General features: G+C 36.0%; 141 protein-coding genes, 7 long non-coding RNA genes, 115 other non-coding genes and 1 pseudogene across 329 annotated transcripts in view; 182 read left to right on the top strand and 82 right to left on the bottom strand.

Annotated features, from left to right (window-relative positions):
* Nucleotides 1-5,199: 5,199 nt before the first annotated feature.
* LOC149739005 (uncharacterized) lies at nt 5,200-10,628 on the bottom strand. Its single transcript, XM_089873668.1, has 9 exons — nt 10,036-10,628; nt 9,625-9,734; nt 8,809-8,968; nt 8,573-8,735; nt 7,323-8,432; nt 7,172-7,217; nt 5,882-5,999; nt 5,685-5,797; nt 5,200-5,385 (listed from the first exon to the last, which is right to left on the bottom strand). The coding sequence occupies exons 1-7, from the start codon at nt 10,300-10,302 to the stop codon at nt 5,936-5,938; spliced, it is 1,920 nt and encodes a 639-aa protein (XP_089729794.1). The 5' UTR covers nt 10,303-10,628; the 3' UTR covers nt 5,200-5,385; nt 5,685-5,797; nt 5,882-5,935.
* An 11,802-nt stretch (nt 10,629-22,430) lies between these two features.
* Nucleotides 22,431-23,203, top strand: LOC149739006 (uncharacterized). The gene is made up of 2 exons (XR_016384550.1): nt 22,431-22,728; nt 22,857-23,203. It is a non-coding gene; the product is annotated as an uncharacterized LOC149739006 (long non-coding RNA).
* A 7,230-nt stretch (nt 23,204-30,433) lies between these two features.
* Nucleotides 30,434-52,605, top strand: LOC149739007 (uncharacterized). 2 transcript variants are annotated; one of them, XM_089874947.1, is made up of 8 exons: nt 30,434-30,556; nt 43,442-43,780; nt 45,232-45,350; nt 46,615-46,777; nt 46,851-47,007; nt 47,650-49,014; nt 49,392-49,443; nt 52,206-52,605. In XM_089874947.1, exons 2-8 carry the CDS (start codon nt 43,607-43,609, stop codon nt 52,267-52,269), a joined length of 2,094 nt encoding a protein of 697 aa, XP_089731073.1. In that variant the 5' UTR covers nt 30,434-30,556; nt 43,442-43,606; the 3' UTR covers nt 52,270-52,605. The 2 variants fall into 2 exon arrangements, with proteins under 2 accessions (XP_089731073.1, XP_089731072.1); XM_089874946.1 differs by lacking the exon at nt 30,434-30,556 and having other exon boundaries at nt 43,312-43,780.
* Nucleotides 52,606-54,446: 1,841 nt separating this feature from the next.
* LOC149739008 (NAD-dependent protein deacetylase sirtuin-7-like) lies at nt 54,447-58,510 on the bottom strand. Its single transcript, XM_089874951.1, has 9 exons — nt 58,244-58,510; nt 57,777-57,908; nt 57,480-57,660; nt 56,911-57,080; nt 56,426-56,577; nt 56,018-56,134; nt 55,634-55,716; nt 55,391-55,457; nt 54,447-55,252 (listed from the first exon to the last, which is right to left on the bottom strand). Exons 1-9 carry the CDS (start codon nt 58,406-58,408, stop codon nt 54,769-54,771), a joined length of 1,551 nt encoding a protein of 516 aa, XP_089731077.1. The 5' UTR covers nt 58,409-58,510; the 3' UTR covers nt 54,447-54,768.
* LOC149739009 (uncharacterized) lies at nt 58,488-62,642 on the bottom strand. Its single transcript, XM_089874961.1, has 8 exons — nt 62,409-62,642; nt 61,555-61,679; nt 61,028-61,193; nt 60,509-60,613; nt 60,019-60,119; nt 59,598-59,744; nt 59,197-59,348; nt 58,488-59,000 (listed from the first exon to the last, which is right to left on the bottom strand). The coding sequence occupies exons 1-8, from the start codon at nt 62,575-62,577 to the stop codon at nt 58,862-58,864; spliced, it is 1,104 nt and encodes a 367-aa protein (XP_089731087.1). The 5' UTR covers nt 62,578-62,642; the 3' UTR covers nt 58,488-58,861.
* Nucleotides 62,636-65,374, bottom strand: LOC149739010 (stress-70 protein, mitochondrial-like). The gene has a single exon (XM_089874948.1). It carries the CDS (start codon nt 65,289-65,291, stop codon nt 63,240-63,242), a length of 2,052 nt encoding a protein of 683 aa, XP_089731074.1. The 5' UTR covers nt 65,292-65,374; the 3' UTR covers nt 62,636-63,239.
* Nucleotides 65,375-65,658: 284 nt separating this feature from the next.
* Nucleotides 65,659-67,746, bottom strand: LOC149739011 (beta-1,3-galactosyltransferase 5-like). The gene is made up of 4 exons (XM_089874959.1): nt 67,457-67,746; nt 66,880-67,154; nt 66,504-66,732; nt 65,659-66,419 (listed from the first exon to the last, which is right to left on the bottom strand). The coding sequence occupies exons 1-4, from the start codon at nt 67,525-67,527 to the stop codon at nt 65,840-65,842; spliced, it is 1,155 nt and encodes a 384-aa protein (XP_089731085.1). The 5' UTR covers nt 67,528-67,746; the 3' UTR covers nt 65,659-65,839.
* A 1,319-nt stretch (nt 67,747-69,065) lies between these two features.
* Nucleotides 69,066-71,931, bottom strand: LOC149739012 (beta-1,3-galactosyltransferase 5-like). Its single transcript, XM_089874960.1, has 4 exons — nt 71,738-71,931; nt 71,383-71,627; nt 70,561-70,789; nt 69,066-70,138 (listed from the first exon to the last, which is right to left on the bottom strand). Exons 1-4 carry the CDS (start codon nt 71,797-71,799, stop codon nt 69,541-69,543), a joined length of 1,134 nt encoding a protein of 377 aa, XP_089731086.1. The 5' UTR covers nt 71,800-71,931; the 3' UTR covers nt 69,066-69,540.
* A 216-nt stretch (nt 71,932-72,147) lies between these two features.
* LOC149739013 (sialate O-acetylesterase-like) lies at nt 72,148-76,842 on the bottom strand. Its single transcript, XM_089874949.1, has 9 exons — nt 76,682-76,842; nt 76,290-76,624; nt 76,001-76,139; nt 75,231-75,411; nt 74,959-75,074; nt 74,553-74,686; nt 74,124-74,284; nt 73,415-73,604; nt 72,148-73,081 (listed from the first exon to the last, which is right to left on the bottom strand). The coding sequence occupies exons 1-9, from the start codon at nt 76,758-76,760 to the stop codon at nt 72,833-72,835; spliced, it is 1,584 nt and encodes a 527-aa protein (XP_089731075.1). The 5' UTR covers nt 76,761-76,842; the 3' UTR covers nt 72,148-72,832.
* A 291-nt stretch (nt 76,843-77,133) lies between these two features.
* Nucleotides 77,134-81,499, bottom strand: LOC149739014 (sialate O-acetylesterase-like). The gene is made up of 9 exons (XM_089874952.1): nt 81,372-81,499; nt 80,785-81,119; nt 80,384-80,522; nt 80,006-80,192; nt 79,474-79,565; nt 78,993-79,126; nt 78,609-78,760; nt 78,043-78,232; nt 77,134-77,858 (listed from the first exon to the last, which is right to left on the bottom strand). The coding sequence occupies exons 1-9, from the start codon at nt 81,436-81,438 to the stop codon at nt 77,610-77,612; spliced, it is 1,545 nt and encodes a 514-aa protein (XP_089731078.1). The 5' UTR covers nt 81,439-81,499; the 3' UTR covers nt 77,134-77,609.
* LOC149739015 (sialate O-acetylesterase-like) lies at nt 81,467-86,499 on the bottom strand. The gene is made up of 9 exons (XM_089874950.1): nt 86,341-86,499; nt 85,839-85,988; nt 85,459-85,634; nt 85,041-85,179; nt 84,483-84,663; nt 84,115-84,248; nt 83,454-83,748; nt 82,656-82,845; nt 81,467-82,241 (listed from the first exon to the last, which is right to left on the bottom strand). Exons 1-9 carry the CDS (start codon nt 86,420-86,422, stop codon nt 82,005-82,007), a joined length of 1,584 nt encoding a protein of 527 aa, XP_089731076.1. The 5' UTR covers nt 86,423-86,499; the 3' UTR covers nt 81,467-82,004.
* A 2,135-nt stretch (nt 86,500-88,634) lies between these two features.
* On the top strand, nt 88,635-89,917 carry LOC149739016 (E3 ubiquitin-protein ligase RNFT1-like). The gene has a single exon (XM_089874962.1). The coding sequence runs from the start codon at nt 88,763-88,765 to the stop codon at nt 89,810-89,812; it is 1,050 nt and encodes a 349-aa protein (XP_089731088.1). The 5' UTR covers nt 88,635-88,762; the 3' UTR covers nt 89,813-89,917.
* Nucleotides 89,918-91,354: 1,437 nt separating this feature from the next.
* On the top strand, nt 91,355-93,738 carry LOC149739017 (uncharacterized). Of its 4 annotated transcripts, none has more exons than XM_089874954.1 (5): nt 91,355-91,692; nt 92,134-92,290; nt 92,460-92,647; nt 92,880-92,965; nt 93,122-93,738. In XM_089874954.1, exons 1-5 carry the CDS (start codon nt 91,475-91,477, stop codon nt 93,637-93,639), a joined length of 1,167 nt encoding a protein of 388 aa, XP_089731080.1. In that variant the 5' UTR covers nt 91,355-91,474; the 3' UTR covers nt 93,640-93,738. The 4 variants fall into 4 exon arrangements, with proteins under 4 accessions (XP_089731080.1, XP_089731081.1, XP_089731083.1 ...); XM_089874955.1 differs by having other exon boundaries at nt 91,359-91,692; nt 92,460-92,581; XM_089874957.1 differs by having other exon boundaries at nt 91,659-91,795.
* A 1,383-nt stretch (nt 93,739-95,121) lies between these two features.
* Nucleotides 95,122-108,219, top strand: LOC149739018 (Golgi apparatus protein 1-like). The gene is made up of 27 exons (XM_089874945.1): nt 95,122-95,284; nt 95,667-95,832; nt 96,108-96,235; nt 96,298-96,327; nt 96,500-96,586; nt 96,974-97,110; nt 97,473-97,560; nt 97,817-97,999; nt 98,378-98,500; nt 99,032-99,173; nt 99,428-99,645; nt 99,855-99,976; nt 101,188-101,289; nt 101,579-101,762; nt 102,171-102,323; nt 102,500-102,658; nt 103,164-103,271; nt 103,676-103,764; nt 104,280-104,394; nt 104,849-105,013; nt 105,504-105,655; nt 105,937-106,150; nt 106,508-106,606; nt 106,917-107,015; nt 107,361-107,481; nt 107,662-107,768; nt 108,026-108,219. The coding sequence occupies exons 1-27, from the start codon at nt 95,168-95,170 to the stop codon at nt 108,188-108,190; spliced, it is 3,573 nt and encodes a 1,190-aa protein (XP_089731071.1). The 5' UTR covers nt 95,122-95,167; the 3' UTR covers nt 108,191-108,219.
* Nucleotides 108,220-110,986: 2,767 nt separating this feature from the next.
* On the top strand, nt 110,987-119,760 carry LOC149739019 (serine/threonine-protein kinase H1-like). The gene is made up of 9 exons (XM_089874953.1): nt 110,987-111,145; nt 111,207-111,336; nt 111,421-111,568; nt 111,626-111,724; nt 111,802-112,113; nt 112,857-113,012; nt 114,252-114,397; nt 118,746-118,857; nt 119,276-119,760. The coding sequence occupies exons 1-9, from the start codon at nt 111,100-111,102 to the stop codon at nt 119,327-119,329; spliced, it is 1,203 nt and encodes a 400-aa protein (XP_089731079.1). The 5' UTR covers nt 110,987-111,099; the 3' UTR covers nt 119,330-119,760.
* A 1,697-nt stretch (nt 119,761-121,457) lies between these two features.
* LOC149739020 (E-selectin-like) lies at nt 121,458-127,678 on the bottom strand. Its single transcript, XM_089874963.1, has 16 exons — nt 127,507-127,678; nt 127,263-127,348; nt 126,913-127,008; nt 126,596-126,707; nt 126,253-126,363; nt 125,858-125,965; nt 125,408-125,542; nt 124,975-125,101; nt 124,350-124,462; nt 123,947-124,156; nt 123,571-123,771; nt 123,020-123,208; nt 122,700-122,811; nt 122,366-122,517; nt 121,853-122,016; nt 121,458-121,774 (listed from the first exon to the last, which is right to left on the bottom strand). Exons 1-16 carry the CDS (start codon nt 127,559-127,561, stop codon nt 121,601-121,603), a joined length of 2,145 nt encoding a protein of 714 aa, XP_089731089.1. The 5' UTR covers nt 127,562-127,678; the 3' UTR covers nt 121,458-121,600.
* A 2,010-nt stretch (nt 127,679-129,688) lies between these two features.
* On the bottom strand, nt 129,689-131,533 carry LOC149739021 (monocarboxylate transporter 4-like). Of its 2 annotated transcripts, XM_089874669.1 has the most exons (3): nt 131,193-131,533; nt 130,962-131,105; nt 129,689-130,634 (listed from the first exon to the last, which is right to left on the bottom strand). In XM_089874669.1, exons 1-3 carry the CDS (start codon nt 131,386-131,388, stop codon nt 129,730-129,732), a joined length of 1,245 nt encoding a protein of 414 aa, XP_089730795.1. In that variant the 5' UTR covers nt 131,389-131,533; the 3' UTR covers nt 129,689-129,729. The 2 variants fall into 2 exon arrangements, with proteins under 2 accessions (XP_089730795.1, XP_089730794.1); XM_089874668.1 differs by having other exon boundaries at nt 130,962-131,533.
* A 735-nt stretch (nt 131,534-132,268) lies between these two features.
* LOC149739022 (stabilizer of axonemal microtubules 6-like) lies at nt 132,269-135,124 on the top strand. The gene has a single exon (XM_089874665.1). The coding sequence runs from the start codon at nt 132,476-132,478 to the stop codon at nt 134,447-134,449; it is 1,974 nt and encodes a 657-aa protein (XP_089730791.1). The 5' UTR covers nt 132,269-132,475; the 3' UTR covers nt 134,450-135,124.
* Nucleotides 135,100-135,819, top strand: LOC149739023 (transcription initiation factor TFIID subunit 13-like). Its single transcript, XM_089874678.1, has one exon. The coding sequence runs from the start codon at nt 135,175-135,177 to the stop codon at nt 135,532-135,534; it is 360 nt and encodes a 119-aa protein (XP_089730804.1). The 5' UTR covers nt 135,100-135,174; the 3' UTR covers nt 135,535-135,819.
* LOC149739024 (dynein axonemal assembly factor 5-like) lies at nt 135,797-142,892 on the top strand. The gene is made up of 14 exons (XM_089874660.1): nt 135,797-136,485; nt 136,743-136,856; nt 137,108-137,232; nt 137,469-137,587; nt 137,922-138,154; nt 138,921-139,028; nt 139,371-139,478; nt 140,098-140,241; nt 140,488-140,653; nt 140,961-141,108; nt 141,376-141,627; nt 141,851-141,989; nt 142,150-142,267; nt 142,578-142,892. Exons 1-14 carry the CDS (start codon nt 135,868-135,870, stop codon nt 142,697-142,699), a joined length of 2,514 nt encoding a protein of 837 aa, XP_089730786.1. The 5' UTR covers nt 135,797-135,867; the 3' UTR covers nt 142,700-142,892.
* Nucleotides 142,893-143,060: 168 nt separating this feature from the next.
* On the bottom strand, nt 143,061-144,897 carry LOC149739025 (hepatic lectin-like). The gene is made up of 6 exons (XM_089874671.1): nt 144,636-144,897; nt 144,267-144,338; nt 144,154-144,198; nt 144,016-144,087; nt 143,585-143,726; nt 143,061-143,447 (listed from the first exon to the last, which is right to left on the bottom strand). Exons 1-6 carry the CDS (start codon nt 144,868-144,870, stop codon nt 143,174-143,176), a joined length of 840 nt encoding a protein of 279 aa, XP_089730797.1. The 5' UTR covers nt 144,871-144,897; the 3' UTR covers nt 143,061-143,173.
* A 1,317-nt stretch (nt 144,898-146,214) lies between these two features.
* LOC149739026 (centrosomal protein of 152 kDa-like) lies at nt 146,215-159,731 on the top strand. The gene is made up of 29 exons (XM_089874652.1): nt 146,215-146,384; nt 149,083-149,200; nt 149,545-149,645; nt 149,883-150,005; nt 150,343-150,642; nt 150,857-150,947; nt 151,133-151,291; nt 151,465-151,604; nt 151,719-151,919; nt 152,129-152,260; nt 152,460-152,561; nt 152,817-152,972; nt 153,304-153,399; nt 153,735-153,827; nt 154,028-154,239; nt 154,427-154,555; nt 154,782-154,905; nt 155,085-155,207; nt 155,420-155,520; nt 155,725-155,815; nt 156,012-156,125; nt 156,379-156,519; nt 156,805-156,929; nt 157,057-157,162; nt 157,384-157,490; nt 157,710-157,864; nt 158,284-158,454; nt 158,745-158,934; nt 159,058-159,731. The coding sequence occupies exons 1-29, from the start codon at nt 146,280-146,282 to the stop codon at nt 159,230-159,232; spliced, it is 3,981 nt and encodes a 1,326-aa protein (XP_089730778.1). The 5' UTR covers nt 146,215-146,279; the 3' UTR covers nt 159,233-159,731.
* Nucleotides 159,732-160,765: 1,034 nt separating this feature from the next.
* LOC149739027 (DENN domain-containing protein 11-like) lies at nt 160,766-167,142 on the top strand. The gene is made up of 9 exons (XM_089874670.1): nt 160,766-161,120; nt 161,591-161,690; nt 162,294-162,452; nt 163,580-163,718; nt 164,782-164,920; nt 165,241-165,366; nt 165,681-165,831; nt 166,092-166,160; nt 166,317-167,142. The coding sequence occupies exons 1-9, from the start codon at nt 160,904-160,906 to the stop codon at nt 166,513-166,515; spliced, it is 1,299 nt and encodes a 432-aa protein (XP_089730796.1). The 5' UTR covers nt 160,766-160,903; the 3' UTR covers nt 166,516-167,142.
* Nucleotides 167,143-168,783: 1,641 nt separating this feature from the next.
* Nucleotides 168,784-170,646, top strand: LOC149739028 (cytoglobin-1-like). The gene is made up of 4 exons (XM_089874677.1): nt 168,784-168,987; nt 169,245-169,361; nt 169,868-169,988; nt 170,254-170,646. The coding sequence occupies exons 1-4, from the start codon at nt 168,890-168,892 to the stop codon at nt 170,377-170,379; spliced, it is 462 nt and encodes a 153-aa protein (XP_089730803.1). The 5' UTR covers nt 168,784-168,889; the 3' UTR covers nt 170,380-170,646.
* Nucleotides 170,647-171,682: 1,036 nt separating this feature from the next.
* On the bottom strand, nt 171,683-178,108 carry LOC149739029 (prostaglandin G/H synthase 2-like). Of its 2 annotated transcripts, XM_089874663.1 has the most exons (13): nt 177,766-178,108; nt 177,391-177,435; nt 177,047-177,163; nt 176,641-176,784; nt 176,234-176,377; nt 175,889-176,067; nt 175,233-175,471; nt 174,894-174,985; nt 174,159-174,445; nt 173,603-173,750; nt 172,934-173,083; nt 172,603-172,700; nt 171,683-172,316 (listed from the first exon to the last, which is right to left on the bottom strand). In XM_089874663.1, the coding sequence occupies exons 1-13, from the start codon at nt 177,917-177,919 to the stop codon at nt 172,107-172,109; spliced, it is 2,007 nt and encodes a 668-aa protein (XP_089730789.1). In that variant the 5' UTR covers nt 177,920-178,108; the 3' UTR covers nt 171,683-172,106. The 2 variants fall into 2 exon arrangements, with proteins under 2 accessions (XP_089730789.1, XP_089730790.1); XM_089874664.1 differs by lacking the exon at nt 177,391-177,435 and having other exon boundaries at nt 177,766-178,104.
* Nucleotides 178,109-182,209: 4,101 nt separating this feature from the next.
* On the top strand, nt 182,210-183,918 carry LOC149739030 (putative thioredoxin-2). The gene is made up of 4 exons (XM_089874676.1): nt 182,210-182,414; nt 182,658-182,832; nt 183,005-183,128; nt 183,719-183,918. The coding sequence occupies exons 1-4, from the start codon at nt 182,306-182,308 to the stop codon at nt 183,836-183,838; spliced, it is 528 nt and encodes a 175-aa protein (XP_089730802.1). The 5' UTR covers nt 182,210-182,305; the 3' UTR covers nt 183,839-183,918.
* A 365-nt stretch (nt 183,919-184,283) lies between these two features.
* LOC149739031 (E3 ubiquitin-protein ligase pellino homolog 1-like) lies at nt 184,284-194,880 on the top strand. 2 transcript variants are annotated; one of them, XM_089874667.1, is made up of 11 exons: nt 184,284-184,423; nt 184,498-184,658; nt 185,051-185,183; nt 185,702-185,800; nt 189,328-189,443; nt 190,578-190,671; nt 191,436-191,633; nt 192,262-192,360; nt 192,759-192,974; nt 193,190-193,305; nt 194,120-194,880. In XM_089874667.1, exons 2-11 carry the CDS (start codon nt 184,504-184,506, stop codon nt 194,244-194,246), a joined length of 1,353 nt encoding a protein of 450 aa, XP_089730793.1. In that variant the 5' UTR covers nt 184,284-184,423; nt 184,498-184,503; the 3' UTR covers nt 194,247-194,880. The 2 variants fall into 2 exon arrangements, with proteins under 2 accessions (XP_089730793.1, XP_089730792.1); XM_089874666.1 differs by having other exon boundaries at nt 184,376-184,658.
* An 881-nt stretch (nt 194,881-195,761) lies between these two features.
* Nucleotides 195,762-205,210, top strand: LOC149739032 (protein PALS1-like). 2 transcript variants are annotated; one of them, XM_089874659.1, is made up of 18 exons: nt 195,762-195,900; nt 196,928-197,043; nt 197,282-197,342; nt 197,512-198,038; nt 198,653-198,813; nt 199,107-199,222; nt 199,476-199,588; nt 199,790-199,891; nt 200,280-200,357; nt 200,749-200,916; nt 201,243-201,392; nt 201,628-201,729; nt 202,059-202,258; nt 202,531-202,652; nt 202,853-203,014; nt 203,541-203,743; nt 203,897-204,007; nt 204,280-205,210. In XM_089874659.1, the coding sequence occupies exons 4-18, from the start codon at nt 197,793-197,795 to the stop codon at nt 204,454-204,456; spliced, it is 2,211 nt and encodes a 736-aa protein (XP_089730785.1). In that variant the 5' UTR covers nt 195,762-195,900; nt 196,928-197,043; nt 197,282-197,342; nt 197,512-197,792; the 3' UTR covers nt 204,457-205,210. The 2 variants fall into 2 exon arrangements, with proteins under 2 accessions (XP_089730785.1, XP_089730784.1); XM_089874658.1 differs by lacking the exon at nt 195,762-195,900 and adding an exon at nt 196,439-196,573.
* A 705-nt stretch (nt 205,211-205,915) lies between these two features.
* Nucleotides 205,916-211,695, top strand: LOC149739033 (heat shock protein HSP 90-alpha-like). Its single transcript, XM_089874661.1, has 13 exons — nt 205,916-206,165; nt 206,564-206,770; nt 206,942-207,145; nt 207,278-207,457; nt 207,788-207,874; nt 208,222-208,359; nt 208,503-208,668; nt 208,997-209,260; nt 209,552-209,742; nt 210,183-210,335; nt 210,522-210,736; nt 210,900-211,018; nt 211,342-211,695. The coding sequence occupies exons 1-13, from the start codon at nt 206,019-206,021 to the stop codon at nt 211,452-211,454; spliced, it is 2,184 nt and encodes a 727-aa protein (XP_089730787.1). The 5' UTR covers nt 205,916-206,018; the 3' UTR covers nt 211,455-211,695.
* LOC149739034 (small nucleolar RNA SNORD14) lies at nt 207,577-207,717 on the top strand. Its single transcript, XR_016384724.1, has one exon. It is a non-coding gene; the product is annotated as a small nucleolar RNA SNORD14 (small nucleolar RNA).
* Nucleotides 211,696-212,157: 462 nt separating the features above from the next.
* LOC149739035 (basic phospholipase A2 KBf-VA-like) lies at nt 212,158-213,772 on the top strand. The gene is made up of 5 exons (XM_089874675.1): nt 212,158-212,365; nt 212,710-212,813; nt 212,881-213,036; nt 213,404-213,528; nt 213,591-213,772. The coding sequence occupies exons 1-5, from the start codon at nt 212,261-212,263 to the stop codon at nt 213,704-213,706; spliced, it is 606 nt and encodes a 201-aa protein (XP_089730801.1). The 5' UTR covers nt 212,158-212,260; the 3' UTR covers nt 213,707-213,772.
* A 52-nt stretch (nt 213,773-213,824) lies between these two features.
* On the top strand, nt 213,825-215,493 carry LOC149739036 (phospholipase A2 OS2-like). 2 transcript variants are annotated; one of them, XM_089874672.1, is made up of 4 exons: nt 213,825-214,092; nt 214,372-214,619; nt 214,898-215,025; nt 215,245-215,493. In XM_089874672.1, exons 1-4 carry the CDS (start codon nt 213,958-213,960, stop codon nt 215,382-215,384), a joined length of 651 nt encoding a protein of 216 aa, XP_089730798.1. In that variant the 5' UTR covers nt 213,825-213,957; the 3' UTR covers nt 215,385-215,493. The 2 variants fall into 2 exon arrangements, with proteins under 2 accessions (XP_089730798.1, XP_089730799.1); XM_089874673.1 differs by having other exon boundaries at nt 213,839-214,092; nt 214,384-214,619.
* Nucleotides 215,494-217,598: 2,105 nt separating this feature from the next.
* On the top strand, nt 217,599-232,664 carry LOC149739037 (pleckstrin homology-like domain family B member 2). Of its 4 annotated transcripts, none has more exons than XM_089874654.1 (27): nt 217,599-217,871; nt 219,357-219,466; nt 219,548-220,056; nt 220,128-220,219; nt 220,300-220,354; nt 220,425-220,638; nt 221,033-221,150; nt 221,603-221,697; nt 221,923-222,068; nt 223,030-223,131; nt 223,828-224,055; nt 224,322-224,432; nt 225,232-225,369; nt 225,731-225,859; nt 226,207-226,362; nt 226,545-226,655; nt 227,056-227,286; nt 227,444-227,519; nt 227,819-227,935; nt 228,822-229,032; nt 229,146-229,226; nt 229,464-229,545; nt 229,683-229,802; nt 230,333-230,457; nt 230,911-231,005; nt 231,152-231,234; nt 231,994-232,664. In XM_089874654.1, exons 1-27 carry the CDS (start codon nt 217,666-217,668, stop codon nt 232,141-232,143), a joined length of 3,891 nt encoding a protein of 1,296 aa, XP_089730780.1. In that variant the 5' UTR covers nt 217,599-217,665; the 3' UTR covers nt 232,144-232,664. The 4 variants fall into 4 exon arrangements, with proteins under 4 accessions (XP_089730780.1, XP_089730781.1, XP_089730783.1 ...); XM_089874655.1 differs by having other exon boundaries at nt 223,030-223,129; nt 223,832-224,055; XM_089874657.1 differs by lacking the exon at nt 227,819-227,935.
* Nucleotides 232,665-233,025: 361 nt separating this feature from the next.
* On the top strand, nt 233,026-233,097 carry Trnae-cuc (transfer RNA glutamic acid (anticodon CUC)). Its single transcript has one exon. It is a non-coding gene; the product is annotated as a tRNA-Glu (tRNA).
* A 406-nt stretch (nt 233,098-233,503) lies between these two features.
* Nucleotides 233,504-233,577, top strand: Trnae-cuc (transfer RNA glutamic acid (anticodon CUC)). Its single transcript has one exon. It is a non-coding gene; the product is annotated as a tRNA-Glu (tRNA).
* A 79-nt stretch (nt 233,578-233,656) lies between these two features.
* Nucleotides 233,657-233,728, top strand: Trnae-cuc (transfer RNA glutamic acid (anticodon CUC)). The gene has a single exon. It is a non-coding gene; the product is annotated as a tRNA-Glu (tRNA).
* A 79-nt stretch (nt 233,729-233,807) lies between these two features.
* Nucleotides 233,808-233,879, top strand: Trnae-cuc (transfer RNA glutamic acid (anticodon CUC)). The gene has a single exon. It is a non-coding gene; the product is annotated as a tRNA-Glu (tRNA).
* A 79-nt stretch (nt 233,880-233,958) lies between these two features.
* On the top strand, nt 233,959-234,030 carry Trnae-cuc (transfer RNA glutamic acid (anticodon CUC)). Its single transcript has one exon. It is a non-coding gene; the product is annotated as a tRNA-Glu (tRNA).
* Nucleotides 234,031-234,109: 79 nt separating this feature from the next.
* On the top strand, nt 234,110-234,181 carry Trnae-cuc (transfer RNA glutamic acid (anticodon CUC)). The gene has a single exon. It is a non-coding gene; the product is annotated as a tRNA-Glu (tRNA).
* Nucleotides 234,182-234,260: 79 nt separating this feature from the next.
* On the top strand, nt 234,261-234,332 carry Trnae-cuc (transfer RNA glutamic acid (anticodon CUC)). Its single transcript has one exon. It is a non-coding gene; the product is annotated as a tRNA-Glu (tRNA).
* Nucleotides 234,333-234,411: 79 nt separating this feature from the next.
* Trnae-cuc (transfer RNA glutamic acid (anticodon CUC)) lies at nt 234,412-234,483 on the top strand. The gene has a single exon. It is a non-coding gene; the product is annotated as a tRNA-Glu (tRNA).
* Nucleotides 234,484-234,563: 80 nt separating this feature from the next.
* On the top strand, nt 234,564-234,635 carry Trnae-cuc (transfer RNA glutamic acid (anticodon CUC)). The gene has a single exon. It is a non-coding gene; the product is annotated as a tRNA-Glu (tRNA).
* Nucleotides 234,636-234,714: 79 nt separating this feature from the next.
* Nucleotides 234,715-234,786, top strand: Trnae-cuc (transfer RNA glutamic acid (anticodon CUC)). The gene has a single exon. It is a non-coding gene; the product is annotated as a tRNA-Glu (tRNA).
* Nucleotides 234,787-234,865: 79 nt separating this feature from the next.
* Nucleotides 234,866-234,937, top strand: Trnae-cuc (transfer RNA glutamic acid (anticodon CUC)). Its single transcript has one exon. It is a non-coding gene; the product is annotated as a tRNA-Glu (tRNA).
* Nucleotides 234,938-235,166: 229 nt separating this feature from the next.
* On the top strand, nt 235,167-235,238 carry Trnae-cuc (transfer RNA glutamic acid (anticodon CUC)). Its single transcript has one exon. It is a non-coding gene; the product is annotated as a tRNA-Glu (tRNA).
* Nucleotides 235,239-235,317: 79 nt separating this feature from the next.
* Trnae-cuc (transfer RNA glutamic acid (anticodon CUC)) lies at nt 235,318-235,389 on the top strand. The gene has a single exon. It is a non-coding gene; the product is annotated as a tRNA-Glu (tRNA).
* A 79-nt stretch (nt 235,390-235,468) lies between these two features.
* On the top strand, nt 235,469-235,540 carry Trnae-cuc (transfer RNA glutamic acid (anticodon CUC)). Its single transcript has one exon. It is a non-coding gene; the product is annotated as a tRNA-Glu (tRNA).
* A 79-nt stretch (nt 235,541-235,619) lies between these two features.
* Nucleotides 235,620-235,691, top strand: Trnae-cuc (transfer RNA glutamic acid (anticodon CUC)). The gene has a single exon. It is a non-coding gene; the product is annotated as a tRNA-Glu (tRNA).
* A 79-nt stretch (nt 235,692-235,770) lies between these two features.
* Nucleotides 235,771-235,842, top strand: Trnae-cuc (transfer RNA glutamic acid (anticodon CUC)). Its single transcript has one exon. It is a non-coding gene; the product is annotated as a tRNA-Glu (tRNA).
* An 80-nt stretch (nt 235,843-235,922) lies between these two features.
* On the top strand, nt 235,923-235,994 carry Trnae-cuc (transfer RNA glutamic acid (anticodon CUC)). Its single transcript has one exon. It is a non-coding gene; the product is annotated as a tRNA-Glu (tRNA).
* A 78-nt stretch (nt 235,995-236,072) lies between these two features.
* On the top strand, nt 236,073-236,144 carry Trnae-cuc (transfer RNA glutamic acid (anticodon CUC)). Its single transcript has one exon. It is a non-coding gene; the product is annotated as a tRNA-Glu (tRNA).
* A 79-nt stretch (nt 236,145-236,223) lies between these two features.
* Trnae-cuc (transfer RNA glutamic acid (anticodon CUC)) lies at nt 236,224-236,295 on the top strand. The gene has a single exon. It is a non-coding gene; the product is annotated as a tRNA-Glu (tRNA).
* A 79-nt stretch (nt 236,296-236,374) lies between these two features.
* On the top strand, nt 236,375-236,446 carry Trnae-cuc (transfer RNA glutamic acid (anticodon CUC)). The gene has a single exon. It is a non-coding gene; the product is annotated as a tRNA-Glu (tRNA).
* Nucleotides 236,447-236,675: 229 nt separating this feature from the next.
* On the top strand, nt 236,676-236,747 carry Trnae-cuc (transfer RNA glutamic acid (anticodon CUC)). The gene has a single exon. It is a non-coding gene; the product is annotated as a tRNA-Glu (tRNA).
* Nucleotides 236,748-236,826: 79 nt separating this feature from the next.
* Trnae-cuc (transfer RNA glutamic acid (anticodon CUC)) lies at nt 236,827-236,898 on the top strand. The gene has a single exon. It is a non-coding gene; the product is annotated as a tRNA-Glu (tRNA).
* Nucleotides 236,899-236,977: 79 nt separating this feature from the next.
* On the top strand, nt 236,978-237,049 carry Trnae-cuc (transfer RNA glutamic acid (anticodon CUC)). The gene has a single exon. It is a non-coding gene; the product is annotated as a tRNA-Glu (tRNA).
* A 79-nt stretch (nt 237,050-237,128) lies between these two features.
* Trnae-cuc (transfer RNA glutamic acid (anticodon CUC)) lies at nt 237,129-237,200 on the top strand. The gene has a single exon. It is a non-coding gene; the product is annotated as a tRNA-Glu (tRNA).
* A 79-nt stretch (nt 237,201-237,279) lies between these two features.
* Nucleotides 237,280-237,351, top strand: Trnae-cuc (transfer RNA glutamic acid (anticodon CUC)). Its single transcript has one exon. It is a non-coding gene; the product is annotated as a tRNA-Glu (tRNA).
* Nucleotides 237,352-237,431: 80 nt separating this feature from the next.
* On the top strand, nt 237,432-237,503 carry Trnae-cuc (transfer RNA glutamic acid (anticodon CUC)). Its single transcript has one exon. It is a non-coding gene; the product is annotated as a tRNA-Glu (tRNA).
* Nucleotides 237,504-237,582: 79 nt separating this feature from the next.
* On the top strand, nt 237,583-237,654 carry Trnae-cuc (transfer RNA glutamic acid (anticodon CUC)). Its single transcript has one exon. It is a non-coding gene; the product is annotated as a tRNA-Glu (tRNA).
* A 79-nt stretch (nt 237,655-237,733) lies between these two features.
* On the top strand, nt 237,734-237,805 carry Trnae-cuc (transfer RNA glutamic acid (anticodon CUC)). The gene has a single exon. It is a non-coding gene; the product is annotated as a tRNA-Glu (tRNA).
* A 78-nt stretch (nt 237,806-237,883) lies between these two features.
* Nucleotides 237,884-237,955, top strand: Trnae-cuc (transfer RNA glutamic acid (anticodon CUC)). The gene has a single exon. It is a non-coding gene; the product is annotated as a tRNA-Glu (tRNA).
* Nucleotides 237,956-238,035: 80 nt separating this feature from the next.
* Nucleotides 238,036-238,107, top strand: Trnae-cuc (transfer RNA glutamic acid (anticodon CUC)). Its single transcript has one exon. It is a non-coding gene; the product is annotated as a tRNA-Glu (tRNA).
* Nucleotides 238,108-238,186: 79 nt separating this feature from the next.
* Trnae-cuc (transfer RNA glutamic acid (anticodon CUC)) lies at nt 238,187-238,258 on the top strand. The gene has a single exon. It is a non-coding gene; the product is annotated as a tRNA-Glu (tRNA).
* A 79-nt stretch (nt 238,259-238,337) lies between these two features.
* Nucleotides 238,338-238,409, top strand: Trnae-cuc (transfer RNA glutamic acid (anticodon CUC)). Its single transcript has one exon. It is a non-coding gene; the product is annotated as a tRNA-Glu (tRNA).
* A 229-nt stretch (nt 238,410-238,638) lies between these two features.
* On the top strand, nt 238,639-238,710 carry Trnae-cuc (transfer RNA glutamic acid (anticodon CUC)). The gene has a single exon. It is a non-coding gene; the product is annotated as a tRNA-Glu (tRNA).
* Nucleotides 238,711-238,789: 79 nt separating this feature from the next.
* Trnae-cuc (transfer RNA glutamic acid (anticodon CUC)) lies at nt 238,790-238,861 on the top strand. Its single transcript has one exon. It is a non-coding gene; the product is annotated as a tRNA-Glu (tRNA).
* A 79-nt stretch (nt 238,862-238,940) lies between these two features.
* Nucleotides 238,941-239,012, top strand: Trnae-cuc (transfer RNA glutamic acid (anticodon CUC)). Its single transcript has one exon. It is a non-coding gene; the product is annotated as a tRNA-Glu (tRNA).
* Nucleotides 239,013-239,091: 79 nt separating this feature from the next.
* Nucleotides 239,092-239,163, top strand: Trnae-cuc (transfer RNA glutamic acid (anticodon CUC)). Its single transcript has one exon. It is a non-coding gene; the product is annotated as a tRNA-Glu (tRNA).
* Nucleotides 239,164-239,242: 79 nt separating this feature from the next.
* Nucleotides 239,243-239,314, top strand: Trnae-cuc (transfer RNA glutamic acid (anticodon CUC)). The gene has a single exon. It is a non-coding gene; the product is annotated as a tRNA-Glu (tRNA).
* An 80-nt stretch (nt 239,315-239,394) lies between these two features.
* On the top strand, nt 239,395-239,466 carry Trnae-cuc (transfer RNA glutamic acid (anticodon CUC)). The gene has a single exon. It is a non-coding gene; the product is annotated as a tRNA-Glu (tRNA).
* Nucleotides 239,467-239,545: 79 nt separating this feature from the next.
* On the top strand, nt 239,546-239,617 carry Trnae-cuc (transfer RNA glutamic acid (anticodon CUC)). The gene has a single exon. It is a non-coding gene; the product is annotated as a tRNA-Glu (tRNA).
* A 79-nt stretch (nt 239,618-239,696) lies between these two features.
* Trnae-cuc (transfer RNA glutamic acid (anticodon CUC)) lies at nt 239,697-239,768 on the top strand. Its single transcript has one exon. It is a non-coding gene; the product is annotated as a tRNA-Glu (tRNA).
* Nucleotides 239,769-239,847: 79 nt separating this feature from the next.
* Trnae-cuc (transfer RNA glutamic acid (anticodon CUC)) lies at nt 239,848-239,919 on the top strand. Its single transcript has one exon. It is a non-coding gene; the product is annotated as a tRNA-Glu (tRNA).
* A 79-nt stretch (nt 239,920-239,998) lies between these two features.
* Nucleotides 239,999-240,070, top strand: Trnae-cuc (transfer RNA glutamic acid (anticodon CUC)). The gene has a single exon. It is a non-coding gene; the product is annotated as a tRNA-Glu (tRNA).
* Nucleotides 240,071-240,149: 79 nt separating this feature from the next.
* Trnae-cuc (transfer RNA glutamic acid (anticodon CUC)) lies at nt 240,150-240,221 on the top strand. Its single transcript has one exon. It is a non-coding gene; the product is annotated as a tRNA-Glu (tRNA).
* A 79-nt stretch (nt 240,222-240,300) lies between these two features.
* Nucleotides 240,301-240,372, top strand: Trnae-cuc (transfer RNA glutamic acid (anticodon CUC)). The gene has a single exon. It is a non-coding gene; the product is annotated as a tRNA-Glu (tRNA).
* Nucleotides 240,373-240,451: 79 nt separating this feature from the next.
* On the top strand, nt 240,452-240,523 carry Trnae-cuc (transfer RNA glutamic acid (anticodon CUC)). Its single transcript has one exon. It is a non-coding gene; the product is annotated as a tRNA-Glu (tRNA).
* Nucleotides 240,524-240,602: 79 nt separating this feature from the next.
* Trnae-cuc (transfer RNA glutamic acid (anticodon CUC)) lies at nt 240,603-240,674 on the top strand. Its single transcript has one exon. It is a non-coding gene; the product is annotated as a tRNA-Glu (tRNA).
* A 115-nt stretch (nt 240,675-240,789) lies between these two features.
* Nucleotides 240,790-240,861, top strand: Trnae-cuc (transfer RNA glutamic acid (anticodon CUC)). Its single transcript has one exon. It is a non-coding gene; the product is annotated as a tRNA-Glu (tRNA).
* A 79-nt stretch (nt 240,862-240,940) lies between these two features.
* Trnae-cuc (transfer RNA glutamic acid (anticodon CUC)) lies at nt 240,941-241,012 on the top strand. Its single transcript has one exon. It is a non-coding gene; the product is annotated as a tRNA-Glu (tRNA).
* Nucleotides 241,013-241,091: 79 nt separating this feature from the next.
* On the top strand, nt 241,092-241,163 carry Trnae-cuc (transfer RNA glutamic acid (anticodon CUC)). The gene has a single exon. It is a non-coding gene; the product is annotated as a tRNA-Glu (tRNA).
* Nucleotides 241,164-241,242: 79 nt separating this feature from the next.
* On the top strand, nt 241,243-241,314 carry Trnae-cuc (transfer RNA glutamic acid (anticodon CUC)). The gene has a single exon. It is a non-coding gene; the product is annotated as a tRNA-Glu (tRNA).
* Nucleotides 241,315-241,393: 79 nt separating this feature from the next.
* Nucleotides 241,394-241,465, top strand: Trnae-cuc (transfer RNA glutamic acid (anticodon CUC)). Its single transcript has one exon. It is a non-coding gene; the product is annotated as a tRNA-Glu (tRNA).
* Nucleotides 241,466-241,664: 199 nt separating this feature from the next.
* On the top strand, nt 241,665-241,736 carry Trnae-cuc (transfer RNA glutamic acid (anticodon CUC)). Its single transcript has one exon. It is a non-coding gene; the product is annotated as a tRNA-Glu (tRNA).
* Nucleotides 241,737-241,815: 79 nt separating this feature from the next.
* On the top strand, nt 241,816-241,887 carry Trnae-cuc (transfer RNA glutamic acid (anticodon CUC)). Its single transcript has one exon. It is a non-coding gene; the product is annotated as a tRNA-Glu (tRNA).
* A 79-nt stretch (nt 241,888-241,966) lies between these two features.
* On the top strand, nt 241,967-242,038 carry Trnae-cuc (transfer RNA glutamic acid (anticodon CUC)). The gene has a single exon. It is a non-coding gene; the product is annotated as a tRNA-Glu (tRNA).
* Nucleotides 242,039-242,419: 381 nt separating this feature from the next.
* On the top strand, nt 242,420-242,491 carry Trnae-cuc (transfer RNA glutamic acid (anticodon CUC)). The gene has a single exon. It is a non-coding gene; the product is annotated as a tRNA-Glu (tRNA).
* Nucleotides 242,492-242,653: 162 nt separating this feature from the next.
* Trnae-cuc (transfer RNA glutamic acid (anticodon CUC)) lies at nt 242,654-242,725 on the top strand. The gene has a single exon. It is a non-coding gene; the product is annotated as a tRNA-Glu (tRNA).
* Nucleotides 242,726-242,804: 79 nt separating this feature from the next.
* On the top strand, nt 242,805-242,876 carry Trnae-cuc (transfer RNA glutamic acid (anticodon CUC)). The gene has a single exon. It is a non-coding gene; the product is annotated as a tRNA-Glu (tRNA).
* Nucleotides 242,877-242,955: 79 nt separating this feature from the next.
* Trnae-cuc (transfer RNA glutamic acid (anticodon CUC)) lies at nt 242,956-243,027 on the top strand. The gene has a single exon. It is a non-coding gene; the product is annotated as a tRNA-Glu (tRNA).
* Nucleotides 243,028-243,106: 79 nt separating this feature from the next.
* On the top strand, nt 243,107-243,178 carry Trnae-cuc (transfer RNA glutamic acid (anticodon CUC)). Its single transcript has one exon. It is a non-coding gene; the product is annotated as a tRNA-Glu (tRNA).
* A 115-nt stretch (nt 243,179-243,293) lies between these two features.
* Trnae-cuc (transfer RNA glutamic acid (anticodon CUC)) lies at nt 243,294-243,365 on the top strand. The gene has a single exon. It is a non-coding gene; the product is annotated as a tRNA-Glu (tRNA).
* Nucleotides 243,366-243,444: 79 nt separating this feature from the next.
* Trnae-cuc (transfer RNA glutamic acid (anticodon CUC)) lies at nt 243,445-243,516 on the top strand. Its single transcript has one exon. It is a non-coding gene; the product is annotated as a tRNA-Glu (tRNA).
* A 79-nt stretch (nt 243,517-243,595) lies between these two features.
* Trnae-cuc (transfer RNA glutamic acid (anticodon CUC)) lies at nt 243,596-243,667 on the top strand. Its single transcript has one exon. It is a non-coding gene; the product is annotated as a tRNA-Glu (tRNA).
* Nucleotides 243,668-243,746: 79 nt separating this feature from the next.
* Nucleotides 243,747-243,818, top strand: Trnae-cuc (transfer RNA glutamic acid (anticodon CUC)). Its single transcript has one exon. It is a non-coding gene; the product is annotated as a tRNA-Glu (tRNA).
* Nucleotides 243,819-244,198: 380 nt separating this feature from the next.
* On the top strand, nt 244,199-244,270 carry Trnae-cuc (transfer RNA glutamic acid (anticodon CUC)). Its single transcript has one exon. It is a non-coding gene; the product is annotated as a tRNA-Glu (tRNA).
* A 162-nt stretch (nt 244,271-244,432) lies between these two features.
* Nucleotides 244,433-244,504, top strand: Trnae-cuc (transfer RNA glutamic acid (anticodon CUC)). The gene has a single exon. It is a non-coding gene; the product is annotated as a tRNA-Glu (tRNA).
* Nucleotides 244,505-244,584: 80 nt separating this feature from the next.
* Trnae-cuc (transfer RNA glutamic acid (anticodon CUC)) lies at nt 244,585-244,656 on the top strand. Its single transcript has one exon. It is a non-coding gene; the product is annotated as a tRNA-Glu (tRNA).
* Nucleotides 244,657-244,735: 79 nt separating this feature from the next.
* Nucleotides 244,736-244,807, top strand: Trnae-cuc (transfer RNA glutamic acid (anticodon CUC)). Its single transcript has one exon. It is a non-coding gene; the product is annotated as a tRNA-Glu (tRNA).
* An 80-nt stretch (nt 244,808-244,887) lies between these two features.
* Trnae-cuc (transfer RNA glutamic acid (anticodon CUC)) lies at nt 244,888-244,959 on the top strand. Its single transcript has one exon. It is a non-coding gene; the product is annotated as a tRNA-Glu (tRNA).
* Nucleotides 244,960-245,039: 80 nt separating this feature from the next.
* Trnae-cuc (transfer RNA glutamic acid (anticodon CUC)) lies at nt 245,040-245,111 on the top strand. Its single transcript has one exon. It is a non-coding gene; the product is annotated as a tRNA-Glu (tRNA).
* A 79-nt stretch (nt 245,112-245,190) lies between these two features.
* On the top strand, nt 245,191-245,262 carry Trnae-cuc (transfer RNA glutamic acid (anticodon CUC)). Its single transcript has one exon. It is a non-coding gene; the product is annotated as a tRNA-Glu (tRNA).
* An 80-nt stretch (nt 245,263-245,342) lies between these two features.
* Nucleotides 245,343-245,414, top strand: Trnae-cuc (transfer RNA glutamic acid (anticodon CUC)). The gene has a single exon. It is a non-coding gene; the product is annotated as a tRNA-Glu (tRNA).
* Nucleotides 245,415-245,493: 79 nt separating this feature from the next.
* On the top strand, nt 245,494-245,565 carry Trnae-cuc (transfer RNA glutamic acid (anticodon CUC)). Its single transcript has one exon. It is a non-coding gene; the product is annotated as a tRNA-Glu (tRNA).
* Nucleotides 245,566-245,644: 79 nt separating this feature from the next.
* On the top strand, nt 245,645-245,716 carry Trnae-cuc (transfer RNA glutamic acid (anticodon CUC)). Its single transcript has one exon. It is a non-coding gene; the product is annotated as a tRNA-Glu (tRNA).
* A 79-nt stretch (nt 245,717-245,795) lies between these two features.
* Nucleotides 245,796-245,867, top strand: Trnae-cuc (transfer RNA glutamic acid (anticodon CUC)). Its single transcript has one exon. It is a non-coding gene; the product is annotated as a tRNA-Glu (tRNA).
* Nucleotides 245,868-245,946: 79 nt separating this feature from the next.
* Trnae-cuc (transfer RNA glutamic acid (anticodon CUC)) lies at nt 245,947-246,018 on the top strand. The gene has a single exon. It is a non-coding gene; the product is annotated as a tRNA-Glu (tRNA).
* A 79-nt stretch (nt 246,019-246,097) lies between these two features.
* On the top strand, nt 246,098-246,169 carry Trnae-cuc (transfer RNA glutamic acid (anticodon CUC)). The gene has a single exon. It is a non-coding gene; the product is annotated as a tRNA-Glu (tRNA).
* Nucleotides 246,170-246,249: 80 nt separating this feature from the next.
* On the top strand, nt 246,250-246,321 carry Trnae-cuc (transfer RNA glutamic acid (anticodon CUC)). Its single transcript has one exon. It is a non-coding gene; the product is annotated as a tRNA-Glu (tRNA).
* Nucleotides 246,322-246,400: 79 nt separating this feature from the next.
* Trnae-cuc (transfer RNA glutamic acid (anticodon CUC)) lies at nt 246,401-246,472 on the top strand. The gene has a single exon. It is a non-coding gene; the product is annotated as a tRNA-Glu (tRNA).
* A 79-nt stretch (nt 246,473-246,551) lies between these two features.
* On the top strand, nt 246,552-246,623 carry Trnae-cuc (transfer RNA glutamic acid (anticodon CUC)). The gene has a single exon. It is a non-coding gene; the product is annotated as a tRNA-Glu (tRNA).
* A 79-nt stretch (nt 246,624-246,702) lies between these two features.
* Nucleotides 246,703-246,774, top strand: Trnae-cuc (transfer RNA glutamic acid (anticodon CUC)). The gene has a single exon. It is a non-coding gene; the product is annotated as a tRNA-Glu (tRNA).
* Nucleotides 246,775-246,853: 79 nt separating this feature from the next.
* On the top strand, nt 246,854-246,925 carry Trnae-cuc (transfer RNA glutamic acid (anticodon CUC)). The gene has a single exon. It is a non-coding gene; the product is annotated as a tRNA-Glu (tRNA).
* Nucleotides 246,926-247,004: 79 nt separating this feature from the next.
* Trnae-cuc (transfer RNA glutamic acid (anticodon CUC)) lies at nt 247,005-247,076 on the top strand. Its single transcript has one exon. It is a non-coding gene; the product is annotated as a tRNA-Glu (tRNA).
* A 79-nt stretch (nt 247,077-247,155) lies between these two features.
* On the top strand, nt 247,156-247,227 carry Trnae-cuc (transfer RNA glutamic acid (anticodon CUC)). The gene has a single exon. It is a non-coding gene; the product is annotated as a tRNA-Glu (tRNA).
* Nucleotides 247,228-247,306: 79 nt separating this feature from the next.
* Nucleotides 247,307-247,378, top strand: Trnae-cuc (transfer RNA glutamic acid (anticodon CUC)). The gene has a single exon. It is a non-coding gene; the product is annotated as a tRNA-Glu (tRNA).
* Nucleotides 247,379-247,478: 100 nt separating this feature from the next.
* Trnae-cuc (transfer RNA glutamic acid (anticodon CUC)) lies at nt 247,479-247,550 on the top strand. The gene has a single exon. It is a non-coding gene; the product is annotated as a tRNA-Glu (tRNA).
* Nucleotides 247,551-247,629: 79 nt separating this feature from the next.
* Trnae-cuc (transfer RNA glutamic acid (anticodon CUC)) lies at nt 247,630-247,701 on the top strand. Its single transcript has one exon. It is a non-coding gene; the product is annotated as a tRNA-Glu (tRNA).
* Nucleotides 247,702-247,781: 80 nt separating this feature from the next.
* On the top strand, nt 247,782-247,853 carry Trnae-cuc (transfer RNA glutamic acid (anticodon CUC)). Its single transcript has one exon. It is a non-coding gene; the product is annotated as a tRNA-Glu (tRNA).
* Nucleotides 247,854-247,933: 80 nt separating this feature from the next.
* On the top strand, nt 247,934-248,005 carry Trnae-cuc (transfer RNA glutamic acid (anticodon CUC)). Its single transcript has one exon. It is a non-coding gene; the product is annotated as a tRNA-Glu (tRNA).
* A 79-nt stretch (nt 248,006-248,084) lies between these two features.
* Trnae-cuc (transfer RNA glutamic acid (anticodon CUC)) lies at nt 248,085-248,156 on the top strand. Its single transcript has one exon. It is a non-coding gene; the product is annotated as a tRNA-Glu (tRNA).
* An 80-nt stretch (nt 248,157-248,236) lies between these two features.
* On the top strand, nt 248,237-248,308 carry Trnae-cuc (transfer RNA glutamic acid (anticodon CUC)). The gene has a single exon. It is a non-coding gene; the product is annotated as a tRNA-Glu (tRNA).
* A 79-nt stretch (nt 248,309-248,387) lies between these two features.
* Trnae-cuc (transfer RNA glutamic acid (anticodon CUC)) lies at nt 248,388-248,459 on the top strand. Its single transcript has one exon. It is a non-coding gene; the product is annotated as a tRNA-Glu (tRNA).
* Nucleotides 248,460-248,539: 80 nt separating this feature from the next.
* On the top strand, nt 248,540-248,611 carry Trnae-cuc (transfer RNA glutamic acid (anticodon CUC)). The gene has a single exon. It is a non-coding gene; the product is annotated as a tRNA-Glu (tRNA).
* A 79-nt stretch (nt 248,612-248,690) lies between these two features.
* Trnae-cuc (transfer RNA glutamic acid (anticodon CUC)) lies at nt 248,691-248,762 on the top strand. Its single transcript has one exon. It is a non-coding gene; the product is annotated as a tRNA-Glu (tRNA).
* Nucleotides 248,763-248,841: 79 nt separating this feature from the next.
* Nucleotides 248,842-248,913, top strand: Trnae-cuc (transfer RNA glutamic acid (anticodon CUC)). Its single transcript has one exon. It is a non-coding gene; the product is annotated as a tRNA-Glu (tRNA).
* An 80-nt stretch (nt 248,914-248,993) lies between these two features.
* Nucleotides 248,994-249,065, top strand: Trnae-cuc (transfer RNA glutamic acid (anticodon CUC)). Its single transcript has one exon. It is a non-coding gene; the product is annotated as a tRNA-Glu (tRNA).
* Nucleotides 249,066-249,144: 79 nt separating this feature from the next.
* Trnae-cuc (transfer RNA glutamic acid (anticodon CUC)) lies at nt 249,145-249,216 on the top strand. Its single transcript has one exon. It is a non-coding gene; the product is annotated as a tRNA-Glu (tRNA).
* Nucleotides 249,217-249,296: 80 nt separating this feature from the next.
* Trnae-cuc (transfer RNA glutamic acid (anticodon CUC)) lies at nt 249,297-249,368 on the top strand. Its single transcript has one exon. It is a non-coding gene; the product is annotated as a tRNA-Glu (tRNA).
* Nucleotides 249,369-249,447: 79 nt separating this feature from the next.
* Nucleotides 249,448-249,519, top strand: Trnae-cuc (transfer RNA glutamic acid (anticodon CUC)). Its single transcript has one exon. It is a non-coding gene; the product is annotated as a tRNA-Glu (tRNA).
* Nucleotides 249,520-249,598: 79 nt separating this feature from the next.
* Nucleotides 249,599-249,670, top strand: Trnae-cuc (transfer RNA glutamic acid (anticodon CUC)). Its single transcript has one exon. It is a non-coding gene; the product is annotated as a tRNA-Glu (tRNA).
* Nucleotides 249,671-249,749: 79 nt separating this feature from the next.
* Trnae-cuc (transfer RNA glutamic acid (anticodon CUC)) lies at nt 249,750-249,821 on the top strand. The gene has a single exon. It is a non-coding gene; the product is annotated as a tRNA-Glu (tRNA).
* A 79-nt stretch (nt 249,822-249,900) lies between these two features.
* Trnae-cuc (transfer RNA glutamic acid (anticodon CUC)) lies at nt 249,901-249,972 on the top strand. The gene has a single exon. It is a non-coding gene; the product is annotated as a tRNA-Glu (tRNA).
* Nucleotides 249,973-250,051: 79 nt separating this feature from the next.
* Nucleotides 250,052-250,123, top strand: Trnae-cuc (transfer RNA glutamic acid (anticodon CUC)). The gene has a single exon. It is a non-coding gene; the product is annotated as a tRNA-Glu (tRNA).
* Nucleotides 250,124-250,202: 79 nt separating this feature from the next.
* Nucleotides 250,203-250,274, top strand: Trnae-cuc (transfer RNA glutamic acid (anticodon CUC)). The gene has a single exon. It is a non-coding gene; the product is annotated as a tRNA-Glu (tRNA).
* Nucleotides 250,275-250,353: 79 nt separating this feature from the next.
* On the top strand, nt 250,354-250,425 carry Trnae-cuc (transfer RNA glutamic acid (anticodon CUC)). Its single transcript has one exon. It is a non-coding gene; the product is annotated as a tRNA-Glu (tRNA).
* A 79-nt stretch (nt 250,426-250,504) lies between these two features.
* Trnae-cuc (transfer RNA glutamic acid (anticodon CUC)) lies at nt 250,505-250,576 on the top strand. Its single transcript has one exon. It is a non-coding gene; the product is annotated as a tRNA-Glu (tRNA).
* Nucleotides 250,577-250,689: 113 nt separating this feature from the next.
* Trnae-cuc (transfer RNA glutamic acid (anticodon CUC)) lies at nt 250,690-250,761 on the top strand. The gene has a single exon. It is a non-coding gene; the product is annotated as a tRNA-Glu (tRNA).
* Nucleotides 250,762-250,991: 230 nt separating this feature from the next.
* On the top strand, nt 250,992-251,063 carry Trnae-cuc (transfer RNA glutamic acid (anticodon CUC)). The gene has a single exon. It is a non-coding gene; the product is annotated as a tRNA-Glu (tRNA).
* Nucleotides 251,064-251,142: 79 nt separating this feature from the next.
* On the top strand, nt 251,143-251,214 carry Trnae-cuc (transfer RNA glutamic acid (anticodon CUC)). The gene has a single exon. It is a non-coding gene; the product is annotated as a tRNA-Glu (tRNA).
* Nucleotides 251,215-251,293: 79 nt separating this feature from the next.
* Trnae-cuc (transfer RNA glutamic acid (anticodon CUC)) lies at nt 251,294-251,365 on the top strand. Its single transcript has one exon. It is a non-coding gene; the product is annotated as a tRNA-Glu (tRNA).
* Nucleotides 251,366-251,677: 312 nt separating this feature from the next.
* LOC149739147 (upstream stimulatory factor-like) lies at nt 251,678-257,721 on the top strand. 2 transcript variants are annotated; one of them, XM_089874578.1, is made up of 10 exons: nt 251,678-251,837; nt 252,371-252,420; nt 252,896-253,002; nt 253,401-253,523; nt 255,135-255,306; nt 255,489-255,576; nt 255,751-255,821; nt 256,203-256,297; nt 256,635-256,763; nt 257,110-257,721. In XM_089874578.1, the coding sequence occupies exons 1-10, from the start codon at nt 251,803-251,805 to the stop codon at nt 257,218-257,220; spliced, it is 981 nt and encodes a 326-aa protein (XP_089730704.1). In that variant the 5' UTR covers nt 251,678-251,802; the 3' UTR covers nt 257,221-257,721. The 2 variants fall into 2 exon arrangements, with proteins under 2 accessions (XP_089730704.1, XP_089730705.1); XM_089874579.1 differs by having other exon boundaries at nt 255,138-255,306.
* A 151-nt stretch (nt 257,722-257,872) lies between these two features.
* Nucleotides 257,873-258,160, bottom strand: LOC149739148 (signal recognition particle RNA). The gene has a single exon (XR_016384798.1).
* Nucleotides 258,161-258,829: 669 nt separating this feature from the next.
* On the top strand, nt 258,830-263,574 carry LOC149739149 (ectonucleoside triphosphate diphosphohydrolase 5-like). Its single transcript, XM_089874574.1, has 7 exons — nt 258,830-259,058; nt 259,385-259,723; nt 260,090-260,190; nt 261,148-261,398; nt 261,649-261,898; nt 262,156-262,255; nt 262,759-263,574. The coding sequence occupies exons 1-7, from the start codon at nt 259,032-259,034 to the stop codon at nt 263,083-263,085; spliced, it is 1,395 nt and encodes a 464-aa protein (XP_089730700.1). The 5' UTR covers nt 258,830-259,031; the 3' UTR covers nt 263,086-263,574.
* Nucleotides 263,575-265,229: 1,655 nt separating this feature from the next.
* LOC149739150 (ATP-binding cassette subfamily G member 4-like) lies at nt 265,230-272,499 on the top strand. The gene is made up of 15 exons (XM_089874567.1): nt 265,230-265,517; nt 265,574-265,694; nt 266,962-267,079; nt 267,535-267,667; nt 267,964-268,166; nt 268,486-268,609; nt 268,861-268,975; nt 269,393-269,490; nt 269,717-269,836; nt 270,203-270,310; nt 270,550-270,718; nt 270,885-270,985; nt 271,067-271,225; nt 271,653-271,845; nt 272,193-272,499. The coding sequence occupies exons 1-15, from the start codon at nt 265,341-265,343 to the stop codon at nt 272,351-272,353; spliced, it is 2,100 nt and encodes a 699-aa protein (XP_089730693.1). The 5' UTR covers nt 265,230-265,340; the 3' UTR covers nt 272,354-272,499.
* Nucleotides 272,500-272,638: 139 nt separating this feature from the next.
* On the top strand, nt 272,639-276,066 carry LOC149739151 (caspase-7-like). The gene is made up of 6 exons (XM_089874589.1): nt 272,639-273,583; nt 273,682-273,803; nt 274,411-274,596; nt 274,662-274,776; nt 275,035-275,118; nt 275,553-276,066. Exons 1-6 carry the CDS (start codon nt 273,466-273,468, stop codon nt 275,723-275,725), a joined length of 798 nt encoding a protein of 265 aa, XP_089730715.1. The 5' UTR covers nt 272,639-273,465; the 3' UTR covers nt 275,726-276,066.
* Nucleotides 276,067-277,332: 1,266 nt separating this feature from the next.
* Nucleotides 277,333-279,256, top strand: LOC149739152 (ATP-binding cassette subfamily G member 4-like). Its single transcript, XM_089874591.1, has 5 exons — nt 277,333-277,488; nt 277,654-277,754; nt 277,836-277,994; nt 278,415-278,607; nt 278,955-279,256. Exons 1-5 carry the CDS (start codon nt 277,455-277,457, stop codon nt 279,113-279,115), a joined length of 648 nt encoding a protein of 215 aa, XP_089730717.1. The 5' UTR covers nt 277,333-277,454; the 3' UTR covers nt 279,116-279,256.
* Nucleotides 279,257-281,957: 2,701 nt separating this feature from the next.
* LOC149739153 (uncharacterized) lies at nt 281,958-284,562 on the bottom strand. Its single transcript, XM_089874580.1, has 6 exons — nt 284,301-284,562; nt 283,822-283,897; nt 283,505-283,568; nt 283,144-283,254; nt 282,538-282,724; nt 281,958-282,480 (listed from the first exon to the last, which is right to left on the bottom strand). The coding sequence occupies exons 1-6, from the start codon at nt 284,510-284,512 to the stop codon at nt 282,192-282,194; spliced, it is 939 nt and encodes a 312-aa protein (XP_089730706.1). The 5' UTR covers nt 284,513-284,562; the 3' UTR covers nt 281,958-282,191.
* A 423-nt stretch (nt 284,563-284,985) lies between these two features.
* LOC149739154 (uncharacterized) lies at nt 284,986-287,078 on the bottom strand. The gene is made up of 6 exons (XM_089874587.1): nt 286,806-287,078; nt 286,422-286,485; nt 286,309-286,354; nt 286,117-286,245; nt 285,747-285,903; nt 284,986-285,388 (listed from the first exon to the last, which is right to left on the bottom strand). The coding sequence occupies exons 1-6, from the start codon at nt 287,006-287,008 to the stop codon at nt 285,172-285,174; spliced, it is 816 nt and encodes a 271-aa protein (XP_089730713.1). The 5' UTR covers nt 287,009-287,078; the 3' UTR covers nt 284,986-285,171.
* A 185-nt stretch (nt 287,079-287,263) lies between these two features.
* Nucleotides 287,264-289,413, top strand: LOC149739155 (uncharacterized). The gene is made up of 6 exons (XM_089874588.1): nt 287,264-287,448; nt 287,511-287,602; nt 287,661-287,733; nt 288,255-288,356; nt 288,417-288,569; nt 288,688-289,413. Exons 1-6 carry the CDS (start codon nt 287,319-287,321, stop codon nt 288,936-288,938), a joined length of 801 nt encoding a protein of 266 aa, XP_089730714.1. The 5' UTR covers nt 287,264-287,318; the 3' UTR covers nt 288,939-289,413.
* A 741-nt stretch (nt 289,414-290,154) lies between these two features.
* LOC149739156 (uncharacterized) lies at nt 290,155-304,876 on the top strand. 3 transcript variants are annotated; one of them, XM_089874563.1, is made up of 24 exons: nt 290,155-291,052; nt 291,585-291,671; nt 291,899-291,986; nt 292,260-292,474; nt 292,705-292,808; nt 292,931-293,171; nt 293,433-293,575; nt 293,864-294,091; nt 294,536-294,739; nt 295,165-295,447; nt 295,585-295,638; nt 295,960-296,237; nt 296,999-297,162; nt 297,525-297,737; nt 298,093-298,255; nt 298,811-299,488; nt 299,929-300,062; nt 300,348-300,525; nt 300,924-301,086; nt 301,534-301,784; nt 302,202-302,342; nt 302,605-302,804; nt 303,078-303,355; nt 303,757-304,876. In XM_089874563.1, exons 1-24 carry the CDS (start codon nt 290,845-290,847, stop codon nt 303,999-304,001), a joined length of 4,941 nt encoding a protein of 1,646 aa, XP_089730689.1. In that variant the 5' UTR covers nt 290,155-290,844; the 3' UTR covers nt 304,002-304,876. The 3 variants fall into 3 exon arrangements, with proteins under 3 accessions (XP_089730689.1, XP_089730688.1, XP_089730687.1); XM_089874562.1 differs by lacking the exons at nt 290,155-291,052; nt 302,605-302,804; nt 303,078-303,355; nt 303,757-304,876 and adding an exon at nt 291,061-291,411 and having other exon boundaries at nt 302,202-302,589; XM_089874561.1 differs by lacking the exons at nt 290,155-291,052; nt 302,605-302,804; nt 303,078-303,355; nt 303,757-304,876 and adding an exon at nt 291,061-291,400 and having other exon boundaries at nt 302,202-302,589.
* Trnae-cuc (transfer RNA glutamic acid (anticodon CUC)) lies at nt 290,191-290,262 on the top strand. The gene has a single exon. It is a non-coding gene; the product is annotated as a tRNA-Glu (tRNA).
* Nucleotides 290,427-290,498, bottom strand: Trnag-ucc (transfer RNA glycine (anticodon UCC)). Its single transcript has one exon. It is a non-coding gene; the product is annotated as a tRNA-Gly (tRNA).
* A 41-nt stretch (nt 304,877-304,917) lies between the features above and the next one.
* Nucleotides 304,918-306,161, top strand: LOC149739159 (uncharacterized). Its single transcript, XM_089874586.1, has 3 exons — nt 304,918-305,125; nt 305,316-305,538; nt 305,650-306,161. Exons 1-3 carry the CDS (start codon nt 304,918-304,920, stop codon nt 306,035-306,037), a joined length of 819 nt encoding a protein of 272 aa, XP_089730712.1. The 3' UTR covers nt 306,038-306,161.
* Nucleotides 306,068-308,466, bottom strand: LOC149739160 (glucosamine 6-phosphate N-acetyltransferase-like). Its single transcript, XM_089874590.1, has 5 exons — nt 308,207-308,466; nt 308,047-308,109; nt 307,367-307,509; nt 306,849-306,910; nt 306,068-306,531 (listed from the first exon to the last, which is right to left on the bottom strand). Exons 1-5 carry the CDS (start codon nt 308,367-308,369, stop codon nt 306,384-306,386), a joined length of 579 nt encoding a protein of 192 aa, XP_089730716.1. The 5' UTR covers nt 308,370-308,466; the 3' UTR covers nt 306,068-306,383.
* Nucleotides 308,467-309,540: 1,074 nt separating this feature from the next.
* LOC149739161 (uncharacterized) lies at nt 309,541-313,151 on the top strand. 2 transcript variants are annotated; one of them, XM_089874569.1, is made up of 12 exons: nt 309,541-309,724; nt 310,307-310,525; nt 310,703-310,921; nt 311,298-311,405; nt 311,470-311,577; nt 311,638-311,745; nt 311,982-312,089; nt 312,153-312,512; nt 312,568-312,711; nt 312,768-312,858; nt 312,915-312,967; nt 313,036-313,151. In XM_089874569.1, exons 1-12 carry the CDS (start codon nt 309,646-309,648, stop codon nt 313,134-313,136), a joined length of 1,698 nt encoding a protein of 565 aa, XP_089730695.1. In that variant the 5' UTR covers nt 309,541-309,645; the 3' UTR covers nt 313,137-313,151. The 2 variants fall into 2 exon arrangements, with proteins under 2 accessions (XP_089730695.1, XP_089730696.1); XM_089874570.1 differs by lacking the exon at nt 311,638-311,745 and having other exon boundaries at nt 309,546-309,724.
* Nucleotides 313,152-316,106: 2,955 nt separating this feature from the next.
* On the bottom strand, nt 316,107-324,303 carry LOC149739162 (receptor-type tyrosine-protein phosphatase S-like). The gene is made up of 25 exons (XM_089874565.1): nt 324,143-324,303; nt 323,854-324,072; nt 323,564-323,782; nt 323,093-323,200; nt 322,921-323,028; nt 322,752-322,859; nt 322,405-322,512; nt 321,982-322,341; nt 321,768-321,926; nt 321,471-321,546; nt 321,342-321,412; nt 320,933-321,084; nt 320,778-320,871; nt 320,649-320,719; nt 320,454-320,588; nt 320,233-320,361; nt 319,987-320,135; nt 319,409-319,544; nt 319,211-319,314; nt 318,817-318,949; nt 318,552-318,680; nt 318,141-318,281; nt 317,587-317,723; nt 316,895-317,030; nt 316,107-316,677 (listed from the first exon to the last, which is right to left on the bottom strand). Exons 1-25 carry the CDS (start codon nt 324,219-324,221, stop codon nt 316,597-316,599), a joined length of 3,342 nt encoding a protein of 1,113 aa, XP_089730691.1. The 5' UTR covers nt 324,222-324,303; the 3' UTR covers nt 316,107-316,596.
* A 469-nt stretch (nt 324,304-324,772) lies between these two features.
* Nucleotides 324,773-329,433, top strand: LOC149739163 (uncharacterized). The gene is made up of 12 exons (XM_089874571.1): nt 324,773-324,933; nt 325,375-325,554; nt 325,979-326,114; nt 326,176-326,270; nt 326,574-326,735; nt 327,099-327,299; nt 327,480-327,568; nt 327,827-327,934; nt 328,037-328,111; nt 328,167-328,206; nt 328,476-328,655; nt 329,106-329,433. The coding sequence occupies exons 1-12, from the start codon at nt 324,870-324,872 to the stop codon at nt 329,225-329,227; spliced, it is 1,452 nt and encodes a 483-aa protein (XP_089730697.1). The 5' UTR covers nt 324,773-324,869; the 3' UTR covers nt 329,228-329,433.
* Nucleotides 329,434-329,573: 140 nt separating this feature from the next.
* Nucleotides 329,574-342,531, top strand: LOC149739164 (tectonin beta-propeller repeat-containing protein 2-like). The gene is made up of 27 exons (XM_089874560.1): nt 329,574-330,073; nt 330,492-330,620; nt 330,909-331,040; nt 331,464-331,621; nt 331,748-332,016; nt 332,324-332,488; nt 332,854-332,903; nt 333,140-333,253; nt 333,474-333,722; nt 333,997-334,156; nt 334,528-334,616; nt 334,878-335,663; nt 335,983-336,066; nt 336,268-336,367; nt 336,656-336,796; nt 337,237-337,383; nt 337,635-337,723; nt 338,024-338,129; nt 338,441-338,595; nt 339,064-339,201; nt 339,679-339,793; nt 340,105-340,209; nt 340,386-340,631; nt 340,806-340,981; nt 341,237-341,354; nt 341,564-341,713; nt 341,900-342,531. The coding sequence occupies exons 1-27, from the start codon at nt 329,867-329,869 to the stop codon at nt 342,082-342,084; spliced, it is 4,563 nt and encodes a 1,520-aa protein (XP_089730686.1). The 5' UTR covers nt 329,574-329,866; the 3' UTR covers nt 342,085-342,531.
* LOC149739165 (uncharacterized) lies at nt 339,511-346,229 on the bottom strand. Of its 2 annotated transcripts, none has more exons than XM_089874584.1 (9): nt 345,713-346,229; nt 344,631-344,974; nt 344,431-344,462; nt 344,338-344,359; nt 344,228-344,263; nt 344,061-344,087; nt 343,971-344,004; nt 343,890-343,915; nt 339,511-343,462 (listed from the first exon to the last, which is right to left on the bottom strand). In XM_089874584.1, exons 2-9 carry the CDS (start codon nt 344,972-344,974, stop codon nt 343,048-343,050), a joined length of 936 nt encoding a protein of 311 aa, XP_089730710.1. In that variant the 5' UTR covers nt 345,713-346,229; the 3' UTR covers nt 339,511-343,047. The 2 variants fall into 2 exon arrangements, with proteins under 2 accessions (XP_089730710.1, XP_089730711.1); XM_089874585.1 differs by having other exon boundaries at nt 343,971-343,989; nt 345,713-346,223.
* Nucleotides 346,230-346,428: 199 nt separating this feature from the next.
* LOC149739166 (RNA polymerase I-specific transcription initiation factor RRN3-like) lies at nt 346,429-352,872 on the top strand. The gene is made up of 16 exons (XM_089874568.1): nt 346,429-346,705; nt 346,829-346,885; nt 346,948-347,041; nt 347,298-347,423; nt 347,606-347,711; nt 348,036-348,105; nt 348,238-348,336; nt 348,624-348,707; nt 349,092-349,209; nt 349,481-349,611; nt 349,856-349,986; nt 350,250-350,437; nt 350,791-350,899; nt 351,155-351,292; nt 351,818-351,905; nt 352,196-352,872. The coding sequence occupies exons 1-16, from the start codon at nt 346,604-346,606 to the stop codon at nt 352,319-352,321; spliced, it is 1,767 nt and encodes a 588-aa protein (XP_089730694.1). The 5' UTR covers nt 346,429-346,603; the 3' UTR covers nt 352,322-352,872.
* A 678-nt stretch (nt 352,873-353,550) lies between these two features.
* On the top strand, nt 353,551-357,449 carry LOC149739167 (procathepsin L-like). The gene is made up of 8 exons (XM_089874577.1): nt 353,551-353,842; nt 354,032-354,154; nt 354,342-354,515; nt 355,614-355,683; nt 355,777-355,931; nt 356,167-356,332; nt 356,639-356,744; nt 356,929-357,449. Exons 1-8 carry the CDS (start codon nt 353,714-353,716, stop codon nt 357,026-357,028), a joined length of 1,023 nt encoding a protein of 340 aa, XP_089730703.1. The 5' UTR covers nt 353,551-353,713; the 3' UTR covers nt 357,029-357,449.
* Nucleotides 357,450-357,943: 494 nt separating this feature from the next.
* Nucleotides 357,944-361,507, top strand: LOC149739168 (oxidoreductase NAD-binding domain-containing protein 1-like). Of its 2 annotated transcripts, none has more exons than XM_089874581.1 (7): nt 357,944-358,122; nt 358,220-358,275; nt 359,494-359,660; nt 359,845-359,997; nt 360,713-360,846; nt 360,900-360,990; nt 361,213-361,507. In XM_089874581.1, the coding sequence occupies exons 1-7, from the start codon at nt 358,058-358,060 to the stop codon at nt 361,480-361,482; spliced, it is 936 nt and encodes a 311-aa protein (XP_089730707.1). In that variant the 5' UTR covers nt 357,944-358,057; the 3' UTR covers nt 361,483-361,507. The 2 variants fall into 2 exon arrangements, with proteins under 2 accessions (XP_089730707.1, XP_089730709.1); XM_089874583.1 differs by having other exon boundaries at nt 358,054-358,122; nt 359,498-359,660.
* On the bottom strand, nt 361,027-363,304 carry LOC149739169 (uncharacterized). 2 transcript variants are annotated; one of them, XM_089874576.1, is made up of 4 exons: nt 362,828-363,304; nt 362,667-362,737; nt 362,509-362,575; nt 361,027-362,399 (listed from the first exon to the last, which is right to left on the bottom strand). In XM_089874576.1, exons 1-4 carry the CDS (start codon nt 362,853-362,855, stop codon nt 361,567-361,569), a joined length of 999 nt encoding a protein of 332 aa, XP_089730702.1. In that variant the 5' UTR covers nt 362,856-363,304; the 3' UTR covers nt 361,027-361,566. The 2 variants fall into 2 exon arrangements, with proteins under 2 accessions (XP_089730702.1, XP_089730701.1); XM_089874575.1 differs by having other exon boundaries at nt 362,667-362,769.
* A 136-nt stretch (nt 363,305-363,440) lies between these two features.
* LOC149739170 (centrosomal protein of 95 kDa-like) lies at nt 363,441-369,307 on the bottom strand. Its single transcript, XM_089874566.1, has 14 exons — nt 369,100-369,307; nt 368,517-368,645; nt 367,966-368,184; nt 367,806-367,872; nt 367,196-367,730; nt 366,845-366,993; nt 366,458-366,595; nt 366,204-366,268; nt 365,996-366,141; nt 365,511-365,718; nt 365,115-365,341; nt 364,559-364,786; nt 364,027-364,245; nt 363,441-363,776 (listed from the first exon to the last, which is right to left on the bottom strand). Exons 1-14 carry the CDS (start codon nt 369,119-369,121, stop codon nt 363,603-363,605), a joined length of 2,526 nt encoding a protein of 841 aa, XP_089730692.1. The 5' UTR covers nt 369,122-369,307; the 3' UTR covers nt 363,441-363,602.
* Nucleotides 369,308-385,273: 15,966 nt separating this feature from the next.
* LOC149739171 (uncharacterized) lies at nt 385,274-390,067 on the bottom strand. Its single transcript, XM_089874217.1, has one exon. It carries the CDS (start codon nt 389,179-389,181, stop codon nt 385,465-385,467), a length of 3,717 nt encoding a protein of 1,238 aa, XP_089730343.1. The 5' UTR covers nt 389,182-390,067; the 3' UTR covers nt 385,274-385,464.
* A 149-nt stretch (nt 390,068-390,216) lies between these two features.
* Nucleotides 390,217-409,182, bottom strand: LOC149739172 (uncharacterized). Of its 2 annotated transcripts, none has more exons than XM_089874216.1 (41): nt 408,754-409,182; nt 408,346-408,435; nt 407,491-407,965; nt 407,054-407,261; nt 406,544-406,651; nt 406,280-406,394; nt 405,807-405,980; nt 405,537-405,651; nt 405,086-405,179; nt 404,649-404,764; nt 404,111-404,229; nt 403,519-403,683; nt 402,615-402,830; nt 402,080-402,213; nt 401,802-401,863; nt 401,508-401,570; nt 401,117-401,223; nt 400,542-400,697; nt 400,008-400,204; nt 399,571-399,653; nt 399,086-399,187; nt 398,715-398,798; nt 398,275-398,459; nt 397,868-397,964; nt 397,562-397,659; nt 397,444-397,492; nt 396,540-396,927; nt 396,432-396,474; nt 395,860-396,095; nt 395,415-395,522; nt 394,947-395,067; nt 394,213-394,394; nt 393,907-394,015; nt 393,425-393,578; nt 392,926-393,065; nt 392,515-392,648; nt 392,167-392,461; nt 391,785-391,883; nt 391,508-391,615; nt 390,869-390,926; nt 390,217-390,802 (listed from the first exon to the last, which is right to left on the bottom strand). In XM_089874216.1, the coding sequence occupies exons 1-41, from the start codon at nt 408,853-408,855 to the stop codon at nt 390,795-390,797; spliced, it is 5,697 nt and encodes a 1,898-aa protein (XP_089730342.1). In that variant the 5' UTR covers nt 408,856-409,182; the 3' UTR covers nt 390,217-390,794. The 2 variants fall into 2 exon arrangements, with proteins under 2 accessions (XP_089730342.1, XP_089730341.1); XM_089874215.1 differs by having other exon boundaries at nt 397,868-397,967.
* Nucleotides 397,016-397,179, bottom strand: LOC149739173 (U1 spliceosomal RNA). Its single transcript, XR_016384805.1, has one exon. It is a non-coding gene; the product is annotated as a U1 spliceosomal RNA (small nuclear RNA).
* Nucleotides 409,183-410,349: 1,167 nt separating the features above from the next.
* LOC149739174 (uncharacterized) lies at nt 410,350-411,714 on the top strand. The gene is made up of 2 exons (XM_089874246.1): nt 410,350-410,790; nt 410,877-411,714. Exons 1-2 carry the CDS (start codon nt 410,415-410,417, stop codon nt 410,972-410,974), a joined length of 474 nt encoding a protein of 157 aa, XP_089730372.1. The 5' UTR covers nt 410,350-410,414; the 3' UTR covers nt 410,975-411,714.
* A 635-nt stretch (nt 411,715-412,349) lies between these two features.
* On the top strand, nt 412,350-413,406 carry LOC149739175 (uncharacterized). The gene is made up of 2 exons (XM_089874247.1): nt 412,350-412,823; nt 413,168-413,406. The coding sequence occupies exons 1-2, from the start codon at nt 412,487-412,489 to the stop codon at nt 413,227-413,229; spliced, it is 399 nt and encodes a 132-aa protein (XP_089730373.1). The 5' UTR covers nt 412,350-412,486; the 3' UTR covers nt 413,230-413,406.
* A 124-nt stretch (nt 413,407-413,530) lies between these two features.
* LOC149739176 (AH receptor-interacting protein-like) lies at nt 413,531-417,450 on the bottom strand. Of its 2 annotated transcripts, none has more exons than XM_089874236.1 (7): nt 417,236-417,450; nt 416,766-416,964; nt 415,902-416,023; nt 415,450-415,523; nt 415,175-415,277; nt 414,514-414,660; nt 413,531-414,260 (listed from the first exon to the last, which is right to left on the bottom strand). In XM_089874236.1, the coding sequence occupies exons 1-7, from the start codon at nt 417,380-417,382 to the stop codon at nt 414,042-414,044; spliced, it is 1,011 nt and encodes a 336-aa protein (XP_089730362.1). In that variant the 5' UTR covers nt 417,383-417,450; the 3' UTR covers nt 413,531-414,041. The 2 variants fall into 2 exon arrangements, with proteins under 2 accessions (XP_089730362.1, XP_089730363.1); XM_089874237.1 differs by having other exon boundaries at nt 413,531-414,290.
* Nucleotides 417,451-417,934: 484 nt separating this feature from the next.
* Nucleotides 417,935-419,805, top strand: LOC149739177 (osteoclast-stimulating factor 1-like). The gene has a single exon (XM_089874243.1). The coding sequence runs from the start codon at nt 418,326-418,328 to the stop codon at nt 418,971-418,973; it is 648 nt and encodes a 215-aa protein (XP_089730369.1). The 5' UTR covers nt 417,935-418,325; the 3' UTR covers nt 418,974-419,805.
* Nucleotides 419,806-420,176: 371 nt separating this feature from the next.
* Nucleotides 420,177-425,699, bottom strand: LOC149739178 (DBH-like monooxygenase protein 1). The gene is made up of 15 exons (XM_089874220.1): nt 425,355-425,699; nt 424,974-425,084; nt 424,469-424,618; nt 423,966-424,059; nt 423,493-423,674; nt 423,125-423,205; nt 422,789-422,890; nt 422,596-422,698; nt 422,362-422,531; nt 422,168-422,259; nt 421,833-421,989; nt 421,457-421,593; nt 421,056-421,149; nt 420,847-420,951; nt 420,177-420,752 (listed from the first exon to the last, which is right to left on the bottom strand). The coding sequence occupies exons 1-15, from the start codon at nt 425,499-425,501 to the stop codon at nt 420,564-420,566; spliced, it is 1,914 nt and encodes a 637-aa protein (XP_089730346.1). The 5' UTR covers nt 425,502-425,699; the 3' UTR covers nt 420,177-420,563.
* Nucleotides 425,700-427,231: 1,532 nt separating this feature from the next.
* Nucleotides 427,232-428,452, bottom strand: LOC149739179 (triple QxxK/R motif-containing protein-like). Its single transcript, XM_089874248.1, has 3 exons — nt 428,237-428,452; nt 428,086-428,171; nt 427,232-427,761 (listed from the first exon to the last, which is right to left on the bottom strand). The coding sequence occupies exons 1-3, from the start codon at nt 428,295-428,297 to the stop codon at nt 427,678-427,680; spliced, it is 231 nt and encodes a 76-aa protein (XP_089730374.1). The 5' UTR covers nt 428,298-428,452; the 3' UTR covers nt 427,232-427,677.
* Nucleotides 428,453-428,611: 159 nt separating this feature from the next.
* On the bottom strand, nt 428,612-431,069 carry LOC149739180 (uncharacterized). 2 transcript variants are annotated; one of them, XM_089874235.1, is made up of 6 exons: nt 430,764-431,069; nt 430,403-430,693; nt 430,018-430,163; nt 429,372-429,521; nt 428,957-429,059; nt 428,612-428,871 (listed from the first exon to the last, which is right to left on the bottom strand). In XM_089874235.1, the coding sequence occupies exons 1-5, from the start codon at nt 431,065-431,067 to the stop codon at nt 429,000-429,002; spliced, it is 951 nt and encodes a 316-aa protein (XP_089730361.1). In that variant the 5' UTR covers nt 431,068-431,069; the 3' UTR covers nt 428,612-428,871; nt 428,957-428,999. The 2 variants fall into 2 exon arrangements, with proteins under 2 accessions (XP_089730361.1, XP_089730360.1); XM_089874234.1 differs by having other exon boundaries at nt 429,368-429,521.
* Nucleotides 431,070-431,508: 439 nt separating this feature from the next.
* LOC149739181 (uncharacterized) lies at nt 431,509-433,328 on the bottom strand. 2 transcript variants are annotated; one of them, XM_089874239.1, is made up of 6 exons: nt 433,144-433,328; nt 432,782-433,072; nt 432,582-432,727; nt 432,166-432,319; nt 431,753-431,855; nt 431,509-431,647 (listed from the first exon to the last, which is right to left on the bottom strand). In XM_089874239.1, the coding sequence occupies exons 1-6, from the start codon at nt 433,298-433,300 to the stop codon at nt 431,542-431,544; spliced, it is 957 nt and encodes a 318-aa protein (XP_089730365.1). In that variant the 5' UTR covers nt 433,301-433,328; the 3' UTR covers nt 431,509-431,541. The 2 variants fall into 2 exon arrangements, with proteins under 2 accessions (XP_089730365.1, XP_089730364.1); XM_089874238.1 differs by having other exon boundaries at nt 432,582-433,072.
* Nucleotides 433,329-433,506: 178 nt separating this feature from the next.
* Nucleotides 433,507-439,646, bottom strand: LOC149739182 (solute carrier family 49 member A3-like). The gene is made up of 11 exons (XM_089874221.1): nt 438,444-439,646; nt 437,433-437,571; nt 437,160-437,371; nt 436,609-436,772; nt 436,265-436,350; nt 436,059-436,193; nt 435,883-436,002; nt 435,290-435,442; nt 434,767-434,921; nt 434,220-434,434; nt 433,507-433,669 (listed from the first exon to the last, which is right to left on the bottom strand). Exons 2-11 carry the CDS (start codon nt 437,532-437,534, stop codon nt 433,518-433,520), a joined length of 1,494 nt encoding a protein of 497 aa, XP_089730347.1. The 5' UTR covers nt 437,535-437,571; nt 438,444-439,646; the 3' UTR covers nt 433,507-433,517.
* A 136-nt stretch (nt 439,647-439,782) lies between these two features.
* Nucleotides 439,783-442,265, bottom strand: LOC149739183 (uncharacterized). Of its 2 annotated transcripts, none has more exons than XM_089874244.1 (4): nt 442,106-442,265; nt 441,563-441,683; nt 440,748-440,902; nt 439,783-440,532 (listed from the first exon to the last, which is right to left on the bottom strand). In XM_089874244.1, exons 1-4 carry the CDS (start codon nt 442,152-442,154, stop codon nt 440,213-440,215), a joined length of 645 nt encoding a protein of 214 aa, XP_089730370.1. In that variant the 5' UTR covers nt 442,155-442,265; the 3' UTR covers nt 439,783-440,212. The 2 variants fall into 2 exon arrangements, with proteins under 2 accessions (XP_089730370.1, XP_089730371.1); XM_089874245.1 differs by having other exon boundaries at nt 439,783-440,587.
* Nucleotides 442,266-443,019: 754 nt separating this feature from the next.
* Nucleotides 443,020-447,692, bottom strand: LOC149739184 (multicopper oxidase 3-like). Of its 2 annotated transcripts, none has more exons than XM_089874219.1 (13): nt 447,483-447,692; nt 447,121-447,196; nt 446,920-447,058; nt 446,669-446,855; nt 446,476-446,589; nt 446,193-446,320; nt 445,998-446,114; nt 445,559-445,758; nt 445,109-445,304; nt 444,647-444,841; nt 444,293-444,432; nt 443,846-444,039; nt 443,020-443,561 (listed from the first exon to the last, which is right to left on the bottom strand). In XM_089874219.1, the coding sequence occupies exons 3-13, from the start codon at nt 446,941-446,943 to the stop codon at nt 443,386-443,388; spliced, it is 1,671 nt and encodes a 556-aa protein (XP_089730345.1). In that variant the 5' UTR covers nt 446,944-447,058; nt 447,121-447,196; nt 447,483-447,692; the 3' UTR covers nt 443,020-443,385. The 2 variants fall into 2 exon arrangements, with proteins under 2 accessions (XP_089730345.1, XP_089730344.1); XM_089874218.1 differs by lacking the exon at nt 447,483-447,692 and adding an exon at nt 447,277-447,470.
* Nucleotides 447,693-448,478: 786 nt separating this feature from the next.
* LOC149739185 (galactokinase-like) lies at nt 448,479-451,858 on the top strand. Its single transcript, XM_089874224.1, has 8 exons — nt 448,479-448,733; nt 449,102-449,294; nt 449,554-449,673; nt 449,958-450,096; nt 450,430-450,611; nt 450,783-450,933; nt 451,119-451,281; nt 451,344-451,858. Exons 1-8 carry the CDS (start codon nt 448,563-448,565, stop codon nt 451,413-451,415), a joined length of 1,191 nt encoding a protein of 396 aa, XP_089730350.1. The 5' UTR covers nt 448,479-448,562; the 3' UTR covers nt 451,416-451,858.
* Nucleotides 451,859-452,408: 550 nt separating this feature from the next.
* LOC149739186 (threonine synthase-like 2) lies at nt 452,409-464,247 on the top strand. Its single transcript, XM_089874222.1, has 12 exons — nt 452,409-452,599; nt 460,574-460,704; nt 461,021-461,131; nt 461,451-461,645; nt 461,800-461,952; nt 462,254-462,378; nt 462,642-462,738; nt 463,003-463,148; nt 463,205-463,330; nt 463,402-463,541; nt 463,603-463,737; nt 463,937-464,247. Exons 2-12 carry the CDS (start codon nt 460,593-460,595, stop codon nt 464,019-464,021), a joined length of 1,425 nt encoding a protein of 474 aa, XP_089730348.1. The 5' UTR covers nt 452,409-452,599; nt 460,574-460,592; the 3' UTR covers nt 464,022-464,247.
* On the top strand, nt 455,381-458,055 carry LOC149739187 (uncharacterized). Its single transcript, XM_089874241.1, has 2 exons — nt 455,381-457,068; nt 457,214-458,055. Exon 1 carries the CDS (start codon nt 455,676-455,678, stop codon nt 456,444-456,446), a length of 771 nt encoding a protein of 256 aa, XP_089730367.1. The 5' UTR covers nt 455,381-455,675; the 3' UTR covers nt 456,447-457,068; nt 457,214-458,055.
* LOC149739188 (uncharacterized) lies at nt 457,583-460,567 on the bottom strand. 4 transcript variants are annotated; one of them, XR_016384580.1, is made up of 4 exons: nt 460,329-460,567; nt 458,705-458,787; nt 458,425-458,593; nt 457,583-457,908 (listed from the first exon to the last, which is right to left on the bottom strand). It is a non-coding gene; the product is annotated as an uncharacterized LOC149739188 (long non-coding RNA). The 4 variants fall into 4 exon arrangements; XR_016384577.1 differs by having other exon boundaries at nt 458,425-458,596; XR_016384579.1 differs by having other exon boundaries at nt 458,425-458,596; nt 458,673-458,787.
* Nucleotides 464,248-467,130: 2,883 nt separating the features above from the next.
* Nucleotides 467,131-472,122, top strand: LOC149739189 (uncharacterized). Its single transcript, XM_089874240.1, has 9 exons — nt 467,131-467,729; nt 467,825-468,034; nt 468,301-468,384; nt 468,855-468,993; nt 469,097-469,254; nt 470,189-470,290; nt 470,375-470,585; nt 470,668-470,769; nt 470,938-472,122. The coding sequence occupies exons 2-9, from the start codon at nt 467,962-467,964 to the stop codon at nt 470,990-470,992; spliced, it is 924 nt and encodes a 307-aa protein (XP_089730366.1). The 5' UTR covers nt 467,131-467,729; nt 467,825-467,961; the 3' UTR covers nt 470,993-472,122.
* Nucleotides 472,123-472,482: 360 nt separating this feature from the next.
* Nucleotides 472,483-476,175, top strand: LOC149739190 (bifunctional peptidase and (3S)-lysyl hydroxylase JMJD7-like). Its single transcript, XM_089874223.1, has 7 exons — nt 472,483-473,004; nt 473,323-473,480; nt 473,914-474,083; nt 474,288-474,442; nt 474,771-474,941; nt 475,401-475,521; nt 475,791-476,175. Exons 1-7 carry the CDS (start codon nt 472,697-472,699, stop codon nt 475,956-475,958), a joined length of 1,251 nt encoding a protein of 416 aa, XP_089730349.1. The 5' UTR covers nt 472,483-472,696; the 3' UTR covers nt 475,959-476,175.
* Nucleotides 476,176-479,809: 3,634 nt separating this feature from the next.
* On the top strand, nt 479,810-483,416 carry LOC149739191 (3-galactosyl-N-acetylglucosaminide 4-alpha-L-fucosyltransferase FUT3-like). Its single transcript, XM_089874229.1, has 4 exons — nt 479,810-480,005; nt 480,333-480,512; nt 481,260-481,491; nt 482,277-483,416. The coding sequence occupies exons 1-4, from the start codon at nt 479,821-479,823 to the stop codon at nt 482,847-482,849; spliced, it is 1,170 nt and encodes a 389-aa protein (XP_089730355.1). The 5' UTR covers nt 479,810-479,820; the 3' UTR covers nt 482,850-483,416.
* A 2,586-nt stretch (nt 483,417-486,002) lies between these two features.
* On the top strand, nt 486,003-488,269 carry LOC149739192 (alpha-(1,3)-fucosyltransferase 7-like). The gene is made up of 4 exons (XM_089874230.1): nt 486,003-486,179; nt 486,480-486,659; nt 486,964-487,195; nt 487,293-488,269. Exons 1-4 carry the CDS (start codon nt 486,010-486,012, stop codon nt 487,866-487,868), a joined length of 1,158 nt encoding a protein of 385 aa, XP_089730356.1. The 5' UTR covers nt 486,003-486,009; the 3' UTR covers nt 487,869-488,269.
* Nucleotides 488,187-515,950, bottom strand: LOC149739193 (stalled ribosome sensor GCN1-like). The gene is made up of 53 exons (XM_089874214.1): nt 515,810-515,950; nt 515,352-515,451; nt 514,876-515,074; nt 514,272-514,458; nt 513,668-513,856; nt 513,489-513,597; nt 513,010-513,213; nt 512,594-512,742; nt 512,073-512,264; nt 511,514-511,649; nt 510,816-510,984; nt 510,469-510,569; nt 510,091-510,312; nt 509,691-509,815; nt 509,258-509,436; nt 508,502-508,748; nt 508,009-508,213; nt 507,620-507,751; nt 507,034-507,310; nt 506,568-506,655; nt 506,199-506,375; nt 505,505-505,639; nt 505,035-505,217; nt 504,548-504,649; nt 504,254-504,400; nt 503,752-503,875; nt 503,266-503,377; nt 502,578-502,710; nt 502,103-502,346; nt 501,617-501,752; nt 500,374-500,512; nt 499,404-499,594; nt 498,771-498,984; nt 498,380-498,522; nt 498,059-498,173; nt 497,627-497,842; nt 497,117-497,281; nt 496,590-496,752; nt 495,755-495,846; nt 495,353-495,445; nt 494,905-494,967; nt 494,560-494,685; nt 493,916-494,161; nt 493,504-493,648; nt 493,063-493,148; nt 491,610-491,803; nt 491,291-491,366; nt 490,357-490,492; nt 490,008-490,156; nt 489,615-489,719; nt 489,280-489,385; nt 488,944-489,089; nt 488,187-488,550 (listed from the first exon to the last, which is right to left on the bottom strand). The coding sequence occupies exons 1-53, from the start codon at nt 515,810-515,812 to the stop codon at nt 488,422-488,424; spliced, it is 7,944 nt and encodes a 2,647-aa protein (XP_089730340.1). The 5' UTR covers nt 515,813-515,950; the 3' UTR covers nt 488,187-488,421.
* LOC149739194 (U8 small nucleolar RNA) lies at nt 490,845-490,987 on the bottom strand. Its single transcript, XR_016384800.1, has one exon. It is a non-coding gene; the product is annotated as a U8 small nucleolar RNA (small nucleolar RNA).
* LOC149739195 (ribosome maturation protein SBDS-like) lies at nt 515,866-517,049 on the bottom strand. Its single transcript, XM_089874242.1, has one exon. The coding sequence runs from the start codon at nt 516,924-516,926 to the stop codon at nt 516,174-516,176; it is 753 nt and encodes a 250-aa protein (XP_089730368.1). The 5' UTR covers nt 516,927-517,049; the 3' UTR covers nt 515,866-516,173.
* Nucleotides 517,050-517,770: 721 nt separating this feature from the next.
* On the bottom strand, nt 517,771-519,904 carry LOC149739196 (bifunctional peptidase and (3S)-lysyl hydroxylase Jmjd7-like). 2 transcript variants are annotated; one of them, XM_089874231.1, is made up of 7 exons: nt 519,657-519,904; nt 519,435-519,586; nt 519,191-519,354; nt 518,837-519,000; nt 518,597-518,761; nt 518,406-518,526; nt 517,771-518,306 (listed from the first exon to the last, which is right to left on the bottom strand). In XM_089874231.1, exons 1-7 carry the CDS (start codon nt 519,902-519,904, stop codon nt 518,169-518,171), a joined length of 1,152 nt encoding a protein of 383 aa, XP_089730357.1. In that variant the 3' UTR covers nt 517,771-518,168. The 2 variants fall into 2 exon arrangements, with proteins under 2 accessions (XP_089730357.1, XP_089730358.1); XM_089874232.1 differs by lacking the exon at nt 518,406-518,526.
* On the top strand, nt 518,400-519,860 carry LOC149739197 (uncharacterized). The gene is made up of 2 exons (XR_016384581.1): nt 518,400-518,539; nt 518,796-519,860. It is a non-coding gene; the product is annotated as an uncharacterized LOC149739197 (long non-coding RNA).
* Nucleotides 519,905-520,338: 434 nt separating the features above from the next.
* Nucleotides 520,339-522,957, bottom strand: LOC149739198 (bifunctional peptidase and (3S)-lysyl hydroxylase Jmjd7-like). 3 transcript variants are annotated; one of them, XM_089874228.1, is made up of 7 exons: nt 522,665-522,957; nt 522,420-522,577; nt 522,166-522,338; nt 521,835-521,941; nt 521,138-521,308; nt 520,760-520,883; nt 520,339-520,645 (listed from the first exon to the last, which is right to left on the bottom strand). In XM_089874228.1, exons 1-7 carry the CDS (start codon nt 522,907-522,909, stop codon nt 520,484-520,486), a joined length of 1,140 nt encoding a protein of 379 aa, XP_089730354.1. In that variant the 5' UTR covers nt 522,910-522,957; the 3' UTR covers nt 520,339-520,483. The 3 variants fall into 3 exon arrangements, with proteins under 3 accessions (XP_089730354.1, XP_089730352.1, XP_089730353.1); XM_089874226.1 differs by having other exon boundaries at nt 521,787-521,941; nt 522,665-522,955; XM_089874227.1 differs by having other exon boundaries at nt 521,787-521,941; nt 522,166-522,335; nt 522,665-522,954.
* Nucleotides 522,958-523,468: 511 nt separating this feature from the next.
* LOC149739199 (3-galactosyl-N-acetylglucosaminide 4-alpha-L-fucosyltransferase FUT3-like) lies at nt 523,469-528,910 on the bottom strand. Its single transcript, XM_089874233.1, has 4 exons — nt 528,688-528,910; nt 526,122-526,307; nt 525,527-525,758; nt 523,469-524,540 (listed from the first exon to the last, which is right to left on the bottom strand). The coding sequence occupies exons 1-4, from the start codon at nt 528,846-528,848 to the stop codon at nt 523,968-523,970; spliced, it is 1,152 nt and encodes a 383-aa protein (XP_089730359.1). The 5' UTR covers nt 528,849-528,910; the 3' UTR covers nt 523,469-523,967.
* A 10,826-nt stretch (nt 528,911-539,736) lies between these two features.
* Nucleotides 539,737-548,360, bottom strand: LOC149739200 (28S rRNA (cytosine(4447)-C(5))-methyltransferase-like). Of its 2 annotated transcripts, none has more exons than XM_089874250.1 (19): nt 548,090-548,360; nt 547,706-547,838; nt 547,337-547,450; nt 547,017-547,130; nt 546,655-546,737; nt 546,192-546,379; nt 545,782-545,867; nt 545,370-545,463; nt 544,810-544,915; nt 544,340-544,429; nt 543,736-543,823; nt 543,284-543,424; nt 542,678-542,817; nt 542,206-542,331; nt 541,737-541,823; nt 541,218-541,315; nt 540,847-541,016; nt 540,423-540,548; nt 539,737-540,035 (listed from the first exon to the last, which is right to left on the bottom strand). In XM_089874250.1, exons 3-19 carry the CDS (start codon nt 547,431-547,433, stop codon nt 539,788-539,790), a joined length of 2,082 nt encoding a protein of 693 aa, XP_089730376.1. In that variant the 5' UTR covers nt 547,434-547,450; nt 547,706-547,838; nt 548,090-548,360; the 3' UTR covers nt 539,737-539,787. The 2 variants fall into 2 exon arrangements, with proteins under 2 accessions (XP_089730376.1, XP_089730375.1); XM_089874249.1 differs by having other exon boundaries at nt 540,423-540,575.
* A 1,054-nt stretch (nt 548,361-549,414) lies between these two features.
* Nucleotides 549,415-572,663, bottom strand: LOC149739201 (protein kinase C alpha type-like). 3 transcript variants are annotated; one of them, XM_089874253.1, is made up of 19 exons: nt 572,540-572,663; nt 571,904-572,046; nt 570,440-570,471; nt 564,286-564,365; nt 563,739-563,850; nt 563,141-563,269; nt 562,709-562,874; nt 561,297-561,403; nt 560,893-561,014; nt 560,644-560,658; nt 558,284-558,430; nt 557,291-557,464; nt 555,951-556,042; nt 554,549-554,611; nt 553,650-553,788; nt 552,856-552,936; nt 552,377-552,484; nt 551,458-551,598; nt 549,415-549,708 (listed from the first exon to the last, which is right to left on the bottom strand). In XM_089874253.1, exons 2-19 carry the CDS (start codon nt 572,041-572,043, stop codon nt 549,559-549,561), a joined length of 1,998 nt encoding a protein of 665 aa, XP_089730379.1. In that variant the 5' UTR covers nt 572,044-572,046; nt 572,540-572,663; the 3' UTR covers nt 549,415-549,558. The 3 variants fall into 3 exon arrangements, with proteins under 3 accessions (XP_089730379.1, XP_089730377.1, XP_089730378.1); XM_089874251.1 differs by lacking the exon at nt 549,415-549,708 and adding an exon at nt 550,138-550,888; XM_089874252.1 differs by lacking the exons at nt 549,415-549,708; nt 560,644-560,658 and adding an exon at nt 550,138-550,888.
* A 1,799-nt stretch (nt 572,664-574,462) lies between these two features.
* LOC149739202 (left-right determination factor 2-like) lies at nt 574,463-577,473 on the bottom strand. Its single transcript, XM_089874254.1, has 4 exons — nt 577,048-577,473; nt 575,478-575,781; nt 575,010-575,252; nt 574,463-574,855 (listed from the first exon to the last, which is right to left on the bottom strand). The coding sequence occupies exons 1-4, from the start codon at nt 577,325-577,327 to the stop codon at nt 574,525-574,527; spliced, it is 1,158 nt and encodes a 385-aa protein (XP_089730380.1). The 5' UTR covers nt 577,328-577,473; the 3' UTR covers nt 574,463-574,524.
* A 741-nt stretch (nt 577,474-578,214) lies between these two features.
* On the bottom strand, nt 578,215-581,015 carry LOC149739203 (uncharacterized). The gene is made up of 2 exons (XM_089875153.1): nt 580,822-581,015; nt 578,215-579,837 (listed from the first exon to the last, which is right to left on the bottom strand). Exons 1-2 carry the CDS (start codon nt 581,013-581,015, stop codon nt 578,895-578,897), a joined length of 1,137 nt encoding a protein of 378 aa, XP_089731279.1. The 3' UTR covers nt 578,215-578,894.
* Nucleotides 581,016-586,226: 5,211 nt separating this feature from the next.
* Nucleotides 586,227-593,118, top strand: LOC149739204 (uncharacterized). Of its 3 annotated transcripts, XR_016384657.1 has the most exons (4): nt 586,227-586,549; nt 586,609-590,211; nt 590,845-590,949; nt 591,025-593,118. XR_016384657.1 is itself a non-coding variant. In XM_089875156.1 (2 exons), the coding sequence occupies exons 1-2, from the start codon at nt 586,379-586,381 to the stop codon at nt 586,912-586,914; spliced, it is 477 nt and encodes a 158-aa protein (XP_089731282.1). In that variant the 5' UTR covers nt 586,227-586,378; the 3' UTR covers nt 586,915-593,118. The 3 variants fall into 3 exon arrangements, 1 of the variants encoding a protein (XP_089731282.1); XR_016384656.1 differs by having other exon boundaries at nt 586,609-590,949; XM_089875156.1 differs by having other exon boundaries at nt 586,609-593,118.
* LOC149739205 (basement membrane-specific heparan sulfate proteoglycan core protein-like) lies at nt 588,147-635,997 on the bottom strand. Its single transcript, XM_089875151.1, has 69 exons — nt 635,979-635,997; nt 635,753-635,915; nt 625,875-626,106; nt 624,284-624,393; nt 623,925-623,986; nt 622,990-623,171; nt 621,637-621,692; nt 621,198-621,256; nt 620,590-620,897; nt 620,366-620,485; nt 619,862-619,990; nt 619,329-619,518; nt 618,881-618,999; nt 618,533-618,654; nt 617,994-618,212; nt 617,445-617,630; nt 616,801-616,919; nt 616,011-616,146; nt 615,444-615,671; nt 615,085-615,225; nt 614,533-614,724; nt 613,803-613,982; nt 613,136-613,254; nt 612,833-612,944; nt 612,624-612,734; nt 612,057-612,259; nt 611,537-611,672; nt 610,941-611,084; nt 610,493-610,678; nt 609,910-610,089; nt 609,306-609,536; nt 608,939-609,052; nt 608,599-608,723; nt 608,148-608,296; nt 607,847-607,931; nt 607,297-607,508; nt 606,811-606,908; nt 606,229-606,412; nt 603,892-604,008; nt 603,288-603,437; nt 602,867-603,012; nt 602,211-602,340; nt 601,713-601,870; nt 601,209-601,343; nt 600,723-600,846; nt 600,151-600,285; nt 599,593-599,727; nt 599,011-599,151; nt 598,437-598,592; nt 598,067-598,192; nt 597,694-597,809; nt 597,295-597,445; nt 596,838-596,980; nt 596,391-596,514; nt 595,782-595,894; nt 595,304-595,442; nt 594,858-594,970; nt 594,357-594,489; nt 594,061-594,242; nt 593,468-593,741; nt 592,881-593,117; nt 592,217-592,539; nt 591,635-591,821; nt 591,067-591,311; nt 590,670-590,763; nt 590,017-590,189; nt 589,613-589,744; nt 589,163-589,331; nt 588,147-588,907 (listed from the first exon to the last, which is right to left on the bottom strand). The coding sequence occupies exons 2-69, from the start codon at nt 635,804-635,806 to the stop codon at nt 588,684-588,686; spliced, it is 10,458 nt and encodes a 3,485-aa protein (XP_089731277.1). The 5' UTR covers nt 635,807-635,915; nt 635,979-635,997; the 3' UTR covers nt 588,147-588,683.
* On the top strand, nt 631,984-634,353 carry LOC149739206 (uncharacterized). Its single transcript, XR_016384658.1, has 2 exons — nt 631,984-632,377; nt 633,551-634,353. It is a non-coding gene; the product is annotated as an uncharacterized LOC149739206 (long non-coding RNA).
* Nucleotides 635,998-647,340: 11,343 nt separating the features above from the next.
* On the top strand, nt 647,341-661,295 carry LOC149739207 (transforming growth factor beta-2 proprotein-like). The gene is made up of 5 exons (XM_089875152.1): nt 647,341-647,849; nt 651,863-652,014; nt 652,596-652,743; nt 658,664-658,777; nt 660,033-661,295. The coding sequence occupies exons 1-5, from the start codon at nt 647,468-647,470 to the stop codon at nt 660,542-660,544; spliced, it is 1,308 nt and encodes a 435-aa protein (XP_089731278.1). The 5' UTR covers nt 647,341-647,467; the 3' UTR covers nt 660,545-661,295.
* Nucleotides 660,835-664,731, bottom strand: LOC149739208 (uncharacterized). The gene is made up of 3 exons (XM_089875154.1): nt 664,577-664,731; nt 664,102-664,239; nt 660,835-663,719 (listed from the first exon to the last, which is right to left on the bottom strand). Exons 1-3 carry the CDS (start codon nt 664,703-664,705, stop codon nt 663,240-663,242), a joined length of 747 nt encoding a protein of 248 aa, XP_089731280.1. The 5' UTR covers nt 664,706-664,731; the 3' UTR covers nt 660,835-663,239.
* Nucleotides 664,732-666,360: 1,629 nt separating this feature from the next.
* Nucleotides 666,361-667,559, bottom strand: LOC149739209 (uncharacterized). Its single transcript, XM_089875679.1, has 3 exons — nt 667,370-667,559; nt 667,178-667,312; nt 666,361-667,121 (listed from the first exon to the last, which is right to left on the bottom strand). The coding sequence occupies exons 1-3, from the start codon at nt 667,496-667,498 to the stop codon at nt 666,420-666,422; spliced, it is 966 nt and encodes a 321-aa protein (XP_089731805.1). The 5' UTR covers nt 667,499-667,559; the 3' UTR covers nt 666,361-666,419.
* Nucleotides 667,560-669,160: 1,601 nt separating this feature from the next.
* On the top strand, nt 669,161-681,309 carry LOC149739210 (uncharacterized). 2 transcript variants are annotated; one of them, XM_089875678.1, is made up of 19 exons: nt 669,161-669,406; nt 669,850-669,963; nt 670,386-670,501; nt 670,729-670,829; nt 671,045-671,187; nt 671,404-671,485; nt 671,821-671,994; nt 672,295-672,375; nt 672,755-672,873; nt 673,251-673,317; nt 675,520-675,678; nt 676,107-676,259; nt 676,563-676,721; nt 677,451-677,593; nt 678,226-678,414; nt 679,217-679,342; nt 679,600-679,654; nt 679,988-680,104; nt 680,756-681,309. In XM_089875678.1, the coding sequence occupies exons 2-19, from the start codon at nt 669,857-669,859 to the stop codon at nt 680,813-680,815; spliced, it is 2,151 nt and encodes a 716-aa protein (XP_089731804.1). In that variant the 5' UTR covers nt 669,161-669,406; nt 669,850-669,856; the 3' UTR covers nt 680,816-681,309. The 2 variants fall into 2 exon arrangements, with proteins under 2 accessions (XP_089731804.1, XP_089731803.1); XM_089875677.1 differs by lacking the exon at nt 669,161-669,406 and having other exon boundaries at nt 669,756-669,963.
* Nucleotides 677,782-681,544, bottom strand: LOC149739211 (uncharacterized). Its single transcript, XR_016384712.1, has 2 exons — nt 681,413-681,544; nt 677,782-678,392 (listed from the first exon to the last, which is right to left on the bottom strand). It is a non-coding gene; the product is annotated as an uncharacterized LOC149739211 (long non-coding RNA).
* LOC149739212 (uncharacterized) lies at nt 679,189-680,883 on the bottom strand. Its single transcript, XR_016384713.1, has 2 exons — nt 680,745-680,883; nt 679,189-680,692 (listed from the first exon to the last, which is right to left on the bottom strand). It is a non-coding gene; the product is annotated as an uncharacterized LOC149739212 (long non-coding RNA).
* Nucleotides 681,545-682,656: 1,112 nt separating the features above from the next.
* On the bottom strand, nt 682,657-716,739 carry LOC149739213 (fibrillin-1-like). Its single transcript, XM_089875675.1, has 59 exons — nt 716,372-716,739; nt 715,235-715,326; nt 714,054-714,164; nt 713,608-713,703; nt 713,332-713,427; nt 712,219-712,404; nt 711,811-711,936; nt 711,376-711,498; nt 710,823-710,996; nt 710,476-710,661; nt 709,950-710,093; nt 708,989-709,111; nt 707,455-707,580; nt 707,016-707,116; nt 706,487-706,631; nt 706,004-706,165; nt 705,330-705,491; nt 704,829-704,942; nt 704,048-704,167; nt 703,509-703,655; nt 702,915-703,091; nt 702,338-702,526; nt 701,669-701,825; nt 701,170-701,273; nt 700,687-700,809; nt 700,189-700,317; nt 699,769-699,891; nt 699,261-699,375; nt 698,595-698,731; nt 698,065-698,187; nt 697,821-697,943; nt 697,354-697,482; nt 696,977-697,064; nt 696,209-696,366; nt 695,600-695,766; nt 695,198-695,387; nt 694,734-694,874; nt 694,323-694,459; nt 693,683-693,872; nt 693,237-693,362; nt 692,983-693,105; nt 692,499-692,615; nt 692,143-692,265; nt 691,602-691,724; nt 691,037-691,159; nt 690,540-690,752; nt 690,092-690,214; nt 689,487-689,609; nt 689,003-689,128; nt 688,520-688,651; nt 688,040-688,162; nt 687,510-687,662; nt 686,951-687,130; nt 686,504-686,626; nt 685,561-685,661; nt 685,059-685,203; nt 684,584-684,791; nt 684,015-684,155; nt 682,657-683,669 (listed from the first exon to the last, which is right to left on the bottom strand). The coding sequence occupies exons 1-59, from the start codon at nt 716,611-716,613 to the stop codon at nt 683,066-683,068; spliced, it is 8,706 nt and encodes a 2,901-aa protein (XP_089731801.1). The 5' UTR covers nt 716,614-716,739; the 3' UTR covers nt 682,657-683,065.
* Nucleotides 688,041-690,753, top strand: LOC149739214 (uncharacterized). The gene is made up of 2 exons (XR_016384714.1): nt 688,041-688,182; nt 688,496-690,753. It is a non-coding gene; the product is annotated as an uncharacterized LOC149739214 (long non-coding RNA).
* Nucleotides 716,740-719,847: 3,108 nt separating the features above from the next.
* Nucleotides 719,848-731,775, bottom strand: LOC149739215 (tubulin polyglutamylase ttll6-like). 3 transcript variants are annotated; one of them, XM_089875696.1, is made up of 14 exons: nt 730,367-731,775; nt 729,852-729,999; nt 729,362-729,402; nt 728,348-728,466; nt 727,612-727,742; nt 727,065-727,221; nt 726,505-726,648; nt 726,007-726,165; nt 725,553-725,705; nt 724,421-724,602; nt 723,729-723,917; nt 723,225-723,396; nt 722,762-722,971; nt 719,848-721,253 (listed from the first exon to the last, which is right to left on the bottom strand). In XM_089875696.1, the coding sequence occupies exons 1-14, from the start codon at nt 730,728-730,730 to the stop codon at nt 720,597-720,599; spliced, it is 2,826 nt and encodes a 941-aa protein (XP_089731822.1). In that variant the 5' UTR covers nt 730,731-731,775; the 3' UTR covers nt 719,848-720,596. The 3 variants fall into 3 exon arrangements, with proteins under 3 accessions (XP_089731822.1, XP_089731820.1, XP_089731821.1); XM_089875694.1 differs by having other exon boundaries at nt 723,216-723,396; XM_089875695.1 differs by lacking the exon at nt 719,848-721,253 and adding an exon at nt 721,269-722,381 and having other exon boundaries at nt 723,216-723,396.
* Nucleotides 731,776-731,928: 153 nt separating this feature from the next.
* LOC149739216 (ubiquitin-conjugating enzyme E2 R2-like) lies at nt 731,929-737,674 on the bottom strand. The gene is made up of 7 exons (XM_089875730.1): nt 737,541-737,674; nt 736,613-736,700; nt 735,428-735,620; nt 734,973-735,059; nt 734,204-734,301; nt 732,930-733,064; nt 731,929-732,596 (listed from the first exon to the last, which is right to left on the bottom strand). Exons 3-7 carry the CDS (start codon nt 735,599-735,601, stop codon nt 732,344-732,346), a joined length of 747 nt encoding a protein of 248 aa, XP_089731856.1. The 5' UTR covers nt 735,602-735,620; nt 736,613-736,700; nt 737,541-737,674; the 3' UTR covers nt 731,929-732,343.
* A 411-nt stretch (nt 737,675-738,085) lies between these two features.
* Nucleotides 738,086-743,401, top strand: LOC149739217 (uncharacterized). Its single transcript, XM_089875707.1, has 12 exons — nt 738,086-738,650; nt 739,041-739,201; nt 739,442-739,541; nt 739,854-739,986; nt 740,348-740,444; nt 740,658-740,740; nt 741,467-741,621; nt 741,934-742,064; nt 742,288-742,357; nt 742,443-742,522; nt 742,788-742,835; nt 743,209-743,401. The coding sequence occupies exons 1-12, from the start codon at nt 738,250-738,252 to the stop codon at nt 743,367-743,369; spliced, it is 1,620 nt and encodes a 539-aa protein (XP_089731833.1). The 5' UTR covers nt 738,086-738,249; the 3' UTR covers nt 743,370-743,401.
* Nucleotides 743,402-744,383: 982 nt separating this feature from the next.
* LOC149739218 (uncharacterized) lies at nt 744,384-758,073 on the top strand. 3 transcript variants are annotated; one of them, XM_089875685.1, is made up of 26 exons: nt 744,384-744,659; nt 745,069-745,235; nt 745,607-745,717; nt 745,987-746,113; nt 746,400-746,524; nt 747,559-747,686; nt 748,024-748,195; nt 748,563-748,689; nt 749,192-749,330; nt 749,660-749,820; nt 750,290-750,381; nt 750,635-750,684; nt 752,028-752,223; nt 752,507-752,617; nt 752,824-752,923; nt 753,106-753,290; nt 753,730-753,819; nt 754,179-754,298; nt 754,471-754,542; nt 754,823-754,962; nt 755,431-755,589; nt 755,886-756,049; nt 756,329-756,445; nt 756,778-756,887; nt 757,281-757,416; nt 757,743-758,073. In XM_089875685.1, the coding sequence occupies exons 1-26, from the start codon at nt 744,530-744,532 to the stop codon at nt 757,850-757,852; spliced, it is 3,339 nt and encodes a 1,112-aa protein (XP_089731811.1). In that variant the 5' UTR covers nt 744,384-744,529; the 3' UTR covers nt 757,853-758,073. The 3 variants fall into 3 exon arrangements, with proteins under 3 accessions (XP_089731811.1, XP_089731813.1, XP_089731814.1); XM_089875687.1 differs by having other exon boundaries at nt 744,385-744,659; nt 757,296-757,416; XM_089875688.1 differs by having other exon boundaries at nt 744,386-744,659; nt 757,308-757,416.
* Nucleotides 758,074-758,100: 27 nt separating this feature from the next.
* Nucleotides 758,101-764,056, bottom strand: LOC149739219 (alpha-(1,3)-fucosyltransferase 7-like). Its single transcript, XM_089875717.1, has 4 exons — nt 762,695-764,056; nt 760,535-760,744; nt 759,892-760,123; nt 758,101-759,340 (listed from the first exon to the last, which is right to left on the bottom strand). Exons 1-4 carry the CDS (start codon nt 762,982-762,984, stop codon nt 758,771-758,773), a joined length of 1,302 nt encoding a protein of 433 aa, XP_089731843.1. The 5' UTR covers nt 762,985-764,056; the 3' UTR covers nt 758,101-758,770.
* A 4,382-nt stretch (nt 764,057-768,438) lies between these two features.
* On the top strand, nt 768,439-770,529 carry LOC149739220 (uncharacterized). The gene is made up of 4 exons (XM_089875726.1): nt 768,439-768,897; nt 768,960-769,442; nt 769,536-769,592; nt 769,798-770,529. Exons 1-4 carry the CDS (start codon nt 768,831-768,833, stop codon nt 769,965-769,967), a joined length of 777 nt encoding a protein of 258 aa, XP_089731852.1. The 5' UTR covers nt 768,439-768,830; the 3' UTR covers nt 769,968-770,529.
* Nucleotides 770,530-771,092: 563 nt separating this feature from the next.
* On the bottom strand, nt 771,093-777,588 carry LOC149739221 (uncharacterized). Its single transcript, XM_089875712.1, has 9 exons — nt 776,803-777,588; nt 776,435-776,495; nt 775,643-775,817; nt 773,920-774,066; nt 773,361-773,440; nt 773,065-773,212; nt 772,304-772,485; nt 771,942-772,116; nt 771,093-771,388 (listed from the first exon to the last, which is right to left on the bottom strand). Exons 1-9 carry the CDS (start codon nt 777,116-777,118, stop codon nt 771,299-771,301), a joined length of 1,374 nt encoding a protein of 457 aa, XP_089731838.1. The 5' UTR covers nt 777,119-777,588; the 3' UTR covers nt 771,093-771,298.
* A 1,003-nt stretch (nt 777,589-778,591) lies between these two features.
* Nucleotides 778,592-783,133, top strand: LOC149739222 (uncharacterized). The gene is made up of 6 exons (XM_089875716.1): nt 778,592-779,599; nt 780,528-780,656; nt 781,131-781,383; nt 781,689-781,840; nt 782,150-782,278; nt 782,787-783,133. Exons 1-6 carry the CDS (start codon nt 779,142-779,144, stop codon nt 782,989-782,991), a joined length of 1,326 nt encoding a protein of 441 aa, XP_089731842.1. The 5' UTR covers nt 778,592-779,141; the 3' UTR covers nt 782,992-783,133.
* Nucleotides 783,134-783,287: 154 nt separating this feature from the next.
* On the top strand, nt 783,288-797,811 carry LOC149739223 (uncharacterized). 3 transcript variants are annotated; one of them, XM_089875691.1, is made up of 24 exons: nt 783,288-784,658; nt 785,022-785,158; nt 785,456-785,589; nt 785,777-785,862; nt 786,219-786,386; nt 786,490-786,531; nt 786,782-786,934; nt 787,371-787,439; nt 787,711-787,830; nt 788,250-788,369; nt 788,937-789,062; nt 789,268-789,387; nt 789,848-789,967; nt 790,488-790,613; nt 791,856-792,016; nt 793,185-793,383; nt 793,702-793,857; nt 794,227-794,435; nt 794,805-794,879; nt 795,490-795,555; nt 795,776-795,853; nt 796,588-796,690; nt 797,003-797,086; nt 797,553-797,811. In XM_089875691.1, the coding sequence occupies exons 1-24, from the start codon at nt 784,460-784,462 to the stop codon at nt 797,612-797,614; spliced, it is 2,913 nt and encodes a 970-aa protein (XP_089731817.1). In that variant the 5' UTR covers nt 783,288-784,459; the 3' UTR covers nt 797,615-797,811. The 3 variants fall into 3 exon arrangements, with proteins under 3 accessions (XP_089731817.1, XP_089731819.1, XP_089731818.1); XM_089875693.1 differs by lacking the exon at nt 788,937-789,062; XM_089875692.1 differs by lacking the exon at nt 787,371-787,439.
* A 785-nt stretch (nt 797,812-798,596) lies between these two features.
* On the bottom strand, nt 798,597-815,941 carry LOC149739224 (importin-7-like). Of its 2 annotated transcripts, none has more exons than XM_089875690.1 (24): nt 815,769-815,941; nt 815,275-815,516; nt 814,886-815,044; nt 814,156-814,312; nt 813,505-813,606; nt 812,360-812,442; nt 811,970-812,040; nt 811,180-811,328; nt 810,600-810,699; nt 810,191-810,299; nt 809,692-809,875; nt 809,239-809,446; nt 808,629-808,747; nt 808,038-808,260; nt 807,490-807,590; nt 806,801-806,923; nt 806,184-806,276; nt 805,788-805,874; nt 805,215-805,348; nt 804,709-804,851; nt 803,855-804,003; nt 803,106-803,232; nt 800,875-800,991; nt 798,597-799,016 (listed from the first exon to the last, which is right to left on the bottom strand). In XM_089875690.1, the coding sequence occupies exons 1-24, from the start codon at nt 815,883-815,885 to the stop codon at nt 798,913-798,915; spliced, it is 3,201 nt and encodes a 1,066-aa protein (XP_089731816.1). In that variant the 5' UTR covers nt 815,886-815,941; the 3' UTR covers nt 798,597-798,912. The 2 variants fall into 2 exon arrangements, with proteins under 2 accessions (XP_089731816.1, XP_089731815.1); XM_089875689.1 differs by lacking the exon at nt 803,106-803,232 and adding an exon at nt 802,059-802,197 and having other exon boundaries at nt 815,769-815,939.
* A 930-nt stretch (nt 815,942-816,871) lies between these two features.
* On the bottom strand, nt 816,872-821,603 carry LOC149739225 (uncharacterized). The gene is made up of 6 exons (XM_089875715.1): nt 821,441-821,603; nt 819,100-819,277; nt 818,701-818,838; nt 818,265-818,472; nt 817,921-817,999; nt 816,872-817,634 (listed from the first exon to the last, which is right to left on the bottom strand). Exons 1-6 carry the CDS (start codon nt 821,455-821,457, stop codon nt 816,923-816,925), a joined length of 1,332 nt encoding a protein of 443 aa, XP_089731841.1. The 5' UTR covers nt 821,458-821,603; the 3' UTR covers nt 816,872-816,922.
* Nucleotides 821,604-821,698: 95 nt separating this feature from the next.
* On the top strand, nt 821,699-823,193 carry LOC149739226 (uncharacterized). The gene is made up of 4 exons (XM_089875731.1): nt 821,699-822,042; nt 822,247-822,422; nt 822,641-822,771; nt 823,015-823,193. The coding sequence occupies exons 1-4, from the start codon at nt 821,795-821,797 to the stop codon at nt 823,144-823,146; spliced, it is 687 nt and encodes a 228-aa protein (XP_089731857.1). The 5' UTR covers nt 821,699-821,794; the 3' UTR covers nt 823,147-823,193.
* A 543-nt stretch (nt 823,194-823,736) lies between these two features.
* On the bottom strand, nt 823,737-830,869 carry LOC149739227 (ATP synthase subunit beta, mitochondrial-like). Its single transcript, XM_089875708.1, has 12 exons — nt 830,735-830,869; nt 828,089-828,398; nt 827,669-827,854; nt 827,084-827,258; nt 826,643-826,764; nt 826,259-826,443; nt 825,864-826,000; nt 825,440-825,584; nt 824,982-825,194; nt 824,568-824,687; nt 824,228-824,309; nt 823,737-824,013 (listed from the first exon to the last, which is right to left on the bottom strand). The coding sequence occupies exons 2-12, from the start codon at nt 828,180-828,182 to the stop codon at nt 823,910-823,912; spliced, it is 1,563 nt and encodes a 520-aa protein (XP_089731834.1). The 5' UTR covers nt 828,183-828,398; nt 830,735-830,869; the 3' UTR covers nt 823,737-823,909.
* LOC149739228 (neurotrypsin-like) lies at nt 829,729-837,323 on the top strand. 2 transcript variants are annotated; one of them, XM_089875701.1, is made up of 11 exons: nt 829,729-830,257; nt 830,750-830,976; nt 831,198-831,309; nt 831,982-832,161; nt 832,622-832,831; nt 833,244-833,359; nt 833,672-833,802; nt 834,270-834,347; nt 834,777-835,057; nt 835,364-835,527; nt 836,623-837,323. In XM_089875701.1, the coding sequence occupies exons 1-11, from the start codon at nt 829,816-829,818 to the stop codon at nt 836,785-836,787; spliced, it is 2,106 nt and encodes a 701-aa protein (XP_089731827.1). In that variant the 5' UTR covers nt 829,729-829,815; the 3' UTR covers nt 836,788-837,323. The 2 variants fall into 2 exon arrangements, with proteins under 2 accessions (XP_089731827.1, XP_089731828.1); XM_089875702.1 differs by lacking the exon at nt 832,622-832,831.
* Nucleotides 837,324-837,379: 56 nt separating this feature from the next.
* Nucleotides 837,380-841,901, bottom strand: LOC149739229 (uncharacterized). Its single transcript, XM_089875721.1, has 7 exons — nt 841,312-841,901; nt 840,652-840,813; nt 840,068-840,190; nt 839,582-839,776; nt 838,989-839,153; nt 838,214-838,349; nt 837,380-837,672 (listed from the first exon to the last, which is right to left on the bottom strand). Exons 1-7 carry the CDS (start codon nt 841,387-841,389, stop codon nt 837,452-837,454), a joined length of 1,080 nt encoding a protein of 359 aa, XP_089731847.1. The 5' UTR covers nt 841,390-841,901; the 3' UTR covers nt 837,380-837,451.
* LOC149739230 (DET1- and DDB1-associated protein 1-like) lies at nt 841,715-852,705 on the bottom strand. Its single transcript, XM_089875745.1, has 5 exons — nt 852,519-852,705; nt 852,114-852,197; nt 851,492-851,543; nt 842,282-842,343; nt 841,715-842,080 (listed from the first exon to the last, which is right to left on the bottom strand). Exons 1-5 carry the CDS (start codon nt 852,525-852,527, stop codon nt 841,928-841,930), a joined length of 360 nt encoding a protein of 119 aa, XP_089731871.1. The 5' UTR covers nt 852,528-852,705; the 3' UTR covers nt 841,715-841,927.
* Nucleotides 842,706-851,352, top strand: LOC149739231 (uncharacterized). The gene is made up of 19 exons (XM_089875700.1): nt 842,706-843,004; nt 843,521-843,748; nt 844,104-844,197; nt 844,659-844,852; nt 845,167-845,262; nt 845,525-845,614; nt 846,098-846,199; nt 846,534-846,635; nt 847,024-847,162; nt 847,451-847,614; nt 847,849-848,042; nt 848,406-848,530; nt 848,747-848,844; nt 848,902-848,985; nt 849,037-849,188; nt 849,519-849,612; nt 849,956-850,072; nt 850,477-850,625; nt 850,913-851,352. Exons 1-19 carry the CDS (start codon nt 842,738-842,740, stop codon nt 851,031-851,033), a joined length of 2,610 nt encoding a protein of 869 aa, XP_089731826.1. The 5' UTR covers nt 842,706-842,737; the 3' UTR covers nt 851,034-851,352.
* Nucleotides 852,706-853,361: 656 nt separating the features above from the next.
* On the bottom strand, nt 853,362-855,312 carry LOC149739232 (uncharacterized). Of its 4 annotated transcripts, none has more exons than XM_089875749.1 (4): nt 855,170-855,312; nt 854,908-854,965; nt 854,482-854,624; nt 853,362-854,067 (listed from the first exon to the last, which is right to left on the bottom strand). In XM_089875749.1, exons 1-4 carry the CDS (start codon nt 855,173-855,175, stop codon nt 853,924-853,926), a joined length of 351 nt encoding a protein of 116 aa, XP_089731875.1. In that variant the 5' UTR covers nt 855,176-855,312; the 3' UTR covers nt 853,362-853,923. The 4 variants fall into 4 exon arrangements, with proteins under 4 accessions (XP_089731875.1, XP_089731873.1, XP_089731876.1 ...); XM_089875747.1 differs by having other exon boundaries at nt 854,482-854,627; XM_089875750.1 differs by having other exon boundaries at nt 854,908-854,962; nt 855,170-855,302.
* A 158-nt stretch (nt 855,313-855,470) lies between these two features.
* On the top strand, nt 855,471-859,174 carry LOC149739233 (uncharacterized). Its single transcript, XM_089875703.1, has one exon. It carries the CDS (start codon nt 857,164-857,166, stop codon nt 859,000-859,002), a length of 1,839 nt encoding a protein of 612 aa, XP_089731829.1. The 5' UTR covers nt 855,471-857,163; the 3' UTR covers nt 859,003-859,174.
* A 340-nt stretch (nt 859,175-859,514) lies between these two features.
* LOC149739234 (uncharacterized) lies at nt 859,515-867,708 on the bottom strand. Its single transcript, XM_089875697.1, has 19 exons — nt 867,551-867,708; nt 867,060-867,109; nt 866,668-866,731; nt 866,346-866,438; nt 865,989-866,114; nt 865,642-865,728; nt 864,992-865,105; nt 864,546-864,641; nt 863,948-864,241; nt 863,670-863,759; nt 863,476-863,610; nt 863,049-863,171; nt 862,507-862,688; nt 861,878-862,241; nt 861,346-861,523; nt 860,820-860,920; nt 860,460-860,625; nt 859,963-860,191; nt 859,515-859,704 (listed from the first exon to the last, which is right to left on the bottom strand). Exons 1-19 carry the CDS (start codon nt 867,574-867,576, stop codon nt 859,571-859,573), a joined length of 2,652 nt encoding a protein of 883 aa, XP_089731823.1. The 5' UTR covers nt 867,577-867,708; the 3' UTR covers nt 859,515-859,570.
* A 601-nt stretch (nt 867,709-868,309) lies between these two features.
* On the bottom strand, nt 868,310-887,934 carry LOC149739235 (twitchin-like). 3 transcript variants are annotated; one of them, XM_089875680.1, is made up of 34 exons: nt 887,712-887,934; nt 886,726-886,874; nt 886,191-886,342; nt 885,822-885,947; nt 885,009-885,173; nt 884,032-884,204; nt 883,620-883,803; nt 883,223-883,314; nt 882,688-882,829; nt 882,062-882,186; nt 881,426-881,562; nt 880,721-880,856; nt 879,982-880,096; nt 879,561-879,742; nt 878,539-878,858; nt 878,216-878,350; nt 877,661-877,805; nt 877,190-877,350; nt 876,712-876,859; nt 876,274-876,426; nt 875,803-875,955; nt 875,271-875,426; nt 874,724-874,870; nt 874,269-874,345; nt 873,783-873,899; nt 873,221-873,463; nt 872,618-872,792; nt 872,222-872,322; nt 871,745-871,937; nt 871,252-871,393; nt 870,801-870,961; nt 870,341-870,491; nt 868,899-869,016; nt 868,310-868,718 (listed from the first exon to the last, which is right to left on the bottom strand). In XM_089875680.1, the coding sequence occupies exons 1-34, from the start codon at nt 887,803-887,805 to the stop codon at nt 868,656-868,658; spliced, it is 5,031 nt and encodes a 1,676-aa protein (XP_089731806.1). In that variant the 5' UTR covers nt 887,806-887,934; the 3' UTR covers nt 868,310-868,655. The 3 variants fall into 3 exon arrangements, with proteins under 3 accessions (XP_089731806.1, XP_089731807.1, XP_089731808.1); XM_089875681.1 differs by lacking the exon at nt 887,712-887,934 and adding an exon at nt 887,080-887,337; XM_089875682.1 differs by lacking the exon at nt 887,712-887,934 and adding an exon at nt 887,045-887,333.
* A 1,743-nt stretch (nt 887,935-889,677) lies between these two features.
* Nucleotides 889,678-900,445, bottom strand: LOC149739236 (cartilage oligomeric matrix protein-like; annotated as a pseudogene). The gene is made up of 21 exons (XR_016384715.1): nt 900,285-900,445; nt 899,388-899,600; nt 898,791-898,902; nt 898,304-898,457; nt 897,785-897,947; nt 897,252-897,350; nt 896,758-896,886; nt 896,526-896,692; nt 896,125-896,199; nt 895,751-895,838; nt 895,197-895,369; nt 894,726-894,869; nt 894,280-894,403; nt 893,888-894,006; nt 893,408-893,530; nt 892,969-893,130; nt 892,454-892,646; nt 891,929-892,125; nt 891,385-891,557; nt 890,376-890,515; nt 889,678-889,926 (listed from the first exon to the last, which is right to left on the bottom strand). The product of XR_016384715.1 is annotated as a cartilage oligomeric matrix protein-like (transcript).
* LOC149739237 (organic cation/carnitine transporter 2-like) lies at nt 900,400-910,291 on the bottom strand. 2 transcript variants are annotated; one of them, XM_089875706.1, is made up of 11 exons: nt 907,782-910,291; nt 906,205-906,313; nt 905,494-905,561; nt 904,955-905,058; nt 903,854-904,008; nt 903,070-903,238; nt 902,523-902,747; nt 902,000-902,214; nt 901,415-901,597; nt 900,946-901,084; nt 900,400-900,743 (listed from the first exon to the last, which is right to left on the bottom strand). In XM_089875706.1, exons 2-11 carry the CDS (start codon nt 906,260-906,262, stop codon nt 900,632-900,634), a joined length of 1,428 nt encoding a protein of 475 aa, XP_089731832.1. In that variant the 5' UTR covers nt 906,263-906,313; nt 907,782-910,291; the 3' UTR covers nt 900,400-900,631. The 2 variants fall into 2 exon arrangements, with proteins under 2 accessions (XP_089731832.1, XP_089731831.1); XM_089875705.1 differs by lacking the exon at nt 907,782-910,291 and adding an exon at nt 906,761-907,725.
* Nucleotides 910,292-910,310: 19 nt separating this feature from the next.
* Nucleotides 910,311-911,889, top strand: LOC149739238 (equilibrative nucleobase transporter 1-like). Its single transcript, XM_089875713.1, has one exon. It carries the CDS (start codon nt 910,451-910,453, stop codon nt 911,816-911,818), a length of 1,368 nt encoding a protein of 455 aa, XP_089731839.1. The 5' UTR covers nt 910,311-910,450; the 3' UTR covers nt 911,819-911,889.
* A 582-nt stretch (nt 911,890-912,471) lies between these two features.
* On the bottom strand, nt 912,472-916,835 carry LOC149739239 (uncharacterized). Its single transcript, XM_089875699.1, has 3 exons — nt 915,700-916,835; nt 915,533-915,636; nt 912,472-915,474 (listed from the first exon to the last, which is right to left on the bottom strand). Exons 2-3 carry the CDS (start codon nt 915,626-915,628, stop codon nt 912,955-912,957), a joined length of 2,616 nt encoding a protein of 871 aa, XP_089731825.1. The 5' UTR covers nt 915,629-915,636; nt 915,700-916,835; the 3' UTR covers nt 912,472-912,954.
* A 734-nt stretch (nt 916,836-917,569) lies between these two features.
* On the top strand, nt 917,570-920,421 carry LOC149739240 (uncharacterized). 3 transcript variants are annotated; one of them, XM_089875743.1, is made up of 3 exons: nt 917,570-918,099; nt 919,533-919,772; nt 919,828-920,421. In XM_089875743.1, the coding sequence occupies exon 3, from the start codon at nt 919,927-919,929 to the stop codon at nt 920,236-920,238; it is 312 nt and encodes a 103-aa protein (XP_089731869.1). In that variant the 5' UTR covers nt 917,570-918,099; nt 919,533-919,772; nt 919,828-919,926; the 3' UTR covers nt 920,239-920,421. The 3 variants fall into 3 exon arrangements, with proteins under 3 accessions (XP_089731869.1, XP_089731868.1, XP_089731870.1); XM_089875742.1 differs by having other exon boundaries at nt 919,538-919,772; XM_089875744.1 differs by lacking the exon at nt 919,533-919,772.
* Nucleotides 920,422-922,605: 2,184 nt separating this feature from the next.
* Nucleotides 922,606-926,441, bottom strand: LOC149739241 (14-3-3 protein epsilon-like). Its single transcript, XM_089875729.1, has 6 exons — nt 926,255-926,441; nt 925,513-925,697; nt 925,026-925,141; nt 924,376-924,515; nt 923,511-923,726; nt 922,606-922,926 (listed from the first exon to the last, which is right to left on the bottom strand). The coding sequence occupies exons 1-6, from the start codon at nt 926,319-926,321 to the stop codon at nt 922,880-922,882; spliced, it is 771 nt and encodes a 256-aa protein (XP_089731855.1). The 5' UTR covers nt 926,322-926,441; the 3' UTR covers nt 922,606-922,879.
* A 580-nt stretch (nt 926,442-927,021) lies between these two features.
* On the bottom strand, nt 927,022-930,185 carry LOC149739242 (14-3-3 protein epsilon-like). Its single transcript, XM_089875727.1, has 6 exons — nt 929,913-930,185; nt 929,496-929,689; nt 929,258-929,367; nt 928,201-928,343; nt 927,722-927,925; nt 927,022-927,475 (listed from the first exon to the last, which is right to left on the bottom strand). Exons 1-6 carry the CDS (start codon nt 929,977-929,979, stop codon nt 927,420-927,422), a joined length of 774 nt encoding a protein of 257 aa, XP_089731853.1. The 5' UTR covers nt 929,980-930,185; the 3' UTR covers nt 927,022-927,419.
* An 817-nt stretch (nt 930,186-931,002) lies between these two features.
* Nucleotides 931,003-941,053, top strand: LOC149739243 (protein-tyrosine sulfotransferase 1-like). Its single transcript, XM_089875722.1, has 7 exons — nt 931,003-931,233; nt 931,533-931,696; nt 934,859-935,014; nt 936,976-937,098; nt 938,629-938,838; nt 939,349-939,538; nt 939,617-941,053. The coding sequence occupies exons 1-7, from the start codon at nt 931,036-931,038 to the stop codon at nt 939,632-939,634; spliced, it is 1,059 nt and encodes a 352-aa protein (XP_089731848.1). The 5' UTR covers nt 931,003-931,035; the 3' UTR covers nt 939,635-941,053.
* Nucleotides 941,016-942,932, top strand: LOC149739244 (eukaryotic translation elongation factor 1 epsilon-1-like). Its single transcript, XM_089875739.1, has 4 exons — nt 941,016-941,157; nt 941,212-941,367; nt 941,969-942,127; nt 942,636-942,932. The coding sequence occupies exons 1-4, from the start codon at nt 941,107-941,109 to the stop codon at nt 942,702-942,704; spliced, it is 435 nt and encodes a 144-aa protein (XP_089731865.1). The 5' UTR covers nt 941,016-941,106; the 3' UTR covers nt 942,705-942,932.
* A 160-nt stretch (nt 942,933-943,092) lies between these two features.
* LOC149739245 (melatonin receptor type 1B-B-like) lies at nt 943,093-948,366 on the top strand. 2 transcript variants are annotated; one of them, XM_089875720.1, is made up of 8 exons: nt 943,093-943,475; nt 943,582-943,730; nt 945,506-945,666; nt 946,231-946,307; nt 946,566-946,713; nt 946,800-946,878; nt 947,240-947,517; nt 948,030-948,366. In XM_089875720.1, exons 1-8 carry the CDS (start codon nt 943,376-943,378, stop codon nt 948,232-948,234), a joined length of 1,197 nt encoding a protein of 398 aa, XP_089731846.1. In that variant the 5' UTR covers nt 943,093-943,375; the 3' UTR covers nt 948,235-948,366. The 2 variants fall into 2 exon arrangements, with proteins under 2 accessions (XP_089731846.1, XP_089731845.1); XM_089875719.1 differs by having other exon boundaries at nt 943,131-943,475; nt 947,237-947,517.
* A 1,789-nt stretch (nt 948,367-950,155) lies between these two features.
* LOC149739246 (deoxyribose-phosphate aldolase-like) lies at nt 950,156-951,460 on the top strand. Its single transcript, XM_089875724.1, has one exon. It carries the CDS (start codon nt 950,223-950,225, stop codon nt 951,180-951,182), a length of 960 nt encoding a protein of 319 aa, XP_089731850.1. The 5' UTR covers nt 950,156-950,222; the 3' UTR covers nt 951,183-951,460.
* A 13-nt stretch (nt 951,461-951,473) lies between these two features.
* Nucleotides 951,474-953,502, top strand: LOC149739247 (NAD-dependent protein lipoamidase sirtuin-4, mitochondrial-like). The gene has a single exon (XM_089875725.1). It carries the CDS (start codon nt 951,478-951,480, stop codon nt 952,417-952,419), a length of 942 nt encoding a protein of 313 aa, XP_089731851.1. The 5' UTR covers nt 951,474-951,477; the 3' UTR covers nt 952,420-953,502.
* LOC149739248 (la-related protein 6-like) lies at nt 953,442-961,643 on the top strand. 2 transcript variants are annotated; one of them, XM_089875709.1, is made up of 11 exons: nt 953,442-953,581; nt 953,985-954,050; nt 954,642-954,761; nt 955,639-955,797; nt 956,390-956,503; nt 957,143-957,304; nt 958,088-958,233; nt 958,543-958,667; nt 959,285-959,359; nt 959,956-960,086; nt 960,284-961,643. In XM_089875709.1, exons 1-11 carry the CDS (start codon nt 953,522-953,524, stop codon nt 960,584-960,586), a joined length of 1,461 nt encoding a protein of 486 aa, XP_089731835.1. In that variant the 5' UTR covers nt 953,442-953,521; the 3' UTR covers nt 960,587-961,643. The 2 variants fall into 2 exon arrangements, with proteins under 2 accessions (XP_089731835.1, XP_089731837.1); XM_089875711.1 differs by having other exon boundaries at nt 959,291-959,359.
* LOC149739249 (integrator complex subunit 2-like) lies at nt 961,548-963,865 on the bottom strand. The gene is made up of 3 exons (XM_089875718.1): nt 963,072-963,865; nt 962,453-962,666; nt 961,548-961,974 (listed from the first exon to the last, which is right to left on the bottom strand). Exons 1-3 carry the CDS (start codon nt 963,756-963,758, stop codon nt 961,631-961,633), a joined length of 1,245 nt encoding a protein of 414 aa, XP_089731844.1. The 5' UTR covers nt 963,759-963,865; the 3' UTR covers nt 961,548-961,630.
* Nucleotides 963,866-964,904: 1,039 nt separating this feature from the next.
* LOC149739250 (integrator complex subunit 2-like) lies at nt 964,905-969,513 on the bottom strand. Its single transcript, XM_089875683.1, has 3 exons — nt 966,429-969,513; nt 965,810-966,023; nt 964,905-965,331 (listed from the first exon to the last, which is right to left on the bottom strand). Exons 1-3 carry the CDS (start codon nt 969,399-969,401, stop codon nt 964,988-964,990), a joined length of 3,531 nt encoding a protein of 1,176 aa, XP_089731809.1. The 5' UTR covers nt 969,402-969,513; the 3' UTR covers nt 964,905-964,987.
* A 1,628-nt stretch (nt 969,514-971,141) lies between these two features.
* On the bottom strand, nt 971,142-973,049 carry LOC149739251 (calmodulin-alpha-like). The gene is made up of 6 exons (XM_089875738.1): nt 972,895-973,049; nt 972,807-972,837; nt 972,418-972,533; nt 972,033-972,167; nt 971,833-971,968; nt 971,142-971,402 (listed from the first exon to the last, which is right to left on the bottom strand). The coding sequence occupies exons 1-6, from the start codon at nt 972,895-972,897 to the stop codon at nt 971,374-971,376; spliced, it is 450 nt and encodes a 149-aa protein (XP_089731864.1). The 5' UTR covers nt 972,898-973,049; the 3' UTR covers nt 971,142-971,373.
* Nucleotides 973,050-974,216: 1,167 nt separating this feature from the next.
* LOC149739252 (calmodulin-alpha-like) lies at nt 974,217-976,261 on the bottom strand. Its single transcript, XM_089875735.1, has 6 exons — nt 975,911-976,261; nt 975,632-975,662; nt 975,443-975,558; nt 975,254-975,388; nt 975,034-975,169; nt 974,217-974,649 (listed from the first exon to the last, which is right to left on the bottom strand). The coding sequence occupies exons 1-6, from the start codon at nt 975,911-975,913 to the stop codon at nt 974,621-974,623; spliced, it is 450 nt and encodes a 149-aa protein (XP_089731861.1). The 5' UTR covers nt 975,914-976,261; the 3' UTR covers nt 974,217-974,620.
* A 160-nt stretch (nt 976,262-976,421) lies between these two features.
* On the top strand, nt 976,422-982,851 carry LOC149739253 (troponin C-like). Of its 3 annotated transcripts, none has more exons than XM_089875732.1 (6): nt 976,436-976,586; nt 981,228-981,276; nt 981,424-981,533; nt 981,835-981,942; nt 982,200-982,338; nt 982,613-982,851. In XM_089875732.1, the coding sequence occupies exons 1-6, from the start codon at nt 976,503-976,505 to the stop codon at nt 982,639-982,641; spliced, it is 519 nt and encodes a 172-aa protein (XP_089731858.1). In that variant the 5' UTR covers nt 976,436-976,502; the 3' UTR covers nt 982,642-982,851. The 3 variants fall into 3 exon arrangements, with proteins under 3 accessions (XP_089731860.1, XP_089731858.1, XP_089731859.1); XM_089875733.1 differs by lacking the exon at nt 976,436-976,586 and adding an exon at nt 979,798-981,173; XM_089875734.1 differs by lacking the exon at nt 981,835-981,942 and having other exon boundaries at nt 976,422-976,586.
* LOC149739254 (calmodulin) lies at nt 977,200-979,653 on the bottom strand. The gene is made up of 6 exons (XM_089875736.1): nt 978,888-979,653; nt 978,650-978,680; nt 978,385-978,500; nt 978,010-978,144; nt 977,702-977,837; nt 977,200-977,481 (listed from the first exon to the last, which is right to left on the bottom strand). The coding sequence occupies exons 1-6, from the start codon at nt 978,888-978,890 to the stop codon at nt 977,453-977,455; spliced, it is 450 nt and encodes a 149-aa protein (XP_089731862.1). The 5' UTR covers nt 978,891-979,653; the 3' UTR covers nt 977,200-977,452.
* Nucleotides 982,852-982,998: 147 nt separating the features above from the next.
* LOC149739255 (papilin-like) lies at nt 982,999-1,003,737 on the top strand. Its single transcript, XM_089875684.1, has 25 exons — nt 982,999-983,943; nt 987,688-987,815; nt 989,088-989,148; nt 990,074-990,176; nt 992,092-992,228; nt 994,047-994,170; nt 995,516-995,596; nt 995,648-995,820; nt 996,279-996,411; nt 996,849-996,966; nt 997,141-997,227; nt 997,628-997,736; nt 998,367-998,529; nt 998,590-998,748; nt 999,028-999,121; nt 999,386-999,480; nt 999,537-999,722; nt 999,953-1,000,420; nt 1,000,760-1,000,951; nt 1,001,617-1,001,694; nt 1,001,987-1,002,131; nt 1,002,489-1,002,628; nt 1,002,744-1,002,878; nt 1,002,937-1,003,068; nt 1,003,202-1,003,737. Exons 1-25 carry the CDS (start codon nt 983,863-983,865, stop codon nt 1,003,393-1,003,395), a joined length of 3,516 nt encoding a protein of 1,171 aa, XP_089731810.1. The 5' UTR covers nt 982,999-983,862; the 3' UTR covers nt 1,003,396-1,003,737.
* Nucleotides 1,003,738-1,004,729: 992 nt separating this feature from the next.
* LOC149739256 (serine/threonine-protein phosphatase 2A regulatory subunit B'' subunit gamma-like) lies at nt 1,004,730-1,007,965 on the bottom strand. The gene is made up of 7 exons (XM_089875714.1): nt 1,007,784-1,007,965; nt 1,007,200-1,007,512; nt 1,006,519-1,006,916; nt 1,006,191-1,006,239; nt 1,005,787-1,005,960; nt 1,005,431-1,005,535; nt 1,004,730-1,005,015 (listed from the first exon to the last, which is right to left on the bottom strand). Exons 1-7 carry the CDS (start codon nt 1,007,963-1,007,965, stop codon nt 1,004,893-1,004,895), a joined length of 1,344 nt encoding a protein of 447 aa, XP_089731840.1. The 3' UTR covers nt 1,004,730-1,004,892.
* Nucleotides 1,007,966-1,008,134: 169 nt separating this feature from the next.
* LOC149739257 (protein misato homolog 1-like) lies at nt 1,008,135-1,010,947 on the top strand. The gene is made up of 2 exons (XM_089875704.1): nt 1,008,135-1,008,558; nt 1,009,368-1,010,947. The coding sequence occupies exons 1-2, from the start codon at nt 1,008,285-1,008,287 to the stop codon at nt 1,010,840-1,010,842; spliced, it is 1,749 nt and encodes a 582-aa protein (XP_089731830.1). The 5' UTR covers nt 1,008,135-1,008,284; the 3' UTR covers nt 1,010,843-1,010,947.
* Nucleotides 1,010,948-1,011,156: 209 nt separating this feature from the next.
* Nucleotides 1,011,157-1,012,443, bottom strand: LOC149739258 (uncharacterized). The gene is made up of 3 exons (XM_089875740.1): nt 1,012,085-1,012,443; nt 1,011,821-1,011,958; nt 1,011,157-1,011,589 (listed from the first exon to the last, which is right to left on the bottom strand). The coding sequence occupies exons 1-3, from the start codon at nt 1,012,214-1,012,216 to the stop codon at nt 1,011,437-1,011,439; spliced, it is 423 nt and encodes a 140-aa protein (XP_089731866.1). The 5' UTR covers nt 1,012,217-1,012,443; the 3' UTR covers nt 1,011,157-1,011,436.
* Nucleotides 1,012,444-1,013,735: 1,292 nt separating this feature from the next.
* On the bottom strand, nt 1,013,736-1,019,035 carry LOC149739259 (alpha-2-macroglobulin receptor-associated protein-like). The gene is made up of 8 exons (XM_089875723.1): nt 1,018,845-1,019,035; nt 1,018,269-1,018,404; nt 1,017,715-1,017,800; nt 1,017,164-1,017,314; nt 1,016,586-1,016,720; nt 1,015,165-1,015,309; nt 1,014,734-1,014,851; nt 1,013,736-1,014,560 (listed from the first exon to the last, which is right to left on the bottom strand). The coding sequence occupies exons 1-8, from the start codon at nt 1,018,983-1,018,985 to the stop codon at nt 1,014,492-1,014,494; spliced, it is 981 nt and encodes a 326-aa protein (XP_089731849.1). The 5' UTR covers nt 1,018,986-1,019,035; the 3' UTR covers nt 1,013,736-1,014,491.
* A 13,247-nt stretch (nt 1,019,036-1,032,282) lies between these two features.
* On the bottom strand, nt 1,032,283-1,042,583 carry LOC149739260 (3-galactosyl-N-acetylglucosaminide 4-alpha-L-fucosyltransferase FUT3-like). Of its 3 annotated transcripts, none has more exons than XM_089873995.1 (4): nt 1,042,125-1,042,583; nt 1,034,308-1,034,490; nt 1,033,547-1,033,778; nt 1,032,283-1,032,998 (listed from the first exon to the last, which is right to left on the bottom strand). In XM_089873995.1, exons 2-4 carry the CDS (start codon nt 1,034,445-1,034,447, stop codon nt 1,032,432-1,032,434), a joined length of 939 nt encoding a protein of 312 aa, XP_089730121.1. In that variant the 5' UTR covers nt 1,034,448-1,034,490; nt 1,042,125-1,042,583; the 3' UTR covers nt 1,032,283-1,032,431. The 3 variants fall into 3 exon arrangements, with proteins under 3 accessions (XP_089730121.1, XP_089730122.1, XP_089730119.1); XM_089873996.1 differs by lacking the exon at nt 1,042,125-1,042,583 and adding an exon at nt 1,041,300-1,041,414; XM_089873993.1 differs by lacking the exon at nt 1,042,125-1,042,583 and adding an exon at nt 1,035,282-1,035,638.
* Nucleotides 1,042,584-1,043,045: 462 nt separating this feature from the next.
* LOC149739261 (uncharacterized) lies at nt 1,043,046-1,048,956 on the bottom strand. Of its 3 annotated transcripts, none has more exons than XM_089874000.1 (4): nt 1,048,806-1,048,956; nt 1,046,008-1,046,127; nt 1,045,562-1,045,769; nt 1,043,046-1,043,294 (listed from the first exon to the last, which is right to left on the bottom strand). In XM_089874000.1, exons 2-4 carry the CDS (start codon nt 1,046,088-1,046,090, stop codon nt 1,043,235-1,043,237), a joined length of 351 nt encoding a protein of 116 aa, XP_089730126.1. In that variant the 5' UTR covers nt 1,046,091-1,046,127; nt 1,048,806-1,048,956; the 3' UTR covers nt 1,043,046-1,043,234. The 3 variants fall into 3 exon arrangements, with proteins under 3 accessions (XP_089730126.1, XP_089730128.1, XP_089730127.1); XM_089874002.1 differs by having other exon boundaries at nt 1,045,568-1,045,769; nt 1,048,806-1,048,955; XM_089874001.1 differs by having other exon boundaries at nt 1,046,008-1,046,097; nt 1,048,803-1,048,907.
* A 424-nt stretch (nt 1,048,957-1,049,380) lies between these two features.
* LOC149739262 (adhesion G protein-coupled receptor G2-like) lies at nt 1,049,381-1,059,019 on the bottom strand. Its single transcript, XM_089873982.1, has 11 exons — nt 1,058,335-1,059,019; nt 1,057,830-1,058,015; nt 1,056,363-1,056,485; nt 1,055,432-1,055,599; nt 1,054,851-1,055,099; nt 1,054,202-1,054,381; nt 1,053,326-1,054,041; nt 1,052,517-1,052,748; nt 1,051,628-1,051,727; nt 1,050,450-1,050,832; nt 1,049,381-1,049,795 (listed from the first exon to the last, which is right to left on the bottom strand). Exons 1-11 carry the CDS (start codon nt 1,058,381-1,058,383, stop codon nt 1,049,599-1,049,601), a joined length of 2,583 nt encoding a protein of 860 aa, XP_089730108.1. The 5' UTR covers nt 1,058,384-1,059,019; the 3' UTR covers nt 1,049,381-1,049,598.
* Nucleotides 1,059,020-1,059,441: 422 nt separating this feature from the next.
* LOC149739263 (NADPH--cytochrome P450 reductase-like) lies at nt 1,059,442-1,074,236 on the bottom strand. Its single transcript, XM_089873985.1, has 14 exons — nt 1,074,034-1,074,236; nt 1,072,377-1,072,440; nt 1,071,847-1,071,964; nt 1,071,415-1,071,575; nt 1,070,680-1,070,804; nt 1,069,312-1,069,506; nt 1,068,330-1,068,446; nt 1,066,158-1,066,276; nt 1,065,080-1,065,261; nt 1,064,000-1,064,149; nt 1,062,015-1,062,166; nt 1,061,529-1,061,729; nt 1,060,658-1,060,801; nt 1,059,442-1,059,955 (listed from the first exon to the last, which is right to left on the bottom strand). The coding sequence occupies exons 1-14, from the start codon at nt 1,074,180-1,074,182 to the stop codon at nt 1,059,811-1,059,813; spliced, it is 2,022 nt and encodes a 673-aa protein (XP_089730111.1). The 5' UTR covers nt 1,074,183-1,074,236; the 3' UTR covers nt 1,059,442-1,059,810.
* Nucleotides 1,074,237-1,074,260: 24 nt separating this feature from the next.
* On the bottom strand, nt 1,074,261-1,075,639 carry LOC149739264 (mitochondrial import inner membrane translocase subunit TIM14-like). Its single transcript, XM_089874003.1, has one exon. It carries the CDS (start codon nt 1,075,064-1,075,066, stop codon nt 1,074,722-1,074,724), a length of 345 nt encoding a protein of 114 aa, XP_089730129.1. The 5' UTR covers nt 1,075,067-1,075,639; the 3' UTR covers nt 1,074,261-1,074,721.
* A 390-nt stretch (nt 1,075,640-1,076,029) lies between these two features.
* Nucleotides 1,076,030-1,082,255, top strand: LOC149739265 (RNA polymerase II-associated factor 1 homolog). 3 transcript variants are annotated; one of them, XM_089873990.1, is made up of 12 exons: nt 1,076,030-1,076,190; nt 1,076,506-1,076,622; nt 1,076,913-1,077,021; nt 1,077,414-1,077,493; nt 1,077,712-1,077,813; nt 1,078,238-1,078,412; nt 1,078,705-1,078,808; nt 1,079,366-1,079,494; nt 1,079,668-1,079,781; nt 1,080,247-1,080,418; nt 1,080,729-1,080,819; nt 1,081,445-1,082,255. In XM_089873990.1, exons 1-12 carry the CDS (start codon nt 1,076,147-1,076,149, stop codon nt 1,081,573-1,081,575), a joined length of 1,368 nt encoding a protein of 455 aa, XP_089730116.1. In that variant the 5' UTR covers nt 1,076,030-1,076,146; the 3' UTR covers nt 1,081,576-1,082,255. The 3 variants fall into 3 exon arrangements, with proteins under 3 accessions (XP_089730116.1, XP_089730117.1, XP_089730118.1); XM_089873991.1 differs by having other exon boundaries at nt 1,080,247-1,080,410; nt 1,080,727-1,080,819; XM_089873992.1 differs by having other exon boundaries at nt 1,080,247-1,080,407; nt 1,080,727-1,080,819.
* Nucleotides 1,082,256-1,083,068: 813 nt separating this feature from the next.
* Nucleotides 1,083,069-1,102,419, bottom strand: LOC149739266 (Na(+)/citrate cotransporter-like). Of its 2 annotated transcripts, XM_089873983.1 has the most exons (17): nt 1,102,191-1,102,419; nt 1,101,225-1,101,353; nt 1,100,438-1,100,574; nt 1,094,358-1,094,478; nt 1,093,910-1,094,057; nt 1,091,893-1,092,049; nt 1,091,421-1,091,445; nt 1,091,047-1,091,133; nt 1,090,529-1,090,689; nt 1,089,955-1,090,074; nt 1,089,225-1,089,332; nt 1,088,628-1,088,738; nt 1,088,165-1,088,262; nt 1,087,328-1,087,446; nt 1,086,798-1,086,959; nt 1,086,110-1,086,247; nt 1,083,069-1,085,671 (listed from the first exon to the last, which is right to left on the bottom strand). In XM_089873983.1, the coding sequence occupies exons 1-17, from the start codon at nt 1,102,299-1,102,301 to the stop codon at nt 1,085,471-1,085,473; spliced, it is 2,133 nt and encodes a 710-aa protein (XP_089730109.1). In that variant the 5' UTR covers nt 1,102,302-1,102,419; the 3' UTR covers nt 1,083,069-1,085,470. The 2 variants fall into 2 exon arrangements, with proteins under 2 accessions (XP_089730109.1, XP_089730110.1); XM_089873984.1 differs by lacking the exons at nt 1,100,438-1,100,574; nt 1,101,225-1,101,353; nt 1,102,191-1,102,419 and adding an exon at nt 1,094,531-1,094,550.
* A 2,314-nt stretch (nt 1,102,420-1,104,733) lies between these two features.
* LOC149739267 (uncharacterized) lies at nt 1,104,734-1,106,994 on the top strand. The gene is made up of 4 exons (XM_089873997.1): nt 1,104,734-1,105,121; nt 1,105,510-1,105,654; nt 1,106,078-1,106,187; nt 1,106,686-1,106,994. Exons 1-4 carry the CDS (start codon nt 1,104,870-1,104,872, stop codon nt 1,106,992-1,106,994), a joined length of 816 nt encoding a protein of 271 aa, XP_089730123.1. The 5' UTR covers nt 1,104,734-1,104,869.
* A 533-nt stretch (nt 1,106,995-1,107,527) lies between these two features.
* The window catches only part of LOC149739268 (N-acetylglucosamine transporter UNC93A-like), a 13,675-nt gene continuing 13,585 nt past the window's right edge, over nt 1,107,528-1,107,617 (bottom strand). For both annotated transcript variants that reach the window (XM_089873988.1, XM_089873987.1), the window contains exon 11: nt 1,107,528-1,107,617. This exon is cut by the window's right edge and continues 51 nt beyond it. In XM_089873988.1, the coding sequence (XP_089730114.1) occupies nt 1,107,589-1,107,617 (29 nt within the window). In that variant the 3' untranslated portion in view covers nt 1,107,528-1,107,588.

Here is a 1,107,617-nt window from a genome sequence, read left to right on the forward strand (position 1 = left end):
ATAAAGTCTTTACAGAAATGTTCATTTACTTATAAAATTAAACGTTTGTTTGGTTTATTTGTTTTACAGCAAAGATTCCAACCACGCCCAGGAGGCTACTTCGCTTGTGGTCGTTGAGGTTTTTTTACCAGGACCTCTCGCCAGTAGCCCTAGTTATACCTGGGCCTTCATCTTCTGAGGATCAAGGCACGCTAGGCAGCGATCGACGCCACTCAACGATTTTCGAAACGCGCAGCGATTGCAAAGTTGTAACACAACACGCACAATACACACAATTAGGACCTAAAACCTGGACTGGCCGTCTTATAAACTGAACTTACACCTCCCAACACACCATCGTTATACGTGGCTTCCGCGTTGGAAGGCGTACTGTGAGAAATTGAACACAAGACACAAAAAATGGACACGGCACGCACTTCTGACCTGACATTGGCTGATCCAATGATTTAGGATATAAAAATCATAAAATGGGTGAGCTGTAGCACCTAATCATTTTCACCACAATTGTTTATGTATATGTTGGTATGTGTATAATTTGGTGTAGAATGAAGTGTAGAACTGTAAATTCAGAGTCACCATGGTTGGACAAGCAGGATTTAGTTTTTAAACAGCCCCAATAGTGAGATGGGCTCCCCACGACAGCCCCAATAGTGAGATGGGCTCCCTACGACAGCCCCAATAGTGAGATGGGCTCCCTACGACAGGCCCAATAGTGAGATGGGCTCCCTACGACAGCCCCAATAGTGAGATGGGCTCCCTACGACAGCCCCAATAGTGAGATGGGCTCCCCACGACAGCCCCAATAGTGAGATGGGCTTCCTACAACAGCCCCAATAGTGAGGTGGGCTCCCTACGACAGCCCCAATAGTGAGATGGGCTCCCTACGACAGCCCCAATAGTGAGATGGGCTCCCTACGACAGCCCCAATAGTGAGATGGGCTCCCCACGACAGCCCCAATAGTGAGATGGGCTTCCTACAACAGCCCCAATAGTGAGGTGGGCTCCCTACGACAGCCCCAATAGTGAGGTGGGCTCCCTACGACAGCCCCAATAGTGAGATGGGCTCCCTACGACAGGCCCAATAGTGAGATGGGCTCCCTACGACAGCCCCAATAGTGAGATGGGCTCCCTACGACAGCCCCAATAGTGAGATGGGCTCCCCACGACAGCCCCAATAGTGAGATGGGCTTCCTACAACAGCCCCAATAGTGAGGTGGGCTCCCTACGACAGCCCCAATAGTGAGGTAGGCTCCCTACGACAGCCCCAATAGTGAGGTAGGCTCCCTACACAACAGCCCCAATAGTGAGATGGGCTCCCTACAACAGCCCCAATAGTGAGGTGGGCTCCCTACGACAGCCCCAATAGTGAGGTAGGCTCCCTACACAACAGCCCCAATAGTGAGGTAGGCTCCCTACACAACAGCCCCAATAGTGAGGTAGGCTCCCTACGACAGCCCCAATAGTGAGGTAGGCTCCCTACGACAGCCCCAATAGTGAGGTGGGCTCCCTACGACAGCCCCAATAGTGAGGTGGGCTCCCTACGACAGCCCCAATAGTGAGGTGGGCTCCCTACGACAGCCCCAATAGTGAGGTCGGCTCCCCACGACAGCCCCAATAGCGAGGTCGGCTCCCCACGACAGCGCCAATAGCGAGATGGGCTCCCCACGACAGTCCCAATAGTGAGATGGGCTCCCCACGACAGTCCCAATAGTGAGGTGGGCTCCCTACAACAGCCCCAATAGTCCCTACGACGGCCCCAATAGTGAGATGGGCTCCCTACGACAGCCCCAATAAGGAGGGGGCTCCCTACAACAGCCCCAATAAGGAGGGGGCTCCCTACAACAGCCCCAATAGTGAGGTGGGCTCCCTACAACAGCCCCTATAGTGAGGTGGGCTCCCTACAACAGCCCCAATAGTGAGATAGAGGGTTACTGTCACATCATTGGAGTAAAGGTTGCATAAAGATTACGAACACGCATAACATCTGTACGAAATTAATTCCCCTTCATTGGCATTCTTTGTAAAAAAATAAAAACGAGAACGAAAACAAAAACAAAAACGGAGCTCCGCGTAACGTAAAAAAAAGAAAAGAAAAGCGCCAGCGAGTAAAAAAAGACATAAAATCACGAAAAAACTCGGTACTGAACGCATGAAAAGTTAAAATGCCAATGATTGAGAACTAATACGCACATCATGTATACAAAACGTCCGATACCCCATGCAAGCCACTTATCCGCCGCCATGACAACCCCATTCAAAGGACCAAACATCAGCCAGTTAGACAATAGTAGACGATACATAGATTTCAGACGTTTAGCCTATAATATACACAGTCCAGTAACGTGCTTTTAATTAAAGCAATCTGTATTGGAAATCCAGACCTATTTTACGTCATTATTTATGACGTATAATATACGCTAAGGATGACGTAATAAACCCCAGAGAATAACGTAATAAACCCGTGCAAAAGAGCCCCCACCATGGATTTACAGAATATAACAGTTCACTTCGTGTATAGTGTAAGTGTGTATCAATACATACAGTAAACAACACAACCCCCAACACCACCATACCCCACCACATACAATAAGCACAGCAACACGGCATTCTCTATGGGCCAATATAATAATAATAAATATTTAGAATCGATTTTATTTCGCCGCCGCAAACCGTCGCAACGGGTCGCGTCGCAATAACTACTTTGATTACGAAGCGGGGAAACTGCATAAGAACGGATTTGGGGAGCTAACTATATCTTGCTTTAACGCAAGATTGATTGAACCGAGTGATCTTAGGAATCACTTTATCCGCCGCAACAGCGTCAAGTTTGCGTCGCATATTCGCGCTTGTTGTCCATTCAAAAAAGGAATGACAACATAAACTGACACCTGGAAAAATGATTAATTGATTAGTGTTGAAGGGGGCCTAACAGGGGGCTATTTTTATTAATTTTTGATCCCTACCCTAGTCGCAGGTTTGGCGCCTAATTGTTTTGCAGTGGAACCCGCCAGCTTTCGCTGACCGGACTTTTAACCACCGGCGTGTTGGAATATGGTTTTCGCAAACCAGGCACTGCTTGTTTGGCCTGAGTGCAATGACACGTGTTGTGTCGACCGCGGGTGCAGTGTCCCAGTTCTGTCTATCTTAAACTTCCTAACAGCGATCCCTAGTTATAGCGATGTCACTTCTATCTATCGGATGCCGACTGTCCGGCCTTGCTGATAAGTGACACCTAGAGTATGGGTTAAAGTTGGAGAAATCTGACCTGCGCGCACCGTTCTTATGCAGGTTGTTTACACACACAAACAAACATGGAGAAATAAAACCCAAGATTCCCAACCACGTTACATTACTAACGTGTGTAAAAGGTGGACTTTAATTAATCTTTTTGGTCTCCGTACATCCCCACCCCACACCACCCCACCCACTGTGAACCACAAATCATTCATTTTTTAAACAAGCATTCAATAAAATATAAGGGACTTCTTATGCTACAGCTCACATAAGTTAGTATTTACATCGACCAAGAATAAATCTTAGTCTGGGTATGCTATGGCTCCATCTTCGTTCTTAAGCTTTTCGTTCCGTCTCCGCCTCCTTTCTGTGGAAATACACAATGTTATACTTTGAAGAGAGCACATATCATGGCCTACTCAATACATTGATGTATTGAGTAGGCCATGCACATATATGGGCACTACAACAGTTATTTACTGCGTTAATAAAAAATTGTACATTTGAATTAAAGTGCAAACATTTGGATCGTTCAATATTTTGATTTGTTAACTTGCTAAGTTAACTTACTAAAAAAACGTTTCATATACCTTCGTATTTTAAATCCGGCTTTTTATGAAATATATTATTTTCCAGATTTGACTTCTAAATTAAATAGCGTCATCTATATTTACCGAACTAACATATTGAAATCAATACGTGGTATGAGTAATTATGCGCTTAATTGACAAGCAGGAACAAATTAGAAACACTCTGATCTGTAATAAAGATACAAACTCACTTTTAACGTTGCCAATCCAAAGCTGCATCGGCGGCCATCAATCAAGGCATCTTCATTCGTGAGCGAGATAACATTAATGAGATTTGAACACAAGATTACTTGTATTGGTCCGCTGTTTTTCAAATAATTCTAACTTTTAGAGAATTTCGAACTAGCCAGCTGTAAATTAAATGTTAAACATTAATACAATAATTAAATACTACTACAATACAACATATGCATTATATTGCTGATATACAACATATTAAATGCTTAAACAAGCTCTTATCACAACCTAGCTACCCTCACTTAACTATACATTATAACTTCCGACCTCTGACACCTTGTTTCAAAATGGTGGCAAACCGAAAAGAACAAACCCCTAACACACATGCGCAAAGATGAAAACGTGTTGGTCACGTGAAAAGCTGGAAGCTGATTGGTTAATTGCTAGGCGCACATTAGGAATTGCACCGGAAGGCTAAATTAAATTCCGTGCAAATTTCAGCCAGTGTTGCCTCTTTAAAACATCATGGCGCGAATTTGGAGACATGGATTAGATACTGCATAACTGAACATCTGGTAACACTGAAATTTATTTATGGTAACAGCGCGACTTTTGCAGATTACAGCAATAATTATTTTGACGCCATTCCTGCGACATGTATGAACAATAGTAAACAATTAAGTTATAATATACTGCGCCGACAGTTACTCGCTTATAAACTGCACGGAACGTAAGTTACAAAATCTATATATATTTGTTTATTTATAACATGCGCATTTTTAGCGTAAAATGGTCATATAAGTCTATTGCAAACCTCATCACTAATTCTCCGGCTATTAATTTAGTATTATAGTAGGATGGGGGAAGATGGGACACATTTTCATTCATTTTCTCGCTCACTTTGATTGTAAACAAAGAATATTCAAAGAATCATAAAACCCTATCCTCACGATTCCCAAATACCGTTGTTAATTGTTTAAAATGCGATTAGGATATTTGGATATTATGGGTTAAATGTGTCCCATCTTTCCCCACCTTACTATGTCCATTTTTCAAAAAGCTGCACACTGCCTAATATTACAATACGACTGTAGTACCTGGTAAAGCCGGTGTTCGGTTCGTCCCCTTATACCTACTCATATTTACTAACATTACACTAACATATCAGATGAAACAATTTCTTTTCGATCTGTCCAAATTTGTGATTTGTTATTTTTATTTTTATTATAGGCAGCGAAACAAACAATAAAACACAAAGGAAACGAAAAATATAAAGTACGAATACAAACAAACAGAAAAGGAACTTTATGTAGTACGTATCACCCGGTGGCTCCCTTCGCGTTTTTGCAATGTCATTCAATGTCTTGCGACATTGGCAAAATATCTGCAAGAGGAAAAACCGGTTTAATTAAAATGAAATAATAAGAACTATTTTTTGGCAAAGTAATGTTTGGGTAATATAGTGCTGTGGGGTAAGGTGGGATACCGTTAGGACCCAAATCCCATATTTTCTGATCTTGTATTAAACAATCAATAAATCTCTTTTAGAGCGAAGCTACACGGTTACATAATTATGTGAATAATATTTGTTTACTACTAAATAGGACGGAGAATGAAATGTCAATCTTACCCAACCTTACTATATTAACAAAAATATAGGTTATCCTATGTATTAGAACTTACGTTTTTGCAGACACTTGCCAAAATGTTACGCGAGGGGAGCCAATATCAAACAAGTGCAGAGACATATTCGTAAAATAGATATAGTGTAGTACCATCGTCAGTAGAAAAAAAGCCTGAAAACATACAAAGTGTTATAGAAGAATGTATAGCGATAAAAGTACAGAAAAATAAGCAGTGGTATGTTGGTATATACTTACGTTTAAAAAATAATTTGTCGTTTTTACAAGCAACACCCAGGTAGCTTATGTCTGCTACCTAGCGGTTAGATTGGACATCACGTTCGTCTTGCAGAGACTGGCTGACGTTGGGTGAGACCTGTTAAAAAAATGATGTTAAGTCATGGTGAGTTGTTCTATTTGTTATCGTGTTGGTATTTTAGCGCTTCTGCGACTAGAAAACCACTGTAAGCATGGGAGCGGTCTGGCAGCAAGTACGAAAGTCCGTAAGTCGACAATATCGACATATCTTGGTGAGGTTCGTGATATAGCACGATGACGTGTCGGGTGCGGTTTTATTGCAACACAAACAAGATTTCTAATTTCAGGAAGTTTTTCGACGACATTCGCTACGTGATCTCGGCCACCGGTAATGACGTAGGCTCTGCTTGAATCGTTTCTTACTGCGAGGAAATGCGTTTAGTTTTGACTGACACGCGGCTATCGAGTAAATGAGGTGTGTTTATTTACACTAGTGGATTACGAGAATCCAGCACAGCGATTTTTGACTGTTATTTTCGATGCTTTTATTGTAAAGTATGAGAATCACTTATTACAGTTTTGCGATTGGAACTTTGCGCGAATCCATCACGTGTCAGTTGATGACGTCATCGCTACATGACGTAATGCATCACCATCAGCATGTGTGACAGCTCGTTAATTATCGCCAGCGCACAACGACGTTTGTCTTATTAGTTGATTTTATCGCACATACAGGCAATAGATTGCTGGTAGCCGATATGGGTCGTGACGTTCGGTAAAATATTTCTAAACATCCTACCAGTCTAAAGTAATGATCGACTTTTGCCGCGATGGACGCCACGATATCTTAAACAACAACACTCGGCGGTTCTTGTATAGTCACCGACAGTGTTATTACTGAGCGCGGTCCAACTGCGAGAAACTAATGAGCCACGATCGGCGGTCTGTTCGTACAAATCCGCTGCTTACTAATTGCGCGATCTCGTTCGAAAATCCACGATTCCAGTTTCGATTCACGACGACAGGCGCCGACTGCACAAGTGGCAGAGAGAATTTATATTGAGCTCGTTACAGGAATGACGCGATGCACCGCGCGGTCAACCACGAGAAACCCTTAAATATCGGCGCCTGGACAGACCTTGTATATCGGCTTTCGTCGTCTCGTAAAATGCCCGGGGGACAACGGATTCAATAAATGAATAGACCCATACGGCACGTACACACTTTTCTGCTTTAAACCCGTGTAAAACTCATGTTTTCATATAGATTCAATGAACAACAATTTCTTACCTGACAGCGTTGTCTTGATGATGTGTAGCAACGTTTATTGAAGCGTCTGCAATAAAATTTCAATTGTAATGTGGTGCTAAAGATTTTAATAAATGGTAAAATTAGTAAAATGATTTTTTTTTCACTAAAACATGTCCTTTTTGGCACTTACCATTTGAGAGATAAGTGTTATGGTTGCTTTGCTGACTAGATGAAATGGTGTCCGGCAAGATGTAGTTTTCAGTACAGCTGTTGGTGACATGTGGGTGCTCCATGGTCAATTGGTCTCCGCTCATCTGGTAATATTGACCAGGGAAAGTACTTGGATTTGTTGCAGAAACGGACATCCCGGGATTGGCGTGGTAAGAACTGGGGACAAGTCGACTCGCCAATACTTGTTCGGATTGACAGAGCTGCTGCGAAACTGGTGAACTACCAGATGCAGATGATGGCGAGGCATGGACCGAGGAAGCGTACGAGAAGTCACCACTGTGGTTGGCAATAGGACTATGGTGTAGAAGCATGCTTTGTTTAGTGGAATAACCATGGTTACTATGGGTGTAAGGGTATGACTTCTGTTGTGGCATTCCTCTGTTTATACAGTTTTGGTTAACGAGATGCGGGTTTGAGTAAGTGTCGTGGGACTGGTAACCGTTGAAGGTATTGATGTTCTGGGACGCCTGTGTGCATGGGAAGTGCTGGTGTTGAAAATGTGGGGAGGAAGGCGACACTCCTTGCAAACGATCGACTTCGATTCTCCCGTCAATCGAATCTCTCCTTTCCGTTGAAATCGGATGGCAAGTTGTGGAATCCGGGTCTGGGGTCGGCGGGACCGCGCTGTGGTATACCCCGTCCACCCAGTTCTGAACAGACGGGTATCTGCACTCACCGATTCTTCCAGGAAGGTCAACCCCGCTTATCATGGAAGGACTCACTACCGACGGAGTTTGCTGCTGACGACTGGTGGCAGAAAACTGATCGTCGCTGTAGGAACCACGGAACGATGGAGGAAGGTTTAAATGAGAATCTCCGATATTGTCCGGGCACTTTGTCGGGTACGATGTGTGGTTGTCATTGCCAGGTGACCAGATTGCGTTATGTTTCGTAGCATTTTGATAATACGATGAATGGGTAATGGCGGTTGTTGAAATCGGATCTACCGCCGAGTTTTGCGGCAAACTGGAGATTGTAGCAGGCATACTGGATTGGTTGAACGTATGGGGCGAGGTTGCGGTGTTGTTATTGGCCATTTTGTCAGGTTCGTTTGAGTCCACGTTTAAATCTGAAATAGAGGGTATTCCGGTGATGAGAAAACTAATCAGAAATTGGATCGTAATATGAACACTTCAAAGTATGAGTCAACACACGAATACCAACATTAGAAATTCATAATTTCACGAATGTGTTAAAATAAGGGCGTACCGAAATCTTCATTGTCTGTGGCGACGTCTTCGTTGCCGTCTTCTATACCTTGTTTCTTGTCGTCGCCGACCTGGGTGTTTTCATTAGAGCGGTTCTTTGGGACCCACGTCATTTTGTTTTCCTTCTTGAGGCGACGACGCGCGTTCGCGAACCAAGTCGACACCTGGTAGCAAGGAAAATGTAATCAAAAATTTCTAATATGAAACACAAAGTGTTGGTTGTGGAAACCAGCGTACCTGGGTCAGAGTCATCTTAGTTATAATGGCGAGCATTATTTTCTCGCCTTTGGTGGGGTAGGGATTCTTCTTGTGTTCCTGAAGCCAAGCTTTCAGTGTGTTAGTGGATTCCCTGGTTGCGCTTTTTCTGTGGCTTTGGTCGTTTATCTCTGGCTGGTACCTAAACAACACAACGTATATTACGTTTCGTCATGCGGAAAATTCGAAAATATCCAGATAAAACTGCGGCGTCTTGTGCGTTTGTCAGTCATAAATGATATGCAGGTCACGGTGGGTATTTGTTGATGTTAGATCTGCCGGTTTGATGATAGAAATTACTTCGCTTCCTGCCAAATACCCAGAGAGTGATTAAAAGTTATTGGCCGCAAATTAATCTCTGCTGATGCCATCGACGAAGTCAATTGCTGATCAGAATCCTCTTATCAGTTAATGAGACGATGCTGCCTTTTAGGGAGACTTCGCTAAGATCTGCGACAGCCGACAAAACAAACAAATTGCGCAGGGCTGGCATATGATAAGACGGCGCGGGTCGTCGACCGTACGTACGATGATCGTCGCTTTCTTGTCTCGGACGATTTTGAGGTCGCCGTCTTGCTTATACTGTAAGCATGCACCATTTTATCGGATGCAGGAAACATGTTGCCTAATCACTTCGTTATTGTGCTACTAACAACCGTGTTGTTGCCGGTCATTTGGATAACGTCATTTTAAATATACTGATTGCGAAACATAACACTTTGTGAACGGTTTCCCCTACGCGTGAGGCCGCGACAGTGGGTACACATTAAAGTTGATTAAAAATTGCTGGATAATTACCCGTCATAGGTGTATTGAGGTGCGTAGTTGTACGGAGCATAGCGTTGGTGGTTGTAGCTACGGGTTGACCAGGTGTCTCCAATTTCGCGTGGGCCATCGTAGTTTGGAGTCTGCGGAAATACGTGTACAAAATCGAATTATTTCATCCTGAAGGTGGCGGTACAGAGCTGTAGAGTAGAGCTATGGTTAATTAGCAGACGCCTCTCGGAATGCACGCCGTGAAGTATAAGAAACAAGAAGCAGTATTAGATGAAAAAATGCGAAGATTTACCAAAATCCTATTTTTATTGAGCTTATTTCAATAGCTAAGCATTTTCTAATTAAAGGATTTAATACACAATAATAACTGTGCCTGGAATTATAAATCAGTAATATATAGTCTAGAAATGCAAAGAAGAACTCGAAACTTACCGTGGACGAGTAATACTGTGTTTGGTCAATACATGATTGACCGTAGTGTGGTGGAAGCACTCCATTCGACCCTATATCTGTTGGTAACGCTGTATTGTAATGTGACGCCATCGGCAGTGTTTGGTTCGGGTACATCTTCAGGCCCGGGAAATCCGTCTGCATATGGCCGGGAATTGCGTTTTCTTCTCCCGCAGAATACGTACTGATTTTTCGAGGGTAGGCGCAGGTCTTGCTGAGACCAACGTCCAGTGGTTGAGCAACAAGCATTATATTGTACTCTAAATTTGTCCGATATTCTGATATAATCTGCAAATATATACAACCATTATGCTAAATATTTTTCTAGGTTCCTTCAATAGAGCAAATTTTTGCAAAATCCTTCGCGGCCCTTCAAGCACACCATGCTGCAATAATACTTCTACGAAAACGGCGCCCATAAATTTCCTGCTGAAACGCGCTAAGCACGATATACAAGACACGACCCGCGTCGGAATGTCTCTGGCAGCATTGATCGAGTTAATTGCTCTCCGCAGTAACAAATAAGGAGGCGTCAAAAAAACGAAGGAAAAACGGCGGCGAAAAAAGAACGTCGCGCGTCAAAAAGCGAGACCTAGATTTGGTTCGAGGCGAGCGAAGAAACGTTCGAACCGAATGCTCTATAAGCACATTGAAGTGTAATCCCATAAAATGATACTTAGTAAGCTGCATATGGTTTATATATGAACATACCTATAACGTTTTAAGCCTAAACTATTTCTTGCTTATGCATTTATTTAGCTAATTTTTGCTTGACACAATTGTTTAAAACACTTTTATGATGCAACCTAGCTGAAATCGTGAGCCAAGCACGTTTAACCTATATATGTATATATATATATAACTTTGCCTACGGACATAAGTGAAATAGTTTTTTTTAAATTCCGTGCCCATTCAAGTTCTGATTGAGCATTTGATTGACAGGGGGCCTTTTCTCCTTTTTTGCGATACTTGGCTTGACAGGCTGCGTTGCATTAACAAGAAATCTGCTGTTCGTGATCAAGACAAAATCTTTAGGTCACCACTGGCATAGTTTCGAAATGCGAGTATGAGCAAAAACAAATATTATTACTTGAAAAAATGTTTTGGATTTTAAACCGATGGATATATAAATAAGCTTGGTCAAGAATTTTACGACTTCGTCATTTAGCAAAGCGGTATCACTTGCAGCAGACAAAACAATAAACAATCCTATTCTTGTTTACCTGTCTCTGTAAATATAGACACCCCTGCGGGCATTTTGAAACAAAAACAACCCGAAAAATGCCTTATGAAAACAGGAACTATACTGATTTTTCGGCTAGCAACAAAGCGAAATCACTATCTACCAATCGCATACGTCAGCCGAACATAAATGTGAGTCGGCCCTGGAACTATTTTGATCCCAAAAATATGAAGATATGTATTTAATAAGCACTCTTATGCGACTATTCTTGCTTCGAACCCGATGAATCCAAGACGAAACGCCGACGATGCGGCAGCGCTAGCAATTTAATGCAATGGATTTCTCGTTTTAATATTTTGTGGGAGAAACAGCTCGGGTTATGAATTAACGTCACTAAAATCTGCATCTTAGCTGCTGGGGTGGGATATACTTTTGAAAAATGCGAACCGGACATGGGTTATGATGGGAAAGGGTACGACATTTAATTCTTAGGATGTGGGAATGTAAACGATTTCACTCTGCACTTACAAGGTGACGCTGCGAACTTTTCCATGAAATCAGGATCCGTTTATATTTCCAACCGTAGATTTTTATCATTTTCACGACGAGAGTCACTCAGTGGGACAAGCCGCCATATTTCTCTGATATGAGCATATAGACCCGAGTACGTGAGCACTTCTATTTATTTTTCTTATGTTAAGCTTTGCTTCTACGAAAACGATGAATCCCTAATAAAAATTGTTATCATTCTCTCACATTGCCCATGGTCTATTTCTCAATGCAAGGTTTTGTTATGCGAATCGACGAACCCTGAACACACCAGCCTGAAAGGATTTTCTCATATTTTTATTGCGTCAGCAGGCAAAAAATTAATCGAAAACAACCGCTCAAAATAGTCCTGCTTATAATATAGACAAAATTTTAATTGCTTTTAACAAAAAAAGGTGCGTTATAATAACAACACTGCCTGTAAAATATTTGCCTGCAACTTGTAACTTGACTCTATTTCTTTCGCCGGAAACTGGGTGACCACATCAGCACTTCGATTAGTCTTAAAGCTGGCAACCCGATTTCCGCACGGACCTGCTAACTGTGCACTTTTGACCTCTATGTATTGATCGGTTTAACATATGTTCGTTTATATGTTTCCAATACTTAACTATATACTGCTAAGCATGTGTGAAAAAAAAAACAAGCTACAAAAAGGCGGGTAAATAGAACCCAAAATCCGGTTCCGACGAAGAAATAACTTCGCCGTATTAGGTCATGACCGCCGCCGTTTCGTCTTTAAGACAAGCAATGCAGAAGAATTTATCAAAACAAATTTATCTAACTCCATATAGAGTTAACAGCAGAAACTGGTCCAAAGTGTAGAGCATTTTAAACACTTCTGAAGATAAAAACGAAAATTAATCATTAATTTTATAAACGACAGGTAAAGAAGTGCAAAATAAATTAAAATCGATAACTAGAACATATACATTTTTAAAATTTGTTATAATATTTTCTGCAATGACAGTGTATTTTGTCTCTGGAAATTTTTAAATCTAACTTTAACCTCAAACAATAAAATGATGGCGGATTTGCACTATTTTTATACACCGGTCTGATTTGACATTTCCCAAGTGTGGTTCATGCGAAGTTTGAGGTTGCCCGTACCACCAAACGTGATATACCAGAGATCATCGTATCACGCCTGAAAAACTTTGATCTCAGCAAAAACTATAGTTGGCCTATATTGGGCGATCACCGTACCTATATCATACGCCATTACTTTTTTTTATTTTTGTACGCTATTATTTTCCATTACTATTTTTTGTGATTTAAACTCGTTATATTAAATAATAAAAATATATAAATGTACAAATAATCGGCTAAATGGAGCAACTGTAATGACCCATATAAAGAAAACCCTGTTATAATACTGTGCTGGGATAAGATAGAATAGTGTTAGCACTTAAATCCCTTATTTCTGACCGTGTTTTGAACAACAATTAACAACACTGTTTTAGGGTCGCGGGCTATGGTTGTATAATTCTGTATGAATATTTATTGTGTATTACCAAACGGGACGAGAAAAAGAATGAAAATGTCCCATCTTCCCCACCCTATATGCACTGTGTGTACAACTCATACATACCTGCAACATGTAGATTGTTTGCAACTATAAATTTTTCTCATACCCTACGGAAAGTTTTATGGTAAAACAATCGTTGATAATAAAATGAAATCTATTTAACCAATCTCCGTACTTTGTAACAATATATACAACTGAAAAGCCACATGCCTCAAACGTAGGTACCCGTTAGTGCTAGGTGTAATTAGATGAAAGATCTATTTTTGTTTGACCTTTTCATGATACACGTCTGTGGCTTACCTAAACATTAGGAGGCTTTTTCGTGGTCCTACATTTTTTTCACACAAAACAAACCATTTAAAAACCTTAACTGGTGTAATTTAAATTCATTGTTTTATTTTTTCACAACCCCAAAAAAGTATTTTTATACATACGATAGCAGATGCTTATTGTTTGAGCTTACTTGAAAGATGAAACGAGGTTATTTTTGCTATGGTGGAGCACTAATTAAATCGGGGTTTATTGTTTAATGTTGCCAATATATATAGCATGGTATTTAGTTTAACCACATCTACCTTTGCCCTCAATTAACACATAAATACCAGCAATATATTTGTTGTGCCAACTTTTAAGTTATAAGTTTGGTAAAGCAGACGGGTTCACTACGGTTCAAACACCAAGAGAAGATTGTATAATTTTAAAACAGACAGCGATAATCCGGTAAATCTTGTATAAAGTATTGCGCAATCTCCACACACAAATACCTGGAAGTTGACGAAACTCGTGTATTATTGCGTTATGTGGTAAGCTGTGCACGCGATGCTACGACTTAAGCTCACGGACTCTGTTTACAGCATCTCGGCGAATCAGAGACACAGATAAGCAACCTCCAGCGGATTACAGACACGTCGTGACACGTATATACTTTCATGGTGTGCATCGACAACATTTTGCATTAAAGTAAAAACGAAGATTATAGCTCCTTGTGACGATTGCTTAATGCTATAACTCCCCGCACCGGTTTTACGGGACAAGATTATAAATTGGGTATTTTTCGATTAATCATGCAATTCCCGTATTAAAGTACGTTTATTCTTGTCATGTATATACGCCCACACCAATATTGAAACGCGCAACATATACTGCTAATCTACGCAAGCTGTTTTAAACAAAGCGTAGTTTAATAAAGGCGTCATCGTTGTATAAATCATTAACCCCAACCAACAAGCGTGATGATTAATACGTTTACGTTCTTAGTCATCTCAACGTGACCTTTTTCTTCATGCAAAAAAAAATACCGAAGAAGTTTTAAGATCTAGATGAGAGAGAGAATTTGTGGACTTCATTTCTTTTACTGTACTGAAATAAATGAACGTCGGTATTTTATGTTATTTTATATAGCGTTACAACCTTAAAATTAATAAGCTTGGTCGCCTATTAAAAATCTAACCAACACGGTATTATGCAGACATGTAGTTTTATTCATGTTGATATTTACAACTATTATAGTCTTTATAAGCGCGTCTTCTGTATGCCCAATTATACATGATTTCCTATATTTTAGGCTCACCGTCGCACACGTAAGAAGTTTACATTGCGGGGAAAACCTTCGGAAGCAGAATTTGACTATTTGAGGTTTCCGTTGAGATTCTTACTATAACGCATCTCGTACTACATTAGTAAACCAACCCACCCACGCAAGTGCTTGTGACCATTTATAATTTATCTTGTCACATGCCAAACTAAACTAGCAGCTGACACTGATTTTCCAAGATTTGTTCCTTATAGTCCTTTTGCTTTTTATATTATGTTTTTGTAACATGTTGCAGTTTAATACAGGCGCGTCTACATACAAAAACTTTTAAATAAGCGAATTCCCATTTAATTGGCCAATTTATTATTTACATATCTTTCATAAACAAGTAGGTTTAAACAGTTTCTAAAATAAAAAATGTATATTGCGATTTTTATATTAAACATGTATTGCCTTGTGTGTGTATTAATTTTTATATCAATATACATTTTGATACCGCGATTCGTATTTAATTTCCGGAGGTGTACGAAGATGTTTATTTGCAGGTAACCCAGTTAACGGATAATTACTTCTAACCTCCGGAAACAATGGTTTTGCATCGACTGTTTTCCCAGAAACGGAACAGAAACAAACAGTCTCTTGAGGCAGCGGAGGTCAGAACGATTAATGTGGCTGGGACAAAGGTTATATATTTAACGGATTGTGAATTAAAATCCGGAGCCACTGTCACGACTTACCGGCTTCTAGTTAACGACAGCCGAGATCGACCAAATAAGACAATGAGCAGTTTCTGGGTCCGCTGACGATGGAGGAATCGTGATCACCTAAAATGCACCCGCAGCAGATAAGATAAAACTACTGGAACTTTTCTGCTGAACAGTAAACACTTGGCAAATGAGTCGAGTCACGACCCAACGCTACCACAAATTGCACAACAAACGCCCAGGTCGATGCAATTGTTTAATAGAACGGAAGACGAAGAAGAGTGAACGACAGCCGCTTATAGTTCGCAGATGGCGATGGAAATATCAGTCTAAAGTCCAAAAACTGAACTACCCCAAATACATATCTTACAAAAAGATATGATACCCTCAACCGATAAGTCCGAATATGACGTTGTGTATTTCATGCTGATTTTCGAGTCGACCACATCGCCAGTCTGACGTCAGCTCTGTCAAATTTTAACGATATCGTAATCAGATTTGCAAACTTTTAAGATGAACCGTGTGAAAATGTCCAAGCAAAGAACTCGATGGAACCGCGTAGAACACAACACATGGTTTATTGATTTATAACCCCGATGCGCACTGAGCTGACAGAAACTGTACCAGGCGTATGAAGGCGAGCATCGAAACCTGCCGCCTTGTAATTTGTCATCCAGTCAAATTGCGCTTAAACATGAGCGCCATTTATTCGATTAGCAAAAGTGACTGATGCTATTGCGTAACGCGAAGCTAATCCATGTGTACTTCAGGGGTGACGTTTGACGCATGATATAGTAATTAAAAGATGCAGAGATTGGAAGCGGTTTTATTGCAATTTTAAAAATGTAAAAAAAACAGTTGGTGCGCAAATGAAAACAAAATCTAAAAGCAAAATATGTTGGACAAAATATATATCATAAAATAAAAAAAGGATTTATAATTTATGGAGCCAAGCTTGCACTAATCTTCTGATGAGGTCCTTGCTTTGACAGAGTGGTTTGAAACTCGGTTCCGAAGCCCGTTCACCCAATTAATTGGACGGCAGCACACGATTCCAATTACACGTTTAACCTCAGAGCGGGGAGCACGCTAAGCGACGCATTAAGCGCCACAATGCACTGCTTAGTGTCAGGAGGCCTACGTTCCAATATCGATCTAAATTTGACAGTTTGGCCTGTAAACTCGTTGCATTGACCCTTAAGAGCATACACTGCTGGCAAGGACTCATAGCTTTAAAACATTTTCTTCTCCCCGATTATGAATATATAGTAGGGTGGGGAAGGATATGGCACCTTTTTATTTTATTTTCTTGTCCCGTTTGGTAGTAAACAAAGAACGTTTAAAAAATATAAAGCCGTATCTTTACGACTCCCATATACCGTTGTTAATTGTTTAAAACACGATCAAGATATTTAGATATTGTGTACTAAAGCAGTCCTGTCTTCCCCCACCTTACTCTACTTGAAATATATCGAATGTATATTATACTTGAACTATATACCGCATGTATAGATGTATATTCCGGGCTATTTCCGCGCTGTTGTGACGTGTGGTTTAAAAATGTGTATACTGTGCAACTTTATAAACAAAATTTGTCACACTATTTTATCTCTCCAAGCATTGCAGAATAGCATCCGAAACTGCAAGTCACTGCTGCAAATATCCACACACTGAGTCGTAAAACGTGCCGCCATCGCTAAAATTAAAGTCGTGTTTCGGGTTAGGGCGAAACGAAATGACAAGCCACGCTTTAAAAAGCTCGGCCTCACCCGATTTTGATTCGAATGACGTAATACTAAGTGCGAAAACGGGAAGGATATATCACGCCATTTTATCGACAGAACGATAGAAAGGTTCGGTTTGTGTGCTAATCACACACATTGCGGTAGGACAGGCGAAACGAACTTTTCGCCGGCTAAATTACGTCACGAGCTGTGTTTATTTTAATAGAACTGGTAAAGGATGCCGCGACATACGGACTAAAATTGCAATAACGTCGTTGATAGATCACGTTTGAATTTGCGCGGAAACGAATGTAGATGTACTTTATACGTCAATTAACGCTTTTATAACGCAGTTTGATCTGTACATTCCACCTGAAGATCGACCGATTGGATGCGATCAACGCAAATGGCATATAACGCCGCGTGTGTTCGGCAAACCAGATCAACGCCGCGCCTGTGTTCGTATCATCCGTGTGACGAAGTTGTCGCTGCTTTGAGTTGGGCGAGGTACAACCACAGCTTTGCTTACGTTACCCGGTCCAAGGTCGAGTCACGTTTCGTGTGAATGAATGGCCCGCGAGCTCCACTCGTGACAACGAATGCATCGTCATGTAAACAGCATTTCGAAATTTCCATGTTTACTTTGGCCATCTACAATCAAAGTCCGTCATCCAGCCACACCACGCCTTGCTCGGTTTTTTGATTAAACCGTTATTTGTTATTAATCAAAACCGGCAGCGGCGAGATTCGAGTTTCGTATCTTAATGCAAAACGAACGGCGGTATCTCTGCAGGTTTAATTAGTAAATCTGTATGAGCGCTACAAGTAAACAGAACATGGATAAACCATCGGGAATGCCACCCGCACCATCAACTGGTACTTAGCCCCGATTTTCCTAGAAAAGCGGATCAGATTGTCCCTGAACTGGATCGTGGCCGACTAGGTTAAGCATTTTAGATACAAAAATATCTTGTCTCGCATCGTGCGTCAAACGCGGCACTCTCTAACAAGTATAAAAAACATTCACCTAGTTTCTGCAGAAAAACAGATTAATTTTAGTTGCGGTCTTATATAAACACTCTGGGCACTTCACTGTTCCGGTGTTATGATCCAGATACCTCGGTTCTTGGAATGAAACTCAGAGGAAATGCATTTGTACAAAGCGCAAACGAATTAGTTGTGGACATCGCAGTAACCTATATGTTTGGATCGTATAAATATAGAAACTTTGTTTTTTCCTTCTTGATTGCATTTTTTCATCAATCAATATTTGTTCAAACCGTAGAGATGATTTTGTTGCATGCTAAATTTAAATTGGTTTGGAGGCATTTCGCATTATCTACTTTTTGCTTTTCCTTGATTTCATGTATTGCATTTTCTCTATTTACAAATATTGTTTGCTGCACGCTTTGCAAGAATACACCAAACACACACTGCATTAACATTGAAACATTTTTTTTAATAGTCACATGAAGGTCAAATGTTTTATATGACAGTATTACTTTTAATTAAGATGACCAGCACTGTCGCGGTTAAAAGAAGTGTGAGTGTGCATATATCTGTGTTAAGGTGGCTGTACACAGTACCCGGAATTTGTCCGTTTTGTCCGGATTTCGCTGCCGCATGCGGAACTCGGAAATGGATTTGCATACAGCTTCGCAAGCGAATTCGCATGCCGGATAATATGTACAGCCACCTTTATGGTGGGGAAAAGTGACTGGAAAGTGTCCTGGTGTGGATGGTATATGAGGGGCAGTAAGCCTTATATCTCAGGTGCATCCTAGTTCATGTGTGTTTAGTTACAGTCGATCCTAAAAATACCACAATTAACAAACAAACGGTTAAAGTCCCTGCCATGCAAAAGTGCTACTGCACGGTGAATGGGCCAAATATTCAGCCCAAAATACCACATGCTACCGATCGTGAAATGTCAAATGCGCCTCAACGCAGCTTAATTTTTTCTTTCAACTTTTAGTACCGAAATATTGACTTGTGTTTATTTACGGTCTCGACCAAAAAAATTTCGACAATTATTGTCGTTTGAGTAATATGTTTCGCTACATCTGCCAACTCGTGAAGATATTTCGCTTGTTATAGACTACGGAATGTCGAGGTGAATTGCCTGAACAAAATGACATTTTTTGTTAGCATTTTTTTCAGGAATTCCAGAATAATATGGGTCAGAACACCGGAAGAGTCATTTTTATTTGAAAAAAAGAACGCGGTTTTACGAAAAACACACTTAAACGTTAAATCGGTGTGCATTGTGTAAAAAAAGTTTTGTAATATGTTTAGACACGACATGATCTTAATTTTTTGATGGTCTAAAGTTATCGAGTGTCTTTGTCACGGTATATTTAAATGGCGCTTGTTTTAGTTGTCAGATGTGATGCATCTTTAACAAAAATATTGGTTCAAAAATATAACGCTCGATTTAAACAAGTACATAAATTGCAAAACAACTATGTCTGCTGATTAGAACGTATAAGCTTATGCGGTAAACTCGGAGTAAACGTCGACGCTAAGACTTTATTTTAATGCGCTTTTGTTCTGCCGTGTGAAGCATTTTGTATATTTATGCTTTGCGTGCGATGGCGTGCAAGTGTTTTACAAATGTCGGCTTATGCATATAGTGAATCAATCAGCAGAATATTTCTTTCCCCGATGGTGTAGATATTGGCATTAGGGTAGGGGTGAATGTTAAGCAAAGAGCTTTTAATAGATATTATCTGGCTTCGGACAGGATTTCAGATTGCCAACAAATAATGCTTCGGCGATTGTTTAATGTCAATGCGTACGCAGAGCGGGATAAATAGCGAAGCGTCAGAGTCATGCACGCGAACTCTACGCACATGATGTTTCAAAAATAGATTGAGATTTTAAAGCATTGAACACTATATGCAAACGTACGAGCATTTTCTCAGTGTGGGATTTAATTTCCAGACTACGTCAACTCACATAGCCCACGGATAACTGAGCGAAGAGTGATTCGGGACAGGGCTCCAAAATGATGCTGTACGCAAAATGCTATACATATCCTCCAATGGTGTGCAGCCACGCAACATGCTTATAGAAATCCAATTCGACTTTAACGTGATGTAGCCTGTGGCATGCTCGTCCATATATTTTCTATAACGAGGATAAATTTTAAACAATGAGTCATCCATAAACCTCGCAAAGGATCCAGTGGTGAAGGTGTACACAATTATCTACGCTTATCATAACCGGCTAGGGAAGGTGTTCTAAAGTTTTGTGTTTATTTTAACATGGTTTTCAATCTTGAAAAGACCTAAAATTGTGTTTTGCGGAAAAGATATAAATATAACGGCGAAAGAATATTCATTAAGTCGAAATGAATGACAGCTAGAGGACGCCATTTTTTACATCATTGGATAAAGCGGGCGAGCTGATATAGACATGAGTAAAATAAGATAACCATTTTGGTTTGGGGAGGTTGAAAGTTTTCTAACAACATACACGTGTTAACGAGCAGAAGAACACCAATTAACATGTGTTCTGGTAAAATTGTATGAAAAGATACACCCGTTCATCTAACACGCAACGACAGTGGACTTTTCTATGTTTAACAAGTATTTCTCAAAGGAGCAGAAACGTACAGACCGTGTTAACAGTGCGTTTACTTGTAAAACGACGTTGCGAATCGAAAAAGCTGTAAAAACTCGAACGGTTTTGTTCCCACGTGTGTTTTGAAATTAACAGCCGTTTGAGAACTTAGTTAAAATAGGAGATCCAGGATGCTCCTTTGACAAGGGGCGAAGGGAATGTTGTTCTTGTACCGAATTTCATGTTCCTTGCTCAGCGCGGCTCTTTAGGCCATTCAAACAGTCGCGGAAACATGTTCGACCCTAACACGAAAGCGCCGCCCACAGAAGACATAAAGGACTGCCAGCAATGGATGGACCGCATTGATCCTAATGAGACAGCGTCCGGTGCGCCACGTACCGCGCAGATGGCGTTGCTTTTGTTTTGTCATAATTCACACACATTTGTCCCGACCGCGGGGAGCGTTAATTAATTCTATCCGAAATAAGAAAAGAATAGAAATTGAATCTGGTAAAACAAACCATCGACCCGCTGCATTTGTTTTGTCATATATGTTATGTTTGTTTATAAGCTGACTTGTAATAATAGTTCGTTTTTTTTCCTCATAAATTGTATAGCAAAAAATATAACTTTTATTTAGTACTGTTGGGGGAGATACCTTTAGCTATTAGCACATAATATCTAAATATTTTAATCGTGTTTTAATTACCAAAGAGTTGTGAGGATACGGTTTTATATTTCTTTAAATTTTTTGTTTACCGTACCAAATGGGACGGGAAAATAGAAAATGTGGCCCTTCTTCCCCCACCTTATACAATATAGGTTTATAAGCCACGCTTTTATTTGAAACAATTCCATTAATGTTTTTTACCATCAGTTTTAACAATAAACTGTCGTTTTATCCCATATTCCCTTCTCTTCGTTGTTTTAATTTATTTATTCTTCGCTAAACGTGTTTGAAGATATTATTAAACTTATGTTCATGTTATTTTAAAAGTAATTGAATTACAAAAAAAACTTGCGATTTCTGTGGTATTAATTTGCCACATTGTTCTTAATTGCTAACAAATCAACCCATTTAAACAAGGAAATGTATTTAGACGTGATGAAGAAATGGTAAGCTATAGCTTTTATAAAGGAACTGTCACTTACAAAAGCGGAATGGGTCGCACTTCGGCTATTTCCCGCAAAATAGATCAATTTCCCGGTGAATTTACACATAGTGTTGACGCAACCAACAGACATATTCCAATGGGCAGGAAGTCGGCCACCTTTCGTTAACGCCCATGGAAACAAGAGAGAAAGTGGCAAAGAGGCTGCGCTGGCGACGTCGATGTTTAGTAAACAAACCCGTGAGGTTTTCGTTGAGCGACGCAAAAAACGGCAAACTTTTGTCGTCGGCGAGAGAAAGCCGCAACTAAAGCGGGCGTTGTGATAGATCTACAGTCTCGCTATTCTCACCGCTTTCATAATGTTTCAAAGAGCCGTCTGCAATTACCCAGTCAGTGGTCCCGACAAAGGTGATGGTGCCATCACAATGGGTCGACAATGGGTGTCCATTTTACTCTCCGTCACCCCTATGGGCGTGAAACTCTTAATTGAAATGAGATAGCTTTTGAAGGCGGCTTCATCTGTCTTGTCACTCAGACTGCAATAAACAGACACACTGACACAATGTATGGCTGGCGAAAATTCAAAGCGTTTAATTTGCGGTTGTTTTATAAAGCTAAAGTTTTATTCTATAACAAAAAGTCAAACGTTTAACGAAATCCTTATACTGATGTAGTGTGTATAATGATTTTATTGCGCCGAGGGGTTACTGGCCGCAAGTTTTATAAAGTTTACCATTTATTTAAATCGATTAATTATCAATTAAAATCGGAAGCCGGGTAAGTTTGTTGTTTGCTTGGCATATATTTGCCTATGAGACATTACTTGTGTATCGAATCTGTTCAGATCCGGGATTTTAACATGACTTCCGAGCGGGATTATAAATGGCTTTCCTTTCTCCAAATAGGATCCGGTATAAACCAGATTGAAGCTGCTCGATTCGACGCTAATTGCAAGACAAACCTTTACAAAGTCAACAAACGGCTGGAGATTATGACAGCACGCTTTAATGGACATGGACATATCTTTTTAACAAATTAAGTACTACTTATATGAGTAATCGACGCTTTTAGTTGTAAATGCACAAATTGAAGGTATATACCGTAAATAATATTATTATTGATGATTTGCACTATCCGGAGCGACGCAAAAAGATTAAAATGTGAGGTTCGAAACTTTTCGTTGTATAAATGGAAAATACCTGCTTTACTGCCCTCACTTAACCAATTGTGTAAAACTGGTCCAGTTTTTAAATTATTAAATGTGAATCAAACAACCTCTAACCCATCCAGACTGGATATATTTTGCAAATAGGGGGAGCATGACTGGCAATAAATATAAACCAATAGCGACGATGGCCGATGCGAGAAAGGCCGTCACCGCAGATCGTACGATGCATGCGGCGAGCGGTCGCTGTCTACAAGGCTGTAAACAAGCGGGGATACGCACGCGATAGTGCTTGGCAAGTGCAGGAGAAATGTACCAACCACGATAAACACTAGGCCGATTGGCGGCCAAACGAAACCCTGCGACGAAATGCCTTCACGCGATCGCGGCTTACTTTGTTGATTTCTTTGTTTCGTCAACTTGTGAGGCCCGTCAGGCAATAATGCAGATCCGATTAATCTGCGGCTGTGTTCACGTCAAACCAAGGGTAGAGTTGTTGGCAATATAAAGGCTTAACGGGACTCGGTTTTTACGAACTTACACTGCCCACTAGCGGTTTTAAAATGCCATTTCAAGCATTTTGATCTTGTTGGCCACCATCGATCGCGGCAGCGAAGGCGATTTGTCAAAGCGAGCGATTTCATTAACCGTTTGGAGTCATATTCGTAGCTTCCCGGTCGGATCGATCCTCTTGTCAGAGATTACTTCTTCGGAGGCGACACTAATTGCCGATTCGGTTTCGGATCGTTGGGTGCGCGTTAATTGACAGCAACGTCGGGTTGGGTAAAGTAGTTGCGCGTGGTTGACATTGATTCCTGGGTAAAGACCATAAATTCTACCATGCACGATCAAAAATACCATGCCCTATCCCACTGTAATTTATATTGCCTTTTTCGGGCTTCAGCGCGCCGTGGGTTGTCTTTCAGCAGGCTGTCCCAAAGCCTGGCTGTATACTTTCCACAATTTAATTAATATTGGATCTTATGGAAGTTAAGTCTGGAATTTTTTTCAATATTAACTAGCTGCAAATCGGGTATGATTGATAGCATTCGTTTGTCATGGCGTATTAAAGGTCGGTATGAAAAGTGTGAGAACTTCATTTATGTTGCATACTTGTGTGTCCTCGAAACCCGTAGGGAGCGGGCATAATATTACGCTGTGAGGCTGTGAGAGAAAGCTGCGTGTTTTGGAAATTCATTACTGATTCAAACTACGCTTTAAAGCATGCAGATATTGACCCTAAGAATGTATTAGCGGCGTCACGGGAGCGTATTGCGACAGGCGCTCCCACATCGGACAAACAGCAACGAAACAGGGTAACTCGGGGCACGCCTTTCAATGGCGTGAAATTTCCTTCTTTTAACCCATCGTTTGAACAAGCCAGCCGTTGCCAGCTTCTTGCTGTACCCACGCCTTACCATGAAGTTGACAGTAACTCACATCCTTTCAGCTTTCATTTTTACAAGTGAAATTTGCATAGAGAAGCAATCACTTTGACGCGAATCTTTCCTTTCCTTGATTGGTCTCAACAGGGCAGCGAAATTCAGAGGATTAAAACGACAAGCAATCAAAAACCAAATTCGAGCCCTTGCACTTCAGCAGAAATTATCGGACGACCTGCTTAGCTCTAACGCTTCGTGTGACGCCGTAATGTGGGTTTACCTGTTCGCTAATCAATACAGGAAACTGTTAAGACCAGCACGCAGCGGTTAGAAGCAATACTTCCGGTATGCCTATATTGCTCTTATTTTATTGTGAGCTTTCACTGTAACCTATAAATTATACACGAAGTTCTTTAACATATAGTAGAGTGGGGGAAGATGAAACACTTTATCCTTCTATTTTCTTGTCCCAAAAAAATTCAAAGAATTATAAAACGGTATCCTCACTCATCTTCCCCACCTCGCTGTTTTAGGAGGTGAGAAACGGTAGTGCTTACAACACCAATATAATTTTCTACCTTTAGTACCGATTTTACTTTACGTTTAATTGAGAGTATCTCTTCAAAGGCGACATTTTGTTACAGTATAAACTTTCTTGTTTAGTAACAATGCAATTGGTGGCGGTGTGTGATAATAAAAGACTGTCATGCTAGGCTAAAGGTGTTGATTCATAGTACAATGACGTTGACACATGTAAAACAGACCCATCTATAGTGATGTAACTCGCTACACATGCATACACGGCCTTACAAGTAACGTAACAGCTCGACATTTGGAGTGATAAAGGCGAATGTTGGTTTAACACAAGAAATCGGCTGTAAACGTTAAAGCATCATCCTTCAATTAGGAATACAAGGACACACACAAAGGAGGGCTTGTGCGGAAGCTACATTAGAAAATGTTTACCAGCTTCATCCCAGGTTCTACAACTTTACGGTCGTTCCCGCATTCCAAAATGTCACCATGTTCGAACTCTGGGAAACGTTGGCTTAGCTCGGTTACCTGAATCCAGTCTACCATGTTCTGGTGTTGTTCCAGTGCCCGATTTCATGTTCGGCCCTTTCCAGTCTCCTCCGCTGGTCTATTCAACACACCTCGGTAGCATGTTCTGCGTCGCCAAGAAAGACTCCTTTCATCCAAAGCAGTTAACGGTCGACGCGGGATCTTTGTTGCCGAAGCGGAGATGACAGGGCCGAGCTTTTATTTTTGACCGCGCATACGGTTTGTATTTCTGTTTTGCTCATTGTGGTTTAGCAACGATGGAATGTTTGGTTTGAATCGTTATAGGAACCCGAACAACTCTGATACAATTTAAAAGAACAGTCGTTGTATTCATTAAAAAAAAGTATGTCACAGGCTACATACCTCTACACACTTATAAATGGCTTGAGTAAAGACATTGTAACCCGCGGGAACCGCGCGACGAACAGGTGTTGAATTAAAAATAACCGATTACGACCAAGCTTAAATACAAACACCTAAAAACAAATGCGGAAGCGAACATGGGGTGTGACGTGTCAATCTGTCAAAGTTAAGTGAGTGTATTCAATTATCGTGCAAACATATTAATCAGATTTTGCGGAAGACAACAAACACGTATTTGGCAGTATAGCTACATTACGTATCAGATGCTTAAGAAGCAGGCAAACAATAGACTCGTAACTGGGCGGTCTTCTTTAAACTTGTTTTAAGTGCCGAGCCCACTTGGGCGTATACGGCTACAGTTACAAAAGTGTTTAGTGACAACTATAGTTAGTGAAAGGCACCCGACACACAAGCGGGCGATACCCAATCCAGCTGAAGTGAAATCGTTATCTCTTTTGTTTGCAAGTTGACTATATTACTCGCGTGAGTTCGCGCTCTTACATATGCGTAACGAAATAAACCTGAACAAATAAATTTCACCTAGTAGTTGGCATTTCCGCGTGAAAGGGTCATATCATACATTCCAATCAATTTACATTTTGTTAGCGCGCCGAATCTATAAATACCGGCAGCCAATTGACGCGCACAAATCCGCCCAATGATTTCTGACGTGCGTACTGAGTTGTGAACGATCGATTATCGTTGATGATTAGGCGCTTAGTGCGTCCACGTTTAAGGTCACTTTTGACCATAACTTACGAAAGCGGAAGGGCTAGGCGTGTATAGAAACTTCCTAAATCGTCCCCGCCTTCCGTGATGCGCGTTTGTATTGCACTACAATAGGCTCTGTGACGTCACAACCCGCGCATAGAACTTGGCAGAGAGCAGTTCGATCCGAATGCGAGCAAAGTCCATTCGCTCACTCGCTTATGACGTAAGAAAAAAAGCCAATGACATCGATGCTACGTCATAATAAACAATTAGTTGTGACAAAAACATAAAGAATCGCAATTCAAACCTAAATGAAAAGCGGAAACGAACACAATTGCTTTGGCTATAGTGACGCATGCAGCGGCCCCTAAATTCCGGTGATCGTTTTATCGGTCATTTTCACACCACAACATCAATCATTTTTTACTTCTCCCGCTCCTTTGAAGCTAGCTTGACCCAACCGACACTTATAATTATTGGCGCAGCGCTCTTGCAATTATACCCATTCCCGGCTATAGAAGCACTTGACCGCGAAGCTAAGCAGAGAGCAATTAATATGTGCGACAATATGTCATTAACCATCAAACGTTTCACATTCAGCCACTTGTTATGTTATTAACGTGCCGTGCCGAGAGCTTTCTTAGAATTTCGCTGTTTTTGTTACGGCCAGCCCGCCCGACTACGGAAGCTTGGTAGCGGGAATTAAAACGAAATCAATCCCCGCTGAGTTCGGCGTGTAGACTGCTACCATCAACGACCAGTTACCGTATATTTGCGCCCTGCTTCTACGTATTTTCGTACAGCGTGTCAAAGCACATGGGTTCAATTTCCCAGCTATTTCCAGACCCTAAACAAGCGAACTGCTGGCAGTTAGACAACTAGCACATCATAGTCACGATTCCTGGCTGGCACATTTCGTTTATGTGCATATCGATATATTTCGGTTCATTCAATGCTAAATATAGTAAATCCCAAACAGTAGTCACATGGCCGTACCATCGCTCTTATATAAGTCGCATGTATAAACCATAACACAGGTGACTGCAAGTCACTATAACTTCGCAGAAATTGTACTCGCGCGGAAGTTATAAATCGCCCGTAATAAAAATAACTCGGGTTTCTCATGGTCATGGGATGGCAATGAGAGAGCATTATGAGAAAGTTCGTAAAAATACTAAACAGTAATGTGCGTATATGATTATTTTTATCTCATGCTGTGGTGACTTTTGAATGCGCTATTTCTGGCTGCTTTTAATGACATCTTTAGGCCATTATTACGCGGTGCGAAACGTTAAAATTCCAGCGTGTGGTTATTTACGAATTTGACAAACAAATCGTGCAGCGAGAAAAGTTGTGGGGCACGTTTTTGGTGGTGGGCATCAAGATCGTGCATACTTGTATAAAGCGCATCGACACCGCTGTTTAGATGCTTGCAATCAGCCACACCACGGTAATGAGTTTTATTGAGATAAACACTTCACGCGAATCGCTTTACCCGGGAAACGTGTAGCTGTTTGATCGCCGGTTGTTTAGGCTGGGAATTTCATTGGGGTATGTGTTATAATCTTGGCAAATTCTTTACCGTGCACTGCCTAAACTTGAGCACGTGAGGAAAATGCAAATCATGGTTATGTATATAAAGCTACAAAACAGCCCTGAATCGACCTGCATATAGAGCATTAGCCCATACAGTCGGAGCCGCACACCGCCTCAGAATTTCACTACAGTAGTCGAACAACCGTAAAAATAGTCGCTTAGTCAGAGCACAAGACTGCCTCAGGATCCCGTGGTTTTAAGTAGCTTCAAGCGCGGTTTTCCTTCGATAAAATTATAATTTCTTTAGCTTAATTTCGGGCTTACCAATCGCGCCAGATTGACCCATTGGCAGTTTGGGAGAAGTTATAGGGCGTCTGGTCGAACGCGTAAAATGGAAACGTTTTTTCCTCACCTCGCTTTATACTATAGTGTCGCGAATTGCTAATTGAAATCAACCGCTTATTCGTAAGGCGAGACACAACAGGTTACAGACTATACAGTCAAACTCCTGTTGCAATGTTAAGGCAATAACGTCGAGAAAAGTTCAGTGTTATTTTAAAGAGAATGTTTCGGAATTTTAATCCCAAAATGCGTCAGAAATATTGTGTATTTAAAACAAATTCATCCTAGGTTGTAGTTTAACCAGTTCAAAGGAGGTTTATTGCGGAGTTAAGATGCTAGTTGGTATTTATGAGCTGGTAACTAAATTAATAGTTCGAGAAACTGCAAAGATTAAATTCAGAAAAAGAGCGAAATATTTTAAACCAAAAGTATACTGTATATAAAAAAAGTGTTTTTTAATAAGGACAGAGGAAGGTGCGATAAATATCACCGATAATTTACCAGTTTACCCAACTGGTTAGATATGAAGTGTGTTTTCTGTAACCGCTACATGAACCTGTCCAAAAATGGGACAAGAGCCGGCGTGTGTGTATATACTTTAACACTAGCAATAAACATGAACTTTTTAGCAGGAATACAGCGCAATATTTTCTGTGGTATTTTTAACGACGTAGGGAGAAAAAGATGCAAGTTATAATATTTTCTCACAGTCGCAAAAAGTCAGAAATCGTTAACCAGTTGGTACTTTTCCGATCTTGTGACTTAAAAATCATAAAAACGAAAAAAATCCGAAACATTTCTGGTGTAATACTTTCTATATTATAAACGTTTTGTAAATTCCCTGAAAAAAGGGGACCTGTTTTCGTGGTTAAAATGTATAACTAGCAAATTACCTAGACCTTTTGTAAAACAATTCCACAAAAAAATAATAAATGTTCGTCAGAGTGACATAACAGTTTCGGAAATAGTAAAATGGTCACTTTATTTAGCCGAATTGATCCGCGCATGGTATTTTTCCAATGGTGTGTTTTGAACGATCACAACAATACAATGGAAGCGATAAATCAGTAACAGGCTGTGTCGTTTAGCCATCTAGGTCAGAACAAGCGAACGTCGAGTCTAATTGATTAGGATCAATAATAAATCCGAGTAAGTAAAACCATCCGTTTAGCTTTGTCCGAACAGTAGGCCTCGACAAACAACCCGAATTTGATTATGACAAATAATATATAGTACTCGCTGGATACAAAACACTAAAATTGTCAAAGTGAGAACAATAAAATCAATTTTGTTAAAGACATTATAGAAAAATAAGACAGACTTTAGAATTTGTTGCTTTTTGCCATAATTAAAAAAAAAAACGATTAAGCCATTTTCTAGGATCGGACCAGTTATTCCAGCTGCGTATATAGACTTCCTGTTTAAAGATCGGTTAAAGCAGTTAAGTGACAACGAGGAAATGTTTAATGCGATAACGAACCACAGATAAGTTAAGGCACTAAGCTTATAGTTCCATTATGGCCTCGAAAATGCAGTCGCATGTTCGAACACTTGATCATATGCCCAACATTATGAATGCTGGTATCGGAAAATATGTTGATGTTAAAATAAACTGGGTGTTGAAGAATTAATTAGAAATATTTTCACCTATGACCCAAAAATGTATTTTTTTTTATCCACTATTTTAGGCTAGTTTTAGTGTGTATAAATAACACGTTGATGTTTTCGGACAAAGTAACGAAATTTAACACTCTCAATGGCGCCCCCAGAACTGTGAACAAATTGCAACAACATAACATTTCTGAATCAGCATTTCCGGAGAAAACAAAAAATATGACTGATGTGATAGAAATGTTGGTATATACGCTGGGCTGCTGTTTGTACTGATAATTCACACAAGTGTTTTCTGGTATATATCTCCAGTGAGTTCTCATACATATAGGTGTTTAATGATAGCATGCGTGTTTATTTACACAAATACTCTGGAAACTGCTTGAATATATATTGGATATAAAAAAGAAAAAAGAAAACATCATTTGCGGAGGTAAGTGGAAAAAGCCGATTTGCTGAAACTGCTTGAGCTTGTTTCGTAATGGAAAGTCGGGTGTAATTTCACGCTTATTAGAAGCGCAGCGTCGAGCGGCCGAGCAAGTCATGGTAGCGCTCGGGCCGACGTGGGAGAATTCTGCGTTGTGTGCTCCCGTGACCATTTGTCCTAATACGTTCCGTGTTATCGAAATGCGAATCCGCCATTTTCCCACATAGTCATATAGTTTGGGTTTGAACAGTAACGATTTTGAATGAACACAACAGGAACTGAATGTGCTTATTAGCGCCGGCTGCTGTCGCCTACCGTGAGGCACAGTTATGATCATACACATACCATACTCAAGATCATTCAGGGCATGCGTATACGAACGATTGGTTTAAAAAAAGTTGAAATATGTTATATTTTAAGGGTGTGGTAGGCTCCCACCCACTATACAGCTATTACACGTCGAATGAATCGTGGCGAAAATCGTTGTAAATAAGTTTTCCAGTGCCGCACCGTAATCAATTAACTCAATATCGCTTTCAAAGTCGACTTGAAACGATCTAGCGACTTAAGCGTGCGCTACCCGTTTACAAAAACGAGATTATGTACGCATAAGCTTGTTAGGCTGTCCTGGCCGCTTAGGAGTAGGACACAAGCGACCTCTCTTAATGAAGACGGACGCCGTTTGTGAGATAAGCGATGATCCCCGGTCACAATTGATTCACGGGTACAACACTACAACTGGACATGAAATGTATCCCATTAACCAAAGTGAAAGCCATTAATCGAGTTAAACTGTACCGATAGGTTTATTAAGCCGGCGTCTGACGTGTTTTCCTCGGCTTTCCGGGCCGATTTTTGATAATTCTGACGACCAAACTACTTATAAACATTTTATGAATAGAGGGGGGGTAATTTCAATAACGTTTAACTTTCATAAAGTGGATACGATTAGGTAAGTTAAGTGACATTGACTCCTCATATACTGCCAACTATCCTACACAGGCTGAGGATATAAACGTCGTTCGTCTTAATCCGTTCCGTCTAGATATATATGAACCCACAGCAGTCGCGCTGTATCTAATGTTCTACTATAATTATATTAGTGTCCTGCGCAAAACATGAGCTCGTTCATAACGCTGTTCATATGTTTCGGCTTGTTTTTGTATATCCTCACAGCTACTTACGTGTGTGTTATGTTCATATAGGGCACGCAATGTACCGAGCAAGCCGTAAGTATTGAGTATTTCGTTCGGCAACAAAATGTAGAAGTTCTTACATGTGTATATAGGGCTTATGCGCAGTCCGACTGCAACAATATATAGTAGCATTACTGTGTGTTTGTCTAAACAAGTTTTCGCGACACTTTCAATTATCGGCAAATCTAAACGCGCACCCAACGATCCGAAACCGTATCGGCAATTAGTGTCGCCTCCGAAGAAGTAATCTCTGACAAGACGATCGATCCGACCGGGAAGCTACGAATATGACTCCAAACGGTTAATGAAATCGCTCGCTTTGACAAATCGCTTTCGTTGCCGCGATCGATGGTCGGGTATCGACTGCTTATTAGCAATGGGGGAAGACCATTGGGAAGGTTGGGGGATGCTATCTACTTTGTCGATTATCGAAGCTCGACACTGCTGCCGACAGCAAGCCATTGAGCGTTGCAATAAACTCTTCTGGTAAAAAAACAAGTCTTATGCGCTTTCTTAATCCTTATATGGACTTGCTGGCGCTTCCGTTTTGAAGAGGTTTTTTTAGATTGCGTTTTCCGCTACTTTCCCACAGTCAATTTCGCCCAGTATGGGTTACTAAAGTTCACGCAGCGATTAAGGTGTTTATCGGCAGTTTTGGAACAATTCTCCTACAGATTTGCAATGTCTACACCTGCTCAAGGTACCGCGATACGCACGGCTTGCACCACGAACCACCGGCATCCCGACTGGCGACGTCGCTAATTTGGCAGATCTGCTGTTGTTGTTTGCGCCGGCGTGAGGCGCTCGTGGTCGTTAAAAAGAAAAACCACTGGGTAGACACTGAGGAATCCTGCACGTATTTTGCTAAACGGGTTTATGAAGACTTATGCGAGAATCCACCAAAATCGCGCATAAACCGTTGGTATGTGCGTCTGTTGTCTTAAAATTCGCGAGGCTCTGTCGGTCGGGAGAATCAAAACTAAGATTTCCAACTAAGGACAACGTGTAATATCCAAGTTAATCTTTCCATATATAGTACTGTCCATGATGGGGTACCGTTAGTACTTTGATCCAACATTTCCTGATTGTATTTTTAAGAATTAACAAGTGGTTTTAGAGGCGCGCGGCTTCGGGTATATGATTCTATAAATAATCTTTGTTTACAATTAAAGGACACGAAAAAAGAACCCATCTTCCCTATACTTTATACATTTGTAATTTGTTTCCTTAAAAAAATTATTTATGGAATTAATTCCCAAAATATCCATACGACTGAAACGTCACGCACTTATAGCATCTGCATTAACGACCTACATTAGGAATTGTGAAACCGCCAACAAGGTGTACGCAGATATTTACAGTCCTTGACAATTGAATGCGCCGTATCCAGGATACGGTGACGCATGTGATGGTATGAACGTCCAAACAATCGCGGTGAGCGTTTATTTGTAACGTAGAAGAAAGCACGCGGTAAGCTAAAACGGTTGCTTTCCTATATAGGCCCGTGCTACGCACATATACATCTATTTAAAGGGAACGTCACCTTACCTCGTTGTTAGACGTTCTGAGCGTCGTAAGCAGCGCTCACAGTGTGAAATTTTAAATATTGGAATAATTTGACTTCCTATTTTAAAATATCGGAGTACGAATTCGAGTAAGTTGAAAACACAAACCGTCGAACTTAGATCGATATTGGAACGTAGGCCTCCTGACACTAAGCAGTGCACTGTGGCGCTTAATGCGTCGCTTAGCGTGCTCCCCGCTCTGAGGTTAAACGTGTAATTGGAATCGTGTGCCGCCATCCAATTAATAAACTGAAGGTCAGAACAAGACAGCAAGCAGTAAGAGTATCTCTGTAAAAAAGTTTGGTTGTAAACGTGATGTTAGATTTTGTTGAATTTTTAAGTTTTGATGACACGCAAGCTGCTTTGTGCGTCATTTTAACCAAAATGTCGCGGGCGCTGCTCCGTTTTTCAGTTTGAGCGAAAAGTACAGCTTATTTTATTTTCGCTTTTCAGCAGCTCTCTCGCGTTGATGTGATGTATACAAAACAAGTGCCGACTTCACCATAGGTGCAACGACAAGGTGAAAGGACAGCCTAACAATGACGAACGACTCGTAAACACGTTCAAATTAATAGGCCTAAAATATCTAGGTTGTAATTCAAAGAGAAAACAAAAGAAATATAATTTTCTGCGGTGAGACATCGTACGTCTTAATAAAGCGCGGTGCGTTACTAATTTTTTCGCTAAATATCATGTGTGTATTTATGTGTTATTGGATTATAAAGATTATCGCAGCCGTGTTGGAAAATAGTGTTTAAACCAAAATCCTGGAAATTTTATTTTAGGTTTTTACCAGTTTTATAATTCAGGCAGACCACACTACAGCGTGTTTATTCTTACAAGTGCTGTGGTTAGCTTATAGTTTTAAAATAAGACCTATTCGCACTGACTCTTTAATTGAAACTATTTCAAATATCCAATGTTGCTGTTCGACGCTAAAAAAGGTGTTTAATCAATTATTCTTGTAGAAGATTTAAGTATTTTCGATAACTATAATTTATAAATTATAACACCCAAACGGACTTGCAATGCGTCGTTACTGGCTTTGCAGTTATGTAGATTTTACTCGGCCAAAAAAAACCATTAACTCTCTTTACCAACACGTGCAGTAGATATCAAACAACAACAAACTTTAAGCCTTAAATCTGGACAGATGTGACCGATCACCCGGCCAAGGTGATGTTATTGTAAACAACGATTGTAATTCAGTCTAAAATATTTGAACAGATTTAGCAGACGTGCGTGACAGTGTAAACATATATGCATTACTTCTGTTTGAGTTTTGATATTATTTGAATAGTTATTTAACTATTTTCATTTGTCAAAATTGCCGTAATCCGAAAATTAAAGTTGAGTTTGAATTTGACGCGCGATAAATTCCCCATAATTCGGCTCATAAATCAAAACCTGTCGAAGCATGAGCGTACGGCTTGTGCGATAGTGTCGGGGTGATATCTCATCGGTAAAATAAATCTTTCAGCGAGGCAAGGTGACTGCAGGCCTAATTGCGAACGCCGCAAATTGAGCTGTTGAGATGTGACGCGTGATTAAAGAGATCTTGACCCAAAAACTAAATCATAAACACATTCACCGCTATGTACGGTGTTGGTAATATGAGTTACCTAGGCATACCCGAAAGAACGATTTAAGCTCATGTTAAATGTAAGAAGTCAGAGGTTCAATTTACTTGACTGCAAAAGTAGCATTTTAAAGTCCAGAGACGTTTTTTATCTGCCGTGTGGCATGCTGGTGTATATTATAACGTAAATACATTACATATATGCTGTATAAGATATGTAGAACGTACACCATCGCATATGTACAGCAGAGGTACAGCACGTTTACTAGTCATGTGATTTCCCAATGCGCCGACGAACAAGTATATGTAGACTACATGTTGTTTAGATTTTGAAAGCCACCGTCGCCCATGAACTCACGTTTCCTGCGACAAACAGTGCTTAAATTATAGTCGGAACTCCGTGATGAGTAGTTCTGCTTAGAAGTCCACGCTTTCCGATAAGATCACAAAGGTAGGAGAGATTCAAAGCGTCTTTAATCATCGCAAGCTGTGGTTGATTCGGCTTAAAAAGCTTGGCGAGGTAGTGGCACGAAGCGGAAGAATGAACACAGATAGGTCATTATACGAGAACAGCCCTTAACTGTAGCGAGTTGGTTTGCTGATCAATTAGGCGACTTATCATTACACGTGTCGGCGCTATCAGTGTTCTGCTACACACGGGGTCTTCGCATTCCTGAGCAGTCCGTTCGTCCGGTAGTCGGACAAAAAGGGATCATTCATAAGCCGGAACGGATATTTAAGGGACAGCTTTGATACGTGATGATCATACCGATGTTTAAATACAGATTGCTGACCGGGAAGCCGCTCACAGGTTGCTGCTAAGCAAATAAACCTCGATATTACGTAAGTCGATAAGAAGACTGCTACAATGGGCGTCATTGTACATTTACAGGTACTACATGTGGTGTGGGAGGGTAAAAGGATAAATGTATGTTCGAAACACAAGACAGTTCCTAAGGCGTACCATTTGAAAGAATCCATTTTATTTCTGTGACCGCTAAAAAACAAAATGGTGACCTGTTCAGCGGTGAATCGAGACTGTTGATAAACGCTGCGAATACATTCAAGTCTCGCGGGCATGTCTGATTGTGGTAATCGGTATTAGCAATAATACGAGAACAACGTTGTGGCTTTTGCGAATAGAGAAAAAAATTATCCTAATTTCGCTTTTATCTGGCCTAAGTCGGTTGGCTCTTTTGCGTAGGATGTCCAGCAACACGGTATGCTGCATTACGCATCTGATCACCGAAGGCTGTTTTCGGTAAATGGACTAATCTTGTTTATTCCAGTCTTATCCGCTTCGCCGGAACAGCAGGCTAAAAGGCGAAGTCGTACTGAGTCGGTCACGTTTTTGTACTGGGCGGCTGCTAGCAGGTAAAACTGTGGGCATGCTCGTATAGAAGGACCTTATATGGTCGTCTTATGCATGTTGTCTCACGCAACTTCGCAATCCAATCAAAGCCTGCGAAAAATCAGACGAAAAAATAAAAGGCAGGGCGATGCTAGGGATGAATGAAATATACATGAGATCAGCCATCTCGACTTTAATGTAAGCCCGCCCCGCGCAGCACCCGTGCCCGCAAAACAAATCCCACGCTTTCTCGGAGTCGTAAGTCTTTATATTGACACGTTTCAAGCCACGAACACAACTGCTAAGCGTTGGGTTTTTAAAAAGGTTTCCTCGCCGGACGGAAGCGCGACATTTTAGCGAGCGTGTCATTCATTATAAACGTTGGAAAATCTCCAATAAACCTGGCATGCCACCGGCTTGATTACAATCGTTTTTGTGATCCGAAGGTAAACGAAGAGTCTGTCGAGTGACGTCCGGCTCGTGCCGGTCCGTTTAATTATGCAGCTCTCCTTTCCGCGCGCGTCAGATTAAGACGTTCTGTTTACAAGCGGCGGAAAATCGCGCAGGTAATCGCTGTTTGCAGATGCAGACGTCGCGTTCGATCCAAAACAGTTCCGCTTCGTCAGTGGCAAATTGAAAGCGTCACTGGGCCTTTCCAGGCCGCCCAAATATCGTTTAACTGGCGGTTAAATCATGACTGAGAGTGCATTCTGTCGTCGGTCATGAAGTGCGAAGAAGCAATGGACATTCACCTATCACGCTCGTGATTAGGTCGAAATTTGCAACTGCCCATAACAATTACTGAGTTGTCGTATAAGAAGATTGTTATCGATTACCTTGGTGACATTGAACCCATCTGTTGGTTTAACTTACTGGGGCTATTCACTAGGGAAACAAGTGAAATGACGTGTGTCAAACTCGCTTAAATTCAATCTGCAACTTCTACGACAGCCAGACCAAAGCAGGCTTTGATTGCGTTGGCGGGCCGGGAAGGAATCTTCTTTTAAATGGCTTAGATCATCGTCAATATAGCGTGACTTGGTAATCGCAAGTGGCGACTTAAAGAGCGATCAACAACAACAACTCTATATCAAAATAGATCGGGAATTTCTTGAGAAAGCTTCTGTCCCGTTCTCACTTCTAATTTCGAGAGCACACTTCTCTATAGCGACCAGATCGTTTTATAATTACAACAGAGTCCGAACTCTTGACGAACGATCGCCATCGGTACCTTGATGAGAAAAATTGCTCGCGTTTCAAGATAATCGATTATTTGTGGTGACAACTGGCCACTATTTGTAGTGATACAGTCGGTCAGTGGCAATTTAAACCGGTGCTTTATGGAGGGCACGAGGTGGCCAGTGATGCTCATGAATTTCCGGTACTTTCGCCGGTTAAAGATTATTATTCCACTCCTTATCTAGATAAAAATCGGCTGCAGTTGCGTGAACAGTAAAAACATTTTTTTAAATTAAAGAAAATCGCAGCCAGGGCCGCGCCTGTTTTCTGCGGACCATCAAGCCGCTGATTTTCTTACAGACTGTCTTATTATAAAACGACAAAGACGAGCATTTCTGCGACTGCGGTTAAACGTTTCTTACTCGAAACCAATAAAGTGGAAATCGCACCACCGCTATTTGTATTTAGCCTCAGACTGTTGTTTTCTGGTCAAAGAAATCTTCCTTGACCGCGACCCTTCTATTACAAATGCATATAATGTATTGACGGCTACCGCAAACGACAGGACGTATGGAGAACAATATATGCAGATATAAATACGCGCCCACGTCCAATCGTTAATAACCCTACGTTTGCCTATTAATAAACGTCAGTGGTGAACGTAGAGTGTGGGAACGTTTCCTCCTTAGCTATCTATACACACTGTGTCATGTGCATTGTCTATGTGGTACACCGCAATCACAATAGCATCTCATCTATTAGACGATTAATTTTTGGATCGTGACCGGCTCATGCCATGTACAAGATAAAGTGTTTAAACGTTCGTGGCAACGCACTTGTCTGTTAAGTGGAATCGAAAAATTGGATTCTCTGTATCATTAGAGTTTTATACGAAATAGCCGTCATCTCAGTCCTGACCGGACAGTAGGCATACGCCGGCCACTACAGTGCTATGATTCCCACGACACGGGTAGTTCAAGTGCGGTTACGTTTGGTCTCAACACGACTAGTCACTTACGCGTACGCTAGTCGCTCGTCGGCAGCGTCAGATTTCTGGCATGGATCGCCGGTGGTTCGTTATGAATAATATATCTCGTCACATGCGATTAAAATACACGCATATCGCATTTCCCCGCCAGCGTCTCCATTCATTATGCAACGCATCCCTCACGATAATAAGTCACCAGCTTTTCCCGTCCGTCCAATTAAGCACAGGCCTTCGAACTTCGCCGTCAATTTTTGATTCCGCAGCCAAGTTTGGCTGTCGGAGTGATGGCCGACAAGGGTCGTGTAAAAGGCAATCAGCACTTGGTTACTTACGCACGGATTCGACGCTAAACGAGCGATCGAAAATGTTAGCGGCTTTAGCACAAAAGCAGGAACGAGCTATATTTTATGTCAATCATAACAGCAGCATACGGGAACGAACTTATATATACCTCTATACAGAACCGGTCAGTTCTGGTATTGTATTCCATTTAATTAATGATCTAAATAAACGAGCAATTCGATGACAGACTAAGGGTGTATATAAGGCCGCTCATAAAATTTGAAAAATGGAATCGGTTACAGCAAATTAAGGGAACCTGGTTTTAATTGTAGCACAGGGAGCTCAGAGAACGGATCTTGTTCACGTAAGGTGCCAAACAAATAAGGCATGTGCTGCTAAGATTTGTCCTGTGGCGGAAAACAGCTCAATTACAACGCTTGCAAGAACAATAGGCTGTTTAAGCGAAAGCGGCGATAGGCCACACGCTTTCATGTTGTAAAGTGCTGTACAGTATGGTCAGTTAATTAATGGCAGGAGGTTGCACAGGTCGCAGCGCCAAGCGATAGTGATCGCATATTTAAAACAAAGGTATATATGCTAGAAAATGGACAGGTTAGTTTGCGTATACACAAATCAATTGCCGAGAATGTTATGCTAGAACTTTTAAAAATATGCAAGCAAGACGTGAAGAAAAAAAAAGAAAACTTGAGTTCATTGGCATTTGCTATATATTATTCGTTTTAGGCAGATTTATTAAATTTTGTCCCTGTTGTACCGAATATCTTATAACTGGTCAATTTTGAACTGAAACGGTCGTATAATTTACGTCAAGGAAACTTTTCATCGAGCCCGGCTTAACTTCTGTCGTTATAGATCGGCATGGCTTGATGAAATTAACCGAAAGACGGTCAGTGCAAATTCCATTAGACGGAAATCCAGTCGCGACGCGGGGTCACCGCGCTAGTGCTTAATCAGATCGCTCATTGGTTCGATTATTAATTCGTCGGGCGAGTCTTGTTTGTACGATGGTGGGTCGACGAACGCGCAGACAGCTGGAGCAGCGACGACCTGGGCCGTTGCCTCGCGGAAAAGCGGAAACAAGGCGAGGTTAATGGAACGCGATCGAAATTCGTGAGGTATATAGTGAAGTTCGGTGTAAGCATAAACGGATTGTTCAATTTTAAAGCCGATTTAAAAATAACGAAGAATAAATGAAAACAGCAGTTTGGGCTTGAACTCGAATGGCGACTTTGCCTTTTGCGATTTTTATTAAGCGGTTTCGGTAAAATTCTTTTAGACAAACCTCAGGCATTCCAAGCAGGGGCCATTGACGCAGGTAAACTTGTAAACGACGCACTACTTCGGCAATTTCGTTTATATTTCCGATTGGTAGATATTATCTGAATGTAATCAAGGCTTATAGGAGAAATGCTGCGCTTGTCTAGAAAAAAACGCCGATTTCTAAGCGAATATGAGATCGCCTAATAAAGACATTTAATATAAATGATACATTAAACGAAATTTGACCTATACTTGTTAAACATACTGGCTTTTATATCACATTCATACGTAATTTTAATTTCGTTAAACGCATTCTACAATGCCGTGGTGCTGCATACCTACCTTTATTATGGAGAAAAGGGTTACGAGAACATAGTTGAGAAAACGTTTAAGAGACGTTTAAGAGAATTCGAAACGTTTGCAGCTAAATCTGTAATATATTTTATTCTATATGGATTTTTAATTTATCGACACGATATGAACGTGGAAAAAGTTTAATTGTGCTGTCATTGAATTTCTTGGTTATACTTTATAAAATTGTTTATTCGGCTCGATAATTCCGTTTAGCAACTTAAATAAAATGTTAATTTAAACGTAAGAATATTAAAACAAGTTACTAACAACAAACAGAACAAATATTTTAGTTATCACATTGTAGCCATTATTGGTTTTAGCCAAATGCGTTAACATTTACGCGTTATCCGATTGATGAGTGCGTGAACTTGTCGAACTTGCATGATAGGCGTCCCATGAATAAGCCAGCCCGATAAAATGCCGATGGAAATGTTAGAATAATCTCAACATCATCATGATAATCTTGCCCGGGGATTAAATGTGCATGAATTTCTGCAAAATTGTTGAATGCACAAAAGCACCGCTTCGGATTTAGTGATGACGAATATAACGTTTGGCCCACCTATATTTGCGCTTTCACCGCATACCATACAATCAGCTCAAATTTCACGCTTATTGGCGACCTATATCGAAACACAGTGATGCAGACGCACCCTTCGCATGAATCTTTGTGAAAATAGTCGCAGGATGAAATCGCAGTTGCGGAAAATCCGACAAACGAACATTTAACGCTCTTCTAAAATCCGATACCGCAAACGGTCCCGAGAAGTGACATTTCCAAGGCAGGGATTCGTTTAATGTCAGGTCGTGAGCAAGCGCATGTTCAGCACATTCTAGGTGTATTCTTGGCACAAATTGAACCATTTTGTTTAGAATTGGCGACTTAAAAGAGCAATTCGCAAGTTTAATCATTCCATTTGCTTATTGGCATTCTCAAACGGCGGAAAGGGTTTTATAAGAAAATATTTTAAAAAATCTTCAAGTGTTTTGGAAACTATAGGAAAACTATAGCAGTAGATTACAATTGTGTGTAAAATTTTGTGTGTGTATATGTATAGTAGGATGGGGGGAAGATGGGACATTTTGTCAGATAAGACGTTTTTTTAATTTTTTTTTACGGACCCCCATTTAATGATAATCAAGAAAATGTTGTTGTAGATATATTCGACAGTAGTATCACGACTTTATAAAACCCGCGACAAAACTGATTACTGTTTTAAAATATTTTAAAAAAATATGTAAAAGAGAAACAGTAGAATTTAAACAGGTAAAAAACTGCGAAATAGTAAGGTCAATAAAATTTTGTAAAATTACGTGAGCAAAGAAAAGAATGTTTAAACCTGATTTTCAAAGCGTACAGTATTATTTTGTGTTATTTACTCGTATTTCTAATAATAAATACATTTAATAATCAAAATTAACATTTATTTTAAACTGTCCCTTTTTATCCTGCGTTTTTTCGAATTTGTAAAATTTCACCTGTTGTGCGGATCGCTAAATAACTCCTCGTGTGTTTTATTATATTTTTTTGAATTGCTGTCAATCAATAAAGGAAGGATAGTACTAATTTGTAGTATTACCCAAAAACCGCAATCTATTTTGATTTTGAAAATATTTGGCAATATAGCAGCACGCAACAGCTAACAATAACTATTTTTAATTTATAGTTTGCAACAAAAATTGCAACAAAAAATATAATTTCAACAATTAGAGAAGCATTTAAGTAAACATTTCAAGGTGTATTTTAGTAGTACAAGTACCAGAGCGCAGATCGTACACATTATTGTGTTCGGCTTTACAATGGAGCATTGTTTAAAAATATTCTGTATGTGTAAATATTAACTCATGCCGTAAAAAAGTTAAAACAGTCCGGAATAAACGATGAAGTACTGTGGGGTAAGATGGGACACCTTTAGACAATATCTAAGTTTCCTTACCGTGTTTTAAACAATTAACAATGATTTGTGGAAGCTGTGAGGATACAGTATTATACTTCTTTGAATGTTCTTTGTTTACTGCCAAACGGGACGAGAAAATAGAATAAAAGGTGTCCCATTTCCCCCAGTCTGCTTTATTTGTTTAATTAAAATGGAATAAACAAATTTTGAATGACGGCCGTTTTAAAATATTTTTGCTTTTTTGAAGAATGGTTTAGAAATATCCCAGGGGATAATCAAGTGCGGTAGAATAAAGGTTAGAAACACAAAATGTGGATGTATCAATGCATGGTATGAGACATATAGTGTGTAATCTTCTAGCAGGAATTATTTAATTTAACATCTGCGCATATTTTTGTTATGGCGTTTTGCTTAAAATAAATATGTTTTTGCTTAAAATAAATATTTTTTATTTTTCGCGAAGTGTAGTTTTTTAACATCGCGAATGTCGTTTTAGGAAAACTTTTGTTAAATGTTATTTACGTCAGTTCGAGTTCTGATTATTTACGGAAAGAAATGCGTTTTTAACATTTAAGATTAAGAGGTTTATACAAGAACTCTGCTGAAGTATATGCACTAGACTATTTAAATAAACAAACACAAAAAAACAAGAAATTAAATCTACAAGTTGAAACACACATACATTTCGAGATTACCGTTCTTTTTTAAATAAATCGTTACGATCAAACTGCGTTGAAAAAATCATAAACCTTTGTTGTTTTAAAACATAATACTATGTGGTGTGGATATTTTAATTTGTGTTACATAGTTGAGCACACATATTACCAAGTAGTCTATCAAAACACGAGTTGTATGCAAGTAAAAATACAAACGCGACTCGTCGGACCTACTGGTGGCGCCCAACATAAATCTATCGCCTTTCTTGATTCTCTCGACCTGGAAGCAATGGCCGATGCCTTTTTTATTCGTTACTGCCAAAGAGATGCTTGCGCACGGGGCAGAAGATTTTAATCGCTTGTGTACATCATCGTTGATACTCGTAGCATCTCAACGGGAGTAAATTTAATAAATGCAAGAAGTTATATTGTATGGTTTGAATGCTCTAGGTCAATGTTTTTGTTTTGTACGCAGGTTGATTTCGTTTAGAACTTGTTTAAGTCGTATTTTTATTACAAGTGAAGCATAATTAACAGCGTGCATATGATGCTCCTTCCGCAGCCGCTTGGTCTTGGACCAAACGAAACAAACAAGCCAGGCTATTTCGGCGATTCCTCAGTCAGTCCTTCACCGTTGGTCGTTTCGGTTTCGAGTTCGGCACACCACGTCGGGGATCCAGCCGCCCAAGTCTATTCGACCGGAGAAGGGTGCTTCGTGCCCGGCCGAATGCAGTCGGAGCTGCCCGGTCTTAATATGTACGCCGGACCAGGCGGATCATCGGCTCTAACCTCGCCGGCAAACTATGGCGGAGTTCCCGCCGCCGTAGGAAGTGCGCCCGGCCTCGTCCCACCCCATTACGGATCAACAGGAATGGACCATTCGCCCTACTACTCGTCCCTGGTAAGTTTTGTTAAAATGGCGTCAGTTAATCTGTACAGTAGGAAAGTGATTTAATTATAAAAATGGACGGTAAAGGTCGTCGCTATATATCGCTTTCAGTAATTTTAAGTGCCAACTTTGTCGGGCAGACAGGCTTTCATTAGCCTGTTTTAATTGCCGTATTGGTCTCGCTTTAAAGTACTTGCTTTGGGCTTGGTTTTAACTGTTGATGGCCGAGAGCGCGGGATTGAACGCCGTTTAATTCCCACGATCACTTTGCTTGCATCGTACCTTCGGTTATGAAGGTACACCGCTAGCCAGGTTGGGAGAAATACGTAATTTGTTTTCTTGAAACTGGCCGATCTCGCTATTTTTAACTATTTTCTCAGCAAAGGACAAACGGTTTTACTGTAACTTTAAAAACACCGCAGATTATTCTGTTTTTTTGCGCGTTTTAAACTTCTTAGCGATTATAAGCTTGAACATTAGAAACTATTATATGACGAATCAGTAGAAATTTGGGTATTGCTCCATAGCATGACCTAGTGGTGGGAATTAACGCTACGCTGTAGTTATCGTTGGGGTTAAGGCTATAAGTTAAGGATAAAGAGAAAGCTCATACTGGTATATATTATAATGAGGAAACATCACTGTCCTGCGCTCGGAGGAAATTAGTAATAGCTTGATCATGAGAAAAAGTCTGTCGCGTCGAGGGCTGTTTATATGCATTGTAGCTATGTTGGGCTAAGTTGATATTGCCTTAATATTTCCGTTCGTTTTAAAAAAAAACAACCATTGGATTCGCTTGCACTAGCTTTTTGTTTTATAACATCTATTCAAAGGCTGTTATATACCGGGCAAAGAGTTTAATTCTTACAATGTCTTAAATTTCTCTTACTGGAATAAGTGAAGTTAACGAGTTTAAGGGCTTGCTTGTCACGTTTCGGATTTAAATGGCAAGTCGTACGCAATACATTGGAAGGGGAATTGGCGTGCGTAAGAAAATAGCAAACCGCCTGGAAGCCGAGTTGGCATTGTTATATGCACTGTGATGTGGTTTCGAGCTGACATTACTGGGAACTGTGCTACGCCGAACAGTGAACACTCTTGATATGTATTGGCGCAACTTTTCTAATTCCATCGATTCGGGATTGTAGCGCGCGGTTGCTCAATCGAGTAGGCGTCAAAGCGAAGGAAATGTAATTCTATATCCACACCGAAATTACTTTCAACCGATGTAAAGTAACATTTCTTGTTTTATTTTATTTTCAGTAGGGTAGGGGAAGACGAGACACCTTTTCATTCTATTTTTTCGTCCCATTTGGTAGTAAACAAAGAATTATAAAACGATATCCCCCGACTGCAATAGACCGTTATTAATTGTTTAAAACTTGATCAGGATATTTGGATAATATGTTCTAAAGGTTTTCGATTTTCCCCACAGCACTATATATGACCATTTTTGTTAATAGGCGCCAGCTTATGATATGAAGCCGGGTGGTACGGACGTCTGGGGTGGAAGCTACGGACAAGCACCACCGGGATATTACCCTTACGAGAACACGTTTGGAAGCCAGTACCCATACGACAGGTAATATTTTTTGCACAAAGAAGGTCGCGTGGCGATGTTACGATTGTCTTGGACTCAAACCTTCGCGTCAGTGTGGCGCGGGAGCGATTATTCGATTGTTGGTAATGTATTATTTATTGGACGGCAAATTATTGAGTGCAATCTCGTCGGCTTTGCCCTTATGATGCGGAAATTTGAATTTAAACGCTCCCAGACGAGTTAGGTCACAGGCGAGACAAAATGGCGTCATAGAACAAGCGCGTATTAACGAGACGCATGGATTTGCAGTGATCGGCGCAAATGCTGTGATCCAATCTTTCGCTCTTTGATTCCAAATTAAGATATCTCTCGCTCGGTTGGGATATTCAAACGAGCGTTTTAAGATAAAAACGCCGCCTATAAATAGAGTGTAAAAGCTGTCATTTAGAATTTACCAAGAAATTTTCACGGTCTTGTTATTTGTGATGGTGGCCGCATGCACGTTTTTGGCTACATTGGCTGCATACGCCGTACCACGGCGTTCGGTAATGGCGTAGACCACACGGAAAGCGAATTTGAAATTCCTTTCAAAGGCGGAGATATGATATGAGCGCATCATATTCAAGTGACTTCGTGTGAAATGTAATCAGTGGTCTGTGCAATCGGGGAGTCGGTGAAAGATGTAGGCGAACCAAGCTATAAAATATGCGACGCTCATTTTCCCGCCTCCCAACACATAACTGGAGAAGATTACTATGCAAAAAATATATTGAAACCTAATTTAAAGGCAAAAATGTTTTTGATAACTTGTTCATGAGATTAAGGTAAAATGGTTCATGTTTTATTATCTTTCATCGTTCCATTTGGTAGTAAATAAAAAAAAATTCTATACTAACAACTGGATTCGTAAAATGGGATATTTACGGTAAACGAATCCATCTTACCCCATAGTACCATATTTATTAAACCGCTATTTATGTTTTAATGTTTGGTAATGTCAGTTTCATTTTATGGTCAGAAGCTATATATATAAGCTTATACACTATATAGGCAACTCAAGCCGTACACTGTTGTGTCCAGCGGTAAACAGCATGCCCGTCGGCCATACAACGCATACAGTGGTGACTGCTTAACCTCGTACACCAGATCTTGCGGTTACTGTGGCGAAAAAGTAAAATTGAAAATTTACTATTAAGACCTTGTTTTGATACCGCACCAAATCTTTCGTATATTGATGTTATTAAAACCAATGTAAATATAGAACAGCGTGTACAATATTGAGATTTAAGTTCTTTTTGTATTACAGATACTGTGGAGTCGACATGAATGACGGTGTCAGACGTAAGAACGCAACCAGGGAATCCACTAACACACTGAAAGCTTGGCTTCAGGAACACAAGAAGAATCCCTACCCCACCAAAGGCGAGAAAATAATGCTCGCCATTATAACTAAGATGACTCTGACCCAGGTACGCTGGTTTCCACAACCAACACTTCGTGTTTTATATTAGAAATATTTGATTACATTTTCCTTGCTACCAGGTGTCGACTTGGTTCGCGAACGCGCGTCGTCGCCTCAAGAAGGAAAACAAAATGACGTGGGTCCCAAAGAACCGCTCCAATGAAAACGCGAGTTCTACCGACGAGAAGAAAATAGACCCTGATGACGACGACAGCAACTCACAAAACCAAGATTGTGGTAAGTACACTAATGAGTGGGCGTTGCGAAGAATGTCTTGGTTAACTTACTTCAATACAAACGAGAGGCTATATGCAAAAGTACCCTATTCGGTTTACTGTAGATCCGTAACGCTGATAATTCTGTTTTAAGAAACAAAACCTGGCAAAACAAACATGCTCACTTTGTACATACCGCAAATCATTATTAAGCATATGAGCATTTGCAGCATGCAGACAAATTCGAAAGTGAATTGCAAACCGACGTTGGGTCATGTAATCGGACAGGATTACAAGTGCGACGCATGTTATCGGTGGTTGCGTCTCATTCTGTGCACGCCCGCATCATTACTCGGTTGTTTGATAACAATTACTGTTTGTTTATAATCGAACGCTAGCGGGTTACGACAGCTATGGCGCCTGCTGTCACCGCTAAAACGAATACAGAATAGTGCAATTATGAACAGCTGTATATTTTTACGTGTTAGGGTAATGGGTCAACTCGGACCTAAATCACAGGTCCTCTTGCGAACTCAGTCCAACAACACACAGATAAATGAAGTAATAGACTTTAATGCAACCACCACTGTATATCACTTTCTTGTCCTAATTAGATGAGTTTGAATGCCCCTTTCGAATAATTAAACTTTGTTTTTTCCTTTAGATGACAAAATCGATGCTGATCAGTCCCTTGATTCCGATGACTCAGCAGAAAGGGAGGTAACAAGCACAAACGACAATGACGTAACCAACACACCCTACTCACGTGATAGTGGTGTATATGGAGGGGAAAAGAGCGAAGACTTAAATGTGTCAGACCAAAACGATCAACAGCTGGGTCAAGGAAAAGACTTTTCAAGCACGTACCAACAACCAAGCGACGTTGGTTTTGAGCGACCCGCAATGCCAACAGACACTGTGCAAAGATATGGCCCGACCGACGCTTCCAGGATCTGGTCGCCTATTAACGATATTGGTAGCGGATCTTCGTACCCGACAAAGTGCCCGGACAATGTCGGAGATTCTCATTTGAACCTTCCTCCGTCGTTCCGTGGTTCCTACAGCGACGATCAGTTCTCTGCCATCAGTCGTCCGCAGCAAACTCCATCAGCAGTCAGTCCTTCCATGATAAGCGGGGTTGACCTTCCTGGAAGAATCGGTGAGTGCAGATACCCGTCTGTTCAGAACTGGGTGGACGGGGTATACCACAGCGCGGTCCCGCCGACCCCAGACCCGGATTCGACAACTTGCCATCCAATTTCAGCGGAAAGGAGAGATTCGATTGACGGAAGAATCGAAGTCGATCGTTTGCAAGGAGTGTCGCCTTCCTCCCCTCATTTCCAACACCAGCAGTTCCCATGCAAACAATTACCAACTCAAAACCCGCACCTAACTGTGAACGATAACGAACACTACACCTACCACGAGCGCAGAGTTCCTACCGACAACGTTGGAAGTCCAGGCAACCTCCATGGTCAAGTTGCGCCTCCATCCTACCAAATGTTTGGATTTAACAGCCAACTACAAGGCCTTGGAACTGGGGACTATTACCACGACGAGCGCATGGCAGCGCAGTCTTCAGCCGAAGCGAGACTGGGCTACTACAACCCCCAAAGATCCGCCGACCCACGTCAGGATATGAACTCGCAACAACAACAAGGTCGCATACACAACGTATACCACCCTGGCGACCCAAAGCCGTCAGTCCTCGCCTCACCCTCGTCGGCGTCCGGTAGTTCGCCGGCTTCGCGGCAACTCTGTCCCGGAGAGCAATCGTTGGCGAGTCGACTTGTCCCCAGTTCTTACCACGCCAATCCCGGGATGTCCGTTTCGGCAACAAACCCAAGTACTTTCCATGGTCAATATTACCAGATGAGCGGAGACCTTACAAAGCGAGGACACTCACATACCAGCAACACACCCTCCAATAACTACATGATGGTTTGTGGTAACGGAGTTGACCAAAGAAACATGGACGCCACGCAGGGATTTCAAAATCCTTTAAACACTCAACACAACAGCTACAACCGTAAGTTACTTTCTATTTACAACATAAACATGTTCATGCGTTTCCAAATTAAGAACCAGACTAAACTACTAATACAGCTGCGTGTACTTGTATATTTTATAAACCTAAAAGTTAAGCAAGTTCAAAGATGCGTTAACTCTCGTTGAACTTTATTTTCGCATGGTAAAAGCGAAGATCCCACGATAAACGAGAACCCTCATAGCAATTATTGAAGAACATTTTCCGAATGCTTCCCAATCCACTTTATTACAACCAATATACTGTTCCAACGAGAGTGCATCCGGATATTCAATGCTTCCTCATGCTTTATATTGTATAACGTTGGTAGTCTCAGATACCACCAGCGTTGTAATTGTTTTTTTTTTAATTTATTACAGGGTCGCCATTGCCGTCGAATAGTCCCCATACAGAGTTGATAATGTCGCCACGGTAAGTACGTGTTACTTAAATGTCACATTACTCCCCAACGATTTGGTCGTGTTCAATTATATTATGGTAAGCCAGTATAGTGGCACCTTCGACCTAAAGGAAAAACACTTAAACTGAGGCGATTTGTGCGCTTTAAATCGGCTGTGAAGATATAGCAGAGATTAGAGCCTAAACTGCAAGAGCTATATACAGCTTTTCAAATCAGATCTCGATAACTGAAACATGCGTTAAATTTAGCCTTTTAGCGGTAACCTGCACGAACAAGAGAGCGCATGTTTGCTTACTTAGATTTGTAGCCGTGAGCAAACGAAAGGTGTTTACGTGCCTGTTTAAACTTTGCGGTGAAATAATAAGAAATTTGATCGTTTTCCAATTGTTCACGAAAGGTACACCATCGGCATTAGTGTCAGTGCAACCAATCAACAGGCTGCATTCATACCATTACCGATGCACGAGCTGTATTGTGCTGTCGCCAGGAATAATAAACGCGCCGACGTCCTATTTAATATTATAATAGGCTAAATAACTGACATATCTTATTAGATAGAGAGGGTAAATCCTCGAAAGGCAGCAGGGCAATTAAGAGATGTCGGCGAGATATAGGGAATAGTTTAGCGATCAGCCGATAACCTCGCGCTTTCCGTATTTCCTTTTATTTATTTGTAGTGCGCCGACTGCCAAACTCGGGTTTATTTATTCGATGAGCGCTCGATGGTGTGATCAAGAGACAGGCACACCAACGAAATAAGCGCACTGATTCCGCCGGGCATTTTACGAGACGACGAAAGCCGATATACAAGGTCTGTCCAGGCGCCGATATTTAAGGGTTTTTCGTGGTTGACCGCGCGGTGCATCGCGTCATTCCTGCAACGAGCTCAATATTAATTCTCTCTGCCACTTGTGCAGTCGGCGCCTGTCGTCGCGAATCAAAACTGGGATCATGGATTTTCGAGCGCGTTCGCGCAATTAGTAAGCACCAGATTTGTCTCGACAAAAAACGCCGATCGTGGCTTATTAGTTGCTTGCAGTTTGTCCAAAAATAACCAGCATAATACTGTGGGGTAAGCTGAGTGCCGGTATAACACATTATCCCATATTTTTAACCGTGGGTTCAACGTTGATTAGCATTCCCTTTTTGGATACGGTTACATAGTTCTGTAAATAGTCAATTACAATCGTCCATGGGAGTCGTGAGGATACGCTTTTATAATTCTTGGAATGTTCTCTGTTTACTATCAAATGGGTCGAGAAAATAGAATGAAAAGGTGTCCCATTTTCCCCACTCTATATAACCAAACCAGCACAATTAATGGAGTTTTTAAATTACTTTAACAGCTAATTTGTCGCGTCTTAATACAGCGATTCTACGTGGATAAGAAAGCGCTATAAGAAGCTTATATGAACGAAACTATTAATTGGTTTATTTTAAGAACACTCGTCACAATTTCTCCCTATAGAAACGAAAAATAACCTTTTGCGAAAACCTATTATTGGAACTATTGCGTAACAACTTAAAATAAAATATGTCGTTTAAAAAACTTAAATTCAAAAAAAAATGGGCACAGGGCCTATGTATACAACTTTTCCCGGAACGAGACAGGTGATTTTATAAACAAAAATTTGCATTTTAGAGCTTAAGAAAACAAAAACAGCTTGTTAAGTGGTTTAGCTCGTAAATAACTTATATAGCCAAGATGAAGCGTCAACAACAAACTAATTTACATGGTAACGCCTCAGCTTCGCGCATTGCTCATTAAAAACATCTAAACAGCGACCTTAAAAGGAATACATAATCTCGTGTTGTGCGGAATACAGTATCGAGTAAGTCGAATTAGCACCGGTAGCGGCGTTCTTCGGCGCATATCCCGACTGTTTACTGCGGTGTTGGTGAACTTTGTACGGCACAAATTCGCATTCTGCAATGTGTTTTGTCAACTTTCGGGCCGTGGGCGGGTTGGGAGGAGATTAGTCGCTGATCCAGGCACTGTATATGTATATCATCGCGCAGATAATGCTACTCCCTCAAGCTACTGAAAGTAGGCGACATTTTGGAGCGATAACAAAAATTTCACCGATCGTAGTCAAGATGCAGCGGACACGATGCGTTATCCCGCACTAGCCCTGTACAAACGCTGCCTCAAAATCATTGGAAACGCGGCATACCATTCTGTCACAAAACTCGATAGGTTATATATACATCGCGCCACCAGTCGAAGTTCAAAGTCGCGAGGCCGCCGTCTTTAAGGCGACTCGGCGACCACCATAATCTACCGGCTCCCAATTACGCCCGGTTATCCGATCAACGTGACGCGTAGCGAACGTGGAAACGCAGTCAATTGCCGCCAAGGCCGCAGACCCAAAAATCTTGCCTATAAACGCGGTAATAAATAATTATCAAGGCGCTGTCACAATGAGATTCATTACCACTCGAAGGGCGATTTCAGGAAAAGGGAAATCATACGAAATGTTAAGATCGGTTGGGATAGGTCAAACCAATACTCGGTCTTTGCTGCATGTTTTGGTCAAGGTAGATTGAGAGGCTAATTTGTTTCGCCTGTTGGTGCGAAATACAACTCGTACGATAAGGGTTTTTTGGTCGTCCTGTATAGTTGTAACCACTTTTAGGATGAACACAATGATTAAAAAGAATTAAATCTATTATCGCAAATACACGTATGACCTGCACTTAATATGACCAAATGTCAGTTTTGTCAATTACTCAAAATAAAAACCAAAACAATTATAAATATCTTGTTTTACAGAGACGGGGACGAACTAAGGGAAATGCAAGCAGCTGAGACCTTGACCAATCTATCCACAAGGTGATGCTGTAGGCAGCTACGGTATACCAGGGTTGGACCTGGCCACGAATTGGCGCCGTTGGCCGAACGATCATGGCTGAAATACGTCATCTTAACAGAAATAATTCACCGTTAGTAAGATGGGCGGAGAACCAGCTGCAAGGCCAAGCCAACATTCCCGCTGTATAATGTTCCTAATATACGTGGTTATGCCTCGTATACCGGTATACCAGGGCGCGATGTACCGAAGATACTCACTGGGGTGTGGGAAAATTTAATTAATTTTAAAGTGTTGTTATTTCTTTTAAGTTAATTCAACCTGCTGTAATCATTGCGTTATTACAAAGAACAAAAATTGAAATTAGTGTCGTTGAAAGGGGCACGCTACAGAATGTTATAAATACACATATAGCTATTATAGGTATATAAGCTTTGGTTTTTATTGGAACACTTGAACACATATTAACAAACGGATATAAACGCGATTACATATGTCGGTGTGTATTTGGCTGGACTGATCACTTCGTTCACACGTCGGCGGCTTATGCTGGCGCCACATCAGATTAGAGATAGGGGTAGAGAAGTTGTGCGCCGCAAATTGCATTCGGTTATTTATTTTGCAGCGGCCGAACGACGGCTTGTCTGACTCAGAGAGACTGATAATTGCCCACCACTAAGCGACCGCGCCACCGACCGCCAGCAGACTTATGCAGATCATTCTACAGAAGACTTTCTATTTTTGACAGATGATTTCGTTCGCAGTAATTAAACGAACGGACCAAAGAAGAGTTTTTTGACAACATGTTTGCCGCTATGATGTACACATGTACGGAATCGACGCTCCAGTCTCTACGAACTATGTACGTTGCACTTTTTATATAACATCAATATAACATCATTTTTGAATTCTATACAGGAATTTAATTACGACATATTCACCTGTGTGACCTCCGTGTTATAGGGTGTTGTAATGACGTATACGTGGATACCTTTATCACTATACAGCGTGTAAATTGACGTGTGGCGCTTACGCCTACCTTGTATCCGCATACGCAGCCTATTAGGTAATCTACATGCATTGCGTCATACAATCAAATAAGTAATAAATAAACCGCGGTATTAGAATAAAGGTAACTTTGTCATGCCATTCCAATTTCTGCTTCCTCACCCAGCTTATTAAGGCGGAGGCTCACATGAACGGCCCAGTGTTGCCGCTTATAGAAATCACACGCACCTTTATGTATTATTATATTTAACCGTATTATTTATCGTGCAGCACTGGCCGGCCGGAACGCCTTGTTTACAAAATCGACAAAAATGGAGGTTTATTCCGAGCAAACCGCGGATAAAACCGTCTTGTCCTGATAATGGATCAGGATTAGTCATCTACGATTTCGTGACTTTCGGGCCACCAGTGTTTATTTACTTACGCCGCTCATGAAGGCAATACGAAGCAGATTCCGTTTCCGTAATAACACAGCGGTTCGATGTGGGCTCGAGCGAACCTAAACTATCCGGCGCGCCAACCGGTCCGACAGACTTTGTGATGAATCATCGAGTACACGAACGCTATGAGCTTTTGTGGTTTCGATTCTACATTATATGATATTGCTAAATATCTTTTAATTTAATGTAATCCTTCCAATATGTTAAACGAAACCTACGACTTGCATAACAAGAACGCCAAGACACATTTATATAAATTGCTCTCTAGCAGTACCTTGCGGTAACTAACAAGGAAGTTAGACCAAACGAATAATTGCCCAGATTAGAATGATTAGAATTAAACATCAACACAATTTTTATATCAAAACAAAGCGCACTTCACATTCGCCTGGCAAAACTGATTTCGTTATCCCAGTACATTTGGTTAGGAATAACTCACCTACATAAGTAAAAATATTAAATACGCAAATAATATTTATATTGTGGCCACATTATAACTTGATCACATTTGCCCTGTGTTCAACAATTCTAGGTAAGAACGGTCTCTACTAACTTTGGTCATGAATGGTCTCAAACAATAGGTTTATTTCTCTACCATATTTGTCTGTGCAAACACTACATTTTGTTTAAATTTTCAAAAATGACGTTCAAAATAGTAGAAGAATTTTACTTTTTTTACTTTATGCAAGTGTTTCACCCTGGAATAAAATGAAGTTTTACTTCGAACAACTTTATCAGAAACAAGACCTTGGTATGTAACATGCATTTGTACTTAATTTATTTTATTAACAGTGATGTTGCGTAAAAAGTGTTCTAACACTGGTACATACAATAAAATAATTGCGAAACGAAAACAAGGAAATTGTTTTCACATACAACAAAGTGTATAAAACAACGGGGAATGGACAAGATTACAAAACACAGACCTTGAAGTGAGTATGAAACAAAAAATCAATCGTACATAAAAGACAATAGAAAAATTCAGAAAAGGAAAAAACTTTTTTTATTTAGGATAAAAAAATAAAATGCCATTAGTGAATGAATACAAAACACAGTAAAAGTAAAAGAGTTTTGAGGCTCATGATAATTTTCGTTTCCCTCTTTTCTTGAAACCATTCTTCTTATTAACTTTACTTCGATATCCTTTACCAAACCATGAGGGAGCCGGACTTACAACACATTGCTGACTAAGCGTTTGCTGTTCTACCTTAGATGACATATCTGCTACACTAACGACTGACTGCCCTGTGACTTGGGAGCTAGCACTGGGGTATTGGGAATGTGTTACAGCAGGAACGAGGTAGGGCTTTTCATCAAGGACATTTTCTCTATTGGTGTCGGACAAAAAATTGGGTGATTCTATTGGCTGCGGAATTAGGGCTGGACCTGGCCATGAAGCAGCTCTGTTTGCAGAACATACATGAGTATTAATGATGTTGCTTTGTTCTGACCGAGAGCTTTGATGAGCTGTTGAGATCGGGTAGGTGATGCTTGTTGTCGTAAACGTTGAAAGTTCATTTAGTTTTGGTTGCCTTGCTAAGCCCCACAAGGAATCTGTATGTCTATAAAGTTTACAACATAAAGGTTTTATACATAAAAGGTTTTTATACATACATTATTTTATACATTTAATCTGTACATGCAGGTTAAATACAGTATTAGACAAATATATTTAAGCAGAACAAAAATATGCAACTTACTGAAAATATACAGCAGGGACAATGGACAAATACAACATAACTATCTTCATTACTTCATCTACAGATCCTGAAATAAAATAAAAAGTTTTCAAAGCAAAAGCAAAGATACAAGTCCAACCCAAGCAAAGGAATTACAATAACAGATATAGGTATCTGTGTATACGGTTTATTTAATAGGCTTACAAAGCATATAACAATTTAAAATGTTTTACACGGTTGAAAAATAAAAACGGGAAAATATACCATTTATTTTTGAGGTAGCTTGGGAGTCTTTTGGAGTCCATTGCAAGTTTACAATGTACAGCTTTGGTCGATTTCTCTTTGTTCTTTACATTAAAAAAAGTTCAAAGTTGTGTGATAACCATTGTAGGATATTAAAAGTTGATTCATATGGCATTGCTAGTATAACATAATATGTACTTTTGATGTGTAACCTTAAATCAAAGCTGTGGCAAGTGTTTTAAAATATTTTACTTAACAAACAATAAAGATAGAAGTTTGTTAACCGGAAACTCTCTGTCACTGTCGGGTTAAACGAACACTAATGCTAACTGTAATTTAATATTACTAAACTTTGTAATATAGATTCTCTTCATTGTAATAATATGAAGTATGTAGTTGAACAACCTTTCAGTCAGCCACAGTTGCTTGTAAGATCTCAACACCTTAAGACTTGAACCAAGACACAAAATAAGGTCAGCATCATCTGCATTCGATTCAGCGCTTTCCCAGTTATGTGGCCATCTAAAATTAAAAAAAAAACTTGGATGAAAAATCCCATATGAAAGCAAAAATCTTCTAAAAAAACTTTTACTAAAAAAATTAGGTGTAACGAAAAGTGTCTAGTATGGATAACAAACTTATGTTGAAACGAGTAAAGAATAAAAGAGTTCGCAGGTAATTTTGATAATTTTAGTACAATTCGATGTTAGATACATAATTCTAAACAACTGGAATAACTCAAGTACTTTGCACAACTTAGGATCATGAACAAGAAAAATAAATTACTGGGAAATCTTGCAGAAATAATTGTACCTTGCATCACTACGTTCACCAAAATGAACAATCGTATCTTTCAAACCCTCGTTGCATTTATCGCATGTACGTCCTGTAGAATGTCTTCTTAACGCAGTATGTTCAGTGACGTCAAATAAACGATAATATGTAGCATCACAATTTGGACAAATCTGGAGTGGAAAGGTGTACCAAGTTAGTTTATGATTTTTTTATGTTTTTTTATATGTCTAAGTAGTACCATTTCTAACTACTTGTTTTATTTTCTATTTCGCACACCTGGTGCTCACTTAAAATTTGTATTCAACTTTGTGGGTAACTGCTTTCTGGACTTCTGACAATTTTTGTAATTAAGTGACAATGTGACAAAATACATTAGTTTGGAGTTTGGACACATAAAATACGAGAAGCATCACATTTTGAGTTTGGTATCTGGTATTTACAAACAATATGAGCACCCCTATGACTACTATGTTATGCTATATATTGGTATATAATATACTTACTTCACAAAACATGTTTCCATGCAGTTCTGATAATTTATCCGATGGCACCCCACTACGTACGTGAAGACCGTCACAGTTTTGGGAAACAACATGTTGAACAATGTGGTGCCTTACCAATGCTTCTATACACATATGAGTGAATGTGGGAACAGCACTCACCAAGTTTTGACCTAAAATGCAACAAATTTAGAAAAACTCATTATTTGTTTTGCTTTCTGTAGATTAGGTATTCAATATTACCACTTGTGGCGTTGTGGGGTTATTTTTACCTATTTTCTGCATAAATTAATATGTTCTATGTTAGGGTAATCAAATGGAAAATTAAATTCCTATGCTGAATTTTTGGAAGCAATCTAAAAAATCAAATAAAAAGGGCTAACAACTTGGTAAATATGAACACTGCCAATTGCAATTAATGCCTAATTTATCTCCCTCTTTGTGTACTGCACGTAGGCACCATAGAACAGGTGATAACATAAAATACAAGTCTGTAAACAGCTTTACACCAATGCAACTCACAACTTAAATTATTAAAAAAAATATTTTTTTTAACTGGTACACACACTTACATGAATTAACATCCTTTCCTGATTTAAGACGAGTCCAAACTCCATTTGTTCCTCTGTAGTCCGGTATGTTTGCTGCTGTGCTTATCCCAGCACCAGTGTAAACTACAGCATGCTTAGCAGTCTGAAGTGCTTTGGCCAAATCAATGCATTTTGCATGTAACGTGACTGGATCATCAAAAACCTGGAATAAATTAAATATAACATGAAGATTTTGCTTATAAGGTTTTTTGTGTATCTGAAATGGCAGTGACTACTTCCCACAAATAAATTTCTACTTCAAACAAATAAATTTCTTACTTCTTGTGAACGTTGCTTAAGCTTTGAGTAGCTGGAGGCTCTGGCACGTACAGCTTTCACCAGCGAACAGTGCTCATCCAGGAATTGCTTTTCATCTAAACTATGATGTCTTCGAGCTACCACCTCTCGAATCTGTACAGGAAGTATTTTTTTTTTAAACAGTAGTTACAACATCAATTTTAGTAACAAGACTTTTTATTAAAACAGTAGTAGCAAGTAATTAATACTTATAAACCAAAACTGCTAGTTTTTACAGCATTAAGAAGGTAGATACTGTGAACATTTTGAATAATGCTACTGCACCAAACCAAACTCTATTTATTAGGACAACTTCTACTTTTTTTCATATACAAATATATTATGCTATATATATATATAATTTTTCATATACAACAAATATATGCTATAGGCCTATATAATATACTGTTCATACAAATCTTTTGGACCATACACCATTCCATGTATACCTGCTTGGTTAGATCTCGTTTCGTCACCGTAGGAGCAAGTTTTCGAGGTCGCAAAGTACGGGGGGTGGCAACCTCATCCTCAACCTCTTTCTCTTCGTTGTCAGCGCCGATAAAAACATCGTCAGAACTTCCACACTCGGTTGCTGGCAAGAAGACGCTCTGCATGCTACAAGCATGGGTTGGTGTGGCCACTATTCAGCATAATGTATTGTTTAATGCTAATTGTTAACCTAACTCTTAACCATTCTACAAAATAAGGCATTAAGGTTAGAAGTTCGTAACAAAGTTAAGTTTTGACAGAAATAGATATAAAATATGCTAACGCTTAATGAAGTACAGTGTAAGTGCACAGTGGGGTAATACAACAAAGTTACACAGAAATTTGGTAAACAAAAGAACAAGTGCACGTTAAAATAACAGTAAACTTGGCAGATACCAACACAGATTTAAACAAAGAATAAAACAGTACATATACCGGTAAAACAATTTGCTAGTTCCAATACAGTGTATAACTAACAACACAGGCCAAGCTTTTAAACATGTAGGCATACAACTAGTCTTGGCAGCCACTACACATAACTAAACAGGAACATGTAGTAAAAATAAATAACATTAACATCATGTGCGTTGATGCACAGGATGGCTGGTCATTTCCTCTTGTTTATGATGCTTATATTGTGTGGTTTGCATGGAGAGCGGGCTGTCATGGCCGCTTGATTTCACAACTTCAAATGAAATTTTTGAAGTGGACTTTTTGCTGAAAAAAATAAAAAAATAGAGAAATTATGTATAATATATGCCTTTAAAAAAACAAAAAAAGTTAAAAAAACATTTTTTAATTAACCTATCAGAATTATTTTTATAAATTCCTTTTTCATGATAGACTATGACATTTTAAGATGAAAAATATGTACATAAAACAAACTAATAAATGGTGTTTAATTTCACCTCACCTTTCAGTAACAGACTTCTGGTTGGGTTTTCCAACTACAGGGAAATCCTTGGTGAGTTGTGATTTGGTCTCATTTGAATTTTGTTGATCTGTCATCATTGATTTGATGACCGGCTCACTTCGTTTCGAACCAAGTCCTGTGCCTTGAAACTCCTGTTTTAGGCGAAAAGATAAATACAATACTTTCGTTAGTATCTACTATAGTGAGTATCTACTGAAGACTGCTTTCAGAAGTCTTTTTATGTATTTGAACAATATACTATGTACAAACGTACAGTTAAGTTATGTGAAATGTGGTTTTGAAAATTGTGTCACTAAACCTTTAACAATTTTATCCCTAATACTTCGGTCGTGTCACAAAAAGGTTGAAAGAACTGTGTACATGTATCAAACATTACGTACTTGTGGGGGTAGGATTTGACTCTGGTAAATCTGACTTTGCGATCCTCGCAGACAAGTTTTAGACGAAGAATCATAAAGTTGGTGAGCCATCAACTGATCATGTGAATGAAGAGCAATCTTTTGCATCTTGGAAGCTCGTTTTCTCCACTGCATATGTGATGTAAACATTGTTATAAAGGTAACAACAGCATGTAAAACAGCAAGCAGCACAGATATACTGAACCATAGGCAAAATTTTAAGTTTTGAACAATTTCATACAAAACTAGTAAAAAATCACAAACTTAAGTTTTTAAACAGAAACTTTTAACAGAAAAGGGAGAGCAACTAGTTCTCCAAGTGATCTAGCAAAGTCAAAATTCTAACATACAAACATGAATAATTATATGCATGAGTCTAGGAGAGCAAGAATGTATATTTAACCTGAAAGAGGAAAAGTCTTCGCTCACAAGATTTGTGTCCGGAGGTTGCAGCAGACTGAAGAGGAGTTTCTCCAAGTTTATCTTCAATGCTGATCAGGACTCCTAAAAACATGTTTGCAGAAAGACTATTTTATGTTTAGGACAAAAAAATCAGCTTATGTCGTTAGACTCGTTATATGTCATTATTTAGCACGAACAATTAAAATTTTGCATATTATGTGTTTCAAGAGTCAAAATTACTTAAGTGATCATAGGCGATAAACCATCACCATGTGGATCAGGAATTCTTAAAATCTATGTTTTTAAACTATAGTTTTAATAGGTTAACAAAATTAATATAAATAAATGAATAAAACTGGTCTTATCTTCGCATGGTGGGGCATTAACAATCTTTATAACACCGATGTTCTGTTTTATACAGTTCGTGCCCGCTCACGACCATGTATGTAAATTTGTAACTGAATTTTTTTTGGATTTTTTCAATACATTACCTGCACCATGAGCAAGTAGTAAGTCAACACATTTATCCTGTCCACCAGCTGCAGCTACATGTAACGCATTCCGACCATATTTAGTGGTGGCAGTAATATCAACACCTGTGCAATAATATACATGAAACTCATGACAAGTTTTAATGAGATGTCCTCCTAGCATTCTATTGTTTTAAAATCAAAATTTAGTTAAAAGTGATAAAATTTAAATTTCAGATTCTAAATTTAGTTTGAGTAAATTTTATGCAATTCGCTAAATTATAGCCATGAAAAAAAGTGATTTATACTCTTTTAACGGCTTAACTGGTATGATAAAACGTAGTGTGTTTTTGATGTTTTGTCTGCCACCCTGCAACCCTGCAAGACTTCAACAGGAAATGAAACTTTCTGGATGGCAAATAAAACATCAGATATACATTACTTTTTTATACCGGATAAGCTGTTGAAAGAATAATTACATGTCTGGTAGCAAAAGTAACAGAATAGAGTGATTTAAATCACTTTATTCCACTATAATACCTGCTTCAATAAGTGCTTTCATCAGTCCCACGTTTCCTCTATGTGCAGCAATATACAAAGCAATTGCAGCTCGACCGAGAAACCATTCTCTTCTTGCTTGTGCTGTCATTTGTTCAGTGTTCGGATTCTTAAAATCACTGTCTGCAGTCACGCCCAATTTCAGGACCTAAATAATTACAGTCCTTTTGACAAAAATTTTTACACCATACTGTTTTAGTGTTTTGTTTCTACATTACATAACTTCAAATTAGAAAATACACAAAAATAAAAACTAAGGATAACAATAATATTTACAAACTATAGCTGTTGAAAAATGTTAAACAAATTGTTTAAGGGAACAACACTTTGTCATTATATTTAAAAAATTGTGGCAAACCAAAGCAAACAAGACTGAAATACATCTTCCAATTGGATACATAAGGACAAAATTTACTGATTATAACTTTTTTAAAAAAGTTAAAGAGAATATCACTAAGAACTACATCTGTTTAACATGAAGATAAATGATTCATAAACAAATGTCTTACATCAGGAATGTGACCTTTTGCACTTGCATGTATTAAAGAAGACCATGAAGCCCAAATCCTGAGAGTTAATCTTGCTCCTGATACAACATCATGGTGTTTCAATGTACTGTTGTCCTCCATATCACCTAGAAACATGAGAAAACCATCAAGTTCTGTGGCTGTGGTGGTAGATTAAACAGATTAAAAACGTTCCATGTTGGTAAAGAATCCTGCCACAATGTTATCTGCCACCCAATTTACCCACTAACCTCTTACCCCTAACTCCTATAACCACTGTACCCGAACTACTGCCACAACTAGCAATCTCTAACACAACCCACCAACGAACTACAGGATTCTTCACCAAGGCCAAAACTTTCATATCTCTAAGACTAAAAATATTTCTCTTTGGTTTTAATAAACTTAGGTAAGAAGAGCCCTATATAAAACTATACCCTATATAATATACACCTACCAGTACCGGTTTGCAAGAGTACAAATGATAAACCCAAGTCAAAAGAATAATCAATAGGCCTATATAATACTAAAACTAAATCAATAACAGAGCAATGCAACACTATGGTATACTCATTACAACCAAGTATTCAACAGTCAAGACTACAAACAACTTAATAACTTATATATATATCAACAGACTATGTTAACGAACTAATAGTAAACAATTGAAACTAGATTTCCGGTAGAAAATTTTTGTATATTGACTTTATTCCATGTTTGCCTGCGATTTTTTCGGCCGATGAGATTTTTAAATTTTACTAGAAAAGTAATTTGAACTTCAATTTTTAAGTATATTAGGTCACTTAGGTGTTGTAACAACAGCAGAAGAATAAACTAAATAACTATTACTAATATACCTTCATCTAAATACATTATTCTTTGCAAGTGTGTGGGTATGCCAGCAAGCAACTCTAACTTGATTTTCAATTCCTTAATATTGGTTGAGTTACAGACATCTTTGATTGGGAAAACTTCATTGGTTTCCACGGAATATACTTCAACAACGAAATGTCTGTTAGAGGCCATTTCAATGTGGTTTAATGCTTAGTTTTGTGTGTTTTCTAACCCCTATACAGACTGTTACCTCAATTACAGTTGAAAAGAGTTTACAAAATTGGCCAACATTAGATTTACAACAGTTGTGTGTTAAATTCTTATATTTTGTGGACTTATTGTGAACTAAGAGTAATTACCAATTTCTTGCAACAAAAAGTTTTTATACACTAAATACAATGAAACGTATTTCTGGTTTTGGCGTTGAATCAAATAAAATATAACCATGTACACAATACTACCACTGTTGCAAATTCGAATAGGAAAATATAATTTGGTGATTGTATTTTGTTTTGTGGATAATTTAATAGGTAGCGTGATACCATGACTTTTTCCTATAAACATGAGAACTACTTTGTATTTAAAACAAAGGTATAACTGTTCGAACAATTGAAACTTTAACAGTAAAAAGCAGCTTTAACACTATAGAATAAACCATTTGTGTGAGTGCACTTTTAAGTACAGGTGACAAATGAAAAAGTACACCCAAAGCAAAGCCAACATCCAACTTTTGCAATTGGTAAAAATTAAGTAATAGTTACAGGTTGTTTGATAGTTTGTACACCAAATGCCATGGTTAGCGTCATACAACATATTGGATCTCTTAAGTGGAAGAATTCTAAAAATAGTTTATTTTATTGCTGTTGCTTTTTTTGGTCATCTGATGAATCTGAAGAAGTTTCTTGCGAAGAACTTTCCGAGCTTCCTCCACTTTGTTCTTTCTCAGCAGCCATCTTTTTATACGCCATTTCAAAAAGTTTCAAGCTCTTTTGTTGCAAACCGGAGAAGCCTTCACGAATTACTTCAACCGACTGTGTGTCTTTGTTGGCAAGAATCTCACGCACTTTGGTGATCTCTTCCTTGATCTGCTCACACTCGTCCTGTGGAAGTTGATCTTTGAACTCTTCCATTTTGGTCTCTGTGTCATGGATAACGTTTTCTGCTTGATTGACAATTTCAACTTTTTCTTTTCTCTGTTTATCTTCCTCCGCATACTCTTCTGCTCGTTTGATCATGTTTTCAATTTCATCCTTGCTAAGTCCTCCTGATGATTGGATTACAATCTGCTGTTCTCTTCCAGTTCCCTTGTCTTTGGCAGACACATTCACAATGCCGTTGGCATCGATATCAAAAGTAACCTCAACTTGGGGGACACCACGGGGTGCTGGTGGAATACCGACGAGTTGGAATTGTCCGAGCATTTTGTTGTCAAGAGCCATTTCTCTTTCACCTTGATGGACTTTAATTTCTACTTGCGTTTGACCATCAGCAGCGGTGCTAAAGACCTGGCTTTTTTTAGTTGGAATTGTAGTGTTACGTGTGATCAATTTAGTAAAAACGCCGCCGAGAGTTTCAATACCAAGGGACAGAGGTGTCACATCAAGTAGAAGGACATCCGTAACATTTCCAGCAAGCACACCACCTTGGATGGCAGCTCCCATTGCTACAGCTTCATCAGGATTCACGGCCTTGCTGGCTTGCTTTCCAAATATAGATTGAACAGTGGATTGAACCTTAGGCATCCTGGTCATGCCACCAACAAGAATAATTTCACCAATGTCACTCTTGGACACTTCTGCATCTTGAATGGCCTTTTCACACGGTTGCACAGTACGTTTGATCAATCCACCAACAAGTTGTTCCAACTGGGATCTCGACATTTTCAAATTCATGTGTTTTGGGCCGCTTGCATCCATGGTAAGGTATGGTAAGTTGATATCAGTTTGTAACGACGATGAGAGTTCCATTTTCGCTTTTTCAGCTGCTTCCTTTACCCTCTGAATCGCCATTTTGTCTTTCTTTAAATCCACACCTTGATCACGTAAAAACTCTTTCACCAAATGCTCTACAAGAACATTGTCAAAATCTTCACCTCCAAGAAGAGTATCTCCATTTGTTGACTTTACTTCAAACACACCCTTCTGAATTTCAAGCAATGAAATATCGAAGGTACCACCACCAAGGTCGTACACGGCTATAATTTTATCTTCTGACTTATCCATGCCATAAGCAAGGGCAGCCGCTGTAGGTTCATTGATAACACGTAGAACATTCAACCCAGAAATCTGGCCGGCATCCTTCGTAGCTTGACGTTGAGAATCATTAAAGTAAGCCGGAACTGTTACCACTGCGTTTTTGACTGGTTGATTAAGGTAACTCTCTGCAGTCTCCTTCATTTTTGTTAAAACAAAGGCGCCGATCTGCGATGGAGAATAACGCTTGCCATCTGTTCCTTCAACCCAAGCATCGCCGTTAGTTGCTTTGACAATTTTAAAAGTAGAGGTTTTTAATTCTTTTTGTATTTCGGCATCATCAAATCGTCTACCAATAAGACGCTTGGTTGCATAAAATGTATTACCGGGATTGGTCACTGCTTGTCTTCTAGCTGGTGTGCCTGCAAGTCGCTCTCCTTCTGGGGTAAACGCAATTACAGATGGAGTGGTTCGAGATCCTTCCGCATTTTCAAGTACTTTCGCTTGTTTCCCGTCCATCACAGCAACACATGAATTGGTCGTTCCAAGATCAATTCCAACAACAGCTCCTCGCACTGCTTCGGATGCAAAGGAGCGGCCGATAAAACGATTCGGCAATGTTGCATTATGTGGTTGAACGTGATAACCTCTGTGGAGACCTTGAACTAACTTTTTATGTTGCAGGCGCACAGACCGACAAACTGTATTCAGCATTTTTATTGAAAATAATTAATAAAGCAAGCACGAAGAAACCTACACAATATTCTGCGTCAAGAATTTACAGTTTAAAAAATACGAATAAAATAACGAGACTAAACTAATAATCGATTTTTAAAGTATAACCCTCAATGTTACACAACCCACGATACAAAATACTGCACAGTTAAGCTCTTCTACCACACGTAAATACCTGTACACGTGAAACACAACATAGCAACAAGCTTGCGAAACTGGGACATCATTCTCGACCTTTCGTTCTTTACGAAAACGTGCGAAATGACGCAACATCCTTTCAACTTTATTGTCATAGAAATCACATTAAACAAAACCACTAAAAAAAACAAAGCGATTAAAATCAAACTTAAAGCTTAAATATATATTTTACTATGAAGGGGTGATTATTTTAGAGTTATTTAAAACGACACAAAAAGAACAATCATTTGAAAGGACGTAGTTTACTTATATTTCCACCTAATCTCGAATATGTGTGTTGTAGACAAAAAATATTTGACCGCTTGCACAGTTGGTTATTGTGAACAACATCAACACCAGTGTATTTTGAAGACTTCTAATTTGTTAATCATTGAGAGGTGCACCCTCTGCATATTTTGTTTTCTGTATTCCAAAGTCGTTAGAGATGTTTGATAATGCTGTGCGAAACGATATTTGTGTCCCACAATGTTACTATCGCCTCTGCCAAGTCGGTCTCTTACTATCCCAGTAAACCAAACATCCTCAGCTCTCAACATTCCATGATCGCAGGTTAAATCGTAAATATCTTTAGCTAAAGCCATAGGTATTACATACATTGGGCCCAAGCAGAACGTAGGAAATGTGCTTGGCGCATACTCTTCGATTGAGACGTAATTTTTATCATTTATTCCGCGCTGCGGTACATCTCGGACACGATGCTCCTCCCCGCATATAATTGGAAATTGTTCAAATGAATTCTTTTCTCTTCCGTTTTCATGCGCCAAAACCTCGTTCAAAATGTCATTAAGATTTTTTGATAACTCAAAGAAATCAACCGCTACGTCATCGTCAGTTTTGCTTATGAAAATTTGCGTTGTGAGGTTCTCACTAGCCCATTGTAGTAGCGCAAGTGTCTTATATACCAAATTCCTATCAATATAAGTTATTTGAGTTATGTACGTGTTAAATATGTACCAACAACGGAATACTAAATACTGTCTTATTGATACATACAGGTATGTATCCGGGTAGTCGTAGAACAACACATCTCCGTGTTTTTCTGACTCTTTTATAATCTTCAAGTTCGTATTCTCGTCAGTTGATTTTCCGACAACGAAGACATGTTTTATAGAAAGACCGTTCACAAATGAAATCGAACCCGAGGTTTCTCTGATTATTTGCCTTGCGAAGAAGTTTGGTGCAGATGATACAACGAAGTTCACAAGCGAGACGGTAGTACTTTCTGTAAAATGTAAGAAACTGATATTATATATAGAATGTTATTCGCAGAATATTATACGCACTTTGATAAAAAGTGCAACATGCGCAATCACCATCTATAATGGGCTTAAACTTTATACAGGCTACAGCAGTTAATAAAGTGGTTTACCTTTCAGTGTCATGCATTTTATTTCTTTGTTAGTACTGTTTAATTTTTGCTCAGTCGGCTCAGTTATATAGGAGAACTTTTTCTTGCATATTGGTGTATGAGTGGAGAATGATTTGATAGTTTCTGTTGTTGTTTCAACATGCAAGACTTCTGACCCGATATTAAAAGGTTTTAAACGCCCGTTATGCATTCCCGCCTCTTTGGGTTTTGTTTTTATGGCCAATGGACACAACGTTTTTAATTCTGTAGATTTCGGTTGCGAAACAAATTTGTACCTTGAATAAAACAAGAACTGGTTAAGCAAGAGAGCGTAAATGTAATGAATATGTCGCCTATAGATAATAATATATGAATATACATACGACTCAGCACAAACAACTAATAGCGACATTGTTCATTTTACAAATAGAAAAATGAGTCAATGTTGACACGAGGTTATATAGGTATATCAGCCACTTGTTTATCTGGTAATGTCATGAAAACAGTTCAAAAACTCTTTTCACAGCAGATATAGACATTCATTCCACTTGCTAATCACAACCATACATATTACCATACACATCAACTTTTTACTTACCGCCATATGAATTGAAATAATATTAGAACAAAACATCCTATTAACACAAATTTACGAAGGTGTATTCTCATATTTTTAATTGGTCTGGTCTTGTTTGGTATATGCTGCTTGCTTCTGTCTTTCTTATTACTAAACGAGCCGAAATGCAAAATGACATCTTCAGGAAATACCTCCACGATGCATATCTATACAATATTAACCAAGGCGTTGTAGTTAAATGACAGCATAATTCATTAATGGTGTGCTTCGAAATAGACAAACATTTCTACGTCCTTGATAACCCGACGGACGCCTGACGAAGACATGCGATAAAACCAACAAAACACAAGTCAAGGTAAAAGTTTAATTGTAAATAAGTAATTGTAAATAAGTTTTTACCATGGTGATAAACATAATATTACAGTGGTTTTATAAAGCTTATCGTTGTTATATTTGCCACGCAAATTTGTAATAAAAAATAGTAAATTATTTTTTATACTGAATATGAATGAAGAAAAGCAGAGGCGATTTAATTTCTTGAGCACACAATAGGCCCGCATGCCCCCCCATCTATTAGCGACCTCGGCCTAAAATAGATATAGGCTTTACAGGCTAATATACAAACATATTAATGATAAATAAGTTACATTCACTGGCAAAGTGGCAACTATATAATATAAATGTGTTGCAATGGTATATTATCGCCAGTCCTTAAATCTTTACATATTTACATTGCATTGTTATTATTAAAAAAGTTATGTTTTAAAGAGATAAGCATATGTGATAACCATTGTATAGTAAAATTTGTGTCCTATTAAAAAAAGCAAGGAGCTCAGAAATATGTTTTACTGCGCAGGCAGGGTTGATTGTTTCGGGTATTTAAAACGACGTGAAGTATATAATCATTTAAAAGTATGTATGTTTACCACTTTATTGGAACAAATACTTATATTGTTCCACATCATCTCGGATATGTGTGTATGTTGTCGACTATTTAATATATAATATGGTGGGGGAAGATGGGACACCTTTTCATTCTATTTTCAATTGCCTATTTTTTAATTGGTCTGGCCTTATTTCGTATATGCTAATTACTTCTTTCTTCCTTTTTACTAAACTAGCCGAAATACAAAATCAAATCTTCAGGAAATGCCGCATGCTAATGTATATACTTATACAACCCACGGGGTCGTTGACAACCTAATTTATAAAATAACTGCCTCGAAATAGACAAACATTTCTGGGTCCTTGATATATAAAACGCCGCCTGACGAAGTCATGCGATAAAACCAACAAAACACAAGTCAAGGTAATAGTTTTAATTGTATATGTGCTACGGAGCACAGTTGGTAAGCGCGCCTGCCTCCAACCCAGAAGTAATGGGTTCGAGGCTCGCCACCGCTACCATTGTGGGCGGACACTTAACGGCAAACCCAGTGGTCACTAACGGGCTTTCCAAATTACCTTCCAAATACACATAAAAAAAAAGAAAAAAAAAACACAAAGTAACATACTCGTTAAGCTGGTACGAGGTGTATAAAAGAGATCACCCGTGTGTTATAACGACTGTCGTTTTTCGGCCACGCGAGGATAAAGTAAGATTTCAATATGGTGATGAAGGTATAATATTACAGTGATTTTAAAAGTTTATTGTGATTATGCTTCCCACGTAAAACAGCGAAGTATAATCATAAATATATATACATATATACTAAACTTAAATAAAGAAAATCAGAAGAGATTTAATTTCTTGATGTGCGCACAATGCTGAACCAGCACATCATGCCCCGATCTATAAGCGGCCTCGTCGACCTAACGTAGATGTAGGCTTTACTGGCTAATACGCAAGGATAATAATGGTAAATAAGTTTCGCTGTTAAAGTGGCAACTATAGCATGGGGAAGTGGGAATGGATTTTCCCTCTCTTTTCTCGACCCATTGGTAGTAAACAAGGAACGTTCAAAGTAACATAAATCCGAATTCTTATGACTTCCATAGACCATTGTTAATTGTTTAAAACACGATCAGATTTGATTTGGTTATTATTGCTAAAAGCGTCCCATCTCCCCCCACCCTGCTATATAAAAAGTGTTGTTATGGTATTCTTAACAATATGGTATTTTATAATGTTTTAAACCATCAATCATTGACTTGTAAGCATTGCGTATTGCCCATTCCCTGTATTCAAACGAAGTTTCAGATGTTTGATAGTGCTGTGCGAAAGGATATTTGTGTCTCACAATGTTACTTTCACCTTTGCCAATTCTCTCACGCACTACCCCAGTAAACCAAACGTCTTCGTTTGTCAACATTTTATCATCACCTGTCAATCCGTAAATGCGTGAAGCCATAGTCACTGGCACCACGTACATTGGGCCACCACAATGAGTAGGGTATGTGCTCGCCGCATATTCTTCGATTGAGGCGTAATTTTTGTTGTGTATATCGCGCAGTGGTCTTTCTCCTGTTTTATACGTCACCCCACAAATAACTGGAACATTTTCGAAAATGTTTTTACGTCTCTCATGCTCATCTGTGCTAGCCGTTACATTTTGTACCACTTCGTCCAAAATTTCTTCTAAATTTCTTGATAACTGGAAGAAATCAACCGCTACGTCATCGTCAGTTTTGCTGATGATAGTTTGCATTGATAGGTTCTCACTGGCCCATTGTAGCAGAGCAAGTGTCTTGTACACCAAATTCCTATCAATGTGAATAGCCAGTTATATATTTGTATATATAATAAATGTTTGTATAGTTTTGGTAGAGTGGGGTAAGATGGGACATAGTTGCATATTTTTTTTGTTCTATTTGGTTGCAAACAAAGCATATTTACAAAATCAAACCACTGGAGCCCAGCGATTGTATAGAAAGCGTTGTCAAATGCTTAGAACTAGGATTTAGCAAAGTCTCGTTATTGTTTTAAGCAGAAGGGAATATGGAATGTAATGTGCTATTGCAAAATCCATCTTACCCCGACCTATTATATAGTCGATAATCTATCTCAGGTTATGTGTTTTCATTACTTATAGAGGGTGGTATTTGCTACAAGCCGAGCGTGTGCAATGGGGAGATAGATAGTTACACATTGTTCGTCACATTTACACCCCTATTATATGACATACAAGTAGTTATCCGGGTAGTCGTAGAACAACACATCTCCGTGCTCTTCAGACTCATTTATAATCTTCAAGTTCGTATTCTCATCAGTTGATTTTCCGACAACGAAGACATGTTTTATAGAAAGACCGTTCACAAATGAAATCGAACCCGAGGTTTCTCTGATTATTTGCCTTGCGAAGAAGTTTGGTGCAGATGATACAACGAAGTTCACAAGCGAGACGGTAGTACTTTCTGTAAATATATAGTAGCTTAATTATGGTATCCTTTCTCATATCAAATGTTAGCGTAGCGTTTGACTGTGCTGGCACAGATTTAATAATGTAGCGTGTTTAGATTGTATGTAATGCATAAAGCTTGTATACATTAAACGGTTGCGTACTTGCGTTTTACGATAACGCAGTTAAATGTGCCGCGCGTTTCCTGCTGTGACATATAGCAATGCTTGCATATAAAAATTCGATACTAGTATATTAATTTGTAAGATTATGCGAGAACGGAAATAATACGGCAGTCCGCTATTCTGGGCATAAGCGACATATATGTGCCTTTATATATTTAGTTAGATATTGATAAACCACGCCCTTACAACTTGCGCTAAGCAGTCAGCCGTTTGGAGTTAACAAATAATATTTACAGAAATATATCTAACCGTAGCCACGCGACTCTAAAAAAGTTAATTGTTCAATACACATCATAAAATACTAATTTTAACAGTGTTCATTTTACCTCACAGTACCATAAATTGAATGAATAAATGAACACACTGCCAGGCCAGGAGTAAAACACAAATGAAGAAAAAATGTTTCAGTAAATGTCTCATTTACCTTTTAACTTCAAACATCTGGTGTCGTTGATGTTGCCATGATGTTTTGGCTCAGTAGGTTGTGTTAAGTATCGAAATTTCTTTTTACGCGACTGTATTATAGTTGGTGAAATTGTGGTAAAAACCTCTGTCGTAGTTTCTGGACGGAAAGTCTTGATTTTCTGCTGTACTGTGTTTCTTTTATGTACCAACAATCCCATTCCCTTTATTGTTCTTTTCAGCGCTGAATTCAACCAGATAGCGCACCTTCAAAAAACAATTTATTGCAACCAACATAAAGCGAACTTCATAAGTATATACATCATATAACCTTATAGCAAGTAGTTTCTTCTTTACACTGTTACGTATACACTTACCAAGCCATTTGAAATATTATCAGTGACAACGATATTAAAAACGTTGATTTGAATAATCCCATTCTCTGCCTTTACTCGCTTGATGTATAATTGTTTGTGTGATACGAGACGCTGAACTTGAGACAATATAATGACACACGGGCATACAATATACTCGGCTCAACACTAGAAAAATAATACACCACGTTTTAATTATAACCACAATCGTATAATATTATGGTAACCGCACAGCGAGAATTGTCGGCATTATCCACAACACAAGGGCGGATGCGGCGGAAGCAGGTCCTTTGTGCTATTGTCTGCTAAAGTCTAGCAACTAGCGATGTGAGATATGCTAGTTGCGTTTTGTGTGTTCCAAACTTGCCGCTAAGTCTAATTCACTCCTGGATTGTGGCTAACCAAGCAGTAACTGGTTTGTCGAATATTTATTACCACGGTTATTAACACAACGGCTATACTGATGCAATATACAAGCGCTACAGAAATAACTCCAACGCCTAGCCACGAACAGTGACTCGGAACTGCCCGTTTTTTGAAAATTAGACGCAAACTATAGCCGACAACATCACACCAATGTAAAAACAAGAGTGATTATTTTACAATATTTTGCCTTGCTTGGTCTCTAATTATTTTACATTTAAAAATCTTAATCACTAAAAAAGTTGTATTTTTTAGAACTTTTTTTCTTACATTTCTGTATTTTAATATTTTTAAATCGCATACGTGCGTGTAACGTTTCAGCATAAGCGCGGTTTCAATAATGTACATTGACAAACGGCGATTGTAAGAAATTGCTCATCAAACAAATAAAGGGAATTTTTTCGTTACGACGTTTGGTTTGCCAAGTGGCGTGGTGATGTAAAAATCGTTCGTAACATATTTTCTGTTAAAACCTTAAAGTTGAAGAAATGTATTTCGATTAGGTAAAATAATAAAGGAGATTGGGACAGTTTGCGAAATAAGTAAAGTACAAAAAGTATTTAACAGCAAGCGCGTTATTGTAAAATTGCTAAAAATTCTGCGTCAGTAACATATAAAAATAAAGAACAAAATTTCATAGCTGGTTTCAAGTGAAAAAAAACTCAATAAATACAGTTATAATATGACTGGTAAAAAGAACGGGGGTGCTGGAAGACCATTGTTATTGTAAACCGAGCATTGCTTGAATTTGCAAGGGGCAAGCGCCCACGCATAACGAACAAATTGTGCTGGCACTCCAATATTTCTGCATTTCTGCGCATCAAGTGTAATCGTGTGATTTGTATGAGCAGAAATTGGAGCCCATTTCCAAACTAGAGATGGATATGGGTCTGCTAGTTTGCACTTGGTTTGGTCACAACACACCTGTCAAATAATTGGGTTGCAGTTTGTATTTATCTTTCTTTCACATATCCCTTCAGTGATAATGCTTGTTTGAAACATATGCTCGCATTTTCGCAGTGGTTGGAGGACTTACCTCGTAAATTCAGATACTAGATTCAGAGTTTTATTATGCAAACATTGGGGATGTCTTTGAGCTAGACACTTGGCCACTAATGGCTACAGTGATGTTTCAGACATACAAAAAATTAGCCAAATGCCTCGTCATCTAATTAGTGACGCGCATGAATGGATTAACTACAGTTGTTAAAAAAGCATACAAATTAAAAATACACTTAGGCTTATTTGATATTTTACCTCAAAATTTCCTTTCTCTTGCACAATGAGGTGTTGGGTGGTTGGGTATTGAAGCAAAATTTTCGATTTTCCATAACTTCTAACAGAACTTGGAAGTGGACCTTCTGAATTAACATTATGGCCGTATGCAACTTTTAAAGAGCCGAGTAAAAGGCGTTGAGCTACATCTTGTTTATCACGAGGGTGGATACTGACAACGTAAAAGAGGCTTAAAAAGTTTAATACACTGTAGTTGCACTACAACATATTCAATAATATATATGGAATATTTTTGTTGCTTCGATTGGGAATAATATTAGTAGCAGGAACACACAACTCCAGAAAAAATCAAAACATTATTGTTATATTTTGTAACGCAGCAGTTAATGGACATTGTTTTATATAAGTTGACCCTTATTGGTTGTTAAAATTGTTAACCACATATAAAACAAAAAAATCAAAAAAATAATTACCCACAAAGTTAAATAGGTATATGAAACAGAACACTTTTAACGAATGCCTTTGTCCGATGAACAAGTTTTATTTACTGAAACAGTATAAAATAATAAAACATTTGTACTTTTTTTTTCGCAAATATTTTATTCTAATATGGGGAAATACAGAAAAAAACAAATTAGGAAAATAAAATGACATTCGACAAAACAGGCTGTGAATAAAACTAATATACACCATTTATTGGTAAAACATTGGCCACTGTATGATATAGTACCTTTCCAACGGAGATGTTAGATCAGGAAGATCCATGGTAACAGCCATGAATGTATTTGGCATTACTTTGTTTGGAACATAACCATAGTCAGCAGTTTGGTGCCATCTTATCAATGGAAATTTCCCATCATTAGGGATACTGTCAATACCAACTGCTGACAACTGAAAAAAGTAATTTAAATATTGATTTTCTGTAACATGTAGAACTGTGCATAAGTTGTTTTTTTTGCAAAATATGTAAGTAAACCTTTTAGGTGGGTTTAAAACTTTGTATTGATTGCTTATACATAACATATGCATATATTGGTGTACGGGAATTTAGTTTACACAGTCTGACTGTACATCAAACTCTCATCTGCAAATACAGATTGATAGGGAACTGAATACAGTCTATTTGTTGTGACTTAATACAATTGACCAAGCAAGGTACCTGAACAAATCCAAAGGGAAATTGTTTGTGTGTGTTTTCATTGGTACCTTCATACCATTTCAGTCTCCAATCCCTTATCATGGCAGGGAATGAACACAAGTAATGTTCGTTGTGATATTCTGTGTTGGATTCGCCTACAGTAAGAAAAAGGGAATTGGCGATCTGGCTCATTGGAAGAGGTTGCCTCTAGACTAGAGGATACAGGTTCGAAGCTTGGCGCATCGTTATAACTAACACTGTTTGAAATTACATGGCACCTTAACCACCATGCAAAAAATTAATCCATTTCAATTTTCAATATCCGTGTTTAGTTACATTATAACCAAAAAAATTAACCATTTTAAAGTAGCCTATGTGTACATAGTCAGTAAAATATTTTAAATGGGAGAAAGATGGAAGTTTTTACCTTGGTACCAAATAACCCCTTTAATTGTCATGTTCAACAAAGGGTGTATCATCACATTCCACAATATAGAGTTAACAAATGGGAATGCTGCATTTTTGATCTTGTTAATATCTGTTCTAAAAGAGCAATTACTTTTTAATACAAAGAGTTTTAGTCAAGTAACTTGCATTAAAGTAATGAGCCAATCCTGGCCTAAATCATAGAACCCATGGCAAGTCATGCCACGGCACATCACCCACATATAATAGAAGTAGATTGCATATTTCTCTTACAAGTTTGGTTTAAACAAGCCACATGTTTTCAATGCATCCGGTGAAGACCAAGGCTCTATTGCACTGCCAATATAAGCAGATGATATTAGGCCTATAGGAACATCCAACACCTCATACAATTTCTTTCCATAAAACCAGCAAACAGCTGAAAAGTAAGTCCATGGCGGTCCAACCAAAGTTTCTGTACAAAAAAATTGGTCAATGATTTTTTAAATGAAGGCATTAGCATACAGTTACTTAAAAAACTAGGTGCGGCAACACAAAAATTAACAGTAACCCAAACTAGTAAAAATTTTTAGAAAGTTTAACAAATTGGTGCTTTTATACTACTTTTATATTAGTATAAATTTTTAGCAAAATGTAACGAATCGGTGCTTTATATTATTGTACACTCTGTATCATCAATTTTAACCGACAAGCCAGAAACATTTTTAACCAAAGTTTCTGTACAAAGGTAGTTGTTGAAGGCGTTAACTGGGTGTGGCAGCATTTTTATAAACAAATAAACTTACAATTTATAGTGACCTAAAGTTTCAGTAAAAAATACTGTAACAATTATTTAAACTGATAGTGTAACTAATCAGTGTGTATATTTTACAAATTGAAACAACAAATTAAACCAATTGAAAAAATACATTTCAACATACGATTGGAATTCAAGAAAATCAGATTTACAAAAAAATGGTTCTGTGGACAAGAGGGTTTGGGAAAGAGAAACACTGATCTCACTTCCACTACTATATTTCCTAACTCTACATAAAAATCAATACCTGCTGAAGGAATTGACCATCGTTGTATGACAGACACAAGGTCATAAAGTGGAAACAAATACTCAACACTGCCAACTGTTAAAAGTCGTATTTTATCATAATTTGACGCTGCTTTCAATTCTTCAGTCAGATTAAATGCCTAAAAAAGAAGTAAATCAAGTTTGAAAATAAATTGTCATATTAAAAACCACATAATGTTCAGTTATAACAGCACAAGTGTCATTTTATTTAGACTGAATTATTCAAATAGTAACCGTTGTAGAAATATACTTTAGATTATTTTACTCACCATTGAAACAGTGAATTGCATATTACTCTGCCCACTACAAACCCAAACATCACCAAATAGAACATCCTTTAATTCTATCCAAGTTAATAATCCATAAAACTCATGATAGACTTTTATTGAAAACGGCCCCCCAGCTTTGTAGGGTGGCAGAATAAAGTTCCAAACAAAAGCTTTATTTGGGCCAACTCTTACAGTTGTTGTGTAATTAGTACCAGAAATAGATAATGTCATATTTGCACCCAGCATGCCATAGCCCCATATGTTAGCACGGTGTGGTTCACGCTGCAGAACCATTTTGTTTTGATAATAAGAAGCAAATCGAAACCAGTTGTCATCTGGAGTAAATTAAAACATGAGCAGTTGTAGCAACAATGCTAAAATAGGAAACCTACCATTTCCTTTAACTGTTATATCCTTTCCCTGTGTATAGGTTGTCATACAACAGAATAAACACAGCAGAAACACTTTCATGCCTAAACCTTCTACCTACATGCATTAGGAAGAATTCTAAAAAAAGAAAAAAGTTTTGGTAAGTTTTTCAACATTACTTTAAAAATAGTGTAAGAATTTTGGGATAACCCACAAGGATAACTAAATGGCTTTTTAAATAAAAGCTGACCTTCAGGATAAAAAATTCAGAAATTAACCATTTTTAAAGTACAGATGTATTTTTAACATTAATAAATAAAATTCTTTTATACTTTAAATGACACGACAGATAATAAAATTATGCAACTGAAGCAAAGAAATCCCAGAAGATAATAACTTTGTTTTGTAATATTGCTACAAACGGGTACTAATTGATAAAACTACTTCTGAAAGAAAAAATATTAATAAATGGGAAATTACTTGATACACATATAATAGAAAAAAAACGATTAGAACAAAACTGCATAAACATTACAAAAAATCCATAATCATGATTTCCTTTGCATATAAATGAAAACTAAATTGATCAAATAAAATATCTGAACAAAACATAGCTTCGCGCCACATTATTTTGGGCAGATGGATAAAATATTTCAACTTTAATTTCAGGTTATTTCTGTATATATATACTGTAGATGGACTACAATGATAAAAATATGTAGTTCAATTATAAATACACACTTTGGTTAATATACTTTTGGTATCAGCCACTATTATTAACAGTGTACAGAATTATGGAAGATATTTGGTTTTGTTCCTAGTTTGCACAGAAAATGGAGAGAGCTTCTATAACTTGAATATATAACTTTAATAATAATAAATTTTATTAGAGATAAATGCTATACAATGTGGGTTGAAACTTGGATTTGAAAATTCTCAAATATTGGTAGTTTATTTTCCATTTATAGGGATAACAAACGGTGGAGCTGGCAAATCACATTCATTGTACACAGAGCACTGCTTGAATGGGCAGGGTGTGAGCGCCCAAGCGTACCGAAGCATTTTTGGGCTTTCTGCGCTATTCGTGCACCCACGTGTGTCAAGGGTTATGGAATATAGATCATGGGACACAATCGGTGTCCACAGCCATGACGGAGAGGGTGATGGTTCAGATATATTGCATGGTGATGTGCAACACACCTGTGGATTGAAAAGTTCAGTGGTTATGTAGCATAGGCAATTGAAAATGTTTTTGATTTGGTTTCTAATGTATGATATATCTGCACAATCAATGTATTTATGGATGATCGGCGTAATGTTAATTCTACAGTTGCTTGTAACATTAGTATAAATAGGTGAAACACATTTAACAGCCTAAACAAACCTGAAAACTCCCTCTTTCTTTCACAATGATCCGTTCTTTACTTGGGTAAGTCACAAGAAGATGGTTGTTTGCTGTTTCAATCACCGACTCTGGAAATGGACCTTGAAACTCAACATTCCTGCCATACCCAACATTTAATGCACCCACCACTAAACGTTTCGCTACATCATCTTTGTCACGGGGGTGTATGCTGTTAAATAAATAAAAAGTAGAAAACTAACCATTTTATTCTCTGTTTAATGTGTAACTTAAAAAAAGCCAAAAATTGTTATTTTTATTTGAAATATATATTTTAAATTGATATGTCTTTTTTAATTTATATAGAAAAAAAACTGTTTAGTTATCTTAGTCTTACCACACCTGAATAAAACATAATTAAATAAGACTGGGCATAAAAAGACAGAAGAATATCCTTTATGGGAGGTTTTAAAGCCTTAATTTATTGGTGTATTCAGTTCTTTTAGTATGTTCTATATAGGTGAGGTCTAACAGCATGGCACGCTATCCGTCTTAGGATTTAGTCCAGGATTGGCACCTTTTCCAAATGGATCTTTTAATCACCTTACCTTCCAAATGGTGATTCATTATCAGGTAGATCCATTGCAACCGCCATGAATGTGTTTGGCATCTTAACATTAGGTGCATACCCAATGTCGGCAGTTTGGTGCCATCTTATAAGTGAAAAACACCCATCATCTGTACTGTTTACTGTACTTAGCTGAAATAAAGGATTTAGTAAGAACTGACACGGTGATTTGTTAAAATAAAAAAATATAAATTTTATTGTAAAACTTGTTTTTCTGCAAAAACTCCCAGGGAATATAAAAGAAACAGTGGACAGGCGGTTTAAAAAATGTTGTTTGAATTTTTCCTTATTTTCCATTTTTCTTACAACAAAATGTTGGCTTCAAAACTGTATTAAGCAGCAAAATCAACCAAACACAACAAACCTGCACAAAACCAAATGGGAATTCTCTATGAGTTTGACCTCCTGTCCCCTCATGCCACTTCTTCCTCCAGTCTTTTATCATAGCAGGGAATGAACATGCGTACTCAGCAGTATGGTAATGAAAATTTTGTTCTCCTGTAAAGGTTTTCTATGGATTAACCATTTGGGAATGAGCATCTTTTTTGCAAATTGTCGCCATTTGACTAAATGTCCCGAATTGCTTTGTAGCAATACAGAGGTTCATGCTATGTATTACATAATACATACCTGTTTGTTAGAAAATGTTACAAAGGATTGTATGTTTTGATGTCATTGGAATACATAAATCTGCCCACACACATGGACAAATAAATTGCATTTATGTGTTATTCATATTTTACAAAAAAAATACAAATATTTGTGCAAAAAGAGTACACAAACACAACAAAAAATAACAAAACAATATCTACACTTTGTAATACATTTGTGTGTTTCAAAATTACCTTGGTACCATATTGTCCCTTTTATAGTCATGTTAAGTAATGGATGAATCATTGCATTCCACAGGACGCTGTTAGAGTTGCGATCACCAAATCTGTGAAAAAATAAATTATATTATTAATTAGTCTATAAGGTTGTTATTTTTAGTCTATAAGGTTGTTATTTTTAGTCTATAAGGTTGAAATTCCATGGCTTGGCACACCATGGCACCTGGATTTATACCAGAGTTACCCCAGTAAAGTTGAAGGTTGAATAGTGTGGGTTTATCAGTCATGCTTTTATTTGACACTTTTACTTAAGTAGTTTTTACCAAGAGTAACTTTTTATTGACTGTCGTTTCTCTGCCAAACCCCTTTTTTTAATTATTAATCTGCTCTTTTTTACTGTATTCGAATAGATAAACAAAATTTATCCAATGTAAAATTTATGTTGTATATTATGTTTAAATCAATACCTGATTTTATCATACGCTGTTAAACCACACTCTTTTATTGTATATTTTTTTAATTTTTGTTTTTTGTAAATTTTTAATACCTTATTTTATTACTTCTTTCTAAACCACACTCTTTCAAGGCCTGTGGAGATGACCATGCTTCCACAGCCGTTCCACCATATGAAGATGCGACAAGACCAATAGGAACTTGTAATGCATCATACAAGTGTCGGCCATATATCCAACACACAGCTGAGAAATGAGACCATGTCCCACCATTAAGAGACTCTGGGTGAAATGAAGTTGTGGGTGAGAGGAAATCAGTTGAACTTGCTTTAAACAAGTGTTCCCCAGAAAATTATGTGATTTAATGCAGAAATAAATGAAGAACTTTTACATTTTTATAATAAAAAAAATTAATAAAACACTCAACAAAGAAGTTACTTTTTTAAAGAAAAAAAAGGGTCAAACATTTTTACCATTAGACGGAAGTGACCACCCAAGTTCCAAACGTTCAATATCGTACTCAGGTTCTTGTGATATTAATTCTGCAACTGTTAACAGTCTGATGTCCGGATACTTTGAAGCTAACTCCACTTCCTTTGCTGGGTTCTCTAACTAAAAACATCATAGTTTAAGTTTTATTAATGAATAAATTTTGTTTTATTTTCATATGGGGAAAAACCAAAACTGTTATAACAAGGATGTTCTATTTCAAACACTTTGTGCCGGCTTACGAGTTACCACATATGTAGCTTTGTGGCTAATTATTATTGAGAAATTTTTTCGATTGTATGCTTGTGAAAGAAGACAACTAGTAATGAAGAACTGGGTCGGAGCAATTTTCGTTAAGATGTCGCAAATAAAAAACCCAGCTTACCATTGAAACAGTGAACTGCATATTACTCTGTCCTCCACACACCCAAACATCACCAAATAAAACTCCCTTAAGCAGAATCCAATGCAGCATTCCATAGTAATCCTGCACTCCCTGGATCATGAAAGGACCTCCAGCAGCATGGCTGTTCAATGTTACTGACCACACTCCCTTGCCTGTTGGTCCAGCTCTTACTTTAGTTGAATATACATCTTGTATGAGTGATATGTTCACTGTAGCACCAATAGTGCCATAACCCCAAATAACAGCTCTGTACGGTTCCATTTGTAGAACCATGTTGTTTTGGTAGTAAGAGGCAAAGGCAAAGTCATCTAAACCTAAAGTTTAGAGGTTCAAGATATTAAAATTATCAGGAAACTAATGTGTCATTTTACAATCAAAAATATGATTAGGTAGCTAGGCATATACAAAGAAATCATTAAATGACAGTAACTAATATGACATTTAATAACAAAATTTATGTGTAAACTAATCAGTCATTTAATAACAAAAAATTATGATTAGGCCTATACACATAATATAAATCATTTAATAACAAAAAAATGTGAGTAAACTAACAAGTCAGTTACCTTTTGTAAATGTCTCCCCTCTTGTAAATGGAAGCAAAACAAGCATTATACCGCAGATAAAATACATGTTTAGCCACTTACAAAAAGCCCTAAACCTAAATCATAGTTGAAACGTTATGTTATAAATAAATGAAAATCATTTACAAAAGTTTGGAATGATAAAATTTGGAGCAAAAGTGCAATCAAAAGGGAAGATTCTGCATAAGAATTTCCATACAATGCAATACATGAACTTGATCTTTACTACATATAGAAAAATGCATAATCAAAGAAAAACTAAGGTGAAAAATGCTACAAAAAGACAAACCACAGGCAGCTAACATAATAAATTTTGTAAAACATCTTTCTGGCCCACCAAACAATCGAATATTATAACACACTGAATTTTTTTTATCTGGAATCTAAGTGTCTACACTACTTTATTGGGTGTATTGAGGTAGACCATGAATATGTATAATTCACACAACTAATATGATTATTGTGGTTATACCAATTATAAAAATAAAATTTAGCTTTCAGGTCACCCGGAGAGCCATGTCATATACGGGAACACAAACAATTAAAATGACTGAATGGCGATATAATATTAAACAGAATTTCAATGATAAATCATTTAAAGATTATTCGATAACTTTAACAATAAAATATGTAAGGTGGGGCAGGCAGGCCCTTGTCATTGTAAATCTGACATTTTTTGAAAGGGCATGGGGTAACGGTCCATGCATACCGCACGGCATTAACATGTTGTTTCATGCATACAGTGATATTCACTCTGAGTGAATGAAGGTCCCATGAGCTAACAGTTGTATTTTGCCATGTTGGGCCATTGTATGCCTCACTTTCAGGGCATACATCGGGATCACAGCAAACCTGATAAAAAAAAAGTAAAAATAAAATCACACTTTGAGTTTTAATATACTGTATGGTGGGGTAAGATGGATACTGATGTTTTTCACAATTATTAACGCTCTTGTAGAGTAGTGTGGTTTTATAAATATATAAAAGTTCTTTGTTTACTACCAAATGGAATGAGAAAAGACAATGACTCAAAATTCAAGAAAATTTTTAACCACTACAAATTTTTCCAACGTTTTATCTGAATGAATATTGCATGCACTGGTATTGCATAACAAACCATTATTTTACAAAATACTTACTAACTATTGTAAAAAGCATTGACTACAACTTCTACAAAATATTGTACAACAAAACACAATCAGAAACACATATACACAATAAACACAATTGTACATTTATAATAATACACACTAAGAAAAATCTTGCCTGAAAATTTTCTGTGCTGGTCAGGACCAAATTTTGACTGTTGCTGTATTCAATCTGTAGCTCAGTCAGAGACCTCTGGTAGATTACCTCTGGGGTTGGACCAACAGCAAGAACATCGTAGCCATAAACAATGTTCAAAGCTCCGTTAGCTAAGCGCATTGAAACATCTTCTTTATCTCGTGTGTGTGGACTGTATTGGAAGGTGGATAATTGATATTTAACATGTATAATATATATATATATATATATATATAAACATCATGCATTTAGGAAACAGCCATGGCAGAGCTTATCTTTATCAGCTTAACCATTTTAAACGATATTATTTTTTTTAAAAATTTATATACATATATACATATAAATATTACATATATAGAGAGAGAAGTTTAAATACGGAATATATAATTTTTTTTTTTTAATTCACCTCTTGAAAACTAATATTTATTTAAACAACAAATACAAGGAAATTAGCAGGAAATAAAAGTTGCCAATCTTCTTTAAATAATTGTGTGGATGCTAAACGTACGATACAGTTAAAGTTATCTATTTATAAAACGACAATTTACGAGTAATATGTTCTGCGTTGTTTTATTTCAAGGAAACTGTCAAAAATGGCTAACTTTATAAAGAGACAAATAGCTGAAAAAATTTCCAGCATATGTACATAGCCCTGGCCCTGTGTATCCCTACACCTTCAGTTGCAAATAAATATACATATATATATTATAAGTACGATTTTGTTTTCGGTTTCATTTATTTATTTTTTATTGCTTTGGTAAGAATACATTAATTTCTTACCTGTTAAAAGGTATCCCACTGTCGGGTAAATCAATTGTAACAGCCATGAATGTGTTTGGCATCTTATCATTTGAAGCATAACCAACATCTGCAGTCTGGTGCCATCTAATGGTGGAATAATAGCCATCGTCCATCCATGTTGGCTCGTTACGAACACAAAGTTGCACAAAACCAAATGGGAAGACGGGTTCAGTCTGTCCCCCTGTCCCCTCGTGCCATCTCTGTCTCCAGTAGTGAATCATTGTGGGAAATGAGCAACCATATTCATCTCTGTGGTAATAAGCATTTTGCTCCCCTGTAATAAATATGCGACATTTAGATTAGATCTTTTTTCTTAATTTTAGAGTTGAGTAGATCTTTAAAGTTAGACATATCACAGATAAAGATAGTGTACCATAAATTTATGCTGCATTGTTTATTAAATAGTTTAATAAATAGGTGAGAAAATTATTTGAGGGGTGACCTATATAGTACCAATTAAACACAAAACTAATACATTAGCCGTAAGGTTACTAAACACCATAAAAACTTTTCCTAATTATGTAACTAAACACAACAAAACGCTATGGTGACTGATTACAAATTTGGCAGAATTTCCCAAACCCTTTGCATGAAAATTATAACGTTTTTTTTTATGGCAAATAATGAATTCAGTTTTCACCTTGGTACCAGATAACTCCTTTGATCGTCATGTTAAGAAAGGGGGAAACCATAGAATTCCATAATAATGAATTGTTTTGTGGATTAGGGTTTGGAGCAATTGAGTTATACTTTGGTACAGGCACAGAAGGTGTTCTGTGGAAATAAAAATATATTGAATATTAAATTAACACATATCACATATATATATAATATATATAAATGTGTAAAATATTTTTTTATGTAAACTTTGATTTTTAACAAACTTATCAAAAATTATTTAACTCAAACCTCTCTCTCAAACAGATAGTTTAGAACACCATTAGAGACTACAAAAATTACTAAAACATATACAAAATATAAATATAAAAATAACATTACATCACTTACTCAAGATCGGCTGGATCATACTCCTTGTTTAATCCACAATCTTTCAAAGCATCATACGGGGACCATGTTTCAATTGGTGTACCACCCCATGCAGAATGAACAAGACCAATCGGCATCTTCAATTTGTTGTAAAGATATTTCCCATACAACCAACATACAGCCGAGAAGCCATTTACATTTTCTGGAATTAATAATGGGAGGATAGACAAACAAATGGATGAATAAAAGAATGAATGGGTATCACTTGTATACTAGGGAAACTTCAGAAGTTCTCCAGTTTCCAATTTTACACTTGGTGGAAATTAGTTACACTCTATCTGTATGTAACTTTGTGGGTGTTTGTTTTGATTGTGTTTTTTTCTGTATGGCTGACAGTTTTAACAACATAAGAAAGGAAACACCCCCACGGCCCCACATGCCACCATGGTAGCGGCTTCAAGCCTTAAACATGATATCTTAAACATAAGAGACAATGGCACTTCAACACGACACCTGATAGTTCAACAATACATTTGAAAAAACAACTGTAAATGTGATTGCTTTGTTTGTTTAACTTACCATGAGTTGGAACTGACCATGGGGTTCGAATTCCTTTTAAATCGTATAAAGTAACATTCGAAGTTTCCATAGCTGCATAAAATATCCGGATATTTGGATAATTTTTAACCTGGTCCAATTCGTAACTAGCATTCAATATCTGGAATGCAAATATTGACTTTTTATGAGTGGGGGAATGTTGCGAACGTAAAAGTAATAACATGTATGTATGTATGTGATCTAAATAATAGTGATAATTGCTTACTTGAAATAAACGGCGGTTACTGCTGAGTGCTGATTAAGCACTACAGAATGACTAACAAAAAACTTATTCTGTATACGGCTATTTCGCAGTAGTCTTACAGCACTTAAAAGCACCACAGATACAACATGTTATAAGGTTTTTAAACTTGTTTTAAATTACAAATCCAGTGGATACCTGTTGCATGGCAAACTGCATGTTGCTTTGACCACTGCAAAACCAAACATCTCCAAACATCACATTATCAATCATAGCTTTCGCAACAGGTTTATCTTGCACTGCAGTGATGGTAAAAGGACCCCCTTGTTTGTGTGGCTTGAGAGTTACGTTCCAGTTTCCCTTTCCATCATGACCTGAAAATGGCAATTGCGTTTGGGGGTAAAAGTATATATATTGCTTGCATGTGTTTGTCTGATTAGATAATTATTTGTAGCCGTTTGTTCTATTACAACTTCAGTTCCAACACTTATTGTGATATAATTTACCTTGTTGCTACAGAACTAAGCCACAGATGTGATACAGCTTCACAAGCATAGATTTAAAAAAAGGCTGCTTACCTAGTTTTACTGCAGACATATAATCCACACCATCAACAGTAACTGTAACTGATGCACCAATAGTTCCGTAACCCCACAATACTGCACTGTTTGGTGCCCTCTGCAAAACCATGTTGCTTTGAAGGTAGCTGGCAAAGCCGAAGTCATCATCTGAAAATACATGAAATGTTTTTTTAAATTCAATGTTGAGGTTACAGTCTATTTAGGTTATGTAATATTCAAATATCTATGTTATAGTTAAGTATTAACAAGATCGGGTTATATCGGCAGGGCAAATAAATAAATATCATTTATTCTTGGTTGGTGGGGCAATGACAATTGAAATAACACACACCTTGCAAAGTCTTACAAGTTACCACATGTGTAAATTTAGGAGTAATTATATTTTTGGGTCTCTTTTGCTATGATGTTACAGGTCAACTACACAATAGCAGTAATTTGTATTAATAAATGCAAAACCACTATATTGGAAGACAAACTAAATAATAACTATAGTACTGACCTGATTTGACAAAAGTATATTGGCTGCATTCACCAAGAGCAACTACAAATAGTAAGATACAGAACGCATTTTTGAGGCACATATCTACGATCTAGACTATACAGTCACTAAAATATAAATTATGACAACGGCCACATTACAAAACAAAAAAATGACAGCAGACAATTTTTAATGATTAGGCTTTTTACCAAAACAATCATTCCGCCACTTCATTCGGTAAATTAATTAAATAACAACATCCTAACTGACAATAACAGCAGGAACAACTTGCATAAAGTAAATTGTCCATCGCGGTATTTAGCAGGGACCTTCTTGACTAGTTCTAGTTCCGTATTTCGGTCCTACTAAAACACGCCCGGCGGGGCCCGGTGGGGCCCGGTGGAAAAAAATATACTAAAACACGCCCGGTGCGGGGCCCGGTGGGGCCCGGTGGGACCCGGTGAGGACCCGGTGTTACGAGTCATACTAAAACACGCCCGGTGGGGGGCCCGGTGAGTATTTCTTGAAAAGGGAGCTTTCCCTATTCAAGATCCACCAAAATGTGATGCGTGTATTCAGATTTTTAGCCTAATGAGACCCCCGAGTTGAGTTTTTGGAAAATTAACTTTGATTATGGATGTACGAAGTTTGTTTCGTTGTACACTTACATAATGAACTGTATTTTTAGCAAAAGTTTATTCGTTAAATTTGGTTAATAGGGGGTGGGGTAAGATGAGACACCTTTTTATTCTATTTCTCGTCCCATTTGGTAGTAAGCAAAGAACATTCAAAGAATTATAAAACTATGTCCTCACGACTCCCATAGACTGTTGTTAATTGTTTAAAACACGATCAGGATATTTAAATATTATAGTAGGACGGGGGGAGACGGGACACCTTTAGCACATAAGATCCAAATTTTCTGTTCGTGTTTTAAACAATTAACAACGTTCTATGGGAGTCGTAAGAATATAGTTTTATAATTCTTTGAATGTTCTTTGCTTACTACCAAATGGGACGAGAAACAGAATGAAAAGGTGTCCCATCTTACCCCACCCTACTATATATGCTATAAGTGTCCTACCTTAGGCCACAGTACTATACACTTATACTTGATCGAAGTTTTATTATTAAAAACTTTAAAAGTCGAACAATGTAACTTTTAAAACGAAAAATGTAAATATTAGACATGATGTGTCTTTTAGTTAGCGTGTTAGGCTTTTACGTATTCGGACAAGCCCTCAGTAGCGCGATCCCACGTTTGTTTCCGTTTTAGCAGAGCGATAATTAAAGGACTTGCGAATTACGTGTCCATTTTCATCATCATGTTTTATTTCCTATGCACATTTTGTTTCAGCGATGACGTGCGAAGCAAGAATGTAACTTCTATCACCGAAAATTGCCATCTTTATGCCTTGAAGACAGACAATATCTTCCAATTTTTTCACAAGTTCTGTTTCACACACGCATTTTGGTGGCTCTTGCATAGGGAAAGCTCCCCTTTCAAGAAATACTCACCGGGCCCCCCACCGGGCGTGTTTTAGTATGACTCGTAACACCGGGTCCTCACCGGGTCCCACCGGGCCCCACCGGGCCCCGCACCGGGCGTGTTTTAGTATATTTTTTTCCACCGGGCCCCACCGGGCCCCGCCGGGCGTGTTTTAGTAGGACCCCCGTATTTTACGGTTTGTTGATTAACAATAACAGTCACGAACAAATACGTGAGGGGAAAACCCAATGTAAATAAAAAGTGGCTGATAACCTAACTTTGGGTATAGGCATGGCAGCCATGCATCTAGCTCTAACGGGTAAAATTACTCACTAAGGCGTTTCAGGATGCAAAAAAATGGCAAGCTTTTAGTATTCTATTAAAACATATGGCATGTTTGCTGTGTAATACGTATTTACGTACCAACTGTTTAAAGACGTCGTAGTTTTCGTGCCCTTTCATTGGAGCTTTGCTTTTATATTTTAAATATTTAAGTGTTTCAGTTAGCTATAACCTGTTACATTTTTTGAAAATTAAAAAAGATACCACGTCACCGACAAAAGCTTATAAAGCAGTTTCTTTGCTATCATTCTGATATTCAATACAGACAACATCGTTCCTTACAAAATCTCTACTAACTTCTCCACATACTTTGGTAACGTTGGTTGTTGATTGACGTTTGTTGTTTTCGCGAAAAGTGTGATATTCAGTTATAGTAACTGGTACAGTTTTAATTAGTGCGAGGTCACGGGTCAGTAATGTACTTGGTTTTTGATATATTCTCCATTTATTTATTCTTAAATCGTTGCTACTATAACAGCTATTACCTATTCTATTGATACGTATATTTGTTTTTATTGTGACAAGCTTGACAGGTTACAGGTACAATATGTTATAATAACTGCACTGCTGTCAAGACACCAAAGGCCTTATCTGAAACTGTTGCTAAGTTACATGGATGAAGTTATTTCAAAAGAAGAAGCCCAACCAGAAATAAAAGAGGAACAACCAAAATTAGAATCTGAAATAACAGAATCAGAGACCAACAGCTTTAACATGGAAGGTGGAAAAAGTCTAAGTGATCAAAAAGTCATCTTAAAGCAAGCTCTACCATTACTGTGTCTGCTAGGTGTTAATCTCCTCTATCAAAACTCAAGCAACATCTTCCTTTTCGTGTCGCTTATGATTGTGTTTGACCATGCCAATAATGTTGTTTTAAGCAATTGCATGTTACAAAATGGGCGTTCAGCTCTTAAATTGTTGACACTTAGTGTTTTCTGTGCATTGATATTTATTCTTGCCTTACCCATTGTTTCGAAGTACTGGATTTGTAATCTTTTGTCTTTAAAAATCTGGTCTGGGCATGTTGATACTTTTTGGGGTGTTTTATACAGTGTTTGTATTTTTGACTTCTTGATGAAATATGTTACTATTTTTGTCAAATGTTTGATTTTGTTGCCTAAGCGCAATACTTCATCGTTAGATAAGAGGGGTGGTTTTTTAATAATGTGTGAATCTGTAAGCCAAATCATACGTGGCTTTCTACCAATACCAGAATGGGTTAAGTACATTGTTTCCGCACCTTCTTGTGTGGCTCTCATTTTGTGCTGGTCATGCGCCGTTCTTTATCTTGTTATTAAGTTTTCTGTTTTCAAATCAAAGCTGAAAATTCTGAGCCATGGTTGGAAACTTTTTCGGTCGCCCCTGATTGTTGGTGCTGCTATTCCTGAGGAAACTGCAGCAACCATAAACCAAAGGACTTGTCCTATATGCCACAGCAAGCTTACAGAACCTGTAGCTTTATCGCCATGCGGACATACCTTCTGCCATGGCTGCTGTCAAGAGTGGTTTAACCATGAATCACATTGCCCAGTTTGTTCTTCAGATGCAATGAATGCACTGATTATGGGCAGCACTAAACGCCTGCCAAAGCCGGATGTAATTGCACCAAAAAGCTCTAAATGGAAAACTGCTGCAACAGAATACATTCTTCAATTGTGCTAATTATTCGGTTTTAACTGTATTTTGCTATCACTTTTATGTATTGTAGTGTATAGTATATAGTTTATATATTCGTGCTGTGAAATAAACGTATAACGTACAGCAGAACAGGTCTAAGTCCTACTACAACAGATGCAATGTCTAGCCCACTTATGAGTTCTGTAATTTTATAGGATGTTGCCCTTTTGTCGTTTACTGTACGGCTGATAATTACGTAATTCAGTGTGAACACTGGCTCGGTGTGCCAGTTTTGTTCAAATGAAATCGAACCCGTGATTTTTAAAAGTATTTTCCTAAGTTCAAAGTTTATTATGGTTGGATAATTTACCTATGTCTAAATAAACAGCAAACTAATTAAGCCTACTGATATTTTGTATTTAAAAGAATCGCAAGGAAGGCACCGGAGAGTGAGTGAATTTGTTGGCCCCGCAACTTTCGCTTTCAATAGATACTCTGTACAGTTTGATAGCGAAAATTATCAATCCGATTTTCTCTGCAGTATAGTATTCGCACAGTCCACCGGAGAGCGAAAATGACACAGGACTGAAAAAGTTTCACGAGTGATTCAAATGGCAAAAAAATAATCAAATAAATTTCGTAAATAGGGGATTTGGTTATATTGGATAACTTAGCTTCACACTTACTGTTGTAAACCGTTCAATCAAAAACTGTTTCGAGAGGTCATTTGCGTGTCGTGGAGTGCTCATTGACGACCTCCTCCGAATCGCTTGTTGGGTAGTAAAGCATCGTTCGTCCATGCTTTCTGTAATTAAACATCGCTGCACAGCGAGATGCCACTGTTTGCTCAAACCCGCGCTTTTCAAGCGCGTTTATTCGTTCTTAGTTTCTTTCCAAGTGCCCTAAAGAATGACTCGGGCGAGTTTCAAGTACAGTGGCGTTGTGCGACTTTTATTGTTTGATAAATTAAGATTTCGGCCAAACGGTTTCTTTTTATGTAATTTTACTGTTATGCGTTTATTGTATGTGAGCATGTATTAAGCCTTGTCTTATATAGATTATATGTGTTATAGTTAATCTTTTATATTCGCAAAGCGGATGTGTCTCTGATCTGAACTGATCGTCTGATTCAATCCAGTTTCACGCCTGTACGCGGATTTAATCTCCGAGTTTTGTAATTGGGATTTTGTATACGTATGCGGCTGTATCAGATGTTTAGTGTATGTAGGCCTATACGCATAGTAGTGTAGAGTTTGATACAAAGTGCTACAGCAGCGGTAAACTAAATAAGTTTATAGTTAATAAAACTGCATTTATTGACATTTTTGTAAGTGTTTCTGACCAATTTGGAAATCTTAATACCCGTATTTGTGAGAAAACCTGTGGGAGTTTTTTACCTATAAACAGCGCATGTAAACGTCACATGTTGCGTTTATACCTAACTATTCTAAAATTTTAATTATTGGCATAACACATATGTCTGTCTATGATTTAAAGTATAGCAGGGTGGGGAAAGATGGAACACATTTAGCACATAATATATAAATATCACGATCGTTTTTAAAACAATTAACAACGGTCTATGGATTTCGTGAATATACGTTTTAAAATTCTATCATGTTTACCACCAAATGGTACGAGAAAATAGGATGAAAAGGTGTCCCATCTTTCCCCACTTTACGATATGAATGAAATACCAATATTTTTATGCAGAGTGTTGAGGGTATGGAAGCTGCAAGTAGTCCACGTCTGTTTACTGACAATGAAAACAACACTTTTCCTTTGTCTGAGAGTAGACGTGTAAATACGCAATTTAGTTCTTGTGCTCGGGACTTTAGCCACACCTGCACGGGTGGAATGCCCGCTTGCTATCAGCGGAAAACGGATATTAGAAGTAACGTAAATGGAACATCAATATATGGAAGGTTTGTCGTGAATTCCTATTGTTAATATTGTGTCCATTAGGTTAATATGGGGTAAGATGATACGATGGTGAGGTAATATGGGACATCCAGTCTTATTTCTCAGGTAAACTATAAAATTACTAAATTTTATAATTTATGTGCCCGCGTCTAAAAAAATCTTAATTTTTAACTTTTTAAACTCGATCAGAAAGTTTGGGATTTAGATGCTTATATACCATATTCCCACAGTACGTAAAGAAAGGCCATTTTACAAGCATTTAGTTTTATATACCTTTAGCCTATATTGGTCGTATACTAAAATTATTCACCGATATTGCGTATCTATTTATAATATAACCGGAAATGGATTTGGATGTTAGACTTTGTGCCTAAAACGCGTTGCAGTATACGGACGTGTTAGATATATAGTTAGAAATATCAAACATAGCGTTTTGTGTATAGAAGCCGCTCGAATGGGAGATACTGCGATACAAGGATGGTGAACGGTTATATAACTTTGTGCTGCGTATCTGCTCTTATTGCTCTGCTTTCAATACTTCTTTTACATTCGCTGACATCGATCTGGCTCGATCCACTTCGAAACTTAAGGCTGAATGAGGCAAGTTGAGTTATAGAATAAGATACTTATATGTTTACCGCAGTCGTCTTGTTGCTGTCATTCGTAGTTTTATTATGAATGAAACTAGCTAAATTTGTAGGACGGTTATAGTTGTAGAGTCATGTAGACAAAGTATTGTACAATTTTTTATTGTGTCACTTATTTGCAGGAATTCGTTTACATCACAGTTGCTATGGCGACGTCGTCAGCTGCTCTGAACCTCTGTGCTATTTCTACATATTGCGTGCAAATATATCTTGTGTACACTGATCGAGTTTACAGCGATACGAGGTATACAGAACTTTCATTAACATGTAACATTGTTGCCTGCGGAAAAGTATACGCAGTACGAATGGGGTAAGATGAGACATGCTTTCTTTCACTTTTCTCGTCCCATCTGGTAGTAAACTTAAAATAATACCGAAATTGTTTAGTCTTAGCCCCACGTTTCTAATAGATTATTGTAAATTGTTTATAGCACAAATCAGGAAATGTAGAATTTAGGTGTTGATGATATCCCATCGTACCCTATAACCTATTGTAAAAATAGCATTTAGTTTATACATGACGATGCCTTGTTTTCGCACAGGAAGTTGCAATATCTACGAGAAGTATCTGGAGTGAGATTTGTTGCAACGATTTGTGTTTTCATCAGCATTCCAGTATTTATCGCAAGTAAGTTTTACACGCCTTGTAATATTTGTTGTAATTGCGGATTTAGTTCGAATATTTGTTGTTATTGGATTTAGTCAGACAAGTAAAACAAAGTAGCATTAACAATAGTAGTTTTTGCAATGTTGTATACGGCACTACACAGTAGTTTTCGTACAGGTTTTGGGTGCTACCTGTACATGGAGTTACATTGGTTGGCGGGGATCATTGCTGTTTCTATTCTTGGACTGGCAGTGACATTCATCATTATATCGATGTCATGTTCCTATTACAAGTGGGACCGCATGCACAAGACTGTTACGAGGTACCAACCGTATAGTTACATCGAGGCCAACAACAACACCAACCCGTGGGTGGACCGCGATCATGCGCTGGAGCATATTCACCTGCGAAAGCGTGAGAACACAAACGAGGCTCTTTTGAGCTTTCGGCATAGACGAGATCGTCGGGTGGCCGTTGCTGACTGCAACCCTTGCGATGGTAAGGTTTCTACATCAAAGAAGTGCATTGAAAACACTGTTGTTGAAAATTGTGAGATCGAAAAAGAGAAAACGAGCAAGAAAACTCACGCTGAGCGGCGGAGAAAGAAGGATGTTGCAGATAAAAATAAAACTGAAGATAATGGTAGCCTGGCAACAAAACAAAAACAACAAATCGATGCGTCTACACTGGTATAGGGTGGTAATGTCCGTATGTATATTCGACCGTACGCGCAATGTTCATGTTGATAAAAGTATTGCTTAATTCGTTGCAATAAAATACATACTCACACTTAATTGCCTGAATTATACCTATTACCTCAAAAAACAATTAGAACAACTTCCAGCAACTCGAATTGTTTTATATGAACCTAAAGTATTAGTTTTGTAGCGGTATTTTACCAGTTATTGGCCCCAACATTGACGAAGACGTAGCCGAAGACAAAAAAGTTAAGATGTCTATGTTTGTTATGCTTGCTCATCCGTGAGATTGTATGCAAACGTCATAATCAACTTCGTAGCAGTTTCAATGCTGTATAGAAAGTGTTTGGTATCCGTGTATAAATGTGCGAAATATTTCTAGGTCTCTCGATTATTCACAGTAGTATGCGGCTGTGGCAGTATTAAGACTCGTACCGTAGCTACTTTTGCGTTCTCTTGTATTCAGGTTAATCATTCTCAGATGGTATGAAGTGGAATGTGCGTCAGTGCGTGTACAGAATAGGCCTGTAACTCAAACGATGGGTTGAGGTATTTTTTATGTATAAGCTACTGGTACAGTGATGCCGGTAGTATTTTTAACGGTGATAGTGAAGAATCCTCTCCTTATTTGCTAACCACTAACTACTACTAACCCCTTATAACCACCAAACCCCTAACCACTAACCTCCTAACCACCAACCCCTAACCACCAACCTCTAACACTTTCCACCAGTCTATTCTGCTATGTACCGAAGGATTCTTCACTAGTTCCTTTTACCTTTCACATTATATTTTTCTTATAAATATAGTGACAGTGATGTTGATGTAGCCTTTTTAATTAATAGGGTACATGTTATGATTTCTGATATATAGCTTTGTGTTTTGTGATAACATCACATGTATATAAATGTTGTGTAGTAATTGTTATTTGGGCTGCTTTAGGCGTATATATGTTACTACATTGTATATTACATACATTACAATTCTATTTTACTGATTACTGTTTAAAACATTTAATACTTTCCTGCTAAGTTGTATGGTGTTAAGTTAATATATGCTGTGTTTTTAGACATATATTGTATATCTTTTACCTAAAATCGCAATAAAGTAGGCCCACTGCAACATGTAACATCAAAGTAGGCCCACTGCAACATGTAACATCATATATTAATAAAAAAGATTCATGTTACTAAACATAAATTACTAATGAACATGTAACACAATTTCATTATCTACAAACAAACACAAATATAATAAAGTGATAATAATGATAAAACACTGTATTGAAGTTTAAACGAGCGCCAAGCAGGCAGTATGATATTTTTATTGTTTATTTATGATTAATTATCTTTGTATCCTGTCATTCATTGTAATCAAGTCTTTACTATAGAAGCCTTCCGAAGTCTTTATAATAAAGGAAATATTTTCCTAAGCGGTTTGATGTACTGAGCCTAGCTGAGTACGCATTACCAATTCATCTTATGCTTTTATTGTCTATAGGTTCAATTCCTTTAACCGAATCAGTATGGTAATAAAGTTAGGAGTTTTGTGTTTAAGTCTGGTCCTTGTTCAATGTGTGTGGGGTCAACCTGGTGTGAATATGCACGGAGGACAAAATGTAAATTCAAACATTGTTAATAAAGTAAGTTTGTATATGTTGTGAAATATATATAAACGATTCAACTGTGTTTGTATATTTTTATAAAAATATGCTGGACCATTTTCGTATAGCATGTCAATTATGAGATTTTAGTCTGTTAAGTAGAATCTGGACTTGTTCTTGGATTGTAAATTTTTCAAAATGACCGTTTTCCTTTATTTTAGTGTTTTACATATTTGTGTTGTTGCATCACGGTTCTAACCTGATTTAGTCTTGTTCTTGTTGTACGGCAGATAAATTGTTGGTTGAATAAAATTATCATTTTTATACCCCCTATTTATATATTTGTCAAACTATACCTTGTCCAAGCAAGAGCAACAATACCTAATAAATTACTAATTCTGAGACGATATTTTGATTCTAGCATGCTAATGTTCCGGTAGCTCGACATGGGAACGATGCTGATGTTTCAATTGATGGAGATCAACATAATATAGTTGCTCAGCCTATCGATAATAATCCCCCACAGGTCGCAGATGGTCATCGAACTGGGTTATCTCGAAAACCTGCTCCTCCTGGTATTAAAAAAGGTAAGATAACTTCACTAAAGGCAGTGTATCATAATTCATTCCTGGAGTAGCCTGATAAAGTTAGCCACACAGAGGTGCACAATAAATAATATAGAAGCCTTGAATTTTTTATATTTTAATCTAGAAATAAGATCTGGATACATGTATAAGATCAATACCTTTTTATATAAGACCTGTGTAGTGTTTTCACCAGTCATATCAAATGCCCAAATTTTTGGTTTGTTCAGTTTGACTAAATCATTTATTTGAATAGAATATTAAACCTACTTTTTCAGGATTAAGAAAACACAGTGATTCAATCGCTGACTCGGTAGAATGTTCCAATGATGTTGAGATGTATTGTGGATCAACGTTGACTTCCAGAGACAATCTAGCAGTTTTGACTTGCCTCAACAATCGACAGGTAATTTAATCTTCCTAAAACTCATTGTTGACGCAAACTAAACAGATTTTTTCATTTTCTAGGATGATGATCTATCAGACGAGTGTCACCATGTGAGTTTCAACGTTTATTATTGTCATGTGTTAGTGGTTTAGTATATCTGCAATTCTGCATGTTTGTTTCTCCAATAATTATTTAATTGGATCCCATTTTATGTTAAATATCATCTATACCATAGTTTACAGTTGACAGTATTTACTAGCAATTGTTGCAATTTATTTTCAGTACTTATGGACCTACAAGCTCAACATCACAAAAAATCCTAAATTTGACTCGATTGCGAGGCAGACCTGCAAAAGTGCTTTACAAACGGTATGCCCAACCTTTAATTTGTTATTTATTTTTAATGAATATATATCTATTTGTGCTTTTTTATATAGCGATTCAATCGCATTGTAACCAGATAATTTTGGGGCTTGATGTTGCCCCTATCCAGGGTAAAAAATTTATCTTTGATACATTCCTGGTAATCAATAATAAGAAAAAAAAAATTTTTTGATACAACCAGTAAGCAATAAGAAAGTGTATGAAATATAACACTGTACAGCGAATAGGATTGTCTAAAATTGTTGCTTGCTGTGGTTGGAAAAGTCCTGAAGATTTATTATTTGAAATATAAATATTTACCAGTCTTGTGCAAATATAATTATAAACCAAAACAGGTGCTGTGTAGTCAATTTAAATATTATGTTCTTTCAGCATACTGATTGTGACAATGCGGAGCCTGGCAGTGGAAAACTTGTGTCCTGTTTACTTGAATATAAAGATATAATAAAAGCTCACTCATGTGTCAACTTTCTCAACAAAATCGCAGGAATTGTGTTTAGTGATTACAGGTCGGTGGATTCATGTGTTGGTTGTTAGTTTGTCGTTTTATTTCTAACTATTAGTCATATATATACCAATTTTTTGGAGAAATCAGTAGATTTTTTTATTGTTGCTTTAGCTTCTATTCTATATGGGTGAAGTCGTACTGTATGGTATGACCCCATAAACGAACTTTAGCTTATCTAAATTCATTGTAACAAAAGTTTGTGAAACAGAAGTAGATTTTCCTAAATTTTTAAAATGTGGTGTATTCGACATTCTGCAAAAATTGAAATATGGCCAACATAATTTATAATCTTTTTGTTGTCTAATTTTTGTTTTTAATTAATACATATTAACAAGCATGAAACATTCATCATGGTTTGTACAGATTGATCTGCAATTTCATGGAGGATTGTCGTCAGGACATTATGGAAAATCATTGTGGTCGTGTGGATAGTAGCGCGCGTGGAGATGCTGTAAGTAAAGTATTTAATTTACAAACTTTTACTTCATTCATAGCCAAATATGAGTATGCAGGCTACGCATGCAAGCCCTGGAATTAATTATGATACCCTATGTGAATAATCTGGATACACACTTAGAGTAACAGGTTATTGGTAATAATTCACAATTAAACATAAGCTGGGGCATATAGAGTATCCTGGTATTCAAAAAAGGCCCCTTTGACTTCTATATCTGTACTTGTTGTATAATCTTTTCTAAATATTTTAGGACATGCCACATTCTCAAGGCCAAGTTGTTGAATGCTTGGAAGAAAAGTTGGGCGAGAACAAACTTAAACCAGAATGCTTGCAGCAGATTAAAAGACTCGGAGAATTATCGGCTGATGATTATAACCTGGATAGGAACCTTTATTTAAACTGCAGAGATGATCGGGAACGCCTTTGCCCTGATGTTTGTATAATTTAGCATCTAAAACAGTCTAAAATGGTACCAATTTGAAAATTTCTAAAACATTCTAAACTCACAATGTATACATTAAGTCCTTTTGTTACTTGCATAGGAGCCAAACATTTGTAAATAACGCCAATTTAGTAATATTATGACGCACACTCTTATGAATCCAATTTCACCATAGTTCCTGCAATGTTTACTGGTTATTGAATAATACAGAATAAAAAATTTAGGATTTGACCGCCTACCTTGCCAACCCAGGTTTGGCGCCCATGCAGTAACTTTGCATTTGCTATGTCCATGATTTGTGCTGTTAAAATCTAAAATGCCTAGGTCTCCATCTTCGGGTACAATATTTATTTTTGTTTAATACAACAGGTACTGCATGGCGATGGACGTGTCTACAAATGTCTGTTTAATCATAAATTTGATGAAGGAATGTCCACAACATGTAGGGATGCTCTCACTGTTCGTCAGAAACTTGTTGCAAAAGATTATAAAGTGAAAGATTGTTCAAATGTTGTGTCTTGAATATTTAAACACCTGAATTTTTTATTGGGGAGAAACTTGTTAAATAATTAAATCGGAATTAATAGGCACTGATCGTAAAAAAGTATTTTAACTAAACAAATTTTTAAATTAGCTCACAAATTGTTCCTTTTTGCGTCGTGACGATTTTGTTGTGACGTGTCTCTAACTTCATTCTGCCTGGAGGCAATTTTCATCTTCTCTATATTTTCTAATGGTGGTGATGAGTCGTCTCATTATATTTAGCTGCACAGAAATTAATAAGCCACGTTTCACTATAAGTGTATAATAAATCCTGCTTGAGTGGTTTAAGTAATTTTAGACTTTAAGTTTAAACTATTGTTTATAAGTGTGGTCAAGTGTATGTAAAGTTTAAACCACACATAATAATAAATATAAATTAATATTCATAAAAGTAAAACAAATTTTGAACAACCTTTTTTATGCAGTAAAATAAAATCAAAATCTAGCATTTTTTTCTTTACAATCTGAAATTCTTTACAGTCAAGCTACCAGATTCAAACCCAGTGCAAGTCTGAAATATCAAACAACTTTTGCTTTGTATCTCACAACTCCAACGATCACAGTGATTTAGTCGGCTCGTCTGGAATTCTCTTGTGTTTGGAAAACGCTCGCTCTAATCCGGGTAAGAAAATGGCCGCTATTTGAATTTCTCTACCTTGACATATATGGTTGGGTTTTTTGCCAAGATGTCAATAAAACAGTCGTGGTTTTTATTTGAAATTACGCGAAAAATTGTATTGACATTTTATCTATGTTTTGAATGTGATCATGCATTTTATGCGATACTTTATTGATTTTCAATATACATTATATATAAATCACCAGTAAGGACTATGAGACATAACTGACAATGTGTTAAATATTAATATTCACCAGGAAATGGAGGTAAAATCTCAGCGGTGTGCAACAACGCCCTGGATGATTTCCGAGCTATGCTTATGTCAGATTACAACTTATCACCCGAAATCACCCACAACTGCGCCACTGAAATACAGGCCAACTGCTCAGGCACAGTGGAAAAGGAGGGTGCTACCATACATTGCCTAATGTCACATTTAAGGGAAGAATCCGAGGTCACTTCATGTGAAAAAGCTGTAAGTACGATGTTTTCTGGAAACGTTAACGGGTTGTTTAACTTTACTATCAAACTTTTCATTTTTTTCCCTATTATGTTGTAAACTTTTTTGGCACAAGTGTAATGTTAACAAGATGTTATAAAGAAAATAAAGAAAATTTTTTGTCCTTTTGTTCTGGTATTAAGAATGGACGCAAAAAAAAACATGAATTAAATTTTCCAATCCAGTTGTTGGACTTGCTGAAAGAGACAGATGTTGCCGGTAAATACAAGATGGACGTGGCTCTTGCTACTGACTGCAATGGTGTCATTCAATCTGTTTGTAGTAAATATGCAGATGGAGATCCCATGTAAGTTAAAATTTATTTTAGTCATGAAGTATGATGTAATAAATGCTTGCTCTGGAAAATGATATTAATTAACATATAGCTTGCTGTGGGGAGTTTTGTGAAATTAACCAACATATATATTGTAGTGTAGAATTGATACTATTACAGCTTTTCTAATCATGTTTTTAAGGTTTTTTAATTGTCTTTTAGGTGTATAGGGTTATAAACTTTTTGAATATTCTTTGTTTACCACCAAAAAGAGTGATAAAAGTGAATAAAAACATGCACTATTTTAACCCAGCCTATTATATTTTTGTACTTTTTTGAAAACAGTGAATGGGTAAAATTTTATGATTCATTCATGTGTTGGATGTGTCTATTAATAAAACATTGTTTTCAATTAGCTGAATATGTTATTTCCAAACCCTAATAGAGAATCCACTTTTCTACTCAATCACAGTCATTTATGTTCTCAGAAAAATAATGATTTAACATGTTTTGGAAATTCCCATTTACGTAGTTCTCATACAGAATAAGATAAGCCTGAGGCAACTTTTGATAAATTTACCTGAAATTGGTTTTGCTTACTGCCTGAAGCCAAAATGGAAGTTACGCTTCTTATTTTAGTCTCATAATCTTGTTTGCAAATGTGGGGGATTTTTTGTACTAGAAAAACAACACGTCATGTTTCCATTCAAATCCACCTGTATTGAAGTTCGGCTGAAGAATTGCATAACTTAATAGTCTTATTTAATCATTATATTAAATTGGGCTATTTTCACTTCCTTAAAATGGTATCTATTTTAAAATCAAATGCATTTTCCATTTTATTGTGTTTCATAGCTACAATACTACCTCTTTATTACACAGAATTTTATTTAATTAAAATCAATACAATGTATACTGTGGTATGCATAAGGATCTGGTAATAAATTATGCATCTGTCAATGGATAACTTGTGAAACCACAAGTTTCATATGAATATCAATATTAAGCAGTTTTTTTAAACATGATGCCTGGTACACTTATCGCTAACCCAGTGGTCATTAATGGTTTGTGTAATTTTCCAGCAATGCATACCCAAAAACGTAACATTTTATTAGACACCAAGCTTTCTGAAAGCAGGGAAAACAGTAATAATTAAATGCACTTAGCTGAAACCTGGTTTTGGTGCACAGACCTTGTACAGACAGCTCATTCAACTTATTTACCAATTCTAAACTTTTACACAGGGTGTTGTCATGTCTCATGGAAAATCTATACTCTGCACAAATGGAAGTAGCTTGCCAGGATAGACTGCTGGAGCTTCAGTATTTCATCAGCAGAGACTTCAAGTTAGTAGAATTCATATTAACTTGTCACCTTACTTTTGTTTTACACTGGATAGATGAAACATTTTTATTTGTTGTCAAAATAATTGAGTTTTCACTTTAAGTTTAATGTATTCTGTCAATATGATTGCTCTGTGCTAGCAAATGTCAAACCACTGTAAAAAAAGGTATTAATTCAAGTTCAACCAAAACCTGGTACATACAGTTTAGCAAATCTAATTTTGGCCAGATTTGTCCCATTACCCCAAATAACCTCACCCATATAAAATAACACATTTATATTTTCTTACAGTTCGGACCCTAGTTTCCACAAAGCTTGTAAAGCTGAGTCAAAAGTTCTTTGCAACCATGACTTTGCTGCAGGGGCTGGGAATGGACAGAGTGAAAACATAGATGCGGACGCTATGCCTCTAAGTCTCGTAATTTCATGCTTGTATCGACATATACAACTCCCTGGTGAAGACAGAAGCGATATTGTAAGTTGAAAATCATCTGTAATGCCACCAAGGTTTTGCTGCTGTTGCTACCAGGCTAATGTATTTCTTCTAGCATAAAAATTGACATAAATTTATTACAAACAGGCAACAGCATTTTTTTTGTTGGGAAAATGTTGAAATAGAATCTACATTGATTTTTATGCCTATAGATCAGTCTTAGTAAACATATTATGCCTGGTAGCAGCAATAGCATAATGTTTTTCTGTTTTGAAAAAGATAAATAAACATTTTTTATGTGTTAATGTTAAAGAAAATGATATTTTCAACTTGAGCGCATAATGCAATAATGCGATTTTAAAACTAAAAAATTATTATGAATCAAAAATCTCAACGAAAACAATACTTCTTTAATTTATTTTGTTATTCAATATATATATTATTTCACAGGAAGGTAGTATCTTGTCTGCTGGGTGCACACGTGAAGTACATCGTATGTTAAAGCAAAGAGCGCTTGATTTCAACCTCAACCCTGACTTAGAGCATACATGTAGAACAGCTTTGGGACAATATTGCTCTAATGAGATGCCAGAACCAGGAATGGTGAGTTTTTATAATATAACTTTTATAATAGTAATCACATAGGCTCCATACCTGGGGGCAGACGGGGCCCACCCTGAGATTTTCTGCACTGCATGAATCAGTAACCATTGGCATCAAAATTGTTTAAAAAATGTTTAGTCAGGTTAGTTTTTTTCCTAAATAGTTTACCTTTTTAGGAATTGGTTTGTTTGCAAGACAACCTTGAAAACATCACGGAAACGAACATAGAATGCGCTAACATGATAACGGATCTTACCGTGATGGAATCAAAAGATTCTGACCTTGAGAATGTTCTGATCTCAGCATGTGAACCCATGCTACAACAACACTGTAAGGTAGGGACACAAGGTTTAAAAATGAAAAGTTTTTATTTGTTTTGTAAAGAAAAATTAAAATTATGAAACACATTTCTTAAAATAGCTTTTTTAAATCTAAACCGAAACTTTACCCACCAACTGTAAGAATATAGTAAGATTCATTTTCTTAGGTATTTCAAATAAAACATCTTTTTTAGACAAGCCTATTAAATAATATCTTTATTGTTTATCACATACTTTATTTTCTTATTAATCTAAGCATTTTTTAAAGATTTTTTGTTTTACCATTAATCAGCCAAACAATTCGTCTATGCATAATCCCTATCAAACCTACAATCCAAGATTGTTCAAAAAATAAGTCAAAAAGTTAACAAAATGAATAATTTTTTTAAATCAATACTTAAAAAAAATTAAACCAAAAAAATTATTTTTTCAAAATCAAAACCCTGAAAAAAACGAAAACATTAAAATCAATAATAACAATTTTTATTACAAGTGGAATTATCATTTTCTTGATTGACAGGATTTCCTGGATTCAGGAGATGAAGGGGAAATCATGGAATGTCTCATCAGGAACAAAGATCAGATGGACAATGCATTATGTGCAGCAGGTGTCAATCATTTTCAGCTGGTAAGTCACTTCTAACTCCTGGAAATATTCAATGGAGTTTCTACTACTAGTGGTTATGTATGCAAATATGAGAATATATGCAAAAGAGTGCATTTGTTGAATTTGCAAAAGAGTGCATTTGTTGAAAGAAAAGTGCTTACTTGTTAAATAGAACCACACTTCTTATATTTTAGTTAGATGTACATACATCTTATCTATTGCTTGTAGTATTACTATTGTTTTAATGTTAATCCCTGTCCCTTTGTAATTTGAAATTCCTAATTAGTTTGTTATGCTATTTTTATTAAAAGAGATAAAAAAATTGCTGTTATTTTATTGGGCAAACGCCTGTTAATCACTTTTACTACAAAAAAAACTTTTACTACATTTTTTTTAATTTTTATGATTTTCATTTTGAATTTCAGATTGAGATGAAAGATTACCATTTTAGTCCAAAATTCATGAAAGCATGCAAGGATGATGTGAGACTACACTGCTCAGACAAGAAAACAAAGTAAGATAGATTTGTATTCCATACATGGTGTGTGAAATTACTAATATTACCTTTAATTCTGTGTTGGCCTAGTTTTAAACTGTGAAGTAGCATTTTTTGGAATGGGGGGTAATGGGCCAATCCTGGCCTAACACGCCGTGGGTCCTTACCCCCATAGAATAAAAAAAGTGTTGTATTTTGTCCAGTGGTGTGGCACATTGGGTAAGCACGTGCATTGTAATCAAACGATACCTGCCTGGATACTGATATCATTGACGCCATGTCGCGTGTGTCCTTGGACAAGAAACGGGTTGTAGTTCCATAGGTGTAAAACTAGCATAAATCTCCTGTTCTGTGACCTGCCACACAATGGTTATTGTACGGACTTTAATGTAGAATATAATAGAAATAGAATTTACTGACAAACTTAACAATACTTTCATATATTTTCTTTGTTGAACTTAAATAAGGTTTCAAATTTGCCATAATTTTGTTTTGGATTTAAATATAACGTGTGCTTGTGCCTTATTTTGCAGAGCTGATGTGGTGAAGTGCTTGAGTGAAGACGTCAGAAATGCCGTTTTACAGAAACGTCAATCAAGAATATCAAAGAAATGCCAAGGACAGCTAACTGTGGAAAATTTACAACTGGTTTGTTGTTTTGAGTTTAGTTTGGTGTATGCTGCAAGTAGATTATGGTGTTTAAAAGTTAACTATAGCTTAGTATGTTAAATTTTGCTGCTATAGCTTTTCTGGAATTTACTAGAATATTGATGGTTGAAAACAAATATCGCTAAATATGTATATTTATTTAACAGACTGATAATGATATTAATTGTTGAAATTTTATATTTCCTTTTTCAATACTAATGTTGTATGTACGTCAGTACAAGACAAACAAACACAAAGTAGTTAAGTGTTGCATGTTGAAGCCAATTTGTATCCCTACTTTTACGTTTTAGTAATTTTAGCTTTTGCCAATAACTATAATTTTCCAAAAAGAGGCTTTTGCAAAAAAAGTCTATTTTTCCTTGAACAAATTTTTTATTCTGTGTCATTTGCCCCCATATCTTTACCGTTTATTAACCCACTTTTATTTCTCCAGCACGAAAAGATTGACTTTCTTCCTGGCTTACATAAAGCATGCCAGGCAGATTACCGAACACTATGTTCTAATGTGGAACCTGGTAAGGCAATGGTCATCGAATGTCTCAGGAATAATAAAGATAAAGTTTCTCATGAATGTAGAAAGGAACTGTTTGAAGTTGAGGTAAGAATATGATGAACGTATTTAAGCTACTAATTTTGCATTTTAATACGTATGGTATAAATGCTTATGTAGATAATAAAATCCTTATAAAACAGCACACAAAGAAATATCAGTTTAAGCATCCTGGGTAAAAAGTTGACCACAGTTGTTTTTCTGTGTATGTAGTTACATATAGATGCCAGTACTAAGCGAACTCTGGCCCAAATCCCAATGTCCAAGGCATGTCTCTACCATAAGCCCTCACACTTACCCAGTCGAATAAAACTGCTGGAAATATTTTATTAACTGCTTCGGAGTATATTGATGAATCACATTCTTCAACATTCACGCTTTTATCTGATACTTTTATTCATGTAGTTTTTAACTGTAGTGTGCATGTAACAACTTTCATTTTGTTGCTAATTCCCTTTTCTTCAGTGTATTAGTTAACCTGATCTTTACCACTATATACACAGAAATAAATTATGTTATGTTATCATAACAATTACAGGAAGAAGAAAGTTTGGATCCGAAAATAGATTTCTCCCTAATGAGGACATGCAAATCTGACATCAAGGAATTCTGCTTCACTCATCTGGAAGATGGAAGACCTCACGAGATCCTGGATTGTCTCATCCACAACAAGAAGAAGCTCCAATCACAGTATGTAGTTTTATTCAAAGGACGCCAAACTTTTTAAAAATCAGGGGAGGCAGGAATACTTACATGCACATGTATTTGTAACACATCTGGTTTGGTTTCTATTTCATCTACTTGTTTCTATTTTAGAGAAATATAAATTGATTCCTTAGGTGCACTATTTAATTTACCCCCAAATTTCCAGTGTAGGCTTGCTTATTCTGCATCCAAGATTTGTCGTTTGGTTCCAATGATTATATTCTACTCACGATGCACGTGATTCAATCATATGGTATTTTTCTCAGGTGTCGTAACCTTATCAAATCAAGGGAAGCTGACATCCTCTCGGATGTTGATCTTGATCCAGATCTCAAGGAGAGCTGCAGTAAAGACATCAAGGACTTCTGTGGGAAAGAGAGCCAGCAGGCTAAGCTTGATCATGAAAGAGGGGAAGACCCTCATGGAGTAATCTACGCTTGCCTAAAAAAAGTCCACACATCAGCAGATCATAATAACAAGGTTTCAATTTTACTTAAAACATAAGTATCAGGTGTATAACAATAACAAATATATTTGGATTATATATCGTAAAATACCAAAATCTAATTACTAGGCTTTAAAAGAGTTGTTTTAATTAACATCCAAACAAGAAAAGACTCCTTGGGGTAAAAGCAAACTCTGACAATCCTTGTCAAATGAACCTTGGCCATTTAGCAAGATTGTATTCCTGCAAAATCAATTAAAGTCAAAAAATTAAAAATTGAATTCACCTTTTATAGTAAAAACTTTACTATATTAATTTATACATCAATTTAATTTGAAGTGTATAACTAATGCATTAGCAGCTCATGCTAACTTGTGTAATAACATCCTCAGCTGTCACCATCTTGCAACAACCACATTACATTTGTGGTGCGTGAAGAAGAACAAGACTATAGATTGGATCCGAGGTTAATGCTCGCCTGTGTTAATGAGGTGAGACCATAATGTTTAACAAGGTGGGTTATATAGTAGGGTGGGAGATAGATGCGACACTTTTTAGCATATAATATCCTGGACTCCGGATCATGTTTTAAACAATTAACAGCGGTCTATGGGAGTCGTAAAGATACGGTTTTATAATTATTTGAATGTTTTTTGTTACAATCAAATAGAATGAGTAAATAGAATGAAAATGTGCCCCATCTTTTTCCAATCTACTGTTTCTCATGACCTGTTCTCTCATATTGTAAAAAGTGATAACCTGCATTTGTGGGTTTGTATTTAAAACGATTCTGGTTTACAGATAAGGAAGCATTGTGACACCGAGCATGAGGATATTGTGGAATGCTTGAAGAGAAATTTTTACGACGAAAAATTGTCAGCAAGTCCTACTTGTGTGGTGGTGGGTAGTGTTAAGAGGTTCTATTAAAATTTTTACAGCTTATTTTGCCACAGTATGATTTTTAAATAAATAGTTTAAACTGGTGTTTCGTCAACCTGTTTTCAAATTTATCTCATCTAATTTTCGGTAATAATTCTTTGCTGCCTAACTGGTATTTTAATTATGAGTAAACTGACGATTTCTTGGTGCAATTACCTGTTGAAAAGAAAAAATTGGACCAACAGACTCCAACCTATTCTATTTTTTTATTATTCAGAATACCCAAGCTTACATAGTACTCCTACCTGCTCTAACATAAATGGTGTTGCTTGGGTTTTTCCAATAAAAACCTCAATTTGCATGCAGGAAGTAGCGCGCTTGCTGTTAGAGGGTCGAAGTGACATCATGGCTGACCCTGTACTTCATGAAGCTTGTGCGATTGATCTCGAGGAACACTGTGACCAGATACCTGAAGGGGATGGAAGAAGTAAGTATTGTCTTGTTATTTTTTATCATTTTTTTAAAAAAGGTGAGAAAATTTTGTCTGCAATTTTTCTGTTGGTGTAGAAACTGTTTTTATTAAAAAAATCTTTGTACACAAATATATGATATTTAAGACAATACAAAAATGATGTATTACAAAAGTGAACAAATTTTTATCTTCCAGAAATACAATGCTTAACTCGGATATTATCCAAACACAAGACCCAGCTTTCGCAAGGTTGCCGGGAGGAGTTACAAGTTCGACAGTCAATGTGGGCACACGCTGCTAAGGTGAGTGGAATTTATTTCTTATACTAAATATTTGTAACCTGTTTTTTCAAAAATATATGTTGTATTCTGTCCTGGCCGTGATAGAAATTGATTTTGTATATTTTTTGATTAGAAGTTTATTAAAAAATATAAACTTTTAGGTAGGTTCACTTTCATATTTTGTGTTGGATATTTTTTTTACCTAAGCTACGTAAAATTTAAACAATTTAAAAAATAATAAATTAAATTTTTTTAAACCTTTGTCTACCTATCTGCAGAAAAACATTGACGGCTTCGCAGAGCTCTCGATGATGGTACTCGCATCCGAGCAGTCCTCTTACCTGCTCTCAATGCTGACGCTCCTCGTTGTGGCCATCCTGATCCTCGGCACAATGTGTGGAAGATGCACGAAGAGGGTAGCAAGGGATCGGAAAACAAGGTGATGAAGGCATCACTTCCCTGCTTTCACAAACTAACATGTGCACCACGTTCCACTAATATTCTCAACTGAAAAGAACCCAGCGACACAGCAGAGATTTCAACCTTTCCTGGCCTACTCACAAATCTATTGTGAACATATCTATCTTACTTTTCCCTGGATTTATTTTGACATAACAAATTGTAAATTTATATGCTCATTTTGAAGTTGTTGGCAGCATTCGATTTTTAATGTTTATCTCTGCAACAAACTTTGTTGGGTTGCGTGTTTTTGGAGTAAGTTTTTCATATGGAGTATTTGTTTAACTAATTTTTTTTTAAACCAGCTTGTGAAATTACTATTTATATGAAGCAGTATGTTAAAAGGTTTATTTAAAACTTATTTTATTTTGAAACACATTTTTGCCATGCGATAGTTAAGAGATGAGATATGCCATTCACACGTATACACATACAAGTAACCATGCCCCTGATTTTGTAAAGTGAAAATGGAAACATATTTCTATTTCCTATTAAACTGTCCATTGTCTCCCCCAGAAACAAGAATATTTTAATCCAGATTTTTCTTTTTTTACTGATAAAATTATTTCGGAATAAGTGTTCTGTTTCGATTATTTGCCTTTTTTGTTAAATGGGTTCTTTCTTTTCAAATTCTTGTTAAAATTCGGTTAAAATTTCACTTGAACTAACAGTTAATATAAGTTACCAGTTGTGTTTATTCATTTCTTTTTTTGAACTAAGTAACTTTTTTATTAGGTTTCAAAATTTCTGTGTCTGTGTTAAACACAGCCTTACTAACACATGTTATGTATTGTATTGTTTACCAGATATAAATGAAACTACTTTGCATTAAAAGTTATAAACTCTATCGAACTAGGCCCAGAGTTGCATAAAGTATTAATGCATTGTTTTTGTAATTATATATTTCCCTATGATAGCATATGTTCATGTCATTTTTACATAATGCCTTAACCCTGAATTGTTATATTGAGATTGAACAACGCTGGTACGACGTGGTTTTGCAGTTGGTGGATTTTCTATCAGTCACAGACTGAAAAATCGACAGTAACGTGTTGGTGTTTAAACAATGTGTATCGTATATTCAAGCGCAAGAAACTTGAAGCGTTGTACAGACACTATTTCCATTAGTTAAATTATCGTCAGTGTCATCCATGTATATATTGCTACATACAGTTGGTCCCGTCCATGAAAACGTTGTAATAAAATACTTCAAACGGCGTGTTTTAAATTTTCAAAGGAGATTAAAATAAAACTTTACCTCTGAAATGTTTAGGTACTCCAGAAGTAGCTCGCTGTCAACACATTTCAATTATTTGCACACCACACAGACGCCAGAAACAATGGCCCGCATTTGCGTCAGATAATTTCTGGCGCCACAAAACAAAGAGTAAACAGATTTTGTTGTACAAAAAACTACTGATTATCGGTCTAGTGGTGTGACTATTGCTTAGCACTCCAATCTGTATCACTTCTGCTTGCCTGCAACGGAAGTACTTCGAGTAATACATTCCTGATATACGAGGGATTGATTCCGTTAGGTTTTAATTTCAGCAAGTAAAAATCTACTAAAGGTTTGCTTTTCGTCAATTATATGCATCACATTTTCGCAAAGTTCCGATTTGTTAGCGTTTTTAACATCTTTATTACAGCCCAATCATTTTGCCTTACCCATTGGCGTCTGTTTACCAATGTTTTCTCATTCACCTGGCCGAAGTTTTCTTTGTTGGGGATCACGCGCAGCTGCGTCCTCAAGTGAATTTCACTCGACTTTTATTGAAAAGCAACTCGCAGTTATCAGCCAGTGGTGAAGTTAGTTCGGTGTGAGTGGCGAAGACTGCGTTTACTTGTGTATATGCGGTATACGGTTACTATGCTTGTTTTTGTTTTGCTTTGATCATTTTGATGAAGGCTTATATAGAAAGGAGGTAAAAATAACGTATAAGCCGTAAACTTGAGGTATTTATAGCTGTTACAGCTGTGTGTTAGTGTGTTTGTATATGATAACAGTTAAGCTTGTAATGTACTGAGTAACTTCTGATTTGTTTTTATAAGTGACTGTAATACCTGGCTATTTTAAATAGTAATATCATTGCCGTTATTGTCGAAAATTGTATTTATTAGATTTCTATAGGAATATGAAGTTATAATTATTATATTTACAATTTACCTTGATTAATTAGAAGATATGGCTGAACGGTTGATTTTTATGAATAGATGGTTGACAATGGGGTATGCTATGTTATACATTTAGCCTGTTCAAAAGAAATATCAATATAACAATCCCAAAGGCCTGTTAAAATCACACAACAGGGCAAACATTTAGTTTTATTGTTCAGAAAATCAATTGCACACAAAGATTTTGTTATTATTTTCTTTTACTTGAGTTTGTGTGAAAATGTCCGATGGCCAATTGTTGTCGAGCCAACTTTGATCAAGGGATTAGTGTCACAGAACCATTTTTTCATGGCTTGAAAAATGACGAGATAGCGAGAGTTTATTAGCGTTCTTGACAATCGTGGTCTTGCCCGATGCCCCTGGGCGTTTGGGAGGACAAGTGCATCAGTCTCTCTAAACTTCACTCTCAGTTGTGAGATGAGAAATGATAGGTCGGAATATAATAATAGGCTGATCAACAAACCTGTCTTATGGCATTGTATTATAGTTGTGAATCGCTGCTACCAAATTACTGATTTGCCAAAGTGATTCAGCAATTTTGAAAACAGGTTTATTGAAAGAATTGACTTTTCAATTTCTTCACTTATCGAAAAGGCAGTATTTACTATTTAATTTTAAATTTTGTTGCTTAGTGTAACATTTAGGTTTCTAGCCTGTTATTCTGCTGACTAACTGTATTGTATAATGTGGATATATTTGTGCCAAGTGAAAACTATCTATGGGGTGCGGTAATAGCAAAATATTACCAGAGTCTCCTTTTGATGGTAAGTTTCTCGAATGCTATCTTGGATTTGGTGTTTTTTTACCAGTTTAATTTTTTTACAGACAAAAAGGATGTGCAATACATTAAATCAGTTGACTCGTTTTCGAAGAAAGGAAAAAAGTCTGTGAGTTCTAAGCAAGCATTTATGAATGGAGATGGAGAGAAGGGAAAGCAAGCCAACAACAACAACAAGTATGTTTTGTATTTTGAACAGCTCACTTTAAATCAGTTAGACCTAAGAACTTGTCCAATTTTGATTTTATAATTTTTTTCCAGGGGCATGGCAAAATACAAAGCCAAGTTCGATCCAAGGGTTGTGTCTAAATACGACATCAAGGCTTTAATAGGACGTGGGAGCTTTAGCAAAGTTGTGAGGGTTGAACAAAAAGGAACCAAGCAACTTTATGCCATTAAAATGATAGACGTAAGTAGAACTTTGTCGAAAATTTGATTTTTTTTTAAATGTATGTTTCTTTTTTAGGTGAAGCAGAAGGAAGGGCGTGATGTTTGCGAGTCTGAACTTCGTGTGTTGAGGAGAGTCCGACATAGAAATATTGTCCAACTTATCGAAGTGTTCGAGGTAATTTAATCTTATTGTTTGTCCTTTAGGACATCACCCGTGAGGGGCCGTGACATAGTTTCTTCTTATATCCCCAGGCTCCTGATAAAATATACATGGTCATGGAGTTGGCTACAGGGGGTGAACTCTTTGACCGAATCATTGCTCGGGGTAGTTTTTCAGAGCGGGATGCTGTGAAAGTCCTCCAGATGGTTCTGGAAGCAGTTGGCTACCTCCATTCTCTAGGGATCACCCACAGAGATCTCAAGCCAGAGAATTTGCTATATAATCACCTCGGTAACGACTCAAAACTTCTGATAACAGACTTTGGTCTTGCTTCAACACGTCGGTCGTGGGATGACACTACCATGACAACCACATGTGGCACCCCAGAGTACATTGCCCCTGAGGTTAGAACTTCTGTTTAATTAATAATAAAAAAGCAAATTACATATTAAATTACTTAATAATTGTCAGAAATTATTGATTTTTAATTTTGTAAAGTAGCGATGGCGACAATCAGTTTCTGTGAGGTGTGAAACCAAGGTGTTAAAACTCGTGTTCACTTACACCTAACGAGTGCCACTACTTTGTCACATATTGTTCTGCGCTTATTGTCAACTCGCAGCCCATTTGTTCGTGTGAGATACAACTGATTAAGTTTCACATTGTCCCGTCAACATAAGAAGCTTGAATCTCTTGTAAACCGGTTTCTGTTGTTGATATTCACAATATACACAGAATTCGTTGAGATTACATCGTCACCCACAATCAGATTAATGAGATTGAATTGTTGAATAAAATGCAAATCACTCAATTATCTACTTGTGGAGGATTGTATGTAATGTAATCAGCCATCCTCGTTTCCATGGTTGAATTAATCCTACACCCCACTTAAAGAACAAAGCCTATGTGATAGTACACTTGCGCACTATTTTATATGTCCTGGGGTAGGCTACACTTTAAAATGTTGTTTTAATTTAATTGTACTTCTTTGGTCTATTAAATCAAACGTGTATCAATGTTACCATAAAAATTGCTTGTCCACCAATTGTGCCCAGATTATAATTTGCTAAAATTAAGTCCGGTTTCCTAGTAACCCAGGTTTTTAATACGATTATCAAACTCTTTCAAAATGTAACACCTTTTAAAGGTGTTGATGCGAAAAGCTTATACTTGCGCCGTGGATTGTTGGGCGTTGGGGGTGATCACATACATTCTACTAAGCGGTACCATGCCTTTTGATGACGAGAACAAAGTAAAGTTATACCGGATGATTCTCAAAGCCGATTACAACTTCAACGGGGACGTAAGTTGAACACACATGCTGTATAAACACATCTGTTCCATAGCTCTTTCAAAACCCTCCAAACTGCAACTTGAAGTTTATGTCACTTTTGCCCATTAGTTAAAAGTATCGAGTACGTTTATGTTACTATTAGCTTTAAGATTGATGGTAAAACTGGAACGGTTCGTGTTCGTTGATAAGTTCTGCCCACGCGTTTCGTAACACGATACAACGTATTAAAATACGACGCTTATCATATCCCAATCGCTTCTACATTCGGTGCGCATTTACAGCGCCCGAATTTTGTTTGTAGTAATTCAGGTGCTCGTTAAAAACCATGCAGGAAAAGTTCACTTGCCGTCATCAAACCAGTTCGTGGCGGCAGACACAAGAAATCGTCGATTTTTCGCGAGGAAACCATGTCTGCCTCAACATTATTCCTATCACTCATATTTTGCCTGGGGTGCTCGACGCTTCAAGCCCTTTCCCACAAAATGCACATTTGTGCAAACATTTGGTATCGCCTCGCACAATTTGTTGTTGTCCATTATTCGGCAACGTCGCAAAGTCAATCTAACACGCAAGGTTGAAGTGTTTGCCAAACAGATCTGTGGCTATGACGCACTTAACGGTCGGCGATCACACCGCAACGCGGACAACGTATTAAACCAGCGATTTCCAGCTACCTATAAACAAGTTATAGCGGATTAATAATTACTGTTACAAGTGCGACATTCACGAAGCTTCCGTCAAATATACAAAGCTTATTCTCATCCGGTAATCCGACCTTTTGTTTCATTGTTCAGTGTTGAGAAATACACCTGGTTATTATACATTAGCTAAGCGATAATATCTTCCATAAGCTTCGACAAACCACTTAATTCAAACACGAACAATAGGCCGACTGAAGGACGGTGATTTCCCAATGTAAACTTGTATGTTAGAAGTTAGAACAAGCTAGTAATATTAATTCAGCCGTTTGTTTCAAACCGCCATTTTCCCATTTTAAACCACCGAAAAATGATGACTACATTATTTTCTTCCTCACGGTCAAAAAACACTTTCTTTTGTGCCGTTAGTCATAAAACAACCATTCCTTCCGTGCACAATGACGTAATAAACACGTTTGTGTTCTTGAAAAATCGAGCCACACAATGCGAATTCCTGGCACGTCTTTACACCCATGTATTCCATTTACCGTTAGTTACAATTCCCCCGTGTCCAGTTCCATGTTGTCCAGCTTAACACATGTTTTCACAGCCGTGGCCGCACGTCTCCCAAGCAGCCCGTGAATTCATCACAGCATTCCTAACAGTCAACCCGGACGATCGAATGTCGCCTGTCAAGGCACTCAAACACCCATGGATCAACAGCAACTCAGCACAATCCAACAAAAACTTACACAGGTGCGTATTACGTCACTATGCATTAAAAGCGACAATTTTAACTGGGCCACTTACATGTTCTAATTGTAAAAGCACAGGTTAAATTTTATCACAATTTCGTTAGAAAAAATCCTAGCACTTGTAATATATTTATTTAGCTGAAATACCTTCGGTGAACGTTTCGTGTCATTTTCTACACCGGTTTTATTCAAAGCGGTATATTAGCCTTTCTTACGAGTGTGCAATATGTCATCGTTGTGTGTAGTACGTGTCGCTTCTTTCTCCTTTCAAAACCAAACCAGCTTATTAGGTTTTCTCATGTCCGCTGTACATTTGTTTGTTGCTACTCGCATCGTTTAGAATTTTGGGTATTTGGGCCGCGTTGCCCAAACAGAAGCAGCTCTTACGCCGCTCATAAGAAACACTTTGCCGACTGTAACCACCACGCTTAACCTCTCATGAGTGCTACATCTACACGCGTGATATGAAATGAAAGAACGAACTAGGCTGTAGTTTCACCCACCGATTATTTAATGACGAACATTGGACACTGTCACCGAAAATGCACAGTTTTGGCAAGATATGTTCCTCGCATTGGAGTTCTTGTTTAGGTTTTTTTCATATTCATAATTCCAAACCTCATAACTTTAAAGCTCGACGACGAGTGTGCACATTTCTTTGTGGGTTGTTTTTACAAGCTTCAAAAACACACTTAAAGTCCTTTCCGCCGTTGACTCGCTCGCTTCAAATAATAGCCCTAACTTAAACAAATAAACTTCTCCTGGGCCACCCTTAGTATTACAAAGGACAATACTTTAGTAGACCATTCTCTGGCCTTCGGAAATTTCCACCAGCAGCAACCGTCACTGGCTTCCAATAGTTTAGTGATGTGCTTTTACTTTCACCGCGCGGCAGAAATAAACATCTAACAAAACAACACCACAACATACATACCAACTACATATGTTTTCGTAAAGCCCAAATTTCCGACCAAAACGGTATGGCAATTTAACCCTTTAAAATGCGTTTTCAAAGGTTTAATAAAGTTAGTTTCCAATCCATACACAGAGTACGTTCGCTCAGTTTCCAAAATCAACGCAAATTAAACGCCGATGGCGATTGTTTTTTGCTAATCTCCCCGCGAGCCGTAGAATGCGGTTGCTTACCCTTCGTAGTCGAGAGCACTCTGCAACAAACAAGCTTCGAAAGGTTGGAGTTGTTTATAGATAAGACTCCGCATTGCGCCCGAAGTGGTTTGTAAGTTAAAGGTTGGTTGCGATAAGGCTAAGATTCTAACCGTCCACCCTTATTGCTCAAACTAACATTCAAAATGGACGATCCGTTGGGCCCTTGGGGTGCGGAGAATATAAATCTTCCTCATAGCGTATGGCCTATGTTATTCCGTTGTGCATAGCTCCATCACCACTGAGGCTGGTAAAGAATTCAAAGGTTTTTTTTTAGTTCATAAAATACAAATTCCAAATGTAGTTCCTCTTATTATGGCATGGCACAAATCGCAACGAAGCACTTTAACTCGCATCGTCGCGCGACAGTGGTACCACACCGCGCTTATATACGCCGTAATTTTAATCTGGACCAAGCTTATATTTTTGGACCCGGAGCTTCTTAAATCCTGTGATTATGTCTCTGCTTTATTCGAGCTTTTGTACTGGGCCGGCTCAGTAGCTCGCAGAATAGTCGCGTTATATCCTCAAGCCTTTGAACAGGTGTTTTATCCGTGCCGATATCCGGTATTATAAGCCGGCCGTTTATGAGCGAGTACAGAGCATTTGCGGATTCGTTCCAGCTAAAAGTTATGCCTTTATTATTTTTTAAAACTTTTCCATTAGTTACGTTACGGGTCAATCTCAAAAATTGAATATTTTTCAGTTTTGTGCTGAAAATGCATTGTATGGGTCGCAACAGCATAGCTATAAAAATCGTACAGCACTTTATAAAAACTTATAATAATACAAGAGAAAGAGTACATGTAATACCAGGCGTATATATACAAACATTCAATTCAATTTAATCCACGCAATAACAAGCGCAGCCTCCGCAATTCGACCCCCCCCCCCCCCACACACACACACATAACTGGTCTAACACGTTCGTATGCAACATTACCAGCAACGCAAACGTTCACATATAACCCCACGTAACGATTTCCGGCATTAAGCACTTCCCACCAGCCCTAGCCCGTTTAAGCAGGGGTTATGCAAGGTTATCAAATACTTAATCGAGTTTCAACTTACAACCAACAATCCTGATACCGAGTTCACCATTTTTTACGCATATAATACTGCAGGTTACGACGTATACTGTTAGCTTTTAAATCCATCATTTCATGATCGTGGTTTGTTATTCTGTAAATATTCTTTGTTTACAACCAAATGGAACGAGAAAAAAAGATTGAGATCCCGTCCCACCTTACCCCCGACTCTAAATATCTTCGTACTTCCATTTTCGTTCATTTTCTTTAAAATTTTAAATTTTTCCAAAGTATTTTTAATTTAGATATTTAATTAAAAAGGATTAGCGACTCGCTGATGAAGAGCGTACGGGTGTCCAATTAAGTTTCAAAGCTTTAATTTTCGCATCTCATATCCACCCCCACAGAAACAATACGTTTCTTTTCGCCCACAATCAACATTCTCATCTCGTAAATTCGGCCTAATTTCAGCAAAAAATTGACTTGAATTCGCGTTTGTTGCTTTGGCTTTTTAAGTTACACCTTGTCTGGTGTGTAAGAGGCGACATAACTGCAAAAAAGTATTCGCACTTTGACCAGTTAAATGACAAACCGCAGTGCGAAGCTCGCATTTCATTTCCAAGTGCAAGAATGTTGCTGAATCATTTCTTTGACCCAAATGCCGAACCTTGGACTTGATGATATTGCCACCTACGGAGGCGCAATTGAACATGACCTTTAGCAGCCTGTATTCGCAGCATCAAGAATGTAAATGATTTACCAATAAAGGCGCATTTTCGGAACTTATTCAAAATGGCTGTGTACTCTGATGTTGTGATATATGCTAACATTCGAAACCCCTGTAATCCATCTATATTCTGATTTGTTTTAAGAACAAATTTTGTGTTATACCTACATTACCATTTACCCAATGTGAGTATATTTTCTGTTGTATACACTCTTATCGACATTCATAACACAAATACCAGCGACAAAATGCAAATCATTGAATCAAAATCTTCCAAGAACCATCGGTGTCTTATTAGAACAACTCACTTAAACTTGTCGTGCCTGGTATGTTGCATACGAGTGTCTTTTGTCCATGAACGTATATTCCGCTATTACGGGACTTTTCTTTTTATGCCCGACCGGTCTGAACCGGTAATTAATAAAGATTATACTTGAGCAAACGTCACATTTTGCTCTTCATACCAAACTGCCATCAACGATTCAAGTACCAGCAGAAAACTTAATCTAATAATTGTGCTTCGTTCTTAGCGCTTTGGTATACGACAACTCGATTGACCGCGCTCATGTATTTACTCGTATGTCGAAGTCATTTAATCACTGCCTATGTTCGACGTTAATACGCATGTTACCATAATTCATATCTCAACAATAAAATTTCCGAAAATGAAAAAAACGAAACGCTTTTCAACTTATAAATATATATGATATTATAACAGTGTGAACGTCCGTACTTAAGAATTTGGGCCACTACATTCTCCTGTGCACCTAAGATATATTATTATTGTATACCCCATGCATACCGTTTCTTACACGTAAGACAGCCCCCTCGTATTTTTTTGGTAAATTATTTATTAAAACGTCACATACTAGTGGATACTACATATGCATATTAAATACTCAAGGTCGCGCACCGTACGTTATTATTTGCCTAACCTAATTTAGTTCGCATCGCGTCAACGACCACATATTTAGTTTCCGCCCCACGTATATAGGACACGGTATTACACATATACTGCCGTAATGTTATTATTGAATTTCGTTGCGTAGTTCGTGATGTGTGTCTTGAACAATACCCGTAATATAAAGGTGTTTATTGCATGTTACTTCCTCCTAAATGCTGGTTTCAATCTACCACGCATTACATCACTGCTGCTGTTTCGTGCTTGGACCATCGTACCAGATTAACAACTATGTCCAGAACTTGGTTTAATTGCGGTCTAAACAAGGCAATATTTGAAGACATTTGCATCACCTTTAAGATCTGTTATTCTAAGATAACGTGGGATAAGAAAGCTTTATTTTTCGTCCTATCAATATATCTCGTTTTCCAACGATAAAGTCGCCACCGGCTACGAACGTAAACCCACTTACACAACGTTGAGTAGAATTATCATTTTTCAATGGCTAATTTCAGCGTTTATTTTCCAGGTCCATCTCGCAGAATTTGTTGAAGCGAGCGTCGTCCAGAAACAGCAACAAATCGGCGACGTCTGGGCGCTCGTCCAAGTCCAATCGATCACTTCGATCGCAACACAGAAAGGTTTGCATTATTAGGGCCATGTTTTCGGATGAAAGGGACATTTTGTTTTATAGCTGGACATGCACGTCAGTTTATAACAGCGGTAATGGATGGACGCGTAGATCAGTTTAAAGATTATTATTCTAACATGACATGACATAGCTACAAAATGTTACCTATTTAGGTCATTGTGCTTTAGTGTGCCTAACCATTGTCGTTTTTTGAAAGTTATTTTAAAGTTGACTTAATGCGCCGTAACAGAGAGACTAACTCCAATAGTTCTGATAATGTATCAAAATGTTTTAAAAAAAGGTTGTGTCATTTATATGGACCGTTTTGTCATATTGAAATTGACAAGTAATCTGTGTAATTTGCATTTATAACATGTGTTGTGTATTCAACTTGAATATGAACAAGTCACCACTAATTTCATTTCCAGGTGAAAGCGAAAGAGTTGGACGAGATTTTAAAGAAATACAACTACTACCAGTAACTTAGAAGCGTCCAACACCATAAACACACGGATGAACAACGGCACAATATCTCAACACCGTCAGGATGTGTGTACTCAAGCACCGATGTAGTTTATATCTTGGTCCTGGCACCGTAGGCCCGCTGTTTCAACAAGCAGAATAAACTTACTCTTTATATGACGCAACAATGGAACCGCTCCGATTGTGACGTCAGGAGCAGTGTACCGCCGCAGAGGGCGCTCTTCTCTCCCTGCACAACGCCCTACCAGGTCTCGGGTGTCGATGCCAAGATAGATTAAACCGTCAGAACATCAGCCATTGTTCTACGCACGATCTTCTATTCTCGTATCCGCGAGCATTCCTTCGTAGCTTAATCCTCGTCTGTGTTTATGCTTTGCTTTTCTCAGCAGCCTGGGGCGTACGACGTCCAGCACCTCGCCACCTAACTACCCCGATGTCGTTCTTTAAAATCAACTGGCGAAATTCGCTCCCCAAAAAAAGGTGCACAAGCTCCTAAACCTCCACCGCACCCAGCAGGACCACGGCGTACGGAAACCTCAACCCCCTTGACACAATTCTTGATACAACACCCCACGCAACAGACTTGGATTTTTGTGACAGGAGGACGTGCAATAGCGAGTTCCCGCTTCGTTTTCTTTTCCCAAGATCGTGTCTTTCTTTTTCATTGCTTCCGCATATTGCACTTACAAAACTTTCTGCGAGATTACGGTCGCTTCGCCCTGGCCGACATCCGCATGCTAGCGGCCGTTATATTCGCGGGCCGCTTAATCGTCGGCTGCCGCAGTGGTGAAAATTATTAAATTAATATTGTTAAGTCGCCGATCCACACAGCAGTGTGCAATTTCAACTCGTCTGACTTGATCGTTCGCGGACGCAGATTCTACAAGCCCGTGGGCAATTACAAATTCCGCGAAACGTCATCCACAAAAATCTCCCCTTCGTGATTGGCCAAGGGTCGACCAATCACAGTTTCTAATGACGTCATGCTCCACCGCCAAAGAAATAACAAAACTTCACTAAATTTTTTTTGCAGAAACTTCTGAACACCGATTCCATACATTCCAGTGGAGTTTTCGAAGACTTATTTAACGAACTAACCGCTGAATACCGAGTGCTTTTATTGCAATTGATATCTACCTTCTGTAGCCTTGCGAAGTCAAACCGCTCGTCACTTTCCGCACACTCGCCTAACGAAGCGATATCACTGTGATGACGTCATTATTCCCCTTATGTAACGACGCAGGAGTTGAATTCGTACTCCGCGTTTTTAGTATTGAACCTTTATTTTTATTTGTTCTTCCGTGCCTTTTTTTGGCACAAGTTTAAAACTGATTAATTGAAAATATCCATACAACAAAATCCAACTAGTTGGTTCGTCGTTTGACTTCGTACACAATTTGCAATCACCATTGTCAGTCTACTTGCTTAGAAACCGGCATTTTCACCGAACCCGCTGTCTTTACGCTTCGCAGAGTGAAATAAAATGCCTCCAAAAACACGTACGAGGTTTTTCCTACCAGTATGTTCTACTCAATATTTATCAATACAGTGTTGCGGGGTAAGATGGGATACCGTAAGCATCTATAATTTTAATCAATATGCAAGAGGTGTATTGCAAGTGACCGGCAAAACGTTACGTTATTAAGTAGGTCTTGTATAAGCTGCAAACACACAGAAGTGTTTTCTATATGGGCTTGTATGGCCTACTCAAGATATCTTTAGTAGGTCATGGGGCTTGGGTATAAGCAACCTTCAGAGCGATAGAAAAACCGACTAGTCCAACCCATTGTTACGTAAACAAAATTGACTGGTGCGCTATCTACTACACTGATTGCCGAGTTATACGGCAGTGAAAATCTTGCGACCCCGTTGGTACTCCGAGCAATGACAGTCGGAGTGATTTCTATGGCGGTCCCACCACTCGTGGGAATCGTAGTGGACGCCACCGGAAGTTACGAAGAATTATACATACAATACAACACGGCAGGGACCGAATTTGTACTATGTGTATTTCCACATTATCTTTATAAGTCATATTAAAATGAAAACAGTACCATTTATTAGACCTCTGCTCTCTTGTTCGTACTTAGATATAAATTATATAGACAGCCAGATTGAGCACGATAATTTATGTAATATTGCATTTTATTATATTAAAATGTGGAAGAAATGGTGTTTTATAAAAGCTTCTATCTGTAAAGGATTTGGTCGTATATTTATTTTCCATTTCTATAACCAGAACTATAGTTGTAGAGCAACCTGTGAAATTCTTATCCACATCGGTTAGTGCAGATAAGATCACTTAATCGGTTCAGGAAAGTCGTGTCGAGTCCTGAGAAGCCGCTTGTCGTTAACATTGTGTTCTCGGGGCTTCCACCCATTGCTAACAACTGCTCGTTATCAAGTCCTGCTCCATTCTCAGGTGCGATTCCAATTACGAACGTCTGAGTGGATATACCCATGTCAAAATTCTGTGCTTCATTGCAGCCAATCAACTAATTCGCTGAAAGGTATTTGCTTACCGCAACTCCCATGGCTCTGAGTTCCGTTGAAACTGTCGTAACATCGTCCTGAGATCTCCCGTCGGTGATCGTTAATAAAACATCCTTAACGTTCGGTCTGTTCCCCCAGCGTTGCGCCAGAATGACATTTTGAGCATACCGCAAAGCCTGTCCAGTTCTGGTTCCTAAAAATCATAAAGAAGATCATAGAACACGAGTTCTCAGCGACTTATTTATCTGTTAGCCCTAACTATACCTTTTAGATAAATATACTTCATGTGAAACGCGCGGATAAACGCGTTCATAGCTGTCGTGTAGGATAAGTGTTATTCTTTGATTTTGTCACCTTGGTTAAAACATATGAGAAAATGCACATTTATAACTAAAAACCCTGTTTTAGAGTTTGTCCTATAGGTGTTGGGATAATGAGTTATGTATCTGGCCTAAATTTCATATCTCACGACATTTCTCGTCGAAGAATCCCTTTACATAAAATAGATCTGATAAAAAAACTGACGCTGCAGCATGGCTTACCAAATCCATTGTAGGGTATCCTGTCAAACGCTTCTAAAAAGGCTGTCCTGTTGTTAATGTGATCTCTTAACAAAACTTGGTTTCTTCGATCAATCCCCCTGTTATATCTGAATACAGCCATTCTTGCCGAATCCTCCCCAAAATTGAATGTGCTGAAAATCATAATTAAGTAGTAATATGTTGTAAAATAATTTACTAATTGCCTGGCCTTCCTAAATGCATCTATTTTACTTGCTTGTTTAGCCGTTTTGTAATAGTCAGATGGGGCATTTTTACCCTTGTGTTTTTAGATGTTGGTCGATTTTAATCTTGTAGAATGTAGAAATTAACATACGTGATGATTGATCTCACGAAGTTTTTCATGACTCTCCAATTCGGCATTGTCACCGAAGACGACGAATCCAAGATTAAGACTAGGTCCATAGCAGCGAACGGTGGACATTCCTCTGCAATAGAATTGACATTTAAAAGGCATCGGGAGCTGTATATATTGCGTCCTACTAAAAATATTCATATATGCTATATAAGTTTTCTTATATTTGACATGAATATTTTCGAGAAATATACTTGAACTTTTCTCCTAAAAAATTACTAAAAAATTACTTTTCTCCTAAAAAATAACTTCACAAATGAAACATTCCCACTTCCACTTACTCGAACAGCAAGGTGGCTCAACATCCCACGCTAAACTTGACATGCACGTGGTAAGGGTGTTGTTTGCTGGATAGAGTTCGTAAAATTCGGCTTCATTGCACTCGTATGTACATTGAGAGTTGACGAAGTTTCCATTCGTGCAAGTAACGTTTCCATTTTGAAGAGTTTGGACATCGCGACATTGCCCACCTTTTTGTGAAAGTCGAAATTCAATTAAAATTTTAATGAATAATGAATGTTGTATTTTTGTTCTCCCAGGCCAGAGCAACAACAGTCGTTATAACACGGGTGATCTATTTTACACGCCCCATGTCCGCTTACGAGTTACCGCCGCCTATATTTTAAATTAGTAAATAAATATTTTGGGAGATTTTTTTTATTGTTTTGTAGTGTATAGTTGACAATTTATACCGCCATAAAGGATCACTGAGTCGGGGTAATATAGCCATTAAATGTTATTCCCTAGGACACAAACGCCCGTAACGGCGACAACACCGAGGCACGACACGGAGGCAATCACCTCGACAATATTTAACCTGTTTCAAACTTACGTTCTTGGCAAGTTGGAGCTGGTGAAGTCCAAACACCGATAACCCCGTTATTTCCACCACCAATGCAGTCAGAGTTGGCGGTTCCGTTCAATTCGTAACCGGGACTGCATGAAAACGTGCACGTGCTTCCTATGTTGTTTAAGTCATTACATTGAACTACACCGTTCACTGGGTTGATGTGTTGCGGCAAGCAAGTGACTCCTGTAACAAATGAAATTATGTAACAGATGCGAGCATACGCACAAGTGGTCACAACATTTTTTGTAATTCTTAAGCTAAAGTTCATAGACTCGTGTTAACGTTTATTGACTTTCCGAAGTCATACCGCCCCATAAATGCGCGGTATTTTTGCTTCTTCTCATATAGTTATTCTTACGTGTACAAACTGGTGCCGGGGAGCTCCATAGTCCCTCTGTGTCTCCATCTCCGTCATCTTGACATGTTGATGTGTCAGAGCCTTCCATTGCATAGCCACTGTCGCATTCGAAAGTACAAACACTCCCCACCATGTTGGAGTCACTGCAACCAACAGCGCCATTCTCCGGCGAAACGTGCACCGGGTTGCACCGGATCGAAGAAGCGAAAGCTTGAAATAAAACACTTACAATTAAAAATATGCTTTAATCTCTGGATCTACATTTGGCCGAATCACAAGACCTTGTATGAAATGAACTAAAAACAAGACAATTATTTTATTTTCATCAGTTTTTTAACCGTATACTGTCACGAAAATTATCGTTAGTTTGTGGTTTAAAACATCTTATTATTTTCCAACTTACGTTGGCATTGCGGTATTGGTTGTGTCCATTCTCCTGTATCGTCTCCATCGTTGTCATCAGCACAAACAGATTCTGGGGAACCATCAAGCACAAACCCAGGGTCACAGATGAAACTGTAATCGTAAAAGTCGTATTACTTGTGTACAAAGTCAATATAATACTGCCGGGGTCAACAAGTCTGTGGATATAGAATACTTGCTGGGTATTTAGGTGAATTGTTTTTATCTGTTTGGGACCAACAAAGAAACTGTAATCGTAAAAGTCGTATTACTTGTGTACAAAGTCAATATAATACTGCCGGGGTCAACAAGTCTGTGGATATAGAATACTTGCTGGGTATTTAGGTGAATTGTTTTTATCTGTTTGGGACCAACAAAAGGGGGGGGGGGGGTACTAGCAGAAGCATTCATTGTAACAAATTCGAAATTAATTTAGATTTTTTAAGGAGTTTAGAAACTAGAAACAAGTAAAGTTAAGTGACACTTTTTCATTTTGAAATCCTATGCATTGTCGCAATTTTTTCGTTTTTGAAACTTTGGGTGGCATCTTCAGATGACATTTGAGCATCTCTAGCCATATGCAAATTTTAACTTTTTATTAGTTTGCCCTTTAATATTTTTACTACCTGCATTCGCTCCTGTCGAAATTACTGTCTGTACAAGACGTTTGTCCATTTGTAAGTCCAATGATTTGAGGAAGACATTTAACTCGCTGGCAACTTGGGGGTGGCGAAGACCATAACTCATTCTCACCTTTGTGTATAAACATATATTACAGACATGCAGTTTTGAAAGATTGCTATCATTATGCTATACGTGTAGCTGTAGTGTAAAATGGGACTGGCAACATAAATTCTACGTTTCCTGAACGAATTTTAATAATATTTTTTTATGGTCACAGACTACGAATATGATTTTGTAAACTTTCTTTGTTTACCGCCAACTGGGATAATAAAAGAGAATAAAAACATGTCCAGTCGTACCCTACCCTACTAAAAATATTGAGTGATTTTTACCGTTACATTTAGCAAGCAATCCACAGTTCACATTAAAACTTACCGCATGTAACCGAAGGCGACCCAGCTACATAATAACCGCTCTCACATGTAAACGTACACATGCTTCCTAGTTGGTTGGTCTCGGAGCAATTCATTGCGCCAAACGCAGGGGCAGACATCTCAGGCAGGCAAAAATCTAGTAAAACATTAAGTTATACAAGAATTTTTACCTAAACATCATAGATTGATATTAACACCATATTATTGGGTATTTGCCGGGTGATTATTGTTTTTTATTCAATAACTAAGTTAATCAATTAAAACTTGCAGAACAACATGCGACCGCAGTTGTACAAAGTGTATTTAAACACATTCTTTAGCAATTACTTTATGACGTGCCTATTCATTGGAGCTCTGCTCTCGTGTAAAACATTTGGCTAGTGTCGCAGAATTATATAAATATATTTGTTTAAAAAGAATTCATGCTGCAAACAGTATGAAGTTATCTTACTTTCGTCACTCAATGTCAGAGTACATGTGGGAGGAGGTCGGTCAAATGCTGCTGTTGTTGGAGTGGATAATCTACATGTTATTGTAGCATCTCCAACCATAGTATAACCTAAAATAACAAGCTTATAGTCAGTGCAAGTAAATAATATGACATTTTTTAAAAGTCGGTCATATTTAGCGCCGAGTTAGAGTATAGATAACGGTTCGCGACTAGTGGATGTCGGGTCGAAAACCTAAAGTTGGATGCTGGTAATATTGCGCCGTGCTGTGTATATTATTAATCAGCCGCTTAACGAACATAACTCCAACCTAGTTATTTCTAATAGGTTTTCCCAATTATCAGCCTAAAACCGATCACATTTTTGTGATTAAAATGTTTTTTTTAGTTAAACAAACCTGTCGAACATCCGAAAACACATTGTTCCCCAACCGGTAGTGCTGCATTCCCGAAGCATGTCACGTCACCATTCACAATACTTTGCGGTCTGTCGCATGTTGGCTCTGGCCCTGTATATGATAAGTAGATATGTATTAAACACAGTATTCCATGCAGTTTAGCAACAACATTTATTAGGTACAGAGGCATTAACATTTTCTTTAATCAACTCGCTAGGCAATATACAGAAATGTTTTTAAAGCCGCCACAAATATATTGCTACAATATTTTTTCGAGGCCAAAACAGATTTAATTTTCGTATCATTTGAGCGATTCGTTTTGAAATAGTTTACTATTACTTACGGGTGCCGCATGCAACGGTGGGTGTATTGCAGTTATCAAAGTCGCAACAGCATCTACAAACTGAGCCGTGCTGGTTACTGCATTGGCTTGGAAACCAAGAAGATCGTGGATTCTAAAATGTTGAGAATATGAAATAAAAATTATTCGTTTTTTTCGGTCACAGAAAAAAAAATACAAATACGAAACAGTAAAACGACAGTCGCCATAAAACGCGCCCATGGATAAAAAATAAATACATATACCTCGTTCGATAAATGCGTGACCAATACACCCCAGTAAATTACCAATTTCCAGAGTGTAGGCATAATTTTAAATACCTGGATAAAGTTGTTGTCGCACGCACGGGCTTGCTTACATCTCTTCGAGATACGAATTCCTTGCGGGTCTCTTCGTATTTCAGTCTGACAAGCCCTCTGTATATAGTTAAAACATGATTACTCTTTCTGAGGATCTGATACAGACATACAGTTAGCACCAGAAACCTATAATTTCTGATTGGGTTTTATGAAATAACAACGCTCTTTTAAAGCCGCTGGGCTACAGTTACATAATTCTGTAACTTTGCTTTGTTTAGTACCAAATGGGACTGGAATATGAATGAAAACCTGTCCATTTTACCCCACTCTACTATATATTTTTAAGTTGCGATATATGTAATAATTCGTACCTGGTTTCGTTGACATCTTCTCAGTCTTCCGTTCAAACGGCAACCTCGGTTGCTTCGCGCATTTTCACATTCCCAACACAGCAAAGCTGTAATATACGGACATATTTAATTCCAACAAAATAAAATGGATATACCGCTTATATTTGTCACTTTAACATTGAAACGCAGTAAGGCTTTTGCGTTTACAGACTTTTTAAATCTAACACTTTTTAAATCTTTGTAATTGTAAGAATTTTGCTCTTACCATTGGCAGTGCAGACAAATGCCACCAAAGTTAATAATGCAGTTGAAATTCTCATCCTAAGAAATCAAAGTTTTCTCTTATTTGATCTTTAACTTCAATGCAAAGTGATCTGAACTTTCAGCTCCTCGCTTTAAATAACCGACTTCCCTTTTTCATTACTTGTCCGAAAATGCCAACATTATTTTTTCTCTGTGACGTACATTAGAACAAAGCTCTATACTGAATGACGTAAGACTAAATAGAATCCATATATAGTAGGGTAGGGGAAGATGGGACACCTTTTCATTCTATATTTTTTCATTCTATAGTACCATTTGGGAGTAAACAAAGAACATTCAAAGAATTATGAAACCGTATTCTCACGACTCTCATATAGATCGTTAATAAATGTTTAAAATACGATCAGGGTATTTGGATATTATGTGCTAAAGGTGTCCCATCTTCCCCCACCCCACTAAATTTGCAAAACAGTTTCCCGCAAGGCCATTTATGGATACAATTATTACAACTATCTTGCAAACATGATATATTCTCTGCAGTTATGCGCATCATACCATATAAGGTGTCATGAATGGCGTTCGTGTAATGCGGTCTAATATTTCGTTTTGTATTTTTATGGGTCAAAATAAGTTTATCACGAATATATGTTACTCTGTTATTTTTTGTTGTCCTCCTTTCGATGGCCTTAGCTTCTGTCTCACATATTGTATTGCTAAGCATCATGCAGCCTCACGTTTGAATGCTGCTGGCGTACCGTTGGGCTGCTCACTGCTATCAGTTGTGCAAACATGACGTTCGTGGCTTTAATTTTATAAGTAATAAAGTTAAAGCTTACATATCACGATTATGTTATTTATCAATAAGTTAATCACGAATGTTAAGTGAAAGTTTATTACTTATTTTGTCGTGAGTTGGGTACGTGTTTGGTCATTCTATGCCAAACACGCTCTTTGTACGATTGTTTAATCGTGTTGCCAATACACGCAATCTAAAATTTGATTTTAATTAAATGAGAAATGTTAATTGAACTGAAATGCAACTGATCCTAATTTAAAATGCAGTTTTCTATGATCACCACGATATAAAGTAACTATGGTAATATCGTTGTGATCAGAAGGTTATAAAACTGTTATGTTTATTCTTGGTAATGTATGAGCACTTTCGTATATGGGCTATATGTTAAAGTCATACAGATAATATGTCACGAATTCAAAAATTAACAGAAATCGTGGTCCAAAATAATCATATATACATCATCGATGGTACAAAACAATTATATATATATATTATCCGATAGATTATGTTGCTATTGTCAAATGCCACGGAATTTCGTTGTATAATACATTTGAATAAAACAAAGCTATTCCAGCAGAGTTTTGCATATACAGTATAATGTGTTATAGAATGCAGAACTGGGTGTACCAAAACAATGAACACAGAGTAGCGTACAACTGCCGGGACACCCCGATGATGAGGTAGTATATAGCAGGATGGGGGTAAGATGGGACACCTAATTATAAAACCGTATCCTCACGACTCCAACAGAGCGTCGTTTTCTGTTGGTTATTGGCCTCGTGATGTTGGGTATTAGCCAATGACTTCACAATTCAGTAGAAATTCGGCACGTTATTCCGATGCCGTTAAGGTACGACATAGGGCTCAGTAATTGATCCGACTTGCTTTATTCCGGACTGTAAAAAACTATAAGATGCTCCCGCGCTTAAATAATCATGAACTAGATTAATTAAAAGTTTTGCATTGTCTTAAGATTGGGAATGTCCGGCGAGGTCACCAAATTGCTGGAGTTGATAAGTTGCTATGCTTCAATCATACTTCAACTTCTATCTATCGTCTGAACTAATTGATGTGAATGGATAACTATATCAGCAAGATCAAATAAATGACTCCTTTATTGGACAACACAACGATAAAGGAACGACATAACGAAAAGGGGGCGGTGTAAGTTAAACGGAAGACTTTTATGACATACAGAACACATATAACGGAACACAGGAAAAAGTGCATTGCTCATACCAACAAGACGGCTGCCCAGGTGACTAAAAGAGAGTATATATAATGAATGGACTTTCTTTTACGTATATAGACATGTAGTTACACACAGAGCACCTCGAAAAGTAATTACGTGACTGCATATTCTTTGATACATGTATACATACTGGTTGTTTGCAATTTATAATTAAAATATAAAATAGAAGAGTTTAGTTATGTCGTTACAATATCACTAGTAGCATCGTCCGTTATACCACAGCACCTGAATACAAGATAAAACATACTGCTTGACAATAAGGCCAGAGCGGTACTGACGTAAAAGGGGTAAACGTAACTTCCGGTGGCGTCCACTACCATTCCCACGAGGGGTGGCGTGGCAAATGAAAACACACCGACGAACATTGAACGAAGTCCTAATGAAGTTGCAAGATTTTCACTGCCGAATAATTCCGCAAGCAGTGTAATAGGCAGTGCACCAGTCGCCCCTGCGCATATGGAAAAGGCTATTGTTGCAGCGATCATTGCAGCGTAGTTCGTCGCAAACGGGAAAATCACTGTGACAGCTGACTGTAGAATGAGGCTCCATATTATAACGTAGAAACGGTTTATTTGAAAGTTTCCAATATGGGATAAACTTGTCAAATAACCTGTAATCGGTCGAAGGCAAATGTCTATCGCCGACATTATCGACGAAAGACTTGCTGCTTCATAATTCCCTATTCCAATTGATTGAGCAAAACGTATCAAGTAAGAACACAAGGTGACGGTGGACGCAACATGTAGTCCCGAGGCGAGGCAGAAAAAAGTAAACCCTGAGTTTTTTAGGATGTTAAAGTCAAACACTTTCTTTTTAGCTGCCGACATAGAAACGTTTGTTTTCTCTCCCATAATCATCAGCGCTAATATTGCTGGAAGAGAATTGAGAAGAACGCCGCCCATGAGCAACATAGAGCCAGCCAACCCGTATTCATCAAGCCACAATTGCACAGTTAAGCTTAACGGTATACCAGATACAGCGCTTCCGATCGTAACGATGTTATTTACCAGAGGTCTTTTGTCGGTGAATATTTGACCAAGTAGCGCATAGACTGGCGTCATTGCTAAGCATGACCCGAGTCCTAAAAGTTGCATTTAGCAAACACTTGTTAGCGGTTTTTAGTGCCTTTTAACTGTTGGCAGTTACACATTAACTGTACTGCATATGTATGAATGGATGTTTTAGATACCTTCGCGTGGTGGGGTAACCACAGTCGTTAGCCTATAACACGAATGTTTTGTTTCATGCACCTCGTGCCCGCTAATGAGTTAGCATTTGTGCACTTTTGTTCTTTATGCGTGATTGTTAGTTGTTTTTTTATGTTTGGCTAAAAATTTGGACAACCCATTAATCGACGACTGAATTGAAACAAAAATATAAAAAAAATATTTGAAGTAGTCCGACTCACCAAATAGAGCACCCATGGTTACAAATAGAACATCCATCGTTTGTGATAAGCAAGAAACTGCGACAGATACTGAAGCCAAAACACTGCCAAGTATTGAAGTATATTTGTATCCGATCAAATGACATGATATCGAAGCTAGTGGACCTAAAATGGTTGACACTTCGGTATAATAAAACACATTTATATTGTTTATATTTGCCATATAGACAGCTGCCTGCACACAGCACTTACCTGCAAAGAAATAAAATCCATACAAAAGCGAAGACACTAAAGAAGCTTGCTGGGCGTTTGCTTTGAAGTTTTGTTGGTACGGCAGGAAATACACACCTGTTGATTTAGTTGGGCCCATCACCATCGCGTTTACCCAAAATGCACATGCGACGATTAAAATCGAATTTAACTTGCTGAGTCCCTTTTCCTCTGCCATGCTGTAACTGCCAATGCCATGTAGCAAATGTAAATGTATCTAGGTGTACGGGTTGTCGCGTACCGTTGCTGGTTTAAACAAACAAAACACGCTGGGCGAACAACTGCGAGAATCTTGCATACGCCGCAGTTTAGTTTATGTTTCGTCAACGCAACACCATATAAACATGATAAACATATTGTCGTACATTGACGTGATGACAAGACAAAATCTTTATTTTCTACCCAATCGGGCACACTTTGTTCCTCTATCTATGTAGACTGTAACGAAATAAAAGAATTCAATAAGCAAACATAGTAAAAATTTTACGGTTATGTTTAACAGGAAATAGTTGCTTTTTTTCTTAAAAGGCGTGTACTGCAAGTACTTTACCCCAACAACCAGTACAAATTGATTGATTTATGCACTTTTTGTTGGGTATTTCTGGTTGCATAAATTTAATTCTGGACGGGTTTTATATTATTTAGTGTCAACCGCTGGATTTAAATAAAAGCTCTGATCTCCAATTTCAAGCTTGTTGTCCATGTCCATAGAAATCATAAAGTTTTGCAATTTTCTGTTGTTCGTTTTCGTTTAGAGTACAAGATTTGTAAATTAATGTTATATTTTTGTAAAAAATTATTTTTGTAAAAAAATAAGAAAGGCAGTTTAAGTGTTTTGCTATTCACTATTTTCAATAAAAAATGCAGCGATCACGGGCGTTTAGTGGCAGCATCATTATTTTTGTCAGTCACTTCAGTGTTATATGATGTGATGATTGTGATCGTGCAGTTTAATCATACAGTTATACTAAAGTTTTACATTAAAAACAACATACGGCTCTCGCAATACTAAATCACTGTGAGATTATCGTTTCCAATCTATATTTTGTGAGTCGTATCACATTGCTGAAGAGACATGTCCTTTGATTTTCAGGTACAGAAGTATTTCGAGCGTGTGGTTTAGGATGCTGTTTCATAGTTATCCTGTATTTTCAACAAAGTAATTTAGCTCCAAAATTGCAAATACTCAAATAGTCTGTAATACAAGAACGTCTTGAAAGTATTTTCATTTTTTTCTATTGTTGGTTGTGGTTTTGATTTAAAAAATGCCAGTAAAGTTTCGTGGAGCAAGTGAATACACTTCTACATACAAGTGGTCACCATCATACAGGTCCGCTGAGTTTCAACCCACAGAGCAGCAGTTGGCAGTAGAAGCTGGGTTAAGGTCGGATGAGATGGGACTTCTGATGGAACCCACGTTTACCAGGAAAAGAAGAGTGATGCATCGTGAACCGGAGGCTCAGAACTGCCTACAGTGGTGGGAGGAGGAGCAGGACTTGGATGCGGGAGAGAAGAAAGATTTTTCTGAAGAGGTTGCTGGAAAAACCTATGTGAAAAAGAAGACCAGCGTTGTGCCACAAGGTAAGGAAAAGATAATGAATGGAGTTGGGAATAAAACTTATGTAAAAAAGACAAAAGATAGTTCTCCTGGAAGAGATGAAATTAAACGCTCGCTTGTAGAAAGAGTTGATGCGAAACTTGATGCAACAAAAAGAATAAAAAAAGTTGCCAAGCAAGATAAGCAAGTCAGTGAGAATAATCAAACTAACAAAAAAACAATAAGGGAATTTTCTAAACCTCTACCTCGACCAGAAGTACAACATTCCCTAACAAGGAAGCATTCCCCTAAGCGAAAAAGTATCCAAGAACAATCAGGACCAGTTTCTCCAACTAAAAGCATTAAAAGTCCCAAGGCTTCACCAAAAAAAGAAACCAAATCCAAGAACATACCCCTGCGATACAGGTCTCTGAATTCTCGTCTGATGTCTGCCCACCAAACCGAGTACCAGCAGATGTTCCGTCAACCAGCTCGGTTTGTACCTTCATCACCGCTCATCTCAGCGCTTGATGTTGTACATCAGTCCTCTTCAGCTATTCCTCCTCACGTGATTAACAAGAGTCCGAAGATGCGGCTTACAACGGAGTATTCTTCCAAGTACCAGAATCGCTCCCCGCTCAGCAAGTCCATGACTCTTCCAACATCACCTGCATCTCCATCTTTAAAGATGAAGGTGAAGAATCTTCCCTCTTCTCCAGTGCAACATCACAGGTCTCCCAAGAAAGTGATCTCAGAGTACTCGACTCAATTTCCTGATCGCGAATTCCCAATTGAACCTCTGACTAATATTCACCAAGAAGCAAACCAGAACAAGCAAAATCGGGACGCAAACAGTTTTGACCCTGACCATGCTACTCAGCTGCATTCGCCCAAGAACAAGTTCTGGGAAATCATGTCAGCTACTGAAAGCAACGTTGACACTGTGTCAAATTCAACAAGCTCTGTCAAAAAAGTTGTTGACTCCCTAAAATCGAAAGACGTGGATTCGTGCAGTGTGGAAAGCATAAAGGGGTCAGACGATGATGATTGTGATGTCATAAGAGATGAGAATTCTGTATCTTGCTCATCGAGACAAAGTTTAAAAGGAGAATTACCTGTTGCTCGAAAGTTAGCATGGGGTGAAAGTGACTCTCAGAGCAACGATGTAGACGCTGTAGCCCATGATGAAGAAGATTCCGATGTTGCTTCCACTGTCACACTTACAGAATCAAACACCAACGAAGGACGGTTGCCGACACCCCAATTGAAGAAATTAGGTGGAGCGTTAAGGACCCACCATGACATCACAACTCCAAGCAGAGGGGGGGCTCTTCTGAGCTCACCACCAAGGCCTCGAAGGATGATTAGCAGCTCGTCTTCCCCTACATTACTCAGCAAAGCTTCATCAGTATGCTCCGTAAACAACAAAACAATCCTGGAAGACTCAAAGAGCAAAAGTAGTCCCTCAACAGGATGTAGAATGGTGAGGACAGATCAAGGACTTCCTCGTCGGTTGCAAGCATCGCTTCGTGCTCCGATAAAGGGAGCACTTAAAAGTCAGGAGTTTCAGCATTGTGGGAAGAACAGTCGTCCCATGACAGCAGTTGACCGCTTATCAATGGTGTCAAACCGATCTAACGCTTCCGCTGCAAAGTTGCTTGAGCGTTCGATGCAACGACAAGATTTTTGGGCCAACAAATAAATTTTCCTGAGTCCGGCTGTTGTTTCGGTAGCTGGATCTTGCTACTGTCTATTCTTGGATTGAGTGAATTTATTTATAGTATCAAGTTAAGTTTATATGTAACTGTGTATTAAGTTTTTTAAAATTATGTAGCTTTAAATTTGGGGTTTAAATCTAGTAGGTTTTAATGTAGTGTTTTTCAATGTTCCTGATGTATAATTTTTAGAGTTTATGTAGTCCTATTTTATTAGGTTGACCATTACAAATAGTGTTAGTATTGTGTATGCTTGCTTTATGTTTCTTTCAAAATAGTGATTGTGTAAATTACTTTGTCCATACATTGTGGTTGTCTGAGTTAAATTTTATTTTTCTACCCATTAGAAATTAATTTTGAACTGTGATGGTTTTACACACCGTACTGTAAATATATATTAGCTACATTTTAAACAGCTATTTGTCAAAAACTTTATTTATTTTGGTTCATCATGACCAATTTTTTACAATTTTATATGAAAATTCCATTTTATTGGTTTTTATAGCGCCCGTTTTTGTACCATCAAATTTGATCGTATTACTCAATTTCATTTCACTGTATAAACTTCAACAAAGGCATTAGTCTGTAATCTGTGTTGACCCTATACTTCAACTAAGTGTATTTAGTGTAGTAAGCATGTTTTAATCATGTTTCATTTTAGATCTCACCAAATAATATATAAACTTTTTAATATTCTGCGGATAAATTGAAAATGGCTGAAGATTCTGGAGCTGCCTCTGGAGAAGGTACCCCGTCTCGATCAGGAACATCCGGAGACGAGAAAAGGAAGAGAATCTTCTTTAAAGAGATCCGGTGTATGATGTATGGGTTCGGTGATGATCAAAACCCCTACACCGAATCTGTGGAGCTTCTTGAAGAACTTGTGATCGAATTTATCAGCGATCTTACTCACAAAGCTTCCCAGGTTGGGAGACCTGGCAGAGTTCAAGTTGAGGACATTGTTTATCTTATTCAGAAGGATCCGCAGAAGTACTCACGTGTCAAAGACTTGTTGACAATGAATGAAGAGCTAAAGAAAGCAAGACGTGCTTTTGACGAAGCAAAATTTTAATCATAAATTATTAATGTTATTTTAGTGAATGCTTTGCAGGTGGCTTGTGTTTGTACGGATTGTATATTTACCTGCACCAAGTTGCGTATATACAAATTGTTTCAGTTAGGTTTCATTTGATCATTAAAGAGATAAATGAACCCCCCAACAATTTTTCATCTTGACATATTGTGTTACTAATGTTTATTAATTGGTTCTGCTGCATTTCCTAATACTTTATTCTTGACCAGTATATCCAAGTATGTTTTATGCACTGCCCTAATTTTTCTTTGTTGAATTTTTAAGGTTTGTAGCAAGTTCCCAAGCAGCTTTACTGCTATACAAATATTAAACATGTCAGGTGACTCTGCAGAACAAAATGGGTTCGAAACCAAGGATTCAGTCTGCAAACTTCTTCAAAGGCACGTCAACTGCCTGTCTGATGAGAGCAAGATAACAAGGAAGAGAGGACTTATCGATCTGAGGAAGGAAACGATAGATCGTCACTTGGGAGGGATGCTGCTGCAGGAAATCTCGATCGAAGTCCTCAAACCGACGCTCAAATGTTTAGCTGACTCGTCTGAGAAAAATCGGGAGCTAGCAGCAAATTTAATCTCAAAATACATTTCTATTCTCCCGTCTCCCGAGGACACACTCGCTTACGTCATCCCTACTCTTGCTCAGCGCCTCGGCCAGCAAGAGATCACTGAACCTTCGGAAGAGCTTCGTCTTCTTGTTCTCCAAGAAATCCTCTTCCCGTGTGTTGAGCTCAGTGGGAAGAAAATTGCGGGATACCTGGATGAGATGATTCAGATCCTCCAGCAACTGATTGTTGATCCTTATGCGGAAGTGCGGAAGACCTCATGTAAGTTGGCAGGATGTCTTGCAAGATCCATCCCGGAGTATTTTCACATGCAATCGGAATCCTTGATCAAACCACTCATGCTGTCAATCACGCATCAACATTCAAAGGTGATTTGTAATGTATGGTATGAAAATACAATAAATTTAGCTTCAAGCATCAGTTCAAAAATGCTTTAGGATACAGCTGGAGTGAAAGCAAAAGTTGCATTCATATTCATATATCATATTGAAACTTATTCATCTTATGTAACTTATCACACAAAAACAATACCTATATTAAATTGTAAGTGCACTCAAGACAATCAGAATGCATTTGGTTGGAGCTCTTTGTAAAATTACTGCTCATGCAAAAATTCTCTGCTCAGGTTCGAATTGCAGTAATCGAAGCAACTGCGGATGTCATTCAGTTCGGCAACGGTAAAAATGTTGATGATGTCATCTCTCATCTGGCACAAAGATTTTTTGACCAATCAGCACAGGTATTGTATACATTAAAAAACACTTTATTACAAAAAAAACATAAAATAATAATTTTTATAAAATTTTTGAAAATTTGCTATTGATAAGGACTAGTGTATATATAAATAAGAAGAGGATTTTTTACGAAATAAATTTATAAAAATCAGTAATAAAAGTACTGTTTTCTGGTAAATATAAGAAATGTCCTTTAATGGGTAAAAATAAGCAAAAGCTTTATTCAACTTTTTCCTACCGCCCATTTTTACACCAGGTGCGTATGACAGTAACTCGCATGATTGGGCGATGGTTGTTAGAACTTCCGGATCGTTATTCTTTCTTCTACAAGTTCATTCCTCTTATATTGACAAGTTTCAGTGACGAGATGCCTGACATAAGGTGGGGTACTGAGTGAAATAAAAAAGTTTGTATTTAAATAAATATTCGGATCATTTTGTGATGATCTTTGTCTTAAACACATTGTGCATCTAATATTTGGGTAGCTGTATTTTTATAATACAGTCTAAAAATGGGCCAATCCTGGCCTAAATCCTAGGATCCAATCATGGCCTGCCAAGTTGCCGGACCTTACTCACATAGAATAGAATAAAATGGAAAATGTTAAAATCATGCAGAATTGAAGCGAGAAGGTTATGGCATGAAGCTGGTATGTTGTATCAAGAGGAAAATGAAGGCGATTTGAAAGATAAACTTGATTTTGCGCAACCCGCACCTCTTCTCTATCCTAAAGGAGGTGCGTGTTTTACATTCTATTTCAATTATATACAATGCAGATGAAACATAACTTTTACTTAATGGAACATATGTTTAGTTACCATTGAATAATAAACATGATAAGCAAGTGTTTATACTTAAGTATGATAACAAGTAATATATGAACTACCGTCATCACCCATTTACATTCTAAAAAAGTAAAATATATATATCTGAGGGTTAAAACACTTTAGTATGATGAAAATTAAAAAGTAAAACTTAATTTTTATGCCTACATTTGGCGTCGCTTGGCTAAACTTCCACATACTTTCTTTTGTTGTACCATATAATACCAATGTATATTAAATACACAGTTGACCGACCATGCTTGGGTTGCCGTGAGCTCGTACATCGTAACTTGAGCAAGCTTACCACGGCAATTATCCGCGATTTAAGCGACTGGGTTCAAGACACAAGAGTGAAAACCTCCCAACTACTTTATGAGCTTTTACTTCATGCAGAGGATTATATAACTCAACACATGCAACCATTAATGCAGGCTTTACTCAAAGCATGTGCTGATGATCAATCTGTAGTTGTACAAAGTGTAAGTTATCCATATCTTGTAACCTACATTATAAGTAAAGTATATAATTGATTAACTGTACTGTAGTGGGCACTAGGGGTTTTCAAACTTTTTCATTTCATAACACATTTAGAGCTAGATATGTTTGCACTACATTTTTAAACTGATATTTTAAAAGCTTACACACAACACAGGTTGTAATTTAATCACCATACCGCATTTTTAAAGTCCTGTTTTGCAGTTTTACACAATTCATGCCTAAACGTTACAAATTAATGTTAAAGTACAAAGTTTTATAAAATGCACTTGTTATTTCATGGCACACAGTTTAAGAACCATGTTGTATCAGCTACCAAGGTCAGGTCTTATTTAAGATTAAAGTTGGATTAAATCCTAATGCTTTCAAGAGTTTAATTACACTCAACATAGCATTGTAGCATGAAGCGGTGATTTCAAATGTAAACATGGTACAATCAATAAATAATTGAAATTAAATATATTGATGTTTTCAATTACTGTATGTCTGTACCTGTGGTAAAACATCAAAGCCAAACAAATGCTTCAATAAATGTTAATTTAAAATTGTTTAAACAGAATTTTAGGTTTAACTCTTTATTTTTATTGAGTAAAAAATTAAATATATTTATATTAAGCATTTTTATAACATGCTGTTTTATAGTTAATATATTTTATGATCAGTTTGGTTCATTAAAATAAATGAATTTAACCTATTTATCCTTGTATGGGAATAACAACACAATAAACTACTACCATACAAATTTTTCAGGCTTTAAAATGCTGCAATTTGATTGGTGCGTTCGTAAATCCAGAAATCTTTTGCAAGTTCCTAATTCAAGCTGTTCGAATGCACCCAATTTCCCCACAACCTATAATGGTAAGTATGTAATTGTATATGTCCTGTTTGGGTTGCATCTTTTGCTATTTATAAAGGGTGTTTAGTTTTGTAAAGTCAGTGTGTACTGTTCCAATAATTTATTAATAAATTCCAAAGGAGCAGCTGATTGAGGTGTTTAGAAACAAATTAAGAAGGTTCCTTTCCAAACCTGTATTGATGCTTATGAGAGTCACTTTTGTAAACATTCTTTGTATACTAAATGGAACAATAAAATGGAATGAAATTGAAAACATTTTGACCTATTATATTATATATACCTTTTTATTTAATTTCTTATTTCTTAAACTTAAACCACCTCAAAAGTGTAATGTTATAATACAGATAATAGCTGCTGTAATAGAAGGTTGTTCTGATGAAGTTTTGGGCAAAAAACTTCTGGAAATTTTGAGTTTGCTCGTTGACCCCGAAGTTTGTCAAGCATCGGAAAAGGTAAAGTTCATTTTTTGTTTCCAGAAAATATTGTTTTGGTTTTTGAAGCAGCTTATTTGTTGTGAATAATTAATATGATATTGCACACCATATGTGTATGGTGTGATAAATGGAACAGAGGTTTAATTAGTTTTTAAATTAATGCCGTGTAATTGTATTTTCTGCCCATTCTGTTCAACTGTTACATTATAACTCTCAAACCATATGTTGGCTATTACAGAATTTTGATGAAGTAATTGATTGAAACTAAATTGGATATGTCTGTTTAGGCCTAGCTTAGATTAATATGAATTCTAAACAATTTCTAACATGTGTTTGTGTAACATTGTAAAGTATTAAGTGTATGTGCATAAAACACTGAAATCAGAAAAGGAGGATGAAAATACGTTGTGGTGAGGGTCTAAAACCTTTAAAATGCTCAATCTAACTGACTGGTTTCAGAAAACTTATATTAATAAAGCCTATAAGCACGTACTACCATACATGTTATAAGGCTTCCTATAGAACAGCTCAGTTAAAGTCAAAAATAAAAAAATGTGTGGTTCTGCAAGGAGAAATTTAGATATATCATCACAATGTATTACCAACACATATTTCCATCTAAAACAAATATTCCCAGAGTGAATATCATCTTGCTCTCATCTCCTGTGTTAATGGGATCACCAACGTTTGTCAAGATCGAGTTAGCGACATCAGTCTTCAACTATTCACCCTCGTTATTACAGTAATTGCTCTCAGCAGTTCCGAAGATGTTTTAAAACAGGTTTCTTCCCTATTATGTTTGATTAACTGTTAATGTTTGAAATACAAAACTTATACCAACTTTTTTCTATTACACCAACTTTTTTTCGATTTTTTGACATCTCTTGTTTTTTTAGAGTGTTTTTATTTGGAATTGAGTGTTTTTTTGTGTATATATTTTTTTGTGTGTTTTTGACAGTGTTTTACTGTTCTTATTTTAATTAAAACTTTTGTACAAATTTTCACATTAACCTCCAAATCCCCTCAGTGTGATGAATCCTTGTTGAATATCTCGGAATCTCTTGGAATATCCGTACAAGATCTCTATGTTCGACACACAAGGGAAGTATTGGACTCCATGCGATCATCATACGAGGAATGGACGATGTATTCGGTTGAACAAAGAATATTTGATTCACTTATCTCAAGAGCAGGTCAGTTTTACTGTATAATGTTTAATAGGGGGTTGGTATATTAAATTTTAGGGTTGCTACCTTTGTGGGCGTATTATGTCTTTGGCCAAGACATTTAACAGCAGTTGCTTCAACCCAGTGGTCCCTTATGGGTTGTCCAAATTATCAGTCATACAGATAAAAAAAGATTAAAAAAGTGTGTAACACATATCATTGCATTATAATATTTTATTACTATTAATACTTCATGATAACGCATAAAATTGCATTGTAATAAACATTTTACATTTTAATACAATATTTATGATAACACAAGTATAAACCACAGGTCCGGTAGTTGGTGAGGTTCTTGAACAAGTCATGCCAATGTTGGAAGTTAATCTCAACCCACAGAAGGATCCAGAACTTCGACTTAAGTTTTTTACTTTACTTTCAAAGTTATTGATGGATACAAAGCAAACTTTGGATTCTAAAAAGTTAGTAGTGCTATCTGTGGTACAATAATACCCAAGTATTTTATTATTTTGAGGACACTTTTCCTGCTTTTTTAGGCCTTTTTTTGTTTCATCAAATTTTGAACGTTTTTAATTATATTTATTCAATCTGTTCATACATGTATCAATAAACTCACAGTTTTTTCACCAAGCCTTTATGTATTTTTTTAACACATTAACAATTTATTTAATAATTTAAATTTAATTCCAGGATAATTAGCATCTCATTCACAAAAATTGCAATTTCAGGGAATTTTCATCTGACCATGCGGAGACCATAATAACCAAAATGATTGCTCCTAATCTTATTTGGAAAGCTGGTCGAACCTCTGCTGCTGTGAGGACAATCGCTGTTGCCACCTTGTGGGCTCTTCTGAGGAGTGGATTAGTCCTCCGGGATGTTGGATGCAAGTTGTTCGAAGCTCTTCTTCCACAGTTAAAGTCGGCTTTGGACGATGATGTAAAATCAACGAGACTCACAACAGCAAAAGTCCTAGCAAGGTGATTAATAGAAGTTTGTTTTTCCTCTCACTAGTTGATTGTGCTCACTTACCAGTTAAAATGTATGTAACTTTGTAAGTAACTATTTTCAAGGAATGTTTTTGTAATGTATGACTGACAATTTCCTAAAGAATCTCTGGGAACAAAAAATCACCTGAAAAGTGTATTCTTCAAACACATGAAATTTTTGCTCTGCCTTTAACGTACATTATCTGTTTACTAGGTTTTTGCATATTTGCGGAAATTCTGCTGAAGTAGATAAAATACTCCACAATATTTACATGGAGTTACTCAAAAGATTAGATGATGCAAGTGATGAAATAAGGATAGCTGTCACCAAAACATGGAAGCAATATTTTAAGGTTAAACTTTGATTAAATGACTGTTTCATTTTTGTTCTGGGTTAAAATGTGTTTGTTTGTAAATTTGTGACTTTAAAATATATATGTGTGTTTTTATTAATCTGTAAAACTCTTTTATTTAAATCTGTAACTGAAATCCTTCTTAATTCCTATACTGCAGTGCTTCAATGCTGCTACATACGACCAGAGTTTATACCGAGCTCACTTAGAAGCAATGTATGGAGGTCTGCTTGTTCATATGGATGATCCAGATACTAATATTCAGGTTTCTGTAAGAGGTGAGTGGTAATTTATTACAAATAGATGTAGTGTGCGTGTTGTAGCAACTGTAGAATTATAACATTGGGGTTAATATTTTAGGATTTATAACATAGGTGACAATTTGTTTGAAATATTTTTGTTTTATATGTATGGCTTAAAAAAAGGGTCCACTGAGTTAAAGCAATTGCTGTTAAGTGTCTTGGGGCATACATCTACAAGGTAGCAGCATCGAGCCTCAAACACATACCCTCTAGTCTAAAAACCGTCACTTTACCTATGCCAAGGCACCGCACATATGTTACATACTAATGTTATCTTACTTTACAGACGTACTTATAGAGGGAGGAGTTCTATCGCCTAAAACGTTGCTTCTTGAAATAGCTAAGGTTCGGAACAAGCACAGGACGCCCGCGTATTGTGATCAACTCATTAAACATTTCGAAAATTAAAACGTAACCTGTTGTGCAGCAAAATGTATTTTGTAAGTTTTATTTACCATCGTTGCTAAAATTTGCAATTTGTAATTTAGAAAATTTCCTGTTTTGCTGTTATAATTTGAATATGTATCACTTTATGTGCGTTTTTTATACTGTGGCCTTGTATACTTTAGTGTGAAATTTACAACATGCTTTTTTAACTTTCTGTTATCTAGTTCGACAGATTAGCTAGAGAAGTTACAACTGAAGAGCTATGTTTAAAAATCTATCCATAAACAATGACTTTTGTCGTAAATGCTTTACAATCGCCATTGCTGGTCTACAGTAAGCCTATATACTTCGGTGTTCCTAGCAGAAAATATTCCGACTGCTATTTCGGTACACAATTTATTTTGCGAATACGCTATTGCAAGTGCAATTATGCGGCGCGTGTATGCTAAATATGTTCTGAAAACCACTTCATTATCATTTCCGTATCAACCAATGTCACTGACGCGTAGTTGGTCTTTCGCACAAGACGTGTGCCGGATTATAACACGGAGTATCGTTCCATTGGTAAGGCTCACGTGCTGTGATAAACGCACAGTCTTCTCCTTGGTATTCGTTGTTTCTGCTGTCGTTTGGTTCAACATTCAACCAGTTGGTCCAGTAATGCTTGGCAAGTCTACCATCGTCCCACACCCAAACACCTTCGTTCTCACGGTCAGTTAACCCGATGTATGTATACAACGACGATTTTCGGAAGAGCTTTTTTAGGGCACTGTGAATATAAAACATAGGAGTTGTTACCTTTTTCGCGTTGCAAATACTGAGAACAAGAATTTTTTCTTACATACACATAAAAGTCTATGCAGTAAAGAAACGAGGCTATATACTCTTGTGAAGTTTAATACTTACTTAAAAGTTTGTTGCTGCCTGACTCCAACAGTTGCAATCTTTGCTCCCATATTCTCACAACTTGCTCGCGCGTCGTCATAACTTAGAGCTATGTAATCCCACCGTATCTTGTATTCGTAACCGTTTCCCCCGTCATACCAGCCTGCGAAAAATTGCTTACGTTGGTGCTCTTTTATAGATACTACCACCGTCCAAAAAATTAGTCACCCACAAAGTAAGTAGAACTCGTAGCGGGAACAAGGTATAGACACCTTGCATGTCTTATTACTTGTACATCGTCTCTATCGTTATATCCACGGGAACAATTAAAAGACGTAAAGATATTTCATCCATACATGTTGGTACAATCAAACATTAGGGTTTTTACTTAATAACTTCAATTGAGTAGATAAAAATACATTTCACCAAAAATTCAATCCATATAAGGCTACCTCTGTTGTAATCACCCAGCGTGGTACGAAGATGGTCCAGTGACAAAGTTCTTTCGATACGTTTTACACGAACTGCATAAAAAAAGTATAGTTCCATTTATTACAAATTATTTTAAAAACAAAAGTAATCAGAATTACCTTCCACGATTCGTAGATGACTTTTCAGAACTGCTAGCATTGCGTCTGCGTAACAATCAAATATATGCGTTTGCTCACAAATTTCGTTAAAACGGATTTTAAAAAGATCTTACCTTGCTGCCTACGCTTTCGTTTCTCATGTCTGATCGTTTCATTGAGCCTCTGGTGTAACCGAAGCACCACGTCTGTAAATTATTTTTTGTTAGTTTTTAATGTTAAATTAGGGTGGGGTAAGATGGGACTTTTCATTCTTTTTTTTTCCCGCCCAGATCGTTAAAAAACGAAAAATGTTCAAAGAATTATATAACCGTAGTCCGCGACTCCAAAACAGCCTTATTAACTGTTAGAAGAAGATCTGGGAATATGGAATGTTTTATGTTGAACGCATCCCATCTTACCCCACAGTATGCATTTTTCGTTATTCATTAGTTTTTATCGTCATTTATTAACTTATATTCTACCAAACACGGGAAAAATCCTACTGTGTATTTGTTCCAGTTCCACGTTACTTTCGCTGGATCGCAGGGGTATGTTGACGTTACTTATGGAATCGTTGGATGAACAAATTGCAGAAACATGGCACAACCCTGCCTCAGCTATATTGTCCGTTGTTGCATGCTGTGAAAGAACTGCAGTTGCTGACAATACGAATATTACTGTGAGCTGTGCAACGAACAACATTCTTTCTGGTGAACCTGTGATCAAATAAAGTTTCATAAAAATAAACTTTAACCAGTTAGATTTGAAAACGTTGTCTTTCCTAAACTTTTGCTCGGTGACCTGCTAAACTATCCTGGGGGATATTAAAGAAATTTCCCTCTGGTTATTTATCATAGGCACACTCAAAAAATGCGTAGGCCAGAGAATGCTGCAGCCCACGCAAATATTTCTGCAAATGAACACCAACTTGAACTATCGAATCGCCAAAGGCATAAGGTCTAATACGAGCCATACTCCAGTGGTTGGGCGCTTGCATCGTCACCAACGGATACTGTATTCGATGCTTGATGCTGATACCACTTTGAATGTGCGTGTATTCAAGCAAGACACTTAACAGATATCGCTCTAATTCGTTACTTACTATATTGGGTTGCCCATAGATTGTCAACCAAACGTTTTTTACGAAACATATCGATATCTATTGGACACGCCTAATGGTTTTGCAAACTACTCAACCATGACTGGCGGTGCAAACAAACAGTTGGTTACAAATTACGAGAAGTTTTACTACAATGGAAAACATGTTTTATATTTGGTTTTAAAGAATAAAGAAGAGTTGAATGATTGTGAGTAACTTTGCAGACGAAATTTGATGCAGTGCAATTGTTTGTTGGAGTGTATGAGGTTTGTTATGGTCTTGCAGGGGACAGGCAATCCAGCGCTGTATATTTTTACTTTTTATGATATTTAGTTTATCAATGTAACCCATAAGCAGTTTGAATATTTGGCATTAGTAAAGAATCCTCCGATACGTTACAGATAAGGCTGGTGGGAAGTTTTAGAGGTTGGTAGTTAGTGATTGGCAGTATGGCAGATCCAGACTGCAGAGTATGGCAGGTGCACGCGCGATTTTTTTACAGACTTTTGATGATGCACGCCACAATGTGTCCCACGCACGCCAATTAATTAAACAAAGAAAAAAATACGTATTAAATTAAGTGAGATTTCCTAACCTGGCTTGAAAATGTACATGCTTCGCACTCAGATTTTTAATGATAGCACGCGCGCACGCGAAAAATAACCGTATTGCACGCGTGAGATCTCGTCAGGAACTGCCATACTCTGCAGACTGGTAGCAGATAACGTCTGGTGGAGGACTCATCACTAGCACCGATTGCTCCAGTGGTCTCCTATGGCTTATATAAATTGTCAGCCGTAAATAAATTAAAAACTAATCACCTATAAATATACATATACATCGTATGTCGTAACATATGTATAAAACCCACATTTGTTTTAACGGCCAAGGTTGGCCCACCATGAGTGGATAAATCAGTTAAATCCATCGTTCACATTTAGCTCTTTTATTTCGCTCTACCCCTATTGGTACAAATTAAGCATTAACAAATATAACAACTATACAGTCAAATTCAGGTTTAGTTTTAGTTGATAAATAAGATGACAATATGTCGTTAATACATCCCGGCTCAAGCATCAATTTTGACGGAGCAGATCTTCAAAGATCCGAGGAAGAAGAAATACAAAGGGAGGATCGGAAACAACAGCAGGAGGTAACAGTTGTTATTTATTTCGGATATTTTTATATTGTGGATTTTTTATTGGAATATATACATGCTTTAGCATTCTATATATATAATAGGCCCATATAAATAAGATTTTTTTAGTTTGTTTTTTAATTTTCTATAATAGTATATGTATTGACAGTTTAATCAGGGTGTAGTCTGTATACTTTTCTTGTGTTTACTTTTATTTTTAATTTAATCCACAATTACTGCTGCTTTTAATCTGAACATTACAGTCCTTGTGTAAAGTACAACTTTCATTTATACGTTTTGGTATAAATTAAAACAAAAATCTTTGGTAATGTGAAACTACAACAGGATGTCTTTACTCATGTTTATATTGATACTGTCCTCAAAATCTGTGTTTTATGCACCTTAGTTCTTCTTGCTTTGATATGGTGTGTAAGTGTCAAAATATAAAAGATACATTTACCTATTAGTTTGGAATACAGTAGTACAAATATTCCTGTGTAGAATTAAATTAATCTTTCTTCCCAAGTTGCTGAACACACTTATAAATCATTTGCCCTTGTCACTTCTTAAACATTGTAAACTTCATACTTCGTTTAATTTCTCATACAGCCACAGTCTTGGCTTTGAGTAGATGTAGTTGTGTTTCTTAGGACAGGAGTCGAAACTTTTGACTGAAAAGTAACATTACAGTCAACATAAGGTAGAACAGGTGTATAGCCTATACAATTGTTGCAATGTTTGCATTCTTTTTGATTGTTTAGTTTGTTTTAGTTGTTAGCCTATGTAATTAGTCTACTCATATGCAAGTTGCAATGCACTTCATTCTGCAATTGTAGTGTACATTTATGGTCTAACTTACTTTACAGGATAATAAGCTGTATTATATTATTATATATATTAGAGACCGACCGATATCACTTTTTTCCACCGATACCGATACCGATATTTTTAGCTTTTACCGATACCGATACCGATATTTTACCGATATTTGTCACTATAGCGAAACATATGAAATGATCAGTTTTAATCAAAAGTAATGCCTATATTCAAGATATTGCAAGTTATAGAGAAAAATTGGTTGGTCTACATGTTTTTAGGAAACATGCATGTTCTTAAGAAGGTGTTGCTTTTGTACGAAACTAGGACGCACATGAACGCTAAACTACAAACGTGGACGTTAAACTATGACACACGTGGACGTTAAACTACGACGCACGTAAAGGTCAAACTACGACGCACGTAAAGGTCAAAACTACGACGCACGTAAAGGTCAAACTCCAACGCACGTAAAGGTCAAACTACGACGCACGTAAAGGTCAAACTACGACGCACGTAAAGATAAAACTACGACGCACGTAAAGGTCAAACTACGACGCACGTAAAGGTCAAACTACGACGCACGTAAAGGTCAAACTCCGACGCACGTAAAGGTCAAACTATACCACGCATAAATACGACGCACGTAAAGGTCAAACTATGACGCACGTGGACGTTAAACTAGCACGCACGTGAAGGCTAAAGTACGAGGCACGTGGACGTTAAACTACGAACACACGTAAAGGTCAAGTAGGACGCACGTCGCTTCGCACGAACTATTAATATATCGGTGAAATATCGGCGCTTTTTTACCGATACCGATTATCGGTGGAACGTAAATATCGGCCGATAATATCGGTGAACCGATATATCGGTCGACCTCTAATATATATACATAATTTTGTGTTAAAAATATTTTTTTCTGTTAAATATTTTTTTTGAATGTTGTGCAACAGAACATAATTTTATATATATATATAAACAATTTTAGTAAAATTGTTTAACCTTTTTAAAGATAATGTTCTATTAATTTTATTCATTTCATACTTCCCCAAGCCTACAATATACAGCATTAGTAGTTGTTATTTTAAACCATATTCAGCTGTCTCATGTAATTTATCTGTATCGGACATATTGTTACGGTTCAAGAGCTCTTGGCATGTTTAAGCACGCTGTTTAAATTCATACAACCAGCCATTGTAATTTACATTGTCCATTGTCACTATGTGTAAGTGGATCATTTGCCTCTCTTTCATATGCCCACACCTCCTTTATATTCCTTGCTTAAAAAGCTACTGTGTCTGGTGCTTTGTTATTATTCTATCGTCGGGATTAAAATTCCTGCTGTTCATTTTACTTTCAATTCATTTCTGAAGTGCTTGCCACAAATGGATATTGAATATTTTGACCTACAGTAACAGTGGATAAGATAGGTTAATATGAGACAGTCAGGTATCCTCAGTGTAAGATTTAGGTCAGCCACACTTGTACCAGATTTAGATTAAAACTTTCAATGGATATTGTAACTACTTTAAACCAATGTGCTGAGCTAAGGCATGGACTATTAACAGTGAGTTAATAATACCCTGTTTTAAAAAGAATTTTTCTAATTATTACATACTGCTAGGGTGTTAACAACGTAGGCCGTTTAGGCTATTTCTATAAACTAATTAAACTTTCATTATAGTTTGAAATATTACCCTACCATGTTGAATAGCTTTGATCCATTCGACAATGTAGAAATTTTGCGGTGCTTTTTACTCATAGCTTGTTGTTTTGTTATTCTTTTAATTTTACATTAATTAATTAAGTGTTGCGAAAAACTGTATTGTTCATTATAACATTTTACATTGAATAATTTAGTTATTTTTTAAGTTTCTTTATTCTTTTTTTAAAGCTGCATGAGTTGCTATCGGCCGAGCTACCTGATGATTTGCTGGATGATGATCACGTGAGCAATACATCTGCTCATGGAAACGGATCATATAATATATCCCGTGATTCCTCTCACTCAGGTACATAGAACATAGGTGTCACATTTCAATGGGTTTATAATGAAATCTGGGGTGACATATTTGATAAAATTCACTCATAGTTGTCAAACATAGGGGACATCATTGTTTTATGTAGCGAATCCTCTTTACTTTAGCTCTGCTTGTTTGTATAGACATTTAACAGATGGGAAAAAGCTGTTTAGGTGTGAAACTGGGCTGCTAAAACATATGAAGTCACCCCCGTTTTACCAGCTATAGTTACATGTCACCCCAATCACCCTTAACTTTGCACATATACACAGGAAATATACACAGTATAATAGTGTATTAGTTTATGTATGTGTACTAACAAATTACTTTAACAGGTGTTTGGCATTCTGGTAACTTGGATGATGAGAAAGAGGAAAAACAGCCGATAACGAATGGAAATGTTCCATATTATCAACATGCGCAGTATGCCAACCATGTGAGTTTACTTATTGTTATATTATGCCATTATTTAATGGCTCATCTGGTATAAAAATAGTATATTTTCAACATTTCGTTCTAAGAAATATAGTGGATCTGTGTTTTAGGGCTGAAAACAATAGAGACTTTTATGATGTTTTAGAATATTAATTTCAATAGTTTGATCTTTCTATTTTAATACTTAATTATTAAGTCATGGACTAAAAGACGAGGATTTAATGTTTTATATCAACAGAACAACTATCACCCACCAGTAACGAATCAATACCAACCCAACTTTGGATACGATCGTAACTTCACAGATGCTGAGAAATGGCAGATGATGCAATTCCATAACAATGCAAGGTTTCCTAACCAAGTAAGTTTATATTGAAATTAGGTATTTAGAAATTGTATATTTAAAACATAAAATTTACCAATATAGCGTTTTAAAAAGGCTAGTTCTATTGTCAGTGGGTTTAACAGCCACACTTTTTAACTGATGCTATCCCACACCTTTTATTCATAGCTTGATTTTGATTTAATGACTGTTGTTTTAATGTTAATTTCCTTCTCTTCAGATTTTCATTCTTTATATAATATGATTTCCGCGAAGAGCTCAAAAATGTTAGTGCCAAAAGCCTCAGTTTGCTTTTTGTACAAACAAGATTTAAACATTTTTAATTTGTTTTTTAATTGTTTTTATTATAACACAGAGAAACGACGGGGTGGGTGAATATGCTAAGTTCGAAGAAACCAACGGTCACGGTCCACCGAGTGATGATTACGGGTTCGCTGAGCGAAGAGAGGCAGAGGGAAGCGAAGATTTTGATGCAAGCTCGTCCCATCTCCATTATGAGCAGAAATTGTCTTCCACTCTTCCCTCCTTTTCTCCTGGAGGAAAAGGATCAACTACCCCCGGAAAAAATGTTCGTTTTGACGCATTTTCTGCTCCCACCTCTCCCTACAATCCATATGTACAGTATAAGGGAACGCATCACCACAGTACTGAATCGGTGGGAAATATTTTGTTTAAGTTTGTAGTAAAGTGTATAAGTCATTTTTTTACTTCTTAGGTCTTTTGGCTATTAGCCTAGACATAATAAATGAACTTTTTTTCAAGGCTAGACACTTTATAACGTAACAAGCTAACAGTACTGTTTAACAAGATAATTAAAAAAACAATTGTGGTTTATTATAATTAATATGCAACAATACCTAACTTTTCAGTTAAATCGTCGAGATTCAAGCGCATCAAAAGCAGATGACAGTATAGGTTCTGATTATGTGGACGCCAAACAAGGGTTTAAAGATATACCAGGTATTCTGTTCAATAGACCTAGTGCATATCTAATATAAAATACAGGGATTCTTTAAAAATTATAAATCACCTAATTTTTCTCATTTTTTTAAGTTTGATATTTTTTCATAACTAAGAAATAAAATATTTTTTCAACACAATATGATGATTTTTTTATGATTTTTTTTTAACGGAAAATATTTCAGAACATGAATCTGAGACTTCCAGGGAACTCACTCAGTTGCGAGTGTTATATGATGCGCGTGGAAAGAAGTTGGATCGGATGACGCAGGAGTTGGAGGAGGTGAAACAAGAGTCGAGGAGAGAAAAGAGGATTCTTAATCATCAGTTGGCCATGGCTAAAGGTGGGGTTGAGAGCGTTTAAAAATTTAGTCAATTTAAAAAAAAACTGGCAAAGTTTTAGTTTTTTTTAAGTGAAAAATAAAGGAGAATTTTCAGTTTATAAAATGATATATTTTTAAAGTTTTCGGGGGTCAATTTTTATTGAAATTATTGTTCAATGGAATATTTCTTTCAGATCAAAAAGATGGGATGAGTGGAAGTTTGGAGGAATGTCAGGTGATGTTGCAGGATAAGGATCGGGCTCTTATTGATCTGGAGGGAACGAATAACGCTCTCATCGCAGATGTGGAAGCGCTCAAGTCAGCCAAGACTGAGGTGAGAACAATAGGATGCAGCTTGCAGCTTTAATAGTATCGCTAAGCCTTGAACCCAGTATCTTCTGGTTAATGTGACCTCTTTAACCACTATGTATTTTTCTTTCTTGTTTAGATGGTGAAAAAGTTGGAAGTGTCCGACCGAACAATTGAAAACCTTCAGCAAGAAGTTACCATGCTTCAACGATCTGATGCGCTTGACCGAGCAAGACAGCAGCACGAGGCCGTGCTCTCTGCTGCCAACGAGCGGCACGAACAGCAGATGCTTGAAGTTACTTCGATGTTAGATGAGACAAGACAACTTGCGGATCTTAAGGTGGTATTTTACTATTTTATAACGCTTTTTTTTTAATGAATGAGTAATAGGGTTTCTAGTATATTCTATATGGGTATGGCATGGCATGTCGTGGGGCCTTTGATTTAGGCCAGAGTTGGCCTCTTAACTAAAATAACATTCAGATTCTAAATCTTTTAATTTTACATTTCATAATTTAGCTTATTTATTTTTTTACTTTTTTTCTAAAGTGCGAAGAATCCGAACAACTTCGCCTTAGACTCCGAGCAGCCTTAAAAGAATCGGAAGACGTTCTGCTGGAAAAGTCTGAGACTATTAATCGGTTGTCTCGTAATTTGGAAGACGCTCAAAATCATTGTCAGGTAAAAAAATTTTTCTCGTTTAACAGAACCCACCAAATACTATTTATAAATGTCAGCTTAACATAATATCACCAAAAAAAATTCTTTATGTGTAATTTGTGATAGGCATGAGGTGTATGGAACAGAATACCTGTGTAAGAAACACCGATGAGGATAATTAGGTTACATTCATTCATGAAAATATAACATTGCTACACAGAACTTACTCGCTGGCACAAGTGAAACAGCTTTCTTACAACGACAGTTGAATGAAACAACTAATGATAAGATGACAGCTGAAACTAAAATCAAAGCTTTGGAGGTAGCAAGGTTTTTGTGTAATATCTTGTTACCCTGATAAAGTCTTGCAATATGCCAGATAGGGCAAATGTTGGTAAACTATATTAAAATTTTGTATAGTGTAAAAACTTTTTTTTAAGGGTGGACTAAATAAATAGTCAGCCGCACATGAAAATATCATACTGTTAGTTTATAATTCCTCATATTTCATACCACTATCTCAGTAGTTACTTCAGTATCATAATTTTTATTACAATTTATTCCATATTTCCTACAGAATGAGCTTGCAGACATGCATGAGCAGATATCAATGTATGATAACGCATTGAAACTTGGCGTGTCATCCCACCAACAAACCTCTAGTGGGATGACTGATTCATACAGTGAACTCATGGGTGGGGTCAAACGGAATATTGACTGGAAAACGCCAAAGGTTTTGACTATTAGTATTTTCGCAACTTTTTTTCATGCTATAGTTATATTATTCTTTGCTTTATGGGCCCTGCCCTACATTTGATATATAGTTACTTAATTTTTTGCTTGCCTTGCAGTACGATCACAACTGTATAAATTTTTAGATATGATCTATTACAATATATATATAGAATATCTATTACAATATATATATAGAATATCTCTCTGTTTTTAAAATTATTTTAAATATTAGGCCTACACTACAGTAGTTACAATTTAATTGTATTTTGTCATTTGAAACATAAGAATTTTAAATAGATTGAAAAATTGAAACAAGTTTCTCTTTAAAGATCCAACCATTCAAGGGCCAACCTGACCAGCTTGTAACAAGTTTGCGAAACGAATTGGAAAGAGCTCTCTCAACTAATAAAGTTAAACGTGATCAGGTTTATTGTTTTGCTGATGAAATATCATTTAAACATTATATTTAGGATTGAATTTTTCTTTGCATATTGGTTGAGAAATTTAATATGTTGTGTTTATTTCTCATAGTTCATATTGAATATTTTAGTATAGATTGTCTGATGTATTTTCTAGTAGAGCATAAATCGGGTAAATATAGGCTGAAAAACCTACCTATGTCTTACCAAACTACTAAAATACTATGTTGTTAATTCTCCTTGCATCTCATTTAAAGATTACATTTAAGATTTTTACATTGTGTTATCCTTTACTGGTTGGGAAACCTAATGAACTTATTTTTTCTGCAATATTATCCCAGATATTGGAGCTTCAGAAACAAGTAAAAGACTTGGGTGACGAATCCAATCATTGGAGGGAAAAATCTGATCGAGCTGAGATCATGTTGAAACAGGTTTCATTTTTGTTGTTGCAAGAAAACTTAACAACAAGGCTTTGGAATTATGGGCTAACTATGGCCCAAGGCCAACGCCATGCTGTAGCACCTAAACAAAGTAGAATAAAATATTAGTTTTTATGTATTTATAAAATGATATGCTTACTTAAAAGTAAATAAAAAGAGGCAAATTTTTACCACCTAAAAAATATCAACAGAAAAGCTTCCAATCGAATAGTCCAGCACCACAGCGCCAGTTCTCCAATGAAAATCTGGAAACACTGGAGGAAGATCTTCGTGCAGCACTGGAACGAGCTGCCGAGGCGGAGGAGCGCGCACAGGACCTGGAGAACTCGTGTCGTGAAGTGAAACAACAAATGTGTGAGATGATTGAACAACATGATCTCAATAAGCAAGAGGCCGTGGACAGGTGGGACCACTGATGGTGTGGGGGTGCACAACTGTGTATGGAAAAAATCTTGGGTTTTAAAATGTTTGCAAATTAAATGTTTCTTAAAGTATACAACTAGGAGAAAAAATAAAAACTTTACAAAATAAGGTAAAAAAATAAAACTTTACAAAATAAGAAAAAAATTACATTTGCCCTTTCACACCAGGTGTGAGCGAGCTTGCATGCAGTTACATGAAGATGCAAAACAAGTGATCCGTGATGAGATGCTTGCTGATCATGAGCAGAAGATGTACGAAGCATCTGTTGAGCATGAGGGAGTCATGTCTGACTTGCAGTAAGTTATGTTATGTTACTACCAGGCATAATGTGAATAATACTTAACAGCTCATCTGGTATAAAAAGCGAGTGTATTTACAAAGTATATTCTGAAATTTAGTGTATGATATATAGGTCATGGGTTAATCCCTGCCCATATTCCTGATCATGGCATGCCATGCTGCAGGACCTCACCCACATAAAATAAAATGGAATATTGTTTGATTGTTATTATTGTTTTATAGGAATGAGCTTGCTGGGTTAGCAGATGAACTAGCTGAGGTGAAACAGAGTTATGTTCACGTTTGTACAGAGAAAGACCAGCTAAGGGAGAGGTTGGAACATGAGAGTGGACAACAGTTACATGAGGTAAGTACTTAGGGTTTATCATACTTGCATGAGGTATGCCTTACTCACATGGGTATGCTTTTTCTATGGCTAAGTATCATTGGGATGTGGTATAAGTGTCAAGGCACTCAACATTTTTCCTGTTTCAAGAAAATGTTAAAATACTAATTTGCATTTAATGATTATGATGTTTCTTACAGGATAAGGAAGAAATAATCAATAAATATGAGGATAAAATATCTCAGATGAGAAAAGAGTTTGAGGAGTGGGAGCAAAAGAAGAAACAAGAAGAGAATGAGTGGGAGGAGAGCACACAATCCAAGGTAATTAAACCTTTGATTACAATAACAAGGTTATATTAAATTAGCATGGGGGACATGGGTGACATAAGGAGGCATGAGGTGTATGAAACAGAACATCCTTGTTATAAGAGCTGTTGTTTTCCATTAAAGAATAGAGCAAGTTACATTCAATAATCTATATGTTTTGTGTCTTTGTGATAAACAGCAGTAAAACTATTATCTTTTCTTCACAGATTGCTCTGCAAAAAGTAGCGTGGCTTGAAGAACACAACAAGTATAAAGAGGAGGCCGTCAATAAAGCTTTGGTGGAACAACAGAAACAATTCGATACTTGGTAAGTTTATACCAAATAAAATATGGTGGCAATAAAGCAGTGTGCTGACGCATATAAAGTTTATTTATGCTTGTGAGTTGATTTGCATACACTTTATAAATGTTTAGTAGTTTTTGGATAACTGAATGATACAGATCGCACAGTTTTTCAGTTAAAATGGATTCTACTTACTAAATAATAACAAAATAATTATTCTTTATCCAGCATCGCTGAGTTAAATCGTGAATATGAAGAAAAAACAAAGAAATTAGAAAAAGGCATGGAAGATGAGAAGAGACATTGGGACCAAATGAAAGTGAGAAAAAAACTATTTTTTTCGCTCTCTTTTTGATGCGATATAAATTAAATTGATCACTTACCAAATTGATTAAAACAACGGAAATAAGCTGAAAAAAGGCAGTTGTTAAAAAATGCCATGAAAATAGTAATTATGTTAAAATTAGAAAAAGCTCTTCTGGTAGCAAACAGTAACAGCAATTATATTGTAACAGGAACAAGAAATTGAGTCTCGATTGAACCAACTCCATGAAGAAATGAAAAAGGAAGAACAAACTGCAGTGAAAGCGGCAACTTCCATTGCGCAACTTAACTGGATAACTGAACAGGTAATTTGTAAAGCTGGGAAGGTTTTTTATTAATTTATATCAGGGCGACAGTCGTCATAACAAGGGTGTTCTGTTTCATTTGAGTTACCATGTATGCTACTTTGTGTTTAACTGGATTTAGGTATACGTATGCCTGACAACTTAGTGTCCAGGGACGCATGCAGGCCTTGAACCTTATCCTCTTGTCCAGTGGCAAGCACTCTAACACTGTGTCTTGGATTACACAAAATGCAACAATATTTTTGGTCTGCAGAAAAGCAAAGTCGATTCTGACCAACGGAAACGAGTTGAAAATGCTCTTCAGGAAGCAAGGAAGTCATGGTTGAGTGAGCAGGAAAAGGTTGTGACCTCCGCAGTGGACGAAGCACTTGAAGAACTGAAAGTTCAGCTCGAGGTGTGTATGGGTTGATGGTGTGCTGTTCATGGGCTGGATTTGGTTGGGAAAGTTATATGATTATATTTAAATAGCGAATGACGATGCCATTTTAGCGAAATATGTATATTTTATTATACAGTTGTTTAAACTTGCACCAGATTCTGACTGTATTTCTTTACACAAGAATCGTGTTGCTATATGAGCACCAGATCAGGGTTAGATTCACTACATTTATTACAGTTCTTATTTATTGTTGACCCATTTTACCTTCTTATGTTAATATGTGTTATGTATTACGTACAGGTATTAACATTGGAGAGAGACACGAGAGTGAAAGAAGAAAGGGAAATTGTGGAGAGAGAATGGAAGAAAAAAAGGGATGAAGCTTTGAAGAAAAAAGAAACAGAGATGGAAGCAGCTTTGAAAACGTAACTACATTATAAAAAAAAATGTTTTTTCTGTTTAAAACTTGTTTTTTGTTTGATTGTGAATTTTTTTATTTTTTTTTGTTTATCATCTTGAATGACATTTTCTTATTGTTTCTGAAACATTTAGAATCCATGATCAACACCAGCGTGAGTTTCAGAACTTTACCACAGAACACAAGAAAACTTTGGAGAAGTTTTTGGAAAACGAACGAAACCAAACATCGCATCCAAGTGTAAGTGGGATGTTATTATTAGTTCAGCCAGCAGATTGTCTACTGTATATCGCAGGAGCCAACTTACCAGTTAAATTTGCCTAAACTGACACACGCTTGCTAATTTTTTTGTACCCATTTAGTTAATTAGGTTGCTTCACTATTCTCCTATTTTTCCAAAAATTTTCTACATGATTTTTATGTGTTTTTTTTATGAATATTATGAACAAATTGCATTACAGGACCAAGTGATCGACGAACTGAAACAAGAGTGGGTAGTTGAGCGCGACCGGCTTGCTTCCCAACACCAGGAGGAGCTCTCAAGCTTGAAAAATATTCACGACAAGCGGTATGTTATTTCTATGTACTTGTAAACTTTTATTATAAATGAAAAGATTGCTCATGGGCATAAGATAATATTAGAAGCAGCTCTTCCTCTGAAATAAAAAATTTTGTTTCATCAGCGTTATGCCTGCTGTAAAAAAACGTAGTATAGTTAAGTTAACATTTTTTACCAAAATTATTAAACTTCTCTTTAATTTTAATTATTTCTAAATTCATATTACAGTTGTGAAGAATACAAAGCTCAGATTATACAATTGACAAACGATTATGACAAAACAATGAAGCAAAAGGTTGGAACAACTGATGAAACGAGCGCTGTTGTAGAAATTAAACGAAAACATAAAGAAGACACCGAAAAACTTAAATCAAGAATGAAAGGTGAAAATATCAAATAAGTAGATGAATAATAATTTGGATCATTTTTACTGAAACCTGGAATATTTACAGTCACAGAAATATATACTCGTATTTTGGCGTCTTTAGCGTTTTATATTAATTTATTCCAATTTTTACATTCACAAAGTGATTTACTTTCACATACAAATGGACGTGCCACTGATTTAAATAGTAGTCTTACGCTGGATACTGAGTTAATCGGCCAACTCACAACTAAAGCCTTTGTCCCTGGGGACCTTCATGTAAGAACTCACCTATGTAGTTTAGAATGTGGCATATAATGTTCATGCCAAATTATCAAACTTAAATTATAGCCTAACACGTTTATCGAAAAGAAATTAAAAAAGTTTTATATAAAATGCCCGTACCATAAAAATCTCACTAATTTATTGATCTCGCAGAGGAATATCGGAGGTGGAAAAAAGAACGTGCGGCTCTCGTTAGTAAATTGGAAGATGCAAATAACCGTGTGGTGGCGCCACAGAGCACAGACAATTCATCACCGGGGGTGGATCGAAGAATTTTGACCGATCTGCGACAAATATATGTTTCCACTCTTGGAACAATAAAAGGTGAAATTTGGTGGATGTTCTTGGTTTCAGATGATCGGAACATAAGTACATTTTTTGTCAATTTCACTATTTAATCCTTAAACAATTAAAGATATGTTTAAATGGAAAAAGAAGACTATCAGAACAACATGTTCCTTTACTTTGTCTGTTTAAACGTATATTACCTGATTTACTTATTTGTTTAAATTTGAAAGGGCCTGAGGTTCATGAAACAGAACACTCATATATTATTGACTGTTGTTGCTCCATCATGCGAGAATAAATAAATAATATTTATTATTTACACTCAGATGAAATGGTAAGTTTCGCGCGTGACAGTCGCGAGCACACGGTGAATGCGATCAAGCGTGAAGCACAGCGTGAACGTCGGCGAATCACGACCAAGTTACGCTCGAATAAACAAGTGACATCACATCCAAGCGACGAATCAACCCTCCCCTCGTTTCTTGCTGATCGTACGCAACCCACAATCTATGAACCGTGAGTTTAATCATTGCTGGTTTTTCAGTCAAATTTTACTTTCGCCATAATAATTAAGTTACATTCATTCTTGAAAAAGCTGCAAACACCACCAGAATATTAAACAAACATTTCTTTTTAAAGGTCGCTCATAAGCCGTTCAACCTCCAATCCTGACCTACCTTCTCAGCCAATCACATTCCATGGTGGGGTTTTTGTTCCTCCTATCAACCAATCACATTTTAGAGTTTTGCCAAAAGTTGACGAGCTTCCGTCACGTGATAAACCAAGGGAAAAACGAAGAACTCAACCAACTTGATTGGAATGTTGCTTCTAGTTTTATAAAATGTTATATTGCTGCTTTTTGTTTTGTTTAAGAGTGAATGGGCAAAATCTGGCCCAACTTATACCTTTTGTTGTGGGCCAACTCTGGCCAGCGTCCCAGGTCCTCTGGTATGTTTTATAGAGCATATAATATATATTTAAAATATCTGTAAAAAATTATTCGATAAACTTTCTGGTATAAAAGGATACGAAAATTATCTGGTTAGCTCTTCCAAGTAAAAGTAAATGCATGATAATTCATACGGGAGCACCTTTTTTATGGAATTTTTCAAATGTTACTGTGTTTTACTCACTTGAGAAATTGAAAAGTTCTATTTTTGTACAAGATTTTTGATCTAACCTATTTGTATCGTGTCCCTCTGTTGCTGCTTTTGTGTGTTTTATAACAAGATACCTAATCTAAACGAAAAGGAAATTCATATCTTATTACAAATTAAAACTGAAGCCACCACTGTTCCCACATTGGTATTGTATACCTTTCTGTTTGTCCACTGTACTTAAATACCGCAGTTGCGTTTCTCTGGCCAAGACATTTATCGGCAATTGCTTCAACTCAGTGGCTATTCAGGGGTTGTCTGAAGTTCTGAAGTTTCAGTCATACAGATACAGAAGAAACAATCACCCATAACGTTACGTATGTGGTATCCCGTAAGCGGGCACGAGTTATAAATATAAAACGGAATATCGGTGTAATAACGTGTGTCGTTTTCCCCGCCGCGCTAGGACAGAGCAAGTTACATTCATCCATTAATTATCGCCTTTATTAATCATTTTTTAGTACATCGTGCTCATTCATTAGAGAGGACAGTACATCGATAAGTTTTCTGATATCGAAAAACGAAGTACTCGCATTAGGGAGTGCGATGTACTTGATTGAAAACTTTGACAGGTTCTCGATTTTACAAACTTTTGATTGATGGCCAGTAAGACAGCGGCCATCGGCCTAAATCAATGTTTGGAGCCTAATTTCGCCGGGGCGAGCAACGCATGTGGTAAAATTCTGGAAATGGTTTTGAGCAGAGTCCGTATATAAACATGTTTATATACGGACTCTGGTTTTGAGCAACACATGACTCGTCACGTTGAAAACCTGAGTCAGTCCACCGATGACGTCACGAACAACAAGCATCCGCGGTTGCTTGGTTGGCGTGTAGTTTATAAAATATGCAAGCAAGCGGTTTTGTTTGACAGCTTTTGACGCCACTTTAAAGTCAGTTTATGAAATTGGCAAGGCAATCAGACTAAAGTTTTTATTTAACTGAGTTCTATCAATAGGTAGTAGGTAGGTCGTGGGTGTAACGATAGTTGCTACAGTACTGTTACTACTGTATAGGTTTGTTGTTGCAATAGCAGCTTATTTGCGCCAGAAAAACAAACATAATATGAGTTTGTAATCAATCTGCCCTACTCTATTATTGATAAACATTTCCTTGTTTGTATGTTCTTTGCCAAAGGTTAATAGGTTTCAATGTAAACCATTGTTTAGTAATGTAGTCATTATAAGTAAAACGTTTGTTTTCAGGCTAAACGGAAAGGAAAGTAGGCAACACTTGCAGCACATAATGAAATGTTAAATTTAGAACTGGAAACAAATACAGGGTAAAAAATCTGTAACAAACTCCGCCAAAATTTCTTAACTTTAAAAATGGATGAAGAGGAGTCAAAACCCTTGTTATTAGACGATGGGAATGATACTTTTAACTCAAACAATCAAAAAAAGTCTGTTTTCGGAAAGAGAAAGAACAAAATTGGAGTGGTTGATACTTTCAATTCGATAGATTTGTTGTTTAACCAAACAGAAGCTGAAGAAGAACCAGATTATATTGTCTCCGTGTTTGTCGTTACTTTTGACACCAGATGTGGTGGGTAGTGAGTGTTTTTACTTATTGTTATTATTCAGCATTACAATAAGAAGGTTGTTATTATACTGAGGTTTTAGTAATTTTTTGAACTTATTGCATTTTAGATGTAAGTTTCCCTTGTATTTTTAATTACTAAGTCCACATATATATATATATATATATATATATGGAAATGGATACACCACTTTAAGTGACCTTCCTTACCGTAAGTTTCTGCCCTTAGCAGTGTGTTTGACATTTGCCTTCTGTTGTGTTTTATAATCATATGCATATATAATACATAAATATTTATGATGGGGAAAAGTTCTGTAATAGGCTACTGTTTTTGTTCATTTCAGTTTATGTTCACAATATGCCTGATTTCACTGTCCTTGTATGACATTGTATATTTATAATCTTAACTCTATGATTGGCAAGAGGACTTTAACTTTGCATTGATATATTTTTTTAATTTTCCCTTTAACTTTCAGGTAATATGGTGGAATGGTCGACGCCATCAGAGCTAGATTTATCCAGCATAGAGTTTAAAGCAATGCCAAGTGGGGCCCATACTGTTGAGTCTGATTTCATGTAAGGTCTCATGAATTATTAACGTAGAACGTGGTATCAGCTGGGTTCCACGCTGTCAAATTGCAACCTATCTCCACTTAATTCTATTTCCCTTTGAAAGGGGGCAATTTATTCTGAATGACCTTGTCCTTCAGTTATGTCTGAATAATACTGACAGTTTGATGTTGTCTTAGATAACGAAATCTGCTAAATTGGTAATGAAATCTGCTTATTGTATATTCTGTTATCCCATTGGTTTAATACTTTAATTCTATGGTACTTTCTTCACTTAATAACTAGTGTTTGTTATGGTATATAAATGGTATTTAATTCACTTAATAACCAGTGGCAGTATGTTTATAGGTTCAATACTGTTACAATTCACCACAATTGCTCCAACTAAGTTGCTTCTAACCCCCTAATCCGGTTTGTTTAAATTGTCAGCCATCATTAAAAAAAATAAAAAAATAATCACCCCTAAAGTTACAAATGTGACAACTCGTAAGCAGGCACAAAGTTCACAAAACAGAAAATCATGCTATAACAACTGTCGTTGCCTCACCAAACATGAATATATAAATTATCTTCATTCAATTTTATTGGCACCACCACATCTCATCACAGATACTTCCGCCTAAACAACCTGTTCGGATTGAGTTGTTTCGAGAAGATGCGAGTTAATTCTGTGGAAGAAAGAGGAGCGAGGATGAAGTCGGTTGGAATCCTCGCATCCACGTACACCACATTGTTCCGTCACATGCAGTTCCTTGAGATGCAAGTTAGGTTGGTTTCCAATTCAATGTTTGTTGCGTTTTATTGAATCGGTTGTGTTGACTTGAAAATGTATAGTTAAAATGTAGGCCCACTAAATTAAATTATAGACTCTTGAAATACAGATATTTTTTGCAATGGAAAATAAAGTACAATTTTGCAATAGTTCTAAATAATAGTCCGTAAATGCAACGGATAAAAACGTTATATATATACATCAAATTACTTTATTTAAAGATGTTAAAATGTTTTTTCTGCCTTGAAAATCTCTTAAACAAACAGCTTCTTAGTTCAAAGTCCCAAAAGTATAATGTGTTGCTTTGCAGTCTGTCTTTGTAATACTTTATCTCAATTATTTACTAAGTAAGGCATCTTAGTATGATAAAGTATCCTAGTAATAGTAATAAAGTGGTTTCCTTTAAGTTCTCAGTATCCTGCATGTCGCTGTTCCATCAAGATATTGTTTAATTGTTCCTGGAAACCAATTATGACTTTATCAATGCTTGTAAAGGCATATAATAATGGTTTCTCAAACCAGAAAACAAATATTGATTTTAATGAAAAAGAGTCTTTTTTATTTGCACATAACTGTACTGTAAACTGTGGAAAAAACATTATTGCTAAAAAGGACAAGGTTTTATATAGCCATCATACACATTAGTTCTGTGGTCATTTCTAACTATTTAAACGAGGCATGGAAAATTCCCTTGAGAAAAACAGATGCTTGTATTATTACATTAATAATTTAATTCCTATTTGTATTCCAACCCCTATAGTAAAACCACAAACTGGAATTTCGCAGCTGCTTGTTTTTCCAGTTATATTTTCAAAAATGCCATAATTCCTACTTTACCATGGTGCTTCCTAACCTTTTATTTTTATAACACAAATATTTGGTGTAAATTGATGTCAAGTTCTGGTTTTCAGTTTTGACAAAAAATAAAAGCTTTGTGAAAACCTATCTATAATAGGTAGGTAAACTAATCCAATTAAATGGCGACCCAATTTTATGTTTTGCCAGTTCTTCTGTTGGGACCACTAATCTACAAAACCATAAACTGTAAAAAATGTTAAAATAAAAAAAAACAACATTTTTGACAAAATTATACAAAAAATAGAAAAAATGTTTGTTTTTTTAGGCACCACCTGCAGACACCTGGCAACTATCTCCAATTAGAGGAGTTTTACAAAGATCGTCACGGTGTCTTGCCACCCTTGGTTCAACAACCATCTAATGCAAATCATATTAAAAATACAAACCAGTTCCCACATATGAAAGTAGGTGGAATGATAAATATTGTGTTTGCTGTTGTTACGCCCTCTCATCCTTACTGAATGGTATTCGGTTCAATACTTGATGTTGCTACTATTGTCGGCGTATTATGCTTAGGCAAGACCTTTGACTGCAATTGTTCTAACTCGGTGGTCGCTAATGATTTGTAAAAATTGTCAGCCAGAAATTTGTTTTAAAAGTTAATTAGTTGTTGCTAACTTGTACACATCTGGTATGGGCCAGATTCAAGTTTTTAATATCATTTCAATAAATTAATTAAATAGTGTATAAAAAATGAACAGAACCTGAAAAGTTAATAGGTTGCTAATTAAAAATCCCATATGTAGTGTTCAAAAATCTATGCAACAGAGAGTAGATGTTACAATTTCCGAATCTCTGCTTTGTTGATATCTATTATTTATACATCTATATAACATCACCCTTTTCGTGAGTTATCTAGACCTAAATTTTTTCTTTAAAAATTTCCTGTACTTTCAAAACAGGACTTTTTGCTAGGGCCCACATTTATGCTCGCAACTGTATAACATAAACACTGTCCAATAATTAAGCTAATAATGCCAGTGAGGCACATCAACCAGTAATGACCCCTGGGATATTTTCTCCCCTGCCACACACTAATTGATCAAATGTCATTTTATCATTATGCGTGAAAATGTTGCTACGTCAGTCGTCATAGCATTTTCCTCAAGATTTTTTCCAGTAGGTTAAATTCAGTATATCTACTGTGTGGGTAAGAAGAATAGCATTAGAATATAACAAAACGCTTTTTGAGTATTGAGATATAGTTCTTCTGTAAATATTCTTCGTTTACTACTGAATGGAATGATAAGAGGGAATAAATGTGAACATTTTTACCCCAACCCACCCTATATAATATACTTCCTAAAATAAAAAGAACCTTGTCATAAAAATACTGTTTTTATTTTCAATGTTTGGTATGAACCGTTTTAACTTTTTCTTACACCACCGTCTAAGTGGTTTATATATTATTTTTATATTTTATTTGTTTAGACACAAATTAATTAAGTTAAATAAATTTATTTACAGATCACCCACCCTGCAGGTTGCTTTTCCCAGTTCATCAAATTTTTTGGTGAAAATATTTTTGTCCTGTGGAAACTTGTTTTGTTGGGAAAAAGGATTTTGTTCTTTTCACCGCCGCCAATCGGTGTTGTTTGTTATCGGGGTACGATGGTTTTTATTTATTTTTAATTTGCTAAAACATATTTACACGAGAAGCAAAAATTACCAAAAAAGTCACATATGGGATAACTCAAAGGTAGGCATGAGGTTTATGAAACAGAACACCATGTTATAAGAACTGTTGTTGCCCACCATGTGATTGTAAATAGGTTTTACGTTTTTTATAAAACATTTCTCCCCTACCAGAATATTTATAAAATAGTATTTATAAAATAAATATTGGAATAAAAAGTAAACAATAAATATAAAATAACAACATGGATAACTATCACGCTCTTACAATGATTTTGTTTCATATTACAGTTTACTGTGCATGCTGTTTGGGAAAAGTGGCGGTGAATGGATTTGAACACAAAACCCCCAAGCCTTATTTCTATATCAACGTTGCTGATATCGAAGACGTGGAAAACGAATTGAACTACATTGCTTGTAAGATCAAATTATTCCTCTGTACTGTTATATGCATAGGCCAGCGGCTGATTGTGATATAGTGGGTTAAGGTAAGGCCGAACACCGTATATGTGGTAGCTTTATTCTTCATACATGAAAGTATTTATCATACAAAGGTTCAAAACATACCGAAAAATTAATCGCCCAAAAAATTACGTAAGTGTTCAGTTGCCCCTGGTTACCTGTAAGTGGTTTATGATGTTTATAATGACTTCCCTTGCCCCGCCACACGTGGATAAATAAGCAACCTTTATTCCCTTAACCAACCACTTTCAACCAAACTTACACGACAGGCACCACTGAACGTATTTTCCGTGAAAAATCTCGTTTATATGATATCTATGTTGACAATCAAGTGATCGTATCAACAGACGTACAATCCAAAGATCTCCTCAAAGTTAATAAAGTTGATAAAGAAAAATATCAAAACCTTTTAAACCACAGGCAAGTAGTTCGAAGTAAATATTTTTCAAACATCCTGAAGTTGCTGCAATTCTTTTTCTGTATAGTCAACAATTTGGACAACCCACCTACCCACTAGGTTGGAGCAATAGACGCTAAGTGTCTTGCCCAAGGACATATAAGACCACAATAGTGGTGACATTGAGTTACAAACCCTGTAACCTCTGGTTAAAAGATGACCAGTCTAACCGCTGTGTCACGTCTTAATAAACGGTCAAGAAATTTATTCTTTTGTTTTGTAGAAATGATTTATTATTTCACCAAGAGATTGGTGATGACAACGTACCAACAGAAGAAGAAGTTTATCAATCGTAAGTTTGTGATGCTTTTTTAAAAGAAGTTTCTTTCCACCAAAAAAAAGATATTTTTCTCTATAGGAGCAAACTCATTTCAAACAAAAAAACGTAAAGAAAGAATTTTTTTGTTGGTTATTAATACACATTTTTTCACATCTACTTCCTCCATAGCTACTTCATTCACCAAAACAATCAGCTCTTTGAGACTTTAATGGAAGCTGCCTCGTCACGTGACAAAACGCTCACAGAAGACCATATTAAAGCAATGGGTCTTGACCCTGTAGGAGACCGACATTTTATCATGGACCTACTCGAGTTATACGCAATTGACGTTATGCTTGTTGTTGATAACCCTTGCTGTCCCGTGTAGGTACATTCAGTTTTGCGTGTCTATACGTCAACCACGAGAGAGAATGTTTTGAATGAGTTGTCGAGTCGCGACAGTCATTCTGCCTTTAGTTTATTACGCATGTGCAATACGTTGTTTTTTAAACCTGTACGAATTCCTCTAATCCGCGCTCCATTATTTTGCACCAACTTCAACTTTCCGGGGCCTTACACACAAGCGTCCCGCAGTGCCGCGTTTAATTCCCGATCTATTCTTCGGTTTACCATTTTGGACATTTCGTCACGAATTCGAAACCTCACGTTCGTGATTGTTTACTAACCAACCACGAACACCAACGTATTATATAACGGCGGTCACGGATTTTGCAGAGAACTGTATGCAATTTGGATACATTCCAGGCGTTAGGCAATGAAGCATATTTATATAGTAATTCAACGAGGAAATTAATTTATTTATCCTGTTCATATAGTAGGGTGGAGAAAGATGGAATACCTTTAGCACATAATATCAAAATATCCTGATCGTGTTTTAAACAATTAACGGTCTAGGGAAGTCGGGAGGATACGGTTTTATAATTCTTTAAATGTTATTTGTTAACTACAAAATGGGACGAGAAAATGGAATAAAAAGGTGTCCCATCTCACCCCATCCTACTACATACATATAGTACGTTTATTTCTTTCAGCGTCTTCCCATTTTGCAGTAGAATCCTAATCACATAGAACAAAATACCCGCACCACTGTACAGGTATAGCGACGTGCACTTCGCTAGTATAATGTAGTGTTAGAGCATATGTAGCATTTTCTAGTTACACGGCTACTATACAATTTAATGCACTACATATATGGATCAATGTTCATCGCAATCGTAGGTTTAAAGTGGTGCTTATATTTAATCCGGTGTTTATTTTTTGATTTTCTTGTGACACTTGACTGCGCGTTTCTTTCGAATCCATGCCATCGTGTCCATATAGTTTATTAAACCATGTAGAAAAAATATTAATTTAATTTTTTTATTTTGCAAAGTACCGGTTTTTTATTCTACCACGTGGACAAGATCCTACACTTTATACAGCGTGGCATGTCATGGGATCCGAGATTTGGTAAACAGTTGTTGCATTACTCACTTTACTCACTTTAAAAGAGCTGTTACAAGGTAAATGGGTTTAGACTAGAGTTGTTCCATTACTCCGAAGCCCAGAGTGCTACAACTCATTAGTAACCACTTGGTTGGAGCAATGAAAATTAAAGTGTCTTACTCCTAGGCATAATACGCCGTAAATGGTTCTATGTCGAGCATCGAACCCGGTATCCTTGGTTTAGAATGCAACCACGGAGCCACTGCTCCGGACATAGTATAGTCAATATAGTGCATGCAGAGGTCGTATGTCTGCTGTTGAAGCGCTACGAATCACGTCATTATATCAACGTGTCAACTACAGAAAACTAACATTTGTTTTTGACGTGCTGCTGTCTGGAACGTATAATATGGATTTTTATTCCTCTTTTGGATAGGAATGAAGATCAAATTTATTAAAATAGTATAGTGTAAGGAATTAGCCGCAAAATGACAGTCGTTTGGTACACGCTATTGGTAAACCCTATACGAAAGTAAAACCTGCGGGTTGCTTAACCCAAGTTAAGGTTTTTGTTATAATTAGGTAAAAAATAAAAGTGTGCGTAAGAAAACATTTTATCAGCTTTTTCTTGGGTTTGCCAGGAAACTGATATATAGTAGGTGGGGGAAGATGGGACACCTTTAGCACATAATATCCAGAAATCTTAAACGTGTTTTAAACAATTAACAACGGTATATAGGAGTCGTAAGAATACGGTTTTATAATTCTTTAAATGTTCTTTGGTTACTACTAAATGTGACGAGAAAATAGAGTTAAAAAGTGTCCCATCTTCCCCCATTCTACTGTATTATGTTAATTGGCTTTCGTTGTTTTTACACATTGCTGAGATAATTTATCGGTATATTTACGAAAATCGTAATTGGGTTAAGAAGTATAGGCCTGTGGTGGCAGCTAAACGCTCTGGTGGTTGGTCAGCTTAATTTAGTTATGCCTTGTTTAAAATCTTGTTAGAGTGCGTGTACTGGATCTTGTAGGTTGCATTTTGCTTTAACAAGGTAAAGGTAGTTATATCACGTTTTCTGTTGTCTGTGACCGTTTGCCCTTAGATTCATTAATCGTGGTAGGCTATTCAGAAAGCAGACAAAAAGTTTACGTGGCACGAACAACTTCACGTTTGTTTCAGAAGTGTCGACAGCAAAAGAAGTCCCTTAAGTTTGCAGTGATAGGTGTTTCTTTCATTTCAGGCTGTGTATTAAGATAGTTATATAACCCTTTAGTTTTTAAAGCTACTACTTGGAAGTACAGTGTCGGTTGCAATGTCTTTGACGAGCGAACAAGTTGTATTATTACGAAGTTCTTGGCAAACAATTGGAAAATTAGGGATGAGTAACGTTGGACTTGCTGTATTACACAGGTATTTTCATTACTTATTTAACTCTCTGCGGTGGTACAATTTATAGGTTTTTAACTAGGCTGCCCTATTTTTTTTGTGATGACTCATGTACCCCAGGGCTTTTTTATTCAAAATCTTGGCGAAAGTACAAAACAGATTTAGCTTTTGTAAACAAAAAAAATCAGATAAATTTCGAAATAGAATTTCGCCCAAGATACATTATAATCTTCATATAACATTGGTAAATATTGGTGTTATAATAAAACTTTTTGTTTTAGGTTGTTCAATGATGTCCCCGAAACTCTTCCATTTTTTCATTCTGTGCTTTCGCCTACACAGCAAACTGAAATCGAAGTTTTGAAATCAAATGCCAAAGTCGTGAGGCATGCGTCCAGGTATTATAGAATAATATACCCCATTGCTCAGTGTTGTGCATTTGCTGTTTTGGTAACTTCAAAATTAGGCCTATAACGAGCGGGCGCTGGTCAATACCTTTAACCACAATATTAAACTACGTAGTTACAGTTACAATTTATTTATTACAATACTGTGGGGGGAGATGGGACACCTTTAGCACATAATATCCTCATCGTGTTTTAAACAATTAACAGCAGTCCATGGAAGTCGTGACGAAAAGGTGTCCCATCTTCACCACCTGACTATAGTTACTTGATATTTGCTATTTCTGAAAATAAACTGTACGTTGTAAATCATATACAAGCAATACAAATGAAGACAAAAAAAGTAAAAAACAAATTTGAAAATATAGCGTACAAAACAGCGTTCATTGGAAACGTAGAACCAGTTATATTTTTTTCAATAGTTACTTCATTTTCATTATTTTTGATCATTTTTGGCAACCCAAGAATTTTCCAAATGTCTTATTATTTTAAACCGACAGAGTTGGATTATCAATCGACAAAATAATCAATCTTCTGGATAACGGAGAAGAACTGGTGAAATATTTATTGTTTCTTGGCAAAGTACACGTGAAACGTTCTATTCCAAGAAAATATTTCTCGGTAAAAGTTTTTGAGTTTTCCTAAAATAATGTGTATCAGTATTGTACGGTAAGATGGGATGTCGTTTATAAGCAAATATAAAGCCCATATCTCCTCATTGTGTTTTAAACAATTAACAATAACGTTCTTTTAGTTGTCTTTATAATTCTGTAAAACTCTTTGTTTACTACTAAATGTGACGTACAATAAAAGCATGTCCTATCTTACCCCACCCCACTATATAGCATAAAACACGTATGAAGTTGATACGTTTATTTTATTACAGGCAATGGGACCTGTTTTGTTGAGTGTAATATCAGCAGTACTTGAAAAGGACCTCGATGCACCAGTAATGCAAGCTTGGGCTACGGCATACGGTGTGATAGAAAAGGGCATTATAGACGGAATGTGACTCCCTTTTCTCTTTTCACATCATTTCCGTATTTACCCTGTCTTTCATTGTCATCTCCCGTTTCCTGTACCGAACACCGGGAAAAAATATCAGACATCTTTTTCGTATATCGGTAAAAATATTTATGTTTATGTATATAAAACAAAAGAAAAGTGTTGATGTGTTACTCGCGAGAAAGGCCCAGAAGTGGCATCGTACTGTACGATTCGTACGCGTTTATCAAACATTTATATGAACTAAAACTCGCAATAAATAAAACACAAGAGATTTATCGTCGTTTTCGGCACATTGAAATTCAGGGCCAAACAATTCAAACCAAAAGTGTAGCAGCATTTGCTTATTCATTGCACAAACATTGTACAACTTCTGTGATATGTATTTTACACACAAGAGCTTGCTAATCAAATCGTTTTCAGCGAAGTTTTCTTTGCCATTGAGCGCATGCTTTCGTGTTGCGGGTTTGATTATCACTTGCCAATGACGTCGGCGCTTTTTAAGGCCTGCTGCTTAAGATTAAGCAACCAGTAGTCAAAATATTTAGTAAATGTTACATGTGGTTCCCGTTGTGCTGTGTACTCAATGGTTGTGATGTTTTTCAATTTGTTGCTAGCAAGTTAACATGTAAGTGTAGTGTCGTATTGTTTTGTATTATTTTGTTTTATATTACTTATACGGTGAGTGCATAATAATTTTAAAATTTGCCTGTTGGTTGTTAATACGCCATTTTAGTTATTCCCTGGTTAAAGCCTGTTGGGTATAGGCTGTACATTTGGCTTGTCATCTATAGGTCAAAGTAAGATTTGAAATGAGTTGGGATTGGTCGTTAATGCAATATACATAAACCAGCAACAGTTTCGATGATATTAATATATTTATGTTATAAAGTTGGTTGGGGGAAGATAGGACACCTTTAGCACATAATATCTAAATAACCTGATCGTGTTTTAAACAGTTAAAAAAATGACCTATAGGAGTACTGAAAATATATAGTTTAATAATTCTTTAAATGATTTTTGTTTACTACTAAAGGGAACGAGAAAATAGAGTTAAAAGGTGTCCCATATTCCCCAACCTACTGTATGTTATATAAAATCCACGGTTATGCATATACATGTATATGTACCAGTTTTGCATATACGTAGGCTTACCCATACACATATGTACCATTGTGTACCTTAAACGTAAAGTAACACGCTATAAAGAATTGGTGTATACTGCAGTGTATACATTGTTTTGATGCAATTTCTTTTAAACTGTGCGAATATTACGGATTCAAACTCTAGTCTAGGCAAAACTTACAATGTTGTTATATGTTGAAGTTACCAACGTTTTATTTCGTATTCTTCTGGTTAAGGGAACAAATGTTTCTATAATACAGGCAACGATAATACTCGGTAAAAAATCAAATGTAGCGCAAATATAATGAGCGACATAATAAATATATTTTGTTTTGATGTATAGTAGTGTAGGGTAAGATGGATACCGTCAAAGTCCATAGTATATACCATATTTCCTAATCCTGTTTTTAACAATTATTAACACTCTTAAAAGTCGTGAAGATTATATTATTCTGTAAATATCATATACTTACTACCAAATAGGACGACAAAAACGAATAAAAACCAAGACTATTTTACCCCAACCTATTAGCATAGGCTTTAGAAAAATATTCCAGACTCTCTGGAGTATCATAATATTCAGACTGGTAAATATCGGCAGAGCTTCGGTTATAATTCCTTATCGGGTATTGAGTTAGGTTTCGCGTCCTGTGTCCACATGTATTTGTTGGCATCTGCGTTTCTTGCGCGCTCGATTAGAATCGCAGAAGTTCTGTCATTTTCGACGTCTTGTTTGTCGCTCGGTAACCGGTAGGTGGCGCCATCTGGTACGGTAAACGAAGCGTGTGGACACCCCTCCACAGTACGACAAATCAAACTCTGACGAAAACATAATAATTTTTGATTTTTATCAAATTTTTAGGCTAAATTATTTTAACGCTTTAATTATTGTTTGTGTAATGGGAAAAGTTTCTTTTTCTTAGTTGATTATAATTTACCCTCGCTACGGTATATAATGTGTTTTTTCATGAGAATGAGTAATTTTGGTTTAGTTTTATATTGACCGCCTTAAGTTGACGGGTAAAAACCTGTAACATCTGTAGTAAAATATATTTTTTGATGAACAAAACTTGGATAAAACAAGATTCATTAATTCACACTATACCTGTAGATTAGTGTTCTTGATAACATCCATTATCTTCTGTCCACCAAATGTACTTGGCTTCCACCAGTCCTTATGGTTGATTGGGTTCGAATATAAACCTGTTTATCATTGTTTATCAGCATTGCATATCTTATTGAATGAATTTAAGTTGCTTTATCTTCGCGTGGCCGGAAAACGACGTTCGTTGTACCACGGGTGTTCATACACGCGAGGATAAATCAAAGTTACATTAATTTAAAAATACTGCTTCAAACTAAATGTGAAAGTGGTATAACTAAATATGTATAAGTGGTAACGTCAAAAAAACAAAAAAGATTAAAATTTATCAAACCTTTCAGAGAATACGGCGATCCCATTTCAGTGAGTGTTTCACCAAACAGCTGAGGACTTCTTCTTTTTTCCAACATGATCCCAATATAATACTCCACAGCGTCAATATCTCCGTATAATTTTTGAAGTTCTGCTGCCATTTCTTCTTCACCTGATGAGTAAGTCATGTTGTTTCAAAATCATGTTTTCAATATTTTTTACAATACATTGATGACATATTATGTGAATCATCGAAGTTCAGATGACATTTACTGATATAATTTACCTCGTTTGCCAGGACAACCCAAAAAAACAAAAACGGGTGTCATATTAACATAACACAGTTTTTTTATTTATCTCTTCGAAAACTGTAACGATTGCACATTCTTTAAAGTTAAACAGGGAATCAACAGCAAAACGCTCACAATCGTTAAACACGCTGTAGATAAAAGGTATGGGAAAAGTGGCAGTTCAAAAATGGCGGCAAAACCAACAATTTGCGCTATGCATATTCCGTGCTGCTGGCTTCGCATAACACACCATAGCATACAAGCTTACAAGTAAATTAAAAAGTTATAGTTTTGGGATGATCCATTTTGAGGGTTTGTTTTAACCGTATGGTATCAGGCAGTAATGTCACATCTAAAGTCTTAAGGACACATATACCCTCGACCACAATAATTACACATACCAGTAAGTTCCTGAAACGTTGTGTATTTTTTCATTTCGAATTTCTCTTTGTAAGCATTAAAAGATTGCATGCGCAAGTCACGACCGTTCTTGATCGCCAGACCTGCTACATGCAGCGTGGCAGCTCCTTGAGTTTTGCCGCCAGCAACCTAATATGAATATTTTTAACTTTAGCTCCTCTGATAGCGTTGTTTAACAATAATCAAAGCTCTTTTAGAGTCACTGGGTTACGGTTGAAATACTATAAAGAACAAGAAAAGCATGAAAACAAGTCCCATCTTACCCCAACCTATTACGTATTATAGTAGGGTGGGAGGAGATAGGACACCTTTTCATTCTATTTTCTCGTAATATTTGGCAGTAAAAAAAGAATAGTCAAAGAATTATAAAACTATGTCTTTTACGACACTCATAGACTATTGTTAATAGTTTAAAAACGATCAGGATATTTGGATATTGTGTGCTAAGATGTTTCATCCTCCCCAACCCTATATACTATATGTTTTTTATAACAAAATTGACGTAAAAGCTGCAACCATATTTTATAAATATTCCACCTGGCCAGCCCATTGGTTCGATAAATTTTCAATGGTTCGTTTTAAGCCTCCCTTCACTACTGGCTCTGGGTTAAAAAGAAGTCTTTTCATTGTATACGATTTTCCATTGAATTCTATTTGGTCCGGCATCAGGGCATGCCAGTGGTATAACAGCTGGAACTCGACGTGAATTTGGTTGTGAAACGAATGCGAACCACCTTGCACAAGTTCAGGGTCGTATAGTAGTTTGTAATGGAAACCACTGAGGTGCTGGACGTAATCTTCGATCACAACTTTGATCGTTTCACCTGAAGTAATTATGTTATAATAAATTAAAGCATATCATCATATTTTTCAAGTATAGTAGTAGGTTCGGGCAAGTTGTCTATTCCTTCTTTTTTTACCGTTAAATTTAGTTGTACCAAAGAAATATTCACAGAGTTAAGTGCCCTTATTTTACGGACCAAAAAATAGTATTGTTAAAAAAACACGATTCGGAAGTATGGGATATAGTAGGGTGGGGGAAGATGGGACACCTTTAGCACATAATATCAAAATATCCTGATCGTGTTTTAAACAATTAACAACGGTCTATTAGAGTCGTAAGGATGTAGTTTCATAATTATTTGAATGTTCTTTGTTTACTACTAAATGGGTCGAGAAAATCGAGTTAAAAGGTGTCCCATCTTCTTCCATACTACTGTATTATGTGCTAACGGTATCCACCTTACCCAACAATACTTTACGTTGTTATACCTGTTAACACCAAACGCGCAGTTTGGAAAATTCGTTCGTCATCCCATGCAGGATTCTCTTCTTTTATTAAATCACAAATTCGATTATGTTCCCTGGAATTAACAATGAATTGGAAACAATTAGATAGTCAATGTCAGCCCTTATATAAAATAATTGTCAGCCGTACCGAAAAAAGCAACCCCCCCAAAATATAAATACGTGGTAACGTTTTAGCTGGCACGAGGTGCAAGAAGCAAAACACCATTGTTTCAAACCACTCTCGTTTTCCTGACCCGCTTACATAAAGAAAGTTACACTCATCCATTTATATATTTGATATTTTAAAACACCGTTTCCTACCGTAACCAAATAGTTGACCATATCAGAAACGTTGGCATCAAACTGAACCCTTGGTGACCAAACACAAACTGGTATTCCTGGGGCAAGAGATTGATGTTCGACATATTAGCAGTTGTCTGGTTGCTCAATGGTGGAAATTCGTGGCCGTCCACAAGCGAAACTTTCAGTTTACCATTTACGTGACTTCTTAACTCGTGTTGTCGCTTCTCGCCATGCCCGTATATTTGGGAAAGATCAACCTGTGTTAAAATGTAATGAAAATTGCATGACTAAAATGTACTTATACATGCTATGCTCTAACCCAATGGCCCTTTTAAGTTGTACAAACTATAAATTGTCAGCCATACAGTAAAAAAACCTCTTCCAACGATGTTGTAACTAGTAAACAAAACGAGGTGTATGGAACAGAACACATGCGTTATAACGACTGTCGTTGCCCCGCCATGCACACAAGGATAAAAACCAAGGTATATTCATTTATTGTGACCACGGCCTACTAGAGATAGTAATATAGTAATTCTTTAGTATACCGCGTTACGACTCTAGTAGGCTGTGTTACGTAGGCTATAGTGGGCCGTGTCTATAGTAGGCCATGTTACAACTGATTGTATTGTAAACCTATAGTCTGTCATATTGTATAATAAAAGTGCTCCTACCAGTTGGTCTCCCCATTGGTATGGCATTCCTTTCATCGGGTCAGTCTTGAAAAACATGTGAGTGAAATGTTGCGCGAAGAAAGGGAAAAGGACACTTGTTCTTTGTGGGCAAGGCTGGAATGTCCTTCGTTTAAAAAACTTTTCCAAAAGAACAGAAATTTCAGGCAGTTCCGGTTTTCCTGTGGAATTGTATTTAATCAAATATACATTATAACTTGCGTACGATATTTATTACAAACAGAACACCCTTCTTTTTAAAACGGTCTTATAGTCCGCCGCGCGATGACAAATAAATTATATTTATTTATATATTTATTTATTCAGTCAATTCGATTTTTGTTATACCTTTTACACCCATGGGCGTAGGGCAGTTGGTGGGAACAGGGGGCAAAGTTCGTACGTACATCGTATCGTTAATGTAAGCCGACCATGAAGGGTACGAACTCAGACCACGGTACGGAGATGGTTCCGTCACAGAACTTACTCTCACTGTAAAAAAAATAGAGAAACAGTAATAAATATTAAATACATGGGAAACTATTTGTATCTGCACGAAGAAATCTTGGACAAAATAGTATCTTGGGGTAATGTAAATACCGTTAGCACATAATATCCCATATTCCCTAATCGTGTTTTTAACAATGAAACGTTTTTAAAGTCGTGTGGGTGCGACTAATTTATTTTGTAATATTTTTTTTACCTAATATGAAACGATAGAAGAAAATCAAAATATCTAGCAAAAATATACTTACTGGCCAAAACGGCTTTCATTAGGGTTTTCCGTAACCATGAAACGTTGTTAACGATGGTCCAAACCCATTTAAAATGTGTTAGAATGTAATGAGTTGTGGATTTTGAAGGTTTGATCCATTTTTTAATTCTTGTTGATAAGTAGGCTGCGAAGATGTTTATTTATAGATGAGTTTTTGAAGCGACTAGTTTGGCTTCTCTATAGTTTAAAAATTAAAGGGGGTTTAGCATCAGCCACGCTTTTATTTGACACTCAAGTATAGTTTTTACTCATATAGCGTGTATAATTTATAGGTCGAATTAATGTTATGAAACGATTCGATTAAAGCCTTTTTACAGTGTGAAAGGTGTTAATAAAATCAATCGAACATTGCTTTGCCTTCTATTCGACAGAAGTAATATACTTACGATGTTGGCATTCGTCGCCATAGTAACCTGTACCGGTGCAATCACATTGGTAACTAATCATGTCGGGTGAAGTACATACTGACTGGTGTTGGCATGGAAACGAACAACACGGATCGTCTGTAAAGAACATGCTGATAGTAAATTAAAGAATGAAGGAATGTATAACTGCTGTATCTTTGTGAGGCGTGGCAATGATATACACCCGCATAAACATTTTACCATGCAAAAAGGGTATAAGTTTGTTCATGTTGCAAAATACAAATTTATGTGATAATTTGATTCGGTAAACAAATGAATTATTAAGCTATTTTAGTCTCGTATGCTTTTAATATGATTTTAAATACTGGATAGACAAACAGCTGGGTTTAACTTCTCCGCTTCGTTGACGACTAAAAGTAATAGAATGATTGAATGGTGATGTCCAACTGATGGTCAAAGTAGTACAGACTATAATTGATTGCTGGAATTAAATGTGCTAAAATATGTTAAAGTAGGATGGAGGAAGATGAAACACCTTTAGCACATAGTATTCAAACATTTTGATCGTGTTTTAAACTGTAAAAACGGTTTACGAGACCAAAAAATATAATGAAAAGGTGTCCCACATTCCCCGCACTACTTTATATGACATCATCCTAAAAATGTGATTTCTTTCTGAATATGATTTATACGGGTTTATTGTTAGATGATTCATTGCTAATAAACATTTGAGTACTCACAGTGAACATCCGTATTGGTTGACGCATCATTTGACAACAACAGAAATGTCAGCACGCCCAAAAACGTGACTGCAGCTACCATCTTGAAAATGCTAAATCCAACAATTCTTTTTAAACTTGAACTTAAAGCTAGATTCGGGTAGTAAGCCGGCATTTAGACTTGCAGTAGTAGTACTTTTAAAGCAGAACAAACTGCGTTTTATAGTTGACTGACTAGTTTCGCTTTTTTTCCGCACAATACAAAGGAAATACAAAAATACGCCATTTCCGCGCACAAATGTTCAATTTCAAGCTTCTTTTGTAAAGCGGCATCAATCATTGTTCTACAAAATAAGCGCTAAGTAGAATATTTACGTCACGTTTGGCAATTGTAGATGCGTGCTTACGTCGTACGATTTCCGTGCCGAAAATAAGTTACGTCGCTTACGTGCAGGTCAAGGTGCACGAAGGCGCAATACGACCACAACTAAAGACCTTGCGCGAAATTGAACGCTACCAGGTGCGTAGACGTGTTCGTTTACATCGAACTAACCAAACAAAGAATTTGTCAAAGTGCTAACCAAACAGAAATAAGCTGCTTACGACGAAACCGGCTCTGCACTGAATGCGTGTACAGTATTATCTTTAACGAATGGACACAAAAGTGGAAATCGTATTTCTGTTCAAATTGACACAAAAGTGAAAATCGTATTTCTGTTCAACATTTTTCCTTGACAGTCATTTGTCACCTTCTTATTTATCACCAACAATCACGACTTTCCGCATTACTCGATAGAAATATTGACTGTTCCTTCGATCCGCAAAACGGTATAGGTCATGCAACAACATACGATACTTTAAATAACGATTTTGCATTCCCAAGCCAACAGCAGAGTAAAAGGTAACTTTACTTGACTAATGGTCCATTTCTGTGACACAAAGATCTGTCAACAATGTTAAAGCTCTCTACATATGCAGCCCCAATAAGGTTCTTCAATTTATCTTTGTATGTCTCACCGTCACATCACAACATTTTTCTGGGGCAGTGAGTCACTTTATTTGATGGAGCATACCAGCCCGAGCTAAAGCAAAAAGCGAGGAAAACACGTTTACCTGGCCATTAACGTACATTTGTCTTTCGTCGCGAGCCGCTCGTATTAAAATTTTTCTTCGCTGACCGTAACAATTATAGACCTTTATTTATATCAACACATTCGTGGCTACGTGCCTGGTGGTCCACTGTTATGATATAACGTTTTTATACGTCTACTTAAATAACCATTTCGAAAAACAAAAAACCTACGACCTCTGAATAATCCGAAACTTAATCATCACCTACAAATGAACATACGTCGTAACTCATAAGCGGACATTGTACGAATCAGTATAAGAATCAGAACGCGCAATATATTGATGTTGCTGCGTCACTCGACGATAAAACAGTGTTCATTCATTCAACCTTGTGTGTAGCTTTATAAACTGATTATAAAAAACCATGGTCCCCGTTTATCATTATATACCCTTGCTCATAGTAATTGTTTTTTCCGACAAATGATATTTATAAACCATATACATCATCGATGATTGAATGGTCGGATCCGGTCATTGCCAATTCCTATGATACAAAGCCAACGAAACCAGTACGGGATGCTGCACCCTCGTCTAAGCCTATTGACGCGAACTAACTGTGGATGGAGACAATACCAACGAATTATACAATAAGACAAAGATTTCCCTCTACGTGCAGTGACTTATTTGATGATTTAATTTTAAAGCGAAAACAGTAAAAATATACTCACGTAGGCTATCCGACAATAAAGAATATAACTGTCGGTCACGTTACAATTGTCAGGACGTAACGTAATTTTCGTGGTAAATATACCAGGGTGGGAGATGGGACGTGTTTTCACTCTTGGTAATAAACTTACCAAATATACCAGGGTGGGGTAAGATGGGACATGTTTTTACTCTTGGTAGTAAACAAAGACTATTTGTAGCGGCCCGTCGTAGTACTACGCTCACTTTCCCATAACACGGCGGATGCAACCTACCGTTAACCTAGATAACCAAGACTATATAGGAAGCAGTGCAGGCGTAGAAGCATATATGCTTCCGCCCTTGGCTTTTGTTGAAAATGCTGCCCTAAGTAGACTGCAGCAAATTTTGAAAAAGTTTCGCGTCTCAGGAGTTCTATATTGTTTGAGACAGCAGAAGCCTCACTGTCTCAGCGTTAAGCCCAAAAATAAAAGATAAAAAATGGACAACAAATGTATTGGGCAGTAAAAAGATCAATAGCCGCCTCAAAATTGAACTTTTCGAGTTTTTGCCGGAACAAAATCAACGATAATATCTTCAAAATTAAGTTTTTGAACGAAGTCTCTTTCTATAGAAGGAAACGATAGATCTGAAAGCTGATCATCATTTATGATAGAACGTAAATATGACTTTATCATTTTAAGCTTTGAGAAACTCCTCTCACAGCTCGCAATTGAAGATCAAACTTTCGAACCAGCAGTTTACAGGACTGGAATGAGCTCGTGATTAGCCACCTCTCCGGGCCCCTTCAGTCCCCGGGTACAATGTTCCCATGCTCATAGGGCCAAACGTAAGAGACTCGCTAAAACTTTTTTCCGTGCCATCGTTAAAGGGGCATACCAGCGAAAAATCAAATTTGTGTATTGATAGATATGCTCAACTGTGATATAAAAGTACCAATAAAGTTTCAAAATACGAAACAGCTTTTGAAAAAAATAAGTTTCAAAACCGCAAATTGATTTTTTCTGATGGGAAATCACATGCATTGTCGAAACAGCCGAATGTTTTTACTCTAGCGGTTTTTTTTCACGCACTTTTTTAAAAGCTGTATTATTATTTTTAAAAACTTTGATGGTAGCTTTAGGTCACATTTGGGAATCTCTATCCGTATACAAATTTTCATTTTTCGTTGGTATGCCCCTTTAAGAGTCAATAAGAGCCCCGGTCGCCAAGAGTCTTCTAAGTAACCGGAAGAATCTTTCCCAACGACACACCGGTAGTCTACCTCAAATCCTTAATAAACACCCAGCTAAAATTATGATGCTGAGAGAGAAAACCTATTCTGCCCTAACTAAACTGATTCTGTAAAGCCAGCCAATTCTCAACACTACGTCGGCCTTCCCCATCTAACTACGCCAAAACAATAAAATACACCAGTATCTTAGCTTTACTGCACACGAGGCCTGACTACAGAAACTACTGTCGGAGAAAATGAATCGTGATTATAACAACAGATTTATGACGTAATATATGTTACTAAGAATTTAACAACAGACGTAGTACATACAGCTATCCAACTTCACGCAAGAAGCAACTCGAGCTTTTTTAGCTGTTGTTTTTTTAGCTTTATTTTTTGTGTGCTAACTGTCTCTGTAAATCATTTTCTTGTTTATCTTTTTTTAATTATTTTTTCTCTACTTCATTTCTCGTGCTGTGTGCCTCATTTTGCCTCCCTTGCAGCCTGCCGTCCCTGGCGCAGAGCCAGAATCGCCAAGTGGTTGCTACGCCATTACTATAGGAAGTATAGCTTTGGACACCCGCAAGTGCACGAAGTCAACTGCAGCTCATCTCCAGTCAGCTCACGAACTATATACATATAAACCAACATCCGGTGTCCAAAAGTGTTGAACTCGACGTGATCAAAAAAAGAGAAAAAGAATGTATCAACCAAAGCAAGCAATTAAGAAGAAACGAGACCTGCATTGGACGGAAATCGCGCTCATACTTATACAAAGGTGACACTGCATCGAGCGACCTTCGCCATCGCCCCTGAAGATTCTTCACCGGAGAGCACCGTTTGAACCAACAATTTTTTTTCTTTGCTTTATGGTTAACAACATCTTTTTTTTGTTTTCTCATATATATCTTTTGTGAAATTATTTACGCCCCGACTTTTGTGGGTCCGCTGTCCGGCGCCATGGCTCAGTGGGCGCCTGCATCGGAACCGAAGTTTCCCCGGTTCGATGCTCGACGGCGGTACCAACACTGATCGGCGTATGTGTCCTTGGGCAGCAAGATACTTAACGGATATTGCTCCAACCCAGCGGTCACTAATGGGTTTTAATTATCCAAATTATAAGCAATATCAAAGCGGAAATCATACACAAAAAGCTGAAAGTGTGGTGACTTGTAAGCCGACGAGCATAAAGGGATTGTGCGAAAATGCGTGTCTGACTGCGATGCGGTGTCACAAAGTTGATGTCAAAGAGTCGATGACATGAGTTGCAGACTTGGTCCAAGATGCTATTATTAATTAATTTTAAAACGACAGTGAATATATTTTGTACGTGTAAAAGTAACCGCGTGCTCTATTGTGTTTTAATACCATTTCTCCAATCATGAGACAGCGTTCTTGTATAGTTTTGACGTATTTATCAGCCGATTTAAATATCGGCCTTGGGGAAATCCCACTTTACAAAAAACTCTTTTAATTAAATTGAGCATTGGAGTTTTGCTTATATTTTCCTTTATCGGTGCTTTACGAAATAAATAACGGTTTTATTTTGATGCAGCTTTTATCATAAACATGTTGTCAAATTCGGTAAGACTTCAATTGGGAAAAAGACTTGTAAATTTTGCTACAAGGCAGGTCGTTTGCAAACATGCAATTTCGCAAAGATTCTTGTTCATGAACGGTGAATTAAGTGTTATGTTTATAACATTTTTAATTTATTCATTAAATAAACTTTTCATAGTTAGTTTTGTCTTAATACTCTATTGTATACGTAAATGAAATACTTCTGCAGGCCACATTATAGTATGTCGCATATGGCAATCATGCCACAGGTTTCCCACGGTCCCACCAGTCCACCATTACTTTATTTAAAGTTTGTTTGGTTTTTCTTTTATTTCTATTACTCTGAATTTACCTTTTGCAGTAAACAACACAAGCAGTTTGAGTTTGCAGCACAACTTTCACACTTCAACCACAAGGTTGCATCCAGGAGATCAGAAACTCGAAACTGCAACAAATTTCCACATTCAAGACGAAGATGATTTTAAAGCAAGAGTTTTGATGGCAAAGATTCCAATAATAGTGGATTTCCATGCAGAGTATGTTCGTTTCTGTAATTATTTAACAGTACTTGTCCAAAACCACAAACCACACTTTTTTAACAATACTTGTCATTGTAAAAGACCAGAAGAAAACACATTCAATTTTGTATGTATAATGTATCTAATTTATTCAACAACCTGTAAAGATAAAGCGTGGTTTGCATTCCAGGTGGTGTCAACCTTGTAAAACACTTGGTCCAAACTTGGAAAAGGAAGTTGATAAATATGGTGGTAAAGTGATGCTGGCTAAGGTTGATGTTGATGATGTAGGAGAAGTAGCTATGGAGTATGAGGTATCATGTCTTGTATAAATGTTAAATTAATGTAGCTTCTTAATTTACACCCATGCGGCAGCAATAACAGTTTATAACAACTGTGTTTGTTTAATACACCTCATGCCTGCTTACAGGTTACCACCTGTGTAACTTTGTTTGTGATTTTTTGTTAATGTTTGGTAGTTAATTTAGAAATATAACGGAACAGTTGGTTTGAGCAATTGCTGTTAAGTGTTTGTCCAAAAACACAAACGTCAAGCACCCACAGCAGCAGCATTAAGCCTCCCACCTACATTCTCTGAGCTGGAAGTGGGCAACGACACCAGACTTGTTATTTGTAATTTGGATTATTATGCATATCGTTGAATAGCAACTTCTTGTACACTGCTGCCATAACATTGTATAATAGAGTTACTGTAATAGAGTTGTGTCTGAAAACATCAGTAACTTATAAGTGGGTAAGAAGCATATGAAATCGGACAATACTTGTACTCTAAAGATTTAGAGCACCATATTTGCTATATATACATGATGGTACAAAAGTGTTCAAAATCGATGGTTTATCAAATATTATTTTCTACGTATTTTGAATGTTTGTTTTCATGCAGATAAGTGCAATACCAACGGTGATCCTGTTTAAAAATGGAAAACAAGTATCTGATTTTAAAGGAAATGTGGATGATGCCACACTTGCCGCCTTTGTTAAAAACTCTATAAAGGAACCTTAAACTTTTTTCCATGTGTAATGATAATATGCATTTTCTTACGTTTTATTGTGAAATAAATCAGAAGGCCCGACATAATACAAGGTGTATATGGGTTTGTTTGTTTGGCTAGTGTTGTTGTGGTGAGTTATTGCAGTTTCACAGTTCCTTATGTTAATTTAAGGTACTTTGCAGTTTGCACTTCAAGTCACAAAGATTTAATTATCTAATATTTTTTATTCCATACAGATATTTGTGTCCACATAATATGTCTGTCACAGTTTGGTTTTATCTGACCTAAACATTTGTTTTGTTCCGTTTTATGTACATCATGGATGCTATTATTTTTTTACATACATTTTCCAGAAGTATTGGCAAGAGCATTTACGTGTTGTCTAATGTCTATACGCGTAGATTCATTTACGTGCCTGATTCATGGTAAACATTCATGTGCGCCATCGAACGGTCAGATTGTTTGTTCATTGTTAAAACTCGCGGGTTCGAAAGACAACAACGCGTTTCGTCACAGTATCGTAGCAAGTCAAGTTTTTCTGTGTTGCTCTAACCGGTTAAAAGATCTAACGAAAATCTTTCAAATTGAAGTAACAGGTAATGAATGATAGATACAGCTGTTACACAGCACTTGCGATTTACTAAACAGGTTAATTAAGTTAATGAAGCAGGAAGGTATGGATGTTTCTGCATCCCCGGCTCTTGCAGTAGCTGGTGGTATGCCCATGGATATACAGTTTGAAGCTGGAGCTTCTTATCACAATTTTTCACAAGAAGATGCCCCAAAAGAAGATGAAGGCGACATAATATATGGACAGTTAATCGTCCTTGGGTAAGTTTGGGATAAACTTTTTTAATCAGCATAAGATACAATCTGTAGAAAGATGGTTTACTCATTTTATTCAAATCATGCACCCTTTTGAATAGCTTGGGTTTATTAAATCGTTTACTTCAAAAGTAGAAAGGAATAGGCAAGTGATAACATTTACTGGTGTATAGCCTATATACTAATGTATATACGGTATTTAAAAGTGATTTTTTCACCAAAAATTCAAAGATTTTTTCTCAATTTGGATAATGTATATTATACATATGTATATATATATATATATATATATACTGCATTTAAAATGTTGTGTTTTTCTATTTGTTAGTTAAATGTTGGATGTTATGTTAATTACATTTAGATGTAAGTTATGTAATACTGATGGTTGATCTTTCCAGGACAAACGGTCAACTCCCTACCGGCGATAAAGGAAGACGGAGAAGTTGTTTTACTCTACGACGGAAGAGGAAAGCAACGGGCGTGAAACCATCAGACCAACATCAAGTATATCAGAAAGCATCACATTCAGAGGTGTGTACATAACTTTGCACCCTTTGAAATCTGCATTTTCAACATTTCGGGGTTGCAAAATTTGATCACCATTTTTTGTGGCAGACTGAGGCTTTAGAAAACATGGGTTTTTGTAAAAGTTTAACATTTTGTTATGTTTCATCTTCTATGCCTAAACAAATTGGTGGAAAGGGTAGTAAAGCCACGCTGTTTATTTGTGGGCTTTGTGGGCTTTGTGGCTTATCACTTACTAAAGTTCATTGGTGCAGCTCAGAAGAAAAACAATGGGGTGATTTCGGAAGATTTTTTTTAATAGCGTTCTCCCTTTTCTTTTAATATACCCTTTTTTTACACCTTGAGTCCCATTCCTCTCGATGCCTGAAACCCCTTCTCGTGGCTTAGTCACTGTTTGGGTTATATTGAAACAGGTCCGGAAGTTAAAACTTCAGTACTTTAAAACTTCGGTGCTTTAGTTCAAAGGCGTTGAAGTTTTGTACATTTTGTATAAATGTAACTAAATTATTTGTAATTCTCCACAGACCTTTCTAAGTAAGGATCATCACAGCGTTTCATATACTTTACCGAGAAGTGTTGTAGTAGTTCCTTATGTTCATGATGATAACAGTGATATGTTCCAGGTATGCATACACTTATCAAAACAACTTTTACAAGTTTTACATTCAAAATATTATTATTTAAATCTCATTTAAAGCCTAAACCCAATAATATGATGCTGTGTTGGCTTTTTTACATAAACATTTGTGTTACTGTCTACTGCATAGGTTAGAAGTGACTTTTCATATAGTAGCAAGAGCCTAATGACTAACTTCATGGTTATGTCACATTATTACAGTCTGGTAATTTACCAACTGTATTGTATTTAAATTACCAATTTTATTTTTAGTTTGCCAAGACTCAGGGTATTTTATTTAAATGCTGGCTACATTACAGAAAGGCCACAAATCCATATGCAAACTTCCGGGATATTAACATAATTTAGTTAAACAGTTTGTCTATTTTATATTTTGCGAACCAACATCTTTATTTCCTAAGATTGTTGTGTTCATTGATGGTGAAAGTCACGATAGCTGATTAACTGTACAATATTCTTGGCAGCAGCAGCAGCATGGCTTATTCTATGTTAAATTTCACCTTCGAAAATCAAACAATATTCTTGCTTGGTAGCAATAGTGGCAGAACAGGACAGTATTTGTATTATATATATTTCATTCAGGTTAAACATAAAGTGAGTTTGGGCTTCTTTGTTAAACAGTGAATACAATGTAAAGAAGTGATTGGTTAGGCTTGGAAAGTGTTTACCGAGCTTATTTCACATTCTTTTACTACAACATGATTCTGTTAAAAGGTTAAACATTTGGTGGTGTGAGGCAACAAGTCATTATCATGTTCACCTCCCAACCTAACTTGTTTATGGTTGCTGCAGATGTGTTGTTTGTTGTCAGTATGAAACACGAGTAAAAGCATGACATGTACAAAGCACAGAGCTTTGCCATGGTATTGGTTGTAATTCAATATTAATACACATAATAAATCACAATCTTACCAGACTGAGTAAGTGAGTGATATACTCGTTGTTGTGTGTTCTCTTTTTTGACACAAACCAACAGAAATTTTGTTTTAATAAAATTTAAATCTTGCTTTCACTCCATGTCTTTATACTGAAGTAACTATGCAAATATGTATGCTGTTTATTCGTTTGTGACTATATTGTCAAACCCCTTTGATCAGTTATCACAATACCACATGTGACCTGTAGCTGTGGTTTCTATTTGAATATTTCTTTGTGTTTCACGGATCACTGCACATGTTTAAACACCACATTATTAGAAATGAGCTGTTTAATCAATTCATACATTTCATTTTTCATGGATATTAATTCATATTTACTCTCCATGGAACATAGACGCCTTTTATATGATGTAACAATACATATTATAGACGTAAATGAAACGTTACGATATTGACTGTGCAGGCTACTATATCACGATTGATGTCAGTTACATTACGCACCACAGGGCATTCTATGTTCCACTTATCGTCGGGTTTTTACCCGGAAAGCACACCTGAAAATGTTACGTACAGTCGTGTGATTATGCGTGGTGATGACGTGTTTCATCATAAGCTAGCAATAGCATCTCGTTTAACCTGTAGCGAACCAACTACACAGCTATGTTTAGCTAGTTGTTCTAATAACGCAATGGCGTTTGCCTATCGGTTGACGTCATTTTAAAAATAAGCATAACGTAACAGAACCGGAGAATCACGTTTGTTCGTTATTTCGATGTTTGTCGCCAAGTCGGTCTCACCAAACCGTGAAGTTTCCACCAATGCTTAGTTAACGTATGTGACATCTCAAGTCCTCGTGGTAATTGGCACTCTTCAGCGCTTAGCACTTGAAAAGAACATTTGTTTAACTCTTGTTAGTCAGTCCAATTTTCACGCGCGCGCTTTTATCTTTTAAATTTAAACCGGAACGTGAATATTTGTATCATCATCTTATCGCCTCGTTTCACTGCGCTTTTGATAAGTTCCCAGTAATTAAAACACACCTGAAGTTAAAGGTGTGTTCGCCGGTAAATCGCCTGACAAGACGGATCCGGTTTGCCGTGTCTATGAATTATTAATTACCTTCTATGCGTCTCAGATGCTGCTTGCTTATTAGTAAGATGATAGATTACGATACCAGTAATGAAAATGCTCACTGCTTGCAGCTACGTTTTGGAGTTAAGTTGTAACTTGTAATGGATAAGTTATAACGATCGTGGCAGGGGATTCGTAATTGCGGGTCTCAGCTCTCAACTGCGTGGATCAATTAGCGCATGCAGATTTGATCCATTTCCGATTCGAAACCAGTGTCGACGTTTCCATACACTACATTAATAGCGACATAGTTTCAGATTGGTGGTGCAAGATTTTGATGGAAACCAGTTCAAATGAAAGTTAAATTTACGACATAACCACGTAATTGACTCCTTTGTGTTGAAACAAGTACGATTCTGAGCATGTCCAGTACGCGTCCTGACACGTTCTTTAATTCACATTGCTGGGGCGGGACATATGTCAAATAAAATCTAAATTGATTCTGTCGTTAGGGAAACTCGTGTTTGTCTCAATGCGTAGTAACACCTCAACCAAAAACCACGACTTGCAAATTTAACTAAATATCCTCTAATGATCAAGGCGCAAACACTCGTTACATGATTTACATATTCTGATTTCTGACTTACGTGCGAGTCTCCATTGTCAACACAGTTCGTTCCACCTAATTTGAATTCACTTGATGTGGTGACGTTAGTCGCTCGAGCAAAGATTGTGTTTACGTTTTATGCCATGCCGGCGTGCTTTGGCCGTCAGTTAATAGGTGTTAGGTATCGTAGCTTCGAGCCGAACGAATTATGGCGGGAATACTAGTGTGTGCTTGGTTTCGTGGCGGGCGGGTCTAGACATGCCCTTTATCACTTGGTTGCTGCGTTGTCGATATATCGTCGTTCCACTCGTGTGACATCACCACTGTTAAAACAAGTCGGTTTTGTGAACCACTTCCCTATTTCAGGCAAATACATAACAGTATATATATTCAAAGCTATATTTGATTTAACAAAGTTTACTATTGTTTCAAAGCTCATAATGAATATTCGTGCGTGCCTACACCAGCATGTTAACATTAAAGTAGTAAATTTTATTCACCATTAATGTTGATTGTACTGCAGTATATTTAATGACTTTATTTCCGTTTCAAAATATTAATCCTTGCCTTTGTTGGCACTGTAAACACTAGGATGTGGTTATCTTTCTCCATTACATTAAATTTTATTTTAGTACAAATCATCCATTGCTGTGTTGACATATTTTGAAACAAAAGCTAATGTTGTATCACTTGTATCAGTGTGTTAGGCAGTAATGTATCTATTAAAAATAACTTGGACTTGGACACACAGGGTTGTTGACTTAGTTTACAATCAAGCAGTATACATAACAAAAGCTTTGATTTCGACTTTACAACTGTTGTTAAAAAGTGTTTTCTCATAAGATACAATAGATGAAACATGAATTTTATAAAAGCTTGTTATTAAACTTAAATATTTGTCCATTGTACAGTATTTTAAAGTTTTTGAATACAAAATTATTCTTTTTTTATTTCCAGATTGGCCGGTCAACAGAAGAACCAATCGATTTTGTGTTAATGGACATAGAAGCTGGTTCATCAATCCCTACCAACCATAAACCACAGACACAACCAAAACAAAGCACAATATCAAGGTGAGTTTTGTGTTTTATATCTCCAGATCAGTTTACTTATGTTGTGTAAATATATTACGATGTCACATTCAATAAATTGTATTTATGATTTGATTGGTCTAGTGCTGTTGTGTAGTTTGTGTGGGCACAGACATACCTACAATTTTATACATCAATACTTGCATTTGCCCTAAGGGAAATTCCCATTAGATTACAGTTTCATAAACCAGGTTTTATATTATTTGATGAAATATTTTAACACCAATGAAATTATTAGCTCGATCTTCTACTTTATTGTTATTAAAGTGCATTTTACATTTAACTGATGATTTCTGGAAATATATACGATACCCATAATATGCTTATAGGTAATTGCTTGTGAAAAATGAGGATTTTAATGGTGTTTTATATTGTCGCATAGTTTAATTTTGAAAGTTATTTCTATGGTAACATCAGATCCTACATATTTAGAATTCGATTAATGGTTATTAAATTGATTCAAAGTTTTCTTTCAAGACTGTGTTTGAGCTAAGAGAGGAATTTTCTCTTGAATAAAAGATTGCTTATTTAGGGACGACAACTCTGTTTGTTGTAAGATTGATTATGATTGCATATACCATCAATAATTCTTATCTTGCTTAACTTCTATATGTATGGTTACTTAATGGGTGTGAGGTGTTGTGTGATTGAGGAGAGCACACCTAATGATTTATTTGATCAGATCTTAAGCTGTTTTGTCGAAGCCTTTTTTGCTATCAGTTGTAACTCATAAACCTTTGCCTGCCACTCCACCATTTGCTATGGAACCAGAAAATCCTAAATTTATTACATGCATTTGAGTAGGTTTCCTATCAGAAATACTTTGTTTGATAAAATGACAATACAAGGCCAATATAAAACAGCCATACACTTCACTTGAACTGTATACAAACCTTCCGCATTCCATTCATACAAAGCATTATTTTGAATAGCACTCAACTCAAGCTTAACACTTCTATGTAAAGCTTCTTTATCAAAAAATACACACTACAAATTATATAACAAAATAAATTCAAATTATAAAATCTTGTATTGATAAATAATCTAAAAGTATTTTATTTAAAGCTAATATAAATTGTTTTTTGAATGTTACATAATCATTGTTTACCTGTAAAGGTTTGCGTGTCGAATTGTTTGTGATCGTGAGCATCCGTATACTTCGAGAATCTATGCAGCAGGTTTCGATACGTCAATGAATATTATATTAGGGGTGAGTATTGAGAATTAAAGGCAATGAATTCTATAAATTAGTGTTTCTTAACCTATGGCGTGCCTATCACTGCACCTATGCATATCACTTGCGGTGCTAGAAGGTATTCAAGGTGGTACTAGAGATATTTAATTTGGCTGTATTATCTCGGCAAATCACCATTAAATATAAACACCTAATATTATTACTTTTATTTCTGTGTATTATAAAAACAAAATAACAATAAAATGAAATCATAAATTTTGTAATAACACTTGACTTTTTTTAAAATATGTTCAATGTATGGAAAGAAAATGGTATGCTAGAAACAAAAAAATTAGGAACCACTGCTATAAACCAAACTCTCTCTGGCCCATTATTTGCTGTATTTTGTGCCATGTGGGCTTGGTCTTGTGAGTTGAACTAAACCGCTGGTCAACTGTCCAATAATTTTAATCAATTCTGTTTAAAGACTTCGATTTCTTGAAGATGCTGTTGAATTATTCATGCGCCTCTTGCATTGCATCCTGCACATTAAACAGATTAATTTGTTTATGTTGTATTTGTTTAAGGATTTTTTTAACACCGCGTCAAAATTATTCCAAAAAAATCATTGCCTACACCAGCATAACATGTAAAGTAGTAAATTCTAATCACCATTAATGTTGATTGTACCGTAGTATATTTTAAGGCTTTATTTCCGTTTTAAAATATTGGGGGTTTTGGTAGAAAAATTTCAATGTGACATTTTTTTGTTAAAATTTTAATGTGGCTGTTTTATTTAGGAAAAAGCTCCAAAGTGGACAACAGAACAAAATGGGAAAAAAATAATTGACGGGTTAACAACAAACGGTGTCTTAATCATGCAACCGAAGAATGGATTCAGTGAATCATCCACGCCCACTCAATGGAAAGAAACTTCTGTGTGTGGAAATATTTATCAACTTCGTGAATCCCGTTCTGCACAACTGCCAGGGATAAGGGTAAGGGGTTAAAATAGTTCAGATTTAAAGGACTGGCTTAAAACAGCTGGCAACATTTGGTTCGGTAGAATAGAAATACAACATGGCAGACATGAAACATAATACAATACACAATACTAATAAACCTCAAATAGTGTACAATGTACCCTCTAACTGTGGGCAAACTAATGCGCATAAAGTATTATTTCAAAATATTTTCGATATAAAGTGTTTAGATTAAATTCACGATGGATACTATATCTACATAGCAAAACCTTATTTAACAAATATTATGGCCCATTTACAGCTGACTTTTCAGTGCAAAAATTCGGCAGGTGTATTCAAATTCAAAGGCAAATTAAGATACCCAAATGTTTCTGTCTAACAGATGTTATAGTTAATAATTACCCATTTTCCATCAGCTTTTATCTACTAGTAGTAGCAAACTTGCTTGTCAAATTAAAATAAAGAATTTTTCCTATGTGTGAAATAAGTGAGCCTCCTGAGGTATAAACTATTGATCATTTAAATAATTAATTAAAGGTGGTAACTAGCTGCCTCATTATTTACTGCTCTGTCAGATTTACTATAGTGATTAATTTTTAAGGCATTCAGTAAAATGAATAGTATGTAAATACATTACTTTTAGATGCCTGAAGATAATAATGTTCTTGTGAATGGAACGCTTATAGATCTATGTGGAGCAACTTTACTGTGGAGATCTTCAAGCCATGAAAGGTGTATGCCCGTAAGTTCAATATTACAAATATCAGTTTTACCATTTCTATAAACAACTCTCTTATAGTCATTGTCTTTTTAAAGAATATTCTCCCTACATTACACATAGTATAAAGTAAAATACACATAGTATAAAGTAAAATACACATAGTATAAAGTAAAATACACATAGTATAAAGTAAAATTCTTCACATACAACAGCTCGAAATAATTTAAAATAAAAAAGGGGAATAAACAACAAATACGCTGTTGTTAAAAATTCTTTACTATAAGTAAATATTTACAAATACTAATACAGTACTATTTGTGTTGGTGAGAATTTATGAATTTCACCTTTAACCTTATTAGTAAACAAAGGTCGAATGCAATTACAGAGAATGTATTATAGTTGTAATCATTTATCCACAGACCCCACTACACATCGATGAACTCATCCATAAACTTAACCTGGGTCGCCCTCAATGCCCCGTCGGGCTTACCACGCTTGCTTTTCCTCGGCGGAGCAAAGCAACTAAAGAAACCGAGAAACAGCCGTGGGTTTATTTACAATGCGGACACGTGCATGGGAGGATAGAATGGGGTTATCAAGGGGAGGAAGAAAGAATCTGCCCCCTATGTCGATCCGTAAGTGTTCATGTCAATATTGTTTTATACAGAATTTAGATGGAACTTTTTGTTTAATGCAAATTGTTTATAAACTTTGAACTCCAAGGTTTTTAAAAAGAAATAACTTACAAAACATTTTTTTGCATTAAAACCAAAAATCATAATATAATTTAATTTTGCCACCCGAATAATTTAGTATTTCTGCGTGTTTTTAACTCAATCTATTGCTTTAGGTTGGTAAGTACGTGCCATTGTGGGTTGGTGGTGAACCTGCTTTTTATGTTGACATTGGACCTCCTTCTTATTGTTTTGTTCCATGCGGCCATGTTTGTTCACAAAAAACTGCTATGTAAGTGTGTATTTATTTTGAAGACATGTCATGCATTTTAAAGTGTAAAATAGCCAGTTTTTAGTGCAAAAGTAACTTGTATGTTTGGGGTAATGGGCCAATTCTGTCCCTAAATCCCAGGATCCATGGTGTGCCACTCTGTAGAGCCTCATTCGCAAAGAATATAACTTGTATGCTTTTGTTTGTGTATTGGCCCAATGCTATAACTTGGATTTAGTTAACCCTAGTGTGGCATTATGTTCAACTTATCACCAATGCTCTGTCAGTTTATTGCTACTTTTATGCTTCCGTGCTTTACACACACAAATGAAAACTAAAGGGGACATTGTCATACATACAATTCGTGGTATTTTCTGTGTCAATATGACTAAACATTGTATCCGTGTCACTTGACTGTTTCGAACTGGCACAACAAAGTGGTGTTTCACATTAAAGAGAGTGGTCCCATGTGTATTAGCAAATCTCCTGTAAATCGAATAACTGCTTGTCGGTTTTAATGGAGTTACTGTCACTTTGTAGCCCCATTGTAAAGTTTAAAAGGGAGTAAAAAATGTAAAAAAGCCCTATCATGTATGATAAATTGCTATGTTATTTAATATTCTGTAACTTTTTAATGTTGTACTTTTTTACACTCTAATTTTTAAATGTATGCTTATATTATAATACGAATGGAAACTAAACAGCCTATGCTAAGATGTTAGTTTTGTTTAGTTACATCCTTTAGAAAAAGCTTTTGGTTAAAGACAAATATAATAACTGTATAAGTTTTAATACCTATTTTTTTCACTTTTAATATTATTTTTATTTTTTGCAGATATTGGTCACAAACTGCGTTACCACACGGCACACAAGCTTACAGTGCTGCTTGTCCTTTTTGCGCAACACCTTTAGAAGGCGATTTGGGATATAAAAAATTGATTTTTCAGCAACCACTTGACTGACACTATGTTGTAGTTTAACAGGGTTTTCATTCAACCAGTGGTTAAGGTCCATCGATATGTGTAGCTTCCGTGAATTTGTTTTATACTCGAAATTTGCATGCAGCGTCACTGTCACTTTGTTTGGTTTGTTTCTTCTATTTTGTTTGTTTTTTATTTTACGCAGGCGCCAAAAACTCCCGTAAATTTTCTGATAGGTATATCCTGTCATCTTAGTTTAAAAAAAACATTTTTGTGTATTTATTTAAACTTGTTTTTTGAAGAACTACTTTTTTTTTAACGAAGCGAAGGTTTTTTGCATTGATACTCATGGTGTTCATAGTGTAGCATGTTTTACTAAAGGGGCCAGAACGCTACTCTATAAAATGTAAATTAATTTAATCGGTTAGGTAGGACTATACTCTCTAGTTGCAAAAGGCAATTGTTCGTTTCCTGCTGAATTCCTAATATACTTTTAACCTTTGTAAACGTCTCATGCAACAGTTAAGTCAGAAAACTCACACAATTTATTTTGTTTTGTTTCACCATTCCGAACAGCAGTGCGACTGCTGATCTCTGTATTTTCCCAACAAACATCAGCTTTATTTTTCTCTGTGTTTTATTTTTATATTTCGCAAGAAATCGTCCATGGCTCGTATGAATCGTCTTATCATTGTGTGCTGGAGGAAAAAGCCCATCCATACCTTTACGTAAAACAGCCGACTATTCTGTTTTTAATCATCGTTACCAATAAGTCGTGTTTAAGTTTATTTATTTTAAAAATTGATGACAAGGCTAACTTGGCAAGGTAGCCCTATGGAATGACAAAATCTACCAGATCAGATAAAGTACGATGATTGATGCGTCAACAGCGCAGGTGGAAGTTTGGGCGGGCGCAGATGGGACACCTTTCCATTCTATTTTTCGTCCTATTTGGAAAGTTATAAAATCATTACGTCTCTCGGAGAACGTTGTTAATTGTTTAAACACGATCAGGATATTTGCATATTAGGTGCTAAAGGTGAACTGTCTTACCCCACCCTACTATATATATCAAAAGTAGGACAAAGTCAGTTATACAATAGTGTTTATAACTGTTTGAAATCATCACTTTATGGTATTAGTCATGTGATTTAATTGCTTGATTTATTTTACCTTACTGTGTAAGAGGCGATTCTCAACTTTAAATTTACCACCCTTTTCTCCTAACCTAAGAAAGTCCATATAAGGAATATAGTTTGTGATGACAAAGTTGCACATAATCGTATATGCGTCCAAAACTTGTATACATCTTACAGGTTGCAAATCCGAACTCTTAATAACACTTTATAGATAGAACACTTTCCATCTATCTAAACATATCTATTTCAGCTCATTGATTTATCTTTAAAATTACGTCATCAAGATTGTTAATCAAACAACAAGTTATGTCTCGGTTGAACGATTTCCAGGTCTCGCCTCATTCATTTGTATTGTTGATGGAATGTAGAAGCATATCTTAAGCTATGCGTTGCTTTGTTTGTATTTATAACGTTTTATATGTTGTATGTTAACTAGAGTTTCTATATACGTAAAACTGAATTTAATACGTGAATGTGTTTTTAATACATTAAGAAAATGAGGGACATACAACTATCCTAGCTATAAAGGAAACACAACTTGCAAAAGTGTTCAGCTGGTAAGTTATATTTAATTCTGCTAGGTGTATATGTTACGAGTTGTACCTTGCACTTCCATATTTATTAATTGACTACCTGCTTGTTGCTGCTATATGAACATCTTCTGAACATCTGGTAAATCACAACAGCACGTTAAAAACAAGTTTTAAGCGATGTCAAGAGTGCTTGGGGAATCTGAAATTGTGTAAGAGTGCGTGAACACTCAAGTGTTATACAGCTATATACAAGCTATACCAGTGTGCTACGTTGGAATGTGATTAATTGTTTATGGTCTAAGTTTAGCTTGTGTAAAAAAATGTTTATTTCTGTTTTGGGGTGTAATAAAAAGTGCTCATCGAATGTATGGATAAAAGATAATTACACCAGAGCAGTTACAGCATATGTTTATATAATTATACTCCTTTGTATATATAATTACACATAAGTATGAAAATGTGTATGTGTCTAACCTAAACATATAAGTTAGTTCATTTAAAGGAAAGTTTTTGCAGTTTTGAATGTTTATCATTTTTATAAGCTTTCTCCCGTTTTAAATATTCTGTATGCTTTCAGATGTTTCATTATAATTCTTATCGTTTAATGTATTTGGAATCTAATTGTTTGTAATGAGTAGCTTGTGTGGTTATGTTGTGCTTATTGTAGGCAATGGGACTGGCCGGATCAAACTTTATGGTGATCATAATTGGATTATTTGTTATGATTGTAACTTTTAAGAAAAATTTAGACATTTTTGTGTGTCTCAAATTATTTTTAAAATATTTGTTTAGAAGTCGCAATGTGTCCCAAAAGCATTTCTTCTGATATATATTTACTATGTTTAAGTTTTTTAAGTCCAATTTTGTGTTTGTTTTTAGTAAATGCGGTAGAGGTATCTTTCCTAATGCTTGACCCCTTAGGGCCCAACCGTTAAACCAAAATCACACCCATAATGTGTAACCTAATCTGTAACGTAATGGATGATTCTTCACTCTTACCATAAAATGGTGCCCACTTTTTCACCATTTAAAATCACTTTTTATTCTACAGGTTCCCCATATAAACAAGGATCCGAAGAGCTTACTCCTACTGACCACATTATCCAAATTAACGGCTCAACTTTTGACACTTGTTCATATATAAGTGTGTTGAAAGATATAGGAAAGGTAAAGTGTTATTATTATTAGCATGGGGGTTGCTTTGTTTACTTTTTGTAATACCTACAGTACTGCAAAATGAACTTATCTGTGGTGGTTAATTTCCAGTGTTGCTGCCAGACAAGTTGTTTTAGTTTGAATCCAATTAATCGCAGAGTATGACAAATATGTAAATTTATTTCCTGGTAAAGTATATAGCCTATATATCCTAAATGACCAAAACTTATTCATATTTCCTAAATTTCAGTGCATTTCAACGAAAACTATACGATTACGTGTTCACCGTGGAAGCTTTTCACAATTTCAAGGTTGGTTTGTGAAGTTTAGATTACCATTATATAGTATAATAATTTATAAGTTATAACACCACTTTTTATCATAAATTCAATAAGATTAGGCTTTAAATTTAATCTAGAAATCCACTTTCATACAATGCAATCAAAATTCAGTATTTACAGTTTATTTTTGTACTCCCAGATTCTGGTGAAACCTCAAAACCTAAACGTGCGGTTGCATTCGCTGTTGAACCAACCGGGGAGAAGCGATTATTGAATCTGCAACTAAATGGAAGTGTCAAACGAATTGAAATCGCAGACTTACCTGAATCTGTACAAACCGTGCTAGCTGAGCGAACCCTTTACCTCACTGACTTTCTCCGTGAAGAATCTTCAAGCAAATCATCCAATGAACTGAGTGACAACTCCATTATAAGCTTAAGCAACAATTCTATTACCAGTTCACCAAAAAATCAAAAGAAAATGGCTATGGCGGAAATGCCACGTTCACATAACCGTTACCGGTTAAATGGGGGCCCTGGAACGGTTTTACCACCAGATGAGACAACTCACGAAATGGCTGTAGACTGTCCAGCTGCCTATGTAGCAGCTAATCCACCACGAAGTGGAATTTCGACGCCACGCGGCAATTTTGATGTACCTCCTCCTACACCATTAGACAGTACAGCTGTTTCATCACAAAAGAACAAAACCACAAAAGATTTAGAGGTACGTACTGTACTACAGTAACAACAGTTGCTTTTATGTAAAGTAGACAAATACTTTATAATATTTTGACTTCACCAACAGTTTTTTTAAGCTTTTTTACTTTCCAAAAACTGAATTTAGTTTACCAGCATTTAAAATATAGATTAAAATAACTAAGCACCGCTTTTTATACTAAAAATTTTGAATCCCTACTACATTTAGTATGTATTCCAAGTTAAACTGTTGACATAAGATTAAAACTCTTTGTTGAAAGCTTTTGTATACTGTGGGGCTTTAACTCTAATCTATTATTAGTTGAATAAAGAAGTATAATATGTCTGTGGTAAAACTTTAAGCCAGAGGTTCTCATATGTACCTCGCAACACGCTAGTAGGTTTTTTAATATTTTAAATTTGAAGTATTTTTTCAAAAACAGCTCTTCCTACCAATTATGCTTGCATGCAAATTTATCACACAGTATTTGTGTTTTATTGTATTAATAAATACTTCAGTGATCATTAATAAAAACATTATTAATAATTTTTATACCACCGGTGGCCATAAATTTTTTCCCAATGGTGGTTGGTATAAGCTAACATAGCGCATCCTATGTAATATAATAACGTTCTTTACAGGCTGCCGCTGCTGCAGCCGAGACTTTACCTCAACCTGACATGAACTTTCAACGAATTCATCGGATGCGAGAGTCCGTGAAAAGACAAAAGGAGCAAAAACTACGAGACATGGAAGTTCGACATCAGATGAAACAAGAGGAAGGAGCAAAGAAACTTGAAAGGTAGAATTGAAGTTTTAACAATTAAATTTATTTAATATCTACTTTTACTTGTTAATACCGTTAATCGGCAAATAGAGTTATTTCAGAAACAATCTTTTTTCTTGCTTTTTCTTTTTTTGTACAAGCTTAAACTTTACTTTAAAACTATTTTAAATGTTTACACTGGCCAAATGTTCTGGCTAAAAACCCATTCTTTTAAAGAGTAATCTATTATGTATTCTAAAAGGTTGTTAAGTGATATAATTAAATAAAATCAGTTTGTGTATTCTAAACTTTTGACTTAATTTTTACAGGTTAAAACATATGACACCTGAACAAGAAGTGAAATCTCGTAAACAAGGATTTGAAAACTATGGTTTTGAGAGGGACAGCTATATTCATACGAATGATGAAGAAAAGCAGCCTATGGGTAAGATGAAAGGCTAAAGTACATGATTAAGCAACTATACTATTATACATGAGTGAGTTCCAACAGTGTAACAAGCCATGGCAACTGGGATTTAGTCTAGAGTTTTTATTTTCTTCATTGCAAGCAGGGCAGATGGGAGTCTCAACTTTTGTAGTTAGGCATAGAAATAGAAAACATACCATTCCCTGTGATGAAGAATATTTTTATAAATTAAAAAATTCTACCTCTATAATTCACGAAACGTATGTTTCAGGTATTGAGTCAATGTTTGTTGCTTTAAAAAATGTGGGAACAAAGATAAACGATCCAAGTTTATCAGACGATCTTTCGTTTCTTCGTCATGTGGTTCAAGATGATGATTTTCAGGTAAAGAAACTGTTTTTCTAAAGTGTTTGCTAAATTTGTATTCTGAAATGTGATTCAATTTTTCATCTTGCTGTACAACTAGACAATATCAGGAATTATTGTTAAGTGTCTTGTCCACCCAACTTCCCTCCTCCTACGCCAGCAATGATAGCAACGTCAAGCCTCGAACCTGTGTCCAATATATAAAACTCTATTATTTAGGACTCTCTTGAGCTGTACAATGTGATAACTGACTCCACTAAACCAAAGACATCCGCTCCAATTATTCCAGTGTCTAAAGATATGCAAACAATTTCATCTGATGTAAGTTTATTGCTGTTTTTAAAGAAGCTAAACTCGTATTAACATGCCTTATCTTTTGTTATTGTCACAATTTAGAAACAAATAAAAAAAATTGCGGGGGCAACATAGAACTGAAAGCACTTTTGTTATAAATAGAAATACTGGAAAATCTCTGCATTCTGTACCAAGAATATATATATATAGATCAGTTTTTCTTGGCATGTTGTTAATATTTACAAAGCGTGCGGAATGTTCATGTAATGTTAATGTAACTCTATAGAATATTTTGCCACTTTAAATGGGTATTTCTCCAAGCATCTCAAATATCAATCACACCTCCACTGTTTTCAATTCACACAGAATAACAATGCTTATAGTAGGTAAGTAACATCATGGAATTACATTTCAGGTAAGAGAAGAACTTATGTTTTCCCAACTCCCACAAGCAGAGCAGTTGACTAAAATCTTGTCAGATGTCAACATAAATGTAAGTATCTTTATCAAGAGTTTGGTAACCTGTACTGTAATCATTTCTTTCACATTTCCTTATGTTTGTAAAGAATATATATTATATATAGCAATTGGCTATTGTGGTTAAATTTTTAACATTTTGCTAATTACAAGCATTAATAATATATTTGTAATTACAAGCGTTATCAGCCAGGCATTCAAACTAAATAATAGAGAATGTCATACTGATATAACTAATTATTTGTGATATTAAAATATATCTGTTTGACTCACTGTTAGTTAGACTTGATTCTGGTTTGCTGCCTATTAAGTAGCTTGGTGTATTATGGTGCAACGACAATCCTTCAACATTAGGGGTTCACGAAAACGTATCGTAGATATCTTTCATTACCTTATTTTTCACCCAGGGAGTAATGCTAGCCCATGATGAGGCAGCTGAATATCTCTACACCCCTGAACCTGTGGTTGATGTTAATGTTAATACAGTGGAAGATGAGGAAATATTGCAACGAGTTTCGCAATACACAGATAAAGCTGTGCGAGTTGTGAGGATAGATAAGTCAAATGATGCATTGGTAAGTTTTACTGGTGATGTTGCATGTATTCTCAAAGTTGTGCTGTGGGTGTGGCACTTACCTATTTTTATGTTCTATCTGGGTGAGGTCCTTTTACTCAGCTGTAAGGTGTATATAGTTAAACCTAGCAGTACCCAAGTTTAAGTAGGCTACACTGCGTTGACCACATTAATTACTGAGGTTTTGTATGTTTCACAACTGGTACTGAATTTTAGAAATTTTAACCTAAATTTTGTAAACAGTTTTTTTTTAAATTAAAAAAATGACACTCTTAAAAAACTTTTTAAGTTTCCCGTATCACAACAACTTTCTTCCATCTTATCCAGGGAGCAACCGTCCGTAGCGAGGATGATGGTTCAGTCACCATCAGTCGTATCATCAGTGGTGGGGTCGCTGATAAAACAGGTTTGCTTCATGAGGGAGATGAGTTGATTGAAGTAAATGGGAAGTCCATGCGTGGACTCGATGTCAACGAGGTAAATAGTCTGGGAAGTAATTTTGATTTTTTTTTCTGGTTTTTCTATTTATTTGCGATTTTTCTAATTTCGAATTTTTTCCCCAATGTTTCTAATTTTTTTTACCAATTTTCCTGATTTTGATTTTTTATTTATATTTTTTTTTTATACAAATTATTGTGTATTTGTCTTAAATAAAGTATGAGCTCATAAAAATTTTGGTTGTGATATATAATAAGAATATTTCATCCCCAAGGTTGGAGATGTAATAGCTGGTATGAATGGAACACTTGTGTTCGTTCTCGCATCCAATAAATCAAATGGAGTCGTTAAAACAGATGATCTTAGCACAGTCGTGGTAAGGTTTTTAACGTACCTTAAAAAATGATCAAATTGAGCTTGTTGCATTTTGTTAGGAATGGTAAAGGGCAGAGTATAAGGATACGTTTATCTGGTGTGAAATAATACTTAGCTTCCAATATATTCGCAATGCATAATCAATTTTATGTAGAAAACACATAGATATTTTTGAAATAATATTGTAATGATGTGGAGTCTGTACATTAGCATTATAGTTACTGGAGTACATCAGCCCTATATTGTGTTTATTGCAAATATTAAGGCATATGTCAAAGAAACAGGAAAACAAATTATTGGTAACAAACATCATTTATATATTTGAAACAGAAACATGTGCGAGCATTATTCGATTACGATGCATTCGATGACCCCTACCTTCCTTGTCGAGAGTTAGGACTCTCGTTCCAGAAAGGTGATGTGCTACGTGTGATGTCTATGGAAGATGATTGGTGGCAAGCTTACAGAGACGATGATGACACTCATTTATCATTGGCTGGTTTGATTCCTTCACAACAGTTCCAACAGCAGTAAGTATTTTTAATAACTGTGTGTATTGTGTATATTGTATAACTTTTTAATTAATTTGAATACTCTTTAATTTATTTCACTTGAATAGTCAACATAATTAGTTTTTACACTTCGTTAATTTTTTTACGTTATATTTGTCTCTTTTTTTATTCAACGTGTTTTTTTGTTTTTTTGTTGGATAATTTTTACGTTGCTATTAAGAAAAAAAGCTTTAATTAAAGTTTTTCCATCTTTTTAAATTTGCTCAAACACATTTTAATTTTTTTTGCAGACGAGAAACTCTTCGAATGTCCCTGATAAAAGAGAGCAAAGCCCCTGAAAGCAAGAAAAGCTATTTATGTGGAAGAAAGAAGAAGAAAGCAAAGAATGAATCAACTTCTCAGGAGGATGAAGGTCAGTTATGACATAACAATTTGCAAATTATAACACAACAAATTTAAAAATTTTAGGAATGTATAAATGTCACACAAGCCTAAACACCTAATAAAATAAAAAAAGCATAATAAGAAAACACAGCCTTAATCAATTCTTAAAAACTATAAATACTTAATAAATAAATAATTAAATGGTTGCATTCAATATATATTATACAGACGATGAACCAATTCAAACATACGAAGAGATGGCACTCTACCATCAACCTGAGACTAAAAAACGTCCGATCGTTTTGATTGGTCCACCTAACGTGGGGAGGCATGAACTCAGGCAGCGATTGGTCGATAATGATAGAGACCGATTCGGTTCAGCAATTCCACGTAAGTTTATAAACCAGCAGAAAAATACAGTGGTTAAACAAGTTTTATATGATTTCATTGTCTTCAGTATTGGTGAGAACTGAGGTCCTACACACTGTATGCTATTGGAGTCAATGAGACCTAGGGTTTTAGCCTTTTGATTGGCATTTAACTTTTTGTATTATACAACCTTGTTGCAATTTGTACAACAAAAGCTAATTTAAAGAGAAATGTTCCATAATCCCAACACCCAAAGTGATTTAAAATGCTCAAAATGCTGTAAAGGAACACATACACACATTAAAATATAGCATTGAACCCGGTAGCCTACATTGCAAGCGCCTAACCCACTAAACCATGGTCCAAATTTATTTTACTTTTAATATTACTTTTATTGACTGCAAGTGAGTGCTAAGACTGGAAACAACATTATTTGGCCAAATTTTGTTCAGTTACATTGCAGACGCCTAAAACCAGAAAAACCATGCTTAGAATGACATGTGAATTCCAAATACCTATAACCTGTAACCTGTAATCCTATTTTTAGACACTTCCCGCCATCCAAATGAAGGAGAAAGAGGCGGAGTGGATTACCACTTTGTTTCAATAAGTGAATTTGAAGCAATGGTCACTGCCCAAAAATTCCTGGAGCACGGAGCTTACCAGAAGAATTTATACGGCACTACCATTAAAGCTGTGCAGAAGATTATTGACATAGAAAAGATTTGTGTTTTGAACCTGCATGCTGAGGTAGGTAGTAGGTACTAAATTTTGTAAAGGTTCAAATGTTATTTTTGTTCTTATGTAAAAAACAGTTTGTATGCTACATGTTTTTACGAAAGTTAAAATTTTGTGATATTATTTGTGAAATATTGAAGTTTTTAACGTATAATTGTGTTCCAGTCATTAAGAGCCTTGAGTACATCTGGTTTGAAGCCTTATATTGTCTTTATTGCACCGCCACCACTGGAAAAATTAAGACAGAATATGTCAAAGGAAGGAAAACAAATTAAGGTGATCAGTTTTGTAAGCAAGTTATATAAAACTGCTTCCTAAAATCTAGATAGACTTGAATTTAAAAATATAAACCAAAAATTACTGGTTCACAAATTGCCATATTCTTTGTTTTTATTGTTATAAATGTACATAGAACTGTAAAATGTTATAACTCTTAAAAAGATGAAAAAGTATGACAAAGTTTCTGAATTATACAAACGTATTATACAATGCCTACTGTGCTACTGACACCCCAAAATCCAGACACTTGACTCTTGTTTTACAAACAGGAAGATGAATTGCGTCGAATTATTGAGAATGCACGAGACATTGAGCGTAGATATGCTCACTACTTTGATGAGACCATCAGAAATACAGACCTCAACAGATCTTATGCTGAACTTCTAAGACTAATCAATAAACTAGATTCTGAGCCACAGTGGGTGCCTGCTAGTTGGCTGGATTAGTTTTACCAAGCAAAAGCCAATGTCAAAGTTTACTAAGGGGTGAACACGACCAATGCAGTATATGTTCCACAAAAACTAATGCAGTAGAAACTTAATGATAATAAACACTAACCAAAACAAGTCAAAAGGTTAAAGTTTTGTCATTAAAAATAATTTCTGTGGATTTGACAGCCACTACATTATTGCTGTGTTTATATTACTAATTGTAATTAAAATGAAAATACGAACCCATGCAAGGTTCTTTTTTATATGGCCGTCCGAAAATGTATTTAACTTTTGCTATTTATTTTTGGTTCACTTGTGTTATATTGCATTCTCTATCATATGACAACTTAAAAGTAGGAGGGGTGCTTTTATAACAGATGTTTTTCGGCTCTGTTTTGTGTTTTAATATAAACAGCAATTGATTGAATCATGTGTTGGAGATATGGTTTTGATCAAGACCAAATCATCGTTTCATATTTTGCCAACACAGTATTGATATTTTTCTATTTGCCTTATCTTTTTATCGTGATATGCATGCTGTAAATATTTTTATGGTTAAGGTCCTCAATCGCTATGGTGCCACGTTTATGGTACATTAGATACTCAATCACGCATTCTGTTTATTACAATGTACATAAGTGTTGCATATTCATTCATATTTTTCATTGTTTTAAAAGTGAATTCACGATTAACAAATATTAGACTTTTTTACTACTTCGTTATATACTAATATCGTGGACATTGTAATAATAAAACAACCGCCAGAATACTTCTGCTTTGTGGTTGTTTCTCCATGAAAATTGACCTTAATTCCCCCTGATTAGTAAAATTAAGGGCACAGCAGTGGATGATGCCAGTTACAGTACAGAAACAGATGTTGTACAAATGTTCTTGACAAATCACACTTAAATAAAACACGCCCTTATCTTAAATTTTATGTTGTAAAATTAATACTTATCTGACCAGTGTGTTAAAAACAGCAAGACTGCTTCTGTTAGTGTAAAGTCGAGCAGATGTTTTGACACGACGAACGCATTTCCCGAAGGTTCTGTGTGAAAAGCCATGCGTCACGTGAAGCGGGACAGCCCCGAAACCGTTGGTCGCGAAGCTTCCAGAACAAAATTAGTATCTTGCGACTTCCGCAAATAGTTCCTAATGTTATCTTTAAAAATATAAAATTAAACCAATAAAAAATAGGTAACATATATGTAAATGGTATAATATTAGACATGAGTAAAATTAGTGCCAAGAGAAATTTAACGCTTCTTTGTTTCATAAAAAAGTGATAGTAATTGAGCGCGGATGAATACAGAACTTTCCGGCTTATCGTGTGAGAAAAAAAAGAGAGGGAACTTAAAACGAGAACACGTGCATTCATTCAAACGTGGTTCGACGTTGGAGAGTGTGGTTGACATTTTACGTTGGGCAGTCAGTTTAAATTTAAAGTCGGCCAATTTACGTTAATATGTTGCCTAGTTTTTATTATACTTAACTAAGTTGGCTGTTTATATCTCAGATTTGCGTACCTCTTTAGGTTTTTCGTTTAATTCAAATTTAGTCAATTTAACACCAAAAGAATGGAACAGGAACACGAAGTTCAAGAGGACTCTGGGGAAGTCTTCGCTTTCCAGGCAGAGATTGCACAGTTGATGAGCTTGATCATCAACACTTTCTACAGCAACAAAGAAATCTTTCTTCGAGAATTGATTTCTAATGCATCAGATGTAAGTGAACTAAGTTTTTTAATTTATTTGTGGAGGGTATCGATTGTACAATAAGTCTAGCTAATGTTACTAGTTAATAAAAAAAATTGTTTCATTTAAAAAATGCTGCTATGATGATGTATTCCAACATTCGCAGTTTCCACCAGACCGAGATAAACTTAATATACAGGAAAGTAAAACTTGCTGTATATTAAGCCAACTCTTATTAATGATGGTTTAACGTTCCTTCCTTGGATGTCTGAGCAGTCTAATAGTTACATAACCATTTGGAAATCTGTGATCTTGTTTTAGGTAACCTTAAATGGTCCTTTATATTTGGTGCAGGTCTGCTATGTCAACTACATCCTAGCGGACTTCCACTTTTGAAACGCCGAACCTAATATTTGTTTTCTATACAGGCCTTGGACAAGATCCGATATGAAAGCTTGACAGATCCCAGCAAACTTGACAGTGGCAAGGAATTGAAAATTGAAATTATCCCAAACAAAGACGATTACACCCTTACACTTATTGACACTGGTGTGGGAATGACAAAATCTGACCTAATTAACAACCTTGGTACAATCGCAAAATCTGGTACCAAAGCATTCATGGAGGCTCTTCAGGTGTGTTTTAACAAACATTGTAACCGAAAACTAACTTAGTTTCATTTACTTAAAACCTAAAAATATCATTTTTGGAACCAGAGTCTTAAATTATATTTGAATAAAAATACCCTGTTTTGGCATTCTGGTGCTAAAACTACATTTTCCAAATAAAAATACCATTTTTTGCAGTCTGGAGCTGACATTTCCATGATTGGTCAATTTGGTGTTGGTTTCTACTCTGCTTTCTTGGTCGCTGACAAAGTGCGAGTGGTTTCCAAGCATAACGATGATGAAGCATATGCATGGGAATCCTCTGCTGGTGGTTCTTTCACCGTTGCTTCCATGGATGGAGATACTTTAACCCGTGGAACAAAGATTGTTCTTCATCTTAAGGTGAGTTTTTAAATATTTTGCACATCGTTAAAAGGGTCTTTATACACACAATAGAAGTCTAAATTTAAAAAGAACCTTTTTTTGAAAAAAATGAAATTTAGTAAGATTTTCAACATTTTCCTCCTTTTTCAGGAAGATCAACGGGAGTACTTGGAGGAAAAGAAGATCAAGGACATCGTGAAGAAGCACAGTCAGTTCATCGGGTATCCCATCTCACTTCATGTGGAGAAAGAGAGAGAAAAGGAAATCAGTGATGATGAGGAAGATGAAGAAGAGAAAAAAGAAGAAACTGCTGAAACCGAAGAACAAAAGGTATATTTTATAGCAACATTTCTGCTTTTCCTCAATGGAATGCCAAAGCGTCAGTTCGCAAGATTCTTGCCGGGGAAGCCTGAATATAAACGTGTTGAAAATTTTGTCAATGTTTTTTGCTGCTATGATGATGTATTCCAACATTCGCAGTTTCCACCAGACCGAGATAAACTTAATATACAGGAAGGTAAAACTTGCTGTATATTAAGCTAACTCTCATTAATGATGGTTTAATGTTCCTTCCTTGGATGTCTGAGCAGTTAATTAACATCATTGGTTCTGTTTACCTTAATTTTGTAATTTCTTCTAAACAATTACTTGATCTTCCAGGAAGATGACGACAAACCTAAAGTAGAAGATCTTGATGAAGAAGGTGAGGAAGCAAAGGATGACAAGAAGAAGACAAAGAAGATCAAGGTAAAATGAGATGTCCCTTGCTGCACAAGTATTAACTTTGTAATGTTCAATATGGTGATGGTGAACAATCTATTCCATGTTATCTGCTTACCACCAACCTGCTAATAACCCTTACTACCAACTTATCACCATCCCCTGCCCATAACTAACAACCTCTTAACACTCATCACCAGCCTAATCTGTAACGTACTGGATGATTCTTCACTAGTGTCCACATAATTGTTAAAATCTGTTCGAAGCCACTACTTCTTTTAAACGACTGGTACACACATTTTGTTGAGAGGTTTTGGATAATGTTTATGATTAACATAATATTAAATTTCAATACAAAATTCTTTGCCATTCAGGAAAAATACACCGAACTTGAAGAGTTGAACAAAACTAAACCATTGTGGACACGAAACCCTGATGATATCTCCCAAGATGAATATGGGGAGTTCTATAAAAGTTTATCAAATGATTGGGAAGATCATCTTGCTGTGAAGGTAAGGGCTGGGCAATAAAATTTGGTGTTCTATTTCAAATTGTAAATAGCTGGTTTTAATGTTCTACGGCTGCTTTCGCTGTCAAACATTGAGCACTAGTTTTTCAAATATATTATCTGCTTTTAACTAAATCTTTTTCTCAGCATTTCTCAGTGGAAGGTCAACTAGAGTTCCGAGCCTTGTTGTTCGTACCAAAGCGTGCTCCATTCGATTTATTCGAGAACCGAAAAATGAAGAATAATATTAAGTTGTACGTAAGGAGAGTTTTCATCATGGACAACTGTGAGGATCTTATCCCAGAATACTTGAGTAAGTTTAGGATTGTGTTTATAGGGTTAGGTGTTTGCTTTTTGCTGCTATGATGATGTATTCCAACATTCGCAGTTTCCACCAGACCGAGATAAACTTAATATACAGGAAGGTAAAACTTGCTGTATATTAAGCCAACTCTCATTAATGATGGTTTAACGTTCCTTCCTTGGATGTCTGAGCAGTTTAAAATATACAATAATTAAATAGGTTATTGGGTGAACTCTGGCTTTAATCCCAGATCCCATAGCATGTCAAGCCCTGACACCACCCATATAAAATAAAAAATAGTAATTTTTTTTATAACATTTCTATCTCAACTTTGCAGACTTCGTTAAAGGAGTGGTCGACAGTGAAGATCTTCCCTTGAACATCTCTCGTGAAACTCTCCAACAATCCAAGATCCTCAAGGTGATCAGGAAGAACATCGTGAAGAAGTGCGTGGAGTTGATTGGTGAGATTGCCGAGGACAAAGAGCAATACAAGAAGTTCTACGAGCAATTCGGGAAGAACCTTAAGCTTGGAATCCACGAAGATTCACAAAACCGAAAGAAGTTGGCCGGGTTCCTTCAATATCACTCATCACAATCAGGTAAGCTAAAACAAATATGAAATGTGTGTAGTGAAGTTTAATTCAACAATTTCAAAACAGTTGTCTTAAATATGTCTTTTTTCCCAACACTTTTGGAAAATCTTAAGAACAATTCAAACAGTGATGTTTCTGTAATGTTTGAAGTAGTAGGTGTTAAAATAATGCAAAATCTTTAACAAACAAAGGAAGTCTTTTAACAAAGCAAGTCTTGAGTAGTAACTATACACCACTTGGGACAATGGTTTTCTTGAAAAATGTGACTGCCAAATTTAAACCTGCGCTGTTACCTAGGTGACGAGATGACATCGTTGGAAAATTACGTCACTCGTATGAAGGAAAACCAGAAGGATATTTATTATATCACTGGTGAATCAAGAGACCAGGTTTCTAACTCTGCTTTTGTTGAAAGAGTTACGAAACGTGGGTTCGAAGTCCTTTATATGGTTGAACCAATTGATGAATACTGTGTACAACAACTTAAGGTAAGAATTACTACTAATGGTAATTATATTGGTTTACGGTTTTCCTTTATCTTTTAAATGCTGCTATGATGATGTATTCCAACATTCGCAGTTTCCACCAGACCGAGATAAACTTAATATACAGGAAGGTAAAACTTGCTGTATATTAAGCTAACTCTCATTAATGATGGTTTAACGTTCCTTCCTTGGATGTCTGAGCAGTCAATTAAATTTATTATTATGTGGTAGTGTAAGAGTATATAAAATGCATTCTTTAATAAAAAGGGTTTTAAAATTTTGATAGTACCAATATCAGCTTGGGTAACATTGTGGAATGCATAGGTTTGTAAAGACCACCAATATAGCATAGGAATCCTAATACATTCAGCTCTTTGTTGACTATTTAAGATATACCAATAACCTCTTAAATTCAAAAGTTACCAAGTTTTAATTTTACTCAGGAATTCGATGGCAAGAACTTGGTTTCGATCACAAAGGAAGGTCTTGAACTTCCTGAAGATGAAGATGACAAGAAGAAGTTCGAAGAAGCAAAAGCAAAGTTCGAAAATCTTTGCAAAGTCGTCAAGGAAATTCTTGACAAGAAAGTGGAAAAGGTTAATAAATATATAGAATTCTACTCTTAATCTCTGTTTTGAGTGAAAAAGCACAAAAGATTTAAATCAGTGTTAAAAATTGTTTTAACAGGTTGTTATGTGTGTTAAAATAGGTTTTGCAGACCTATAAACCCATTTAACTTTTTTTCCTTTAGTTATTTTACTAAAACTCGCTTATTTTAAAAGGTTGTTGTTTCGAACCGTCTTGTACAATCCCCTTGCTGTATTGTGACATCACAATATGGTTGGTCAGCAAACATGGAGAGGATCATGAAGGCTCAAGCACTTCGCGATACATCAACCATGGGCTACATGGCAGCGAAGAAACATTTAGAAATCAACCCAGACCATTCTATTATGGAACAACTCCGACAAAAAGCTGAAGCTGATAAGAATGACAAGTGTGTACCTTTTTCCTGACTTTTGGCTTTTTTATGTTTAAAATATTTTGTGGAAAATTTGCTGATTGATTCTCATTTTACTACAATTTTTTTTTTAAATTTGCACTTATTTTTCTATATTTCTACAATTTTGATAATTAAAACAAAACTAATAAATTTCCAGATCTGTGAAAGATCTCGTCATGCTGTTGTACGAAACCTCCCTGCTTGCTTCGGGATTCTCCTTGGAAGATCCATCAACACACGCCACTCGTATTCATAGAATGATCAAACTTGGTTTGGGTGAGTGGACTCAATTTCCTGATGCTAGTAGTTGGTTATAGTAAATATACACCGAAAGATAAAGATTAGAAATAATGCTCTCAATTCCCTGATGCTAGTACAGGTAGACCAGAAAAATATAGATTGCACTGGCTCCAACCCCCGTTTACAGAATAGGTTAAAAGTTGTCAGCCATGTAGAAACAGCATAATCAATATTCACCCACAGTGCAGCTGAATGAAACAGAACACTGACATGACTGCTGTTGCACCAACATGCGACTTGTTTGCTTGTGAATGTGGAAACAGCATTAAAAATCAAATTTTAAACTTTCTTTTTTCCAGGCATTGATGAAGTTGATGGTGAAGAGACGACAGCTGCCGAGGAAATCGATGACATGCCACCATTAGAGGGCGATGGAGATGATGATGCATCGAGAATGGAAGAAGTTGATTAAACGATACACTCTCAAAGTTTTTCAACAAAATTTGCAAAGTGTCGCTTCAGGACTTCAAACTACAACTTGCAACTGAAGTGAAAGCCAAACGTCATATAATAGTTCAACTTGTAGACAGTAACAAAACTTTAATCCCATTCTTAATGTTTCTTTTCGTTCTTGCTGTTTCTTGTACACCTGTAGTAATTGGATTGCTTTTTGTAATAATTGTGACCATTAAAAATAAATTACATTCAATGTATTGTATTGTAGTGTTGTTTGAAACTTCAGCTTTAAGTTTATATTAGTTTTATTTGTAATGTGCGGTTTCGTAGCACAAGGGTTGGGCAAACTTTAGGAAATTGAATGCTTATTTTTTCAAGAGCATTGCATGTTGTTTTGGGACTGGTACCATTATGTTTTTTTTTTACCTGGCCAAGCTACGAAATTGCTCGAAACACAGTTGTGTCTTTGATCACAAATTGTCATCCTTTTTGTAAAAAATGCTCCTAAGCCGCCACCGGCGTATAAAATAGAACACCCGTTTTATAGCGACTCTTTGCCAGTGTATCATACTTTAACGCCTAAGCCCTAAACAAATGGCTAATACAAAATCTTGCCTGTCAAAATAAGCGCATTGTTTTTTGCGTAAACAGCCATCAGTAATACGCCAACACAGGCCGACTGTAGAAGAATATTGTTATTCCAATACGCCGACTGACCCGTTTCCGTATACTGTAATTTAAAATACCGCTGAAGCTTAATGAAGCTTTATATCGTTTTTATCACCGCATAGTTAACCAGTTGTATTCGTTTGGTTTCGTAGAATGTCTTTCCTAACTCCTGCGTTTCTCTGCCTTGTCTGCTCATTCGTATTAACCAGCGCAGAAAGTCGAAAAGTCAGCCTTGGAATATTTCCTGACGTACCTGGGGTAAGAACTAAGTTCTGAATGCGATAATAATAATTTTTTTATTTTTCTCTTTAAAACGATAGCGAAGATCAAATTGTATTTAAAAAAGAAATTAACTGCAAAAAGACAGTCGTTAAAACACTATGGACAAAAGTAACCGACTATAATTTTTTTATTAAAGTTCAACAGCCACGCTTTTTAACAGATGCTTTTTTCCACATCTTTTTAATCATAGCCTACTGTCGTTTTTCTGTTATTAATTCTCTTTTCTTCGCTGTTTCAATAGTATGATGATATTCTCTATCGTTTATGAAGAGATAGATTAATTAATATTATGTTCTAACCTAGTTTTTACATCTTGTCAGCGCAACATGGACAAGATGTTCAGCAAAGACGAGTTGGAGGAAATGTTGGAAACTATTGAGCCAGCTGGTTCGAATGAACTTTATGACAGCATCAAATATTCCACGTTAGTATATCATATTGTTGAATTAATACTAAAATTCCAATATTACTAACAAACTATGTTACTTTAGAACCGCAACGTCTTTAAATCTGGCGAAGCAAATAATGTGTTACCAAGGAAAAAAGTGGAATTTGTGGAATGTCCTCTTGGTCGCTGCGAAATATGGGAAATATGGTTGCTGGTGTGGCGTCGGTGGTAAAGGAACACCGGTTGATGGAATTGACAGGTCAATAGGTTTAATAGTTTCTTGACAGCGGTTATTATCCATACTATAGCTACGTATACAGAAAATGTAATATGATATTTTAAAGTAGTAGGAACGTATGTCTAAAGAAAGAAAGAAACAATGTGCCAATATGAATAAAGTAGGGTGGGGAAAGACGGGACACCTTTAGCACATACCTAAATACCTGGACCGTGCTTTAAATAATTAACATCGGTCTATAGAAGTCGTGAAGATACGGTTTTATAATTCTTTGAGTGTTTTTGTTAACAATCAAATGGGACAAGAAAATAGAATGAGAAGGTGGCCCTTCTTTTCCTCACCCTACTGTGTAAATATGCTCTTACAAGGCATTAACAATATATTGTAGCTGCTGCAAATCGCACGATCTTTGCTTCAACGCTGCTACGAAAAAGTGGGCACCAAATTACTCGTCGGTGCAAATCTATTTTCACAAATACAAGATGTCGTGCCATCAAAAATCAACGGCTTGCTGTAAGTGTTTACTTTGAGTCAAATTTCACCATCACGTTACTGACCACCGACTGTAATTTTAGATGGGAGCGGATTGAGTTTAGCATTGTGCGAATGCGACAAGAAGATTAGCAAGTGTATTCATGCAGCTGGGAACTACTGTAGCGGTTTTGCATTTGGGCAAACGAAGAACTGTTAAAAATCAAAATTAACATTCGCAAGAAAACCTCTCTGACTTGGTGAATAAAAATAGCTCATAAACGAATCTATTATTTCGAAACCAAAACCATTAAGCGAAGCATACTTAAGGTTATCGAAAGCAAAGGATTGGTAATATTGCTGTCGGAAATTTCAATAGCCAATGACCCGGAAATTGTCGAATGCAGATACTTATAAAACTATAGGTGAAAGCACAGATTTGGCATTCTTTCGCAACAGACATTGTAGAAAATGGGTCATGTTTTAGAGTTTGCTGTACTGCTTATCTTAATAGTTGGTTTAAGTCAAGCGAATGCTAACACAGTTTTCAGTATATTTGAAGATCACCACGTCAGTAAAGTTAAGGAAGTAAATTCGACTGATAAAGTAGGTAGATTACTAATATAGTAGCCTACTGTACGTTTGTTATATGTTTCTGCTTGTTCGCCGTTAAGTTTAAAACCGGCACAACACAACTTTATTAAATTCGGTTAACTTTATGCATGTATAGGCTGTATTAAATCTATATATAGGCTGTACTAAATCATAAATATATATGGCTAGCAAAAATCGGCGATTTTAGCACCAAACTAAGGTCTAATTAATTTCTGTTCCACTCTATTTTGGTTTCGTTTTTACTTGAATATTTACTTAACTAATTGATAGTTTGATTTTCAGTTTTACAATCGCACATCAGTTTCTTTTAACCGAACTTACGTGCTGAAAAACGAACACCATCGGGGCATCAAAATATCTCGCGGCGTTGCTGTATACAACTTAGGCTTCCAAATATCATGCTACTACGGTTGGTCATATACTTCGTACACTTCCGCTACTATAGCGGCTGAGTATGGGCGCTATGGGTGCTGGTGTGGCTATAAAGGGTCGGGGCAACCGGTAGACGCAACAGACAGGTAATTTGACATATGAACAAAATAGCTACAAATGTACAGTTGATATATATAGTTCTGTAGGGTAAGATGCGGTATACCGTTAGCAGCTGAAGCCCACATTTCCAGTTCGTTTTTTTTTAACAACAGCGCGCTTTTAAAGTTACGGGTCCCCAGTTATATTTCTCTAAATATTCTTGGTTTACTACAAATGGACATCCTTGGTAACCATCACAAATGTAACATATTTGTACTTACCTTTTACTTGTAGTTTTTCAACGATACAAACATTGTTGTTTTAGATGCTGTCGATCCCACGACCGCTGTTATGGAGCTGCGTTATCTAGAATTCAATTGGTTGTCGCGCCAGCGGTCAAATCATTCATCACCTCATACGTTACAGTTTGTCAGAACAGAACGTCTACTTGCGGTATGTCTATTGCTTTTATATAGTAGCGTGGAGTGAAATGGGACATGCTTTCATTCTATATTTTCTCGTTCTATTTGGTAATAAACAAAGAATGTTTTAAATGAATCTATAACCGTAGTCCAGGAACTCTAGAAGAGCATTAAAATATATTAATATTTGGTACTAATGATATCCCATCTTAACTAAATTTCCCAAAATTATAATTTATATTGTATTTAGTTGGTGGATTCGATGTTGGGAGAAGATTGTGCGAATGTGATCGTAAGCTGTCCAAATGTCTGTACGCAGCAAGGACCAGTTGGAGCTTCTGGCATTCAGGAGTGTTCGCTAGACGTCGCTGCGGAGCTAACGCGAAATAATAACACGACTTCAGCGTTAATTAAGCATAACTAATACCAATACATATGCTATTACGCTATTGTTGTATAATGAACATGATTGCAGAAACACATGATTCTAAAACAATGATTAGGATTGTGACGTTACTTTGGGATAAATCGCATCAGTGAGTTTCGATACTTGATACGAGTTCCTTTCCGTTTTGCCACATAACAAGTTTCGTAATTTCCTGCCCTACCAGTTGGGTTATTCAGCATTTATGAGTTGGATATGCCAAATGTCTTACGATACTCTGAAAGACTTCTTCAGATGCGCCGTTGAGATGAAATCGAGCGTGTAATAACGACACATGGTGAACCGCAGCGGGTATCTCATGACGTCATGACTAATTTGGGGCCGTGAAGTAGTACTGCGTGTTGATTCGCGACGTTGAAAGTGGAATATTATGGCAACACTCAAACGGGCGAGTGTCTTCTTATGCCTGGTTCAGTGATTAGAAAGATTGAGCCGATTTGTTTGCTTTAGGATTCTAGCACAGGTGGTATTGTTATTACATGATACAGGTTATCAGGGTCGAACAGGTCACTGCCTGTAGTAGTCGTATAATAAATCAGACTGAGTTTGTTTTTGCGCCTCGTTACCGAAATGCCGGGGTGCCTTGATCTATAAGCTATGACGTCAAACCACGTTGCTGCTGATCAAATCTTCGACGAAAAACAAGTCGAAACAAACGCGCCACACTCTGTGCTTAACAAAGGCTACTATTGTTGCATGAAGACGTGGGTCAATAGCAGGTTCCTAATCTCGGAAAACGCGAATTTTCTAGAAGTAGCATTTATAGGTTTTCCATCATGCCCTATATACCACGTACCCATGTAAACTGGACCTTTATTTTTTTTCTCTTTGCGCGTCATTGTATAAACACTTTTACGTAAAATTTGCGGGGAATGTTAATCAATTTGTTGTTTACTTTGTTTTCAACTCATCGTGCTAATATAAAGCCGACAAGGAAAGAAAACACAGCAAGTGTTGTAACCCTGGGACTGCCTCAGGCTCATTTCCTTTGTCCCGCTTGCGTGTGTGGCCATTGTTGGTGATAATCAGTCTTGACGTCAACTACGCTGCTCTGCGATGCAAACTGGACAGATTGGACCAGTTCGTACAATTCGCTACGCTCTTAATGTGTTGCTGAACGGCAGTTAGGTTGTGTAAAAACCGGGTTAAGATGCCGCATTTAATTTGGCGAGACAGACAGTATACATAGCTGGCATTATCACAATTATTCCCGAGGGTTTTGTTGTCGTCATTTAGTTGGTGCTGCGAAGTAATTTCGTAGATGTGCTTAAAGTGTGTTGTTGCAAATACGTTTCAAGGGTTAGTAGTTATTAGTTGCGCTAAGCCTGTACTGCGAGGATTACCACGTTCTTAATTACTTGACATGTTTTAAATGCATAGCGATTGTTGATATGGATGTAGCTGAAGCGTTCAAGTAATCTGATCGCCCTTGAAAAACAATGAACTTTTCGCTCGTGTTTTTCGAAAACATTTGCACAGAATATTCGATGTAGGTTTAGCGCTTACATTATCTGTTGACTATATAATATTTGCGCAAAGTGGGGTTTCGTGGAAGGTGCAGGGGTAGCCGTCTGCAATATTAAGAATACAATACAAGGAATAGAGCATCAAATATCAGTTCATATGGAAGCAAATATTTAAGGAGTTCTTTTGAATCAACGTCTATACACCGCACACTAAGCAGAAGTCGATAAAATTGAAACCAAGATAAAATATCCAGACCTATGACATTCTCTCCCAGTCTAGCGAGACCTTATGTGAAAATGTAAGCGGCAAATAACAGATTTGTTCTGCACGCTCTCGTTGCCAATGCGCTGATCAAATTGTTTGGTTTCGCATAAATATTTGATACGCACGAGAGAATAGAAGTCCCATGGGTTGTATGCAGTTGCTGCTTCTGACTGTAATGATTGAGTGCTAACCGAGCTAGGCGCTTCTATTCGCGTGAGAAGTCTTTAAAATGCAGTGATGAGGTCTGATGCCCCAGAGTGCAACAGGTTCGGTTAAGTTTTATAAGTGTGCCAAAAATCAGTTTTTTTGTTAAGGCTCAATATATTTAATGTTTAATGTTATCAGAACCAGAGTCCGTATATAAACATGTGTTATTTCATGTCGTCCATAAAAATCACATAGCATCGTTAATTATGTGTGTTTTCGACAAAAATTCTTTTTCAGATATTTTTAGTAGGGTTGTGGGTTGCGGCTGTATTGTTCTGCACTTTCACAATGAAAGGCGAGACCGTGCGGATGAATGGTAATGAAAATAACGGCCTCGTGAGGGCGATAGAGGACGACCTTGATAATTTATTGCTAACGATTGAGAAAGTGGGGAAATCCCTGAATTCAAGACGAAGTTCGTTGATACTATGTACACCAGATTCTCCGACGAACGAAGAAAACCACTTTCCTACAAGTAATATTGAAAGCAAACGGTTAGTACTTACTTTCTGGCTTAAAAATATGATTATACATATAGTAGGATGAAGAAAGATGGGACAGCGTTTCATTCTATAATCTCGTCCCAACTGCTAGTAAACAAAGAAAATTGAAATAACTATATAATCGTATTCTTACGACTTCCATAGACCGTTGTTATTAATTGTTTAAAATACGATCAGGATATTTGGATATTTAGTGCCAAAGGTGTCCCATCTTTCCCCACCCTACTGTATCAAATTACAGGCTTTTGCCCATCCAAAATGTTTATGATTTATATTCTTTTGGGTTCAACACCCACGCTTTTTAACTGACGGTCTTTCCCACATTTTTTATCCATAGCGTGTTTTAACGACCGTCGTTTTTCTGTTTATTCCCAACCCCTTGTTTTTGAAATATTATGACATTTGCTATCGTTTTCGAAGATTAAACAACGCGTTTTTTATGTTATTGACGCAAAACCTGTAACATGTAATGAAATTATCATTTCCATTCGTACCCAAAAAGCGTACCGTAATTTTATTAACCAGAGTTTTTCGTCATCGAAAGGATGTTGTGATTTGACACCTTTTGTTGTCAAACTAAACTTTCCGCGCGAAAATGGTTTCCAACAGAATACCTCTGGTTTTGTGCACACGAATGTAACACAACATGCGTTTTCATGCGATAATATTGCCATGACGTAGGAGTTTTCGTTGGGTTTCGTCAAAGTTAGTAGGCTATTACGTAGTACCGTATATGCACTATAGTACATGCAAAAAGTATCTTTATAGTCCTCAATTTTTGCACAAGCGGTGCTAAGTGGCAGCCAACAGCTGATCGCACTTAGTTGTCAAAGAACAGCTTTTCTCACTTTCGATTTACGACTACATTTTGTTTTCCGGCGCAAACGCGCGGTCTAGAATTCTAACTATGTAAATGTAAAATAAAACTACAGCGCTTGACGAAAACGAATCGTAAACCAATTTAGTGACGAGTTTCTTTTGAGTTGTATTTGATCGATAGCAAGTCTAGATAGTGATAGACGATTCTCTCCACCTAGTTACTAACGCAGACTGATTTGATCTACACTTCTTCGCTGCTTCTCGCGGCGCGACGGTTTCCTTATAGCTGTCGATCTCACTTCAGCATTTCCTGCCGTGTAAAAGCGAAGGTCGAAGAGTTCGTTACCGGCGAGCGTAGTTGCTTTTATCTTAAGTATAAAAACAAAACAGATGGCAGTCGTTCTTATTTAAACATTGCTAGAGTCTCATGTGTGGTATGAAATTATGAATTTAATTTAGATTAATAACTAGTAGAGAAAAGTTTGATGTGGCGTAACAATATTTTAGCCGAATTTAGTGGTTAGGCTTAGCAGCGTGAGTTGAAGATAATTGGTTTGCCTGAGGGCAGATAACGCCTTTACTTGTATGGCAGTTTTTATTCTTTGTTGTTTTTGTGTTGTTTGTTGTTATTGATAGCCGTTTATTGTTGTTATACAGAGTGGATACAAGTAGCGCAAATTACTGCAATTTTAAACCGTTTAGTGAAAGAGGAAACCAAGTGAATGCAGTGAATGGTGCTCAACGAAAGCCTGCAATCAACAATGAAGGTATTTTGTGTCACTTATTTACACTATATAAACTGTACATTAAACACCTGTATGCACAATATTTACTTTGTCTTTTTCCAGGCGTAGATGAAAATGACTTCAGTCATTATTTTGACTTTCCATTAAACATGACGTCTAATAACGACACTTGGTTCGTAAACCACTCTATGGATTACGACGCACAAAAGCCACCGTTACCACCAAAGCTTGGTCACTTACCAAAACAAAGTTTATCGAACAAGAACGAAGTGAACTTCATCAGTCCGGATCGACTTAGCAGTAAAACTGTGTCAAGTAACTCAAGTTTTTCGCCAATTTTGCTCCAAAGTTCGCTGGTTGAAACTCGGGTAGCAGACGTGTGTGGTTCGTTCACTGACAGAGAACTGAACGTGGAAGACGACCTAATTTCTCCAGCCAGTTCAACAAATGGGCCAATAAACCATGGTATGCATAGTGGCAATAAAACAAGTGACCTCCACTTTAATCCTGAACACAAACAAAGCCAAGTGAAAGGATGGACCAACCACAGTAGTTTTAATGCACCTGTCACCAACACCTCTTCAAACTGCAATATCCCGCAAATTAATATTGTAAGTTTAAGTTTTGTGTTACGATTTGGTGGTAGAATGTTACTTTCATGTTTTTTTTATTATAATTTCAGTCTTCCTATGGTGGAATTGCAACACACAGTCCAGACTTGCCAAAGAAAGTACAGAAACCTGGAAAATTCCCTACATCTATCACTTTAACCACGTAAGAATCTGTTCTGACTATAGTTTATACACCAAGTGTGTTAAGTCAATAGTCAAGTAAAAGTATATTCACCTGTTCAGGTCCACATCATCACTATCGCACAGCACAACTCTTTCAAGTCGAGACTATAATCAAGTATGTCAATTTCATAAATAATATCTCCTACCGTACAAACATAGTTTATGAGCAATCAAACTCAATCTAGATAAACTGCACTGGCCCCTATGACAACCTTGCACCACAACCTAATTCGAAACCCATTTTGCCGAGAGCTGCTTCCTCTAAATCGGCGATTGCTCTTGCTACTCAACAACTTCGACTTAAACACCAAGAACTGTTGGCACTTAGAAGAGGAAAAGTAAAGTCTCGATCGTCGAGTGCGCCATCCAGCCCCACCATGCCAAGAAAATTAATCCCAGGTTTTGATCATTGCTATTTGTTGTTAGGTATACAAAGGTATATGACATGTATTTATGTGGGTAAAGTGTTAGATGTTTGTCATCTTATGTAATGCAATACAATGTATACAATACAAAGTTATATAAATTGTAGAGAGGTGGAATACCAGTGTTTTTCATGTTATGTATTGTAATATAAAAAAACCTAGGAAAATATTTTACAAAAAAAATTTAAAACATGGTTAAATCTCTATATAGATGGGTTTTTAACAAATTGATGAAATTAAATTTACTAATTTGTGGTTGTTGAAAAATGTTGCCAATTGCCCCAAACCTGACAATGGAGTTCAGATTTTGCCCATTACTTCAAAGTTATATAGTTTAACAGTGTTGGTATAATGGTAATATTATGAAGGTAATGGGCAGCATAGCAAGGACAGACGGGGTCGAGTAACCACAAGATCAACAACAGGATCTAGAGTTCGAAACACGAGCACTAGCAGTTTGCGAGCCAGAAGTCCTTCTCCATCCAAGTGAGCATTGTTTTGATTATTAAATAAAATGTCAAATATGCCACCTATTTTCTTGTTATTACAATAAAACAAATTACAGTATGTTCTACCTAAACCAAGTCACTCTCCATTCATTCATTAAAATATCAGTAATAAAAGATTCAAAATGTTTTGCAGTTATTTACTGTTAAAATAAAACCCATTAATTTATTGCGTTTTAAACTTTATCTCTACTTTGCATAAGCGTCAAACGTTTTTAAAATCAGGCAGTTAGGGATGGGTAGACACACTGGCGACATTGCACTGTGAAAAGTCTTATCTATAAGTTCATATTGTTTACTGATAAATACAGTGCAGAAATTTCAAGGGTTAGCCTGCCCACCCTGCCACCCCAAGTTTTGTGCCTAAGTTTCCAATTTTTTGGAGCATACAAGAAGGCTGTATCTTTTGTAAATATAATACTTTGACGACAGAAGCGAGATCCTCGGATCCACATCCAACCACCATCTTCGGAGTTTTTCTTCTTCAACTTTACCAGGAACAATAAATGGATCTTTAAAAAAAACCTGTAAGTAAATGTCAAAAGTTTCTTTAAAAACACATTCATAAGAATACCATAATTATTCAAAAAAATAAACAAATTAAATTATTAAATAGCAAATGCCCTGATGATAATTTGCTGGATAATTGTTAGTGAAATAAAATTTTTAGGAGTTTAAGTAAATTTACTTTACTTTAGCGCTACAAAAATTATTACATTATGCATGCTAACCAAAGTTTGTTCTATCTGCAGTATCCGTGACTTCTCTGCGGTCCCGCCGTCGTGGGAGCAACTTATCTTTGAGTTCATTGGACTCTGAATGCATTGAAGATGAATTGAGAGAAATCCATGACGATGCGGTTAAAGAGAGGAAAAAAGACCAAGAAGCTGCTGCTGTGGTGAGTTGATAATTCATTTATTCGAAAATATTCTGTTACTTCTGCTTTAAGTCATATTGTAAATTTACTTTTGTTGCAATAATGGCTCGATATTTCTAATACTTTAAACTAAAGTAAACATTCTTTTAGTGGCTCATTTGGTATAAAAAAGTGTCAGCTGTTGTTGGCTTGCGTGTATTGTTGCAATACATTGGCAGCCAAATCAACAGAAATACACTACGTTGTTTTATACCAGATGAGCCGCTAAATGATTATTTATTCTAAAATTCTTGAAAATATTGAGCTGCTATTGCAACAAAAATAAATCACTTACAAGTATGCAGGGTTGGGGAAGTTTGGTTCAAACTAGGATTACAATATGATAGTTGCATACGTTTTTATAAACGTTGGACCTTTTTGTATTGTACGCTGACTAATACTTTATTAAATTTAAATGTAAATGTTAAATTTAAATGTAAAGTATTTGCACTGGGTTTAATATATTTATGTATTAAAACATTTTTGAAATTCTTGTATGTGAGTGTAATATTAATATTGGATTAATCATTCATCAATCTTGTTTTCATTTCGAATATTAAGTGCCGCTTATATTATTTTAAAAACGCCTATTTTGTACTTTATTAAATAATATATTTGATCTGGCTATTTAAACCTATCAAGAGAGGTGTGTATCTTGTTTTGGTTTAAAACATTAAGATATGTAATGTATTTGTTGTAATGAATTAATATATATATATATATCAGTATTATGCTACGGATAATTTTTTTTTATTTAATGTAGTATTTTTGTAACAACAAATAGGCTTCTCAAAAGCCTTAAATGGCATTTGGTTTATTTATTACAAATTCTAATGTGTGATATAATAAATTCTATCTCCTGTACAGAGAATGCCAGATTGCAAATATGCATTTTTTTTACAAATATGAGTAGCTAAAATAATAAATTCTATCCTTTGCCCAGGAAAAAGCGAGATTACAATGTATACTTGACATGTGCGCTGATTTTATTGACAACACTATGAAAAAAGATGAACCAAAGTCAGAAGATAAATCCAAATCAGGTGTTTTATAACTTCTTAATTCCTTCTGTTACTTCTGCTACCAGGCATAGTACAAACAATATATCAGTGGCTCATCTGGTATAAAAACGTATAGTGTATTTCCAACGTTTCGTCTGCCATACGGCGAGACTTCATCAGGAAATGTAACGCAACAGTTACAACAAGCGAAAAGCAGAAAAATTCCTATATAGCAGGCTCATTTACAATTTATTAGGCTTTCTTATAATGGGCTACTGATCATTTAACGGCATTAACTATTTATAATCATTTGATGAAATGATGGCTATCAGCACACGTAGTAGCTGTCACCGCTTGTTGTTGTTTAAATTTATTCCTGTAAAATCAACATTAATAATAAATGAACAATCTTCTGGCTACCAAGGTCCTATATTGATCATTAGAAGCCCCTTTGTGATTCCCCTGTGTGTATAAGGTGCCAGAAATTGCATATCACAATCATGTTATTGTAAATCGAACATCATGATAAGCTCTTGTGGGTTAATATGCTCCTGCGTTAATTAAACATCTCAAATTCCACTGAGAATAAAAATATATTAATTATTTTATAGAAATTTAACAGAATTGCAAAATCAAACGTTCATATTAATGTTGTTTGAGAGAATGTAGGAAAACTTTTTTTGTGTTAAATGTACATCAGTTCTGTTCTTTCTTTTATAAATATTTTCAATTTTTTGGAGACAGAACCTCAGCCATCCAAGCAGCCATGTACTTATCGTCGTCTTGCTTCATTTGAAGGAGATATTTGGAAACAACCGTTGTCGGGTTCAAGAGTCTTTACAAACTCTGTGGAAAGTTCTTCCGATGAACTGACGCAGAGGACTCTCCGTGCTTGTGAAGATGCTGACCGGACTTTAAGAGCAGAGGAAAACATCTTAGGAGCAAATAAGGAGCGACATCTTCCCGTGGTAAGTGGAAATCTGAAAAAACAGTCAAATTTTGCTGTGTGTGCTAAATATCACAACTGTGTGTGGAAATGTCTCATTTTATGTCATAATTGTTCTTAAACGGTGTCAGGCCACCACAGATGGTGTTGTTACATTCACATCTCCTGCTTTGTTCATTTAACAAAGCAATTCACCCTGTACTAACACAAAGCACCTGTCGTAATCGATATCTTCCGATCTTGACTGGTTTTTGATTGTCGTGTGTTGAGAACAAACACCATTGTTAGGCGGATGTGGTTGAGATTCAAAAACTCCGAGAAGAAGGTTTGTCTCGCATCGAGGACATTCAACGCAGAATCAGTGAATTGGAAACGCAGCTCAGCGAATGCACAAGTGAGGTATGCAATATGACCTTACGTTGCCCTTTATTAACCTATTAGATTGGCTTCTGAATGTTAATAGGATAGCATGAACATGACGTGTATACTTATTACCCTTAGTCTCTTGGGTTAACCAAGTAAACACATTGATTTATTTCATCTTAACATTACGTAAACCATATCCGGTGGTGCAGCAAAAAAATAGGGGGGTTTCAAAAAAATTGTTATTTTATTTAATATGTTTTTATAATTTATAATTTTTTTAAAAGGAAAGGGTCATAACACCCAAAGCGTTCCCTGGCTGCACCACTGTCCATATCCATCTGTATTGGATTGTGCCTGTCAAATCATTTCTGTTATTTATCAACCACTGTGTTACGTCATTACCACTTGAATATTATCTGATCGAAACCGCAATATTTCTGTTTGCTCACTTTCCTTGTATGGTGACAACGCGAGGCATTCCATACAATTGATATGTGTGTGTGTGTACATTTGTGTGGGTGGTTGGTGTACAAGTGACACATCTGTAAAGAATTCAAGGTCTTTAATAAAGTCTTCTTTAATAAATCAGAAAATACATTAGGATGTTTTTTTTAATCAGAAAAATGTTCAAATATTTTTTAAAATTGGAAAACAGTTGAAATATTTTAGGATCAGAAAGAAGTCTAAAATATTTTTATAATCAGAAAAAAATTAAAATGGTAAAAAAATGTACAAATATTTTTAAATGCAGCTGATAGTGTGAATGTGAACAATGTATGCTGCTGTGAAATTTTTAATGTTTTTTTAAGTTGAAAATTTGCTGTTGATTTAGCTGGACATGGAGCGTGCATTGATTGAGGGGGAGCTGACTTCAGAGAAATCGAATCTTGTCTCGGATGAGCGAGCATGCGAGGAGTTAAAAGATCAAATAATTAACTTGGAGGAGGAATATATGACACAGAGGGAAAAGGTAAGGGGGGGGGGGGGGTTGTTGTTAATGTTGGTTGAAGTAATATTTGTAAAATGCAGTATTGGAAAATTTGAATTACTGTTAAATGTTGAACGTGTGGTTTATTAAAGTGTGTTTTGCATCACAATAGTATGCTGCAACATTTTAACTGATTAATACAAATAAATTAAAAACGTTTTGATATTAATTTATGATATTTGTACATATTATTTGCCTAAACAGAGGATCCCAAAGCACTGTGACTCTGTTCAAACATGTTTGCTGATAATTAAGTCTATTTGTAAACACCTCATGACTATTTAATGCAGTGAATCAATTAGCAATAGGTTTAGAATTTCCATTATCAGATTTTATTTTCCAGCACCAAGCTATCGTGGACAAAGAAAAAAAGAAACTCGTTGATATTCAAAAGAAAGTTAGTGAGACGAGAAAACAAATGGACAAATGCCCAGAAAGCATGCGTGGTTCTATTGAAGGAATGCTGATTAAGGTAAAAAGTAAAAGTATTTGGTAAAAAAATCTTTGGAAAAATTCTCCAAATATTTTATTTTTAAGTTTTGTTTATAAATTTATTATCGCGTAAAGTATAGCCAAATGTTTTATTGTTTTATTAAGTTTAAACCTGTAGCAATTGAAATTTTACAAACATGTAAAACTTAAATTGGAAACGCAAATAAAAACTAAAATACTCATATTACAAAATTAAAAAGTTACTCTAATAAAATCCACTTTGGTAAAACAAATTGAAAAAAAAAACCTTTAGAAACATTGCTTTTGTGCATTTTACCTCTCGCTCTTGATTCTCTCCTGCATCATATGATTAATAATCTTTCCCAGGAGCAGGAGGAGCTTGATCAAGAGTCCCGAAGGTTCGAGGATGCCGAGTTTAACTCGCTTGAAACATTGAGTCGTTTGGATGAAGAGAAAGAAGTGATGCAGAAGTCACTCATTAGGAGGAAAAAGAAACTGGAAATGCAAATCGAAAACAGAAAGGTGGGATGAATTATTTCAATCTTCATGACATATTTTTCATTTTTAGTTTTAATAACTGATTTTATTTTAATACATTGTACATTTCATTTTTATATTTTATTATAATACATTGTATAATTCTTTTTATTATTTATTTTTCTTCATTAAAATATAAATTTTCATGATTTATAATTTTATGACAGGCACGAGTGTCCACCCTGGATCAGCAACTCCAGGATTTAACGGAGCAACAAAATCTTGAGAATCAACGATTAAACAACGAACGAGATTCTGCAATCGGTTCATTGCAGGAGGTGAGAAAATTAACAGTTATTTGCCATAGTAATTGAGTGTATATGGTTACTGGCATAAATCCCAAGGCCTTGACAAAGACCTCACCCATATAGAATAAAGCAGAAACTGACTAGGGCTGATGGGTCATTTTTAGCCTAAATCCCAGGCCCCATAGCATGTTTTGCCAATAGGACCTTACCAAAACATAGAAGAGAATAGAAGTGTGTCTAGGAAAGTGTCTAGGGATGATGGGCCATCGGCTAAAACCTTGGTTCCATGCCTTGCCATAGGACCTCAGTCACCTCAACCATATAAAAAGTGTGAAGCGGTAACGTGGCTTCTTTGGTCTCCTATTCTATACAGCATGTCACATCATACTTATCATTCATATAAAAACCAACTAACTTCCTGACCCCATAGCAACGAGAAGAGACGACCCTCCTCGAGAGGAAGTACCACCAACTTACTGGAGAATTCCCTCCATCCCTGGATACTCCCGCATCAATAGCTCGATCCCATCGTCGCATCCCATCCTCCACATCTGATCTTCAACCTCCGGACATCTTCAAGCGTCAGATCAGCACTGGAAGCTCCAACTTCGAAACAAAGATGTTCAATTTCTCAAATTCCGACGTGTTTTCCAATGCTGTTGTGAGTTGTGTTAACATTCTGAACATGTGATCTTATCATAAACAATAAAATATTGGGTTTTATACCGTTTTTTTTTTAATCACTTTTAGTTAAATCTTGTCTCTAGGAGCACTAGCGACCCGAGTAGTGATATTTATACTTATGTTTTTTATTATAGAAATCTGAATCTCATACAAGAAATACATCCATTCAATCTGAGGATAAATCAGCAACCAAAAGTCCAGTAAAACTTGGTAAATAATTTACACGTTGCGTGCTAGTACTGTTGATATCCTATTAATCCCAATACCTAATGTCCAGTTATAAAAACAGTCAACAAGTTATTACATGTGAGCTTCTTCATTTAAAATTCCTATAATTTTCTTCAAATTTAAATTATTTCTTTATTTGATCATTTGTAATCCACTTATGTGTAACAAGTTTAGTATCTGACCACTTTTGTTATTAAAACACCACTCTGGTGGTATTTGATTATCACTCTCTCTTTTTCCCCACTCTTTCCTTTGTTTCTTTCTTTCTCTTCCATTCCCAGGAGGAGCAACTTACAACGATGACTCGGTCTTAACCTTTCGACCTCGATCAAAGAACTTAGCGAATTCCAAAAAGATCACATCCCACTACAGCACCCTGCGTAAAACACTAAGAAAAGGTTAACACCATCACCCACGCAAGAGTTTATTGCTTTGCACATTCACACACCACACGTCATGTTTTCAATGTTTCACTCATGGATATAAACTCTGTTTTGTGTTTGGACAAAAACCAAGAACTTATAAGTTTAAGTTAAATTCGAGCATCTCAAGATCAGTTTTAATTTTTTAGGTCATTTTATCAGTTTTAGGGGGTAAATCTCTAGGATTGAAGCGATAAATTCGAGTTACAGCATTAAGTTTATGCGACATTATGTACATAACCCATATCCAGATCTCTGTTGTCCGATTTGTAGATATTTTGCAACGATATCTAAGATTTTTCCCCTAAAACTTGCCCAGGGCACAAAGCATTTTAATAGAATTATCAATATAAGAACAAACATGTTTTATCAAAGTGAAATTTTGGCTCTTAGCCCCAGTTTGACTCTTTTTAAATTGACACTGTTTGCGTGCTTTGAAAAAGTCAGTGTACATGGGGAGTGTTTAACTACCCTGAATACCCTGATTTTTTTAAAGTTTGTCGCCTATTTTCATTTATCACCCTGGAATGTTCACTGTACTGTCTGATTGTCTGCATATGTCATTTATTTGTTGTGTCCTCACAATTGGTGTTTATTTTATCGCTTCTAACCACAGTGTTTCCTAACTGTGTGTTTGCTACTAACAATCTATCACAGTGGTTTAAAAAACTATTAAATGTTTATTGTATTTTTTAAATCCTCTATAATATTCACAAAGAATTAATTTTTCGGAAATTGGTTTCCTGTACTTTACTTATAACCTACAATGAGTATTTGTGTTGCTTTGAAAAACTTTTAAAACCACTTCGTTACCATTCAGTAATTTTCATAATTCATTTATTTTGAAAATATATTTTTTCAGATTCTTCCTCTCCACTTTCAATAAAGGATGATGATGACCAGATGGTGGCGCTACAGAACCGAATCCGTGAAAGCCGTTCACTTCACACCTCACCCAGTCCTGTAACAGCGTCATTACTTAACAGCCGTCAGAAACTTAACTCTTCTGTGCCACCTAGCTACCAACGTTTGAACTCCAACAGTGGTCACACGAGGGCACAATCGGGTGACAAGTAAATACAATGATATTTTATTATTTATCTTACGCAAACATTTCAATATGTTAGTTAATGATCTGTGTTATGTGTGCTATTATATAGTTCCTTTGTAATAGCTTTAATTTCAGGTGGAAAGACACGACTAGCATCAGTTCAATGGATAGTATGGACACCACTTTATCTGCTTGGTCAATCCAAAGCCCTGAAAGGTAGTATTAGCTATATAGAAGGTTGGGGAGGATGGGACACCTTTAGTTCATAAAATCCAAAGTGTTTTAAACAATTAACAGCGGTCTATGGAAGTCGTGAGGATACGTTTTTATAAATCTTTGAATGTTCTTTGTTTACTACCAAATTGGACGAGAAAATAGAACGAAAAGGTGTCCCATTTTCCCGCACTCTACTGTCTGTATCATCCACAGGATTTAAGTACATATTTATTCCAGCCACGATATGGAAAGGTTGTTTGAAATGGAGCGTCTTATTGCCGATGCAACTGCTGAAAAGAAGAGGTTGTTAGCTGAAGTGGTAAGTCTTACATTTTATTTACCTTTTTTTGAAAATTTAAAATTATTTTTAATTTAAAAAAAAATATCAAAAGATGTTTTAAAAGTATTATATATATATATATTTTTTTTATAATTTTGTTTTCCTTTTTTCCACAGAAGGGATTACCTATGATGCAAACTGCTGAAAGGCCAAATCATGAAATGGAAACGAATTCTCCCGATGCCGATGACATCACGCAAGTCAAGCTTCGATCAAGTAATGGCGATCGAAGACAGGTAAGTTGTTGCTGTATTTTAGTATTTTTTAATTTATTGTCGGGTGGGGGAGGATGGAGCACTTTTTTAATTTTTTTCTTATCCTATTTGCTAGTAAACAAAAAACTTTTAAAGAATTAAAAAAAGAGTCATAGACCAATGGTAATTGTTTAAAACACGATCATGATATTTAAATATAATGGGCTAAAGGTGTCCTATATTACCCCACTGTTTATTTTTTTAATGTTAGTGTCCTAGGGTTATGGGTTCTGATGTATCCAAACACTTTATAAACAAAATTTAGTAAAGGATGTTTATATTGTATACGAATGTGCATTTATATGCTTTTATTGTATGCTTATGATATGATATCAATTTTATGCAAAATTTGATAATTTTAAGAAGTGCTATAGACTTGGTGCACATTTTTGTACTGTTGATTTAAATAGTATATCATAAGACATCAAGAAAAAGATTTTTGCAATTTTGCAAATAGTCAAGTCTATTGCAGTATTTGACATCTGTAGATAAACTGTTCCATTTCCCAACAGGCTCGGCCAATGACCCGGTATCTCCCAGTTCGTGCGTCCGACTTTAATCTACGCCAACATATAGAGTCTTGTGGTCACAACCCATCAGCTTGTAGGCATACGTCAATCAATGCAACTTCGTGCAGGTTGGTTTCATCATATTTCTACAGCACTGTGCGGTACCTTAACTTAGGGCGGTGGTGTTGCTCTAAATTTTATTAATACTTTGTTTTAGTAATAATAAGCACTAGTTTAAACTGAAAAAAATAGTGTCATCTGTCTGTCTATACAACAACAAATCAAATGTGACTAATGGGTTGTCTAAATTATCAGCCATACAATATATATATGATAAAAGCAAAAAGTTACTCACAAAGTTACATCTGTGGTAACTCAGTGGGCACGAATTGTATAAAACAGAATATCCAAGTTATAAACGACTGTCGTTTCCCAGTCTGCAGGGGTAACGCAAGTTACGTTTATTTATTTGATGTTTTGCTAACAGTCAGTATTTCTATTATTATGATTTTTTATGTGAATGAGCAGATAACTATACCTTTCGTGGATTTTGATTGTTTTTAAAATTTGTTTTTCCACAGAGGTTACATGACAAAGATGGGCGGTCGTATAAAGACTTGGAGGAAAAGATGGTTCGTGTTTGATCGAATGAAGAAAAGTTTGAGTTATTACAGTGGTGAGGATTTGACAGGAATTTTTGTAGGTTTTTTTAAATTTTTGGTTATTTAAAATATTTTTTTTTTATTTTTATTTTTTTATAATTTATTTGTATTTAAACGTTTTAAACAGTTTTGTATATTGCTTAACACAACCCTTTTATAGATAAACATGAGGTTAAGTTGAAAGGAATGATTTATTTTCAAGCAATTGAAGACGTTTTCTTTGATCATCTCAAGTCACACAAAGTATGTGGTTTAATATATGGGGCATGGGACAACCATGCTATGAATGTAACTTATTTATCCTCTTGTGGTTGAGGCAACGATAGTCTTTATAACAAAGGTGTTTCGTTTCATACACCTCGTGCCTGATTTTGAGTTACCACATATCTTTTCTTATTGAATGAATGTAATGAATGTAACTTACTTTATCCTCGCGTAGCCGCAAAACGACAGTCGTTATCACACGGGTTTTACACCTCGTGCCAGCATACGAGTTACCATGTATGTTACTTTGTGGGTAATTATTTTTTTTGGATTTTTTTCATTTTTTTTATGTATGGCTGATAATTTGGACAACCCATTAGTGACCACTGGGTTGGAGCAATTGCCGTGAAGTGTCTTGCCCAAGAACACATACGCCCACAACGGTAGCAGCGTGGAGCCTTGAACCCATAACCTCTGGGTTACAGGCAGGCGCGCTAACCACTATACCATGGCGCCGGACAAATTGTATGGGTGACAATTTAGAGAACCCATATTAAACCACTGGGTTGGAAAAACTGTTGTTCTTGTCTAAAGACACAAATGCTCACAACAGTAGCAGCACCGAGTCTTGAACCCTTAACCTATCTGGGCTAGATCCCGTCTCACCAACCACTGTGTCTTATTTAATGACTGTCATTGCACAACCACTGAAGGATGAATAAGTTACATCAGTTTTCTCTTTTCTGTGCCGTATAATGTTTTCCAAAATATAATGACATTAACAAAAATATTCCACAGAGTCCTAACCCATCGTTAACGTTTTGTGTGAAATGTTACGACCGTGTTTATTACCTGGTTGCCCCGTCATCTGAAGCAATGAGAATCTGGATGGACACGTTAGTCACCGGTGCAGAGGGGTACAGGGAATATATGAAAACCTTTGAATGAGCAATAACCATATAGTACTGTGGTGTAAGGTGGGACACCTATCGCACACAACTTCTAAATGTCTTGACCATGTTTTAAACAATATGATAATACAGCAGTAAAATTCAACAAATGTTCTTCATGTATCACCGAAGAGTCTTAAGAAAAAAAGAATAAAACCATGTCCCATCTTACCCCAACCCCCACTATAATCCTCACCTTGCTACACACATTTCCTTGCCACGATTTTAACATTGCCTAGTCTTCCCTAATTCAATATGTACTGCCATGTGCGCAAACGGGTTTTTAATTATTAAATTTTTCTTCATTTTAATACACTGCTGCTTTTATACCCTTCCCTTTTCAAGTGAATGAAAGTGCAGTATTCATGAAATTTCAATTGTTTTTATTCAGCATCAACTTTTAATCGTTCAGTGTAAAATCTGAGACTCTACACAATCAAGTGCTCGGGTTTTTATCAAATTGTTGTTATTTTTAAAAAATAAAGAAACCGCTGCTTTTGGCAAACGAAGCACCCACAATATGCCATTAACCTTAGGGGTAGTTTGATCAGAGTCGAATCGGTGAACAAGATCGAATAGCCTAAGGAAGTGTTGGGTATTATACAACCAGAAGAATCATCGGCTTAACGAATAAGACTAATATAAGACTTTAATGAAATGTTTACCAAACTGCTATAAATTCTACAAATATGTAAACAGCAGTCGGTCTGAAAACGTACGTGTAGCTCCCAGGTGGTCTAGTGGTTAGGATTCGTGGTCTAGTGGTTAGGATTCTTGGCTCTCACCCACCCGGTCTGGGAACAGATTGTTTTAAATTATAAATCCGTTGTAAATTCTACAATTATCTAAACAGCAGTCGGTCTGTAAATGTGTTAACAGCCCCCAGGTGGTCTAGTGGTTAGGATTCGTGGCTCTCACCCACGCGGCCCGGGTTCGATTCCCGGTCTGGGAACACGTTGATTTAAATTATAAATCCGTTGTAAATTCTGCAATTATCTTATTAGCAGTCGGTCTGTAAATGTAGTGAAAGCTCCCAGGTGGTCTAGTGGTTAGGTTTCGTGGCTCTCACACACCCTGTCTGGGAACACAATTTTTAAAACTATAAATCCGTTGTAAATTCTACATTCTACAATAATGTAAACAGCAGTCGGTCTGTAAATGTATTTATAGCTCCCAGTTGGTCTAGTAATTAGGATTCGTGGCTCTCACCCAAGCGGCCCGGGTTCGATTCCCGGTCTGGGAACACGTTGTTTTAAATTATAAATCCGTTGTAAATTCTACAATTATCTAAACAGCAGTCGGTTTGAAAATGTACGTGTAGCTCCCAGGTGCAGTCGGCCTGTAAATGTATTAATAGCTTCCAGGTGGTCTATAGTGGTTAGGATTCGTGGCTCTCACCCACGCGGCCCGGGTTCGATTCCCGGTCTGGAAACACATTTTTTCGAATTATAAATCCGTTTTAAATTCTACAATTATGTAAACAGCAGTCGGTTTGAATATGTACGTGTAGCTCCCAGGTGGTCTAGTGGTTAGGATTCGTGGCTCTCACCCACGCGGCCCGGGTTCGATTCCCGGTCTTGGAACATATTTTTTCAAATTATAAATCCGTTGTAAATTCTACAAATATCTAAAGAGCAGTCGGTTTGAAAATGTACGTGTAGCTCCCAGGTGGTCTAGTGGTTAGGATTCGTGGCTCTCACCCACGCGGCCCGGGTTCGATTCCCGGTCTTGGAACATATTTTTTAAAATTATAAATCCGTTGTAAATTCTACAATTATCTAAACAGCAGTCGGTTTGATTATGTACGTGTAGCTCCCTGGTGGTCTAGTGGTTAGGATTCGTGGCTCTCACCCACGCGGCCCGGGTTCGATTCCCGGTCTGGGAACATATTTTTTCAAATTATAAATCCGTTGTAAATTCTACAAATATCTAAAGAGCAGTCGGTTTGAAAATGTACGTGTAGCTCCCAGGTGGTCTAGTGGTTAGGATTCGTGGCTCTCACCCACGCGGCCCGGGTTCGATTCCCGGTCTTGGAACATATTTTTTAAAATTATAAATCCGTTGTAAATTCTACAATTATCTAAACAGCAGTCGGTTTGAATATCTACGTGTAGCTCCCTGGTGGTCTAGTGGTTAGGATTCGTGGCTCTCACCCACGCGGCCCGGGTTCGATTACCGGTCTGGGAACCCATTTTTTAAAATTATAAATCCGTTGTAAATTCTACAATTATCTAAACAGCAGTCAGTTTGAAAATGTACGTGTAGCTCCCAGGTGGTCTAGTGGTTAGGATTCGTGGCTCTCACCCACGCGGCCCGGGTTCGATTCCCGGTCTGGGAACACATTTTTTTAAAATTAGAAATCCGTTGTAAATTCTACAATTATCTAAACAGCAGTCGGTTTGATTATGTACGTGTAGCTCCCAGGTGGTCTAGTGGTTAGGATTCGTGGCTCTCACCCACGCGGCCCGGGTTCGATTCCCGGTCTGGAAACACATTTTTTCGAATTATAAATCCGTTTTAAATTCTACAATTATGTAAACAGCAGTCGGTTTGAATATGTACGTGTAGCTCCCAGGTGGTCTAGTGGTTAGGATTCGTGGCTCTCACCCACGCGGCCCGGGTTCGATTCCCGGTCTGGGAACATATTTTTTAAAATTATAAATCCGTTGTAAATTCTACAATTATCTAAACAGCAGTCGGTTTGATTATGTACGTGTAGCTCCCAGGTGGTCTAGTGGTTAGGATTCGTGGCTCTCACCCACGCGGCCCGGGTTCGATTCCCGGTCTGGGAACACATTTTTTAAAATTATAAATCCGTTGTAAATTCTACAAATATCTAAACAGCAGTCGGTTTGAAAATGTACGTGTAGCTCCCAGGTGGTCTAGTGGTTAGGATTCGTGGCTCTCACCCACGCGGCCCGGGTCGATTCCCGGTCTTGGAACATATTTTTTAAAATTATAAATCCATTGTAAATTCAACAATTATCTAAACAGCAGTCGGTTTGAATATCTACGTGTAGCTCCCTGGTGGTCTAGTGGTTAGGATTCGTGGCTCTCACCCACGCGGCCCGGGTTCGATTACCGGTCTGGGAACCCATTTTTTAAAATTATAAATCCGTTGTAAATTCTACAATTATCTAAACAGCAGTCAGTTTGATTATGTACGTGTAGCTCCCTGGTGGTCTAGTGGTTAGGATTCGTGGCTCTCACCCACGCGGCCCGGGTTCGATTCCCGGTCTGGGAACATATTTTTTCAAATTATAAATCCGTTGTAAATTCTACAAATATCTAAAGAGCAGTCGGTTTGAAAATGTACGTGTAGCTCCCAGGTGGTCTAGTGGTTAGGATTCGTGGCTCTCACCCACGCGGCCCGGGTTCGATTCCCGGTCTTGGAACATATTTTTTAAAATTATAAATCCGTTGTAAATTCTACAATTATCTAAACAGCAGTCGGTTTGAATATCTACGTGTAGCTCCCTGGTGGTCTAGTGGTTAGGATTCGTGGCTCTCACCCACGCGGCCCGGGTTCGATTACCGGTCTGGGAACCCATTTTTTAAAATTATAAATCCGTTGTAAATTCTACAATTATCTAAACAGCAGTCAGTTTGAAAATGTACGTGTAGCTCCCAGGTGGTCTAGTGGTTAGGATTCGTGGCTCTCACCCACGCGGCCCGGGTTCGATTCCCGGTCTGGGAACACATTTTTTTAAAATTAGAAATCCGTTGTAAATTCTACAATTATCTAAACAGCAGTCGGTTTGATTATGTACGTGTAGCTCCCAGGTGGTCTAGTGGTTAGGATTCGTGGATCTCACCCACGCGGCCCGGGTTCGATTCCCGGTCTGGAACACATTTTTTCGAATTATAAATCCGTTTTAAATTCTACAATTATGTAAACAGCAGTCGGTTTGAATATGTACGTGTAGCTCCCAGGTGGTCTAGTGGTTAGGATTCGTGGCTCTCACCCACGCGGCCCGGGTTCGATTCCCGGTCTTGGAACATATTTTTTCAAATTATAAATCCGTTGTAAATTCTACAATTATCTAAACAGCAGTCAGTTTGAAAATGTACGTGTAGCTCCCAGGTGGTCTAGTGGTTAGGATTCGTGGCTCTCACCCACGCGGCCCGGGTTCGATTCCCGGTCTGGGAACATATTTTTTAAAATTATAAATCCGTTGTAAATTCTACAATTATCTAAACAGCAGTCGGTTTGATTATGTACGTGTAGCTCCCAGGTGGTCTAGTGGTTAGGATTCGTGGCTCTCACCCACGCGGCCCGGGTTCGATTCCCGGTCTGGGAACACATTTTTTAAAATTATAAATCCGTTGTAAATTCTACAAATATCTAAACAGCAGTCGGTTTGAAAATGTACGTGTAGCTCCCAGGTGGTCTAGTGGTTAGGATTCGTGGCTCTCACCCACGCGGCCCGGGTCGATTCCCGGTCTTGGAACATATTTTTTAAAATTATAAATCCATTGTAAATTCAACAATTATCTAAACAGCAGTCGGTTTGAATATCTACGTGTAGCTCCCTGGTGGTCTAGTGGTTAGGATTCGTGGCTCTCACCCACGCGGCCCGGGTTCGATTACCGGTCTGGAAACCCATTTTTTAAAATTATAAATCCGTTGTAAATTCTACAATTATCTAAACAGCAGTCAGTTTGATTATGTACGTGTAGCTCCCAGGTGGTCTAGTGGTTAGGATTCGTGGCTCTCACCCACGCGGCCCGGGTTCGATTCCCGGTCTGGGAACATATTTTTTCAAATTATAAATCCGTTGTAAATTCTACAATTATCTAAACAGCAGTCGGTTTGATTATGTACGTGTAGCTCCTAGGTGGTCTAGTGGTTAGGATTCGTGGCTCTCACCCACGCGGCCCGGGTTCGATTCCCGGTCTGGGAACACATTTTTTAAAATTATAAATCCGTTGTAAATTCTACAATTATCTAAACAGCAGTCGGTTTGAAAATGTACGTGTAGCTCCCAGGTGGTCTAGTGGTTAGGATTCGTGGCTCTCACCCAAGCGGCCCGGGTTCGATTCCCGGTCTGGGAACACGTTGTTTTAAATTATAAATCCGTTGTAAATTCTACAATTATCTAAACAGCAGTCAGTTTGAAAATGTACGTGTAGCTCCCAGGTGGTCTAGTGGTTAGGATTCGTGGCTCTCACCCACGCGGCCCGGGTTCGATTCCCGGTCTGGGAACACATTTTTTTAAAATTAGAAATCCGTTGTAAATTCTACAATTATCTAAACAGCAGTCGGTTTGATTATGTACGTGTAGCTCCCAGGTGGTCTAGTGGTTAGGATTCGTGGCTCTCACCCACGCGGCCCGGGTTCGATTCCCGGTCTGGGAACATATTTTTTCAAATTATAAATCCGTTGTAAATTCTACAAATATCTAAAGAGCAGTCGGTTTGAAAATGTACGTGTAGCTCCCAGGTGGTCTAGTGGTTAGGATTCGTGGCTCTCACCCACGCGGCCCGGGTTCGATTCCCGGTCTTGGAACATATTTTTTAAAATTATAAATCCGTTGTAAATTCTACAATTATCTAAACAGCAGTCGGTTTGAATATCTACGTGTAGCTCCCTGGTGGTCTAGTGGTTAGGATTCGTGGCTCTCACCCACGCGGCCCGGGTTCGATTACCGGTCTGGGAACCATTTTTTAAAATTATAAATCCGTTGTAAATTCTACAATTATCTAAACAGCAGTCAGTTTGAAAATGTACGTGTAGCTCCCAGGTGGTCTAGTGGTTAGGATTCGTGGCTCTCACCCACGCGGCCCGGGTTCGATTCCCGGTCTGGGAACACATTTTTTTAAAATTAGAAATCCGTTGTAAATTCTACAATTATCTAAACAGCAGTCGGTTTGATTATGTACGTGTAGCTCCCAGGTGGTCTAGTGGTTAGGATTCGTGGCTCTCACCCACGCGGCCCGGGTTCGATTCCCGGTCTGGAAACACATTTTTTCGAATTATAAATCCGTTTTAAATTCTACAATTATGTAAACAGCAGTCGGTTTGAATATGTACGTGTAGCTCCCAGGTGGTCTAGTGGTTAGGATTCGTGGCTCTCACCCACGCGGCCCGGGTTCGATTCCCGGTCTGGGAACATATTTTTTAAAATTATAAATCCGTTGTAAATTCTACAATTATCTAAACAGCAGTCGGTTTGATTATGTACGTGTAGCTCCCAGGTGGTCTAGTGGTTAGGATTCGTGGCTCTCACCCACGCGGCCCGGGTTCGATTCCCGGTCTGGGAACACATTTTTTAAAATTATAAATCCGTTGTAAATTCTACAAATATCTAAACAGCAGTCGGTTTGAAAATGTACGTGTAGCTCCCAGGTGGTCTAGTGGTTAGGATTCGTGGCTCTCACCCACGCGGCCCGGGTCGATTCCCGGTCTTGGAACATATTTTTTAAAATTATAAATCCATTGTAAATTCAACAATTATCTAAACAGCAGTCGGTTTGAATATCTACGTGTAGCTCCCTGGTGGTCTAGTGGTTAGGATTCGTGGCTCTCACCCACGCGGCCCGGGTTCGATTACCGGTCTGGGAACCCATTTTTTAAAATTATAAATCCGTTGTAAATTCTACAATTATCTAAACAGCAGTCAGTTTGATTATGTACGTGTAGCTCCCTGGTGGTCTAGTGGTTAGGATTCGTGGCTCTCACCCACGCGGCCCGGGTTCGATTCCCGGTCTGGGAACATATTTTTTCAAATTATAAATCCGTTGTAAATTCTACAAATATCTAAAGAGCAGTCGGTTTGAAAATGTACGTGTAGCTCCCAGGTGGTCTAGTGGTTAGGATTCGTGGCTCTCACCCACGCGGCCCGGGTTCGATTCCCGGTCTTGGAACATATTTTTTAAAATTATAAATCCGTTGTAAATTCTACAATTATCTAAACAGCAGTCGGTTTGAATATCTACGTGTAGCTCCCTGGTGGTCTAGTGGTTAGGATTCGTGGCTCTCACCCACGCGGCCCGGGTTCGATTACCGGTCTGGGAACCCATTTTTTAAAATTATAAATCCGTTGTAAATTCTACAATTATCTAAACAGCAGTCAGTTTGAAAATGTACGTGTAGCTCCCAGGTGGTCTAGTGGTTAGGATTCGTGGCTCTCACCCACGCGGCCCGGGTTCGATTCCCGGTCTGGGAACACATTTTTTTAAAATTAGAAATCCGTTGTAAATTCTACAATTATCTAAACAGCAGTCGGTTTGATTATGTACGTGTAGCTCCCAGGTGGTCTAGTGGTTAGGATTCGTGGCTCTCACCCACGCGGCCCGGGTTCGATTCCCGGTCTGGAAACACATTTTTTCGAATTATAAATCCGTTTTAAATTCTACAATTATGTAAACAGCAGTCGGTTTGAATATGTACGTGTAGCTCCCAGGTGGTCTAGTGGTTAGGATTCGTGGCTCTCACCCACGCGGCCCGGGTTCGATTCCCGGTCTTGGAACATATTTTTTCAAATTATAAATCCGTTGTAAATTCTACAATTATCTAAACAGCAGTCAGTTTGAAAATGTACGTGTAGCTCCCAGGTGGTCTAGTGGTTAGGATTCGTGGCTCTCACCCACGCGGCCCGGGTTCGATTCCCGGTCTGGGAACATATTTTTTAAAATTATAAATCCGTTGTAAATTCTACAATTATCTAAACAGCAGTCGGTTTGATTATGTACGTGTAGCTCCCAGGTGGTCTAGTGGTTAGGATTCGTGGCTCTCACCCACGCGGCCCGGGTTCGATTCCCGGTCTGGGAACACATTTTTTAAAATTATAAATCCGTTGTAAATTCTACAAATATCTAAACAGCAGTCGGTTTGAAAATGTACGTGTAGCTCCCAGGTGGTCTAGTGGTTAGGATTCGTGGCTCTCACCCACGCGGCCCGGGTCCGATTCCCGGTCTTGGAACATATTTTTTAAAATTATAAATCCATTGTAAATTCAACAATTATCTAAACAGCAGTCGGTTTGAATATCTACGTGTAGCTCCCTGGTGGTCTAGTGGTTAGGATTCGTGGCTCTCACCCACGCGGCCCGGGTTCGATTACCGGTCTGGGAACCCATTTTTTAAAATTATAAATCCGTTGTAAATTCTACAATTATCTAAACAGCAGTCAGTTTGATTATGTACGTGTAGCTCCCAGGTGGTCTAGTGGTTAGGATTCGTGGCTCTCACCCACGCGGCCCGGGTTCGATTCCCGGTCTGGGAACATATTTTTTCAAATTATAAATCCGTTGTAAATTCTACAATTATCTAAACAGCAGTCGGTTTGATTATGTACGTGTAGCTCCTAGGTGGTCTAGTGGTTAGGATTCGTGGCTCTCACCCACGCGGCCCGGGTTCGATTCCCGGTCTGGGAACACATTTTTTAAAATTATAAATCCGTTGTAAATTCTACAATTATCTAAACAGCAGTCGGTTTGAAAATGTACGTGTAGCTCCCAGGTGGTCTAGTGGTTAGGATTCGTGGCTCTCACCCAAGCGGCCCGGGTTCGATTCCCGGTCTGGGAACACGTTGTTTTAAATTATAAATCCGTTGTAAATTCTACAATTATCTAAACAGCAGTCGGTTTGAAAATGTACGTGTAGCTCCCAGGTGCAGTCGGCCTGTAAATGTATTTATAGCTCCCAGGTGGTCTAGTGGTTAGGATTCGTGGCTCTCACCCACGCGGCCCGGGTTCGATTCCCGGTCTGGGAACACATTTTTTAAAATTATAAATCCGTTGTAAATTCTACAAATATCTAAACAGCAGTCGGTTTGAAAATGTACGTGTAGCTCCCAGGTGGTCTAGTGGTTAGGATTCGTGGCTCTCACCCACGCGGCCCGGGTCCGATTCCCGGTCTTGGAACATATTTTTTAAAATTATAAATCCATTGTAAATTCAACAATTATCTAAACAGCAGTCGGTTTGAATATCTACGTGTAGCTCCCTGGTGGTCTAGTGGTTAGGATTCGTGGCTCTCACCCACGCGGCCCGGGTTCGATTACCGGTCTGGGAACCCATTTTTTAAAATTATAAATCCGTTGTAAATTCTACAATTATCTAAACAGCAGTCAGTTTGATTATGTACGTGTAGCTCCCAGGTGGTCTAGTGGTTAGGATTCGTGGCTCTCACCCACGCGGCCCGGGTTCGATTCCCGGTCTGGGAACATATTTTTTCAAATTATAAATCCGTTGTAAATTCTACAATTATCTAAACAGCAGTCGGTTTGATTATGTACGTGTAGCTCCTAGGTGGTCTAGTGGTTAGGATTCGTGGCTCTCACCCAAGCGGCCCGGGTTCGATTCCCGGTCTGGGAACACGTTGTTTTAAATTATAAATCCGTTGTAAATTCTACAATTATCTAAACAGCAGTCGGTTTGAAAATGTACGTGTAGCTCCCAGGTGCAGTCGGCCTGTAAATGTATTTATAGCTTCCAGGTGGTCTATAGTGGTTAGGATTCGTGGTAAATTCTACAAATATCTAAAGAGCAGTCGGTTTGAAAATGTACGTGTAGCTCCCAGGTGGTCTAGTGGTTAGGATTCGTGGCTCTCACCCACGCGGCCCGGGTTCGATTCCCGGTCTTGGAACATATTTTTTAAAATTATAAATCCGTTTTAAATTCTACAATTATGTAAACAGCAGTCGGTTTGAATATGTACGTGTAGCTCCCAGGTGGTCTAGTGGTTAGGATTCGTGGCTCTCACCCACGCGGCCCGGGTTCGATTCCCGGTCTTGGAACATATTTTTTAAAATTATAAATCCGTTGTAAATTCTACAATTATCTAAACAGCAGTCGGTTTGATTATGTACGTGTAGCTCCCAGATGGTCTAGTGGTTAGGATTCGTGGCTCTCACCCACGCGGCCCGGGTTCGATTCCCGGTCTGGGAACACATTTTTTAAAATTATAAATCCATTGTAAATTCTACAAATATCTAAACAGCAGTCGGTTTGAAAATGTACGTGTAGCTCCCAGGTGGTCTAGTGGTTAGGATTCGTGGCTCTCACCCACGCGGCCCGGGTCCGATGCCCGGTCTTGGAACATATTTTTTAAAATTATAAATCCGTTGTAAATTCAACAATTATCTAAACAGCAGTCGGTTTGAATATCTACGTGTAGCTCCCTGGTGGTCTAGTGGTTAGGTTTCGTGGCTCTCACCCACGCGACCCGGGTTCGATTACCGGTCTGGGAACCCATTTTTTAAAATTATAAATCCGTTGTAAATTCTACAATTATCTAAACAGCAGTCAGTTTGAAAATGTACGTGTAGCTCCCAGGTGGTCTAGTGGTTAGGATTCGTGGCTCTCACCCACGCGGCCCGGGTTCGATTCCCGGTCTGGGAACACATTTTTTTAAAATTAGAAATCCGTTGTAAATTCTACAATTATCTAAACAGCAGTCGGTTTGATTATGTACGTGTAGCTCCCAGGTGGTCTAGTGGTTAGGATTCGTGGTAAATTCTACAAATATCTAAAGAGCAGTCGGTTTGAAAATGTACGTGTAGCTCCCAGGTGGTCTAGTGGTTAGGATTCGTGGCTCTCACCCACGCGGCCCGGGTTCGATTCCCGGTCTTGGAACATATTTTTTAAAATTATAAATCCGTTTTAAATTCTACAATTATGTAAACAGCAGTCGGTTTGAATATGTACGTGTAGCTCCCAGGTGGTCTAGTGGTTAGGATTCGTGGCTCTCACCCACGCGGCCCGGGTTCGATTCCCGGTCTGGGAACATATTTTTTCAAATTATAAATCCGTTGTAAATTCTACAATTATCTAAACAGCAGTCGGTTTGATTATGTACGTGTAGCTCCTAGGTGGTCTAGTGGTTAGGATTCGTGGCTCTCACCCACGCGGCCCGGGTTCGATTCCCGGTCTGGGAACACATTTTTTAAAATTATAAATCCGTTGTAAATTCTACAATTATCTAAACAGCAGTCGGTTTGAAAATGTACGTGTAGCTCCCAGGTGGTCTAGTGGTTAGGATTCGTGGCTCTCACCCAAGCGGCCCGGGTTCGATTCCCGGTCTGGGAACACGTTGTTTTAAATTATAAATCCGTTGTAAATTCTACAATTATCTAAACAGCAGTCGGTTTGAAAATGTACGTGTAGCTCCCAGGTGCAGTCGGCCTGTAAATGTATTTATAGCTCCCAGGTGGTCTAGTGGTTAGGATTCGTGGCTCTCACCCACGCGGCCCGGGTTCGATTCCCGGTCTGGGAACACATTTTTTAAAATTATAAATCCGTTGTAAATTCTACAAATATCTAAACAGCAGTCGGTTTGAAAATGTACGTGTAGCTCCCAGGTGGTCTAGTGGTTAGGATTCGTGGCTCTCACCCACGCGGCCCGGGTTCGATTCCCGGTCTTGGAACATATTTTTTAAAATTATAAATCCGTTTTAAATTCTACAATTATGTAAACAGCAGTCGGTTTGAATATGTACGTGTAGCTCCCAGGTGGTCTAGTGGTTAGGATTCGTGGCTCTCACCCACGCGGCCCGGGTTCGATTCCCGGTCTTGGAACATATTTTTTAAAATTATAAATCCGTTGTAAATTCTACAATTATCTAAACAGCAGTCGGTTTGATTATGTACGTGTAGCTCCCAGATGGTCTAGTGGTTAGGATTCGTGGCTCTCACCCACGCGGCCCGGGTTCGATTCCCGGTCTGGGAACACATTTTTTAAAATTATAAATCCATTGTAAATTCTACAAATATCTAAACAGCAGTCGGTTTGAAAATGTACGTGTAGCTCCCAGGTGGTCTAGTGGTTAGGATTCGTGGCTCTCACCCACGCGGCCCGGGTCGATGCCCGGTCTTGGAACATATTTTTTAAAATTATAAATCCGTTGTAAATTCAACAATTATCTAAACAGCAGTCGGTTTGAATATCTACGTGTAGCTCCCTGGTGGTCTAGTGGTTAGGTTTCGTGGCTCTCACCCACGCGACCCGGGTTCGATTAACGGTCTGGGAACCCATTTTTTAAAATTATAAATCCGTTGTAAATTCTACAATTATCTAAACAGCAGTCAGTTTGAAAATGTACGTGTAGCTCCCAGGTGGTCTAGTGGTTAGGATTCGTGGCTCTCACCCACGCGGCCCGGGTTCGATTCCCGGTCTGGGAACACATTTTTTTAAAATTAGAAATCCGTTGTAAATTCTACAATTATCTAAACAGCAGTCGGTTTGATTATGTACGTGTAGCTCCCAGGTGGTCTAGTGGTTAGGATTCGTGGTAAATTCTACAAATATCTAAAGAGCAGTCAGTTTGAAAATGTACGTGTAGCTCCCAGGTGGTCTAGTGGTTAGGATTCGTGGCTCTCACCCACGCGGCCCGGGTTCGATTCCCGGTCTGGGAACACATTTTTTTAAAATTAGAAATCCGTTGTAAATTCTACAATTATCTAAACAGCAGTCGGTTTGATTATGTACGTGTAGCTCCCAGGTGGTCTAGTGGTTAGGATTCGTGGCTCTCACCAACGCGGCCCGGGTTCGATTCCCGGTCTGGGAACATATTTTTTCAAATTATAAATCCGTTGTAAATTCTACAATTATCTAAACAGCAGTCGGTTTGATTATGTACGTGTAGCTCCCAGGTGGTCTAGTGGTTAGGATTCGTGGCTCTCACCCACGCGGCCCGGGTTCGATTCCCGGTCTGGGAAAGCATTTTTTTAAAATTAGAAGTCCGTTGTAAATTCTACAATTATCTAAACAGCAGTCGATTTGAATATCTACGTGTAGCTCCCAGGTGGTCTAGTGGTTAGGATTCGTGGCTCTCACCCACGCGGCCCGGGTTCGATTCCCGGTCTGGGAACACATTTTTTTAAAATTAGAAATCCGTTGTAAATTCTACAATTATCTAAACAGCAGTCGGTTTGATTATGTACGTGTAGCTCCCAGGTGGTCTAGTGGTTAGGATTCGTGGCTCTCACCCACGCGGCCCGGGTTCGATTCCCGGTCTGGGAACATATTTTTTCAAATTATAAATCCGTTGTAAATTCTACAATTATCTAAACAGCAGTCGGTTTGATTATGTACGTGTAGCTCCCAGGTGGTCTAGTGGTTAGGATTCGTGGCTCTCACCCACGCGGCCCGGGTTCGATTCCCGGTCTGGGAAAGCATTTTTTTAAAATTAGAAGTCCGTTGTAAATTCTACAATTATCTAAACAGCAGTCGATTTGAATATGTACGTGTAGCTCCCAGGTGGTCTAGTGGTTAGGATTCGTGGCTCTCACCCACGCGGCCCGGGTTCGATTCCCGGTCTGGGAACATATTTTTTCAAATTATAAATCCGTTGTAAATTCTACAATTATCTAAACAGCAGTCAGTTTGAAAATGTACGTGTAGCTCCCAGGTGGTCTAGTGGTTAGGATTCGTGGCTCTCACCCACGCGGCCCGGGTTCGATTCCCGGTCTGGGAACATATTTTTTCAAATTATAAATCCGTTGTAAATTCTACAATTATCTAAACAGCAGTCGGTTTGATTATGTACGTGAAGCTCCCAGGTGGTCTAGTGGTTAGGATTCGTGGCTCTCACCCACGCGGCCCGGGTTCGATTCCCGGTCTGGGAACACATTTTTTAAAATTATAAATCCGTTGTAAATTCTACAAATATCTAAACAGCAGTCGGTTTGAAAATGTACGTGTAGCTCCCAGGTGGTCTAGTGGTTAGGATTCGTGGCTCTCACCCACGCGGCCCGGGTCCGATTCCCGGTCTTGGAACATATTTTTTAAAATTATAAATCCATTGTAAATTCAACAATTATCTAAACAGCAGTCGGTTTGAATATCTACGTGTAGCTCCCTGGTGGTCTAGTGGTTAGGATTCGTGGCTCTCACCCACGCGGCCCGGGTTCGATTACCGGTCTGGGAACCCATTTTTTAAAATTATAAATCCGTTGTAAATTCTACAATTATCTAAACAGCAGTCAGTTTGAAAATGTACGTGTAGCTCCCAGGTGGTCTAGTGGTTAGGATTCGTGGCTCTCACCCACGCGGCCCGGGTTCGATTCCCGGTCTGGGAACACATTTTTTTAAAATTAGAAATCCGTTGTAAATTCTACAATTATCTAAACAGCAGTCGGTTTGATTATGTACGTGTAGCTCCCAGGTGGTCTAGTGGTTAGGATTCGTGGCTCTCACCCACGCGGCCCGGGTTCGATTCCCGGTCTGGGAACATATTTTTTCAAATTATAAATCCGTTGTAAATTCTACAATTATCTAAACAGCAGTCGGTTTGATTATGTACGTGTAGCTCCCAGGTGGTCTAGTGGTTAGGATTCGTGGCTCTCACCCACGCGGCCCGGGTTCGATTCCCGGTCTGGGAACACATTTTTTTAAATTATAAATCCGTTGTAAATTCTACAATTATCTAAACAGCAGTCGGTTTGAAAATGTACGTGTAGCTCCCAGGTGGTCTAGTGGTTAGGATTCGTGGCTCTCACCCACGCGGCCCGGGTTCGATTCCCGGTCTGGGAACATATTTTTTCAAATTATAAATCCGTTGTAAATTCTACAATTATCTAAACAGCAGTCAGTTTGAAAATGTACGTGTAGCTCCCAGGTGGTCTAGTGGTTAGGATTCGTGGCTCTCACCCACGCGGCCCGGGTTCGATTCCCGGTCTGGGAACATATTTTTTAAAATTATAAATCCGTTGTAAATTCTACAATTATCTAAACAGCAGTCGGTTTGATTATGTACGTGAAGCTCCCAGGTGGTCTAGTGGTTAGGATTCGTGGCTCTCACCCACGCGGCCCGGGTTCGATTCCCGGTCTGGGAACACATTTTTTAAAATTATAAATCCGTTGTAAATTCTACAAATATCTAAACAGCAGTCGGTTTGAAAATGTACGTCTAGCTCCCAGGTGGTCTAGTGGTTAGGATTCGTGGCTCTCACCCACGCGGCCCGGGTCCGATTCCCGGTCTTGGAACATATTTTTTAAAATTATAAATCCATTGTAAATTCAACAATTATCTAAACAGCAGTCGGTTTGAATATCTACGTGTAGCTCCCTGGTGGTCTAGTGGTTAGGATTCGTGGCTCTCACCCACGCGGCCCGGGTTCGATTACCGGTCTGGGAACCCATTTTTTAAAATTATAAATCCGTTGTAAATTCTACAATTATCTAAACAGCAGTCAGTTTGAAAATGTACGTGTAGCTCCCAGGTGGTCTAGTGGTTAGGATTCGTGGCTCTCACCCACGCGGCCCGGGTTCGATTCCCGGTCTGGGAACACATTTTTTTAAAATTAGAAATCCGTTGTAAATTCTACAATTATCTAAACAGCAGTCGGTTTGATTATGTACGTGTCGGTTTGAATATGTACGTGTAGCTCCCAGGTGGTCTAGTGGTTAGGATTCGTGGCTCTCACCCACGCGGCCCGGGTTCGATTCCCGGTCTGGGAACATATTTTTTCAAATTATAAATCCGTTGTAAATTCTACAATTATCTAAACAGCAGTCGGTTTGATTATGTACGTGTAGCTCCCAGGTGGTCTAGTGGTTAGGATTCGTGGCTCTCACCCACGCGGCCCGGGTTCGATTCCTGGTCTGGTAACACATTTTTTTTAAATTATAAATCCGTTGTAAATTCTACAATTATCTAAACAGCAGTCGGTTTGAATATGTACGTGTAGCTCCCAGGTGGTCTAGTGGTTAGGATTCGTGGCTCTCACCCACGCGGCCCGGGTTCGATTCCCGGTCTGGGAACACATTTTTTTAAAATTATAAATCCGTTGTAAATTCTACAATTGTCTAAACAGCAGTCGGTTTGAATATGTACGTGTAGCTCCCAGGTGGTCTAGTGGTTAGGATTCGTGGCTCTCACCCACGCGGCCCGGGTTCGATTCCCGGTCTGGGAACATATTTTTTAAAATTATAAATCCGTTGTAAATTCTACAATTATCTAAACAGCAGTCGGTTTGATTCTGTACCTTTAGCTCCCAGGTAGTCTAGTGGTTAGGATTCGTGGCTCTCACCCACGCGGCCCGGGTTCGATTCCCGGTCTGGGAACACATTTTTTTAAAATTATAAATCCGTTGTAAATTCTACAATTATCTAAACAGCAGTCGGTTTGAATATGTACGTGTAGCTCCCAGGTGGTCTAGTGGTTAGGATTCGTGGCTCTCACCCACGCGGCCCGGGTTCGATTCCCGGTCTGGGAACATACTTTTTCAAATTATAAATCCGTTGTAAATTCTACAATTATCTAAACAGCAGTCGGTTTGATTATGTACGTGTAGCTCCCAGGTGGTCTAGTGGTTAGGATTCGTGGCTCTCACCCACGCGGCCCGGGTTCGATTCCTGGTCTGGTAACACATTTTTTTTAAATTATAAATCCGTTGTAAATTCTACAATTATCTAAACAGCAGTCGGTTTGAATATGTACGTGTAGCTCCCAGGTGGTCTAGTGGTTAGGATTCGTGGCTCTCACCCACGCGGCCCGGGTTCGATTCCCGGTCTGGGAACATATTTTTTCAAATTATAAATCCGTTGTAAATTCTACAATTATCTAAACAGCAGTCGATTTGATTATGTTAGTGTAGCTCCCAGGTGGTCTAGTGGTTAGGATTCGTGGCTCTCACCCACGCGGCCCGGGTTCGATTCCCGGTCTGGGAACATATTTTTTAAAATTATAAATCCGTTGTAAATTCTACAATTATCTAAACAGCAGTCGGTTTGATTATGTACGTGTAGCTCCCAGGTGGTCTAGTGGTTAGGATTCCTGGCTCTCACCCACGCGGCCCGGGTTCGATTCCCGGTCTGGGAACACATTTTTTAAAAATTATAAATCCGTTGTAAATTCTACAATTATCTAAACAGCAGTCGGTTTGAAAATGTACGTGTAGCTCCCAGGTGGTCTAGTGGTTAGGATTCGTGGCTCTCACCCACGCGGCCCGGGTTCGATTCCCGGTCTGGGAACATATTTTTTCAAATTATAAATCCGTTGTAAATTCTACAATTATCTAAACAGCAGTCGGTTTGATTATGTACGTGTAGCTCCCAGGTGGTCTAGTGGTTAGGATTCGTGGCTCTCACCCACGCGGCCCGGGTTCGATTCCCGGTCTGGGAACACATTTTTTTTAAATTATAAATCCGTTATAAATTCTACAATTATCTAAACAGCAGTCGGTTTGAATATGTACGTGTAGCTCCCAGGTGGTCTAGTGGTTAGGATTCGTGGCTCTCACCCACGCGGCCCGGGTTCGATTCCCGGTCTGGGAACATATTTTTTCAAATTATAAATCCGTTGTAAATTCTACAATTATCTAAACAGCAGTCGGTTTGAATATGTACGTGTAGCTTCCAGGTGGTCTAGTGGTTAGGATTCGTGGCTCTCACCCACGCGGCCCGGGTTCGATTCCCGGTCTGGGAACATATTTTTTCAAATTATAAATCCGTTGTAAATTCTACAATTATCTAAACAGCAGTCGGTTTGAATATGTACGTGTAGCTCCCAGGTGGTCTAGTGGTTAGGATTCGTGGCTCTCACCCACGCGGTCCGGGTTCGATTCCCGGTCTGGGAACATATTTTTTCAAATTATAAATCCGTTGTAAATTCTACAATTATCTAAACAGCAGTCGGTTTGAATATGTACGTGTAGCTCCCAGGTGGTCTAGTGGTTAGGATTCGTGGCTCTCACCCACGCGGCCCAGGTTCGATTCCCGGTCTGGGAACATATTTTTTCAAATTATAAATCCGTTGTAAATTCTACAATTATCTAAACAGCAGTCGGTTTGAAAATGTACGTGTAGCTCCCAGGTGGTCTAGTGGTTAGGATTCGTGGCTCTCACCCACGCGGCCCGGGTTCGATTCCCGGACTGGGAACATATTTTTTCAAATTATAAATCCGTTGTAAATTCTACAATTATCTTAACAGCAGTCAGTTTGAAAATGTACGTGTAGCTCCCAGGTGGTCTAGTGGTTAGGATTCGTGGCTCTCACCCACGCGGCCCGGGTTCGATTCCCGGTCCCGGAACATATTTTTTAAAATTATAAATCCGTTGTAAATTCAACAATTATCTAAACAGCAGTCGGTTTGAATATGTACGTGTAGCTCCCAGGTGGTCTAGTGTTTAGGATTCGTGGCTCTCACCCACGCGGCCTGGGTTCGATTCCCGGTCTGGGAACATATTTTTTCAAATTATAAATCCGTTGTAAATTCTACAATTATCTAAACAGCAGTCGGTTTGAAAATGTACGTGTAGCTCCCAGGTGGTCTAGTGGTTAGGATTCGTGGCTCTCACCCACGCGGCCCGGGTTCGATTCCCGGTCCCGGAACATATTTTTTAAAATTATAAATCCGTTGTAAATTCAACAATTTTCTAAACAGCAGTCGGTTTGAATATGTACGTGTAGCTCCCAGGTGGTCTAGTGTTTAGGATTCGTGGCTCTCACCCACGCGGCCTGGGTTCGATTCCCGGTCTGGGAACCCATTTTTTAAAATTATAATTCCGTTCTGGAAACCTATTTTTTAAAATTATAAATCCGTTGTAAATTCTACAATTATCTAAACAGCAGTCGGTTTGAAAATGTACGTGTAGCTCCCAGGTGGTCTAGTGGTTAGGATTCGTGGCTCTCACCCACGCGGCCCGGATTCGATTCCCGGTCTGGGATCCCATTTTTAAAAATTATAAATCCGTTGTAAATTCTACAAATATCTAAACAGCAGTCGGTTGGAATATGTACGTGTAGCTCCCAGGTGGTCTAGTGGTTAGGATTCGTGGCTCTCACCCACGCGGCCCGGGTTCTATTACCGGTCTGGAAACCCATTTTTTAAAATGATAAATCCGTTTTAAATTCTACAATTATCTAAACAGTAGTCAGTTTGAAAATGTACGAGTAGCTCCCAGGTGGTCTAGTGGTTAGGATTCGTGGCTCTCACCCACGCGGCCCGGGTTCGATCCCCGGTCTGGGAACCCATTTTTTAAAATTATAAATCCGTTGTAAATTCTACAATTATATAAACAGCAGTCGGTTTGAATATGTACGTGTAGCTCCCAGGTGGTCTAGTGGTTAGGATTCGTGGCTCTCACCCACGCGGCCCGGGTTCGATTCCCGGTCTGGGAACATATTTTTTCAAATTATAAATCCGTTGTAAATTCTACAATTATCTAAACAGCAGTCAGTTTGAAAATGTACGAGTAGCTCCCAGGTGGTCTAGTGGTTAGGATTCGTGGCTCTCACCCACGCGGCCCGGGTTCGATTCCCGGTCTGGGAACACATTTTTTTAAAATTATAAATCCGTTGTAAATTTCACAATTATCTAAATAGCATTCGGTCTGTAAATGTACGTATAGCTCCCAGGTGGCCTAGTGGTTAGGATTTGTAGCTGTGGTTATTCAATCGAGCCCTATTTTGTTTTATTTAGTAAATAGATCTTTTAGTTATACGTGCTCTTGCTTACCTATTTAAAGATCCAAAACTAACTATAATATTTTTGAAAACATTCCTTATTAATCCTATTTAACTTTTGATAAATTTAAATTGGTTTTAGAAACGTTGTTTTTGTTGTATTAATTTGGGCGGATGAATATATTAACGCGCAATGGTTGAGCGATTGTCCCACAGCGCTTTTGCATCACATGATTTTGTTTGTTCCCGTGACCAAAACTCGTGATTTCTTGCGTGGAAGTTTAAATGTCGTATTGAAACCAGATGGATATTTCTTTAGACCAAGCCCTGGAGCAAAGGTATGACCTTAAATGTTATGTGAAATTAGTCATCTTATTAATGGGCACATGTTATGTATTGGTTTTTGACTTATTCCTTCTTATATGGTGCAAATAAGTGGCACAACATGTATTTTTGTTCACGTTTTGGGTCATTTTTATTAATTTCTGTGTTTTTGTAAAATATTTTAGTTTTCTATGGGGTGAAATTTTTATCACAGTATCATAACAGTTTTATTAATGTGTTTATTTCCTAAAATACATCCAATGATCATAATATTGATTCTGTGCAATTACTCTTTATCAGACTATACACTTTTTGTCAACCAATAAAAATAAAATGTTATATTAATAACTTTTTTTGTCTCTTCGATTCTGGTGGCAAAAATTGAAAAAATATTTGATGCGCAAAAACAGAATATAGCAGCAAACCTACTTAAGGATATTTTCATGAATGCATCACAAATCCTGCAATTGTGGTCCATAGACAGTTTTAATATTAAATTATGTATGAATTTAAAGTAAATTTTAGCTGATCATAAGCTTATGTTTAGTGAGAAACATCAGGACGACCTTGATGACGATTCATCTGAACTCATGCAAGGTTAGCTGTGTGTTTTTGTGAATTTTTTCTGTTTTTGTGAATTTTTGATCATCTGTAATCCTTTAGCTGGTGACCAGTTAAAATTAGGATTTAAAAGTTTCACATTTTTATTTTTAATTTACGACATAAACGCACGTCGTAAAATAAAAAAAGTTATGCAGTGAGTATCATTGAGGCCTTAACATTTTGAAAAAAAATTTCACTTGTCACCAGCTAAAGGGTTACCATGTGGCAGTTCCAAAAGAGGCAATATTTTACACACTTGTGAACCATACACTGGTAAACTGATATTTCTAGATTATTTTGATTCATTTTTAAAAACCACATTTAAATATTGCAAAGTATATTGGATACGGTGGAATTTAATTATGAATTTGGACATGACACAAATGTGCAATTCATACAAAATATTTCATTACCAAAATATTTTGGTCTCTGTATAAATTTGCCTTAAATTTAATCTTAAATATTCCAGATGTGAATGTTGGAGAAGGACTTGTTACAGAGGATTCAGAAGTAGGAGAAGTTCAGGGCCAAGAAGGTCTTCAAACTTATCAGTTTCGATCTGGTGATAACGGACAGGTACCATGTTTTTTATATTATGAGATCATAGGCGCCGATGTTTTTAATTTGCATAAGAGGACGCATTTATTATGACGTCATTGTTTTACAGAAAGTAGGAAAGTAAAATGCAGCTATACGCAGCAGGTGCTGCACCCTCTGCATAATATCCAGAGTAGGCCGGCCTCGCTTGCACCATATAAAACGGTGCCTATGTATAGGGAAACAACAACAGTTGGTATAACTCAGTTGGGTGTCTGTTTCTGCATGATGTACCCACTTACGAGGTACCACATTAATAAAAAAATATTAATGAAAACAATAATCAATATGCAACGTTACTGTTGTGTTGGTTTTTAGAAAAAGTTGAAATATTTTTTGCATTGTAAATTAATTAACCTATTAAAATTGTCTTACAGGTCACATATCGAGTAGTTCAAGTTGGAAGTGAGGACAACCAGCAAGCCACACTAAGCATTGTAACAACTAACGGCATTCATAACATGCTGAACCAAGACGCTGGTGGCTCAGGAAGTCCACAAGTAAGTTGTTAACTCTTTAACTGCCCAAGGCGACTAAAGTCGCTCTGGGACCACACGTCACTTAAACGGCGATTCTGTGGTCAATTCTCCATTATCGATCCCAAATTTGGTTTCGGTTTTTTTTGGAAAGAGGAAGCAATTTCCTTTTGATTTCAGCAATAAAAAATATATCAACGTATTTAAACATTTTGAGTATTGTTTTGTCAAAGTTTTTGAAGATTTTTAGCCAAATTTAGCCATTTTCCTTTAGTTATGTCCCCAATTTTGCTGTAATCTCCTGTTCGCGCCGATTCGGAGTTGCAGTAGGGGATTCCCCTTGAATTCAAGCGTTGTTTAGGCTTCGCAAAGCATTTTTAGCTTTGAAAACTCATTGTAGGGGTACTATAACAGAATTTTTGTACAAAGTAGCTCAAATGGACACTGGGACATATAGGCTTGCATTTTCTTTGCTTTTATTTGTTGAATTAGCTGGTATTACTCTAATTAGTGTGGTTTATATGTCCAAAATAAGCAAATCTGTTTGAAAATTAAAAATTTCAAAAATTTATGACTATTTTGCCTGACTACTTTTTATGATATTTGTACTAAAGTTTATGGGTAAAAAAAAATATACATATTATGTTTTGAACGAGATTTGATGTTGTATTCAGCAGGAATAGGACCTATAGGATATTCAAGTGAGGAAACTTTACTTCCTTTCAATGAAAATCAAGGGAATCATCCTGAGGACATTTCAAACTATGTTTGATGTTTCAAAGCTTTGTTATTTACTTTGTTTTGTCATTGAATTTGTGTTTTCTAGAGCCTCATTGATGAATACAACAGACCACAATTTACTTTATTCACTGAAAACAATAAGTTTGTCAACAGCACTAATAGCACCATCATTATGAGGTTCGAAAGTATGACGCCAATGGCTCTTTATGAGATTTTTACCTGTATGAACATGCTAGAAGTACATTTTATACATCAAAAGAAAGATAATTTGATACTGATTAAGTTTGCAATGCATTACTTTTGGATATTTTTGTTCATTCCTGAAATATTCTATATTGAAAAATTCATTATGACGTCATCGTTATTTTGATGACGTCATCAAAAAATTAAAAATATAAAGTTAAAGAGAATTTTATACTCTTCAAACTTTCTATAGCATGTTTTGCTCTAACTGCTATAGTTTGGCTACAAAATCCAATTAGAGGATACCTGGTCAAAAATTAAAAATTTTGAAAAAATAGGCGGCAGTTAAAGGGTTAAGATGCTGATTTAAAATAAGATTTTCAAAGGGATCATCACTGCCGGTTTTTTTTAAATGCAGAGGAGGTAGGGATAGTTAGATAGACTGTACTGTGAAATTAATCTAATTTATCGGTTCATTATCTAAACTAACTAATGTAGTGCGAAAAATTCCAGGCAAGCAAACCTTGCCACCACAGGTTTGTCCCTGAAAAGAAAAAGGGATCATAATTTTGGGCTAATTGAAAAATCCGTGACTACTGTAAAAGAAACATTGTTTTCGCTAATGTGTCATAACAGGTCCTGTGGCACTTCTTATCACATAACCTCAGCCCCGCAGAATATTGATTTTCATATAAAACTCATTTTGCGAAGCAGGTTGCAATTGTTACCAACCCTTTCAACGGAGACGCAGAGGGAGCTGGACAAAGTGGAGATTCTGACAACTCATCGGCAAAGTTTGCTTATTTTTCTTCAGGAAATCCTGGCAACACTCAGGAAATTGCATCTGGATCAGAAAGCCAGGATCCGCAGAATGTTACAGGAGGTAGACTAATGACCTATTGTGTATTCGGCCATTGTTTAGAATTTGCTACATTAGCATTTTTATCGGACTTCTACTGTCATTATCCTTTTATAACATCAATATAGTTAAATTAATTGAATTTTAAATACCTTACAATACAAAGCAACTACATTTGTGTAAAACAATATTTATAATTTATATAGGTCAATTTTATGTCATGATGTCACCACAAGATATGTTACAATCAAACCAAGTTGGCCGATCACTTGCGCCAAGGAACCACTTTGTTCAGTAAGTTTAATGATCCATTTATTGTTTATATAATTATACTGTGTAATACTGAAATACATTTTATCAGACCAAATTACTTTTATCAGGCAATACACTTACATTTGACTAAAAAATAGCTTAGAACTTTATTTATGAATTTATGAATATAGTCTATAACATAAACATTATTTTTAGAAAAGTTGATAATTCTCGCTCTGGAGGATTAGTTGTTCGCGATACAACGAGGAGAGTTCAGCATAATGAAGGTAACACTGGGTATTTGTCTTTAAAGCAACATTGCAGTTATAGTTATTATACTACAGGTGTTAGGTTTCATGCACCTCGTGCCTGCTTACGAGTTACCACAAATATAACTTGGGTTTTGAGCAATGACCGCTAAGTGTCTTGCCCAGGGACACTAATACTCACAATGGTAGCAGTGTCGAGCCTTGAACACGCATCGTATAGTAACACCGAGTAGTGCAGTGGTTCTTAAACTGGGAGGCGCACCGAAAAGGGGAGAGCGCAAGTTTGTTGATATCTTCATTGGGGGTCGTGCTTCAAAAAGTTTAAGAACCCCTGGAGTAATGGGACAGTAAACTTACTAAACTACATAGCATATGGTTAAAAGAAGCTTTCTATTTCAGTTGAAAGAAGGAGAAGAGATAGAATCAACAACTGGATCATGAAGTTATCAAAACTCGTTCCAGATTGCCAAGGAGACCACACCAAACAAGGACAGGTATTTATGCCTGGAATGGAATTCATGTTTATCTATGCTACTTTGGTTGGTTGGCAATTTATTTAATGCTTTTTATGGGTAGTTTTTTTGTTAAATTCAACTTTTATGTTATCACTTCTTGTTTTAATATGGAAGTTTAAAGATCTCTTTCAAATTCTTAATTATTTAAAATCTATTTTATATTGTGTTATATAGGCTGTAGGAATTAGAGTGTAAGTGTATTGTGATGAATTAGGCAGATTGAAGTACACCTAAGCCTGTTGTTTTATTACGCACTAGACTAGTGTGCCAACTAGGCATATTTTAAGACTTTTACCGATTAAATATTACAATGCAGAGCAAAGGAGGAATCCTGTCCAAAACTTGTGAATATATCCTTGACTTGCAAAGCAGTAATCAGCGCTTATCGGACAGAATGAAAGGTTATGAACGACTTCAACTTGATTATGAAGTCTTACGAGTCCAGGTTCGTTTCTTCTGTTTTATTATTTCATCCAAATGAGTTCTGTGTAACATGGTGTTTGCCACGGTGGTTAGGTGCTTGTATTGTAACCAAAGCATACCAGGTTCAATACTTGATGCTGCTACCACTGTGGCGTATGTAACCTTGACACTTGAAACTTACTACTCCAACCTAGTGGTCACTGATGGGTTGTTAAAATTATCAGCATACTGAAAAAAAAACAAAATACTATCAGCCACAAATTAATATCTACTGTTATTTGGCTTGGATAGAGAAGTGTCATACATTCATGCATAGACACTTAAATACTTACAGTCTCATCTTTAACTATATTTTATTTTAAATCCAGATGGAAGAGAAAAAGCAGGAGAATAATATATTAAGACAGATGCTTCAATCGCACGGAATAGAAGTTGCCATCACAAACACTTCGAACAACAATCAGAACCAGCAGCAATAAGAAATTGTTAGACTGAAAGCAGCAACGTAGCTGTACACGCACAGCGCCGGCCAACTGGGCCTTATCTCTTCCATATTTAAAGTCTAAGAATCACTGATTTAGAGGAAAATAGACATCACTTGTAGTTCTACTTGGACCTGATTGTGTTTCTACAACCGCCGCATGGTTAAACATACTGATTCGTTACAGTAACTCACCATTCTTATTTAATTTTATTTTTCCTTTGATTAATGGCTGTTCAATTTAGTTGTAACACTTGTACCAAAGTTTTTAGCCGTTTGTCTGAACTAGGCAATTGATGGAAAATACGTTCATTTAAACATGGGATCTTAAAGTATAAACTCTCATGTAAATCACTGCCTTTAAATCATGAGGTTGAAGAGCAACGTTCCTCTGAGGATAAACCCTCCGTATATGTTCTTGTTTTATGAATGGAAATTTGCAAATTAAGATTGTTTTGTAGGTTTATCGTATTTCCTGTAATACATTACAACACATTAAGCGTTGTGATGGGTGGAACAAATGATTAGAAGATATTTATTTTCGGTATTGACTCTTCAAATTATTAAAAATCTTTGTATAGGGCAAAATAGCCCAATGCGAAAAAACAAAAGAAATGTTTTTAGACCATTTGACCACTTCAAATTATACAAAATAATCGGGTTCCGCGATATTGACTAGGCTGTAACACTTCGCCTATTCACGGGCGCTTTCCCGCTACTGATCAACGTGGGAACTTTTGGCTGCTCCCTTTCAGGCCTCGCCCGGTTCGTTCCTCCTTAGACAACCTGGTCACCACAGGCTACCCTGAGATATCCATATTGACGCCGCGCTTAGACGGGACGCGCGATCGACATAGATCGAAGCAGCACAGGTCTCCCAATCTCACGTAGTCCCACAACAAAAGCCTCCAAGTAACTGGATTACAAGCAACTATAGCCCCCACTGAATATACAGGATCGCTGGTTGGATTATATGACTCCGTGCTGATCCAACTTCATATACAGGCTTCAGCGGGGTGCTATATCTACTGTAGTACTAATTGCCTTTATAACCAGAAACCAAACAGTTCATGATATCTTGCTATGTTTTATTCCTTTTTCTGGTATACAAGTACACGATACGGTATCGGGCAAAAGCTTACTTGACGGCTGGGCAAAGGCTCGGAAGAGCCCGCCATGAACCTAGACTGACCTCGAGGTCTCAGTGCCGATAGTGGTTTCTCGTTATTAGTTATTGTGTTAGGGAAAAGGCGAATTATATAGCGGACAGAATCACGTGACAGCAGTGTGACGTCATGCGATAAAAGGGAATCGATTTGGGCCTGTCATCGGCTGAACGGGATATCATTAACCACGTTCAACGGGGGGTTTGTTTTCATGGGAAAGTCTTTTATGAGATAAGTCGTATCCGCACTGTTGGCATTGATTAATTAAGTATTGGGATTGGGTTATGTGACGTCACTTTAGGCGTCGAGTTGCAACACAACAACGCCCGGCGATGTTGGTTCCATCGAAATCCAGATTATAAATACGCGAGACGCCCCGCCCACTAATTTGTGACGTCACAAACGCATTTACGGAGATTAACCACAGAAACAACTGAAACCCGGTGGCAGTTGACATAAAATAGCCTATTATCTGAAAAGCTACAAGTCTGGTTGCCACGAATACTGAAGAGTTGGTGAGTTACTTTGGCAAAGGAAGTCCGTTCTAGTTTATTTACTGTTAAACTAAATGTATTTTTACAAATACACTGCGTTCGTGGCAAGCGGATAAGCAAGATTATAAAGAAGACCATTTAATCGCGATATGAAAATTTCACTTGATGAAAAAACGGTGAGTTTTAAGTTTTTTTAAAAAATTTACATAATATGGCCGTGTTCAGCTTATTAACTGTTTTTTTTTGTGGGTGTTAGTGAATAATCTCCTTTTGCATAATCTGCAAAGCTCTAAACAATCACTAGTCTAATCGTAAGGCAAGACTCTCCACTAGTACCATTTTATGTTCTATATTAAAACCCATTTACCCATTCGGCCATTCTAATGGTAGCAAGATGCATATCGGATCAGTAACAGTAAATAGGCCTTATATATATATATATATATATTGAAAATTTATACCTTAACTTGTCATAAAGTATTCATATGATATAACTTTGCAGGATTTAAAGTCAGCAATGCAGAAATCTGCGTCTCAATCAAGCATGGGATATAAGAAAGCATACATGGCAAAGCCAAGTGTCTTGCAACAGATGTACTTATTTATAAAATGGAAAACGGGAATTTTTGTCATGATATCGCTCATTCTTATTGTATGCTTTATGAAACTCTTCTTGTTTTCCTACACAACTCAACCTATCTTGTTAAACCCTGGGACTTCTCATAAATTCTATGGAATAATGATTGATGCGGGTAGTACTGGATCAAGGGTACATGTTTATGAATTTGAAAAACTGTCAGGTTCCAGCACGCCTGTTCTGCTGGATGAATTATTTGAGCAGGTTCGTTGATATCTAACATAAATAAATAAATATCATAGATGTAACTTATTTTTCCAGGTCTAAGAAGGTAATCACAGTCATTATAACATGGATGTACTGTTTTAAATAACTCAGGCCAGCTTACTGGTTACCGTCTAGTAAGATTATGGGGCGTTATTTTATTTTTAAAAAAAATTTTTTTTTATTAATGGCTGACAGTTTAAAGAACTGAAAGCCAAAGGTGAGCTGTAGGTTGGAGTAATTGTCTATTAATGTCATTCATAAGAACTCCTAAAGCTTGTCTTACTGCCGTTTTGGGTTACCTCTTAAACCCCAGTTTAAACAAACTGTTACAAAATAACTAATGTTATGCTTCATTGTTTGCAGACCAAACCTGGTTTATCTTCATATGCTGAGGATCCAAAAGCAGGAGCTGCAAGTATAGAAAAGTTGCTTGTTATTGCTAAGAACAGGATACCTCAAAATGCGTAAGTTGATTTTTGGTTAAGAAATATATTAAAATACAAAAAAGGGTAGAGAATTGTTTTGCTAAGTTTACATATCTCTCAGTATCTGCTTAATTTTTTTCTTTTTGGCTGACAATTAGGATTTTGAACAACCCATAGGGACTGCTGGTTTAAATAAGTTGCTATTAACACTTTCTGCGCCAATCTACGTATATATACGTTTAAGTAACAATGGTTCGCGGTGCCATCACACGTATATATACGTTTTACCATTTTTTCATTGTTACGAATGCCGTGTTGCATTTAAACTAATAGTAAATCACGTATATATACGTACGATCAATCTAGGCTGCATTGAGACTAAATGCGAACGTCTGCTTTGAGATTACATTATTTTTGACCAATTAGCTTGTGACTCTGCGATCAGCTGTTTCTGACGATTTCAAGTATATTTTACGCAATATTACTAGTTTACAATGTTTCACTGCTGCCACTGCTGGAATAATTACGGATAATGGTTCAAACTTCAATGATTTGGTGTCTGCTCATTACAATTATGATGTTGTGAAGTTTTTTTTTGTCCAATTCTTATTCTTACGGCTCTGAAGAAAAGTGAAGTTATGGATACATTGGTAGTGATGTTATCTGTCCACACAAAGGGGATAACATGGATATGTCACTGTTTCTTGGATTCCTGTTGCTTACTGTTGTATAATTCACAACTTTCAATTGCAATTCATGGCTTATTTAAAATTTAACAAAATCCAAAATTCGTGCGGCACCCAGTGTCCGATTGTTCAAATTAGTGCGGCGCCGAAAGTGTTAAGTGACAGGTGTCTTAACCAAGAACACATAATATGCACATAGTGGTTGCAGTTTTGTACACATTCTGGCCTGGACAGCAAGGCTATAACGAGTGTACCGCCGCACCGATGTAATATTTTTACTAACTTACAATTACTATTTATCATTCTTTAGGTGGAGCAGTACACCCCTTGCCCTGAAAGCCACAGCAGGCTTACGAATGCTTCCAACAGAACAAGCAGAGAATTTGTTAAACGAAGTGAGAGTACTGTTTAATCGGTTTCCATTTGTTCTTCCTAAAAATCCAGTAATGATTATGGATGGAGCAGATGAAGGCATATATGGATGGATAACAGTTAACTATCTGCTTGACACTTTGGGTGGATCTGGTGGACAATTTACTGAAGGGGCCATCGACTTGGGAGGTATGGTAGAAAATATCTACAATGGTTTAGTTGTTTAATTTGTTAGATATTATGTCTGTATTCATTTGCTTTATTAATGTCAATTCTTAATTACTATGTTTTGTTATTATATGATTTATTAATGTCAATTGTTAATCACTATGATTTGGTATTATATGATGTATTAATGCTATTGTTTAATCACTATGTTATGTAATCACATGGTTTAGTTATGTTAGTTCTTAATCACCATGTTTTGTTCATAATCCAGGTGGTTCTATGCAAATTACATTTGCTCCTCACCACAAGTCAACAGCAGATATTGCGCAAACGTCTGACTTGAAAGATGTTTCAGTTTTTGGAAATAAAATGAAGATATTTGTTCATAGTTACCTTGGCCTTGGTCTTATGTCTGCAAGGGAAGCCGCCATGAATGGCCCAAAACCACAAGAACTTGTTACTGTTACCACTGCGTGTATGCCACAGTCATTCAAACATTCTTGGAAAAATGGACCAACTGAGTATGTGGAATAATATAAAAATCCACAAATGTCACACTTCACACATGTCTTTTAGTCACTTTAAGCAAGAGTTTTTTTTATGTTTTTTTGGATTTTATTTGAAAAAGATTTATGTGTGTGGGGGGAAAATCTTGCTTGCAGATTTAAGAAGGATGTATGAATGAGTGTGTAGTGTAAAAGATAAATTTCAAGTTAAAATCCTAAAAAAAACTGTGTCGTCCTAAAAATGGTGACAAAAATTATATTCCTTTTTCTAGGTACTCAATATCAGGGGCGACCGGGATTGACAACACTCGTTATGAACTGTGTAGAAAATCCGCACGAAATGCAGTAAAAGGGAAAATGCAAAACACTGAGGTATGACAAGTTGACAACTTGTGTATTTTTGAAATTTTCAAAATAGATTCAATTAAACTTTTTCACACACATCCTGGTTGACCAAATCTAAAGCAACCTAATTTTAAAATAAATAACATAAAAACAAGATAATGTCTATTCTCTACAAAACTTACATCAGTAGAAGGGTGGAGGTGTTACTTTCATGAAAGTCATTATATACCAAAACTCTGTAACAATGTTTAAATAGTGTAATAGTGGAAGAGGTGTGGCAAGGACAGTACAATTTATTTTTGTCATATTTATAGACCTTCCTTACCTATCAGAGAAGATGTTTTTACTTAACAGAAAATGTCTATTCTAAATAGAATAGAACAGAGTTGTTAGATTTGATAGGTAGTCATTAACTTTTGACTGATTTACATGGGTGTCTAATCTCTCTTTTCGTAAAGGTTCAGGGTTCTGGCAAATATACAGAGACTACATTTTATTCGGTTGTTTAATGTATTATTTAACATCTGTAGGTGTTGGCAGAGATCAGGCATCAACCATTCTATGTATTTTCCTATTTCTTTGATCGAGCGGCTCAAATGAAAATAATTGATGAGCACAAAGGTGGAGAAATGACGGTCCAATCTTTCATCGATGCAGCAACAAAAACTTGTAAAGATGACGCATTTAACCCTGAAGAACCTTTTCTTTGCATGGATTTATGCTTACTGGCTTCATTTCTTGAAGATGGTTTTGGATTTGCATCAGACACCAAACTCACTTCGAAGAAAACAATTGGGGGGAAAGAAACTTCTTGGACGCTGGGTGCCACGTTCTATTTAATTGATGAAACAAGTTGAAAATGTTACTTTATTTACTCAGAAATATTATGAAAATGTTCTCAGTAGTCAGTACTGAGATGATATATTTAAGAAGTCTTCATTTTTGGTTTGTTTTACGAATGAGGATGAAATTTTAAGTGTTTTATCGACATTTAAGGTACTCGTAATTTATAGTGTTCATACCAACAATTATGCCGCTTGTATGCTTTGCACTTTCTCAATTATTAGCAGTCTAGTGCCTATGTTAACCTAAATGTGGTATTAGTAGACAGATGCCCGATGTATTAAGTTTTTGCAAGACTGTTTAATGCTTTATAATCAAAACTTTAAAATGATCCATGCTCACTGCAGGGCCAAGAGTGCTATAATGTCAACAACGATCGTTCAAATCAACTTCCCGTCCAACTAAAGTTACACAAGCCGTACAGATTTTTACAACTTCTTAACATATAGTTTTCTATACTGTCTCTTGTTTAACTTATTCGAGATAAACATAAACAAAATTTTCTTTTATGTTTTTATCCGCTGGTCATTAGTTTTTGTAGAAGCCACTTTGCACCAGCAGGTTTCCGATCGATGAAACCGCTTGCGTACGTACTACTAAATATAGCTTCAAGTCTTGTTAGGTGATGGTAAACTTTTGGTCTCATTTGTAAGTAAGGTATATTAGTAGTCTACTCATTGTATATGTTTTTCTTAAATGTGGGCTATACTGAAGAGTGGGACACTCCCTAGTAAAGAGACGGTGTCAGATATGACCTATTGTTACCTACGTGTGACCGACAGTAACCCGTTTAGGTTTAAATTACGGGACGCGCACACAGTGCCCAAATTAAAGACTGCGGTAGACGCTTGCAACCGATCCAGGATGTAATAATACGTTATAAAATGGCCAATTGCTCGAACATTTCTTTGTAAACTTACACTGTTTGGCATTTCTTAGTAAACTAAAACATAAATAAAGCGGCACAGCACTGCGCATGTGAACAGAAGCGATAATATCGACCAGAAGATGTAAATACCATTTGGAATCAATAGGAAACAAAGGCAACCTTTTTCGATCGGTTGCGTTCGGCTATTTTCTTGATATACCATGACCAACAGTTAAAATTATACCTACATAGAACAGGTTATTCTACGTTTGCGAAGTAAAAGCGAGGTTGTCCTACATCTGACTTGCGCTTATCAAGTGACCACAGAGAAAGGAGATGTCTGGATAGAGATTATAAATACTGACGTTGCCAGGTTGGCGATCGGCTTTGCTTGTCGGCTTCGAATTAACAACAGGGAAATAGCAACAGATGTGAATACGTACTTAGAAGTAAGCCTCTGTATTCGTCACCTACTTGCGTTTCACAGGTCTAGTTATGTGCGACTTGGCTTACTTTAACGCAGAAGGATATAAGTCATTAGTTTCCATAGCAGGATAATGTAATTTGTTTATGTTACTTACAGGAAAATACGACTGATTCATTCATAAGTTTATATTTCATGTATAGTACTGTGGGCGAAGATGGGACACCGTTAGTACATAATATCCTGATAGTATTTTTAACGGGTACTAATGGTAAAAGGGTTTCGTAAGAATAGGCTACGGTTTTATAATTCTTTGAACGTTCTTTGTTTCTTACAAAACGGGATGAGAGAATTGAATCAAAGGGTGTTCTATCTTCCCCAACCGAACTATATCATTATTACCGCAAGCAAAATTAGTAAATGCATGTTGCTGGAAATATTGTTTAGGTTTGAATATTTGTTACATACCGTTGCATATGCTTAGTTATGTGGTGTTACTCTTGTTAAGGATGTTATATAATATTTCCTGGTTTCGTATGAACAATGCAAACCTTTCCACATCTTTCGTTTCTGGCGCCTATAGCAATGTAGATGACAACAAATAGGACGTGCTGGGTGGAAACGCATAAAATACATGAATTATTAAAAGGGCGATAGCAGAGTAAATTCCGTATCGACGCCGTTGCATTCGCTTTGCACACCGGTGGGCCATACTCACTTGACGAGGGGTCTAAGATGGCCCATACCTGCACTATAGCATCGTATATAACTGTAGCGTAGAACGAGATGAGTTTTGGTCAGGTTTACAGCACGTCAGTTAAGCTTTGTTAAAGGTTTATGTTCATATTTTTTATTCCCATACGTATATTATTGATTAATAGATTCATATTTTTTATAAGAACCCATGACCGCTAGGTTGTCGTAGGGGCTTTCTTATAGTTCATTTAAAACAGCTGGTCAACCGACAATTTTGCACCATGAACACTTCTGTAACCACAGAAAACGTACAACCAATGTCTGTCAGCGTTTCCATGACAACCACGAATGACATTCCAGAATCAAGCATTGTGACGTTTCATAAATCCGGTACAAAGTCCGGAGAATGCAGCAACCTTCCATTGCTACGAAACAACTCCCCGGCGTTGATAAAAAAGGTAATATGCATTATTACATATTACGATAAGATGTTGTTCATGTTAAATTCACATAGATTCACAACCGAGTGACGCATTCTAAGAAATTCGGACATCTTCCACAAAGGAAACCTGTTGAGATCAAATTCGTAAACCTGAGTTATTCTGTCAGGGAAGGATCGATCTTTCGAAATAAAGGTAGTGTTACAACGATTGATGCTCTAACTAAGTAACTCATAGAAAATCAAACGCATTTACTTTATCCATTTAAGTGGAAGTTCCCTAATTGCTCATTAGCGTTGTGCAGTTACAAGTTACAATAACACTCTTGTATGGAGTAGTCAGTTTGTAACTTTAAAGTCACTAACTGAACACAGCCGTGTATTTCGGATATAATTGATAGTCGTCGTGTCTCGACCTTTTATTACAAGGAGGTTTTCATCGCAAATATTATCGATATTATTGCGTTTATTGTACCTTTTTTAATCGACTCTTTATCAAAAACATATATTCTTCATTTATTATTCAAGAGGTAACTAACGTTCGTTGACCAATAGTAACCCCGACCAACGAAAAACGCACTTAGTAAAACAAGGAAACAATTTTAAATTAGTGTTGCGCAACAAATGTTACTGGAACATCGGCCTTTCACGGAAATATTACACGTTTTTTTACACGACATGTAAAGAAATTAGCTCAAAGCAACTAAAAAGCGTAACCCAATTATCTTTTGTTGGAACTTCTTTTGTTATAGAATATACGTATAACATAAAAGTGATTAAACAAACCGACACAATTAATTCGCTATTACGCTGAATATAATAGCGTTGGCTTTACTGAAGTTAATTATCAGGAACACTGTTTGGTTGCATTGTTCTAATTTGTATTGTTACCTAATAGCGTTGATGGTTCATTACCACATAACAGCGCTGTTTATTACATCACATAAATTGTTTAAAAGCATGTCATTGCGCAGATTAAACACGAGATAAACAATTTGGGGTAAAATGGGATATTGTTAGCAATTCTATATTTTTCGATCGTGTTTTGAATAATTAACAACGGCTGTTTTCAGTCGCGAGGCTACGGTTAATTATTTTGGAAATATTCTTCGTTTATTACCAAAAGGGAAGAATAAAGGAATAAAAACATGTTTCATTTTATCCTTTCCTACTATAATTTTGTCATTTCGCGACTTGCACTCTCACAAGTTAAAATTTTAAAGCTGTAGGACCACGTCAAAGATTTAGACCTGTTAGAAATTTCCAGAAAACATTGACAATTTTTTAAAAACCCTAGTATTTAGAGACTTATGACACATGGTGGCGCCAGAGTTTTTTTTGCGCGTTTTTTTAAATGCCTCCTGTCATTGTTTTTAGAAGTACGGCTAAGCAAGTTAACCCCTGTTTGCTCGCAATTTGAACGCATATGTACCGTTTAAGGTGACATTGCAGTTAATTTACAGGTTTTAAATGCATTTTAAAATGTGTGAATGGGACTTTCTCTTCTTGTCAACTAACTGGAATCTTGGGACCTTCTGGTGCTGGGAAAAGTTCTTTAATGAATTTGCTTACCGGATACAGGTAATCAATTGTATAGCATTGTCCGACCCTAATTAGGACTCCAATACTATATGTTCATGCTATAGGGTGGCTAAGCAACCCACATTGGTGCTAGTGAGGAATTCTCCCCCTTGCCTATAGAAAAATGTTTTAACAGTATTTTAGTGACTGATTAATAAAAATCTAAATGCAAATAGGAAGTCAACGAAATTCTACTTAATTTAATACAGATTTGGTTCATTGTTAACTACATAGATCAAATTATGGCATGCATACCCAAAACTTTATAAAAAAAAATCGGGCGTGCACCTGCCATACTCCGCCAACTAGATGGTCTATGCATATTAATAATTTGGCAAACTATTAAACCTTACCCTCTAATCACAAATCGTTTAGTTCACAATGCACTCTCAGATGATATCGATAAATTAGGGAAATAATGGAAAAATTACAAATGAACTAAATTTCAAATACAGAGAGCGAGGGATGAAAGGTGAAATTCTAGTGAATGGATTTCCTCGTGATAGCCGAGCATTTCGTAAATTATCTTGTTACATCATGCAAGATGATAGGCTACTTCCTCATCTAACTGTCATGGAGTCCATGATGGTAATTATTATTTCTGCCTATTATTTGTTTAATATATGATACAACTGTGCTTTAGCTTATAGTTTTGTTTAATTTGATAGAATTGAATTTTTACATGTTTCGATATACCTTTAATAGTTAACATTATAGACGAATTTTTTCATATGTAGACATTCAGTTACATTGTAGTTGAGGAACATATGAAATCTTATTAGTTAACGTAGCTAATGCAGCTGTGTACTTAAAGTTTAAGTTGTGTTGTTTAAGTTGTGTTCAATACTAACTTGGTTAAAAATGATACTTACATTCTTCTAAAGGTTTCTGCAAACTTGAAACTTGATAGTAACTCACCAACTCACGCCAAGCAAGAAATAGTGACAGAAATACTTGGCACTCTTGGGTTGATGCCATGTAGAAAGACCAGGACCGTGGATTTGTCAGGTGGGCAACGAAAGAGACTTGCAATCGCACTTGAATTGGTCAACAATCCCCCAGTCATGTTCTTTGATGAACCAACAAGGTTTGTAAATGCAATAGAACCTAAACTTGAACAATATATGTTAAAATAGGTTATAAAAGTTAAAATAGTTATCTATACAGCCCCTCCTCCTTTCTGCACATTTAAAATCATGCTTATTTGAGTTAATGAGGCAAGGTCCTTTGTTTATAGAAGCAGTATTTAACCATGATTGCAAAAAGAATCTCTGGGCCAACAAATTGTCTGTTTCACTGTTAACAAATATCAACTTACTTCTTTGTTTTAATTCCATTGGCTTTTTTGTTGAAGATTGGGATACTTTGTGAAGTGTGTACTAAACTAAACTATTAATATGTTACAGTGGTCTTGATAGTGTATCAAGTTTTCAAGTGTTATCATTGCTCAAGTCCCTTGCTCTTGGTGGTCGTACAGTAATATGCAGCATTCATCAACCTTCAGCAAAACTATTTGAAATGTTTGACAGAGTAAGTGAAGTTGATTTATATCATTAATGCGATATTGCTTCCAGTATTCTAAAAATATGGTCATATTTTAAACTATAAGTACACATTTTGTGTATGAAGAATAGCAAATAGATAAATGAATGTAACTGATTTATCTTACAAGGTGCACAACGATGTTCTTTATACGCGAGCGCAGTTTTAAACTTTTAATGTTTTTTAATGAGGTGGGGCAGACGCACTAAGATTGAATGTCAGTAATTGTTTTATTGTAGCTGTATATTCTGGGCACTGGCCAGTGTGTGTACCAAGGTTCGGTTCCTGGACTTCTTCCTTTTTTGAGAGACAACGGATTAAGTTGTCCACAATACCACAATCCTGCAGATTACAGTAAGAAGAAATATTACTTGATCTTGTTAAAAATAACTTACATTTGCATTTTATTATTATGTGTATAAATGAAAGTTCCTTATTTTTTTCTCCCTGGCCGTCAACCTTAGCAATTTTTTTAGGTTTTATAACAGAACTGTCATACTTAATTTACCTCTCAGGCTCTCACCTACTTGGGAGTTGTTCATGAATCCAGTTTTATAAATTCCACTTTTATTATGGTTGAAATTTTGAACAAGCCGGTAGTGATCACTGGGTTGAAGCAATTGCTGCTAAGTGTCTTGCCAAACGTTCCCAATTGTGGCAGATGGCAGCTTTAAGTTACGAATTCAGTATGCAAAAGTTACGATACTGACAGTCCAACTACTGTGTCCTGTGCTTATATATAGCATTTTCATATTTCTAATGTGTTTTTAGTTATCGAAGTTGCCTCAGGTGAATATGGAGAAGTTGTCCCCACACTGGTTCAAGCTGTGGAGGCTGGAAAGTGTGAATACTACACCCAACATTATGAGGTTACTTTATAAATATTCTGTTACTTCTGCTTTCAGGCATAATGTAAATAATCTTTCAACAGCTCATCTGGTATAAAAATGTTGTGTATTACCGTCATTTTGGCTGCCATCCTTCATTACTTCTATGGAAATACACTACGTTTTTTCTTATCACATGAGCCATTGAACAAAATACTGTATTGCTTTCTCCTAGTTCATTTCTTATTACATTTTTATGAATTTTTAGAAAGCAAGCAACAGCGCCATCGTGAGTAATTCTTCATCGAAAGAAGAAGATCAATGGATGAAGAATGGATCGATGTCAACTTTGAACGGAGATAAACCGGAGTTGGACAATTTAAAGAATGTGAGATCCATATTTAGTCTGCATTGCAGAATGGCAGACTAATACTGAGTATACATGGTAGTGGTGGACATATATATTTAGATATTTAAATATTAAGTAGTCAGTAATCTAGGCGTTAGAGAAATGAACCAAATCTGGTTTATCCTAGGTTGTCTGACAAGTACAACCTTACCTGTATAGAGGAGATTACATGGCAGGCAAATGAACTCGGTGTCAGTTTAAACAGCTCATTAGTAACCAATGGCTTACTTAATATCAAACAGGCTCACCGTGGTGGCAGCATTGAGCAATAAACCTGTATCCTCTGGTTAAAAGAAAGAAGTGCTTGAAAAACAACATCTTAAAACCCATGTTCTGTTTTTGTAGATTGATTCTGATGCAGGTGTACAAGCTTGCCACACTTTCAACACAAACTGTTTCACTCAATTTTATGTTCTGCTTAAAAGAACTTTCATATCTATTGTGAGAGATCAGGTAGCTATGCTGTCTACTATACAATCTAAATTTAGTGTAAATAGTAGTTGCAATACTTTAGTTACATGGCTCCGTCATATGACTTTGTGGGTAAGTGCTGTGTTTTAGCACCTCGGGTTTAAACCTTAAAAATAAAAGACTTGTGTCTCTGTTGTCTAAAATTAAACAGATCCAAAAATATACTTTTTTACATAAATCAAGGAATTTCCTTCTAACTCACTTTATCCACCTTGTACCAGATGCTCACCCATATTCGATTCCTAAGTCATGTGATCATTGGTGTTCTTATTGGCCTCTTGTATCTGGATATTGGTGACAATGCAGAAAAAGTGCTGAATAATGCTGGATTCTTATTCTTCTCCGTCCTCTTCATAATGTTTGCATCCTTAATGCCAACTGTGCTCACTTGTAAGCTGACCCAATTTTTTTTTTTACTTTTTAGTCAGGCCATAAAAACATTTTTTTTATTGGTACTTTAACTAGACCTACTTTCTTTTTAAGTTTTAGTTTTGCTTTAAAAAATGCGTTATAACATTCGAAATATGGTGTTGCACTTACAATTCTTGTGTTCCAGTCCCAATGGAAATGACTGTGTTTATGAGAGAACACATGAACTACTGGTATTCCTTGAAGGCGTATTACATAGCCAAGACATTAGCAGATATCCCATTCCAGGTAGACAATCAATAGCACAATATTCCAACAATATTGGAATTGCACTCAGTATATTGATTATCTTATAATTATTCATTGCAGGTTATATTCCCTGTGTTTTATTGCACAATAGTTTACTTTATGACATCACAACCGTATGAAGCTGATCGATTTCTTCTGTTTGTTTCACTTTTTATCATGACGTCAATTGTTGCGCAATCTTTAGGACTTCTCATTGGAGCTGCTTCCACATCATTACAGGTAAATGAATGAGTGTAACTTGCTTTATGTTCGCTTGGCCAAAAAACAGAAGTCTTTATACCACAGGTGTTCATACACCTCGTGTCAGCTTATATTCAGAGCAGCAGTAGTCGTATATTACTGATGTCTTATTTTTATACTTTATTCTTGCTTGGTTACTGAACGTTAATTTTTAGGAAGGGGCTTGTTTTTTTATATATGACTGACAATAGACAGTCACAAAGGAATTTAGACAGCCACAGTAAAAGACTTATTTGTGTCAAGTGTAATGTATGTGTCAAGTGTCCTACCCAAGGATGTGAAACAGTGGCAGCATTGTGCTTCAAACCCAGTATCTTGTGATTGTGATGCTACTTCCTGTCTATGGTGCTGGTCAAGACTGTTATTATTTATTTTGAAGCAAGTTAATGCAACCTCTGTTCTCCAGGTTGCCACGTTTGTTGGACCAATCACTGCAATTCCTGTTCTTTTATTTTCTGGCTTTTTCGTTCGATTTGAAGTGATACCATGGTATTTGAAGTGGATAAGTTATTCATCCTATATCAGATATGGATTTGAGGGTATACTGGTTTCTATATACGGCCTCAACCGTACAGAATTACAATGCAACAATGATAGAGGTAAATTTGTTAATAAATTTCATTCAAATTGTTAATTGTCCCACAATTAACATTTTATCTCATATATGTCCTCACTTTATAAGTAAACAAAATTTGCCAATGTTCTATTTAGTATTTGCCAATCTATTGCTTTCCCTGTTTAATTAAAATAGACTTATATCAACAAACCTTATTGGTAGTTCCCAGACATGAAGTTAAGGTTAGGCAAATATTTGCACCTGTGCATAATTTGTAGACATAAGGCCTCTGTACTGTTTGTGTTCTATATATTAAACCGAAAAGTTTGCTTATAATTTAATATATTCATAAAAATTCCCTTTAACTATTTACCCAAATTTCTATTATAGGAATTGGATGCCAGTTTAGGGACACAAGTAGAGTTTTGCAGGAGATGGACGTTGAAGAGAGCAATCTTGCGCTTGATTTCGTTATTTTAGGAATCTTTTTCTTTGGCCTTCGATTTCTCGCATATTTAGTGTTACGGTTGCGAGTAAAATTCGAGAAATAGATAATTACTTATTTAAACTGAACGGTGTAGTTTTGATTGTACATTATGGTCGCCACGCTTCTGCTTCGTATATTTTCCAACATTGTTGCGTTATACATATCGCTGTTTTTTTCTCAATGCGGAAATAAATTGTTCACTCAATCTGATTCGTCGGATTTGTGAAGTTTTAACAAAAAAAACACTTGAATTGTTGAATGTCAAATGCCAACGGTTACCTTGGGTTTCAATGTGGCAGCTATGTTTGGTCACGCCTAACAGAACTCTCAAACAACGCTCTCGACGCCAAACTAAACTCAAACACAGTATTTTGTCCCCCTTCATTTACATATTGTAACTCAATCGGAACGAATGTGAAAAACAAGTTTCACCGTTAGAGAGGAAACCAATTGCGTACATCGTTCAAAATGATTTTTCTGAAGCCTGTTTAATAAAATGAAATATTTTTTGCATAACAATATACTATATAGTAAAATGAGTGAATGTAACTTACTTTAACCTCGCGTGACCAGAAAATGACAGTTAGCTTACCATGTATGTTACTTTGTGGGTGAATGATGTTGTAACTACAACACGACTCGTGCTATTTACCCAGTAAGCTCTTTATATTGTATTGTGTAATTAATCGTGAGAAAGCAACGGTAAGTAGCTGTGTAAACGTCGTAAACTTTACCGTCGTATAAAGTCCCCCTCACACACTAACGTTCACGAACAAAAAGCGAAACAGCGACAAACATGTATATACAAAAATACATTGCACAGAAAAAGCATGCTATAATTGAAAATATACGTGACTTAAAGTCTAAATTATTTTCATTGCAACAATACATTGTCGTTATTTTGTATTTTCAACGTTTGGTTGAAGATGCCCTTAAATGGGGTAAACATAACTCGCATGTCGTAGCAACGACAGTCGTTACAATACGTATAGTTCTGTTTCATTCACCGCGTCCCCGCTGTCAGGTTTATAAAAGGTACTACATAAAACTGTTCGTGTCCTGATAATTTGAGTATTTAGTTTATAGCAGTTCTAGCCAACGTCGGTTGTGGCTAAACTCATAGTGTTCAGGATTACAGAAAACAGTAAAGTTAAAGAAAAAAAACAACATTTTTCAATGACTGAAAATAAAATGGAAGAAACAAAGGAACAGAATAAGCTTGACCAGCGCTACAGTCTTGATAATACAAAAAAGTTGGGAATTGCCGGTATTTATATATTGCCTAGCGAAAACGGTATGTTAAAATAATATTCGTTACATTTTGAATTTCATATTACGTGTTTGGCAAGCTGTAATATAACGGTTGTTTCTTTCTATTTTTTTGGCATTTAGAGGAGAAAACAATAAAAGAAGCACTTGAAAAAGACGCTGAAGATTTTGAACCGGTGTTAGACAAATTGGGATTCAGCGTTAATATTTTTAACGAGAGTAAAGAAGCAGGATCAGTAGCACAGGTATGGAAAACCAAATATTACGTATATTAATGAAATGTTTTTTCTCGCTATGGGAATATTATATACTTTTTATGACAGATATAGTTTAAATGTTGAAGATCTATAAAATAATACAGTTCTTAATTATTAAGGACTCGCGCTACTTGACAACGAACGTTCATTCAAATACCCTGATCCTGTTTTAAACAATGAACAACGGTCTATATGGGGGTTGTGAGGATGCGGTTTTGTAATTGTTTGAATGTTCTTTGTTTACTACCAAATAGGACGAGAAAATAGAATAATTAGTTGTCCCATCTCACCCCATACACCCTATACTATAGTACTGTGGAGTGGGATGGTATATTTCTTTGATAGTTTCATATCATGTTTTAAACAACTAACGGTGTATGGAAGTCGTAAGAATACTGTTATATAATTGTTTGAATGGTCTTTGTTTACCACCCGACGGGACGAGAAAATAGAATGAAAGATGTCCAATATTCCCCGCTCACCCTGCTATACCGTACTTGGTATAATGTGGCGAAGTGTTTGCCATAATGTTATCATTTTTCGCGACGAGAAGATAAAAACGACATTTATTCATGTTTTTTTTGCATATCCGCAGTGTCTAAAAAAACACGCAGATGGCGTACAAGAAGAAGACCAATGCTTCTTGGGTATGTTTATTGGTCATGGGTCCCCAGGAACAGTAGAATCACGTCATGGGTCTCTTGGAATACACAGCAAGATTATTCCTATGTTTGCAAAAATAGAATGGCTAAAGGGAAAACCGAAGATATTTGTTTTTCAGGCTAGTATTAGTATGATATAGATATCTTTACTTTATAGAGCTGATCCGAGAACTTTGTTATTCAGGCGTGCAGAGGTGCAAAGATGTGCATTGGAATGCCTACTGTAACTGGTGCTCTTGCATTGGAAGAATTAAAAACCGACTGTTCAGACATTCTTCTCTGCTATGCTTCTTTCCATGGTAAAAAATGAGTTTACTTAATCGAGTTATAATACTTAGCTGCTACAATTCGCATAACTGCCTTCTGGCTTCTGTATATAATAAATGGCGAGTTGTATATCCATCATTTGCATTTTACATATTTTTTTTACGAATAAAGATGTATAATTGTGTATAAAAACGTAAAACATTGAAAGCGGAGGTGATGAGTGTTTGGATACCCAATATACAGCAGTTCACATACGCAATGATTTAATATTTTCCTAATTGATAATTAAGGCTTCGTATCTTACGGCGGAAACTCAGACAAGCCCGGAACTCTGTACCTTCAGAAATTCAAGGAAATATTGAAAACGTTTGCCGGTAAGTTGAGCTCTGGCAAAGTTGACGCACACGTGATTTAAGTGGCAATATAATATCACATGTATACCTTGTATGGCGTTTTACCTTACCCCCAAAAAATAATAAACACTCTCAGAACCTATATACTAATTTGTATATCTATATATCTATTTGTGTGAGTGCAGATAAGTACAATATTGACCATAACACTATTTTTTTAAACTTCCTGGCATATTTAACCGATAACATATATGCAACTTATAAAAGTATAACCTTATTACATACGTAATAATGCACCATTTTAAACAGAAAATAACGACTGTCGGCACATTTTTATCGAATGCATTTTAAATGAGTTAATAGAAATAAACTATATTCAATTCATAATACATTTACGTTGAGGCATGCGGCATTAACAGTATACTAAAAAACATATTTTGTTTATGTTAAACTAGATGGAAACAACAGCTTGGTCGATATTTTGACCAGATTAAACTCGGAAGTGAGGGCTAGCGCCGAAATAGCAAAGGCGATTCAAATGCCATCGTTTGAATCCTCGCTGCGGAAGAAGATATGTCTAAAATATCAAAACATGGACAGAGCTCCGTCAGGGGATACTGAAGAATAATGATTTATAAAATATAAAGAAAGTAAATTGCATCAATAAAAAAAACTGTATTTTTCAACTAAGATATTACTGTGGGATAAGATAAGACACCTTTAGCACATAATATCCCATACTTCCTGATCAAGTTTTAAACAATTAACATATTTCTTTAAATGATGTTATATTTCTTTAAATGTTCTTTGTTTTCTACCAAATGGGACGAGAAAATATAATGAAAAGGTGTCCCATCTTTCCCCACGTTCTAAATATGTCAGTTGCAAGAGAGTACTAAGGCTTCTATGAAGTCATTTATTTCGGGCTAATGTTATTTTATTTCCAATCAATAAACTAGACTTACCATCCTCCCATTGCATTTTGGCATCGAGTACTAGAAGGATGTGGGCTGGTTTGGTTTTGGGTAAAAAAACAATATTGTACCCGATCATTGTTTTAGCATTTTTTCGTTTTAGGGCCTTGAGTATTTTTCGAATTTTTTAATACACTTGCAAGAAAAAATGAGGTGGCAGAAAAATTATGCTTTCAGTTTTCACCCGATATTTAAGTAATTTCACCCGATATTTTCGTAATTCCCCTATACCAATTCCTTTGCTCTCAGACCTCGTGAAAAAGATTAGAATTTAATTGTGTTTGATGAAAGGTCGTAACTTTGTTTTGGCAAGCCAGCAGGAACTCCCCGACTTCGTAGTCACTATACTTTCGCATTTATTTCACTTTCTTATTGAAGTTTAACATTTGTGTTAGTTACAACTACAGACCTATATAAAGAAATCAAATATTATCCAAACAATAAAACTTATATATAGTACAGTGGGGGGAGATGGGACATCTTTCATTCTATTTTTTCGTACCATATATGGTAGTAAACAAAGAACATTCAAAGAATTATATAATCGTATTCTCACGACTCCCATAGACCGTTGTTAATTGTTTAAAACACGATCGGAATATTTGTCTATTATGTGCTAAAGGTGTCCCATCTCACCCCACAACTACATATACAGAAATAAAGAGCTGCTAATTACAACATGTACAACCTTACAAGTACAACCTTACCTGTATAGAGGAGATTACATGGCAGGCAAATAAACTCAGTGTCAATTTAAACAGCTCATTAGTAACCAATGGCTTACTTAATATCAAACAGGCTCACCGTGGTGGCAGCATTGAGCAATAAACCTGTATCCTCTGGTTAAAAGAAAGAAGTGCTTGAAAAACAACATCTTAAAACCCATGTTCTGTTTTTGTAGATTGATTCTGATGCAGGTGTGCAAGCTTGCCACACTTTCAACACAAACTGTTTCACTCAATTTTATGTTCTGCTTAAAAGAACTTTCATATCTATTGTGAGAGATCAGGTAGCTATGCTGTCTACTATACGATCTAAATTTAGTGTAAATAGTAGTTGCAATACTTTAGTTACATGGCTCCGGCATATGACTTTGTGGGTAAGTGCTGTGTTTTAGCACCTCGGGTTTAAACCTTAAAAATAAAAGACTTGTGTCTCTGTTGTCTAAAATTAAACAGATCCAAAAATATACTTTTTTACATAAATCAAGGAATTTCCTTTTAACTCACTTTATCCACCTTGTACCAGATGCTCACCCATATTTGATTCCTAAGTCATGTGATCATTGGTGTCCTTATTGGCCTCTTGTATCTGGATATTGGTGACAATGCAGAAAAAGTGCTGAATAATGCTGGATTTTTATTCTTCTCCGTTCTCTTCATAATGTTTGCATCCTTAATGCCAACTGTGCTCACTTGTAAGCTGACCAAATTTTTTTTTTACTTTTTAGTCAGGCCATAAAAACATTTTTTTTATTGGTACTTTAACTAGACCTACTTTCTTTTTAAGTTTTAGTTTTGCTTTAAAAAATGCGTTATAACATTCGAAATATGGTGTTGCACTTACAATTCTTGTGTTCCAGTCCCCATGGAAATGACTGTGTTTATGAGAGAACACATGAACTACTGGTATTCCTTGAAGGCGTATTACATAGCCAAGACATTAGCAGATATCCCATTCCAGGTAGACAATCAATAGCACAATATTCCAACAATATTGGAATTGCACTCAGTATATTGATTATCTTATAATTATTCATTGCAGGTTATATTCCCTGTGTTTTATTGCACAATAGTTTACTTTATGACATCACAACCGTATGAAGCTGATCGATTTCTTCTGTTTGTTTCACTTTTTATCATGACGTCAATTGTTGCGCAATCTTTAGGACTTCTCATTGGAGCTGCTTCCACATCATTACAGGTAAATGAATGAGTGTAACTTGCTTTATGTTCGCTTGGCCAAAAAACAGAAGTCTTTATACCACAGGTGTTCATACACCTCGTGCCAGCTTATATTCAGAGCAGCAGTAGTCGTATATTACTGATGTCTTATTTTTATACTTTATTCTTGCTTGGTTACTGAATTTTTAGGAAGAGTCGTGTTTTTTTTATATGACTGACAATAGACAGTCACAAAGGAATTTAGACAGCCACAGTAAAAGACTTATTTGTGTCAAGTGTAATGTCTGTGTCAAGTGTCCTACCCAAGGATGTGAAACAGTGGCAGCATTGAGCTTTAAACCCAGTATCTTGTGATTGTGATGCTACTTCCTGTCTATGGTGCTGGTCAAGACTGTTATTATTTATTTTGGAGCAACTGAATGCAACCTCTGTTCTTCAGGTTGCCACGTTTGTTGGACCAATCACTGCAATTCCTGTTCTTTTATTTTCTGGCTTTTTCGTTCGATTTGAAGTGATACCATGGTATTTGAAGTGGATAAGTTATTCATCCTATATCAGATATGGATTTGAGGGGATACTGGTTTCTATATACGGCCTCAACCGTACAGAATTACAATGCAACAATGATAGAGGTAAATTTGTTAATAAATTTCATTCAAATTGTTAATTGTCCCACAATTAACATTTTATCTCATATATGTCCTCACTATATAAGTAAACAAAATTTGCCAATGTTCTATTCAATATTTGCCAATCTATTGCTTTCCCCGTTTAATTAAAATAGACTTATATCAACAAACCTTATTGGTAGTTCCCAGACATGAAGTTAAGGTTAGGCAAATATTTGCACCTGTGCATAATTTGTAGACACAAGGCCTTTGTACTGTTTGTGTTCTATATATTAAACCGAAAAGTTTGCTTATAATTTAATATATTCATAAAAATTCCCTTTAATTATTTACCCAAATTTCTATTATAGGAATTGGATGCCAGTTTAGGGACACAAGTAGAGTTTTGCAGGAGATGGACGTTGAAGAGAGCAATCTTGCGCTTGATTTCGTTATTTTAGGAATCTTTTTCTTTGGCCTTCGATTTCTCGCATATTTAGTGTTACGGTTGCGAGTAAAATTCGAGAAATAGATAATTACTTATTTAAACTGAACGGTGTAGTTTTGATTGTACATTATGGTCGCCACGCCTCTGCTGCGTATATTTTCCAACATTGTTGCGTTATACATATCGCTGTTTTTTTCTCAATGCGGAAATAAATTGTTCACTCAATCTGATTCGTCGGATTTGTGAAGTTTTAACAAAAAAAAACACTTGAATTGTTGAATGTCAAATGCCAACGGTTACCTTGGGTTTCAATGTGGCAGCTATGTTTGGTCACGCCTAACAGAACTCTCAAACAACGTTCTCTACGCCAAACTAAACTCAAACACAGTATTTTGTCCCCCTTCATTTACATATTGTAACTCAATCGGAACGAATGTGAAAAACAAGTTTCACCTTTACAGAGGAAACCAATTGCGTACATCGTTCAAACATGATTTTTCTGAAGCCTGTTTAATAAAATGAAATATTTTTTGCATAACAATATACTATATAGTAAAATGAGTGAATGTAACTTACTTTATCCTCGCGTGACCAGAAAATGACAGTTAGCTTACCATGTATGTTACTTTGTGGGTGAATGATGTTGTAACTACAACACAACTCGTGCTGTTTACCCAATAAGCTCTTTATATTGTATTGTGTAATTAATCATGAGAAAGCAACAGTAAGTAGCTGTGTAAACGTCGTAAACTTCACTGTCGTAAAGTCCCTCACACAATAACGTTCACGAACAAAAAGCGAAACAGCGACAAACATGTTTATACAAAAATACATTGCACAGAAAAAGCATGCTATAGTTGAAAATATACGTGACTTAAAATCTAACTTATTTCCACTGTAACAATACACATTCGTCATTTTGTATTTTCAACGTTTGGTTACAGAGGCTGCCCTTAAATGGGGTAAACATAAACTCTAAATCTAGTTTATAAAATAATTCTTAACACCTCATGGTGCTATTCCCAAATAAATCCTGTAAAATAATACCCGAAAAAGATTAGGCTCTTAAAAGTGAAACTGTACTTCCACCATACTTTTCTTTACTCGCATATTGCGAGTAATAACCAACCTTCTACAGCGGGTAACACGCTTATGACGTTATGCGTGTAAACTTTGTTTTTGCGAGTAAATATGCGAGTACTTACGCGCATAAAAGTGACCATGCAAAAGGGTATTAGTTTTCACCCGATAGTTCAGTCGTGTAATTCCGCTACCATTCTCTTTGCTCTCATACCTCGCGAAAAAACAGAATTTAATTGTTAAGATCGTAGCTTTGTTGTTTACGCTTGGTTTAAGATATACCGTTTCAATATCACTATTGTATACTTGCTTCGCAACCTTTACGTGCTTTCAACCGTGTCAACTCGAGAAACTCGAGTTCGCGTGAGAACCGTAAGGTGTATAATGATCCACGAAACCGCTTGGTTCCTCTTTTTATCGCAAGTTTAGTTTCGCTTCTTGCGCCAAGGTTAAAAAATAAACTGGGAAACTACAATTGGTTTCTTATAAGCCAAATAAAAATACCCTGAATATATATACAGCACAAACCGTATTTGTTTCATTTGCATATTGAAGCTTCGCACTTAAACCGTTCTCTTATATCTTATAATGTTATGGAAAGTTTGTCTCTGGCTTCGACTTTAGTAGTGCACAAATTTAAAAACATTCACTTTTATGCAAGTTGTAGTTTTCATACGGTGCTAGATATCATTTTACAGAACTGCCTTTTTCAAAATTCCAATAGGTTTTGTTTTGATCTTTTTGAGTGTGCTTAAACTCGAGTATAAGGTTATGTCAGAGTCGATATATAAACATGTTTATATATACGGAATCTGGGTTATGTAATTCTATTGTACACATTAACTATTGTACTAGGCTATATGTAAATTTCTTTCACCGTGACTTCCCTTTTTATGTTATAATATACCTCTTACATCAGGAATACATAATAAGCTTATGTTTCGATCCATGTGTGCTTCCAAGAATATAAATGTTATGTTTTACTTGTTTATATTTAATATACAGTATTACCATACAGTTTCGTATATCATGTCTTATGACGCACGAGTATATTGTAATTGCTTGCTTTAATTTCAACAACCTTAAACCGAGAGACATTCAAATACTGGGCAATACACGTCAACCCAATACCGTTGATCTGGAAACGACCCTAATAAACATTCACAGTAACAAAGAGTAACCTTTATCTTTGTCACGCGATACCCCGAAAGCGGAACCAACACATTCAATTTAATTTAAAAGGCGTTAAATAAATAAAGAACAGTGTATGCTGTATCAACACTTCATGGTAAATGGCAACACACGGTGAAATTAATTTACGTTAGTTCCGTTTGAAAGAATTATATATGCAACTTGCCATATAGTGCTGTGGGGTAAGACGGGACATCGTTAGCACATAATGTCCTGATCGTGTTTTAAACAATTAACAACGGTCTATAGAAGTCGTGAATATACGGTTTTGTATTTCTTTGAATGTTCTTTGCTTACTACCAAATATGCACGAGAAATTAGACTGAAAGGGTGTCCCATCTCCCCCACACTATACTATATAAATTATAATAAATCGGTGTGTTGGTATATACTGTATATGCATAAATTATAATTACTTAAAATGTAAATATATATACATTGAATATTACTGTTATAACGTTGCCTGTAGTTATACAACGCGTAAGAACATATATGGACGATGCTGTTAAATTAAACATTGTTTAACACTTGCAATTATATTACATATGTTTGGTGTAGTAATACGTGGTTATCCATTAATTTGTTCTTCGTTTATACCGTCTTGCTCTCACACATCTCACAAAATAAGTTCTTGTATTTCAAATCACAAAATGGCTTCACACATGTTTTTTTATTCAATTTGCGCAAACGTCTGGCATTTACACGCGATTTCTAATGCTCTACAAAGGCATGAATTATGTTGTACAAAACTAGTAAGTGCATTCAAAAAAAACATTTACATTTCTATTAGATCTTCGTTACTATGTATCCGAAGAGAAAAAAAAGTGTAGTAGGGTGGAGAGATGTACCATCTTCCCCAACCCTACTATATGTTATATTATTATTCCATTTATAACATAAATATTCCAAAGAATGTTTCTGTGCTGGTCCAGCCTACTTTCATATACTTTGGCATGTGGTAAAACGGTTGAATGTGTTCTCCTTTTTTCAGTTTAAAAATACCTGTTGTGTGCAGTGTTTGAAACCCAACGTTTGTTTTAGATTCTGACCCTCTTCGTTTTCTGTGATGAGCTATAAAAACGCCACAATCTCTTGTTTCGGTGCTTTTCATTAATATTTCGATGCTGCTGTCCCCTGAGCTTTTGTGTACCATATGTGTCAGCATACAATTCCCGATTCTAATGCAGAAAGTTATTTAAACGCTTAAACTCGAAGTCAAATAAAAAATAGTTGACCTTTCGCCTCTAATTGGTTCTTCCATCTCAGAAGGCTTTTTTCTTATGAAAGTGGTGTGCATGTAAACCAAGTACTGTCCAGTGCCTTGAATTTGCAAGCCAGATTCGTTCATGTATGTCAAACCGTCAACGTAACAAAAAGCAGCCCCGATTTCCGTGTTCCAAGATAACGCTCGACTGCAGTTTGCTGCAAACACAGTAATTAATCGGAGCCGAACGTCAGCTGGTATGATAATCACGTTTTTGTAGTTTTGCATTCACATATAGTAGGGTGGGGAAAGATGGGACACCTTTTCAATCTATTTTCTCCTCCAATTTAGTAGTAAACAAACATTCAACGATATTTTATAAAACTTTATCCTCACGGCTCCCATAGATCGTTGTTAATTGTTTAAAACACAATCAGGATATTTGGTTATTATGTGTGAAAGGTGTCCCATCTTCCCCCACCTTAATATATCTTATAGCGTGCAGCATATACTATACGCAGTTTACCCATTCACTCATCCATTCATATATTGACTCATTCATTCATATACTCGCTCTTTCATTCACTCATTTATTCATTCATTCATCATACGATCTAAAGAATGGAGGGCGACTTACTGGTTTTTAATGGCGGTCCATTTGATTGTCCTATAGTCATAAAAGCTTTTGGTCGATGAGAGGTCTCTACCATCTTACGTAAGGTTTTTAACTTTTGGTCAAATTGTTGTTCTGGTAGAAAAATATATCTTATGGTTATTCAACCTTCATTAAAAGCAAACACTATATATTATATTATAGCTTTGTGTGACCAAGTAAGGAGAGTATATAGTAGGGTGGGATATATTTACAAAGTAAGCCCTTGCTAATTGTTCAAGCATGGTCAGGAAATGTGGGTTTTAGGTGCAAATTGTATCCCATCTTACCCCGCAGTACTATAACAGTAAAATGAAGTTTATGAGGTATGTTTTAATGAACGTACTTGGGTGTATAAAGTATCTTCCAAGTCTGCTGTTGAGACCAGTGGTATATTCCTTCTTTATTATCTGAAGAAGCGAAACTGTTTTATTTATGCGATTCAAAATCTTTATTTAATTTATAGTATAGGTTAGGGTAAGATGGGACATGTTTTCATTCTATTTTCTTGTCGCATTTGGTGGTAAACAAAGAATATTAATCGAATTATATAACCGTATCGTTACGACTCTTGAAGAGCGTTGTTAATTGTTTAAAACACGATAAGGGATATTATATAATATGTGATAAAGGTGTCCCATCTACACCCACAGTACTATATACCTGTTGTATTTCATCGTCGGAAAACAAACGTTGGTGTTTGTTACTCGGCCTACCGCATTGACCTCGTTTAGAAATGCTAAAACAAATAGAACACGATGGTTTTGTAGTTTAGTACGGTAAATATGGAATTTATTACTAATATATAATAGGATAGGGAAAGATGGGACACCTTTAGCACATATTAACCAAATATCCTGATAGTGTTTTAAACAGTTAATAACGGTCTATGAGAGTCGTGAGGATACGGTTTCATAATTCTTTTAATGTTCTTTGTTTACTACCAAATAGGACGAGAAAATAAAATGAAAGGTGTCCCATCTTCCCCCACCCTACTATACTAATGAATACATAATACAGCATCACAATAATGTGTAGTAGTAGTAGTAGTAGTATAGTAGTATTACTACCGTACGAATAAATGTGTAGTATTACTGTACTGTATTAATATAATTATGAAGCACCTTGCTTTTTATCTGTACCTGCTGTGACCGCATTCGTTTTGGCAACTTTCGTTCATGTTTGCATCGAAACAACATTTCATGCACATTATTTCGTCGTCCAATCTTTCTGAAACCTTTTTGGTTTCCTTTAATTTGTTGTTCATCATTACCCAAATCATTATAATTAAAGTGATTTGGGTCAGTAGAGAGATTCCAGTTGGTATTGTCAATATAGACGACAAGGACTGCATATTTTTATTCGTAGCCTATATCTGTAAAGCTAATATCGAGACATGTTTAAATACTTATAAACACCAACATACTAATTAAACCTTGCTTATGAAAACTCTTGTTTTTTTTATGCTAAAACTATATGCTTCACTGCTTACGCTGACAGTACATTTAGCAACTCCGCAATTCAGCGTGCACTGCCTGGGCGAAGAGCAGACATTTGAGCTTTCTGTTTGTATGCGAGCAGACTCTCGCGGTAATAAGGGATTTCCCAGTTTCTAAATTTCGCCAAACACAAAAATGTCTCGTTTAGCTTCGACTCTTTGTCGTGCTCAAATACACAATTATCTCTGACGTACGTTGCTGTTGGTGAAATACAATCGCGTAGGAACAAAGCCAGCTTTATAGTTCCTCAAACGACCATGAAAGGTGGTTTCCGCCCTATGTGTTGTCGTTACCCTGGAAATCGATATTAGTTCCTCATTGAACAAAATTTATTTGGTTCCTTATTTATTTTAAATTTATAAGTTCCTTTTGCAAATCAAGTTACCATACACAGGCAATACAGGAAAAAAACAAACAAACAATAACATTGCATCACTAAAAGCAAAAAAATAAAATAAAGAGTTATAAAGTGCAGATTTGCAAATTGTTTCCACCGAAACTACAAGCGCAGATTCTACAGTTTAAATATACCGAAGTAGGTTTCACTCGGAGTCGTGCTAACAGACATATAGTCAGGTTTTTCGAGCTCAATGGTTAATCTATTTTCCTTTTCAAGCACATATGTCATCAGCGAATCTAATGTTTGTATTGTATCATCTTCCCCCAAGTCACGTTTTTCACCCAACAGTTCGATCGGAGAATTATTTACTAAAACTTTGTGCGATATGCGCCTGTGTGGGAAGCAAAAATTACATTTTAAGTTCAGTTTCTAAAAAAAATTATAATTTCGTAAAATATATAATACGATGGGGGAAGGTGGTGCACCTTTTCATTTTATTTTCTCGTCATACAGGTGGTAGCGACTCCGACAGATCGTTAACAATTGTTTAAAACACGATCAGGATATTTGGATATTATGTGCTAAAGGTGTCCCATCTTCCCCCATAGTACTATACACCTAACACTCGTGTTAACAGATATTTTCTATTAAAAAACACAGAGTTTTTTTGTACATTCGTAAAATAGACCTCTAACACTATTTTTAAAAGAGGTGTGTAAACCCCCAGGTTATCGAAATAGTATAATTACCTGCTACGTGTCCGGGGATTGCCGTTGGTTCGAAACGTGGTGTGAAGGTACATATAATATACGCCTTCAGAATTAACAGTGATATTTCCCCCTGAAACGTCGAACCCTTTACGTGAAGTTGTTCCGGCGCCATTGGCATGCTCCCAAACAACTACGTCTGTGATTAAACGTATCAAAAAAACGAGTTATTTATAAAAATAGCTCTCTATTTTAAAAGAAAGCAGTTTATTCGAAAAAAAAACGGTTTATTTATGGAAAAAGACGATTTGTTTATAAAGAAACGGTTTATTTAAAAAAAAAGTTATAAAAAATCGGTTTATTCATAAAAACGGTTTATTTATAAAAACGGTTTATTTATAAAATTTGCAACCATTTTGATGAGAGTCCTTATTCCACATGTGCAAGTATGGGCGATGTTCGTTCGTTGTTGACAATGCTTTTTCAATTCTTGTTGCCAATGATTGTCCTTTTGCTCTACTTGTTATCACTTGATTAGCCACTACATATGCAACAAATGGATGTTTAAATTGTATATATATCCGCACAGCTAACTCAAACATACCTTTTATTGCGTCCTCGTATTCGTTAGCCGCATGACCACGAATGAACTGGGATAAGAAAAGTTAATATAAAGTATATGATCAAACATAACTTATTCTTATAGCCATGCTATACCTTGTGTAATTCATGTTCGTTATAAAGGTGAGATTTTCCGGAATCTTGATCGTTCGAGCATAGACTGAAATAAAGTGGTACTTGGGTATTTTGCGTAAAATATTTTCGGTTTTGCAAACGCCCGTAGTCTATCTCGTACTAAAGGAACATAGATATTCACTTTTAAATGGTTAATAACTCCAGTAGGGTGGGAGGGTCCATGCGTTGCATTCACTTTTATCGTCCGATTTGGTAGTACGCAAAAAGTATTTATATAACCGTATTCTCACGAATCCAACAGCGCGTTGTTAATCGTTAAAACCCCGACCGATTAGAAACTACGGTTTTTTTATGAGCTAACGATATCCATCTTACCCCACAGTACTATATTGCGTAAATGCTTACTTGGTTTCGCATTGCATTTTCTTGCAACGTTCGCTGTTTTTCCCACAGCATGCCATACAGTTGGTTTCTGCCACCTTTCGTTCAATTTCTTCGTTAATCTTCATATTCTGGTAGTAAAAGCTTGTCAAAAGGCCAAAGAGAAAAATTAAGGCTATCAGCGTACTGAGACTTGTCACAACGTAAAAAACTTTTGTTTTCTCCATGGCAGCAAACAACCAAACTTGCAGCAAAATACGACTAACTTATTCGTAAAAACAAAATCACGAAATAGCACCAGCAGCAAATCGGTCGTTGAGAGAGAGAAGACTTCTTTTACTGCTGTCTCGTTTTACCCGGAGTGGTCCTGTACGTTTTCAAACCACCAAAGAGTGTATACTGATACAAGAAGGGGAAAAAGCATGTTGTTTTACTTCTCGTCTTTTTGAAAGCCTATTAAAAGATTCAGAACAGGTATAGGATTTTGTTTTTGTAGTTTAACGCTGTGGTGTACGCTCCGTAATTAAAAATTTCATAATGCCTTTAGAAAGAAAAATGAATATGAAAATCGCAGTGTTGGTTCTGCTTCATGTCGCCACATTAGCTTTCGCTGTGTTTGCATTGTACGAAGTGCTGGAAAAATCGAGCATAGCGATTCAGCAAATAAGTACGAGACAGCAGCATTAAAAGCGAGGCAAACTGAAACTAATTTGATTCCGTTTTGAACAGGTGGCATTGAAAAAGACTTGGACAGGTTGGTAAATTCGCGACCAATCACTGATAAACCGCAAAGTTTAAGTGAGGACACGGGAAAGAAATCGGTAAATATTAATTTACTTTTTCACACAATTAGTTCTACTCATATTTTACTTTATAAAGAAAGTACGAAAGTTGATAAATCGGTACAAACATACCTGCTCATCTGCCGTATCCCTACATGATACAATGGAAGGTAAATACACTAGCATGTACTTATTGGTTATGTATCGCATTTTTTATCGTTGTAGGCTGTAAATATACGTAGGAAAAATAATTGGAGAAAACGTATATTCTGCACTTTGCTTGCAAATGGCAACCCGAAGTTCATTCACGCGTTAAATCGTCTTTGCAATGTCGCGCATGAACAAATGAAATGTTAACGCAAAGTAGAGAATTTTTTTTTTGAGCGCTGGTGGTGCCACTGTCTGCCGCTTGGAGTCGGAGGGAGGTGCGCAGGTGGTTTCAAAGTAGAGAAAAAGGTTCCGGGAGTTTGTAAAGCTGCACTGCGCCCTCTATCGGACTGTAACACAACATCATTGCTACCGCTAGAAAGGGTTCAAAATTAAGAGGAAGTAACGCGCCAAAAATAATGAGAAAACATTTTCGAAGAGGAAATTTATTTGTATCTTAATTGGAAGTGTGTAACATTTTATCAATACCCACCGAATATTTCTAAAATGAGCATAATATAACTACCGACCTTGTTTATTTTAGTTATTCGATCCATGATTTCGAACGGAAAAATTCAGCATTCCCGTGAATTAACTGACTTTCAAAGACCTCGCGCTTACGTCATTTTGGAGTCAGATCAACACAGTATGTTTGTTGTACAGTTTTTTCCTCATCAGTATACAAACTATTTGTATTATTAAATAGTTCGCTACGGAAAAGTAAACTGGACGGTGCAAACCGCAACGAAAAGTTACTTGTGTAAAGGCGTCCAACTCAAAGAAGGAGTTCGCATAAAAATCCCCCTGACTGGGTTCTATTACGTCTACAGTCAACTAGTGTTTTCACATAAAAGCAATGGTAAGCAAAACTGTCTTTTTAGTATACTGAGACTATATAGAGAAAATATTTAGAGCTACAAAATTAAGTGCTGTGCCGTTTAAACTCATTTTAAGTAACTTATTGCATGTACAAATAGGTTTACACCGTCACGTTACGAAGTGGAAAAGTGCTTTCTTTCACGAGTCATACACCCGGCAAGAACAAACTATTATGGAGAATAATTATTACCCAACAAATGAGGAAGGAACTCAAAGTTCTTTCCATGGTACAGTTATTGAGTTAAGGGCGGGCGAAGAAATATGGGTTCATGTGCAAATGGATCCGGACAGTTTACTGAAACGGGAACACGACACATCCAATTTCTTTGGAGTTCATATGGTTTCTTAAAGTATATAAGTTAAGTGGACAAGAATGACTGTTCTGTAAAAAGTAATGGGAGCTTGAGCTTTTCGTAAGCAGTATAGCGTTTAACTGGTAACCATGAGGTTTTTGGTTCAGTTGATACGCTGCTGTCATACAGTAGGGTGGGGGAAGATGGGACACCTTTAGCACATAATATCAAAATATCCTGATCGTGTTTGAACAATTAACAACGGTCTAAGGAAGTCGCGAGGTTAGGGTTTTATAATTATTTAAATGTTCCATGTTTAATACTAAGTTGAACGAGAAAATAGAACGAAAATATGTCCCATCTTCTCCCACCCTACTATATATGCCAAAAAATCGCCACTATCACATACGAGGTTTACTAATTATGTAGATATCACCTATGCACTTATATTAAGTTTCTATTAAACATGTTCATTGCAAATAGTTTTGTAACCACTGTTTTATAATAAAAAATAAAAGGAAAACAGCATCATGTGAGTGGATTTTGGAACTGCCTGAATTGCACAACAATAACATTGTGATAATCGCATATACTGTTTTAAACAGGTGTTTATTACGCAATAAAGTTGAAATAAGTTACGTTTTCCCACAGAAATAAAAAAGAATAGAACGCGCATCTCTAATGTCGGTAAAGGAGAGAGGTGATACACTCTCTCTTTTTCACGACTCGTACCCGTTTACTATTGTAGTCAATGGAAGCCAGGGCGTTTAATGTAGTTTTTCTTCGTTTTTTGACTTAATTTAAGTTTATAGGAAAAAACAACTATTTCCAAACATATATATATTTCTAACAAACTGTTTGTTTTAACGTTATTAATTAAATTTAGAAAATAATTCATTTTCCTAAACAAGCGCTAAACTGTAAGCGTTAACCTACCAAAAACTAAACTGGCCTAATAAACTGGAATAGTTAGTGTAGTTTTTTAAATAAACGTCTAAAACCTCCTAAAATCACTGTGCGCCTATCTTTTACAATGGAGACCAAGCGAAATGGGGACAGAGTTGGCGGTCACGTGAATAGAAAAAAGAATATATCACGGTTTTGGGCAGTTGCGCGTTCCACTCTTTTTATTTCTGTGCATTTTCCTTGCAATTGTCACAACAGTTCACTATCTAAAAGAAATTATAATGGCGTAAAACTGCACTTCGGCAAAATTTTGATAATTTATTCAGAAACAAAAACAACAACAGACGAGTAGACGCGCCGCTCTACGTTTACAATCTTGATTTCGCTTTAATGTTGTCGTGGTCCCAGGTGGTCTAGTGGTTAGGATTCGTGGCTCTCACCCACGCGGCCCGGGTTCGATTCCCGGTCTGGGAACATTTTTTTATGCAGCTTTATTTTTGTCGTAATCTTTTCTAAAAGACACGTTTGGGAAAATGTAAAGGAGCGAGATACCATCATTTTTAATGCCCCGACACTTTATCACATCTTTATTAAATATATATTCGCAAATCTAAAATAGAGCGGCATTTTAGAAAAATTGCGTCGACCGGGAGTCGAACCCGGAACTAGTGCTTGGAAGGCACCAATGCTAACCGTTACACCATCGACGCTACGATGCCCAACGCCATTCTAACCCAGATAGTACCTTAATGTGTATGGTAGTCTTGCATGTGGCGCAAAATGCGGTAGTCTTGCAGCTAGCGCAAAAAAAAAACATAACACATACTCGCATTTTACTTTTAAAAATTGAACTATACTACAACGTATATATATTGAACTTTACATGACCTTGCCTTTGTTTGATAACAACGTCATTTATGTGGATTTTATCATTTTTATTACATAGGACAGGGAATATTCAACCTGTTTAAAAACTATACGTTTTTGATACGATGTTTATATATTTGATACAATGTCAGTACGTTGTAATTTCAATACCAGTTTACAAAAAATGTAATGATGAATGCAGTCGACCCAAAATGTAAACCATGGGCGACAGCAAAAGAAGAACTACGAATTCTATCAGATGAAAATACTAGCCCAAGACGAAGCGACCATTCGTTGTGTTTAAATCATGGCTTCCACCAACAAGCGACCTATGCATTCAACGATCCGATTAGGTGTCTTGCTTTTAGAAGTAATTCTGTGAGGGAGGAGTTTTTGAGTGAGTATTGGAAGGGATAAGTTTACAATATATCGTATTTAAAATGCCCTTGACAAAATTCGATATGCAACGAAACGCTGTTTTGTTTCATTTTCCTTTAGTGAATTTCCTTTTTTCAAAGCTGTTTCGACCATATATATTGGTACTAATAAGTATTCGCTATAAATTACATTTCTGACGTAACTACAAAAAGTTTTTGGGGGAGTTCCCCTACGATGAACCACAAAAGTTTTCTTTATCGTTTGATGAAGTCCTGATGGTCAAGTCATATAAAAGTTCAAAACGAAAATGGAATATAATGAATAGGGTAGCAATAGGTTCAAATCTGCTCTTCCTAATATGTGTCGGGTAATGCAACGGTTTGTAGTTTATATGCTAATCGACTGAAAATGTTTCTTTTGCCGTTTGGTTTATATGGGAACTGTAGTTTTACGAATACATTAGTGCCAGTTATATTTTATAAATAAAAAAAATGTTGTGTTGTCGCCTAATAGTTGTACCCATGCGTTGATAAACTCATTGATAATTGCAGTTAACCATGGAACAGGACCTGGGAATGTTTTACATCTTCGCATGTTTTCTAAAGGAGGGGAGACAAGCACAGATGGTGGAACTAATTGTAAGCACCATCTTCATGAGACTGCATCCCATAGATCGATTGTAATTTTGATATAAGAGCCACATATATAGCTATATTTATCAATGTATTAGAACTTATTATGGTTAAATTCGAATATTTTAATGTTCATTTTTCTTCGGGTTAATGGGTCAACTTTAACTTAGGCATTTTTTTACTTGTTTTTTACTTGTTTTAAAAAAATTGTTATTACTTTACACTGTGTACAGCATTATACAAAGAAGCTGAAAGTTATACAAACCGATTTCCAATTTCTTGCCCCCCCTTACAGCACATTGTATGGGTCCCAAAACACAGGTGAAATATATTCAAATATATTACAATGTTGTAACAATACATTTATGCTGTGTTATGTTCATTAGGGTTGATAGCATCATTTATTAGGTTTTCATTATTATTTGCTTCAAATGGCTGTTGTGTTTTTTGTGAGTCAATTCTATTCTTTGTATATTTTTTCAAAAATCTATTTCAAAATCTAAACCAGTGTCTTACAATTTCTCTGTATTCCTCTCTTTAAACCAGTGTCTTACAATTTTATTTTTTATATTAATTTTTTTATTACTTTCCAAGGCTATTTGTGGGAATTAGTAGTGATAAAAACCTCAGAGTTTTTTCGGACACTCTGCACCGATGCCAGGTGATTTCTGCCCCCACAGTTTGTGCAATGCCTGTTATTTCTATGGTTTATCTTCCGGAAACTGACGAGGTGGTGACAGGAGGCATCGGTGTAATACAACCATGGAAAATTCGAATATCTACTGGATTGAAATCAACACCAGTTGAAGGTGTTTTGTTTTATACATTTGGTTGTTTGTTGCTGAAGAATTTTTGTAAAGTTTTAGGTTCTCCTTCAGATTTTGTATAAAATATGTAACAAAATAAATGACCTCACCTGCACAATTGAGCAAACAAATAGTTATAAAAACATAAAACAAAGACTTTCTTACCAAAATTATGTTTATGGCCTCACCTAGTTGTTGTTATAAAAATTGAGTTTTTGATATTTATTACCTAGGAGATGATGTGATTAAACCCAAGCGCAAATCAAGTGTTGATTTGAATGGAATGCCCCAAGCAAGCGATAATACAAGTTATGGACATGGTCTACAGATGCTACAGGTAAAATATTTAGGAAATTTTATTTTAAAAATATTGTATACCAACTGTAGTTTTATCGGAGTTATTTGCTGTGCCTAACATACAAATAGAGATTTTTTTATATGATTTCTGTTATCATGCAGGCAGTTGCTCCTTATTCATGTGATATTCGTCGTGATGACTGGGTGCATCATATGAGAGTGTATCATGGTCGTGGGGTTGGTGATAAACGACAATTGTTGGTTGCAGTATGCCATGATACTGTGATTGCAATAAATTATCTAAATAAGAAGCAAATATGGGTTGTGAGACTTAACAATCCAGGAATCACAATTTCTCAACCAGGAATATTGAAAAAGAAAGAAAAAAAGAGTCTCTCGTCATGTAACTATGTTTTGTAGTTTCTTAAACATTACTCACTAGTGGTGTGTAACAATAAACCTTTGTAAATAAATATACACTGTTTTAAACAGGTGTTTAATACATTTACATATGATTTGTAATGTTTGTTTAATGTGAAAAAACACAGCACTGGTTATGTATGTTAAATTTATCTCTGCAAATACGAAAATAACTTCTATACAATTGCATATACTTGTATGTATTTGTGTGTACTCTTACCAAACACCTTGTTTAAACTCATAGTTGAGCATCGTATGGAAGGTAGCCACTACAGCAAAGGATATGTGGTCCATGGTCATGTTTCATTGACCAGATGTGAATTCTTTCCAAGGTTTGGTTACTTTATATCCGGTGGTGCGGAAGGCTCCATAAGGATCATGCACATGGTGGGTGCATGTGTTTAAAGGTGTTCAGTTTAGATAGGAAACTAAGTCATAACACAACTATAGCCTACTTTGTATAATCTAAACAAAACATTTTCAAAATCTTTAGTTTTTGGGGTAGTGCAATACTGGCTTAAATCCCCTGATGGGACTAGAAACTGATTCTTATACTTTAAACCTATTTTGCAAAAACGACGTTAAATTAGAAAGCTGCTTATTTTTAAACAGTCTTATTTTTGTGTGTTTAAATCAAAATATTCCGTGTTCATGCGATTTTTAATCTTTGTCCAGGTCAACTTTGGTTTGGTGACAATATTACGTGGACATAGAGGTTCTATAACAGGATTGGTTGCACATAGACATCATCCGTTGCTCATTAGCGCCTCTACTGACGGATCAATAAGAATGTGGTGTCTTGAGACTTTTAAATTAACGCAACGATTGGACACTGGACAGAAAATTGAAAATTTATGTCTCAGTAATGATTCCAACATTATTTACTATTACAGTAAACAGAAGGTGTGTAGTTATGATGCTGTGATAGAATGGTTAAAGTTTTTCTTGTAATTGTAGTGTAGACGTAGAGGTTTAAAGCCCAATGCCTACATATATGTCTATGAGCAAAATACTGAACAATAATTAAACAAATCTAGAGGTCACTAATGGGTTGTTCAAGTAAACAGCCATAGTAAAACATGCAAAATAACATTCATCTTATATTGCATACTTGGAAACTCACAATCTGGTATGAGGTGTTAGAAACTATGTTAAAATAAAGGGAAGCTAAAATTCTGTGAAGTGTTTTTCAGTAATATTCAATAATCATGATGAACTACAATATAGTCATGCCAGTAACTTACAACTACAAAATACTTTATGCTTAAACATATCCCAAAAATTATGGCATACAACCATAAACTGCAACTGCAACATACTCTAATCAACACATTTCCATTTAAACAGATTTCTTTATATCGTCTCACCAACATTTATTCCCTCTTTTCTGTCTTACATTCATCCGCAACTAAACTTATGCGCGTGGAGGGAAATCCCAAGCTGGGAATTCCCGGTAAGGTGCTTGCTGCGTTGGAAGATGGATCGGTGGCGGTACTTTCCCCAATCACAGGACTTTTATTAACCATGATTTATCCAATGACATCTTTCCAGGTAAGGTTGTGCTTGTTTCAAGTCATGTTTAAATTTAAGATGTAAATGTGCCATTGCCACAATGGAGGTCATTTGGATTTGGATTTTTTCACATAATAAGTTACTTGTTACAGGTATTAGGCATTGAAAAAACTTTTAGTTTTTTTTAATGTTGTTTTTGATTGTAACAATACACTTTACTAGGATTAAATTTTCTGTATCACTTATTAATGACCATACAAGGTAATAAAAGTTTTAGAAAACTGTGCTTGCTATAAGTTAACCACGTTATTGTTATGTTTAACATATCTTGACCACTCTTTATAACTGTGTCTTCATACCTTTGTACTGAGAGTTACAAACTTGCTAATTGTATTCAAAAATACCTTTAATGAATTCACCATTTGCTTAGCTGAATTTAGTTTGTTTAAAATTCCCTACGACAGGTGTTAACAGACATTGCTTACGATGTTTTACAAAACCTTGCTTACATAAAGCTGCAAAGTGGTTCAGTAATGCAATGTGAATGTTCCACAAACCCATGTTGTCCCATGAAAATATATTCCCCATGTATTCAATATGATGATGATGTCAGTAGTTTGACTTCAGTTTGCATCAGAATTAAGCAGCATTGCTCAATGAATGCTGTGTTCGCTGGGCTCAGGAATGGACAGATTTCACTTTTACACCCAAACACATTACACATGCCAACACTGCAGGCACATAATGGTGAGTACGAGTATATACTGTTTCTTAGGTTATTATATTTACAAGCGATACATGGTACAACTTATCGTGCATTTCTCAGTAAAAGATGCAGTTTAATTTAATGTATTTTAATTGGTATATTACTTTTATGAATACAGGATTTGTTCGATTCATTGAAAGCATTGCAAGAGATGACTCAGTGGGTATACAAGGTATTTATAAATATTTAATTTATTATAAGCCATTAAATTGTGTTTTATTATAAAACTCAACTGTAATCATTTAAAATAAATAATCTTATCTATATGTCCTACTTCCCAGCACTAATCGCTGTGGGTTAATTGCTTTAATCTAATGGTTATCTAAAGTGGCAGTCACACTTAAAACAGTGAACAAATCACATAAAAAGTTACATAAGTCTAACTGAAGTGGGCACGAAGTGCGTGAAACAGAACACTCAAATCAAAACAACTGTTGTTTCCCTACCATGCTAGGATAAATAATTTACACTCATTCATTTATTTATTCATCAGAAGAACCATGCTGTACAGAAGTTCTTGTTAGTGTTGGATTAAGCAGCGTTCGTACGTGGATCGTTGAGATTCAAGCTTCAAACAGTAACAATCACATTGAATGGTTCCTCCACTTACAACCTCAACATAAGGTGCAACTTCCACCACTGATGTTGAAACCTGTGCTGCTTACTGTGCTCAAAAATCGACTTTGTGTTTCGACGAATGAAAATCAGATTCTTGTTTTATCGCTGTCACAATCTCCATCAGGAGAGGTGAATGCTGCTGCAAAACAAAAGGTAATAGTTTTTTTTTATTTTGGAAATGCTCTTGAGTGTTCTGATCCTGACCTGCAGGTTCTAAGATACCAATCTGAGCCTATAAGCTATGGTACCTAGAATAAAATCTTCTCTTCGGCGTTGGGCTGCATTGTAACCAAAGGATACTGGGTTTGATGCTTGATACTGATACCATTGACAGTAGGGATGCACATTACAGAATAATTAGGTATTCTAGGATATCCTAGAATACTTTATTTCGAATCTTTTTATATTTAAAGGAAAAAATAATTTTACCCACATAAGTCAGTTTCTTGACTTTTACATAGTAGCTTTATTGGATCATGAGCTGTAAAATGATCAAAAATTGTACCATTGGGTAGTTTTTGCTTCATGAAACATATAGCAGGCTATGAAAAGACGTTGCGAAACGTATACTCTTGAAAGTCCCACAAACTCAAAATTTTTATTTTCAAAATTATTAAGTTTCAAAAATTGTTAATATAGTTTATGAGATGACGTGTGATGATGTCATTAAACAGAATACCAAATCTCATAATTAGATTCGAATACAAATGGATTCGAAATTCTGTAATGCGCATCCCTAATTGACAGCATACGTTTTATTGCGAAAGACACTTGAAGTTTATTGGTCCAACTTAGTGGTTACTCATTAGATGAAGCACCCTGGGTGTCGCAGTAATTCCCGAGTTCTAAATCTGAGATCCCATAGCATGTAAGCTATAGCACCTCACCTACATAGAATAAAATCTTTTCTTTAGAATGAAGTTGGATCGCTTACCGACGATCAAACATTGTTAAAACTCCACCATACAGATGATGATCACGTCACCAAAATAACAGCTTTACAAAGCTCAATAAAACTTAATTGTTTTGCAAGTTCAAGTGAGGATGGTTATGTTAAGATATGGGACGAGGAAAACAGGTATTGAAACTACATATGTCATTTTTCTGGAGATCATAAATTTAATAGTTAAGTTAGATATTGTAGTTTTTTTTTAAAAACCTAAATACTTGTTTTAAATAGTAAAGGCCTCAGTATAAATTACTCTATATTGAACAAAAACATAACTTGTAATATTTGTGCTTAGAAATAAACTAAAAAATGTGAGATGAAAAAAGCAATAAAAAAACACTTTAATTACCCCCAAAATAGTGCAAACCCTAAATTATAAAATAAACTAAAAATATATGATAGATGCAGACTAAAAATACCTAAATCTGCATTCAGATGAGACAAACCCAAAACTTAACTGATTAAATTATATAAAAAAAATTGTTTTACAGATTGCTACGCGAGATGTGTTTCACCCCACATCATGTTACAGCTCTCTGTTTTGTTAATGGTCGTGACCTCCTTGTAGCTTTGGGTGGCAAAATATGTTTGGTTGACTGCACAACATACTTGACTAGGAACCTGATACAAGAGAGGGATTTGCTTCAAGTTCAGTTTCACGACGATCAGGTTGAATCAGCAATTCCTTATGATGATAATATCAAGTAAACATAAGTTTATTGCTTGTAAAAGTTGAATGATTTTGACTTCACGTTACCATACTACATTCTTGTTTTCTTATAAATACACTTTGTTGCTATTAGAAATTGTTTTACATCTGAACTTATTAACATTTTACTCTGATCTGCTATAACCAGTATTTTAAAGGTAATTTTAAAATAAAAAGGCAATTTAAATCATAAATAAGCAAAATCTTAAGTCTTCTGCAATCACTCTAGTTTAAGTCATAGGATTTCTAGTGTTTTTCTAGTTTAAGTCCTGTGTTTTCTATTAAAATTCCATTTTTTAACTGTTACTTTTAAAAAACTAGTATGGATTAATAATGTTTCTATAAAAAAGGGCAGTCTTCAAAATTGAAGACCTTCCAGTTGTTCCACTGGAGGCGCTACAGAGGGTGCTTATGTCTGATATAGAAACAGACAGTGTGACGCGACAATTGATCATCGATGGAATGAGAAAACCTCGACGGCAGATGGAGGGGACTGGCTTGGTGAAACCAAAGGTGAAAAGTTATTGTATGTTTGTTGTTTCATTTTGTTTATGTGTATTCAGCATTCAAGTTCAAGTTTAGAACCTGCAACTGCAGCGTGTTTGTAATCACTGTCACTTTGTTACTAGTTCCTTTTGTTCTTGTATTAACTAACCTTATCTTCGCTAATGTATCCGAATGGATAAACTAAATTATGTTAGGATTTTACGAAGTTACCACATTAAGTTATCACATTACCACATTACATCTGGAAAATGTGTGGTTTATCATTATGTGGGTTGTTTCAAATGAGTGTTACTTATTTGTTATTGCGAGGTGGCAACTTTAGAAGGTGTTAGACGTGTGTTTTGTATCTTTTAAATGAATACATTTTATTTTTTATGTGAAGTATATCAGATTTTTAATGATCTTCTTGCGGAGCATATCAGATTTATTGCTTATGTTACAATGTATCTGGAGACTACAGGAGTGTAATACGTACACAAATCCTATGTAATAAATGGTTTTAAATTTTTATCTAGTTTATTTACTTTTAATGTGCGTTTATTTATTAATATCTGCAAACAGCTGCATCAGATCAAGAAGATGCTAGCGTTCAGAAAAGCAAAAGAAAAAGATGCGTTGGAGATGAAAGAGAAGGAGAAGAACATTGCGTGCGAGAAAGCAGCCGGCAAAGACGAGAAATCAGAAAACATCCGAAGTTCTGGGGAGAAAATTTGTGTGGTGGTTACAGTGATGGATGCTGAGGTGACAGATAGAGAAGCATCCTTGAATGCATTGGTAGAGCATAAGGGAGATGAAATCATTGAAACTCATACAGAGTTTAAAACTGAAGTTACTGAACCTACACAGTTATTGAATGAAGTGGAAAACATTGGTGGTGGAACTTGTTTAGTTGAGGATAAGAAAATACCAATTGCACCGGACGGGTATATTCCAAATTCAGTGGTTCGTCAATTTGTTCGTCCTCCTACTCCCGAGTTTACGACCATGGATGAATGGAAGTTGAAAGCTCTTCCTCCTTGCGCCCCGCCTCCAGAAGAGGAGTCTGTTTCTTCTGAATGTTATCATGAATCAGAATCCACCTCCATTCATCTGGACCTAGATTTCAGCGTCTCGTTTTCGGATGTTTTGTCTTTGGATGACCCGAGTGCGGCCAGCTCAAGTGAAGAAGAGCATTTAGGAGGAGCAAATCTACCATCTCTTGCTCGCAAAGGAGGAGGGAAGGATGCAGCAACAAAAAAGGTAAAAACAGTGACGATTCATGATCTAAAACGGGTGTGTAGATGACACAAATCAACTGATGAATTAAAACAGTGTGTAACTTTTATTTTTGGGCAACAAAAAGGTAAAAAAGATATAATGATAAAATCGGCTTAAATAAGTGTAACCTTGATTTTTGATTGCCTAATCAGACTCATTTATTTATTTTGTTTGTACAGTACTAATAACTGTTTCTGGACAGTTAAAACATTTCTTATCAACGCTATTAAATAAAATCAGAATTTGTAGCCACGAAAACTGGAACAAATGTATGTATACTTGCCAGTATGATATAGGGTACACAGTATGATTATTCTAGGCCTACTTATCATCGGTGCTTGTTGAATACACGTACTTATAACTAAACGTCTGGTTTTTTTGTCACAAACAATTTTCACTAAATTTATTTTACCACCTTTTAGATTATGTTTTTTGAGGGAATTCAACAAAGAACAGAAGTTTTTGAAGATGAGCGGCAACCTGCTGTGCGATTCAGAGAAAATCAAGATTTTGGAGGAAAAAGTAAAACAACTGGAGTACCAACCAGAACTTCAAGGTTGTTTTAGAAATATGTATAAATTTTTTTGTAGGTTGGATTAACTTTTTGGTTATTTTTTTTTCTGATGTTTTTTCTTGTTGTCATTATCTCACTTTGTAAGGAAAAAAAAGTTTTAATCTAAGCAATTGGTTGGATTTGATTTTTGTCTGTTACGTTTTTCAAGCATCAGACCCTTACTGAATATTTCTTTACAGAAAAAATGTTTAATTCTATAAGCAGCAGATCAGGATCAGATTCGGGGAACTCATTACAAATAAATAGGTTTTAATATTTTCCTTGTAGGTCTGATTTGTCAGCAAATGTTCGCTCATCTGAAGTTCAACAAATTGTCTCCGCTAATCTGAACTCAAGATCCGCTGCAAATAAACAGATAGCAATGAAAGAGAAATTGATGCAGCAACGATCTGCAGCTGTGGAGAAAGCAAAGTTAAATGCGGTCAAAATTCACCCACTTTTAAAAGTGAATATTTTATGGGTTTATTGTAACTTATTTTATCCTCGCATGACCTGGAAAACGACAGTCATTATAACACAGGTGTTTTGTTTCGTACACCCGCAGTGCTTGGGACTGAAATGTAGAAAAAAAATTCACAGTATTTGTGGAATACAAAAATAGCTTAAAAATACAAGTAAAACATGTAACATCTTTAAAGTCCTTTGGGAATGTTTTATATAAATATGAACACATGGTATTAAAAAGAAATGGCCACAGAACAATAAAGAAAATATCAAACCATATGTTATACATAATCCTCTATTTTCCACATAAGGCAGGGGTATGGCAGGGTACCTCTAGTTTAAGTTTCTGAGTTGGTCGATTAATCTAGATGTCTTAATAATACAACATCCATGCTACAGTCAATCACATCTGCTCCATGGTTCCGTAAGAAACTTGACGTGATATCACCCGATACTGTAGTTCATGCTTTACTTGAGGTGGGTGACACTGTGAGGGTTTTCGCTCACGAAAAATCCTGTGAAAATCTACTGTCCATTGTCCAGGAGTTTGACATCAAAGAAGGTAAGATTAAGTTTAAAAAGTAAAACTAATTTTAGATTTTTTAATAATTTAAAGAAAAAAATTATTATGTGTAAGGGCATTTTTAGAAGTTATAACATAGGTTACTTATTTTACCCAGTAGCTGTTTATAAGTTATCACGTGATTTTTGTAAAGGTTATTTTAAAGTGTATGTTTGGCCGACTCTTAGGTTAACACATTGGTGTCCTGGATTGAAGCAATTGCCGTTCGGTGTCTTTTCCAAGGACGCATGTGCGAGCACTTTAACCAATGTGACACAATACGAATTCTGCATTTGAACTTTATGTTATGAATAGAAGAGTATCTTAAAAGAAAATAATTTAAAGTCATTATTTACATCTGCAAATTCAAAGCCAACAAAATAAAGAGTTAATAGGTTGAGGTTCAGTGAGTAAAATTTATGTTATGAGCTGTACTTTATTTGCTAGGTGGTGGCAAAGAGCACCTTTCCCCCGAGTGCCTCACCAAGATTCAAACTTTCATTTCCAAGTTTCTCCGGCCATCATATGAAAAAGATAATGAAATTGCTAATCACGTGAATCGCATACCACTTGTTCATAATGCATTAGATGCCGTTATATCTGGTGTACCATCCAACTCAGACATGCAGCGTGAATTATATCGTTTGATAGCAGATGATGATGAAGGTGTGAGAGAAAAAGTTAAACTCATATTGGAGGTAATGATAAGTTGTCCATTCCGGTGCTTCCCAAACTTTTTTGCTCGCGACCCCTTTTAATCTGCTAAAAAAATTTGCAATGCTTTATAGTTAATATTTTAATGTATACAGTACCGTATACAGTACGTGTAAATTTGGTATACTACCAATAAACATTACAGTTCGTTATGCGATTTCCAGTTTGAAAAGCCCTGGTCTGTTTAATAGAGAAATCACAAATGTATAAAATACTTTGGGAAGTAGTAAGAGTTTGGCGTACAAAAAATTCTGTGTGTGGCATACCAAAAGAGTCTAATACAAGTAGCAAAACCACTGTATAGAAATTTTTATTTAACATTAAAAAGGCATAACATTGTGGTGTCTGTTTGTTTTTATCCACGTGTGCACAATAAATAAAGTTGTCGTTAATTTGTTCAGGTGAAATTCGGAATTAATTCATGGGACAAATTAAAGGAAGAACTGAGTGTGCTAGCTGGTGGACAGGTCGTTCAAAGTTCTGAAGATTTGTTTCAAATGAATCAACAAGTCTTAGACAACATGGAAGAACGACTTAAAAAGGCTGGTTAAGTATACGGTTTTAACACCAATTAGTCCAAAAAATGAGAATAAGATAGAAGTGATTCATCTTATGTTGGTAAAATTTATAATATTTTAAAAACCCATTTTATATTTATATTATCATGTATTCCTGGTAGCAAAAACAGTGGATTGAAACATATTTTAACTTTTTTTATAATATATTATATTTTAACTAATTAATTGTATTATATTTTACTAAGTAACATATTTTATTTTCTTTACTAATTGGAAAATGTTCCAGGGGTCAGTAACATTGGCGGCAGCACCACTGGTAGCTGACAAATTCGGTCTTGAAATTATACCAGATCTTGTCAGTGAGACATCATTCCTTACACTGAATCGCCACAGAAGCTCAAGCATTTTCTCGCAGCAAATAAAATCTCAGTCTTCAGTTAAGGGAGTAAATTCAAAAGTGAAAAGTTTAGACAAGATGACACAAAGGTGCTCAGTCTGGTAGCAGTAAGGTTAAATAGTGAAACAGATAATGAAATAGAGATGGAACATATAATACTCCTTTAAGGTTTTTTTTATTAAAAGCTATGGTGTATCTTATTCCTCGGGTTGGTAAAATTTTAAATGTTAAAAAATTAATTACACCTAAACTTTTTAACTAGTAATTTTCTTTATTTCTTAATATTATTAACTATTAATTTTCAGTTCAATCATTTATTTCATTCTCACATTCACTAAAAAATAGAGTTCTGTTTCTTATAGGTCTGTTCAGTTTAAATATGCACGGAAGCAAAGTAACAAGCAATCTGCAATTGTTGATTTGAACAACTTTCCAATGCCAACATATGATGAACCCCAACCCCCTACCACTAAACCTGAGATACCATGGAGAAAATCAATACCAAAGAAATCTCTCAAAAGACGGAAAATGGCCGGACTAATTCGAATGATGACTCCTGCTGCTCCTACTTCTGTGCCGAGAAGATCCTCTATTCGAGAGACGAGGAGTAATTTTACTTTGAAAAGCTTGTCAAGTGCTGGTAAGTGGAGTCTACAATATAAAAAAAATTTAGTACATTTCATGGTAACAAGATACTAATTTTTGTCGATTTAATTTCCTTTTTAAATTATTTTAGGCGTATATTAACTGTTGTTGTCTGGTACAAATAAATTAATACCAAAACAATTTCCAGAAATTTTGCCTTGCCTAATTCACAGCTATATATTTGTAAACTGTCTTGGGTTTAGTTGGACCCATGATAAATGTTGTGTTCTTGGGTTTGTTTTGAGACGCCAAATTGTAGAATGAAAACTAAGGCGAGCACACACGTATTAATAGAGAACTTAATTAAACCACCTATCCACGGATAATGAATTGATGTAGTTTAGGCGACACAGTCTTTAAAAAGTGTTTATTCAAGTATATTGTGTTGTTTTGCAGATCCACCAAGTGAGTCTGGAGACTCAATCAAAGAAAAGATGCCATTTCAATTTATTCTTCCCCCAATACCACAGAAAACTTTCAACCCAGATATTTTTGTTGATCAACCGAAAAAGACGAAACAAAAATCGGCTGCCAGAGAGCATGTTGCTTTACCAAAGATTGCGCAACAAAAATTGCCCAAGTTTCACCAAAGTAAAACTAAAACAGATGCCATTAGTGGTGAGCCAGATATTACAGTTTAAATTAAAGCCTGCAGTAAAAATATCCTTTGTTAGAATGCATGATAAGACAGTATCTTGAGTTCATAGCAAGTCTTACTATAGTTCAGGTTTAGGTTAAACAGATTATATAAAAATACAGACTATAATATTGCATGATAGGACAGTATGTTCTTTAGTAGAGAGTTAGTCTGCCTGTTGTATTCAACAAACTGTTTACAGTAAAACCCCGATTTAAGGTTAAAACTAGTCAATTTATCAGCACTAGCGATGTCTGCAACAAGATTAAGAAGTGAAGTTGGTAGTGATGATTTTCTAAATGTAATTTTGCCAGAACCAAGTGGGATTTCAGAACATGCCCTCTCAGAAGTTGATGTTGGATCCGAAAAACTTGGTAAATGGGGGGATTGTATTGTGTTTATTTACACAGCTTTTGTGAAGTGGGTACACAGAGTGTGGGCTTCTGGGATTGTGGTTTTTATATTGAATTAGCGCAAACCATAATGGATACTTAAGCTTGTGTGAGTGGAGTTATCCACTTACTAACATTCTGCTAGAAATCTTTATAAAACAAAAATTTAAAAATCTTAGAAAACGAGAACTTGACTATGTCCAATCTTATGCAAATGGAGGATTCAACAACAGAAGAGATTTCATTTCTAGATGAACAGCTCAATCCACCTTCCACCTCTGGTATCTTCTCAGAGGAACAAGTATATAAAATCATAGACAGTTCTAGCTCAGATGTTGAGTTTAAAACACAGAGTTCAGTGACGAGTGTTGAACAACAAGGTAGAGAAAATGCAAAATAACAAAGTTGGTTTGAATGTGAACTAAAAATAGGTGTAGTTAAAACAAATCAGATATAATACATTCTACCTGGCATGAAATCGAGTAAAGAATTTTTTTAGATTCAAATATTTCAGATCATGTTTTGACGATGATGGATAATTGGCCTAGTGTAACTGAAGAAAAATCAGAATGTTTAAAAGATAGTTTTGTGCATTTACCAAATATTGGTGAAGTTGGTGATTCTGGATTCGTTGAATCCGATGCCAAATCTGTTAAAAATAAAAGACAAAGCAACACTAAAGGTGAAAGTTGGAACTGGAGACAATCCATTCAGAGACTAAAGGAAATACGAAGTGGTGAGAATGGCTTTTAATGTACTTAAAACACTAGTTTTAATGGCTGTGTTTTTTCTACCCTGCACAATTTTTATGCTATTATGCATTTTTTAACTCTTCGTTATTGTATTATTTTTTGGCACTTTTATAAGAAATTTTGAAAGATCAACTTTACTATACATGTTGCTTAATTAACAAATATTGCTTAAAGGTAAAACCAAAGACAAGTTTGCTGTGAAGTTAGTGGAGGCACAACAGCCACAAGAAAATAAAACAAATCATCTGCTGTTACAGACATCTCTTCCACCGGGTGAAAGAGTGGTTTCTAATTTCATTGTTACCAAACAAAGTCTCAATGATAAACCAATATATATATGTCCCTTGCCTGCTAGGACTGGTGCACATGCATGCGCCAAAACTGAAGGAGATTGCAGGTAACATATCTAAGGTAGCGTATAATGTAATTGTTTGGATATTTTTTATTTATCCCGGTTGGTATATTTTTTTATTATTCAAACCAACTGTTTGAATTATTATTTATTTAGTTACGGAATTGTACAACTTCGGTGGCAAAATGGTTTGTCAAAACAAGCGTCACCTTCCCGGAAATCGACACCAATGACAGCTAATACGGACACTGAACGGGAATGTTGTTTAAGTTCAACTCGTTATGAGGTCGACTCTTTTCCATACAGCAACAACATATCTTGCGTTGTTACACACAAAGCTAATACTTCTGGTTGTCCTACCAACGTTTTACGGAGCAAAAAACTTCGCAAACTGCTTTTACTTCAGCGAAACAGACAGAAAAATTTGTTTCCTACGGTTTTTCCCAGCTCAGGCGTTGTGCTGAGTCAGAACGACTGCGGCAAAAAGTTTATACACCTCAAACTGCCTAGATGTGGAATCGACCGAAACCCTTTGCCCTCGTAACATCTTACATCAACTTAGCCTGAAACAATATGTGGCTTCATCTGTTTTATTAAATAAACACAACATTTTGACAGCATTGAACAAAAGTTGTACAGACATGTATAATATATAACCACAACATGGATTATTGTCAGGTGTCTTGAGCATGTTTGATTGTCAAAAATAACAGAAGTGTAAATTCACATGAAAAAGCAACATGTGCAAAACCTACATAAGAAATGCGTAATTAAGTCTGGATAATTTCTACATTAGAGCATGAATAGGAATTACCATGATGGTTTATAAACATGAAAGGTCTAGATAAATATTTCTTTACATCGAACATTTCCTAAAAAATCTTAAGCATTTAATCCCTAAATCGTAACTGCATAAACTTTTCAGGGTCCTCTTTGTAACCAAAAATCTCATAAAAAGCGATGTTATCCATTTTGCATTCAAGAGTTGTTTTGTAACATTTAAGCGACCTGCTCAGCTCTGTAATTATTCCAAGGATCCTAAAAAGAATAATTTTTTTGAGTGATTAAAATATATATTTTTGTTGAAGATTTTATAGAAGACTAAATACCATCCAAAAATAATTTCCTTTACAATGTTTAAAACTGCACTATTGAAAACTACTACTATACACAGTGACCTATTTAAAACAGTGACCTAAATCAGTTGGTGGATTAAGAATAACCAATTTTACACAAATTGCTGCATATATTATACTATTAACCTTAAAGGGCTGCAGAATTTTTAAGAAATTAAAGGGGTCACATTAAAAGTAATTTGGGAAACCCTGTTTAAATTATATTAATCAATTACTTACAACTTTCCGAGCTGTCGTCCTCTGTATTCTGAGTCAACAACAACTTCTTCAACCCTCCCCCTCTACAAATATATGGCATAAACATTTCACTCTCATTGTGAAAATAGTAGCCACTTGATAAATGCGTAGGTGTGTACATAGTGTCTCACTGAGTTATGCAACAAAACAAATATGCCATGTAGCCTAGCACTATACTCTTACTTTAGTTGGAATTTTTTTTCAAAAAAACAGTTAAACAAAAATTTTATAAAATCAGTCAAACAGATAATTTCAAACAAAACTTTGTGTGTAAGGCACCGAAAGACACCAAAAGTCTATTGAGCAAAACCTATCAAGACAAATTAACAAGGATTAATCTGCATATGCAAAACATATTTTTCTCTATGATACAGATCCACAAACAAAATCTTATAAAACTATTCTTTATTATAATATATTCCTTTTTGTAAAAAAAACACTTAAATATTGTTTTTCAAAGATTATACTTTTCAATGTAGGTCACACAGCAACATACTTACCAATGCACAAGAATGTATGAACTTTTGTTCAATTTCTAAAGTTCCTGTACCAATTATCTTTCCTCCTTTTCCATTGTCAACCTGAGTGTCTTCCACAACAATGGGATAATAGAAGCCAGCTTTTTTCATGGCTTCAAATCGTGCTATATAAATATATATATATATATATATAATATACATATATTTTTTTTTTGGAAATAGAATAACATTTTAATACGAAATTAAACTGGTATTAGAAGTGGCTTTAAATTGTGCTATATAATTTTTTTGTGAGAAGAATATAGAATTTAGCTTTTTAATACAAATTTTAACTGGTATTAGAAATATAAGAGTAAAGGTATCTTTTGGGGATTTTGATATAAATGATAAATTTCAATGTGTAATTTTAAATACATTTCCTACTTAAAGCAATAAGCTAGTATTTTGTATTAACTAATTTACAATTGAAGACCCCTGTACACAGTAATTTAAGGGCATGTAACAATCGAGTAAAGAATCGCCCCCCCTTCGCCATTTGTTAACCCCTAACAACCAACCTCTAACACTTTTTACCAGCCTAATCTGTAATGTACCATAGAATTTTCACTAGTATCTAAGAAATTCTAAGCACATTTGAATAAATGAAGGAATTCATTCACATCTACAACTATATATTTGTTTTCATTTACAAAACAACTCACCAGTAAAGGCTGCCTGATCAACTTCCCCAACTTTAGTTAGTTGGGCCAAAACATCGGTGTAACCTGAATTAAATAACCTTTGGATTACCACCAGGCAAAAAAGTAATGTCGTTCTGTAATTTAAAAAAAAAAGAGTTTTTTGTAGAGGTTCATAACTAACCTTTTTCAAAATCGTCTGCAGCCAAAGGTCTGATAACTATTCCAGGTTCTGGGTTCGTCGGGGTTTGCTTGTCATCTTTAAATGAGATTCCATATTTTGTTAAATTCACATCTTGCAGCAACGCAGCATCAAACATGAAGTTTGAAGTTTTGTCAGAAGGCATTCTAGTTAATTTGAACCAAACAAGAAAACTGAAAACAAGTACAGTAGCTTCTAAGATGTTAAATAAAGAAAACTGTTGAAAATTCACATACGTTACGTCACACGTGTACATTTCCAAATCGGGGGTTTCCCGGTTTTATTTTTTTAAGAATTTAGATTGCGCCTTGGGTGGCTTTGATTCTCAAAACGAACTCAGCTGAGAGAACCTCTTATAAATGGAGAATTCCCTATGACTAAGTGATACCATACAAATCTATACACGTGTATCCATGACCTATATTTTGGTAATGTCGACTATGGTGGCGACCAGCGAACTCGTATATAATCATGTATAGTAGGGTGGTGGAAGATGGGACACCTGTTAGCACATAATATCTAAATATCCTTAACGTTTTTTAAACAATTAACAACGGTCTATGGGAGTCGTGAGGATACGGTGTTATAATTCTTTAATTGTTCTTTGTTTACTCCCAAATAGGACGAGAAAATGGAATGAAAAGGTGTCCCATTTTCCCCCAGCCTACTATATATCGATAGCAGACTCTGTCACCCCCTCCGTATATAAACGGCTCTGATCGATACTGTTAGTTTTTTAACCTAAAATCAACTTTTAAAATGTGTTTATATGCGCCCTTATGGTTCAATCACCAACAAAATAACTTGTGACGATTTAGGTTTAGGTCTGACTAAAATAAACAATCAAAATGTGTTGTTTGTTACTCTGCAGTATGTTTATATCGACGACGTAGGTAACTAATATAAGTTTATGTGCATGATTTTGCAACTTCAGCAGTTTATGCAGAAGTCTGAATCGCATGCACCCGTTACCGTGCAAAATTTTTACCATATTGTGCTGTGGGAAAAAAGGACACCTTTTTATTCTTTTTTCTTGTTCCATTTTGTAGTGAACAAAGAACATTCACAAAATTATAAACCTCTGTCTTCACGACTCCCATTGACCGTTGTTAATTCTTTAAAACTCAGGATATTTGAATATTATGTGCTAAAGGTGTTCCATCTCCCCCCACCCTACTATACAAAGTGGGTAAATACGTGTTTTCTAAAGTCTGTGTGCTTACAACATCCACATGCTGTTCTGGTTTCCTGCAAAAATAAGAACATTGCGTATTACCATCCAAGAGGAACTTTAGTTAGCTATTCTATTCTTGAGGTAGCTATTCTTGAATGTCCTCAGCCAACTTCCGGGTTTATACAACGCGCTTACAAAGTTTCCAAGGTTGTTATAGTTTGTACTAATAATATTAGCGCGAGAAAATATGATACATCCAAGGTCCAGCGTATTCTGTAGCGTACTTATTTGTGTATTAATTGCCGTGCAAAGCACTAAAAGTCAAGGTAAGCATTAAAATATAATTATCTCCGTACGTGCCTTTGTGGCTTCAATTACGCTTTACATTTATTTTTGTTAGTAAAGATTTTTTACATTTTTTTTAGTTTTACTTAATTACACGTCTGACTGAACGTAACTTACTTAATCCTCGCGTGGCTAGAAAACAACATTCGTTTAACACGGTTTTTTTGTATCTTTTACCTATCGTGCTAGCATACGAGTTACTATGTTACTTTGTGGGTAACTATTTTTGGGAGTATTTGCTTCTTTTTTATGTATGACCGATAATTTGAACAATCCATTAGTGACCACTGGGTTGGAGCAATTGTCGTTAGGTGTCTTGCCCAATGACACATGTGCCCACAATGGTAGGAAAGACGAGCCTTGAACCCATCGCCTCTGGATTATATAGGCAGGCGCGCTAACCAACTGTGCTATACGGCGCCGATAAATCTAACATCGCCTATAAACCATTAAAATAAACCTATTTAAGTAATAATACTAGCAAAAGGTATGGATATTAGGTTAGCTTGATTCACAGTTTATTTGCTCTATATGCGTATGTAAGCATTTATTCGTTATTTCAGTTAACAGAGCAGTATACAAAGGAAATGAAATTCTGTTCTTCAACACAAGGAAAACATACAATGCTTCCCAAACTGCATGTCAGCTTATATCTGGTGACTTGGTTATTATAAGAAATAAAGCTTTACAGGATATTATTACTCCTTACTTGGATTCTAGCCTTTCACATTGGATCGGACCTTGGGCCACGGGATACTGGATCGGTGGTCGACGTCAAGCAAGTAAATAATATAACATGATTTACTTCTCAACTTTTACCCGTTTCGTCGTACTGGCCGGACGCGATTGTTACTATATATACTGTGTGTAACCTCATTTTATATAAAGTCAATAAATAAGTAACAAATTTACTACTTAACTTTTACCCATAGGGAAGTGAAGTTTATTTTATCTTTCAGCTGTTACTGATTGGAAATGGAGGGATGGAACTCCATTACCTCAACCTGGATCAGTCGATATTTATCAAAACTGGATTGGTGTCGAACCAAATGTGGCATTAGGAACCACTTGGTGTGCAGCAATGACACCGTATAATTATATAAACCCCTTCAACAATATTAAAGGAGGATGGTTGGACGATGATTGTACTCTAACAAAGTATTACATCTGTCAACGAGGTATGCTTACACAGCTTAAACATTAATTGTTTTCACACAAAAATGTTGTTTTTACTTTACAAGTTATTTTAATTGATATAAACCACAGCTTAGTTACGAAACACGGTTACAGCACTGTAGTCAAATCTGCCAACCAAGTACATTGTAAGTATGCAGGCGTGTAAGCTATCATGACGTAATCGACTATGACGTATAAGCTTTGCCATGACGTATTTTCCGGCACGCGTTTGACTTATATGCCAGGATTTAGGTGTTTAAATACATACATACGAACGAATACATATTTCATAAAGTTATGTCCATTATAAATGGAGGGCCGTTTACTGCTAATATTAGTACAGTACGAACGTCAACTAACCTGTTGCATGTTATATAGATTTGTGTGCAGTGAGACCATGTCAGAATAACGGAACTTGTGTTGCCATGGAAACCAATTACAGATGTGATTGCCCTCCTGGTTTTATCGGAGGAAATTGTGAAACAGGTGTGAATGCTGCACTCTTGTGTGCTGCTGGATATATGTGGTTCTTATTTCCTTTGATTTACAGATTTATGCGCTTTGAATCCTTGTCAGAATGAAGGAACATGCAACAAAATACCGGCGAATTATACGTGTTCATGTGTAAAGGGATTCAGCGGACAAAATTGTGAAAATGGTAAAACTGTTGGCCCGATGAAAATTTATTTAACAATTAACATTCTACTTCCTGTTAAAGATTTTTGTTTCCCGAACCGTTGTCAGAACAACGGTACTTGCATTCGAAAAACGAATGAATATAAATGCAAATGCGAACCTGGTTATGGAGGGAAAAATTGTCGGATAGGTAAGATTCGTGTATTTTTGGTTCAACAGACACCTTTTTATCTGACCCCATTTTCCACAATTTTATCCCTAGCTTGTTTTATGAATGTCGTTTTGTGGTCGATTCTCTTTTATTCGTAAATTTTTAAATTTTATTGACTTCGCTATCGTTTTCTGAGAGATACCTAAACAAGTTATGTTATGAAATTGAAAATACGAACACTCTGTTTTTACGATTTATGTTTTCGAATTATATAGACTTTTGTGCTAAGAACCCTTGTCAAAATGGAGGAACGTGCAACAAGGTTAAAAGAAATTCTACGTGTTCATGTTTACCTGGATTCAGTGGACGAAGTTGTGAAACAGGTAAGTTTTAAACTGAAGCGAGGTTGACACAATTCTTGTACAATGTATTTGTTGATAATTCAGAGAAATTTCAAGACTTTGGAAACGGTTGTGCAATCCATATTAATAAAATTCCTTCTCAAATGAAATCGTATGAAGAGGCCAAGATACAATGCAACTCACTTCAAGCAGAACTTGCCATCATTAAGTCGAACCAATCGAATGTCATCATTAACCAATACAACCAGCTGTGGATGGATTCCCAACCATTATGGTTGGGAGGTAGAGAGAGCAATTCGTCGTGGAAATGGTTAGATGGAAGCAACGTTGATGGTTTCAATACATCAACTATGACTCACGATGGTTGTTTATCAACTGCTGTAAATGGAAGTTGGTCTGCTGAGAATTGCACCACGAGAATCGGTTATGCTTGCGAGAAACTTGGTTGGTTGTTTACTTATTAAATCAACGCATGTCGTATAATTTGATTATTGTTTAGTCAACGGGGGAGATTTATGTTCATCCTCAAAATGTAAAAACGGTGGTAATTGCACGGCGAGCGGATGTCATTTCTACTGCAACTGTCCTCCTGGCTTTGCTGGTTTGATTTGCGAAATATCACCACATGTAGAAAACGGAGCAGGTTGGGTGGAGTTGACATTACTGAAACCATTTAAACCTATTGCATTGTCGATTTAGGATTAAACTTACTTGTTTACGCAATACCGGGTGGAATCATCGCACTTCTCGCTATTCTTCTGGTTCTGGGGTTATTATGTCACCAACGAAGGTAGAAATCTTAAATTTATAATTTACTGTGTTTGATGTTGAGTTATGTTTTGACAGAGTTTCGCCAAAGAACGCCAAGTCAAATAACACTGAATATGCTGACGTGGCAGGTAAATACAATCTATATGAACCTTTCATTAAGTGAGCACAAGATTAATTGAAGTCACATTCCGTACAGCACCGCCCGAATACGCAGAAATAAAAGACGCACACAGGGTTGTGGCGTATGAAAATGTCCACATTAACCGACAAGTCGTTTTGTACGAAGATATGCGGTAATTTTCAAAGCCAAAACATGGAACTCTGAATCGCATGCACTCGTTACCATACAAAGTTTTATACATAGTGGGCTGGGGGAAGATTGGACATCCTTTTATTCTTATTTCGTCCCATTTCATAGTAAACAAAAAACATTCAAAGAATTATAAACATCGTATTCTCACCACTCCCATAGACCATTGTTAATTGTTTAAAACACGATCAGGATATTTGGATATTATGTAATAAAGGTGTTCCGTCTTCCCCACCCTGATATAGCTTACACACGCTGCGTACAAAAACAATGTTGTCGTGTGCATGTCTTCCTACTTATTCGGCCGAACCGAAGTACTTAGTAATCCTTGTCCGGTGTATCTTGCCGCAGGATGAAATATATGGCCGTCTACCAACACTTGTTTCCAGCGGCCATTCGATCGTTAGTTTCCCCTCTACATGTTACTGTGAACAACTGTTGTGATCCATAATTTTCTAATGTTTTACAGTGTTAAGTGTATTATATTGAGTTTCATTGTTTAAACTTGTGTGTAGTTTTAATTATTTAGTTTTAACTGTACCAGTGAAGGTCTGAGAGCAGGAGCCATATACGTCATTGCTGTGGCATGTTTCTGTAATTCAGTGTGTAAATTCCAGTTACAACTGCATGCAGTATTGAGCTATAAAAAAGTTAGTAGGATTATTGGTCAAAGCTGATTTTTTGATGCATTGTGCTGTGTATTTTTCTCACTTCTTTTAGTGCAACCAACTTGTAGTTCTGTGGGGTAAGATGGGATACCGTCAGCAACTAAATCCCATATTCACTGATCGCGTTTTAAACAACCAACCAACCAAGCTATTTTATGGTTGTTAAGATACAGTTATATAATTTTGAAAATATTTTTGTTTACTACCATATTGGACAAGAAAAGAGAATAAAAATATATCCCATCTTACCCCACCATATACATACACTGCAATTTTACGTTATTTGGTAATATAAGTTAAATGTGCTTTATGCAGAATAAATTTTGTGTGTCTGAATGTATTTAAACTCACTAGTAATACATAGTTTTTTGATACTTCGCACACATAGTTGGAAGTATATGAATATAGCACTGTGGGGGAAGATATGGCACCTATAGCACACTATATCAAAACATCCTGGTGTCCCATCTCCCCCCAACCTACTATAACCTACGTATACTTGCTATACAACTTGGTGAAGTACTGAAAAGCTGCTCTTTGTTTAATACCAAATTGGACGTAAAAAGCAGAAAAGTAAGGTGTCCCATCTTCTTCCACCCTTGCTATAAATATGCCATTGCAACGAGGTGTACTGAGCATGACCTTTGTCGGCCCCCGTTTTAACGTCTTGTAAAGGTCGCCTTCATTTAAACGTCTTGGTCGGCAAATAAGTAAAACTTCAGAGATACTCTGTTAGATAAGTTGGACTCAATAAATATCTTACGTCTCGGTCGCGAACTTCTCAAACCTTTAGACGTCGAAAGGTGAATGCAAACAACAGCAGGTATGGCAATCAAAGCAAACGAGACATGTTGTCCCAAATGCTTGTACAATACCCGGGATTGTATTAAAAAAATGTCATGAGCACTGTGTGTCTTATATAAGATTTTTCAATGGCCACAACATGCGGAAAAGACCTTAGTTTTTACCTAGAGTGCACGTTTCCGGGAAGTACTTGTTATAAAGGCAAGAGTTATGTACAGTATTATTCGTGATGATTAACCGACAAAATCAATATGTATACTGTCTGGTGACGTAACAGTGCATTGTGTGACGTTGTTTCGAAAATTAATTGTTGTTTGAATTTGAAAACTTGGCGGTAAAGTTTTTGCCACAATGTGTGTTGTTATACCTATTTTGGTAACTAACTTCTATTAGAATGGTTGTGATGTTTCTGCAGCCGAAAGCTTATTGACCTACAGGAAGCCCCGCACGTACCAGTGTTTGCTAGATGACAATATATCTCGATAGAAAATAACATTTCGTTTGCCTGTTCAGCTTGTTCTATTAAAAAATTATGTTGGGCCATTCGGGTTACCGGTTTTCTGCATGACTTATTAGCTTTGCAGCACGCCTTTTTTATTCATTAAAGATACCTTACCGACAGAACACACAAACGTGTAACGTTAAAATCACTGTTTCTGTATTTATTTGATGTTCATTTGTGTATTTCTTTTTTTTTTCGTTGTGTGACTTTTTAAGTCTATTTTCATTTTTTTCAATCACTTCGTTTTCCTTTAATTCTTTCTCGGGGCAATTATTGAATCGGCGTATTTTGCATCCCGTCAGCGACTGCAGGCATGCTGAGACGTATAGCTGTTTGGAAAAGCGAGATCTCTCTCTCACTTTATACTGTTTACAGCTATTTGATTTTCTGCTTTTTTAACATAGACTGTTCAGTAGCCTATTCTGTGTTTTTATAGTGCACGACTTTATGTGCGTTCACTAATTATAGATATTATTGTATTTTAGTAAGAAAATGTTTGATATTATTGGCAAAATTGTTGGTAGATTTAGCGATAGGCATTGCAACACGGTGTCTAAACCCTTCAACAACTTTTCGTTACAAGCAGCACTGACATGCTACAATAAGACATTGAAAATGTGTTTTGGGGAAGAGAGCAACGAAGTCAAAAGCAAACAACCTTCAGTTCTGAATAAAAAAATACGTGGGATGCTAAAGGAAATCTGGCTGGATTAATTAATAAGTAAGTACTGCAATAATAATACATCATTATATATGTTTAAATGTGTCATTTAACTGCAGATCACATTGTGTCATATTGCATATAAAACTGATTTTGAAATGCTTTTTAAATAGGCAACTGTTTGGAAACAGAAATAAGTTTCTTATATCATTTCTAGTTAAATAAATACGTCAACGTTACCGAGTCCTTCCCTGCTAACACATAACTTTGGTTCACACTACGTCGGTTTCAAATCTGTTTATACATCGCCTATACATTACTGTTGTTTGTAAGCTTTGAAAATTTATTCATAGGCTTTTATATGATAGTTTTAAAGAGGGCACTCAATTTGAAAGGTGTTTGTACAAGATTAGAAAGCATTTCCGCATACAGTGCAATAAAGTATAAAAGTTTGCTTTTTAAGTAAAAATAATAAACAACCATGTTGACACGTCCCAGTAATGTAATAAAAAATAAAAACGAACTCTGCAAAAATTAATCATGATTATTTGAAAATACACAGTGCGTGATTAAAAAAAATGGTGATTGCTTTTGAAACTGCAGCATGTTCATAAATTGCAACAAATAAAATTACACTTCTGGGACAGCTTTTATATTATATTAATACTTTTTGGGGAAATATGGCAATTAGCTACAGTTGAAATATATTCCAAAAACATTTTTTACTATAAATAATTTACCAAACGCATTAATCCGTGCGTATAATAAAATATTCAATTAATATATGATGGCACCGTATTTTCAAACATTTTTCAACTTCCAATAGAGTTCGAATAAACATCAAAGGTCGACACGAACTCCACCAAACACTGATAAATAAATCTGTATAAAACCTATAAAAATAATATTAATTTATTTCCGACATAAAATTTTCATCAAAATGTTTAAACAAATCTGCGCGCTATATGCGTATATATATATAAGTGATAATTTGCAAGCGAGTAGGAAGTTTTCGAAAGATTGGTAAACCCGGAATGATTAATGGATTTAATTTTAACCCCACGACGTTCCAACAATGAGTTTTCTTCTATTCATATATAGCACATATACCTCTGTGTTAACCATTCCCTGTCTCATTTCTCTCATGTCCTTCACTTGCCATGGAACATCAATCTTCCCTTCCAATTTTGCTCTTTCTATTAAATTTAAAACGCCGAAGAATACCCCGGTCCGACCAACGCCATCACTACAAATAACACGATAAAGATTTTATATGCATTTTTTATTCCAATTAACTAATAAAGATATATAGTACTGTGGGGCAAGATGGGATACCATAGGCAAATTTAAACCCCATGTTTCCTAATCATGTTTCGAACAATTACCAACGCTATTTTAGATCACATTGCTACGGTTATATAATTTGTATTTATTCTTTGTTTACTACTAAATAAAACGAGAAAAGAGCCTGAAAACATGTCCAGTCTTACACTACCCTACTATATACTGGTGGGCCCAAAACGCGGAGTTAATCTGTACCGTGGTTAAAGAGAATGGATTGGCAGTTGGCATGTTTACACAGATTGATATATAAGGTATATAGTAGGGTGGGGTAAGACGGAACACCTTTAGCACATAATATCCAAACATCCTAATCGTGTTTTAAACAATAACCAACGGTCTATGGGAGTCGGGGATACGGTTTTATAATTCTTTGAATGTTCTTTGTTTACTACCAAACGGGACGAGAAAATAGATCGAAAAGGTGTCCCATCTTTTCCCCACCCTGCCATAATACTGACCTGCAATAAACAAGGACCTTGCCCGACCGATGCAATTTTGATTTCTGCGTTTTTTTAATAAGTTCCAAAACATCGCCGCAGCTTGGTATAGAGTTGGGAAGCCAATTGTCAAAGTGATAAAATCCAATTTCAATTTGCTAAACACAGTTTTGATTTTATAATGTACTTAATTTAGGCGTTGGAAAATCTTCTATATCTCAAAAATAGGTGTGCATTACTTTAACGACTTGGTTACTAGATATAAAATTCAAAAAATGTGTTCTTTAAATTGACCGCCACCTCTTGATTTGACAAAACGTTTTGAGGGCGATAATAACTTTGTATAAAGTGATGTATTTTTAAAGGTATTAGGCGCTACTGAAGAATCTTTAGGTTAGCCCAAAAAAGTGGTAGAGGTTGGTGGTGTATCAGTTATGTTAGGGGGTAGTGACTAGTGGTTGTAGAGGCTATATATGGCTTGGGGGTTATACGGGTTGGTAGTTAAGGGTTAGAAGTTAGCCGATAACGTAGGTGAAGGATTTTTCACTAGCACGATAAAGTAACAATTCAATTACCTCTCCTGCTCCATGAGAAAGATGCAACTCTCGTTGTTTGACGTCATTACCCGCGTCACTCTCCGTCAGTAACTTTACTACAAAGTTATCGAAATTCCAAGTTGGCATTTGTAAACTCGGCATGCAGCGGTGCTTTGTCTCCTGTGTTATCAATTACGAATGAATTACTCCGGTTTCAGTTAGTACGTAAAGATAAATATTATCTATAAATAGCATATTTGATGTGCGATGCTTGTTGCTGTGGGCATCAAGTTTAACGAGAATACCATTTACCGTGAGCCGTGAACTGAACTCTGACGTGATTGATGGAGAAATAATCCAACTCTGATCTTCACCTCAATCCCCATGGCGTGTCACACCAAATGAAAGACCTTGCCCACGCAGAAAAAAAAACTTTCTAGTGTAAATTACCTCACTTGATGACCTCAGTGACACGATCGTATGAACTTGGTTTGATAAAACAGCTCCCCAAAAACCCTTTATGGTTGCCTCTGTTGGTCCATCAGCCGCTATCATCTCTGTTTTAGTTCGGTCGTAGCTCTGCATTTAATTCACATTATAAATCATTACGAATCTGGTGCTACGAACACGTAACAGACAAATATGAGCACCAGATTAGGGCCAGACTCGCGGAAAGATATCTCAGTATCTTATATTAAACGCAATGGAAACTTGCCTCAATGAAAGACGCGTTGTATTTGGAGGCGGGGGCAAATCTATCATCCATTATTCGGAAGTGCTGTATAGTGTGTTTCTCACGAAGCACAACACTATTCAATTTCTCCATCTCTCTTGCATATCCCTGCATTCTGTTGATAACGAACGGTGGAGTAAGATTTAACATGCTCATATTCTCTTTTCTTCTCCCATTTTGTAATAAAAAGTTTATTTACAGAATTAAACAACCATATCCTCACGACTTTAGAAAAATCTTTGTTTAAACGATCGGGAAATGTGGGATTTAAGTGATAACGGTATTCTCCAATTGAACTATTCTGCCTCATAACAAGACCCATGTTAAAGATAAAAGACAGAATTGTGTGATGTCTCAACACATTTCATTCATATACCTTTCTAGTTCTTTGATTCGTAAACCTAAATTTCCAAAACCAACTTCTGTAGTTCCAAGAGCGTATTCTTCCGCCACGAGCTTGTGCAGCAGCATGTATTGTTTCTACAACAATAAAAAGGTTGCATAAGGAAATATACGTCACCTGCATACGTTAGTCGTTTTTTGAACTATCAGTATACAGAAATGAAAATTATACCTCCGTCTGCACCATTTCTACTCTCTGTCTTCTCATGCCCAGAACAGTTTGATAAACGTTGACGTTGTCCTTCTGATTCATCTCCATAGTTAAGCTATCAAAAGCAATGAAGGTTCCAGTTCGTCCCGCCCCAGCACTACAACCGACAACGACTAGTTAAGTTAATGTACTGGTTCATATGCATGCTATACGCTGTTCGTGTAGAATCTCATAACGGATGGGGTATATACTACTCATGTACAGTAACTTTTATTCCTTTTTCTAACGTGGTTTCATTTACTTGTCTCCTTCCATTTGGTGGTAAACATACATTTATAGAATAACCGCGGCTCGCGACTTTTAAAGGGCGTTGTTAATTGTTCAAAACACGATCAGGAAATATGAGATTTATGTGCTAACAATATTCCATCTTACCCCACAGTATACTGTAGTAATTCTTTGAATGTTCTTTATTTCCCAAAATACCAAATGGGACAAGACAAAATAATGATGTCCCATCTTACCCCAACCCACAATGTCGGATTTAACAAGTTTGGTTCAGCGCATCCTATTTTAAGTTTATTGTTTGTGTGCAATACCTGCAATGAACAACAATTGGTTTGTTTCGACCAAACTCTTGTTGCTTTCCCAGTACAGCTCGCTTAAATGCATGTAATCCCGAAGTCGTGATTGGCACACCATGGTCCGGCCATGTCGTGTAATGAAACTGCGTAATTTGTCTTGTCGCCTGCAGTACAAAATATAAATTTCTGTGTTATTAGCGAAACGTGATGTTACGATGCTTGTCTGTCGAAAGAAGAATTATGTTTACTCATATTACTCACACCCCAGCGCGCCATTGTGAAACTTCTTGCAGTAAAACAGCCAAACACTTCCTCCTGTGTGCACGTCACTTGCATTGAGGGGTAAGACTTAGTTCCATTGTAGTCTGGCCAATACTTTTCGCACTTTTTCTGCGTTCAAAAAAATGTAAGAATAAATTGTGATTATTTTCCACCCATGCAAAAAAAAACTTAGTTGCCACATGCGTGTAATATTTTCTCACCTTTCCGTTTTCAACCAATTTGGCCAACATGACAATAACAGATGATTCTGTTTCCCAAACCATCCTCCAAAAGTCCTGTTCGGTTCGAGGTAGTGGCCCTTGGGTAGCAATGTATTTCTTTGGTGTACTGTAACACTAAAAATACCATTTAAACGAATGTGTCACTTTTTTAAACTTATACAGTAGCCTACATACGTCGATATAATTAGCGTTTATATAATCATTTCGAGTGCCATCTTCTGCCAGAACAACCCTTGTCTGATCATCTGTACAAAAAAACAAACTTAAACAGATCGTTTGAATTAAACTTACGTTATAATTTACACGGAATGATATTCTTGAAGCGATTTTTCACTTTATTTTCAGGAAGTAACGCCGCAGTAAGGTAGGCGTCGTTTCTCATGGTCAATTCTTTCAGCTATGTATAAAAATACCTCATGTCAGAACTTCATATGCTTATATCTGCACGCGTAGCTTACCTCGTCGAATTGTTTCCCTAAAGAATGGTTTCCTTTTGCTTTTAAAAGAACGTGTATAATAGCCGGTAGTTCTTTAACAACGATCGCATGGCTTTCGTTGCCAGTTTCAGTTACCACGTTTGAATACACTACTTCCACGTCTGCTTCTATTACTGGAAAATTGGAGAAACCGAGTTAGATATACCCGATATAGAGTACTGTGGGGGAAGATTGGACACCTTTTTAGCACATAATATCCAAACATCGTGATCGTGTTTTCGACAATTAACAACGGTCTATGGAAGTCGTGAGAAAACAATTTACGATTCCTTAAATATTCTCTGTTTACTACCAAAGGGAACAAGAAAATAGAATGTCCCATATTGCCCCACCCTACTATATATCTAATGTAGGATTAATCACGTTATACCTTCATTGGATGCCGCATCGTTGTTCCCGGTAACAGCAAAGCTTACAGTTGTGTCTTTATTTTTATCTTTTCTGCAAAGAAAACCTCGTTACATAATACCATGGCGCATATCATGCTTATTATATTTACCGCCATTTTATAACAAGGATTCCAACTATAAGCAACACCACCAGAGGAGCTGCTATAGCAACTGGAATGACGTAACCTTGATGGAATTACGTTTGTTATTTTTTAAACATAAGTTAGATTAATATAGCAGGATGATGGGAGAAGATGGGACACCTGTAGCACACAATATCCATGTTTTAAACATTTAACAACTTTTGTTTTTTTTTTTGTTTACTACCAAATGAGACAAGAAAATGGAATGAAAAGGTGTCCCATCGTTCCCCACCCTACTATATGAAATAAACATGCTTCACTCACCAACTTTACCATTCATTGGAGCTGTCTGGTTCACATTGGATATTTCGCAAATCAAACCAGCAAAGCCAGGAGGACAGTTGCAGTAGAAATGACATCCACTCGCCGTGCAATTACCACCGTTTTTACATTTTGAGGATGAACATAAATCTCCCCCGTTGACTAAACAATAATCAAATTATACGACATGCGTTGATTTAATAAGTAAACAACCAACCGAGTTTCTCGCAAGCATAACCGATTCTCCTGGTGCAATTCTCAGCAGACCAACTTCCATTTACAGCAGTTGATAAACAACCATCGTGAGTCATAGTTGATGTATTGAAACCATCAACGTTGCTTCCATCTAACCATTTCCACGACGAATTGCTCTCTCTACCTCCCAACCATAATGGTTGGGAATCCATCCACAGCTGGTTGTATTGGTTAATGATGACATTCGATTGGTTCGACTTAATGATGGCAAGTTCTGCTTGAAGTGAGTTGCATTGTATCTTGGCCTCTTCATACGACATTATTTGAGAAGGAATTTTATTGATATGGATTGCACAACCGTTTCCAAAGTCTTGAAATTTCTCTGAATTATCAATAAATACATTGTAAGAGAATTGTGTCAACCTCGCTTCAGTTTAAAACTTACCTGTTTCACAACTTCGTCCACTGAATCCAGGTAAACATGAACACGTAGAATTTCTTTTAACCTTGTTGCACGTTCCTCCATTTTGACAAGGGTTCTCAGCACAAAAGTCTATATAATTTCGAAATCATGAATCGTGAAAATAAAATGTTCGTATTTTCAATTACATAACATAATTTTTTATTTAACTTTCCGTAGACATCAGCGAAGTTTATAAAATTTAAAAATTTATACGAATAAAAGGGAAACGACCACAAAACGACAGTCGTTAAAACACGCTACGGATAAAATTGTGGAAAATAGGGTCAGTTAAAAAGGTGTCTGTTGAACCAAAAATACACGAATCTTACCTATGCGACAATTTTTCCCTCCATAACCAGGTTCGCATTTGCATTTATATTCATTCGTTTTTCGAATGCAAGTACCGTTGTTTTGACAACGATTCGGGAAACAAAAATCTTTAACAGGAAGTAAGAATATTAATTCTTAAATAAATTTTCATCGGGCCAACAGTTTTACCATTTTCACAATTTTGTCCGCTGAATCCCTTTACACATGAACACGTATAATTCGCCGGTATTTTGTTGCATGTTCCTTCATTCTGACAAGGATTCGAAGCGCATAAATCTGTAAATCAAAGGAAATAAGAACCACATATATCCAGCAGCACACAAGAGTGCAGCATTCACACCTATTTCACAATTTCCTCCGATAAAACCTGGCGGGCAATCACATCTGTAATTGGTTTCCATGGCAACACAAGTTCCGTTATTCTGACATGGTCTCACTGCACACAAATCTATATAACATGCAACAGGTTAGTTGACGTTACTGTACTAATATTAGAAGTAAACGGCCCTCCATTTATAATGGACATAACTTTATGAAATATGTATTCGTCCGTATGTATGTATTTAAACACCTAAATCCTGGCATATAAGTCAAACGCGTGCCGGAAAATACGTCATGGCAAAGCTTATACGTCATAGTGGATTACGTCATGATAGCTTACACAATGTATTTAGTTGGCAGATTTGACTACAGTGCTGTAACCGTGTTTCGTAACTATAAGCTGTTGTTTATATCAATTAAAAAAAACTTGTTTAAGTAAAAACAACATTTTTGTATGAAAACAATTAATGTTTAAGCTTTGTAAGCATACCTCGTTGACAGATGTAATACTTTGTTCGAGTACAATCATCGTCCAACCATCCTCCTTTAATATTGTTGAAGGGGTTGATGTAATTATACGGTGTCATTGCTGCACACAAAGTGGTTCCTAATGCCCCATTTGGTTCGACACCAATCCAGTTTTGATAAATATCGACTGATCCAGGTTGAGGTAATGGAGTTCCATCCCTCCATTTCCAATCAGTAACAGCTGTAAATATAAAATAAACTTCACTTCCCCACGGGTAAAAGTTTAGAAGTAAATCATGTTATATTATTTACTTGCTTGACGTCGACCACCGATCCAGTATCCCGTGGCCCAAGGTCCGATCCAATGTGGAAGGTTAGAATCCAAGTAAGGAGTAATAATATCCTGTAAAGCTTTATTTCTTATAATAACCAAGTCACCAGATATAAGCTGACATGCAGTTTGGGAAGCATTGTATGTTTTCCTTGTGTTGAAGAACAGAATCTCACTTCCATTGTAAACTGCTCTGTTAACTGAAACATAAATCATTACTTTACATCTTCTGATCTAAAACTTTTATTTGAAATCTTTTAGCCCGCCTACCTTGGCTATTGGCGTTTTGAACAGCGATTAAAATATGAATAATAAGACTGTGAAGCACATTAAAGCTCGGCGGTTTCATCCTCTTGTGTTGAAATTGCCTAAATGAATCATAACATGCCAGGACACTGTTTGTATATCCCAACCCGGAACTTCCTTGCTTTCGTACCGCGTGTGTCATTATCCGCGAAAGCCCAACCGTTATTTAATGTCCTAATTTGGCTTTAATAAAATATAGAACTGCAAGGTTAGATGGAATACTGCAGTTGGCATTTAAATCCTACATTTCCCGTGCGCGGTTTGAACAATTAACAACGCTATTTAACAGTCGTGATGCTATACGGTTATACAATTTTTAAAGTATTCTTTGTTTACTACCAAAGAGAAAAAGAGTGGAAACATGTCCCATCTTACCCCCATCCTATTATATTTGTGTTTGCGGTAGTGAAAACAGTTGTAGAACTTCAGACAAAACATAGCAATACGAATAGGCGTAGGTGTTGTACGGTTGATACCGAGATTTTGCCTCTATATAAGTTCATGTTGTGCCAAGTCACGACCCGGTGTTACCATTTTCACCACACACAGTATTATATTGTTTAATCATCATCTCACGCCGTTACTCACGGCGAGTAAAGAACAAACTGAAACAGATCTACATGTTAAATAGTACAACCGTTACTCTGTTTAATCTATTCGTATAGATACCACAGCGAGGATAATAGTCACCATGTTTTCCTTGTATTTTGTTGTCGTTTTGTTGATTAATTACTTGGTGCTCGTTACTTCAAAGAGTAAGTTATCGATTAGTGTACTAGTTGTTTAAATAGGTTTTATGCTTTCGTGTTGCTTTTCGCAAAAGTATAGGCTAATTTCAAGGACTGTTTATAGATCAGAGTCGTGTTTAATCTAGGGTTTCGTGGAAGCATTATAACTCAGTATGTTGCCGCGTTTTCTTTGTTTTTGATATGTTTCCTCCGTCGCACATAATTTACATCATTAATGTGTTTTCGTGCATAATATTATTATAGAGTTCTGTGCGATAAGATGGAATATTGGTAGCACATAAATCCTATATCAACAGATCATGTTCAAAAAATTGACAACGCTATTTTAAAGTCGTGGGGCCACGGTTAATTAGTTCTTTAAATGTTATTCGTTTATTACCAAATCTTATTATACAAAAACATATATATCATCTTACCCAAACCTACTCTATATGTGTTTTATCACAGCGGAAACAACTTGCAATGTCATTGGAATTGGAAACAGTTTTTACTCCTTATCTAACGACAAAGTCACTGGAAACACTGCATCGACCAGATGTTATTCTGTTGGTGGAAGTCTGGCAACACTGGGAAGTCAACCAACGATCCAACGGCTTGAAAGCTTAATGGGACAGACATACGTATCAAGTATATTGCGTTAAATTTTTATTTATATTTTAGAACAAGCTATGACCGAGTTATAATATGCACGAGTAATATGCATATACTCATTTTTTGTAAAATGCAAAAATTACGACACATTTTTTGGTAACTGTGATGAAAATTTTGTCTTCCAATGTTTATGTAAAATAAGTAAATATATAAATAGACAACTTTAGCGCATAATATCCAAATACCCTAATCGTGTTTTAAACAATTAACAACGGTCTATGACAATCGGGAGGATACGGTTTTATATTCATTTGGATATTTGTTTATTAGCGAATGGGACGAGAAACCAGAATAAAAAGGTGTCCCATCTCCCCCTGCCCTACTATATAATAAATTTAAAATATGGACTGCAGTCGTACAATCGTTAAACGCAATACTAAACATGGTGACTTGTTTGCAGAACTTCAGCGGACGTGGCTTTTCTATAATTCAACTGACATACAATTCTATAAATACGCACAGACGCCCAACCAACCGTGGCCGTGGAAGCTTGCGACAAGGCCCGGTGACGTGACGTACATTGACCTATATACAGAGTAACGTATACATAAATCATCTGACTTACGCATATATATATACATTGACCTTATTTTATAGGCCAGTGGGTTTATTTGAGGACAAGATTTACTTCTGCAAGTATCCAAACCTTAATCCGATAGCATGGCAGGCCTACAATGTACCGTGCACCAATGGTAGATATATAGATAGAATTCATAATATTTTTTAATTTGTTTGTAACTTATTTTTTATAAGATATAGTAGGATGGGGTAAGATAGGACTTTTTTTATTTCTCGTCCCATTTGGTAGACAAAGAATATTTACAAAATTGTGTAACGGGAGCGTCGTGATTCTGAGCTTTGTTAATTGTTCAAAAGTCGATCAGGAAATATGAGAATTACGCGCTCATTTCACCCCACGGTTCCATTTTACCCCACAGTAGCATATCGACTGTAATGTTGTAATTCCACATTCGCGTTGTTATGTTTATTTTTAGGCTGGTTCGATGACTTCATATTGTATGGATCTTACAAACGTATTCTTGGGTCGAAAACGTATTTTATTTTCTCCAATTCGGAGTCTTGGTCGGTTCGCCTAACCAATGTAAAGAAATCTGATTTTTTGTTTCCGATTTACGTTGATGCAATGTATGGTCCAGGTAATAAGTTTTAATTGATTTGAACAAGTGTTTTTTGAGGCCCATGCAAATAAGTCTTAAAAACAAATAGTTTTAATCACTCATAAATTTGCATATACGTGGTAATAAGACGAGGTGTACATGAAACAGAACCCCAGTGTTATAACGACTGTCGTTGCTCTCTCTGCATTTAATCATTTACATTTGTTTACAAACCACAACAGTGAATACAGTATTACAAATTCTTGACAACTTTCCGTTGAGGAATAAAATGACTTTATGTGTCGATTAACTTTTCAAACGTTACATATACTCTATAAAAACTTAATTTGAATTATGTGACGTCAACTTATTCCGCTTTTATACATTCTTGCATTGACTCAGAGACGCAAGTTTTCCTCGGAGCAAAATCCTTAAACAACGAAAGCGGGTGGACGTGGCCGAAACAAGGGAATAATTATAACATCTTACTTCCTGTGAAGCCAGAGTGTCAACGACTAGCATGGTATTACGGGTTGAACGGTTGGTCTCCGCGCGCCGTTGATTGCAACACCACCAGTGCTTACTATGCGTGTCAAATTCAAGGTTAGATATACATTATTGTGGGGTCAGATGGAATACCGTTAGCACCTCAATCCTTTGTTTCCTAATTCGTGATTGTAACAAATGGGACGATAAAGGAGAATAAAAACTTGTCCCATCTTACCCCACCCTGCTATATTTTGTTTGGGATTTGTGTTTTGTCTAATAAACGTTTCGTTACAGTTGATATATTTGCTCAAGTAATTGATTGCTCTTCAGTGAACGTCTCCTGGTCTCCAACAGACACATATAGGAAAATAAATCAAATCACGGTATGTTTCATACATGGCCTACTAAAGATATATTATATTTCTTTTGTTGATGTAGAGTGTTGTAGTCGAGTCGCGCAAAGAAACACAACATGTATATACTATTAAATACAAATGTTGCTCCCTATTGCTCTGTCTTGTAACTATATGCAGTATATGAAAACTAATAAACTATGACCTAAATATTGTATTTGAACAAATTTTAAATAGCACTTTAGTCCAACTACTAAAATCTCAAATGTTTTTAACGATAAATTCCAGGTTACTTTGTATAACTCGCGTCGTTCATATTCGCGAACAACTAGGTTTGATGCGCTCAATGTTATTTTTGTCAACGTGGCAAAAGATGGAACAAATTATACAATAAAGGTATTTTACTTAACTAGTGAATATGCAACACATTAATTAGATCATGAGTACCTATACCAAATACTTCTTTTGTAATGAACCTGTACCACATGTATTTCACAGGCAACAGCCTCCTGGCCCAATTGCCCTTCAGTGATCTACGCTGTTTCTGAGATAAGGCTAACACCAGAAAACCAGGTTTGTTCTTGTGCTGAAAAATTTATAAATTTTTCTTACTTTTACTTAATTACAGAAATTGCTTCAAGCTCCATGTCCTACAGATCCCATTTCAGGTGTGTTTTTTTAAATATATAGTTGTAATACAGTCTCTTTTTGTTATATTTTTTCTGATATATATTATTGTTGGGCGATATGGGACAACTTTAGCTCATGATATCCAAATATCATGATCGTGTTTTAAACAATTAAAAACTGTTGGAGTCGTGAGGATACGTTGTCCCATCTTTTCCCACCATACTATATAGTTAGCTCCCATAGTACTCTTATATATTTCTTTAGACTTGGTATTCAAGTTTACCTAACCAATTTAAACGCAACACAGTTTCAAAAGAAATCCTGCTGGGTCTGTTAGTTGTGGCAATTGTATTGTTTATTGTCGCTTTGGTAATTGCGATCGTCAAAAGAACCCAAGAGTCAAAAAGTTCCCACAGCGAAGGCAACAACAACCAGAGAATAATGAACGATTTTTACCTGGATCCTATACCACATGTTAACGGAAATGGTTAGTGGTTATCAGACATGCTTTCCAGGACTAGAGTTAACGGAATTATAAGTTAAATGCAACGAAATTATAAGTTAAATCCGACCACAAGGCAAATAAACAATGCAAACTGAGCTTAAATTCTCTCGCAACGCCGAAACTGCTTTTAATTCCTTTAGTGGGTTTCGGCTGCAATTCAGCTCTGGCGAATTTTATTGCTATAGGGACATGGCCTATACTGTGGGTGAGATGGACACAGTTAGCACATAATATCCCATATCGCCAAAGCCTGTTTTTAAACAATACTCGTGCGGATATACGGTTATACAATTCTGTAAGTTTTCTTTTTTTACTGCTAAATGGGGCGAGCTAAGAGAATGAAAACATAGGCCGTCCTACCTCAACTTAATATATATCTTTTTAGTAGGAAATTACCAGTGTAAATAGGTCAAAACTGAAACTTTTTTACAGGTTCGGTACAACATACAACAGCGTACCGTGCGAGTGTATATGAAGTCATGAAACCGAGCGATAAAGGGATTTTGAACGTGGAGGAAAATTTATACGAACGAGTTGCTGAAAACCTTGTGTGACTTAAATAAAAGGTCTCTGTTGATGAATTTCCGGTTTAAACATGACGGCTTAAAAGATTAGGGAATTTATTTTGATTAGACGTCACGTGAAGGGGTTTTGTTGAAGTTTAATGTCCATGCTTTTGAATGTGTATTTGTTTAAACTAGAAATACCCTTGTTTGTTGTTTGTAACATATTCCATGATTTAATAAAAACTTAAACTGTAGCCTAGTTTACTTAGCTCATGACTTGTCTTAAAAATATTACAATTATTTCGCCGGCCGCTGCGTTCGAGATAAGTTTCCCCGATGGGAATGCACCGTCTGATCATGTGATTCACGTGACGTAATTGACAACTGAAATCGTCAGACCGTGAATGACCTTACTACTCCTTTATGTTGTTTTGTAGCAATGTTTTGCGCAATACTGTGTGTTCATTTTACTGTTGCTGAAAAGAAAACAGTCATGATAAACACTGTACAGTGCTTGGAAGCAATATTTGTGTTACAGTTCATATTCTACTTAAGATTTTCGAGATTAAAAGCTATGTTTGTTTGTGAATATGTGTAAGGTACTCACTTTTCGATCTAATAGGCCTGAAAAATATAGGCTATAACTATTGCAATACCGGGTGGTTGCTGTTTATGCGTTGAGCAGTAATGGAAGGAGACATTCTGTGCCAACGCCCGCTTGCTTACGATTTTCTTGAGGCTACACCATCAAAAGCTCAGTTTGGTTTTAAAAGTCACAACATTCAAGTTACCTGTTTTCATGTTTCTGAATCTCACATCGTGTTTGGAACTGACAAGGGTTGTGCATTTCTTCATAGCAGGAGAAATGGACACATGATGCAACTTCTATCAGAGGTAAATAATTTGATATCTGTTTCAGCTTTGATAACTTTTGTTTCTGCTAGGTATAGCGGCTGCGCTTATTTATTAAATGTAAATATGTTTAACTATAAGTGTGTTTATGTTTTAACAACTTTTTGTTTTGGAGATATATCTTGTCATTTTCTTATTTTCTATTTTATTAATTTACCCTTCTTTAATCCAAAAGGCAAATAAATTTTATTACTTTTCTTGTTAAAAAATGTTTAGTCCTACTAATTTGTAAGTATACGAATATTTTAGAAAAAACAACATATTTTTATATTTGGACTCAATTTTCTAATCTTAAGATGTTTAACTGTATAGGCCTAACCATTATACTAATGAAACTACATGACTGAATTTAATTACATGTTTATTTCCTAACCTGCAACAAATTTTGTTTTTTTATTAGGATAGAAAGAATGTTGTTAAAACTGTTAGATTATTATCTGGAATTGAATGTCAAGTCGCCATGGGAACAAGTGATGGTAGAGTGATTGTGATTATATTTTCAAGCACAGCTGATGGTGTTGCGAAACAGGTAAAATGGTTGACACCTGTTTTTTTAAATGTAGTCTATTCATTATCCCACCCAGTGCTCTAGAATAGCGCTTGCCAGACTTTTTGCTTACAACCTCTTTTAATTTCCAAGTTTCTGCTGCGACGATGCCTTTTATCTAATAGGTTACTTATTTCTGTTTTATTCATAAGCGTGTTACAACGACTGCCATTTATTCGTTACTACCCGTATTATAGTTGCTACCTGTATTATAACTTTTCCAATCTTATATATCAATATTTTTTTAATACTGTAAAACTTAATTTAAAGGTTCGTAAGTTTTTCCTTGGTAAGCTTCACCCATCCTCAGTATCATGCATGGAATGGAGCAGCAACGGAATGAAGTTGTTTTCCGCTGACGCTTCAGGTTCAATCTATTGTACCAAGGTGGACACTGAGGCCGTGAGTTTTCCCGCGTAATTTACATTGATTAATATTTAAATTTTTAAATAAATTTTTTATTTTTAGTAAATTTTCATGCTCATGTAGAGATATTTTGCTTTTTATCTATTTTTTAAAAAAAGTTTAAAATTTAAATAAAATTAGAGTATGAATAAACTTGTTTTAAGTTGACGTGGTACTATTACGTCAAAGTTTTTTATTTATTGGAATATGCCATCATATTTGTATATTCTTACGAATATTTGTTTACTCATATGTTTATTAAAACAAACATATACTTTATTGAAAAATGTATGACATAGATATTTGTATTTGTGTATATTCCAACAACTCTGTAAGGTAACATCTATACTTAAAAAAATATTTTAGTTTCTCATTATTTAGTACATACCTTTGTGTTTAACTTCATGTATAATATTATAGAACAGTTGTCATGCAAGTAGCATACATCAAGAAACCAGTGAAGTCACACAACTGGAGTACCGACACAAAATCTTACTCATTTCGACCATGGAACATACACTGTTGTACAACACGGATCAAAATATATTCACTAATGTCGGTTCGAAGCCAATTCGAAAGTAAGTTTTGTAGATTGGCAATACAGACATGGTTGTTGTTTTATTGCTTTTAATTCCAATGATTTTATAATGAATCTATGGTTTAAATCTCACAAGCAACACAGAAAGTAAATAATGTTATTACAGGGGGCCATACGGAGGTTGCTTTAACATTAACACACTGGTGGAACGCGAGTTGAAAGTATTTGCAACGCGTCCAAACCTGAGGTTTTGGGTTGCTGATAATACTGGTAAAGTCCTCTCCACCGTGAAAATGAAGGAAAATCTTCAGCAACATAAAAAGTTAATCTCACTTGAAGAAACTTCAGATGAGGTTCCACAATCTGTTGATCAGAGTAAACTACAGTTGGGAAAAGTTCTTCATGTTGGAAAACATTGTTTTGTTACTTTTACAGGTATGAGATTTCCTTTTTACCTTAACGTAGCATGTGTATGTGTACTGAAAATGGAACAACCCTGGGCCCTGGCCTAAATAAGAGGTCACCTAGAACCTTACCTATATAGAATTAGAAAGAGTTTTGCCAAATGTGAAAATCTCTGAAATAGGGAAGAATAAATTTGTGTTAACACTCTTAGACTCGTGTAAATTTGTAAATTCTCATAGAATTCACGATTTCTTTATCTTTTTAATAAATGTAAACCTAGTAAAAAAATTTCTGCTTTCATCCTACAATCTACTATTCTAACTTTGACAATTTTCAGATTCCACATTGTGTGTGATAAACCATTCATCAAACACAGTAGTTGGATTGATTTCAAACTGCACAGAAATTATGGACGTAGCTACTACGTGTGATGAAATATTTATTTTGTCCTCAAACAGAAAACTCTATAGATTAGCATGGACACCAGACCAAGTTTACATGGGTATTACTTAAATCTGCTTTACTTTAGCATAATAAATCCTTTTGTTCTTGGGTAATGGCCTAACATTGGCCTAAATCCCAGTTCCCATGGTGTGCTTAGCCATCTGGCCCCACCAACATGAAATAAAATTATTTTGTTGTAACTAAATTTTAAACTAGTTAAACTAAGCTCTAATATGTTAATTTTTATCTCTCTCTCTCTCTCTACATAGTTTTTTTACAAATATGATAATAATTTATTACAAAAATAGAAAATTCTTTTTTTGGGATACTATTTATGTTTTATGGGCTTAACAATAGGCAAACCTGTCACAAAAATGCATTTTCTACCGACACTTCTGAGTTGCTAACGCACAAATGTTTCAGGTAGTAAATCACACAATGCACATTCAAGTGCAACAGAAACTTTCAAAAAGGTCAGTTCGAATGTTTTTACTTCTGTTATATTAAATATTTGAACTTTTCAGAAAAGTGGATCAATTAAGTCTAATTCATGTAATTCACTACTTTTGAAACAGCCATTTTATTTGTTTTTTATCTATTTTTTTAGATATTTAATTTAATTTTTTGCACTTTGCATTTTTATTTTTTGCATTTTGAATGTTATATCTTTAAACACCTTTATTACTTCTTAATATTTGATTTATTCCAGGATATGAAAGAATCGTTTGCCGACATCAGAAACCATCTTTCCCCATATGTTGACACACTACAGTTAAAGATGGCAAGTAGTGCTGAGCAATTGACCAACAAACTACAGTCCCAAGTAAAATAATTGTTATCAAGATCAAAATATAGTTTTACTGTGGATTTAACTTTAAAATAAAAAAACTGAAAAAAATTATCATACTTAAAATAGGCAATTATATATATTTATATATACTTCAAGTAATTAATTTACCTAAATACAACCTAAGTTTTTCATAAAAAAAAAAAAAAAAAAAATGTGAAACAGAATCATGAAATACATTACATTTACTTTAAAGGCAAAAACTTTAAAGAATAAAGTTTCGTTCCTTCCTGTATCTGACCTTGCTGGAAAGTTGATATCCTCGAACCTTGAATCTGTAAGAAGAGGTAGCAATGTATCGGAGGTGGTTGAGCTGTCACGATGTCTTGAAGATTCTCCTCCCAAGATCAAGACAACTGATGAAGATGTCGTTCAACTTGTGATGAGAGAACTTGTGGATCAAGTTTGTGAATTGAGAGACCAAGATGAGTTCCTACGCTCACAGGTTGGAAGTTTATTTTGTTTTATTTCCTTCTATGAAGGTGAGGTTGTACATTGCACACCATGGGTTCTGAGATTTATCTTTTGTTTTTGTATTCACACATGCATTTAATTTTTATTTCCTGAAAAAAAAACTCTCGCAAAGTTTACAAAGCCATTCCAATGAAACCAGTGTTGTTTATTATATTAACTTTTTTCCCCGATGTAGTTTATCGAAACAATTAAGTTAAAAGTTATTTGGATGTAACATTTCAGGGAATTGTGATGTAACATTTCAGGGAATTGTGACATCACAAACACATTCAGTTTACCACGTGGTTGACACTACAGCCGAACAACCTCGAAAATCTTTCTTTGATGAAGTGGAGTATTTTGCCAGCAAAGAAACTGAAGACATTTTATTTAGTTCGAAAATTCGTAAAAAGAAGCATAGAAAAGGTGGTTACATCTTTCTGTACAATTAGGTTTTTATTTATCATTTTTGTTGTCAATAATATTGAAGATGTAACATACAAGTTTTTGTTTTACCTGTTCAACTCATGCTTTTTTTAACTTTTCTACTCATGAATCATCAATACAGTTCTTTAACCACTTAACAAAACATGCAATAAGGAGCAAAAAATCTCTTCTTTCGTTTTATGTGCTCTGACTGTTTTTCTCTAAACAAGTTGCTGGTGTACCACCTAGAAGACCTTCATGAACCACAAGTGGTATGCTGTCAAAACTCTAGAAGCAGTGAAGATATGATACAGATTAACTGATACCCCGAATTCAGTTTTGTTTTTAATTAGGTTTTTTCTTTACTTCAGGTTCAATCTTGCATCCAGTCGAAATATCAAAAGTTGAATCTGATGTTGTTGGCAAGTCAACTTTAACCAGTGATCTTCATTCTGTCCAGGTTTTAATTTGTTTTTTTTTGTTTTTAAAAATATAAAAAAGATTCTATTTTGTTGTATATCAATTGTAGCCTTTGAAATATAATAATACTGAGTTTAATATTTTAACGGAAGGGTGCTCTTAATTGGTACGACTCCCAATAATTTTGGATTCGTATGCCACTGATTTGGGTGTAGACCATACTTGTTCTAAGAGTAAAAGCACTATTGTAGAACCTCGCAAGTTGTTAAAAATTAAAGATTAAAACACAATGTTTTTCAAGACATTAAAAGACAACCGGAAGGAAAGTTCATCTTTTAATATGGAGGAAGATCATACAAACGATTCGGATGAATTTGAAGTTGCGATATTTAATGATGAGACTCATCTAGAGCACAATTTAAGAAAACCAAAACAGTGTGGAAACGAACACATTAAGAGTGAAAGCGCAGAAAAACTGTCCCATAATGACATTGACACAGTTGAAAAACCCTCACAGATTGATCTAGTTTGTCACATTGAACGATCTCTTGATATTAAACCAGAAAATTCGAATGAAATATTTCCAGAAGAATTATTTCTTGAAAAATCGCAAACTTCGCCAATTGAGAATGATTCTGTTTGCGTTAAAGATGATCAAAAAGGTGTAACATCATCTCATGATCCCACTAACCAATATACAGAAAGTCCAAGCCACTCTCAAGATATTATGAATCACACATCTGTTCTTAACGACTTTCCTGATGACATAGAATTACAAACAACTCAAAGAAAAACAAGTGACCATGATGAATTCTTTCAAGAGGTCCATACTGATGATTTGGAACAATTTTCACCTAAAACTAAAAAAAGTTTTAATTTTGATGAAGTAACAGTTAGTAAACCAAAAGAAGAAAATGAATTTGGTTTAAAAATTGACTCTAACATTTTATCTTCCATCCAAAGTTTAACTGAGAGTCCACAGCCTGAAGAAGAAAGTGAATGTTTACAAAGTTCAATAAGTTTTGATATTTATGCCGTCAAGGATGGAGATCATGATTTTCAAAGTGAAGAAGAAGAATCGGTCCAGGTTCGTTAAAACAATTTTAATTTTGTTATAGATATATGCGCCAAACCTGGGGTGGCAGAGTAGGCAAGCCTACCTTAAAAGTTTCTGTGATGCAGTACATCAGAAAACATTGCCACTATATTTGTTTTAAAAGAATGTGCGTCCAACTATCTCTACCTGCCCTGCATTTTAAAAAGTTTGGTGCCTATGGTTGTATTATTGTTGTTGTAGATAAGTTTTCCATCATACATCAAACGTATTGTTCATTTTTTAACAAGATTTTTTATACTTCTTCTACAATCCTATGTTAAACTTCTTTCACCCTTAGTGCTTTTTTCAGGACAACTTTCCAGAATTAGACGATAATGTGAAAAATACAGTCAGTGATGAAATAATTGGACAATGTGATGAGCAGAGTACTCAGGTTATATTACAAATATTCTGTTTCTTAAGTTTCCTATAATATGTAATAATAAGTCAACTGTTTCTGTCCCACCATTCGACAATAAATATGTCATTCATTCATTTATTCATAAAGATAACACAATAGTTGAGTGAACTTGTCCCAAGAAACAATACCTTTTTTATTTTTATAATTTTTTTATTTTTATTTCAACCGTTCCAGTCAGAAAATCTTCTCTCAAGCGATGTGGTTCGAACTGCATCTGCATCAGATGTTTGGACAATACATGTCACTCCTAAGGACAGCATAATTAAACTGGCAGGTAAGTAAAATATGAATGATAAAGGGACATTTACTTATTCTTGTGTGGAGGGCAAATGAGTGTGTGTGTAACTCAGTGGGTAATTGTTTTATTTTTGCATGCTTAACAGTCTGCACAAACCATTTGTGATAATGAGTTAAAGCAAAAATTTTCTGGGAGCCCATACACCTACAATGGTAGCAGCATTGGACATTGAACTTAGTTTTCTTTAGCTACGATGCAAGTGACCCAACCACTGAGCCACTCTTTTAAATATATATTTATTGTCCTTTATTTTCACTCTTAAAGCCTCCAGCTCTGGGGATACCATCTGCCATGTTGCTTACGGCAACAATGTTTTTGTTGCCATGGAAACATTGAATAATGAATATAGAATGACGTGGAACAAGTTGGAAAAGTTGGCGACTCAAGTTTCAATATCACCATCTGGTATGTTTGGTTTACAATAATGTAAAATATATTTGCAAAAGTTAGTTGGGGAAAGAGAATAATTATTATATGATCCATTGTTTTTCCAGAATCCTCGTTAAGAAATAGTTTTTATTATTTATTTTTTTTGGTTTTAATGTTATTGTTTAGAAAGGTTTTGACAAGCTTTATTGGCTGGTATCTATTTTGATAAAAAAAAAATTCAATTTTCCGGTTTTTGATTAACTTATTTGTTTAGTTATAAAAAAAAGTTTCAAAACAGAATTTTCATACAAATAAAAAGTATATATGTGTTTATAAAAAGTATTCTACATGATACCGCTATTGGAAAAGCATACATAATAATATAACTGAAAATAAATTCTATGCAAATACATTGTCATTCTGTTTGTAGTTTGTACAATTTCTAAAAAATAACATTTTGTTTCTAATTTTTTTAGGTGATGTAGTATGGATAGTAACTACCCATAGAGATGTCTATGCTTCTAAAATCAACCGAAAGCAGAATAGTTTTACTGACTGGGAACTTGTGGCAAGCGGCAGCCATTTTGTTTGTCTCACTGCTACAGATGGTTGGATAGCATCAGGTAGATAAATACTTGTTAAATTTTGACACTTGTTTATATTTATGTCATCTTTTTTTGAATTGTTTGCAATAAAAACTTCAAAATAGTTTTTGTAATAGTTTTTGATGTCTTTAAATTAGGTGACTTACAGAAATTTTTATCAATTGACAATATATTTCACACAAAAATGTTTCACATGTGAAACAGATCCAAATGATCTTAATCTTAGTTAGTTTGATAATTCCTGATTTATTCCTGAAGAACTATTACAGGAGATAAACTGCTTCGTATTTCTAATGTCAATTCTACTCAACCTTGTGGTTTAAATACACAAGAAATTGAACTGGATGGTGAATTAAAGGTAAAAGTTTCGTATTTGGTAACTCCTATGCGAGCACGAGGAGTATGAAACAGAATACTTGTGTCACAAGACTCTTCTTACCCCGCCACATGAGAATAAAACAAGTTTCATTCATTCATTTTGGTTCTCAATTTAAAAAAAATGGAAAAAAATCCTACTAAAAACACTCATTCGGTTGCATGTATGGTTTCTTGTAAGCTGGCACAATGTGTATAAACAGAACACCCGTGTTATATAACAACTGTTGTTACCCCAGCATACAAGGATAAATTCGTTTTCATACTCTTTTTTTTGCTTTAGATAAGTCATATATCAGTAACCAATGAAGTTATATGGTTGTTAGTAGACGGTTGTATCTATTGCAAGTCACTTCATATGTTGGAAAATAATGAAATATGGAGAAAAGGTAAAATGACTAAATGTGTGAGTTTTTCAAGAGTGTTTAGTGTCTCACACTGTACATTTATATTAGTGTCATATATACCAGGGTTCATTGGTAAACAATTTTCTGTTGGTTCTAAAAGTTTTCATGAAACCTAATGTATTTAGATAGCTCTAGCAATGGCTTTTACTGCTAACAAGCACAACCTTATTCAAAAAATAGAATAAAAACATGTTAAACATACAGTTCAAAATGTTCGAATCATGTCTGCTAATAATATACTGTATAACAGGATTTTTTTAGAGCAATCTAACAAAGTAGTTCCCATTATTTAGTAAACAACCCGCACTCATTGAATGGTGAAGACCTGAAAGTTAAAATGATCACATCTGATTTCAACACAACTATGTGGGGGGTGGATGAGATTGGCAACCCCTGGTTCAGGTCAAAGGTCACACATAGAAATCCTAAGGGTTGTCACTGGTGGCAGGTAAAGGGGAATTGTTGATGCGTTGTTTATTTATTAAACTAGTTTATTCATATTTTTTTAACTGACATATAATTTTTGCCATGCAATAAATTCATAAAGGAGGTATCTACTTTTTGTGGATGAGTGAAGAACTTGTCAAGGACCTGGGATTTTGGCAAGATTTGGCCCATTACCCAATTTGTCTTACTTACATATGCAAAAGTACAACATACATTTTCAATTTCTCGCTGTGCCTCATTTTTTTGTCAGTCTGATTCATTTCTTGTAAAAACTAAATGTTTTGTTTGTGTGCCACCTACAAGTAGTTATTCACTGCACATACAATAAGCATCTGGTGCTTGAAAAAATAACAGACAAAGTTAGGTCTAATCAATTGTTTAATAAAATATTCATATTTCCCCTAAATGGCATCTTAGTCTATTATTTAAATAGAATCTGCATACCATTCTTCTGTTTAATATTAACCAGGTTCATATGAATGAATATTTGTATGATGACCACAGAAGACTTCCGTTTCTTTCAATTCAAGTCTTACCAAATATGCCATCTAGTATCATTGCTGCGGAGAAATATGCATCAGATGTTATTACTAACTCAATAGATAAAGTAAGTGTATTTACATGGTTAGAAAAACAAATATTTTATAATAAGAAATAGTAGTAATAATAATAATAGGTACGAATACAGTCAGGTTTTACATACCATGATTTTTAATTTTAACATATTACCATTTTTTAGTTTCCAATAGTATAGGTGGTAGGTAATAATTTCTTACCAAACATATAGTGTAGCCTACCCAATCATGGCATATTAAATATATGGCCTAGGAGTACAACAGTATCCTGGTGCTACTAATACCCTTTTTGCATGGTCATTTTTATGTGCGTAAGTACTCGCATATTTACTCGCAAACGCTTATGACGTTATGCGTGTTAACTTTGTTTTTGCGAGTAAATATGCGAGTACTTACGCGCATAAAAGTGACCATGCAAAAAGGGTATAAGTAACTGTAAATTACATCTAAATTTCATTATGAAACAATGGGTATAACTTATAATGTATCTAACTTAGGATTTTTCTTAGTTATCAAATTGGATTCATGGTTCTTCACAAGTAATCACAGTCTGCATAAGTTTGAGGGCGGTGTGGATCGCTTCAAGTGATAAAAAGTTACATGTCTGCAGAGGACCTGTTACAGGTTTGAAAATAAAACAATTCATATTAAAAAGTTTAAAAATGACCATGTTTCATTTTTAATGTTCTTGCAATCTTGGTTTTAACTTTAAAAAATGGTATTGTAGCGATAATAGTGATTGTTCTTCCGAAATTATGTACATTAAAATAAACACTTTACATTTTCGCAAGTGAAATTGTAACAATATAAAAAAACAAATGCCTGATTTGTAGATAACTAAGCAAAATGTGACTGACTAAGCTGTACTTCTACCAAATCAATATGTATTAGGAAAAATGTCTATACTTTTTGTAACATTCTGATTTATTATAAAGGCAACAGATGGAGTGTTCCTAACATTCCTGGTATTGCATCGTCAACTAAATGGAATCATATCATGTCTTCCTCGTATTTTTCATCTGACAGTGGCTCCTGGGAGGGTGGGTAAAGAGTGGCAAGCTGAATACTTATCTCTACTAGCTTGGGTGTGGATTTCTATAAAAACCTTGTTATGGGCATGAAAGGCTTAGAACTGGTGTTACAATTAGCAATAAATTAACTGATTTTATTCTAAAAATAATAGATCTCATTGCACCTGTTACTGAAAATTTATCAGGTTTGGTATGGGTTGCCCGTAGCAACGGGGAAATTATTTGTTTTCCATCTTCAACAAATGAGCAAAACCATACTATTGCGATTGCACCACCTACTGCGGACGAGACAAATGTGGTGTCATTGTCCTCTTGTCGCAATGCATTGTGGATGGTTTTAGATTCCGGAGAGATTTGGGTAAGATCGGGAATTTCAAACGAGTATCTTGAAGGCAAATCGTGGGAACGAGTTGAATACAACAATCAACTGGGTAATAGTTTGGTGATAATCATTTGTACATATATAAATTACATAGATATGTATATAACTTGCTTCATGCTCCCATGGCTTGAAAAGGACAGTTGTTATAACATGGGTGTTCTGTTTCATATACCTCGTGCCAGCTTACGAGTTACTCTTTAAATTTAATATTAAAACTTTTTAGATGTAAAAATGTTGCACATAAGTTGTGGGTCGCAGTATGTGTGGGCAGTTGATACAAATGGAGAAGTTTACATGAGAGTTGGGGTGACAGTGACTGATGATCACACCACTATGACACCTGCATGGTTATCGCTTGGTAACTCACCTTTCAATGCAAGTGGATCAAAGTTTATACAGGTTGTGATTGGATGTTGGAAGTATGAATGAATGTAATTTATTTACCTTGGGGAGAAGTGGCAGTCGGTATAACATGGATGCTCTGTTAGTATGTTTCATACACCTCGTGCCAACTTATGAGTTTGTAGGGATTATTTTTTTTGTGGATTTTTATTTTTCGGTTTTGGTGTCTGGCTAGCAATTTGGACAATTCTTTATTGATATTGACCACATGGTTTTGCATTTTTAAGGAGTTAAACTCCATGTTTTGTATAGGTGGTCTGTGGACCTTCAGATAACAATGTCTGGGCAGTTGATAACTTGGGAAAAGTGTTTATAAGAACACAGATAACTAATGAATGTCCAGTAGGGGAGGATTGGAAAATTGTTGAAGGTATGTATGTGTTGTTTGTAGTGGGATTATTTGTAGTTAGATTTCTGGACAGCTCAACCGCAAGAATAAATGACCAACCAGGTACGACAGGAGGCCAGGCAGAAAAATCACTGACTCAGAATACAAATGCATAACATGATTTGGGAGGGGCAGCCCTTATGATTATGAACTAAAAACAATGGGAACTTTAAGGTGAATGATATTGGCAGGGGCTCTGGTAAAGCAGATTGTGATAAGCAACCACAGCGTTTGGGCTTTAAAACAAGATGGTTCACTACTACGTCGCTTTGGAATATCCCACAGTGATTTTTCTGGGGACTATTGGAAGAAAATACCTGGCAACTTTTTCGCACTTACTGGTAAATGCATGTCATATTGTATCAATTGTTCTTAATTATTAAAAATCTTAAACCAACTTAACCTAACAAGTTAATTTAAGTAATTTGACGAATGTCATTGGCTGTGAAATGACATTATTTTGCTTTTTACAACTATTGTTATTTTAATAGTAATTGAAAAGGCAAATTAAAGTTCTGTATTACTAGTCACACCATATGATGAGCTTTGGGCAATTGATCAACATTTTCGTTTGCGAGGTCATATCACTCAAGCCTACAGACCCCCTCTATTGGAAATGTTTCACAATGATGAATCTGAGGTCACAAGTGAAAAAGGATCACATGATGATGAAACAATCGCCCCAGATGATGTTACTTGGGAGTTCATTTAACCTAGGGCTTCCCAAACATGTTTTACCCTTTTTAACTTTTAATTTCTTTAACTCTTCATGGCTAATACATATGCTGTACTTTCAGTAAAATTTATAAACTCTTGGTGACCCCCAATTTGGGAAACCTGATATAAAACTGTTGTTGTTCTGTTTTTATTTCAGCCTTATTTTATGCAATTGTTTCATCTGTGCAATTTTCCTTTGTAGGTGTTGTATATTGTATAACGTCACTGTTTTTTTAAGTTTGTTTTAGAAATTTAAAGTGAAAGCATATGTGATTTTATTATGTTTCATTAACCTGCATCCCTTGGCGTAATGGGGAAATTGTGGCCTAAATCCTAGGGCCCATGGCGTGCCACGCTGCGGGACCTCACCCACATAGAATAGAAATAACCTGCATCCCAATGTAAATCTTCTCGTTTCCGCAATTAAATTAGTTACGTCAAATGTATGGTGATAAGATCGGCAGAGTTTACATATTACCACGGAAACAGTTCTAAAACCTGCTTCCGTTGCTTATGTATCTGCGGTAGCGCCCTCAACGCAAAGCAGAGATTAGTATCTTTCTATTTCGCATGAAAAATTGTACGTCCGACCCGTAGCCTACATGTTGCATTCACCTCGACAACAGAACTGTAAGAATTACGAGCTGTTAGAATTACTGACTTTTTCACCGTTAAATCGACATTACTTTGCTGCTCCTTTTATTAATAAGCTAATCGTATATTGAATTCTAATTGCAAGTCTTCGAACTTAAACCCCATCGCACACGCCACACATCATTCAGGCGCGTTATAACTGCGCAGTCAAATAGCAACAAAAATTCGGCAAAATAGAATCTATAAGACCTTAACCACGTACTCAAACACCTTTGTTATACGACTTCGCTTAACCAAGCAGGGATAAATTAGTTACATTCATTCACATTAAACTTGCATATTGTTTGTCCATCCATTTATTTTTTTATCCATCCATTTTCAACTCTTGTTTTATTTTTGCTACAATGATTTTTACACGCTCCTTCCTCATTTTCTCCCATCCTCCCGTAGCTTCTTTCTTTATCACACGCTCGCCTGCTCCCACAACTTCTCTTCCTCCCTCAGCTCCTCCCCGTTTCTTTATTTCCCACTCGCCTCCTCCCGCAGTTTCTTTCTCTTTCTTTATCACACGCTCGCCTGCTCCAACAACTTTTCTTCCTCCTGCAACTTCTCTCTGTTTCTTTATTTCCTGCGCGCACTTTTCTGCGGCTTTTATCTCTTTCTTTATTTCGTCTTTGCCTCCCCCCACAGTTTCTTTCTCTGTCTTTATTTCTTGCTTTGGCCTTCCCGAAGTTTCTCCCTTTTTCTTTATTTCCTCCTCATTTAAGTCTCTTTTTATTCTGCATGTTTAAAAATATCAACATAATTTCTTTTTAAATAAATGACTTATTCCTCCCGTATAAAGAAAAGGGACGACATCGTTGAATGAACGGATGTAACTTAAGTATCCTCGCGCGGCGGTTTTATGCACCTCATTTCCGCTTACAAGTTACAACATTACTTGTGGGTGATTATAACGGTTCACACGGTGTCTAATTTTATACACCAAGTGCCACGGGTTAATACGTACTTTGTGGGCGATTTTTCTATGGGAGATAAATGACAATTTACAAATGGGCTGAACTAATGGCCGTTACATTCCTTCAATCGTATCACTTATATTGACATCGAACCCTACAAAATCTAGTTACCAACCGAAACGCCTATAACTACTAAAAGTCTGAAACACAGCGCCGGAATAAAGAGTAAGTATGACAAAATAAATACCTGGCATTCTCTTTCCTTTCAATAAACTGTAAATAAATAATGTTTAAGTTTAAACAAACCAAAATAGGTGCAAACACTAACTTCCTGTAGCGGCAACCATCTGTAAAAAATAAACCTAATTAAAATTTAAAAACGTTTTAATAAGAAATACAACAAATAGAAAATACATACTTCTTGTGTGGCGGGATTTTTCCTTGTCTGCAAAACATACGAATGAATAAGCTATCTACACTTTAGCACTAATTTATTTATCGGTTCTAGTTGAATTTAAAATCGACCTAAAACTAGCGTTTCGGCGTTTTTTTGTAATAAAAAACAGAACTGTACAATTCACTTACTTCTTTAATCTCAGAAACCTTTTGCGTCCAATATATCTGAAAAAAACAACTGTTAACATTTTTGTTTATATTATAGCATAAACTTGTCTTAAATTATCGTTACAACTTACGAGTCGGGCTCTTTCAATTGCCCTATAAAGAAAAAGATAATACAAATTTATTAGCATTTTGTATTTCTATAAAACGACAGAACAAAAACTTACGTCTTCCTGCACTTGACGTATTTCTTTGTTCACTGTAAAAGAAAACGAATGTTACAATAAAAGTAGTGTTTGTGATGCTTAATTGCTGAGACTATACTAAAACCTGCTGTAACGTGTCATGTTTAGGGCAGTCATTTTAACATATTTACGGCGTAAATAATATATATTTTATGGATTAAAATTATAACAAGCATACTTACTGCTGTTGATACTCTATTGCATTTGTATTTATTCCGTTAAAGTTAAAATAATTTATGGATCCATAGTTCCTACACATATCGATATTTTTCATGACGTTTTTTCCATTGAACAAATTAATTTTTCCATAGTTTTTCATCATGACAATTCTTACTGACGATTGTGTCATGTTGTATAGATTGACGGTTCCATAGTTTTTCATCACATCAATTCTCACCGACGAGTTTTTCAGGTGGTGTAAATTGATGGTTCCATAATTATTTAACATATCGATGTTTTTTGAACCGTTTCCCTCAACAAAGTTGCAAGTTTTATAATTACAAATCATATCGATTGATCTTCCCATCTATTCAAAGTAGTCGAAATATTATAAGTTATGTCTCCTCAAATACAGTAGCGACTAGCGAATATCAAACTAATTAAAACCAAAGAAAGGGTAATTAGCAGCTACAAAGCGTATATTTATACGGCAACCACACAAATTAAATATATGAACATGCTGTACAAATTCGAACACCGTTTTTAGCGTGTGCGAGCGGTAAGGGCAACACAATGACGTCATAAATCGAAAACGACGATTTATAAAACTAAGATGGCGGCGGTCAAATTGTTAATTCTTACACACACAATTAGCAGGAAAACCTAGTCTACAAAATACAATTTATAACGCAGAACTTCGCACAAAGTGTGTTACGAAGCTGACATATACGCCTAAGACTTTATAAAATCGTATTCATTAAAATAATGGCATAACGCAGTGGAAAAAACGAAATAAAGTTTTTCAGCAACACATCTAATACTTGCAGTTCAAGGGGTAACCATGTACTTTAAGCATTACACTTTAAAATATAGTCTTGATCCTTAAATTATTATAACAGTTTTCTAGAATCTAACTTGGTAACTTTATCTGCGAGAAAATGAACCTTTTTAAGCCACACGTGGTATCAAATCAAAACTTGTGACGTTGAGTTTGCCTTTTTCCTTACATTTTCATGCAATTGTGACGTATCCATTGTGACGATAATATGTATATACGTTTATAGGCTGCTGCAGAATCCGTATATAAACATGTTTAATGACTTACTCTGGGCTGCTGGACTACTGAATCCCAGCTGTTTGCGTTTTGCTTTATTTTCACCAACTAACGTTGGTTTTCACATAGCATTCGTGTTTTCGTATTTTCGTGTTTTCGTGGTCGATGTGGATTGCATATCGATTTCCCAAAATACGGATCATTTCATAAAAATATGTATTCACGCACACCCAAGCTGAAAGTAAACAAGGTTACTCTAGTCATTTGAGAAAAACTAAACCAATACACCTATGTGCTGGCAACTTGGTCAAATCAAAGAGATTAAAACCTTTGGTCAAATAGTAAAACAGATATATTATTGTGGATGATTGTCAACTTATATACTGGTCGTACAATCCATTAAAACTAAATATAAATATAATTGGAATCTTTCCACTACTACTATATATTGCGCTTGCGGTCTGACGTCATCAGTTTAATAAACCACCGCTTGGCGAACGGAGCTCTTTTGCGATTCGGGATTATAGCAATGTAGATGATGGGATGTTGATGTATGCTGTGCAGAAAAAATAGCAGAAAAATGTGCAGAAAAGAAAAAATAGCATTTAAAAGAGGCGGGCAAGACTGTAGTGACAAACAGGAAGTTCAGATATAGTTTTATATAACCGAAAGGTTTATTTAAAAGACATATATAAGTTTCTTTGTTTGCAAGTTCGATCCTATACCACACATTCTCTCATATTTCTATGTCAGCACGTGTACGAGTGAATTCGACTAAAGTTTATTGCACAAAACGAACACAACGTGATCAACGTGACAACTTCTCGTGTTCTAGATTGTTTTGGCGAATTTTTGATTTTTTCCGAACTAAAAAGCTCTTACACCGGTCACCCCAGTGTGAGGTTTTATATTAAACAAGTGTTGTGCTTTTCGTTCACAATAATGACTTCCATAAGAAGGGTTAAATCCCTGGGCAAGATTGGCGAAAGCAAAACTGTCCGATTTGGAGGGAAAATTTCTGATGCATTAGAAAAGTTAAAGCAGGTTTGAAATATGCCTTATCATGTGTAGAAATTTAACTCTAGTTTCTTATTTATTATAAGATAAATGTTTAAGTTCTATAAATTTAATATAATAATTGACAATTCCGTACTTTATCTTTATTAGGGTGATACCAGCAACTATCATCTTGTTCTTCAGCAACTACGGGATCCAAACATAAAGGTACGTTTCATTGACAAATTAATTGTTAAAAAAGTGATATATAAACAATATTTTTTGTTTAGTCAAGCCAGATAATGGATTGGTTTCAAGAGGTTACTTCATTGTCTCATCTTTTAGACCAAGATCAAAATGAAATTGTCAATGCTCTGTTAAAAGGTAAAGAACTAGTTAAACAAAGTAGCAGATCTGAAATGTAGTGTATGGCTGTGTCAGTGAAAAAAAACAACAGTATAGATAATCTTTAGCTTACTATAGGCCTTCTCTTTTATTTGCACTGTAAGTTTAAGAAGTGTAAATGGTTGTCATTGCCATGCCATGTGTCAATAAAATTTTCTTTGCATTAGAATGAGGATACAAACTGCCTGTACTCATGTATAGTGTTATTATTTCAAAGTGGATTTAATTTTCACAGTACGTTGGATGGAACGAGAAGCAGAGGTAGTTTCAACATTCCGTGTGTTTGTTGTCGCTCTTGTTTCTGCAAATTCTGTTCATTTAAGAAGAGTTATCAAGTCACTGACCCAAAATCTAATTCCAGGTAAATTTATCTTATGTTCTGCAGTCAATATTAAAAACAATAAATTTTAAGAGTATAACATTTTATAAATTGATCTTTTACCGACTGCTGTTTATTTTGTAACTATAAATCAGCAGTTCGTCGAAAGGCCTAGGGGTATATACAAGACCTTACCATCTTATTTCAAACTTTTTTTTACATAGATTCAAAATCCAATGCCACACAAACCAACCACCCCAAAGTAACAATGGAGGACATTTTTGAGCAAATTCACATTGTCTTTAAAGAAATACTGCATATCATTCCAAGGTAAGATGGTAAAATACTTGTGTCTTGGGTGAAAAGCACCGTTAATCAGAATCATACAGAACACATAGTTTGCAGTTAAATGTTGCACACAAAGGATTTCTTGAAAATAGCAGTTTGTATGGATATTATTGGCCAGGGAACAAATTACAAATGAATAAAATAAAGTTAAAGAAAAAAAAACTAGCTTGTCTCGATATATTTTAGTTGCTTCAATTTCTTTATTTTCATTTTTTTGCTATTGCATGCAATAATATAGTCATCTCCCTGTTCTGCCCAATATATCAGCCTAAGCCTTGTATACTATTTTATATATTGTTGTAACAGGGCATCAGAACCAATGCTAGCAGTGTTTAGTCAAGGCTTCCCTTTCATTCGTAAACCAAATGATTCCTTGGTAAGTTCATTATGTTACGACTTGTAACTTAGATATTACCAATACTAAAAATCTCAATTGAATTTTCATTTTCATATTTGCAAATACATTATAAATTTTGTTCGGATTCTAAAATTAATTTTGTTGCTATAGATCTGGTACGTCAAAAACCTCCTGTTCGTCACATCTTACCAGCCTAACATGAGATCTGCAATACTTGAACTGGTGATAAAAAATCTCATTGATTTGGATGTAAGTAACATAGGTTGCTGCTTATTATATCTAATATAGACTTACTTTTTTAATGACTGAAAAACTGTTCTGAAAATTTTTTTCAAGAAATCAATTTTTCAAAAATGGCGAATTGTGTTAAAATCGTTTAATACGATTTTTAAAGTGATTGTTTTTTAAACTTTTTGAATGAAATTATTTTTCTTATTTGGTATGACTGTTACTGGACCTACAGGTGTCTCCCTGTTGGACACAGAACACAGTTTTGTAATAATTGTCAGATTACTAAATATATTTCTTTATTGCAGGCTGTCACTCATAGACACGAGATAGAAATGATGGAAAACATTGAAGAAATAGACGATGACGAAGAAATTAGTTTGTTTCAAATGGTGAGTGATACTCAGTTTGTTAATTGACGACTGGCACAAAATGGTTTTAATTTGTTTTGTTTAAAAAATAAAATTTGTTCAGATTTTTAATAAATTGTAAACTAAACGCTCAAAAATTAATGTTGAAAATCCTTCTTGTTTTGAATTAAAACAAATTTATGATATCTAGTTGTTCATTTTATGGGAGTTTAGTAACTTCTTATTATACAGTAAGGTATGCCAACATCAACCAAGGTGTAAAGAATGGGTGCTGTAGTAATAAAACAGGGTATTAAAAAAAAGTCCTAACGGTTTGTGGCTGCTGTTAAACCCCCTTTATTTTGTCGGACCATGCCACTATTTATATAAATTATTTATCATTGCTCTTATGCTCACGCTCACCAGGACGAAGAGATGCAAGAAAATGAAGAAGAGATAAAAATGAAACATCCACTTGCCAATAAATTGGATTGCGCAATGCATATTTTGTTTGAATATTTTTACCAAGTTTCATACAGGGAAGGTATGATGTCAAAGTATATTTTTGTTTTCTCAATATTTTGGTTAAATTAAAACTTGTGAATCTGTGATATTTCTTTTATTGTTCTGCCTGCACACATACATGCTGCTCAGCACTACTTAAATCGCATGACCTTTTGACTAATTTGACTAACTATTACATTCCATGAAATGCACATTGTATCAGGGCAGCAAAAAGCTCAACATGCCACTGTAATTTGTTTTTAAGAAAGCAATATCTTACTCAAAAATAAAACAAAATCTGATTTATTCAGGGGAACTACAGTTGCAAGAAACCCGAAAACTTTTTCGTGAAATTGTTCATATATTTGACACGGCAATAATGCCGGTACACCAACTTATCCATGTACAGTTTGTGGTGTTTTACATCTGCAGCTTAAAACAGGTATATTAAATATAGTTGTTTCAGTGTCATCACCCTGATGAAGACAACCTGAATACTAGATTAAAATTAAAATGTCCATAAAAAAAAATCTTGGCGACAAACAAAAATAACTAATGAATAAGCCTAGCAGCAACCGTATATATTATAGTTATCTAAGTTTTACTTTATATGATCTTTTAGCCAACTAAATGTGACATTTGATTAAACAGCTGTATTGTTACAATTCCAAACTTTGTTTTGACAGAGTTTTGTTGAATCGTTCATCGAACATTGTTGGCAGAAAGTTGTGAATCCTAACATGCCAACAATCGTACGACAAACCTACATTTGTTACATTGCCAGCTTATTAGCACGTGCCACCTATATACCATTATCGTAAGTAAAAGTGGAAGACACATTTAGTCTCTGTATAAATTATTTAACATCTGGGTTATGCTACATTGGTTAAGTACTTGCAATAAAAACGAAGGATATCGGGTTCTATGTTCGATACTGATAGTGGTAGTGGTAGGCGATTGTGTCTTTGAGCAAGTAATTTTTTATTTTTTACCGTGGCTTTTATAACGACTGATACTCTTTAGAAAGAAAGTGCCAGAAGCAACTGTACCATTGAACTAATTATATGATTTAATTATTAGAACGGTGACAGCATGTATTGACTTGATGGTTGGTTGGGCACACAGTTACTTGAGAGAGGTCACCGAGTTCATCTCACCAGATGTATATCATTGTGATATAACCAGGCATGGGACGTTCTACAGCATATGCCAAGCGACATTCTATGTCATTATCTTTAAACATGAAGACATTTTGAAATCAAAACTAGGTAAATGATATTCATACTTAACGTAACAATAGGTAAATGATGTTCATACTTAACGTAACAACTTAACGTAACAATAGGTAAATGATATTCATACTTAACGTAACAATAACATTAGTTCACGTTTGGTGTGTATCTAAATAATAAAATTATTGATTTTTAGTATTTTTTTTATTTATAAAACCTTATATTTCTATATGACATCAATATTTTTTACACCTTGAACCTGTACTTCACATTTAGTGTATATCTTTTTAATAAAGTCATTTCATATTTATTATAATTTTTTTTTATTTATGAATCCCTATTTTTCTATACGAGACATGATATTTCTGTTTTACACATAATTTTTTTAGGTCATAAATATTTCCACACCTTGAACTTGCAACATCTCATAGTTAGTCCACTTAATCCTTTAAAAGCTTGTTTATCATCTGTGGTCAGTTTGTTCACCTCTACAATGAGGTAAGTTCTTAATTACAAGTTGAAAAATAATTTGTGAAACACAACATACATGAATGTCTGAAGTCCTGATTATTTTGTTTAAAAATCATTAATTTCCCCCTGGTTTTTAATCAAAAATGATTTTAATATGTATTTTTAATGATATTTTTATGTAGACTACTTTTTTTAATATTATTTATTTTCTGCTAGCCTCATTTTAAAACAATGTTTTTAAAACAATTTATTTTTGTTTATAAATTTTTGACTTTATTTCAGGCAGCACCAACTTGTGTATTGTGACACAATAGTGGAAAGAAACAATCGACAAATGTTACCAGTTGTTGGCATGGCAACTTTATCTGTAAAAAATCCTCTTGGTTCATTTTTTCCTTTTGACCCTTATCTGTTAAAAAGGTAGGTACTTCAGTAAAACTACAGATTAGTGTTAAGTAAGCAACTTTATTATCACCTCTGCTCTTCCATTAATCTAATTTGTCTATATTACCTCAGACTTATTATCTAGTGCTGCTAATTACTGCATTAAGTGGGAAGTTTAACAAGTTTTAAACAGATTATGCAAGTTCCCTATCAACAACTGACAGCCATCATTTTCTTTGTAAACTGCTCCTGCTCTACAAAGCAAGACAATAAAAGTTTCCTGAATAATAATGTTAAAAGAAATAAATTTGTGTAAAAATTTCTTCTGTACGTTACCACATAGAAAACGCCTAGTTTATGGATGGTATTTACGAGGTGATATAATTTTACATTAAAAAGTTTCATAATCAGTTGTATACAACTTGTTTTTAGTTAAAAGGAAGTCATTCCAATACCCCATGGGCCCTGGCTATCCACTCATTGTGGTTTAGGTTTATATACCGCTTCCATCTTTAAATTATAACTTTAAGATTTTTTTATTTTTTTATGTTGATTTGTCAGGTCTTCTACTTTCATCCACCCGATATACAAAGTGTGGGAGGGGAGGTCGCCTCATTGTGAAGATGAAGACAATGACGATCCAAATAAAGTAGGAATGATTTTATTTTTGGTTGAAAATTTTAAAATTTAAAAAAAAACATTAATTTTTTTATACATATAGGTTTCTATTATTTTCTGTTTAGTTAAATTCGTTAAAAATAGTTTGATATTTAATTAAATGTAAAGACCATTACAGCTGCACAGGTGCAAGAAATTAAATTTTAATGTTTGTTATTCAAATGTACATTACCTTTTATTACATATCCTTAAAGTTTGAATATTTTTAAATATAAAGTTTGAATATTTTTAAATATAAAGTTGGAATATTTGCACTTTAAGGAAAATATTGAAGATCAGGGGTTATTTGATGAAGATGATAGCGGCATCAAGGGATCATTTTCGAATCAAGTTCCCCCTTCTCCATTATCACCTGGTTTTCAACATGTTACTCCATCTCCTTACTAATTATAAAGCTGTTTGCAATATACAGTAGAGTGGGGAAAGATGGGACACCTTTTGTATTCTATTTTTAAAAAAACACAAAACATTTAAAGGATTAAAAAACGGTATCCTCATGACCCCTGTAGACTGTTGTTTATTGTTTAAAATACGATCCGGATATTTGGATATTATGTGCTGAAGGTGTTCCGTCTTACCCTGCAGTTCTATACAATTTTTTGAACTGGCTGTATTTTACTGCCTCATATTTCAGTTCCAAGTGATATCTGCTTTGAGAATTAGTCTCAGTAATATTTAATGTCGTGCTAGAAATGCTGTTTTTTGCAATTATGTGCCATGGATAAGTGTTGCCAAAATCGTTCTTTTATTGTTTTTATTTCCTTTTTTCCATTCCTTTCACAGTGCTGTTGTATGTGGTGTTCATATTGTACGTTGGTGATTTTGCTGAAAGGCATATAGGCTTAAATATCTCTTAGCTGAACGCTGCCATCTTAAAGCAATGTTTTCCAAATACTTCGTTTTGTAAGTGCGTTAAAATAAACCAGAAAACGTTGGGAGAGATGTTGTTTATTATTGAGAAAATATTCACTTAAAGTGCTGTGTGGGTGCTTGTGTTTAGTATGAATCCAGACGCGTAATTGTTTACGACTTCCTTATTAGGCTAGTCTAGTGTGTGGGCAATTAATGCCACTTGTTTGCGGAACCATAGTTTAATAAATAATGTTGTATTATTAAACTATGGCGGAACTATGGAATCGAAAGATGATGTAAAATTACGTCATGAATTCAACCTCTCACGATTGAACGAATGACTGTACAATTTGAAGCTCTCGTGACTATGACTGTGCGAATACTTCTGCACGACCGGTAATGGGACTTTCAAGTGTTCAGATAAATGGACAGATTTTTACGCGTTCATGGTAGCTGACAAATTAATAAGCAGATTTCAATTAGAAGATGCGGATTGCCATTCAAGCAACGTAATTATAATGGTTACCAAATTGTCTCTCTCCTTTTCAATTGCTATTATTTTAAATGTTCCTGGGTAATAAACCAAGGATTAACGGGGAGATAACAAATTTTACTGCATCGCGACTTTGCCGCCAGCTGCAAAACAAACGCCCTCCCGCTACCACGTTGCCTTTTTCAAAAACTTTGTATGACGTCACAGCAGTCATATGACACAACAAAGAACTGGCGTCGGTTCCTTTAGTTGCCGCTTGTTGTTTAGTTCTGCTGGTTGGTTCTGTTTTTGTTTTTTAAATCGCTGATTCATGATTTTCAATGATATAAATTCAACTTTAAAAAATGATTATAATTTAGTCTTACCGATTCGTGTGTGGACGTGCAGGGTGTATAGGCATTTTTATTTTATATTTTAAAACAAGTCAACGCATAATGAAAGTCACCGTGTTACTTGCCGTCGTATTGTTTGCTGGCTGTTGTAGTGCGATGCAATTGAACCAACAGCACGTAAGTTTGTTCCAAACATGGAAAAACCTCTGGAAGAAAGTCTACCAAACTGTGGTAAGTGACTGTTTACTATTTTCGTAATGTTAAAAAACAAATATTAATGTGGCAACATTACCGTTTTGTAATTTACAGAACTTGTAAAGAATATGCATTTACAGAATTAAAGAAACGAATTACTAAATTTTAAGAACAAATTTACACAATTTGATTTTTACACTTTTTAACATTGACTATTTGTTACAGGAAGAAGAAGAACAAAAGATGGCAACTTGGTTCAACAACTGGAACAAAATTTCCGAACATAACATGCAATACTCGTTGAAACAAAAGTCATACCGCCTTGAAATGAACGAATACGGAGATTTGGTGAGTTCTAAAATAATGTGAATGCTTGATTGGAAAGAATAACAAAATTTTACACCTTTGAAATAATAGCCTTTATGTAGGATGTAGAAAAACTGTTGCTAAGCAATAGGTGACCACTAAAATATATATGTGAAGGCGTTATGTTTAACTTATTTTTGACTAATTACCAATGTTATTTTCCATACAGACCAGCGAAGAGTTCAGTTCAATGATGAATGGTTATCGTAACGACATCAGGCTTAAGAGGAAGTCAACTGGTGGAAGTACTTACTTGAATCTGCTTTCATTTGGTTCACAAATACAACTTCCTACCTTGGTAGACTGGAGGAAACATGGCCTTGTTACTCCTGTTAAGAACCAGGTATTCTTATGGTTCATTTATTTCACATGCATTGGTCTGTCACTAACAAAATGGTTAGATTGTTCGCATCCTAACCAAAGGCTAATGTATTCCATACTGCTAGTCTGCTACCATTGTGGACGTGTGTGTCTTTGGGGAAATTAATTAAAAGTTCATTGCATCACCCCATTGGTCACTAAAGAGTTGCCAGACATATTAAAAATAAAGAATTGCAAAAAGCCAAAAATGTCACCCATAAAGTTACATAGGTGGGCACAACGACTTAAATAAGACACCTAGCTAGGCGCTATGTTATAGAAGGTGTCATTCATTCATTCTTCTGTGCCTTAATAATAAGAAACCTGATCCAGAGGAATTGATGTTATGTGACTATGTTGAAATATTTAAAATATATTTTGTTTAAAAAATGTGCTGATTATATGATACCATACCGGCAAATTGCAGAATTGCATATTTCAAGTCACATGCAGGCTTATCCAATCATGTGCATTAATATAATATCAGCATTTTTAACATTGTTTAAATCACGAGTCCATGTTATAGATCAGCATATCCTTTGTTTTCACATTAAAAGCATATGGTGCTTATGTTTTGTGTTGTAAGCACAAAACATCCTGAATGACTGTACTTCTAGTTATTGTTCGTCATCACGCGTCCTATTAGTTAGAAATATAATTGTTTCTGTTATTAAATCGCAGGAGACAATTAATTTAATAAAACTAAAAGTATATTAGATTGAACGAGATTTTTAAATAGCATATGTTTTATAAGTCGTAAGGAGCTATAAGCTAAACTTATGTTGGTAATGAATAATGATACCATCTACATATGTACAGTACATACATAATGGATTTTATTAAGTAGCTCTTAAGTATACTTAATCTTACCATGCAAATGATGAACTAAAAACAAATCCAGCGTTTTTTATTGATGACTAACACGTGGCATTAACTAAAACCAGATCCCACACGAAACTAAATACCACACCAAAAGTTATAGTTATAAATAACACTGTATTAAGATCCTGGACAAATAATAGAGTTGTTTACCACCGTTTTGTTATTTTAGTCCATCTCTAATTTTGTTTTGTTTATTCAGGGACAATGTGGATCCTGCTGGTCATTCAGTGCTACTGGTTCTCTGGAAGGACAACACAAGAAAAAAACAGGTCAGTTCTTCTACTTTAAAACATTTCAACACAAAAAATAAACCTCTTCCAAGTATTTATTTCCTAATTGTATTATTTGACCATTTTTTACAGGAAAACTTGTGAGCCTGAGTGAGCAAAACTTGATTGATTGCAGCACTCCTGAGGGCAATGATGGTTGTAATGGTGGTCTGATGGATCAAGCTTTCAAATACATTAAAATACAAGGAGGAATTGATACAGAAGCATATTATCCATATGAGGCCAAGGTATAACTTTTGACTGTCTATAACAAAATATTAAAGAAAAAACTTTAAACAAATTAATTTGAGTTGGTGATTTAAATAATGTGTGAAAGAATTTAGTGCCATTTACATAACTTTAAAATAATTCACAATTTAAAAGAGTCTGTGATTTTACAACATAATAATCTGATTAAGTTTTTGAGTTAAGTATATAGTAAAATAAAATTGACTCGCTGTTTTTAACATCACATCATCACAGGACGATACATGCCGATTTAACATCACCGATAGTGGGGCAACAGACACTGGATTCGTTGATATCAAGTCTGGTGATGAAGAAATGTTGAAGGAAGCAGCAGCAACTGTTGGACCAATCTCTGTGGCCATTGATGCCAGTCATACCTCATTCCAATTTTATAGCAATGGTGAGATTTGTAATATTCAAGTATTTAATAAGTTGTTTAAATCTTGCTAAAAGTTTTTTAATTACAAGTTTCATTTTGTATTTCACTTGTTTTTATTTATTCAAGCTTGGTAATAGCCTAGTAGTATACTAATAACTTAATAAGTTTACATAAATCTATAAGGGATTAATTTTTATCTATTTATAAATAATCTACTAGTCACAAATTATCATTTCGTTATAAAGCTAGCCCAGTAGCATTTATATTGTATGCTATCCAGTTGCTGCTGAGTGCGAATAACAATGTTTCAATTTTATTTCAATTCAGGTGTATACAGTGAAACTGCATGCAGTAGCACCATGCTTGACCATGGTGTATTAGTGGTTGGTTATGGAACAGAAAATGGAAAAGACTACTGGCTGGTTAAGAACAGGTAATATCCTATTTCCGGCTGAAGTTCGTCTAACTTATTCCCACATTTTCTTTTGGAAACTTGTATTAGTATTTATTGTTTTATTAGGCTTAAATTTAGTGTTTTAAACTTAAAAAAAGAACGATTTTAAGTAATATTCCATGTACTCTAACAGTAATACTGATCCAATTTCTTTTATTTACAGCTGGGGCGAGGGTTGGGGTGAAGCTGGCTACATTAAGATGTCACGTAACGCAGACAACCAATGTGGTATTGCTACACAAGCCAGTTATCCTCTTGTTTAATTCCAAGTCCATGGCATATATTTTAATGTGTGTGGTTTTAAGATAATTCTTTCGCCTATATATTGTGGTTGTACACCTTTTGTCATTTTATTAGTTTGCTAAAGGCATGAAAGTGTTCTTTCAGCTACTGTAGAAATATTCAATTCATTGGTTTTTATTATTTTAAACATGCATTTCAACAAGTTACTCTCACAATGTGTTGAAATTACTAAGCATACACAGACTTCCTTTTAACGTTTTTAAACTGAATTTGATGTCTTGAAATCTCTTTGCACTTGCAAGCTTTTTTTATTCAGTTTTTAATCAAAACTCACTGCTTGGGGATCTGTGTTATTGCTAACTGTGCAAACATTACTAACCAAAGTGTAAATGTACAAACGTATTTACAAAGTCAAAAATAAATCACCAATTTAATTGCAAATGTGTTAAAAGTATATGAAATACATGTTAAAAGTAAAGCATATGATAACCTTAAGTCTATAGAAATCACCTCATTGAACTTTGATGAGACTACGGTTAAAAAAGCAGAAATCAGCGTGACATGGTTATATAAGCATAACATGTTGTTTACACCAGGGTCGTATGAACAATATGGCCCTGGTTTACACCACAGTCCATAAAAATCAATGAACTTTGGTTTATACCAAGAGTTTAAAACACAAAATGGTTTTAATAAAACCTATAATAGTTTTAAATGGTTTTAATCTTTTTGGTCTACACTCTACACAAACCATTTGTTTTAAACATTAGTTTTGTGAGAGATTTAACCAACAAGCAACTTTTCTATTCAATGGATATGTTTAGATGTAGGTGTTCAGTAACCTATATTAACTGATCTATGCATTTATTCAGATACCTATTCAGTCGCATTTGGCAAAAACAAAATTTGATGCTCCCCATTTAAACTTTTTAGTTATATAGGGGGATTACCCACTTTTCAGGAAAATTATACTTTTGTTTGTTTGTTCCTTTAAAGTTAATTAACCGAGAAACGTACATAAGTCACGGAATTTAACCAGTTTGTTTGAAATGGTAACTTGTGCCTCTAGGATATTATCAACAGTATTTGGAAAAAGTACATCAAGCTTTTCACGGTAAGCAGACGTTATACGGTAATACATTACGAGTACTCTAAACATTGCATACATTACCCGTTAACAAGTACTCTAAACATTGCATTCTTTTTGTTAGATGTAGCCGCAACTTTTCTACTTACGGAAAGAGACTAAAGCAAGACGTACAACCAGGTTAGTTGTAGTATAGTTGTTTAGGGTCCGTACTTAATTTAAGCTGTTTTTAATACGACAATTCATTATTGGGTGCTAGTAAAGAATCTTCCCCCCCCACCTTATTTGCTAACCACTAACCTCTAACCCCTAGGTTAGGGGGTTAGGTGTTAATGTTAAGCGGGTTAGTGGTTATAGGGGTTAGTAGTTAGTGGTTATAGGGCAGTGGTTCCTAAAGTATGGGTCGGGTTAGATTTGCGTTGTAGTTTAGCCTTATATTTACCATGTTTTTCTTAGCCAGGTAGACTGTTTGTTACAAAATAGTAGGCATTCACACATGGATTCATTGCATCATAATAGCGATTGTTTGACCTGGCAATTAATTACGACATAATAGCAATTCACACGTCGATTATTGCGTCATAATAGGGATTGACATAAAACAGTGCGAAAACAAGTCTATAATGTCCTGTAACGTACGTAATACATCACTATTGTGATGTAACATAACTTATTGTGACGTAATAAATCGTTAACCTTACGTAAGTCAAGCGAATTACGGTGATGCAGCATGTTCTTCGCGCATTTTCAAAGTTTATTTCCGACACGAACGCCCAACTTTTTCGCAAAAAAATAGACAGCAGGTATCAGTGAGGCTCATTGAACATTTTTAACCTAAAATTTCAGGTGGCCACCAGTTAAAGGATTACCCATGGGCCGTGAGATGTTTATAAAACTCTGATTTGGGTCGCGCTAAAAAAACTTTGGGAACCACTGTTATAGGGGTTAGTGGTTAGCAATAAAAGTGGGGGGGAGACTCTTCACTAGTACCGAAGCATTTATAACAAAGCAAGTTTTTGCAAATATCGAATGTTGTTCTGTACTTCTGTTTTACTAAAAATATTTGGATTTGTGTTTTGTTGGGTTACTGGGTTCTAAATAAAATACAGCCATGGTAATGTGCCAGTCTGCAGAGTATTGCAGGTGGACGCCCAATTTTGTTTACAACATTTTGTTAATGCACACCATAAATTTTTCCACACACGCCAATTAAATAAACAATAAACCAAATCTGTAGCAAATTAAGTAGGATTTCCTAAGTAGTGTCGCTTAGGAATGTGCGCACTTTGCACGACAATTTTAAAAAGAGCACACTCAGCTGCCAAAAGTTGCACACGCGAGACCTGGTCAGAACTTCTATATTCTGCAGACTGTGTAATGTGTATGTATTTTTTTAAGGCAGTAAGAATCCAGACAGCAGAGACCATATGAAGCGAACTGAGCATAGTCCAAGGAAAAAGATTTTCTGTTCATCCAAAGTTGTATCTATTGAAGATATTTCTCCTTCAGTTAAAGGCCTCAAACTTTTCATAGAATCAAATGAAAGACCTGCTGCTACATTTAAGGTGACTAAGTCACATTATTTAATATTTACACTTGTTGCATCCTAAAACTACCCCTGTTAATGGAGACTGCAATACTACGTTGTGTATCTAACACACACAGTTAAACCAGCAAAATGACAGTCATTTAAACACTATTAATAAAAAAGTGTGGAAATAGCATCAGTTAAAAGCATCCATTTAACAGGCTGGACAGTGGATAGACATGGTGATACCAGGTGTTGACACTGTGGGTGGATTTTCAATATGCAACGCACCAAAGGACTTGGTTGATAACGGGCACCTTCAACTTGCAGTTAAGTTCAGCGACCATCCTCCAGCACACTGGATACATACAAAGGTGTGATATTTGGGAGTTACATAAATTTTAATGATTTATTTGATTTTGGTACCAAATGTTGAAAAATAGTTGAAATGGAAAAACAGTATACAGTGATGTAACGACAGTCTTTAAACATGTTTATTGTGTTTGTAAGCACAGAAATAAGTGTAATGTTATTATATTAAGCAAGGTATCAGTGTTAATATAAACAAGTAAACAAGTGTAATGTTGTCAGGTCACATTTCCCTGTTATGTGTTGTTGTTTAGTGTGTAGTGTTACGAATTTATATTATTTTTCTGTTAATTGGTGTTTAATAGTTACATTACTAGCACAGGCAGTATAAGTTTTATTTAATATTTCAAGTATCAGTAGCTTTATGCTGAATGAGGTGTTATAGTTTATAAAGGAAGTATGGAGTAGTCAGTATTAACACTTTAACAGATATATATGTATCAGATTTTGCATTAATGCTTGTTTTGGTTTTTATCCTAGTCCAAATGTTTAAAACTAGTATTTTACACATTGATCAAAAACAAAAAAGAATCACTTTGTCAGCAAGTCCACCCTATGTATTCAGAATTCAGAGTATGAATGCATAGGCATCACAAAATGCTCAAATTATGTAAGTAAAATCAATGCATAAACAATTTCACCAACTACACTTTAAATTTACCCCTAATATATATTAATGTATATTGTTATTATCCTTTCTGAATTCTAAAAACTTTCCAGTGCACTGTAGGAAACAAAGTGTCAGTTCGCGTTGGTGGAAAGTTTTTCTACCAAGAAACAAATAAAAAGCACCTCGTGTTGATAGCAGGGGGTGTTGGAATTAATCCACTGTTTTCTATTTTACAACATAGACGGTAAGTTATTTTCATCAGTGCGAGTTATTTTCTTATTCAGATCCGGTTTTCAGGAATTTAACAATTGGAAAATCAAATGGTGTTAATGATCAGCACACAGCACTGGTGTACAGTGCTAAAACATTACAAGAACTGCTTTTTCAGGTAACTATAGTAACTAAATAAAAGTAGGATAGTATCAGTGAACTTATGTCATGTTTAAAGATTCCAAATAACGTTCCTCCATTTTGGTATATAGATATATATTTATGTTATGTATATATTGTACTTTTTACTATACTTTGCACTTTAATTTGGAACTGAACACAAAACAGATAATGGGTACAATTTTACAATATTTTACAATTTGTTGCTATAACTTTACAGGAGGAAATTAGGAAAATTTGCACTAAAATCGGGGCTCAATGTGATTTTCATGTAACTCAAGAAGTCGTTCAAAAACTTTCCGACATTTCTGGAAATTTTAACACAGAAAAGATTTCTGAGAAAAGTTTGTCATTCTCGCTCAGTTCCATAGAACCTGACATTGCTGATTGTTATATTTGTGGACCCCCCAAATTTATTGAAAGGATAGAAGAATATTTATTGCAGTTAGGATATAATCAAGATCATATATTTTATGAAAAGTGGTGGTAACTACTAAATAAAATATAAAACATAATATGGACTTTTTAAGCTGCGGAAATTTGAATAATTCATATTGTTTAACTTGAATTATTCTCAAGTTATATCTGCCAGTGCTTTTATGCATAAATTTATTCTTTCCATTTTGTCGGTTTCATTGTCCCAATCCAAGACCTGCTGATAAGCATCAATAGCTGTTTGAAATGCTGTTTTAGCATTTCCCAACATTTTAAGCTTTGAGTAAGCCACCCCTAAGTTATTGTGGCACAGTCCATAAAGTCGGTATAAAACAGCGTCTTTCTTGAATTCCAATTCCATTAAATGTATTGCTCTTTGATGCACTTTAATTGACTCTTGATAATGGAAAAGTCTATTGTAACAGAAACCCGTACACTTCAAACATCTGCTTAACTGCCTGCACTTGAAATGTGATTCTATGTTGGTAACAGTTTCAACTGCTCCCGAAATTTCTTGTAACAATGAAAATCCGAAACTGTCAAAGTCATCTTTTTTTCTTGAATTCTTAACAAATGCCACTAGTTCTTGCATGGTGGCAGCGCATACAACCAACTGTTCAATGCACCTTCGTGGGTCACTGTTTTCTTTACAAAGCTGCACTAACAAATGCATTACATTGATAGCAGCAATAATGTCTTCCCGCTCTCCCAGTTTAACTGCCATGTCTCTGCAATCTTTTAATATTTTGTTCCAGTCATCTTCAACGAACTCTTCTTTATGCTTTACTGCCACATTGACCATTTGTTGCAAAATTTGGGGAACATGCTCAGTTTCTTCAAGTCCCACCAAACACTTGGCAATATCTGTCTTCACCTGACACTTGGTCACCCCAACAACTTGTTCATCGAGTCTTTTTAGAATATTTCTAGCTTTCTCATATTCTGATTCTCGTTGGTATGAAGCAGCCATCTCTGCCAAAAGTAAAACACTTGAATATGCTTTGGGTGCATACAGGATAACCAGAAAAACTCTTCCCCCAAAAAGGAGGGAAAACGAAGGTACAATAAGTTACTTACTAACCAAACAGTTCGGGAAGTTGGTAAGCTTCGTTTGCTGATTCGGACATCAATACAGGCGGTAAGTCTCCCTGAGAAATAAAGCGGTTATCTCCACATTCTACAGCGTTGTATACGCGCATGAATAATTAAATACACCGACACCATACAGATATGACTCGCCTTTGATTTTATGTGTATGTCAATCAAATTTTCGAGTGTCCTATTCCGTGGCAAATGCGATACTGTGATGTCTGAAAGTAAACGTAATCTACACGTTGGGCACCTACAAATATTGTCATTTTAAGTCGTCTAAATTTATATAACAAAAAACTTAGACATACCTATTAGTTTGCCCTTCCTTGAATACATCTGCTGCACAAGAACGACACAAGTTATGTTGACAAGGCAGTGCAACGATCGGTTTCTTTAACAGCTCAAGACAAATAGGACAAGTTAATTCTTCCTGCATTTGCTCATTCATTTTTACTTTGAACTGCAGTTTTTCTACCTTCGATAAACGCGTGTCTCTAGCTTTTGGTAAACTATATTTGTGAGTTAAAATATTAATCAGCGAACAAGCGTCTGCTTCAATATATGTGTACTTGGTAAACGGTTACAGACACGCACTACTCGTTATGTTTGCTCAAGCCTAAACGCAAACGAACTTTTCACTATGGTAATATAGGCTGGTAATTCTCTCCACATTTAATATCACCCCGGATACCATGTATGAACCGCTGATTTATTTCCAGTAATCAGAACAATTCCACTTTCAAACCATGTATGAACCGCTGATTTATTTCCAGTAATCAGAACAATTCCACTTTCAAACCATGTATGAACCGCTGATTTATTTCCAGTAATCAGAACAATTCCACTTTCAAACGAACCATGTCAGGAAATCGTATCAGTTTCACATGGAATATACAAACCGGTGCCACATCAACTCAAACATTCTTATTCTCTGTTTTATTAAAACGAATTTTTAAAATACAGCATCCGTTCAAACATCAATCTAAATTATCTGGGGTTATAAAAATAAAACTCTACACTATATTTAAAACAGTGTTTACATTAAAACACATTGCTTGGTATCCAACAGAAACACCACACAATCTATGGAGCTTTAAACTTTGCATGGTACGTGGCCATCTGCAGCTGCCTCCGGATTCTATCAGCTTCCAGTTCCCGATAATAGATATCATCATCATCACGTGCGATTCTTTCTTGTAGTTCGCTTACTTCTCGCTCCATCTTTTCACGAAGTCCAGTCTTCATCTGACGAAGCAACTGTAAGGAGAAAATGGCAAGAACTGCTTCATTAATTGTTCACATGCACTCTCATAATATAGTGGTTTGAGAATTTAGATTTTAGACTAAAGGTATATTTCCCCCATTATGGGGGCACTTATGAGTTAACAAAGCTTAAAAAACAATTACCGACAAAGTTACATTCATATTAGGATAAGAGACAAATTAAGGACACTTGCCTTGACCACGTGCAAATAAACAAGTGATATTTAATTCCCAGCAAACTTACCGTTGTCTGAGCTTTGTCTCTTGTTCTCAGATCATCTTTCTCTTTTTCCAAAGTCTCAGCCAACACAGCAAACTGATCCTTGTAATAATTCTCAAGCGAAGCGATTTCATTTTTCTGTCTCTTCTGTTGTTCATCCCGTTTATCGCGAGCATATGTTCGGATCTCACGCAGTCGATTACGCTGGATTTGAAGACCTTCCTCGAAAAGGTTCTTGAAGAGCTGAAATTACCAACACAGAGGAGGTTACATAAACAAAAATAACAAATACTCCTACTTTGTTCTGCATTGCTGTTGTTAAGCTTTCTCAAAAAAATCTCAGTATGAAAGTTTGCCAGTAAATGCAGTGGCGTAACAATAGGTGTCACCCCTTTTTTTAAAGGCCATTTCTTCTTAAACTATGTGTATAATTCCAACAACTTTTACCCAAGTAAAATAAGGTGTAACATAAAGTGTCACCCTAATTTTTGAGGGCCTTTTTTTAAAGTCTTAAATATGTACATAAATAAAATTTCACCCAAGTAAAATAACTCACATTCTCTTCCCGTGTCCTCCGTTTCAGCATCCTTGCTTTCATCTGAAGTTGATAATCCCGATAATATCTCCTCACTCTCGCAGTTTGGTTCTTCCGATCCCTCTGCTTCTGCATCGCTTCTCTTCTTCCAGCCAACCTCTCCCTCGCTTCACGAACACGATGCGTGTGATCATGCTCACGCTGGATGATCGCTGTGAGCAGTTGGTGACGTTCATGAGCTTCCTGCAACTGTTGGCAAAAATGCTCAAATTTATTTTCTGAGTTTCTCATGTAAAATTTTTATTTCAAACACAGACCTAATCCCATTTAAATTTGTATGCAAAAAGTGTAATTTTTTCATTTACTAATTTGTTAAGATTCTTGTACCCCCTGGAAGACCTCTTTGCGCCATAGGTGGTATACATAGGATAGGTTGAGAACCAGTGATCTAGCTCAACTAGCTAGCCCTTAATAATTAATCTACTCAAGTTCCCCTAAACAATTAATCTACTCAAGTTTCCCTAAACAATTGATCTACTCAAGTTCCCCTAAACAATCAAGTTTAATGAAGACTTACTTGTTTCTCGCTGCTCTTCTTTGCCCTCATGTGGCGGGCTTCATTTGAAGTAATGACCTCGATTTGTCGAAACTGTTTCTTCCAAGCATTGTTAAGCGTGGTGGGTGAAAGATGAAGACCCGGGAACTCATCCATGAGCATCGGGAGAAGATCATGCTCCCCGATAGTGAGGTTGGATGACAACTTTTTTCGAATCGGACTAGAACCAAGTCTCCTCTTCATACAAACTGGAAGTTGTGAATATGTTTAGACAGATTTTTTTGATAAAAATTTGTAGCATGAAAAATAATGCCTACAATATTTTAAAACTAAAAAGTGCTGTTCTGGTAAAAAAATACCAAGAAAAAGAGCATTTCAAATTTAAAAAAAATTTTAAAAATGGCCAATCACTCTTACCATTTGTGGTTTGCCATCCTTTTGATCTGGCTGCTGCAGAGATTTCTTTCTTCCTACTAGTTTTCATCTTTTCTTGTTTCCTTTGTTTTTGAACCTCAAGTTTATATTTCTTGTCAGTGTCAGCTGCTTTCTTCACGATAGCTCCCATCTTTCTACGTTCAGAAAACTCAACTTCTTCCAAATGATCCTGATAGCTTTCAGCCAATACCTGTGATAGGTTTTTTAGATTATAAGCATTTGACAGGACACAATCATGTCATGAAAAAAAAAAAATCTTGATTTATTTTCATATCAATAAATTTTTTGTTACTTCTGCTACCAGGCATAATGTAAAATTGTAAATAATCTTTCAATGGCTCATTTGGTATAAAAAAATGCAGATTGTTTCCGTCGTTTTGTCTGCCATCCGGCAAAGTTTTTGTCAGAAATGCACAACGCTTTTTTATACCAGATGAGCCATTAATAATATTTTGATTAATAAAAACCTTGTTCTTTAAGTTTTGAAGTTCCTTTTCTTTACGTAGTAAGTTTTTAAACTTTTCCAAATCTTTTCCAGTTTTAGTAGAAATGGTGTCTTCAAAGCGAACATTTCGTTGCTTTAGTTTCGTTTTCAAGGAGTCTTGTGTTGTGTCTGCAACAAGATTCAGTACATTCACCAACTTAACTTATATTCACCAGGCCAAGTAATCGTACCATTTTCCACTTCACTAGTTAAACCAGTGGTGTCTAAAGTTTCTTCTGTTTGGGGATCCGTAAAACTAAAGGAAAAAACGTTATTACTAACCAATATTTTATACGCATTTGGGGGCAATGACAGTTGTTGTAACACAGATGTTCTGTTTCATACACCTCGTGCCAGCTTACGAGTTACATTACAAGTATGAAACTTTGTGGGTATTGGGTAATTGGTTTTTTCTGTATGGCCCACAATAACACATTCAGCAAACCTCTGTGTAGTATCAACTGCTGGAGTTGTGAAAAACTTTTCACGGATTTTTCTCGACTCTTCAACAGTTTTCTGAAGGTTTTTCAATAATTCTGCCCAATCTCGCTCGACAGGTGGTGTGATCCTATCTTCCTCCACACTGGAATAGAGAAAATTCATAAATAAGAAACATCACAGGTATAATTAGAGCTATTGGAGTTCCAGTCCACAATTATGAGATTTTTTGAATAATTAAAACATTTTTTTGGGGTCTCTGAAAATAAAATCTTGAGTAACACCTCTACATTTGCTTAGCATTTAAATTACAACATGTAAAACTGTAGTTACACAGACAGTGCACTGATATGTATAATTTTACCATTGCAAAACGTTTCAAAATAATAATTACCTTGGTTGGTTGAGAACCCTGGTCTCAAAATGATCCGATGCAATCGAACTTCCGTCAGTTGGCGTGGTTTTACTCAAATTTGGTTTTGGAATCCCATCAGGGACGTCTACACCATCGGAGCTAGCGGTGCTAACAGTGGAAGCCGTGTCCTAAATTAAATTCTAGATTTTTACAAACATAAAAACTATTTTACAATAATTTTAGTTGTTTGGCTTTTAAAGCACACAATATTGTACAAACATTACAAGTCTTAGTAGAACAAAATAATTAATTTCTGTCTTTCTTAGCTTGTGCTGTAACAAAAAAAAACAACAATTTTAAAAACAAAAGCAATTACAAAATTGTAATTACTTTGGCATCGCTTTGCTGTTTTGTATCAACAAATACTTGGGGTGGTTTGGTGGTGTCTGCATCAGATGTGTCGCTGGTAAAATCACTGACGCTTAGTTCAGTTCCCTTTTTTCTGACTTCCACAGTAACTTTGGGTGGATTTTTGACAGTATAAGTAGACCTAAGGTCCACAGATTTACTCATACCACTTGTGTTATCAATGGGAAGTTTTTCCTTTTGCACAGGAAGTTTCAAAGACTTGGAAAAAGATTTTGTCACATTTCCTAGACGAATAAGTGAATCTGTCTTGTCACCAGAATCCGATAGAGTTTGTTCTAATTCTGTTGGCTCCAAAGTATGCTCGGATATGCTGCCATTTCCTGAAGATTTTAAAACAGCCCAATCGTCCGCTGTGACACTTGATGATTCAGAAGCTACTAGTGGGAAAAACTTATCGCTTGAAATACTCAATTTAGCATCAATTGGAGAGGCATTTCTTGGTGTTGTGTCGAGATCCAGCAACTCCTGGGTGCAAACTGAGCTGTCATGATCTTCACTGTAATTAAAGTTAAACCTTTTATTAGTTGTTTATTTATTAGTTAACACTCAATAACTAAATATGTTTAATTACCTCTTGCTTTGATATGAACCTTGAACTGGTTTTTCACTGAGTTGATCTGAATCTATGTCACCTTCATCTGTATTTTAGATTGAACTTAAATGTATTGTATTCCAACACCATTAGTTTAAGCTAACTTTTACATACCAAGTAATTTCACATTCCCACTTACCCCCACTATCACCATTGCTGCTTATCTGTTCCAACATGAATTCCAAAACTCCGTCGAGAATTTCAAGCAGGTTGTATATGGTAACTGTGTCTCCATTGACAAACAGTTTCGGAGACAAATGGCTCAGATCAACATGGAGATACTCATCTGCCAAAGTGTCAATGATGCAAGCTACATTGTGGACTTGTGACTCTTCAGTAATGCAATCTGACAAGACACCTGTTAACATAATATTGGTTTAACAAATTATATTTTTCACATATAAATTACATAGTTTTATATGTTGTTTTTACAAAATAAGCATGAAAATAACCTATGGTTGAAGGATGAATTAATTATTATAGTTTTCACATAATTACAAATGTTTAAAATTGTGCTGTTTAAAACATTCTTCATTTTAGCAATAAAAATATTTACGTCGATGGTCGATCCCATATGTATATACGAAAGTATCTTATATATATATATATATATGTATGAAAGAATTATCTTATTTGTCCTCTTGTGAGGGGCAACAAAGTCTATATGACAGTCAACACCATGTGTGTTACCTGTAGGGAGCTCCCCCATAACTGCATAGTACAAACTTAGCATTAAGTCGCTTGTACATTGTGACTTCTCATTAATCTTCACGTTCAGTGAACACCTAATAGAAACAGCATTGGCAAGCCGAACCACATCTACAGGAATGTAAGGTTGGGTTAAACGAAAAGAGACGTGTCTATATTAAATGAATAAATAAATCTAACTTGCTTTATCGTTGAGTGGCCGAGATACAACAGTCGTTATAACACGAATGTTCTGTTTCATACACCTTATGCCAGCTTACGAGTTACCATTTATGTAACTTTACAAATAGCTTATTTACTTTTTATATTGTATAACTGACAATTAGACAACCCATTAGTAACCACTAAGTTAAAGCAATTTCCGTCAAGTGTCTTGCCTATGGATACAAAGCCCACAATGATAGCAGCGACAAGCCTTGAACCCAACACCTCTGGGTTAAAGGCAGATACGCTAACCAACTGTGCCACGGCGGGGTGTTCTAAATTAACGCTTACCAGATTCCGTTAAACGATTGCAAATTATAAAAGATCGGCATTTACGTCTTTCAGAAACACTTTATCTTACCTTCAGCTGTGATCGTTTCCATAGTGAAAACAGCGAATAGTCTCAGTAACGAAATACGACTTTCGATAAACTTCTTATTATGAATTGAACACCGGTCAGGTAACTTAGAATCAAAATATAAAATATTAGAAAAACATCAAAGAATATTTAAATACAACCGCCGTAGCGCTCCCGTTTACGATGTCTATGTGGATGGAAACGTATTTGCAACAAAACTCTACCTTTCTTCGTTAAAACAAAGAGAATAAAGCCAATCTCTTTCTTTGGTTAAAATCAACCATGGCATTTATATTGGTATTGAGTAATTTTTTAAAAAAATTAAATTAGATAGGTTACTTGTCCCCGGTTAAATGTATAAATAATAAGGATAAGGAAAAGATAGGACAGACGGGACACGGACGAGACACGGACGAGATTTTTATTCTTTAGTTTTTTGTCGTTTTCGTGAGTCGTAATACTTTGGTAAGACTATAAAAACAACCAAAAATAAAAAATGGACTAAACATGGACGACACAAAAACAAACAAAAAAAAATTGGATAAAAATGGTAAATACAAGGACAATGAACATGACGAAACATGAAAACACAATGAAAAAATATATTAACAAAACATGAACAAAAGTTTGACAGAGTAAAAATTGACAAAATATAAGCACAAAAAATTACAGATCGTGGGCAGTTAAAACAAATTAACAAATTATGGGCAGATAATCAAAAAAACTGACAAATCATGGGCAGATAATATAAAAAAAATTCACAATTTATGGGCACATAACGAAAAATATTAATAAATCAAGGGTACACAATGAAAAAAATAACAAATCATGGGCAGATAATAAAAAAAAGTAATAAATCATGGGCAGATAATGAAAAAAACTGACAAATTATGGGCAGATAGTAAAAAAAATAACAAATCATGGGCAGATATTAAAAAAAATAATAAATCATGGGCAGATAATGAAAAATTCACAAATCATGGACAGACAATGAAAAAAAAACAAATCATGGGCAGATAATGAAAAAAAATGACAAATTATGGGCAGATAATAAAAAAAATAACAAATCATGGGCAGATAATATAAAAAAAATTAACAATTTATGGGCACATAATAAGAAAAATTACAAATCATAGGCACACAATGAAAGAAAGATAACAAATCATGGGCAGATAATAAAAAAAATTAACAAATCATGGGCACATGATAAAAAAAATAACTAATTATGGGCAGATAATAAAAGAAATTACAAATCATGGCCACATAATAAAAAAAATAAGTAATTATGTGTAAATAATAAAAAAAAATAACAAATTATGGGCACATAATCAAAAAAATTAACAAATTATGTACAAATAAGGAAAAAAATAACTAATCATGGGCAGATAATGAAAAAAAAATTAACAAATTATGGGCAGATAAAGAATAAAAATTAACAAATTATGGGCACATAATAAAAAAAAAACTAATTATGTGCAAATCATAAAAAAAATAACAAATTATGGGCACATAATGAAAAAAAAATCGTGGGAAGATAATGAAAAAAATTTAACAAATCATGGGTACACAATGAAAAAAATTAACAAGTCATTGGCAGATAATGGAAAGAAAACTAACAAATTATGGGCAGATGATGAAAAAAAATACCAAATTATGGGCAGATAATAAAAAAAATAACAAATTATGGGCAAATAATGAAAAAAAAACAAATCATGGGCAGATAATAAAAAAAATTAATAAATCATGGGCAGATAAAGAAAAAAATTAACAAATCATGGGCAGATAATGAAAAAAAAATAACAAAATATGGGTAGATAATGAAAAAAATTACCAAATTATGGGGAGAAAATAAAAAAAATTACCAAATTATGGGCAGATAATGAAAAAAATTACCAAATTATGGGCAGATAATGAAAAAAAATTAACAAATCATGGGCAGATAATGAAAAAAATTACCAAATTATGGGCAGATAATGAAAAAAAATTGACAAATCGTGGGCAGATAATGAAAAAAAATTTACAAAATATGGATAGATAATGAAAAAAAATTGACAAATCATGAGCGGATAATATAAAAAAATTAACAAATTATGGCCACATAATACAAAAAAAAATTAAAAAATCATGGGCAAATAATAAAAAAAATAACTAATTATGTGCAAAAAGGAAAAAAAATTACAAATCATCCGCACATAATAAAAACAAAAAGAAAAAATCATGGGCACATAATAAAAAAATAACTAATTATGGGCAAATAATTAAAAAAAAAATAACAAATTATGGGCAGATAATAAAAAAATTTACAAATCATGGCCATATAATAAAAAAAATAACTAATTATGTGCAAATAATAAAAAAATTACAAATCATGGGCACATAATAAAAAAAAGTAACAAATTATGGACAAATAAGAAAAAAATTAACTAATCATGGGCAGATAATGAAAAAAAAATTAACTAAATATGGGCAAATAATAAAAAAAAATTAACAAATTATGGGCACATAATAAAAAAAATTAACAGATTATGGACAAATAAGAAGAAAAAAAAACTAATCATGGGCAGATAATGAAAAAAAAATTAACTAATTAGGTACAAATATCAAATAATCAAAAAAAAATTATCTGTCCATAATTAGTTAATTTTTTTTCACTATCTGCCCATGATATTTTAATTTTTTTGTATTATGTGGCCATGATTTGTTAATTTTTTTTAAATATTTGCTTATAATTTTGTAATTTTTTTTATTATCTGCCCAAAATTTGGTAATTTTTTTCATTATCTGCCCATGATTTGATAATTTTCTTTCAATGTCTGCCCATGATTTGGTAATTTTTTTTCACTATCTGCCCATGATATTTTAATTTTTTTGTATTATGTGCCCATGATTTGTTAATTTTTTTTAAATATTTGCTTATAATTTTGTAATTTTTTTTATTATCTGCCCAAAATTTGGTAATTTTTTTTCATTATCTGCCCATAATTTGGTAATTTTTTTTCATTATCTGCCCATGATTTGTAATTTTTTTTATTATCTGCCCATAATTTGTTAATTTTTTTTTACGAATTGCACATAATTAGTTATTTTTTTTTATTATGTGCCCATGATTTTTTAATTTTTTTTGTATTATGTGGCCATGATTTGTATTTTTTTTTTATTATGTGCCCATAATTTGGTAATTTTTTTATATTATCCGCTCATGATTTGTCAATTTTTTTCATTATCTGTCCATATTTTGTTAATTTTTTTCATTTTCTGCCCATAATTTGTCTTTTTTTTTCATTATCTGCCCATAATTTGGTAATTTTTTTCATTTTCTGCCCATGGTTTGTCTTCTTTTTTCATTATCTGCCCATAATTTGGTAATTTTTTTTCATTATCTGCCCATAATTTGGTAATTTTTTTCATTATCTGCCCATGATTTGTTAATTTTTTTCATTATCTGCCCATGATTTGGTAATTTTTTTCATTATCTGCCCATGATTTGTCAATTTTTTTTCATTATCTGCCCATAATTTGGTAATTTTTTTTTCATTATCTGCCCATAATTTGGTAATTTTTTTCATTATCTGCCCATGATTTGCTAATTTTTTTTCATTATCTGCTCATAATTTGGTAATTTTTTTTATTATCTCCCCAAAATTTGGTAATTTTTTTCATTATCTGCCCATAATTTGTTTTTTTTTCATTATCTGCCCATAATTAGTAAATTTTTTTTCATTATCTGCCCATGATTTGTTAATTTTTTTTATCTGCCTATGATTTGTTATTTTTTTTTCATTATTTGCCCATAATTTGTTAATTTTTTTTCATTATCTGCCCAAATTTGGTATTTTTTTCATCATCTGCCCATAATTTGCTAATTTTTCTCATTATCTGCCCATGATATTTTAATTTTTTTGTATTATGTGGCCATGATTTGTAAATTTTTTTATTATCTGCCCATAATTTGTTAATTTTTTTTCTATTATTTGCACATAATTAGTTATTTTTTTTATTATGTGCCCATGATTTTTTAATTTATTTTGTATTATGTGGCCATGATTTGTAATTTTTTTTTATTATGTGCCCATAATTTGGTAATTTTTTTTATTATTTGCACAGAATTAGTTATTTTTTTTATTATGTGCCCATGATTTTTTAATTTTTTTTGTATTATGTGGCCATGATTTGTATTTTTTTTTTATTATGTGCCCATAATTTGGTAATTTTTTTTATTATTTGCACAGAATTAGTTATTTTTTTTATTATGTGCCCATGATTTTTTAATTTTTTTTGTTTTATGTGGCCATGATTTGTATTTTTTTTTTTTATTATGTGCCCATAATTTGGTAATTTTTTTATATTATCCACTCATGATTTGTCATTTTTTTTCATTATCTGTCCATATTTTGTTAATTTTTTTCATTTTCTGCCCATGAGTTGTCTTTTTTTTTCATTATCTGCCCATAATTTGGTAATTTTTTTCATTTTCTGCCCATGATTTGTCAATTTTTTTTCATTATCTGCCCATAATTTGGTAATTTTTTTTTCATTATCTGCCCATAATTTGGTAATTTTTTTCAATATCTGCCAATGATTTGTTAATTTTTTTTCATTATCTGCTCATAATTTGGTAATTTTTTTTATTATCTGCCCAAAATTTGGTAATTTTTTTCATTATCTGCCCATGATTTATTAATTTTTTTTCATTATCTGTCCATAATTTGGTATTTTTTTTCATTATCTGCCCATAATTTGGTAATTTTTTTTCATTATCTGCCCATAATTTGGTAATTTCTTTCATTATCTGCCCATAATTTCTAATTTTTTTTATGACTTGCACATAATTAGTTATTTTTTTTATTATGTGCCCATGATTTTTTAATTTTTTTTGTATTACGTGGCCATGATTTGTAATTTTTTATTATTATGTGCATCTGCCCATAATTTGGTAGTTTTTTTATATTATCCGCTCATGATTTGTCAATTTTTTTTTATGATTTGCACATAATTAGTTATTTTTTTTATTATGTGCCCATGATTTTTTAATTTTTTTTGTATTATGTGGCCATGATTTGTAATTTTTTTTATTATGTGCCCATAATTTGGTAATTTTTTTATATTATCCGCTCATGATTTGTCAATTTTTTTTCATTATCTGTCCATATTTTGTTGATTTTTTTCATTATCTGCCCATGATTTGGTAATTTTTTTCATTATCTGCCCATGATTTGTCAATTTTTTTTCATTATCTGCCTATAATTTGGTAATTTTTTTTCATTATCTGCCCATAATTTGGTGATTTGTTTTATTATCTGCCCAAAATTTGGAAATTTTTTTCATTATCTGCCCATAATTTGTTTTTTTTCATTATCTGCCCAAATTTGGTATTTTTTTCATCATCTGCCCATAATTTGTTAATTTTTCTCATTATCTGCCCATGATTTTTTAATTTTTTTGTATTATGTGCCCATGATTTGTATTTTTTTTTATTATGTGCCCATAATTTGGTAATTTTTTTTTATTATCTGCCCATGATTTGTAATTTTTTTTTATTATCTGCCCATGATTTGTAATTTTTTTTTATTATGTGCCCATAATTTGGTAATTTTTTTTTATTATGTGCCCATAATTTGGTAATTTTTTTTTATTATCTGCCCATGATTTGTAATTTTTTTTTATTATCTGCCCATGATTTGTAATTTTTTTTATTATCTGCCCATAATTTGTTAATTTTTTTTTTATTATTTGCACAGAATTAGTTATGTTTTTTATTATGTGCCCATGATTTTTTAATTTTTTTTGTATTATGTGGCCATGATTTGTCAATTTTTTTTATTATCTGTCCATATTTTGTTAATTTTTTTCATTATCTGCCCATGATTTGGTAATTTTTTTCATTATCTGCCCATGATTTGTCAATTTTTTTTCATTATCTGCCTATAATTTGGTAATTTTTTTTTCATTATCTGCCCATAATTTGATAACTTTTTTCATTATCTGCCCATGATTTGTTAATTTTTTTTCATTATCTGCTCATAATTTGGTAATTTTTTTTATTATCTGCCCAAAATTTGGGAATTTTTTTCATTATCTGCCCATAATTTGTTTTTTTTTCATTATCTGCCCATAATTAGTTAATTTTTTTTCATTATCTGCCCATGATTTGTTAAATTTTTTATTATCTGCCTATGATTTGTTAATTTTTTTTCATTATTTGCCCATAACTTGTTAATTTTTTTCATTATCTGCCCAAATTTGGTATTTTTTTCATCATCTGCCCATAATTTGTTAATTTTTTTTTCATTATCTGCCCATGATTTTTTAATTTTTTTTATTATCTGCCCATGATTTGTAATTTTTTTTATTATGAGCCCATAATTTGGTAATTTTTTTATATTATCCGCTCATGATTTATCAATTTTTTTTCATTATCTGTCCATATTTTGTTAATTTTTTTCATTATCTGCCCATGATTTGGTATTTTTTCATTATCTGCCCATGATTTGTCAAATTTTTTTTCATTATCTGCCCATAATTTGGTACTTTTTTTTTCATTATCTGTCCATAATTTGGTAATTTTTTTCATTATCTGCCCATGATTTGTTAATTTTTTTTCATTATCTGCTCATAATTTGGTAATTTTTTTTATTATCTGCCCAAAATTTGGTAATTTTTTTCATTATCTGCCCATAATTTGTTTTTTTTTCATTATCTGCCCGTGATTTGTTAATTTTTTTTATTATCTGCCTATGATTTGTTAAATTTTTTTCATTATTTGCCCATAATTTGTTATTTTTTTTTCATTATCTGCCCAAATTTAGTATTTTTTTCATCATCTGCCCATAATTTGTTAATTTTTTTTCATTATCTGCCCATGATTTTTTAATTTTTTTGTATTATGTGGCCATGATTTGTAAATATTTTTATTATCTGCCCATCATTTGTTGATTTTTTTCTATTATTTGCACATAATTAGTTATTTTTTTATTATGTGCCCATGATTTTTTAATTTTTTTGTATTATGTGGCCATGATTTGTAATTTTTTTTATTATGTGCCCATAATTTGGTAATTTCTTTTGATTATTTGCACAGAATGAGTTATGTTTTTTATTATGTGCCCATGATTTGTAATTTTTTTTTATTATCTGCCCATAATTTGTTAATTTTTTTATGATTTGCACATAATTAGTTATTTTTTTTATTATGTGCCCATGATTTTTTAATTTTTTTTGTATTATGTGGCCATGATTTGTATTTTTTTTTATTATGTGCCCATAATTTGGTAATTTTTTTATATTATCCGCTCATGATTTGTCAATTTTTTTTCATTATCTGTCCATATTTTGTTAATTTTTTTCATTTTCTGCCCATGATTTGTTAATTTTTTTTCATTATCTGCCCAAATTTGGTATTTTTTCATCATCTGCCCATAATTTGTTATTTTTTTTTCATTATCTGCCCATGATTTTTTAATTTTTTTGTATTATGTGGCCATGATTTGTAAATTTTTTTTATTATTTGCACAGAATTAGTTATGTTTTTTATTATGTGCCCATGATTTGTAATTTTTTTTTATTATCTGCCCATAATTTGTTAATTTTTTTATGATTTGCACATAATTAGTTATTTTTTTTATTATGTGCCCATGATTTTTTAATTTTTTTTGTATTATGTGGCCATGATTTGTATTTTTTTTTATTATGTGCCCATAATTTGGTAATTTTTTTATATTATCCGCTCATGATTTGTCAATTTTTTTTCATTATCTGTCCATATTTTGTTAATTTTTTTCATTTTCTGCCCATGATTTGTTAATTTTTTTTCATTATCTGCTCATAATGTGGTAATTTTTTTTTCATTATCTGCCCATAATTTGGTAATTTTTTTCTTTATCTGCCCGTGATTTGTTAATTTTTTTCATTATCTGCCCATGATTTGTTAATTTTTTTTCATTATCTGCTCATAATTTGGTAATTTTTTTTATTATCTCCCCAAAATTTGGTAATTTTTTTCATTATCTGCCCATAATTTGTTATTTTTTTTTCATTGTCTGCCCATAACTAGTTAATTTTTTTTCATTATCTGCCCATGATTTGTTAATTTTTTTTATTATCTGCCTATAATTTGGTAATTTTTTTTCATTATTTGCCCATAATTTGTTAATTTTTTTTCATTATCTGCCCAAATTTGGTATTTTTTCATCATCTGCCCATAATTTGTTATTTTTTTTTCATTATCTGCCCATGATTTTTTAATTTTTTTGTATTATGTGGCCATGATTTGTAAATTTTTTTTATTATTTGCACAGAATTAGTTATGTTTTTTATTATGTGCCCATGATTTTTTAATTTTTTTTTGTATTATGTGGCCATGATTTGTATTTTTTTTATTATGTGCCCATAATTTGTTAATTTTTTTTATGATTTGCACATAATTAGTTATTTTTTTTATTATGTGCCCATGATTTTTTAATTTTTTTTGTATTATGTGGCCATGATTTGTATTTTTTTTATTATGTGCCCATAATTTGGTAATTTTTTTATATTATCCGTTTATGATTTGTCAATTTTTTTTCATTATCTGTCCATATTTTGTTAATTTTTTTCATTTTCTGCCTATGATTTGTCTTTTATTTTCTTTATCTGCCCATAATTGGGTAATTTATTTCATTATCTGCCCATGATTTGTTAATTTTCTTTCAATATCTGCCCATGATTTGGCAATTTTTTTCATTATCTGCCCATGATTTGGTAATTTTTTTTTCATTATCTGCTCATAATTTGGTAATTTTTTTTATTATCTGCCCATGATTTGGTAATTTTTTTCATAATCTGCTCATGATTTGTAAATTTTTTTATTATCTGCCCATAATTTGTTAATTTTTTTTTCTATTATTTGCACATAATTAGTTATTTTTTTTATTATCTGCCCATGATTTTTTAATTTTTTTTTATTATGTGGCCATGATTTGTAATTTTTTTTTATTATGTGCCCATAATTTGGTATTTTTTTATTATTTGCACAGAATTAGTTATGTTTTTTATTATGTGCCCATGATTTTTTAATTTTTTTTGTATTATGTGGCCATGATTTGTATTTTTTTTTATTATGTGCCCATAATTTGGTAATTTTTTTTATGATTTGCACATAAGTAGTTATTTTTTTTATTATGTGCCCATGATTTTTTAATTTTTTTTTTGTATTATGTGGCCATGATTTGTATTTTTTTTTATTATCTGCCCATAATTTGTTAATTTTTTTTCTATTATTTGCACATAATTAGTTATTTTTTTTATTATGTGCCCATGATTTTTTAATTTATTTTGTATTATGTGGCCATGATTTGTAATTTTTTTTTATTATGTGCCCATAATTTGGTAATTTTTTTTATTATTTGCACAGAATTAGTTATTTTTTTTATTATGTGCCCATGATTTTTTAATTTTTTTTGTATTATGTGGCCATGATTTGTATTTTTTTTTTATTATGTGCCCATAATTTGGTAATTTTTTTTATTATTTGCACAGAATTAGTTATTTTTTTTATTATGTGCCCATGATTTTTTAATTTTTTTTGTTTTATGTGGCCATGATTTGTATTTTTTTTTTTTATTATGTGCCCATAATTTGGTAATTTTTTTATATTATCCACTCATGATTTGTCATTTTTTTTCATTATCTGTCCATATTTTGTTAATTTTTTTCATTTTCTGCCCATGAGTTGTCTTTTTTTTTTCATTATCTGCCCATAATTTGGTAATTTTTTTCATTTTCTGCCCATGATTTGTCAATTTTTTTTCATTATCTGCCCATAATTTGGTAATTTTTTTTTCATTATCTGCCCATAATTTGGTAATTTTTTTCAATATCTGCCAATGATTTGTTAATTTTTTTTCATTATCTGCTCATAATTTGGTAATTTTTTTTATTATCTGCCCAAAATTTGGTAATTTTTTTCATTATCTGCCCATGATTTATTAATTTTTTTTCATTATCTGTCCATAATTTGGTATTTTTTTTCATTATCTGCCCATAATTTGGTAATTTTTTTTCATTATCTGCCCATAATTTGGTAATTTCTTTCATTATCTGCCCATAATTTCTAATTTTTTTTATGACTTGCACATAATTAGTTATTTTTTTTATTATGTGCCCATGATTTTTTAATTTTTTTTGTATTACGTGGCCATGATTTGTAATTTTTTTTTATTATGTGCATCTGCCCATAATTTGGTAGTTTTTTTATATTATCCGCTCATGATTTGTCAATTTTTTTTTATGATTTGCACATAATTAGTTATTTTTTTTATTATGTGCCCATGATTTTTTAATTTTTTTTGTATTATGTGGCCATGATTTGTAATTTTTTTTATTATGTGCCCATAATTTGGTAATTTTTTTATATTATCCGCTCATGATTTGTCAATTTTTTTTCATTATCTGTCCATATTTTGTTGATTTTTTTCATTATCTGCCCATGATTTGGTAATTTTTTTCATTATCTGCCCATGATTTGTCAATTTTTTTTCATTATCTGCCTATAATTTGGTAATTTTTTTTCATTATCTGCCCATAATTTGGTGATTTGTTTTATTATCTGCCCAAAATTTGGAAATTTTTTTCATTATCTGCCCATAATTTGTTTTTTTTCATTATCTGCCCAAATTTGGTATTTTTTTCATCATCTGCCCATAATTTGTTAATTTTTCTCATTATCTGCCCATGATTTTTTAATTTTTTTGTATTATGTGCCCATGATTTGTATTTTTTTTTATTATGTGCCCATAATTTGGTAATTTTTTTTTATTATCTGCCCATGATTTGTAATTTTTTTTTATTATCTGCCCATGATTTGTAATTTTTTTTTATTATGTGCCCATAATTTGGTAATTTTTTTTTATTATGTGCCCATAATTTGGTAATTTTTTTTTATTATCTGCCCATGATTTGTAATTTTTTTTTATTATCTGCCCATGATTTGTAATTTTTTTTATTATCTGCCCATAATTTGTTAATTTTTTTTTTATTATTTGCACAGAATTAGTTATGTTTTTTATTATGTGCCCATGATTTTTTAATTTTTTTTGTATTATGTGGCCATGATTTGTCAATTTTTTTTATTATCTGTCCATATTTTGTTAATTTTTTTCATTATCTGCCCATGATTTGGTAATTTTTTTCATTATCTGCCCATGATTTGTCAATTTTTTTTCATTATCTGCCTATAATTTGGTAATTTTTTTTTCATTATCTGCCCATAATTTGATAACTTTTTTCATTATCTGCCCATGATTTGTTAATTTTTTTTCATTATCTGCTCATAATTTGGTAATTTTTTTTATTATCTGCCCAAAATTTGGGAATTTTTTTCATTATCTGCCCATAATTTGTTTTTTTTTCATTATCTGCCCATAATTAGTTAATTTTTTTTCATTATCTGCCCATGATTTGTTAAATTTTTTATTATCTGCCTATGATTTGTTAATTTTTTTTCATTATTTGCCCATAACTTGTTAATTTTTTTCATTATCTGCCCAAATTTGGTATTTTTTTCATCATCTGCCCATAATTTGTTAATTTTTTTTTCATTATCTGCCCATGATTTTTTAATTTTTTTTATTATCTGCCCATGATTTGTAATTTTTTTTATTATGAGCCCATAATTTGGTAATTTTTTTATATTATCCGCTCATGATTTATCAATTTTTTTTCATTATCTGTCCATATTTTGTTAATTTTTTTCATTATCTGCCCATGATTTGGTATTTTTTCATTATCTGCCCATGATTTGTCAAATTTTTTTTCATTATCTGCCCATAATTTGGTACTTTTTTTTTCATTATCTGTCCATAATTTGGTAATTTTTTTCATTATCTGCCCATGATTTGTTAATTTTTTTTCATTATCTGCTCATAATTTGGTAATTTTTTTTATTATCTGCCCAAAATTTGGTAATTTTTTTCATTATCTGCCCATAATTTGTTTTTTTTTCATTATCTGCCCGTGATTTGTTAATTTTTTTTATTATCTGCCTATGATTTGTTAAATTTTTTTCATTATTTGCCCATAATTTGTTATTTTTTTTTCATTATCTGCCCAAATTTAGTATTTTTTTCATCATCTGCCCATAATTTGTTAATTTTTTTTCATTATCTGCCCATGATTTTTTAATTTTTTTGTATTATGTGGCCATGATTTGTAAATATTTTTATTATCTGCCCATCATTTGTTGATTTTTTTCTATTATTTGCACATAATTAGTTATTTTTTTATTATGTGCCCATGATTTTTTAATTTTTTTGTATTATGTGGCCATGATTTGTAATTTTTTTTATTATGTGCCCATAATTTGGTAATTTCTTTTGATTATTTGCACAGAATGAGTTATGTTTTTTATTATGTGCCCATGATTTGTAATTTTTTTTTATTATCTGCCCATAATTTGTTAATTTTTTTATGATTTGCACATAATTAGTTATTTTTTTTATTATGTGCCCATGATTTTTTAATTTTTTTTGTATTATGTGGCCATGATTTGTATTTTTTTTTATTATGTGCCCATAATTTGGTAATTTTTTTATATTATCCGCTCATGATTTGTCAATTTTTTTTCATTATCTGTCCATATTTTGTTAATTTTTTTCATTTTCTGCCCATGATTTGTTAATTTTTTTTCATTATCTGCCCAAATTTGGTATTTTTTCATCATCTGCCCATAATTTGTTATTTTTTTTTCATTATCTGCCCATGATTTTTTAATTTTTTTGTATTATGTGGCCATGATTTGTAAATTTTTTTTATTATTTGCACAGAATTAGTTATGTTTTTTATTATGTGCCCATGATTTGTAATTTTTTTTTATTATCTGCCCATAATTTGTTAATTTTTTTATGATTTGCACATAATTAGTTATTTTTTTTATTATGTGCCCATGATTTTTTAATTTTTTTTGTATTATGTGGCCATGATTTGTATTTTTTTTTATTATGTGCCCATAATTTGGTAATTTTTTTATATTATCCGCTCATGATTTGTCAATTTTTTTTCATTATCTGTCCATATTTTGTTAATTTTTTTCATTTTCTGCCCATGATTTGTTAATTTTTTTTCATTATCTGCTCATAATGTGGTAATTTTTTTTTCATTATCTGCCCATAATTTGGTAATTTTTTTCTTTATCTGCCCGTGATTTGTTAATTTTTTTCATTATCTGCCCATGATTTGTTAATTTTTTTTCATTATCTGCTCATAATTTGGTAATTTTTTTTATTATCTCCCCAAAATTTGGTAATTTTTTTCATTATCTGCCCATAATTTGTTATTTTTTTTTCATTGTCTGCCCATAACTAGTTAATTTTTTTTCATTATCTGCCCATGATTTGTTAATTTTTTTTATTATCTGCCTATAATTTGGTAATTTTTTTTCATTATTTGCCCATAATTTGTTAATTTTTTTTCATTATCTGCCCAAATTTGGTATTTTTTCATCATCTGCCCATAATTTGTTATTTTTTTTTCATTATCTGCCCATGATTTTTTAATTTTTTTGTATTATGTGGCCATGATTTGTAAATTTTTTTTATTATTTGCACAGAATTAGTTATGTTTTTTATTATGTGCCCATGATTTTTTAATTTTTTTTTGTATTATGTGGCCATGATTTGTATTTTTTTTTATTATGTGCCCATAATTTGTTAATTTTTTTTATGATTTGCACATAATTAGTTATTTTTTTTATTATGTGCCCATGATTTTTTAATTTTTTTTGTATTATGTGGCCATGATTTGTATTTTTTTTATTATGTGCCCATAATTTGGTAATTTTTTTATATTATCCGTTTATGATTTGTCAATTTTTTTTCATTATCTGTCCATATTTTGTTAATTTTTTTCATTTTCTGCCTATGATTTGTCTTTTATTTTCTTTATCTGCCCATAATTGGGTAATTTATTTCATTATCTGCCCATGATTTGTTAATTTTCTTTCAATATCTGCCCATGATTTGGCAATTTTTTTCATTATCTGCCCATGATTTGGTAATTTTTTTTTCATTATCTGCTCATAATTTGGTAATTTTTTTTATTATCTGCCCATGATTTGGTAATTTTTTTCATAATCTGCTCATGATTTGTAAATTTTTTTATTATCTGCCCATAATTTGTTAATTTTTTTTTCTATTATTTGCACATAATTAGTTATTTTTTTTATTATCTGCCCATGATTTTTTAATTTTTTTTTATTATGTGGCCATGATTTGTAATTTTTTTTTATTATGTGCCCATAATTTGGTATTTTTTTATTATTTGCACAGAATTAGTTATGTTTTTTATTATGTGCCCATGATTTTTTAATTTTTTTTGTATTATGTGGCCATGATTTGTATTTTTTTTTATTATGTGCCCATAATTTGGTAATTTTTTTTATGATTTGCACATAAGTAGTTATTTTTTTTATTATGTGCCCATGATTTTTTAATTTTTTTTTTGTATTATGTGGCCATGATTTGTATTTTTTTTTATTATCTGCCCATAATTTGTTAATTTTTTTTATGATTTGCACATAAGTAGTTATTTTTTTTTTATTATGTGCCCATGATTTTTTAATTTTTTTTTGTATTATGTGGCCATGATTTGTATTTTTTTTATTATGTGCCCATAATTTGGTAATTTTTTTATATTATCCGCTCATGATTTGTCAATTTTTTTTCATTATCTGTCCATATTTTGTTAATTTTTTTCATTTTCTGCCCATGATTTGTCTTTCTTTTTTTTTATCTGCCCATAATTGGGTAATTTATTTCATTATCTGCCTATGATTTGTTAATTTTTTTTTCATTATCTGCCCATGATTTGTTAAATTTTTTATTATCTGCCCAGGATTTGTTTTTTTTTTCATTATGTGCCCATAATTTGTTAATTGTTTTTTAATATCTGCCCATGATTTGGTAATTTTTTTTAATATCTGCCCATGATTTGTTTATTTTTTTTTCATTATCTGCCCATAATTTGTTAACTTTTTATTATCTATGAAAAAAATAACAAATCATTGGCGGATCGAAAATGAAAAATATCAAAACATGAAGAAAAATTGGACAGAGCATGACTAAAAAATTAACAGAATATAAGAAAAAAACGTTTGGCAAAACATGGGCACATTATGAAAGTAAATTGGACAAAACAAAAAAGATTGAGATTACATGGGCAAATAATGAAAACAAAATTAGGCAAAACATAAACAAAACACGGACAAAACATTTGAAACTCAAGCAATGCAAAGAAAGAAGTTGTACTAGCTTGTCAATTGAAGTTTTAATGTTTAAACCAAGTGGTGGAGATCGAATGTTCTTTCGCTGTTTTATATATTAGTTTGCGGATGTAGCAATTTATCAAAGTTAGAGGATCTGGTACTTCGACCACGAACGTGATATTTGGAGAGAAATGATTTAGTGAAGAAAAACTATCAAAGCTTCCTGCCTCTTATACATCTCACCATCTTCTTTGCTGCGTTATTGTATTTCGTAAGGAGGTAACAAGGAATCATATGCACGATCTTAATTCAATAACATCGTAACATCACCTGAACGACTGAACGAAAACGTAAGATTGTTTGCTGCAAATTATTGTAAGTTTGTGAACCGTCAAAGAATTATCTCATCTTCCATATACTGTGGCGTTTTGTGTTTTGACGTAACGTTGTCTTTTAAATTACTATTCATTTGGCTTTGATTCAAAAACTGGATTTGGTATTTGTTTAGTTTTATTGAAACTGTTGTGTTTGGTTTCGACGAGTGACTCTGGTTACCACAAATATATCGCAACACGCGTAAGAAATTAAACATATGTGTTGACATTTGTCAAGACTTTCTTTTAAACCCCACACAAGTTTTGCCAAGTTCCTTTTAATCTTCGTAAAGCGAAACACCATTTGCACAAGACCGCTCACGTTCGACGCTGTAGATTAGTGGATAGAGCGCCCTCAACGTAACCTAAGCAGAGGCGATGCTAGATTCTGCCTACTGTGGCTATTCGTGTCCTTGGGCAGGACGCTTAACGGCAAGTGCCCCAACTGAGTGGCCATTAATAGGTTGTCTAAATTGTCAGCAATACAGAAAAAACAAGTACAAAAAAAAACAGAAAAAATCACCTACAAACTTCTCTACCCGATCATTTGTATGCGGTTATAAAGCGGATTAAATGTCATCACAATTTAAGACAAATATAAGAGAATGTTTTTATCATTGATCCGAATCGCTCAGTGTGAAGGCAACCACATTAAACACAATAAAATATCAAGCGATTTTTCCTTTTTATAAACTTTATTTCTCTAGGTTACCACGTATGTTCATTTTATCTGCATATATTAAGAACTTCTCAAATACGAAACTAAAATAGGTTAAAATGACTTTGCAAAAAATAAACAAAAGTACTTGCGACGCCGATTATTAATAGACATTTGTAAAAACAACAGCATGTAGTTTTACAGCACGCATCTTTTTTTTGATCAGTTAACTTCTTGCATTTGGTATCGGAGCCGACTGTCTCATCTTCAATTGTTTTTCTTCTATTTTTTAGTCCTTTTTCACGACACAGCCTTTCTTCCTCTTCGTCAGTGAACTCGTCTGTGAATTCAGGGTCAGATTGTTCTCTTCCGCATGTTCTTTCGTTCTCATAAATCTTCCATCTTCGCCCACATACGCATTCAAAACTTGCTTCGCCATCTTCCATTCTGCGGTTTTTAATACATTTTCTTTTATTTTCTTTGCAATTCGATTCTGGGTTGGATCGACCCATTCTTCGCCTTACATCTTGTTTAGAACGTTCGCGTCGAATTCTTCTGCAGTCATCATCACCAATATCATCACGATGCCATTTTCGGTTTATTCTATTTCTTGAATGTTTCTTTTGCTTGTGTTTGCAATTCGAGTCCGAACCAGAATGATTTCTTCCGGACGTTGACTTCTTTTTGTTTTCACGATCGGAGGATATTGTTTTACACGGCTGTTCTTTCTCTTCGTCAGATGATTTTCGTCTTTTTCGTCTTCCTTTTCGACAAGACTCTTTATCTTCTTTATCAAGTGACTCCACTTTGCATTCAGGATCGGAACAGACTGTTTTACAAAACACTCCTTTCCCATTGTCAGTTGTTTTTCGTCTTCCTTTTCGACAAGGCTCTTCTTCTTTCTCTTTATCAAGTGACTCTTTTGTGCATTCCGGATCGGAGAAGGCTGTTTTACGAGATTCTTTTTCTTCCTCCTTATCAAGAGACTCCTCTTTGCATTTAGGATCGGAGGATACAGTTTTACAAGGCTCTTCTTCCTCTCCATCAGTTGTTGTTCTATTTTGTCGCCTTCTTTTTCGTCTTCCTTTTCGACACAGCCCTTCTTCTTCCTCCTCACCTAGTGAATCCTCTTTGCATTCAGGATCGGAGGATACCGTTTTACAAGGTTCTTCTTCTTCTTTGAATTCAGGATCGGGAAATACCGTTTTACAAGGTTCTTCTTGTTCTTTGAATTCAGGATCGGAGGATACTGTTTCGCACTGCTCTTCTTCTTTCTCTTCATCGAGTGACTCTTCTTTGCATTCAGGATCGAAAGATACTGTTTTACAAGGCCCTTCTTTATCCTCTTCGTCAAGCGACTCATCTATGCATTCAGGGTCGGATGATTCGTCAGTTGTTCTTCTATTTTTTCGTCTTCTATTCCGTCTTATTTTTTGCCTTTCCTTTCGACACGGCCCTTCTTCTTCCTCCTCACCAAGTGACTCCTCTTGGCATTCAGGATCGGAAGATGCTGTTTTACAGGGCTCATATTTCTCTCCATCAGTTGTTTTTCTATTTTTTCGTCTTCCTTTTTGTCTTACTTTTTGTTTTTCCTTTCGACACAGCCCTTCTTCTTCCTCCTCACCACGTGACTCCTCTTGGCATTCAGGGTCGGAAGATACTGTTTTACACGGCCCTTCTTCTTCCTCTTCATCAAGCGACTCATCTTTGCATTTAGGATCGGAGGATTCGTCAGTTGTTCTTCTATTTTTTCCTCTTCCTTTTCGTCTTACCTTTCGACAAGACTCTTCTTCTTCATCATCAAGTGACTCTTCTTTGCATTCAGAATCAGAGGATGCTGTTTTACAAGTCCCTTCTTCCTCTCCGTCAGTTGTTGTTCTGTTTTTTCGTCTTCTATTTCGTCTTCTCTTTTGTCTTTCCTTTCGACACGGCCCTTCTTCTTCCTCTTCATCAAGTGACTCTTCTATGCATTTAGGATCGGAGGAGACTGTTTTACACAGCTCTTCTTCCTCTTTATCAGTTGTTGTTCTATTTTGTCGTCTTCTTTTTCGTCTTCCTTTTCGACAAGACTCTTCCTCTTCAAGTGACTTTTCTATGCATTCAGGATCGGAGGATACTGTTTTACACGGCCCTTCTTCTTCCTCTTCGTCAAGCGACTCATCTATGCATTCAGGGTCGGATGATTCGTCAGTTGTTCTTCTATTTTTTCGTCTTCTATTCCGTCTTATTTTTTGCCTTTCCTTTCGACACGGCCCTTCTTCTTCCTCTTCACCAAGTGACTCTTCTTGGCATTCAGAATCGGAAGATGCTGTTTTACAGGGCTCATCTTTCTCTCCATCAGTTTTTTTTCTATGTTTTCGTCTTCCTTTTTGTCTTTCCTCTCGACACGGCCCTTCTTCTATCTCTTCATCAAGCGACTCATCTATGCATTCAGGGTCGGAGGATTCGTCAGTTGTTCTTCTATTTTTTCCTCTTCCTTTTCGTCTTACCTTTCGACAATACTCTTCTTCTTCATCATCAAGTGACTCTTCTTTGCATTCAGAATCAGAGGATGCTGTTTTACAAGGCCCTTCTACCTCTCCGTCAGTTGTTTTTCTGTTTTTTCGTCTTCTATTTCGTCTTCTCTTTTGTCTTTCCTTTCGACACGGCCCTTCTTCTTCCTCTTTATCAAGTGACTTTTCTATGCATTTAGGATCGGGGGAGACTGTTTTACACAGCTCTTCTTCCTCTTTATCGGTTGTTGTTGTATTTTGTCGTCTTCTTTTTCGTCTTCCTTTTCGACAAGACTCTTCCTCTTCAAGTGACTTCTCCTTGATTTTAGGATCGGAGGATACTGTTTTACACGGCTCTTCTTCCTCTTCGTCAAGTGAATCCTCTTTGCATTCAGGATCGGAGGATACTGTTTTACACGGCTCTTCTTCCTCTTCGTCAAGTGAATTCTCTTTGCCTTCAGGATCGGAGGATACCATTTTACACGGCTCTTCTTCCTCTTCGTCAAGTGAATCCTCTATGCATTCAGGATCGGAGGATACTGTTTTACACGGCTCTTCTTCCTCTCCGTCAAGTGAATCCTCTTTGCATTCAGGATCGGAGGATACTGTTTTACACGGCTCTTCTTCCTCTTCGTCAAGTGAATCCTCTTTGCATTCAGGATCGGAGGATACTGTTTTACACGGCTCTTCTTCCTCTTCGTCAAGTGAATCCTCTTTGCATTCAGGATCGGAGGATACTGTTTTACACGGCTCTTCTTCCTCTTCGTCAAGTGAATCCTCTTTGCATTCAAGGTCGGAGGATACTGTTTTACAAGGTTTTTCCTCCTCTCCGTCAGTTGTTTTTCTATTTTGTTGTCTTCTATTCCGTCTTCTTTTTTGACTTTTCTTTCGACACGGCCCTTCTTCCTCTTCATCAAGTAACTCCACTTTGCATTCAGGATCGGAAGAGACTGTTTTACAAGACTCTTCTCCCTGTTTATCAGTTCTCATGCTTTTTATTCGTTTTACTCTTCGTCTTCCTTTACGATACAGCTTTTCTTCATCTTCGTCAGAGAACCCGTCTGTGAATTCAGGGTCAGATTGTTCTCTTCCGCATATTGCTTCATTATCTTTGCAATTATATTCTTGTTTAGAACGCTCGCGTCTATTTCTTTCGCACTCATTATTTCCACGATGCTCTTTCCGTTTTAGTCTTTTCCAAGGTTTTTTCTTTTGATCATTTTTGCAATCCGAGTCTGAACCAGAACAATTTCTTCTAGATAGCCCCTCATTTTCTTCGCAATCGCTTTCCTCTTTGAGGCAACGGTTTCTACCGTGGTATCGGGGCATCTTAACACTTGCGATTTTCACAGAATCATTTCTTTTTATATTAAAGCCTACAAGGTCTCGAAAACAAATTTATTTTTTGTGACGGATTTGTTTTTCTGTATGCATTACATCAAACGCAATGTTTCTGTTTTGCAAACGATTGAACGAATTAGGCTCGAGACAGATATTTTTTACTTCCGCTTTACTATTGACGTAGCTCGTGTAATTTTCGTTGCGCCTATTCGTCATATAAAAAGGAAATAACATGACAAACCGTACACCTTAACCAGACACAGGGAGACATGACGTATACTTTTATTTGTTTAAAATCTTTATTGTTATTCGTTTTAACCTTCAATGAACTGCACGCATACGTTATGACAACGTAGTTGACAATGTATCATGAAGCAATTAACCAATAACAAGAGCATTTGTTGTTACGTTAACATTTTTGGTTTAGGTGTCTGGCCGACATCATATTAGATAATTTCAAAAATCTCTGGGCATATTTATTTTGCAAGTTGTTACTTTTTACTGTATTGCCGATAGTTTCGACCGTTGGTTTCTACAACTGATTAAGTGTCGAATTTTGTAATTCTACACTTGGAAATAAAACTTTCCTTTAATATATTGCTGCAACCGGTAACTAACTTATAAAACAGCGAAAGAATATTCAGTCTCCACCACTTGCATAGTTTAAAACTTCAATTGACAAGGTAGGTCGACTTTCTTCATTGCAAACTTACATTCGAGAAACACATTTTTGTTTTGATGGCTTTAAATTGTATATGCTCAGATCAGAATCATATACACATGAAGTTCGATGCTGTTAACATGGTGATCATATGTTACCTCGGGCACTTGCTTCCACACAGTTATCCCTTATTAGTTGTCTAAACTGTCACCATCGAGGAAAGGCACTCACTTTCAAAGTTATTTGTGCGGTAACTTTTGGGGAGGCATAAAGTTGTGCAAACGAGACACTTATGTTTTAACTGCTATCGCTTTGGTTCACGAGGGTAAACTTAGTTTAATTCATTCAATTAAATATACATATTATAGGCTGATTCGACCGATTTAATGGAAACAAAATATGCGCAAACAAAGAAGCAACCTTTTACACAGTGTAAATAACATCAACAAATATTTACGGAGGAAAAAACATCCCGTTGAAACAAGAACAAGGCTTAAATATGAAAGCAGATAACAAATTAAACAACAAGGTAACTTAAACACACTATCGTAATATATAGTAAGGTTGGGGAATATGGGATCCGTGTTCATTCTATTTTCTCAAAGAATTATAAAACTGTATCCCCACAACTCCAATAGACCGTTGTTAATTCCCTAAAACACGATCAGGATAATTGGATATTGTATGCTAAAGGTGTCCCGTCTCCCCCAACTTTCTATATATATACTGTACGATTGTAACAAACAAAAATATCAAACAATTAAGTAGTTATAACAAAAATTTAGGTTGTCAGAAACACAGTAAATAAAGAAAAGCATTTATGTTCGAATAGTTCAATCCATCCATGATTAATATCCATGCATGTATAAACACTTTTTTTAGAATCACGTCACCACCAGTTTAACAATATTGGCCCCACCCTTTGCGTCCTGATTTGATGCTATGAATCTGAATAAAGAAATAATGAGTAAATTATAAAGCGGTTCGCGTTAATTGCTGACTAAAACAACACACCTGAACTTGGGGTAGGCTGCCCAATTTCATTGGAGATTGTAACTTCATTTGTAACAACCTGCAACAGTAATCGTTTTCTTTAACTATTATGCGTGGTACATTATATCAACACATTAAATGCAAAACAATTTTAATGAAAAGCTTCACAAACGTGGCACCAATGTTTATACAACCTTGTATTATATAAAGCTTATGAAATATTCTACATGGCTTATAATACAATTATGTTTCACTTGATTAACCTCTCTTGCAAAGAGTAATTCATACTTTCACACACATGTATTACAATTAACTGTTTATTAATGCCTTTAAATGTTTCTTTTTAAACCAACAATTCAACTACAAACATTTCCTAAAACTTTACTATTGCAGAGCACAATAATTTCTATCCACCTTTCAGACTTATACAACCTAACCCTCAACACTGAAAACTAGCATAACAGGACTGAAATATTTATTTCTTAAAACTTTTTTTTTTTTATTCTTGGTTCCACCTCACTAAATATTTCACTTTTTCTTTTCAAAACAAAAATCCTTTCTTGTGCTTAGAAACTTATCTTTTGACATTTACAAAATAATCTTGGCTTATTGAGGAATACATTTAGATATTGTAGAAGAATTCTCTAGATGTATATTAACCTGCAGATCTTGAGGATTGATCGTTAAAGTAATATCAGAATTATTGAGGTTGCCAACTTGACCTTGAATCCTTGAAGATGCCAGATTACTCAGGGCCTGCTGTACCGCCTGTTATCAAAACATTATGTAAGTACAAATAATCACCCATACAAACTTTGTGACTCGAAAGCTGGCACGGGTTGTATGAAACAGAACAACTGTCGTTTTCCGGCCACACAAGGATAAAGTAAGTTAGGTTCAAGTTGGGCTTGAAGTTTAATAATTCAGTATACGACACCTGTATTACGGCTGGGTTGTTTAAATTGACGGTGAATTCTTGATGTTTATCTCCTGTTCCATCGTTGTTTAGAGTTACAACCAAGGGACTTTGTAAAAGCTGAAATATGAAACAGCTTTGTGAAATTAACAAATATTTATTAAGTCATTACATATCGAGTTTACAATTTTTCCTATTACTATGGACAGAAAATTATTTATGTGAAAAACTACATTGAAGAAGTTTATATGATAACAGTAAACAAAAAACAGCTCTTGAAAAGAAAAGACCAGAAATCAGAAACATTTAAAATTTTAAGCATAAACAAATAAAGGAATAAATTATGAAAACTGACATATTGATAAGAGTCTGAACGTAGTAATAATGTACATACTACGGTTACCTGCTGTGTGACACCAGCTAAATTAGAAGGCACTGCAATATTTATCTCCTGAAACTGCTGTCGATTCACGTCACTCAGGGGTGTTTTGGGATCCGAGACATTCTGCATTGGTTGATAACATAAGTTGCTGATGGGTTGAATTACAACATTAGGTGGGGGCCATGTGGGATTAGTTTGGGGGTAAAGTGGGCCGGATGTCACAAACGTTGAATCTGAAGGGGTAGAGTTGAAACTCGACACCACCATCACAGAATTTGAATTATTCTGTGTCTGCTCGTCTGTTGTCTGGTTTAACCTGGAAAAATTGATGGTTTAATAACTTGTTGGAGCGGCTGTTAAAGGTTTTACATTTTAGAAGCATGTATGTTTCCATTGCTGACGCTCTGTTCAGTAATTGGATCAATTTGAAGGGAGATGTTTTGGTCTTGATGAAGTTGAATATCTGGTTCGTTTACGCTGATGGGAATTCCTTCACTTTCGTTCTGTAAATTCATGGAAAGATATTGAGAATTGGTATAAGGTTACAATAACATTGTATTCTGCAACATGGTTTGTGAGCAGTGGTGTGGGTTTTCGTGTGATGTGATAGTTTTACTAATTTAAATAAAAAATTTGTAGAAAGTGTCCTGTATACCTACATAAAAAATTAAAAGATTAAAATATTTTAAACAAAAAGACAGGATACAGCAACAAAAAAGGCTTACAGTTAAAATTGTATTTACATTCATTGTAAAAAAATGATGTTTATTCAAACCCCACCTGGAATAAGTTGCCAGCAAGTAACGTTTCCATGGGAACAGTAAGTGTCATGTCCGGCCACACAACGTTGGATGAATTGCCTTGTTTTGGTGATGAAGGTTGGGTGGAAGGGCTTGTTGGTGTGGATGGCTTGGTTTCCCCTGCACGAATATATTAAGAAAAGGTAAATTATTAAGGAATGATGAAATAAATGTTTAGAACTGAGTTCAGGTTTTTCAAACATAAATTTTTTTAAATTGCCTTATATTTTTGTGAATTTAAAATAAAAATGGAAATTTATGTTTTTTTTGGGGGGGGGGAATTAAAACCAGCTAACAGAAATATTTGTCATGAAACATTGTTACTTTATTAACATAGAACAATCATATTTTTAAATCATTTTTTTCTAATCCATTTAATATAAGAAATATTCATAACAGTATTGCTACAAGGTAAAAAATTAACAACATGAAAAAAGAAAAACACTAACAAGAATAAAATTCACCAGAATGCATCAAACCTGTGTTAGTTTTGGTTTGTAACGAATCTTTTGCTTTAGTTCTCATCACCATATGTGTTGCCATGTGACTCTTTCTATGACTGGAGGCTCTGAAAGTCATCGGACACACCGAACACTTGTAAGGTTTTGCTCCAGTGTGCAGTCGCATATGAACCTGAAACGATGTTGTATTTATGTCACGATTTCAACATTTTTTTAAAATTTTTTTTAGGGAATATTTTTGTAAAATTTTTTAAGGCTTAACTATGAACAGGTCAAATGATAGAAATAAGCTAACATGCAGTTAACCAAATGAATATATAACTGTAGTGATACTCACACTAAAATGAGGTTTATTGGGTAAGTTTAGTGATCTACAGTCACAAGTTTCAATAACTGAAACCTCATATACAAATTTTTATTTTTCGTTGGTATGCCCTGTGGCACAGCTAAATCGGTACAACTAGTTTGTTTTCAAATTTTAAGAGAATATTATTTGTTACCTTCAAACTTGCTTTGGAAGCGTACATCATATCACAAATGTGGCAACGGAACATTTTATTATGCAAATGAGCTCTCTCATGTACAACCATGGTGGACTTGAGTGTAAAGCTGAAATAATAGATTCTGTGTTTATTTTGTAGATATGTATATATAATGTATGTGTAGGTGTGTGTATTTATACATATGCACTAAAAATTAAAAATCATATTAAAATTTGTCTTGGTTTAAATTTTTTTTTTTGGGGGGGGGAAATGAATTTTTTTCATGTTGGTGATAAAACTTACGTTTAAAATATCACATTTTACCTTTTTCCACACTGACTGCATTTGTATGGTTTATCTCCAGTGTGGATCCGAATATGCCTTGCAAGATCACTGGGTTTCTGGAAGCTTTTTGGACAATATTGGCACACATTTGAGTGGAGGGGTCCGTTCAATTCAAACTCTTTGTGACGACCGCGACCACTTTCTTTTTGAACAAAACTTACCTAAGATTAAAAACAAATATCTATTTTTTGGAACTTAAAAAACTTAGGAAAGTAAGCTTTTGATGTCAACACAACACCTGTGTTTCACGACTGTCGTTTCCCGGCCACACGAGGATAAAGGAATAAGTTACACAAAAATGTTTGGTATAAATTGGTTAGATATTTGTATCAGTGATGTTGTCTCATTTACTATGCATCACATAGTGTCTAAATAAACATATAGCTAGATAACAAGCATGCAAAGTACAAGTATGATTGGCCTTTTTGAATAATTTATTTTCATTCATTTGTTTTAAAATTATTTGTGGTATAAAAATAATATTAATGTTGTGGCGGCCTGCCACATGTGTGTGCGTCGACGCATACACGAGTGCCTTTTTCCCTCGTTTATCTATCGTATAAATACCGCGTCTCGTGTTCATTCGCCCTCTAAGTTTACTGCTCGCAATACAACATACTGCAACCACTACAATGTGTTATTTTCGCAAAAAATAAATCACTAAAAGTACAGCTTATAAACACACAAAATGTCACAGTGAACAATTAACTTACGGTGTCTTTGTCAGCCACAGCAGAAATGAGAACACGTTCCGATAACGTCATAGATTGATTGGGATCGGTGTTTTTTAAAATCTCATTCTGTTCTTCAGATAATACGTAGAACTTGGCTGTTCTGTTAAAACAAGCGTAATGCTAAGTTATACTGGTCGCATACACCACTTACATAACGATTCATGGGTATTGGTGTTATGGGCAAATTCTAAATTTAATTCTGGTCTAAATCCCAGGTCCTCGACAAGGATCTTACCCACTTGGAATAGAAGACAAGCACAACAAGTTAATATTGAGTATATTCAAAATAGGAATGCATTTGAGATGTAGTATTTTTATTATTGTGATTGTAAAGTCTCAATGAAAAAGAAAATTCAATTATAATATGACTTGTGTTTGTAGTTTTTTTATTAATTATTTTTTATTTCATATAATGTGAAAAAATTTCAATTATATTTTTGTACTTGCCTTTTTCTTTTTTGTTTAACTGTTGATTTATAGTTGTGTGAAACATTGTGAATTTGAAGAACAGATTCAGATTGAAAAACTTTTCCACAAACTTTGCATTTGAATTCACTGTGGTGAGAATATATACTAGGCATCAAAATAAAGGAAACAACACAAAAATTGTACAACAAAATGTATAGCTAGATATTGAATTTCAGCATTTCTTATACTTCTGATGCAGATGACATTTTAATATTATAAAAGATGTCTCAAAAATTACATGGATAGATTAGCTTACATAATCAAACACTAAACATCCATTTAAGTAATTAAAAAATTCATGGCTAAAAACAGAAAATAATAAAGCTCTTCACTCTTTGTGTGAACCCTGCTCCTCACTCACATCTAATTATCCAATTTAATTAGATTATGGTTAAGGTAACACAGAAAATAATAAAGTTCTTACTTAGGGTTATGAAATATCCTGTGTTCGTCCGGCACGCCTCGTGAATCGAAACTTATAAAACAAACCGGACAACTGACTACGTTGCTCAGGTTGTGCGCCTCCGTGTGGGAGGCCAAGGAAATTCGTGATTCCAATGAGTGGCAGCAAAGAGAGCACTGAAAGGGTAATGCTTGAGATTGTTCATTGGTCTGATGCACGGTCAGTTCCGCCCGACTTTCAAAAGCCTTGGCGCATCCCTGTGAATACATGTGTGTGTGTAGAATATATTCAGCATGATAAAGCAAGTGGTTCTAGTGAAGAATGCTTCGGTACATTACAGATTTTGCTGGTGGAAAGTGTTAGAGGTTGGTAGTAATGGGTTATTGGTTAGGGTGGTTATATGGGTTAGTGTTTAGTTAAGTTTAGCGGATAATGAGTAGCAGAAACGAATTAGCAAGTTAATAGTTACGAGGGCAGGGCTAGTGGTTATAGAGGTTGTTTAAGCAGGTAGTAGATAACTTAGGAGGATTGTTCACTTGCACCGATCATGTAAACCAACAAGATGATATTGCATTTTACTTTTATAAACTTACCAAACATTTTAACATCGCCTCATCTCTGTTTTCATCAGTATTTCTACATAAAAATGAAATTATTACAAACATTAAACTTATATACCAACATATTAGTGCGTAACTTACGACTCATCTTGTTCTTGTGTTTCACTATTATTGTTAGTAGTTTCCATGGAAATATTGTTTTCATGATTCTCATCGCTCTGTGTCGAAGATTTCGTCCCAAATTCACCAGTGTTGCCAGTTTTAACCAGATTAAGTTCGTACATATCATTTTCTATGTTACCATGAAACGTATTTATGTGTTGCGCAACACTGGTAGTGTTCCCATTGTCCATTTCACTGCTTGGCACTTCAGTGTTGCGCACCAAATAATTTTGCTCAGGGTTCTCACAGTAAGAGTTCCCTGTATTGGCATCACTGTTGCAGTAAGTGTCATTCTCACAGTTTTCAAAACTTGCAAGGTTGTTTGTGACGTAAGCATCGGCTGTGCTTTCCTCTTGGTTTTGGTTCACTAGAAAACAAATAGAAAAAGCGTTAATTAAGAACAAACTGTGTAAACATTGTTGCCGTCAGGCATGTATATTAGGATGTTTTTTTTTGCGGGGATAGCGCGAACGCAATCCCCACTAACAGAAATTATACGACTGAGTTACCCACATTTGAGGTAATCGCAAGGGTCAGCTAAGCCGATGTGCAATGGCGAAGCCTCACCTTGGAGCCACTGCCTGCCTGATCGCAGTGAAGGCCCTAGTCAGGAAAGTATATATTATTAGGATAGTTAGGCATGGCTATCATGGAACATCAAAAGTAACGTCAACACGTAGAGTAAATCTATATATGGTTGATGTCCTATGGCAAGATATGCCAGGAAACCTAGGATTTTGTTCAAAGTTGGCTCATTATCCGAGTAAATTGCATGAAAAAAAAAAAAAAATAAATAAAACATTACATAACAATTATCTGCCATTGAATATTAGTTAGGAAAAAAACTGAGAAAAAAGTTGAGCATATATGTTACATTACATACCTTTATAAGTTGCCATACGACCAAAGTCTTGGATAATATTTGGATCAATCTGGAGTAAAATAAATGATAATTAGAAAAATAATATATTTTTGAAAAAGTTTTTAAATTTTTTACGTACTTGCTCAAGTACTGGGTCGTTGTTGATTTCTATGGTCTGATGATTCAGCGAAATTCCATCATGAGTCAGCATTCCTGAGCTCTGACTTGCATATTGCTCTTTAATTAAACAAAAAATATTTATTATTCAAAAAAGAATTCAATAAAAGAATGAACGAAATTTTTTTCGTCTCTTCAGTCATGATAACAAAAAACAAGAAAGTTAACAAAATAAAAAAAGAATTGAATAAAAAAACTGAATAAAAAAAATAAATATAATAAGTAAAAAACGAGATATTAAATTATGTTATATTATTATGTTGGCTACCTTGCTGTGCTTGTATTGATTGTAACTCAATTAAAGTTTGCTGGTCAATTGTGTTGGTGGAATTTGAATCGTGGTCAGCTACCAAATCTTGGCTGCTCTGCTGGAAAAAACATAAAAGCTGTTTGTTGCGGAAAAAACATAAAAGCTTTGTGGATAGGTAACTCAATCTGCTAAAATGTAGTCGTATATAGACAAGACAAACTACTGAAAGGTATTTTAAACAAAGAAAGCCAATGGTAAAATGGCATGATATGAGACAGAACACCCATGTAAAAACAACTGTAGTTTTCCGGCCAGGCATGGATAAAGCAATTAACATTCATTCAATCTCTCATATGTTTAAAAAATGTAGTTTAAAAAAATAATAACACAAGCGTGTAATCAAAAATACTATTATGAGTTCCAACCTGTTCCACAATGTCGTTTTTATGAGTTGCAATATGTTTCTTGCATGTTGCGTTTGTTTTGAAGGTTTTTTGGCAGTAGGGGCACATATAAGGTCGTGCGTCACTGTGCGTAGTCATGTGACGCTTGAGTGTATTGTTGGAGCCAAAATACTGGCCACACACGGTGCACTGGTGTGCTTTTAAACCTAAAGTGGAGCTTATATTAAAATGAAAGTAAATAGACAATTGTTTAAAAATAAACAAAAAACAATCTTTCAAATCAAAAATGAACAATTTTAAAGTTAAAAACGGATAATTTTTAAGTAAAAGGTAAACCAAAAAATAGGTAAACATTAATAAAATACAAATAGGTTTGCAATCGAAAATGAATGAAATAGAAAGTCTTGTTTTTGCAGTCAAATTAACAAGAAATAGTAGGCATATATTCCAACATCATCCACCTGTATGCACACACATGTGTGTCTTTAAATTACTTGCAGAGGCGACAGAAAGCCCACACTGGTTGCACTGGTACGGCTTTTCACCTGCATAACACAGCAAGTTACCAACTATTATAAGTTTAATATAACAAAATAATATTGATAAAGTCATACATTAAGCTTATTATGCTACTTTGCCATCTAAATTTAAACAACTGCACTGAAATCTCAGAATATGAAACTGGAAAAAAAAGAAGTGGGCAAACTAGAAGTAGTCAATAAATGTTATAATTTTTCCATTGTTTTTCTAATATAATAATATATTCATACATGTTTGTGTATCATACTATTTTGTTTAAACGACAAAATCTCAAAACTGTAATAAAACGAACCTGTGTGAGTTCTTATATGTTGTCTTAAATGGCTGCTTTTCTTGAATCCTTTACTACAGATGAGACATTTATGTTCAGCTGCTGCTTCTTCTACTGGTTTTACTAATCAAGAAAAACAGTAGGTAAACAAATTATCAAAAATATGTGTTTTACATTTTTGTTGGAAAAAACTGCTAGCTGGATGTAACTACAGCTTAAAAAATCCTAATTGAAAGAAGTGTATTTGAATACACTGTTAAAACATTTAAGACAGTTTTTACCACCTGTGGAGAGATAACGTTTGCAATAAAATGTCTTTGTTTAAACTGGCATCACGTCTTTAAATGTTATATTCTGAACGACAAAGGCCTATCAATGGCACATTGGCCAATACCCAAATACCAAGGGTGCTTCTAACTAGGACCTTCCCAAGTGTTAAAACTGGGCATTTCCTCAAAGGTAGTTAAAAGCATTTTGTCAAATGTAGCAAATTAAATATTACTCACCAACTTTATTGTTCCCAACATTATTAATATTGGTGGATATTGAAATTGGTTCTTGAAGCGTAACTTGTGGGGCGGTTAATATTCTGTTACAAAAACAATGTCATGTTATAGGTAAGGCTGTGTCTTATGATAAAAAAGCACTTACTTGAATAGATAAAGTAAAATTCCTATGCATCAAATGCAAAACTAACTTTATAAACTATGACAGTATATATACATGGTTATACTATAAATAGAATTTTAAAATATAGTTTTTTATTTTTTCAAAGATCTCAACAACTTACATAATAAAAAGAAACTTTTGGTGCTATAGATATAACCCTAATACCGACTTGATATATTCATATTTAAGAAAAATATTTTCTATTGCAAAATTCTATCCAAATGTAATAAACCAAAATGTTTCACAATCTATGAAACGATGTTCCCCCACTTACAATTGAGCGATATCTTTCCTAGGTTTCCTCAATCGTTTATGTGCGGTACCACGCATGTGTGATAGGATGTGGTTGTGTCGGTGACTCGCTGTTCGGAAACTCAACTCACACTGCGTGCATTTAAAGGGTCGTGACCCCGTGTGAACTCGAAGATGGATTTTAAGGCTGCCAGGCGTCGAGAAGGATTTCAAACAAATCTAAAATTCATAAGTGAAAGTTTTGAAGCAGTTTTTATAAGTTTAGTCAATAGCTTTGGGATATATTTATTGATTTGAAGTTTTTGAAAAAAACAAAAATAATATTTATTATTTTTTGGATTAACATTTCGAAATATTGAAATAAAATGTAAAGATGTAAACGTACAATTCGTTTAAATACAAACTGTAATGTAAACAAGGCATTAAAAGTATTTTTCTGGATATTAACTTATTTCTAGCATACTTGGTATTTAAACACTACTGCTATAATAGCTGCATTGGTTATTTATACCAAAAATTGGTTATTTATACCAAAAAATGGTTATTTCTAACATACTTGGCACTTGAATGCTTTGTATCCAAGGTGTGTTCGCGCATGGGTTGTCAATGATGTCTTAACACTGAAGCTCTTGTGGCACGTCGAGCATTTGTACGGGCGTTCTTGTGTGTGTACACGGATATGACGAACTAAATCACTCGGCTTTTTAAACTCCTGGTATTAGAGATTAAGTATAAAATCTTTGACAAGTATGTTTTATTCTATGTGGGTGACCTGCCACAGTGTGACACGCTATTGGGCCTAGGAATTTGGCCAGTACTGGCCCATAGCCCCTTGATAAGTATATTCTTCTAAAAATACATTTGAATGTGAATTTTATTAATCATAACATTTACCATCCATATTAACGCGTGCATCAATTCTATTTATAAAACTGATTTTAAATAATAAAATGATATTTAAATTTTTATAAATTCTACATAGTGCAAAGTAACCGTGACATTGTTGCGCAATAACGTGGAATTGAATGGTAACCGTGACAATTGCGACATCACTGGCTTCAATAATGACTTAACAAAAACAATAACAACCGGTAACAAAATAGAACTACGTTACGAAATGTACAATAATACCTTCTGACAGTACATACACTGATGCCAACGTATGCCGTTACTTTTCCTCACTTTCCATGTGTGTTCGCCACTCGGACCAATGGTCCTCATGTATAAACCAGATATCACTGAAACATTGAATGTGTGTGAGAAATGGTTATTTATATTTTAGTTTAGTGTGAAGAGAATTTGTTTGTTTGTTTGTAATATAATGTCCAAATAAACATAATGCGCCAGGTAAAGAAAAATTCATCATCCAATGTGTTATTATGTGAAAAATATATTTTCTTTTTTACAACAATAACAGACAGTGCAAAACCTAACTATGACAGAAAAACATAATAACTTTACCCAAAAAAATAATAATATGTGTTTTTGTTAAAAATAATTTTGTATTTAAGTAAACAATCACCTGAACTTCTTGGTTGAGCTGAATGAAGATTATCCTCAACCCCTAATTCTTCTTCAGTAAAACCTAAAAACACAACAAAAGTAAAATAACACAAGTACACAACGCTTATACAGTGATAAAGTGGTTCTTAAATATTTTCTGCTTGTATATGTACCACAAGCGGCGCGAGTACCATATGTTAAAAACCACCAAGTTTTTTATCTCTTCAAAAACGATGGCTATGATGATGTTATTTTGTTTGAAACACGCTATAATAAAAGTTGTGAAAGAGAGTCATGGCAATGCAAAATATACCAAGTGAATTTGAATCTTTTTCTTTGTCATTTTCATCGAGGTCGCCATCTTTGCTGGAATCTCTGTTGGATTTTTAATCATGTTTAATGCAAAGTTTTGAACAAACTACTTTACCCATAATAAAATGGTGTATTTGGCGTCAGATGATATTTAAATAAAAATAGAGTTCCTGTAAAAAACGATGTATTTTTGCTTAATTTAGACAAATCTGTTTGAAATCATGTAATCCACATATAAGCAATGGTAACAACCACAACATACATCACAACAAAACTTACTTTTTCGATGAATTTTCATTTTCCAGCCCGCTATCCATAAACGCTCGATGTACAATATCATTGTCAATCACTGAATCCAACAAAGCACCATCCTCTGTTGTCACATTCATTGAATTCGTGTTGTTCTCATCATCCTATTTTGGAAGAAAACTTGTTCAAAAACTTAAAGTACCATTATTTCGGTGAAAACTGTGTAAAAAGTTATATTTTAAGAACCCTTGGAAATATAATACAGTACAATTTTATTCATTGTTATCTTCAAATAAGAAATGTAGAATAATAAAATAAAAACTAAATTTGATACACCTAATAACTTTATAGCCAAAAAACTCCAACAGTATTATAAATTTAAAACCAAAATACACATGACTCCCAAGTTAGGACCTGATGCCACAAAATCTTTAAATCTAAGTCTAGCAAATTGTATAATATAAGAGATATATCTTTCCTTAATTGCATTGTTAGTCCTTTATTTGAATAGACCAAGTTATATGTTATAAATGTTATATCTCACGCTACTGTGTATATAACTTACATCCAAGCTCCTAAGTAGTTGTTGAATCACATCAAGATCTTCTTTTCCGCTCTTATTCCTCACTACTGAAGTATGAGACGGAAGATCGGAAGTTACAGAGGTGGAAGATGCGGTGGATTGAAGAGGAGGATCATCGGATGTTGGTTGAACTGAGGATGGGATGGAAACAGATGTTGGATCCTCCGTGATGAGCGACATCAACTCTTCACTGGTCGACTGGAATGAACAGAATTTTGTTTCAATAATCTTTTAGCTTCTTCTTGTTTAAATTTAAGCGCAACAGTATACAAGGAAGCGAAAAACAGAAAGGGGTGTGAAAAAACAGAAAGGGGTGTGAAAAAATAGGCGATACCAACGTAATAAGGGGCTGCAAAGAGGAGATAGTGGAAGGGCAAAAAATTATTCTGTTACTTCTACTATCAGGCATAATGTAAATAATCTTTTTGGGGCTGATCTAGTAAAAAATTTGTCCCGGCGCCGTGGCGTAGTGGTTAGCGCGCCTGCTTGTAACCATTAGGTAATGGGTTCAAGGCTCATCGCTGCTATATCATTGTGGGCGTATGTGTCCTTGGGCAAGACACTTAACGGCAAATGCTCCAACCCAGTGGCCACTAATGGGTTGTCCAAATTATCAGCCATACATAAAAAAAATAAAAAAATCCAACAAAAAAATAATCACCCACAAAGTAACATACATGGTAACTCGTAAGCTGGCACGAGGTGTTAAACCCGTGTGATAACGACTGTCGTTTTCCAGCCACGCGAGGATAAAGTAAGTTACATTCATTCATTCATTCAAAATGTAGTGTATTTTTCGAATTTTTGTCCACCATCTGACAAGAGATCATTCCGTAGAAGATTTGTTTTTATTTATATTTAATTAAAAAACACAGTGTAAGCTTACCATATCTTTTGTTGCATTGTCGTTCTGATGATACTTAGTAATATGAGCGTTGAGACTTCCCATTCGCTTAAATATACAAGAGCACGCTGTACATTTAAACTTGTTGGTTCCGTATGAATGAACACGCTCGACGTGCATACGCAGGTTACCAAGCTGAGCATAGAGCTGGAAATAGATATCATATTATTCAAAATCACAATATTATATTTTTACATAGAAGCCAGATATGTAGCAGGGGATCTGAAATATTAAATCTTAAAATTTTAATTTATAGAAAGAATAACTACTTATAAGCATGGATCCTGGTGTATTATGTCAGGTCTTGCGATTTATAATACTTGTTAAAAGACACTAATACTTTAAGAGATGCGAAACAGAACGACCGGACCACCACTTCTTTGGGGTGAGATGGGATATTTTTCCATGCTGCTCTTGTTATAAAATTATCCAACGAACACAAGGCATTTAAAACAGAACACCGGTGTTATAAAAACTGTTGTCGCCCACCAGGCTAAATAAGCTACATCCATTTTAGTAGAATGCTAAAGAATTGTCAAATACTCTGGTTAACACATATACACACACACCTTACCTGTGGACAGTAAGGACACTTGTGTGGTTTTTGACCTGAGTGTTTGAACATATGAACTTGGAGGGCACTTTTCTGATTAAAACTTCGGCCACAGTGATTACACATGAACGGCTTCTCACCTGTTTGGAGGGTATATAACATTACTACTCAATAAAGGTGAAGTTTATTTATATTATATTCTATATGGGTGAGGTCCCGCAGCATCTCACGCAATGGGTCTTAGGTCAGGATTCACCAAATACTCTTATAGCCAGGGTGATACTGCATGAACCTCACAAGAAGTTTGCAACTTACACAAAATTGGTGAAGTTTATAAAATGATGTGTTAATGGGTAGTTACAATGTATATACTTTCAAGTATTGGAGCTTTTATGTTTTAAAAATATTATATATATATTATGCATGATTAAATATCTTGCACCAATTAAAAAAAAAGAGGATTTTTATCAGATTTTAAGCACTATTACCAAACCATGGAACTAACTACTTTGGTGAAAATTTCATTTACAGACTCTGAGCATTCCTATAAAACACCAACCTGTATGGATGAGCATGTGACGTTTAAACTGACTTTCTTTCTGAAATATCTTTTGACACACGTGGCACTGTTGTGGGTCGGCTCTTCTTCGCGATCTTTTCTTTGACTTCAACATTCTATCAATAATTAGATTTATTTTAATAAGTGAAAAATAAGCTATAGTATAACATTATAAATGTAAATAAGAAGCTGTGGCATGGATCTCTTTTAGCGAAACTCTCATTTAGTAATATATACATGGGCGTTAAATTAATTTAAATACTGGGCATGCAGTGATAATTAGAAACAATTTGTTTTTGTCATATTGGTCGCACGTTTGCTAAATATTACAGTGCAAAAAGTTCCTTGGCCTGCCCCAAACCTGGGGTAAAAATAAACCTAGACCGAAAATGTGATTTTATAAAAACACAAACAGCTAAATACTAAACAGGATTTACCGAAAGTTTCTTTCAGAAACAATGATATCTTGCAATGCTTTTGAGCTCAAAGTAATTGTGTTAGTAAGCACACTTTGTGCTTGACTGTTGGACACTGAAACAAAAAGTTTGTTTATTATTTATAATTGAGTAATATATCACATGGAAAGTATAGGGTGGATAAAACTCTGTTGGTAAAATGAAATATTGGAAGTGAATAAATAGCCACAGCTGGTAATTTCAATCATTGTGTTGGCTAAACCAGATCAATAATATCTGAAGTCAACAATCAAGTTTAATGTGTTCTCCATTACTCATTTTTACACTTGTGTTTTTTATTCTATGTGCCTTACACGCCATGGGTTCTAGGATTGGCCGATTACTCCAACATTGTATATGCATATTCTATGCTTTGTGGGTGAGTTTACCTAATTATTACACACATTGTTTAAAAAAAAGAAGAAACAACAACCTGGTACGGAACGATCGAGCAAATGTTGTTGAACATCTTGTTGATGTTGAATCATGTGCGTGTCAAGCTCCGATTTCAACATGAATTCGTCTCCACATTCGGTGCATATCATAGTCTGGTGATCAATGATAATTTAACAAAAATACTTGGTTCGTGGTTACAGGTTATTTAATTGATCCTAGGATTTACAACCAGATTGACCCATTACCCCAACACCCAGGGTGCTACTGCATGTATGTAACACATCAGTAATATCATTATAATTCTCACCTCATCTTCAAAGTGCAGGGCGATGTGAGATTTAAGGCTTGCTACTCTCATGAACGTTCTTTGACATGATGGGCAACTATATCCGTTCTCTCCCTTCTCTGCATGCAAACCCTTGTGTAAGATGAGATTGTTCTCCAAGTTGTAAGTTTCAGAACACTGATCGCACTTGAATGGCTAGAAAGTAAGTGAAAATGTCAATGGACATTCTTATATGGTGGGAAAATATAGAGATACATCAGAAGGGGCAATTACACTATAACAGGGTTCCCGGCTTTTACCAAGGCTGTTTGTAACACATCCCCCCAGTGTAGGAACATGTTTTGTCATGATAAGGATAAGGGGTTAGCTATCTATGCTCTGCCAAATGAGGATAAATAAGTAACATTTATTCATCATGAGCACCCGAACATATGATAAATGTAATTTCTTTATAAAAAGCTTCTGCTAAACAAGCCCAATTTAGTGGTAAGTACCTTTTCATTGATGTGGTCTTTCAAATGTTTCCGAAAAAGATTAATTTTTGGGATTTCCAAGTTACAAACACTGCATGTGAATGGACCCTTCTTGGGTAGTTGAGGTACAGTGGTTCTGGAAGAATTAAAGGAACAGATTAACAGACGAAGAACACAATGCTGTACATGTTTGTATGGTTAAACATATATATTAGTCATAAAAAAATGAAAACTGAAAAAACAGTTTCAACATGCATGCTAATACAAATACAAAAACTGTCCAACCTTATATATTTGCAGGATCGCGATTTCTTTTTTCTGGTCTTCCCCTTCGTTTGTCTTTTTTCAAAGTTTTCTTTGCAGTTTTTATACAATAGTGTCGTCATTTCATTCCTGTGACAACAAATCAGTCAGTAGTCAGTACATGAACAAAATCCCCAATATGAGTAGAGCCACAATACGGAATACACAATATACATGTGTTCCAATTACTAAGAAAACTATCACTCACAGCACAGAATAGAGTAACACTTGTTTTTTCTTTCCAAAGCCCCTGCTAGCGATAATATCACTGCTTCCATTACATTTTTAAAATGTGGATGCCTTGAGGTCTTAACACACTATATATATACAACTAATTCAAACTAAAATTTACACTATCTAAGTTTTCAAAAAACGTATGAGATGCTACAAAACATGGTGGCGAAATAATAACAAAAAGGGAAATTTACACCCCTAACACTTATTTAAAAGAACACAGAACCCAACAACAAAAAGGGCACAAAATAATAAAACCTGTGGGCATTCATGTGGTCATCTAACTCAAGCTCAGTTGCTGCAGTAAACGAGCACAACATGCAATGGGGGCGGACAGGCTCTTGGCTCCGATTCCCCGGCAAAACCCCATTTTCACACAAAGTGGGAACAATCTTGCTGAAATCCAGGTCTGGTGTATAAGTGGATGTTGTGAACTGAGGCTCAAAAGATTGAAGCTGAACTGATTCTGAAATTATAATTTGTTAATGAATATATATATATTATATTTGATTAATTCATAAAAATAATGCACATGTGGTTGATGTCCTACAGCAAAAAACAACATTGGTCTTGTCTTGGATTAAGGGCAGTTTTGAACAATTATACCTTTTTGGCAGATAGTTGTAAAGGCACTTATTCTAAACTGTTTGGATATTTTAAAGTTTAAACATATGACAGAACGTAACTAAAAATACCTAAGGAAGTAGAAGTTGGTTCTGGTAGTTGAGCCGATGTAGGTTGGTTATCATCTGAACCACTGGCTGGAATGTGATTTATTTGCGAGAATGAAGTAACTGGCTGTGTAGGGACAGAAAGTGTTTCAGGAATCTGCGCACTGTAGGTGTCCTGACTTTGCAGAGTTGCTATGTTTGCCTGGTTCAATTGAGGCTGTATTTCATTGACAGGTGAGAGCCCCGAATGTAAACTCTGTAGTTGAACATTGTCAACAGAATGTGCGACTATGAGATCTGAAGCGCTGTAAGTTTCAGATGTAGAGGTATTTATATCCGCTTGTTGTGTTATCAGAATGTTGTTATCCTGCAGCAGGTGAGATACTGAGACGCTTGTTAAAACAATGTATTGTAGTCCATCTTTTTCCAAAACAGAAAGTTCGCCACCATCTAAAGTTATTGACTGATTGCGAAGGAAATCTCCAATGGACTGTAGTTCCTATAAACACAATTATGAATAAATGAATGTAACATTCTTTATGGCTGGAAAATGACAGTCGTTATAACAGGTGTGTTTCTTACCCCTCTTACCAGCTTACGAGTTACCACGAATGTAACTTTGTAGGGGATTGTTTTATTTTTGTGTTTTTTATGTATGGCTGACAATTTAGACAACCCATCAGTGAACACTGGGTCGGAGAAACTGTTATTAAGTGTCTTGCTGAAAGACAAATCTTCCCACAATGGTAGTAGCAACGAGCCTTAGAGGCATGGCCGCTAACACCCTGTGGTACGGACTGTACGGGGCCGAGGTATATTATATGAATATTGTCTTGTGTAGTCATGTTCTGCTTGCACTGGCTACGAGATGAACATTACCTCTGGTATTACAGTAGAATTACTTTGTAGGATATATTGTTGCGTTTCAAATGGTGAAGCCAGCTGTAGGCACTGATCTGGCATCGTTTGCTGCAAATAAAGTTGTTGTTTATAAAAAACTATATATATATATACTACCACACTCTTGATTGCTTTCTTAAATTAACTTCGAAATTGCGCAAAAACATGTTTTTGTACCACATTTCCCGTGATTTGCATTATATCAAGGGTGTTATCACATCACATGATCACACTACTGATAATTACAAAAAAGGGTTTTGGGAAACTGAAACTTTATGATATAGCACTAGCACACAAAGACAATTATATAAGCAGGCTATAGCATTAAATGGATAACATACCAAACATATTAATTTCTAAACAAATGTAATATGTATATAAACATACTTCTATGGTTTGAACATTGTGTGCCTGGCCTCCTTCCTCAGAAGTGGCATTCACCAACAAAATCATATCATTGTTTTCGTTTGTACTTGCCATGCTAACCATTTATATCACCCTTTTTGCCACATATTCTATACCATTAGTCACTTAACATTGAAGTTTTAACTGTAAAATTGAAACCATAGTGGTTAGAGTGATGTTTCAACATATATAATTCATTCATTAGCTGCAGAAATTGGGTAACGGTGCTACAATATACATTTAATAACTCTGCTGTGCTGATCTATCTTAACAGTGCTTACTGTCTGTATAGTCGACATACAGTACATGCCCCTAGTAACGTTCACTACGGCATCCGCATCTAAAATGATTCTGAAGGTGGATGTATACCAAAGTTGGTATGTCTCCGCCGCCTAAGCAGAGAAATACTGGTAATAGCATCGTATACTTAAGAGTACGATGGTAATACTTAAGTATACGATGGTAATAGTTGTAAACAGGGTACACACTAGTTGTGTGTGTATATTCTTTGAATTAAGCTGTCATTACATAAATTGCGATACATTTCATGCGGTTGCGATACATTCAAGTGTTTAATTTAAACAAAATGTCATCGCATTGGAACAGTCGTAATATTATACAACATAAATGCCAGTTTAACATGTACTTTCATTACACAAAAAGTATTTTTTATATTTATTTTTATCATTATTCAATTCTAACATTGCTTACTTGGGCGTTTTACATTTATGTAATGGTGGATGTGCAAATGTTCGATTACTAATTGCTCAAAGTTTAAACCAATAGATGAGTCTTATTTGTCACGTGATGTCGTAAAGTTGCCTGAGCGGTGATTTCTCCTTAGTATAGGTATATTCATTTACACGACTCTTAAATGAGCACAACTGAAACCATAACCTCCTATGCAAAATTAATAAGCTACTTGTAAATCCTGTTTCGTTGGATATACGTTACATAATCCCTCTTTGCCAAAGCCAGGGCAAAGTAGTTAAGAGAATTTAAGTCACGTGGATGTGACGTATGGTTAGGCGTTTAATAAATATGTTGTTGCGTCAGTTAGCGCGTGATATTGCTATATGTGTCCCACACAAAATCTAAATTTTAAAAGGAAGAGCGGTTGTGCATTATTCAGTTCTTGAAAAATAAAGCGAATGGTTTTATTATCTTAGACTTGTAGAAACGAACAGCAGACAAGCAGTATATTGATAAAATATCTCAGTCAGAGTCCGTAAATAAACAATTTTTATAAACGGACTCTGCTCATAGTGTAAAGGTTATAAACAGTTTTGCGCACGGTTGTTAATACTGTAAACTAGTCGTTTTTTAAGGGTATTAGAATATGTTATGTTTATAAAGCTAAAGAGTCATATATCTTTGTGTCATATTAAATATAAGATTAAATCCTAGTATGCTAATAAATATACAGTGTTGAGTGGTAGACTGGTAGTAGTGGTACAATATATAGTATTTTACTTCATTTAATTATAAAGTTACTGAACTTACCCACTGTGTGTCTCTACGTAGCCTTTAAATGTTTTTGTAAGTTGCTTTTATTTCATCGTAATCAGATAGGTAAAATTATTGCTTAACCTTTTTGTTTCCACAGTTGAACATTTTTAAATTAGTTGTTGTTTAATGAAATAATGGCAGCATCTGCTCCACCCCCTTATTCTGCTGCTGATCCTCATGGTGCTCCCCCAGCAACAAATCCAGCTTACCCACCTCAGCCTCCTGTTGCACAAGCAGGGATGCAACAAGCACCTCAACCTGGACCTGGATATCCTCCCCAACCAGGGTACCAACAAGCTCCCTACTACCAGGGTGGATACCCGCCGCAACCTGGTTATCCCCCACAGCAAGGGGGTTACCCGCCCCAAGGGGGTTACCCACCCCAACCGGGTTACCCGCCCCAAGGGGGTTACCCACCCCAAGGAGGTTACCCACCACAAGGGGGCTATCCCCCACAAGGCCAACACATTTCAACAGACCACCGACATGGAAAAAAGGCTCCAAACGTTGGTAAGGATTTAGAGTCTTTAAAATCCTGTATTTTAAATTTGTATCGGTATTTTCATTGAAAACAACTAATTAAAAATATGTTTCAGTTGTCGTGGAGGAGAGACACAAGAAAAGAGATGAAACAGCTGACTGTTTTCTGATCGGTTGCTGCACAGCTTTGCTCTGTTGCTGGTTGTTGGATTAAAACAAGATGGTTTAAAAGATGCACTCATTGCTTTTGTTGTAGACATTCTACCAATCAGCTGTGACTGTTTTATCATTCGATTAAACGAGTACAACACTTGACAATGTTAATATATTCTTAGATATTTTATAAACATGTTCTATCCCTAAAAATCTGTCAAAAGCGCTTTCTTATTTGATAAAGGCTTAATATTATGCCATAATAGGGATAGGGTATTTAAAGTGTTTTTTTTTTTTTCTCTCCACGACATTGTTATTATCTTTTTTCCTTGTATTTTTATTGTGTTTGTCCCAAGAGGATATTCTTAACCTAGTATGAGCGTTAAGTTTATATTATATTTATGGATATAGTTTAAGACATTTCCAGTATAGTGATATTTACTTCTGGTGTTTATTCTATATTGTGTAACATTCTGCAGTTGCTTTTCCATTAAATATTATATTAAAATATTAATAATTGTAACATCAGTGCTTTTTTCTGTGTATTTTGTAAGGGTAATGTTAACATTATTATATTAATTTAACAAGTGAATAAAAGATATAAAATGGTGTTCAGTTTAAACCATCATACTGTAAAACTTTTTTTTTTTCTTAATTACATGTTGTTATACACATTATGTTTAATACTATATTTTCTCATCATGATACAGAGCTTATTTTGCGTAATTTGTTTTGTTTCTTGTTTCCCCCAATTATTGCCACATGCTAATTTTGCCTAAATAAAATAAAGTTTCGATATAGCTTGTTAAAGTTTTGATATAGCTTGTTCACTTATGCTTCTGACGATACCTGATCTCCCAATACAGTCATGTGATCACAAGGGTATAACAAAAGATTCAAAAGAATAGATCCCTTACAAAGAAAGTAAACATTGAAGTTTTATAACCGGACAATAGTTCGCCAGTGGTGTCGGTGCTGGAATGATTTGTGCTTAGTGACAAACATAATAGCTAGATATTTTTTACAAAATTACGAAAAATGTATTATATTCAGTCAGGCAAAATCGTCACATCAATAACAGTTATTCAGATGGCGCATTTACCTAAATTTTTAATCAATGTGAAAAATTAGTTATTCTATCTAATTATCTTTTTAAACTTTCTAAGCGTTCAGCAACGCCACCAGCCAAGAATATAAAATAAAACTTCAATTACGACAGTTGCTAAAACAACCGGTATCGACCCGAAATTTTGTACGATATCACATAGGCCTATAGAGATTACCTAGATTCGCCAAAATATTAGGAAACATTAGACCCTAGCAACCGGACTTTACAAAGGCATTTATACCTATACGCGCGAGAGAGAATAGTACGAGTTTGCGTCTCTAATTATCTTTGGCATTCTAAACCAATATTTAAATAGTTTGGTTATAAACGACTTGAAAAGAGCGTTGTTAATTTTTTCAAAAGATGTTCAGAAACTAAGAGGTTTATGTGCTATAACGTCATACTATCATATACCCCACAGAACTAGGCGTTCGGTAACTACTACTTTTGAAACGCTTAGTGAAGATGGGAAAGAAAAGTCGTGTCTCAGATGCTGGAATGTACCCAACAGCACCTTCGGTACCAGGTTATGGTATGAACCCTGCCCCGCCACCTTACGCCGACGCAGGATATCCACCAGCTCCAGAAGGATATCCAGCAAACTCTGCGGGTCCAGGAGGCTTTACAGCACCGCCGCAAGGTCCACCAATCAATTATGTTCCCCCACCACCAGGAGCATCTGGTTACCCACAACCTAACTATCCTCCAGCAGGTCCCCCAGGAGGATACAACTATCCTACACCACATGGGTACAACGCTCCTCAGTACGCATACGCCCAACCACCGAAGAAGTCCAAGAAAGGTAATGCCCGCATGCGCTCGGTTGAACTTATTGTAGGGTGGGGTAAGATGGGACATGTTATTATTCTCATATTGTAGTAAACAAAGAGTTTATAAACTATATAACCACATCCTCACAAAAAAGTGTGGTAATTGTTAGAAACTCGATAAGGAAATATGGGATTTATGTGATAGCGGTAATGGTATCCCATCTTACCCCTCAACCCTGTATATGTCGCATCAATAATGACCGATAACATTAATTTCTCATTTTGTCCTTGACAACATACGAACTTTTCTAGAAATAAGCAGTTTTTTCCAATCATTTTGCAAAACCGCGGACGCGTGAACTATATTTTTTTTCAGGTAAAATAAAGGAGACCGACGTGCTCTGGGCGACTTTACTCTGCTGTTTGATCTTTGATTAACACATCCTGGATTCGGATACACTGTACATAGAAGATATATAACTCATGTTACGAGATATTAGTTAATATTGTATCGTGTTGTTTTTAATTCACTATATTTAGTACGTACATTGTAAACTCCGTAGGCTACCGTTCTTGTATAACAGCTTCGGAAATAAAATCAACTAAAAAGTAGGAGATTTTAAAGCGTAAAACTCAACCATAACAGCAAATAAATACTTAATTCGATTCGCTTAACCAAAACAAGACTGTAGTTAAACCTGATTAGTTGCTTAGCAACGAAACATCAACATGTCCCAAATCCGCTCCGGGCGAAATGTATTTTTTGTTGATCAAACGAAGGGACGATAGGCATATACGAGCAATATAAAATCACAATATATAGGATTTTATCCTCATGTGTTGAAATGTGAATATTTCAATCGTTTGAACTATGAAACTAGAATTAACATTCCATACAGTCCAGAAAGGTGGAATGCAACAAAGATTTCAAATATAATGTGCAATTTGTATCTAAGACTCTAAAATGCTGACTGGTCAAATTTTGAAGCGTGTCAGTTTCATGTGATACAGCTTGTACAAAAATCATGTTCAAGGGGTAAAGATATAAAAAACAGCACATAACGAGTGGGACAAACAGTATTATTAAGACAATCAAACAGGCCAAGTTCATCTTTAAAACCATAGGATAGCTAAGCTAAGTAGCAGACTTGGTAATAAAATACTGCATTGGGTACAAGTTGTAACATATATGACACAATTCGGAAGAATTTGCTACTGGCAGCTTTTCATGTTCTGATGGACTTGAATGTTCACTCAAGTTTGTCAGCATTGAACATTCCCTTGAGATGTTTTGAAAGTGCATTGTCACGCTGTTTCTGTCGAGCTACCATGGCAGCAAGCTCACGATTTACTTCACCCCGAATTGTTGGGTCAAGTTTGAGCGCTCGGTTAAAGTCTGCTTTGCATTCTTTCTCATCAAGAATCATGGCATGCGCTTTACCACGCTTGAATAGGGCTTTTACATTATCCTGATTTAAAATTATGTTGTGTTGTCGCATCTAAATCGAATATTTGAAACTAACGAACGAGCGACAGATAATTAAATCAAGGCAGAGGCAGAATGTATTCAGACATCAACGAACGCATAAAAATGATGTCTATTCTATGTGGGTGGGGACCTTATTTATGGCCAGATTTGGCCCATTACCCTAACCTAATAAAAATATATATTTCATATTTGATTCAAACTTTAAAAATATAATGAACTGAAAATGTACTCACAGCACCATCTATCTTCTCCAGTACTTCTGTACAGTTGGTTATACAAACTGAATATTCATCTTGGTTTAATTTACATTGAGCATAATTTAGTAAAAGTGGGATCTGTTGTTTATCCAAATCAACCCATGTATCTGTTCCAGGTCTCTCCTGGTAATGAACAAGTAAGGTAAACAATTATTCAACTGCTTATCTGGTATGAAAAAAAACGTTCTCATCTGGTATGAAAAAATTGTTCTTATCTGGTATGAAAAAAGTAGTGTATTTCCGACGAAACAGTTACTTTTGTTATGTACTTTTGCTACCAGGCATAATGTAAATAATCTGTCAATGATTCATCTGGTGTTAAAATAAACGTTCCTATCTGGTGTGAAAAAATGTTCTTATTTGGTAGGAATAAAATGTTCCCATCTGGTAATGAAAAAAGTAGTGTATTTAAAACGAAACAGTTACTTTTATTATGTACTTCTGCTACCAGGCATAATGTAAATAATCTGTCAACAGTCTATCTGGTGTTAAAAACATAGTGCATTTCGAAACGATGGCAAAGATTTTTACAATATGGCTGGTAGCAGAAGTACTTAATAAAAGTAAATGTTTCGTCAAAAAAAAAATGAAAACTGAATAAAATAAAACTAAAAGATTCCAATTAGTAGTATAATACCTTAATTTGTAAATGTTTAAGGCAGCCAATGGCATTGGCATATTTCTTTTCAGCATCAGTAATGTTACCAGCTTTGAAAAGCTTGTTTCCTTCCTCATGAAACCTAATTAAACCACAATCTTATTATAGTAAACATCCAAATATCATTCAAGGCCCAGCAGGTAGCACAATAATAAAATAAATTTCAGTAAATGCATAACAGAATTATCTTACAGTGCTATGCGGTTAAATGTGTAAAATATCCTTGGATTTTAAGGTCAATTAAACTTAATTACTTTGGAACATTAGCAAGCATTTCTTTTTCATCCATCTGCCATAACTCTTTCTCGTACATCATGGGTTCTTCAACCTTAAATTGCATATTGTGTGAAAATAATTTCATTTTGTTTATTAAACAAAACTAGCTAATGTATTGGTTTGTATATTCAATATTTTTAGGATCTTGACAAAATTCTAGTCAATGACTTGTAGCATAACTTAACAGCTCTATGAACCTTGACCTTGTTTATTTCACTCTTATAATAGGTTGCTATACAATTGGAGACATGAGCTGCAAGGACAGTTTTTTATAATGACTTGTGACTACAAGTTTTATTAAGTTGCTTTTTTAAAAAATATAGGAAAAACTGTCTAAAGATTAACCTTTTTGTTACAGAGAAGGCAACAACAATTTTTTATATTTCCTTGACTTGGGACTTGTGTTGTGAGTGATACATTTATTACCTACCTTTAACAGTTCAATTTCAAACGTAAGTGGCTTCATGTGTTTTTGAAGAATATTAAGATCCTCATAACCTAAACCATCTTCAATGGCATGCAATCCACAAGTATGTGATGTGTGGTCTTTGCCTACAAAATGGTAAAAATAAATACCATGTTATAGGCTTAGTAGTGTAAAAAATAAACTTATTTTGAACAGAAGCAGATCAACTTGCTTTACTGATGGGCAGTTTAGTTTATTATTAAGACCAAAAGCATGCATGCCAATAAGTCAATATATATTTTAAAAAACAGTTTAGATATGATTGCAAATTTAAGGTTTGCAAATTTGTTTAAATTACAATTACGTCACAATAATCTCACCCTTTCTGCAATACACCAAACATTTTTAATAAAGGATAAGTAATTTGTTTTGCTACTATATTATACATGAGCACAATTTGGTTGAATAAATATGCATGATGCTGTTTTTCTCATTTACTATAAATGATAAAAAGATACTGATATGGAACTAAAAGGGATTTGCATAAAATTTTAAACAAAAACCAGTCTATCAATCAAAATAAAAGATTATCTACTAAGCATTTAAAATATTGTTTATTGCATGAGATAACCACCAATACAATCTACTCCTTTTGGATTTAAAACTGGGTCAAATATTTTTTAAAGTTTTAAAAATTCTATGAGAAAACACATGACAATAATCTTATTATTGTATATTAATAATCATATTAGGTAAATTATTTTGACTATTACTACTTAATACAAAATAGTAACAAAGACAAATCTAAACACAACAATTAAGCAAATACACGCACATAAAGTAGCAAAGACACAGTGCAAACACTGAACATCAACGTTGCGCTCTTACCATGATATAAATCCCGCAAACTCCTTGATATTGTCGGGTAATCCATCACCTCATCCACTGGACATACAAAGCGAGCAACCTCTTGATGCAACATAGTCTTCACGCAAACTTCCCAACATTCTAACTTGAATTTCTTGCCGATAAGGAGTTCAAATGGTTTTGAAAAATGTTTTCTTGAATCATCAAGCACAGTTTCTTCCTTTTAATGAGAAATGTAAATAGTGTTACGTGTTAGGACCAGCATGGTTTATTAATTAGGTTAAAGTTTGTATAAAAAGTTGAGGGCGAAATTGCAGTGTACAATATGTTCGCCAAAGAAAATCTATAGGCGATTATTTATTGCAATTTTGCATAGATATCTTTAGCAAGTTTATATTTGTATTGCAACAAAGTTTCTCTCTCAATATTTCACAATAGTAAGCAAGCATTACATTTACAGAAATATACAAACAAGATAAAACATAGCCTACATCTTTTGAATTCTTTGCAGCTATAATTGTCTTGAAATGAAATGTAGCTTTTGAACCAGCAGCAAATCTTGGTAACTTTCCATTCCCTTCTTTGATTAAGGTCTTTTTAATGTTAAGATTTCCTACTTTTTCTGACATTGCTACCATACTAATATAATGAGCAAACAGCGTTGAGCTATCTAAGTTTAGAATATCTATTAAACAGTGATATTGGTTTATGCAGTAAAAGAAACATGGCAAATGACAATGAAAATAAATATATATACGTTTATTCGTACAACAATTTTCAATATTTGTTCACCCTTAGAACCCTAAATGATATGATATTACTTTATAAACATATCCCGTAAAAAACTGTGAGCATATTATTGCATATCAGTGATACGTAGGAAGAGCCAACGTAAATATATTTACTACTCAGTTTCATGTTCTTAGAGCAGAGCGAAATTCTGTCTTGTTCTTTCGGGAAACCAAACTTCTAAAAACTAAGCTCCTTAACAAATCAAAATGAATGTGCATGCAATTTGCGTTTTTCTTACTGTTGGCAAATGATGCACTTTCTCTCTTATTAACAAAGCAAGTTATGCTACTCGTTGACTAAGAGAGAACGAGAAGAAAAACGCAACTATCTGCAGTTGTGTACTAAATCAGACCATCAACAGAGTATTCGTAGTCAGTGTTTGTTTTTGAGCTCAATTTTACATAAAGTTATAACTTTAAAAACATTTTTTTCGGCTCATAATGTATTTATGTGATAGTTATTGTTTTTTTCCCGTAAGATTTTATTATTAGAGGTGGTTTTCAGTTCAAACGACGAAACGGGTCTATCATATGTTCCTTCTTCCTTGTATATGGTCTGGTTTATTATGACTAGTATACATCCAGATAAAGCTTAAACTATAATTATTATATCGGTATTTTTACTTTTTATAACATCAATTTATAGCCTTATAGTGTCTAGCCCTGTTTTACATACGTTTTAGGGAAAAATGTGTCTATCTAATATTTTATGTACTAACGTTCATCTAATACTGCATATTTCCTAAATTCATTTTCAAGTTAAAACATTATAGCTATAAAGTGTTTCATCATGTCTGGGAAATCGAAACCAACACCTCCGAAAATGGCCCCAAAACCCGGAATTGTAAAAGTCTATAAAGCCTTGTGGTCCTATGCAGCTGTGCAGTCAGATGAACTTTCGTTTAATGAAGGTGATCGACTCTACATCAGTGACCAATCTGAATCTGGATGGTGGAAAGCCACACTGAATGGTAAAAGTGGCATTGTGCCTGGAAACTATGTGGCCGAGGATATTGCTGACTCCATTGACTTTCCTCTGCATGAAGCAGCAAAACGCGGCAATGTTAGTTTCCTAACAGAGTGTCTTGATAACAAGGTAGCCCTTAATGGGGTCGATAAATCTGGCAGCACGGCGCTTCATTGGGCTGCACGTGGTGGCCATGGAGAATGTGTGGAGTTGCTCACTGACAACTATCTAATTGACCTTAATGTGAAGAACAAGCTTGGAGAAACTCCACTTCATGGAGCTGCCTGGAAATCACATGCAAAAGTTGTTGAGTTTTTACTAGAGAAAGGGGCAATTGCAAATATCAGAAACAATGACAACAAACTTCCATATGATCTGGCAGGGGATCCAGAAACAGCGGCTCTACTCAAACCAAAGCTTGCCACCACAGCCAACATCAATTATGAAGAATACCTTGGAGACTCTGATTAAAACTCTCTTTTCAACGCCACTTTCCATCTTATTTGAGCTGATTACATTTAACCAATGGTTATCAATGATTATGATGCGTTTTGAAACAATGATCTACTACCAGCAGTCAGCACCATAATCCGGATATTCTTTGAGATTTAAACATTTTATTATTTCACCTTGATAATGATATAAGGGTTGTTTAGCTGCCAATCATAAACCCAATACAGCTGAAAAATTCGTACTTTGTAAAGTTTTTTTTAACTGGGTTACCAGTTTTCTACCCTTCTTTACAGTAGGTTTCAAACCAACACAGCCTGTCAATCAATGATTTGTTTACATTGTCTGTTTCCCATTATGATCTTTTTTTCTAAATCTTATAAAATTGAATGCAAATCTTATAAACAGTATATGATGTTAACATAAATATATAGCCTATATAGCATATGTATAATCAATTTATCATAACTTTGTTTTGTACTAACTTTCAACATTCAAGAAATACTGTTGTAAAAATGCTCTAATAGAAAATCAAGCGGACTTGTTGTTATGACAGTCTGTATTGTTTTTTTGACAATTACAGGCTCCAAAACGTGTAAATATATTATATATGCACTTACTGTAATCAAAGATTTGTTACAAAGATGTACTTTTGCACTGTATATAGAAGACCTATACTAATTCTTGTAATGAGAATTTTGTAATTGGTGGTAATTTTAATCTATTCTATTTCTATACTCATTCCAATTTTTAACTTTTTCAGAATGATTTGAATTATCAGTTAAATCTCGAAACTGTTTAGTTTTCTGGGATTTGTGTGTTTGTAATATAATAAATGCAATAAGATAATTGACCATGTTTGGGTTGCAGAAACAATGCTTAAGAATAAGTCATACCACAGTATCACTAAATGAATTAATGACACTTATTTATCCTTGCAAGATGGTATAACACAGGTGCCTAAATTTATACACCTCGTGTTCGCTTACCACGTATGGTTGTAGGTGGTTGTTTTCTTCTGTAGGTATGGCTTATAATTAGACAACCAATTAGTGGCCACTGTGAGGAAGCCAGGTCAGCTAAGTGTTTTACCGTATGACACACACTGACACGCCCACAATGGTAGCAGCATTAAGAATCACACTCCAATGACTTCATATCTTTTGATTACGATGTGAGTGCCAAACAAATGAGCGATGTGAGTGCCAAACAAAATGCATTAGCTACTAAAGACTATATTTATATTATCGCAGCTAACTTGATAACATAGATACGACTTTAAAACTCTTTCCATGGCACATAAATGGCGCAGTTGCATTTATGGTAAACACAAAAGCAAAGAAGATTCTTCTGACTAGTTTAGCTTCGCCTAACTTTACCCAGCATGCATCTGGGTATATGAAAAACATCAAGTTCTTGGGTATATATACTTTTTATCACTAATAAAACACTGCAAGCAAATCCTTATAAAACAAAATCATAAAATCTAATACTATAATAAACATATCAACTAAAATGTTTTAAACAACTTTTTTACACCATTTAGTATGTGTCATGTAAAATATCTTTTCATTATCTTTTAAACATATTACTACATATAAAAATATCAACCTATGGAAGAATGAGTTTCATAATCACAGCCAGCCAACTGAAGAGCATGCCATAGGGAAACTGCAGGGAATTCGCTGAACCAGTAATGCAGTTTTGCAAGGGTTGGGTAACGGCTGGTGTTGAAGGGTTGCATGTCAATGTTGGGGCTACGTATGCTGTGGTTATGTTAGGGGGTGGTACAAGGAAAGTCTGTGCAAAGAAATGTACACAAATTAATTCTAAAATTTAAGAACAACTAAGCTAAACAAAGATAAATATATAAAAGTATTACAATATAACTTACTACAACACCAGCTGGGGTGACTGCATTTTTTTGACATTCCTGATCTCGTTGCATATTCTTTATATCATTGTTGAAAGTGGCAATATTTGTGGCAGACCAAGTTCTCTGAAAAAAATGCAATCTCAATCTGACATGCTGTTTTCATATAAGAATATAGGTTCATTAAAAATCTTTATACCACATTTGTATTAAATATAGTATGTACTTACATTGTTTAGTGCTTGCAAAACATTCATACCCGCATCTGTACCACTTGTTATATTTATTTCAGCAAAAGATGAGTATGCGTTCAAAGTTAAATAACTGAAATAAAAGTTTCAACCATCCTAATTTGAAAAGTATTGTAATTTATATTTATCAACAAACTATAAAAAGGAAGGGAAAATCTTACGGATGAAAAGGTAATTATGGACCAGGGTTTAAGTCGAACTTAACCAATGTTGACTCAAAGGGTGAATCAGTTCATCAGCAAGTTAAAATGCTTCTAATTGTATAGGAGATTTTAAACATGTTTTCAGGTTCTTTTGTAAAAATATTTTTTGTTTAAGAATTCTTCATTCATAAAACATTGCACTGGTTAATGTTTCTGTTTACTAACACATCTACATGCCTTAAATCAGACAAACTGTATCCAAGGTATGGAACCAAAAGCTGGAAGCTAGGGGCAGTAGCACAATTGGTTATCGGCAGTTGAGGATAATAGAATACAAATGCAAGACACATTTCATTTGAAGTTCCCAATCCACCCTGAATTAAACATTGTTTATGGAAAACTAGTGTTTAACACTATCTCTTTTAATTTAAAAAATTAAAAATCACGCTCTATGACCTGTGCACTGTATACACCAAAAACGCAAAATACGCATTTAAAAATTTAGAGTAATTAGTTTGAGAAACATTTCATTTCTACTTTTCATAAAAAATAAGTATACAAATAGGCCAACTATTACCAATGTCCATGGCCTGAAGATAAATGATAAGCTTACCGAAGTAAAGCCAGTTTTCCCCTCTGAATTATACGTACATACAACTTGCAAAGAATCGCCAGGTTTCACCACACGGTACTCAGGTAAATATCGATTTTCTTGAAAGTTAAAGTCATATGAGTTGTCCACTGCTATTGGTTTAAGTTCTGTTGTTCCTCTGTAAGAATTATATTTGTGTGTGTTATGTAGGGGCAACTGAAGCATTTTTTCAATATAACAATAAAGAAAAATTTGATTTTTGTTTAATTTTAACTTGAATTGGATATTTCTAGGCATTTATGGTTGCTTTAGTAGATGCTAGACAAAAATGTATAAAAATTAAATATAAATAAAACCGTAAGTGCTTCAAAGAAATTGCTTTTCCAAGAAGATGAGAGTGAAGAAGTGTTGCAAAAACTGTGATATTGTTAATACTTGTCCCCATTGCCTGTAATTAACAGACCACAAGTAACAAAGAATCAGATTATTTTTAAACTTGTGAATTAATGGGCTGCAAAACACAGACAAACAACAATGTGAAAATGCTTACAGATTCAAGGCAATTTTGTGTACATTCTCCATAACTTTTGTAAGCCGGTGCTCCTGGAGGGATTATGTGAGTTAAGCCAAACACGGTACGACCTGCTTGTATCATAGCTGCATCGTTGGCTCGTAGATTAGGAGTGTATGTCAACTTTAAACCAGACGAATCAACAACATCTGTTTAAAAAGATATTAGACTTGTAAAAAACTTTTGTTTTTCAATTATTTTGAGTCCACGTACTAGATCGTATTGTAGGGTTGTCATAGTGAATTTCCAAAACTGCAAACTTTGGGTCTCCCGTCGCGCCAATGGAAAATCCTGCCTCTCTTGGTAAGTAAAATGACTGTAAAATTTAATTATTTAAAAATATTGAATTCCCAATACTAAAATATTCATTCTGAATACTGGTAACAATAAAGTGATGTATGCATACCTGTCCGCCAATAGCCCAAGCCATATAAACACCTTGGCATGTTTGAAAGTCTGTTGGTAAATTTGTGTAACATTGTGTTGTTGTGCCAAGCGAGCTAGAGGCCTGTATGAATAAAATGTTAGAATTATTATATTTAATTGCATTATAATAAGTTTTCATTAACTATAATCCATTTTCTACTTTCATTCCATTAGTTTTTTTTAATTTATTCTTTATTAAACCAATAAAAAATACACTATACATGCAATTATAATACATCACACAACCAATTGAAACAGACAAAAGATAAAAATAAATCTCCAAGGCAAATTTAATCAAACTAAATTACAATCTGACCTGTAAAGTTTGTTGAGAGCAAATGTACAATACCATGTGATGTACATGCAACTCGTTACCACTTGTGATCATCGGTTCTATCTATTGTAACAAATTATCATGTTGCAAGAACATTTAGATTTATTTCTTCTAATGTTAAAATACAAAGCCATACATAAGACAAAAAGCCATACATAAAACAATCTAAAACAAAACAAGTTACATATGCGGTAACTTGTAACTGGGCATAAGGTGTATAAAACAAAACATCCTTGTTGTTAAAAGGACTGTCGTTGCTCCATCATGCAAGGGTAAATAAGTTATACTTATTCTTTCTATTATATATTCTATTCTTTCAAATAATAATTTAAAACAAAACACTTGTGTACCTTTACAATGTGATGTTTGCTGCTTAATGTGGGAAATGCAAGCAACCGGCAACTGTAGTAAGTATCAACTGCAGGCAGTGCAAACGCAGAATTGACAAAGTCAAAAGTTAAAAGTGTTTCACCAGGCACGGTAGCTTGTTGGGAAATTGGAATTGATTGAAGAGGAATGAAGTTCTGTGTTCCTGTACACCGTGAAGGCATAAAATTAGCGATTATCTTAACTACTGTAACAGCTTACCATATACCATTAAATAAAAATTGTGCAAAAATCAGCATGCGTGGCATTTGTGTGCTGCAACTACGTATTAATATACAGTATACCGGTATCACAGATGAGAAGGGCCACTCGTGATTTACGAGTGGCCTTTCTCATCTGTGCCGGCATGTATTGTACAGTTTACCATAGTTCAACACACTCCTCTAGGCCTAGTATAGGTACAATATTAAAGTACCAGATACATTGTTTTACATACCTCTGTTTGTAATACCATGGTAATTGCCAGCAACAATGTCTGTACCAATTGGATCGCTTGTTCCATACGCCCATATCAGCTTTAGTGTGTCTTCCTGAATGCACACGATAATTCAAATGTACTGTAATTTTTCCAATTTATTTTTATTGACCAAGAAAAAGAAAGGGGAATACTCATAAAATGGGGGTTACCCGTAGTCCTCCAACTTCCGCGCATGCGCACTAAACGATATTGTTTGGGGAGTTGTTAAACAAACGTAAGCGGAAACGGCGCTTTAATTAACTCACATTGAAAACCGAATTTAAATTTACTACGGACATAATAAAATAGTACCTATGCTGTGTCAAGCAAAATATTTCATCTCTGCGCCTGCTGTATCATATCATCCGACTGCTGCCACACATTAATGGGTACCTCAAGCAAAGAGAATAAAACCAATCTTTTCTCTTTGCCTCAAGTATTAAAAGTGTGATTTACCAACAAACTGCATTATCTTGTTTTACCGTGATTGGACGATCAAAAGTTGTTTCGCACGCCGCAAGCTGCCGTCTAAACTTTAACATAGTCCAGCCGTTGGTTTCTGACGCCGCCAATAATTCTATATCTTGTTGGGTGTCTTTTGGTGGGAATGAATCTGCTGTTGCATGTCGATCCTACAAGCATATTGTTAAGGGTTGCGTCTGTCGTTTTGCGTGGAGGTGGATTTTTGAACAAATTACGTCAATAAGGTTAGTTTTAGGGATAAAGTAGAAAAGGGGGAGTCGGGACACATTTAGCAAATAACATAAAAATATCTTGATTGTGTTTTAAACAATTAACAATGACCCACTGGATTCGAAAGGATGTGGTTTCATAATTTTTTGAAAGTTCTTTGTTTACTTCAAATTTGGACGAGAAAATAGAATAAAAAGGTGTCCCATCTTTCTACACCCTATAATATATATTCCTTGATTTGTAAAGTTGTGGCTTGTATAAGACGTCGCTACTTAAGAACACGCAACACCATACCGTAATATATCCAGTACAGCCTTTCACCCAACCAACATAGATATCGGCGTTAACCATGTTTGGGTTTGGTGAAATACCAAAACCAATCCAACCGGTTGTTTGAACGTGGATCTGCGCAAAAAATTACATGTATGTAAATTGCTTTATTCTTAAGTGGGGGGGGGAGGACAGTTTAGACAATCCATTACTGACAACTGGTTTGGAGCAATTGCCATTAATGGCTTGCTCAAGGAGACATATGTCTACAACGATTAGCAGCGACGAACTTTTAACCCATAATCTTTGGGTTGTAGGCAGTCCCGCTAACCAACGGTTCCACGGCACCTAAAACACTTACGAAGTTGAAAAGGGGCTAAATAAGAACATAACAAGAAATCTTACCTCCATTGTAATATGCGTTGCGTTGATGAGCTCCCAAAACAGAGAACCATTCACCCCAACACTTGCTCTATGGCTATAACTCATTGTTGGGCTCTGTCCATAGACAAGAGCTCCAATAAAACACGACAAAATAAATAGCTTAAACATCGTGTATCTGCACGACAAACTGTGCGATTATATTGATGGTAACTATAATTATTCTGCGCATTTTCTGCGTAGTTGTTAAACAATGATACAGTACGGTGGGGGGAGATGGGACACCTTTTAACTCTATTTTCTCGTCCCATTTAGTAGTAAACAAAGAAAATTTTAAGAATTATAAAACTATATCCTGACGACTCCCATAGACTGTTGTTAATTTTTTAAAACACGATTGGGATACTTGGATACTTATGTGCTAAAGATGTCCCATCTTCCCCCGCCCTACTATTCCTTTAATTTTGTACTATATTATGAACAGTATGAAGCAGCCGTCTGTATAGCTAGTCGGATACGACAAAACTCGCGATCGAATTATGTTCGTGGCTTATTTGTTGCGTCTAAAGAAAAGGCAGTCAGATGATCAACTTTTGATTTCTTCATGTCATGTATAACTTATCACGAGACTCCCTTTTGTCGGGCCGGTATTAATTTCTGGTACACAATGAGAAACTTAGATAAAGTTACAGTCCCTCAGAATGCTACCGCGTCCTATTCGTATTGTTAAATTCTATTCATATGATCAGAATATATTACTTTTGAATTCGTGGGCTTACAATATTCGGGGTGAACTTTGCCACACCGTAACAATCGCAGATGTGGGCACTGAGTATTTTTTTGTACACACCACTGAAATAATTTTATTGATTTACGGTTTTGTTGTATTTTTATCCTGATATTCAATCAAAAAACGAGGTCTTTTTCCAGCCTTTGACAATTCGTAAAACAGAAGTTCTTCTAAAGTCTAAACACTTGATCGCAAAAACTATAAATGAGAACATTTATCAAGCTAAAAAATGTGATGTAACTTATTGAAGTCGATCGCAGGTTAGAAAAGAAAGGCGGCATGGTGATAAGTGAAGTGCATTATCTCTTTAAAGCACCTGCGCTGTTAAATTATTAGTCCAGCTAAAGTTGTGCGCAGTTACGATAACAATTTGAATTCCTGAAAGAAAACGCGGTATGTTTGAAATGTTCATAACGACGATGATCAATGTTTTTCTGTCAACATATCAGCTACTGCTAAAGACGCTTTTAGTATGTTTAACTTTGTTTTTTTCTTGAACTGTAAAAAACACGACCAACCAATTCCCGATATTATTTGCCGATCCAAGCGAAACAACAGCAGCAAAAAAAGCCACAAGCGCCTACCACGTTACAGGAGTGCCAAACGAGTAATGTTTCATCTTGTCATTCGTCGATTGCATCCGCACCACAAAATAGAGGAAATTCATACAGCCTTGAAACAGGAGCAGTTGAATTAAGTTTAAACTGACAGTCAGCTATCTAACAATTCCGTATTGTTCATGCTACAAACCAAAACTAAATCAAGAACAAAAATCAGTTTTTAGTTCTTGCAGTTGCAATCAAGTTGCTTGTAATCTGCCTTATAAGAAAGCTTGGTTTTCTGATATATAAATAGCTGGATCTGGTATACTGGGGTTTCTAATAGAGGAACACCCAGTATTTTTATCAATCCTCATTTACAACCTGCCATTATTTCCTAAGCACACAAAGATTATCAATCTTTCTATATGTGTACTGTATACCCTAACTATTAATGTACTGGAAGCAAATACTTCTCTTAAGTTAGATTGAAACTGATCAATTATTATGGCCAATTCCATCCTGGCAAGAAAAAAGTTTGGGTTACACTTAACAGCAAAATGGACGAGTGCTTTTGCATTATTATTTTTTAATCATTTAAAACTAACAGCACATAAAAGCAGTATTAATGTGTAATTGCTGATAAAACTTTGGGCATACTAAAATATATATTTCAATATGTATAGTTAAAGTTGAAAATATTTTTAAATGAAACTTGTATATTACTCACAGTAAAAAAGTTTAACATTAAAAGTGCTCCATATTAAAATCAATTGCTCCATAAAGTTAAAGTAAACAAACAAGGTGAAATATTTTCAACATAACATAATTGCTTATTCATATGAATACCACTAAAAACTAAATAAAAATTCTTTCGGAAACAATTTTAAAACAACTAACTACACACTACACTCAAATGCTAAAAAAATTATAAATCAATTCAAAATCGACAATCATTTTTTTGCAAACAATTGCAATTGCAGCATTTCATTTTTAGTTATGTTCGAACTTCACTCATTTACTCCTTTGTGAATGATAGAAAGAACATAAGGTATATTGAAGCAAGAAGTACAAAGATTGCCAGCAATACCAACAGAACTTCCTAAAATAACATTTGCCAATAACTTTAGGAAAGACACTCAACTTGGCTAGCAGTAGGCGCTGACTATGATTATTATTTTTGTGGGAAGTTGAAACATTTGTCATTTTATTCAAAAAACATTTTTTCGAATATTTTTGTATGTGTCGAATAAAAAATACTAGTTGAAATGTAACTAAATCTATCTGTTACATGAACATCTTAGCTGTATAAAGTAAAAAGAAATAAAAACAAAGTTAATAAAAGTCAGCAGTTAGGCTAGGTGTACAATTTTTATGCATGGAAATAAATAATAACAAGTAAAAAAAAATTTATGGATAATCGTACCTGAATTCCAATAGCTGACTGCTTTGCATCTGCTGCATCCTTGACAGACTTTACGGCAACTTTATTTCGCTGATACTCCTGTTTCCCTAAAACACAAAGTATTTAGTTTAAAAAAATATATTTTTTTTAACACAGAGCTAAGAGAGCTTACCGATGCGTTTCCTATATGTTTCTACGTTACTTCCTCTGTTCAAATTATCCTTTTTAGCCATTTTGACTTCAGTTATTAGGTTACCGTACTTACTTTGCTCAAACCATTAGAAAGAACCGTCAGAATGCTAGGGTTTTTGATCGTTTTGCATGTAGTTACTCTAAAAACATCATTCGCGTTTGCAAAACACAGAAAAGTTTGTTGACGTTGCATCACGTTGCGCGTCCAAGCGAAACCAAAATCGATGAGCCGTATCAAACAAAAAACATAAACATCTAATGAACACCAACAAAATTTTTCTACTTTCTCATTACTGTATTTTAATTGTATTAAATGTTTCAGGAATTGAAAAATTTTGACTTTCCTTAAAAAAGTGTTAATGATAAAAAAACTGCTGCAAATAAGCCGTTTGACGAATATAAAATGGCGTTTGGTAAACGATTCTCGCTTACAATAAATTTTGTATAGTAAGCCATAGAGACGACTGTAAAACCGGCTATCGTGTCTTTTTCAGTATAAAGCTTGCTGGTGAGTTGATGCCAGTTTAGCAAAGACGACAGCGTAATCTTAAATTGCTTTTTACACATTTTCGAAAATCCTTGTCGAATAGGCTATACACCACCACGTTGACCAAACTGTTAAAACAAGGAAAAGAAATCAAAACTGTGAAAAAATATAAATTAAAACTGTGTTGCATTTTTGCAAAAGAACCATGCTGACCTGTTGCCCATGCTAAGATAAAAGCAAGCTGCGGTTGGTGCAACTATCTCAGCACAGCTCTTTCTAAGAGTGAAGTATGCGATTGATAGTGCCACGATAGGAACTGTAGAAAAGAGAAAGAAATAATTTATAAATACAAATTAACTTATTCCGTGTCTTGTTGTATGAAGATTTATAGTAGAGTGGGGAAGACGGGACACCTTTAGCACATAATATCCAAACATCCTGATCGTGTTTTGAACAATTAACAACGGTCTATGGGAGTCGTGGGGACTTGGTTTTATATTTCTTTAAATATTCTTTGTTTACTACCAAATGGAACGAGAAAATAAAATGAAAAGGTGTCCCATCTTTCCCTACCCCTACTATAAAGTGTTAAAATGGTAGTTTTAAATTAGAGTTTATACTGACTGACGGTGGCTGAAAATCCAAGTTTCATGGTACTTAAATGTACAATCATAGATAATTCCTTCTTCATGTTGCTGGCTCTGGCATGGTTGGCCAACCGTTTCGACTTTTTAAACTGTAGGTGTCCAATACACATGGTCGTTGTCAGTATCAACATCTGGAAAAATGCATTGTACAGTAAGGAAGACGGGACACCTTTATCTCTATTTTCTCGTCTCGTTTAGTAGTAAACAAAGAACATTAAAGAAATTATAAAACTATATGCCCATGACTCCCATTGACCGTTAGTAATTGTTTAAAACACGATAAGGATATTTAGATATTATGGGCTAAAGGTGTCCCATCTTCTCCCACCCTACTATACATCAGGGTGGGGGAGACAGGACTGTGTTTGAAATATTTAACAACGGTCTAGGACTGTGTTTTAAATAATTAACAACGGTCTAGGACTGTGTTTTAAATATTTAACAGCGGTCTATGAGAGTCACAAGGATGTATACGGTCTTGTTTGAATTTTCTTTGTTTACTATCAAATGCGATGGGAAATCAGAATGAAAATGTGTTCCGTTTTTCCCACCCTATACTGTACTATTACACACAGGCTTATAAATAGAATCTGAATATAATAGGAAGTCCGTTTAACAGAAAATTACCGTTAAAACGAAAGGCAGAACTATAAATATTCCCAAAAGAACAATGACCGAGTCGATATTTTTTCTTGCATCGCCTAGGCTGATATACGGATAGTACACAAACAAACTTGGGAAGTAGTTAAACACAAAGCGTTTCGGAAACCACCCTGCAATAAAACAAACTGGTAAAATGCGGAACAAATTTGTAGTTTGTGTTTACGATGAACGATGAGCATAAGCTGACATAGTCGGTTATTCTTTATTATCAAAAAGTGATAAATATTTAAAGGTACGTTGATACATCACTGTATCGAAATCATTGTTTTAAATTGTATGATCTATATACGTAAAAAATGTTCATTGCTAAGCCGTCTATGTCTATATAACAGCAAGGAAATGTATTTACCGGGTACCGAAGCTGTAACGGCTGAAATAATCCAAACGCCAATCAGAACACGATGCAGTGAAGAGTGACTTTGTAATTTGTAGCTGATTGGCCACTGTATCGCGTACAGACGTTCGCAGCTTAGTAGCAGAAGGTGGTACAATGATGATGTGACAGTAAAGACAAACACAACAGCACCTATCACAGCAGGTGCGGTGTTCACCACCGATGCTTGGTACTGCACCAACTCAGCAGCGGTCCAGTTAAGAGTTTTTACAAAGTGATAAACTACCACAGTGAATATATTCAAACCTGTAATGTGCAAATAATTGAATCCTTTATACATAGTTTCTTTGGCCTAGCAATTCAAGTTATAATTTACCTGTTAAAATATCTGCTCCAGCCAGTGATGTGCGTATGACGTCAACCTTTGATTGACGTTTTAAGAATCTGGTGCTAATAATTAGGATGACATTTCCCGCCACTATCATAAATCCAAGTATGAGAAGCAAAGTTATGAAGACAGCTGCATACCGCATGTTACACGCTGGGCAAGCATTCAGAGTCACGTTTTCACATTCAGTGGTGAAATTAGCGGAGCAGAAAACAACAGCCATGCAATTAAATTCAAACACCGTTTGTCCAGTTTGGTTGCTCATTACTTCGTAGTTGTAACTAGAACTCATCTCTTGTAAGCATTAGGTAGGCTATATGCAACCGGGATGTAGTCTACGTTGTAACAACTGTTTATTTCTTCAGCTGCCAGGCACACTTTTATAGTATTCTGTATAGCCTAAACTTCTCATTTGGCATAAATTCATAAACTACACTTTGTCTTTTTCTCAAAGCTAAAGTGGTGTTATCAGACAAATAGCCTACAGCATATTTACAGACGTCTGCTGTATATATGTGTATAAGACGTTTGTAAAATCGTGGTGTTAGTATTTTGTCTGAGATTGCGTCATAGGAAACTGAAAAGACTTAAACCGCGTTGGCACGGAGGTTCTATATGTTATAAAACACAAATTAACTGAATTAAATAAACATAATAACTTAAAACGCATTTCCCAAGTATAAGTACGGAAAGTAACAATGTTAGCATATGCACCCTACCACACTTAGCGTACTCGTTTTTATTTGCATTTCTATTGATCGTATGATTAAGTGCTGCATAACACATTGAGGCGACGGTATCTCTTACAAGTATTTTTGACACTCCGTCGGAAATCTTTGTCCAATAGACTATATATCACCACGTTCACCAAGCTGCAATGAGTGTAACACAGTTATCATTGCTGTATTTATATTGTCGCTGAGTAATGGCACTAAACCACTTTTATATTAAGTAAATATAGACACCATGCAACTAACCTGTTACCCAAGCTAAGATAAAAGCAAGCTGCGTATGGTACTTTAATCTTTCCACATCCCAAATTAAGGGTAAAGTAGGCGATCGAAAGTGAAACAAGTGGAACTAGAAATGGACGAAAAAGGCAAGATTATATTATTTAAATTTAAAAGAATAAATGGTAAGGTGGGGAATACGGGACAAATCATTATAACACGTAATATCCAAATATCCTGATCGTATTTTAAATAATTAACAACGGTATATGGGAGTCGCGAGGATACGGTTTTATAATTCTTTGAATGCTCTTTGTTTGCTACCAAATATAGGACAAAAAAATTGAACGAATAGGTGTCCCATCTCCCCCCACCCTATACTATAAGTTGTGTTTTATATCAACTAGTTTTAAATAATAATATACGTGTATGATACTGACTGATGGTTGCTGAGAATCCAAGCATCATTAAAATCATATGAACAACCATCGACAATTCTTTCTTTATACTTCTGCATCTGTCTTGGTTAGCCAATCTTTTAGACCTTTTAAAATGTTGGTGCCCAATACACAACGTTGCAAACAGCATTACCATCTATATAAGCATACGTTACCATCATTCTTACTTTTAACGTATAGTATAGAGTGGGGGAGATAGGACACCTTTAGCACATAATATCCAAATATTCTGGTTGTGTTTTAAACAGTTAACAACGGCCTATAGGGGGGCTGTGGAGATATGACTTTTTAATTCTTTTAATATTCTTTGTTTACTACAAAACGGGACGAGAAAATGGAATGATAAGGTGTCCCATCTTTCCCCGCCTGCTATACAAGGTAAACAAGTTTGTTTGTACCGTTAAAGCGAAAGGTAGCAGAACGAATATCACCAATAGAGCAAGGACAGATCCGTATTGTTTCACAAAAGCATCTTGGTTTATGCTTGGATAATACACAAATATTAATGAATAGTAATTGAAAGCAAAGCGTCTGGAAAACCAACCTGAAAAAAACGAATCATTATTGTCTAATGAGCTCTGTCTTAGCAACAACCTACCAGGTACCGAAGCTGTAACGGCTGAAATAATCCAAACGCCAATCAGAACACGATGCAGTGAAGAGCGACTTTGTAATTTGTAGCTAATTGGCCACTGTATCGCGTACAGACGTTCGCAGCTTAGCAGCAGAAGGTGGTACAATGATGATGTGACAGTAAAGACAAACACAACAGCACCTATCACAGCAGGTGCGGTGTTCACCACCGATGCTTGGTACTGCACCAACTCAGCAGCAGTCCAGTTAAGAGTTTTTACAAAGTGATAAACTACCACAGTGAATATATTCAAACCTGTAATGTGCATATACCTGAATCCTTTATACATAGTTTCTTTGGCCTAGCATTTCAAGTTTATAAATTACCTGTTAAAATATCTGCTCCAGCCAGTGATGTGCGTATGACGTCAACCTTTGATTGACGTTTCAAGAATCTGGTACTAAAAATTATGATGACGTTTCCCGCCACTATCATGAATCCAAGTATGAGAACCAAAGTTATGAAGATAGCTGCATACCGCATGTTACACGCTGGGCAAGCTAGTAAAGCGGGGTAAGATGGGACATCTTTGGCACATAATATCTAAGTTGTAAACAATTAACAACGGTCTGTCTTCTCTACGAGAAGATTAAGGATACAGCTTTATAATTCTTTGTTTCTATTTCCTACTACCAAATGCGACGATAAATAAGGTGTCCCAAAGATAAGGTGTCCTATCTTTTCCCACCCTACTGTATTTTTACATGGCAGTTATATTGCTGGTACTACATTGTGAAATGTTGTCACTTATAGCATGTTGTTCTGCTTTCATACGGTGGTATTTAGGTCGGAAGAACCCAAGAAGGGCGATGCATAGAATCCCAATGTAGGTCGTGCACACGTACACAGAAACTAAAAAAAGTTTTCGTGTATTTTAAGTTTCTTATGTAACCGGAACAAAACTGTAGTATTATTAGCACGTATTATGTTAAAGGTATCCGCCTAACTACATACATACTCGGGTATTTATATAGTTTGGATTTGTTACATACATTTTACACAATGAGTGTATTTAAAAAGTCTAGGTGTGTGACGTGTACACAAAAAGATACAGCTTTTACTGAGTTAAATTTAGCAGTGTAAACACTATAGCCGCACAAGCAAAACTCGGCGGAAACTCTTTCATGTTCTTTGTTTACTATCAAATGGAACGAGAAAATAGAATAAAACCCATTCCTACCCCTTACTATACATATGCAAACATTGGTAAACTTGAGATCTGACATTTATACCTTGAGTATACAGTACTGTGGGTAACATATTTAACATAACGGCCTATAAAAGTCGTGGCGGTATGGCTTTAATTGGTCTAAGTTTACTATTAAATAGAATGCGAAAATAGAATGAAAAGGTATCCCACCTTCGCCCACACTACTATATATTAAGTCTAGGTGAAACTCACCGCTCATATCGTAAGTTATTGGTGGAACGGCTGCAGTAGCGGTTGCCATGGCAACGGAACTTAACTCAGTAACATCCGAAGGCGTTGTGTATGTCGTTGTTAACACTTCATCGCTTACGTAATGACATTTTGAGTCATAGTAATTGACCTGCTCCGCTGTCATTGGAGATCCGATAGATTGCAGTATGAATATAAGGATGATGGATTGAAGTTGGCTGTATGATAGATAACGACTGATTTTAATTAAAACGATATAAGCGCTACTTCATTTTTAACCGATTAGCGCCTTGATGAATAAAAAAATGTAGCTTGGTTTATTCTCGCATGGCTGGAAAACGACAGTCGATTATAAACGGGTGTTTTTTTTCATAAACCTCGTGCCAGCTTACTATAGTTACCACGTATATAACTTTCTGAGTGTGTTTTTTTGTTAGTGTGGCAATTCAGACAATCCAGTAGTAACCATTATCAGTATTGTACATATGACTAAAAAACTAATGGGTCAATCAAACGTATAATGCAGTTAATATTAAACAATAATTTTTACCCAGAAATCATAATAAGACCAGATGTTGTAGCTGATCCAACAGGATAAGTACACTCAGCACCCAGTTCAACACCGATGGGATAAATTCCAAAGGAAAACAAACCGATCCCGGTAATGAGAATGAGAACCAAATACCCCATGTTGTAGTGGAATGTCTATCGGAGGGAATATAAATTGAATAAACCAGGTGCGGGTAAATGATAAATGTAACTTATTTATCCTCACAAGCACGGCTGGGTAACTATACAGTCGTTACGACACGGGTGTTCTGCTTAATATACCTCGAGCTAGCGTACGAGTTAACGCGTACTTATGGTGGGTGTTTTTTTCTTATTCGATATGCTAATGCACAATTAACAACAAACTTGATTTTAAAAGCAGAACGTTGAAAGAAAAACTAACTATAGTAACTTGGGGTAATAGAAAAATTGGCAAAAGTAAAAGTGTATCTAATGTGCCGCATAAGGACCTATCTTACACCTTATCCATATGTATATTAAATAGTATATAGGAAAACACTTACACAGCTAAAAATAATAATTCCAATCGTTGTAATGACGTAACAGACTTTTACTGTAGATGAAAACTGCTTTGTGATGTCACAGTAGGTTCCTATTATAGCAGCTCCAAGTACACCTGTGCCAGTGAGCACCGCGGAACATACACCGGCCATGGTCTGTTGAATAAGATTATGGGTTGCCGTTTTGTCGTTTATGAGGTTATACAATTTATATGGCTAATTATGATTTAAATTAACAAAAACTTCAGTCGGAGAAAAGCACGTGTATATAGTAGGGTGGGGAAAGATGGGACGCATTTTCGTTCCATATTCTCGTCCCATCTGTTAAGAAACAAAAAACATTCAAAGAATTATAAAACCGTATTTTCACGACTCCTATTGACCGTTGTTAATTGTTTAACACGATCAGGATAATGGGATACTATATGTGCTAAAGGTGTTCCGTCTCTCTCCACCCTATACTATATGATAAATTTGTTTGCATACTTTGTATGCCTGTAAAGAGTTGTTCAATTTAAGTTTATGTATATACACACAGTAGGGTTCAGTACTTTAAGTATTAAATATTTTTTCAAATGCAAACAGTTTTCACTCACGTTGGTGTAACCAAAGGGGCATAAAAGTTGTGCAAGCAACGTGGCGAAAGTTGAGTAAAGACCGATCCCACCGCCGACCGTGAGAACAAGAATCATGTAATCCTTATTTCGTAGTACTTCCTAAAATCGGTTAATTATTATAAAAATGAAAAAAATACAACAACAACAAGCGTTACTTTTATTCCTTTCCCAAAAACCTCCTTTTTCGTTTTATCGCCGCCGGCAGAGGGCGGTAAAGGTGGTTCGCCTGACGTCATAACACAGGTTGTGTAAACAGCACCAGCTGCTGCGGGTACGGCCATCGTAATAAGCTGTAAACATCTGATCGATTAAAGATTGTACCATGATGCCAACAGTCAATAAATATAAAATGATCACCCACGAGATTAAGCATGTCTAATTCTCCTGTAGTCGAGCTCACAAATGTCGGCGAAACAAGCCCTGCGATCACTACACCGACCGGGTTTGCTGAAAGTAAAGTCCTGAAAATTAGATGCTTCTATAAAGGAGCTTATAAGAGCATCAGACGTATGGTAGGTTGAGGTGAAATGGAATTTTTTTTCCTAGCTTTGGCAGATAAATACAGAATATTAAGAGAATTTTATAACTCCAGCCCTGCCAAAAGAGCGTTGTTAATTGTTTAAAACACGTTTAGGAAATATGGGGTTTTGGTGCTAACGGTATCCCATTTTACCCCAAATTACTGTACGTAGGCTATATACGCACCCACAGAGGCAAATGTATTAGCGAGAGTTCGCTGGTCGTCGGCGAACCAAGTTGATGCCGTCTTCGCCGGGGCGTACATGGTAAAAGGCTGACCTAAAGCACAAATAGTCTGCCCGACGAATAATAATGCAATCTTGCCGGTCGGTGGAATGGATTCAATGACGCTGTAAAGAAAAACATGGGATTGAAAACAACTTTATACCAAATAAAAGGGTGCATCATGCACATAGTTTAGTATATATGTGATCAAAAATAAACTGGTTATAAAAAAAACGTAAATTTTGTTCTGAAACGGATATTTGTTTGTGGTAAACAACAAACAGTCACCCGGAGTTCAATTTGTGGTGTGAGCAATTATATTGACCCTTCGCAGTGTTATTTTGCTGCGCCAGGGTATCGTCTGATTGTGATTTGTATTAGGTTACTTATTAATTGAAACTGTGAGTTCCGGAAAAACAAATAGGAGTTGGGTCAAAAGGCGATAAAAATGTGACAAAGGCAATAGAAGCTAGAACGCATGCTTCCCCAAAACAAACATTATTCGTATTAACCTTATTATACGCAGACCGCCACCAATAGCGGTGAGCCACGCAGAAATAAGAAGGGCTGGTTTCAATCCATATTTCTCAAGTACAATAGTCGCAACAGCCCCAACCGGGATTGCCGAGATCATAAAAACCAGCGAGAGTCCGTTCACCGTTGCAAGATCAGTGTTGTAATATTCAACCGTTGGATATGGCACCGCAGTAAAAGTAAGCCAAATCTGCAAACATACAGGAGCTTAATTAAATAATCGTAAAAATGCCACAAATACAATGACTTACCAGCGCTCCACTGAGGTTGCATATTACTACAGAACCTAACACCAACCAACGTTTCGCATACGTTCGGTAATTTTCCTCCAATACACTCTTTTCGTCTTGCATTTTGAAGCCTTTTTACATTAAATTCTGCTGCGTCTATCTAAACAATAAAATCGTTGTTAGGAACTGAAATCTATTGTCCCCTTTTTTCTTTCATTTCTGGGCCAACAGCCAGCTCGTCAGACCGTGCACTCAACATACGCCATGTGTTGTGTAGTCGACTCTGAACAACAAGTGCATTACTATACGTCAATCTCTAGACCCGAAACTCGACCGCTCAACTAACGTGTGGTCCACCTGTCGAATCCTTATATTACTCCGGCGGTTTCGAGTAAAAAGAGTTCACGATGAGCTTTTTAACAACAGAATTAAAATATTGACACTGCACCGACACGCGGCAGTGCTTAAACAACGTTTAATCATCAATTTAGCTTAAACGAGTACCCCGCAAAAACCCTGCGGCGCTAGAAAACTTGCAATTAGAAGATACACAAGGAACAATCAAATACGGTTGGGTTTTCTGAATTATGAAAAACTGTTAATTCGGACTAAGCTTTCAAATTCATCAAAAAGTGTTTACTTTGTAATTTAACGCATACTCTGCACTTAACCAACCGTATCCACAAATTATCCACAAAAGTGAAATATTGAGCAAAATAACAGGTTTACATGGAGTTGTTTAAGTTTTGAGCAGTTGGTCGGAATTTTTATTGATTTTGGAAGCAACATTCAATAACTTAACATCAGCGCCGAAATGATGGGTTTATACCATATATGTGGCGCAGTTAGCGTGCTATTTCTATTAGTTAAAAAAAACAACATTGAAATCCTAAAGAGTGGTCGTAAATTTGCCATTTGCTATACACACTTTTTCATGCAATTGATTTTCAATATTAAAAGTTAAATAATATTAAAAACTTGAATTTAGAATTTGGGGCGGATTTTAAAATAATCTCTTACAAAAAGCTGCACCTGCGCAATTTTCATATGAACTCACAACTTCATTCTCAGAGGCGAATACTAAAATTAGCAGGAAAACTAAAAATAGCTTCAGCAATCTTCGGGTTTCTTCCGCCAGCGCAGATATACGATAAGCATAGGCTGTCAGTTCGCGACCTGGATGGCTTCAAATTTCAAAGAGAAATGTGGTTTTCTTTTCAACCAAGTGCGCCTAAAGGCACCATGGCAAAATATAAACACAACAACCAGATTACGTTATTTCTCATTGCAGTATAGGACACTTTGTTTGCGTTAACACTTCAGAAATCTGCCATATCATTCGACGTTTTGCAAATCAATATATAGTAGGTCGGGGGAAGATGGGACACCTTTACCAAAAATATCCAAATAACCTATGGTGTTTTAAAGAATTAACAACGGTCCATGGGAGTCGTGAGGATGCGGGTTTATAATTATTTAAGGGTTCTTTGTTTACTACCAAGGGTTGAAAAGGTGTCCCATCTTCTTCTCGCCCGGTTCACACGTTTGGGGTTACCCACAAAGTTAGCTCAAGAAAGCTTTGTAATTCTTAGTACAGGGTTATATATACATAGACCGTTGTTTATTATTTAAACGTGATTATAGGATACATTTGTATATTATGTGCTTAAGGTGTCCCAACCTACCCCATGTAGTATTTACTACCTAATATGAGGGGAAAGCATTCTGATCGTATGGTATTACGCGTAAAAATTAAACCAAGACAGGTTTGCGTTTTACTCAACGTCAATACCTATTGTTACGTAAACGTTCGTTTCGCTGCACTCGGCTGTTGTTTGTGTAATAAACCAATGATGTTATTCAACAAAACAACAGTGATATCAAAACAAACGTCAAAAGGAACGTCACATTACGTATTTCAATACGTAGTACCGTGGTTTTCTGTTCATTTTAAGTGCAGACAAAACAAGGCAGTGCTGGTAAACGAATTTTCCGTTGTATATTGTATAAACGTTGACTCGAATTGTTATACATATACAATTGCTAATTGTTATGTATAGTAGGGAGGGGTAAGGTGGGACACGTTATCTTTTCCCTTTCTGGTCATATTTGGTAGTACTGTATAAACAAAGAATATTAACATAATTATAGAACTTTAACCCAGCTTCTCTATAACAGCGATGTTAATTTTTTAAAACACCTTCGGAAACTATGGAATTCAGGAGCAAACTGTATCCCAACTTACCCCACAGCATCCTATATACGCAGTAGGTTCGGTCCCCCGTTGTTCTTCGTGTTTAAAATTGCTACTAAAGCTACCATAATCCGCAGTGTATTCATGGCCGCACTGGCGTTAAGTGAACATGGACAGTTACATTGTGTTATTTATTGAAAACGAAAGTTACAGAAAACGTTAGCTGCTCACGGATTCAGGGTGATCAATAATATAATACCAACATGCAATCAAAGTATTACGAAAGAGTATTTCACATAACGAGAACAGAAAAATGAGCGAACACTTTACATGATTACGGAAATAAATACTGTTTTAACCATAATTAAATCTGCACAATTTATTAACTAAACTAATAAAAATCCAATCTGCAAAAAATCAGTGATTTTGTAATTTTTTAGATAAACTGCATTGTAAGCGTTCAAATTGTGTAAAATTGTTACTAAAAATAAAACATTCACAAAAACAGTTTTTCACAAATTGCTATTGTAATTACCCCATTAGCTCAATGGGTAGCTTTTCAAGTTTTTAAACAAATTTCAAATTTGTTTATGGCAAGGTTTTGTATTTACAATCCATAAGGGGAAGGGGCAGTTGCTGGTGGGTGCGATTCTGAATTATACAACGTGCCATCTTGTCCTTTATATTCAGGGTTGGTTGCTGGTGGTGGGGGTTCATAGGGAGGGGGCTGCGTTTGATAACCCTGCTGTGTTGGATACGGTTGGGGCTGGGGTGGGTAGGGGGATTGGCTGGGATAGGGTTGGGGGTGTGGTTGGGGTTGGGGTGGGTAAGCAGATTGGCTGGGGTAAGGTTGGGGTGGGTAGGGGGGTTGTTGGGGTGGGTATGCGTTTTGGGGAACATGGGCATACCCAGTCGGGTTGGTTACACCTAGATAAAAACAATTTGTCAATATACGAATACATATCCTTGTAACTTGTTGTATCTGTGAAGTGAGGTAAAAAAAAATTAAAATTGAATCGTCACTTTTAGCAAAATGTGGTAAAGTAATAATAATAACATAATATAAGACCACACGTATCACATAACCAAAACTACACAAGTATAAAACTAGTTTATAATGTAGTGTTTTAAAGTTTACTTACCAACTACAGGTTGTTGTGTATGTACAGTGGTAGTTGTGACCACGGGAGGGTTATGGTAAGTGGGTTGGTTCCTTTTACAGCAGCATACACATGCAGCAATACAACCACCAATACAAAGCAGAATTCCGACCACAATTGCAACGATTACACCAATGCTGAGAGATTTATTGGTTCAACAATCGGAATTTTAATTAGATTTCACACAAAATGCTGGTTCGTATTTTCAGTTTCTGTTGTTCTTCTTGTAACATCGCAAATATATTTCATATACTGATACACATTGGCAAATTTCACTCTTTACTGCAGATTCTCTTTATAATATTTATTTTAACTATCGGCAGTTTAACTGAGCATCAACAAGTTCTATCATTCGTGTTAGCTTTCATACGTATCGATTTATTGTTATCAAGTTATTGAGAAAAGAGTATATATAAAAAATATATATAAAAAATGTTAGTACAAGTACAACACATTCTTTTACTGCCTAAAACACACCCCTTTTAGACCTTACTCTGGGGGTATGACCGCCTCGCTTTTTTAACTTACATTTGTTAAAAAGATCAAAAACTTGGCGCTCTCATATTTTTTTAAAAAGATCAAATATTTGGCTGCTATGGCAGTGTAAGGGTTAGTTCGGTTTAAATCATAAAGAAAGAGGAATTTATTACAGACTGTTGCCTTTAATATTAATTGCGTACTTTTGTAACTGACTAACTGATGCAGCATTAAAAGAGATTAATTGAATAAACATTCATTTAATTGAAGTATGTTAAATGCCCATGGGCTTTTAAATGCCTAGTCTGTTAAATGCTTACCTGATGGTTGTAACAGTTGAAGAAATACTGGTCTCAAAGTCACAACACAGGTTGTTTGAGCAACATAATTCTGATCCTGGACAATCCAGTAAATCACTGCAGTATTTTCCCACTGCATCCCCTGCACAACAACAACTATTTTAAAGACAAATAAAAAATACAAAAATATATATCGTAATTTGTTTGCTTTTTATCATCAGGTCAGGAGCGTGGAGCATATATGATACACATTCAGTTACATAACCAAAATTGTAGCAAACGAATTTAGGTCAAACATATTACATATTTAATATTCACCAATCAATTTATAAGACATTACAGTGTTAAATACAATGAAAAGCATTAATTTGGGAAGTAAAACAAAGAGGTTACTCATTATCCTTATGACTTTGTATAATAGCACTGAAATAGCAGTTTAATGAAAAGTTCTAAAATTATGAATTGTATATTTTACACATTATGATACGAACTTAAAAACAGCATATATGCTATATAACGTACATATAGACCTTATATTTATATTATAGTAAGATCTTTACTTACCTAAAGCTGCTAAACTGGCAAAAATGACAGCACATATGAAGTAATACATTTCACCGATTCAGGAAAATATTGAAGTAAGTTGATATGTAAACAAGGTATCTAAATGTATAGTACAGAGAACGGTAACTTTTAGCCGCCATTTTCGATAACCTCATAACGAAGGACTCTGCTTCATATAACGATAGAAATCTAAATGTATATTCGTCACGCTTGTGCAATATAAAAGTACCAGGGTGAGTTATTCTTTAATATAATACAAAGAGAATAAAGCTCCGAGTTATCACGTATGTGAATATGTGGGCTTTGTTTCTTTTGTCAAAACTTTGTTAGTAATGTTAACTGTTGTTTTGTCGCCATACCCTGTCTTTTCGTTTTTTTATTTAAAACTTATATCAAAACTTCTCCACCGTAATCGAAGAAACAAATAAGGTATTATTATAATGACCAGAGTCGTATAAACACCGAGTAGTCCAACTGCCGTCTATGTGTGTCCAAAATAGAGCAAAAGTGGTGACTTTGACAAAGGGTTTAAACGAACTTGTTAAGTTTTGTTTGTGTTTTCCTATTGTGGGAAGGTGTAAAACAGTTTCTATTTACCTTACCAAACATTTTTTAGAAAAAATGTATAAATTTAGCCGCATTAAATGACTAAAATGTCGCAAATCAACCGCTTCTAATCATATTTTGACTTTTTTTGACACAGAAAACAAATAACACATGTTTTTTACATTTTTCAACCTTTAAATTTGTTTTTAGGCCCAAGTTTTTCTGTAATTTACCGAAAAACATACATTTTCCCTATACCTACTGTGTTATTTTGGACCCAAATTGCCGTTCAATTTGTGTTTTACGTAACAATGGGTTGGACTACTCGGTATTTCTATGGCTCTGATAATGACAATGGAGGACGTGGGTTGGAAATATACAAACTTGTTTTTTATTAAATGCGTACAACAACTCTGCAAATCAAACAAACGATTGTAAGAGCTTCATGCTATAAAGTTTAGTTGTCATTAAATATTGTTATAAAAAGCATTTGCAATATCGTTGCGAGAAAAACGTTTATGCACCTAAATCAGAATATAGTAGAATGGGGTAAGATGGGACACATTTTTAATCTATTTTATTTACCCATTTGGTGGTAAATAAAAAATATTTGCAGAATAATATAACCGTAGCCCGCAACTCTATCAGCGCGTTGTTAATTAACATAAACCGAAGCAGCAGTTATGGGTTTTAGGTGCTAACGGTATCCCATCTTATCCCGCAGTACTATATTACTATGCAATTAAAACATAAAGGACGATAGTCCAAATATACAAAGCAATTGATGCGCGGTTAACTTGAACGGCTTTACTGTGGCTGCTGGCCGCTTCCCAATTACCACACTTTGGGAAATTGCTTGGGATATTGTTCTTATAACTTTGTTCACCTACTCTGAAAGCCATCAGCATACCTGTGGAATAAGTTAAGGTTAATAACACACGTACTCCAAGTCACAGTACCAAGTAAAACTATAGCCTACATCGCCGTGGGTAAAGTGTTTGTTTGGTTACTCATGCGTTTTTCTGAAAGTCAGTCGGTCATACAGAAATCAACCATTCACGAAGTTACATAGGTGGTAACTCGCAAGCGGGCACGCAAAAATAAAGAAAGTTACCTATAGTCCTACATCATCACACCATAGCTTAATCGGTTATGAAGTTTTATTATTAACTGCAAGTGTCTTTCGGTATATACCTGCTTCAAGGTGAAATGAGAGGTGACAATGAAATGACCAAACGCCCGGGTTGTCAGCAATAAATCGGATAACGATGTATCCTCCATCAGGTACAATCACAGAGTCTTTCATAACAGGATTATTGAAATTGTAGGAGATAGACCCATTACGGTGAAGCTGCTGCACTTCGTCAAGTGAAATGGAGCCTTTCACTCTATAAAGTCGGCGTTTTAACAGCGAGCTCTTGCGTATAATTAACTTAGACGTTCTGTACCGGTTTGGAGTAATGTAGAGAGTTCAGAAGCACAGATAATGTAACTAGCTTTCTTTGTCACATGCGGCGCAACGCTGACGCATGTTTACCAAATTTATACAGCACCCAGTGTTAACTATACTATTATAAGGGTGTTGTTCTCAAACTTAAGCTCAGTATTTCTAATATTTATGAATCTAAATATAAACCTTACTTATTCATGGCTACTACGGCAAAGTGATAGCCGTGTAAATGCATAGGATGACCAGCATTAAACGTTCGACCTTCGTCAAAAACAACTAGTTCAACAACACTTCCAAGTTGAACGTCAGCAATGTGGGTGCATGCTCGAAACTGCAAACAAAGTAAACCACATTTTGAAATCGCAAATAATGCTTTAGCGCACAGCATGTATCGATGATCAGTCAAACACATGAAAAGTCTACTGATCGCGGTACACAAAACGTTTTATAACACGTTCCATTTTATCATTTCCTATAAAAACAATATTAATAATAAAAAGCGCACAAGTAAAGTATTTTCACAAAATTAAACGAAAAATTTATACCTCAGTTTTGGGTACGTTAACACCCGTAAATGTATTGCATATTGTCGATTCATCAATGTCGTCGTACTGGCTGAGAATCGGTGAATGGGGGGATAGATACGTCACGTTGTTCAGCTGTGGGCTGTATAGATGGTGGTCTCTTGAAACAGATTTAATCGGATATAGAATACTGTCGTGGTAGGACGGGTTGTTAACCTGTAGTATACAAAGGTGCTTGATAAAACGCAAATTTAGGTTTAATATATAGTAGGGTTGGTGGGGCAAGATGGGGCATATTTTCGTTATCTTTTCTTATCCCATTCGACAGTGGAAAAGGATTTTTTACAGAAATATAAACCCGTAGCGCCTCGACTCTTTAAAATCGCGCGTTTTTTTTAAACATAATCCGGGAATATGGGATTTATAGGTACGCTAACGATATACCATGTTTCCCCACAGTAGTGTACATATCTCTCTGCTTACTAGCTTAAAGTCGAAACCAATAAAGTGAACAACGTCTGGTTTCTGAGTTAATCTAGTTTCCACATTCTTAATGGTCGACAAGTTTGTCACGTATTTCACGTTCGATGTTTCCTTTTCGTTGAGCGGATTAATTTTCGTTTGATTGATTGTGTCCGGTGTTGAAGCAGGCCGGGCGCCGCTGGTTGAGTTTCTATACCTATGGATTGGGGCTTTGGTCAGTTTATTTAACCAATGGAATGTGCGGAAGCCAATCTCGAATATTTTAGGACTGCAATTTAACAAAATAAAAACATTTTATGCTCATTATTAAACTAAGCTCTGAAAGTCCAGCAGTACGATCCATATCAAAAAATCTTATAAGAAAATTCGCAACAGTGGCGCAACCAACCTTGACCTCTACAGCCAGTATACAATCAACATCAAATAATGTTTGAAAGGAAATGTACCAACCACAGCACAGCTCTTTGTGAACTATTCATACAATCAGCAAGTCCTTGTATTCGAATCCAGTAGCTAGCCGCTTCTTGATTTGCGTTTAACACGAAGTCATATCGTTCACCTCCATGCGTCACTAATGACGTTACATTGTATGCAGTGACGTCAACACCATCCGTGGCGATAATAGTGAGAATATGGTAATCCACAGTAAGCTTTTAAACAAAAATATATTATATACTACACTGTGGGGTAAGATATATTACCGTTATAGAACCTAAAATCCATATTTCCTGTTCGTGTATTGAACTGGAAGCGGTTGTATAATGATTCCGTTAACATTCTTTATTTACTACCAAAGACAAGTAGGAAAAAATGAAAACATGTACCATCTTACCCCACGCTACTGTACTTTTAATCTCATGAAAATGTTAACAAAGCAGTCATGTTTTACCTCGAACGGACAAAAAACCGCAGCATTGTTAATGACTCGAAACCGATAGCGCTTCCCATGAGTTACCGAGTACTTCATCATCGGCGTGTAAATTGTTTCGTTATTTCTCTGGTATTTCTGTTAACGTATAACTCTGTCAAGTTTGAACAATAACTCTCGAAAATACCAATGTAGGTCCATATAGCGCGCTCTTACAGTATATTCCCCTTTTCCGTTGATTAGCATGCCTTCTCCTTTATTATTCCCATTTGAATGGTGATGTTGAATGTATTTTTCCATGGTAGTTTGATGAAGCCAGTCGCCAACTAAAATCGTGTGTTCGTCTGTAAAACTACAAAGTATGAAAAATTGACGTCACAAGCATATCAATTAAACGCGTGCGTGTTATAAATTATCATATAGGATTTTCACGGTTTAAAATGACAGCGAAAACACTTGACATTATAAATATATTACGCTTATAGAAACTACCACTAACCGTCATCATAAGCCCCAAAGTGCGGATTGCTAGCATCAGGTTTTCTCACTACAAAGCTACCAAACACACCATCTGAGCGATGGAAGCCAACGTGTGCGTGCCACCAATGGGTACCTGACATCAAATATATCTATGTTTATTTCTAAATGTTTTGTAACTCACACGAAGGGAAATTTTTTAACGAATGAATTACCAGCAGGTGTAGCTGTGAAGTTATACACAAAAGTTGTCTGTGGTGGAATTGGGCACTGAGTTAGCATTGGAACCCCGTCCATCCACGGCGTACCTCGCTGTGACATACCATGCCAATGTATAGTGGTTGCTTCCCCATTATCTAAGCGATTATGCACTCGGACAACAACACGATCGCTCTCGCACACCTGGATGCATTGAACGTTATTTGCTTTTTGCTTGCGTTGACGACTCGGCAAATAAAACACCCACAGTAATAGAAGGACCCGGAAGCATTCGGTTGACAACAGTAATAGCGCGAGGATGGCCGTCAGCGGCAACGCATTGTGGTCTACTACAGTCCGACTCAACAAACGGGCATTCAAAGCAGGCCTTCGACAACGTTGAATACCTGATGGCACAATACATTTGCGTTCTTATACTTACAAACTATAAATGGACGTCTATGCTTACCACTCTACGGTAAAATTGTATTCGCACACCCTTGTGCTTTCGGATTGACATACTCTGTCGCACGGATGAGGTGCGTCTGCATATCAACACATAAAATTAATTGCAGTGCTTAAAATAGTGCCTGTATTTTCATAATATTTAAACTAAGCACTTTACCTTCGCCAATTACAACTGTCCAGAAAACGCAGATAACTAAAACAATTTTAACTGCCTTTTCCACCATACCGAAGCTTAGCAGTGCAGAAAAAATTAAATCACAGTATTCTTTTAACAAACAAAACAGACAAAAATGGAGAGGTAGCAAGGCTGTTGTACACGATGAAAATAACATAGTCTGCTCCCAATTAGGAGTCGGTAGTTACCCAACGTTCGACGACCTTTTTTTGCACAAAAGGTCTCCTTTTTTCAAAAGCGAGTGATTCCTAATTCATCAATGAGCTACGTCGCAGACCGCACGAACAAACCGTGGCTTGAAACATAACGCTATAGATGTACGATTCTACAATTTAAATAAAATTTACAAGTTACCTAAAAACAGTGCGACATTATTACGGTAAAAGTTAATATTGTTGTTTATGTGGCACAGAAACCAGCAGAACCCGTTAATTTCAATAGATTAGTGACAAGTTGCAGAATAATATTAATATAAATTCTTTTTATTTGGTGTCACATCTAACCCGCTTTATAGTTGTGCAGGTATTTATTGTCAAACTTTGAAGTGGTTGTTTTAATTCAATGTTTTTTACCTCGTGGGTAAACATCATATTATACTGATATAATAACCAGATAATGAATTGTAAAGAATTATATTTAAATTATAGTACGTGCCCATTAATTAGGGGGGGGGGGTGCAGAGTCGTATAAACACCGAGTAGTCCAACTGCCGTCTATGTGTATCCAAAATAGAGCAAAAGTGGTGACTTTGACAATGGATTTAAACGAACTTGTTAAGTTTTGTTTGTGTTTTCCTATTGTGGGAAGGTGTAAAACAGCTTCTATTTACCTTACCAAACATTTTTTAGAAAAAATGTATAAATTTAGCCGCATTAAATGACTAAAATGTCGCAAATCAACCGCTTCTAATTCTAATTTTTGACTTTTTTTGACACAGAAAACAAATAACACATGTTTTTTACATTTTTCAACCTTTAAATTTGTTTTTAGGCCCAAGTTTTTCTGTAATTTACCGAAAAACATACATTTTCCCTATACCTACTGTGTTATTTTGGACCCAAATTGCCGTTCAATTTGTGTTTTACGTAACAATGGGTTGGACTACTCGGTATTTCTATGGCTCTGGGGGGGGGTGTCTCTTGTAATATACGATGTTTATGCAGAAAGATTTATTATGGGAGTTCACCCATGTGGTTTCGTGGCATTTGTTTGTTTACGTTTTACTCGTTTAGGTTACATTGGTCTGCAGGCAAGTGGTTGAGATAAAAATGACTGGATTAAGTGCGATCCCATCTATTTCTGAATTGGTGAAGCGAGCCAAGGCCGAATTCACCGCTCAATTCCCGGGATATGAACCAACCGTTGTTACTTGTGCACCCGGCCGAGTAAATTTAATCGGAGAGCATACTGATTACAACGATGGATTTGTTTTTCCAATGGTAAGATGATGTTCTATTCCAACAAAACATACACTGTTGGTAGATCACTAATGTGGAAAACTTGTAAAACTACAATGTTTATAGCAATAAAACAGTACTGTTAAATTTATTAACCAAAAATAAAGGGTGCCAGTAAAGAATCTTAGTAAAGAATCGCTTTTATTTGCTAACCAATAACCCCCTAACAACCAACCTCATGCACTTTCCACCAGCTTATTCTGCTTTGTACTGGAGGATTCATTACCAGTGCAAAATAAAGTTTAACAATTTAAAAACTACATAATGGCCGCCATTATTTATTTATACAGTTTTATAATTATATATATCACTATTCAACCAATTTTTAATCAAGTTAATAATTGAACTAGGCACTGCCTTTGGTTACCATCATGGCGGGGTGTATTGATTCATCATCTTCCCAAATCACCGTGGCAACCACTGCTCAAACAACGGACGAACCTAGAGTTGTTCAGTTTGAATCTCCTAAACCTGGATTACCCCTTACACCTGGAAAGCCAACATGGGCGAATTATGTAAAAGGGGTGGTCCAATGCTTTAATTGTAAGGATTTTTTAATGTGCATTCTGTATGCATGTTCAGAACTTGTGTGCCTGAAAATATATTTAATTGTGATGTCTCATTGTCATTGTATGCTATATATGTATGACTGTATTAATTCTCATCCAAATGAATAAGTTTATATTTTACTTAACTAAGTAGAAGAAATGGTGCAGTTTTACCTTATATTCATTCTTGCCCAAAAGAATATATTGTTATAACTTAACCAAGTGTAACAACTTTACCTTATACATAATTGCAGTGGCTTCCATTCCTGGTTTCAAAGCTGTGTTGGTAAACAGCGTTCCAGTTGGAGGTGGAGTGTCAAGTTCTGCGTCATTAGAAGTTGCTGTGTATACCTTCCTTGAAGCAATAACAGAAGGTTACACGTGCTTGTATTTCTGTAATTTAGAACTTTTTTATGCTCTAGTAAGTATCAAAAGTTACGATAAGATATGTGTTATGTTTTTATATATTATTTGCATAATTATGTAACCATATATGTGTAACTTTGAGGGTAAATATTTTTTGAAATCTTTATTTTGTATGTATCACATAAGCCGACAATGGTGGCAGCACCAAGCTTCGAACCCGTATCCCCTGGTCTAGAGGCCGGTGTATACCCGCTGTGCCAAACATAATATGACTTCAACCTGCTTTCTGTAGTCTCTGCACCAGTTCTTCAAACCAAAGCCTTGTCTTGTCAATCAGCTGAACACAAGTTTGCAAACATGCCATGCGGGATAATGGATCAGTTCATATCCGTTATGGGTAAAGCTGGTCATGGCCTGCTTATAGACTGCAGGTATTCTAACAGAAACTGTAGGAACAAATGTATTTAAAAAAACAATTGCCTTATTTAAATCATGCATAATTGTATAATTTTAAAATTTGTAAATTCCCATTTATAAAACCTTTAAATAAGTGCAGTTAAGCTAATATTTAAAAAGATATTTCATCTTAAACTACATTGGTAAGGTCCTGCAATGCAACTGGCCATTGAACCCGAGATTTAGGCCAGAGTTGCCTATTTCTCTAACTCCCCTACTGCATGAACCTGACCGGGTGTTGAAGCTAAACGTTACTGATGATTTACCCGGACATATTTTTCACTGTCGTTTTAAAACTACTTTAACAGATCCATGGAGTCCACCCTGATACCAATTGATGATCCAGATGTTTCTGTTCTTGTGACAAACTCAAATGTTCGACACGAACTCACAGGAAGTGAATATTCTGACAGAAGACGACAATGTTATGCGGCTGCTGAGATTATGAAAGTGAGAAGCCTCCGCAAAGCTACAATGAAAAACTTGGAAGGTAAAAATGTTACTTCATTTTAAAGTTTAAGATGTGTTTGCGTTAATTAGCAGAGAACATGTTATTATTACTCATACATTGTAAAACGAGGTTGTTGTATGTCATTGTGTAAAACGATTAAATGACTACTTTTATACATATTAGTCATGCAATTTATATTTTTACATGCAGACCATAAAGATAAAATGGATAACATTACATTTCAAAGAGCAAGACATGTGATTGGAGAGATAAATCGAACGATGGATGCAGCTGATGCTCTTAAACTCGGAAACTACAAATTGTTTGGTGAACTGATGATAGAAAGCCATAATTCACTCCGGTGGGTCTTTTTGTCTTTGTAACAATTTTTGCCCATGGAGCACACATAGTATTTTTTTGTTACGTTAACTTTCTAGTCTCTCTTGCAACCCTATAACAGTGGAAAGGGTTGAGTTATGTGGAATTGGTGAAAGAAATTATTTCTTTGTTTGTGTCAACAATTGAAAATTTGTCTATTGTTCTCAGAGATGATTATGAAGTAAGCTGTAACGAGGTAGATGAGTTGGTTGACAGTGCACTTGAATGTCCTGGCGTGTACGGAAGCCGCATGACGGGCGGTGGGTTTGGTGGATGCACAGTCACACTCGTTAAAACTGACAAAGTGGAAGCGGTTGTCTCACATATGCAGGTTGGTTGGTATATGCTGGATAGAGCAGGAGTACCAAGGCTCTACATGTTTTAATTTTTTAGGCAAAATACTCGGGAAACGCCACTTTCTTCATTACCAAGCCTTCTCAGGGTGCGATGGTGATAGAAAAGTAATCAAAGACCCATCATGCTACTATAAGGTGTACTTTATATAACCAGATATCTTCAATTTTTTTTACAATTGTCTTGAAGCATGAAATATGAAAACATAACTGTATTACCAATGTAATTTTTAGCGCTTTAAGTTCTGAGTATACGTTGAATATTTATTTTTATCATAGGTAGGTGCTCACAAAAAGGTTTAGTGCATATTTTACAAATTTAGGTGCTTTGTTTCCCAAATACGTATTTAGGCAGAATTATTAAGTACTTATTTAGTAGATTAAAAGAATATGCATGTTAATATTTCATTCTATTGCATTTGAAACCGTATAATGTAAATGCACACAGCACACTGAACAACTTTTAACTAACATACCAATTTATGTACTTTTAATGCATACGAAATTGCAGTAAACAGTAATTGGTGCTTTTAAATAAACTCAATAAACGGGAAATGGTCGTTGTATTTGATTTGATCATTAGGCCTAATGCATTTAAGCAATGTATTGCATAAAGGTGGGATGTAGCAATGCGCGCCTGCAGAGTGCTCTGTATTCCCAAACGGCTTTCAGTTGTACAAATATAGGTTACCACACACTTCACTCGTAAGTTAGCGCGAGGTTATTACCAAACCAACAAGGACGCAAGGGTGGCGACTAAAACACACAGGCAAACTAAACACGCGTTAAAATACTGGAACCACGGCACACTCTGCGACACTGTAGGTGACCAGCGAAAATATACTTTTCCTGTTGCTTCTTTTTTATTTTGAGCAATGTTTTAAAGTGGTGGAGCTACGATTTGATACGACAGAGTCCGTATATACCAACTTTGGCAAACATAATATTACTGCAAGTAAGCCGCAAAATTACTTATTTTATTCAACTTTAATGTAACCGATGGACGGAGCGGTTAGCATAATACCACTACGATTCTTTAAATGTCAGGATTAGCAAATTAGTAATGCTGCACGTGATAAACCCGTGATAATGAGCATGTTCATTCAAGCATGAACGTTAGAAGAAGGAGCAAGGTAAACACAATCGAAATGACATCAATGCCCAGTGTATTTATGTATACGAGTATTCGCTTACGTATTGAACGTGGTAACATAAAACGCAGCAAAACGGTTAAAACCAACAGTAAGGATATTAAATCGCACCGAAAAAGTTCAACAGTAGGGACAGTTAGTACACCTGCTGCACCCGATTCGACCCGTGATTAGCCTTAGACATGAGAGAAAGTTCGACAAATATTAGCGCATGAATGGGCGCAAAATAATACTTTCATACCATAGCGGTACGCGATTAACGCTATATATGGTTAAGTGCGTGATGTTGATTATAAAGCGAAAACGTGAGGCATTTAAATTATGACATTGGCAAAACAGTTAATTAGGGTTACCGTGTCTGTAGGTATTTGCAGTGAATTGTAGAATTGAAAAAGGTAAAAAGCATTAGTTTGGCAACATATTCTTGCTTTGTTTTAGGTTATTAATAGAGTACCAATTACCAGATTTGGTTCATTCAGTGCGCCTTTTAAGCTTTTTATTCCATCCAAACGATGCAGATTGTACTAAAGAACGTAGATTTGTGCCAAAAGTAGCCCTGCTGTATATTTAAACATTCTCCAGTCAATCTTAACACAGGTTGAGGGTCTCCTTTTTCATATTTGTTTTTCATACTTCCCCTCCGTAACTATTCCCCCCGGCTACTTCCCCCCATGACCTTTCCCCCCGGCTACTTCCCCCATGACCTTTCCCCCGGCTACTTCCCCCCATGACCTTTCCCCCAGCTACTTCCCCCATGACCTTTCCCCCCAGCTACTTCCCCCCATGACCATTCCCCCCGGCTACTTCCCCTCCGTAACTATTCACCCCGGCTACTTCTCCCCCATGACCATTCCTCCCGGCTACTTCCCCCATGACCATTCCCCCCACTACTTTCCCTCCGTGACTATTCACCCAGCTACTTCCCCATGACTATTCACCCCGACTTCCCCATGACTATTCCCCCGGCTACTTCCCCTCATGACTATTCCCCCCCGGCTAATTCCTCCATGACTATTCTCCCCGGCTACTTCCCCTCCGTGTCTATGCACCCCGCTACTTCCCCTCCGTGACTATTCACCTGGCTAATTTCCCCATGACCATTCCCCCCGCTACTTTCCCCCGTGACTATTCCCCCGGCTACTTCCCCCATGACTATTTCACCCGGCTACTTCCCCCATGACCATTCCCCCGGCTATTTCTCCCCATGACCATTCCCCCCGGTTACATCCCTCGGTGACCATTCCCCTCGGCTACTTCCCCCCCATGACCATCCCCCCGGTTACATCCCTCCGTGACTTTTCCCCTCGGCTACTTACCCCCCATGACCATTTCCCCGGCTACTTCCCCTCGGTGACCATTCCCCCCCGGCTACTTCCCCTCCGTGACTATTCCCCCCGGTTACATCCCCTCGGCTACTTCCTCCCATGACCATCCCCCCGGTTACATCCCCTCCGTGACTTTTCCCCTCGGCTACTTCCCCCCATGACCATTCCCCGGGCTACTTCCCCTCCGTGACTATTCCCCCCGGTTACTTCCCCTCGGTGACCATTCCCCTCGGCTACTTCCCCCATGAGCATCCCCCCGGTTACATCCCCTCGGTGACCATTCCCCTCGGCTACTTCCCCCCCCATGACCATTCCCCCGGTTACATCCCCTCGGTGACCATTCCCTCGGCTACTTCCCCCCATGACCATTCCCCACGGCTACTTCCCCTCTGTAACTATTTCCCTCCGTCGCTTTACCAGTTACCCTCTGTACAATTGGTGTAATGTGTAAGTAAAAGTTAGAATGATGAGATTGAAATGAGTTCTATTTATATTTTAACGTTGTAGTGTTTATAGTTTAATGATAACTAACCTATGATAGAATGATGGGCGAGGCCTATTATGTAAATATTAAATAACATTCTTTTACAGAATAAAGATACGATGTGGTCCATTTAAAGTTAAAGTTCCGGGTAAAAGAAAAAAATCTACATCGTTGTTGTATGACACATTCTACTTAGCTGGCACAAACGTTAAATCATACAATGTTACACCTTCATGTTCACATACCAACAAGTTAAAGTCATGCACCAGTGATTTCTCTGCAACTGGTATCATAAATGATATGGAGAGAAATGACACAGGTTATACCTTTGTACCCAATGAACTTTTTTCAAAATTAGCTCATTTTTAATTTGTATTTTGATATTAGATTCAAAGACATACAAGGAAAAACGAATGGGTTTATCAAAATGCTGGAGAGAGCTGGAGCCAAATTACTGTTGATACAGAGCCACGAACGCCTTTAATTACAAAGAATTCTTATGTGGATTTTATGTGTGATCTAATTGAAGTGAATAAAATGAGGCACTGGACTCTGTTACTAATGAAAGTGATGATGATGATGATGATGAATGTGAATAAAACATTATGTAAAACTGATTTTATCTAAAATTCTCTGTGTTGTAAGATCAAGAAGTCTTAAAACGTAGCTTCTATTCTATCAAGTGTAAAGTTGAAGAAGTGTCGGACGGTGCACAACATTTGGCAGTTGTATTAAAACAGTCAACCATTAAGTCCCTTATAAACTATAGTATGGTGGAATAAGATGGCATAGCGTAGGCAAGAAAAAAAAAAATTTTTATGTTTGTTTATCACCAAATGGGAGGAGGAAAGAGAATAAAATCATGTTCTATCTTACCCCACCCTACTATAAATAAAAAGAGAGAGAAAGATATTTTAACTGGTAACAGATGCCTTCAAAATCCAAATAATAATGAATAAAAGATTGTAATAAAGGATATTTTATATACATATTAGTGTAGTAAGTCATCTGAAACATACCTGAATCCTTATTACGCACACATATCTGTACAAAGTATAATACAACTGCACAGGCGTACATAGGTTTTAAAATCTTCAACAGCAGATTACTCATGAAATTTCGCAATTTTGTGCTACAGTAAGGTGGCGCTGCAGAGCACTTATGCTTGGCCTGTTATCAAGTGTATCACTTCACGCAACAGATAGAAGTTGAAATATTGGCCCTATTAAAAACTAAGAATGCTATAGGAAAAATGCAAATGGTGAAATGTAAACGTGCGGCGGTGATTCGAACATCGAATTCATGTCGGGTGAAATGCGAACGTGCGGCGGTGATTCGAACATCGAATTCAGGTCGGGTGAGATGCGAACGCGTACGGTGGTGATTCGAACAACGAATTCAGGTCGGGTGAGATGCGAACGTGCGGCGGTGATTCGAACATCGAATTCATGTCGGGTGAAATGCGAACGTGCGGCGGTGATTCGAACATCGAATTCAGGTCGGGTGAGATGCGAACGCGTACGGTGGTGATTCGAACAACGAATTCAGGTCGGGTGAGATGCGAACGTGCGACGATGATTCGAACATCGAATTCAGGTCGGGTGAAATGCGAACGTGCGGCGGTGATTCGAACATCGAATTCAGGTCGGGTGAGATGCGAACGTGCGACGATGATTCGAACATCGAATTCAGGTCGGGTGAGATGCGAACGTGCGGCGGTGATTCGAACATCGAATTCAGGTCGGGTGAGATGCGAACGTGCGGCGGTGATTCGAACATCGAATTCATGTCGGGTGAAATGCGAACGTGCGGCGGTGATTCGAACATCGAATTCAGGTCGGGTGAGATGCGAACGTGCGGCGGTGACTTCGAACATCGAATTCAGGTCAGGTGAGATGCGAACGTGCGGCGGTGATTCGAACATCGAATTCAGGTCGGGTGAGATGCGAACGTGCGGCGGTGATTCGAACATCGAATTCAGGTCGGGTGAGATGCGAACGTGCGGCGGTGATTCGAACATCGAATTCAGGTCGGGTGAGATGCGAACGTGCGGCGGTGATTTGAACATCGAATTCAGGTCGGGTGAGATGCGAACGTGCGGCGGTGATTTGAACATCGAATTCAGGTCGGGTGAGATGCGAACGTGCGGCGGTGATTTCGAACATCGAATTCAGGTCGGGTGAGATGCGAACGTGCGGCGGTGAATTCGAACATCGAATTCAGGTCGGGTGAGATGCGAACGTGCGGCGGTGATTTCGAACATCGAATTCAGGTCGGGTGAGATGCGAACGTGCGGCGGTGATTTCAACATCGAATTCAGGTCGGGTGAAATGCGAACGTGCGGCGGTGAATTCGAACATCGAATTCAGGTCGGGTGAGATGCGAACGTGCGGCGGTGATTCGAACATCGAATTCAGGTCGGGTGAGATGCGAACGTGCGGCGGTGATTTGAACATCGAATTCAGGTCGGGTGAGATGCGAACGTGCGGCGGTGATTTCGAACATCGAATTCAGGTCGGGTGAGATGCGAACGTGCGGCGGTGATTTCAACATCGAATTCAGGTCGGGTGAAATGCGAACGTGCGGCGGTGATTTCGAACATCGAATTCAGGTCGGGTGAGATGCGAACGTGCGGCGGTGATTCGAACATCGAATTCAGGTCGGGTGAAATGCGAACGTGCGGCGGTGATTTCGAACATCGAATTCAGGTCGGGTGAGATGCGAACTTGCGGCGGTGATTCGAACATCGAATTCATGTCGGGTGAAATGCGAACGTGCGGCGGTGATTTCGGACATCGAATTCAGGTCGGGTGAAATGCGAACGTGCGGCGGTGATTCGAACATCGAATTCAGGTCGGGTGAGATGCGAACGTGCGGCGGTGATTTCCAACATCGAATTCCGGTCGGGTGAGATGCGAACATGCGGCGGTGATTCGAACATCGAATTCAGGTCGGGTGAGATGCAAACGTGCGGCGGTGATTTCCAACATCGAACTCAGGTCGGGTAAAACGCGAACGTGCGGCGGTGATTCGAACATCGAAGTAAGTTAGGAACACGAGTCCGGGGTATACATTTCATAAACACACAAATTTACCGCAACTTCCATCTGTTGCGCGAAGATATACGCTCGATAACAGGCTAAGCATAAGTGCTCTGCAGCGCCACCCTACTGTAGCACAAAATTGCGAAATTTCATGAGTAATCTGCTGTTGGAGATTTTAAAAACTATGTCCGCCTGTGCAGTTGTATTATACTTTGTACAGATATGTGTGCGTAATAAGGATTCAGGTATGTTTCAGATGACTTACTACACTAATATGTATATAAAATATCCTTTATTACGATCAGAATAAAAATATGTTGTAATAGTTTTGGCATAATCACAGTTCAACAGAGTAAAAAGAATTGTTTAAATACACAGTAAAAAAAATTGTTTAGATACACAGTAGAATTTTTTTTAAATACACAGTAGAAAGAATTGTTTAAATACACAATGGAAAGAAGAACTATCGTACTCCACCGCCCCACTCTACTATATAAACTTAATTTTCCTGCATGGCCGTGTCCAATTCTTCTTGGAATTCAGCCAATCATTATTTTCTTCCATCACAATCTTTATTTGGTTGCATTCTATATGAATTTCTCTGAAAAAAATTAAATACTACTATTTCAAACCCCTTTATTATATGATAACAAAAATACAAGTGAATGTAAACTGAGTACATGTCCACAAACAAAAGACACACTAAAAGTGTAAATCAAAGTACTATCGAAAAAGCTTTTTTCCTAATTCATTACCAAAACATAGTTTAACCTTTAAAGCATACCTATGTATATGCATGTATTATTGCTTTCTTAAACCATGGGTCTGGAACGAGGAACCTATGTGAATCCAGATATAGGATAAATTCAATCTTGGCATGATTGTTACAACTTTTTTCGTGACTTTCCATAACATAACAATCCATTTGTAACAACAATCAACTAAAATAATCCAATCGTAACAAGCATGCTAGGAAATGCCAGGTGACAATTATTTTGATTGCTTGTACTTGTTTACCAAGATATATTTGCAAAATGTAATCTTAGCCAAAAAGTTTCCAAACCCATGGCTCACAGCCTCACAATATACTTATTTCCCCAAAAATCTAAACACTTACTGGTGCAGCAAAAGTTTCAAATTTTCTTTATATTGAATCAATTTCTTGCATGCTGCTGGGCCATATCCGGACGGGCATTTAAATGGTATCCCACCGGGCAAACCATTCATTTTCAATCAAAACTCATAGATTTTCGAATATGGCATTCTTGCTGTTTGCCCAACAGCTTCTGCTGTAAAGATTAAATTTTAAGTATTAGAAACTGCAATACAAAATCTTGACAGCAATATAACAGTTTAAATAATTACTCATAATATTTTTCATTGTAGATTTTTCGAACCTCTGTTTTAAGTTTTCCTAGCACTTCGTGCTTATTCTCTTTTTCTTGTGGAATAGACACATTAAGTCACATAAAGCGGAGAGCTAAATTTGGTATTAATATTTTATTATATAGCTATTATCGTTTTTTTTTAAATGAAAGGTATCAATTGAGCAGGAGTACTGGTTTTTCGAATAAACAAAAGATGTTTAAACGTGAACACACCGGATATTGGTTCATGTGGGACAGACAGGGGGAATAGTCACGGAGGGGAAGTAGCGGGGGGGGGGAATGGCCGGGGAAATAGTCATGAAGGGAAGTAGCCGGGGGAATAGTCACCGAGGGAAAGTAGCCGGGGGGAATAGTCATGGGGGAAGTAGCGGGGGGAATAGTCATGGGGAGAAATAGCCGGGGGAACGGTCATTGGGGAAGTAGCCGGGTGAAATAGTCATGAGGGGAAGTAGCCGGGGGGAATGGTCATGGGGAGAAATAGCCGGGGGAACGGTCATGGGGGAAGTAGCCGGGTGAAATAGTCATGGGGGGAAGTAGCCGGGGGTAACGGCCATGGGGTAAGTAGCTGGGGGGAATAGTCATGGGTGGAACCGTGGAAGTAGCCGGGGGAAATAGTCACAGAGGGGTAATAGTCACCGAGGGGAAGTAGCCTGGGGAATGATCATGAGGGGAAGTATCCGGGGGGAATGGTGATGGGGGGAAGTAGCCGGGGGGAATGGTGATGGGGGAAGTAGCCGGGGGAATGGTGATGGGGGGAAGTAGCCGGGCGAAATAGTCATGGGGAAAATAGCCGGGTGAATAGTTACGGAGGGGAAGTAGTCGGGGGAAATAGTGATGGGGGAAGTAGCCGGGGGTAACGGCTATGGGGTAAGTAGCCGGGGGAACGGCCATGAGGGGAAGTAGCCAGGGTGGATAGTCATGGAAGGAAAAAAGCCGGGGGAATAGTCACGAAGGGGAAGTAGCCGGGTGAAAAGTCACGGAGGGGAAGTAGCCGGGTGGAAAGTCACGGAGGGGAAGTAGCCGGGGGGAATAGTCATGGCGGGAAGTAGCCGGGGAAATTGTCACAGGGGAAAGTAGCAAGGGGGAATAGTCACGAAGGGGAAGTAGCCGGGGGAATGGTCATGAGAGGGAAGTAGCCGAGGGAATGGTCATTGGGGAAAGTAGCGGGGGAAATAGTCACGGAGGGGAAGTAGCCGGGGGGAATGGTCATGGGAGGAAGTAGCCAGGGGGAATTGTCACGGAGGGAAAGTAGCTGGGGTGAATAGTTAGTTAGTTATGGAGGGGAAGTAACCGGGCTGAATAGTTACGCAGGGGAAGTAGCGGGGTGAATAGTCACGGAGGGGAAGTAGCCGGTACCTAAACACAAATATAAAAAAGGTAACGCTCAACCTGTTTTTAAGCAATTACAGACTGAATTATGAATGTGTCAATTGCTATTAAGATTGACTGGGGAATGTTTAAATATACAGCAGGGCTACTTTTGGCACAAATTTACGTTCTTTAGTACAATCTGCATCTTTTGGATGGAATAAAAAGCCTAAAAGGTGCACTGAATGAACCAAATCTGGTAATTGGTACTCTATTAATAACTTAAAACAAAGCAAGAATATGTTGCCAAACTAATGCTTTTTACCTTTTTCAAGTCTACAATTCACTGCAAATACCTACAGACACGGTAACCCTAATTAACTGTTTTGCCAATGTCATAATTTAAATGCCTCACGTTTTCGCTTTATAATCAACATCACGCACTTAACCATATATAGCGTTAATCGCGTACCGCTATGGTATGAAAGTATTATTTTGCGCCCATTCATGCGCTAATATTTGTCGAACTTTCTCTCATGTCTAAGGCTAATCACGAGTCGAATCGGGTGCCTGCTGCAAAAAAGAAAAAATGAGATTCGTAAGTACAAGGGGAAAAACCGTTGACATAACCTTCGAGGAAGCGTTATTTACTGCTTATACCGAAGATGGCGGATTGTTGATGCCAGAAACAATACCAAATAGTAAGTACATAGGTAATACACAAACATGGATACATGCATTAGCGGCTTGCCCAATAGTCTGTTTAAAAAGTTTTCTTTATTCTTCTAGGAGATATTTTTTAGTATTGCTTTTTGCGGGTTTTCGTGTAAACCATTTTGCCCTTATTTAATAAATATTATTATGGAAGTATCAAGTATTGATTGCAAAGGGCTTATGCACGCATTTCTGGGAAAAACCCAAACATTTTCTGGGAAAAACCCAAACATTTTCTGGGAAAAACCCAAACAAACACATTGCAAACATCGAACTGACATGACTGTTACATTAATTCTATAGTATCTCTTGCAACCCTACAACGTTGGAAAGGGTTAAGTTATGTGGAATTGGTGAAAGAAATTATTCCTTTGTTTGTGTCAACAACTGAAATATCTTTAAAAGAACAGCAAGGTTAGAGATTCTCCTGGTTTCTGTGCGTTTTGTTTGAATTATTGTAAAACTTCGAATAAATCAGCCTTAAATAAATGTCCTGCACATTTCATTAGCAAGAACTACATGTTGCGAGTGTTTCTTTATAGCCATGGCCCATAACTATAATTCCTGATATATAACCATAAACCAACTATACCTAATCTGATAGCTGTACAATTTTGGAGTAGAGGTTTATTATGCAATATGTGGCAATGCAAAAAGGAATCTGTATCCTTAGTGTTTTAGATATTCCACCAGACCTTTACCCGTGTGCTACTTGCGATAACTTTCTTTACAGAGTTAATAGATGCAGCTTTGTCTTCATTTGATATTCCTGATGCGCTGCGAATAGAAAGACTGATAAATGATTTAAATGTATTGGAGATGTGGCATGGAAAAACTTTAGCATTCAAGGATTTGGCAATGTCCTGCACCACCCAGTTTGTCAATTATTTTTTAAAGAAGCGAGACCGACATTTCACAGCAGTTGTTGGTATGTTATGGTCAACACACAAATAGTACCATACGATTACGATACAACTGTCAATTAGGGTATTAATTTTTAAGTATTGGCAATAATTTCTGCTTTTTGAACCGTTTTACTTAAGCATTCTCAGATTTATATAATAAATGGTTCTTTTTTCCAGTCACTTCTGGTGATACCGGCAGCAGTGCAATGCAGAATTCTATTGGGTTGGATAACTTGGATATTATTGTAATGTTCGCATATCAAAAGATTGCGAAACTACAGGAACTCATGATGACAACAATTCAAGCTGATAACATGCATGTTTATGCAGGTGGACAATCTGAATGAATGTAACTTGCTTCATCCTCGCGTGCCTAGAAAGTCGTTATAACACTGGTGTTCTGTTTCATACACCTCGTGCCAGTTTACGAGTTACCATGTATGTTACTTTGTGGGTAAATATTTTTCTGTATTGTTGACAATTTAGACAACCCATTAGTGACCACTGGTTTGGAATTGCTGTGAAATGTCTTCCCCAAGAACACATACCCCCATCAACAGTGGCAAAGACATGCCTTGCTAGCTAATGCAATGTAGGCTACAATAACCTAATGACCATCCTTATGTGATAGTTGATGCAGCCAGTTCAGATGATGCTGATGAACTTGTGGAAAAGATTTTCACGGATCATAAGTTTGTCACTGAGCATTCTGTTGGAACACTTAACTCCCAGAACTGGTGTCGTATTATGGTACAGGTATGACAGGACATGGTGTATATATCTTAAGGTTTTGATACAAAACTAAAGAAATGATTTACAAATGGCTGGTTTTTTAACACAAAAATTTTTAGTCTTAAAAAAAAAAATTCTTAGTCATTTTTTTTCATATAATTGATAATATAATTGTAGTCACTGGTCACATATAGACAGTTGAGTCGATGTAAGATAAAAATTCAAGCACTAAATATCTGATGTTGGAGCTTAGTTTCTTGTGTTGTTCATCACTGTCTTTATTCCAGATAGTTCACCATGTTTATGCTTATCTACAAACTGCTAATGAAGTTGGTGAACCTGTGGACATCATTATCCCTGTTGGTGGATTTGGAAACACTACATGTATGTACATTTATATAATATTCAGTCAACGTGCACAGTTTGAATATTTTGTTTAGAAACAAAAAATGATAAGGTCCAAGCCTGTATTGATGCTAACGAAGGTCAATTTCAACACCATTTATAATTATTATTCATATTTACCTCCTGAATTCTATACTGAAACATGTCTGTTAATAAATATATGCACACTGACTTTCCACACATTATATAAATGCTATAAGATCGGTATTTTAAAAAAACAAAATAAATGTTTTTTTATCACAGCTTGCTTGATTGCTAAAAAAATGGGAATTCCTTTGGGGATTGTCTGCGTTTCAAACAAGAATGATTTTTTAAATCAAGTTCTAAAAACGGGTGTAATTGATCAGGCTCCTTCCCATCTTACACTCGCGCCAGCCATGGATATCGCAGTAAGACACTGTGTGTTTGAAGTCGGTTTTGGTGTTCACATTGAATTTTTCTTTAGTTCCCAATCAATTTTGAGCGAATTCTTTGGTTGTTGTCTGGAAGTGACGGAAAAATTGTTTCAAAGATAATGAAAGAGTTCAGGACTTCAGGTTCTACAACGCTGCCAACTGATTTGATGGAAAAGGTTTGATTATCTTACAACTTAAGTTGTAGTTTATGGCGAAAGGTATTGTTAGTATAATGTGTCAAAATCAGGTGAAATCCACCCTCCGATCCGCATCAGCAGGTGATGATGTAATTATTAATACAATACAACGCTGTTGGAAGGAAAACGAATATCACATCTGCCCACATACAGCTACTGCTGTTGCTTGTTTCTATGGATTGACAGAAGGGTGAATATAGGAGACACTTAATTTCCTTGTTACAGTTTCCTCATTTGCTTTTATTAAACAGATACAAACATTCCGGAAATTCAGCCATCTGTCTTGCTACAGCATCAGCTGCTAAATTCAGTGAAGCTGTCATAAAAGCTGGGTTGCCTCTGAAAAGATCACCAAGGATTGATGATCTGAATGAAAATGACGCCAGGTAACAAACATTTAGTTGCAAACGTAAATATCAGTGCGATATTTTATTTGGGGTAAAATAAGGGTTGTTGCTACACCCAGCAGGCTATAAGCCATTTATGTTTAAATATTTTTCTCATGTAAAAATCTATTGGTTCTTTGATGTCGCTAAACAACTTCCGAGGCTTTAAAAATATTAAAAAAGCTATTATTTATTACAGATACGAAAGGTTAAGGAAAGGCGATGATTGGCAAGAAATTCTACGCAAAAAGATTTGTTCAATAACAGCTCAATCAAAACGCTAAATATTTTTAAACGTTTTTTTCTATGCAGATTTTATCTTCAATCATGCTGCACTATTTCAAATACTGTGTATTTTAAAATACATCAAATTATTTATTGTTCTGAGAACATTTTATGCCTAATTTTTTTAAAACTGTACTTTTCTTGGTTTTATTTAATTGGATACAGCGTACTCTATACACACTATAAAGTTTATGTATATAAATAAATAAATGTAACATTCAGTCATTCATATGCATATAAATATGCTTGTTTGAATTTGTTTTGGTTTGCGTCACTTTGCCGGATTATATTTTTTTATTCAAGATACAAGACGCTTGGTGGAGCTAGATAGCCGAACAAATAGCAATAATTTGAACCAAATTTTCCAATAACGAAAAAGCAAGGATAAGAATAAAAAACACTTCGTTGTAACAAACGCTAACAGCGGAAAGCTGTACGAACACATGTATACGGTAAAGTTATTAGCATTTGCGGTAATCACAGTCTTTTCCTACTTACACAGTATTGCGCAAACGTTTATATCATTTGCAACGTAACTTAACCAACACCTCGCCCACTTAATTTACAGCACTTAATGATATAACTTTCCCACATTGACACTCTTACTGTTTATCGTTATTTCACCACGATTGCATATAAGTGACGTGGTACCACACCTTACATTCGTACAAACCAATAAAAGTATCATACAGTGGGGTAAAATGGGACACCTTTCCTTGTCCCGTTCGGTAGTAAACAAATAATATTTACAGGTTTATATAACCGTAGCTTCCCGACTGTTGCAGCATTGTTAATCGTTAAAAACACGATTAGAAAATTTAGTTGCTAACGATGTCCCATCTTACCCCACAGTATTATATATATCTACTTACTCACAGTAGATCGTTGCCTTTCTCCAATGAATGTTTTCCAAATTTAATTCCAAAAATACAATTATTTTTAACCTAAAAAACACATGTTACCATTACGCATTAATATAAACTTGAACAGTTTTAAACCAAACACATTTCATTTCTACATCCTTCATACATAAAGGTGTAAACAAGCTTGTCGGAACCGCATACCTAAAACAACGTCAACCCGACAAACTGAGAACAGCATGAATCAACGTATCGGTTGACCTCAGTACGCGTTAACTACAGTACGCCAATATCTGCCTCGAAATGCGTACGGCGTTGATTGGCAATTGACTATCGGTAAAAATGCCCCGGTATCTATCGGTCTTACACTATGTTTATGCACTGCCTGCTAGAGATATCTCTATATAGTAAGCCATGGTTTTATGATGTTTCGCCAAATATTCCACGATCAAATGTAAATTGAAGAGGTAAAGTTCTTATGAACGCGATTCGGTCATTCTACTTTAGTTGCTGCGAACTAAACGCCGCACCAATCACGTAGGAAAGCGCATGAACAGCAGTAATTACACACGACGTTGGCTCAGGGCACATTACGCGTGGTTGCCGCACTTTTATAGAAATGAGAATGATGCGATTGCTCAAAGAATGTAAACTGTAGACGAAGTATTAATACAACTATACAGACACACGACTGGCAGGTGTTTCTCAAATTATTGTTTGTTTGTTGTTACAGCCGTGGTATTTATTAAAACATACCACAATTACTCGCTCTGTTGCAACCGTGACACGCTTTGTCACAACCAACGTTGCGTAGAAATTAAGCGGCTGGTACCCGTTGACACCTAATACATATAACCACAGCAGCAATATGGGATAAAACTTTGCTGGAAATTGAAGCTGCGTGTTTTCATTTCATTAACAGATTCATTCTCCGTGACAAAGACATGCATTATTTAGTTAACGCCGAGTTTTCCAGAGAACTTTATTTGTAAATTATTTTTTTTCTTTTGTTTGTTTCTTATCGATTTGCATCGACTTTTGTGGGGTTGATTAAATGTACACACAAACAGAGAACAAAGTGCTGAAAACATGTGAAGTCAATGCTGTTTTATGTCCAATCCAAGAAGAGAAAACATCAAAAACCATGAACTTCGGCCAAAAAACGATGTGTAGAAATAAACTTGTGAATGCATGTAGTAGGGCGAGAGGAAAATGGGACACCTTTTTATTCTTTTATTTTATTTTATGTGCTAAAAAGCTAAAGGTATCCCGTTTTTCCCCATCCTACTTTATAAACGTTATATATGCATGTACCCAGCAAAACTTTTCCCGATTTATTCTGTATGAATAAAGATGTTTCGTTATACATAAAGAAGATACAAACAACAGTGACACCGTATAACACCAGGGCGTAAATTATTAATTTGCAATTGAAGATTAAGAACGACCTCCTTGACAATTATGGCTGTGCGTCGTAAGTTGAGGAATTATAGCAAAAGCTGCCATATTTAATTCATCCTTGTATAAAATTACAGTCATTTAAATATAGGATTACGTGCTGGGGTCGCCTGTGTACATTTCAAGCTAATTCTCCACATAGTACTTTCATTGTGGGATAAATGGCCTAAATGGGCAATGCGAAATATAATTTCAATATACGGTGCAAAAACGTTTTCAGTTTAAATTTCGTATATTAGATTTGGCGCGAATAAAATATGCATTGCTTCACAAAGTATATAGTGCTGCATTACCAAAACTACGCACCTGATATTTTAACTTCCAATGTCCACAAGTCCAATAACGAATTACCCGAGACTGTTGAAGCTTCGGTCTCACACCAAATGCTTTACAAATTAAATGTAAGCCCAATGCGAAATAAACAAGTTGTCGATTTTAACTTAGCGCCAACAAACATCATTGAACGAATGTAACTTATTTATACTTGCGTAGTATAAATAAGTCGTTAGAATTCCATACACCTCGTGCACATACACATAACGACAGTCGTTGGAATTCCATACATCTCGTGCCAGCTTAATTACCAGTTACTATTTATATAACTTTACTTTACAATGCGTTATTTGAAGAAGCTTGTGCATGTTAGTACTGGTTGACGTCACGACGAGACTTCTTGTACATCGTTTTAATTCGCTTGTTTGGTGTCGCGACATGTCGTCTAATGGTTGCACCCAATTTGTATTACGTCATCTTTGGGAATAGATAAAACCGCAACGACCCAAACGCTAGAAAGAGGTGCCAAATAACATATTGGTATTGGTCCTTTTTAATATTTTAAAGGCTGTTTAAAGTTCCAGCACATGTGTTTCCGCACGTTAAATTGCGCCAGAACATCCATGAAACTCTTAAGTGCGAGGGAAAAACACGAAATTACGTTTAAGCCAGGCAGGACAGGGTTGAAACGGAAACGTCACTCAAACATAAACAATATAATGCAAGCCAATATTTGGAAGAAGTAGACGCCAACATACGAAAAGAGAAAGGTTTGGAAAACAACTAAAACTGATTGCTTGTAATCCCAGTTGCACTTCATAAAATATGCACGATCGCTGCTGTTGTATTCAAAGCACGCACGGGAATTGAACGCGAAGTGGTGTGCGAGGTTTTAAACGCAGTAAATAGCTTCGAGCGCCTGTTAACCGCAACCCCTGTGTGTATAACGCACTTCTTGCCGATCAAGAAGGCGGTTCAAATTGTCAGTACTTGAATCTCAGGGGTATTCCTTCATATCGTCGATACGCACCTGGTCATAAGGCGTCCTGCACTGAAGCGTAGAGAGCTACTCTCTTGGGCCCTTGAGTAAATTTCGATTGAAACGATTGAATAACGGTAAGTGTAGCGATCCGCCAACGATTGCTTTATCTGTTTACCTTGATGACCACTCATAAGTCGCTTTCTTTTCTGGATGGCTTTACCTTCTCCAGCGCTCGCCCAAGCAGAAGTCAATTTTAGTGATTCATAAAGAAGAGAGTTTATTATAGCGGGGATTGAATTTCAAACGTCGCCGGCAGCGAACACAGAAGCAGCTTTTTTAGAGCGGATAGCAGTCAACGTGCAAGATATGTCATTAGGAAGAAAATGGAAACGAATTCGTTCATACTGGATTTTAATTTCTCTCACAATGGTCGCAAAATGTAAGTTATTTCATGTTTTGTTTTGGTATTTGGCTTTTTTTTAAGTGGATGCTGTTATGAAGTGGGTAAGGGAATGAACAGACGTTTGCACATACTCGTTAAGTCTGAATCTTTGTTATAGGATTAATGCTTGCTACTTATAAGCAAGTAGTACTTAAAATTAAATCTCAAGTGCAGAACGCTAAAGCGCACGCACAATACAGGACTACATACAATTAACTTAATAATAGCCGACCAACGTCAATTGGTACTTACACACAATTTAGGCCAGGGACTCGAGCATGATAACAGCGGAGGAATGGACTCGAACGACAACATTTGTGGAGGAGTAATTGTCAACAGGCGGAAAGGTTTGTGCTTTTGCTTTCGTAATTAATATAATTCCGTAAATTAAATATATTTATCAGTGTAAGAGAACCAAAACACAAACCGTAGCGATTATAGTCTAGATACGCCATTTTATCAAACGAAGCAATAGTTAAAGTAACGGAAGTTTTATTATAAGTAAGAAATAAAGGTCGTGTGATGTTACCAGAAAGATTTTAGCGTGTTTTTGCTGTGTTCTGGATTTTTATTTATTTTGTCAAATCCGTAATTATAAGTAAGACGGGAAGCACCGACCGACTTGTTATGTCATTGCGGTGGTTTGTGTACAGTTCGTAATCTGCGACTGTGACGAGTTATCTTGAGTTCGTTGAAGCGGGAACACTAAACATGTTTCTGCACGCATGGGGGTCGACTTACAGTTGTCATAGGCAGTTGTCTTAGTTAAGTTCCGATCTGCAACTTTAATCTCACTCACACACGTATCTATCTATAGGTGTGATAGAGTCGCCCAACTATCCGATCCGATATCCGGAAAGAGCCCGCTGTGATTGGCTGATTCGGGCACCGAATGTTAACGACGTCATCGAACTACGTTTCATAGATATTCAAATCGAAACTTCAACTTTGTGTTTGTAAGTGAATGTTTATACAACCTAACCCAACTTTATCGCTAAAATCAACCACCAAACTCCATTGGATAGGCGCCAATCGACGGTTTCTGTTTTGGGTTTTCAGGTTCGATTACATTGAGATATCACACATCTTGGGCACGTCGCCAAAACGATTCTGTTCTCCAGCGAGTGAAATAGTTCGATCCCGAGGCAACTTCGTCCACGTTCGCTTCGTCAGCGACAGCACGGACTCCAGGGCAGGATTCCGTATCGCTTTTCGTGGTAAGTAGCCAGCCCTGTCCCCTGACACACACCAGACCGAGGCAATGTTGTGTCGAGTTGTCTGAAATATCGATAAAATATGCTTGCGCCCGAGCACTTGTACCGGATCGATCGTTTATAAAAATCTTGCACCGGCGTAACTCTCTGCTTCGATCGCACCCTATTATCGTTTCACTTCGATCGCATTCGGTCGTTATCATTGCTAAGAAACGAACAAAATCCCTTCAACGTTCAATACCGCCTTACTTTAATCGTATAGGCTTTTAGTAGCTGTGACTATCGTATTCCGTCGTAATTATTCACAGTTATTCGTAATGGCGAGCAGTTTCTCCACGCATGACGTAACCGACCGACCACCGGGCTTATCGCCAGTGGCAATAAAGTGATGACACTACGACACAAGACAGTATTCTGTGTACAAGATTACACGCCCCCACCCGATTTTCTTATGGCGTAATGGCAATTTCGCGGCATCGTCGCCTGGTTATGTTTACAATGAGTAACGCAATCGGCGTCACAGGGAATTAATAATTAACAAGAGCCGCCATTAATATTTATGCCATGCCAGACGCAGGAAGTCACAAACTACGCTACTTACACGCTTTAATTTGTTTGCTGAAGGTATGGCTTTAGAAACATGAAACTTTTAAACCGCGATGCCAAACCGCGTTATGTATAGTATTGTGGAAGAAGATGGGACACCTCTAGCATATAATGTTCAAATATCCTGATCGTGTTTTGAACAACTAACAACGGTCTATATGGAAGTCGTGAGGATGCGATTTTATATTTTTTGAATGTTCTTTGTTTACTGCCAAATGGGCCAAGAAAATAGACCAAAAAACGGTGTCCCCCCAGCTGTACTATATACATACTGTATATGAATAATGCACCCACACAGTCGCTACAATTCTACATGCACTTTCTTTATCAGTATTGAAAGCCACAAGCACCTCTTATCAAACTACTGTTTCGATTCCCACAACGCCACAGTCCTACCATAAGGATACAAGCACAGCTTTGCAAATTACTTCAGGTAAGAGCAGAACGTCGATATATTAAGTGTTATAACTTGAACATACAGGATAAGATGTTTTATATGTTACTTATGTTTTGTTAGACGTACCTACAACTCAGAGTACAAAAGCGGTTACTTCACCGAGAGCGACTACGAGTTTACCACGTGATAGTACAACCATAGAAATAGTATACTCTACAACTGTGCCTCAGAGGATCAGCGATATCACTACCAACCAAAATAGATTTGAAATCCAAGAAAATAACAGCGTCGGTGATTATTTATCTTCAGATGCTTCACCCAGTGTTGACAGGTAAGCAGGAGCGTGAAATGTAAAGAGCATAATGCGGCATAAATTCGTTTCGGTTGTTTCTAACGAGTTTTGTTGCTTTTAGCGGGGAAAGCTTGAAATCGTGGCAAATTGTCCTGATCACCGTTACAGCGACCAGTTGCGTGGCGTTTGTTTCTTTTGTTGCATTTATCTACGTGGGCTTAAGGTAAGTTTTATAAAAATGTTCAAATATTAAACTCCAAACACGGAGTAAGTTTTAAAACATAAAAAATATCTATTTTGTTGCTCAGGACGCTGATGCTAAAAGTTCGTTTCATCCGTATAAAATAGGTTTTGGTATATCGTCTGATTTATTTACTGAATTTACCTACAGAAAGTCGACGTCATATCATAGAGGTTGTCTTCCCCATGCGAACGACTTCAGCTGAGGATAAATTATGGGAGAGAGAGTTTTTTCCACAGCGGTGGATACAAATAGTGTCCAAGCACCACCGAGGGATGGTTTACAAGCACTTTCACCAATATCATACACTCTGATCTACAGTTGCGTTGCGGTTGTCCTCTTCCTATTCGTTCTGTTTACTTTGTGGGTTATCGCCCAGTGCTGCGACAGAAATCGACCATTTGTGACTCGGAAAAGACTCGTAAACTCACATCACTTCCTACGAAGGAATCAAAGTATGTGCGAGCCTTTATATGGGAGCACTACTTGCATATCGACGTACGTGGAAGATGGGATTGGTTCAGTCGTCAATGCCTCGAACTCTGGTAAAGCAACTGTACCGGTGAGGTACATCAGCAACAGCGCGCCGAATTCGCCAGGTAGAATAACCCGCAGAGCAACTGAAAAGAGATGCTGCAAACGATGTGGAAGCGTGGTAACTAAAGATCGACTCAACAAACGAGAAATCGGCCGACAGAAAAGCGAGATAAAGCGACAGCGGCAGAAAGTCGCTCGATGTAAAAGCGAAATCAACCGAAGCCCCACTGCCAAGGACGCTTATCTTAATCGCAGTCGCAGCATGTATGAAAGTTGTGATCAACGTCCACAATCCTTTGCTGGCGACACCAGCTACCTCAAGGAGTTTATGCTGCCTGTAGGGGAACTTGGCAGTCAGGATTTCAGCAGTCGTCCAACCAGTTACCCGCGTACACATATGATACCGCGTGCGAAATGGGACGCAAGCTGTGTACTGGCTTTTATTCAGGAAACAAAACAGCAAGCTGGCCATACGGTTTGTAACGAAACCAGACAAATCAGACAATACGACAGCGGAGTTGCGACCCCAAGCGTTTCTTTCAATGGAAGCTTTAGATCCGAGCACGGCGAGCAGGAAAACCGTGGGTTCTCGTCACATCCAAATACCAGCAATGGTTCACTTTTCCCACCCCCACCCACCACAATTTTTCAAAATAGTTTTTAAAACTCGAATCCAAATATACTAAGCGATGGTGCTCGTATACACACAACGGTTCACGATGCGTACTATGTCACTTGCTTTTCGTAACGTGCGGTTAGTTTACGTTTTATAATGAAACTTAGACTACGTGACCACAATCCATAGTTTGCAATGTACGTAAGTGGAAATTCAGCTGTACTTAAAACCAGGGAAATAATAAGAGTCGAGCCACTTCCTGGCAGCACAATTGTGCAGAGCATGGCTTCTTTACAGACGTAACTTTACGTCGTACTAAGCAGGTCGAGTTACAGCTAGTTAATTTAATAATCAGTGAAGTAAAGTTTATTTGACAGCGGCCTGCTTAAGTTAGGCAAACAAGTAGAGCGTTCGAAGCAATTCATATACTTGCACATTCTATGTGTTCATATTGGAAGATATTTCTTTATAAAAGAAGAAAGTTTTACTAAAACTACATGAGGCTATAGTCAAACTAAAGCTGCTTTTTGGACTTTGATTCTATTTCGCAGTGATATAAAACCTATGGTTGGCAAACGGGAAAACGTCCATCAATAATCCAGACTACAGCATGTTATGAGTCACTAACAAGCAGAGTGCAATGCAGTATAGTCTAACTCCATATAGCTAGGTTGCTAACACATTTACGAATCAACGGCGTTGCGGTAAGGTCGATTGCAAAGTGTCATATAGCTTATTCAGCAAATATTTCAGTATATGTATAGTGTAGCTGTTGCTAAAATTATGGTTCCTCAATATAGGCATAGACAGAACATGAAGTTCGGTTTTGTAATTCTATACTGCGTTGTGCAACTAGCTGTTGTTGTTGTGGCAGATGACCCACCAGGTCACATGCAACCCATTGGTTCACACATGCCACCCATGCCTATAGAGGAAAGAGACGATCTCCCAAACCCAATCGAGTTTTACGATAATTACGTCAAACCTGGGGTACCAGTTGTGTTTAAAGGAATAGCAAAGAAGTTTCCTAACTTTAACGATATGAAGAGTGATGAATATTTAAGGTTAGATTTTTTTAAATGTTAATATGGTAGCCTACAGTGGGGGAATACGGGACCTTAGCACATAATATCCAAATGTTCTGACCGTGTTTTAAACAATTAACGACGGCCTATATGGGGGTTGTAAGGATATGACTTTTTAATTCTTTTAATGTTCTTTGTAAACAAATATTTTTACGACCCCAAACTCCCACACTGATGTATAAAAAACCGTTGATTATTGTTAAAAACACGAATATAAATAGTGTAATATTCAGTATTTACTGTAAAACGATATCCATCTCAGTCTTCTATATTTCACCTCATATTTCATTTTTGCAGAGAGAAACATGGTGACTTTGAAGTGTTAGTCGAAACAGCTAAGAAAGAAGATAGAAACAATCCTCCACGTACGATGAATTTATCAAACTATCTTTCCATCTATGAGAAAGAAGATGTTTATGTTGTGCAGACAATGTTTCCACCAGAAGCCTTTACAAGTAAGTTTGGATTTTATATTATTTTCCACTAAAATACTCCAGGGTAGGATGAGATACCTTTAGCACATAATAACTCATATATTCTACTCGTGTTATAAACAATTAACAACTTTCTTTTAAAGTCGTGAGGCTACGATTATATAGTAGGATAGGGGAAGTTGGGACACCTTTAAACTCCATTTTCTCGTCCCATGCAGTAGAGTAAACAGAGAACGTTCAAAAAATTGTAAAACTATATGCTCAAGACTTCCATAGACCGTTGTTAACTGTTTAAAACGCGGATATTATACGCCAAAGGTATCCCATCTTCCCTAACCCTACTATATATTTCTTTATTTACCACCAACTGAGTCTAAAAAAGATAATAAAACCATCTTATACCCCAACCTACAACACGTTATACACTACAGCAACCGTCTGCAATAATTTACAGAGGAAGCATTCGTACCGAAATGTCTTCTGTGCCAGGGATTCTTGGATCGACTGAATATGGTGATCATGTGGCTCTCATCCGGCGGTACAAAATCTGTCCTTCACAACGATTCGTTCGAAAATCTTAACTGTGTGCTTGATGGGACAAAGGAATTTGTCATGATTGACAGGGTAATAATATAATTCTGTGCAGATCCATGAAAACGAATTTTATAAGAGTAGAAAGTACTTTAGAAAATGAAAATTCCTTTTCTTATGAGAGTAGAAATAACTTTAAAAAAACCTTTTCACTTTTAAGTATTGTGCTTATTTTATATTTTTACTATAGATTTTGAGCTTTCCTGATTAAAATTAAAAGAATACTCAATTTAACAGAAACATGCCGACCTCGTTCCCATCGATAATCCCGATAGGGGTTTTAGTTCAGTTGACGTTGAAAAAGTCGACATGCACAAGTACCCAACGTTAGGCAAATTACCTTGGTACATCGCGAATATGGAGGCAGGAGATTGCTTTTATATACCAAAGAAGTGAGTATATCTACAACCAATGTTCTCTACACGTATAATATATATAGTAGGGTGGGGTAAGATAGGACACATTTTTGTTCTACTTTCTTGTCCCATTTGGTAGTAAACAAAAAACATTCAAAGAATTTGTAAAACACAACCCCCACAAACCATTGTCAATTGTTTAAAACACGATCAGAATGTTTCTATATCATGTGCTACAGGTGTCCTATCTTCCCCTACAGTACTGTATATATTTAATGACTTATTTAATTATAAAAGTCCTACCAATAAAAATTGTTTACAAAGTATTCAGTTTTCTTGATCACATATCTTGCATTTATTTCAGTTGGTTTCATCACGTTAATTCTTCTCAAACTCGAAACTTAGCGATCAATATTTGGTGGAGAAGTTCTAAAGAATTTAAACATAGAGAAGAGTGTGAGAAAAGTCTCGCAGGTATTCCAGAATATGACACGTTATGGAACTATCGCTTACACAATGGCATCAAAATTGAAGAGTAAGTAAAACAAAAAAAACAGTTTGTTTTAAACAGTATACCTTCCCCAAAATTTACTTCCTAAACAAAAAACATAATATCCCCCCCCCCCCCCTCAAAAATATCTTTCTAAAACAAGTAAAAACTTCCCCAAACCGAAAGTAGGACACGCAATTAGTTTATTTAATGTCGAAACGTTGTTCTATATTTAGAATCCAAGTCTATAGTGTTCATATAGTATAGGGGAAGGGGACACCTTTTAGCACATTATATCTATAAATATATTTTGATCGTGTTTTGAACAATTAACAACAATTTATGGGAGTCGTTAAGGCCGAGTTTTATATTTCTCTGAATGTTCTTCGTTTACTGCCAAAATGAACAAGGCAACAGATTAAAAAGTGTCCCATCTTCCCCCACTCTACTATATGTCTTACAAGCTGTATTTACCCCACCACAATAATAACGTGAATGTTTCAGTTTGGTATTTGCCGACGCCTTCTCGGAGAACGGCACAACCACGTTGATAAATCTTTTAAAAATAACTTATAAAACTCTTCCAAGAGAGATGGAAGCAAAACAGAAAAGGGAGGCTTTAGAGGTAATGTATTCTACTTTAACTAAATACGAACTTATATTTACACTTTAGAAATAAAGAGAGTTATAGCCTAGTACGTATAAAGGGTAAAATAATTCTTATTTTCATTCTTTTATCGTTCAATTAAGTGGTATAAAATCATTTACAGAATTTTGTTACAGTTTTAATTTATATTTAATGCCCCAAATTCTGGGGCCAGTAAAATGTATTTTTAAATTAAGGTGGTATGGAGAGACAACAATCATACTCAAATATCCAAATATTTATTTCAGAAACTACAAGAACTATTTTACCAAGCAGACGCAAACAAAGACAAACTACTGAGCAAGGATGAAATAACCTCGACGGCCAGCAGCTTAGTTCAAGATTTCTTGACTGATGAAGCTGTTCTTGAAGAAGAAGGCGATGAGTTGTACGACGAAGTAAAGGAGGAATTATAAAACTTTTCAAACAAATGAAATCATATATACTCATTGTCGATGTTACGAGTTTCATGACATAGTTAAGATTATTGAACTGTTTTACACATTCATTTTTTGAGCTTAAGTTGTGTATAAGGTTCTATTACCTTACAAATATGTTTGCGAGTGTGTCGAATTCGTTGTTTTGTGCAATAAAAAGTTGGTACTTGTTGGGTTATATAAACCATATCGCAAACGCACTCTATTTTTCGAAGAACGTAATGGTTAACAAAACGAAAAGACTGGTGTTAACGGTAAAACAAATAACAGTTGTTAAAACACGCTTATTGATGAAAAAAAGAACAAAATAATGTTTTAGAGTCTAGACTAGATAAAAGCGTGACACCCGACAGACAACTTATTAATAAACATTGTATATCTACTGTGAATTGAGACGGAACAGCACCTTTACCAAATATTACTTAAACATCCTAATCGTGCTTTAAACAATTACCTATTGTTCATGAGAGTCGTGGATTTTGGTTTTATAATTCTTCGAATGTTCTTTGTTTACCACCAAATGAAACGAGAAAACAGAATTGAAATTGTCCCATCTTACCCCAACCAATTTTATACTTAAGAAAACTTCTTTTTCAATCCCACATGTACCCCATATTTAGCATGCAATGCCGTAAGGACTAACTCATATAGAACAGACTAACGTACTTTTCAGGGCTCATATATAAGCTAAGAGCGATTTTTAATAAGTACGAATATAATATCCCCTTATTTTTTAAGCATGTGCACACAAGTTATCAGTTTAAAAGTGCGGCTACAGCCAACAAAGTTCGGAAGCTAATTTAAAACAACAATGACACAATCTTTCCCTTGGTTACAGAATAAAAGCGTCGCCCGGTAGTTCCTATTCATAGAATTGTAATTACGCCGCATTGTGACTTATATACTGTATTGTGTGGGTCGTAGACGTATGTATGGCGGTTAGGAAAAATAAATAAGATGTTTTACAATGAGAAGTTATACTTTGTGGGTGGAAACTGTTATGGCCGTGGTTTATTAAACGCAGAGTAAAGGCATCATAGAAACGTATCTTAAAAGGGCGGGTAAAGTCAAAGTATAAGGCCAAGCATTAAAGGATGCTTAAGCATATATTAGTATGTGTGTATAGTTTTGTTATTAGATGCTAACCATACATATAGTATGGTTGGGGAAGATGGGACACCTTTAGCTCATAATTTCTAAATATCTTGTTCGTGTTTTAAACAATTAACAACGGTCTACCGGAGTCGTGAGAATACGGTTTTATTATACTTTTTTTGTATTTTTTGTTTAGTACTAAATGGGACGAGAAAATAGAATGAAAGATTGTCCCATCTCCCTCTACTCTACTATATGTTGCAATCGTACATGCTAACTTAATTGTGTCCATTTTTTATAACGGCTGTTGTGTTTCAAACACCTTGTTCTTGATTACAAGTTAAGTATGTAAGTTTGTCGGTAAATGTTTTTACCAAATTTGAATTTAGCCCGTTAGTATAACTTCTATAGATTGGAGCAAACGCGGTTAAGTGCCGGATTGGCAACAAAGGGTTTTAGTGAAAAAATCTTTTTGTCATCTTTTTGCCAAGTTACGTGACATAAAAAGAATTCTATATTAATATTTGCTAAGCAGAAACAAAATATAGTAAGTTAAGCAAGAGGCAGGTATATTTTATATTTTACTTAATCGTCTCATTTATAATCAAGGAGTATTTATAGAATTATAGTGGTGTGGGGGAAGATAGGACACCTTTAGCACATAATATCCAAACATCCTGACCATTTTTTTAAACAAATAATAACGGTCTATTAGAGTCGTGAGGATACGGTTTTATATTTCTTTGAATGTTTTTTGTTTACTACCATGCGGGACGAGAAAATAGTATGAAAAGGTGTCCCATCTTCCCCCATCCTACTATATATACTCGTAGCCCCCACGATTCGATACAGCGTTTTAAATTGTTCAAAACAAGATCAAGAAATATGAGATTTAAGTCCTAGCGGTGCCTTACCACACAATAGTAAGCCTTTAAAATTGGCAGTTGGAAACTACCGTTTTACAAAGACTATGTTTGAACACGGACGAACAAGTTTCTAAAAACAGGTACAGGTTTACAGTCTATATGCTATGAGGGGTATTTAACTCTCTTTAACTCCCTGAACAACTAAAAAATTTAAAACAAATTCTCAGGCCTAAGAAGGGAGTTGTTATAACACGATTAGGAAATCTAGGATATTATACGTGCTAACAGTATTACCCTATGGTATATACACACAACCTATTAGTGGTAAGCGTGTATAGCGCCATGTATTCCTCATACATGCAAGGATATTAACTGTATATAGCTTCAACGTATCAAGTATTTCCGCGTAAATTAGCCTCACTGTGGAGAGCCCATGTTTGATAGTATGGCCTGTAGAACAAAAAACACAACAAGTCACTGAACAGCCAAGCCCATATATTGTAGCAATGTAGCATATATCAAAGCGTAAGTTAAGTGTGGTTTATGAAGCGTAAAAGGGTGGGGGGTCTTTAGGAAACCGCGCCTGGAACCAATTTCAAGGTTTCTCGGGCCGTGAATTGTGAAAAGTTTTGTGCTACAAAACTATTACTGATTAACAATGTCTCGTAACGAATGTTTCAGTATGTGTTGCGTAAAGTCTAATATATAGTAGGGTAAGGAAAGATGGGACAAATTTCATTAAAATTTATCGTCCCATTGGGAAGTAAACAAAAAACATTCAAAGAATTATTAAACAATATTCTCATGACTCCCATTGACCGTTGTTAATTGTTTAAAACACGATATTTGGATACTATATGTCCCATTTTACCCCACAGTACTATGTTTGTTTTTTATTACATCAATACACCAGTAAGTACCGTATATAGCTATCAGAAACATTATAGGCTTATTCAAGTGTAGCCTACCGTACCAAAACAAGTTCTCGTAAGAACTCGTAACATAAAATCGCATTTACAATGCACCTAAATGTAGGGCTTGTAGAAAATACGTTATACGAGGTATCGCATTACGGATGCCTATCGTCGCCTTTTGTATTTTTGTAACTTTACTCAAAACGTTTAAACAGATTACATTGGCTGGGTGATGGTTTGGTAACTGTGGAATAAAAGGTTTAAGAGTGAAACAAATTCAAATAAGGTAATTTAACCGGGATTGGTAAATAAACTGGTATTTGATGCAAAAACTACAGCCAGACAGCAAAATCCATTCATAAAACCGCGACGTAATAATAAATTATAATGGGCATTGTTCGCGTCAATAGGCCTCTTATTTTCTGAGCAGTTTCGGTGTATTCCTAGGCCGTGTATTGAGTAGGCCATGCGCCTTCGCATATCCTGCACGTTATTTCCACTAACTGAGATGCAATAGATAGCAAGACTGTGACTGGAAGCAAAGATTTTCAAATGGTACTTGTTATGAAAAGAGAGTTTTACGATTGCCCATATAATAGAATGGGGAAAGATAGGACACATTTAGTGCGGAATATCCAAATATCCTGAACGTGTTTAAACATTTAACAACGGTCTATGGGAGTCGTAGGGATACGGATTTATATTTATTTGAATTTTCTTTGTTTACTACTAAATGTGACTAGTAAATAGAATGATAAGGTGTTCCATCTTCCCCCACCCTACTATATATTATACAACTTCGCATACGAAACAACGAAGGAAATTAGCAACAACGACAGTCGTTTAAAACAGGCGTAGGATAAAAACTATTTGAGGAAATGCGGCAAATAAAAAGCGTGGCTGGTAAACCTTCGAAAAGCCAGTAAATATTTTTATGTTGTTTATCTACAGACTTGCTTATACACGATGAGACCCTACAGTATATCTCGATTACGTTATAGGAATTGTATGTTTGTGGGGATTACTTTGTCGGTGTCCTGTTGTACGTTTATTTTGATGATTACGTCACAGACTAACCCATTTGTTGGACACGTAAGCGAAAATCAACCAATCAAAACAGCGTTTGGAAGCTTTATACCATTCAAGAAAAGGTAAGAACATAAACTTATTGACTGCACGTTTTGCAAGTGTATGAATAACATTAATTGTACCTTATTTTTTTTATACGGCGAGTCTACAAGAGATGTTATAACATGGGTGATCTGTTTCATACACCTCGTGTTCGCTTACAAGTTACCACGTGTGTAACTTTGTAAGTGATTGATTTTTGGATGGCCGGACAAGCCATAAAGGAGCAATTAGCGTTGAGTTTCTTGCCCCAAGATACATCCGCCTACAATGATGCCAGCATCGGGCTTCGAACCCACATCTATTTGGTTAATAGTTCTCACGTTTATACTATATATTTGTATCCATAGGAAAACAGTAATCTTGTCATGGCGTCGACCGTGGGGGTATGCGTGGAAGGGCCATGCCGAGGGACATACGGTTGGGGAATGTGTTCTAACTTATGATAGGAGTCGAATCCAGGAAGCAGCTGCCGTTATATTTCATTACACGGCGCTAGATGAGGAAACATTGCCTTGGAAGCATTTCAGGTAGGAGTGCGAATCCGGCGCTGTGTTTATACCACAGAAATAAAAAAAGAATAGAACGCGCATCTCCAATGTCGGTAAAGGAGAGAGGTGATACACTCTTTCTCTCTTTTTTGCGAGTCGTTCCCGTTTACCAAAGTCAATATAGACGGTGCCGTTTACTATTGTAGTCAATGGAATCCAGGGCGTATTATGTAGTTTTTTCGGTTTTTCTGTGGTTTATACTGAATTTCTGTGGTTTATACTGAATTAAGATTTATAGTAGGGTGGGGAGAGATTGGACACCTTTTCATTCTATTTTCGTCCCATATGGTAATAACAAAAAACATTCAAAGAGTTAACCGTGAAAACACGATAACGGTAATTGAATATTATGTGCTAAAGGTGTCCCATCTTACCCCACAGCACTGTAGGTATCCTCCGGGGTTATTGCTGGTAGGTATCTTGTAAATGATCCCCAAGCCTGCCGAGACTAGAACCCTTTGGTATACACTGCATAATGTATTGTATATACGAGTTAGAAGTAAAGTCCGATATTGCCACACCCGGGACACTACAGCATATTCTCACTAATTGCTATCAGACCTCACATTTTATCTAAAAGTTACTTTATATTCGACAACAGTATGTAAGTCTATACAGTGTTTAAAGATCAACGGTTGTATATACTTTTATATAAGGGTAAGGTCTTACGGAAAACAACTTGTAAAACAATAAGCACGTTTGTTAAAACACAAATTTATTTTTCAGGAAACCAAGTCAATACTACGTATTCTGGGCAATGGACAACCCCGCCTACATGCGAAACAACGAAAACTTTCATCCGAACCATTTCGATCGTGCGTTCATAAACTGGACTATGACGTACAGACTTATGTCGGACGTTTTTTATCCTTTCCTCAACATGGAGATGGCAAAGAATATTTTCGCAAGGGGGAGCGATTTTGTGGAAGAGAATTTAAAACATAAAGAAAAACTAGCCGTTAGTATTCTTCTCAATTATCATATATTACCATTTATTCTTGCTTAGCGATTTTTAACAGTTATAATGCAGGTGTCCATACTACACGTGTTATATGCTGACGTATAGTAAGTTGGGGGAGATGGGGCATCTTATTATTCTATTTTCGAGTCCCATTTGGTAGTAAACAAAGAATATTCAAAAAATTATAAAATCATACCCTTACGTCTCCCATAGACCGTTATTATTGTTTATCAGGATATTTAGATAGTATGTGCTAAAGATGTCCCATCCTCCCCCATCCTACTACACATGCATTTTCGCTTGTGTTATCTACCGTAAGGTTTGCAACTTATCACGGATTTGATAATGACTGCTACTTTGGAGGACATAGTACGACTATGTATTGAACCATAGTAACACATCTAACTCAATATACATACACACGTATTTCCACATACCTTTGTCCGTTTAGTTCGTGGTCTTCATATTGACTTCTATGTACTATCTTTGCCTAACTATATTACTACAAACGTCATCACTATAAACGACGCATGAAGATCCAAACAGTTTCGCTACCTAAACGAATGAAAGTTAAGAAATGCTTGCTGCTAGCATCTGCAACTTGTTGTTTACTAGCGTTGTACTGCCTGTGCACTATAGGCAGCAAATGAAACGCCGCAGAGAAAACGCGTGTTTGTAAAAGTCACTAATCAGCAGCAAACGCGCTCTGGAGCAAACGCGCTTTGAAAGGTGTTAACGAACACTGAGCATTAGGCGTATACTAACCAACTAATATATTCCAGCTTTGGGTGGTGAACGATTGCGAATTACTCCGAGGTTCCAAGTTACGAATGGAATACGCGAATGCTCTTGTGGAAGCTGGTCTGCCATTAGATAGATACGGTTGGTGTTTTAATAACAAGCAAGCTTATAAGAAACTAAGCGATGAAGTCTTGCTGTCGTACAAGTTCTATCTCGCATTTGAAGAGACACAGAACTGCATTGACTACTTGACTGACGAGTTTTGGGAAAAAGGCGTTCTAATGGGCCGAGTCCCAGTTGTTTGGGGGCCTACAAAAATGACAGTGGCCAGGCTCGCTCCACCTGGGTCTTATATCCACACAGACAACTTTGAAAGCCCGGCCAAGTTGGTTGAATATCTTTTATACCTTGATCAGAACGATGAAGCTTATTTAAAATACTTTGACTGGTATGTAAACCCGAATTCTGAAACAATAAGGGTCCAAGAACTTTATAAAATAACAGGTGAAGAATTATTGTGTCGTAAACTGCTTGATAATCCAAGACGGAAAGTAACGGGAGATATTTCTTATTTTCAATACGGACAAGATTGGGGAAAATGTATTGATTCTTGAGTTTATTATATAGGGTGCATTTTAAATGTTTATTCTATAACCATGACGAGGCCCTATGGCGAGGCAAGACAGCGGAGACCTGTGGGATTCTGGCCAGAGTAGACATATCACTCAAAATGGGACCTTTGTTTTAAGAATTTATATGCAAGTTTCATTTCACTGTGAGTTTGATTTTTTTGCGGGTAGTTGTTATATAACGACTGTCGTTTACTATAACTTCTCCTCCTTTCGCCTTAGAGATCTATTGTAAACCTTGTTATACTGTGTGACTGAAAAGCTAGAATAAAAGTCAGTTGGTGGTAATACCGGGGTTGTAACGATTATTTTTTAAGCTTAAAGCAAGTTACATTCAATCGTTCAATCATTCTTTTTACCTATTTTTTTTAAAAATCCTTTTATTGTGGAGTCGTATCTGTGGTTATTTGTTTTGGCTTTTGCAAAAAAATATTTATGAACGTTATTCGCTGTATACGAAGCGTGGAAAAGGGATATAGTCAAATAATTTACCATTGTACGCCTGTTAAGCATAATATTAGGGTTTCTCGGGTCGTGTGCTATGAAACGATCTCAGACGTGCCGCAAAACTTTCTTTTTACAACCTCTGTTGCGATTTAGTTGCGTATAGAAAGATGGGGAAGATATATAGGACAGTTTATCAGACTTTTGTAATTTTCTTTATGCAGAACCCTTCAATGATAATCAAAAAAATGTTACAGAATTATGCGGTAGTATTATCACAACTTTATAAAACGCGCGTCAGAGCCGATTAATGTTGGTAAATATTGAAAAAAATGCTAAATAGAAACAGTTTTTTTAAAACAGGTAAAAAATACGATTTAGTAAGGTGCCAATTTTGAATGCTGGCTAAATCATAGTAAAGCCGATAAAATGTTGTAATTTGCGAGTGTGAATAATTAAACTAGATTTTTTTACCTTCATAAAACAAGCTTGAATATTTCGTACAGTTATATGTAGTCTCATAAAACTAGTTTTAGTTTTGTAAAAAACTAAGATAGAAAATTGGCCGGGGCTCAATATGACTTTAATTTAGAATAATAACAACAACTTTATATTGTTTTAAAGGTACGTATATGAAGTTTACATGCTGGCTAAGAAACTAGCACAGCCGAGAATTTCGGTTGGTTAACTATAAGCTGCAAAATATTGTTAATGTAAAAATATTTAAATTTGGTGTCCCATTCCCCCCCACATTGTATAGTTTTGTAGGTTTTTATTGCCAAACTTTAGAAGATTTGCTTTTAATTTAATAAATTATACCTCAGATTCAAACAAAACATACTAATATAATAAAAAGATAAAATGAAATTATATCCGAAATTCGTCCGTTTTGTCTGTTTTGTTCGGATTTCGCTGCCGCATGCGGAACTCGGTATTGGGTTCGCATACGACTTCGTATGCCGGATACTGTGTACAGCCACTTTAAAGCGATCCAAGTGCTGTGCCGTGTACCTAAAAATGTCAGAACGTAGCATAGTAGGCTACACCCCAATATAGTGGCCAGTCTGCCCAGACACAAAAAGTAGGGTGGGGGGAGATGGGACACTTTGTCAGACAAGACTTTTTTTTTAATTTTCTTTTTACGGAGCCCCATTTAATGATAATGAGGAAAATAAGGTCACAGAATTATTGGGCAGTATTATCACGACTTTATAAAATGCCCGTCAAAGCTGATTACTGTTTTTAAATATTAAAAAAAGGGGAAAAATAGAAACAGTATACCTTGAACGGGTAAAAAAATGCGAAATAGTAAGGTGCTATTTTTTAATGCTCGCTAAATCATAGTAAAGCCGATGATTTTTTTAGTTTGCGTGTGCGAACGATTAAACTAGTTTCATAGCTTCATAAAACAACCTTGAATATTTCGTACAGTTTGATTTTGTTTCATAAAACTAGTTCTCGTTTTTTAAATAAAAAAACACTGAGATATAAGCATGAAGAAAATAGGCACGGGTCAATATGAATTTAATTTGTAATAACAACAACAAACAAATACGTTATATATATGAAGTTTACATGGCAAAGAAACTAGCACAGCCTGTTAAATTCGGTAGGTTAACTACAAGTTGCAGAATACTGCTAAATTTAGAGTCCCATCTTCCCCCACATTGTAGTTTTGTATGTTTTCATTGCCAAACTTTAAAAGGTTTGCTTCTAATTTAGTAATTTATACTTCAGGGTTATTCAACTATAACTAATTGTCCATTAATGTTCGAATATTACCCATTGTCGTTCAAACAATACCAATTGTTATGAAATAATATAATGTATAGGTAACATGTTAAAAACTATAGCAGTAAGGCAAGAAAAAGAATGTTTATACTTAATTTTCAAAGCGTACAGTATTATTTCGTGTTATTTACGTATATTCCTATTTATAAATACACTTATTAATCAAAATTAACAATGATTTTAAACTGTCCCATCTTATCCTGTGTGTTTTTAAATTTGTAAAATTTCACCTGCTGTGCGGATCGCTAAATAACTCCGCGTGTGTTTTAATATATTTTATTAAATTGTTGTCAATTAATAAAGGAATGATAGTACTAATTCGTGGTATTACTCAAAAACCGTCATCTATTTTGATTTTGGAAATATTTGGCAATTTGTGCTTAAGCGTCTCATCTTGTCCCAGTGTACTATACATATTACGTTACGAAACTTTCTGCTCAATGGGTTATATTGTGGCCAGCCTTTTGTTTTTTTTGTAACGGTATCCAAACCGTTTAAGGTCCACGAACACTGGACTATGTTATGGTGACTGTTGAATGAAAGGTTCTAACTTCAAATGTTGAGCTGAAGTTAAACAGAAGTACAAAGTACTTTGTTACATAATATCGGTTTATCTTTATCGGCATTTGATGTATACATGTTAAATAAATTTAGGTTAATTTATAAGATAGAGCGGGGGCTATGGGGTGTTAAGTTTTAGTTAATTCCCCTCGTTTTCTTTGTTTTTATTAATTTGATCCTCGTTATCTTATCATGAATTGTCATTTATCTCTTGCAATACAATATCAATATTAATTAAAACATCAAGAGAAGGAAAGTTAGCAAGCAAAAGGAAAGTTGAAAAAAACACAAGGGAATTCTTTAAACAAAGGGTGGCCGCCTAACCTTCGAAAAGCCAGTAAATATTTTTATGTTGTTTATCTACAGACTTGCTTACGCGATGAGATCTTACAGTATTTCTAGAATACGGTATATGAATTGTATTTTTGTGTGGATTACTTTGTCGGTTTTCTGTTGTACGTTTATCTTGATGATTACGTCACAGACTGACCCGTTTGTTGGACACGATCAGCCAAAGTCGTAAGTGTACGTTATATATATATAGTAGGGTGGGGTGAAAATGGGATACATTTAGCACATAATTCCCAAACATTTTTTAATTTTTGTGTTTTAAACAATTGACAACAGTTTATGGGAGTCGTGGGGATACTGTTTTGTAATTCTTTGTTTACCACCAAATGAGACGGAAAAATAAAATGGAAAGCGGTCTCCCAACCCTGCTATATTTTTGTAAATATTCTTTGTTTACCACCAAATAGGACAAGAAAAGAGTGAAAGCATGAACCATCTTACCCCACCTTACTATATTTGTATCCATAGGAAAACAGTAATCTTGTCATGGCGTCGACCGTGGGGGTATGCGTGGAAGGGCCATGCCGAGGGACATACGGTTGGGGAATGTGTTCTAACTTATGATAGGAGTCGAATCCAGGAAGCGGCTGCCGTTATATTTCATTACACGGCGCTAGATGAGGAAACATTGCCCTGGAAGCATTTCAGGTATAAGGGTGTGCGATGCAGGCTGGATTATTTAAATACGTATTTTAGGAATATTTGATTAAAATAAACAATGATTACCCACAGAGATACATGCGATGTAACTCGTAGGGGGTAATATGTTTAGTAGGCAATTGGTCATGTTCCTCATTACCGCACATAATAACTAACTACCCTGGCCTCGAAAACTAAAAAATCAAGTAATGCAACAACGGTACAGTTTATATTCTATTCCACGTTGATATATGAATGGTTGCTACGGCAAACAGCAACTACTCTGACAAACGTCAACAACTATTTTTTTCAGAAAACCAAGTCAATACTACGTATTCTGGGCAATGGACAACCCCGCCTACATGCGAAACAACGAAAACTTTCATCCGAACCATTTTGATCGTGCGTTCATAAACTGGACTATGACGTACAGACTTATGTCGGACGTTTTTTATCCTTTCCTCAACATGGAGATGGCAAAGAATATTTTCTCAAGGGGGAGCGATTTTGTGGAAGAGAATTTAAAACGAAAACACAAACTAGCAGTAAGTATTCGGTGTGAGTTTATTTTGTATGGCCAACTAATTGGACAGTACACGCACTTGGCATGGAGTATGAGGCTAAATAACTAATATATTCTAGCTTTGGGTGGTGAACGATTGCGAATTACTCCGAGGTTCCAAGTTACGAATGGAATACGCGAATGCTCTTGTGGAAGCTGGTCTGCCATTAGATAGATACGGTTGGTGTTTCAATAACAAGCAAGCTTATAAGAAACTAAGCGATGAAGTCTTGCTGTCGTACAAGTTCTATCTCGCATTTGAAGAGACACAGAACTGCATTGACTACTTGACTGACGAGTTTTGGGAAAAAGGCGTTCTAATGGGCCGAGTCCCAGTTGTTTGGGGGCCTACAAAAATGACGGTGGCCAGGCTCGCTCCACCTGGGTCTTATATCCACACAGACAACTTTGAAAGCCCGGCCAAGTTGGTTGAATATCTTTTATACCTTGATCAGAACGATGAAGCTTATTTAAAATATTTTGACTGGTATATAAACCCGAACTCTGAAACAATAAGAATTCAAGGTCTTTATAACAGAACAGGGGAACACTTGTTATGTCATAAACTGCTTAATAATCCGAAAAGTAACGTCAAAGTTGATATTTCTGGGTTTCATTACGGCCAAGATTGGGGGACTTGTATTGAGAATGTGTAGTAGTTTTGACATTTATATTCTATATAAGCGTGTCCCTAGGACGAGGCACGCTATGGACTTGCTTAATAAACAAAAAGGTTATGGTAATATAGTAGGGTGGGGGAAGATGGGACACATTTCCATTCTATTTTCTCGTCACATTTGGTAGTATACAAAGATAATTCAAATAAATAAAAAACCGTATTCTCATGACTCCCATAGAGCATAGACCGTTGTTAGTTGTTTAAAACACAATCAGAATATTTAAATATTTTGTGATAAAGATGTCCCATTTCCCCCCACTCAACTATATTAAACTTAATACTGGCCTGCTACAAATGTTGCAACGAAATTGTATTTGTAATGTGAGCACAAAGAACCAATACCACACATCCATGAAAGATTAATCACCAGAAACAAAATTTTGCAAAGTAATTATAAAAAAGAACTTCGATAACAGAAATTTAAAAATTGTAATTTTACTGATTTTTTTCTATAAAACCCGTACACACAACGACATGAAACGATTCTCTGCTCCCTCATAGGATAGAAATAACACTAAAGCACCATAATTTTACACATGAATAATTGTATTATCGATATCTTCAAATGTTTCTTTCAATTCTGTCAAACGTTTAAGTTTCTGCCGATGAAGTTCTGACAACGAGTTTGAATCGCGACTCGATAATTGGTCGATGATTTTCTGTAAATAAAATATTTGTAAAGAATTTGAAGTGCTCTTAAAGAATACCAACCCATACCCTTTTACCTGGGATCCTTACCTTTTAAGTCAATTGTCAGAATGAGTAGGCCTATTGAGTTAGGAGCCAATGAACTACATACTGACTGATTTATAACATATCAATTCTATACCTTGGCTAACTGCTATGCATCCACTGGCTGGTATAACACACAACCTATAATGAACCACACTATCACCATGAGCTCCTATATCGTCATAAGAGGCAGGGATGAACATACTCCACTTATGACCTCATAAAGTCTGATTGTAAGTGAATAAAATGCACCTCAGGTACAAGTTGTCAACCTACACTGCTAACTATCGATTAGAGACTGAACTACATCACCCACTTACCGTCATCAAAGCATCCGATTGTCGTAGTTGAAGCAGAACAACAATCGCTGACTCAGCATACGAACGAACCGTTGTGTTCTTCTCACGACTCAGCGTTAACAATAGCGCCACCCAGCGGACAGTTACAGATTCCGGAAGAATTGAAACTAAAACATTAATAACGGTGACCTCATTAATAAAAATTTAAACTGAAAAAATAATGAAAATTGAGCTAAAGTTAAACTTTATATATCCACATCTGCTGCCGTACATAATATGGATTTAAAATGAAAAATCCCCAAACAGAACTATTCATTTGATGTTACAGGTTACTTTAATATTTTCAATTTCCTATACCTGCCACACCATTACTTAGTTGTTCATTGATTGACAGGTTTTGCACCACCCACATACATGATTGACAGGTGGCTGTTTTGACATCGTTTGAGCTGTGTTCAAATCCCTGGTAATGTATAATATAAGATATATGTATTATAACTCGACAGTGAGCATGAGGTGTATGAATACACCATGTGTGTCTGGTGTAGAAGAAGACTTGTTATAACTCACAGTGAGCATAAAATATATGAATACATCATGTTCGTCGGGTTTATAAAAAGACAATCATGTTACAATTTGGCAGTGAGCATGAGGTGTATGAATAGACCATATATGACACAACAACAACTTACATTATTAAATGCTTCCAAAACTTGTGGAGGAATTTTCTCCCCACTTTTAACAAAGTAATGAACCAGATAAGCAGCTGAATGAATTGTGCTGAGGACAATTTGAACCTGAGTTTATAAACATTTAATGTTACAAACCTTGAAATCAAGGAAAGCTTAAGGGTAAAGCTGCTACCGTTGTTAGTCGTTAAGCAGAACACTTAGGGCATATCTAAACAGTCACCCATATATAAAAAAATCACCCACAAAGTTACATGTGTGGTAACTGGGTACGAGGTGTATGGAACAGAACATCTGTTTATGTTGACTGTTATTGCCCCGCCATGGGATGATAAAGAAGTTAATTTCAGTTATGTCATAATACGATTTATTGTTATTATAACAACCACAATTTACCCGATCCATTTTTGAATTATTAACAACAATCTGAATTATTTCCTGGCTTCGATTTTGATCGAGAATCTTGTTTGGAGCTTCTTTCAATGCAGACGCAAGTAAGGTTGTGCGGCCTTGACGCAAACTCCAACTTGCATTTGGGTCATTTACTGGGGAAGTTTTATTTGTTGATAGATTATTTTTAATGTGATGAACTCTCATTAACTGCAATCCTATACAGATGAGGTCCTATTACAATACCAGGAGACCTGGGATTATGTCTTTAAAACAATACACTATATTTCTTTGGTAAAATGCAAACCCATTTAAATTCAACTTAAAAAAACACAAATCTGTGTATTAAACTTACCAAATACATGGTCAGTCAGCAGCTGCGTGACCTCATCGTTGTGCATGACCGCACACAGGTTACCAAGGCAACCTGATGCGCATCGTCGAGCAACGTCTTGGTCAGATGAAAGTTGGGACGAGAGGGTTGAAGTCAACTGTTGGTGTATATTAGTTATACGATGGGGTATATACAATAATGTGGGGTTACGTTTATGTATATCACCGTCTTAATGTAGGCCAACCCTGAAGATTCTGTATTTAACCAGTAAAAATAAAAAAAAATTGTAATTTTGGAGGTGGAAGCTTACCATTACAGCGAATGTGCTGACAAAAACAGGCAGTATATTGCAAAAAGTATTGCTTAAATGTTACAAAATACTAAAATCAAATGCACAGGAATAGGTATGTATATCTCCTTATTAATACACTACTATTCCAGAGTACAACATTAAAAATAAGAGCAAAACTTGGTGTAGTGTTGCATACAAGATTAAACATTAGAGAAGGCTCAGACATACCAAGCACTGGTGTGTTGTTACCAGTACAAGGCAAGGGATATTATAAGTCATTAAACTCATAAACCCATTGTCATCATGTACTTATCTGAAGTCCATAAATGGACAACAGGTAAGGATCACCCGAACTGATGATGACTAACTGCTGCTTAGACTGCGGTATTGAATGAAAGAAATAATCTAGCATTTGTGGGCCTTTCAGTGGTTTCAGCAAGTTTTGATAGGTTATTCAGATTGGTATTTTAATGATTTCCTGCTTGATTAATCTATTGGTCACACATGGGTTTTAGTTTTTCTCTATAACTTTTACTAAAAATTTCAAAAAAACACCATTTTTACATTAAATAAAGATTTTACCGAAAATTGGCAAAAAAATTGCACAAACTGCTCAAAATTACCAAATTTTTATATTTTTGCTTTACAATATGTATAACTTACCTCAGTTCTGACTTTGTCACTCATTTTGTTTCCTCCTTTTGAGATGCAGCCCCGCAATGCAACTAGGTGGGTCTCACTGTGTGGAACATACACATGTTATATAGTGTGAATGTATATACATACGTGTATACATGCATAGTGGTTGCCTCATGCTCACTGTGAAGTTATAACATGGGTGTCTTCTTATACACTAGACACACATGGTGTATTCATACACCTCATGCTCACTGTGAAGTTATAACATGGGTGTCTTCTTATACACTAGACACACATGGTGTATTCATACACCTCATGCTCACTGTCAACCACACATACTCACCACAGTGAAGCATCTTCAGCGTTCTTGATATTATTATTAAGCTCAGTAAACAATGGGTCTACTCTCGCATGTATGAATGATAAATGAGACAATGCGATGCCAGCTTGTATACGAACAGGTCTATTGGCATCTTGCAAAGCTTTGCTAAAGGTTGTTTGCAGTTGGGGAAGGAACGGCTTCAAAAATGGACCAACCTGTAGAAAAATAAGATTTTTAAAATCTTGCTGGGGTAATGTGCAACTGTGGCCTATGCCAAAGGTTTTATGGCAGCGGTTCCCAAAGTATGGGTCGCGACCCAAACATGGGTCGCACAGGGTTGTAGAATGGGTCGCGCCAAGGTGATGATTCAAGTTTATTAAAACGAGTTTTTTTCTTTTTAAGCGTTCGGGTTAGGTTTGCGCTGTAGTTCAGCCTTATATTTACCATGTTTTTCTTAGCCAGGTGGGCTGTTTGTTAGGAAATAGTAGGCATTCACACGTGGATTCATTGCATCATAATAGCGATTGTTTAACCTGGCAATTAATTACGACATAATAGCAATTCACACGTCGAATATTTGCGTCATAATAGGGATTGACACGTAAATCATTAGGCATGTAGGAGGTTTAAAGCAGGCTTGAATGTTAAAGAGGCACATGCATCGTATTTTAGCCTTTTTTTCAATAATACATTGAAAGATCCACACAAACAGTTGAAGATTTAAAAAACTCTGGCGTTTGTGTCGATAAATAACTTTGAAAATGTGCGAAATCGTGCTGCGTAACCGTATTTTCCACACGAGCCGTTATGAATTAAACAGAGGTTAGATTATTACGTCATAGAATGCGTATTGTTAGGTTTGATCTACGTTACAGATTACATAATTCGTTAGGGTTTATTGGCTGGGAATTAGGGGTTTAAGGTTTTTACTGCCATAAAACAGTACGAAAACAAGTCTATAACGTCCCTTAACTTACGTAATACATCACTATTGTGACAGAACATAATACTATTGTGACGTAATAAATCGTTAACCTTATACGCAAGTCAAGCGAATTACGCTGCCGCAGCATGTTTATCGCGCATTTTCAAAGTTAATTTGAACATTTTGAACCCAAAATTTTAGGTGGCCACCAGCTAAAGGATTACCTATGGGTCGTGAGATGTTTATAAAACTCTGATTTGGGTCGCGCTAAAAAAACTTTGGGAACCACTGTTTTATGGCATGTAACATATATGTAGAATTAAGTTATCTCATGGGAACTGGTACACTGATAATACTAAAGGTGTTTGAAAATGAACTTAGAAGTAAAGTTACATTTTTTAAAGGCAAAAAAACAAAGGTTTAGCAGATAGATAAATCAAATTATCTTATAAAAACTGGTACACTGTTGAATAGTTACGGCATTTAAAACATTTTTTTTTTACAGTTAGCATTAACAAATTTCAACATCGGATTCCTTGTATGAGTTACCTTCTGCAGCAGCAAAGACAAAGTTTCAATGACTGATATTCGGACATTGGAGTTGTAACGGTCGCCCAGGATACGAATTAAAGGACCTTTGTAACATAAAGCATTGTTATGTATAGTAGTCAAGTCAAAACTTAGTCAAATCCCAAATAACTTTTAAACTATATGTATAGTATATATAGGTTGGAATAAGATGATCCTTCAATTTTTTATTGTCATGTTTGGTCGTAAACATAGTATATTTACAGAACTAAACAACTAAACCTTCTGCCATGTTAAACTTCAAAAAAAGTGTAAAAAATTTTGACCACATGATTCATTTTGGCCCCATAGCAAATGGCTTTAGCCTGCTACAAAAAGGTATCTTACACAATGTTGTTTCTCATGTACTTGTACTTTGGTATTTATATTGAATTTTCTACATACATATAATTAAACTATCACCTGTGATGCTAACAACGGATGGTTTAAGAGCAGTTGGCGTCAAGTATTGAATGCATTCGCTCAATCCTCGTGCTGATTGCTCTTTTAAGTCCGGATGTCCATTAAGGATGCCTTCACGGAAGATTAACAGGAGAGGAGCCATGCCCTGGGAAGAAAGAAGGTCGTTTTATATAAAGTAATACTATACAGATTTATATTTTCTTACATTGAAGTTTCTGATTAAATCAGTAAACATAGAGACAAATTCTAATGCACAGTTACAGTAGAGTTGCATGCAAATGGATTTATATAGTTAGTTTATAACTAATTCATGTGTTTTACTTTTTTTAGTATTCATGTAACCTTTAATATTGGGAGAAGCATAAAAAAACGTACACAAATTATAAAGAGTCTAAAAAAATCACAAACCCACTTTTTTAGGCAAGCAGAACCCTGGTAAAGTCCCTGTTTTAATAACCATCTCGTCGTTTTTAATAAATCGAAGCGCGTGTCGCACAGAGCTGACGTGCCTGTGCATGTCGGCCGGGTCGAGGGTTCCAGTGACGACCGACAGCGTCTCCCAGCCTTCTGATTGGACGCGCACGTCGGGGTCAGCGAGCAACTTGATAAACGCTTGGATAAACACGGCGATGTAGTCCGAGAATTCACCATTTGGATTCTTGGGAATAAATTTGTTGGCTTATTGTTTATACAAAGGTAATGTAATGCATAAGTGAATAGTTTTTCTGTTAAAAATTCTGTTTATACGGGAGCTTTTAATTTTAATAATAGCCCCATTTCCTTCTATGTGGGTGACGTCACTGTGTGACAGGCCACGAGAGCAGAAATTTAGTTCAGAGTTGGCCCCAAACCCCACCCAGGGTGCTCAAAGACATTAGTGCATATCTGGTTGGAGCAATGTCCATTAATTGATTTTGTCCATTGACACACAAGGCTACAAAGGCAAAGTCATCGAACTTGTCATTCCTGTGTTATGATGCAAGCACTCGAACCACCAAGTTATGTTGCCATAAATGGGTCTCTCTAATCTAGACAGCGAGCATGAGGTATACTTACGGAGCAAAACGCACGCAGGAGCACGATTGAGGAATATCTGATCTCAACATCTTCATTCTTGATTCCGAGGAGAAGATCGTCGATAACGATCCTCATGCCCTGCTCGCCAGATACCGAGTGGATCACCTTTATAAAAATAATATAATGAGAACCTTTAAAAAAAAATAAAAACATTATAAATTGAGGTTTGTATAAAAATTGATTCAAATGTTTTTAGAATTTGAAGTTTTAAAGTTACCTGATAAAGAAACAGATAATATAAAAGTCCCCATGATTTATTTTAGCAAACGTGGTAATTAAAATAAAGTAAGAAGCAACACCAGTTAGTTGATGCATATATCCAACCTTCGTAGCATCTGCTTTAACAGATTCAAAATCATCAGCGTCAATCAGAGCTTGAACCAAAACCTGCCAATAAAAGTTAGTTTTATTATTATTTTAGATTTAAAACCAATAAATAGATTTAAAAAATCTTATTTCTGCTCAGGAAATAATGTTTATAATATAACATATATACTGTCTTCATCTGAATAAATAGTTAGTTTAATTATACCAACGTTTCATCTGCTATAATGCAACACCTTATCAGGGTATGAGTTTATATTTTATAATGACTTTTGAAACACATTTTATTATACCATGAATTCATATTTATCACATATTTTTTATTATACTGAGTTTCATCTGCCGTACAGCAAGGCTTTACTGTATGAGTTATAGTAACATTTTTTCATAAAGTTTTAACTGCCATAGGCATAGGACTTTGTGAGTTATGACAATATTATCTAAATACCTTAAGAATTGATGAGAGATGTCTTGTCAACGCTTCACCAGCCACAGAAGATAGGAGGGCAAGGACCTCGGTATTTACTGGGGGTTCAATTAACTGTGGGGTGGAATGATGGTTGGCAGGGTTAAAGTGGGGTTATGGGACTGGGCTTAAAAACGGGGCTTCGTAATCAACAGGGGTAATATATGGCAGTTTGAAGGGCTAATATGAAGCTATCTTGGCCAATGGGGATAAGAGGGGGTTGGCAGGAGCATTAAAGATAATATGTTGTATGAGGCCACAATGTATTAAACGTGGGCTTTAACTTTCACTAAAAAGAGAATGAATAACACCATTTTTTTTAAATATAAATATCAATGTTATTTGGATACCAGTCATGTTATTTATAAATACAAACAAACTAACCTTGGGCACAATGAATGGCAACACAACCCTTCCCTTCACTGAGATTATTTGACGCAGACCATCAACTGCATTCTCTGATGTCACAGGGTTTTCTGTGAAATTATAATGTTTGAATGATTAGGAACAAAACAGACATGCATTGCATGTGTGTTGGGATTCGGCAATCGGAAATTGCAGCTGTGTAATGTTATACTGCTACAGAAAATATGCCACAGTACTAACTCCTTGAGAATATTTTAGTAATTTAAAAAATGGACATTTATCGGAGCATGATATTGCTGCATGTTGAAACTGTGCATGTAACAAATTACTGTGGTAGGTTGAGCTGTTGCAAGGTAAATTGCATGGACTGTTTATGTGAGTTATAACATAGGTGTCTTCTTATACACCAGACACACATGGTGTATTTGTACACATCATGCTCACTGTCGAGTTATAAGATGGGTGTCTTCTTATACACCAGACACACATGGTGTATTTATACACATCATGCTCACTGTCGAGTTATAAGATGGGTGTCTTCTTATACACCAGACACACATAGTGTATTTGTACACATCATGCTCTCTGTCGAGTTAGAACATGATTGTCTTCTTATACACCAGACACACATGGTGTATTCATACACCTCATGCTCACTGTCGAGTTATAACATGGGTGTCTCCTTATACACCAGACACATATCGTGTATTCATACACCTCATGCTCACTGTCGAGTTATAACATGGGTGTCTCCTTATACACCAGACACATATCGTGTATTCATACACCTCATGCTCACTGTCGAGTTATAACATGGGTGTCTCCTTACACACCAGACACACATACAACATACTCAGCTGGCGTAGTAATGCAGGTATTATTTCATCCAATGCTTGAACTCCTATTGTGTTATGTAGATGTTCGAATGTTGTGGCAGCAGCAACACGAACTTCGGGTAGTGGATCACAAAGAGCTTTACGCACGGTGGGTACCAAGTTGTCCGTGAATACAATGATCTAAGGTTTGTGGAATAAGTGTTGGGCATATGCATAGGCTTATACTGGAAAATCCAATTTTGGTAAAGTAAAATGTATACACTGGCTACTTAGGTACAAAACTACTTTACATCAATCATTCTTTTCCATTGCAGCATCAATTTAAATAAGAGCCATTTTAGACAAAATATACATCACACAGTACACCATTCGTTGGGTTTTATTTTTAACTGTTCCGTAATTCGCATCACTTGTTCGTGACTATTATTTCGTTTGGAGAATTGCCCAATTTCATAAGTACACCAGATCAGGGCAGATTCACAGAAATTGCCGTCTATATTACCAAACAGAATGCAACACCCCACCCTACAATATCAATACTCACGGCATCTCTAGAGCAAGACTTAATAATCTCAGTAAGCCCGATGCAAACTCCCTGTCTCTGCGATTCATCTTCCGAATCCAATCCTTTCTCCAGGATGGGGATCAACTCGGGCAACATCCGCTCACCCAACTTCCTCACTATGTCCCCGAGGGTCTTCGCAGCAACCTGGATGTGGATTTATTAAATAAAGGTCTTATATAAGGCTAAGGACTTTAATGACTTGATACATGATTCTAATCTTCTATAAAAATTTGCCTTACAAATTCACAATATGAATGTTTTAGGGACTTTGGATGTAGGTATATTGTCACATTCAGTAATAGCTATTCTATAAGGGTTAGGTTTTCAGTGAGGCACATCTTGGGACCAGATACATAGGTCTATTATTATATTACCCAAACACCCAGGGTGCTAACATCTAGACATTTAATAATAGAGATTCTATTCTATATATTAGGATTAAGATCAATAGCTTAGAACCAAGTTCTCCATCATCTACATCCCACCCACCTGTCTCTTGTCATAAACATTGGTTGCAAGGAACGACAGCAACAACTTGAACAGGGTGGGTAAGATCTCACGGAGGACTCTTGGGGTGTTGGGGACGATTATCTTCCAAACATGAAGAGCAGATTGTCGAACAAGGAGCGCAACATCCGATCTTCCCATGTAGAGTCCGGATAAAACGAGGTCGCGACGATCTTGCCCGAGGATGTCAACTATTGCCTGTTGATGTGGGAGGTGTTAGGTGTTGTAATGTACGGGTATTGTTTGGCAGTGAGCAAGGGGTGTATGAATGCGCCATGTGTGTCTGGTGTAAAAGAAGACACCCATGTTATAACTCGACAGTGAGCATGAAGTGTATGAATACACCATGTGTGTCTGGTGTATAAGAAGACACCTATGTTATAACTCAACAGTGCGCATGAGCATGAGGTATACCTTAAATCCTTCAGCGGTTCCAAAATTATCATCTTCCCCACCAGCAGCACTCATCTTACCAGTCACACCAGATACATGGTACAACAAGTCACCCAATAACTGGATGGAACTCAACCTGTAGAGAACAACATGGTTTAAATCAATCAAGAGGTTGGTGGTTTGAACCCCACATATGGTGGTTTCAGCACCCTAGAGGCCTGGTTGTAAGGGTAATGAGCCAACTATCGTCTAAATACTGGGCACCGTAACGTGCCACACTGTAGGACCTCACCCATATAAAACGGAAACCTCTCTGTAACCTGAAAAACACCAATTTCTTACCTAATTCTCCAGTTATCATCAAATAAACCCTTCTCCAGTTGTGGTAGCAACACCTCAACAGCAGTGCTTGCAAACATAGTGATAATACGACGACCTGCTAATAATGCTGTGGCCCTCACGTATTCTGCTTCATCAGCAAGAGCCTGGTAAGTGGAATGATGGAAAGAGTTAAAGAAGATATGTATAAACGGGGCCTATCTCTTACAACAGAAAAATGCATACCCTGCTATAATTTATGAGCTTATGTTGTTATAACAGCAAGTTACACAGCTAAAAATGGCTTAATATGCATGTATTTTTGATTTATGAAACTGCCGGAAAAGTTTAAATATGAAATTTTGTAAGCTTCAAATAACCAGGATACTCTGTTTATAGTTATTTGAACACAAACCTGTAGAATTGGGAATATAGCATCTCCAATGAAAGGAATAAAATCATCTCCAAACGTACACGGAAGATACACAAACAACATGATATAGCCATCTCGCACATGAGGTAACACTGTATCAGACTGGGCAGTTTTAATAACCTCTGGCATTAAGTTGGACAGTTTCTCAACCCCAAGTGAGGCAATGACTTCACTTAATCCTTGCGCTGCACCAGACCTGGTAAAGTAGGTGATAAAGTAATGATACCTAGTTTGTATGTTAAGATATGCCACGGCACTGAAGCTCACCCATACATAATAGAAACAATAAACATTACACCACCACCAACCTATCCAGAGCGAATTTTTACTACATATTTTACTGCATAACTATATATATTGTTTAATAAACATTGCTGAGTGCATTTTAATGCATAATGAAAACTTGGAGAATTTTATAAAAAAGCAGCGCTTTAGACATTGGAGCAGCCAGAAAAAAATAAGTGGGGGTTTTAATCAAAAAATTTTTCTTAGTGGGGGTTTTAATCAAAAATTTTTTTTTTATATATTTTTTGGTTTAAATGGGGGGGGCATCACGAACCCTGAAACCCCCCTGGCTGCGCCACTGGCTGTAGAGTTAATACAAATTTCACCCACCTATCCACAGCACTATTCTCTGAGGTCAACTTCTCCATCAACCATGGAAGCAACTCCTCAAACTGTGCTTCCCCTGTTCCTTCCACCATAGCACCCAATGCTTTGGCTGCAATACCTCGAACCTCCGGCACTGGGTCAAGCAGTGTGTTTTGTAACCCAGGTATAATGTTTGGAAGGTACGGGTTCAAGTCCTGAGTACAGAAGGGTGTGTTTAAGGTTATATTAAGAATTTAAGACAATTATTAACAATGTGACCTGGGATGCAGGACTAATATCCCAAAGCCCAGGCTGCTACCATAAAGATACCACTAAGGCAGTTAATAAACACAAAATAGATTATTTTCTATGGGGGTGAGATCTGAAGGCGCACCTGAGGCCTGGGATGTAGGTCTAATACCCCAACACCAAGGGTACCACCATAAGAGTCCCACTGAGATTTGTAGATTCTCAATATTAGAGATTCAATTTTATACAGGTTGATTTTTGTCTGTTATGTATTTTGTAACACTTGATCCTGACTGTTATTTCATCATAAAAACCCCTGTTATTTTATTTTGACTGTTTTTTATTATGTTAATGTAACGAATTTAGATCACTACGTTTTGATCACTGCGTTTTAAGTTAACCCCGTATTTCTATGTTATTGCTATTCTGTTGGAAACACTGGCGCCTCTTATTATTACTATCCCGTGCGACGCTGAAGCATGTTTACTGTTATATACCGTTCCCTCTCTTTACAGAGTCACTGTTAGTTTAACCAGTATACTGTGTTTGTATTATGTCTGATTTTACGTCTCTCACTTTGTTTTAGGTTACAGCGTCTTTTATGTTAAATAAAACCAAAGTTATGCTTCTTGACTTAGTATAAGGTGTGCCTTGTTACGACAGTTAATTTGACTGTTATTTCAGTATGAAAACTTCATGAGCATTATATTAGAACCAGATCCACTAAAATAAACACAATTATTACCTTCTGGTCTGTGAGTGAATACATGTTGCCAATAATTTGTGCGGCCATCTTCCTTGTATCTGTTGATCTATCTTGGAACGCTCTTTCTACCACAGGTAGGATTAATGCAAGGGATGGAGCATCGATGAAGTGAATGAATCTGTGGTAATATGTATATGGTGTAAACCCGCGGTTCCCAAAGTGGGCGCCGCGGCGCACTAGTGCGCCGACGCAACTCGTCAAGTGCGCCGTGAAAATTTGCAGAATCATTTCCAATTTAGCATGGTCGAGATAATTGATTTGTATTAATATTTTATTGCAATATAAATTGTTGTTTTATATAAAAATCCAACGTGTTTGTTCAATAATAAAATTTAAAAAGTTTGTTTTCGCATTTCTATCTGTACAGTAGATTTGTATATTACGTAACAATGCCAATTATTTCTTTCGGTTTGCAATAATCATGTCCAGACTGTGGTACAACACTTTTCATATGCTTAAGTTTCATATGCTTAAACGAGCCTAATCTTAAAATACACGATAAAACCAACGCTTATATATATACATATAAGCGTGTATATATAAGCGTTGATAAAACTGTAAAAATGCGTTTTTATTTCTAAGACCTTTGGCTAAGTGCGCCGCAAACATTTTGAATAGCTCAAGTGGCGCCGGGCGAAAAAAAAGTTTGGGAACCACTGGTGTAAACAGTAAGCATAACCAGGAATTCACAATTTCGGGTAACTTTATTTTCACACATTTTTAAGACACTTTACGAGACAAGCAAAAACCGAATTAGAGGTTATTTTCATGTCTTTTTTCACAAAAAAGGGGCGGCCCGGACTCCTTTAACATCCCCCTGAATCTGCCCTTGGATGTATACCAAGATTTAAATCTTATACACCAGACACACATGGTGTATTCATACACTTTATGCTCACTGTCGAGTTATAACATGAGTGTCTTCTTATACACCAGACGAACATGGTGTATTCATACACCTCATGCTTACTGTCGAGTTATAACATGAGTGTCTTCTTATACACCAGACGCACATGGTGTATTCATACACCTCATGCTCACTGTCGAGTTATAACATGAGTGTCTTCTTATACACCAGACGCACATGGTGTATTCGTACACTTCATGCTCACTGTCTGTCGAGTTATAACATGAGTGCATGCAAGATATTTACTATTCATACACCTCATGCTGTCAAGTTATAACACTCATGCACAAAGTATACATAAATAGAGTAACTCACTTAGTATTAAGCAACGTATGAAGACACTTTGATGTTTTTCTTGCTGGATCACTTAGAGCAGCCAACAAACTCTCGGATATTGCTTGAATCTCAGGGTTCCTGATCACGGATCCAATTTGTTTTAATGCTTGTTGTCCTGTGAGAAGAAGTGTGATATGAATAAATGGGGATACAAATACTGTTGCTTAACCACCAACTTTGCTATATCATTAGATTTAACATATTATTATTTATAACAAGACATTGAAGAGACACATGCCAATATTACTAACAGCATTAGGCCTAGAATTTAGATCATCTGGGCTAGAGGTAGGCACACTGAGCACTGTTCTGCAGCATCAGACTAAAAAAACAATATAAGATTATGCAAACTTAAAATATATCATATAGAACTAAAAATATAGCATAAACCAAACAGATATTTTTAGCTAAAATTAAAGTTTTGTTAAAAATAAGGATTTTTATTAAACATACAAGATAAACTACCTGCTTTGAGAACCTTCGGATGTGAATCTGTAAGGACTTCACACAGCTTTGGTACAATACTTGGTAGGCAGGAGGATAATTGTTTAGGAGCGCAGAACGCCATTGCTCCGAGGAGCTCAGCGGATCCGGTTTTTGTCCTCCAGGAGTCCTCAGCTCTTAGTGCTGATAATAAAGATGGGAGCACCAAACGAACTCCGTGAGCACTGAGGTTGCGCATCACTGCTCGAGCAGTGTTGTCCGCAGCCTGAATTGTTAATAGGGTTAAATTAAATAAGAAAATAATTGCGCTCACAAAAAAGAAAAAGGGGGCATGAACTTTAAATCATATACCAATCTAATTCCTTTTATAAACAGGAATACCCATTTTTATTACACCTATTTTATATACCGGATAGTCAGAAAATCTCTGTTATTGTTGCCTATGCAAAAAAACATTCATGACCTTTCTCTTCCTATTTTATTAATCACAACTTACCTGTCTCACATACTGGTCCCCATCTCCAAAGCAGAGCAACAAATGTGGAAGAACATGTACTATGTAAGGTTCAAACAACCGGCCTAACATTCCACAAAACATTTCAAACGATAACAAAGCCCCTTCTCGATGTCTGTGGGTGTTTAAACATAGAGGTTTAATTTCAAATACCAGTTATTTAGAATTTGTGATGTTTATATTTTAAGATATATTGCTACCAGTACCAGACATACCAAAGTTTTTGAAATAATATTGCTTGTCTTTCCCTACAGTTGTGATACTGATAACTGTGATCAGTGGTGCAGCCAGGGGGTTTAGGGGGTCGCGACCCCTCCCTTCTTAACCAAAAAAATATATAATAATTAAAAACAAAATAAAAAATTTAGAATTTTTTAAATTAAAACCCCTCCCTTATTTTATTTCTGGCTGCGCCACTGACTGCGATACTGGTAAATATATTTTTTTAACAAACCGAAAGTTGGAGATATATGATGTTTAGATTTAGGTTGTATATATTCTTTGCAGTCAGAACAAGCAAAAACTAAAGGTCTAGTATAGCAGTTTTATTTTAGTTTAAGGTCCTAGAGCGTAACACATTATGGGACCTGAGATTTAGGCAAGAGTTGGCCTATTACCCCAACACCCAGAATGCTACAACCAGAGCTGGATTAAAAGTTAAACAACTTACCTAAAGTTCTTTTTATCTTGAATAGCTTCGGTCAACTTGGGCATTATATCAAGTTGTTTGAATGAGATTATTCCCAACCCTTTCACCATACCAGCAAGCCCATATGCAGCACCTGTAAAAAGGAAGTGGTTTATTTAAGTATTTCCAACTGAAAATACTATTATTGGGAGACAAAAAATGGCATAGTCATCACATTTTTACAAATTTTAAAAACACAGTTACATTTATTGCTGTAAGACATTGGGAACCTCATTGATTAACGTGATGAATGCAATCTACTGCTTGTTTGTATAGACACTTAACAACAGGGTAATACCTGTTTCGTAAAAATAATGGGATATTAAAACATATAATGCACTATCAGGTTTAAATTGGCATGGTAGATCAATATATATATATTGTAAATGAAACTATGACATGAACCATGAAAGTCTTAGAGCGACTAGGTAGGAAAAAAAACAGAGTTAATTGTAGTAGTAAACCAACCTTTTCTTTCCCCATATTTCTCCGATTCAAGTAGAATAACAAGTAGTTTCCTCACAATATCTGGAGCGCTTTCCTTGATGGATGGAACCAATGCAGGAAGGCAGTTTGCTACTGCTTCTTGCACCTAGGGGTGGTGGAAATGATCAGAAGATAATCACTTTGCTTAATTTATATTTTGCCTTTTTTTAGTCAGTATTATATTTGCACAAATACTTGGGGGAGGAAACAGTATGGAAAACTACAAAAAGGTTTTATTCCCAAAATAACAACTTTAATTTGTGCAAAAACTAGGTGTCGTCAACTTGTCATCAAAACAGCCACATCTTGCTCACAAGCCATTAATTCTCAACCCAATTAAAATTTGAATTATATTCCCACAAGGTTCAAAAACTGAAATATATTTACACAAGTTTAAGAACTATAATAAATTTACACAAAATTTACAAACTGAATTATTTTCAAAGAAGTTTTAGGAACTGAATTAAATCCGCACAACACTTACAGCCTGCGAAGGGGTCGATAAAGTCTCTGTTAGTTTGGCAACAATTGGTTTAACTTTCGGGTGGTCTTTGTCCAAATGTCGTGCTAATGTTCCCAACAAGATGACAACGCTTTGCCGAACTTCATCGTAACTTTGGGAGGTCGGGGCCTGTGGAAGAACTTTGTTTTAAAACTACATTGGTTTTAAATATATTAAAAAAAATTGTTTGTCAGTAAAAGTTTAAAATTTAATAAAACAAGATAATAATGTCTATAGGTATACAAATGTTAAATTTAAGACATAAGAACTTGTTACATTTTTAAGAAACTCTTCAAAAACTTGCAGCAAAATTTCAGTCGAATTTTTGCCGTGGTCGTTTACAGCTTGTAAAGCAGCCTCCAACATTTTTTTTGCAACCTGGATAAATATATTATAGTATTAACACTTTGCGAGCCTAATTTTGTGTACACTTTAAGCTGTTGCCTATTTTTTGGCTATAAAAAAGGTAAAAAACTTGATATGAAGAATGAAGATATATCACAGGTGTTACAGTGTAATAAGCGTTTTTAAACCATTTTTAAGACTTCAAGTTAAACACATCAAAATTTGGGTTAAAATTATAAAGCCCAAAATACAAATACTATCTACTTTGTGTGCCCAAATTCGTTATCAGGTAAAATAGAAATTCCTAAATTTACACTTTTTGCTATTTACTTACATACAACATGAAAATTAAACCGAGATAATTTTTAAAAAAAGTTGATAAGCATCGCTTCTTAAGATTTAAATAATATCCTCTTACTTCAGGGTTTCTGTCTCCGAGAGCATCCGGAACAAAGAAAGAGAAGAGAGCTTCAATCTGGTGATCCGGGAGGACGGGTGAGATCTTCTTCAGTGCGTGGGCAACTCCCACTCTTGCCTCAAAATGATCCGGAGGACTTTCTTGGATGACTCGTCCTAACTGGTCGATCACTGGAGCTGCTCTCTGTGATGTCATGGAGAATGATTGTTGTAAAGAAACGCAATGTAATGTATCATTATGTGTAATTAAAAAATTTCACGACAATAAAATAGTGTTTCAAATATACTGTTGTTATGTCATAGTGTTTATTGTGTATATAGCATTTTTTTTTATACATTAGTGCCCACATTAGTTAACTTTCCATTAAGTGTCTTGCCAAAAGACACATATACCCGCAATGGTAGCACTATCATTGTACATGTATACAATAATACAATTATAAACAAAATACCAGTCACACAGCACCCTACCTCCAACTTAAGATTATAAATATTGAACAATTCTTCACAAATTAAAGGTGCCATCTCTATGTTAGATTCGAGGGCTGTGTACAATGACTCAGCAGATGCTTGTTGGATTGCTGACTCATGGTATTGAATGTCCTCCTGTTGGTAAGATGGTTAATATTCATAGCTTATCTTGATAGGTTTTATGTCTTTTAATTTCTTAACTAATTTGAAAATCTTTTTGAGATAAATTTTATTGGTGTTAAACTAACTTATTATCGATAGAGTGGAAAAACACTTGGCTGGCAACTATTTTTATTTGTTACATTAACTGACTGAGAGTTTGTCGCCATATGGTAAGACATCATCAAGGTGTAGGTTAGAGTCTCGCCCAAGGACACATTTTCCCATATTAGTAGCAGTGTTCTATTGTATTCTATGTCGGTGAGGTCCCGCAGCGTAGCACGCTATGGGCCGTAGTATTTAGGCCACAATTGGCTCATTACCCCATAATAGCAGTGTTAAGCCCTGAACCCATGATCTTTTACAGGCAGGCTTGCTTACCAATTTGCTAAGGAGGGTAACGGGCCAACTCTGACCCAAACCCCAGGTTTCCTGCCATGTCACACTGTAAGAGTTTACGCACATAGAATATTAAGTAACAAATTTACTTTTAATTTTTTTTTTGAGTTACAATATTTTTACGGATTCAACCCACCAGTATCTCTGTACAGATCGTAGATTCAAGTTTGAAATGCATAATTTCCCACAATTCTTTTCCCAACTTCCTGTTAGTATCGTCGAGATCATGCATGGCTACCCATGCACGACGTGTGACATGCAGAAGCAGGTTGTCGCTTGCCGATGCCACAACGTCACGTAATATCAACAACCCCTGTAAGGGTGGATTAAATTTATATTATCAATGTGATTTCATTCAATGTAAGATTTTAAATGTTTCAGTTTAAAATAGTAGAAGATTAAATAAAGACAATTGTGTCATCTTGAAATATTTCTGTTAAAACAAATTTGTTGTTGACATAATGGTCCAACTTTTCACAAATGTAGTAGTTTTAGGTATCCTTACTTGGAGTGCCACGCCACGCAGCATGGCCACTGGGGACAGCAGAGAGGTGAGCAGACATTTTATCTCGTCATCGCATGCAGTGGCACAACTAGGAATAACAATGATAATAATTAATATTTAACTATTTTTGTAAGTTGTAACCCAAAGTTGCATGCAACGGTAAAATGATTATAACAATATAAATGTAAACAATAAATGTATGTTAGAAACTTGTTGTATTTGTTGGAAACTGCAGCCCTCGAGACATTCCACAGAAAGTGTTATTTATTGAGATTGCTGGTATGCTACTTGATTTATTATTATGAACTAGAAATACTGAAAAGTAATAATGCAGGCAGCACTGGTTAACAGGACTTTCCGCAACGCTAGTAAAAAACTGCAGGCAACACTTAAGAAAAACTTCTGGCAGCACTGGTAAAATCTGTAACACAACACAGGTGGAAAAAGTAAACACTGCTAAACCTACCCTTGCTTTCCACTTGCAGACTCACACACCCCGATCATAACTTTAACCGCCTCATGTTGGACTTGAACCATGGATGTTCCGATCAACTTCGCTGCGTTCTCCATGACCTTTAACCTTGGCAGTAACTTGGGGTCAAAGGTCAAGTCGTCGTCAAACCTGATCCGCACTTGTGTTTTAATGATCTTCAGGGAGGAGAGGATCAAATCAACATCAGATGTGGAGGAACACACGCGATGTAGGAACGGGAAGATGTAGCATGAGCATGGCGACGGTTGCTCTGTATATAATGTATTGTTAGTTTCAAGCAAAGTTTTGCATTTTTTTGTACAATATTTCTATTTTTAAGTGAAATTTAAGTTCTGTTCTATATGAGTGGGGTTCTATAGTGAAGCATGCTATGGGGACCTTAGATTGAAGCCCAGCACCCAGCATGTAAGTTAAAAATAATAAAGATCTATAAGGGTGAGATCACATGAGATCTGGGGTATGGGCCTATTCCCCAACACTAAGGGTGACACCATCTAGAGGCAGTAATTAACCCTCAATAATGAAATGCACAATAATCAATCAAAGCCAACCAACTTACGAGTACTGATAGATTTCTTCAGTGATTCCATCACCCTTGCAACATTATCGTTTATATTCTCAGCACACCAAGCGTCATCTACTTTATGTGAGGGATCATATAATCTTAAAGTGGCGAAAGCTGTTTGGATGCCTGTGGAAAAAATCAATACAGTTTAATTTGGTGTTTTGTATAAAGGGGGTTTGTATTGCTGATCACAGAAGGCAAACAGAATATATAATACTTGCACGGTATTTATAAAAATACAGAACTCAATTTCTATAAAAGTTCTATTCTCTATAGTAAGGCAAGAGATTCTTCAGAGAGAGGTGCCAGGGGATCTGGGATTTAGGACAAAGTTGGCCTATTACCCCTGAAAAAAAAAAGTGGTTTTGTATTTATGAACCAACCAAGTTTTTTTAGATGATCTGGCATCATAACACCACTGAGGGCGACAAAGAGTTGCTGTGCTCGCTCCGACGCGAGAGGAGACTTCAATAATTCAAGGAGGGGGCTCAACACTGCTACCAGGTGGTGGGAAATGCCAGTAGTGAGCGAATGGACCTTTATGGTGGCGTGAAGTACGTCGCAAGCTTTGTTGAACTCCGCATTAACCTTGGTGGAACAAACAAAGGTTATGGAAGATGGATAACTTGTTCTTACAGTTTAAGTGCCAGTATTTTAATGTTGTTTCCAGGGTACTTTTATTAGTTATCAAATATATACAAGCTGGGAATAGATGGACCAGCACCCAGTATACTGACTCTCCATATCCCAAATATTTAAACATATAGAACACAGTAGTATTAATATAACACAAAAGCCAGAACACACATCATATTACCACTTCATTACATCATCAAACCAACAACAACATCAACAACATATCATACGAGAACCCACCAACAACAACTTGTCCCTTATAACTTTTTCTCTTTCCATCTCAGCGTCAACCAACTCTTTCTGTTTCTTCGTCAGATTTAGGGGTATTGGGGGGTTTCCCTGTTTACCCCCCACCCCCTTCACCCCACCCGTACCCCTCTTTTTAGCTTCAATCTCACGCTGAAGCTCTTCACCCATCATTTGTTCTTTGTAAGAATATGCTTTGCTCTCTCGTTTTATATTTTTGTTTTGAGCGATTTTCGGGGCACTGGTTGGAAATAAAAAGAAACTAAATCAATAGAATCTCTGGCATTGTTTGATTGGACCATAGTTGTTATAATACAGGTGTTCTGTTTCATACATCCCGTACTTGCCTACAAGTTTCCATATATATAACATTGTGGGTGACGGTTTTTATGTATGGCTGACAATTTAGACAACTCAAAATTGACAGCTGGTTGGAGCAATTGCCATTATGCGTCTTGCCCAAGGACACATACGCTCATAATGGTAGTCGTGTACGTATCTCAAAACTATATTTTTTAAGCTTAAAGCAAGTGTGCTAACCATTTTGCAAAAGCACTTAATGACTTTTATGTGGGATCTTTGTATTAGATAAAATTAGGGTGTATGGATAAAACTTATAAAAGTATAACTGTCTTGTTTAAAAACATACATTCACATTGGCAGCAGCATCAAGTTCAGAACCAATTCCTGGCCAAGCACGCTAATTATAACAATTTATAAATGTATAAATTATAACACAGCCTTCACCACCTTTCAATAATAGCCATGTTATATAGAGCCCCATTCTTAGTTTTCATGATTCCAACTTCATCTTTAGTGACTTGTGTGAGGTCATGTTTTGATAGGTTTGTGACAAGATACTCAGTTACTTGTGACATCATAATGTCGGGTGCGATACGAAGCACATCACATAATGCGGCAAGACTTGTCTGTGAGGAGATGGAAATGTTAATGGTGCATGGGGTGGTATGTCATACTAACTATTGGAACATGAGTGACATTATGTGTTTGCAATTTAGGGTTAAAGCTGAAATGGCTTTTACATACGTGGTAACTCGTAAGCGGAAAGGAGGTGTATGAAGCGGAACACCTGTGTTAAAAAAACTGCCATTGCCTTGCCCGGATATATAAGTTATGTTCATTCATAATTTTAGAACAACAGTACTGCATTACATACACCTACCTCATTATGGTGTGCAGGATGAACCAGTTTATCACAGATTGAACTGAGATGTGAAGAAATAAATTGTCGTGCATCGATTTTATTATTGTACAAATAATCCGTCCATACATGGTTGTTGGCAGCAGCTGAAACAAAAAGATCTCATTTGAAAAAGCTCTTGCATTTAAACGGAACGTGTTTAAGCCAGAATTGGTTAATTACCCCAACTCCCAAGTGCTACAACCCATTGGTGACCAGTAGGTTGAAGCAATTTCCAATTAAGTGTGTTGCCTAATTACCACATCTAGAATTGGGGTAATGAGTCAATTCTGGGCTAAATCCCATGTGATAAACAAGGACCTTACTCATAGAATAGAAACACATCTCCAATATAAACAACATTCAACACAACCCCACTCACTTATGCATGGATGATAAACATCAGGCATCATCAACATCGCGATATCTTCCGATGCTTTCGTCCCTACTTTCGCATCCAACAAACACAAGAGGGAGCTAGTGAAGCGACGATGTGAGACGTAATTCTTCATAATTTCAGCTGAGTCATCGATTGCGCTGAAATCGATGAGTAATGCCGGGCGTAGTTGAGCGAAAAGTTCGTTGAGAAAGATGGAGGGTAATTCTGGAATAGTAGATTGTGTTTGTGATGTAATAATACAATAATGAGCGTAAATCTTTAGTTTTAGCTGTCAAAGTACAACATTCCAATAATTTTTTATATATCTCTTTAAACACAGAAGTGAAGATTTCCAAAGAATTTATAATACACAGTACAAACCTGAGTTGGCAGCCATGAGTTTCTTCAAAGTCTTCTCAACAACGCAATAAACATTCCTTGGTTTGTGTAGAAGCAGGTGCACCAAGATGTGATGGAAACGACTGTTATGTTAAGTAAATATTAATATTATTATTATTAACACCCAGAGTACTACAATATATATTCGGCTAAGGCAGCTAATAGACACTCAATAATAAAGATTCTTTTTTATAAGGGTGAGGTCTTCAGCGAGGCACAGGCACATCTGATACTTTGGATGTAGCAGTAGGTGTATCACGCCAACATTCTATTCCACAACAGCGGTACCTTCTTTATGTCACAAAAATAAATATTCACAAACCAATCACCTGACAATAAACTTTGACAGTTGATCTGGAAAGATCAGCAACATCCTCTCAATAAGTGAAACAAGGATCATGATGACATCATCGGGAGCATGCTGGAGGACTTTATCGGATGTCAAGATCATCTTCTTTTCATCAAGAAGAATCTCCCATAACAGGTTAATCTTTTGTTCTAAAATTGTAAAAACGATTTTAGACATTTAATTTTGTTGATAATTTATAAAATTATATAAAAAAAATATTTTTAGGGTAAGTGTTATATTTTAAGGTCCCACAAAGTGGTAAAGCCATGGGATCAAAAACTTACCAAGCTTACCATAGCTGGTCCATTACCAAAACAGCTATAATGAATAATACTTTACAAAAAAATTATATCATTATAACTGTTTTGGTAATGGGTCAACTCTGGTGTAAATAGACAGCCTATATGAACACCTGTGAAAAGTGTTGCAACTAATTAAAGGTTATTCTTTTGTTCTACTTTACAGATTTTACTTTACAGATTAAAGGTGGTTGTACAAAGTATCCGGAATTCGTCCGTTTTCTCTGTTTTGTCCGGATTTCGCTGCCGCATGCCGAACTCGGTAATGGGTTTGCATACGACTTTGCAAGCGAATTCGCATGCCGTATACTGTGTACAGCCACCTTTAATCTGTAAAGCAGATAACTTGTACACACCTAATAAATGACCAACAGCTCACCTTTCTTAAACTCCACCTCCCCAAGTTTCGATAAAAGCAATGAAGCACCAATGGCTTCACAAACCAAAGGTATTTGAGTGGATTGTTGCCGGGCTTTTTCCAAAGTTTGTACCAAGTATGGTACAATGGGCTCAATCTGGGAACAAAAATGGAGGATGATCTAGTAAATGGCAAAATACTATACTTAGTACTGTTCGTGTGTCCTTAAGACATTTAATTGCCCACCCCATAATCATGAATGGGTTGTTGCACCCTGGGTGTCGGGGTAATGGGCCACTGTGTCTCAGCTCCTACGGCATGCTACTTAGTAGGGCCTTACTCACATAGAATGAAACATGCTGTGGGATTGTACCCATATAGAAGGCAAGTTGCATTTGATTGACACTCAAGATATATTAGTTGCTCTATATGGGTGAGGTCGTATGACTATGCATGCAAACAATGGAAGAGCCTGCCAAATATCCAAATAGATATATTTATTTAGCAATGTACAAAAGTAGCCTTGGTGTTGGGGTTAACAGCAAATCTTACCTACTTTCAGTCCTCCAAAAGTACTCACCATTTCCATATTATCCCGCTTAAACAGCTTGATCATACACTCGATGTAACCAAGCCTGACACCCGGTGTTGATACTTTGATGCTCGGAGCTTTAACGAACCATGATATGAGGTCTGGAGGAATGATGTTGATCCTTGAGCACCAGGAAGATAGGGATGATGCTCCCGTGATGAGGGTTCCTTCATGAAGCTCCTGCGAGGGGGGTTTGATTATGAAATAAAAAAATAAAATAAAAAAAAACAACAAGGTACATAGGTCTAGGTGTATAACTATTAAAAAAGCACGAGGTGTATGAAACAAAACATTCATGTTACAAATGCTGTCACTGTCCCACTATGCAAGGGTAAATAAGTTAGATTCAGTTCAATTGAATTATTAAAACCCCTTTCTCGAGTGGCGGATCCAAGGGCTTAGCATGGAGAACAGTCCCCCATCCAATGCCTATCCACACATGTCAAAATACCTATAATGGGCAACCACGTGATGCATAAGTCACTCAAAAGGTAACAACAAAATACAACCTGTTGTAGAAATGCCACCATCATAGTAGCAACTGATGAAGCCAATACATGAGATGAATTACCATCACCGACCGCACATCCTGCCCAAGCACCAACAGCTTTCAACACACTACATTTCTGACCAGCGAGTGTTAATTTACCTTCACTACCTGGATGTATAGGAAAAATAGGAGAAAATAAATGATGGAAAAAATTGGAAATTCACCAAGAATTTTTGGTCTGTAAATATTCTTTGTTTTACACCAAATGGGACCAGAAAAAAAAGTGTCCCATCTTAGCTCACCATACTATATTACAATGTGCTAAAAGCCTTTTGACTTTATGTCATTATTTTGGATCTTAGCAAATAAACAATGCTATGCAGAATACGTTTGTTCAAAAACTCTCCAGTCAAACTAACGATAAAAAATTCCCACCTTTCAAGACGTCAAACAAATATTTCACGGTTTCCAAAACAAACTCGGAATCACTGCATTGTGACGTCATCGGTATTATGACATCACAAGCAGCATCACGATTTGAATCGCTCTTAGAAATAAGTTGCGGAACCAACATTGTTGTGATCAACCGTGCGTGACGACTTAGGTCAATTCGGACGTTTGTAACAAAACTTTGGAACGCTGGAAACAAAGTGAAAGGTATTAAAATTGGGTTTTAAAATTTAGGAAAGCTTAAAACTAGAGGTGCCAGATAATTGTTTAATTGAGCTACACATTGTGAAAAAATCCACAGCAAATTTAAAACTGTGGTTTTATTCTATTCTATAAAGGTAATGTCCTACAATGTGACATATTAGTGGAGCTGGGGTTTAAGCAAGAGTTGGTCCATTAATCTAACATCCAAACTTTAATGAGTTTTAAAAAAATGAGTAAGTTACCATAAATCGTTAACTTACTTGCAAAACAATTTTCTGGGTTCCTTAGGAAAGATTTTTGAAATGCCGGTAAAATAATTTGTTCAAAGTCTTGGTGGGTCACATTGTGTAGGATTGGGATGCAACAATCCTAAACAATACATGCATTGAACTAAACATATTTTTAAAATAAAATCCCGAACAAATTAATTAAAACTTACCAGTGCTCCCTTCAGAGGCTGAACCTTGTTCAAAACCATCGATTTTACGTAAAATGTAAAAACGTCGTTCTTTTTCTCTTCGAATGAGGATGGATAAGTAGCAGACAGTAGACCAAGCAAGCAACAGTTAGAATGGATTAGATCAAGATTTATTAAGATTTTGCTGATTGAGTCAAATGAGTTTGGATTCTGGGGAATGCAATGTAAAATATAAATACATTTATTCATTTATTAAGTAAATGTATGCAAGATAAATACTATGCCAGTTAAATTACAGTTAAAATGCAGATGTGGCAAAACTATAGGCTGATTCATGGCAAGTCTTAACATAAAAAGAACTTAAAATTAAAACTTCCCTAAAAACTTTTCTAAAGTTGAGAAAAGCTTGTGAAAGCTACTGTACCTGTATCAAATGTTCAGTACAAACATAGCATAAATGGGCTAATTCTGTTTTAAATCCAGGGTCATTTAACAAGGACCTCATCCATATTAAATAGGGTAATGGACCTAATGCCTAAGTTCCATAAATGACCTCAACCTTACAAAATATAATTTAACTTAAAAACAAACTTTATTTTTAAATAAAAAATTTCCAACAGACTACCTGTTTCCACTGTGTTCTTATTTTTCTTGCACCACTACTAGATATGGACTTGGATTGACTTAGTTGTGATCCATAATACAATGATGCTTGTATTGCGACAAGTTTATTAACATCATCACCTTCCAGATTACCCATAAGCACGCATGACCACGACAACGCAACTAACGCTTGGGCTGAAGCACTTCGACTGCATAGGAAGATATGAAGTGTTGGACCTAATGTTGCCAGCTGTTTTGAGTCAGTCACTACTATAGTGCATTTTGCATGGAAATGAAGGTGTAAGTATTCGTGAGATGGTTTTTATAGCATGCATGTCTTGAACTTATTAACTTTTTGTATAACAAGAATTTTCCAAAAACCAAGGTATCATATTGGTAACATTGTTAAAATACAGGTACAACTTTCAACTACACACTTTGGCTCTGCTAGTTTGTTAAGACATACAACAAAATCAGGTTTAAATTTGAACCCTAATTTCAAAAGTTGGCTGATATGTCGGTCAAGCCATCCCCAACTTTACCCAATGAATGCTGATTTACTCTGCTTAATGTCATTAGCCCCATACACCCATTCAATACAAGCTACAATAAAATTCCTATCAAACCTTGGTGCTTTATTCTTAACATGAAACCTCCCTTCTTTATCAAGGACATCCAACAATGCAGCTACGGAAACTTTTTTGTAATTTTCCATCAATCTTCGAATCAACTCAATGCATTTGTTCCGAGATTTTGCATCATTGTACAATCCAAGTGTTCGCGACAAACTCACAATACAAAGCTGGATCACTTTGTTTTGTATGTCTGTGAAAATGAACAAATAACTTGGTAAGGTATTCAGTCTTGTTAATAGATATATATATTCCATATAATAGCATTTACCACATTAATTGAAATAAATCATAAATGGGTTGGAGCATCGTCTTTTGGTGAAAAACAGAACATTTTATTGTTTTTAACCAGAGAAGCTACCTACTTATATAGGAACAGCAATACAGCATTGAACCCAATATTCTCTGGTTACAACTTACAAGGTAATGTATTTCTATAACATATCTCAAATCTTCCAATTAAAACCAACCTTTCTTGGTTTTAACACAAGATATGACATCATCAATCATAGAAATTCGTTTCGTCACTTTAGACACCGTTGAATGAAGAACAAAAGTTTTCAGGCTTTCCTGGAACAATAGATTCAGTTGAAAAATGTTTGTTGACAAAAATATTGTGGAGTGTGTATACCGTTTAATATATAAGGGTAAGGGCCAACTTTGTTCTAAATTTTGGGACTTGGCATTAGACCTCACCCATTTAGAACAGAATACTTATATCTTATAATATATTGCTGGGGAGTCTTTATTTTATATATATGTTGCATTTTTTCATTCTGTTACAACTTAATGTTAAAAGTATTTCCAATTACTAACATCTGATTTCTTTTAATAAACAATTGTATTAATTATGTATTATATATATTTTTACCGGATAACAGTAACCCCACAAATTATCAACATATTGAAAACAACAAATATAACTAACCATGTTTAGGTTCCAATTCAATCTATTCAAAGTTTATATCAAACAACCTTGTCCACCTGATATACAGAAGCACATATTATTATTGTCAACCACAGTTGTAAATTAATATTTAAATGATGGAGCAGAAAACAGGAGTCCAAATAAACAAGAAAAAGACAAAGTTTGTGACTGAATGGAGTATTGGCGATTGATAGTAAATTCTGCATTAAAGTTTCAGAGAAAGGAAACATAATTCGAAGAAGGAAAAAAGTAAAACAAATATAAACAGGCCAAAACTGAAACAAAGATATTATACAAACATTCTTGCATAACCATTCAGTGTTACAAACGTTTTGAAATCTCCTTTGAGCTGAAAACAATAAACTCAAAACATTTCTTCGCTCTCTTCGATATCTTTTAAATTCATAACTTCCACCTTTCCTTTTCCTCTCGTCTCTTTACTCACAATATCAAATATCTGTCGATAAGAACCAGGATCCACCAAGCAAACCATTTCAAGTGCTGAAGAAAATTCCTCACTTTCAACAGTTTTTAACATAGGTTGAAGTTTTTCTTTTATTTTCTTCCCATCTTTCCCTGGTAGAAAGAATCTAAGTCTCATCTCTGCTCTATTAATGTTGATTTTCTCTTTCAAAAGTTTGATAACCTGTAACGCTTGCTGTTTTGTGTTTCGGGTAGGGTTTACAGAGTAATGTATATCTTCTTTCATTGCTCGTTCGATTACAGTTACAGTGTACGGCCGTTTAGTGTCAGGATTCACACACATATCGGTCACAATCGTAGCTATATCTCGAAACATTGATTCAAGATGGACCGACCTCTCTTTTTCAGAAACCTGTAACTCACCTTTTGCCAATATTTGTTTACAAACCTCCGTTTGGTTGTCAGTACCAAATGCTTTGATTAAATCTTGGTTCTTAGCAGTCTGCCCTTTAGATACATTCACAAACACAGTATGGGTTTGCAGAACTTCATCAATGTCTTTTTCAGTGTTATTTCTCCACGACATAACCTTGTTCTTGTAACACGCGATTTCAAAGCGTTTTCCTGTCTTTTTGATGCGAACGATAGCTACGTTTGTTAAACGTACTTGATTCGTCGGCGTAAATATTGACATCCTTGCAGGTTTGTCAAACTATTGACAAGTAATACTGCCTATACCAATCACTTAAACTAAGCAATTCATATAACCTGCAAAACAAACAAAAACAACGTATCGTACTATCCTATACACCTTGGTTTTAATTGAATGTTAACTCTTTTTGGTGCTAGTGAAGAGTCTCCCCCCCCCACTTTATTTGCTAACCACTAACCCCTTACCCCTATAACCACTAACTCCCTAACCATCAACACCTAACCCCCTAACCTAGGGGTTAGGGGTTAGTGGTTAGCAAATAAGGTGGGGGGGGAGATTCTTCAGTAGCACCCTCTTTTTTGCTGCATTTTAACACTGTGCATATGTAAGTAAAAGTACGGTGAACTTTACTTGACATAAAACAACTAATGTAGTAAATAATATCCGTCAGTACTTTAATAACAAACACTTACAAAAATTTCATGCTGTTCACTCATCCGTGACCGTTGCGCAACTCGCGTGTTATATTTTAAAGTAGATGATACTTATGTTGGACACGTAAGTTATTAAATAATAAACGAAAAGTTTCCAAGTCATATATTCGTAAAGATTACTTTTAAAGACCATACTTTGCGCGTATTGTTCGAATACACCGCTTATCCCAATCAATGTCGTTGGCTTTTAACAGAGCCATAGAAAAAATGGGTTTATACGACTCCGGCTTTTAATACCCTCAACTACCCTCAACTCATTGGTCACTGGGTTGCTGCCAAATTGCCAGCCATGCGGAAAAACAACTACTCCTAAACTTACACATACGGTAACTGGTAAGCAAGCACATAGTTTATGAAACGGAACCCCCGTTTTAACAAAGCTATTAGGTACATAAACATAAACGTTTACTTTTATTTCTATAGCGAAATTCCAGCTTAAAGTTGACGAAAGCACTTTTTCCATTTTTTGAAAATTATTATTTAGCAAAAACGCGCGCCTTTTTTTAAAGAAAATTATACAACGGTAAAAGAAAAAAAACAAGGAAAATCTCAAGACCAAAGAAGTCTTCTTAAGTTTAGCTTCCGCACATAATGAGCTATATGTTTACTGCTTGGGTTTGTTGTGTTTCAAATCTATATTATAAAAATTTTTGCATTGCAGTATATTTGTGTTATACAGTATTGCAACTGCGGGATAATATGGCGCTATTTACTTGCTGCACTATTTCATATAGTGTCATTTTTGGATGCTAACAGGTGAAAAGGAATTCTTTATGTTGGTTATAGCTTGTTATAACTCGTCTTTTATGCTAAGAGATGGAAAGAAGTTTTCACTGCCTGCCCCACTTTCCTTGAAAGATTTAACTTCTTGAATGGTTAACACATCGTCTCCATTCGTGTCCAGCAAGTGGAAGTATCTTTGTGCTTGCTGAAAATAAAATTCAAGTATTCCAAAGTGAGTTGTTGTATATATATGCCTTTATTCACCTAAATCACCTCATGGCAATTAAACAAAACCGTATTTTACCTTAAGATGATCAATTTTATCATATTGTTCAAGGTTGTCGGGAAAAAGAGCAATTACTGCACTTATCAAATTGCTCTTTGTTGTATTGGATGACCCGTTGAATGCGTTAAAAAGGATTTTACTGTAAAGGACATGTAAGTTAAACTTTAGAATCAAACCTGTATTAAGTTGTATGCAACAGCACTTCTTACTTTTCAAGGCTCGCAACAGGATCCGTGCGATATTGAGAATACGTTTTGTATTCTGGAAAGAATATTCCAACGCAATCTTCTCGATGTATCGGGTCATTTTTCATATTTAACCAATAGTTGATCGCTAAGTTTCTACCCTTTGGTCCTTTTAGTTGGTGAAACCACCTAAAAAACATTAGTAGAACATCATTATTTGCAGACTGTATATCTGAGGATGTTGGGTTCTACTGCAAAACTCACTTAATTGGAATGTAAAAACAGTCTCCAGCCTCGATAGTTGTTCCATACCACGGTATGTTTGAAAGCTTTCCATATTTGTACATATCAACCTTTTCAACATCCAAACTGCTCATGTTACTAACTTGATCAGGTAAGACATCTAGGGGCAGACTATCCTCGTATTTCTGTTAGAAAAAATGTAATCACCACAGTTAGAAAATTTCCAGAACAGGCATTACAAGGGATGACCTTGATGGCTTAAACGTTGGTAGCTTTTGCTTCGAGTTTTATTTTATAGAATTAAGAAAAAACTGAAAAAAAATTAATGTCGACAAATCTCATCGCAAAGACCCTTTAAATACCTAGCAACCTTACTTGATCTATAAGTAGCAGGTCTTTACTTCCATCATAGAGGCAATTCAGGTTGTCGTAAGCATCATTATGTAGAAGTGATTTGGAATTTCCAGATGAAAACCAGATCACAATCATATTTAATACTTTTTCACACAGCAATGGTTTAGGGACGAACACTTCAGTATCTGATGTTAAATGAAATGTATAAAATAATGTACATTTAGTGAAGGTTATGAGAATATGACAAATACACACGTTGACTTACTTGCAAATGGGCCATCAGATAACGGATCTATAAGGTAAACGTCTTCTTTCTCATAAACTGACAAGAATTCATACATTTTCATTGGGAATGGTTTATCTATTACTTCTTCTTTAAGCTTGTCTGTATTGAATGTTGTATCTCCATACAGATCTCTGAATGGAATGGTTAAGTTGATACGCACATCAGCGTTTCTATACTTTATGCGGTAATCGTTGTTTTTACCTCAAGTAAGAATCGTTTCTCAAGTTGTTGAAGTTGGGAAACTTTTTTACTACTCCTTTAAACACCACTGGTTTTCCAGGTGTGACGTAATTATCGTAAAACTCGATTGGGTTTGGGAGATCGTCCCTTTCTTCTATAGGCATAGGTGGCATGTGTGAACCAATGGGTTGCATGTGACCTGGTGGGTAATCTGCCACAACAACAGCTAGTTGCACAATACAGGATATGATTATAATGCATTTATTCATTCTACAGCAAATATTGTCTGCAACGTATTCTGTACTAAAGATATCATGTATATATATACGATTAAACGTGTTAGTAAGCTGTTTCAACTTCAATTTAGCACCTTAGTTAATTCTGCCTTCAGCACTTTAATTCTGGTCTCATCAATTCACTGTTCATGCAACCGCTTTGGTTTGTGGCATAACTCTGCAAACATCCGTACTCTTAGAGATTCAGCTTTTCTCAGAAACAGGAAAATAGCTTCCACGTTTTCCTGTTGATCCAGCAATGCCTGTACATGCTTATCTGTAGGCTATATCACGTAGTCACACACACATATTGGACTACATATGTTTAAAAAAATACATCAGCTCTGAAAAACCTGTTTCATGCATATTAGCGTCCATCCACGCACGGCGGTTTTCATGCTCTTTTTAGGATCAACTTATTCTCACCATCGCCATATGATGCATGTGTATTTAGGCTTGCTTCGTACTATCGTATATTAATGCATTTCTTTATATTCAAATATAACACATCATTATGGCATAGTTTAAAAAATAAACTATGATTATAGATATTAGTTAGTCATAAGACTATCTTCACAACTCGTCATTGACTTTCGTATATTTTTTCTCCATCTGCTTCACAGCATCTTCAGTGAGGAAATCTTTTATTGTTTCCAAATCGACACTTTCAATTTCCTCTTTTGTGAGGTACTTGTCTTTGTTTGTATCCGCGTTGAAAAAGAAATATTTAAGTTTCTGAAAACACAACTCGATGAAAGCGATCTTATACATTACCAGTGCTATTTGTTGTGGTTCAAATATAATGCATTTTGGGACATTAACACACGGTGTATAGATATGAATACAAACCTTAAAATATATGCGTTTATTCTCCTTGGTTTCGTCTTTATTAAACAGAGGATGTACCGCTGTTGCCACTTCAATATACGTTGCATTCGGCTTGCTATCAGTGTACGCATCTCGGAAAACTAACCTGTGACAAAAAAATGGTTATAGTATGGGTGGGACACCAACATTCAAAGAATTATAAAACCGGATCATTACGACTCCCATAGATCGTTGTTAATTAAAACAGGAGCCAGATATTTGGATGTTATGTGCCAAAGCTGTTCCATCTTACCCCGCAGTAGCCTACTATATAGTCACCAACAATATTACTATTAGTTATAGGAAGCGTTAGATTAGGTTATGGATATTGTTGTGTATGTGAAACTGTGCATTACTTACTGATGGATTTTTACTCCTGACTTGACCGGGTGATTAAACAACGTGTCATATTCTGGAATATCTGCGAGATTCTTTTCACATTCTTCTTTATAATCAAACTGGTTAAAACTTCTCCACCAAATATTGATCGCTAAGTTTCGAGTTCGGGATGAACTAACGTGATGAAACCAGCTAAAAATAGACAAGAAATTCATTAAAATCATAAATGCAGCCACTAAGCACATTGCGCTAAATACATACTCCGAATGTACATTTAATCAATACCGTTATTAAGGATTTTATACATCGCCCTTCGGTAAGAACCACAATGAATAAATATGGCTCCAAGAATATACACACAGCATTTAGGTTTGTAAAAACCAAGAGTCATAAAACCGTATATCCTCACTACTCTCATAGAGTGCATAGACCGTTGTTAATTGTATAAAACACGATCAGGATATTTGGACATTGTGTGCTAAAGGTGTCCGATCTTCCTTCGTAGTATACTATATATATAGGCTACATATACCCGGAATGAATGAAGATATGTGACTTCGTGTATATATATATACGTGACTTTATGTATGTATACGTATATGCAACTTAGTATAAGTGATTGCGGATGTCTATATAGCCACAAAAAGTAGTGTCATCATGATTCATTTACCCATATGGTATATAAAAGCAATCTCCTGCCTCCATATTCGCGACGTACCACGGTAATTTGCCTAACGTTGGGTACTTGTACATGTCGACTTTTTCAACGTCAACTGAACTAAAACCTCTATCGGGATTATCGATGGGAACGAGGTCTTTGTGTTTCTGTATTAAAGTAAAAAAAACGATTAAAAATGTCAAAAAATAGCTCTCATTCTTATAGCTGTCTTTTTAAGACTTCCGTGCAACAATAATGTAAAATAAGCTTGTTTTGTTTTTGTAAACAATTAACAATTTTCATTTACTCCAGCATAACAGAAACACTCTAGAAAGTTCTGGCCTAAAACTGAAGCGATGAGCATTTTATATTGTTTTGTTACTTAACTTACTCTGTCAATCAATACAAACCGCTTCGTCCCATCAAAAAGGCAGTTAATATTTTCAACGAAATCATTGTGGAGAACAGATTTAGTTCCACCAGACGAGAACCACATCATTATCAAGTTTAGAGACTCCAAGAAGTCACGACAAAGTAAAGATTTCGGAAGGAATACATCCCCTGCTTGGAAAAACAAAGTCTTAATGTATACGCAACCACTACTATATACATGCTATATATAGTTTCTGGACATAGCCTGCATACCTGTTATTGGATGCGGTCGTGCCATATTATGTACCATATACAAGTCTTCTTTTTCATAAATAGAAAGAAAAGAAGAGAAGTTCATCCTTTGAACTGGAAAATCTCTATTCTCTTTTTTACCCATTTCTCCTACAATGTCCCAAGCTCCATACATCTCTCTAAGATTAACCATTAGTTATTACAGATCAAAAAATATCGATTCTCCAACCCGAGCTACGGTTTTAAATACTAACTTTTCTGCTTACCTTAAATACGTGTCGTTCTTCCAGTTATAGTAACTTGGAAACTTTTTTGCTGCTCCTTTAAAGACAACTGGTATCCCAGGTTTGACGTAATTATCGTAAAACTCGATCGGGTTTGGGAGATCGTCCCTTTCCTCTATAGGCATGGGTGGCATGTGTGAACCAATGGGTTGCATGTGACCTGGTGGGTCATCTGCCACAACAACAACAGCCAGTTGCACAACGCAAAACACAAACACTAAAGTCATAATTCTGAAAGCGCATATCGTCTGTTCAATTATATGGTAAACAATTTATAAACCTCTAAAGTTTAATTTCTAAAAGTAACTACATATACAATCTATAGCTTGTAACTCAAATACTTCGACTGAGTTCGGTGTTAACATATCCTTATCTCCAACGTTTCCATGCTTAAGACACATGGCATACTACAATTTCACCGAACCACCCAGAGTTTTCAGCATCACATTAAACAACGCTCTACGCAATTCGTTTCCTGCCAAAAACCCGGGACAGTTAATGCGTTTTCAGTCTGTTGTAATTATTTAACGCGTGGGCATTTTCTGGCCGAATACAAATTTCTCGATACCTTGATGTAAAACGCACACATCTTCGTGCATTTACAACTTTGCTTTATTACAAACGTTATATCTTTGTATACTGTCAGATTATTATATAATAGGGTATATTGCTCTTAACCGGTATACGTTTATGTTTATTTTTACTGGTAACTTGTTTTAGCGATTGTCGTTTTGCTACTAATCCCATTCATTTCGCTTGTTCGATTACTTTGATTCTCAAACACGCTTTTAAAAAGATAAGTAAAATTTATTCTATATATTCTGGCGGATGAAAAACCCTAATAAAAAGAACTTATAGCACATAAAATTCCAAAGTAGGTAAAAAGGCTTTGTTAAGTTAAATTAGGCGTCTGAATGTCATAGTTTAATTATTTACTTATAAACACGACACTTGTATAGGAGTTCACCTACATTGTTTACAATTTACAGTAAATATACACTGCGCTTTGTTACGATATTTGCAGTTTGGAAGCATTTCGAACGGCTGGTAAATATTAAAAATACATGAAAAATGCAACTCAATGTGACGTTTAGCGTAAAGTTCAACGTTTGCATCGCAACCAATTGGTTCGAATCTTGATTTATATTTCTATTACTTAAGTTCACTGCTGCCACCACGCGTTTGTCATTCAAGAAAAATGTTCATTCATTTCCCAGTGTACCGAAACCTGTGTCCGGAATCTTATAGTGAATCTTGTACGTAAATATTATACCATGGCTTATTCCTATACATCAATACACGTACCCCAATCTTTCCCGTATTGGATATAGGAAATAAACTTCTCCGCTTTAGCGGGTTGGTTTGATAAAAGTTTCTCGCAAAGCCGTTCTTGCCAAGTTTGCTGATACAGTTTTTTTAACCTTTCTACTTCCGTGCCTGGGTTTCGAACCCAGTTAAAATATTCTCGGTATGCTTCGTCGTTCTTATCAAGGTATAAAAGGTATTCAACCAACTTGGCCGGGCTTTCAAAGTCTTCTGTGTGGATATAAGACCCAGGTGGAACCAGATAGTCAAGGTCCTTTTTCCTTGGACCCCAAACAACTGGAACTCTTCCCATTTCGATACCATTTTTCCAAAATTCCCCTGTTACATAATCTCTGCACTTTTCGGCGACTTCAAATGCGAGATAGAACTTGTACGACAGCAAGACTTCATCGCTTATTTTCTTATAAGCTTGCTTGTTATTGAAACACCAACCGTATCTATCTAATGACAGACCAGCTTCCACAAGAGCATTCGCGTATTCCATTCGTAACTTGGAACCTCGGAATAAATCGCAATCGTTCACCACCCAAAGCTGAAATAAAATAAAATAATGTAACTTATTTATTCTCGCATATCGGCGCAACGGCAATCGTTTTAACACGGATGTTCTGTTTCATACATCCAATGCTCATGCTGACTGTCGAGTAATAACATGGGTGTCTTCTTATACACCAGACACACATGGTGTATTCACACCTCATGCTCACTGTCAAGTTATATACCATGGGTTTCCTCTTATGCTCCAGACTCACAGGGTGTATTCATACACCTCGTACTCACTGTTGAGGTATAACATTGGTGTCTTCTTACACCAGACGAACATGGTGTATTCATATACCTCATGCTCACTGTCGAGTTATAACATAGGTGTGTTCTTATACACCAGACACACATGGTGTATTCATACACTTTATGCTCACTGTCGAGTTATATACCATGGGTGTCCTCTTATGCTCGAGACACACAGGGTGTATTCATACACCTCGTGCTCACTGTTAAGTTACAACATGGGTGTCTTCTTACACCAGACGAACATGGTGTATTCATACACCTCATGCTCACTGTTAAGTTATAACATGGGTGTCTTCTTATACACCAGACACACATGGTGTATTCATATACCTCATGCTCACTGTCGAGCTATAACATATAGGTGTCTTCTTATACACCAGACACACAGGGTGTATTCATACACCTTATGGTCATTCTCGAGTTATAACATATAGGTGTCTTCTTATACACCAGACACACGCATGGTGTATTCACACACCTCATGCTCACCGTCGAGTTATAACATGGGTGTCTTCTTATGCTCCAGACGAACATGGTGTATTCATACACCCCATGCTCACTGTCGAGTTATGACATGGGTGTGTTCTTATACACCAGACACATATGATGTGTTCATACACCTCATGCTCACTGTCGAGTTATAACATAGGTGTCTTCTTATACACCAGACGAACATGGTCCATTCATACACCTCATGCTCACAAACACAACAAAAATGTAACTCACAGCAATTCTCGTTTTCTTCGAGATAAACATATTAACGTCATCTTGCTTCCGGTTAAAAATATTCTGCGCAACTTTTGGTTCGAGGTAAGGCATAAACACGTCCGACTCTTGTAGATACGACATCGTCCAATTAATAAATCCTCCATCAAACCGGTTGGGATGACGAGTCTCACCGTTGCGGACGTATGACGGATTGTCGTGAAACCAGAATACAAATATTTGACTGGGTGACCTTGGAAATGATAGATTCAAAGCTCAATGCTGCTACTGTAGTTATGTGTATTTTCCGAAGACAAATGCGACCACAATAGTTGCTGCAAATATCTTAAATTCTTGGCATAATAACTACTGTACCATGGCCAGTCATATCCAACTGTGGGGTTGGGTGAAATTGGACATGTTTTTGTTCTCTTTTCTCGTCCCATTTGGCAGCTAATAAAGAATATTTACCGAAATGTATAACCGTAGCCCTGTAACTCTGAAATAGCATTGTTAATTGTTAAAAACACGATTAGGAAACATGGGATATTATGTTCCAACGGTAACTATCCATCCCCACCGTGCTATGGTTATTAATTACCACGCCACACAACACCTGTAATGTGTCCAAGGCATTTCCTCTTCATCTAGTGATGTATAATGGAACAGAACAGCTTTGGATTGCTTAAGTTTGCTGCGGTCATACGTGAACTTGCATGACCCCGTCGCGTGACCCTCGTCGTGACCTTTGAACTCATAACCCCACGGTCGTCGCCATGACAATATCCAGGTTGTTTTGTTTCTGTTAAACAAACGCCAAGGTTATAATTTAACAATAAGCATGAGGTATAAGAGAACACCGTGTGTGTTTGGTGCCATGGCCTACTCAATACACGGCCTAGGAATACACCGAAACTGCTCTGAAAATAAGAGGCCCATTGACGCGAATAATGCCCATTATAATACATTGTTACGTCGCGGTTTTATGAATGGATTTCTTTCATTTTGAATGCAGTTTGCAGTTGTTGGTAGGTTCAATACCAGTTCTAGGTTGTTTTAACTTACAGTTTATCACAGAACGTGTCGCAGGTATATTTTCTTGTTTAGTTAAAATCATACCAGACGTATAAAGCAGCGCAAAAGGTTTATTAGTATATAAATATCAGTTTATTAAGCATAAAGAGAGACGAGCAATCAGATTCAGTTTACCAAACACAGAAAACCTACGTTTTGATTATATTTAATTTAGTAGACAGGCATTTGGCAATTTTTATAATGCAGCACACCTTTATAATTTTATTTAGATTAAATTCTAAGCCACCAGAATTATCAAGCGAGCTATTTAAGCATCGTCAATAGGTGTTCCGTAGTTGGATAAAATTATTTGGATAAGGGTACCATCTGTGTATGTTATGATCATGAAGAAGTGGCAAGAAGATCTTCAGGAAGGAAGAATAGTCAAATTTAAACAGCGACAAAGGTCTAAAGTTAGACACAACACTTAAGTACGAAGGGAGGCTATCGTGAGTTTGTTTGTATTATACAGTCTTAATTTATGATGTGCTGTATGACCCATTTTTTGACCTCGAGGAAGAGCCTCTGTCCTGCTTTAACAAAAAAAACCTCGAGTAGAAAATGGGTTATGAGCAGCAGAACAGATCAAGGCATAAGCACCTTGAGACAAAAGGCTAATGCTTGTGTTTATCCAATATCCTATACTGTTATCCTATATACCTATATATTAAGGACCGATTTTAAAAGTCCACAACGGACATATCAATTAACTTACTTGTTGTTACTGCGGTGTTGTTTTGCTAGATATGCATAGGCTGTCTTAAAAATCTTCTGTTTTAAGCCAAATACTATTTTCACTCAGCGACTGAGCCAAACTAAACTGTCGGTAAAACTTACTTGTATGCCGCACGTGGTTAAAAGTAACTCCTATCTGTTCAGTTATGCTTAAACATTTATAAAAAATATAAGATGTTGATAAAAATAACCCGAAAAATAAGGTAATTTAACCGGGAATGGTAAATAAACTGTTATTTGATGCAAAAACTACAGTCAGACAGCAAAATCCATTCATAAAACCGTGACGTAACAATGTATTATAATGGGCATTATTCGCGTCAATAGGCCTCTTATTTTCTGAGCAGTTTCGGTGTATTTCCTAGGCCGTGTATTGAGTAGGCCATGTTGGTGCGTATGAAGATATCCATGTTATAACTTGACAGTGACCATGAAGTGTATGAATATACCATGCTTGTCTGGTGTATAAGAAGACACCCATGTTAAAACTCAAAAGTAAGTATGAGGTGTATGAATACACCATGTGTGCCTGGTGTTTAAGAAGACACCCATTTTAAAACTTAACAGTGAGCATGAGGTGTATGAATATACCATGTTTGTCGGGTGTATAAGAAGACACCCATGTTATAACTCAACAGTGAGCATGAGGTGAATGAATACACCATGTGTGTCTGGTGTATAAGAAGACATCCATGTTATAGTTTGACAGTGAACATGAGGTGCATGAATATACCATGTTTGTCTGGTGTATAAGAAGTTACCCATGTTAAAACTTAACAGTGAACATGGGGTGTATGAATACACCATGTGTGCCTGGTGTATAAGAAGACACCCATGTTAAAACTCAAAAGTAAGTATGAGGTGTATGAATACACCATGTGTGCCTGGTGTATAAGAAGACACCCATGTTAAAACTTAACAGTGAGCATGAGGTGTATGAATATACCATGTTTGTCTGGTGTATAAGAAGACACCCATGTTATAACTCAACAGTGAGCATGAGGTGAATGAATACACCATGTGTGTCTGGTGTATAAGAAGACATCCATGTTATAGTTTGACAGTGAACATGAGGTGCATGAATATACCATGTTTGTCTGGTGTACAAGAAGTTACCCATGTTAAAACTTAACAGTGAACATGGGGTGTATAAATACACCATGTGTATCTGGTGTATAAGAAGATACCCATGTTATAACTTAACAGTCAGTTTCAGGTGTATGAGTAAGACCTGATAAAACCGAGCTTATTTCCTATACAAGTCTTTATTACATCTCCCCGTATTTTGGTTATGGAGCTAAAAAATTCTTTCACTCACAAAACAAATACATTCTGTTTAAACAGTTACATTAAACAAAAAGTCTTCAAGTTACCCTTTGTACTCCGCATGTGTCGGCCAGGGTAGCGCTCGAACGTTTCTTTCATCAGTCACATTACTTTGTTCCTTAGCGATATCCAACAAAAAGAGGGATGCAAACGCAAACAGCATGAATACAAACGTAATCATAACAAGAAGACATTTAGTTTCTTTCATGATTTGTTTTGCAAATAAGAAAACTAACGACCTGTAACGGTAAAAAACAGTTTATTTCAAATATACCATGCCGTTCCTGTCTGCTATGTATAACCCAACAGCTCTTGTTTTCATATGGACTGCCAATCGCCTTTAACCGTTATGGCGCGGATCTTACGTTCCGCACACCCCATGACACATATTCTTTACCATTCCTTCAATCCTCATTTCATGTGTTATAACACATGTATAAATGCATTCTACCTACTGCTCCGCAGTCACCAATGGCGATTAAAACCCGCTGTGTTGGTTACTTCTGGGTTGTTTTTGATCGAGCTCAGTCGACCGTTGTAGTAAAATGATTAATTAATATTATGTTAATTCGTTTATACCGTGCTCACGCATTAGATCTTTAATCTCCTGTTATTTAATTATTTGCAATCAATCTTTGCCTCCTATAGGGTAAACAACAACGCTTTTAATAATACCTGTTTCATTTAATTTTATCCTTGTTGTAACGACTGTAGTTGTGCTACTTATTCCCGTATATTTGCTATGTTGGTAAATACGATTTTTGTCTACTAATAAAAAGCAAAAATAAGATTACACTATGTTGATACATTTCACATTTCTGCTTACATGTATTACACCGTATTATGTCTCTTACCACGCCAAATTAAAACTAATGTTGGCTTAACCAATACTATTAAGCTAAATCGTATAATACTATGACTTTTGTTTTATCTACCATCGAATTGCGAACGTAAAAGTGGATTTAAAATATGTCCTATCTTTGCCCCATGTCCCGTTTTGTCCTAGCCTACTTTATACGAATGGAAAACTATTACACGCCCGCGCCTTTTATACTCGCTGGACGTCCACTCGTACGAAACTATTGTTTAAGTTAAATTAACTTTGTCCTGATATGTATAATGATAGGAAACGAAGCCAAAGAACACTATACAACAGCAAAGCCGATTCATCGTCATCGTCACGCATGTACACCACTTGATTGGTAGTCCGTAACAACAAAGAACACCATATCATTAACTAAAGTTTGAAACCATATTGCTGCAGAAAATATACTCGAAAATTTTGTAAAAAATGGGAGTTACGCATTGCGCAGTGCCAGGTTGCAACTGGTCAATGAAATTAGCGAAGGCTAAAATCGCCGTCCGGCTCAAGCGTGACGGGACATTACGTCATAAAAGGACAAACACTAGTCGGCCTCCCTGTTGTATAGTGTTCTTTGACGAAACATCCTTTCTTTTCGTAAGAGCGTACGAAACAATGAAGCTTGATAGAGAATTAGTTACGTTAGTTACAAAACACATGTCGTGCCTGTATACGCAACGTTGTGGGCCTAAACAGCATTTGTTCCCGCCATGAATTATTAGTACAGTAGGGTGGAGGATGATGGGACACCGTTTCGTTTAGTTTTCTCTTTTCATTTGGTAGTAAACAAAGAACATTCAATGAATTATAGAACCGTATCTTCACGACTTCCACAGACCGTTGTCTATTGTTTAAAACACGATGAGGCTATTTGGATATTATGTGTTAAAGGTGTCCTATCTTCTCCCATTCTACTATACTATTAGTACAATTTCTTTGTTGTTTTTAATTAATTTGGTCCTCGCTACTGCATTAGAAGAGGTAAATAAAACTATGAGAAGAAAATTATCAACAAAACAACAGTCGTTAAAACACGCTATGGATAATAAATTAGGAAAAGCATCAATTAAAAAGCGTGATGGCTGTTTAACCCAAGATACGGTAAGCTCGCTGAACTACAGTTAACTAATTGCACAACATTTAGCTAATTCACATTTCTTATTCTTTCGAACAACAAAAACTACCCGCAGAAGCAACATGTCAAGTTATAACCAAAATATATAGCAATAAATCCATCTTTCATTTTAAAGCCAATAACCTCACACCCATCCTTTATATTGAAAGCTTGGCCAATATTTGCCAAGTCGATTCCCTGTCTCGCGGGGTAAATTTATCTAATACAATGTAAAGCCTACGTAGAGACGTAGAGTAAAACACCAAGTGCCTCCATATACAGACGTTCCTATGTATTACAGATGTTACCGAAGTATGGATCTAAAAAGCAGTTCTACCGGTCGTTTATAATACCTTTTTTTATAAAATGATAATGAACACTAACAGCAAAACACTAGTAAGTACACACAAACACACACACATATGTATATACCTCCATCAGAGCTCCGCAATTTAATATAAACTAAAATCCAGAAAAGCTATATACATATATATATTTAAACTGTTTTTTTGCCAAGCATACTATGAATCGAAACAGCTCAAGAGTATTTACAGTAGTGAGGTTTCATCGTCCCACATGCATATTAAGACAGTATAGTCGGTTAAATTCCGGAAAGGCTCTATTGGGATAGGTTAAACGTCATCGTTTCCCGTGCCACAAAATAATACGCCTGGATTATAATATTGTAACTTATGCTTATTGTATGCTGCTACCATTATAAATGTATAGTAGGGTGGGGGAAGATGGGACACCTTTTCAATCTATTTTCTCTTCCAATTTGGTAGTAAACAAACATTCAACGGTTTTTTTTATAAAACTTTATCCTCACGGCTCCCATAGACCGTTGTTAATTGTTTAAAACACGATCAGGATATTTAGTTATTATGTGTCAAAGGTGTCCCATCTTCCCCCACCCTACTCTATTAACAACCTGTATAGTAGGGATGCGGGTAAGATGGGCCACCTTTAGCACATAATAATCAAATAACCTAATAGTATTTTAAACAAATAACAACGGTCTATGGGATCATGAGGATACGGTTTTATAATTCTTTAAATGTTCTTTGTTTACTACAAAATGGAACGAGAAAATAGGATGGGAAGGTATCCCACCTTCCCCCACCCTACTATATAACGTATCCCACCTTCCCCCACCCTACTATATAACGTATTAAAGTAAGATGGTTCAAGTTTTCATTCTCTTTTATAACATACGGTAGTAAATAAATAAAGCATATTTACAAAACTCTGTAACCGTATCGCCACAACTCTAAAAGGTTGTTAATTATTAAAAACACGATCAAGAAATATGGAACATTAAGTACCAAAAGTATCTTGACGAAGGTACTGTATATAAATGTTTCTTGCTGTCGACATCAGCATGCAAGGATCAAGATGCTTCCTTTTAGAAGTTCCAGAAAAAAAAACAGAAAAACGCAAGTGCTTTGCTTTATTTAGAAATTAGTAAGTTCTCTATATGAATTTATGTTTTACCATTTCTGAATTTATGTTTTACCAAGTTACCATATATTTCATTATTGCTGTTTAATTTACATATTGGATGTAGGGATTTTGTGTGTAGTTTAGAACACATTTTAAAGTGTCACCAAGTACATATTCTCAATTATTCAACTGCATTAGGTTAGGGGACTTTAAACTCAAGTTTAATGAGTGAAAAAGATGGGACACCTTTTCATTCCATTTTTTCGTCCTCATTCCATTTTCTCGTCCTATTTGGTAGTACCATTTTCTCGTCCTATTTGGTAGTAAACAAAGAACAAATAAGTTTTATAAAACCATATGTCTACGACTTTCTCAGATCACTGTTAACTGCGAAAACGCGATCAGGATATTTAGAGATTATGTGCTAAAAGGTGGCCCGTCTTCCCTCACCCTTATATACAATTAGTTTTTTTTATATGTATCGAAGGAGAAAATTAGTCGCTTTAAAAGCAGAGCGGAATATTATTTTGTTGCCGTTGCTGCCACTAGGCAAATGTTATATTATAAATAAATGACTTCAACCGGTAAAAGGCACTATTGAACAAACATTTCTTGTGCCACATGTTAAAACTTCATCATGGTATGATATTAACAATGTCTATGGCTCACGAAATGTTGGTGCAATAAAATTCTTTATCTCTTTATCGAAATGTCCATTTATTTAAATTTAATAAATATTTGTTTATGTTACAGCGAAGATTCCAACCACGCCCAGGAGGCTGCTTCGCTTGTGGTCGTTGAGGTTTTTTTACCAGGACCTCTCGCCAGTAGCCCTAGTTATACCTGGGCCTTGATCTTAAGAGGATCAAGGCACGCTAGGCAGCGATCGACGCCACTCAACGATTTTCGAAACGCGTAGCGATTGCAAAATTTCCATAAACACCCACAATATACACAACCAAGAACTGCAACCTGGACTGACCGTCTCATAAACTGAACTTACACCTCCCAACACACCATCGTTATACGTGGCTTACCGCGTTAAGAGGTGTACTGTGAGAAATTTGACACGGGACACAAGAAATTGGACACGACACACACTTCTGTCCTGACATTGGCTGATCCAATTGAGTTAAAGATAGAAAAATATAAAAGGGGGTGAGCTGTAGCACCTAATCATTTGCACCAGAATTCTTTGTATGTATAGGTTTGTGAAAATATGAAGTGTAGAACTGTGTATTCTGAGTCCCCATGGTTGGAAAAGCTATATAGCCAGAGAGGCTCCCGAGGGTTAAGCCCGAGGGTTAACAATTAAGGGCGAAATACTTATTTTCTCTTAGATAGAGCCCCAAAAATTAGCTAGGCTCGCTCCCAAAGTCACTGCCACATCATTGGAGTAGAGGTTGCATGAGATTAAACGCGCATAACATCTGTACGAAATCGATTCCCATTCATTGGCATTTTTGTGAAAAAACGAAAACAAAACTGTAAAACAAAAACGGAGCTCCGCGCAACGTAAAAGTAAGAGAAAGCGCAACGTAAAAACAAAATAAAACAAAAAGCGCACGTAAGTTTATCTAAAAGACAAAAAATCACGCAAAAATCAGTGGCGAACGCAAAAAAATCAAAATTGCCAATGATTGGAAATGAATACGCACATCATGTATACAAAAACTCCGACATCCCATGCAAGCCTCTTATCCGCCGCAATGACAACCCCATTTAAACTACCAAACATCAGGGTTCGACAATAGTAGTAGACGGTACATAGACTTGAGAATTTGTATTGGAAATATTACCCAGATGAACTGAGACGTTTAGCCCCTAATATACAGTCCAGTAACACTTTCATTTATAATACACGACAGCTTAAAGCAATCTGTGTTGAAATTCAGTCATATTTTTAGCATTAAAGACTATCGAGGCCGACACTATGGGGGCCCAACCTGGTCAAAATACAACAAGAAAAAAGGCATTTTATGCATCAAGTTGCATTATTTTTATATTACAAGTTGTATTATTTTTAGATCTTAATCTCACAAAAAAATAATTTTACCCTACAACTTGAATTAATTTTACGTTACAACTTGAATTATTTTTACGCTACGACTTGATTTAATTTTACGTTACGACTTGAATTATTTTTACGCTACGACTTGAATTATTTTTACGTTACGACTTGAATTATTTTTACGTTACGACTTGAATTATTTTTACGTTACGACTTGAATTATTTTTACGCTACGACTTGAATTATTTTTACGCTACGACTTGAATTATTTTTACGTTACGACTTGAATTATTTTTACGCTACGACTTGAATTATTTTTACGTTACAACTTGAATTATTTTTACGTTACGACTTGAATTATTTTTACGTTACGACTTGAATTATTTTTACGTTACGACTTGAATTATTTTTACGTTACAACTTGAATTATTTTTACGTTACGACTTGAATTATTTTTACGTTACGACTTGAATTATTTTTACGTTACAACTTGAATTATTTTTACGTTACGACTTGAATTATTTTTACGTTACGACTTGAATTATTTTTACGCTACGACTTGAATTATTTTTACGTCACAACTTGAATTATTTTTATGTTACAACTTGAATTATTTTTACGCTACGACTTGAATTATTTTTACGCTATGACTTGAATTAATTTTACGCTATGACTTGAATTAATTTTATATCCGGTAAAATCCCTCATGCGTTTCGAAACTCCGGGCGTAAACTATACAGTTGTTTTTAATGCACAACTAATTTTACAGTAGGGTAAGGCTAAATAGAGATTCTAATATAAATCTTGTTTTATAATATCGAATATTATGGTGATTAATACTAGCATCAGCAATCAGCTTAGTAATTAGTTAATACAGTATAGTATATGCTCATGCCTACGAATCTTAATAGAAACTACATTTATCATACAGTATGAGTGGATATGTAGCTCTTAACTGCTAAGTACTATAGCAGAAAATGTCTTAGCGTTTTCAGAATTTCTATAGACCCTGAACGCCGAAAGGGGTGGCTTATTAATTCAAGGAGTAGACAGAGATAGTGGCTAAGTATTGTTTTCCTCGAAGTTACTTCGATAGGCAAATTTTTACAAAGTTACTGTAAGTTTCGTTGCCGGGTGTACTTGCTACGTTAGAGAGCCAAAAAGTAAAATCAGGGCAATTTGCCAGCAAAACTGCAGCTATAGCTATATATGTTATGCACCATATTTTAATGTTATGCATTTTTGTTTGTATTTTTATAGTTTAAACATGTTCCTTTATGTTTTTGGTTGGTATACTTGATAGTTTCTGTTTTTTTATTCTTTTATCGGTGTAATGTTCAATAAAAGAAAACCATTTTTACCCGGAGAAGTGTTCGGTTCTTGAAAAATTGCAATATTTAAAGTTTAGACGAATAAACAGCACACAGATACGTTAAAATTGTATGCATTGTGATCCGTAATAGCGGCTACTATGACGTCATAGACTGACAATGGAGTTTTGAAACGCATGAGCGATTTTACCGGATATGAAATTAATTCAAGTCATAGCGTAAAATTAATTCAAGTCGTAACGTAAAAATAATTCAAGTTGTAACGTAAAAATAATTCAAGTCGTAACGTAAAATTAATTCAAGTCGTAACGTAAAATTAATTCAAGTCGTAACGTAAAAATGATTCAAGTCGTAACGTAAAAATAATTCAAGTCGTAACGTAAAATTAATTAAAGTCGTAACGTAAAAATAATTCAAGTCGTAGCGTAAAAATAATTCAAGTTGTAACGTAAAATTAATTCAAGTTGTAGGGTAAAATTATTTTTTGTGAGATTAAGATCCAAAAATAATACAACTTGTGATATAAAAATAATACAACTTATTACATTATTGCGATTTATTCGTGTTGTATTTTGACCAGGTTGGGCCCCCATACCGACACCATGGATTTATCAGAATATTACAGTTCACTTCGTGTGTATTGTTAAGTGTGTATCAATACATACAATAAACACCACAATCCCCAACACCACCATACCCCACCCCATATACAGTAAGCACAGGAACACGGCATTCTCTATGGGCCAATATAGTAATATCAAATATTAAGAACCGCTTATTTCGCCGCCGCAAACCGTCGCATCGCGTCGCAATAACTAATTTGTTTACGAAGTGGGGCAACTGCATAAGAACGGATTTGGGAGCTAACTATATCTTGCTTTACCGCAAGATTATTCCGAGTGACTTTCGGATTCACTTTATCCGCCGCCGCTGCGTCGCATATTCGCGCTTGTTGTCGATTCAAAAAGGAATGACAACAAAACTGAACTGAAAAATATTTATTTGGTTAATGTTTTTTAGGGGGGCCTAACAGGGGGCTGACATTTTTAGATATTTTTGATCCCTACCCTAGTCGCAGGTTTGGCGCCTAATTGTTTTGCAGTTGGAACCCGCCAGCTTTCGCTGACCGGACTTTTAACCAACCGGCGTGTTGGAATATGGTTTTCGCAAACCAGGCACTGCTTGTTTGGCCTGAGTACAATGACACGTGTTGTGCCGACCGCGGGTGCAGTGTCCCAGTTCTGTCTATCTTAAACTTCCTAACAGCGATCCCTAGTTATAGCGATGTCACTTCTACCTATCTGATGCCGACTGTCCGGCCTTGCTGATAAGTGACACCAGGAGTATGGGTTAAAGTTGGAGAAATCTGACCTGCGCGCACCGTTCTTATGCAGGTTGTTTACACATACATACAAACATGGAGAAATAAAACCCAAGATTCCCAACCACGTTACATTACTAACGTGTACAAAGGTGGACTTTAATCATTTGATCTCCGTATACTTCCCCACACCACACACAGTGCACCACATAAACATTCAATTTTAAACAAGCATTCAATAAGTATAAGGGATATTTTATGCTACAGCTCACATAAGTTAGTATTTACATCGACTAAGAATAAATCTTAGTCTGAATATGCTATGGCTCCATCTTCGTTCTTGAGCTTTTCGTTCCGTAGTTTCTGTAGAAATACATAAAACTTTATACTAATATGTATGCATACCCAGGACCAATAAAGTTAGCAAGTGCTAAAACACCAAAAACGTCATTTACTTTTAAATCGTTTAAAATTCTGTTTAAGTAACTTGTAAGTTAACTTTTTATACCTTCGTCTTTTTCGTCTAGCAATTCTTTGTTTCGCGTAATAATCTTAATCTTTATTTGCTCATAGGACGCGTTGGTTCTGTGGAGCATTTCAAGATGATCCTGCAACGGACATAACTCTGTAATGGTGAAACAACGTTAACATAATGTATTGTTTACATGGGTAGAATAACATAATGTTACTGCAAGGGCGAGGTATTTTAGGTAGATGGGACACTTTATTTTATTTTAGAGGCCAATTTAGAGGCCAAAAATAACATTTAAAGATTTATAAAATCGTGTCCTTACGACTCCCATATACCGTTGTTAATTGTTTAAAGCTCAGGATATTTGGATGTAATTTGCTAAAATTATCCCTTTCACCACCCTACTGTAGGTATTGACATAGAGTATACGGGTGTCGATATATTTGCACTTACCGGTTATGCAGGTCAACTGTGCGGTAACGAACTTGTAAATATGTCGTTTCGGAGTTAATATATCATGCTCCTTGTACGTTGGATTGCTGTAATAACAATATTGTTTAAGAGCATTGATATCAGAATATAATTTACAAAAAATCGTTTTAAGGTAAAAACTATATAAATTCTTACAAGATTTTGCTTTAATTTTGACTGGCGTCAACTATATTATAACAAACTGAAGCCAATATGAACTACGGGTAATTATGCGCTTAACTTACAAGCAGCGTCAAATTAGGGACAATCTGTTATATAATAAAGATACAAACTTACTTTTATGTCCAACGCTACATGGCCGGCTGTCACTCAAAGCATCTTCATTCATGAGCGAGATAATATTGATGTGATTTGAACAGAAGACTTTGGTATTTTTACTTCAATGTAGATTCAAATAATTTAAACTTTTAAAGAATGTAAACTAACCAGCTCTAAATCAAACGTTAACATTAATATATACAACAATTAAATACTAATACAGTACAACAAATAACATATTCTGCTTATAAATTGCATATTCAATGCTAAACAAGCTCTTAACAGAACCTAGCTGCCCTCACTTAACTACATTATAACTTCAGACTTCCACCACCGTGTTCCGTAATGATGGCAAACCAAAAGAACAAACCGCTTCCCAAACTCACATTCGCAAAGATGAAAACGTGTTGAACACATGGAATACTGGAAGCTGATTGGTTAATTGGTAGGAGCACCGGCGCAAAATTGCGACGCAGTAACGCAAATTTAATTTCGTGCAAATTCCAGCGCCCAGTGTTGCTCCTTTAAAACTCCAATGCGCGAATTTAGTGGTTAGGATTTGATTAATAATAACTTAACATCCGGTAACACTGAAATCTATTTTTAGTAACAGCGGATTGTGAAGGTTACACCAATAATTATTTTTGCCGAAATTCCTGTGACTTGATGTGAACACATGGCAAACATTTATGTCACAGCAATTACACGGATTGATTATTTGCCTACAGACCTTGCGAAACATAAGTTATACAAAAACTATAAAAATAAAGATTTGTTTAAATTAAGTTAGTTTAAAAGTGGTTATGACCCTTATGTTAATACATATAGTAGGGCGGGGTAAGATGGGACACCTCTTCATTCTATTTGCTCGTCCCATTTTGTACTATAAACGAAGAATATTCAAAGAATTATAAAACCGTATCCTCACGGCTCCCACAGACCAATACCACTTTTTAAAACACGGTCAGGATATTTGGATATTTTGTATTAAAGTTGTCCCGTCTTCAACCATCATATTATATCTCATTTTACTTTAATGTATCATTATTTGATTTTACGTATCTACAAATAATAGAATACAGTGGCACCTGTACAGACAACATACTTTTTTGATAACATACCTTTATACGCGCATGGTGTATAGTAGGGTGGGGGAAGATGGGACACTTTTTCGTTTAGTTTTCTCTTTCCATTTGGTAGTAAACAAAGAACATTCAATGAATTATAAAACCGTATCCTCACGACTTCCACAGACCGTTGTTAATTGTTTAAAACACGATCAGGCTATTTGGATATTATGTTTTAAAGGTGTCCCACCTTCCCCCACCCTACTATTTAATACTTAATATGCTAATTGTGGCCTGAATCCTCATTTTAGTGCTTTGCTGTAGGACCACACCATACGAAATAGAATCAAATTTACCTTTATAAAGATAAGCTGTCATAACTCTTTCTGATCATTCGTATGTTGGTTAACGAGATACCGTCAGCACCAAACTCCATATTTTCTAATACTGTTTTACGAGTTAACAGCTCTTTTTCAAGAGTCGTAAGAATAAAGTTAGACGATTTTGTAAATATTATTTACTTTCTACCAAATAGGTCGAAAATAGAAAATGAAAACTTCTTTCCCCAACCTACTATACCAGTTCTACCTCCGCTACATTAAGTTATTACAGAAACTCATTTCATATTTCTGCTACGTATTCGAAAACATGTGAATTCCATGGCCTATCTATTAATCCCAAAACCTACCCTACAACTTACTACAAACTGAATTTTCAACGCAATAAATTTAGTTTCCATTTTATTACCGATAAACCGCATTAACACAATATTTTCATCAATTAGTTTCTTCTTTTTTCTTCTTTGGATTTTTTTTCTCTTCTTTTTTCTTCTGAAATTTCTTTTTTGGTTTCGGAGATTTTACTTTTCTTTTAGGAGGGGTGTCTTTATTTTCTTGTTTATTTTTGATAAACCTCGTAACCCCTCGTTTCATGGCAAGCAAACCAGGTACAGGTTTGACAAGAGCTCCAGGCTTCTGTTTTCGTTTTTGATATTTCTTAACTTGCTGCATACTCAGCTTTTTACCTGAAAAAAAATGATTTGGTTACTAATGTATGTAACATATTTATCCTGTTATGGCAGGGCATTGACAGCCATTATAACTTGGGTGTTCTGAACCATATATTATGGTTCGAGCTACTACCATTATGACCACTGGGTCGGATCCATTGCTGTTAAAGTGTCTTGCCCAAGCAGACATACCCATATTACAAGTTATCAAGTATGTTACTTAGTGGGTGATTATTTTGGGGACATTTTTTTCGTTATTTTTAGTCCTGCCCAAGGACAACAACAGCAGCAAAAATCCTCTAACCCATAAACTATTGGTTAGCAAGCGCTAACCACATTAACTGTACCGCCAACAATGATGCTATGTCATATTTAGCAATGCCAACAATGACATCATCAAACCTTGTTTCTTTTTATTTGTCTTTGCTTTCTTAACAGGTGTGGGATTGTCGTCCGATTCTTTTGGACGTTTTTTCGAAGTTTTGTCTTCGGTATCTTGATCAGTGGAAGTGCTTGGATCAGCAGCATCTGAAGCAGATTGTAACAAAATAAATGCTGGAATAAATCAATGTAATTTATTTATCTTAAAATATAAAAAAATGGAAAAAAATGAATAATGATTTCTGCATGCAAACAATTAGAAAACACCAAAAAAGTCTTCATTGAAATAAAAAAAACTTGTTATTCTCCATTCAAACATAACCTCTTACATAATGTGTTCAGTTACATATTGTACATTTTTAACTAGTTACATAATGTATAAGACTATACATTCTGCATGTGATCAATTTAAATGTACAAAAAGATTGCTAATCTTGATTCTTACCGTCAGTTACTGTTTCTTTAACTTCTTGTTTTTCTTTCACGTCATCAGAACTCGGTATCTTGTTTGAAAACTTCTTAAATTTCGCAACAAAAAACCCGTCCATGTTATGTGAGTGAGGGTAGAAGCGACGAGTTTGTTTCAAACTTGGGTGGAATCGATATTGGCGATATCTAGGTAGAGGTGCAGGGGATTGTTAGCATATTAGGCGTTACAAAACATATACCACCATTGGATGAATAACGTAACCTATTTATCTTTGTATGGTTGGGCAACAACACAAAACACCTGTGTTATGTTGACTGTCGTTGCCCAACACAAGGATAAATAAGTTGTATTAATTCATTCATATAACAAACAACAACAACACTTACTTGCAAAACCCTTCCACCCCGAACTCAAGGCCAGTTTGAACCAACTTAACGTTTCGTTTCTTCAAGGCGTAATTTACAACTTCCTCGTTTTCTTCAACCTACATGAAATATATAAAACTTAATATTATTCCTAATTATACAGCCCTATTTGAAGTAATGCACCAGCTCTATGGGTGTATAGAAAAAAAAACTTTGTGTATCATATGTATTTGAATTGTTCCAATTTAAAATACTAAACCATCATCAGTATTGTTTTTATTTATTTGAAAATGATATTTTAGTTTTAAAATGAGAAAACACACCAAGACTGAACTACAATGTAATCATAAGCGATGGGCACCCAACCTGGGGTGGCAGGATAGGCGTGCGTTCCCAGAAATTTCTGGCACCCCATTAATTACTAAACGTTACGACCAACAAAATAGTTTTGTTTCAAAAAAATGTGCATGTAGATATCCCTGCTTTGTATATTTGGCCCCTATGAGTGTAATACATCTTTTATAATAATAATAAACTTACCATGACTGAACATGTACAGTAAACAATATAACCACCATTCTGTGCTTGAGCATTACATGAATCTATAGCAGCCAATATCAACTCTTTCTGTAGGACAAATATCAATGGTTATTACATATTTTAAATTACAACAAAAAACTAAACTATCGATGCTAAACTAATACAAAACTTCTATAATCTATTTCTGTAGTAAATTGTTTAATATACCAAATTACAATCAACCTAAAAAAAACATTTTATTATTACTTAACTTCAACTACATAACTAAAAAATTATTATAAAGGGACAATTAACATAGCGTATTAGAGTTCATACAGAATTCATCATTGTGCTATACCCATTTACCTGATTTGTTTGCTATGTTATAACAATATAATTTATACATATATTCTAAATAGCATGAACGTTATAACAATACAATTTATAAAATATTACAATATACTTTAATATGCAAGAATGATAGTTTTACCTGTAAATGAGAACACTTTGTGATGTCAGAATCATCTTTACTTGTTTTAACAGAGGGATCTTTTGATATAACACCTGTACCACTGCATGGGGCATCCAGTAATACTCTCGAAAAGTTGCCCATTATCTGGATAAGAGGTGTTAATGTATCACTAAGTATGTAACGCACATAAGGGTAATATCATATTGGCCACTTAAGCAGTTTTTATACATTCAATAATAGTTTATATACACTCCAAACGCACATAAAGGTAATATCCTATTAGCCACTTATAACAGAGATTCTGTTCTATAAAGGTTATGTCTTCATAGAGCGCAGGCACACCTAAGACCTGGGATGTAGGGCGGTTTAATACTTCAGCACCCAGAGTGCTACCGTAGAAACCCTACTGAGGCCGTTTATAAATAATCAATAATAGAGTTTTTTTCTATAAGACACACTATCCTATCCTATGTGTATGAAAGGTACTCACTGTAGGAAAGGACCTTGCATCATAGTTTGATATGACAGAGTTACTGACACCCATCCTATGCATGTTGCCCACCACTGCTTTTAACCGGGCTTTGTTGATGTCATTCACGAAGATAAAACCAGAATTTTTCATTAATTGAGCTGAATAACAAGCATTGTTGTGTCATGAGTGGAGTTATAACCTAAGTGTCTTCTTAAATACACAAATCTCATATAGTATATATACATACAGAAAACACAATAATCTTTATTTAAGTTTGAACAACAACTTATTTTTTGTCGTATGACACACAAACCCACAATAGTTTAGGTGTCAAATCTCGTAAACTCTGAGCTAGCGGCAGATGCCCCAACATTTTGCAAGGAGGCCGCGCTCTTAAGCCCTGAACCAATATATCATTTAAATGTCATGTTTTTTTAACTTTGTGGGTGATTGTTTTTTAGGATTTTTGTTTTCATATTTGCCGTCCATTGCGAACAATTTAGACAACCCTTAGTCACCATTAGGTTTGGGCATTTGAAATTAAATGTCTTGCCCAAGAACACATACACCAACAATAGTAGCAGCAACGGGCTTTGAACCCATATACCATGACGCATACCTCACCTATGTATGTAGTTTTCCCTCCAGGTGCAGCACACATATCCAACACGCGTTCTCCTGGTTGTGGGGCAAGTGCCATCACAGGGACAAAACTCGAAGCACCTTGTATCATGTAATGTCCTGCAAGGTACTCTGGTGTTGCACCTGTGGATAAGAGAGTATAATGTTAGCTGTTGCGTCGTAATTAGTGTTACCAACTTTTTAGACAGGAGTGACATTATGTGTTTCAGAATCAAGTTATAAACATAAAACAGCTTTTACCCTGTTGTTGGGTCCATACAAATAAGCAGAGTGTATTGTATATGCTACATTGATCAAAAAGTTTGAGAACTATTGGTGTAACTGTGTTTTAACAATATCACCCTACATGTCACTGCAGATTTCACTAGAAAATTACTAAAAGTGTAATTGTATTTTGTCTAAAAACCCCCCCTATGTTGTTTTTATTTAAATACCAATAGGAACAGGAGATTCATAAACCACAAGTCCAACTTTCGTCCATTTTGCCAACGGGTCAAGATTTACTCCTCGAGAAATTAACGCCTGCGGTAAACAATATATGTCAATTAAAACAAAGATGAGGTTGGTCCTGATGGGGAAGGGGTCGTACACCTAAGCCTGGCAGAAGTCCGTGATTTAGGCCAGATTTTGCATATTATCTATATTGCCACAATAATGAATGTATTTAGATAATAGACCTTGTGATGTCATAATGCCTCAGAATCTCACCCAGATGTCAACAATAAATTCAGTTAAGTGGAATTGATTCATCATCGAACATTTGACAAAATTTAAAACCAACATATTCGTGGATATAATCACATGTTTTAATCTTTCATTTGTGGGGTTTTCACAATTTGTCAATCCCAGGTATTTACTTTACTGAGGCAGTTCATAGACCCTCAATAATATTGATTCTATTCTATAAGAGTGACATCTTTTGTGAGGCACACCTAAAACTTGAGATGTACCATGTACATCCAATACCCAAATAGTTCAGGCACTTTAAACTTGAAAAAAAACTGTAAGATTAAATTAAATAGTTCACCCAACGCTTACTTGCGCTAAATCCCTTCTTTTCGTTTTTAAAGTATTCGTCCGAATTGTGATTGGTCGGTTTACTTCATTTGCTTCTAAGAATGCGATCAACTGGAACAGAGTTTAAAATTGGTAGATAAGTAAATTTGGGGGCAATAATATATTTTTCAAATTGTGGTTTAAAACCAGTGTGTTATAACTATGTTAACTTATATTAGTATAACTGACAAATTGTGACAATGCTTAAAAGGTTTTTTATGTTTATAATGTTATATGATATAATGGTGTATAATAAACATACAACTACCAAATGAGTTACTTTAACTTATATGAAGACAACTTGAATAAGTTACTGAGTGAAAATTGTTTAACTATATACAGTTTACTCAGTGAGTGGCAACATAACAACTGTTAATGCCCTGCCTTGCGAGGATAAATAGTTACATTCATTATTTTTTTGTTCTTTAATAAGATGATAATCACACGGTTACCTCAGTAAGTGGAAACATGTCCATGAACTTTGAAAGCAAGAAATCATTGTAACTGTAGTATGTACACAGGTCCTTGCGTAATACGTTTACGTAATCCTTGCGTGTTCTGTGGAAAGAGAACTTGGTGAAGGGTTGCTTTTGTTAAGGCTTCACAAACTGGAAGTCGCAATTTTTATCGAAATTAAATACTTTAAAAGAGCAAAACATGGTTTAAATTTTTTAGGTAATTAAAAGGGTTGTGAGAAAAAAGTTTCGGTGGTTTTGGTTTATATTTTTGATTGTGGGAACTTCAGTGACTTTTCCGTGGTTGCCACTCCCATGCCCACAGTCGAGCTTATGGAGTTATTGCAGTGTGTGGATAAGCACTAGAAGGCATGACTTTTGGCTGGTTTGGTTATTTATATCTTCGTGGGTTTGAACTTGACCGACTTATCCATGGTTGCCACTACCATGCCCACAGTTGAGTTGCTAAAGCTATTGCAGTGTGTGGATAAGCAGGCATGAGTACATGACTGTTAGGTTTTATAAAACAAACCACAGTTTGAAACCCAATCACTGACCTTTCTGGATCTCTTTTATTCCCGAAATCTGAAAGAACGGCAACAACGTCTTTAATTCTTTGATGGATGTGATCTAGACCAGGGGGTTGGGTGCGTGGGGTGGGGGGTTAAGGAACATAGGGGTTGTGGAACTTGGAGAAGCAAATAAGTTTTTAAAATGATGGGAATTGTTTTAGTATTTACAGTCACTACATTAAGCTAAATAAACTAACTAACTTGCTGCATTGCTGTCACATTTTTATTTAATTTTTAGTAAAGACATCGGGTTTTAGTTGTCAAACATAGGGAACCTCAATGATTAATGTGACGAATGCAGTATACACACTCTATTCATTTACATAGATACTCAATAGTAAAAACATTTCATCACTTTATAATATATATAGAAACACAGTTTTAAATAAAAGGATATTTTCTTTCTCAATCTCCTGTCCACTTGGAAGAACAAACGTCTCAGTTTCAGCAATGTTCGTCTGAATGTTGTTTTCCTTTACGGCTCTGTGGGAATAAATAATCTAAATGAGAGAAATTCTACATACCAGTTTGTTTAAAGCAGGTTAGAGTTGCTAATTTAATTTGCTTTAACAAATGGGCATACCTATTAAAAACAATAAAAAAACATAGCTTTTATCAAACAGGTAAGCTGTAATAAAAGAACCGAGACTCTTAGTATAAAGCTTGGCATTCTACTCAACATGGGTTGCTACTAAAGTAAAACTTGCCATGGGACCTGAGATTTTGGGCAGAGTTATCGTTACAATCCCGTAAACAATTGTGTTTTACAAAATTGGGTAACTATGCACTTATTCCACAGAAACCAACTTTGAAAGTTGAGATCTTTTCTGTAGAACTTGTTTGGTTTTTCTCTCAATAGGGAGTTCCCCATCTTCCCCCTCATCATCGCTTGAATCATCCTCGTGATCTTCTCCTCTCATCTCACCAATCACGCGATCACGAATCTCAGCCTCCACGTGATCATCATCATCATCAAGATTAAATTCATCATCGGGCTGGAAAATCACATAAGTAATTAAGTTACAAACAAAACACTGACATATCTTTTTCTGCATATATTAACACCACAAGGCCCACAATTGTCTGTATCTTTAAACATTTCGGTAAACCATATAACTGATAGCAACAACTAAAGAGACTGGATGGTTTATACCAGTAGCACAGCAGCATAGATAGGCAGTCTTAAAATTCCAATAGAACAATTTTGGAAGAAACAAAGCTACAATTGCTACAATACCAATATAATTTTAAAGTAAATTACACAACACACCATATCGTCGCTATCATCATCTGATAGAAGTTGTAAAGTTTCCTCTTCTTTTATTTCATCTTCTTCTTCAATCTTATCTGCTTCTGTAACAGATACCCACCTTCAAAAGTTTCCAGGATACTATTTGCAAAAGTTAGGCCAAAAATCATTAAAACCCTGGGTGTTGGGAACTTGGGGTAATGCCAAAACTGTGAACTTGTCGCATAGCGTGCCTCGCTGTAGGACCTCACTCATGTAGAAAACAATATGCATATATAGAATGTTTGCTTACTTTCGCCGAAATCTTAGGTGGTATTCCACAATGTCTAAGCACACTCGCATAAAATTAAATAACATGATTATGATAATTAATTTAAACCAACCTTTCTTTTCAGCTTTAGCTTCAACCAACGAGGTGAGAAGTTGTTTCTTCAAATCCCGTTTCTTGGCACGAACTTTCGCACGACTGGAAATTTTCTTGTTTGGCTCTTGCTCCTCTGTGATGTCATAATTAGACAAAAATGGTAAGAACTCTGTACGTTACTATTGTTGTCATCTGACATCACAATTGTCACTATTATACCACAGATGCCATTGTTACTATTCTTTGAGAATTTATTGTACAACAGTGTTGCAATCACTTTAAGTTAGAAGTTATATAACTGGGTGCAGATTTGAAACCAAATCTAAAACACAAACCAACCTTTCCACTTCTTTGGCATCGCTAGATCTTTCTGTCGGCGAGATTTTGGTCCTGGGCCACGAACGACACGATCTGGATCACGCTGGTTACGTCCCATCTTTATTTATCTTCACTCTGTGAAAATAAGTTTATATTAACATAAGTTTTGTAGCAAACTCAGCGGTGTTGGTTTTATAAAATTCCAGAATTGCAAAATAATTTTATTTTTTAAAGAATACTTCCTAGAAAACATTGCAAATGAAAAATTTATGGGTAATGCAAGTCTGCAACCCCTGAAAAGGGGGGTGGAAGCTTGCATATCCTGCACATATGGACACATTTTATATTGTAACTTTGCAACTTATATTATATAGCATCAACTTAACTTACACTGTAATATTTATCCCTCAGTTGTTCGTAAACACTTTTTCTTTCTGCCCTCAAATACGGAAACTTCTTTCTATATTCCTCCCAATCTTCTTCCTTTGTTAGATCAAGACGAACGTTTCGATCCCCGTTTCGACTGCAGAAAAATAGAAATAAAACAGTTTCAGTGTAAACAGCGGCTCCTAGTAGACCAAATCAGATCTCTTCAGATCTCTTAAAAAATACTTTTTAAACAGTCAGTTTGAAAAAAATAAACATTAAATTTTTTAAAACAGTCAATTTAAAAAAAATGTTATTTTTAGCAAGCGTGTGGAATATGCAGACTGTATGGAGATTACGACTAAACTTTATGATTTCCCCAAAACCAATAAAAGCCAGACCACTTACATGTTCTCTACCACAAAGTATCCGATAAACAGTGCAATGGTCCCGGCAACTGCAAGGGCGTCGTAATTTGTTAAAAATCTTCGAGAACGAATTCGCTGCGGACTTTGCAAGCGACGTTTTAAAACTTTCTCACGAAGTTTGACGCTCTCGTGTGGCAGAATTGATGTGTCAATAATTTCAGATTTGGAAACACTTTTTCCCATTACCTGTTGGCAACACTGGCAACATAAGGTTGTGTGCAATAAATACAAACCTATATAGCTAGAAGAACTCTATTTTAAATTATGTTTATTCATTAGGAGTATACGAGTGTTGTATAATATATAGATTTTAGGTGCTAGTGAAGAATTCTACCCCCACGTTATTTTCTAAACACTTACCACTAACTACTAATTCCTATAACCACCAACCCCCTAACCCCCTAACCATCATCATCAACCTCTATCACACCAAATTCTACGTTTATCCGTATAAGGTTTCACTGACACAACTCACAAGCCTCTGACTAAATTAAGAACACGTATCGTCTTACTTGCGCTGTACAAACGAAGCATTTTTACAATATTTTAAATATATCTACATTTTTCGATTAACTGTCTAAATTTCTAAACTGATTAGAAAATTCCCAAAACAAGAACACGCAGAAAAGTTACAAAACACGTGAATTCATAGATATCCGATATATTTATCACGATGGGGAGTATTTAATCATCATTGGCATACAGTCGAAACACACATCACAGCCACAACGAGAACATGCAGTAATTAAGTAAAATTGAGACATATTTTTATTTACATTGAGTAGGAGAAAAAGAATACAGTGTTACGTTTCAGTGCATGGCCAACTATGCATTAAAAATTGACTATATTTTGATCAACCATTTTTATAAAACACAAATAATAGGTTGGGGTAAGATATTCCATTTTTTCATTCTCTTTTATCGTCACATTTGGTAAAATAAGGTCATTTACAGAATTATATAGCCGTATTCGCGCAACTCTCAAAGAGCGCGTTATCTTAACTGATAAAAACACGATTAGAAAATGTGTCATATTATATACGAACGGTATCTATCTTACCCCACAGTATTATAATATAAGGATACTATGAGCTCTGGGGGTTATTGCGAATTCCAGGAGTAACTATAGATTACAGAAGATACTTTTTTAACACCGACGGTCAATATACGTTCAGAGAAATAATACGAAACGTTGTGGAACAGCGGGTCAGTTTTGCATACGCGAATTTCAAAAACGAACGTTTATACATAGACGGCATTTCTGTGACGTCACTATTATGACGTCACTCGAATAATTTACGTAAGCGCGACGCATTAGGTTAATTTTATATAACTCCCATTACTAACGATTTAGCTGTACCCGATATTCCGTTATCATTTTAACATCCACGCCCCCAACAAGTTTATGAGGTCATCAATTCTTCATGACGTCATCAACTCTTTATGACGTCATTCGTACATGAAATCTTCGTTGACGTAGCTGAAGCCATCGAACTCGCACTGGTCAAGGTTCATTATAAGAAGTCGGTCGCAAGGAGTCAACTTCACTTTTTCTTTGGTAAACGTCTTGTCAAAGTTGCCCGTATCTTTTGCACCGTTCTGTAAATAAATAAATGAAGGACACATACGCACTCAATAATAGTTACCAAGTTTTATACAAATTACACAAGAATGACTGTAACTTAGTCCTCGTATGTCCGGAAAACGAAAGTCGTGGTAGTGACCACCGGGTTGGAAGATAACTGTCTTGCCCATATACACATACAGTACTGACAAAGCTAGCGGCGTCACAAACACTTTCATTACGATGTTATTGCTCTAACCACCTAACTACGCCGGTACAATTGGAGCTACAAACAAGTCGTTTCATTTAATTCCCACAAAAAATGTGACCCCAAAACTAAAAGGTACCGGATTTAAAAAATCCCCTTGTTTTTCTAGGAAACTCCTAAAATAAAGCAAATCTAGGTTATAACCCTCAAAAGTTTTAAATCAGGTTGTTAAATGAGATGATGAGATTAGTTGAAATGTTGTTTCTATGGATTTTAATGATGTTTCTATGACTGATTGATGACACAGGTCTCTGATTTCAAGGGAAAAGTTTTTTTCACAACTTTCCGGTGAGTTTCATACAATATGCCACAACACTGCGATCGATATAATATTTCTATGATAACAATGAATATAATTAATCGAAAATTAATCTTAAACACAATACACAGTGACGCCACAAGAAACGACAATTAGTCACTATGACGTCACACATGCAGGGAATGGCGAAAGTGTTACATCACAAATACAGAATGAAAAAAGTTTTTTTTTAATACTTTTTCTATAAGATTGAGCGGTGGCAAAAATTTCTGGATAAAAAAATGCGACAAAAATTACGAGGGTGATGGGACATAAACTACAGAGTGCATTCGGAAACTTAGTGCATAATATTTTGATTACACTGCAAACTGACAACTCCCATAAATATCTACATGTTTGGTCACGATACGTTTTCATGATTTGAAAAAATTGGAACAAAACATTTCTCTAAATTGAACGACATTTCGCTAATTCTGCAATTTCATGATTCTATCTCTTTTGCAATAACCAGTTTCCCAAATTAGGCAACTAAACTTGATCTAGTGACAGGCTCAAAGAGAACGTTAACGTAAGAAAATCCGTCGAACTCATCTTGGTTGATATTTTTCAAAAATAAGGGGTCGATCGGGGTTAACTTTGGTTCTCCCCTTGTGAAGTATTTGTCGAAATTTTCGGTAATGTTGCTGCTCTGTATCACCACCGTGAGGTTCCAGCGAGATGAGATTGTGTCCACACGATGTCATGTTACATCATGCAGCAAATGAAGGTTAAATATGAAAAAAAACAAATGAACACAAACGTTAGGGTTGGGACGACACAAATGATGTGAACTTTGCCCTAAAGATATGACACATGCAAAGTATCTATGTTTATAACACTTCTCGTGTCTTTGGGTTAATAGACCCTCTTTAATATAGATTTTATTCTGTAAGGGTGAGGTATCTAGTGTGGCACTTTGAGATCCATGAACTGCCTTAGTGGGGTTAAGGTGGTAGCACCCTGGGTAATGGGTTATTACACCTACATCCCAGGTCTCTGGTGTGCCTCACTGTAGGATCTCACCCATAAATCATAGTATAGAATAGAAAACGAAAGATTTTAGATAATTTAAGACCAAAACAATGCCTACAATTATATATTAGAATTAGTGTGAAAGATAGGAACCTGCAAAAGTTTCGCAACGAAAACATTTTCTTTCTTAAATTTAAAAAACATTTTTTATAAAATAAAAAAAAATTGGAAAATGATTTTTCTTACAATCTTTGGCTTGAAGGGAGGTTGAATTTCACGAGCTGCTAATCGATCCCAGTTTAACATCCGGAAGAATGCGTGCTCCTTGATCGCTCTTTGCCCATCATCACTACATCCAAGTCTCTTTGATGGATGTTTCTGTAAGAACTGTGAGGAGGTGGGAGGGATTAGGTGGGTCTGGGATGTCTATATTTTATGGGAAACTCTGGCATAAGTTTGGTAATAGACCAACTCTGGCCAAAAACCCAGTGTCCATTTGCATGTCATGAGGTATATAATGTTGATTGGTCTCATTATCACTGATTCTCATTTGTTTATATGACATGTACATAGCAGACCTTATGCATAAAATTAATTTACTGCATTAAAAAGAACGCTTATCAAACACCATTAGCACCCTTGCTTAAAATGTTATGCGCCAATATGAAATATGCGTCTTTCAGCAATGCATTATCACCACCATTAACATTACTAAGTAAAATGACATCTCCTGCCAATATATGACATAATGGGGCCATTAAAATGCGTTTAATTATTCATGTACATTTGATGCATAACCTTGATAAATGTGGCCTGGATATAGGGATTATATGGAAATTATGTTGCATTGTTTAAACATGAGGTAGAACTAAACATGTTTACCACCTCATGCTATGTTATATAATACAGTAGGGGGCAAGAATGGAATATATTTTCATTCTCAGTCTTTTGTTTTAATTGGTGGTAAACAAAAAAACATTTTTATTGTTTTGGTTTAAAAAAGAAATATAAAAAACATTTTTTTTCTGGTTCCTTTTTCAGATTTTTATACAAGTATAGCAACAAAATTTTAAAAACATTCTGCCAAATGCAAGGTAGCAATATCAGCAGAACTAAATGATAGTCAAGTCTAATAAATAATAGTAAGTCTAAGTTTTCCACCCACCCCCTTGCAAATAGCAGTGGCCTCCTTGGACATCGACCTTGGGTAAGAAACACAATTCTCCATGATTGAGTTGAATAATTCATCCTCATCTTCTCCATCAAAGGGGGGCTGTGGTGTCATATTGGTGGGTGTGATGTCATAAGTGAGCCATGTTATGTCACAATTAGGTTTTGTAATATGCACAAATACGCGATAAATTTATCATAGTAGGATAAAACAATACAGGCGGCTCGCTTTTTGACAATTTTCGTAAAATCTGGGGTGATATTGTTAAACTGCAGTTACAATCGTAAGTGTCAAACATAGAAAACTACATTGATTAATATGGTGAATGAAATATACTTTGGCTCTGCTTGTATAGACAGCTAACAGCAGGGTAAAAGCTATGAATATATCACTTATGTTTTAAAAATTTAAGTGACATGTTACCCAGCCACCCTCAACGTTGCACTTTAAAAAACAACACAAAAATAATTTACCTGTCCAGCTAACATCTCATATAGCAAGACACCATAAGCCCACCAATCAACTGACTTGCCATAAGGTTCATACACAATAATCTATAAATGGAGGGGTGTTATATAACCTGCTGTAATTACATGTCAAAATTGACTTTGGTTTTCACCATAAATTTGCTATAGGAAAGTAACTATGACAATGAGCATGTCAATAAGTTAACTGCACCAGCAATTTGTTAATTATTATATTACTCAGGTAATAGTTTAATAATCATGATAAAGTTCACATTGCAAATATAATCTGCATAGCATTGATACATATTTAATTAACAAAACAACAAAGTTGATAACATAAACTGCTTATATGCAAAAAGCTACAAACTCAAGGTCATTGTCCCAAGCTAGAGGTCTGTTTGTGCCCCTTCTGATAAACACTTCAAACTGCACATAATTTAAAGTAGATAAGTCAGTTAACTATTAACAACTTTGCAGCAATCAGTTAAAGAATCAAGGTGATTGGTATGTTTATTTGTGCCCACAAACAAACATTATGTAGGGGGTGTAGGGCTACTGATAAATTGTAAAAAACACTGGGTTAAACTATTTCAATGTAATGTTTAAATCCAGGACCTCAAATTTAAATCTAAAATATAAGACCTTCAAATAGTTCTTCAGGCTTCTAAAAGTTAAGTTTCAAAGTAAAACAGGACATAACAGTTTTACCTGGCACTGTGAGTTTTAAAATTATAATTCCAAACCTATTTTAATGTAGGTTACAAACCCCTTAAATAGAAAGTCACAAATCATTCGTATACCTCAGGTGCAATATAATCAGGTGTTCCACAGAATGTGTTGGTTGTTCTATCTCCTATAATATCATCTTTACACATCCCGAAGTCAGCGATCTTGATGTGTCCGTTAGCATCAAGCATCACGTTGTCTAGTTTAAGATCTCTGTGAAAATAAGTTGCTTTTATTATTACGTAGTGTTGGAGATAGTGTTGTTTTTTTTTAGAGTAAATAGAGTAATAGTTGTGCATCAATGAAGACCCCACCCTTATAGAACATAATCGATATTTTTAAGTGTCCAAAAACTGTTTCAGTGGGTCTAGATAGATGGTATCACCCTGGGTGTTGGGGTAATGGACCTAAAGCTATGGTCACAGCTCACAGGTGTGCATCACTGAATACAAAACCCTCACTACAATTTTGCTGAATAAAATAAATAATTACATTCAGTGTAAAATCAATAAATTAAATTGATTCCTCCTGTTTAAACCTTTCATGCTCATTCCACTTGTCGTATTGGTTGATTTATTACATAGTAGCATTGTTTAACAATGTACATAACCAGCTTTTATTTATTTTGGCCTTTTACCCTAAGGGGGTTCAAGGCTTGACACTGCTACCATTGTGGGCGTATGTGTCCTTGGGAAAGGCGAGGTGTTAAACCCGTGTTATAACGACTGTTGTTTTCCGGCAACACGAGGATAAATTAAGTTACATTCATTCATTCATAGTATATCATAATCTATTCTGGGGCATTTTATTCTTTGATGTAAAGTCCTATAGCATTGCATGCAATGGGATTGGGAACATAATTCCCAACCTCAGTACAAACATAGTGTACCCTGCATACCAATGTTAGGCACCTATGTTGGTAAATATGTCTGTAATAATAAACCTATGTCATTAATATCAAAACACAAGTTACCTGTACACGATGCCTCGGTCATGAAGGAAAAACAAACCGAGTGCTATCTCGGCAGCATAGAACCTGTTAAGTGGAAATATTAATTAACTTGTATAAAAAAAATCTATTCCATATAATATGGGTGAGGTCCTGCAGTGTGGCGTACCATGGGGCATGATATTTAGCCCATAACCCGTCAAAAACTACTCAACAATGGATTTTATTATTTATCATGGATTATTTGGTTCATGTAATATTCTATATAATTATCTCCACACTCCACTTTGTCCTATTGTTGTCACTTTGTCATTACTTCTCATCTCATCGCATCATTAATAATTTACTCAAACACAAAAGTCTTAAGTTTCAGAATAATGAATTAAATGCAACTTAAAACACACCAGTGGGGTTTATTAACAATGTTTATTACTAAATTTGTTCTTATTGATACTTTCGGTGTCTCTAAAAAATTAAATCCGTTCAGTTTGACAACCAGTGATTTAAAAAACCATCGTAATCGAAAAGTAAATTATAATCTTGCATGTTTTTCATGTATAATTAAACTATACAGCATAGTATATGAATGGTTAATACGTTAGCAATTTAATATATTGGGGTAATGTTTCAACTTAGATCCACATCCTATATCTCATGACCCTATTATAATGCATTACAACTCTACTATAACCCACTGCAGTGCCTTTTTCTTTAGTTTTTATTCTTTTTATTGCATAAATATGTATATAATTCCATGATATTTGATATCCTACCACAAAAGTATGTGTACCTTAGCCATATGTAACAATAACATGGTTCGGCATGAGCCATATCGATATGGGATATTGTGTAAAGAGTAAACCTATGGGAAATGTGTCAAGTTAAATCCACAACATATAGCCTTTTTGCATGGTCACTTTTATGCGCGTAAGTACTCGCAAATTTACTCGCAAAAACAAAGTTAACACGCATAACGTCATAAGCGTGTCATCTGCTGTAGGAGGTTTGTTGTTACTCGCATTATGCGAGTAAAGAAAAGTAAGGTGAAAGTACAGTTTTACTTTTAAGAGCCTAATCTTTTTCCGGTATTAATTTTATAGGTTTTCGTTGGTAATAGCACCATAAAGTATTAAAACTTATTTTATAAACTAGATTTAATAATATTGCGCTAAAATAAGCTTACTCAATGTTGATACGCGCATAAACCAATGACCATGCAAAATAACGCGGTAAGCGAGTTATCATATGACCAGTTAATGCGGATTGTTATTTGCATTAACTTTTTACCATGCAAAAAGGGTAATAGTGCAATGCAGTACCTTAGCCATATATATATATTACACTGCAGTACTGTATATATATATATGTATATATAAAACACTGCAGAACCTCATCCATATATAATACAATAATATTTTAATCTTACGTTGCTTGAGGTTCCTTGAATTTTCCCACTTGTTGAATATGATACATTAGATCTCCCCCATTGATGTATTCCATTACAAAGTACAACCGATCCTGCAGTGTTGCGCAATCGTTAATTATCAGTGATGCACAATCCAAGAAGTTTTTATTTAAGTGATGCACAATTAAAAACTGCACTTAATATGCAGCTATAATTTATTAGTAATAATGATGAATTGTCAGTGATGCGCAACTTTAATTACTCAGTATGTGTCAATATTTTACATAACAACTTTTATCATTTTTCAAAAACTTTATTTAAAACGTGCAGCACTGCTTCTTGAAAATTAAAAATCAATTGACAACGAGTAAGGAGGACGAAAAATCTAAATTTAATCTTGCAAACCAAATTTCAAATTTAATTTAAAATATACGAGTTATTTTTCGTTACACCTTATTGACATTAAACTTTCAAGTAAAAGATAATTTAATTTTGATGAGTAAATTGTGAATTGTTGGATGTTGTGGTAAAAGAACATACAAATTTATCTAAAATACAGATTAAATCAATCAAAGCAAATTTTACTTTAAAATCCAATACCTTAAATTATTCTTTGAGACAGGTCATCTACATAAAATTAAACAATTTTTTGGCAGATTAAATAAAAACCTAGGCTCTGTTAAATTTCAATTAAACTTTAAAATCAAAGACCTTAATTTTTTTTCCAGACAACTAAGTTTATTAAATTATAAAGTAAAACATAATTTATACTTTGGTATGAGCATATAAAAAAAACTTGGCTCTCTGACATAATGACGTTAAAAAGCAATTAGAACAGATGAGAGTAAAAATAATGGACTTGTGAGGTTTTTGTGTCATTTTTAAACTGGGACCTCATTAAATATTGATGCCCTCACACAAAGGGGAGGTGAAACTAATTTTAGACTAGTGGTTTTCAATCCACAAAGCCTTTTATGCATTAAAAACACTCCATAGAGACTGTGTACATGAAAACGAAGGGCTAAAGTGTCTCAAAACCTTTATCAATTATTATCCATTTACCAAATGTTTAGCATGTTTTTTGTGAAAATAAAATTCAACATTTTTTCTGCTGTGCTAAAAACATTGTGCTACTATAATTCTAAAATGCCCAGCATTGAAAGCAGTCTCTGTCTGGATGTTGGGGTAATAAGCCAACTCTGGCAGAAACCCCAGAACCTCACTCATGTCGAAAAGAAGTCAAGCACTCACATTGGTTTGAAACAGTATATACCAGCCCAATGAGCCCATACTCACAGTATTGGTGTTAAGCCTTGTTTTAATTAAACTATGTGACGTTGTTTATATATCTCCGTACTCACATTGGTTTGGAAGCAGGAGTGGATCTGTGTGAGGAACGGAGGTTTCTCAGGAAGAGCGAGGACTTTCTTCTCGATCATGGTACATTCAACATCATCATCCTGCACAATCACATCTTTCTTGAGGACTTTGATGGCGAATATCTCATCGGTTCCTTTGCGTTCAGCGAGTAATACCTGGGTGGGGTAAATATAAAAAGTGTGAATGAGATCTTTTGGCAATTGTTGGTTTTTTTATCTTAAAGCATTTAGTTTCACCTGCCATACACCAACATTTTGATGTAATTAAATATCCTGTATTGTAAGGTCCTAATGTAGGGATCTAAGGGACACCATAGGACCAGGTATTTAAGCCGGAATTGGCACATTACTCTATTGTAATGATCTAATAATATATGTATAAGGTGTAGGAGGTACTATGTGATCTATAAGGTCAAGGGTTGAATACACATACAGGAATTGCTGAGAAAACATTGAAGCTTTATATATCTATACAAATATTGGCCAGATTTTTTATGATTTTTCAATTGAATAAATATTTGCAGACACTTGTTTGTTGAATATTAATTCTTAATGACATCACTTTCACTTTTGTTAACAAAACAAACACATGTGATTTAACAATAAGCTTGGCTTTGCTATGGTATTTGTTATAACACAGGTGTTCTGTTTTATAGACCCCCTTACGGATTTTTTTTATTCTTTGTGGGTGATTAGGCTCAGAAATTTAGGCCCCCTTATGATTTACCACATATGTAACTTTAAGGGTGATTATTTTTCCGTATGGCTGACAATTTGGACAACCCATTTAGTGACCATTGGGTAACTGAGTCTTGCTCTTACCCATGGACATACATGATCACAATTTCTGTATTTACAAACCCTTGATGTATCAGATAATTCTAACAAGATCTTTTGCTGTTTGAGTGTGATTTGCATATTTATATATACCCAGTTGCTACAGTATATTAACTCATTAAAACACAAAACACTAACCTTTCCAAAACTTCCCCGACCAAGTACGTGCAGAAAGTTGAAATCTGAAGGAGCCATTTGCACCGATGACTTCATAGGTCGCTTATTGTTCACCGCGTGTCTCTGCTTCTCCTCATTTCGTTTCTTCTCATCTTCCAATCTCTGCTTCTGTTAAGCGAAGGTTAAACTTGAGTTGGGGGTTATTGTTTACTTTCATTTCATGGGCGCAAGCCAGGGCACCCTAGATTTTTACCAAAGTTGACCCATTACCCGAAACATAAAGTTATATTTTTACCGAAGGAATTATCAAATGTGTAATTTTACCGGGGGCTGCATTACCCCTTAAATATGCATTTTTACCAGGGGAGCCTTAACTGAAAACTTGGGGGCCCATTACCCCAAATATTATGATGTATTTTATACTATACGGGTGATGTCCTACTACAAGGGCATACCAGGGGGTTTAGAACAGATAAGAGTTAATCCACTACCTTCTTCTATAGAATAAGTATAAGACTCTAGCATATGGCAGCTTGTTTGTGATTAATGCCAGAGTTGGCCATTTGCTCTGACACCCAGTTTAGACATGTCTTCTATTCTACTTTATATAAAAGAGGCCCTACCTTGGGGCAGGCATGTGACGTGGTATATTGAATTTGGCCGAAGTTGTATCTTTACCCAACATAGTTACGGTTAAAATTTCAATGTTAACAAGATAACTAAGACTTTTAATCCGTAAAGTTACAACACTAGCAAGAAACCTGAGTCTAAAGGTTCTCTTTAATTATTTATAATTTATGTAAGAGTTTAGTTGCCTATGACAAAATTTTAAAGTAAACTGTAATACAGTTTATACAGGTTTCTAAAATTGATGAAAATTAGCATTGGGCTAAAATTTGTATTTTTTGAGAAATGTAGAATAATTTGGGGTAAAATACATTTAATTTTGTTGTGAGTGCAAATATTTAGTTGGATAATTTGTGTTAACTTTGTTTTAATGATAAGTTATTGTGATGATTTATTAAGTCATGCTTGGTGGGGTGGGGTAAATTGAGTCATTGATGGTAATTTTGGATATTCATATATACGTGGTGGATCACATGCGCAAAACCTGGGGTGGCAGGGTGAACAGGCCATCCCTAGAATTTTTTTTAGTTTATTAACCAGTAAACATAAACAAGAAATATCTGATTACTAGTGTGTGGAGCACATGTGTGGTGTAAGTTGTTTCACAGGATTGTGCGTGGAACTATAAATGTCAACCCTGCTTTTCTTTAAAATATACTAAAGCATGAATACACTAAATTGATTAATATACTTAAATCTATATACAGATATATAATATATAGCAATATTGTGTAATATTCTGGTTGCAAATCCTACAATGTAATAACATTGTAACGGGCTACAAGCTTTGTTAATGTGTTAATTCACACCAAACATATTAAACACATATCAGTGCTTCTCAAACCAAATAATGATGCGTTACTATTTGATTTGGTTGGGCTGCATATATTACAGCGACTTATATAAATGCGTTTTGTTGATTATTGTAAAACATGTTCACAATTTGGCTGCCAAAGATTTTCTAGAAATCAATGCTCAATTTATTTGATTTTACTATTTTGTTCAGTTTCTTCACATACTGAATTTATGCTTATAATAAATTGTATTGATTATTGTAAAACAACATTATAGTTGTCAAAGATTGTCTATAAATCAATGCATAATACTGTAGTTGCCATTAAAAAAGTTGAGAAGCACTGAGTTATCCACCAACACTTCAAACCATTCAAACTGCAAACAACTCTGGGTTAATACACTCCACACAGAGGGTAAATTACACCAATGAAGTCTTATCCATGAATGTCAATCACATAGCGCAATGGTTCCCAAACTGTTCGTTACAACACCCTGGTGCCTTGTTTTTCAACCAAGTTTTTTGTAAGAAATATATTTATAAGAAAAAAAATCACGCAAAAGTCATATTTATAAGATGTCTATTACAGAAGTCAGTAACTAACATTATGACGATATTGAATAAACATTGAAGAGAAATTCTGGTGGTCATTTCACTGGGTTTTTCCAACATTGCATGGATTTTAACATAAGCAAGAATATCCCACACATTACCTAATATTTATTTTTTTTATATCAAAAAGTACAACTGTGGTAGGAAATGTCTTTAATCCTTTTAATGTCTTTTAGCTGATATGTCAAGCAAACGCTTCCAAATGTGTCGCAACGAAAAGTTTGAGAACCATCGAACTAATGTTAAAATTAGATTAAACATTCAATCAAAGGATTAAATTAAAGATTAAATAAATTAATTGATTACGGTTTCTCTAATTAATCACTCGCCCTACAAAGTTGCTACTGACTTTTAGCCGACTTTTCTGCAGACAAAATTATAAAGTATGACACAACTGTGTGATTAAAACACTTATGTTATTTAAATATATTTTTAAACAATACAGATTTCAGGACATACAAGCAACTCTTAGAATGTTTCCTTTTTTATTCATATAGTTTTTTAATTAAACAGCTTCTGACTTGAATTTACAGGTATCATTTTTGAGGATTTTTTTTATAGAAACACTTTTATGGATTTTTTGTCTGGCAACACTGACCTCTAGTTCTTCAGTTAGAGCATCCATCTCTTCACCTTCCTCAACAATTGGAACATTGTAGAATTCACCTTCTTGTTGGCTGAGTAGTTTAAACCATCCTTTAACTGATTTCTTCATTAATTCTGTGAAAATATTGTGTGTGTGAAGAATGAATATATGTAACAGATTTATTTTCACATAGCGGGCCTCAACAGTCGTTGTAACACGGGTGTTCTGTTTTATACAATACCTCATGTCCAATTACAAGTTACCACATGTTACTTTGTAGGTGACCCGTAAGATACCATTGGATAAAAGCAAATGTCATTAGGATTTTGGCAACCACACACTACACCAGCTTTAGCAACTCAACCTTAAGCATGACTGTGACAATTAAATCCTCAAAATTTCATCATTTTTTGTACCTGATATTCCGAAAGATAGAGATCCCATAAAATCATTGGAAGAAGCTCGATCCCAATCCCAAACCTCAACCAACAACCGACGATCTTTGTCCGCGTCTTTAAGTGGGCTGTGGGGGGAAAATCAGCCTTATAATTAACTTATATATATAGCTTTGTTATATATCACATGCTCAAGAGCATTTTGAACTTTGTGTAAACAGATTTTTTATAAAAATCAAATATTGTACTCAAATTATACTTTAGTCCGCATTTTAAGCGGGCTATGGGCAAAAATCTTTCATATAATTGAGTTACAGTTGGTGCATGGCATAATATGATATATGTGGGTGAGGTACCACTGTGTGCTAGGGGGCCAAGGGTTTGACCAAATATGGTCTATTACCCAACAGCCAGAGTGCAACAACATGGACTTTACTGGATTAGGGGGCTTCTATTGAGATATTGGTTTTTAAAGAGCTATTGCTGCAAATAGTGTGGCTTAAATAAAAGCTTAAACTAAGAAGAAACCATGTGAAGGATTCTTATGCATATGTTATGTAAAAGTACCCTAGACATCACACGATTTCAACATTTCGTTTGAGTTTTTTTGCAATGTCACTTTTATAAAATAAATTACCAAAGTAGTTTATTAGATTCATATCTGGCAGGTGGCAGCATTAGTTTAAAGATCAGATCCGAAGTACTTACTTTACTTTTCATTTGCAATAATTGAGATTAGATAATTAGGCTAATGTAACTTGCGTTACAGGCTTATAAGATGGGTATTGAATCTCATTAAAGGATTTCCCTTGGGCTTTGTAATTTATATAACCGACTTAGCGTCTGTGTTGAACATGCACCAAGCATTATAATTACTTCTCGTTCCCATGGTGATAAAAATCATTGTAGTTGGACATGAGTGGCTGACATGGGACGTGTGCCACATTGTAATACACCACATCAAACATATGGATTAATGGCTTGGTAATAAGGACAAGGGTAATTGGAAGGTTATGTCAAGACAAAGGAAGATAGTAATGGCTGAAACATGAAATAGGTGTGTGTGTGTTTTGTATGTTTGATAATTTAAATCCATATTTCTTACCAACTGTTTATATGAACCAATATAAAACCAAACAATTGCTTCTAGATTGACCACTTATTCATTGGTGTTTTTTTAACAAATTGTAGCTAACATTTCAATATTATTATCATGTAGTTTTACAAATTGTAAACAAAACAATAACCTTGAATTGGTTGCACCACTTTTCAGGTCTCATAAGTGTATAATTAAGTTTCATTTAGCAAACACCCTGTTTTCAACTACAATTTTTGTCACAGAACAATGACCGAAACAAGCTAGGACACGTGGCATATAGCCAGGTTGTCCCGTGGCCCCAACATCCAAGGTGCTAGAGCATCAAACTACTCACATTACAAGAACTTCGTTCCAATGAGGGTTAAGACTTTTCTCTACAATTGTGGTTTTCCTCTTTAAGGTCTTGGAGTCATTTTTAAGCGCTGGTATTAACTTTACTTTCACATAAGGATCAGATAATCCGTTAGGATCCATAGGTGCAAGGTTCTTGCCCTGTTGAACTGTGGATAGAAAGAAATGGTAAGTCAAAAGCAGTAGCAACATGGGTTTGGGGGCAAAAGACAGGTTAGCCCCTATAAAAGGCATGTTTCATACATTTTTAGCAAAATATGAAGAAAACTAAAAATATTAAACTGCCATTACACCCCTAGTTGTCAAACATTGGAAACTCCATTGATTAATGTCGGGAATAGTTCATGTAAATCACACAACAGCAAATGCATTACCGCATTAGCTTTGATGTTATGGCTAATAAACAACATGTTACCGGACACAGCCAACTTCCCATCCACAATATGACAGTTAAGATGAATCCTTCCTCGTTTCTCTGTATTATCCTTTCCACACAATGCTGGTACATTACGAATACAACGCTTGTGGAAATTCAGATTGCAAGCTGTTAATGTGTTATACTGTTATAGTCAGATATACTATACTCGTTTCACAGTACAGTTTTGTGAATGGTATACTATTTCTAACAGTGTATGCTTGTTTTATAATATGCATTAGGATGGGGAAGATGGGACACCTTTTTACTCTATTTTCTTGTCCCATTCGGTAGTGGACAAAAAATATTTAGATAATTATAAAACCATATCTTTATGTCTTAAATAGAAAAATTAAAATATTGGTAATTGTTTGAAACACAATCGGGATATTTGGATACTAGGTACTAAAGGTAAAAAATGTGAAAATAAATACAGCCCATAAAGTCGTTGCCTTTTTGTTGGCGGTTTTGGTTTTAACATGACTGATAAAAGTTTCAGTTTTCAGAAAGAAAAAATCTGTATTTTTGTCATATTTACTGTTTTTTTGTTTGTATCGAAAACTTGTATAAGCAGCATTGTAACAGCCACTGTACTTACATGTACATTTCATCCCCTGTCTAACAAGACCATACAACAGTGATCCACAATGATCACAAAAGGTTGGAGAGCCATATGAAGCAACTCGGAACTTGTGCTGGGTGTGGCATGTCTGTGGGGTGAACAGGATTAGAATATAAAACATAATCGCGTTAATTTATACAGTGTTCGATTTACATGGAGAATTTTGCGTTGCAGCAACCCTTGAATTTTTTAATAGTTTTAATAGCACTCTATCCTTAAAAAATTCCCTAAAAATACAACATTTATAGTCGTAACCCCTAGAATTTTATAAATTAACAACCTTGATAAAGCATAATAATAAATTGCCAGTTGTTATGTGATTACTGGGACTTAGTAGACATTGTTCTAACCCGGTAGTCTCTAAAAGGCTGTAGCACCCTTGCTGTTGGGGTAATAGCCAACTCTTGGCATAAATCTAAGATCCCCTAGCATGCAACGCTAAATGACCTCACTTATGTAGAACAGAATAGTCCTATGTTTACGTCATATATCGTTAAAATGTTAATATGGTTGATAAACTTACAGTTCTTTCGTCATTTTGTACACCAGGACATTCAAATGCAACGAACTCATGGCAACGTTTGTGGACAACCAATCGACAAACTGTGGATAAAATATAAACACTTGTAAAGTTGTGATACGTACGTGTTAATGATATCTAGGTTCTAGGAGGTAACACTTGTTCTATGCCTATGTTACAAGTACACGGCGTTGGGTGTATATCATGATTAAAATACAGAGCACTGGGAATTAAATTCACTCCATGTTTAAAGTAAAAAGTTTTGGATATTATGTAAGTACCATCCCATGTTTAAAATACAAAGTTTTATACACAGATATTATTATAGACATATTTAATATTGTGTAAATAGGTTATAATATAACATATAAAATGTTTAACACATTATGTTGTACAGTACACTGTGCACCGGAAACTCCCCACACAATTAATGCATTACAACAGTAAACATTGCCACAGGGATTCTAAACATCAAATTTCTGATTTAATTTGACCACAGGCAGCATCACAGCTAAAAGGACACAAATCAATCAACATCAAACCAGTGTAGGTACTTGAACAAAATTAATTAAACACACAGTCACACAAGCACAGCTTAATCTATACTGTAGGTTATAAGGAAAATACTAATGAATGTAAAGAATCAATATAGAAGGTTTGACCTATTTAACTTGAATTGGATTACCAGGAATTAGATTAACTTTAAAGAATGAAACTTAACCATGGTTGGAATTATTACACCAAGTAAACATAGTTACATGGGGTGTAAATAAATACATGTAATTGTAAACACAGGATACATGATGCTACTTGGTAACTTACAATTTACGTTTTAAACATTTGGAAAATAGTTTTATTTTTAATATGTTATTTTATAGTCAGTAAGTACTAACTACGGGGGCATACTGCAAGTGAGCAATGACAAGCTTTTGAAATTGTTACACTACAAACAGCATAACTGTTTCATGATATTTTTAAAAGCCGTCTTTATGTTTAACAACACATAATTTGCTCACAGTAGCCCACATAGTGTAAATAGAACTATTCATAACTTCCTAAATGATAAACCGGCACATAGCATTATAATAAATAAACAACAACTTCAGTTATTACTCATTAAGTGGTGTTATGGTACAGTACACAGACCATGACACTATGCTCCATGCATCCGCTGAAGCCAGCACTTCCGTTAACGCTACAAGGAAAAAATTAACGACTGGTAACGACACAAGTGATTCCAGCACAGAGGAATACGCATTGTGTGTATTCTTACCACCTATCACATATCGTGTGTATTTCTAACTACAGGTCAACTAATAAGTAGATAAAAAAATTAACAACTGTTAACACCACAGCTTGTTAAATAATTCAACTACAGAATAATAATACATATTGTGTGTCGCTAATCCTAACTATAGATAAACAACCTCAGCTAACATAACACAATTTGGTTACAAAAACAAAGTTATTAATATTTCATAAACATAGAGAAAGATAGGAATAAACCGCAAACTGGTGCTTGTTATAACATGTTAAGGTTAAATAAGCAATGTTTAAAACAGTGGCTGTTAAACCTTATAAGAAGAAAACTTAATAAATAGTAAAATCAGATTACTATGTAATTGGAAAAAAGTTGTCGTAAAGTTTTATGGTTTAGAATCACGATAAGAGAAAGGAAATATAAGTGTTTTTATTGTGTTGGTTTTGAAACAAAGCTTTAACCAAAAAGTTATAACATCAAACCGTTTCATGAAATATGAAACATGTTCATGAGGAGATTATCCCTATTGTGATGTAATAATCTTCATAACAGACACTTCAATTTGTTCACAAATCCAAACAAAATACGCCAAAACATGGGATTAAAATGCATTACAAAGAGTCAATATCACGATTCATAACGGTGAAGCATTTTTATGCCAAGTTAAAAATAAGCTTTAAAACAGGCTAAGTAAAAATAGCTTTCTAACAAAAAACAAACAAAAAGTGCATGTTGACGAAAACTGCTGTAAAATGCTAAAAATGGATGGCCTATACTTTTGACAGAAGTCAGAAGATATCACTGAAACATAGAGTATACAGGTCTTGGTAGCCTAATACACACAGCCCATGCACATAATATGATTACATCAGTCTTGCCTCAATTTAACATTACTATCACCTAAGTCACAAACAAACAACATATATTTACATAGGCACCAAACTTTTAAAAATGCAGGAAAGGCAGGAATAGTTACAAACCCTTGTCCTTTACTGCTTTATGAGCTGAATAAATAAATAAAAAAATGAAAATATCATGTTTTTTCTAGAAGAGGTATTATGTTACTTTATGCCTTGTAGCAACAATGGCAAAAATACTTTAATGGTTTATTGGTTTGTTTGTTGCATCAGCACGCACAGAGAAAAATATATTTGAAAAAAGATGTTTGAAAGTTATTTGAAAGATGTTTCCTGAATTAATAATTAATTCAAAGCGTTTGTTTTCGTGGCCGATGTTGGGATAAGATAGGGATAGCACAGGATTAAGGAACAAAATGTAGTTTTAAAAAGTAGCCAATTCTGAACATTGTATATATATTAATATATTATATATAATATATAAGATAACATAAATACTAAGTGAAAGTTACTTTTCAATTATGATAAAGTCTTTGAATGGCAGAACAAACAGACAAATGGTATGCGAGCTGAGAACCACTTTACTTTTACCACTAGTTGTTAAATCAAAGCAGTGCATACCAACTAACGTGGTGTCAAATTTACCAAGAAATACAGAGGATGGAAAATAAGTTAACTTTACTTAAACACATACAATACTGAGTACTAAGAACATTATTTCTCAGTTTTATTTACTATGTAAATTAAGCCATGTATATAATTATGTACATACAAAAGAGTCAGAAAAGACCTGCATTGTAATATGCCAATGGAACTATTTAACTCTAAGAACTTGCAAACATAAAAGTAAAAGTAGTAAGTACCATATATATATAAATAACTATATAGGGTGGAATGTTCTTAAAAGGATAAATACTTCCTTGTAAGTTTATGGTATAAAACATATAAATCACTTGACTATTTTAAATCAAAATTACTTTATTAAAATGATGGCCTACAAAGTAAAATAATTGGCAACTTCTGTTATAAATATTAAGTCGCTCTACCATTTAAAAACGATTATAATATATATATATATACCTTTAATAAACTGGCATATACCAAACAATTCATTAGTATCGCATTTTTGCAAACACTATAATCTCAGGAAATGTGTACACAGATGATTGTATGTCCATAACTTATGTAAACAACAGTGGTGTCCTTACTGCCAGATATTTGCCCCACTTGTGAGATGCAGACTGTATGCTATTATGTTCAATGCCGTTTTACTGTTATATACTTTAGTTGATTTTTCATATTTTGTAACAACAGTGTTTGTTTTAAATGTAAATATTAAGGTGAATACATCACAAATGCAAATACCATGGGATTATTGGTTTAGCACAGGATAGCTAAACAACCAACATTACATATATATAAGTTAATACAAACCAAAGCTATATTACAACTTTTCCACCAAATATTACTAATCCATACCTGCTAAAAATAACACACAAGCCGTTTACATTAATACCGCATTTTTTGTGGCACATAGTATTTCTCCATACCAGGATACATCTAATTGTGAAGCAATAAAACTATTTATGGTGGGTACACCACTACGCCAGATAAGTTAATTCAGTTAAATGATCAATTACAAAGTTTAATGCACTTCGAGTAGGTGTCACACAATTCTTGGAAAGTAACCCTTTTGGAGCATAAACACAGGAAAAGGTTTGTATGTAACAACTAACAAGCAAAGTGTTTCTTCTTAAGAGCACTATTACACTTCACCAAATCACAGCTCATATAATCCGAATCCAATTTAAAATCAAAACCATTATCTCTTTTAAGTAATTTATGAAATTGCTAACACTCAGCACACTTTAGTTTTATTTCCTGTCATAAATTTCATGCTCTATTATTTTAAAAGTTTTGTAATTTATCCAGAACAACATATATATATATATAATAATAATATTATATATCAATTTTGTTCATCTTCATTCACCAAATGATATTACCACATTACACAAAGTCAAACACACAAGGTATCTTTACACTGCAAAAGCTTTAGCTTCAGGCTTCTCGAAAATTCAAATCTTGACCAACTGTCACTCGGATGTAGATTTATAACTCAATAAAATAAGTTACATGAACAGTAATATAGGATACAACTTTGTATGCATTCTACATTTTTAATATTAAATAGCGTTTTGCTTATTGCTTATGACAGTAAGAATTTAGATCCATGCATAATGGTTGCAAAAAGTCGTGTTGACTATTCATTTATCAATATTTGAATTATGTCGCTTAACATAGGCTTGGCGCGCAACTAATCACGAATATATTAATCAAATACCCAAAGAATTGACCATTAAACAGGTAGGTTTAAGCTTTTACTGTATAATGATTTTCAAAGCTAAATCAAATTTGTATTTTAGTAAAACCTGGTGTTACATTCATAGAATACAGTCATATTAACAGTTGGAACATATGGAACATTATTGATTAATGGGGCGTGTGCAATATACACCTATTTCAGAATGTAAAATATGTTTTAGGTTTTCACAACGCTGTTGTTTCAAATATTGTATCTTCCCTAAGGTTACACCTATACTTCAATCATCAATCTCACTAGGTTATTTGGTGACCAAGACCATTATTAAACTTAATGAGCACCTACGGAAAAGTTAATCAGGATTTTCCTGATTAATATAAGCCAGGTGACACTCAATCAAATGGTATTGACATATTTCATGCAATTAATGAATAGGTAGTTTGCCAATTATTTTAGTGAACACCAAAAACAAGGCTGTACAAGGTGCATGTTCGTTAGAAAGAATTAAGGCATGTTTACAATTGAGACTTGAGGATTTTGATCTAATCACAAATCCATGCTAGCATATGTTACTGCTTGTAGTCTGCTCCCATGACAATCATATATTGTTACATCAAAACCCATAGTGATCAAATAAGCTCTAATACTGGGCAGAAAACTTTGTTGCAGTTTTCTTTGATGATATGGCATTATTACACAGCACATGGTTTATTATGTCATAATGACTCACTACATGAAACAAAGATTAACCGCTTGGTTAAACAAACAACTGCAGAAAAGAGAAAACTAAACTAATAAAGTGTTACAAATATCCTGTAAAGCAAGAATAGGTCCATTGAACAAAATACTAACATTCTTTAACATCGTATAAAGGTGGTTGTACACAGTATCCGGCATGCGAATTCGCTTGCGAAGTCGTATGCAAACCCATTACCGAGTTCCGCATGCGGAAGCGAAACCCGGACAAAACAGACAAATCGGACAAATTCTGGATACTGCGTACAGCCACCTTAAGCTTGGTTTCAGTAACTTCGTAGACTGGTGTAGTTAACAGTATTCCTAATCTGTATTGTGGCTGTTTTAATTAGATCCATTTAATCCAGAAAAATTAAAAATAACTTCAGAGACTGAATCGAGAAATTAATTATCAAATCAGAAGCTATCTTTAGATTTTGATACATACCAGTCTATTACTGAGTATATTTAGATACAATAAGGCATGCTACAGTGTGTTTACCACAGTTTATAGTATGGGCGGAAACATTAGCCAATCGTATCATAACAATAGTAATAGGTCGAATGTATGTGTATTGTTCATTCATAACAAATGGAATGACTTTATAAACTGAAGCGCAATAAAACAATAAGGGTATCCTTAACATTTGAGCTATTTTACACTCTATTAGCTAAAATTACAACTTGGAAATAAAACAGAAACCAGACAATTTTTGAAAAAAATAAAAAATTATATATATATATATATATATATTAGGTTTTAAAGAGCTAAATTTACTACCCAATGCAAATTTTAATTTTAAATCTATTTCCAATATACACAACCACATACAACAACAGTTGATAAAATGGGCTAGAGGTACTAAAATATATATATTTATTATACACATAAATACATAAACATTTGTCGTTTATAACTTTAACTTACAATATAGCCTATACAGTAGAACTGGAACAGAAAACAACTTAAATATAACTCACTTTGACATTGGTATCCTTGTTTTCCAAAACCCCTGTTTAAAATAAAAAATAAAGATTTATGTTCAGTTAGAATACATTTAAAACAGATAAATATTAGGGTAAAAACAAGTTAACCACTTAGTTAGACTAAATTCACTAAGAATAAACAATTACAGCGGGGCAAAACAAAGTTAACTTTAAAAAAAATCTTAAACTGGGAAGGTCATGCAGTAGCTTCCAGGGTGTTGAAGTAATGGGCCAATCGTGGCCTAAATCCTAGGACCCGTGGCGTGCTACGGTGCGGGACCTCACCCACATAGAATAGAATAGAAAGGTAAAAAAAAACAGAAAGGTAAAAAAGAGTGCAAAATCATAGGATTTTACCAATGTTTAAAAATTGGGGTTGCATGGGTACCCCCTATAGTCCTATACACTATACAATACTACACCCATTGGCCTATGGTTTCACCCACAATAAAATTTAATTTGTTCGCTGATCAATTCAGAAACTGATAAAACTCTTTGTATTGTTTGTGTTTAAAATATTTAAAACAAACATGTCATTCTAAAGTATGAGCTTACTGAACTGCATAAATATTTAACGTGGTTCAGGAGCCTAATAAAGTTGTATTATGACTTTAAATAGAATACAAATGTCAAGTGGTTCAAAATATATGCTTTGTTACACACCAGTGATTTTAAATAGCGGTTTAATAAGTTGTATTGACAAGCTCTAGTTGTATCACAGACTATGGTATTGAACATTACTGACATATTCTTAAGTACCAGTGGGCCAGTGGTTCTTAATCAGTAGCCATAAGAAATTTAACATTGGCCAAATATTTATTGAGCTGAGCCTGTCTGTCGTAATAATTATTACTAATAACTTAGGAAAGAACAATTTGAGTCTCCAGCCTTGCTAGCATTGGTGCCAAACATTTATAAATGAATTGAGGCATTGATAGTTGGACACACAATCATGTAAATCATGTGGAACCAAATTCGCCTTATTGGTTGTAAACCTGTAATATTTACTGTTTATTGCAGTTCAGAAATTTTTATGTTTGGCGCATGTGCTTGGTATATATATCACATACCAACAGTAAAACGAAAGGTTGAAACAAATTTCTTAAATAAAAAACAGGATATCGCACATTCTTGACATTTACTTTAGTTTATACAACATTCATGAGATGGGGGTTGAGATATGAAAAGTTTGAGTGTAAATTTTAATCCTGACTTGGTATTTAAAAGTAAGACATGACCTTTATAGTACATGAAATATTTAAACAAAAAATTAAACATTTGCAAAAAAATAGCAACAAATATTTGGTACGAGATAAACCAATATTTCCTACACTAGGTCCTGCCTGGCACCACGTATGTTTTGTATGTGTGCCAAAAAATTTTACCAAGAAAAAAATAATTCTTTTTTTTATGTGTTTGCAAAACTTCTCTGCAAAATATAGGTTGTATTGTACTCACCAGACAAAGGCAGTGCAATGACTGCAGAATGTTGGTTGTTTAAAAAATCTTGGTATGAATTCGTGGCTCTTGACTTTATGCACCTTCTGTCTTAAAGCTCCTTGTCTTGCAAATCCCTTAAATGCGGTTTCCTCGCTCATTTTCTTTAAAAAACATCAAACGATTTTAAATGAGGTTTTTCAAACAACACGAGAGCCCGTAGCATAATATATATATATTATTATCTTTGTGGCTCACAAATATAGTTGCATTCAAATTTTGCAACAAATCATTCTAATGGCAATCTTGTGTCAACCTTTAAACTTGAAGCTGCTTAAAATTCACATTCCTTAACAGTGTCGGCCAAGAGCGGGGAAACTGATTAATAATTTATTACATGCGCCATTGGCTGTGTACATTTTCAGTCAAACAAACTCATAGTAGCTAAGTATGAACTTAATAGGACCTAGTAAATGATTGCTAGCAGATTCCTACTAAAAGATTGTGGTTTTATCATTAAACAAGGGCTATCGCGTACATTATACTACCTCTATAATAGTAAAAACACAGTATTCCGATATAGTTAAAAACTAAAAATGTTAAATAAAATCGTGGCTGTAAATTTAACAAATTAAAATGTAATATCAATAAACTTACATTCTCTTTTCAAGCAGTGTAATCAACTAACAGTTTATACAAATTTAAATTCTCCCCATACAAAAGTCCTAAGTCGTATCTGAAAACAAACATTGTTATATTAAGATTCTAAAAGCTTTGTAAAGCAGTATTACATATTGATAGCCATAGGCCTATGTGTTGTTGGGAAAAACACTCAAACCAATATGTCCCAACCAAGTGGTCATTAATGAGTTGTAGCACCCTGGGTCTCGGGATAGTAGGCAACTCTGGCCTAAACCTCAAGGTCGGGGCCCATGACATGCCTAAAGGGACATCAACCACATAGAATGGGAGAATAGAACTTACATTAAACCATTATTACACAATACAAATATTTGTACTAATTTGAGAAGGTACTTTTCGCTAAGTTGTTAACCCTAGAATCCACACAACAGTAAACAGTGTTTCCAATTATATTCTAAAAAATATATTTTTTTTAGTTTTTTACACATTTGATTTAAAAAGTTTTTATGTGTTCAGTGATGCACAATTTTTTTTAATAAAAAGGAAACACTGCTACTGGGCTGAAACCTAATCTTACTGTTCTAGTAAAAGGAAAACCTAATGTAAACAATACACTGTGAGTGAATCGGGCTTTATGTATTAATAACACGAAGACTGTTTCACTTAACTAATGTTTCAATTAAATACATAACAAACATAATTGCCTCACACATCTTACAAATCAAACTGTAAAGTAACCCATTAATTGAATTTACAGAGTGTTTCATTAAACTATGTGTTTTGTTAAATAACACAAGAAACAATACGCCTATTATAAAACCACATTGATCTATTGTGAATTGGCCCACCATTAAAACTTACTAATTGTTGCTGTTATAATGGAATACAAAAAAACATGCACCAGCAATTATCTATTTAACTTTTTGTGCAAATTTAACACATAATATATCTAGCGATGCTAACTAAGCTTTGAATGATTATATTTTATTTTAAACCTAATATTATAAAATGCAATTAGCGTAAATAAATCGGTTATTATGGTTGTAAATCTAAATTTCAAAACTTTGTACTTGCCCTCCAGCAATAAAAGCACAGATTAATGCAGCTAAGCTTTTCTGTTGACATTTAAACCAGTTTTGCATCAGATTGACTTAAAGTTGACTGAAATACCGTTTACTATGAAAGCACTTATTTCGTTGTTGAAAGGGATTCAGTACAAAATCTTTTATAATTTGAATAAAATCTCAGAAAACTTGTTTTAGACCGATTAGAATACCTGAACCCATTATTATTACGACTAAAATTGTTAATGGTATACATCTCGTTGCTGTAAAAAGTAGGTTACTACTTTGGCGCTACCGTTCGTCCAGAATCGCCTTCAAAAGTAAATAACTCCCTAACATGCAACTTTTCAATGTAGGATAACCCCATTAAAGCTACATTTTCTTGCTAGAATGCTTAAGTTAAACCTTGCCAGTAGAAATAAGAGAATTAAATCGGATTATATGTTGCTAACCAGCAACGAAAAACGCAATCTGGGTGTTTTACAAATTACTTTTACACTTGTGTTTGCCTTTTTCTTTCGTTGCCAACAATATTCATAATAAATTTTCTCTCGCACTCATTGTATAAAAAAAGTTTTGAGGGTAGGTAAAAAAGAAAGAAGGCAACTTCTCTCGTTTGATATTTTGATTTTTACATCGATCGACCAAATATTTGCAGATCAAAGAAAAATCATTTTCTAGTCTGTCCTGACCTAAATTTATGTCTCCAGTGACTACATCTGCCTTTAAATACTTTCGATTTACCTTAACTTTTTAAGTGCTTACTCGTAAGCGTACGCGACGTGCATACGCAACAGAACATCCGTTGTTATAACGACTGCCATTGGTCCGCCACGCGAGTATAAATAACATTCATTAATTCATAAAGACAGTATACAAGCGGATTAATGTATTGGAACATAAGTAGAATAGAAAAAATGCAAAAAAAATACGACATTACACACCAAATACACTGTTCAGGGAGCAGGCACATTTTTCTACTACCATGTTCGGAAACTCTGACACTTCGACCTTTGTGCCATCACCGTCTTTTACCAAGTACATAACTGGCAACGAAGACGATTCCGCAACAGTGCATGACCTCGGGGATCTCTTGGAATTTTTGCGGCGACTAGAACTGCATCCTCCCGCACACTGGTAAGCGTCGTACCCCGATGGTTCTATGATCCAATCTTTCGCCCATCCCATTTCCCGAAAACTGATAAATCGCTTTTCGCGGCAACACTTTCGATGTCGTCTGTGACGTGACGCAGAACAATCGTTGGTCCTGAAAAGAAGAAACATTAAATGTAAGTGCGACACTTATTTATTCTCACGCGGAGAGGTAAAAAGAATCTAGGCAACAGCAGTTGGCCAATATTTTGATCTTACCCATATAAAATAGAAAACTGATATCAATTTATTATGTATCAATCCAATACCTTGTTTTTTCTTCCTCTTCGGTAAAGACTACGAGCTCAGGTCGCCTTGGTGAGTCTAGCGCCACCTTTTGACCAGTAAACCGTATCATCCTTGCCACCTCGGAAGCAACCCGACCTGGTCTCGTACTTTGTACCTTCAGTTCTAAGGTTATCGTCATGAACTTAACAGGGTGTCGTTGCCACTTGCGGATAGCGGAAGTGATGTCAAAACTCTGCCAACCGGAACCGTTCACCATAATCAACCTAAAAAGAATTGTGGGTAATTTTTTTGAATATTTCAATGTGTTTGAAACATAACACCCATGTTTTTTAAGCACCTAGAATCTAGATTGATAGAGTAAGCTTGAAATGTCTCTAATATAACGACTGACGTTGCGGCACCATGCGAGGACAAACACGCTGTATTATTTAGTTTATTCATTTTATGTGTAAAAGAAAATAATTCAATATTCCTTAATTCCCACTTACCTAGAATCCACCAGTTCTGTGATAACGTCACCATTAGGTAATGGAAGGGAATGGTGGATGGAAACCCTTGCATGTCGGATGACTTGCGGGCTCCTTCTAACGGATGGTCTTTCCACATCATTCCTGCTACCAGATGTCGCCCTATGTTTTACGGTATAAGCACCGAGTCTGCTGTGATTTGGAAGTTTCTTAAAAAGTCGGAGTTCGGCCATGGTGATGGTCGTTTTGTCCGGTATTTTTCCTTCCATGTCAAATTTGAGTTGCTCCCGGAAAGTATCGGAGTATATGACGTCACCTTCGATACCTAAGGAGAAACGCACTGTTGTAATATATTGTTACGTCATAAAACATTCTAGCGTTACATCATAACCGTGAATACGTCACATGTTAAACATTTCGCATATCAGTGCTATTTGTGTTACTGGTTACATCATAGCGTGGGAAATTATTTTAAATGCATTTATAAACACGGACCGGTGAAGAATCTATATACATGGTTTAATCAGTAGGTATCCATTTTTTATATTGGTTTGTTACACGAGAAAGTTTCAAAAATGGCCGCTAGAGTTTGCCGCCTGTTGTGCTATTACCTATTGTACTGCGACAATGTGGTTTAATTGTAAAAAATATTTGCCTATTTCCGATATAAACCCTCTGGGAAGTAAAAGTTTCGCGAATTTAGATGATTATATTATATCCAGGTGTATAAACGGGGTTTTCATTGTTCGTAAATTAATAAACAATTAGCGCGATTCTACGATTTAAATTGCGATTGTCATGTCACAATAGAAGATAATCGTTCTATTGTTTCGTCACAAAACATGCACGCGCTTAACAAGTAAAATTAGACGCGATTTTCGTTAGAGAGTCCGCCGCATTGTTACGTGAACGTAACGAATAATGTCGCCATTGTTTTCCATTGTTGCAACGCAATGACGATTGCTGCGTAATAATGCATCGCGAGCAAGCACTATGAGCACTGTTAGAGAGTTAGTGACCGAATACACATCGAAGACGAGACCCAGGGAGGGACAAACCATCGACCGGACTTGTCGCTTGAGGATTAACTACGTCTAGACGTGTGACGTCATGTAAACGTCGCTAAGTGTCATCAAACGACGTAATATACAATTTAAAATCTTACAACCGCTCTTATGCTGTCACCATGTAATCCATGGGATCTTTTTAGGCCAAGGACATTCGAGTTCTTAACAATTAACAACGACCTTTTAAACCTGCTCATAGCGGCCATCTTTAACGCTTAAACTAAATCAAAACTTACATATTACGCATTTCTAATAAGAAGGCCCTATATATATTGGGGTAATAGGGGCCATACTCTGGCGCGAATTGCAGGTGCCACAGCGGGTCTCGCCGTATGACCCCACCCTTATAGAAGAGGAATAGTTCCCAGCAATTATAGGCATATGCATTGCAATTTCAAACAGGAAATCTTCGAATAGTTATTCTATACATAATTACAACACAAAAACTTTATAAAAAAAAGGAATTTAATGCAAAAAGAAATTTAGAAGAAATATGTATAACTACAATACAAAACATAAATTACCTGTTTTTTGATGAACGTTTCGGAACAAACCAGCAAGCGATGGTCCGGCTGATCTGATGCGACGGTTTCTTCCCAATCTCGATTCCCTGGCTGCTACAAGGTGTTCGTATCTTGCTCTGATATGGTCTGGTACAACTACTTGGCTGAGGTCCATTTGGGTGAAAGTGGGGAGTTTCCCTAGCCCCAGATGGGTGAGAATCCCATCTTGTAAGTCGTCGTGTTGGGTGGCAGTCGAGAATTGAATGGAAATTATAAGTAAGAAAGTCTTGATCGGAAACATTATTATTGAATGTTCTAGATTTTCTGTGAATCTTCTTTTATACTTTTCTTTGGCGTCACTTCTTCTAATATGACGTCACACAGCGCTGTGGTTCGAGAACTTGAGGTAAAAGTCTAGATCTCGTTCTTGTCACTTCCGGTTACCCGCTGCGAGTTGTTGAGTAAAATGAATCCCACCCTGAGATGCGGCGACTTATATACCGGCAGTGGTCGTCTGCTTATCTCAAAGTAGAAACAATAACATTTTCTTTTTGTCTTCGTCACTTTGAAGCGGGTGTTCCAGACAAAAGTCGTTATTGCGAACTCCGACCAGATAACGCTATAAACGACGATAGTTGCCAGACACAAAGGATGAGACAATAGAAAGCTTGCACCGCTATTATTGTTCAATCAACGAAAGTGAGCGCACCAAACAAAGGAATTGTCGCAAATTTCTTTCAGTAACAATTACCGCAACTTTGTTCGGGATTAATTAGAAACAACGATCAAATAATTCATATTTAGAACAATTTTAAGATGCAAAATAATTTTTTGGTTTAAAGTGAAAATATGTATAGTAGGGTAGGGAAAAATAGGACACCTTTAGCACACAATACCCAAATATCCTAATCGTGTTTTAAACAATTAACAACGGTCTATGAGAATTGTGAGGATATGGTTTTATATTTCTTTGAACAATCTTTGATTACCACCAAATGCGACGGGAAAATAAAAGGTGTCCCATCTTCACAAACTATGGTATATACTATATAGGGTAAAACTATTGTGAAGATGGGACACCTTTTTATTTTCCCGTCGCATTTGGTGGTAATCAAAGATTGTTCAAAGAAATATAAAACCATATCCTCACAATTACTACATACTGTGTAGTAGGGTAAAACACAAAAGTATCCAAACAATTTGAACTTTATTTAGTAATACTGTAGTAACAACAGCTGGGGCAACGTATGTCAAGCAAATCTCTATCAGATCATGAGAGATTTTATCACAAAACGCATATTATATAAGAATACATGCTTTACAGTACAACATAATGAATAAAAGAATTTAAAGAATTAAAAATTTGGCATAATTTGCATACAGCATAAAGTTGGGGCAAGATGGTTTATGTTTTTTATCGTCCCATTTGGTAGCAAACAAAGAATGTTTGCAGAATTATATGACTGTTACTTGGTAAAAACTACATGATATTAAGCGCTAAGGGTATTCATTACCACACAGTAATATAGAAATGCTAGTTAAAAAAGGCTTACTTTACAGCCAGTATTTCATATCACAGCACATGTAGGTTGCACATTTGTAACACCCTAAAACTGTTTTTCTTTTTTTACTGCTGTTGAATTGGCAGAAGTTTTAAAATCAACAGTGTAGTGGAAGCAGCATGTAGTACTAGTCCGAACATAGAGCACATATATATGTAGGAATGAATAGCGACAGTAAAACAATAGGTATTGAACCAATTGTGGTAGTTGAAGTAATAGTCCCACTCTGACAAAATCGAACATAGGCCTATAGAAGGAATAAATTAAACCAATAAAACAACACAAATAATAAAGCAATTGTAGCGTTTAGACACGTACATCTGAACTGTTGGTTATTTTACGCGATATTCGGATCTTGGCGTATTCGCTTCGACTATCAATGGAGTTTCTCGTGGCGTCCATTGAAACATCTTCCTCAGGGTTGCGACACCTAACGGATGGGGGAAAGATAATTTGCCGCCACTGGCGGAAAAACCCTACCGAGCATGATAAGTTCACCAGGAGGTTGGCCCCGTATAGAACTGTTGCGAGTTTGTTCTCGCTCTTGTATAAAGTAGCGGTGAGCACAGTAGCTGCAATGTTCACCATCACGCATATTGAAGTTAAGATCACACATCGGCGAATTAACAGCGGGAGTCGGCGCTCGTTTTTTCGGCCGCGGTTTGATGTAGCTCCGATCGACGCGTGGCGTTTGAAACTGTTCTGGAACTCCTTGCGCAATGTTCGTGGCGTAAGCGAAGGTACAGCTGCAGGATCCGCGTTGCTTCGATGCAGGACACTTGATGTTTCCAGTCTGTGACGTAATAATGGGTACACAAAGAGCGCGAGAAGACAAGAGTGCGTCACAGCGCTCGCTGCTGCACCGAGAATGATTTGAGACTCGCTTAACCATCGTTCCTGTTCGTAACAAACTCCTGGAGGTTTATTTTTCACTTGGTACTTCGAACCCAACAGCGTCAAAACAGCTTGAATTAAGAAGCACAGGATTGCTAATACAAACACTCCCCACGATGCGATACGTAGCTTTCTGTTATATAAGTTTTCCATGGAAGGGTTATCGTAAAACATCTTCTGCCGCAGCCATAGGAAACCATACAGAGAGTAAAGGACAACGCTGTATGTTAGCTTCTGGGCAACGACAAGTACTTGGCAAGCTTGGTTGGATTGAAGAAACCGAGAGTTAATGATTGCTGTTAAGGCGATGGAGAAATATACAACACCGACTGTAGCGCAGAATGTCAACAAACACCTATAGGTAAAATACAAGGTTTGTGATAATATAGCACTGTGGGGTAAGTTGGATACTGTAAGCACATATTATTTAACATTTCCTAATCACGCTTTGGACAATTAACAGCGGTCTTTTAGAGTTGCCGGGCTACGGTTATATTGTTGTGTAAATATTTCTTGTTTACTAACTAATGGGACAATAAAGAAAAATGATAGACCGTCTTACTTCCACGTCCTATATTACAGCAAGGATGGTTGTGAAAACGAGATGCATCAACCAGACAGACGTAGTGCTTAGCATGTGTTTTTATTTATTTAAAATCACCTTGAAAAGTTTAATAATAGTATCACACCTGTTATACACATGCCAAAGTAAAAGCTTTAATTGTGCATAATCCAAACGTTTTGCAAAAAATATACTATTTTATAAGCGATATGGTATTTCGGTACCTTAGCTTTAAACTTCAAATACGCACTTCACAAATTCATTATTGATTCTCAATACTGCTATATTGTAAATATTAATTAAATAATCCTTTAATGAGTTTATAAAAAGATGGAAAATAAATTCTAAGTATTTCAACTAAATATCCATACAACGGAAGCCATATATATGTTGTGGTCTGTTTTATTCTTTATATTACCCGAAAGAACAAATATATATCTGTATTGACATGCCCTGAATAACCCCTGCTATACCTATATTGAATATTTGTTCTTTACCGACGTGCGTGTGTTAAAGGGTTTATTTCAAACGTGTTTTAACCAGAGCTGAATTTTTGCTGGAACCAACAAAACCAACATTGCGAAGGCTCGCTAAATAAAGAAAATTCGAATAGACATTTTTTCAAAAGTTTTCAAACAGTTTTTGCAATAAATTTTATTGCTTTGATTGTTTTTTGTAATAAAATGAAAAGTGTCCCATCTTCCCCCACTCTGTTATTTCCAAAAGCTGTGGTCCCAAAAATCCAGCCCTCATTTTACGAAAATAAAATCCTTTTACCTTAAACGTTTTGCTTTTCTCTGAATTCTTCCCAAATTTTTAGGCATGGCTTGACATTCATAGTAAACCAACACCACACATATGTAGAGGCCAAGAAAGGATTGTATGACGACAACAATCAGCATTATTTCCTGTATATTAGATCGGTGGGTGACGTCATTAGAACTATTTTTGCTACTTATATTTAGCTCCATTTTAAATAAAGCTGAAATAAATCAAAACAAAAAATATAGAAAAAAATAATATATTACATATAGCACTGCGGGGGAAGATGAGACACCTTTAGCACATAATATTCAAATATCTTGATCGCGTTTTAAACAATTACCAACGGTCTACTATGGAAGTCGTCGGATACGGTTTTATAATTCCTTGAATGTTCTTTGTTTACTATCACAAATGGGACGAGAAAATGGAATAAAAAAATGTCCCATCTTCCCCCACCCTACTATATAGAAGGTTAGCATAAGAATCAATGATTTTATTCTCCTTTCTCGTCACAATTGGCAGTAAACAAAGAATATTTAGAAAATTATATAACTGTATCCTCGCGAATCTAAATAAGCGTTTTTAAATTAAAACATGATTACGAAATATGGAATCTATTTTACGTGCTTACGGTATCTATCTTACCGCGCAGAACTATATTGTCTGCACGTACCTACATACACCTATATACCTTAAAACAACTAACATAGCACACGTTACAATATAACCTAATGACTGAACATGACTACCCAACCTACTATTATTCCATCTACACAGATTAACCCATATATTGACCCGTAGAGCTGATATATACCTTGAACGTGAAATCCTAAAACAACAGACTTAATACTGAATCTCGTAGACTTTAAACCGAAGTACAAATTACAACTTTGTTTAACCGCTTTCATCAACTATCGTCCGTAGATAAGTTACATTCTCCCATTAGCGACCTTGGGCAAACAACAAGCTACTGATTAATTAGAAATATGAAAGACCTACATGCCTGTTGTACATATAGCTGGCACACATGAAAACTTTATTAACATTTTAACACGAAATCTAAACCAAATTCACACAAGCTTTAATGGGTTTTCTATGTTATCCACAAACGTCATTAAACTCGAATAACAATGACACTATTATTACTCGTTCCACGTCACAATACCAACCATAATAAACGCGTTTATAATAATTCGATCCGCAAAGAGCGATTTTAAGATACGATATACTGTCCCTTATAGATTTCTATTCGCGGGTATAGCCCATTATTTCCGGTGTCCAATAAAACCACAAATACCTTTATGCAAATAGAGAATACGGTGACGTAATTGGTTTCGATATAAGGCTGTTGAATTCTATTTTCAAAAACCTCGTGCACGCTTACGAGTTACCCCATATAGAACTTTTTGAATTATTTTTTTAGATTTTTTTGTAGGCAAGGCATTACCCTGACGTTATATGTATATATTTTTATAATATATAGTAGCATGGGGGAAGACAGGACACCTTTAGCACATAATATTCAAATATCCTGATTGTGTTTTAAACAATTAACAACGGTTTATATGAGTCGTGAAGATACAGTTTTATAAATCTTTGAATGATTTTGTTTACTAGCTAATGGGACGAGAAAATAGAATGAGAATGTGTCCCATCTTCCCCCACCGTACTATACTGCATACCCCAACCGAATAATAACGTATTTAGTTACGCGTATCAGATTGTTTTTTCCAAGTATTGTAGCAGTAAAAACAACATGAAGGAATGTAGCTTATTTAACATACAGTATCTTGTATACGTTCAAGCTACTATTTCGGAAGCTATACTTGAAAATAAAATATTAATACAGAAAATGCCGAATAATAAAATTCGTTTGGGGCAATAGGCACACAACAGTGCAGATAGAATTACGTTTATAAAGTCGATATCATACCTTGTGGCTGATGCGTCTTCGTGTGTGTAGATGAGCTTCAATGACTGGTTGCACCAACAACAGTTGAATGTATCTGTTATAAATACAAGTAGAATTAAAATTAAAAACCGACTAATACACCAACACAGCTGGGTAAATTTACTTAATCGTTAAAATATTTTCGAAATGTTGTTTGTTCACGTGACCACTGGACAGCATGAGTGTTTTACATAAGAATGTTAGATTAACGATTTCTTTTGACCGGATGTCCACATGTGCCTTTGTATACGACCAGATGTTTTAGTGAATTACTCGAGCTTTTAGCAGCCATATTTATTTCTTTTAGGTTTGAACTTAATTAAAACGTAAAACGTTAATAAATGTCTGTCGTTTTAATTGGACTCGTTTTTTTCAAAATATGGTAAACAGGGCAAGATGGTTGTGGAACTATATAGGTTGGAGTAAGATGGTCCATGTCATTTATTTTCTAGTCGCATTTGGTATAGTAAACAAAGAATCTTTACAGAGTTATTTAACTGTATACCCCCACGAATCAAAACTAGCGTTGTTAATTGTTAAAAACGTCGCGCTAGATGGAAAATATGGGATGATTATTTTTTAAACTTTAATGCATTTTTAAAAGTAAATATACTAGGGTGGGGGTAGATAAGACACCTTAATTTTGAGTCTGTTTTCTTGTCCAATTTGGTAGAAAGCATAGAATATTTAAATAATTATAAAGCCTTATCCCCACGACTTCCATAGACCGTTGTTAATTTTTAAAACACGATCAAAATGTTTGGATAATATATGCTAAAGGTGTCCCGTCCTTCCCCATCCTACTATATATTAATAAATGACTGTCGTTTTGATTTTACCTCGTCTTTTTCGAAAAGTTTTACGCCATTCTAGCGTGGCGAGCCAACGAAGGTCGTTATAACGCGGATGTAGCCCTGAAATGTTGGTATAAATTGCCGTAAGAGCTCTTTTAGACGGAATCCACAAACAGTCGGGGTAATAAAACGCAGCAGTAAAAGTCTGCTACTAGGAATAAGATTTCCAACTGACTGGTTCTATACAAAGAATGTTATGAGTTATATAAAGGACCGATCTGGTCATAATCTCTTTGTGTTTATCTGGCCTTTTGTGCTTTAATTCCACATACTTGTGTCAAGTGTGCTTAAAACGAGAGAAAAGAAAGAAAAACAGAATTAAACCAAATAATTGCAACACCCAGCTGTTTATTGAGTATTGAGCAAGCAAACCTAATGCGAACTCAGTATTTATTAGCAGTGGTTGACAGCATACAGTTAATCGTAAATGCAACATCGATGTTTTCAGTTAGAAGTTAGGAAATGTATAGTTTTTACACGTGTCCCACCTTGCCCCACTCTGCAATATACTTAACTGTCTGAAAAGTTAAATTTTGCCACCGAATTATGACGTATTTGTTTCCTATAAGTTTTAATCGTTATGTTAATTGTTACATAACTATATACTAATAACAATGCTGTGTGAGAGTTAAAAACGTATCTGTTACATTTCTCTGTATCAATAGACAATATGCCATTGTTATCGCATACTTGCGCGCATTGTTACATCAACAATGAATAGTAAAGTTAGCTTACCAAAACACAGTTTAGAGAAGAAATTAAAGCGTAAAGAGAGAAAACATTTTCAGCCAGTTTTAGGCAATTTTAGTACAAATATCAGTATATAGTAAGGTGGGGAAGGCGGGACACCTTAGCACATAATATCCAAATGTCCTGATTGTGTTTTAAAGAAATTACAATGGCCTATTGGAGTCGTGCAGATACGGTGTTATAATTCCTTGAATGTTCTTTGTTTTTTTACTACCAAATCGGACGAGAAATAGAATGAAAAGTTGTCCCATCTTCCCCAACCTTACTATATTAGCTTTAGCGAGTAAAGTTTAATTCATAATTTATATCAAAAAATAAGATTTACAGCGACTTAGTAAAACAAATGCTTACAATGTGTAATAGTTCTGGCGAGCACTGGAATTTGTCATAAGTCAAAACTAGGACTTTGCTCACAGAAGTAAAAAACCTTTGTTTAGGTTCAAACTGCTTACAATGTGTAATAGTTCTGGCGAGCACTGGAATTTGTCATAAGTCAAAACTAGGACTTTGCTCACAGAAGTAAAAAACCTTTGTTTAGGTTCAAACGTTTACCAAATTTAAGTGTCAAAACTGGAATAAGCAGCCAAAGCTATTGTGTCGTATAACTAATAAAACGACTAAGCCTACATTGCCAATATTTGTCGTCGTTGTATCAATATGGCTTATGTAAACTCTACCGTATAATATGATCGCTGCTGTAGTACTGTGTGTACATTATACTAACTACTAACGAACTCGGGTACGGAGTTCAGTTTCACGCTGTATGTACACATTCATACATGCTAGTTCTATGTATTTCGCAGATAAAGCCAGGGTCGTGAGGCATTTAAATGACATGCAGAAACTACCAGAAAATGTCTAAAACGTAGTATGTGTATAAATACACTGATCGTCTACGTAGGCCAGGCAAAGTTAATTCAGTTGTTTCTGTATAGATGAGCTCCTACATTAAGATTTAGGCAAGAGTCCACCACTACCACATGTCTATTTAATCTGACTATACATTTAAAGCTAGACCCTGCTACGTTATATTTTATATACAGTGACATTTAGTGTCACATTATACATGCTATGCACGGTAAAAGGGCATTAGCAGAATTACGCTATGTATTCCTATAAAGTTCAATTAATTGCTATAAAAATGCATAAAAAGTCTGCAAAGTATATAAAACCTTGCATGTTCAACACATGTATGCAATAACACATCAGTAACAAACACTATATAGTAGAAATAAACAGACTAAAACACAGCTACTGTACTAACCTTCCAAATAAAGACTTAATTCAAAATCTATTAATTTTGCAGCAGATTACGAAGCTCTAATTAGATAGATCCTGACTGTGCGAAGTAGACTTGAAATCCCTTTCCTGGCTATGGGTTTAGTATCGATTGTAGACCTTGCTAAGTAACTAAGTATGGGAGAATGTTTCTTGTATGCCCGGCCATGCATCACAATTAGGCGGTTGCTTGATTTAACTGAATTGTTTTATCGCGTTCGGCAATTCTTGCGACGCTTTTCTTTGATAAGCGCCTGTGACGTCACAAAAACGTCTGTTGGATGTTGTTTGCGGTTAATTCCAGATTTTCGTTGTTTTTAACTGATTCGAAAATAACAATTCATTTATGTTTTAGTTTATAGTAGGGTGGGGGAAGATGGAACACCTTTTCATTCTATTTTCTCGTCCCATTTGATAGTAAACAAAGAACATTCAAAAAATGATTAAATCGTATCCTTACAGCTCCCATAGACCGGTGTTAATTGTTTAAAACACAGTCAGGATATTTGAATATTGTGTGTTAAAGTGTCCCATCTCACCCCACGCTATATATAACATGTTTAATACGTGGTAACTTGTCAGCAGGCACGAGGTGTATTAAATAGAACACTTGTGTTGTAACAAATGTCGTTACCCCGCCACGCAAGGATAAGTAAGCCACATTCATTCATACTATTCACATACTTTTTTTAACAGATTTATAAAACTTGAAGTTAGCTCTATTAGGTCACTTATAATGACGTCAAGGCCTACACGAACGAGTGTACAAGCTCGCCTTCATCAAATAGAAAGTGCCAACGCCACGAAAGAACATCTTTCTAAAAATCCAAATATCGCTCGTAAGAATGACGCCAGTGATGACGTAAGCAGCGATGACGACACGTTCGCATTTGGAGATTTAGTAAAGGTTAGAATATTATGACAGAAGTAATCTTTCCAGCTTATTAACTTGTATGTGTGACGTAGGCTCTGACGTCAGAGGGTACGTCATCAGGGGGCATGAGCGAGACAGACGCATTGAAGGAAGCTTTTAAAATATTGGATTGTGACGAAGATGGTTACATTACACTGTCGGATCTCCGAGTGATGATGTCAGAGTTTGATGACGTCAGTCCCGATGACGTAAGCGAGGAGGATTTGGTTGAAATGATAGCAGCGGCAGATTTAGAAGGAAAGGGTAGAATTGACTTCAAAAGTTTTGTAAACGTTTTAAAATCGAAGGAAAAAGATTCAAAAGAAAAGAAAAAAAGCACTTCCAGTAAAACTGAATAACTGAAAGAATATAACTTGTTTTTTCCTTGCATGGCGGGGCAACGACAATAGTTATAACGCGGGTGTTCTGTTTCATACAACTCGTCCCTGCTTACATGTTACCAGAACATAGAAAACTGTTGCTGAATGCTTTTTTTCTGTACAGCTCTCACTGACCACTACAAATATTAGTGCCTTGCCTATAAGATCACGTATACTTCTACAGTAGTGGCAGCACCAAGCCACGTACCCGCACACTCTGTGCTAAAGTCAGGCGCCAACCAAAGTTGGTCTATACTAACTTTGGCGCCAACTATTGTCCCACGGCGCCTACTACACATGGTAGGGTGAGGGGAGATGAGACACCTTATCATTCGATTTTTCATTCTATTTTCTCGTCAAATTTGGCATAGTAAACAAAAAATCAAATAATTGAAAAACCGTATTTTTACTCCCATAGACCGTTGTGAATTGTTTAAAACACGATCAGGATATGTGAATATTGTGTGTTAAAGGTGTCCCATCTTCTCCTACCCTACTATAGACGCTAGAAGTCACTTTGCTTGCCATAATTATCACTGTAAATATTCCTTCAATCTTCCACATGTAGTTGCAATCTTTATTTCTTTCAATAAACTCGCTGTCTTACTACATTGATCGTACGTATGTTGTAAAATTATAGTGATTGTAACGAAATACAATGAGAAACTTTCTTCCTGTGATTAAAATACCACAGAAATGAAGAAACCTATCTAGATGCTTCTCGCTCTAGAAACATAAACAACTAACTAACTGGTTAGTTTCAATGGTGTTTTGAAAGGAATATGATTTCTATAATATGTTAGTGTTTCCGGTAGTTCTATACATTTGCAATCACTTGCCTATTCATCCTCACGGCAACGCATAGGTATTGGTCAAGCTGCGCTAATAAGCTTAAGCATAAGCAAGTATGGCTGACAATTTACTTTACAACCCTCGAATCCTCTACATTCCTTTTATCAGTCAAATACTTCAACATTGTGCCCTGCAACCAGCCGATATAAATATCCACGTGTATCTGTGCTTTACTACTTAATGAGACACCATATGCCAATCTTGAACCTATGATGTGTGCTATACAGTTTTGCATGTATGCGTCCTGCCGCACACCGCACACCGCACGTGGCGCTCCCGTGCACCTCATGCCCCTGTCAAGATAAATTAGTGCAATGACGTCATCGCTGTTACGTCACCAACGAAATGACGTAACAGAGTTAATGTGTAGGATGTTGTATTCAAGCAAGTGTGTAGGTCACATAGAAATATTATATGAGATATTTTGGCAACTTGATATTAAGAGGCACTTGTTATAATGAGGCCTGTGATCCAATAATACGTCGATTGTTACGTATGACACAAGTATAAATAGGCAAGAGTTAGTATTGTGACGTCATACTCTGCTATGGGGTGAAACAATATGCTGATGAAAGGCTAACGATGGTAGAATATAAAAATAAACAATAGTGGCATTGTGACAATGATAAACACTCCTATTGTTTGCAAACAAAACAGCTCAGGTTCATTGAAGAATTCAATCTTCCTGATTTATCAAAAATCTGAAACGAGAAATCAAAAAAAAATTCGAAACAAGAAAAAGTAAATTTTGGCGCAAAATCATTGTACCATTATAAAACGTAACAATCTGTGATTGTATTTTCAATGTCGTCACGGTCTTATGACATCATTATATGACGACATCATAATTTTGATGACATCACAAGCGGCAAAATTTCCTATCCCAAGTTCTAGGTTCAGTTAACCCCCCGGTGTTGGTTGCATCTCCGGATATTCACTCGCTCGATGGCGACAGAGTGGCTGAAGTCGATCGTTGGGGAGGAATCGTCGTCAAGGTAACGAGACCCAAGTTCCGAGGCTCGAGTTGGGGGAATACCCGTGAATCGTAAGTTACCGATACAACCCATAAACCCGGTCGTATAGCGCCCTGCGGTGGCGAATATCACATCTGGAGCTCCTCCTGTGGTGATTATATTATAAAGGTTGAATTTCCATTAAAAACTCTCTTTTCATTTAACCATTTTTAATATTTTACTGTAATCAAAGAGACAAACCAAAGCTAAATATTATCATTATTACTCAACCCCCAGGTTGCAACTATCTAAATGTCATTGAGGTAGCTTATAGTCACTAGATATTCGAGATTATGAAGTTCAACACAAGTCAATCTATTCTATAAGCCACTCAAGTCCTCACAATAACACACCCCACCCACCTACATATACCCTCCCGGGTGTATTAGCCATTGTATGCGACCCTGGTGCTTGGGCAGCTACGGGGGTTGGCACGTCATCCAACCACATGAGTGCTAGAGAGCCACGTCTAACGATGGTCACATGATGCCATAACCCGTCAACTACTGGGAAGTCACTTACTGCTCGGCCCTGTGATGTCATAATGATGGTTATGACGCATAAGTTATAATATTAAAATTTATAAACAGTTCAGTATTCTGTAACCTAATCTGTTTTAACGCCTCAGTTTAAAAAAACTCAATAATAGAGATTCTATTCACTAACTGAGGTCATCAGTGATGCACACCTGAGAAAGGTCATCAGTGATGCACACCTGAGACCTGGGGTGCAGGACTATTACCCCAACACCCAAGGTGCTACCATCTATTCTAGACCCCACAATTCTAATAAAACACACATACAACACTAACCTGCCCACCCCCAAGATCAAACGAATAAACTAGTTTTGATTCCTGAATTCCAACAGAAATATAATCTTTGCTACGACCTCTATGTGACCTCTTATGTAAACGAGATGTTTCTGATGGCTCAGATGTTAGATCCTGTGAAAAGATGTGGGGTTAGAGGGTTAGAGGGGAAAGACAAATGTAAAATATTTATTGTAGCGTAGTGAGGCAATGACCCTCCTTATAAGACAAGAGTTTTGGGACAAATCCAGTTTCTAGATTGGAGCAACTGTCTTGCAACAAGACATAATGGTGGCGGCAACAAGCCTTGAACCCGTAACCTCAGGGTTATAGGCAGGTGCGCTAGCCACATATTTCTATAGTATATATAAACTTATTATTTGCCGAAATATTTTATACTTATTTACCTCGCCATGGAATAACACAAGACCATCCGGTGATGTAGCTCGTATGTCGAAACTGATCTGCTCAGCACTGCCATCGTGTGGGAAAGTGGTGGGTGCGAACGAGGCGAAGGAGTCGCCCGAGAACCTTGCTAAGTGTCGGGGAGGAGAAACACCTGGAAACACTGCTGCTTCATCTGAAAAGCAACAGGCAACACTGTAAGGTGGTTGAAGTAATAGGCCTATGCGGAGGTGCAAATATCCAGAGTGCAAAACTGCAAGTTAGGGATTTGGAGTGGTGGGAAAATACGACCCTAAATCTCAAGTTCTAGAATGTATATATACAGTGCTGGGTGGTTGCTTTTGAGTGACAACCCTGGTTTAAATCTAAGAGGGTTACTCAAAACAAGTCTCGCCAAACTATGGCAAACTTTTTGTACTCCTGCAAGGTGTTGTTTAACCTTGAATAGAATGAATGTTGCTTACTTTATCCTTGCGTGGCTGGAAAACGACAGTCGTTATAACACGGGTGTTCTGCTTCATAGACCTTGTACCAGCTTAGCCAGCTTACGAGTTACCAAATATGTTACTTTGTAGATAATATTTTGGAGAAATTTTTATTTTTTGTATAACTTTTCACCTTATATTATTAAGCAATATAAAGATACTAATAATACCTTGCACGCTTGGTTGAGGTTGTACTTCACAAGATCTCGTGTTTTTCCTTACAAACATTTCATTGAATGGGATTTCAATGTCATCAATGCGTAACTGTGATGTCATAAAGAAGTAGTATGTTTAATATGTAATGCTTAATAATACGAACCATAAGAGTGAATATGCACTCTGCAGATGTAATACAAGTGTCTAAGATATATGTAGATAAGCAATCATATTCATTTTGGAGAGATGAAATTTACAAAGGGTTGGATTTTAACTTGCAACATTCAGATCAAGGTGAGATTCATGAAACATATTACAGTGTTTTACGTTATAATACTTGTTTGATTTGATCTTTAATTATATTTAAAGGGACAAAATAATTTGAAATAAACCAACACATCAACCACTCACCTCATCAATACAACCATCGAACCCGTCCCTTACATCCACCCTTGGCGGGATTCGATCCCAGTACCTCGAGCCTCCCACAAACATGGGAGCATCCAGATAAAGATCGGGTGAAGATGAAGTCCTCCCTCTTGCCACCGTCCTCCCATCAACATCCAACCTTCCACGGGACCTCCTCCTCACAGCTCGTATCGTGTGCCATGAACCAACCTGCAGTTGCGACATCGGGGAACGAAGGACAGCAACATCTGATGTGGAAATATGAGTTTACAATATAAACTTACATTTCCATTTAAACTTTATATAAAACACAAATAAAAGAAAAACCAATCCCACAAGTTTGACTCAAATGGGAATGAAGTGTATGAAATAAAACATCTACATTGTAACATTTGTCGCTTTCCCGCTATTTGAGGATAAATTGGTACGTTAACTTTGATTCTACATGGGTCCCACATCACAACTCCATCAGTACCAAGCATTAAACCCTTTGTCCTTTGGTTACGATGCACAAGTTGTGGAAAACAGAACAATACTATTTAAGTAAAACACGCCCTCCTTTCATTCTTACCATCTCCCGATCCATATCTGAACTCTACCGCCCCCGAGCGGATGGAGAGTGAGACGAATGTGGTTGAACTTTGACCTCCGTTGTAAAGAAGAAGCCCGTCAGCATCAGATCGACGGCGGATACGCATGACGACATCTGTGCGTCGAGGTTGGGAAGCGTTCATTGATGATGTCATAATGTATGAATCCTGATGTTATGATAAAAGTTAAATATCGTTTGAAGTATATTTTTAAAATATTAACCTAATTTGTTTTTATTAAAAAAAGTTAGTTAAGAATCTGCATTTGTGGGAAACACAGTTTTAGCAAGAAATTTGAGCACAAAATACATCATTCTTAAAACAAAACTACTAAATTCAAAACAAGTAATGACCCTTTAGTTTTACAAAAGCAAAAGCAACTGCGAATCAGCTGATAAATTATATTTATAAATCTTGATATTAACAAGACTAAACAAGTCAGTATAGTAGGCCCGGGGTGAAATGGTACATGTTTTTATTTTGCATTCATCTTACCCCACAGTAATATACACACTGTATAGTTAAAGGTCACACAACAAGATAAACACCTCCACCCTACTTACCCTGTTAAAAGCCACAGCAGCTCCAACATCAATCGTTGTTTCAGTTGTTGTGATTATCGGTTTCACACCAGGGTGTTCCCCCACAGGTACTTCCCCTCTACCCACACTTATGACTTCACCCGCTACGAGATTAGCAGGTAGTTCCCCTACACCCCTAACTTCAAGGAGGTCGGGGGTGTGGGTGTTATCACGGAACAGCGTGTTTATACTGAGTATAGAATGAACCTCACAGTTCACCCCACTATACCCAGTATTGCATGTACATAGATATCCAATCTCTAGGTTGAGATCAACCTCACATTTACCGTGCGAACCACAGCTACCTGGGGGGGAAGAGAATTGATATTAAATGACATACCATTTTATTTATGTCTTGAAATACACTTGCGGAGATCAAATTAATTAAAATTAATAGATATTTAACAAAATAACAACATGATGCCAATAAAGAAAATTTAAACAGCGAGACACTAACACATCAGACAAAAAAGAGAAAAAATGGCAAAAGTAAAAAAATAAAAGGATGAGAACAAAAAATATATATTAATATAGGTATAAGATCCTTTAATCTGGAAAACTATTGAACCTTTTTGCACAAAATTCTGAAACTTGTTTTTAAAAAGGCAAAAGGGATGAAAAGCAACATTTACCACACGAATCTCACCTTCGTTACAAAGATCCTTCTCCACAAACTGACAATGTTGTCCCACATTCCCCTTCATACATGAGCACATGAATCCTTGTGAAGATAAGTGGGATTCTGTACACACCGATTCATGTAAACACAGAGATCCATCGTCACCACATGTGCGACACCTAACCACTCCTATCATCTCAGTGATGCGAGATGAGGAACCAAGATCAATGGATGCGGATCCTACTTCCACCTGGCTCATACATCCTGGTGGGACAAAAATAATCTTTTTAAAAAAAATCGTTAAAAAATTTTTTTTTTGTATTTTTAAATACGATGGCCAAGATCAAATAATTAAAACAACAAAGGTTCTGTGCTGTGTCTCAGTGGTTTGGTGCTTGCATCGTAAACTAAGGCTACTGGAATCAATGCTATACTGGTAGAGGTATATGTCCTTGGGAAAGACACCTAATTACTAATGAGTTGTAGCACCTTGTGTTAGGGTAATATACCAACTGTGGCCCAAGTCTCATTTACTATGACTTGCTATGCTGTGAGGCATCACTTGACATACAATACAGAACTAACCACACACAATATACATGAACCCCACTTACCATAAAAACCCGAATCAGAACCCAACATCCTCAACCCCTCAGGTAACGACCCCCCAACAGCTGTGGGGACTCCCCCAATATACAACTCTGACCCCAGGTCCAATGCTCGGAACTCCCCAGGGGATTTCCCCATGACAGTATCCTGATCGTTGACCTTTAGTTGACCTTTACGTTCTTGCCTTGACACCCACACTGTGTGCCATTCACCCTTCGTAATAGGTGTAGTCCCCACAATATTGATAGGACCTGACCCCACGTCAAACATGAATGAGACCTGCATGGAAATTAAAAATTAATATGATTTTTATTAATGATACTTATTTTGTTTTCCTGACCCAATTTTTTTTCTTATATTTTTAGAACAAACCCACCAAAAGTCATGTCTGTTTATCCAAACATTGCAATAGCTTCAGCAACTTGTCTGTGGTCACACAAACATGGTGACTCTCACTTCTATTTTATCCGTAAGTGTGTTATAGCAACTAAACTTTTCCAATCTTCCATACCAGGTCCGAGGGACAAAATAAATTTATTCATTTACCATAACGTTGGGCGGCATTCATGGATAAGCCATTGGATACATCAGCTCTTACCTGTCCATCAATTAATGCAAGACTCATAAAGTCACCACCCCCACCATAACCATAGAAGATGATACCACTTAATACATTGGGTTTGAAAGATATTTTGATGTCAAACTTTGTGTAGAATTCACCATCGGGTATGTTGAGTGTGAGATAGGAGAGAGGGGTTTGCGAGAAAAAGGGAAGGAAGGCTGTGGAAGAGAATTGTTTATATAGAAAATGAGGGTAAAATTGAGAGATAACTATACAAAAACACCATTTATCAGTTCTAATATCCATGTTTCCAGTTTAAAAACACAACTCACCATTCACAACAACATCCACTGAAGTGAAATTGGACCCGGCAACACTAGTAGCATTACAAACATAAACCCCGCTGTCATCCACTTTAACGTTGTCGATAATTAATTCATCGGAACTGGATACGAGACTTCCATTCTATGGATGATATATGATGTTTATGTGGGTTATATAAGATATTTATGAATTTCTACTTTTTATTTTATATTTATTTAGGTCAGAGTTGCCCCATTACTTTAACACCCAAATAACAATTACCGTCTTACAATATCATAAGATGTATTTTATTTCATACGGATGAGATTCTATGGAAACATGCAAGGTGACTTTAGTTTTATCACAGAGTAGGGTGCCGGTCATTAGTTATAAATAATCTAAAAAAACTTGTTTTTTTTTTAATTTCTAAATAAAAATTACCGAACCCATTTCTTCTACCCTAGAAAAAAAAGATTGAACCAGATAATTTTAGTTCACAACCCCAACAGACAAAGAAACACCAAACTCACCTTTGCCCAAGATATTGTTGGTGTTGGATTCCCGGCGGCTGAACAAGCTACGGACAACCGGTCACCAGATGTCACTGTTACTATCTTGTTTTCAACGGTTGCCACGGGGACAGCTGGAATTAATATGAAGTTGTGTCAATTAAGTGACAAGTGACAGGAGGCGCAATATGGAGAGTAAAAATAATTCTAAGCTACAAAAAATGCAATATCTATATTATATTGTCGGTTGGAGTATCATCGCATAATGGTCCATGTTTTTGGTCTGTTTTATCGTCGCATTTAGTGGTAAACAACGAATATTTACAGAATTATATAACCTAATCCTTGTGACTTAATATGGGCCAATAACAAGCTGGCTTATTAGTAAGGTTGGACTAATTTTTAAAATAATGAACTTTTTATGCAAAGTGATGACCAATAAAACACACATATAACAGAATACATACTATGAACTGTAATGGTGATTGAATCTTCACTACTTCCGGCAACACTGGAAGCAAGGCAAGCATAAACTCCACTGGCATCACTAGTTAGGGAAGGAATGAATATATGACCAGGTGTTTCAGTGATTATTTCTTCACCATCCTGTGTATGAGATAACAAGTGTTTTTATGATGTCATAATACATTCATACAGGCTCCATAGCAATGCAGTTAAAGCACTTGCCTCTTGAGCAGAAAAACAAGTTTGAGGTTTGATGCTGCTTGCAGGAAAAGAACCCACAAAGTTCCAATCAATGTAGAAAAAGCCCACGTAGGAGATTCATATTTAATTTCAATGTGAGTTATTTTATGTCAAGTTTTAACCAACACGCTTGTTAAGTAATGCCCCGTACATTTTATTTATGTTTTAACAACTATCGATGGTTATTCCAATTTCTACCTATGTTGACTTAAGGAATAAATATTAATATTCACACAGCACCTTAAATATGGTAACAGTAGGCATCGGTACACCAGTGCTTGTGCAAGTAATGTTTGCGACATCTCCTTCATTGTAGATTGACTTATTGCTGGATATTGTTACAGTGGGAAGGGCTGGGAATATAAGTTGTTTGTTAATGTTAATTACGGTTTATATTTCTACTGCTACACCTTTAGCATACAATATCTAAATATCCTGATTGTGTTTTAAACAATTAACAACGGTCTATGGGAGCGGTGAGGATACAGTTTTGTAATTCTTTGAATGTTCTTTGTTTACTACCAAATGTTGATTATGACAAGTTTATTTTCATTATAATTCTGCTGATACTGCTACCAGGCATAACGATTTTTAGAAAACAATTTAACAAATATAGTAGATTGGGAAAAAACAGGCATTTTTCTTTTCTTTATCGTTCCATTTGGTAGTAAACAAAGAAAATTTACAGAACGATATAACTATATCCTTACGGATCTAAAGAGCGAGTTGTTAAGTGTCAAAAACATGATTCGAAAAATATGAGTTATTATATTAATCCATCTTACAGCCTGATATCTGTCTAGACTCTTAAAAGGTTTCAGTGTTTCACAATTAAAATATTTGACTTACAATGAACTGTCAGTGTTGTGGTAGCAGAAGATGAACCAATATCATTGGAAACACTGCACTCATATTCACCACCATCAGTTATTGTGATGTCATGAATCATCATTGTGTTGTCATCTGTTATCACCTGTGTGGGAATGAGAGTTGTTTTAACACGCTTATGAGTAACCTCGTATGTAACTTTGTAGATAATTGTTTTTTTTTGCAATCTTTTATTTTTTAAGTATGGCTTTTTAGACAACTTTATTTATTATGTTTGGCTTTAGAAATTTTAGACAACCCTTAGGCCCTCAGCATCAGGTATATATGACAGCATTAACCTCAGCATCAGGTATATATGACAGCATTAACCTCAGCATCAGGTATATATGACAGCATTAACAACTGTTCCACAGGGTTGATATATACTCCCATGTTCATACACCTCATGCTCGCTGCCAAACAACCCACCCGATCAAAGTCAAGCTCGCTCCCGTCTACTTTTTTCCACACGATGGCAACGTTTTCATTGTTTTGGACGGAACAAACGAACTTAACGGATGAACCAACCTCTTTGGTGACCTCTTGTGGTGAGATGGTAGCGACAGGTGGTTCTTGGAAAATGAAGACAATAATTTTGTATAAAAATTACATGAATTGTGTACTGTACTAAATTGTGGTTAGTTAATTATATAAAGATTTTGAATTCTTATACTACTTTTAATTTGCCAAAATTTCTTTGATTCTAATTTTTGTGTCCACAGTATATTTCACCCTTCCTTTGTTTGACCTAAACCTGGGTTAAACAAGACTTCATCTTCTGTATACACAATATTCTATTCTATACCCAGGAGGTCCTACAGCGTGGCACGCTATGGGACCAAGGTTTTAGGCCAGGATTGCTCATACCCCAATACACAATACATACTTGCAGCAGTTATAGTAAGAGTAACCGTGGCAACCCCAGCATCGTTTAAACCCTTGCAAGTATATCGACCAACGTCAGTATCGGGGTTGAAACTCGTTATCTGCATTCGACCACCAGATGTCAGTACAGTGCTCGACATTTCACCAGATTCCTGAGATTTATAAGATGTTTATGAATCTAGGGACATAGTTTTGCTTTGAAGTTTGTTAGAAGTTAGGGTATAATAGTCACCCACAAAGTTCCATACGTGGTAACTCGTAAGCTGCCACGAGGTGTATAAAACAGAACACCCGTGTTATACTCTATTATTACCCTTATTTTTAAGCAACGTGGGAATACATGTTACTTTTATTCATTAAAACATGCTATGGTTTAAGTATGGGATATAATGTTTGATACCTTCATCCAAGAATAAGATACAGGCAATACATCAGATGATGAGCAAGATATTGAATATGATGTTCCTTCAACTAACTTCATGCTGGGGGAGGGTTGGATGGATAGTGTGGGGGGTTCTGTGGGTGGAAGGGTTGGTGAGGTTAAGGTAAGTTCTGTAGAGAACCTTTAAGATATAAGAGGTGCTGCACGGAGATACAGGTTTTTAATCATATATGCTATTTTGGTCATAAATATATCTTGTATATCAGGTGAGTGACATTGAAAAACCCAACCTTGAAATATAATCCATATTATATCCATGAACTGCCTGGGTGAAATAGGTTTAAATATATCAATACAAACAAAGTTCCCACACTATACAACAACAACCCACCTATGATAGAAACTGTGACGGTTTTGGAATCTGATCCCAACACATTAGTAGCGGTGCAGGTGAATTCCCCAACATGAGAAGCCGATAGACTTGGTATGATGAGCGTTCCTTCAGTTTGGTACCTTCCTGTGAGTTATAAACTTGTCTGTATGATTGTTTTACATTTTCAAGGGTCTGCGCTGCCACCATTGTGGTTATGTTTAGGTAAGATATTTATCAGTGATTGTTTCAACCCAGTGCACCAGTATGGGCTGTTAAAATTGCAAACCATACAAAAAATGAAAATAAATAGTAATAATCACGAATCAAGTTATAAGGAATCATTTGATAATTAACCAATCTAAAATTTTCCAATGATTTTAATTTGAACCTTCTGGTAATTCTCCGTTATGCTTTGACCACTTAATAGTAGGAGAGGGCTTTCCGGTAGCAACGCAACGTAACTCTGCTTGGTTACCCACAATGCCCTTGTATGTGGATGAAGCGATTATGACGTCAGGTTCGCTCATCATGAGTCTCGGGTGGACTGGGGAAAAGGATGTTCAATTATGTTTAACCAACTTTAGCGTTTTTGACAGGTGGTTTTACAACATATTAAACAAAACAAAAACAGTTTCACAAAAGAAACAATTAATTAATTACACCCCATTATTTTCTCTGTAACTAAGGACATACAACACATTCACTTAATCCATCAAAGTAAACAAACCTCGAGACTTAAATAATCTATCACAACCACAATAACAACCACTCCACCAACCCAACTTACAAGTTTTATAAACCATGGTCTAAATCGCTCGCCCCATGTAATGTACCGCTGTAAGTAGGACCTTACTTTATACACTACCCCATACTTAAGTAACCATACTAACAACTTATAAACTGTGGCCTAAATCCCAGCACCCACGCTATGATAGTCCTTACTAACCACACAAACCACTTACCCATTACCACCACAGTAACAGTGGATCTCCCAGCTTCATTGATTGCTTCACAAATATAATCACCAGCTTGATCTAGTCTTACATTGGATAACATGTAACTACCTGAACCTCGGCGGTAGTTTGTTAGTTGTTTCGACATGCCTGAAATAGAAACATTATATGTACTCCTCAGTACTAGTACTATACATAAAGTTACCTTTGGTGTATATGTACTTGGGAAAGACAATGAAAGGTGATTCTTATTAAACCCAGTGGTCACTAATGGGTTGCATTTACTATTTTTATATTGATTTTAAAGTGCAGAACTTTTAATTACATTATAACCACAGAATACCAGATTTTAAGCCCTGTTGCTACTATTATGGGCGTATGTGTCCTTGGGCAATACACTTAACGTTAATTGTTTCAACCCAGTGGTCATTAATAAGTTGGTAAAATTGCCACCTCTTTAGAAAAAAAAATCACCCACTAAGTTACATGTATGGTAACTCTCAAGAAGACATTAGGTGTATAAAACAGAACACCCTTGTTATAACTCCACACAAGAATAAATAGGTTTATTCATTCCTAATATAATCTCACCATTCCCAGTTATATTATGCTTCCTCCATATAACAGAAGGTAGAGGTGTCCCACGTGATGAACACATCAGTTTAACCGACTCTCCAACCCTCAGGTCAATAAACTTGGCTGGACTCACACGTACTGCTGGTGGGGCTGAAGTGTAAGGAATGTTACATATGTTGGTGTATTAAATATAGTCTACAGTCTCTAGACACTTCAATCATCTCTAGACACTTCAATTGCTACAGGGGTTCACCCAAAATGTTATATATGTAGTGCCTCACTGCTACCTTTGGAGAGGTATCCACATAATTACTACAACACAGTGGTTACTAAAAAGTTTTCCAAATTCAAAGTACAAAAAAATCACCCACGATGTTACATATGTAGAAACTCGTAAGCTGGCATAAGGTGTATGAAACGAACACCTGTGTTATAACCAATGTCGTTTCTCCAACATGTGAGAACTAATAAGTTACATTAATGCACTTACAGATCAGACAGTGTATTTACACACACACTGCAATAGCTTCAGTAACATGACATGGGAGTGGCAACCATAAGCCACCCACTTACCTATAACATGAATATATGCTGCAACCTCCCTATGCCCTGCAGCATTGCTTGCAATACATTTGTAAGTTCCTGTTTCTTCAGGTGTCACTCCATCTAGGTGAAGAACTCGGCTATTTTCACTCAGGTACGTGTTGCCTGCATAGATACAATGTAAAATAGATATTTACACATTAAATCAAAGGGGTCTAGTAAAAATAATATAAAAGTTTTAATTCATATAAAACTCTAAGTTTCTTTTCATGTCTGCCTATATAGATATAATAGGAAAGGATTTTCTAGATAAAAATTCAAACATATTTTTAATCTATGGTAGGCACACTTCTTATGGTATATAGAGGTCTTCCAGGTGATAGCAAAGTTAACTAATTTAAGTTAACTAACCAAACAAGCTAACTGTAAACTAAACAAAGCACTGTTTTTATTACGGCACTATGGTTTTGTCTCTGCAAGTCTACTTTTTGCAAAAGAACCGTGGAGCTTGTCACCGATAACATTATGCTTGATTTACTTAATCGAATGGTGGACACATTTTCAACAATTTCCAAAAAAAAAATCTACGAAACAACACTTACCAGTAAAATGCTTTTGATCAGCACGCAGCCATGTTATATCAGCATCTGTCTCATTAGTTGAACAAGTGAATGTAACATCGGTGCCCGCGTTTACCTTCTGGTAGTGTGAAGGTTGTATACTAACCTGTGGGGAATGTGAATGGTTATATGGGGAAGCTGTTTTACAATATAAGTTTACATGAAATAGTATTGGCTGTAAACCGTATCTTTTCAAAAAACATACTAGTCCACTTATATATATATATATGACACAATAATTTAAATGTTTCGCAGTGCAACTGAAACCATGTTCAGTGATGTCATAAGCTAAAAACAGTAAAGATAGTTTAGTACTTTAAACAGGAAGGTATATAAAATAAAGACAATTGTGTCATATATATATTTATATATATAGATAAATATGTTACGCTTGTATTGAAACTGAACATAACATCTTGCTTTAACGCACCTAACCCAACATATTTACACTGAACACATTAGACTTACTTTAGGCAGATCTTTTTTCACCACATGTAGTGTCATCTGACTTCTTGAAACACCTTTATAACTGGTAGCCACACACACAAAGGACCCCGTGTTCGATAGTTCAACATTTTCAATGAACAAGTCACTTCCAACAACCTATGGAAGATGTTGTTGGTAATAAACATATAGTTCTGTTCTATTTTGCAAGAGTGATGTCTTACAGCGTGGAAAGCCAAGGGACGGAGATTCAGGCCAGAGTTGGCCAGAACAAAAGACAAGTAAATTATATTTACAAAACTATAGTTACTAAGGTAATGAACTGTAGTAACTAATTAGATAACATAAATTCTAGTTATCCTTTTAAATATGATAGCTAAGATAAATTTAATTACAATAACAAAGAAAAGAGAATTCCCAACAAAAAAAAAACAGTACATAAAAACAGAAAATGTATGACAACGTTAATTTTATTTCGATACTTTGTCTACCAGACGGCAAAACTGTGACATCATAATTGATACCCACCCTCATATTATGATGTAATGGAGCTCCATCCCTCCCCTCCCAACTTATAGTGGGCAGTGGATTCCCACCAACAGTGCATGTGATGGTAGAGTTTGTACCAACGTATGCCGTCACTTCTTTAGGGTCGGTTCGGCAGATTGGTTTGTCAGTGTTGGGGACTGTGGATTATATGAGGTTTGTTATTTGTAATGTGCATTGTGGTACAGTGGTTAGATTGCCTATAGCCAAGAGGTAGGGGTATAAGGCCAGTATTCTGTATGCAAAGCTTTTTACCACAATTGCTTCCACCCAGCGGTTATTACTTTACTAACTGGTTGTCTACATTGTCAGCAATACATAAAACAATAATCCCCCACAAATTACATACGGGGAAACTTGTATAAGATGTATGAAACAGGACACTTAGGTTATAACTTATAACCACTGCCATCGGGCCGCACGTACAAATGAATAAAGACAAGTATCTTGCTATGCTACATAACAACATTCTAAACTTACATGTTCTTTGTACAGTTACATAGACATAACCCTCATCCCTTCCAAATGTATTGGATGCGGTACAAGTGTAAGTTCCTTGGTTTTCCAACTTTGCCGATGTAATGCTTAGCCTTCCTTGGTCAGCATGTGTCTGTGGGGAATTTTTTTTTTTAATTGACATCAATTGCTTTTTACTATTTAAAAAGTTTTAGTAAGATCTGAATGGTAACTCCTACATCACAGGTGTCTCACAGAAGACCTCACCCTTATAGAGTAAAATCTCTTTTATTGAGTGTCCATAAACTGCCTCAGTGGGTCTGGATGGTAGCACCCTGGGTGTTGGGGTAATGGACCTACATCCCAGGTCTCAGGTGTGCCTCACTAAAGACCTCATTCCTAAACTAATGTATCTCAAAAAGGGCGAGGCCCACCAGGTAACTTGTGAAGTATGCCAGAGTTGCCCCATACACCAACACACTTAAGATCCACTCTTATAGAATAGACAATAAAACATCAACTGAACACAATCATGTGGAAGCACCCTGGGTGTTGGGGTAATATGAATAAAGACCTAGACCCAGGCTTTAGATATGCCAAACTAAAGAATTCAAACAGAGTTCTCAGGTCTCACTGTTATATAACAGACACCACAACACCAACTAAACATAACCACTTACATTATCAGCGAGTTCATAGCCAAATATTCCCCACTCAATGTTGGGGGGAGGTGTACCTTCTACTTGACACTCAAGGGTGGCATTGTCTCCATATTCGATTATAACCTCTGATTGTGTGACTACCACACGGGGTGCCTCAAATGGTTCTGTAACATAGATAACATTTATATATATATATATATATATATATGCTTTGAAGGGATTTGGAAAAGAGTACCAAATTAAAATCATTATTAAATAAAACAATTATAAGACTTAATGAATGTAACTTTTTTGACCACACATGGTAAGAAAATGAGTCGTTATAACACAGAGTTCTGTTCCATACACTTTGTGCCTGCTTACAAGTTACCCTGTATGCGGAAAAAGATATGACTCATACTTTAAGACCTAACACAATAAACAATGTATATAAACCCACCAAAGACATCCAGAGCTCCAGCAGCCTCAGCAGTTCCATGTTGGTTCGAAGCTCTACATTCATACAGTGACCTATCACCCTGTGATGCTGATGGTATCATCAACATCCTGCCTTCCATCTTTACATTGCTGGGCATGGGGTGGCCATCAACTAATAGGAGGGTTCGAGGTCATGTTAGGAATATGAGGTTGAATAATGTGAACATAGGCATTGTGTTTTAAGTTTGAGTTATACAAAATGTTTTAACTGTTGATTTAATGTGAACTTGGTTGAGACATTGCGTTTTATGGTGAATGGTGTTTTATGTATTAATAAAGCAATAATATGAAATTGCAATTAAAACAAATAATAACAGAAACAAAACAACAGTCATTCTATCTCCATAAGGGTATAAAGAAGGGATGTACAGGAAACTGGGATTCTAGTCGGAGAGGCAGCTTATTACCCGAAATTAAGAATCTTTAAAACATGTTATAAATAGTTATGAATACATAGACATCATATCACTTAACCATTTTTTCTAACTGCACAGTTTAATAGGCCAGAGTTGACATATCCTTGTCCACACTAGAAGAATTTCATTGCGTTGCAAGTATAACATTACCTCTATGCCACTCAATATCAGGAGTGGGGAAACCCCTTGCATTGCAGTAGAAGATAGCTTCCTGTCCTTCGGCGACACTTTGGTTGTTTGGGGTGACGATGACTGTTGGTGTCGAGGCTGTAGCATAGATATCATATTAAATAGGTTTACACATAAAAATAACAATGAGCGTGCGAAGCTTAGAGGGATGTAGAAAAAAAAGTAAACGAATAAAAATGAAAAACAGTAAGATCTAAAATACTATTCTTATACTTTAAAACAGGATAAAAAACAAGCACATACAGATAAGAAAAACAAGCACAAACATATCAAACATAAAGATCATAAAACAAGCAAAAAATTAAAACAAATAAAATTCTTACCTTAATAAAATTCTACCCACAATTCAATATCTTTAATACTCGCAGAGCAATTTTCACTCGGCACATTTTTCCACTTTGGTGTATTTTTACGCGAACATATTTTGCGCAACAATATTCAGTGAATAGGAAAAGCTAGAATTGGCTAACATATTAAACTGCTGCACTGTATTAATACAATAACTTAGCTGGTGAAGTTTAAACAGGTTCAAAAAACTAAAACACAGAAAAAATAAAGTTATTTTGAAAAATTTTAAATGGCAAAAATAAACAGTTACAAGTCCTGTATCAAAACAAGATTTAAAAAAATGTGAAATGTGGTTTTTGCTACAAAGTTCTATTGCTCAAATGTGTCTCTAAACCTTAAATTTCAAGGTGGCATTTTGTAAAAGTCTGTGTGGTTTGTCAATGTTAAGGTACTTTGTGTAATCTTTAAAAACACCTGAGAATTCTGTTAGTTTCAATACAAACATAACAGCCCATGTATATGAATGAATGTTACTTATTACTCCTTGCATGGCAGGGCAACAACACTCGTTTTAACCTGGGTGTTCTGTTTTATACACGAATGCCTGCTTACAGGTTACAGTGCATGTAACTTTGTTAGACAGAGTTGTACCCATTTTCAAACAAATAAGTATAAAAATAAAAGTGATGATGAAGTTTAAGCAAGGTATTGGCTGTTACATTTGTATTGAAACCGACCAGAAACCCATGTTTTTTAAGCACCATAGTTGCATTGGATGTTAAATTATAATTAGTATTAATGCCATGTCCCAGACTTTCTCAAATTTAAAGTTATTTGACAAAACGCCACCAAAATTTCAGGTAAAATTCAAGCGTTGTGACTTTTAAATCTGATTACAGCAATTAAACCAAGCGCACTTAATTAAGATTACTTCTCTATGTATTAGCAGCCAGGCAGCATAGTTTGCAACAGGAATTATTGCATTTGTTAATCAGTTTCACCAGTTAAATGTTTCTCAAATATTTTATGGCAGCAGATTTTATATGAAAGCCGATAATAACTTTGCTCCAATTGCAAATGTGCCAAGCCAGAATTGCATAAGCTCATGTATCTACTAAGTTATAACTCACTTCAGCGTGTTATGCCTCATTGTGGGTAAAAAAAAGGGGGATCTTATGTCATGCCCCTTTGAAATATCAACGCTATTAGATTGCTTTTAAGCTGCTGGCACTAAACTGCTACCCACCACATCCATGCATATTCATGCACACACACAACATACACATGCAGATACACATGCTGTGCTTGTTATATATTTATATGGAATCTAATACATAATACACTAGTATTGGTCTAATGGCTTATTTCCCAATTGATTATACTGCAAACAATTCCTATGCAGATTTTATAAGGGTCAGGGACAAGGTACTAACAACAGGACCCCACTGAGGCAGTTTCTAGACACCGAGACTTAGGTTATAGGTCTATACTACCCAGGTCCCAAGGTGCTACCGTAAAACTGGGTTCAAAACTAGGCAGGCACAATGTTTTCATTTGGATTGTTGCTTTCAATAACACGGGTTAGCCCCATACCCATACCACTCAAGCACATGCATTGATTCTGCTCAGTGTTGCCCACAGCTCCTGGCCAAAGTTTACCATAACATGAATTAGGTATGCGTAAAATTTTGCGGGAAACACTGGGTAGTAATCTTGGCAAAATTACTTTAAGAAATGCTGTTTAGGGATTAATGAAAACATATTTTTGACATAAAAATATCATATTTTGTAAAAGGATTGAATATAAAGAAATAAATATGCTGATATTTCACATACATTCATGCAACTAAAACTACACACAAACTTTGCAGTGTTTCCAAATAAGTTTTACACTGACATTAGTAAACTAGAAACACATTAAAATGACAACGTTTTAGAAAAGTGATAGGAAACACTAAAACGCACACGCAGGCAAAATATGCAAAGGGTTTTATTTCAGTGTTGCCTAACCTCCAATAACTTCTAGTGTTGCCGTTTCAGAATCAGTAGTGTACATATTGGAGCCAGTGCACACATAAGTGCCAGCATCGGAGGGTCTGAGGTCTCGTATATGGAGAATACCATTGTAATCCGTAGCACGAGAGAGAGGGAGCATTCCACCACGTTTGGTCCATGATACGATATAAGCTGGCATCTAGGTTTGGGGAAATAATGAACATAACATCTGACATAATATTATATAAATTTAAAAGTTACACATAATAGTAAAAGCATTTTCAATTATTTAGTAAATTGGTATTTATGGTGGAAAATAATGTTTTCTCAGTTATATTTATATCCTTAGCATATTATAACGACTATAACTTGGGAATTAATTCCCCTCTCTTTCCTGTGTTAACTTAATATGAGCTTTGTTATTTAAATCGAAAGAATAAACAAACAAAATATGTTTAATTTGTATTGGGGTTTGAAGTTAGACGCTGATACCATTGTGGGTGTATGTGTCCTTGAGCAAGACACTTAACAACAATCGCTTCAACACGGTGGTCACTAATGGGTTATCTAAGTTATCAGCAATGCAGAAACACTCACCTTGCTAGTAGCAGTACACACAAATGTAGCTTGTGAGCCAGGTCTAGTAGTTATACGACGTGGTTCCTCAACTCGAACTTTTATCATTGGTCGTTCTCCTGTTGTAGGGTACATTTGTTTATGTTAAAATTGATACTCATGGTATAATTTGGGGGACTCGAAGTTTAGGCCAAATATGAACTATTCTTTATGGATGAGGTTCTACAGCAAGACAGGACACGGGATCAGAGATTTAGGTCAGAATTGCCCTACACTCCAAACCAAGAATCAATAAGTTACACTGTAGATGGGTAGAATGGGTTTAATTAAACACGTTTTTTTGGTGTTATTCATAAGTAATTTGACCAAATTGATTCTTGTGCTTTTTATTTTATATTTTTTAAATAAATATAAAATATTTTATACCACGTGTATGATTATAATCAATCTGGGTGGGGAATACTTGGGAATTAGGCTACAGTTGGTCTATTAAGAACACACACTTACTTGCAATGAGTAGCACTGTAGTGTCGCTCCCCACCCCATAGTTGTTATGTGCGATACATACGTAAGTGCCGGCCTCATTACGGCCAAACCTCGCAAAAGTGAGTGTATGTCCATTGTTCGATATGGTAGCAGTGGGAGGTAAGGATAATCGTGACGATGAGGTTCCTTTGTACCATTCCACTATGGTGGGGTAGGGGGAGTTCACCTCACATCTGTTTTAATAAGGTTGGAAATAAAGGTAAATATTAAAATAGATATTAAAAAAAAAAATGTTTTGTTTGTCTGATATTTGGCAAGACTTTAGTGCATTAGGGCAGAGTGTAGGGCACAACATACTGGTTATACCCTATGGTGTCTTGTTGGACGACTGACAATATATTTGTGCAAAAAAGTTAAAAAGTGATCATTTTAGTATTTTTAAATTATTAGGAAACAGTTGTGGTTTTATCAACTACTTTTACAAAGGCTACAAATTAACTAAATTTTTTAAACAAAATTTAATGCAACAAGAGTAAACAAACATGTTAATAAAATTTAAAATAAAACTCACTGAACGGTGACGCTTGCCCCCCTTCTTGCGTTAACTCGCTTCGGTGACACTTTCACCACTGGGTGGCTCCCAACAACAGGCTCAGCTAATGTTTATGACATCATAGTTAGTCTTAGTTCATAAAAAGTAAAATTTAAAAAAAAAAAAAAAAAAATTTTAAAAACAGCTTTATTGCCAATAATATAGTAGCTTTAACAATATAAATTTTTAGACTTATTTTAATTCATTATAAAATCATCAAATTCAAGTATTAAAATACCAGCAAAACTTGAATATTAAAAAATCTAAACACTTCACCCACCTCGTCTAACACATTCACCCCCTTCCTCCTGGGGGTTCCCCGTGTACCCCGGTGCACATCGTTCACACCTGTCACCCACGTGTCCCTCGCGACAGTTCGTGCAAACGAGGTTTCTAGAATCCGTGTTATATTCACAAGTGTCTGAGAAACTGCATAGAAATAGTGGTTAATAAATAAAGTTAGAGAATTTCTAAAATTTAAAATAAGAAAGGAAATAATGAATATAAATAAATGTTGCTGCCAGCCATGCAAGGATTAATATATGTAATTTCAATGAAAATTGAACAGTTATTCGTACAGTTAAGTTGTTCCCTGGAATATGGGATAACTTACAATTGCCAACAAAGTGTTTTAAACAGAACACATCTGTTATCACAATTGTCATTATCCTGTCACACAAGGATAAACAGGTTACATCCATGTTTTTAACTTTATAGCACTAATACCTCACCTGTTATCCGCATAACCAGGGCAAGCACATAGACGGCAATCAGCAGGTGTGCCTTGTGTTGCGTCACCAAAATATCCGACATTACATTGCTCACATCGGTCGCCTGATGTGTTGTCACGGCAACTCTGGAATAGAGAGAGGTTTAGTTGGGAAAGAAACAAGGCGGTTCCAAGTTTGTGGGTCTTGTTTTCGCACATTTTCATGTATTAACCAGGAAAGGATGTTTGGAAATATTGAAGTTAAATTGAATAAACTAAATGTTATATATTCTGGACTGTTGTGTAAAACTATTCTGTCCTGTATTGGATAAATAATTAACAAAATATATATTCTAACTTACCTGGCAAACTCCAGTTTCTGAGTCACACTGGTCAGAATGTCCATTACATTGGCATGAATGACACAAGCCAAGGTAGATGCCACCTCCTGATCTAGTAAAGCCTGGTGCGCAATCCTGTGGTAAAGTATAGGGTGGTAAGGTGGACGGCAATTGGTAGTTAAAGTAGGTTTTTCTAGTTATAACTTTTTCCGATGTCATTTTATATTGCATGTTAAAATGCTGGTTGTTTTAGAATAAAAATTGTGTTTTTTTCCAAGAACATAAACAATGGCGGCAGCATGCAGCACAAATTAAATATTAATACACAACACTATAAGAAATAACCTATTGATGAAAATTCATAAGAACATAAGATAACTGAACCCACCTCACAAGACAACCCCTCATACCCAGCAGGACAAACACATTGTTCGACCTCCATAGCTGGCTCCGTCATCAGGACACTCTCACTCGCTGTTTCCATGGAGATGGAAGAGAGGGAGGTACGGAGCATCGAGGAGGAGAATGTTGCTCTTATGAGGATCGTTTCAACATCAGCGAGGACCATGAGAAGATGCTCACGTGTGGCTGGCTGTCCGTCAGCTCTCTTCCAATTGGCCTGGTGTGTAAGACATAAAATTAGAGTCTGTATTGGTGTATGAATATACTTTGTGTGTTTGTGGTGTAATTTGTAATGAAAGTACAGTGCGAATTAGTGTATGAATATACCTTGTGAACCTGGTGTGTAAGGTCACATTATAGTAAGCATGAGGTGTATAAATACACCATGTGTGTCTGGTGTATAAGAAAACATCCATGTCATAACCCAACAGTGAGCATGAGGTGTATGAATATATCATGCGTGTCTGGTGTATAAGAAAATACCCATGTTATAACTTAACAGTGAGTATGAGGTGTATGAATACACATTTGTGTCTTGTGTATAAGAAGTCACCCATGTTATGACTTTACAGTAATCATAAGATACGTACCTCGCGAAACACAATAACTTTCTCAGTAGGTCGGTTGGGAACAACAGCAGAATCGCTACCAGTTGACAGCAGTGTGATGTCATTACCAGTGATTATGACATCAGAATCATGTAGTTGTACACCTTGTGCATATGTTGTATATGTGACAGTGTATTGAAGCTTTCCACCGTAAGACACAATCTGTTAAATGAAGACAACTTGTATATTAATATTTTTTGGCACCTCATATATTATGGATTAGTCTAGAAGGGAAAAGATAAACAAAACAAACATTCCCACATAAGGTAAATTCTTTTTATTTGGATGATAGATTGATTGTAAAACTAATAACATTCATTATATAAAAACTTTAACTTTGAGCATAAAAGTATGAGTTAACAGCCACATATTTTAATGAACCCTCTTCCAACTACATTATCCTTGGTTATACTGACTGTAATTTTGCTACCAAATGGAATGATTAAAATAGAATAAAAACATAAACCCTCTCACCCCACCTAAATTTTATAAACCATCTTACCCCAAGCTATATTTCATAAACCATCTTACCCCAACGCAAACTACCATATACTTTAACAATTACCTTATCACCCTTATATTCCTCAGGTAGTACCCAGTAATATGAGGTGCCACGTTGCAGAGTGTCAAGTCGTGGATGTGAAATGCTACCACCCCTATTCGTGACCTCAAATCCTTCAGTAACATAGCTACGTTGTAATCTGTCCGTCAATGAAAATCCACCAAAGTTTTCACTAAAGTCAGTAGTGATCTGGAGCAAAGTAGTTTTAATAAACAGTTTCTAAGTTCATGGTAAAATTTTATTTTATATCTTTTCAGTTTAACGAAGATCAAAGAGTTGCAACAAATGTGATAACTTGTAAACAAGATGTATAAAATGAACTCGTTTCATAGCGCATAGCATGAATGTGACACATATATTCATTTAATGATATTGTGTCCTTTTCCCAAGCAGGCATTATTAAATTTTATTTTTTATCTATAGTGTTAAATATATTATCATTACAACTTACAGTGTTTCTTTGATAACTAGCAGATGTACATTCCCTTGTCACTCCCATACAGAAGCAAGGAAGGCAACCTCCTTCTTCATTATCAACACTCAGGTAATAATAACCAGGTTTACATTCATCACATCTCTTGCCTGTTGCACTCGCCTGGTGGAAAAGGGATATATTAGTATGATGTGTTGTATTCTTGGGCTGTGGCTTAGTGTCTAAGTGCTTGCATCATGCCTAAGAGCCAGAATACTTAATTCGATGCTCGATAATGTTACGTGTATGGGCTTAGCAGTCATTGCTCTAACCCACTGATCACTAATGAATGGGTTGTAACAATATGGGTGTCACATGTCAGAATAAGGGACAACTCTGGCTTTAAAGTAAGCATGAAGTTTATCAACCCGCCATATATATATAATGACATTATCATTTAGCGGCTCATCTGGTATAAAAACTGAGTGTATTTCTGACATTTTGTATGGCATCCGGCAAGGCTTCAGCAAGGACGTAGTGCAACAATACACGCAAGCAGAAACAAAGGTGAAAACACCGTATATACTACTACTAGTACAACACATGTTATTACTCAAAGCCAATACAACCCTTACCTTACAGTTACACTGTCCATTCTCATCACACGTATCACCAGTTGAACCTGATGGATCGCATCTACACGATGAATCATCAGATAGTTGGCAAACCAACACAGGGGAATTTGAAACCTCCTCGTAACCAGGGGCACACCTGGGGTATGGTAGCATTGTGTTAGAATATATATGGGTGTGCATATTCACATATACCTTGGTATAAAAAAGTGGTTAGTTTAATACAGTAACATAAGAATACATAATTTAGTAACATAAGAACAAATGGAAAAGAAACAATGGTAAACAAGAGTTATAACACAATTTAATTGATGTCTTTTTGGCAATAAGTTTTTACCCATGTTATGTGTTTAACATGTTTTATTAGATTAGGAAATATATATTTGAATGTACTACTACAACTTACATATAAATATTAACAAAGAAAATAAGGTCCACACAGTCACATTATATGTACATCCACTACAACATATAAAAGTGCATAGGATACACTATATACTTGCGTATACAAATAAATACTTACAAGTTGCATATATTTCCACTATACCCGGGTGGACATCTATCACACACTGGTTCCCCTCCTCTTGTCACATGACATGTAACAATGTCGTTTCGAATGAGCGGGCACGGACATCGTTGGCAACCCTCAGCCCCACCACGCGCGTCACCATAGTAACCATAGTCACACTGCTCACAATGGTCACCCGCTGTGTTGTGTCGACAATGCTGCAAGTATGATGTCATAAAGAGTAAATGAATATAACTTATTAATTAGTTACCGCATATGTATGAGTTACAATTCAGACAACCAACAGGGAAAACATGGTTGAAGCAATTGATTGAACAAATGTAACTAATTTATTCTAGTTCAGGCAACGACAGATGGTATATACCTTGGAAGTTGTGTTTTATACACCTCATGCCCGACTACAAGTTACCATGTGTAATTTGGGTAAGAAGTTTTGGGACAACTTTTTCTTATTTTGTAATGAATTGTTGACAAATTAAACAACCATAAAAAAATTGATAATTGTTACCTTAATATTAAATGTTATTTTGTCATAATGTAGATAGAAGTTATAATACTTACATTACAAACTCCAGTTGTTTTATCACATGTGTTACTATGTCCATTACAATCACACTTGACACAAGTACCCAGGTATTCACCATCTATTCTATGGTAGCCATTCGAACATTCCTGTTCAAAGTATAAGGTATTATTATACATGTGTTTAAGGTATCATACAAATAAATATTTTCCAAATAAAATGAAAAAACCACTGTACCACAACTTACCTCACAAGACAGACCAGTATATCCAGGTGGGCACGAACATTGCTCCACTTTATAAGCCCTACCCCTTCCTGTGTGTTGAGGAGATGCAACTTCAAGATAGATGTTTGATATGCTGTGGTGGTGTGGAAAATATGAATATTATGATATATTTGGGTAGTTTATATCATAAAAAATAACTGAAAACGCTGTAATATAACAATTTTTATTTGTCTCTATGATTACGTTGGCCAAGATTCTTATGAAATTATTGAAGATAAAGGTTATGTGACATCATAGAGTCAATTGATGACATCACAAACCCACCTTGTGGTCTGTACACGGTTCGAGAATGTAGCACGTACAAGGAAAGATTCAACATTTGATAAGACCATCATTAATTCCTCTCTGGTGGCCTCGCTGGTGTCAGCTTTCTGCCATTTGCTCTGAATAAAAACAATAAATGAGTTTTTAACTATATATGTATAAAGGTAATTAAATTAATACAAAGAACTTATAATTGACACTTATTTATCTTCAGTTAAATAATTGACACATAAGAGATAAGTATTTCAATATATATGTGGCTGGTAAGGGAAGTCGTTTTAACATGAGCGTTCTGCTTCATACACCCCATGCCCATTTACGAGGTACGACTATGGTAAATAAGTTTAAAACTACTTTAATCTGCAAGGCATTCTTTCGGTGATGGGACCTCAATAAGATATTATCGTAACATTTATTGGTATTGAGAAAGTAAATATTGCTAGCTATGGAATGTTTTGGTCTCTAATGTTTTACGGGAGAATGGAAAAAGAGACGGAAAATGAAATTAAAACAGTGGCTTTTAAAAAGAAAATTTTCTTTTAGTTATTTCCTAATAAAAGATAGAAGATAAAAAGAAATGGAAAATAAAGGCTGAAATGTAAGTTACAAAGTTACAATATTAAGTTCTGATATTTTCTAGTTAAAACAGGGAGTAAACCACACCAACCTCAACCATCTCAATCACGAATCTTGTATCACGATCTGGTGGTGGATGAGTGTCGCTCATATGAACCAGCGTGATTCCATTTCCTGTGATTTTTGCGATCGCGATTCTAGTGATAGGTCGCGCACCATCGATCTCACTGTAGTTGATCGTGAAGTCCAATCTTCCTCCATATGATGTGATCTTTATAAGATGTTTATGGTTTTATAAGATGTTTATATTGATGAACAAATGTAACTTATTTATTCTTGCGTGGCGGGGCAACAACAGTTGTTATAATGCTGTTCTGTTGCATACACATAGAAGCAGGCACATTAACTAATAAGCCACGGCGTCGGACTATCATAAAATAAGTTACTTCAGTATTAGCACAAGCATAGCAGTTGTGATACAGTCTTCAATGACATCAGAAGCTAGGTTGCATTCTATTATGGCCAGTTTTATATAGATAACGATAACTCTTAATGGTAACTCAGGATTGAGAAACAACACTATTGTAATATTAATATATTCACAAGTGGCGGGGCAATGACAGTTGGTATAATACAGGTGTTATACACATAGGAGCAGGCACATTAATCAGTACACCACTATTATAAAATAAGTTACTTCAGTTAGCCCAAAAATAACAGCTTGTATATATACAATATAAATGTCTTTATTTTCAAACAGTTTGGTTTATGCCTAAAACTTTAAGTTAAAAATCTTCATACATTATGCAAGCTACACCGACCTTATTCCCCACAAACTCTTCAGGCAGCATCCAATAATAAACATCTAATGGTAGCAGGTTCAAGTGGGCAGTGACCACAGGTTGTCTAGTGCCATCTAGTGACTTAACATACGTGATGTGATCATGGAAGCGTGACGCTTGAAGCCGATTGGTCAGGATGAAATAATCCCCACTTCGAAAACTCGGCGACACCTAGGGGGAATTATGTTAAATTTAAAGAACTGTACCTTGTTTTGCTTGGTGGTGTCCATGTAGCATACTTTATTTAATAAATGATTTAAACCTGAATAAATGAATGTAACTTATTTATTCTCATGTAGTGGGAAGTGGTAATGATTTAAAAAATAATTATTTTTTTATTTTTTTTATGAATGGCTGACAATTTTGACAACTTCTAAAACCTTTTAATATAAACATAATTGTATATTTCAGAGTACAATGTCTATAAAAACAAATCAAAATAAGGCTTTATCAGAATAATGAATAACCTATATGGCTATATACTATGTTATAGCTGGTAGCGACAACGGCAACACAAACATATTTTCTCACCTGTGTTCTGTTCCATGTAGAACTTTCACAAGTATCGGCGACACCCATACAGAAACATGGTTTGCATCCATCAGGATTGTCTTGCGACAAGTAGTAGAAACCAGGTTTGCATTTATTGCAACGTGGACCTTCACAGCCGGCCTGTGGGGGATGGTATAAGGTTTTTATGTTTTCAAGTATATAGAGTATGCTATTTCTATTTTACATGGGTGAGGTTTTGCAGCATGACACAATATGAAACCAGAGATTTAGGCTAAAGTTCTTTTTGCTATATCATAGAAAACAATATTCGTTATAACAAATTAAAAATAATTGAAAAAGCTCTGGTTGTAACTTAAATAAATCAATATATTACAAACCTTGCATTTACATTGCTGACCAACCCCAACCCCAATGCTTCCTGCCACATCACAGTAAGTCCCAGGGTACCTCGTGCAACCTCCTTCAAATGGGGTGTAGCCCTCCTCACATTCGGTGCATTCGGGGCCAGTGTACCCCGTATCACATATGGGTATGGCTGGGGTTTCTCGCACACAACGACCCAATACGGGACCCGCTCTCATTCTGATGTAACCCTCGTCACAAAGCTGTGATAATGCAAGGTGTAATGTCATAATACAGTTTATGTTAAAACAATTAAAGCTTTTCAATATTTAAAAAATTTAAACCATTCTATTTGTAGTTTTTTGATAAACAAAGTTGTATTTGAGAGACTCAATACAAGAACTCAGACAAAGACTATGCATCTTATATATAAGCATTGCATTTGATTTTAGCGAAGGTTTTAGTCCCATATAAAAAAAACGCTTAGCAGAAAGTAAGTTATTTGGCAACCAATCAAAAATTAACGCGGAGCAGCCCCGGACTAAGACGGTGTTGGAAACTACTGGTTTAGTTGTATCTATAATGAAACGTATTACACTAACCTCGCAAGACAAGCCAGTATATCCAGGTGGGCATTCACATTCCTCCACCATTGATGCAAGTGATCCAGCTGGTTGTTCTTCACCTGGTAACTTAGGGGATGGTGCTCGTGCTACTTGCAGTTTTACATCACCAATTCTAAGGAATAAAGGCTGGTGACATCATATATCTCATGCTCGCTGTCAAGTTATAACATGGGTGTGTTCTTATACACCAGACACACATAGTGTATTCATACACCTCATGTTCACTGTTGAGTTATAACATGGGTGTCTTCTTATACAGCAGACACACATATTGTATTCATACAGCTCATGCTCACTGTCAAGTTATAACATGGGTGTCTTCTTATACACCAGACACACATAGTGTATTCATACACCTCATGCTCACTGTCGAGTTATAACATGGGTGTCTTCTTATACACCAGACACACATAGTGTATTCATACACCTCATGTTCACTGTTGAGTTATAACATGGGTGTCTTCTTATACAGCAGAGACACATAGTGTATTCATACACCTCATGCTCACTGTCGAGTTATAACATGGGTGTCTTCTTATACACCAGACACACATAGTGTTTTCATACACCTCATGCTCACTGTCGAGTTATAACATGGGTGTCTTCTTATACACCAGACACACATAGTGTTTTCATACACCTCATGCTCACTGTCGAGTTATAACATGGGTGTCTTCTTATACACCAGACACAAACGGTGTATTCATACACCTTATGCTCACTGTCGACTCATAATCGGTCTGCAACTACATCACACCCCACTTACCCAGTACTTAACATAGAGTTATCATAAACAGTCCTTAGTAATATCCGATCAACATTAGCGAGCACACCCAGCATGTCTTCACGACTCACATCACTTCCATCTTCATTCTTCCATTTATCCTGAACAACAACTACTTTATAAGCTTTGTATAAACGAGCATATACCAATAGTGGGTTGCTGACAACAGCGGTTGAAGCCAAGGACAATGTTATGTACAGCTCAGAGTTTAGTTTGGTCAACTTAAAAGTGACCACTGGAATGAAGTAATTGCCATTAAGTGTCTTGACCAAGGACATATATACAATAAATAGTGGCAACATCAAGCCTCAATTTTCTAACCTTCTCTAGAAGCAAGTGCTAACCACTGGTGGTGCCAGCTTGCATAAAACAGAACACGTGTTATAACGACTGTCGGCACAGATGGATAAATAGTTTACATTCATTCATTTTTTAATGATCCAACGTGTTATAATACTGGTATTTATTATACAGGATAAATCAACGCTTTTATAATTCATTGCCCCACCATGTGAGAATAAATCAGTTACATTTATTCAATCAGTTTTTAATCAGTTACATTGATTCGTTCTTTTAACTTTAGTGATTTAACTGACCCCAACATCTAATTATACAAGTCACATTACCTCAGTAAGCAAAACATTTGCTTGGTTCTTCACTCCCGGTTTAGGTGCGGGTCCATCATGATGGTAAACCAATGTCTTTCCATTACCTTCCAATATTACATCACTTGCATTAGTGGGTCGTGGGGTAAAGTTGTAGGAGTTGTTATAACTAAAGGAAAACTCTAATGTTCCACCATAGCTGTTGATCTGTATGATTATAATGTATAATTAGAATGTAAGTGATAGGGAAATCCTATTTCAACTTTAACCATAGGTGTAATGTTAGTAATGACTTGAAATAGCTTTGACTCTGCTGTTAGGTGTCTATGCAAACAAGCAAGGTCAAGTATGCTGCATTTGCCACATTAATCAATGAAGTTACTAAAATATAAGTCAATAGGTTTAACTGCATTTTAACAATAACACCCAAGACCCCAGCTGTGTACCATACACATATTCTGCTGTTCCATTAACATTAACACACTTCATTACCAACACACCAGTTAATGTAAAGTGCGACTCAAACACAAGACTGAAAATATAAATAAAGTAAAAATGAATGTAGCGTACCTTAGCCCCCACAAACTGTGCAGGCAAGCTCCAATAGTGAGCAGCTGCAAGGAATCTTTTCGATAAATCGATCAGTTGAAGTTCTTTAGCAGCTGGGTTGGTAAAGATTTGGTTTGATGTGACAGGTAGGTCGGGAGGGGGACCACCATTCGTAGATTTTTCCTTTGGTTCAAGAGTGACACCCTGGTCGTCATCTGGTTGCGTGAATTCAATACCAATCTGTATGGAAATAATGTTAGATAATATTTACAAGAACTACCTTATTTATCTTCAAGTAGCCCTGCAATGGCAGTAGCTATAACATAACATAAGATAGTGGGAAAATAATTAAAAACAGCATTCCAGATCTTTTACATATTTGGATGCGGTGTTTATTTTGGCTCCAACACATCAAAACAACCTTATAGTTATACATGTATTACAACTATAGTGGCAGATTCCATGGCTTGGATCACAATCAGACCTTACCCATACAGAACACACTCCATCCATCTTTATAATCCCAATCACCCTACAACAAACCATTACCACTTCCTCACCTCAGTAAACTCCAGTTTACTTGCAGAGCATTGGTCGGTAACACCAAAGCAGTAACATGCTGTACAATCATCGAGACTTCCAGTTGGACTGAACTGGCCTTCTGGGCATCCTATCTCTGTACCTGGGAATGTAATTTATGTTTTTTATATATTTAACCGGCTTAGAATAAAATACATAAAAGGGCATTGGTTAAAAAGCATGGCTGTTAGCAACTTTGATGTCCTGTTCAGTAGCAAACACAGAACATTTACAAAATAATAAAATTCTACTTTGTTGTACATTGTATCTTTGATGTATTAAGGAGACATATAACATTAGTGTAACAGTACCAATAACAAAGATCGTACCTCCGTTATCAATGCCACCCTCAGTAACTTGCAAGATCGCATCAGGACGACCAAATATTGCTCCTTGGGAATTAATCCCTTCACATGTGTAAGCTCCCTGGTCACTTTTCTTTACTTTCCTGTAAAATAAGTATAAGTTTAGCATGCCAAAGATATATTAATGTCGAGTAGTCTATTACTGCCACTTTTGCTATCATGCAGGACTTACTTTTATTCTTCAAGCAAAAAATACTTGACACAGACTTTATTAAATCAGACAGAACTAAGAACAAAAATAATAACAAATTGTAGCAGTTAAGTATTAGAATATTAGATCAATATATCTCAAGTCTCATGCATGCTTTACCCAGTCACTGTTATAAGAACTGTTTAATTCCAATATAATGTAAAGAGCCCTCCCTGTTATATACCTCACATCACACACACGACATGCATTACAAACCGTCACCTTATAGTTAGAACTCCTCTCCCCCCAACGGTTGTCATGGTAACCCGGGGTGGGGGTGGTACGTTACCCCAGTTCACCCTCCACGATATAATGGGGGTGGGAACCCCTACGGCTTCGCAGAACAACTCAACAGTGTCACCTTGTGTTGCGTTAACAAATCTTTCTGGTGGAGAAACTACCACCGGAGGTCCTATGAGAGCAAGAGTGTTTAAAGGTGGTGCAGACATGATTTTGGTTGGTTTACTAATTTATATCATCATTAGTGCGATCTTGAATAACTTATTCATGGCTGCCACTTCCATACCCACAGTTGAGTTGCTGAAGCTAATGCAGGGTTTAGGTATTTTTATTATGTGTGGATAACTTTTGATTTTTAATGTGTAAACCAAGATTTTACAGATTAACTTTACAGATCGCTTTGAGAATACTAGCTGTATTTTAAACAGTCAGACAGCAGTTAAAACCAACAAATATACCAAGAATACACTTGCAATATGAAAGTTATTCACACCGCTCGTATTCAACAAACTTACTGCAGTTATTTTCATCTGATCCATCATCACAGTCACGTTCATTATCGCATTGATAACTTGAAGGAATACATGCACCACTGTTGCATTGGAAGTGCATGCTAGGACAAGCTGCATCTGGGGATGCTGTGGCTGTTGGAGGAAGTGGATGTTCAATGGTAAATTCATAACATAACCCAGTTCTATTTAAATGAAAGTTAAAATAAAAACTACATCAGTAATAAAATGATTGAAAATTTAAGGCTTCACACTACTATTATTGTGGGCGTATATTTCCTTGGGCAAGGCACTTAACGGTAATTGCTCAAACCCAGTGGTCACTAATGGACATCCAAATTGTCACTAAAAAATGTATAATCGCCCACAAATTTATATATGTGGTAACTTGTAAGCAGGTACAAAGTTTATAAAACAGAACACCCGTGTTATAACGACTGTCGTTGCTCGAAACAATGCTCCGATAAATAGGTTCATACATCACAATGCCTATATAACATAATCACTTACGGCAGTTTGTTTCATCATAATTATTCCCACAATCATTATCGCCATCACATCTCCATGTCTTCTGTGCACAAACACCCGTGCCAACGCATAAGAACTCAGTAGGATCACAATTGTTGGTTACTGTGGATGAGATAGGATAAATTGGAAATGGCTCTTTATAACAAGATGGGATAAGTTGGAAATAGGAAATAGCTATACAAGTTCAACACATTAGTAAACCTCACCAGCACAGGTAGGAGGTTCATCACTTCCATCCAAACAATCAGCAGTGCCGTCACAAACGTAGCTTCGGTCGATACATTGGCCATTACGGCATGTAGCTTGGTCAGCACGACATAACCTGGGACCTGGGGGGTTCGTGACAAGGGGCTTGGGTGGGGTGGTTTGGGGTACAAAGGGGGGTGGGACTGTTTCAATTACAAAAGGTGGGGCTGTTTGGGGGATAAAGGGGGGGTTGGTTTCAGGGAAGTAGGTTGTACTTCTCTCTGGGTAATAGGTGGTGGTCTGGGGTGCCTGGGGTGGAGTTGTGGTGCTGGAAGGAATTAGAAAGGGTTTTGAGTGTATGTTAAGTAGATTTATATAATGTTTTATGCTTACGCACTGTTACATATTATTGTAATACAACAGTATTTTTTAAAAAAACTCTAAATATAATAAATGAATGTAAGTTGCGTTTTCCTCGCGTGTCTAGAAAACAACATTCGTTAAACACAAGTGTTCTGTACACCTCGTGCCAGCTTACCAGTTACCAAGTATGTTACTTTGTGGGTGATAATATTATCCTTTAGTTGCTTATTCTAAAACACATATAATGTTTTATGAGGTATCTTACCTAAGATCAAAAGTCGGTAATGGTGGGGTCCTTTCTGTGGTGGTGGTGGTTGTGTAAATCTGAATTAATATGGAGGTTGCTTTGGTAATATGTGTTATGTATGTTAGCCAAACAAAAACTGAAAATTGGGCTGCCCCAAAAATTATTACACTAACACAATAAATACAAATAATAATTCTGATCTAATTGAGGTCCTACAGCGAAGCAAACCATCGAACCTGGAATTTAACCCATTACCTTAACAGCTACAGTGCTACAACTGTTCAGTGACCACTTGGATGGAAGTTGGAACAATGTCCATTAAGTGTCTTGCCCAATAATAAATACGTCTACCCAATATCTGTATTGTTGCATGACCTAAATTTCCAATCCCATGAAAAAATCCGAAGAATCTGTTCTTCCCAGTATTGATGTCAAAAAATATAATACTAATGCTTACCAAAGTTGTTTCAAAGGCGGGAGCCGGAGTGGTTGATTCAAATACAGGTCCAGGGGCTGAAACAAAAAACATGGTTATTAGGCATGTCAGTTACATATGTCTTTTTTAACTTATACTAATGGCAAAAAAGTGTATAAGAAGACACCCTACACTATAAGACTCAGTGAGCATAAATATTTCCAATCTTGTCTATGAAAAAGTTTCCATGTTATACTTTAACAGCGAGCATGAGGTGAATAAATACACCATGTATGTCTGGTGTATAAGAAAACACCTGTGTTATAACTTAACAGTGAGCATGAGGTGTATGAATACACCATGTACGTCTGGTGTATAAAAAGGCATCCATGTTATAACCAGACAGTGAGCATGAAGTTTAAAAAAAAAAACCTCTGTTAGGTTAGATGTACAACAAGTTGTGTTGTGTATGTACATTCTAAACACAGTATCCCACAATCCAGCCTTTAAAATCACATTAATCAAGTGATTATCTATTGTGGGATATGCCACAAGATTGTATCTTGTATACACTTCTATAGTAGGTTGGTAAACAAGACCTGTTTGTTCTCAAGCATTCAGTTACATAAGTGGATCTGGGATGACACTTAAACATTGAAAACAGGGTTAAGTTAATATTGGTTTGTTACCACTAGATAAAAACATCATTATGAGTAAATTGATTCACTGACAAACAAGGATCGGTTATATAATGGGTGGAAACATGGGCATGGTAGCGTGCTTTTTGGGAACAGGGCTGATATTGGTGACACCATATATTTTATTAGTATTAAGTTTGATAAGATGAAATAGGGTAAACTCTGTGGTCAGGTGTCTATACAAGCAAGTGTGTTGAGTAAGTTTAGACTAAATTTTCCTATTAAATTACCCATTTGAGTTTGTAATGCTTGATGCCTAGGAGGGAGAGCATGGGAGTTAAGTGTTATTATTATCTGAATGCTTTAGGTCAGTATGTAAATATTTCAATAATGTGGGTATGGGAATCAATTCCATCTGCAGTATTAAGCTAATGTGGGTTTTGGTAATTTATGTAAACATTAATAGTGGATTGTAAATGCTTGAGATACTAAGACTGTAATGGCTGTATCATAAAGGGGTTGTAATTATAAAAGTAATTAGAGTTTTGTAGTATTGAATAAGTGAATAATTGACACTTATTTTTTTAAGATGGGATAGAACTGTAATTGCTGACCACTTTGCAGCATTGTCTGCAACTTAGTGTTAAAACGAACGCATACATTCCTGCACGTTAGTGCTACATGCCAAGACTTGTCCTAGCATTTATTTACAAGTAAACATAGAAATTTAACACTGTAGCTTCAAATTCAAGCTTACCGCATTCAACACGTCCACTGTCCACCCCAATTTGTCGGATACTAAACCCAGAATCGCTGACCCGAAACGACCCAATCATTCCGTCTCTAACGAGCGATTGTAAAGCATCCGTGACCTCATCAATAGATTGCCCCATGCACATACCGACATCAACCATGGCGTAAACATCACCACCTTTCATACTGTATGGAAAAAGTTGGTATATTAAAATTCATAATAGTTTAAAGAACACAAAACAGCGAATATATGTCTTTTTTTCACCAATTGAGCATTTTTATAAACTGTGCCAATTTAATTAATTTTACTAAAAATAAATACATCCTATTACGGTGGTAACCTCTCCTGTTCACCCCCTAAATGTTCTTTACTGAGACATATTAACATAGGCTAATAAACTATTCCTTACACCTCAAAGTTTAACTACAAGTAAAACCTTAATTTAATATTAATTTTCCCAGGCACAGACAAAACACTGTTATAGTAAAGCTTTTAAATCATTTGAGCCAGTAAATAATTATCATAACATTACGTCATCGCATACATGTGGTTTTCCTGCTTTTAAGATGCAATCTCAAATCTCAAGTTGTCTACGTCCTGTTTACCCCATAACTAACACAATCTTAAAAGGGAGTTCAACCAAAAAACTAACAGAGTTGCAAAACACAACTAAATAAGATTAAAAAATGCAAACCACAGTTAATTTTAGCTTAGAAAATGTACGTTTTCCGACTCACAGTAAAATTATGTTGATTAAAATTTTCGGGCATTTATCAACAATTTTCTAGAAAAATGACTTCAAACTGAGCTAAATGTCTTTTAACAATTTCCTTTTTCTGTAATTATCTTATAATGAGATAAAGAATCTTTGTAATTAAAGATATATATGTGACATAAATGACAGATGATAGGCTATATCCAATTATTGTGTAACTTACAATATCATTAGTGGAGTTGCTTCATGGTAACCTCCCATATAGTTGTTTAAATGTTCTTCAATCTAAAACATAAGTTAATTATACAAACATAAAGACACTCATGTTATAAGTCTGCATTGAGCATGAGGTGTAAAATTACACCATGTGTATCTGGTTTATAAGAACGCACTCATGTTATAACTCGACAGTGAGCATGAGGTGTATAAATAGAACATACCATGTGTATATGGTGTATAAGACACCCATATTTCAACTCGACAGTGAGCATGAGGTGTATGGATAACATTTACTAATGTTTAGCATATACAAAAACGGTGAAACTCATCCAAATTTATAAAAACACAAGTCATGCAACTTACCGCAACCATAATTTGATCGGAAACTTCCAAAAATTCATCTGTGTGATAATCAGCGAGCGCTGGACTGTATTCAATGGAATCCAGAAAGTTAATCTTTGTTCTGTACCATCCTATAATGTAGTATAAAAGTAAGTAACAGGCATGTACAATGCAGTAATAAATCTGTGTATGAGATTGTATTAAACCTATTTATTAATTTTGTATGCATATTGTTTCAAATTACAGTAACAATCCGTAATATTTATCATCTATTTACAGTGACTCAATTTACCGTTTGCTGAGTGTAATGTCAGGACTTAAAAACAAGTTTGTTCTGTAATGGTATAATAATTCTATCTATCAATACTGTGTTAGTCAGTGTAACTTCCCAGACACACCGTATATGGTTTTCAACATAACCAATGACAACATATAACATGTTCCATATATACACAACATAAGTAATGTATGATCACTTTACAACATATAAGTATTGCCTTTTAAGGGCCAAAGGTGTGTACCAAACTTGTCCAATTAAGACTGATGTGTTTACTTATCAGAGCAAAGTATATACCATAGTTTGTCTTGCGATGATGTCATTATTTCAAAAGAAAACCTCACACTTAAGAAAGACTAACATTTATAAGTCTAATATTTCTGGATAGGAAACCAACACAAGGACCAAGTTAAGTGGGTACTTTAATTTAAACCCAGCACCACAGGTGTAGTGCTATACAATGTCTTATACACTGGGTGGTAACACACGGAGGATATCCGTCCAGCTTTATTCAAAAGGATTTCTCTTTTGTAAAGTGTAGGAAGGGTACAATTATGTTGTATATACAAGAGGGATTAACATCAAAGAGATATTAATAAGTGCTTTGTGTAATCTCTTTTATAAACCACTTTTTGCATGTGATAATTTCAATGTTTTGCTGTGCGTATAGCTAATTGTGTAACAATTACAAGCTTACATCATAAGTCTCATGTGTTATTATAATGCGTTAAAATCCGCTTGGTCTCAGCTATAGGATAAATTTAGACGTGCGTAGACAAAGCAGTGCTAATAGCGGTTGCCAGACATTGTTTTCATGATAAGTTAATCCAAAACAAATAGGGCGGTTTTAAAGGTTGTTTAATTTGGACAGTAATTTAGTTGTTACAAACTTAACAGAGATGTACATTGTTAAAGAATAAAACGCCACATTGTCCAGACGTAGTCCCACAAAGGTCTATTCACAGTATTGATAAGGTATCTCATTCAGTAAGTAAACTTGATATCGGGTTTCTAAACATCGGAAACGATTCTCGTCAATGAAAAGTGTTATATTGGGTGCGACAGAAAGTTGAACTTTATTGCCATGCCCAAAACCGTAACGTCTCATTTACCGTGAACTTTGGAGCGCAACACTGGCAAAGCGGGGACATAAAGGTTATCAAATTAACCATAAACATAAACCACAAATTATTTTTGGATTCGATTTCAAAATTCGGCAATACAGCAATTTTTTAAATCAAATTTTCCGCGCAAAACATGGAAATGTAATAATTTTTATTTAATATTTATTCGGGGTTTGTCATGATTATTATTATTATGAACATCTCTTCTTACCCCAATCTGTAGACGATGCCACATTATATTCAAGGGTAGGGGTTGGAGTAGACGCTACTTTTAGCCTTGATAAAGAGTCATCTCCACTGCCATCTAGCGACGATAAATCTTCGTCATCAGAAAGAAAATCCGAAGCTTGTCGTTTGCTTCTTATCAGTGCTTGTTCCCGAAAAAATGGATCGAGATGAACCGAACGGCGTTCTAGTAGGGCTTGTCTCACAGCGTCTCGGTTCTGTGGAAAAATATATAAGTTTAATAATGGCAACCGCTATGAGCATTGCTTTGTCCACCCACGTCTAAGTTTATCGTACAATCTGATAACGGATTTTAACGCATTATAATAATAATAATAGTATATACCAGTTTGAACACAACAATGGCGGCTAAAAAACTGAGAAAACTACGCCACGCGTTTGTAATTCACATAAAAATATTTAGGTATTATAACAGTTTTGACAATTAATTACTTACAAATTTGTATGAGAGTTCACTACGGTTATAGTTTCGTTGCGGGAAAAAGTTCTATTTTATTTGCGTGAATAAGGTTCTACAGCACGACACGTCATATATGCGACCTGAGATTTTGGCCAGAGATGGTCCATTACCCCAACACCCAGGGTGCCGCCTCGCGGCCCGGATACAGTAGCATCGATATTACACGCACATTACACTAGCTTATGCGGTTGAATTATTTTGACAAGAAGATGTTTTGGCTATAATCGTCCAGAACCCGGTCACGATTATCTCATAGCCTGCGAATCCATCCATCATCTATTACAACTGTCTACCGTAACAAATTTGGACGAGCACTCTCTGTTTATATTGACTTGAACCCGACTAAATAAAGAGGTAAAGTCGGGGAAAGGGTTAAAATAAAAACGTGAGACCTTTGTTCGGTAAACCTGGATTAGTGACTATTATTAGCGTGTTTTTTTGAGCATCTTTTCGCTGCTTTAATAATTGATCTCCGCTGCCGTATTCAAAATTATACACATTTGTTGCTATTTTAAAATGAATAGGTTGCAATGAAATGGACCAAGTATGTGGATCAAAAACGCTTTGTGGTGGCATAAAAACACAATCTCCAAAAAAGCCAAAAACAATTTATATATTCCCATTTCCACAGTTTCTATGGACCAGCGGCAGAATTTCTAGACAATCTTAATTTCACGCATTTATTGAAAACCTCGCGGGAGGCGATGAATCCCAAGATGGCTTATGTTGGGTGGTGAAGGAAAAGTAAAGTGTCTGGTTCGTCTAACGTGGGAAGTTATGTGTTGTGGGAAAAGTTTCTATTGATGGGGATATAGCGTTGTGTGGGGTGATATGTATAAAATATCAAAGATTGTGGGTCAATACACTATGTTTGGTTGGTGTATAAAAAGACACCAATGTTATAACTCGACATTGAGCATGAGGTGTTGAATACACTATGTATGTTTTGTGTATAAAAAGACAACCGTGAAAACATAATAAGGGCCGTGTTATAACGACTGTCGTTGCCCTGCGACGAGAATATAAATTAGTAACATTCATTCATTCATTCATTTCTGCACAACTCTATAAATAGACAATATTAGTGGCAACTAAGACCCGAAGATTTATGGTTCAAACCCACGGTCGAGTAGTAACATTACCAGGAAGTGGACTGTGAACCAACATTTCTGCGGTTTGCTGTTAAATCAGAAGAGCAGCCGCTGGAACGAAGTTTGAACAATGGTCGTCTCGATCACTTATGACTCACACTGCTATTGTTACGTATGCATTCAAACAATAAAAACAAGGAAACTCGAATAGTTTAAAAGATCGCAGTTGAAATGTCACAGCGCACATAGTGTGCAACAGTCGATTGTGAACACACAATGGTTTAGTTTCATTCATTGCTACGTCACAAGCATATCTATGGGAACGCGATAACTTCATTATATTTGTTCTGTGACGTCACAGACCTGCCTATTTCGGAACAATCCCGCAAACGAACGTGAGGGTTATCTATAACAATCGGCAACGCAGAAATTGGTTATGATGTCATAAAGGAAAACAACTGCACGGGAACTACTCTGTTACGTCACAATGGTTAAACGATTGCGCCTTGTTATGACCTAATATTGAATAATATGACGTCATATAAGGGCCGCGTGTTCGAAGATGAAGAAAGGTAAAAAGGTTAAAACAAAAAGGAACCAATTCAATTGTCGTCGTTGCCAAAGCTATCTTTGTAACTGACGAAGCAATAATAGTAGATCTGGTACTTTCCATATGTTGCAACTCAATTGTAAACCAACTGCCCGTGATAGGTAAGTTGTAGGTTTGCACCCTTATAATATAAATACGCTGATTCGGCAAATATTTACTGAGCTTATTGGACACCAGCAGGAAACGAAAGAAAAAGTGGGAATTATACAACCGTTTTTTTACATACGAACGCAAATTCACCCATATTGTGTATATTAAAAATAAATGCAGAAGTCCATGATTTGCAGCGTTCATTTAATATTTCCTTTAAATGCTACATAATTTTATAATAAGGCACGACCTTCGGGGCAAAACATTTATAATTCCTGCTTTAAGTTTGGATTTTGATCGACATTAAATAAGGATTGCCCAACAGATGCTGACTAACCCATTATCGTAACTCATGTTTAAGTCGTTGGTGGGCTTGGTACTTGTCCACCGTATAAAAATCATTGCGCTATAGTTATAGCAGTTGGGGGTAAAACGGAACACGTTTTCGTTCTCTTTTATCGTCACATTTGGCTTTGATCAAATAAAATTTACAGAATTGTATAATCGTATCTTCATACTTTTAAAGATCGTTGATAATTGTTAAAAATACGATTAGGAAATACGGGATATTATGTGCTAACGGTATCCATCTTACCCCAAAGTAATACAAAATATAGATGATCATCAAATCATGCGTAATACCATTGCAATTTAATTTCAAGGATTAAAAAACAGCGTGCTTCAAGACAGGATCTATACAATGGAAGATCCCTTATTCTATTTTCGTGCCAAAGGCTATATTTATCTATTAGTTAACTCCCTCCTGCACAAAGTTAAGTTGGTTCGGGTGAAAACAAAGGCGAGGGTTTAGTGGTTAAGTCGTGTGTAGCAATGCCAAGTTGAAGTCAAGGTTAATTTGCTGCTTCAGGTGTTTGTGGTTGCAGATTTATTGTGGTTTAGTTGGGTGACGCTATGCAAAGAATTCCCATTGGTGTATAGTACTGTGGGTAAGATGAATACGGCTCTATCTCATAATATCGTGTTTGTAATAGGGCCTACGTACGGTTATATAATTCTGTAAACATTAGTACCAAACGGGGCGATACAAGAAATAAAAACATGTCCCATCTTACAATAACATATACTTAACAAGGGAAAGGAATCAAGTTTGCATCAACTACAAAGTTACATACATGAGAACTCGTAAGCTGACATGAGGTGCAAGAAACAGAACACCACCAGTGTTATAACGACTGTCGTAGCCCCGCAATACAGGGTTGATAAGCAACATTCATTTTTAAAATCATTCATTTATACGTTTTGTAAATAGTTTTTATAAAACGACTAGTTAAAAAATATTACGATTCCTATTTGAAAGAATATACCACATACTTAACAGAAGCCAAAGACGCAAATCCATCTTATCTTATCATGAACCACCCTGGTGTTGCAACAAGAGCCCTTATCCAATATTTGGGGAGTATTTGATAAACATAACCTTGTAATAAACTTACATTCTTATTATGACTAGTTTTCACAAAGTCACGTTGGGTTTTCTTATCTTGAGTTTTTAAATATATTAAAAATATTAAAATAATAATATATACACGACGTGTTGCAATGCTCTTAACGTCTGGCGTAGTGGTATAAGTATATAGTAGGGGCGGGGGAAGATGGGACACATTTAGTACATAATAATTAAATTTCCTGATCGTGTTTTAAACAATTGGTCTATGGGATGACAATCCTATCTTCCCCCACTCTATATGTTTTATACAAGACAAATATTTTAAACTTTTGGTTTACGATAGTAAAAATTAAATTAATTGAACCAACAAAGAACATCATAAATTCAACGCTACGGCCATAATATCAACTTGACGGTTAGTAAATGCTCTTTTAGCGAAATGTGATGTCAAAATTAAAATATTTATTTCCCAAAGCAGTTTTATTAAAAAGTTGTTCAGTCGTAGCATTGACTTTATCTTCTGTGCAGGAAACTGTAAGGAATTTCACGCACGCTTTGTATCCGTTCTGACTAAACACAGAAACTATTGTGGTGCAGACATAACTTGAACTTTACACGAATTTCGCGGCGTTTTCTTCAAAGCCTGCCCACTGTCGTTAAATAAACTAGTTTGGGCACGCCTTGTTGGTAATGTATTAATACTATACACGAATGTGTTGCAGAAGACGCGTGAAGGAATGTGTTACAGGAGGATTTGAAATATTTTGTTACGTTTGATACAAGCTATACGGTCGTTATAACATGTTTCTCCTAAATGAAAATAGAAAATTTAAAGCTCAACGTTTAACTTGTTATTTTACTGATGAATATCTTTGACGCAAGTATTTGTTATAAATTATAATTGCTACTTGTTGCCCGAGTTGTAACACGATAAAAAGAATGAAAATCTTACCCCAACTTATTATATATGTATTTATTCTGCGTTATCACGGAGACTTGTAAAAACTATACAACATTTAGTTAATTAGTACAACACGACTTTTAAACGCTTATTCGAAGCACCGTATACGTTAAATGGTAGATACGTAATTCCCTCTTTGTTGCCGAACTCAACTGCCAGGTTGGTCAAATACGATTTGTTTTATTGCCTAGTCTATATTTAGCACTAAGTACACTGGCTCTCTGTATACGGATCAAAGGTAAGGAGACTTTCCGAGTGATTTAACACGTGCCCTTAAACCGTAGAGGTCACAAAAGTAAACTCAATGATCAACGTTAGGCAGCATTAGTTTAATAAGATTCTCTATATAGTAGGGTGGAGAAAGATGGGACACCTTGAATAACACATAATATCCAAATATCCTGATCGTGTTTTAAACAACTAACAACGGTCTATGGGAGTTCCGAGGATACGGTTTCATAATTCTTTAATTGTTTTTTGTTTACCAACAAATGAGACGAGAAAATAGAATAAAAAGGTGTCCCACCTCCCCCCACCCGACTTTACATGCCTTTACTATTTTGTTATTTATAACGTTAATGTGGCCTATACACCTATGATGTAGTAGAGAAACATATGGAAAAATACGCTAAGCCGTTCTTAACACAGGTTCAGGATAGAAGTGGTCATTTTCTATAAGCGTTTTCTCACGGCGGTCGTTTTCGTTGTTTCATGTTGTATTATGTTATAAGCGAATCTAAAGCAATTTTCCGCTACTTATAGACAGTATAGTCAGGTATATGTATCGAGTTTACTGAGTTTTGGGTGAACTTTGTTCGCCGCATAATTAGAATATGATATGGGCCATAATTGGGAACTTAAGATGCTTAAGCCCCATCGTAGGAAACATAAGATAATGCTTCGAAGCCACCGAGTGCTTTCAGCATGTTAGTAGTGGTGCTTGTGGTGAAAACATACATCACAACCTAGATATAGATTTGGTAACCAAGATAATACGTGAACTCAACACATATAGGCAATATGACATACATTGCATTGCATTTATTTTTTCGAAAAGACAATGAGGCATATTTAAACTCAAAGTGTGCATGGAGTCACGGTAGTTTAATTTATCCTGAAGCTGCGGTTTTGAAATTATAACATTTTAGTTTGAAATATTGCGGCGCCGTGAAAAAGTGGTTAGCGCGCCTGCTAGCCCAATCATTGAGATAATCAAAAATAATCATCTACAAAGTTACATATGTGGTATAACTCGAAAGCGGGCATGAAATGTGTTGGCAGCTTGTGTTTTTCATGCGCCAAGCGAGGATAATTAAGAAACTTCAAAAAACATGGCACACTTTGACATAATGTGACGTTATGGTCCTCGACCATTTTTACTTATAGTTAAAAAATATTATGAAACAAGACTTTAAAACGGATGCGACGTAAAACAACAGACAACAGGTGGCGGATACTGGTAGTCAGGAAATCTTCAATTCAAGAGAAGATTAAAACTTCCTAAACTTTTACACAAATCTTAATCTTAGCTTTGTTGGTATTGGGTGATTGTATAGTAGTGACAACTGACATGATTTGACCAGTGATGACTAATGACTTTTTACCAGTGTTTACAAATACAAAATTACGTCGGAGCAATAAAGTTTATCCACTAAGTTACATATGTGATAACTCAAAACAACCGTGTTGTAACGACTGCCTTCCCCCACACGAGGATGCATAAGTTACATCTATTCATTAAAAATGTCAAAAGGGTTGGATTGTACCAGATAAAGAACCCCGATCTACCATAATACAGACGTAAAGAGCAACCATGGATTTACCGGATTGATTCAACCGATGATTATGGTAATCTGTTTCCCGTATACACGTGATATTAGCGTAAAGTTAATTGCTATGACCATGGTTTACCATTTTCCGTTCAAACTGATAGTTAGGTTAATCTAATACTAAATACAACATGACCAAATATGGGTTGTATACATCCGCGTCATATTTATATTCATGACGTTATAGTTGAATGCACAATGGTCAATATGACGTTTTAATAAGCGTCATTCTATTCATCCATTGATAAAGTGAAATAGCGATTATGACATTTAAATACAAGGGATATAAAGCGCTGTATTGTATTGGGGAAGTTCAAATACAGATCAAATTTAAAACTAAAGTGACCTATGGCGAAATATAAAATTGCTGTAAATAATTTATGTACGCAATATACAATAACTAAGGGGTAAGATGAGATACTAATAGCAGGTAAATCCCATATTTCCTGATCGTGTTTTAAACAATTAGAAACAGTCCTTTAGGGTCGTAAAAAATGTGCTAATATAGGCATGCAAATATTCCTTATTTTTACTACTAAATTGGACGATACAAGATAATAAAACATGGACCATGTTACCCCAACCTGTACTACATAAATGTACTCACGTATACTCTATTACGTTTAGCGCCCACCCTTTTTAACTGGTTAGTACTATGTTTTTACCCTAAGCGTATTTTAACAACCATCGATTTGTCGCTATATCCTGACGTTTAGTTTTACCTATGCTTTAATCTTCGCTATCGTAATCAAACAGTCAAATAAAGTTTTTAGTAATATTATGTCCTGTGTAAATAATGTTTTAATGACCTTCATTTATCGTTAAATCTCGCATTTTGTAATTTCCCATTAATATGTGTTTCGTTATCATAAGCAAAAATACCCATAAAATTATTTTAAACCCTTTCATATAGTGGGGTGGGGTAAGATGGGACAACTTTTCATTCTATTTTATTGTCACATTTATTTGTAAACAAAGAACATTTAAAGTATTATCAGCCCGTATCCTCACGACTCCAATAGACCGTTGTTATTTGTTTAAAACACAGGATATTTGGATATTATTTGCTAAAGGTGTCCCGTCTTCCCCACCCTACTATACATAAACACACAAAATGTTAGTTTTAAAGCGGTTTCGATAACGTTACTTGCACAGCCAAATGTGAAATATGTTTCTGTATTCTGTTTTCCAGGCAACCCAACAATATACCGACATCTATCAAGAAAGTTATGTTTACACAGTTGAGTTTAAGCAAGATTAACCTAAAAAGTCGCCATGGTATGAGAATGTCACGCTTGAATGAACACAGAAAGATCTCTGAATCCGATTAGGGGACAAAAGTTTTGGATTCTTTCTAAAGTTTAAAGTTGACATCAAACAGTAAGATTGTTGTTTTATGACGTGCTTGTTTCGTTCAAGACACGCCGCTTTGGTACCCCGACTAAGTTGTGTATTTGATAACAAATTAAACGCCGCATCAAACACAACATGTAACAACAGACAATATATTAAGCACGCATTATTTTGATATTGAATACGAACGATTTAATCTTGAAACTTGCGAAATATAGGCGGAAAACTAAAACGGAAATTTGGACACGGCTCTTGGCTTTCTACCAAAACACGAAGGATGTTCAACTTTTTATAAATTACTTCAAACAGATTGTAATGATAGCAATACCGGATATTCTTATTTCCACTGCGAGCTAATTTTATCTATTTTAAAATAAGTTGCTTTTGTCGCAGTTTTATCAGAGTTTTACTGAAAATATCACTCTTATTTTTAATTTGTGTATCTTTTTTTCTGAAATTTTTGCACAGATTTTTTTCACAAATAAACTTTTTTTAGATTTTTAAATAGTAAGTGCGTTTTGTCTTTGCGTCGTTTTTTATAAAAAAAATTTGCCAAAAATACGTTCAACGTTCCAAATATCCCTCCACATTTTCTGCGATTTTGCGCATTTTCGCACAGAATAAATTTACCCCCGCAAGCTGCTACTAGGTGTTACGTTCGGCCTGCTGATTGATCGTAGACAAGTATAGAGTGACCATTGCATTGAAGACGACAACAAAAGACTTAAGCCACCTACTAATGCCCTCAATCGTTACCAGTGATGCCAGAAGTAAAAATTTTAAAATTCCTTACACGGCAGCACTGATTTTTGTTTAGATTTCACCGTTCCAGCCATTTCAACAGTTTAAAGCATATTGTGACGCGACCACGTATTTTAAGGTGAGGAATTTTGAGCGTTTTTAAAGTTGCATATTTTGGCATATTTTTAAAATTTAGCCTTTGTAGTTTCCAATTTTTGTACAGTATTCTCGCAAACTTTCAAAATTGGAGCCAGACTGAAGTAGACATAGACAGGACAGAAATGACACGCGTAAGTACTAAGTGGGGCATTGGAAAGCTTGTTTGAATTGTGCGTAAAATTGCAAAAAGATGAAGACGCGTGAAGACACGCAACGAATGTTTCGCTCTGTTTGCTACGATGGCTTAAACTGCCTTCAGCTATTTTTGAACTGCCAGTTACAAGTCTCGTCATGTTAAACAATATGACAATATGTTTCTGTGTAACGGATGTGAGGACTTACCAGGGATAATGGGGGCTCCATATATTGTATTTTCAAGCTTTATATATTAGACTTTTTTCAATGGACCAGTACAACACAAATTACAATTTAATCCTGCATTTATCAAAATTAGGCATATAACTGCAGGAACAACAGACGTCGAATATAAATGGATACCGTTAGCACATAACATTCCATATTTCTTAATCGTGTTTTTAACGATCAGCAACACTCTATTAGAGTGTTGAGAATACGGTTGTACACGTCTGTAAATAATCTTTGTTTACTACAAAATGGGACGATAAAAGAGAATAAAATCATGTCCCATTTTACCCCAACATACTATATTAGCTCTAGCCAACAAAGTCACCCCGCGCGTATAGCATTCAAGAAACAGTATGGTGCATAATACTGTGCAGTCATCACGTATAGCTGGTAAAGTTTATGCGCGCACTACTGTGGGCAGACATGGTCCATTATTGCCAGACGCTTTTAAAGTTTGACCTACGTTTCCCAAGAGGCCCCTACTCTAAGTAAAGCACTGGTAAAACCACTCTGCTAACTCGTACTTAGGGGAACGGATAACCAGAGAAGTTAGAAGACATCCGCTTAAATAAACAACACATGCAGTAATCTAAGATTCTAAAGCCAATTTTAAAGTTACTACAAATCAAGATTACAAAGTTTAAAAAAACAGAGGAAAATTTAATCTTATAAAAGTAGGGCAGCGATTTAATCCACCGTGTTTGAACATTGAACGAAAAATCGCGTGGGCGTCGATAACAGAGGTAACTTAGTAGTTAGAACACATTCCACTTACCAGACCGCTTGTGTAGCAGACCATACAAGTTATAAAGACGATATGGGTCCACATTTGGTCTTCAGCACTCCGCCTTGCTATACCGCTTACCACAGACTGATAGAGTGGATTTTGTAGCTCACAAGTTTACAGGAATTCACACGTACGCGTTACAAGTTTCACGCTGAAGAAAGAACGCAAGTTGTACGGGGTATGCAAACATAAGACAAGTCAAATAACGGCTTACTCGTATCTTCACACACTTGGTAACGCTATCAAATAACATTGCTGCTTCTCCTGTATTCACTTTAGCCAACGCCGATCCAGGCCTTTTACGATCTCGCCTTTTCTACTGGTATTACTGTAACGTTTCGGTGATTGCTCGTCCATCCAAACTTCATAATCGCAGCAAGTACTAATATTTTGATATTTATAGTTTATATCGCGATATAGGTCAACTAATACTGCCCTGAATACACCATAGGCGTCACGATCGTCTTGGTACGACATGCTGATGGATACTGGGCACCCAGGTGCGCAACATTTGTGTACTTGCTTCTCTCATATCGCCTTCTTCTCTAGCCTCTCTCGTTTTCATCAATCAGACACCACATTTCCGTTTTCGAGATCAGTGTTGCAAATACCCAGCCGACCCTTAAACCTGTCTTTAACAAATGCACTTAAACCCGTTTCGGGACAAATTTTAACAATTCCTAATATTTGGCAATTTTTTTAACCAACCCCGGCAACACTATGCGAGTCTCGCCGGACCGCGAAGCGTCAAATCCCGCAGATTCGCCATAAAATACCGGGCGACCCACGGTAGCAATTAGTGGCGAACTTAGCCATGAAACTGGATAAAATTGACGAAACAGTAAACGGCGACAAAATACACGAAAATGATTTTTTTGCTAAGAAACGCACAGTTTTAAATTCAACCAAATTTTTAAAAACTTTTTTTTACAGGGCTTTAGAATACACTTATGGCGGAACGAAAAAGTTGCCACCCTTGACGTAATATACGATAAAGCAGTCTCAGCAAGTCTTGAATTATACAACACTAAAGAAATTTTGCAAGCCGTAAGCATACTTGAATTCGTCGGGGTAAGATGGTTACTGTTGGCACATAAAGTATCCCATATTTCCTAATCGTGTTTCTAATAATCCACAACGCCCTTTTAGAGTCGTGAGGATATATTTTGCTAAGATTACTTGTTCAGTATCAGAAGAGACAATAGAAAAGAATGAAAACCATCTTACCCCAAACTATTCGAAAGAACATATCTCCACAGTTTAAAGTTAAACATTTTTCCATTTGTTCTTTTAACACCAAATCGTTGTTTATTTCCTGTCTTAGCGGTGTTTTGCCTAATTCTGTTCAGTCATCATTTGTTTAACGTCGCGTGTGAAAATTAAATTGTAACATGGGTGTCATTTTAAGCGCCATATAACAAACAAATTCGCTGCAAACCATTTTCGAAATTCTAACTCTTTATTCCCACCTATCGGTGGAGAAATTTAAAATACAAATTTAAAAGGTGGCGACAAGTAACACGCATTTAATAATCGAATATTGTTACTACTCGGCTATTTACGCGAAGTTGGTCCCGATTTTTTATTTACTAATTAAACATACCAGCAACAACATTAATAAAAGACATCTTTTTAAAGTATAGCAGTGGCTCTCAAACCTATCTCCCCCGAGATGTAGACATATTAAAATGAACTATGGAAAAGATAGGTAAGATTTTGGATCTCTTTCCAACGTGTAAAGGTGGCTGTACACAGTATCCGGCGTAGAATTCGCTTGCGAAGTCGGATGCAAACCCATTACCGAATTCCATAGCGGCAGCGAAATCCGGACAAAACAGACAAAACGGACGAATTCCGTATACTGTGTACAGCCACCTTAAGAGTTTTAATTTTAATAACGCTAACGAAAATTAATAACTATAGGGATAATGGATCAATTTCTAACCTTCGTCGTATGTTTCCTTGCGGGTATTGAACCTCACCCATATAGAACAGAATTGTTTGAGATCGATACCTTCAGTGTGAAGTAAAAACCTTTATAAGTGTCTCGCTGTAGTGTAGGGTGTCATCCATAGAACAGAACATCAAATACGTGACATAATATTCTCCGTTCTGCTATAAACTTAATAACATCTGGTTATAATAGAGGCCACAATGTCGATTACCGAGACAAAGGGTTCGTCACATTATACAGGAAACATATTTATCATGAACTTGGTATATTCAGGATATTTAAAACGGGAACGACTTTAACTTCTAATCCGTAGCATATTAATAAAGATCAGATAAAAGACATCACGAATTTTGATTGTTCTTACGTTCTAGTATCAACGCGTTCTCATCGTTTATGAAATCATATCCGTTTGAGAATCGACTTCAAAAAGTTTGTCGGAAGAAGCGACATTGTGTTGTGCAGTCAGGCATGACGGACAGACCACGTGACGGAAACGTAGGTTGTTTGAAGTTGTAACTTTGTTGATGACGGTTGCCACACAAGCTGTAACAACACAGGGATGGGTCAAGGTTTCTAATATGGGAGTTTTAAGCGGCGTGGGGGGGTTGTTGCATTTTAAACTTGAATAGTGTGTGTTATTATGTCGCATTTATTTTTTAAACAGTTTTTATTCTATTTTGTATGAGTCAGGTCTTACAGCGTAGCAGGCCATAGCAGCATGGGGTTTAGTACAGACTCGGCCATATTGCCCCGCGTATAAAAAACTACTCAATAAAATTCCGGATGCTATCACTAAATAAACGCGATGGAATAAAACTGTCGGGACGTTTCTAATATAGCGCCACCGGTGGTAAGTATATGGCAACATGTTCAACTCCCTCGGTGTCTCCTCGACGTCATAGTGACCATTATTACATCGTCGATCAGTGTAGGTCAAGTTAAGGTCAACCGTGGAGGATCACTGAGGCGAATAATTAACCATTGTCAACACAGAATCGCTTTTATGTCGTCATAATCAAATTAAATTACGAGTTAATACGTCACTTAGGTATGTGTGATGGAATAATGGGGCGTCAGTCGCAAACTAAGTTACAACCAATACACGCTATAAATAAAGACTTTGATTTTGAGGTACGACGTCACTTTGTGGTGACGTCATGTATACAATAACGTCACAGAAACATATGGTTTCCTGATAAAGTTTGATAAAACTAACACAAAGTATCAAAAATATATCCTCGTGTAAACAGCTGATAAACAAATTATTTTACACTGATAAGGTGAAACACAACATGCCCATTACGCACATAGTGCACATAGGAGATTTTTTTATATAAAACAGGTTATATATAGGTTATGTTGCAGCCAGGTGTATTTTATTTCTTAAGGACAGATCTTCTAGAAATTGTTTGTTTGATCTTTAAAATATCGATTTCAGAAATAAAAGGGAACTAGAGACAATAAACTTCATTTGTCGTCTTTACTTTAGCGACAACTTTATACGGTTGTGAGTAACATTGACGTCATCTAATTGCTCCCCGGCGCTTTATTTACATTTCTATGGTGAAATGTAAACACGTAATGGTTCCCCTGACACTCAATAACACAAGGATTTCATTGTTGACACAGTGACAATCACAGCTTGTCATTAAATGGCTGCAACCCCTCGCGGTGCTTTCCAGATGGAGATGAGACTTTCTCCTTAAGTTACAACTCCATGTTTTACGTTGGATTAATGTATATTAAAAGAATGGGTGTACACTATTGTCCCCACAAGGCGGGGCAATGATAGTCTTTATTACACAGGTGTTCCGTTTATCATAAATCGTGTACGTTTAAACTTTAAAGGTTTCCATTAATTTAACTTTGCGGGTGTTGATTTTCAAGGGTCTTGCCCAATGACACATACGCCCACAATTCTAGCAGCGTCGAGCTTCGAACCACTTCCCTCCGGTATAGGAGCAAGCAAACACTATATATCAAGGCGACGAAAACTTTGGGACGGGAAATGACGTACGTGGTACCCCTTATCGTGACAACGAATCACGTTTATTGTGGGAAGTTGCACGATATTGTGACGTCATGGCAAACATATGCAATTGTCAGCCAACAAATCCGATTGTTACGACAGGAAAGACAAAGTTTGTGTTTTGGAATTAGTTCTGCAAGCGTGGACACCTATCCGGGACTTTCCCTGGTGACGTCATGAAGTTGAAACAGTGTCGCTTACCTTATTGGTGGGAAAGGAAATGCAGAATCGTTGTAGCGGAACGAAACAAACACAAACTCCCCGAATTATGTTCCGGATAATTGTTCGAAAAATAAACCTCATTGTCACAACAGAAACGACATTGTTGGGGGTAATGGGAGAACATGGGACGTCGCGACACGGATTTTGAGACTAAACATATGATGTAAATTAAATATTGATACCTGGCTGCTGTATATAAGACACCACTTGTGCCAAAGCCAACATATCATAAAGATTATGATGACGGTTAACATGTAGGTTTAGTATAACAGGGTGGCAACCTTATTCGGCACGAAAGTTACGTTTAGAATTTAACAAGTGGGTTGTACGGGTTACAGCTTCGTGTTCGAAATTTAGGTCAAAAATAACCATGTTTGCACAATCGAATTTTACTTTCTGTTGTTCCGCGGATAGTTTTTTTTATCAATATCGTTTATAACCCACGCTGTGAGTTCATTGTATATTGTACTTGAAGGCTAGGGTTTTTATTTTATCTTTATATAGGCAGTTTTTACACGTATAGCGTTTTTTAATGACGTTTTATTTTTTATGCAAGTTGCAAAGTAGAATTTGTTGGTGTAATTTTAAAATAAAAGGCCTTGTAGGATTTTAGCGTTAGGAGCTTAGTTGGGCCACCTCTAAGTTTACGTAGCGAATGTGTCACAGCCTTGCTTGTGGCAATGTAAACACGCAATAAATAAATTTAAAAGGAATGTTTTAGTCAGTGTGTTTTTCGTTGCTGGTGAAAGGGTAATGGGCCAACTCTGGCATATACCTCAGGTCACAGGGCGCGCAGTGATATATTAGGCCAAACTCACATTGAATATAGTCAGTTTATATAAATACAAACGAAACTATTTCGGAGAAACTGTTTCAACAGCTAATAAGGAAATACAGAAACTTTATATATATAGTAGGGTGGGGCAAGATGAGACACCTTTACCATTCAATATTTAAAAATCCTGGTTGTGTTTTAAAGAATTAACAACGATCTATGGGAGTCGTGAGGATACGGCTTCATAATTATTTGAATTTTCTTTGTTTACTGCCAAGTGGGACGAGAAAATAGAAGGAAAAGGTGTCTCATTTTTCCCCCTCCTACTATATATTTAATATTAGATTTCTAAATTTGTCACAGTTATTTAAAAGTTACAAAATACTAAACGGACTCCGCTTTAATTTTTTGTTCAAAGGTACACGAATTCGTAGATATTACAATAGAGTAGAGCAGGGGAAGATGGGACACTTTTCACCCATAATATCCAAATATCCTGATCGTGTTTTAAACAATTAACAACGGTCCATGGGAGCCGTGAGGATAAAGTTTTATAAAAAATCGTTGAATGCTTGTTTACTACCAAATTGGAGGAGAAAATTGATTGAAAAGGTGTCCCATCTTCCCCAACCCTACTATATATGTTTTTAATCGTCACAGGCCAGGCAAGCAATGAAATAATGACTAAAATACTGTTGCTTTAGATTTGTCTCTAATATTAGTATTTTATGATTAACCCTTTACCGAATTTTGTAGCGCGGCATACGAAACATTGCTTTAATAAATCGACGTTAAACATTTTTGCCAGGAGACCAGCATGTCCATGGGAAAAACTTATACATGGTAGCAATATAGCAGCGGTATATAATATAAAGGGCATCCAATTTAGGCAGTAAATTGACATTTCTGGGCCTTAATGAGCAATTTTCCAACTCGCTGCCCCAGGTCAAGACTAAACCAACAGAGACGAAATTTGAGGCGGCCTAAAAAACTCACTCACTAACTAAACTACGAAAAAGACTTTCTTCTAAGTAAAAGTAACGCATTTTTCAATCTGTAGGTGAAATTAGGTTATATTTATGGTGCGTTTGGTTATAATTGGACTGCATTACGTTTTAGGCAAGGTTTCTGAAGTCTATTTAATAAGAAGCATTTATTTCGATATTTTACGACTTTTTCATAAAACCTAAATTTCGATCGTTTTAGGTGAAGCGAGAAAAACAGCAAAAGTGAGAGTGTAAGAAAAAGGCAAATTAAATGCATATGAACTTGGCAAAACAAACTTGGCAACGGTAAGCTGATTTGCGAAATACGAGCTAATAAATCCGACGTATATACGCTCAGGTTGTTATTTGCAGCGGCTTGTGTAAATGTTAAAGCTTGCAAGGGACTTTATTGGCAATATATGTAGCACTGTGAAGCCATAAGCAAATATAAGGGTAGTAGATATACAGGAATTATACGGACAAATAGTCAGTAAAATACGTTATGGATAGAACAACAATAGAAAACAAGTCGGAAAAACTAGACAAAATAGTGTAGGAATATGGATGGACTATTTAATGAAGTTTTCTGATTTCTATGAGATGTTGTTTACATACAGCCTTTTCTAAATACATATAAAAACCTAATACGCGTAAAGAGGTCTTTTATGTATTTTGATTTTTGGTGTAGAGTGTGTAGACTATTTCGGGCCATAAATTTAGCATATATAGTCCCCATTGCATTTAACGCATAAAAATGTTATTAGCTAGTGAGCGAGTTTTTTATTAATTTTACAGCTGATTTTACTAGGGTAGTGTTTTGTGACGGTTATTCGTTTTCTCGCCAAGTTTATAAAATAAGTACAATAATAATTTATATCGATTTTTATACGGGCCAAGGTCCCATAGTTTTTGCTAGCACACTAATTTGTGACCGTATATTTCCTGAGTTTTATAACCGAACACGAATAGTAATTTATACAAGCTGTATAAACTCACTGGCGAAATACGGGCACGAAATAACAAGTTAAACGGAAAGCAATTGCCCGTTTGCGATGTAGGGCAAAGATAAGCACCATGTGTCTTGTAGAAGGCAGCTTGTGTGTGTATAAGCAAACTCTACACGAGAGGTTATTTATGAGAAGGAGGTTTCCTATTAATTGGAAGAAAATGCGTAGGCGGACGTGTCTATATATATAGTATAGGTCGAAGATGGAACCCATTACCACATAATATCCCATATTTAAACTTTCTATAAAAAGCAATTAAACGAAAATGAGTTAGAGTATAGGTTGGGGCAAGATGGTACATGTGAAAAGAGCGTTGTTCATTGTTAAAAACATGAAAAGTAAATGTGCGACATTATGTGATAACGCGATTTCCATCTTACCACACAGTACTATATGCTTAACAAAATGCTGAGTCGGACAAAATTTTAGCTAGCATAAACACAATGTTTGCAGGGCATCAATGCAATTGCAAGTTTATCTTCAGTTGGGTCAAAACACGATTGGGAAATATGGGATATTATGCGGTGTCTATTACCCCACAGTACTATATATGCTTACCAAATTAAGAAGTTGGCGTTAGCAGCAAGTTTTGCAAGGCAGCTACATGTAACCTAAAACTTTGCGGTTTTAAGTGTAAGCGACAGTGGTAGGTGTGAATAACAGACCTATCATGGCCATAACGCGTCACATAAGGATAAATTACAAGTTATAACATGGGAAGCTTATGGTTGAGTTAAGTGGACTGACTGATCATTAATGTCGGATGTCTGGTGGCTCGGGTTAGAAAAGTTAGGTCTCTTAAACAAGATTTATCAGAAAACTTATATTTTGTCTGGTTTTAAAGTTTTTGTGCATATTTACTTTATTTTCTCGGATATTCGTAAACATAGTTTGTTAGGTCTTAGGTTTTAAAAAGTTACATCATAAAACCTAATTTTTGTTTCTCTTTATTGTTTTAGCGTCGATTTCCGTTTTCAGTATTAATACATAGTAGGTTGGAGTAAGATGGTTGATTCATGTCAGGCCAAATTTGACCATTCTAACCTAAATTTTATTGATTGCCTATTTTGCTATTGTAATGGTGTCTTGTTGTTAATAGAACTGTATACGAAACGCTGTGTTATGGTATAGTAGGGTGGGGAAAGACGGGACACCTATAACACAATATATTTAAATATCCCGATCGCGTTTTAAACAATTAACGACGGTCTATGGGAGTCGTGGGGATACGGTTTTTTAATTCTTTAAATGTTCTTTGTTTACTACCAAGTGGGACAAGAAAATAGAATAAAAAGGTGTCCCATCTTTTCCCACTCTATAAAGTGCGAGTAGATTATTCCGAAGTATTTGGTAACTTGGCACTGGTTTTTGAACACAAACTTTAACAGTGCAAAATATAACAGGTTTACCAGCATTTTTGGTAATTGGACAATTTGTTGCATGTGACGCATTAAAAGTGAAAAGTGAGATGCTTAGAATAAAGAAAGAGAAAAAGAAGAGGCTCTTCTCTTAAGAGCGGTGTGGTTTAGTGGGAAAGTCAAGTTAAATCTCAGCAAGGAGGAAAGAGAATGAGACAGAAAGTATGAGAAAGAGAAGACAATGGGGATTATGACATCAAAGTTAAAGTGAGAGGGGAGTGTATTACGTTGGTTTACATTTGTTTACGTGAGTCATACGTTCTATACATATTGGAACTACAAAAGCATCGCCTACTGCCCTACTAAATACATGTAGGACAAGATGGATACCCTTATAGTGGAACCTAATATCCATTATTTTTCGAACGTGTGTTTAACAATTAACAAAGCTTGATAAAGTTGGGAGAATGCGGTTATTTAAATCTGCAAATAATATTTGTTTTTTTACCAAATTGGACGAGAAAAGAGAATTAAACGTGTCCCATATTCCCCTTTTGTCTTTTGCGCAAGAGTATACCCATTTAAATGTACAATGGGTCTCAAAATTTAACCTTTTTTTTAAATCCTTCAAAAATTAACGTTTTTGCATAACAACGGGAAATTTAATTTTTTTGGTTGCTTATTATCTTTACCACGAAACGAAGCCCATTGTGGCGTAACAAAGCCTTTGTTGTGTATATAAACCTTCATTATTTTCTCTTCGGTTGTTGCAATGAATACGGATAATTATAGTTAATTGTCATAAACAAATAAAACGATGTTTTGTGACAATTATAATATAGAACAGTGGGGTAAGATGAATACCGTTAGCACTTAATATCCAATATTTCCTAATCGTGTTTCAAACAACTAACATCGCTAAGAGTCGCGGGGCTACGGTTACATCAATCTGTAAATATTCTTTGTTTGCTACCAAATGGAACGATAAAAATCCCATCATGTACCAGCACGGACCGTTAGGTTTAAAATTCTCGTGTTTTACAAAACGCAGACCGCGTGGTTCGCGACCTGCTGCGATAACTGTGGTTCCGAATGTTCGACCACCACAGCGCCTGAACTTGTGGCGTCACAATGGCGATTGTGACGTAACAGTGGTCTTATATCACACGCGAACGCGAATTCGCGACCTGTAGAAAAAGTTGAAAGTCATTTTCAGCTAATCCCTATTTATGACGTCACTTAACTCGTTATGACCTAAGTTAAAGAAAAATTAAAATTTCGGTTAACACAATATCATATATAGCTCGCCTCGGTAAAATAATTATATAACCACATCCTCGGGATTCTAAAAGAGCGTTCTTTATTGTTAAAAACACGATTCGAAAATTTGGAATATTGTGTGCTAGTGGTATCCATCTTACTCCATAGTACTATGTTGCAAATTGTTAAAACGCGTTTAGGAAATACAGACATTAGGTGGCAACGGTATCCCATCTTTCCCCTACAGTATTATGAGCGTCTAGATGTCTCTGGGTTAAACTACATTGTTAAACACAAACCCCTTAACAAGGACTCCACTAATAACATGGGATTATCAGATTCAAGTAAAGCTGTGTTTATAGTAACCGTTGTCTCATTTCCGCTGCTTTTAAACCGGGGTGGTTGGTGCATGTTAGGACAATGGTTCGGAAGTTGGTTGTTCTGATTGTCGCTTAATCTTTATCTGTTAGAAAACCAACACCTTAGTTCAGGTGTATCACTTGGCATCGTGGGTGAGAATTTTTGCTTTTCCCGTGTTAATTATTGTGACGTCACGATGCCGTATTGTAAGGTAACAATGTACAGGAAGGCGGCAGTGTTGTTCAAGAACTTTTTGAGTGGGTTTGACGTAATTCACAGAGTATATTTTTTTATTATAATTTTCTTTGAAAAGTTAAAAGAATAAAAAAATCGATTGCAAATTTACATACGTGGCAACGCACGAGGTGTAAGAAACGGAACACCCGTGTTATAACGACTGTCATTGCTCCGCCACTCGAGGATAAATGAAGTTACATTCATTTATATTCATTCGTTCATTCATTATTTAATAATACGATTGACTGCTTTAACCTTGTAAAGCCCTACGTCATGGTTAATTACGTAATTACCTGACGTTGCCATATTAAGGCATGTTGTATGTGAATTCGCATGGGGTCGGTTCCCACGATTGTGACGTCATAAAGTGCGCGAAAAGGTCGCGCGAGCACTGATGGGAATAAGAGGTGAAACATGGCCGTCTATTTTATCAACTATCAATCGAAAGAGGTACTAACCGATTGATATTACTTGTAAAATAAGTGACTGACATTTAAAACGCCTACAAATTGAAACAATTGATTTTTAAGATTATTTCTCGCCGATTTTATTCAAAGCGCAAGCCCGCGGTTTGAGGTTCGCTGTATATCATATTGCCGCATAAGCAAGCATGAGGGAGATGTGTTTACGTGTGTGCTTGATAATTGTAACCTGCCAGTACTTACGGTTCAAGTGGCTGTCGGTGTTTTAAAGTAACGTTTGTGGATTCTTAGATGGATTGGGTTTATGTGTAGGTGTGTGTGACTTTTATTTAAAGGTGACGTAATCATACTTGAGGTGACGTCACTTTTATTTGAACGTGGTGTCATAATGCTTGAAATGATTTTATACATGACGTCATTATGTTGGTGACGTCACGCGGAAATGTGTGGTAAATGCAATAGATGGAAACATTCGAACGTTGATAATTAAATCTAATGAATAAAAGTAACATGAGTTTATCATTAGGTGACGTACAAGGACAGTTCCTACAAACGGTTATTCTGTTTCATACACTTCGTGCCCACGAGTTATCATGCATGTAACTTTGCAATCGAGGTGTAATGTGGAAGCTAAAAGCGAAGGATGAAAGTAAATAATAAATAAAAAGAAATCAGTTAAAAAAAACATAGTTGATAAATAAGTTCAAATCAATTAAAAAAAAGTTTAAATTTCAAAACGTACACGCTGCTGGTGTCATGGACAAGTTAATACAGAAGCGAAAGGCGTCGCGTATTCCAGATACATGTCACTTACGTTCGAGAATCGATTCGAGAGAGTTTGCGGTTAGAAAGAAGTAACAACTCGGTTTCATAGTTGGGAGGATCATTTGTGGCAGAGAAAAAGGGAGAACTTCCTACGTTAGTTTAAAACTCCAGTGTCGCGATTCCAGGCTGACTACTTCTAGAAACCGCGTCATAATAAGGATTATGACGTTCGAAGAAATAATTGATGAAATTTTGCTTTGCAGATTTTAGATCAGTTTGGTGTTTTTCATTTTTTGTTGATAATTTGAAAATTTGAAAAAAATCTGATATGTGGAAAAGGAACACAAGGGCGTCTGTGACGTCATGGTCGTCATTATTAACTCTATTTTCAATCTCGTTTATGTTTCTTGCACCACGAACAATGGCGGGGTGTGGGGTTAATTTTGATAAGATGAGGAAGCGCAGGATCGAGGCTGTGCGAGGCCAGATATTAAGCAAGCTTGGCCTTACAGAACTCCCCAGCGCCGCCGCAACGCCGCGCGACGTTCCAAGGGAGGTCGAGGCTTTGTACAACCGCACGCGGGACTTTGTGCTCGAGCAAGCCCGCCAACAGAGGCAAGAATGTCTCGATCCTGAGGAGACCTACTACGCAGAAGATGTATTGACCGTGTATATGAAGAACGTACAACCACAGTCGGCGCTCCAACCAGGTAATTCATATTCCACTTCCTTAGTAAACAACACGCAAATTGTCTCTTGCTTTGTAACTCGCCAAAAATAACCGCCTTCCAACCACATACTCAAACGATCTATTGTCTACAACTTCTACGAGTACATGGTTCGGCAACAAGGCTTTCACGCCGTTCTACTGCAGTAAGCAAGATATAATACAGTTGATATAATACAATAAAGTTTCACCTTTTTTGTAACAAGACTTTCGATAAAACAAACTCCAACACAAACATAACATCTAAAACAATAATATGAAACAAGTGTCATCATTTCTAACGTTTCGAGTTAAAACTGAAAGTATGATTAGTTCTGTCGGAAATTACAATTACCGGTGTAAAGAAAGAGCAAGCCAGTTGGAATTTAAAGTGACAGACTTATCTTATTTATTTTAGAAAAGAGACAAAAAATCTTTTTTTAGCGATTTGAATTATTTACAATTCCTGAGTTTAAACAATAAATTTTCTTGTCTCATTTGAAATCAAAACAACATTTCTCTTCGTTCGTTTTCCGTTTGCGTCGTTCATAATCAGGATGTTACTTTGTTTGGTAAATTGTGTTTATAATTCCGCTCTAAAGTATCCAAACTACAACCGACGACGAAACTTATGGACTGTCGGCATTTTACGCTGGTTTGAACACAAATAATTGGATTATCATCGGGGACACCAAACCGAGACTGTTTAAGATTTGTGATGCGGAACCTACCGTGTATCTGATCTAGTCGATAAAGGGGGAATTATATGATCGGTGATGCGAGGCGGATAATTGTTGTTATAGCTATGCTTCTGTGCAGACATGTTGGCTGTAATAACCGGCGTAGACTAGACTGTCCGGCTAGCAACAATGCAGCAATAGCGGCATTCGAATCCGTATAACCATCGAAACCCGCGTTAAATATTGCGACACGAAACACGTAAACGAAATTTTCTGTTTAATTTTACTGAAATTTAAGCTAAATTAAAGTGTATGGATATAATTCTAATTTATATTATATGGGTACACAATAGAACAGACTAAATTGTATATTATATATAAATATGTATAAGACATGCAAAGGGTCCTCAGTTTTAGAAGCAAAAAAAAAAAAAAAAAAAAAATGAAATTATCAGAAAAACATTTTTTTTAATATTAGGTCAATATACTTTGGCGCAAAATATCACGCAAGATTAAACGTTTCCGCTCAAACATTTGAACCCAAGCGTTTGTGAACAAGGGCCAAGATTTGAGATTCGATAATTATTTTAAGCAACCCACCGGAACAAATGTAGGAAACATCAGAATCGTGTCTTGGGAGCAATCGCGAGTCATTGATACGTAACAATCGATTGAACGATAACGTGGCACGCTTACGACGCTACAGTCGATGACGGGAATCGAAATGAACTTTTTTGGAAGTTCAGTGAAAATGAAATCAAAAACAAAATGATGAAAGCAGCATTTGCGGTATATTACGTTGGTTAAACAGTGACCGTGTTTTTATTTTATTTTTTCGTCTCATTTGGTTAATCCCTAGCACATAATAGGCCGTATTTTCTAATCCTGCTTTTAACAATTAGCAACGTTATTTTAGAGTTGTAAGAATACGTTTATATAATTCAAAAAAATATTCTTTGTTTTCTACAAAATGGGACGATAAGAGAATATGAAAATATAGACTATTATATCCCAACACATTATGTGTTAGGCAAATCTTAATTATTAGAAAAGGTTTTGGGATCCAATTTTTATATTTCACCACGCGGTTTGGAAGCTTGCGGCAATCACGGGTCACGTGTTATAGCATAAATGGAGCGTGAAATGACGTAGGTCTGGCGGCGAAGCGAGCATGAGGTGTATACGGCTTATATGCGATGCTGGTTAAATCGGAGATTAGTTGAAAACTGCTCGTTATGGATTCTAATCGCTTCCTATGATTTAATAATAGGGTGGGTTGCGTTAAGTCTTCTTAAGGCGACAGCTACTTGAGCGTATATGGTTGTTATTGCTCAAGAAGTTTTAATTTATTACAATGTAAGCGTAATTAGGTAGCGACATCTATCACGATTGGGGGTTGGGGTGAAACTGGTGGGAAAACTGACGTCACAGAAGCGTGATTGTTGGTCTTTGTTGCGTAACAGAGCACGACAACGTGCCTGTCAACAAGTCTGTAGTTTAATAGATGCCGTGGGAAAAGTCGCTATTATGATGTAACAGGTGTTCTTGGGGGTGTGGGTTTGTGGGGGTTATTAAGTTCTGGGTCTTCAGGGGTTCGTTGGGCAATTTGTGATATAAGTGTTCAAGTTCATGCAAGGTTGTGGTTTACATTGTTCGTAGACACGTGTAGATTAACCCTGGGTCATGTAGAGGTTATTAGGGGTCAACAGCTGATTGATACGTCACAACGGAAGTTGAAGGACCACACGTGATCTAACAATAAAGTTTGTTACGTCATAACTACAAATTAAGGACTGGTAACCAAATACGGTCATTACGATACACGGTTTGAAATGTGGTAAATGTGACTAGACGTGTAGGGTGGCGTTTCACATTCTTTTACGGCGCGATTAAATATTAGACATAAATTAATACTAGTAACGTTTTGGTAAGCAAACTGTCCGAACTAAGTATTACATAACTTTTTGTAAGCTTAAAATGGTTAATTACAAAAACAAAGAGATGTCTTAGCAATTGTTTTAATCAAACGAACTTAACCAACGGCCGATGACCCAGGGGTTAAAAAAACACCAGTGCAAAATAAACAATCATTTGTGTGCCTTGTCATGGAATAGGAGGGGTTACCTCTGTCAGCCTGGCTAAAAGTTATCTCTAAAAAGAGTAGAGTACGGACGACAGGCCAATAATCTGTGGAGTTTTGGGGTACCGGGTCGTTTTTATTGCGCTGAACGTAAAGTATAAATTTGGTTACCACTGTTTATTCTGCATTGTGGCTTTTCATGAACCACGTAGGTTAACTTGTGTGGTATTGGGTAAAGTAGGTTTATCTATCAGGTGATAATCCCACATAGGGTGTTGGTTGATCTTCCGTAATAATCAGCTGTACCCGCCATTTCCTCCCACGATTGGCGCCTATCCACTTTCAAAACAAAAAGATCTCGCGTGCGCAGAAGTTCGTTTATTGGAAGTATTGTTACGTGAGAATTAGCGGCTCAGGAAACAACTACGTCACAAAGAGGGATTGTCAGAAGCGCCGAAAACGCTGCAAGGGGGCGTGACTTTGGCCGGTTTGCGGCAGAAACTAAACTTTGTTTGAAATGATAATTTTAGCAAAAACGTCTAACTTTTCCGGCCCAGGACGATTATGTTACACGGTGTGCATATTTTTGTGACCTTGCTTTACGAAGGCGGACACCGAAACAACATAAACATAGTCGAGGCGCCGAACTAACTCCACAACACGGGGTCACGGGATGTTGGGTTAGAAAATATGTGTCACTGTGTCCGTTACACGGGTCATGATGAATTAGATCGTTTTTGTTTCCTTTGGGAGACGTAGGTGAAAGAGGATGCGACGTAGACACGCTTGATGATGGATGTACTTCAACTAGGGAGTCGAATCATCGAGTTATATTTGTCCCAATCTATTTACGTTGCGACCTTAAAACGATGAAATTATGGTTTGAAGATAGAACAGAAATAGAATTTTATTCTCGAGGGCGGAGTTATAGAGTTATAACACGGGTATCTGGTTGCACGCCATGCGCTGTTGTGGCATCATATACTTCTTGAACATTATGGTTTATTGTGGTTTTCTTGTTTTACAATGGATGCTACTATCTAGAGCTAACTGATTAGTTTATAGACTTTCAATACGAGAGATTTCATTGTATAAGGGTGAGGTCTTTAGTAAGGGACACCCGGCACCTGGGATGTAGGTCTATTTCCCCAATGCCCATGGCGCTAACATCTAGACCCCAGTGAGGCAGTGCGGCACGTCTAAAACCGAAAACATTGATCCATTACCCCACCACCCTAACATTGTTTTATTCCACAGATCGCTACAAGGGTTACAAACTATCAAGGGGACTTTCGGAGTTTTACGACTTCGATCTCACAGCAACACAAGTCAACCCAGACTCAATAGTGTCGGCAACATTGCGATTATATCAAGTACAGAACCCTGGTAGTAGGGGGGAAAGGAACCAGGTATGGTAATACATTAATACTGGCTTATACACTTATGCATTTTTTCTTTTAAAATTTCAAACCATTCTCAAAGCGAAATACCGTTGACACAAAATTGTTATATGAAGTAATTTTGTTACGTATAAATTATATAAAATTGTGGGTGAATTTGTATGGTTTGCAACTTAAACCGCACACTTGTGACAACCCGGTTAAAGCAATAGCCGATAAGTGTCTTGTATTACAAAGGTGGCCTTTATTAAACGTTATCTTGCTTGCATAAGGGAAACGTTATGTGATTCCTGGAATAAACAAGTACATCCCAAACTTTATCTGCTAGTACAACATTTGTTTTAGCAAGTGATCAAATGCTTTGGGTTACATAATGGTAATTCGTATAAGCGGACACAAGGTGTCTTAAACAGAAAACCGGAATTATAACGACTGTCGTTTAAGATAGATATTTAGGAATCATTTCCCAAGTTACATACGTGGTATTTGTGAACGCCACCCGTAATATAATAACTGTCGTTGCCCGCCAGAATAAATAAGATCTAATCGTTTATTCAAATAGCCTTTGGTTAACACTGTTTCTTTTGCAGGTTGAACTGTATCAACTACAACCTCCAGAAAAGGAAGGGTTGACGCCTGTCAAGAGGTTTCTCGATATGAAACTAATGGACACGGGTGTGGAAGCATGGCAGTCGTTTGACGTAACTTCAACTGTGAGAGAATGGGTTCAATTCCCTCGTAAGTTCCGGTTATATTATGTTTATGTAATTGCGCGAACCGGTGTGACCGTAAGGAAGTGAAAATTGATTCCTCGAAAGAGAAATAAAACTAGACACGATTTACAAGCGAGGGAGTTAATTATGAGTTTACAACTCAGGGGAAATTGCCAAGTTTTCCAGTTCCCTTGAGGAGGACATTATGTTCCCACGATAACATGTCCGTGTGAACAGAACTCCTGTATTCGACCCATTTGAAACGCCACCTTATACCTCTAGCTATTACAATAGCGGGTTAAAGGCTCATGGGATACCAGACTGGCGTAACAGATAGTAACTTGGGTGGTATATATCCTATTGTTATATATTAATATTTATAAGAGGGGTTTCCCCCGTTCCATTACCCTCCCGTGACGAATACACGCACAGGTGCAAAGCCTATAATTGTGTGTCTGTGTAGGAAATTAACAATACAACCGCCACATCCCCTCCGACAATCGTTTTGTGTGAATCTGTTTTATATCTACGTTAGAGTGTCGACAAGTTTAATACCAAAGCTTAACACAAGGAAGTTTCACGCGGCGTGGGCGTATATTAATTAATGGTACGGCTTGCGAGGCCTTTCGAAGAATCATATATTTTTGTTTCGCATCGTTTGGCTTACAAGTTAAAGTTAATGTAGAAGATCATTTTTTGCTAAAAAAATATAATTTTACGTCGATACAAAATTTCGGAAAAAAATTGGTAAACGTTTTTTTTCTTTTGTACAAAACGCAAAAATCTATATCGGAGAGTCCACTGGCACATATTGCTTTCAATACTCGGGCAATATACCATTTATAAGCTTTAAGATGTCGCTGTTTCGTACAAATCTGTAAATATTCCTTATTTACTACAAAATCGGACGATAAAAGGAAGTAAAAACACGTCTCATCTTACCCCAACCCGACTAATAAGGAACTGTCACATAAACAAATTGAACGTAATCGTTTGAAAGGTTTATAGTTGATAACATAACACATGTCAGTTAGTTATCCGAAATTGACGTTTAAATATATTAGTTAAGTAACATAACACCTCTCCCGGTGGTGAAATCTGGGTTTTATTATTACCTCATTAAGTCGTGTGTGATGTCACGGACCCATTGTGAGGCTAACTACCGTAATTTGATAGGTGCAAGCCGCAGCAACGACAATTTTGAGAAAAGGTTTATAAAACAAATCGATTTTTGCGGTTTGCGCATAAAAAGGCGGAAAATTTGCGGTTTTCTCAATATATTCTACCTTACATTGCCTGTCGCCGTCGGTGCCAACGGTTTAACCGAAAGTACAAGATTACAGATGATATATTAGCCTGGAGGAATTGGTGCTGTGATTGATGTTGTAATATTGAATGCATGTTGCTTAGTCGTGCTATAATCGAGATAGTGCATTGAAAATGAGTTTCTCGTAACGTTTGGACTTTTATAAATCAGTAAATTTATATTTCACCGCTGTCCTCGCAAGGGAAAATGAAATATATTATTAGTTTTTATACAGTTGAACCGGCTCACGATTTAACTCGTATCGTACCGACTGCTGTATAGCAGGGTGGGGTAAGATGGGACACGTCCCCATTGGTAGTAAACAAACAATATTTATAGAATTATATAACCGTATTTTTAGGACTTCATAAAAAAGCGTTGGTATTTGATAAAAACACGAAAAGGAAATATAGGATTTAGGTGCTAACGGTATCCCATCTTACCCCACAGTACTATATAGCCTTCTGCTTAACATTTACCTTCAAATTAGATCTATGTTTGTTGTTTTATTCCATTGCACGATGTTCAGGTCGCCGCCTATCCTGATCCACGGCTTTGCAACATTGGATTGGATTATAGGTTAATGTAGCGACAAGGGGTTAAATATAACTCACATTCTTGCACGAAAGTTTTTAAATTCACAAATTAACGTACCTGCCCAACGGCTGCTACAACTTAGCATATTATCACTGCACGGACCACGTACTGTGACCACTTAACCTATGTCAAATACGCCAAACCGCAATAGGCTTTTAAGGCAAGTTTACAAACACATGACTTAAATAGCTTAACCCGCGTACAGGCGCCGCACGGTTCATAAGCGTGGACCAACACTGTTCATACCTTAAGTGGATATAAACCATGTTCTGTATAGGTTAAGTCGCTTTCCCAAATGTCCCGTACGCGAAGCCAAAAACGCCAGGTGTAACAGTTCTGTTCATTTAACCCGTTTGCCCGTGTTATACACGTATACCTCATGCTCAATGCCGAGTTATAACATGGATGTCTTCTTATACACCAGACACACATGGTGCATTCATACACCTCATGCTCACTGTCAAAGTAAAAAATAGCTGACTTTTTATACACAAGACACGTGGTATATTCATACACCTTAAGCTCACTGTCGAGTTATAACATGGGTCTCCTCATTCACAACACGTACATGTTAAACCCATATGACCACCAACGTATACATTTCACCCATTATAGCATTTAATGCATATCTACTGTGTGACGTTTGGGTGCAGGTATGCTCATTCGATTCTGTGGCATACCACAGCTATTTGTTGTTTCACGAAAATATTGTTGAATGAGCTCCATTACAGCGATAATGGTAATGACCACGGGGTAAGACGGAACGCCTTTAGCACGTATAATATCCTTATATCCTGATCGTGTTCAAACGATTAACAACAGTCAATGGGACTCGTAAGAATACGGTTTTATAATTCTTTGAATGACTATGTTTGCTACCAAATGGGACGGGAAAATAGCATGAAAAGGCCGTATAATCAAAACTACTATTTCACAGAAATTAAAATAGCAATATTTGTGAATATGGTACATGAATACACTTTGTATGGAACTTAAGTTGCAATTTACGTCATTGTTATGTCACACGTATTTTTATAATTGTAAAATTAACAACATGACAAATAAACCTTGTTACTAACGAGCACCATTATTACGCATCAATCGGCATTACTTCAAAGGGTCTACGTCACAAAGAAAGTGTCACCGCGGTGCAACTTCTCGAACACAATGTTTATCAAACTTCAAACGGGATTCTAGATTGCCCATATCCGTTTGTGACGTCATAATCTAACGAGTCCGCGCGAAGTCTGTGTGGTCATTATGTGACGTCATCTACATGACGTAACCCGCCTACGCACTCGAAGGTATAAGTGTCACTATGACGTAATAAAACAAACTTCGGGGTTTAAATCTGGAATCTATTTTTACTTTTGTTACGTCACGATACAAACAAACAAATAGGCTTGTTTATATTCATAATCAAAGAAATGTCGACACAGAACAGCGCGAAGCGCATATGCAGTATTGTGGGGTAAGATGACTTAACGTGCTGTAGTGTTATAGTAACAATTTTGGTAACTCTTAGAAAGATACTGGATACCGTTGGCATATCATATCTCATATTTCCTAATTGTGTTTTAACAATTAAAAACGCTCTTTCGCGGGACTTCTATAGATTCGTGGGACTACGGTTATATAATTTTGTAAATATTATTTTGTTTACAACCAAATTGGGCGATAATAGATAATAAGAGCGAGCAACACAGCAACGTAAACTGTAAAAGGCAGCGCATTCTCCCAACGCTGGGGGTTGTGGGCTTAGGCTTCGCATGGTTTGCATTGAAAAGTTTTAATCCTCGATTTTCGGTTTATTCTATCAACAAATCGATCACGTATTACCAGCAAGGATCGGCAGGTTAGAAAAACAGCCGCGCCGAGGGATGATACGTCTACGTATTCAAGTGGTCAACCTAGTTACAGGCGTATTTGGAACGTTTATAGTGATTGTAAAACATATACTGCCATGGTGGGCTTGTAAAATACTCAACGTTCAAAACACACAGAGAGTACGCTATAGGTGTAAACACTTTGTACGAACATGAAACATAAGGGCGAAGTAAGTCGTGTATTTTGGCTGCTGTTCGTCGCTCATTTGCTACCATTTTATCTTTTCTATAAACACTCTATAAAGTGTTACAATTTCAGTGCAAAAAAGTGGTTTTACATTCATAATAAAACTATTTAAATATGGGTTTGTATAAGAGAACAGCAGATTCGGTCAGAGTTTTACATTAAGACATACATTACATAACGCTGTAAACGCGACAGTCACACATTGCATTGCAAACATTGCAGAACTTTTAATTTATCAAGTTTCAACGCTAACTTTGAATTAAATGCGCTAAATTGTAGTATAATCTAGAAATCATACGTTTCACGCTTATTGTAAAACGCAGTGGTCAAGCTATGGTATAGACTGTGCCTCCCATGCAAATGAATATGCCTACACTTTACTACATCATACAACACTATATACAAAAGATACAGAACTTGTAAAACTCAAGGTGCCACGTTACGTAATCAATAAAACGGTGCAGCAGTGCAACAGTTAAGTGATATATACTTAAGTGTGAAACATTACCTCGCATCGACAGATCTGTCTCATGGGACTGAGGTGTAAGGTGTCATCGGATACCGCATGCGCACTCGACAGTTTGATACGATTGCATGTAGCTCGTATAAACCTTATGGGAGAGTAACATTTTACTTGTGTGAATATAAAACCTCTTTGTACACCGACAAGTGGCATCTAATAGGTAAATAACATGTTTACTAGGCAGCGTATCAAAGTAGGAATCAAACCTGGTTTAAAGATGGTTCTCCACTCAACTTGAGTAAACTTCTTGACCCCTAAGTTTGTCGCTAAACTCACGCCTTGAAACGTTGGTGTTGCAACATAATCTAAGCTGGCGAAACCTACAGCGTGGGAGTTCGGCTGTGGTTCCCAATGCTGCGTGTTTGGTTCGAAAATTTATCAGTAATCAACGAAAAGCGGGGATTTTGCGTTTGCTGATTATTTGATCGAAAAATCATCTTGCTATTGTGCCGTAAAAATAGATCGCTTGTGACGTCATATTAACCCGAACAAATATCAATGGACTTACAATTGTTACGAAACAATGGATTATTGAGACGTAACAATCGCAGCACAAAAGGGAGTTTAAGGCTCGCACCTGGCGAAATGAAACCGTGTCTCTGGTCGTAAAAAGCAGGTGTGGAACTGATGGTCACTTAGACATTCGCCATTGAATTACTGGTGTAGCTCACGCGTCTTAGGTTGCGTTTGTTTAAGCCCAAGGTGGCTTTAGCGTAAAGTCGGCGAATGCATTTAACTACATTTGTATCGGATAATAAAATACAAAAGGAAGCACTGGCGAATTTTAATTGCTTTGATTTTCTTTGTTGTGTTTCGGACACCGGAAAAATACAATGTAAAACGTTGATAAAATTTTGTGGGTATTTTAGTTCGGTGTAAAATGAGTTTCTGTTCTAACTTTACCAACTGCTTTCTATCATTGCGCAATTGCTCTGTGACGTCATACGGAAATCCGTTATTTGTTTGTTACGTATGAATGCGCCGATTCATGATTGCTATTCAATGAATAAGCTAAAACATGGGGAGGGGGTATTCAAATTCGGTTTAAGATGGAACACGACCTAAAATATCCGGAGTCGATCGGAAATAAAGTTCCATGATAACGTGCTCGTATATAAGGTGTACTTGGTGAAGCACAACATTGAACATGGTATAGAATCAACTGAATTATCTCGAATTCTATACCAGTTAAAATAACGAAAGAATAAGAATTAAAACAAAATGATAGTCTTTAACCTTTGATGAAGACACATACTTATTACGTGTTAAATCAATCAAGCGGTAAATAAATACCTAATTTCAACGTAAATGGGCAGAACACAAATTCAACTGTTCATTCGAATTCGATAACGAATACCATAATTGGTTAAAATACCAAAGAGACGGAATTAATAAAAACTTTATTACATATTGAATACACATTGGTTGATTAAGTTATTGTTACAGACTTAAACGACGGTCTTGAACTCACGATACCGTGTCTCGACGAAGACAACTTTTCAGGGACCCAAAAACGACGAAGTTTGGGACCCAGGAAAACCTTGGATGTCATTATAGCTGGTAAGTGAAGTAATTAGCGTTGCTATTAGTCGTGGTTTGTGGTTGCCCGGTATTTGGTGCTCACTTTTAATAAATTTAGACCGGAAATTTGAAACCAGACGCATTACCGCCACCTAACGGAAAATTATGTGAAATTGAAGCAATAATCTTATAATGTGTACGTGACAATACACTTTATCACATCAGTAGTTAACCTATTACGTCACTCTTAAATCTGTTAACGTTCATCGCTCAAATTGTTAACTCATAATCACCTGGCAATTGGATTATTGTCACCCATTTATCAACGTCACAACTGCCATTGTGAGCGAATTTAAAAAAATTGTTTTGGAATTTTTTGAAAATGTAAATTTTGCCAATTTTAAGCCGCACTGCTCGCTATTGTTCGGTAGCAGGGGTCACAGTGCTATCGCGGTTATCTACGTCACAAGCGTTATTGTGTGCGAATCAATCAGCGCTAGTAGCGGCGTTGGGTTGACTACGTTGGCCACGGGAGAGCAGACCACCCGTTTCTGTGACTCAGATTTCGCAACCAAACCAATCAAACGACTTTCCCCATCAGTGCTGCCGAAAAACGTTGCAAAATGAGTTAGTACTAATTGGAAAAAAATAACGGAAACACTGCGCGTGTCACTCTTGACGGAATTAATGTAAAGTGATCTGGCCGAAGTAAGACACAGCCCACTTTACAAGTGGTTACTCACCTTGTTGAAAAGCAAAGCAGTTATTGCGGGTTCTACGCTTACTTAACCTCATGTTAAGTACCCTGTATAATTATCCAGAAATTTTGACCAAATTACTGCACATCCAAGATTGTGCGATAAGCACTGCAATTAAATTAAAGAGTTAAGAGTGCGTGAAGCAACTTTGCAACATTGCAGATTGAAAACTGGCTTTTTTAACACTGGACAGTTATGCGAGAGTTTAGATCACTTAAATTAAAAAAACGATAGTTTTTCACATCTTTAACCGATGCTCTTTTGAATGTAGTTTTATTCATATAGCAGTTTAACGGTGAACGATTTGATGCTCGGATGATTTGAAGGTTTAAAAACACCGAACGAAACATGTACACTGATATATTTGCATCGTTGAGCCTCACCCATATTAATTCGCATGCCATATTCTAGTATATAAGGGTGAGGTCCTGCGCCATTACACGCCATGAAACCAAACTTGGGATCTAGGCAAAAGTTGACTTTGAACATAATATGCTGTTGCATTTTATTCTTATTGTATATTGTTATTTTTACAGGCCCGGGTGGGACTCGAACCATGAGCAGTCGAGGTGACCAGGACCCCGAAAACTTCACCCCGGACCTTGGGAGGGAGTTTTATCCCCACCTAGTGATCATGGTGAGGACCCCTGCTAACCAGGGGAGCTCTCGTTCCACCACCAGCAGCCGCAGGAGGCGCAAGAGAGCATTAGATGCGGATTACTGCTTCAACCGAAATCCATCAGAGACAAATTGTTGTTTGAGGGAATTATACATTGATTTCCGCAGAGATTTGGAATGGAATTGGGTGCGAGCACCTGTTGGCTACAAAGCTAACTTTTGCGCTGGTGCTTGTCCGTATTTATGGAGTATGGACACCCAACATGCTACTATACTTGGTCTGTATAAAAGTATGAACCCGCACGCTTCTTCAGCACCCTGCTGTACACCCAAAGAACTGGACCCTCTTATATTGATGTATTATGCCAACAATGAGTTTAAATTCACGAAAATGTCGGACATGGTTCTCCTATCTTGCAAATGCAGCTGAATACGCAGTACTGCCGGTTTAAAAATGCTGCCAGACACCTATCTACTTCAGGGTTACTATTTTATGTAAGCGGAAGATTATCTGGCAACACTATAGAAATTTGAAAACAACAATCTATTGTGCCGCAACAATCTGCATTGAATTAAATTATGACGTCAACAATGTGTTCCTTGCCCACCGCAGTGCGTCACAAAGGACTGTTTATTTATAAATTTTCATTTTTTCTTTCTTTTTCCTCTGTACAAAAGATTACGTCACACACGCTTACTGCGTGTTCAAGGACTTTTATAATTTCCTCATTGCCAGCAATTAAAGTTTGCTTAGAAATGCTGTTTCTGGTTAAAAACTACTAAATACACAACACATAACAGCATATACAACATATTCGTTATATCAAGTGAGTTTTGTTAACTACAACGTAAAATATACAGGAGCGTTCTATTCATTTTTTATGCTACTCGTTCAAATGTGTCTCAAACCGCTTTTACTGTGATAACAACAATAACATAATCATTTTTAAATTTCGGCAAATCGTCGTAAAATCTGGCAACAAAAATTTCTCTTTGTTTTTGTTGTTGTCGATATATAATGTTACTGTTGATTTACCATTATGTTCTGATTTCCCATAAGTTGTGTCGTAAGCGATATAAACGACGAACATTCCAAAGACATGATTAAACTTTATCCAATTTTTAACTTAAACTCTTATTATGTTGCAGTTGTATTAAAAATACACAATTGCCTCTCGAAACACGTCGTTTTATATGGAAGATTCTCTTTTTTCTAGGAAAGTGAAAAACTTCGCTTATTCCCTACTGAAGCAGGGGTCCCTTTAGTTACTGCATGTCCGCTATGTCATCTATGTCCACAATATTCATTATATAGTTGACATAGTCCTACATACCAGGTCCCAGGTGTGCCTCACTAAATATAACTTACCCTTATAGGATAGAACATCTAATAATATAGGATAGAACATCTAATGGAGTCTAGATTGTAGTACCCAGGATAAAAAATAAATATATAGGTAGCTATAACAGCCGTTCCTTATTGCGAACCCGTCCCTACAATATATATTCTATTAATACACCTATATAAACTATATCGGTAGCACCTTGTGTGTTCGGGGTAATGGGTCAATAGGTATACTAGCAGTGTTACAGGTGTGTCTCGTTAAATGATTCTCTCTCACATTTAATATAGTAAGGGTGGGGTAAAACGGGACACATTTTTTATTATTTTTCATTTTCCACATAATAGTAAACAAAAAATATTTATAGTCATTTATCTGCATCACGACTCCAAAATACTGTTGCCAATTATTCAAAACACGATCAGGAAATAGGGGATTTAACGATATTCCAACTTACCCCACAGTATTATACATTGAATTGGTGAAACATTACTGTCACGGACAAAATTGCGTTCGCGCACCAATGTGCAATAAAAGGTATAATCCAAATTCATAACCAGGCAACCAAATAGAATTTAACTTTATTTATTAAACCTAAATTTCACATGCACAAGTACTAGAACACTTTCTTATGACGTCACAAGGCGACCTGCGTTTCTCAATTTCCGGAATTGAATTGCAAAAAAAGGAATCAAAATTGCGTAACAATCGCCATTGGCACGTGCCAGTGTGGTTTGCGATAAGGCATTATAGTTTTATTTTATTTGTGACGATTTTAAATTAAATCTACAATCCTGAAGTATCGGTTCCTAACCTACGGTAAGCGTACCACTCGAAGTAAATGAAATTCTTCCATGTGGTATACGAGCAACTTATTTTGGTTTACTGATATCAACAAAATTTATAATAAATGAAATCACAACTTACCATTTCCTTGCTCATAACACCACCTTGCGATGTAACTTCTATACATTCCGTCCAGGCCTATCTGACATAACTAGCTTATACGCTACATTTATACCTCAAATAATTGGTACAGTGCAACAACAGTACGACTGAGCTGAGATGGCGGATTAAACTCAAAATCACAAGATTGTTATTAGCACACGCATAACCGTTTGCGTTGCACAACAATTATCAGTGTTCCCAATTGAATAATTTTAACCTAATTTAAGCTGCTGACCGAGTTACAACGTATGTAACTTTATGAAGGATTATTATTGTTTTTGTAATGTGTGGTTGACAATTTTGACAATTTACAACGGACAATTGGGTTAAGGTTAAATGAGTTGTCGTCAAGTGTATTGAAGACGTGCCCACAGTCGTATAGCAGCGTCGATCCTCGAACGCTTCAACTTTGTGCTAAAGGCATGCCCGCCAACCAGTTCGCCACGACGCCGGTAAGCAGGCTTTTTCAGTGTAGCGCAATGCGGAACAACAGCCCCGATAAATACGCTACCACAAACGTTTTCCTTATATTTTTCACTGTTGAATGTAGCTACATCCCAGGTCCTAGTTGGGCCTCACTGAAGACATCACCCTAATGGAATCTTTATTATTGAGTGTCTATAAACTGCTTCAGTGTGATCTATTCTAGATGGTAGTACTGTATACACTTTCCCATACTTAAATTATTTATAAATATCCGTAATCAACTATTAATTGACCCAAAATCACTTTCTTTCTCATTTAAACAAACACAAACAATACTTGCTTTTAATGATATTTATTATTCTGCTTTTGTGTCGTGTTTACTGGGACGACCGCCGGTCTAAGCAGTACTTATGGGGCTGGAGGGGTCTCAGTTGGTAGTGTAACTGCTGCAGTTGGTAGTGTGACGGCATCAGTAGGTAGTGTGACGGCTTCAGTTGGTAGTGTGACGGCATCAGTAGGTAGTGTGACGGCATCAGTTGGTAGTGTGACGGCATCAGTTGGTAGTGTGACGGCATCAGTTGGTAGTGTGACGGCATCAGTAGGTAGTGTGACGGCATCAGTTGGTAGTGTGACGGCATCAGTAGGTAGTGTGACAGCATCAGTTGGTAGTGTGACGGCATCAGTAGGTAGTGTGACAGCATCAGTTGGTAGTGTGACGGCATCAGTTGGGAGTGTGACGGCATCAGTAGGTAGTGTGACGAAATCAATTGGCAGTGTAGCTGCTAAACCTGGCAAAGTAGCGATTGGAGGTTCACCAGAGGCAGGTGGGATTGCTACAAAGTTGTTACAAAGGTCCACATTGTTGCAACAGAAGTAGCACAACTGTACCTGTATATAAAATGGAAGTTTAAATACAAAGACGCCCACTACAAGTATATTTTATGGCCAAGGACGTACACAGTGTCGGCATGAGGAGCATCAGGGCTGGAGTGCATAACTCTGGGCTAGAAGCAGACGCGGTAACCACTTGACACAGGCTTAACATTATAGTATAGTAGGGTGGGTGAAGACGGAACACCGTCAGCTCATAGTATTCAAATATTTTGATCTTGTTTTAAACAATTAACAAGGGTCCATGGGAGTCAGCAGGATATACGGGTTAATAACGTTTTGAATGTTTACAACTAAATGGGACGAGAAATAAAATAAAAATGTGTTCCATCTTCCCCACCCCTCTTCATAGGTGCAATATATAATGCATGATGTTTACCTCATTCTCTATAGCAATTTCAGAGTAACATTGCTGCTGATTGTTTGCAATGTTGCTAGAACAAGCTTTTGTTTGCAGACATCCCCTGGTCAGGATGGTAACACCATGGTTTAACTCGATCTTGGTGGCACAGGATTCCTGGAATATTTACAATGTACTACGGTGTGATTTTAGTTGGGTACTCGGCCAACTCTGCCTGATTTTCAGACATTTATCGCTTTAGGGCTGAAAGAAGACATGTATCTACAGAGAATGAGTCAACTGTAGCATAAATCCTAGGTCAAATGGGGCAAACTAAAACTGTTTTGCGCAAGAATGAAGCTGCTCCTAGAAACAGACTTAAAAGTTATATGATAAATTCGAATATTTTAAACTGGCCATTTTGTCTCTTTTCTAAAGCCAATATTTATCCTAGCTTACACAGTATATTGAATTGGCTACAGTGCAGCCAAATATCATAGAAACAATGAAATACCTCTGGAAAGTCACAAGTAACGACTGTCATGTTTCCAACGCCTTCTCGTGACGAACCATCGAAACATTCCCCAGCATGTACAACCGCTTGGTGGAGGCACAGAGCAAGACAAATTATAACGAACTTCATTTTGTTGATTCAACAAACGCTCTACTAAAGAAACAATGGTTCAATGGACGATTCATAATTGTAAATTAAGGTGTATAAATAAATTTCGTAACTTTTGTACCGGATGTCTGTTTAATAGGCCAACTCTGGCCCAAGTTACAGATCTCCAGACACAGGCATCGTCGTAGAGCCTCACCCATATAAAATAGACTGCTTATTTACAGAGCAATATACCTACTCTGGCCAAAATCTTAACGTGCCTCGCAAAATACAACACCCATACAGAACATAAATTCAAAAAAAAACATAAAGAAGTCCTGAAACTACACCCAACAGAAAAAGACGAAATTCACGAGAACATTCTATAGACATGAAGTTTATACAACTGGTTGCTGTATATGACATAAGGAAAAAACGCTGATATAGTAGAAAAAATTATAAATTACACGTTCTATTTTAAATCATATTGACCCAGGCTTTTATAGGACTATAGTATTTAGTCCGTTAGCACAGCCGTCTATAACTCATCTTGTCACACAGTTGTCCTCAATTGACAGTCGATGTATCTGTTAAAATCCAAGGTTATTCAAGGTGTTATATAGAACTGAAACTTGTTATACAAGTTGCACAAGTTCTTCATAAACTGCCAAATATGGGAAAGAACACGCATACCCAACGATAGTGGTTTGAACCAGATCGACTTCTAGATTATCGCAATATTAAAAAAAGCTCAAGGCGATCGAACCTGTATGTATAGATCGCTAGAAATGAACAAACAAGTTGTACACAAGATACCTTGGATGTCATCATCAGCAAAATTTCCTCATTTGTGAAACACCCAGACACCGATAGACTTTCCACTAAAAGCATTACCGTAAAGTATAGAGACATACTGAGACATACTATACGCCATAAATGAAATAAACGCCTTTATGGCCTGCTTGGAATGGCTGAATGCAATAACAGTGAAGTTCTATAAATACGCCAAGACTTTACATATATAGTAGGGTGGGGGAAGATGGGACACCTTTTTATTCTATTTTCTCGTCCTCTATGGCAGTAAACAAATAAAAAGCAGTCAAAAATTTTAAAAACGTATCTTCACGACTCCCATTGACCCCTTGTTAATTGTTTAAAACACGATCAGGATGTCTGGATATTCTGTGTTAAAGGTGTCCCATCTTCCCCCACACTACTTTATGACTGGAGATATAGAAATCATGTAACTTGCTATACCCTCAGGTATAGCGCGGGCAACGACAATCGTCATACCACAGGCGTGTTGTTACATATATCCCGCCCTGCTTACAAGGTATTTGCAATATTGGATATAATTATTTTTTAGCCTTGTTTTGTTTTAAACAAATTATGGCCGGAGGCAGGACCGCTAACCAATTTTACATCTCGCGGATGAATAAGTCAACAAGCCATGTCACGGGGCCTGTGATTTAGACCAGAGTTGATGCGTCATTTATTACTACACTACCACTTAATGCCAAATTGGTTTGCAGTTTAACCTTTCTACCTAAACATATTCGTTGAATCATATGTGCGTATATATATGTACTTAGCCAGTGTGGACACATTAGCTTGTTATTTACAGTATCCGATTACAGTTATTAATTAGACAACTTCTGTGTATATTTTTATGTAATCGCTACAAAAGAAAACGACAATTTTATTTGTTCTTGTTTCAATTTTATTTTGTACTACTACCGATTCAAGGTTCGCACGTTTAAGGTGGGGGAGGGGTGCGTTCAAAAAACGTCGATGCTGTGGGGTTAGGCTGCGGGGGTGTTGTAGTTGCTTCGGATGGAGGGGGTGGGGGTGTTGAAGTTTGGGGTGGTGGTGGTGGTGTTTCTGGTACAGGGGGTGTTGTTATTGGTGTTGTAGTTTCTGGTACTGGAGTTGTAGTTTCTGGTACTGGAGTTGTAGTTCCTAGTACAGGCGTTGTAGTTTCTGGTACAGGGGTTGTAGTTTCTGGTACTGGAGTTGTAGTTTCTGGTACTGGTGTTGTGGTTTCTGGTGCTGGTGTTGTAGTTTCTGGTACTGGTGTTGTGGTTTCTGGTGCTGGCGTTGTAGTTTCTGGTACAGGGGTTGTAGTTTCTGGTACAGGGGTTGTAGTTTCTGGTACTGAAGTTGTAGTTTCTGGGGCTGGCGTTGTGGTTACAGGTGCTGGCGTTGTAGTTTCTGGTACTGGAGTTGTAGTTTCTGGTACTGGTGTTGTAGTTTCTGGTGCTGGAGTTGTAGTTTCTGGTGTTGGAGTTGTAGTGTCTGGTTCTGGGGTTGTAGTTTCTGATGCTGGAGTTGTAGTGTCTGGTTCTAAGGTTGCGGTTGCTGGGGCTGAAGTTGTGGTTACTGGCGCAACAGTTGTCAAAGGCGGATCAACGAAGTTATTGCACAAGTCCTCGCCACAGCAAAAGTAACAAACCCTGACCTGTATGGTATATACCGTGACATTATCAGCTCTTACAGGATTTTATAATTATTTACCTGATTGGTGTATATGTCTGTATAACATTGCTGGTCGTTGCTGGTGGTATGTGAGCCGCACGCTTTGGTTTGAATGCAGCGTCTCACTATTTTGGTTTGTCCTCTGTTCACTTCGATTTTGGTCATACATGATTCCTAAAGGGAGTGTATTAGTACAGAATATATAGCAAAGGCGCCGCAGTAACAAGTTACCTTTGGAAAGCCACAGTACTCCACTTGCATGTCACCAACTCCGTCAATAGAAGAACCAATGTAACATTCACCACCAATTGCAACCGCAAGGTGGAGCACGAGGGCACCACAAACAAGGAAAATTTTCATGTTTGTTTATATACTATTCCCTAAATATTTATACTAGGACAAGAAAAATAAATAAAAACTAGTATTTCATTTATAACGTATACTGGTACATCTAAGACAAACCGGTACACTAATATATAGCGGCTATTAATAACTTATTTTTTTAATTACTTTCTTGCCGCAAACTTTGCTTTAACCTTTTCAACTATAAGTAGTAATGCTGTACTTCGTGTTTGACTCTAGATTACGCCGAGCACGATTATATGAGCTGAGCTAGACTCAGGTATTTGCTTCCCCGAGGTGATGTGTAATTGTAAGTGGGGAAGCAGATCTTATCTCCTTAATCGCATAAATAAGCGAACGTGTCTTGCTTTTTGAAACGAAACCAGGTAAAATTGTTGGCTAAATAAACTTCTAGCTTCGCAGTAAAATCCAAAATTAAACATATAAGCTTTCGCAGTAGGCCTATACCAGTTAACACTTAAAATGTTTCAGAAAAAGATAAATCACGTATTCATTAAAACGAAGCCGTTGGTTTTAAATACAAAGTTTTTTTTCACTACAACTATTTTTACCATTATCATATTCTCCAGAACGTTTTAGAATATTTAGATTCATTAGGGGGGTTGCAGTATATAATAAACCTTTCGCAGAAAAGGGTATTAATAATGTAGCGAAAAATGTTCGGTCTATGTTACTTAAAAACATCACAAACCTGATTTCTAGAACCTATACCTATGACGTAATTATAGTTTGTCATAATTGATTGTATGATGTAACAATATGTTTACCCGTCACATTTGTTTTTTTTCCCTTGTAAGAAAGAGGTTAGTTGTTAACAAAAGCGTGGAAGTTTCTGGAGAAGCAATATGAAACTGGTAATGGGTAAAATCTGGTCTAAATTCCAGGTTTATTGGTCTTTCTTCGAGAAAAAAAGAAGAACCGTAAGCAGGGAAGTAAGAGTAGCCTATAGTTTCACCCGTGTAGAATTACATTTATAATACAGTTCTCGATAAAGACGTACTGACGGATAATAACTTGAAACTTTAATTTCATATGTCTCTTCTATTTGTGTCCACAGTGCCCCGCCTTGTGGTTATAAACGTGCCAATTGAGAGAGTATTCTAATACCAAACTTTCAACTATACAGCTAAATTTACAGTAATGAAGGATGGGAGATTATATTATGTGGCTTTACCGTTTAAATTGTGGAAGAGGCATTCAGGTACATAGCTTTTAAAGAAACCAAGCCGGTTTTAGATCGTGTTTTTAATCATCAGATACAGTTGATCATGACCTGATCACGCGTTGTTCATGCTTCGACCACGCCACTGGTCTTAAAATACAGAATTTTGCAAAAAACGTATATAATACCAAATTTGAGAGCAGTTAGTATATACTAAGGTCCTTAAGTTTGCAGCACATTTTCATATTATCTAGCTCAAAACGGTTATTCCAAAGAAATTTTTATGAACCCAAACATTTGTGGGTAGTTGTTTTGTTTATTTTAAACTGAATTAGTGAATTACATGTTGCTGTCACGGTCAATTTTGTGGTTTGAAACTTTAATATGTCAAAGAGAAAAGTCGAACTAATATAAACAATATACTTGCTGTATAGGCTACTAGTAGGAATTGTCGAAAGTTTTATACCTGTATGCTCGTTTAAAAGCTTTACCCGTCTAACGACGTGTATATGTGGTAAAAATATCTCAGAATCAAGTGCACGTACAATACTTGCGACAATTTCGCTCGAGGTGTTTTGTCCAACTTATCTAAACATAAAGTCTGCGGGTTTACCCATAATTTGACTACAAGGTAGTTGCACAACATATTTGCATGTCCACACAAAGAAAGATAAAGGAAAAGAACACGAACTATCAATACGAAATGTTTACGAAATTACTAGACGTCATCCCACAACCAAAAGGTATTTGAACACAAATGTTGCTAACACGGTAACTATATGTCTTCCATATCACCACTTGAGTAAAAATTGTTGACCCAATTTACAATTGGTTGAGAAATAGCCTACAAGTTAATAGCATAATAGTAGAAGTGGTGAGAGAACGCTTTGGTTTGCATCACCATCCATACTCTAGTTTACATATACACGGTGTTTAAAGCCAGATTTAAAAAATGGTCAAAAATTAACGTAACAAATTAGTTTATATACCATTTGTAAGTAATTTATGTTTCAAATTTCGATTTAATTCTTCCCCAAAGAAAAAAGCGAAAAAACTTTTTAGCCGATATACTATTTCTATAAAATTTGTATTTCCAATAATTTTTGTATCAACGGTTGCTATTCACCACACGCTAATTTTTTAATTGAATTAAATACTTCTTTTAATGCTATTGTGGTGCAAATAGGTGTTAAATGGGCGAATCGTCACGGTATTTAAGGAGCAGTATGCCCAACAGTGACGCAACAGACAGGATATTGGACAATATGGATGCGCAACTCAACGGGGTTTCTCGTTTAGCGTAAGTAACTTCTGAAATTACTTTTTGTTTGTATAAAAAAACTGCAGTTTGAAAGAAATAGTACACAGTGTAATATTCTTAGTTTAATGGCTGTTTAGTAGGATAGTTTTGAAATATAACCCAAATTGAAAAGTGTTGACATTATATTGTTTGGGTTTCTATCCCAAATCTTTTTCTTTGGTATGCCATTTGTATTGTTGTTTAGTAGTCTTCCTAAGCCTTCTTGATCTTTAAATTTTGTACTATTGTTACATTAAATAATGCATTTGCCAGTGACAATTTGTATGTTTTTACGAAGTGTTTTTTAGACTGTCGTTTAGGCGTTAATTCAGTTTCTTTGTTCCTTTTAAGTCATATTAGTTTTATTAGCTCAATTGAAGAGACACATGAATATAAGGTATGTTTGACCATCTATTACACAGATACAACATGACATCTGATGTAAATGACGATCCAGGCACCGATATTGAAAGTATTCGAGCGTTCAGAACATCAATTCAACTTCATAAACATAAAGATATAGAAAGCCAACCAAGATGTAAGACTAAATTGTTTAGCATTTTATGTTTAAAAAAGTTAATTAAATCTGACACGACTTTAGTGAAGGTTTTAAGACAACTGATCTTTTTGTAAAACAAAAAATGTTATACATCATTGCAAAAGCACCAGTATATTAAAAAGTGTTATTTTTGTTGTATTGTTATTAAAAAAAATAAAGTTATTTGTATCATTAAACTTGTGTCATTAAAGTTGAAATATATTTAGCTTATACAAAAGCAAGCAATGGTACAGCACCGGAAAATAAAGGATATTTACACAAGTTGTACGATAATGATATCAACTTGTTAAGAGAACTTCTGAAACAGGTAGGTCAGCAATTTAAATGTCTTTCGTTTTTTACTAAGTCATTATGCCAAAAAGTCAAAATAAACATGAGTTGTTTTTATGGCGTAACGGGACAACAACAGTCGTTATACCATGGGTGTTCTGTTTCATACACTTCGTGTCTGCTTACGAGTTATCACGTATCTAACTTTATGGGTAAGGATGATTATAGAATAATATAACCCAAAAATTTTAGAACATTGCAAATGAAGAGGAGGAATTCGAAGGCGAAGAAAAACAAGTTTTAAATGGAGACAGTAGTTCACATAGTCCGCATAACTCAGTATTGAACCGATCTAATGGAAATCATTCGTCTATGGTTGATCAACAAATGAATAAGTGAGTGGTTTCAATGTCTTATATGTCTCATAAGCATTGCTTGCATGACAATGTTAAATGACTGTTACGTGTTGGATCATATGCTTTGAAACCATCTAGTTGTAGTTAAAATATTTTTTAAAACCAAGTTTATTTTCTAACTTTTGTCATTCGACTGTTGAACCTGACAGAGTCGTAAGCAGATAACCATTTAAACCAAGATATTAATCTTCCTAGATCCAAGTCACCACCATCATCACTAAGATCTGGTGAGTTGGTTCATGAACCTTCAGCATGTAGTTGTGGGTGTGAGAAACAGGTGAGAGTTTGTGTTGTAATGTACTGCTCGAAGTATAATGAAAGAATAAATAGATGTAACTTACTTGTTATTTTATCCTTGCGTGGCCGAAAATTGAAACTCGTTATAAAACGGACGTTCATAAAGGTACAAAGTATGTTACTTTATGGGAAATTTTTTAATTTATTTTGTTGATTTTTCATTTAATGGAAAGGTTAGAGCTCCATTTTTCTGTGGCTATTGACCTAGTATAAAAGGAATCTTTCGAGTTGCTCTACTGGTAGAAAATAATTATTAAAATTAATAAATTATATTTTGCCAATATTTTTTTAATTCAATTATGAGTTAAATTGTAGATGGACAACATCTTGAAAGAGCGAGATGAATTAAGAGCAAGAGTGAGAAGAGGAGAAGCATCTCGTACCACTATTGAAGAGAGAAAGGAATTAGAGAGAGCTCTTCACTCAACTAAGTCAGCTTTGTTTCAAGAAAGGAAAAAATCTCGACAACAAATTGAAGATTTACAAGATGTGAGTATTGTGATGTAATAAACCAGGGTTGAATGGAATGATTATGATGTCATCAATAACTAGGGGGATGCATTTGATTTTTGCCATGCCGCATATGGGTGAGGTCCCACACGTGGGTGACCTGGAATTTTGGTTAGAATCACATACCTTTTCGTAATTTAGCAAATAAAACAGTTGCATGGTAATTACTAGTCATCACAAAAGCAGCAATTATCCAAACAATGTACATGGTGATATCATAATGCTTACAATGGTGGAGCAATCACAACAATAGATAAAGAACAAAAGATATATTTGTAGAAACTTGAAGAAATGGAGCATCATTATGAGGAGGTTATGGGAGGCAGGGAAACAATGAATGGAGAAGTTACAACTGTAAAGGTGGGAATTTATTTTAACAATTAATAATTAACAACTAATGAATTTTTTAATAATTGATTTTTGTCGGTTACGAAATATATAACACTTGATCTTGATTATTAATTAACACTGATACTGTATTGGTTATTGCACACAAATTGTTGGGATAAGAAAATTCCTTGTTTTTATTTAAAGGAAACAATTTTATGGAGACTGACATTTTACTTTGAATATTTGGTTAATTTTTTATATATATATATATATATACCACTGTCCCGTTTTTAAAACCCCGTTTATATTTGGGTATAAATGTTTTAGAAAAGGCACCAGAAAAATTAGGACTTTTCATATTTGTAATATTTCCATCCAGAATTTAACTTCATGAATAATTTACTCCCAGGTCGTTGAAAAAGAAGAAAACCCAAATATTTCAGCGTTGAAAGATAATTTAAGATCAGCTCGCGTTGAATTAAAAATAAGTCAAGAAAGTTTGAAGACGTTACATGCGAACTTTGACAGGTGGTTTGATGTTGGTATATTAGTTTGTTTGGTTGTTTGTAAATAAAGTAAGTTATATATATTACATGGGTGAGGCCTATGGTGATTGGTGGGCAAGCTAGGTTGCATTGGGTTTAGACCAAAGTCTGCTAATTACGCTAAAATTGAAAGCTTAATTGATTGACACTGAAATATTCATCTATTGGTTGCTTAGTAAGATTTAACCTTTGGTGACTGAAGACCCCACCCTTATAGAATGGAATTTCTGTTATGGAATGTCTATAATCTGCTTTAGTGGGGTCTAGATGGTAACACGCTGGGTAATGGGGTAATATGCATAAATTCCAGGTCTCAAAATATGTCATCGTTGTTCTGTTTTAACAAAGACATGTCCACAGGTTAAGAATGGAGAATGTTGATTTGAAACACCAGGTGGACAAACTAACAAGTCAAGACGGTGAAAAGGTAGAACTTGTGGTTTGTGCGCAGTTATAGTAATAAATATAAAGCTCATACAGTGGATTAAATTGGGTTTACCTCTAATTGTATGAAGGCAAACCTTTTCTACAAAACTGTGGTTTATGACCCTTATGGCAGGCCATGAATATGTCCCTGCCTGTGAATTGGTTGATATTTCACAAGCAATATCAGCCACCCATAAAATCACTGCTATTGTATATTATTTGTTAAGTGATACTTATCTACAATTGAAGTGCTGGTCAATTGGCAGGTGTATAGCACAAAGTGAATTCATATGTAGCCATTATATAATGGGACAATGATAAGGGATTAAGTAAAGACCCTGAAAACACTTACATATGTTATATAATGTGGGTTTATGGCAGCGGTTCCCAAAGTATGGGTCGCGACCCAAACATGGGTCGCACAGGGTTGTAGAATGGGTCGCGCCAAGGTGATGATTCAAATTTATTAAAACGAGTTTTTTTCTTTTTAAGCGTTCGGGTTAGGTTTGCGCTGTAGTTCAGCCTTATATTTACCATGTTTTTCTTAGCCAGGTGGGCTGTTTGTTACGAAATAGTAGGCATTCACACGTGGATTCATTGCATCATAATAGCGATTGTTTAACCTGGCAATTAATTACGACATAATAGCAATTCACACGTCGAATATTTGCGTCATAATAGGGATTGACACGTAAATCATTAGGCATGTAGGAGGTTTAAAGCAGGCTTGAATGTTAAAGAGGCACATGCATCGTATTTTAGCCTTTTTTTCAATAATACATTGAAAGATCCACACAAACAGTTGAAGATTTAAAAAACTCGGGCGTTGTGTCGATAAATAACTTTGAAAATGTGCGAAATCGTGCTGCGTAACCGTATTTTCCACACGAGCCGTTATGAATTAAACAGAGGTTAGATTATTACGTCATAGAATGCGTATTGTTACGTTTGATCTACGTTACAGATTACATAATTCGTTAGGGTTTATTGGCTGGGAATTAGGGGTTTAAGGTTTTTACTGCCATAAAACAGTACGAAAACAAGTCTATAACGTCCCTTAACTTACGTAATACATCACTATTGTGACAGAACATAATACTATTGTGACGTAATAAATCGTTAACCTTATACGCAAGTCCAGAGCCATAGAAATACCGAGTAGTCCAACCCATTGTTACGTAAAAGACAAATTGAACGGCAATTTGGTTCCAAAATAACACAGTAGGTATAGGGAAAATGCATGTTTTTCGGTAAATTAGAGAAAAACTTAAGTCTAAAAACAAATTTAAAGGTTGAAAAGTGTAGAAAACAAGTGTTATTTGTTTTCTGTATCAAAAAAAGTCAAAAAATGGAATTAGAAGCGGTTGATTTGTGACATTTTAGTCATTTAATGGGGGTAAATTTATATGTTTTTTCAAAAAAATGTTTGGTAATGTAAATAGAAGCTGTTTTACGCCTTTCCACAAAAGGAAATCGCAAATAAAACTCAACAAGTTCGTTTAAATTCATTGCGAAAGTCACCGCTTTTGCTCTATTTTGAACACACAAAGACGGCAGTTGGACTACTCGGTGTTTTTACGACTCTGCGCAAGTCAAGCGAATTACGCTGCCGCAGCATGTTTATCGCGCATTTTCAAAGTTAATTTGAACATTTTGAACCCAAAATTTTAGGTGGCCACCAGCTAAAGGATTACCTATGGGTCGTGAGATGTTTATAAAACTCTGATTTGGGTCGCGCTAAAAAAACTTTGGGAACCACTGGTTTATGGTTTATGGGATTGGTAAACTTATGGAGATGTGTGTATTTTCAAAATGTTTGTGGATTATCAATTATATAAAGATATTCGTTCATTGATTTAACATACACTGCTTGCATTGTATTCTACATAGCCATGGCCCTACAGGTATGTATGTTAAGAAGCCTTGTGTTAATGCCAGAGTTGGATCATTACAACATAATATTCCTTCATATAGTAGGGTGGGGGAGATGGGACAGCTTTAGTACATAATATCCAAATATCTGGATCGTGTTTTAAACAATTAACAACGATCTATGGGAGGCGTGATGATACGGTTTTATAATTCTTTGAGTGTTTTTTGTTTACTACTAAATTGGGCGAGAAAACAGAATATAAAGGTGTCCCATCTTCCCCCACCCGACTATACATAAATATGAACATAATTCGATTCTTTGGTTTTCCAGGAATTGGATAAATTATCGTCAGAAAACAAAAAGTTGAGGGAAAGACTTGATAAAGTTGATCGTGAGTTGATTGAAGAACGGAAGAAGTTCGATGAAGAGGTTCATCTTCTTCATCAAGAGAAGGAGAAACTTAATGAACATGTCATGCATTTATCACAGGTGGGTAAAGTGTATTGTGTGTCCGTATATATCGGCATGTATTTGTCTCAAGTGGGTTGGGATGTGGTGTATGGGCAAACTATATACAATACAAAGTGTATAGGTGTGGCCATGTGGGTGAGGTTCTACAGTATGGCATGGGGACATGAGATTTAGGTCAGAGTCCATTCATGATTATCCTGACACCCACCGTGCTACAACCTATTAGTGACTACTAAGTTAGGGCATTGTCTGCCAACTATTGTAACTAAGTGGCCATGACCAAGATCACAAGTAGTTACTATCGAGCATTGAACCTGGTATCCGTTTTATTACAAGCGCCTGAACCATAAAGCTGGGTATGTAAACAACGATAAATGAAATTCGCATCTTTGTTACAGACAAATTAAGTTGTAATTTTACAGTTTTTGGAATTTATTATTTTTTAGAAATCGCGTGAATTATGCAAAGATGTTGAAGAGAAAGAAAGGAAAATATTGGAGGAACAAACTTACAAGGAACGAGGGTTGAATCAACAGAATAAAAGTTTGAACGATAAATTGGAATGTTTGAATGGCAAGTTGTCAGCTTTATATACAGAAGTAAGTTTGTAATCCGCTTTATATGGTTTCCAGGGATAATTAGCAAGGGCATTAAACTTTTTCGTTTAAGGGTAATAAGTGTTTCTTTTTGCATAAACTTGGACAGAGGCTTTGCCAGTGTATTTTAATATAGCTTTTGTGGAATTAGCAATTCAGTTGTTTTGTATTATTTCTTATAGAATGTTAAAGTATGAGCAATTTGAAGTATTAAAACAGTTTTACTTTGGCCGACATTGGTCAAAACCTTGATAGCACCATTAAACTATCACCACTCATATAGAATGTTGCATTCTGTTTGATTAGAAACTGGGAATAGAAAAAGATCTTGAAAACATTGAGTTAAAACGCGAAGAAGAGAAAAAAATTCATGACGAAAATGAAGAAAAACTTCGAACAGAAAACAAGGAAATTCTTTCAAACGTTGAAAGTTTGCAACTGGAACTCGCACATGTTATTTCAAAGGTAAATTTTTTTTATTTGTTCTTTAAACCAGTGTTTCTAAATCTTTCTTTAATAAAAACTTTTTGTCGGTTGTTTTATTCACCACTTTGCAATAATTGGGATCCGAAAGAAACAAGGCCATTTGCAGAGGTCTGCTTTCACTGGTTTCGGATCAACTTTTCTGGCATTTATTTGGTACCGGTGTTTAAATGTCCTGTATCGGTCATCTTTAGAACTTGTGTATCAAAACAACCATAAAATACCCTGTATATATACCAATGTCACCTATGTATTATACTTTCACTATAATTTGAATGAATGAATGAATGAATGTAACTTACTTTATCCTCGCGTGGCCGGAAAACGACAGTCGTTATCACACGGGTTAACACCTCGTGCCAGCTTACGAGTTACCATGTATGTTACTTTGTGGGTGATTATTTTTTTTGAATTTTTTTTTCATTTTTATGTATGGCTGATAATTTGGACAACCCATTAGTGACCACTGGGTTGGAGCAATTGCCGTTAAGTGTCTTGCTCAAGGACACATACGCCCACAATGGTAGCAGCGACGAGCCTTGAACCCATTACCTCTGGGTTAGAGGCAGGCGCGCTAACCACTACGCCACGGCGCCGGGTTATTTAATCAGCTTTAAATTCCCCATGAAACCCATACCAACACAAGGTCACGTTATATTAAATACTTCGTGTGCGACAGCTTTGGGTCAACCAAGATCAATTTATATTCAGGCGAAAGATCTTTCGGTGGAATTTGAACACAAAGAACATTGCTTCACAAACACAATATCTGATGTGTGTCATAAGTTGTCATTGTTACATCGTAATATGAGACCGTTGTCTAGTGATCTGAGATCCTTTACATTCCCAGCAAGGTTAGATTATTTATAGAAACATTATCCTGATATTACTATTATGGGTGAGATCATACTACATGGCATATCATCAGACCTGGGATTTATGCCAGAGTTTCCTATTGCCATTATTACCCATGCTACCAGGCATAGTTTAATATTAAATTGAAATTTTCTGTATAAATTTCTGTATCAAGTTAATAGTATAGTTTTTATACCGAATAAAATTTATTATAGAAGCTTAATTATATGATTATAAGCACCAAACGAGAATTACTTTTTTTGATGAACTAAATTGACAGAAATACAAAAGTCACTGAAATTGTTGTTCAGTTTAAATGTATTGAGATTTATTGGGATTTAATTTATAAGTGGCTTGTCATAGATCACAAGTAGTTTAATATCGATTTAACTTTCCTAAAGCTGCTTTGCTTGATTACAATGATAGAAATTATTTTTTAATATAGGTTTAATTAATTCAGGTTATGTATTAGGCTATGAAAAATATTTATTTTTATTAGTAGTCAGTTTGGTTTTGAAGCGTTTAAATCGAAACCCACCAGAACCATTACATTCCTAGTACAAAAAGGCAACACTATATAAAAAATGTTCTTACAACTGCAAATAACTAAACATTTCCCACACATTTCCAGCCAAAGTGCTTGCAAGAAGTCACTCGCAGAACTCACAGAAATATCTGAACTCGTCAGTCGAGCTGGCAACGAAATATTAAGCGAGGTCGTTCGACTGCGACGAGACGCTCGTAAGCGACCCGATTTCATGTCCACGCTTCGTAGCAACAGTGATGCTAGCATCGCTTCTGAGGAAGTTAAAATGCTACGGTGAGAGGAGTTGTTTAGCTTGTTTGGTATAAAGTTATAACGTTAACAAGGAACCAACAATGTACCAGCTGAAGAGGTTTAACCTACTCGGCTTACCTTATTATAACAATATATAATACAGTATTATGTTATATTATGGTGTACAATAACACATATAATACAGCAGTGCTCTTCAACCTTTTATGGGTTGGTGAACCCCTAAAGTTGTTGCGTCAAACTCATGCACCCCGGATAGCTTTAAAGTAAAACTAATGAAGTTTCACAATTTCCAGTGATGCAAGATATAGAATTCATATAAAAAAAATGTAGGAAAGTGGCTAAATTGGTTAAAAAAGTTTAAAATGAAAAAATATTGCTGAAAATTGTTGAAGTTTGTGATGCACCCTTGTATACCTTTTTGCACTGGTGCACCCCTGGCATATTTTGGTGCACCGTGCACACCGGTTGAAGAGCACATACAATACAGCGCAGGTTATACCAAAACACATTGCCATATTTCAAAAACTTCGTGCCGTTTATCAGTTACCATGGATAACTTGTATGGATTGTTGTTTTTTTATGCATAAACAACCCATAAGGAAACACCTTATAAATTCGATTTGGCCTGTTGTAGACTGGTGGTTTCCAACTGCCAGTCGACACCAATTTTTTCTTACCTAACGCAAGATAAATCATTGCAAAGTTGTTGAACTGTATATTTATCATAAATGTACAAAATTTTGCATTATGTTACGTAACAGCAACATTAGAACAACAAAAAAAATTACAAATATGTTGTATTTACGACAATTTTTTATTCCAGAACAAAGTTAACGGACAAGGATAATGAATTGCAACATCTTCAAAAAACAATGAATGAATGGAAAGATTCAACCACACAAAGACTTGCCAAAAAGTTTCAAGAAGAATTAAATTTACAAGTTGAAAGGTGGAGCTTGTGGTCATGTATTTAGTGGTTCTTAACACATTTTTCTTTGGGACTCAATTTGGAAATCTTGCTAAAATTTATTGGCAATGTTTTTTACTGAAGTTGTATTTACTGATACAATGATAAAAAATATAATGTAATGTGCCACAAGCAATATTGGTAGAAGGGGCTACTTTGTATAAATACAACGTAGTCTGAGAGTCTTTGAAACCTTCAAATGGACGAATTTTAGAATAAATGTTTCTTCTAACTTCTAGAAAGATCTCACAGCAAAGAAACGACCAGCTGCGCCAGATGCTTAACGGGGCAAAAGTAAGTTAACTTGTGAGCATGAAGTGTATGTGAATGCCAAGGTTTCACCAACTTTTTTCTTACAATTTCTTTTAATATTCTGTTACTTCTGCTACCAGGCATAATGTAAATAAAATATCCAGCACACAAAATGTCGAACATAAGTTTTTTAAAGATAATTTCTTTTTCCAAAATTGTTCGTAAACGTCACTGTTAATAGTATAATATATGCTAGAGTCTCGAAAATTGTATGCTTTTGCCAACCCCTGAAGTTCCTTTCGCCTTCCTCAGTTTAAGAGGCCATCCTGTTAATCATACATGTCTAGTATATAGTTACCACAACACCTTGCTCAGGCACCCGACCCTCCCACCTACCAACACAAGCCACCCAACCCCACTAATGGAACAAGTACTGTGAAACTTCTTTGTCATTTACAAGGGAGGGTGAAGCAACTCAGAACAGAGAATGATGTAAGAGGTTTTCTAAACAAGAGTTATTATCAAGCGTTTCTTTAAGACCACATTTTAGACAACTTTTGTAGCTGTACCAAACTTTTTGTTAGTGTAGTGGACCGACATGTACATCTCAGGTTATAAATTCAAAAATTACTATCAAACTTTTAGTAATACAAGTTTCTAAGACTACACCTCGAACAACTTTTATGCTTCTTGGTGTGACCAACATGTCCATCTCAGGTCCACTGGCATGCCTCACCCTAAGAACCTATATAGATGAAAAACATAGTGGTCAGAGCTTTGGTTTCTGGGCCAGAGGTTACATGTTCAAGGCTTGAAGATGGGGCATCTGGTTTAACTGTGAATGCAAATTTGGGTTTGCCTTGCTGTAGAACCTCACCTATATAATATACAATTGCCAAAACTAAACAAGTAAAGATCCACATTGAGTTGTACCCTGGGGGTTTGTTCACTTTTGTTATGTATTTTTTTCATGTGGGTGAGGTTCTTGTCAAAGACCTGGGATTTAAGCCAGGTTTGGCTATTACCCCAACACCCTTGTTCATCTTTCATGTGACCAGCGTGACTCCCTCCTGGCTCCTCCTATATTAAATATGGTTATTATATCACTATCTGTTTTATGACATCATATTACCTTCATTCCAGCTTCTTCGTTCCAGCAGCTTCATCAGTGAACTAACGGACCATAGAAATCATGAAGGATAAATTTTATATTGTTTCTATTTCCCTGTATATGTTTAGTCAAACTAGATAGATCCACGTTTAATAAAGATCTTCCAACTCTGCTTAGTTTTTAAAAAGTGCCAAAAACTTTGCCTGTAACATCCTAATCTAAGGAGCATCAAGACTTGGTATATGTCCTTGCTTGGCAGTTACCCACAAAGTTGCATACGTGGTAACATGTAAGCTGACACAAGGTGTATGAAACAGAACACCCGTGTTATAACTACTGTCGTTGTCCGCCATGTGAAAATAAATTGTGTGTTTTATGTGAATGTTAAAAATCACATTTCTAATCTAAAATCAAGACCCCACATACAAGATCTTCCATTTCACTTTTTTGGATATTTTATAAAGTTGTTAATTAGGTTTCAGATCTATATTGTCTCAGTATTAGCATATATTGTGCGTAACGTTATTTGCAATATCCATGCAATAGCACACTTTAGTTTTGGAATAAAATCACCACTGACAACAAAGCGTATTAATCTGGCCCCTCAAGTTCCATGGCTTTCTATGGTGTAAGACCTCACCTTCATAAAATAGAACACAGTCTAACACAGAGGTAAAATATAGACTCACTTCTTAGGGATCTTTAGAACACGTTTAATCCCAGGTATTGATTAGGAATGTTTAGAACGCTTTCAAATCTAGATATTGAGTAGTAACCAACACCCAATATTCGTCGTGAACATCATCTCTAAAGCAGATGCCGCTTCTGTAAAACATAAAAACATCATTTATATACCAGAATATTAACAAGTGGGTAAAGAACAAGTATGGTTTATATGCATGCAGGGATACATAATGTCCGCACCGACAGCGACGTTGCAGATTAGGCGTGTGACGTCGCGCGTGATGTATTTAAGAAAGTGATAAATCCTGAATAAAACTTTAACAATAATAAGGTAACAAACGCAAGACACACAATTTGCAACATTGCTGTATAATGTATGTAGTGTAATAATATTTCTGTGCCGTACTATAAAGTTATATTAGTAGTATGTCATATAATAGGGTGGGGGAATACGGGACACCTTTATCACATAATGTTAAAATATCCTGATCTTGTATTACCCAAATTACAACGGTCAATTGGAATCGTGAGGGTACGGCTTTATAACTTTTTGAATGTTATTTGTTTACTAACAAATTGCACGCGAAAATCGATTGAAAATTTGTTCTATCTTCCCCCTTCCTACCATATAATATTACTAGTGTAATAAAACAGTATATAACTGTAATCTTGCAAAAAATCTTAACTGTATTAACTGTAGCCTTCTGGTAACCCTTCAACTTGTAACCTGGTATGGAACCAACTTCAACTAAACCGGAACGTGGTAGCTAACTTCGAAGAAGAGGCGTTTTATGCGCGGAGCAATCAAGGCGGGCGTAACCAGCTGATGCGAGGCGTCGGTCACGTGAGCAATCTAACTAGTTCGCTTCAAGGATTAAATGGCGGGCTAGTTGTGACATCAGTTTGATATTGTGACTTAACAAACTAAGTTCTCGATTTTATATTGTCGTTTCAAGTGCGAATTTAGCTTTAACATCGTGTCTATTCTATACGTGTGAGGTGTTAGGGAAATGCAGAACCACAGTAACTCATCAGCGGGTACAAAGTGCATGAAACAGAATACCGGTGTTATAACGACTGTCGCTGCCCTGCCAAGCCACCAGGATAAACAATTTCCATTCATTGATTCAACACGACCGTACTTCTATATGCATTTACTTGGGAACTTGACATGAAGAGAATAATTGCTCAAATTATGTGTGACCAATTTAGAAGAAAAATGTTGATGAAATTCACAAAAAAAAAAACATGCAACTGCGTAGGAATTTATTGTCGCGAATTGCTTTGTTATAGCTTCTAATACTGTGTAGCATAGAAAACGGCTGCAACGGTTATACCTATGTACAATTAAGGCACAAAGCGATACAATTAGCCTATAAAACAATAAGAAATATGCTGCATTTATAGACCACTGAAAAGTTTCGGTAGTTACAGGCAGACGTTAGTGTGAAAGGTGTTTTTTTTCGCTTGAAAAATTTTCATGGAGGGTTATACGTTATGTGCGGCGCTAAATAGTGATGACGTGTCAAAATACGTAGTAATGACACTAAAATGACGTAATCGCTTATAGTCAAACACAAAACCAAATTTAAGGCGGGTGCAGTTTTTCTACAAGCCGCCAGTCCTATTAAATAATCTGTCCAGTGGTGAAGAGAAATCTAAGGCTGGTTGACATGGATCTGGACGTGGAACTCCAGGATATCTTCAATAGCTTTCTCAAGAAGATCGCTGTCGAGAGCAACTTGCTTCACTTCATCCTTGCTTAAGGTTGTTGATCCTCGGATGGTGAGCTCACTTGCGACTCCGGCGAGATCTTGTTGAAGACCTTCCTCGGTGAAGTGGAGGACGCTGGAGCTTCCTCGTGGGTTGAGACGGAATTTGCGATCGTCGTTTCCGGACACGATGCGGTAACGGACGTTGTTGCGAAGTTGTTTCAGGGAAGGTTGCAGCTCCAAGATGGGTGTGCGGCGTGTGAGTGTGGCGCGATTCAGGTGAACCTCAAGCGGGTAGCTGGTGTTGACAGTTCCTCTGCCATGACGGTTCGAAACTTCGATAAATCTTCCACCATCAGCAGACCTCTTATGTCTACGTCGTGTGTCACCACCTGGCATGCACGCGTAGCACACGCTATCCTTGGGCCTCATAGCACCCTGGAATCCACCATTTGGAGGCATGCCCATCTGTGGACCACCGTAGCCACCAAACTGAGGGAATTGTGGGAATCTTGGAACTCTTTGTTCAAAGTGGCCGCTCATGCAATGTCTGGAAGGAATTGAAAATAATTAAAATCAAAATTTAGATAAAATTATAAAATACAACTTTAAAAGCAATTATGACAAATATATTTGAAATAACCAAAAGACGAGAATAAACAACAAATCGATAATTTTTATTACAACCTACATTATTCTAGGATTAAATTTTAAATCATTACACTTGTTTTCTAAAGCAGCTCTTCTGGCATTTATTTGCGTACCAACGTTTCAACGTCCTATACAAGTTGTCTTTATTAGACGGTAAATAATACTTAACTGTGCACAAATATTTTGTGTATCCGGCAGCAGCAACAAGTTATTAATTAATCAATACAATACAACAATAACTTACCCACTGCCCATGCGGAAGAAACCACCTCTGCAGCTGCAAGAGAATCCTCCGTAACTATTTCGGCATCCAAAGTTGCAGCTTCCCCCTCCCATCTGGCACTCATCAACGTCACCGCATCCTCCGCGCATCTTCGCCAATCCTCTGCAAGATTAAGTGGTTAGGGTTACATACCTTATGCTCGCTGTCGAGTAAATTTGTCACCCCATGCTCATTGTCAAGTTGGGCAACCGGCACACATGGTGTATTCATACACCTCATGCTCACCGTCAAGTTATAACATGGGTTGTCTTCCTATACACCAGACACACATGGTGTATTTATACACCTCATGCTCACTGTCGAGTTATAACATCGGTGGCTTCTTATACACTAGACACACATGATGTATTCATACACCTCATGCTCACTGTCGAGTTATAACATCGGTGGCTTCTTATACACCATACACGCATGGTGTATTTATACACCTCATGCTCACTGTCAAGCTACATCGACAGGACACACCTTACTAAACAAGCAGAGTGACCAACCACATAGTAAGCACATATTGATCATAACACAAAACTTACGATGGACATCCACATTGGAACGTTCCAACCCTGTTGGAACAGCTTTGTCCTTGCGAGCACGGGCTGTGAGCGCATTCGTTCACATCTTGGCAACCTCTACCGTACATAGTGGGTCGGAAACCTCGGGAACAAAGACATCTGAAGGAACCTGGGATGTTCTGGCAACTTCCAGCGCACGAGCTTTGTTGCCCGCCACATTCATCAACATCTGTGGTAAGTTGACACTTTGTTATTAATGTTACAACCTTAAATGACAGGTTTTTTTAAGCATATGTTGTTTAAATTGTCAGCCATACACTAAAAAAAAGAAAAATAAATGTACAAATAATTACCAACAAAATTGTGGTAATTTGTAAGTAGGCATAAGGTGTGTGAAACAGAACACTTGTGTTACAATGACTCTTATTGCCCGCCATGCGAGGATAAATCAGATACATTGATCCATATAAACCATAACATATAGTTTCCAACTTACCCATGCAAGCTTGTCCCATGTCATCTCTCCTGTACCCACGAGGGCACTCACAATGGTAACCACCTGGATCATTCCTACAAACACCACGTGGACCACAAATACCTGGCATATCAATGCACTCGTTCTTATCAACACATTGTGCTCCCTGGAATAATGAATAGTGCAAACTGTTACTTAGAGTAATATTGTGATAATGAAATATTGATAACAAAGAAAATTTATCATGGTTTGCGATTTCTTTTCTTTTAGTTGTTTTAAATAGCCTTTGCTACTCCACTTAAACTGATACTTAAAATTTATGCTATGCCAGAAATATAAACAGAATATCTTTATTTATAAAAACACAGACTTTCTGGCCAGATTTAGGCATGTTCATGATATAATGATATTTATTTTGGCACATAGCAGCTCATATATATAAGACACAATCCGCTTCATATTCATGCACAGCTATGCTTGTATAATACTTAGGTAGCATTAAGTAATTCCTACACTTGCCCACCTCTTGTGTGAAACCATGTGGACATTCACATTTGAATGAACCAACTGTGTTGATGCAAAGGTATTGGCAGTTGTGACGTTTGGTTGCGCATTCATCAAGATCTGTTTAATGTATTTGTTTAAAACAAGTACATTCTATAAACAAATATCATGTTATACATGGGTTACTTCTTATACACCAGACAAACATGGTGTATTCATACACCTCATGCTCGCTGTCGAGTTATAACATGGGTGTCTTCTTATACACCAGACACACATATTGTATTCATACACTTTATGCTCACTGTCGAGTTATAACATGGGTGTCTTCTTATACACCAGATACACATGGTGTATTCATACACCTCATGCTCATTGTCAAGTTAAACCATGGGTGTCTTCTTATACACCAGACACACATGGTGTATTCATACACTTCATGCTCACTGTCGAGTTATAACATGGGTGTCTTCTTATACACCAGACACACATGACATATTCATACACCTCATGGTCACTGTCGAGTTATAACATGGGTGTCTTCTTGTACACCAGACACACATGGTGTATTCATACACCCCATGCTCACTGTCAAGTTAAACCATGGGTGTCTTCTTATACACCAGACACACATGGTGTATTCATACACCTCATGCTCACTGTCAAGTTAAACCATGGGTGTCTTCTTATACACCAGACATACATGGTGTATTCATACACCTCGTGCTCACTGTCAAGTTAAACCATGGGTGTCTTCTTATACACCAGACATACATGGTGTATTCATACACCTCATGCTCACTGTCAAGTTAAACCATGGGTGTCTTCTTATACACCAGACATACATGGTGTATTCATACACCTCATGCTCACTGTCAAGTTAAACCATGGGTGTCTTCTTATACACCAGACATACATGGTGTATTACACACCTCACACACAATACATTGTAGCATACTCACCAACACAAGCACTATTATCAGCATCGATCTGGTAACCCTTGGGGCAAATACATTCGTAACTTCCCTCTGTGTTTCGGCAATCAAAGCTGCATGGGTTGGTTGGTGCAAGACATTCGTTGATATCTGTTGACAATGAATGTCATTGGTGATGTCATAATTAAACTAGTGCCAATGTAAATGGGCATTGGGATGCAACTGTTTTTTTTTTGTTCCTAAATGGGTATTTGAATTCAAACACGGACATAAAAAAAGGATGCATAGACATTTTTTCAATTTAAACTTTTGTTTGCTGTATAAGACTTCAAGTCTACAATATACCATATTATTAAATTAAATGTAGTTGCCAGGCATAATCTAAGTCTAATGTATCTATTTTCAAAATACTTTGCCGGCTATTCCAACATTCTATACACATTTATAAACTTACAGGGAAGAGAATATACTCACCCATGCAAACCTTGTTTGACCTGGTGACCTCGTAACCATGGGAACATGCACAACGGAACGCACCAAGGGTGTTGATGCACGTACCGTGCGCGCAGAGCCCAGGTGTCACTCGGCAGTCGTCAATGTCTTCGCCAGTGGGTTTGTACCCGGCACCATGGGGACATAGTTGAACGAACGCAGCTGAAAAGTAAATTAAAGAATAAGAAAGATTCTTATAACACCAAATAAATTCATATGTTTTATAAGTTTTTATAAGAAAAATATATTAAGTATATTTTGCTACCGTTTTTACCCCACTGAGGCAGTTTACAGAAACTTGATAATAGGCTATATATTCTATTCTATGAAATTATGGCAATTGAATTTTTTTAATAAGTATTGCCAGCTTTAGTCTTCCAGAATTTCTAGTTGTAAGAAGGTTGAATATATTATAAACACTCAACAACAGGGAATCTTTGTTATAAGTACAGTTGTAAAATAATCTGTGATTTCATTAAAGCTTTAGCTACCCTAAATTTCTAGAAGTTAAAGATTAACGAGCTATAGCATATAAACTCACTTGTTCCATACACTGGGCACGCCTCACAGTCTTCACCCCATCCCTTGCCACGGTTACAACAACATTCAGCTTTGGTGAATGGAAGGCCAGTGGTTGAGGTGACTTCACACATACGTTGGTGGACTTGAGCGTAACATAATCCTTGTCGGGTGTCTGGGTCGAAAAGGTTTTGTTAAAATAAATATTTCGTTCTCTATTCTTAGTATATTAATATAAGTATAGGTACCAGTATAGAGCATTGAACCCGGTATCCTTTTGTTACAATTCAAGCACCAAACCAATAAGCCACAGTGTGGGACAAAATCCCTTTTTATTTATTTTATCCACAGCAAGTTATAATTACATCAAACCTCTTTTTGCAGTTAACATTTTCATACTTTGTGTAAAAACATTATATTAAACACAGATATCCAATTTTTTGTAGGATCAAATTTTTTAACGATCTTAACATAAGACAACCCCTCCCAAAGTAATATATAAAATTAGTTACCCAAGATTAGATTCCCAAAGCAATTTATAAGATTAGTTACCCAGACACATCTTGTGTTCCTCATCATACATGTATCCTTCATTACAATCGCATCTATACGTTCCATCGAGGTTGATGCACACGCCATTGTTGCATACGTTTGCCACATCACATTCGTTGTCATCTGGAAGTTATAACTCCATGGTAAATATCATTTCAATTTAATTAATATAATCTTTGTTACTGTACTCAGGGAGATAAATAAAATTTGTTTTATATTTTATATGCTATAGTTCAACTATAGCATGTTTACCTACTCTCACTTTAGTGCCAATTCCCTGTTTTATTGATATAATTCATATATTCTTGGTTATCATATTCGAAAATAAAATGAGAATTGTTGTCATTTTGAAAACGTTTCTTAATAAAGCATGCTACTGTATTCAATGATAATGGACGGGAGATCTTCCCTTAACAGCTTGGCTAAATAAACCAGCATAATGCTTCACATTTATAGTATGGAACAGGATATTTAACATACCAACACAAGTTCCTGTTGAAGAAGTCCTGTACCCCGGTTGGCAGTGACAGACAAAGAATCCAATCATATTCTTACAAGTCATTCCATTTTCAGTACAATCATTTAAGTCAGGAGATGCGCATTCATCAGTGTCTAAATTAATTTTAAAGAAGGTTTTAATTTTTTTTATAAGCCTAATGCTTTTTACACTTTTATATTAATTTTTAACAAAAAGATTTTAATGTATAGAAAATTGATTATTTTTAAAATATTTTTTTTAAAGTTCCTTTTTGTCATGACTCCTTACTGTTCTGCCATTTTACCAATAGTCATGCTTATGCCTGTTTACCATTCAAGTCACATGAAGGTCATGATATTTTATGTTTTTTACACTATCATATTATTTTTTACAAAAAGATTTTAAATGTATAAAAAAATAATTATTTTTTGAAATATTCAAGTTTATAGAAGGTCATGATATTTTACACAACAGTGTTGCCTCACCTTTGCAAGTGTTTCCATCTTCACGAAGTTCGTAACCATCGGGGCAAGCACAATGGAAGCTGCCGATGTCGTTTACGCAGCGGAAAGCACAGTTGTTGTTCAATCCAGGTTTGCATTCGTTGACATCTAGTGATAAAACATATTGTTAAAACTTTGATATTTATTTCGTATTTAGCACAAAACATACTAAAAACCAAAAGGCTATAGGATAAGGGTTCGAGGCACAAGCAGGATGCAGGCATATCTATGGGCGAGACACTAAAAGTCAATTGCTCCAGCTAGGTGGTTCGTTATTAGTTATCCGAATTGTCAACCATACATTGAACTAATCACCCACAAAGTTACATACATGGTAACTTGTTGACTGGCACAAGGTGTATTAAATAGAACAACCGTGTTATAACGACTGTCGTTGTCTCGCCATGTCAGGTTACATTTATTTTATTTACCAAAACAAAAAAGTAATAAAGTCACAACCCCTCACCCAAACAAGTCATGGCTGGTCCGTTATAGAATCCATCATCACACGCGCATTCGAAAGCTCCCTCCGTGTTTGTGCATGTTCCGTTACCACATGGTGATGCTCCAGAGACACACTCGTTCACATCTATAGATATAATATAAATTAATCATCTATAGATATCATATATTTTAACCAGACAAACATATCATATATAGAAATATCATACATATTTAAATATAAAACAAGATATGACTGACTCCTAATTTTCTTCTATTTGTTGTTTCAATTTAATATTTGTGTCAACACCAACAAATAAGTAAAAATTATGTTAACTAAACCTAAAGGGGGTCACATAAAAGTATTTTGACTTTATTTTGAGTATAACTTTTAATCATAATTTAAATCTTTTAAAAAGTATGACATATTTTAACTCTTTAGTTTAAATTGTAGAACAATGTACGCTGATACTGATCGTCAGGCAGCAGAGCAAATATTGATGGAACAAAATATGTTCTGACCATAGATATTGAAATTACAATATTTGGACTCAAAGGTCTTATATTAAACTTATGTATGGTCTTATATATGGGTGTTGAAATTAGTTTTGATCATAAGTTATAACTTACCAACGCACACCACACCGGATGCATCGAGTGTGAACCCGTTGGTGCATTCGCAACGGAAGCTACCCGGTTGGTTGACACATCGGCCGTTGACACATGGGTTGTTTTCATCACATTCGTTGAGGTCTAAAGACAAAAAAAAGAAAAAAGGTAAAACTTGATAAAGAAATGAAAGAAAAAGAGAGAAAAAATGGAGTAGAATGTTCTAAATAGGTGAGTCTTACTGTAAAGTATGCCAGAAAACCTAAAACCTTTTGGCTGCTACCCCATACATATATTCAGCACCTATATACAACATACTATGGGACAGGAACAAAATAAAATCTCCACCAGTTTCTAAACTAAAGTTTATAAAACCAAGTATTTAACTTCTAAATGACACTAAACAAAACTCTCATGATATAGGAGGCTTTTACTTTTCAAGAGGGAAGAAAACAAATCTTCAACTCACCAATTCCATTTGGAGTAAACCCGCATCCCTGAGGGCAGATGTTGGCAAACTCTTGCGTTCCGTTTGCGGGGCAAGCTTCACAATCACTTGTGGCTGTTCCCCAACCACCTCCACCACACCGACAACAACATGAGGATATGGTGACAGCTGTGTTACCAGGGTTGGCGCATGTGCCTTGGGAAATTGTCTCGTAACAATGAGCTCTACGTTGGTCTGTGATGTTACAATAGAAAGATATTGAGGTATTTATTTTATGCGGTAGAATAAGTCTACTAATGTAAATAATACATGTAATGGAATGTTATGGAATTATTAAAACATAATAAACAAAATATAACTTCTAAATAGCTTTAAACAAAGAGTTGAAAAAGGTTAAAAAAAATACATAAAAACATTATATGAAATGGTGAGACAAATGTGTGACTTTTAAACGCCAAAACAGGAACAGACCCCTGTGTTCCATAGTATATAAGTTTACCTACTACTATACTACCCACCAATACAAGTCTTCTTGTTAGAACTGACGACGTGTTCATCTGGGCAGTCACATTCAAACCCACCAGGTGTGTTGATACAAGCACCATTCACACATTTGTCGCCAACATCACATTCATTGATATCTGTAAGAAATAACAAAGTTTAATTAAGTTGCCAACTATACAATGTAATGGATTATGAATTACAATACAACCCCATATTTATTACTATTTCCTAAACCTATCCAAATTTTAAAAACATAAAAAAAATGAACCAATTTTTATTAACTGCGAGAAGTCTTCATTAACTAATACAAAATGGCCGACCAATTAATTAAGAATTTGTAACTTTGTTGATTCCATACATTGTTTTTTTGTTAACAGTCCATTTATATTAAAACTCTTTACAATGTCGCTAAAAAACATTTTTTTAAAGATGTTAACTTGCGAATCCAAGTAGTTGTAAATACACAACTAACCATTACAAAATGACAATTTGCAAATTTGGGTCAATATATACACACGGTATGGTATCACAAACTCTAAGTAAAGAATTCCAGCAGTAGTTATAAATGAACCAACTTACCATTACAAGCTGCACCGTTATCACTGTTGTAACCATCAGGGCAATAACATTTGAATGAACCATCCATGTTCTGGCAAGTACCAATACCACACACTAATGGATCTTCTGTACATTCATCAGTATCTATATAATGGCAGGGTGTTTGTTAGTGTTCATGGGCGATTGCTCCAGAAAAAACATCATCCACAAAGTTACATAAGTAAGCTGGCAGTACATAGCCACACATAAAAACAATCTTCAATACAGTTACATATATGGTAACTCCAAGCCGGCACGAAGTGTATAAAACAGAACACCTGTGTTATAACTACTGTCATTGCCCCATCATGAGAGAATAAACAAGGCATTCAGCCTGGCGTTAAATCAAATTTTCATACAAAAATCACATTAATCACGGATTTCCCATGTTCGATGACAATGAGTGTATTTAATAAACAAAAACTGTAGACTAACTTATACTTAAACATCCATGTATCAAAGATTGTCAATGCCCCGACATGCAAGGATAAATAAATAACTCTTATTTAAACTACAGACTCACCAATACAAACTCTGCCGTCAGGTGTTACTGAATATCCTTCATTACAATCGCATGCAAATCCACCAGGTGTGTTGTCACAGAAACCATTGTTACATTGGCCTTCTTCATCACATTCATTCTTGTCTGTAATAAGGACCATTGTAATGTCATATTATAGTCAAAGGCATTACGTTAAGGGTGTCAGGAGTGGCATGTTACATCAATTTTTTTAATTTATAAATTATAAGATATTCGCCTTTATAATTATAAGATAAATAATCAAAAGGGTTCCCCCGTTTTAACTGAGTTTTGATTTTAAAATTATTTAAAATAAACGGAACAAACTTAAAATTATTTAAAATAAACGGAAAACTCACCAACACAATCCCCATTGTCGGAGATACGATATCCATTGTCACAAGTACAAGTAAAACTTCCGAATACATTCTGGCAAACACCACGTCCGCACGGGTCTCTGTCGCATTCATTCACATCTGGATGAATATTATGATTGTTAGTTTACATACAATAACATAGGGCAGTAATTCGTTGTTTGTGGGTGAAGTTTAGGCCAGATTTGGCTGATGGAAAAAGTTACTTTGCATATAAACATAAACGTTAATCTGGGTAACATTTTGGGTTCCTGGGGTTTCATGTCACCCCTCTATTGAAACACGGCTTTCTTATGTTGTAGTAACCATTTTTAAGTGTAAAATTGTCTTTATCCACAAAAATTCCAATTCCCGAAAAAGTTACATACATTGGTAACTCGTGATCAGGCACGAGGTGTATATATAGCACCTATCATTGTCTACTAAGCAAGAATATAAACAATCAAACACAACAACAAACATCATTTACCTTCACAAGCCTTATCATCATTAATAGGGTGGAATCCCTGGTTACAATCACACACAAATCCTCCTCTTGTGTTTGAACAATCTCCATTTGTGCAAGTTCCACTCAAGTTGCATTCATCAATATCTAGAATATAACATTGCTATAAATAGGCACCACATTTTATAAAAAACATGGACTTTTTTCCACTGACAAAGTTGGCCGTTGTCCCAACACACATGGTATCCCCCATAGTATAAGTCACTTTATCAACTTACCAACGCAAGTTTCACTTATTTCATCAAACACGAATCCTTCCATACAAGAACATACATATGATCCTGGCATGTTGGTACAAACAGAATCAGCAAAGCAAAGATCTTCGTCAACACATTCATTGATGTCTGGAATAAGTACATTGGTTTATATTGATTCGATTATATTTAGGACGTCTTCAGTGAGGCACACATAAGACTTGAAATGTAGGATAAAGGTATATTAACCCACTACCCAAACACCAAGGGTGCTACCATTTATACTCCACCATGGAAGTTTATAGGCACTTAGTAATAGAGATTGTATTCTATAAGTGTGAGGTCTCTAGTGAGGGGACCTGGGATGTAGGTTTGTTACCCCAGGGCACTAACATCTAAACCCCTCAAAAACAGTTTATAGACTCAATAAAATAAATTCAATGTAAGTTGATTTTATTATCATGTTTTACCTTCACACTGGATGAGTTCATCATTGAAGTGGTAACCCCTTGAGCATTCACAAGTAAACCCACTATCCACGGAAATGCACAAGCCATTCTCGCAGAGGTTGGCGATTTGTGAGCACATGTCATTAGTTCTAATTATGTTTTCTGAACCACACACTGAAGTAAAGGCATCGGTGCCAGGAGTTGGGCAAGCCTGGAAGGTGGTTGGGTTATTAATGGCACAGTTGGATGAATTATTTAGTTACTACTATGTAATAACTGTATGTAACTAGCATTCATTTAAAGCTTGCTATTCTATGACGTTACTGATGGGTTGTCTTTTGTATGGTTATCCACAGTTTGGTGGATTAATACACACCGCAATAGCTTTAGAAACTCGACTGTTGGCATGGGATTGATAACCATGGATAAGTCGCTCAAGTTCTCACCCACAAGGATATAAATGACCAAACCAACCAAATGTTATGCCTGCTTATCCACACACTACAATAGCTTCAGTAACTTGTGAGCATGGGAGTGGCAACCATGGATAAGTCATGTAAGTTCTCGCCCACAAGGATATAAATAAGTAAATGACCAAACCAACCAAACAAACTATCCTGACTAAACCCAACTCATACACAACATACAAACATCATCTTACTTCGCATGGATTGTTCCATCCTTGTCCAATGTTACCGAAGCAACAACACTTCTTCTTGGTAAGATCAAACTGAAGGGAGCCCGAGCATTCTTCTGTGGTTGCGTTGTAGTTACGATGGCATGATCTCTCTCGGATGTCTGGGGAAGAATGATGATGTCATAAATATAATGATGGTGTCATAAATATAATAGTGATGTCACACCTGTTACTAAAACCCACATTAGGAGATTTAATTGAAAGAAAACATTACCTTTATATTTACAGGAAAAATGTGTTGAAAAAATGAAACTAACTTGAATACCAAACTTAAGCAAAGTATTAAATTGGAAGAAACAATGTAAATTAATTTTTCATAAAAAAATTAAAACATTAAATTGAAAGAAAAAAGCAAAACAACAACTTAAATCTTACCTTCACATTTCCTGCCTCCCATAATGGACTTGTAACCTTCAGGGCACTGGCAGTTGTAACCGCCCACAGTGTTTAAGCATTGGCCGGCACCACAAACATCATAATCATTGTCGTCACTGTCTCCCTCACATTCATCAATGTCTACAAACAATGGGTATTGTTACATATTATATGGGGGGGTAAAAATAATTTTTAAATAGTATAATTTTAACATTTTTGTTAAAAAACAAAAATGGGATATTTATAAAACAAAACTAGCATACAAATCTGAGTTGGAACAACCAAATACCCACAGAGTTACATGTGGTAACTCGTAAGCAGGCACAAGGTGTATGAAACACAACACCTGTGGTATAATGACTGTCAATGCTGTCAATAGATAAGCTACATTATTTTACTTTAATTAGTTACATTCATTGATTAAAAAAAGGTACATTTATTTATTTATTAATTCAAATATTAACCTTCGCAAGTCTTGGTTGCAGGGTTGAGTTGATATCCCATGGAACATTCGCACACAAAGGTTCCGAACCCATTGATGCATTTGCCACCCCTGCAAACACCGGGCACCTCCACGCACTCGTTGATGTCTTCCAAGAGGACAGTGATGGGGTTGGTACGGAAACCAGGTCCTCCAGGACACAATGTGTGGTACTAGAGGGGGGTAAGAGGTAGAATGTTAATAGAGGTTTGTGGTTAAAGGATTACAACTACTGTTGCTGCATTATAACATGGGTGTCTTCTTATACACCAGACACACATGATGTATTCATACACCTCATGTTCACTGTCCAGTTATAATATGGGCATTTTTTATGCACCACACTCACTATGGAGAAACTCAATAACTATTACATAACAATCACCTCAGTTGAGTTGATAATGGGGCAAAGTTCACACGGGTTGCCCCACGCTCCTGCGTTGCTTATGCAACAACATGTCCCTCTAGTGACGGAGGTTCCAATTTGTCCGGTGCAGATTGGAGCCAAATCGTCTCCCTCGGCGCTGTTGAAACAGTTTCCAACACGGGTGTCTGTAGATAAGGTACGCAGGTTAACAAAATAACATGTTTTATCATTTATATCTTTAAAAGCAATTATTTAAAATTATCAAAAAAACGAAGAGAAGGAATGTTAAGAACCATATGGATAAAAAGTATAAAAAAGCGTTCGTAAAAACGTTTCATCTGCCATTCGGCAAGAGGTAACATGGGTTCAGTCTTTTAGTAACCTATTCCAATTGGTATTGTTCTATTATACTTTGCATAGGTGGGACAAGCCACCTATTCCACATACTCTATTCTCTAGAGTGTGACACGCTATGGGACATGAAACTTATACCAGAGTTGGCCAATAGGAAGTTACCCCAATAATTAGGATTTAGACCAGAGTTGGTTCATTACTCAAATACCCTGCGTTTAGACCACAATTGGACAATGACCGCATAAGAACTAGTAACTAATATGAAGAACTTACCAACACAACCAATGCCTGTAGGGTTACTCTGGAAACCTTCTGGACATTGACACTCATATGCGCCGTCGGTGTTGACGCACATACCATTGATACAGTTGGCAAGATCTGAGCATTCATCAACATCGGTGCAGTTTGCGCCTTGGTCGTCTTTCTCATACCTTTGGTTGTAGAAAGGAAAATTTAGCTGAGTTTGGTATATGCTGTTAACATATGTATGTATGCTGTATATATGTGTATATGCAGTTTATATATATATATATATATATATATATATATATGTTGTTTAGATGTGTATATGCAGTTAACATATGTATGTATGTTGTTTACATGTGTATATGCAGTTAACATATGTATGTATGTTGTTTACATGTGTATATGCAGTTTATATATGTATGTATGTTGTTTACATGTGTATATGCAGTTTACATATGTATGTATGTATGATGTTTAATTGTTTTACATCTATGTCAGTAAAAAGTGTATATACAATATATATTACTGACATAGATGTAAAACAATACTTGTATAGCACTATTTAGCTGGGTTATAACTGATGTGCCACTGATTTTTTCAATAACTTACAATACTTGCTTTAGAATGTGTTGCTCAAAGAAACCTAAGCATTACAGTATGAAATGCTGTGTTAACATTAGGGATAATGGGCCAATCGTCGCCCAAATCCCAGTTCCCATTTCATGCCCAAAAAACCTAACCCTTACAGAGTAATATATAATTAGTAAATATAAATTAAAATCTAAATACACTCACCCTTCAAGACATACACATCGGAAAGTTCCCGGCACATTATGACATCGGCCATTCACGCAAATTCCCTCGAATGAGCATTCATCAATATCTGTTAAGTTTTAGTATTATTCTGCTGCTACCACTTCTAGGCATAACGTAATACTTGAACTCCCCTTCTGGTAAAAACGTTTTTATTGTTCCAAAGTTTTATTTGCCATCTAGAGAGACATGACACGCCCTGATGATGTCTTACCCGATGGCAGACAAAATGTTGGTACAATAAATTTCTATATCCCAAATAAATATTTTATACCACACATAGATATTTATTATCACACATAGATATCTTATACCACATATAGATATCTTATACCACATATAGATATCTTATAACTTACCCTTGCAAGCCTTCCTATCTTCTGTTGTAACGAATCCCATCGGACAATTACATTCAAAACTTCCCTCGATGTTCATGCACTGGCCATGAGGTCCACATAACGTATCATCCTCAACACAATCGTCATTGTCTACAAAACAATGAACATTATGACTTCATTACAAGTTCGTAGATTTTCAAAAAAAATTCAAGAAATGCAGAAAGTGTTTTATGCACCAGCCATTACAAGTTTTTCCGCGCAGTGTGTTCATAGTGTTGATAATGTGCATCCTGTGTTCATAAGAAAATGTTTATTTTGAAAAACTCATACAGGAATTCATATGTTGTGTTTCTTGTGCATGATGTGCAAAATGTGACACTTGTAGTATTAACTTTGAATTAACTAAGTCTGTAAGTTTATGTGCTCTTTGTGAACTATATGTGCGTGTTGTGTCACTTTGTGCATGTCGTTTTTAACGCACGACTCACCAGAGCAAGAGAACCCATCTCCATGGTAACCATCCTGGCAGTTGCACTCGTAACTTCCGTGTTTGTTCGTGCACGTGGCGAACTCGTGGCACATGTGTGTGCCCATCGCGCATTCATCATCATCTAAGAAGCAACACAATTTAAATTAAATAATAGATATATTTGTGTATTACATGAAGTAAAAATTAAAAAAAAATACCAAAAAAATAATAATAAATGCAAAAATTTAAATTTTTGCACTCACCGTGGCACATGAATCCATCTCCATGGAAACCAGGAATACAACGGCAGTTGTATCCTCCCTCTGTGTTGTTACAATCAGCATTCACGTGGCAATTGTGTTTCGACATCTCGCATTCATCCTCATCTGTAAGGGGGGGGGAACTTAAGTCTTATGCTCACTGTCGGGTTTTGGGGGGAACATGGGTGTCATCTTATACACCAAACACACATAGTGTATTCATTCACCTCATGCTCACTGTCAAGTTATAACATGGGTGTCTTCTTGTACACCAGACAAACATAATGTATTCATACACCTCATGCTCACTGTCAAGTTATAACATGGGTGTCTTCTTATACACCAGACACACATAGTGTATTCATTCACCTCATGCTCACTGTTGAGTTATAACATGGGTGTCTTCTTATACACCAGACACACATGGTGCATTCACCTCATGCTCACTGTCGAGTTATCACATGGATCTTTTTATACACCAGAAACACATGATATATTTACACCTCATGCTCACTACCAAGCTACCAACTTACCAACACAGATCATTTGTCCTTGTGGAACGCAATATCCAGGTTCGCAGTTACATGTGTATGATCCTCTGGTGTTGTGACATTTGCCGTGCATACACACGTTTGCATTCATTGCACATTCATCAATATCTTCACAGAACCTACACAAAACATAGAAGATTTTAGTTAGTGGTAAATTTTTCGGCAATTTAAGTTATAAATTTTATTTTATATTTTCTAAATAAAATGAACCAAAGCTTTCATGTAAAATATTGTATACAAATCCATAAAAAGTATATATAATTCAAAGTAACACTTCTGGCAAATTTATTTCAAGTAAAAAGCATCTTAATGCTCTGTTCAACTCGCTTTCATCCAGTTTTTGATGAATTATTTCTGATAAATTAGCATTATGCCTGGCAGCAGTGGCGCAACCAGGGGGGAGTTTAGGGTGTTGCGACCCCCCCTTTTAAACCCCCCAAAAAAATAATTTAAAAAAAAAACTTGTTGTAATTAAAAAAAAAAACTTGTTAAATTAATTAAAACCCCCCCTCATTTTTTTCTGGCTGTGCCACTGCCTGGCAACAACATTGTATATATACCAATTGTATCTATATATAATATGCCCATTGTATGTAATGTCAACTATTTATACATTGTATATATACCCAAGTAGTTTATTTAACTCACTGTAAATCAGCAGTTGCCATAAATCCATCAAAGCAGACGCATCTAAAAGCACCATCGGTATTTTCACAAGTACCGCCGTCACATCTGTTCATTTGTTCCATACATTCATCACGATCTGATGTGAAAAATAATTGAATGAGTGTGTTTTGTTTTATAGCATCAACCTGGTTTGAGGTTGTATTATCTTTGTGCTACTACAGTCTTGACACTCAATGAAGACTCCTTTATGTAAGAGTAAGGTCTTCAGTGGACACACCTGAGGCCTAAAATGAAGGATTTTACTCTATTTCCCAATGTGCTACTATCTAGACCCCACTGAGGCAGTTTATGTACCTTTAATAATAGAGATTTTATAAAGGTAAGGTCTTCAGTAGGTAGATGTAATACCCCAACACTGATAGTTTACAGATCATTTTAGGTAAAAGAAACCAAAAAACCTTCACAACGAAATATCTTTAATTTTCTCTATATAAACTGCGTCAGGCAAATGTTAGTTTTGTTGAGTTACCTGCACAAGTGTGTCCGTCGAAAGCAAGCACAAACCCATCATCACAACTACATTCATAAGAACCAATGGTATCGGTGCATCCCATGTGACAACCACCATTGTTATCCAAACATTCATCAATGTCTGTAACAATCAAGATAACAATTAAACTTGTGATGAAATAATCAAAATAACAATTGAAATTGTAAACAACAAAGATTTGCCAAGAAAAACTCAAAATACAAAGAATTTTGAAAATTTATCTCAAAATACATAAAACCTAATATAAAACGTAAAAACAAACTGTTGCTAAAACATTCATACAATGCTTAAATTTAAAACAAACAAAAATTAAAAAAGAAAAACGTTTTGAATTCGAAATCCAACTTATAATCCAAATACTTTAAAATACATAAATATTTAACGAGACTTGCGACTTACTGACACAATCCCTGGCATCGGGTGTAGGAATGTAGCCAACATCACATATACACATGTAGTATCCTAACATGTTCTCACATCTACCGTTAGGTTCACATAGATTGGGTCTCAATGCACATTCATCAACATCTGTGGAGGCATGAATAGTTGTGAGAATAATATAACTTCAATTTTATTTAACAAAAAAAAGATTTGTTTAAAAATTTTATTATTTTTCGAAACAATAGTGAAAAGAATGAACTAACTAAAACCAGTGAATAAAGAACTAACAACAAAACAATAGTCGTTAAAATTTGCAAAAAAATTACATAAATAAATAAAATATAAAAAAATAGCTTTGGATCTGTACATATTGCTGCAGAACAAGTAATGGACCAAATATACAAATGCTACTTCAGAAGATATTTCTCTAAATCTAAAAATGTCATTTGCTTATATATTACACACCTAAATCTAATACAAAACGTTAGATAGCTGATATAATAGCAATGTTCTTACCAATACATTTGGTTCCATCAGGTCCCAATGATCTTCCATCTGGACAAACACATTCATAACTTCCCTCAGTGTTGAAGCAAGTACCTCCAGTGCAGTGGCCGGGGATGGAGCATTCATCAATATCTGTTGATTATATAAGCAAAATAAAAAAATGCGAATATTTAAACAATGAGTATTAAAAAATTGTATAAAACATTTTTAAAAGCATTTGGAAATTATTATTTAAATCTTCTTATCTTCTGATTTAAGGTTCACTAAGTGTTGTAACTTGTATCCAGGTCTTAATTTTTAAGCTGGAGCTTTTGGGACTACAGGTTATGTCAGACAACAAAGCAGTTCAGTAAACTATCCAATTTTATCAGGTAAACTATAAATATATATCTAACTCCTTTGCTACCTGGTACCATATTTAATGAGGAAGCATATTTTCTTGAGCTACACAAAACTAGCTTTATATGAATTTAACTTATAGGGCAGACGAACCTGTGCAAACTTTGAGGGTTTGCGAATCTTCATATCCTTCGTCGCAATCGCATCTGAAGTCACCTCCAACGTTCACGCATTGACCGTTACCACAAAGACCGGGGCTGAATTAAAAACAAGGTATATGTATTGAAACATAGGAGGTAATATTGTATATTATTGAATAGATGTAACTTATTTTTCTTCACATGGAGCGAAAATGGAAGTCGGTTAAAAACAGGTCTGCCAAACATATTTCTGTGTATTGAAACATGAGAAATTATGATCAACTCAGATATGAATGAATGTAACTTATTTATCCTTTCGTGAAGAGGAAACAACTGTTGTTATAACACTGGTGTTCTGATTTAAACACTTTGTGCTCACTTATGTAACTTAAATTGATTGGTTTTTACTGTATGGCTGACAATTTAGTTAAGTTTCTTAAACAAAGAAACAAATACCGACAGTGGTGGAAGGCTTACAGCAGTTAACTATGTTTGTACTTTCTATGACCTACCTGATACCACATTCATCAATGTCAGTGCAGTTTTTTCCAGATTCATCCAAGGTGTATCCTTGATTACAGTTGCAGGTGAAGCTGGAATCTGTGTTTAAACATTCGCCATCCACACAAAGGTTGGGAAACAGAATGCACTCGTTGAGGGTAATAACACCTGAGATGCAATGCTTGTTACAACTATGTTTTATAAGTTAAAGGCCTGTAAAGAGGGAATTAAAAACAAAACAACAGGCGTTAAAGATATATCGAAAATAATATCGTAAATAAATAAAATATAAAAAATAACTTTGGATTTGTACATATAGTTACAGGGCAAGTAATGTTTTATAAGTTAAAGGCCTGGAGAGCCACCATGGTTGACACATTAGTAATGCCAACTTTTTCCATCAATTACAAGTTATTACAAATTTAATGCAACCTCTTAATTATATTGGAAATGTTCTTTAGATTAAGACATCGCATAGCAAACGTATCTAGGATTTTCAAGTTTTTTATGCATTATCATAATTCATTTTTTAAAATTTTTATATAATATAATAGTTTGCAGTTACAAGCTATAACGTAATACCACTACTATAAAATCCATCTCCAAAATCGTATATTGCAAAGTTTTTTATAAATTATTTTTCCATTTTAAATAATATCACAACTGTGCATTTAACTCACGTTGGTTGGCCGGGAGACATAGCTTGGTTCGTGCGTCTGTTCCTGCCTGTGGGCAAATCTCGCATGGTGAACCCCATCCATGGCCCACAGTGCAACAACACTGGTGTTTGGTCATCAGTATGGTGTCGGCGGATGTGGTGGAGCAAACACCATCCTCAACTTCCATGTAACAAATTCCAACTCTCACATCTGGAATAATGGTTGAGTTTCAATGTAGAGACACAGGTAAATGACACTTATGTATTTTTAGAAGTTGATTATTTACCTGACTTACTTTTTGTAGTTATGTTTGCTTTTAATTATAAGAAGTCAAGTTATCAGTTCAATAAACTATGAATTGCCACAAAAAGACCATAGGACCTGACATTTTGACCCATTACCCCGACCCCACGGTGGTACAACCCATTTAGTGTCCAGTGGGCTGGGGCAATGTGTGCAAAGTGTCTCGCCCAAGGACACATGACCAACCAGTATCGTATCAAACACGGTAGCATTTGGTTTTGATGCAAGAACTTAACCACAGTACCAAACTATGTTTTAAAGCTATCTCTGCAAGTATAAATATCATGAGTCCAACCTGTGCATGATGTGCCATCTGCGCGCAGTGTGAGCCCAGCTGGGCATTCACATCTGAAAGAACCTTCCAGATCCACACACGTGGTATCCTCTTGGCAAAGTCCGAAGTCGCATTCATTGATGTTGACACATTCGTTAGTTTGAACATTGAGGGTGTATCCATGGTCGCATGGGAGGTCTAGAAACGTTTCAATGTTAATGTGATTAAGAGAACACATAAGAAGGTTTAATTAAAACATGACAGTCCTTATGTATGACAATAAATACACACTTCTGGTCAGTTTTAATACAAACACAACAGACAGTTTATCGCTTCGAAAACAGTAACAAAAGTCATATTAAATAAAACAGCAAAGAGAAGAGAATTAGCAGCAAAACGTCAGGCATATGGCACACCAGGGACCTTGGATATAGGCCAGATCATGTCCATAACTCTATACTTGACTTTGTAGAAAATTACAGAAAAATTGGAAAAAAATATATTGTATTTTCGCAAAAAGGTTCAAAATTAGGCTGTAATTATTTTATTTTTACAGTCATAACGTGAGAAATACAGATGGTTTTTCCAATAGTAAAGTTTAGTTCAGATGCTTACCGAAATCAGTGCATGGTCTGCAGTTAGCGTTACCCCATGCTACACCGATGGTGTTACAACATTCCTCCTTAGTAAGAAGTCGGTTTCCGATATTTCCCGAACACTGGTTGTTTGCATATGAACTCCAGCATCGGCCAACCTTAACGTCTGTCAGAGAAATCATATTTTAGCCTTCAATTATAAGGTATGTGGTTTAAGTTTGTTTATGTTTTTTAGGATCTTTTACTAGTTTATGTGATTGTAGAATAATTGAAATTAAGTTTTATTTAAATTAAAAGACTGAAACATAAGCAAATTTAAATGGTTGTTTTATTATGAACGTTTTGTTATAAATTTTTTTAAATGGTTAATAAACTCTATAATTCCAAAAGGCTTATATGCAAGTTTTATCTATTTTATTTAGTTTTTTTTATACAGGTTGTTGTTGTTGTTGTTATAAAAAAGAGAATTTTGCATAGCTTACTTTTCCTGTAGTATGACCTTTATATAGGAAAAGTTTGTGGCATTAGCCAAGTATATGTCACCCCACATTAACTTACCGTAGCAGACATGCCCAGTGGTGTCCAATATAAAACCATCCTCGCAAACACACCTATACGCACCAGGTTCGTTGGTACAACGGGCGTTGGTGCAAGGGTTAGACACGCATTCATCAATATCTGGAATATTTAAATTGAGTTGGTGAGAAAATTACCAAAAATTTTGAACAAGTCTACATTATGTGACGGTATAAATAAAAAATTGGATTAGTTAATTTGAACAAAAAAATGTATTGGAAAAATCGTTAAAAACTAAAATTTACAAAGACTTTAATAAAATCTACAAATTTTTTTATGCCAGGAGTTTTATAATATATACCGTATCTCGAAGCATTAAAAACACAAGAAAAAACAAACAAACATTTCTCCTGTTGTTGCCTAGTTATGATGTCATACATGGCATTCAGCAGCCTATTAATACAAGTTAATGCTTTTTGGCGCCAGCAATTAAATATTTTTAGAAATATTTATGACAAGATTACAACACCAAGAGTGCTAATCCATTAATGGTTGAACTCTGCTATCGGTTCAGCATTTTTAAAACTTAATCTAGTATAAGTGGCTTTATGTAACAGGATTACAGACAATGCAAAATTACATGAAAAAAAACACAAGTATCCCTTTACACCCAAGTTCAGTAGCAAATATTAATGAAAGTAAAAACAAAAAATGACAAAAAACGGAAAATGTTACGAAACATTACAAGTAAAAAATAGTATATTTCAAAGTACGGTAGCAAAGAAGTTTTGACACATAATAAATACGAGAAAGTTTTCAATACCTTCACACACATCCCCACGAAGAAGGTATCCCTCATTGCAGGTACATGTGTAAGATCCTGGGGTGTTCCTACAAGCTCCGTTGCTACAAAGGTTCTTTGAGCATTCGTCAACATCTGGAATAAGATACGTTTTTTTACAATATATTGTATATAATTGTGTTACTTATTTTTATACTTGAGTAGTTTAAATTAATCAATGCATTTATATATTAATAAGTGCATACCACAGTGCACACTATGCAATAGCTTCTGCAAATTTGAACGATTTGTAGCCATTTAGGTGACACATACAGAATATAGTTTTTTGGGGTCTCTTACCAATATAGAATATTAGTGTGACACATCATCCTAGACAACCATAGCATTACACCTATGATTCTTATCAATAAACTACAATTATGGATAAATCACTCAAGGTCTCACCCACAAGGACAAAAAATGTTCATATTTTTGGTTTCTTACCAATACAGGCAACCTTAATGTTACTCATATAACTCTTACCAATGCAAGACATCTGATCATCAGCAACAACAAATCCTTTGTTGCAAATACATCTAAACTGGTTGTTTCCCATCTTAAGGCAATCACCGTTTTCACAAGGGTTTACCATCAGCTCACAGATGTTACTGATCTGCACATCATGGCATAGAACGGTGTAATCAGCTGTAAACAAATATAGGTAAAATAAAATAAATGAATTAAACGTATTTATTGGAGACTCATACCAAATTTAGATCCGTATTAAATAAAACAAACATAAGATTTAATGAATGTAACTTATTTATCCTTGCTTGGCGGGAAAATGAGTCATTATAACACAGGTGTTCTGTTTCATACACCTCATGCTTGCATATAAGTTACCATGTATGTTACTTTCTAAGTAATTGTCTTTTCTGTATGGAAAATTGAAAAACCTAGAAGGGAGAATTGGGTTAGAGAAGATTTTAATCTGATTACGACATGTTTGACATCAACAGCTTATAGTTACAGACAAGATAAAAATACCAGGTTGCAAGTTTTAAGGCGTACATACAATACAAGAATTGGGACCCATTTTGGTCAAAACACTTCATTTGTTAGAAACACCGTACTGTATAACGATATTTCAATAAAGATTCGCAGTTTCACAAAATATTATTTGCTAAACATAAATACACAGAGTAATCAAGGCCTACCTTCTCCAACTTCTGGGCATGGCTCACACGTGTCACCCCACGCGCTTGTCGCTCCAGGAACAGCACAACAACAATCCGATCTTGAGCTCCCTCCAGTGAGAGCGTTCCTTGCTCGGCATTGCCCGTTACGAACACCGCGGTAACATTCACCAGATGTTTGGTCTGAAAGTTTGTTTAAAAATATTATTTTTAAGGAAACTTTCTATTAAATGTAAAATGGGATCAAATGTTTGCAAAAAGGAAGCTGATCAACTATTGCGTCAAGACCTTTTCTTTTATTTCACACTAAAGACAGAGGTTTATGAGATATTAAAGGGTAACAGGCAGGATCTGAGCATTGCATGCAGAACTGCATGTTTTAGTCTAAACTGTCATGGATTTAAGGGGCATGTAGAGTAAAATACCAGTTTAAAATTCACAGAAAACTTAAAAATCTGTTTTACATGAAGTCTGTTTAAGGTATATAAGATATCTATGACATACCAAGTAAACATCGTGTTCCAGTTGAATCGAGAATCTGGAATCGGTGGCAATGACATTGGAAGGAACCTTCAGAGTTTTCACATCGACCATTTTCACAAGGATTCATGTGGCATTCATTGATATCTGCACAACTTTGTCCACTTGGCTGTGAAAATAAGGGGTTGGTTTTAAAATATGAGTACTGTTGATTTGTTACATCTTGTCATACATATTGTTATCAATTCCCCTTCTGCTCACTGCCGAGGTATTACATGGGGGCCTTTTTATACACCAAGCACACATGGTGTATTCATACACCTCATGCTCACTGTCAAGTCATAACATGGGCTGTTTCTTATACACCAGACACACGTGGTGTATTCATACACCTCATGCTCACTGTCAAGTTATAACATGGGTGTCTTTTTATACACCGAACACACATGGTGTATTCATACACCTCATGCTCACTGTCAAGTTATAACATGGGCGTTTTCTTATACACCAGACACACATGGTGTACACCTTATAGTCTAGCAACAACACATACCAACAAATGGAAGCCAGTGTTACAGACACACTTGTATCTTCCATCCATGTTGACGCACTCCCCGTTTGCGCACATGTTATCTCTTTCACATTCATTTTCATCTGCATAAATTAATTTAATTATTTACAGGGTTTCATGTATTTCATAAGTAAATAAAAAACGTCACTCGATTTCCAATGAAATAATTTATCTTTTTTTTGCAAAGTTGCAATGCAGCAGAAAATTAAACATATGTTAAGGATATTACTTGTCAGCATTGATTGTAAACATAAAGTTTTACTTGTTTAACATGAATTTCTTTCTATACTTTTGCATGTTTTACCAGAAGTTCTATTTATTCAGGCCTTTAAACATCCTGTTGTGCCAATAAAGGGGAAGTATTGACAAGGTTTGCGCTTCACTAGCATCCTTGTACCAACATTAAATGTCAGTCACTTACCAAGACACGATCTTGAGTCAGGAGAGGTAAAGAACCCGGGGTTGCAGATGCACCTGAAGTCTCCGCCGCTATTTATACAACGTCCGTTATCGCATAGTCCTTGTTGTTCTTGGCATTCGTTGATGTCTGTGTATAATGGTTGGTGAATGATAAGGGTGCAGCATTGAATTGATCGACATTGAAAATTGACGGGAACTCGCTTACCGGTTCGTGAGGTGAACGACAAACAGTGCAGCGGTTCGTGGGATAAACGACAAAGAGTGTACCGGTTCGTGGGATAAACGACAAACAGTGTATCGGTTCGTGGGATAAACGACAAACAGTGTACCGGTTCGTGGGATAAACGACAAACAGTGTACCGGTTCGTGAGGTAAAGGACACAGTAGATCGTAACCATTTCGACTGTTCACTGTTTGTTATTGCTTTTGAACAATAAATTAATCTTTATATAGATTTATGCGCGCTGGGGTTACATTTAAAGTGCGCGGGTCGAAAGACATGACATTGTTGAAGCTGCTCAAGGATGCAATCGTGTCATTTATTTCCTCCCCGTGCAGTATTGCACGTACGAATCGGATTTGTTTTTCGAGCTAAGGGCCAATGAATCGACTTGTTAAGAATTTCAATGCATAGACAAGTTATTGCTTGACCAAATACGGAGCCTTGAGTTGCTTTAAATGAGTGCATAGTTGGCCGGAGAGCGAGTAACCGCAAATTTTTCGTCCAATTCTTTCTAAGCCTATTTCGGTTTCCGTCGCTTCGTTACGCTCTACTGTGCACGTATAAGAAACTCCGTACGCGGGCGCCTTGGTAAAAATGAATCAGTTCTTACCCGGTGGTAACGACATTACTTGATTGGATATTTACAAATTCCTAACAGTCTTACGGGTCGCTAATGTTTGGATAAGAGACCGAGATTTTCGCCGAAGTGAATTTTGGCAACGATTCGATAATAAAGCGCATATGGCGGTGACTGAAGCTATTTTCGAGAATGTGTCACGCCAATTGATTGCTTTGTTATTTCCGCCTTCCATGCCGCATCATAGCTACCGTCGATTCGTATCTATGGCTGGTTTCCTTCTACATGTCGCGGGAAAAGTCGACAATTTCTATTATAGCGTCGCAATCTTCCGAAAGTTCAATTCGACTTTCCGTCTCGACTTTTCATGCCAATTCGAGAAATATCAACGCAACATTAGCTGACAATGGCCTACGTTTTCCAAATATAATTTCCGATTGCTACTTTCAATTTCATGATTCACAAATGACAAACACTCGTGGCATAAAACTTAAAGCTTTGGTGCAGTGGGAACTTTTTCACCAGCAAGCTTTACACACACTCCAAAACTTAGCATTCTGTATGGAGTATTACATGGGTAAGACCTTATGGCACTTAGCGCGACGGAACAAGGATAAAGGGCTGAGTAACCCCACAATAAAGCGACGTTATATAAGTCGTACTATTTATCCACGACAAGCCGAATGTCGATTTTTATTTTATGCTTTATTGTGAAATATAACTTTTCTATCTCACCTTCGCACTCCAGTTGTGTAGCAGAGGTCCTGTAGCCGTCATTACAGTTGCATACGTAGCTTCCCCTTGTGTTCACACATGCACCGTTCTCGCATAAGCCGTCTTGGGTACATTCATCAATATCTACATATATGTGGTAATTGAATTAGGACATTTTTAAATGGAAAATTTATTATGTTAAATGGGCCTTTCGGTTTAAAAAAATAAGTTCTAATACTATAAGGTTGTAAACAGAGAGAATTCTCCTCAAAGTTATACCTCAACCTTATCCATTGCTAAAAAATATCTCAGTATTCGCCCAAGTCCAATTTTATGAATTAATAAACCATATCGCGCGTTCGATTTTTTTTTGACGAAAAATGGACAAAAATTACACAAAGATCGGTTTGTTTCAAGTACTTTTTTAAGGTGGACTTTTACGAATCGATTGGATTTGCGGTTTTCTGGTATATCCATATATTTTGAAACAAGTCTTTAACCATTAGTAAAAAACAGGGACGAGAAAACGAGCTATTTTTGACCGTTTTTCATTTGGAGCAATAACACATCAACTTTGAACTTGGCCAATACGGAAACTCATCTCCGCAATTAATTGATAATTTCAACCTAAATATAAACCCCAAACCGAAATGTCTTTCAATTGCTACCGGTCGTAGAGACCAATAAAGGGAAGCAAGCAACAATTGAAGCTCTTGGCATTTCAATTAGATTTTGTTGAAATTTAATTTCTATGCGAGTGAGATCCTATAAACGAGAGGCACGCGAGGAAACTGAGATTTTTGAGTCTATAGGTAAACTTATTACTCGTGGGATGTAGGTATATTACCCCCAACACCAAAGGTGCTGCCATCTATACCCAACTGAGGCATATACATTTTTTTACACTTAATAATAGAGATTCTGTTGTATACCAGGGAGATTTTTTAAGCTTAAGTTCCCATTACAGAGCAATTGTACTTACCTACGCACGAGATCATGCTACCAGCGTCGTTCTCGAAACCTCTGGAGCAGTGGCAAGTGTACGATCCTTCAGTGTTCAAGCAAGTACCGTGTGGTCCGCATACACTTGGATAAGCAGAGCCGGCTTGTGTGCATTCGTCCACGTCTGCAAGATATACGGGCAAATTGCTTGACTCATAGAACGATTGAAATGATTATGAAGTAACTGGTGCAATTATGAATTACTCGTCGCTATTTTACCGAGACTAATGCATCTACGAAGCAAAATGTATTTTATTATCTTTGTAAATTCGATTTTACAAAAAAAGAAAAGCGGGGCAATTCGGTTTGACAATCCAGAAAACTTTGAAATTAGCAGCCATAGTTTTTAATCGATAGTTGATACCTTTTTAAAAGTAGCCTAATCGTGTTATTATTTTCCAGGGGATAAAAAAGCATGTTATATATGTGTCGGCCTATTACCAAAACTTTTAAATTTTAAAATTATCCAATGTATTATTACATCACAAAGCCTATTAATATCTCACCAACACATTGCTTTCCACCGTCCGCTGATTCGTAGCCGGCTTCGCACTCACAGAAATAAGTATGTTGTTCTGGTTGGTTGACGCATCGACCGTGTGCGCATGCGCGATCACCCATAAGCTCACAAAGTCCACCGCCAGGTATAACTTCGCCGGTTGTTACACCTTCGCAATCTCTGTTGAACTCCGCTAAAATAACAGATGCATTTAAGCAATGATTCGTGTTCTTTTTGAAATTTTAAAATTTTTATCTTTACCTTTTTAAAGAAAGACATAAGTAGATCATTGCAAAACATTTTTTATAATATTTTTTACCCTCAATTTTTTTTCTTAATTTAAAATAAACTTACGTGTCCCAACAGCAGGGCATCGTTCGGGGAACTCCCCAACCGCGGCAAAACATTTTCCAAGTGTTTCCTCCCCAGTAGGGGTGCAACAACACATAGTCCGTCGTACCAACTCAGACAAGGGTCTTGCGCACATACCACTTTCAATGGCGGTGTAACATCGTCCGGGTTTATCAGCTGTTGCATACAAACGAATTAGTTACTGTATTCGAAAAGATACTTAAAAATTATTTTTGCGTAATACGATACGATCAAGATGTTTGGATATTATGTGCTAACAGTGTCCCGTTTCCCCCGCCCTACTATATAGCGTTAAAGCAGGCACGCAAGGGATTTTTAAAAATTTAATAAGTGGATATAAATTATGTTTGACAAAAACAATCACCCACAAAGTTACCTATGTGGGACTTATAAGTATGTATTTCATAAGCTTGAATCTAAAAATGTTTAAACAAATTCATTCAACCCCTTAAAAATTCTTCCATAAACCTTTTTTTAAACGAACTGTTATCAATATACCATGTATGTATACGTTGAAATATTATATTAAACTTACATATGCAGTATGTCTTGTCAATTGAGAGTTTGTAATCTGGCGGGCATTCGCATATAAAGCCTCCATCCGTGTTGATACAGTTGCCGTAGACGCAGACATCGGAGCTTGCGCATTCGTTCACATCTAGGCAATGGTATAATATAACCTATGACCTTTACTGCTTAGAACTGTTCGATTCTCACGAAATTAGTGTTGCCAGCCAAAATATTTCAACTGCCATCTGTATTGGATAGTTGATGTAAGGATGGTGTGCTGGCAACACTGTAAAGCTTGCAAAAGTTACGCTGCCAAAACTAAGCCTGAGGGTTCAAATGAGCGGAAATCGCGTGAAATTTAAAACTAGAGAAGTTTAAAGGGCGAACTCCTCTGTTTGTAAAACAATCCCGGCTTTTTGATGCCCAGTTCTGGGTTGTTATGTGCTAAGCAGTTTCTTACCTACGCACTGGTGAATATTAGTGTCAGCTCTGTACCCTTCAGGGCAATCACAGGCAAAAGATCCGTCAGTATTTCTGCAAGTTCCTCCCTCGCAAAGACCCGGCATTATTTCGCACTCATCAATGTCTGTGACGAAACAATAGCTTGGTTATTCGCTCACACTACTACATTGCCAGAGGTGTATTGGGCACGTTAACTGAAATATTAATTGAAAATAATTGTATGTACATAACAAGATAACGATCTCGGGCAAGTGAATGCGGAAACCATGGCCGACCAAACCCCTAATAGGCAGGCAAGCAGTTAACGCTCTTGAAATGCCATAACAGCAAAACAAGCAGGGGAGAACGTGCCGCTTTACAACCAATTAAGGCGGTAGGTTGAAACAAGAAAATCTATTGTTCAAACCTGTGCACAGAGGGGGTAGTCTACCCTTGGTACAATTTCCGACTCGGGCGGGACATTCCTCGCACGGATGGCCCCATCCTTCTCCCACAGTAGCACAACAGAAGAGCTTGGTACACATAACCCCTGGAACTTCGTCTTTGCAGGTCCCGTTAACTCGTGTGTGGAAACATGGGCCCTTTCGGTAATCTAGGAAATCGTAACGAATGATTAAATAATTCAACTACTTTACTTACTTAACTTGATTGGCTAAAATATAACCCCTAAGTCGGGTTTTAGGCCTTTAATAGGTTAAACGGTGCATTTAAAAACTATTTCACATTTCAGTTACAATATATGCAACTCGATAGTGATAAAATTTATTAACGCCTAAAATATAACGTAAAACAGCCGTGAAAAAAGTCAGACATACTACATGCAAATGTAGGTTACGAGACACCAAAGCAACAAAAAGCCTCAAGGAATTGGTACTTTCTCAATAATTACTATGATTAACTAAATACCGCAACGTCCTAAATGTCTGCTGACTCAAGTGTATCTTATAACATCCAACGTTATAAGGTGATTTAAAGGACTAATTATCGCTTTAAAATTATGGCTAGAAAGTGAATAATAATACAGCCTTGTCCCGATAACTTTAACATTAATAGACTTCGTTATCGTATCTATTGTATTCGAAGATACGATTTAAATTTGTTTAATGTAAGTTTTTTAGCGTTTGAATATTTGTTGTTTTCATTTCAGTTACACATTACAATAAAAAAATAAGCGGTCTCATTTTTATTGATATAAATATTCAAGTTCCAAAACGCCACACAAGGGGACTTAAGATGTAGGCCAGAGTTCGTCAATTCCTACACACGATACACACGAGTTTTTCGCACTGCTACGATTGTATACAGACTCAAATATGTAGAAGCTAAATTATATTATCCGGTGTAAATACATGTGAGAAATATAAGTTCATATACATAATGTCAAATATACAAAGGCGTATATCATATTATCCTATACCATACACACATGTATGTTCATATACACATTGTAAAATACACAGAGGACTAAATCATATACACATAAATGTTTAAAACACAAAGTATTCCAATATTAACTAACCTCTCTCGCACCGCATCCCGGTGAATCCATATACACAAGCACATCTTCCTGGAGCAATACATCTTCCTCCGTTGAGACAACCAGGTCCACAAATGGCTGTGAGGAGTAGGAAATATTTTACTACAATTGTGCTAAAACAAGTCTAATAGTAATCTACATTTAAAATATGCCAAAAATATATGACGTTTACTTTATTTTTTTTTCTATTTTTTTCTATTTTTGTAAAATCTACGTCATCTTGACGTAAACTATACGTCATCGTGACGTCATACTTACGTTGTCCACAGTGTGGTCCAGTGTAACCGTATGGACATCTGCATTGGTTGTCCACACACTCCCCTCCGTTCATACAACGCATGTTACATCTTCGGTCTACAGAAATGGCTTTGTTTAATATGGGAACATATGGCCATAGGTGCTGAATGGTGATATTCAGTGTATTGAGCGTGGTAGACAATTTTAGTCGTTCAATTTTTATTCTGTATGGTATGTTTGCATAAATGCTCAAGAATGAAGTTATTATCTAAAAAAACTTTGCAAAAGTGCAGCATTCGCTCAAAGTTATTAAAACCACAGCACAGCTTTTATTCAATTATTCTTGGATGAATTCTCGGCAAACTAAAGCCTAAAAACAACAACGGTTTGCTCCTATTAGAGGCCGATCCTTGTACGCCGGGCACTAATAACACACCGCCCCCCCATAAAGTCAATATCCCACTAACCTTCGGCGTCTTCTCTCTGGCACCTCATTTGTGTTTGACCGTCCTGACACATACATCTGTTCGGTGAGACACAAACTCCACGAGGCCCACAGTTTCCTTCGTCACATTTGGCTGAAACGAAGCGTGAATTAGACCCTCTGCTGTGTTTATATAGTGCCTAAGCAGACACCAATGTGAGGATACGCCAGCCTTTTTGATGGCTTACAATTTAGATAACTTTGCCAAAAGTTATTCATTTCTAAATAATATAACAAAGAATAATTGAATTTGAATACCGTACGTGTAAGAAAACATGTCGATACAACAATCTCTATGACCCCAAACATCTAAAACAATATGTACAAAAATGCCCATTGGGTAAGTAAAGGTTCACACTTTTGCCAATAGATTATTTATACCTTTTGTGTTGCGTAATCTAACAACTATCATAGTTATACATATGCAATCCTGACCGAGTGTATAAGTACATAACGGTTCAGAAGGTGCTATATGTTCAAAGCCCCAAACTACGTTGCTATATAGCATATTTATAAACATTCTCTTTGTTTATATTTCGTATACAACTACTAAACTAACATGAGCGCTTGTTAAAAAAATAGACTTATTCTCCTTTTTGGTAATTCCCCAAACATCACGACCTGGTTTCTTGTTAATTACCTACGTCACACGAGAATGACGTCAGAGACTGTTTGTATAACCCGAAAAGTAGGGTCAGGCAAATACAATAAGGATTACGTCACAAACTACGTCACTATTTGTAGGATTAGAAAACCGCTTTCATATTTTCAAGTGTTTGAAGGGGGACTACTTCGCAACCATTGTTTAAAATTGTCAATTTAAGATAAACGTAGGCATTTTACGAATAAAACCTTTTTAAGTGACGTTTGTATTACAACGAAACGTAAAGGTATATACTGCATGTACGGAAGTTAAACGACACGTCGGTAAGGCGAAGTACAAAACGGAACTTTGGATTTAAACCTGCTATCTGTTTACATGTACCTTCTATTCTACATGGTTGAGGTCCTACGACAAGGCATGCTCATAAACTTGGATTTATGCCGCATTTGGCACATTATATCTTTAGATATGCCTTATCTCTATGGGGCCCTTCGTCTTTAGTACAGAGTTATCTCGTCACCCAATATTTTAAAATAAGTCGATAAATTATTGCAACTCACGTATTGAGCAAGTCTTTCCACTTGTAGAAGCTGTCCAACCAGGGCAACAGAAGGTGGAACCTTTTTCATGGCAAACATGACGGCCTGTCAAACTAAAACAAGAAGAAAATTATTTTTTGCTTTTTTATATGTTGTCGCTAGGTGATGTTTTAAGTGTTTTTTGTTGTCGCTTTTATTTTTATTAAAATATACATATTTTTATAATATTTTTTGATTGCTTAAACTTCAGTTGAAATTGAAATATTAAAATAGCTGCCTAATAAAGGTTATTATTTCAAGCGAAACTATTTTTATTTATTTAATTTAACTTTCGAATACTTTTTATGAAAAAATTTACATTTTTTCCGGAAGGAGAAAAATGGCAAATATAGAAATCGGAAGTAATGCATTATGACGTCTAACAATGGTTTGTTAGTGTACGGATTGTTATCTGTTTGTCACGTAACAATGCACGCGCCGCTCTGTAACCTCAACTATTCCAAGTATGATTATTATCTCACAATGGAAGCTTTTAACAATTATGAATTTTTAAAAAATTAACAAAAACCTTTTGATTTTTTTGTTCTGTTGGCTAGTTATCATTTTCTTTTTTAATTTCCTAAAAATTGATACGACAAAATTTAAAACAAAAATAAACCTTTTTATAAATTTATAAATTTTGGAAAAAAACGTTTTTTTAAGGGATTTTACAAAATTAAATAAATATTTTACATTAAGCACGAAGTGGCTTAACTACAAACGTTGCGCGGTTTCGCGGTTTTCGTCTCTTTAACATAAGTGACGTCACAAAAGCAAACAAAGAGCGATATTCGAGATTTGGCGAGGTTCCTGAAATCGAGAATCGCCGACAAAGAAAGATCGCAACCTCGGCATTCGAGGGTGGGTGGTCTCGGTGGAGAGTGAACGCCTCAACCATGATAACCCCGATAAGTGGGCCCGGTCGCGTGTAATGGGGCATGCAAAGGTCTCACCCACTTTGTGCATTCAATATTTGCAAGCTTGAAACACATCACGACACAATACATAGGGTATAACCCTTGTGATGAAAAATATACACAAATTTTCGGGATTTTTTGCAAAATGTAGTGCATTGGCCAAAATAAATTGCAAATTGTTTACGATTATATATTCACTTACACGGTCCCCATTCGTCGGTTCCTTGATCCTCGTTGTCTTTCGTTGCCTTGTCTCGCAGATCTCGGTCTATCGCCTCTGTATCGGTGGTGGTTTGGCCCAACAAGGGGGTTCCATGTCCTCCATCCATTGTTCATCCCGACAAAACTTTGGCGTGTAAGATGACCACCACCCTGGCCCGCTACATAACCCGTAAAGCCACAGACTAACGCCGCAAGAACGACGACATGCAGTTGCATATGCATGATCAGAGTCTATTAATTCCGCCCGCAATTGAAGTTAACTCCACTGCAGATCGGTAATCTAAAAAGCAAGCCGGTAGCTTTCTGTAAGTTGCCCTATAATTCTCCTGGCAAAACGAAAATCGTAGTAACTCAAGTCTAATGTAATGACAGCAGCGACAAAACTGCGGGTTTAAAAAAAGCGAGCAAGTTATATTTGAAGAAGCCTCGTCCAGTTTTCGCTAAGTAGGATAACAGGAAGGTGACTTATGTAAACAAGCGAAGAAACCTTCTGCCCTCGGCGAGAGCTTCAACCGTCTATTCAAACCTAAGGCGAGCAAAAGCAGGTAATCACGCTGCCAGACCGAGTTCCCTTCTTCCACTGCTTCGACCGCTTGGCGTACGGACAACGGCAAAAGATAAATGGGCGTACTACTTTCAGCGAATCTCACAATTTGCGGAATCGACTTTCTTGCAGCATTTTGTCTTCGTGACGTCATATGACGTAGTTTAGGAGAAACGACCTCCCCGACTTCGTGGATATGAAAACGACAAATCAAAGTCATTGTCCCGCTACACCACACCTGAGCAGGTAGTTATTACACGCGGCAATTTTCACGACTTAGCGACATTCGTGTCGAAAAATGTCTCTAATACCCCACGTATTAGTCAAACTAAATATCCGGTAGGTGAAGCGACCACGTCTAGACTGGGGCAGCTCGTTTCGCTTGGTCTCTCATTATCCCGAAGTTTCTAACCGACTTTCCTGAGTTAGATGTCAATTATGTGAAGCAGGTTAACATCAGCGGTCTCTCTTTACGTCTCATTGGATTCGTTTCCGCTTCCCGCATGGCCAGTCAAGCATAACAAGCGTCGGTTGTCGCGGATTCGCGACTTGCAAGGAAATCATTATGACGTAACAATTGCAATCTGCTGCAGCATTATGACGAAGGCCGCCTCCAAAATCAAGGTCGGCCGGGAAGTTGAGTGAATTGGCCCGCCATGAGCACCAACGATCGCCGGCGGGTCGAATCCAGACAGGTAGGAAACCGGGGCGGAATGCGGCCATCTTGCAAATGCACCCTTATTGACTTAAATCGGCGGCGGGACGAATCTTTGTCATAAATCGCGGATATCGTGTCAATACTAGAACATTTCGACGCCAAGATTTTCGCTATGTTTTCTTTTGACCTGATTTTCTGTGAAACTACAAACATAAAAACCAGAACTTGAGTTAACTCAGGTGAATAATTGACGCTTTGTGACGACACAGTAGGGATTGTAACGGATGAACCGAACAAAAAGAAATCTCGATGTATTCGTTGCTTGTTCGAATTTGAAGATGAAACAAGGTCACTGAAGCGTGTCGGAAAGATTTTTGCAGAAAGCAATACGTCACAATTGGAGACAAAGAGCTTGCTTCTGTTTTGCGCTTTTCGCAAGTGTTACTTAATCGATTATGACGTCACACAGCATAAACAATAGGCGATTTATGAAACTATTATTGATGATTATGTGCGAACAAAGCACAATCGAACAATCTCGTACACAAGACACTGGCGGCAAAAAAAAAATCTTGAAAACATTTGTTCATGTAAGACAGTGTACCATTTTTTTTTCTTTGTACAACTAACCAAACAATAATATATAGGAGTTGGAATATCAAGTTAAGAACAAAAATTGGTCATTATATTTGTCCTTTCGTATTTATGTTGTTAATAGCGTGATTTAAACGACTGTATTGTCGCTACTTACGTTGAATGGAATTCATTATCATTTTTAAAAAATAGTTTTTACTTTTGTTGCTAAAAATAAAGAAATGATTTATAGCTGAAAAGTGGAAAACTATTTTTGCAATAAAAGTTTATTTCTAAAATAGGCGTTGTTGTTTTTTCGCCGTTTCATTAATTCCGAACAAAGCTCTAACAGTGAACGAAACACGCGCTTATTTTCACAACAGTTGAACCCAATTATCGTCGAAGAAAAACCGCCCCGGATGGGGACAAATTACCAATGTTATCGGGTTGTAAGGCCGCCCCAACCCAGGGTCAGGCACACAAGCCGCTGCAACCGCTGTCCCATATCGCAACTCATGCGTGTACAAGGCACAAGTGTGTAGGGAGATGTTGGGCGCTTTAGAAACTCTCTCTACGTAAATACAGCGTTTTAGTATTATAAAGTTTTAAGGATTTTTTTATTTTAAAACTGGAAAAAATATTAATTTTGTATTTTGGTTCAAACAATCAGTTGTTGGCTTTAGACCCATTTTTTTTTAATTTCAAACACAATATACAACATGAAATATCATAATGATTCGGAAAATATTATAAAGGCCAAAACTAGTAGTCCTTGTTATCCTGATCAAACAGACAAAATATAAACTGCTGTTTTTAATCCAAACTCGTTTTAAAAGTACAATAATAAAGAAGACAATTTATGTGGAAAATTATATGGAAATTAAATTATATGGATTTTTTACAACTTGTAATAAATTACGCGAGCCTAACCCCGATCTGGTGCTCATAGAGTTGGACGATTCTTGTGTAAATAAATACGGTAAGGATCTGGTGCTACGAAAACGTGACAGATAAAATTAAGACCAACCAATCGTAGTATTTCAAGCGCGCGAATAGGTTCTTTACACTTAGAATAAAAGGCATTTAAACGGAGTTTACCTACTAGACCATAAAACATACAAAGTTTGTGGTAATTTCAACCGCGCGAATTAAATATTGATGTTGAATATTGAATTATCCAAGTACTGAGGTTCGCAAACCCGTAGTTATAACAAGAGATAAGCAGAAATTGTAAGTTAAAATACTTGATCTGTCATAGCTATACTACCCAAATATCAAGTTTAATATTCGACTGAGAAATCTTTTTTTAGAAATCAAGTCTGAAATAATAATTTTCAGCGCAGGAGACTTCTAAGGGATCTTAATTTTGTTTCCGAAATCCACATGGTAGCGCTAGCGGGTAAGTAAGTACAAAAGGCAAAGTTAAATTTTACCTGTCTAAGATGTTATTGAATTAGGATTCAGAAGTTGCTGGTCTTGAAAAAATTGTAAATGTTACTAACAAAAAGTTTGTAAGATGAATGGCAACGGCAGATGTTATAACAGAAATTCTGTTTCATACACCCCGCTTACGAGTTACACCGTATGTAACTTTGTACGATTACGGCTGGAAATTTGGGTAAGGGCCACTGGACTTAAGCCATTGTACGGCATATAAAATAACAACGGAATGCACACTGAATAAGAGAAAGGGAATTTTATTAAGATTCAGGAAAAGTTATAAAAAGGAACTTTTAAAGTCACGAAACGCAAAAAATAACAGAAATAAGATATACTGAACTTAAATAAATACGTTTCTTATGTAATGGCACTATAGTGTAGAAATAACGCTGTTTATTTTTGTCCGGGTAATAATGCATTATCCGTTGTAGTTTATAAACCAAATGTGATAAATGATAATCTGAAGACAACAATTATTCTTTGGGGATATTTATATAGTAGAGCAAGGAAAGATCGAACACATTTTCATTTAAATTTCTCGTCCCATTGGGTAGTAAACAAAAAACATTTAAAGAATTATAAAATCCTTACGACTCCCATCATAGATACCTTACAAGGTATCTATGCTCCCATAGACCGTTGTTAATTGTTTAAAACACAATCGGGATATTTGTATATTATGTGCTAAAATTGTTCCATCTTACCTCACAGTACTCTATAATAAAGGTCACTTTACTTTAGTACAACGAACACTTCGCTTAATAAAGCTTACCCCGATTTTGATTAAGACATAAGAGATAGCGTAAGTTACGTTTGCAATGGGTATTTGATAGCGAGTAGCTAGAATTTTGTTTCAAAAATAAAAACAAATATAAATAATTGATATAAATAAACGGTGTAATTTAAGATTTCTACATAAAATATTTTAACTAAAAGCGAAAAGTGCACAGTGACGAAAAAGTTTGGCACGATAGAAATATTAAAAAATCTCTATGACAACACCCCAGATGTTTTACGTTTCCCAGCAACAGCACTAACAGCGCGCTTGGGGTTATGGAACTTCATTGGGGAAGTACCTACTGGCCATTCTAGGTCAATATTCCTTGGCTGCTGGTGGTAGGGAACCTTGGGCTGTGGCTTGCCTGTTATTACAGAGCCCACGATACCATTGGTGTAAGGAAACCCGCCTTTTTCGTGCCGGGGGGACAAAGGTTTAATGTTGTATCCTGATTTATGGTAAACAGGTTCGTGACGGTCAAGCCCTATTTGTGGGGTCTGGTCCCGCCCCAGTTTTCGACAGTAAAACCCAGGAGTAAAAGTGATGGGTTTACTCCCGTTTCTGCTCATGGTATAATTGTTTTTAGCGCTAAGAGCGCCATACCCGGTTCTATCCCCGTAATCGTTACCTCGAAATCCCGACCTGTTGCCGTGGTCGTGCCTACCACTATATGTCGTAATAGGATACGCTGAGCCTTTCCCATTATAAAGGTGACAATGTATGACATTTCTATTCACCGCGAGCGAGCTGTTCTGAGCTCTGAATGTCGAATTTATAACAATGGGTGGTATGACGTCACCGGACCGCTGACCAACGTCCCTCCCCAGTAAATGATGATTCTCCATGTTATGACGTACTCTCTCCAACTCCTGTGGCGATAAATCCGATTATAAATGTAACTTATTTATCCTCGTAGTTGTACGGCGGGCTAACGGCAGTATAGTTACAACACGGGTGTTCTGTTTTATACACCTCGTTCCCGCTGTCCAGTTACCTCATATGCAACTTTGTTGGTGAAAACATATTCGATTTTTTTGTGGCAGACAATATGTTTCTTAGTGGCTACTGGATTTTGAGCACTTGCCAATAGTGTCTTGCCCAAGGAAACATACGCTATAGAGACAGCAGCGCTGTGTCGAACAAAGTATGCCAAACTGGGCTTTATTACGGCAACAAAACAACTTTATTTGATTGGTACGCCATGTAAAATAATAGAACAAAATAAATGGGACGGATTCTTGAAGTACAACTAGAAAACTTTTAATGCTTCAAAAACAAACCCGCCACCACTGAACGGCAATCGCTTCGTTCCAGATTTGAATAAAACCGGGACATTTGATTCAAAATCGTTTCGCCAGCTCGCCAGGCTTTTTCCCTTTACCGCAATTTAGCAGTAACTGGTCACTCAAACGACCTCTAACCTCATTTTTAGCAGACGGTGCTAAACTTAAATATTTATCTGGCAGGGTAGCGCTACTACTCTCCTGGCCTCTCCTGCCGAATCTATACTGTACTGACGAGCTGTCGTTTTTTAGTTTCATGTAACTGTTGGGCGCCGATAAAGAGTGAGTTGGTAGGTGGGCTAACGCCCTTGTATCTAAAGCTGCCCTTTGCTCTGAGTTTAAACCTCCGTGCCAAGCCATTCCAAGGTCGGTTGGAAAGCTAAATGCATCGCCTATATGAGTCTGGTGTTTCTCGTTTGAGTTTTTCCACTGAAACTGTAAGTTTCTCGACTTTTCACCAAGCCTATGATTTGTTTGTGGCCTCTGGTTCTGCCTTGAAGCAGTCACTGATTTCCTGATCTGAGATTTTACTGTTTTTTCTTTCATTCCCTTCATGTACCATGTCTTACTATGATGGGAACCACTTCTTAAAGTTGACCCATACATTAACGAAGATCTCCTTTCATATACATTCCCTTTCTGGCCATGAGATGGGATTGCCATGCTGCTAATGTTACACACACCAAGGGGCATTCCCACTTGATAATGCTGAGCCTGAATAACACAGTAACTTTAAATCTTTATAAAACTCAGTTAGCCCAAAACATTTGAACAATGTTTTTATGAAGATCGTAAAACATTGTTTTTTGCGCACCCCAAAAAAGATAAATTGTGTGTGTCTGTAACACGTTATTTACGTCATCCAGACTAGCTTAAACTGCATGAAAATCACTTTCATACTTATAGTAAACTACTCAAAATAAACTTGGTGGCAATAACATATACTTAAAATAACTAATAGTTAAACTCAGTATCTCAACTTCACCCTTACCACACACGGAGGTTAATCCAAATAAAAAAAGTGTTTAGAGGACCCCACATATGTAGAACAAAAAGTAAAATATAATATACACTTCTTACCCCACACTACTTACTTGGGGAAGAATATTCTTCGTGATCCCGGTTGTTCCTGGAGTACAATGAAGAAGACGATGTACTTGCTCCACTATTCCCAAGCTCCTGATGAGGGAGTCACGTTGGAGGAGACCACTGATCCTCTCTAACTCTTCATCTTCACTGATATCCACAGGTTTGGAGGTATCGATGATCACTTCAACCTCTGGGCTGAACTGTCGCGTTAATGTCTGTGGATGTTAATATAATTTTAGGGACATAACGCATATTTGATTTTAAACACCATTCAACATTATTATTCTCATGCTCATTCCCATACAGTTGAAAAAATATATTGAAATGTGTGGAAAGGCAGGCTTTTGGTTGGTTTGGTCATTTATATTCTCTTGGGTAGGAACTTGAGTGACTTATCCGTGGTTGCCAATCCAATGCCCACAGTGGAGTTACGGAACTTACAAAACAATCCTAACTTACAAAACTCACAGCAAGTTGTCGTGTCATGGGTCGATGGCGAAACGGGACGATCCCGGAGTGATGTTTCTTCTCTCCACCTCCGGACTCTCCTGCCTCCTTCTTGAGGTCCGGTCGATACGGACGACCGCGCAACATTGCCTCTCGTTTCTCTTGCTTCACTCGGATCTCCTCTCTCTGTGCTCTGTGTTATTGGATGGGAATGGTTAGGTTAACATGGAAACGGTTAGGTTAACATGCATCATTGGATGAGTAAATACATATACGACATATGAGTGTTATTTATTTATTCCTGCATGGCAGGGCAATGGCTGTCATTAATCATAGGTGTTATGTTTTATACACTTTGTGAGTTACAACGTTCAGCTTAAACCTGAACTCTCTGGGCTAAAGGCAGGCATGATAAACATTAGCTTCGGCAACTCAACTGTGGGCATGAGAGTGGCAACCATAGATAAGTCACTCAAGTTCCCACCTACCCATAATAAAAGACTAAACCAAAGTATTTTTACTTACTTGGCGGCTTCTTCTCTTGCTTTTGCAGCCGCTGTGGTTTGAAATAAGGAACAACTGTTCTCAAAATACCCGTTGTATTTTTCATGGCCAGCAATCGGATAAATCCTCCTGAAGCCGCCCAGATGTTCATTCTCGTATTTCTCAAGTGATTCTAAATATTGCGTCTGTGTTGTCTTGATTTCTTCCAACCTGGAATAAAAAAGACACCAATGTTATAACTTGACAGTGAGCATAAGGTGCATGAATACACCATGTGTGTCTGGTATATAAAAAGACACCAATGTTATAACTTGACAGTGAGCATAAGGTGCATGAATACACCATGTGTGTCTGGTATATAAAAAGACATCCATGTTATAACTTGACAGTGAGCATAAGGTGCATGAATACACCATGTGTGTCTGGTATATAAAAAGACACCAATGTTATAACTTGACAGTGAGCATAAGGTGCATGAATACACCATGTGTGTCTGGTATATAAAAAGACACCCATGTTATAACTTGACAGTGAGCATGAGGTGCATGAATACACTATGTGTATTTAGTGTCTAAAAAGACACCCCTGTTATAACTCATACAGTCAAACACCATATGTGTCTAGCGTATAAGAAGACATCAATGTTATAAACAACAGATAGTTTCAGGCATACAAATCTACTCGACAGCGAGCATAAGGTACACAATATTCACCTGGACTCTCTTGATTTAGGTTTAGCCATCAACCTCTCTTTGACTCTTCTCCGATCTTCCTCCAGACATTTTTTCCGATCGATTGATCTCAGATCAAGTAAGTTGAGCGTGTCGTAGAGCAAACCTTCTTTCACTTCTTTGTCCAACTTTGCATCGGTGTGAAAGGAAGGGGAATGATTTACCTGATGGGGAACATTAGAGGTGTAACGAATTTTTGTAAGTTTTGAATAAAATCTTTTTACAAAAAACGCAGTTACACTTACAGTAGTTAAACATGGGGAGTCTCATTAAGAACCTTACCCACATAGAACAGAAATGCTTAAATTGCAGTATTGGATAATCTTTATGACTTGTTATTTGTAGGTTCCACACATACAAAGTAATGGATTTAAATTCCACTCTATGTTTAAACTACAGGGTTTGGTTATACTTACACCCCATATTTAAATTACAATAAATGTAAATTCCACCTCACAACTACAGGTTACAATACATGGTATTAAAGTCAATTCTAAGCTAAAACATTCTGTTATGTTCATATTTAATGTTAAAGTATAATGTGAACAAAGCACAAATACACAGGGTGCTACAATTGACACATTGTTGGTACAGTAACACAAATAACACTCTGACGCATGAATTTATATTTTGCCGACGTCAGCACTTTATTGTTGGTTTTAGAATATGGAAGAATGAGTGTATTGTGATGTAACAATAGCCTTTCTTTATGATTGTGCGATAATAAATGAAGTTTATTCAAGAAATTTATAATCCTTGTTTAACAAGTTTAAGCATTAGTTAACCTCCTGCTTAAACACAGCTTAAATAACCTTAAAACTTAATTTAAATCTAGTGAACAACATATTGTGTTTAATAACAATAAATTATGAAACTTATAAATTAAATATACATTGGTATGATAAGTTTGGTAATTTAAACAAACACATAACTGTTAATGAATGTATGAATGTAACTTTTTTATGTTTGCGTGGCGGGTCAACGACAGTCGTTATAACAATGTGTTCTGTTTCAAAAAAATCTCGTGCTCTCTTACAAGTTACCATGTATGTTACTTTGTTGGTAATTCCTTTGCTTGTTAGTGATAATATTTAAAATATAACCCAGTCCTTACCTCAAGCAACCAAGCCTTCAGCTTCTTATCCAGCATGACATCGAACCCAAGGATTTCAAAACAAGCGCTTCCACGAAGATGGTTGGGGAAGCAGGTTCGATAATTGTGTTTAAGTATTGGATGGGCGGATATTAAGGTCTTGATCACTACATCCTGTGGGAGAATATTTTGGTTATTTATATCCACATGGGTGGAAGCTTGGGTGACTTAACCATGATTGCCACTTCCATGCTCATAGGTGATTTGCTGAAGCTATTGCAGTGTGTAGATAGGCAGACATAAATTTGGTTTACACCTTATGCTCTTTGTAGGGTTATAACATGAGTGTTTTGTTATACAGCAGACACACATGGTATATTCATACACCTCATGCTCACTGTGAAGTTATAACATGGGTGTTTTCTTATACACCAGACGCACATATACACCTCATGCCTCCTGTCAAGCCACTTACTTCAATACTCGCCCACATCTTAGGGACATCGTAACCATGATCATCCAACCACTGACACACGGTGGCGAGCTTGCGCTTACTTCCCGACTCATCGTCGCGAACGAAATCTTCGCTATTTTTGTTGATGGCGTAATTGGTGAGATGCATGCATACCTCATCCTGTATGGGGGGTTGGGTGAATATATTTACATAAAACTCCAAGTTACTCTGATGATTTTGCTGTTTTAAAATTTACTGTGTTTCTAATTTTAAGCCTGGTAACATGGTTAGTGGTTAGGATTCAGCATCGTAACCAAAGGATACCAGGTTCGGTTTGACACGGATAGAAGTGGGTGTTCTTGGGCAAGACTGGTTAATGAGTTTATGCATGGAACTTCAAGTATTAGTTTAAGCTGCTATTAAGGAGAAAATAAGTGCCCAGCATATATTTTACACAAACTTGTTTAACTCAGAACCAAAGCATCTGGTATAATTTATGGATCTTATATTAATGTTTACCAAGTTATGGTTATTAGGTTCCTGATATTTCTTTGTTGCAAACCTTCCTAAACCCTCCTTGAACATGAATATACGTAAGGGGTCACATGAGGTCACGAGAACGTAAAGACGGAAATCAAACTTGAATCCATCGATTGTTAAACACTAGAAATAAAAAGATAAATATCAAAAGTTTAATATGTTTCAGTATTTTATTGCTTCTATACTCACATATCATTTTTTTATACTGTGTTCGAAAAAGATAAACATTCAAAGTTTATTTCTATTTTAGTTGTGTTTATGTTTGTATATTTGAAAGCCATGTAGGACACCCTGTTACATTGGTTAAAACATGCACAATATAACTTGCATGCTGGGGTTGAAGGCTGGTCCCTGCTAGGGGGGCGAATGTGTCCTTGGGCAAGACACTTAACGCTTAATGCTTCAACCTAATGATTACTTATAGTTTGCAAGATAAAAAAAATTCAACTAAATGGGGAAAAATTCGAGTTAATATTAATACTATGTTTTGAATAAACTACGGGTTAAAACAAATAGATTTACAACAACTACTTTCCCACCTTGTTAACATACTGCTGGCATATCATATGCTCTCCTGGCTTTATATCTTTTGGATTCTTGGTTAGAAATATTCCTTTACCCTGACACCCACTCTCAGGCTTGCAGATGAAGGTTTTGTTTTTCTTGGTCCGACAATAAGCTTGGAAGTCGCTGTAACTGTTATGGTGGGTAATGTAATGTATGGCATTATACACAAGATTATGTGAGGTGTGAAGTAACTATGTCATTGATAATATATAACCGGTAAAAAATTAAATATGAAGTAAATTATGCACACATAAAAAGAAATAGATATACATATATGGTTTAAGTTAGGGGATGTCTTGGGAAACAATTTGAATTTAAGCACCATAGTTTTAGACCTTGAAATATGAGTTTCCTGCTGTTGGATGTTTATTAATCAATAAGCTTTTCCAAACATAAGTGTTAACACATAAAAACTCAAAGAAAAAATTTATAAAAAAAATTTGGGCAAAAAAATGTTAGTAGTTTTGTGGCAGTGACTTTGGCATAATAAGTTACTAAGTGAGGGAAAAAACAACTCACTCAGCAGGAAGACACCAGGTTTTAGGAAAACAAGAATATTCTTTTGGAAATAACTTGTGAAGTCGGTTCATATTTCGTGCAAGAAAATCTTTCCGACAAATTTCATTCATTCCCGGAAAGTGGTTGATTTTCTATGAAATGTTAAGTTTACATGATAATGTGTAGCATTGAGGCAGTTTGGGGGATGTTACCACCCTTTTAAAAAAGAAAAATGGTGCTGCGGCACAGTTGTTACAGGCCCTGCCTCTAGAATGGAGGATATTGGTTCAAGACTCGGTGCTGCTACTATTGTGGGAATATATGCGCTTAGATAAGAGTATAATACACTTAACGGCAATCGTTCTACCCAGTAAATAAAACAATTAAATATCAGTGATAGCATGATTGAACAATGAACATAATATGTAAATGACCCTTTGTGTAATTGGATGCTTGAGTAAAAGGACTAGACTCATTTTCTTGTAGTTAAATGAAGGCACAAATCTCACAATGATAATTAAAACACCACAGATTTTTTTAGTCCAATTCATACAAGAGTCATTTACATATTATGTTCTTACTGAATTTAATATTCACCAAGATAAGTCATTTTTTGCACTTTTGATCATGTTTTTTGGGCCAATTCCTGGTTAATCCTAGGTATGGAACAAAGACCTCACCCATACAGAATTAAATCATTTTTTTACAGATTCTTACAGTTCCCAATGACACGCACACAACCACCATCAGACCTCACCTGAAACCTTTTCATTTCCATCACCCTCTCAAGCGAAACCGAATAATCTGTCCAAAATATCGTCCATTCATCGTCCTCGCTTATTTCTTTCATACCAAACTTGCGACTCATTCTACGGACTGTGATTGGTTGAATAAATATTGATTATGACATCATTGGGTTAACTGTTTTGTAATAGGTAAAAGAATAACTGTGGCGTAAATATGAGATCTCACTGCATGCCGGTTGGTTAGGTGAAAAAGTAATGCTTATAACATCATAAACTTACTGTGTTGATTTGCACACATATCAATACCACACTTTGCAATAATTGGTTTAAAATTTATTTTTAAACAGGAGGATATGGCATCCCTACGTATAGCCTGTATGGAAATGTTTTTAAAACAAGCTATGGATAAAAATATAAAAAGTGGGTAAGAAATAAAACAACTTAAACAAACATATACAGGGTTTCTGATAAAAAGGAGAATTTGCCAAACCACATCTGTTGAGTTGTATGTACATTTGTATGTGTCAAGGAAACATAAACATAAAATACATTGAGGTTAAGAAGTTGTTAATATTTAGTGACCCAAGAAGTGGCAACAATGCTTTTGTTTTACATTCTATTGTCACCATTGTGATGTGAATAAGAGTGATTGTTGTGTTCCATTTGTCATGGATATAAAAATAGAATTAAAGCGAAATAAAATATAAAATATTACAAATTTAATCTTAAACATGATTATTGATTTTTAAAAACATTGTATTACAAATATTTTGTAAATTATTAAATTATTTGTCTGTTGATTCGTATGTTAAAACCGTTAAGTGTCTATTATTAATTTATGTTAAAACAAATGCTCAGATTTTTATTGCTCTACAAATACAGTACTTTCGTTTAAATTTAACAGATAAAAAACCGCAGCAAAGTAAAGACAGAGATAATAAAACAAAACGTGCTGTTAGTTTAGCAATAAATTTCGTGAAAGTTTGTTTTAGATTAATTTAACTTTATTGTAAATATTGACTTACCACTGTCGTATTTGCAGTTGGAAGTGCAAATGCCAATCCATCTGAAGAGTAAACATAGGAATATTATTTAATGAACAAAAGTGATTAATATAAAGAGATGGCAAATACCTTACGGTAATATATTATGCACAATACCTATATATACATTAATTTGTATTTATTATAAAAAAAATCAGTTCTTCTGCTTTTTTTGCAGATATTGTATATTTTAAGTCTTGGGCAACAAATTTTATGTTGACTTTATTATAAATAATGACAGTTACCCTAAAGTCTCGCTGCATAGCAGATGAGATGTTTTTTCACTATAAGTTTAAGATATTGAACAATTATGTATTAAAGAATTGGCTTTCATTACTTTATGGGTCTATATACTTGTTAACAATACCACCCAAGAGCCCAGATTACTAAAACTCATAAAATGTGACGCAATGACTCAGACAAAAGCAATCCAACGATTAAAACATTAGTTAATAGTTTACAAAATACTAACTTTTTCTTTTTCTTCTTCTTTTTCCTTGAAGGGCTCGAGCAAGTGATGGAAACTTCATCCGTCTTCTTTAGGATCCTTGGAGTTATTTCTCCCGGAAATTCTTCACCTGGCGTTTCATCTTTCTTCTCGACTGGCATCACCACGAACGCTGCAAAAAATGTTGTGTGTATTTTGAATATGACACCTGGTGTACAACTAAAGATGATGTTTCCCAACTACAATATTATTTTAATGAATTCTAGGTTTTTAAATTTAAACGTTTTGTATAATATTTGTTAAATTAGTACATTTGCTTTGATGTAATAGTAATACTATAAAAATATATTTAATTTGTCAAGGTTTAAAATCTCATATTCTAAAAGTAATAATTCCAGTGCTATATTAAAAGTTACCACATAATCTATTTTATGTTGGTGGGGTCCATTTCAAGGATCTTGGATATAGACCAGAATTGGCAAATTACCTCAGCACCCAGATCTCTGTACCACATATTCTATTATAAGTTGTATAAACACCTGTTGCTGGTTGAATACAATCTGCTGTTATTGGGCTTTGATCTTGTTGGTTTGTTTCTTTTGCATCATGTGTTGGAGACAAAATGGAAATTTCTGGAGACAAACTTTTAACAGATGCTGAAACATCCTGTGATTTCAATTCTTGATTAAAATGAATGATTTCTGTGTCATCAACACTTGCAAATGAGTTCACTGTGCATAGTTGGTCATGTTTTGGCAGCTCAAATGGGTCAGAAATAGACCCGTCGTATATTTCAGAGTTTATTGTTTCCTGAGAAATCAGTTTCTGTATTTCACTCCCCTCTTTTTCAAATCCGCCAAGTTCCAACTGGCTAACCTGAGTGCTCAATGCTTCAGTTGTCATTTTATCGTCTCAATTATTTGCATTTCATGTACATTTATTAAAATCTTACAATTTCATATCATTCTATATTACGCTAACACTATAAAACATACGTTTATTGTTTATTTAACAAATGTAAACATTAACAGTGAGAAAAAAACATAAAATAACGATCTGAAGTAAAATATTTTAACACAACTGCGCTGATAACTGTCTTTACAGATACGTGTTTACACTGAGGCTCAATGGGCCGGCCAAGTTAAATATAAATTCCTTTGTAAAATTTTACATTAAGAACAACAGCGTCCCTTCAGTTGCCAAGTGACTTCAGTTTTAGACTCAAATACGAATCCGGCAGCCTGGCCGTCTCAAGTGGGGACGATTTCTTTCAAATATTGATTTACACTGACAAGTCGATGGTTTTCGTTTATCATCGTCGGTGACTAATATACTCACATTAAAGAGATCCTCTTCGAAAAGTAATAAAGCTGTTTGCTAGAACAACATATAAATCTGTTTAAAATGGGTCCTAAGCATTTTAGTGACAGTTCTGCAAATATAGGTGACTCGCATGTGACAAAGGGGGGGATTTATATTTGACAAACCATTTTCTCGAGAGTCTTAGACCATACTCGGTATTGACAAACAATTATAGTAAGGTTTCGTAACTCTCCGTGCAAAGTCGTTATTGCGATTTCCTATTTTGAAATCGTGGAACTGTTAGAACTTGGGCGTGGTACAAAATGTTAGCTAAACATATTCAACATCCATAAACGTCATGCCGACCTCAAATTACGAAGCAATCAACAACCCACTTGTTACAACCCTTATCGTTGCCACAATCACGACCACGACATAAGTATACGTTGGGAGTTTTAACTTCATAATATATGGGTAGGACAAACACTACAGTTACCTGTTTATAGAACTGTGGGGAAAGATGGACCGTTAACACGGAATTTCTATTTCCTAATCGTGATTTTACAATTAACAACGCTCTATACGGTTATATACATGTAATATTATCGTGTTTACTACCAAACGAATAGTGATTTCGGGCCAAACATACAACTTGGCTTAAAAAGGCAACTTGACAGTGATCAGTTTACCATTATAAATAAACATTCGTTTATAATTTACACAGAAAAAGACTATGCTAGCCAGATGTGTATATCTTAATGCAGCTCAAAGCCTGTAGCTTTGTTATATAAATATCTCCTGCCATGTGTGTTGTTTATTTGTTAAATTATAATTCATACAAGCCAAAATCTTGGGCGTGTGCACAACGAAAAACTTCCCATTAGAAACAAGTTAACGATAAAAGCAAGTGTAGATGTGCAACACTGGAGCATAACGCTCTAAAGAACACACTCAGTGGACATATACCCCACTTAATTGCTAGCAGCTTGGCTTTGAGGGCAAAAAGTCACCAAGAAATCATTAGGATTCAGAAACGATGTCCATAAATCAGAAGACGAGTGAAAAATTGAAAAGACAGAAGAATAGAAACTAATTTAACCATCCCCTGTTTAAATAAGAAATGAAAAAAACTTACAATAATTGATCTGAAAGCTAAAATGTTTTGTCCAAAGCCTTAACCCTTGAATGAGAGCAACCCATACTTTCAGCTTAGTCTAATTCTCATCATGTGCGCCGCTATCATCATCCCCATAGTCTTCATTGTCATCATCGTCATCATATTCGTAATCCTCATTCATCCCATAATCGTCATCTCCGTCATCGTCGTCAAAAAAAATGTCGGTAATATCGTTCGAGGCGGTGGAGTCTTTGCTTGGTAGGCGTGTCTTGATGCAATACTCTGACACCGTCATAGGAACGACCACGCCCTCTCTCTCCGCATCCTTACGCGAGTCTTGAACTTGTTTCCTAAGGAGAAATATCAGGTTATTGATTCTATTCTATGTGGGAGAGGTCCCTCATCCTGGAACGCCATGGGTCCTTGGACTTAGGGTTGACCAATCACCCCACCAAATGTTAAGGCCCGCCACTTCCCCGAGGGGTTAGGCGACAAGGGCTTTAATGATATTATACCGGAGATCAGATAATTGTGAAAAGAAAAAAAAATAAATGCAAAAGTATAACATGACTTATAACATGTAATAAAACACAGAAGGTAGGCAGCAAATTCTCTAGATCAAAAAAGTGCAAATACAAAAAAAGGATGACAACACATGACTTCTAACAACACTTCACACCCACCTGATTATATCCTCGTATTCTTTATCAGAACCTTTAGAATTCTTCCACCTCCTGTACATGACTGATGCATCCACGTTAGCAGGGGAATATGTGTTGGGTTCGTTCAATAGAGATATTACACTCAGTAAAATCGTTCTGTTAGTATAGAATATATGATTTTAAACAATGTTCGCAATTATATCATATTTTATCACTAAGTTAAAACGCTCCTGAGTCCTGACTGTACAATTTGAGATTCAAACACGTTTTGCATTTTATCGTAGAATATTTACATTTACTTGACCACTGTTTTGTTGACACAATGTTTAGAACTTTAGGTCTATACTGACAGCTAGTTTTAGGCAATTTGGGTTACATTGCAAAAGTGCACACTCCACACTCATAGTCGGCAAACATAGGGAACCTCATGAATTAATGCGGTGAATGTAATATACTTTGGCACTGCTTGTTTATATGGACAGCAGGTTAAAGCTGTTTCTGACATAAAACTGGTATTTTGAAACATAAAATCACCCTGTACACGGCAAGTAATTCTTTTGTACTATATTTAAATAAAATATAATCAAAGATTACTCTTCTTGTTGCCACGAAAAAGTAATAGCAATGTCATTTGGTTTCATTTGTTAAGTGCCATATGTTTACTTAATATATAACAGGAATATTGCAACCATGGTTTGAATGTAACTAAGGGAACTGTTGATAAGCACCAAGTCTAAGATATGTATTTAATAAAGGTGAGGCCTTATAGTGCAACATGCCGAAGAACTTGAAAGTTAGGCCAAAGTATAAGTATTACCCAATAAAAGTTTACACTTTTGATTTGTTCATTGGTTTGTAATAAGCTTAAAATAAGCATTTTAATAACTTTCAATAACTAATAACAATTTAAATCAGGTCTTTAAAATATAATTGTAATCACTAAGTCAACAAAACAACAGTCACCAACACCAAGTATGCATCATAACTGCCTACAACATAAGCACACTAAACTCTATTTAAATTAACCCATAATGTTAACTTTACACACCAAGTGCATCACACCAGTTAACATCCAAAACAGTTTATCTAAAACACTATAAGATAACTATGAACATGGGAGACTAGCGTAAAAAATCACTGGAAACGCATGAAAACAGGTTAACATCCAAATCAGTTATCTTTTATGTGAAATAAGATATCTATGGTCATGAAGAGACTAGCGTGACAACTTGTGGGAAACTGATGAAAACAGGTTAACATTCAAAACAGTTAACTTAAGAACGCAGAATGCTCACCTTACAGTTTGTGTTGGGTTCCATCTCTCCGAGGGTAATTCACCACTTTGTGGGTCATTTACGGGCGAATGTAGGATGGAAATGCAAACCTCACCATTCTGTATACGGGGTAGATGGGTTAGGGATGTGTAGATGTATGATTTAAAAATTTTAACTTGACAATAAGTAATAGAGTAGATACACCATGTGTCTCTCAGTTTTTGCCTCTCTGCTATATATATATATTTAGGTTGCAATGAAATGCATTTTCTCAATTTTGTAAATAAACAGGAACTAGAGCAAAACAAAGCATTACCCAAGCTATAAAATGATTTCGAATATGATTTCATGAATTATGTGTATCTGTTTGTTAGTTTTAAATAAGCACTACACCTTTGGGGCATTGGAAAGTTCAGAGTTGCCCTATTACCACAATAGGAACAGCTCATTAATGCAAAATATATAAATATTTTACAGAGCAGTAAACAAGACATATACCGTTGAGAAATAAATGAAGATAACAAGAATCAATACAAGATGTGACTTTGTACCTCAGGGAACACTCAATGGGTTAAGCAGGCAACCATTTGTGGATTAACAGTGTCTATTAATAGGTAATTGGGAAATCGTATTTGTGGATCTAAAAGGGGTTGAAACAGGGGTGAATGGGAATGTTGGTTTTGACTCTCATACACTGACAACAACAGTATGATAAAGGTCTCTCTTGATTTTTAGGAAATATTAAAAAAAAACTTGATAGTTTGTATGGACACCAGCAGACAATAATTACCTCATATATATTTGAATGAAACATTTTTGTGATGAATTTGAAAGTGGGAGGTGAGTATGGATAGTCTTGCGGGAATTTTATAATCGCCTGCAGAGAAATAAATGTTGTTTTAATATAAGGCAAGATTCAATAAAATGGGAAAGCTTAAAACCCACATTCCTGTTATAATTTCGGCTCATAGCATATATTGCTTATGGTAAATGCAGTGGTGGTAAATCTAGCTTGCCAAAGAAAAACAACAAAGATAAAATTCAGATCAATAATATTAATGATCCAGCAATTTTATTTGTAGTCTGTAAATCAGAAAAATAGCAAACATGCAGTTTTGATTAATTTTAAACCCATAACACAGTAAACAGGAAGCTTTGTGGTTTTTTAATCCACTAAAAAGCCATTGAGCACTTTTGAAACTTTAGTCAAGCTTTGGTCCATAGAAGAATGAAACATATACCTACCCTAAAGTAACCGCCCGCATACAATGTTTCAGGAGGTCCATATAATCCAACTTTCCACTTGAAGATATCGCTGTCATCTTCCAATGCGATCTTGAATCCTTCCACGGGTTGTTGTTGTAGCTTTTTAAACTCAGACTGCAGAATTTTACTCGCGCTACTGCTCATTGTAGCCATGACCACCCCAAGGAACTTCCTGTAAGAGTGAATAACAACTTAGGGGCACATTGTTACATAAATAAATGTTCATTTTTGCATAATTACAAGTACATTTTTGTACATTGCCTTAAAAGCCATGACCACCCAGCAATTTCTTGTCAATAGCTTAAAGATGGATTTCGACCAAAAAATTCACAATGCATAATAAAGAATATTAAGAACTCTAGACGGGGCTTGCTAACCACTTTGCTAGGGGCAAACCTTATTCCTTTTGCTAATGCAAAGGTACCGAAACAAATTCCCGATAATCTACATAAGCAGCAGTGGTTGGTAGCTTTCGACATAAAACACATAATTCCTGGAAATTTAGAGTTTCCAACAAAGAGGTGCAAAACATAGGTGTAATGTCTAGGTTCTTTTAAAAACAAATGCTACTAAATTGTCAAGTAAGATGATGGTTAAATTAAAAACAAAATGTGGTATGTCTGTCATGGTATTTGTCAACCTATGTCATAAGAGTAAGAAAGCATAAACTTGTTGGTTATTTTATATCAGTTGACAGTCATGCTAAAACATCTAGATGTATTTGGTTTTAAAATAACTTAACTCCATTAAGCCACACCTACAAAAGAAACAGCATGACTGGACAATCATGAAAATCCCAACCCCTTTTATCCAACCTTTGTGGTACTAATATATTAATAATTAATGCAAATACTGATCTTACAAGAAGAACTAACAATCTTGTCACAAAAGATAAAATATCAAAACTGTTTAAGTTAAAGTATAACAACTTACAAACTTATAATTTCCTAAAACAAACTTTGAAAAAGTCACAAAACACATTATATTAAGGTAAACTAAATAATTTTATGATAATTAAAAAAATAACAATTGCCGAATAACTTTCAAGAAATATAATGATCTTATGGTAAGTGTATTTAAGTATTTATTTACCACAAGATAAAATGTATGTTTACAATACAGTTAGCAAGGCAAAGTTAGTTAATTTCTTAGAAACCAACATACCGTATCAGGGACCAGCTCGAATAAGTTTTGCAGAAATCAAACAATTAAATATAAACCATTCAGTGCTCTATCAGTGAACTGTATACTTCTGTAAAAAAATATGAAACTCTTAGTTGTTCTACACTTCCACACAATTATGTTCTTAGTTTTATAGCATAATAAAAAAGGGGAAAATATTTGTTTACAAATGTACATTATGTTTTATAAACTAGTTAAATATTTTATTATTAAAAATGCATTTCCAAAGTATCATATGATTAGTAATTTGACCATTTCAAGACCTGATTCTTTAGTGATAAAATCTGTTAAAAATATTTGTAGTTTTGGAAAACTTGTGATTTAGAGTTGAATACCAATCACAAGTTCTGCAATCAAGTATTTATATCCCATTGACCCTATTAGAGGCAAGCACTTTAATCACTGTGTCACAGCGCTGGGACGCTGGATGTGTTTCTTTAACTACACTTTTGTTGCTTTAAAAGGTATAAATACTAGTGTGGAAACTGGAAAGGGTATACTGTATCTTTACCAAATCAAAATTTTACTGTCTTAGTTTAAAAATACTGTACACGGTATCTTATATAAGGTCTAATATGATGACCGCATAGTCTACAGTATGTGTTGATATCAATATTGTAAGTAATAAAACATGAGGCGTTATTGACTTCAGTAAAGGTTGTGTGACACAATAAAACATTAAAAGGAAACAGCAATATTGAAATGCTAATATATTTTACGCATAAGTGTATAATCACTGCGACGCCAATAAGATTAATCTTTGTTTAAAGTTCATGTATTTTATATATGTAATTTATCATTCTTGTCTAAACATACGCTACTTTTTTGGAAAAAATTAAATAATTAATCAAAGCTAAGCGTGAAAATACACATTTTTACAAAGTCCACGCTAAATCTTATTTATACAAACCAAAATGATAGATTTCCTGACCAAAATGTCGCCAAATCTTCCCGTTTCTATTGTAAGTGCACTGCTAGTCAGTCAGCTGTTTCTATTCACACCTATCTGTTCTTAACCGAAGCAAACCAAGAATGATGTAGTTTTATTTCATGAAACGTTGTGAAGTTTATAAACAAAGACTAACGTAATTTTATGACCTAGTAACGAAATATAAATATGGAAACAATTCTTTTAATAGTAATTCCCAAAAATTGTATAGTTTTAACTAAAAATGCTATCTAACTGTTTCTAATGTACAAATCTGGGACATAAAGTAATTAAATGAGCAAAATTCCTCAAATGCAGATTGTATCGGTTTTGAAATTTTAAGACCAATAAAGTAAAGGTTACATCAATATTTTTCAGATATTTTACGATCTGAATTAAATTCCTGTTCGTAACTTTTACCACAAAAATCATAGTACCCTAAAATCAATGACCCGTGACGGTTAGGGCAATTTTGATTGGCTAGTGGGTTTGTTTATTTGACGAAGCCACATGTGTTAAAAGCGAGCGTGATCGTTGTGTTTTGTAGATTGTGTGCATGTTGTTTGCTTGGTTTATAAAGTTTTAATTTAGCCATTGAAAGATACAATATATTGTAGACATTACTAGTTATTATGAAAATTTACCGTTTTATTGAAGAATAGGTGTATACTACATACTACACCGTGTAGTAATGGACAGTATATTACGTAATTATGATTCGGAATCGAGCATTCCTGGAGACGAAGAAACAATGCCTTACTTCGATGACGACTCTAATATAAAACAGAACTCTATCGGTGCCAAAATTGAAGATTCTGTAGAACATTACGAAATAAAAGTAAACTCAGACAAAACAGAAACCGAAAAATCGGTGACGTCAGTTATTACGTCATCACGGCACATTGGAAGTGAAGAAGAAAACTTAACTGAAGTTTCCAGTGACATTAAAGAAATAAAAGACGTTAATGCCAATAAAGTTTGTGAACATTTAGTCCAAAACGGTAATTTGGATTCGGGAAATAATGAGAAAAAAGAAAATAAAGAGAAGCAAGAAGGACATCTACATTCTGATGTTGTGGTACATGATGTGTTGTAAGTTGTTGTGTGCGATGTTTACTGTGTTGTTGTAAATATACTTGGTTTAAATGCTTTTGCATACTTTTACGTTTAGTGTTGAGGCATATACATAATTTCCCAAAACCACCAGCCACTCGTGCTAAAGTTTTGACTGAGGGTCAAGACCGAATTGTGGCGAGCTTGCCGCGCCCTTTTTTCCTGGTCACACTGTTCTTTTTTTCTTGCCTCGCCCCTGCAAGTTTTCAATCGTAAAAAAACTGTCACCAACAAAGTTACATATATTTGAGTTTACGACCCACCTGAGATCAAATAAGTGATATTTATTTATTTCTTTTAACCAAGTTTATTTCCATTTCATAAATATTACCATGGCTTTTAAAATGATTCCCAACTTGTTTTAAACAGAAATCCAAATCATTCACATGATCACGAGAACCATGATTCTGTGAATATGAATCATGAGCAAGATGTTCATGAAACAAAGATACATGATGCTGTCATGATAGACCAAAGTGTATCAGAGTTGGGGAAACCTATAATTGTAGAAGAAATCAAAGAATCAAATGGTAAATTATGATTTGCAAATATAATATGTGGCTTTGTGTAGCTACTTTTGTGGTATACATACCTGTACCAAATAAAAAAAATCAAAAAAATACTTAACTACAAAGTTACATTTGAAGACCAGTCATAGTCAAAAGGTGTATGAAACAGGACACCATGTTATAATAACTCTCACTTCCCAGCTATGTGAGGATAACTAAGTAGAACATTTTCCCACTCATTCATATATTCTACTTGAGTAGAAAGTGGAGATACCTTCGTTACCTCTATGATGGAAGCCGTGGAATCAATTGAAACAAGTGATGATGATGATGATAGTGATGAATCAGTTGAGAGTTCAAGGTATATTGTTGTGTTGCAGATTTATATCTTTCTATAAGGGAGTTAGGATATATTGGTGGAAATGTACTTGTATCTTTGCGGGGGGCAAGGGGTGGGATGTAAGAGTATTATTTATTACCCTAACTTCCAGGGTGCTTATACCTAGAGCTTGGATCTGGATTTTATATGGGTAAAGTCCCGCAGATTTCAAGCCATGGGTCCTATGATTTCGGAGATGATCAGACCTGGAATCTAAGGATATATTTCCTTTTACTTTTAAAGTCATTTTATAATATAAACCTGTTTTATCAGGCTGTAACAACTTCATTTTAGTTCAGATTCTGATACAAGTTCAGATGAAACCACAAGTGATGAATCAGATGTAGTTATTGACCCTCCAATACAAAGAGTTGAACAAGTTGTGGAAACTGAAACCAAAAATCCATTTGGGAACCTGTTGTTGGAGGTATTCAATGAATGTTTGATGGTTGACAGATTTAATTGTTAGTTTGCAGGGTTTGGCTTAATTAGTAGCATTTTAAGAGGTAAATTTTAGGGTGTGTTAAAATATAATACATATTATATATACAAATAAACCTTTTTACCATGAGATCTTTCGGTCTAAGGGCTAGAGTTTGGCTTCTTTTAAAGTTAATCCACAAATGCGGCTTCACCCCACCAACTGGGGAGCTTCCAGCATTCCCCAGCCCCTTAATGTCTCGGTTAATTTATTTATTTTCTGAGCATGTAGTGTAATTGTTACAAAAAGCTCAACATAAGAGCTTTTAACTTGTCCTTTTATCTAAATTAACATCTGCGTACCACAGGGTTATCCAACCATTGAAGAAATTGAAGCAATTCCACCTGACAACATTGAATTAGAATTAATTGGAAACATCAGTAATATAATTGACAACCATGTTGGTGAGATAACTATATGTATTGTTACATAATAATTACATTATATTGTTGTTCATTTTACTTTAAAAGTTTATATTTTAATTTAGTTTTTGTGTATGTTGTTGTGTTGTCATGGCTCATGTAATAGAAGTTGTTTTAGTTTATTTAATTCTATATTTAGTTTATGTGGTCGCCATAGAAGAGGACGATAGTGATTAATCTTATTTCTATGTTTAGTTATAATCAAAGCGATAATGGGCAAGCCAGCGCTGAATTTGGATAGCGTTTTGTTCCTGGAGGATAAAAGTATAGTTGGAAAAGTAAGTGCTGTTTTGTATAACTTTGTCTTTGGCATATGGGTACCATGTAAATATTGGTGCCATGGAACTTTGGGTGCCATGTAAGTATGAGTACCATGGAAATATTGCTGCCATGTAAATATGAGTACCATAGAAATATTGCTGCCATGTAAATATGAGTACCATAGAAATATTGCTGCCATGTAAATATGGGTACCATGGAAATATTGGTGCTATGGAACTACCGCAGGTTTGTGCCACACAAACGTAATACTGCTTTACTGCCATCTAATTTTACGCGCCCGAGTGCAATGCGGTGTCGTGGTCACACAAAGGACTTAAATGGGCTTTCCAGGTGTTGGGGTAATGGGCCAAATGTGGCCTAAATCCCAGGTCCTTGACAAGGACCTCACCCATAAAGAATAAGAAAAAAAATTCAGCTAAGTTATAAACAGTATGGGCTGGTTGGTGGTATTTGCCCTCTTAGTTTCACATGCATTTAGATGTCACATGCCTTTTGGTGAAATTGTTCAGTTGCATAAATAGTCTTTATGTTCTAAATGTAATGTAAGTTCTCATTCCATAATAAACTTTGTGGCTGCTGGCAGTTTCAAATTTCTGTCAGTTATCGTAGAACAACTTGCATTATTTAAGGGACCCATTTCATACACGTAAGGTCCTACCATAGAACCAGGGCTTTAGGGCAGATACAAATATAGATTATTTAAATCCTAATTTTTTCACCAGATTTATGAAACTTTTGGTCCTGTTCCATCCCCATACTACGTGGTTTGCTTCAAAGAAACCAAAACTCCATCAGAATTATCAGTTGACCAGAAAATTTACTTTGCACCGAATTTAAAAGATTACACAACCTTTGTATTAACTGCACAATTAGTAAAGTGAGTATGGATTTGATTTAGTTGCTACTGCAAGTTTTCCAACCCATAGTTAATGGTTTGGTTTAGACATAATGTGTCTGGTTTGGGCATAGCATAATGTGCCTAACCATTTTAAATGGCAAGAACTTACCAGAAGACCTGGGATTAGGAACTGGATTGTCCAAATTCGAAGTCTACATTGTAAGTGCTGTGTGGGGTAATGGGCCAACTCCTGCCTAATCGCAGATCCTTAGGTCAGACCTAACCCATACGGAAGAAGTGTATTTTCCGTTTCACCGATCACTTGAATAAATGATTATGATTATCTTCCAGAACCAAAGGATCGGATGCCTCATGGAAAGATGACGCTGAACCTCCGGATCAATGTATCGACTTCTCAGATGATGAGGAAGAAAGGAAGTTTAAGAAGAATCGTAAGGAAGCGAGAAGTGGGACAACAACAGGTTGGTTTAATAACAACAACAACAACTATGTTTCTTAACCTATTCCTGCGGTTCTAATCTCTAACCACCAACTGTCAACTTTGTGATCCAGTGGGCAGGGGCACTTCATATTTGTGCCCATGCTCCATTAATAAAATAACATTCTATGTGGCTTCTATTCTGTATTTAGCAACAACAACAACATAAACTGTTATAATTTGTGATTTGTAATCTTTATTCACAGCTACTCATGCACCAAACAAAGGAAGAGGCAGGAACCACAACACCAATCAGTGTGTAAATAGAGCTACAAGGTTGGTACAATTTTTAAATAATAAAGTGTTTTTTTCTTCCACCTCTAGTTTTGGTTAAATTTCAAACTAACCAATCAAAATCCAGGTTTGCAACTCCGACCAATCAGCTTCATGGAACTGATGTCAGTTGGATGATGTCACATAATCAGGGGAATCCCCAGCAAGGTTAGTTTATGATGTAATAAGTAGCTGCTCTTAGTTTTTTCCTCTGTATTTAAATTAGATAATTACATAAATGTGCCGTTTTTAAAATTAATTTTACCTCTCAAACACAAGTCAATAATCTTAACAATGCTTTATTTTGTTGCCCTAGTGCTTCTATTCTACATGCATGTGGACATGTGGTTCACCCATTACTCGAACCTTACCCATATAGATTAGATTAATACAACATCAAATACTAAATATTAAGTACATGTTCTTTCCGCAGGTCCAATGCACAACCCTCCACCACCACCTTTCTACCAACAGAACCAAAGTAAGTGCATAGTACGCAGATAACTTAAGCATGGAGACTTAGAGTAAAATTAGTAAATAAGAAATAAATCCAATTTTAAAATAGGTGTTCAGTCGCACTTAGCTGAATCTAACTTTACCAATTTTAGTTTTAAAAACAAACCTGTCTTTAAGTTATTTGATTTACATTCCACTTGTAATATTAGTAGAGCTGTTTATGGCTCTGACACACTATTTATTAACACGTAGTTTTTACCTGTAGCATTGTTTAACAGCTGTACTTTTGCTACTAGCTTCCTTTCTCTTCGTTGTTATAATTAATTTGATCACTGTTGTTTTGAACAGACTAATTTAATTCATATTATATTACCCTAATTTATTCCATTTTATCTCAGTGATGGGGAGTCCCCGGATGTGGAACCACCCTCCTCGCCCGATGTGGCCCCGTTTCACCCACCAACCTTATGGTGGTTACCCTCACCCCCCAAACCCCATGAACCCACCCATGGATATTACGATGTTGTTCCGCCCACCACCCCCTCCTCCTGATTCATGACGTTGTTGTTTTTAATAAAATTTCTTAATGAATTACTTGTATGATTGAATGTTATATTTATTTTAGCTTGACAGGGTAGTGACAGTCGTTGTAACAAGGTTGTTCTGTTTTATACACCTCTTGCCTGCTTATGATTTACCGCACATGTAACTTTGTAAGTGAATGAATGTAACTTATTTATCCTCGTTTGGTAAAGAAATGGCAGTCGTTATAGTACGGGTGCTTGGTTTCATACACCTCGTTTCCACTTGATATAATGGGTCCCCCGTTGCTGAAAGTCACGTCCTTTGCTCAACAGAAACATTTTCCTTAATATAGTTTCTAGCTAGGTGAATAAATATAACTTATCTAAGAACACAATTCATTTCCTTGTTTAAACTCAGTCATACAGAACAACTAAAGAAGTTATCATTTACAAAGTTATATACGTGGCAACTCGTAAGAAGAGGTTTATAGAACCCTCCTTGTTATAATGACTGTCGTTGCCCTGTCAGGCCAAGATGTATAAGTTAGATTTATTACCGTCCAGAGTTTGGTCTAGAGTTAGACTTTTAAATAGCCGTGGCATAGTGGTTAGCGTGCCTGCCTGTAACCCAGAGGTAGTGGATTCAAGGCTCGACCTGCTACCATTGTGGGCGTATGTGTCCTTGGGCAAGACACCTAACAGCAATTGCTCCAACCCAGTGGTCACTAATGGGTTGTCTAAATTATCATCCATACATAAAAAAATACAAAAAAAAATCCAAAAACAAACAATCACTCACAAAGTAACATACCTGGTAACTCGTAAGCTGGCACGAGGTGTTAAACCCGTGTGATAACGACTGTCGTTTTCCGGCCACGCGAGGATAAAGTAAGTTGCATTCATTCATTCATTCATTCATTCATTCATTCATTCATTCATTCATTCATTCATTCATTCATTCATTCATTCATTCATTCATTCATTCATTCATTCAAATACGAAGATCGTCCCCAGTTAAAAACTGTTTAGCCGTAAACAGCAACGCTTCGCTGGTAAAACTTTTAGCGGTGGGGAATCCCCAATTACGTAGGAAATTTGGATTGTGTGTTTTGGTTCACGGTGTACAAGCCATATTCTAGTTAAAGATCTAAGAGGGTTAAAATGGTGGCTCTGCATTTTCGGTGAATAAAACAAAATGTCGCTTCGAACACGAATCAACGGTTTCACTGCGTGGATAAATCTGCGGCTGGTTCCTTACGGTTCAGAACTCGCCAATGTTTTGGTGGATCTGACTAAAGGAAGTCATATTCAACAGCTATTGCACAGTAAGTATTCGATGTGACGACACTGTTTTGATTCTAATATTACGATGTATGGTAGCAACAACGGTCTTAAACCTGTTGTTAAATTTTTAAATAAAATAGAATACCCATGTTACAACGACTGTAATTGCCCTACGACGGTGAGGATAAATAAGTTATATGCATTTATTAAGTCGTTGGTATGGGTTGTATAAAACATGTTACAATCATATGAATATCAACCTGAATGCCACTTAAAGACATGACTGGAAACAGAACACCCGTGTTTTAACCACTGTAGTTGCTCCCCAGTAAAGGATAATTAAGTTACATTCATGCATTATACCCATCTAACATGTACATAATGATGATTGCATCCTACCCCAAGGCATGACAGCATGTATATAACATATATTATCCACCTAACTTCAAGGCATGACGGGCAAAACAATGAAGAAACTTCAATCGTTTGAAGGATTGACACAAAACCAGAAAGTTACTCGAATGGAGTGGTTTGTGGAAGAGCTCAAGAAGTCCGATGTTATCTCTGATGATGTAAAGATTGACTCCAGGATGGTCTGCATGAAGTCTGCTGATCATGTAATTTGTTTAATATTTATATTATTATAATCTACTAATTTGACTGCGACGTGGCAAAGTGGTTAGCGGGCATGCCTGTAACCAAGAGGTACTGGGTTCAAAACTCGTTGATGCTGCTAATTGTGGGCGTATGTGTCCTTGGCAAAACACTTAATGTCAATTGCTCCAACCCAGTGGTCCCTAATGTATTGTTACGTATAGGTACTAAACTTGGGGTGTAGGCAAAGCCGCCATGAAACTTTATGTAATGTGGTATTTAACACACTTTAATAAATTTTCTGTAAAATATATTGATAATTCCTTACATATTTAGATAAAACAATTCATTTAGGTATTTAAAGCTATATTTTGAAACGTTATTTTACCGTCAGGTGTTTGATTTATTATGGAGATTGGTGGCTCATGATATTTGGTTTACTTGGGAAAGGATGGAATTTCTTCAACAAGATGATGATAAGTTGATTAGTGAGATTGCTTACAGGGTAAGAGGGGTCGGGGTGCTTTACCTTGAGCCATTTAGGAAGAAGATTTTATGTTTAAAAAAAAGCTTAAACAGTATATGTATTTAAAATATTGTTAGTTAAATATTGGTATACATATAAAGTCAAGGATTTACTAGGCTGACCTTTATTGGAAAAATGTTTGCAGAATAATAACACTTCTATAAACTTTTTATTTATTACATATTAACATTTTTTTATCACAAACAATGTTTTCATTTATTTACTCACACCTCTTTACACCCCTCTAGTGGACACCTGATCCTCCCCCAAAGAAGAAGAAGCGCCGAGTAACGAGGACCTCGGACTCCATGATGTCGGGATTCGGATCTTCGTCACAGCTTGTGGAGGATCCTTCGCCTGATCCTGATGCGGAAGGTTTGTTTGTGATGTCATAATGGGGTATATGTGATGAGTAAAGGGTATTATGTCTTAAGGAGGAAGTTGAATAAATATCTCTATCTGTCCTTGTTTGGTGAGGTAATGACAGTTATTATAACACAGATGTTCTGTTTCAATCACCCCGTGGCAGTGTGTATACTTGGCAATTTCAAACTCATTAGTGACCTCTGGGTTCGAGCAATTGCTTTTACATGCATACTATGTTTCTGCTCAGCGTATTGCATCAAAAAGTATTTTGCCTTTATTTCTGTTTTCCCAACAGCCTATGAGAAGTTCCCTGGTTCTGATAAAATGAAATCCACCAAACCCCATCGTCCCCGTGGGGGTTGGTATAGTTACCCTGGACCTGATGAGTGCATATTGGATATGATTAACTCGCAATTACAGGTGAGTTTATATATATGTTGTTGTTTCTAGGCATATTATACTTAAATTTGGGCTCTGGTGGCAAGAATTTTGCTGACCGAAGTTTTAAAAGTTAAAAATTAATGATGACTAATTTAATTAGTAGATAAGGCAAAGCTAAATGGTTTACTGCTGTAATAATATACATGATATATTTTGGGGAAAATTTTCTTTTGCCACTGGAATAGATGTTATTTACTAATGTTTCAAGGGTTTAAAGTTTTCAAGGTTTTTTTATTTGCTACATAGCAGAAAAATGCTGTTTTTTACCAAAATCTACATAATTGTGGAAGTTTTTGCAAATTGTTGTATTAGTTGGTTGGCCTTTATTTGGTGAAGTAATATGTTTCCTGTTGTTAAACGCACAACAAACAATTTACCCGTTTTTTACTAAATTTATATTAACACAATATATTGGAAGCTGAGACTTGATTTAAAATCATTATATATCTTTGAAATTTGATCTTATTGTGTTGTCACAATACAATAAAGCTATTGTTGAGTGACTTTGGTTGTATTGTATGGAGCGTGTGTGATATCATAGCTACTATTGTGTTACGAGTTAAATGTCTTTTGTTTGGTAACACTCCATAAAGTTATGTGTGTGATTTAACCTTACAAATATAACCAGATAATTTGGCCATTTCTTTGTAATTGATATGATTTCAAATAGAGGAGTATCACATGCTTTTTGAAATTCGATAAAATACATAAAATTCTTGACACAACTTAAAAAATGTGGTCATGGGATATTTAAGTTATTGTTATACTTTCAAGAGAAAGAAAGACCAATAACTCTACTTACTTGTTACCAAGTTTATTTAAGTCTAAATTACAGTCTTACAATTTATATTTGTTTTCTGTTTTTCTTCTTTCCCTCCTTTTTTGTTATTTACTTCTGCTTTCTTTGAATTTATCTATTTTCGTCTCTACAGAGATTTTGTATTTTACTTTTCCACTGTTTTGTAATTTTTATTTTTCATTTTCGTTTTTAAATTTTTATTTTAAATTCACAGAGAGTATCTGAAGGTCACAAATTCAACGTTTACAGTTTAGATGATTTGGTTGACAGTCGTGCTTTGTGTGGGTTGGTTAATTCATTTATGTCGGGAACATTCACCACTGAAGTTATGCTTAATGACAGGTTTGTGGTTTAACTTGCTACGTATGTATTTTTATGGCAGAGCTTTAACACTGGACAGATTGCTTTATTTAGGAAGTTGCTGTTATTAGAAAAACCCGTTCTGGTAAAATCTACATATCCTGTTGATGACTTACTGATGTGGGCGTGTTTGTCCACCTGCTACATTTCAGTAGTCACTGAAAGGTTTCTTTCAAGTAACATTTCACATTATAGTTACATACGTGGTAAGAGCATGGAGGTATATGAAACAAAACACCATGTTATAACGACTGTCGCTGTCCCGCCACACTAGAATAATTTGGTTACATTCCTTTATTAAACTCAACGCACCACACAGATGGACAATCAACTTAGCCATGCGAACGATATCCAAGATGCTTCACGCATCCAACCCAATGGGTTCAGAGGATTTATCGGAAGCAGATCCCAAGTCAATATGTTCCTACATGTGTTTCTTCTTTATGTCTTCGTATAAACTACGGCAATCTATGGCTGTACTTAGGAGACTGGTGGGTAAAGAACATGTGTATATGTTTATGTGTGTGTACTATGTGTGTATATGAAACAACAGAAGTACAAAAAATGTTTCGTTGTAAAAAAAACTACCTTTTAAAGATTTTTTGTGAGTTTTGTGTGCTTATTAGTCTTTCATTTACCCACACTCCTTTTGCTGTTCTCACCCTTACATATAACCATAGCCCATTGTTGAAAACAATGCCTGTAGACCAGAAGATAAAGGTTCAAGGCTCAATGCTGCTACCAATGTCAATGTGTATGAAACTAAACACTAATGGTAAAACCTTTATCGTTGCCCACCCCTCACAAGGATAAATGCGTTGTATTCATTTATTGCGCATCATGCCCAAATCCACACAGAAAGAGCTCACTTTGCTTGTCCAAGAAGTTGATTCAGAAATATCAAAGTTTCCGCCCAAACTAGATTCAATGCAACACCTAAAGTTGAAGAAACAATTGGAAACTAATTTGGACGAATTACAAAAAGGTTTGCATACTTTGTTTGTTAAGAGTGCAAATATTTGTCCAGCCAACAAATTGTTTACATATAAATAAAAGTGCTTCGTAAATGTTAGACCTTGTTGATTTTATCGTCTGTAGGGTGTAACGGTCACGCCTTTTATCCAAAACAATATTTTTTCCTATTTTATCAATACGCGTGTTTTAACAACTGTTGTTTTACAATTACTACCCGTCTTTTCGCTTTTGTCAACACTCTTGTTCTTCGCTATCGTGACCGAAGAGATGAAACAAATTTCATTCATTCATTAAGACATGGATGGGAAATTTCTTTTAATTGTTTACTCAATTTGGTGTTTTACTTTTCCACACGGTCTAGTTGTAAAATAATTTGCAAAAATTTAGTTTCCAAGTTATGAATAAACTGTAAGAGTGTATGAGGGCTTGAAGTGTATAAATTAGAAACAAGAGTTGTTTATTTATTATCAGCCCAATGGAAAACTGTTATTAATACTATCTTTCTAACATAGAGCAAGAGACCCTTCAAGAAACTTACGACATCGAATACATAAATGATTGGTTGGCTCATATAAAGGAAGTTCAAGTTGAAACAAGGAAAACAATCGCATTGAAAATGAACGAAAGATTTGATCTAGTGTCTGTTCCAAGGTTGGTGTGTGGTTTTGGTATTATATTGATTGTTTTTATGCTATTCTACATGGATAAATCCTACAGAATGGCATGCTATGGTACCTGAAATATGGGCCAGAATTGGCCCATTACCATGGCACCCAGGCTGCTACAACCCATAAGTGACCACTGGGTTGGGGAAGTGTCTGATAAGTAACATCAATGATTAAGATACAAACGAACAAATGCCGAACCATTGAGCCACGGTGCTGGGCATATGTGGTCTTGTTTATGTAGCCCTGTCACACTAGGATAAATAAGTTACATTCACACAATATATTTAACAGTTTAATTGTTGCATCCCACAGAACACTGACCATCAATGAGTTGTGTATGTCGGTAGCCATCAACCTACAACTAACACAAGGTGCAGGCTTCTATAGAGGATACGAACGAGAGACTTGCACACCTGATAGAAGGATCGTACTTAGAAGGAAATCAGATCAAAAGTTCCTGGATGATTTCACAGGTTTGTTTGGCAGTACAGTAGTTAAAGGGGCTGGTTTCAAGGTGTTTGTTTAAAACTAACTTAGTGGTTTCTCATGTGTTCTCTAAATTGTTAACCATACAATAAAAAAGATAAACAGGTTGTATTTATTTATTTATTGTTGTTCCTTTTAGTTTGTTAGCATGCCTGCGGTTAGCTATGCATGGTAACATAGGCTCAAAGCCTGTGTGGCAGACTAACTCCTAAAATGCTTGTCCTAAACCAACCCAGTGTTTCCTTATGGGTTGTCTAAATTGTCAGCCATACAATAAAAAGGATAAAAAGTTATATTTATTTATTGTATTTTTCATTAGTTCAGTGTTCATACTTTTATTCAGTGTAAGTGTTTTGTTGTAAAAGTTTTGTTTGTCTAAACATTTTGTTTTAAAAGGCAGTTTTGTTCAACATTATTTTATGATCCTACGTTTATTATCTTACCTTGTAACCTTAGGTGTGGAAGGGAGTCGTAATATTCGTGACATTCTGGGAATAAATAAAGATGAAGTGGCGATCGTCGAACCTGCGATGTTTCCTAAATATGAGGTGAATTTAATCGAGTGCATAAAGTTGAATAAAGTTGTATTCTCTATATATGTAAGGTTCTACATTGAGGCCAGCCATGGGTTCTAGCATTTAAGCCAGGATTGGCCCATTACCCGACACGCAGGGTGGTACAACAGATTTAATGACCACCGGGTTAATGCGATGTCTGATAAGTCTTGCCCAAGGACATAGTTTTATGTCATGGATACTGATAGTATCGCTGTTGTCTAACTAAAAGTTATTTTTTTCCCAGTTTTACTTTGAAAGCAAATCTCGAAACAAAACTCTACGTACTGGAGCCACGTAAGTTAAAATGTGTTTCTTACAATCTATAGATAAATATCTATAGTTGTTATATTAGACTATAAACATTTATGTATATCTGTCTGTATTAATAGTTAAAACCTTAAAAGCAATTGTGTATCTAAATATCTTTGCTCTAACCTGAGGAAATAATTCAGCTAAACTATAATGTTTACCAAAAAATCTATTTCTAATATTACATTATGATAACAATATCAAAAATATTTAGATTATATTCAGTATCTTAAATCCCTGGGTTAAATATCTCCTCATAATAACAGTATCTGAAAATCTTTGAAAATTTCTTGACTTTTTCGAGTGTTCTTGAGTCAAGTATTAGACAACAATGAATGCCTTGTTCTGTCACAATGCCTGTGTTATTAATTATACAATGGGGGAGTTACTCTGTGTTCATGGACACGCTGGTTGTTTTGATAATAAGATACATGAAAACTGGTGGAGAGTAAGAACAGGCCGAGTTAGATTGGAAAATCTATTCATAATAATAATAATAACTTTTATTGGTCTCTTCAATTACGGTAGCGAAGATTCAAAAATATTTTAAACGGAAAGACAGGATATAGCGACGAAACAACAGTTGTTAAAACACGCTTTCGGTTAAAAACATATTTACATTTATTTGGAAGAAAATAAGCGTGGTCGCTACACCTATTCATTTAGTTGATGTGTTAGTTGTTCAGCTTAAGAAAGAATAAAAAGTATAAATGAAGCATTGTGGGATATCAGTGTATAGTTGTAGGCTTATTATATACATGTAACTTTAGTTGATATACAGAACAACAGTGTTATAAAGACTGCTGTTTGCCTACCATAATTGAAATATTTTCATTGATATGTTTATTTATTAGCACAATCCGATTGTTGTACCAGAAAATGTACATTGGCTTATGAGCCCAGGGATATTGTATAGTTATAAATGCAAAAACACAACATAAAAATGATTTCACTTTTCCCCCCACTAATCTGCTTAAAGTCTTTTAAAATATCTTAAAGGTTGAGGTTTAAGTTATGAGGTCAAAAGTGAGGTCAAAGTTGAAAGGTTATCTGGATCGAAGTCCGTTGCCCAAGTTCGCCTCCTGGTGGATGGAATTAGACGAGGACGGAGATTGGTGCGAGTTGTTTTCATGGAGACTATATTTTTGTTACTCGACCGAAAATTAAATACCACATACGTATTTAATTAAGCTTATTTTGCATGAGTTTGTATGAACCTGCCCACAAAAAATCAAAGTCTTATTCCACCAATCCCTTTTCAAAAAATTGCTTCTTTTTTCGCCTTCCTATCACTTAAACAATCCTTTAAAGTTGTTTATATCTTTCAGCTTCTTATACCAAGTTTTTCCGGGAAACACAAACCAATGGCAGAGATTATTCTTCAAGGCAGTCCGTGATGGAGATACTGATGTTGTGAAAAAGATGGTCATCTTCTTCAAGGATTCGCATCCGGACTTTATTTTGTCCAAGGAGATAAAATCAGGCAACACTGCATTGCATGCTGCGGCAAGATTCGGACATTTTGTGAGTTCGTAATTAGTGGTTATGATGGTAGAATTGTAGATTATATCTTTGTGGGTGGGAGCTTAAGTAACCTATTTATGGTTGCCACTCCCATGCTCACAGATGAGTTGCTTAAGCTATTGCAGTGTGTGGATAGTTTAAGCTATTGCATTAAGCTATTGCAGTGTGTGGATAAGCATATATCATTATACTATTTGTAACGAGAATTCATAATTCAAGTTAAATTATTTAACAAACTGCCCAACTTTCAAAAGCTTGCATATCCACCTTCCACATTTCCCAGGAGATTGCGAAATATTTGTTGGAGAATGGATGCAACGTTAACGCACGTAACACATCGGGGTGGACTCCTCTGTTTTATGCAGGGGAGGGGTTGCATAGAAGAGTTGCTCAGGTTAGGATGTTTTTTTTCGTGAATATTTTCGCGAAGCTGTAATTTGTGTTTTTGGCTATAAAAACTGCTCCATGAACCACTGTAGTAGATGACCAAAACTATCTGTATAAAGGTTAAAGCCATATCTTTAGGTTGCAGGGTTAAAAAAGCAAAGGGTATTAAGTTAACTTGAAGGTACATATAACAAATAATCATTATATGTTTAGCTTCTTATTGAATGGGGGTGTAACGTGAAGATACAAAACTTTCGTTGTCAAAATGCGTTTGATTTAATTCGACATGAAGAGATGAAAGAATCTTTGTCAGGTAATAATGGGGATTGTTGTTGATAATACATATTGTGCCCGCTGAGTGAGACACTTAACTCAACAGTGAGCATGAGGTGCATGAATACACCATATGTGTCTGGTGAGTAAGAAGACACCCATGTTATAACTTGACGCTAAGCACGAGGTGTATAAACCTAACAAACCTCTATCCTGCACCAGACATCGGCCAACTTTGGGCAATGGCCGTTCCTTCTGTAACGGTTGGTCGATTAGAACTACTAAAGCGTATCGTTAAAGACCACGTGCTTGGAATCCGTGAAATGGCTGACATTGGTGCACGATGTGTACGTGGGAGCACGCTGTTGCACACGGCTGTACATTTCTGTCAAACTGATGTCATTAAGGTAAATGTTATGAAATATAAAGTTAATCTATGTCAGTCACTGTAAATTGCTCTTTATCGGGCTTAACAGCTACATTGGTTAACCGATACTTTTTCACTTATTTTAGGGTGTTATAATTACACAGCATGCTGTAATGAAATTAGGCATTTGCAACATAACGACAGTCGTTTTGACACACTATGAATAAAACTGCATTAGACAAAATTATAAATGCCCAGTGTATTAAACCCAATAATCAGCTCTTTTTAAGGTAACATACATTCTAATATATTTGATTACTAGTAGCTGGACTTGATTTTTGTTGGTTACGTTTCCGTAGCACCAGATCATTGCTGTACTTTACTATACAAGAATCTACAACTATATGAACATCAGATCAGGGTCAGATTCGAAGAATTTATTACAAGTTATTCTAATATATTTGTCATATGTATCACAGAACTTACTCAAGGCTCGCGTGGATGTGAATTTGAAAGATTACCAAGGTGCTTCTCCACTACATAGAGCTAAAGATGTTGGAACTATTGAGGTGAGATGCAGTGTGTCTAGTACTACCTACTACGTGTAATATTTGTGTGTTTGCTGCTTTGAACTTATGGGAGAAGAAATGTGGGTGGGAACTTGAGTAATTTATCGATGGTTGCCGCTCCCATGCCAACAGTCGAGTTGCTGAAGCTATTTCAGTGTTTGGATAAGCAGACATGACTTTGGTTGGTTTAGTCATTTATATCCTCGTGGGTGTAAACTTGTCCATTTTTGCTATCTTCTTATCCAAAGTCAAGCAGACATGACTTTTGGTTGGTGTGATCATGTATATTCATCTGATTAAACTATCACTAATTCTGCAATATGTAGATTATTTTCACCAGTGTTTCCCATATATTTCAGTTGTTGCTTGATAGCAATGCAGATGTGAATGCTACAGATGATGAAGGCAACACTGCCCTCCATGTAAGGGCTTATGGAGAAGATGGAAAACCTTCATTTATCGATGGATTGAATATGCTGGTATGATATTTCTATTATATAGTATAATGTTTTTATTTAAATTGATCTTACCTTTATTTTTTGTTCTATGTTTTGTATTTATTCTTCACGGATTAGAATTTTTATATTTCGTTTTGTTGGTTGTATACTGTTATTTCTGTTTTCATATTCATAGAAATATAATATTTCACAGATATCCAGAGGATCAAACATAATTCATAGAAATCTTCGAAAGTTGATGCCGATACATTGTGCGGCTATGCAGGTATTATGATAATAATAAATTTGTGTAATAAATTAGGAAATCTGGCCCTGATATAATGCTTATGGAGATGGACGATTCTCATCAGGAAATAACACTCAGTATCAAATGTTACAAAATTCGTAACAAACAAAATTTAAATATTTGAATTTGTTGGGCTTGATTTTTTGTTTTTGTAGCACATTATCTTTATAGTATATTAAGAAAAAAAAGATTTAAGTTTATATTACATGGCTATTGTTACATCATAAAATCAAACACTCAATATTGTGATGTCATACAGGGTCGCAGTGATGCCATAAAAGAAATGTTGGATTCCAGTAATGACCAAATTAAAAGTGAGATTGAGAATGAAGAAGGAGAGGAACCACCAAGCTTGCCATATTTGGCAATCACTGGCAACCATATGGAATGTGCAAGATGGTGAAATATTGTTTGTTGAGTTCGAATGTAACTTGTTTATATTTATGTGTGTGTAAAGCAAAAGTTGTCGCAGCACGTACTGTTTTATACACCTCGTGCCACCTAAGAGTTACCTTGGATTTACCTTTGTAATTACTTTTTATATATGGCTGACCATTTGAACAACCCATCAATGCCCACTGGGTTGGAACAGTTTCTGTCAGTGTTTTGCACAATGCACATAGGCTCACAATGGTAGCTACATTGAGCATTGAACCCTGTACTTTCTATTACAAATTAATCACTTCCTCAAAAAATGATTTATTTCACCCAATCTAGTTTAACCTTCAACCAACTACTTACATAACTATATAATATCCACCATGTTCCAAATGTTAGTACACTAGTTTTTTATACCAGAAAGAATGTTGTTTTTACATTATGCATTGTGGCAAAAGTACGTAGTATTTATTTAGTTATTACCCACAGGTTAGTCGGACTCGGTTTCCTCTTCAAACCAGGGGAGGCCAACCAAGTGATGTACAAGATCCTCATCCAGGAGTTGGAGGTTGATAATCGATCCGCAGCATCCGTGTTCCTCCTCGAAAACGGAGGATCCGTCAACCTTCAATATGAAGGAAGAAATACGTGAGTGGATAAATGTAACCTGTTTATCTTTGTGTGGCAGGGCAACAACAGTCATTATAACATGGGTGTTATGTCGCATACACCTCATGCTTGCTTACAGGTTACGATGTATGTAATTTTGTGGGTGAAAGAATTAATGTAACGCAATGATTCTTGGTGGCCAATATTTTGTTTCCTATACCTCATGCCTGCTTACAAAACACGCTATGGTAGCTAGGATTTAAGCCGGGGTTGGCACATTACAACTTCTAATACTCCGGTGAGTATCATTGATTAACCGCACTCCCCAACGTCAGGTCCGTTCATCTTGCAACCAAAATGTCGGGGCCACCAGATGTCCTTAGAGTGCTGTTGGAGTTCGGAGCTTCGTTCGATTTACCCAATGATGAGGGGGAAAGCCCCTTGTTTGATACTATGCGACACAACAACTTTCAAGCTGCCAGCATTCTTATAGAGAAAGGTAACATGGATGCTTATATATATATGTAGGTGTAGTTTTATGGTGCTGCATACCAGAGAAGATAGGATATGTGCTTTATATGTAATTACTAATTCAAACAGTAAAATATGTTTAATGTTTTTCACAGAAACATGTTTTCTATATACATATTTACAGTTATACATATTAGTATTTTTGTATAGTGGCTCTTTTAGTCAAGGGACAATTTTAAAAACTGCCATTTAATAAAGTGTTTAAACTACTAAATGTTTCTAACTTTTAATCTGGCAACACTGTTAGGAGCGGATGTTAGAAAGAAAAACATGCATGGCATCACTGCTTTGGATTTGATCCACGATTTTGACGAATGGATTTCATCAACTTTATTCACTGATGACATCATAGCAAGGTTCAAAGGTCAGGAAGATGAAATAAAATTCTTATATTTTATTGACATAAAATTATTAATTGTCCTAGGAAATTATTTGGGGTAAATGAATTAATGTACCATTTTTTTCTACGTATGATGGGACAACGACAACTGTTATGGTGTTCTATTTATAATACCTCATATCTGCTTGCAAGTTACCACGTATGTAACCATGATGGCATTTATTCTTGGTTATTCTTTTGTTTTATATCACTGAGTTTGAGGTTATTTGCTGCCTTTTTAAAACAGGAAATTTATTTTTTACAATTTTAGAAGATCTCTCTTAGAAATATCTTAATTAATCCATGAATTGTTCCAGCTTACAAACTAAAGCACGCACGTGATCTTATTCGAGCGATCACTAAGAAATTAAACGAAGAAACGAAAAGGACAAGAAATTTAATGAAACAAAATTTTTATCAAGAACAGGTTGGTAATAGCATTATACCAAACAGCTGGTATTTATTTTTACAGTTTATGTGACTTAGCATTGTTGGCTGTTACTTGAAACATTTAAACTTACGATACCCTATGTAAAAATACAATAAAAACAAGAAAGCAAGTTTTATAGTTAAGCGGGGTAGTTTTTACCATTTTACAAAATTTCATCGTATTATACCACAAAACTGCATCGTATTATACTACAAAATTGCATTGTATTATACTACAAAATTGCATCGTATATACTACAATCCTCCGTGAAAAACTACAATAAAAAGAAGGGAAAAATATAAGTTTTATAGATTAGCATGATATAATGCAGAATACCAAATGTGATTGGCTAAGTTATAGTCGAAATGACTCTTGGCTATATCTGTGTAGTCTCTTATCTTACAGATATTTACAAAGTTCCAGCAAACAAAAAGCTTACCTGTGACATCACAAAGTAGGAAGAGCGTGGGTGGTTCCCCTGTTCCGAGATTCACAACCAAAACCTTCCCTTCAATACAAACACATGGTAGGTTAACAATTGACTAAAGAGAAGAAAATTTTACATTAAAAATTGTGCCAACAACTTATTTTAAACTTTTCAATAAACAAACATTTTCATAAAATAACAAGGGTATGTAAAGTGTATTCCAGGTGCAAAACCTTTTCACAGATTCCATTATATATGTCTCACCAGATCTGCAATCAAATATACTTGGAAAATAATGCTTTTACCCATTTTTTTTCAGTTTGAAAGAATTTTTTTTTTTTTATATTTTAAACATTTTTATATTTTTTGTTTAAATTTAAAACATTTTCTTTTTTGTTTAAATTTGAAGCAATTTTTATTTCCAGCGACACATGACAGTTGGCACCCTCAAGTACGAGAACGAAGGTTAGCCCTTCCTCCGTTAAGTCTTCCACAACCAACCAACCGGAACCAAACACCCCGCATCACTGGATGAGTCAGCATTTTTATTATGAATCAGCACTTTTTGATCGCTAAATAAGTCAGCCTTTTTATCATGAATAGGCACTTCTTAAACACTGTGGTATTTACAAAAACCCTTTTATTTATAGCAGGTTATGACATCACAATTCACTGTGATGTTTAAATAGCTATTGTAGTCTAACTATCCTCACTGTGATGAACACTGACTGAAAGAATATAAAACTTTAAATATTGTTTTTTTTATAATGGCTTCATTACAGAATGGCTTCATTAGCAGCAGATCTTTTGGTGACTAATAATGAGTCTAAAATTAATTATCCACACAGTTACATAAGCGGTAACTCGTAAAGGGTATAAGGTGTATAAAACAAAACACTTGTGTTATATTAAATGTTGTTTATTTGCCACGAGAAGGTAAATAAGCAACACTTTTTTATAAAAGTAATATTTTGCCAATAAAGCCTACCAGGTCCTACTTTGATATTTTGAAGACATCAACTTATGTTGAGTAGCTTAAATACAAGCGATAAAGTGCAGCTAACAAAATATCAGTAAAATTTACAAACAAAAATTATAAACATTTAAAAAGTACCATGCATATTAAAACCAACCCCCTGAACACAAAAAAATGCATAAAATTAGGTGAAGATTTAAAGCTAATAAAGTGGTAATGGGGTAAATGTTGAAGATGTAATATGGCTGTCTCACTGGTCAAAAAATGTACCACATTTATACATAGTTACTACTAAACTGTTAATAAACACACACTATACGTTTAACAGTTTTAACATTGGTTTTGTAAAATATGAGTTGTTTGAACATTGTTGCATTACAGAGAATCAATAACAATGTGAAAACAATTTTTCTTTCTCCATTTATTTTCTATTTCAAAAAATTGTTTTTTCTATTTAAAAAAATTCGGAGATGTTTTCTATGCTAAGCATTCGGTAGGTTCGGAATTGTAAAAAAAGTCTGTCATTGAAGAATGGATGTTTTCTGTTGGATTGGACAGCAGTTTATCACATAGAACCTCTTCTCTGGTTCGTGAATAAAGTTTTTTAATTCTTTCCATTCCCTCTCCTGGGTTTCGAACCCAGTTAAAATATTCCCTGTATGCTGTATCGTTCTTATCAAGATATAAAAGATATTCAACCAACTTGGCCGGGCTTTCAAAATCTTCTGTGTGGATATAAGACCCAGGTGGGGCCAGATATTCAATGTCCTTTTTGCTTGGCCCCCAAACAACAGGGACTCTCCCATATTGAATACCATTTCTCCAGAACTTTTCGGTAGCATAATCTTTACAATGCTCCGCATTCTCGAATGACAAATAGAACTTGTACGATTGTAGTTGCTTTTCTGATAAGCTGGAAAATTCTTCTTTATTTTTAAAACAATGCCCGAATCTGTCGACCGGAAATCCAGCTTCTACCATCTTTGTGACGTAATCCATTCGAAGTCGCGACCCGCGAAGTAATTCACAGTTACTCACAACCCATAACTGTAATGTAAGCTTGACATTATAACCAACGAAAAGAAATAGACAATCAGCCAAAAATGTTACATACGTGGTAACTGGTAAGCGGGCACGAGGTGTATGATACAGAACACCCGTGTTATAACGACTGTCGTTGTCCCGCCACGTGAGGATAAATAAGTTATGTAGTACGGTGGAGGAAGATGGGAAACCTGTTTATTCCTTGTTTGCCTCTCATTTGGTAGTTAACAAAGAACACCCAAAGAATTATAAAACCGTATTCTCACGACTTCCAGAGACCACGAGGTGTATGGAAGCCGACCTGGCTCGTAACACATACAACTTATAGTAGGGTGGGGGAAGATGGGACACCTTTAACACATCATTTCCAAATAGCCTGATCGTGTTTCAAACCATTAACAACGGTCTTTGGAAGTCGTATATACGGTTTCATAATTCTTTGAATTTTCTTTGTCAACTACCAAATGGAAAGAGAAAACAAAATGAAAAGGTGTCCCATCTTCCCCCACCCTACTAAATCTTATGGTCAGAAATACAGTAAAAGGGATGCCCACCGCAACTCTGGACTTCTTCGCCAACGTTGTATTCAGCCATGCTTCATCTCTTGCAAATACTTCTCTCGCGTATTTGGATTCAAAGTACGGACAGAATACGTCACTATCGCTTCTATACGTCATCGTCCAGTTTATAAACCCGTTATCGAACTTGTCCATTGCACGATTTTCACCGTGCTTTACATATGACGGCGCTTCCATGCTGAAGAAAACGTAGAACTGCTCCCGCCCTCTGTATAAGTAAAAAAAATAATAAATACGAATGTTATTCAACTTTTATAAATACGAATGTTATTCAACTTATTTATCCTCGCGTGGCAGGGAAATAACAGTCGTTATAACACAGGTGTTCTCTTTCCTACACCTCGTATCTGGTTACGAGTTTCAACGTATGTAATTTTGTTGTCCTCGCGTGGCAGGAAATGACATACGTTATAACACGGATAAAATAAATAAAAAGGGTTGGTTAAAAAGCATAGCTGTTAAATTCTTATAGGCGGATCACTATGCAATTGGAAAGAAATATTCACAAATGAATATAATTGAATCACTTCAGGTGATGGTTTTTTGCTTTAAAAACGAATATGAATATGGTATAATGTCTCGACATGCGAGGACTAATAAACTATGATATATGAATCACCTATAATGTTGCCACGGCATCGTGTCTTTATCAAGCCCGGAATAATGAAACACAACAGCTGCTGCTTCTTCTATCCTTGATCTATTATAAGTTAGAATACAATCGCCAGCCTTGAACCCCTCATTCCGTCCCTCCGTGGTCAAGCCCCATGGCGGTCGCCACATAAGTATCCATGTTGGTTTCTTCTCTGCTTGTGGTGTCGTGCTTATACTGAGTAATGATGAAGTTTATTTTGTATTGTTGGTCTCGATAAAAACGGGAAAGTTTACAAAAGAGAAAATACGGGCAGTAACGGTAAAACAACAGTTGTTAAAACACGCATTTTAGTAAAACATAAAAAAATAACACTTGGATAAAAGACCTGACCGTTACACAATGTGTATATATGTGAATGAATAAAACTTATTTATCCGCGCATGGTGGGGCAACGAAAGTCGTTATATTCATTCACCTATAGTGACAGCATACGAGTTACCACATGTGTAACTTTGTGGTTTAGTATTTCTTTATGTATGGCTGACAATTTGCGGTTGGGAGAGCGCTCTAACCACAAGCTACTTGGATCAAATCTTAATGCTGCTATTATTAAACGTGTTTGTTCTAGGCGAAAATCGGTTTAACCCAGTGCCCCTAATATGTTTTCCGTATTTTAGTCATATATACACTGAAATAACTACATACATTACATGCGGTAACTCGTATAAACGGAAACAAAGTATAGTAGGGTGGGAGAAGATGGGACACCTTTAGCACATAATATCTAATTATCCTGATCGTGTTTTAAACAATTACTAACGGTCAATGAGAGTCATGGGCATATAGTTTTATAATTTATTGAATGTTCTTTGTTTACTACTGAACGGGGCGAGAAAATAGGGGTAAAAGGTGTCCCATCTTCCCCACCCTACTATATATAAAACAGGACACTATAGCGTTATTACATCTGACGCTGCCTCTCCCATACAGCCTACTATAAAGATATCTCTAGCAGCAGACTGTACGCTATAGTACAAGTGAGTTTATTCATTCATTCAGTAAAGTAGACTAACTAATTGAAGTGCAATAACCCGGGTAATGTTGAAGACATGTGATCGGAATAAATACCTTACACAGTAAACTAGTATTGGGCCTTATTACATGACAGCAAACGAAAGTTTGGTTTGAATATATATAGTACGGCGTGAGGAAGATGGAAAACCTTTTCATTCTATTTTCCCGTCCCATTTGGTAGTAAACAAAAAACATTGATAGAATTATAAAACCGTATCCTCACGACTGCCATGAACCGTTATTAATTGTTTAAAACTCGATCAGGATATTTGGATATTATGTGCTAAATATGTCCCATCTTATCCCACAGTACTATATAACATATATATGTTCTGTTTAGTGCATCCGTGTTTAAATATGGCAATATACAGTAGATTATAAGCTACGAGTTGGTGTGTCACTTGGCATTGTCCCAGCAGCATTGCATTTCAACAAGTTTCCGGTCCGGAAATTAACGCAAACAAATAAGACGAATGACTACCAAGCATACACATACATAGTACTGCAGTTGCACGTGCAAACTTGCACACTGTGTGCGTGTACGGCTTATGGCATATAAATATAATATATAAACTACCTTATCTTGTACACAGAAATAAAAAAGAGTAGAACGCGCAACTGCTCAAAACCGTGATATATTCTTTTTTCTATTCACGTGACCGCCAACTCCGTCCACATTTCCCTTCGTCTCCATTGTAAAAGATAGGCGCATAATGTTTTTGGAAGGTTTTAGCTGTTTATTTTAAAAACTACACCAACTATTCAAGTTTGTTAGGCTAGTTTAGTTATTTGGTACGTTAACGCTTACAGTTTACCACTTGTTTAGGAAATTTAATTATTTATAAAAAATTAATTAAAAATTTCAAACAAACGGTTTTTTAGAAATATATATATAATAGAAAATAGTTTTTTTACACAATAACTTTAAATTAAGTCAAAAAACGAAGAAAAAGTACACAAAACGTCATCGACTCCATTGACTACAATAGTAAACGGGAACGACCCGCGAAAGAGAGACAGTGTATCGTGCTCTCTCCTTTGCCGACATTGGAGATGCGCCTTCTATTCTTTTTTATTTCTGTGATCTTGTATAATGTATAGCATTATTACCTTTTGATTAGAGACAGTTCTGTTTGTTTCTCAACAATAACATTTTCCGTTGTTGTACTTGTTGTTGTAGTTGGTGTAGTTGTTGTTGTTGTTGTGCTTGTTGTTGTCGTTGTAGTTGTTGTAGTTTTTAAGTCTGTTTCTGTATTCAGCCTCGTAGGTTCTTCTTTTTTCTCGAGTGTTATTGTATTTTCCACTTTCGTTGTTACACCCGTCAGTAACTTGTTGCTGAACAACAAAAAGCAACCGACAAACAACAACAAGAACACAAATACAAGTTTTGTATTGTTCATATTAGATCTTCATGTTTACCCAATTAAATTGTTGCAATTCTAGGTTTGTAACTTAAACGTTGCAGCCTATGTTTTCTGTTGGTGGCAATTCAAAGATATTGGGTGAAGCAAAAATACACCGTTCTACTAAAATATGTATTTTTACCTTATGCTCACTGTCAAGTTATAATATAGGCGTCCTCTGGTACACCAGCCACACATGGTGTATTCATACAACTCATGCTTGCTTACTATCCAGATATATGCTACAACGAGTGGCTCGCCTACTGTTATAATGTTATATATATTATATTCACTATATTAACATAGAGTTTTAGCGTAAAACAGCAAACCTTATAACGCAGAAATCACACTTGAATGGTGATATCGGTCAGCCAACATAATCTATTCTGCAGAAGTACTCTTGTGCTACATCCATCATGAATTAAAACCACCAGAGTAGCCCTTAAAACTAACTATGCTGTCTAATATACAATACATCAATACCTACCATACCATTTCCTATATTAATCATATCAATACAATAAATGTACAACATAGATTACATTTCCACGCATTTCCCCTGCACTCATCTATAATGTATAAGCTAGGCTACGTCGTCTTCCATATGCGCGCGTAAAACCAATAGAAACACAGCATAGAAACTAACTAAAGAAGTATAGGAAGCAAGACGTCTATATAATCTCAGTACAGACCTAGACTGATATATTGATAGCATTGCACAGGCGGAAACACTTTAATGACACGTGGTGTATTCATGCATTCATGCTTAGCCCTGCATGTAGTAAAAGTTACATTACAATACCGTTCCATACCTATTTGAAGACACCTATGGTTCTTACATACAAAGTAACATTTGACCAACTCCATGCCCAAACTGACTTACATTTTGGGACAAAACAGCCCCAACCTTTCACTACAGTGGGTGTAGCTGCCTCGCTTCAATGGTTTACAATGCCCCACATAGTTATTAACAATCTTAAACCAAAAGCTAAAGAAAGCCGTTACTAAAGGGCTAAGCAAATATTAAAAGGTTTGTTTAATCGCTGGTTTCGGATTCTGGCGTTGTATAAAATGGTTAAAGATAAAACATTACACAACGGGTATTAAAGTACTTAAGTTATTCCATTTACAAGTCAACTGGTTATGTTTCTTACTGATACTACCTAACCGCTTTGTACACAAAACCTACATTCCAAAATAGCCCCGTTGTAAACTAAAGGCTACCTGCATTAAATGGCGCACAGGTAAACGCGTATTACTCAGCTTACAGCAACGCAAAACAAGTTTTATAACGGTTTAGTTGACCATATTTTCTGCTTCTTAATACATAATATTACAAATCTTGATATATACCACTTGTTATTTCCATACATCACCGCTTACTAACAACTTCTATGAACTTTATTTGCTTTTACACAACCTGCTCTCACTGTAGTGTGCAAGAGATTTCAAATAAGAGTGTAGCGTGACCGTTCACGCTCTGAATAGGTGTTTCCTTTTGTTCGATGCCGGGTACGTATTGGTCGGTCGATGGTAATCATCTTAGTTACCAGCACTGTAGCGAAACGAACCTCACGGAAAACAGGTAACCATTTTTAAACTAATATGCGCTCACCCATATAATTTGAATTCTGTAACTAATATTTATTAGCTGGCATCACCTAAACTGCTTAATGTAATTTTTGTTTGTCTCTGTGATGACGAGTATTGAATTGTTCTCCCATGAGAATATAAATGACTAAATCGACCAAAAGTCATGCCTGTTTTTCCACACTCTGCAATAGCTTCAGTAAATCGACTGTGGGTATTGGAGTGGCAAACATGGATAATTCAAATTCCCACCAATGAGGATATAAATGACCAAACCAACCAAAAGTCACGTCTGCTTATCCACACACTGCAATAGCTTCAGCAAATTTACTGTGGGCACAGAAGGCAAACATGGAAAAGCGACTTAAGCTCCCACCCAGGATATAAAGGACAAATGAAAAATTTTCAGCTTTAAGTGTGGTAATACCGCAAAGGCGCTAACATCGACAAATATTAAACATTTATTGAGACAATAAATTTTAATTTATTGCCCCGTAGGGTGGCGCTCGTGCAACACAAGTCTTACGTCACCGCTCCACTCATCTGCAACGATTCTTGCGCCTTGAGGAAAATCCCCGGCTTCAATAATGAAGAATCGAACATGTGTGTGGGACGGGATGACGTAACGAGAATGAAATGCTCTTGTTTTGTGACTAAGGCCTCAAGCTTACTGTCAAGTTATAACATGGTAGTCTTCTTATACATCAGACACGTATGGTGTATTTATGCACTTCATGCTCACTGTCGATTTATAACATGGGTGTCTTCTAATAGGCCATACACACATGGTGTATTCATACACTTCATGCTCACTGTCGAGTTATAACATGGGTGTTTTCGTATACCTCTTGCTTTTAGTTGCATCCATAAAGTCGTTCATTGTCAAGACAAAAGTTCTAGAAACTCAACAACGGGAACACGTTTACTATGTTACGTCACAGAGCGACCAAGCGTCGTCACAATCACGTGTCGAGCGTCTTCTTCGTGGCGCACGTTGCCTGCTCAAGCGTGACAAACGTCATTCAGCCTACAGTGTTGGTTTAGTCGGCGAACGTTTTGTTCGTTTGTTGTACCAGCGAAGTTGTGAAGGCAGTCACAGTACTAGATATACACCAGACCTTACAATGCTAGTAACAGGAATTGCATCAAGCTTAGAAATATGTGTTTTATAAAGATTAAACGTTGTTGCAGTTAACGTTTTAATCGATATCTAAGCGCAATAAATTTTCCGCAATCCATTATTAATGGAGTGTCTCGCGCGTTTCCATTATCCTTTGCCCTTCCTGTTTGTTAAGATATTTAGCTCATAGATGTTATTGTTCGTCACTGTAACGTCTGTTACGTCACGGAAGATATTTCAATTTAGTTGCTTTTACTCTTCTGAATAATTAATACAACACGTCGTAGATAGCCGGGGGTCATACGCAATGTTACCATTTCACCATAACAGACGTATCGTGAAATGGAATATACTATTCAAGGGTTTGCCAGATTTGTCTTTATTTAGCTCTTAAAGCAGCTTTTACCTGCAGGTAAAACTTTTATTTTCTTGCTTATTGAATTTTTTTCGCTGTTTTAATTAATTTCACAATCGCGATTGTAATTAATAGGTTATGTTATACTATCGAAATTGGTGTGACGTCATAGTAGGTAATTGTTGAAGTAGCTAGCTTTCTTCCAAGTAGACAAGTATTTGCGATTGGGAACGCCTGTTTGTTTTGCTACAGTGAAGCATTGTTACGTAGGTGCGTTCTTGATTATGACATCACAGTTCGTTTTGTTGTATTTCGCGCTGAGAAGTTTTAGAATATATAGTAGGTTGGGGTAAGGTGGCCCATGTTTGCACTCTATTACTTGACCGATTAAATAATTAATATTGAATATTTACAGAGTTTTTTTGTTCACCGTATCATCACGACTCTTAAAAAAGCTTTGGTAATTGTTAAAAGCCCGATTAGGAAATACGGGATATTATGCGCTAACGGTGCCCATCTTACCCCACAGTATTATATATAATATGCATAAAACAATAGCCATCACAGTTAATGGGTCGGAAGCTAAAAGAAGAGCGTCGGCTTCCCGTAGTGTGACGACATAATGGCTAATGTGATCTCTCAACTTGCCTCTGTTTGTTGAGGGTTGTGACGACATTAAGTCGTTTTATAAATTCTACAAACCGGTTGTTCAAGAATTGTTTATAACAATGGTATCACTTGACCGCGAGAAGCAGGACAGCTACTTAAGTTAATGTTTAGTTTATGACAAGTTTATGCGTTTAGTTTATGTGACATTCCTTATACGCGCAGCGGATAATAGAACTCAGTTCTAGCCTTTACAATTACATACAGTTTATTGAAATCACTTTCACAACTTGTATTTGTCTATTTTAAGGTGAAAAAGAAAGGCAGTATATTCGTGAAACGATACTCGTTAGGACGCTAAAACGATAAGATTGTTTAGATATCACTTAGTTGTTACGAGCAGCGAATAATAGAACTAAGCTCTAGCCTTTTGGCAGGTCGTATGTGCTTCTCATATACTTCAGCCAATATTTGAATCAATTTTATACCTACAAAGTTATTAGTAAATGTAGTTTCGGAAATTGCATTACCAACGTTTAAGTCGCCGTTATTAAGCAGATTAATAAGAAGTTAAAACTATGTTCTATTACAAGATATAGTTGGATGGGGGGAGACGGGACACCTTTAGCACATAATATCCCATTATCCTGATCGTGTTTTAAACAGTTAACAATGGTCTATGGGAGTCGTTGGGATCCGTTTTAAAAATTCTTGGAGAGTGTTTTTTCTGTTTACTACCAAATGAAACGAGAAAATAGAATGAAAAGGTGCCCCATCCTACTATATATTTAGTAGGCCATGAGAAGCGCTACTGGTCCTGTTTATTTAGCCATAAGAGCACTACGCGTGTATTCGATACGAAGTTAGTATACGCCACACACGTGTATGGGTTTGGAAGCTACCGGGGTGTAATGATGGCTCTATGTTGGGTAAAAGACCAGCGGTAGCTTGGGGTTTATCATTCAGTTTCCCGTGATTCCGATTCCGATTGCATTAAATATAAGGCTCATCAGAACTATTACGTGTTGTATAGGCATATATAAGTCACTGTAATGCTTGCTTGTATAAGTCACTTTAATGCTTGCTTTGCGACGAATTACAATTGCATACAGTTTATTGAAATTACTTTCACAACTTGTATTTGTCTATTTTGAGATAAAAAAGAAAGGCAGTATATTCGTGAAACGATACTCGTTAGGACGCTAAAACGATAAGATTGTTTAGATAGCAATTAGTTGTTACTGGACATTAAGCAACAAACAAACAGCTTATGTTTAGCATTTGCTGTTTAATTAACAATTAGTACAAAAGTTGCAACTGCAGAAAAAGTGCACGAAAACGTAATTTTCCAAAACTGATCTCAACCGTAAGTCAGACAAAGTCTTTTTTTGATGACAGGCGGAATTTTGTTTAAAAAAAACGTTAATTTTTTATGACAGAAGATCAGTCTTTAGAATTACATCTGCTAGTAACAGCAGAAGAATATAATACGTTTGGTTTATGTACGCGTTACTGTATGAAACTCTTGTGTAGAAATTGTTACGGATAGTAGGTGTTTTTACACGCGGAAGGTGTTGGTATATAGTTAGATACGAATCTTTATTTTGATGCAAACTGTTTTTCGTTTATTCAACGAACCGGTACACTGTTCGTCGTTTATCTCATGAACCGGTACACTGTTCGTCGTTTATCCAACGAACCGGTACACTGTTAGTCGTTTATCCCGTGAACCGGTACACTGTTCGTCGTTTATCCAACGAACCGGTACACTGTTAGTCGTTTATCCCGTGAACCGGTACACTGTTCGTCGTTTTCGTACCATTTAGCCATATTCTTGTAAATACAGAAAACATTTATTCGTTTTTATTTTGTAATAATCATCAATTATTTACATGACACATGCATTGTTACCAAACAGATGCCACGTTCCCATAATGTCATTATATACTCTGTGACGTAGCAAAGACATTTATGGAATGAAAGTTTCGCTCAGTAACCCTTTTAACTTGGCAAGCATTGCATATTTTACCACAATAGTCGTGTACGCGGTGTATGCCCAACGTAATTTAAGTCCCGTACCAAATTTACAAGCTATACTTAACTTTAACAAACAATTTCAACAGAAACTTAGGCTTTGAAAGGTAACGGAGCAACAACATACCGGTATTGATAATGTATTGCTTGAGTAACTTTAACAGGATCGTTGCTTTCGGACTTGTTTTAATTTGTGCATTCTACCGTAAGTCTTATGAGTTATTTTTATTATATAAGAAAATTTTGATATTAATTATATTGTTGTAGAAACAAAAGCGCTATCACCACCAATAACAACAGCGGCAACTACAGAAGCACCAACAACATCATCAACAACAACAGCAGCGGCAACAACAGCAACACCAACAACAACAACACCAACAACAACAGCACCAACAGGAACAACAACATCACCAACAACAACAGCATCATCAACAACAACAGCATCACCAACAACAGGAACAACAACAGCACCAACAGGAACAACAACGGCACCAACAGGAACAACAACAGGAACAACAACGGCACCAACAGGAACAACAACAGGAACAACAACAGCACCAACAGGAACAACAGCAACAACAACAACAGCAGCAACAACACGAAATACATCAACAACAACAACAACGCCTAATACAAGAACAACACAAAACACATCACCACCAACTTCAGCAACAACAACAGCAGCAGCAGCAACTACAACAACAACAACAACACAAAATACACCGAACACAGAAACAGCAACAACAGGTAAAATATTAAATTTCGATTGAACAAAAACAGTTTAACTTTTACTGACATTCTAAACTTTTTAACGCTAAATTCCTTTTACTAATATTGCAGCTTCGAACACACCGAAACCCGATGCAGGCGTACCAGTCAACCACCGGCCAAATACAGGTTCGTCGTGTTTTTTTTATGAATTAAAAAAATATTTTTGTATTTTAAGTTTGGTCGCAAATTTTTTGGTTTATTTTTATTTATAAAACGCAAAGCAGTGTGTTGTATTATCGTTCTTTTGGTAGAAAACCAAAAAATATTTACAGAATTAAATGTGTTCCAAAACGACTCTAAAATAACCGTTTACAATTTACTTTATCTATAGGAGAAATTGTTCTTATTGTCCTTGCTGTGGTGTTGGTTGTATCCATTGTAACAATAATCGTAAGCCGGACGATACAGAAACGAAAACGAATGAGCGAATACCAGCAACCAGAAGATTTCGGAAACCCAATTTCTTTCCCTTCCTATAAATACGACGACGACAACTTGTAGCCACAACGCATTAGTGTATGGTAGTGCAAAGCATATAGGTACCCCAACATAATTGTTGTTATTATTTTAAAACTGTTTAAAGTTTCAGCGTGAACAAAATGTTCGTTATATGCGGAGGTTCGTGGTCAGCGTGTATGACCGAAAATATGACATATGCTACAATAGACCAACGTCAACGTTTATTTAGTTTTCCGTCCAGTGTATAAATCCAGTGAATTTAAATATTTTCTTTTCGTACTGACTCGTTGCAATCTCACCGCACGAATGTTTATTCCTGTAAGACAAATTGTTGCATTTCGCTTCTGTATAGGTCGAAATTTGTTTTCTAGGCCCCAAACCACACATTTATCATCCTGTGCGCATTTTCCTTGTGTTTTGTTTGTTTGTAAAAAAGCACAAAACAAGATTTCATGACTTAGTATATCTCGAAGTGCATCAGTCCCATTACGGTACTTCCCCCAGTTAAAGAACCCCATACACACGGCACACTTTCTCATATACGAGAAAATATTTCTTTCTGTAACTTTTCGTTCTTTTCTTAAATACACGGCTCGTAACCCTGTTTTTAAACTGTGTTTAGTTTAGCAATTACTGCTCAAACCTTCTTTAAATAAAATCCTAATTTAAAATAAACTTTATCGTGCATAATCTAAACACAATAAGCCAAAGTGTTTCTTCTTATAGTTGCTCCCAAATAAACCAACTGGGATCCAAATTACCCCAAAACATCTATAGTTGGGTGGGGAAAGACGGGACACTTTTGGCATGTATTATCTAAACATCCTGTTCGTGTTTTAGAAAACTAACCATGATCTACGGAATTCGTAAGGAATTAAGGATACATAATTATTTGAAAGTTGTTTGCTGATTACCAAATAGGACGATAGAATAGTTGTCCAATATTTTCCCACTAAATATTTTTATTGCACCAGCAGCCCTCTGCTCATAGCTTAAACAGAACAGGAGGTGTATGAAACAGAACATCCAGGTTAAATAACGACAGCGGTTGCCCCTGCCACGCGAAGAGTACTAAGTCGCATATTCATGTATTTAAGTTAAAACGTAATTTAATTTTCTTACGATTGTGACGTCATAATCATTTTTTCTTCTATTTTACTGAAACAATGGACGTATACATCTTTTTATTACAAAAGTTTCGCGATTCGGAAGTATAAAAATAACGCCCAAGGTATAAAATACAAATACAGTAAAACGCTATTGAAGATATAAATGAACAACGTGACGTCAAATGGAGGAATCCAAAATGACGTCACATCGCACGTGCAACAACTTTTTTCAGCTGAACAATTTTAAGGTAGTTCGGTGTGACGTCAAATCTTAGGCTTCTTTGCTGCCCCCACGTGGTAGCCGGCTGCCGATTTTTCGGGGTCTGATTTGTAATTCTCAAGCGCCTCCGTAACCTAATGGAAATATAGGAGGAATGTTTAGTATTTTAGTTAAGGCCAGACCAGAACCGCCTAACCATAGTTTGAAGCCATGTATGTGCGGTAGCTTTGTGTTTGTATATGCATGTGTTTGATTAAACTAATCTGACGAATAGTTCAATGCTGTAAGGATTAGGATGTAGGGGGTTAGTTTATAATAAGGAGTAGGAGGTATGGGTTAGTTAATATTGAGTATAAGACTGCGAGGGTCTAGTTGCTGGCGAATATGGTTTGTATATAGTACTGTGTGGTAAGATGGGACACCTTTCGAACATAATATCCAAATATTCTGATCGTGTTTTAAACAATTAACACAGTCTATGGAAGTCGTGAGGATACGGTTTGATAATTCTTTGTTTACTACCAATGGGTCGAAAAAGAAAAGAAAAGGTGTCCCATATTTCCCCACCCTACTAAATAGGTATCGTCGTTTGAAGGATGGCTAGTGTAGGTACTATGAATTTAAGGTTTTGATTGACAGTGGACACCTGTTGCAAAATCAACACAGCATGTTTGATTTTCTACCAACCTGCTCACATGCCTCCCTGCCCACGTGACGCAATCGAGGATGGGGATTGGATACTAACGCCAAAGCGTGAACCAATCGGATGCGTTCTTTTAAGCGTGTCAGATGATTAAGAACCAATGACGTCATCCACCTCGTGACGCCACACAGATGCAGTGAAGCGTTGAATCCCGCGCATCTGTGACGTATGTTTTGTGAATATGACGTAACAAATAGTTATACCCTAATGTCTCGCCGTGTGGCAGGCGAAATGTTAGTATAACAAAAAGTAACGATTTTAACAAAATAACTGTTTACCTATTTATTACAATATGCCTGGTAGCAACAACGGTTAGAAAACTCATAGCTGACGTCATAAAACTCACTTGTTTTCGTCACACACTGGTGAAGCGTCATGACATGGAGAATATATCACGTGGTTAGCTGACGTGTTCGACCATTTGCCGCCGCTAGGTGCCGCACAGTGCGAATCATCAATACAAATGCTCCCACCGAATATATTTCTTGAACCGTGATGGAATAAGTTGTCCATGTCGTTCACAACTATCTGTAATGGAGAAATTGGGACTGTAATTAATGGTGGCCAAATGATAATCAAATGGACACTCGTAAAAAGCGATCTAAAACGTGCCATCTTGCCCATCACACTACATTTCTAATGTTTAAGTCGTTTGAAAAGGTGTTTCCTTTTTTTATAAAATTCAAAATGGGGACAATTTGGTATAACTTTAAAATTACTGCGATAAATGAATGGCATCACTAATAATTACAAACGCCTCCGCGTGTGCGCCGTTTTGCAACACATTTTGTTGCATGGCTGTTGTTCTTGGGGCACCTACATGGTACTAATACAGTCCGTTTTCGTACTTTATTTATTTTGTTAATAGCGCTTTCAGTTTAGAAGCTCATTGTTTAACTTGGTTAATTACCGTAGATTATTTTGTTTCAACAGCAGAATGCCAGTGTTTCAGCAATACATACACCATGAATCCGCTTACAAGTATTTAATATAGCAGCATATCTGTTATGTTGGGCGCATTAACCTTTGAACGCTGTATTTTCCAGTTAAGATATACTGTAACTCTATAACCAATGTTGTTCTGTACAGATGTTCACATTAACTTACCGACATATCGGGGTTGAGGGAAAACTGTGACCCATGTACGTCATGAAGGAAATATCGTTTGCGTTCCAGCTCACTAAACAAGCACAAGACACTTTGGATGAGGGATAAAACAGGTTGGACTTTGTCTCTTCTGCTCTGGACCAAGTTGCTGCAGTGTTGCACAATTGTTAATTACAGTGATGACCAAAACTTTATAGTGAGTACAAGCCAATGTATTGCTATGAAACAAGTATAGATATATGAAACCAATGTTACTTACATCACAACGTTTAAACTTAAGTTACTATTCACTCAACTGTAACTTTGTAAGTTTGTAGCAATCCGTCTCCGAATAATTCGCTTCGGTTTCGTGTCCGGATGCGCAAAGTTTCTGACCCTGGTGATGTAGTAATGAATGACGTGGTTGATTAATGACGTAGGCAATTTATCGCATTGGCCGTTAATGAAAGGCGTTATAACACGATTATACCTTTGCATGTATAGTACTGATCAGAGTCCGTATATATATAAAATACTGATGGACTTTAATATTATAATTCAAATTGCGGCAACAGTATACGGAAAACTTTAATTTAAATCGTATATGCCCAATTTTCTTATCGCGAAAGGTATTGCTTATCTAGTTGGCCTTGGGTAGTTTAAGGGATTTCGATAAACAATCTTGTCATACTCAAATGTGTCGATTTCGTAGCCTTAATAATTAGTATCCCGTGTGCGCAACATCGTGATTTAATTTTACCCGTGTGCGCAACATTGTAATTAACTTTTCCCCGTGTGCGCAACATTGTAATTAACCTTTACCCGTGTGCGCAACATTGAAACCATAACCTGCAATATCATACAGTATAAACTTACCTTGGTAAATCTTGTCACAAGCCTAACGTATTTTTCATTAATACAAGCTCCATATAACTCTGGTATGCCCGGCAGTCTTATACCAAGATCAATATGCTTCTCGTAAATTTCGTACAGCTTCCTGTATCCGGTCGTGTTTCGTTTGGCCTGTGTAATATCGTAATCAAGAAACGTACCTTGTTTTCACAAAGATAAACTATGCCTCGAATTTCTACATGCAAGACTATACCATATAGCAGGGTGGGGGAAGATGGGACACTTTTCATTCCATTTTCTCGTCCCATTTGATAGTAAACAAAGAACGTTCAAAGAAACATATACAAGTTGATACAACCGTATCCTCACGACTCCCATAGACCGTTGTTAATGTTTAAAATATGATCAGAATATTTGAATATTATGTGCTATAGCTGTTCCATCCCCCCACACTACTATATATCAGTCTTAAGTTTTTAAGTTAAAGTTAAACCTATATTGCAACAGTCTTTTGAAAGGTGTTGATTTCAGACGGAACCCACATAAACGCCGTCCCGGATATTTTGTCAATAATTATTTTACGTTTCCAATATCCCTGTAGTTGTGAGATACATTAGACATATAGATTGAAATAATAAAATAAATTTCTTTGTTATCTGAATTAACTTATAGTTCTCAAAAATCTATTTTAAAAACAAGCCCTTGTCTAGAATCGATATAAGCAGGGCTATGTGGGCTAATACAACTTGCAATGTGCAAGTACATACTAATGCAGCGGTTCCCAACCTTTTTGGTGCCGTGACCCTTTTATAACATTTGCCAAGTTGCGGTGACCCCAAGGATAAAATTAGTTGGGTCGCTTTTGAAAGTTATGTAGGCTAGGCTAGCTATCGTAGGCTACCTATGGTTGATGCCGGGAATTCAATAAAATCGCGACCTTAAGTCCAACTTTTGCTTAAATGCATTTTAGCAATCAGCAATTAAATTTTTATTTTCATGGTAAAGGCCTTTGTGACGTAATGAATTACCTGAAATCAAACGAGTAAATCCTGTAATTTTTCATGGCCGCTAAACTGCCGTTAAAATCTTGCTTTCCGAGCATATTTACCATTATTTAACGAAAATCCTGTAATGAGGCCCAGGGTGTTCTGGTTTGTCTAGTACTCTAGTAAAATCGCGATGCGCTCTGTGGTGAGCTGCCCATTGTTAGGAGTTAACTTTCTAAATTTCTAAACTAATGAAATTCTAAACTTCTCAGAAGGCCTCAGGTGACCCCAGGCAAATTGTCAGGCGTCCCCAGTTGGGGTCGCGACCCACAGGTTGGGAACCGCTGTAATTAGTAACTAATGTATTATAATGGTAGCCATCAATGGTTATCAGGTTTGGCAAAGTGAATTCGATTTGCGTCGAATACTTAAGTAGGGGGCGTTTCTACGAAATGCATTAATTGATCCAAATCCGAACTGATGGTTGAATAAGTTTGGTATATTTCCAGAATACGCATTAGGTAATGTTAATGTAATAACAGCATGCGTTCGCTGCAATAGCTTCGATAACTAAACTGTGGACATAGAAGTGGCAACCATGGATAAATCACTTCAGTTCCAACCCATAGGGGCATAAATAACCAAACCAACCACACGTTATGTATATGCTTATTCACACTCCACTATAAGCATGATATAGTGACTTCTTTGTAAAGTTTAACTCCCCACAAAACATGTTTTATAACATATCTATGTTCTACCTCGGACGTAATGACGTATTTCTTGGTACGACTTGGGAACACCAGCATCCCATGCGTCTCGTGGATTCCTTGCTTAGTCCTTATTTGGTCGGCTTTGTATGGCTCGAACTTCATAGCGACTGGGTCATCAAAATATTCTGCAATCTGGCTACAGTTGAGTAGCCTGGTCCCTGCGCTGAAGGGCAAGGAAGTGTTACTGGATTATATACAACAAGGTTTCAAATAGTTTATTTGCGTCGCGTTTTAAAACACTTGCTGAACCATGGCCCAAAGGATAATTATAAAGAGTTAAAAATATACAACAAAAACGAGGAGTACATTGCCTAAAAGTAGGGTTCCGATACACATATCGTTGCGACGCTTTGGAAAAGCTGAACTTGCGAAACGCCATCAAAAAAGGTATCTATTAACGACGTATATTACCAAAGTTGTATTGATACAGTTCTGTGGGGTACAAGGTAGACACCTTCAGCACATAATACCCAATATCCTGATCGTGTTTTAAAAAACAACGCTCAATGGGAGTGGTAAGGGTGTGGTTTTAAAATTCCTTGAATATTATTTGTTTACTATGAAACGGGACGAGAAATTATAAAAAAAACGTTTCCTATCTTACCCTATATATAAACGACGTAGCGTTTACCGTATGGTTTCTCAGTGCGTAGTTAGACCCGTGCTTTAACCATTGACCAACTCGCAATAATGAGCGGACATGGCATCGGAAACTGGAGCAGTAATTACGGTTATTAAATAAGGAATTTAAAAATTCTTTGGCAGTTTCTAATTTCTCACCTGGCGCTGGGTGTGGCCGGATTATAACGAAGTTTGGTTGGTTGTATGGTCGTTGTTTTGTCTGTTGAATAAATTAAGTATTTTGTATTGGATACAATATTATATGGTATATGTTGGGGTAAGATGGTCTATATTTTTACTCGTTTTTATTTTACTATTTGGAAGAAAACAAGGAATATTTACAGAGTATTTTACCACATTCTCACGACTCTTAAAAGACCGTTGTTAAATAAGCACGATCATAGCAGCATATGAGCTAACTGTGTCCATCTTACCCCACACTACTGTACAAATAGAGTCTAGCGTAAAAATTGTTGCTAAACACTAGATTGACACGTCATAAATACAATTCCTACGTCACAACTTACTTTGTAGACCTTCAGTGAAGCCCGATAAAATGACTCGCGTACAAGCGCTCGGTGAACAATCGTTTAAACTCCATTTCGAAACATTGACGATGTTTTTTAATTGTTTATACTCCAAAATAACGTCATTTTCGATCTGTTCAAAATCTTCTCTGCCGGAAATCGCGATGACGTCACGATGATGACGTCGTAGGCACGTGATTTTGTTCGTTACGGTCCAATGAGCTTCGTACATGAAGTAAACCGACGTAAACGCGAGAACGAGAAATAATTCTCGAATTTTTCGAACTGTTGTTGGGTAATTGCTGCATTGTACCATGTCACAATCAAACCGGGGACGTCACAATCGGATTTTTTCTAGAAATATTTTTCTATCCTGCTGTTAATGAACAAGGGGTTGTCGAGACTGTTTCCTAAAAACGCAGGATTTAATTATAAATATGCCAGTCACAAAACAATGATTGTTCTGGTGTAAATACACTGCTTAAATCGCTCGATTAATAGTCTGTAAAACCAATGTTCAACTATGCTCGCTTTAAATATGTTTCGTCATCAGAAAAGACACTTGATGACGTCACACGATGTTGTTCAGCGTCCGAGTTGTTCACTATTGATCTGTTGGGCTATTTTTACTTTCCTTTTCAAAAAAGGCTAAACCGTTCTTTTTTAAGCCCCAACCTGGCTGGTATTGCAATTATTTCCCATGTCACAGCATAACCATATGATGTACATTATAAAGACATTCTGTTACTGAAACAAAACTCTTTCAAGCAAAATTCCTCGCAGTCTTCCCGGCTTGTTTAAAAACTCGTAAAAGTGCCCACTTTTTGATTTAAAATTCTGACCAACACTCGCCGACGGCAATGAATGCGTGTCGTCGTCCAGCTATTGTTACGTACCACGTTCTCATTGACACGATCATTGCATTCTTTTGTCATAATTGGATATATCGACGAATCTGCAGCGCGTTTTCTATTATATAGTAGGATATAGGGGAAGATGGGACACCTTTTCATTATTTTTCGTCCCATTTGGGAGTAAACAAAAAACATTTAAAGAATTAATAAAACGTGTCCTTACGACTCCCAGAGACCGTCGTTAATTGTTTAAAGTACGATCAAGATGTTTGGATTTTATGTGCTAAAGGTGTCCCATCTTTCCCCATCATACTATACTACTTTTCCCCATCATACTATACTGCTTTTCCCCATCATACTATACTGTTCTGGAAACGCAAAGTTGTTGCAAACAGTATCTTGAACGCTGCTTTATCACCCTTGGCCAGCCCCGTGGTAAGTTTTAACATTGCATAACACCATGACGTAGGAAGGAAACCGTAATCACATAATACCTCAAGTTCCCTATCTTTTTTACAGTTATTAACGCGCTTTTAGTATAGTGACGATAGGGTTACCTAAAAGGAGAATGAAAACATGAACCATTTTACCCAAACATATCGACCCCCTAAATCATTAATAACAGTCACCTCTTTCTAGACTTTGGTGCCCTTCAACTTTCCTAATAAATAAATAAGCAAACGATACTACCGTACGTTATAGGTCATTACTAATGACATTCTTTCGGCTTTCACAAACGATTAAACATTGCACAACACCTTAAGCCTAACTTGATGACTTTCAATTAAACATTACTCGACTCAGCTCAGCGGAAATTGATAAATTCCAGAATCTTTGTTTTGCTAATTGCTGTCTTAGCGCACTTGCGGTAACTGCATGCCCTGGGGTGTTGTGTAGTGTTACAACGCAGGTCCATGTACACACAGACACTTGGTAAGCGAGGCTAAGGTTACAACTTGCTAATCCCAAAAACCAACAAGGTTTTGAAATTAGGTTTTAGGTTACAAAAGATTAGATGTTTACGTAACTCGGATGCGTTTTAAGTATCAAGTTTTGATCAGATTTTTAGAAATTTTTAGTAGGAAGAAAAAAAACGTATTGAATGTCTAAACGACAGTCGTTAGACACGCCAAGGAAAAGAAGAAGCAACAAATAAGATTAAAAGTAGTTGCCTAACTCAAAGAACCAAGGATTAATGTGCAGTTAGTGGTAATAAAGTTAGTTTTAAAGTTTTGCTACAGGGTGTAATTATATACAGCGAAACAAAAGCGGCAACAAAAGGTTTTTCCTTCCCCAGGACCATTAATTATTGAGTTCTACTTGATTCCGCTTCCAGTGTATAGGATTTTGGCCTCTAGCCCTACAAGTAATTTTGTGCAGATGCTTTAGGCTAGTTTAACTTGTTTTAATGTATACACAGACATGGCGCAAACTTTTGGTTATAAGGCAGTAATTGCTATTGTGACGCAAAAAGAATGAGGGAAGATGATTGGTCGAGCACACAAATGCCGGATTTTAAAAAGTTTTTTAAGATTTCTATTTATGATGACTTTCTGTTTGTATGTTACGTTGAAATTTAATGGAAACGGATGTAAGTCGTCATTAAAACATTATCAAGATATAAATGACGTAAAGATTGTACCGCTAACCAGTCAAAGTGTTCGGGAGAATACAGTTGAGGCAAATAATCTAGAATTGCTAACCCAGCAAGTAAATTTAACAAGAACAAAGCACATGACAACAACGACAACATCAACAAGAAAAACAACAACATCAACACAAACAACGACAATATCAACAATAAAAACGACAACAACTGTCGCTAAAACAGAAATACCAACAAAGGAATTAACAAAACAAAAAGAAAACAACGAATGGTTAAGTTGTACGGATATTACAAACATTCTAACAGGAATAAAACAAGACAAAAGATCAGTTTTCCGGTAAGGGTCTTCTTGTTGGTGATTTGACTTGTTATCATTAAATGAAATGGGAAAATGTTTTTATATTTTTTTGTAGTGGTATTAAAGTACGGCGAACGAATTATTTAGTCTTTATAAATAATCATTTTAAATAACAGAGCTTCCTGAACTTTAAGTTAGTAATATACCAATTTAATTTATTGCACGCTGGGGTTTAAGGTATTTTGCAACTATCCGAACGTCGTTTAAATAATTAACATGAGTTTTGGTTGTTCCGGCTAAGGTCTAGCCCCGTATGGAGCAACTACCAAAAGCTGTATACTTGTGATAAAGATATAGCGTACATATGTAACAGTATTGCAAAAGGTATAACTACTTAGCAATTAGAATAACGAAACGGTTGTAATACTCACCACGCCCAAGATACACTTACAGTTTATCGTAGACTTACAACAAATGTTTGTAAACGAACCTCTCTAATCCTTCTAATACAAACTAATCAGGTGAACGTTTAAGTGGGTTTGTGGTTAAAGTAAATATTTAACAAAACGAAAGTCGGAAATTGTTAGGTGTTTCTTTTGATCCATCAGTGCGTTGCATTCTAACAAAGTATTTTCCAATCACTGTGCCGGGAATGACTGCAAGTCAACCACTAGGGTTAAGCCCACATATTATAGTACTGTGTGGGAAGATGGATCCTGTTATTTTATAATCGTCTTTTCAACAATAAAATAGCACCTTTTTTAAAGTAGTGAGAATACGGGTGTATATTTCTCTATATTCTTTGTTTACTGCCAACTGGGTAAGTATAGTTCTATGGCGCGGTATATGCCATGCTGCTGGGTCTCTGGTTTAGGTCAAAGTTAGTTTAGGCCTAAAGCTGGCGGTTATTTAACCATGAACTGACAGTTAGTCCACTTTTAATTATCCGACTCATTATTCCCTGCAGTGAAGAAAACAGCGATGGAAACAGAGCCGTTTATTTCGCAACAATCTACGACAACGAAAGAAAAAGAATCCATGTCGTCATCAAGTTCGCCAGTCGGGAAGATACAAACTCTGCCAGTGGTTTGTATCGGTAAGTAGAGTGTATGACGTCGGTGGGACAATAACGTCACTGGGGTAATGACGTCACTGGTGTATATGATATGCTATGTGAGTTATGTAACGTCATTGAGATATGTGACGTCAGTGAGGTATGTGACGTCAGTGATGTAATGATGCCATTGATACATATGACGTCAGCGGGGTATATGATGTCTACGCGATAAGGAGATCACGTATGCACAAAAGTACTCAATATGTTGGGCTACCTTGTATGGTGATAACATGACCTCTTCTATAAAGATAAAACCACCAGTTTTAATCTGTGGTGTCATTTTATTTATTTTTTACCACATGTAAAGGTTCTTTTAAAGTTAGGGCACACTATAAGTTTAATTTTACTATGCCTACCCTGCATATTGTAACACGGTAAAACAGGTATGGCTGGTTACTCAATGTATTATATGACCCAAGTGACCATGTTATCGATGTTATCATTAAATGACAGATACCGTACCGCCCTAAGGGAAGTCGACAATTTACGTCTTCTGCGAAGTTTGCACTGGAAGGGGGTTCCCCGGCTCTTGGGCGCCTGCGTCACAAACAGTAGTGTGACGTATGTAGTGACAAGGGTCATGCAGGGGTCACCCATTTGCCCCGGTAGGGGGTTAAACGCAAGTTGCTTTTTTGGCGAACCGTTTCGTTCAGTGTTGGAAAAGAAATCAAACCCTGGACTCGCTGCTCTTACGTGGGTGGCTAGGGTGAGTTGTGTTTAATTTGCAATGAAAGTAATCAAACTTAACATATAAATTCTGGTACTTTTTCTTCAAATGAAATAGCAAAGATGAAATTATTTAATTTAGCAGAGAAAATGGGAATTAGAAGCAAAACTACGGTCGTTAAAACACGTCAAATATAAATACTACTAAAGGAAAAGTTGATTATCACAAATTGTAAGATGTAATAGGGAGAAAAAGGCATGTTACGATGTACTAGTTTGCACTAAGGACTGAGATGTTACATGTTTATCCTTACGTATTCAGCAAGTGTGACGTATCTTTCGTAGGTCACGTGTTTCTTTGCGCAATTCGAGCGTGACCGAATTTTTATGGAGGATGTATCAGGTTCCAATCTTTATTTTGACAACGATTCACTCGACATTCATCTGGTTGATGCAGATTCGTTGATATTTTATGGGGAGTCGCCGCTATACTCAAGGTACAGGTATCTTATATTGTCGATTTTTAGATGGCAATGCATTGTAAATGCTAATTAGAGCGCTGGCTTCGTAATCAAAGGCTCTTGGTTCAAGTCTTAACGCTGCTATACCATTGTGTGTCCTTGGGCAACGACAGTTGCTTTCGCCCAATAATCACCAATGGGTTATCCAAATTGTCAGCCATGCAGGAAAATAACACTCACAAAGTTACTTTCGTGGTAACTTATACACAACGTTAAGTAAGCAGCAGATTAAATTTTTATTACCTTCACGTTACTTATATGTTATCATAGCTTCCATTGTTACAGAACTCTATGTCGTCATAATAACGATTGTCCTAGCCCCAGAGGTAATTTATGGGGCCCAGACTCGCTGAACCAGAAATTATACTCGTCGTGCCTGGAACTGTTCGGATATTGCGTCAACAACACGTGCAGGTGAGTCATTATTACGTAACCAGTGATTGTGACGCAAATCCCCGTACGGTCGGGGAATTTTGAAGTGAAGTTGTTGATCCATAAAGTGTGGGGGGGTTAAAACGGTACGAAAATTCCGGGAAAGTAAATGAATTTCTCCTAATATTTGCATACTGTCTGTAACACTATCCCAGTAAATCGACTTTTGGTGTAGCATAGTCAATGCATTATTATTTAATTATTTTTTGTTTTCTACTAAATGTGGCCATAAAAGAGAATAAAAACGTATCATCTTACCCCACTACATTAATATGTATACCGTTAGTATAAAAAAAACGATAGAAATAATAAAGATTCCATTGCAAGTTATGGGCCCGAACATTGTATAGATTCAGCAACTCGACTGTGGGTATGGGAGTGGCAACCATGGACAAGTCACTCAAGTTCCGATCACTCACAAATAATTTGTCCACACAGCTCCCTCACTATGGCCAACTTAACTTAAATAAATTTAAGCTCATAATTACAGGGGTCTTGACGCTTCACTGCACACGTGTGGGGTGGGGAAGTGGCTGGTGGCGACTGTAAGATACATCATACCTACGTCACAATACAATGATTATCGCAGCATAATGCATTGTATGATGGAAACATACCCGGACAAACGCTGCACTATGACGTCATCGTGCGAACGCGCGACGAAACTTTTGAAATCTTATGATGACGTCACGTGATAGAATTTTGTTGCAGTTGTTTACGTCAAAGACAGACAACAAAGTGACGTCAATAATGATTATTTAAAAATCGTACTTTTTATTATGACATCATAACACTCGTTCGAGTTTCCATAAAAATAATTCCATTGTTGCCTCTTAATCCGCGACTTTTCTTGGTTGTGACGTCACAAACCTCGACAATAGACCGAGAAAATTTCTCGCAAGCACTTGTTGATACGGTTGGGTTGATATGATGTCTTGGTCAACCAAACAGTCTTGCTGTCTGTTAAAAAAGTTGAAGGGACTAGGATACAGCGGTAGCTCTTACGATTTATGAATTATTAGCGGAAGAAACAAAGGTCTACGGTTTATTAGCGTAAACAACAAAAAATGTTTAATCGTTTTGGAGCTAAAGGTTGTGACATTGCAGGACCGACGTAATAACGTTTGTGTAATTTGAATTGGTGCTATTTGTCAAAAAAAAACAACGCTAAATATTTGAGCAATTTTAAGCCACCGACGATAGGTAGATATTGCTTGCAGTTGTATTCTATATAGATGAGGTCCCTGTTAGAGGAATATGAGATTTGGACTAGTTTACTTTGCACTTTTCAATAGTTTATCTTTAGTGGCATCAGGTATTTTAAAACCTGAACGCAGATCTTGACTAATTATAAAGGTTCGCACGTATAACTCAATAACTTTAGTATTGTAGGAATATATTACATTTTTGGTATCTCTTACAAGAGGTAAGCCCTAATTTTTGCGTAAACTAGCCGTAAGTGTAAGCTGCTATGCTTTTTTATATGGCCGAGGTCATACGGTATAAGACTAAGACACACCGGGAACTAGAAATCCATGTCTATGTTGAGCCCAAACCCCAAGAATCCTGATCGTGTTTTAAACAATTAACAATAGCATAGGAGTCGTGAGGATACGATTTTATAATTATTTGAATGTTCTTTGTTTACTACCAAATGAGACGAGAAAATAGAATGAAACGTCGTCCCATTTCCCCATCTTACTATATCAGTTTTTATGATTCAAATATTTACCATATATGGTTTCACAACGTGTGGCTTTGTGGCGTACAATGGTCGTGCACCTGCGTCATAAAAACAGACAATCACCGCATTATTCCAGGCAGTGATGCGTATCGGACCCTGCTGTGCTTGGGTAAATTGGATTAGAAATCGAGCCTACGACGAATTACATTAACTCATTCAACTTTTTTTTGCAATAGCACCTTGCCACTACTGTTGGGGGTTGGGAATATGTGCTTGGGCAAAGACAGTTATAGCGGTAATTGCTGTAACCCAGTGGTGTCTAAATTGTCAGCCATAAAAATGTGCATTGTATCTTGTAAGCGGATACGAGGTCTGTGAAACACCCGTGGTATAACGACCATCGTTGTCCAGCCACGCAAGTTTAAATAAGTTTATTCATTCATGCACTTTTGCATTCTAGAATTTAGGCAAATTCTAAAATGTACTACTGTTTCTTGTTCGTGTTTCTTTATTACGTCACACATCAGTGTAATGGGTATTCATCGGGAAACATTCCGCTATCTGTTTGTTCCACGATGACTCCAAATCATCCTCTGAACTCGCCGCAAGGTGTCGTTACGAGTCCTTTTCATGTTTCGGTTCAATATTTCACTTATATTCCTGATCACGATCAACCAGGTATACGATGTTTCACCATTAATGGATACTTCACTTGTAGAGTAGTTATTATTATTTTACCTTTCCATAAGGGATCGTTATAAATATAAAGAAAACTCCATTTTCTCACATAACTAATTCGATGCTAGATGCTGCTACCATTGTGGTTATGTGTGTCATTGAGCAGGACACTAAAAGGACATTGCTCTATTCCCTTACGACTCGTTCGAATTGCCAGCAGTAATCACTTAATACATGGTGACTCGTATGCGGGTATTACCTGCGTATAACGTGACCATCGTGTTATAACGATTGTTATTGCCCCGTCGCGCTGGGTGTAAATAAGCGTTATTGAATTAAATTACCAGTTTTTTATTTCTACAGTTTACTTATCTAGTTCCACGTCGGCGACTTTTAAAGGGTTTTACGTCCAAGGTCGAGCTTCACTAACTAATGATATCATCGGTCGATTTAACGTTAGTGCAGGACCATCAAGTTTGACCACTGCACACAATTGCCCGGTAATTTATAAATAGTTTGAAACTGTTTGAAACGATGTGTGGATAATTCGTGTTTTCCCTTTTATAGGGAATGCACCTGCATTTGTTGTTGTTGTTTTATCCGTATGCTGCAATAACTTCATAAGCGCAACCATGGATAAGTCACACAAGTTCCCACCAATGAGAATATAAATGACCAAACCAATCAAAAGTCATGTCTGCTTATCAACACACTGCAATAGATTTAGCAACTGACTGTAGGCATTGGAGTGGCAACCATAGATAAATTACGAGATATTAATACAAAGCTGCATTTAGAGCACTGTAAGCGACGCAGCTCCAGGAAATGCAGTAAGTCACAACTCTGCGTGGTCACAAAACGCAAGTCGACCATCATCGTTGACACTACATTGGTCAACGAGACGAACTATAACCACAGATGCAGTGATAAGGTAACACGCTAACTACTTCATAATAATTAACCTGCTGCAGTCTCTATTGGTACTGGGCGACACATATTCTACTTTGGTCTTGAATATTTATATATATACTTTGTAGTTTGTACCCAGCCAACACATACAAATAAGTTGTCAATGAAATTAGTGATGATGTTTCAATCAATGTTACTTATATTTTTAGGGCAACATTCGTTCAATCATACACAACGTACTGGGTTGGAGTGCAGAGTGTTGTGCTGAAACATCTCCCATCATTAACCACAATAGGTACTTGGTTTGCTGTTTATGTCAGATCTAACTGCTATGTAGTAGAGTGGGGGAAGACGGGACATCTTAGCACACAATATCAAAATATCCTGATCATATTTTAAGTATTTAACAGTGGCCTAGAGTCCTGAGAATAAGGTTTTAAAATGTTTTTAATGATTTCTGTTTACTACCAAATAAGAGGAGAAAATAGAATAAAAATTTGTCCCATCTTTCCCCACTCCAGTATGTATAAAATTACTTAAGTTTGTTTGGTGTATACCAGTGTAGAACAAACAGGAACTTAGGATGCGGTTTATAAGTGTTTCCGGCCACGCTGGATAAAGTAAGTTACATTGATTCATTTATTTATTCAGGTTGCTGCAATACTGAAAAAGTTAACACTACGACACCAAGTTTCTGCCAAACATTAAACCGAGCACAAGAGAATGACGAACATAATGCTAGTATTGTGCAACAAGCTTTACAAATCAGTGAAACTTTGGCTGAATCAGAGGCAGCCACTGTTATCAGATGCTTTTTATGTAAGTTTAGTGTCATGTGTTTAGATTTGTTTAAGATTGTGTTTTTAATTTTCTGGCAGTTTTTCATATAGTTTATCGAACTTGATGTCTTTATTTTTAACAGGGAGCTCAGGATCTTCTGAAAGATTTCGACAAAATGTTACACGTGAGTTAAAATTATTAATTTAGCTTTACCAGTTTGAGTGTGGGCATGGGATTGACAACCATGAATAAGTCACTCAAGTTTCAATCCACAAGAATATAAATGAACAAACCAACCAAAAGTCGTGTTTGCTTATCTACACACTGCAATAGCTTCAGCAAATCCACTGTGGGCATGGGAGTGGCATTTTTGCTAACATACTCTTTCATTCTCGTTATTAATATTTATTTAATAATTTTGTCTTTATATTCAGGATGTTGTAAGATAAGCCAAGTGTCACTAGAATGCCAAACTTACTGCTCCGGTTCCTTCTACGCGACTTACGGCTCGACTACACTTCCAACAATAGGACTGCTTGGTTGTGTTGAGCAATTTCCAATAATTTCTACATGTCTAATTTACCCAAGTAAGTTTGTATCTTGCTACTGTTGGATTCAGAGCTTCAGGTATCAAAGTTAATCATATAACTCTGTTATTAATTAAATACAATCTGAGTTTAAGGTATTTCACAAATTTTGAAACCTCATTTACATATGTATTCATTTATGTTTAATACTTATTTTATGTATGTGGTCCTTTGTGAGTTGTCTAAATTGTCAGCCATGCACTAAGAAAATAAACTCTCCAAAATATTCACCCACTAAGTTACATATGTGGTAACTTATAGTTAAACTACATTTATTTAAAAAGCATTATTTTTCCAGTGTGTCCAGTTAAAATCTTACCCCAAACTAATCTTACCCCAAACTTACCCTCAAACTAGAGACTAAACTGCTTCAATCCAGTGGTTTGTTGGGCATTCCACACTTAATATAAACCTAACTCTGATTTTTATTTTCTAGACCACATTCTTAGTAACACCACTGTGACGTGCCAACCTGGTTTTCAATTATTTAATGGCGTTTGTGTTGGTAAGTAATGACATGGATGTTTTATAATGATGTGTGTGTAATATTGACAGGCTAATAAAATAAGTACCACAAAGTTAGATAAGTGGTAACTGGTAAGCAAGCACAAGGTGTATAAACAGAACACCCACGTTATAATGACTTCTGTTACCTGCCATGCAAAAATTAATAAGTTTCTTAAATTCATTCAAAAATATAAATGCCTATTTTCCTTTAGTATTTATGTGCTCTTACACCTATCTAGCAAATACATTATAGTTTCCATTCAATCTAGATACAGATGAATGCTTTTCACCTTCTGCGTGTGATCCAAATGCATTATGCATGAACACATTTGGAAGTTATAATTGCATCTGCTTTGATGGTTATACTGGTAATGGTAGACATTGTACAGGTAGGTTAATGTTTAACTAAAGTGAAATTTTTAATTGGTGTAGAGATAGTCTTTACCAAGCTGGATGTTAAACTCTAATATCCCTTTTAAAACGATACCTTCCAAGTTTTTGTCGCTTAAATTTTCACCAGTATTGTCTTGGGTGCTTGAGGTGTATTGTAAATAATCAAAAGAACAAATATACAAGAAATCTACCCCCTCCCCAGATTTAGATGAATGTCTTTCTACTTCAAACTATATGTGTGATCTAAATGCATTATGCATGAACAAACACCCGCGTTATAACGACTCCTGTTACCCGCCATGTTAAAATTAATAAGTTTCTTAATTTCATTTAAAAATATAAATGCATGTTCCTTTGGTATTTACGTGCTCTTACACTTATGTAGCAAATACATTATAGTTTCCATTCAATCTAGACACAAATGAATGCTTTTCACTTTCAACATGCGATCCAAATGCATTCTGTAATAATAGAGTTGGAAGCTTCAATTGCATCTGCTTTGATGGTTATACTGGTAATGGTACAGTTTGTACAGGTATGTTAAATTTTTTTCTGTACCATTAAAATTACAATCATTAACATACATGGTAACTCGTAAACTGGCACGAGGTGTTATAGCATTTGTGGTTTTCCGGCCACGCGAGAATAAAACAAATTACATTCATTCATACATTTTACACTCATTCAATAAATTACACTCATTCATTCATTAACATAACTTAATTGACAAGTTAATTTAGTCAGATCTACCAAGTGTATCACCCATGCTATCCTATCTAATTACTTCAACCATGTACCTTTGTGGTGAACCACTTGTTTCTTGACCTTAGCTGAGGGTATCGGGGTTCAAGGTTTAATGCTGCTGTGGCTGTGGGTGTATATGTTCAAAATACTCAACAGCAATTGCTTTACCAATACAAAAAGTAATCTCTTTCATAATTGTAAAGCTGGTTACTTGTAATTGGGAACGAGTTTTATAAATTTAAAAGTTGCCATATATGGATAAACAAAAGACATTAATTTCCATTAAAAACTGCATATCCAGTATAACTGGAAAAAACAAAAAGACAAAAAAATTTACCACCAACTTTTCACTCCCCAGATATAAATGAATGTCTTTCTTCTTCAAATTCTTTGTGCGATCCAAATGCATTTTGTAATAACACAGTTGGAAGCTTCAATTGCATCTGCTTTGATGGTTATACCGGTAATGGTACAGTTTGTACAGGTATGTTAAATTTTGTTCTGTTGCATTAAAATTACAATCATTATTTATTTTTTTGCACTAACATCCAATAGGCTCTCAAAAATACACGCCATTTAGGCCGGGGTTGGGATTTGAACCCTGGATCTTTTGTTTAGAACTATATGCAATACTACAATTGCTAAAATTTGATGCTAAACAAAGTCAAATTTTAGTTTTTTTACAACAGATCTTGATGAATGCATGGCAGGTTCTCCTTGTCATTTAAACGCACAATGCAACAACACTATTGGTAGCTTTACATGCAAATGCAAGACTGGTTATACCGGTAATGGTACTCACTGTTCTGGTAAGTGTATTACACTAAATTTTCGCTATATCCTATCTTTCGTTTTAAATATTTTTAAATATTTGCTCCTGTAATCGAAGAGACAAATAAATTTGTTATTTTATTACATTACTTTTTAGTTCTATTGTGGCGACAACTTGTAAATATACCATGTGTGTCTTATTGTATAGGCTCGCTCTTGAGTTACCACAAATGCAACTTTATTGCTAACTGTTTTGGAAATAGTTGCTGTCATACCGGATAACTTGTAAGCACAAGGTGTATGGAACAGAAGACCCATGTTATAACAACTGTTCTTGCCCTGCCACATCATTATCCTGCAAGAATAAATAAGTTTCATCCGTGGTAACTCGTAAGCGGTCACGAGGTGTAACGTAACACCCATGTTATAACAACTGTCGTTGCCCAGCTTTGCGACAATAAATAAGTAACATTCATTTATTTATTGACATTACACCAGATATTAACGAATGCCTGACCCCCACAACCTGCCATTCGAACGCACAATGCAGAAACACTGTAGGAAGCTTTACATGTAATTGTAGCCAAGGTTATGTCAGCAACGGATTCCAATGTTTTGGTGGGTAAAAAAACATAGAAACCATATTAATTATTTCAGTATGCTACAAAACATCACTATAAAAATCATTTTGAAACTCTTTAGTTTCAAGCCCATAAAGGTTAATTTCTTGAGGATAGTCTAAGAACATTTTCCAAAAGTAGAAGCCGGATACATCGTTAACCAATTTTTGTACACCCTGAACAGTAACTTGTATAATACCCTTTTTGCATGGTCACTTTTATTCGCGTAAGTACTCGCATATTTACTCGCAAACGCTTATGACGTTATGCGTGTTAACTTTGTTTTTGCGAGTAAATATGCGAGTACTTACGCGCATAAAAGTGACCATGCAAAAAGGGTATAATTCTTTAGATGTTTACAACTTAAAAACTACCGTAAAAAGGACTTTTCGCCTACATTTTTACAATGTTTGAATTTTTAATTTGGACATTTTTTCTCTTTAATCTGGGTTAACATATTAATTTAGCAATTTCAGGTTTTACTATAATTTTAAGTTTTTTATTTAAACATTCCCCAGACATTAATGAATGCTTGTCAATGTCAACCAACAATTGCCACATGAATGCTACTTGTTCCAACACAGATGGAGGTTTTATTTGCTTTTGTAATTCTGGTTTCACTGGAGATGGTGTCAACTGCCAAGGTAACATGATACTTATATTCTATTATTAGTGGGTCAAGGACCTGAGGTTTAGGTAAGATTTGGCCCATTACCCCAACACCCAGGAAGCTAATGGGGTGCGATTTCAAAAGTCCACAACATTTTAGAACTTTTCTCATTTTGGGTATTTATAAGTCATTATCTGGCCTTTAATTAAAAATTGTGATTCTACCCCAGCGCATGATACCGGTATCATCTGTTTGTACCAAAACTCAAAAAAATATTTTTTTTGACAAAGTCGAAAATGTGAAATTCTACCCCAACGCATGATACCGGTATCATGTGTTTGTACCAAAACCCCAAAAAACAATTTTTTTTTTTTAATTTAAATATAAGATTCTACCCCAACGCATGATACCGGTATCATGTGTTTGTACCAAAACCCCCCAAAACAAGTTTTTTTTTTTAAATTTCAAAATTCAGATTCTACCCCAACGCATGATACCCGTATCATCTGTTTGTACCAAAACTCAAAAAAAAAGTTTTTTTTTGACAAAGTCGAAAATGTGAGATTCTACCCCAACGCATGATACCGGTATCATGTGTTTGTACCAAAACCCTAAAAAACAAGTTTTTTTTTTTAATTTAGAAATTAAGATTCTGCCCCAACGCATGATACCGGTATCATGTGTTTGTACCAAAACCTCCCAAAACAAGTTTTTTTTTAAATTTCAAAATTCAGATTCTACCCCAACGCATGATACCGGTATCATCTGTTTGTACCAAACCTCAAAAAAATGTTTTTTTTTGACAAAGTCGAAAATGTGAGATTCTACCCCAACGCATGATACCGGTATCATGTGTTTGTACCAAAACCCCCCAAAACAAGTTTTTTTTTTAAAGTTCAAAATTCAGATTCTACCCCAACGCATGATACCGGTATCATGTGTTTGTACCAAAATAAAAAAAAAACAGATTTTTTTTCAAATTCGAAAAATTCTACCCCAACGCATGATACCGGTATCATGTGTTCGTACCAAAACTAAAAAAAATGTGATTTTTTGACAAAGTTGAAAATGTGAGGTTCTACCCCAATGCATGATACCTCTACCAAAAGTCAAAAAAATGTGATTTAATACCTAAATTCAATTAACAAAACTCTTTGTACCAAAACTCTGCCATACTACCCCAACACATGATACTAAGATATAAAATATTCTAAAACTATTGTCTTTGTCTTACTAACATTCTGCAACATAGTTTAACAAACATTGTTTTCCACAGTGCTTGCTACGCCCGCACCATTACCACTGAATGCTGTGGTATTTGAGATTATAACAACAATAAACATCAACTTCACGAGCCCACAGAAAGCAAATGCAATCATTAATTTAGATAAAGAACTTCTCGTTGTTGCTCTTGCCCCAATACCTGGCTATCATTCAGTAAGTGGAATGTTCATGTTCAAAGATTTTTTAATTTTTTCTTGAAGCCCAACTGATATAGGTTCATGCAGGTTATAACATGGGTGTCTTCTTATACACCAGACATACATGGTGTATTCATACACCTCATGCTCACTGTTAAGTTTTAACATGGGTATCTTCTTATACACCAGACATACATGATGTATTCATACACCTCATACTCACTGTTAAGTTATAACATAGATGTTTTCTTATACACTAGACACACATGGTGTATTCATACACCTCATACTCACTGTTAAGTTATGACATGGGTGTCTTCTTATACACCAGACACACATGGTGTATTCATACACCTCATGCTCACTGTCGAGTTTTACCATGGGTGTCTTCTTATACACAAGACACACATGGTATATTCATACACCTCATGCTCGCTGTCCAGTTATGACATGGGTGACTTCTTATACACAAGACATACATGGTGTATTCATACACCTCATGCTCACTGTTAAGTTATAACATAGATGTTTTCTTATACACCAGACACACATGGTGTATTCATACACTTCATGCTCACTGTTAAGTTATAACATAGATGTTTTCTTATACACCAGACACACATGGTGTATTCATACACCTCATGCTCACTGTCGAGTTTTACCATGGGTGACTTCTTATACACCAGACATACATGGTGTATTCATACACCTCATGCTCACTGTTAAGTTATAACATAGATGTTTTCTTATACACCAGACACACATGGTGTATTCATACACCTCATACTCACTGTCGAGTTTTACCATGGGTGTCTTCTTATACACAAGACACACATGGTATATTCATACACCTCATGCTCACTGTCGAGTTTTAACATGGTTGTCTTCCAATGCACTTTACATACATGGTATATTCATACACCATGTGGATTTGTGTTACATACAGTAGTGTATTGTTGTATAATATTGCTGTATTTAATAGTGTTGTAGGATAGAATAGAATCTCTATTACTGAGTGCTTTAACTGCCTCAGTGGGTCTAGATGGTAGCACCTTGGGTGTTGGGGCAATAGACCTACATGCTACATCCCAGGTTTCTGATGTGCCTAACTGTAAACTTCACACATAAAGAATTTGTTAGGTCTTCTGAAACATTATAACAAATTTTAAAGATTTTTTTGCTAGGTGCGAAAAATATCTGACAGACAGGGGAGCGTGATTGTGACATCAGAAGCAATATTCACCGCATCACAAACTGGATCTGTTTACAACGTGCCAAGTTTGATGAATATAAGGAACAGCATCAACCAGCGTGCGAATAGCATCAATTATTTACTCCCCGGGAATATTCCAATCAACCCAAGCATTCCTGTCAATAGAAGAAGTAATGTTTCTACGTTTAATCATGCAGTTGTAATATATGTTATCTATAATATACCTTGCATGTAAGTGTATACGCCTCATGCTCACTGTCGAGTTATAACTTGGGTGTCTTCTTTTTCATAGAAATACATAATGATTTTTATTTATTTCAACTACAAACTAACTCGTAAGCGGGTTCAAGGTGTATGAAACAAAACACTGTTTGCCATGCGAGGATAAATAAATTACATTAATTTCTATTGCACAAATTTGTTATTTTTTTACAGATCAAATTGTTTTAGCCTCTTTTCTAAAATGCAGTATATTCTTTCTATTGCAGAAATAGCGGGAAACACTCAATGCCAGCCCACCACATGCCCTCCAGTGGCCGGATACAACGTACGATGTGTTGACGTTGGATTATCAAGTTTTTCTTGTGTTTGTTCCACACCTACCATGGAAGTTCCGTGTGACGCAAGTGGCCTGTCTTCTACAAGTAAGATGTTTATAAAAAAAAATTTTTTTACGGCCTAGCTGGTATGAAAAAAACGTAGTGTATGTCCGATGTTTCACCAGAAATCTCTACATTTTGCCGTAAAAACATTACATATTTTTATGCTAGATGAATTGATGAAAGATTATTTATCGAATCCAATTAAGAGGATTAGAAGGTTAATTACATTATGCCTGGTAGCAGAAGTAACAGAATATAAGATGTTTGCTGCTTTTACCTAATATGGAAAAATATTCTCGTGGGTGAAGCTGAAGCCTTTAAAGCAGATGTATAGACATAACTCAGTTCTTTATATTGCAATGGACCTTCATAATAAATTGCTTATAAGTTTTTACGCACATTTTACCCCAGGAAACCCTACCACTGCTGAAGTTACCCAGCCAGTCACTACCCCTGCCCCCACTACCCCAAGTGGGTTACACCCTGGCATCATCGCCGGTATCGTCGTGGGTGTGGTTCTTATTCTCACAGTGGTTGGTGTGGTCGTGTATTGTAAGTATAGGAAGGGAAAAGATTCAAAACCGAGCGACATCGACTCAACTTCACATTATGTTGAACCAGTGAGTTTGTATGCGGGAAAAAACATAACATTTTGTTTCCTGGCAACTCTTGATTGTTAACGGAACTTATTTATAAAGAATGTAACTTATTTATGCAAGTAAAGAATCTGCCAGCTATGTTGAATTAATGTAATTTTATCCATGCATGCTTTGGTAATGACAGTTGTTACAACATTGATGTTCTGTTATTATCAAATTTACAAATAATTATTTGTTTTGGGAATTTGATTTTTTCTTAATGACCGATAATTTAAGCCACTGTTTTGAACATTTGAATTAATAGCTTTAAATTGTTGCATTACTACGATTTTGTTTCCTTTTTACAACCTTAACATATGTTTTTACACAACATATGTTTTTACACTACAGAATATATTTGTTGAACCCGTTTACATGGAAGTTGTAAATACAACTGGAAAAAGGAACTCAGTACGAACTTCTAGTGTAAGTTTACTTCATGGTTTAGGGAGTGGGGGTTCTGTGTTTGTTGGTTGCCTTAGTGAGGTCTAGATGGTAGCACCCTGGGTGTAAGGGTAATAAACCTACATCCCATATCTCAGGTGTGCCTTATAAAGAAATTGTCATTGTTGAATAGAATCTATATTATTAAGTGTCTATAAACTGTCTCAGTGGAGTCTAGATGGTAGCTCCCTGGGTATTGGGGTAATAGACCTTGCCATTATAGAGTATTGAAACAAATTATTTTTTACAAAAATATGTCTTAATGATAACAGAATTTATTTTAACATGATTATTACGTTTATTATAACACGTTTAATATGTTTATTATAACACGTTTAATATGTTTATTATAACACGATTAATATGTTTATAATAACGTGATTATTACGTTCATTATAACATGAATGTTATGTTTATTATGTTTATTATAACACAATTATTATGATTATTATAACGTGGTTATTACGTTTATTATAACATGATTATTATGTTGATTATAACACAATTATTATGTTTATTATAACGTGGTTATTACATTTATTATAACACAATTATTATGATTATTATGTTTATTATTATTCATTGTGTTTAGGACGGCTATCTTGACATCAGTGAAGCTTTCTATAACGTTGGTGCTTCTAATGATTCAACCAATCAGGTGAATAGTTTTGTGATGTCGTTATTCAATGTCATCATTTAATATTTTATAAAACAAAATGTATAATTGTGTGAATAATAACAAAAATAATATAAAATTAATTTGCAATTGCAATACTTTAGTTAACATAAAATACAAATTATGACAAATTTAAGACAGAACATTTTATGTTTGTTTTATGATTTAAGACAGAACATTTTATGTTTGTTTTAAATCCCAGCTTCCCGTGTTGGCATCTGAGGCTGGTTATGAAGAACCCATGAAGCTTGTGGCCAAGAATCCACCAAATGTTTCCCCTGTAGGTTGAAATTTATTTTGGTGAAGTGTAATATTTTTTTTTTCTCAACTTTTTATGTTTTTGGCAATTTGTGTTTTGGCACAATTTTTTTAGCAGCGCATTATCTTGTGGGTAATTTATACCAAATATTTTTAATACAAAAACTATTGTGACTGTGGATCTTTCACAAACTTGTAAGCAGACCTGACTTGTAAGCAGACCTGAGGTGTATGAAAGAGAGCATGTTATAATGAATAAATGTAACTTACTTTATCCTCGCGTGGCTGGAAAACGACAGTCGTTATAACACGGTTTAACACCTCGTGCCAGCTTACGAGTTACCATGTATGTTACTTTGTAAGTGATTATTTTTTTGTTGGATTTTTTGTATTTTTTATGTATGGCTGATAATTTAGATAACCCATTAGTGACCACTGGGTTGGAGCAATTGCCGTTAAGTGTCTTGCCCAAGGACAAATACGCCAACAGTGGTAGCAGCGTCGAGCCTTGAACCCACTACCTCTGGGTTACAGGCAGGCGCGCTAACCACTATACCACGGCGCCGGTTATAATGAATGTTGTTGCCCTGCCATGCGATGATAAATAAGTTTCATTCATTCATTCGTTCTTTCATTCATAATTTTGTTGCCAATTAATCATAAATAAAAAGAATTAAACAAGTTAGAGCTATTCATTTTTTCCCCAAAAATTTCCCATCATCAATCTCCTATTCAATTATTCCCATCCCCCTTTAGGCACTTCCACGTCGTAACAAACCACTAATGGTGGCAGAAGATGAGGACGGATATCTTAAACCTCCAACTTTAGATGGTACGATGACGGACACCAAGGATAAAGGTTGGTGCATATTTTGTAAGAAATCATGGCACAGTGAAGTGTATGTGTCCTAGCTCTTTGAGGAATACCATTTATTTGCTTGTATCCAGTGTTTGTCCAAAATGAAAACTATATTGAACAAAATCGAAAAGAAATGTTTACAAAGTTGGTTATGTAGTAAATCTTAGCTGGGTATGAGAACACACAATCGTGTTATAATGACTATAATTTTCTGTGTTACTCCTTTAAAGTGATCTCTATGCTGTGTATGCTGTGTGAGGATAATTGAGTAACAGTACCCATAAAGACAATTGCTCACTAAATTTCTTTCAGAAATGAATGACACAAACCCTCAGGAAAATTACGAGTTGTACGATAAAAGGCAGACGATTCAAATTAACGACACACTCGCAGAAGGTTAATGTTGTATACATATATGTTTTGTAAATGTGTTTTTTTCTATTAATCTTGCTTAGCAGGATCTATGTATCTTTATAATATATATTGTTGGTGCCGAGCATTATATTTGTATTTTGGCTCTTCCGGCAAGAATTTTGCTGACCAATGTTTCGACGTTGCATTTACTCAAATCATTGAGTGTCATTCACCCTGATGAAAACAACCTAAATAGGATGTTGAAATGTCCGACAGCAACATTCTTGCCAGATTGCCCAGAATATGTTTATTTGTTAGTAATCACTGAGTTAGAGCAATTTCTTTTAATTGTTATGTGCAAGTAAACATATTCCTACAATGGTTGCGGTGCCGAGCCTCGAACCAGTATTTTCTAGGTTAGAGGCAGGTACACTAACTACTGTGCCATTGTGCAAGAAAATTAGAATGAGTATTATTGACTATTTTAGGTAACTTTCTCTATTTCCAGTTGGCGAATATGAAACAACAGAAGCAACAACTAATAACAACATACAGGATGAAAAGTTGTAATAACAAACATCTACAAACTTTTCAACTTTATTTTCTAATATTTGCCGCACAAGTTTTTAGCAAAACTATAGTTCAACGCTGTCACCATTGTGGGCGTGTGATTGTTCAAGACACCTAACGACAATTACTCCAACCCAGGGGTCACTGATTTAGTTGAAATTACAACTGATTGGTAATAAAATGAATAACTTACAAAGTTACATGTGTGGTTATTCATGTGCAGGCGTGAGGTGTAAAAAACAGAACACCTGTGTCATTTTTTTTTATTTCTGGTACAAAGGAATTTTATTTTTTTGTCATGTAAAAAATATTTTTATTTTTTTTATGTATATGGCTACACAAGATTTTATATTTTTTACTCAAGAAGTTTCACTTCCTAAAGTATTTCATTTTCCTTATGTATTTGGGTTTATGAGATTTTGTCCAAACGTACATGAAAAAAAAAGAAATATTTTGTGTACATGTATGCATGACTAAATATCATGTATCAGAATACATGTTTGTTTTGTCTTATGTTGCATATACATAATTAAATAAATAGAACAAAGCTATACATGTGGTAATTTGTATAGAGGCATGAGGTGTATAAAACAGAACACCCATTACATTTTGTCTTGGGTACAACAATTTTTCCTACATTTGGTATGACATTATCATCTGCATCAATCTATTTACATTCTGTTTGGAAATTTTTTTTCTACAGCACATTTGTTTTTCACATTTATTTTTAGGCAACCCCCTACATTTGTTCTCCCCCATGCTTATCTCGGCCCAATTCCCTAAACATCTGGTCTTTACTCCTGTCCGGAACATTTTTTGCAGAGAGTTTCCTATTGTCTACCTCTACCACAATCCATTTACACTGTTTCGAAAATTTTTTTGTATTACATATTTCCTGCCTAAATTTGTTATCTCAGACCACCCCCATAAATATCATGCCTTTCTTTCCTGTCTAAAACCCCTTTCTTTTCAGCACAACAAATTTTTACACCAATGGTGATCATGTTTATAACAAAAACAACTCAACAAATTAAGCATGCCGACATTTACCCAAGCAACATGTGAACCTCAGCATATACACAAAGCACCACTTAGCTTTAAAAAGGAAATAAAAATAAGAAACAGTTTTCTCCTTTAACATTTCACTAAAAACATCGGACTTTTTACTTTCAAACACATCAGAATCGATATATTTTATTGGCTAGTTGGGGTTTAGGAAACTGTATTATTATCATCATATTTTCCTAATAACAAGTGGTGAAGGCACTTTGTTGAACAATATGCTAATTCATGTCAATTCAAGGTGACAATGTAGGGGGTGGGGCTGATGAAAAACTAAACGATGATGGAACGTTGGTGTTGTCGAATCTGTATCCTCCAGTTTTCTCAATCTTTTTCGACTCTGGAATTTTAAATTTAAATTAGAGAAAAAATTTAAAATCGCCTGTATTTGTATACATATGAAAAAATAAAATATCCCAAAAAATGAAAACAGATAAAAACCTTGTTCACCCATATACATGAGAAAAAATATTCTTGTGCACCTATGTGTGAAAAAAATAAAAAAAATAATTTTAAATAAAAAAAGAAAAATCTTGTGTACCCAGGAGTATAAAAAATAAATAAAAAACTTTTTTACCTGGAAAAAAAATCTTGTGTTCCATGCATAAGAAAAAATAAAAACATAAAAAAAATCTTGTGTAACTGTATACATGAGAAAAAATAAAAACATTTTGTGTACCATTTTACACAGAAAAAAAAGAAAAAAAATTGTATTTCATAAAATAATAATCTCGGGTACCCATGTGTGTAAAAAAATTAAAAAAATTATTTCACATAAAAAAAATAAAAAATTTTGTGTACCCATATACATGGAAAAATAATTTTATTACATGAAAAAAATAAATTCGTGTACTAATGTGTGTAAAAAAAAAAAAAATAATTTTAAATAAAAAAGAAAAATCTCGTGTACCCAGGAGTATAGAAAATAAATAAAATTTTTTACCTGGAAAAAAAATCTTGTGTGCCATGCATAAGAAAAAATAAAAAAATCTTGTGTAAATGTATACATGAAAAAAAAATGAAAAAAATTCTATAACATGAAAAAAAAATCACGGGTACCCATGTATGTGAAAAAAAAATTAATAATTTTACATGAAAAATTTTGTGTACAGGTCTACATGAAAAAAAAAGAAAAAAATCTTTTAAATGAAGAAATAAAAAATCTTGTGTAAATGTATACATGAAAAAAAAATGAAAAAAATTCTATTACATGAAAAAAAAACCTCAGGTACCCATGTATGTGAAAAAAAATAAAATTAATAATTTTACATGAAAAATTTTGTGTACAGGTCTACATAGAAAAAAGAAAAAATTCTTTTAAATGAAAAAATAAAAAATCTTGTGTAATTGTATACATGAAAAAAAATCTCGGGTACCCATGTAAGTAAAAAAAATTTAAAAAATATTTTACAGGAAAAAAATGAAAATCTTGTGTGCCCGTTATACATTAAAAAGAAAGAAAAATTTTAAACGAAAAAATAAAAAATCTTGTGTAACCATGTGTGTGAAAAAAATTTAAAAAATTATTTTTTATACGATAAAAAGAAAAAAAATCTCGTGTACCTAGAAGCATAGAAAAAAAAATTTGTGTGCCGATTCTTGAGAAAAAAAAGTTTTTTACATAAAAAAATAATAAATTTTGTGTTCCCGTATACATAGAGAAAAAAAAATATATATATATATTTTACATGAAAAAATAAAAAATCTTGTGTACCACATGTGTGTAAAAAAATATTTTAAAGAAAAAAAAAGAAAAAAAATTGTGTACATGAGCAAAAAAATAATCTTTTTTACATTAAAAAAATAAAATATAAAAGGAGACACAATTACAAGAGAAAAAAAATAATTAAAATTTTGTGTACCCGTATACATAAGAAAAAATATAAAATCTTGTGTACCCAGGAGTATAAAAAATAAATAAAAAACTTTTTTTCCTAAAAAAAAAGTTTTTTTTTTTCCTAAAAAAAAAGTTTTTTTAATGAAAAAAATAATCTCGGGTACCCATGTGAGTAAATAAATTAAAAAAAAAATTTTACATGAAAAAAATGAAAAATATTGTGTACATGTATACACGGGAAAAAGAAAAGAATTCTATTACATGAAAAAATGATTTTGTGTACCCATGTGTGTGAAAAAAAAAAAAATAATAATTTTACATAAAATATTCGTATACACCATACATGTACATCAGTACACACCTGCAGCAGCTCGTCGTTGATCCGCCAATACATAAATATCGGTGAGCGACTTCTTTTGTTCTTCTGACAACCCATTCATTAGCGAATGATACCATTCAGGGTCTCGTTCTAATAAGGCTGTGATGTAACAATCATGTTAGAAGGTAATAATCACTATTGTGAATAATCAATAAATATATTAATACCATTATTTAAATACCAATAAAATGATTAATGCCATCCAAATACTAAATTTATTTCAAACTTTAAGCCAATTGGTAACTTTTAATTCAACATTCTGTGCCAGAAGACCTCGCCCTTACATAATATATTAAACTTATAAATTTTTACAATTGTTAATTTTTTAATTCTATGATGATAGAAATATTATAGAATCAGCATTATTGAGTGTCTACAAACTGCCACCATGGAAAAATAATGTTATTTAGATAATAGACCTTAAGTTCCATTGGTTTTTCTAAAATACAAAACTACTGCCAAAAAAATAGGAATTTTTATTTAAAGTTGAAAAATAAGATTTGTGTTCAACATTTAAGCTTTTAATTGGCAAGAACACTGTTTTAAAAATGTTGCTCAACCCTATAATTGTAACAATCAGGTTTTTAACCCTACGAAACCCGCCATGTTCAAATTTTGTAATGATTAACTTTGTTTACGACGCAGATTTTTTTCAAACTTTCTATTTAACAAACACGTGATCAATTATAATAAATTAACCAACCACCCAAACACCATTCTTACAAATACGAACTTGTTTGAAAGCCACAAACTCTTCAATCACATATTACATGATATGTGTATTTTACATTTAATGTTTCTATCTGTATTATGTGGTTTAACGTTTAAATTATAACCCATTTTTTGTTCTTTATGGAAGAGGTCCTTGTCAAGAACCTGGGATTCAGGCCACCTTGTTTTGATATGACTTACAATTTGGACAACCCATTAGTGACTGCTGGGTTGGAGCAATGACCATCAAGTGTCTTGCCCAAGGACACATACGCCGATCAGTATTAGTGGCGCCGTCGAGCATTGAACCGGGGACACTTTGGTTTCAATGCAAGCGCCTAAACCACTGAGCCACGGCGCCGGAAGAATTATAACCCATGGGTGGCAACACAATCAATTAGTGTGTTTTACTGTTATACCCTGACCAATTATTAAAGCCCACACCCAACCCTTACAAATATGAACTTGTTTGAACGCGACAAACTCGTCAATCGCCGCATCTTCCGCTTCCAATAATGTTGGAAAAGATTCCAACATTGTTTCTCCCTCCGCTCCTAATTCATCCTCGTCGTCGTCGTCATCATCTTCGTCATCCTATTTATTAAATCTCTATCTTTTATTTATATGATATTTATGTGCGTATTTTAATTTATAGAATCGGACCGTAAAAATAAAAATATTTCATGTTTATTTTTTAAACTTTTTTGTTCCTGACATTTTATTAAACTGTTTGCATGTTATACCTGTCTATTTTCTATTTTTATTTAACTTTTATTTGCTGTTTTACGACCTATATATATTTTAACTCTGTACTTTATGTCTCTGTGTTGTCATATTATACCTTGTCTTATTTTTTAATTTTTATTGTTTTGTAAAATTTTTTAACTTTCTGTATTTTTGTTCTCTTTCAAGTTGTTTTCTGAGACTTTTTATTACCTAAAACTGAGTCTTTGTACACAACATATGAAATCTGAGCACACGGGAGACCTGGGAAGTAAGTCTATTACCCAACACTCAGGGTGCTACCATCTAGTCCCCAGAGGCAGTTTATAGACACTCAATCATATAGATTCTATTATATAAGGGTGAGGTCTTCAGTGAGGCACACCTGAGACCTGGAATGTAGCTCTATTACGACAACACCCAGGGTACTACAATCTAGTCCCCACTAAAGCAGGTTTAGACACTCAACCAAAAAGATTTTATTTTATAAAAGTGATGTCTTCAGTGAGGCACACATAGCGGTATAGCTACCATCTAATCCTAACTGAAGAGACTCAATACTAGAGATTCTAATATATAAGGGTGTGCTCTTCAATGAGGCACATCTGACACCTGGTTTGTAGGTCTATTAGACTATTACCCCAACATCCAAGGTTCTACCATCACTGAACCAGTTTATAGACACTCAATAAAAGAGATTCAATAACTGTGAGGCATGGTTCTACCATCTCAACTACAACCCTCAACACTGCTAATACTAAACCTTCCCTTCCACTCACACTGCATTGCGTTCTTGAAGATCGTAAACTCCTCAACCTCGTTATCGGAGTCCTCCAATATGCTGTTGAAACTTTCAAGGTCTGTCTCCTCATCGGAATAAATAGAACTCGTATCAGATGATTTTTCCTGAAACAACCTCAACTGCTAAGTGCTAACCTATGGCAGCCTGTCTATTACTCGCACCCTAGACTTGTTTGCTTGCTTTCATATTTTCAAATCTAACTGAACATAACTAAAGATTTATTTTAATATTTATAAAAATAAAAAAATGTAAAAAAAAAATTGAGAAAAATTTAATTTAAGTGAACATTTAAATAAAAAGTGAATTAAAAAAACAAAGACAAATTTGGGCACAAACTGCATTAGGGAACACTGGTATAAATCATGTTTGGAAACACTGGGGACTATTTGAATAAATTACATTTTTGTATGAGGCTTAAAAAATTTTGTCAAAACAGATAAAAACAACATTGGGGAAAAATGGTATAAACTACGTTGGAAAAAACTCAATTAACGAGGACTATAAAATAAATAAAATTACCTAAACTTTTTATATTATTTTACACTTTACCTTGGCAGATAATAAAAAAACAGTAGTGTACAAGCCACCCATCTTAGTCTGCAGCATTCAAAAAAATTAGGCATAAATAAAAAAATTGTTGGTAAAACAGATAAAAAACACTGGGAAACATTACTATAAACCACTTTTGGAAACACTGGTATAAAAAATGTGAAACACTGCACCCACCTTGGTTTGCAACATTTCCAAATATTCGGCGGACTCCTCGTCAATCTCGTCTTCATCGGATGCGAGTTCCGCTTGTTCGTAAACTTCCTCCTCGTCTTCTTCATCCGAGGAATCATCGGAGCTGTTGCTGGATGTTTCTCCTCCTTGTACTGATGGGAGGAAGGGGTTAATATGGGGAGACTTTATTCTACCTATAACAACTTGAGCTATTCTATACAGGTGAGATTCTACAGGGAGGCACACAATGGATACTCTCCCTCCTTGTACTGATGGGGGGAGGGGGGGTTAATATAGATGGGAAAATGAAATGCAATGAGGGGATTGGGTAACATAGTTTCTATGCCCACAGGGGTCTAGAAGGTTAGAGACCCGTTGCTAGATGACTCCTCTTTTTGTACTGCAAGGATGAGGGGTAATGTGGGTGAGATGGGGCAAATAGGTTTTTATTGGGTGAAGACTGTATTTTAAATGAGCGGATTCTCTCTTAAGCACACAATGGGATCCTATAATGAAACCCGATACTGAAAAGCTGACTTCCTTGGGATTAACGCTTTCAAAAGGTTTGGACTTCATTCAATGTAAAGACATGGTGTATCAACAGCTTTATTGGTTGGTAAACTAGAGTTAAATGGTGGCAAGTGTAACTTAAGAGTTTTTTTTTATGGGTGAGGTCCTTGTCGAGGACCTGGGATTTAGGCCAGCGGGTTAAGAGTCACTTTGACATTCGTACGAGTTACTTTGACATTCGAGAAGTGCCGAAGACACGGTGTATCAACAACTTTATTGGTTGGTAAACTAGAGTTAAATGGTGGCAAGTGTAACTTGAGTTAATACGACACTTTTTCCAACATTACCTTTATAAGCTCGTACCAACCCTTGGAACAACATTATAAGAGATGGGATGAACTGGCTCGATATTTCGTTGATACAAGCTGGTCTATTAGGGAGATCCATCAAGGTACAAATACCAAGCACACATACTCGTCGATCGTGGATGCTGGAGGGTAAGGATATTGTTAATATTAGTTTGTGTGTTTCTTGTATAATGTTAAATATGTGTCCGTGTGGGATATTTCTATACTTTTCTTAATGGGTGAAGTTCTGACAGTAAATTAAGATTTTTGTTAATATATATTACTCTGGCATGAACGAATTAAATGTGCTTTTGTTTTCATATTACTCTAAAAGAGCCTGGTTATATTACTAAATGAAAGAAATTCATTTTTAATTTTTTTTAATAAGTAATACTTTGACCTGTAGGAAATAAAAAGAATAATTTGCCAGCAAACGACTGTTTATTACCTTTTTTGTAATAAATGCAATTTAGACTCACAACTAGTATTATGACATCACAACTCACCCCAAGAAACAATCGACATCATTAATCCACTGTCGGAAGAATTGTTCTGAAATTGTTTCGGTCGTGTTTGGAAACCTCATGCTCTCCAATGTTTGTAGAAGTAATGTGGGGTTGTAATATAACGCGGCAATCACCTGATGCCATGAAATTATTCATACTTTGACAAATATGTTTGCATGTTTCGCACTTTAATTAGGAATTTTTTTTTAATTTGGGGTAAAATGTTGAAACAATATTTTTTATCAAAAAAAAATATTTTGAAACTAGGTATTGAAAATATGATTTTTGATACATAAAAGTTAAAATAAAAACATAATGAAACTTTAATTTAAAAAGTTTCAAAGTAGTACAAGCAGTTTAAATAACAACACTGAAAAATTTATACAAGTCTTTGGGAAAAAACATTAAACGAAAAAAAATATCCAATATAGTTTCAATCTTTGGAAAAACGGGAATAAAGAAAAAACTAGTTTAAAAAATGAGATTTCGAATAGCAAAAGTTAAATTTACAAAACTTTGCTCTAAACAGCCTAAAAATTTTATAGAAATATTTAAAACTGTCCTCATACTCACAACTTGCAAACACATGGTTCGAAGCTCACTCGTCTTAACTTCTTTCGTCAACCGAGACAACGCAACTTCGACAAATAACGGGATACACTAGAGGGAGGTATAACAATAAACATTAAATAGAAATAACATATAAAGTAGGGATGACGGAAAAGTCTAGTAATTCAACTATTTATATTATACTTATTAATAGGGATTTATTCTAATCTGTATTTTTAGCAATATTGTGCTGTAACAACTGCCATTTTTTGCTAATACCCGTTGCTTTACGTTTCAGTAAATTATGAAAATGACATCCATATACATTAGTAATGACATACACTTCATATGTACCAATATATACCAGTGACCCAGTATATGTACCCATATAACCACCAACATTCATTCACAACGACAAACCTGGTCAATCTGTCCCCTGCATTGTAAGATTATCACCTCAAGTAGTTTAGCTGCGTGGCATTCAGGGTCTTCTCCACTTTCCTTAGCAAGAACCTACACACAAGAATATGTTTTGATATTTTCATTTCATTGACTATTATGGACAGGACTTCAGTGAGGCACACCTGAGGTCTGGGATGTAGCCGTGGCATAGTGGTTAGCGCGCCTGCCTGTAACCCAGAGCCAGAGGTGATGGGTTCAAGGCTTGACGTTGCCACCATTCTGGGCGTATGTGTCCTTGGGCAAGACACTTAACGACAATTGCTCCCACCCAGTGGTCACTAATGGGTTGTCCAAATTATCAGCAATACATAAAAAAATGAAAAAAATCCAAAAAAAATAATCACCCACAAAGTAACATACATGGCAACTCGTAAGCTGGCACAAGGTGCTAAACCCGTGTGATAACGACTGTCGTTTTCCGGCCACGCGAGGATTTACATTCATTCATTCATGTAGTTCTATTATTCCATTACCCAAAAAAACCACTGAAGTAGTTTATAGACAGTTAATAATACAGTTGTGTATTAGGCGCCTAAACACCACAATCTAAATATTGCATAAAACTTCCATGTTACCTGTTTACACATCCCAAATATAAGTTCCAAGTATTTAGGGTTAGATAATAATGTTGGAGTATCAATAGTGCAGAAGTTGTGTAAGACTGGCATCATATCAGTGAAGTAATCGAACCCGTCCTCCTGAAGAAATGGGGAGTTTTAATAATGGGGTTTGCTTGTATTCTCGGTAAGTTAAGTCAAGTTACAAGTTTTTAATGTTGGGGTTTCAATTCTTTAGAATAAAGATAAGTTCTATGGTTGGATCATGACATATAGTATTGTATTACCAAGCTTAACAACCTATTTGTGTAGAATAATGTATTAACATACCTTACTAAATAATAATACACATAATAGAAAAATGTAAGATTGGTTTTAAACTACAATAATATGACTGCTTTACTATTTTCTAAGAGGAGGTATTCTGATTTTACAAAAATATATATATTTTTAAAATAATATTCAGGGAGGGGAGGGTTCGGACCGCCTTGCCCCCCGCCCTTGTATACGCCCCTGCAACATGGTATATATAATGTAACTATTATTACACACAGCAATGTATTTAACACAATAACATATATATGTATATACAATGGTTAAATACAACATAACATGCAATACAGCTAAACAGCTGCATTATCATATACTATCTGTAATACTTCAGATGGGCCTACCCTCCCACCCCAGGTTTGGTGCCCATAAATTACCTGGAATACTTCTGATATAAGGTGCAGGGCTTCCCACATTGGTGGAGATATCGCTTGGCAGGTGAGGGAATACATGAGTGAGCAGATCTCTTCATAATAATCTGGGAATAACTTATAGTAAGCTTCCCATAACTGTATGGATTATATTATGCCAGTCAGGGGAGCTAACAGAAATGTATATTACTGTAATACTAATACTCTAGCCAGTTAAACAATAATAATTACAAAGTGATAAAAAATCTTCAATAACTATAAAAAAGTCGACAAAACAAAATGAAAAAATATTTCGTGTCCCTAACACTATAAATTTAAACACACACACACATGTACATCCTAGGTCTCAGGTGTGCCGCACTGAAGACTTCACCCATACAGAATATTAATCGAAACACAAGCACCCAGTGGCGCAGCCAGGGGGTTTTGGGTGTCGCAAACCACCCTTTTAAACCCCCCCCAAAAAAAAATTTTATAAAAAAAAATTTTTGAATTTTTTTTTTATTAAATCCCACCCCTCCTTATATTTTTTCTGACTGCGCCATTGCACGCACCTATATTCCTGGTCTTTAAAACATGAGCAACAAGAGGAGCGACGATTGATTCAAGTTGAAGCGTGATCTCCCTCTCTTCCTCCATCATATCAAGCACGGTTTCTATCGTACTGAGAATCCCTATGGCAGTGACAGCTTTATCATCGTTATTGTCCCCAGCGTCACCTGTTGCCCCGTCAGCGTCACCGCTACAACTTGCAACTACTTTGAGGAACGTAGCTGTCTGTGTGGATTAATAAGTACAATGATTAAGGATCATATTATGATAAAACCTAGTTTTTTTAGCTATGTTTGCTTGTGTGTAGGTATTCCTAATACTTTTTAGGAGCAGGGGTGTAAATGGGGCAAAAAACAACTGGGCGTCTCCCAAATTGCGTGTCCCAAGTTGCCCAAATTAGTAAAGAAACACTCTACTGTTTCTCTTTTTCTTTTCTTTATGTGTTTGGTTAATGTCAACTCTGGCAAATAGTACTACGCTAGGTTACTTGGTAAGCATTATCCTAAAACCTCACCCATATAGTCAAGAATACATAGTATTTAAAAGCATATTGTAGATATATTTCTTTATTCCATAATTAGGTATTATCTCACCAAGTTTTGGGTAATCTCCACAGCATAAGGTATAACATGTTCACAATAAAGACAAATAACCTTCTGCACAATCGACGTGAGATCGTCATTTTCAGTTTCGTGTACAAGTTGTAGCAAAGCTGAATAATATCATGCGTGATGTCAGTAAAATAGAGTTGCAAGCAGTGGCGCAGCCAGGGGGGTTTAGGGTGTCGCGACCCCCCCATTTTAAACCAAAATAAATATATATTAAAAAATATATATATTTTGAATTTTTTTTGATTAAACCCCCCCTCCTTTATTTTTTTCTGGCTGCGCCACTGGTTGCAAGTGTAATGAGAATTAGTCTAAAACATGAAAAGTCCAGGACAGAGCTGCACTTTACACATAAGCGACACGGGTGTTCGGGTAATGGGACATAATTTGGCTTGAATTCTAGGTCTTTGAAGAGGACCTCACTCAAACAGGATGGCATAAAATTGAGTGACACAGGCGCCATTTATTAAATAAAAACTTAATTTCTAGTGGCAAATTAAAAACATTTACCAAATACCAGAGTAAATTTCTAGGTTGAAAAGTTACCACATTAAATACACAAGCTACAAATGAAATTTTTTAGAATATAACTGACCTTGCATAATAGGCCTCACATGTTGCACACAATGTTTCTCAGCTATCTCCTGCTCGGACAAAAACTCCTGTAATGCCATTGCGGCTTCTACTCTTACAGGTAAATCCCCATCGTTGAGAAGAAGATGTTTCAACGCTTCAGCAGTCGCGATAATATTTTCCTTTTTCTTGAACTTTGCTTCGCTGAAGTGTTGCACCACCCAGCAAGCCTGTGAGTGATAGCATTGTTAACTCCGTTGAAATATTTCAGTAAAATGGAAACAATTCGGTAAAATCTAAAGTTCTGCTGGAGAACTGCAATTAAATCGTTCTATCCTATGAGGTGAAGAATTAGCAAATTATTTATACAAGAGTTGAAATTACCCTTAAATTGTTAATTGCACTTACACATTATCACATATCAAAAAGACGTTATCCACCAACGTCGCTTCAATGAATAGTAAACCTGACTTACCCGAGCCCTCATGAAGCCATAATCGCTTTGTAGCTCCGGGATCACGTGGGTCCTCAACATCAGTTCAAGTTGATCTTTATACATCTTCCTCTTAAGCAAGGTGTCAGCAAGTGATCCAATGATGTGGAGAGCTCCATCCCGCCTCCGGATTAACTCTTCCGATGTTGCAGCATCAGTGAGGACACTGGGGGAGGATGGAACAAATTTAAACAAATTGGTTAATGTTTTATACATCTTGATTTAGTCTATTTTTACAATAGTTCTATTTTTATTTTTATGGCGATTCTTTTACCAACTTCACGAGCCTGTATAACATCACATGATATTCCTTTCAATAAATACAACTTTAGTTATAAATGCCATAATTAAAATCCTATGTCGCTGGTGTGTTGCATGACTGGCAAAGTTTGCGAAATGCCTCCCAATAAAGATGTTCTAACACATCCACTGGTTTATAACCTGATGTAACCAACAAAACCCATTATAAAACTGAACCAACCTGTAGCAAAATCCCATTGTTTTTTGAAGAACTTGTTTTCTTTTTGAGGCAGCTGAATGTAAAAGATGTTGCGCAGCACTGGCAGGTGACAAAAAGTCTTCAAATATATCTGGAAACACAGGAAGCGTTAAGTTACAGTTTATCCACACACTGCAATATTTTCAGCAACTCGACTGTGGGCATGCGAGTGGCAACCATGGATAAGTAACTCAAGTTCCCACCCACAAGGATAACATAACATACTTTTTTCTTTATCCCTTTTGAACAATAACATTTTTTAATTATCATAACCAAGAGATGGTATTAACAGCAAAGCGACATTTGTTATACCACGCTAAGGATATAATACTGTGGACATTAGAGTGGCAACCATAGATAAGCCACCGAAGCACCAACAATAATAACTCACCAAACTTCATCCTAATATATTCATGCGGATCATCTTCCCAAACCTCTTTGTCTTCATCAGTGAAACACATCAGAGGGAAAATGATGTCTTTTAATAAATCCTGGAACAACAAGCATGATAAAACACAAGCCTGCCACTATTTCTTTATAGCAGCTCGTCCGGTATAAAAACTAGTGTGGAATAATTCCCTGACAAAGTCTTGCTGAACGAAAGAAACCTTAGGAATGCACTACATTTGCATACTAGACGAGTCGCTAAAAGAATATATAAATTATATACATTATGCCTGGTAGCGGAACTAACAGAATATTACATAAGCTACTACAGCAATAATTAGTGTGCACAGAACTTCTGTTCTAATGCATGACTGGCCCAAATATGTCTTTTAGTAAGCCTACCTAGAAAGAAAAAGAAATAAGCTCATAAAAAAGTTCATAAAACCCCTTAACAACAAATGTAAACAGACAGATAAAACACAGATATATTACAATAGGAGTAAGCACAGCATCTGAGGTATTGAAACAACTTCTATAGCATGCTACTCTGTAGGACCTCATCCATATGGAATAGAAACACTTACATGGTAGGCTCCCTTCATAACTTTCCATGTATGCGCGTGACTGACAGATTGGTCAAGGAAATGCAAAGCTTGCTGTAAGACACGAGGTGCCACATATTCCTTGTTGCGGTAAGCGTCAAATATCTTTAACAGAACTTGGAGGATGCTCACTGTGGTGGATGTAATGGGGATTATTTGTTGATATTAACAGATAATATGGAAAGGTGGTTGTATCACTGTGTAGGTTAGGTCAAGTTGTGTTATTGTGGTAAATGGAATAGTGATATTCATATATGGTACATTTATACACCTCATGCTCGCTGTCGAATTATAACATGAGTGTCTGCTTATACACCAGACACACATGTTGTGTTCATACACCTCATGCTCACTGTCAAGTTAAACATGGGTGTCTTCTTATACACCAGACACACATGGTGTATTCATACACCTCATGCTCGCTGTAGAGTTATAACATGGGTGTCTTCTTAAACACCAGACACACATGGTGTATTCATACACCTCATGCTCGCTGTAGAGTTATAACATGGGTGTCTTCTTATACACCAGACACACATAGTGTATTCATACACCTCAGACCTCACACTTACTATCAAAGCTGTATGTTTATTGATTAAGATATGTCATCTATAATTCATTTACCTAATCAGCAAGAGTTATAGAAATTACAGCTTTAATCCCCTACACAGTAATATAAGTAAGTACAATACACAATGTATAGGTAACCTCAACAATAACAGTACCCAGGTTAAACAGTGCATATATTAATATAAGTAACTTTAATAATCACCTGTGTATCGTTTAAGGAAGAATTCAGAGAAAGCGTTGTATTCCTTAGTCACGCTGCCTGGACTTCCATACCTTGTCGTGGGTAATGAGATGTTAAACAAATATACAAGTCATAATAAACAACCAGATTTAAATATATATACACCATCACTTCAACATTAAATAGAATCAAACAACGATTAAAATTGAGGACAAATAGAATTAAACAAACGAAAAAAAATATACCCACAAATAAAGAAAGTGTAAAATAGAATATTACGAAAGCCTGGCTATAGATTGTTTAACATGAGAATAAAACAACATATATTAATTTTTACCAAAAGTTTTAAAACTAAAAACTATGAAATCACAAATATTAATAAGGTTACAAAGAAACAGTCTTAAAGTTTACCTTTCAAACATCCTTGCTAGGAAGTGCACGGCCCACTTTTTACTTTTCCACCAAGGTAGCTCGCATCTCTCAAGTTCATCCACCTGTCAATCAAAAACAATATTAATATAAGGTGAAATATTTCTATTAAAATATATAACTGTACAGTGGGGCAAAGCAAGTCTATAATGACACTGGCGTAAAGTTACGGGGTTGCAGGGTTGCCTGGCAACCCTTTGATTTTCTCCGAACTAATAAGAATTACATTTGACCAAACGAAGACGCCGTTATTACTGCGAGCGCGAAGACTTTCTTTTTTTCTGGTTTTTGCAATCCTAACGTTTAGTAAGACTTTACGCCTATCGGCCTATGTATAATGCAACAATATTAAGATAATATGAAATATTTCTATTAAAATATTTAACAACGGAGAGAGTTAAACCTTCATATCTATTGAAATTTCTATAAATAACGGCTCAATTATAAGTTCTGTGGCAAGCCTGTGGTGTGGTGGTTAAGCACTGTAGTTGTAACCAAATGATACCGGGTTCAACACCCAATGCTGCCACCATTGTTGTATATTATGTATCTTTGGGCAAAACATATAAATTCATACTGCGCACTAATGTTATTAGTTGCCCAAATTATCACTTATATAAAAAACCTCACCAACAAAGTTGCATACATGGATACATGGTTATTATATGGAAGCAGGCACAAGGTGTATGAAAGTGAAAAAGCAACGTATGTTTAAAGACTGTCGATTGCAACCATTCATACAACTAAACTTTGTCCTATGACTCATGACTCAAACAGTCGCCTACACCATGTGTGTAAATAGTGAAGGTGAATGGAATTTGCCACAAGTCCATTGCATATGTGCATATACAAAACACTTTTGAACTTTTTATCTGAATTTTAGGCATATACAATTTTTTTTTATATGAATTTCATCAGTCAATATTAGTATCAGTCAATATTAGCAGTATAAATTAAAGAATAAAGAGTAAAAAACACAAATGTTAAAAACTCCTTCCAGGTTACTAATACTATACTAACATTTATGGAATTTTATTGATAAATATTTAACAGATATAAGCTAAGCTATTATTAACAGTTACATGTGAATTGTAGTGTTGTACATTGATAGCAAATACAAGTAATACCTGTAGTGTATCTGGTGGTGGTGGTGTGTCAATAATCACCCTCATAATATTAATCCATTCATCCATTATCTTTTCATTGAATAAATCCATGGGCAGTGAATACTGGAAGTAATTATAATATTAGAACTTTAAAAATCATAAATGGTGGATCATGGAAGGAAATAGGGTAAGGATAAAACAATTACATATACTATCACTTGTTAACAAAGTTACTTAAATATCCTCAGCTAAATAACTTTTAACTATACATATATACTCTATGTGTAAAGTCCTAAAACGAGTTACTCCACAGTCCACATGGGGCCTAAGACTATAGGCAGCAAAAACAGTTAAAAATGCAGGAGAGCCAGGAATAATTCGACTCACATTTCTGTTACTTATTGGTTCTAATATTTACCGATGAAGACAGTGAAAAAAAATTCAGCCATCCTAGGTTTGGCACCTGCGTTTGGGACTTTGGATAATATAAGACACATTTGGCCATCACCCTAATACAACAGCCACACACTAACTTGTATAAGAGTGTATATAGAAAAACATTTAGAAAATCGACATGTTTGGTCTGATTATAGTCAAGGGACTTGGGATGCAGAATTTAGGCCACAGTTGTCCATTAGCTGCTACAACAGTTTAGGTTATTAACACACTCACTTGTATAAGGGCGTATAATATTTTGAGCAATTGTTTCTGCAACAATGCAGAAGAAGCTGAAGGATCCTCCATCAACTTCCGGAAGAGTTGGAGCATCACAGGGAGCAGCAACTTCATCGCTTCAATCACCGGACCTCGCGCATCAGGTTTCTTGAATCTGAAGAAAAATAATTGATATGGCGGCACATGTAGACTGGCATAAGCTTTTCGGGGGTTTTGGTAAAAACTATGTAGGCTGTGACTTGGGGCTTTGGACTGTGTAAATGCAACCATAAGTTTAAGTTTTGTATTGAAGTTTTGTACTGAATAAAAGTATGTAGGCTGGCCAAGGTTTTTTGGGGTGATTTGGTATGAACTGTTGGGATGTTGTTAAAATACAGTTTTGTTAAAATACACCCAACAGCCCAACACTTATTGTTCCAGATGCATTTATCAAGTAGTGAATGCAATATACTTTAACTGTAATAAATTTTATAATTTTACCCATGATCCGTTACCAAGAAATATGATTGTAACAGCCAAAAATAAAGTCCAGAAAATTGTATAATTTGTGTGTGCTACATTTTTCGCACTACCAGATCCTGCAATAATCTTTGGCTCTAACGGCTTGTATACACACGCAGGTAAAAGCTATTTTCCGCTTTAACTGGGTTCACAAAACTTATGGTGCAACACTAGTTTTAAAAGTTAGGCATCCCATACGTCACATAAAGCCAACAGTAACACTCACTCATATGTTTTGACGAGTTGATATAAAGTAAGCAGAGCTCCCATCCATTCGCGTGGGGCTTCAGATTGAAGATGGAAATGAACCTCGTTTACTACGTTTGGCCAAACTTGTGGGAAATCGTGTTTGATGATGTTTTGGACGACAACTGTAAGTTGGTTCCTGTGGAAAGGTTTGATTTTTAGGAGTCAAAACAGGGAAAGCAAGGTGGGCAGGCCTACCCTGAAACTTTCTACACTAGTCCGTAAACATAGAAACCAAATTTGTTTCATAGGATTGTGGGTCTAACTATCGTTAGCTGAAAATATGGTTAGTATGTGGCAATCAAATTCCATGAAACATTGTTTAAACATAAGGTGTAACTCTTAACAAAACTATTACACAGCAACTACCTTATAATATCAGGTGCATGAATTAAAGCTTTAACAATATTGCTTCTGATTAGACCACGGTCATTTTCATGGATTGAAAAAACGTCAGTAATTGGAGTTCCGTCCTTGTCCGTACGTTCATGCCAAGAATGGACGCACAAGTTCTTTAAATAAATTGCCCCTGATTGCCGCACAGCCATTTGTACTTCGTCGGACATTACTAGTTGTATCAGAAGAGGGGAAAACCCGGCAATTTTGTGCATCTGTTTATAGTATTATGTTTGTAAGTAAATCTGTATACATAGATGCCTTCTTATATACCAGACATATATGGTGTATTCATAAACCCATGCTCACTGTCCAGTTATAACATGGGTGTCTTCTTATACACCAGACACACATGGTGTATTTATACACCTCATGCTCACTGTCAAGTTATAACGTGGTTGTCTTCTTATACACCAGACACACATGGTGTATATACTATAACAAGCACCCATGCTTTATATAAGCACCTGATCAAGTTGTTCTTCAGCCTCCTTCCTCAGGTTTGGGTTCATTGTAGCTTCCAATGCGTTGAGTATTTTGTTTGGATCCATGGTGAGTATTTGTGCGTGCGTACAATCAGGCATCAGACTTGCTTAGCAGAACTACTCAGCTGGCTGTGTGGAAACAAACTTGTAGGTTTCAGTGTATAAATTGTGGGTGCTAGTGAAGAATTCCCCCCCCAACTTATTTGCTAACCACTTAGGTGTTGATGGACGGTTGGGGGTTAGTAGTTAGTGGTTATATAGGGGTTAGTGGTTAGAAAATAAGGTGGGGGGAAGACTCTTCACTAGCACCAAATTGTGCAGTATTAAATAAGCCTAATACCATTAGGTATAGTAGCCTATGATATAGGTGGGTATGATGGGTATACACATTCAAGGTTTTATAACTGGGCAATTTACGTGAGGATACATAGATTTATTTAACGTAATAGTACAAGGTAATAAAAAATAACAATTGAAATGCTTAAGCATTTAATATAACCTTGGGTACGAAAATACGTTCGAAAAGAACTTTTAACCTAACTATTTACTATAGTTCCTTTAAAGTTACGTTAATCGCGCACAAAACTATATTTATAAAGGGCCCGCAATACTTATGCGTATTCTAAACTCGTCTTTTACGACTGAAACAAGTTAAACTTGAGTTTAAAAAGCAAAAACTGAATAAAATTAGTCAAATTCCGTCACTGTACAAACTCCCGCCATTGAATATGAGCGAACATGCATTGCATATTTTACAGTGTTGCCAGATTTTGTTTGCTGTCGCGAATTAAGTTACGAGGTTTTGTGACTGTGCTCACTGCCACGTAATTAAATCATCTACGTTTTTTCAGTTAGGGTAATGTATGCCTAATTTACCATGTTTTTGACATACTACACAAGCTTTAGAATGATATTTTTCTTGGTGGAAAGCAATGTCAGGATAAGTTTATATACAGACTAGTTAAACGTGGGACCTACAACTGTGTCTACGATCTTTACTATTTCATACATCTTATGGCAATACACCTCTTTAAACTTCCTAATTGGCAATACACCTCTTTAAACTTTCTTCCTAAAATGCCTAATTATTAAAACAGACTTTTGTATTGTTGTATTTGTTTAAACTTTGTATAAAATCAATCTGAATCGACAACAGAAGCAGAACTTGCTGCCTTTTTACGAGCAAGATATCGTTCTTTTGCAGACAACACTGTATCTGTTGTTGAATGTTTTACAAACTTTGTAGAATTCGTTTTACTTTTTTCTTCATCAGTGATTTTAAACTTATTGTCTTTTTTATCATCCCTGCTTCGTTTATTCGATTCTGAATTACTCTTTTCTTCACGTCCTCTCTCGTTATCTCTTTTACTTTTGCCTTCTTCATGTTGGTTAATAGAACTCCTTTCTCCTTCTCTTCTCTTATTATCCGGAGTTGGATCTCGATGCTTCCTCCTTGAAGAAGAGGTCCTTTCTTCCTCCCTAGAGTCCTCTCTACGATTTCGATGTCGAGATTCCTCTTTACGACTTCTGGATTCCTTTTGATCACTAGATCTTCTCTCTTTCTCTACAGAGTCCTCCTTATCCTTCTTTGAAGTCCGTTTCTGATCCTTGGATCTCTCCCTATAGTCCAGATCTCTTGAGTCTCTCTTCTCATCCCTAGAACGATTTTTTTCATCATTTTTCCTCCTTTCTCGGTCTCCCCTTTTCTTTTGTTCCTCCCCTGAAGATCCTTCCTCTTCATCCGAATCTGAGAATGATATATCTGTGTCCGCATCTTCATCATTATCTGGTGGAGGATCTGAGGTTGTTGCAGGAACTTCTGGTTCACTTGGTGGTTCTTTTTTAACACTGCGAAAATAAATACAACAAGTCAACAATATTATAATCATACCTTCTTAGGTTGGTACATATATAATAAAAAATGTTGATGTATAGTATGGCTGACAATTTAGAAACTTTATGAAACCACCGAATTGTAGCAATTGCCACAATACACAAATAATAATTTATGTAGCTATTGTGGCACGCCCAAAACTTGGTTAAATGGCATAGTTGTCTTTAGGGTCGATTTGTAAGCCCACACAAAATAATTCCATTACTGATGTTGTAAATAAAAACATACTAAAATACAAACCTTGTTTCACCAACTTGTCGGTTCAACAAATGTTTATAAAAACCACTAAGATCTCTTTGTTTCTTCACATCCATTGCATCTGGAACAGATAAACTAAAAATTACTCTTTCTGGTACATAAGAGCATTTTTTAAGGATTCGGTCAAAGTGCTTTGCACTGAAAACAAGGACCATGAGGAATAAATGCAAGAAGATATGTCAGGCATCAAACGTATTGCTACAACCCAATTATTGACCACTCAGCTGGAACAATGTCCACAAGTGTCTATTTCAAGTACACATACACCTATCGGAACTTGTATCTTACAATCACCATGCACTTCCATTCCAACCTTAACACCTCACCTTCAATGGCTGCCATCCTTCTTTCTTCTTCTTCTTCCTGCTGTCTCTCTTCCATCCTCTTCTTATAAGCGGATGTTACGAACGCAGGTTTATCACTGAACTGATCTCCCTCCATCTTACGCTCCCTTTCAATCTTCCTCTCTTCAACTCTCTGCTTCTCACGAGCTCGAGACTCCGCAGCTTTCATCAGTTGCCCGATGTATTTCGGCTGCCAAGGTTTACAAGTAATTGAAACAAGTTTTACAAATTTGCAGACATTCTTGCCATTTCCCTTATAAGCTTTATTTTAAATTTGGGGATGTTTTTTTATTAATTTATATAATTTAATATAAATTTTGACCACATTTTTATTTCAAATTCCACATTTGTCCATTGTTTTAGGCATTTAAGTATCCCCTTTCCTTAACAAATACAATATTTATATTTTACAACTCACAGCTTTTTGTTTATCAGCAGACACAACAGCAGCAGGTGTATTCTTGATGGCATTTTTTTGTTTCATATCATCGTATATGCTGTCGTATTCGTAAACTGTCGCATCTTGTTCCATTGCTTTTTGTATCTCAATTTTTGTCTGAAATGAAAGTTTTATTTAAATGTCTGCTGTTGCCTCGTCACGAGTGCTATAAATATGAAACATTCGTTCATACAATGTTCATGAAGTTAAGGCTACTATAGGCTGACAGAAAGTGTTGCTGACACCTCAAAGTACAGGCATTCATTTACATACAAGCATATATAACTCTATGGAATTGTGATGTAAGCACTAGACATCTTAGTTTGTTTAGTTAGAAAATAAACAACAACTCAATATAAAAGGAACCCAAGGTTTTACCTGTTTTTTGACAATTTTCTTCATAGCTTCTTTATGAATTTGTGCGTTCACATCTTTATGTCCGTCTTCCTCCTCACTGGAGTCTCCACCAAACGCAGCAAGACGAGGTTTTAATATCGAACTTTTATTCAAAACTTTCTTCAATGTTGGTTTGTCTTTGCGGATAATGAGACCATACCTGTTGATATTCGTAATGGTGGAAATGTTGAAATTGTGGGTAAAGTATTATAATATATGAATCATGGGCGCCGTTTTATATGGTGCAGACGAGGCCGGCCTACTCTGGATATAATGCAGACGGTGCAGCACCTGCTGCGTATAACTGCATTTTATTAATAAAACCCGTTTAAAATTAAAGAACTAGTCGTTTTAAGCCCGCAAATAGCTAAAGAACTATATATTCAAACGTACTCAGTTATTACGCCATCGATTGGCGTAACAAAGATCATTTTCCGTAATGTTTTTCTCAACCACGCGTCCACGCATAAGGCTTTGTTACGACATAGTAGCGATTCACACGCTGATTATTTGCGTCATATTATTATTTGATGCGTCGATTATTGACGTCATAATACGGTTTGACGCGTTTATTATTAGCAATCCAAGAGAAAGCAAACTGAATAGTGTACGTTTACGGTGGAGACTGTTTATTAAAACTTTAACGAAAAGTGAACATACGTTAGTTTTATACTTAAAACAGCTTGCTATGAGTGTATGGCTAGCGCCTTTGCAAATACGGTTATACAACGACTGTATTAAAATAAAACAAATAACACATACATTGGTCTGTATTCAACACATTAAAGCTTTAACTTAACGGTTTAATCTTTTGGCGTGGCGAATGTCCTTGAATTCAATTAAGTACTTTAACAGCCATCTGCAGACATAGGTGCTTGCTACTTATTTTGGAACAAACTTTAGCTGCTCGTAAAATTAATACGCTATCGAAAGTAACGATTGACAGGCAAAGCCTAAGTTGCGAATCGCTTAAAAACGATCTACAAACAGTTTTAATGATTTAAAAACCCCTCAAACACTAGATCTGTACAAAATTAAGACCTATGTAATAATCAACAGCATTGATGTTTCTTGAGGCGTCATTAATGTTCGTGTGCGTATCGTAGGAACAACGTCCTTCAAAGAACGACGAACGAGTTTGACTGTGTGATTTTGCCAGTTTCATACCCGCATGAACGATAGGCAGCAGTTTTGGCAAACTTTAATAGTCGCCGTTATTGTTACTGCTGCCATGGAAAGTATAGCTTAATCGTGTTTTGGCGCGAGTGAAAAAAAACTCGCGTATACCGTATTTTCCTAATTTCTCCCAAACGAATGACGTCATCATAAACGTGGCCTCTTCTGCAATTTAAAAAAATCGGCGCCTATGATATGAATTATCATGAAAAGTTAATATAATCGAAAGATAAAACCATTTATCTATTATAGGATATAAGCAAGACATGGGACTATACAAAGAAGATGGAAAATTTTTTCCGCTAGAGGCGGTAATTATTTAAATTAAAAAATACGGAAAAAACGAACAAAACAGCACTACAAAGTGTTAATAAGTGTAAAACAAATTAATTAAATAATAAAAATACCTTTCTAAATACATAAAACACTAGTAAGAACATATTTCCCACATTAGGTCGGTTATATACGCTCTTTCGTTGTGTTTACTGTCGTCGAGTCTGTGGTGTAGCGGTTTGCGTGTGGTCGTGAACTCTCTTTGTTTCATTTTTACCGAGTTCGAGTCCCGCACAGTGGAATACTTTTTTATATTTTTTTTTCAAGTTTTTTTTGTTTGACGAGTTAGGGGTTAGGGGTTAGTGTTAGGGGTTAGTGTTAGGGGTTAGTGTTAGGGGTTAGAGGTTAGGGGTTAGGGGTTAGGGGTTAGTGTTAGGGGTTAGTGTTAGGGGTTAGAGGTTAGGGGTTAGTGTTAGGGGTTAGGGGTTTATATCTTATGTGTATAAACCGTGAAACCAACTGCTCCCCATAAAATAGAGAAACGAATTTGTCATCGTCTCCTAGCGGAAAAAATTTTCCGTCTTCTCTGTATAGCTCCATGTATAAGCAACCAAAGCAAGTATGGTTTATCACTTTGAGTCCGCATATAGACTCTGTGAGTTACTGTTTTGTAGCCAAATTTATCAAGTTTATAGTGCCACATGATCTAAAAAAACATGTGATACCGTTTATAAGGGACCAATGGGGCAATAATGGTGTAATGATGGTTGTCAGTGACCTTTATTCTTTACACTTGCAAATATACAAAACAGACTAAATCTGTCGCTCTACGGAGTTGCCGTGACTATTTATCATAAAACTAGTAATTACTTACTGTTTTGTGGAGCTCATTTCCGCTTTAATCGGCTCCAAAACAACAGAAATCGTGCGGGCGTAAGTCAATCAACAAAATATCAACAACTACACAATACACCAATGTGTTCCTAAAACTTAGTTGCAAAATGATCGCAAATGCCCGCACTTTGCGCTTTATATTTTGATGTTATAAAAAGGCTAAGTGCTAAAATAATTACTTGAAAACGTATTTTACTAAATACTATAGTAATTAAAAATTAATATATTTACTTAATTGGAGAATAATGTGGTCGACAAACGGTTCTTATTATATACACCTTGGTATCTTGTATATATTTTGTCAGAATCACGTTGTTTACATTTTGTTTTTAAGATGGATACAGACAGAGAAACATTAGACCCAAACAAACTGGCAAACTTCGCCATGAACTTGAAACCTGGCACATTGTGCAATTATGCAACTAGCGTAGATCATATACAACAAATAAAACCTACTAAAGACATCGTCGAAAACGAAAAAATATCGATAAAACCAAACCAACATTGGATTTGTCCAAAATGCAAAGTCGTTTTTGAAACAAGGGGAAAATTTGATTACCATAAACGTATGCATAAAGAGAGGTACAAAATACTTTATTTATAATACTTAAAATAATTTACCCCAACGTTATATGTCAACAAAAACACTAGTATAGTTCAGTATACTATTACACTACTACATGGACATGCTTTGCTGTCTGTTATACAATAGAGTTTTCAAGAGAGACCTTAATCTTACTACACTCATGATTCTGGCACAGTTTTCTTACATACTTTTTCTTACAGAGTTTTCAAGAGATTTTCATGTTCAATTTGCGCAAAACTTTTTCCCACCAAGCAATCATTACAAGTTCACTCTGTTGTTCATTCACAACCACAAGATCGACCGTTCAGCTGCAAAACTTGCTCGAAAAGTTTTCAAACTAAACAAAATTTACAAAACCACATGAACATTCATTTAGGTATAAAATGGCTGTATTATTTCAATGAAATAGCCTGTACCAGTACCAGACAGCTTCTCTATCCCAATATATTTCAATGTATTACCATTTCGGTTGAAAATGTTATTTTAAAATCTGGTACAATGGTAGATTTAAAATATTTCTCCTCTGAAAGGATATCTGGTGAATCTCTTTTAAAAATTTAGCCTTAAACCATACAATATTTTTATTTTGTACAGATATTAAACCGTTTAAATGCAAGAAATGCAACAAGAGTTTTCGGGAGCAGTCAACCCTTACTAAACACTTGGCAACACACACTAAGGAAAAACACCATTCATGCAGTACGTGCAACATGAAGTTTTCACAGGTATAATAAATACATTTTCTATGATTATTACACTATCTGTTTGCATATTGACTTCTGAAATTGAGGTAATGTTTTCAACAATAAACTGGATATTTATTTACCTCTCATTAACCTGTCAAATACCCTCAATTCTGCTCATTAAATGCTCTCGTGAGAATAAACCACAATCTAACCATGTCCTTTCCTTGATGTCTTTAGCCAGTTCTACTTTTTCCTTGACTGTTTTTATAATTTACTCTCCAGGCAAGTTCACTACAGAGACATGTCAATAAGTTCCACCAAAACTTTGACAACTTCTCAGGTTTCTTGCCGGCCCTGGGAGCTGAGATAGTGGCCAACCAACTAATGCTGCTCGAAAACAAACTTGATCCTTAACTTATTATCTTCTGTGAAATAAATATACCTCGACACTTATAAAAAAACCTGCCCTTTATATTACCTTTGTTTAGTGAAGTAATTGGTGTTAGGGTTGGTTGTTAGAAGTTTCACCAGTTGTTTGAATTACGGTCCACTAATGTCTTTACCTTAACTTAGGTAGTTTGCAACAACTTTCATAATTTTACTGGCTATGTGTCTACACAGAATTTTTAAATTCAATATTATGAAACAACTTGCATAAAGTTTCCACATAAGAATTTTCAAAGTCAGTATTAATTACAGTAAAATAGGTTTTGATAGTGTTGAACAGGTTAAATTTGGAACCAAATTAGCCAACTAGTCATAGTCGGAAATCGAGTCATTAAACATCCTCTAGCTATCTGCGAACGGTTGCATTTCCTACCACCAATAAATTCCACTTGCAACCTGGCACAACTAAGAAGAACAAGCTTTCAATTCAACAGCTGGCGTTACTATTTCTCTTTTGGCAACTATGGATTATACACTAAGAAGTTGCAAGATTCCTAGCTAAGCCAAGTTTTGACAAGCTAACTAACAACTAAACAGCCTAATAAATTAAAATCACATTTCATATCCGAAGGAACTCTTTTTATTTCACAAGATATAAGACTTTTCAAATTAAAATGAAACTATTGGTTTCCAAACGTGTTGAACTTGAAATAGAAATGGCACGACAGGAGATGTGGAATTTTGGTGGCACCTTCCAGAAACACGGAACAAATATAAATAAAAAGTTTCTTTAATCTTCAGCCATATCTGCAGCAATTTGGTCAGCTTTAGTAAGAACTTCTTGAATGTCACCAACCATGTAGAAAGCTCCCTCAGGTAAATGGTCGAGTTCACCTGGAAGTTTGTGTTGGTTATTTTTGATAAAGTTTAAAGTGTTAAATGAGAACACCAGGGGGAAAAACAAGTTTAGCAGATTTCCAAAAATCAGTGTAAAGTTAATACTCCAAATTGTGTTGACATAATTATTAAGAACAAGTTTGGGTAATCCAGACGACCTAGGAAAAAGAGACAAAACAATGCTTTCACAATATTAATAACAAACTTGTACCTTCAAGAATCCTGTTGAATCCAATCATTGTATCTTTCAAAGACACCAACTTGCCTGGGGTACCAGTGAAGGTTTCAGCCACCTGTAACAACGGAAAGATGTTAATGACGTTTTGAAACCAAAACACCCACTGAGAGAACATACAAGCAAACACCATCATTTATTTCTAGCAACAAACCAATTCTAGCAACAAACCAATTCTAGCAACAAACCAATACTTTGTCTTTTTGCTATGACTTTCCAGACATAAATACATTTTTTTTGCTAGACTTTCCAGACATAAATACATTTTGCAAACCTTTCCAAACATAACACAAATACAATCAATAATATTCTTTACTTGAAAAGGTTGTGACAAGAAACGTTGGATCTTGCGAGCTCTGGTCACTGTAAGTTTCTCTTCCTGTGATAATTCACCCATACCAAGGATAGCAATGATGTCCTGGAGTGACTTGTGATCCTGGGGTATAGAAGGTGAAGTAAGCTGGTACGATGCCTCCCACAGTGTTAGGCATAAACGCCAGTACATGTAACAGATAGAAAAAGCAAGGGATACAAACCAAAACTGTTCGATCTATTTAAAACTGTTCGATCTAGTTGTCAATTAAAGACTATTTAAAAGCAATCCCCTTTTTTTAAATATTATAAACGTTTTATAACTCTTGTCAGACAGTTCACCGAGTTATTGAATTAAAGTTACCTTGCTGGAATTATATAAAAAAACAAGGTAACCGAATATATTACTACGCCTCACCTGTAAAATCTTCTTCACCCTCCTTGCGCAATCATAATGTTCAATACCAACAATGTTGGGGTCCATGATACGAGAGGATGATTCAAGTGGGTCCACAGCGGGGTAGAAACCAAGTTCTGATACTTGACGGGACAACACAGTTGTTGCATCCAAGTGAGAGAAGGTGGTGGCTGGACTTGGATCAGTCAAATCGTCAGCAGGTACGTAGATGGCCTGAATAAGTAGGAAAGCTCAGATATTGTAAGCAACAGGATGCAGCCAGATTATGACAGTTATAAAGACAACGTATTAACCAAACAACATTGCTGAAAAAAATTTACAAAGAGTGAACAGGATTTTTAAAGTTCGTTTTAATTTTAGCGATGTTTGGCTCTAATTTATCTTGTCAGAAATACCTTGATCGTTCTCACATCAAACAAATTTCTTATTATTATCAGTAAAACATTTTATTGGTTTACCTGTACAGATGTGATGGATCCTTTCTTGGTGGTTGTGATTCTCTCCTGCATGGTACCCATGTCAGTAGCCAGGGTGGGTTGGTAACCGACAGCTGATGGGATACGACCAAGCAAAGCAGATACCTCAGAACCAGCTTGGGTGAACCTAGGTTAAAACACATTTTAACTAATTTGCATTGTTTTAAAAATAAAGGGTGGTGACATTTTTTAATATGCATTGTTTTTTAAGATAAGTGTGGTCACAAGGATTTGGTTGACAACAATTTTATTCTGATTTATATTAAATTTAAACTTTTGCTTCTTCAATGTCAAAATTCAAGACAAGGTTCAAATGCAACTGGAGATGATCAACTTTTGCACACAAAAAAAAGGTTGGTTTGGAAATCCTTCTACCACAAATAGGTTTATCAGCGTTAGTTTTTACCTGAAAATGTTGTCAATAAACAGAAGCACGTCTTGTCCCTCCATATCACGGAAATATTCAGCAACAGTTAAACCAGTGAGTGCGACTCGTGCACGTGCACCCGGTGGTTCGTTCATTTGTCCGTATACAAGTGCTACCTGTTATGTATTATTTTGTTAACATTGGACTGGGTGGTCTCATTAGTATCTACAAACGAACAGGCATGTTACGGGAGATTTAGACTAGTGTTGGCCCATTCTGTAGTTTTCACTGCTTAGTTTTTAAAATGAATTCATTTTTAGCGAGTTTTACAAATATTTTAATGAGCTCTTTTTCAGGATTCATTGACATTCTTCGCACACACTGCACCATGAAATACTATTAAAACATTTCAACATCAACCACCAATATCATACCTTTGATGTTTTATCAGTGAGTGAGATGACACCGGAATCAATCATCTCATGGTAAAGATCGTTCCCTTCTCTTGTTCGTTCACCAACACCAGCAAACACAGAGTAACCACCATGAGCTTTCGCTACATTGTTGATAAGTTCCATGATGAAGACAGTCTTGCCGACACCAGCACCACCAAACAAACCTGAAATATAAACAAGGTTTAATCATATAGCCTTTCATGTGCAAAAATTAGTCATCATAGGGACAGATAAGAAGCCTCCAGCAGTAAACCTATAAACAGTGTATATTACACCTTTAAATTCATAATTGATTGCAATATTATTAAATTAGTGACCCTGGATAGGTCAATATCCACCCTATACTTCCAGCAGCAAACCTACCAATCTTTCCTCCCTTTGCATAGGGAGCAAGGAGATCCACAACCTTGATTCCAGTTTCAAGAATCTCTTGAGCACCACCAGTATCAATCAGGTCTGGGGGTGGCGCGTGGATGCCGGCAAAGCTGGAACGCAAGATATGATAATCACAATCTTATTTAAAAGGATTGCAATAAACATTAGTAACCTATTCCATTGATTATAACGCATACAACCAACGCTGAAACAGCACCCTAATACCAAATTATCCAAACAAGCCTATTACACCAGAACTTCTGCCACATGCAAAAATGTTAAAAAACCAGAATTATCCCTCTTGTATACTCTTAGTAAATGTACACCAATCCAGATAAAATACGCCAACCCTGGCATTAGATACAAATCCAGGTGTGAATCACACAGGATGTCACCCATAAACAATAAAATACATAGCAACCAACTTACTGTTCAGTATCCACTGGTCCACGTTCATCAATAGGCTCCCCAATAACATTGATGATTCTACCGAGGGTTCCTGGACCAACCGGAACTCTGATTGGTCCACCAACATCCACGACCTTTTGACCTCTCACCAATCTCTCAGTGGAATCCATAGCGATGGTTCGGACGGTGTTTTGACCTGGTGGGAAGTTTAATTTATTGGTTTTCAGTGAGTAACTCTAAGCATGCATAGAAGCCGTATTATAAGAACCATTTATCTGGTTTTGACGCGGTAAAAAGTATATTGTTATTTTGTTAATGGAATATTGTTATTTTGTTTATGTTTAAAAGCAATTACAGCTATCAAAATGTGTAAATGGGATATAAGAACAAACTTGTTCTCTTACTATACTATTAAAGTGCAACAATTGCAATGTTAATCCAAATAAAGATTAAATTTTAACCCTATAAAATAGTTTAACACTGTCGGGTGCTGGGGTAATCTCTGGCCTTTGTGGATTTCCAGACTTGCAAAATGTATCTTCTCACCCACATAAAACAGAAATCTGCATAAAACACAAACAAATAACCACACAATTCAATTTATACCAAGATGCTGTGCAACTTCCAGCACAAGTCTGGTGTCTCTTCCTTCCACTTCAAGGGCATTGAGGATCCTTGGTCTTCCCTCCTCAAAATGAACATCCACTACTGGCCCAATGACGGCCACTACCTCTCCCTTCAATACACCAGGTGCTGCAGTTTCTTTGGCCGCAGCTTTCGCACTGTAATCGCCTGTGAATGCATTGGTTGACGTATAATAAACAGTTTAATCTAATATTAATGGAATAATAAAAAAGAAATTCTTATAATGAAATCTGCAGGTTTATGGGTAATTGCATAATGCAAAACTGTAATACATGCATGCAAAACATTAATCTGCATAATATTTAGTAAAATGTAACCCAGAATACCATTTGCTTTAACCAAAATCAAGCAGAATAAATAAACAACACTAGTTGTACTCACGATTGATCAGATTTGTTGCGGATCGTGCGCCATTGTTCACCAATGGAGAGGCCGATTGGAAAGCCTTCAAACAACTCCTTGCCGTGTTCAACATATTGCCAAATCAAGGGATATAACGGGTCCTGTTTGAAAGGGCAACCACTTATACCCGTACCTGCTATAAAATGTAAGAACTAGTTGTTAATAACTGAACAAAAACGAACTGATTATAAATAACCTCAACTTGAATTCGTTGAAACGTTCTCCGGTGAAACCGTTCATGCGTAACGTCACGGTGGCGACCTTGCCCCTGATTATAGTTCGGGAAATCCTAAATGACGTAATAATGTTTGGGGACTGAGAAATGGTGTTGAAATTTTACTCGTTGTTCAAATAAATGCGAATGAGACAATTTTTATTGATTGTGTTGTTATTTAAAAATAGTTATTTAAGTTAATAATTTATATTGATAAAACTAAAGCCTAGGAAATCGTACATGCAAGGAAAATAGAAAAAAAATTATCTAAATTTAAAATATGAGAATAAATTTAGTTATTTCAATACATGTGTAAAGTACCATGTTTTATTATAACTATTATGCTTAATTACGAACGAAAATTTATTTCCAATGTTTTCTAAAAACCTCATTTTGTTTACCATAATCGTTATATCTCTAGCTCCCACGTGCGGATACTAAATACGATAATAATCGAGCAGGTGAGCGGATGCGAAAAAGAAAAAGTTTGCGGGTACGTTAAGTACTTGATCACTACAGTCGATGGTGGGCAGGTTGTAATATAGTACCCGCAATGCTGGATGTATCTCTTGAGCGGATATTTAATTTCGGCACATATGGTAGAATTTGAGGCAAGTTAAAAATAAGTCAGGTGGTGAAGCTTAATGTATTTGATGAAGGCGAGGCAACATGGTTAAAGATATCTTTAGTGGGCCATAGAGACAATTATATAAGAAGTTGTTTTAGGTCAGATTTACATCGAGTAGACAAAAAGGATCTATACAGTATTCGATTATGTAAAAGTAAATGATTTTACGCGGCTACTTGTAAGCGGGCACGAGGTGTATGAAACAGAACACCGATGTTATAATGACTGTGGTTGCCTCGCCATGCGGGGATAAGTAAGTTACATTCATTCATAATGGCAAATACACCGGATGGTTAGATTTAGCGGGTAGTTAGTTGGCGTTATATTACGGTTGGGTGTTTACTTATAAAGGGCCTGAGGGTTTAGGTTTACAATAAATGAAGCCAAACTTTGCGACTTCTTATACAATTGTGGTTACCCAAAGTATTTGTGATTTCGGTCAAGATTAACACAAGAATGCCGACGAAGAATAAGCGTCGGAAATTATCTCATATGTGTCGGGAGCTGTTTATTTGTGTCCAAACAATTAGGCGATTATTCATGTTCTCTTTAATTGAGGCGTATACGTCATATTTAAGTTATTATGAAGTAATAATGGGTGTTACGTGGATATTATATTTTGATATGTTACGTCACACACACCACATTGTTATCTCGGGTTCTACTCGTTTTTTTTGTGTCAACGATTCGAGAAATCGGGATACGATAACAATTTAACAAAGCTAATTATTTGTTACGTCATAATCCGCGGGTTAATACTTGCTACCTTTGTGGTGTCATAATTAATCAGAGCTTTAATTCCAGAATTACAAGAGTAGCCGGATAATGATTTATGTCGTATGAATACGTGTTGTTTGCTAAACAATGAAAACCGGATTAAAAGACTGCCATCGGCGAACACGTTATGACGTAACAATAAACGAAAATCCGGCTCATCCAATCAGAGGTTCGAAACTTTTAAATAAAAACATTCCATTCACGTCAAACTTTCGTTGCATGATTTTATTGCTATGGTTACTGGCGTCTCCAGCGTGCTGCAATGACGTCATCGGTAACGTAACGTCATCAGGAAGACTCCTAAGCGTCATGGTGGGAAACAAGTCGATTTTATCGAGGGCCGGATTGTTCAAGCCGATGCATATTAAACGAGTCAACGGAATATTACCCACTGTCATAACCCCCACCTTCAACCCATACAGTGGGGTTTACAACAACAGAAGATTTTCGTATCGGCAAGCTACGTCATCAAGATACAGCGACGCTGCGAGTAATTTTCTACGAACAAGGATATTTTCGATTTTCGGACGTAAGTATATGATAATATATATAGGGGTAATGTGCTAACTTTGGCCTTGATTTTGGGTTCGCATGGTATGTCTCGCTATATGGGACCTTATGTATAGTATAGGGTGGGGAAAGACGGGACATCTTTAGCACAAAATACCCAAATATCCCGTGTTTTGTGTTAGTCGCATACTTCGTATGTTGCACAAACATATCATATTAAACCTACGATCACTCGTTGAAAACACATATTTCGCAATTTAATCTTTTAAGCCGCTTAGTGTTTGGTAGCGCTTACCTGCTTGAAGGTAAATACATCGAGCTTGTTCATACTTGGGGCATCTGTGGTGGTTTAATCGCTAAGTAGGAATGCGGTATTTGAAAAAACGTTTTTCATGTGTGTTGCTGTTTATTTTGTGTGGGTCTATAACATGTATAACGTGCGGCGGTGACGTGCTTTAATTAGAATAATTATAATTAAATAATTAGGTTTATTTACCTTGTCTTTTTAAAGGGAATTTCTCGAACAAATCGATTCAGCTAGCTGGCAGTTATCTTCCATATATGGGCCGTGTGCAAGTGTCAATTCGAGAGCAAAGATGGGGGACAATATGTGGGGACCAGTGGGATGCAAAGGACGCAGCTGTGGCTTGCAGAGAACTTGGGTTTGCGGTCGGTGGGGTCATTGCTCGACCGAGGATGGAATTCGGAAGAGACACCGGCCCTGTTGTTTTAACACAGGTGAAATTACCATTTTAAACAGTTACCCCAAATCATTACATAATATATACGCGTGGTTAACTCGCAAGCGCACATCGGATGCATAAAAAGAACACTTGTGTTATAAATGTGGTTGCTCCGCCGCACGAGAATAAATTTTCACTTTACTAGAATTCTACAATCTTCGCTACCGTAATCAAAGTAGCAAACAAAAGATATTGTTACCAATAAATTCTCCCCAGGTTAGATGTCGAGGCGACGAATCAAAGTTGAGCGAATGTCGATCTACGAGATGGGATGGACACAACTCACTGGAGTGTGGTTCGAAGCTCACCGCTGCTGGAGTCGTGTGTGGTATGTTTAAGAAATAAATGTGTTAATGTAGCTTATTTATCCTTGTGTGACGAGGAAATGACAATCGTTATAACACGGGTGTTCTGTTTCATACACACCGTGTCCGCTTACGCGATGTACCACGTATGTAACTTTGTGAACTTTTCTCTGCTTTATAGTGGCTAACATGGTTATCACATTAAGCGTCACGAATTGGCGGACGTAAATTGACATGGAATTAAAATTAAATACGTGTTTGTTTAACTACAATGTCCTCTTTGTGACGTCATAGTTAACGCGCGATTATTGACGTCATAATGCGGATTGAGTGAAATCCACAAACGCCAGAAACCGCGATAACTTATTATCTTTATCAAGGTTTTATTACATCACGACTTAAATTGTTTGAAATTAACCACAATTTCCTTTGCTCTAAATCACAAACAGTGTACCGCTTACAGAAATAAATCACACAACAACTCATCATAATATGGTATATGACATATACGCATACCGGGTAGGTGATTAAAAGCGTTATCAAAACGTCGACAAAACAAGATTAGTTTCTCCTTTAGGCCTATATGTTGCACTTAGCAGCAGCAGTTTTTATACATAGTTATAGTATGGCCTATTTGTACATGGTTATATTTTGGCCTATATATATATTACACCAAGCATTTCCCTTACTTGCAGGTTGCCCGATAGACGTGTCACCAAACGTCCACACAAGGTGCTTCATATACACTAGCTTTCCCAACGACAGCATGTACTGCATGTACTCGTGTAAGGCGGGTGAGGTTCTGGTGGGAAGTCGACGTAGAAGGTGTGGAGCCGAACAAACATGGTCGGGGACTCGCCCTTACTGCGTACCAAGTGAGATGTTATATGCTAATATACGGCCTATGCTGGAATATAGATATATTGGGATAGGGGGAGATGGGACACCGCTTCATTCAATTTTCTTGTCCCATTTATGGTAGTATACAAAGAACATTCAGAGAATTATAAAACCGTATCCTCACGTCTCCCCCACCCTACTATATGTTATTTGTATGCCGTATAATATAGGACAGGATTTATGAAATTAAGTATGGGTTTGAGATACCATATGTGTCTATAGTGTACCACGACACCCATCATATGTACCATTAAAGTGTTCTACACTTATCTTAGAAATAATGCATGTGTCAGCTATTTTGTCTTTTACTTTACGTTTTTTGCTTACTTGTTCTGCTTTACTTTGACTCTCAATATTTCACTGCTATATTTTTGCATGCAAATCTTCTGATAACTGGTCCATGACATTCTTTCTCCTCGTGCATGTTCTTTTTAGCTATCCCAGAAAGTCGTCGGCAGCTTTGCCAAATCCCTGCGGGAAGCCGACTCCCGTGTCTCCGCCAAAACTTGCTCGAATCTCCCGAGGCATGGAACTCACCGAGCTCTGTGATAGCTTCCATGCCTGCAAACGCTGAGCGCTGCATCCAAATTGGTTGTTGCTTCAACCTCAACACAAACGTCAATTCCACGCAATGCTTTCTACCAGGTGGGCTTCTCCAAGCATTCCTATTTTCATTTTCACATTACCGTTTTCAAACTTTCATTCCGCAAACTTGTATTTCTTTTTTTCGTAGACAAAAAGTTTTATATGGTAGAATGGGTGAAGATGGGACAGCTTTGGCACATAATATCCGAATATCCTGATCGTGTTTTAAATATTTACCAACGGTCTATGGGAGTTTTGAACTTTTGAGCATATAGTTTTACGATTCTTTGAATGTTTCTTGTTTACTACCACATGGGACGAGAAAATAGAGTTAAAAGGTGTCCCAACTTCTCCCATCCTACTGTATATCCCTCCCTTTGGGTTGTTTCTCGTATTTTGTTTCATTTTTACAAGTTTCTTTTTATTGTATATTGGTAATCTTATATTACTATAAGTATGTATTGTTAAACAGCCGATAGTCCATGTTCATTAAGGCCGTGTAGGAACGGTGGTTCGTGCCAGGATTACTTAGGTGGGAGCGGTTACTCGTGTACATGTGTGTTGCCCTATGCTGGAAGGAATTGTGAGGTCGGTTGTTATGTGTTGTTTAAATGAAGCCTGTTATAACTGAGCACAAGGTGCTATGAAAACACCATGTGTGTCTGCTGTATTGGACACCCATGTTATAACTCGACAGTGAGCATGAGGTGTATGAATACACCGTATGTGTGTGGTGTATAAGAAGACACCCATGTTATAACTCAGCAGTGAGCATGAGGTGTATTAAAACACCATGTGTGTGTGGTGTATAAGAATATACCCAACTGGATGTGAATAAATTTATAGAACTTTATGAAATAGTATACCCCAAATAAATAAACATACACTCCATATTTACAGTACCGCCGATCGTGGGGATGCGGGGTGTCCACCACTACACAGGATCTGCGTACAGTTCGTCCCCAACTTCGTATAGTGGGTGGGAGAAGCACTAACGTGGGGAGTTGGCCATGGGTGGTTCAACTTAGAGAGTGAGTGTTTTATTCTATATTGGTGGGTCATATATAGCAAGGCACGCCGCGGGGGGTACTGGGATTTAGGCCAGAGTTGACATACCTCTAAAATAAGCACATTCTATTTCATATGGGTAAGGTGCTATGACAAGGTATGACTTAATATCTGGGATTTAGACCAGTGTTTGGGTAAAGAAACCACGATATGTGATGCGGATGGCTGCGTACTAGTCTGTATTTAAAATACGCTTACCGTAATGTTAAATACAGTAGAGCGGGGGAAGATGGGACACCTTTAACAAATAATATCCAAATAGTCTGACCGTGTTCTAAACAATTAACAACAGTCTGTGGAAGTCGTGAAGATACGGTTTGATAATTCATTGAATGTTCTTTGTTTACTACCAAATGAAAAGAGAAAAATAAACGAAAAGGTGTCCCATCTTCCCCCACCCTACTATAATAATTGATGTGATCTCGTATAGTAACGACGAACACTTTTGCGTCGGAACTTTGATAGCTCCACAATGGGTTGCAACGGCCGCTCACTGCATGAAAGAAAAGTAAGTCATGGATCTTGTCCTATTTTTTTTGCGCTGTGGAGTGCTCGCCTATGGACCAGGAGATGTAGGTTCGAGGTCCACGCTGCTACAGGTGCGGGCGTATGAGTCCTTGTACAAAACAGTTAACCGAAATTGTTCTAAATCAGTTGGCTGGTTAGCCCCAACGTTACATACGTAGTCACTCGTAAGCAGGCACGAGGTGTATGAAACAGAGCACCCGTGTTATAACGGTTATAGTTTACCAGTCACAAGGGGATAAATAAGTTACATATGTAATTTGTGAGAGGGCACGAGTTCCATGCAACAGAACAACTGCGTATTGTAACGAATACATTGCCCACCATAAGGATAAATAAGTTAAAATAATATTTAGTTTTTCGATTTTTGTTACCGTCGCCACAAGGTTCTAAGGTTTGAATATTGTTTTAGGGGAATCACCTCTGGTCGACAGAATGACACGAAATGGTCGATTCTGGTTGGCCAGCATAGTTTAACCGGGTTCGACAATTCAAGTCAAACAATCGGCTTCTATTCCGTCACAATGCACAACTACACGAACATCGATATTCCGCGAAACGACATCGCGTTGATCAAACTTAATTACCCCGTTGTTATGGGCAACCAGAGTGGGGTAATATGCTTGCCGGGGTGGAGGGGGGAAAACCCCGAACCTGGTACCAAATGTTGGGTAGCAGGGTGGGGACGAAATAGTAAGTATACGACGTAATGTATAGTAATGTAAATGGTGCCGGAATGTAGGTCTTTATAATTTATAGTCATCACAATAATATAGTTTCTGTTCTATTAGAGCGAGGTCTTTATTGAGCAACACCTGGGACCTTAGATGCAGGTTTATTGTCTCATTACCCCAACACGGATTGTCTTGTATATTATATTGTAGCTTTTCAGTGAGGTATACTTGAGACTTGAGATGTAGGTCTATTTCCCTAACACCTATAGCTCAAAACCACGAACTAAGTTCCAAACTTCTTTGGTTTACCGACAAATATTTTCAGCCCCCGTCACTGACGAGGAAGCTCCAACGCTTCACCATGCGGATATTCCGATCTTATCAAACTCTAGGTGTCGCCGTTACAACGACAGACGAAGAGATTATAGCAACATACCTGATGACGTCATATGCGCGGGTTATGACGCAGGCGGTGTGGACGCATGTAAGGTGAGATGACGTCATCGTTTGCTTGGTCGTTCGTTATCAATACTTATGTTCCAATTCGTTACAGCTTATAACACGGGTAGTCTACATTGCATAGCTCTCCACACGGTGGATAATTCGTTGGGTTATAACACATAAAACTAAAATATCTTACTAACTTGCTTATCTACCGCTTACAAAATAACGGCGAAGGACAACTCGATAGAATGTATAACACGGGTGTTCTGCACTGTACACGGTGGCTCTAACTATAATGCAATTAACACGACACCTATCATCACATTTACTGCCAAATGCAACTTAACTACTAGCATGACAGAGTTACACTACAAGCGATCTATCAGTTCATCACTTCGTCTCTTCAAGTCCACTGATACGTATAGTACAAGCGTTTCAACAATTGTATAAACATCCTAAACAATAATAACCTTAAACCGTTTTTAAGTTTAAAACTCGCGTTTAAACATATTCTGACCATAATTCACCAACACCAAACAGCTGCATACAGCAGAAAGTATAAAATGAGAACAGTAGCTTATCTTTCTTATACCACCTCTCAATACTTTATTACTATATGGTAAAAACTGAAAAACCTGCATAACACATTTTGAAAACTAAAACTTAGATGATGGCCTTTTAAAAGTCTTATTAATGGTTAACGCAGCTGACTATATTAAACCACAACCTCGCTATACTTACACAACAACTCCGCAGACTTTCAAATCTCAGGAACCGCTTTGCACTGAATGCGAAAAACGCACAAACAATTATCACAAACACGGGACGCGCGTAAGATAAGTAAGGGCTGACAGGAATAATAGCAACGGTCAAGATAATGAGTGATAAACGTAATTTACATTGATCCTTGCGCGGCTGGACAGTGACAGTTGTTATAACACGGGTGTTCTGTTTAATACATCCCGTGCTTGCTTGCCGTGAAATAGGCTCCTATAGGACGCACGCCAACGATGGTAACAGCGTCGAGCCTCGAACCCAAACGCAGGGGCGTCATAACCACTCTGCTACAGCATCTCCTTTCTCGCAGTAAAATTTGCCAATATTGTTGTACCAACGCTTATTTTCCTTTTGTTGCTACAGGGCGACAGCGGAGGACCTTTGATGTGCCTTAGATCCGATGACACCTGGTACCTTGCCGGCGTCGTGTCTTGGGGGTACGGGTGTGCCCAGCCTAACACACCAGGCGTATATACTCGTGTCTCTCATTATTTAAACTGGATATACAACACTTTGCAATTAGTTTAAACTTATTGTATATTAATATTTAATATTCGTTGTGTAAATATACGATGATTCTCATCCTCGTTTACGTTAACCCCAACTGTTAAATTAATATAGTAGGGTGGGGGAAGATGGGACAACTTTTTGTTCTATTTTTTCGTCCCATTTGGTAGTAAACAAAAAACATTCAAAGAATTATAAAACCGTATCCTCACGATTCCCACATACCGTTGTTATAATTGGTAAGAACTCAATCAAAATATTTAGATATTATGAACAAAAGTTGTCCCATCTGCCCCCACCCTACTATATTATTTATTTTAACTTAACAATGTCCTAAACACCAATTTACACAACGTTTTGCAAGCACAAACAAATAATTCACACACAGCCCTTCAGAGCTACCAGCAGGCCACATTTCTGGGCTCGTGGGTTGATAACCACTACCCAGGGTTTTATGCATAACTTAAAGATTTTTATCACAGTCACGCAATGTGTTTTATATGGTATATAATTGCCTGCACTTTCAACCGAGAATTGCAAAATGCGAAATTTGCTTTTTTTTTATATATTGCAAACAGCTCTGTTTAAGTTATTCCTCCAACTGACTCGTTCATACTGAAACGTTTTTAAAGTTTATTGAAATAAAAACCACCGAGCGAAAAAGGCAAGCAACATAGAAACAATATTATGGAAAACAAAAAGAAACAATTTGTGACGCGTGGTCGGAACCTTTCCGCAAGATGGCGTTAAGAGGGTGATCGTATGTAAGTCGTTTGCGCAAAAACTCGCTGAGCATTTCGTAGTTTGATGAATCCGACGATACCTTTGCAGCAGCAAGGATATTATGAACATAGAAATTAATGGCAGATAAACGATCTTGTTCTTTTTCGGTTGGTTGACGCTCGTCTGTGAAATAAGTTTGAGAAAAACTGTTGAATTTTTATGTAAAGCACCTCAAAAGTAATATAGGTGGATGCCGGGTTCGAAACTCGATGCTACCATTGTGGGTATATGTTTTTTGGCGAAAATACTTAAGCGGTAATGGTTCTAATTCAATTAGCGCCCATATATTACTTTGTGGATGAATACTTTCATGATGGCCACCGGGTTGGAGCAATTACCGATAAGTGTCTTTTCCAAAGACAAACACATCTACAATGGTGGCTGCATCAATTCCCAAACCGTATCCTTTGGTCTAATGCTGGCGCTCCTAGGCACAGTAATATATAGTAGGGTGGGGTAAGACGGGATACCTTTAGCACCTAATGTCCTAATATTAGGATCGTGTTTTAAAGAATTTACAATGGCCTATGGGAGTCGTGAGGATACGGTTTTATAATTCTTTGAACGTTTTTTTTTGTTTACTACCAAGTGGGGATAGAAAATAGAATGAAAGGTGTCCCATCTTCCCCTACCCTACTATATATATTTCAAACACACATCTTACCTTCGTTATTAACGAACGAATATGCTATTTCTATCAATTTACGTTGAACGCTTTGTGTTGGGACAAATACGTAGCTTATCGGGTGTGGGAACACCAAGCTGCCGTAGTAATTGTTTGGTGTTGGAAGCTTTAACACCTGTGAAAATATGTGGGTTTACCTCATGCTCACTGTCGAGTTAAAACATGGGTGTCTTCTTATACACCAGACACACATGGTGTATTCATACACCTCATGCCCACTGTCTAGTTATAACATGGGTGTCTTCTTATACACCAGACACACATGGTGGATTTATACACCTCATGCTCACTGTCGAGTTATAACATGGGTGTCTTCTTATACACCAGACACACATGGTGTATTTATACACCTTATGCCCACTGCCCAGTTATAACATGGGTGTCTTCTTATACACCAGACACACATGGTGTATTTATACACCTCATGCCCACTGTCGAGTTATAACATGGGTGTCTTCTTATACACCAGACACACATGGTGGATTTTTACACCTCATGCTCACTGTCGAGTTATAACATGGGTGTCTTCTTATACACCAGACACACATGGTGGATTTATACACCTCATGCTCACTGTCGAGTTATAACATGGGTGTCTTCTTATACACCAGACACACATGGTGTATTTATACACCTCATGCCCACTGTCAAGTTATTACATGGGTGTATTTTGGTACACCTGAGGATATATTCATAAACCCCCTTTGCTTACATAAATTTACAGTATATACTATTTCAAGCTAGGACAACTTACATCAAACACATTCGAATATCCAAGGTTGCTCATCCTCGCATAAGTTTGCATGTCAGATAATGTATTGAAGTCTCCACCCCAAACTACTTGTGGTTCAAACTCAAGCGAAAATCTTTGTTCTAAATCTTTCTTGATCATCTTCGTAATTTGATGAATGCTGTTTACCTGTTTAATTTAAACACACTTTTAATTTTAGTATGTTTATACTATTTTTTTTTTTTTTTTTAGAAATTTAGGAGGTTGTTTGGAAGCCATAAAATATAAGCTAGATCGATTAATCAGAACTTGTGCATTATATTTTGAAGAGAATATTCATTGGATGCCCTTTAGTACGTAGATCAAATTTACTCTTACGGCAGGGCAACAACAGTCGTTATAACACGGGTTTTATGTTCCATACACCTCAACCCATATAGTCACTGCATGTTTACATATACAACATACATTTTAAATAAATGTATATAACTTATCAAGGCCACGTGGCGGGGCAAGGATAGTCGTTATACCCCAGATGTTCTGTTTCATACACCTCGGGCCGGAGTTACCACGTATTTATTTTGTAGGTGATTTGCATTAAATTTCTGTCACCATACCTGAAACAGCCTCGTTCCAATCCCCAGTATTCCCTTTTCCAACTGACTGTTAACGAAGGTAATCGGTGGTCGGTTGACCTGGGCCATCTCGAAGGTCGCGAACACCACACGGTTGCCGCTAGATGTCGTAAGAAAGTCGCGAGTATCGAGCAACGTAAGTCGACGTGGTTTGAAGAAAATGGCGTTACCGAGGCCCTGTGTGACGTCATATACGCATTTATGACGAGATAAATAGATATAGTAAACTGGGGTAAGATGGTCCAGGATTTATTCTCTTTTTTGTTTTGGTAGTAAACAAATAATATTTGCAGAATCATAAAACCGTTTCCCAGGACTATTTGTTAATTGTTAAAAACACCATCACGTGCTAACAGTGTCCATCTTACCCCGCCGTACTTAATGTTAATTACATCTTTAAGATAAGGAGGCAGCAGTTTTAACGAACAGTGAAGACAACAATATAAACTTTATGACGTAACAGCTCACCTGTTTTATGTTGATACGTAAAAATGCCGAAGGTTGAAAGATGGGTTCGTGTTCTTTATATATAGCAAGGTCATATGCATTACCAAGAGCCAGCTTTATTTCTTCAAGCCAATCGTTTTGAACCTGTGCGAACCGAAACGTTCAATCCAGTTATATTGTTATGATGGCTGCTATTAAATATTGGGCGTAGCTTATTTTGGACGAGCCCCGAATGAAGGTCGTGTTAGGAACGATGGTTTAAATTAGGTCAATAAAAAGGGTGTGACATTTTAAAGTAGTTTATAGGGTTCTGCTATACCAGGTGTATAAAACATAACACCCGTTTCATAACGACTGTCGCTACCCCGCGAGGATAAATAAGATGCATTAATGGGCGTTATGTTTTATACACCTATAGTGTGCCAGCTTATGAGTTATCTGGTATGTAACTTTGTGGATAACCGTTCACTATTAAGAAAAATTTTGCACTCTCGTCAGATGGTAAACGAAACGGTGGTTCATTGAAATTTACATGTCGCCAAATATAACAATTTCATATTAAAACCGTTCATATTATCCTATAGTAATTTCAATTCTAAAATTACCTCTTGTAGCATTATGACGTCAGCATTAGCGCCGATAATCGCGTTCTTCGCCATCAACAATCGGTTTGTTTCGTTGAACAATCGTCGATCTATAACGCCTGCTGGGTACATTGCGTCGTTCGCCCACTTTGGGGCCAACAAGTTCCAGTTAAATACGAAAAGCTGCAAAAGATTTTGAGCTACAAAACATAGAAAAGCCTGAAAACTTTTAGTACGAGATCGTTTTTTATTCGAACGAGTGCAAGAACAAAATATTGACCTTTTCCATCGACGATAAAACAGTATTTTAAACGCGCCTATAACACTTGGTTTAAAAGCAGGGTTAATAAAAAATAGAAAATTTGGGTCATCACACATAATGCCGAAAGCATGTGAATTTGAATTTACGTGGCTAATTTAATATATATGTATAGTTGGGTGGGGGAAGATGGGACACCTTTTGGTCCCATTTGGTAGTAAACAAAAAACATTCAAAAAATTATAACCCTAACCCCACGACTCCCATATACCGTTGTTAATCGTTTAATAATTTTTTTTTACGAATACGATTAGGATATATGACTATCATGTGCAAAAGGTGTCCCATCTTTCCCAACCCTACTATATAGAATAGCATAATATGCTCTGGTAAATACGCTACTTTCTGTAAAACAAACTCACCGAGTTCCATTCATAACATTTAGAAGACGCTGACGCAACAATTGCAAGTATGACGCAACAGACGAGTACATTTGTCATCTTAGTGGTTGGTGTGAATGAATTTATAAACCAAACTGCTCCTTTATAAACAAGACACCCATGCCTTTCGGGCGTGCATTATAGTACCACCTCGATTTCAATTAGAACCAGGGTCGCACATTAACAAAGTCTAGACGCATTTGAACGCGACAGCATAAAACATTTTACAATTCAAGTGCACGGTAATAAAATGAAACTTTCTTACGTTTTATACGATGTCTATGTTACCGAAGTATAAACATATTGGTCCCTTCTAACATTCTCTAATCTAAATATAAAGACAAACAGGAGAATAGAACCCTTAACAAGCGTTATATCTGTATGGTAACTTTCGAGGGAATTTATTACAGTGGCTCGTATTAAATAAGTGTCGTGTAACGGTCGCCACTTCAATGTTACGACCCTTAAAATACACATAACGCGTGAAGTTGATTGGTTATTATATCCGCGCTGGTGACGTCACTGCAATTGCGTCACTGTGGCAATACGTCATCAGTTGGTACGTCATCGCAAGTTTCATCCATCGATGACGTAACTTTCATGTCTTCTCCGAAAATGACGTGGAAGTGACGTCATCTTTGGAATGCGATGGTTTGAAAATTTTTCTTCTCGGCTCGTCATCGGGGGAATTCCCGTCCGCACTGGCTTGGGAATCCCCCGTGTTGATCTTGTGTTTCAAGTTTTCGTGTTTCTAAAAAATAAAATATTACTTAAACTGCTCTTCTGTCAAAAAAAACATCTTATTGCGCGAACGTTTCGTCTGCCATTGTCACGTAGGATAACGACGAATAGTTGGTTCAATAAAATATTCAGGTTTTTACAAGAAGAGCATTTACAAGCTTTCCAATGAAGAAAATACAATGTGTTAAAACTTTTGTTCCGACATACTCACTTTTTTATCAAGTTGTTGATACAAATATCTTAACAAGATCGAACTTCGGTCTTTCTTGATCACTGAAACGTAACAATATAATTAATATAGAAATACTATACATAAGCACTTGGTAACCAAACAGTTTCCGAAACCAAATTTCGAATTTCGACGAAAATACAATTCCCACAATCGCATCCGGTGTGTCGTCACAATGACTTGGCCAGTGTTTTCAAATTAATTTTATTCGGAAAGAATTTTAACATTTTTTTTTAATTCAAAGTTTTTTTGATTATGACGCAATACGACGTAGTATTTTGTAATTGGATTCTTCATGTCATCACTGGAAACACTGTTCGAAGTAATGCAGGATTGTGACGTCATAACAGGAAACACAGAAAGTCGAATGAACGAGACCGCGACTCCAGGATTGAAACAAAATGTCAGGATTCGGGATCTGCTGATGCATTGTTAGAAATGAATAAAGCAGTGGCAAGTATTCTGTTGTTGATATGTTTCGAAACATCGGCGGACTTCCGGTCCCGGATTCGAAGGGGTGCGGAACATATCCCATCGAGTATAAGAAGATGCGACCGTAAGCTGGGGCTAGAGAGCGGGGATATACCAGATGATAGAATATCGGTGTCTACAGTGATCAATGAGCATAGGTATGGTAAAGAGAACGCTAGATTGAACGGTGATAATGCATGGGTGACGTATACAGCACCGGAGCAGTGGATACAGGTTGGTGGGGAGTGTGTGTGTATGCCATGGTATATATAGGTAGTATATAGGTTTTCATTAATTAAAACGAAACTTTGAGTTATAGGGTAGGGGGCTTTTTTAATAGAGTTGTTGGGTTGTTTGCATGCTAAGTGTAGCGACCACGCTTTTAAACCGAGTCGTTTTTTATGGGTTTAACACATAGATAGACGGTCTTCGTACATTGTGTTGGATCTTGGCTACCGTAGCCCTCAGTGCCCAACTGGGTGTATCGTGTGCGAGAAAAACATTAAATAGTACAATGATATAAAAGAAAATGGGAGACTGGTTTATGAGATATAGGGTAAACAGTGTACCAGTAAAGACCGGACGATGTACCGGTAAAGGACATACATTGTACAGCTATAGAGAACAGGCGACATAATAGACTGCACAATTAACAAAAAACAACGGATCATTATAATCAAACAGAGAATAACGAGACTACAATAACTGACCAATAACAAGAACATAATGAACGGTTTTATAAATTCACAGATCGACCTTGGGAAAACAATGTATGTAAGTGGTGTTCAAACACAAGGACAGATCGTCCCCACGCACGGAAGGTTGCTTGTATCTCAATACAAAGTGAAGTATAAGGCGAGTCCCCGTGGTAACGTGTGGCAGGCGGTGTCGGACAGAGGAGGCCCCATCAACTTTAATGGTAACACGGACGGGACAAGAGTTGCGAGCGCGCGTTTTCCTGAACCAGTACTCGCCCAGGTTTGTGAAGCGATGACGTAGTTATACATTTGTGATGTCATTGGTGACGTGAGTTTGTATGGTTAGAACGCATACCTCCAACACGGACTTAAAGCTCATGCAAAAGTTGCATGGCTAACGTCTTTGGTCGGTGTAAATGGTAACTCTAGAAGTTGAAAGGTCGTAATGGGCAACTCTGGCCATAATCTCAGGTGATAACAAAGCGAGAAAGATTGTCGATGAAAATGTGTATGTTAGCTTATGGGTAGGCTGGAAGTTTCAAGGCGGAAGCCCGAGTTGATAATTATAAAAGTTACAGCGACATTTCCGCTTCTAGATGAGCGAACATGTAAGCATATTGCACATATTTTAACAGATCGTCCGCATCGTACCAGTATTATGGCCTGCGAGAGCGAACAGGATTGCTCTACGTCTTGAACTGCTTGGTTGTAGCATTGCGGCAGATTCAGGTAAATTACCCGTTTTCATGCCCACGATCAAGTTGCTAAAGCTTTTGCGATGTGTGAATAAGCATACATAACTTTCGGTTGTTTTCGTTTTTTATATCCTCGTGAGGGGAAACTGAATATTTCATGGTTGCGACTACCATGCCCACAGTCGAGCTTTTGCAGTGTGTGAATTAGCAGACACGACTTTTGGTTGGTCGTCAAGTGGTAACTTTATAGACATATCCGTATTGTGTTAACGTGTGGATACTTAGACATGCTTTCATTACCAAAAACGCTTTATCAAACAGAGTTTTTAAGAGATTGTGCATACGTAACACCTGTATATATGTTGCTCCAGTTTTTAAAACCAGGCTGACATCATAGGTGTAAGCACTGCAGTTTTATGCCAAAAATAGCTTTTAAGCTTTTGTGTTACATGAGACCAACAGTATTTTGAATCCGTAACACTCACTACGTCCCAGGTTGCGGGAGTTTACGTTCGCAGACGAAACCCCGGGGTTCGATATCGAGCATGAACTACCCGGGCAGATACGACAACAACGCAAACTGCAGGTGGCAGATTATTGCTCCTATCTACCAAGTGATCATCCTAACCTTTGATCCTGGGTTCGCTTTGGAGTATGGATCCAATAACTGTAGGCTTGAATATGTTGAGGTAAGCTTGTTGGTTTAATATTTGAAAACATGGAGGTTCTAGGTTCGGAGTTTACCTTAGGTAGAATGCTACATATACATGAATATGGGGATACCATACGTTTGTTTGGAGCATAAGAAGACACCCATGTTATAACCTGACAATGAGCATGGGGCGTATGAACACACCAAGCATGTCTGCTGTAAAAGAAGACATTCATGTTATAACACGACAGTGAGCATGAGGTGTATGAATATACCATGTGTGTCTGGTGTATAAGAAGACACCCATGTTATAACTCGACAATGAGCATAAACAACTTTCTTGTTCAACAGATACTTGATGTCATCGGCAACACAGAGAAATCTTTAGGGAAGTTTTGTGGAAAGAATCAGCCAGGAACCTTCAGTTCAACCAGAAACGTTATGAAGGTATTGCGTGTTTATTTGGGGTAATAAACCTACATTCAAGTTATCCTACATTCAAGGAGCAAGCTATTTAGGAATAGAATTTCATGTTCATCATATTTAAGACACCACTGTTAACACAGCACTTAGCTTTATTGCTAATCTTGTGGTAATAGTTTACAATTAGTTATTAAGTAACATGAGATAAAAATTATTTTGCCGGGACTTGAACTTAGACGTTCACGTTTTACAAAAACGAAAGTAACAGTAAGTTTGTAACCAACAGGTTCAATTCATGACTGACCACTACGAAGGGGACAGAGGATTCAGAGCAAGATACAACTTTGTCAATGGATCTGGCTGTGGGGGGCCTCAGGTTCGTACAAAGATTGTTGATTGTTATTATTATATCTGTATAGACCATGGGTGTAACATTAGGGGGAATATGTCACCTCAGCTTTTGAAATGGAAGTTACATCATACCATTTAGCACTACAGCAGATGGCTAGCTGTCCTAATAAGAGAATCTAAACAGGCTTTCCTGGGCAAAAAAGGATATGTTGGTTTCGTAGGTGTTTTCCTAGAGAACATATTTTGAAATGTTTAGGAATCTCTGCATTAGGATAGCTAAAGGACTTTACTATTGCAACGAAACATGCCACTTTTGGAAGCACAAGGGTGTTGGGGTAATGGGCCAAAACTGGACCAAATCCCAGGTTCTTATAGACCTCACCCATACAGAACAAAACACAATTAAAAGGTTTTCCCGGGCAAAAAGACGATATGTTGGTTTTGTAGGTGTTTTTATAGAAAACTTATCTTAGGGTGTTAAAGAATAACATTATCTCTATATTTTCAGGCATTAACTGAACCAAGAGGTTTCTTTCAATCCATGAATTATCCTGAACCTTACTCCAACAACGCTCACTGTATTTGGGATATTTATGCTGGCGTTGACAAGGTAAAGTTATTTAATGAAAATAAACCTTAAAAAAACAACACCTCCTAAACCAATAGAAATTTGATGTTGACAAAATAATGTTATTCTACAGAATTGTAAAGTTCAAATTAAAACTCCTAAACAAAGGTAAAAGAATAAGAAAGTTTAGATTTAGATTTAGTAAATAAGCATTCAACGATATAAGGTTTAACATCTAGGTGTTGTTGGTCTGTTTTGAAAGATAATTTATGAGCACCAAGATTTATCAAGATAATCATCAAGAAAATTCACTTCTCCAACCCATCTGTACACTACATTCTTGTCCATTATCCAAACAATAACATCATCTTCACAGTTGATAGAAATCCGATTCAGTGACATGCAGATTGCGCGTGATATTCGCTACCCTGGTGTTCGGTACCGACCTGGAACCTCATGTATAGATGATAGCTTACAGGTGAGTTCTTGGTGATGTTTGATTGACAATAAGGGGTGGAGCCTGACTTGTTGAGTTGAAAAAGAAGACAGTATGTCTTGCTTGTTTGTATGGAAGGGGTACGAGTGCAGTTTTTGTCACCCAATCCTATATTATTTAGAACAAGGTCCTCCAGAGTGGCATGTTATGGGACCTGAGTTTTCCCCAGAGTTGGCACATTAAAGCGATTACTCCTATGTGTTTTTCAAAGTTAATGTAAACAGAACACCATTGCTGTTAATAAATATATCAAGCCTGAGCGAATGGTGTTTTGTTGGGTTATAACTAAAATCCTGCTCAGAAAGTCTGACTAGAAAAAACACAACTATTAGCACACAGATGTAAAGATATAACACACTCTTTGTTCCAGATTAAAGATGTAGAGAATGGATTATACATAGCATCCATGGAACATAGATACTGTGATAGTGTGCGACCTCCGAACTTTATATCTATCTCTAATAGAGTGAGGATTGTGTTTCAAACTAATGAAGCAATTCAAGCAAAAGGTAAAAACAGGATTCAAATTTATTTACATTTTTTTTTAAAGGATCCGAAAGCTTCTTTGAAATTCATGATTTTTTACAGTTTATTACTCCATAAAGAAACCTAATGCATGCATAGAGCTAAATTTGCTATAAAAGAGCTAGTTTCTTCAGAAAATAAGACAAGAATCCATAACATGTTACTACACGAGTTTTTTTTTATTATGTTATTTTACTCTTTGATGATTTTCATCATTGTATCCATGAGTCCATGAAAAATACAAATGTTATGATGTTTACAATCCACAACAGGTTTCTTCGCAACCTACCAAGTTATTGCTGCATCTGGCTGTGGAGGGCCAAGGGATCAAATTACACAACGAGGGTTGATACAATCAAAGAACTATCCAGAATATTATGAACCTAACCTTAGATGTGAATGGATTATTAAGACTGAACCAGAAAATGATATTCAGGTGAATTGATATGATAGAACTGCAGCTGCATTAAGTGTGTAATAAGACAAGAGACAACCGTGTTATAACGTAAGCATAAGGTGTATGAATACACCCTGTGTGTCTGGTGTATAAGAAGACACCCATGTTATAACTCGACAGTGAGCATGAGGTGCATTAATACACAATGTGCGTCTGGTCTCTGGTGTATAAGAAAACATCTGTGTTATAACCTAACTCAGACATACATTACAGATAACCTTCCATGACTTTGCATTGGAGGAACATGCCAACTGTACATTTGACATTGTATCTATATATGATGGTAAAAGTGACCAACATAGACTTGGTGCATATTGCACAACACACAACCTCAGTATTGGACCATTGACTGCACATAGTGGGGTCATGAAGATTGTCTTCAAATCAGATGATTATAACCAGGAAAGGTAAGTCTTATTTTTGGAAGGTTCTGAATCTATTACAACACTTAACTGGCATCCAAGGTTTCATAAAATGTTTAGTAGTCATTGCTCATAACAAAATCCAACCTCTACTCATGCCTCCTTAAATTTGGAGATTGATTGCTGCAAATTAGTAAATAAAATAACAAGCTTAGTTTTAAAACTAATCTAAACGGCAACCAAACTAATGAAGGTAAACTTACAGAACTGCTCTAACCTACAAGTTACATCACTATGCAAAAGTCCCATTTATGGTAAACATACACCTACTGCAGTAGTGTAGTGATTTATATAACTTCAAACATGCATCTGTATTTTGGTTTTGTAAAATTAACAACCTTTCTACAGAGGGTTCAATGCAAGTTATCGCGTTGTAACTCGTACAAGACCAACATCTGCAACAACAACAGCCCCCACCTTACCAATGTCCACCACTACATTGGAAACAACAACAACTACTATTACTACTAAGAGTATGAAAATAGAAGTTATTGTGTGCAAATCAAAAATGGTGTTTGTTGTCTGTTGATAAACATGACTAAACAGGAAGTGGGTGTGGCAGTAAAAGTATCGCAAATGCAAAAAAATTATCCAAACTTTTTGCAATAAAAAAAGTATGAGAACCACTGATAAAGTATTAACAAGAGAAACAACTACGAACAATGTCTTACACATTTATCTTCTTGCAGGAACTACACCCACTCTCATGTCAACAACACAAGTTGAACCAGAATATGACATCACAACCACCTTTGTTCCAACAACAAAGGAGAAGAAAATTGAAAAAGTAAACAAAAATTTTACATAAAAACACAACTGAAACAAAAATTATGAATGTTTTTAGACAGAACCACAAAACCCAAATGTTTTACCACGACCAGACCATAATGACATCACAAAGGATGGTTCTAGTCCAACAGTCACAGAGGTAAGTATGACATCATAATGACAAAGTTTAAAATTAAAGAAAATTTTACAGGAAATGGGCAAATTGATCATCATAGGGTTGGCTTCTGTAGCTGGGCTGCTTATCAGTGTTATACTGACCGGTATCATATTATGTTGCCGCCAACATTTCATTACAACTACAATGAGCGCGCAGGGGTCTTTTAGAAACGCACAAAACTCTAGGTTTGTTAAATAATAATGTTGAGTTTTAAGAAGATTTTATCCAATACAAAATTAGTCGATTAGAGACACAAGTGACAAGGTGTTTTTGAGCCTTCAGTGTTATTTCCTTTTTTTCGACATTGTTTCAGTAAGTTTTAAACCTTTACTTTACTACAAGGTTTTAATTACTTGAAAGTTAACTATCAAAAATCAATGGCAAAACCAACAAGACTTTACTTGTGTAATTAAATCTTTTGAACATATCTTTTGAACATATCTATATTCTTTTGAACATATCTATATAGTCTCACTTTTTTCCAACTAATTAGAATTATACAACTCCATTCACAGCAATGCACAGAACTTGATGTATGATTACTCCATTGCTTCAACCAACCAAGTGGAACACGCATCATCTCATGTATCGGACTCATTTAGTCATCAGGTAACCAATGTATGTGGAGTATGTAGTAAGCAATGAAATGGTCCCAAATTAGATAAGGATCAAGGGAAACTTGTTCTTGGTAGCTGAACTATTATAGCTGTTGTTGCTTGTAGGGGTAGAATACTATATTATATGTATGGCTGGGTCCTTTAGTGTGACATGCCAGAAGGATATAGGCCTTGATCCTTTACTTGGGAACCATTCTTTTGAAATAAGAGTAACAAACAAATAACGAAAAAGACATAGTGTTCACTCGCAAATGTCACATTGATTTTTCATTACATGTTTGTAACATCATTAATATATTGCCATTATAAGTTTAAGCATATTTCTACAAACACAGGGCACAATAAGGAGGGTCCCAAGCAGAGAAAGCAGGATTTACTTTTCCATTGAGGAATGTCCGAACAGTGGAGATGCAGGAAGACCTTCAACAAGTAAAGAAACACCAGTTGTTAAGGTGATTATACATAGTGTGGAGGTTGCATCACACACCCATTGCAATTCAACTGCGTAGTTTATATTAGTGGTTAATTGTGGGTTTCAAGCTATGAAGCAAATCTTGCATATAAGAAATGAAGGCTTTGCGAGGGTGTGATTGTTGTTAAGGTGACTATACATGGTGATGCCATTGCCCAATGACTACATTACAATTTGCACTGTCTGTCTGATGTATACTTTGATTCGGTGTAAACAGCCTAAAATCTGTTTGTGCACTGTCTGTGGTATTATTTTCCATTGTAAGTTGTTGTTTTTAGTGATTTTTGATTTTGAATATTTAGGGTGTAGGATATCATTGATATTTTTTAGGAAACAAATACGCAAAGAGTTTTGAGAATATGTAACCTAAGGTTTAAAATTCAGGCACAATATAAGAAGTATTCATCACGTCATTACCACTGCAATGATGATTCAAGTGCGGTTCCTTTTGAGAATGAAGTTGAAGAAGAAGAATATTATGATGAGGATGAAACTTATAATGTGGATAGCGGGCAGGAGGATACACTGTTTAGGTGGGTGGGGGGAGAGGGGCTGGACCCCGTCATACATAGCATTTTGCAAAATCAGGTCTAACATTACTAGGAAATTATCAACATGGCTGAGCTACAGTTTAGTACAATAATAAAAACGTGTATATTTTGCAGCCATGTTTTTTTTTTTTTTCAGTGGCTTTTCCAAACAAACTTTTTAGTCATAACTTATAAAATATAAAATTAGAGTCATTCTGCAACTTTCTAGGTGAATTTTAGAAGCTTAGGGCGTTTTATCCTAACATTTAACTTTTACCCTGAATTACCAGGCAACGACAGAGATGTGGAACAATTGAAAGAGTGAACGATAAACAAAGTGCTGAGGACAAAATGATGGTGGACAACATTCTATATGAATCAGCTGATAGCATCAACAACAAGGAATTATAAATATGGGACAGAACATAATAAACATATGCGCATTTTATGAAAAACCAGAGTGATGTTTAAACCATTTGTTAAATAATGCAACACCAATTTGCCAGTTGTTGTTTACCAAGATTATTCGAATGGTTACTATAATCTAGTCCAACAAATGCAAGACATTTAATAACATTACAAAGCTGAAATATCCATAAATTCTTACCCATATAAGAACGCACCAAAGTTTTTACCAACAATATTACCTATGCCTTCCGAATTAAAAAGTTCAAGCAGCAAACAATGAATGAATGCTCGTTGTAACTAACAATACATACAAAACAATGAGCGTTATTTTGTCATTCATTTTTTTCCTATTGTTAACACTAGAACTCTCATATAGACAATGAACGTGTAAGTCACCATAATAATTATGTAAATAGACAAAGGTGTACACCACCCTACAGTTATGATAAACAAAACATTACCTTGCTGTGGTTTGCTCTCCTCTGTTGAAAGGTAAACCGAAATCTTCTTTTTCTGTGTAAAATAAATCATCAAATATAAAGTGAAGTTACTTTTGTTTTAAAGTTCATACCATTAAATACAGTGATAATAAAACAACAATGTAGCGCAAAACATTTGTGGTAGTTCTTTTTAAACAGTCTATTTTTAAGTTTTACCATTCATTATTTGTATATTCAAGATGTCAATTGAGTTTTTCCATTGAGTACACCCTCTAATTGCACTACTACTGTTAGAACAGGTATTAAATAAAACTGAAAGGCTGCTGTTAAGTACATCTTTAGTAGCAATATTTCAAGTGGTAGGGTAAATGAGTTCAAAGCTAATAGGATGTCAAAATGTTGCTACCAGAATTAAATATGGGATTCGCTTTCACAAACGTAAACTTTACGAACACTAGAAAAAAAAATAAAGATATTAACCAAACAGGCACAGTAAGTCCCATGACAGGAAGAACCAATGAAAAACCAAACAGTGCTATTGTCACACTGGCCTGTGCATGAGGCTTTGGTGGTCAAAGTCTACAGAATTATCTAATTCTAAATGAGCGCAAGATCTGTTTTAAGATTTAGATTAACTTCTCACCTTCTTATCATTTGACTGCGGATCAAACTTGGTAAAGTTCATAGCATTGAATGAAGGGAAGTTGCCCAAGATTTCTCCTTTGTCCTGTTGATGTAGTTAAGTCAAGATTAAGTATTTGAATATTAGACTTAAGTACCAGAAAAAAAAACTAAATTATCAGAAAAACAATTTAGTATTGTGTTTAGCCGACTTTTTTAGGGACTGTTAATTTGATACTAATTTTCTTTTCTTCGCTGTCATCTTCAATGTAACAAATGACATTTATGTAAAGTTGCACAAAAAATTAGAGTATATTGTGTATTTTACTAAGGTGGTATTGCAAAACCTAAATTTAAAACAGTTAGAAAATAAATAAAGAACAAAGCATAGATTATTGGCAAGACCAAGCTCTGTAACTAAACTTACTTCTTCCATTTTAAATAATTCAACTTTGCATAACACACGATGTCTCCAATGGTTGGTGTGATTCGATTCAATGGTGACGTCACAATAGATCTATCAGTGTATTAAACTTGATGGTCGATCTCGATACGAATTGTAACGAATATACGATATACTATAATGTATCTGTAATGAAAAACAACGGTGAAGAACTGTATTGAAATAATTGATAAAGTTTTTATTAATGTAATGTACAAGTGAATTAGACTCAAACAACTTTTCTATTCTTTTAAATATGACTATATTGTTTTGCCAATAAACTGTATTTGATTTGCAACAGAAAAAATGACGTTTTTTAAGGTACGGGGGAACCCCCGACCGGATATGGCATAGAAAAGTAAAAAGTGATCAAATATTAGGGGTGCGAAAAAATATTGCATAAATTCTTTGCTCGAAATCGTGTTGGTGCAAACTAAATATTTTAAAAATACTGCGAAAATAAAGAACCAATCGTTTATCGACGTAGTTATGACGATTTGATCGTTTTGTACTATGATGTGTACCTATTTTTGCAGCACCGAGCCCAACGGTTACCTATCACTTGTAGACCACAGGGCACAGGTTCAAGTCTCAGCTACCACCTTTGTGGTTGTATTTTGCTTAGACAAAGCAGTTGATTAGTTACATTTATTCTCTTCTTCAATCTGTAGCCTACATACTGTGTGCTAAAACTGTCTTTCAAACGTCGGGGGTTCGGAGTTGGGCCCTACTCAACCGTTCGTTTAGACTCTTAGAGAATATACAGACACAAGTACGCGTAGAGAGTAACTCCATTTTATGACCTCCCCCTACACAAATAAACACACATTTACAGCGACCTAGTTCTTGTATTGATGTAAGGCACAGATTTGTTGAGTAGACTTGAAGAAATATATTCTCTAAACATCATTATTATTATTGAGTATTTAGTGTTTATGAAGTTAGTGAAAAGTAAGTGATATGCATTGGAATGGCTTTTCCCCATTTGCTGCAGCTGTAGCAGCTGAAAACACGCTTATATACAATTGTCCATGGTTTGTTAGAAGTGTTAAAACGAGTTATTTTTAACTACAGAAACGTAAAACATCATTAGGTACCATATGTGCATTGTGGTCTTGGACATTCTTTGAATATGATTGGTGTAACTTGATTACCTTGCAATGTACTTTTCTTTGGCATATAAACATTATAATGCAATGCACATCTAATACATTGTAGTTTATGTACAATTTTAACACTAAGTATTATTGCAGCTTTTGAAAATGCACCAGATTTTGCTTCTGATAAAAATAACGCCCAACAGCAATACTATACACCCAACACTACGACATTGCATGTGCATTGCAGATTTAAAAAGAAAAATCACAACAAAGTTTTAAGACTGAGACGGTCATTCAGTTTTGTCTTTTTTGCTCGCTAAGGATGGTCTTGGGACAGATGGCAGTCTTGATGTCACAGTTGACACGCCCCCAGCTACCACATCGTAACTTTTACCAGCAACAGCTTTAGTTGCATTTACTCCCACTTCTGCAGTCTGGAATTCAAGTTAAAATTTTAGTGCCAATATACCAACTATTAAGTTTTTAGATTTTTTACCCCAAAGATATTTTTAAAATCAGATAAAAAGCTGGGTCAATATACCCAATATGGCAATATATAAATGAAAAGTAATAAAACAACCAGTTTTATATATTTATTTTATTCTCTTGGTATATGGTTCTAGGATGTAGCACGTAGGGTGAAATGAGAAATCTGAGGTTGGCTAGAATTGCCCCATACCATGTTACACAATTCAAACTCATCCAGAAAATGATCACAATGTAATTTAAATGTACATGTTGTTGCTGTCATGTAGATAGAAGTGTTATAAGAGAAATTTAGGTGTGTAAGTGTGAAAAGATACTCTATCCTTTATTTTGTGGTCTAAACTTAAAGGCATAACCATTACCTTAGATGCTACTACATATGAAGTGCTTGCGACAAGCTTAACCGCGCCAACACCTAACCCCACAGTTCCACCAACTGCTCCCTTTGTCATATTCACCATCCCGCTTCCCATGCGCCATAATATACCACCAGATGCTGCTGGGGCTGCTGCATTGAAATAAGGGTTGAGTTCATATACAACAGGGGCAAAAAGCTATGAATTGTAAATTTAGTAATTGGTTTAATTATTTAGGTCATCACAGGATATGACATGTTTGCCAGTCATCTGCATAAACTCAAAAAAAGTTAACTATTAAATGATGTAGTGTGAATTTTACCTTTTTTATTATTGTAAATAAAACAGAAAAACTTAGTCAAATACAAGCAAACTGTCAGAAATTGTATATTTTTTTAAATGTGAACTTTAAATACAAATTACACAACTTACCCTCAGGTTCAGTTTTAAAATCTTCTGATGAAATAGAAGTCACTTGCGAAGAATCCTGCTGTTATATTTGGTTTATAAAAATAATGCAAACCGTTAGTGATTATTTTATGACTTAGCGAAGAATTTTAGCATGGTAATCTTATAAGTCTTTATAAATAAATATACATTAACCAATAACACTGGCATATATATGATACTGAAGTAATAAAATAACCTGTATGCTATATAGATAAACAGTAAAATAAATTAAAACTGAACTTACCCTCATTTTATTGCGTTAGCAGGAAGACGAATTAGAAAATAAAATTATACAGGAATTATGAAATTACAGAAGTAACAATCTCATTTTTAATATTTCAGATCATTTAGTCTAGAAAAATAAATATTTTTGTACTTTTTTGCTCCACAACACAAGTGTAAATAAGTTACATTAATTCAGCCGAATTTCTTTATTCCGCTACATAAGCGTACCTATGCCACGAATCTGCAATATGTTAGCATGACGCAATCTTCAGAAATTACATTTAACTGTACGTCTGTACCTATATGAATAGTATATACAGATAAAACATTACACTGCACTAATGTCTAAACTAACATTTTATTCATATTATTTTTGTAAAACAGCTAAAAGCGTTGGTTTTCACCGATGCAGTCTGCAAATTGCGCAAACAAGAGCAATGTTACCACATAGATCAGCTGTACGATGCTAACACGTAAACACATACGGTGGCGTCGTGGCGCCTTTAAAATATGGGGTCGTTTAAATCGCCACGTTTTGCAGCTGAGTTTTTGGAATGAGAGTTTCCAGTAATATAATTTGAGAAGCTGTCACAACATTAGATTTAGAAATCGTTACAGAGATTCTGTTTACAGTAAAATAAAGGCGCATTGTGCAATCAAATAATGAAAACGATGAACTTTCGTAAACATTTCAAGCCTATTTAACACAGAATGTAAATTTGCTATAAAATTCATAATTTTGCCTGAAAAATGGTCCAAATTATTAGTTTGAACTTGAACATTTGAAACGATTTATTATGGTTATGCCTTGATACACATGATTGGTGGTGTATAGCGCCGCTGCCAGGGACGCCAAACGCAAGAACAGCTGAGAACGTCTGTCTCACTTTCTGGTGATAGATTTTAGCTATCAACTGACAACTTCTATAGCATAGGTCTTATGCTGTTACTATTATAGTAGAAAGGAGATATTAAATTTTATCATAACTGTGATTTGAACGAGGTATATACGCAATAAGCACGTAAGCATAGTATTTAGAATATTTTATATAGTATTATGGGCAATTGAACACAAAATTTAAGTTACATTTAGATGTGTGAGTTGGTATAGTGGGGTTATAACTTAAAAAACATCAGTTTTTGGCATAACTTCTTGCTTAAAAAAATCAATTTAACACAAATGAATATATATTATTTAAATATTTTCCATTTTGGTCTGTTTAATTAAAGTCCACAATGCTGATAATTAAAAAAAATATTAAACATCATAATTTTATTCCTGCTTTATTGTGTATTTATATGTTTAAGTGACACCCATTGTGTATAGTTTAAATGTTATTCTTCTCGTTCTTATTATTGTTGGAGTTTAAATACTCCGAATAGGTGGGCAGACACAAAGCATCTTTTCTTTATGGGGAAATTTGATACGCTTTCCATTGTTAGCCATAGTATGTGAGATGTATGTGTCTCTTATTAGCTGCTGAGAGTAAGAAGGAATAAAACAAGGTCATTTTTCCTGTTGTGTGTGTTGCCCCTTTAAAAACATATATTTATATAACAAGTAGACTACGTATGCTGCCCTGTGTTTGTTTGTCCTTTTTATTAACAATTTATGAAAAGGTTACTACAGTTAAGCAAAAATTAAAATAGGATATTACAGTGTGTGTTGCACCTTTAAAAATATATATTTATATAACAAGTAGACTGCGTATGTGCCGCTTTGTGTGTGTTTCAATATTGACTGTTGTATTTTAAGATAGACTGCTAAAGTAAATAGTACAAAGTCTAGTTTAGAGTTATGGTACAAAGGTGGAGTTTCCGATTTCGCAAACTATATTTTTTCCATTTTTAATTTTAGTTTATGAAAGGTGTCTACAGTTGTGGTAAACTTTTAAAAGAGTTTTAAAATAGAAAATTTCAAAGAGCAATTGTGATAGGATAAAGTTTAACGTTAACTTTTTATGTACAGAGTAGTTTCAATTTGTAAATACTTGAGTTTGTTAATATTTAAACATGCCTTCCCACCTTGGGCATGGAATGAATGTTCCTTACTTGGATCGGTCACCTAAAGCACAAACAGATTACCACACAGTGACTAATCTTCCATTTGAAATCAAACCAAAAGTTACTTTTCGATATGAAATAATGAACAGGCCCACTAGTGTTAACTTGCCATTTCTATTAAAATCAAAAGAAGCGAAAAGTCCGAGATCTTCAGTAATGGGGTTCACATCGAATGATAAAGAAATGCAGGACCAGGAATTCAAGCAAAGTGGAATCGAATACGCAAAGTTTTTAAAGGAACATGAAAGAACACTTGGACCTGTTGGGTTCCTAGATTCGAAACGGTACACGCACACTTTTAATGTAAAATCTGCTGCTTCTTCGCCAAGGACCAATATTGGGATGAAGAGTGATAAAGAACCAGCGACTGTTGTTGCGTTGACAAATCGGATCGCTGCAGATCAAAAGGAATTCGATAAAAGGATGAAAGTCATCGAGGATCATATGTGGCAGCATAAGCAGGAGGAGAGGGGATTGAAAAGAGTGGAAGGTGATGTCACAAAGAAGAAGAGGGGAGTCCTTCGGATGATGAGAGAGTTTGAGAATTCAATGAGTAAGAAGATGCTGGAGGAAGAAAAGAGGTTGAATGAATCAATCGAGCACACTAAGAAGATAAGAGCAGAGGCGGTGCATGCTAAGGAGGAAGGGAGGAAGAGAAAGATTACTAAAGCTCATTCGGATTTGCAGCAAACTAAAGATAAACTTCGGAAGAATGTTCTTCTAGTTACGGATGCAGAGCGACAATATAGAGCAAAATTAACTGAGCTTGAGCTGAGGAAAGATCAGATGCAAAAGTTGACTCGAGAGTTCGAAGATCGGCTGAAGAGGAAGGAGACGGAGAGATATAACCTTGCGAAGGAACTTTCAAACCTCGCAATCCAGATGAACATGGAATCAATGAAAGGAAGGATTGCCGATGCAGAGTTTAAGAGGCAGGATCGGGTGCAGGCTCAGAAATATATCAACGATGATAAAGCTCATCAAGCAGAGCTCGATAAAAAAATTAGGCGATCAGAGAGCGTTTATCGATCGTCAGAAAACAGACGAAGACAAGCCAGTGCGCATTTGTCTGACAGGAAAGCTCATCTTTCGGAACGGAGCCGTGAAGGAGACAGGAGGGTTACAGATAATAGGAACTTGGTAGAGGGCAACATCGCTGCCCAGAAGAAGCTACAAGAAGCAGCGGAGGCTGCGGAGTTGGATAAGAGGAAGAAGGAATATCAGAGGAACGTGCAAGCCCATGTTGTGAGGAAGCAAGTCGCGCTGAGGAAAGTTCAAACTGCGAGGCAAAAGTCGGCGCAAGAAAGGACAGAGAATTGGGAGAAAGTGTTTGATCAGAATCACCGCGAGTTCGTAAGAAAGAGGAATGATGATCTCCTCCGCACTTTTACGAGGATCGTCCAACGTGATAATGAGATTGACCATCAGCTTTATCAGAAGTGTCGGCAGCATGAGTATGGCAGGAAGAGCCAGGAGCAATCGGTGAGGAAATTGGAGGAACAGTTTGTGAAAAGTCGGGGAAAAAATGCTGGGAAGGTGAGGGAAGCGATCAAAGAAGCTGATGAGAAAGAAAACAGGCTTAAGAAGAAGTTGACTACGGCTCAAGCCCAACTTATTCAAGCTCAGAACCAACGTAGCACAGCTGAGTGGATGTTGAGAAAATACAGAGGAGCAGCAAAAGAGACGGAGTTGGTACAGAATGAGCTGATGCGGGAAAATAAACGACTCCTGAAGATCGGATCACGAACTGATACTTACCTTGAACAACAAGCAGTCCCTGCCTTGTAAATTTCCATCCTTGTTTAGGTTATTGTTGTAAATAATGTTACTGTGAGAACATAATTACCTACATAACAGTGTATATTGTTTTAACTTTCCTGCTTTATTTGCACATCCATAAAAATTAATTACCTTTTTGCGAACAATTTGCACTTATTTTTATTAAATATTTTCTCTAAAATATATGTGTGTTTTAACAAACTATTTGTACAGAAATATCTCACAAGTGGTTTGACCCACAGCCTAGGCTAGCACACGTGGTGGTAGCAAGCAGTTAATTTGATTTAAGCAGCCAGTTTGAATAAAAGTTATTTTTTGTTTGGATTACGATTTAGTTTTATAAGAATTGATTTATTGTTAAGACCTCTTACAATATTTAATTTAGAATCATATTTTTATTCTACTTTAAAATCTATCTTATTGCTTTAGTGTTACGCTAGGGTCTAAGAACATTTTAAATTTAAAATTAGTGGTAAATACTGGCCATTCTAAACTACCAACACACCACCAGTACAAGCATATGAACCATTGGATGAATGTATTGCACAACAACAAATATAAATAAATAACAAAAAAATTATTTCGGGGTAATATTAGCTGTAGCGCAACGTCGACGACATAATCTCCATATAATGGCCACTAGGAGTGCTACAACGAACAGAGATAAGGAGACGATTCCAACAACGAACCAAACATATTCAGTTTGTAAACCTAAAGAATTAATGAAAGTTTAATATAGGCCACTCAGTGATTCTAAATTCTACTGTTATTGATTAATGTGGTTAATTAACCTTGTTTGCCAATCTTAATAAAAGGAAAGACTACTAAACTTAAATCAAACAAAAAACTAAATGTGCCAACTGCCTTTTTAATCTATTGTGGTCACAAAGCGAGGAAGAAAGTCACGACCCCCAAAACCACCTGTCTGTGTCATTGTATACGAAACCATATACAAAATAAACCACTCACCAAACTCAGTTGGATCCGATTGATCCATCACCCCATAAAGTCGTGAATTTCTGCTCCAAACATCACCTAGTGGAGCAAATCTATCTCCCTCCCACACTTCTAGGATGTCTCCTCCCTGCTCTCCAGGGATTACAGAGATGGGACCAACCACTGCATCCAATTCAGCATCATTGATTGATCTCTTTCTCCTTGAGGGACATTTCATGATCCCAGATCCAGAAGAACATTCCTGGGGGGAGGAGAGGAAAAGGGTTTATATATATATACATGTATGTTAAGGTTTTATAAAAACTCTAATGATGTAGCCATCAAGGGTGCTAACATCTTTGAATCCCATTTAAATCACCCAATAATAGAAATTATATTCTTTAAGAGTGACGTCTTCAGTGAGGCACACCTGAGACTTAGGGTGTAGGTCTATTACCCAAACACCCAGGGTGCTAGACCAAACTCTGGCAGTTTATATACTAGTAACAAATAAATTGCCCCCTAATTACCTGCAGTTGTTCATTAGAACACAGAAGAAGTCTTATATGTATGAATATCGTTCGGCAGTTTGAGCTTGATGAAATGGGGAGTTGAAACGAGACACATGCTGGCACCGTTGAGTTATTTGTGCTGCCGGTGGTTACAGACATGGAAATCCCAGAACCCACTGAACAACTGAAATAGAAATAACAATAGTTTGGGCACAAACATTGCACAAAAGTTTCTACAGTTAAACCTTGGCAAAAAACAGTCTTGATTTAAAAAAAAATCAAACTAAACAAACTTTAAATCATTATTAAAAATATTGGGGCACAACAAGAGATCTCTTTTATAAAAAATTACAAAATTAGCGCTAAAATATAACTTACCCTTGGTGTATTAATTGAATGGCCGAACCAGAGTCTTGGTATCGAGAACAAGATAAATACATTTCCTTCACTGTGATGGTGGTTTGGTTGCGGATGAATGCCTGGAAGTATATGGTGTGTACCTTATGCTCACTGTCAAGTTATAACAGGAGTGTCTTTTAAACACCAGACACACATGGTGTATTCATACACCCCATGTTAACTGTTGAGTTATAACATGGGTGTCTTCTTATACACCAGACACACATGGTGTATTCATACACCTCCTGCTCACTGTCGAGTTATAACATGTGTGTCTTCTTATACACCAGACACGCATGTTGTATTCATGCACCTCCTGCTAACTGATGAGTTATAAATAATAACTCTTATACACCATACACAAACACGGCAATCTACTGTAATACACTGCAAGCCTGCTGTCGAATTATAACATGGGACAAAAGTGTAACTGCTTGAATGAAACAAAGTACTACACTAGCCAAAAACAGCTGTATATTTGAAAACAAAACCAGTATCCACAAACCTTTGTAATATTGGTTGTACTAACAGATAGATGAACCTGGTCACCAACTGTATATGCTGCTCCATCATTCAATGAATGTTGGATAGGACAAGCAGACGGGCAAGATTTAATTCGACAAATATTCACAACGGCTTCAAAGTTTCCGTACTCGGTGATGTTCTGCATGCTTACGTTTACTCTGGAACAAAATGATTGACATTAATGTAAACATAAATGTAGGATGTTAAGTCTATGGAATTCTACACTTTAAAAGAATGCCAAAATAGTAAAGTTTTTGCTAGTTTTGTCACAGTGCCCCATTGATATAAACCATAAAAGAAGAAGTTTACCACTATATAACGATAGCTGTCACTGTCAAAAACAATGGCAAGCACCATAGGCCTCAATCTTATTGTTTAAAAAAGATTAAAGGACTCTTGTATTTTGAGATCTAATGTTACAATACTAATGGCACAGCACTTTTGAATTGCAGGAAATAAAAAAAAATCTTAGTAGTAAAATAAGAACTTAACTGTATTCACACTTAACTTACACAGGTTGAAGTGACATCACCACACTGTATTCACTCGAGTAGATGCACGTGAACTGTATCACCGGTACCGGCATGTCAAAGTTACCGGATAGATGTCGGTTGATCCAGATTTTGTTGGTAAACGATACAAGGTCGGTGTTATAAGTTTGTTTTGTCCCACAGTCGTTAAATGGAAGGTTGAGTTTGAAGATGTAACTGCCGTTGACTAAAGTTCCTTGGCAGATATTGTTAGAGTCGTGTTGTTCTGATATACTGGCAGATATGTACATGTAACTGTTGCGAAGTTTGGCGTCAAATTCAAGGTAGAATTGTTGGGAAATTGAAATTTGAATTTCGTTTTTGTTGCAGTTCAAGATTGGGATAGCTGGAACAAAAATCATAAATTAACATGAAAAAAATAATCTTCGAAGAAATTAAATAAATAGGAATACAGATTGCTGTATATTTAACGGAAGTTTTATTTTACATGTGCTACCTTCATATTACATTGATCGGAAAATAATGGGATGGAAACTAAATTTGCTCGAACAGCTATGTATAAGTTTAAACATAACAAACCAAATAAAACTGGATTGTTTTAATGGAACCAATTATATCTTACATATTTGTGCTGTTAGGCCAGATCTTACCTATTGTGCAATTCTTTCCAATGAATCCATTTCCCCCACGACATATGTATCCCATCTCATGTGTTAATGATGGTATACATACACAGTCATTCTTGCAAGGTTTGGTGTAACAGACACTGGTGTTTGAATATGGAATGGGTTTGTCACACAAGGTACCGGTGTAGTCATTCGTACATTTGCATCTAAACAAACAATAATTGTGGTAAAACGCAAGTTTATATAAACAACAGTAATAACCTCATTTTATGCGTATGTATTTAAAACACCGTTTAAAAACAAACACAATTTTCAACCAATGCTCTTTTATTTACTTCATTCTTAGCGTGTTGTAATGACTGTTATTTTAACTTTTAATTTTATTTTTCTTTGCTACGTTAACTAAACTTGACCTGTGTTATAGTGATCCAAAGGGATAAAACAATTATTTATGTATTATATATTTTGTCATATAATTCTCATTGTGCTTGCTTTTCACAACGTGACCACTCCTATAATTCATTAAATATGACATCATTATGACATCACAAATACTTTAAATTCACCTGAACCCAGTCACAAGATCACTAACACATGTAGCTTCATTCTTGCATGGAAGTTGTAGGCATGAGGTTGGTTGTGGAACCGCTTCAACTGATCTTCCTGTTTTAATGCACCTTGCTGGTCCACTGGTGGTGTGGAATATATAGGTTATTATGGAACAGCTGGTTTTGCAATGCAATTATACTGGTCAATGTTAATTAAATAAGCTAGACAAGTCTAAATACATTTTTTTTATACATTTGGGCTGGCAACATATCCAGGCCCTAAAGTTTTTAAGTTTGGCTTTTCTAAAAGTTTATTGGATCAGGCAAAGCAGCATTTGTGAATTAACTTTTAACATTTCACTAAAACAGCGCCCCATCGGCCCTTTGTCATTAAAAAGGAATAAAATAAGATTCCGAAACATTTTAATTTGCATCTCTCCCTTACCTCCCAATCTTTATACATCTTTTGTGTCCTCTACACGGAGGATGACACTCCTTCTCTTTATCAGGATACCCGGAGGATTCATCTGTGTCTTGCATCTCACATCTTCTACCAAACCATCCTTCGTCACATTGACATCTGTGGAAGCACAATTGGCTAGTAAGCAGTGGTGTAGAAGTATAATGAATGCATCTTACTTGAAACCATATCGGGTATCCATACACCTTCCATTAACACAAGATTTAGATTCACAGCCTCTTGGTGCTTGCATGCATTGAGGAGCTCCTCTGTAATGTAACATGTGCTAGACAGTTTAAGATAAATAAATATCTGTAGTATAGTGTGACGTGGTAACTCTCTAACAAAAAGGTATGAAACAGAACACTCATCTTGTATTACTATTATAACCTAGCCACAAGGATAAATAAGTTATACATTCAAGTTCAACAATTACACAAATAGTTTTTATCTTTACCTTGCCCTCCTTCTTCCCCTGACACATCTGCTTGGTGGTTCACATGGTGGGTGGCACTCAGTATCTTCTTCATTGCCATTGTGGCCGTCACCATTGCCTTTGTGACCGTCGCCATTGCCTTTGTGGCCGTCGCCATTGCCTTTGTGGCCGTCGCCATTGCCATTGTGGCCGTCGCCATTGCCATTGTGGCCGTCGCCATTGCCATTGTGGCCGTCGCCATCGCCATTGTGACCATCATCATTATCTTTACTACGCTCGCAGTGATGACCAAACCATCCTTCATCACAATCGCATCTAAAATTAAATGGAAACACTGGTGGCAACAAAGCACGGATAAACACAAATATTAAATATAAACTCCAACTACATATAAGGAGGCAAATGTAATATTGTGTTGTGGATTACAGAAACTACAGATCTTAGAGATAGGAAAACAATTGTTTGAAAAATTGGGTTGCCAAACGCACCTAAGAAAAAAGTAGGACACAGTTTTAAACATAAACATATGGCTACGGGAATCAGTAATCATTTTAAATCTCATCAGTAAAATTAAATAAAGGCGTTATGTTAAAATACATGGAGGTAGAAACTACTCTACCTTGGATACAGATGAGTGAGATCACAAACTCCATGAGAAGAGCAAAGATCATTGGAGCAATCTTCCCCATCAAATATAACACAATCAGATTCACCTCTGTGGTTAAACAGGTGTATTTTAAAATAATAATTTAATTTATCGGAAACATACAGATTCAATTATATATGGGTGAGGTGTATACTATAAAATGAACAAAAAATAGAAAGAAAACATTGTCCATCATATTATTTATAATATATTCCCATATTAACAAATAATTTCCCACCTTACCCCACCCTACAAAAACAATGTCCATACCTGTCCCAACGAAAAATAGAATGAAAACAATGTCCTATCTTATCATTTACAATATATTTCCATATTAACAAATAATTTCCCATCTTACCCGACCCTACGAAAACAATGTCCTAACCTGTCCCACCCTACATGTATTATAAAACAACAACCTTTCATTAAAAACACATTTTTTTCCATCCTCGCATGGTGGGTCACAATCATGTGCGATGAGGTTTCTATTCATTTCGCAGTGATGACCAAACCAACCTTCATAGCAAACACATCTAAAAATAAAATGAAAACACATCTGAAAATAAAATGGAAACACTGAAACACATTTGAAAATAAAATGAAAACACTGAAACACATCTGAAAATAAAACAGAAACACTGAAACACATCTGAAAATAAAATGAAACAATGAAACACATCTGAAAATAAAATGCAAACATTGAAACACATCTGAAAATAAAATAGAAACACTGAAACACATCTGAAAATAAAATGGTAACACTGAACTTGGAGCTTTTCAAAAATTGTCTTTCTAAGTTAGACTGTTTGGTTTTATGTGTCAATAAACATTTACAAAAGATAAATGATGAACGAAACTCGAAACTTCATTCCCATTTTTTTTACTTTTTTACTTTCAGGTCTGCACAGTTCGGGTGTTCCATTATTCACAGTGCCACAGTGCTGGTAATAACATTTGGGGTAATGGGCTTATCCTAGCCCAAATCTTAGGGGATGCATGGCGTGTCACACAGTGGGACCTCATCCATTTGGAATCGTAATTACATTTTCAAAGTTACAAGTCAACTTACATTAATCTTACTCCTTCCACCATCAGACACTCCCCATGCTCACATCCCGGACACCCAATGTCCCGCTCAACACAATGTGCTTCACCACTGCAAGGATTGAAATGTCAGGTATAGTTTGTAGGTAAAATAATACTGATCCTATGGAGACAAGTTTTAAGAGTATTTCTGATATAGTTGCATTTATAGGTATTAGTGTACAATTTAATGAGATTTTTGAATATGAAGGACCAAAATGGTATTTTAGAGGTTTAGAGAATGGAGGTGAAGGACCATATAGATTTACACAGTTAGTTTTTCATTAGGTATATAAGCCTGTAAAAAAGAATAAATATGATAATTACACCTACTTCCGCCTTATACACTCTTCATGTGGCATGCATGGTGGTTCGCAGTCACCACATGGAGGTTCATGTTCAAGATATTCAATATTAACTTCACAGAATTCACCAGACCAACCAGGGTAACATTCACACCTGAAAAATGGGATTTATAACAACATGGCACTTACGAAGAATCCTCAAGTACGTTATAGATTAGGCTGATGGAAAAGGTTAGAGGTTGGGGGTTATTATTTGAGGGCTAGTAGTTGTAGTGATTATACGGGTTAGGGGTTGGTTGTTATGCTTAGCGGTTATTAAATAACGTAGAGAAATGAGAAATGTTTTCTAGCACCCAATTTTTTAAATATTCAACCAAATTCTCACCGAATTTCATGACCTTCTGGGAAACAGTCTCCATTATCAGAGCATAGTTCAGATGGACATTGAAAATCCTCTGGCAGGCAGATCACTGAACCACTGTGGTAAATGGGATTAGAAGCTATTAATGCATATTGTAGGATGGGGTGGGGTATTGTGGGACAGGTTTTATTTTATTTTCATGTCTTGGTTGATAGAAAAACACAGAATTTTACTTAATATATAACCAACCCAAAGATACTAAAAGGGGGTTGTTAATTGGTAAATACACGAAGTATCCCATATTACCCCACTACTATATTTGGAGAGCAAACCAAATTAAACTTACTCTGGTTCTTGTACGCACTGTTCGTTCTCTGCACACATAGCACATGAACTTCTAAACATTCTGCCTGTAATATAAATTAACAATAATATAATACGTAGCCCCCGCTCAATCACAGTGGTTAGGCACGCTCGGCTTTTACCAGAGGATATCGGAAAATCTATATATGTGGGGAACTTGTAAACGGGCACGAGGTAGAAAAATCAGAACACCTGTGTTAAAACAATTACCGTTGCCCAGCTACACCAGGATAAACAAGTGATTTATATTTAAGATTGGTTTAACAGCGTGACGCTGAGTGGGGACACCGCAATAAAGGGGTAAAAAGTATAATTAAAGTTACAACATAGCATAGATAATGAAATATAAATTAGGTTTAAAAATCTTTTGCTCACCGCTTTGCGCAACAGCTAAGCCCGAGAAAGAAAAACAAACCAAGGAAAACCTGTAAAATAAAACTTGATAAAATTCTACAAAATATCCGCTGCGTTTTTATTATGACATTCGTCTCCGTATACTTTTTAACGACTATCGTTTTGATGCCTTATTTTTCACTTCGATACAGTAGGGTGGGGGAAGATGGGACCCCTTTTTATTCTATTTTCTCGTCTTATTTGGTAGCAAACAAAAACCATTCAAAGAATTAAAAAAGTATATCCTTACGACTTCCATAGATCGTTGTTAATTGTTTAAAAAACGATCAGGATATTTGGATATTATGTGATAAAGGTGTCCCATCTTTCCCCACCCTACTATATTTTAATTAATGTGCTCATTGTTACTGAACTCGAAGATGTAAAAAATGTACAAGTTTTTGTTTAAACTTAAAACAACAGTCGTTGAAGAACTGTTGAGAAACATAAAATACAAAGTTAATTGGACTTACCATAAACAAAAACAGAACAAATCCATTTCAACTTAGGAACTTAAAACAACTGAAAAGAAACAAAAACTGCAACTTCTTCCAATGGTTTCAAACTAAACTGTGAAAACATCGTGTTGGGTCGAAACATGAAGGAAAACGAAACACGTTGATTACGACACGAATACACTTGCCCCGCAAAAGTAAGAATTCCGCTTCATTTTCTCTTCCTTGTTTCTTTATTATATTTTCCTCCTTTATCTCCTCTTTTTTTCTTTCTACTTAAAGTACGCTCCTGTATGTCGCAAGAAAACCAGTGGAACGGAGCTTGCTTCAGGATGTGTAGGTTTTGATAATGATTCGTACAGACTTAACAGTTTCTCGGAGTTTTAGCCAATTTGGTCTTGGCGCTCGCGTTCATATCAAATTTGTGCATTTATTCTTGTGTAATGTGAAAGAGCCTGGTTCTTTTGGGTGCAACAGCCCAAGTTTTACACTGACACTCTTTCCCGCACTTTTTCTCCATAGCATGTTTTAACGACTGTTGTTTTGCTGTTGATTCCTTTCTTTTTGTTCTTTAAATAATATGATGTTCGCTACCGTTTTCAACAGGATAAATATTAAAAAGTATGTTATGTTATTAAAATGGGTATCATACTGCGGACTGTGAGGTACAATTCATGTTTGCTTATCCATACACAACAATAACTTCAGAAACTTGACCGTGGGAATAGGAGTAGATAAGTCACTCAAGCTACTAACCACAAGGATATACAAGAACCCGAAATGATGTTTTTCGTTTATTTTTTAAGCTGTAAATAATATAACCCGTGCGAAATACGCAGAAAGTAGTTCGCCTTAGCAGTCGTATGATACAAGGTAAAACATGTATATGCTACATACATATGTGCAAATATAATCACGTCTTGTGGTATATACAATGATTAGCCGTCCAGGTAATGAAATATGTTTAGCTACCATGCGCACGTACACACACCCACGATTATCATGCAGAAGTAACAAAGTTTCACAACTTTCTTTAAGAAATTCAAGAACATCAAAAAACCGATCAACCCTGACCATTCGCTAACACTACGTCATAATACTAAGTTTTGTGACGTCACATTGGTTAATCCATGACGATTAAATTTGCTTCCGACGAGGCAGTCCCCACTGAGTTCTCCGCAACAACCTGTGACGTAATTAATACGTCATTCATTACGTATTTTTAAAATAATTTGTGTGACGTCAAATGAAGGTAATTTTGGTGAAGCCACGAAAATATGACGTCATTGAGTAATTGGCAAACAAATTACGTCTTAATGTAAGGTGAATGACGTTACCATGACGTCACTCACAACACGTCACTCACTTTGTAAACACCAGCGTCGGATTTTTTGACAGAAGTAAGCACGAGGCGACAAAGACCGATGACGTTTTCTTTGAAGTAATGGCTGTCGTCAGTTACATCTCGGTTGTCTTTGAACCACCTGGCAAAGATAAAGTTCAGCTGTTGTGAGGCTTAACCAGGGCTGGCTATTCTCTCTCATTGCGGATTAACGTAATATATAGTGGTAGAAGTATAGACGCTGCGTGCTGGTACCACAGAACATTTGTTACGCCACTCAAACTATTTAAAGATATTTAGTTGCGTGAAGGATGCTGGTGTATATATAGTAGGGTGGGGGAATGTGGGACACCTTAACACATAATATCCAAATATCCTGATTGCTTTTTAAACAATTAACAACAGTCTATGAAACTTGTAAGGATGCGGTTTTAGAATTCTTTGAAAGTTCTTTGTTTACTACCAAATGGGGCGAGAAAACATAATAAAAAGGTGTCCCATCTTTCCCCAGCCTAAGCTGTCGCAGTTGAACGTTTTACCATTGCATCAGTTTAACAGTCTTTTTGTTCTATAAGGGTGATGTTACACACATAGGCACGACAAGAGACATGGGATGAAGGCAAGAGTTGGACATTGTCTTATTGGGTCTATATTACAAAACAATCACCCGGGAGGGAAATCGTATGCGGGCATGAGGTGCGTGTGACACTATAAAAGGGCACCCCGTGTTGTTAAAACGGTTGTTGCCCCTACCATGCGAGGATTAACAAGCCACATTCTTCCAAGGGGGACTTCAGGTTATATCAAACCGCTATAGTTACAATTTTATCGCTGTACAAGCTCAGAACTATGTGAATAGATAATGATAACACATCAAACTATTCGATTGAATTAGGCCTCCAGTTATAAGTATGACACTGACGACACTTGAGTTCAAAGTTATTATAACAACGCAGAAGAAAGTTGGCAACATCAGAGAATATCTAATGTATCGTTCACTTATGTTATAATCAGTTTACTTTCAAAGGTTATGGATTAAATATTTATTATTGGATCACTTAAATATATTTATAGAGCGTATGATGCAACGTGTAGGTATGCAGCCATATAGTTGGAGCAATGCCCAATATATTGGCCAGTTAACAAATACTTTGGCTAGTACAGGCATTGGATAACTTCCAATACGTGCAAAAGTGCCAATGGTATCTTTAATTACCGGCCAAGTCTTTTTAAAGCAAGGTTGTAGATGTATTTATACCACGATCGTGTTTTGTTGTCAGGAACATATTTTTAATCAATGTTGTTCCATTTGTTACACCCTTAGCGTGCTATAACAGCTGTCGTTTTGCTGATTTTGATCTATTTGCTATGTTAAGTTACCATGTGACCTTGGCCAATGTTATCGAAGAAATTAGCATAAAAGGATGTTATTTTATGTTGTAATATACAACATACACAATACTGACCTAGTTGAAGGATACGGTTTTCCAGCTATTGAGCAACTCAGCGTTACTTTGACTCCCTCTGGAACATTTCTTGGTTTCAAAGGCACAGTTACTGTGGGCGGTTTTCTAAGGTCTTTCTCGTCGTATTGGATGTCCTCGATTTGAACTTTAGCTGGAGAGATTGCACTTGATAGATATTATGCTTCAAGTGTAAGCTTATGTAAAGGGATATACATTGGTAAAAGGGTGATGAATATATTTCGGTGAAAACAGCAGAGTTGCTGAAGCTATACCAGTGTGTGAGTAAGCAGACATTACTTTTGGTTGATTTGGTCATTCATATACTTGTGGGTGGGACTTGAGTGACTTATCCATGGTTGTTACTCTCATGCTCACAGTCGAGTTGCTGAAGCTATAGCATTGTGTGGATAAGCAGACTTTTTTACATTTACATATACAGCAGCAACATAGGCTAACATACCAACATGTTCTTTTATGTAAACCATCTCTTTGTTTTGGAGTGGTTCGCTCTTTCCAATGTTGTTCTCAGCTTGCACACGTAAGTAATATGAACGCTGTTTTCGTAGATCGGTGATGGTGAAAAAATTATCCTTCACGTTTTGAGCAATGGTTTGCCAATCTCTGGTATATAAAACATGTTTTGTGTTTTTCATGGGTTATGTTATTGTTTTATAGCTTGCTTATGGTTGCATGGTGTAAACAGTTTGTCAGATTGCTATACCATTGTTGGACTTTGAGGGTATGTGTCTTTGCGTAAGAACTGCAATTGTTGCAACCAAGTGGTGCTAATAAGTTACATATGTGGTAACCCGTAAGCGGGAACGAAGTGCATGAAACAAAACACCCGTGTAGTAACGACTGTCATTGCCATGCAACGCGAAGACAGAAAGCTTTAATGCATCGCATCCCACCTTCCTCTTGCTTCACGTTTCTGGATGGTATACCCTGTTATGGAGTTTCCGCCGTCATGGGTGGGTGGTCGCCACTTTAACGTCACGCCTACGTCATTCGCTTCAGATACTTGTAGGGGTCCTTGTGGGGGTGACGGGACGTCTGACGTAACAAGAAAGTATTGTTATGTAGTTGTAGAACGAATATAACTTACAACGAGGTATAATTTAATTTATCAGCAGCCTATAAGTAATAAATGTAACCTATTTTCTCTTTGCGTGGCGGGGCAGCAACACTCGTGATTAAATGGTTGGTCTGTTTCATACACCTCGTGCGGTTACGAGTTACCAAGTATATGTTACTTTGTGAGTAATATTATTTAGCAAGAACCAACAAAGCTTTTAAATTTAGGTTAACGTCTACGAGATAGCTTTTATCTGTTTTTTTTTAAATTGGAAAGGATGAATTGTTCATATGATATTTCCTATAATCTCAAAAATATTCCGAACTCACCCGAAACAACGACTTTAATCGCGAGTGTTTTCTCCCCCGAGGCATTCTTCAACGATATATTGTAAGTTCCTGAGTGAATTCCTTTACAATTCCGTATCATAAGCTGGGAGATACCATCCGCATCGTTTATCATCACGGTTTCGTGAAGTTCTTGCCCGTTTACCGACCAACGAATGTCAGGTCTTGGCCGACCCTGTGTTTATAATGATGTCATAATGTGCTTTGCTAAACTGTGGAATAAGATTAATGATTGTTTGTAACTTAAGTGACCCAGCGTGGAGCAGCAACGACGGTCGTTATATTACGGGCGTTCAGATAGATATCGTTAGCACGTAATACCCCTTATTTCCGACCGTAAGATCTCAATCTTTTAGAATACAAGGAGCATATACAATGGTGAAGTACTGGGCCAATTCTGACCGGAATCGTAGGTTTCTATGGAGTTTTTTTACATAACAGAATAGAAAGCATATTTACGTGATAAGGGACGTGAATTCGAATGGTTCCTCCAGCGTTTATTTGGAATCCGTTTCTTACTGCTGTTTCTAATTCTGACGTCATTTTGAACGCGGGGGCCGCTGAAAACAAAGGTTTGAAACATGAGAGTAAAACCAAGGTTTTATTATAGCATACAAGTCTTATAAAAAGTGAAACCTATGCTACAGCTGCACACTAACGCAAAAACACACAAAATAATCGATTCAATATTAATTTAACATCACGAATAAGATACATAGTTAAAGATACCAGTCATAAATTTCAACCCTAGTCTTAACCAATATCGCCAGATCCTAAACGCTGTAGACTTTAGCATTAAATTCCTAAACTTGCTTATTACGTGGCTTCAAAATACCTTGAAACTTAGCAACTAACCGTGTATTTCCTGGGCAATAAATGACCCCTTGTATTGGTAGTACTTGCTGTAAGACCCAACGTTGACGGATCGAATCCTGACGTGGTAAGAACATCCTTGCTTCAAACCACGAGCCGTGAACGAAGTTCCACTGATGTGACTGTCGTTGTATTTCTGCCATTTATCACTTCCTTCCTGTGTTAGGGTGGAAGGAGTGTTTATAACTTGGGTTTCTCTGCCATGTGTGGTGTAACACCTTATGCTCACTGTCAAGTTATAACATGGGTGTCTTCTTATACACCATACACACATGGTGTATTTATACACCTCATGCTCACTGTCAAGTTATACCATGGGTGTCTTCTTATACACCATACACACATGGTGTATTCATACACCTCATGCTCACTGTCTAGTTATAACATGGGTGTCTTCTTATACACCAGACACACATGGTGTATTCATACACCTCACATTCACTGTTGAGTCATGACAGAATATTCAGTATACTCTACACACGGTGTATGCAAGCCAAAATCTAAAATATCCCGTTGACAAAACCCACGTCCATAGTGTAATATGTAAAGCAATAACATACAAATATAATGTCACGAACCCTTTACCTCCTTCAACTCAATATCATATCCCAACAGATCCCCTCCACCATGGACGTCTGTTCCCTTCCAAGCAAAAGACAGCGAAGTATTCGTTGAATCTGTAAGTTTGATATCACTTGGCTCTCCTGGTGGATCCACCGGTTCCGATGCCGATATTGGCCTCGATGCACGTGAGGGGTCGCTTTCTCCAGCTTTATTGACAGCAAATACACGGAACTCGTATTCGATGTCTTGACGTAAGTTATTCGCCTGTAGGTTGCAACACACAATGGTTAAACGTGATGGTAAAGCTTAGTGAATCGTTAATCAGAGCAAGCAGTTTTAAACTTATATTTTGCCAAGATTATAATAACGGTAAGTGTAGGTGTAATCAGCCAATCCTGGCCTTAATCCAAGAACGCATGGTGTGCCACGCTGCGGAATATTATCCACATAGAATCAAAAAACAGTAAATATCAAGGTTCCCCAAACTGTCCTTTTTCACAGTTTTTAAGCTGTTAATCTAGTTTAACCCCTAGTCTATACAGGTTGCTGGGTTTAAATCCCACCCTAGCAAATTTATATTTACCGTGAATTGTGAATCTGTGCATGGTTGGTCGGGGTTACAACGGTTCCAAGATGACGTTCCTTTCTTACGCTTCTCAACGTAGTAACCAAGAAGGGGGCTTCCCCCATCGGACGTCACCTGTTCAATAAATGTAACTTTTTTATCTCTACACTATAGTCGCTAATAACACGGGTTCCCGTTTCATACTTTCCGTGCCCACTCACGAGTTACTATAAATATAACCTATTTATTCTGGGGTTATGCTGCATCGACAGTTATTATAACATGGGTGTTTTGTTTTTATGTAGCTTATAAAAGGAATGACTGGCTTGGGGCAACTACCATTAAGTGTATTGCTTAAGGAGGCGTATGCCCCTAATGGTAGCAGCGTTAGACCTCAAGCCCATACCATTTGGTCTAGAGGCGAGGGCCCGAACCAATGAGCCATGGAGCCAGTTATTATTACAGCTGACTATGAAGTTTATTTATGACATCACACCCTCTTACTTTGTTCCATTGTATTGTAATTGAGTCGTTTGTTGCTGTTACCATGTCAACATTACCAGTAACAGAAGCAGGCGGATCTGTAACATTGTTTATAATTATAACAATAAACCTCTTAAATAAAACAGATTATTATATGACGATAGCCATTTGACACATACTGTGAACCCACATTAAAAAAAAATTTAATCATATGACATCCCAATATAACAATATAAGCATAAATGTGTGGGAAAAGCCACAGGTTGGCTGTCCTACCCAACTTACTGTGAACTCACATTAAAAAATAAAGTTTAATCCAACGAGATCACATTATGACTTCACATAATCACATTACATAAAGACATCCCATTATGACATCACATTATGACATCACATTATAACATCACAATATGACATCACAATATGACATCACAATATGACATCACAACATGACATCACATTATGACATCACATACCATATGGATCTTTAACAATAACAGGTTGTGATTCGTTTGGAGTTCCATCTCCAACCTCGGAAACAGCTCGAACTCGGAACCTGTAAGTTTTTCCACCGGGAACATTCGCGCGGAAACTCGTTGTTGCTCCATCAGCAGTTTTACCAACTAAACATTTTTAAGTTTTTATAATGACGATTCTTAAAACACTCAAAGACATTTTAATATATAAGAAATACTTCGTAAGCTGTTTTACTGACTGAAAATGATGATGTATTTACGATTCTTATGACAGACAAAACATTTTAATATAAACATAACAGCTCATGTATTCTAATTGTGATGAATTTTGTAAATTTAGCCCAAATGTTGTGCTCATGAAGTTGGACAATTCTCAAAATAAAATAACAGAATGAAAAGCCAAGTCCAACAAATAATTTACAGCAAACAACTATATTGCTACCAAAATGACATCATCAGTATCTTATTCAAAAAGATCTATTTTATCTTCTGCAACTCAAACTATTTTAAAACAAAATATTCTTTCCCCTTAGTCAAACTTTTTTACCTGAAGACCAAACTTTTCGATTTTCTTCTCTTTTCTCGATGACATAGTGAGTGATTTTACTTCCACCGTCACCAGATGGTGGCGCCCAGGAGACAGTGAGGCCTTTGCTTGAAATATCCGAGAATTCAACAGGTCCTTCAGGTGCTGGGGGTATGTCTATGGAAGGGTGGTGTAAGGATGAAAATGACTTGTTAATTGTAGGTTTATTGGATTGTTTATTGGAAGGTGTGTGATTGATGGGCGTGGTGGGCGATTCTAGCTTTGGTGGAACTTTTTATATTTGATAATTTAAGAAGGTTATTTTGTGTGTAGGTAGTTACTTAAAATAACTGTATGAGTTTATTATTGTCAATAAAAATATAAGTTTAACACCATTATCGTTGAAAACAATGAGTTACTCAGCGCCCTGAAGCCTAAGGTACTTTGTACAAGATGGTCCTGGTTTAAATCTTGGTAAAGTGAGATACAACATTATGGAATAATGGTCCAACTCTAGTCTCTACCTCAATAGAATACAAAGCCAGATACGAACCTAAAACTTGGACGTCGACAGGGACTTGAACCTCGCCTGCTTCGTTCTTGATCTTACAAATATACTTTCCACTGTCAGATTGTTGGCACTTGTGCATTGTAAGGTTGGCATTTGCGTGGTCGGCATGGTTGGACACAACACGCTTGCCGTCCACTGTAAAATAAAAAAATAAATAACCAGCTGGGGTTGTGAGACATATTGTTACCAATGGGTTATCCAAATTATCAGCCATACAAAAAAATAAAATAATCACGTACAAAGTTACATACGTGTTAACTTGTAAGCTGGCACGAGGTGTATGAAACAGGACACCCGTGTTATAACAACTGTCGTTTTCCGGCCATGCGAGGATAAAGTAAGTTACATTTATTCATACATTCACTGCAATAGCTTCAGAAACTTGACTGAGCATGTTTGAAGTCAAAACTACAAACAACACATCACAATAAACATTATGACATCACAACTTACTTTCAACAGGCTTGCCATCTTTTTCCCACGTTATCGTAGGTGGGGGTTCCCCTCCAGTTATAGGGAACTTGAGACGACATGTTTGGCCTGCTTTTACTTTGGTTGGATTTTGACTCAAAGCTTTTATAAGTTCGGGGTTCACAGAAGGAGCAACTGAAGATTAATATTAAATAATAGCTACCAATATGCTGTATTTAAATTAAGTAAATCGACAGCATAAGAGGCCCTTGCATGCCTTGCAGTAGGATCTCACGCATTTAAAAAATAGCTTCAGTGCTTATTAATGTAAGAAATAGAAATTGGTGGGTTATAAGGAAAAAGAACAGAAAACAAACTTATTTTATTTCTATAAAAAAAACATTAGATTACAGTCTCATTATGGCTATTAAATATTACCATAATCATTTAAACAAGGTAACAAGGTATATGATATCTCACCAACAGCGGAACCACACGTGACAGGACCCGACACTGCTGGTTCGCTCTCTCCTTGTTCATTCACCGCTTTCACACGGAAAACATATTTTTCTCCCGGTTCACATTTCGGACATTTGAACTTGGTGGTGGCTGGTTTGGCTTCACCAACCTAAAAGAAAGAATGAAACTTTAAGTCAATGAATGAATTTTATTTTCATTTTCTTGGCATGGTGGGCAGTTATTCTCATGTCATGTCTGAGCATGGCGCACATTTATCCTTATAACAACAGTCGGTATAACACGGGTGTTCTGTCACAAATTAAAATAGAACTAAAGTTGAATGAACTAACTTAAATAAACACATATGACAATCACTAGAAAATAGAAGTGGTTTTAAAAAGATAAATCGGTTTCATTAAAATTAGACCAATAGACTACTTTACACCAATTAAAAAATGCAAATCCTTCTCATTATTAAATTATGTCATAATTCCATCACCTTCTCCCATTTATTCTTTCCAGCCAAAGATCTCTCGATGATATACCCAGTGATGGGGCTTCCCCCGTTGTCTTTCTCATCAGGGGCTTTCCATGACATTGAAACCCCCTTGGCATCAATTTTATCAAAGTTGATGGGGGTTTTCCCAAAGTCAGGAACGTCTGCAAGTTCATAATGTTAAGCTAAAATATAATTTTTATTTACTATTTCGAAGAGGAATCCTGAAGATCATGTTATTAACCCAGAGACGATATTAATTTTATTCATTCAAGAACGAAAGGAAGAGAATTAAAAGCAAACAACATTTGTTAAAACACGTTATGGATACCAAGTGTGGAAAAGAACGTCAGTTGAAAAGGAAGCTGTTGCACCCAAGAGTACCAAGCATAATGCTCGATGTTGCCACACCATACAATACCACACAAAGTAAATGACATCCATTGATCAAGTAACGTAGCAACAAGTACCCACCCTTTACAATGATCTTTGTTTTAATAACAGTCCCTCCGATATTGTTGAAGATCCTTGCCTCATATTCACCGCTGTCCGATGTCTGACATTTACGGATCTCCAAAGTTACATTGTTGGCAGTTGAATTTTTGATTGCACGATGGTGCTAAAGGGAATTTAAGTTAATTAAATATGACTTCAATATTATTTTAAATTTTCTCTTCTGGGTAAAAAAGTAGAAATTTTTAAAACTACTGTTCTGTCATTTGGGTATTACATTATTCCTGGTAGCACCCACTGTAGGAATTAAATATAAGTTATATATCTTGATAAAATAGTTTGTCATTGGGCAATTGCTTCAACAGAGTGGTCCCTTATAAGTTTGTTATTAAAAAATTACATACGTGGTAAGTCATAAGTGAGCATGATGTGTATGAAACAGAACACCCATGGTATAATGATTGTCGATGACCCCCCACGCGAGGATAAATCAGCATTCATTCATAAATTTACTTAAAACATGATGGCAACATATAATTTATCCATTAGTTTATGTTCACACTAATTGATTCAAACCTTGACTGGTAATATTTCCTCCCCATCATGCATCCAACTTGCACTAGGTGGGGAGTTCCCCGAACATGGTACCGTTATTTTAGCAGTCTCACCAGCTTTTACAATAATCGGGTTACGCTCCAACTGCTCAATAATCTGAAAAGAAATGGAAATTAAATCAAGAGTTTACGCCAAAACTGGAACTTATTTTTTTAGAACATTTAACAATTTTTGGGGGCATTGAACAAATTAATAATTGGATATTTTTATGTGTTTTACCAACTATTATACCCCTTTGTTTTTTCTTTACAACCTGGTTAAAAACATAATATACACCCACCCACCTTAGGATCAATATAAGCCGCCACATCTTTAGCTGTTGGTGTCATTTCATTCGAGACAAGCGGTTCGCTTTCTCCTTCTTCGTTCTTCGCTTTAACGCGAAACTGCGTCGGTTTTCCCTCCTTCAACCCGGTAGCTTTAAACTCTGTCGTTCCTACAGGTACTTCCCCAACTTTCTTCCACTTCCCGGAAGGATCTTTTTCCTCTATGACATAACTATCAACCTCTATTGTGTCATCAATGGGGGGATTCCATGACATAGAGACAGAATCGGCTTCAACGTCGGAGAAAGCGATCTCCCCAGAAGGAGCGTGAGGTTTGTCTGTGTAAAAATGGTTCATCGGTCAATTATGGATGTAGCTTTATATAAAATAACAGTTGTTAAAATAGACTATAGATATAATAAAACATATTTGAGGTTTTTCTGGGTAAAAATTATCAGTTAATAATGTAACTTTTAACCATGGTCAAACTATGACGTAACTTTGTATATTTTGAGTGAGGTTCTATAGGGACAGGCAAGCCAGGGGAACTGGGATACAGGTGAGAGTTGGAACATCACCTCCTAAAGTTAAGGATGCAACTTACATAATGTTAGCTTATTTATCACTTACAAAGAAAGATATATTTATTTAAAGTATTTAAGAGACGGAAATAAAACAGAAAGGATTTTCTAGAAATAAACAATTATTGTTATGAGTATAAAAACAACTCATATCAATTCCACAACACATGGAGATAAAACAGCAAAATTAAAGAAAGAAAAGATCAGTTTTTAAAATTAAAAACACGCCGTGGACATGGCAATATAAATTTGTGACATGTGTGTTGTGTGATGTAACAATACATATCTATGACATAACACATACTATAGATATAAAATATGCTGGAGATGTAAAAAACAATACATATCTATTATAAAGGACAAACTGTTATGTTGCAAATAATACAAGCGTTCCCACAAAACATGTTTGTAACATTTGGATAAATGTGACTAAAACACTTTTTTATGCACAGCACATACCAACGACTTTGATTGGAATCTCGATTTTTGCTTCTCCATTCTCGTTGTTGATCGTAAGCTCATAAATGCCACTGTCGGTTACTTTACATTTATCAACTTCCAGCTTTGCAACGTTCTTAACCGTGTCCATGTGGAACCTGCCTTTCTCTGACAACGTGACTCTTCCGTTGGTCCATGAGGTCCTAAACGTGACACATGTGTTATTTTTTTACCTTTTTTACCTTCAATAAAAAGTATGTTTTTAATTTTAATTTATTTTTTTTATATAGTAGGATAGAAAATTAAGTTAAAATTAAGCGTAGGTGACATTTTTTTATTCTATAATATTTTTTATTAAATTCATTAGAATTTAGCTTCACATTTAACACCGTGTACTATAAATATAGACATTAAACTTATTAATTAAAATAGCATAGCTTACGACATAGGTGGCATTCCACTGAATGGGATTTCTATCTTAGCTTTCTCCCCAACTTTAAACTTGAGCGGATTTTTCTTCAATCTTTCGAGAAGACTTTTGTCGACAGCGGGAGGATCTGAAACAAAAACTTGTTAATGATGTATTTGTGATGTCATCAATAATGTAGCTGTGATGGCATTAAACTAAAGTGATATCCTCTAATTATACAATTTATATTCTTGCTAATAAATGAATGTATCTTATTTATCCTCGCATGGTTGGGCAACAACAGTCCTTAAAACACTAAAACAGTTACAACCACCGTCATTATGAATCATTAAACAAACACTTTTTTCCTTACACCAAAACACAAACATGTTAAGTGGTGGCACGGCCACTATACCCGGCGCCTTAGGTTAGCGCGCCTGCCTGTAATCACAGGTAAAAATATATAGTGGTTAGCGCGCCTGCCTGTAACCACAGGTAATGGGTTCGAGACTTGCAGTGCTACCATTGTGGGCGAATGTGGGCAGGACACAACCGCAATTGCTTCAACCCAGTGGTCACTAATGGGTTGTCCAAATTATCAGCCATACATAAAAAATCCAATAAAAATAATCACCCACAAAGTAACATACTTGGTAACTTATAAGCTGGCACGAGGTGCTAAACCCATGTGATAACGACTGTCAGTTTCTGGTCATGCGAGAATAAAGTAAGTTACATTCATTCATTCATACGACAACCACACACCATGTACCTGAGCATGTAAGTTGTCCTTCCTGTCTACAACCACGCACTTGAAACTGATAAACCCCCTCATCATCAGGTTTGATGTCTTTCACCTTCAAGGTGTATTTGCCATTCCTCTTCACCATCTCATACTTACTCGATGGCTGGAAACATTAGAGTGTATTTATGAAGATAATAATATGGAGAGCAAGTTAAATGAATGAATGCTACATATATATTTACACATAGTGGAAAAAAGACAGTCTTATAAAAAGAGTGTTCTGCTTTATGCGCCTTGTGCCTCATTTTGAACGACCATGAATGTAATTTCAGGATAACAGGTTAACAGGCCTACATCCCAAGTCTTAAGGTGGCTGTACACAGTATCCGGCGTGTCATATGCAAACCCATCAGTCATATGCAAACCCATGTCCAATTCCAAATGTGGCAGCAAATCCGGACAAATCAGACAAAACGGATGAATTCCGGATACTGTGTACATCCACCTTTAGATGTAAGTGTCCCACTAAAACCACATCCTTTTAAAATGGAATCTCTATTATCAAGTTACTGTAAACTCCTACTTACAACTCAGACTCAAGATTATAACTAAGAAGCTCTCTACTGAACAAGGAAACACCTATATTGTTAAGGTGGAAAACTAGGGGTTTTGTCTCTAAATATTCAGAACGCCTAATATTAGCAACCAAACAAAGTTGTTTAAGTCCCATACCTTGATAGGTTTATCATCCTTGTACCACTGCACAGGACTGTCCACGTCAGGGTCGTCAATCTCACACGAGAACTCGACCGGTTTCCCTGATCGGGACTTCACATTCTTCATCTTTGATAAAACTTTGATAGCTTTTTCTAAAAGACAAGAAAATGTTGACACAACATCAATGATGTATAATATTCTCAAAACAACAAGGTATACATATTAATGAATGTAACTTGCTTAATCCTAGTGTAGCAGGGAAATGACAGCCATTATAACACGGGTGTTCTGTTTCATATACACCTCGTGCCAGCTCTTAAGTTACCATGTATGTAATTTTGTGGGTAATAATTAGATTTAGGCCACAAGGTAGAAGTTGAAACGGGGTTACTGTTGTCATGGTGTAATATATTGTCCCATCATGGTATCAATTTCAACAGAAATACGGCCACTTTATGATATACAAACAGGGTCCTAGCTTCGGTAGGTTATGTGACTAACAGAACATTATTATGTAAAATGTCAACTGGTAACATATCATTAAGGTAGAATCATAATGTCATATATACTCCAAATGGCAGACAAAACACTGAGACAATCACATTATTTTATTACGTTTTCCAAGCACAACTTTTATAGTTTGTTTGTTACCATTGACTTGAAGTTCCGCTGCAGATGAAACATCTCCAAATGAAACTTTTACTTCAGCTTTATGATCAGCAAGCGTGACTTTCTTAAAGGTTAAGGAATGCACGTCTCCAGATTTAATCGTGTATCTAGATTCAAGACATATTGGCAGCTGTGCTTGTGGACATAGTGGTAAAATTGCACAGACGCATATACCCCCCCCATGGGAGCATGGCTGCTGTTAAGTAAGATGTCTTTTTTCTTATACCATGGGCGTCTGCATTGTAAATAGAGCATACAGACTTCAAGCCTCTATACTACTACAGTCATATAGTTGTCCTTGAGCAAGACACCTAACAGTCACTACTTCAATCTAATAGTCACTATAGAGTTGTCCAAACTGTCAGCCATACATAATGTGGTAACTCATGAACGGGCACACGTGTAAGAAACAGAACACTCGTATAACGACCGCAGTTGCTAAAACATACAACTCCCATCCATCTATTCATTTAAAACTAAACCAGATTCAATCTTAACTGTCATAAAACATCTGTTGATCCAACAATAACAATACACTTCATTTAACACTAAGGTTAGTTTTCCGACCAAGCAAAAATAAGCGACCCATCCATTCACGCAACACTCACTTTCCCCCAGTCTTCACCACTTCTCCATTCACCGTCCACACGGGTTTAACATCCTTCGTACTCACAGAGCATTCAAATGTTGCCGAAGCTTTTTCCTTCACTTCAGTGTTGACCAAACGATTTCGGAAACGAACCGGCGCCGCTGTATACATAAATATTATATAAAACACCAATAGCTAAAATAGGCATAGCTATTACATATTATAAACATTAGGACTTCAGTACTTCAGGTATGATTCCGTATGAAGAAAAAAGATAAACTATAATTATTACATTGAAGTTTCTGGAGTAAATCAAGTTTCTGGAGTAAATTTCAATAAGAAAATATAGTCTATATCATCCATATATAATATATCCATTTTGGTCTAAACTTTGCGAAGAACTCTGATTTCATTATCAATATTTTGCATTCAAATAAAAGCAGAGTTTTGAAAGCAATTTCACTAATGTGAATGTGATAATATGACTATCCTCTTAGCTTGTTTTGCATCACATAAAACAGCAATAAAAGAAATGTTATGTTTTGCATCGTTACCTGCCACAGATAGATCAGCAGTCGACTCAATGTCACCAACACGAACCGAATACCGACCGGCGTCGGCCATCTCAAGTTCACTGATGATCAACCTGGACATGGTGTTTGTATTAATATGGGAATCACAATACCCGCACATTTTTATATAAAACAGTGCATAAAAAGTATATAGGAATAACAAGAAGAAGGATGAATGTTTTAGTTTTCATCTACCAGCTTACAGTGAAGCGAAAATGTGTCTCATACACCAGACACACATTTCATTTTGTTTTCCTTTTTTGATTCATTTTAATTTCAATTTGATTTCATTTTGATTTTCGTTATTTTGTAATTTTGTCTAAATTAAAAACAAAAGTGATTAATATTAATAGAAAAGTTGCAAACCATCACTTCTTACTTGTGACACTTAGCTTCAGACACCGCTTGCAACCTGCTGGTTCCCCCACGTAGTGTGATTGGTTTACCATCCTTCAACCAAGTCACCTTCTGCCCTCTTCTACTCACAACACACTCAAACACACATCGACCTTTAACCCTGGCAGATTGCGATCGTAACTCGTTGTTGAACTTTAGAGGTTGCTCTGAGAGAATAAGTGCCATGTTTTAACATTGGTTGTCTAAATTGTTACTACTCGGTTAAAATTATCCATAAAGTTACATATGTGGTAAGTGATAAGCAGGCCTGAGGTGTGAGAAACATAACACTGTGTTATAATGGCGGCCGCGCGAGAAAAAAAAACAGTTGCATTTATTCAATTTCATATACATTCTGAATACAGTTAACAACTATATAGTAAAGAGTCGCAAACCTTTAATGGTAAGAATAGCGTCAAACTTTTCTCCTCCAATATCCAAAGTATAAGTTCCAGCATCTTGAGAGTTGGCATTCCTAATAATAAGTTGGAAGACATTTCCGATCCTTCTGAGCTCGTGTCGCTTTTCAGGACCAGGGACCTGCACTACTTCACCATCTTTGTACCACCTGTGGTAGAAAAAGTTAAACTAAACTGTAGGGTTTTTAAACTATAAGGTTTGGTTGGTATGTTTCAAAGGGTTGGCCTTTATTAAGCCACATCTGAAACCTTAGACTAAAGCCAATACTGTGTTTTAAACATTATTTGGTTGCAAGAAAACTTAGTTTCATAGCCATAATTTATACTTTAAAATATCTTTATTGAGCCAGATCTGAAACCTTGGGCCAAATACAGTACTGTGTTTTAAACATTATTTGGTTACTTAAAAACCTAGTAGTTTCATATCCATAGTTTATTCTATAAAAGATTTTTAGTGAGGCAAATCTGAAACCTGGGATTAAGTCAGTTAACATATTACTCCCAAACTAAGAGAGCTAGCGACTAGACACCACTGAGTCAGTGTATAGACACTCATTAATAAAGATTCTATTTATAAGGGTGAGGTCTTCAGGGAGGCACATCTGGGAATTGGGATGTAGGTTCATTACCCCAACCACCCCAACACACAAAGTTATACAACTAGAGACAGTGATAAATACAATAATAATGATATATACAGTAGGGTGGGGGAAGATGGGACACATTTTCATTCTAATTTTCCGTCCCATTTGGTAGCAAACAAAGAACATTCAAAGTAAAATAAAACTGTATCCTCACGTCTCTCATAAACCGTTGTTAATCGTTTAATACACGATCAGGATATTTGGATATTATGGGCTAAAGATGTCCCATCTTACCCCTCAGTATTATAATTCTACTTTTAACAAATAAAGTTAAAAGATTTCCAAAAAATCAAGATTTTCACCACATACATCATTTGCTTGTTGGGCGAAACATTCTCGAGATGGATTTCAAACACAGCCGTTCCCTCATCATTTACAGTGACATGTTTCAAACCCTTGAGAACTTTGGCGACTTCAAACTCCGGTTCTTCAACATCAACTTTTGTGAGTTTCTGCAGTTTGTGTAAAATCAACCTGGTTTAAAGTAAAATGTGTTAACATGCAGAATATTCATAAGGTTTAAAGAAAGAACAATTATAATGCAGGACTTCTTATTTATTATAAAAAGATGAGTATTTTATTTTTATAAGGATATTAATAAATAACGTTTTTCAGTAAAAGTATACCCTTATAAGCTACAGTTTTGTTGCTTTTTACTCAGTAACAGGTGGCATAGCTTATATGTCCGGCGCCGTGGCGTAGTGGTTAGCGCGCCTGCCTGTAACCATTAGGTAATGGGTTCAAGGCTCGTCGCTGCTACCATTGTGGGCGTATGTGTCCTTGGGCAAGACACTTAACGGCAATTGCTCCAACCCAGTGGCACTAATGGGTTGTCCAAATTATCAGCCATACATAAAAAAATGAAAAAATCCAATAAAAATGTTCACCCACAAAGTAACATACATGGCAACTCGTAAGCTGGCACGAGGTGTTAAACCCGTGTGATAACGACTGTCGTTTTCCGGCCACGCGAGGATAAAGTAAGTTACCCTCATTCATTCATTCATTCACAACACATAACAGTGTGTCATCATCTTTCTTATCAATTTTTCACATTTCCAGTTTAAGAACCCTTTCTGTAGGTTCAATTTAATTAGGATAAATATTAAAATAAGGAATCACCTGAAATCATAGAAACCATACTGCATACAGATTCTCTCATAATCTTTTGGATCGGAAGTTTTTAAAATATCCAAAACTTCTTTTTCTCTCTCTTCTGGTGTCTTCTTCTCTTTCTTCTTAACTTCTCTAAGAATAATAATGTTGATTTAGATGTGTTTTACATGAGCCACACATATTCATACATCTTACGTTCACTGTCATGTTAAAACTTGGGTGTCTTCTTATACACCAGACACACATCGTGTGTTCATACACCTCATGCTCACTGTTGGGTTATAACATGGGTGTCTTCTTATACACCAGACACACATTGTGTATTCATACACCTCCTGCTAACTTCACACATAGTACACCATACAAAACACACACCTGTGCTTTAACTGAGTTTTAAAGTTCTTCAAAGCTTCCTGGCTATCCGTACGAACAAGTCTGTCAATCTTCACACTGAAGGGAACTGTGAGCTCCCCAAAGTCATTCGTTGCGACAAGTTTATACCTCCCAGCATCAGATGAGCGCGCACTCTATTATATAACATTGCTGCATAAGTTGTGTTTATAATTTATTCACAATGTGTTGGGGTCAGGGGTTGACACATATAACTTAAAGATAGGTTGTTTTTTGTTGTAATTTTTAGATCCTCTAAAGTTTTAATTAATTTGACCTTTAACTTTTTTACCCCTTGGCTTAAGTGATCGCCTTGTAACCAGAGGGTAACGGGTTCAAGACTGGATGCTGCTATAGTGGATATGTATGTACTTGAGCAAGACACCTAATTGATTCAACCCTGTGCTTAAAAATGGGTTGTCTAGATTGTCCGCTATACATATTAAGGGAACACTCCCAAATTATTGTTAACAGCTGAAAAGCATATTTTTGCGACATGAAAACTTCATCAAGTTGTCACCTTAATGGCCATTGTGCAAATTCCACTGTCAATGCTTCTCTTGACATCATATCTGCCGCCGTCATCGATTTGTAGCCACTGCCCTTTCCTCCACACAACTTTAGGGGTTGGATTTCCCTCTATGGTACATCTCACTTCGATGCGTTTGTCTGGTGAACAAAGTGGTATTAATGATTCATTAAAATACGATGTGGAATCTGTCGTTTACGCCAGAGTTGACCCATTAGTCTGACACCAAGCAATAATAATTCATCTTCTTAACCTTAGTATTACTGCTACTAAACTATATTTGGTGAATAATAAAATCTATTTTGCTTACAAGTTTCTTATTTCATACACCTCTTCCCTGCTTACGAGTTATCATGCATCCAACTTCATGGGTGACTGCTCTCATTAATAATCACTGGGTTGGAGCAATTAGATGTTTTGCCCAAAGACCCAACCCCTAACACGCCCACAAATGACCGTTTCTTTTTAATTTACTCTTACTACGCTTATAGCCCTAAAGTGTTTATATTTTTAAGTTTTCTGCAAGCAATGCTACTTTTACAAACGTGATTTTTACTTCAAGGTCCTGTTTCTTCGTTTATAAATTGATTTTTGAAAAATAAACTTTGACAAAACAATATTATTTCGTCGCCGGGACTTTCCCTAAGTTGTATACATTTTTTTACATCCCCGCCAAATAAACATAATTAAACACGAGTTAATAGAGGTTTCATGCTACTATCGTTTTAAGCGTATGTGTCTTTGGACATTACATTTAACGAAAACTGCTCCAACCCAGTAGTCTCTTTTGGGTTGTCTACCTTGTCGGTCTTTTAGTAAAAAGTAACAAATGCAAACAAAAATAGTCACCCACAAAGTTACGCGTATGGTAACTGGTAAGCTAGCACAAGGTATATGAAACAGAACACCCGTGTTGTTACAACTGTCGTTGCTCCGCCAAGCGAGGATAAACAAGTTGCATTCATTCATTTATTTACCTTCTGCCCCTTTAGCATCGCCAGGGGGTTTAGTAAGACTTGGGAAGCTCTCTCCGGCCGCTTCGTCTGGTTTCTTAAACTCCTTAAGACTCATTGTGCTGAGTAGTTACAAGGCAGCTTATCCTTGCTGCAAAGGTATTCTATTCTACACAATATCATGAAAACAGGAACATTTATTATAACCCACGAATACATAACAACGGTGTATTATTTTTACCCGCAGGGGTGGGAAAATAAATATAAAAATACATCTCTTTGGTGATAAACGAACCCTTTATCAGGCCTAACTAATGCGTTGCAATGACTTCAGGCGTCTGGCCCGGTTCGTATGAACGGCCTTCTTTGCAATTCAATACCCACTGGAATAAGCCGGCGGGTCATCACCAAATACGGTGATACCACGAAGAGCATCTCAATCCAACCGGCGTGTCTCCCTGATTCGGGAGCCCGATATGTTTATGACGTAACCATCATCATTGTGCGTCACACAACCCCCATAGTTGTCTTTTGAGGTAATCCCGCGATGGAAGCGACACCCAGAAGGTCCCAAGAGACACAACGATTGGTGTAATCAATGTTTAAATGGGCACGTAATCACACAAACATAACAACGTTATTTATTTAAAGTAAAATTAATTGTTAACGAACAATGGAAGGATAAGTCGCTTGTGACATCAGAAAGAACTTCAATGATTCCGGAAGTTTAAGTTTCTTTATTCGATTACTGACTTCGACTTCTATTCGAGAATAATTTGTTTGTTTCGTCATAGAGGCAGCGACGTCATAGAATATCCGTTGAATGGTTGCGTGGCAACATGACGTCAGAGAAGCAGGAGACATAACGTAACAAAGTGTTTTCATTCCGTCACAATTGTCTCTTGTTATAATATCCGCTGAAATGATTGTCGTCCAATTGTGACGTACATCAGAATCACCCAATTGTTGCGCAACAATCAAACTCGCGTTATCGTTTGATGACGGTGTATGACGTAACAATCGCTTTGCGGCGTTAAATCGAAAGTTAAAATCTTTCAAAAGAATTTGTTCTTCTTTCTTGACGACCAAGCTAAGGAATCTGCGCATGCGCATAAAAGTCCAATCGAAGCGAAAGTAGACTGACGTCATTAATGCACCTTCAATAACTGTGACGTCACTATGGTGACACGAGCACGCGCAGCTCTGGTCCAAACTTCGTAACGAACTCGATCTACGCCTTGGTGACGAAAGCGGTGACGTATTGAGTGACGTAGGTACGTTGATGACGTCATAGCACCGAGAACACTCGAATCTGATTGGCCCTTCAGTTCGACACGATGTGCAGCACAAGTCGTCGTTGATATTCCACGCGAGCGGACCGCGCTTTGCCGGAAGTTGAATATGACGTACTTCCGGTTTGAACGCGGTCGCCCACCGAATGCATTTTGGGTCGTCGATGGTTAATACGTAAAATCCGGGAGCTGGAAATCCCTGAATCTCGTAGTTTCGTTCAATCGGAAAATTCTGGATGAGGTAATCTTGTACGTCATTTAATTCCTCTGACGTCACAGTGATAATAACGTTTACTGGCAGTAGCAAAAGATAAGCGGGAAGTTTCTCGTGTTTTGGTGAAATCGATGTTGATGACGTCACAGTGGTCGTGATTGTTCCGCAAACAAAGGCATCGACGGGTAGCTCTATTTTACCCGAACCGGATCGAACGAGTTTTTGCCAATATGCAAATGAATTTATCGAAACTGGAATCAACGAAGCTTGATTTGTCGCTGGTGACGTCATACCGTCCAAATAACAATTGCTTTCCTGGCATTCTCCAACGAACGAAACCAAACTATTGTCTTTTGTTCTCCTATATAACTTGTGACCGCTTATCATCTTGACTGTGCTACTCTGTTGCGTCACAATATGGTTTATTGTTGCTCTGTGCATTGCTTCCGTTTACACTATGTCGTAACAAACACGATGACAGCGATGAGCGCTTTAACGCGATTTATTTAAAAACAAATATGATTTATGCGACATATATCAATTTGAAATACAATGATGTCATACATACGATTGTGTCGCATTTATTTCACTTTGGGACGTCGTGTCTCTATGACGAAATCGTGAAGACGTAACTAAAATCCACAATTAAAACATCACAAATATTATCGGCCTTGAAATTAAACCGCCTCTCGTGACGCAGGTCGTGACGTAACAGCGCTCTCAGGTAATGTATCTGGGTAAAACAAACGGAAAAACGTTACAGTTAGAACGGTTAAAATATTGCTGTACGGGCGCGCTTGGTTTTATACTGGAGTTTACGGGTTCAAAGCTCGATGGTGCTACTGTGACCGTATGTGTCCATGGGCCAGAAACTTAATGACAATTTGCTCCAACTTAATGATAATCCTCAAAAGTATTTACCCCCTAGCTGCTCATGCTATTTCTACGTGGCGACACGATCTGTTTAAAACATACACCCGTGACATACAATTGTTGCTGCCCCACCCTTTGGGAATAAATAAGTTGCAGATATAGTAATTCGTAAGCGGGCACGAGGTGTCTAAAACATAACACCCGTTTTATAACGACTGGCGTTGCCGCTGTATGACTGTCATTAACGACTGTTGATTTCGACTTCCAAATTTATTTATTCAAACCCTGTTTGTGTGAAAACAAACTCACCATTACATCGATACATCAGGTTCGACCAGATGACGTTTTCTTGACTGAAACAAAACACGCCAAGTCTTCCCCCTTTAACTGTGTCATCTAACACAGGACCTGTGTCCGCTATCATGTTCGATTTGCGAAAGAAACGGATCCTGAAAAATCATCAATTAGATATGCTATCTGTCATTAAATCAGTATAACATCCCAATGGTAAAATATCTGAAATTTATCTAATGGCATATTATCTGCTATATATCCAATGGTATACTATTTGTTATTTATCTAATGGTAAAGTATATCATGTTTTACTTGGCGTCCCATTATCTATTCGTTTAAGCAGCAATCTCTGTATTTTGTTATATTCTATCTATGTGGGTGGGGGCAAGCAACGTGGTATGCCATGGGTCCTAGAATTTGGGTCAAGATTGGCCCATTACCCCAACATATGCAAATTATATATGGGTGAGGTCTTACAACGTGGCATGCCATGAAGCCTAGAATTTGGGTCAACATTGGCCCATTACCCCAACATTGTATATGCAAATTCTATTCTATATGGGTGAGGTCTTACAACGTGGCATGCCATGGGTCCTAGAATTTGGGTCAAGATTGGCCCATTACCCCAACATTGTATATGTATATTCTATTCTATATGGGTGAGGTCTTACAATGTGGCATGCCATGGAGCCTAGAACTTGGGTCAAGATTGGCCCATTACCCCAACATTGTATATGCAAATTCTATTCTATATGGGTGAGGTCTTACAACGTGGCATGCCATGGAGCCTAGAATTTGGGTCAACATTGGCCCATTACCCCAACATTGTATATGCGAATTCTATTCTATATGGGTGAGGTCTTACAACGTGGCATGCCATGGAGCCTAGAATTTGGGTCAACATTGGCCCATTACCCCAACATTGTATATGTATATTTTTTATTCTATATGCCTAATGTCCAAGAGGGTGGCCTGCCATGGGGGGATTGACCCAATACCCCGGATTTATATACAAGATTCCTACCTAATGTATCCAACTTGTGGTCTATGTTGTAACTCCCATCTATAAGAAGTCTTATCCTCCCATCCCTGGTTCATGGGATCACTCCATAGAACTTTAACTTCGTCCTTCGTATCCCCTGAATGCCACAACGCGTTCCTCATCCGTTCACCTGGTCCCTTGTTTGAATTCACTGCCTATTTAAAACGAAGATATAACAAAATTATATTCCACGTGAGTGAGACCCTGCACTGTGGCAGCCATGGGGTGTAAGATTTTAGACCAGGATTAATCAATTACCCAACAAAACGGTAATTTTTTTATTAGTGCTTAGTGGTTTACTAAGAAATCTTTTCCTCATTCCCAAACCAAAGAAAGACTGTTTGGTCTAATACAGGTAATTTGAAGATGAAAGAAGTGGTCAGGGGGCATTTAGGCCCCCGAATTTTAGTATCTTAAGTTCTTAACATTAACCCCACTTGCAAGAAGCATAAATAATTACTTTCTGGAGAAGGACCTCTTAACCCAGGTGTTCCAGGTTCAAAACCCATGACAGTAAGTAACCAACCTTAAGTTGCAACCCTGGTTGTGCAACGGCGCGGAACGGTGTCGCGCTCCAATAAGTTTGCTCCGTTTGTTTCCAAGTAACAACATAGAAATGTGAGTTACTTTGGTAGCTGAATATAAAACCAGCATAATCGTCATCAGTTGCCGTGTTTACGAAGAAAGTTCCGCTGAAGTCAACCCCATCGAATGAATCGTATCCTATATAGTGGTATGTATGTTATATAAGCAAGGTGTTCATATATTTGTGAGTGGGAACTTAGGTGACTTAAACATAGTCGCCACTAATATGCCCACAGTAAAGTTACTGAAGCTATTACAGTGTGTGGATAAGCAGACTTTTGATTGGTTTATTCATTCATGTCCTCATGGTTAGGAACTTGCACACTTAAAAAAAATTATTGGCTACATAAGTAATCCTAATGTCAGAAAATCCTCTTCTTCCCAAAAACTATTCTAAGGACAAGGTGAGACACAAGAGACCCAACAAGCAGATCTATTACCCCACCACCAATGCCCCCACACTCACCAATAGCAAGTCCAGGATCGCTATTCTGTGTTTGGACAATCTCCATTCCTTTGTTAAGTATCACCCAGTGAGGATCCACCTGTGCGTCTCCCTTTGGATCCAGGATGACACTCTGGTATGTTCGGAAGTCAGTTGTTGTAACTTCAGCATTCTCAGGGCAAGCATCTTTCCAATCACTAACTTGGTCGCCATCCTGTTAAACAAGAACATATTTAATCATGTTTGTATAGATAATTAAATAATGTGGGTACATTATTTTCTCTAACATCTGTACAACTAATAAAGGTAAAAAACTTACGCAACCAATTAGAAAACGCATTTTGTAATATTCCCACAACTAATTATGAAACAACCTTTTTAACAAGTAATTGGAAATACTTTGTAATACTTCCACAACTAATTACAAACAAACTTCCTTGCTTAGCACTACTAATCATAAAACATACTTTGCCTTTTTCCTAACTAATCAGAAAAACATACTTGGTAATGTTTGTACAACTAATCATAAAACATACTTTGTCGCTTTCACACGCATCACCGATCCCGTCCCCGTCACGGTCGAGTTGGTTAGGGTTGTAAATTAATCGACAATTATCAGATGCGTTTGTTACACCATAATCGGGGACTCCGTCGTTGTCGTCATCCTCATCGCATGCATCGCCGATTCCGTCGTTGTCCTGTATAAGATGTCTATGTTAGATATTTAAGATTTTAATACTAGTCATTAATAGTGTAAAAGAGGTTACTATTCAAGAAGTTATTGTCTTGATAGTAAACATATGATCAGCAGAAGTTTCGGACAACCAGTAGATAATATCTCTTTTTACCAAGCTACTGTTTAAAATATATGCTGATTATGAGTTTTGTATTCAGACAGTAACTTGGTCCATCGTCAGTGTATAAGCAGTTACTATCCACCAAATTATTGCTACTATTTAAAGTATATTTAATCACCGTATCAAGTTGTGCGTTGTTGATAACAAACGGACAATTATCAACACTGTTCTGATGTCCGTCACCATCAGCGTCTGCATCATTATCGCACATATCACCAAGCAAGTCATTGTCGGTGTCTGTCTGTGGAACAAGGAATATGAATGGATGTAACTTGTTTATCCTTGTGTGGTAGCATGGCAGTGCAAGATTCGTTATAAAACGATGTCCCGTTTTGTACACATCGTCGCATGGCGGGCAATGACAGTCGTTATAACACAAGTGTTCTGTTTCAAACACCTAATGTCTGCTTATTTTTTTATGAATCAGTTGCAATTTGAACATTACATCAGTGACCACTGGTTTGGAAATTATCGTTAAGTCTCTAGCTCAGGTAACCAAAAAAAATACCTCATAAGCGGACATAAGGTGTAAGAAAGAGAACAACCGTGTCAGGACAATTTATAGACCTAAACTTTACTTATTATAAAAACAACTTACTTGTAGGATATTACTGATGGTCAAACAATTGTCACAAGCATCTCCAACTTGATCCATGTCTTGGTCTTCCTGGTCGTGGTTTGGGGTTAATGGGCAATTGTCGGCATTGTTTGATATACCTGGGAAATATGGTGGTTATTGGTCAAAGAAGCATAATTTTTTACTATCTATTTCAACTGTAACATGGGTTAGCTGCAGCAATACTTTCGTAACATTGAAATAAAAGACATAGACCTATCATGGTTTCAATTCTGCTCTTGGTGAGTTCTGCAATGTGACATGCAACGGGGCCTGAGGCCAGAGTGCCCTAAAATATAGAGGTCAGATCATTTCTTCATAGCAACTTTCTTACTGTATTGGAAGAGATAAACTAATCATAAGTTACCGCTCACCATCTCCATCGATGTCATTATCGCATTCATCTCCCTCTCCGTTACCATCGGTGTCCACTTGTTTTGGATTCTTTACATTCGGACAATTATCGCAAGCGTCGCCAAAGGTGTCGGTGTCAGAGTTCTGGTAAAGATATATTGGATGTAGATGGTGGTAAATAAGTATGAATGTTAGTTTTTCTATCAAATGTTGGATTAAAAAAACGACTGTGACACAATTATTTGAACCTAACATAAAAATATGTTTATAGGTGTTAAAAAGTACATAAATATGTTAAGCAATACTTTATACCATATATGCTGTATATCAGTTGTATATATGTCATGTATGCTGTGATTAAAAACATTGTAAATGAATACATTCTAATTTCCCAATCATGTGCCTTTATAGTTTGATAATGTGTCTATAAAACTATACCTTTGCAACGCTAACATGCAAAACTTACCTGTTGGTCAGAGTTAGGTACAAGGATACAATTATCTTCGGTATTTGGAATCCCATCGTTATCTGCATCATCATCACAAGCGTCTCCAACACCATCGTTGTCAGAATCCTCCTGACCACTGTTGGGGACATCTGGGCAATTATCCTGGTGGGAAAGGGGGTTGGTTAGTGTGTGTGTTGTGAACCCCATGCTCACTGTCGAGTTATAACATGAGTGTCTTCTTATACACCAGACACTCATGGTGTATTCATACACCCCATGCTCACTGTCGTGTTATAACATGGGTGTCTTCTTATACACCAGACACACATGGTGTATTCATACACCTAAATTTTTTTAGTTAATTTTTTTTTCGGTTTAAAACGGGGGTCCCGACACCCTAAAATCCCCACTGACCACAAGTGTCTTCTTATACACAAGATACGCATGGTGCATGATCATTGTCGAGTTACATCCTTTACCCCTACTTACTTGTCTACAGTGTTTATGATGGCAAGGCATTCGAATATCAGGGAATCCATCGTGGTCAGTATCATTGCCGCAAACGAATCCATTACCAGCGTATCCTACTCTACATTCACACCCGTACTTTTCCTTTTTGTTTATTATAGTGCAATCAGCGTGTATATCGCACGGGTTCACACCTGAAATGGTAAATGATGATTTTAATAATGTATATATAATAGGGTGAAAGAAGATGGGACATCTTTAGCACATAATATTCAAATATCCAGATCATGTTTTAAACATTTAACAACGATCTATATGGGAGTCGTAAGGATACGGTTTTATAATTCTTTGAATGTTCTTTGTTTACTACCAATTGGGAAGAAAAATAGAGAGTTAAACGTTTCTCAAAATGCATACACAGTCAGAATCAAGTGATATGGAATATTAAACAAACAAAATGAAGTCCAACGATTTGTAATCTATTAGATAAACATTTCGCTAAAATGATATCATCTGCCTATACAATCTCATAGCATTTTGTTCAGCACTTTACTCTATGACATCATAATACTCACCTCCATCACTACAATGGCGTATCTTCGTACAACCGATTGTTTGGTTTCCCGTAAAACCTTCGATGCATCTTCCGCATCTTGATGCTCCCTTGTGATGTCATAATAAAGACAACAATAAGTTACATGTATAATATATATTGTTGCCGCCAGGTGTATTATAAGTGTTAAAGGAGATCTGAAAATTATTTGTTCTGCAATCTTAACATTTTGTTGCCATATGGCGAGACATCACCAGGGTTGCAGTTAAATGTCTTGTCCAAAGTTTATACATATGCAGAAGATCTCTTTTAAAGTTATAACAAATCACATACAACACCTCATGCTTACTGTCGAGTTAAAAGTTTGTGATGTCATAATAATGTTATTCTACTTACAGGTAAATTATGACAAACAGAATATTTGACGCAACCTCCGTTGTTAACTTTACACTCGTTGTAATCGCTACACATCTGTGTGGGGAAGTATATCATGTTAGTTGAATATGTATCTATATATAATAGTATAATATGAGATGTATGTCCAAGTATCATAGATATATATATCTATATGTTCTTTCTAATGCGGGATATATATAGTGGGATACCCCATGTTATAAGTGCGATACCGGATACGTATATAGATCAAGTTTAGTACAACAGCAGTGTTTCCTAATTCATTTTTTGTTGCACCATCAATTTTAAAGTTTAAAAATGTAAATGTATAAAAAATTATTACATTGTGAACACATGTGTTCATACACCTCATGCTCACTGCCAAGCTAGGAAGACAACCAAACCTGTCTTGTAACAATGGTCCCGCCCACGATGACATCTTCCATTGTTTCATCATACCCACTCGGACATGGGGAACAATTAAAACTCCCGGCCGTATTTTGACACGAGGTCAAAGGTGAACAGGGGTCGTTCAAGCACTCATCGATATCCTCGCATAAACTTCCGTTACCTAGCAACAGAATGTTAGATGGTAACTATGGCAGTGACATAGAAACAACATACAGTCCAACGAACCATGGAACCCTATAGGGCATTCTCCACATTGAAACCCATCAGGGGTGTCCATACATTCAACACCTGGATGACAAGGTTGGCTGGAACAATTCACAACTGGCTCAACTTCTATGATGTCATCACTTGATTCTATGATGTAATAGAAAGAAGGTTTAAGCCAGGGTTTCTCAAACTGTATGGCATGATAAGGTTGAACTTTTACTGATTTATGATGCAGTACAAATATATTCTGTTAATCGCTTTTCCATCAGGATTAGTGAAATAGCACATGACCCGTAGTAAACCCATATTAAGAACCAGAAAAAAAAACATAAACTATCACAAAGTAACATATATGGTAAGCTGGCATGAAGTATATGAATCAAAACACCCGAGTTATAACGACTGTCGTTTAGCGGCCATGCGAGAATAAAGCAAGTTACATTCATTCTTTTACTCAGTAAATTTTACTGCATCGAATACTGGCAAATGGCAAAGTGAATTTTACTACTTACTGCACAATGTGCATTGCTGTATTGTTGTTCTTAAAGCTCTTGCTTCCAATATTTGTTCCTTCATTTCATGATGGATGTCTTGTAATACTGAAGTCAAATCTGGATAAAACATTAACAAAATTTTTATATATATTAAGAAAAAAGTAACAAAAAAAATAACAAAAACTAAACAATTTTTTTTTGGTAAGGTCCTATGATGAGACATGCCAACAAATCCTTGAATTTAGTCCAGAGTTAATACAAACTATTGTTGTCCATATATGAGCTGTAATGTTTAAATTGAAACTGATCTATAATTTAAGGATCTTTTTTTATTTATGTATCATAGGATGGTAGAAAGATGGGACACCTTTTCATTCCATTTTCTTGTCACATTTTTAGTAAACAAAGAACATTTAAAGAATTGTAAAACCGTATCTTTACGACTCCCATTGACTGTCGTTAATTGTTTAAAATGTGATCAAGATATTTAGATAAAATGTACTAAAGGTGTCTTGTTCACTTCCACCCTACTATTTAATATGATATAGTACCTGATAATTGGACAATGAGTTCAGATACAGGTTGGAAATTGTTGATAAGAATATTTGGATCAGCAGGCTCAGGACCATCAGATTGTGAGCACACACCGATATAATTACGACGGACAAATGAAAGGTCTAGATCAGATATAAGGAGAGCACGCTGCATGAATGACTGTGAGGATAAAGAGATATTTTTCATTAATGTTTTATTAATATTCGAATTACTTTTATTACAGGTTGTGTAATTATGCACGCCCTTTTTCATTCGAAGTTTAACTTAGATATATATAAATTAAAATTAAATATAAATAGCTCGTTGTTTGTCTGTTAGGTGTAGTGACCACACTTATTTCTTCCAAATAAATGTAAATATGTTTAGCCATAATCAAAGAGATAAATAAAGTTATTTTACTGCAGCCACAACAAAACATTACAAATAAAAGTTATTACCATAACTATGACAGACAAAACATATAACGCTACTATAGACAGGTCTAAAAAATATAAAGAATTGAAGTTTCTCATTACCTTCACACTCCCTCTGTATCTCCGACTCATTTTAACGACAGATTTAGTGGTTGAGTTGACATGTGATGGTAGTGTAGTAGACAACCATGGGGTAATATCATGGTTGCCGAACTCCATGCAATCGACTAATAAAGTTACTTCCCATCTTTGACCCCTGTGTAAAAGAATTTGGTATTATTTTAAATTCCTTTATTATATCAGATGGTTTTGAATTGCGGGCAACAATAATTTTTATACCACGAGTGTTCTGTTTTATACAGGAGTTACCACGTATGGAAAGCAGTTGCACCAACCACTCTGTAACATGCGGCTGGACATGCTAAAATTAAAAACTTAGACAAGACACAAGTAATAAGAGACCTACAGTATTGCAAGTAGAAAATACAGTTTTTAGAAATTAAAATAAGCATTGTACAAGCAGCAAACAAATAAACTGGCACATACATATTTCCACGTTCAACTTAATTAATTTTAACCAATAACTTACTCCACTTGAACGAAGTGAAATACCAAGGTATGAAACTGGTTGTCGGATATCCACACATTACGGAAGGTTACCACGTTTTCACGATCATCATGGGATTTGTATTTGATTGAAACTGTAAATTAAAAACGTATAAGTAAAGTAAATACATTAGGGTTATAAGCCAACGCATGTACGTATCTTATACAAACGCGAAGATTCACAAGTTAAACTAGCCGTTTTAACATAAATGTTTAAAAATACCCTATTGGGAAACTCCCAAAAATGTGCCAACTTTCTCTTTTTTGGTCAGTGCTCTCACTAAACTTTGAACACAACAATCGGCCAGTTATACAATACAGAAAAAATCCGCGAGAAAACTCAACGGTTTTTACTATTAGCTCAAACCCTTTACCCCAACTGTAAAGATTAGCAAATTTCGGGGATTAAATAGCAAATTTCGGGGATAAATTTCGCCTAAAATTTCGAAATAATTTGCTAAGTAACATTCTTCTTCACTCATGACCGTATAAAGAAAAAGAATACAATATAGTGAGCACTATAATGCACATATGACCACACAATAACCGGCGTCATGTTGCACATATTATAAAGGTATACCTTTTCCCTTGTGGCCGTCCACGTTGAGTTCCAAATATTTTATAAACTGGTCATCACTGCCAGCTAGGACCTCTATGACCAGTGATGCCTCTTTCGGTGGAATTCTTAGATTTGTTAATACGGAAACACTGCTTGATTCCGTGAGCGCGAGGTTTAAATCGTCAGAGTTCTTACGGAAGTGACGTGCTCGGGATACCTTCATTAAATCGATCTCTGCAAATAATAGTTGTATTTATATTTGGTAACTTATTAACGGGTATAGTAACATTTGCAGAAACTCGCAAGCAGAATGTTCTGTATGAAATACGACACTCATGTTAATGACCGCCACACCACGTGAGGATGAATAAGTTACACATATACCGCGCTATGGCGTAGTGTTTATCGAGGTTGCTTCTAGTTGGTTAACCGTGGCAAAAAAATACACATGTGCTAACTCGTCACCGCTGAGTTGGAGCAACTATCGTTAAGTGTCCTATCGAAGGACATATGCGCACACAATGGCAGCATTAGGATTCGAACCTACTACCGCCTGGTTGTGGGTCGGGTTCAATCATTGAACCACGGCACCGCTCAATCAAGAAAGAGTTCGGCCACAAAACAGAAACTTTCTACGCATTCCCGTTTTTTTCACATTGGAGAAACCCTTTTAGTAGTTTAATACCTTTTTTATATAAAGTACTGTGGGGAAGATGGGACATTTTTACCACAATATATCCAAATCTCCTGACCGTGTTTTAAACAATCAACAACGATTTATGGGAGTCGTGAGGATACGGTTTTTAATTGTTTTGAATGTTCTTTGTTTACTACCAAATGTATAATCAGAAAATAAAATAGTGTCCCATCTTTCCCCACCCTACTATACTAAAGCTTACAAACAACATTACAACTTACCTTTAGATATACGTTCACTACCCGCAGAACTACAACATACCGAAAACGACAAGATCGCCACTAAATATCTAACAGCCGTCATCTCAGTTTATGTGCTTCACTCAACCACACAAAGTTGCTACTTGGCTTGAGGTTTCAGTTTATAAAGAGGCATGGTGCTAAGAATAAAAGGGTGCAGACAACTGACTGTGGTGCGAATTATACCACCCCGTTTGTTTTACACTGTGCCGTGTCGGGCGCAACATAATATCATTGTATTGTTTACACTTCTTGTACTTCTTTGTCTACTTTATTTACATCCCACATCAAGGCGGTGTCGCGACACGACAATAACTTGTATTATGACGTCACAACATGGTTTGGCTTTCGGTTGAAACTCCAATCTTATGCTCTTTATCGACATCTAACGGCTTTCCGTTTTTATCTTTGCCACCGCTACAACAGGACAAGGTACATTCGCTGTAATACAGAATATTGTTACTTTTAGTGGAGTAACATGGATACCTTTAGCTAGTAATATTCCATATTTCCAAACGTGTTTTAACAATGAACTACGTCCAATAAAGTGATACGGTTTTATAACTCTGTAAATGTTCTTTGTTTACCAGAAGTGACCGTAAAAGAGAAAACATGGACGATATGTTATTGTCACAACAAATACCTTTTCAACAGCAACGCCTCGTGTACGGTGGAGGGCAGGGCTTTGTTCCGCGTGGTGGGGAGCAAGAGCGCAAGTAATGCAGATATCAGATTGAGGGCAGCGGTTGCAATGCATGGGGCGAACGTGCTGGTGGTATTACCTAAACATTGGGATCTTTGAGGTTGGTGAACTAAAATATTGTACATAATTCTGGAGTATTAAACCACACGAATACACATTTAGTAGGGTAGGGGAAGATCGTATTTAAAACAATGAACAACGATCTATACAGGAGTCGTGAGGATACGGGTTATTCTTTGAATATTCTTTTTTTACTTCCAAATTGGACGACAAAAAAGAATAAAAAGGTGTCCCACCTTCCTCAACCCTACTGTATATACAGCTTACATAAACAGGTACAAGGTCAGAATTTGAGATTTAGGTTCAAATTTAAATTCTGGCACAAAGAGATGATTATTCAACCACTCACTTGCGTATATTATATAAGGTGATATCATACTTCCGATCCTTGCAGACGATGCAGATATTCCAAGCACGGTCTGTCGAGTTGCGGTTGGGAAAACCTCTCCAGTGTAACCATATATTATGTTGTAGCATAACGACACGGCCAACTTACTGAACATTGTGGTGATGGTAACCAAAGTGGGGCTCCCTGTAAAAATGGTAAAGTGATATAAAATGAATGCATAATGTATTGATTCCCGCGTGGAGAGCAATGACAGTCGTTATTACACGGGTGTCCTGTTTCATACACCTCGTGACCGTTTGAGATACCACCTATGTAACTTATTTATTATCACACGGCGGGTCAACGACGGTCGTTATATCACGTGTGTTCTATTTTACACCCATTGTGCACGTTTACGAGTTACCAGCTATGTTGCTTTGTGGGTAAATGTAACTTACTTAACCTCGGATGGTGGAACAACGGCAGTCGTTATACCACGGGTGATCTGTTTCATGTACACCTTGTGGTCGTTTACGAGTTACCAGGTATGTAGCTTAGCAGGTTACGATGTGCCCAGATTTAAAACCATAACTTATTCCAACTCACATAGTACAAACAACGGTGCCGAAGCAACAGATACAGCTGTTATGATCATCGTTCCAACATAAGCTCTCCTGCGCCCCCATGCCTCTGACCATATGTAGTAAAGAATGGCTGACACAACTTCTGTTATTCCGGCGTATAGCATGTTAAGGAACCGATCACCGCTTAGACTGTTCGTGTTCAACGCGATCGTGTAATACGTCATACTGCAAACGAACCTGGGAAAAATAATAGGATTTAGTAAACAAAAGCGCGATGCTTTTCAGCGATTCTAGACAACCTATAGGCGCGATGGAACAGAGCTTATAGCGCTCGCATCGTAACCAGATGATACAAGTTGGATGCTCAATGCTGCTACCATTGTAAGCGTGTGTGTTTTTTGAACAATAAACTTTAACAGTGATAGCCTTGAGTTGGCCTAATTGTGAGCTATACAAAAATAAGGCTGTCGTTCCCGTCCCGCAAAGTCAAATACGCTTCATTACACATAATTCAAAAAATAAAACTGACGTCACACAGTACGTACCAGGCAAACTGGAAAATGAACAAACGATAAAGAAGAGTCCAATGTTTCGTCATTTCCCGTATTGCCGTCCATATATTCAATCCTTCAAACTCTGCTGCGTCATGATCTTTGACATCACGATCCCTTATCGCCTCCCCGTTTGTCACAGCGATTTTATTTCGTATCTTTTGCGCTCGTTCTGGCTTACCCGTCCCAACCAACCAATATATGGATTCGTCAATGTACCTGGTGGAAATATGCATGTGACGTCACCATACATTTAAGCTCGTGACGTCACATGCGATGTTATGTTATTTATTGAGCTATGACGTCAAAAGTTAAGAATTTGTGACGTCATTTTCTATATACCTTTAAAAAATATTGCTATTAATGCGTTTTATTTATATTTTTTGTATATTTTGGGAAAGGAATTAATTTAGTGGAAACGTTGATCACTTGTATTACTTAATCTACATTATTAAAATAACCTAATACATTATTGTATATAATCCCGCTAGGGAATATTCGTATTCACTTAACACTCGTGCCATTAAACAGCCGCACTTACCAATAGTAAGGAATGTAGACAATTCCTAAGAGACCTGTAAACCTTAAGTACCAACGCCAATGCCTGAAATAGAATCCTATAAGCGGTAGAATCATATAACCGATGCCATAACCCATCTCCACCGCAGAATATACCAGAGTTCGTCGCTCGCTTGAAATCGTTTCGTAACCTGTTGGTAGCAATGAATGCAACTTCTTCATCCTCGCGTGGCGAAACAATGGTCGTTATAACAAAGGTGTTCCTTTTTTTGCACCTTGTGCCCACTTACGAGTTACCACGTGTATAACTCAAGTATCCTCGCGTGGCGGGGCAAGAAAGTCGTTATGACACGGGTGTTCTGTTTCATATACCTCTTCCCTGCTCATTTTATCGCATAAGTAACTTTAAACTTCTTGGATGACGGTTTTTCTATATAACTGACAATTTAAACAACCCATAAGTGACTACTGGGTTGGACGAAAAGATGAGCCTCCATTTTAAGCCATCGACAAAAACTCTGATTTAAAAAATGAAACCCAACATCGTTCTATATTCAACTTATTAATATTAAGTTTCAAAAGCGTCGTTCCCATAAAATTAAGCAGAATATAGCAAGAAAGGGTACTATAGATAAATGGGCACGAACTACAGAATTTTAATTGCTGTGCGTACCCAATAAAAACAAGAAGAGTGTAACTTACTTTATCTTCGCGTGTCCGGAAAACGACAGTCGTTATAACACGGGTTTAAGAGTTACCAAGTATGTTACTTTGTGGGTGATTATGTTGTGGATAAAGCCACTTACCTATGAGTATCGCAGCTACAAAGTTCACCAGAGTTCCACAGCCGCTGATAAACAACATGAAAGCGTATGCGTGAATGTTGGTGGTGAAGCTTAAGAATATGGCGGACAAGAAATGCCAAAGAGTGAATATAAGAAAGATTGGCCTGCGTCCAAATCTGAAAATTATTAGTAAACATAGTAGGGTGGGGGAAGACGGGAAACCTTTACCACATAATATCCAAATATCCCGATTGTGTTTTAAACAATTAACAACGGTCTGTGAAAGTCGTGAGATTAAGGTTTAGTAATTCTTTAAATGTTTTTTTGTTTACTACTAAATGGGACAAGAAAATAGAATGAAAAGGGGTCCCATCTTCCCCAACCCTACTCCCACAGCAAATATGCCAAGTATGGTATGTTAGCTCTAATTGCCATTAACTGCAAATAATGTAACGAGTAATGTGGCGTTTTTAAACTGTGTTTTTTCGCGTTGACTCTACAGGCATAAACGTGTGTTCCAATTAATTATCACTGAAAATTGGAATCAAATATTATGGTTTACAGCCAAATAAAATAAAAAAAGAAGAATGAAAACACGTCCCATTTTATTTAGCCCACCCTACTATAGTATCAGCAAAACATTCAAAATGATCCTTTTCCCAGTTAATAAGCGCCTTTTACCATAGACCGGAGACGCTTAAATACATAAACTATTATGGCTCTATACCTAATATATATACCGAATATGACATGACCAAGCTAATAAATGAATGTAACTTATTTATCCTCATTTAGCAGAAAAACTACAATCGATCTAACAGGGGCTTATAGATGTGCCTTTCTGTGTGGCTGATAATTTGACCAACCCATTAGTGACCTCTGGGTTGGAACTAATAGTATAGTAGGGTGGGGTAAGGTGGGACACCTTCAGCACGTAATACCCAAATATCCTGATCGTCTTTTAAACAATTAACAACGGTCTATGGAAGTCGTGAGGACATAGTTTCATATTTTTTTTAATCTTCTTTGTTTACTACCAATTGGGACGAGAAAATAGAGTTAAAAAGTGCCCCATCTTCCCCCATCCTACTGTATATGATTAAATAGACCATACACATATACCTATCAGATAGAATTCCACCCGTTAAGCCTCCGAAAAGCTTTCCAACGAAATAGCTTGTTAGCAGCATCGGTTGCTTCCATTTTTTACCGCATACCAAATTAAACTGAAAAACATTGCGTTAGGTATATTAGGTTGGGGGAAGATTGGACACCCTTGACACATAATAACTAAATATCCTGATCGTGTTTTAAACAATTAACAACGGTCTATAGGAGCCGTGAGGATAAAGTTTTATAAAAAATCGTTAAATGTTTGTTTACTACCAAATTGGAAAAGAAAATAGATTGAAAAGGTGTCCCATCTTCCCCTACCCTACTATATATACATTATTGCACAATGTACATGTTATTTTATATATACATATATAAAGTTATATACCAAAAAAAGCATAGTGTAGCCCAACGTCGTCTATCATGCGGCAATGCATTGTCGAGTTATAACATGGGTGTCTTCTATGCACCAGATACACATGGTGTATTCATACACCTCATGCTCACTGTCAAGTTATATAATAACAGCACACATACATATGTAGTACCTCTGTTATAATAGATGTTTCAATTCCCTCGTATTGATAAGCTTCGCATTGCACCGTGTTGTTTGTTCCTATAAGGGTAACATATTTCTACATTGGAATTATTCAAAACAAGTTAAAAATAAGGGTCCCATTATGTGTTCATTACTGACTGTAAACTGTTCATTGTAACGTATGTTGACTGTAAAATGGTACAATGGTTGCAGCCCTCTTGTTATATATTTGCGAATTGAGCGTTAAACCACTGCTTCCGCAGATGCACCAGTTTCAAGCGGGTGCCGTTATTGTATGTGTGGACCTTGTTATGTTTAGGAAATTGCAACAATTATTAAGTTTCCTATCCATGCCGTACACTGGTTATCATGCAGGGATCGCCATTTTACTATTACTTTGGGGACATGGCAAACTCTGGCATATACCAACGTTCTATACACCAGGTCCTCTTAACCATTCGTCATACTCAATATAGAAAACACAGTAGGGTGAAGTAAACTGAGAAATCTTTTCTTATTTGGTATTAAACAAAAAATATTTTCAGAAATACATAACCGTATCGTCGTGACTCTAAAAGAGCGTTGTTAATTGCTTGAAATACGACCAAGAGATATAGGGTTTAGTTGTCAACGATACCCCACAGTATACTATGTATAGTAGGGTGGGAAAAGAAAAATAAAGAGGTGTCCTCCACCCTACTATATTCCACGCATATATTACCTGGAGCCGAGCTATTGAACATGAGGCAGGAGCTACGAACCATCACCTCGTTTTCCATCACGAACGGGATTGAAGCATTCAAGTTTGTTTCCTTTGATGTGACGTTGGACTATATTAAACAGGAGGTTAAATATTCACTCATGGTGTATACTCTGTACGTTTGAGTTGATATAAATACTGTTTTATAGTTACTTTTACGGCCACAATTTTAAATACACTACATTTAAACCTTTTATATCCATATCGTGTTTTAACGACTGTCGTTACAACTAAGTTCCGTCTGTTCCGCTTTGTGTTTAGTTTATATATACGTTATCGTGATCGAACAAAATAAAGGATATACGTCAATGTTTTCAGAAGTATAAAAACAACCATTTCAAAACCACATTAGTTTATTAACTGCCGAGAAAACCTAAAAAGTTGTGCAACCTGTATGTCCATCCCATTAAAAATAAGCGCCATTTTGGTAAAAGATGAGTACGACAAATCATGACGTTAAAATTTCTAAATATTTCAAAAAATTTCAAAACTCTGATTAAATAAATAGTTCACTTACGTCACCTAAGCCTCTGACGTCACAATGGTGATCAGGGGTAAACTGAATAATTAGAAATTGCAGTGAAGCAAAGCAATTGGGTACAGATGATAGCATTAACAAAATAAGAAGTCTTTTTTGGTAATACCCAAGCTTTTCCTGGGCAACGCTTGATTTTTCGTTTTTGACCATTGTTACTAGCGCAGCTTGCCGCTATGAGCTTACAGATACATACCAAACACTTACAGACTCTCCCACAATAGATGCGCCGTCTTTTATAAGCGTTGTCGTGCATGGTTGCACATGATGGAGCATTTTTAGGGTGGGTTGTCTTCGATACTTATCAAGTTTTAATTACGCAGCTCGTGATTATAAAGTGATTCGCTTTGTACAAAAGTGAACCGTTTGTATGTAAAATCTACATATAGTACTGCGGGCTAAGATAGAATACGGTTTTCACCTAAAATCCATATTTTCCAATCGTGTTTTAACAACAAACAACGCTCTTTTACAGTCGAAAGAATGCAGTTAATCTTTTTATAAATATTCTTTGTTTACCACCAAAAGAAAGATAAAACAGAATGAAAGCATGTCCGATCATATCCCACACAACTATATCCTAACTTTTTTCTTTTTCTGTTTATCGACGAATTTTTATTTATCTATGTGAACGTCAATGTGATACAACACCATAACGGTATTAACAACCCGAGTCACGGTGTCAAATAAAACCGTGTTAACCCAGGTAATTACAACCATCATCGAACCAAACGTTTATTGGTGACGATTTATAGTATGGTGGGGGGAGAAGGAACACCTTTGGCACATAATATCTTTTATTTTAACAACGATCTACATGGGAGTCGTGAGAATACGGTTTTATAATTCTTTGAATATTCTTTGTTTACTAGCAGATGGGACAAGAAAATAGAATGAAAAGTTGTCCCAACTTCCCCCACCCTGATATATTTAAAGTCTTTTACGTATTTATATAGTTGCATTTAGCCACTTCTTGAAGCAATGACAATGATAAGCAGCTTACCTACATCTCGTGTCCTAAACGTATAATAGTGGCGTCATACTTCTTATTTTTGTATCTTTGGTATGATTGCATTGAATCGTTGTTGCCCATTTTCTAAGTAGCAGAACAGCTCGAAACAGGTACAACGTCACAGATGGCTTAAATAATTAACGGACTTTTCAGCATTGGTTTATAAACTGCCTTGGGTCTAAAATTAGATAACAGTGGGTGTTGGGGCAATATACCTACATTCAGGTTTCTAGATAGAATTTATATTATTGAGGTTTAGTAAACTATTGGGCATGCTTATATTCAATGTCTTTTTCATTTAAAGTCAGAATCTATATTATGTTAATAGGCATAATGTAAACAATATTTTAACGGCTAAGTCGGTATCCATCATACCTGATGAGCCGTTGAGAGAATCTCTATTATTGCGGCCCATAAAATGTCCCAGTAAAGTTAAAAATTAAAATCTAGTCGGTATATAGCATCAAGGGTATATAGTTAATGGACAATTAATCTTGAAATATTTGTCAAAAGTAGACGCATTGTTTATATAGAATCGTCATTGTTTAAGGTTTTACATCGTTAAAATATTTAGGCATAGAGGTCGTATGGGTGCTTGTCTTACATATATAGGCTGGGGAAAGACGGGACGGACACGTTTTAAGCAATCAACAACTGTCTATATATAGCAGTCGTGAGAATAAAACGACAAGGTATCCCATCTTTCCCCACCCTACTATACGTCATTCGTGGCCTACTTTAATAGGGCATTGGTCAATCGAATATAACATAGATCATATAACATATAACATGGTACACACCGAAAATAAATCGAAAACGTAACGTATAGTACAATGGGGAAGATAGGGCACTTAAGCACATATTGCCAAATATTTTCAAAATCATAATAGATGACGATTTTTGGGTAATACCACGAATTAGTACTATCATTCCTTTATAAATCGACAACAATTTGATAAAATATAATAAAACACACGAGGAGTTATTTAGCGGTCCGCCCAACAGGTGAAATTTTACAAATTCGAAAACACACAGGATAAGATGGGACAGTTTAAAATCATTGTTAATTTTGATTATTAAATGTATTTATAAATAGGAATATACGTAAATAACACGAAATAATACTGTACGCTTTAAAAATTAAGTCTAAACATTCTTTTTCTTGCCTTACTGCTATAGTTTTTAACATGTAACCTATACATTATATTATTGCATAACAATTGGTATTGTTTCAACAACAATGGGTATTGTTCGAACATTAATGGATAAATATTGTATCCTACAAATGTATATGAACTTGTAATAACAGAAAATTGATAAAAACTGTTGATAAAGTTTTTATTTTTGCTACAAATTGGGTATTACTACTCTGTTTTTGGTACAAGCCACTTCTTATAAATTTATCACCAATTGCAAATAACCAAATTTCGAATATATTTTCAAAATATTATCTTTTTATTATATCAGTATCTTATAGTTGAAAACCCCCTGAGGTATAAATTACTAAATTAAAAGCAAATCTTTCAAAGTTTGACAATGAAAACATACAAAACTACAATGTGGGGGAAGATGGGACTCTAAATTGAAATATATTTACATTAGCAGTATTCTGCAACTTGTAGTTAACCTACCGAGTTTAACAGGCTGTGCTAGTTTCTTTGCCACGTAAACTGCACATATATAACGTTAAACATATTTTGTTGTTGTTTTTATCTCAAATTAAAGTCATATTGACCTCTGCCTATTTTCTTCATGCTTATATCTCAGTGTTTTTTACAAAACTAAAACTAGTTTTATGAGACAAAATCAAACTGTACGAAATATTCAAGGTTGTTTTATAAAGCTATGAAATTAGTTTAATCGTTCGCACACGCAAAAAAAGTTTATTGGCTTTACTATGATTTAGTAAGCAGTAAAAAATGGCACCTTACTATTTCGCATTTTTTACCTCTTCGAAGTATACTGTTTCTATTTTACATATATTTTTAATATTTAAAAACAATAATCAGCTTTGACGGGCGTTTTATAAAGTCGTGATAATACTATCGAATAATTCTGTAACCTTATTTTCCTGATTATCATTACATGGGGGTCCGTAAAAAGAAAATTAAAAAAAAGTTTCTTATGACAAAGTGTCCCATCTTCCCCCACCCTACTATATTGTTATCGGTAACGTCTGATTCAATTATACAGACGTGCGCTATGATAACATGCGCATCGGATGTGACGTAGCAGAACAACTCGGTTAAAACTAGCGCTATATAGCATTGAGTATATGCTGATGGTATGTTATTGAAAGCAAATATGGTGTAATCGCGTATTTGAAAAGCGTTTTTGCAAGGTTTTTAAATCTCTTGTATAAACATAGATTTAAGGCATCAGTATCATAAACATAATTTATTCATCTCTTTGAATACAGTAGCGAAGACCAGGTTAATAATACAACAAAATGAACATCTTAAAACAAAACGACAGTCGTTATACATACGCTGCAGGTAAATACTTAAATAAAAGTATATCAGCTAAAAGCGTGGCTGCAACAGACCTATGTTAAGATTTTTCTTTATATACAGGCATACGGTTAGTAACTAGAGGTATAACAGACTGCTCTGTGTCTGTGGCGTTTCCCAATTATATCTACAAGATTCCTGGAGTTTACAATGCAGTTAATGCATTATATTAGTATCGCATTTGCGTGCGCCGAAAACTTGTTTTTTAGTGGTGCAATATACGGTTGGCCGACGTTCGAATATGTTCTGATCCAAAACGGATATTTTTCTCACCTCTGTCCTAACGTGACAAACGTGACGTCACTGATGACGTGTACAGAAAGCAAAGAAATGTTGAATTTGGTATTTACGTCAGCAACATCAGTCATGGTTATGATAGCCCCGTTTGGCGGATATATCTTCGATAGGTTCGGTACATGGCTGTTTCGCTCAATAGCAACCATGTTTCTAACTCTTGGTGTGATTTTTCTAGCTGCATCAACTCCAGAAACACCAAACCTGTTATTCCCAGGGGCCATTTCTCTCGCTATCGGAGGGCTCCACCTACTGATATCGAATCTACAGTTGGGAAATCCGGCAGGTGGCGGTAGAGCGACAGTGATAACCCTCGTAAACGGTTCCTTCGATTCTGGGACTCTTTTCTTTTTGATAGTGAAGCTAGCTTACGATTCCGGCACATCTCTGCGTGTTATCTTATCCATATACGCCGCGTGCAGCGTGTTCCCATGGGTAAAAACATACACCCTCATGCCCAGATATTCTTTCCACTACCCGATGAAGGACACAGACGTTAAATTCGGGATTTACGAGCTAAAAGCTATAAGTTGCTCGAAAACGCCTAAAACTCAAGATAATGATGTCATTGGTGACATGGACGAACCAGATGAACAAAATAAAAGTCTCCTGAAATGTCTTCTTACCCCAATCTTTTGGACGAGTTTAATTTACACACTGTTGTTGCATCTTAGGGTTATTTTCTTTCTCGGAAGTTTCGTAGATTGGTTGCAAGCATTTGAGCCTGCTGCAAATATCAGTAACTTAACTAACATATTTGGAATTTTACTTTGCCTCGGATTGTTCGTTGGTCCTATTAATGGCATCATAACTGACACTGTGACGTCATATAACTTCAACCGTGGGAAAAGTGTTGCCAAATCAAAATGGAGAGGGCTGTTCGCGTCTACATTTAGCACGACGTTGCTAGCAGTTGGCTTCTCAATAGCTACAGCCTTACAGAACACTATTGGTACTTTTATATTGTTTATCCTAACTCGTTCATTTTTGTATTCAAGTATAAGTTCGTTTATCGCCACAGCTTTTCCGTCTCGACATTTAGGCAAACTGTATGGTATAAGTATGGCACTGGCCGGGGTTTTTGGCTTTAGTACATACGGAATATTTAGCCTTGCTAATTCGTATGATCCGAAATTTATCGTAACTAATTACGTCATGATCGCCATGGTATCGGTCACCGTCGTCCATTCGGTGCTTATTTTCGTTAAAAGCCGCGCCGCCTAATTTGTGATGGTTTTATGCAATTTGATTTTTACACGTTTGGGTAGCAATCACAATTTGTTGCAAATAAAAAATTTGTGCTAGTGGTGCGTCGTCACGCCAATGTTTAAGACGGGACACCTTCAGTACATAATATTCATTCTGATCGTGTTTCAAACAGTAAACAACGGTTTATGGAAGTCGTGAGGATACGGTTTTATAATTCATTGAATGTTCTTTGTTTACTACCAAACGGGGCAAGCAAATAGAACGAAAAGGTGTTCTATCTTTTTTCATCCTACTATACGCTATGTTATTATTAGTATAGTATGGTTTCATGAGTCACTCGCTTTTAAACGATTCGGAAAATTCAAAAGCTAAAACCTAGACAATGATAAATTAATCTTTAATGTGTAGTAGGGTGGAGGAGATGGGATATCTTTTTATTCTATTTCTCGTAAGCAAAAAAACGCTACAAGAGTTATAAAAGCGTATTCTCACGACTGCCATGGACTGTTGTTAATTGTTTAAAACACGATCAAGATAATTGGATATTATGTTCTAAAGGTGTTCCGTTTTACCCCACAGACCGTATAGACACTTTTAAAACTAAGATGTTGAAAATATATTACAGGCAGTTTCAATTTTAACACCATGTAAATAGTTGTAGTTACAACTTTCTATAGAGTCAAGTGTACTTAAGCGATAATCGAACTTGAACGCATTACATAAAGTAAAAAAGTACCGTCACAATACGGATGGCGAGAAAATATACGAAAAATCGTGAAAATAATTAAGACCTGAACGTAGAATATACAGTAGGAGTGCTCCAGAAAAAGAATGTACTCTGCTGTTGTTGCTACCAAGCGTAGCGTAAGTAAACAGCTTGGTAAAAAAAGTGATTTTTAACCAGAGGATCTGTTTATAGAGACGTGTTATCAAGGCATAAAGCAGGCAAGTTGTTATCAGGAGTTCGGAAATGCTCGTGATGGAAGGAGTCGAAGAACCAAGGTTAAGAGTTCACGGTTTGGTTGTACGTCATAATGCTCATTATTACGCGGCAGTATTTCACAAATACTTGAATGGCAGTTTAAATAATTGAAGAACGAAACTTAGCAAAAAACAAGAAAGTTAGAACAACAAATAAAGTCGATCGTTTGTCAACCGCGAATTAATGCAGAGTTGGGAAGTCTTTTTAGTATGACGTAACAATTGCGCATATTATGACGCGACAACGGTTTTTTGAGTTTTTCTTTTTTTTTAAGATAATCGATGACGGCGTTAAAACGCGGCGGGCGCGACTTTGATCTGGTCGTCAATCGAGCGCGGACTCTTCGCTTAGCGGGTAAGGGTGATTTTTGATCTGAATCTTTAGTGGTTGTGGAAGCTTCTGCAACAGAAGGTTTCGATTCTATTCCCGAAGGTATTGGTATGTTATCACTGGAAATGGCTTTTGAATTATTCTGCGACTTTTTTATGCTAACGTCATCACAATGCTTGGTTGTGACGTCATTGGAATGTTTGATGGTGACGTCATCCAAAGCATTTTTCCTCCCGCGTTTGGTGTCGTCACAATTTGAAGTTTCTTCTGAACTTTGTGTGGTGTCATTGATATTGGTCTTGATGACGTCATCAGCTACTTTATTCTTCGCCGCTGAAGGTTTCGTTACGTCACAAGAAAAAAAGTGATTTTCAGATACCGACAAGGTAGTATCCATGTTAGGCGTCACAGGAGACACGTGATCAGCATAGAGATCATTAAGAATTTGTTCAAAAATGTTTTTTCTATCCGAACATTTGGCCACGGTATTTCGCTTGGCGGAATTTGCGACTTTTTGGTTTTCCGACTCTTCGGACTTCGGCAGCGGTACACTCTTGCTTGCCGGCGCGACAGTTGTATTCAAGTTTTCTTTCACAATTAAACTTTCTTCCTCCGAACATTGAACGGTCTTCACTGCATCTTTTTGTTGACAATGTGGGTCTTTTTTCTCAATTTCCCCAGTGTTGTTTTTTGAATTCTTTTGCACGCATGCAGCAGAACTGCAAGGAATATCTGTCTCTGGTTGTCCAGCATGTAAATCAGCCAATGAACAATAAGACACTATTTTAATGTCAGAGATGCAATCGTTTTCATCTGAACTATCAGAACCAAAGGCATCGTTTCCGTGATTGTTTTTCTTCACAGCGTCGAAGTTGACAAAGGGTTTAGACACTTCATTTTTTGGCTGGCAGTGGTATTCTCCTGGATACGCAGGCGGAACTCGTGCGTTAGTTGCAACAACAGTGTTAGGTGAGACATCTGTATCTCTCTTACGTTTTTTCGATACTTTTGAAATACTCTGCCGGCCGTTAAGGATTCGCTTTAACAAAGAATTTAGATTTTGCTGTTTTTGTTCCCTATTAACCGTGGCTAAATTGTGGTTTACCGATGTTTTTGGTCTTTCTGCTTGTTGGTTCGTGCGTGGTTGCACTGGATATTGCAAAGTTACGTTCTGTTGTATAGGCATCGGGTTTGACGCTTCCATTTGATTCTGTTGTGGATCGTTTCGGTTTGGCGTGGTTTTACCAAACTTCTTTTTCTGTACATCACTAACTTTACGCGCCTTACTTCGCGGTTTTATATTCGGTGTGTAGCAGGGTGGAGGCTTTGTTGTACAGTTTGGTTCCAAACTTAACACTCTGTTTTTGTTCTGTATTCCATTCAATTGTGTTAGATCATTTAAAAGTTGTTGCTTTTGTTTTTGTGGTGTTACAATTCGTCGGGCATGAAAATCAGGAACCATTTTCTCATCGAAAGGTTGCAGTCCCAACTTTTTTTGTTGCTTTGCTATTTCTAGTCGTAATTGGTATTGCACAAATTCTTGTCTTTTTGTCGTTTCTGATTCAAAGTTTTGTTCCTTTCTTAACAATTGGTATTTGCTCTTCATTGCTTCTAGTTTTGTTAGATCATCCATAAATTGCCATTGATGCCGTGGTGTTTCTCTTACTACTTTCTGTTGTATAAAACTTCGGCCATGTATATCAGCGGCTATTTTGTCATAGAATTGTTGCGGTCCCAACTTTTGTTGTTGTTTTACTTGTTCTAGTTGTAATTGATGTTGCAAATAATCTTGGTTGTGTTGTGGGGCCAAAACCGGCAAGTAAACAAACGTTTGTTGTGCGTAATTGTTAATAGTAGGATGAAAACCATTACATTCTTGTGGAACAGTATTCACTTGTTGGTGATTTGTATTCACTTGATGCTGATTGGTACCCACTTGTTGGTGATTTCTATTGATTTGTTGTACATTAATGTTCCCGTAATGTACATTAAAATTAGTGTTCAACTGGTGTACATTACGAGTGTTCAACTTATGTACATTATTGTTCATATGGTATCCCACAGTATTTGAGCACTGTACATTCGTATTTAAGCACACGCGAGTATCCACTTGGTTCGGATTGGTTATGTAACGCACAGAAGTGTTTCCTTCGTGTGCATTTGCGTTTCTGTTTAAATAAATTGGCTGAAAGTGATGATGATTTGGCCTTGAAAGGACAATTTGTTCCGGTCTAGAATTTTCCTCTGTGAACGAATAGTTCTGCTGCAGTTGACCAACAATGGGGACTATGTCGTCATCAATTGAATGAGAAACTCCAAGATCTGATTGGTTAGAAGGCGTTCGTACAACTGGTGTGGCCTGTTTAGCGATAAAAGTTTTATAACTTGCCGTAAAAATTGTAAAAGTAGTTTGCTACCTGGTAAATTGGGGGCGAGGCAGCATCGTGCTGAAGGCCACCATTAAATGGGAAATCTAAGTTATGTGTTGGCATTACTGAATAACTTTCAACCATTTTGTAAGCTGCAACAAAACATGTTTTAACAACAATAATATATTAATACAACTAAGTTAAGTCCAACTTACGACAAAGCTGTTAAAGAATCAAACTACAAACATTCTCCTAGACCTACTTTAACAATTAATTAATTCGTACCTAAGTATACCACGTATCATACGCTGCGCTTGGCCGAACTACTGCCGCAGGGGGCTCTAGCTATGATTCAAACCACTGTCATGACTTTAAATAGATAATACAGTTCATTATGGCCAGATCCAAACTCAAATAGGCTAACCAGTATACAGTATACATACGGTGACACGGTGCTGTGTCTTCGCCAAGTATATTTTACATAATACATAGTAATGGCGTTGTTACACAAAGTATGATAAAACGGAATACTATGACATATTAATGCACGATCAACTAGACTAGAGACTAGAGACTTCGGTTTCCTACAGCTAAAAACTAACTTTTGAATCCTTACATAAAGGCAGGCATGCTAAACAGGATATAAAACATGTTATTAGGAACTGCGAACTCCCCAATGCGATATCGGGTATCTAGATAACTTGAATGAGTACAGTTGTCAATACACATCTCAGTAACAACCTATTAGTAATGTTAACTTAAAAATAGACACAGACAAAATCTATAAAAATTCAAACTAATTTTTCTAGAACAACTATTGTTACGTCACAATAAAGTAAAGAAATTATAAATCTAGTATTGCTTTTGCACCGATTGACTGTGTTTTGAGTACAGATTCAATGCATAGTTTATCCAAACTTAACTTAATGCATAAAGATTGAACATTATTATATGCTTAAGCATCAAACACATCTTTTGTGTTTCCTGTGACCTAGAACATTTTATGCCAGTCTGCCATTCTGTTCTAAACGTCACAGTTTGCGCGCTTCCTGTGATTTAGGAAGTGATAAAAAGCTCTGTGATCTGGGAAAATGCTATAAAGCCCTCCCATTTTCGTGTTATCATTGCAACACGACCGCTCTCATCCTCGGCTGTCCTCATGTTTTGTCTCTAGCCTGAATCAGTTTGCCTGATGCCGCTCGTTCGTCTGATAAGACGAATTGCCGACCTATAGTCAAGAAGTCGGGTCATCGTAAGACGGGTGCGGTTAACCTAAAATTATAGTGCACCCACGATACTTTCGTAAATTCACAGCTTAGGGCACTCGTGAAATAGATTTTTAGTGTGCGCACCGCTATGGTATGCGTCTCAGAAGAGTTATATATAGACTTTGAGTCTGATACTACGGTATCCTACGGTACATGAAGATGTCCACGGCGTATACGAACAAACTTATTTTGGTTTACCAACCTGACAAATTAACTAAATTTACAGCTTTAAACACTGCTAAAAACAGCTTTTAGACCAGTTTACACCAGTGATTCTTAACCTATGGTGTGCGCACCGCTATGTGTTATGCGTCCCAGCGTCTGTAACTACAGAAAGCTTATCTTTATGCTACGTGAAGGTGTGCACATACGCGTACAAACCTATTTTGGTTTACGAACCAGATAAATCACCTGTTTATCATAAAAAAAAAAAACGATTTTTTAACAACAATTGGTAAAAATAGTTTGCAAGTTGAAAACGTTCACCATTGACCTATTCAAACAAACACGATTACACCTGGCCACTAATGTCACGACTCAAGATCTGTTAACTGTTGCAACATCGGCTAACACTGGTAATTAAACATTGACGTCAGTTTACACTTCTAAGTTTTCTAGTAACCTGTTAACACGTCTTGTGCCTCATGGCAAACAAGCGCCACGATTTTTGTGCCGTATAAAGTAATAATATCGCGCGGCGAGGCAAGCTGCTCGCCACATTCCACAAAGAAAAACGTTTTCTGCAACCAAGCGTGACCAATTGACCTGCGTTCAGAAAACGAGGTTTTCCGGTTGGCGTCAACAGTGCACGACTTTTTTGCAAACGTTGCAAAATCATCTTTGCAGGCATTTTTTGCAAAAAAGAAAAACGCGAGTTAATGAATGGGCATCGTTTAAAATTGAACAAAAGTAGCTGCAGGCGTCTTTGTTTCGACATACAATGGCGAGCATTGTTTACTGATTCTGCGGCGCGAGCTAATATGGAGAAGTATTTATGTATAAGCACTTTTAACGTCAAACATAGCAAAAGTGTGCGCCTAAACGATCTCCCATTAAGTCACCAACATCCATGTTACAAACCGCAAGTTGAGCACCAGTTCAATTGACTTCCTGTGTAGTACTGGTTAATTTTATGCGATTGCCAGCCTTTCCAGCATGTCCGGATACATATGTGTGTCACCTACAACCTGGTCGGTTTCCTTTCGTGAAGCGCGTGTTGTAATTCTATATAAAGAGTTCGTGTTGTTCTCAGTAGTCCTATTTATCAACGCCGCTTAAGCAGGTTAGGAGGTAAAAGAAAGTATCAGCACATGGAAAGAGTGTGGTAAACGTGTCAGATGCCTAAAGGTAAGACGAAGATCAGAAAAAGACACTGCGACGAAAAACAAATATGCAATGATAAGTTGATAACGTTGACCTTTAAGCATTGTGTGGTACCAAGATCTCGACTAAACAAAATCAACTTGGCAATTCCCATGCAAAGAAGTCAGATCTCATTAAAACAGCTGCAAAATATGTGCATTTATCGTCTTATTTTCAAACCAATATTATCTCACAATTTCCATGATCACTTTTGGCGTCAATGTTTTTAAAAGTCGTTTGATTGACACGTTGTGTAGCGCAAGCGCAGTTGAACTATCTGCCTAACTATAGCATATGTAGCGGTTGATGTGGGAAAGTAGTATATTTAATCTAATTTTACAACATAATATACTTAACTCTCAAGATTAAATGCGTACAACTTATGCCTCTGTAACAACCGGTGTCGCGGAAATCTGGTTCCCAAGAAATCTGGTTCCCATAGGCCAGAAAAACCTGTATTATGAGGAATTCAAAACTATGCTGGTTGCGACTAAAAATACCAGTTGTTAGATGCGAAGTATTTTATACTCTAATTCTTTTTAAAGATTTATCTTCTTAACAAAAATGTAGGCTGTATTTTAACCTAAATTATACATAATACCGTATGACCAATGACTACTGCCCATATCACGTCATCGACAACAAATAAGGGCGACAAACCTTCATTTTTACATTAAATAGAATAAACTATCTAAAAACATGCCTACGTGTATTCAAGTTAACTTCTGGGAACCAGATTTTTAGATTTCTGATAAAAATGCATTGTGTCTGCGCATGCGCAGTAGCCGATGGGAACCAGATTTCTTGGGAACCAGATTTCCGCGACACCGGTTTTTCGTGACTATCATTTCGGCAATCATAAAAAATGCTTATTTTTTGTATAGACTCAAAAGGAGACAAATAAAGTATCGTCAAGGTAGTTAAAATACTCCAGGTTCTTTAGAACCTTTTTTTATGTCCGTCTTCTAATATTTACTGACGTTTCACGTCCTTCGGGGCAAACTAACTGGGCGTTTTATTACATTTTTACTGTTTGTCATTTCATTATGAAAGGGCGAAAAAACATTCGATATCACGCATTTCGTGATTACTCTTTTGCGAGTTGTTTTCTGTTATCGTTTTTCTGCGCAATAAATGCGTCAAACAATTGAGCTGGTGGCATTGTCTTTAATCTATATACTGCTACCTACTAAGCTATCGGGGAGAAAAGTTCACTGCGTCGATAAGCTTATAGAAGGATTAACAACCATTGGAGCCGCCCTTATACAACAACGCTAAACATCTCCACTTATACATAAGCTTGCAACTAATGAAGATTGGACTTTAGTTTCTTCCCGATTTATAAATTTCTAGCTGGGATCATTGTTATACTATTGTGTACACTTTGTTTTTGCATCATAATGAGATATTTCGCTCAGTTTAGGAACTCGATGAGGCGTGGATGATGTTGGCGTCGATAGATTACATTTTGTTCAACGCTAAACAAAATCGTGGATTCATGCAGGCAACAAGTTTTCTATCTAACTAACAATTTGGTCAAACCATTGGAGCAATAACCGTATAAAGTACACCTCGCCTCAAGTAATACACGTCAACAATGGTAGCAACATATGTACCTCGCCTCGATCCTTTGGTCCCCAGTCTAGAGGCTTCTATTGGTATCTAGTACACCTCACAGTCTCAATAGAGTCAATACCAAAAGTATTTATACAGGCGTCAACTTACGTTGACGAAATTCCACAACACACACACACACACACCTGCAATGGTAGCAGCATCGTGTCTCACACCTTTGGTTTAAAGAATGAACGAATGGACGAATGGACGAATGGACGAATGGACGAATGGACGAATGGACGAATGGACGAATGGACGAATGGACGAATGGACGAATGGACGAATGGACGAATGGACGAATGGACGAATGGACGAATGGACGAATGGACGAATGGACGAATGGGCGAATGGACGAATGGGCGAATGGGCGAATGGGCGAATGAACGAATGGACGAATGGACGAATGGACGAATGGACGAATGGACGAATGGACGAATGGACGAATGGACGAATGGACGAATGGACGAATGGACGAATGGACGAATGGACGAATGGACGAATGAATAGGGAGGCAACGACAGTCGGTGAAGCACGGCTGTTCTGGTTCATAAACAATACCCCGGTGTACCTCGTCTTCACATAAACCCACCGCACTATTAATAATGAATCTCGCGAATGTTTTATTCTGTAAATATTCGTTGTTTACTATTAAAAAAGCCGATACAGAGAATAAAAATAAGGAGCATCTTACCCCAACCTTATGCCACAAAAATGGAGACGAGCGAAGTAAGTGGTGGAGTGAGACTTACTGGAAAACCAGGATTTATCCATAGTATAGGTAAACGTATAGCTATAAAGATGAGCATAAGATAAGATTGGTGAAAACAACTATAAGAAGATGCTGAAACATTGCAACAATAAGCCATGGTTACACTCAGCTGAGATACTAACCGAAACCGACTTCCCATCTTTTCAGTACAATAGGTTGCTTGCATGTGAATGTAATACAGTAGTCGACCTTGTCGAAGCTGGAAAACGATGAGGTGCCGGTGATTCAACCTTGATGAAGTATTTCTAGATGACTGGCAAATCAAAGCTTCCATGCAGTACTTTATGTAAAATTGGTGAACTATCGCGACCCCTGAAGTTTGTCACGCAACCCCAGATTTGGGAGTCTTGCTGCATTAAACGACATGTCCCTGGTCAAAAAGTTGTTTAAAAAACAAGAGAGCGTAAAAAGTTCGAGTACAGAGCTGTATAGTCAAGTTATCTCTGTCAAGTCTTAGTTCACGTCGGGTATAAAATGAATAGAACGGTCAGGGTTGGTCGTTTTTATCGGGACGTGTAACATAGAGATCGTATTTCACTACAAAAATGAGGTTGCCAAGTTTAGCAAAGAGTTTTGTCGGTTACCTTGACCTGTAACTATAGTTCATTATATCTTGTAAGTTACTAGGTACAAGTTATTTGCATTTATTTATTACCAGCGGTAATAAATACCAAATACCTATGTTCTGTCTTTACAAAGAAATGCCCACCTGTTGCAGCATTGGGCCTGGCATCGTCTAAGTCATCAAGGCATCCCGGTTTAAGAAGACGGCACCCATATAACTAGATATTTGACCACGCAAGGACAACTATTTTATAATCGGCGGTTAAATGTATGCATGTACTGTTGATATTGTTTTAGCATTCCCGTCCTATATATGTCATCCATCAACCATTTCATTACCGTCTTCCTGTCCTGCTGGCCTATTTCCCTTAGTCGACCCGGCAGTCCAATTATATCCCGCTGTGGTTCCCAAAACACGCAACAGCCTCCCTACAGGAGGTTAATCAACCGTGTCTCCCATTACCGCTACTATTGTAACGCATTTGGTTGTTTAATCTAAACTAAAGAAGAGGTGACGGACGTATATAGTAAGGTGGGGGAAGATGAAACACCTTTTCATTCTGTTTTCTCGTCCCATTTGGTAGTAAACAAATAACATTCAAAGAATTACAAGTCCATATGCTCACGACTTTCACAGACCGTTGTTAATTGTTTAAAACCGGATAAAGCTTTTTGGATATTATGTACTGAAGGTGTCCCATCTATCACCACCCCTACTATACCTCATTTTAACTGGTTTGTGTTCCCAACTAATGATAACTTTTCGTTCACAATTGTTATTTAAAGTGACAAGGTGGTTTAGCGATTGAGTGTGTTTCGAGCACAGGTATATATTTTAGTTTATCCGAATAACCTTAATGCATATAGATTAAATATTAAACAGCTGTGTTGCGTAACTATTACATCTGGCGTATTGTGTTTATGATTAAGCGACACATCCTGCGCTTTTCCCATTACTATAAGGAAATGGTATAACAGCCTACCATTCTGTGGTGTCAATTAACTCTTCCGTGTTTTGTGTTGGCGCACACGTTTCATGCTATAAAATCCCTCCTATTTTCTGTGTTGAGAGGGCAGATACGCTTGCTCTCCTAACGTTTGTCCCTAACCGGATGCCACCCGTCTGTCCGCTAATAAATTAAGTTGTCGACCTAGCGTCATGGAGTTGGTTCGTTGAGATAAGCACGACCGTTAAACTGTTCCCGCACACCCACCATTGGCATTTTTATGCAGATGCGGCAAGCCCACGCATGTTATCCCTTAGGCTTAAAACGTGTCGAAATGACAAATACGGTACATTCATCCAGGTGTATGAAAGCAATTCTTCTTACCCGTTCATAATAAATCGACATATTCACGCTTAATGGTGGTTATGCAACCAAACCTATTAACGTACACAGCTTACTCGATTTCTAGCTTGTTCGGTTAGAACATTTTTATCAGTAGGAATGGATGGAACCGTTTCCCGCAGAACAACATTTTTGTGATGTGTGCTACCTACATATATATATAGCTCCGCACCTCATGCATACATATTAATGTTACATATTCTATAGGTTATATTTGCAAGCAGACATGACACGAACTACAAAGACCGGGAAATAAAACATAAAAACATTTTTGAGTAATGGTGATTAAAAGTCTGCACCGTAGCAACAAATAATTCTATCCCCAAAATCCTTTAGCCGTCATTCGAACATGGAAATACAATTGCAGATTTAATATTCTGTTTGAAAGAAATTTACAAACTGCTGGGCTAAAATATTTGCTGGTATGCAAATTAGCTGTGATGTCACAAAGTTAATAATGCCAAGTTTATGACGCATCAGTGGCATGCATTTCTTGCACCTCATCAGTGTTGCCTGTGGATAAAGTTTGGAAGTTTAACTGCGGTATAATAACATAGGTTTACAAATAATAATAAACCTTTGTATAAGAAATGCGGGGTAAAAAAGAGGTATGAGATAGAACAAAATAAACACAAAAATGTGCTTTTTTGTAACAATTATGTGGTCATTTCAAAGACCTAAAGTAGCCAAGGACTCCGGCCTCCGGGTGTTGGGGTAATGGGCCAATCGTGGCCTAAATCCTAGGACCCATGGCGTGCGATGCTGCGGACCTCATCCACATAGAATAGTGGATGCTAGTTGTTAAAGTTCACCAAGAGGATGTTCGTTATATTGAAAAAAAAGCCTGAAGCGGTTAAGGGTCAGTGAGTATTAGGTAAGGTTGGGAAATATTGGCTTTAACTTGTGAAATCCCAATTTTAATCTTTAAGGAACACAGCATATGAGCTCATATGGTATAACCGCACCCTTTGATTTGGGATGAACCCTAGTTTTAATATTCCACACGTAAGGACACAGTATTACTCAATTACAAAAACCTAATCCTAATGGTTAACATTAGGATGCAGTATAAGATCATAAAACAACAAGATGCCCACCCTCATGCCCCTCGGCGTCCCCCTGCATGTCAGAGGTCCACAATGTAAGGTTATCACGCAATAACTGCATGATCAAAGTTGAATCCTTGTATGATTCCTCTGACAGCGTATCTAACTCAGCAATAGCTTGATCAAAAGCTTCCTTGGCCAATCTACACGCTCGATCAGGAGAGTTTAGGATCTCATAATAGAACACAGAGAAGTTGAGAGCCAAACCTGAGTATGTAATGGAAAATGTAGAACAGACGAATATTGTACATAACATACCATAACCATATTTTATTACCTTTAGTCATTTTAGTATTATATTAACATTGAAGCCATTACGCCACAACTATTACTATTACTATTCAATGCCATGTGGTATATTGCGAAACTATGCTGCAATAACTTTCAGATGTTTAAAGTTAATCCTTCTTCCCCATACAGCAGAGTTTCTCCAACTAATAGAAATAATGCTGTGCCTGTAAATTGCTCAGTTGTGTTGCTATTCTATTGTGGCACAGACAGCAGCGTGTCTGCTTATAGTCCAATTAGCGTTAGCGTGTCTGCTTAGTCCAAATGGTACAGGTTTGAGACTGGACCCCCACTATTATTGTGGCCTATATATGTTCTTGTACAAGATACTAGGGCAAACACTGAGTATCAAACTGTAAAAAAGACTAGTGTTTTAAACAACAAAACTAAAAACTGTCAGAAGATCTTGTTCACACTTATAATAGACCTGGCAGCAACAAAATATAACTATCATGAAAGCAAAACATAAATTTTAAAAATTTAACGCAAACAGATCCCTAACATACAATTGTGTTATAACCCTATCATGTAGAAGTAGTAGCATATAATATAACTTCTATTCACTTACCAAGTCTAATGGGATGAGTGGTTGGTAGTTTACCTGCTGCATCACTTGCAGCTTTGTAAGCAGTTAAACTGTCCTCAGCTGCATTTTTTCTTTCCTGGCCAGTCTCAAACTCAGCTAAGTACCTGTGGTAGTCTCCTTTCCTGGGAAGTTAGTTTAAAGTGAAATTTAAAAATCAAGTTACAAAACAGACCAATTTGTGTTTTTTTTCACTTTTAAAAAAGTTATAAAACAGTCCAATTTGTATTTTTTTTATTTTTTAAAAAGTCATAAAACAGTCCAAAAGTCTGAACCTGCATTGGGTTTTTGTACTCAAGGTTTTTTGTCCTAAGAGGAAGCAAGCAAGGGGAGCTGGGGTTTTTGGCAGAGTTCACATTAACCCTATTTTAGTATAGGTTGGGCCTCAATAATGAACCAGTCTTATGAGTTTAAACTATACAGTAGGGTGGGGGAAGATAGGACACCTTTAGCACATAATATCTAAACGTCCTGACCGTGTTTTAAACAATTAACAACGGTCTATGTGAGTCGTGGGGAAACGCTTTTATAATTCTTTGCATTTTCTTTGTTTACTACCAAATGGGACAAGGAAATCGAATAAAAAAGTGTCCCATCTTCCCCCAACCTACTATATATTTGATCACCAATCTTACATTTTATGATAAAACACTTGAGATTCAATATCTTGGTCCGTTTTACTTGGAGGTAGCAAGTGTTGATCAATCACGCACAGAATATCGTGGCATATGTTCTTCAGTTCCTCTTCAACCTTTAACATAAACATCTTATAAATATTTTATTTCAGTGGGGAGTATGCCGTAATATGTACAGCACAAAAATTAAAAGATCCACTTAATTTTATGTTTAACTGCTTTTAAACACATACTGTTTACTTTGTATTAAGTGTTTATAATGGAAGCACAACTTTTTTCAACTTTCAAATGACTGAAATTAGAAGACTATCTTATGACTGATATTTTAGTACAAGTACAAAATTATATTGTGTAAACACTGTACAAAATTGGGTGCGTATTCTAATGATTAAAATTTAACTTTCGTTTCAAAAGTCCACTGGTTAATGCAATGCAGAAAATTACCAGGTTAGGCCCTTTGGCCCAATGGTGTGAAATAGTAGTATACCTGTTGTCTATAGTCACTTGGCATCTGAGCTTTTGAACCTTCTTTCATTTCAATGCTGCTTATGATCCTCCACGAGGCACGCCGAGCCCCGATAACATTCTTGTAAGCAACGGAAAGTAAGTTTCGCTCTTCAACTGTCAAGCTGATGCCCAACTGGGCAATCTTCTTCATTTGCTCAACCATTTCTATAATAATATGAAGCAGTTAAAGGTTAATAGCTCGCAGATTTGACCACAAGCCTAATATTGGGGTGCCTGGGGTGACATGTTGTGATGCCAGCACTAGTAAAGAACCCTCCGGTAGATTACAAATGGGCTTGTCGAAAGTGTTAGTTGGGTCATTGGTTAGCAGATAACATAGGGGTAGGATTCCTTACTAGCACCGACATACCTTTAAAACAATTGAAACAATATAAATCCAAACACTGGGCGTGTCAATTTAGGAATACCATAATAAATTGGTCAAACAAAGAATATTGGAAAAACCTACGAGCAGAAATAGAACTTTTAAAAGTTTCAAGATACATTATGGGCAAAACAACAACATAAAAAAGTCAAAATATATTGGTGTTTTGTCAATATTTAACGTAAACATCGTATTAAGCAGGAGAAAACAATATTTTTAAGAATTATACAATATAAAACATTTTAACGCACATTTTACATTAATCGGTTACGCCCGACAATTTACAGAAATTGACCAGTTATGTACCATCGGTTTTGAAGCGTTTTAATTCACTTACCATCGTATCTTTCAGCTTGCTCAGCTAGTTTAGCTTGATATACAAAGTCCTCGCGCTCAGTAGACATAATTACGGTTACGAATGCTTCGATTACTATAGATACAAATTGGATGTCGAAATGACACAAAACAGTAACAATTATAGACGCCTAAACGTTTTGGCAGCGCTGCAAACGTAATTAAACAATATATTGAAAAAAACTTTCTAAACTACGATGACTGATTAATAATACATATTAAAACAAGCTTTTACAGGCAAAACAATCTAGAAAATACGGTGAATCACACCCAAAATTACAACATCTCAGTTCTCGGAAAAAAGGAACTATGGGATTCCCCTTAACAGTATTAATTGGAAGTATTGTATTTCTATTATGTACCAGCAAAACGAACGAAGAATTTTCATCATCTCAAACCTGTTTTGTAAAAAATTGTCCTATTGTAAAAGATATGCGCACTGTAACTTATTTCGACCATCGTTAGTTAAAACAGTGCTCACCAGTTCTTTTAAGTAACTAGTTCTCCGCCTAAGCTGTTCATAAAAACAGCCAGAATCGTTTTGTGCTTAGAACTCTCTGTAATATATCTGTTACTAAACCAGTGTTCTAATTACATTGATGATACGCCTTTTAATACCATCTAAAATAAAAGATTTAACCAAAAGCTGACGAGACACTTGGTTCTGCTTTCATCATACTTACCACGTCACTAAAGATTAGCCTAGTATGGAACAGCTGTTCTGCCTATGCGCTAATTAAGCAGCAGGAATTAATGTGTTAAGATGTACTTTTAGGCAACTAACACAAGTTATATATACACACATAAACATCTAAGTTTAAAGCAATGTTAACATATGTTTGGTAATAAAACATAAAATGTTTGGAAATTATGACAACTAAAAATGCTGTGCACCAAAAACGTTGTGAGTTCAGTTTCATTTTAAATACTATGGCAACATTACTAGAACGTATGACAAAAATACATCAATTATTTCACACTAAAAAAGCATTCACATTCAAGACAGTACAATTGCTGGAAAGAATAGAAACGTTATGAATCCGCGGGTAAATTACTCTTCAAAATATAGACACGTGATTTTGAATTAGGAGTAATTTGGTTATACAGTTTTCTGTGTTGCCAAGACAAGCTTTTTAACTTGTTCATGTTTAAGGCTCATCATTTGCATTTCCCTCAATGTCTTCAATTTGAGCTTGTGTATTTTCTAAAACATAAAATAAATAAATGTAATTTGTTAAACTGCGGTCACTTTACGAGATATGTTGTATTTTAATTTAGTTTAAACAAAGTTAACAAGTGTGTAACTTTGAGAGTATTTGTTTTTTGTATAGCTGGCAATTTTTTTTGACAACTCATTAATGACCACTGAGTTGAAGCAATTAACGTTAAGTGTTTTGCCCAAGGACATACACGCCCAGAATCAATAATAATTTTGAAACATTAATCCTACCTTCTCCTCCTTGCATGTCAGAGGTCCACAATGTAAGGTTATCACGCAATAACTGCATGATCAAAGTTGAATCCTTGTATGATTCCTCTGACAGCGTATCTAACTCAGCAATGGCATCGTCAAAGGCTTTCTTTGCCAACTTACACGCTCTATCGCTTGAGTTAAGGATTTCATAATAGAACACGGAGAAGTTGAGAGCCAAACCTGTACGCAAAAAAACAAATTTTATGTAAAGGACTTTCTTAATTACAATTAAATAATACTACTTTAAATTAAAAATATAATAGCGGAAAACAACAGGGGCTCGCTTCAAATAATAAGTATTGTTTAAAGAATTACTAATTTGCACAGTTTAAATAACTAAGATAATTCACCATTGCTGCCCCGCCCTAATGGGTAAAATTTGTCCTTTAATATATGCTAAGCACCAGTTACCATAAAACAGCATATTAATATAGTTTACATTATAATATATTTACCAAGGCGAATAGGGTGTGTTGGTGGAAGGTTATCTGCTGCTACATCACTTGCAGCTTTGTACGCAAGCAAACTTTGCTCAGCAGCTTCCTTCCTCTGGTCACCAGACTCAAACTCAGCCAAATACCTGTGATAGTCTCCCTGCCTGCAAACAAAAGTAAAATTTTCAGTTTGAAAACGTATGAAATGAAAGTCAAATCTTTAGGAATGCACATTACAGAATAATTAGGTATTTTAGGATATCCTAGAATACTTTATTTCGTATCTAGAATTCCGAATCTAGAATTTCGAATCTTTTTATATTTATAGGAAAAAATAATTTTACCCACATAAGTCAGTTTATTGACTCTTTAATAACAGCCTTGTTGGATCATAGGCTGTAAAATGATCAAAAAATTATTGGGTAGTTTTTGTGTCACGAAACGTATAGCAGGATTTGAAAAGCTGTTAGGAAATGTTTACTCTCGAAAGTCCCACAAACACAATTTTTTTTTCAAAATTATTAGGTTTCAAAAATTGTTATTTATAGTTCATGAGATGACATCATTAAACAGAATATCGAATCCTGTAGTATTCGAATCTCATGGATTCGAAATTCTGTGATGTGCATTCCCACATATCTTATATATGGGCAGTCATTTTTAAGTCTAAAAAGAAAATCCAGGTTTCATGGATTTAAACTGTTAAGAAAAGTGAAAATTTAAGATATTTTTCTCAACCCCCAAAATAGATTAGACGAGCCCTGGATTACTTATTCTTTTTTAGTTTTATCTCATTATATGAGTTTCACAAAGTTATAGCAGAAGATAATGGGCATTTTTCTATGCCGGTTCCTTAGAAATAGCAAAATCTGTTTTACAAAAGTTGCAGAAGCAATAAAAGGGATGTACCAATCAAAAATAATAGTTTAACATATTCCACAAGTTTAAATATCTTCTTTTATGATTAAAAGGACAATTCTTATCTTGTTAACCCTTCAGGTCTTTAAATTTTTTTTATCAAAATTAAAATAAAAAAGTTAACAAAATTTGAAATTTAATGAAAGCCAGTAAAACGTACATTTTGTGGTAAAATACTTTGGATTCGTTGGCTTGGCCAGCATTTGGGATAAGATGTTGGTCAATGAGAGATAAAATTGCATTACAGATTTCGTTCAGTTCTTTTTCCACCTAAATAATATAAAAAATTGTTAAATTTAGTTACAAATGAAGAAAAAGTGTAAAATGATGTTTTCTACAAATTTACAAACAAATTATGTAAAATTTCGTTTTTAAGATAAAAAATATTAAAAACTTACCTGTTTCTTGTAGTTTTGGGTCATTTCATTAGATTTTTGTTTGTCATCTTCCTTCTGTTCGATGCTGCTAATGATCCTCCACGAGGCGCGTCGAGCCCCGATGACATTCTTGTAAGCAACGGAAAGTAAGTTCCGCTCTTCAACTGAAAGTTCAACTCCAAGCTTTGCAACTGCTTGCATGGACTCCACCATTTCTGCAAAAAAATAATATTTTACAGTGTAAAATTTTTCACATTTTTTTAATAAAATTAAACAAAAACAGTGTATGAAAAATATATAAAAAACATTGTAAATACTAGGTAATTTATTGTTTAAATCTGTACAAGAAACAGCATCAGTTTCTCACAGCATAGAAGTTTTAAGATTTTTTTAATAAAATACGTTAATTTCTAAAACGCGATATTCTTATCTACTTACCGTCATATCTTTCTGCTTGTTCAGCTAACTTAGCCTTATACACCAAGTCTTCACGTTCAGTAGACATAATTTACAGATATTTCTTACGATTTTATGCTGGTAATAATAAAAGCTGTTTCAATACTGCACTGTAGTTTCAATTTGCCGGCGACTGAAAACAGAACTTTTTTCTCTTATTCGTATTGCGGGCGGAAGGCAATATATTTTTAAGTACGAGAAACGGATACTGATACTACAGTGATATTGACAACTAATTCTGTACTAACTTCCGTATTCAAAACAAGCTAGCAACGAAGCGATGATTAGTGTTTTGATTAAATCAGATAAAACTGACCTAAATGCGGAGCAACACGAAAAATCGCGGATGAATATTTTTCTAACGGTTAAATTTCGGTTTCCGAAAAAATCCGATCTTTATTTTCACACTGCTCAGGCAAATTATTTTTTAATTTTTATTAGTTAGAGAGGGAGTCAAAAGTACATTTAAAAAATACTATACAAACGGCTGTTATGTATCGTTAAATTGTTTTTTTTTGTTAGATTTAATAATCTCGAAAACAAATTTGCTCACAAAATAGATTAAGGTGAATGTCTTTAGTTTTGTATACCAAACTATAGCATAAGCTTTATATTTATTAAATTAAACGAATTTAACTTGATTTTAGGATATGAGTTGTCGTATATTGCTTCTAGCATTCTTGAGCTAGGTTTAGTTCTTCCATCGCCCTTTCAACAGGTGAACAATAGCCGGTGGTTCGACGATGACTTGCTTCTCAGGTTCTTTCCGTTGGTGGATTTACGTTCGTTGCTGACTGACTGCTGTCACCTTTCACTTCAAGAGAGAAAGTGTTTTGCGCTGCTGAACACTGGTGCATTACGCGCGGCATGGGTTTGATACTTAGACAGTTATGTATACTCTGAAAAGGAGCAGGAGGTGTAGGGTCACACCATGTGTATTTTAAGTATAATGTAATAGTAAGCGCACTACGAGCATCAGTATAAAAGTGTTTTGTTATTTATGGAACTTACTTTCTTACTATTTCTCCTTTAAAAAGGAAGTACCATTACGAAGATGCTTTGTCAGCAAAAAACTAGCATTTACTAAACATTTTTGTTTACAAGGATGAGACTAGTTAGGACGGGCAGCCCTAGGATGGGTATTGCCACGCGAATGTTTTTGATTGCGTTCTGGTTGTCGTCGATGTATGCTTCATATTTTTATGCATCCAACCAAGCAATTGTAGCAAGTCCAGAGAAATCAAACTTGGGCAGGCAAATCAAGATGATCAGCCAAGTTCCAGATTATGTTTACCAACATAAGGTACGTAAGTTGAGTACAATGAAGAATTTACTGTTTTTTTAAAAGGATCTTTGGTTCTTGTTCGGGAAATCTTACAGTTACGCTTCCTAAAATGTAGAGAAGTAATATGCTGAATGGCAAAAAAGACTTCGGGCATTTGTCACCAAAGTTTAATTTTTGTGGCAATTAAATGTCACATATTTTACTGATAAATTTCTTGAGTTTTACGAGTTACAGTTCCCAACCTGGCTTTATTGAATGACGTTTGATTATTTTTAAACCCAATTTTGTTCACAAATAAATAATTGTGTTATAAACAGGTTGTAGATTACGACAAGAACATGCCTCTTGTATTCATTGGTGGAATGCCACGCAGTGGAACCACTTTGATGAGAGCAATGTTAGATGCTCATCCTGATGTTCGGTGCGGCCAAGAAACGAGGATCATACCCAGGATACTTGGGATGCGAGCAAACTGGCTTAAGTAAGTCCTGTTCATCCACAAAGTTACATACATATCACCCACAAAGTTACATACTACCAATGTTAAACAAAACACCCATGTAACATCAACTGTCGTTGTCCCGCCATTCGAGGGTAAAAAAGTTACATACATGGTAACTCATTAGCTGGCAAGAGGTGTATGAAACATAACATCCATGTTATAATGACCGTTTTTGCCCAGCCTTGCGAGGGTAAATCAAGTTACATTCACATTCCATTTATGTTTACTATTGTTTAGGTCATGTGGTTTTGCATCCAACCAGTAAGCTGTGTGTATATTAGTTTATTCAAAAGTAAAAGATTATTTTCACTATTGCCAATATTATATTGATTAAATGCTATTGTTTCTTCTGCAATGTTTAAATTAAACATTTTGTTGATGAACACTTAAGATTTAGTTGATAAGTCTTCAGGTAATAAAAGATGCCAAGATAACCAAGGGCTTTTAAAACTGCCATCAAGAAGGCAGTACCGACATTAAAAGCAGCATGAATATTTATAGTATAGTATTAGACTACGTATGAACTCAAGACTTCAAAAATATGCTGTCTGTTACATTATAGGCTTTGCAGCAGCTTTAGTTTAAGCTGCCTTAAGTTCAACGTCTGGTTTATTGAAATTATATATAGTTGGGGCTTAGTGGATGTCACGCTCCAACTTTTGCCTGTTTTCTTTTTTTTAATTTTTTTAAGAAAGGAATTCAATAATGATAATTTTTCATCTATTAAGTTTGATGATATTTTTGTTTTTTTAATTATTAGCAATTAAAGGTTTTGTGTATTAGAATCACTGTGTGGCTTGTGTGTAGCAAACTTAAAAATTTATACATGTTTTGAAATTAATTAAATTCATCTACTCTATGGAGACTGCCATAAATTTACCATGAAAAATTTATTCTTGTAACTTGTTAATAAGGCGCCATTTTACCATAAACTGATGTTAATATGTAACGCCTATTACTTCAATTACTTGTAAACAAGTTGCAACCACAAGTTTAAATTACTAAATTTGTTGCACAAATCCATTGAAGTTTTACAACATTTAGAATTGTATTTTCAAACCTGGTTGTGTAGGATGAGGCCTAATGATTTATTTACAGTTGTTGATCAATATGGGACTGCCAAAACCTTCGTACATTTTTATAAAAAAAAATAATGTTTGTTGCTGTTTCTGTTTGTTATCGGTTTTGTTTCGTTAATTATTAAAATATCTGGCAAACATTGAGGTTTTGTCAGTGGAATGAAAATGTGGAAAAATTACAGATAAACAGTTTTGCGTTAAAGAAAATAAATATGAATGTTGGATTAAATTTATTCAAATTTATATTAATCAATATAAAAATGATAATACTTTTTTTATCAAACTTTAAATTTGCTGTAACATTTTTTGAAGTTTGCCCTGATGCAGACAATCCCAAATTTGTTCTGGCTATAAACCAACTTATGAACCACTTTTTCTTATAATTTGCACCTTTGCAAAATGATTCTGTTTTGGGGATCAATTTTAATGGATGACTGCACATGCCTGCCACCAAAATATCTATTATCTATCACTACTTTTGTTCAATAATGTGTCTTTAATAATTAATATATGTATATTAATATATATACCCCGAAAACGTAGTTTTGTTGAAACAAATTGTCTGATATTATTTAACAATTTTTTTGGAATCTTTTATTATGTGTTTATATACATTATATGTATATACCCCAAAAATTGGTCTTTACTCATTTATATATATTCAGAAATATGTGTTTTTTAAACAAACTGTTTTCAACTTTCCCCATATTTGTATAAGCTTCCCAACTATAGTTGCCATTGAAGGCAAACAATTACAAAGGATAATGTATTCTCAATGAATAGCGATTCTACCAAGCATATCCAAGAGAATCTTCCTAAATTAGCGGTTCCATTCATGGCTATACCCATAAACCCACACTGCGGCCTGTCGCTCAAATTAAATAATGGAATTTTGTTATTTTCCTCAGCGCGCCCGTCCTTTGTTGCAAACTTCATGGCAAATTTAACGACAATATCTCAAATTCTCAACCTTCAGGTTGTCAATATTTTTTACTGCTTGGTTGACTGACAGGGTATAGACATAGTGTATAAAGCAACCCGCAAAACGCACGTTAACTGTCAATCCTTTTTAGTGAGTAAAAAACATGTTTTCCAAGTGTATTAAAACTTTTTAAAATTTGTATAACTCCCATTAATTCTGCTTGGTTGACTCCTTGACTCACAGGGTATAGACACAGTGTATTAAACCAGCCCCGCAAAACCCAGGTTAAACTGTCATTCACTTTTCAATGTATAAAAACTATTTTTTTAAGTTTTTTTTTTCTGGTATATGAAAAATATTTGGAAGTTGTATTAGTTTTTTTATGAAGTAATATTAAATGTAATATTTAACATTGACTGTCAAGTGTCAATATAGACATAGAGTAACTTTGTATTTAACTACTAGGCTACCATTTTTTAATAAATTCAATTTTACTTTAAACACAATAAATCTACACAATCTTTTTTCCCAAAACAAAACAAGAAGCTATTTTTATTAAAACTTTTTTAATTGAAATTACTTTAGCTTACACACTTAACCTTGATCTTAGAAATCTTTTCTACAAATACACCTTCACCCCTTCAGTAATTAAATTATTTTTCTCTGCTTTTTCCTCACTGATCCATGGTAATACAAGTTTCTTAAATGAATAATTTATCTCTAATCAAAGAGACTGTATCACATGGTTTGTTTACAATCATTATTGTGGATCATGTTGTATTAAAAATCACTCATCAAGCAAGTAGCAATGTAGGTTAATTTGGCTTTTTGGTCGTAGCAATAAACGCACGTACCACGCAAAAGTAAAAAGTTAAAATTAGTGGTAAAATGTGGGTCTTCATAACACATAAATTAGTATTATAGTAGGGTGGGGTAAGATGGGACACCTTTAGCAAGTTATATTCATTTTTATAATTCTTTGAATGCTCTTTGTTTCCTAACAAATAGAACAAGAAAATAGAATATAAAGGTGTCTGATCTTTCCCTACCTTACTGTATGTTTGCATGAGATTTTGTCACGTCTGTATAATGTAATACCTTATAAGGGTCACAGTTTTAATGGACAGAAATTTCGCACAGGTCTCCCAAAGAAAGGGTGAGACTGGATGAAGCCGGCGTGACAAATGAAGTAATAAATGAAGCCATAACTCAGTTCATCCTGGAAGTGATTGTTAAACACGGCAAACCAGCGCGTTTTCTTTGCAATAAAGACCCTTTCACATTGAAATCGATCAAGTAAGAACAAATTATCCACTTTCTATGCTGTCACTCCAATATAAAGCTACAATTCTCCACCACTGTTTGCATCCACTTGAATTATTAATGCAGGTTCTTACTGAAGGAGTTGTTTGTTTTATAATTTGCTTTGAAATAATTTTCAATATTCATTATTTATATTATAAAGGTCAATTATACTTAGCTTTGAATAAATGTTGAAACCTTTTAGAGCAGATTGCTTCCCTATGGTATATATGTGTATGGACCAGTCAAGTAAAATTAATTTGTTTTAAACACTTGGCGTTATCCGAGTGAACAACAAATAAAACAAAAAGATTTCTTGTAAAATAGGAAACCAAGTTTTAGGTTTAAAATCAAATTAAATTACATTATTTATATTGTGTTTATTTCTAATTTAATCTACTTTCATTACAAAACTTGTCTGAAATGGAGTTTTAGAACTTTTTCTTTTTTTGCCATTAATTTATAGACTTGTTGTTGCAAAAATAAGTTTAGAAACCTATCTATTTCACCCCTTATCGAAAGTGGTTCAAATGTGAAACATGTCATGTCCATACACTTAACATACTTATTGTGGTTGTTACCACTTGTAACTTACAAGTAATCTAAAACTTAGATCAATAATTTGTATGGTTGGTTGAGCATTGTTGTATGCAAAGCTGAGTTGTGGATACTTTGTACTAATTCCAACGCACATGTTGTAATGATAAAAAAATGTTTACACACCAACAAAGCAAAGCTAACTTTCATTATTAGATTTGCTTCTTTCCCGAGATAGCAATTTCCACCACATTGTATACACTGTTGGTATGAGGCATGTGTTGAGGTTTAATCTTTTTTTGATCTTAAACAGACTGAAACACTGTTGATATAATTAGACACGCAAGCGACCTTTTTAGGCATTGAATTATTAAAGAATTGTTTTGTTCTTTTAGTTTAACTTTTCTTGCATTTACCATGTCTTTGGTCATTAATGTATATATTGTTTGTCTTACAAATTAACACTGCATATTTAGCAAGTAATTATCATTTAGACAAAACCAACCGAAAGTTTTAAAACATCATCCAGATGGTGAAGTTTTTATTACTTTCTTATCTATTTTATGCTGTATATTATCTATGTATATTTGTATCATCCATTTTGATCAGGCTCTAAAAGTAAAATGTGCTCATTCATTAGAGCCATGCTTTCCTGTAAGCTTTTGGGGTTTTACGTTTGACTTAGTTTTTTCACTGAACCATATAACTCTAGATCAAACTAGAATTTGGAAATTTTCCTATCTATTATAAGAAAACTTTGTCATGGGGAATATTGTATGCTCCGCAGCCTAAAGATTCATCTTTATTAAGTGGTATACTCAGTGACCATATCGCATACCATTTAATCCCCCTACAACAGGAACCCCATTAACCTTTCAAACATTAAATTTATTTGCACATAAAATATGTTAATGGTCTGTACACAGAATGAATTCATTGAAATTTAAACAATTAGATTTTAACAACACTTATTTAACAAACAATGTTTTTTTTATCATTTCCACACTCATTAATTTTTCTCTTGCTAAATTTGCAGCAGAATTCAAGTGAGAATGGAAGATTTATATCATAATACATATCTGCTTTGAGAAATACCCTTTTCCTATATATGTTCATTATAAGAGTAAGAGAAAATTACTTTGCTTGGATATTAGATGTCTATCGGTAAAATTTTCAAGTATTTGAAGGTTGAGGCGAATTAGGAAAAGATTTTCTCAATAGTGGATACGTTTTATGATACAAACCCACTCGGAACACAGTTTATGTAAAAGTTTGACTTTTTCAACCCTTGCTCTTATTAAATATTAAACGTAACATAATTAACATTTTACATTTATATTCACCTAATTATAATGTATCATTGTAACATTTATATGTACCTAATTATTATGTAATATGTAACATTTATATTTACCCAGATATTTAAAAGAGCTTTTCCCAAACGCCAAGTTCATCCTTATGCTACGAGATGGTAGGGCTACGGCTCATTCTATTATTTCAAGAAAAGTAACAATTTCTGGGTTTGATATTAACAGTTATAGGTAAGATTACAAGGTATTTGGTACATGACTGAGGTTGTGTGTTGTTTGTGACTTACATGATTTTGGTTTTCTAAACTGTGTTGTCGGTATTGTGACAGTAGAATATTAACGCTTGACAGTCAGCATGAGGTGTATAAATACACCATGTGTGTCTGGTGTATAAGAAGACACCCATGTTATAACTATATATGTGAAAAGTTGGAATTAAGTAGACGTAGGTCATGTTTAAAAAATATACAAAAAAAACATAACTAAATACCTACACTCACGACTCACCTAAATTGCTCCACTTTTAACACTATATTGATAAGATGATCAATTTCCTTAAACGTGCAGTTTACACCGTATTATTACGTCCTATGACGTAACTAACGGTATATCAACACGTTAAAAGTATAAGAAAAGCGTGAATTTCGTTTCATGTTTTGATAAGGGATTTCCGACCGCATATAATAAGATCATAGGGAAAAGCATTAATATTTTATGTCGGTCTTCAATTTTTGGCGGATTGTTCAGCAAGTCAGTGTAGGTTCTGCCACTTAAGCCTTTACACGCGAATACATGTCACCAAATTGGATTAAAAATACAAGAGCCTTATTGAAAAGGACACGTGATCGAATTGTGTCGCTTTCAAGCTTGTGACGTCATAATAGTCGCTACTAGCAGCGCAAACATCGCGATAAGCCACAAACAATTAATTAACGACCTGTTAGGATGATAAGTACCGAACAACAACATTCTAGGGTTGTTCGTATTGTTACCTTACAAATCCGAGTCATTTATCATGAAATAACTACTTGTGACGTCACACAACGTTCTTTTGTGACGTCAATCACGACCGGAATCCTTTCAAATTTAAAAAAAATATTTTAACTTTGTTTATTTGTTCAACGTTTATTTGCGTTTGTTAAAAAGCGGTAATCGAGATTAATAATGGAGAATGATAATAAGGAAAATACGCTATTAGGTTTTTCCCTGCAGCTACGGGCCTAAGTAGAAATTCCGCATCGCTAAATACCCGCTTGTTTATTTGTATGCACGGCAACGTTGCTGGTGTACTGTATGTGTGTCTATATATGACAGAATGTTGGTTGTAGTAATGACACGATTCTGTGTATAGAAGTAGTTAAAACATGTTTATAAGCGACCAAGTTATAGCACGTTTACTGTTAACGAAACTATCCATCATAACACGAATACTTTCGTCCCTAAATATATGCGATTGAATCTATATTATTGAGTGTGTATAAAGTATGAACTACCTTAATGGGGTATAGAACGCGTGTCTCGTCGTAACGTTATCAATGCCAATGCTTTAGTAATGGTAGCTCTGCCGTGTATTAATTATTACATTAATATATTCAATCTAATTATTAAAAAAGATTGTATTAAAAAAAACACATTTAAAAACGTTACTAACGCCGTAATGTTACTCCTGGAGGCCTCCGTAACACATGAACTTACCAATATATAAAATACATCCAAGGTATCAGTTGTTTTCGTATTTCTCATTATTTATTCAAACACTAGGGACGTACTTACGAAATGGAATCGCGCAATCGAGACGATGTTTGTTCAATGCAACGAAGTTGGATCCAAGAATTGCCTCCCCGTTCATTACGAGCAACTCGTGCTCCATCCAGCGGCAGAAACAAGGAACATTTTAAAGTTTTTATCGGTGCCCTGGAACGAAGCTGTTCTCAACCATGAGAAGCATATGACCAACATATCATTATCTAAGTAAGCGATTGTTCACTGTCTGCTAAAGATATGGATACCAACGATGTTTGTTACATACAATAGACGTAACAATGGATAACAATGGTGTGTGTTACAACATAAGGCCTTCTTTTAAACGTAAAATGTGAGTTGCAGAGGTTGAACTGTAGTAGGCCGCTGGTTGTTTTATTATGCATGACAAAATAATAAGTTGCTCAAACTGTCAGCCGTTGGGAATAATAAAACTATTCCCAACTGACTTGAATACTTGATAACTCGTAACCGAAAACGGGATATTTGAAACAAAACACCCGTGTTATACTGACTGCCGTTGCCCCATTCGTTCATTTACCAACTTTTATATATGGTAACTCGTAAGCGGGAACGACATAACATAAACGCCCGTTAATGTAACGATGTGAGCTGGCACGAGGTGTATGAAACAGAACACCTGTGTTATAACGACTGTCGTTGCCCCGCTACGCGAGGATAAATAAGTTGCATTCATTTTTAACACCACTTCTCCCTTAGCGTTGAGAAATCCACGGATCAAGTACAGCGGCCGTTGTACCTCGATGCGTTGACCAGTTGGTTCGGGAAACTCCCCGATGACGTTATGAGAGACATGGCCACGATCGCCCCTATGTTGCGAAGACTTGGTTACGATCCGAACGACCCGACGCCCGAGTATGGTATACCAGATCCATTCGTATTAAACAAGGTGAACTGGGACGTCATAACTTGTGACATCATGAAATGTGACGTCATTATAAAATATTTTAACGAGTTTTCTTTACAGTCGAGAACTGCGCGATGATGACGGTCGGATGTACTCATACGTCATAGTAACGTTACGAATACGTCATCCGCGAAATCAAATGAAGCCTTAAGTTTTTCTTCAATCTGGATGACGTCACCTTCACACTGTTTTTTCCGCATGATGTCGCAATGCCACACTTTCTGTAATCTATATTGAACTAACAATCGCACTATTTCGTCACAATCACCATTATCAACGTCATAGATGCCAAGCATCACACGTTTCATATAAACAGCATTTAACATGGGTGGGCCAACTAAAGATGCAAATATTTGTCCCCCGAATATTATAATGAAATCTAAACTTGTTTTCTTATCCCGTTCTTTAAGTTCTAGTAATAATGTAAGAGGCTGTTGGGTCAAACTTGGGAGCAATTTTTAAATTGTTTTTAATTAAAGTCTTTTTCAATCACGTCGTTTCGCACGATGGTCGTTGCCAGGTTTAAGAACGACGTTTAAAAACGACGTGTATGAAACAGAACACTCCTGTTTTATAACGACTGTCGTTTCCCGTTTCCCCGCCACGCAAAGAGTAAATAGGTTACATTTATTCATTCAACTATGATTGTGTTTATTAAACGAGCCGTAGACCCGACCATCGCCATGCAAAGTATTGGTACAGTGGTTCTCAACATTTTTACTCGTACACCTTTTAGACCTTAAACCACTTTTTTTTAAATAAAAAAAAATCATAAATTATTTTTTCTTTTTTTTGTAAACTTGTTTTACTTAAAAACCGAAATAAGCCGCTAGCGTACCACATGATGATACCTTTATGTACCACAGGTTGTACGCTGTAAGTTGAAAACCATTGTCCTTTGTATACCATACGCCCAACCATTTAATTACCCAGCATCCTATATACATAGTTGGCCCACCCAAACCAAAGCTATTGAACTAACAACATCGAGTGTAACTACTTTCTTACCAACTCGTACTCGACCCAATCTGCCTCTGCCCCACAGTATTCTCCACAAATCGATAAAACATTTTTCTACTTGGTTTTTTTATTACCTACGTCATTAACTACGTAGCAGACCACGTGACCCGTTCTTGCCTTCTTTCGCGCGGGTTCAAACTGTGCCGAACTTATATATTCTTAGCACAATTATTTTATTATTATTATGTCATAATCAAGGCGCTGTTGGCTGTAGCGTTCATTGTTCCACAGGAAGTCGCTATTGTTTCCACTTCCGGGTATTTTTACTCCCATACACACTCTCTGTTGCCCTCTAGCGTGCTATATGTGCTTCAATACTCGTCTTCGATCGCATGATGATGACGTCATAATGAAATAATAATGACAGCGTATGAAATGCCGCGACATATGACGTATAATTCGTGTCGAAATCACATTGTTTTATATTTCGTCATACTACCGTATTTGTTTTAAGATATCTGTGTATTTTTTTCGCAGTTTAGGGTAATAACGTTAGGGAATTTTGAGTTGTTTTATTCGTCACGATCAGGATGATCAACGAGCATATGACGTCACTGAGGTCATTTTTGGGTCGAGCGGAAGTATGTGCATTATGACGTCACAGTTAAAGATTGATTAACAATTGATTATTCTAGATCCCATCAGACGTCGGTTGCTTGACTGAGATAGTCACGTTGTCGAAAAAATCAAAATATCAAGAGTTGGAGGGAAGTGACGTCATAACGAGAGCCCTCGTGTGGCAGTGGTTGGAAAGTTTGCTCGATGTACAGGATGTGACGTCACTGGCTAAGGTAGGTCGGCAGCGAACATGAGATGTTCGAAAATAACGACTGTCGTTTCGCTGCTAATTTCGTTTTCTTCGCTGTTTTAGTTAATCTGATCCTTTCGTATTAACGGAGATGTATAAAAGTATATATTACGAATACACCAATGGCCTAATAATATAAGTAGGACATGATACACCATGCGCGTCTGGTGTATTGGAGTCTTCCATATTATAACTCGACAGTGAGCATGAGGTGTATAAATGCACCATGTGTGTTTGGTGTAAAAGAAGACACCCATGTTATAACTCGACAGTGAGCATGAGGTGTATGAATACACCATGTGTATCTGATGTATAAGAAGACACCCATGCTATAACTCGACAGTAAGCATGAGGTGTATGAATACACCATGTGTGTTTGGTGTAAAAGAAGACACCCATGTTATAACTCGACAGTGAGCATGAGGTGTATGAATACACCATGTGTGTTTGGTGTAAAAGAAGACACCCATGTTATAACTCGACAGTGAGCATAAGGTGTATAAATACACCATGTGTGTCTTCATAAGGAGACACTCATGTTATAACTCGACAGCAAGCATGAGGTAACCACCTTTTCACCACAGAAAGTAAACTGCCACCTCCAAAACCGAACTTACATTGTCTGTGATAAATTTACGTTGGTTGATGTGGTTTTGTTTTACATCCTGTCCAACATGATGAAGGATTTATCGACATACGAACAACAAACGCAACTTAATCATCTAGCGAGATGGTTTGACCATGTGAGTTTGGTTTATTATATTTTATAAATAGCTTTAAATTCGCGTTAAAAAACATGGCTTATTTATACGTTTGTACCTAATGTCGAGGCCGTTTTACTTAAGTTAATTATTTTTACCTCTTCGAATACGATAGCGAAGATCAAATAGGTGCAGCGCAGAGGCGAACAATTAGCAACTAAACGTTTTTTACGTAAACCATAAAAAAACAGCTTTTCCAGTGGTAGAAGATTTTTATAGGTCAACTTTGTGTGTCTTAGTATATAACCTCGCCCATATAGAAAAAGAACCGATAAAATAACGAAGAAATACAACGCGAAACGACGTGAAAAGGCTAAGAAATGACATCTGTAAACCAGGTTATTGATAAAACGCACAGATTAGTAATTGCGAATCGTTAAGTCGGTGTTAATACAAAGACTTAGCGCCTAAACGCTTCTTTGATTGTTGTCTGGATCGTAACTATTGTCTTCGCGCGTCTATTCTGTTCTAACCATGTGTGACGTCACAGATGCAACACAAAGAAGAAATCTTGGTCGGTCGAGAAGTTCAATTGTTTGTTAAGAATCGAATTTATTGAAGTCCATTGTTCGTATTCGAGAAACTTTATTTCTTCATTGTTGTTTGATGCTACGTCATAGAACCGATTGTTGGGATGAAAATTTGTTTCCGGTTCGGTGTGACGTCATACCTCTTGTGAACCAGAGAATGGATATTTATTATGTCATAAAGCGGGAAGATTGACGTTTCTTATTATTATGTCACAATAAATCATATGCGGTCACAGTGGGTGGTGTGACGTAACAAACATCCTGGGTTTACTCATTATTTAGAACTGTGAGGAAATCGCGCTTATGACGTCATAAAGAGCATCTGGATGTTTGGATTACCGACAACAAAGAGAAATGTTCCAGAATTAAAAATCTCAGATTCTCGTCGAGCGCCTGGTCGATGTTGGAATTCCAGTGATTATCAACACGCGAGCTACGTTCGCGGAATTGCGCTGTACGCGTAACAATAGAGAAACAATGCGGAGGCGCGGAGAAAGAAAAAGAGCGCGAATGAGAACGGATGTCGCGAAAAAGGCGTTCGCTTGATAACCGCATACATGGCAGTTGATTGTGGAAGCATCGAAGCTAGTAACGTGTTGTAGTGTAAAGGTATTGTTACGTGTAAGGTGTTATTGTGACGACACAGTTAAAAAGATAGTGAAGCAGAAAACGTGAATGTGACGTCACAAAGAAGTCGATTATGTTAGAATTAGACAACTCTTCGTTGCCAGGCAACAAAACGGAAGTTTATAAACTGCCACAAGTCGAAATCGTGTTTCTGTTGATTGTCATCGTGATCGGTAAGTAAATACTTCTGTGACGTCATAAACGAATATTGATCGCGTTTTACACGCGCGGTTGCGACACTAAAGATCTTAAAACGTTATTGTGACGTATCAATGGCAGGGTCGATCGGAAATCTGTTGATTATCGGCTCCATAAGATGCGAACGCCGTCTCAAGAACTCAGGAGTTGGTTTTATTACAAACCTCGCGCTGGCTGATCTGGCAATCACAGCATGGTATATGCCGGTTGTGCTTGCCAATGTTCTATCGGTAAGTGATATATTTATAAGCTATCGTTTCGGAATAGAGGGTGGGGAAAATGGGACACCTTTTATTCCATTTTCTCATCACGTTTGGTAGCAAACAAAGAAAATTCAAATAATTGTGAAACCGTTTCCTTAAATTTCCCATCGTTTTCAATTGTTTAAAACACAGAACATTTAGATATTATGTGCTAAACATGTCCCGTCTTACCCCACAGTACTATGCATACTTTGGTTATCCATTAGAATATGATAACAGCAAGTTACATGAGCTATATTTTCGTAATATCTTTAGAAACTAATCTTTTCGGGTTGGGGCCTTGTTTGGGGGTCTAGAATTCAGCCCATTACCCTATAATAACATAGGTTTTATTTATATTATCGAAGACCATATTGATTAGAATAACTATATATGAGAAAAGAATTGACATAAAACGCCAGTCGTTAAAACACGCTATCCATGTGAATGCTCCTTGAATAAAAGTTCCAAATAAAAACGTGGATTCTAACCCCAATTGATAAACAATAATAAATATATCTTAATCGTTTGCTCGTCTACGATGGCAAGGAGTTAAAGTAATAAAAGCCCAGCATTTAGGGAGAATAGTCGTTAAAACACGCGGTTAAACCATAAATACTACTAAATTGTTAAAGCTTGGTCGCTACACTTATTAGAAAAACAGCCCCTTTTAGCCATTTATATTTAGTTCTTTTAAATTGGTCTTTAAATAAAAATAAGATGTGTAGAAGGAGTAATCAAGTATATTATAGACCTGTATTACAATGGCTTATAAAGCGTTAGAGCGATACTGATGTTATGGTAAGGAAATAGCGTCAAAGTTAAGTCAAAGTTACCGCAGGTGGAAAACATCCGCCGGTAATTAAAACATCTTTACGCCTTTGTACCAATGTTATGCCTACACATTACAATACTCACTAAAGAGTACAATACAGTCATTAATTCTCAATGCTATAAATGTTTCACGGTTTATCGTTTTAGTGGTCCGTGACTAATACTGACTAATACCAATTATGATAATTTCTTAGTGTTATTACGTTTATCATATAGCCCTATATATATTTTTATGTAAGTCTTATATGTACTTATGTACATGATACACACTTATATGGATCGTTCAGTCGTAGTTTTATATATATACATAACTAAACGAAACCGCCTTTATTTATAGATAACAATATAGAATGATACGTTAAGATTTACCTACTATATGAATAGCGGGAACCTCACATATATATAGTCGAACACGTGGTAGTGAAGTCCTAAAATCGTAACAGTTGAACATGTTTTAAACCTCATGACAGAAGCAAGCTCATAAATAGATTCTATAGTCATGTGACGAGACATAAGCTACAAAAAAATATCTCAACCTTTACGTTCCCTTTTACTTATATTTTTACTTTTACTTAAAACTGTTAAAAATATGGTAAGACGTAAGTTTTTATAAGAAAAGGGTATAGTACGTCGGGGGAAGATGGGACACCTTATCATTCTATTTTCTTGTCCTCTTTGGTATTAAACGAAGAACATAAACAGAATTCTAAAAGCGCATCTTCATGACTTACATAGATCGTTGTTAATTGTTTAAAACACGATCAGGATATTTGGAGATCATGTGCTAAAGGTGTCCTAGTTTTCCCCACCCTACTATACTTTACATTACGCCAAAGCAACCCTGAAATTCTCAACTCCAGTTGGTATTTATCGAATATTAGGTAACCGCTTGTTCGTATATCGCGCTTTAAAGTTGTTTATATTTCCAGGGATACAGGAACGTATTTGAGGGTTCGTGGTTATGCGAGTTCACGGGATTCTTATCTTGTTTGTGTTGCGAGGCATCCTTATGTACGTTGATGTTTATATCCATGGACAGATATTGGAAACTTATTCGTCCTGGTTCATATGAGACTTGGTTCAGCAAAAGGTCGGTAATGTTTACATAACATTAGTTTGTTTATATCTCCTTAAATTGGATGAACGGAAGGACAGGATATTAAAAGTTAAATAGGAATCGTAATGGCGCACGTTTATAGATAAAATGCATGAACAAGTTGTTAGAATATGTTTGGTGTACAACTACTGCGGTTACGACTAACCATTTATAAATATACATGAAAATATCCAAAAGGGTATGCTTGTGGAGGCTTTATGATTGTGTTTGTACAGTTAATTTAGTGTAATAAACAGCTATCCAGCCTTGGTATGTATGTATATATACATAAAGGTCCTATAGATAGGTCTCTAGGACCTCATCCATATAGTGTTAGCGCAAATGACTGTTCAATAAAAGGTGTAAAAATCTCACATAGTTGCGCAGCACGTTTGTCAACGTTTTCTTAGAAAGATTCAACCACTCGCGACCCTTACTATTAAACTGCATTGTGACGTCGTAATAAGTGACCAGCGTCATATAACGCTGTGTGAACGCACTATGACGCATCGTGACGTAATAACCACGTGTGGATAAACCCAAATTACATTTACACAGAAAGACACTGGGGTGGATTGCATTTATCTGGATTGCGAGTTTCTTGATCGCATTACCATTGATTGTGGGCTGGCAAGGTGAGTGTATATGTCCTACCATTTCTCCTACGCCACACTGTTATGTCATATATAGTAGGGAAAGATGGGACACCTTTTTATTATATTTTCTCGTCCTATTCGATAGTAAACAAATTACATTCAAAGAATTATAAAAACCGACTCCCATAGACCGTTGTTTAAAATACAATTAGGATATTGTTAAAGGTATCCCTCCCCGCGCCCTATTATATACATCTTACCTACGTCACAATATACCATACGTCATTTATAACCCAGGGAGTCCCCCTTTGCTTACGTTTAACGAAAAGATGATGTCTTGCATGTGGAATGACGAAGTAGCATACGGGTACAACATATTCCTTGTATCGACCGCCATCTTTGTTCCCTTATGCGCCACCGGGTTCTTCTACTTCAATATTTTCGCGTAAGTCTCGCAGCTCGCATTACAGCGTTTATATTCATACCCATGAACACCCATGAATAATTAATAACTTATAATTAAATTCATAGGCACGTGAGACGGACAAGGAAAAAAAACGCGACCCGGGAAATAGCGTCACCTAACGGAAGCTCGATACGGGCAATCCAGGTAAATAAATTTAACTTGTTTATTCTTATGTGAGGAGGAGAAGGGAGCAACGACAGTCGTTACAACTCAAGGTGTATGTTTCATAAACCTTCTGTCGACTTACAAGTTACCAAATGATGTTATTTTGTGTGACTGTCTACTTAGACAACCTATAGTTACCACTGCGTTGGAGCAATGACCGTTACTGTCTTGACCAAGGACACAGATGCTCTCAATTGTAGCATCTGGTCCCAACCGGTAATAATTTAGCTACGCTGTGATCGCTCTAACCACTGTCCCATGGCGTCGGGTATAATTGGTCAATCATATAACCTTTCATTCACCCACGTGTTTCTGACGTCACGACGTTTACTTTCAGAAGCAATCAACCGTATCTGAATCTGAAGAAGGTCAAAGTTCATCGTCAGTCGTGCAGAACGTTCGTCCGCACCATTCGCGACATAGTTCTATAAATAGTCACAAAAACGCTCGATCAAAGCGGGTTGGGGAACGAGAACGAGCGCTGATGTTGACCTTAATGGTCGTTGTTGTATTCTTCGTATTATTCTGGTTTCCATATGGCGTTATGACGTTGGTGTGGCATCAAAATGTGAGTGCGTTGGCGAAACGAGCTTGTGGTTGGCTTGCTCTAAGTAATAGGTAAGTGGGTTGAGACATGGCTTACTAGAATATATGACATATAGTAGGGTGGTGGAAGATAAGACACCTTAAGCACATAATATTCAAATATCCTGACCGTGTTTTAAACAATTAACAACGGTCTATCGGAGTCGTGAGTGTACGGTTTAATATTTCTTTGAATGTGTTCTTTGTTTACTACAAAATGGGTCGAGAAAATAGAATGAAAAGGTGTCCCATTTTCCGCCATCCTACTAACTATATACTCCCACCTAATCTTTCATTTGTGTATTGAGCACGTAGTGGCCATATAGGTTCCTTTCTCCCACCAGTTGCTCTTGTTAAATGTTGTTCTTAAATTCTATTTTTTGTTCAATGACTAAAATCAAATCATTACGTATGTTATTTGTCAATTTATAATGCTACATGCCCATTCATTAGATTCTAGCTCTCTTGCAAATGTTTTTATGTTTCAGTAGACCATGGTAGAGAATAATGTATTACCTCACAACTAACACTTTATTACGTCACAGTGCCATTAATAGCTTCATATACGGGATCATGAATCGAAACTTTCGTCGGGGTTACGTCACTCTCATAAAACGTATGCGTGACGTCATATGTTGCGGACGAAACGTGACCGGGGCAATGTCGAAAACGAAGCCCTGGTTATGCGTAACGCAGCAGAAGGATACGTCAGAGGATGACGTCAAACAACACAGCGTTAAATTTGGATAAACTATTAGGGTTATTTTTATTACTGTATTTTTTTTTTACTTTTTACCGCCGTACAGGGTACTCTTGTTTTTTATTTATATTGCATAAATGTTGCCAATGTTGTTGCTGAAATAAAGTATTGTTTTTATTAAATTGTTCATTTTTATGAAACCTTGATATTCAAAATATACCTTTTGTGTCTTTAGATATTGTAGGATAGGGGAAGATGGGACATTTTTTATTATTTTTGCTTGTCTTATTCGGTATATAAAAAAATATGTACAAAATTATATAACCGCATCCTCACGGGTCTAAAAAAGCGCTGTTAACTGTTGAATTCACGATTAGGAAATATGGGACTTGAGAGCTAGCGGTATCCCATCTTACCTCACAGGCCAAAGTACTATATAGATATATCCTATATATATCTAAAGTTTTTAAGTGATAAGAAAAGTTCGTTGCGAATTTGTTACGTCCAGTAAAGTTTTTTTTAATGAACTTCTAATTTTAACCTTAAAAATAACCTTTATTAGCGACTAGCCACATATAATCTAAAAATCTACAAACAAACCCCAAAAGTAGCAATTGACATAGAAATATTAAATATTAAAGGGCCTAAACACACCCCAAATGTACTTCGCTTTAATCGATAGAGTGTGTTTTTCTAATTCCAACGACACCTTACTTGTTTTAATCGGTTCTGTATAACCAAAGATATTCCAGCTCAAACACTGTGAAATTCAAAAAACTGATTTGAAAGTTGCGTGGCGAAAAAAATTGAGAAGTGTACTACCCACGTGACAAACACGTCACAAAATTGTTGAAGCGTGGCCGCTCTCATTCAGAAAGGCGAGAGGCAGTGTTTTCAGCGAAAAACGAGAGAACAAAAAAAACGCAAAAAAGCACAAAAAAAACGCAGGTTTCGCCTTTACGAATGAATCAGTCACGTGACTAGTACGTTCCTACGTCACAATCACGGAGCTCGTAGTAAAAAAAAGATAGCGCTAGAGATCACTGTTTGAGGACGAATATCTCCGCCTATACTGGACCAATTTTAATAAGCAAAGTATTTTTGAAATCAATAAAACGATCGCTTTATGAATTTACCATAAAAAATAAAAGTGACGTGGGGTGTGTTTAGGCCCTTTAAAAACCAATGGGGATTGTTCAGATGTGAACGTGTGAACTGTGAAGTGTCGTGGTAAAAAAGGTAGATCAATTAAACGTTGCTAAAGATCAGTCGTATGCTTAGTATTACCTTATAAAACAAATGTTTGTTACGTGTTGTGAATTACGTTTATTTTTAATTTTTTCGATCTGTGCAAATAACCTACCGACCATTTTATAGATTTTTTGTGATAATTACGTTCTCCCGTCAATCAATTTTCCAATACACGTCGCTATTTTATAGATTTTGCTTGGCGTAGTGAAATGACTTTATACTTTTGTCGTGTTATGTAATGTTAGACTTTTGTGTAACGTAGAACCAGCTTTATAAATATTACATAATACACTAATCCAAACAAGTCAGTAATTAATCAAGTTACATACGTAGTATTCTTAATTGTGGTATCTGTTCTTTTATAATAATGTAACAACCACGAATTAAAGTAGGACAGGGTAGTTTAGCGTTTTGTAATAATAATAATTGAAAAATAATGACCCCATAATTATAATTGTTTGCATATAATACTTGCAGTATGTTAATGCACATATGTTACAGCAAGACATATATTGAGTTTGCATGCTTGCAATAGCAAATTAGTATGTAAATGATATATATTTGCAAACAATGCTAAGTATATTGTTTATTTGGTATGTTGTTGTTTACCACTCATGGAATAAATTATAAATGAATGAAATTATCAAAATTAAGTAAATGCAATTGTGCACATGTCTCACAGTCAGTCTGGAGATTCTAAGGTTTATTTTAACTTGTATGTAATGACCATGTTTTGCTCTGGCAGGTATTGTTAACCTTTAGCAAGAGAACATTAAAAATAGAAATAATGGCTTATAATCCTGGGATGGAGTTGGACATGGGATGGGTGAATGGGGCAGTTGTTGACTTGCCTGCTGTGAATAGAAGAGCTGCTACACTACTGACTAAAAGAACTGTAAAGAAATCGTGGCAAGCAGCGTGGCTGTTGCGTGCCGTCACTTGCATTGACTTGACAACTTTGTCGGGTGACGACACAGTCACTAATGTGCAGAGGTTGTGTTTTAAAGCTTGTAATCCAATCAGGCAGGATCTGCTCGATGCAATGGGTATGGGGGATTATGGGATTACAGTTGGAGCGGTTTGTGTGTATTCAGCAAGGGTTAAAGACGCTGTGCAGAGCTTGAAGCAGGCAGGAGGTGCAGCCATTCCTATTGCTTCAGTTGCCACAGGTTTCCCAGCTGGTCAAGTCCCCTTTGAAACAAGATTAAAGGAGATTTCTATGGCTATAGGACTTGGGGCGACTGAGATTGATATTGTGATTTCAAGGGACCTCGCTTTGAGTGGAGATTGGGGGAAAGTTTATGAAGAAATAAAAGCTTGCAAAGCAGCTTGCGGGGAGAATGTGCATCTGAAAACAATTCTTGGTACAGGAGATCTTGGAACTTTGACAAATGTTTATAAAGCAAGTTTAGTTGCCATGATGGCTGGGTCAGATTTTATCAAAACATCAACAGGCAAAGAAGGAGTGAACGCAACAATGCCTGTAGGTTTAACCATGGTGCGGGCAATTCGGGAATATTTTCATAAAACTGGATTCAAAGTTGGGTTTAAACCAGCTGGTGGGATACGGACGGCTAAAGATTCGTGCGCGTGGCTTGCATTGATGAAGGAAGAGCTTGGAGACGAATGGATGAGAGCGGATCTCTTCAGGATTGGAGCGTCATCTTTGCTCACAGACATTGAGCGTCAGCTTTATCACTTTGTCACTGGTCGTTACGCAGCTGCTCATCAGCTGCCAATGGCTTGATGGGATAATGGTGGTTTGTGATGTCATAATGGAGATTTTGATAGTTATTACGATGTCATGATAGTGGTGTAGGGGGTTGTACAGAATAAGTGTTTGGTCTTAATTACTTGGTGCTTTTAATATTTTTGTAAAACCTGATTAAGTTGTAAGTTCACCCACATGCATTTCTGATTAAGTTCCATAGATGCCAGGTTTCATTTTCATAATTTGCAATCATTCTTATTATAACTTATACAAAATAATTGTCAATCCTCACCAATCAATTTTTTCTATTTAGATATCCAGGTTTTCAATTATGGATGTGGTTAAAACTGTTTCCATATTAAGTAGGAATCATGCGAAAGTTCTTCTGAGGTTTTACAGCAATAAACAGTCGGAACATTTGTTGAAATATCGGTCCTCATCACTGCCACCAAGTGACGAAGATTTGGAGCAGTTAAGGAATTTTATTTCAAAGCGAAGAAAACTTTTTGTTTTGTCCGGTGCAGGGCTGTCAACAGAGTCAGGAATACCTGATTATCGATCAAAGGATGTGGGACTTTACGCACGGACTAACCATAAACCAATGCAGCATCAAGACTTTGTGAAAAGTGCAGATAAACGGAAAATTTATTGGGCAAGGTCGTACCTTGGGTGGGCGAAATATGATGCATGGAAACCTAATGCTGCGCATGTAAAGTTAGCAGCTATGGAGAAGGATGGAAGAGTGGATTGGCATACTACGCAGAATGTGGATGGTTTAATGGTGAAAGCAGGCGCTGAACAACTTACTGAGCTTCATGGGCAAATGAGGAGAGTTGTCTGTATGAGGTGTAATGGGCTGTTGGATAGAAATGTAATGCAAAAGGATATGGATGGATTGAATAAACACTGGTCAGCAGAGGTGCTTGGTTATGGTCCTGATGCTGATGTGTTTATACGTGAGGAAGATGTGATAGACTTCAATGTTCCTGCATGTAGAAAGTGTGGTGGGGATTTAAAACCAAACGTAACATTTTTCGGAGATAATGTACCGCGATCCAAAGTCACTTTTGTGCGCAGTATCGTGGATAAATGCGACGGTGTGTTAGTGGTTGGTTCATCATTACACGTATGGTCAGGTTATAGGTTTATTACACAAGCCCATGAGCTTGGGGTTCCTATTGCCATTGTAAACGTTGGGGAAACAAGAGCTGATAAATTTGCTGCTGTAAAGATTGACGCACTTTGTACTGATGTGTTTCATGCAATTGAGTAAGATAAAACAACAGTCAGTGGTGGACATTTAAGGGGCAAACAGAACAGTCTATCTGAATTTGAAATTATTTCCGTAAAACAATCAATTTGTGCAAACTATGCTAAAGTACAGGTATTATTGCTTCTGCTACCTAAGTATTTTTGATATGTCTGCAGTCTGACAATTTAATATAATATGCAATATATCTTGTTTTTAACTTAAAACTGTGATTTATTTTATTTATAATCAAGCACAATATAGTATAATAATAATACATCAATATTATGTCGCCACAATGTTATTATTGCGCACTGTTGCCAAAGTTTGTTGTTTTATTGTTTTGTGTCTGTCAACTTAATATAGTGCAGCTTATAATTGAACATTGCCTGAAGGGTTTTTAACCATTAGTAGCGGCTTATGTGAATTCTGACTTAACTAGGTTTAACTGTATGCATATGAAGTTGTAATGAGAAAAGTAAATTTTGATATAACAAGTTTTAACTACAAGCATGTAAACAATGTTACATTATGTGAATTCTAATTTCTGGCATATATAGGTGAATTCTGATCTACCCAACTAGGTTTATCTGTATACATTTTAATTTTACCGTCATCAAAAAAATGTTGAATTTCTCTCTTTCTGTAATCGAGTGTTGTGTTTTCTGCTTCGTATTTTTGCTTTTATGTTTTGCTCAGGTTTTATTAATTCTTTATACAAAGGGTTAGGTTAGTTTACTAAATATGTTTAAGCATGAATCTTACGTGAATCTTCTTGAATCTTACATAAATCTTACATAAGTGTGCACTAGAAACTGTTTATTGTTAACTTTGGTGGAATTTCTTTCGGGGGTTTTGTTTTTCCATCATGCTCCAATCTTTGGATCAATTATCTTTAAGGCCGACTTCCCCCATCTTGTTCTTCGTTATCGTGACCGAAAAGATGAAATAAATTTTCTTTCATTTCATTTCATTGAAAAATGTCAAAAAGGTGTTGAGTTTCTTATTTTCTGTTATCTTTGCATTCACTCTTTTTAGTGGTTGTGTTTTGCTCGAAATTTTAGCGCTTATGTTTTGCTCCGGTTTTAATCATACTTTTATACAAAGGGTTAGGTTATAGTTTAACATGGAGGAAAGCAAGGAGAATTTACCTGAAGCTGAAGTTCCTCTTGTTAAAGTAACCCCGGTAATTATGATAATATAATCACTATTATGACGTCATAATTGGTGGTATCTAAATACGTGTTAAATATTCTAATCTGGTATATGGAAATTGGTAATCTTTGCAGTTTCTTTCGTAAAATATTGATTTAATTAACTTTTTCTTACTTTTCTATAGGCCAAAACCAGATAGCCCAACAACAAATATTTCCATCATGCTTAGTAACAGACTCAATTTTTGACCAAGTGATTATATACAATGACTCTAATTTATGCGTAGAACACATTTTAATAAATAGGAGACTGACGATGCCATTTAGGCAAAATATATATCTTTATTATACAGTTTACGGGACTTGATTTTTGACCGTTAGTTTTCATAGTACCAGCTCAGAGGTCATTGAATAAATACATGTTTTTGTTGCCAGGTTACGAAACTCCAGTCCGAATATGCGAGCGATACTCCATTGAGCAGCGGGGGAGAAGATGATGATGTAATAATCAATATTATGATGTCATAATCCTATTAGTTTTTATTATTCATTTCCAAGATTTGAAACAAATATCATTGTAGTGGTTAATTGTTGTGACAAACAACAGACAGTATTTGTGAAACAATTAAGGATATGATGTCATAACACGTTATTGTAATTATGTAAGACACAACACATGATACTTAGATACTGGTATCACGAACCTTGTTAAGCAGCATTTTTTCTTAAATACCTTGAATTTGATACCACAAGTTAACGTGTAACATGCTAATGCTATGGTGCTTTGTCATATTACTTGTGTAAATTATACAATAGGGTTTTTAATGTCATTTTATTTGCCACATACTCTTAAGAGTGCTGTGAACTTGCCACTGAAAGTCTGTTGCATGTCAATGTGACCTTACTAACTTAACTTATGTGACGATAGGGTACTGGCATATGTCGTTGTCAACACCTTAATTTGCCAAGGATATACTTACAACTAAACCAGAAACAAAGCTTGTTTTTTTGTCGTAGAGTATTTCGTAGCAGTTAACCCTACAGTAATCACACGTTTGTATTCCAGTCCTTTATTCTAACTTTCTTTCCAAGGCAAAAGATTTCTTTGAAACTTTGAAAGAAGACGCAACATGGCGTGTTCCACCCAAAGATTTAGAGGAAAAGATTCGAACTTTGCTTGAACATTATTTCTCTGATGCTAATCTTACAAAGGTAATGCATGTCAAAACTATTGTTATTATAAGCTTTCGTACACTTAAAAGAGTTGTGCTCAGTGGCCAGCCAGGGTGGGGGTTAGGGGGTCACGACCCCCCCCCAAAAGAAATTTAAAAAAAAATTAATTTATACAAATTAAAAAAAAAAATTTTGAAAATTTTTTGATTAAACCTCTCTCCTCTTATTTTTTTCTGGCTGCGCCACTGGTTGTGTTGGTTTGTTTTGGTGATTATCCATTTAAAATCCCAATTAATGGGGTTATTAAACAAATTATATGTATTGTGAATTAGTAGTTCCAGGATATGGATTATTATATAGGTCACCAAGTTATTAAATATTAATAAGGATTTATTAATTAATTAGCCCGGTAGAGGTTCAAGTGAAGTAACTAATCAATATACATACATTGGTGCTGTCTTACTTACTACTCGGCGCATGTACTTTGGCGTAACCTCACCAACTACTCTATAATTTAATTTATATTAAAAGTATTAACTGTTTCGAACAAGATATGCGACCGCCTCACGCAATAAACGGATCTCATTTTAAGACAATTAATACAACATTTCTATTCCAGTTAAAAGAAAAGCTTAACTATTTATAATCTACTTTAGTTTAACCTTAAAACTACATCTTTCTATTCTTGTATAATCTATCCAACTGTTCAATGCATTTACTTTGGTTTAACCATTGAAATACCCCGTGTAAAAACTACCCAGCTATTCAATGCATTTAATTTGGTTTGAACATTAAAATATGAGATGTATAAACTAACCAACTGTTTAGAACATTTACTTTGGTTTAACCTTTAAATTATCCACCAACACCAAGTACCAACTATTCAATGCATTTACTTTGGTTTGTTTTATCCCAGGACAAGTTTTTACTGAAGCACGTGAAGCGAAACAAACTCGGCTATGTTTCCGTCAAACTTTTAACAAGTTTTAAAAAACTGAAGAATCTTTCAAAGTCTGACTGGAGGATAACCGCATATTGTTTGTCCCAATCAAAAGTTCTAGAACTCAACAAATCGGTTTGTTTGTTACTTTATATGTTCATAATTAACTCTCTATTATTGTATATGTCAACATTTAAAAACATTTTTCTATGGGTAAGGTACTATAGCAGGGCATTTCAGGGGACCTTGGTATATTGGTCATAGTCACAGTTACCCCAACGCCCAGGGTGCTACCATCTATATCTCACTGAGGTGGTTTATAGACACCTTATAATAGGGATTCTATGAAGGTAAATACCTATGACAAAGGGAACCTTTGATTTTATGTGGATTTGGCTCAGTACTCATGTAAAAGTATATTTCATTGTGTGGTCCTAGGTGTGGCACATCAAGAAGATATTGGTTATTGAACAGAGTCTAATATTGGCATATTCTGTTACTTCTGCTACCAGGCGTAATGTAATTAATCTTTTAGTCACTCCCTTGAAGTCTTGCCATATGGCAGATGAAACGTAGGAAAATACAATTATTTTACGTTTTTGGAAATACACAGTCCTTTTTTTATACCAGATGAGCCGTTGAAAGATAAATTATAGTTAGCGTATTACTTCAATTCAACTGATGTTTGCTAACTCTCCTTGGTGGTTAACTATTGTAGGTTTTACAGGGAACAAAGGTAAGGAGAAAGGAGCCTCTCCCTGACATTGATCTTCCTACATCCTCCATTAAGACTTTACTTTATAAACTTCCTGATGGGATGGAAGAACCTACCATTGATGGGGTAAGTTCGGATAGATGTAATTAAACTTGGGGTGGCAGGCGAGCAGGATACTGAATTGTCTGCAATGTAAACATTACGGCCAATGGAGCAAAAAGCAATTCATATGATTTTGTGCCTTACTGCTACTCCCCATTCTGTAATAATAAAGATTAGGATAGGTGCATTCGAATCTGATGCAGATTTAGCTTATAAATCCAAGAGTGAATCCCTACTATTTCGTAACAGTCTACCTGGATAGAAAAACATGGTAAATATAAAGGGGGGCGTATGGGTGTAGGTTATGTGGTACAGCCACGAGGAATGAAAGCTGATTTTGCAATCCTATAAATGTCATCAGACACGTTTGCTTGTGTTATTCAATAAAACTAAAACTTATAGTTTCCTTATTCTATAAGTTGTAAGAATATATTCTATATTTTCTGATATTCAATTAGTGTCATAAAAATTTACGTTTCTGACTGTTTTGAATGTTGCATTAAGACAGCAATGATTGTTTAAACCCTAATAATTCCCTATTACAACCCTTTTAAGTTGTTTTATTACTCATGAAATCATACAACTTTTGGTTGGTTGTAACATTACAATAATATAAAATGGCATTGATACATCCTGCATAAAATTAATGTTATGCTTCCACAGGTTTCTGAACAATTTCGTTCATTTGGCGAACTGACCACGGTAAGGATCATACGACCTGGTAAAGAAGTTCCAGTTGATCTTCGTAACCACACAACCAAACATCCGGAACTTGGGGTTCAAACTTGCGTGGTGGTGGAGTTTGAATCAACTGATGCTACTCATGTAAGGGATGGTGTATTTTGGAGTGGCGGATCTAGGGGGAGAGCAGTGGACAGTCGTTTCCCCAATAAAAAATATTCTAGTTAGACAACCATTTTGCCAAAATATTTTTCAAAGGCCATTCTGCATAGCTTAACTTAAAACTTGAAAGTAGTGATGCGAATTAGGTTTCTTCATTTTTTAAAAATTGCCAAATTTGGATTTTTAATTTGTATTTTTCCTCTGCTGGTTTTAGGTCGAAACATTTGTAATGACATCTGTCATGTATGGGTGATAGGTCGCAACAATCCCGGTTGAAATTGTAAAAAAAAAACACTTTCAATTGACCACAGTTACATAAATACCACAGTATTTTATGATCAATTTTGGTCAATTTGTTTTTTATACTTCTATTTATGTCCCTTATAAGAATTCCAGTGATACAGCTTAGTATGTGTCTTACTTATAATAGAATACTTATAACAATATGACCTAATGTGTGTTTTGTAACCATAGAACAACTGCCTAATGAGAAATATTGGTTTGTTTATTTAGCATGAGCTTATATTCATGCCATGTAGGTAACGTAGGGCTGTAGGCAATTTAAACTCTTATTAGAAGCTTTTGTATTGATTTGGTTGAACTGTATGAATATAAAAGTAATATAACATTTATAATGGTAAAATTGGTTATATCCCGGGTGTTGGGGTAATGTAATGGGGTTATACATATGCATAGAATATTATTGAGTGTATAAACTGCTTATTACTAAATTCCTTATTACTTTTAACAACCAACCTCCCACAGAACGCATACAAGACGTTATCCAAACAAGCCCGTGATGATAATAAACCTGACATGTATAGTTTATTGGGTTCTGGTCGTAACCCACGCAAACAACTCCCACATTCTAAAAGGGACAACGATAGTGCCGATGAATCTCCATATCTGAGGTGTGTTGCATTATGTAGTTTGACAGTGATTTGGTCATTTATGTCCTCATGGCTATGGGTAAAAGATTTAAGTGATTTGCTTTAGTATTCTTTAACACCGTTGACTAAGATTAACTTGGCACGCAAACACACCTGGAATTTGGGCCAGAAATGGCCTATTTACCTTGATTTGCATATGTCCATAATTGCCACTCCCATGCTACCATGCTTACAGTCAAATGGTTTAATTTTTACCAAAAAAGTAAGCATTTGTGGTCTTACATAAACAAAACTCTAATAAAATTTACATACTGTTATTATTTGTGCCAGTTCCAAGGAAAATAGCCCGATGGTACGTCGTAAGTTTATGAATGGCAGAAGTAACATGAGACACAGCACTTCACCACTTGTTAGCCCACAAGGAAGTAGGAACACAAGTCCAGAGAGAAACAATAGTGAGTTAGTATTTAGGCAACTATCCAGGAGTGCATGGGATGCGGCTTTACCCGAATTTGTATATCATCCATGTAGTTCTTTGAAATCAGGGGTACAGCACAATCATAGCACCAAGTTAACCTTCACTCATGGGGCGGCAGGCTACCCTGTTAGGTGATCTGTGGGGTGGCCATTCAACCCTAACACCCTGTAACTTGGTGCCTATGCGTGCAGCTGTACCCTAATTTGTATAGCATTCATGTTGTAGTTTTATGAAAATGGTTGACAAGCATAGATGGGAAACTAAGGACTTCTAAGTGTTTCTTATACCTACATTTTTAGCACTGCTTCTCATATATATCAGTGGTTCTTAAATTCTCATCTTTTTTTAAGGAACTACCCAATGTACTGATTTATAACTTTTACAATCTAGTTTATGAAACTGCATTTTACAAATACTGGCAAAAATGTTATATTAATGTTCTCTTTTATTTTATGTCGGTGAGGTCCTTGTTGAGGACCTGAGATTTAGGCCAGATTATATACGTTAAACATATTAAAATGGTTATCCACTGCTTAATGTATCTTCAAAAGATAATTTTTCTCAAATTTGTTTGAATATTAACATACAATACAGTTGCAGAGTCTAAAAGTCCGAAGCAGAGTCCAAAAATGTCGCGAAAAAGTGCTTCGAATCATTCAACACCCTCCAGTAAGTAATGTTTAAATTGGTTTCTGTATTTCAGGACTTCTGTTGAGACGTGGTATATATTGGGGGTAACTGTAGTTTTCATCACAAATATTCAATTATTTGTGAGCTTTAGGATTAGATTTTTTAGAGACCTGATTTTCTGGCACAATCAAGTTCAGTAGTTTTTATTTTTTTTTTTTTGCCATGTGGAGACTTTATCAGGATTGTGGTTTTAATTTTATTGCACTAGAATATCAGTTGTTATATGGTATACCTGGAACTCTGGTAGCAGTAGCTGCAGCATATTTAGTGTTGGAAACTAGATAGAGGCAAAATAGGTTGTAACTATTTGCAAATGTAATTTGTTTTGTCTGTTTGTTTTGTAAATTTCAAATGATAAATGTAATAAATCCTATGTTATCTACAAGTTTTTACTGTTTTTTTTTTAACTTGCTCAGACTTTGCATAGTAAAACACACTCATTATATTAGAGCCTACTGGAAATGCAGTAAATGATTTTTTTATCTGCCTTTTTGGGCATTGCATCTGTGTTTGCTGTTTTATTTGCTATATTTACATTTTGTTTGCTGTTTCCATATTTGGTTTACTGTTTTCAGGCAGTCCGTGGTTTCCCCGAAAGCAAAGCAGAGAAAACACCCCTGAGGGTAGAGGTAGCCCATTGTCAAATAGAAAACAGGTCACACACCCAGCGCATACAACGTCGCCCCTTGCTATCAATAATAACCTGGTATGTAGTTTGGGTGGATTTGTGTTTTATTTGTGGTGGGAACTTGACTGAATTATCCTTGGTTGCTACTACCATGCCCACAGGCAAGTTGCTAAAGCTATTGCAGTGTGTGGAAAAGCAGACATGACTTTTGGTTGGTTTGGTCATTTATATCCTCGTGCCTAAGTCTTAAGCTACTTAGTTTCCTTTTATTTCAGTTAAGTCCTGGAGAATCAGTTTCCGGCTCAAGCACGCCAGCTAGTGGCTCAAGTCCATGGTTACAACGTCGACGACAGTTCGTAGCGTCGCAGGGGAATTCACCGTCAAGTACCCCGGGTTCAAGCCCCATGCTTGGTAGGAAGTTTCAAGATGGGGTTCCTGTGGGGGTTTCCCGGTTACCCAGAGGCCCCCCTAATCAAACTAGCAAGGGTTTTGAAGTGACCCCTAAACGTTTCAGTAAAGCAGATAAGATGCTGAATGCATTAAGCGAAGAAGTTACTGAAGTTACGATTGTGAATTAGGTTCATTAATGCAACATAGCAGCTCACCTGTGTATGTGTGGTGTGAAAGTATATGCACTTTATAACAGTATTTGTTAGTCGTAAAATAAGGGTGAGCTTAACTACAGCATTTTATAAAGCATTATTCTAGCTGTAGCAGAAGTTAAATATAAATTATCACATTCAGTATTAACCAAATTAATGTTTATAAACACCATGGCTGGATTTCCACCAAAACATAGTTACTTTATGGGATAATGTTTCAGTAGTTGAAATTGCAATTCACTTTTAATCAAGATTGCAACAAAATCAATTACTTTGGTATCTTAATCAACTTATAGTTCCTGGAAGCTCTAGTTTAAATCCAGCCATGTTGTATACACCTGTGTTGTAAATGGCTTCTGAAAAATTAAACACCAATTGACAATTTCCCACCCCTGCTATAAACGTCACACAATAGGTGGAGCTGGGTCTAGCTTTTATTATGTTTGGTATTTTAAAGCAGGAATTGGCAAACTATGGTCTGGTATATGATAGTTTTCATACTTTCCTGGCTCACAAACCTACTACCATCTATTTTAACATTTATTCTAGCAGTTTAGGGTTGCAGGCAAACACAATATGGTCTTATGAAAAGGACTCCATTATTTAAACTCAAAAGTGGTTATATATATTGGATCCCATCAATTTTTTACTTTTGTTTTTTTTTACCAGCATTGTTTTTTAGAAGTTTGCTCATTTCTGTTTTAAAATATAAACTAAACATATTTATAACTAGCAGCCTATGAGTAGTTTTGTTTTGAACTAATCGAAAGCATGAATGAGGATATTTCTATGTTGTTGTTTGGTGAGCTGCTATGGGGTCTAATCAATGCTAAACAATGTTGGTTGTAAATACACAATAAGTATTATTACCAACAACAACTGCCTTTGTTTCCTAATAATCATGGTGTGGCACTTGTTCCTATTTCAACGGCTTAGGTGATTCTTTCTGGTATTTTATTGTTGCAAAACTTTTTGCATTGATCATCTGGTACAGAACATTCTCTATGTTGTAAATATACTTCAAGCCAGAGAACTTGTGAATTCGTTTGCGTTTTTCGCCATTGTAAAAAAAGTTGCGCGAATTTTTTGAAAAAGATAAACGTGTTTGTCCACTAGGTGACAGTGTTGAGCAGGTAAGTTTTTCATGAAATCATCTTCGTGTTTTAGCGACCAATCCGTGTCCAAAACAACAAAGTTTTCAGATAGGTGACTTTCATGCATTGTGATGTAAGCGCGTGTCACTTTACCAAGGTGTTCTAAAATCTCAACACAATCAGGCAACAATGGGGGGAAGGATTTGGATAATCGGGGAAGAGTCGGCAACACTGCTGTGAAGTATCCACATCTTTCTGCAGCTGGAATCACTGGAAAATATAATCATAAAATAATAATGTTGCCAATTTTATATCATTGTGTATTAAATCATTTTTTGCATATATTTATTATTAAATTTGTTAAAATGTTTAAAAATTATTTCTATCTTTACAGGTGCTTCAAGGTGGAAAAAGAGACACCAAACTAGAGCAGGGTGCATTTAAACTTTAAGAAACAGGTTTTGAACTAGTTAGAAATGGGATAGTCAGAACAGTTTTATTTGACAGAATAATGACAGAATCTGACCAGGTCTTCTGTTATTTGGTTAGTGTAGTAGGCTAAGGTGGTATTACCAGACACAAGAATTTAATTTGGGCAGTTAACATTTAACAACACCAGCTAATTTGAAGAATATTTTTGACTATGCTATGCACCTAACTAGTAACTACTCACTAAGATATTATATATGTAATGTTGTATTATATATGATTAATACAACTGAAGCATGTTAATAAAATTGAAACACACCTGTAGTTAGAGTTGATATAACGTTCACACACAACCTCGCGATTGACAAAGACTTTGGAAGCGCGTAATGACAACACAGTTGTGAAGCAAGTTCTAATCCAAACAACTGTTGGGAAGGGTTGGATTGTTGGAGAAGTTCAGGAACAAAATCCAAGCATATATGCATGGAGGGAACCCCTGCTACTAATACACCAACCATCTTTCTATTGTAGCCCTGTGTGTAATGTATTGTTAACACAGGGATGGTAGGGTTGGAGAGTCAAAGAAGTTATTCAGATAAAACAATTGAATTCGTTGCAATTTATATATTTACGCCAATTCGCTAAATTTGAAACAATTGAAATTTCAGTGCTTTCTGACCAAAATCCAGACCTAGTTAATTTATGCTCTAAGTTGGTGTTCCGCTAAGTGTTTTTTAAAAAGTGACGCTAGGTGACTTAAATGTTGACCTGGTTAACACATTAATTTGTTGCAATTTTGTTTAACTTTAAACTGTATAGCAACTACCGGAACCTAAAATCTACTAAGTGATGGAAATGGCTGTTTTATACTTAGATGAAGACAACCCCAATTGTCAGTCATTCTAAAGAAAATGGTTTGTGCTTAAAATAAAACCAACCTGGAAATGAACTAGTTTTGCCACAGCTGGGTCATCTATAAACATTTGGTGCAACTGCGAACAAACTAAACAATGAACTTCCCTCTTGCATGTGAGGAGGTTTATGTTAAGTGAATCCCCTGAAGGGGAACTTCCCTCCATGCAGATTTCTATGAGCATTTGAACAACAGCGCTGTTTTGTGTTGCGATTAACGCGCTTCTGAGTTCTTCTTTTTCCGCTTCGCTCGCAGATTGATTGACACCTAGTGGGCTCGTAGATCTGGTCGTGGATGACTTGTTTTCCGCGGTCGGATGAGCACGGAGCAATGTTGAGGCTTGTGAGCGTGAAGCGGACAAACATGATGATATTATTCGCAAAATAATCGACAAAAGTTCAGGGTGGTGGAAAACACGTTTGTCAACCATTAGGGGCAGTAGAGGGTCATTTACTAAATCATCAAAAGAAAGAAATGATTTTGAGGTTTCTACTTTCCCTGTTTGTGGGTGAGTAAGAGCGTTAATTGTCATCACACATAACTTTCTTGGAATTACAGAGTTGAGTTTCAGCCAAAGTTTCTTCGTTTCTTGGTGGATTCTTCTCGAAACTTTTGTGTCAAGTAAAAACGGGAGGCCAGATGTTAGAGGATTAACAAAGCCAACAATTTCATCAGCTGATATTGATGAGTTTGATAAATACTGAAGGTGCATCAGTGCAGGGGCTGGGTTGATGGCTGAACGGGACAAACCATCAAGCAATTGTTTATGTGTCGGCTGGACTTTAACTTTCTTCAGGTTTCCATGTTTTGGACCGTTGGCAAAAACGTTTCAGTAAAGCAGATAAGATGTTGAATGCATTAAGCGAAGAAGTTACTGAAGTTACGATTGTGAATTAGGTTCATTTATGCAACATAGCAGCTCACCTGTGTATGTGTGGTGTGAAAGTATATGCACTTTATAACAGTATTTGTTTGTCGTAAAATAAGGGTGAGCTTAACTACAGCATTTTATAAAGCATTATTCTAGCTGTAGCAGAAGTTAAATATAAATTATCACATTCAGTATTAACCAAATTAATATTTATAAACACCATGGCTGGATTTCCACCAAAACATAGTTACTTTATGGGATAATGTTACAGTAGTTGAAATTGCAATTCACTTTTAATCAAGATTGCAACAAAATCAATTACTTTGGTATCTTAATCAACTTATAGTTCCTGGAAACTTTAGTTTAAATCCAGCCATGTTGTATACACCTGTGTTGTAAATGGCTTCTGAAAAATTAAACACCAATTGACAATTTCCCACCCCTGCTATAAACGTCACACAATAGGTGGAGCTGGGTCTAGCTTTTATTATGTTTGGTATTTTAAAGCAGGAATTGGCAAACTATGGTCTGGTATATGATAGTTTTCATACTTTCCTGGCTCACAAACCTACTACCATCTATTTTAACATTTATTCTAGCAGTTTAGGGTTGCAGGCAAACACAATATGGTCTTATGAAAAGGACTCCATTATTTAAACTCAAAAGTGGTTATATATATTGGATCCCATCAATTTTTTACTTTTGTTTTTTTTTACCAGCATTGTTTTTTAGAAGTTTGCTCATTTCTGTTTTAAAATATAAACTAAACATATTTATAACTAGCAGCCTATGAGTAGTTTTGTTTTGAACTAATCGAAAGCATGAATGAGGATATTTCTATGTTGTTGTTTGGTGAGCTGCTATGGGGTCTAATCAATGCTAAACAATGTTGGTTGTAAATACACAATAAGTATTATTACCAACAACAACTGCCTTTGTTTCCTAATAATCATGGTGTGGCACTTGTTCCTATTTCAACGGCTTAGGTGATTCTTTCTGGTATTTTATTGTTGCAAAACTTTTTGCATTGATCATCTGGTACAGAACATTCTCTATGTTGTAAATATACTTCAAGCCAGAGAACTTGTGAATTCGTTTGCGTTTTTCGCCATCGTAAAAAAAGTTGCGCGAATTTTTTGAAAAAGATAAACGTGTTTGTCCACTAGGTGACAGTGTTGAGCAGGTAAGTTTTTCATGAAATCATCTTCGTGTTTTAGCGACCAATCCGTGTCCAAAACAACAAAGTTTTCAGATAGGTGACTTTCATGCATTGTGATGTAAGCGCGTGTCACTTTACCAAGGTGTTCTAAAATCTCAACACAATCAGGCAACAATGGGGGGAAGGATTTGGATAATCGGGGAAGAGTCGGCAACACTGCTGTGAAGTATCCACATCTTTCTGCAGCTGGAATCACTGGAAAATATAATCATAAAATAATAATGTTGCCAATTTTATATCATTGTGTATTAAATCATTTTTTGCATATATTTATTATTAAATTTGTTAAAATGTTTAAAAATTATTTCTATCTTTACAGGTGCTTCAAGGTGGAAAAAGAGACACCAAACTAGAGCAGGGTGCATTTAAACTTTAAGAAACAGGTTTTGAACTAGTTAGAAATGGGATAGTCAGAACAGTTTTATTTGACAGAATAATGACAGAATCTGACCAGGTCTTCTGTTATTTGGTTAGTGTAGTAGGCTAAGGTGGTATTACCAGACACAAGAATTTAATTTGGGCAGTTAACATTTAACAACACCAGCTAATTTGAAGAATATTTTTGACTATGCTATGCACCTAACTAGTAACTACTCACTAAGATATTATATATGTAATGTTGTATTATATATGATTAATACAACTGAAGCATGTTAATAAAATTGAAACACACCTGTAGTTAGAGTTGATATAACGTTCACACACAACCTCGCGATTGACAAAGACTTTGGAAGCGCGTAATGACAACACAGTTGTGAAGCAAGTTCTAATCCAAACAACTGTTGGGAAGGGTTGGATTGTTGGAGAAGTTCAGGAACAAAATCCAAGCATATATGCATGGAGGGAACCCCTGCTACTAATACACCAACCATCTTTCTATTGTAGCCCTGTGTGTAATGTATTGTTAACACAGGGATGGTAGGGTTGGAGAGTCAAAGAAGTTATTCAGATAAAACAATTGAATTCGTTGCAATTTATATATTTACGCCAATTCGCTAAATTTGAAACAATTGAAATTTCAGTGCTTTCTGACCAAAATCCAGACCTAGTTAATTTATGCTCTAAGTTGGTGTTCCGCTAAGTGTTTTTTAAAAAGTGACGCTAGGTGACTTAAATGTTGACCTGGTTAACACATTAATTTGTTGCAATTTTGTTTAACTTTAAACTGTATAGCAACTACCGGAACCTAAAATCTACTAAGTGATGGAAATGGCTGTTTTATACTTAGATGAAGACAACCCCAATTGTCAGTCATTCTAAAGAAAATGGTTTGTGCTTAAAATAAAACCAACCTGGAAATGAACTAGTTTTGCCACAGCTGGGTCATCTATAAACATTTGGTGCAACTGCGAACAAACTAAACAATGAACTTCCCTCTTGCATGTGAGGAGGTTTATGTTAAGTGAATCCCCTGAAGGGGAACTTCCCTCCATGCAGATTTCTATGAGCATTTGAACAACAGCGCTGTTTTGTGTTGCGATTAACGCGCTTCTGAGTTCTTCTTTTTCCGCTTCGCTCGCAGATTGATTGACACCTAGTGGGCTCGTAGATCTGGTCGTGGATGACTTGTTTTCCGCGGTCGGATGAGCACGGAGCAATGTTGAGGCTTGTGAGCGTGAAGCGGACAAACATGATGATATTATTCGCAAAATAATCGACAAAAGTTCAGGGTGGTGGAAAACACGTTTGTCAACCATTAGGGGCAGTAGAGGGTCATTTACTAAATCATCAAAAGAAAGAAATGATTTTGAGGTTTCTACTTTCCCTGTTTGTGGGTGAGTAAGAGCGTTAATTGTCATCACACATAACTTTCTTGGAATTACAGAGTTGAGTTTCAGCCAAAGTTTCTTCGTTTCTTGGTGGATTCTTCTCGAAACTTTTGTGTCAAGTAAAAACGGGAGGCCAGATGTTAGAGGATTAACAAAGCCAACAATTTCATCAGCTGATATTGATGAGTTTGATAAATACTGAAGGTGCATCAGTGCAGGGGCTGGGTTGATGGCTGAACGGGACAAACCATCAAGCAATTGTTTATGTGTCGGCTGGACTTTAACTTTCTTCAGGTTTCCATGTTTTGGACCGTTGGCAAAAATTGAATCCAAATCATCAATCCAATCGCCGACTAAGCATAAGTGTGGGAGATGGGTGGCTAGAAGACCAAGTAGAGCTGGGTATAAACCTTGGCAGGATTTAGGTTGTCTTTGTGCTTTGAACAGCAATAATTTTACTGGGATTTGATTGATTAAAGTGGCAGGGTATCTTTGTGGTCGATTAGGTAATGAAGCAAGTGTCTTCATGTTTGAAAGGATGCTGTCTTCATATAACAAGACATAATATAACATGAGAAGCATGGATGTTAGAGAGTGTTTTGATTCATTAATATGAATCCCTTCGCTGTCTTTTGTGTCCATTATTCCATAAACTGCAAGGATATCCGAGTACTTGAATGGTTGGTTCAAAGCCCCGTCCTGTCTCGAACGATGCACCTTGGATGCCGGGGTAACTACGGTTGAGACAAATTGTAAAACAAGTGGTTGAAGCTGTGGGTGTAAGGGGGAACTTGTTGAACATATTTGACGATAAATCCAATCTTGAACTGGAACTCTGCATTGAGAGAATGCACGTGTTTTAAGTAATTGGTAAACGCAATGCACAGGAAGGTAGCCCGTCATGTTTGCATTGAGTTGTTTTGTTACCGGGACTTTTGTGGCGTGAGCTGCAATCACCTGCGTTGGAAAAACCTCCTCTGTGAAGATTTGCCTCAAACGAGTCAAAGACTGAGATGTCACTTTTATCCTCATCCCGAGAGTTGAGCATGCAAGTCGGACTGCTGCTGTCCTCCGGTCACCGTGGAGGTGGATTGCTGTAAGGAGGAGCTGCTCCGCAAAAGATGATCCTTCCGGTCCAATCCTCTCCATCTCAGAGGACCTGCTCGCCAACCATTTGATCCAACCAACAACTCTTCTTTCTTGCTCTTCCCCTGTAAGAAGAGCCGGGCATGCCAGCAACATCCCAAGAGCCAGGGAGACAAATCTAATCCCACTTGGAGTAAGAGGAGGAAAACATGTCATCAAACGAAGAACAAGCTCTGATTCTTCGCTTGTAAATTTCACTCCAGCTATAGCTTTTAATGAACAATATAACCTAATAAGTGCAGCAGCTTTGAGGCAATGTTCCTCCAATAAAAGGATCATTGATTCAGGATACAGAGTTTGTTCTGTTTCCATTCCTCCATTTTCAGCTTTTACAGTGTTGCCTTCAGTTTTAATTTCTGCAGTTTCCACTACACTTTTAAGTTCTTTAATAAGTTCATTTCGTAGTTGGTCATCACTGCTATCTTTTGCATGGCGAATGTATGTCGCGAACCAGGAGCGAATTTTCGAATCATTTCCTAACAAAAGACCACTGACAAATGCAGTCAGATTACTGATAGACCCATCAGCTGTGTTGTGATCGTGGTTAAGTGTAAGAGCTACAGCTAATTGTGGAAGACAACAATGTTGGATGCACAAGCCACGTATTGTCATTGCATGGATTGGGTTGATTGAACTCAATAACAACAAAGCTTCATATCTCAAGTTCTCATCTGAAGCTGTTGAAGTTATTTCATGTGTGGAAGGTTTGGGTTGATTAATTTGCATGAGAGATTGAGAAACGCTTAGAAATGATTCAGAATTGTTAGCCACAAGCTTTGTCAATAACCAATTTCCATTTGGGAAATGTAGCAGAGCAATACAAACTGTACATATGTTTAAAAAGGATGGCAGTTCAGCACAGAGTATACAAATAGCATCAGATATATCTTCAAGGTACGCAGGGCTGGAGAATAACTCTGAATCGCAAGGTACGCAAGTTTCATGAGCATCAACTTTAATAATAACTGGCAGTAATTCTGAAATTATAATTCGGAATTTGCGTGCAGGTTCACTTCGCTCGTACTCGAGTAAAAGTCCTTGCTGGAAAGATGAACTTTCGTTCATACTTTTCAGTCGCATTTGTTGCTCTTTTCTTCCGTCCACTTCTAGTTCGTGAAAATCGACTGAAAGCAGCGAAACGATGTCATTCACCGCCTCGATGTCGGATAATAATTGCAATAAATATTTTCTGTTTTCTTTCCATTCCTCACTTGAATCACGGGACGTACAAAGAGACATTCGAACTAAACATGGCAATAGCGGCCGCAAATCAGTGTCTGGTATCTTTAAAAGTTCTTTAATATTCAGTTCTCTGATGTATTTGAACACCTCTGGCTTAACAGCTGCCATTTTGATATTATTGTAAGAAAACTTTGCTTAACTTTACGAATTCCGAATCTAAACAACAATCATGCTGTAACTACTGACGCGTAACCGGTTCAAGACAAAATAAAATACATCAATACTTACGTATTTGGGGACCATAGTATTGTTACTGATTGAAATGAATGCAAACGCTGTCACAGAGCAAAATTTCAGATCACAACAATGACTTTGTCTAATTTGGTATGGTGTGTCAATCCCACGAAGAGCAGTATAAACTGGGAAAGCTTATGTAAGGGTTTGAACGTTTCGTATCGTACTGAGTATGTGCTGCTACTGAGTCCGTATATAATCAATGTTTGTATAGCGACTACGCTGCTACCATGATATTTCTCTAACACACAAATCGGCCATACTTTGTGGGTTATTTTATTGAATATGTTTAACTGGGTTGAAGCAATTGCAGTTTAATGTCTTGCACAAGGACACATGAGCCCACAAGGTGGCAGCATCGAGCCTCGAAACATATCGTCTGGTCTAGGCGCAGAAAACCACGGTACCACAGCGGTTGAGGATGCATACGCGACGATGAAATATTCGTCGGCAGGTGTCGCTAAAGCACAAGTATCCACCCTGCTCATATCGGAGTAAAATATTCTACTTTTTCGTTCGAAAGTAAAACGAACGTAGACAAACAAAGTGAAGGTAAACTGGTGGAGGTTTTGTTAATATTTGCACAAGATAAAAACCCATAGTGACGTAACACATACGATTCTCCGTCATAGTTCCCGTCGTCACTACGAAACAGATTGCGCGAAACAGTTTAAGCGCAGATGGTGAACTGTAACGTTCTCGTAAAATCTTGATTAGCTTTGCGCGTAATCAGTTTCGTTTTAAAACGTCGTATCCCGCAATGCCCGGTCTTTTCTCTCTGCTACTCTAATTAGAACGAAATGCTTTCTTGAATAAATAATTCAAGCGTCCCCCGTTCATACAGGCTACCTGCGCTCCATTTGTTCGGAAAGCGCGCGTTCTTTTGTTCAGCGCAATCGTCGCGGAAAGACCGAAATCAACTGTATTGGGCTTTATGGTCATTGAGTATACGGCGACTTATGAATATTTCATGTCAAACCGATTCTTTCTGGTCGATAATATATTCCTTTGTTTCACACACGGCATCGTAAAAATCGCTTCCAGAAGAACGTTTTCATTGTTATACGTCACAATGCAAGAATGAGATCATTTAGACTGAGGGTTGATTAAAACACAGTGGTGGTATGCGGGTTAAATTTAGCTTGGTAATTGCACCCAAACAAAGAGATCAACGTTATACTTGGTTTGGTTTATAGGACCGCTACCCTGGGGAGGTTTTTAACGGCTTCTTCGACATAGAGATCAAATATTTATGATGTCACAGCAATGTACACGCTAGGCGGCAGCAGAGTAACTGAATTATTCATAACGGCGGTGCCCTCGTTTTCGAATATGAAGAATAAGAACATATACACTAAATGGGTGTGTGTGCGCATTGTATTGGATTGCCTATATGTGCCATGGAGAAGTACCTATAACCACACGATCGAAGGCATTAGGTCTTTGAATTAATAGGTAGTTCAATCATATACGTAAAGTGATTGTAGTAGGAATGTGAAATATAGGGGAGGTTAATGGACTCAATCTGTTTTTGATGAATTAAAACTTGTCAGATTAATAATACTGTTTCTATCGGCTTGGGTTTAATCTATTTAGATTAGAACGCATGACTGATTAACTTGTTATTTTTTTATTCAGGCGAATTGTGAAACATGACACAGATTCGAAACAGAATACACAATTGCCAACATAAATACAACAGCACGAATTGAATAACTTAAAAGTTTAAATACAATCGAGAACACGAAATTTACAAATCAGCACTGCGACCGAAGTTAATAATAAATATTACAATGCATTGCTGGTCTCAATATTAAACACATTCGCTCCATGCCTTCTGGTTTCATTATTTATTCGTCATCATTGTTACGAACTCTGCAATAACAGAAAGAGAAATTTAGAATTAACAAACAGTGCTATAATACATAATAACCCGCGTATCTCGATGCTGAGCAGTTTAATAAACTGTTTTATAGCTTTGATAGGCAACAATAAAGTCGGAGTATGTTCACATATCTGGAGATTGATTTTGAGCACGATTGATTTTGTTATTGATAGTTAGTTTTGGCACAAGTTTAGCCGCAGTTTTCATATCTACGGTTGCTTGAAGAAAACTCTTTATTTATACAGGCGTACAACAAGTACAAGCCGTATCGTATATACCTTTTGATGATTTCGTATTTTTAATATCGTATTATAACTTCATATCGCGGGCGTATAAGAAATGGTCGAAGACTAAAGAAACGTTTGTATTCCTATTTCAAAGACTTCTACTAGTGATGGTGTGGATCTTTATTTCACAAACCTTCATAGTTGACTTGGCCATCGCCGTCAATGTCGGCTTCTCTGATCATTTCATCAACTTCTTCGTCTGTTAGCTTTTCACCAAGATTGGTCATAACATGACGCAGCTCAGCCGCCGAGATGAAGCCATTGCCGTCCTGATTGCAATTAAAAGGGGCATTTAACGTTTGGGACCAGGGAAAAATGTTGTGCATTTTTTACCTTATCGAAAACCCTGAATGCTTCTCTAATTTCCTCTTCACTGTCGGTGTCCTTCATTTTTCGGGCCATCATTGTCAAAAACTCGGGAAAATCTATGGTTCCGTTGCCGTCAGCATCAACTTCATTGATCATGTCCTGTAAAATGTTCATTTTATTTTATATTGAAGTCGCGAATTGCGACTTCCATGCTCTTACTACAATTTAGTTTCGTTTACAGATAGCAAGTTTTCACGGGATATTAGCCCATGTTACTTATAGCACAGTTCGATACGCATACTGGTAGCAGGTTTAACACTACTCTAGGGGTTTGAACCCGTAAACCTACAGTTCGATAACACCCTTTTACCACTAAGTTAATTTGCAGCCGTGAATATTCGTTTAAAACCTGAAGCTCAGCTTCCGTTGGGTTTTGTCCCAAAGACCTCATGACGGTTCCCAGCTCCTTGGTTGTGATTGTACCATCGCCGTCCTTGTCGAAAAGGGAGAACGCTTCCTTGAATTCTGTATTACAATAGATAAATCACCGTTATTGGCAGAATTATATATTTTTTGTTTAACTCAAATGAAACTATGGGTCTATTGACCAAGTTGTTTTACCCTATACGTTGTTTTTATGTATATTAACCACTGGCGTGCTGTTTGAAACAACTGTCGTTTTTGTCGCTATATCCAGTATTTTTTACTTTTTTACAGTCTTTGTTACATTGTAATCGAAAACAGTAAAATGTGTAGGCTATATGCTTTATGTTGATAATCTATACTATATTAATTTACCTGCGATCTGTTCTTCGTTCAGTTGGTCTGCCTGCAATGTCAAACGTTATTAATTCAAGTCAAATATTTAGCATCATATCCGACTTACCATTTTCTGCTTTAAAAATTTGGACGGTTTATTTTAAAATACTAAAATTGTTATGATTTAAGCGAATCTGAAAATCGAAGAAAATGATAAATGTCACAGCCACAAAATCAATAGACGCCTGGTTTTGACATTTTTATTATTTAACGAAAAATTTAGCACATTGACTTGCCCTACAAGCCCTTACGCTGCAATATGCAGCACAGGGCTTGTTCGCCAACGAAAATCGCTTCGGAGACGCGCCGAAATCTCCTATAAGTTTGGTGAGAACTTTAAACCGTATAAGGCTTATATGCTCCTTAAAGCTACTTTGTGCTTTCACTAACTCTCTTATAAACTCTGCCAGCCAGGTTATTATATAGCCAAGTACTTTCTCTTTTTGGTTTATCTTTTATACTGGCTCATTAGAAAGATCGATAATACGCAGCAAAAGAAGGCTGGCGGTATTACGCAGACACCTGTCTTATTCACCACCTTGTAAAGATAATTAGAAAGATTTCGTTCTGTTGAACAGATGTTTCCAATCTTATGTATTTTGCCTCATTGCCACGGATAATAGAACGAAAGGCTTGCACAGGCTTAGATGAATTATTTCTTAAGCTGACCACAGCCCCTCACTGTAGAAACTTTGTCCGAATCGGTTTAACTAGCCACTAGCGCATGAGGTACCATTTCGCTGATTGCAGTTCCAGTCATTTGGGTTTATTTGTTACCCAGATATCATCCAATTTAATGGTAATTGAAATTTGTTGAACGTATTGTCTCTGAAGAAATCTAGAAGTTTCGTTTCTGTTTTTAATTGACATGCTATTTTACCTATACTAAACAAGGATTTACGACACAAAATGACTTTATTTTTGTTATATTTATTCACACAAGTCGTGCTGTTTTAGTGCAAGCCAATAAAATTGTACATCAAACGTTTATCTAACGGGGAAGGGAAACTGCAGTTAGCCAGTAGGCTATACTGTACAGTGTACTACAGTAACGTTCCAAGGGTATCATTGTGTAAATAAGACTAACATATATGATTGGACGACTGATAAGTTACAACTTGGGGTTACCTGGTTATAGTATATGTCAAAATGTATCCACTAATACAGGTAGCAGGTGCGGAAATACTCAATCAAGACTGCCTCCTTACTCAAATATGTATATAGTCTTATTCGCTTCTCTTGACGGTTTTATAACTATTAACCAATGAACTTCTAACGGTACACACGGAAAATGTAGCTTTCAGTCAATATTTGTAAACCTAGGTACATAACTACGGTCTACTCTACTCTACGCAATCGCCAGTTCCTATAGAGCTATACGCTTAAAGATTTCTCAGTTTGAAATTTTATTATTGACCTAAAAATGGACTACCTACTCAGATTGCAACACGCATACCTATTCGATTTATCGTATTAATAAAAGGAGACATTTTTTGTATGTAATACCAACAAGTTTGTATTTGGGAAATTATTTAAGGGTTAAAATGCACCAACATTGAATTAATAAAACTTTGTAAAAAGAGTGTAACAACTGGATGATATATTCGGGTTGTTGTACAAATGGATATATATTTAACACGAATTGCGCAGATTCGTCATGGACAATGCTGTAGCAGAGATATTTAAAGTATTTGTAAATTAATCAGCCTATGGAATGATTGATAATTGTTTAAATTGTTTTTCTTGTAACACGTGAGACTTAGAATGCAGCAAAGAACTTGGATACACCCCATTCACTTGTTTGTCATCATGTTCACAAACTCTGAAATACAGCAATAATTTATTAACCATTTACATAATTGCCTCGAGTCAATGTGTCCGATTACCCACTTATACAAAGTGGTTAAACCAATTGAGCTGTTGACTTATATTGTAATTTATAAACCTGTCAGCTTCCATGAGAACAACTAGAAAATTGATTCAATTCATTTTTGCTACATTAAGGATATATGTCCAGTGCATGTGTTTAAACAGGGCTTTCCAAAACTTAGCGTCTTAATGAACTTCAGGGGTTGCCGAGGGATTGCCATTTTTACACAAAGTACAAATATTATACTATTACCCTAAAGAAATGCAGAAAATTTTGGTTTGTTAAAAGAGGTTGCAGACTGAAAAGTTAAGTAAATTCTTGTGTTAAAATACAAACCTTCATAGTTGACTTGGCCATCTCCGTCAACATCAGCTTCTCTGATCATTTCATCAACTTCTTCGTCCGTTAGCTTTTCACCAAGATTGGTCATAACATGACGCAGCTCAGCGGCTGAGATGAAGCCATTGCCGTCCTAAAAATAAAAAAAGATTAGGAAAAACAACAAATTGTTAATTTTAATCACTCTCGTAAGCCATATTTGTATTTTGGTATTTACCTTATCGAAAACCCTGAATGCTTCTCTAATTTCTTCTTCACTGTCGGTGTCCTTCATTTTTCGGGCCATCATTGTCAAAAACTCGGGAAAATCGATGGTTCCGTTGCCGTCAGCATCAACTTCATTGATCATGTCCTGTAAAATTTATCTATTATTGACAGAACACCACAAATTCTATAATAAATTTACCTGAAGCTCAGCTTCAGTTGGGTTTTGTCCCAAAGACCTCATAACGGTTCCCAGCTCCTTGGTGGTGATTGTACCATCGCCGTCCTTGTCGAAAAGGGAGAACGCTTCCTTGAATTCTAAAAACAAAGAACAAAACTTATACCACCTTATCATTTGTCGAAAATTGGTATTATTTGAGCAGAAACTTACCAGCAATTTGCTCTTCTGTGAGTTGATCAGCCTGTTGACAATAAATTTGTTTGTTAAGAAGTTATTTCTTAATATTGGCGGTCTTGAGATGAAACTGACAAAATACTTCCTTTTAAATTACACTATTACTTCCTCAATTGAAATTGCAAGCGACAAATACAGAAATACTAGTTTATGTTTAAATTTAGTTTATTTAATGCAATATTAACTTGATAACTTAAATCAGAATAACTCTCAAGGCTATTAAGTACAACTAAAATTAAGTTTAGTAAAACTTACCATAATTTATACTTTTCAGGTAGTTTACAAGAAAATACAGTACAGCAGATGCACTACTTATAAATTCTGTTAAAATAAATATAATTTAAACGTTGTTGACCTGAATCCAAAATTTACATTTAACCAGCAAAAAATAACGTTTAGGGAAACATACTAATCAGTACGTCAAGTACATGTAGCACAATCTAATACTGTCTAGTCGTAATCTTTCAGTTTCGAGAAACCATTCATGGTTGCACAGATCCTATTTTAGTTTCTCCAATAACTTAATTGAGGGTCTCAGCATACTCTTAACATTTCACCCTACAAGTTTAACTTGAGAAACCGCAAGAATTTCCGCCGTGTATACAATGGCGACGTTGAACGCGATTGACTGCTAAAATGATGATTACTCAAGAGCGGGGAGCGGCTTCTCGCGAAAAAAGCGTAAGGAAACAATGCCCGATGCCGGCGATGACGAGAAGTAGAGAAAAACGTTGACAAACCTCCGCTTCTCGGTTGTCGACGCTGATTGGACGACGGCTACCTGCATTGCGGAAAGACCATTGTCGCGTCATAATTCAAAAGTTCCCAGGCCAATTGAAGAAAATCAATGAGCTCGGCCATGACCGTCGTTCCAATCCATTTATTGGGGACCCAGTTTGCTTATTTTGTCGATTTGGAAGCACTAAGTTCGGTAAATAATTGTTTCTCATATATTGATGCAATATTTTAATGCATTAGGTGATTACTTATTACTATTAGGGCTCCGAGGTAAGATCTATTGCCCTAAATCTTCGTTATAAATGTTGTACCAACAGCCTACGAGTGATCGGTATGACCTATAACCCGACTACCATGCGTTAATTACTGACCGCGAAATCCCATTACCCATGAAGAAATTTTAAAACGATTTAATGACATAGGATTTACGTATACAGTATAATCGATTAGGTAAATATGGTTTTTATAGGTAGTTGCTATGACTGAGTGCGAACCTTACAAAATCAATCTAAAGAAAGGTTAATACGGGTTTAAGGCTAGAGGCTACTGACTAAATGTGCGATAATAGCTATGCCAGCGAATAAAATTTATTTGGCCTTTTTGCTGTTTAAAAGAAACAATAAATGTACTAATTTTGCAAAACAAGTCCAAAAAACTAGCTACCTGGAAAACACACTGGTCCATACATTGCTCTTGGTTATCGTCTAGCGGTTACATAAAACTTGATCTAGTGGAAATATAAACCTTCGTGCGCTAAAATTTCTTTTAATCTGGTTCATTTGAAATCAAGAAAACTCAAGCAAATGTACATTTTTATATTTATTAAATTTATGTGTGCAGTGTAGATCTATTTAAAGGCTAAATCAGCCATACACGTGTGTATAAAATGCACTATTTCTTAAATATTTTTGCAATAATATTGGACAACTAGGAGTACAGAGGCACGTGAAACTTGGTAATTTGCATAAGTTTCAAATATAAGGTTGCAGTATCAAAATAAAGCTTCTGGGTATCGGGAATGCATTTTTGGACGTGTAGCTGGAATGTAAACTGCTCAAATCACTTCGAGGTCATCATTTTTACGAATTCTGCAAATATTAAAACGTTTAAAAAGAGAGAAAGGGGCACAATTCCGCGCGAGAAATTATAAAGGCGAATTTCTATTGTATTCTTTATGGGCGAGGTCCTTCAGCGTGGCACGCCAATGGTCTTGAACTTGAGCAAGAGTTAACCCATTACACATAAAAGCAAAGAGACGTCACAGTATTAGAGTATGCCATGTAAGTTTAAGGCGCGTCCTTTACTTACCTTCATAGTTGACTTGGCCATCGCCGTCAATGTCGGCTTCTCTGATCATTTCATCAACTTCTTCGTTCGTTAGCTTTTCACCAAGATTGGTCATAACATGACGCAGCTCAGCGGCTGAGATGAAGCCGTTGCCGTCCTACAAATTCAACCTATAGTTAGTAGATGCTAACACTATAATTACAGACAAAAACGAGCAACAACTCTTTTGTGCCTTTCTTAAATGATAGTAATTTGTTCCGGCCGTAAAGACGACCGTCTTTCGTTGTCACCATGGCTCTAGTTTAACTGCCCTGTATACCCTTCCGCACCTTATCAAAAACCCTGAATGCTTCTCTAATTTCTTCTTCAGTGTCGGTGTCCTTCATTTTTCGGGCCATCATTGTCAAAAACTCGGGAAAATCGATCGTTCCGTTGCCGTCAGCATCAACTTCATTGATCATGTCCTGTAATGTTCATTCTATTAATCACAAATTCAATAATAATTACAGTATAGGATGGGGTAGGGTGAGACATGTTTTGATTCTCTTTTTTCGTCCCATTCGATATAGTAATTAAAAAAAATTACAGAATTATATAGCCATATAGCCCCGTGACTCTAAAAGAGCGTTGTTAAATGTTCAAAACTAGAATTATGGGACTATGTGCTATAATAGTATCCCATATTACCCCTCGGTACTATATACCTGAAGCTCAGCTTCAGTTGGGTTTTGTCCCAAAGACCTCATGACGGTTCCCAGCTCCTTGGTGGTGATTGTACCATCGCCGTCCTTGTCGAAAAGGGAGAACGCTTCCTTGAATTCTAAACAGTTGATAAATTAGGCAACGACTTACATCAACTATGAGCCAAATAACAAAGCAGACGAAACATTAATTATTTATTTTCGTTTCGCTTAATGTTAACTTGGGCAGGCTTACAATGTATTTTAAATTAAGCATTCATAATCTTACCAGCGATTTGTTCCTCTGTCAGTTGTTCTGCCTGGAAAAGAAACTCAGTTTAATTTGAATATATTGACGCCAGTTGAAAATTATGTACACCAAAACGGCGAAAAGTAATATTAAAAACCGGTCTCTATAAAAAATGTTACAAAACGTTAAAAAAGTGCCCGTTACACACAATGAAATACGGCATTAAGAATATTAATTAAAAAAAACTTTACCGTTAAATTTGAGTAAACTTACTTACCATTCTGCGCAATAAGTATTTTTTGTTCTAACAATCTATATAACCTGTAAAGCAAATTATTTTGTAAGAATAAAAAAACGATAACCGCTCGTAATATCAGGTCATTCTGTTCTACCCGACCGCCCGCATAGGCGTTACTTAGTATGATAACTTCGCCCTTTTAATTTAAACCGTAAAAGAAACGTCTTCTTTTCATTGGGCCGCGATTTATTCGTATTGTTTACCAAATGTTACGCCACAGACTCACATAGGAAAGGTTGGGCCGTTCCAAATGGAGAAATGTATTTGTCGTCAAACGACGCGTTAGCTAAGCACAATAAGCGCACTCGTTTTGAATTATCGACGTCATATTAAAGAGAATAACGGAGCGCGTATCCCGCGTTCTGATTGGCTGACCGATACCTGCAATGCGGTGGAGTGAGAACGCCGGATGAGCAAATAGGGAAATAGCCTCAGCAACTAATTGGAGCCGAAATTAAATATTATTTATTAATCTGAACAATACCACTTATTCGTTTTATGAAATCATTTTTTAGTATTTTTTTAAAAATAGAGCATAAAAATAGAGTTTCTAGTCGTTCATTGCGCCTTCATCGACATTATATTGTTACCACTAACAACCATCTTACACCACAACTGACCAAATTAAGTAACGCTGTTAAACTGGACCTAACAACGGCATGTCTACGTTCAAGTTGTGAGGAGCACCTAACCTACGTTGAAGCAACGCAAATGTGGTTGCCAGGGCGAACCGGCTTACAATAGCACGACCTTATTCAGGGTCTAGCAACCACACGATACGCCTCGCGTAATACTAATAGGCTCTAATGCTCACACTGAGCCACTGCACCAAGTAACGCCATACTCCGGAAATAAGCGGCTATATATGCGTCAAACCAACGCTCTGATCGCACGAACTCGGCACCAAATGTTGAAAAGCCGACACTGCTTCGACTCCCTGCTTTTTCTGTTGTTTCGTTAGTTTGTGACGTCACAATAACGAAGTGTATTCTCTAAGAATTAAAAGGATCACGCCTCCGACTTTTGGTATTCGACAGGATGTTTTTATCACGCCACTGTCCGATAGCAATCAGCTTTTGCCAAAAACAACTAGATAAGAAACTACGTGGCTGACGAATACCTGTTCGGTTGGTGACGTATAATTTACCATTTTCCTCAGTCTATCATATGAAAGTGAACTCTCGTACGCCCTCTGACGGTTATCGTTAGTAGTAGTTTTACTTATTCAAGAATGAATGATTGTAACTTGTTTATACTCGTGTGGCGGGGAAATAACTGTCGTTTTAACTGAGGTGTTCTGTTTCACACACCTCGTGCTGTTTATCGGTTACCACGCATGTAACAGGACACGCACGCTTACAATAGCATCTAGCCTTGTACCCAGCACTCTAAGGTTACGAAACAAGCCCCAAATGACACACATAACGCATTTATTTACGTCACATACGCGACACAATTCATATTCTTACGTCACTAGGTTGTTGTCATTATGCTGTAACATTAGAAACAAGATATCACGAATATGTTCCCGGGCCAGTCATGTGTTCTAGTTGTAGGTTTACGTAACAATTGTTGCAAATTAGACGATTATTACATCAGGTTTAGGATTAATTATGACTGCCACCGTGTTAAGCAGTTAACCCATCAATACCAGTTCCTGTGCGCGTGCATTTTCTGTTTTTAAAGACCAGAATAAAAAATATTAAGCTTATTTATCAATTATAGAGAATTGGCATCAGAAAATTATTAAAGCTATTGTAAGGTATAGAATCCTCCGCAACATTTACATTCTAGGCTAGCGGTTAAAGCATAGAGGCTGAGGCTTAGCGGTTAGCAAATGGCGTAGGGGAGGATTTTTCACCAGTACAAATTCCAAAGCCGCAGCAATTCTTTGCCCAAATGCTGTAGCAACAAAATATGTCGAACAAATTTGTTGTTAGCTAAACAATGTCATACTTGGTGCAATTAAACACCATCTAATTCCTTTTGCAATATTTGGAAGGGCCAAAGTTATTAAAAAAGTCGTATTATTCTATTTTGCTTTTGGTATTTCCCTCTACAGCTATAAATTTATTAGTGCTGCGTTGTTTTTATGCCCAAACGTGTTGGTTGTGCAATGTTTAGGGTTTCTGTCTGTTACCTGCCTGTAGGTTCAAAATGATTGTTTTAAACAGTAATTTCCTTGTTTCCAGTAATTTCCTTGATCACTTTCTGCAATAACTTGCTAATTAATTATTGTAATCGCCGCAATTGCTTCCAATAATGGTAAGTGCCTTGCGCTTTGTTTATTTTTTAACTTTATTTGCAATTTATACACAGCACAAGAACAATGACACGCATCAGACAATCGACTATTATGATTCTACAAGTGAGTCATTGTTGCTGACGTAACTTGATAATGACGTGACATTGTCTGTATGTGACAGAACAATGAAATATCATGTTTATTCACTCACTAAAACGTGTCATTTGACATTGCTCAATTACAACTGTGACGTAATTAACGATTTTCCAGAGTTAAAGAATGTGTTCGCGAAACATCAGGACGACGGGTTCGTTAATGGAGAAGATTTAAAAGTCATCATGTTCGAGCTTGGGCGACATCTAACGGATAACGAAATCATGGTTAGAGGTTTTTTTGCGTTTTGTAAAGATGTAAAATTAAAGTCTTCGGGACCTGTGGTGTAGGTCTATACCCCAACACACAGGGTGCTACCTCTAGAGTCTGGACCCAACTGAGACAGTTTATAAACACAATTATATAGACTCTATTATATAAGGGTGAGGACCTCAGTAAGACACACCTGAGACCTGGAATGTAGGTCTATTACCCCAACACGTATAGGGTGTTATCTGATCAACTTTTCGGCAAAGGCTTTCACTCTACGCAACAGTAATCATTATGACGTCATCAACATTGTTACAGATTCTGAGCATGGTTGGAAAATTTGATTTCGAATCATTTCAAAGATTAGTTAATCGTAGCGACGACGTCAGACGTTCTATAATTCAATTGTTTCAGAAATTAGACAAGGTACATGGTGCCGTAACACAAAAACACACTCTACAGTTCATTATGGCGCCTTACATGGGTATGCTGGGTGTGCATGCATGCCCCAGAATTGAATATAATAGTTTTTCCTGTGTGATTATTCTTGATACACATAGTAACAGTTAAATTGGTGATCGAACTACCTAAGGGTAAGATGTGGACTGTACTGCACCCTAGTTTACCAAAAGATAGGCGCCTATGGTCACAAGGTTTTATTCCGCGACTTTGTTTTATGACAGGATAAAGATGGCGTCGTGTCAACAACAGACCTGCGGCTCGCCCTTTCTTATGGGTCTGATATTCATTTTTCCTATGACGACATAATAAGCATTGTTAGAAAACTAAGCAACAGTGACAATGGTTACGTCACATTTCAAGGTAATGGTTCTGAATTCGTGGAATGTGTAGTAGGGGAGGGAAAAGACGGAACACCTTTAGCACATAATATCCAAATATCCTGATCATATTTTAAACAATTAACAACGGTCTATGGGAGTCGTGAGGATACAGTTGTATCAACTTGTATGATTCTTTGAATGTTCTTTGTTTACTACTAAATGAGACGAGAAAATAGAACTAAAAAGTGTCCCATCTTCCCTCACCCTACTGTATATAACAAACGGTGAATTTAAATATCTCTCTATTTTTTTAGATTTTGATAAATTTATGGATTCTACATGATCGGAACCAGGCAACTCCCCATTTAGTTCATCTCTTGTTTCCATCCGCACGCTGGCGCTCGTCACTTACTTCTATTACGTCATATTTACCCACGTCATATTCGCTTTCCTGTTACGGGGATTGCCCCTAAATTTTGTTTGTTTTGCAACAATGTATTTCCTCATACTGTGACGTCATAAGTAAAAAGATACTTTTTGCGGTGTCTCCTTATTTGGAAAACCTTCGAAAGACCCGCTGTTTCAACTGTCAGGCATTCCTTAAATGAAACAAATAACCCAGAAATGGTAACTCGTAAGCAGGCACGAGGTGTATGAAACAGAACACCCGTGTTATAACGACTATCGTTGCTGCGCCACGAGAGGATAAGAGAGTTCTATTTATTCATTCAAATTTAATTAACGAAAACAATTCGCTGATGTGACGAGACAATCATATATTATTGCGTCAGCATAAAACACGCTGATTGTGGTGGTTTGTTACGTCATAATGCAGCACTGAGATGCATTTCGGGAGTTGGTGTGACGTCACAAACCGCTTGGTTGATAACACAAGAGACAAAGAAGCTCTTCAATTATGACGTCATCAAAGATATATTTGAAATGTAACAATGTCAATTATACATAGCTGGATTATCGAAGCGACATTTTAACAAAACAATAGATAAGAAACGCTTATATGTGAACGCGCGCGCTTTGGCTATCTTTGTATATAACTTCAGTAACACATAGCTTTCATAAACCAGTGGTTCCTAATATATGGTAAGCGTACCAATTGTGGTACATGAAGGTGTTCCAGGTGGTCGTACAGCTTATGTAAAACAAACTAATTGACAGTCAATGAAAAAGTTTGGGCCATGTGTGTTCAAAACTAAACGGAACATAAATGTATGAAATGGTTCTCGAGTGGAGAACAAGTTTCAATGTTGTAAAGGGCAATTTAAATATGACGTTGGAAAGTGTTTTGTAAGTGGTGCGGTGCTCTGTGCTTCTCGCAATGTATGTAGCAGCCACTTGCGTGTCCAACTAATTATGGCTTGAGGTACGCCGCAAATAAACGCCGCGCGACGCAGAGAAAAAAGTTAAAGCGTCTGTGTTGATCTCGACGACTCGTGCGCGTTTTTCGATGTCAAGCCGCAGGTGTAACTAGTGCGAGAAATAGTTGATCTAAAGCAAACAAAGAAACAAGACATCGAGGATTTATTACTTCGCTTGCCGCGTTAAGATGGTCAATTGCCGGCAGAATATTGCAGTTTTCGTCGGCGTTGTTTGTTTGGCTGAAATCTGTTTGTCGCTCTCAGTACTGGTAAGTTATGCGTTATTATCAAAGTATATTGTTATGACAGTAGTAAATATATGTTATAGATCGCCTTAACATATTATATCTGATATCTGTGACGACGTGACAACTTTGTACTAAACATACATTGCAATTACGTTAACTGCCAACTTTATTATTAAACTCATTTGGATGTAATGACTTAGATTTTATCTCATTCGCCTCACACCTCGTATGTTATTAAGGTTAATGTATCGGTAATTGCGTCGCCTAGAGAATTAGCGCAAGGTATTGATGTTAGGTTATTTCGTTATTGGAAACGTATCTTCAAACACGTTTGGTGTATAACCGTGTATTCGTGTATATATATATTCGCTGTCGAGGTATAACATGGGTGTCTTCTTATCCACCAGACATACATGGACACGGGTGAACTCATGCATACTGTCGGGTTATAACAGCAGTGATACCTTATACACAATACACACATGGTACATACACCTCATACCCACTGTCGGTCTAACAAATTTCGCACGCGCGGCAATGCATCAACCATCAGTTATCGCTTCGCTCCTTTCCTTTTGCGAACAAAACCGCAAAAGTTTCGTTACCGAGGTGTGATTCGAACCGTTGCCCTTGTAAGGACCTCAGGGGTGGCATATTGACACAGACAGAGGAAGCGACAGCGCGACCATCGGGTCTGGTTCGACATGACTCATTTTTACGTCACAATGGAAAGGAATAATTATTGCAGCCGAACATAGAGGGCCAGTGACCAAGTTTTCGAATTCTAGGTTTAGATTTATCTCGTTTGTACCGATTGTTCGATTCCCCTTACGATTTCACGATATTACGTATTGTTTATCGCGAACTTTGGCCGTGTGTGTTTTTATCTTGAAGAATCGATATCATAATAGTTATTTGTGACGCAACACAGAAGTAGCGCTGTCGACGCGATTATAGCGAAGGTAGCCGATGATTCGTCCGTCGTCGCCCCGTCCCTAATTCCGGTTGTCGAAACTTTAATCGGTCGTGGATCGACTTCTTACTCCTAAACCTCAAATTAATAGGGCACTACCTGCACTCAATGACTAGGCTTATAGTGTATTTAGGTGTATAGGAATTAACGGTAAGCTTGCTGACTTTATACTGTTATGCTTTGCAGCTTTTTGCAGTCGCGGTTCATATTATACGCACAATTTATTTCAGAGGCCCTCTGAAAAAATTGCCGCAAAATGATTCTATTTATGGATTTAATTTTCTTACCCGGCCAATAACCACAGACGTTTAGTTATATAAACTACATGAAATATTTAAAACGATACAGTGGGGTCAGAACCTACACGCGTTGGATTTTAAAACACTACGACTTAACATAAAGTAGAGTGGGGAAAGATGGGACACATTTTCTTTCTATTTTCTCCGCTCATTCGGTAGTAAACAAAGACCATGCAAAGAATAATAACCCGTATTTAAATGTTTAAAACACGATCAGGATATTTGGATATTATTAAAGGTGTCCCATCTTACCCCCAACGATCTATACACAATATTTGAAGGGGACATGGGATACAGGTAGCCTTGGTGTTCACTCGTTATCTATAGACAATTCGAAAATAGTTTTGATATCTCTGGAAATACTCGATGCAGGTGGTCTAATAATAAAAAGGGAGGAACGCCATTAGGCAGATTTCAAATATTTATGGATTCCATAGAATATAATAAACATGAATGCTATTTTTGGCATTCGGTTGAATTCTCAATTATTTTCGTCGTAAACTACCTGGTAAACAAGCCGTGTCTATGAGGTCATAATGCGTGATGACGTGTGTAAGTAGATAATAATTATCCTCACTTCAATTCAAGTTGTTATTCGCTGTCGGTTTCGGATGAGTAACCTTGCAGTTGTGTATCACCCTAACCGTTGTGAAGATAGGACAAACAAGTTGAATTGGGACTTAGACGCAAGCTGACCAACGTTGGTAGTAAACAAAGAATGTTTACAGAATTATATAACCGTATCCTTGCGACTTTAAAAGATCGCTGTTAATTGTTAAAAACGCGAACAGAAAATATGGTTAATGTATGCTAACGGTATCTATCCTATCCAACAGTACTATATATTTGTATTGAACAAATAACGGTAAAACGACAGCCTTTATAACTCGCTATGAATAAATGTACGTATGCATCTGCGGTCAAATTGGCATTAAAACAATATTATTTGATTCTAAATACGATAAAAACCAATTTGATTTTATAGCTATGCTAACATTATGATTACATGCCCTCTAACCAGGTCTATAAGACCATTGGTTGTTTACAAATCTTGTGTTTTTGTTTATCCAATGCTTCAAGTGGTCGGCTCACAACTAAACGACGTTACGTTAAACAAGAGAGCAAACATTCCTTAAACGGGATTTAACTAACTCGTGGTTAACTGAATAAACAACGAAAAGTGAATACGACATGGGCGTCGTTGTTTTGTATAAACACGCGCGGTATGCGGTGTCATGGGTCACTGGGGTTCAGTGACGTCATAGTACTCTCTGACGTCATAACGGTAGCAGTTATTCTACTGTCCCACTTATTTGTTGATGTTTAAATAAAAGGTTTAATAATTTGGTAGGACCAAAGTGATTGGTAAAGATGAATATTTTATTTAGAATCCTTGGTTCTTATAAATTCACGAATCGTTTAGTATTTCTTCAACCGTATCGCCTCTACTTCAGTTTATTGAACAATAAAAACTTTTAAGTAAATAAAGAAACCGAAAACCTGCACCGGCCTGGAGTAAAATTTTTGTTTAATTGAAAAATCTAGACTACATTCATAAACCTTGCCACAATGCCTAACCCATAGAGAATGGGCATAAAGTAGGGTGGGGGGGAGACGGGACACCTTTCGCTCGTAATTTCCAAATATTCTGATCGTGTTTTAAACGATTAACAACGGTGTATGGGTGACGTGAGGATACGGTTTTATACTTTTCTGAATAAAACATAGAATTAAGACTTTTACGCCGTGTTGAGTGTCATACACCGCGTACAAGATGGCCCGATACATATAGTAAGATGGGGTAGATGGGACACCTTTTTATTCTATTTTCTCGTTCTATTTGGTAGTAAACAAAGAACATTCAACGAATTATAAAACCGTATTCGCACGACTCCCATAGACCGTTGGGAATCGTTTAAAACACGATCAGGATATTTGGATATAATGTGCTAAAGGTGCCCCGTCTTCTCCCACCCCACTAAGACGTCGAAACGTCGGTACGAAAATGCCAGAAGAGCCGTTTCACAAAACAAAGACGAAATAAAATCTTATTTTAACCCAGGAATTAACCGAGACATAAATACCTAAATTGCCACTAATAGAGTAAACGACATTGCAAAAACATAAAAGTGAATAAATTAAAACAAACTGCTGTAAAACTGATGTTTTGGCACTTACATGTTAAAGTTATGTTCCGAAGTGACGTATTGCTATCTTACGTCGCCGATTGAGTTTTAATGTTTATTGATGACGCAATAATTGCTATTTAGCTGAACTTATGACACCACAGCTGTGTCCAAATATCTTTGCTATGTTTACTAAACTTAAAATAAGCGTCGTGGCCGCTAAGTGCCCTCCCCCCACTTATACGGGTTTACACAGCAGCGGCTTCGCGTTGGCACGATTGTGACGTAATAACTAAACCGCGAAACCACCTGGGTTTGTTTTAATTTGAAAGCCACCCATGTTTAACACGTGTGTGGTTTGTTGCAGACACTGCAGAGCAACGAGACCCTGCTGGAGGTCGAGCACGGATGGGGGGCATGGGGCAAGTGGGAGCCTTGTAGTAGAAGTTGTGGTGGTGGCGTGACGTTTATGCAACGCTCTTGTTTGTTCACAAGGTGATTATGACGTGATTAAACATTATTTTAAACATTATATAATTACCCACAGAGTTAAATACGTGGTAACTCGTAAGCAGGCACGAGGTGTATGAAACAGAACATCCCTGTTATAACGACTGTCGTTTTCTAGCCATAAGAGACTAAGTCACATTCATTCATTCATTCATTCATACTGTGTATATACCAAAACATGGCTGTTTATTTTGTTCTTTATAATTTAAACATGTTTTGCTTCGTATCGTAGCGGTGTCGTCGGTTCGCAGGCTTCTTGAACGCCAATCGTCGCGTAATTGTCGTCGCATCTTCGATGGCGTGTTCTGAATAAATAAACAGCGTTGTTTCGCCTATAACAAGCTATGTGACGTCATAAAGAACGCGACTCGCGAATTTGCAAGACAATCGGCGCCGAACCGGAAGATCGGAGGCACCGTGTGCATCCGGTTTCATTCAACGTCATAATACCGGTTGTTTCCTGTCGCTACGGATGTGACGTCACAAGTGCTTGAACTTGCTCGACATAGAAATAATATATTGCTTCGAAAACCGAATCGACTTGGTCCGGTGACTGCATTGTGACGTCACAAGCATAATTGTGCGACGCTTCGTCGTCGATTCTTCGTTTTACATTCACTGTCCATTCATGGCCAACAAAGCAGAGAAAACGCGAGAACCAACGTTCTTAAGTTTCGCTCCCAGGAAACCGCCTGATACCGTAAACCTCAATTACCGATTCACCTGTTTATTCTGAAACAAAGACGACTGTGACGTAGGAACGTGGTAACTTCGGCTACCTTTCAATATATATCTTCATCATATGCATGGCCTAACTAATGCAATCTGTGACTATAGTTTTGCGTTCTCTGCATTCATAGTAGCGTACATCGGTGTGGTTATCGTGTGTCCGGATAATAGCCAAGGGATACTGGGTTCGAGGCCCGGTGTTTCTTTGGGCAAGACTCTATATAAACATAACCACATAAAAGTAGCACACGTAGTAACTGGGAACTGAGCAAGAGGTGTATGAAACAGAACACCCTTGTTATAAGGACTATCGTTACCCGCTACGCAAGGATAAATAGGTTACATTGTATAAAAGTCAAAATCTCAAACCTACTAATTTAAAGCCGGCATTTTACTTTACCATTATTCTTAAGTTACTGATCAAAGCACCTTCTTATAACCTGAACCATATCTACTTTCGTATACCATGCTTTACGACTCTTTAATATCAGACCTCTAATCTTAACAACCTTATTATTACTTACACAGATCTAACGGGCTACCCGACTGTATTGGGCAAAGCAGAAAATACAGCTCGTGCTTTATACAGGTATAGTGATCGCTCTATATAATATTAAGCTTGCTATCAAACTACTTTTAAATTCACGGCCAAAACCTTACGATATATAAGTCTTACACTGTTGGTGGTTTGTCTTTCTTGTCCATGAGTAAAGTTATTGACTTCTCTAACAATTTATTGTCAGTGGGAAACGTCTAGCACTGGATTTTTTTCGATTTAACATGCTTAATGTTATCAACCTGCCATGGGACCAGGGATTTAAAGAAACAGTTGGCCAAATAATTAAAAAGGGTGCATGATAGGCAAACGTATTATTCAACATTTCGGTGAACTTAAATGAATTTATAAACCAAACCACAAAGTAATGTGGTGACTTTGCAATCGGTTACAACACATACTGGTTTTTGCTCAGCCCTTTTGAAAACAACAGTAGGGTGGGGAAAGATGAGACACCTTTTCATTTTATTTTTCCGTCCAATTTAGTAGTAAAAAAAAGTAGTTATAAAACCGTTTCCTCACGACTCCTATAGACCGTTGATAAAAACGATCATGGTTTTTGGATATTGTATGCTAAAAGTGTCCCACCTTATCCCACCCCACTATATAAGCCAAAGTATGGGGACCACCAGCCTCTAGAAAACAGTGATAAATGGTCGAATCCTTTTAGACTTGGTGCCAAAGACTTATTTAGACATTTGATGCCAACTAAGGGATAAGGGATGAGACGTGCTCAGCGAAAGTGGGTTTCAAACGAAACTGGCTTTGTTTTGATATGGTGTGTTAAAAAAATTATAGAAATGGTATTTGTGCGTCGTTGACACGCGACGTTTACAGCCCCGTGAACATTGTTTGTTTTGTATCCCTGATACGTCACAATTAGACGCAACAAGAACAGCACGTCGGGCGATTGTTTTGAATTCTTTGCATTGTTACATCATAACATCAATTGTTTCAGGATTGTCCTGATGGTTCTATAGATTTCCGGTCGGAACAATGCTCGAATTTTAACAACCGAAGTTTCGATGGAAGGCGACATACATGGAGACCATACGTTGGAAGTGAGTTTTGACGTCACAATTGCAGCTATACTCGCGCGGTTCTTCGGCGATAGGGGAAATAAAACTCCTTTTTAACTTGCATGAATGAATGTCGGAGCAATGGCAATTTAACACGAGTGTCCTATTTCATACATTTAATGCATTTCGTTCGTATAAACCAGTGTTTCCCAAACTTTCATGGTTTGTGGCTTCTTTTAGAGGCACTCACGCTCCTGCTCCATAAATAAAGTAACCTACATTTGCTTAACGTATAAAAGCCTATATCAGTTTTTATTCGCCACTTTGCAGCAACAAAGTGACATATATAAGCCTTTCAGTTTTGTGGCCGCAGGTTTTTAACTCGGTAATCGCTAAAAGTTATACCTCATCCCATATTGGTAGATAAAAGTGAATGCAAAAGTTCATAACAATATCTTGGGTTCAGAAAAGTTTTCTAATCGTGGTTTCTGGTTTCCTTATCTAGGTCACTGTTCGTAATATTGCGTCACAATTACTCAAATTCCGATCGCCGATTAGCGCCCTAATTGTGACGTCACAGACGTGGCAAGGTTATCGCGACAATGTTGATCGAATGTCAGCAGAGAAAACTTTTTACGCTTTTTCGCGATCGCGATTCGAATGACTAATTGAGCGTTGTCTACACGTTACCTTTGTCTACGTCACAATAGACGCGTGGGAATTCGAATTCCACCGCATCGGTGCACACCCGACTTTTATTGCTACGTCATCAATTTCACACCCTGTTAATTAACAGGACATAAAATCAAATAAAATTAATTGAAATTGACGTCATTATTATGAACATAAACATCCGAGATATAAATAGATTCCACTCCGGTTTAGGAAGTCCGATCTTCCGTTCTCACGGTGTCCATATTTCCCACAACTGTCCATTAAATCTGAATCTTAAAGCGACGTTTACACAACAGTGAGGCTACCGTTGTCACAACTCATTCGATACACCTGCTTGTAATGGTATGCGTACCCCAGACATAAGCTAACCTAAAGGGCTTGCCTCGCTGTAATATAACCCCATTACACCCCTGTTTTGTGTTATACACTATGGCGTACAAGGCAGCAAACTATGCGAGAATAAACGTTTACATAAGGCGTAGACATTAATGCTACTGTGGGGTAAGATGGATACTGGTAGCACATAATGTCCCATATTTCCTAATCGTGTTTTTAACAATTAACAACGCTCTTTGGCGAGAATTAAAATGTACTTTTTGTGAGTTAGTGTTTCACACGGTTTCTGCGTTACACTATCCAGCGTAACTTATAAATGATGCCACAATAATTTGTGCAGTTTATTCTTTAATAGTTCATTAGTAAAGTACACTCAAAGATAAAAAACACGGTCGCTACAGCCAGCATATAAATTACTCACGTTGATTAAGAGGGATTTTGTCTCTGTTGTTATGATTGCAAGTAACGTAATGTGATCTTCAAACACCTGGTAGAATTTTGTTTCTATTCTATATGGGTGAAGTCTTACCACGAGTCCCACCATAGAGCATAGTTTGCTCATTACGTTTAGTGCTTAAAGTGTAATGGCATTAATATGCTTTCAAAGAGGTTCTAATGAGGGGCGCGCCAGGTGACTTGAGACGTTAGCGAGGGTTGGCCCAATACCCGCAATTATATAGTAGGGTAGGGGAAGATGGGACACCTTTAGCACCTAATATTCGAATATACTGGTCGTGTTTCAAACAATTAACAACGGTCTATGAGATTCTTGAGGGGGCGCTTTATAATTTTTTGAATGTTCGTTGTTTTACTACCAAACGCTAGGTCGATAAAATTAAATGAAAAGTTGTCCTATCTTCTCCTTTCCTATACTATATAACTAACTTCGAGACGATTTATCAGCGTTAATATACATACCTTTAGCTTTTATAACTATGTTCTTTAGGTTCGGTTTCAAATCCATGCGAGCTCCACTGTCAACCAGAAGAAGAAAGTTTCTTCATGAAACTTGCTGATAAAGTGGTTGATGGCACGAGGTGTGATGACGTTTCGTTCAACGTCTGCGTGGACGGGGCTTGCCAGGTGGGTGGGGTAAGATGGATCGTATAGTAGGGTGGGGTAAGATGGGACATCTTTTCGTTTAGGTTTCTCTTTCTATTTGGTAGTAAACAAAGAACATTCAATGAATTATAAAACCGTATCCTCACGACTCCCACAGACCGTTGTTAATTCTTTAAAACACGATCAGGCTATTTGGATATTATGTATTAAAGATGTCCCATCTTCCCCCACCCTACTATATATTTAAATGTTCTCTGGTGCATATGTAATATAAACAACGTACAGTCTACCTTTATAATAAATCAACCACAAAAAAACTGAACACAAAGCCTTTATATAGATATAAATATATAACCACCAAAATTTACGCAACAATTGCAGCTGCTCTTGTTGGTTTACTGGCTTTGCAAAATAGCTGAAGTCCTAATGTGGTGTGAGCAGAAACATCTCATCCATCGTCCCCCCATTACTGTCATATCTATGCGACTTAAACTCACCGTAAATATGCGACCTTTGACCTCCGTTTTGACCCCTGACCCCTAAGGGCGAAGGTTAATCCTCTCTTGGCGCTTTCGCTTCATGATTGTTGACAAAAGAGATCATTTTAAGTATTGGTCACTTTTTGGGGTATTTTTATCCGAATTTTTGCCAGACCGGTGGCATTTTCGCGGCGTCTTTGGATCTTTATTGTAAGAAGTAGATACAGGTCGGGGAACCTGTAAGTAAGGAGTTCTTCTTGAACCACTTTTCTTCCAATTAAATTTTGATTTGTTTAATTAACTTCTTGTGAGCTAACTTTGATTATATTGTCATTTTAGCACGACGTTTTTATTTGACACTTTTAGTCACGTTATTTACGGTCAAAACATTCTCTGGGCTTGTTTGCGATAAACAAAAATTAAAAAACGAAATTCATAACACCCTACACAGCAAACGCTGAAACGTTTTATAAATTATTATTAATTAGTAAAATTTTCTCGGCGCACCTGAGCCCTTTTAATAGCGGTTCAATATTTTCCGATCAGAGAGTTTTGAGAAATCGGTATAAGCATCAAACAGGGTACCAGGTCGTGTCGTTTTGATATAAATTGCCGCTAACCGACTCAAGTGAAATATATAATTAAAGTTGAGTCAGGAAACCTAAATTACACTCGCGTACAAGTTAGCAACGTATAAGGCGTAACATTATTGTCACTATTACTCGAACTTAATTGTCGATTTTGAATTAGTAATTATGATGTCACAAACCATATTATGATGTGATAGTTAGGAAATTATTACTCAACAATGGATGATTGTCACGTAACAATCACCTGAAACAAAGCATGATATTGTTTAATTGTCTACACCACAATTTCCTTTGTTACGACACAAAAGAAAGACAATCTAGTAACAAATTGTTTGTGACGTATCAATGTCCATTATTCGTTCACTTTACACTTCACTTGTTTCACAATTAACTGACAAATAGGTCTGTGGTTAAACAACTACGTAACAATACTTTTCGTGTACAAACAATCCCCATTATTAGATAGGGAAGAGTAACAATCAGCCACCCATTGTGTAGAAACCACAGCCTAAGTGTCAGTTATTTCCTCCCCTGTTATAACGAACCTCCTGAGCTTTCTATCAACTCTCGTTTGTAACTGTTCGCGTGATAAGCGACGTACAGTGTGCCGTTTTAAAAAAATTAGGGGAAAACACAAAGAGTATACTAGCTCGTTATAAAAGTTGCCAAACAGTGTACAGTTTGTAAAACAAGCGTCAAACTGTTTACCACCTCAAGTTATACGTCACCATTGTTTATGACATCATTGACATACATTATGACGTATACAGGAGGTTGGTTGTGACATGATGTTGGGATCTGGATTACGCGAAGATCGATGTCGTGAGTGTGGGGGGGATGGTTCATCTTGTTACCATGCAACCGGGATATTTTCAACCTCCGGGTTACGTAAAGGTGAGTGACATAAACCATACATTATGACGTAACAAGCTATGACGTATTAGACTGTTACGTAATATGCTACATTATAATATACAATAGGTACAAAGACGTAATACGTTATGACGTAATATTGACCTATGTCGTGCGGAATAAGCCTACCAAAACATACGTCTCAACATTTGGGTCAACGGAGTTTTAACGTCTAATTGTCACACACATAATAGTATAGCGGTAAGATGGATACCGTTAGCGCATTATACCCATGTTTCCTAATCGTGTCCAGAACCTTAAGACAAACGCTGTTTAAATGTAGTTTAACAGTTAATTCCCATCTCTTGGTTGTTTTAATCAATATGAACTTTGATAATGTGATCGAAGAGATAAATAATTCATGGTTTATATTTAGACGTGTGGTGGAGCCCGTGTTACTGTATATGGTATCCATAGAAAACGTGGCGAGACAACAGGCTATGTTTACCAGTCTGTATTATCTTTACCCAACATTCCACCCTAAATCTGACACCCTTATATAAGAATACACGAAACGCTACCGACTATAGAGCAACAGAAGTCGATTCCAACTAATTGTGTATCAATAGAAGATATATTGTTCCAATAACTAGCGAGATCGGTCTCTCTTTAAGTATAGTAGGATAAGATGGGACACCTCCCATTTGTTAGTAAACAACGAAAATTCGAAGAATTATAAAATCGTATCCTTACGACTCCCATCCGTTGTTAATTGTTCAGAACATGATCAGGATATTTTGATATTACGTGCTCAAGGTGTCCCACCTTACCCTACAGTACTATACATTCGAATACGAGATGAGAAAAGTCCACTAATATGAATAATAGATCAGAGTTAGATTCATAGAACGCATTACATCAGTTATCCTTTTACAAGCAGATGTCTGGGTCGTGGTTTAAACCCCCCCCCATTATAGCTTAATGCCCGGATAACAATCTTACCCCCTGCGCTTTAATTATACACCAGCAATGTGTTTGGCGCACCTGCCTCTAGTCTGGAGATTACTTGTCCAGTGGCCCTTATGGGTTGTCTAAATTGTCAGCCGTACATTACAAAAATCCAAGAAAATGAAACACAAACCGTAAAAAAGTATAAAACAGAACACCCGTGCTATAACGACTGTCATTTTCCACTACCCAAGGATAAATAAGTTGTACTCATTTAATCACCCACAAAGTTACATACAAAGTAACTCGTAAGCTGGCACGAGGTGTATGAAACTGAACATCCGTGTTATATGACTTTTGTTGCTCTGCCATGCGAGGATAAACAAGTTACATTCATTCATTTACAGTAGATAAACAATTAATAACTTTTTAAACGCAGGTTACACTGTTGCTGTTGCAATACCAGCTGGAGCCACAAACATAGAAATCTTAGAAAGCTCACCCTCCAGGAATTATTTAGGTGAGTCACGTGGTTCGATGACGTAGGTATGACGTAACAGTGAGGTTTCAGCATTACGAGACGATTCGGGCAACTACGCACTGAACGGCGGATGGAAGATCGAGCGCTCTCGTACACTCCAAGTGGCGGGAACTGTAGTGCATTACCTTAGACGACCGCGTCGCATGAGGGCGCCAGAGAAACTAACTGCTCTGGGACCAACTTTGAGGAAATTGTTTGTAGATGTGAGTTGACATGGTTTTATCAAATGTGGACTTTAATTTCAATTTAATAATTTGTATTCCATAACCGCAAATAATTCACAGTTAAAGGTCGAGCCTGGTTTAATTCTTTGGTCCCTGTCGTATCTCATCCGTATACAAAAAAGATGTTACCTTACCTTCATTTTTAACCCTTTATTAACTTGTAATAAATTCCGCGAATCTGACCCTGATCTGGTGTTCATATAGAATATAGTTGAACGATTCTTGTATAGTAAAGTACAGTAATGATCTGGTGCTACGGAAACGTAACCAACAAAAATCAAGTCCAAATAACGTAGTAATAGAGAAATATATTTCTCTATTACTAGTAGTGATTGGACTTGATTTTTGTTGTTTCACGTTTTTGTAGCACCAGCTCATTTATTTTTGAAGCCCTTTATTTTAGCGCTAATATTTATAAGTCTTATATTTTGCTAAAGGTGATCGTGCAAGAGCGAAACAAGGAGATATCTTACAGTTATTATCTTCCGCATGGGGTCGCTGGTGCAATAGCGGATGTGACGTCATGGAGAGCTGGAAATTGGAGCTCGTGTAGCGTAGAATGCGGGGAAGGTGGGCCGGTGGTTGTAGAAGTTATGCGGGTTTGCTGTGGTATATACGAAATAAAAATTGACAGGATAAATTTTATAAATTTGTTCCTAATCTAGTGCTTTGGATGTTGGGCGATTCTTGAAACTTTTTGTAAATATTTCACTCGCTACATCGTCTCGCCTTATTGCTTTCCGGGGAGTTTTAACTCCTGCCGCACGCGCCGAGTAATTAACGCTGTTATTTCGTGTGTTGTACGTAGCTACAAGTTTAGTTAGCTGGTACAGCAGTAGTTACTTTAGCATAGCATTTACTGTAAGCTGCCACTGTGGGTGCTTCGCGGGTTTAGCGTTGAATGCAAGCTAAATAGTAATATGATAAATTCTACATGTTCCAGATATAGCGGTTATGAAGTTGGCAATTTCCGTAATAAAATATTTATAAACTCAATCCCGGCCCAGGTGTTCAAAGAAGGCGGGTGCGTTGCTATAGAAACGGTATCCTTGTGAGGTCACATGTTTGTGACGTGAATTCAAAGCCCCTCGTTCGTCGTCGATGTACATTACCATGTGTTCCAAGGTATGTATAATAAATTATAGAATACGGGTGTTTAGTTTCAAACACTACGTGTTCGCTTTTGAGGACCACGTATTCAACTTTGTGGGCGATTACATTTGGGGATTTTTTGTAATGTTTTGCTTATATTTTGGACTGTAACGCCTTCATTAATAATTGAACACCTTTACGTCATAGATGGTTGACCGGAAGCTGGAGTGAATGCAGTCAACCGTGCAACGGTGGGGTGAAGACACGTGATGTCAGATGCGTTCAAGGCGAAAGGTATGGGATTAGGGGAAGTACCCATTAGTGACCATTATATAATGTATGGGAATTCCATTAATTATCGCACCCCGATTATTTTACTCTAGTCTAGTGTTGTCTGCACGTTTTTTTCAGAACCTGTTTCTTTTTTTTAAAAGCTTCGTGGCTACTACAGATTTGTGCGTCACTATCCATATCCAAATATTAATTTTTTGTTGGTATGCCCCTTTAGGCATAAAGACTTGCCCAAGAACAGATACTAGGATAGGTGGCAATATTGTGTCACAAGGTGATTGTTTTATTTTTACCACTTTCCTATTGGTAGGACGAATAAATAAATAAAGTATAAGTAATACATTATGGTGTAAAACTAGTAATATAGTTCAACATTACTTTTGCTTTAACTTCATGATTTTAGGTTAATAATCGATGACGTACATTGTTCCAACGTCACAGCGAAACCAGCCAATCAGGAGGCTTGTATGGAGATGCCGTGCCCGGATTGGACAGTGGGAACTTGGTCAGAGGTAGAAACAATTTGATTGGTTAGATGTTTTTTCGTAAAGAATTTAAAAGGGGCATTTTGCTAATACGATAATTTCAACGAAATTGATACAGTAGCTTTTGCACGCAACAGAGTAAAGAGGTTTTTAACGTTACGGTGTTTGGGAACGCGGCGACATATATGTGTCTTTCTCTTACCGAAAAGAATTCGAACCCTTGACTTTTAGTGTCAAGTAACACTTAGTTTCTTTGTGGTAATGAGCAAACTCTGGATTAATTACCCTATATTGCCCATATATCGTGCCTCCCAGTAGTAGGACCTCGTCCATTTTTAGGGTTACATTCATTCAACACCTATGTTTATCATGGAACAGAAATCGAGTGTTGTATTTATGGTGACTATGGTGTAAGGTTGGGGTCTTTTAGCGGGCATGTCAGGGCAACTGAGATTTGGAACAGAGTTGACCCCTTACCCCAACAACATTGTATATGCACATTCTATTCTATATGGGTGAGGTCCTACAGTGAGGCATGCTATGGGATCTGGGATTTATGCCAGAGTTGGCCCATTATCACAAAAACACTTTTGACCCAGTAGTGCACCAAAGTATTTGTGGGGAAATTGGTGTGAAACCTGAATCTTGTGTTTGCAGTGTTCTGCTGAATGCGGGAAAGGAATGCAGAAACGGCGTGTTGTGTGTTCAGTGTTGCACAACGATGAAAATGAAGAGTTATCCGCCCATCTCTGTAATGGTGAGAAGCCGCCAACTGTGCAACACTGCTCAAATTCTGCATGCGAGGCTTCCTGGTTCTCCGGTACGTATTTCAGTGTTTCCGGATGTTCTTTTTTATTATTTTTAATGGGAAACACTGCAGGGAGTTGGACCAGATGTACGTCATCATGTGGCGAGGGAAGACACACACGTCACGTGATGTGTTTGTCGGAAGTGACGTATTTGCCTGTAAGAGATGAAGATTGTGACGAAACAGGGAAACCCCATGTTGTGGAACCCTGCAATCTTGGTTCGTGTCCAGGTATGTCACGTGGTCACTGATGCGACCGCCATCGTGGTCGTATATATATTTTGCAAGCCACATGCTCCAATCCACAGTGGTCTATTATAGGTAGTCTAAGCTGGCAGCCTCAAACAGAAAAGATATTCATCCCTCAAGTTACATACGTGGTAAATGTTAAGCTGACACGAGGTGTATGAAGCAAAACACTCGTGTATAACGATTGTAGTTTTCCAACAACGCAAGGCCAAAGAAATTACATACATTCACTCAGTCGTATCTTTAAATCTATATTTCCAGGAACTTCCATCATCGATTGTCACGTCACTGAGTTCGGTTGTTGCCCTGACAACAAAACGCCATCTAGCGGAAAAGATATGCAAGGATGTCCAAGGTATCTTATGAGACGTTTTTTTAGTATAATATTTCATGAAGAAACTGTGGGTTTATAATCAAACTCGTTAAAGATACTTTCTCTTCATAAAAAAGTTAATTTCTGAAGTTTGTTTTGGTGTAAAAAAACGGCGTAATACAAAAGATTCAATCATTTGTTATACTCTGTTTGATCGTCAGTATTAACGATTAAACTTTAATCCCATTTTCCCATCGATTTGTACGATCTCATAGGAATCAAAATAACATTATATTACGTCAACAGACGAGGCCAAACCTGCAGGAACACAAGATATGGTTGTTGCAAGAATGGTTATCACGCTGCTACTGGTCCTAACCATTATGGCTGTGCAGAGTATGGTACGTTGTTCGTGTTTTTCGATGGTTGTTTGTTACGTAACATTTAAACTGCACAGATGTTTGTTACGTCACACCTGATCGCGGCAGTCTTTGTGACGCATGGGTGTCGCGATGGTTCTTTAACCCTTCAACGTCACAATGCGAACACTTCTGGTATGGCGGTTGCCATGGCAACATGAACAGATACGTCAGCAAGGCGGAATGCAAAGCTGTTTGTGACGTCAGCCAGGACAAGGACAATGGTAATTGTGACGAACTGTTAAAGTTATTTTGTTTTTGAAATGAGAGTATTGTATCCACGCGTGGCGGGCAACGACAGTCGTTATAACACGGGTGTTACATTTTATACATGTCATGTTAGCCTACGAGTTACCATGTATTTAACTTTGTACGAGATTACTTATTTAAATCTTTTAAATGATCGTATGACAAAGAAATTAGACAATCATTATATTTAATAGTGTTTTTGCAGTTGCTTCTACTACAACAAGAACAACAACTGTCCCAACAACAATAAGAACAACAACCGAATCTACAACAACAACAACATTAACTACAACAACAACAACAAACGTTCCCACCACAACAAGAAGAACTCTTGTCTTCTTGTCAGACTCTACGTCACAAACTCCACCAGAAGTAATTTCTCGCTTTCCGCTACATGTCGCCAAAGAGGCATTTCATTCAAACATTCGAACCCGAGCTCCTGAGACAATGGAAAGTTTCGCTTCATCACTACGGAGATCGAAGCCCGATCTCTGCTCTCTACCGCCAACACGCGGACCGTGTTTTGGGCGTTTTGAGCGATGGTTCTACGACCAATTGGATCATTCATGTAAAAGCTTCGCATTCGGTGGATGCGCGGGGAATGAAAACAACTTTCGAAACAGAAAACTTTGTGAGAACGTTTGCAAAAATGTGGAAGTAACTACTGCAAGAGGTAAGACTATATGGTTCATGTTTGAACACGGACATGATATGTCTGGTGTTCCAAAAGGCCTTCTTTTCCTAACTCGACAGTATAAGCGTGAGATGCTTGAATACGCCATTTGTGTTTGGTTTATAAAAAGTCATTCGCTGTTCAGGACGAAAATATTAATTAGCTTAACAAATTGCGTAAAATAAGCATTACGTTATAGACATGTATTGTAGCTTCCCTGGGTGTCGAGGTGTAACTGGAAAACTATGGCCCAGATCTAGGATTCCATGGGGTGGCAACTTGTAAGATCTCACCCACGTATAGAACAGAATAATGTAGTCACGTATTCAAATTTCTCAGAACCTTCGAAATGCGAAAGGGATCGAGTTCTCGCTGTTTTCACCGGACGTAGAAGGGTCGGTTGCGATCCATCCGGTGCCTACAGCGCCCTCCAGTGTGTGAATGACGTCACGAGTTCGACGTGTTGGTGTGTTGACCCAGTTAGTGGTCGAGAAATAATTGGATCGAAGCGACATGGTATCGCACCGGATTGTAAGTAAACATTGTGTATTAATGGAGTTTGCGTTTGTATGTAAATGAAGTTTACGTTTGTATGTAAATGAGGTTTACGTTTGTATGCAAATGAGGTTTGCGTTTGTATGTAAATGAGGTTTACATTTGTATGTAAATAAGGTTTACGTTTGTATGTAAATAAGATGCAAAATTTTTTTTTAATCTTTATCGTTAAATGGGGTAAACATTGAGTGAAAACTGGGATTTTATTCCTTATTGTTAAAAGGACTCGTTGCTAGTAATCTGCGCATATGGTTTGGCGTTTTGTTATTTTATTGGGTGTTTATATTTATATTTTGTTGGTAATACCAGTGCGTTGCTTATTCATGCAAACACTGAACGTTGTTTTGTGATTGTTTTAATGCTAGCATCCCTATATATATGTATATTAGGGTGGAGAAAGATGGGACACGTTTAGCACATAATATCCAATTATTCTGATGGTGTTTTAAACAATCTTGGGAGTTGTGGGGATATGGTTTTATATATCTTTAAATGTTCTTTGTTTACTACCAAATGAGTCGAGACATTAGAATAAACTGGTGTCCCATGTTTCCCCACCCTGCTATATAATTCATTACAATGTACAAAGTACAGAGTATTCCGTTCCATGCCTTTCTTAATGCTGTACAATATTTACGTAGGTGAAAATCTATCAGTGACGTCACGCCCTCCTTGCGACCGAAAAAGTGCGCACTCTAGCGGTGACCAGCCTTGCAAGGGTAAGTGGACGATTACTGTGGTTAAGTTTTTGGTTACGTTTATATCAAATAAAATCAAAAAGTTTAAAAAATCAAGTTAAAAATTAAAAAAAAGTTTAATTAAAATTACAAATTGAGTAAATGTTGTTTTCATGGCAATTGTATAAGGTCTCCATGTTAAAAGTGCAGAGCAATGAATAGTATTGTATTTTATTTTCCTGGCTTGGCTTTATGCAGCAACAATTTGTACGTAACAGATACCTAAGAACATTCTATCTAGTAAATACACACTGATCTAATAATAACATTGCAGATTACCTACGCATCCGTTCGAGCCACACATCGATACGAGTGAAACTAAACGGCCCGGCCAGGCTACCTTGCCACGCGGAGGGTTTCCCGGAACCTCATGTTTACTGGTTAAGAAATGGTAGACGAATCAACTTTAACAGGACAAGGTAAATGCTTGGCAAGTCTCACAATGCATTGGATAAGATGCCTGTAGTTTATGGTCGTTATAGTTGAATCATGGTTGGCGCTTTTCATTAACTAAGAGGTTACGAGTTCGAGACTCGACGCTGTCACTGTTGTGGGCGCGTGTTTTTGGACTGGACAATTAACTAACTACAATTTTTCTAAGCCAAGTCGTCCTTTACGGGTTGTTCAAATTGTCAGCCGTACGCAATAATTACCCACAAAGTTACATTCGTGATAGCATAAGGGGGCACAACGGGCATGAAACAGAGCACCCCCGTTATGACGACTGTTGTTTTCCCCGCCATGCGAGTTAGGTTACATTTATTCTTTATTTCAAGTTCTGAAATAAGTCAAGACCCGTTCGATCATTCGATCATCTTCGTGAGCGTTCGTCGTGAAGATACCGGAAGTTACGTATGTGTCGCAACAAACGGTGTGTCACGTGATATAAGGAAGAAAGTTCGGTTGATCCTTACTGGTATGTGACGTCACAATAAAAACTTATATTAACGTCATTTTTTTAGTGAAATGGTTTTTGGTTTTCGGTTTTTGTTTCCTAAGGACACAAACGTAATTGTGACGTTTCAATACAGATCGTCGAGTTCGTTTCCGTGTGCGACCGACAAACGTCACTGTGACGTCAGGGCGTCAAGTAAAATTACGTTGTCGAATTCGAGGAGGTTCGGCAAAGGTCACGTGGTTAAAAAACGGTCGACCGCTCACGAGAGGTAATTATAAAAATAACATAAAATACTAAGTAAAATAAAACGTTTAATTACGTCACAGATAATCATTACGTCATCAAGCCATGGGGTGATCTTCGAATATATCGGTCACGAGTTAACGATTCTGGTAATTATACTTGTTTGGTCAACACTGCGGATCTCAACGCAACGGCAAAAGTTACAGTGTTGCCAAGTAAGTTACATCTCATGCTCACTGTCGAGTTATAACATGGGTGTCTTCTTATACACCAGACACACGTGGTGTATTCATACACCCCATGCTCACTGTCGATTTATGACCTATTAACACTTAATCTTATTTTTAGAAGTCACAACGTCACGTAGTTCGATGACGCAAGCAACAACTGTTGCTACGGTAACCCCGCAATGTCGGGACTTTCCCCGTTATGCAAACTGTCGTTTAGTATCAGCTGCTGGTATGTGTCGTCACTATAGCAAGTATTGTTGCGTCACATGCTACAAGAGACGAAGATCGAAGGACTTTGAAAACCTTTCATGACCTAGGGGGATTACCCTAAAGCGTTACCGACAATGACACTCACTGCTAATGTTCTTAATAGTGTTTTTATATTTATGTTATTTTTGCAGGTTCGCCAGTTCTTTTATTCTGTTCAAACTTTGTGTTCTCATCTTATATCATTCAATATCTCTCTACCTTTTATTTAAAGCCACAAAAATCTCAAAACTCAATCAGTTTATTCGCCCGCTAGCGGTTGGTTTTTATTTTTTTACCATACTCAAGGTGGCGCCACACACCCGTCGATAATCTTCCTATTCAGCATAAACTTCGTTTTTTTGTGTTCCCGATTTGATTCGTAAAATATAATTTCTATGAAACTGATGTGACGTCATCTGTCAATCACCAAAAGAAAGAACAAATTTTCACAGTTAAAACTGCCGTCCGTTGAATCAGACTGTAGGAAAGTTTCGTGTTAGCTATACATTGTAACTGTTAAGTGAAACAGGATTGCAAGTTTAATGTTACAGAGTACAGAAGGTTTCGAAAAGTACACAGAACTTTGGAAGATTATCGGATTTAAGGTAACTGTATAGTATAACTTGTTAGACATATACATTATTGTTCATTATTATTCATATTTTCGCGCACCGACTGTTTCGCCTCCACGCACTTACCCCTACCGCCACCCAACGGATCGTCTACTGCAATTTAAATTTTATTCTTGCGAGAAGAGCGCGCCATCTTTATCGGCATCCAGTACTACTTGCATTTTGCACCAAATGCGCAACGTTTAAATGCACCGTTTAATTTCTTGAAATAAACATATTATTAGCCACCCTTCAGACAAACTGCGCACTTCCACATACATGCTGTTTTCACAGTCGCAAATGGCGTTCCACATTAAGCAACTCGCAAGCTAAACGGGATAAATCTAAATCATGTACACGCACAAGTTTTACTTTCATGTATCGACATCGACGGGTAAATGTTCTTGCGAGTATTGGGGCCGCCAATCGAGGCCAACTAATACTATATAGTAGGGTGGGGGAAGATGGGACACCTTTAACACATAATTTTCAAATATTCTGATCGTGTTTTAAAGAATTAACAACGGTCTGTGGAAGTCGTAAGGATACGGTTTTATAATTCTTTGAATGTTCTTTGTTCACTACCAAATGGGACGAGAAAACAAAATGAAAAGGTGTCCCGTCTTCCCCCACCCTACTATACATAAAAATAGCCGGGTGGAAAAGAGCGGAGACGAGTTTAATAGCAACCGTATGAAACCACCGTTTTACGGCGCTTCAAGGTAACACTGAAAGTGGTAACCTTTGCTATAAACAACCGGATTTTCACAAAATGACCGACAGATCTTTTTCTTACAAATCTTTATTACAAAGTAACAACAAAAATATAAAAATAAATCCCCCCACGATGAGCTGAATATTTGATTAAACAGATGAGTCGTTGAAAGATCAAATACATGACGCCTGGTAGCAGAAGTAACAGAATATTTGAAAAATTGTTCTCTGTGAATTAAACTTCTTCCTCTACGTTTGAATCGACCACTAACACTTCACGATTCTCGTACGTCCAGAACCCATTGAGATCGATCAGGATATTGGTGACTGTTTCACCCTGTCCGCTGTTAATCAAATCCTGGGGAAAATTGAGATAATTAGAAGCTAGTCAAGTTCCCACCCATTAGGATATAAATGATCAAACCAACCAAAAGTCATGTCTGCTTATCCACACACTGCAATAGTTTCAGCAACTCGACTGTGGGCATGGGAGTGGCAACCATAGATAAGTTACTCAAGTTCCCACTAATGAGGATATAAATGACCAAACCAACCAAAAGTCATGTCTGCTTATCCACACACTGCAATTGCTTCATCAACTCAACTGTGGGCATGAAAGTGACAACCATGGATAAGTCACTCAAGTTCCCACCCATGAGGATATAAATAACCAAACCAACCAAAAGTCATGTCTGCTTATCCACACACTACAATTGCTTCATCAACTCAACTGTGGGCGTGAAAGTGGCAACCATGGATAAGTCACTCTTTACCTGTAATGTTATTTTGAGTGGATCTTCTGGCTTGACCATGTCGAATATTTCATCTTTTACATCGGCAAAGCTCACGGGTTCCTGACCATGTCGTTTCATCATGTCCTGTGTGTGAGGGACGAATGAATTAAACAAAATTTATTTACATTCGCAAGGCAGGGCAAGGACGGTCGCTATAACATGGGTATTCGGTTTATACACCCTTTACACGCTTGTAACTGTTTGTCCATCGCTAAAGACGATTTATCTATGACAAGTTGCTAATTCCTTGTGTATGAATACAATCTTGGGTGTTTGGTGTATAAGACACCCACGTTATAACTCAGCAGTGAGCATAATATGTATGAACACACTACCTGTATAGATCTAAAGAAATAGTTGAGAGCAAATACATTGAGATATCCACGATTCTGAACATCGAGAAGCTTAAACAAATATTGCAAAGCAGCGGCTTCCTTCCTGTTCTCCATCGCCAGCACAAAATCAAGGTAAGTTTTATAATCCATCTCTCCATCGTATGTGAGGCATTCCTGGGGGTGAGCTTGTTAAACAGGGGGTACAGGGTTCAAAACTCAGACACCATTGTTTTTACTTTATAGCAGTTAAAACCTAATTTTTCTTAACTATAGTTGTTTTAATATTTGCACACAAAGGACACTGAACAGCTTGGATGTTAGTATGAGTTATATATTCAATCACGCATAGCGTACAACAGGATAATTAGCAATTATTAGGTTTTAGGAGATATTGCCCAACTTACTTGAAACACTCGATCAAGAAAAACTTCTGTCAGTGTTCCAGTTCCGTACCTGCATGAAAATAGTGTGTTCCATATTATCTAGGTTGATAGGAAGTATTTTTATATAGACCAAAGAAGCCCATTACAAAATTACTTTACACTGGCAAGCAACTAGTTTTGGATATGTCGGTTTACTGTTACTTCTGCTACCAGGCATAATGTACATAATCTTACAACAGGTCATCTGGTATAAAAATAACAAAGTGTTTTTCAGACGTTTGTCCGCCATCCGAATTGCATTACAGATTGGTTGTGGATAATTTATCAGTAAACATAAAAACATCGCTACCTTGCTAATTCTTCCTTGCTTAACATCCCATTGTGATCTTTATCCAGGTTAAGGTACTGCCCATACACACGGAGCGCTGATGGAGCGGAAAACCAATTGGCTTCCTGTGACTCCTTGGATAACTCCTCATCTCGGAGCTCGAGTAGGTCATCCAGGAACCCGCAAGCCAGAATGTCAAGGATCCGTATCTTCCCTGTCCTTAGAGGATCAAGGAAGAAGAAGAACTTCCGCACGCCTGTGCAAACATAGAAGGAGTAAAATGATCTTTCTAATCCATCGAGCTGGGGAAGAGTAGGGATCAGCTCAAGAATGTAGTTTTCGAGATCTGATTCTCGAAGATAGCCCTGCCCAGCTACATCGTACAAACTGAGACCGATTCTAGTTTGATGGAGCCACACCTTGAAACATGAACAAAACATTAATTTTTATTCATCTCTATGAAAACAGCAGTAAAGTTAAAATTAAGGTCAAATAAATTAATATAATTTTTATTTAAGGGTTTTTAATCTAGAAAACTTATTAGGGTCACTGCCCACTGGGTTGAGGGAATTAAAGTTAAGTATCTTGCCCACATATTGTAGCAGCGTTAGCGTTGGGTCTCGAACCACTGTCTTCTGGGCTGGAGGCAGACCTGCCAACACAGGTTCCACTGATGATCAATATCGCAATGATACAACTTACCTTCCTCATTACATAGTTGAAGAACTGTAAGATGGAGATTCTTCCAAGAGGGTCACGCTGGTTTAACTTAGCAAAGATGAGAGGGGTGAAGAAAGGTTTGCATTTATCGCTTGCTTTATCCTTAACAATTAAGAAGTCTTTGTAATTTATCATTTGTTCTTCTCCAACGGGGGGTGTGTGATGCTTATCGAGTAACATCCAAAGATTTTGTAATTCCTCGTTATCGAGTAACTCCCTGCTCTTCCTCTGAAGGAAAACTGCTCTGGATTCCTCTCTTAACTTTTGGAGCAAGACTTCATCATCATTGGGCAACCTGTGCGATTAAAGTAGGGTACGATAAACGTGAGGGTGAGAACTTGGGACATCGCTGATACAGTTGTAGGCAGTCGCTATTAGGATTGACCCAATGTGATGCAACTAGTGGACAGTAAGTTTGGAAAACATAGGATAAATAGCGTTTTTATACATTGAATTGACCCACTACCATGTAGTTATGCAGAACATGTACTAGCCCTTTAACCACAGAGCCACCAAGTCTACGACTGCAAACGTTTCTAAAGACCGTATTTTCTTTAGTCACTTACCGATAATAGAATCGTGGAATTTGTTTGTACGATTTTGTTGTCTTTTCGCTCTCGCCTTTCCATTTGTTATAAAACTCGTGAAACAATTTATTTTCTTCGTCTTTTTTCTCCTGTTCAGTTTTATCTTTGGAAGACCCGGGATTCTTTTCGAGCGCTGCTTTTAGTTGACTTTTTAGATCCATGTTTTGAAATTAATTTTTAAATCGAAAAAAATCCCCGTTGATGCGTGTGTTCACTCAGGCGTAAAGTCATGAAAATAATATATATTATTTTTACGGAAAAATTGGTTTAATAAACATTTTACGATAAAAAAAGTTAAACTACGTTCTATCAGATGTTTACATAAGAATTCGGCATAATAGTGGCCGTAATATATTCGCAATCTTTTTATTTCTTTAAAAGATCGAGAACTTTCGATATTCAGTTGTCACTAAAATACGACAAGCTTCAGACGCGAATCTGTTTGTCACGTGTTTTTGTTTTCGAAACAAAATTAAAAACATGGTGCGTGAAATTATTACTCTGCAAAACGGTTGCTACTCTAATTTTGTTGGCACCCATTTCTGGAATATACAAGAATCTTCGTTCGAATATAGCGGCGATTCTTCTCAGCCAGAAATAGAGCACGATGTTCTGTTTAGAGAAGGCAAGAACTTGTTGCGAGAAGTAACTTACACCCCAAGACTCGTTGTCGTCGATTTGAAGTCGAATCTTGGATGTCTGCCTCTGGAAGGAACCTTATACCCAACACCAGCACATCAAAATGGAGGCAGTGGTGAGTTTTTGAAAAAATATTGACGAAAATTTAAATTTTGTTTTTTTAATCAATATAAATATTTTTTCGTGATTTTTATTGTGGACCAAATGCAAATGTAAAATGATTTGTTCAAACAATTGCCCTTCTTTTTAAATTTGCTGTCTTCCTGTTTTTGTTTTTACTAATTTGGACACATAAACATTGGGTTGGTAAGGTTATGAAAATACTGTGGGGTAAGATGGGACACTTTTAGCACGTAATAATCTACTATTAAGATCGTGATTTAACCAATAGACAACAGTGTATGGGGTTTGTCAGGATACGGTTTTATAATTCTATGAATGTTTTCTTGTTTACTACCGAATTGAACGAGAATAAAGTATAATGAAAAGGTGTCCCATCTTCCCCCATCCTACTATATATCATACCCCTAAGTTTGTAACAATGTTTGTCGTTTATTCATGTCTGGTTTCATATAAACAAAGCAGAGATGTGGTGTTGCAGGCATGGAGGGCTGTTACCTATTTTATTAATAATATAAAATAGTGAGCAAACATATATTTCTATGTATAATATATATTAAATAAAAACAACCTAAGTGAGATCTTTTTAATCAATAAAAACATAGCAATGTGCATAGGCAGTATACTGAAAGTGTACATTGCCTGTATATTATCAACCATTGCGTGTGTAACATGTGCATTGCGTAACAGTAACAACATCATAGTCTCATAGACACACTTGCATTAATAAGTGCCGTCTATAATTCTGCTTTACCAGCTGTAATCTCAAAATCTCAGTAATTGAAACTTTGTCAATTAATTTAGAAATCCCAACCTGGGGGGATGGTGTTGAAGTTGTTGAAGCTTCAAGAAGCGAAAAGAATGAATTTATTAAAGATTTGGAATTGGAAGAACAGAAATATTACCAAGCAACAAACGGAGTGGAAAAGTCGAATGAAAAACAAATAAAAGCGAAAACCTACAAACTTGAAGATAAAGTAAAAACTTGGTCGGATTTTAAACGACTTCATTTTCACCCACGAAGCATCCTAACGCTAAATGAGGAAGATGTTTCGTTCACTTCATGGTCGGGGGGGTTCGAACATGGGAAATATATATCTTACCAAGTTGAAGACCTTGTTAGGGTTTATGCTGAGGAATGCGACAACATGCAAGGTTTCCAAGTGATGTCGGATGTAAACAACGGATTCGGGGGGGTTCTAACTTCGTTGATGGAATATTTATCTGATGAGTTTCGTGGAAAGGGTTTGGTTGTCTATCCCATGCTGCCTGTGAGAAATGAGAAAACTGCAACTAAAGTGAGAAGTTCATGCCTCGCAACTTTATTATCATTGTCAGAATCTTTAAAATTGTCAACTCTTGTTGCTCCAATGTCGCTCAACTCTGATATTTTTCGACAAAACCCTCGAAAACGGGAATTTCCGAGGCTAATATACGATGCAACTTGTGACTACCACACTAGTTCCATCTTGGCTACGGCGCTTGAGAGTATAACTCGAGTTCATCGGTGTCACACTGATCCCCAATCTTTATCCAATATATCACAACAACTATCTATTGGAAGCCAAAAACTTGTTAGCACTGGAGCTGCAATACCGATCCCATTTTCATCAAACTACAGTTGTTTGCCTGACATGCTGTGTGACCATCTGGATAAATCATTATGGACCTCGCTTACACCTTGCGTCGATGATGCTAAAAGCAAAGGAGATATAGTTGACCGTTGTTTTTCACAATCTTTATCAATAAATGGCTTTCCACCATCAGCAGCCACTGCTTCAACCACACACCCCGAATACAACATTAGCCAAATCCACCAGTGTACAAATCTAACCTCAGTGTTAAAGCTCTACCTTGAAGGAAAGTATGTTGACAGCAGTTCAGTTGTTTCTGTTCAACAAACCCCAATAAAAGTAGACACCCCTTTTCCGCAAATATTTCACTCTTCGCTGACATCTACTGGCTTCCCAAGGCAGGATTTAAACGACAAGTTTCACAACAAAAATCCGTCAGTATTGCCCAATGGTAAATCTCCAGTGTTCAGCAACCTTGATTCTCCAGTGATGACCAATGTAGAATCTCTCCCAGTGTTGACCAATGTCATGAACTCCAATTCAATTTCTTCGTTGTTACAAAAATGTTGCATGCGAGCAAAGCAACTTCACCGATCGCGCCATTGTTACACGGACAATGAGAGAGAAAGGCTCGATGAAGCGATTGATTATTACATCACAATGAACGAAGAATACTCATCTTTTTTATCCGATGGTTCTGATTAAATATTTTCTCTTTATATTTTTTCGTAACTGTGCTTTGTAAATAACAACAAAGATATAAATATTGAATCCTTTTGCTTCGTGTCAATAAAAGTTCATCATGATTTATCCACGCATGCAAAAAGTTGACAGCTTTTACAGCGGCATCGAACTTTTTAAAAGGGTATTTAGAGATGAAATTCTCTGCAACAAGTCCAAACTATTAGTTTTTATGTTTACTAGTTATTGCAAATTGCAATGCAGAAAATCCCAGAGTAGACAATTTGGCGCATATGGTTATATTTATATGAGTATAATGAGTTACTAAATAAATGCATTTTTATTGTTTTTGTTGTGTAAGGTTAACAGTTTAAACAACCCATAGGTAACCATGAATGGTGAAGCTTTATCGCAAAATGTACTTCATCTGCAGACTGCAGCAGTTTACAATAGTTAAAACTCATCTATTTGTTTGCATATATATATAGCAGGTAAGGTTCAATTTTATTTAAAAAGATTTGCATTTCGCCCCAAAATTTTCCACCAATGAAATCGCTTGCTATTCTCCAGTGTTGCCAAACTATTTTCATCCAACAAAAATGAACATTATTAGGGAAGTTAATTAGGCAAGGGTCTCCAGGTAGTGATGGGTGGGGTGCGGCGTGGGGCAACGGTTTCTGAGGCAATTGTGGAAGTTGTGGTTGGTTGGGATGTAGGAGAGGTTCTTTTGTTACAATAGTTTTCTTGGCAGCAGGAATGACATATCCGAACCTGGGATGTAATTGGGTTATACGGGTATGTTTATGTGAATTGTTGTTTGTATATGGGAATATACATCAGCTAAACTTTTTTTTACATGTACATAACTGTTGTATAATGGTATACATTAGTTGAAGTATTCTAATACTACTAGGCTTTTTGAACAATGTTGCACATAAACAATAATATATAATCACATGTTAGCATTAAACCAAACAAATACATATATGATGCCTAAATTACCTTATTTATTTTTGCAATTAATGAATAGCATTGAGCAGGGTTGTTATATGCGTTATTTACACATGCCTTCGTGTTTTTGCATCCTTGATAAACAATACGTTGACCATGGTTAATCTCAGTCTTTGTGAAACAAGAATTCTAAAAAAAACAAGCAATTACGGTTGATTTGAAATAACCATAGCGCTTTAATGTAAAATAGGGTCTAAAAAAATCAATTTAAAAAAAAATGTGTTCATCCACAAAAAGTTTAAGTCTTTAGCTCACCTTATTAAAGTTGCAAGGTATTCTGTGTTGATAATTGAAATTACTTGTCAGCTTTCCTGAATAACAATACCTAGAAAAGACTTCTCTCAATTGTGAGATCATAATAAGCCAAGTAATTGTCATAATTTTCATTGCAAACTGCTATGTGTAGAATCTGAGATAAAATAAGTTTGTAAAACACCCCCTGTTACAAATTTTAACATAACTTTTTGTGTATCTTCTAATACATAACATATACTAATGCTTAAAAACAAGGAGATGTGAAAACAGCCACATCAACATGCCTTTGAATATATTTTATGGACTTAATCCTTGTAGTTGGCATGTATGGTTTTAAAATGACTGTAAAAAGACATCTTCACCCACAATTCTAACCCTAACTGGGTATGCAACGTATCAAACCGAATTTTTGTGTTATATCGACTGTCATTGCCCCGCCTTGCAAGAATAAATAAGTTTTATTCACCCATACCTAAGTACACTGAGTGTAAAGGTGACATGCCAAATCTGACTAACAACCTTACCCATATAAAATAGAAAACTACATTTGTAATTCAGAAATACTGTGACTACTAAAACCCATCTTACACCACTGCTACCCATAGTCCTAGTCCTATAACCCCAACACTATAGTCCTATAACCCCATCACTAGGTATCAGGTGTGAACTGAACTGAAACCACTTGACTTGAGATCTTTATCACCTTTAGTTGTTTATTTTCATTTGCAACCTAATCAGCCAATGAAACCAAACACCCACTGTTCCGCTAAACCTGTTTAACAGCAACTTTGGGAGAATTTCAGCACAGACTATCAAAAGTAGAATCATGTTTTGGGTAAAAACAAAACCAATTCCTCAAACACTCAAGTATAATAACCTTTATAGTATAATTTTATAAAAGTATAATAACTTCTTTGTCAGCAGGCATATGCATTATGATGTATGAGCAAACTTGTTTTTATATGATATATGTTCTTTTTCTGCTGTTGCATAATATATTGTTCTACAAATGATCAGACTATCAAAAGTTAAATCTTGTTTTGGGTAAAAATCCATTCCTTATTTTGTAATGCTTTGTATAATAGCCAACAGCCACGTTTTATGTATTATGTTATATTTTATGTTTAAAAATTATGCATGTTATGCTCAGTAGCAGTCAAAAGTGTTTGACTCTATTGTTATGTTTTATGTTTTAAAAATTATGTGTGTTTTGCATTTCTTTGTCAGCAGCAGTCTCATGCATCATGACCAAAAGTGATTGACTCTATTGTTATGTTTTATGTTTTAAAAATTATGCATGTTATGCATTTCTTTGTCAGCAGCAGTCTCATGTACATAAAACATGACCAAAAGTGATTGACTCTATTGTTATATTTTCTTCTGCTGTTGCTACCTGGCATTATAACAACTGATCTTCTGGCCAAAAAATGGACATTGCACCAATGAAGACTACTGGAGTATGCGGCAAACTTTTACTAATTAATCATAATTTCTGAACTACTTAGACGTGTTGTATAAAAAAGAGTTTTTAATTTTTAATGTGTTGTGAACAAATTCAGAGAATCAAAGTGTGTTCTGAGCTGAAAACATATAACCTCTGCTCTATATGGATTACCTGCATTTAAATGTTTAGATTTTTAAAAACACATAATTTATGACAAATCTTTTATTCATGGTACCTCAAATAATGTGCATGAAATTCAAATACAGGTTTAATAAAACTAGAATCGGTTAGTAGTTAGTTGTATAAATGTACATTATGTCAGTTCATGGTTGGCTTAGTTTTAATGTGTATTAAATATACAGGGTTTTAGAAAAACTTTTATGGGTTAGTAGTAAATTGTATAAATGTACATTCTATCAATTGAAATGGATAAGTTTAAGATGGTTCAATGAGTTCCAAGCAGAAACAGAATCTTCTGTTTATAATTCGGCATAAATATTTAGACAATGTTATGACACTATGATTGATTATCGTATTTGAAATAAACTATCAAAAACATCGTAAGATGAAAGGAAACATGTAATGTGTTTTAATGTATAACAAAAGTTGGCGAAAAACAAGGTTTTATTTATAGCAAAAGTTAACATAAAATGAGGCGATGTGTAATGTACTTTTATAAATTATAACAAAAGTTTGGGTAAATTCTTAACCTGCTCCAATTTATTAGCACTTTTTGGTATTTTGACCTATTAGGATGTTCTAATTACATCTGCAAGTTTGCATCATATTTAGAAATAATATTTAAGAAATTTAACTTAGTAATAAATTTTCAGCGTGACACAATTCCTCACATAACCAAATATGGTCATAGTAAAGAGAAATGATCAATTATAGAAATTGTGGGATGTCTGAGTTTATCGAGAAACTCACTTTATTTGTTGAAATATAAACACGGTTATGACATCATAATTCCTTGTGTGTGATCACACCGTTCGATAATCTTGATTTCAAACTACCAAAAAGTTTTTTCACCTGAAAAACAATTGTTTTGTAACAATGGCACAATTCTACTAGGATTTTACTCCTTGCAGCTTTTTTAAGGCAAAATATTCACATACAGTTTCCCAATCAGACATTTGTTGCTTTGAATAATAGATACAACATTTGTGTGTGATTTACATCTACATTACACCAACTCCACCAACCTTGTTTCCAAGATCTTGTACTTTATCCTGAAGCTTCTGATGTTTCACCACTCGATCATCTGGTGCTGATTCTCCTCCATGGAAATCTAATTTCTCGGCCGAGTTTTTCAGTTGTTCGCTGTAAAAGTTGGTTTGTAACATTGTGGGTGATGTTTTTATGTGTTGTTAATATATTGAGCAACTGATTAGAGACCACTGGATTGGAAATATATCTGATAGACATTTTATCCACACTATGTGCACAAAACTGACAGAAAAAGTGATAAAACACAAGGGAAAAGAAATATTGCGCTGTAGTCTTACAATAGAATAACACAGATTATTGTATTTTTTGGTTACAATGACAGCGTTAACTATTAAGCCGCAGCGCCAGGCGGTTGCTCCCCACCCTAACTTTTACCAATATTTTTGTTTATGACTAAGCTTCTTACCGAAAGTGCCTGTGCTTGGTTATCCGATTTTCAAAATGATGGAGTTCTTGCCTCACAGAAGCAAGTTCATCTTCACTAAAGTTCCCATTCCTTGCCATCTCCCACAACTCAGCTACTCGCGGTTCAATAAAATCAACTTTTTCATCTGAAGGTAAATTTCATCATTATTACGTTTTCAAAAGAATTTTGATGGGTGATTGTTTTGGTGCGGTATGATTGCCAAATCGGACAACTTATAAGTGACCATATGTGTCTTATTATAACATTTTCAAAATAACTAGTAAATTCATTAAATCTGACCCTGATCTGATGCTCACAGAGTTGGACGATTATTATGTCAAGTAGGATCTGCTACTCTAAAGCACAATAGACACAAAGTCCAACAAACTGTATAAAAAAGATATAAATTTTCCCCCAACGGCAGTGTCAGACTCGAATTAAAAAAGGACACTATTTTTGTTTTATACTTTATTTCAAAAGAATTTTAACTTAATAGGTGATTGCTTTAGTGTTGTATGATTGCTAAGTCAAACTACTTATAAACGTCCACTGTGTAAAGGCAATTTACTTCTGAGTTCTGACCAACGCTACATACACCCCAATGGTAGCAGCTTTGATCTTCAAACCCATACCCACTGAATCCAGGTTTAAGCAGTGATAAATATAAATGCAAATTTAATAAATAAGTTCTAACATTGTAGGCCCTGGTACAACCAGTTCGTGCTATTTTGTGATGTCACGAATGGAACAATAGAGTACTGTTAGGTCATAAACATTAAACAAACAACTGGAACCATGCGTCTGTATTACATCACAATAAAACAGCTGCATAATCACATCTTGTTGAATAAAATATATTGTATAGTGACTTGGTGGGATAAATTGAACCCTTTATAAACCATGAAGAAAATTAAGTTTTTTTTAACTTAAAATGGCCCCATTAAAACACAGAACAAACTAAATTATTTGACACCTAATTTAGATTTTGCTTTTTTAGTCGTCAATTCTGACCGACTTGGCTTCTGTAACAAGAAATGCACAGAAACTTAGTCGGCCGACTAAACGTAAAAAATACAACGACTAAATTTTGGTTGACCGACAAAAAAAGGGATAACCAATAGTGACCCTAAAGGACTAACTTTGTTTTGAGATAAGAATACCACCCCTGGTAATACAAATCAAGCCTACCAGTGGGGCAGCCAGGGGGGAAGGGTGTCATGAGCTCCCTTTTAAACCAAAAAAAAAAAAAATTAAAAAAAAAATATTTTAGAAATTTTTTTGATTAAAACCCCCCTTATTTTTTTTCTGGCTGCGCCACTTCATGCATCCTAACGGACTAACTTTAGTTGAGATAAGAATACCACCCCTGGTAATACAAATCAAGCCCATGCATATATACTATGTATGTCATACTTGCTGACCTGTTGATTTCAAAGTAACTCGATGCAAACGTTCAAAACTATTTTCAAGCTCTTGTTGAAGCTCTTCCACATATTTCTCTTTTTTCTTTTCCTCATCAGAATCAAGAAACCGCTCGACGGAATTTTCCGAAATTGCTTAAAAATCGAAATTTTACAAATTTTCAGTAAGTAAAATAAATAAAAAATCTCTTCCGCAGTAATAAAAATGCAAATAATATGCAACACAGAAAAAAGGAAAGTAACAGTATACCAAGTTTTAGAGGTAAATTTTAAAAAAAAATTAGCTTTATACTCAGAACTATGTGTTTGATTTTAGGGTAAATTTATTTTTAATTTTAGGTAAAAAATTTTAAATGGTATTTCTGCTTCGATTTTAGGAACAAAAAAGCTAGTATATATATTATATAGCGACCTTTCATTTTCATACCAACTTTTGAAGTGAAAGTTATTTTAAAAAAACCTACTTTCTACTACCTAGAATTTTATATGTGATATGTTTGTTATAAATTTTACGCAGTGTTTTTGCTTCAATTTTAACAACTAAAAAGCTAGTGCATTATAGTCTGTTATTCATTCACCTTTCATTTTTTCTAGGTCTTTATGTAAAGAGTTTAATTCCCATATTTTATCCTCATGATGTTTGAACTCGATGAATAATTTTTCCATCTCTTCATTTTTAAACTTCTTGCTCGCTGCTGTATTCAACCATAATTTGTTTAACTGAGGATCCTGAAATAAATAATGATAATAACTTTATTTGTCTCTTCGAGTACGGTAACGAAGATTTCAAAATATTTTAAACAAAAAACAGGATATAGCTACAAAACAACAGGACTCTACATTTTGAGATTCAATCATGTTTTGCGTTTTTTTTTGTAAAATATTTAATGAGTTTATTTATTCACATGAAAGAAATAAGTGGAAGAAAATAAGTGTGGTCGTTACACCTAGGAGACAAGCACCTACAAGGAAAATCAACAAAATATTCCATACCATACAAATTTTTTTTGCATGGCTTGTGTGAATAACAGTCTCATACCGGTAAAATTCGTAATTTTTCAGCTTTGGTACAAACACATGATACCGTTATCACGTTCTATTACAGTATACTCAAATACTATTTGATAACCTGGAATGGTTGTTTTGATTTTTGTTGACCGGTAGTGTTTTCGTCCAAGCTTCTGCTGCCAGCAAGCCCATACCTCACCATTATACCTGGTGATGTTGGTTTAGTTATTTATGAAACTTTACAATTACATAAACATCTTTATACTAAAGCAATGTTGGGTTATTTATGTTATTTATAAAACTTTTTTTATACTGAAACTGTACATTCTGTTACTTCTACTACCGGGCATAATGTAAATAAAAAAAACGTCTCATATATTATGAAACACATAGTGTAATTCTGACGTTTAAGCTGCACATTTATTGATAAGTTGTTGAACTACAGACAAAAAACAATTCAGAACAAGCTAGACAGTTTTGCGAAATGTCCAGGTCTTGTCCAGCTGAAGATAACTGCTTTATATTATTCAATTGTGTTTATAAGCAACATACATGAACTCATAAGCTGGCACGAGGTGCATGATACAGAAAAACCTGTGTCATAAAGACTGTTGTATTCTGTCCACGAGAGGATAAAGCCCCTTACATACTTATTCGCTTATTCACAAAACATACGGGTAAAATCTTCTTTCAAAACTTCCCAAATCTGGTTTTCCGCGTCAATTTGGCTGACTTTGGCGTCCATAAGTTGACGATCATGGTGTTTTAAATCAACATAGAGATCACTTAAAATCACTGAAGATAATTTCAACTGGAAGAATAAAAGGTATTTTTTAAAACTATTTAGACGTATGTATCCTCTATTTCATAAGGGTGGAATCCTGCAGCGTGGCACGCCAACTGCCCTAAGATTTAGGCCAGGATTGGTCCATTTCCCTATACATATAAAGGAACTATTTAAACAATTTATATGTAGGTAAACTAGTTTTTGGCACTAGTGAAGAATCTTCTGGTACATAGCAGATAGGCTGGTGGAAAGTGTTAGTGGTTGGTGGTTAGGGGGTTAGGTGTTGATGGGTAGGGGGTTAGTGGTTATAGGGGTTAGTGGTTAAGGGGTCGCAAATAAGGGGGGGAGGAAGACTCTTTACTAGCAGCGAGGATTATTCATTATTAGTGCCAAATTTTCTGTATAGCTGGCAAATTGCTGTTAAGATAAAGTGTAATACAGAAGTTAACTTGCATGATATTTACCTTTACAGCTTTATCCCACAATTGGTTAACTTTCGCTGTTCGAAATTTTCGACTGGTTTCATTTTCGTTCGTTTTGTGAACGGAGTTTTCCAACGCGAGGCAAGCAGAGACGAAAAAACAAAACAGAACAATGAACTTCATACTTAAAATAGAAAAAGGCCTGTAAAAAAATACGCGGCAAGATAACAGTTGCTATTACGTACGAAAAATGTTTTTACGTTACTACAACAATATATACATTTCGTATTCGCAAATATCAGTAAGAATGTTTCGGTGTAGGGAAACTCCCAACTGCCCAAGATTTGTTGATATTTTTATTATCTGCCATGAATTAGTAATTTTTTTTTCATTATCTGCCCATAATTTGTTATTTTTTTTTCATTATCTGCCCATAATTTGTTATTTTTTTTCATTGTCTGCCCATAATTTGTTAATTTTTTTTATTATATGCCCATAATTTGTTAATTTTCTTTCATTATCTGCCCATAATTTGTTAATTTTTGTTATTATCTGCCCATAATTTGTTAATTTTTTTCATTATCTGTCAATAATTTGGTAATTTTTTTTATTATCTGCCCATAATTTATTATTTTTTTTCTTTATCTGCCCATAATTTGTTAATTTTTTTTATTATCTGCCCATAATTTATTATTTTTTTTCTTTATCTGCCCATAATTTGTTAATTTTTTTTCATTATCTGCCCATAATTTGTTAATTTTTTTTATTATCTGCCCATAATTTGTTAATTTTTTTATTATATGCCCAAAATTTGTTAATTGTTTTCATTAGCTGCCCATAATTTGTTAATTTTTTTTCATTATCTGCCCATAATTTGTTAATTGTTTTCATTATCTGCCCATAATTTATTATTTTTTTTATTATCTGCCCATAATTTGTCAATTTTTTTTTTTATTATCTGCCCATAATTTGTTAATTTTTTTCATTATCTGCCCATGATTTGTCAATTTTTTTTCATTATCTTCCCATAATTTGTTATATTTTTTTCATTATCCGCCCATAATTTGTTAATTTTTTTCATTATCTGCCCATGATTTGTCAATTTTTTTTCATTATCTTCCCATAATTTGTTAAATCTTTTTCCTTATCTGCCCATAATTTGTTAAATCTTTTTCATTATCTGCCAATAATTTGTTATTTTTTTATTATCTGCCCATAATTTGTTAATTTTTTTTATTATCTGCCAATAATTCGTAATATTTTTTCATTATCTGCCCATAATTTGTTAATTTTTTTTATTATCTGCCAATAATTCGTAATATTTTTTCATTATCTGCCCATAATTTGTTAATTTTTTTTATTATCTGCCCTAAATTTGTTAATTTTTTTTATTATGTGCCCATAATTTGTTAATTTTTTTTCATTATCTGCCCATGATTTGTCAATTTTTTTTCATTATCTTCCCATAATTTGTTAAATATTTTTCCTTATCTGCCCATAATTTGTTAATTTATTTCATTATCTGCCCATAATTTGTTCATTTTTTCATTATCTGCCCATATTTTGTTAATTTTTTTAATTATCTGCCCATAATTTGTTAATTTTTTTTCATTATGTGCCCATATTTTGTTAATTTTTTTAATTATCTGCCCATAATTTGTTAATTTTTTTAATTATCTGCCCATAATTTGTTAATTTTTTTTCATTATGTGCCCATATTTTGTTAATTTTTTTAATTATCTGCCCATAATTTGTTAATTTTTTTAATTATCTGCCCATATTTTGTTAATTTTTTTTTATTATCTGCCCATATTTTGTTAATTTTTTTTATTATCTGCCCATATTTTGTTAATTTTTTTTATTATCTGCCCATATTTTGTTAATTTTTTTTATTATCTGCCCATATTTTGTTAATTTTTTTTATTATCTGCCCATAATTTGTTAATTTTTTTAATTATCTGCCCATAATTTGTTAATTTTTTTTATTATCTGCCCATAATTTGTTAATTTTTTTTATTATCTGCCCATATTTTGTTAATTTTTTTTATTATGTGCCCATAATTTGTTAATTTTTTTAATTATCTGCCCATATTTTGTTAATTTTTTTTTATTATCTGCCCATATTTTGTTAATTTTTTTTATTATCTGCCCATATTTTGTTAATTTTTTTTATTATCTGCCCATATTTTGTTAATTTTTTTTATTATCTGCCCATATTTTGTTAATTTTTTTTATTATCTGCCCATAATTTGTTAATTTTTTTAATTATCTGCCCATAATTTGTTAATTTTTTTTATTATCTGCCCATAATTTGTTAATTTTTTTTATTATCTGCCCATATTTTGTTAATTTTTTTTATTATGTGCCCATATTTTGTTAATTTTTTTTTATTATCTGCCCATATTTTGTTAATTTTTTTTATTATCTGCCCATAATTTGTTAATTTTTTTTATTATCTGCCCATATTTTGTTAATTTTTTTTTATTATCTGCCCATATTTTGTTAATTTTTTTTATTATCTGCCCATAATTTGGTAATTTTTTATTATTATCTGCCCATAATTTGTTAATTTTTTTTATTATCTGCCCATATTTTGTTAATTTTTTTTATTATCTGCCCATAATTTGTTAATTTTTTTTCATTATCTGCCCATAATTTGTTAATTTTTTTTCATTATCTGCCCATAATTTGTTAATTTTTTTTATTATCTGCCCATATTTTGTTAATTTTTTATTATCTGCCCATATTTTGTTAATTTTTTATTATCTGCCCATAATTTGTTAATTTTTTTTATTATCTGCCCATATTTTGTTAATTTTTTTTATTATCTGCCCATATTTTGTTAATTTTTTATTATCTGCCCATAATTTGTTAATTTTTTTTATTATCTGCCCATATTTTGTTAATTTTTTTTATTATCTGCCCATAATTTGTTAATTTTTTATTATCTGCCCATAATTTGTTAATTTTTTATTATCTGCCCATATTTTGTTAATTTTTTTTATTATCTGCCCATAATTTGTTAATTTTTTATTATCTGCCCATAATTTGTTAATTTTTTATTATCTGCCCATATTTTGTTAATTTTTTTTATTATCTGCCCATAATTTGTTAATTTTTTATTATCTGCCCATAATTTGTTAATTTTTTTATTATCTGCCCTTAATTTGTTAATTTTTTTTAATTATGTGCCCATATTTTGTTAATTTTTTTTTATTATCTGCCCATATTTTGTTAATTTTTTTTTATTATCTGCCCATATTTTGTTAATTTTTTTATTATCTGCCCTTAATTTGTTAATTTTTTTTATTATCTACCCATAATTTGTTAATTTTTTTTCTTATCTGCCCTTAATTTGTTAATTTTTTTTAATTATGTGCCCATAATTTGTTAATTTTTTTCATTATCTGCCCATGATTTGTTAATTTTTTTATTATCTGCCTTTAATTTGTTAATTTTTTTTAATTATGTGCCCATAATTTGTTAATTTTTTTCATTATCTGCCCATGATTTGTTAATTTTTTTATTATCTGCCCATATTTTGTTAATTTTTTTTAATTATGTGCCCATAATTTGTTAATTTTTTTTTATTATCTGCCCATAATTTGTTAATTTTTTTTATTATCTGCCCATAATTTGGTAATTTTTTATTATCTGCCCATAATTTGTTAATTTTTTTTATTATTTGCCCATATTTTGTTAATTTTTTTTATTATCTGCCCATAATTTGTTAATTTTTTATTATCTGCCCATAATTTGTTAATTTTTTATTATCTGCCCATAATTTGTTAATTTTTTTCATTATCTGCCCATGATTTGTTAATTTTTTTATTATCTGCCCATAATTTGTTAATTTTTTTTATTATCTGCCCATATTTTGTTAATTTTTTTTATTATCTGCCCATATTTTGTTAATTTTTTTAATTATCTGCCCATAATTTGTAAATTTTTTTTCATTATGTGCCCATAATTTGTTAATTTTTTTAATTATCTGCCCATAATTTGTTAATTTTTTTAATTATCTGCCCATAATTTGTTTTTTTTTCATTATCTGCCCATATTTTGTTAATTTTTTTAATTATCTGCCCATATTTTGTTTTTTTTTCATTATGTGCCCATATTTTGTTAATTTTTTTAATTATCTGCCCATAATTTGTTAATTTTTTATTATCTGCCCATAATTTGTTAATTTTTTTATTATCTGCCCATGATTTGTTAATTTTTTTATTATCTGCCTTTAATTTGTTAATTTTTTTTAATTATGTGCCCTTAATTTGTTAATTTTTTATTATCTGCCCATAATTTGTTAATTTTTTTCATTATCTGCCCATGATTTGTTAATTTTTTTATTATCTGCCTTTAATTTGTTAATTTTTTTTAATTATGTGCCCTTAATTTGTTAATTTTTTTTAATTATGTGCCCATATTTTGTTAATTTTTTTTATTATCTGCCCATATTTTGTTAATTTTTTTAATTATCTGCCCATATTTTGTTAATTTTTTTTAATTATCTGCCCATATTTTGTTAATTTTTTTATTATCTGCCCATGATTTGTTAATTTTTTTATTATTATCTGCCCATATTTTGTTAATTTTTTTATTATTATCTGCCCATATTTTGTTAATTTTTTTATTATCTGCCCATAATTTGTTAATTTTTTTATTATTATCTGCCCATATTTTGTTAATTTTTTTATTATCTGCCCTTAATTTGTTAATTTTTTTAATTATCTGCCCATAATTTGTTAATTTTTTTTATTATCTGCCCATAATTTGTTAATTTTTTTAATTATCTGCCCATATTTTGTTAATTTTTTTAATTATCTGCCCATAATTTGTTAATTTTTTTATTATTATCTGCCCATATTTTGTTAATTTTTTTAATTATCTGCCCATATTTTGTTAATTTTTTTAATTATCTGCCCATATTTTGTTAATTTTTTTAATTATCTGCCCATATTTTGTTAATTTTTTTTATTATCTGCCCATAATTTGTTAATTTTTTTAATTATCTGCCCATAATTTGTTAATTTTTTTATTATTATCTGCCCATATTTTGTTAATTTTTTTATTATCTGCCCTTAATTTGTTAATTTTTTTTATTATCTGCCCATAATTTGTTAATTTTTTTAATTATCTGCCCATATTTTGTTAATTTTTTTAATTATCTGCCCATAATTTGTTTTTTTTTCATTATCTGCCCATATTTTGTTAATTTTTTTCATTATCTGCCCATATTTTGTTAATTTTTTTAATTATCTGCCCATATTTTGTTAATTTTTTTTATTATCTGCCCATAATTTGTTTTTTTTTCATTATCTGCCCATATTTTGTTAATTTTTTTCATTATCTGCCCATATTTTGTTAATTTTTTTTTATTATCTGCCCATAATTTGTTAATTTTTTTAATTATTTGCCCATATTTTGTTAATTTTTTTCATTATCTGCCCATATTTTGTTAATTTTTTTATTATTATCTGCCCATATTTTGTTAATTTTTTTCATTATCTGCCCATATTTTGTTAATTTTTTTCATTATCTGCCCATATTTTGTTAATTTTTTTCATTATCTGCCCATAATTTGTTAATTTTTTTATTATTATCTGCCCATATTTTGTTAATTTTTTTCATTATCTGCCCATAATTTGTTAATTTTTTTATTATTATCTGCCCATATTTTGTTAATTTTTTTTATTATCTGCCCATATTTTGTTAATTTTTTTCATTATGTGCCCATAATTTGTTAATTTTTTTTAATTATCTGCCCATATTTTGTTAATTTTTTTCATTATCTGCCCATATTTTGTTAATTTTTTTTTATTATCTGCCCATATTTTGTTAATTTTTTTATTATTATCTGCCCATATTTTGTTATTTTTTTTTTATTATCTGCCCATATTTTGTTAATTTTTTTCATTATCTGCCCATAATTTGTTAATTTTTTTTATTATCTGCCCATATTTTGTTAATTTTTTTCATTATCTGCCCATAATTTGTTAAATTTTTTTTATTATCTGCCCATATTTTGTTAATTTTTTTTTATTATCTGCCCATATTTTGTTAATTTTTTTCATTATCTGCCCATAATTTGTTAATTTTTTTTTATTATCTGCCCATATTTTGTTAATTTTTTTCATTATCTGCCCATAATTTGTTAAATTTTTTTTATTATCTGCCCATATTTTGTTAATTTTTTTTTATTATCTGCCCATATTTTGTTAATTTTTTTTTATTATCTGCCCATATTTTGTTAATTTTTTTCATTATCTGCCCATAATTTGTTAATTTTTTTTTATTATCTGCCCATATTTTGTTAATTTTTTTTTATTATCTGCCCATATTTTGTTAATTTTTTTCATTATCTGCCCATATTTTGTTAATTTTTTTCATTATCCGCCCATAATTTGTTAATTTTTTTTATTATCTGCCCATATTTTGTTAATTTTTTTCATTATCTGCCCATAATTTTGTTAATTTTTTTTATTATCTGCCCATAATTTGTTAATTTTTTTTATTATCTGCCCATATTTTGTTAATTTTTTTTATTATCTGCCCATATTTTGTTAATTTTTCATTATCTGCCCATATTTTGTTAATTTTTTTTACTATCTGCCCATATTTTGTTAATTTTTTTTAATTATCTGCCCATAATTTGTTAATTTTTTTCATTATCTGCCAATAATTTGTTAATTTTTTTTATTATCTGCCCATAATTTGTTAATTTTTTTTCATTATCTGCCCATAATTTGTTAATTTTTTTCATTATCTGCCAATAATTTGTTAATTTTTTTTATTATCTGCCCATATTTTGTTAATTTTTTTTATTATCTGCCCATATTTTGTTAATTTTTCATTATCTGCCCATATTTTGTTAATTTTTTTTATTATCTGCCCATATTTTGTTAATTTTTTTTATTATCTGCCCATATTTTGTTAATTTTTTTTATTATCTGCCCATATTTTGTTAATTTTTTTTATTATCTGCCCATATTTTGTTAATTTTTTTTATTATCTGCCCATAATTTGGTAATTTTTTTTTATTATCTGCCCATAATTTGTTAATTTTTTTTATTATCTGCCCATGATTTGTTAATTTTTTTTATTATCTGCCCATAATTTGTTAATTTTTTTTCATTATCTGCCCATAATTTGTTAATTTTTTTCATTATCTGCCCATGATTTGTTAATTTTTTTTCATTATCTGCCCATGATTTGTTAATTTTTTTTCATTATCTGCCCATATTTTGTTAATTTTTTTCATTATCTGCCAATAATTTGTTAATTTTTTTTATTATCTGCCTATAATTTGTTAATTTTTTTTCATTATCTGCCCATAATTTGGTAATTTTTTTCATTATCTGCCCATATTTTGTTAATTTTTTTCATTATCTGCCCATATTTTGTTAATTTTTTTTTATTATCTGCCCATATTTTGTTAATTTTTTTTTATTATCTGCCCATATTTTGTTAATTTTTTTTATTATCTGCCCATAATTTGTTAATTTTTTATTATCTGCCCATAATTTGTTAATTTTTTATTATCTGCCCATATTTTGTTAATTTTTTTTATTATCTGCCCATAATTTGTTAATTTTTTATTATCTGCCCATAATTTGTTAATTTTTTATTATCTGCCCATATTTTGTTAATTTTTTTTATTATCTGCCCATAATTTGTTAATTTTTTTTATTATCTGCCCATATTTTGTTAATTTTTTTTATTATCTGCCCATATTTTGTTAATTTTTTTTCATTATGTGCCCATAATTTGTTAATTTTTTTTTATTATCTGCCCATATTTTGTTAATTTTTTTTTATTATCTGCCCATATTTTGTTAATTTTTTTTATTATCTGCCCATAATTTGTTAATTTTTTTTAATTATGTGCCCATATTTTGTTAATTTTTTTAATTATCTGCCCATAATTTGTTAATTTTTTTTATTATCTGCCCATATTTTGTTAATTTTTTTATTATCTGCCCTTAATTTGTTAATTTTTTTTATTATCTGCCCATATTTTGTTAATTTTTTTTATTATCTGCCCTTAATTTGTTAATTTTTTTTATTATCTGCCCATATTTTGTTAATTTTTTTTTATTATCTGCCCATAATTTGTTAATTTTTTTTATTATCTGCCCATAATTTGGTAATTTTTTTTATTATCTGCCCATAATTTGTTAATTTTTTTTATTATCTGCCCATAATTTGTTAATTTTTTTCATTATTTGCCCATAATTTGTTAATTTTTTTTATTATGTGCCCATATTTTGTTAATTTTTTTAATTATCTGCCCATATTTTGTTAATTTTTTTTATTATCTGCCCATATTTTGTTAATTTTTTTAATTATCTGCCCATAATTTGTTAATTTTTTTTATTATCTGCCCATATTTTGTTAATTTTTTTAATTATCTGCCCATATTTTGTTAATTTTTTTAATTATCTGCCCATAATTTGTTAATTTTTTTTTATTATCTGCCCATATTTTGTTAATTTTTTTTCATTATGTGCCCATAATTTGTTAATTATTTTTTATTATCTGCCCATATTTTGTTAATTTTTTTTATTATCTGCCCATATTTTGTTAATTTTTTTAATTATCTGCCCATATTTTGTTAATTTTTTTTTATTATCTGCCCATATTTTGTTAATTTTTTTTCATTATGTGCCCATAATTTGTTAATTATTTTTTATTATCTGCCCATATTTTGTTAATTTTTTTTATTATCTGCCCATATTTTGTTAATTTTTTTTATTATCTGCCCATAATTTGTTAATTTTTTTTATTATCTGCCCATATTTTGTTAATTTTTTTTATTATCTGCCCATATTTTGTTAATTTTTTTTATTATCTGCCCATAATTTTGTAATTTTTTATTATTATCTGCCCATAATTTGTTAATTTTTTTTATTATCTGCCCATATTTTGTTAATTTTTTTTATTATCTGCCCATAATTTGGTAATTTTTTATTATCTGCCCATAATTTGTTAATTTTTTTTATTATTTGCCCATATTTTGTTAATTTTTTTTATTATCTGCCCATAATTTGGTAATTTTTTATTATCTGCCCATAATTTGTTAATTTTTTTTATTATTTGCCCATATTTTGTTAATTTTTTTTATTATCTGCCCATAATTTGTTAATTTTTTATTATCTGCCCATAATTTGTTAATTTTTTATTATCTGCCCATAATTTGTTAATTTTTTTTTATTATCTGCCCATATTTTGTTAATTTTTTTCATTATCTGCCCATGATTTGTTAATTTTTTTTATTATCTGCCCATATTTTGTTAATTTTTTTTTATTATCTGCCCATATTTTGTTAATTTTTTTCATTATCTGCCCATATTTTGTTAATTTTTTTTTATTATCTGCCCATATTTTGTTAATTTTTTTTTATTATCTGCCCATATTTTGTTAATTTTTTTTTATTATCTGCCCATATTTTGTTAATTTTTTTTATTATCTGCCCATATTTTGTTAATTTTTTTCATTATCTGCCCATATTTTGTTAATTTTTTTTTATTATCTGCCCATAATTTTTTTTTTTTTTATTATCTGCCCATAATTTGTTAATTTTTTTCATTATCTGCCAATAATTTGTTAATTTTTTTCATTATCTGCACATATTTTGTTAATTTTTTTTCATTATCTGCCCATAATTTGTTAATTTTTTTCATTATCTGCCAATAATTTGTTAATTTTTTTCATTATCTGCCCATATTTTGTTAATTTTTTTTCATTATCTGCCCATAATTTGTTAATTTTTTTCATTATCTGCCCATAATTTGTTTTTTTTTCATTATCTGCCCATATTTTGTTAATTTTTTTTTATTATCTGCCCATATTTTGTTAATTTTTTTCATTACCTGCCCATATTTTGTTAATTTTTTTCATTATCTGCCCATAATTTGTTAATTTTTTTATTATTATCTGCCCATATTTTGTTAATTTTTTTCATTATCTGCCCATATTTTGTTAATTTTTTTTATTATCTGCCCATATTTTGTTAATTTTTTTCATTATCTGCCCATAATTTGTTAATTTTTTTTATTATCTGCCCATATTTTGTTAATTTTTTTCATTATCTGCCCATATTTTGTTAATTTTTTTTTATTATCTGCCCATATTTTGTTAATTTTTTTTTATTATCTGCCCATATTTTGTTAATTTTTTTCATTATCTGCCCATATTTTGTTAATTTTTTTCATTATCCGCCCATAATTTGTTAATTTTTTTTATTATCTGCCCATATTTTGTTAATTTTTTTCATTATCTGCCCATATTTTGTTAATTTTTTTTATTATCTGCCCATATTTTGTTAATTTTTTTCATTATCTGCCCATATTTTGTTAATTTTTTTTATTATCTGCCCATAATTTGTTAATTTTTTTTATTATCTGCCCATAATTTGTTAATTTTTTTTATTATCTGCCCATATTTTGTTAATTTTTTTTCATTATCTGCCCATAATTTGTTAATTTTTTTCATTATCTGCCAATAATTTGTTAATTTTTTTTATTATCTGCCCATAATTTGTTAGTTTTTTTTCATTATCTGCCCATAATTTGTTAATTTTTTTCATTATCTGCCAATAATTTGTTAATTTTTTTTATTATCTGCCCATAATTTGGTAATTTTTTATTATCTGCCCATAATTTGTTAATTTTTTTTATTATTTGCCCATATTTTGTTAATTTTTTTTATTATCTGCCCATAATTTGTTAATTTTTTATTATCTGCCCATAATTTGTTAATTTTTTTTTATTATCTGCCCATATTTTGTTAATTTTTTTCATTATCTGCCCATGATTTGTTAATTTTTTTTATTATCTGCCCATATTTTGTTAATTTTTTTTTATTATCTGCCCATATTTTGTTAATTTTTTTATTATCTGCCCTTAATTTGTTAATTTTTTTTATTATTTGCCCATATTTTGTTAATTTTTTTTATTATCTGCCCATAATTTGTTAATTTTTTATTATCTGCCCATAATTTGTTAATTTTTTTTTATTATCTGCCCATATTTTGTTAATTTTTTTCATTATCTGCCCATGATTTGTTAATTTTTTTTATTATCTGCCCTTAATTTGTTAATTTTTTTTTATTATCTGCCCATATTTTGTTAATTTTTTTTATTATCTGCCCATATTTTGTTAATTTTTTTATTATCTGCCCTTAATTTGTTAATTTTTTTTTATTATCTGCCCATATTTTGTTAATTTTTTTTATTATCTGCCCATATTTTGTTAATTTTTTTATTATCTGCCCATATTTTGTTAATTTTTTTTATTATCTGCCCATATTTTGTTAATTTTTTTATTATCTGCCCTTAATTTGTTAATTTTTTTTATTATCTGCCCATATTTTGTTAATTTTTTTATTATCTGCCCTTAATTTGTTAATTTTTTTTATTATCTGCCCATATTTTGTTAATTTTTTTCATTATGTGCCCATATTTTGTTAATTTTTTTCATTATCTGCCCATATTTTGTTAATTTTTTTCATTATGTGCCCATATTTTGTTAATTTTTTTCATTATCTGCCCATATTTTGTTAATTTTTTTTATTATCTGCCCATAATTTGTTAATTTTTTTTATTATCTGCCCATATTTTGTTAATTTTTTTCATTATCTGCCCATAATTTGTTAATTTTTTTCATTATCTGCCCATATTTTGTTAATTTTTTTCATTATCTGCCCATAATTTGTTAATTTTTTTTATTATCTGCCCATAATTTGTTAATTTTTTTTATTATCTGCCCATAATTTGTTAATTTTTTTTATTATCTGCCCATAATTTGTTAATTTTTTTCATTATGTGCCCATAATTTGTTAATTTTTTTCATTATCTGCCCATAATTTGTTAATTTTTTTTATTATCTGCCCATATTTTGTTAATTTTTTTTTATTATGTGCCCATATTTTGTTAATTTTTTTCATTATCTGCCCATATTTTGTTAATTTTTTTCATTATCTGCCCATATTTTGTTAATTTTTTTTATTATCTGCCCATAATTTGTTAATTTTTTTTATTATCTGCCCATAATTTGTTAATTTTTTTTATTATCTGCCCATAATTTGTTAATTTTTTTCATTATGTGCCCATAATTTGTTAATTTTTTTCATTATCTGCCCATATTTTGTTAATTTTTTTCATTATGTGCCCATATTTTGTTAATTTTTTTCATTATCTGCCCATATTTTGTTAATTTTTTTCATTATCTGCCCATATTTTGTTAATTTTTTTTATTATCTGCCCATAATTTGTTAATTTTTTTTATTATCTGCCCATATTTTGTTAATTTTTTTTATTATCTGCCCATAATTTGTTAATTTTTTTTATTATCTGCCCATAATTTGTTAATTTTTTTTATTATCTGCCCATATTTTGTTAATTTTTTTTATTATCTGCCCATATTTTGTTAATTTTTTTTATTATCTGCCCATAATTTGTTAATTTTTTTTATTATCTGCCCATAATTTGTTAATTTTTTTCATTATGTGCCCATAATTTGTTAATTTTTTTCATTATCTGCCCATATTTTGTTAATTTTTTTCATTATGTGCCCATATTTTGTTAATTTTTTTCATTATCTGCCCATATTTTGTTAATTTTTTTCATTATCTGCCCATATTTTGTTAATTTTTTTTATTATCTGCCCATAATTTGTTAATTTTTTTCATTATCTGCCCATATTTTGTTAATTTTTTTTATTATCTGCCCATAATTTGTTAATTTTTTTCATTATCTGCCCATAATTTGTTAATTTTTTTTATTATCTGCCCATATTTTGTTAATTTTTTTCATTATGTGCCCATAATTTGTTAATTTTTTTTAATTATCTGCCCATATTTTGTTAATTTTTTTCATTATGTGCCCATAATTTGTTAAATTTTTTTCATTATCTGCCCATGATTTGTTTATTTTTTTTTCATTATCTGCCCATAATTTGTTAAATTTTTTTCATTATCTGCCCATGATTTGTTAATTTTTTTAATTATCTGCCCATAATTTGTTAAATTTTTTTCATGATCTGCCCATAATTTGTTAAATTTTTTTATTATCTGCCCATAATTTGTTAATTTTTTTCATTATCTGCCCATAATTTGTTATTTTTTTTATTATCTGCCCATTATTTGTTAATTTTTTTTTCATTATCTGCCCATAATTTGTTATATTTTTTCATTATCTGCCCATAATTTGTTAATTTTTTTCATTATCTGCCCATAATTTGTTATTTTTTTTATTATCTGCCCATAATTGGTTATTTTTTTTTATTATCTGCCCATGATTTGTTAATTTTTTTCATTATCTGCCCATAATTTGTTAATTTTTTTTATTATCTGCCCATAATTTGTTAACTTTTTTATTATCTGCCTCAATTTTTTTTTTAATTTTTTTCATTATTTGTCCATAATTTGTTAATTTTTTTAATTATCTGCCCATGTCTGTTTATGAAATTAACCAAACATATTGTTTCAATAACTTTATTCATTTATAAATCAGACATAAAATATGCAGTGCAGTAAATTTGCAAAAACAAATTCTTACACCACGTATTAGTTCTGTGAGTGCCTGATTAATTTTGAAGACAAATTTGTGAATGGGGTTATTATTGTACGTCATAATAAACATTCTTTTGTTTCATTGAATGTCAGATATTGTCTCACAGATTCAACAATTTTTCTTTGTCTCGTCATTATGACGTCACACAAGGCCCTTTCTTTTGATTTTGAATAAAGTCTTTTAATTCTTTCCATTCCCTCTCCTGGGTTTCGAACCCAGTTAAAATATTCCCTGTATGCTGTATCGTTCTTATCAAGATATAAAAGATATTCAACCAACTTGGCCGGGCTTTCAAATTCTTCTGTGTGGATATAAGACCCAGGTGGGGCCAGATATTTAATGTCATTTTTGCTTGGCCCCCAAACAACAGGGACTCTCCCATATTGAATACCATTTCTCCAGAACTTTTCGGTAGCATAATCTTTACAATGCTCCGCATTCTCGAATGACAAATAGAACTTGTACGATTGTAGTTGATTTTCTGAAAATCTGGAAAATTCTTTTTTATTTTTAAAACAATGCCCGAATCTGTCGACCGGAAGTCCAGCTTCTACCATCTTTGTGACGTAATCCATTCGAAGTCGCGACCCGCGGATTTTTTTACAGTTGCTCACGACCCATAACTGTTGAACATTAAACGGCGTGTTAGCAATATACAAAGTCATCAAAAAGGCCAATGTTTCCCAAATATTTGCGCCAGACCCCAATTTTAAATGAAGTAACAGCGAAGTTTCTGTCGATTTTAGAAACTAAACTTCTCAACAATTTTGTAACATGGAGAAAAAACTGTTGTCGATAATTTAACTTTTACAATTACAACAAAAAATTTCATGATCCGTTGACCTAACTAATTTAAAGGAGGCCAATTTTTAGCTGGGAACCATAAGTTGAGGAATACCTCATTAAATAATATATATCGTATCATATATAATACTGCGGAGTAAGATGGGACACCTTTAGCACATAATAACCAAATATCCTGATCGTGTTTTAAACAATTGACAACGGTCTATGGGATTCGTGAGGATACGGTTTTATAATTCTTTGAATGTTCTTTGTTTACTACCAAATGGTTCGAGAAAATACAATGAAATAATGTCCCATCTTCCCCCACCATACTATATTGTTTAATTATGACGTTTTAAAACGTATTATGACGTCACGCACTCACCGCTACTTTCTTTTTCTTGGATATGAGGTCATCAACGTAGTCTTTCCCTCTGCTATACATACTCGTGACGTCATCAGGCGTGACGTATGGGGTGAACACGTCAGAATCCCGTCTGTGCGTCATAGTAATGTTGATGAAACTGTCGTCGAACTTTCTCAGGTTCCGGGATTCCCCGTGTATGATATTGGAAGGGGATTCCATCGTCATAAAGGTGAACAATTGATCTTCGTCCCTGAATAAATATTGTTCAGTATATTGTTGGTTTAAGTAACTTATTCATGTGACTAAGTGGAAATTACTTTATTGGAAAGTCTCAGATTTTTGTATCTCTGACAATTTAAACAACCCGCATGAGACCACCGATGCAATAAATGTGTCCCCAGAACACACACGCCTATAACAGTGGCAACGGTGAGGCTCGAACTCGTAAACTCTGAGCTGGTGTTCTGTCAACAAAACCATGGATTCTACATTCTGCGTTTAATTTTGAAACAACTTCCAAAGTAAATGGTGATTCTTAAAAATGGAGAAGCGAAAACGTTCTATAGTAGGGTGGGGGAAGATGGGACACTTTTACATTATATTTTTCGTTCTATTTGGTAGTAAGAAAAGAACATTCATAGAATTCTAAAACTATATCCTCACGACTCCATATAGGCCGCCGTTAATTGTTTAAAACACGATCAGGATATTTAGATATTATGGGCTAAAGATGTCCCATCTTACCCCGTAGTATAATATCTTACTAAAACCATCATCACCTGTAATGTTTCCATGGCATTGTTTCGTCATCAAGTGCAGTGTGATGAAACAATACAGCTGCAGCCTCTTTTATACGATTTCTATTGTAAGTAACCATGCACTTCCCCACGGTGTCGCCCTCTGTCCACCCCTGATCCATCTTACCCCATGGTCCTCTCCATACCAAGATAAGTGATCTGTTCCTGCGATATCAGCGGGTGTGTGAAAAAAAGAGTTTAAAAACCGTGTTATGAAACAACTGCCGTTGCCCCGCTATGCGCGGATAAATAAGTTGCATAGCGGGGCAACGGCAGTTGTTTTATAACATAAGCGAGCACGAGGTGTATGAAACAGAACACTCGTGTTATAACGACTGCCGTTACCCCATCATGCGAGGTAATAAGTTATATACGTGGTAACTTGTAAGTGGGCACGAGATGTATAAAACAAAACACCCGTGTTATAACAACTGTTGTTGTTCCGCCATGCGCGGATAAATAGGTTACGTACGTGGTAACTTGTAAGTGGGTACGAGGTGTATGCAACAAAATTAAAATAGTGTTATTTCGACTGTGTTACCCGGTCATGCGAGACAAGTAACATTTATTAACTGACAAAACTGTCCCACAATCACAACGCCTGTAGTTAAAAACATTTTTTTGTATTATATGCCTCGTGGCCCGGACATTGAATGAAGAATAAAGATGGCCAGGGGGGCCAAGCTATCTTTCGCCGCCTGGTGAAGAATATTTAACAGTCATAATCAATCATCTTCTCCCACCTTATATGCATTACGTGTTAATATGAACATAGTAGGGCGGGGTAAGATGGGACACCTTTAGTACATAATATTCAAATATTCTGATCGTGTTTTAAACAATTAACAACAGTCCTAGGCGATCGTTGGAAACGGTTTTATAATTCTTTAATAGGACGAAAAAATAGAATAAAAATATGTTCTCATCTTCCCACACCTTACTATAAATATATTTACCTCAAAGAACAATTTTCATTTCTCTGACTTTCAAATATCGCGCTAGTTCTTTTAAATTGAATATAAAACAAACTGTTTGTGTTTGTTAAGTTTAAACGCAAACAGGATAAACAAATAAACGTCGCGAAGAACAAACAAAACTTAAATAATTTATTCTGCATTTTAAACCCTGAATAAATAGAATTACAAAATGCCTTTTTTAGTAATACTTTTATTTTTTTCGCAAACTGTACGATTTTTTTACCAATCTCTATTCTTATTCGCAGCCTTATAATTTTCCACTAAATTTTCAACATAATTCAACCTGAATTTAAATCAATCAAACTTTTATCTAAAAACTAACTGTGGCTTAAAATTGTCTTTAAAAATCTATTTTCATTTAACAATAAACTTGCCATTCACTCTTTATTTCACTTAATAACTTTGGGCATCTACGAATTGCGAAGATTTTGTAATCGTTCAATAAACTTCCAACTATGAGGATTAAGTTGTTTCACTTCCCCTGTAAACCCTGCATTTTAACACATAGCTAGAACCGCAATATAAACCAGTCAGCTCACAAACGATAACTGACCAAGGGCATGCAGGGTTTCTCTGAAAAATCTATCAAACAAATAAAATCTAAACACGCGCAATCACACCACGGTTGCTCCGGCCTGCGGGCTGGAAGTTATTAGAAAATTGTTCATCTATGTTTCGGAGGTGGCGGCTATACTTTAGCGTGGACGTTACGCTTAATTTGAATCAAAAAGCATGGCCTACTCAATACACGGCCTAGGAATACACCGAAACTGCTGAGAAAATAAGAGGCCTATTGACGCGAACAATGCCCATTATAATACGTTGTTACGTCACGGTTTTATGAATGGAATTTGCTGTCTGGCTGTAGTTTTTGCATCAAAAAACAGTTTATTTACCTTTCTCGGTTAAATTACCTTATTTTTCGGGTTATTTTATCAACATCTTATATTTTTTATAAATGTTTACGCATGACTGAACAGATAGGAGTTACTTTTAACCACGTGCGGCATACAAGTAAGTTTTACCGACAGTTTAGTTTGGCTCAGTCGCTGAGTGAAAATGGTATTTGGCCTAAAACAGAAGTTTTTTAAGACAGCCTATATATATATAGCAAAAGAACACCGCAGTAACAACAAGTAAGTTAATTGAAATGTCCGTTGTGGACTTTTAAAACCGGTCCTTAAAAACAATATAGGATATTGGATAAACACAAGCATTAGCCTTTTGTCTCAAGGTGCTTATGCCTTGATCTGTCCTGCTGCTCATAACCCATTTTCTACTCGAGGTTTTTTTTGTTAAAGCAGGACAGAGGCTCTTCCTCGAGGTCCAAAAATGGGTCATATAGCACATGATAAATTAAAACTGTATAATACTAACGAACTCACGATAGCCTTTCTTCGTATTTAAGTATTGTGTCGAACTTTAGATCTTTGTCGCTGCTTAAATTTTATTAGTGCTTCCTTCCTGACAGAATTATTTACATATGTCTGTTTGTTGTTAAAAAATATATTAATGATGTTACTGATTGAAGATCTTCTTGCCACTTCTTCGTGATCGTAACATGCAAAGATCGTACCCTTATCCAAATACTTGTCCAATACATGCCTGGCTGCTGTTTTGCATGGAATGTCTGGATGGGAAGCTATACAGTTTTCAACACAGTCCAATAAAAGGAAACCAGCAGATACAAAATCAAACAATGAAGATGTTGGCAAAGTCAGGCCACCTCTTGACAACAAATCAGTATAATCTGAATGAACATGGCCCTCATCTGAATCTTTTTCCAAAATGGCAATGCAGTCGACGCACTTTAACTTTTTCTTCAGTTTTAAAGCAACATACCCGGAAACCAAATAGACCACTTCAGAACTGTCAGGAGACAGAGAACAATCTGTAAAATTTGACATTTCTTCATCTACATCTTTTTGGAAGCTTTCAAACACTGTACTGCTGGGTGTTGACTCTAAGCCTTCTTCTTGCCAAAAATCTACATCTTCCTTTAAAAGTGACCGACAAAGCAAAATCTTCTCAGAATTTGTTACTTCACGTAGGCTTACCAAAAACATCCCACCACTCATTTGTCTGTACTGGGAAAACCTTCTCTCAATCGGATCACTTTGCAGTTTCGCCATAAGAACAAAGTTGTACCCTTCTGCAAGCAAATCTTCAACAAGGCACGCTTGAGCATTTAAAGTAGTAATAAGTGCATTGAATGTTTGTTTCGACAAACAAAGATAGGATGAGCTCTTCGACCATTCCAACAACCAATTTGCAAAAGATCGCAAGAATACAACCTTCCCATCATTCGATACAACTCCATTTCCAAGTGAGTTTGGAGCGTAACGCTGTTTACTATTTACAATACACCACCACGTATTAATCAAACCTAAAAAACCAATAGCATCCTTTCTTTCAGGAAAAAAACTTCGACATGCTGCAATTGTAGTATCATGAAATACAGCCAGGGCTAAACCAACATTTTGCTTGTTACATCCAGGGTGCAAGGACTTAACAGTCAATTTGTGAGCTTTGCGAAGGTAAGCCTGTAAAGATTTATCTTTGTCAAATACGGCATGTAAATCAGACCAAGCAATATGTCCTCCAGGTACCGTCAAAGTCGTATCTTGGCAAGGAACTGAAATGGATAGTGGTGGGAACACGAACCTTTTACAGTTTAACAAGTTGTTCCGAAGGTTCTTTAGTATATGCACATTGTCAAAAAAAAGGTAAGTTTTACAACTGGAGGATTGGTGTTGGATGTACAAATCATTTCCTGGTTGTAATTGTTTGAGCAATTGAAAAGCTCGAACGTTTGCAGAATGATTATCAGTAACAATTGCCCTAACAGAAAAACCATGCCCACTCAGAATAGACAAACAATCAATAAATTTTTCGGCCATCCATTTACCATCCACTTTGGTTTCAGGGCATGCTTTAATAACAATCGGTACCGACTTCTTCAATCCAGTTATCATAAAAACAACCACTCCCTTGAAAACACCACCTTCCTCATCAGAACCAATATACTGTCCACCATGGTATTCCACCGACTTCTGCAAGTACATTTCATCAGCAATCAACACAACATCATTTGAAATAGCACCCTGGTCTTTCATAAGCTTAGCGGCTTTCACTGCATCGACGTTTTTACTTTTTAACTTTTGTAGCAAGGATATCGATGGAAAAGCAAACTTTTGCAGCAACAATTTATAAGCTTGTACAGATGTGTACCTCAACAAAAGTGAAAAACGAATTAGATCACACGAATATGGGTCCTGTGATTTTTTTTCATATAACTTTCTGTTGTTTAATTCTGTCACAATGTTGTTTCTATTTTGCAACGAATCTTCTATGTTCGAGAGGTAACTGGAAAAATTGGCCAACATTGAAAAACACTCCAATCTGCACTTTTTATTAAAATTAGTAAACCAATTTGGAAGAGGCACAGGGATGTTTTTATACTGCAATTTAACATTCAAGTTGGGGTCTATGGTGATTGCCTCGTATATGGAAGGAAATCCTTCAGAGTCAAACTTCATTTTATAGTATGTTGCGTGTGTTTCACTTCGGTGAAATTGAAAACCTGGACAGTGATCAGCAGAAAAGTCCATAAAAGATTTGACTTTGTCTCTTTCAACAAACTCGGGAAATTGATCTTGTTGAAATATTCGCTTGGAAGGAAGCTTTCTAGGTGGCTCTGGAATATTTAGTGTTGATGGTCTCTTCATTACTGCAGCTGGATATATGGTAGGAAATGGAAATAACTTCCAATTCAGGCGTTTTCTTAGTGGTCCACCTTGAAGAAAACGTTGTTCAAAATGTTTGATGCAAATAGTGTTGTTCGAAGTAGGCTTAAAGTCAACACGGTTAACAAACTGGATCCATTTATTCACCAAGTCAGGCTTATTCAACGGAAAATGAAAGGAAGGAACTTTATCTGAATTGGCAGTATAGCCAGAAGTACATCCCACTACAGAACACTTATTGACCATGCTTAATAATTCTGCTGGCTTAGAATTTAATCTAAATGAAATTATGAAGGTGTGCTGCATTATAAAACTTGCCATATGCCTGTCCACTAAATTAAATATAACCAAAACGTAGGTTTTCTGTGTTGGTAAACTGAATATGCTTGCTCGTCTCTCTTTATGCTTAATAAACTGATATTTATATACTAATAAACCTTTTGCGCTGCTTTATATGTCTGGTATGATTTTAACTAACCAAGAAAATATCCCTGCGACACGTTCTGTGATAAACTGTAAGTTAAAACAACCTAGAACTGGTATTAAACCTACCAACAACTGCAAACTGCATTCAAAATGAAGGAAATCCATTCATAAAACCGTGACGTAACAATGTATTATAAAGGGCATTATTCGCGTCAATAGGCCTCTTATTTTCTCAGCAGTTTCGGTGTATTCCTAGGCCGTGTATTGAGTAGGCCATGCAAAAAGGTACCTGGTGTATAAATAACTCAACCTGAATTTTAGTCATTGAATGTTGTAACGAAATTCGGATTAATTAAAACAGCAAAGAGAAACGAGACTTATAGTTCTGTAGGGAAAGATGGGATTCCGTTATAGCATCTAAATTTTATGACTCGAAATTGTGTTTTTTACAATTAACAAAGTCGCAAGGCTGCGGTTATATGATTCTGTAAATATTCTTTGTTTACTACCAAAATGAGCAGAGAAAAGATAATAAAAACGTGTCCTATTTACCCCAGAGCCATAGAAATACCGAGTAGTCCAACCCATTGTTACGTAAAACACAAATTGAACGGCAATTTGGGTCCAAAATAACACAGTAGGTATAGGGAAAATGTATGTTTTTCGGTAAATTACAGAAAAACTTGGGCCTAAAAACAAATTTAAAGGTTGAAAAATGTAAAAAACATGTGTTATTTGTTTTCTGTGTCAAAAAAAGTGAAAAATTAGAATTAGAAGCGGTTGATTTGCGACATTTTAGTCATTTAATGCGGCTAAATTTATACATTTTTTCTAAAAAATGTTTGGTAAGGTAAATAGAAGCTGTTTTACACCTTCCCACAATAGGAAAACACAAACAAAACTTAACAAGTTCGTTTAAACCCATTGTCAAAGTCACCACTTTTGCTCTATTTTGGACACACATAGACGGCAGTTGGACTACTCGGTGTTTATACGACTCTGATTTACCCCACCCTACTACATCAGGTATTAAATTACACTTACAAAGTATACTACAATAATAATGACAAAAACATTAAAAAAACGCGAAACCTCAAGGCATTTATAAAGTGCCTGTTTCAAAATATTCTAAAATTCAAATCTCCACAGACATTATGACGTCACATGTAAACAAACATATCTTTACAATAACATTTTAAAACAAATTGTTTAAAATATTTAAATATTCTCACGACTACTATAACACGTAGTATTTATATATTTAAATAAATGTAAGGAAACAGAAGCACTATATATGCTATCTATTATCTTATGTTTCATCAATAAGCGTGTTTTAACAACTGTTGTTTTACCGTTACTACCTGCTTTTCGCTTTTGTAAACTCTTCCGTTCTTCGTTATCGTGACCGAAGAGACGAAATAAATTTCATTAATTTATTCTAAAGATATTCTAGCCAAGATATCTCCTAGAAATTGGGCCTGATTAAATGAGACTAAATTGCTGGATTAATATCAATTACAGGTTACATAGGCGCGGCAATACAATTAACATTCTCTACACTTGAAATTGTTTAAAATTATTAACTGAGTATTTGAATATAATATTTCTATCGCAACCATATCATAAACTGAATATTATTGTAGGGTGAGACACGGCACACTGGGATATGTCTAGTTTGTGGGGTAAGATGGGACACCTTTAGCACATAATATCTGAATATTTGTTCGTGTTTTAAACAATTAACAACGGTCTATGCCGAGTAAAATTTGTACAGTTTGTTAATATATATAAGTATAAAACGCATTTTAAGAAGCTTTATTTATACCTTGTAATAAATTCCGCGAATCTGACCCTGATCTGATGTACATATAGTTGAACGATTCTAGTATAGTGAAATACAGTAATGATCTGGTGCTACGGAAACGTAACCAACAAAAATCAAGTCCAAGTCTCTGCAAAAGAAGTATTTATACCATGCCATATTAGGAAATTATACCATGCCATATTATTTATACCATGCCATATTAGGAAAACGAAGACATAACGATTCACTCTTTCTCGCCTCATTAATTAGCGCACTTATTTGGATATGTCAGAAGCTATAACACAGGAGTTCCATTTTATAGAATTTATATCACCGCTTACGATTTACCAAGAATGCGAATTGTGTGCAGCTGTAATTTTGAGCCGGCGACTTATAAATCTTATCCACAATTTATAGAAAAACGCGACGCCACTATAAATTAATTCACTAATTACGGTTCAGGGAGCCGTGGTACAGTGGTTAAATAGCGCCTGTATCCACCCAAAAGGTTGTCGGTTCGACGCTCGGCACCGCCACAATTTTGGGCGTTAGTGTCTTTAGGCAGGACGATTATCGGCTATTGATCTAACCGAGTAGTCACTAATAGGTTATATATATTGCCAGGAGAGCGACACGTACAAAAGTTGGTAATTTACAAGTAGTAAGCGCGCACGAGGTGTATGAAACAGAACACATGTGTCCTAACGACAGCCTATGCTAACCATGCAATGATAAAGAAGTTGCATGAGCTGGCATGAGGTGTATAACACAGAACACCTGTGTAATAATGACAGTTGTCGTCGTTGCATACAATGATAAATAAGTTACATCAATCAAAGCACCAACCTTTGACAGGCAGCCAATATTGGCAGCTTGAATAATTAGAACGTTTACAGCTTGCACCAACTTCAAGCAATCAAACTTCATGCTTAGTTCGGAGCCATCATGCGCTGTAAAACCGTAAGAGCCCGAAATGGTCAGTTATTAAAGTAGGTGGGGGCAAAGTGAGTACAGACGACGTTGGTGGGGGAAGATAAGACACCTTTTCATTTTTCTTGTCCCATTTGGTAGTAAACAAAGAACATTCAAAGAATTACGAAACCGTATCCTCACGACTCCTATAGTCCGTTGTTAACTGTTTAAAATACGATCAGGATATTTGGAAATTATGTGCTAAATGCTTCTCGTCTTACCCCACCCTGCTATAAAATATAAAAGCTATCTTAAAAGCCAGTATTACAGTAATTGATTTCTAATAAGACTGACTACAGCTGCAATTTACATTGTAGAGCGTAAATCAACCTGACCTACCACAACAACGACATTCTTAAAGTGATCTCTGATTCTTGGAAGTTTTAGGTAAAAAGAAAAAGTTTTAATTCAAATTTGGGCGGGTAAATTGATCCAATCAAAAAGTTTCAATTTATCCAGTGTTGCAATTTAAAAATTCGATAGAAACCTTTTAAAAATGTGATATTTTTGTTGGACATTTATGCTCGCGCGGCGGGAATTTGTAACTGCAATTATAATGCCCTCTCCCGCAAAAATCAATAGCGCCTAATATATACCTCATGCTCATTGTCGAGTTATAACTTTCTATACACAAATGGTGTATTTATACACCTCATGTCCGCTTACGGGTAAAAAAGTGACCTTTTCATGTATATTTGCTAATTTGGATAAACTTTTAGTGACCGCTAGGTTGGCGCAATGCCGCCCACACGTCCACAGTGGTGGCAGCAACGAGCCTCGAACTGACTACCCCTCTTTTGTAATGTTTTCATAATTTTATTTGTACGAATAAAATAGAAAATTAACATGTGCGTAACAAAGACAGTTAAGTGATGTCACAATTACAAAACGTTACATGGCATTAAAAACAAACAATTGTGAAAAATATCCCTCTTGAGGTTTTCTCGATTTAGGTAAATCACCCACGAATGACGTCACAGGCCGCTACACCTGAGTGAACATAACTTTGTTTTTCACCGAAGGGAGATTTTTGTGAGAATTTTCCTGGGAAGAAACATAACTGTTTAACTTGTGAAATATGTTTTAAATTATATACTGGTGTACTCATACACCTCATGCTCACTGTCAAGTTATAACATGGGTGTCTTCTTATACACCAGACACACATGGTGTATTCATACACCTCATGCTCACTGTCCAGTTATAACATGGGTGTCTTCTTATACACCAGACCCACATGGTGTATTCATACACCTCATGCTCACTGTCAAGTTATAACATGGGTGTCTTCTTATACACCAGACACACATGGTGTATTCATACACCTCATGCTCACTGTCCAGTTATAACATGGGTGTCTTCTTATACACCAGACCCACATGGTGTATTCATACACCTCATGCTCACTGTCCAGTTATAACATGGGTGTCTTCTTATACACCAAACACACCAGGTGTATTTATACACCTCATGCTCACTGTCAAGTTATAACATGGGTGTCTTCTTATACACCAGACGACACACATGGTGTATTCATACACCTCATGCTCACTGTCGAGTTATAACATGGGTGTCTTCTTATACACCAAACACACAAGGTGTATTCATACACCTCATGCTCACTGTCGAGTTATAACATGGGTGTCTTCTTATACACCAGACACACATGGTGCATTCATACACCTCATGCTCACTGTCAAGTTATAACAAGGTCGTCCTTGGAAGATTAAGTAAATGACTTTTATTCATTCACTCGTTTAATAATCGGTACATTTTTGTAAGTATCGTACAAGGTCCTTAATATATTCGATCACGTCACATTACAAAGTGTCCTTAATCCGGTGGCTTATACCACCATAGATACAAAAAATATTTAATTAATTTTGAGCCACGCGGGACATACTTTAATTGATGACGTGTTCCATACGTCAATCAATGTAACCATGGCAACCATGGCGGCTTTATACCAAACGATTACTTGTCGATCGTGCGGAAAGTGAATGCCATGTTTTGTTCATTTTAAAATTGAACTTCGATTTTAAAAGCCAATCAACCGTGTACATGGTGCTTGAATGTGATATCATGCTCTTTTTAACCGTCCCAACCCCTCAAGTAATTTGTACAAGAGAGCCCATGTTTTCATTCTGTTTTATCGCCCTATAGTTAGTAGGAAACAATAATGATTACAGAATTATATGACCGTATCCTCACGATACGAAAAATCGATGCTAATTGAATAAAATACGATGTTTTTCGGCATACCTAATCATTTAAACAAAGTGACCACTGGGTTAGCGTAATAAAATTAACTTATGCCCAAGGACAGATACGACCACAATGGTGGCAGCGCCGAGCTTCGAACTCAACATCTAATATTCAAATAGCGTGCCCTACAACAACTCCAATGCGTTGCTGAGTAAATTGATTGGTTTGTATTGGTTGGTTTGAACAAGTTAAACCTCGTGGGAAACTTTTAGGTTACTACTGTTAACTATTAGAGAAACGAACTTTGGATAAATGGATGAATCGAAGTAACTTATTTATCTTTGCGTAGCGGGGCAAACGACAGTCGTTATAACATGGGTGTTCTGTTTCATACATTTCGTGCTGCCAGCAGCTTACGAGTTACCATGTATGTAACTTTATTGGTGATTATTACTATTTTACGTTATTTAATGTATGGCCGACGATTTTGACAACCCAAGGGGTCACAGTATATGTCGTTAAGCGTATTGATCCTAACGCCAACAACGGTGGGCCGCGTCAAGCCTCGAACCCATATATTCTGATCTAGAGGCGATCTAACCACACACTGGTCCCACTTTAAGTAATGATCGTCGTATTTATGAATATTTAAACTTGGCAGTCGAAGTGACACTCCGCAAATTGAAAGTGTTAAAAACGTTAATTTTAAATGAGACTTCATACAATATTTATATTATCATCGTAGCCTATATGTAGTTCGTGTTATAACTCGACAGTAAACATAATATAGTACTGAGGGGGAAGATGGGACACCTTTAGCACATAATATCCAAATATCCTGAGCGAGTTTTAAACAATTAACAACGGTCTGTCGGAGTCGTGGGTATACAGTTTTATAATTCCTTGAATTTTCTTCATTTACTACCAAAGGGGGCGGGAAAATAGAATGTAAAGGTGTCCCATCTTCCCCCATCCTAATATATGCACGGGATACACCATGTATGTCTAGTGTATAAGAAGACATACATGGTGTAACTCGACGGTGAGCATGAGGCTGTATAACTAATCACAAACTTATTTATACTACGCGTTTATAAACTACTCACTCTTACCGCGGGCGACGTGACGTCACTATCCGTGACGTCATCAGCCCAAATCACAGACCGGCCAAGCCTTTTATAATTGATGTAGTTTTGCACAGTTGACTCGTCCAGGGCGGCAAGTATGTAGCATTTAGCAACGCACCAACAGAACAAGAGGCAGCACATCATCACGAGGACCAAGAAAATGAAAACCAACATCGGACCATTGTTGCTGTGGGGGTATAGGGTTTAAATAATGGATTATTGTAGGGGTATGTGGTTTAGTCAGCGGATTGGTTTGAACATGAGTGGAAATTATTTTGATGCTTTTTGTTGAGTTATCCACGGTGAAGCGATAGCCACGTTATAAATAAATAGTGAGCATGAGGTGTTTGAATACACCATGTGTGTCTGATGTATAAGAAGACACCCATGTTATAACCAATAAGCAATAATAAAAAAGGTCTTACTTTAAAATGTCGTAAGGAATATGTTCGTCTCCAAGTTCGGGTCCGGGTCCTGGGTTTGATGGCGGAAACATCATTGGTGGCATCTTTTACAACGTATGTGGTTTTCACTATTTACATTTTCTATGTAAAAAAAAAACTTTAAGAGCGTTGTTAAGAAATGTGAACATTCGTTTAAGCAGGTCTTCACTGAGGTCCCGCTGAGGCAGTTTATAAACGCCGAAGTACAGAAATTCTGAACTATAATTGCATCGTCTTATTCAGTGAGGCATGCCGAGTGTTGGTATATACTACTCTAACACCTTTTCGAGCGCAAAGCTTGCGATAGTAGGATGGGGAAAGATGGGACACCTTTTCATTTAACTTTCTAGTCCCATTTGGTAGTAAACAAAGAAAATTCAAAGAATTATAAAACCGTATCCTGACGACTTTCATAGATCGTTTTTAATTGTTTAAAACACGATCGGGATATTTGAATATTATGTGCTAAGGTGTCCCATCTTCACCCACCGTACTATAACACCCTATCGCAAAGCATTTAAACACACGTATAAAAGCTACAATTCTGCACTTTTAATAAAACTTGCGTTTTAGGCAATGATTTAATAACTCAACCAACGAAAACTACGTTTTCTAAACCCACAATCCCGCAATCTATCTGCCTTAACTAAAGTACTGTATCAACGCCAAGCCGCACTTGCTACTATATAAAACAACTTCTCTCATTGTTAACGATTTTAGCTTCTGCAAAGTCAAGTATTGCCGTCTTATCGACGTATCGACACGACACGGCAATGAGGCTTTGACGAAGTGACTTTATGCACACACTCGTAGTCGTTACAGTACTTTGGAAAGTAACTTTTTTTAAACCCCTACAGTATAAAGCTATCGGGGAACTTTGTACTTGGTGACCTTCAATTTTCGTTCTAACCAGACAGCGTTGTTAGATAGAGGGACAGGTGAGACTTAATCATAATTAACAACGGTTCAACTCGGTTCATACTTATGGATAAGGTGACTTAGCAAGTATATACGGGGAACTCGACATGAATAAATAATGAGGCATTGCTCACTATAAATAATACGATACTATTCAAATATATCATTTACATATTGTAACCCAAAACATAAGCGAAATTACTATGTTTAGTTTTAATTTAAAGCTGAGAAAATAAAGTTTAGCGTTGAGTGGTTATCGACTTTGAGATATTCGTTAGACGTTACAATAATTTAGTGTCCGCTTTAAATTTGCATATTAAATTCCCAGACACAAACCAAAGATAATGTTTATAATAAATTAAAAGCCGATAAAATAAGAAAATCTTGGGCTGGTTGTACGGCTTGGGCTTTTAATTAAGCGTTAAAAAAAAATTAAATATCGAGTTTAAATTTGCATAGAGTTTTATTAATTGAACTTTTGTAAACTTAATTTTGATTAAAACGATGTTATTTTTTCTGATCTGTAATATAGGTGTTTTACATTTGACTTATTATAACACTAAAAAATAATTTTCCAACTTCTTACACAACAACATTATAGTAATTTCTTCCTAAAACCAAACCTTAAATGAATGAAAACCTTGCGACTATACACACGCGTACCGTATACTGTGCAACTCGTTAGTAATCAATGCGTTGGTGCAATCAGCATTAAGCGTTCCGCCAACGGATTTGTGGCGACTTTGTAAAGCGAAGCTGCGACACGGGTTTAGGTTGTACTAGGTTACAGGCCACAAATCAACTACAAGCTTAATAACGAAATCAAAGTTTACTGTAATCGATAAAGTACAGAAAGAAAAACCTTAATTCAACCAGAATTATATGGCTCTCATATTCAACGCTTGCTTATTAATTATACATTGTATTAGGTTGGGGTAAGATGGCTCATGTTTTCATTCTCTTTTCTCGTTCTATTTGGTAGCAAACAAAATATATTTGTAGAAATATATAACCGTAGACTCACGACTCTAAAATAGTGTTGTTATTTGGGAAAAACGCCACCAGAAAATATAGGATTTTTAGATGCGAACAACATCCATCTTACCCCACAGTACTATATTACCACCCCCACATTCAGACTATAATACATTTGGTCTATTATATTCTTTGGTGCGGCTCCTCTACTTATATAGCTTTCTAATCATTGATCAGTAGCTTCAATCCTTAAGCTTGATTGGATCCGCTTTTATTCACTTTAATCTAAGCGGTTTTGATAAGCCTACTTAATGTCTTTAATCCTCTAACAGACATTCAGTTTAATCAAACTGCATTTTCAGGGGAATTACTTTGCAGAAGGATCGATCGCATTCGGTGCACCGTCTAAACATTCCATGAAACCCTTGTACCGGTTTGAAAGGTGCATGGATAGGAAATAATTATATTTTGATTAAAGTTTTAGTTTACCCTTGGGATAAGAATCCGTGGAATCGTTAGGCAACTGACCCTTGGCACAGTTATATAGACCGCGCGGTGGGGTAAGATGGGACACCTGTAGCACATAATATTCAAATATCCTGATCGTGTTTCGAACAATTAACAACGATCTATGGGAGTCGTGAGAATGTGGTCTTGTAATTCTTTGAATGTTTTTTATTTAATACCAAATGAGACGAGAAAATAAAAAGTGTTCCGTCTTTCCTCACTCTACTATAGGTGTATCATAACTTGAATGTTTGGCCATTATAAACCATGATTAAAAAGGCTTGTATTATAACAGCAAAACGTTTAAAAACAAATTATAATAAATGCAGTTTTTAAACTATTTTACAAAACATTCAATATATACGAAAGTCAAACCAAACCTGATACGTAGCATCACTTCAGCGGGGATTCTGTCCAGCGTTTTCTCAACTAATTCAAAACTCAACCAGACTGAAAATTTACAACCTTCAAGGTAACAATCTTCTAAATGATCTCATTTACTGAAAGATTAAGACACTAATGCGGAGCATCTTGCGCGAAACACGTTTTACTGATAAGATAAGCATTTTGCCTGTATAGTATATATATAGGCTATGTAGATTCTGTTTGAATAATAGACTGACAGTGCCATTTACGCACAAAATATAGATCTTTTATTAAACAATTGATTGGACTTGATTTTTGTCTGTTACGTTTCCTGTAGCACAAGATTCATTCCTCTATAAGTATTAAGGTTTTTTTTTTTTTCATTTTTTTTTATATTAATGACCAAATTGGAAGCCAGTATTTTTTCATTCAATTTTTACAGTTCTGCCAAAATGGTCATTGAAATCGTTAATTATAAGGTAATGGTTTGTTCGTAAGTCTAAGGAAATCTTCTGTCGATTTTGTGTTGAACTTGACTGTCTTTTCGTCTGCCATACAAAGGAACATCTATAAAAATACTTGAAACGTATTTTTCTATTTGAAAGAAAACATTTCTGCGTCGGTGTATTTGAAGAAACATGTAAATATGACGTCATCTTAAGCGCTTTTAATATTTAACACTAAAATCTGCAGCATTATGACATCACAACAATTTAAAGAATGTAATAAAAAATGATCCGCGTGTTTCGCTTCATTTCAATGATGACGTAACAAGAATATGCACAGCGTTAGTGACGTCATATACCTTTACAACCGTGACGTCGACGACATTGATTTGGCAAAACTCGTTCTTGTGAAACGAGATCTCTGGTATTCGAGTTTTATAGCAGTGTTGACGTCACGACTGATGACGCAATATGTAAGAAACACGAAGAATCCTTGCAAACCGTTAAGTAGGGCGTTCGTGTACATGAGAGCTACTTGTGTCACTGGGGATCCGTTACCTGGGATAATATATGATGTTGAATGAATGAATGTGACTTACTTTATCCTCGCGTAGCCGGAAAACGTCAGTCGTTATCACACGGGTTTAACAACTCGTGCCAGCTTACGAGTTACCATGTTGTGGGTGATTATTTTTTTGGATTTTTTTTTATTTTTTTATGTATGGCTGATATTTGGACAACCCCTTAGTGACCACTGGGTTGGAGCAATTGTCGTTAAGTGTCTTGCCCAAAGACACATACGCCAACAATGGTAGCAATGTTAGTATACTGTTATAATGGGTTTAAGGCTCGACGCTGCTACCATTGTGGGCGTTCTCAGGCAAGACACTTAACGACAATCGCTCCAACCCAGTGGTCACTAATGGGTTGTCTATATGGTCAGCAATTATGGGTTGTTTAAACTGTGAGCCATACAAAGTGATCTACCAAGTTACAAACGTAGTAACTCGTAAGCGGACACAAGGTGTATGAAACAGAACACCCGTGTTATAACGACTGGCGTTTTTCCCTAGCACGCGAGGGTAAATAAGTTACATTTATTCATTCGTTCATAAATTTATAATACCAAATAATTTTAATGTTTGGAAATTACTTTTATCGTATTGGAAGACGTAAACGCATATTACGATATACTACCATATACAAACTCACCTACGAAGAAACCAAACACCCAAGTCAGCCCTAAGCATGGTGTTAGCGTCAGTAGAGCTGTAAACGACTTTGTCAAATGCTTTGCTTGCTCTGATGAAGTTCTCCTTCTAATACTAGGGGCAAGGACGCGTTCGCCAGACCTCATCTTATACACCATACGTCCAACACGGATCAGTATGACCAAGTTAATGAGGAAAATAAGAGCAATAGGCCCCACCAATCCCCACCATAATATACCGCTTATAGGGTTGAGCCAGCATCTGTTATACACCGGTGCCCCTCTTGGTGGGTTGAGGTTTTCAAGTAAATAGGTGTCAGTTACAAAGCCAGTGATTATTACGACGAAGAAATAAAGACCAGAAACTCCCCAGCCAAGCAGTAACCTGTAGAAGTATATGAGTTGTATATAACATAAATAAATGGTGTATTTGTACACCTTTTGCTCTCTGTCAAGTTACCATGTATATAACTATGCGGATACATTATATGGCTGAAAATTTGACACACATGAAATATTCCTAATAACATGGGTGTCTTCTTATACACCAGACACACATGGTGTATTCATACACCTTATGCTCACTGTCGAGTTATAACATGGGTGCCTTCTTATACACCAGACACACACATGGTGTATTCATACACTTCATGCTCACTGTTGAGTTATAACATGGGTGTCTTCTTATACACCAGACACACATGGTGTATTTATACACCTCAAGCTTACTGTCAAGTTATAACATGGGTGTCTTCTTATACACCAGATACACATGGTGTATTCATACACCTCATGCTCACTGTCGAGTTATAATATGGGTGTATTCTTATAAACCAGACACACATGATGTATTCATACACCTCATGCTCACTGTCAAGTTATAACATGGGTGTCTTCTTATACACCAGACACACATGATGTATTTATACACCTCATGCTCACTGTCAAGTTATAACATGGGTGTCTTCTTATACACCAGACACACACGGTGTATTCATACACCTCATGCGCACTATCAAGTTATAACATGGGTGTCTTCTTATACACCAGACACACATGGTGTATTCATACACCTCATGCTGACTGTTGAGTTTTTAGGTTTGTAACTATTGCGGGTAGCCGGGTATATTTGTATGGCTGACAATTTGGACACACTTGATCCAAACTTATTCCACGTTACCTGTAGTTGTTGACTCTGGTTTTATTCTGCACGCTGTAACGAAGAACTTTCTTGGAAGTTTTCATCAAGAGGGTGATGCCTTCTAATAACATCCAACTGCCTGGAAGAAAAACTCGAGTCTTAGTATGGTTTTAAACAGTTTGAATATTTCAGGTGTGTCTGGTGTATAAGAAGACACCCATGTTATAACTCGACAGTGAGTATGAGGTGTATAAATACACCATGTGTGTCTGGTGTATAAGAAGACACCCATGTTATAACTTGACAGTGAGCATAAGGTGCATAAATACACCGTGTGTGTCTGGTGTATAAAAGGCACCCATGTTATAACTTGACAATGAGCATGAGGTGTATGAATACACCATGTGTGTCTGGTGTATAAGAAGACACCCATGTTATAACTTGACAGTGAGCATGAGGTGTATGAATACACCATGTGTGTCTGGTGTATTAGAAGACACTCATGTTATAACTTGACAGTGAGCATGAGGTGTATGAATACACCATGTGTGTTTGGTGTATAAGAAGACACCCATGTTATAACTTGACAGTGAGCATAAGGTGTATAAATACACCATGTGTGTCTGGTGTATAAGAAGACACCCATGTTATAACTCGACAGTGAGTATGAGGTGTATAAATACACCATGTATGCTGTTATATATACATTTGGGTGGGGGAAGACAGGACACCTTAAGTACATGATACCTAAATATCCTGATTATGAGTAGTTTGTGCCATATGTGCCTGGTGTATAAGAAGACACCCATGAAATAAAAAGACAGTTGGGATAAGTAGCCCACATATAAAAAACCATGTCCCATATGTTTATCACAACATTACAATTATATCTCATCAACCAACAAAACACACCACACCAACTTTTTACCTGCAGCTAAAATAAAGTAGTGAGTCGCCGCTGCACTTAAAGCGCAAAGTCGCTCGTTGGTTAGCGCCAAGTCATGAAATATTATCACCACATTGAGGAGCAAGAGAGCTATGACGAGGTTGATTTGAACGAACGTTCGATCACTTTTTAAATTCAACCTCAGCCTTATAAGGATGATGGCGGTGAACAGAAGACATAGAAATGATATAATGAGGCAAATGTACGTCAACACCTGTGAGAATAAACAATAATGATAAACTATGTCATAGTTTAGTTACTATGATATAAACTTAAAATAAGTTTTAACTTTTTAGTTGTAATATATAAAGATAGAAAGCAATTGAAAAGATAGGCGTCTATGGTAACATAACAGTGGCTATTATACCTCATAATATAATTAATTTGTTACATACACCAACAATGGTAGCAAAACAAGCCTTGAACCCATAACCTCTAGGATAAAGGTAGGCCCACTAAGCATTAGGGAGAATATTTGTGGTATTTGGTCTAAGTCTGTTATGGTAAAACTACGGCTTCATTTTTAATCATAAATTATAACTTATCTGAAAAATGTTTCTTTTTATTATAGTAGGTAGGGGGAAGATGGGACACCTTTTCATTAGATTTCCTCGTCCCATTTGGTAGTAAACAAAGAACATTCAAAGAAATATAAAACCGTATCCCCACGACTCCCATATAGATCGTTGTTAATTGTTTAAAACACGATCAGGACGTGTTTGGATATTATGTGCTAAAGGCATCATATCTTCCCCCACCCTACCCTATATATACAATCTTATTATTTTCACCTGGACACCTTCTGGTATATTGACCACATGGCTGACAGACAACAACACAGTGAATATGGTTGTGTGGTTACAATGGCACGAGGTGACGCCAGCCTCAGATGTTTCATGGTGGCAACCGGTTGAAGAAAATGTTTGCGATTCTGGTTCAAAAAATTCACATTTCCATTGAACGTCTTGGAATATCACATTAGGGACTTTCCCAAAACGAGGAATTGCTTGTTGTTCAAATGAATCGTCATTTTTAGTGAAAGTTTCAAATTTTACTCCTGGATTTAATTTCTTTCGCCGAAGTACATCGTACAATGAGATAGTCACAAATGGAAGATCAGAGGGAGCAAAAATGGCCGACATCTGGTCACTTGTGTTTGTAAACTTGTTCATTACTTTGGGTGGAATTTTAAGTTCGGCAAATGCAAGTGATAATCTCCCAGAATTTGCTTCATTCAAAGTAAAATGTTGAATCTTGCTGGTCCCGAGTTCTGCAATCAATTCCTCCCCTTTATTATTTGGGATATCTATGTTTGTCACTAGGATGCGTGAAATATTTTTGTAAGTTTCATTCACAAAATTTTCACCAAGGGAAAGAATTCCTAAGTTCTTTTCAAAGCTAACAAGCTGCATTGTGATGTAAGACTTGTTATTATCTCCCATGTCCTGTAGTGAGTCAATAATCGAATGTAGATTACCAATTGCTTCTTCTGCTGATATTTCATTACCTAAAAAATAAAACAATAAAAAAAAATGCTCCCGAAAAAAAAAATGAATAAATGGTCTCTTTGTGAAACTTTGACATTTTGTATTTTCTTACCATTAAGTCGAATTGTTTGCTTAATACTGGTGTAATCTTCCACTCAGTTAAAATAAAGACAAACTTACTTCTTAAAGTTGTGGATTCTTCAGTTGTAGTTGTTTGTGTTGCAGGCAATGTTGTTGTTGTTGTTGTTGTTGATGTTGGAGTTGGTGTTGGTTCTGTACCTTCTGATAATATTATTGTTGTTGTTGAAGAAAGTGTTGTTGAAGTTGAAATTGTTGTTTGTACTGTTGTTGTTGTTGCATCTGGTTGAAAACAAACTACATGAGTGAAAAGGCTTGATACTTTCTTGTTTGTGCATTTTGTTATGTTTTGGGGTTCATTCCAAAAGGGATAAACGGTGCTAGTGAAGAGTCTTCCCCCCACCTTATTTGCTAACCACTTCCCCCTAACCATTAACTACTAACCCCTATAACCACTAACCCCCTAACCATTAACACCTAACCCCTTAACCTAGGGGTTACGGGGTTAGTGGTTAGCAAATAAGGTGGGGGGGGGAGATTCTTTACTAGCACCGGATAAACATGGATAAGTCACTCAAGTTTCCACCCATGATGATATAAATGACCAAACCAACCAAAAACCATGTCTGCTTAATCATACACTGCAATAGCATCAGTAACTTGACTCATACTTTTCATTATTACGAAACCACAGCCGACTTCCGCATCTAAGTTATAAATAAACCAGAAACTTTTAAGACTTTCAACTTACGAGTTGTAGTCATAACATGCCTTGCTCTTTGACAACCAAATCCTCTAGTGTTCGTACAACGAGCGTTATTCCACCTCGCTTGAAACGGCAGCAACACGACGCATTTATCCGTTTGATTATATTCGCCGGGGTTAAACACAGAAATATTTCCAGTAAAAGGCGTCCCATCTTCCCACAAATAGTTAAGGTTCTCGTTCCTCAACCCAATCCATAGTTTTAGCTCGCTGATAAGTGTTGTGTTGAATTCAACTGAAACAAAAGTTAGAAATACGTTATTTTGTACATTATGTGGGACCTATAAGATGTAGGTACATTGTCCCATATTACCCCAACAGCCCATCTCCTTATTTCCGCTGTTTTCACTGTTTTTCAGACAAATACGCTTGTTATAACAAGGATGTTTTGTTTTATTTACCTCGCTCGCTGACCAGTTAAAATTACCACTAAGTGTCTTACTCAAGGACCTACGTGATAAAACCATCGGGTCTCGAACCTAGTACCCTTTGGTTACAAGACAAAGCGCTTTAATCAAGACTCCGGGATAAAGACATTAATAAATATATAGCTATATAAAGACCGACCTGCTTTAGCAATCGTGTTAAATTCCCGTTGCATTCTTTCATCCTTGAGCATCACCAGTGTAGAATTCAGGGAGTGGCAAATTTCCGATGCCACGTTAGGAGTGTAAAGCTGTAACGGTGCCACGAAATACTCGGCGTTGGATCCATGAGTGAAGTTCCATTTTACAGCTGTAAGGATTGGAAATTGTGTTATTTACCTTCAAATACAAACATTTTTATAGGTGTCGCACAGTAGCGTGTGTTGTTGTATCTATGCGCAGTTGTTTATGTGCCCACAGTTGTATATGCAGAAGGGTAGGATGTACGGGACACCTTTAGCACATATTATCCAAATATTCTGATCGTGTTTTAAACAATTAACAACGGTCTATGGGAGTCGTGAGGATACGGTTTTATAATTCTTTGAATGTTCTTTGTTTACTACCAAATGGGACGAGAAAATGGAATGAAAAGGTGTTCCATATACCCAACCAAACTATATGTGCATTTATATTTGTGTGCAGTCGTGTGTGATGTACATTTGCGCAATAACATCTAACTCTTTTATTTATATTAGGGTGGGGGAAGACGGGACACCTTTTCATTCTAATATCTCGTCCCATTTGGTAGTAAACAAAGAACATTCAAAGAATTATAAAACCGTATCCTCACAACTCCTATAGACCGCTGGTAATTTTTTAAAACACGATCAGGATATTTGGACGTTATGTGCTAAAGGTGCCCTGTCTTCCCCCACCCTACTATATCTCATAAAACGCGCCAGTAATTCGGATGTAGACATAGTTTTGTGTTTTTAACAGCCAGCAGAGGCAACAACGGGGGCTGCGGTTCCAACATAGCGGCATGCCCGTCTACTTTAGCAACGTGTGTTGTTTTGGTGACGAAATTAATGGATTAGGTCTCGCTCTCGGATTCCAAACGATTGTTTTACCGATTTTACGACGACAGACGTAGATGGCTAGAGTTCCCGTAAAGTTTGTGCTTTGAGGAATGCCCCGATCGAATAATATGGCTTTGCCGCCTTCAGATTGGAACCAAATTGGGTCAACAGGTCCTAGAATGAATATAATAACATGCATTGTTATGTCTATTTTAATAAATAAATGTAACTTGTTTTATCCTCGCATGGTGTGGCAACGATAGTCGCTATAACACGGGTGTTATGTTTCATACACCTCGTGCCAGCTTACGAGTTACCACGTATGTAACTTTGTGGGTGATTAAGAATGAAAATAACAATAGACATTACGTCACTTTGATGCATTGTCCGCTTTTTGAGTCAGAATAAAATAGACACAAGCTTTACTATTAAAACATTGAAAATTAGGATACTAGCAGCATTGGAACAAGTTAAAATTTATTTATACAGTAGGGTGGGGAAAGAGGGACATCTTCAGCACATAATATCCAAATTTTCTGATCATGTTTTAAACAATTAACAACGTTCTTTGGAAGTCGTGAGGGTACGGTTTTATAATTCTTTCCATTTTCTTTGTTTACTAACAAATGAGATGAGAAAATATATTGAAAAGATGTCCCATCTTCCCCCACTCTACCATACTTTATCAAGCAGTTAAACTATATAATACATAACATGAACTTAGTTACCTCCTCGAACATAGTATTCAAGATAATATTAATTAAAACAAAAGAGAATGTATAACAGCAAAACAACAATCTTTATGGATAAACTAATTATAGAAAATCGCTGATTTATTTTTACAAATTACGCTCTTAATATTATATTAGACAGTTTGGTCACGATTGTAGTAATTGACATTTGGTGTATTTTAAGTTTCGCGTGCATAAATTTGCGTAGTTTTGATGGTATTTCCATCCCTTAAGTTAGACGTTTTAAAGGGCAGGAAAGCACGAAAAAACTGCTGTTGAAAAAATCGTTTAAATGATATAGAGATAACATACAAATAAACACAAACATAAACGACATGACATTTAATTCCATTCTTCGTTGCCTTTAATAAATGGTATTTTCAAAGAGATAAATAAATTCATATTACTGTGGGGTAAGATGGCACATTATCTCATTTTTTCAAATGTATTTTATTAATTAACAACGCTCTTTTATGAGGATACGTTAATGCTGTAAATAATCTTTGTTTACTAAGAAACGGGACGGTAAGGAAAAATGAAAACCTGTACCATCTTACCCCAACCTAATATACAAACATATATAGGGTATGTGGAAATGGGACGGTAAAATAAATAGAATGTCCCATCTTACCCCACCCTACTATATATATATATTTATATAAATAGGTTATGTGGAAATAGGACAGTAAAATAAATAGGGTGTCCCATCTTACCCCGCACTACTATATAGATATAAAATGCATTTAGAATGTACTTATAATGAAACTAACAAACTTATCCTTCTTACTTGACGCACGCGTTGAGCATGAACAGTTCCATATATAAGTCTTGATATATACAACAACATATTCTGTGTATAAAGATAATGTCGAATTAAGAGCTGCGCAAGAATTTTTCGCTTCGGGAAATGTTTTATTTTGCAATCCTACGTGGTATTGCCAGCTTGATAAATTAACCCATTGCTGTCCGTTTCCTGGGAATAAACATAAGTTGTGTTAGTGTATTGGGTTTGAATAAATTGCTTAGCTTTAGATGAAGTCTGGTTATATAAGTGCCTTGTTATACACCAAGCACACATGGTGTATGCATACACCTCATGCTAAGCACTTTCGAGTTATAACATGGGTGTTTTTTTAACAGACAAACTTGGTGAACGTTTAGCGGTATAGCTATCCTCACTGAGTTCCTAAAACTCAAGGTAAAACTAATATGTTACAAATACAAAACAAAACTACAACAGTTTAGTAGCAAAACGATAAACAACTTTTTAGAAAACACAAATGTTCCCTTACCTGTTGTTATTATACTGCACAACAAACCAATAACTAAAGAGAAGCGCATGACTTTGTTTGCATGTAAGACTTAGGTTCACAACTAATTCACAAGTGCTGTGAAGATTGGTCGTGATTGGTACTTCTATTCCGGGAGTCGCTAAAACGGATAGTTTCAAAACAATCTTCGTTATTACGTAGCTATGGCTTGCGATGTACCACTTTAGGACTAAATTTGCGACACTACTTTCGTCACAACGTGGTTTGTGACGTAGACACGCAGACTTGCGGATGTACAAACAAGAATGACGTCGACGTGAAAAATGACAACGAGCACGTTTTAGAATAGAAAGTACTGGATTCAATTCATAACGTGGTGCTAGTGCAGAATCAACCCTTAAATTATCTTACTAACACTTTCCACCAGCCTGATCTGTAACGTAGAGGAGAATTCTTCAGCAGTGCCCATAATGTATATACCTCGCGCTCACTGTCTCGTTATGATGTCACTTATTTATCCTCGCGTGGCAGGGAAATGACGGTTGCTATAAGACATGTTTTTTTTTAAATTCCTCGTGGCCTCGTTTCGGCTTACGAGTCAACTATGCATGTTTCATCGTTGGTGAATGTTTTAGGGGGGATATGGGACATCGTTTCCGTCTATTTTCTCGTCCCATTTAGACAAAAAAATTCAAGAATTATTAAACCGTATCCTCATATGAACTGTTGTTAATTGTTTAAAGCACGATCAGGATATTTAAATATAATGTGCTAAATGTGTCCCATCTTTCCACGCCTTACAATATGCAACTTATTATCCACGCGCGTACGAGAAACGATTTATAACACGGATGTTGTTTTATACACTTTGTGCCAGCTTACAAGTTACCACGTATGTTACTACGTAGCTTTTTTTATGCAAGGCTGATAATTTTGACAATCCATTAGTGACCACTGGGTTGGAGCAATTGCCGTTAAGTGTCTTGCCCAAGGACACATACGCCCACAATGGTAGCAGCGGTGAGCCTTGAAGCAGGTATCCTCTGGTTAAGGGACGACCTGCTATAGGGCTACCACAGTATCCTCACGTCGGGTTTATCTTCTGGTTGTTGAATTATGACGAAACAATATAGGTTGTGATTTAATACACCGGTTATTAATTGTATACATAATGTTCAAACCGTACCAAATATATAAACTATGACGTGATATTGACATTATGACGTAGACTATTATGCTAACTATGACGTCACAATTAAACCAATAACGTCATACAAACTATATATACGTCACAAATGCTTCTAAAACTTGAATAATTATTCCCTAACAAACTGCAGCAATTCCCATTGTGAGCTGATTAATGGCCGACAATGAAAAGCAAACTTCATCACAATTAATGGTTGTGACGTCATAAAGAAAATGGAATCGTTTGATATTGCATTGATTGCGAAGATAATACATGACGTCACGCCACCAGCTGTCAATCAAATGACGTCATCAGCTCCATACGTCAGCAGAGTATCTTCCCTTGTTCATCAAACCTTTAACAAAGTCGATGGCTTGTTGGTGGGACTTGTCACCTTTCTCCTCGACAATTGTCACGATGGCATCATGGACGTCACGTGCCATGTGACGGGCGTCACTGAAATATCATTGGGGTGTCAGCATGGCGTCGTTAATACGGAACACCTTTATATAGTACTGTAGGGCAAGACGGGACACCTTCAGCACATAATACTTAAATATCCTGATCGTGTTTTTAACAATAAACAACGGTCTGTGGAAGTGGTGAGGAGACGGTTTTATAATTCTTTGTTTACTAGCAAATGAGTCGGAAAAATAGAAAGAAAAGGCGTCCCATCTTACCCCACCCCACTACAAATTAAAACCTTTGCAACGTAACTATATTGGCAACTTCATCATACTTGCATCTTAGAAAAATGAAAATTTGTATATGAACAAAAATGCTGAAATGAGATATTAAGGTACTGCTTAAGTTTCAAAAACGAAATCGATTTTAAAAAGGCGTTTTAAAACGGCAAGTTTAACCGCTGATGGCGGTGCAACAATTTTACAATCACAGTGCACAGAAATATAATTTTTACATGTAGCGATTTTTATCAATAAAACTAAGCAAAAGACCACACCCATATAGATTAAAAAATACGTGTAATGTAATCATTACAACAAATAAAAACAAAAACCTTACCCATATAGAATAAAAAATATATATAATCATTACAAAAAAAAACAAACGCCAAATAGAGTAGTGTATAATCTGATCATTACAACAACAACATATTTTATGTTAATTTTACTACAACAAAACATCCATTCAACTTACCCACAAACATAGATATGCCCATGCTTCTCAATCACTTCCCATAGGGAATCTTTATTCTGTGCAATCAAGTGTTGCACGTACGTTTTCTTCTCTGCATCGCGACTGAAGGCGAGGTTTAATTCGGTCAACACTTCTTCAGATTTCCTGATTCATAGAAACAATATAAAATTTAGACTCCGGCCACAGGGCATAGATATCATATAATGAATATCAATGCAACATAAAAATGTCATGTTACACTAAGTTGAGGGTCATATATCTTTATATTAAACCAAACAACCAACTTATCCAACCTGAAACCAAACAACCAACTTATCCAACTTGACACGTCATTAAAAAAACTAGGACCCCATTTATAGGGCAATGATATCATATAGGGAACGTCAAAACGATAAAAGATATTAAAATAGGATTGCTTATTTAATGCTTCTGCTTGTTTGTAGGAACTGAACAGCAGGGTAAAACTGTCTTGGTATAAAACTGGGGTGTTAAAACATAGGATTCCACCCTAGTTTAAAAATTAGGGGAGACATTTCACAGTCACCCCAGGAGCCCCTAAGTGATCCCTGCACCCACTAAAACACCCCACACCCCCTAGAAGTCCTGGGACATGAGAAACTTTTTTTTAACTGCAGCTTTAAAAATTGTTTTTTTGTTGGTATGCCCCTTTAATATAGTTCACCCGTACCCCACGTCCCCATTAATAAAACACCCCCTTGGCAACCCCACATTATCTCAACATTTTAACTGCAGCTTTAAAAAATGTTTTTTTCGTTGATATGCTTCATTAATGTATTTCACCCAACCAACCATTGTAATCCATGCACCCCCTATACCCCCATCAATAAAATACCTCCCCCCAATAACCCACCAATTTTCCAGCATCTCCTCATAAATGAAATCTTCGGATCTCTTCCTGCATCCAAAGTAGAGGATGGTCTTCCCCACGTCCTTCCCTTGCTCTCGATGATAAGCGCGATCCTGGATGAACCCGATGAAAGGAGCGAGGCCCGTCCCCGGACCAATCATCACCACCGGGTGGCTCACTTTAAACGGGAGACGGAACTGAGACCTGTGGTTGACGTGGTTACCATTATGGTTGCTATGGTTTCATTAGAGTTGATGTGGTAGCAAATATGAATTTGTAATCTTGTAATTTAAATTAGCGTAATCTTTTCTGTTCCACATATTGTTTTATAACCAGACTTTCACAAAATGACATTGCAAAGTAAACTGACACATTAATTGTTGTTTTAATAAACCTCAACTAACTTACTTTCCGATATTAATTACCAGATTCCACCTAGAAAATTTGGGACCAAACCAAAGAAGGACTATGTATAGTTTGACAACTTACTTTCTGACATATATTGGGGCACGAGGTATGGCAGTTCCTGTTGCGGGGACTTTACCACTGAGCCAGTTTGTTGCCACACCGAAGTTGTCGTAACCTGCGTTTGTCTTGTACTTGACAACAACCGCACATATATGGATGCTGTTGGGGTGAGCCTGGAAAGTGAGAATGGTTGAGTTATATATATAGTGGGGTGGGGTAAGATGGGACACCTTTAGCACAAAATATATAAATATCCTGATCGTGTTTTAAACAATTAACAACGGTCTATGACAGTCGCGAGGACAAGGTTTTATAATTCTTTGAATGTTTTTTGTTTACTACTAAAATGCACAAGAAAATAAAATGAAAAGGTGTCCCATCTTCCCCCATCCTACTATATAGCTGAAAATGTAAGGCAATTCAAATGTATATTATATAATACATATGGCTGAAAATATAAAGTAATTCTTATGGAAATTTATATTATCTAAAACTGTTTAGTCCCCTAAGAATAAAACAAACAGATTCAACTTTTGTAATATATTTGTATATGGTCATTTATGAATATATTTGTATATAAAATATCTGTGCATTTCCACACAGATAACCGAGCAGTACTTTGTATTATATTACCTATGTGACTTTAAAGCAGCAAGGTTGCAGAAGCAATGACTTATTCAAGGTTATTGTTATTGTATAACTTGTGGTCAAAAAAACTATGCGCCAAAAATAGTTATTAAGCAAATATAACTTATCATGTTTATGTACTGTAGGCATGTGAACAGCGGTTTAACAACATGTATTAACAGACAAATCTTGACTTAAGAATAAATTCTGATAAATTTGCATAAGCGGCCTTCATCCAAGGACAAACTAAGTCAATATATGAATTGATTGCATTGTTATCAAAGTTAATCAGTGTGTAACTTGTTAATATGACATAATATGGCTTTAGTGTAGATAACATTAGTTATAAAAGTAGTTCACAAAATAGTTGTATGCAAGTAGTATCCTTTATATACTATTTTAAAGCAAATAAAAGGATAAATTTGGAATTTTGTGGCAAAATAGATAATATACTACATTTAAGAGGTTGTATCTGGTTTTATGTTGACTATAAACTTGATGAACTATATGGTTTTTTTACCCGATATTTCATAAAACATTCATTCGTATTTCAAGTCTTTTACTGGGTCAAAACATATTAGGGGTAAATATAAAGTTGGCCTAGAATAAATATGTTATGTTTGACAGTCTGATCTATTTTAAACTGTAATGTTTCTTGACTAAAAATCATACACCAGACACACATAGGTGTTCATTCATATTTTGAAACACCATTTGTAGGTCAAAGTATAACCCGGCAATCCGGCGTGTAAGTTTGCACAAGCAAACGTGAACAAACATTCACCAAACATAGTCATTGTGAGATGGAGGTATTGGCACGTACGCTATTGTGATGTAATAATAGCCATCATGATGACACATAGGCAGCACCCCAGTTTTCAAACTGTGTTTCTGCACCCCCAGCTAAAAAGAAGTTTCCTATATTTCCTTATAAAAAACGAGGGCCATCATAATATGTTTATCACTTTAGTTTTAAAACTACAATATTTTGTTTACATTTAAAACTGCTGTTAGGTGTCTTAACAAACAAGCAAAGCTAAAGTAACACTGTAGTCCACACATTAATCAATGAGGTTCCCTATGTTTAAAAAAATATGTGCATAACTAAATTTTAGTAATGCTGCCTAAGATTTCACTAAAAATTTAAAATCAGTGTTTTTATGCTAACATTCTGCTAATTAATGTAACTACATGTAAGTAAAAAAAAACAAACAACATTTTGCTTAAAATCTAAAAACTTAAGCTATCCTGGAGGCAAAAATTGTGATTTTTATTCGTGGTATAAAACACTTACTAAGAATCAACTACACTTTATCAATACAAACCCAATATTTTGCTTTAAAATTAAAAACTTGACAATTATGCCAACTAATACGTACCCTGGGTGAGCTAGCAATGGAGTAATATCGTGCTTGAAGTCGTGGTAGAAGTTCACATATGTGGTCCATGGCTGGACAGCATGATGGAAGCTCCTTTAATACAGCTAACAAGGTACGACGAGAATCCATAACCCATTCCTGGTACAGTTTCTGCGGGAAATTAAACATGATTGAATGGTATACGGTAATATAGCATAGTGGCTGTTGGGGCTTAGTTGTTTTATTCCACTGGTTTAATTAATATATTTAAATTAAGTTAGTCTATGTCATGAGTCGTGTCATGTATGCTAGATCGAAAGTTTCATTCTGTACTATTTTAAAATTTAAAGACCTTATTTCTGTAACGAAGCTGTAACAATTACTGTAACCAATGCAGGATTGTTTATTTTTTGTGTTAATTGAAAACAAAACCCACAATTTTATTTTTGCTGCATGACATAATATAGTAAGAATGTTGTTGGGAAATTGGTGAAATTTGATTCATGGTTTGGTGTTGACGGGAACAGACATTGTTTATCAGCGCTTTACGTGGAATTGTGATTCGTTCAAAACAGGAATATCCTTTACTGTGTTGTGGTTTGTGTGGGTTGGGAGTACAGGAACAGGTTATGCAGGGATTTCTGCTAAATGGAATCCATGGGGTAACAGTTAAAAATAATTTAAAAAAAATAGATAAATTGCACATTAAATACTTTAAAATCACAGAAGTATGCGAAATAACCTTAACTTTATATTGTTAAGTTAAAAATAAGGAAAAACAACATACCAATAGCTTGGCCTATAACACTTAATAACATCTTATGCAAATAAAAGTAAAATTCCTAAAAAAATAAAAATATTTGTTTTTATATTATTTTTTTGTGTATTCTGTAGCGGCATGCAAATTTATTTATTTTTATAAGTCCTTCCTCAAATTCAGCATTAATAAAATGACTTTCCATTACATAACAAAAGCCATTTAATTGGTCCTATTAAAATATATACTTTTTTAAATTTATTTATTTTAATTCCTTCCTCAAATTCAGCATCTATAAAAATGACTTCCCATCACATAACAATAGCCATTGTTGAGTCACAAACCTTTCCTTCAGGTGTGGCAGATGACAGAAGTTTAAGAAATTGTTTGTCTTTCTCATCCGATGTATATTCAATAAATTCACTCAACACATTGGTGCGGGGTGGGCTGGCTATGTCAAGGTAATGAAGCAGAGCGGTGCGAAAGGTTGTGGGGCATGGGAATGGATGGCGTTTACTGGAATCCTCTGTTGGAAAGAAATCAACTTTTTAAAAAAAGAATAAAAAAAATATTTTTTAAAAATGAAAAAAATAGTTTAAAAATTATATACATTTTTTAAAGTTACAATAAAAAGCATTTGTGGGGAAAAGGTAGTTGTGTACTCTTTTATTCTGATTTTTTTTAAGTATACAGTCATTTTGGGCCATAGAAAAAGTAGTGGGACATGGAAATGGAAATGGGTTTTGTTTGTTTGAAGTTTCGAAGAAAATCCTTTTTTATGTAATGGAGAATTTACTTTGGCAGGGTCTTAATTCGGATTTTCATTTTAGACAGAAGTTTTTCTGAGTAATTATAATTATACAACGGTGTTCTGTTCATAGTGGTTAAAGCAATTGCCTCTAGGCCAGAGGTTACGGAAGTCTTGATACTACCACTTATGTGTAGGAAATAGACCAACTGAGGTGGCATAAATGTCAATCCTTTTATTTGAGAGACTGACGTTGCCATTTTGGCGAAATATATATCTTTTATTGTACAATGGTTGGACTTGATTTTTTATGTCATGTTTTTTGTAACATCAGAACCTAATTACATTCATTCACTTGCAACCAGGTCTAAGCGGACAATTATGACTCATTCACTTGCAACCAGGTCTAAGCGGACAATTATGACAAGTATATGACAAGTTCCATCCTAGTTAGTAACCACTTGTATACCCCATGATATTTAGCTTACTGCCGCTGCCTGGCATATTATACTTTTATTTTTAGCTCTCCTGGAAAGAATTTTGCTAATGGCTGTTTTAAGGTCTTATTCAGGTCGTCTTCATCAAAGTGAAATGACACTGAAAACAACATTCAGCAAACTCTTGCTGGAAGAGCCAAAATACAAGTTATATCTCCATATTATAAACATACATACCATCCACGTTATTCATTGTAAACAAAGTATCCAGGTTTGTTTTGAGTCTTTCACCTAATTCTTCCACCATAGCTTCATCATTGGTGGGGTAGACTGCCACATGGTCACCTGCTTCATACCTGGGGAATGGTAGGTTGGATAAATTGTGGCAAGCATAATATCATATACAGTTAACTTTAAGTACTAAGTATAGTCAAATGGTTAAACTGTTAGGTAAATTTTGTTCAATCATTTAGATTGAATAAATTGTAGCAAACGTAATATTATGCATTGCGTTGCAAACATATCATGCGCAGCAGAAGCGTGCTGGGCCCATGACCCAAAGGTTGGTGGATCGAACCCATCCTCTGCTACCATGTAAAGTTAGTAGCTGGGTTCATTAACAGTTAACTTAAAGTACTGTAGGTATAACAAAATGGTCTATAGGCAACATGGGCTTTTAAACTTTTAGGAACTGTTCAATTAGTTAACACTTGATGTAACAAATTATGTAACATAAATTAAGCACTCTTATGATTGGTAGAAGTTAGGCAGCTTTGCCAACCTAAAGTACTTATAACAAACTGGTTTATAGGCAATATAAACATTTAAACTGAACAAGCACTTTTTTGATAACAAAACAAAAGATTGTGGTATATAGAGAGGATCTAACAGCAAAACAACAGTTTTTAATACAGCTATGAAAAAAAGTGTGGGAAATGGCGTCACAAGTAAAAAGCGGGGCTGTTGCAGCCAAACTTTGCCCTAGTTAATGGGATATAATGGTTTAAACACACAAGGCATTTGCGTCTGAGTTAAATCTTGCTGTGATTCGAACAAGTGTAAACAGTAAGATGAGACGAACAGAGGAAAAGACAATTAACTAACTGTCAAGTTAGTTCAATAAACATCCTGTCATTCATACATCAGCCACCACTACCAGACATACAACTTCCAAACTTATCTATAAGTTATATCATCTGGCAGTACAAATATTGGTTTTAACAATATCTACCCAAATTTTTATGCCAGAAGATCTCCTCTTAAAAAAATACATGCTGGGCCAACATCCGAACAATATATATATTGTACAATATTGAAAAGATATCTTGTAGACAACCCTTGGTTTAAATCAAATCCACCCTAAATTATATGCCAGAAGACACCTTCTTAAAAAGGTACATGCTGTGCCATGGCCCATTAATATATATATTTCACATTTAGGTTCTTACAATATAAACCAACATATATTTATTAAAACCAGTTGTGAGGGTGTAGTGAAAATTATTCAATATTTAAATCACATTCGGTAGACAAACATGGTTTCAATAAAATTTATCAATTTTTGGAAAATACATGGTTTATTGGTTTTAACTAAAATGTATTTTCCAATAACTGATCTAGTAATCTTAATGACTAATAAAATGACTTAGATTTTATTGAAAAACAACATTTTAGATTCTAGTTTGTAAGACTATAAAAACATTTCTTTAGAAAACCACGTTCTACTTACATTTTGGTTTTAAAATAAATGAAAAATCAACTATTTTATCTATGATGCTATGTCCTAAAAATATTTCCCAGAAAACCACCCACATTCTAATTACTTATTGATTCTGTTGAAACCAAGGTTTTAATTTGTAAGGCTTTGGCATATAAACCAGTTCTCATAACAAAAAAAATTCCACCGACAAAAATTCTACTTAATTTTTGGTTTTAATTAAAACTGTAGGCTTAGTCATAAGATTATTTCACAGAAAAAAACACATTATACTTACTTATTGAATATGAAAAATTACCAATTTAATCTATTATCTTATTTCCTAAAACCGGTTCTCATAAAATCCCACAAAAATTCTACTTAATTTTTAGTATTAATTAAAAGTCATAACACAATTTCACATAACGCCAGCATTTAAATACTTTTTGAATAATAAAAATAACAATTTAATTAATGATGCTATTTCATAAAATAAGTTCTCATAACACCAACATTGTACTAACATTGTACTAATACTAATTAAAACTTTAGGCTTAGTTATAACACCATTTCTCCTTAAACTGGAAAGGACATGCAGTAGCACCCAAGAGTGTTGAAGTAATTGGCCAATCCCTAAATCCTAGAACCCATGGCGTGCCATTCTGCGGGATCTCACCCATATAGAATAGAACACCATTTCACGTTGTACTTACTTGATACGAGATCCTGTAATATCGAACTCAATATGCATGCATGAGCGCCCACCACCCTTATGCAGCTCCTTGTTGGTTTGAACTGGGGCAAGGAATGGATTCTTTGCATCATATGGTCTGTGGATAGGTGGGTTATGTGGTAAGTATCAAGGGATGGAGAACTTTATATGGTGTATACCTTGGACAAGACTCTATAACTCCAATAAATAGGCACTTCCAATATAATATGAATATGGTCTTTGGGATGTGTTTATATCGTCAGTGAATATACTTTCTTACATATGGTCAGTAGCGCAGCCAGGGGGGCGGGTTGTCGTGACTCCCCCCCTTTTAAACCCCCAAAAAAATTAAAAAAAAAATTTTTGAAACACTTTTTGATTAAACCCTCCCCCCTTATTTTTTCTGGCTGCGCCACTGCATTTGATAGTAGAAGTGTTGGAGTAATGGGCAAAAGTAGTACTTGCACAACAGTTTAACTATTATTATAAATACATAGGCCTTTATAATCTTATATGATGAATATGTAGTAGTGGTACATAAGCATTTGGCCTCAGTTTTAACTTGTGTGTCCTGTTTAAACTTATTTACACAATAGGCATTTGAAACCTCATTAATAATTCATAATTAACAATACATACAACATATATGAACTATTTATATCTCTTCAAATATGATAACTAAGATCAAATATGTGGATAGTACTAACAAACAACAGGTATTAAAGCAAGTAGATAATTCTCTATAGTATGTTATATGGTGAAAATAATAATAGGCTATAATATGAATAATGGTGGCTGCACAGTATCCGGAATTGGTCCATTTTGTCAGTTTTGTCCGGATTTCGCTGCCGCATGCAGAACTTGGTAATGGGTTTTTCACAAGCAAGCGATTTCGCATGCCGGATACTGTGTACAGCCACCTTAAAGGGAAAATAGTAACAAATTACAGATGTTGAAACAATTTACATGTATATAATACTCACGGCCTCTGGTTATCATATGAATGCAGCCTCGCCACTTCTCCTGTGTATATCGTTTTCTTGTCCAATTCTCCATCTTCGTATTGAGTGAAAGTATAAGCACGGAACGAACCGTCATCCGCTGAAGCTTCAATTCCAAACCGTTGACAAACAGCCGGCCACAAACCTTCTTTCCACGTCACAAAGTCTTCTTCAATACTGGGGAAGTGGAAGTATTTTTAAAAATCATGGTTTTAGTAAATTTTATGGTTTTTGCAATATATGGATTTTTTAATTTAAAAAAAAACCTAATTAAAATTAGTGAGTGTAGTTTGACTTTTTCAATACGGAGAGGTCGAATTGTTAAAATAATAATAGATAGATTTTAAAACACCAGGGGGATTTTAAAAACCATAATAGTTTTAGTAAAATTTAGGGTTTTTGGCAAAATATGGATTTTTTTAAATTTATTGAATAATTTTAATAAAATTAGTGTGTAGTCTGACTAATTAACATATATACAAAGTCTTCTTCAATACTAAGGGGGTAAAATGTTTAAAAGTTGTGGTTAAATACCCTAATATATTCTAGGCTGCATTTTTAATAAGAAATACCAATATTGTGTGGATTTATTGCAAAAATTGATCTTAAAAATGCAAATAAAACTACAACTGCTTTGCAAAGAGGTAAACAACACCAGAGTGATTAATTAACATCAGTAGACAACAAGACAAGTAGTTAACTCGCAGACACCTGGCAACATGTTACACCAGACAAACCAAGTCTGCAACTTGTTCACGAATAATATCAATCACCAAGCATCACTGCAGCTACAACTGGTACTGAGGTACTATAACTATATATTACAGATACATTGTTTTGGTCAGTACTTCTTGAACTATTAAGTTAGATGGTATAAGCTCCACCATAGGTGCCAAACTTTTATTAATACATGGCAGGAAATGATTTGGGTTAAAAACTACCAATTACAGTTTCAGTTAATCACACAATTATGTGGAACAAATTTTACCTCAATGGTTGTAATGTTTACTGATTATTACACTAAAAAAACTGCATGGTTTGACCTACCTACCCTGCCACACCAAATATTAAAAAAAAAAAAATTTAGGCAGTAATAGTTAGACAAGCAATACTGTGGAACAAAATCTCTTTGGTTTTAATTAATGCCTACTAATCAATGCACTACATAAAATCCTGGTGTTGGCCTGCCCACCCTGCCACCCCAGGTTTCGTGCCTATGATTTATATGCTATATTGGTCCTCAGAATTGTAAAGACTTAACTAACTGGGTTCCTTGTTTAATAAGTGCAGAATTCCAAGGTTGACCTGTGCCATATTTAACAAAAATGCAACATTAATTTGACATCTTACTTTGTATCATCATCTCCGAGCCCGAGTTCGTACAATCTTTCCCCCCCCAACTCCTCAACTCTCTTGTCCACAAACTTCCCCATTGAGTTGTAATGTTCGTACGTTTTGTTGCCCAAACCAAACACCTGTGTGGTAAGTTACATATTGGGGTTAAGGATACAAAGTATGTTTCCTTAGGAAAAACACTATGTAAAATTCAGTCTGATAATTATTAATCATTTGAATATCTGTAATCTCTTCTATATGGGTGAGGTCATATGACGAAGCTTGCAAGGGAACAAGTTATTTTATATTTTAAATATTTAACAGCAAACAGCCAACTTAAACACCTGTGAAGTAAAATATATATTGAGCTTAAATTATAAAATCTATATGTCAGGGAAGAAGGTAGAACACTTCTTATAATACATCAGTTTGGAAAGACATGGCAAAGTAACAATAAGTATCACACTCACACATCCACTGACAATAAGCAAATCATTTCCGCAGCTAAAGCACCAAAATAAGGAAGTTTCATTATCTTTATCCTGTCCTGTGCAATCTTGAGAACATATTATACCAACAAAAATTAAAATCGGTGTGTAATACAAAATTTCACCAAACCGTGAACATTTCCAATTTCTAAACTACTGAAGAAAATTCCCCCAAAAAAGTAAAATTGAATTTTGTATAATTCTATTATTACACAAATTTTCATTTTTTGTCGACATGCTCTTTTTAGTTCACTATACTCACAGCGTATCTGATCCCAGTAAGCATGGTATCTCCTTGCTTGAGCCAATCATGGAAATCCTGCGCGTTATCGGTCGGGTCTCCCTCCCCATAAGTTGCCATGCAGAATATTAGAAAAGAGTTCTGTATCTCAGTTAATTGGGGAAGATCCTCTACATTGCATTCTGTATAAAGGTGTGGTTAATAAGGTTGGTTCTGTTTGAATAAGAGATTGACCATGCCTTTCAGACGAAATATATAATGTCGTATCAGACTCATATTATACAGTTGGTTGAACTTTTTGTCTGTTATGTTTCCGTAACACCATTCCTGGATTTTCTTTACACAAAAATCACTAACTCTATTAGCAGCAAATCACGGCCAGATTCAGAGAATTTATTACAGTTAAGCCCCTATGCTATTTACATTTTATACTTTTCATAAAAGTAAACCAACCTTCTGGATCCAACACGAGAGCTTTCATCCCGTATCTTTGCGCATCTTTCGCGAGTCGGTTGGCAAACTCCTCAGCGGTGCCCGTTTGTGACCCGTACAAGATTGCAATGTTTCGTCCCTGGAAGACAATATGAATAAACACTTTTACGAGAGTGGACCAACAATGTTCTCAGCCACAATACAGCACACAGGTTTCTACACATATTGATTTTTTAGGGGGGTTTATTTAGTTGAAAGTGTCAGCTCCTTTCAGTCACATAAACAACTAATTCCAGATGCCGAGAACAAAATATCAAAACGCAACATATATAGAAGGGTGGGGGATAATGGGACACCTTTCATTCTATTTTCTCGTCCCATTTGATAGAAAACAAACAATATTTAATAAATTATAAAACCGTATCCTCACGACTTCCATAGACCGTTGTTAATTGTTTAAAACACGATCAAGATATTTACATATTATGTGCTAAAGGTGTCCCATCTCCCCCCACTCTACTCTATATATATAATTTTAAATTTATTTTTACCGATTTTTTCATTCGTGCCAGGAATCCAAGGTCAAAAGATTCGCTTCTGATTAAAGTTGATTGCCTGGTATCATATAAAAATCATATTAACTTAAAAACTAAAACGCCAGTAACCAAGCACACTAATTAATTAGAAACAACACAAATAATAGGGATGTGCTGAAGTTGAAAAAGCTCGGGTTCGCCGAGCGCCGAGCTTCAACGAAAAGCTCGGCACGAGCCCGAGCCCGAGCACCTATGACGTCATCAAGGAGAAAGGCGTACGAGAATGCGTTCCTATTCAGCCGAAAAGCGCCGCTAATCAAAATAATACAGAACACGTGGTTTGCGGTTAAAGACGCGTCTCGCTTTTCATAATTCCTACTGTTGCAAAATGTAAAATTCATACAAAAATTATTTATAACTGTTACAGCCAGTGGCACAACTAGCAAGTTTCTACGCATGTTCATCTTGGATAATGTAACGATTATTTACGTCAGAATAAACCTTTACGATCGTTACATCACAAACGAGATTGTTGGAAAACAATCGTGTTTTATTCGCTTCCATACGATCTGTAGTTTGTGTATAATTTTTGTTTTTGTGATGATTAGTTTAATGCAGGTAAATCGCGATTATGTGAATTTTAATTGATGCAAATATAAGAGCGAGGAGCGACGCTTTCAGTAAATTGGAACCAACATAAATTGTAATATGATATTACAAAGTATCGTCCCGGCCGAGCTTGGACAGAAGCCAAAAAACATCGTTTGATGGCGCCGCACGAGAACCAGAGTTTCATTACGTCATTTTTCACGAGAATAAATTCACAACGATTGCTTCGTTTGTTACGTGTGGAATGTATGCTACCGCATGCGTCTTCCTTTATTTCATACGCCGGCGCAGAGTGTAAAAATGTGACGCTGATACACGATGTTTTGATCTCGTGGTTGGTTGGGCTGCCCAACTTGGGCAGTGGGCACATTCCTCCCGATTGTTATATTATAAAACGTCATAATTAATAGTTACGTTGCGATAGGACACGTGACGTAACAATTGAATGAAAAATTGTTCTAATTCCAAGCGAAGGAATCTTATATTGAATGCAACGCGTGTGTGTGCGTCTTAGCACTTTCTGGCTGCGTGCGTGTCTGCGGTAAAGGTGGCTTAGGGGTTGCAAAACCGTGGTTGCAGCAATTTATATTATTTCATTATAAAAAAGTTTAAGAGTTTTTGGCTTTTTATTTGAAATGTGATACGAAAACATTGGGCGCTCGTGTAATTCGACACCTGCTCTAATTCGATACGGGCAAATTCGCTGACGTTGCGATTCGTTACTTGAGAGAGAGCAAATTCACAACGAACAAAAAATAATTAAAGAGAAAGCTACGCTAACTAGTCTCGTTATCTTTTAGTAGCTTCACTTTTTTCATTTTTAATATTTTTCGCTCTCGCGTGTAACATTATAGCATAAGGCTCGGCGCTCGGCCCAGTTTTCAGCCGAGCGCCGAGCGTCAAAAAAGGAGACGCTCGGGCACGAGCTTTTGAGTTCGGGCTCGGCTCGGCACATCCCTAACAAATAATAATAAATACTATAACTTAGTTGGAATAAATTTATAAAAAAATATTAGAAAGAAAGATACAGAAACAATATTAATTAAATATTAATTCCACTCACACAACACTGAGCTTCTTGAACTCATCATCGCTTGGCGTGTCGTCTTTCCTGAAGAAAAACCAATATACCCCAAATCCCACCAAAGCTGAGAGTAAAAATAAATCTAAAGTTGACATAAAAGGAGCAGCCTCTTCCACTGGTGCGTCCATTTTTCGTTTTGAACGAACCCACAAACAAACAGACAGTTGAAAACGGTAACAACTAAAATTCCTACGAAAAATAAAGTGTTTTGGTCTGTAAACGGAAATGTAAAATAATGTCAGTAAACATGTGCGCTGTTTCTGAAAAATTATTTGACAATTAACAAGAAAAGCTTGTACATTGGTTCGGTTTGGTTTTACAGCCACAAACACCAGTCTGAATCTCTACATTGGTTTTAAAAAAGCTGAAATGTTTGTTACAATTTTTTAAACACAAAAATGTTAATTAAAGATTTTGGCTTTGCACTTTAAAGAACATATTTAATATTAAAGAACTGCTACATTTATAACCAATAACTGTTACAATGTGCTAAGAAAGCTTTATTAAATGTGTTCATATTTATGATTATACCATTTTGTAATTAAATGCAGATGCTACAAGCCAACACCAAGTTATGCTGTTTGTAAATCCAAAAACTTCCAACCAACTTTCTATGTCACAGTGGCTATGCTTACAACACAAACTGAACAATGTCCACATTATGACATCATAATTTCAACGACCCCTCCATCATGTCCTTGGCTTGATTTATCTTCGCAGCTAAGTAAGGAGAACCTCCCTTATCAGGATGGTTTAGCAACATAATCCTTCTGTGAGCTTCGCGATACTTCTTCTTATTTGCGCTCTGCCCGACTCCGAGGATCAAACTCGCTTCTCTCTTCGTCATCTTCGGCTCAAATCCTCCACGATAATATTTATAATCTAACTTTCCGAGTTGGGTGAAACTTTGCTCCATCTTCTTCGCCATCGGACCTGAAGATCGGAGGATCGTTCTCGCCACTAGGGCGGAGCCAGCGAGTCCGAGACCAACCAATACCAACGTACCCGACATTTTTTATATTTCTATGACTACCTTGATTTGTTTGAACCTGTTAATTAAAATTAATTTTATTAGTTGTCAGAAGTAATATACTGGTATGACTATGAGTAATCAAAGCTGTGGTATAGCCTACTCCTACTGAAACTATGGCGAAAAATTAGAGACCATTACAAAAAGACAATACGTTAGATCGTTAGAGAATAGCATAGAACTTTTTTGCATGTGGAAAAAACAACACATATCATTTATCAGTTATTTAAATTCAAAACAAAAGACTTGAAGCAATCCTGAAAAATATGCAATAAAACGATTGTTTCACAAACATGCAATATCTAATAGAGGTTATATATATCTAAGAAATTTTTAAACGCAAGCAAAAGTAGAAAGGTTATACATGCACTTTTATATAAAAACATTATCTTGCGAGAATTTAAAAGAAGACTTTTACCTAACACTCTTATCACAAAACACATATTGCCTGAACCCTATCTGTATTACATTACATTGTATTTTGCCGTAATACCGAATTAAAACTTAATATATTAACAGAAAACGGCGAGAGAAAGGCAACACAAGTAACCCCGCCGTCTTTTCTGTGTAACGATGACGAAACCACGAGCCCACTAATGACGTAGCGATTACACAACATGATGTCACGTTTTTTTGCGACTGGGTAAAAAAATGCTTGTTTTGACCAAAGAAACTAAAACCAAATCTCTTTGTTTTGACATAAAATCTATTTTCTTGGTTTCTTTAATTTTAAAAAGTTTATTATTTTACAAAATTAGTTTTTTAAGTAAAACCAGAGTGTATTTGTCTAGACTAGACAGTTATAAACGGAAGTTAAACGTTAATTTTAACAGACTAAATGCAAACTGGAGTTAATACAAATAAATGTTAATTACCTATTTATAAAACTATAATAATAATTTAAGAAAATAAGTCCCCAACCCTGATATTATAAACTATATCATATCTATAAAAACATCCCCACTCTAGTTTCTGTTTCGGGACATCCCCACACCTCTGTAAATTTTGTATACAGAGAATAGAATAATTTTGAAAGTGATTCGTTACGTTTATAATACACTTATGGCACCAACTGTACAAAATTCCAGTAGCAGCAGTAAAGGAAGGTAAGTACAAGTTATTTTCCTTATTATTTTCGTTCTTAATCCACTATTTGTCTTGCCCAAAGCTCCATAAATCACTATCGTTTTTCACCTGTCAGTTCTGTATGTATATTTCCTATAGGTTTGTTGTAACACTTCTTTGCGTTTATTTGAAACATTGTTAAAGATTACCTCTTGCTTTTTGGCAATTTATAAAGACTGTAGTTTTGCTGGTTATACTCTCTGTTGTTTCAAATAATATGATATTTGTTTATTTTATATTATTCAGTGACAGTTTGTATATTCTATCACAATTGTGATTGTTTGTTAACAATGCAGAACACGAGGTTCAATAGAAAGAGGAAGTGGATTGGTAACGAGAGTCAAATATTGCAACACACTTCCAGATATTCCGTTTGATCCAAAGTTTATAAGATATCCGTTCGATGCCAACAGGTTAGCGTTATATCCCAGTATCTTTGTGGTTGCGGTTGTAGAGTTTGTTTTAATATCGGGCAAAACGGATTTTTCCTGCATAAATGTTTACAAAGCGTGAGACACACAATTTAATTTGGCTCGCAAAAATTGGCTTTTCAAAGATGCCTTTTTTATAGACAGTTTCATCTGCATTTTGATATAGGTGTTTGGGTGGAAGCTTTTTTTATTTATTCATGGTTGTCACTCCCATGCCTACAGTCGAGTTGCTGAAGCTGTTACATCACTCACACATAACATTGTTTCTCCAGATTTGTCGATTACAAGCCTACATCACTTGAGAAACAACATAAGACCGAGCTTCACACCGACCATGACTTGGGTGTCGTCATTGACCTCATTAACCCTGATACTTATAAAGTAATTGCAGTAAAGTTTCTAATATTGTTTTGCTTGATTAAACTGTGGTAAAAGTATAGTAATCTAAGATAAATACATATAATGAGTGGTGTAGTTTAAGGTTATTGTTTTGTTAACACTTTGTAAAACTATCTGTTCAAAATAGATTAAACTGTTGGTAAAATGCAACTAAAGTTGTGCAACTGATTAAACCATTGCAGCGGCTAATACCACTGTTGGCCAGAATGTCACATATTTTATAAAAATATACTTTAACGTTAGTATTTCTAAATCGCTGTGCCACAAAAGAATAAATAAGAGAAAGTGATATCCACTATCCAGTCAACAAATTTTACTCTTAGTGATATCCAGTTGACATAATATCATTCACACATCACTTATATAATTTACAGGTGAACCCCAACACATGGATTCACCCGGCAGATGAAGCTTTACTTGAAGATGATTTACCCGCCCCACAAGACACTAAACGGTAAGTTGAGTGTTTGTAGATATCTGTAATATTGTGGTTTTAAACCAAACACTTGGTTTTGTGTTTTCAGGTCTTTAAGGGTATATTAGTCTCTGTGTGTTTTTGTGGACGAGAAATAGTTGCATATTGTGCCTAGTCCTTTAGTCATGATGTTCATGTTTTTATTCTTTTATATATTTTCACCGATATTTATTTTTTTATCTTTTAAATATTTCTAGGTCAAAGCAACACAGTTTAAATGTATCTTGGTTAAGAAGAAGTGAATATATCTCACAGGAATTCAACAGATATGGAGTGAAATCAACCAATGTGGAAACCAGGTATTTATTAAATAATTTTTTTAATTCATTTTAATACTTTTTTTTTTCTCAAAACCAATTTTTTTTTGCTGTATGCCTTAGATTAAGTTTTCCTAATTTGTGTACTGAGAGTCATGGCTTTGTTTTTTATTATAACTTACATAAATAAGTTGTAACAAATCTAGGATAATATAAAATAACAGATATTACTAGAGCAGGGGTTAAAAGGTGGTACTTGTTTCTAAAACAGGGCCATAAAACAGCATAGCTTGTAATGCATAAAAATGAATTAATGTAACTTACCTCAACTGGCCAGAAAGCGACAGTTGTTATAACATGGGTGTCCTATTTCTTACACCTCGTGCCAACTTACGAGTTATACCATGTATGTTACTTTGTGGATGATTGTTTTTGAAAAATGTAACACAACTTCATTTCACTCCAGGATTGGAGCCGGTGCCAAAGAAATTTTCAAACAGGACGATCTTTATAAAGACAGAGACGGACAAATTGCTGCCATTCAAAAAACTTTCGAAGACTCGAAAAAAGAAATCACGAAACATTACAGCAAACCTAACGTGTTCCCTGTGGATGTGTTGCCTATATATCCAGATATGAAGGTCAGTATATGTATTCAACTTTATAAAATACAATCTGTAATATTGAGTCTAGAAACTGCCTCATTGGGTCTATATGGTAGCACCCTCGGTGTTGGGGTAATAGTAGACCTACATCCCAGGTCTCAGGTGTGCCTCACTGAAGACCTCACCTTTATAGAACAGAATCTCTATTATTAAGTGTCTATAACCTGGGATCAAAAGTGTGTATTGGGAAAATGGGGTAATACACCTACATCCCAAGCCTAGGTTTCACTATAGACCCAAATATAGAATAACACAAGTTATATTCCAGATGTGGCAACATCCAAGCGCGCAAGTTATCTTTGACACCGACCCTTCAGTGCAAGGCAAACCAGCTGCTGAACAACTTGAAGAAATGTCACAAGCCATGATTAGGTGAGCTTATGTGATTGTATATCATTAAATATCATAATTGTGATGGTTGTGGCATGAATGTGAATGTGTATCTGGTGTATAAGAAGACACCCATGTTATAACTTGACAGTGAGCATGAGGTGTATGAATACACCATGTGTGTCTGACGTATAAGAAGACACCCATGTTATAACTTGACAGCGAGCATGAGGTGTATGAATACACCATGTGTGTCTGGTGTATAAGAAGACACCCACGTTATAACTTGACAGTGAGCATGAGGTGTATATATACACCTTGTGTGTCTGGTGTATAAGAAGACACCTGTGTTATAGCTTGACAGTGAGCATGAGGTATATGAATACACCATCTGTGTCTGGTGTATAAGAAGATACCCATGTTATAACTCGACAGTGAGCATGAGGTGTATGAATACACCATCTGTGTCTGGTGTATAAGAAGACACCCATGTTATAAATAACTCGATAGTGAACATAAGGTGTATGAACACACCATATATGGCTATATTTCGACACGACTCGACAGCGAGCACAAGGTCCTAACATCTTCCTCCACAGAGGAATGGTTGATGAGGAAGGCGATCAATTCGTTGCTTACTTCCTCCCAACACCGTCTACTCGTCAGAAGAGGAAACGAGATGTTGAAGAAGGAGTCGATTTTGAACCAGAGGAAACTTATGATTACAGGTACTTTGGGTTAAAACTTATTATTAGAGCTACTTTAACATGCAAAATACACTATAGTGGTGACTGACTTAACAACAGGCATTAATAAAATAGAATAGGAGTACAGCTGTAGAATTTTTTAGAATAAATGTGTTTTTTTATACATAACTTTATTTTGCTACCCTATATTCCAGATTAGCTCGCGAATACAATTGGAATGTGAAGAACAAAGCTTCCAAAGGATACGAGGAGAATTATTATTTCATATTTAGAGAGGAAGGTGTTTATTATAATGAACTAGAAACAAGGTAAGTATGATATATCACGTGAAAGTCTGGCACAAATATGGCCTAATGATTAGATGTTGCTACATCCGTATCAAACAAAAACTCAGCACAACGAAGTGACTTGTTTGGGGTTTAAGCTTTTTTTTTCTTTAAATTATAGAGTAATGTTTTATGATTAAAAACAACATGATTTAAAAAAAGTTAAATATTATGTTAAACCCATTCTTTCTGCACATTTAGCATGGAAAGAAAAAGTTCATTTTTCTATAAAGTTTAAAACAGTGTGTTAGTAGTTACAGTAAGAAAATCCTGATAGGGTTATAGGCCAACGCCTAGACCATAAAACCAATGGCCTGCCACGCTGAGGAACCTTTCCCACATAAAGTTCAACCCATAACATTTGTTCAAACCATTACCTCGCAGAGTCCGACTTCTATCAACATAATCCACATTTATTTTCGCGTAAACCCGATTGTTACCTCACAGAGTTCGACTAAGCAAGCGACGTGCGAAAGGTGGGGGAGGTATCCAGGCTGCTACCGATGCCGTGCTTGCTGTTCGACACAGGATGCTCAACGACCAGGAGGTTGCGGCACAGGAGATGCGACGTGTTCAACTCGAACCTCTCGAAGCTGAGGAAGAAGAAGAAGAGGAAGAGGTTAGGATCATTTTATCTTTTCGTCATCTTTTTTTTCTGAATCCTAACTCGTTATATTTAGATTTTTATTTTTTTAAAGTTTTTTTTATATTTGGTATTTTTTTGGCAAATCTCACATTTTTAGGAAAATTTCATCACGAGAGTAGCAGGATGGGTTGAATGGTTGGTATAAAATGGATAAAATTTGATTCTGTTTATAATTCATGATCAACTAAACTAAACTAAAATTCTTGTTAAAAAATTTAATTAAATTTTTCTCATAGTTAAAAAAATATAAACTAGGTTTTTCTTATCTTGGATTTTTTTCCAGGTTGAAGAAGAAGAAGGAGGGGATGGGGAGGAAAAAGATGAAACTGCTCCATCTGGTGATGAAGATGCAGAAGAAAAAGATGAATCATCGGGTAAGATTTCTATGAGCGTAGTTTGATGTTTCCTGGTTTAAATTTCACTCCTTATAGAAAATGATAAAAGTTGGTAAATAGTTAGAGTGAATGATATGTGACTTGTTACAAAAAGAAGTAAAGATATTTAACGATATATAAAACACATATAGAAGTGGTAATGTAAAGGTTCTTATTCATTCCCTGCCATAACACACTTTGATTTTGCATATCATGAACCCCACCACTTGTAGGTTGTCTATATCCTGTTTGATTTACAATAACTTTAGGAGGTAGTTATTGATATATAGTAAGGTGGGAGGTAATTTCACTTCTATAACACAGTAAAAAAATGTTGTATGAAAAGGTCTAGGAAATAGTTATTGATATATATTTAAATGTGATTTTGTAAACAATATTCATATTTATTTCATTGCTATAATACAAATACACACCTTTTATTTTGCTCGCGATAATTCCCAACATCTATAAATTGTCTAAGTCATTTGATTTACACAAAGTTTAGGAAAAGATAGTTACTGATGTATTATGTATAGTAAGGTGGGGTGTGAGTGTTCATATCATTGCCATAACACACCTTGTTTGTTTTACTTGCGATAACTCCCAACATCATTTGATCTTTCAGCTGAAGAGACGGGCAACCCTGATGAATCGGAAGATGCTTCCAGCTCCGATGAGGATCAAGCAGAGGACAATAAAGAAGAAGAAGAAATATTTGGAAGTGGGTCCTCCGATGAGGGGGATGAGGAACAATGATCATTATGATGTCATACTTGGATGTTTCGTCTCATACATCAGCAGTGGTGTATCTGTGTTGGATTGGAAAACTTGTTTCTTTGCGTGGAGGATATTTTTGATGTAAAATATTCGGTTTTGCGCTAAATTTATTACAGTAGTAGTAATAACATGTGCGTAGATTTTTTCTTCCAAACTTTTTGGGGAAAACCATTCTCGCAGGGCATTTTTTACATTGGTTATCAATATTGACCTGATTTTTTAATGTTTTGCTGCTACAAAAAAGTGATAACGTTTGATTTTTTTGCCAAGGATATTTTTTATGTGAAATATTTGGTTTTGCACTAAGTAGTACTAATAAGATGTATGCGAATTTTTTAACAAAATTCGCAAGGATTTTGAGGCAAACTGGTAAATCTTACGGGCAGGGAATTTTTACAATCTATTTTCTACATTTTGTTGCTAATGAAACAACTGATATTAAAACTTAAGTGCAGAATCATATAATATTACTTTTGTTTCCAAAGCTAGAGTGGCATATCACCTTTATCGTTGCCCTCATATATATATCCTTATATACCAGGTGTGGTTCACGTCACCCTTGATATATTCACCTGGGTTCTGCACTTGTGTATAGTAAGGAATATTTCTGAAATAAAACACAATCAAGGGTTTGATATTTAATTAAATCTGCAAGATTGGTTTGTAAGAAGTAATTTCAAGGGTAGGGTTTTACAATCAGTCACACTAAAGGTCTGGAATGTTGATAAATTACTTGAAACAATTTTGAGTGCTATCATCTAGATGCGGCAGTTTATATACACTTGATAATATGATAAGGGATGTTAGAGGCTTAGTGCTAAATATTGTATGGTTTACAATACGTGCTACTGGCTAGGATTGAGGCTTCGTAAATTGTGTCAAAAATAGATAATGTACCTGGTCCTGATTATTTTGGGCAACAACTCTTTCTGCATTTTTACATTTGGTGTCTCCATTACAATTCACTGTCACTAGTGCCTGTACCTAAGACCCCCCACATAGCTTGCTTTTATTCTAATTTCTTCTTATCATATTTCTCATACAAAGGCTCCAACTTCTTGCGGAATATTATCTTCACCACTTCACTACATGAGAAGCTGTTTCAGTCTACTTGAGTTATAACACGGTGTCTTCTTAAACACCAGACACACATGGTGTATTCATACACCTCATGCTCACTGTCGAGTTATAACATGGTTGTCTACTTATACACCAGACACACAAGGTGTATTCATACACCTCATGCTCACTGTCAAGTTATATCATCGGTGTTTTCTTATACACCAGGCACACATGGTGTATTCATACACCTCATGCTCACTGTGAAGTTATAACATGGGTGTCTTCTTATACACCAGGCACATATTCATATTACAACCATCATATTCATGATATTTTATGACATATACTCCCGTGAGCTTACAATTCTGAAAAACAGTTTCTCAAATTGAAAACTTATTCAACACTGCAAATTATTTCACATATTCTATTCACCGACCCAGCAAATCAAATGAATTTACAAATAGAACCACAGCCTTATAAATGAAGTACCAATAACAACAGTATCTTACAATAACAGAATAGTGTCACACAAGTTGCGTAAAACACAATAAATTCTGAATAATAAAATACAAAACTAGCACTTTTAAACAGGTTTTTAATATGTGCTTAACAAAGAAAAAAGGTTTGTTAAACTTGGTTTTTGAAGGTTATTTAATTACATTTTGGATTTAGCTCATATTTTATAAAAGCTTGTTATAACAACAAAGCCCAACCAAAAAGCATCAATTCTTTTGTTACAGTTAAAGCAGAAAAAATAAAAAATTAAATTATCTTAATTTCTACTCTATATGGGTAAGGTCCCAGGGTGAAGTGGGACAGAGTTGATTATCCCATTATTTCAAGAAACAATGAATGAATTAATAGAAAAATTGTTGATTTTTTTAATTTCTGCACAAACCGATTAGTTTGTTTAAATTTTGATAATATTTATTTAGTAGTTTTCGGAGTTGGACAAAGCTGATTTAGCAACTCAATGTAAATAAAATGATCCAACAGCCACCAAAGTTTGAAAGCGAATGCATTGAAATACAAAGCAATTAAAATATAAAGAGCAAAAAACTAATATAGCAGGGTAGGGAAAGATGGAACACCTTTAGCACATAATATCCAAATATCCTGATTGTGTTTTAAATGATTAACAACTGTCTATGGAAGTCTTGAGGATAAGGTTTTATAATTATTTGAATTTTCTTTGTTTACTACCAAATAGAACGAGAAAATAGAATGAAAAGGTGTTCCATATTCCCCCACCCTACTATATGATAAGAAACCAGTTTTTGAAAAAATCTTGCGGCCAGAATTATAAACCATTGAGTTGTGATAAACATTTCCTATAGTGACGTAATAGAAGTACAATAACATAATGGAGACCAAGAAAGTTTTCGAAAAGTGCGGAAAATAGAACGACTGTTATAAAATAAATAGAACTGTTATAAAAAGCTTGTGGGCAAGCACTGATAAAATTTGATCGAAAATTGATGGTTAAAAAGGTGACCGGCCTGGATTTCAACCAGATCGGTTTAGGAAGCTCGATAAGCATTTAAAGTTTACTGGAACAGCATAAAGGAGGCTGTACACAGTATCCGAATTCATCCGTTTTGTTTGTTTTGTCCGGATTTCGCTGCCGCATGCGGAACTTGGTAATGGGTTTGCATACGACTTTGCAAGCGATTTCGCATGCCGGATACTGTGTACAGCCACCTTTAGGCAGTTGTAAGACACTTGAAACTAAAATTCCTTGTCTTATTTCAAATGTTTTGAAAAAAACTAAAACTTTTTTCAAATTTAAAAAAAAATTAACATTTTTACCCTTTTTTTAATTAGCTTTTTTATTATTTTGTTGTTGGAATATACTTGTAGTTTTAGAAATTCTGGTCTTACAAATCCAGCCCAGGATTAACTTGATAAACAGATCAAGAAAATGGCACAGTAAGTTACAATATATAATGCAAGCAGCCAAAGTTTCATAGTACCTAACGTTGGAACCGATAGAATTTAAAAATTTGGAACTAGTTGAATAGAAATAATTTTTTAACGTCTTATCTGGTATGAAAAACAGAGTGTATTTCCTACATTTTGTTATAAAAAACGTAGTGTGTTTCCGATGTTTTCAATTTTTACAAAGAAACATAGGAAATACACCACCTTTTTCATACCAGAAGAGGCGTTAAAAAATTATTTTATGCCTTTTAGCAGAAGTAACAGAACACTTCTATTTCATGATAATGGTTACTTCAATGGGAACAATGGATTGAATAAATAAATATAAAAACATTAAAAAGAGAGAAATTTAAAACTAGTTTTCCAATTGTGTAGCGGGGTGGGCAGTCTTTGGATTTTTAATTAAACTTTAAATAAGGAAGTTGGAAACCAATATATAACAGTTGCAGAGAGAGGTACGAGTATTACATAACTTTAAAATGGGTTTTAAAAATTAAGAAATAACTTGCCCACCCCCATATTGTGCATTGAGAGTGCTTATGTAACGTTGTGTAATCAAACTAAATGCAAAGCCATGTTTTGTGTATCTTGTTCAATATGAAAAGTTTTATAATTCATAATTTGGGTGCAAAATAAACAGGAAGTGTTTCAGAGAAGAATAAAAAGCGAGACACATTTGTGATCAAACGATTGTACATTGTGTGTAAGCGGGTGTGTTATTGTCTGCACTAATTTACGCATGAGGTGTAGGTGTTAAAGATAGGGCAGTGCGCTACTGATATCCAGAAGGAGTTGTGTGTATTCTGTGTCAACGAAGAGTGGCAACCACCCGAAGAACTGCGTAAGGAAGCCGTGACAACTTGGGTGACAATCATAATGTTAGATTACCGACTGTAGCTGACATGGCATTTAGTACCGTGGTGTTCGGTGCCATGGTAGCGTTGACACTTGCCATGGCATCTAGCCATGACGGGTGCGACACAAATACCTTGAAAGCCACACCCCCAAATACATGGACAGAGAAAAGAGCAAAAAAGATGCCGCAAATGTTCATCAGAAATCCAGCTTTTATCTGTGAAAAATAAACATTAAATTTACATCTATGTTGTAACTGTTATAACAGTGAGCAGGAGGTGTATGAATACACCATGTGTGTTTGGTGTATAAGAAGAAACCCATGTTATAACTTGACAGTGAGCATGAGGTGTATGAATACATCATGTGTGTCTGGTGTATAAGAAGACACCCATGTTATAACTTGACAGTGAGCATGAGGTGTATGAATACACCATGTGTGTCTGGTGTATAAGAAGACACCCATGTTATAACTTGACAGTGAGCATGAGGTGTATGAATACACCATGTGTGTCTGGTGTATAAGAAGACACCCATGTTATAACTTGACAGTGAGCATGAGGTGTATGAATACACCATGTGTGTCTGGTGTATAAGAAGACACCCATGTCATAACTTGACAGTGAGCATGAGCTACAAACAATACACGACTCACCATATCCATCATAGTAAGATATCCATATGAATAAGCAATAGCATTGGGTGGTGTAGACACAGGAAGCATGAATGCATACGATGTAATGATGGTTGAAGGTAACATCAGGTAGAGCGGATTTACCCCAAGTGTTTGGGCCTGATGTGCAATATATAGGGTTAATGTTTCATATATAGGGTTAGAAAGACTTCAAATTAATCTACATTTACAAATATTTAACTAATAAAGAAAATTACTTTATTAATTTTACTATAAAAAATTACTAAAATTATAATTGACCGACACTTTAGTATTTTTGTCTGGTTTTACAAAGTGTCAACAAAACCATAACCTTCAATTGGTTGCACCACTTTTCACAGGTACTATTAGTATAAAACGAATACCAAAGATTGTATTACAGACAGTAAAAATGACTAAATTACAGTAAAAACTTAAAACCGAAACATTTTAAGAACCGCATTATAGATATATTAGTAGGTTCAATATATAAAAAATATGGCTTGAACCCCCAAAAAATTACGACAAAAGGTTTTTCAATGTTTTTTTGTAGTAGTTATCATTAAGAATAACATATTAAAAAATTGAAAAATTTATATAGGCAGTCCCGCTGTCATGTTGAAATGCAACAGTAATGATATGTGCAAATATACATCAAATAAAAATGCATGGTTGCTATTATAGAACTTACCAGTTCAGCTAATATAGGGAGAAACACAGTAGCAGTTGCGGTATTACTTGTGCATTGTGTTAAAGCACAAATAACTATACAACATATAAAGTTGGCCCAGAATGGTGGGATTGCATTGAGAGGTTCCATCTGTAAGCCAATCCATCGAGATAAACCAGATTCCTGGGTGGGAACTTTGGTTAGTATACGGTGGGTAACTAGAGGTCAAATAAAAAATAGATATAAAATAAAAAAAAGGATTTTTCTGAACATAACACTGAGAATGGTAAAAAATGCTAAATGTTTTTAATCATAAGTTTGTTTTAACCACTATCCGTGTGTCGCTATATCCTGTTTCGTTTTACTTCCTTTTTAATTTTTGCTACCGTAACCGAATAAAAGTTATCACTATTATCCTTGCTATATCAGACAAGTATGAGTGTTACAAGTAACAAGCTGGTCTAAATATAACACTGACTCTTGTCTCATCTAACACTGCATATAAATAGATTAACCAGTTAATCACATCTATACAGCACTCAAGAACTCACCTTAGAACCCAAAGCCATAGCAAACCCGCCACCAAGCAGTAAGATCACATTCCACGCCATCTTCTGTTGCACAACGTTCCAAGTCAACAATGCAGGTACAGGAGCCATGGGGGTGGCATCTATGTGTGAATTTGGGATAAATACATTTAACTTATCCATATTACATAGTATGTGGTTAGTCTATGAAATAACTTATAGGGGTTATATCTTATTGCTGTTATATTTTAAGGTACAGGGCCGTGGGGTAGATTTCATTATTGGGATGAATGCATTTAACATAGGCAGTAGAACTGTGTCCTATTTTCAAAGGGCTTTTGGTGGTGTTTAATTCGTAACATATTTACATGTGATTTCAAAGATTATATCTTATGGGGTTTAGAATTACAAGCTTAGTTTAAGCATATTTATGAAAAGTGGCTTTCCTGACAAAGTCACCTCATTGCAGGTAACATGTTTTTTAATAAAATCTTATCAATTTTATGCCAAAAGAGCCTGGACAATATTTTATGCCTGGTAGCAATATAGAAGTTATAATATAGTAGGGTGGGGGAAGACGGGACACCTTTAACATATATTATCTAAATATCCTGGCCGTGTTTTAAATAGCTAATAACAGCCTAAGAGAGTTGTGAGGGTAAGTTTTATAATTCATTAGATGTTATTTGTTTACTACCAAATATGAAGAGAAATTAGAATAAAAGGGTGTCCCATCTTCCCCCACCCTACTATATATAGCATAACACAGTATAGGAAAAGTTGAGTTTGATTGACAGCTCTGAGTTTGATTGACAGGTCTAAGTTTGATTGACAGGTCTGAGTTTGATTGACAGGTCTCACCTGATCTGCTCCGACAGCAAAAGAAGTTTGGTCGTTTAGACGGGAAGACAAATAAGATGAACGTGATCAGCATCGCTACCGATGCATCTGTGACGTATCTGTGGATTAATGTACTGTTTAGTTGTATTCTATAGGGGTGAGGATTTATAGTGTGGCATGCCATGGAACCTAATATTTGAGGCAAAGTTGGTCCATTGCACCAAAACTATATATGGGTAAAGTTTAGGGTGTTTTATGTATATAGTTAAGTTAGAGTTGGTTTGTCAGTCGCCACATATATGATAACTTGTAAGCAGGCATAAGGTGTATGAAACAGAACACCCGAGTTATAACGATTGTCGTTTTCGCGCCATGCGAGGATAAATAAGTTATATATGTGGTACCTCGTGAGCGGGCATAAGGTGTATGAAACAGAACACCCATGCACACAAATACAACTAACACAAGGGTAAATCCAACTTACTTTGATTTAAATATAGACAATGAACCCCATCCTTGGATGAACCCAGGATCTCTGGTCAACCACAGTAAAGCGAGGGTGATGAACAAAGTCAAAACCGACTTCTCAGCAAAACTGGTGAAAAAAAACACATTATAAATCTGTAATAAAACCTGTGAATCTAACCCTGATCAGGTTCTTACACGGCAGAACGAGTCCAACGTAATGAAACAGTCAGATTCCACTTAAAACTTTTTAAAAAGAAGGGGGGAGGGGGGATGTAATTGTTTTTAATTTAAACCTACGTCTTTTTTCTATATGAAAAAAAAACTTTTCTTGAAACTTTTTTAAAAAGAAAGGAGCTTGAAGAATGTAACTGTATCACATTTCAATTTTTAGTTAAAACGCTCCGGACTGTACATTTTGAAATTCAATTTCAGATTCAAAGTTTTTTTTCTATTTTTTTTGTAAATCCCGTTATTTTTATATTTTTTTTGTTTATTCCGCTATTTTGATATTTATTTTGTTATAACTTTTTTTATATTTTATATTTTTTTAAATTTCAACCCCCTACTTTCTGGATGCACCACTATCTATGATATAAACACAGGAATACTTTACCTCATTGGACCAAGTGCTTCGTATTGGCTCTTAATAACTCTCTCAGCTTGCATTTCATCTTTCGATTTGGATGTTTTGCCGAAGAAACATGGGAAGATTTCTTTCAAGCTGAATATAAAGGGGACTTTGGTATAACTTGGCAGTGGGCATGAGGTGTATGAATACACCATGTGTGTCTGGTGTATAAGAAGACACCCATGTTATAACTTGACGGTGAGCATGAGGTGTATGAATACACCATGTGTGTCTGGTGTATAAGAAGACACCCATGTTATAACTTGACAGTGAGCATGAGGTGTATGAATACATCATGTGTGTCGTCTGGTGTATAAGAAGACACCCATGTTATAACTGGACAGTGAGCATGAGGTGTATGAATACACCATGTGTGTCTGGTGTATAAGAAGACACCCATGTTATAACTTGACAGTGAGCATGAGGTGTATGAATACATCATGTGTGTCGTCTGGTGTATAAGAAGACACCCATGTTATAACTGGACAGTGAGCATGAGGTGTATGAATACACCATGTGTGTCTGTTGTATAAGAAGACACCCATGTTATAACTAGACAGTGAGCATGAGGTGTATGAATACTCCATGTGTGTCTGGTGTATAAGAAAACACCCATGTTATAAGTTTATAACTGTGTTTGTGTTATAATAACTGTGTTATTTTATAACTATGTACATGTAATAACTTGACAGCGAGCATAAGGTACATCACTCACTTAATATCCAGAAACAAATATTGCAACCAGAACCAAGCAGTGATGAGAAACAGGACCATCCCAGGAAAAGAGAAGAAAGCCCACGATCCAAAATCTACCTCTGGTGCAGCGGGGTAAGTGCTATAGTAGAATAGATCTGTTATAATCTAAATAATGTGAAGTACTGATACTATATTTTTTTCAGGTGGGTTAGAAAGCTGATAAACCACGTATAAAAGTATCCTGATGGATGAATACTGCATGAGTGGCGTGTGAAAGTATGTATAGGTACAGGTACTATATTTTACTTGAACTTTTTTAAGCTTGTAACAAAATAATAGAACACTTGCATTATAAAACGGGTGAACCACTGGTACTATTTTAAGGAATTCAAAACCACCCTCCTTTAAGACTAGATTTCACACAAGTGTGCAATACAATATTATTTGCCTAAATTCTATATGGGTGATGTCCTTAGACCTTAGAAATCTAAGATTGACCAATTCACCCTTCTACTGTCCGAAAGTGACGGGATAGTAAAGTCCTTTAATACTGAATGATATAGATAGTAAATATATTTTTATCCTTTACTTACGTTTTAAATTGTCCAGCCATAATAAGGTTGGGACCAGTTCCTGTTAAAGTTGCCGTGCCCCCAATATTAGCCGCATAACACACACAAATAGTGAGAGCCTTACCCATGCCTTTGTTGCGATTCTCACGGTCAATGCGAGCCCCTATCTCTTCAGATAAAGGCTGAAAGCATAGTGGAAATATATGAGAAATAGAATCAAAAATGTATTGCTTATATTGTTTATATGGGTGAGGCCTTACAGTGTGGTACCCCATGGGACCTGGGGTTTAGACCAAAGTTGGCCCATTACCCCAACATTGTATATGCACATTCTATTCTATATGGGTGAGGTCCTACAGTGTGGTACCTCATGGGACCTGGGGTTTAGACCAAAGTTAGCCAATTACCCCAACATTGTATATGCACATTCTATTCTTTATGGTTGAGGTCCTACAGTGAGGCATGCCATTAAACCTGGGATTTAGATCAGAGTCAGTTGCCCCATTACCCCAAACACAGAACATATGAAGTTAACGAACCCTATCTGGTGAATCTCTTGTTATAAGTTGAGCTGTTGATGCATCGGGTCCGTTTGAATCCTCGCTGTCTCGCTTGGAATGAAGCGACTGTGGGGGGAGGGGGGTTAACTAGGGTGGTATTGATACAAGATTAGGTAAATTATAACAATGGGTTTTAGGCCAGATTTGGCCCATTACCCCAACACCCATTTTTAAACACGTTTAAGCAAAAAAATATGAGATTATCAAAATTTAGACAATTTTATAAGTTAAACAAAAAAATTTCAGTTCTTGCAAAATTACCATTTACAAAAAAATGATTACAAAACATTTATTTCCTTTTCTCCATGACCAGCATATTAAAATTATAAGATGTTTATGAATTCTTGACTTACCAAACTATCAGGTTTTTGGGAAGATCTGTAAAAATACGAGGAGCATTAATTATGGGAGGTGTAAATGTGAAAAGAAACAACCAGCAGATGGAAACAGAGAGCAAAACTCAATACCCATGTAACATATCCATATGTTTAGTTTAATCAATACAGCCTTTTTTAATTTATTTGGATAAGGCCCTTAAGCCTATCATACAGATTTACATATAAGCACTGGTTAACAAGTTTTACGAATTACAGCGTTGTTGGCCATGGTTGGCTTATTACCCAAACACCACAGGCGCCTAACCTGGTGTGGGAAAGTTTTTCAGCATTTTATAGACTTGCAAAATTGTTTTTGCCTTGGTGTGCGTGTTGGGGTATCAGTCCTAAATCTCAGCCTGCCATGCCTTACACACATAGAATAATAAGGACCAAATCCACTCCAAAAACAGAAAAAAAGCAACTAAAGATAGCAACTATACAAACTTACCCATTCCCCGGCTTTATACGAACTTCATCCTCAGTGGAAACACTTGCATACGAATGTTGGTAATTATTACGATTAGCTTTCCATTGAGCATCCATGTTGTCTTGTGCCAATCTTGCCCCGTATTCCTTAGCTGCTCCAATGTTACCCATCTCCGACACTGTGATGTCATAATTAGGCATTGTGATTAGTGGGATAGTCAGAAAAAAAGGAAAAACCAATAAGCTATATATATATAGAGGCGTGCGCTCCTGAATTCACTACCTGGCTGTGCCACTGATTGTAATTATGTGAGTATAGGTCTGACATTAGGGGTAACTGGAGTGAAATGTTACTTAAAGTTTAGTGGATTATATCTTAGCACTCCCAATTTTATTTCGTAATGTAACTTTTGCTGTTGGGTGTCTATATAAACAAGCAGAGCCAAAGTATATTGCATTCACCACATTAATCAATGAAGTTCCCTATGTTTGACAACTATCAAATAAATACACTATTTATTAAAAGTAATATTATAAAGTTAAGAGTGTATATTATTTGAATTCCAAGTAATTTTCCATTTATTGTAAAGCAGTCATAAGACAAAGTACCTACACCCAATTATACAATTATGAAATGTGATATCTATACTTCATTGTTATAAAATTAGATATACAAAGGTCATATACCCATTACATGGTAATTGATATCACAATGCATTGTTTTAAGTCACAATACCCAGTGTGACATCATGTAGCATTACTACATCACAATATGGTTTATTATGAAACATCCAAGGTATAATAGGTAGCACGCGGTGGCCACGCGGCCCTCACACATGGATGGAACGTACAACGTAATATAAAACTTAACATGCCACACACGTGCTACGGGGACATCTGTCAAAACAAACCATTCCTGTATAGCTGTATACATAGCACAACCCTCAACCCTGTGTGACACTGAATGTCACATATTTGTGGCCAGCTTTCCACCAAACCTCGGATTTTGTAAACCAAGCTTTATTTTTCCAGGCATGAGTTTCTACAAAGAAAACTGTCACACACCCTCTATTTTACCCAAGAATTTCCCCAAAATTCTGCAGCTGTTGCTAGTAGGCATAATCTAATACCTTCAATTGCTCTTTTTTTAAAAGGAAATTTTATTTTTATTAAACCAAGATTGCGCATGCCTTTCGAGACAGTATTTTCCCCAAATATTAGTTTCAAATATTACCAAGAATTCACCATTCAAGCAGAAATAGATAAAACAAGCGAAACCTTTCTATTTCGATATTGATCTACAAATACTATTATGGCGAGGGATATCATTTAACACATAGTGGTTGAGCAGTCAGTTAACAATAGTTTTAAAACCAAGATTTGTACCCAGGCTTTAATACCTCAATCAAAATACACCCAATATTTTAAACAACCTTCCTGTAAAAAATTATTGAAAAACTTGTTAAATGTAATATGTTGTCTGCTATTTGATGTAACCAGGGTATTGCATATGAAAAGCGAAAGTCTTTCATGAAATGATTAAGAGCATTTGATATCCTGGATGTATGCAGCTAATGACAATACCAAAGTATGTCCCATTCAAAGTTTCATAAAAAAAATCATAATTGATTAAAACCTGCTGACAGGAGATTTTCTATTCAATATAAACGCGTAATGGCATTAATCACCCTAATTTATAACTGGTTGTGTTGACAAAATTTCGAGAACAGTTAATTTATAATTAAAACAATGCAAATGAATAATTACTTCCTAAGAAGAAGGAAATTAAGTTAGTGATTGGATGGGAAGCATATGACGGGTTAAACTTTATGGAAAGTTGGTCCTAAATGATGTATTTTACCATAAATGCCTTAAAAAGTATCAAAAACTTTAAAAATTAAATATATGGAAACTTTATATCCAAAAAAATTTATATATTTTTTTTTAAATTTAAAAAAGTTTCCAAAAAAAGTTCAAAAAAAGAAATGATTTTTTTTTAAATGATTCCTTAAAAAAGTTAAACCAAAGTATTTCCAAACCTAGTGGGTTGGGTTGAGCTGGGCACACGACCCCAGCTGATGGGTGAACTATATGCGGGTGATGTACGATAGACTTTGGGTCATTATCTGGATCCTCAGGGGTGCTGTGACCAGAATCACTGAGGCTTTCGAGCTCCTTGCCCTCATTCTGTGATAGAGAAATAAAGATATTCCGAATGTTTTAATGGGTAATATCTGATGTGTATCTAAAAAACTGTAAAAATAAAATATTTTTATAACTTTCATGAGGCAATTCTGGGGCATTTAAAAAACTATCCATATATTATACTAAGACAAGTTTTTTTAATCAATTGTTTAAAAAAGGATCAGAACATTTGGATATTATGTGCCAAAGGTCTCCCCCCTCTCCACACCCTACTATATATTAATCTCCTGCATTACCACCATTGTAACCAATATATACATTAAGTTGTCATGTTCACCCCACCTGTTCAGCTATAAGTTCCTGTAGTACAGCTTGTGCGATCGGGATCATCATAGCAGTGGTTGCAACATTGCTGATCCACATTGATAGGAAGGCTGTGGTCGCCATGAAGCCGAACAATAACCTGGAATGGAAAAGAACATTATACACCAATATAACATTGCAAAACTAGTTACCCCATGGTATTACAATCAAGATTGACGACGTAATCGCCGTTGTAGCACATGATCAAAGCAACAGCGTCCCTGCGCACTCTGTCTTATTGCAAAAAAACAATTAACGAACGCGAACACATGCTTTTCGTGTAAATGAGACAGATTTTGATATACGTTTATGCCCTATGACGTCATAGTTCGGTTGATGACTTGAACTTTCCGTTGGGTTCGGTTAACCGGTTAACTTTTCCACAGCCCTAATATTATGTACATACCATATGTTGTACATATTATTAAATTCTACACAACCCACCTACCAGCTCCAAACTTTTTATCACTTTTTTATAACTAATTGCCTAGATGTTTCTAGATATTAATCAATGTCCTCTTTATTAAAAATAACAAAGAATATTCCCTGTCATGTTGTATGATTGAACCACAACATTAACTTCCGTTATTAACCATTTGATTAAATGGAATACCAATGTTCTGAGTAATTGGTTTCATCAATTACATCCAACGACACGCCCCCCTCACACCCCTACTTACATACCATGCAGTAATGGAAAATTTAATGGGATTTTCGGCTATCATGATTGGCCGAAACTTGAGGTGTTTTGTGGGCGTCGACTGGTCTAACAAGGGGGTGTGTCGACCAATGAAAATGCAGAACGTTGTAAGTCAAAATTTTAGGAAAAGATTCAGACACGCCCACAACACACCCCCCATATATATAATATGAACCAATAAGCAAAAGACCCAAATTTAAACAGTCTTTATTGCGTCACTATTACACCACTGAGAACGCGACCTGAGTAAACGAATCGTATCAAGGATGATGCAAGAGTGACGTAACTATGACGTAACAACACACAATGACAAGGCGCTTAAGGTAGAGTCGATTTAGTGATTCAGAATGGGATTAGTACAAAAGTCTGGGAACATTTACCGGAATCTTATTATACGTTTATAAGAGCTCGCACCGATCAATAATTGATTTGTGACGCAAACCGACCGCACTATGACGTCATATAAGATTAGCACAAGGTCGTCTAAATAAAGACACACGCGCCGGAAAATGGATTCGAATTTACTATAACGCTTATGACGTCAAAGAGGAGCATTGTTACGGGCAGACAATGGAATAATACGGCGGCCCGTGATTCTATAAATCGTAAAATAGCCGGTACTTTTGGCAAACGGAAGAAATCACGTGTTTTAAAATAAACTGCATATTTAAATGGGAGATGCACGAAATAAATATACTTTGTTTATTCGGTAAACAGCTACGTTTTTAAACTAATGCATTTGCATATAAATTTATCTAAACCGGTTTTACAACTTTTGTTTTATCGTTTATTTATTTCTTCCTTTTTATTGTTTCAATAAATGTGATCTACGTTGTTGTATCTGGTGATAAATGTCAATGCATTTATGTGTATATAATAATTATATATATTTAGACCGATTTGTAACGACTTTTGTTTTGTTGTTAATTCTCGTATTTTCGATGTTTTAATTAAAACATTCTTCGTTATCGTATTTAAGGAAATAATGAAATTAAATTTGTGCTTCGTCATAACAAATATTACGTTCTCTGTCTACATTGGAGCGATTATATACCATACTTGATACGCCCCCTTTTCGAGTCCTATGATTACATACCGTACGCTGCGAGGAATCAACTTAATCATAGTTTTTGGATTCGCATCTTTTTTTGAAGGTGCCGCAAACTTTTCCACAGACAACAATTTTCAAGAAGTTGAAACGTAGAATTACAGGTTTCGTGCATTTTCATTGGCTGTCGCATGTGGGCGTGGCAGAGGCGTGTGCGGTCTAGACGAGTCGCTAAAAGTGTAGCTGCGATATTTCAAGTACTTAGCCGCGTCACGTACATTTATATTAGCCTGAACTTAGTTCATACTCTCATAGGGATAAGAGTTCCGGTATGCCACCATTGCTACGTGGTTTAAATAATATCAAAGTGAGTATGTGGGCACGATTTCAACACACAAGTTATTGCGTGTATTTCAGCCATGACGCCCAAATCAGTTCAGCCGATATTTTAAACCCCTTCGTTTCTTTAGCATTAGTTTGTTCTTACGTGTACTAAGGACAAATCTTCCTAATATTGGTATTACGGATATAGTTACCTGTTTATGTTGTTTTAATAAAATAACTTTATTTCGTGATTCAATTACAATTGTGAAGACGAGCTTTCGCATTTTACCTTTTATTTACTGACTCATTTAACTAATTTATTCTCCCGTAATCGACTTTCACACACCTCGTCCCTGCTTACGAGTTACCACGTATGCAACACCCGTGTTATGACAGTCGTTACGGGTGTTCTGTTTCATACCTTTTGCTGCTTAATCTGTTTGCGCCGAACTTTTATTGTTTTTTTACCGCTGGAAAAAAAATGTTGGGATCCATGCATGCAGTAAACGGCCACGCCTTTTATTTAAAACGTTATTTTTTTCTGTTTTATCAATAAGCGTGTTTTAACAACTTGTTGTTTTACCGTTACTACTCGTGTTTTCGCTTTTGTAAACTCGTTCTTTGTCAGCGTGGCCGAAAAGACGAAATAAATTTCATTCATTCCACCGATCGAACCAAGTAACATACGAAACATCCGTTCTCGGAATCGCGTAGTTATCTCCCGAACAACGGGACGCTTGTTACGTCACAAACGGGGTGAATAACCTCAAGAACGCTCAAGAATTTCATCGATGCGATCCGAGATATATGACTTTATGTAAATCATTACTGCCAGCCATAAATCTCCCGAATGTGTTTCGTAGCGAAAACTTGCAATCTATTTTGGGCGCATTTGTCATGTTAAATTCAATATGTATTATTAAAGTGATATGGAGCATTATATTATATCGAGAATTGAAAGGTTACGTGAATAATATGTTGTTTTATCGGTACGAGAAATAAAGTTATTGGAAGAACTGACATATTTGATTTTTTATTTGATTTATTTATTTTTTTTAAACATCTATTTAATTTATTTATTCGAATACGATATCCAAGATAAAATTAATTCAAAAAACAAACATAAACAAATTCCAATAATCAGATTTTGCTTTTATTTGAAGAGGAAACTGACGATGCCGTTTAGGGGAAATAGAAATCTTTTATAATACAATTGGTTGGACTTGATTTTTGCCCGTTTACCGATTTTTGTTTCGAAGCACCAGATTTCTTAAACAGATAATTACTTAGTTGTTTGGACTTAGTTTTGTTTTGTTTAATAGCTCCAGATCCTTATGAGATCGGCATTAACGGCAGAACAGCATATTTTTGTGGCTAAGAAACGCAAGACGTGTGTACGTGACTGTTGGATATAGATTAGCAGGTTGAGCTGGTTGGCATACCGAGAGTGCCACAAGTAGAACCATCCATAAATAAGATGCAAGTCGTTGATTACTGATTGTAATTACCAAACTTGTTGTTCGAAATATATGAAAACGTTATCGCATTTGCAAATATAAATAAGATTTATGTTTGGTATTAGAACGGCTTTGGTAGTTATGACACTTTTTAAACTCAGTTTGCAATAAGTTTAATAGCTTTTTATTTGAATTAACTTATAATTTCGTAAGCTCTGGGCAATAAGCATACAGTTGGGTGGGGGAAGACGGGACACCTTCAGCACATAATACCTAAATATCCTGATCGTGTTTAAACAATTAACAACGGTCTATGGGAGTCGCGAAGATACGGTTTTATAAATCTTCGAATGTTCGTTGTTTGCTACCAAATGGGATGAAAAATTGGAATAAAAAGATGTCCTATATTCCCCCACCCTACTATATGACGTATTTTGGAAGATTTCCAATCTTAACCCATTAGTTTTATTAGATTGCGATTCGCATTCCATATGCATGACGCCCAAACAGGCGTGGTGATTATAAACGTAATTTCTCCCTACTATTGTGACGATTAAACCGACATTGTGATGAAAAATATTCTGTGGACTTTGACGTAAACGGGAATTTCCTTTATCACTTCTACCTGTGTCATTGTTACTTATCGTAAACTTTAAGTAGTTTGTATAAAACAAATATTAAAAATATATAATTTCAAAGCCTAGTTTTTCTAGCTATGTTTTAAGTTAAGTTTACTAGATGGTAAGTTGGAAAAAGATGGGTTTTGTTTTATTCGCTTTTTGCCCTTTGGAAGGTACCAAACTAATATTTACAGAATTATATACCCCTATTATCACGAGTCCACGACTCTAAAAGAGTGTTGTTAATTATTGAAAACACGTTTAAGAAATATGGGATATTATTATGTCATAATAGATAACAGTACCCATCTTGCCCCACAGTACTATACAGTCCATTTTACCCCACAGTACTATATAAAGTTTTATAAACCATTTTACCAGTGTAGGTAACTTGTGATATGACAACCACAACCCATAGTTTGATTTGTTTCCCAGTAACATATGTTGCACCCGTTAGCCGTCATTACCGGGAAGCATATCAAGCTATGTTGATAATACAGCTACATGCAAGCACACAGCTGTACCATGCTATTGCTATAAGGAATATATTCAAACCTGTGTTGCCCTGGGATACAAGTACTAACCACTGCGCAAATCACACAAAATTAAACATTTTGATAAATTTTAATATTTCTAACAATACCCCCATCGCCCCATACAACCATTTAATGTTTATTGTTAAATTATAATATATCCATGGACGATTTGTTTGTGAGTTTATTGATGTTATGTGGTTTCTATAAACTGTTACCTATGTATTATTATCTGATACTGTCCAACACATTTTAACCGTGGTGTATTTTAACAACTGTCGTTTCCCATCTCTATTGTTTTAATAAAAATAGTCTTTGATGTTAGGATAAAAGAATAAGGAAAACATATTAAATATATATAGATAGGGACAGGGTATACTGTAAGTTAACAGCATGATCCACATTGTGATAAAAACACCACGTGTCAAAACTAAGGTCTCAGCTCAGGTTTCCTGTTTCTCTTTTATACAGCAAAGAAATAAACCGGACCAACTAGTTGAACGGGTGACGTTATACGCGACCACAAGACAGAAGACGGATGTTTAAACCGGCGTTTCATTCAAATCAAGTGAGTCATAGTGATGTCACAGAGGACGCCCTAATCCTTAACAACCACGTGCTATTGGTCGAAAAAAAGAGGGCGTGTCTTGTGTAAACTGAGTGACAATGGTTTACTATAAGTTGCGGTAAAACAAATATCAAACGTTTTCCCCATTGTTAACAACTATAGCCCACTATTGGTATTTATTACAAGCGATTAAAATTCCAAACATTTAATCATCCTTTCTTTATTACTGTTCTGTGAAAACCCTTTGTTTTCGCCGCTACCGATACTCAAACGCTATACAAACTCATACAGAGGGTAAATTACAATTGTTTTATAAATTAAATAATAAATAGGAAACTTTAATTACGTAGTTATAAAGTTACTAAATACAATTATTTATTAATGTTTGATTTTAGTTTATTTTAGATTTTACAAAACCATGTATGCAAAGCAAAACTGTAAAATCCTGACAATAAAACCAGCCCTGTAGATGCACCACGCATAGTAGGATATGGGACAAACTAGTGACCAGGAAAAGGATAAATTATACCATAACCATAGCATAACCGTAGCAAGTTAGCAATCTCTGCTGAAAATACCAAAGACAAAACGAGGAAACTCAAACAGTTGTAAAAGTGGGTGTTGTTTAACAAATTAAGTATGACAGAAATCATAACCGGGCAAAGATACTGAAACGCTCATCGGGTATAAAAAACGTGTATTTTTCAACGTTTTAACTGACCAGTCATGCTGGATGTATTTACATTATTATATACATTATGCCTGGTAGCAGAAGTAACATAATATATTATCCATATAGTTTTACTCACCATCGTGGTTTGGCTCCAACGAAGGTTAAAACTTTCAATGCGATTCTTTTATGGAGATTCCAATGCTCAACTGCAACTGCAACTGTTAATCCACCAAGAAATAAAACATTGACATCCTTCAAGTATTGGGTGCTTACCTAATAAAAGGGTTTAATAAACAAATGAGTGCATTTTAAAATATAGTCACTGTTCAGTGTCATTATATTATAGTATTAGTTATATATATATTTGGTAAAGCAAAAAGTAAACAAGAAGCAATCTTTAATTAAAATTGTATAATTCAAGAACAGAAGAGGCCGTTATCCTGAAAGGGCTATTTATCAAAAAATCATATGAAAATGAGACAACTGTGGCTTTTATACAGGATCAATGGAAAAGGCCATAGAGAAGCATAATATACGGCCATCTACAACCACAATGCAAGTGGTGTGTACCGCAGACCGCAATGTAAACTACAGTGTTTACTTTACACCCCAGCCTTACAGTAGGTACTGCGGCTGTGCATACTGCCAATTTGAGATTACCATCAATCATCATATACCCTTAGTATGCTTAAACTTTAACAGTATACCAACGCATTCTGTAATACCTGATGACAGGCATAATGTAATTAATCTTTTAATGGCTCACCTGGTATGAAAAAAAACACAGTGTAATTCCGACGTTTTAACTGCACATTCCCCGATGAAGTCTTTCCGGACGGCAGACCAAACGTTAGAAATACACTACATTCTTTCACACCAGATGAGCAGTTTAAAGATTATTTAAGCAACATATCTAAACCCACCTTCCCAGCTGGTAAAACTCCCAAGAAAGGATAAAACACAAGTGGTAGAAGGGCTGTGACTGCTAGTGGGACAACCTCTGTCACCCAATAGACAGCCATGACCAATATTGTGTACGCACATGCCATTTCCTGGGATAAAATACAATTTGTTTGTTTGGTAATCGGATTACATTTGCATTGGGGGATATAGTGCTCTGAAAAATTGGGATAGTCTTATATATCTATACAACCTACTATACTATTAAAGATTTTGTTAAAAAAATAATATCCAAAAGTCTTTAAAAAATTATTTTTTCAACAGTGACTCTAGTGAGCATAGGAACTGTTCGCATTTTCATTTTTCAACATTTTTTTCTTGAAATTTGGAAATCAATAAATTGGGGACCCTTTGTGCGGCATATTTATGTAAAAATCAATGTTACATATTTAATAAGGTTATTCAGTTAAAAAAATAAAATTTGCATATACCGGCGGTTTATTATGATATAATAATAGGGTTATAAAGATTATTAACAGCCTGTGTGTGGTTCAAGCAAGAAACATAAATTTACTTTCAATTCTGAATTAGCGATATCATAAGTATATAGACATTGCTGTGTAATGCAAACACCAACTGTTGTTGCGATACAAATTTACAACAACCATTCACACAGTTTATTACCTTATTAAAATATCGGAAAGTTTGTTTTATAAATTGTTACACAGCAGTAGTAAAAATCTGGTGTTAGGAAAACGTAACAGATAAAATCAAGTCTAACCAATTGTTGTATTGGAGATATTATATATATTTCGCCTAAATGGCATCGTCAGTCTTTTATTCAAATAGAATTACAAATGGTAACTCAAAAAAAATGTTTTGGGGTGCAATTTATTACCACCAAAAAATACCCTAAAGTTTGTTTTAGAGTTAAACAACAAATGTATATATATAGTAGTAAAAACTATGGTAAAAATATGGTTACTCACAGTATATAGTTCCGTGGGTGGAAATATCATTAAGGGAAGCAGAAGGATTGGTGTTGAGATTAAAATAATCGTGGAGCGGAATTTATTTAAAGTTCGTAGCAACCCCATCATTGTGTATAAGATGTCTATGGCGTGGAGATTGAGAATTGATAATCACAGTGTTAATATTTCAAGCACAAGGTAAAACAACAAATGCAACAAATTGTGTAGCTGGAAAATAAATAAAATAAAACTTTTAAATAGAAAACCAAACAGAACTTTTGAAATAAATCTTCGAGGAAAAAAATAAATCTCAGATTTATAGTAAATATATCTCTCTTTATAGCGAATGAAACATTTTTTGTTAACCTTTTTTATGCTTTGCAAGAAAAACAACTTTAAAAACTCCTTGCTTTCTTTTCTGTAGTACATATTTTAAAAACTGTACTGGTTTACAAAAAAATATATATAAATAAATTTAACTATAAAAAAGTTTTTTTTTGTAACATTCTGACGGTATGGTATACGAACAGACACAAGTTACTATTATGATTAACTGTTGACTTTTGAAACACGTCGTTTTATAACTACTGTGCGAACAACACTTGATGCACATATACTACCGACTTGGCGACTCCTAATTCTTCAAACGTTTTAAATACTTTCCGTATTTAAATCAAGTCTAAAACACCAGCGTTATAATATTAAATCTAACTGTATCCGAAACGGCGCATGCTTCGTATTAAATATACAAGCGAACTTCTTCACTACGTAACATGGATATATAACATTCACCATACATCTTACTCTATTTTAAACTGACATATCTCACTTCTCGTACGTTTCGTTCATAAATATGGGAACAGCTGTTGCACTATAACGTTCAATTCAAACACGTTTTAAACTCGTGGTAAGGCAAATCACTACCCTTTAGCGCCCACTTGCGGGCTGTTTTTTATGTTTTAAACAGAGTGGTAACTATGTGAATATTTGCCCTTTCTAAGGTATAGTATTGCGATGCACATGTTTGTGTAGTGTAACCTAAACTTTTTAATCGTCCTAACAAGACATAGGTACTAAGCTGAAAAAGTTTGTACTTCGATTACTCATAGCTATGGTAGAACGCACCGACAAATCTTATAAATGACTTTATTTTGTCTCATCGGTAATAGTAACGTTTACAAAAAGTTTACAAAAACAGAAGAACAGGAATAAGTAACGATTAAAAAATGAATGTCATTATAGCACGCTTATAGGTAAAACAGAAGTACGAATCGGATAATTTTGCTATTAACGTCGTTATTTTTAATTAAAACACGTTATTTTTAATTAAAAATAACTTGAAGCAGCTGCCTATTTGTAAAAGTGAATGAATTATGAATGTAACTATTTTATCCCTTTGGTCGTAATGTGTACCGCTCGGTAGCGATTGCTGCCATTCTACGTATCTTGAAGGAATGCCGTGTATGTCTAGCCATGCGGTCACAGCTCAATCGTTCACGGGTTATATGGGTTCGAGGTGTTAAGTGTCATATACATATACAGCATTGCGGGCTCCAGACCAGTAAAATTTACTTGGAGAGCTGTTTAGGTCATGGCTTCATGCCCACGGGTTTCAGTACTGTTCCTAGAGTGTGCGGTTACTTGCTTGAAAATTAAATTACAATTGTTTTGTTATTTAAGCAATTCTAGAAGGAGTGCGAGAATTGGTTGGTGATTTGAAAGGGGACACAGTAAGGAAAAAGGTTAAGAACTATTTGTGATGATGAATTTATAACTGAATCAGACAGTGTTCAATACAAAAAAGTAGGGCGGGTGAAGATGAGACACCTTTTCACTCTATTTTCTCGTCCCATTTGGCAGTAAACAAAGAACTTTGAAAGAATTATATAACCGTGTTCTCACGACTTTCATAGACTGTTATTAATTGTTTAAAACACGATCCGGATATTTAGATATTATGAGCTAAGGGTGTCCCATCTTCCCCCACTCTACTATATTACACCATAGCAAGTAGACATATAGGTAATGTTAATCGTTTAAAACGCTTATACCAACGCTTCGGGCGCCGGAATTTCTTAAAACAGTTCAAATATCTGAATGTAAAAATGAGATTGTCCGATTAGCCATAAGCGATTGCACTTCCTGGAAACGACCTTGTTATTAAGCTGTTTATGCACACACCTGATCTAGTCTATTACGCATGTTGTGTTGTAGGAACTTCGGCTACGGGAAGGAAATTATTCAAGCGTGTTTTTAATACCAGCTAACCTTAGCAAAGTAAGTTAGGATAATATTATCGTAAGTGGGACAAAGGTTTACCCACAAAGTAACATTTTTGGTAACTGTATGCAAGCACAAGGTGTATGAAACAGAACACCCGTGTTTAACGACTGTCGTTGCCCTGCCACGCGAAGATAAAGTTACATTCATTCAAATATTAACCAGGCACTGCTGCAAAGTGGTAGCGATAAACCAAACCCAGATATTGGGACAGTACAGAATAAATAATTAGCACCAAAACTAAACGACTGAAAGTAGTGACCTTTTTTCGGGGTTTACAGGGCAAATTTTTGATATTTCAGGCTGAGTTTGGCTACCATTTCTAATTCTGTTTTAACTGTAAACACTATATCTATTAAACAGATCATAGACAACCGTATACAGCTTACTTAGTTACTGCCTATAATACGCTTTACCATGAAGATAATCTGCGCTGGTTTATCCAAGACCGGCACAAAAACCATGCAGAGTGCTTTACAAGAACTTGGGTATAACGTCTACGATTTTATGGAGAATTTCACAATTCTTGGCGACGAATGGTGCAAAATATTAACTAAAGGAGGAACGACCGAAGAGTTTCGTCAAATGTACGAAGACGTGGACGTGGTATCGGATCTGCCGGGCGCTTATTATTGGGATGAGATATTTAAAGCTTTTCCGGATGCGAAGGTTTGTTTAAACACATACCCGATTTAAGTTTTAAAACGTTGCTTTAGGTTTGGCTAAATTTTAACTTTTTGCAGAGCACAGCTAAATTATGAAGATAAAATTATGAAACTCATTCGCTATATAATGAGGTGGGGAAGATGGGACACCTTTTCATTTTATTTTCTCGTCCAATTTGGTAGTAAACGAAGAAAATTCAATAAACTATAAAACCGTATCCTCACGGTTCCCACAGAGATCATTGTTAATTGTTTAAAACACGATCAGGATATTTGGATATTATGTGCTAAAGGTGTCCCGTCTTACCCCACAGTACTATATAGCCTGTACGCATTGTAACAAGAATGCCGCCGCTTGGTTTCCATATCCAAAATATCGTTCATGTTTTCAGGTCATCCTCATGGTCCGTGAGAGCGAGGACGCTTGGTACAAAAGTTTGCTAACCCAACTAGAAGCTCAGCAAAGCATCGTGTTCAGATTGATGCCGTATATTTCGATCGCTGGGTGGCGGATGTCAACATATTTCGCTCTAATGGGTAAGCGGGTATTTCTTCAAACCACTGGTTCTTAACTTTTTAGGCTTGCAAAGCATGACAAAAAAATAAAATAAAAACACAATAACTATTTTTTAACGTTCTTAAATTCTTTTGTTAACCGAGATATTTTTATTTGGTATTTTGGTGAATGTCTATATCTGGTACGGACCCTTCCGGCTTAAAATGCTATATATTCCGATATCTATGCAGTAACTTCTCACTTTTTTACATAAGTTAAACGTGAAACAAAAGCCTAAAAATCTATCACAAATACATAAGCGACAGCATATCTGAGAAAAGACTCATAACAACTCGATGATTCCTAAAGTTCGTGTGAGGATTTTAATCAATTTTATGATTTTAACTTCCCAAATAGAAAAAGGCCGATAATGACTCTCAATCTAATGTATATTCTCTACATAGCACCTTCAATCTGGGGAGTCAAATACGAAAGCAACTTGTTCAGATTACCCGAAGTTAACGAAATGCAGATGCGAATGACGTATCGACGGCATAACGCGTATGTTATGCAGGTAGGCCTTATGTTCAATCATTTGTACATTAACTCAAGGCCGTGGCAAAATGGTTAGCGCGCCTGCCTGTAACCAGAGGTTACGGACTCAAGGCTCGTTGCTGCTATCATTGATGTGGGCGTTTATGTGTCCATGGTTTCAAGCCGCGCCGATTGTATATTAGGCCTATAGGTTTAAAAAAGTTCTAAAAGGATATACCATTTTAACTGTGTAGTAGGGTAGGGGAAGATGAGACACATTTTCATTCTATTTTCTCGTCCCATCTGGTAGTAAACAGAGAACATTTAAAGAATTATAAAACCATATGCGAACGACTCCCATTGACCGTTGTTAATTGTTTAAAACACGATCAGGATATTTGGATATTATGTGCTGAAGGTGTCCCATCTTCCTCCGCCTTGCTATATATTAAAACGCCATGAATGTAACTGTATGTAGCATTAAAAACCTTAACTATCATATCAAAGTATCTGCCATAAAAACGGTTCTAAATTCCAGGCCACACCGAAAGATCATTTGCTTGTATACAACGTTAAAGAAGGGTGGGGACCAATTTGTAATTTTCTTGGCGTGCCCGTGCCGGATAAACCATTTCCACGGAAAAATGTCCGCGGGAAAATAGTAGAGAAGTTGATGAAAAAAGACCCTTTCTTTATACGAGTTCAAAGAGAGATTATGTTTTCAATTTCAGTTATAACCGTGGTGCTATCATACGGGGTTTATCAAGCTGGGAAATTAGCTTGGTACAATGATTGGTCGAGTACATGGTCTCAGATAACTGACTATGTTTCGTCGTTTTATTCGTAAGGAATAGTAGGATGGGGTAATATGGGACACCCTTTAGCACATAATATCCGAATAAACGAATATTCTGATCGTGCTTTAAACATTAAAAACGCGGCCAATGGGAGTCGTGAGGATACGGTTTTATATTCTTTGTTTACTACCAAAATAGACGAGAAAATATAAAGAAAGGTGTCCCATCTTTCCCCACCCTACTATACGTTTGTGGTAGAATTTCCATTAACATCATTTTTATCAGGAGTACGTTTATAACAAAGAAGTTCATATTTGCTTTACCTTATTAATATTGATTTAATAAAATTCAAATTACGTGCAATTAGGGAACAGTTTCAAACTGATTTGAATCATTCGGCCAAAACCCACAGTAAACGCATTAACGCGCACTTGGACGCATATAACGCGTCCGTATGCGCATATAACGCGTCCGTATACGCATATAACGCGTCATTAAATCAATTTAAATTAAAACGTTCGCCACCACGGTATAGTTCTTAAGATCCATCATCTGCACATCCTGGTGTTGCAGACATGATGGTCTACTCAATACATTAGTAGCAACAGTAGGCCATATGGTTGGAAGCCATGGAAACAAGTATATCACAGTGCAGTCACTTGGAAACGACTTT

Source organism: Ciona robusta, chromosome 3, assembly GCF_009617815.1.
Source record: "Ciona robusta chromosome 3, ASM961781v2".
Taxonomy (NCBI): Eukaryota; Metazoa; Chordata; class Ascidiacea; order Phlebobranchia; family Cionidae; genus Ciona; species Ciona robusta.

Coding starts and splice junctions, on each gene's coding strand:
- LOC149739154 (XM_089874587.1), bottom strand. CDS start 287,008: ATGGAGAAAACAAAAGTTTTTTACGTTGTGACAAGTCTCAGTACGCTG. Junction 286,486..286,805: donor AAAATGCAATGCGAAACCAA/GTAAGCATTTAC, acceptor ACTTTATTTCAG/TCTATGCTCGAACGATCAAG. Junction 286,355..286,421: donor ACGAACATGAATTACACAAG/GTATAGCATGGC, acceptor TTCTTATCCCAG/TTCATTCGTGGTCATGCGGC.
- LOC149739215 (XM_089875694.1), bottom strand. CDS start 730,730: ATGACAACTGAAGCATTGAGCACTCAGGTTAGCCAGTTGGAACTTGGC. Junction 730,000..730,366: donor TTGTATTCAACCAGCAACAG/GTGTTTATACAA, acceptor CATTTTTTGCAG/CGTTCGTGGTGATGCCAGTC. Junction 727,743..728,347: donor TGGAAATGAAAAGGTTTCAG/GTGAGGTCTGAT, acceptor AACATTTCATAG/AAAATCAACCACTTTCCGGG.
- LOC149739213 (XM_089875675.1), bottom strand. CDS start 716,613: ATGCATATGCAACTGCATGTCGTCGTTCTTGCGGCGTTAGTCTGTGGC. Junction 696,367..696,976: donor CGATGTGTATGTCTTGAAGG/GTGAGTGTATTT, acceptor CTACAACCAAAG/GTATGAGAAAGACGACCAAG. Junction 689,610..690,091: donor ATCCGGTGTGGTGTGCGTTG/GTAAGTTATAAC, acceptor TTATATCTATAG/ATGTGAACGAGTGTGTCTCT.
- LOC149739220 (XM_089875726.1), top strand. CDS start 768,831: ATGTATTGCTTGAGTAACTTTAACAGGATCGTTGCTTTCGGACTTGTT. Junction 768,898..768,959: donor TTTAATTTGTGCATTCTACC/GTAAGTCTTATG, acceptor ATATTGTTGTAG/AAACAAAAGCGCTATCACCA. Junction 769,593..769,797: donor CAACCACCGGCCAAATACAG/GTTCGTCGTGTT, acceptor CTTTATCTATAG/GAGAAATTGTTCTTATTGTC.
- LOC149739182 (XM_089874221.1), bottom strand. CDS start 437,534: ATGCAAGACGAAAAGAGTGTATTGGAGGAAAATTACCGAACGTATGCG. Junction 437,372..437,432: donor GCAACCTCAGTGGAGCGCTG/GTAAGTCATTGT, acceptor GTATGTTTGCAG/ATTTGGCTTACTTTTACTGC. Junction 435,443..435,882: donor GCCCCTTTGGTTACACCAAC/GTGAGTGAAAAC, acceptor CTTATTCAACAG/ACCATGGCCGGTGTATGTTC.
- LOC149739147 (XM_089874578.1), top strand. CDS start 251,803: ATGGATATTTCTTTAGACCAAGCCCTGGAGCAAAG. Junction 255,307..255,488: donor TCCGCAGAATGTTACAGGAG/GTAGACTAATGA, acceptor TAATTTATATAG/GTCAATTTTATGTCATGATG. Junction 256,764..257,109: donor ATGAAGTCTTACGAGTCCAG/GTTCGTTTCTTC, acceptor TTTTAAATCCAG/ATGGAAGAGAAAAAGCAGGA.
- LOC149739191 (XM_089874229.1), top strand. CDS start 479,821: ATGAGACCCTACAGTATATCTCGATTACGTTATAGGAATTGTATGTTT. Junction 480,513..481,259: donor TTGCCTTGGAAGCATTTCAG/GTAGGAGTGCGA, acceptor TTTATTTTTCAG/GAAACCAAGTCAATACTACG. Junction 481,492..482,276: donor AACATAAAGAAAAACTAGCC/GTTAGTATTCTT, acceptor AATATATTCCAG/CTTTGGGTGGTGAACGATTG.
- LOC149739237 (XM_089875705.1), bottom strand. CDS start 906,931: ATGGTCAAAAACGAAAAATCAAGCGTTGCCCAGGAAAAGCTTGGGTAT. Junction 902,748..903,069: donor GTCTACATTCCTTACTATTG/GTAAGTGCGGCT, acceptor TATTTCCACCAG/GTACATTGACGAATCCATAT. Junction 901,598..901,999: donor GGCACCGTTGTTTGTACTAT/GTGAGTTGGAAT, acceptor CCATTTTTACAG/GGAGCCCCACTTTGGTTACC.
- LOC149739232 (XM_089875747.1), bottom strand. Junction 854,628..854,907: donor TTTTAAAACTGAACCTGAGG/GTAAGTTGTGTA, acceptor ATTTCAATGCAG/CAGCCCCAGCAGCATCTGGT. Junction 854,068..854,481: donor CATATGTAGTAGCATCTAAG/GTAATGGTTATG, acceptor CTTGAATTCCAG/ACTGCAGAAGTGGGAGTAAA.
- LOC149739175 (XM_089874247.1), top strand. CDS start 412,487: ATGGGAAAGAAAAGTCGTGTCTCAGATGCTGGAATGTACCCAACAGCA. Junction 412,824..413,167: donor ACCGAAGAAGTCCAAGAAAG/GTAATGCCCGCA, acceptor ATTTTTTTTCAG/GTAAAATAAAGGAGACCGAC.
- LOC149739234 (XM_089875697.1), bottom strand. CDS start 867,576: ATGGATTTGTTCTGTTTTTGTTTATG. Junction 865,106..865,641: donor GTGGAAGGAGTAAGATTAAT/GTAAGTTGACTT, acceptor TTTTATTTTTAG/ATGTGTTTGCTATGAAGGTT. Junction 863,611..863,669: donor GATACCCGATATGGTTTCAA/GTAAGATGCATT, acceptor GTGCTTCCACAG/ATGTCAATGTGACGAAGGAT.
- LOC149739156 (XM_089874563.1), top strand. CDS start 290,845: ATGATGAATGCAGTCGACCCAAAATGTAAACCATGGGCGACAGCAAAA. Junction 291,987..292,259: donor GTATGGGTCCCAAAACACAG/GTGAAATATATT, acceptor TTACTTTCCAAG/GCTATTTGTGGGAATTAGTA. Junction 303,356..303,756: donor GAAAAGCTTGTCAAGTGCTG/GTAAGTGGAGTC, acceptor GTTGTTTTGCAG/ATCCACCAAGTGAGTCTGGA.
- LOC149739222 (XM_089875716.1), top strand. CDS start 779,142: ATGATTGGTCGAGCACACAAATGCCGGATTTTAAAAAGTTTTTTAAGA. Junction 780,657..781,130: donor TCTGCCAGTGGTTTGTATCG/GTAAGTAGAGTG, acceptor ATTAAATGACAG/ATACCGTACCGCCCTAAGGG. Junction 782,279..782,786: donor TGCGTCAACAACACGTGCAG/GTGAGTCATTAT, acceptor TCATAATTACAG/GGGTCTTGACGCTTCACTGC.
- LOC149739026 (XM_089874652.1), top strand. CDS start 146,280: ATGTCGTTAATACATCCCGGCTCAAGCATCAATTTTGACGGAGCAGAT. Junction 151,605..151,718: donor TCAAGTCAGCCAAGACTGAG/GTGAGAACAATA, acceptor TTTCTTGTTTAG/ATGGTGAAAAAGTTGGAAGT. Junction 158,455..158,744: donor CACTCTTGGAACAATAAAAG/GTGAAATTTGGT, acceptor ATTTACACTCAG/ATGAAATGGTAAGTTTCGCG.
- LOC149739208 (XM_089875154.1), bottom strand. CDS start 664,705: ATGAAGTTCGTTATAATTTGTCTTGCTCTGTGCCTCCACCAAGCGGTT. Junction 664,240..664,576: donor TTACTTGTGACTTTCCAGAG/GTATTTCATTGT, acceptor TAAATATTCCAG/GAATCCTGTGCCACCAAGAT. Junction 663,720..664,101: donor AAATTGCTATAGAGAATGAG/GTAAACATCATG, acceptor TTTTATATACAG/GTACAGTTGTGCTACTTCTG.
- LOC149739260 (XM_089873993.1), bottom strand. CDS start 1,035,442: ATGCAGAATAAATTATTTAAGTTTTGTTTGTTCTTCGCGACGTTTATT. Junction 1,034,491..1,035,281: donor AATGAAAATTGTTCTTTGAG/GTAAATATATTT, acceptor CTGATATCGCAG/GAACAGATCACTTATCTTGG. Junction 1,032,999..1,033,546: donor CCAAGAAAAAGAAAGTAGCG/GTGAGTGCGTGA, acceptor AATGTTCAACAG/TTATGGGTCGTGAGCAACTG.
- LOC149739259 (XM_089875723.1), bottom strand. CDS start 1,018,985: ATGAAGTTCATTGTTCTGTTTTGTTTTTTCGTCTCTGCTTGCCTCGCG. Junction 1,017,315..1,017,714: donor AATCAAAACAACCATTCCAG/GTTATCAAATAG, acceptor TATTTATTTCAG/GATCCTCAGTTAAACAAATT. Junction 1,014,561..1,014,733: donor TACAAGATCTTGGAAACAAG/GTTGGTGGAGTT, acceptor ATTGTTTTTCAG/GTGAAAAAACTTTTTGGTAG.
- LOC149739258 (XM_089875740.1), bottom strand. CDS start 1,012,216: ATGAAAATTATGACAATTACTTGGCTTATTATGATCTCACAATTGAGA. Junction 1,011,959..1,012,084: donor TACCTTGCAACTTTAATAAG/GTGAGCTAAAGA, acceptor TGTTTTTTTTAG/AATTCTTGTTTCACAAAGAC. Junction 1,011,590..1,011,820: donor TAATTGCAAAAATAAATAAG/GTAATTTAGGCA, acceptor ATTACATCCCAG/GTTCGGATATGTCATTCCTG.
- LOC149739187 (XM_089874241.1), top strand. CDS start 455,676: ATGCGAACGTGCGGCGGTGATTCGAACATCGAATTCATGTCGGGTGAA.
- LOC149739218 (XM_089875685.1), top strand. CDS start 744,530: ATGTCGCTTCGAACACGAATCAACGGTTTCACTGCGTGGATAAATCTG. Junction 748,196..748,562: donor TGGCTGTACTTAGGAGACTG/GTGGGTAAAGAA, acceptor AAATCCACACAG/AAAGAGCTCACTTTGCTTGT. Junction 749,331..749,659: donor GATCTAGTGTCTGTTCCAAG/GTTGGTGTGTGG, acceptor TGCATCCCACAG/AACACTGACCATCAATGAGT.
- LOC149739029 (XM_089874663.1), bottom strand. CDS start 177,919: ATGCCGGCTTACTACCCGAATCTAGCTTTAAGTTCAAGTTTAAAAAGA. Junction 177,436..177,765: donor AACCAATACGGATGTTCACT/GTGAGTACTCAA, acceptor TATTACTTTTAG/TCGTCAACGAAGCGGAGAAG. Junction 173,751..174,158: donor CGAACCAATGGGCTGGCCAG/GTGGAATATTTA, acceptor TATTCATATTAG/GTTGCTGGCGGCAAAACTCA.
- LOC149739243 (XM_089875722.1), top strand. CDS start 931,036: ATGAGACTAGTTAGGACGGGCAGCCCTAGGATGGGTATTGCCACGCGA. Junction 931,697..934,858: donor ATGCGAGCAAACTGGCTTAA/GTAAGTCCTGTT, acceptor AATTTCGCACAG/GTCTCCCAAAGAAAGGGTGA. Junction 938,839..939,348: donor ACCAACATATCATTATCTAA/GTAAGCGATTGT, acceptor CTTCTCCCTTAG/CGTTGAGAAATCCACGGATC.
- LOC149739230 (XM_089875745.1), bottom strand. Junction 851,544..852,113: donor CGCAGTCAAATGATAAGAAG/GTGAGAAGTTAA, acceptor TATTTTACACAG/AAAAAGAAGATTTCGGTTTA. Junction 842,344..851,491: donor GGAGAGCAAACCACAGCAAG/GTAATGTTTTGT, acceptor GTTACGTTTCAG/TGATCAAGAAAGACCGAAGT.
- LOC149739193 (XM_089874214.1), bottom strand. Junction 495,847..496,589: donor TGCATTACTACGCCAGCTGA/GTATGTTGTATG, acceptor ATAATTTCACAG/AAAACCCTGTGACATCAGAG. Junction 493,649..493,915: donor GGTTCTGCTTGCCTAAAAAA/GTGGGTTTGTGA, acceptor CTTTCTTCCCAG/GGCATGGCTCCTCTCCTGTT.
- LOC149739205 (XM_089875151.1), bottom strand. CDS start 635,806: ATGTGGACCCATATCGTCTTTATAACTTGTATGGTCTGCTACACAAGC. Junction 626,107..635,752: donor TCTGCTACACAAGCGGTCTG/GTAAGTGGAATG, acceptor ATTTTTCCACAG/AACCGAGACGCTGTGAGACA. Junction 602,341..602,866: donor GCTATGAACTCGCTGATAAT/GTAAGTGGTTAT, acceptor AATTCCCCACAG/ACACATGCTGACCAAGGAAG.
- LOC149739216 (XM_089875730.1), bottom strand. CDS start 735,601: ATGGCTACAATGAGCAGTAGCGCGAGTAAAATTCTGCAGTCTGAGTTT. Junction 734,302..734,972: donor TTCATTCAAATATATATGAG/GTAATTATTGTC, acceptor CCCCGTATACAG/AATGGTGAGGTTTGCATTTC. Junction 732,597..732,929: donor GAATACGAGGATATAATCAG/GTGGGTGTGAAG, acceptor ATTTCTCCTTAG/GAAACAAGTTCAAGACTCGC.
- LOC149739184 (XM_089874218.1), bottom strand. CDS start 447,451: ATGTTATTTTCATCGTGTACAACAGCCTTGCTACCTCTCCATTTTTGT. Junction 445,305..445,558: donor TCACAAAGAGCTGTGCTGTG/GTTGGTACATTT, acceptor CCCAATCCATAG/GTATAGAAACTCAACCAGCG. Junction 444,842..445,108: donor TTGGTTTCGACTTTAAGCTA/GTAAGCAGAGAG, acceptor TGTATACTACAG/GTTAACAACCCGTCCTACCA.
- LOC149739012 (XM_089874960.1), bottom strand. CDS start 71,799: ATGGGATTATTCAAATCAACGTTTTTAATATCGTTGTCACTGATAATA. Junction 71,628..71,737: donor ATAATATTTCAAATGGCTTG/GTAAGTGTATAC, acceptor TGTTTTTTGAAG/GTGCGCTATCTGGTTGAATT. Junction 70,139..70,560: donor GACTACCCGGATAACTACTT/GTATGTCATATA, acceptor TCACATTGATAG/GAATTTGGTGTACAAGACAC.
- LOC149739032 (XM_089874658.1), top strand. CDS start 196,507: ATGAGTAGCTTGTGTGGTTATGTTGTGCTTATTGTAGGCAATGGGACT. Junction 198,814..199,106: donor GGAGCAAAGAAACTTGAAAG/GTAGAATTGAAG, acceptor TAATTTTTACAG/GTTAAAACATATGACACCTG. Junction 202,653..202,852: donor AACTTCTCAGGAGGATGAAG/GTCAGTTATGAC, acceptor TATATTATACAG/ACGATGAACCAATTCAAACA.
- LOC149739229 (XM_089875721.1), bottom strand. CDS start 841,389: ATGACAAATGTACTCGTCTGTTGCGTCATACTTGCAATTGTTGCGTCA. Junction 840,191..840,651: donor ACGTCATAATGCTACAAGAG/GTAATTTTAGAA, acceptor CGGTTCGCACAG/GTTCAAAACGATTGGCTTGA. Junction 838,350..838,988: donor GATATTCGAATGTGTTTGAT/GTAAGTTGTCCT, acceptor ATATTTTCACAG/GTGTTAAAGCTTCCAACACC.
- LOC149739202 (XM_089874254.1), bottom strand. CDS start 577,327: ATGTTTCCGATCAAGACTTTCTTACTTATAATTTCCATTCAATTCTCG. Junction 575,782..577,047: donor AAACGTTCATCAAAAAACAG/GTAATTTATGTT, acceptor GTTTCTCCTTAG/GTATCGAAGGTGACGTCATA. Junction 575,253..575,477: donor ACAGAACTGGTGGATTCTAG/GTAAGTGGGAAT, acceptor AATTCTTTTTAG/GTTGATTATGGTGAACGGTT.
- LOC149739263 (XM_089873985.1), bottom strand. CDS start 1,074,182: ATGGACGCACCAGTGGAAGAGGCTGCTCCTTTTATGTCAACTTTAGAT. Junction 1,069,507..1,070,679: donor CTCGGAGATGATGATACAAA/GTAAGATGTCAA, acceptor CCACTTCCCCAG/TATTGAAGAAGACTTTGTGA. Junction 1,060,802..1,061,528: donor GAGGAGATGCTGGAAAATTG/GTGGGTTATTGG, acceptor TCTATGAATCAG/GAAATCTGAAGAAGTGTTGA.
- LOC149739255 (XM_089875684.1), top strand. CDS start 983,863: ATGGTCAATTGCCGGCAGAATATTGCAGTTTTCGTCGGCGTTGTTTGT. Junction 987,816..989,087: donor CGCTCTTGTTTGTTCACAAG/GTGATTATGACG, acceptor TTACTTACACAG/ATCTAACGGGCTACCCGACT. Junction 1,002,879..1,002,936: donor CGGTCGACCGCTCACGAGAG/GTAATTATAAAA, acceptor ATTACGTCACAG/ATAATCATTACGTCATCAAG.
- LOC149739189 (XM_089874240.1), top strand. CDS start 467,962: ATGTCATTAGGAAGAAAATGGAAACGAATTCGTTCATACTGGATTTTA. Junction 468,994..469,096: donor GAAACTTCAACTTTGTGTTT/GTAAGTGAATGT, acceptor TTGGGTTTTCAG/GTTCGATTACATTGAGATAT. Junction 469,255..470,188: donor ATTCCGTATCGCTTTTCGTG/GTAAGTAGCCAG, acceptor TTTCTTTATCAG/TATTGAAAGCCACAAGCACC.
- LOC149739247 (XM_089875725.1), top strand. CDS start 951,478: ATGGATGTGGTTAAAACTGTTTCCATATTAAGTAGGAATCATGCGAAA.
- LOC149739201 (XM_089874251.1), bottom strand. CDS start 572,043: ATGAGCGAGGAAACCGCATTTAAGGGATTTGCAAGACAAGGAGCTTTA. Junction 563,851..564,285: donor TACAAAATGACGAAAGAACT/GTAAGTTTATCA, acceptor TTCACCCCACAG/ACATGCCACACCCAGCACAA. Junction 562,875..563,140: donor TGGGAAGTTGGCTGTGTCCG/GTAACATGTTGT, acceptor TTCTATCCACAG/TTCAACAGGGCAAGAACCTT.
- LOC149739245 (XM_089875719.1), top strand. CDS start 943,376: ATGTTAGAATTAGACAACTCTTCGTTGCCAGGCAACAAAACGGAAGTT. Junction 943,476..943,581: donor GTTGATTGTCATCGTGATCG/GTAAGTAAATAC, acceptor TATCAATGGCAG/GGTCGATCGGAAATCTGTTG. Junction 946,308..946,565: donor ATTGATTGTGGGCTGGCAAG/GTGAGTGTATAT, acceptor TTTATAACCCAG/GGAGTCCCCCTTTGCTTACG.
- LOC149739240 (XM_089875742.1), top strand. CDS start 919,919: ATGAACGAATGGACGAATGGACGAATGGACGAATGGACGAATGGACGA.
- LOC149739239 (XM_089875699.1), bottom strand. CDS start 915,628: ATGGTTGAAAGTTATTCAGTAATGCCAACACATAACTTAGATTTCCCA. Junction 915,475..915,532: donor CCTCGCCCCCAATTTACCAG/GTAGCAAACTAC, acceptor ATCGCTAAACAG/GCCACACCAGTTGTACGAAC.
- LOC149739180 (XM_089874234.1), bottom strand. CDS start 431,067: ATGAGTTCTAGTTACAACTACGAAGTAATGAGCAACCAAACTGGACAA. Junction 430,164..430,402: donor CGTTACAGCTTCGGTACCCG/GTAAATACATTT, acceptor GTTTTATTGCAG/GGTGGTTTCCGAAACGCTTT. Junction 428,872..428,956: donor TATCTTAGCATGGGCAACAG/GTCAGCATGGTT, acceptor TTGTTTTAACAG/TTTGGTCAACGTGGTGGTGT.
- LOC149739153 (XM_089874580.1), bottom strand. CDS start 284,512: ATGCAGTCCTTGTCGTCTATATTGACAATACCAACTGGAATCTCTCTA. Junction 282,725..283,143: donor TGGACCGCCATTAAAAACCA/GTAAGTCGCCCT, acceptor CTGTGTTTGCAG/CAAACTGCAGTCGAGCGTTA. Junction 282,481..282,537: donor GAACCAATTAGAGGCGAAAG/GTCAACTATTTT, acceptor TTTCTGCATTAG/AATCGGGAATTGTATGCTGA.
- LOC149739151 (XM_089874589.1), top strand. CDS start 273,466: ATGACTGAAAATAAAATGGAAGAAACAAAGGAACAGAATAAGCTTGAC. Junction 274,597..274,661: donor CGAAGATATTTGTTTTTCAG/GCTAGTATTAGT, acceptor TTTGTTATTCAG/GCGTGCAGAGGTGCAAAGAT. Junction 274,777..275,034: donor CTGCTATGCTTCTTTCCATG/GTAAAAAATGAG, acceptor TTGATAATTAAG/GCTTCGTATCTTACGGCGGA.
- LOC149739160 (XM_089874590.1), bottom strand. CDS start 308,369: ATGCCTTCTGACAAAACTTCAAACTTCATGTTTGATGCTGCGTTGCTG. Junction 307,510..308,046: donor TGATCAGGCAGCCTTTACTG/GTGAGTTGTTTT, acceptor ATATTTATATAG/CACGATTTGAAGCCATGAAA. Junction 306,911..307,366: donor TCATACATTCTTGTGCATTG/GTAAGTATGTTG, acceptor ATATATTTGTAG/AGGGGGAGGGTTGAAGAAGT.
- LOC149739030 (XM_089874676.1), top strand. CDS start 182,306: ATGTTGTCAAATTCGGTAAGACTTCAATTGGGAAAAAGACTTGTAAAT. Junction 182,833..183,004: donor ATAGTGGATTTCCATGCAGA/GTATGTTCGTTT, acceptor TTTGCATTCCAG/GTGGTGTCAACCTTGTAAAA. Junction 183,129..183,718: donor AAGTAGCTATGGAGTATGAG/GTATCATGTCTT, acceptor GTTTTCATGCAG/ATAAGTGCAATACCAACGGT.
- LOC149739031 (XM_089874666.1), top strand. CDS start 184,489: ATGAAGCAGGAAGGTATGGATGTTTCTGCATCCCCGGCTCTTGCAGTA. Junction 192,975..193,189: donor TCTGCCCCCTATGTCGATCC/GTAAGTGTTCAT, acceptor CTATTGCTTTAG/GTTGGTAAGTACGTGCCATT. Junction 193,306..194,119: donor TGTTCACAAAAAACTGCTAT/GTAAGTGTGTAT, acceptor TATTTTTTGCAG/ATATTGGTCACAAACTGCGT.
- LOC149739021 (XM_089874668.1), bottom strand. CDS start 131,388: ATGGCAGAGGAAAAGGGACTCAGCAAGTTAAATTCGATTTTAATCGTC. Junction 130,635..130,961: donor AACCATGGGTGCTCTATTTG/GTGAGTCGGACT, acceptor TGCAACTTTTAG/GACTCGGGTCATGCTTAGCA.
- LOC149739261 (XM_089874000.1), bottom strand. CDS start 1,046,090: ATGCCACCAATGATGTTTCCGCCATCAAACCCAGGACCCGGACCCGAA. Junction 1,045,770..1,046,007: donor ATTCCTTACGACATTTTAAA/GTAAGACCTTTT, acceptor ATACCCCCACAG/CAACAATGGTCCGATGTTGG. Junction 1,043,295..1,045,561: donor TCACGTCGCCCGCGGTAAGA/GTGAGTAGTTTA, acceptor GTTTCTTCCCAG/GAAAATTCTCACAAAAATCT.
- LOC149739014 (XM_089874952.1), bottom strand. CDS start 81,438: ATGTATTTTATCTGCGGTATAATGCTTGTTTTGCTTCCATTTACAAGA. Junction 80,193..80,383: donor GTGGTCACTTCCGTCTAATG/GTAAAAATGTTT, acceptor CATTTCACCCAG/AGTCTCTTAATGGTGGGACA. Junction 78,761..78,992: donor TCCCATTTGGTTTTGTGCAG/GTTTGTTGTGTT, acceptor CCTTTATTTCAG/CTAAGTACAGTAAACAGTAC.
- LOC149739152 (XM_089874591.1), top strand. CDS start 277,455: ATGTTTGCATCCTTAATGCCAACTGTGCTCACTT. Junction 277,995..278,414: donor CTGCTTCCACATCATTACAG/GTAAATGAATGA, acceptor TCTGTTCTTCAG/GTTGCCACGTTTGTTGGACC. Junction 278,608..278,954: donor ACAATGCAACAATGATAGAG/GTAAATTTGTTA, acceptor TTTCTATTATAG/GAATTGGATGCCAGTTTAGG.
- LOC149739020 (XM_089874963.1), bottom strand. CDS start 127,561: ATGAGAATTTCAACTGCATTATTAACTTTGGTGGCATTTGTCTGCACT. Junction 126,364..126,595: donor CACCGTTGCATGCGGCACCC/GTAAGTAATAGT, acceptor TATCATATACAG/GGCCAGAGCCAACATGCGAC. Junction 125,102..125,407: donor GTCGCCTTCGGTTACATGCG/GTAAGTTTTAAT, acceptor TTATACACAAAG/GTGAGAATGAGTTATGGTCT.
- LOC149739186 (XM_089874222.1), top strand. CDS start 460,593: ATGAGATTCGTAAGTACAAGGGGAAAAACCGTTGACATAACCTTCGAG. Junction 460,705..461,020: donor GCCAGAAACAATACCAAATA/GTAAGTACATAG, acceptor TTAATTCTATAG/TATCTCTTGCAACCCTACAA. Junction 462,739..463,002: donor TGGATTTGGAAACACTACAT/GTATGTACATTT, acceptor TTTTTATCACAG/CTTGCTTGATTGCTAAAAAA.
- LOC149739005 (XM_089873668.1), bottom strand. CDS start 10,302: ATGCTTGTTGCTCAACCACTGGACGTTGGTCTCAGCAAGACCTGCGCC. Junction 9,735..10,035: donor CACAGTATTACTCGTCCACG/GTAAGTTTCGAG, acceptor GTATTTCCGCAG/ACTCCAAACTACGATGGCCC. Junction 8,969..9,624: donor CCTCAATACACCTATGACGG/GTAATTATCCAG, acceptor TGTGTTGTTTAG/GTACCAGCCAGAGATAAACG.
- LOC149739223 (XM_089875691.1), top strand. CDS start 784,460: ATGTACTACTGTTTCTTGTTCGTGTTTCTTTATTACGTCACACATCAG. Junction 785,590..785,776: donor ACCACAGATGCAGTGATAAG/GTAACACGCTAA, acceptor TTATATTTTTAG/GGCAACATTCGTTCAATCAT. Junction 787,831..788,249: donor TAATGGTAGACATTGTACAG/GTAGGTTAATGT, acceptor CATTCAATCTAG/ACACAAATGAATGCTTTTCA.
- LOC149739168 (XM_089874581.1), top strand. CDS start 358,058: ATGGTAACTTGTGCCTCTAGGATATTATCAACAGTATTTGGAAAAAGT. Junction 358,276..359,493: donor AAAGCAAGACGTACAACCAG/GTTAGTTGTAGT, acceptor TATTTTTTTAAG/GCAGTAAGAATCCAGACAGC. Junction 360,991..361,212: donor TACAAGAACTGCTTTTTCAG/GTAACTATAGTA, acceptor ATAACTTTACAG/GAGGAAATTAGGAAAATTTG.
- LOC149739256 (XM_089875714.1), bottom strand. CDS start 1,007,965: ATGGATCTAAAAAGTCAACTAAAAGCAGCGCTCGAAAAGAATCCCGGG. Junction 1,006,917..1,007,199: donor TCAACTATGTAATGAGGAAG/GTAAGTTGTATC, acceptor TCATGTTTCAAG/GTGTGGCTCCATCAAACTAG. Junction 1,006,240..1,006,518: donor AGCAAGGAAGAATTAGCAAG/GTAGCGATGTTT, acceptor ATTTTCATGCAG/GTACGGAACTGGAACACTGA.
- LOC149739163 (XM_089874571.1), top strand. CDS start 324,870: ATGTTTTCCTTGTATTTTGTTGTCGTTTTGTTGATTAATTACTTGGTG. Junction 327,569..327,826: donor GGAAAATAAATCAAATCACG/GTATGTTTCATA, acceptor GATAAATTCCAG/GTTACTTTGTATAACTCGCG. Junction 328,112..328,166: donor GGCTAACACCAGAAAACCAG/GTTTGTTCTTGT, acceptor ACTTAATTACAG/AAATTGCTTCAAGCTCCATG.
- LOC149739248 (XM_089875709.1), top strand. CDS start 953,522: ATGGAGGAAAGCAAGGAGAATTTACCTGAAGCTGAAGTTCCTCTTGTT. Junction 957,305..958,087: donor AATCAACTGATGCTACTCAT/GTAAGGGATGGT, acceptor AACCTCCCACAG/AACGCATACAAGACGTTATC. Junction 958,668..959,284: donor AAGTCCAGAGAGAAACAATA/GTGAGTTAGTAT, acceptor CATACAATACAG/TTGCAGAGTCTAAAAGTCCG.
- LOC149739209 (XM_089875679.1), bottom strand. CDS start 667,498: ATGAAAATTTTCCTTGTTTGTGGTGCCCTCGTGCTCCACCTTGCGGTT. Junction 667,313..667,369: donor AGTACTGTGGCTTTCCAAAG/GTAACTTGTTAC, acceptor CACTCCCTTTAG/GAATCATGTATGACCAAAAT. Junction 667,122..667,177: donor CAGACATATACACCAATCAG/GTAAATAATTAT, acceptor TATACCATACAG/GTCAGGGTTTGTTACTTTTG.
- LOC149739242 (XM_089875727.1), bottom strand. CDS start 929,979: ATGTCTACTGAACGTGAAGACTTGGTGTATAAGGCTAAGTTAGCTGAA. Junction 927,926..928,200: donor AACACACCCTATTCGCCTTG/GTAAATATATTA, acceptor TTTTGCGTACAG/GTTTGGCTCTCAACTTCTCC. Junction 927,476..927,721: donor TGACATGCAAGGAGGAGAAG/GTAGGATTAATG, acceptor TTTATGTTTTAG/AAAATACACAAGCTCAAATT.
- LOC149739198 (XM_089874226.1), bottom strand. CDS start 522,909: ATGACTTTAGTGTTTGTGTTTTGCGTTGTGCAACTGGCTGTTGTTGTT. Junction 522,578..522,664: donor AAGAACGACACGTATTTAAG/GTAAGCAGAAAA, acceptor GGTTAATCTTAG/AGAGATGTATGGAGCTTGGG. Junction 520,884..521,137: donor TCAGGAGTAAAAATCCATCA/GTAAGTAATGCA, acceptor TTTTTGTCACAG/GTTAGTTTTCCGAGATGCGT.
- LOC149739224 (XM_089875689.1), bottom strand. CDS start 815,885: ATGCCTGATTGTACGCACGCACAAATACTCACCATGGATCCAAACAAA. Junction 811,329..811,969: donor CTTCCTTAAACGATACACAG/GTGATTATTAAA, acceptor CATCCACCACAG/TGAGCATCCTCCAAGTTCTG. Junction 804,004..804,708: donor GTTGGTACGAGCTTATAAAG/GTAATGTTGGAA, acceptor TCCTCCCATCAG/TACAAGGAGGAGAAACATCC.
- LOC149739207 (XM_089875152.1), top strand. CDS start 647,468: ATGTGGAAAAGGAACACAAGGGCGTCTGTGACGTCATGGTCGTCATTA. Junction 652,015..652,595: donor GTAGGGGGGAAAGGAACCAG/GTATGGTAATAC, acceptor TTTCTTTTGCAG/GTTGAACTGTATCAACTACA. Junction 658,778..660,032: donor CTTGGATGTCATTATAGCTG/GTAAGTGAAGTA, acceptor TTATTTTTACAG/GCCCGGGTGGGACTCGAACC.
- LOC149739250 (XM_089875683.1), bottom strand. CDS start 969,401: ATGGCAGCTGTTAAGCCAGAGGTGTTCAAATACATCAGAGAACTGAAT. Junction 966,024..966,428: donor CAAAACTAGTTCATTTCCAG/GTTGGTTTTATT, acceptor CATTACACACAG/GGCTACAATAGAAAGATGGT. Junction 965,332..965,809: donor TATATCAACTCTAACTACAG/GTGTGTTTCAAT, acceptor TATATTTTCCAG/TGATTCCAGCTGCAGAAAGA.
- LOC149739161 (XM_089874569.1), top strand. CDS start 309,646: ATGATACATCCAAGGTCCAGCGTATTCTGTAGCGTACTTATTTGTGTA. Junction 311,406..311,469: donor CGGAGGAAATTGTGAAACAG/GTGTGAATGCTG, acceptor TTTGATTTACAG/ATTTATGCGCTTTGAATCCT. Junction 312,712..312,767: donor ACATGTAGAAAACGGAGCAG/GTTGGGTGGAGT, acceptor TTGTCGATTTAG/GATTAAACTTACTTGTTTAC.
- LOC149739264 (XM_089874003.1), bottom strand. CDS start 1,075,066: ATGTCGGGTACGTTGGTATTGGTTGGTCTCGGACTCGCTGGCTCCGCC.
- LOC149739165 (XM_089874584.1), bottom strand. CDS start 344,974: ATGGGAAGATCAATCGATATGATTTGTAATTATAAAACTTGCAACTTT. Junction 344,264..344,337: donor CAATTGAAAGAGCCCGACTC/GTAAGTTGTAAC, acceptor TGTTTTTTTCAG/ATATATTGGACGCAAAAGGT. Junction 343,463..343,889: donor GAAAGGAAAGAGAATGCCAG/GTATTTATTTTG, acceptor TTAAACATGCAG/AATAAAAAGAGACTTAAATG.
- LOC149739025 (XM_089874671.1), bottom strand. CDS start 144,870: ATGAAACTTTATTTGATCACAGGTTCACCAGAAAGAATGTTGTTCGTT. Junction 144,088..144,153: donor TCATCTACGAATCGTGGAAG/GTAATTCTGATT, acceptor TTTTTTATGCAG/TTCGTGTAAAACGTATCGAA. Junction 143,448..143,584: donor AGGCAGCAACAAACTTTTAA/GTAAGTATTAAA, acceptor TTATATTCACAG/TGCCCTAAAAAAGCTCTTCC.
- LOC149739178 (XM_089874220.1), bottom strand. CDS start 425,501: ATGTTTAAGCTATTTATTTTGTCGTGTTTTATTGGAGCTCTTGTCTAT. Junction 425,085..425,354: donor CAACGCATATTACAATGGAG/GTAAGATTTCTT, acceptor TTTTTTGCGCAG/ATCCACGTTCAAACAACCGG. Junction 422,532..422,595: donor CAACCCTACAATACGATCTA/GTACGTGGACTC, acceptor CTTTTTAAACAG/ATGTTGTTGATTCGTCTGGT.
- LOC149739027 (XM_089874670.1), top strand. CDS start 160,904: ATGGATGAAGAGGAGTCAAAACCCTTGTTATTAGACGATGGGAATGAT. Junction 165,832..166,091: donor CAAAACCTTTTAAACCACAG/GCAAGTAGTTCG, acceptor TTTGTTTTGTAG/AAATGATTTATTATTTCACC. Junction 166,161..166,316: donor GAAGAAGAAGTTTATCAATC/GTAAGTTTGTGA, acceptor CTTCCTCCATAG/CTACTTCATTCACCAAAACA.
- LOC149739228 (XM_089875701.1), top strand. CDS start 829,816: ATGAAAACCGGATTAAAAGACTGCCATCGGCGAACACGTTATGACGTA. Junction 832,832..833,243: donor CACGCAATGCTTTCTACCAG/GTGGGCTTCTCC, acceptor ATTGTTAAACAG/CCGATAGTCCATGTTCATTA. Junction 833,360..833,671: donor ATGCTGGAAGGAATTGTGAG/GTCGGTTGTTAT, acceptor CCATATTTACAG/TACCGCCGATCGTGGGGATG.
- LOC149739235 (XM_089875680.1), bottom strand. CDS start 887,805: ATGAGTCTTAAGGAGTTTAAGAAACCAGACGAAGCGGCCGGAGAGAGC. Junction 886,343..886,725: donor TTTGCACAATGGCCATTAAG/GTGACAACTTGA, acceptor GTTATATAATAG/AGTGCGCGCTCATCTGATGC. Junction 882,830..883,222: donor TGCTGATCTATCTGTGGCAG/GTAACGATGCAA, acceptor TTATGTATACAG/CGGCGCCGGTTCGTTTCCGA.
- LOC149739196 (XM_089874231.1), bottom strand. CDS start 519,904: ATGAATAAATGCATTATAATCATATCCTGTATTGTGCAACTAGCTGTT. Junction 519,001..519,190: donor ACCTGCTACTTATAGATCAA/GTAAGGTTGCTA, acceptor TTTTTCTAACAG/AAATACGAGGATAGTCTGCC. Junction 518,527..518,596: donor CCTGTTGCGAGCCTTGAAAA/GTAAGAAGTGCT, acceptor TGTCCTTTACAG/TAAAATCCTTTTTAACGCAT.
- LOC149739010 (XM_089874948.1), bottom strand. CDS start 65,291: ATGCTGAATACAGTTTGTCGGTCTGTGCGCCTGCAACATAAAAAGTTA.
- LOC149739169 (XM_089874575.1), bottom strand. CDS start 362,967: ATGAATGAGCAAATGCAGGAAGAATTAACTTGTCCTATTTGTCTTGAG. Junction 362,576..362,666: donor ACATACACATAAAATCAAAG/GCGAGTCATATC, acceptor TTTATTTCTCAG/GGAGACTTACCGCCTGTATT. Junction 362,400..362,508: donor CCAACTTCCCGAACTGTTTG/GTTAGTAAGTAA, acceptor TACTTTTGGCAG/AGATGGCTGCTTCATACCAA.
- LOC149739179 (XM_089874248.1), bottom strand. CDS start 428,297: ATGGCTAAAAAGGATAATTTGAACAGAGGAAGTAACGTAGAAACATAT. Junction 428,172..428,236: donor AACATATAGGAAACGCATCG/GTAAGCTCTCTT, acceptor TTTGTGTTTTAG/GGAAACAGGAGTATCAGCGA. Junction 427,762..428,085: donor AGTCAGCTATTGGAATTCAG/GTACGATTATCC, acceptor ATGTTATTTTAG/GAAGTTCTGTTGGTATTGCT.
- LOC149739238 (XM_089875713.1), top strand. CDS start 910,451: ATGCAGTTAATGCATTATATTAGTATCGCATTTGCGTGCGCCGAAAAC.
- LOC149739253 (XM_089875732.1), top strand. CDS start 976,503: ATGAGCTCGGCCATGACCGTCGTTCCAATCCATTTATTGGGGACCCAG. Junction 976,587..981,227: donor ATTTGGAAGCACTAAGTTCG/GTAAATAATTGT, acceptor ATTTATACACAG/CACAAGAACAATGACACGCA. Junction 982,339..982,612: donor TGGTTACGTCACATTTCAAG/GTAATGGTTCTG, acceptor CTATTTTTTTAG/ATTTTGATAAATTTATGGAT.
- LOC149739009 (XM_089874961.1), bottom strand. CDS start 62,577: ATGGCCTCTAACAGACATTTCGTTGTTGAAGTATATTCCGTGGAAACC. Junction 60,614..61,027: donor GAAAGCACTTATTGAAGCAG/GTATTATAGTGG, acceptor ATTATTGCACAG/GTGTTGATATTACTGCCACC. Junction 59,001..59,196: donor CAGAAGTCTGTTACTGAAAG/GTGAGGTGAAAT, acceptor TATTTTTTTCAG/CAAAAAGTCCACTTCAAAAA.
- LOC149739217 (XM_089875707.1), top strand. CDS start 738,250: ATGGACAGTATATTACGTAATTATGATTCGGAATCGAGCATTCCTGGA. Junction 742,065..742,287: donor GAGAAGTGGGACAACAACAG/GTTGGTTTAATA, acceptor CTTTATTCACAG/CTACTCATGCACCAAACAAA. Junction 742,836..743,208: donor TTTCTACCAACAGAACCAAA/GTAAGTGCATAG, acceptor ATTTTATCTCAG/TGATGGGGAGTCCCCGGATG.
- LOC149739159 (XM_089874586.1), top strand. CDS start 304,918: ATGATGGATAATTGGCCTAGTGTAACTGAAGAAAAATCAGAATGTTTA. Junction 305,126..305,315: donor ACTAAAGGAAATACGAAGTG/GTGAGAATGGCT, acceptor TATTGCTTAAAG/GTAAAACCAAAGACAAGTTT. Junction 305,539..305,649: donor AAAACTGAAGGAGATTGCAG/GTAACATATCTA, acceptor TTATTTATTTAG/TTACGGAATTGTACAACTTC.
- LOC149739246 (XM_089875724.1), top strand. CDS start 950,223: ATGGCTTATAATCCTGGGATGGAGTTGGACATGGGATGGGTGAATGGG.
- LOC149739174 (XM_089874246.1), top strand. CDS start 410,415: ATGGCAGCATCTGCTCCACCCCCTTATTCTGCTGCTGATCCTCATGGT. Junction 410,791..410,876: donor AAAAAAGGCTCCAAACGTTG/GTAAGGATTTAG, acceptor AATATGTTTCAG/TTGTCGTGGAGGAGAGACAC.
- LOC149739162 (XM_089874565.1), bottom strand. CDS start 324,221: ATGAAACCGCCGAGCTTTAATGTGCTTCACAGTCTTATTATTCATATT. Junction 321,085..321,341: donor CGATGCGGCATCCAATGAAG/GTATAACGTGAT, acceptor CCAATTTTCCAG/TAATAGAAGCAGACGTGGAA. Junction 320,136..320,232: donor TCACAATGGCGCGCTGGGGT/GTGAGTAATATG, acceptor TTTGTACTGCAG/GCGACAAGACAAATTACGCA.
- LOC149739176 (XM_089874237.1), bottom strand. CDS start 417,382: ATGGTAGCAATGTCAGAAAAAGTAGGAAATCTTAACATTAAAAAGACC. Junction 415,278..415,449: donor ATGCTTGCTAATGTTCCAAA/GTAATTAAGTTT, acceptor TGGTTTAATTAG/GTTTCATGAGGAAGGAAACA. Junction 414,661..415,174: donor TTAAACATTTACAAATTAAG/GTATTATACTAC, acceptor GTTCATTACCAG/GAGAGACCTGGAACAGATAC.
- LOC149739200 (XM_089874249.1), bottom strand. CDS start 547,433: ATGGGACGTAACCAGCGTGATCCAGATCGTGTCGTTCGTGGCCCAGGA. Junction 546,738..547,016: donor AGCTAAAGCTGAAAAGAAAG/GTTGGTTTAAAT, acceptor TATCTGTTACAG/AAGCAGATAAGATTGAAGAA. Junction 543,425..543,735: donor TGAATCTCCTGTTCCTATTG/GTATTTAAATAA, acceptor TCTTATCCACAG/GTGCAACACCAGAGTACCTT.
- LOC149739011 (XM_089874959.1), bottom strand. CDS start 67,527: ATGAGAATACACCTTCGTAAATTTGTGTTAATAGGATGTTTTGTTCTA. Junction 66,733..66,879: donor AAAATGCATGACACTGAAAG/GTAAACCACTTT, acceptor TACATTTTACAG/AAAGTACTACCGTCTCGCTT. Junction 66,420..66,503: donor GACTACCCGGATACATACCT/GTATGTATCAAT, acceptor TTATATTGATAG/GAATTTGGTATATAAGACAC.
- LOC149739024 (XM_089874660.1), top strand. CDS start 135,868: ATGTCAGGTGACTCTGCAGAACAAAATGGGTTCGAAACCAAGGATTCA. Junction 139,029..139,370: donor TTTCCCCACAACCTATAATG/GTAAGTATGTAA, acceptor GTTATAATACAG/ATAATAGCTGCTGTAATAGA. Junction 139,479..140,097: donor TTTGTCAAGCATCGGAAAAG/GTAAAGTTCATT, acceptor AAATATTCCCAG/AGTGAATATCATCTTGCTCT.
- LOC149739241 (XM_089875729.1), bottom strand. CDS start 926,321: ATGTCTACTGAGCGCGAGGACTTTGTATATCAAGCTAAACTAGCTGAG. Junction 925,142..925,512: donor CAAGTGACTATAGACAACAG/GTATACTACTAT, acceptor TTTATGTTAAAG/GTTGAAGAGGAACTGAAGAA. Junction 923,727..924,375: donor CACTCATCCCATTAGACTTG/GTAAGTGAATAG, acceptor TTACATACTCAG/GTTTGGCTCTCAACTTCTCT.
- LOC149739183 (XM_089874244.1), bottom strand. CDS start 442,154: ATGTATTACTTCATATGTGCTGTCATTTTTGCCAGTTTAGCAGCTTTA. Junction 441,684..442,105: donor TGCCAGTTTAGCAGCTTTAG/GTAAGTAAAGAT, acceptor GTTGTTGTGCAG/GGGATGCAGTGGGAAAATAC. Junction 440,533..440,747: donor TACACAACAACCTGTAGTTG/GTAAGTAAACTT, acceptor GTTTTTATCTAG/GTGTAACCAACCCGACTGGG.
- LOC149739204 (XM_089875156.1), top strand. CDS start 586,379: ATGACGTCAAGGCCTACACGAACGAGTGTACAAGCTCGCCTTCATCAA. Junction 586,550..586,608: donor CATTTGGAGATTTAGTAAAG/GTTAGAATATTA, acceptor TGTGTGACGTAG/GCTCTGACGTCAGAGGGTAC.
- LOC149739257 (XM_089875704.1), top strand. CDS start 1,008,285: ATGGTGCGTGAAATTATTACTCTGCAAAACGGTTGCTACTCTAATTTT. Junction 1,008,559..1,009,367: donor ACATCAAAATGGAGGCAGTG/GTGAGTTTTTGA, acceptor CAATTAATTTAG/AAATCCCAACCTGGGGGGAT.
- LOC149739155 (XM_089874588.1), top strand. CDS start 287,319: ATGCCTTTAGAAAGAAAAATGAATATGAAAATCGCAGTGTTGGTTCTG. Junction 287,449..287,510: donor CATAGCGATTCAGCAAATAA/GTACGAGACAGC, acceptor CGTTTTGAACAG/GTGGCATTGAAAAAGACTTG. Junction 287,603..287,660: donor AGGACACGGGAAAGAAATCG/GTAAATATTAAT, acceptor TACTTTATAAAG/AAAGTACGAAAGTTGATAAA.
- LOC149739181 (XM_089874238.1), bottom strand. CDS start 433,300: ATGCGGTATGCAGCTATCTTCATAACTTTGGTTCTCATACTTGGATTC. Junction 433,073..433,143: donor TGGAGCAGATATTTTAACAG/GTAATTTATAAA, acceptor TGCACATTACAG/GTTTGAATATATTCACTGTG. Junction 432,320..432,581: donor TGCTACCTTTCGCTTTAACG/GTACAAACAAAC, acceptor ATGCTTATATAG/ATGGTAATGCTGTTTGCAAC.
- LOC149739022 (XM_089874665.1), top strand. CDS start 132,476: ATGCCAGTAAAGTTTCGTGGAGCAAGTGAATACACTTCTACATACAAG.
- LOC149739170 (XM_089874566.1), bottom strand. CDS start 369,121: ATGGAAACGATCACAGCTGAAG. Junction 366,269..366,457: donor GCAGTTGATACTACACAGAG/GTTTGCTGAATG, acceptor TTTTTCCTTTAG/TTTTACGGATCCCCAAACAG. Junction 365,342..365,510: donor AGGATGGCAAACCACAAATG/GTAAGAGTGATT, acceptor CACAACTTCCAG/TTTGTATGAAGAGGAGACTT.
- LOC149739018 (XM_089874945.1), top strand. CDS start 95,168: ATGGTAATAAAGTTAGGAGTTTTGTGTTTAAGTCTGGTCCTTGTTCAA. Junction 95,285..95,666: donor ATTCAAACATTGTTAATAAA/GTAAGTTTGTAT, acceptor TTTTGATTCTAG/CATGCTAATGTTCCGGTAGC. Junction 95,833..96,107: donor TCCTCCTGGTATTAAAAAAG/GTAAGATAACTT, acceptor CTACTTTTTCAG/GATTAAGAAAACACAGTGAT.
- LOC149739185 (XM_089874224.1), top strand. CDS start 448,563: ATGACTGGATTAAGTGCGATCCCATCTATTTCTGAATTGGTGAAGCGA. Junction 449,295..449,553: donor GGTGGTCCAATGCTTTAATT/GTAAGGATTTTT, acceptor ACATAATTGCAG/TGGCTTCCATTCCTGGTTTC. Junction 449,674..449,957: donor CCTTGAAGCAATAACAGAAG/GTTACACGTGCT, acceptor TGCTTTCTGTAG/TCTCTGCACCAGTTCTTCAA.
- LOC149739244 (XM_089875739.1), top strand. CDS start 941,107: ATGATCAACGAGCATATGACGTCACTGAGGTCATTTTTGGGTCGAGCG. Junction 941,158..941,211: donor CATTTTTGGGTCGAGCGGAA/GTATGTGCATTA, acceptor TGATTATTCTAG/ATCCCATCAGACGTCGGTTG. Junction 941,368..941,968: donor ATGTGACGTCACTGGCTAAG/GTAGGTCGGCAG, acceptor TTTTCACCACAG/AAAGTAAACTGCCACCTCCA.
- LOC149739210 (XM_089875678.1), top strand. CDS start 669,857: ATGGGCGAATCGTCACGGTATTTAAGGAGCAGTATGCCCAACAGTGAC. Junction 677,594..678,225: donor TCCTTTACATTCCCAGCAAG/GTTAGATTATTT, acceptor ACACATTTCCAG/CCAAAGTGCTTGCAAGAAGT. Junction 678,415..679,216: donor GAGGAAGTTAAAATGCTACG/GTGAGAGGAGTT, acceptor TTTTTATTCCAG/AACAAAGTTAACGGACAAGG.
- LOC149739266 (XM_089873983.1), bottom strand. CDS start 1,102,301: ATGATGGGGTTGCTACGAACTTTAAATAAATTCCGCTCCACGATTATT. Junction 1,100,575..1,101,224: donor GAGTTTTACCAGCTGGGAAG/GTGGGTTTAGAT, acceptor CCCTTTTATTAG/GTAAGCACCCAATACTTGAA. Junction 1,086,960..1,087,327: donor CTATGGCTTTGGGTTCTAAG/GTGAGTTCTTGA, acceptor GTTCCCACCCAG/GAATCTGGTTTATCTCGATG.
- LOC149739008 (XM_089874951.1), bottom strand. CDS start 58,408: ATGCAGAGCGTCTTCTTGCCAGCAACCGAGTGTGGAAGTTCTGACGAT. Junction 57,661..57,776: donor TTAAGCAACGTTCACAAGAA/GTAAGAAATTTA, acceptor AATTTATTCCAG/GTTTTTGATGATCCAGTCAC. Junction 57,081..57,479: donor AGGAAAGGATGTTAATTCAT/GTAAGTGTGTGT, acceptor GTTGCATTTTAG/GTCAAAACTTGGTGAGTGCT.
- LOC149739251 (XM_089875738.1), bottom strand. Junction 971,969..972,032: donor CATTCAGGGTTTTCGATAAG/GTAAAAAATGCA, acceptor AATTGCAATCAG/GACGGCAATGGCTTCATCTC. Junction 971,403..971,832: donor TGGCCAAGTCAACTATGAAG/GTTTGTGAAATA, acceptor CTGTTATTGCAG/AGTTCGTAACAATGATGACG.
- LOC149739249 (XM_089875718.1), bottom strand. CDS start 963,758: ATGCACCTTCAGTATTTATCAAACTCATCAATATCAGCTGATGAAATT. Junction 962,667..963,071: donor CAAAACTAGTTCATTTCCAG/GTTGGTTTTATT, acceptor CATTACACACAG/GGCTACAATAGAAAGATGGT. Junction 961,975..962,452: donor TATATCAACTCTAACTACAG/GTGTGTTTCAAT, acceptor TATATTTTCCAG/TGATTCCAGCTGCAGAAAGA.
- LOC149739028 (XM_089874677.1), top strand. CDS start 168,890: ATGTCTTTGACGAGCGAACAAGTTGTATTATTACGAAGTTCTTGGCAA. Junction 168,988..169,244: donor GGACTTGCTGTATTACACAG/GTATTTTCATTA, acceptor TTTTTGTTTTAG/GTTGTTCAATGATGTCCCCG. Junction 169,362..169,867: donor GTCGTGAGGCATGCGTCCAG/GTATTATAGAAT, acceptor TTAAACCGACAG/AGTTGGATTATCAATCGACA.
- LOC149739036 (XM_089874672.1), top strand. CDS start 213,958: ATGGGTCATGTTTTAGAGTTTGCTGTACTGCTTATCTTAATAGTTGGT. Junction 214,620..214,897: donor CCGGTAGACGCAACAGACAG/GTAATTTGACAT, acceptor TTGTTGTTTTAG/ATGCTGTCGATCCCACGACC. Junction 215,026..215,244: donor GAACAGAACGTCTACTTGCG/GTATGTCTATTG, acceptor TATTGTATTTAG/TTGGTGGATTCGATGTTGGG.
- LOC149739199 (XM_089874233.1), bottom strand. CDS start 528,848: ATGAAAGAAACTAAATGTCTTCTTGTTATGATTACGTTTGTATTCATG. Junction 525,759..526,121: donor ATGCCTTGGACACATTACAG/GTGTTGTGTGGC, acceptor ATCATTTCCAAG/GTCACCCAGTCAAATATTTG. Junction 524,541..525,526: donor CGAAGAAAACGAGAATTGCT/GTGAGTTACATT, acceptor ATTTTATTTCAG/CTTTGGGTGGTGAACGATTG.
- LOC149739203 (XM_089875153.1), bottom strand. CDS start 581,015: ATGGAGCTAAATATAAGTAGCAAAAATAGTTCTAATGACGTCACCCAC. Junction 579,838..580,821: donor AGAAAAGCAAAACGTTTAAG/GTAAAAGGATTT, acceptor TTTTACCTATAG/GTGTTTGTTGACATTCTGCG.
- LOC149739167 (XM_089874577.1), top strand. CDS start 353,714: ATGAAAGTCACCGTGTTACTTGCCGTCGTATTGTTTGCTGGCTGTTGT. Junction 354,155..354,341: donor TGAACGAATACGGAGATTTG/GTGAGTTCTAAA, acceptor TTTTCCATACAG/ACCAGCGAAGAGTTCAGTTC. Junction 356,333..356,638: donor ATTCCAATTTTATAGCAATG/GTGAGATTTGTA, acceptor ATTTCAATTCAG/GTGTATACAGTGAAACTGCA.
- LOC149739033 (XM_089874661.1), top strand. CDS start 206,019: ATGGAACAGGAACACGAAGTTCAAGAGGACTCTGGGGAAGTCTTCGCT. Junction 207,146..207,277: donor AGATTGTTCTTCATCTTAAG/GTGAGTTTTTAA, acceptor CTCCTTTTTCAG/GAAGATCAACGGGAGTACTT. Junction 207,458..207,787: donor CTGAAACCGAAGAACAAAAG/GTATATTTTATA, acceptor TTGATCTTCCAG/GAAGATGACGACAAACCTAA.
- LOC149739225 (XM_089875715.1), bottom strand. Junction 818,473..818,700: donor CTGCTGATAAACAAAAAGCT/GTGAGTTGTAAA, acceptor AAACCTTGGCAG/CCGAAATACATCGGGCAACT. Junction 818,000..818,264: donor AAGGATGGCAGCCATTGAAG/GTGAGGTGTTAA, acceptor TATCTGTTCCAG/ATGCAATGGATGTGAAGAAA.
- LOC149739192 (XM_089874230.1), top strand. CDS start 486,010: ATGTTGTTTATCTACAGACTTGCTTACGCGATGAGATCTTACAGTATT. Junction 486,180..486,479: donor GGACACGATCAGCCAAAGTC/GTAAGTGTACGT, acceptor TTGTATCCATAG/GAAAACAGTAATCTTGTCAT. Junction 486,660..486,963: donor TTGCCCTGGAAGCATTTCAG/GTATAAGGGTGT, acceptor TATTTTTTTCAG/AAAACCAAGTCAATACTACG.
- LOC149739016 (XM_089874962.1), top strand. CDS start 88,763: ATGGATGAAGTTATTTCAAAAGAAGAAGCCCAACCAGAAATAAAAGAG.
- LOC149739177 (XM_089874243.1), top strand. CDS start 418,326: ATGTCTGGGAAATCGAAACCAACACCTCCGAAAATGGCCCCAAAACCC.
- LOC149739254 (XM_089875736.1), bottom strand. Junction 978,501..978,649: donor GACAGAGGAACAAATCGCTG/GTAAGATTATGA, acceptor TCAACTGTTTAG/AATTCAAGGAAGCGTTCTCC. Junction 977,482..977,701: donor TGGCCAAGTCAACTATGAAG/GTAAGTAAAGGA, acceptor TAATATTTGCAG/AATTCGTAAAAATGATGACC.
- LOC149739166 (XM_089874568.1), top strand. CDS start 346,604: ATGACTTCCATAAGAAGGGTTAAATCCCTGGGCAAGATTGGCGAAAGC. Junction 347,424..347,605: donor GACCCAAAATCTAATTCCAG/GTAAATTTATCT, acceptor TTTTTTACATAG/ATTCAAAATCCAATGCCACA. Junction 349,612..349,855: donor ACATCTGCAGCTTAAAACAG/GTATATTAAATA, acceptor TTGTTTTGACAG/AGTTTTGTTGAATCGTTCAT.
- LOC149739231 (XM_089875700.1), top strand. CDS start 842,738: ATGAATAAAGCAGTGGCAAGTATTCTGTTGTTGATATGTTTCGAAACA. Junction 844,198..844,658: donor TAGCATTGCGGCAGATTCAG/GTAAATTACCCG, acceptor ACTACGTCCCAG/GTTGCGGGAGTTTACGTTCG. Junction 850,626..850,912: donor CAGGAGGATACACTGTTTAG/GTGGGTGGGGGG, acceptor CTGAATTACCAG/GCAACGACAGAGATGTGGAA.
- LOC149739219 (XM_089875717.1), bottom strand. CDS start 762,984: ATGAACAATACAAAACTTGTATTTGTGTTCTTGTTGTTGTTTGTCGGT. Junction 760,745..762,694: donor GAACTGTCTCTAATCAAAAG/GTAATAATGCTA, acceptor ATCATTACTCAG/TATAAGCACGACACCACAAG. Junction 759,341..759,891: donor CGAAGAAGTCCAGAGTTGCG/GTGGGCATCCCT, acceptor CTTACATTACAG/TTATGGGTTGTGAGTAACTG.
- LOC149739265 (XM_089873990.1), top strand. CDS start 1,076,147: ATGGCACCAACTGTACAAAATTCCAGTAGCAGCAGTAAAGGAAG. Junction 1,078,413..1,078,704: donor CTATATATCCAGATATGAAG/GTCAGTATATGT, acceptor GTTATATTCCAG/ATGTGGCAACATCCAAGCGC. Junction 1,079,495..1,079,667: donor GAGGAAACTTATGATTACAG/GTACTTTGGGTT, acceptor CCTATATTCCAG/ATTAGCTCGCGAATACAATT.
- LOC149739015 (XM_089874950.1), bottom strand. CDS start 86,422: ATGTGCCTCAAAAATGCGTTCTGTATCTTACTATTTGTAGTTGCTCTT. Junction 85,989..86,340: donor ATATACTTTTGTCAAATCAG/GTCAGTACTATA, acceptor ATGTATTTTCAG/ATGATGACTTCGGCTTTGCC. Junction 82,846..83,453: donor AGTGGGATACCTTTTAACAG/GTAAGAAATTAA, acceptor CTTCCAATACAG/TCCACACACACGAGATAAAG.
- LOC149739164 (XM_089874560.1), top strand. CDS start 329,867: ATGGAAGGAGACATTCTGTGCCAACGCCCGCTTGCTTACGATTTTCTT. Junction 339,202..339,678: donor TTACTAACTCAATAGATAAA/GTAAGTGTATTT, acceptor GATTTTTCTTAG/TTATCAAATTGGATTCATGG. Junction 341,714..341,899: donor CAACTTTTTCGCACTTACTG/GTAAATGCATGT, acceptor CTGTATTACTAG/TCACACCATATGATGAGCTT.
- LOC149739150 (XM_089874567.1), top strand. CDS start 265,341: ATGAACACTTCTGTAACCACAGAAAACGTACAACCAATGTCTGTCAGC. Junction 265,695..266,961: donor ATCGATCTTTCGAAATAAAG/GTAGTGTTACAA, acceptor GTTAATTTACAG/GTTTTAAATGCATTTTAAAA. Junction 268,610..268,860: donor TATTTGAAATGTTTGACAGA/GTAAGTGAAGTT, acceptor GTTTTATTGTAG/CTGTATATTCTGGGCACTGG.
- LOC149739252 (XM_089875735.1), bottom strand. Junction 975,170..975,253: donor CATTCAGGGTTTTCGATAAG/GTAAATACCAAA, acceptor TTTTATTTTTAG/GACGGCAATGGCTTCATCTC. Junction 974,650..975,033: donor TGGCCAAGTCAACTATGAAG/GTTTGTATTTTA, acceptor GCTGTATTTCAG/AGTTTGTGAACATGATGACA.
- LOC149739023 (XM_089874678.1), top strand. CDS start 135,175: ATGGCTGAAGATTCTGGAGCTGCCTCTGGAGAAGGTACCCCGTCTCGA.
- LOC149739019 (XM_089874953.1), top strand. CDS start 111,100: ATGGGGTGCGGTAATAGCAAAATATTACCAGAGTCTCCTTTTGATG. Junction 111,569..111,625: donor ATGCCATTAAAATGATAGAC/GTAAGTAGAACT, acceptor TTTCTTTTTTAG/GTGAAGCAGAAGGAAGGGCG. Junction 111,725..111,801: donor AACTTATCGAAGTGTTCGAG/GTAATTTAATCT, acceptor TTATATCCCCAG/GCTCCTGATAAAATATACAT.
- LOC149739262 (XM_089873982.1), bottom strand. CDS start 1,058,383: ATGCGCTTCTCTTTAGTTATTGGTTTGTTGTGCAGTATAATAACAACA. Junction 1,058,016..1,058,334: donor GTGCAGTATAATAACAACAG/GTAAGGGAACAT, acceptor GTTTATTCCCAG/GAAACGGACAGCAATGGGTT. Junction 1,054,042..1,054,201: donor AGAATCCACAACTTTAAGAA/GTAAGTTTGTCT, acceptor TTTATTTTTTAG/GTAATGAAATATCAGCAGAA.
- LOC149739267 (XM_089873997.1), top strand. CDS start 1,104,870: ATGAAGATAATCTGCGCTGGTTTATCCAAGACCGGCACAAAAACCATG. Junction 1,105,122..1,105,509: donor AAGCTTTTCCGGATGCGAAG/GTTTGTTTAAAC, acceptor TCATGTTTTCAG/GTCATCCTCATGGTCCGTGA. Junction 1,106,188..1,106,685: donor ATAACGCGTATGTTATGCAG/GTAGGCCTTATG, acceptor TCTAAATTCCAG/GCCACACCGAAAGATCATTT.
- LOC149739007 (XM_089874946.1), top strand. CDS start 43,424: ATGATGCTCCTTCCGCAGCCGCTTGGTCTTGGACCAAACGAAACAAAC. Junction 47,008..47,649: donor CTCACAAAACCAAGATTGTG/GTAAGTACACTA, acceptor TTTTTCCTTTAG/ATGACAAAATCGATGCTGAT. Junction 49,015..49,391: donor TCAACACAACAGCTACAACC/GTAAGTTACTTT, acceptor AATTTATTACAG/GGTCGCCATTGCCGTCGAAT.
- LOC149739227 (XM_089875708.1), bottom strand. CDS start 828,182: ATGTTGAACACGGCAAGGAGTTGTTTGAAGGCTTTCCAATCGGCCTCT. Junction 827,855..828,088: donor CGCAACAAATCTGATCAATC/GTGAGTACAACT, acceptor ATGCATTCACAG/GCGATTACAGTGCGAAAGCT. Junction 826,001..826,258: donor TCACTGATAAAACATCAAAG/GTATGATATTGG, acceptor AATACATAACAG/GTAGCACTTGTATACGGACA.
- LOC149739221 (XM_089875712.1), bottom strand. CDS start 777,118: ATGGTACAATGCAGCAATTACCCAACAACAGTTCGAAAAATTCGAGAA. Junction 776,496..776,802: donor CTTCACTGAAGGTCTACAAA/GTAAGTTGTGAC, acceptor TTTATTCAACAG/ACAAAACAACGACCATACAA. Junction 774,067..775,642: donor AATACGTCATTACGTCCGAG/GTAGAACATAGA, acceptor GATATTACACAG/GCCAAACGAAACACGACCGG.
- LOC149739195 (XM_089874242.1), bottom strand. CDS start 516,926: ATGTCAATATTTACGCCGACGAATCAAGTACGTTTAACAAACGTAGCT.
- LOC149739172 (XM_089874215.1), bottom strand. CDS start 408,855: ATGGTTAGCATGGCAAGTACAAACGAAAACAATGATATGATTTTGTTG. Junction 403,684..404,110: donor AGTGTCCTTACTGTCCACAG/GTAAGGTGTGTG, acceptor ATCTATTTCCAG/CTCTATGCTCAGCTTGGTAA. Junction 393,579..393,906: donor CTTCCAAAGCAAGTTTGAAG/GTAACAAATAAT, acceptor ACATCGTTTCAG/GTTCATATGCGACTGCACAC.
- LOC149739226 (XM_089875731.1), top strand. CDS start 821,795: ATGGATACAGACAGAGAAACATTAGACCCAAACAAACTGGCAAACTTC. Junction 822,043..822,246: donor AAACGTATGCATAAAGAGAG/GTACAAAATACT, acceptor TTTTTCTTACAG/AGTTTTCAAGAGATTTTCAT. Junction 822,423..822,640: donor CCACATGAACATTCATTTAG/GTATAAAATGGC, acceptor TATTTTGTACAG/ATATTAAACCGTTTAAATGC.
- LOC149739013 (XM_089874949.1), bottom strand. CDS start 76,760: ATGAAAGTGTTTCTGCTGTGTTTATTCTGTTGTATGACAACCTATACA. Junction 74,687..74,958: donor AGGGGTTATTTGGTACCAAG/GTAAAAACTTCC, acceptor TTCTTACTGTAG/GCGAATCCAACACAGAATAT. Junction 73,082..73,414: donor AAGAGAAAGGAAATTTTGAG/GTAAAATATCAA, acceptor ATTATTTGACAG/GTGTGTTGTGACCAAACCAA.
- LOC149739035 (XM_089874675.1), top strand. CDS start 212,261: ATGTCTTTCCTAACTCCTGCGTTTCTCTGCCTTGTCTGCTCATTCGTA. Junction 212,366..212,709: donor TATTTCCTGACGTACCTGGG/GTAAGAACTAAG, acceptor ACATCTTGTCAG/CGCAACATGGACAAGATGTT. Junction 213,529..213,590: donor TCAAAAATCAACGGCTTGCT/GTAAGTGTTTAC, acceptor CTGTAATTTTAG/ATGGGAGCGGATTGAGTTTA.
- LOC149739017 (XM_089874954.1), top strand. CDS start 91,475: ATGCAGAGTGTTGAGGGTATGGAAGCTGCAAGTAGTCCACGTCTGTTT. Junction 92,291..92,459: donor GAAACTTAAGGCTGAATGAG/GCAAGTTGAGTT, acceptor ACTTATTTGCAG/GAATTCGTTTACATCACAGT. Junction 92,648..92,879: donor GTATACGCAGTACGAATGGG/GTAAGATGAGAC, acceptor GTTTTCGCACAG/GAAGTTGCAATATCTACGAG.
- LOC149739233 (XM_089875703.1), top strand. CDS start 857,164: ATGCCTTCCCACCTTGGGCATGGAATGAATGTTCCTTACTTGGATCGG.
- LOC149739190 (XM_089874223.1), top strand. CDS start 472,697: ATGTATAGTGTAGCTGTTGCTAAAATTATGGTTCCTCAATATAGGCAT. Junction 474,084..474,287: donor AATTTGTCATGATTGACAGG/GTAATAATATAA, acceptor TCAATTTAACAG/AAACATGCCGACCTCGTTCC. Junction 474,942..475,400: donor AATGGCATCAAAATTGAAGA/GTAAGTAAAACA, acceptor TGAATGTTTCAG/TTTGGTATTTGCCGACGCCT.
- LOC149739149 (XM_089874574.1), top strand. CDS start 259,032: ATGAAAATTTCACTTGATGAAAAAACG. Junction 259,724..260,089: donor TGGATGAATTATTTGAGCAG/GTTCGTTGATAT, acceptor CATTGTTTGCAG/ACCAAACCTGGTTTATCTTC. Junction 262,256..262,758: donor GGAAAATGCAAAACACTGAG/GTATGACAAGTT, acceptor TAACATCTGTAG/GTGTTGGCAGAGATCAGGCA.
- LOC149739037 (XM_089874654.1), top strand. CDS start 217,666: ATGAAAGGCGAGACCGTGCGGATGAATGGTAATGAAAATAACGGCCTC. Junction 225,860..226,206: donor TTGAAGGAATGCTGATTAAG/GTAAAAAGTAAA, acceptor AATCTTTCCCAG/GAGCAGGAGGAGCTTGATCA. Junction 227,520..227,818: donor CAAAAGTCCAGTAAAACTTG/GTAAATAATTTA, acceptor TTCCATTCCCAG/GAGGAGCAACTTACAACGAT.
- LOC149739171 (XM_089874217.1), bottom strand. CDS start 389,181: ATGCCCCGATACCACGGTAGAAACCGTTGCCTCAAAGAGGAAAGCGAT.